This window comes from Pseudophryne corroboree, chromosome 2 (assembly GCF_028390025.1).
Source record: "Pseudophryne corroboree isolate aPseCor3 chromosome 2, aPseCor3.hap2, whole genome shotgun sequence".
Classification (NCBI taxonomy): Eukaryota; Metazoa; Chordata; class Amphibia; order Anura; family Myobatrachidae; genus Pseudophryne; species Pseudophryne corroboree.
Window position 1 is genome coordinate 1,013,732,721 of NC_086445.1, and position 991,852 is coordinate 1,014,724,572.

The 991,852-nt window shown below is 45.7% G+C and overlaps 7 protein-coding genes and 5 long non-coding RNA genes across 26 annotated transcripts; 8 read left to right on the forward strand and 4 right to left on the reverse strand.

The window, feature by feature from the left end:
• Window positions 1–28,747: 28,747 nt before the first annotated feature.
• Window positions 28,748–49,788, reverse strand: LOC135050277 (integumentary mucin C.1-like). 3 transcript variants are annotated; one of them, XM_063956663.1, is made up of 8 exons: window positions 49,521–49,788; window positions 49,012–49,161; window positions 46,939–47,082; window positions 46,426–46,569; window positions 33,986–34,129; window positions 33,458–33,601; window positions 29,632–29,775; window positions 28,748–29,016 (listed from the first exon to the last, which is right to left on the reverse strand). In XM_063956663.1, the coding sequence occupies exons 1-7, from the start codon at window positions 49,714–49,716 to the stop codon at window positions 29,642–29,644; spliced, it is 1,056 nt and encodes a 351-aa protein (XP_063812733.1). In that variant the 5' UTR covers window positions 49,717–49,788; the 3' UTR covers window positions 28,748–29,016; window positions 29,632–29,641. The 3 variants fall into 3 exon arrangements, with proteins under 3 accessions (XP_063812733.1, XP_063812734.1, XP_063812735.1); XM_063956664.1 differs by lacking the exon at window positions 46,939–47,082; XM_063956665.1 differs by lacking the exon at window positions 33,458–33,601.
• Window positions 49,789–110,501: 60,713 nt separating this feature from the next.
• LOC134987956 (uncharacterized) lies at window positions 110,502–140,984 on the reverse strand. Of its 2 annotated transcripts, XR_010193501.1 has the most exons (5): window positions 140,892–140,984; window positions 138,686–138,801; window positions 117,529–117,563; window positions 116,212–116,263; window positions 110,502–110,536 (listed from the first exon to the last, which is right to left on the reverse strand). It is a non-coding gene; the product is annotated as an uncharacterized LOC134987956 (long non-coding RNA). The 2 variants fall into 2 exon arrangements; XR_010193507.1 differs by lacking the exon at window positions 116,212–116,263.
• A 7,138-nt stretch (window positions 140,985–148,122) lies between these two features.
• LOC135050278 (integumentary mucin C.1-like) lies at window positions 148,123–693,350 on the forward strand. Of its 10 annotated transcripts, none has more exons than XM_063956666.1 (18): window positions 148,123–148,399; window positions 148,785–148,934; window positions 152,725–152,874; window positions 154,976–155,116; window positions 645,651–645,794; window positions 647,164–647,307; window positions 648,444–648,587; window positions 650,218–650,361; window positions 651,709–651,852; window positions 653,599–653,742; window positions 665,049–665,195; window positions 667,914–668,057; window positions 670,250–670,396; window positions 676,658–676,801; window positions 677,938–678,081; window positions 685,907–686,050; window positions 692,374–692,517; window positions 693,049–693,350. In XM_063956666.1, exons 1-17 carry the CDS (start codon window positions 148,204–148,206, stop codon window positions 692,505–692,507), a joined length of 2,505 nt encoding a protein of 834 aa, XP_063812736.1. In that variant the 5' UTR covers window positions 148,123–148,203; the 3' UTR covers window positions 692,508–692,517; window positions 693,049–693,350. The 10 variants fall into 10 exon arrangements, with proteins under 10 accessions (XP_063812736.1, XP_063812741.1, XP_063812740.1 ...); XM_063956667.1 differs by lacking the exons at window positions 148,123–148,399; window positions 148,785–148,934; window positions 152,725–152,874; window positions 154,976–155,116 and adding exons at window positions 620,864–621,146; window positions 621,502–621,648; window positions 623,120–623,263; window positions 641,429–641,572; XM_063956671.1 differs by lacking the exon at window positions 653,599–653,742.
• Window positions 284,709–296,423, forward strand: LOC134987972 (integumentary mucin C.1-like). Its single transcript, XM_063950519.1, has 5 exons — window positions 284,709–284,962; window positions 285,308–285,457; window positions 289,552–289,701; window positions 295,434–295,577; window positions 296,120–296,423. Exons 1-4 carry the CDS (start codon window positions 284,767–284,769, stop codon window positions 295,565–295,567), a joined length of 630 nt encoding a protein of 209 aa, XP_063806589.1. The 5' UTR covers window positions 284,709–284,766; the 3' UTR covers window positions 295,568–295,577; window positions 296,120–296,423.
• On the forward strand, window positions 342,529–355,914 carry LOC135050280 (integumentary mucin C.1-like). Its single transcript, XM_063956677.1, has 5 exons — window positions 342,529–342,796; window positions 343,141–343,290; window positions 346,942–347,091; window positions 355,061–355,204; window positions 355,799–355,914. Exons 1-4 carry the CDS (start codon window positions 342,601–342,603, stop codon window positions 355,192–355,194), a joined length of 630 nt encoding a protein of 209 aa, XP_063812747.1. The 5' UTR covers window positions 342,529–342,600; the 3' UTR covers window positions 355,195–355,204; window positions 355,799–355,914.
• Window positions 401,512–419,481, forward strand: LOC135050281 (integumentary mucin C.1-like). Of its 2 annotated transcripts, XM_063956679.1 has the most exons (5): window positions 401,512–401,782; window positions 402,130–402,279; window positions 412,916–413,065; window positions 418,398–418,541; window positions 419,137–419,481. In XM_063956679.1, exons 1-4 carry the CDS (start codon window positions 401,587–401,589, stop codon window positions 418,529–418,531), a joined length of 630 nt encoding a protein of 209 aa, XP_063812749.1. In that variant the 5' UTR covers window positions 401,512–401,586; the 3' UTR covers window positions 418,532–418,541; window positions 419,137–419,481. The 2 variants fall into 2 exon arrangements, with proteins under 2 accessions (XP_063812749.1, XP_063812748.1); XM_063956678.1 differs by having other exon boundaries at window positions 418,398–419,481.
• Window positions 490,928–514,128, forward strand: LOC135050284 (integumentary mucin C.1-like). Its single transcript, XM_063956681.1, has 4 exons — window positions 490,928–491,195; window positions 491,553–491,702; window positions 495,755–495,904; window positions 513,058–514,128. Exons 1-4 carry the CDS (start codon window positions 491,000–491,002, stop codon window positions 513,189–513,191), a joined length of 630 nt encoding a protein of 209 aa, XP_063812751.1. The 5' UTR covers window positions 490,928–490,999; the 3' UTR covers window positions 513,192–514,128.
• LOC134987988 (uncharacterized) lies at window positions 555,436–558,022 on the forward strand. The gene is made up of 3 exons (XR_010193532.1): window positions 555,436–555,451; window positions 557,517–557,695; window positions 557,864–558,022. It is a non-coding gene; the product is annotated as an uncharacterized LOC134987988 (long non-coding RNA).
• On the reverse strand, window positions 561,266–562,309 carry LOC134987999 (uncharacterized). Its single transcript, XR_010193543.1, has 3 exons — window positions 562,147–562,309; window positions 561,741–561,867; window positions 561,266–561,459 (listed from the first exon to the last, which is right to left on the reverse strand). It is a non-coding gene; the product is annotated as an uncharacterized LOC134987999 (long non-coding RNA).
• On the forward strand, window positions 569,643–582,522 carry LOC135050282 (integumentary mucin C.1-like). Its single transcript, XM_063956680.1, has 5 exons — window positions 569,643–569,913; window positions 571,045–571,194; window positions 575,380–575,529; window positions 581,679–581,822; window positions 582,206–582,522. Exons 1-4 carry the CDS (start codon window positions 569,718–569,720, stop codon window positions 581,810–581,812), a joined length of 630 nt encoding a protein of 209 aa, XP_063812750.1. The 5' UTR covers window positions 569,643–569,717; the 3' UTR covers window positions 581,813–581,822; window positions 582,206–582,522.
• On the reverse strand, window positions 692,145–873,508 carry LOC135050285 (uncharacterized). Of its 2 annotated transcripts, none has more exons than XR_010241592.1 (3): window positions 873,098–873,508; window positions 710,257–710,383; window positions 692,145–692,491 (listed from the first exon to the last, which is right to left on the reverse strand). It is a non-coding gene; the product is annotated as an uncharacterized LOC135050285 (long non-coding RNA). The 2 variants fall into 2 exon arrangements; XR_010241593.1 differs by lacking the exon at window positions 873,098–873,508 and adding an exon at window positions 729,898–729,962.
• On the forward strand, window positions 873,449–906,317 carry LOC135050286 (uncharacterized). The gene is made up of 3 exons (XR_010241594.1): window positions 873,449–873,866; window positions 875,995–876,110; window positions 906,190–906,317. It is a non-coding gene; the product is annotated as an uncharacterized LOC135050286 (long non-coding RNA).
• The last annotated feature ends 85,535 nt before the right edge of the window (window positions 906,318–991,852 follow it).

The following is a 991,852-nucleotide window of genomic DNA, read 5'->3' on the forward strand; positions in this document are numbered from 1 at the left end:
CAATGTACTAGTTCAGCACGGTTGGATAGTCAGTTTAAAGAAATCACATCTAATTCCGTGTCAACGACTTCAATTCCTAGGGATGATTCTCGATACAGTAAAACAAAGGGTTTACCTGCCACAACAGAAAGTACAGGGCATTCGTCATCTGGTGCAATTAGTGCTCAAGCCACGCACAGTCTCAGTACATTTGTGCATTCGCCTTCTAGGCACAATGGTGGCGGCTTTCGAAGCACTTCAGTTCGGAAGATTTCACTCACGTCCGTTTCAACTGGAGGTGTTAGCACAGTGGTCGGGATCACATCTGCAGCTGCACCACAGGGTGAGGTTGTCACCACAAGTCAGGGTGTCTCTTCTCTGGTGGTTAAAAATACACAATCTATCTGCAGGGAGACGATTCGGCGTCGCGAATTGGATAATTCTGACAACAGACGCAAGTCTCAGAGGTTGGGGAGCTGTAGTTCAGAGTTATCGGCTCCAGGGCCTCTGGGCGGATCACGAAAGATCGCTATCCATAAATGTTCTGGAACTCAGGGCGATTTACAATGCTCTAAGACAAGCGGTGTACATGTTTCGTTTTCAGACTGTTCAGGTGCAGTCAGACAACGCGACGGCAGTCGCATATATAAACAAACAAGGAGGAACGAGAAGCCGCATGGCTATGCGGGAAGTAGCTCGGATCCTCAGATGGGCCGAATATCACCAGGTGATATTATCGGCAGTGTTCATTCCTGGAGTGGACAACTGGGAGGCAGATTTTCTCAGTCGTCGGGATTTTCATCCAGGAGAGTGGGCATTGAATCCAGAAGTATTTCAGATGTTGATCCAGAAGTGGGGTTACCCTCAGGTGGATCTAATGGCATCCCGCCACAATCATCAGGTGTCAAGATATGTGTCCAGAACAAGAGATCCAGGGGCAGTGGCGGTGGATGCTCTCACAGCCACGTGGCCATACAGCCTTGTGTATCTGTTTCCACCGTTTCCGCTGCTCCCGTTGGTGCTAAAACGGATCAAGAGAGGGTTCGTCACAGTCATTCTAATAGCGCCTCATTGGCCTCGGAGGGCTTGGTTCTCGGATCTCCTCGGGTTACTCGCAGACGATCCGTGGCCACTCCCACTACGTCCGGACCTGTTACAACAGGGTCCGTTCCTTTACCCCGATTTAGCGCGGCTGCGTTTGACGGGGTGGCTGTTGAAAAGGCCATCTTAAGGAAAGAGGGCATTCCTGAGTCTGTTATACCAACCATGGTACGAGCTAGGAAGCCGGTTACGGCAGCTCATTATTATAGAATTTGGCGTACTTATATAGGTTGGTGTGAAGCTCGGAAATTTCCGACATCGTCTTTTAAATTATCCCGTCTTTTGTTATTTTTACAAATGGGGTTAGATGGAGGACTACGTCTTTCCACATTAAAGGTGCAGGTATCTGCGTTGTCAATTTATTTTCAAAGGAAATTGGCCTCGTTACAGTCAATACATACGTTTCTACAGGGTGTACAGAGGATACAGCCTCCTTTCATTCCACCTACAGCACCATGGGACTTGAATCTGGTTTTAGATTTTTTACAGTCCGATTACTTTGAACCCTTACAACAAGTGGATATTAAATTTCTCACTTGGAAAACGATTTTTCTTTTAGCCTTAGCTTCGGCTAAGCGTGTTTCAGATTTGGGTGCCTTGTCATGCAAGTCACCGTATTTAATTTTTCATGATGACAGAGCGGAACTTCGGACGAATCCCGCTTTTCTACCAAAGGTAGTGTCGTCTTTTCACATCAATCAACCAATAGTAGTTCCTGTATTAACAGGAGACTCTGGAACGTTGGATGTGGTTCGCGCATTGCGTATCTATGTTTCCCGAACGTCTACTGTGCGTAAGACAGATACGTTGTTTGTTCTCTATGACGCAGCTAAGAGGGGTTGGCCAGCCTCTAAGCAGACCTTATCCAGATGGATCAAACTGACTATACGTCAGGCTTACCTTTATGCTAAGTTACAGCCACCTACTTCAGTAACAGCTCATTCCACACGTTCTGTGGGGACGTCATGGGCAGCGAGTCGTGGGGCTTCTACGACACTGCTTTGCCGTGCGGCTACTTGGTCGTCAGTGCACACGTTTGTGCGCTTTTACAAGTTTGATACGTTCGCGGCAGCAGCATCTAGCTTTGGCCGTTTAGTGTTACAGGTGCCAAACAGCTCTCCCGCCACGGAGGAGACTTTGGTACATCCCAAGAGTACTCCAGTGACCCCTAGTGGATGAAAAAGAAAATAGGATTTTGGTACCTACCAGGTAAATCCTTTTCTTTGAATCCATAGGGGGCACTGGACGCCCACCCAGAGCAGTTTACCTGTTTTAGGAGTCCAGTGGTTCTTATGGTAACACACTTTCACGACTGGTTTAAATTTAACAAGGGTTAATCAGTTATGGTGTCAACTGTTTAGTTGTCTGTTACGTTGTGTCAACTTTATTGTTGTCTGTGAGACTATATGTAATTCTCCTTTTGTCAATCTCTCTATCGATCCTGTTCGGCTCAGTAAAAAACACTGAAGTGCTGCAGGATATGGAGGGGAGGAGTAGTCTCAAAAATTAATTTATTCAGTGCCTTCTTCCGGTGGAAGCCGTCCATATCCCAAGAGTACTCCAGTGCCCCCTATGGATTCAAAGAAAAGGATTTACCTGGTAGGTACCAAAATCCTATTTTTTGTTCAGAGGTAAAATTACTCTCCTGAAGACTCCAAACCAATACAGCCCCCAAGTGAGTCATCCTTTGTGATGGAACCAGAGATGATTTCAGTCAATTTATGAGCCAACCGTGCTTCTGCAGACACTCTGTTGCAAATGATAAAGAAACAACTCCTGAGACTGTTCCAGGATTAAAAGATCATCCGGATATGGAAAAATTCTTATCCCCTGCTGGCAGAGATAATATACCATTACCACCGTAACTTTGGAAAAAACACTGGGGGCTGTGGCCAATCCGAATGGCAGAGCCTGGAACTGAAAATGCTGTTGAAGGATAGTGAACCTGAAATAATGCTGATGGGACATGGCGATAGGAACATGTAGGTAAGCATCCTGGATATCCAGGAACACCATAAAATCCCCTGGCTCCATGACCAAAATGATGGAAAGTCTCCATATGAAACTGAGGCACCCAAATGTACTTGTTCAGCATTGTTAGATTGAGTATGGACCGGAATGACCCATTTGGCTACTGGACTGGAAACAGGTTGGAGTAGAAACCCTGTCCTTGTTGTTCAGGAGTTACTGGAATGATTACTCCTGTTAAAGCAATTTCCGAACTGCCAAAGATGGGCTGGGAAGGGTTTTTCTTGAAAGCAAATGCATAACAGTGACATACCACTTCTTGCACCCAGGCATCTATGGTAGACTGCTGCCAGATCTGTGAAAATTGAAAAAGTTGGCCTCCCACCCTGGGAACCCCCAGGGGGAGGCCCGGACCATTAGGCTGATGGCTTATCTTAAGTTTTAGAAGCTGGTCCTCTGGTAGCCCAATAATTTACTCTTACCAGACTTCTTGTATTGGCACTGCTTGCCATCACCTTTTCCTTTTGCTTACCCTTGAGACCGAAAGAGCTGAAAAGCAGGAATTTTAGGCTTGAATTTGTATGTGGGAGGAAACTTCATTTACTTTCTTGCAGTCCTGCTTCTGACTTCAAAATACTGTTTAATTCTTTACCAGAAAGAATATCTCCAATAAAGGTTAAAGACTCCAAAACCTTTATGGATTCTGAATCTGCTTTCCATGTATGTAGCCAAACTGCTCTGCAAGTGGCTACTACTGAACCTGATGCCTGAGAAGCAATTGTACCTATATCCAAAGCGGCTTCTTCCAAGAACATTGCTGCCTGTTTCATATGTTCAACATGGGATTCTTGCTTTCTAGATGCCATTGAAAGATCACCTCCACTGCATCAGCCCAGGCAGCCACTGCTTTTGCCATCCAGGCTGAAACCATGGCTGGTCTAATGATTGCCCTAAACAGTGGAAAAATGGTTTTTCGAAAACCATCCACTCTCCTATCCATGACATAATTTAATGATGATGTAGGCAAAGGTAATGTAGATTTTTGCACTAATCAAATTACATGCATATCTACTTTGGGGGCCACCTCCCTCTTTAAACAGATCCCAGCCAGAAGAGGATAATTGGAATTCCATTTCCTAGGAATTCAAAATTTTGAATGAGTGTAGTCCAAGCCTCTTCCTTAATTTCCGGCAGCTGTTCTGACCCAGGAAACTCGGTCTAACTGTTTTGGGATGTTTAAACACAGGTGCCTTGGATTTTAATATGGGCTCAGCTGATTCTTCTAAGTATAGAATGGTTTTCATTGCATTAGTTAACTTAGATATGTCCACTGAGCTGAGACCATATGCAGAACCAGAGCGTAATGAGTCTTCATCCTCTGATCAATCCTCATCTGAAACATGTGAAGACTGTGAAGATGTTGTTTCATGTCTGTGATTTACTTACCGCTGACTTTTCAGTCTGTTTCTGTTGAGAGGCTGCTGCTTCCCCTGCTGGAGGTGATAAATTGCAGGTGGAATGCTTTATGTATAAGTTAATAGTGTAACCTATCCCTCGTACATAAGCTGGAATTATCTGCTCAGCTGTACTGGATAATGTCTGTGCAAACATAGCCCATGGAGGATCAAATTGCACCAGTGTTTGCCTTGTATTTTTCAAGAGACCTTGGTGAAGTTAAAGCAATTTGCACACAAACCATCCTGAACCAGATCCTGAGAGGTTAACCCAGCCTTGCAGGACAAACATGATATGAGTGTTGGTGCTGCTATGAGTGTATTTTCCTCACCTTTGCCACTCTTAGACATGATAAATAATCAAACACTTGCACAGTGTACTACACAATTTTGTGACTGTAATCACTTTAAGTTTGTTAAAGTGACAAGCAATCCAACCCTACCCTACTTTTCACCAGCATTGAGGATCAGGTATAGACAGAATTATAGTAAAATCAGAAATCACACTAGCAATCAGTCACAGGTTATAAATTAGTATAATAAGCAGTATGAGCACATTATCAACTACAGATACATTTCAAGTATTTAACCATATTCAGATACATAGCAAAATAAAACAACAGTAATATTTATCAGACTTGTATGCATTAGGCACTTATCCAACTATTCGTACTCAAGAGGAATATACAGACTCAGTAGAGTGGGAACAGGGAGACTCGCCCTGCTTCCAGGACTGATCAATATATTTGTGAACACTGAGTGGATCCAGATGCTAATAGTGTACACCACTGCTCTGTGAACCTTCAGTGAACACTGATGCACCAGCCACACAGCCACCTATGCTGCAACTGGGTCCCTTAGATACACAGCGTCTCAGACGGAAGCTGGAAAAAAAGTTCATGACGGGAGAGTCGGATGGTAACTGGTCATGAACTGGGGGGAGGGGTGACCAGGGGATCATCTGACACCCCACTGCTGACATCAAGCCTAGGGTTCACGGCCTCATACTACCCCTGGAGACTATGATCTGTAAGGCCTAGCGCTGGGGCAACCTAGGTGGTAGCCACGTCAGCAAATGTTTGGTAGTCTCTTCCCAAAACAGTGCGGCTATGTCTGCATTCCCCCCTCTAAGTGGAAACGATGCCTTACTGTCTCCCCATGCTCAGGCGGCAGCCAGGAACCATCTACTAGACTGCTAGTATATCTGACACAGATGCCTGCTGAAACAGCACTGTACTCGTGGGTAAACATTGTCCCGACCCGATGGGGAGTTGTTGGAGTGACTCTTTCTAAGGTACGTATAAGACACTTTTCAGAAAGATCACTCAAGAAACAAATAGTAAGACTATAAAAATAACATAGGAAAGCTTAGGGCTGCTAAAAACAGCAGCCCTCTTGACCACGGCCCAGCTCCTGCCGCACTAAACAAAAAAACTGTTTTGCCTGAGCCAGAAGGCGGGGAAATATTAAAGGACCTTTTGCATGCTGGGAGGCCGAAAAGCTTTGACCATTTGGTGCAAGTCTGCTGTTGCTTAATCATATCCCAATGTTATCCTGTGGACCCTGCCAGAGAAATGACATGTACGTAAGTCATATCCACTGTTTGTAAATGAATAAACAGACAACCCACACACATACTGTATACATTAGAGATGAGCGCCTGAAATTTTTCGGGTTTTGTGTTTTGGTTTTGGGTTCGAACGCGTTTTGGCAAAACCTCACCGAATTTTTTTTGTCGGATTCGGGTGTTTTTTTCAAAAAACACTAAAAAACAGCTTAAATCATAGAATTTGGGGGTCATTTTGATCCCAAAGTATTATTAACCTCAAAAACCATAATTTACACTCATTTTCAGTCTATTCTGAATACCTCACACCTCACAATATTATTTTTAGTCCTAAAATTTGCACCGAGGTCGCTGTGTGAGTAAGATAAGCGACCCTAGTGGCCGACACAAACACCGGGCCCATCTAGGAGTGGCACTGCAGTGTCACGCAGGATGTCCCTTCCAAAAAACCCTCCCCAAACAGCACATGACGCAAAGAAAAAAAGAGGCGCAATGAGGTAGCTGTGTGAGTAAGATTAGCGACCCTAGTGGCCGACACAAACACCGGGCCCATCTAGGAGTGGCACTGCAGTGTCACGCAGGATGTCCCTTCCAAAAAACCCTCCCCAAACAGCACATGACGCAAAGAAAAAAAGAGGCGCAATGAGGTAGCTGTGTGAGTAAGATTAGCGACCCTAGTGGCCGACACAAACACCGGGCCCATCTAGGAGTGGCACTGCAGTGTCACGCAGGATGTCCCTTCCAAAAAACCCTCCCCAAACAGCACATGACGCAAAGAAAAAAAGAGGCGCAATGAGGTAGCTGACTGTGTGAGTAAGATTAGCGACCCTAGTGGCCGACACAAACACCGGGCCCATCTAGGAGTGGCACTGCAGTGTCACGCAGGATGTCCCTTCCAAAAAACCCTCCCCAATCAGCACATGACGCAAAGAAAAAGAAAAGAAAAAAGAGGTGCAAGATGGAATTGTCCTTGGGCCCTCCCACCCACCCTTATGTTGTATAAACAAAACAGGACATGCACACTTTAACCAACCCATCATTTCAGTGACAGGGTCTGCCACACGACTGTGACTGATATGACGGGTTGGTTTGGACCCCCCCCAAAAAAGAAGCAATTAATCTCTCCTTGCACAAACTGGCTCTACAGAGGCAAGATGTCCACCTCATCTTCACCCTCCGATATATCACCGTGTACATCCCCCTCCTCACAGATTATCAATTCGTCCCCACTGGAATCCACCATCTCAGCTCCCTGTGTACTTTGTGGAGGCAATTGCTGCTGGTCAATGTCTCCGCGGAGGAATTGATTATAATTCATTTTAATGAACATCATCTTCTCCACATTTTCTGGATGTAACCTCGTACGCCGATTGCTGACAAGGTGAGCGGCGGCACTAAACACTCTTTCGGAGTACACACTTGTGGGAGGGCAACTTAGGTAGAATAAAGCCAGTTTGTGCAAGGGCCTCCAAATTGCCTCTTTTTCCTGCCAGTATAAGTACGGACTGTGTGACGTGCCTACTTGGATGCGGTCACTCATATAATCCTCCACCATTCTATCAATGTTGAGAGAATCATATGCAGTGACAGTAGACGACATGTCCGTAATCGTTGTCAGGTCCTTCAGTCCGGACCAGATGTCAGCATCAGCAGTCGCTCCAGACTGCCCTGCATCACCGCCATCGGGTGGGCTCGGAATTCTGAGCCTTTTCCTCGCACCCCCAATTGCGGGAGAATGTGAAGGAGGAGATGTTGACAGGTCGCGTTCCGTTTGACTTGACAATTTTGTCACCAGTAGGTCTTTCAACCCCAGCAGACCTGTGTCTGCCGGAAAGAGAGATCCAAGGTAGGCTTTAAATCTAGGATCGAGCACGGTGGCCAAAATGTAGTGCTCTGAATTCAACAGATTGACCACCCGTGAATCCTTGTTAAGCGAATTAAGGGCTGCATCCACAAGTCCCACATGCCTAGCGGAATCGCTCCCTTTTAGCTCCTTCTTCAATGCCTCCAGCTTCTTCTGCAAAAGCCTGATGAGGGGAATGACCTGACTCAGGCTGGCAGTGTCTGAACTGACTTCACGTGTGGCAAGTTCAAAGGGCATCAGAACCTTGCACAACGTTGAAATCATTCTCCACTGCGCCTGAGACAGGTGCATTCCACCTACTATATCGTGCTCAATTGTATAGGCTTGAATGGCCTTTTGCTGCTCCTCCAACCTCTGAAGCATATAGAGGGTTGAATTCCACCTCGTTACCACTTCTTGCTTCAGATGATGGCAGGGCAGGTTCAGTAGTTTTTGGTGGTGCTCCAGTCTTCTGTACGTGGTGCCTGTACGCCGAAAGTGTCCCGCAATTCTTCTGGCCACCGACAGCATCTCTTGCACGCCCCTGTCGTTTTTTAAAAAATTCTGCACCACCAAATTCAAGGTATGTGCAAAACATGGGACGTGCTGGAATTTGCCCATATTTAATGCACACACAATATTGCTGGCGTTGTCCGATGCCACAAATCCACAGGAGAGTCCAATTGGGGTAAGCCATTCCGCGATGATCTTCCTCAGTTGCCGTAAGAGGTTTTCAGCTGTGTGCGTATTCTGGAAAGCGGTGATACAAAGCGTAGCCTGCCTAGGAAAGAGTTGGCGTTTGCGAGATGCTGCTACTGGTGCCGCCGCTGCTGTTCTTGCGGCGGGAGTCCATCTACCCAGTGGGCTGTCACAGTCATATAGTCCTGACCCTGCCCTGCTCCACTTGTCCACATGTCCGTGGTTAAGTGGACATTGGGTACAACTGCATTTTTTAGGACACTGGTGAGTCTTTTTCTGACGTCCGTGTACATTCTCGGTATCGCCTGCCTAGAGAAGTGGAACCTAGATGGTATTTGGTAACGGGGGCACACTGCCTCAATAAATTGTCTAGTTCCCTGTGAACTAACGGCGGATACCGGACGCACGTCTAACACCAACATAGTTGTCAAGGCCTCAGTTATCCGCTTTGCAGTAGGATGACTGCTGTGATATTTCATCTTCCTCGCAAAGGACTGTTGAACAGTCAATTGCTTACTGGAAGTAGTACAAGTGGGCTTACGACTTCCCCTCTGGGATGACCATCGACTCCCAGCGGCAACAACAGCAGCGCCAGCAGCAGTAGGCGTTACACGCAAGGATGCATCGGAGGAATCCCAGGCAGGAGAGGACTCGTCAGAATTGCCAGTGACATGGCCTGCAGGACTATTGGCATTCCTGGGGAAGGAGGAAATTGACACTGAGGGAGTTGGTGGGGTGGTTTGCATGGGCTTGGTTACAAGAGGAAGGGATTTACTGGTCAGTGGACTGCTTCCGCTGTCACCCAAAGTTTTTGAACTTGTCACTGACTTATTATGAATGCGCTGCAGGTGACGTATAAGGGAGGATGTTCCGAGGTGGTTAACGTCCTTACCCCTACTTATTACAGCTTGACAAAGGGAACACACGGCTTGACACCTGTTGTCCGCATTTCTGGTGAAATACCTCCACACCGAAGAGCTGATTTTTTTGGTATTTTCACCTGGCATGTCAACGGCCATATTCCTCCCACGGACAACAGGTGTCTCCCCGGGTGCCTGACTTAAACAAACCACCTCACCATCAGAATCCTCCTGGTCAATTTCCTCCCCAGCGCCAGCAACACCCATATCCTCCTCATCCTGGTGTACTTCAACACTGACATCTTCAATCTGACTATCAGGAACTGGACTGCGGGTGCTCCTTCCAGCACTTGCAGGGGGCGTGCAAATGGTGGAAGGCGCATGCTCTTCACGTCCAGTGTTGGGAAGGTCAGGCATCGCAACCGACACAATTGGACTCTCCTTGTGGATTTGGGATTTCGAAGAATGCACAGTTCTTTGCTGTGCTGCTTTTGCCAGCTTGAGTCTTTTCATTTTTCTAGCGAGAGGCTGAGTGCTTCCATCCTCATGTGAAGCTGAACCACTAGCCATGAACATAGGCCAGGGCCTCAGCCGTTCCTTGCCACTCCGTGTGGTAAATGGCATATTGGCAAGTTTACGCTTCTCCTCCGACAATTTTATTTTAGGTTTTGGAGTCCTTTTTTTACTGATATTTGGTGTTTTGGATTTGACATGCTCTGTACTATGACATTGGGCATCGGCCTTGGCAGACGACGTTGCTGGCATTTCATCGTCTCGGCCATGACTAGTGGCAGCAGCTTCAGCACGAGGTGGAAGTGGATCTTGATCTTTCCCTAATTTTGGAACCTCAACATTTTTGTTCTCCATATTTTAATAGGCACAACTAAAAGGCACCTCAGGTAAACAATGGAGATGGATGGATTGGATACTAGTATACAATTATGGACGGGCTGCCGAGTGCCGACACAGAGGTAGCCACAGCCGTGAACTACCGCACTGTACTGTGTCTGCTGCTAATATATAGACTGGTTGATAAAGAGATAGTATACTCGTAACTAGTATGTATGTATAAAGAAAGAAAGAAAAAAAAACCACGGTTAGGTGGTATATACAATTATGGACGGGCTGCCGAGTGCCGACACAGAGGTAGCCACAGCCGTGAACTACCGCACTGTACTGTGTCTGCTGCTAATATATAGACTGGTTGATAAAGAGATAGTATACTCGTAACTAGTATGTATGTATAAAGAAAGAAAAAAAAACCACGGTTAGGTGGTATATACAATTATGGACGGGCTGCCGAGTGCCGACACAGAGGTAGCCACAGCCGTGAACTACCGCACTGTACTGTGTCTGCTGCTAATATAGACTGGTTGATAAAGAGATAGTATACTCGTAACTAGTATGTATGTATAAAGAAAGAAAAAAAAACCACGGTTAGGTGGTATATACAATTATGGATGGGCTGCCGAGTGCCGACACAGAGGTAGCCACAGCCGTGAACTACCGCACTGTACTGTGTCTGCTGCTAATATATAGACTGGTTGATAAAGAGATAGTATTCTCGTAACTAGTATGTATGTATAAAGAAAGAAAAAAAAACCACGGTTAGGTGGTATATACAATTATGGACGGGCTGCCGAGTGCCGACACAGAGGTAGCCACAGCCGTGAACTACCGCACTGTACTGTGTCTGCTGCTAATATAGACTGGTTGATAAAGAGATAGTATACTCGTAACTAGTATGTATGTATAAAGAAAGAAAAAAAAACCACGGTTAGGTGGTATATACAATTATGGACGGGCTGCCGAGTGCCGACACAGAGGTAGCCACAGCCGTGAACTACCGCACTGTACTGTGTCTGCTGCTAATATATAGACTGGTTGATAAAGAGATAGTATACTCGTAACTAGTATGTATGTATAAAGAAAGAAAAAAAAACCACGGTTAGGTGGTATATACAATTATGGACGGGCTGCCGAGTGCCGACACAGAGGTAGCCACAGCCGTGAACTACCGCACTGTACTGTGTCTGCTGCTAATATAGACTGGTTGATAAAGAGATAGTATACTCGTAACTAGTATGTATGTATAAAGAAAGAAAAAAAAAACACGGTTAGGTGGTATATACAATTATGGACGGGCTGCCGAGTGCCGACACAGAGGTAGCCACAGCCGTGAACTACCGCACTGTACTGTGTCTGCTGCTAATATATAGACTGGTTGATAAAGAGATAGTATACTCGTAACTAGTATGTATGTATAAAGAAAGAAAAAAAAACCACGGTTAGGTGGTATATACAATTATGGACGGGCTGCCGAGTGCCGACACAGAGGTAGCCACAGCCGTGAACTACCGCACTGTACTGTGTCTGCTGCTAATATAGACTGGTTGATAAAGAGATAGTATACTCGTAACTAGTATGTATGTATAAAGAAAGAAAAAAAAACCACGGTTAGGTGGTATATACAATTATGGACGGGCTGCCGAGTGCCGACACAGAGGTAGCCACAGCCGTGAACTACCGCACTGTACTGTGTCTGCTGCTAATATAGACTGGTTGATAAAGAGATAGTATACTACTAATATTATATATACTGGTGGTCAGGTCACTGGTCACTAGTCACACTGGCAGTGGCACTCCTGCAGCAAAAGTGTGCACTGTTTAATTTTAATATAATATTATGTACTCCTGGCTCCTGCTATAACCTATAACTGGCACTGCAGTAGTGCTCCCCAGTCTCCCCCACAATTATAAGCTGTGTGAGCTGAGCAGTCAGACAGATATATAATATATATAGATGATGCAGCACACTGGCCTGAGCCTGAGCAGTGCACACAGATATGGTATGTGACTGACTGAGTCACTGTGTGTATCGCTTTTTTCAGGCAGAGAACGGATATATTAAATAAACTGCACTGTGTGTCTGGTGGTCACTCACTATATAATATATTATGTACTCCTGGCTCCTGCTATAACCTATAACTGGCACTGCAGTAGTGCTCCCCAGTCTCCCCCACAATTATAAGCTGTGTGAGCTGAGCAGTTAGACAGATATATATAATATTATATATAGATAATAGATGATGTAGCACACTGGCCTGAGCCTGAGCAGTGCACACAGATATGGTATGTGACTGAGTCACTGTGTGCTGTGTATCGCTTTTTTCAGGCAGAGAACGGATTATAAATAAAACTGGTGGTCACTATCAGCAAAACTCTGCACTGTACTGAGTACTCCTAATGCTCCCCAAAATTAGTAAATCAAGTGTCTCTCTAATCTATTCTAAACGGAGAGGACGCCAGCCACGTCCTCTCCCTATCAATCTCAATGCACGTGTGAAAATGACGGCGACGCGCGGCTCCTTATATAGAATCCGAGTCTCGCGATAGAATCCGAGCCTCGCGAGAATCCGACAGCGTCATGATGACGTTCGGGCGCGCTCGGGTTAACCGAGCAAGGCGGGAAGATCCGAGTCGCTCGGACCCGTGAAAAAAAACATGAAGTTCTGGCGGGTTCGGATTCAGAGAAACCGAACCCGCTCATCTCTAGTATACATGCATACAAACATTCATACATTAACACTGTCTACAGGCTAAACAACATACACACACTTATGGATTGAAACAACAAACACTCATGTGCACACAGATCCATGGTAATGCTACAGTATGCATTACTTACATTGCTGTATTTGCTGGCGTAGTTGCTCCAACAAACGTGGCTGGCGGTGCTGGTCCAACCACCATCGCTCTAATTGCACGATGGTCCACATGGTATGGACCCTCACACAGTCTGTGTGCAACCTCCACGTGGATATATAAGGGCCTATGTGACAGTCCATTACAGCAGTAAGGAGCGGCAGCTCGCATGATGCCCAAGGTATATTAATCATATTTGCTAATATTTATACAGTCTGCCTGCTGTTGATTGGTCGACAGCTGTGATGCACATAAATACAAATAAGCTTTATTGCTTTTAATGGACATTAACATTATGTGTCCGGGTTTGCAGCTGCAAGTGCAATTGTAATGGTTTGCTACTTTAAGTGGTGATATTGCAATTTACTTACTATTGTTCTTGGAACTTCTGTGTTAACTGAACATTGCAAGTGAAAATGGTGGATTTATTATATGAAAAAAGAAACAGTGAAGGACTTTTTTATTTTCTTTAGGACACAGAATCATGGCTAACAAACTACACATATGCAGCATCATAATAAAAAAAATAGTGAAGGAAAATGTATCAAAATCACATTACAACTATGACCTATGCAAATACATCTATGGTGACTACAATTCACTATTTCAACAGTAATGTTGTTGTGTGAATATACATGTCATGCTACATTTAGAATTTTCAATGCTTTTTTTAGTTTGTTGGTACAACGACAATTGTTGTTGACATTGGGGGTCATTCTGACCCGATCGCTCGCTGCAGTTTATCGCAGCACAGTGATCGGGTCGGAACTGCACATGCGCCGCAGTGCGCCGTCATTCCCTAGCGATCGCCTCTGCCTGATTGACCGGCAGAGGCGGTCGCTGGGCGGGAGGGCGTGGCACGGCTGCATTTGTCCGCCATTTTTGGGGTGGTCCGGCCAACGCAGGCACGGCTGGACCATGTGGGGGACGGCCTGCAGTGGTTGTGTGATGTCACACGCAGCCGCTGCGATAAGGGGCAGAGACGAGTAACTCCCGGTAAGCTGCAGGAGCTGCGCTGGCTGGGAGTTACTCAACAAGTACAAAGCATCACCGCTGTTCTATGCTTTTGTACTTGTGCGGGGGGCAGACAGACATGCGGGGCGGGCGAGCCCTGTGCTGGGCATCCCCCCACATGTCTAGGAACATGATCGTAGCTGTGGTAAATTTAGCACAGCTAAGACCAACTCGGAATGACCCCCAATATTCACAATTTTAGGTTGTATGCACTAAAAACGTGTCAGGCATTTTTTTTTTATTTGTACTTCCAAAAAGGTTTATTTCTAGTTTTTATTTTTAAAAGCATAACACTTTTATTTATATTATGTGCTAATTGTCACAGAATTCTGATGTGATCATAACTCAAACATTCCTGATATATTGGGCAACTAATCTGTTGCGCATTTGCATGTCCACAGTCTGACTCTCGTCTGCAGCCCCAGAAATAGCCAACCCCTGGCTCCTCATCCTCTGGGGCCATTATTTCTTGTTGGGCCAATGCCACATGAGTCCTTATAGCAGTATTGCACACATGACCACTATCTTACTAACCATTTCCAGTGAATACATGAGGTCGCCACCAGTGCGGTGGAGCACCCTAAATTGGCCTTTCAAAAGTCTGCTCATGCGCTCTACCACCTGGCTGGTGGCTGTAAGTGTGGCGTTAAATGCAGATTGTGGTACTGGTGTTGGTGTGCTATAAGGAGTCATGAGCCAGGTGGTGCAATGATATCCACTATCTCCTGAAAAATAAAAATATTATGTGATATCCAAAACACTTTACCTTTAACACAAGAAGGCCCACAAACTCACCCAAGAGCTATGTATCTTGGGCTTCCTACATGGATAATTTGTGCCATATCCCTGATTGCCGAATCATGGGCACTTCCTGAGTACTGGGCATTCAGGGAAAGGATCTGGAGGGATGAACCACAAACCACCATCACATTCACAGAATGGAACATTTTTCTATTCCCAAAAGATAATTTCATTATGAGATGGAGCCACAAGTGGAATGTGTGTCCCATCCACTACCAAAATAACATGTGGGAAGCCAGCACTTGCACAGAATTGCTGCTTCACCACAGCTAGGGACTCCACGTCCAATTGCATTAATATAAACTGCTTAGTTCTTTTAAGGAATGCATCAATTATGCGCCTCAGGATCCTTGAGAATGAGCCCTGGGGGCCGCTTCCCAGGACTCCGACAATATGCTGGAAGGACCCTGAGGTGCAAAAGTGTAAGGCAGCAATGAATTGTGTCAGTGATTTGTACTCTATTATTGGGAGAGTTTCTAGGATAACATAAGGGGGCAGCCTATAGCGCTGCACCACCTCACCATCATCATCATCATCACCACCATCATCATCATCATCATCAGGCATTACAAAAATGGTGACATGGGTTTGAAAGATCCTAGGCCTTGCACGCCTCCTTTGCCTTCAAGGATGAGGCGCATGTTGGGGTTGGCCATATAAAGCATAGATGAATGCTGCCGTAGCCAACTGCAAATATAATTTGTCAGTGTTAATTTTATACCAATTGAAGTTCGAAAAATGTTGACAAGCTAATTGAATCACTACAATCAACTTACATGTCTGCTGTTTTCAATCACTAAATGTTCCACAACTGAGGGGAGGACCATTAAATAATTAATATGTAACATTTTACATTTAAATTACATTTTTATTAAAAAAACCTTCATAAACTTTGTAGAAGAACAAAAATGTAGAATACAGCAAAAACTAACACAAAATGGCACATCCAGCCACCAAATGCAAAACAAAAACATGCACCCTTGAGAAATAAACACAAATAAAAATACCCTTAACCAAACACACTAAGAAAAGACACATATACAACACACACAGCAAACCAACACACAAAACATGCACATACCAGCGGAAGACAACTAATGTAGCAAACGGCAAAAGGCTTACAAAAAGAAAGAGCCTACTCCAGCAAAATCAACAAAAGAAATAACAAGCACCCTTGAGAAGTAAACACAAACAAAATAAAAACCTTAATAACAAACACTAAGAAAAGATACATATACACCACACACAGTCAGGGGCAAGCAACAGAAATCTTGGGGCCTGGTACAATGGTATCTCTAGGGCCCCCTCCCCCAAGCACCCTCGACACATACATATACACACATACATATACGATATATATGTATGTAAATATATATTAGTATTTATTAGAGATGAGCGGGTTCGGTTCCTCGGAATCCGAACCCGCCCGAACTTCAGTTTTTTTTACACGGGTCCGAGCGACTCGGATCTTCCCGCCTTGCTCGGTTAACCCGAGCGCGCCTGAACGTCATCATCACGCTGTCGGATTCTCGCGAGGCTCGGATTCTATCGCGAGACTCGGATTCTATATAAGGAGCCGCGCGTCGCCGCCATTTTTCACACGTGCATTGAGATTCATAGGGAGAGGACGTGGCTGGCGTCCTCTCCGTTTATAGAGATTCGAGAAGAGAGTGAGACAGAGAGAGACACAGTAGTAATTTGGGGAGCATTAGGAGGAGTACTACTACTACTAGTACTTGCTGAAGTGATAGAGAGAGATAGTGTGACTGTATTATCTGACTTGTGGGGGAGACACTGACAGTGGGGAGCAGTTAGAGTCTGAGAGCAGGACTCAGGACTCAGGAGTACATATAACGTACAGTGCACACTTTTGCTGCCAGAGTGCCAGCCACACTGCCATTGTTTGTGACCACACTGACCACCAGTATAATATATATTGTGATTGTCTGCTTAGGACTCAGGAGTACTACTTGCAAGTTGCTGATAGTGTGACCAGTGACCTGACCACCAGTTTAATAATCACCACCAGTTTATGAGTTTAATATATATTATATATATATATATATATATATAATTGTATATAATATATATATATAATATTGTATACCACCTAGCACCTACCCGTGTTTTTTTTTTTCTTTCTTCTTTATACATACTACTATAGTAGCTTACTGTAGCAGTCTGCAGTGCTGCTGAGCTGACAGTGTCCAGCAGGTCCGTCATCAGTCATTACATAATAAATATATAATATATACCTGTCCGGCTGCAGTACTAGTGATATTATATATACATATATATTGATTTCATCTCATTATCATCCAGTCTATATTATCAGCAGACACAGTACGTTAGTCCACGGCTGTAGCTACCTCTGTGTCGGCACTCGGCAGTCCATCCATAATTGTATACCACCTACCCGTGGTTGTTTTTTTTTTTCTTTCTTCTTTATACATACTACTATAGTAGCTTACTGTAGCAGTCTGCGGTGCTGCTGAGCTGACAGTGTCCAGCAGGTCCGTCATCAGTCATTACATAATAAATATATAATATATACCTGTCCGGCTGCAGTACTAGTGATATTATATATACATATATATTGATTTCATCTCATTATCATCCAGTCTATATTATCAGCAGACACAGTACGTTAGTCCACGGCTGTAGCTACATCTGTGTCGGCACTCGGCAGTCCATCCATAATTGTATACCACCTACCCGTGGTTGTTTTTTTTTTCTTTCTTCTTTATACATACTACTATAGTAGCTTACTGTAGCAGTCTGCGGTGCTGCTGAGCTGACAGTGTCCAGCAGGTCCGTCATCAGTCATTACATAATAAATATATAATATATACCTGTCCGGCTGCAGTACTAGTGATATTATATATACATATATATTGATTTCATCTCATTATCATCCAGTCTATATTATCAGCAGACACAGTACGTTAGTCCACGGCTGTAGCTACCTCTGTGTCGGCACTCGGCAGTCCATCCATAATTGTATACCACCTACCCGTGGTTTTTTTCTTTTTCTTTCTTCTTTATACATACTACTATAGTAGCTTACTGTAGCAGTCTGCGGTGCTGCTGAGCTGACAGTGTCCAGCAGGTCCGTCATCAGTCATTACATAATAAATATATCTACCTGTCCGGCTGCAGTACTAGTGATATTATATATATATATATATTGATTTCATCTCATTATCATCCAGTCTATATTAGCAGCAGACACAGTACGGTAGTCCACGGCTGTAGCTACCTCTGTGTCGGCAGTCGCTCGTCCATCCATAATTGTATACCACCTACCCGTGGTTTTTTTTTTCTTTCTTCTTTATACATACTACTATAGTAGCTTACTGTAGCAGTCTGCGGTGCTGCTGAGCTGACAGTGTCCAGCAGGTCCGTCATCAGTCATTACATAATAAATATATATACCTGTCCGGCTGCAGTACTAGTGATATTATATATATATATATATATTGATTTCATCTCATTATCATCCAGTCTATATTAGCAGCAGACACAGTACGGTAGTCCACGGCTGTAGCTACCTCTGTGTCGGCAGTCGCTCGTCCATCCATAATTGTATACCACCTACCCGTGGTTTTTTTTTTCTTTCTTCTTTATACATACTACTATAGTAGCTTACTGTAGCAGTCTGCGGTGCTGCTGAGCTGACAGTGTCCAGCAGGCCCGTCATCAGTCATTACATAATAAATATATATACCTGTCCGGCTGCAGTACTAGTGATATTATATATATATATATATATATATATATTGATCTCATCTCATTATCATCCAGTCTATATTAGCAGCAGACACAGTACGGTAGTCCACGGCTGTAGCTACCTCTGTGTCGGCAGTCGCTCGTCCATCCATAAGTACACTAGTATCCATCCATCTCCATTGTTTACCTGAGGTGCCTTTTAGTTGTGCCTATTAAAATATGGAGAACAAAAATGTTGAGGTTCCAAAATTAGGGAAAGATCAAGATCCACTTCCACCTCGTGCTGAAGCTGCTGCCACTAGTCATGGCCGAGACGATAAAATGCCAGCAACGTCGTCTGCAAAGGCCGATGCCCAATGTCATAGTACAGAGCATGTAAAATCCAAAACACCAAATATCAGTAAAAAAAGGACTCCAAAATCTAAAATAAAATTGTCGGAGGAGAAGCGTAAACTTGCCAATATGCCATTTACCACACGGAGTGGCAAGGAACGGCTGAGGCCCTGGCCTATGTTCATGGCTAGTGGTTCAGCTTCACATGAGGATGGAAGCACTCAGCCTCTCGCTAGAAAACTGAAAAGACTCAAGCTGGCAAAAGCACCGCAAAGAACTGTGCGTTCTTCGAAATCCCAGATCCACAAGGAGAGTCCAATTGTGTCGGTTGCGATGCCTGACCTTCCCAACACTGGACGTGAAGAGCATGCGCCTTCCACCATTTGCACGCCCCCTGCAAGTGCTGGAAGGAGCACCCGCAGTCCAGTTCCTGATAGTCAGATTGAAGATGTCAGTGTTGAAGTACACCAGGATGAGGAGGATATGGGTGTTGCTGGCGCTGGGGAGGAAATTGACAAGGAGGATTCTGATGGTGAGGTGGTTTGTTTAAGTCAGGCACCCGGGGAGACACCTGTTGTCCGTGGGAGGAATATGGCCGTTGACATGCCTGGTGAAAATACCAAAAAAATCAGCTCTTCGGTGTGGAAGTATTTCAACAGAAATGCGGACAACATTTGTCAAGCCGTGTGTTGCCTTTGTCAAGCTGTAATAAGTAGGGGTAAGGACGTTAACCACCTCGGAACATCCTCCCTTATACGTCACCTGCAGCACATTCATAATAAGTCAGTGACAAGTTCAAAAACTTTGGGCGACAGCGGAAGCAGTCCACTGACCAGTAAATCCCTTCCTCTTGTAACCAAGCTCACGCAAACCACCCCACCAACTCCCTCAGTGTCAATTTCCTCCTTCCCCAGGAATGCCAATAGTCCTGCAGGCCATGTCACTGGCAATTCTGACGATTCCTCTCCTGCCTGGGATTCCTCCGATGCATCCTTGCGTGTAACGCCTACTGCTGCTGGCGCTGCTGTTGTTGCTGCTGGGAGTCGATGGTCATCCCAGAGGGGAAATCGTAAGACCACTTTTACTACTTCCACCAAGCAATTGACTGTCCAACAGTCCTTTGCGAGGAAGATGAAATATCACAGCAGTCATCCTGCTGCAAAGCGGATAACTGAGGCCTTGGCATCCTGGGTGGTGAGAAACGTGGTTCCGGTATCCATCATTACTGCAGAGCCAACTAGAGACTTGTTGGAGGTACTGTGTCCCCGGTACCAAATACCATCTAGGTTCCATTTCTCTAGGCAGGCGATACCGAAAATGTACACAGACCTCAGAAAAAGAGTCACCAGTGTCCTAAAAAATGCAGCTGTACCCAATGTCCACTTAACCACGGACATGTGGACAAGTGGAGCAGGGCAGGGTCAGGACTATATGACTGTGACAGCCCACTGGGTAGATGTATGGACTCCCGCCGCAAGAACAGCAGCGGCGGCACCAGTAGCAGCATCTCGCAAACGCCAACTCTTTCCTAGGCAGGCTACGCTTTGTATCACCGGTTTCCAGAATACGCACAGCTGAAAACCTCTTACGGCAACTGAGGAAGATCATCGCGGAATGGCTTACCCCAATTGGACTCTCCTGTGGATTTGTGGCATCGGACAACGCCAGCAATATTGTGTGTGCATTAAATCTGGGCAAATTCCAGCACGTCCCATGTTTTGCACATACCTTGAATTTGGTGGTGCAGAATTTTTTAAAAAACGACAGGGGCGTGCAAGAGATGCTGTCGGTGGCCAGAAGAATTGCGGGACACTTTCGGCGTACAGGCACCACGTACAGAAGACTGGAGCAACACCAAAAACGCCTGAACCTACCCTGCCATCATCTGAAGCAAGAAGTGGTAACGAGGTGGAATTCAACCCTATATATGCTTCAGAGGTTGGAGGAGCAGCAAAAGGCCATTCAAGCCTATACAATTCAGCACGATATAGTAGGTGGAATGCACCTGTCTCAAGCGCAGTGGAGAATGATTTCAACGTTGTGCAAGGTTCTGCTGCCCTTTGAACTTGCCACACGTGAAGTCAGTTCAGACACTGCCAGCCTGAGTCAGGTCATTCCCCTCATCAGGCTTTTGCAGAAGAAGCTGGAGACATTGAAGGAGGAGCTAACACGGAGCGATTCCGCTAGGCATGTGGGACTTGTGGATGGAGCCCTTAATTCGCTTAACAAGGATTCACGGGTGGTCAATCTGTTTAAATCAGAGCACTACATTTTGGCCACCGTGCTCGATCCTAGATTTAAAACCTACCTTGGATCTCTCTTTCCGGCAGACAAAAGTCTGCTGGGGTTCAAAGACCTGCTGGTGAGAAAATTGTCAAGTCAAGCGGAACGCGACCTGTCAACATCTCCTCCTTCACATTCTCCCGCAACTGGGGGTGCGAGGAAAAGGCTCAGAATTCCGAGCCCACCCACTGGCGGTGATGCAGGGCAGTCTGGAGCGACTGCTGATGCTGACATCTGGTCCGGACTGAAGGACCTGTCAACGATTATGGACATGTCGTCTACTGTCACTGCATATGATTCTCTCCCCATTGAAAGAATGGTGGAGGATTATATGAGTGACCGCATCCAAGTAGGCACGTCACACAGTCCGTACTTATACTGGCAGGAAAAAGAGGCAATTTGGAGGCCCTTGCACAAACTGGCTTTATTCTACCTAAGTTGCCCTCCCACAAGTGTGTACTCCGAAAGAGTGTTTAGTGCCGCCGCTCACCTTGTCAGCAATCGGCGTACGAGGTTACTTCCAGAAAATGTGGAGAAGATGATGTTCATTAAAATGAATTATAATCAATTCCTCCGTGGAGACATTGACCAGCAGCAATTGCCTCCACAAAGTACACAGGGAGCTGAGATGGTGGATTCCAGTGGGGACAAATTGATAATCTGTGAGGAGGGGGATGTACACGGTGATATATCGGAGGATGATGATGAGGTGGACATCTTGCCTCTGTAGAGCCAGTTTGTGCAAGGAGAGATTAATTGCTTCTTTTTCGGTGGGGGTCCAAACCAACCCGTCATTTCAGTCACAGTCGTGTGGCAGACCCTGTCACTAAAATGATGGGTTGGTTAAAGTGTGCATGTCCTGTTTATACAACATAAGGGTGGGTGGGAGGGCCCAAGGACAATTCCATCTTGCACCTCTTTTTTCTTTAATTTTTCTTTGCGTCATGTGCTGTTTGGGGAGTGTTTTTTGGAAGGGCCATCCTGCGTGACACTGCAGTGCCACTCCTAGATGGGCCAGGTGTTTGTGTCGGCCACTAGGGTCGCTTATCTTACTCACACAGCTACCTCATTGCGCCTCTTTTTTTCTTTGCGTCATGTGCTGTTTGGGGAGTGTTTTTTGGAAGGGCCATCCTGCGTGACACTGCAGAGCCACTCCTAGATGGGCCCGGTGTTTGTGTCGGCCACTAGGGTCGCTTATCTTACTCACACAGCTACCTCATTGCGCCTCTTTTTTTCTTTGCGTCATGTGCTGTTTGGGGAGGGTTTTTTGGAAGGGCCATCCTGCGTGACACTGCAGTGCCACTCCTAGATGGGCCAGGTGTTTGTGTCGGCCACTAGGGTCGCTTATCTTACTCACACAGCTACCTCATTGCGCCTCTTTTTTTCTTTGCGTCATGTGCTGTTTGGGGAGGGTTTTTTGGAAGGGACATCCTGCGTGACACTGCAGTGCCACTCCTAGATGGGCCCGGTGTTTGTGTCGGCCACTAGGGTCGCTTATCTTACTCACACAGCTACCTCATTGCGCCTCTTTTTTCTTTGCGTCATGTGCTGTTTGGGGAGGGTTTTTTGGAAGGGACATCCTGCGTGACACTGCAGTGCCACTCCTAGATGGGCCCGGTGTTTGTGTCGGCCACTAGGGTCGCTTATCTTACTCACACAGCTACCTCATTGCGCCTCTTTTTTTCTTTGCGTCATGTGCTGTTTGGGGAGGGTTTTTTGGAAGGGACATCCTGCGTGACACTGCAGTGCCACTCCTAGATGGGCCCGGTGTTTGTGTCGGCCACTAGGGTCGCTTATCTTACTCACACAGCTACCTCATTGCGCCTCTTTTTTTCTTTGCGTCATGTGCTGTTTGGGGAGGGTTTTTTGGAAGGGCCATCCTGCGTGACACTGCAGTGCCACTCCTAGATGGGCCAGGTGTTTGTGTCGGCCACTAGGGTCGCTTATCTTACTCACACAGCTACCTCATTGCGCCTCTTTTTTTCTTTGCGTCATGTGCTGTTTGGGGAGGGTTTTTTGGAAGGGACATCCTGCGTGACACTGCAGTGCCACTCCTAGATGGGCCAGGTGTTTGTGTCGGCCACTAGGGTCGCTTATCTTACTCACACAGCTACCTCATTGCGCCTCTTTTTTTCTTTGCGTCATGTGCTGTTTGGGGAGGGTTTTTTGGAAGGGCCATCCTGCGTGACACTGCAGTGCCACTCCTAGATGGGCCAGGTGTTTGTGTCGGCCACTAGGGTCGCTTATCTTACTCACACAGCTATTTCATTGCGCCTCTTTTTTTCTTTGCGTCATGTGCTGTTTGGGGAGGGTTTTTTGGAAGGGACATCCTGCGTGACACTGCAGTGCCACTCCTAGATGGGCCCGGTGTTTGTGTCGGCCACTAGGGTCGCTTTTCTTACTCACACAGCTACCTCATTGCGCCTCTTTTTTTCTTTGCGTCATGTGCTGTTTGGGGAGGGTTTTTTGGAAGGGACATCCTGCGTGACACTGCAGTGCCACTCCTAGATGGGCCAGGTGTTTGTTTCGGCCACTAGGGTCGCTTAGCTTAGTCATCCAGCGACCTCGGTGCAAATTTTAGGACTAAAAATAATATTGTGAGGTGTGAGGTATTCAGAATAGACTGAAAATGAGTGGAAATTATGGTTTTTGAGGTTAATAATACTTTGGGATCAAAATGACCCCCAAATTCTATGATTTAAGCTGTTTTTTAGTGTTTTTTGAAAAAAACACCCGAATCCAAAACACACCCGAATCCGACAAAAAAAAATTCGGTGAGGTTTTGCCAAAACGCGGTCAAACCCAAAACCAAAACCCGAAAAATTTCAAGTGCACATCTCTAGTATTTATGTGTGTGTGTGTATTATATATATATATATATATATATATATGTAGAAAAGGGAATTGACACAGCGCCACTTGTGAGGTGGGTTCTCAGTATAAAGTGAATAAAAATGCTAAAATTTATTAAAAAACACATGCAACCTTACTACAAGGTGTCTGCCAACCCTTAAGAACGCAGTACTGGTACAGGACTGCTGGGAAAATTAAAAAAATGGGGGAATAAGGGTACCGGCGACTGGTGTGATTTAAAACCACAGGGATCCCAACGCGTTTCGTCACAGCTGACTTCTTCAAAGGAAGAAGTCAGCTGTGACGAAACGCGTTGGACTCCCTGTGGTGACCCCCCTGTGCCTATTTTAAAAGCTAAGTTAGAACTCCTTACTTTTTACTAAGACATTTGCATTCTTAAGATTTTACTAGTAGTTTTATGTTTTAAACCTACTTTTATGTGAGTAATAAACTTGTTTATATCATTATATAGTTTTTTGGCTTTTAAATCAATCTTTTAACAATTGCATTTTAAATCACACCAGTCGCCGGTACCCTTATTCCCCCATTTTTTATATATATATATATATATATATATATATATAAATATAAATATAAAAGATTTCCACAAAGTGGAGGGTGCAGTCTCACGTAGGAAACAGAAAGTCCTCAGTCTTGATATCATCTCGATGTTTCAATCCCAATTAGGTACAGTATTCACAGATTCCAACATTAACGTGTATGTAATATCTAAGGGAAACAAAACATGAAAAATGACTCGGCCTCCCAGGCCCCAAATGATGGTAATATTACACCCATACATATACCTTCAAGATACCAACTATAACTGCAAATAAGTAGCATACCATTGCAATTGTGTTCACAACTGCAAACCCAGACACATAATGTTAATGTCCATTAACAGCAATAAAGCTTATTTGTATTTATGTGCATCACAGCTGTCGACCAATCAACAGCAGGCAGACTGTATAAATTTTAGCAAATATGATTAATATGTCATTGGCACCATGCGAACTGCTGTATTTAGCATCAGGCAGCTGTGGTTTCTTACTGCTGTAATTGACAGCCACATAGACCCTTATATATCCACTCAGAGGTTGCATGCAGACTGTGCTAGGGTCCATACCAGGTGAACCATTGTTTAATTAGAGCGATGGTGGTCAGACCTCTGCTGCCAGCCACATTTGCTGGCGCAACTACGATGGCAAATACAGCAACGTAAGTAATGCATACTGTAGCATTACCGTGGATCTGTGTGGACATGAGTGTGTTTGTTGGTAAACGGATAGTAATATTTGCATCCATAAGTGTATGTATGTTCTCACTGGCGTGCGCAGCACATTTTATTAGGGGGTGCACCGTCGGAGGGGTGTGTCTAGCACCACCTTTTGGGCGTGTCTAGCACCATCTATTGATGGTCAATGCATATAAAATATCCACCTTTGTACCAATCCTAATAAAGCAGATACATTGTCAGATGTTGTGGTGTGCACCAAACACCCCTGATGGCACTCACTGCAATTACACTGCTCCTCCTCAGCCTGGTCTGGCTCCCCCTCTCTTTCCCCTGCAAGCTGCAGCAGCTTACTTACAAGTCAGTCACTCACTGACACTGACAGTCGCAGACTAGTTACTGCTGCTGCTGGAAAAACGAGTGACATGTCAAAGCTGCTGCCGGCCGTCTGCCAGTATTGAATTTGTCTTCCTAAGAGGAACGCTGGCTGCATGCTGCTCCTCATCAGTGGCTGGCGTTGGCATAGCATAGAAGGAGAGAGGTGGGCGTGTGACGGATGGACGTGCGAGCAGCATGACGTAATCACATCACATCACACTGTTTTTGTACATGGAGGTGGAGCTGGGAATTTGAAAGCCGGTGGCAGTGGCACCATTGATTAACCCAGGCGTCCGGTCAGTAATGCAGTCCTGCAGGGTGCAGCGCAGAGGGGACAGTAATCAGCCTGCTCGGCAATCGCTGCATCAGGCATGTGAGATCGGGGTGCCAAACATTAGGGGGTGCCTGTGCGCACCAGGCACCCCCCCTGCGCACACCTATGTATGTTCTTTAGCCTGTAAATAGTGTTAATGTATGTAGGTATACAGTATGTGTGTGGGTTGTCTGTTTACAAATTTACAAACAGTGGCTCTGACTTATGTACATGTTATATTATTTTTATTGTATAGAAGATTGTGTGTTTTTTTTTATCAATAAATAAAGGTTAATTATGTGTGTTAAATGGTAAAACACATTAAAAAAAGGGATTTATTTTGTGCATTCTAGAGTAGGTAATGTGCATTATAACTGAAAAAAACAACATAAGCTTCATAATGCAAATTTAAAACCATTTTCCTCTCTTAGACAGAGCAGAAAGAGGAGTGGGAGGCCACAACCAACACATCTGTCCAATCCCCCCTCAAGCTTCAACCTCCCTCTCCACCGAAACCTCCATCACCCACTCAAACTCCATCCACCCATGACTTGCCCTCCCCCTCTCAATCTGACCCTCCTTCCCCCATCCAACCTCCCACCCCTTTTCAAGCTCCTTCCCCCATCCCTCTCAAGCCACAGAAGGAATGCAGCCACCACAGGAAGATGAGAAAGTGGCTATGGTCATAAATAAGCATCGTTTATTATAACTAATTGAATGTAGCTTTATTATGTTTTTTTTTTTTTAATATACTACAATGCGAGAATTCAACCTATGTCCCTCTAGCTGCTATGGAACTAGACATCCCAGCATTCCCTGCCACAGTTTTGCTATTAAGGCATGCTATCACTGAGTCAGGGCATGCTTTGATATGTAGTTTCACAGCAGCTGAAGGGACACAGGTTGAATACATATGTACTACAATAGATTACATTAAAACATTGAATTGTTAGAAACTAGGTCATAAATAGACAGAGGTAGGAAGGCCCTGCTCCCAAAATATATGGTGTTCTGAATTAAAAGCAATACTAGGAACTAATTCTAGCACTGTCATAGTGGTCCAAAAACATTGCAGAGACATTCTTGATGTCATAATGAAATATTAAGGATTTTGAAAGTCATGTGTGTTTTTGTGGGATCTATAAACCTTGTCTGAATAGCTTCATTTACATGATATGAAGGCACAAATTAAGCCTACAGGACAGTCTTATGATGTGTGGGAGGCCATTACATAGGATGGGTAGTGGGCCAACAAACTCCTGCTACTGTGTTTGTGAACAAGTGAGCCGTGAAGATGACAGATGCATAGTGTAGATGGGAGTTGGGAGTTTTTTTTACTGGATAAGGAGAGATATATGTTTATTTATGAAATATATATGCTAATAATTGTTTGTAGATGTGAGTGTAAGATTTTATTGGTTAATAATCCATAGCATATGTGAAGACCAACATGTGAAGTTGGTACGCACACAATGTGTGTTTGAAATCAGCTTTGCAGAGACATTCTTAATAGATTCTAGTGGAGGTTTTTCTGAATAGGTTAGGTTTGTAATTTGTTTTTCACATTCTTCCCCACTTATTACAGACCCTGAGGTTGGAGATCAAAACCAGACCATTCATATGCAGCTACTGGCCATGCAGGCACACATTCTGGCCCCGCTGGACAATGTCCAGAATTAGTTATTTTGATTGTTAAAATTATGTAGTTTTTCAAAAAGTTAACTTTCAAAACGTAGCCATTGTGTGGTGTTTATTAAACATAATCTTATACATATTTATGTCTTTTTTTCCTATGTCATCTAGCCTCTGTTTTGTCTACGTGTCAATTTATCTTTTGACTACATTTAATTTATGTCTTTCCTTATTTATTGTTGGTGTGGTTAACATCCATTTTAAAATGCTAAATATTTTTAAAGATACTATTTTAAAATAGTATTGAGTGTATTGTGCAAATAGGACAAACATTTTGAGGATGTATGTTGCCTAAAATGCTAAATGTCAAAGAACAATTACGTTATCAAACTCTTCAATTTGCAGTGTTTGATCCCTAACTTGTTCAACAACATTTCAAATCCTTAGGGTGATAAGTTTATTGAACTAATTTAAAAAAAAACCAAACAAGCATTGTGCAATTGTTTGCAAATGCAACATACATGTACATCAATGATGCATGCAAATCAATTTGCAACTATGCGAATGCATCGCTCCTGTACGATGTAAATAATAAACACCTCTTGTGCACTGCTGCACATTTTGTGCATTCATACATAGTTATGTTTTTTATCTGTTCACACACTTGCATACACTGCGTGTGAACACACAGAACAGCAATCAGATCTGAATTCAACCCTTTGTCTCCTATTCATTTGACTGTTATAGGATCACACTTTCTCAATGTAGTGATTGCAATTAAAATGTCTTGTAGCACCCGAGTCATTATACCAGCAATTCTTTAATTGTGCCTAAACAATGCTTTGTGTCATTTGTCAGCTGTTTAAGCTTCATAAAAATAAATAAAACGGTCAATCAGAGGGAGAGAGTGTCCAGGAGGTGAATTAGTAAGCAGTAAGTTAGAGTCTTGCAGAAGCCAGATGTGTTTATGGTATGGAGTAAATCACACAGAGCCAGAAGAGTGCATTACGGACTTGTTTATATATTTGATTATACAAATATGTTTTGTGGTGTGAAGTATGTTGGGAATCAATATATCGGTAAGGAAATCCACATATATAGTATAACTACAAAAACATGAATAGTACATATAATGCTGTAACACTTCCAGAAATGAAGAATTTTTATTCTAAACCTAAATCACATTTACAGATCACAAAAAAGCACACAGAACCAGGATGCTGTCTGTACGGAGACTCCGGTGATTGTTACGAGCCGTTATACTGAGTATCTGTAAGAAAAAAAAAAAAAAAACATTCTCACAATATAGAGGCAGGTTTTACCCTCAGAAATTACACCGTCTAAGATGTGTGCAACTACAGGGCTACAGTGAAGTCGCACTGGTCAGAGTACTGAAGTTGGGGGGGTTCAAATCTGGGAAGTAAGTTTGTTATATTGTAAATATACAAGAAACATGTCTGTGTAATGTTATAAATACAGGAGTCCGGTAAATGCAGCCCCCCTTTTCCAAGGCTTTTTCTAAACTCTATGTAGCACTGTATGATAAAAATGTAGAAGCTAATTCAATTCAGCACAAAGTTTGGCTGCGCACACCACAGTATTTTCTGGCAGCCAATCATTGCCAATTTTCTAGCGCACCTCTATGGGGTATAAGGTAAAATGATTGTTACAGCCATGTAGTGCCTTCACATGAATGTTACACTCTGCATTGTTGATTGACTCCACCAGTAAGCCCAATCATATGAATTAATTATTCATAATAATTCACAATAAGATGACATACAAATGCTATTTAATAAAACTCAATTATAATACACAAAAACTCAAACTATTAGTTTAAACAGATTGTGATTGTCTCCAATGGATGATACATTATGTGCATTACCATTAGTATTTTATTTATATCCGTAGAAGCACCAGACAGTCTTGGGAATACTGGAGTCGAAACAGCAGCCTCTAGCCAGACAGTCCTTGGAGCTGATGTTGGGATATCCGCAGTCTTTCCTCAGCTTGGGGCTCACAGAGCATCCTGCACACAACAGGAAACACAGCAATGTCATCAGAGGGTACAGCACTACACACATAGATGGTCGGAACCCCACCTACCCAATAACACTGCCCCCCCGTGCTGTACCACTTCTAGCCAAAGGACAGACAGTGACAATTTTCTACCTTGTGTCTCAGACGCCGAACAAGTACTGTAAGTTCCGCTGAGCAGATCAAAAGAATTCTACAAAAGTTTAGGGTAGAGGTGTATGCGTTACTGTGACCATGAGTGGAGGTGCATATAAGTGTGTGTTCTTGCCTGTGCACATAAATAAGGTATTAAAAACGGTGATAATATTCGCATTCCCACCTTGAACAATTACAACAGCAGCTTTATGAAATATCTGCAATGTTTTTTACATTTTATTGCCAGCAAGTCAGTTTGAACAAAACTTCTCTACACACTTATTGGCAGATTCCGAGTCAGACAATTCAGGCTGCATTGAGTCTTTGGACTACAGATGGAGATCTGCATATACTGTATTTTCAGAGTCACCCTCATCTATGTGACCGCTCCGGCCTCTATACATCCACGTGTGACAGTAGCGCCTGCAATATTACCAGCCCTATTCTTGGTGCAAGTTACAGGTGTGAAGTCACCGGGATCTCTGTATACACTTAGCCCTGGAAAGATGGCAACCCCGTCTCCCCAACCACAGTGCACTTATCCCCATGTGTGAGGGCCCAGTATCACTCATTTAGAAGATGCAGCTCAGTCATGTATGACTGGGAAGCAGAGGTGCATTTGCTCATTAGACACATATGGGCAGTACAAAATATTGCAGATGTGGCCACTTGTACTATATACTCTACTTGTGTCTTTGTGGTAAAAACACCATTTAACGTCAGCAAAGATGCAATCTTCACGGTCTGATGTGCGCACTACATTGTTTTTTTTCTGGATTGAGCAGAGCACACATCAGGACAATTGGAAATAACACAATGTATGACAAGAAATTTGGGAGCTCTACTGCAAGTAATCTAACCCTTGACAGTGCCAAATACATAACTGACAACATTGCAAATGTGTCCCAGATACATAGGAAATAGTTTGATATTACCCCCTGGAAATTAACATCAGTTGGCAACCATGTATGAGTGAGCAGTGCTTGCTCTCTATATACTCGCCCATTTGTTTGATCTCAAAAGAAAAAAATAACCAACAGTTAAGCTGTGCATAGACTACACAATTATCTGGCAGACCATTTGTCCAATTGGAATGAAAATCTGGTCATCCATCAACTATTTTTCCTAAACACTGGTAAATGGAGAAAAATTGTCAGACAAGATGGTTAAACCAAATATTCAACCAATTTGTTTGAACAACTATTTTTGTCCATTTTCCAGTGTTTGGGAGTACAGTAAATGGTTGATTGCGATTTGCTCTCATACATTCCCAGATTTTCTTCCAACCAGCCAGATTGGACAGATGGTCTGCCAGATGATTGTGTGTAGTGCAGTGGTTCTCAAACTGTCCTCAGGATCCCAGATAGTTCACATTTTCCAGGTCACCTAGTAGGTGCACAAGTGCATTTAATACTCACTGACCCATTTTAAAAGATCTACAGATGGAGCTATTTATTTCACTAGTGATTCTGTTAGGAAACCTGGAAAACATGTTATGTGTGGAGTCTTGAGGACAGTTTGAGAACCTGTTTATATCTAGTTTAGTGATGGATCTATGTATCTTTATTACTAGTGCATCTCATGACTGAAGGCCCCTATAACTTGTTTTTGGTGACCAACATCCCTATTAACACTACTAAACCACCACAAACTAATTTTCTTGCCCTCTCAATGGACCTCTTCCCCCACTCAACATCTTGGCCACTTTACCCACCAGTGTGATCCTTCTAACATCTCCAGCTCTCCTTTACCCCTGTCTGACCACCATCTTCTCTTTTAGCCTCTCATCTCTTCCCCACACCACGACCCACCGTCAGACGCAATCTGGGATCCCTTGACACCGCTGTCTTGTCTTCCCTTTATAATCTCCTCTATCCACCATGGCCTGCCCCAACCAGGCGGCCACCTTCTATAACTCCACACTTGCCTCTGCACTTGATTCTGGTGTTCACATCTCCTGTTCCCCTCCAACATTCTAAACCCCAACCCTGGCACTCCAAACTTACCAGATTACTTAAAAAAAAATGCTCACTGCTGAGTGTCTCTGGAGGAAATTTCGCTTTCTGGTGGACTACCTTCATTTCAAGTTTGTTTCTCTTCCTATAGCTCTGAACTATCCCTTGCCAAGCAATACTTTTCCATTCACTCATCTCTTCTCAGTCGGCCAATCTCAGACAACTCTAATACTTTCAACACTCTCCTTCACGCCACCCTATTCTCCCACCCTCCCTCCCTGCCATACAAATTGCCTCAATTTTTGAGGAGGAGGCAGCAATCGACACAATCTGCCCTTGCTAGCCCCCTCCTCCACCATTCTCTCCCTCCTACCATCCCACCTTATGCTCCCCCCCACCACAAAGTAAACCATCAACCTATCTTCTCCCGCCTCAACCTGCCCCCCCAGACCCCTTCCATCTCCTCTTCAACCCATCACTCCACTGGTATCTGTCCCACACCATTCAAACATGCTCTTTTCTCCTCTAATCTCAAAAAACCCAACCTTAACCCTTCCTCACCTGCTACCTACCCCTCATCTCTTCTCACATATGCCTCCAAACTACTTGAGCATCTGGTACTCAGCCATCTCACCAGCTACCTCTGATCACTCCATCCTTGATCCTCTTCAAGCTCTGCTTTCGCCCACTCCACTGACACTGATCAAAGTCACCAATTACCTGATTTTGGACAAATCCAGGGGGTCACTTCCCTCTGCTAATACTCCTGGATCTCTGTGCAGCCTTTGACACTGTGGATCATCCTCTCCTCCAGTCAATTGGCCTCTCTAGCATGGTCCTTGCCTGGTTCACCTCTTACCTTGCTAACTAATTATTCTGTCTGCCTTTGGCTCCACCTTACCCACTTCCACCCTCCCTCTTGGTGTCCCCCAAGGTTCTGTCCTTGGAACCTTCTCTTCTCCATATACACCTCTTCCCTGGTTGCGCTCATAAGCTGCTTTGGCCTCCAATACTATATCTAAGCAGATGATATAGAACTATACCTCTACTCTTCCGATCTCTCTCGGGTATCCTGCTGCCTCTCTGCCATCTCCTCTTGGATGTCTGAGTGCACCCTGAAGCTCAACTTGGACAAAACTGAATGCATCATCTTTTCCCCACCCAGAGTCTCCATCCCCCAATATTTCTCACCCTCATCTCCCCCATTCCCCAACTCCACTGCCTGGGCATCACTCTTGACTCCTCCTTGTCCTTTATCCCCCATATCCAATCTCTGGCTCCATCTTGTGGATTCCAGCTATGCAACATCGCTTGCATCCAACTGCCTCTCTGCCATCTCCTCCTGTATATCAGAGCACTCCCTGAAGGTAGTTTGGTTAAATCAGTTTCATTTATCTGAATGATCATTTTTGTATGTTTCCTCATGTTTGGGAGCAAACTATCAATTGTCATTTACTCCCATATATTACCAGATTTTTATTTCAACTAGAAAAGATTGGACAGGAAATCTAAGTGTGTATCTAGCTTAAGAGGTGTGAGCATCAAAACTAATGACTTGTAAGTAACTATACAGCAGCTCTGTACCTTGCGACTTGAAGAAACACCAGTTAACCCCAGGAATGCTTGAGTCAAAGCAACAATTCCTCTTCTTACATTCCGCAGCTCTTATTGTGGGGTAGCCGCAATCCCTTCTGTTGTATGGTTCCACGTTACATTGTCTGTCACTTGCTGTTGATGCAGTAAAGAAACATCCAGAAGTTACAGCAGCTTGAGGTTTCTCTTTAATAAAATGGGACAATTTAGGTAAATCACAGGGCAATTTAGCTATTTTGGTCGACTGACCATTTGGGTTCAGCTGTGTTAAAATCATAGTATTTTTTTTTTATTTTTAGGAACAGTTAATCAAACAGTTGAACAAACTTTGAACAGCTGATAACAGGAAATTTGCACTGAAACAATGGTATTTTCTTATATACTGTCTGGCCATGGCCAAGAATAATGGATACACAAGCAAAACTTACAGCTATGGGCCTAATTCATGTTTGTGCACCATCAAACCCATAATCAATAGCATCACATGCTTCCACTCTACCACTGCACTCTATACACTACCTGTGCTTTTGGGGTAAAAACACCATTTAACCCCAGGAACATTTGAATTAAAGCAGCAGCCTCTGGAATAGCATTCCTTTGCGGTTATCCCGGGAAAACCACAGTCTTCACGCTCTTTGATGTCCACATCACATTGCCGTTTATCTGGATGGAGCAGAGCACACATCAGGACAATAGGAAATATTACAATGCATGACAAGAAAGTTGGGAGCTCTACTGCAAGGACTCTAACCCTTGACAGTGACAAATACTGTATATAATTGCCAACACTGGAAACATGTCCCAGATACATAGAAAACTTTATGTTTGATGAATCTGACTTGGATATACTTTCACATGTAAATACTGCTTTTCCATACATCTTACCACAGAGAAGAAAAACATTAAGAATTGTACTCAATATTCAGAAAAGGGAATTGTTGTGGAGTTGGGATGCAGTGAAGATTTCAGCTGTTGGGATTCCTGCAGTCAGATTACCAACAGCTGGCAATCCATTTGTAGGTATAGCAGATGGGTTTGGTTTAGGCATCACCCGTGGGGTTATGCATTAAGCATTACAGGGGGAATGGTTAGGAATAGACAGTGCAGAAATATACGTTATGGTAAGAACTTACCGTTGAGAACGTGATTTCTCTTATGTCCACAGGTATCCACTGGATAACATTGGGATATTGTCGACGACAGCGAAAATGGCACCAACACGGTCACAAGCTTTCTGGCCTCCCAGGATGCATTGGGGCCTCCACTATATATAGTCCCGCCCACTGACTCAGTCAGATCAGTTCTTTCCACAGAGATCTTAGGCAGGAACATCAGGCAGAGACCTGTTTAGGCGATAAGAACACACATGCACACCCTTCCATACAAGAAGGAAGAGGTTTAATGATTGTCTAGATCCTCAAATCAGATGCGTCAGGGTGGGATCCCTGTGTACATAAGAGAAATCACGTTATCAACGGTAAGTTCTTACCATAACGTATATTTCTCTGGCTAGGTCCACAGGATAACATTGGGATTCCCAAAGCCATTTAGTGGTGGGGACGCTCCAGATTGCACAGGAGGACCTTTTACCCGAAGTCTGCGTCATGAGAGGCAAAAGTATCCAAGGCATAATGTCTGATGAATGTGTTTATGGAAGACCATGTGGCTGCCCTACATATCTGTTCTGCTGAAGCACCCTGCTGTGCTGCCCAAGAAGGACCTACTTTACGTGTAGAGTGTGCAGAGACATTAGCCGGAATAGGGAGATCTGCATGAGAATAAGCTTCTGATATTACCATTCGGAGCCATCTCGCCAGTGTCTGTTTACTGGCAGGCCAACCTCTCCTATGGAATCTGTAGAGGATGAAGAGAGAATCTGTTTTCCTGATGGCACTAGTACGATCTATGTAGATTCTTAAAGCTCGGACTACATCCAGCGACGCTTCTCCCGCAGATAGTCCCGATATCTGAAAAGCTGGGACTACAATCTCTTCATTCAGGTGAAACTTTGATACCACCTTTGGAAGATAACTAGATCTCGTTCTGAGAACTGCTCTGTCTGGAAAAAAAACTTAGGAAAGGAGACTTACATGATAATGCTCCTAAATCTGACATTCTGGCTGACGCCATTACCAGTAAAAAACAAATTTAAACCGTTAACCACTTAAGATCTGCTCTCTCAAGTGGTTCAAACAAAGGACCCTGAAGAAATTGAACTAAATTCAAATCCCAGGGAGCTGCAGGAAGAACAAATGGAGGTTGAATATGTACTACTCCTTGAAAAATCGTACGTACATCCTGTAAATCAGCAATTTTCTGCTGAAACCATACAGTTAACGCTGAGACTTGAACCCACAAGGAAGCAACTTTCAACCCTTTTTCCAATCCTGCCTGAAGGAAATCCAAAATCCTAGCTACTTTAAAAGATCTCGGATTGAAATTTTTTCCAGTACACCAGTGAATATAGGCTTGCCATATTTTATGATCCACACGAGCTGAAGAAGGCTTTCTTGCTCTAAGCATAGTTTGGATTACTTGTTTCGAAAATCCTTTAGCCTCTAAGATATAGAGGTTTCAACAGCCACGCCGTCAAAGATAGGCGATCCAGATGACTGTGACAACAAGGACCCTGCATTAACAGATCTGGACGTTAAGGGAGCAGTATCGGTGCTTCCACGGACATTCTCAACAGATCTGTGTACCAATGCCTTCTTAGCCAGGCTGGAGCTATTAGAATGATTGCTGCTTTTGCCTGTTTTATCTTTCTCACTACTCTGGATAACAGATATTGGAGGGAACAGATATACCAGCTGAAACCTTCATTCTACTGACAGTGCGTCTGCAAGAACCGCTCCTGGGTCCCTTGTTCTCGATCCGTACCTCGGAACTTTGTTGTTTAGACGAGACGCCATATGGTCTATCTCCGGTAGACCCCATCTGTTCACCAGTGTCTGAAACACTTCTGGGTGTAGTGCCCATTCGGTTTCCTGAATGGTGTGCAGACTGAGAAAATCCGCTTCCCAGTTTAGTACACCCGGGACAAATACTGCCGACAATGCTGGGAGATGGAGTTCTGCCCATTTTAGAATGGGAGTTACTTCCTCCATCAGACTCTTGCTGTGAGTTCCTCCTTGATGATTGAGGCATGCTACTGCCGTCGCATTGTCTGAGTGGATCTGGACTGGTCTTCCTTGTAGATTGTCCTTTGCCTGAACTAGAGCCAAGTAAACGGCCCTTATCTCCAACAGATTTATCGGCAGGCGACTTTCCCTTGCGGTTCATTTTCCCTGGAACCATAGGCTTCCGAGTACCGCCGCCCAGCCTTGCAGGCTGGCATCTGTTGTCAGGAAACAGAATGTGTTAGGGTAGTCCTAACTGGCGCTAAGCTGCTCAGATGTAACAGATTTCGGAATAAATGTCACCACATTTAGATCAAGAAATAAAAACCAGCAATTTGAAACACTGTCATACACCACAAGCGCTAAATTGAGATATCACCATAACGTCCCTTTTAGGCTGAGTGACGGATTCTTTCCTCTCAGGTGTATCTCCGATTCAGGTCAATAAAATATAGGATTCCCAGGTATGGATACCATAAAAAAAAAAAAAAAAAAAAAAAAAAAAAAGACAGAACAACAAGGACAACCCAATGTGTAGTAAGTAATATCAAAGCTTATTATCGTTCATATGGTGCTTTTAAATAACTGAAGTTGATTCAAAGCGTACCCCACTCACACTGAAAATGAAAGTGTAAAACACATCAGGGTTTCTTTGTGGGGGTCACCTTCTTTTGTTCATATAACACCCAGTGTGCCAGAAATGGGATCACACAAACTAAAGAGTGACTTGTGATAGTTTCCTGAAGGCAGGAGATGCGTACCCCAACACTCACACTGGATAGACTGGTTACAAACATGTAAAAGGTATCTCTCTCTCCTTCAAGGAAAAAGGACAATCCAGAAATCACGTACCACAACTCACAATTTGAAGAACTGTGAAACTCCTATCAAGGTATCTTTAAATTTTCATATGAGGATCACAGCTGGAAATTTCTGATATGGTCTCCAGGTGTAGGTCATAAATAAAGATAATAGAAACAGCCAATATGTAATAGGTCCTACTGATATTGTGTGATATACACAATATCTCAACAAACTTAGATAGATTTAGGGCACACATGCATCAAGCACTAAAAGCATATAGTGGTTTCTTTATAGTGGAAAATACACGGGGTTCAGACAGACTTCAAGAAGTAAACAGCCAATGCGTACCCCGACACTCACACTCTGGAGGCGGGTGGCAAACTCATAAAGGTATCTTTACTTTTCCCAGAGTGATAGGTGGTCTTGATAAAGGCCCAGATGTGGGCTGAAATGCGTCGACAAACAGGAGTGTGAGTAGCTATTTTATCCGGATTTTTCTAATTTTGTTTTGTTTTTTTAATTAAGTATTTTTTCTGCAAGAGATTACCATCTCTTTGCTGTTTTTACTTACTCTTCATTATTTTATGAACTGCCATGCATGGTTATCCATGCATTTATTTTATTTCCATGTATTGTTAAATAAAATCTGCAACCCCCTTTTTTTACTCACTTTGGTATGAGCATTGCTATTTTTTCTTTTTCTGCGGTTCACGGAATAATACATGACTTAACACACGAGCTGCATTTGTCACTTGAAGCCTAAAGATACCTTGATAGGAGTCTTAACACATCAAACTGAGTTGGGGTACGCCATATTGAATTACCACCTATCACTCTGGGAAAAGTAAAGATACCTTTATGAGTTTGCCACCCGCCTCCAGAGTGTGAGTGTCGGGGTACGCATTGGCTGTTTACTTCTTGAAGTCTGTCTGAACCCCGTGTATTTTCCACTAAAGAAACCGCTATATGCTTTTAGTGCTTGATGCATGTACGCCCTAAATCTAAGTTTGTTGAGATATTGTGTATATCACACTCAATATCAGTAGGACCTATTACATATTGGCTGTTTCTATTATCTTTATTTATGACCTACGCCTGGAGACCATATCAGAAATTTCCAGCTGTGATCCTCATATGAAAATTTAAAGATACCTTGATAGGAGTTTCACAGTTCTTCAAATTGTGAGATGTGGTACGCGATTTCTGGATTGTCCTTTTTCCTTGAAGGAGAGAAAGATACCTTTTACATGTTTGTAACCAGTCTATCGAGTGCGAGTGTTGGGGTACGCATCTCCTGCCTTCTTCAGGAAATCATCACAAGTCACTTTAGTCTGAGTGTGATTCCATTTCTGGCACACTGGGTGTTATATGAACAAAAGAAGGTGACCCCCACAAAGAAACGCTGATGTGTTTTACACTTTCATTTTCAGTGTGAGTGGGGTACGCTTTGAATCCACTTCAGTTATTTAAAGGCACCATATGAACGATAATAAGTTTTGATATTACTTACTACACATTGGTTTGTCCTTGTTATTCTGTCTTTTTTATGGTATCCATACCTGGGAATCCTATATTTTATTGACCTGAATCGGAGATACATCTGAGAGGAAAGAATCAGTCACTCAGCCTAAAAGGGACGTTATGGTGATATCTCAATTTAGCGCTTGTGGTGTATGACAGTGTTTCAAATTGCTGGTTTTTATATCTGTTGTCAGGACTTGCCACTCTTTTATCCAAAAGGGTCTCCCCTTGTTTAAATGGTCTGTCTGTAGCCACCACGCTAGAGACCTTTTTACATTCACTGGAATCTTTATCATCTGCTTCTTTATCGTTTGATGATTTCCGTTCCATTTGGTCAAAATAAGGTGCTGCAATGGTCTGGAGTTGAATTGCGCATATTCCACCATGTCAAAGGTTGATACCATCAGACCCAACAGTCGCATTGCTGCATGGACTGACATTGTCTGGGCTTGCAACGCTTCCTGAGCCATGACCTGCACTTGGACTATCTTTTTCTCTGGTAAGAGAACTTTCTGTAGGCCTGAATCCAATATGGCCCCAAATGAACCATCCGCTGTGACGGATTGAGACGACTTTTCCCAATTTATGAGCCACCCGTGTCTCTGTAAACAAACTATCGTCTGTTGAAGATGGCTCAACAGTAAATCTTGCGACTGTGCCAAGATTAACAGGTCGTCGAGGTATGGGAATATTCTTATCCCTTGTTTGCGCAGACAAGCTGCCATAACCACCATGATCTTGGTAAACACCCTGGGTGCTGTAGCTAGCCCGAAGGGCAGAGCTTGTAACTGGAAATGTTCCTGGAGGATGGCAAACCTGAGGTAACACTGATGTGATAGTGCTATAGGCACATGTAGGTAAGCATCCCATACATCCAGAGATACCATGTAATCTCCCGGTTCCATAGCCAACATTATGGAGCGTAGCGTCTCCATGTGGAACTTTGCGATCCATATGTATTTGTTCAACATTTTCAGATGGAGAATTGGTCGATATGACCCATTTGGTTTCTGGATTAGAAATAGATTGGAGTAAAACCTCTGTCCCCTTTGTGATGGAGGTACTGGGACAATCACACCTGACTGCAGTAATTTTTGGACTGCTTCTTGCAGGGCATTGGCCTTCGACTCTATACAAGACGGGCTGGTGCAAAAAAATCTTTGAGGAGGCTGTCTCCTGAATGGGAAACCATACCCCTGAGATACTACCTTCTGCACCCAGGCATCTGCTGTTGATTGCTGCCATATGTGTGCAAAATGAAGGAGTCGGACCCCAACCCTGGAATCCTCCAGGCGGAGGCCCGTCTCTTCAGGCTGAGGGTTTCTGTTCAGGTTTGGAAGCTGGCTTCTTGCTAGCCCACTGCTTCCTACCCCTGGATTTAAACTGGGGTTGTTTAGGCTCCTCTTTTGCTTTCGCTTTGCCAACGAAAAGAACAAAATTTTAAACCCTTGGATTTAGGGTTATAGGTAGCCGAAAATCTGACCTTTTTCGATTCAGCGTCTGATTCTAGGATATCCGATAAAGGTTTTCCAAATATTATATTACCTACAAAAGGTAATGCTTCCAATTCTTTCTTGGATTCCGCATCTGCCTTCCAGGTACGTAGCCAAATTGCTCGACGAGCGACTACTGTCAAGGCTGAAGCTTTAGAAGCAACTGTACCTACATCAATTGCTGCTTCTTCCAAATACTGGGCAGATTGTCTTAAACAGCAAAAACGATCCTCTTGCTCCCTAGTAGGAGAAGGGATGCTGTTCTCTAGTTCCTCTATCCATTCGCCCATAGCCTTTGCTACCCAGGCCAAAGCCATAGCAGGTCTTACCACTGATCCTACTAAAGAAAAAATATTTTTCAAAAGGCTATCTACCCTTCTGTCTGTGACATCATTTAGTGAGGTAGATGACAGTGGTAAAGCAGATTTATGCACGAGTCGCAGAACATGTGCATCTACTTTTGGAGGAACTTCCCTTTTCGAACAATCCACAGCTGGAAACGAATAATAAGAATCCCATCTTTTAGGAATCAAACTTTTTACTGGGCGCCGCCCAAGACTCATCCATCATTTCCGTCAGCTCATCTGACGCTGGGAATTCAGCTTTCACTGACTTTGTTCATTTAAATACAGGTGCTTTAGATTTTAACACGGTCTTGGCTGGCTCTTCCAACGAGAGAACAGCCTTCACAGCATTAAATAAGCTCAGCTACATCATCTGGAAAAATTTTTTTTATATATACTCCGCGCTATATGTACACTGTAACAGATAAAACTATAGTGTGCACTATAGTTTTATCTGTTACAGTGTACATATAGCACGGAGTATATATAAAAAAATTTTTTCCTGTTCTATAAAGTTGGCAACCTAGCTGGTTGCCGTACTCAGCTGCTGTTGATACACAATTAACTCTTGATAATTAGCGCCGGAAGAATATCAGATAGGGACAGTTGTCCTGATCTGTTTGTTCCTTGAAATCAGCTACATCATCTGAACTAAAACTCTGCGACTGATCATCATACGGAGTCGAATCTATTGTCTCATCGTCTGATGTGTCATCTTGTGTAGTCTGCCACATAGTCGTATCTGTCTTAGTCTTAACTGTCTATTGGTTGCTTGTAGAGGCTACTGGAACCTAGCCGTAGGAAGGGAGCTGCATGTATGGGTTCATAGTGTAACCTAACCCTTGAGGTGGTGCTACTGTAGTTAACTTGTCCGCTATAGAAGATAGAGTCTTTGCGAACATATTCCATGGTGGCTTTGTTGGTGGTTGAACCAACTCCTGTTTTTTACTTCGCTGAAAAGCGAAACAGGTGCACACAAACCCTCATAAGTGACCAATTGATTCATATCAATTACCCCTGACTTACAAGATAAGCATGTTAGGGCTGTAGGAGTGCTTGATAAATTCTCCTCATCACTTTTGCTGCTCACAGACATGGTATTAATCGGTTTACTAACTACACAATTTGTGACTGAAAGTCACCCTATATGTCAATATATAGAGGTGAGATCAATCTTACCACAGTGCACCTGATTTGAGGGTCAGAACAGGACTGACATTACACAGAAAAGTCAGCACACATACTAGCAGTCAGTCACATGCTAAAGCATTAGACATTGTCATATGAGAATACAACCTCCATAACAACTTATACACAAGTAGGAAAATTGTACTTCTGTTTTAACTGGTTCTTTTTTCAACATAACATGCAGAAAAACACAGTAATACAGGTCTCATATGCAATAGGTACTAAAAATTAACAATCCATACTAAGAAGTAGAAGGAATTTTTAGCACTGTATACCCTGCCTCCGGAGAGCGGGATACAGGGAGACTCACCACACTTCCATATCCAAGCAAAGACGCTCGTAAGACGCCGAGTGGATTCAGACGCTACTGGTGTACACTGGCGCTCTTCATAACTGATAACGGACACGGACGCTCACTGACTGACACGGACGCTGAGCGACTCTACGTGCATGCAGACGCTAAGGCCTGCGACTCGGTCTGGGCGGGTTTATATCCAGTGTACACAACCGCAGCATCTAAGCTGCGACCGAGTACCCTCGTGGTAGCATCTGAGCCGGAAGTGAGGTCATTTAGTTCATGAAACGAGGGACACGTGGAAACTGGCCATGAACTCGGAGGAGGGGCAGCCAGGAGAGCGTCTGAATCCCCCTGTTGACTTAGACTCCCAGGATCGTGGCCTCTACCTAGTCCTGGTGCCTATGATCCCTGGAGCATATCGCTGTCACACTCGAGATGTTCGGCGCATCAACACACTGTTTGTAGTCTCCACCAAATCAGTGTAGCTGTGTCCTGACCCCTCTAGTAAGAGGAAGTCCATAGACTCACCGTTTCCCCATGCTCCGGCCACAGCCTGGTTACGTCTGCTGGACCTGCTAGAACATCCGATACAGACGCCCGTCGAGACAGCACTGATACCCGAAGGTAAGCGTTGTTGCGACCTGGTGGGGAGTTGTTGGAGCGACTCTTTCTAGTATGCGTAAAAGACGCGGTTAAGAAAAGTCGCTAAAAAAAAAATATAGTAAGTCTATAAAAATAAAATAAAAGCTTGAGGTTGCTCTCACAGCAGCCCTGTGACCATGCGGCTTCCTGCCGCCCCAAGCAAAAAACTGATCTGACTGAGTCAGTGGGCGGGACTATATAGTGGAGGCCCCAATGCATCCTGGGAGGCCAGAAAGCTTGTGACCGTGTTGGTGCCATTTTCACTGTCGCTCGACAATATCCCAATGTTATCCTGTGGATAATCCTGTGGACCCAGCCAGAGAAAGTGACATTAGGTTTTGGCACCACCGATGGGATGTTAGTGTCAGGCACTAAGAGGGAAGGTTAGGGTTAGGCTGCGGAAATGGATGGTTAGTGTTAGGGTGTAGGGGAGAGAGGGGAACACTCAGAAATTACACTATCAGGATGCCGGCAATGGTATTCTGACTGCTGGTATCCCATCAGCTGGGATATACTGAATACATGGAGTTGGTCATTTTTGAAAAGGACAATGGAAGGAAGAACAATTTCCAGATACTTTTCTTTATAACTTACAGTCCCCAGGAACTTCACATCAGTTGGCAACTATGCATGAGTGGGCGGTGGTTGCTCTCTATCTGCCTGCCCATATGTGTGACATCATACAAGAAATAGCATAACTAACAGTTATCCTGGGCATACACTATACAATTATCTGGCAAGCCATCTATCCAACCTGTCTGGTTGGAATGAAAATCTGGTAATGTATAGGAGCAAATGCCAATTAACCATTTGCTCCCAAACACTGGAAAATGGACAAAACTATTTTTGCAATCAAACTAGTTAAACAAGTTTTAACCAATTAGTTGAATGACCATTTTGCAGTGTTTGGGAGTAAATGGTTTATTGTCATCTGCTCTCAGATTACCAGATTTCCATCCCAAACAGCCAGTGTTGGACAGATGGTTTGCCAGATAATTATATAGTGCATACCAATGCTCTAACTAGACTTTTTGATGCCCTGTGGCAGAGAGAGAATTGGCGTGCCCTGCCCCCCCCCCCTCCCATTCATTTTTGCAATAGGGACATAAAGCACATGCCCCATGGGGAGGGGGCATGACAAGATTGATACCAGAGAAAGCCCACTCTCTCCATATCTATATACACTCTTTATTAAATAACATTTCATTGTACTGCCATATCCAGGATTCAAACCTATAACCTATTAAATTCTAACCAAACACCCTCATACTCATTGAGCCATTTGATCCTGCATAAAAACTATGAACACTATGAAGCTACTGGTACTTTGTAAACAAACAATCTATATAGTATGCAGCCACACATCCAATCTCTTGCAGCCACGCACTACATAGATCTGCTCAGCAACAATGCTGATCATTGTTTTCATGAAGTACATGGTAAGCTTCAAATAGTTAAAATTAGAGTTTAGAATGATCTACCTTTCTATGCAAGGGCAAATATAGCTCAGTGAATAGATTGACTGTAAGGCCACAGGCAATGGGTTTGAATCCTGGACAGTGTGACTGAATAACAAAGAAATCATAAGTAGAGTTCATTAATGTTGTATAGTTATTAGCAACAGAAGAGGTCAGGGTAAGACAGGAGAGATCAGGAGATGCTGGGCTTCAAAAATATGGAAGATGCAAGTGAAAGTAATAACAGATAATCGTCAAGTGCCATTAACAGCGCCCGCTACCCTGCAATGCTGTGTTCTGTCCCCCCTCCGCACACACTGATTGATCCATGTACCTGGAAGGCTTTATCACCCATGTACATGTCAAAGTCGAAAAATATCATGCTTCACATTGCCATATACTAACCCCAATGCACATGCCCGCTGCTCGTGCATTCAGTCTGCCGTTTGTGCACATGTCCGCAAATTGCGTACACTCGCTCCGGCGATTACGCGCGGTATATGCGTATTTACGGTAGAGTTTATGAGCTTGTAGCGGGCGACTCGTTTATAGCATAGTTAACTAAAATAGTGCGTTTTGTAGATAATATTCCCTTTAATAATGTCTGCAAGTATGTTTAGTGTAAATGGTTCGTGGACATGGGAATTCCTCTTTGCATGATACGAAGGGTCTGACAAAGGTTGAACAGTAGTGTCTAGTACCTAACTGAAGAGTATTTTGTTGGAAACATTCCGGTGTTGGTTAGGAAGAGATTAATCGCTCCTGCGTATAGTTATGTCTATAAGAAGTTTATGGACATTTACTGTATTTGCAGTTCATTATCCATGCGGCGGGAATCCTGTGGATACCTCCCACCTGAGCAGTTTGAAATAGTCACAGCCCACCTGTTCGAATCCACCTATGACCTTTTGTTATAATGCAGAGGGACATTCCTGTGTCCAATGAACAATGAGATTATAGGACCATTGTATTGTACAGTATACTGTGTATATAAAGACCCCCATAGCCAGACCAGCTCACTTCTCTCCACAAAGGTTTTCCCCGTGATGACTGAGAGCTGGTTTCCAGATAGCGCCTGCGAATCATTCCCACGTGTGTAAGTTTCTCTGTGGCCATTTCGTTACTCTGTGTGTATGCAATTGTTCTCTTGTTGTTATCCTATAAGTGTTTGCCATTTATTCTCTTTGTGTTTATTCTATTTGTGATCGTTCGCCAGTGTTTAGATTTCTGTTTAGTTATTGTGTTTAGGTATTAATGTCAGGTCTGTAGTGTATAAGCTGTAAACTGTATTTCTTTTTCCCTTTTACATACTAAAAATCATCTAGTAAGGTGTTGGAACCTTAACAAGTGTTTGTGTGTTTCACCATTTATTACTAAGGGTTTCTGAGCATCTCAATCGCTCAAACAGCTGGCTTAAATACTAAGGTTAATCAGTGTTATATCGTTACAGTATCACGGTATTAAGGTTTACAGTGTAAGCATATTCTGTTTAAGGTTTAAAAAGGTTATTGTCTGTGTGTACACTCGCTGTGTGTATTCCGTACACCCAGCGCAGCGTGTGTACGTAACTTGCGTACCACGTGCGAGGTCTTTGTACGCAAATAGCGTACAAAGTGCGTAGCACGTGGTTTAGCGGCCATTACGGCTACACTGTATTAGTAAATAGCTTATGTTAAAAGGTAAATATTTAGCTTTATCATACATCATGACTGAATTCCAATACATTTTTTATTATGTTGCTATTTACGTTGGATATACTAATATTTTCTGTCCAATCTGGCCATTTGGAACAAAAATCTGCTAATATCTGGGAGCAAATGACAATCAACTATTTGCTCCTAAAGTCCAGAAAACATACAATAAAAGGTAGTTTGGTTAAATCAGTTTCATTTATCCAATTTATCTGAATGATCAATTTTGTAGGTTTCCTCGTGTTTGGGAGCAAATGTCAATTGTCATTTACTCCCACATATTACCAGGTTTTTGTTTCAACTAGAAAAGATTGGACATGTAATCTAGGTGTATATCCAGCTTAAGAGGTGTGAGCATCATAAAACTAATGACTTGTGAGTAACTATACAGCAGCTCCATACCTTGTGACTTGAAGAAACACCAGTTAACCCCAGGAATGCTGGAGTCAAAGCAACAATTCCTCTTCTTACATTCTGCAGCACTTATTGTGGGGTAGCCGCAATCCCTTCTGTTGTATGGTTCCACGTTACATTGTTTGTCACTTGCTGTTGATGCAGTAAGGAAACATCTAGAAGTTACAGCAGCTTAAGGTTTCTCTTTAATGAAATGGGGCAATTTAGGTAGATCACAGGGCAATTTAGCTCTTTTGGTCAACTGACCGTTTGGGTTCAGCTGTGTTAAAAATCACAAAGTATCTTTTTTTTTTTTTTTTAGAAACAGTTAAACAAACTTTGAACAGCTGATAGCAGGAAATTTGCACTAAAATAATGGTATTTTCTTATATACTGTCTGGCTATGGCTAAGAATAAGGGATACACAAGCAAAACTTACAGCTATGGGCATAATTCATGTTTATGCACCATCAAATCTGTAATCCATAGCATTACATGCTCCCACTCGACTCTATACTCTACCTGTGCTTTTGGGGTAAAAACACCATTTAACCCCAGGAACATTTGAATTAAAGCAGCAGCCTCTGGAATAGCATTCCTTAGCACTTATCCCGGGAAATCCACAATCTTCCCGCTCTGTGATGTCCACACTACATTGCTGTTTATCTGGATTGAGCAGAGCACACATCAGGACATAAGAAATATTACAATGCATGACAAGAAAGTTAGGCGCTCTACTGCAAGTACTCTAACCCTTGACAGTGCCAAATATCTCATTGTCAACATTGCAAACATGTCCCAGATACATAGAAAACACGCAGTAATGTTTGATGAATCTGACTTAAATTATATCTTTTCACATGTAAATACTTTTCCATATATCTTACCACAGAAAATAAGAAAAACACTTCTGGTGCCTATACACTTGTGCATTGCACCGGCATTTCAGAACTGCCAAAGTGATTACCATGCGATCGATTGCATGGTAATCACGTGATCGGCATGTCACCACCGAGTGGGAACCACACACAATCGCACTGTGAGGTGAGAAATTTTAAGTGCAGCACATACTATCTTGAGATGCGACATTTGAGAGGCGTGCCCACGCATCAAGTCTCAAGGTACCTAAAATGTGCATACAATTCATCGATTTCTCACAGATGAGGTCGAAATCAAAGGATAGCACCTAATATCTCACAAGTGTATGGGCACCATAAGAATTGTACTCAATATTCAGAAAAAGGAATTATTGTGGAGTTCGGTTGGGATGCAGTGATGACAGCTGTTGGAATTCCTGCGGTTGGATTGCCGACAGCTGGCAATCCTTTTGTAGATATAGCAGATGGGTTAGGCTTAGGACTAGGGGAGTTAGGTTTAGGTGTCACCCGTGGGGTTAGGCTGTGGGAAGGTGGGGTTAGGCACTATGGGGGTATGGTTAGGATTAGGCTGCATGGAAGGTGACATTAGGTTTAGGCACAACAGATGGGATGTTTGTGTCAGGCACTAAGAGGGAAGGTTAGGGTTAGGCTGCGGAAAGGGATGGTTAGTGTTGGGGTGTAGGGGAGAGAGGGGAACACTCAGGATTTACACTATCAGGATGCTGGCAATGGTATTCTGACTGCTGGCATCCCATCAGCCGGGATATCATACTGAATACATGGAGTTAGTCAATTTTCTTTTTGAAACTAGGTACAATGGGAGGAAGAACAATTTCCAGATACTTTTCTTTATAACGGAGATTACCCTCCTGGAACTTCACATCAGTTGTCAAAAATGCATGAGCGGATGGTGCTAGCTCTTTATCTGCAGGCCCATTTGTGTGACATCATACAAGAGAGATCATTACGGACAGTTATCCTGGGCATACACTATACAATTATCTGGCAGGCTATCCATCCAATCTGTCTGGTTGGAATGAAACATATAAGAGCGAAGGTCAATTAACAATTTGCTCCCAAACACTGGAAAAAAAAACAAACCAAACACTATATAATCAAACTGGTTAAACCAATTAGTTTGAATGACCATTTTCCCGTTTTTGGGAGTAAATAGTTTGTCCTCAGATACCAGATTTCCATTCCAACCAGCCAGTGTTGGACAGATGGTTTGCCAGATAATTATATAGTGCATACCCAGCTTTACTGATGGATCTATGTACCTGGAAGGCTTTATCACCTATGTACCTCATGACTGAAAATTCAACAAATTATTATGTTACTATATAAGTTGGATGCACTCTAATACTTTCTATCCAATCTGGCTGTTTGGAACAAAAATCTGCTAATATCTGGGAGCAAATGACAATCAACTCTTTGCTCCTAAAGTACAGAAACATACAATAAATGTAGCTTGGATACATTGGCTAAATGAAACTGACTCAACCAATTAATCTGAATTATCACTTTTGTATGTTTTCCAATGTTTGGGAGCAAATGGTCAATTGTCATTTACTCCCACATATTAACAGATTTTTGGTTCAACTAAAAAAACATTGGACAGATAATCTGTAAGTGTGTAGGGCACTTCTGTGTGTATCCATCTTAAGAGGTGTGAGCATCATAACTAGGACTTGTGAATTATACAGCAGCTCCATACCTTGTGACTTGGAGAAGAAACACCAGTTAACCCCAGGAATGCTAGAGTCAAAGCAACAATTCCTTTCCTTACATTCCATAGCACTTATTGTGGGGTAGCCACAATCCCTTCTGTTGTATGGTTCCACTTTACATTGTTTCTGGTCACTTGCTGTTGATGCAATAAGGAAACATCCAGAAGTTATAGCAGCTCATGGTTTCTTTTTATTAAAATGGTGCAATTTAGCTCCCTTGGTCAACTGATCATTTAGGTTCAGCTGTATTAAAAATCAAAGTATAATTTTTTTTTTTTTTTTTTTAGGAACAGTTAATCAAACTTTGAACAACCACTGATAACAGGAAACTTCCACTTAAACAATGGCATTTTCATATATTATGTCTGACCATGGCGAAGAATAAGGGATGCACAAGAAAATCTCTTCGCACTATGGGTCCAATTCATGTTCACTATATAATCTGTAATCCATAGCATTACATGCTCCCGCTCTACCACTGCACTCTATACTTTACCTATGTTTTTGGGGTAAAAACACCATTTAACCCCAGGAATGTTTGAATTAAAGCAGCAGCCTCTGGAATAGCATTCCTTAGCACTTATCCCAGGAAATCCGCAATCTTCACGCTCTGTGATGTCCACACTGCATTGCTGTTTACCCGGACGGAGCAGAGCACACAGTACCAGTACATAGGAAATATTACAATGCATGATCAGAAAGCTGGGAGCTCTACTGCAAAGCCTCTAACCCTTGACAGTGCCAAACACATAGGGACTAATTCAGAACTGACTGCAGCAGCAAATTTATTAGCCAATGGGCAAAACCATGTGTACTGCAGGGGGGCAGATATAACATGTGCAGAGAGAGTTAGATTTGGGTGGGGTGTGTTCAAACTAAAATCTAAATTGCAGGGTAAAAATAAAGCAGCCAGTATTTATCCTGCACAGAAACATTATAACCCACCCAAATCTAACTCTCTGCAAATGTTATATCTGCCCCCCCCCCCCCCTGCAGTGCACATTGTTTTTCCCATTAGCTAACAAGTTTGCTGCATCCAGAAGTTACAGCAGCTTAATGTTTCTTTTTACAGAAGGTTCTGCAACTTAAATTACTTTAGTGAAATACTGTAATAATAACAGTTACAGGGATAAGTCCACATATTGTAGGTAGATTTATTGTTAGTGGTTAACTGCCCAAATTAAATCCTATGCCATAGTTCCCATTACAGTCCAGGTTTTAAGGATATCCATGTTTGAGCACAGGTGACTTAATTAGTACTTCGGTCAATGTGAATTAACCATCTGGACTCAAGCATTGTTATCCTTAAAACCTGGGGGTATATTTACTAGAGTTCAAATTTTGGATAATTTCAGACCGATTTAGGATCGATCTTAATCGATGTTGAGCTTCCAGGTTGAAAAAAAACACACATTTACTAATATTTAAAAATGTATATAAAAAAAATCATCTATTCGTAAATGTTTGTTTTAACCTTGGAACCCCAACATCGATTAAGATCTTGATCTGAAATTGACCAACATCGACAAAAATTTACCAAAATCAACCTTTAGTAAATATACTCCCTGTAGTGTAATGAAACTGCCCTAAGAGGCTGATTCTGAGTTTGGAGAAAAGCAGAAAAAGCTACTTACTTTGTAGATGGAACAAACCATGTTGCACTGCATGGGGGGTCATTCAGGTGCGGACGCAAAGTGACGGTAGTATGCATATTGATCAATGTTTTCACAGTGCACATGTATATAAGACATAGGGCCTAATTCAGGTTGGATCGCAATATGCATTCCAACCGCAAAAACTATGAAGAGGATGCGGGTGCATGCGCAGAAAATGAGAAACACCTCTCCCTGACAATCAGGCAGAGGCATTCGCAGGGCGGTGGGTGGCAACAAGTGATGTGCACCGGAAATTTTTCAGGTTTTGTGTTTTGGTTTTGGATTCGGTTCCGCGGCCGTGTTTTGGATTCGGACTCGTTTTGGCAAAACCTCCCTGAAATTTTTTTGTCGGATTCGGGTGTGTTTTGGATTCAGGTGTTTTTTTACAAAAAACCCTCAAAAACAGCTGAAATCATAGAATTTGGGGGTCATTTTGATCCCATAGTATTATTAACCTCAATAACCATAATTTCCACTCATGTTCAGTCTATTCTGAACACCTCACACCTCACAATATTATTTTTAGTCCTAAAATTTGCACCGAGGTCGCTGCATGACTAAGCTAAGCAACCCAAGTGGCCGACACAAACACCTGGCCCATCTAGGAGTGGCACTGCAGTGTCAGACAGGATGGCACTATAAAAAATAGTCCCCAAACAGCACATGATGCAGAGAAAAAAAGAGGCGCAATGAGGTAGCTGTGTGACTAAGCTAAGCGACCCAAGTGGCCGACACAAACACCTGGCCCATCTAGGAGTGGCACTGCAGTGTCAGACAGGATGGCACTTCAAAAAATAGTCCCCAAACAGCACATGATGCAAAAAAAATTGAAAGAAAAAAGAGGTGCAAGATGGAATTGTTCTTGGGCCCTCCCACCCACCCTTATGATGTATAAACAGGACATGCACACTTTAACAAACCCATCATTTCAGCCACAGGGTCTGCCACACGACTGTGACTGAAATGACTGGTTGGTTTGGGCCCCCACCAAAAAAGAAGCAATTGATCTCTCCTTGCACAAACTGGCTCTACAGAGGCAAGATGTCCACCTCCTCCTCATCATCCGATTCCTCACCCCTTTCACTGTGTACATCCCCCTCCTCACAGATTATTAATTCGTCCCCACTTTAATCCACCATCTCAAGTCCCTGTGTACTTTCTGGAGGCAATTGCTGGTGAATGTCTCCACGGAGGAATTGATTATAATTCATTTTGATGAACATCATCTTCTCCACATTTTCTAGAAGTAACCTCGTACGCCGATTGCTGACAAGATGAGCGGCTGCACTAAACACTCTTTCGGAGTACACACTGGAGGGGGGGCAACTTAGGTAGAATAAAGCCAGTTTGTGCAAGGGCCTCCAAATTGCCTCTTTTTCCTGCCAGTATACGTACGGACTGTCTGACGTGCCTACTTGGATGCGGTCACTTATATAATCCTCCACCATTCTTTCAATCGTGACAGAATCATATGCAGTGACAGTAGACGACATGTCAGTAATCGTTGGCAGGTCCTTCAGTCCGGACCAGATGTCAGCACTCGCTCCAGACTGCCCTGCATCACCGCCAGCGGGTGGGCTCGGAATTCTTAGCCTTTTCCTCGCAGCCCCAGTGCGGGAGAATGTGAAAGAGGAGCTGTTGACGGGTCACGTTCCGCTTGACTTGACAATTTTCTCACCAGCAGGTCTTTGAACCTCTGCAGACTTGTGTCTGCCGGAAAGAGAGATACAACATAGGTTTTAAATCTAGGATCGAGCACGGTGGCCAAAATGCAGTGCTCTTATTTCAACAGATTGAGCCTGATGAGGGGAATGACCTGACTCAGGCTGGCAGTGTCTGAACTGACTTCACGTGTGGCAAGTTCACAACGTTGCACAACGTTGAAATTATTCTCCACTGCGCGTTGATTCAGGTGCATTCCCCCTCCTTTGCCTATATCGTAGGTAGCTGTATAGGCTTGAATGGCCTTTTGCTGCTCCTCCATCCTCTGAAGCATATAGAGGGTTGAATTCCACCTCGTTACCACCTCTTGCTTCAGATGATGGCAGGGCAGGTTCAGGAGTGTTTGCTGGTGCTCCAGTCTTCGGCACGCGGTGGCTGAATGCTGAAAGTGGCCCGCAATTCTTCGGGCCACCGACAGCATCTCTTGCACGCCCCTGTCGTTTTTTAAATAATTCTGCACCACCAAATTCAATGTATGTGCAAAACATGGGACGTGCTGGAATTTGCCCACATGTAATGCACGCACAATATTGGTGGCGTTGTCCGATGTCACAAATCCCCAGGAGAGTCCAATTGGGGTAAGCCATTCTGCGATGATGTTCCTCAGTTTCCGTAAGAGGTTGTCAGCTGTGTGCCTCTTCTGGAAAGCGGTGATACAAAGCGTAGCCTGCCTAGGAACGAGGTGGCGTTTGCGAGATGCTGCTACTGGTGCCGCCGCTGCTGTTCTTGCTGCGGGAGGCAATACATCTACCCAGTGGGCTGTCACAGTCATATAGTCCTGAGTCTGCCCTGCTCCACTTGTCCACATGTCCGTGGTTAAGTGGACATTAGGAACAACTGCATTTTTTAGGACACTGGTGACTCTTTTTCTGACATCTGTGTACATTTTCGGTTTCGCCTGCCTAGGGAAATGGAACCTAGATGGTATTTGGTACCGGGGACACAGTATCTTAATCAATTCTCTAGTTCCCTGTGAATTAACGGTGGATACCGGAACCACGTTTCTCACCACCCAGGCTGACAAGACCTGAGTTATCCGCTTTGCAGCAGGATGACTGCTGTGATATTTCATCTTCCTCGCAAAGGACTGTTGGACAGTCAATTGCTTACTGGAAGTAGTACAAGTGGTCTTCCGACTTCCCATCTGGGATGACGATCGACTCCCAGCAGCAACAACAGCAGCGCCAGCAGCAGTAGGCATTACACTCAAGGATGCATCGGAGGAATCCCAGGCAGAAGAGGACTCGTCAGACTTGCCAGTGACATGGCCTGCAGGACTATTGGCTTTCCTGTGTAAGGAGGAAATTGACACTGAGGGAGTTGGTGGTGTGGTTTGCAGGAACTTGGTTACAAGAGGAAGGGATTTAGTTGTCAGTGGACTGCTTCCGCTGTCACCCAAAGTTTTTGAACTTGTCACTGACTTCTGATGAATGCGGTCCAGGTGACGTATAAGGAAGGATGTTCCTAGGTGGTTAACGTCCTTACCCCTACTTATTACAGCTTGACAAAGGCAACACACGGCTTGACACCAGTTGTCCGCATTTCTGTTGAAATAATTCCACACCGAAGAGGTGATTTTTTTTGTATTTTGACCAGGCATGTCAATGGCCATATTCGTCCCACGGACAACAGGTGTCTCCCCGGGTGCCTGACTTAAACAAACCACCTCACCATCAGAATCCTCCTTGTCAATTTCCTCCCCAGTGCCAGCAACACCCATATCCTCATCCTGGTGTACTTCAACAGTGATATCTTCAATTTGACTATCAGGAACTGGGCTGCGGGTGCTCATTCCAGCACTTGCAGGGGGCGTGCAAATGGTGGAAAGCGCCACCTCTTCCTGTCCAGTGTTGGGAAGGTCAGGCATCGCAACCGACACAATTGGACTCTCCTTGGGGATTTGTGATTTAGAAGAACGCACAGTTCTTTGCTGTGCTTTTGCCATCTTAACTCTTTTAAGTTTTCTAGCAGGAGGATGAGTGCTTCCATCCTCATGTGAAGCTGAACCACTAGCCATGAATATAGGCCAGGCCCTCAGCCGTTCCTTGCCACTCCGTGTCGTAAATGGCATATTGGCAAGTTTACGCTTCTCATCAGACGCTTTTAATTTTGATTTTTGGGTCATTTTACTGAACTTTTGTTTTTTGGATTTTACATGCTCTCTACTATGACATTGGGTATCGGCCTTGGCAGACGACGTTGATGGCATTTCATCGTCTCGGCCATGACTAGTGGCAGCAGCTTCAGCACGAGGTGGAAGTGGATCTTGATCTTTCCCTATTTTACCCTCCACATTTTTGTTCTCCATTTTTTAATGTGTGGAATTATATGCCAGTATCAATAGCAATGGCCTACTACTATATATACTGCGCACAACTGAAATGCACCACAGGTATGGATGGATAATATACTTGACGACACAGAGGTAGGTACAGCAGTGGCCTACTGTACCGTAATGCTATATATTATATACTGGTCATCAACAAACTGTGCAAAACTGAAATGCACCACATGTATGGATGGATAGTATACTTGACGACACAGAGGTAGGTAGAGCAGTGGCCTACTGTACCGTACTGCTATATATTATATACTGGTGGTCAGCAAACTGTGCAAAACTGAAATGCACCACAGGTATGGATGGATAGTATACTTGACGACACAGAGGTAGGTAGAGCAGTGGCCTACTGTACCTTACTGCTATATATTATATACTGGTGGTGAGCAAACTGTGCAAAACTGAAATGCACCACAGGTATGGATGGATAGTATACTTGACGACACAGAGGTAGGTAGAGCAGTGGCCTACTGTACCGTACTGCTATATATTATATACTGGTGGTCAGCAAACTGTGCAAAACTGAAATGCACCACAGGTATGGATGGATAGTATACTTGACGACACAGAGGTAGGTAGAGCAGTGGCCTTCTGTACCGTACTGCTATATATTATATACTGGTGGTCAGCAAACTGTGCAAAACTGAAATGCACCACAGGTATGGATGGATAGTATACTTGACGACACATAGGTAGGTAGAGCAGTGACCTACTGTACCGTACTGCTATATATTATATACTGGTGGTCAGCAAACTGTGCAAAACTGAAATGCACCACAGGTATGGATGGATAGTATACTTGACGACACAGAGGTAGGTTGAGCAGTGGCCTACTGTACCGTACTGCTATATATTATATACTGGTGGTCAGCAAAATTTTGCACTGTACTCCTCCTATATATACTACAATGCAGCACAGATATGGAGCGTTTTTCAGGCAGAGAACGTATAATACTGGTGGTCACTGGTCAGCAAAACTCTGCACTGTACTCCTCCTATATAATACTGCTGGTCCCCAGTCCCCACAATAAAGCAGTGTGAGCACAGATATATGCAGCACACTGAGCACAGATATGGAGCGTTTTTCAGGCAGAGAACGTATAATACTGGTGGTCACTGGTCACTGGTCAGCAAAACTCTGCACTGTACTCCTCCTATATAATACTGCTGGTCCCCAGTCCCCACAATAAAGCAGTGTGAGCACAGATATTTGCAGCACACTGAGCACAGATATGGAGCGTTTTTCAGGCAGAGAACGTAGATATTTGCAGCACACTGAGCACAGATATTTGCAGCACACTGAGCACAGATATTTGCAGCACACTGAGCACAGATATTTGCAGCCCCCTGAACATAGAAACTGAGATGACGCCAGCCACGTCCTCTCACGATCATCTCCAATGCATACCTCCCAACTGTCCCGATTTTCGCGGGACAGTCCCGTTTTTTGGGGACTGTCCCGCTGTCCCACCCGCGGGCCACAGTGTCCCGCGGTGTGGGGGGTCAGTTGGGAGGCTCTGTCAATCGCTGCTCTGCTTAGCAGAGCAGCGGTGAATAGACGCTGTGCGCATGCGCACAGCGTCTATTCAGTGGAGTCAGAGGGAGAGGGAGCATGCCAGCGGCTCACAGAGCGCTGGGCATGCCCCCTCAGTGACAAAAACGGGGGGCGTGGCCTGCGAGCTTGTGTCCTCCGTGAAGCCACGCCCCCTTTTCATAGGTCACGCCCCTTTTCGCCACGCGAGTGTCCCGCTCCACAAGTTAAGAAAGTTGGGAGGTATGCCAATGCATGAGTGAAAAATGGCGGCGACGCGTGGCTCCTTATATAGAATACGAATCTCGCGAGAATCCGACCGCGGGATGATGACTTTCGGGCGCGCTCGGGTTAACCGAGCAAGGTGGGAGGATCCGAGTTGCTTGGACCCGTGCAAAAAAAGGTGACGTTCGGGCGGGTTCGGATTCCGACGAACCGAACCCGCTCATCACTAGTGGCAACGCTTCATTTCCAAGACAGAGTGTTGTGGGGGCAGCGACAGAGAAATGGGGGCAGCTCCAGTCAAACGGTGGCATGATGGGGGCGTGATCGGGGGTGGCTGCGTGGCATCACATGCAGCCGGTGCGATCAGAAAATTGGCAGTAGGCCTCCTACCGGCGCAGCAGGAGGCTACCTCATTTTTTGTGATCACACTGTAATTGTGGTGCGACTGCAATTTCAGCGTGGCCAATTGGGTGGCTGGCTGATAGCATGCTGGGTGGCCTTGCCTTGTGATGGGCAGCCACCGCAAATTCTCCTTCTTAGCAGACGTTCTCCCTGCTCTGCATCCCTGTGCTGAGCTGCTGCTGCTATCCCTGCTGCTGCTGCCGGCTGCTGTCACACATGCAGCGGCGCCGGAAGCACAAAACCTTTTCTCCTCCCTCGGCGCCGGCAGCACAAAGCCTCCTCTCCCCCCTCCCCTCCCCTGTGTGACATTCAGTGGGCAGGAGGGAGCCAAAGGGGGCGGGGCTATATGGGAGTAAGGGGCGGGGCTACACGGGACCATGCTGCAGCAGGAGGATGAGCTGCTACAGCTTCGGCAGCCAGACTTCATTAGATAAATGTCTGGAAAGAGAGTGAGTGTGTGTGTATATATACAGTGTCTGTGTATACTGTATATATGTGTGATTGTGTATGTGTGTAATGTATGTACAGTATGTATGTGTGTGTTATGCACACCAGTGTCTGCAGGAATGTACTGGTGTTTGAACTGTTATGCAAAACAGATGGACTCACAGACAAACTGGGGGATATGACATAATGTACACAGAAGGTGATAGGGTAACAAAATACACACAAAGTGAACAGAGAAGCCCAGAGGCTAAGGAACTGGGTATCTCCCTTGTATTAGAACTGCTCAGATGGAAAAGCAAGATGTTGTGTTTTAATACGTATAGAACCCGAAATGCTGTTGCTAAGGGCAACAGCAAAACCCTAAAGGGTTACCAACGGGTGTGGCAGTAAACTCCTTGGTCAGAGATGGAATGATAGACACAAGGAGAATCTCCACAATCCTAATTCTCACTTGCAGTGCACAGGTTTTAGCTTACTGCCACTAAACTGACCCCTGACACCTAGCACAGTGAGACAGGATTAGACAGGCAAGTCTTAGAATACAGCCGCAAACTTGCTAAGTTCACAGAGTAGTAACAGAACCCCAGCAAGCTAAACGACTGACTCCAGTCTTACTGCTAGGTCTGGATTGGCAGAGTGTAATACCAAATCCCCAGGCCTATTTGCAGTAAGCAACAAACAAATACAAAGCTACACAGTACTGGCTAACTTTCATGAACTGACTAACCAACAAAGATTCAGCAGCATCTGCTTACCCTGAAAAGAGGCCTTATAAAGCAGGTGCTGTCCACGCCCCACTCAGACCTCACAGACTGTGAGCACAAAAACCAGCACCGGATCCCCTGCCGTGCACAGAGCCTATAACCACTGCACAGCAAAAGACCCGAACCGGAGTATCAGCTGCGCTCAGGTTACTCCACTAGCTCTTGTCTCCCGGTTGCCATGACGACGTGGCAGCACAGGGCAGGAGACCCTAACAGTACCCCCCCTCTGACGAGGGGTCAAAGAACCCCTACCACCGGGTTTATCGGGGAACTGCGAGAAGAAAGAGCGTATCAGTCTGGGGGCATGAAGATCACAACTGCGCACCCACGACCGCTCCTCCGGGCCATACCCCTTCCAGTGCACCAAAAATGACAGCCGACCCCGAACCACCTTGGAGTCAAGAATCCTTTCAACAACAAACTCCCTCTGGCCACGTATCAGAAGAGGGGAAGGTCTTCCACTGGAAGAAGGATTACTAATCGCCCGTTTTAAAAGGGAACAATGAAATGTTTTATTGATACCCAAAGAACGGGGCAGATCTAACTGAAATGCCACCGGATTGATAACCCTGGTGATCTTATAAGGGCCGATGAACCGGGGCCCTAACTTATGAGATGGCTGTCTCAACTTCAAATTCTTGGTAGACAACCAGACGAAGTCTCCTAATTTGAAGCTGCAGGGTCTTTTCCGCTTATCAAAAACCCTTTTGGTCACTAATGACACAGACACAAGGGCTTTCTTCACTTTCCGCCAAATACCTCTAAGGACCGAAACCACAGAGGAACTACCAGGCGTGGAGTCCAGGGGGTCAAAAGAATTGGCCTTAGGATGATGCCCATACACACAAAGGAAGGGAGAGATCCCTGTAGCAGAGTGAGCCGCGTTGTTATAGGCAAACTCCGCCATGGACAGATGAGCAACCCAGTCAGTCTGACACTTGGAGACATAACACCTGAGGAACTGCTCCAAGGACTGGTTCACCCTTTCAGTCTGCCCATTAGACTGCGGATGGTAGCCTGACGACAAGCTGACAGAAATCTGGAGATCGGAACAAAATGCCCTCCAGAATTTGGCCACAAACTAGAGATGAGCGGGTTCGGTTTCTTTGAATCCGAACCCGCACGAACTTCACTTTTTTTTTCACGGGTCCGAGCGACTCGGATCTTCCCGCCTTGCTCGGTTAACCCGAGCGCGCCCGAACGTCATCATGACGCTGTCGGATTCTCGCGAGACTCGGATTCTATATAAGGAGCCGCGCGTCGCCGCCATTTTCACACGTGCATTGAGATTGATAGGGAGAGGACGTGGCTGGCGTCCTCTCCATTTAGATTAGATTTAGAAGAGAGAGAGAGAGAGAGATTGCTGTGATACTGTAGATTAGAAGAGAGTGCAGACAGAGTTTAGTGACTGACGACCACAGTGACCAGTGACCACCAGAGACAGTGCAGTTGTTTGTTTTATTTAATATATCCGTTCTCTGCCTGAAAAAAACGATACACAGTCACACAGTGACTCAGTCTGTGTGCACTGCTCAGCCCAGTGTGCTGCACATCAATGTATTGTATATAAAGCTTATAATTGTGGGGGAGACTGGGGAGCACTGCAGGTTGTTATAGCAGGAGCCAGGAGTACATGATAAATAATATTATATTAAAATTAAACAGTGCACACTTTTGCTGCAGGAGTGCCACTGCCAGTGTGACTAGTGGTGACCAGTGCCTGACCACCAGTATATTAGTAGTATTGTATACTATCTCTTTATCAACCAGTCTATATTAGCAGCAGACACAGTACAGTGCGGTAGTTCACGGCTGTGGCTACCTCTGTGTCGGCACTCGGCAGGCAGTCCGTCCATCCATAATTGTATTATAATATATACCACCTAACCGTGGTTTTTTTTTCATTCTTTATACCGTCGTCATACTAGTTGTTACGAGTATACTACTATCTCTTTATCAACCAGTGTACAGTGCGGTAGTTCACGGCTGTGGCTACCTCTGTGTCGGCACTCGGCAGGCAGTCCGTCCAACCATAATTGTATTATATACCACCTAACCGTGTTTTTTTTTTTCATTCTTTATACCGTCGTCATACTAGTTGTTACGAGTATACTACTATCTCTTTATCAACCAGTGTACAGTGCGGTAGTTCACGGCTGTGGCTACCTCTGTGTCGGCACTCGGCAGGCAGTCCGTCCATCCATAATTGTATTATAATATATACCACCTAACCGTGGTTTTTTTTTCATTCTTTATACCGTCGTCATACTAGTTGTTACGAGTATACTACTATCTCTTTATCAACCAGTGTACAGTGCGGTAGTTCACGGCTGTGGCTACCTCTGTGTCGGCACTCGGCAGGCAGTCCGTCCAACCATAATTGTATTATAATATATACCACCTAACCGTGGTTTTTTTTTCATTCTTTATACCGTCGTCATACTAGTTGTTACGAGTATACTACTATCTCTTTATCAACCAGTGTACAGTGCGGTAGTTCACGGCTGTGGCTACCTCTGTGTCGGCACTCGGCAGGCAGTCCGTCCAACCATAATTGTATTATATACCACCTAACCGTGGTTTTTTTTTCATTCTTTATACCGTCGTCATACTAGTTGTTACGAGTATACTACTATCTCTTTATCAACCAGTGTACAGTGCGGTAGTTCACGGCTGTGGCTACCTCTGTGTCGGCACTCGGCAGGCAGTCCGTCCAACCATAATTGTATTATATACCACCTAACCGTGGTTTTTTTTTCATTCTTTATACCGTCGTCATACTAGTTGTTACGAGTATACTACTATCTCTTTATCAACCAGTGTACAGTGCGGTAGTTCACGGCTGTGGCTACCTCTGTGTCGGCACTCGGCAGGCAGTCCGTCCATCCATAATTGTATTATAATATATACCACCTAACCGTGGTTTTTTTTTCATTCTTTATACCGTCGTCATACTAGTTGTTACGAGTATACTACTATCTCTTTATCAACCAGTGTACAGTGCGGTAGTTCACGGCTGTGGCTACCTCTGTGTCGGCACTCGGCAGGCAGTCCGTCCAACCATAATTGTATTATAATATATACCACCTAACCGTGGTTTTTTTTTCATTCTTTATACCGTCGTCATACTAGTTGTTACGAGTATACTACTATCTCTTTATCAACCAGTGTACAGTGCGGTAGTTCACGGCTGTGGCTACCTCTGTGTCGGCACTCGGCAGGCAGTCCGTCCATCCATAATTGTATTATATACCACCTAACCGTGGTTTTTTTATACCACCTAACCGTGGCAGTCCGTCCATAATTGTATACTAGTATCCAATCCATCCATCTCCATTGTTTACCTGAGGTGCCTTTTAGTTCTGCCTATAAAATATGGAGAACAAAAAAGTTGAGGTTCCAAAATTAGGGAAAGATCAAGATCCACTTCCACCTCGTGCTGAAGCTGCTGCCACTAGTCATGGCCGAGACGATGAAATGCCAGCAACGTCGTCTGCCAAGGCCGATGCCCAATGTCATAGTACAGAGCATGTCAAATCCAAAACACCAAATATCAGAAAAAAAAGGACTCCAAAACTTAAAATAAAATTGTCGGAGGAGAAGCGTAAACTTGCCAATATGCCATTTACCACACGGAGTGGCAAGGAACGGCTGAGGCCCTGGCCTATGTTCATGGCTAGTGGTTCAGCTTCACATGAGGATGGAAGCACTCAGCCTCTCGCTAGAAAACTGAAAAGACTCAAGCTGGCAAAAGCACCGCAAAGAACTGTGCGTTATTTGAAATCCCAAATCCACAAGGAGAGTCCAATTGTGTCGGTTGCGATGCCTGACCTTCCCAACACTGGACGTGAAGAGCATGCGCCTTCCACCATTTGCACGCCCCCTGCAAGTGCTGGAAGGAGCACCCGCAGTCCAGTTCCTGATAGTCAGATTGAAGATGTCAGTGTTGAAGTACACCAGGATGAGGAGGATATGGGTGTTGCTGGCGCTGGGGAGGAAATTGACCAGGAGGATTCTGATGGTGAGGTGGTTTGTTTAAGTCAGGCACCCGGGGAGACACCTGTTGTCCGTGGGAGGAATATGGCCGTTGACATGCCAGGTGAAAGTACCAAAAAAATCAGCTCTTCGGTGTGGAGGTATTTCACCAGAAATGCGGACAACAGGTGTCAAGCCGTGTGTTCCCTTTGTCAAGCTGTAATAAGTAGGGGTAAGGACGTTAACCACCTCGGAACATCCTCCCTTATACGTCACCTGCAGCGCATTCATAATAAGTCAGTGACAAGTTCAAAAACTTTGGGTGACAGCGGAAGCAGTCCACTGACCAGTAAATCCCTTCCTCTTGTAACCAAGCTCACGCAAACCACCCCACCAACTCCCTCAGTGTCAATTTCCTCCTTCCCCAGGAATGCCAATAGTCCTGCAGGCCATGTCACTGGCAAGTCTGACGAGTCCTCTCCTGCCTGGGATTCCTCCGATGCATCCTTGCGTGTAACGCCTACTGCTGCTGGCGCTGCTGTTGTTGCCGCTGGGAGTCGATGGTCATCCCAGAGGGGAAGTCGTAAGCCCACTTGTACTACTTCCAGTAAGCAATTGACTGTTCAACAGTCCTTTGCGAGGAAGATGAAATATCACAGCAGTCATCCTACTGCAAAGCGGATAACTGAGTCCTTGACAACTATGTTGGTGTTAGACGTGCGTCCGGTATCCGCCGTTAGTTCACAGGGAACTAGACAATTTATTGAGGCAGTGTGCCCCCGTTACCAAATACCATCTAGGTTCCACTTCTCTAGGCAGGCGATACCGAGAATGTACACGGACGTCAGAAAAAGACTCACCAGTCTCCTAAAAAATGCAGTTGTACCCAATGTCCACTTAACCACGGACATGTGGACAAGTGGAGCAGGGCAGGGTCAGGACTATATGACTGTGACAGCCCACTGGGTAGATGTATGGACTCCCGCCGCAAGAACAGCAGCGGCGGCACCAGTAGCAGCATCTCGCAAACGCCAACTCTTTCCTAGGCAGGCTACGCTTTGTATCACCGCTTTCCAGAATACGCACACAGCTGAAAACCTCTTACGGCAACTGAGGAAGATCATCGCGGAATGGCTTACCCCAATTGGACTCTCCTGTGGATTTGTGGCATCGGACAACGCCAGCAATATTGTGTGTGCATTAAATATGGGCAAATTCCAGCACGTCCCATGTTTTGCACATACCTTGAATTTGGTGGTGCAGAATTTTTTTAAAAACGACAGGGGCGTGCAAGAGATGCTGTCGGTGGCCAGAAAAATTGCGGGACACTTTCGGCGTACAGGCACCACGTACAGAAGACTGGAGCACCACCAAAAACTACTGAACCTGCCCTGCCATCATCTGAAGCAAGAAGTGGTAACGAGGTGGAATTCAACCCTCTATATGCTTCAGAGGTTGGAGGAGCAGCAAAAGGCCATTCAAGCCTATACAATTGAGCACGATATAGGAGATGGAATGCACCTGTCTCAAGTGCAGTGGAGAATGATTTCAACGTTGTGCAAGGTTCTGATGCCCTTTGAACTTGCCACACGTGAAGTCAGTTCAGACACTGCCAGCCTGAGTCAGGTCATTCCCCTCATCAGGCTTTTGCAGAAGAAGCTGGAGGCATTGAAGAAGGAGCTAAAAGGGAGCGATTCCGCTAGGCATGTGGGACTTGTGGATGCAGCCCTTAATTCGCTTAACAAGGATTCACGGGTGGTCAATCTGTTGAAATCAGAGCACTACATTTTGGCCACCGTGCTCGATCCTAGATTTAAAGCCTACCTTGGATCTCTCTTTCCGGCAGACACAGGTCTGCTGGGGTTGAAAGACCTGCTGGTGACAAAATTGTCAAGTCAAGCGGAACGCGACCTGTCAACATCTCCTCCTTCACATTCTCCCGCAACTGGGGGTGCGAGGAAAAGGCTCAGAATTCCGAGCCCACCCGCTGGCGGTGATGCAGGGCAGTCTGGAGCGACTGCTGATGCTGACATCTGGTCCGGACTGAAGGACCTGACAACGATTACGGACATGTCGTCTACTGTCACTGCATATGATTCTCTCAACATTGATAGAATGGTGGAGGATTATATGAGTGACCGCATCCAAGTAGGCACGTCACACAGTCCGTACTTATACTGGCAGGAAAAAGAGGCAATTTGGAGGCCCTTGCACAAACTGGCTTTATTCTACCTAAGTTGCCCTCCCACAAGTGTGTACTCCGAAAGAGTGTTTAGTGCCGCCGCTCACCTTGTCAGCAATCGGCGTACGAGGTTACATCCAGAAAATGTGGAGAAGATGATGTTCATTAAAATGAATTATAATCAATTCCTCCGCGGAGACATTGACCAGCAGCAATTGCCTCCACAAAGTACACAGGGAGCTGAGATGGTGGATTCCAGTGGGGACGAATTGATAATCTGTGAGGAGGGGGATGTACACGGTGATATATCGGAGGGTGAAGATGAGGTGGACATCTTGCCTCTGTAGAGCCAGTTTGTGCAAGGAGAGATTAATTGCTTCTTTTTTGGGGGGGGTCCAAACCAACCCGTCATATCAGTCACAGTCGTGTGGCAGACCCTGTCACTGAAATGATGGGTTGGTTAAAGTGTGCATGTCCTGTTTTGTTTATACAACATAAGGGTGGGTGGGAGGGCCCAAGGATAATTCCATCTTGCACCTCTTTTTTCTTTTCTTTTTCTTTGCATCATGTGCTGATTGGGGAGGGTTTTTTGGAAGGGACATCCTGCGTGACACTGCAGTGCCACTCCTAGATGGGCCCGGTGTTTGTGTCGGCCACTAGGGTCGCTAATCTTACTCACACAGCTACCTCATTGCGCCTCTTTTTTTCTTTGCGTCATGTGCTGTTTGGGGAGGGTTTTTTGGAAGGGACATCCTGCGTGACACTGCAGTGCCACTCCTAGATGTGCCCGGTGTTTGTGTCGGCCACTAGGGTCGCTAATCTTACTCACACAGCTACCTCATTGCGCCTCTTTTTTTCTTTGCGTCATGTGCTGTTTGGGGAGGGTTTTTTGGAAGGGACATCCTGCGTGACACTGCAGTGCCACTCCTAGATGGGCCCGGTGTTTGTGTCGGCCACTAGGGTCGCTAATCTTACTCACACAGTCAGCTACCTCATTGCGCCTCTTTTTTTCTTTGCGTCATGTGCTGTTTGGGGAGGGTTTTTTGGAAGGGCCATCCTGCGTGACACTGCAGTGCCACTCCTAGATGGGCCCGGTGTTTGTGTCGGCCACTAGGGTCGCTAATCTTACTCACACAGCTACCTCATTGCGCCTCTTTTTTTCTTTGCGTCATGTGCTGTTTGGGGAGGGTTTTTTGGAAGGGCCATCCTGCGTGACACTGCAGTGCCACTCCTAGATGGGCCCGGTGTTTGTGTCGGCCACTAGGGTCGCTAATCTTACTCACACAGCTACCTCATTGCGCCTCTTTTTTTCTTTGCGTCATGTGCTGTTTGGGGAGGGTTTTTTGGAAGGGACATCCTGCGTGACACTGCAGTGCCACTCCTAGATGGGCCCGGTGTTTGTGTCGGCCACTAGGGTCGCTTATCTTACTCACACAGCGACCTCGGTGCAAATTTTAGGACTAAAAATAATATTGTGAGGTGTGAGGTATTCAGAATAGACTGAAAATGAGTGTAAATTATGGTTTTTGAGGTTAATAATACTTTGGGATCAAAATGACCCCCAAATTCTATGATTTAAGCTGTTTTTTAGTGTTTTTGGAAAAAAACACCCGAATCCAAAACACACCCGAATCCGACAAAAATAATTCGGTGAGGTTTTGCCAAAACGCGTTCGAACCCAAAACACGGCCGCGGAACCGAACCCAAAACCAAAACACAAAACCCGAAAAATTTCAGGCACTCATCTCTACCACAAACTGGGATCCGCGGTCAGAGACCACATCAAGTGGCAACCCGTGGAGACGCACAACATGCAGCATAAATAATTCAGACAGGCGTCTGGCTGATGGCAGCCCAACCAGTGGAACGAAGTGCGCCATCTTCGAAAACCTGTCAACGACAACCCAGATGGCTGTCATCCCCGAGGATTTGGGCAAGTCCACCACAAAATCCATTGAAATGTGGGTCCATGGCTTAGATGGGATAGAGAGTGGATGTAATGGGCCAACAGGAACCCCTCTAGGAGTCTTATTTCGGGCACAGATGTCACATGCCCGAACCCACTGATCCACATCCTTAGCCACCGAGGGCCACCACACCGCCCTAGATAGCAACTCCCGAGTTCTCGCAATACCCGGGTGACCTGCCGACTTCTTGGCATGGAATTCCAGGAACACTCGCTGTCTTAACCTAGGAGGCACAAACAAAAGACCTACCGGAAGGTCTGGAGGAGCCTGCTCCTGTGCTCTAAGGACTAATGATAAGAGGTCCTGGGTAATGCCCACTTTAATACATGATGGGGAAACAATGGGCAACGGCTCCTCGGTGGTCTCCTGGATTGGAGCAAAACTCCGCGAGAGCGCATCAGCCTTGATGTTTTTTGACCCAGGGCGATATGTTATCAAAAAATTAAAGCGAGCAAAAAACAAAGCCCATCGTGCCTGCCTGGCATTGAGACGCTTCGCTGACTCTAAATATGCCAGATTCTTATGGTCAGTGAGAATTGAGACCACAAACTTAGCCCCCTCAAGCCAGTGTCTCCACTCCTCGAGTGCATCCTTAATAGCCAACAATTCCCGGTTACCCACGTCATAATTCATCTCGGCAGGCGAAAATTTACGGGAAAAGTAAGCACAGGGATGAAGGCGATTATCAGACACTCCCATCTGAGAAAGCACTGCCCCAATACCCATCTCAGAGGCATCCACCTCCACCACAAAAGGACGCTCTGGATCTGGGTGTCGCAGCACCTTGGCCGAAACAAATGCCCTTTTGAGACGGGCAAAAGCCGCTTTAGCCTCACAAGACCAGTGAGCAACATCCGCCCCTTTCTTAGTGAGTGCCACCAAGGGCGCCACTATAGACGAAAATCCAGCGATAAATCGTCTATAAAAATTCGCAAAGCCCAGGAAACGCTGAAGCGCCTTCAAACTAGTGGGCTGCACCCAATCCAGGACTGCCTGTACCTTGGAACCCTCCATTTGGAAACCTTCTGGGGAGATAATATATCCTAGAAATGCGATTTGCTGAACTTCAAATTCGCACTTCTCCAGCTTCGCCCCAAGCCGGTGGTCTCTGAGTTTCTGGAGGACTAAGCGTACATGCTTCCGATGTTCCTCCAGGGAATGGGAGAAGATTAGGATGTCATCTAAGTATACAACTAAGAATCTATCCAAATATTCCCTGAGCACATCATTCATGAAATCCTGGAAGACTGCCGGGGCATTACAGAGCCCAAAAGGCATCACCAAATATTCATAATGCCCTGAGTGGGTATTAAAGGCAGTCTTCCATTCATCCCCCTCTCTTATTCGGATTAGATTGTACGCACCGCGTAGGTCAATCTTAGAAAAAATGGTGGCAGTACGAAGCTGGTCAAACAAGACCGAAATGAGAGGCAGTGGGTATGAGTTTTTAATTGTGATACGGTTCAATTCCCTGAAGTCGATGCAGGGTCGCAATGAACCGTCCTTTTTACCCACGAAGAAGAACCCCGACCCAACTGGAGACTGTGAAGGTCTGATAAATCCCTTAGCCAAGTTCTCCTGAATGTACTCTGCCATAGCCTGAGTCTCAGGACGTGACAGGGAGTACAACCTGCTCTTGGGAAGCTTAGCATTTGGCAACAAATCAATGGCACAGTCATAGGGGCGATGGGGAGGTAGTACCTCTGCAACTTTTTTGGAGAACACGTCCGCAAAATCTGCATAACACCCTGGCAATCCTGGCAAACTTAGCTGCGAGAGCCTGACTGGAAGGCTCAAGCAACTCCTGAAACAATCAGTACCCCAACTAAGAATCTCCCCAGAGACCCAGTCAAATTGAGGATTGTGGGCCCTTAACCAGGGTAACCCCAACACCAATGGGGCAAAAGTACAGACAGTCACATAAAAGGACAATTTTTCAGAGTGTGTGGCTCCAATAAACAAAGAAATCTGGCTAGTGCAAGAGGTAATTTTACCTTGGGATAATGGTTCCCCGTTTAACCCACAAATCTCAATTTCCGATGCCAAGGGTACTAAGGGAACAGAGTCTTTCAGGGCGAATTGGCGGTCCATAAAAACCCCGTCGGCCCCACTGTCCACAAAGGCCTCAGTCTTGACAGTTTGACCGAGGATCTTCAAGGTCACCGGAATGATAAGTCTTCTTGGGAAATTCTGACTTCTGGCCTGACAGGATATTTCCCATCACCCTCAGGCCCTGAAGTTTTCCGGCTTTTCTGGGCATGATACTACCACATGACCTTTATTCCCACAGTACAAACACAACCCCTGCTGTCTCCTCCGCGTCTTCTCACGCGAGGAGAGGCGGGTAGCCCCAATCTGCATAGGCTCCTCAGAAAATTCCTCAGAGTCTGAGGTTCCCTTGGGAAGGAAGGAAATCTCAGTCTCCCTTTCAAGCCTACGCTCTCTCAGCCGTCTATCCACCCGGATGGATAACTGCATGAGCTGATCCAAGCTATCAGGCAAGGGATATTGTACCAGTTGGTCCTTTATCTGGTTAGAAAGACCTCTTCGGTACTGGTGTCTCAGGGCTGGGTCATTCCACTGGGTATCATGGGCCAACCTCCGAAACTCCGTACAGTAAACCTCAACTGGCCTTCGCCCTTGCTTAAGGATCGAAATCTGAGCCTCGGCTGAGGCCGTCTTGTCAGGGTCATCATACAACATGCCCAGTGCCGTAAAAAAAGCATCAACACTTTTAAGCGACGGACAGTCAGGCTGCAACCCATATGCCCAGACCTGTGGGTCTCCTTGTAGCAAGGAAATCACTATGCCTACCCGCTGAATCTCCGACCCAGAAGACTGAGGCCTAAGCCGGAAGTATAGCTTGCAGCTCTCCTTGAAACAAAAGAACTGCGAGCGATCTCCAGAAAAACGATCCGGGAGATTTACTTTCGGCTCCTTAACCCCTGCAGGTGCTGCTGCTGCGGGAGCTCCGCCAGCAGCCTGGGAGGTGTGCATTTTAATGGACAAATCATTAAATTGTCGAGTCAGGACCTGCACCTGATCGACCACCTGTTGCAACGTATTTTGAGGGGTATGCTCCATATTCCCACAAAATTTCAACAGGAGTATTAGGCTGCTGAATATGTTATGCACACCAGTGTCTGCAGGAATGTACTGGTGTTTGAACTGTTATGCAAAACAGATGGACTCACAGACAAACTGGGGGATATGACATAATGTACACAGAAGGTGATAGGGTAACAAAATACACACAAAGTGAACAGAGAAGCCCAGAGGCTAAGGAACTGGGTATCTCCCTTGTATTAGAACTGCTCAGATGGAAAAGCAAGATGTTGTGTTTTAATACGTAGAGAACCCGAAATGCTGTTGCTAAGGGCAACAGCAAAACCCTAAAGGGTTACCAACGGGTGTGGCAGTAAACTCCTTGGTCAGAGATGGAATGATAGACACAAGGAGAATCTCCACAATCCTAATTCTCACTTGCAGTGCACAGGTTTTAGCTTACTGCCACTAAACTGACCCCTGACACCTAGCACAGTGAGACAGGATTAGACAGGCAAGTCTTAGAATACAGCCGCAAACTTGCTAAGTTCACAGAGTAGTAACAGAACCCCAGCAAGCTAAACGACTGACTCCAGTCTTACTGCTAGGTCTGGATTGGCAGAGTGTAATACCAAATCCCCAGGCCTATTTGCAGTAAGCAACAAACAAATACAAAGCTACACAGTACTGGCTAACTTTCATGAACTGACTAACCAACAAAGATTCAGCAGCATCTGCTTACCCTGAAAAGAGGCCTTATAAAGCAGGTGCTGTCCACGCCCCACTCAGACCTCACAGACTGTGAGCACAAAAACCAGCACCGGATCCCCTGCCGTGCACAGAGCCTATAACCACTGCACAGCAAAAGACCCGAACCGGAGTATCAGCTGTGCTCAGGTTACTCCACTAGCTCTTGTCTCCCGGTTGCCATGACGACGTGGCAGCACAGGGCAGGAGACCCTAACAGTGTGTGTGTGTGTGTGTTTGTATATATATGTGTCTATTGTGTGTGTATGTGTATGTGTATGTGTGAGTGCTGCATAATGTGTGTAAGCGTCACTGGTACAGGGGGTGTTACGTGTGTAAGCGTCACTGGTACAGGAGGCGTTATGTGTGTAAGCGGCACTGGTACAGGGGGTGTTACGTGTGTAACCGACACTGGTATAGGGGGCGTTACTTGTGTAAGCAACACTGGTACAGAGGGCGTTATATGTGTAAGCGGTACTGGTAGAGGGGGCATTACGTGTGTAAGCGTCACTGGTACAGAGGGGCGTTACGTGTGTAAGCGACACTGGTACAGGGGGGCGTTACGTGTGTAAGCGTCACTGCTACAGGGGGCGTTATGTGTGTAAGCGTCACTGCTACAGGGGGCGTTACGTGTGTAAGCGGCACTGGTACAGGGGGCGTTACGTGTGTAAGCGGCACTGGTACAGAGGGCGTTACGTGTGTAAGCGTCACTGGTATGGGGGATGTAACGCGTGTAAGCGGTACTGGTAGAGGGGGCATTACGTGTGTAAGCATCACTGGTACAGAGGGGCGTTACGTGTGTAAGCGGCACCGCTACAGAGGGCGTTACGTGTGTAAGCGTCACTGCTACAGGGGGCGTTACGTGTCTAAGCGTCACTGCTACATGGGGCGTTACGTGTGTAAGCGTCACTGCTACAGGGGGTGTTACTTGTGTAAGCGTCACTGGTACAGGGGGGGCGTGACATGTGTAAGCGTCACTGGTTCAGGGGGCATTACATGTGTAAGCGTCTCTGGTACAGGGGTCATTATGTGCGCTGTGCGTTTGTAAAGTATGCGAGGGTGCAAATTTATAGTTTGCAGGGGGCCGGCGAACACTCTAGCACCGGCCCTGACTGCACACCCACTGCACTGCACAGCACTGTCACCTTTTACATTGATTCAGCGTCCAGACATTACCCTCCGCGATATCACCCACTCTATCCATTACATTAGCCATATCGGGGCTTCCAGGCTGGCAGCCCAGGTGCTGTGTTGCGGAGTCAGGGCCTCTGGGGATCTGGGTGCGGCTGTGGCGGGGAGGCACTTCTGTGACATCACGCGCAGAGGAGGCTCCGGGCTCAGAGAGTATGCGGCGCAGGGAGGGCTATGAAAGCCTTCCGCTGCGCCGCTTTCATACACATCTATGCCGGTGGCCGCAGCAGCTTTTGTTCCAACTGCGGCGCGGCTAGAGAGTGGGAATTGTTGATGCCGGAGGGGGCAGGCGGACTGGCAGCAAGACATTGGTGGTCATTCCGAGTTGATCGCTCGCTAGCAGTTTTTAGCAGCAGTGCAAATGCTATGCCGCCGCCCAGTGGGAGTGTATTTTAGCTTAGCAAAAGTGGGAACGAAGGGATGGGAGAGCGGGTACAAAAATATTTTGTGCAGTTTCAGAGTAGCTTCAGACCTACTCAGCGCTTGCGATCACTTCAGACCATTCAGTTCCTGATTTGACGTCATGAACATGCCCTGCGTTCGGCCGGGTTTTTCCGAACACTCCGTGAAAACGGTCAGTTGACACCCAGAAACGCCCTCTTCCTGTCAATCACTCTGCGGCTGCCTGTGCGACTGAAAAGCATCGCTAGACCCTATGTAAAACGGCATCATTCGTAGTAATAGTACGCCGCACGTGCGCATTGCGCTGCATTGCGCTGCATACGCATGCGCAGTAGAGATGAGCGGGTTCGGTTTCTTTGAATCCGAACCCGCACGAACTTCACTTTTTTTTCCACGGGTCCGAGCGACTCGGATCTTCCCGCCTTGCTCGGTTAACCCGAGCGCGCCCGAACGTCATCATGACGCTGTCGGATTCTCGCGAGGCTCGGATTCTATCGCGAGACTCGGATTCTATATAAGGAGCCGCGCGTCGCCGCCATTTTCACTCGTGCATTGAGATTGATAGGGAGAGGACGTGTCTGGCGTCCTCTCCATTAGAATAGAGATAGATAGATTAGATAGAGAGAGATTGTGCAGAGTCGCAGACAGAGTTAGTTTACCACAGTCAGTGACCAGTGCAGTTGCTAGTTAACTTTTATTTAATATAATATATCCGTTCACTTCTCTCTGCTATATCCGTTCTCTGCCTGAAAAAAAAAACGATACACAGCACAGTCAGTCACACAGTGTGACTCAGTCTGTGTGCACTCAGCTCAGCCCAGTGTGCTGCACAGTCATCAATGTATAAATTAAAAGCTTATAATTAATTGTGGGGGAGACTGGGGAGCACTGCAGGTTGTTAGCAGGAGCCAGGAGTACAATTATATTAATTAACAGTGCACACTTTTGCTGCAGGAGTGGTGACCAGTGCCTGACCACCAGTATAGTATTGTTGTATACTACTAATATCTCTTTAAATATCAACCAGTCTATATTAGCAGCAGACACAGTACAGTGCGGTAGTTCACGGCTGTGGCTACCTCTGTGTCGGCACACGGCAGGCAGTCCGTCCGACCAGAATTGTATTATTTATTATTATATACCTACCACCTAACCGTGGTTTTTTTTTCATTCTTTATACCGTCATAGTGTCATCCTAATTGTTACGAGTATACTACTATCTCTTTATCAACCAGTGTACAGTGCGGTAGTTCACGGCTGTGGCTACCTCTGTGTCGGCACACGGCAGGCAGTCCGTCCGACCAGAATTGTATTATTTATTATTATATACCTACCACCTAACCGTGGTTTTTTTTTCATTCTTTATACCGTCATAGTGTCATCCTAATTGTTACGAGTATACTACTATCTCTTTATCAACCAGTGTACAGTGCGGTAGTTCACGGCTGTGGCTACCTCTGTGTCGGCACACGGCAGGCAGTCCGTCCGACCAGAATTGTATTATTTACCTACCACCTAACCGTGGTTTTTTTTTTCATTCTTTATACCGTCATAGTGTCATCCTAATTGTTACGAGTATACTACTATCTCTTTATCAACCAGTGTACAGTGCGGTAGTTCACGGCTGTGGCTACCTCTGTGTCGGCACACGGCAGGCAGTCCGTCCGACCAGAATTGTATTATTTATTATTATATACCTACCACCTAACCGTGGTTTTTTTTTCATTCTTTATACCGTCATAGTGTCATCCTAATTGTTACGAGTATACTACTATCTCTTTATCAACCAGTGTACAGTGCGGTAGTTCACGGCTGTGGCTACCTCTGTGTCGGCACACGGCAGGCAGTCCGTCCGACCAGAATTGTATTATTTATTATTATATACCTACCACCTAACCGTGGTTTTTTTTTCATTCTTTATACCGTCATAGTGTCATCCTAATTGTTACGAGTATACTACTATCTCTTTATCAACCAGTGTACAGTGCGGTAGTTCACGGCTGTGGCTACCTCTGTGTCGGCACACGGCAGGCAGTCCGTCCGACCAGAATTGTATTATTTATTATTATATACCTACCACCTAACCGTGGTTTTTTTTTCATTCTTTATACCGTCATAGTGTCATCCTAATTGTTACGAGTATACTACTATCTCTTTATCAACCAGTGTACAGTGCGGTAGTTCACGGCTGTGGCTACCTCTGTGTCGGCACACGGCAGGCAGTCCGTCCGACCAGAATTGTATTATTTATTATTATATACCTACCACCTAACCGTGGTTTTTTTTTCATTCTTTATACCGTCATAGTGTCATCCTAATTGTTACGAGTATACTACTATCTCTTTATCAACCAGTGTACAGTGCGGTAGTTCACGGCTGTGGCTACCTCTGTGTCGGCACACGGCAGGCAGTCCGTCCGACCAGAATTGTATTATTTATTATTATATACCTACCACCTAACCGTGGTTTTTTTTTCATTCTTTATACCGTCATAGTGTCATCCTAATTGTTACGAGTATACTACTATCTCTTTATCAACCAGTGTACAGTGCGGTAGTTCACGGCTGTGGCTACCTCTGTGTCGGCAGTCGGCAGGCAGTCCGTCCATCCATAATTGTATTATTATTATAATATATACCACCTAACCGTGGTTTTTTTTTCATTCTTTATACCGTCATAGTGTCATACTAGTTGTTACGAGTATACTACTATCTCTTTATCAACCAGTGTACAGTGCGGTAGTTCACGGCTGTGGCTACCTCTGTGTCGGCAGTCGGCAGGCAGTCCGTCCATCCATAATTGTATTATTATTATAATATATACCACCTAACTGTGGTTTTTTTTTCATTCTTTATACCGTCGTCATAGTGTCATACTAGTTGTTACGAGTATACTACTATCTCTTTATCAACCAGTGTACAGTGCGGTAGTTCACGGCTGTGGCTACCTCTGTGTCGGCAGTCGGCAGGCAGTCCGTCCATCCATAATTGTATTATTATTATAATATATACCACCTAACCGTGGTTTTTTTTTCATTCTTTATACCGTCGTCATAGTGTCATACTAGTTGTTACGAGTATACTACTATCTCTTTATCAACCAGTGTACAGTGCGGTAGTTCACGGCTGTGGCTACCTCTGTGTCGGCAGTCGGCAGGCAGTCCGTCCATCCATAATTGTATTATTATTATAATATATACCACCTAACCGTGGTTTTTTTTTCATTCTTTATACCGTCGTCATAGTGTCATACTAGTTGTTACGAGTATACTACTATCTCTTTATCAACCAGTGTACAGTGCGGTAGTTCACGGCTGTGGCTACCTCTGTGTCGGCACTCGGCAGCCCGTCCATAATTGTATATACCACCTAACCGTGGTTTTTTTTTCTTTCTTTATACATACATACTAGTTACGAGTATACTATCTCTTTATCAACCAGTCTATATATTAGCAGCAGACACAGTACAGTGCGGTAGTTCACGGCTGTGGCTACCTCTGTGTCGGCACTCGGCAGCCCGTCCATAATTGTATACTAGTATCCAATCCATCCATCTCCATTGTTTACCTGAGGTGCCTTTTAGTTGTGCCTATTAAAATATGGAGAACAAAAATGTTGAGGTTCCAAAATTAGGGAAAGATCAAGATCCACTTCCACCTCGTGCTGAAGCTGCTGCCACTAGTCATGGCCGAGACGATGAAATGCCAGCAACGTCGTCTGCCAAGGCCGATGCCCAATGTCATAGTACAGAGCATGTCAAATCCAAAACACCAAATATCAGTAAAAAGCCTCTTTTTTTCTTTGCGTCATGTGCTGTTTGGGGAGGGTTTTTTGGAAGGGACATCCTGCGTGACACTGCAGTGCCACTCCTAGATGGGCCCGGTGTTTGTGTCGGCCACTAGGGTCGCTAATCTTACTCACACAGCTACCTCATTGCGCCTCTTTTTTTCTTTGCGTCATGTGCTGTTTGGGGAGGGTTTTTTGGAAGGGCCATCCTGCGTGACACTGCAGTGCCACTCCTAGATGGGCCCGGTGTTTGTGTCGGCCACTAGGGTCGCTAATCTTACTCACACAGCTACCTCATTGCGCCTCTTTTTTTCTTTGCGTCATGTGCTGTTTGGGGAGGGTTTTTTGGAAGGGACATCCTGCGTGACACTGCAGTGCCACTCCTAGATGGGCCCGGTGTTTGTGTCGGCCACTAGGGTCGCTAATCTTACTCACACAGCTACCTCATTGCGCCTCTTTTTTTCTTTGCGTCATGTGCTGTTTGGGGAGGGTTTTTTGGAAGGGCCATCCTGCGTGACACTGCAGTGCCACTCCTAGATGGGCCCGGTGTTTGTGTCGGCCACTAGGGTCGCTAATCTTACTCACACAGCTACCTCATTGCGCCTCTTTTTTTCTTTGCGTCATGTGCTGTTTGGGGAGGGTTTTTTGGAAGGGACATCCTGCGTGACACTGCAGTGCCACTCCTAGATGGGCCCGGTGTTTGTGTCGGCCACTAGGGTCGCTTATCTTACTCACACAGCGACCTCGGTGCAAATTTTAGGACTAAAAATAATATTGTGAGGTGTGAGGTATTCAGAATAGACTGAAAATGAGTGTAAATTATGGTTTTTGAGGTTAATAATACTTTGGGATCAAAATGACCCCCAAATTCTATGATTTAAGCTGTTTTTTAGTGTTTTTGGAAAAAAACACCCGAATCCAAAACACACCCGAATCCGACAAAAAAAATTCGGTGAGGTTTTGCCAAAACGCGTTCGAACCCAAAACACGGCCGCGGAACCGAACCCAAAACCAAAACACAAAACCCGAAAAATTTCAGGCGCTCATCTCTAATGCGCAGAAGTGCCGAGTTTTTGCCTGATCACTGCACAGCGAACGAATGCAGCTAGCAAACAACTTGGAATGACTCCCATAGGACGCTGCAGTAAAAGGATGTTTTCCCCCTATATGCAGCACAGAGACTTGCTGCAGATGCAGTGGCATACCCTCCAGCTGCACCTTTTTGGCAGGTACAGGACCTTTTTTTTTATGGTCTGTACCGTTTTTTGACTCTCCAAGCTTCCATTGAAAGTATAGGAAAATGGGCGTGACCACGGCGGTGTACCCGTGACCACGCCCCCTTTTCGAATGTGTATCAATGTTTATGTGTAAAGTGTTCGAGGGTGTGTTGCTGCAGATGCAGTGGGACTATTTTGGGTTGTGGGCCTGGAGCTGCAGCTCCATCAGCCCCATTGCTAATCCTGCTCTGTGAAAACACAGCAGGCAAAGGGCAAAGCCTCCCATTGGATGTAACCTGTGTGGGAGGGCGTTTCTCACCCAATCAGCTGTGGACTGGGTGTGATAGACCTGCCACTAACCCAATGAGAGCTCCTAGCCATGCCCAGCGTTAGAGACCCAGGCACAGAATCACAGGGCTATTATATAGGAGATAATAATTTAAGCACTGAGTTTTTTCTGTTTCACACACATACACACACACACAAATATATATATGTATACAGCACTGGCCACACCCCCATCATGCTGGTCACACCCCTTGCGGTGGCGCACAATAGGCCCTTCATAAATTTCAGCTCCAGGCCTATGAGGACCTTAATCTGGCACTGTTAGGATGGACCTGGATTAAAAAGGTAAGAATATTCCCACTGGAATTATTATGGACTCTATCAGGATGTACTGTATACATGATTATCAATATATATACTGTAAATTCTTTTCTTACATTTAGACCATATTTATCTGTATATTTTTGAGTTTTTAAAAATCATTAGTTATTTAGGATGGATCTGGATTAAAATAAGAATATCTCTATCTCTTTTAGCGCTGTGTGCAAGAAACGGCGTTGGTGCCCCCCCTATGCAAGATGGGGCAGTGCGCGCCATAGGCGCGCGCAAAGTATATAGGGGCGTGGCTTCATGGGGAAGGGATGTGGCCACAAAATAATACCAATTCATACTACAGTGCACAGTAGTCTCCATTATTCAAATTACACCGCACAGTAGCGCCACAACACCAGGTAGAGCCCCCTTTTACACATTACGACAGCCAGTCCCCTTTTTACACATTACGGCAGCCAGTCCCCCTTTTTACACATTACGGCAGCCAGTCCCCCTTTTTACACATTACGGCAGACAGCGTCCCCCTTTTTACACATTACAGCAGACATTATCCCCCTTTTTACACATTACGGCAGGCAGTCCCCCTTTTTACACATTACGGCAGGCAGCGTCCCCCTTTTTACACATTACGGTAGACATTATCCCCCTTTTTACACATTACGGCAGCCAGTCCCCCTTTTTACACATTACAGCAGACATTATCCCCCTTTTTACACATTACGGCAGGCAGTCCCCCTTTTTACACATTACGGAAGACATTATCCCCCTTTTTACACATTACGGCAGGCAGTCCCCCTTTTTACACATTACGGCAGCCAGTCCCCCTTTTTACACATTATGGCAGACAGCGTCCCCCTTTTTACACATTACAGCAGACATTATCCCCCTTTTTACACATTACGGCAGGCAGTCCCCCTTTTTACACATTACGGTAGACATTATCCCCCTTTTTACACATTACGGCAGACAGTCCCCCTTTTTACACATTACAGCAGACATTATCCCCCTTTTTACACATTACGGCAGGCAGTCCCCCTTTTTACACATTACGGCAGACATTATCCCCCTTTTTACACATTACGGCAGGCAGTCCCCCTTTTTACACATTACGGCAGGCAGTCCCCCTTTTTACACATTACGGCAGACATTATCCCCCTTTTTACACATTACGGCAGGCAGTCCCCCTTTTTACACATTACGGCAGGCAGTCCCCCTTTTTACACATTACGGCAGACATTATCCCCCTTTTTACACATTACGGCAGGCAGTCCCCCTTTTTACACATTGCGGCAGACAGCATCCCCCTTTTTACACATTACGGCAGACAGCATCCCCCTTTTTACACATTACGGCAGCCAGTCCCCCTTTTTACACATTACGGCAGGCAGCGTCCCCCTTTTTACACATTGCGGCAGACAGCATCCCCCTTTTTACACATTACGGCAGACAGAGTCCCCCTTTTTACACATTGCGGCAGACAGACCCTCTTTTTACATATAGATAGCTAGATAGATAGATAGAGACAGACAGACAGACAGAAAGATAGATACTTACCATCTCTCCATGCTGACTCAGGCTCCTCGGTGCTGGCAGATCCCGGGCAGGGGAGAAGGAGGAGGAGGGAGGGGGACTGGAGCCACAGCAGCGCTATGTAATTGGTAGAGGTGCTGCTGCAGCTGTCTCTCTGCTTCCTCATTGGCTGCCCGCCGCCGCTATGAATGCTGGGATGAAGCCTCTACCAATTACATAGCGGTGCTGCGGCTCCAGTCCCTCTCCCTCTTCCTCCTTCTCCCCTGCCTCCGGCACTGCTGCTCTTCTCCAGCGCAGCGCACAAGCGCACACAGCACAGCACAGACGGCTTGTAATGAGTCAATTTGACTCATTACAAGCCGCTGGCTGTTGTGCCCTCAGGGCAACTGCGCTGTGTGCCAGGCACCCCTTTTGTAGCTGATACCTATACAGCATTCATGGACTTGACTTGAGAGCTTTGTTGTTCAGTCGCACTGTCCTTTATTACATTTCGGGATGCGGATGTGCCGGGATTCGAACCCGTTGCCTATGACATTGCAGGTGGAGACTTCATTCATTGAGCTATCTGCCCTTGCATAGAAAGCTAGAGAATTTCAAGCTGGAGAGTTTTAACTATTTGAAGTTCACCATGTACTTTGTGTAGGGGGTGATCAGCGTTGCGGCTCAACAGATCTATTGTTAGGCGCCGGGGTCCGCTCGTCTGCGCGGCCCGGCGCCTAGCAACTAGGGACGCCGTGCGCGTACAACCGCCATCTCCCTAGCAACGCTAGACGCCGGGCGCGCTGAGCCGCACGGACCCTACCAACGGGGACGCCACTGGCGGACCGCGTTCCCCGTTGCTGGGTCCTTTAGGAATTAATAAGTGCACCTGTTCTCTGGCCGTGCAGCAAGGTAGCTGCACGGCATTGATTCTAATCAGCTCTGTCAGCAGCTGATTGGAGGACTCCTCATTAAATACACTCTCAGGGCTTCTCACAGACGCCGGTAATAGCTTCTTGCATGCTGTCTTGTTTGCTGAGAGTCTGTTTCCAGTCCTGCTGTATCCGGTCATTCCAGTCCTCTGAAGTCCTGTACTCGGGAGTTATCATCTCGTCCCTGGAGTCCTGACTGATCACCGTTTAACATCCAGTGGTGTTCGTGAGTCGCGGCTATGCCGTGTGTAGCGGCTCGGCCGCTTTACCCTTTATAATTTGTGTTTGGAGCATTATGTGGAGGGTTCCGCTTCCACAGGTCCACTCTGGTATTCTGCGGTGCCGGGTAGGAGTATTGGACAAGTGGATTTTGGTTGTCCTTTTCCCTGGCGGTTTTTCCGCACATACTTTAGGTTTTTTAGTTAGCTCGTAGCCCCTGGCCTGTTTGTTAGATAGAGGGCCTCTTGTTATCATCCTGCCTCGGATTTCCCTTTGTCTCTCATTAAGACCGGGGGGCATCGGAGTTGGGCAGACATAATCCGCCCTTCAAACACGGCTGCCAAGGGCTCAAGAAACCATAGTCTCGCAAGGGATTTCTGACAGCACGGGTGAGACAACAGAGTTAGGGCGCCAGGGGCTATTATTCTTTCCTGCTCCCGTCCCCAGCATTCCATTCCAGTGCTCCGGTCCTTGTCATAAGATCTCCTCTGACCAGGAGTGCTGGAATCATAACATTATTACCGGCCATACCAAAACTTAAAATTAAACGGGGTTTAATTTTTTTCTCATTCAGTTTTGTGAGAATTTATCGGCCTCATGAATCCAACAGGTTTAGGGCCAAATCCTGGTCAGCTCTTAGTCAGCCAGATTCAAGAACTTACTCAGATGGTTCAGGATCTTTCTCTTCGGGTGAAGTTGCAGGAAGATCTTTTGCGAGCTTCCCCAAAGGTAGTCCCTGAACCAAAGATGCATTTGCCTGACCGTTTTTCTGGTGATAGGAAAGAGTTTTTTAATTTTAAAGAATCCTGTAAACTTTATTTTCGTTTAAGACCGACTTCCTCGGGTACTGAATCTCAGCGGGTCGGGATTATTATTTCTTTGCTCCAGGGGGATCCTCAGACCTGGGCATTTGGTTTAAAAGCAGAGGATCCGGCATTGTTGTCAGTTGACGCTTTTTTTGGGTCTTTAGGGCTCTTGTATGATGACCCTGATAGAGAGGCGTCCGCTGAAAGTCAGTTGCGCGCTCTCAGACAGGGTAGGAATCCTGCGGAGATTTATTGTACGGAGTTTCGCCGTTGGTCGAACGACTGTGGCTGGAATGACCCAGCCCTGCGCAGTCAGTTTCGCCTCGGCTTATCAGAGTCTATAAAAGACAGTCTCCTTCAGTACCCCGCTCCTGAGACTCTCGATAAGTTCATGGAGCTTTCTATTAAGATTGATCATCGTCTCAGAGAGCGGAGGGCTGAAAAAGGAGCACCTGTAAGGTCAAGTCCGTGTGTATATTCCATTCCTGAAGACGTAGAGGAGCCCATGCAGATGGGTCTCTCCCGGCTGTCTCCTGAAGAAAGAGCCAGAAGGCAAATTTCTGGTCTTTGTCTGTACTGTGGGGGTAAGGGACATTTTGCTCGTAATTGTCCGAACAAGTCGGGAAACGCTTTGACCAGGTGAATTGTGAGGGGGTTCACCTAGGTCTGCAGCTTATCTCCTCGAATAACTCCCTTTTAGTCCCAGTTAAAGTTTCCTTTGGCAGCCTCAGTTCTTCGGTGTCGGCTTTTGTTGACAGTGGAGCTGCAGGAAACTTTATGGATTTAACTTGGGCTAAGGCCTTAGGCATTCCTCAGTTACCTTTGGGTAGGTGTGTCACCATGCATGGCTTAGATGGGAGTCCACTGTCCAATGGGGTTATTTCTCTCTGTACACCCCCTGTATTACTTACAGTAGGAGCTCTACATTCTGAAAAAATCGAGTTCTTTCTTACTCATTGCCCAGCAGTTCCAGTTGTTCTGGGTCACCCTTGGCTGGCCTTTCATAATCCCACCATTGATTGGCGGTCAGGGGAGATTTCACAGTGGGGAACTTTTTGTGCTGAGGAATGTATTACGTTTCCAGTCAGAGTAGCAGCTGTCATTCCAGAACTCATTCCTGTGGAATACCAGGAGTTTGCTGATGTCTTTTCCAAAGGCAATGCGGACATTCTGCCTCCCCATCGGCCTTATGATTGTGCTATTGAGCTAATTCCTGGTGCCGCTTTGCCAAAGGGAAGACTATATGCATTATCCGGGCCAGAAACTGCGGCTATGAATGATTATGTTAAGGAGAGCCTAGGGAAAGGATTTATTAGACCATCAAAATCTCCTTTAAGTGCACGCTTCTTCTTTGTGGAGAAAAAGGATGGCTCGCTTAGACCTTGCATTGACTTTAGAGCCCTGAATAAGATCTCAGTTAAAAACACTTATCCTTTGCCGCTGATTTCTGTACTCTTTGATCAGTTACGTTCGGCTGTGATTTTTTTCTAAAATTGACCTTAGAGGAGCGTACAACCTCATCCGAATTAAATCTGGAGATGAGTGGAAGACGGCCTTCAGTACTCAGTCGGGTCACTACGAGTACCTGGTGATGCCGTTCGGCTTGTCTAATGCTCCAGCAGTTTTTCAAGACCTCATTAACGATGTGCTCCGTGACTTCCTAGGGAAATTCGTGGTCGTTTACTTAGACGACATCCTGATTTATTCTGAATCAATGGAACAACATGTTACCCAGGTGCGTCTGGTTCTTCAAAAGTTACGTGAGAATCATTTATATGCCAAGCTGGAGAAGTGTGAGTTTCATATCACGGAAGTATCTTTTTTAGGGTACATTATTTCCCCTCGGGGATTTTCCATGGAACCAAAGAAGCTCCAGGCCATCCTTAGTTGGGCGCAACCCACCAATTTAAAAGCAATTCAGCGCTTTTTAGGGTTTGCGAATTATTATAGGAGGTTCATTCATTCTTTTTCTGACCTGGTTGCTCCCATTGTAGCTCTGACAAAGAAAGGAGCGGATCTTACCAACTGGTCGCGTGAAGCTGAGTTGTCCTTCCGGGCCTTGAAACAAGCCTTTGTCTCGGCTCCAGTCCTCAGACATCCCAATCCAGAATTGCCCTTTGTTGTGGAGGTTGATGCCTTGGAGATTGGAGTGGGGGCTGTCCTTTCTCAAAAGGATCCGGAGTCTCTGGAATTACATCCTTGTGCCTTTATGTCCAGGAAATTCTCCTCCGCTGAATCCAACTATGACGTTGGTAATCGGGAGTTACTGGCGGTAAAGTGGGCTTTCGAGGAGTGGAGGCATTGGCTGGAGGGAGCAAAACATACTATTTCAGTATTGACTGACCATAAAAACCTGCAATACATCGAATCGGCTAAACGGCTTAATGCCCGGCAGGCACGTTGGGCTTTATTTTTTACTCGTTTCAAATTTATAATCACTTTCAGGCCTGGTTCCAAGAATACAAAGGCTGATGCCCTGTCACGCAGCTTTCTTCCGGTTCACAATAACAGTCCTGTTACTCCCATACTTCCATCCTCTGTCATCTGGGCAGGCCTCACACAAAATTTATTTACCCAGTTAAAACAGCTTCAACACCAAGCTCCTGGAAATACTCCTGCTGGTCGTCTTTACGTCCCTGAGTTTTTGAGAGCTACTGTTTTAACGGAATTCCATGATAACAAAGTTTCCGGGCATCCGGGAATCTCTAAGACTTTGGAGTTAGTCTCTCGCTCAGTATGGTGGCCTGGTCTTTCTAAAGACGATAAGGAGTTTGTTTATTCATGTCAGGTCTGTGCACAGCATAAGGTTCCCCGTTCCTTGCCTATCGGGCAACTTATGCCCTTAAATGTCCCTCTCAGGCCATGGTCTCATATTTCCATGGATTTTGTGGTTGACCTTCCCCTTTCAGCCGGATTCCGAGTCATATGGGTGGTAGTGGACCGTTTTAGCAAGATGGCTCATTTCATTGCTCTTCCCCGACTGCCATCTGCCCAAGGGTTGGCAGTTTTGTTTCTCCGCCATGTTTTCAGACTTCATGGGTTGCCTACTGATATTGTTTCTGATCAGGGTCCACAATTCATCGCACAATTCTGGAAATGTTTTTGTGCTTCATTAAAGATGAAATTGTCGTTAACATCCGGTTACCACCCACAATCCAACGGGCAAACCGAGCGAGTTAACCAATCATTGAAACAGTATTTGCGTTTGTATTCAGCCAAACTCCAGAATGATTGGTCCGAGTTTCTTCCGTTGGCGGAGTTTGCTTACAATAATTCTTGTCATTCCTCCACTAAAGTGTCTCCATTCTTTTCAGTTTTTGGTTTTCACCCCAGAGCTAATTCTTTTTTTCATCATTCCTCAGTCTCCTCGCTAACCTTAACCTCCCATCTCAGAGCCATTTGGAAAAAAGTGCACCTTGCTCTCAGAAAAGCGGCCTTTCGAGAGAAAAAATTTTCTGACAGGCTCCGACGTCCTTGCACTTTTAAGGTGGGAGATAGGGTATGGTTGTCGACTCGTAACATCAGGCTTCGACAATCCTCGGCTAGATTGGGACCCAAATTTATTGGGCCATTTCTTATTATTAAAAGAGTCAACCCAGTTGCCTTCCGGTTACGTTTACCAAGATCTCTCAGGATTGGAAATACGTTTCATTGCTCCCTGTTGAAACTATACGTTTCTTCCAGTAGATTTCCTCGGAGGATCTCTCAGGGTAGATCTCCGGTGGATGTACAGGGATAACAGGAGTTCTTGGTGGAGAAGGTTCTCGATTCCAAATTGTCCCGGGGCCGGCTTTATTTTCTGGTTCACTGGAGAGAGGCTATGGTCCGGAGGAAAGGTCTTGGGTCCTGGATAAGGATCTTCATGCCCCGAGGCTCAAGAGGGCATTTTTTCGGGAATTTCCTCGGAAACCTGGCTTTAGGGGTTCCTTGACCCCTCCTCAAGGGGGGGGTACTGTTAGGCGCCGGGGTCCGCTCGTCTGCGCGGCCCGGCGCCTAGCAACTAGGGACGCCATGCGCGTACAACCGCCGGCTCCCTAGCAACGCTAGACGCCGGGCGCGCTGAGCCGCACGGACCCTAGCAACGGGGACGCCACTGGCGGACCGCATTCCCCGTTGCTGGGTCCTTTTGGAATTAATAAGTGCACCTGTTCTCTGGCCGTGCAGCAAGGCAGCTGCACGGCATTGATTCTAATCAGCTCTGTCAGCAGCTGATTGGAGGACTCCTCATTAAATACACTCTCAGGGCTTCTCACAGACGCCGGTAATAGCTTCTTGCATGCTGTCTTGTTTGCTGAGAGTCTGTTTCCAGTCCTGCTGTATCCGGTCATTCCAGTCCTCTGAAGTCCTGTACTCGGGAGTTATCATCTCGTCCCTGGAGTCCTGACTGATCACCGTTTAACATCCAGTGGTGTTCGTGAGTCGCGGCTCTGCCGTGTGTAGCGGCTCGGCCGCTTTACCCTTTATAATTTGTGTTTGGAGCATTTTGTGGAGGGTTCCGCTTCCACAGGTCCACTCTGGTATTCGGCGGTGCCGGGTAGGAGTATTGGACAAGTGGATTTTGGTTGTCCTTTTCCCTGGCGGTTTTTCCGCACATACTTTAGGTTTTTTAGTTAGCTCGTAGCCCCTGGCCTGTTTGTTAGATAGAGGGCCTCTTGTTATCATCCTGCCTCGGATTTCCCTTTGTCTCTCATTAAGACCGGGGGGCATCGGAGTTGGGCAGACATAATCCGCCCTTCAAACGCGGCTGCCAAGGGCTCAAGAAACCATAGTCTCGCAAGGGATTTCTGACAGCACGGGTGAGACAACAGAGTTAGGGCGCCAGGGGCTATTATTCTTTCCTGCTCCCGTCCCCAGCATTTCCGTTCCAGTCATGCTCCGGTCCTTGTCATAAGATCTCCTCTGACCAGGAGTGCTGGAATCATAACATCTATGTAGTGTGTGGCTGCAAGGGATTGGATGTGTGGCCGCACACTGCATGGATCTGCTCAATTATGGTGCTGGTTATTATTTTATGGGGTACAGGTCAGTGGCGCACGCAGGGGGGGTTTCCGAGTACCTGGAAACCCCCCTGATTAGCTGAATTTTCTTTTTGAGCCGGAGACAGCCGTGTCTCCGTCTCAGCAAAAAAGCCGCGATCGCGATCGCGGGAGCGTAGCTGCAGCAAACAGTCCGCAGAGAGCTAAGTATGCAGCTCTTTGCTTACAGTCTCGAATGTCCCGGGGGCCGGGGGCTCCCTCCGTCCTCACACGTCCACGCCTCTGCTCCCAGCCCACTGTGTATATGTAAGTTCAAAGTCTTTGTTTATGTGTGTATTTGTACAGTATGTATGTGTTATGTACAGTATGTATGTGGGTTTTTGTTTGTGCTTGTGTATGTACTGTATGTATGTATGTATGTATGTGTGTTTGTTTGTTTATGTGTGTGTGTGTGTATATATGTGTTATATATGTATTTTATATATATATATATATATATATATATATATATATATATAGAAACGCATTTGACCGCCACTCAACATAATGGAATAGCACCTGGCTGCTCTCCCAAAGTCCTGTGAGGGACTATGGACAGCAACGATACCGGGCGGCACTCTTAGGAATTTTCAATTACGTAGACAGCATACAGTATCATTGCTATATATATATATATATATATATATATATATATATATATATATCTATCATACTTGCCTACCTGAACCTCTCCATGAGGGAGAAAATACTCTGTTCCTGGACTCTCCTGGTAATGTATGATTGCCATCAGCTGTGGTGAAACACCTTTCTTATCAATTACCTAGCTCACCACAGGTGATGGCAATCATACATTACCAGGAAAGTCCAGGAACAGAGCATTTTCTCCCTCATGGAGAGGGTCAGGTAGGCAAGTATGATATATATACACACACACACGTACAGTTCAGATATGCAAGTGGCACTATCAGGACTTTATCTGCAGCAACGGCGGTGCTTACACTTTTCAAACTGTTTTCAAGGTTACACAAAAATAACCATACATGTTCTTACCTTTGCAGGATAACATCCAGTGATCCTCCATGCCGCTATCCCTGCAAACGCTGTCCGCTCCCGAAGATGTCAGAGATCACAGGGTGTTATCCTATATAGGTAAGAACATGTATGGTTTTCTGGTATCCTTGAAAACGGTTTGAAAATAAACTAAAATGTTGGAGTAAGCACCGCCGTCTACTGGATTTATTATGCTGCAAATTAAGTCCTGAGAGTGCCAGTATATCTGATCTCTATTCTAGCTGACTCTGTCGACTTAGGAGGGCACTTGGGCATTTAATTATGTATGGATGGAGTGCAGATTTTATGACACTCCTTACTAGTACCGCAGAATCAGATAAAATGTATGGAGGCAGGGCAGCACTCAGACATTGGTATACCATAGAAAATCTGCACAGGATGCTGTAGCTGTTTGTCAACGTTTCAGAGTTACTGTAGACTCTGAAACGTCGACAAACAGCTACAGCGTCCTGTACTGATTTTCTATGGTATACCAGTCTCAATGAGTGCCGTTCTGCTTCCATATATATGTGTATGTATGTATGTATGTATGTATGTATGTATATATATATATTACACATACATGCACGTATACATACACACCCACCGAGAGAAACCCCCCTCGCTAAATCCTGCGTTTGCCCCTGCAGGTAGCTTCATATAGTGAGAAATCTCTTAGTTTTTATTGAGATTAAGTGGCTCAGTGGGTGGGGTGTTTGGCTGGGATACAGCAGGTTGTGGGTTTGTGTCTTGGGTGTGGCAGTATATTGAAATGTGTGGGGTACTGTGGCTGAATTGCAGCAAGCTCTCAGGTTGATTGAATGAATGTGGTATAAAGAGGATTTGTGTCCAAATCCATTTTCTTGCAGTGTTCTATAAATGTATGTATAATATATAGTTACATAGTCAGTGAGGTTGAAAAGAGGCAAAATGCCCATCGGGTTCAACCTGTATTCTGCTTTAATCTGTTCATATTATAATGTGCCTGCTGAATTAATGGTTTAGTACCGATTGACAGCAATGATTCCTACCACTCCCAGATAATTTTAATGTCAATATGCTAAATGCTATAGCCCGTTTTACAGTTAGAAATTTGTCCAATCCGTTTTTAAATGCATTTGCAGAGTCTGCCATTATTACCTTCTCCGGCAGTGAGTTCCAAATCTTTATTGCTCTTACCATGAAGAACCCTTTCCTACGTTGTGTACGGAATTTTCTCTCTTCTAGCCTCAGTGAGTGCCCACGTGTCCCATGCAGAGTTCTTTTAATAAACAAATCCGCTGCTAACTCCTTGTAATGACCCTTCACATATTTGAAGATATTAATAATGTCTTCTCTTAGTCTCCTCTTTTCTAGTGTGTATATATTTAGCCTAGTAAGCCTCTCCTCGTATTCCAGCGTCTCTAACCCTTTAATCAATTTAGTAGCTCACCTTTGAACTCTTTCTAGTTCCCCGATATTTTTTTTATAATATGGTGCCCAGAACTGAACACAATATTCCAGGTGCGGACGTACCAATGATTTGTACAGCGGCAGGATTACATCCGCGTCCTTTGTCTCAATGCCCTGTTTAATGCACGCAAGCACTTTACTTGCCTTCTCTGCTGCAGTTTGACATTGTGTACTGTTATTAAGCCTATTATCTATGAGCACCCCCAAATCTTTTTCCACCATAGTTACCCCTATATTTTCTCCATCTAGAGTGTAGGATGCATGTGTGGTTTTTGTCCCAAAATGCATAACTTTGCATTTTTCTGTATTGAACCTCATTTTCCATTTAGTCGCCCAGATTTCCAGTTTAACTAAGTAATTCTGTAGAGACTCCACATCGCTTTCTGAATTAATTACCTTACACAGTTTAGTGTCCTCTGCAAAGATTGACACTGTGCTTTCCAGGCCTATTCCTAGATCATTGATAAATATAGTGAACAGCAGTGGGCCAAGAACGGACCCTTGTGGTATTCTGCTGACTACTGGTGCCCAGCTGGAGAACATCCCATTGACCACTACTCGTTGCACCCTGTTATCCAGTCAATTACCTATCCATGTACAAATAGTTTTTCCTAGGCCAAGTTCCCTTAATTTGTTGATCAGACTCCAATGAGGCACTGTATCGAAGGCTTTCGCAAAATCTAAGTAAACCACGTCCACTGCTTTTCCCTAGTCAAGATTCTCGCTCACTTCCTCGTAGAGGCTAATTAAGTTGGTTTGACATAATCTGTTCCTTACAAACCTTTGCTGATGTTTGCTAATAAACTTAGTTGCCTGTTGCAATATATAATATATATATATATATATGTATATATATATTTTGGAATGGGACATCATAGCATGGGCTTTCTCTGCAGTTCATTTTGTTATGCCCCTTCCCCGCGACACATGTGCCTTATGTCCCTATTGGAAATATGTGGGGGGGGGGGCGGGGGCACCAATTCTCTTTCTGCCACAGGTTACCAAAAAGTCTACTTACGGCTCTGATGTGATCTATCATTGATGAAAATAATATAAATCTGTATCAACCAGACCTGTGTCTACTAAAGGAAATCTAATAAATGGGAAATTAGCAGTATGAGCAATTTGGAGACCACCTATGCTCCTCCCTTATAAGATCACTATAGCATTTACTATCACTCATTACAGGAATTATTAGATTCATTGCTTAATAACAATGCTGCATAGTAGAGATGAGCGGGTTCGGTTCCTCGGAATCCGAACCCGCCCGAACTTCAGCTTTTTTTACACGGATCCGAGCGACTCGGATCTTCCCGCCTTGCTCGGTTAACCCGAGCGCGCCCGAACGTCATCATGACGCTGTCGGATTCTCGCGAGGCTCGGATTCTATCGCGAGACTCGGATTCTATATAAGGAGCCGCGCGTCGCCGCCATTTTCACACGTGCATTGAGATTGATAGGGAGAGGACGTGGCTGGCGTCCTCTCCATTTAGATTAGAAGAGAGAGAGTGAGATTGAGACAGAGACACTTGATTTACTGGAGCTTAGGAGTACTAGAGAGTGCAGAGTTTACTAGTGACTGACCACTGACCAGTGACCACCAGTGCAGTTTTATTTAATATAATCCGTTCTCTGCCTGAAAAAAACGATACACAGTGACTCAGTCACATACCATATCTGTGTGCTCAGCCCAGTGTGCTGCATCATCTATGTATAATATCTGACTGTGCTCACACAGCTTAATTGTGGGGGAGACTGGGGAGCAGTTATATAGGTTATAGCAGGAGCCAGGAGTACATATTATTAAAATTAAACAGTGCACACTTTTGCTGCAGGAGTGCCACTGCCAGTGTGACTGACCAGTGACCTGACCACACTGACCACCAGTATAGTATACTATATTGTGATTGCCTGAAAAAGTTAAACACTTGTCGTGTGACTTGTGTGGTGTTTTTTTTTTTATTCTATAAAAAACTCATTCTGCTGACAGACAGTGTCCAGCAGGTCCGTCATTATATAATATATACCTGTCCGGCTGCAGTAGTGATATATATATATTTTTTATATCATTATTTATCATCCAGTCGCAGCAGACACAGTACGGTAGTTCACGGCTGTAGCTACCTCTGTGTCGGCACTCGGCAGTCCATCCATAATTGTTTACCACCTACCCGTGGTTTTTTTTTCTTTCTTCTTTATACATACTACATCTCATTATCATCCAGTCTATATTAGCAGCAGACACAGTACAGTACGGTAGTCCACGGCTGTAGCTACCTCTGTGTCGGCACTCGGCAGTCCGTCCATAATTGTATACCACCTACCCGTGGTTTTTTTTTCTTTCTTCTTTATACATACATACTACATCTCATTATCAACCAGTCTATATTAGCAGCAGACACAGTACAGTACGGTCGTCCACGGCTGTAGCTACCTCTGTGTCGGCACTCGGCAGTCCGTCCATAATTGTATACCACCTACCCGTGGTTTTTTTTTCTTTCTTCTTTATACATACATACTACATCTCATTATCAACCAGTCTATATTAGCAGCAGACACAGTACAGTACGGTAGTCCACGGCTGTAGCTACCTCTGTGTCGGCACTCGGCAGTCCATCCATAATTGTATACCACCTACCCGTGGTTTTTTTTTCTTTCTTCTTTATACATACTACATCTCATTATCATCCAGTCTATATTAGCAGCAGACACAGTACAGTACGGTAGTCCACGGCTGTAGCTACCTCTGTGTTGGCACTCGGCAGTCCATCCATAATTGTATACCACCTACCCGTGTTTTTTTTTTCTTTCTTCTTTATACATACTACATCTCATTATCATCCAGTCTATATTAGCAGCAGACACAGTACAGTACGGTAGTCCACGGCTGTAGCTACCTCTGTGTCGGCACTCGGCAGTCCGTCCATAATTGTATACCACCTACCCGTGGTTTTTTTTTCTTTCTTCTTTATACATACATACTACATCTCATTATCATCCAGTCTATATTAGCAGCAGACACAGTACAGTACGGTAGTCCACGGCTGTAGCTACCTCTGTGTCGGCACTCGGCAGTCCGTCCATAATTGTATACCACCTACCCGTGGTTTTTTTTTCTTTCTTCTTTATACATACATACTACATCTCATTATCAACCAGTCTATATTAGCAGCAGACACAGTACAGTACGGTAGTCCACGGCTGTAGCTACCTCTGTGTCGGCACTCGGCAGTCCATCCATAATTGTATACCACCTACCCGTGGTTTTTTTTTCTTTCTTCTTTATACATACTACATCTCATTATCATCCAGTCTATATTAGCAGCAGACACAGTACAGTACGGTAGTCCACGGCTGTAGCTACCTCTGTGTCGGCACTCGGCAGTCCATCCATAATTGTATACCACCTACCCGTGGTTTTTTTTTCTTTCTTCTTTATACATACATACTACATCTCATTATCAACCAGTCTATATTAGCAGCAGACACAGTACAGTACGGTAGTCCACGGCTGTAGCTACCTCTGTGTTGGCACTCGGCAGTCCATCCATAATTGTATACTAGTATCCATCCATCTCCATTGTTTACCTGAGGTGCCTTTTAGTTGTGCCTATTAAAATATGGAGAACAAAAATGTTGAGGTTCCAAAATTAGGGAAAGATCAAGATCCACTTCCACCTCGTGCTGAAGCTGCTGCCACTAGTCATGGCCGAGACGATGAAATGCCAGCAACGTCGTCTGCCAAGGCCGATGCCCAATGTCATAGTACAGAGCATGTCAAATCCAAAACACCAAATATCAGTAAAAAAAGGACTCCAAAACCTAAAATAAAATTGTCGGAGGAGAAGCGTAAACTTGCCAATATGCCATTTACCACACGGAGTGGCAAGGAACGGCTGAGGCCCTGGCCTATGTTCATGGCTAGTGGTTCAGCTTCACATGAGGATGGAAGCACTCAGCCTCTCGCTAGAAAAATGAAAAGACTCAAGCTGGAAAAAGCACAGCAAAGAACTGTGCGTTCTTCGAAATCCCAAATCCACAAGGAGAGTCCAATTGTGTCGGTTGCGATGCCTGACCTTCCCAACACTGGACGTGAAGAGCATGCGCCTTCCACCATTTGCACGCCCCCTGCAAGTGCTGGAAGGAGCACCCGCAGTCCAGTTCCTGATAGTCAGATTGAAGATGTCAGTGTTGAAGTACACCAGGATGAGGAGGATATGGGTGTTGCTGGCGCTGGGGAGGAAATTGACCAGGAGGATTCTGATGGTGAGGTGGTTTGTTTAAGTCAGGCACCCGGGGAGACACCTGTTGTCCGTGGGAGGAATATGGCCGTTGACATGCCTGGTGAAAATACCAAAAAAATCAGCTCTTCGGTGTGGAAGTATTTCACCAGAAATGCGGACAACATTTGTCAAGCCGTGTGTTCCCTTTGTCAAGCTGTAATAAGTAGGGGTAAGGACGTTAACCACCTCGGAACATCCTCCCTTATACGTCACCTGCAGCGCATTCATAATAAGTCAGTGACAAGTTCAAAAACTTTGGCCGACAGCGGAAGCAGTCCACTGACCAGTAAATCCCTTCCTCTTGTAACCAAGCTCACGCAAACCACCCCACCAACTCCCTCAGTGTCAATTTCCTCCTTCCCCAGGAATGCCAATAGTCCTGCAGGCCATGTCACTGGCAATTCTGATGATTCCTCTCCTGCCTGGGATTCCTCCGATGCATCCTTGCGTGTAACGCCTACTGCTGCTGGCGCTGCTGTTGTTGCTGCTGGGAGTCGATGGTCATCCCAGAGAGGAAGTCGTAAGCCCACTTGTACTACTTCCAGTAAGCAATTGACTGTTCAACAGTCCTTTGCGAGGAAGGTGAAATATCACAGCAGTCATCCTGCTGCAAAGCGGATAACTGAGGCCTTGACAACTATGTTGGTGTTAGACGTGCGTCCGGTATCCGCCGTTAGTTCACAGGGAACTAGACAATTTATTGAGGCAGTGTGCCCCCGTTACCAAATACCATCTAGGTTCCACTTCTCTAGGCAGGCGATACCGAGAATGTACACGGACGTCAGAAAAAGACTCACCAGTGTCCTAAAAAATGCAGTTGTACCCAATGTCCACTTAACCACGGACATGTGGACAAGTGGAGCAGGGCAGGGTCAGGACTATATGACTGTGACAGCCCACTGGGTAGATGTATGGACTCCCGCCGCAAGAACAGCAGCGGCGGCACCAGTAGCAGCATCTCGCAAACGCCAACTCTTTCCTAGGCAGGCTACGCTTTGTATCACCGGTTTCCAGAATACGCACACAGCTGAAAACCTCTTACGGCAACTGAGGAAGATCATCGCAGAATGGCTTACCCCAATTGGACTCTCCTGTGGATTTGTGGCATCGGACAACGCCAGCAATATTGTGTGTGCATTAAATATGGGCAAATTCCAGCACGTCCCATGTTTTGCACATACCTTGAATTTGGTGGTGCAGAATTTTTTAAAAAACGACAGGGGCGTGCAAGAGATGCTGTCGGTGGCCAGAAGAATTGCGGGACACTTTCGGCGTACAGGCACCACGTACAGAAGACTGGAGCACCACCAAAAACTACTGAACCTGCCCTGCTATCATCTGAAGCAAGAAGTGGTAACGAGGTGGAATTCAACCCTCTATATGCTTCAGAGGTTGGAGGAGCAGCAAAAGGCCATTCAAGCCTATACAATTGAGCACGATATAGGAGGTGGAATGCACCTGTCTCAAGCGCAGTGGAGAATGATTTCAACGTTGTGCAAGGTTCTGATGCCCTTTGAACTTGCCACACGTGAAGTCAGTTCAGACACTGCCAGCCTGAGTCAGGTCATTCCCCTCATCAGGCTTTTGCAGAAGAAGCTGGAGACATTGAAGGAGGAGCTAACACGGAGCGATTCCGCTAGGCATGTGGGACTTGTGGATGGAGCCCTTAATTCGCTTAACAAGGATTCACGGGTGGTCAATCTGTTGAAATCAGAGCACTACATTTTGGGCACCATGCTCGATCCTAGATTTAAAGCCTACCTTGGATCTCTCTTTCCGGCAGACACAAGTCTGCTGGGGTTGAAAGACCTGCTGGTGAGAAAATTGTCAAGTCAAGCGGAACACAACCTGTCAACATCTCCTCCTTCACATTCTCCCGCAACTGGGGGTGCGAGGAAAAGGCTCAGAATTCCGAGCCCACCCGCTGGCGGTGATGCAGGGCAGTCTGGAGCGACTGCTGATGCTGACATCTGGTCCGGACTGAAGGACCTGACAACGATTACGGACATGTCGTCTACTGTCACTGCATATGATTCTCTCACCATTGAAAGAATGGTGGAGGATTATATGAGTGACCGCATCCAAGTAGGCACGTCACACAGTCCGTACTTATACTGGCAGGAAAAAGAGGCAATTTGGAGGCCCTTGCACAAACTGGCTTTATTCTACCTAAATTGCCCTCCCACAAGTGTGTACTCCGAAAGAGTGTTTAGTGCCGCCGCTCACCTTGTCAGCAATCGGCGTACGAGGTTACATCCAGAAAATGTGGAGAAGATGATGTTCATTAAAATGAATTATAATCAATTCCTCCGCGGAGACATTGACCAGCAGCAATTGCCTCCACAAAGTACACAGGGAGCTGAGATGGTGGATTCCAGTGGGGACGAATTGATAATCTGTGAGGAGGGGGATGTACACGGTGATATATCGGAGGATGATGATGAGGTGGACATCTTGCCTCTGTAGAGCCAGTTTGTGCAAGGAGAGATTAATTGCTTCTTTTTTGGGGGGGGTCCAAACCAACCCGTCATATCAGTCACAGTCGTGTGGCAGACCCTGTCACTGAAATGATGGGTTGGTTAAAGTGTGCATGTCCTGTTTTGTTTATACAACATAAGGGTGGGTGGGAGGGCCCAAGGACAATTCCATCTTGCACCTCTTTTTTCTTTTATTTTTCTTTGCGTCATGTGCTGTTTGGGGAGGGTTTTTTGGAAGGGCCATCCTGCGTGACACTGCAGTGCCACTCCTAGATGGGCCCGGTGTTTGTGTCGGCCACTAGGGTCGCTTATCTTACTCACACAGTCAGCTACCTCATTGCGCCTCTTTTTTTCTTTGCGTCATGTGCTGTTTGGGGAGGGTTTTTTGGAAGGGCCATCCTGCGTGACACTGCAGTGCCACTCCTAGATGGGCCCGGTGTTTGTGTCGGCCACTAGGGTCGCTTATCTTACTCACACAGTCAGCTACCTCATTGCGCCTCTTTTTTTCTTTGCGTCATGTGCTGTTTGGGGAGGGTTTTTTGGAAGGGCCATCCTGCGTGACACTGCAGTGCCACTCCTAGATGGGCCCGGTGTTTGTGTCGGCCACTAGGGTCGCTTATCTTACTCACACAGTCAGCTACCTCATTGCGCCTCTTTTTTTCTTTGCGTCATGTGCTGTTTGGGGAGGGTTTTTTGGAAGGGCCATCCTGCGTGACACTGCAGTGCCACTCCTAGATGGGCCCGGTGTTTGTGTCGGCCACTAGGGTCGCTTATCTTACTCACACAGTCAGCTACCTCATTGCGCCTCTTTTTTTCTTTGCGTCATGTGCTGTTTGGGGAGGGTTTTTTGGAAGGGCCATCCTGCGTGACACTGCAGTGCCACTCCTAGATGGGCCCGGTGTTTGTGTCGGCCACTAGGGTCGCTTATCTTACTCACACAGTCAGCTACCTCATTGCGCCTCTTTTTTTCTTTGCGTCATGTGCTGTTTGGGGAGGGTTTTTTGGAAGGGCCATCCTGCGTGACACTGCAGTGCCACTCCTAGATGGGCCCGGTGTTTGTGTCGGCCACTAGGGTCGCTTATCTTACTCACACAGTCAGCTACCTCATTGCGCCTCTTTTTTTCTTTGCGTCATGTGCTGTTTGGGGAGGGTTTTTTGGAAGGGCCATCCTGCGTGACACTGCAGTGCCACTCCTAGATGGGCCCGGTGTTTGTGTCGGCCACTAGGGTCGCTTATCTTACTCACACAGCTACCTCATTGCGCCTCTTTTTTTCTTTGCGCCATGTGCTGTTTGGGGAGGGTTTTTTGGAAGGGCCATCCTGCGTGACACTGCAGTGCCACTCCTAGATGGGCCCGGTGTTTGTGTCGGCCACTGGGGTCGCTTATCTTACTCACACAGTCAGCTACCTCATTGCGCCTCTTTTTTTCTTTGCGTCATGTGCTGTTTGGGGAGGGTTTTTCGGAAGGGACATCCTGCGTGACACTGCAGTGCCACTCCTAGATGGGCCCGGTGTTTGTGTCGGCCACTAGGGTCGCTAATCTTACTCACACAGCTACCTCATTGCGCCTCTTTTTTTCTTTGCGTCATGTGCTGTTTGGGGAGGGTTTTTTGGAAGGGACATCCTGCGTGACACTGCAGTGCCACTCCTAGATGGGCCCGGTGTTTGTGTCGGCCACTAGGGTCGCTTATCTTACTCACACAGCGACCTCGGTGCAAATTTTAGGACTAAAAATAATATTGTGAGGTGTGAGGTATTCAGAATAGACTGAAAATGAGTGGAAATTATGGTTTTTGAGGTTAATAATACTTTGGGATCAAAATGACCCCCAAATTCTATGATTTAAGCTGTTTTTTAGGGTTTTTTGAAAAAAACACCCGAATCCAAAACACACCCGAATCCGACAAAAAAAATTCGGTGAGGTTTTGCCAAAACGCGGTCGAACCCAAAACACGGCCGCGGAACCGAACCCAAAACCAAAACACAAAACCCGAAAAATTTCAGGCGCTCATCTCTACTGCATAGTAGGATTCAACCTCTATAATTATGACAGTGGGAACAGCTGAATGCCAATACAGTGATAAATACCTGTGACATTGTATAACAGAGGAGATACGCATTACTTGTGGAAGTGAAATATCTAATCTCACCAAATAAAAGAGACACTTAAAGCAATGAGAGAGCACTGATAAGAGGATTGATCGATAACGCTCTGCATTATAAAACACGTTATATACATTTCTAACAAGGATAATTAGCCTATATATACTAATAAATAACTGATATCTAGACAGTGAGAAAAGCAACAGTCAGAGGTCTGCTATAAGAATCTAATACACCTTTAATACACCTTTTTCTTTCACTTTTCTCACACTGTATTTCTCTTACGTCCTAGAGGATGCTGGGGACTCCGTAAAGACCATGGGGTATAGACGGGCTCCGCAGGAGACATGGGCACCTATAAAGAACTTTTAGTATGGGTGTGCACTGGCTCCTCCCTCTATGCCCCTCCTCCAGACCTCAGTTAGATCTTGTGCCCAGAGAAGATAGGGTGCATTACAGGGAGCTCTCCTGAGTTTTCTGTTTAAAATAATTTTGTTAGGTTTTTTAGTTTCAGGGAGCACTGCTGGCAACAGGCTCCCTGCATCATGGGACTGAGGAGAGAGAAGCAGACCTACTTAAATGATAGGCTCTGCTTCTTAGGCTACTGGACACCATTAGCTCCAGAGGGAGTCGGAACACAGGTCTCACCCTGGAGTTCGTCCCGGTGCCGCGCCGCCGTCCTCCTCGCAGAGCCGGAAGAAAGAAGCCAGGTGAGTATGAGAAGAAAGAAGACTTCAAAGGCGGCAGAAGACTTCAGATCTTCCTGAGGTAAGCACGCAGCGGTAACGCTGCGCGCCATTGCTCCCACACACAAAACACACACAAGGCACTGATGGGTGCAGGACGCAGGGGGGGGCGCCCTGGGCAGCAATAAACCTCGTTTTTGGCAAAAAAAGGATATATTAGGCTGCAGAGGCAGCAAATAGATGATCCCCCGCCATTTTTATAAAATTGAAGCGGGACCGAAGCCCGCCGCTGGAGCTTGATCACTAAGCACTAACCAGCGCCATTTTCTCCACAGAAGCTGCAGGAAGCGCTGGCTCCCCGGACTCTCCCCTGCTGAAGCATCAGAGGGCTGAAAAAAGAGGAGGGGGGCACATTACAGGCGCAGTGAGTGGGAATAGATATATATATATATATATATATAAAAGCGCTATCTGGGTTTTTCCAGTGTCAGTTTGGCGCTGGGTGTGTGCTGGCATACTCTCTCTCTGTCTCTCCGAAGGGCCTGGTTGGGGAATTGTCCCCTTATAGGTATATCCCTGTGTGTGTGGGGTGTCGGTACGTGCGTGTCAGCATGTCTGAAGCGGAAGGCTTATCCAAGGAGGAGGTGGAGCAGATGAGTGGTGTGTCCCCGTCGGTAGTGCCGACTCAGGAATGGATGAATATGTGGCATATGTTAAATGCAAGTGTAGCATCATTGCATAAGAGGCTAAAAAAAGCAGAATCCAGGGAGGCGTCAGGGGGTCAATCCTCGGATTGGACCGACTCACAGGGCCCGTCGGGGTCTCAAAAGCGTCCCTTGTCACAAATTGTGGACACAGATACTGACACGGACTCTGATTCCAGTGTCGACTATGATGAAGCTAGATTGCACCCTAGGGTGACAAAAAGTATTCAGTGTATGATTATTGCAATAAAGGATGTTTCGCATATCACTGATGAACCCCCTGTTCCCGACATGAGGGTACACATATTTAAGGGAAAGAAGCAGATAATAAACTTTCCCCCATCTCATGAACTTAACGAGTTGTTTGAAACAGCTTGGGAAACTCCAGATAAGAGACTGCAGATTCCCAAAAGGGTTCTTATGGCGTACCCTTTCCCTACCCAGGACAGGGCACGTTGGGAATCCTCTCCCATAGTGGACAAGGCTCTAACATGCCTGTCCAAGAAGGTGGCGCTGCTGTCTCCAGATACAGCGGCCCTCAAGGACCCTGCGGACCGCAGGCAGGAGACTACATTAAAGTCTATTTATACACATACTGGTACTTTACTTAGACCGGCAATTGCGTCGGCATGGGTATGTAGTGCAGTTGCAGCTTAGACAGATACCCTGTCAGCTGACCTTGATACCCTAGATAGGGATACTATTTTGCTAACTTTAGCACATATTAAAGACGCAGTCTTATATATGAGAGACGCTCAAAGAGACATTGGATTGTTGGGTTCCAGAGCCAATACCATGGCTATTTCAGTGAGACGATCCTTATGGACCCGCTAATGGACGGGTGATGCGGATTCAAAAAAGCATATGGAGGTTTTACCCTATAAGGGTGACGTGTTGTTTGGGGATGGGCTCACGGACCTGGTTTCCACAGCTACCGCAGGTAAATCTACCTTTTTACCTTTTGTTCCCCAACAGCAAAAGAAAACTCCACAGTATCGGATGCAGGCCTTTTGGTCGCAAAAGTCCAGAAGAGGCCGGGGCTCCTCCTTCCTTGCCAGAGGTAAGGGTAGAGGGAAAAGAACACCGGTTTCGGCTGGTTCCCAGGAACAGAAGTCCTCCCCGGCTTCTACAAAATCCACCGCATGACGCTGGGGCTCCCCTGCGGGAGTCCGCACCGGTGGGGGCACGCCTTCGACTCTTCATCCAAAAGGTGCCCCCGCGCCGTTTTTTTCAAGTCGGCCTTACCAGCTCCTACCCCAGAGCGGGAAGTAGTGTTAGCTGCAATACAAACGCTGTGTCAACAGCAAGTGATTATCAGGGTTCCCCTGAGCCAACAGGGAAAAGGGTACTTTTCGAACCTCTTTGTGGTCCCGAAGCCGGATGGTTCGTTCGGGCCTATTTTAAATTTAAAATCCCTAAACCTGTACTTGAAAAGATTCAAATTCAAGATGGAATCGCTCCGAGCAATAATCTCCAGCCTGGAAGGGGGGGATTTTATGGTGTCACTGGACATAAAGGATGCTTACCTTCATGTCCCCATATATCCCTCTCATCAGGAGTACCTGAGATTCGCTGTACAGAATTGTCATTACCAGTTCAGGCGTTGCCGTTTGGGCTTTCCACAGCCCCGAGGATTTTCACCAAGGTAATTACGGAAATTATGGTGATCCTGCGCAGGCAGGGACTCACAAGTATCCCATACTTGGACGATCTCCTGATGAAGGCGAGATCAAAAGTTCAATTGCTGAAGAACGAGTCACTCTCTCTGAGAGTACTCCAGCAACTCGGTTGGATTCTCAATCTGCCAAAGTCGTAGTTGGTTCCAACAACTCGACTATCGTTTCTAGGCATGATACTGGACACGGAACGAAAGAAGGTTTTTCTCCCGTTGGAGAAAGCCCAGGACCTCCAGAACATGGTCAGAGACCTGCTAAAGCCAAAAAGAGTGTCAGTTCATCAATGCACTCGAGTTCTGGGGAAAATGGTGGCAGCCTACGAGGCCATTCCCTTCGGCAGGTTCCATGCGAGGGCGTTTCAATGGGACCTTCGGGACAAGTGGTCCGGGTCCCATCTACAAATACATTAAAAAAATAACACTGTCCCCCAGGGTCAGAGTGTCTCTTCTATGGTGGCTGCAAAGTGCGCACCTTCAAGAGGGTCGCAGATTCGGCATTCAGGACTGGGTTCTGGTAACCACGGACGCGAGCCTCCGAGGATGGGAAGCAGTCACCCAAGGAAGAAATTTTCAGGGACTATGGTCAAACCAGGAGTCCTGTCTGCACATCAACGTGCTGGAATTAAGGTCCATATACAATGGCCTTCGACAAGCGGAGAGTCTTCTTCGCAACCTACCGGTTTTGATTCAATCAGACAATGTCACAGCCATGGCACATGTGAACCGCCACGGTGGGACAAGGAGCAGAGTCGCGATGGCGGAAGCCACCAGGATTCTTCGCTGGGTGGAAAATCACGAAAGCGCTCTGTTAGCTGTCTTCATTCCGGGAGTGGACAGCTTGGAAGCCGACTTCCTCAACAGACACGATCTCCATCCAGGAGAGTGGGGACTTCATCAAGAAGTCTTTGCAGAGATAACGGGTCTCTGGGGAGTTTGTCAAATAGACATGAGGGCGTCACGCCTCAACAAGAAACTTCGGAGGTATTGTGCCAGGTCCTTGGACCCTCAGGCAATAGCAGTAGACGCTCTGGTAACGCCATTGGTGCTCCAGTCGGTCTATGTGTTTCTTCCTCTTCCTCTCATCACAAAACTGTTGAGGATCATAAGACAAAAGAGAGTACAGACAATACTCATTGTTCCAGACTAGCCTCGAAGGGCCTGGTACTCAGATCTTCAGGAGATGCTCACAGAAGATCCTTGGCCTCTTCCTCTAAGGGAGGACCTGTTACAGCAGGGGCCCTGCGTGTTCCAAAACTTACCGCGGTTACATTTGACGGCATGGCGGTTGAAGGCCGGATCCTAGCTGAGAAGGGTATTCCGGAGGAGGTCATACCTACTCTAATAAAGGCTAGGAAGGAGGTGACGGCAAAACATTATCACCATATCTGGAGGAAATATGTCTCTTGGTGTGAAACCAAGAATGCTCTTACGGAAGATTTCCATCTGGGTCGTTTTCTCCACTTCCTACAGACAGGAGTGGATATGGGCCTGAAGTTAGGCTCTGTTAAGGTACAGATTTTGGCCCTGTCGATATTCTTTCAGAAAGAATTGGCTTCTCTTCCAGAAGGCCAGACCTTTGTAAAGGGAGTGCTGCACATCCAGCCTCCTTTTGTGCCCCCAGTGGCACCATGGGACCTGAACGTGGTGTTACAGTTCCTTAAATCACACTGGTTTGAACCCCTTAAAACGGTTGAGTTGAAATTTCTCACCTGGAAGGTGGTCATGTTATTGGCCTTGGCATCTGCAAGGCGTGTGTCTGACTTGGCGGCCTTGTTTCACAAGAGCCCCTTCTTGATTTTTCTTGTGGATAGAGCGGAATTGAGAACTCGTCCTCAATTTTTACCTAAGGTGGTGTCTTCATTTCATATGGACCAACCTATAGTGGTGCCTGTGGCTACGAGTGACATGTCCCTGGATGTAGTCAGGGCCTTAAAGATTTATGTAGCCAGGACGGCTAGAATTAGGAAAACAGAAGCACTGTTGGTCTTGTATGCAGCCAACAAGATTGGCGCGCCTGCTTCGAAGCAGACTATTGCTCGCTGGATCTGTAACACGATTCAGCAGGCTTATGTTACGGCTGGATTGCAGTTACCACATTCAGTAAAGGCCCATCCCACTAGGAAGGTGGGCTATTCTTGGGCGGCTGCCCGAGGCGTCTCGGCATTACAGCTTTGCCGAGCAGCGACTTGGTCGGGTTCAAACACTTTTGCTAAATTCTACAAGTTTGATACCCTGGCTGATGAGGACCTAGCATTTGCTCAGTCGGTGCTGCAGAGTCATCCGCACGCTCTCGCCCGATTGGGAGCTTTGGTATAAACCCCATGGTCCTTACGGAGTCCCCAGCATCCTCTAGGACGTAAGAGAAAATAAGATATTAAACCTACCGTTAAATCTTTTTCTCCTAGTCCGTAGAGGATGCTGGGCGCCCGTCCCAGTGCGGAAAATCTGCAAGACTTGTATATAGTTATTGCTTACATAAGGGTTATGTTCCAGTTGGAATCGGTCTTGGACTGATGCTGTTGTTTGTTCATACTGTTAACTGGTTATGTGTATTCCAGGTTATATGGTATGATTGGTGTGGGCTGGTATGAATCTTGCCCTTAGATTAACAAAATCCTTTCCTTGTATTGTCCATCTCCTCTGGGCACAGTTCTCTAACTGAGGTCTAGAGGAGGGGCATAGAGGGAGGAGCCAGTGCACACCCATACTAAAAGTTCTTTATAGGTGCCCATGTCTCCTGCGGAGCCCATCTATACCCCATGGTCCTTACGGAGTCCCCAGCATTCTCTACGGACTAGGAGAAAAAGATTTACCGGTAGGTTTAAAATCTTATTTTTAATACATCACCATTTCTTGTGACATACGTACATTCTGAATTTAACTACATACCAATAAAGATTTGACTTTTATAATGTTATTTGAACCAAGTGCACTCACAAAAATATTTTTTTCCCATATTCTGTTTGATTCATAGGATTTATTTTATAGAACTAGTTTCGTCATCAAAGGACTTCGTCAGGGGACATCCCCTGACGAAGTCCTTTGATGACGAAACTAGTTGGGCGTGATTCATCTTCGTAGACGGCTGTTTGCTGATTCCGTGCTGTGACCAGACAGACGGCAGGCTTCCCTTCTATGGACATCAGTGTTCGTTGATAACAATATCTTGATGGACGTGTTGGTGGAGCTGGCTAAGTGTGCCTTTCTAAGCTTACATGTATGTGGATATTTTCATTAGTAAAAGTGTTTTTATTATTCATTCACGAGTGCGCTCTCCTATTTGCACATTTTCATATATATACATATATATATATATATATATATATATATAGGTACACCCAAGGATGGCACTCACTGGTCTCACAAAGAAATACTGGACAACGTCCTCTTATACACTTTTAGGGAGCGGATGACCTTACATAGGTCGTCGATCAGGGCAGCGTTGATGGGTAAGCCATCTGAACAACCTGTGGCAAGACATTTTGTTGAGAACAATCATTCTCTATCTAGCCTCAGGTACCTTATTATTGACCATGTGCCGGAGAGCCCGAGAGGTGGAGATCGGCACAAGAGGTTGTTACAGATTGAGACGAAATGGATACAGGTGTTGGATGCTGTTAAACCTAGGGGCCTCAATGATCACCTCACTTACAATATGTATTGGTAATCCTGTGGGTGTTATGATCTGACCTATATATGAAGTTTTGATATATGATATATTTGGTACAGTAATTTGTATAATCATATATATAAATAGGTCTAGTGGCTTCATTGATTTTTCTCTAGAATCGTACTTGCAGCTTATTCATTATTTTTTTCTATGCACTAGCACTTTGTATTTGTATTGTTTATGAGTTTAGGTATTATTGTGTTTTATGTAGGTATGTGGTGGTATTGTAAATCTTTATTGCCAAACGGGTTGCCATGGATACCAGACGCTATGATTGGCCTTTGTGGTCAGCTATGTTAGGTTGCTAAGACAACAACTACGGCGGCTGGTGAGCTCCGTGAGAGGGATGCGGCACAGCTTCTGATTGGTCTTTCAGTGAAGCGATGGCTGGCATACACCGTTATTGGTGCGTGTCATAGCTGATGGCCCGGGTGTTGTTGACGGGTTGCCAGGGCAACCGGGCGCGCTACGTTCATGTAATAGGACTTCCGGAAAGTGGTATGTTACACTGATTAGACGGCTGGGATTTGAGATTGGCGCGCTCGTTTGGCAGCATGGAGGGGTATTTAAGGTATGTCTATGTCACTTGTTAATTGTTATGTGTATCCTGATGACGGGTTGAAATAAACCCGAAACGTTATAAGAGGTCGTTGTCCAGTATTTCTTTGTGAGACCAGTGAGTGCCGTCCTTGGGTGTACCTACATGCTTTCTGTCGACGCAGCACCTTGGCAAGCTACACATGTGGGACAGAAGTGAGTGCCGACCTTTGGAATTTATATATATATATATATAACGATAGGATGACAGCAGGCGCTAAAACTAACTCCCGAATGTGAAGTAAATGCTAGTCTCAATCTTTAAATACACTCCCCCGTTGTGTCCGTCCTTATTCTTTCGTCGGGGTGGCTGCCCTTTTTCCACAATGTCTTGCTGTTCCAACAGACCTAATAATCTGAAATCACAAATGGGAAAAAGGCGCCTCCTAGTGTATGATCATGTACACTCCACCGCGGGAGTCAATCGTCCGCAAAAGCAGTGACGCTGGAACAAACTGTGGGCACGTTGATTCGTGATACAGTTTACGCTGGGTCTATAGGTGGTCGGAATTCCACCTTGCACGGTACACCTCCCGTTTATAAGGGTGTTGTAAATTGGTGGAGGGTACCAAATTACCATTGGTAATACATATATATATATATATATTTAATTCCAAGAAGGGGGATGGCACTCACAGGTTTTTTTGCAAAAAGGATTATATTCAAATAAGAAGCAAGGATTCCAAAAGTTACATCAACGTTTCGGTGTAAACACCGTCTTCGGGATGCAGACAAACAAATAAATGGGTAATGGTGAACACAGACAAATACAGTATTAGCAAAACAACCCTATCTAGAATTATGCTAAACTATTCCAATTTTTTTTTTTCATTTAAGCCCCTGGGGTCAACAGTGTCCAACCGGACAATCCATCTGGCTTCCATGATTAACAATCTCTTGTTTCTATCACCACCCCATTTGGAATCAGGAAGGTGATCAATGATCATATAATTAAGGCTGGCCAAACTGTGATTTCTATCCACAAAATGATGTGCCACAGGCTGTTCGCTTTTGCCCGAGATCAGTGCTACACGAATAGCTGATCAATGTTCCTTAAACTGTCGAATAGTTTTACCTACGTAATAGTACCCACAAGGACAGCGAATAATATAAATAACGTGCGTAGTTGTGCATGTCACAACATGTTTGATGGGGATTTATCTTCCACTATGTGGGTGTCTGAATGAACTTCCAACATCCAAGTGGTTGCATGTAGCGCAATTGATGCATCTATAGTATCCAGCTTTACGTACAGTCAGCATTCTTTGAATCTCACATTTAAAATAGGAAATATCAGTACGCAAGATCATGTCACAAACATTTTTCCCACGACGATAACGAGCCATGGGGGACTTGTTTTTTTAACCCTCTTAGCTCAGTGTCCGTGCTGATGATTGGCGACAGGGCTTTTGTGGCTTGTTATGTGATGTTACTGCTGGTCGTGTATGATGAAGGCCACATGCTCCTATTGGCCTGTTGTTGTTTACGATCAATCGAAGAAAACAGGGTTTCACGAGGGATGTCAAGGACTTTGTTTTTTTTGTTGTAACAATAGTTGTTCTGGGTACCCTTGACATATGAATTTTTAGATCATCTTGTCCAGTTGGATTTCCAACATGGCCCTGTCACTGTTAATTCTAGCAACACGTAACATTTGTGAATAAGGAAGTCCTGCTTTCAATGCTGATGGATGATGACTGGAATACCTGAGCAAAGTGTTACGGTCTGTGGGTTTGGAATATACAGAGGTCACTAGACGTCCCTCACTCATAGTTAATTTAAGGTCCAAAAACTCAATTTCTTCATAACTTGATCTGTAGGTGAATTTGATAGGACCTTGTAAGGAGCTGATGTTATCAATAAAGAAACTGAAAGATCAGATCATCAATATACCTTAGAAATAATTTGGTATGTTGCATGAAATCCGGGCGGTTAAAAAACTATTTATTTTCTTGAATGAACATGAATATATTAGCGTATGTCGGTGAGACATTTGACCCTATCGCACACCCCGCTGTCTGAATGTAGTATTGGGAGTTAAACAAAAAATAATTTCCAATGTAGAACCAGGGACAATAACTGCATTACAGCATTCAAATCTGGGCCCTTGTATCGGCTACTACCCCGCTAAAATTATCCAGCAGCTAGCAGGCCCTCATCATGCGGAATGGAAGTGTACAAACTGTGCATATCTAATGTGCACATCAGTAAATCAAAGGGTCCTTTAGTGAATTCACAAATAGCTGTTAAAAAAGCTGATGTATCTTTGAGGTAAGGGTTCTCATGGATGATACACGGTAGTAACAACGTATCTAGATACTGGGACACTGGCTGATACAGAGAGTCTCTGGCTGATACAATAGGACGTCCGGGTAGGGCCATGGTGTTTTTGTGGATTTTGGGAATGGAATATAGGATCGGAGTAGTAGGGAAATCCTGAGACAGTGCTCTATAGACTCTATCTGAAATAATCTCATTCTGTTTCATAGAAATAAGTATTTGATCCAATTCTTTTTTACAAACAGTGGTTGGGTCCCTGGACAGTCTTCTATACACTTGTTGATCATTGAGTTGATGTAACATTTCATTACGGTAATCCTGGGTATTCATTATGACGATCGCCCCACCCTTATTGGAGGGGCGGATGATGATGTCCTCGTAATGTCCCAAATTCATGAGTGCCGCCCTTTCCCCTCGCGTCAAATTGTGTCTGAAAGATTTATTTTCAGAATTGTATTTCTGAATGGATTCATCAAGGAGTCTGGTAATACATTAGATGGAAGAATTTTGCTCAGGTGGGTCAAAAGAAGATCTGATCCTATTCCTGTAGAATTTTTCCACAGGGTCCTGATCGATACCGCTATCCAAGGATGTTTGACTAGCAAAATGTTCACAAAGTCTCATTTTTCTGCCAAATTTATGTAGATCCCAGCTAAAATAAAAAGCTGAATAACTATTTGTTGGGACAAACGCCAACCCTTTGTTCAGAACAGATTGTTCATCAGCAGTCAGGACCCTGTCGGATAAATTAAAGATCACTTGTACCTCTTCCATGGGAGTCTTCCTACCCCTCTTTTTTTGACCACCTCTTCTCGTGCGGACGTGTTTGTGTTTTGGTTTGTAGTGCGAGTACGTGCCTCTAAAGGGACTCTCTGGGATGTCCCAACATTTTCTCCTTCAGAGACTATGAAATTGCTATCACTCTGCGAGGTCATGGCCTCCACTGGTTGTCTCACTGAATGCTGTATTCTTTGATTTCTGTTAAATTGTCTTGAATATCTGGGTGTTTCACCATTAATCCTATGGTACACATGATTATCTTCGTAGTCCTGTACCACCTTCAGGCGCTTGACTTTTTTTTAACTTAATGAGGTCCTGTCGGTATAGGTCCCATTGATTTTGTAGTTGGGTGAGCCAGTCATGTGAGGAATCTGATTGTAATATATTGATGTTGACCCTCTCAAACTCTGCAATCTTGATTTTTTAACAGAAGTAAGCTCCTTCGCGGCCTCCTCCACAACAAGTATCATGAGGTCAAACGAACAATTGTTGAGTATGGCAACCCACATGTGGCAAAACTCAGGGTTATGTCGGCCAATAGTGGGGGTGTTCCTAACTCTAAAGCCTTGTGGAATAAATTTATCCCGATAATATTCAGATACAGTAAGGCCATGCAGTGTGTAATCTATCTCGCGTCACTTCATTCTAAACAGAGCTTGAAATAATTCCTCACAAGTGTCCACTTGATTAGTATACTGTGGATCTCCCACAAACAATATCTTATCGATTTGATCAGTGGTATAACTCAAAATCTCACCTAATGGCAGGACTGGACTCTGGGGTACTTCAGACATCGTTATAATAAGACTGATCACAGAGCCCATACACAGAAATACAATGTAAATGTCAAGTCCACAGGTAGAATTCGGGTATCACTGTGCCCAACAACTGCCAGAGAGTCACCATAAAAAAAACTTCCACGGTGCCATATAGTTGATAGAGAAACTCCATCATTAAACATCTATGTATATCGGAACTCAAACTCTCTTGCAGTCTGCAATCTTCTGTGGTACTTCAGATTTCTCTCTGATAGAGTACACTTGTGTCATTCTTATGGTCATCTATGAATGTTACAAAGTATCTGTATCCATTCATTAACTACGATAGTGTAACATGAATATTGTTAATTATTGATTATTTAGCCTTAACTTAATAATAGTTGTTGTTAGTATAAGGGGAAAAGTATAATAGCTATAATAAGAATAAATATATGAAATTAATAATATATATATATATATATATATATATATATATACATACATGGTAGTGATGAGGTGGAGTGGTTGTGTCATACATGGTGATGGTGGTCTGCTGCCATAATTTATTAAACATAGAAATGGTGGTGTATATTTCAAGGTGGGCTTGAGACCTTGTGGGCCAGCAATAGCCTGCAGGGCAGCAAAGAGCGGCAGATGGGGTCATTATATGGTCCGCGCGCTGCTGGAGTAATAACCTGCAGGGCGGGAAAAGCAGGTCCACGAGCGGGGGTACAAGGCTGACCGCGAGCGTGGGGAGAGACAGATACTGATTGGCGGCGGCTAGGGGATAGCGCGCGGCTCCGGCGGGAATGGAGCCGCACAAGCCGGAGGTCTGGGGAGGATAAATAGAGCTCCCCGCCGGCGGTGAGGTTAGACTGCTGTTCCCCTGGCTAGTGTGTGTGTGCTCAGATCTCCCTCGGGCCGCTAATAGAGCTGTATGCTGTAAACATACAGCGGCGCCGCAGGGACTGAGTAGCGCTACCCACGCCAGGCAATACCTTGAGAAAGGAGTTGAGGCGGAGCTGGGGTGACACCGCCGGAGGCTCCAGGAGGAGGTGGCCTCTCCCGGGCCAGGCTGGGCTGATGGTAGCTGAGCGGAGGAGGACGGAAGCGACGTCTCCATGGCAGTCCAGGCTAGGCGGAGCTGACTGGATCCTCCGCCTCCCACAAAGGGAAAACCCAGTTCCATTGCTCACCACATCATTGGGGAGGAGTCGGGGGAGCGTCCTCCAGCAGCAGCAGCATAACTAAGGGATGTGTAAGTGAAATAAAACTACACTGCCCTCTGCAGTCTACACACACGGGGCAATATAGACTCAAGAAGACACTCTGCTTTAAGTAATTTTCATACTGCAGATACCAGTTCTCGGTGGCCTAATTCAACAATAAGTTTGCAGTAGCTTAATAGAGTAACTGAGGGGCATAATAGAATGGAATATAAATTCTGACAGCTAATATAGCTATAAAGATTCATAGACTGGCTAATAAATATAGTGACTTGCATATGGCACTTCCGAATAAATTTAAATGTCATTATAGCCCTGAAATAGCTGCAAGGAGGGAGGAATATCATATATATATATGAAAGGAATCTAATTGACAGTATTATATAGACTATTACTAGGGATATATCCCAGAAGCATAGAGAGTAATAGAAATACCGGATTCGGTGTGATTGGAAATATTAGATGTTTCTGAAGACTGGATATGAAAAGAACTGTAAAATAGTATCTGATCTCACTGAATGGAAGAGACAGCTGGAATTGTTACATAAGAGTCAGAGAGATAATAAGTTCTGTTGCCCAAATAGAAACACAAGTAACAAAATACTGTGACTACTACAAGCTAATGCTACAGTGTTTCATGGACTGAGATATCCTTAAGCAGTAAATCACCACAACCGTATCCCAGGAACAGTATTTCTAATTAAACCTATGATACTGGAATACAATTGCAATAGGGTTCATCAGCAACGGCTTAAATAATTCCAGTTCCATGTAAAACAGAGAATAGAATACCACTGTCAGTTTACAGAATCCTTCTATATATGGAATGTTTTTTTATGGTATGGGCCCCTTTGTGCACATTAGTTTTAACGAGTACCCGGGTAACTCAGTCTCAATTGAAAACAGGTGAAAGTTTTTTTTGTATTGCATGCAAACTACTATGTATAGGATTAGTAGTAATATATATATATATATATATATATATATATTGAAAGTAATATTGTCTTTATGCCCCACAAGACAGTTTATTAATGCAGAAGTGTTTCAGTATGATTCTGTAATTAAATTACATTACTTACCGTTATATGTGTTGCTTGACCTGGATCCTGGAAATCTGGAAGAGAAGAAAGGTACAATATAATATGTAATGAGTAATTGATTTGAACACCATCACACATACACCTCAGGTGGGAGGCTTACCCAGGCGAGCCTTACAATAACCAGCTTGGGTGGAGGCACATATACTGAGTAACCATCCCTTAATGAAATAAGGAATAGTATCATATTAAATTAGTAATAGGGGGAAGGGTTACATTTGGAGGCACTGCTGAGATCATTTTGTAAGATACTCATGGGTAAGTGAAGCACAGTAGCCAGAATGTCACAATATACCAGGAGTGAAGTATTTGACTGGTGTATAAGGAAGGGAGTAACTCCTGAAAGGAGTTTTGTATTGATGGGGGATCTCACAGACACCACTGATGGTACCATTATGACAGAGATGCTGTTTCTCTTTGGGGTGAAGCAACCAAGGATTGCTGATAAACAATTTAGGGAAAGTGGAGAGATGTGTGCTGTATTAATAACTACCAGTCATGATTTAGAGTCTGAATTGCTTCCCAAAGTGGTGGCTGTGAGATCTAACCCAGAACGCAGGTGGATAATTATATGGCCTGAAAAGGATGGCAGTGAAAGGGCTGCTGAACCATTAATTGTGGGGGACATGTCTTCTCCAGATAGTGGAGATCCCTCTGTGGCTGTGGGAAAGGGTAGTCAAACACAGGGCATTGAAGAAAAATTAGGTAACCAGTTAGAGGTTATAGCTGATAAAGTAGTACATCAATTGGAAAGATGGCACTATGAGGGTAGTTATAGGTGATTGAGGCTTTTTTCAGGAATAATTCCTGTGCCTACTGGCGAGGAACCTTATGAGGCCTGGAGGGAGGCAGCTATACAGCAGTCTGAGGAGTGGCATTGCCCCGATCATATAAAAAAAACAAAGGATAGTAGAGAGTTTACGGGGACCCGCTATGGGAATTATTCAAGCTACTAGAAAAAGTAATCCTGGGGCTGCTGTGGCTGACTACTTTCAGGCCTTAGACTACACATATGGGACATTGGAGGACGTAGGTGATTTGGTTGCCAGATACCATCATACTTATCAGGAGACAGGAAAAAAGTTATCACAGTATGTGTATAGACTTGATAAATTAATCCATAAAATTGTAGATAAAGGAGGGTTAGCTCCCGCAGAAGTTGATAGTAGCCGCTTGAAACAATTAATTAGGGGAGCATTAACAACTGACCCTGTAGCTCAGCGGTTGCGTTTTACAACTTTATTATTAGGAAGTCCCACCCTTAATGATCTAATTAAGGAAATTACACAGGATGAAGTGTTAATTGCTACTAGGGAAAAGACTCATACCAAAGCTGTCAAAGTGGTGGTACCCTCCCCTGAGGCCCAAGGGTCGAGGGAAGACAAGTTAGTTACTCTGATAGTGGAACAGAATAAGAAAATAGACCAGCTTATTTTGGCACTAAATAAACGGGTGGAACCCTCCAGCATTACTTCCAGTAATTCCAATAGGGGGTTTAATAGTGGTAGGGGAAATTTTAGGAGAGGTGGAAATTTTATAAGCAGAGGGTGTTTCCGATGTGGACAGTTAGGACATAGAGCAATGGAATGTTCTATAGACTGGGGAATGAATGAAGTGGGAACTAATGTTCAGTCAAATATTTCTCCTCATCAGGGAAACGATGGCGGGAGATTGGCGGGCCCCTCGCCATCTCCCAGAAGTTAGATGTAGATTCAATGGGGAGTACCCAGTGGAGTAGTTCTATTCCGGATGGTATTATAGGACCTGCTCCACATGTGGTTGTTAAATTAAATGGACATCCCTGCCCTGTTTTGTTGGACAGTGGGTCCCAGGTGTCCATTATATTTGAGCATTGGTATAGACATTACCTATCTGATGTCCCTATCATGCCCCTGGAAGGACTGGTAATTTGGGGATTGAGTGAACAGAAATACCCATATTTAGGTTATGTGGCAGTCAACATAGAGTTTCCGGAGGGATTTATGGGAGTGTCAGAGCCATTACCTCTAATTGCTCTGGTATGCCCAGAATCACCAGGTGATAAAACTGTAATGCCAGTGATCATTGGGACTAATGCTCATTTGTTTAGGGTCCTCAGTGATTGGTGTTTAAAAATGTGTAAGGAAGCGACTGCTATTACTATGGCGACTTGCCATGAGAAATACAGGGACGGGGAGCCTGATCACAGAGATTCCTCTCTTGCTCGGGGCCTGTCCATGGAAGACTTAAATCCATGTTTCCAGGGGAGTGATATTGGGTTGGCAGAACAAAATACTTTATGTGAAGAATTGCTGGAACGAAAGCATGTCTTCTCTCTTGGGGAATGGGATTTGGGAAAAGCAAGAGGTGTGGAGCACTGTATAAAGCTGACTGATGAGACTCCCTTCAGGGAGAGGTCACGCAGACTTGCTCCTGCAGATTTCGATGATGTCAGACAGCATCTTCAGACTCTCTTGGAAACAGAAGTTATTCAACACTCTGAAAGTCCATATGCTTCTCCTATCGTAGTGGCACGAAAAAAGAATGGCAAAATTAGAATGTGTATTGATTATCGCACACTTAACCAACGCACTGTGCCAGATCAGTACACGGTTCCTAGGATATAGGAGGCATTGGACTGTTTGCAGGGGAGTCAGTGGTTCACAGTGTTGGATCTGCGGAGTGGGTATTACCAAATACCTATGAGTCCTCAGGATAGAGAGAAGACTGCTTTCATTTGCCCTTTGGGTTTCTTTGAATTTTTGAAGATGCCCCAGGGAATCAAGGGTGCTTCGGCAACTTTTCAGAGGACCATGGAGCAGATGGTGGGTGATATGAATTATCGTGAGGTATTAGTTTATCTCGATGATATTATCGTTTTCAGGTCCTCTCTGCAGGAACATAACCACCGTCTGCTCAGGGTACTGGATAGATTATTGAAGAAAGGTTTTAAACTTTCTGTGGACAAATGCAAGTTCTGCCTGCCCTCTGTTACTTATTTGGAACATGTGGTGAGTTGACAGGGCATTTCTACTAACCCAACAAAAGTTGAAGCGGTGAATGAGTGGCCCAGACCCACTAAATTAAAGGAGTTAAGATCTTTCCTCGGGTTTTGTGGGTACTATCGCCGCTTTGTGCCCTATTATTCTGTAATATGTCGCCCTCTCACTGATTTGACCAAGGGGTATCCACCAGTTGGTAAAACCACAATGGCCACATCATGTAAAAAAAAAGGATATTTCAAACCTTATGAAGAGTTTGGGGATAGATGGACTCAGGAGTGTGAAGAGGCCTTCCTCAAGTTAAAATGAAGTCTTACCAATGCTCCTGTATTGGCCTATGTGGACCCCACTCTGCCGTATACATTACATGTGGATGCGTCTTTTGATGGTCTGGGTGCCGTGTTGTACCAAACTCATGACGGAAAGTTACAACCTGTATCTTATATCAGTCGGGGATTGTCCAATAGTGAGAGGAGATATCCTGTACATAAATTGGAATTCCTTGCTCTTAAATGGGCTGTAGCTGATAGATTTCATGAGTACCTGTAGGGGGCAAGTTTTGAGGTGTTCACTGACAATAACCCCCTGACCTATGTGCTTACCACTGCTAAACTAGATGCCACAGGGCACAGGTGGTTAGCTGCCTTGTCTATTTATGAGTTTAAGATTAAATATCGCCCAGGCATCAATAACATAGACGCAGACTCTTTGTCCAGGTTATCTAGAATTGAGAAGGAAATAGATAGATCTGAGTGGATTGAAGTTCCTGCAACTACTATCAAGGGATTGTGTTTTAGCATCTCATGTGTAGTTGCAGAGAGTGGGGAATGTATTAGTGCCCTAGGAGCATCTGACAATGCTTTACCTCTGGCCTATTGCTGGTTAAGCCAATTAGAATTAGGGGGTTTGAGACACATAAGTCAAGAACAAATCCGCATTGATCAACGGAATGAACCCGATATCTCCGTTGTCATACGCTATCTTGAGTCTGGTTGTGCTGAATGTGATGATGTTAGTTCTCTGACACATGCATCTAAATTATTGATGCGACAAATAAAGCAATTGACTCTGAGGAATGGAATAATGTATCGAGAATCCGTTAAATACAATGGGAAGTTCAAATTACAATTAGTTACGCCACGGTGTTATAGAGAATCTATTTTGAATGCATTACATGATCAGCATGGCCATCTTGGGATAGACAAGACAACGGGGCTGATAACTGACCGGTTTTACTGGCCCTTAATGGAGCAGGATATTGAGAACTACTGTAAGACCTGTGGTAGTTGTGTTTTGAGGAAGACTCTTCCCACTAAGTCCGCTTCTTTTATTAATCTTCAGAGCCATGGTCCCATGGATCTAGTATGCATTGATTATTTATCATTAGAAACCTCACCATGGAAGGAATGTAACATACTTGTAGTAACGGATCACTTCACCCGTTATGCCCAGGCTTATGTTACTTCAGATCAAAGAGCCGTTACAGTAGCCAAAACTCTATGGGAGCGGTTCTTTGTTCATTATGGTTTACCGGCCCGATTGCATTCTGACCAGGGGCGGGATTTCGAAGGAAAAATTATTAAGGAGCTCTGTCTGTGCTGCGGGATTAAGAAATCCCAAACTACTCCTTACCATCCGCAGGGTAATCCTCAACCAGAACGTTTTAATCGTACCCTGCTCGACATGATGGGCACTTTGGGTCCCATGTGCAAAACAAAGTGGAATAGAAGGATATGCCATCTGGTGCATGCCTATAATTGCACTAAGAATGAATCTACTGTGTACTCCCCATATGAGCTGATGTTTGGGCGTGAAGCCAGACTGCCCATAGATGTCTCTTTAGGACTTCCATCCAGAGATGCAAAGGGACAGACTCATTCTCAATATATCAACAATTTACGGAAAGAGCTAAAATATGCTCATGAGTTAGCTCAGGAAAAGGCTAGGAAAGCTGGGATGGCAAACAAGAAAAGATATGACATGAGAGTAAAAGAGAATGTATTAGAAATAGGAGATCGGGTTCTAGTGCAGAAATTAGGACTTCCCCACCGACAAAAATTATCTTATCGATGGAAACCTGATCCATATGTGATAATTGAACAATTACCTAACATACCAGTTTATAAACTAAGGTCAGAGTCAGGGGAGGGACCAGTTCTTACATACCACCGACAGCATCTTTTGCCTATATCACAAAATCTTCGTCTCCCTGACTGTACTGAAAATGAGCAACAATTAAGATATAATTGGAAAGACAGTAATAGATTACGATCTTCTCAGGGCCAATGCCAATCTCCTGAAAGTTTAGCGGGTCATAATGAGGATGATGAGGACAGGGAACAAGGCCTAGGATATTTTTATTATGATAGAAGTGCTGATACCTCTGTTCCCTGGTTATCTGATCATAACACACCTAAGATGTTTACTGAAAGCTCCCCGGAAAATGAGGGTAATATACCCGTCAATACTAATAACGAGGAAGGAGGGTTAGAATACGAGTGGGGACTTATATCAGAAGGGGGTATCGGCGATACTGAGGTTAATCCAAGTATGGATCCCGATAGTGAATCCAGGATCTTAGATGCTGGTGAGGAAAACGTGCCTAGTTATAGGACATTCAGGGAACGAAAACCTCCTTTAATATTAACATATCCGGAATTAGGTAAACCTGCATATTTACCTCAAATAATTCACCCAAGTATAGTACTTACCTGGCCCTACTTTGGGTATTGGAAGGAGGAAGATATTTGATGATCTGATAAACTGGGAAGGAGAGATATATAGATCACCAGGGGGAGAGTGTAACATGAATATTGTTAATTATTGATTATTTAGCCTTAACTTAATAATAGTTGTTGTTAGTATAAGGGGAAATGTATAATAGCTATAATAAGAATAAATATATGAAATTAATATATATATATATATATATATATACATGGTAGTGATGAGGTGGAGTGGTTGTGTCATACATGGTGATGGTGGTCTGCTGCCATAATTTATTTAACATAGAAATGGTGGTGTATATTTCAAGGTGGGCTTGAGACCTTGTGGGCCAGCAATAGCCTGCAGGGCAGCAAAGAGCGGCAGATGGGGTCATTATATGGTCCGCGCGCTGCTGGAGTAATAACCTGCAGGGCGGGAAAAGCAAGTCCACGAGTGGGGGTACAAGGCTGATAAATTCTGACAGCTAATATAGCTATAAAGATTCATAGACTGGCTAATAAATATAGTGACTTGCATATGGCATTTCCGAATAAATTTAAATGTCATTATAGCCCTGAAATAGCTGCAAGGAGGGAGGAATATCATATATATATGAAAGGAATCTAATTGACAGTATTATATAGACTATTACTAGGGATATATCCCAGAAGCATAGAGAGTAATAGAAATACCGGATTCGGTGTGATTGGAAATATTAGATGTTTCTAAAGACTGGATATGAAAAGAACTGTAAAATAGTATCTGATCTCACTGAATGGAAGAGACAGCTGGAATTGTTACATAAGAGTCAGAGAGATAATAAGTTCTGTTGCCCAAATAGAAACACAAGTAACAAAATACTGTGAGTACTACAAGCTAATGCTACAGTGTTTCATGGACTGAGATATCCTTAAGCAGTAAATCACCACAACCGTATCCCAGGAATAGTATTTCTAATTAAACCTATGACACTGGAATACAATTGCAATAGGGTTCATCAGCAACGGCTTAAATAATTCCAGTTCCATGTAAAACAGAGAATAGAATACCACTGTCAGTTTACAGAATCCTTCTATATATGGAATGTTTTTTTATGGTATTGGCCCCTTTGTGCACATTAGTTTTAACGAGTACCCGGGTAACTCAGTCTCAATTGAAAACAGGTGAAAGTTTTTTTTGTATTGCATGCAAACTACTATGTATAGGATTAGTAGTAATATATATATATATATTGAAAGTAATATTGTCTTTATGCTCCACAAGACAGTTTATTAATGCAGAAGTGTTTCAGTATGATTCTGTAATTAAATTACATTACTTACCGTTATATGTGTTGCTTGACCTGGATCCTGGAAATCTGGAAGAGAAGAAAGGTACAATATAATATGTAATGAGTAATTGATTTGAACACCATCACACATACACCTCAGGTGGGAGGCTTACCCAGGCGAGCCTTACAATAACCAGCTTGGGTGGAGGCACATATACTGAGTAACCATCCCTTAATGAAATAAGGAATAGTATCATATTAAATTAGTAATAGGGGGAAGGGTTACAATTGGACTAAACATCTGAATGTATTATCTAAATTGGTGCTTTAGTACAGTTTGCTGACTTGGGAATGGCTGATGACTTTGTTTCCCCATTGCTATCACATATGAGCTTTTCTGTGTCAGTCACTGACATTCCGGTGACTATCCTCCTCTGTGGGCGGGCTTTAATTGTTACAACTTTTGCAGCTGTATGGACATAATTGCCATTCCCTTTAATAGGGTCACATATGTTGAATGTGGTGAAAAATTCCTCATTGCAGCTAAAAATGTCTGGTTGCACCTGAATCAATGTAGCAGCAATCTTTTTTGTGACTATCTGTGACTGATTCAACTTTGCTGTTTCACTTCTTACTTTGCATCATAAACATATTCTATTGCTTGGCCTCAAGTGCCTTGTGACCTTTCTTGTGACAATTGTAGCATTTGAACTTGCATTTTTTTATTTTTTCACACTGTATGTAATGCAGTAATTTCAGCACTTAACTCACAGGGTACATGTTCTTGGAACAGCAGTAACTTTGCTCTGTCTGTGAGCCTAATTCAGACCTGATCGCTAGGCTGCATTTTTGTATAGCTGGCGATCAGGTCTAAACTGCGCATGCATATTCACCACGCAATGCGCAGGGGCGTCACATGGGTACAAAGCGGATCACCACTAAGCGATGGGTTTGTGTGGAGGATCCGTTCGCACGGGCATTCACAAGGAGATTGACAGGAAGAATCCATCTGTGGGTGGCAACTAACCGTTTTCTGGGAGTGTTTGGAAAAACGCAGGCTTGTCCATGCGTTTGCAGGGAGGGTTCCTGACGTCAATCAGGTCCCGAACAGGCTGAAGTGTTCGCAGTGACTGAGTAAGTCCTGGGCTACTCAGAGACTGCACAAAATCTGTGTGTACAGCTCTGCTACACACTCCGCTATGGGCGGCGACTATGCGAAAGTAGGACTGCAAAAAGCCCCTAGCGAGCGAACAGGTCTTAATTAGCCCCAGTGTCTTTAGTTAATTTTGCTGTGTTTGCTTACAACCCCACACCTTGGAAGTCACACTCTGGCATCAATTTCTGTAACCTCACAGTAGTGGTCTCTTCATCATCTTCTTGTAGTCCTACAGATGCTAGTTGCTGAGAAACAGACAATTTTAGCAGTGTAGTCACTTGTACTGCTGCATTCACATAACTTGGTGTTGTATAAGGCACACCTTAAAATTATCCTTCTGATGTGACTCATCTTGCTATGCTGTCTCCAGTGCTGTCAACATGTCTTTAGCTGACATTTCCCTGTATCACAGAGTATACCGTTAGGTTCAGGGATACTGACACAATTTTCATAATTTTATCTCTGTAATCCACCACAAATTATTTGAAATTAAACAATGGATATACAATTGAAGTGCAAACTTTCCGATTTCATTCAAGCGGTTAAACAAAAATATTTTTTTAAACATTTATGAACGGCAGTCATTTTTATACACAGTCTCCTGTTTTATGGGTCTCAGAACAAATTAACATAATCATAAATAAAATGTACATTTTTAAGATTTTGTCAAGAATCCTTTGCAGGCAATGATTGCTAAAAATCTGGAACCCATGGACATCACAAAACGCTGGGTTTCCTCCTTTGTTATGCTTTGTCAGGACTATACTGCAGATGTCTTCATTTGTATATTTGTGGGTCTTTCTGGCTTTAGTATTGTCTTTAGCAAGTGAAATGCATGCTAGGTCAGGTTAAAATCAGGTGATGGACGTGGCCATTGCAGAATATTTCATTTTTTCTCCTACAAAATCTGGATTGCTTTTGACGTATGTTTTGGATCATTTTCCATCTGTTCTGTGATGCGCCGTCCAATCAACTTTGTAGAACTGAATCTAAGCAGGCAGCATATCCCTCTACACGTCAGAATTCATCCAGCTGCTTTCAGCTGAGTTCTGTCATCTAAAAAACACTACTGACTCAGTGCCATTGGAAGGGTTCCGGTATGAATGGTCGACTATGTTAAGGTCGACACTCATTAGGTCAACCACTGTTGGTTGACATTGACATGGTCGACATGACCAAATGGTTGACACATGAAAATGGTCGACACATGAAAGGTCAACACATGAAAAGGTCAACATGAGTGTTTTTACTTTTTTTGGTGTCGTTTTCTGCATAAAGTGACGAGGAACCCCAATTAGCGCACCACGTCCCCTCGCATGACTCGCTTCACTCGCCATACTTTGGGCAAGGTGCTTCGCTCCACTACCGCTGCGCTCGGCACAGGTTACCGTTCCCAATCGCAGTCCACGTGTATCGTAAAGTATGAAAAAGTTCCATAAAATATATATTTATTTTAAAAAATGCATTTCGACCTTTCGATGTGTCGACCAGTTATGCATCAACCATTTGCATGTGTCGACCATTTGTCCATGTCAACCATGTCAATGTTGACCTAATGAGTGTTGACCTTAATATTGTCGACCATCTGAACGGTTACCCATTGGAAGCCATGCAGGAATATGTCATCAGAAGATGTGGTATGCTTCGGATCACGAGCCATTACAAGCCCTCTCCATATATTTTTCTTTCCATCATTCTGGTACAGGTTGATTCTATTTACATCTGTGCAAAGAATGATGTTTTAGAACTGATATAAATATCTGTAAAGGGCGTGCAATAGAAAAAAGCTTTAATATTCAAAATGGCATATACAGTAATACAATATCAATATAACAATTAGAGATGTGCACCGGACTTTTTTCGGGTTTTGTGTTTTGGTTTTGGATTCGGTTCCGCGGCCGTGTATTGGATTCGGACGCATTTTGGCAAAACCTCCCTTAAGAATTTTTGTCAGATTCGGATGCATTTTGGATTCACATGTTTTTTTTTAAAAAACCCTCAAAAACAGCAAAAATCATAGAATTTGGGGGTAATTTTGATCCTATAGTATTATTAACCTTAATAACCATAATTTCCACTCATTTCCAGTCTATTCTGAACACCTCACATCTCACAATATTATTTTTAGTCCTAAAATTTGCACCGAGGTCGCTGTATGACTAAGCTAAGTGACCCAAGTGGGCGGCACAAACACCTGGCCCATCTAGGAGTGGCACTGCAGTATCAGACAGGATTGCACTTAAAAAATAGTCCCCAAACAGCACATGATGCAAAGAAAATAAGAGGTGCACCAAGGTCGCTGGATGGCGGTTGCTGGATGGCTAAGCTAAGCGACACAAACACCTCAATATCACAGGAATTATTCGTTCTAATCAATGGTATTATTATTGGTCCAAATCACTGGAAGAAAATGACAAAATCACTAGAATTAAAAGCCAGTATCACAGGAATTATTCGTTCTAATCAATGGTATTATTGGTCCAAATCACTGGAAGAAAATGATAAAATCATTGGAATTAAATGGCAGTAATGTCGGGAATTATATCAAATGGCAGTACCACTGGACATATACGGAAGTGGCAGATATGATGGAACTTTAAAAAAAAACTTTTTTTTTATATATGACAGGGACAAACCCACTGTCCTAACAATTGGAAGGGCTGATTAAACAAACAGCCAGAGATAAACTCCTGAATCCAGTTTCTAACCCTGGGTAATAATTTTTATTACCCAGGATTTAATAATAATCACTAAGGCTCCCCTGTAGTGATGTAGATGAGATCCCCCCCCCCCCCCAGTGGACCCCCACATGGGAGTCCTTCCACGTCACGCTGAGGACGCTAAGAGAGTAGAATCCAACCTCTGAACCCGTGCACCTGTAGAGGGTGCAGACTTTCTGCTCTTTCTATGGCCTAGCCTCGTGCAGAAGTAGGCCCTCCCGAATTTTCTCGATCTGGCAGCCCAAGGGGACTGCATCAGAGTGTTATGATTCCAGTACTCCTGACCGGAGGAGATCTGATGGCAATGGCCAGAGTACTGGAAGGGAATGCTGGTTACGGGAGCTGGAAAGACTAGTTGCCCCTGGCGCCCTAACTCTATTGTCTCACCCGTGCTATCGGAAATCCCTTGCGAGACTATGGTTTCTTGAGCCCCTGGCAGCCACGTTTGAAAGGCGGATTATGTCTGCCCAACTCCGGTGCCCCCCGGTCTTAGTGAGAGACAAAGGGAAATCCGAGGCAGGATGATGACAAGAGGACCTCTGACTGACAACAGGCCAGGGGCAACAAGCTAACTAACCAAACCAGAAGTATGCGCGGACAAACCGCCAGATAAAAAGAACAACCAAAATCCACTAGTCCGTTACTCCTATCCAGCACCGCTGGATACCAGAGTGGATCTGTGGGAGCGGAATCCTCCACAAAAGCTCAGAAACACAGATAATAAATAATAAGTAATAAAGCGGCCAAGCCGCAACACACGGCTACGCCGTGACTCACGAACACCACTGGATGTTTAAAGGTGCTCAGTCAGGACTCCAGGAACAGATGACAACTTCCGAGTACAGGACAACTGAGGACAGGAACGACCGGGTACAGCAGGACTGGAAACACTCTCAGCAAACAGATACAGCATGCAGGAAGCTATTACCGGCGTCTGTGAGAAGCCCTGGAAGTGTACTTAACAGGGAGTCCTCCAATCAGCTGTTTAGAGGCTGATTGGACTAAATGCCGTGCAGCTGCCTTGCTGCACGGCCAGGAAACAGGTGCCCTTATTAATTTAAATGGACCCAGCAACGGGGAACGCGGTCCGCCAGTGGCGTCCCCGTTGTTAGGGTCCATGCGGCTCCGTGCGCCCGGCGTCTAGCGTTGCCAGGGAGCCGGCGGCTGTACATGCACGGCATCCCTGGTTGCTAGGCGCCGGACCGCACCGACGAGCGGACCCCGGCGCCTAACACAGAGAAGCAGAGTTACGTCTCCTCACAGGTGGTGCTGCGGAAGGATTTGTATTCAGCGTGTCCCCAACTGGTGTCTCACCTGCGAAGGGGAGGTACCTCTTAGATTCAGCATCTGCGTTCCATTGGCGGATCCAGAGACCTCTGTGAGCCGCTACTGCCATGGAGGATGCTCTAGAATTTATCAGCCCAATGTCCCTCATGGCTTTCACCATGAATTTAGCCGAATCCTTTATGTGACCTAGAATCAAGACAACATTATCCCTATGGATTGTATCAAGTTCTTCTATTAAATTGTCTGACCATTTTAACATAGCCCTAGCTACCCAAGTGCATGCAATAGTGGGCCTAAGGGTGGCTCCAGTAGCCGTGTAAATGGGTTTTAGAGTTGTCTCTATCTTGTGGTCAGTTGGTTCCTTTAACGAGGCCGAGCCTGGTACAGGTAATGTAATTACCCCTGATGGCCTGGACACCGAAATGTCCATTATGGGAGGAATCTCCCATCTCCTTCTATCCTCCTCAGGAAAGGGATATGTCTTAAGTACTTTATTGGGGATGTGAAAAACCTTTTCTGGTTTAACAAGGATCTTTCAAATAGGGTATTCAACTCTTCCGAAACCGGGAATGTCACTAATGATTTTGCAGTTAGCATACAAGAATTTTCCTCTATTTGTATAGGTATTTCTAACACATCCCTAATGGCATTGATAAATTGCTGAATTTTATATTCCAATCTATCATAGTGCCCCCCTCTAACTTCTATGTCGATCCCTGTGTTGGCATCGATGTCCGCGTTGGCCTGCAAGACCTGTGTATCAGGAGCTGAGGTGGTCCTAGATGAAATGGACTGATCCATATCTAGAGCATTCTTCGTAGCTTTTTTCCAGCAACTTAAGAGGGTATGCCCTAATGAACTCTGAGGAATCTTATTTCCTAGGCTATCCAGCCATTCTGTCTCCATCCTAATGGGATGAAACCACTCAAGGCAATCCTAAGAACCTGATACAGACTCCTCTGAGGAAGACACCTCCACAACCTCCAAAACATTTTGTTCTGACAAGACACTGATCAGTGATACTGAGCACTGACGATACTACTGAGCAGTGACACTCAGAACTGACACTGAGCAGCGCGATGCAGCACAAGACAATGAGCACTGATGATGATGATACTAGAACTGACACTGGGCAGCGAGAACAGCACTGGACTATTGTACTATAGTATACTGGTCACCACAATGCAGCACAAGACAATGAGTAGTGATCTTGAGCAATGATGAGAATACTAGAACTGACACTGGGGAGCGAGAACAGCACTGGACTATTGTACTGTAGTATACTGGTCACCACAATGCAGCACAAGACAATGAGTAGTGATCCTGAGCAATGATGAAGATACTAGAACTGACACTGGGCAGCAAGAACAGCACTGGACTATTGTACTGTAGTAGTATACTGGTCACCACAATGCAGCAGCAAAACAATGAGCACTGATGAGGATACTTGAACTGACACTTGGCAGCGAGAACAGCACTGGACTATTGTACTGTAGTATATTAGTCACCACAATGCAGCACAAGACAATGAGTAGTGATCCTGAGCAATGATGAGGATACTAGAACTGACACTTGGCAGCGAGAACAGCACTGGACTATTGTACTGTAGTAGTATACTGGTCACCACAATGCAGCAGCAAAACAATGAGCACTGATGAGGATACTTGAACTGACACTGGGCAGCGAGAACAGCACTGGACTATTGTACTGTAGTATACTAGTCACCACAATGCAGCACAAGACAATGAGTAGTGATCCTGAGCAATGATGAGGATACTAGAACTGACACTGGGCAGTGAGAACAGCACTGGACTATTGTACTGTGAATACTGGTCACCACAATGCAGCACAAGACAATGAGTAGTGATCCTGAGCAATGATGAGGATACTAGAACTGACACTGGGCAGCGAGAACAGCACTGGACTATTGTACTGTAGTATACTGGTCACCACAATGCAGCACAAGACAATGAGCACTGATCCTGAGCACTGATGAGGATACTAGAACTGACACTGGGCAGCGAGAATAGCACTGGACTATTGTACTGTAGTATACTGGTCACCGCAATGCAGCACAAGACAATGAGTAGTGATCCTGAGCAATGATGAGGATACTAGAACTGACACTGGGCAGCGAGAACAGCACTGGACTATTGTACTGTAGTACACTGGTCACCACAATGCAGCACAAGACAATGAGCAGTGATACTGAGCACTGATGAGGATACTAGAACTGACACTGGGCATCGAGAACAGCACTGGACTATTGTACTGTAGTATACAGGTCACCACAATGCAGCACAAGACAATGAGCACTGATCCTGAGCACTGATGAGGATATTAGAACTGACACTGGGCAGTGAGAACAGCACTGGACTATTGTACTGTGAATACTGGTCACCACAATGCAGCACAAGACAATGAGTAGTGATACTGAGCACTGATGATGAGGATACTAGAACTGACACTGGGCAGCGAGAACAGCACTGGACTATTGTACTGTAGTATACTGGTCACCACAATGCAGCACAAGCCAATGACTAGTGATACTGAGCACTGATGAGGATACTAGAACTGACACTGGGCAGCGAGAACAGCACTGGACTATTGTACTATAGTATACTGGTCACCACAATGCAGCACAAGACAATGAGTAGTGATCTTGAGCTATGATGAGAATACTAGAACTGACACTGGGCAGCGAGAACAGCACTGGACTATAGTACTGTAGTATACTGGTCACCACAATGCAGCACAAGACAATGAGTAGTGATCCTGAGCAATGATGAAGATACTAGAACTGACACTGGGCAGCAAGAACAGCACTGGACAATTGTACTGTAATAGTATACTGGTCACCACAATGCAGCAGCAAAACAATGAGCACTGATGAGGATACTTGAACTGACACTGGGCAGCGAGAACAGCACTGGACTATTGTACTGTAGTATACTAGTCACCACAATGCAGCACAAGACAATGAGTAGTGATCCTGAGCAATGATGAGGATACTAGAAATGACACTGGGCAGCGAGAACAGCACTGGACTATTGTACTGTAGTAGTATACTGGTCACCACAATGCAGCAGCAAGACAATGAGCACTGATGAGGATACTAGAACTGACACTGGGCAGTGAGAACAGCACTGGACTATTGTACTGTGAATACTGGTCACCACAATGCAGCACAAGACAATGAGTAGTGATCCTGAGCAATGATGAGGATACTAGAACTGACACTGGGCAGCGAGAACAGCACTGGACTATTGTACTGTAGTATACTGGTCACCACAATGCAGCACAAGACAATGAGCACTGATCCTGAGCACTGATGAGGATACTAGAACTGACACTGGGCAGCGAGAATAGCACTGGACTATTGTACTGTAGTATACTGGTCACCGCAATGCAGCACAAGACAATGAGTAGTGATCCTGAGCAATGATGAGGATACTAGAACTGACACTGGGCAGCGAGAACAGCACTAGACTATTGTACTGTAGTAGTATACTGGTCACCACAATGCAGCACAAGACAATGAGCACTGATGAGGATACTAGAACTGACACTGGGCAGTGAGAACAGCACTGGACTATTGTACTGTAGTATACTGGTCACCACAATGCAGCACAAGACAATGAGTAGTGATCCTGAGCAATGATGAGGATACTAGAACTGACACTGGGCAGCGAGAACAGCACTGGACTATTGTACTGTAGTATACTGGTCACCACAATGCAGCACAAGACAATGAGTAGTGATCCTGAGCAATGATGAGGATACTAGAACTGACACTGGGCAGCGAGAATAGCACTGGACTATTGTACTGTAGTATACTGGTCACCGCAATGCAGCACAAGACAATGAGTAGTGATCCTGAGCAATGATGAGGATACTAGAACTGACACTGGGCAGCGAGAACAGCACTGGACTATTGTACTGTAGTATACTGGTCACCACAATGCAGCACAAGACAATGAGTAGTGATCCTGAGCAATGATGAGTATACTAGAACTGACACAGGGAAGCGAGAACAGCACTGGACTATTGTACTGCAGTATACTGGTCACCAAAATGCAGCACAAGACAATGAGTAGTGATCCTGAGCAATGATGAGGATACTAGAACTGACACTGGGCAGCGAGAACAGCACTGGACTATTGTACTGTAGTATACTGGTCACCACAATGCAGCAGCAAGACAATGAGCACTGATGAGGATACTAGAACTGACACTGGGCAGTGAGAACAGCACTGGACTATTGTACTGTGAATACTGGTCACCACAATGCAGCACAAGACAATGAGTAGTGATACTGAGCACTGATGATGAGGATACTAGAACTGACACTGGGCAGCGAGAACAGCACTGGACTATTGTACTGTAGTATACTGGTCACCACAATGCAGCACAAGACAATGAGTAGTGATCCTGAGCAATGATGAGGATACTAGAACTGACACTGGGCAGCGAGAATAGCACTGGACTATTGTACTGTAGTATACTGGTCACCGCAATGCAGCACAAGACAATGAGTTGTGATCCTGAGCAATGATGAGGATACTAGAACTGACACTGGGCAGCGAGAACAGCACTGGACTATTGTACTGTAGTAGTATACTGGTCACCACAATGCAGCAGCAAGACAATGAGCACTGATGAGGATACTAGAACTGACACTGGGCAGTGAGAACAGCACTGGACTATTGTACTGTGAATACTGGTCACCACAATGCAGCACAAGACAATGAGTGGTGATACTGAGCACTGATGATGAGGATACTAGAACTGACAATGGGCAGCGAGAACCGCACTGGACTATTGTACTGTAGTATACTGGTCACCACAATGCAGCACAAGACAATGAGTAGTGATCTTGAGCAATGATGAGGATACTAGAACTGACACTGGGCAGCGAGAACAGCACTGGACTATTGTACTGTAGTATACTGGTCACCACAATGCAGCACAAGACAATGAGTAGTGATCCTGAGCAATGATGAGGATACTAGAACTGACACTGGGAAGCGAGAACAGCACTGGACTATTGTACTGCAGTATACTGGTCACCACAATGCAGCACAAGACAATGAGTAGTAATCCTGAGCAATGATGAGGATACTAGAAGTGACACTGGGCAGCAAGAACAGCACTGGACTATTGTACTGTAGTAGTATACTGGTCACTACAATGCAGCAGCAAGACAATGAGCACTGATGAGGATACTTGAACTGACACTGGGCAGCGAGAACAGCACTGGACTATTGTACTGTAGTATACTGGTCACCACAATGCAGCACAAATAATGAGCACTAATATTGAGCTGATATTGAGCTTTCCACTCAGAGAACGTAGCCACGTCCTCTCGCTATCTCGACAATGCACGAGTGAAAATGGCAGCGATGCGCGGCTCTTTATATGGAATCCGAATCTCGCGAGAATCCGACAGCGGGATGATGACATTTTGCCCCGTTCGGGTTTACCGAGTAAGGCGGGAAGAACCGAGGCTGCCTCGGACCCGTGTAAACCACATGAAGTTTGGGGGGGTTTGGATCTCGGAGAACCGAACCCGCTCATCTCTAATAACAATAGTAATATTTCCCATCGCGCTGTCACTAGCAGCTGGTAGAGGGGTTTGTCAGTTTCCAAACTATCAGAATGACTAGAAAAACAAAGGTAACCAGCGCTCTAGTAATCCATTAATAATATACTAACAGACAGATTAGATAATAAAAACACACATTTATTAAAACAACATAGCAAAAAAATATAAAAAATAGGTACTAGTTTGTGCAAGCAAATAGCAATAATTCATTAATATGAAGCCACTCTACCAGCTCCTGGATCAAGCATTAGTCTCTATTAGGACTTCCACATTAGTCTGTACAATATAAGTCCAGTTTGAGCAGCAAGGTATTACCAGAATTGTTGAAGGATGTTTCCAAACAGTCCTTTAGCAAACACATTTCAGATGTATTTGGCCTGTAGAAGGTTGTCCATTAGGTATCCATACAGGGTCGTCTTAGCAGTGTAGGCCCCTGAGCAAAGCAATGGACTGGGGCCCCTAGCCATCCTCCAGCGGTAGAGGTGGGGGTGCCATCAGCAGCAGCTTTGATGTCCCATGGGAGGTAGGGTGTGTTCTATATCCCGCTCAGCAGGGGCGGATCCAGAAGAAAATGAAAGGGGGGGCACCATGATAGGGTAACGGTAATAGTTATATTTACATGCACCTAAGACACGTGTGCTCCCAGATAAGGTGTGTGGTATCACAGAATACGCCATCAGGTAATGATTGGTTGTAGGAGTGCATCCTGGTTTATTGCCAATGTTTCACCCTGATGAGAAGGCTGATTGGGCCTTAAAATGTTGTCACCTGTTCCATTAGGTATGGGAGCCAGGAAGGCACCCCAGCACAATATAATTATTAAAGTCTTTAGTTGGTGGTGGCAGGTGCAGCATACCTTGTTTTTGGCACTGCACTGAGACTTAGACTGCAGGACAGGAACTGCCCATCTTTAATTAGCAGAAGCAACCAGCTGGATCTCCAACAAGCAGCATAAGACCTCTGCAGGACAGCCCTGTCACAATCACACAGGCCACCTTCTCAAAGCTGAGGCTGAGTTTGACTGCACCTAGCATGGTGATAAATGAAGTGGAGGAGGAAGCGCTGGGAAACTGTGCGGTGCAGTGAGGGCTAATGAAGCCCTCTGTGCCGTCATAAGTAACAGTCTTACTTGATGCTGGCATTTGAACCCCGCGCCTGGGCTGGACTCTGGCTGGCTGGCAGTGGGGGAGGTAGTTTGCGGTGTGAGCATGGGGAGGCTGGAGCTGCAGCTCCAGCCTCCCAATTGGTTACCACACGGACTTGCTGTTAGAGCCGCGGTGGGCCCTAGTGCCTGCCATCTCTTTTATCAAATCTGACTGACAGAAATAGCAGTAGTGCTGCTGCTGTTCTTCTTTTGAAAAAAATGAAGTCAGAAACGACAGGGCGGGGAGCTCGGACCCAAGTGCCCCCCCTGGATCTGCCTATGCACATGAGGGTGGAGGCAGAGGGACTAATGAACATGGTGGCAGAGGCAGAGCCGTAACTATACATTTTGGTTCCCTGTGCTAGGAAGACAATTGGTGCACTAATCCCCCCCTTCACAAAAAATATATGGGCGTAGCTTCATGGGGAAGGGTCGTGGTCGCAAAATAATACCAATTCATGTTACATTGCACAGTAGTCTAAATTATTCAAAATACTCCACACAGTAGTGCCACTTATACACATTGGGGGTCATTCCGAGTTGTTCGCTCGCAAGCTGCTTTTAGCAGCTTTGCACACGCTAAGCCGCCGCCTACTGGGAGTGAATCTTAGCTTCTTAAAATTGCGAATGAAAGATTCGCAATGTTGCGATAAGACAACTCTGTGCAGTTTCTGAGTAACTCGAAACTTACTCGGCATCTGCGATCAGTTCAGTGCTTGTCGTTCCTGGTTTGACGTCACAAACACACCCAGCGTTCGCCCAGACACTCCTCCGTTTCTCCAGCCACTCCTGCGTTTTTCCCAGAAACGGTAGCGTTTTTTCACACACTCCCATAAAACGGCCAGTTTCCGCCCAGAAACACCCACTTCCTGTCAATCACAGTACGATCACCAGAACGAAGAAAAAACCGTGAGTAAAATTCCTAACTGCATAGCAAATTTACTTGGCGCAGTCGCAGTGCGAACATTGCGCATGCGCACTAAGTGGAAAATCGCTGCGATGCGAAGAAATTTACCGAGCGAACAACTCGGAATGACCCCCATTATACCAGGTAGAGCTCCTTATACACATTACTCCAGACTGAGCCCCCTTTCTACACATTATGCCAGACAGAGCCCCTTTTTTACATGTTACGGCAGCAGAGTCCCCTTTTTACACATTACTGCGTCAGAGTCCCCCTCTGTACACATTACGACAGCAGAGACACCCTTTTTACACATTATGGCAGCAGAGACCCCTTTTTACATATTACAGCAGGAGAGTCCACCTTTTTACACATTACAGCAGAAGAGTCTGAGGGGGCGAGAGAGAGTGAGTGCGTGTGTGATGGTCTGTGGAGGGGGGGGGAGCCGCGGAGCACAGGGGGTAGAGACGGCACATTGCTGCCTGCTGTATCTATTATCAGTGGTGGATGCGGACAATGGTGGGGGGATGTGCTGGTTCTCACTGCAGAAAATGACTGAAGAGGTTGGGGAGGTGCGGAGCGCATGGGTTAGAGACTGCACACTGCTGCTCGCTGTATCTGTTAGCAGCAGTGTTACTGTGTCGCAGTGGATACCGGCAGAGGCGGGGAGATGAGCTGGTTCTCCTCACTGCAGGAGATGACGGGAGGGAGGAAGGTGCGGAGCAGATGGGGTAGAGGCTGCACCACGCTGCCCTCCCTAAAGTATCTATTAGCAGCAGTGTATCTGCTACTGCTGGGTCACGGTGGATGTGGGCGGCGGCAGCAGCAGGGAGATATGTCGGTTCTCCACCTACAATGCCTATGTGCTGTGGGCCGAGCACACTCGGCAGAGGTACAGATGGCATAGGGAGCAGAAGCACGGTGGGGGGGTCAGAGACACAGAAAGAGGGGGACAGGAGAATGGATGGAGAATGTACTTAAGATAAATATAAAAGTGAGCGGAGGCACTGATGGGAAAGAGGACGGAAGATGCTAGAATCAAGTTGGAAAAAATAAGAATTTACTCACCAGTAATTCTATTTCTCGTAGTCCGTAGTGGATGCTGGGTACTCCGTAAGGACCATGGGGTATAGATGGGCTCCGCAGGAGACTGGGCACTCTTAAAAGAAAGATTAGGTACTATATCTGGTGTGCACTGGCTCCTCCCTATATGCCCCTCCTCCAGACCTCAGTTAGGGAAACTGTGCCCGGAAGAGCCGACATTACTAGGAAAGGATTTGGAATCCAGGGTAAGACTCATACCAGCCACACCAATCACACCGTACAACTCGTGATAACTATACCCAGTTAACAGCATGATAACAACTGAGCCTCTCAACAGATGGCTCATACAATAACCCTTTAGTTAAGCAATAACTATATACATGTATTGCAGAGAGTCCGCACTTGGGACGGGCTCCCAGCATCCACTACGGACTACGAGAAATAGATTTACCGGTGAGTAAATACTTATTTTCTCTGACGTCCTAGTGGATGCTGGGTACTCCGTAAGGACCATGGGGATTATACCAAAGCTCCCAAACGGGCGGGAGAGTGCGGATGACTCTGCAGCACCGAATGAGCAAACTCAAGGTCCTCCTCAGCCAGGGTATCAAACTTGTAGAATTTTGCAAAAGTGTTTGAACCTGACCAAGTAGCAGCTCGGCAAAGTTGTAAAGCTGAGACCCCTCGGGCAGCTGCCCAAGAAGAGTCCACCTTCCTCGTGGAATGGGCTTTTACTAATTTAGGATGCGGCAGTCCAGCCGCAGAATGTGCAAGCTGAATCGTGCTACAGATCCAGCGAGCAATAGTCTGCTTTGAAGCAGGAGCACCCAGCTTGTTGGGTGCATGCAGGATAAATAGCGAGTCAGTTTTTCTGACTCTAGCCGTCCTGGAAACATAAAGTTTCAGGGCCCGGACTACGTCCAGCAACTTGGAATCCTCCAAGTACCTAGTAGCCGCAGGCACCACAATAGGTTGGTTCAAATGAAACGATGATACCACCTTAGGGAGAAATTGGGGACGAGTCCTCCATTCTGCCCTTTCCATATGGAAGATCAGATATGGGCTTTTACATGACAAAGCCGCCAATTCTGACACACGCCTAGTCCAAGCTAAGGCCAAAAGCATAACCACTTTCCACGTGAGATATTTTAGCTCCACAGTCTTAAGTGGCTCAAACCAGTGGGATTTTAGGAATCCAACACACGTTGAGATCCCAAGGTGCCACTGGAGGCACAAAAGGGGCTGAATATGCAGCACCCCTGTAACAACGTCCGAACTCCAGGCAGTGAAGCCAGTTCTTTTTGAGAGAAAAAAGGGATAGGGCCGAAATCTTGGCCTTTATGGATCCTAATTTTAGGCCCATAGTCACTCCTGACTGTAGGAAGTGCAGGAATCGACCCCCCTGGAATTCCTCTGTAGGGCCTTCCCGGCCACACACCAAACAACCTATTTTCGCCATATACAGTGAAAAAGTCTTGCTGTCACGTCTTTCCTAGCCTTTATCAGCGTAGGAATAACTGCATCCGAAATGCCCTTTTCCGCTAGGATCCGGCGTTCAACCGCCATGCCGTCCAACGCAGCCGCGGTAAGTCTTGGATCAGACAGGGTCCCTGTTGCAACATGTCCTGACTGAGAGGCAGAGGCCATGGGTCCTCTGAGAGCATTTCTTGCAGTTCCGGGTACCGAGTCCTTCTTGGCCAATCCGGAGCAAAGAATATTGTTCACACTCCTCCGTTTATTACAATTCTCAGCCCTTGGGTCTGAGAGGAAGAGGAGGGAATATATAGACCGACTGGAACACCCACGGTGTTACTAGTGCGACCACAGCTATCGCCTGAGAGTCCCTTGACCCAGCGTAAAACCTTTTTTATCTTTTTATTGAGGTGGGACGCCATGTAGTCCACCTGAGGCAGTTTCCATCAATTTGCAAAACTGCGTGAAGACTTCCTGATGAAGTCACCACTTTCCCGGGTGGAGGTCATGTCCACTCCCGGAATGAACACTGCTGACAGTGCGCTTACTTGATTCTCCGCCCAGCGAAGAATTCTGGTGGCTTCTACTCTCGCCACCCTGCTCCTTGTGCCGCCCTGGCTGTTTACATGAGCCCCTGCGGTCTGACTGGATCAGAACCGGTTGGTCGCGAAGCAGGAACTCCGCTTGACTTAGGGCGTTGTATATGGCCCTTAGTTCCAGGATATTGATGTGAAGGCAAGTCTGTTGGCTTGACCACAAACCTTGGAATTTACTTCCCTGTGTAACGGCCCCCCACCCTCGGAGGCTTGCATCCGTGGTCACCAGGACCCAGTCCTGAATGCCGAATCTGCGGCCCTCGAGAAGGTGAGCACTCCGCAGCCACCACAGGAGAGACACCCTGGCCCTTGGGGATAGGGTGATTAACCGATGCATCTGAAGATGTGATCCGGACCACTTGTCCAGTAAGTTCCATTGTCCTTGCATGGAACCAGCCGAAAGGGATGGTCTCATATGATGCCATCATCCTTCCCAGGACTCGAGTGCAGTGATGCACTGACGGTTTTCAATGGATTCCTGACCAGTGTCATGAGCTTCTGAGCTCTCTCTATCGGGAGATAAACCCTCTTCTGGTCTGTGTCTAGGATCATGCCTAGGCGAGGCAGATGAGCTGTAGGAACCAACTGCGACTTTGGAATATATAGAATCCAGTCGTGTTGCCGTTTCACTTCCAGAGAAGGTGATACGCTGTCCAGCAACTGCTTTCTTGATCTCGCTTTTATGAGGAGATCATCCAAGTATGTGATAATAGTGACACCTTGCTTCCGCAGGAGCACCACCATATCCACCATTACCTTGGTGAAATTGGTAATGACAATCCCGTACCGCAATTCTGAGGTACGCCTGATGAGGTGGATAAATGGGGACACGAAGGTATGCATCCCTTATGTCCCGATTCATTTCAGGCTTGCAATGACTGCTCTTAGCGATTCCATCTTGAACCTGAACCTTTTCAGGTATATGTTCACGGATTTTAATACAATATGGGTCTAACCGAACCGTCTGGTTTCGGGATTATAACATGGTCGAATAATAACACCCTCTTGTTGAAGGAGGGGACCCTTGACCACCACCTGTTGAAGATACAATTTACGAATTGCAGTTAACACTGGCTCCCTCTCTTGGGGGGAAGCCCGCCGGGTCCTCGGTGAGGGGGCATCTTCTCACAGTCCAGCCTGTATCCCTGCGATACAATTTCTATTGCCCAGGGATCTAACAGGGAGTGAACCCACTTGTGGCTGAACTTAAGAAGGCGTGTCCCCACCGGGCCTAGCTCCGCCTGTGGAGCCCCAGCGACATGCGGTGGATTTTTGTAGAGGCCGGGGAGGACTTCTGTTCCTGGGGACTAGCTGTGTTGTACAGCTTCTTTCCTCTGCCCCCGGCTCTGACAAGAAAGGACGCACCTCAGACTTTCTTGTTTCTTTATTCGAAAAGCTGCATTTAATAATGTCGTGCTTTCCTAGGCTGTGCAGGAATATAAGGCAAAATATCAGAATCACCAGCTATAGCTGTGGAGACCAGGCCCGAGAACCTTTCTCCACACAATCCTCAGCCTTCCATATGCCTCTTGAGTCGGCATCATCTGTCCAATGTATATTCTACAGGACACGTCAAGCAGAAATCGACATAGCTTTTGTCTCTAGGACCCAGTATATTCATGTCCCTTTGGGCATGCTTTATAATTATATATCTATCACTTAAGACAGCATCTTAAAATATTTATATGCATACTAGGGTCTCAATCTCTGCTGATAAGGTACCTGTCCACGCTGCCACAGCGCTATAAACCCATGCCGACACAATCGCCGGTCTGGGTAGTATACTAGAATGTGCACACTATCTGCAGGATCCCTGAGAATAGCTAGTGCAAACAGGACACCCAAGGGGAAGATTCTCAACACATCCTGGCCCTAGTGGGGAAAGGATACAGCCTGAGAATTCTCTTGTGGGAAGCTGCCGTCTCTTGTCTGGAGATTCCCGCTCTTTTTCCTCATGAGAGGAGGGAAATTTACCTCAGCATTCTTCCCCTTAACATGTGTACTCTCGTGTCAGGGACAGATGAGTCATCAGTGATATGCAAATCATCTTTTATTCCAATAATCATATATTGAATATCTTTTAGCCCTCTTGGCTGTAACTTTGCATTATCTTAGTCGACAGTGGAGTTGAACTCCGTGTCGATACTTTGTTATTTTGGATAGTGAACATAGAGAGACTCTGAAGGACTCTGTGACATAGGGACAGACCAGGGTAGATTTCCTTTCTGTTCCCTAACCTTTTGTGCAATAATTTTACCTCAGCACTTACACATATCCAAACAGGTGTCAGCGTTGTCGACGGAAACACCCTCCCACACACATGTCCGCTCTATCACCTCCTTAGAGGAGCCTTTTACCTCAGACATGTCGACACACGCGTACCGACACACCACACACACAGGGGATGCTCTATTTGAAGACAGTTCCCCCACAAGGCCCTTTGGAGAGACAGAGAGAGAGTATGCCAGCACACACCACAGTGCTATATAATACAGGGATGTACACTATACTGAGTGATTTTTCCCCTATAGCAGCTTATATACACAGTTTTGCGCCTAAATTTATGTGCTCCCCCTCTCTTTTTTACCCTTTGTGTACCAGGATACTGCAGGGGAGAGCCTGGGGAGCTTCCTTCCAGCTGAGCTGTGAAGAGAAAATGGCGCCGGTGTGCTGAGGAAGAAGGCCCGGCCCCCTCAGCGGCGGGCTTCTGTCCTTTTATGTACTTTAATGGCGGGGGTTAATGCACATATACAGTTTATCAGACTGTATTATGTGCTTTTCGCCAAGTAAGGTAATCTAATTGCTGCCCAGGGCGCCCCCCCCAGCGCCCTGCACCCATCAGTGACCGGAGTGTGTGGTGTGCTAAGGGAGCAATGGCGCACAGCTGCAGTGCTGTGCGCTACCTTAATGAAGACCGGAGTCTTCAGCCGCCGATTTTCAACTTCTCTTCGTTCTTCTGGCTCTGCAAGGGGGACGGCGGCGCGGCTCCGGGACCGGACGACCGAGGACTGGGCCTGTGTTCGATCCCTCTGGAGCTAATGGTGTCCAGTAGCCTTAGAAGCCCAAGCTAGCTGCAAGCAAGTAGGTTCGCTTCTCTCCCCTCAGTCCCACGTAGCAGTGAGTCTGTTTCCAGCAGATCTCACTGAAAATAAAAAACCTAACAAATACTTTCTTTTCTAGGAAGCTCAGGAGAGCCCCTAGGGTGCATCCAGCTCTGGCCGGGCACAGATACTAACTGAGGTCTGGAGGAGGGGCATAGAGGGAGGAGCCATTGCACACCAGATAGAGTACCTAATCTTTCTTTTAAGAGTGCCCAGTCTCCTGCGGAGCCCGTCTATACCCCATGGTCCTTACGGAGTACCCAGCATCCACTAGGACGTCAGAGAAAAGACCTCTGATGTCAGGGGGAGGAGCTAGGCCGGCGGGATAGTACTTTCACTATACACAACACCGACTACTACCTTTAGCAATCCGGTGGCGAGCGGAGTGAGCCAATTAGCCCTAAGCGTGGTGAGTGATGTGAGCGCGCAAGGGTACATTTTGGGTACCTTGTTCGGGTATGGATCTTCCCCGTGGTGGCGTCAGTGTTCCTTTCTCCAACTTGATTTTAGCTATAACCGAAAGAGGACTGAGGCATAGAAGGGGGAGGGGCAGAAACATAGTTGATATAGGTGGGTAGGAGCTGAGCCAAACATAGGGATATAAAGGAAGAGGCACACATGAGGTGGGTAGGAGCAAAGGCACAAATAGGGATATAGAGAAAGAGGCACACATGGGCTGGGTAGGAGCAGAGGCACATGGGAAAGAGGCACACATGTGGTGGGTAGGAGCAGAGGCACATGGGAAAGATGCACACATGGGATGGGTAGGAGCAGAGGCAAATGGGAAAGAGGCACACATGTGGTGGGTAGGAGCAGAGGCACACGGGAAAGATGCACACATGGGATGGGTAAGAGCAGAGGCACATGGGAAAGAGGCACACATGGGGTGGGTAGGAGCAGAGGCACATGGGAAAGACGCACACATGGGATGGGTAAGAGTAGAGTCACATGGGAAAGACGCACACATGGGATGGGTAAGAGCAGAGGCACATGGGAAAGAGGCACACATGGGGTGGGTAGGAGCAGAGGCACATGGGAAAGATGCACACATGGGATGGGTAAGAGTAGAGTCACATGGGAAAGATGCACACATGGGATGGGTAAGAGTAGAGTCACATGGGAAAGAGGCACACATGGGATGGGTAAGAGTAGAGGCACATGGGAAAGAGGCACACATGGGATGGGTAAGAGTAGAGGCACATGGGAAAGAGGCACACATGTGGTGGGTAAGAGTAGAGTCACATGGGAAAGATGCACACATGGATGGGTAAGAGTAGAGGCACATGGGAAAGAGGCACACATGGGGTGGGTAGGAGCAGAGGCACATGGGAAAGATGCACACATGGGATAGGTAAGAGTAGAGGCACATGGGAAAGAGGCACACATGTGGTGGGTAAGAGTAGAGTTACATGGGAAAGATGCACACATGGATGGGTAAGAGTAGAGGCACATGGGAAAGAGGCACACATGGGGTGGGTAGGAGCAGAGGCACATGGGAAAGATGCACACATGGGATGGGTAAGAGTAGAGTCACATGGGAAAGATGCACACATGGGATGGGTAAGAGTAGAGGCACATGGGAAAGAGGCACACATGGGGTGGGTAGGAGCAGCTGGGGAAGCTCTGGCTAGTGGAAGCAGGGGAGGAGGAGCTGCAGGAGACCTGGGGGTGGGGCAACACATAAAGGAGTGAAGAGAGGAAGCTGAGGAGCTGCTGGGAGATTTAGGGAGTCTCCTTCCATCCACTTACCTATCTGGCTGGTTGGCAGGTAGGAATCCTGGATCTGTAGCAGAGTCAGACTGGTCCGTGTAGCTCTGCGCCCTTAGGTCTCATCAGAGGCGTAACTAGGGTTTTTGGAGCCCAGGGCAAGGTTAGGATTGGCGCCCCCCAACCCCCCCCCCCCCCCCCACACACACACACACACACACACACACACACACACACACACTAGCACCTAGAAAAAAAAGGACCACCTAAAAAAAAAAAAAGGAAAGAAAGAAAGGCCTTAGAAACAAAGCGACAATTTGTGTGCGCGGGCCGCAGGCACGCGCTGGGAAAAAATGAGCGTGGTCACATACCAGAAGGGGCGTGGTAACCGAAAATGGGACGTGAAAACATGACACGCCACCTGTTTCACGTCACACTGGGAACATTCTTTTCAATTAAACATGCACCTTACCTGTATGATGGTTTCTCACAATATGGAACCTCTGAAGAACTGTATCCTCTGAGGCAGATGGCGTCTTAAGTCGGTATTCACTATTCATGTAGGAGATCCGATCGTCCGGAAGATGCCTGTTTGTGTAGGAATATTAACAAGGTCAGTATCATGCAACAGTGGTTCAACAAGACTCACATACTGTCCCCTGTGCTACATCCTGCCCCCTGCGTCTCTCAGCCACACCATCATCTCCCTCTCGTGTCATCTCTCAGTCACACCATCACCACCCCCTGCATCATCTCTCAGCCACACCATCACCTCCCCCTGCGTCAACACTCAGCACACAATCACGTCCCCCTGCATCGTCACTCAGCACACCATCACCTCCCCCTGCGTCGTCACTCAGCACACCATCACCTCCCCCTGTGTCGTCACTTAGCACACCATCACCTCCCCCTGCATCATCATTCAGCACACCATCACCTCCCACTGCTTCGTCATTCAGCACACGCTTTCGCACTCTGTGTCTCTGTGTGTGTTCCATGCGCTGGGAGCCCATGCTGCTGCTTTCAGGGAGACTTCACCGCACCTGAGCACCCTGTGCTTGCATTCTGACAGAGAGGGTGGGATGTATTAACATACATTGCCACCAATCGCCGCCTACCGCAGCGATGCTAACATATGCGATTAACATCGCAATGCGGTAGACGAACACCCCTGTGATGTTCAATGGAGATACTCACACTGCTGGCAGGGAAGGGGCATGGAGACACACTGCTGGCGGGGAGGGGGTATGGAGACACACTGCTGGTGGGGAGGGGGTATGGAGACACACTGCTGGCGGGGAGGGGGCATGGAGACACACTGCTGGCGGGGAGGGGGCATGGAGACACACACTGCTGTTGGGGGGGCATGGAGACACACACTGCTGATGGGGGGTGGTATGGAGAACCACACATACACACACACACACACACACACACACACACACACACACACACACTGCTGATGGGGGGGCATGGAGACACACACTGCTGATGGGGGGAGGGGGGCATGGAGACACACACACACTGCTGATGGGGGGTAGGGGGCATGGAGACATACACACGGCTGATGGGGGGTAGGGGGCATGGAGACACACACACACTGCTGATAGATGGTAGGGGAGCTAGGGAGCATGGAGACACACACACACTGCTGATGGGGGGTAGGGACATGGAGACACACACACACACACACACACACACACACACACACACACACTGCTGATGGGGGGTGGGGGGCTTGGAGACACATACACACTGCTGATGGGGGGTAGGGGGCTTGGAGACACACACACTGCTGATGGGGAGTAGGGGGCATGGAGACACACACACACTGCTGATGGAGGGTAGGGGAGCAGGGGGGCATGGAGACACACATACACTGCTGATGGGGGGTAGGGGCATGGAGACACACACACACACACACACACACACACACACACACTGCTGATGGGGGGTGGGGGGGCATGGAGACACATACACACTGCTGATGGGGGGTAGGGGGCATGGAGACACACACACACTGCTGCTGGGGGGTAGGGGGCATGGAGACCCACACAGACTGCTGATGGGGGGTAGGGGGCATGGAGACACACACACACTGCTGATGGAGGGTAGGGGAGCAGGGGGGCATGGAGACACACACAGACTGCTGATGGGGGGTAGGGGGCATGGAGACACACACACACTGCTGATGGAGGGTAGGGGAGCAGGGGGGCATGGAGACACATACAGACTGCAGATGGGGGGGTAGGGGGCATGGAGACACACACACACTGCTGATGGAGGGTAGGGGGCATGGAGACACACACACACTGCTGATGGAGGGTAGGGGAGCAGGGGGGCATGGAGACACACACACACTGCTGATGGAGGGTAGGGGAGCAGGGGGGCATGGACACACACACACACACTGCTGATGGAGGGTAGGGGAGCAGGGGGGCATGGAGACACACAGAGACTGCTGATGGGGGGTAGGGGGCATGGAGACACACACACTGCTGATGGAGGGTAGGGGAGCAGGGGGGCACGGAGACACACACACTGCTGATGGGGGGTAGGGGGGCATAGAGACACTCTGGTGTGGGGAGGGGGACATGTAGACACACACACACTGCTGATGGGGGGGGGGAATGGAGATACTCAGGGACACACACACACACACACTGAGGTGCCCTCACCTTGATGAATTGCAGCCTCCAGCAGCTCCTCCCTCCTCTTCCACTGCCAGCCAGGCCCCAGGAGAGGAGCAGCAGAGCTGCAGAAGATCCCGATGTAGCCCCGCCCCCTGCTCGGGTCAGATGAGCATGTGCTGGGCTCCACCAATCTGGGCTCAGCACATGCTCCTCTGACCCCACTGTCACATGTTACTCTCTGCTGCTGCTGAGCTGCTGCTGCTCCTCGTTCTCATACAGCAGGCTCCCGGCAGCAGCAGCAGCAGCACGTTAATGGATGCAGGGGCGGGCGAGCAGGTACGGTGCCCTGGTCGGCGGCGCCCCCTTCTGCTAGGCCTGCCACAGCGCCCAGGGCACATGCCCTGCTCGACCCCCCTTAGTTACGCCTCTGGGTCTCATATAGCTCCGCCCTCTTGGTGCAACGTAGATCCACACCTTTTTCAGATTAAAACTGATGTGCCGCTGTAACAGGGGAGGGTGGAGGAGGATTCAAGTCCGGCACCACTGCCTGCCAGTGTGACAGGAGGAGCAGATGGCAGCAACAGAAGAGACACTGACAGGCGGCGCAGCAGGGATGCAAAGCAGAGAGAGCGCCTTTCCACCCTGGCACCTCCCTGAATTGCATCCCTTAGCTGAGTGGGTAGCGCCGGGCCTGGTCCAATGACAGTATTACACCCTCATATTAAGGATAAAGATACAAACACCACATCAGGGGTAATCCAGACAATATCTCCGAAAATGGATCACTCTTAGGTAAAATGTGTCCCTTTATGGTCCTAGTTTGTTTTATGTGAACCTCTTGAAAGAGACAGTTTCCACCTTCCAACTGGGATTTCTGGATTTCCTTATCCTCCCGTCTGGCAAATGTCTACATACAGTATATGGGGACGGAAAATAGAGAGTAAATAGTGAAATACAGTATATTTCATCAATCAATGACTTGTTATAGTGATAAATCACTATAACACGTTTTTAAATTTCCCACTTGCAATTGAATTATAGGGGGTAATTCCAAGTTGATCGCAGCAGGATTTTTGTTAGCAGTTGGGCAAAACCATGTGCACTGCAGGGGGGGGGGGGGCAGATATAACATGTGCAGAAAGAGTTAGATTTGGGTGGGTTATTTTGTTTCTGTGCAGGGTAAATACTGGCTGCTTTATTTTTACACTGCAAATTAGATTGCAGATTGAACACACCACACCCAAATCTAACTCTCTTTGCACATGTTACATCTGCCTCCCCTGCACTGTACATGGTTTTGCCCAACTCCTAACAAAAATCCTGCTGCGATCAACTCAGAATTACCCCCATAGAGTGGATTGTCACACATCGGGTCACAATGCAGAGCTTAAGTACCTCAGAGACACACAGGCTGAGCTGCCCTTCCGGGAAGCATAGCCCTCTCCAGTAGTAAGTGTTATCGCAGCTGCCAATACTGTATATGCACAACCAGAAAACGCCATGTGAACGGCCATGACACGTCTGCAGTCACATGACCACTCCCCATTACCATCCCCAAACACTGACTTCCTGTCACTCACTTTGCCACTAAAATCTTACTGTGAATGCACTCACGAATCACTCGCTGCACATACGCATTATGGACCTGATTCAGTAAGGATTACACATTCTCCTAAGTAGCAGAATTTGGATCGCATGCTGTGGGCCGCCCATCACAGGGCAAGGCCGCCCAGCATGCTATCAGCCAACCACCCATTGGCCACGCTGAAATTTAAGTCACACCACAATTTTAGCATGATCACAAAAAATTAGGTAGCCTCCTGCTGCGCCACGCAGCCACACCAATCACATCCCATCATGCCCACCATTTGACTGGCGCTGCCCCCGTTTCTCTGTTGCCACCCCCGCAACGCTCCATCTTGGAAACGGAGCATTGCCACACGCCGCCCTGCGAACACCTCTGCCTGATTGACACGCCGAGGCATTCGCATTTTCTGTGGGTTGCCTGCAGAAAATGCTGGCGCATGCGCAGAATGGGCCCTACGCATGCACCCGCATCCTCTTCATAGTTATTACGGTTGGAATGCATATTGCGATCCAACCTGAATTAGGCCCTATGTCTTATATACATGTGCAGCAGTGGTGCAAGTATGCGGGTACGCTCGGGTACGGAGTACCCTTAAGAATTTGGCAGCGGGTACTCAGTACCACCTGCCACACACTTTGCCATTGCCACAATTATAATGTGCCACAAAGCAACAAGACCATGGTGCTTGGCAGCATGACTGCTCCTCCCACTTTGTCAGGGTTACTGTAAGTGCGACCGTGGCTGTATTTTCCTGTTATAATGGAGGCAATACTCTATATTGTTATTAAATTGTGGGCATTACTATATATTTCTATTATACTGGAGGTATCTCCTATATAATAGCCCTATTCTGTGACTTTGTGATTCATTTGCTAACGCTGGGCGGAGTCACAAGACTGGGCGGAGTTAGTCAAATGAGTCACAGATCTGGCCAAATCTACAGGAGACTAGGAGCAGAAGCAGATAGTATGGGCATGGCACAGGCAGGGGTGCATACCTCCCAGCTTTCTGCAGGAGCTGTCTTCAGGCAGAAGGAGGGACACACACACACACACACCCACTCGGCAAAAAGGGGGCGTGGCTTCACGGGATTGCCCCGTTTTCGTCAGTGAGGGGGCATGCCCAGCGCTCTGTGAGCTGCTGGCATGCCCCCAGGGTTGGTTCTATATCGGAGGGGCTGAAGGGACCTTGTGACGTATTGAGGGGAGGAGCTACGTCACCAGGGGGAGGAGCTACGGGCGAACAGGGTACCCGAAAAGTACCCTCGCGGGCTCGCTTCGCTCGCCACGCTTCGGGCACGGTGGCTCGCTCCGCTCCGCTTCGCTCACCACCTAATTACTAAAGGTAATAGTTGGTGGCGTGGATAGTAGAGGAACTATCCCGCTGGCCTAGCTCCTCCCCCTTGCGTAGTAACTCCTCCCCCTTACGGAAAAGGTCCCTTAGCCCACTTGATTCTAGCATCTACCATGCCCCCAGGGGCTGATTATGAGTCCGGGGGGCCCAGGGCACTTGAGACAGGGGAGCCCTATCTCATTGCTGTGCCTGCTGTGGGGTTAGGGGCGTGGCCTAATCGCGGGACGCGCGGCCACGCCCCCTTATGCAAATTCCGATTTTTATTTTTATTTTTTAAATGGGATTTTGGCCCCTCAGCTAGGGCTAAATCCAGAGGGGGTGGTCGCTCCCCCCTACACATCCGCACAGGCAGAAGAAAGCAGGGAGACTGCTGCCTCCCTGTAACACCACAGACCTGCCAATACACAGCAGCGTGTGCTGACTGTAGCACAATGCTGCCGCTGTTGCTGGTAGGACGGGGGAGCTTCTGAGATGGGACAGAGCTACTCGAGCCGGGGGGCCCCCTAAAACTGTGGGGCCAACGGTACGTACCCCCTGCCCCCCCCCCTCCCTAATCCGGCTCTGCTGCTGGAACCCCCCCTTAATCCGTACCCCCTGATGCCCCCTCTCCCTCTGTCTCCACTATTCACCGCTGCTCTGCTAAGCAGAACAACGAGTACAGGAGCTTTCCAACTGCCCCCCCACCGCGGGACACTGCGACCCGTGGGTGGGACAGCGGGACAGACCCCAAAAAATGGGACTGTCCCGCGAAAATCGGGACATTTGGGAGGTATGGGGGTGGGTGAGGGGTATGTCATACAGACAGACGGGCACCGGCTCACTGTGTGCTTGACCCCCCACATCGGCATACTCAGCAGGGTCTCTCTGGCGCGGAGGAGCGTCACTTTCTAGCACACTCCACGCTTCTTAGCTGCAGTTTTGTGGGGCACCTGCCGCTGTGCAGGTTCCGTACTGCCTCTGTTATCTCCAGCCCCGGCAACCCCACCGCTAGCTGCAGCGCTGCCACCCGCAGTGAGGTGCGCCCAGCTCATTCACACACTTTAGCTGGCGGGTAGCGCTACAGAAATCCAAGCTGCATGCTATGACCCCCTCCTCCCTCCAGCCGCAGCATCTCCTGGGGGCTAACCAGTCATTTCCAGTCTCACCTTACCACAGTGCCCGGCAGCTGCGCGAGGTCTGCGGTGTGTGACTGAGGAGGGGGGGAGGGATGCGGACGGGCAGAGGAAGCAGGACTCCAGCCTGAGAGAATCAACCATGCCAAGTCTCCAGCAGCAGCAGATCCCAACAGGTTGGAGTGGAACAGCAGCAGCCAGCAGCAGTGACTCCGGTAAGACACATCTGTCTGTCACCACTGTTTTGTCCCTAATACCAATCTCTCCCGTGCCCTGTGTTCTGTCATGTCCCTGTCACCCCTGGCCTTGCCCTGCCACCCTTATCCTGGCCCTTTCACCCTTATCCTGGCCCTGTCACCCTTATCCTGGCCCGGTTACCCCTATCCTGGCCCTGTTACCCCTGTGCTTGCCCTGTCAACCCTATACTGGCCCCGTCACCCCTGTCCTGGTCCTGCCGCCCCTACCCTGGCCCTGTCACCCCTATCCTGTCCCTGTCATTTCTGTTCTGGCCCAGTCGCCCCTGTCCTGGCCCTGTCACCCCTGTCCTGGCACCGTCACCCCTGTCCTGGCACCGTCACTCCTGTCCTGGCCCCGTCAACCCTGTTCTGACCCTGTCACCCCTGTCCTGGCCCTGTTACTGCATACCCTCCAACTACCTTTTATGGCATGTACAGTACCCGCAGCGCCTCCAGACCTCTCCCCAATGCATCACACCTCCGCACCTTCCCCTCCACCACATGCGGCACTCCACCCCTCCCCCACATGCTGTGCCTCCAGACCCCCTACACCACCCGCGGCTCCCACTCCTCCGCCCCTTCACCACCCACAGCACCTCCAGGCCCCCTCCACCATTCACCCCCCTTATATGTCTCCCCCCCACACCAGCCCCCCTCCACCCGCAGCATCTGCAGACACCCTCCTCCAACCACGGTCCCCCCCTCACCCACCCCTCCCCCACCAATGGCACCCCCGCACCTGCCCCTCCACCACCTGCAGCACCTCCGGACCTCCTTTCCCATCCACCGCACCACCCGTACCTGCCCCTACCCTACCCATGGTGCCTGCGGTCCCCTACCCCACCCCCGGCACTCCCATCCCTTCCCATCCCACAGCACCTCCGGAACCCTTCACCCATCCACAGCATCCCCACACCTGCCCCTCTCCCACCTGTGGCACCCCTGCCCCTCCCCCACCTGCAGTGCCTCCGGACCCCTCCCCCATCTGCATCCCCCACTCCTCTGCCTCTCCCCCACCCGCAGTACCTCCCGAACCTTCCCCATCCGGGCCCCACCCCCACTTCTGCCCCCCTCTCCACCCGCAGCATCTACATACACCATCCGCAGTCCCCCCCGCACCCGCTACATTCTGTACATCGTGCCCTGCAGGTGCTGTTCACGCCGTCGCAAGGGGCTGTGCCTCCTTCACCATCGCACGCCCTTTCATTGTGCAATATTTAACCACTAACAAAGGAATGCAGGTAATACTCCATATAATACAAATATTAAACCCCAGAAAGGCATGCAAGGGTTAAGGGGGCGTAGCCCCTTGCGACGGTGTGAAGAGCACCCGTAGGGCGCGATGAAGCACCTAGTTACTATATATTTCTATTATACTGGAGGTATCACTATATATTTCTATTATACTGGAAGTATCACTATATATTTCTATTATACTGGAGGCATTACTATATATTTCTATTATACTGGAGGCATTACTATATATTTTTAGCCTTGTCTCCAGAATCCCCCCAAAAAGGGGCTGTGTCATGTGGCCACACCGCTAGTGTCATGTAGCCACTCCCACTAGCAGCATGTGGTCACGCCCCATCACAACACATGACCACACCCATTTTTCATCACTCAGTACCCATAAGAAAATATTTCTACTTGCACCACTGATGTGCAGTGTGAAAACATTGATCGATATGCGTACAACCGCCACTTTGCGTCCGCACCTTAATGACCCCCCAAGCAGTGCAACATGGTTTGTTCCATATACAAAGTTAGTAGCTTTTTTTCTTTGCTCCAAACTCAGAATCAGCCTCTTAGGGCAGAGTCTTGTTACAGTCCAGCAGGGACATGCGGTGAGCCAAATGGCTCAGGAGGCACTGGCTAGCACCAGAGCCAGATTTACATGCAATATATGAGCCAAAACATACATCTGGGCATTATACACAGGTGCAGCAGTATAAACTCCTGGAAATTTGGTGAGTTTTGATCAGAGATTTGTGGAAAAGATAGGCGCCTCACCTGCCATAGGCTTTTTACTCCGGAGATTTGGCTATAAAAATGATTATAATAAAACAAAGAAGATATTTCAAACATATTCTTTGTATTTTTCATATACTTTACGCAGTCAAAACTCATGCACAAACGTAAATATGACAGGAAAGGCCTCAACTGCCTCACCCCACCGCACGTCACTGCAGTCCAGGGGGTATATTTACTAAAGGTAGATTTTGGTCTTTTTGGTCGATGTTGGTTAATTTCAGATCAAGATCTTAATCGATGTTGGGAAGTTCCAAGATTAAAACAAACATTTACGAATAGATGATCTTTTATATACATTTTTAAATGTTAGTAAATGTGTGTTGTTTTCAACCTGGAAGCCCAACATCGATTAAGATTGTTCTTAAATCAGTCTGAAATCATCCAAAATTTAACTTTAGTAAATATACCCCCAGGTTTTAAGGATAACCATGCTTAAGTCCAGATGGTTAATTCACATTGACCAAAGTACTAATTACTTCACCTGTGCTCAAGCATGATATCCTTAAAACCTGGACTGCAATGACAGCATTTGTGAACTATGCCTTATGGTTTAATTTGGGCATTTAACCACTAACAATAAATCTACCTACAATATGTGGACTTATCCCTGTAACTGTTATTATTACAGTTATACACTAAAGTAATTTGAGTTGCAGAACCTTCAGATAAAAGAAACATTAAGCTGCTGTAACTTCTGGATGCAGCAAGCTTGTTAGCTAATGGGGAAAAACCATGTGCACTGCAGGGGGGGGGGCAGATATAACATTTGCAGAAAGATTTGGGTGGGTTGAGTGTTTCTATGCAGGGTAAATACTGGCTGCCTTATTTTTACTCTGCAATTTAGATTTCAGTTTGAACACACCCCACCCAAATCTAACTCTCTCTGCACATGTTATATCTGCCCCCCAGCAGTGCACATGGTTTTGCCCATTGGCTAATAAATTTGCTGCTGTAGTCAGATCTGAATTAGTCCCTATGTGTTTGGCACTGTACAGGGTTAGAGGCCTTGCAGTGGAGCTTCCAGCTTTGTTATCATGCATTGTAATATTTCCTATGTCCTGGTACTGTGTGCTCTGTTCCATCCAGGTAAACCACAATGCAATGTGGACATCACAGAGCGTGAAGATTGTGGATTTCCTGGAATAAGTGCTAAGGAATGCTATTCCAGAGGCTGCTGCTTTAATTCAAATGTTCCTGGGGGTAACTGGTGTTTTTACCCCAAAAGCACAGGTAGAGTATAGAGTGCAGTGGTAGAGTGGGAGCATGTAGTGTGATGATTACAGATTTGATGGTGCACAAACCTGAGTTATGCCCATAGCTCTAAGAGTTTTGCTTGTGTATCCCTTATTCTTAGCCATGGTCTGACCATATATAAGAAAATGTCAATGGTGAAGTGGAAATTTCTTGCTATCCGCTGTTCAAAGTTTGCTTAACTGTTTGATTAACTGCTCCTAAAAAAAAAAAAAAAAAAACACCAAAAAAAAAAAAACTATACTTTGATTTTTAACACCGCTGAACCCAAATGACCAGTTGACAAAAGGAGCTAAATTGCCCCATTTTATTTAAAAGAAACCTTAAGCTGTTGTAATTTCTGGTTGTTTCCTTCCTGCAACAGCAAGTGACAAGAAACAATGTAATGTGGAACTGTACAACAGAAGGGATTGCGGCTACCCCACAATAAGTGCTATGGAATGTAAGGAGAGGAATTGTTGCTTTGACTCCAGCATTCCTGGCGTTAACTGGTGTTTCTACTCGAAGTCACAAGGTATGGAGCTGCTGTATAATTACTCACAAGTCATTATAGTTATATGACGCTCACACCTCTTAAGCTGGATACACACAGAAGTGCCCTACACACTTACAGATTATCTGTCCAATATTTTCTAGTTGAAACAAATCTGGTAATTTATGGGAGTAAATGTCATTTGACCATTTTCTCCCAAACATTGGAAAACCTACAAAAATGGTCTTTCAGATAAATTGGTTGAGTCAGTTTCATTTGCCCAATTTATCTGAACTACCTTTATTGTATGTTTTCTGGACTCTAGAAGCAAATAGTTGATTGTCATTTGCTCCCACATATTGACAGCCTTTTGTTCCAAACAGCCAGATTGGACAGAAAATATTAGTGTATCCAACTTAAACAGTATCCTATAATAAATTACTGGAATCTTCAGTCATGAGGTACATGGGTGATAAAGCCTCCCAGGTACATAGATCCATCAGTAAAGCTGGGTGTGCACTAATTATCTGGCAAACCAACTGTCCAACACTGGCTGGTTGGAATGGAAATCTGGTATGAGTGTAAATGGCAATCAACCATTTACTCCCAAACCCTAAAAAAATGGTTAAAAAAGGTCTTTCAAACTAAATGGTTAAAATTTGGGTTTAACCAGTTTGATTGTATTATACTTTGTCCATTTTCCAATGTTTGGGAGCAAATGGTTAACTGACATTTGCTCCTATACATTACCAGATTTTCATTTAAACCATCCAGATTGGATAGATAGCCTGCCAGATAATTATATAGTGTATGCCCAGGATAACTGTCAGTTATGCGCCTTCTTGTATGATGTCACACAATTGGTGGGCAGAGAGTAAGCACCGCCCACTCATACATAGTAGCTAACTTGTGTGACGTTCCAGGGGCAGTCTTGGGTATTAAGTAAAGTATCTGGAAATTGTTCGTTCTTCCATTGTGCCTATATATTTTTTTTTTTTTTTTTTAATTGACTGAACTCCATGTATTCAGTATGATATCCCAATTGATGGGATTCCAGCAGTCAGAATACCATTGCTGGCATCCTGATAGTGTAATTCCTGAGTGTTCCCATCTCTCCCCTACACCCCAATACTAACCATCCCTTTCCACAGCCTAATCCTAGCCTTCCCACTTAGTGCCTGACACGAACATGCCATATGTGGTATCTAAACCTAATGTCGCCTTCCATGCAGCATTATCCTAACCATCACCCCATAGTGCTTAACACCTAACTTCCCACAGTGGTGCATAACCCTAGCACCATGGGTGAGGTCTTACCCATCTCCTATACCTACAAATGGATTGCCAGCTGTGTGCAATCCGACTGCAGGAATCCCAACAGCTGGCATCTTCACTGCATCCCAACTCCACAACAATTCCTTTTTTCTGAGTATTAAGTGTAAATCTTAGTGTTTTTCTTATGCTCTGTGGTAAGATATAGTCAGTAGTGGATCTTGCCACGGGCAAGCAGGACTTTTGCCCAGGGCGCCGCCTTCCGGAGGGCGCTGGCGCCATCCGGAGGACGCCGCACCATGGCAAGATCCGCTGCTGCTGTCCCCCGCCGTGAAGAGAACTAGATGCGTAGCGTCTAGTTTTCCTTCGTGGAGAGGACCTTTACTGTGCGGTGCGCGATGACGTCATCGCGCACCGCACATCATTTCATCTGCGCTACTACTGTACAGGGGGTGTAAGTGACCATGCCCCCTGTATGAAGCCATGCCCCCATCACCCGCCCGGGGCACTCAAAACCCTCGAGCCGGCCCTGGATATAGAGATATATATATATATATATATATATATATATATATATAAGTATTTACATATGAAAATACATTTATGTCGGATTCATCAAATATTAGTGTTTTCTATGAATCTTGGACATGTTTGCAATGTTGCAAATCGTGGGGGTAATTCAGATCTGATTGTAGCAGCAAATTTGATAGCTAATGGGCACAACCAAGTGCACCAAGGGGGTGGGGGGTTGCATATATAACATTTGCATAGTTAGCTTTGGGTGTGTTTTGTTTCTATGCAGGGTAAATACTGGCTGCTTTATTTTTACACTACAATTTAGATTTCAGTTTGAACACACCCCACCCAAATCTAACTCTCTCTGCACATGTTATATCTGCCCCAATTGGAATGCACATAGTTTTTCTCATTGGCTAACAAATTTGCTGCTGCGATCAGATCTGTATTAGACCCTATGTATTTGGCACTGTCAAGGGTAAGAAGCCTTGCAGTAGAGCTCCCAACTTTCTGATTATGCTTTACAATATTTCTGATGTGTGCTCTGCTCCATCCAGATAAACAGCAATGCAGTGTGGATATCAAAGAGTGAAGATAGTGGTTTTTTTCGGGTTAAGCCCTAACTAATGCTACTCCAGAGCAGGGCTGTCTTAACAGCAATGTAGGCCCCTGGTCACAGCAATGCGCTGGGCCCATTACCCATCCTCCAGCTGTAGGGGTGGGGGGTGCTATCGGTGGCAGGTTTGATGTCCCGCGGGTGGTAGGAGGTCTTCTATCTTCCTCTTGGCATGTAGGACCTGGAGCAGTAATTTCTGCTAATTACTCATTTACTGCACAGATGGGGCTAAACTGTAGAAGGGGCATTGGGCTGACTGAAGGGGCCCTGGCACATGGCTTCCAGGGTGGTAAGGGGTGTTTAATATGTAGGGGAGGGGTGGATAGTTGAGTGGGATGAATCCTCCTCTTTTTGGAGGGAGGGCAGCTTGCTTGACTGCAGATATCTCAAGATTTCTTGGCTTTGAATTGTATAAAAAAAAAAAAAAACTACAGTCCCACCTTTCAGGATGTACTGGGGAATTGGGGATCAGAGTTCAGGAGCCAGAGTAATTCACCAATGAAAATATAACTGCGTACCAGGTGTGTGGAGCTAGAGCAGGGACCAGCTACTGGAAGGCTGATATCTCTGGTTTTGGGCATAGTAGAGATTAGCTGGCAGTGTCTCCCAAAAGTGGAGAGTCCCAGCTTTTGGAGTATTCACTAGTGATGAGCGGATTCGGTTTTACTCGGTTTTACTCGGTTCTCAAAACCGAATCTTATTGGCTATCCAAAACACGTGACATCAGTGAGCCAATAAGATTCGGTTTTGAGAACCGAGTAAAACCGAATCCGCTCATCACTAGTATTCACTCAGGAAAACTCTACATCAGACAGAACCCGAGATATCTGGCTGGGAAGAGCAATTAACAGGCTTGGATGGGGACCACTGCTTTCAAGTTGGATATCTCCGGTTCCCCATGGCTGATTTTCAACATCTGGTACCCCTGGAAAGAGGGGTACATCAGCTATAAGACTAGGGCCCTTATACTCCTGGGGCCCTTGGGTAAGAGCCCACTGAGCCCATATGAAAAGACAGCCCTGTTCCAGAGGCTGCTGCTTTAATTCAAGTGTTCCCTGGGGTTAAATGGTGGTTTTACCCCAAAAGCACAGGTAGAGTATAGAGTGCAGTGGTAGAGTGGGAGCAAGTAATGCTATTGATCACAAACCTGAATTGGGCCCATAGTGCTAAGAGTTAATCTGGTGTATCCCTTATTCTTAGCCACGGTCAGACAGTATATAAGACCATTCCATTGTTTAAGTGGAAGTTTCCTGTTATCAGCTGTTCAAAGTTTAACTGTTCCTATTAAAAAAAAAAAAATGTACTTTGCAATTTTAACACTGCTGAACCCAAATGATCAGTTGACCAAAGGAGCTAAATTGCCCAGTGATTTTATTAAAGAAACCTTAAGCTTTGTAACTTCTGGCTGTTTCCTTACTGTATCAACAGCAAGTGACCTGAAACAATGTAATGTGGAACCGTACAACAGAAGGGATTGCGGCTACCCCACAATAACTGCTGCGGAATGTAAGAAGAAGAATTGTTGCTTTGACTCCAGCATTCCTGGGGTTAACTGGTGTTTCTTCTCCAAGTCACAAGGTATGGAGCTGCTGTATAGATACTCACAAGTCATTATAGTTATATGATGCTCACACCTCTTAAGATGGATACACACTTGGATTACAATGTCTGTCCAATCTTTTATAGTTGAAGAAAAAAATCTGGTTATGTGGCAGTAAATGACAATTGACCATTTGCTCCCAAACACTGAAACAAACATACAAAAATGATCACTCAGATAAATTGTTTAAATCCCATTTCATTTGGCCAATTTATCCAAACTATCTTTATTGTATGTTTTTGGGACTTTAGGAGCAAATAGTTGATTTGTCATTTCTGCCCAGATAGTAGCAGATTTTTGTTCCAAACAGCCAGATTGGACAGAAAATATTAGTGTATCCAACTTAATAGCAACATATAATAAATAAATAAATTATTGGAATCTTCAGTCATGAAATACATGGGTGATGAAGACTTTCAGGTACATGGATCCATCAGTAAAGTTGGGTATGCACCAGGGCCATAACTAGGTGTGTGGAGGGGGCACAGCACAAGGTGCTGCAGGGTATTGGGCGCTGTTGATGGCACTTGACAATTCTGTTATAATTACTTTCACTTGCAGCTTCCCCCTTTTTTTTTTTTTTTTTTTTTTTTTTTTGAAGCCCAGCATCCCCTGACCACCCCTGTCTCCTACCCTGACCCCTTCTGCCACTAATACCTTTACAACATTCATGAACGCAACTTAAGATGTCTTTGTCTGACTGCCACAGGCAATTGGTTTGAAACCCAGACAGTGTGACTGAATAACAATCTATTCATTAAGCTATTTGCCCTTGCATAGAAAGGTAGATAATTCTAAACTAGATAATTCTAACTATTTGAAGCTTACTGTGTACATTGTGGAAAAAAATCCGCATTGCAGCTGAGCAGATCTATGTAGTATGTGTGGCTGCAAGAGATTGGATGTGTGGCTGCACGCTACATAGATCTGAATTACAATGCTGATTTTTTGTTTACAAAGTACCAATAGCTTCATAGTGTTCATAATTTTTATGCAGGATCAAATAGCTCAATGAGTATGAGGGTGTTTGATTAGAATCCAACAGGTTATAGGTTTGAATTATCAGTATGGCAGTTAACTGAAATGTGTCCTTTAATAAAGGAGATAGATAGATAATATATTCATGTTCTTTCTCTGGGATCAATCTTGTCATGCCCCTCCCCCTTGAGGCATGTCTTAAGTCCCTATTGGAAAAATGGGGGGGGGGGGGGGGGCGGCAATTCTCCCTACCACAAGCCACCAAGAGGTCTAGTTATGGATCTTGTATGCACTATAGTATATATTTATCTGGCAGACCATCTGTCCAACACTGGCTGGTTGGAATGGAAATCTGGTAATCTATGAAGGCAAATGACAATTAACCTTTTACTCTGAAATACTGGAAAATGGACAAAAATGGTCATTTGAACAAATTTGTTACATTTTGGACTTAACCAATTTGATTGTATAATACTTTGTTCATTTTCCAGTGTTTGGAAGCAAATGATTGACATCTGATCCTATACATTGCCATATTTTCATTCCAACCACACATATTGGATAGATAGCCTGCTAGATAATTGTATAGTATATGCCCAGGATTACTCGGTTATGCTCTTTCATGATCCCACACAAATGGGTGGGCAGAGCAAGCACCACCAACTCATGCATAGTTGCCAACTGATGTGAACTCCCAGGGGGTAATCTCGGGTATAAAGAAAAGCATCTGGAAATTGTTCTTCCTTCCATTGTCCCTAGTTTAAAAAAAAAAAGACCAACTCAATGTATGTAGTATGATATCCCAGCTGATGGGATGCCAGCAGTCATAATACCATTGCTGGCATCCTGATACTGTAAATCCTGACAGTGGGGAGTTAAGCCTGGTCCCCTCTCTCTCCCCTACACCCTAATGCTAACCATCCCTTTCTGCAGCCTAACCCTAATCTTAGAGTTTTATTCTATGTATCTGGGACATGTTTGCAATGTTGGCAATTATGTATTTGGCACTGTCAAGGGTTAGAGTACTTGCAGTAGAGCTCCCTACTTTATCATGCATTGTAATATTTCCTATTGTCCTGATGTGTGCTCTGCTCCATCCAGATAAACAGCAATGTAGTGTGGACATCAAAAGGCGTGAATGTGGATTTCCCGGGATAAGTGCTAAGGAATGCTATTCCAGAGGCTGCTGCTTTAATCCAAGTGTTACCGGGGCTAAATGGTGTTTTCACCCCAAAAGCACAGGTAGAGTATAGAGTAGAGTGGGAGCATGTAATGCTATTGATTAGACTGGATGGTGCACAAACATGAATTATGCCCACAGCTCTAAGTTTTGCTTGTGTTCACTTTATTCTTGGCCATGATCAGACAGTATATAAGAAAAAAAATTTAAGTGGATATTTCCTGTTATCAGCTATTCAACTGTTTGACTAACTGTTCCTAAAAAAAATTATACTTTGATTTTTAACACAGCTGAAACCAAATGATCAGTTGACCAAAGGAGTTATATTTCCCTGTGGTATGTGAGCACTAGGCCATGTACGCTCCATGAACTATACATCACTGAACAACCTCTTCAAAACAGGCAATTCTAATTACATGCAAGTAATGAAATCACACATACTTTTACATACTCTTGATTATGCATCAGGTTAATTACAGATTGGGAGTGGATTTTGATCACTACTTTTAGTAAAGATGTGTGGGTTTGGATTTACCCGAATTTACCTGGCTTTAAAAATGGCATCTTATTGGCTCTTGGATGTCACGTGTTTAGGAAAGCCAGTAAGAATAATTCTGAACTTGCATTAATTTTTGCGTTTAGAACAGATTAAATTCGACCCCACTTACTATTTTTTTTTTTTTTTGAGACTACATCGTATCTAGTCACTGGGCACTAGAGACATTAATACGTATGTGATACACATTATTGTGTCTCATAATACTACATGACGCTCGCACTTCTAAGGTGTAACATACAATAAATAAGTGATGGGAGACTTCAGTCATGAGGTGCACTAGTAATGAAGCCATCCAGGTACATAGATCCATCAGTAAAATAGATATACACTATACCTCAGGTTCTTAAACACTGTCCAAAGGACCCCAAACATTACATGTTTTCTAGATCTTCTCACAGGATCACTAGCAAAATAATTGTCTCAATCTGTATTTTTTTTGTGTTTGAGTAATGAATACACCTGTGCAACTGCTAAGTGACCTGGAAAACATGAACTGTGTTAGGTCCTGAGGACAGAGTTTGGAACCACTGCACTATACAATTATCTGGCAGACCATCTGTCCAATCTGGCTGGTAGGAATGAATATCTGGTAATTTATGAGAGCAAATCATTCAACCATTTACTCCCAAACACTGGGAAATGGACAAATATATATTTGTTTTAACCAACTTGTCTGACAATTTTTTTTTCTCCGTTTTCCAGTGTTTAGGAAAAATAGTTTATACATGATAGTGTATGCCCAGCTTCACTGTCAGTTATGCGCTTTATTTTATAATCCCACATAAATGGGCAAACATATAGAGAGCAAGCCCCGCCCACTCATGCATAGTAGCCAGATGATAATTTCCAAAGAGCAGTCTAGGGTACAAAAGAATAGTCCCTGGAAACTGTTCCTCTCATTTTCACTATTTTCCAAAGTTGACCAACTCAACAATAATTCCTCCTTTTCTGAATGAGTGCAATTCTTACAATGCTTTTCTTATGCTCTGTAGTATGTCTTATTGAAAAGAGATATGTACATGTTAAAAGGTATCATTTCAGTCTGCTTCATCAAACTCAACAGTGTTTTCTATGTACAGTATCTGGGACATGTTGGCAATTATGCAGTAGGCATGGTCAAGGGTTAGAGTTCTTGCAGTAGAGCTCCCAACTTTCTTGTTGTGCATTGTAATATCATCTGTTGTCCTGATCTTGTGTGCTCTGCTCCATCCAGATAAACAGCAATGTGCAGATGTAGGCACGCTCATTATCGTGGCTACATCTTGCCACGATGGCATCTTGCTAGGTGTGACCACATGCATTTCTGCATCCCATCTCTATAAATTGCATTGACCAATGCCACAGCTCAGGCATGCCTAGCCCCACCAGGTGTACACATTTAGCGCAGGTGTAGTCATGGTGAGCTTGGCTGCATCTGCAGTGTGGGCTTAAGCGCGAAGATTGGGGTTTTCCCAAGATTGCTATTCCAGAAGCTGCTGTTATTTTAATTCAAGTGTTCCCAGGGGTTAAATGATGGTTTTGCCCCAAAACACAGGTAGAGTATACAGTACAAGCAACCGTATCTTATATAAAATGCACTGTGCATGTGTGAAATGAGCATACACACCCCTGCAGACCTGATACTCGGGGACCTACATGACTGAGCTGCATCTTCTAAATGAGTGACACTGGGCAGGTACAGGGGCCCTCACACATGGGATTAGTGCACTGTGGGAGGTGGAATTGTGAGCTATTCAAGGATGAGTGCATCCAGAGATCCAGGTGACTTCACACTGATCTTACTCCAAGAATAGGGCTGGTAATAGTGATGGCAGCCACTGTCACACATGGATTTATAGGGGCCAGTGCGTCACATAGATGCAGGCGACTGACTACAGTTAGAGATGCATCTATCTTCAAAGGTGCAATGCAGCTGAATTGCATATGACTCTGAATCAGCCACTGTGTGTAGTTTAGTTTTAACTCCAACATTAGAATCCCATGGGGAGGGACCCCTGCACATGTCTGTCCAAAAAAGGGTGTGGCCTATTGTAAGGCTTGGCAGAAAGGTCCTAAATTGCAAGCCATGCCCCCCATCTTCATCACTTATGGGCATATCCAGCGCTTTGAGCTGCTGACATGCCACCGCTCCCTCTGTCTCCCATGAATAGATGCTGTGCACAGTGTCTAGTCTCCAGAGTGACAGGAGCCTCCCATCTGTGCACCCCCTTCCCTGTGGGACACTTTTGCCCACGGGTGGGACAGTGACGGTCCCATGAAAATCAGGACAGTTGGGAGGTATGGCATATTCCAACTCTGACTTGCTGGCAATAACATTGAACATACATTGCAGATACTGTATTTCATAAAGCTGTTCTTGTAATTGTTTATGGTGGGAATGCAAATGTTATCACTGTTAATGTATTTATGTGCACAGGCAAGATCACACACATCACACTTGGCCACACCTGTACTCTTACTCGCCCACACATACTCATACACACCTCTCACAGTAACACATACAACTCTACCCTGAACTTCTGTAGAATTATTTTGCTCTGCTCAGTGGAACTTACAGTACTTGTTCGGTGCCTGAGGCACAGGGTAACAAATTATCAGACTGTTGGTCCTTTGGCTAGAAGTGGTACAGCATGGGGGGATCAGTGTCATTGGGCAGGGAGTGTCTGACCCTCTGTAACCATCTGTGTGTAGTGCTGTACCCTCTGACATTGTGTTTTCTGTTGTGTGCAGGATGCTCTGTGAGCCCCAAGCTGAGGAAAGACTGCGGATATCCCAACATCCGCTCCAAGGACTGTCTGGCTAGAGGCTGCTGTTTTGACTCCAGTATTCCTGAGACCATCTGGTGCTTCTATGGATATAAATAAAATAGTAATGGTAATGCAAATAATGTATCACCCATTGGAGACAGTCACAATCTGTTTAAACTAATAGAGTTTGAGTTCTTGTGTATTATAATTGAGTTTTTTTTATTAAATAGAATTGTATATTCTTATAAATAATTCATATGATTGGGCTTACTGGTGGAGTCTATCAACACAAAGTGCAACATTCATGTGAAGGCAATACATGGCTGTAACATCATTCATTTTCCCTTATACCCCATAGAGGTGCATTAGAAAATTAGCAATGATTGGCTGTCAGAGAATACTGTAATGTATGCAGCCAAACTTTGTGCAGAATTAAATTATCCCCTAAATTTTTATCATACAGTGCTACATGCTACAGAAAAAGCTGGAGGGGGGAGGGACTGCATTTACCTGACTGTACTGTATGTATAACGTTACAGACGTGTTTCTTATTGTGTAGTTAAAATATATCCGTAATACTTCCCAGATTTGCGCCCCCCCCCCCCCTCCAGTACTCTACCCAGTGCGAGTTCACTGTAGCCCTGTAGTTGTACACATCTTAGACTGTATTTTCTAAGGGTAAAACATGCCTCTGTTGTGATAATGTTTGTTTCTTACAGATACTCTGTATAACCGGCTCGTAACAATCACTGGAGTCTCCGTACAGACAGCATCCTGGTTTTGTGTGCTTTTTTTTATTTTATATTTTTTCTGATCTGTAAATTTGATTTTAGTAAACTAGAAAACCTATTGCTTACTGAGGTTTAGTTTAAAAATTGATAATTTCTAGACTTGTTACAGCATTATATGTAGTATCCATGTTTTGTAGTCATACTGTATATGTGGATTTTCTTTCAATACATTGATTTCCAACATACTTCACCCCACAAACCACATTTGTATAATTAAATATATATAAAAAAGTCCTTAATGCACTCTTCTGGCTCTGTGCTTTATTCCATAACATAAACACATCTGACTTCTGCAAGACTCTAACTTACTGTTTACTAATTCACCTCCTGGACACTCTCCCTCTGATTAAGCTGTATTAAAATAAATACTAAGGTCAAACAACTGACATATGACACAAAGCATTGTATAGGCACAAATTAAAGAATTGCTGGTATAGTGACTCGGGTGCCACAAGACATTTTAGTTGTAATCACTACATTGAGCACTTGTGATCCTATAACAGTCAAATGAGTAGGAGACAGAGCCTAATTCAGATCTGATCGCTGTTCTATGTGTTCACGCAGCATACACAAGTGTGCAAACTGAAAGAAACAAGCCTATTACGTACTAATTCGCAATGTGCAGCAGTGCACAAAAGGTGTTTACTGTTTAACATCATACAGGAGCGATGCATTCACATAGTTGAGAATTGATCTGCCTGCATCACGGAGCTTGTCGTACATGTGCATTGCATTCGTTAGTTGCAAACAATTGCACAATGTTTGTTTTGTCTTTGGTTCAATAAACTTTTATTTAAGAAAATTAAATAAATCACCCTAAGGATTTGAAATGTTGAACAATTATGTGATCAAATGCTGCAAATTGAAGAGTTTGACAACCTAATTGTTAAATAACATTCAGCAATTAAGGTAAACATTTCATCAATAAGTTTTGTCCTATTTGCACAATACACTCAAAACTATTTTAAAATACGATCTTTAAAAATATTTAGTATTTTAAAATAGTGATAACACAAAAGATAAAAAGGTAAGACACATAAATGAAGTGTAGTAAAAATGTAGACATATACAAAAAAAGAGGCTAGGTGACATAGAAAAAAGACAGAAAAAATGTAAGATTATTTTTAATAAAAATGCTACATAATTATGTTTTGAAAATTTACTTTTTTGAAACCACAAAAAATAAACCATGAATTTTAACTAAATCAAAGTAACTGTCACAAATTCTGGACATTGTCCAGTGGGGCCAGGATTTGTGCCTGCTTGGCCAGTAGTTCCGTTTGGATGGCCTGGTTTTGATCTCCAACCTCAGTCAGTAGTAAGTGGTGAAGAATGTAAAAAAATAGAAATTACAAACCTAACAGATTCATAAAAAACTCCACTAGAATCTATTAAGAATGCCACTAAAAAGCTGACTTCAAACACACAACGCCACTCTGTGTGTTTGTGTGTGCATCAACTCTGGTCTTCACATATGCTACATATTTTTAACCAATAAAAACTTACTTGCATCTAAAAACAATTATTAGCATACATATTTCATAAATAAACATCTCTCCCCTTATCTAGTAAAAACATCCAACTCCCATCTACACTATGCATCTGTCATCTTCACGCCTCGCATTAAAAAAAAAAAAAAAAATAGGAGTTTGTTGGCCCACTACCCATCCTAATGTAATGGCCTCCCACACATCATAAGTCTGTCCTGTAGGCTTAATTTTTGCCTTCATACCCTGAAAATTAAGCTATTCAGACCAGGCTTATAAATACCACAACAACACGCATGACTTTGAAATCCTTAAGATTTCATTACAATGATATCAAGAATGTCTCTGCGATGTTTTTGGACCGCTATGATGGCAGTGGCAAATGCAGGATTTATAGAGGTGTTTCCAAATGCATTTCCCACACTCCCACTCTGTGGAACATTGGAGCAAGTATGGGAGTCTGGGGAAGCAGTAGAAGAACCTAGTAATAATCCTGGACATTAATGTAAACATTGGACTTTTTATGTACAGGATACTGTATGGAACAGTATTAATATTTAACTAGGGTATAGGATGTATTAAACATATTTAAATATAAGTGGTCAGGAAATGGTTAAACCTAACAGAACCAGTACTGCCCTTTTGTAAGCGCACATTCTCCCACCTCATGGTAAGGCTCCTGTCTCTTCTTCCTGGTAGCTACTCTCTGGTCCAGTATGCGAGGGATTGGATTGATTGGAGAGGTGGATGGTGGTGTGTGAAGTGATGTGTTCTCTGTGTATCTATTTGTAGGGGATGTGGTAATGATCACTCGATGTAAATGAAATATAGGATTTTATTTGGATGTAATAGGATTAATATTCCATAGTCAATAATGAATGTCCCAGGTTGGTTCACCACTTATCAGGTGTGTCTTGCAGACTACCCTTTCTCTGAGTATACCCTCCTATTGGTATACTGATGGAGCTACAGCTCAGGTAAATGTTAGGTATGCCCTAGGGGCCACCTTTACCATAGGTGTGGATGGTCCTATGTATCCTCTGATGCTGTGTCTATTGTTAGGTTTGTGGTTAAGTTTATGGTGTGACTAGTGCGGCGTCCCGCCTGTCAGACCCTTCCGTGTGTGGCAACGAGTGGCGTGGTCATATACTGTGTAATGAAACTTACCGCCGGGGGCAGGTGCTACCTGCCGCCGGTGACCAGTTCTTAGCCGTCCTCAAGCCTGTGTTCCTCGATGTATCCTCTCTGGGTGTCCTCCGTGTCTCAGAAGCCGCGCACCTTGTCTGTAAATGCCGGTCTCCTAAACTCCCGTCCCGTCCTCTGACTTCCTGGTTCGCGCGTCACGTGCCGGGTCACGTGAGCGCGATGTGTGCGGAAGCGTCTCCTTCTCCAGCCGGAGAGAGGAGAATGTATGTGGCAATGTCGGTAGTAAAGTCTGTGGGTCCCAACGCGTTTCAGCACTGATGCCTTTTTCTAGGGTTACCCATATGGTGTTCAGTGGCTTATTTATGCTGTGATCGCTTTCCTGATTGGTCCTTCCTCGGTGTCCCAATCTCTATTCTGATTGGGAGGCGGACATGTCAATCATCCAGATTGGATGATTGACATGTCCGCCTCCCAATCAGAATAGAGATTGGGACACCGAGGAAGGACCAATCAGGAAAGCGATCACAGCATAAATAAGCCACTGAACACCATATGGGTGCCACATACATTCTCCTCTCTCCGGCTGGAGAAGGAGACGCTTCCGCACACATCGGAAGGGTCTGTCAGACGGAAGGGTCTGACAGGCGGGACGCCGCACTAGTCACACCATAAACTTAACCACAAACCTAACAATAGACACAGCATCAGAGGATACATAGGACCATCCACACCTATGGTAAAGGTGGCCCCTAGGGCATACCTAACATTTACCTGAGCTGTAGCTCCATCAGTATACCAATAGGAGGGTATACTCAGAGAAAGGGTAGTCTGCAAGACACACCTGATAAGTGGTGAACCAACCTGGGACATTCATTATTGACTATGGAATATTAATCCTATTACATCCAAATAAAATCCTATATTTCATTTACATCGAGTGATCATTACCACATCCCCTACAAATAGATACACAGAGAACACATCACTTCACACACCACCATCCACCTCTCCAATCAATCCAATCCCTCGCACACCCTTTAGAGCGCGCTGACCACCACGAAATACGCAATTGTAACAGGAGGTGGGACACCTCCAGGTCAGCTGCACACTCAGCCACCATCCCCCAATGTGAGCGCAGCCTTCAACCATATTTAATCACTCTCTGGTCCAGCTCACTAATTGAGTGAGGACTCCACACACAGCAAATTGGAAGAAGTTGCTGCCACTCTCTCCCTTAAACTGCATGATGTGGCTGTAGATTTAGTAATAGTATTGTATACCACTCCTATTGTTGCCATAATTTGATCCACTTGCCAAATGCAACTGGAACCCCCCCTGTGTTTGCCTATGCACTGGCCCTGTCTTGTATGCTATAAAAATTCTGGGGTGCAGTAAAATAAATATACACTGGCCCTGTCTTTTATGCTGTAATTTAGGGGTGCCATAAAATAAATGTAGACTGGCCCTGTCTTGTATGCTGCAAAAAGTCTGGGGTGCAGTGAAAAATCAATGTTTACTGGTACTGTATGCTGTAAAATTAAAATGGTGTTGTGACTACACAGGGGTTGCGATGTCTAGGCCTGACCTTCACAACACTGTATGGGAAGAGGAGGCTCCTACTATCATTTGCACGCCGTCTGCAAGTGCTGGGAAGAGCAATGCCAGTCCAGTTGCTGATATGGAGATTGAGGATGTCACTGTAGAAGTATACCAAGATGAGGAGGATATGGCTGTAGCTGGCGCTGCGCAGGAAGTTGATGATGAGGATTCTGATGGTGATGTGATTTTTTTTTTTTTTTTTTAATAAAACACCAGTGGGGACAGTTGTTGTCCATGGGATGAGAAAGCCCATTGTCATGCCTGGGAAAAATACCAAAAAAGCCACCTCTTTGGTGTGGAATAATTTATCCACGAATCCAGACAATAGGTGTCAAGCCATCTGTTGCCTTTGTGAATCCATAATAAGTAGGGGTAAGGACATCAACCACCCAAGAACATCCTCCCTTATGTCACCTGCAGCGCATTCATCATAAGTCATTGTCAACTTCAGAAACTTTGGGTAATAGTGAAAGCAGTACACTGAAACCTAAATTATGTGGTTTTGTTTGAATATTTCTCTGTGAGGATGTAAACACTGAAGGGGGTGGATCTGAGGATGAGGAGGACATCTTGCCACTGAAGAGCCAGTTTATTCAAAGACAGATTTATTGCTTTTATTTTGTGGGGCCCAAACAAACCATTTCATCCACAGTCGTGTGGCAGACCCTGTTGCTGGGCCCAGTTTCTTCTTCTATTTGGCTCATACATTCCTCGTCCATGGTACTGAGTAGATGGAGAACCGCTTTTCTTCAAACTTTTGCCAGGTGCCCCGCCCCCTTTTAATTGTGTTTGATATAAAACTGATATTAAATGATTATTGATTCGCTATTAAGAACAGAAGCTGACCCTTAGACAAGCAGCATTTATATTAAATGGCTAACCAAAAAAAGCTTATGAAAAAGGCGTATTATACGGTATTAAAGCCAGGCAGTTATTGTGGTGTCAATAAATATTATAAAGCTAATAAAGGCAAGTTCAAAAGAGCAGAAATTAAAATTGGTTTCAAGTACAAGACGCTTATACGTTACATAAGCCAGCACGAAAAACCTATAAAAGGAACATGATTTGCCGATCGGATATAAACCGGCAATGGCAATGTGATCTGGTTTCGCTCATAGACATTGCAAAGTACAATGATGGTTTTAAATATATATTAACCATCATCGATATATTCAGTAAGAAAGCGTGGGCGGCCGTCCTAGCATCCAAGAATGTGACAACAGTCGCTAATGCTTTTGAAAAAATATTCCAACAGGGATGCGTGCCAAAGAAGTTGCAAACCAATAATGGTAAAGCGTTTTTAAACAAAATCTTTAAAAAAGTGTTAGAAAAATATGGCATACATCATTTCACAACCAATAATGAAGTGAAAGTGGCCATAATAGAACGCTTCAATAGGACTTTAAAAACAAGGATGTGGTGTTATTTCACAGCGCGGAACATGTACAGATATATAGATTTCTTACACGATTTCATAAACAGCTATAATAACACATACCATAGAATGAATGATTAAGTATACACCGTGCGATGTGGGGCCCTCTAACACTTTGAGAATTTTCAAGATGACGTATGGCGATTACTTTAGAACTAAGAAAATTACACCGCATTTAGCCGTTGGTGAACATGTACATATTTCCAAATATAAGGATGTATTTCAGAAAGGCTATGAACAGACTTTTTCTGAGGAAATATTTGTAATATGCGGCATGAACACTAAAGATCTTAAGCCGCTTTATATGCTGGTAATTCTCTACGGCAAGGAAATTACCGGCCTTTTATACCCCGATGAGTTACAAAGCGTACCCAAAAACTATAATAGAATATACAAAGTGGAAAAGATTTTCTCTAACGTCCTAAGTGGATGCTGGGGACTCCGTAAGGACCATGGGGAATAGCGGCTCCGCAGGAGACTGGGCACATCTAAAGAAAGCTTTAGGACTATCTGGTGTGCACTGACTCCTCCCCCTATGACCCTCCTCCAAGCCTCAGTTAGATTTCTGTGCCCGACGAGAAGGGTGCACACTAGGGGCTCTCCTGAGCTCTTTGTGAAAGTTTTTGTTTAGGTTTATTATTTTCAGTGAGACCTGCTGGCAACAGGCTCACTGCATCGTGGGACTAAGGGGAGAAGAAACGGACTCACCTGCGTGCAGAGTGGATCGGGTTTCTTAGGCTACTGGACATTAGCTCCAGAGGGACGATCACAGGTTCAGCCTGGATGGGTCCCGGAGCCGCGCCGCCGGCCCCCTTACAGAGCCAGAAGAGCGAAGAGGTCCGGTGAAATCGGCGGCAGAAGACGATCCTGTCTTCAGATAAGGTAGCGCACAGCACCGCAGCTGTGTGCCATTGCTCTCAGCACACTTCACACTCCGGTCACTGAGGGTGCAGGGCGCTGGGGGGGCAGCGCCCTGAGACGCAATAAATCGATAAAAACCTTATATGGCTAAAATAAATGCATCACATATAACTCCTGGGCTATATGGATGCATTTAACCCCTGCCAAAACATACAGAAAAATGGATGATAAGGACGCCGAGAAAGGGGCGGAGCCTATCTCCTCAGCACACTGGCGCCATTTTCCCTCACAGCTCAGTTGGAGGGAAGCTCCCTGGCTCTCCCCTGCAGTCACTACACTACAGAAAGGGGTTAAAAAAGAGAGGGGGGCACAAATTAGGCGCAGTATAAACAATACAGCAGCTATAAAGGGAAAAACACTTATATAAGGTTATCCCTGTATATATATAGCGCTCTGGTGTGTGCTGGCAAACTCTCCCTCTGTCTCCCCAAAGGGCTAGTGGGTCCTGTCCTCTATCAGAGCATTCCCTGTGTGTGTGCTGTGTGTCGGTACGTTGGTGTCGACATGTATGAGGAGAAAAATGATGTGGAGACGGAGTAGAGTGTCTGTAATAGTGTTGTCAACCCCTAGGGGGTCGACACCTGAGTGGATGTACTGTTGAAATTGCGTGACAGTGTCAGCTTTGTATAAAAGACAGTGGTTGACATGAGACAGCCGGCTACTCAGCTTGTGCATGTCCAGACGTCTCATACAGGGGCTTTAAAGCGCCCATTACCTCAGATACAGACGCCGACACGGATACTGACTCCTGTGTCGACGGTGAAGAGACAACCGTGATTTCCAATAGGGCCACACATTGCATGATTGATGCAATGGAAAATGTTTACACTTTTCTGATAATATGAATACCACCAAAAAAGGGGTATTATGTTTGGTGAGGAAAAACTTCCTGTAGTTTTCCTGAATCTAAAAAATAAAATGAGGTGTGTGATGATGCGTGGGTTTCCCCCCGATGACAATTGATAATTCTAAAAAGTTATTGGCAGTATACCTTTTCCCGCCAGAGGTTAGGGTGCGTTGGGAAACACCCCCTACAGGGGATAAGGCGCTCACACGCTTGTAAGAACAAGGGCTCTACCCTCTCTTGAGATGGCCGCCTTTAAGGATCCTGCTGATAAAAAGCAGGAGGGTATCCTAAAATGTATTTACACACATACTGGTGTTATACTGCGACCAGCAATCGCCTCAGCCTGGATGTGCAGTGCTGGGTTGGCGTGGTCGGATTCCCTGACTGGAAATATTGATATCCTAGATAAGGACAGTATATTATTGCCTATAGAGCAATTAAAAGATGCATTTCTATATATGCATGATGCACAGCGGAATATTTGCCGACTGGCATCAAGTATAAGTGCGTTGTATTCTACCAGTAAAGTGGTCAGGGATTCCAAACGGCATTTGGAAGTATTGCCTTAAAAAAGGGGATGTACCCTAGGTCGCCTCTCAAAATAAGACGCCGTATTATCAGGCGCAGTCCTGGTTGGCAAGCGGACAAAAGGGTTCCTCTTTTCTGCTCGTGACAGAGGGAGAGAAAAAATGGCTGCAGAGATCAGCCAGTTCCCAGGAACAGAAACCCTTTTCCGCCTCTGCCAAGCCCTCAGTATGACGCTAGGGCTTTACAAGTCAGGCACGGTGGGGGCCCGTTCTCAGTGAATTTCAGTGCGCAGTGGGCTCACTCGCAAGTAGACCCCTGGATCCTTCAGGTAATATTTCAGGGGTACAAATTGGAATTCGAGACGTATTCCCCTCGCCGTTTCCAAAAGTCTGTTTTACCGACGTCTCCCGCTGACAGGGAGGCAGTTTTGGAAGCCATTCACAAGCTGTATTCCCAGCAGGTGATAATTAAGGTACCCCTCCTGCAACAGGGAACGGGGTATTATTCCACACTATTGTGGTACCGAAGCCAGACGGCTCGGTGAGACCGATTTTAAAAATCTAAAATCTTTGAACACTTACATACAGAGGTTCAAATTCAAAATTGAGTCACTCAGAGCAGTGATTGCAAACCTGGAAGAAGGGGACTACATGATGCCTCGGGACATCAAGGATGCTTACCTTCATGTCAAAATTTACCCTTCTCACCAAGGGTATCTCAGGTTATGGTACAGAACTGTCACTATCAGTTCAGACGCTGCCGTAGGGATGGTCCACGGCACCCCGGGTCTTTACTGAGGTAATGACCGAAATGATGATATTCCTTCGAATGAAGGGAATTGTAGTTATCCTTTACTTGGATGATTCCCTGATAAGGGTAAGATCCAGGGAACAGTTGGAGACCGGTGTAGCACTATCTCAGGTAGTGTTGCGGCAGCACGATTGGATTCGCAATATTCTAAAATCGCAGCTGGTTCCGACGACTTGTCTTCTGTTCCTAGGGATGATCCTGGACACAGTCCAGAAAGAAGGTGTTTCTCCCGGAGGAGAAAGCCAGGGAGTTATCCGAGCTAGTCAGGAACCTCCTAAAACCGAACCAAGTCTCAGTGCATCAATGCACAAGGGTTCTGGGTAAAAATGGTGGCTTCCTACGAAGCAATCCCATTCGGAAGATTCCACGCAAGACTTTCCAGTGGAACCTACTGGACAAATGGTCCGGGTCGCATCTTCAGATGCATCAGCGGATAACCCTGTCACCAAGGACAAGGGTGTCCCTCCTGTGGTGGTTGCAGAGTGCTCATCTTCTAGAGGGCCGCAGATTAGGCATTCAGGACTGGGTCCTGGTGACCACGGATGCCAGCCTGCGAGGCAGGGGAGCAGTCACACAGGGAAGGAATATCCAGGGCTTATGGTCAAGCCTGGAGACATCACTTCACATAAATATCCTGAAGCTAAGGGACATTTACAATGCTCTAAGCTTAGCAAGACCTCTGCTTCAAGGTCAGCCGGTGTTGATCCAGTCGGACAACATCACGGCAGTCACCCACGTAAACAGACAGGGTGGCACAAGAAGCAGGAGGGCAATGGCAGAAGCTGCAAGGATTCTTCGCTGGGCGGAAAATCATGTGATAGCACTGTCAGCAGTATTCATTCCGGGAGTGGACAACTGGGAAGCAGACTTCCTCAGCACGACCTCCACCCGGGAGAGTGGGGACTTCACCCAGAAGTCTTCCACATGATTAAAAACTCGACAGGTATTGCGCCAGGTCCAGGGACCCTCAGGCAATAAGCTGTAGACGCTCTGGTAACACCGTGGGTGTACCAGTCAGGGTATGTGTTCCCTCCTCTGCCTCTCATACCCAAGGTACTGAGATTGATAAGATGGAGAGGAGTTAGCTCTATATTCGTGGTTCCGGATTGGCCAAGAAGAACTTGGTAACCGGAACTTCAAGAGATGCTCACGGAAGATCCGTGGCCTCTACCTCTAAGAAGGGACCTGCTCCAGCAAGGACCCTGTCTGTTCCAAGACTTACCGCGGCTGCGTTTGACGGCATGGCGGTTGAACGCCGGATCCTGAAGGAAAAAAAAGGCATTCCAGATGAAGTCATCCCTATCCTGATCAAAGCCAGGAAGGATGTAACAGCAAAAACATTATCACCGCAATTGGCGAAAATATGTTGCGTGGTGCGAGGCCAGTAAGGCCCGATGGAGGAAATTCAACTGGGTCGATTCCTACATTTCCTGCAAACAGGAGTGTCTATGGGCCTGAAATTGGGGTCCATTAAGGTTCAAATTTCGTCCCTGTCAATTTTCTTCCAAAAAAGAACTAGCTTCAGTCCGTGAAGTTCAGACTGCATATACAGCCTCCTTTTGTGCCTCCAGTGGCACTTTGGGATCTCAATGTAGTTTTGGGTTCCAAAAGTCACATTGGTTTGAACCACTTAAATCTGTGGAGTTAAAATATCTCACATGAAAAGTGGTCATGCTGTTGGCCCTGGCCTGGGCCAGGCGCGTGTCAGAATGGGCGGCTTTATCCTGAAAAAAGCCCTTATCTGACTTTCCATTCGGACAGGGCGAAATTGAGGACTCGTCCTCAATTTCTCCCCAAGGTGGTTTCAGCGTTTCACCTGAACCAACCTATTGGTGGTGCCTGCGGCTACTAGGGACTTGGAGGCCTCCAAGTTGCTAGACGTTGTCAGTGCCCTGAAAATATATGTTTCCAGGACAGCTGGAGTCAGGAAATCTGACTCGCTGTTTATCCTGTATGCACCCAACAAGCTGGGTGCTCCTGCTTCTAAGCAGACTATTGCTCGTTGGATTTGTAGTACAATTCAGCTTGCACATTATGTGGCAGGCCTGCCACAGCCAAAAATCTGTAAATGCCCACTCCACAAGGAAGGTGGGCTCATCTTGGGCGGCTGCCCGAGGGGTCTCGGCTTTACAACTTTGCAGAGCAGCTACTTGGTCAGGAGCAAATACGTTTGTAAAATTCTACAAAATTTATATCCTGGCTGAGGAGGACCTGGAGTTCTCTCATTTGGTGCTGCAGAGTCATCCGCACTCTCCCGCCCGTTTGGGAGCTTTGGTATAATCCCCATGGTCCTTACGGAGTCCCCAGCATCCACTTAGGACGTTAGAGAAAATAAGAATTTACTTACCGATAATTCTATTTCTCATAGTCCGTAGTGGATGCTGGGCGCCCATCCCAAGTGCGGATTGTCTGCAATACTTGTACATAGTTATTGTTACAAAAATCGGGTTATTATTGTTGTGAGCCATCTTTCAGAGGCTCCTCTGTTATCATGCTGTTAACTGGGTTCAGATCACAGGTTATACGGTGTGATTGGTGTGGCTGGTATGAGTCTTACCCGGGATTCAAAATCCTTCCTTATTGTGTACGCTCGTCCGGGCACAGTATCCTAACTGAGGCTTGGAGGAGGGTCATAGGGGGAGGAGCCAGTGCACACCAGATAGTCCTAAAGCTTTCTTTAGATGTGCCCAGTCTCCTGCGGAGCCGCTATTCCCCATGGTCCTTACGGAGTCCCCAGCATCCACTACGGACTATGAGAAATAGAATTATCGGTAAGTAAATTCTTATTTTAAAACATAAGACTGTCACCAGTCGTTAATACGCTTTAGTCAAGTGGCGCGGGTACCCCCGCAAAATTTAACAGTTGGGTCGACGTATCAGAGATAAAAGATATATAAAACGCGCTGAGCTCTAAACCAAGGTGAGCGATGGATTACAAGTCGTTTTACATAACCTTACCCAGCAATGCCTCAGCGGATACTTTCCCGCAAAATAAGATTTCTAACTATACAAAAAAACTTGCAAAGTCGATGCACTTAAGCGGTGAGTGGGAAGTCGCTCTTACAGATATACAATATCCGCACACGTGGAATACTTTGGCTATGCAAGATTGTAGGTTACAAATAACACAGGATGTTATGTTTTCCAATCCAGTTGTGGAATTCGCAGCCATGTGCATTAAACCCAGATTTTCTAAAACAATCGATGCGCTACTGGACGTAATCAACGTGGAAATAGGGTGACATAAACTGGATGGCGGATTAAGACTAGTGTACGATCCGCTTGAACGCGTTGTAACACGCGACAGTAAGCGGCTGTATCATCTTACAGCCAGTGATAAACTGACGATGATCCTTGGTTTACAACCTAAAACTAAGATTTCTAAACCATGCGCCGACATCAAAGGCGGCCAATATACGCTGTACGTGTACACAGACATTATCGAACACCAGAGGGTCGGGGATAGTTATGTACCGCTACTTTGCACTGTTGAAATTAAGGGCTATAACAATGAGGTGATCACAATACGATATAAGAAGCCCGATTATGTACCATTGTGCAAAGCGCATTTTGACACTATAGCCATAGAGATGAAGAACGACCAGACCATCTTATTTAAGTTTGGTAAAGTGATCGGGAAACTATACTTTAGAATACAGAAATATGTAGAAAATACGATATTTATTAACTAAACAGAATGGTCGCTGTTAAAAATTATGGCAATCCGGATCTCTACGCGCAATATTATATAACGCAAGCTGGTAATGGATTACCAGGTTTTCACGGCAGCGCGTACATGTACGGATGCGGTTTAGTCAATATAATTTTTTGAAGACTTTTCAGAAAAACTGTTCCTCTTTACCAGAGAGGTTTAGAGTTAGCTAAACCGCACATGAAGACCGCGGCGCATAATATTGCGAAAGACGTTATTGGACAAGCCACAACGGCCGTGACGAATAAAATACACTCTGCGAACCAAGCAAAACAAGATGGTTCAGGACTAATATATACAAGAGAAGGCATGTCTAAAAGAAAACGGAAATGTATGATAGCGCTTCTGCCTTGGGACATACCCTTTTTAAATAAAAACCAGAGACGACACAATTCAAAGAAGAAGAGAAAGCTGAAGCGCTCCGTTGGTGATATTTTTTAAACAACATGTCTTTTATACACGCCAAGTCCGTTGAATGCGCAAAAACAGAGCTGGATCTTTTTAACATGCCCCCGACAAACTAGCACAGAGAAAAGTCTATACGTCGAAGATCAACCTTTAGCGGCATTATCCGACACAGCGCCGCTTCAATTTTATATAGCGGCGAACACTACTATGATCTGAACAACACTCTGCTGTGCGTGACGTGTAAGATCGTACGAACCGATAACACACAGATGGTCCAAGGGGCTCAGGTTGCCCTTATTAATAACCCCATAGCGACTTTTTTCAGCCAAGTGGATGTAACTTTGGGTGACAGGCTCTTATCACAATCCAACAACCTTTACGCTTACCGTGCATACATTGAGACTATATTGACTTATAGCTCGGACGCTTTGTCAACAAAGCACACCACAGGATTATTTTACAAAGATGTGGCTGGAGAACATAACAACAGGACGGCCCAAATACAGGGTTCAAAAAACGTGCAGAAGCAACAGCGCAGAGTTGCATGGTTGAATTGCTAGGACCGCTTCACTGCGATCTTTTCCACCAACATAAACTAATTTTAAACGCCATTGACCTGAAAATTAAACTCACCAGAAACAGATGCATTCTGCTTAATGTCTGCTGAATTGGATTCCTTTAAAATACAGTTCACAGCAGCGTACCTGTTTGTGAAAAGAGTACAGGTCTCACCGGCCTTGCGGATTGGGCACACGCAGGCCCTGCTAAATGGCAATGTGAAATATGTGATTGACCGCATTGGGATGAAAATCTACAGCGTACCCGCAGACAGAGTATTTAATCTAGAAAATCTATTTTTAGGTCAAGTTCCGAAAACAGTCATAGCCGGCTTTGTGGACAACAAAGCATTTTCAGGAGTTCTTAATCGGAATCCACTTTGTTTTGAGCATAGAAATGTGAGCTTTGCAGCCCTTTATCTGGATGGGACACCGTACCCTGCAAAACCATTTCAACCAGACTTTGAACATGGTAATGCCGTAAGAGAGTATATGTCGCTCATACAGATCACAAATAAGCAGAAATCTGATGCCGGCGTACTGATTGACTGCAAAGAGTACCTCAACGGCTACACGCTATTCACTTTTGATCTGTTGCCAGAGCAGGAATGTGGAGAACACCTCTCCCTGATAAGAACAGGCAATCTACGTGCCGAATTCTGCTTTGCAGAAGCGTTGGACCGGACAGTCAATGTGATAATATACCCTCTATTTGATAACATTATCGAGATTAATCAAGGGCGCGATGTGCTGTACGATTGTCTATAAATGAAATAAACTAACACTACGCTGCTGAAAAATGAACACATTACAGATAAACTGTATTTGGTATGCTGCGCAAAGCACACGGCATATTTTTAAAGGAACGTATCCGTGTGATCTGTTGCCTACCGATAAACTGACGCATTACCCCTGAGCGTTTATAATCAACATGCATAGTAGCGGGCAGCCCGGCGAACACTGGTTGGCTGTTTATTTTAATGAATATGGCATTTGTCATTTTTTTTATTCCTACGGTCTCTCGCCGGACAGTGACATTTTCCCAAAGAATATCAAAGTTTTTACATTTTAATTCAAAAAGTATTTGTCACCAAAACCGTCGGTTACAAGATTTTTCAAGCGATGTATGCGGTCAATACTGTATTTACTTTATATTTTTTATGTGTAAAAACTACAAATATGATGATTTCTTGACACATTTTAGTAATGATACAAAATGTAATGAACGTTTTGTTTCAAACTTTGTAAGACGTATGCCAAGAAGCCATTGTTTGAGTCATTATACAGATAAATATTTTCAGAATTGTGTAGCTTGTAATAACTGTGTTTGACGCATTTTAAGTACAATGCGTCATAATTATTATTTTTAAAATAAACATCAATGTTTTTAATCTTTATGCTGTTGTGTGTTTGTAAGTTTCTTTCAAAGACAACTGATTAGAATAAAGAAAAAATGGGTCTTTATAATCATAAATACACTGCTCAAAAAAATAAAGGGAACACTAAAATAACACATCCTAGATCTGAATGAATTAAATATTCTTATTAAATACTTTGTTCTTTACATACTTGAATGTGCTGACAACAAAATCACACAAAAATGATCAATGGAAATCAAATTTATTAACCCATGGAGGTCTGAATTTGGAGTCACACTCAAAATTGAAGTGGAAAAACACACTACAGGCTGATCCAACTTTGATGTAATGTCCTTAAAACAAGTCAAAATGAGGCTCAGTAGTGTGTGTGGCCTCCACGTGCCTGTATGACCTCCCTACAACCCACAAAAGTGGCTCAGGTAGTGCAGCTAATCCAGGATATCACATCAATGCGAGCTGTGGCAAGAAGGTTTGCTGACTCAGTCAGCGTAGTGTCCAGAGCATGGAGGCGCTACCAGGAGACAGGCCAGTACATCAGGAGACGTGGAGGAGGCCGTAGAAGGGCAACAACCCAGCAGCAGGACCGCTACCTCCGCCTTTGTGCAAGGAGGAACAGAAGGAGCACTGCCAGAGCCCTGCAAAATGACCTCAGCAAGCCACAAATGTGCATGTGTCTACTCAAACGATCAGAAACCGACTCCATGAGAGTAGTATGAGGGCCTGATGTCCACAGGTGGGGGTTGTGCTTACAGCCCAACACCGTGCAGGGCGTATGGCATTTGCCAGAGAACACCAAGATTGGCAAATTCGCCACTGGCGCCCTGTGCTCTTCACAGATGAAAGCAGGTTCTCACTGAGCACATGTGACAGACGTGACAGAGTCTGGAGACGCCAAGGAGAACGTTCTGCTGCCGGCAACATCCTCCAGCATGACCGGTTTGGCAGTGGGTCAGTAATGGTGTGGGGTGGCATTTCTTTGGGGGGCCGCACAGCCCTCCATGTGCTCGCCAGAGGTAGCCTGACTGCCATTAGGTACTGAGATGAGATCCTCAGACCCCTTGTGAGACCATATGCTGGTGCGTTTGGCCCTGGGTTCCTCCTAATGCAAGACAATGCTAGACCTCATGTGGCTGGAGTGTGTCAGCAGTTCCTGCAAGACGAAGGTATTGATGCTATGGACTGGCCCGCCCATTCCCCAGACGTGAATCCAATTGAGCACATCTGGGACATCATGTCTCGCTCCATTCACCAACGCCACGTTGCACCACAGACTGTCCAGGAGTTGGCGGATGCTTTAGTCCAGGTCTGGGAGGAGATCCCTCAGGAGACCATCCGCCACCTCATCAGGAGCATGCCCAGGCATTGTAGGGAGGTCATACAGGCACGTGGAGGCCACACACACTACTGAGCCTCATTTTGACTTGTTTTAAGGACATTACATCAAAGTTGGATCAGCCTGTAGTGTGTTTTTCCACTTTAATTTTGAGTGTGACTCCAAATCCAGACCTCCATGGGTTAATAAATTTGATTTCCATTGATAATTTTTGTGTGATTTTGTTGTCAGCACATTCAACTATGTAAAGAATAAAGTATTTAATAAGAATATTTCATTAATTCAGATCTAGGATGTGTTATTTTAGTGTTCCCTTTATTTTTTTGAGCAGTGTATATTTTATTGGATCACAAAGGTTTATTACAGATACATTGTCGATGCATTATTATAATATGTCATTTATTACAGTTGTACGCGTAAAAACTACAAATCTGGTGATTCTTTGACATAATTTTAGGAAAAATACGAAACATACATCGTGGTACAAAATAATCACACAAATTCTAAGTTACAAAAAATAAATAAATAAACAAACAGTAGTTATACATTAGAATGTCAACCACGCTGATTCCTGAAACAGATCTACGGCTCTTTTCCTAGGTAGTAAGTAGCCATGCAGCGTTGTTAGGCTGGGTGAACTTAAAACATTTATACGTCTTTTTCTTAAGGTTTTGAGGTGGCGCGGGCGATGATACAGCAGCAATAGAGTCATCGTATGCCTCTGCTTTTAAACAGTCTAGGTATATTCTAGTTGATGCATTACTAACAAATGTGGATGGCGCATTTAATTCAGACAAAGCACGCATAAATTCAGGCCAACCAGTCGGCATCTTACGACTCATCACGCTATGGTTTTGTGTGATGCTTCTTATTAAATCCAGCATGTTAGACCCCTGTACAGCTGTGATTTATACAGAAACTCACCTTTAGCATTCCAGTTTGTGATGTGCTTAGAGCGTGTAATTTTATTCAACAGTATTTCACAGTTTTTTTTATACCTTGCATTAACACTGCTCATTATTTCATGATAAACATCATCGGCAGCATCCGGATGTGCAGGGTTAATTGTTTCATCAAAGACATTTGTACCAGGTGATAAGAGTTAAAGTTGACATTTCACCATCAGTCTATTTACTCAGGACCAGATACCTCTGCAAAGCGGGCGTGTAATGTTTTGCCTTTTCATATTCTGATAAATTGTTATTTTGTAGTATGTTTATGATCTCTACATCTAGACCTTGTGTGGCTGTTTTACGTTTGTCATCAGAATTGGGTTTGTTTTGTAAACGCTCTATCTGTCGCTGAGGCACCAGATACATTTTCTCAGCGTATTCCATCAGTGGTAAGTCAGAAGCCCTGGTATTAATGGAATAGCAAAACTAAGCAACGACCCAATAAATCCCCCGGATTGTTTCACCAAAGGTTTCTTTTTACCAATGGTGCATTTCTTATTGCAAAGTGATTTTATAAGGTCCCGCTTCTTTTTAAGGTACTTCAACTGTCTTAGTGACAATGGTATTTTATCTTTAAGTATGTTGATGGCTATCTCACAAATTGCAGTCACCAAATCGTTTGAAGCATTGGATAAAATAGCACTTGTTTGGGTTGGTGTCGCCTTTATTAGCATCTTTAAAAGCAACCAATTACTGCTTATCCGGGGTGACATGTTTACGGCTGATAGGACTATGACAAATGATTAAAAGTTGTGCGTTTATAGCTTTTTAGAGCTTCTCTATTTAATGACATAAGCCACCAGTTCATCTGGTGGAAATAAACCCCTTCGTAAACGGTATTCGTCAAGCGTATTGGTTCTTAAATCAACCAGTAAATAGCCATACGGTGTGGTTGTGGCATTTTGGAATGCATCCAGAAAGAACCCACTATTAGTGGGGTACATTTGTCTAGCCAGCGTCATCACCTGCAATTTATCCCGTAGATTTTTGAAAAGGACCATATATTTTGTGTTTATATGTATCGTCCTGCTCTTTTTACCTTGGCAAAAGACATTTTACACTAGGTACATGATGCTGAGGTTTCTGTGGTGTACATACTTTGTTAATGCTTTCTCAATCTCAGAATTATTACTAGCCGACTCCATCAGATCATCAACAACTGCTAAATTAATCCTATCAAGGGGGAAAAGTTGGTTGTCGTTAAAAGTCTCAGGTAGACCCTCTATAAAACACATGCTTGGGTAATCACACAGTAGCTGATCGTACATAGGTTGCCAACAGCCATAAATCCAAACATTATCAGGCACATGTGCTATGTGCGTACATGCATTTTCCAGCAACATTTTCACAAAATAACTTTTACCCGAAATTGAGGGGATTGCTAAATACATGAGAAGGGGTGTTGTAGCCGGACATCCATCTTAATACCTGAACGGAACTGTTGTGAAGTTATCTGTAAGTCTCCGTTCAGTGAAAACACACTTTTGCATTTTCTGCAGCGTGCGTGTTTCAATCTGCCAGTACTTTTTAAATCGGACTATACCGGGTTGATGGAGCACAATTTTTTTCTGATCGTCGCTTTAGTGGTTTAAAGGATAATCTAAGACCAGATCTTTCAGACTTTCAAATTTAATGTGTTGCGCATTATCAACATTGAGCGTTATACCTTTAACTTTTCAACTAGTCTTTCCATTGTTTAGACGATAGCAGTATGATTTGGGGCCTGACGAGACAAATTTGGTTATATGGGCACCCACTGGCAGCTCGCTAGTCAGATCGCCTAGATAATCACCCAGTGATGGAATCCAATCACTGGGCCTGCTGACAAAAATCACTGAATCTGTATCATGGTAAAGACAACGTTCTTGTAATCTATCCAATAGTTTGTACAATTCAATCCTAGTATGTGTTGTTGTAATCACAGCTATGAATATATTTGTATTGTAAACTTTGGAGTAATGATCTTTTGCATATCTCCAATTAAGCATTGCGGTACTACCATCTATAAAGTCTAAAGCAGACACCTCATAGTGCGGTAAAAACGCTTATTCAAAAAGCTTGTTGGGATCAGACACTAGACAAGTATTGGGCATGTTATTACATTAACCAAACTTTCCACATAAGGAGGTTAAAAACAATTTTGAAATTTGTCTTTTTGCGGGGTTGATTTCTATGTGATCGGGTCGTAAAGACACACCTTCATTTTTTTGATAGGCGTCTATATACGTCTGGCGTTTCTCAGAGTCTGTACACCAATCAGGATAACCAGAAGCCTCTTGTTTATCCCTAAAATGCATTTTAATGTAACCTGAAAACAAATCGTCAGATTGTTCATCAAATTGCCACAACGCATAGATTTTACCCACTTTGTAACCCTTGTCTACAGCCAGTTTTAACTCAGGAGTACACCACGTACCCGTGATAGTCCTGCTTTCATCGCTATGGACACAAGGCTCTGTCCAGACTCCGCACATGTGCGATATAAAGGAAACATCAGTTTTCCACGCATTTTAACAGGTAGAACAGGAAAGACCCGACCCTGTGGTGGATACACTTTTACTTTGGCAATACCAAAATACTTTGTAACATCCCCAAAATTTTGATAGATTATACGTGGGTGTTTTATTGGGTACATTTTTGTTTTGTTGACAAAAGTATACAGACTGTTAAAATCATAGCAGTGAATCTGTTCATCCGACTGTGCTTTGTGATACAGCTTTATGGCGTTTGTATGACCACCGTAAATCGCTGCTTGGGGGTCCAATAGTTCGGGTAATTCTTTACCCTTCAGAAAAGATTGTAGACTCTCATCAGACTCTACCATTTTTTTTCCATTTGCATTCCCAAATGACACGTACGTGAAAACCGCATAGTTTAAGAAAGTTCATTCTCACTTGCGTCTTGTGTCGCAGTTGACCGTAGGTCATTTTAGTCAGTTTGTTTTTATCATCGCTGTTGTAACATGTGCCACAGCCGTGATAAAAACAACCTTGGAATTCAAACACCGTTGGTACGCCGTTAATCACGGCGTAACCATCAAGGTGATAGTTACCAACTTTCTATTCACCCCCTTGTAAAGTGTGTCTTATTTCTATACCTTCTCGGTGTTCTATGTACATCAACCATTGTATGGCCGGTGTTGAATATCGCTTCTGAGTTTTGTGATAGTTATCCCGCGGTACAAGCGCCAAGGTATTTTCTGGTAAAAACTTGCACCAGTACATAGCCATGCAAACCGATGCCAGGGTCGTCAGTTGAAAGGGGTCAATATGTATATTAACAATGATGTCCCCTTTTTTCTTAGTTATTACATATTCTTGTTCCGTCATAGCTATAACAGCGTCTCTGAAAGAGCTACATGCTTTTTGTAAAATTTTGACAACCTCCTTACAGTAGCGTGCGAGTTCATCCTGAAAGTTGAATGGGACTTGTTTGGTGTTTTTATACCATTCTGTAAACTCTGCTTGATCTTAAGCAAACATGTATTGTACACCAAAATACTCTATTGAGGGCATAGAACCTATGTAATTTTGGTTAGCGGCAGTGTTAAAAAAAATGTTAAATCTGTTACTGTTACACACAACTGTTTACCACCCTGAGCCAGCACATCGATCTTAATTTTCTCCTTAATCAGTTGTCGCATAACAAAGTAAGCATCATAACGACAGGCATTATGGGCTATGAATGTGTACCCCTCAAATTTTGCTCTCATGAATGCTTTTACAAAATCCTCAATACAACCAACACCCTTAAACTCCCAGGATTCATCATCCGCTAGTGTTAGATCATAACAGTAATTTGGCACGTGAATATTGTTTTCTTGGCTGCACTCAAAATCATAAAAAAATGTAATTCTTAGTGGGTTTCGCAGGTTTTATGTTTTGTATGTAACACAAATGACCCGCAAAACCTGCAACTACTGTCTTGCAAATGGGGCAAATCATTCCTTCACATTTGTGTTTGGGGGTCGTAAACTTGCCACATTTATCAGAATAGATTTTGTTTAGACACTATCTTGTGAGACAAGGCATTCAGCATTACTTTGTCAGTTTTTCTGAATCAGATAACAAATATGCTGCAGAGTCCAATGCCCCGTGCGGTTTACGGTGTGAATAGATGGCGTTATGTAGCCCACCACCCTCAAGCCTTAACTGTAAGCGGTCGTTAGGATCCAATTCATTCATATAAACATTGAGCGTTGCCTGTATAGCTTCATGTATTGACAGCACAGCATCTACAAACGATGTTACCCTGTCCAGATTGACAAACCTGAAATGGTGATGGTATTCAGATGCTCTGAAATTGGGGTAATGTCTTTCAAATCTATCAATGGGTTCTAAAAACACAGGGTGTGTCTCATTGTTATTAATGGGTGATGCTGGCCTGGGTACTGTTGGTGACCCTGGATGTTCAACAACTGCTGTTGGTGCAGGATTGGGTTCTAACATCAGCACTGTTGAATGTGCTATGCTGTCAACATGGTCACTAACCTGGGGGCCCAACACCTGACCAGTAACCCTATGTTTACGCAATTTTAATAACCGCTGTATCGCATGTTTCACTTTTAATTTCCTACAGCGTGACAAAACGCCCATTACAACTGAACTTCTCATTACATCAGCTTTTATTTTCTGCCGGCATAACGTAATTTCATCATGTTTCAATCCACGTCCAATCATATCTAGTCATTTTTTTTATTGCAAATAAATTTTCCCTTATGAATGTCCATGTTCCACCTGACTGATCGCTGTATTTCATCGATGACACAGCGTATTCTTTAATAAATCTTTTAAGCATACACGGCTCTCTATCGCCGCTGCGCATTAACTCCTTGAATTGCGTTGACATATCATTTGCAACCTGTTCCATGCAGCTGATATCCTCCCAAAGCTTACCTATCAATGCATAATGTTGTATTTATATCGCTTTGTGATTTATGTTCTGTCATTGTGGTTTTGTCAACTGTGCTTTTTTGCCTGACTGCTATGTCTAATGATGTTGTCGCAACATCATCCGGCATAACAAGGCCTGATGCTTCTGCATCGACCACTTCAGTTGTTACAGAATCATGAACCGCTGTCTGCACATTGACCGTGTTGTTCTGAGCTGCTGAATCGCCTTGGTTGTCATGTGTGGCTTGTATCTCTATACACTGTATAAAATTCTTGTGCATTTATGTCTTGATCACCCCTAGTTACAGGATCATCACTATACATAAATTGTTGTGTATTAGTAATAATTATTGGGCTAGCCTGTGTGTCTGGTATTATAAATATGTCGGGTAGCACCACCTGTGCAAACTCTTTGTTAACTTGCCTTCTTGAGAGGCGCCACAGTTTCTTAGCTTTTGCAGGCTCTGTAATTTTAACACTAGAATTGACTGGTCATTAACCTGTGTATCTGGGATCGTGATAATCATGCAATGGCGTCAACTTGTGTCGTTTGGGCTCAGTAAAGTCTGAATAGCATAGTTTTCTCTTTAAACATTCTGCAGCCTGGTTAGAAGCTAGTTCAGTGCCCCATCGTGTTGTGCGTGACATACCTCTCATAAGTTTGTTTGGTTTGATTTTACAATATAGCTGATTCATAAACATTGGGTTAGAAATATCTAGATGATAGTTCAAGGGTGTTGTGACAGGCTGCTGTACTGCTGTTCCGATAGTGTTTGCCTCCTCAGCAGACACATCGACCTCTGTTATAGATGGCTCATAACAAGTCGCTACATTAGAAGGGCTAAATTCTGTAATTAAAAAAAGTTATATGTAGTTGTGTTTACATTGACGATGTGTAAAAATATTGTTTGAGACTGTTACGTCTATAGCTTTGTTTGGTAAACATACATTGTATAAAATGTGATTGTTCCATTTCAGGATCATGCGTATGCGGTGGTGGAGTTGGTACATCTTTTAGGAGGCACCTGTTGTCTGATTGGTCTGCTGCTATAGTTGGGTTATCTACAATAGAGAATGAGTATAAGTACCTTTTTAAAAAGATAAAATCCAATTTTTTATTTTATTTTTCCATCTGCATTTTTTCATCAGCAATAATTACACACAGCTGTTCTCTGATCCTATATCCCCACTGTATGTTGGCGCACGGCTGTTCTCTGATTCTGTATCATTGTCACACCCAAAAACATATTCTGAACCAGTCGGGCTGGATGTACCCACATAAACGTAGTCCTCATTATTTACAGAACCTGCATATATATAATTACAGGAAAAATTAAATTTTATAATTATTATAAAATGTAAATTTTAATTTATTATAAAATGTAAATTTAAATTTTATTTATTTATTTTTTATTTATTAACAGTTTCTTATATAGCATAGCAAATACCATTGCACTTTAGAATTGGAAATAACAATGATGTAACAAAACTGTTTAATAACAAACAGTCATAGAGGTAGGACGGCACTGCTCACAAGCTTACAATAAATTAAAATCTTGTGAGCATTGTACAGTCAAACAGTTTAAACTTTTTAAAAATAAATAACAAACTTGTCGCTGTCGAACTTGCGGTTTAGAGGTTGGTAGCTAGGTACTGAATCTGAAATATCAACGTTGCTATTTTCATCAAAGACATCCAGGTTTGTAGGTCTCTAAAAAAAGGTACAATGCGATCAATTAATGATCGTATACTTTTTCAAACTTTCAATGGTTAATGCATTATACATTGAAATACCTTTTAAATAATATATATAATTTACTGATATTAAACAATTAAAATACAAAAATATGGTATATTTTGTTTCAAATATTAATATACTATATGTTTATTTTTTGTTTGTTTTTTGCTTTATGAGATTGAGATCATGTATAGCAACACTTTGCAGCAAGTTTCTACCGTATATAAAAGTCGCATTAAATACATTTACAGTAGGGTTTCATATATTGCTTAATATAAAAAAAATTTAATTGTTAAATTAACGAATTTACTGTGCAGTACTTAACTACACACCTGCATTATGTTTGACAGTTGATGGCTTGATATAAATTTTATTAGTAATTTCTGAAAAATATAAAACAGTGTATTTTTTAATTATGATAAATTACAATGATCATGCAAAATAAGAGTTTATAAACAACGCTGTACATCTCAGAAGAAATGTACCATACAGTTCTCTAAAATCATTTACATTTACATGATTTTCAGAGATGCCTTAACTTGTGAGCAATAATATAAAGAGCGTGATAACTGACACCTATTAGTAACATTCAAATAGCACCCTATAACATTCACAAATAGATGCCTATAACATTCAAACAGAAACAGCTTCTAAATATATATATATATATATATATATATCATTTTAAATCCCATAGGCCTACACAGTATTACAACATAATATAGGTCAATCCAAAATATTACAGAAACACAATGCTGTGTAGTTTAAGACTTGCTAAATTAACACCTAGACACTCAATCAGTATAAAAACACAAAGCATGTTCTCTCACACCTTAACTTGTGTGCAATAATATAAAAGAGCTTGCTAACTGACGACTATTAGTAACATTCAAATAGCACCCTATAACATTCACAAATAGATGCCTATAACATTCAAATAGAAACAGTTTCTAAATATATATATATAATTTTAAATCCCGTAGGCCTACACAGTATTACAACATAATATAGGTCAATACAAAATATTACAAAACACAATTCTGTGTAGTTTAAGACATGCTAAATTAACACATTGACACTCAATCAGTATAAAAACACAAAGCATGATCTCTCTCATAAGCAATAATTCACAACAGCATGTGTGAGGGGCATGAACTCAATTCACTCAATAATATAGCTGTCCAACAGAAACAATGGCATAATAAAAATACAGGATGCAGAAACACTCACATTCAAACAGAAACAATAACAGCAGCATATTAATAATTACCATCTCTGTGCTATACATTATCACAGCAACTTTTAAAACATAAATGACCACAATACCAAAAAATGCACAAAAAAGTACAAAGTATGGACGTGCACAAAAAACATTTATATATTAAAAGTCATAATTACTGTTTTTCGCAGCGAGTAGTTCAGTAACCGATAGTCAGATTTCCAAATAGCCTTTAGAGTAGTTGCCCATAGCTTTCTGACCTGTTTTTATATAGCCAGTTTGGTGATGACATAAACAATGCACAGCCCAGAAATTACATTTGGGGTGGGCGTTTCCATTTTTTTGCTCTTAAAATAACGTTAATTTCTTCAAATAAACATATTTTTTGTCTTGAATGTACTATAAAGTTTTAATTGATAAAATAAAAATCGTTGAATTTTTTCCTATCATTTAAGTTCAAACATGATATGTGACTACAACTGATAACAAAAAATAGTTCAATAAATGTAAATTCCACATACACTATATAGATTTTAAATGTTGATCTGAAAAAATATTTGTAACTATACAATGCACATTGAGACCGTCAACTGCTCAAACCGTAACTTATATTAGATAATACCACATTGCTGTATAATACAAATATATAGTTTTCTAATGCATAAATCATACAAATACATGCCCAGACATGATTAGAAAATATAGAGAACCCTGATCCTTTAAATTTAAATCAGAAGATAATATACAAATATCTATAAACTACACCTGTTGTTTCACACACTAACCGCTAGATGTCACTATTACAACACAAACCGCAATGCTTGCATAAGGGCTAATTGACTGTCCATCTGTTTGACCAGTGCAACACATAATAAGTGTATACATTACATTTCACAAAGATGGATTACATACTGTAGCTAATAGCTGCCCATTTGTCCAGAAACTTCAGCCCTCATAATTAGTGGTATACATTACATTTCACAAATATGGATTACATGGCTACTAGCTGGCCATATGTCCAGATTCTTCAGCCCTCGTAATTAGTGGAAGATTAATAGATTACATAGCTAGTAGCTGACCATTTGTGCAGATAGATCACCCACATCCTCTGAGCTGACTTCTAAAATACTAGCATCTGGTTCACACAATAGAGCTATCTTAGTTTGTTAATACTCTGACCATCAATAATGGTTAATAGCTAAAAAAAACTTAATTTGGTTCACATAAGTATATACATGTGATTTCACAAAGATAGATAGATTACATAGTATCTGACCTTTTGTCCAGATAGATCAGCCCCCTTTCTCTGAGCAGACTTTAAAAAAACTAGCATCTGGATCACACAATAAGAGCTATGTTAGTTTGCTAATACACTGTCCATCAATAATGTTTAATACTGTAGCTAAAAAAACACCTACATTTGGTTCACATAAGTGTATACATGTCCTTTCACAAAGATGTATAGATTACATAGCTAATAGCTGGCCATTTAATATAAATGCTGCTTGTCTAAGGGTAAGATTCTGTTCTTAATAGCATAATCAATAATCATTTGATATCAGTTTTATATCAAACACAATTAAAAGGGGGCGGGGCTTTAAAAGGGGGTGAGGCACCTGTCAAAAGATTGACAAAAAGCGGTTCTCTATCTACTGTACTGGGACCAGCTCTTTGTTTAATTTGTTGCGGAGATGGGGGTAACTGACTACTGGGTACTGTAAGCCTCTTTTCAGCACAACCAGGTGCTTGTTTTGAGTTTATTAATAAAACGTATTTTTATTACCTTACACGTTGACCACAAATAATGTTAATTTTATTGTGATGCATGGTAATACAAAAATATGTTTACAAAACCATAATGCTTTATAATCCTTCATTTTTTGGTGGGGGCCCAAACAAACCAATCATTTCAGCCACAGTCATGGGGCAGACCGTGTCGCTGAAATTATTGGTTTGATAAACTGTGCATGTCCTGTTTATACAACATAAGGGTGGGCAGGAGGGCTCAAGGACAATAAAATCTTGCACGTCTTTTCTTTGCCACATCATTACAGTGGTGCAGCCCCTCTGCCCTATTAGTCCAAGGCTGCTGCCCCACTACCTTTTAAGTCTAGGGGTGCTGTTGCCTGTCTGCTATGCTGTGTAATTCTCCAGGGGTGCTGCATATGCTGTATAAGTCCAGGGGTGCTGCTGTACTTGATCCTAGGTTTAAATGAAAGCCTAGAGCAGATATGAAATTAGCTTCAACATCACAAAGAGATTTGTGAAAACATAGCCACAAAGGTGGCAATGGAAATTGCTATTTTGACAAAGTGTTTTTAAATAAAGTGGGGAGAGACCACGTTTGTGGCCAAAGTCAGTGTGACTCAGAAGAGACTGAACCATAATCCAGGACAACTGCCAGAGGTAAAAGTGATATTTTCTGCCAGAGCATTTGAGAGAGGTTCTCCTCAATTATTTCATGTTAGGGACTCACTCAAATAATGGCTCCAATTAGTCAACCTTAATTTTGATTAATTATTGATGTTCCACATTTTGGGATTACTTATTTAGAAGATGCGCATTTATTGTACAGAGATCTTCTTTTCCTAAGGACTGTGTAGGGTTATAGCAGGGGGTGGTCTTCAGTATGCCAACTGTCGGGATCCCGGCGCACAGTATACTGGTGCCGGAATCCCGACAGCCGGCATACGACACTTCTTCTACCTCGTGGGGGTCCACGACCCCCATGGAGGGAGAATAAAACAGCGTGGAGTGCCACCGTGCCTGCAAGGGGCTCATTTGTGCTCGCCACACTGTCTGTATTGCGGCGATCGGGCTTCCGGCGCTGGTATGCTGGTCACCGGGAGCCCAACCGCCGATATACCATACTACACCCACAGCAGGACCTTGCAGTGTTAGAAGAACAGCGTTTCAGTGCACTTCCATTGCATCAGCTTTCCATTGCACTGTAGCACTAGATGGGCCAGGAGCTCCTGTGAGGCACAAACAGTTACTTAATAAGGCCCAGTATGGAGTCTCATGGTGGCTTACAACCAGGAAGATGTCTGTCTTGCCACATGGTGGCATGCTGTGGGCACAGAGGTTAGCATTGTTTTCTCCCACAGTCCTACTTATAGTATGAAATGAGTTTCGACTCTAGAGTGGTAAGCTCCACTAGGGCAGGGGCTGAATAACAAAAAAAATCACTGCACAGTCGTGCTTAGTACTTTACCGAATCTATCCGGGGCTGAAGTGGGGTCTCAGGAGAGGCTGTTAAAACGTCTAAGGGGCTGCTTTATTTAAAAATAACATATAAAAAAAAAATAAGACACACAGGTACAGGTTGCTCACATGCATGTAACTGGGACACACAGGTATGCTCACATGCGTGTAACTGGGACAAACAGGTATGCTCACATGCGTGTAACTGGGAGCTGTGAAAAAACAAAATTAGGCATCTGCCACACAATCTGTAAATAAAAATACAATAAAAAATGGGGAAAAAATAGAATCTCACAAAATTTTAACAAAATAAGTCTCCAGCCTCCGTGGAGGAGAAAATATCCAATCTTGATTCTGTGGTATACACCAGTTTATTTGAATCCCATCATTAAATCTGAGATTATCTTAATCCCTGAACATAAACAAGGGGGTTCAAATTTGGAGGCTTTGACCCTTAGTTTTTCTGTTTGTCCAGGAATGTGGTAATGAATAATTATGTATTTGCTTGGTTGAAGTCATTTCTGTTCCACACCAATATAGGAGTGGAGGAGAAAGCCTGTGTGCCTCTCTAATTTTGAATCACCTACTTGACACTGTCCTCTTCCTCTACCTCTTGCCTCTTCTCATAATGTGAAACATCATCAAATATAGAGATGGTATGTTTGTAGTTAGCTTTGATTTAGAGAACTTGGCGAGCTTTTTCCAGGGGGACCATCTGTCACTGAAATGATGGGTTTAATAAACTGTGCATGTCCTGTTTAATCAACATATGGTTGGGTGGGAGGACCCAAGAACAATTCCATCTTGCAACTCTTTTTTTTTCTTCATTATGTGCTCTTTGGGGCCAATTTTTTTAAAAACTCATTCTGTCTGCCACTGCAGTGCCACTCCTAGATGGGCCAGGTGTTTGTGCGGCCCACTTGTATCACTTAGCTTAGTCATCCAGCTACCTCGGTGCAACCTTTTGGCCTAAAATCAATATTGTGAGGTGTCAGGTGTTCAGAATAGACTGGAAATTAGTGGAAATTAATGTTATTGAGTTTAATAATGCCATAGGATTAAAAATTATCCCAAAATTCCGTGATTTTAGCTGTTTTTATGTTTTTTTTTCAAAAATCATTCAGATCCAAAACCAAAAACCGAAAGGGTGGTTTTGGCAAAACCAATCCAGATCCAAAACACGAGCGAGGATCCAAAACCAAAACACAAAACCAGAAAAGTGTCAGGAGCACCTCTATAATTTTAATACTGTACATCACCATTTCTTGTGACATATGTACATTCAGAATTTTACTACATACTAATAAAGATTTCACTTTTATAATGTTATTTGAATCAAGTGCACTCATAAAATTATTTTGTCCCCTATTGTGTGTGAGTTTTAGTATTTTGTATATACACTGCTCAAAAAAATAAAGGGAACACTAAAATAACACATCCTAGATCTGAAATATTCTTATTAAGTACTTTGTTCTTTACATAGTTGAATGTGCTGACAACAAAATCACAGAAAAATTATCAAAGGAAATCAAATTTATTAACCCATGGAGGTCTGGATTTGGAGTCACCCTTAAAATTAAAGTGGAAAAACACACTACAGGCTGATCCAACTTTGATGTAATGTCCTTAAAACAAGTCAAAATGAGGCTCAATAGTGTGTGTGGCCTCCACGTGCCTATATGACCTCGCTACAACGCCTCGGCATGCTCCTGATGAGGTGGCGGATGGTCTCCTGAGGGATCTTCTCCCAGACCTGGACTAAAGCATCCGCCAACTCCTGGACAGTCAGTGGTGCAACGTAGCGTTGGTGGATGGAGCGAGACATGATGTCCCAGATGTGCTCAATTGGATTCAGGTCTGGGGAACGGGCGGACCAGTCCATAGCATCAATGCCTTCGTCTTGCAGGAACTGCTGACACTCCAGCCACATGAGGTCTAGCATTGTCTTGCATTAGGAGGAACCCAGGGCCAACCGCACCAGCATATGGTCTCACAAGGGGTCTGAGGATCTCATCTCGGTACCTAATGGCAGTCAGGCTACCTCTGGCGAGCACATGGAGGGCTGTGCGGCCCCCAAAGAAATGCCACCCCACACCATTACTGACCCACTGCCAAACCGGTCATGCTGGAGGACGTTGCAGGCAGCAGAACGTTCTCCTTGGCGTCTCCAGACTCTGTCACGTCTGTCACATGTGCTCAGTGAGAATCTGCTTTCATCTGTGAAGAGCACAGGGCACCAGTGGCGAATTTGCCAATCTTGGTGTTCTCTGGCAAATGCCAAACGTCCTGCACGGTGTTGGGCTGTAAGCACAACCCCCACCTGTGGACGTCGGGCCCTCATACCACCCTCATGGAGTCTGTTTCTGATCGTTTGAGTAGAGACATGCACATTTGTGGCTTGCTGGAGGTCATTTTGCAGGGCTCTGGCAGTGCTCCTCCTGTTCCTCCTTGCACAAAGGCGGAGGTAGCGGTCTTGCTGCTGGGTTGTTACCCTCCTACGGCCTCCTCCACAACTCCTGATGTACTGGCCTGTCTCCTGGTAGCGCCTCCATGCTCTGGACACTACGCTGACAGACACAGCAAACCTTCTTGCCACAGCTCGCATTGATGTGCCATCCTGGATGAGCTGCACTACCTGAGCCACTTGTGTGGGTTGTAGGGAGGTCATACAGGCACGTGGAGGCCAAACACACTACTGAGCCTCATTTTGACTTGTTTTAAGGACATTACATCAAAGTTGGATCAGCCTGTAATGTGTTTTTCCACTTTAATTTTGAGGGTGACTCCAAATCCAGACCTCCATGGGTTAATAAATTTGACTCCGATTGATAATTTTTGTGTGATTTTGTTGTCAGCACATTCAACTATGTAAAGAACAAAGTATTTAATAAGAATAGTTCATTCATTCAGATCTAGGATGTGTTATTTTAGTGTACCCTCTATTTTTTTGAGCAGTGTAGATATATATATATATATATATATATATATATATACTGCTAAAAAAAATAAAGGGAACACTAAAATAACACATCCTAGATCTGAATGAATGAAATATTCTTATTAAATACTTTGTTCTTTACATAGAGGCGCTACCAGGAGACAGGCCAGTACATCAGGAGACATGGAGGAGGCCTTAGGAGGGCAACAACCCAGCAGCAGGACCGCTACCTCCACCTTTGTGCAAGGAGGAACAGGAGGAGCACTGCCAGAGCCCTGCAAAATTACCTCCAGCAAGCCACAACTGTGCATGTGTCTATTCAAACGATCAGAAACAAACTCCATGAGGGTGGTATGAGGGCCCGACATCCACAGGTGGGGGTTGTGCTTACAGCCCAACACCGTGCAGGACGTTTAGCATTTGCCAGAGAACACCAAGATTGGCAAATTCGCAACTGGCGTCCTGTGCTCTTCACAGATGAAAGCAGGTTCTCACTAAGCACATGTGACAGACGTGACAGAGTCAGGAGACGCCAAGGAGAACGCTCTGCTGCCTGCAACATCCTCCAGCATGACCGGTTTGGCAGTGGGTCAGTAATGGTGTGGGGTGGCAATTCTTTGGGGGGCCACACAGCCCTCCATGTGCTCACCAGAGGTTGCCTGACTGCCATTAGGTACCGAGATGAGATCCTCAGACCCCTAGTGAGACCATATGCTGGTGCGGTTGGCCCTGGGTTCCTCCTAATGCAAGACAATGCTAGACCTCATGTGGCTGGAGTGTGTCAGCAGTTTCTGCAAGACGAAGGCATTGATGCTATGGATTGGCCCGCCCGTTCCCCAGACCTGAATCCAATTGAGCACATCTGGGACATCATGTCTCGCTCCATCCACCAACGCCACGTTGCACCACAGACTGTCCAGGAGTTGGCGGATGCTTAAGTCCAGGTCTGGGAGGAGATCCCTCAGGAGACCATCCGCCACCTCATCAGGAGCATGCCCAGGTGTTGTAGGGAGGTCATACAGGAACGTGGAGGCCACACACACTACTGAGCCTCATTTTGACTTGTTTTAAGGACATTACATCAAAGTTGGATCAGCCTGTAGTGTGTTTTTCCACTTTAATTTTGAGGGTGAATCCAAATCCAGACCTCTATGGGTTAATAAATTTGATTTCCATTGATACTTTTTGTGTGATTTTGCTGTCAGCACATTCAACTATGTAAAGAACAAAGTATTTAATAAGAATATTTCATTCATTCAGATCTAGGATGTGTTATTTTAATGTTCCCTTTATTTTTTTGAGCAGTTATATATATATATATATATATATATATATATATATATATATATACATATATACAGTGGGATTTGAAAGTTTGGGCACCGCAGGCAAAAATTAATTTTAATGTGCAAAAAGAAGCCAAGGAAAGATGGAAAAATCTCCAAAAGGCATCAAATTACAGATTAGACATTCTTATAACATGTAAAAAAAAGTTTGATTTTATTTCCATCATTTACACTTTCAAAAGAACAGAAAACAAAAAATGGCGTCTGCAAAAGTTTGGGCACCCTGCAGAGTTAATACCTTGTACTGCCCCCTTTGGCAAGTATCACAGCTTGTAAACGCTTTTTGTAGCCAGCCAAGAGTCTTTCAATTCTTGTTTGAGGTATTTTCGCCCATTCTTTCTTACAAAAGTCTTCCAGTTCTTTGAGATTCCTGGGCTGTCTGTGGCGCACTGCTCTTTTAAGGTCTATCCATAGATTTTCAAGTATGTTGAGGTCAGGAGATTGTGAAGGCCATAGCAAAACCTTCAGTTTATGCCTCTTGATGTAATCCACCATGGATTTTGAGGTGTGTTTAGGATCATTATCCATTTGTAGAAGCCAGCCTCTCTTTAACTTCAGCTTTTTCACAGATGGCATCAAGTTAGCGTCCAAAATTTGCTGGAATCTTATTGAATCCATTTTTCCTTCTACTCGTGAAATGTTCCCTGTGCCACTGGCTGCAATATGTCAAAGTCAGAAAAATATCTCTATGCACACTGCCATATTTGCACCTCATTCAGGTCCGCGCTGCGCATGCGTGCGCTCTCCCGTGAGTGCGCATACCCGCTGTTGCGTGCACCCGCTGGTGCTCGGTATGCATATTTACGGTAAAGTTTGTGTAGTCGTAGCGTGTGACTCAATCGTTACATATTTTCACTAATAAGGTATTTTATAGATCATGGTCCCTTTGATAGATTCTGAAAGTTTGGTCAACATAGCATGTTCCTGAACGGAGAGATTCCTCTTTGTATTGTACGAAGGGTCTAACAGGGGTCATACAGTAGTGTTTGGTACCCATCGGAAGAGTATTTAAATAGCAATATTCCGGTGTTGGTTTGGAGCGGATTAATCGCTCGTGCGAATGGTTATGGACATAAGAAGTTTATGTCCATTTACTATTATTTGTTCTTACTTAGTCATGCGGCGGGAAACCCAGTATCCCCTCCACCTGAACAGTTGGAAACAGTCACAGCCCACCTGTATGAATCAACCTATGACCTTTTGTTATAATGCGAAGCCGAATTCCTGTGTCCAATGGACAATGAGATTGTAGGGACCATTGAATTGTATTGTGTGTGGGGCATAAATAGGCAGGCCGACCATATCCAGATTCACTCTCATCAACGGTTCTCATTGCTGATAATCGGGAGCTGGATATCGAGGAGCATGCGATCGTTCCCCTTGTGCGTAAGTTTTCTCCGTAATCATATTGTCTTACTGTGAGCCATCTCTCTCTCTCTCTCCCTACTCTTTCTCTCGTATTTTCCTTTAATTGTATTGTATTGAATTTCCCGTGTAGTTATCTGGTTAGTTAGTCTATGTTATATTGTAGTGTATCATTTGTACTGTGATTCCTTTTGCAAGTATAATAGTTATAATACATATAATAGGTTTTGGACCCTAAGCCCAGGTATCTGTGTATTCTTTATAGGGTTAAGTATTCTCTGAGCGTCGGTGACGCTCAAGCAGCTTTGTAGTTAATCAGGTTACACCAGGTTGCACTTACACTCTATCTCTACACTAAGGTTTTACAGCATATTTCATTGTTTATGGTTTAGATATAAAGGTTTAACATTGTGAGCGTCAGCGCCGCTGGTGATCTCCTCGTGGTCCCGAGCGTCCGCTACGCTATAGCGAATCATTACGTTAGTCAGCAGCCAATAGCGTGCCTGCCAGTGATCTCTTGGCCGTGAGCGAACGTGACGCTTGAGCGTCTCGACTACGGCTAAGCGATTGTTACGCAACGTGCGTACCCTTACGGTACTTCATACGTAGATAGCGTACAGTGTTCTTAGACCTCATAAAGGGTATTATATAAGATAAATATTTAGCTTTATCAATTGGCGGCTCGCCCGTCCTTCACATATCTGCACTAGGAAGATACAGCAGACATTATCCATCAGCAAAGGGCGGGAGGTTATATTCCTCGTAGTGCTGTCGGGATAAGCGTCTGCTTCGCTTAGGTAAAGAGTGCTGAAGGAATCCGGGAACCGGAGGTAAGAACAAAACGCTAGTGTCTTTTAAAACTGTTTATTTTTCTGTCTTGCGTACACACGCACGCACACATATATATATCTGCATTTCTTTTTCTTTTTCATTTTCGTATATCACTCTCCTGTCTGCCAGTTTTATAGTTGATAAAAGTGCTAAAAGAGAGTTGCCGTTATTTCATAGTTTAAGAATAGATAACATAGTTAAAGGATAGACAAACACACAGTTTTGCCTGGGAGATAAGGCGAAGTCAGTGTGTTGTGTGGTAGATGATCAAGGATCATCTACATTGATAAAAGTATAAATTGTGTTACGGTGGATCTTTGCTTTGCGTATACGTGTCTCTAACAAAGACTTGCGTACGCAATCCAAAGGCCGACGCACGCAGCGTATATTACGCAACGGAGCGTCCGGTTACGCCCACGTAGCTCAAGTCACGATAAGTTGATTTTTAACGCAAAGCGATAAATAACGCGAGGCGAGAAATAACGCAAGTCTATTTTTGGGTGTCCGAAATTTAATTAACAGATCCTGCTCCTAATTGGTAACACACCTGATCTAAAGAAAAATTTCTGCGCAGAAATAGAAATAGAAACAAAAGTGTACATGTGATGAGTGAGTGTTTTTACAATTTTTAAAGGTTGAACCACAAGAAAAGTCGAGTACTCGTGAGGTACATGCGTGTAAGTGACGTGCACGGTGGCTAGGGAGGCATCCCTGGTTAAATATACAATTTTGAGCATTAGAGTATAGCAGACCAGGAGGACATACTGTAACAAGACCAGGAGGTCGTACTGTAACAAGACCAGGAGGTCATAGCAGACCAGGAGGTCCAGGTACAGCCGACAAGGAAGTCCGCTATACAGTTCACAGGCACAACACCGAAAAGGGTTGGTGCAACACCCATATAGGCCATATAAGCTCTGGCTGAAGGAATTCGCAGCCGTAATTTTCGATTCCATTGGTCTTTCCGTACATAAGCTTAGTTGTTTGTGTACTGAACGATTGGACCGCACGTAATTGTGTACATTAGTTAGTAATCTGACCTAATACCATTAGAGTAAAGGGGTCACAAACGCTATTTGTACACTCTAACGTGATTTGTGTAATTTTTTTATTTTAAGGGAAGTTTGCTGCTCACTCAGGAACTATCCAGCAACCAATAGTTACTGGAAAGAGTAAGTGTTCTTCGGATAACCCTCGCAGGTTCCAGTAAATAGAGGTTCAGGTCGCAGGGGCCCTAGGTCGAGTACGCCAGCACCATATCGGTGTGATCAGGTCGTATTGGTCGGCGTGGGCGAGTGAGTGGGGTACTCGGTAAACCGCCACCGTCAGCCTATTGTGGACATTTGGTTTTGCGTAAGGGTTGGCTAAATAAAGCAACACTTTCGAACTATGGGGGCCACTTGTTCAGGTAGGGGGCGATCAACCTCGGTTCGGGTTGATTCAGTGGTCCGACCAATTGGGTCGGCCAGGTATATAATGTGTGAGAAATACGGAAGTCACACAGAAACTTTATGTGATGAATGGGAGAGAATGACTGTACATGACGGGGAGAAATTCCCAAGAGTAGGGAGCTTCAGCTCAGAAGTGTTACAAAATTTAAGGAGGAGGATATGTCTCATAAAATCAACAAAGAGACGAATCCAGCATTATGATTATTTACAGTTGTGGCAACAGGAAGGTGAGATACAGAGAGGATTGGCTCAGGCGGCGGGATCTGGCTCGATCAGAAAACTGATCGCCACGGCCCCACCGCCACCATATATATCGGGAGAAAAATTGGTTGCGGAGAATGACGCATTAAGGTGTAACAAACAAACACTTAGCAACTGTGTAAATGTTAAAGATAATGTTAACCAATTAACCAATGCAAGTATTAACCCGTGCAAGTTGTACCCTGTTTTGAACTTTCCTCAGGAGTGTGATCAAGAGGACGAATCGGCAGTGCTCTCTCTAGCAGCCACCATAGCAGAGACCACTGTAGGCACAGCTCAACCCCCGAGATTAGTAACGAAAGCCCCTAGCGGAGGGATAGGTGAGGTCGTATCAACGGGTAAGTACGGCACCATACACTATGCTGAAACTATTTCACCACAGCCTGTAGAATCTACACAGGATGAGGTTGTTAGAGTTAATCCTGTTAAGGTAATAGTAGTTCCAAATGGGAAAACAGACACTTCAGGAGTCACTCCTGTTAGGAACATTGCCATGTACAGCCCATTTTCCCGAATGGAATTAAGGACCATAGTGTCTGAATTTCCTGACCCTAGAAAAGACTTAGTTGCCAGTCAAAAATACATCAGAGACTTAGGTAACACTGTAGAGCCCAACAATAAAGACTGGCAGATATTGCTGAGAGCATGTTTACCCCCAAATGTCGACGCAACTCAATTTTTAGCTGACTGTGGATTAGATCAGGATGTACCTCTTACAGATGTGTACAACAAAGACAATGTAAAAAGAATAAGCTTACAGTTAAAAGAGTATTTCCCAGCCGTAGTTAAATGGAACAAAATATTCTCAATTAAACAGAAGGAGTCAGAAACAGCTGCAGAGTATTTTCACAGAGCATTATCAGAAATGGCAAAATACACAGGCATAGAGGACATTAAAACAAACATAAACCATCAAGAAGTAGCAGTATCGGTACTGATGGATGGTTTAAAAGAGTCATTGAAGACTAGGGTACAGACCACACAACCATGTTGGCGAGGTCTGTCTGTGGCTACTTTGAGAGAGGCTGCTATTGATCACGATAGGAACATCACCAGACACAGGGAACAACAAGGTGATAAGTTAATGGCAGTAAGTATACAGGCCCTGACCACAAGGCAGCCTTTGTTTATATCACCAAACCCTGTGGGTAAGTCAAATGTGGTTACTTGTTATTCTTGTCATAAACAGGGACACATGGCACGAGATTGTAGAATGAAGAATTCACGAAACTCATACCAACCCCCTAGACAACGACACGACACACGACATTGGGAGCAAGGTCCGCAGAAACGGAGTTATGAGCCACATACAGGGGAAACAAAAAGATACCCCCCGAACAGAGACTGGCAAGCCTCTGGTAGCTCCCAATTAACTCCATCACAAGTAGTTGCTGCCAGCGGGATTCAGGGAGGTCACCATACCCAATAGGGGTGTGGCCATACCTGTAATCTGCAGCCAGTAAAATTGATTGCAAGTCTTGGAAGTGAACCAGAAATTGCAATCAATGTAGCTGGTAAATCATTAAACTTTCTTGTAGACACAGGGGCGGCCAAATCAGTGATAAATTCGACAGTGGGCATAAGAACCACTGGTAAGACAATTCCAGCCATAGGGGTAACGGGAGTAGTCCAGCACTACCCTGTTAGCAAACCAGCCGAGATTACAGTAGGGCCTTTACATACCAAGCATTCCTTTTTGCTGGCTGCATCGGCACCGACTAATCTCCTGGGAAGAGACTTACTGTGTAAAATGGGGTGCGTCATTTATTGTACTCCTGAAGGTGTATTCTTGGACATACCTGAGAATCACGCTCAGGAAGTGCGAGACATGTTAGACTCCCCATCAAAATTAATGTCACATACCATTATGACAAATAGGAATCCATCCCAAATAGAAGAGATGACATCTCAGATACCAGAGTCACTTTGGACAAAAGACGGACAAGACACTGGATTAATGGCAAACGTAGCTCCAGTAGTTGTACAAGTAAAAGATGGTAGGATAGCTCCAAAAATCCCACAGTACCCTCTGAAGCCAGAGGTGGAGTTAGGAGTTTACCCAGTAATAGAGCACTTGCTACAACAGGGCATTCTGGTAAGAACGTCCAGCACTGCCAATAGTCCCATCTTCCCTGTTAAAAAGAGTGGGGGGAGGGGTTACAGACTAGTGCAGGATCTAAGGGGGATTAACAAAATAGTTGAGAGTCAGTTCCCCGTAGTGCCAAATCCAGCTGTCATCCTAATGCAGATCCCTCCCACTGCCAAATTTTTCACTGTTATTGACCTCTGCTCCGCTTTCTTTTCGGTACCTCTGCACCCTGACAGCCAATATTTGTTTGCATTTACATACAGAGGAGTCCAATACACGTGGACTCGATTACCCCAAGGTTTCATAGATAGTCCAAGTATATTTTCTCAGGCTTTGCATGATTGTTTACAGTCTTTCCAACCAGACAGTGGATCAGTATTGATACAGTATGTGGACGATTTACTGCTGTGTTCAGATTCACTAGAAGCATCTCTGAAGGATACGAAACAGCTCCTGTTTCATCTTTCAGACACGGGACACAAGGTGTCCAAAGACAAGTTACAATTATGCCAAACTAAGGTAAAATATTTGGGACACTGTCTAACACAAGGACTGAGACACCTGACCGCTGATAGAATCCAAGCAATTAGAGACATGACTCTGCCACAAACCCAGCAACAGATCAGAACGTTTTTAGGAATGTGTGGGTATTGCCGTAATTGGATCCCAGGGTTTTCCATTTTGGCGTTACCTTTGCAGGAAATGGTCTCCTCAAACAAACCTGATAGGATTTCGCATACAGACGAGTCCGAAACAGCATTTGAGAGACTTAAACAGTGCCTAACACAGGCACCAGCACTAGGTATGCCAGACTATGGAAAACCCTTTGAACTATACGGAACAGAAAGTGCTGGTTGCGCGGCAGGTGTACTAACCCAAAAGCACGGTGATGCCAGCAGGCCGGTAGCATATTACAGCGCTCAGCTAGATACGGTAGCGCGATCCCTCCCCACATGCTTGCGAAGCGTTGCTGCGATAGCATTGCTAGTAACGAAAAGCGAAGACGTCGTGCTAGGTCACAACCTCACAATTCATACACCACATGCAGTGTCAGCCTTGTTGAATTCTGCCCAAACCAGACACGTCTCATCAGCGCGGTTTACAAGATGGGAATTGGCACTAATGGCCCCCGTAAACATCACCATAAGGAGATGCAGTGCATTAAATCCTGCAACATATCTCCCAGGTGTGCCTGGACAGGCACAAAGAGTGGAGGATGAGAGTGGTGGGGAAGGAGGATTTAATACAAAGGAAGACACTCATGATTGTATGGAATATTTGACCCAAAATTTTACCGCAAGGCCTGACATCAGTGACAACCCACTGGAAGATGTAGAACTTACGTTCTACACGGACGGTAGTTGTCATAGACAGTCAGACTCGGGAGACTTGTGTACTGGATACGCAGTCGTAGATGACCAAGGCACCATAGAAGCGGAACCGCTAGGCCCACCTCACTCAGCCTAGGTTGCTGAACTGGTCGCCCTAACCAGAGCATGTGAATTGGCTAAGGGCAAATCAGCCAATATCTACACCGACTCTAGATACGCATTCGGGGTAGTCCATGATTTCGGAGCCCTATGGCGCCTCAGAAATTTCATGACGGCAGCTGGTACACCGGTAGCGCATGCAGCTCACATAAAAAGGCTTCTAACAGCGATACAGGAACCCGACAGAGTGGCTGTTATCAAATGTAAAGCACACACATATAGCCAAGACCCAGTATCACTTGGTAACAGCCGAGCAGACGAAGCTGCTAAATTAGCAGCTGCTACCCCCAGACAGACAGACACCACACAACTGATGGTATTTAATACCATCAACACACAGAAGTTGTGTGAGATGCAAAATTTGTGTTCCACACAGGAAAAGGCAGTCTGGAAGGCAAAGGGATATGGCCAGGAGTCCTCAGGACTCTGGACGGATGGACATGGTAAACCAGTGGCCCCCAGAGCATATCTTCCATGTCTGGCTGAAGCAGCTCACGGGCTGACTCATCTAGGCAAGGAGGGGATGTGCAAATTGGTGAGAGCATATTGGTGCGCCCCAGGATTCTCCTCTCATGCGAGTAAAAGAGCAATGTCATGCCTTACCTGTTTGAGAAAGAATATTGGAAAGGCAATACCTACAGAACCATCCCATATCCCACCTGCCGGCGGCCCTTTCCAGGTAATACAAATTGACTTTATACAATTACCCCCTTGTCGGAATTTGAAATATGTACTTGTTTGTATAGATGTTTTCTCAAATTGGGTCGAAGCATTTCCTGCGGCTACAAATACCGCTATGTTTACTGCTAAGAAAATTGTGCAGGAATTTGTATGTAGATATGGTATCCCTAGAATAATCGAAAGTGATAGGGGTACCCATTTTACAGGTGATGTCTTTCAAGGAATGTGTAAATTGATGGGAATTGATAGCAAGCTGCACACTCCATACCGTCCACAGGCGAGTGCGAAAGTGGAAAGAGTGAACAGCACTATTAAAAATAAACTGAGTAAAGTGATGGCAGAGACAGGATTGACATGGCCAGAAGCTTTACCCATTGTACTGTACAGCATCAGAACCACTCCCAGGTCCCCTCTTAATCTGTCTCCCTTTGAAATCTTGTTTGGTCGACAACCGCATGTTATGATTAACCCTCAGGATGATTTGAAGTGTAACAATGAAGTGACTGTAAAATACTTGATTAACATGAGTAAACAGTTAAGGAATCAAAATGATAATTTGAAGTTGGTAATGCCTGATTTACCAGATAGTAATTGTCATGACATTGAACCTGGGGATTATGTAATGATACGGAATTTTCTACGCTCAGGTTGCCTTATTGACAGATGGGAAGGACCATACCAGGTCTTATTGACTAGCACTACGGCATTGAAGGTTGCTGAGAGAGAGACTTGGGTTCATTCGTCCCACTGTAAAAAGGTTGCTGATCCAGAGAGGTCCCGTGATAAGGAACAGACGGTAGAGGTTGTATCACTGGAGTGTCTGTTCCAGGAAGATTGAGGCGGCACCTGAGCATTGAAAATCACAAGACCAAAAGCAGTTGTCGATCCCCTGTTCCCTTTTATTGTTTTTCTCCAACTTCCCATCCCCTCTCCCTCAAATTATTTTTTTTCCCCCTTCTCATTCTTCTCCGTTTCCTCCTACAAGATGGACTTGCCCCAAGAGACTGTGATCCGGATTTTCCTGTTGACCATGATGTTGACCAGAGCAGTCTGTTCCGGCGAGAGTACCATGGAGGTCGAGAGAGGTTCTGGAATGGGTTCTGATGACAGAGATGGAGGCGTAGTTTTCCAAGAACAACATAATCAACAAGCAAAGGCGAGTATCAGAAAACGATCCGATAGCATTGACCATAGAAGGAATTGTGAAGGATTGTTAGCTGAAGAAAACTGTATCTGTCGGCTCTGTAACAATGTCATTGAGGATGGGTGCATCAAGAAATGTCAGTCCAGTTTTAATATCCATATGGACCGGCATCCATTGAGTGACTATCACTCCTTAGTGGGTAATGTGTTAAACAAAACAGATTGTTGGGTATGCTCTCAAGTACCTCAGGGTCATAGCAAATCAGGGCTAGTACCATTTCCTTTAACGATAGGGGAGGTACTTGAGTTAAATGGTGGGAGACCGGTGGACAGGAGGTTTAATATCTCCAGCCCTCCTAGTTTGAAGCTCCACCAATACCATGTGGATAGGTCCCTATTATGTTTTAACATCTTCAATCCCCGAAAGCCGGGAAATTGGGAAGTGTCATGGAGTAATCAGACCATGACCTTTTCGCATAGAGCAGATAGAATGCCTACAGATACAGAGCTTATACGCCACATAGCCAGTAGAGGAAAATCTTTCCGGTATAGGTATACCTTAGGAAATAGGATTACGAGAGTTGGAGAGGTATCACCAGGATACTGTGCACATATCGTACAACCTGATACATGTACTAAGCAGATGGAAGAATTAGGGTTAGGAGATTTCATATGGAAGGTGTGTAATATGGTTATGTCCTTCTCCGTCCCATATGTTCTCCCCGATGATGCATATTTCATATGCGGGAGAAAGGCGTACAAGTGGCTTGCCCCAAACTCTGAAGGATTGTGTTATATTGGAAAAGTATTGCCTGAAGTAATGACTGTAACACATGATAAAATGAAAGACATACACCGTGTTGCCCAAACTCCTTATACTCACACCCATTACGAGCACGTAGTTAAACGACACCTGATAGAAAGAACAGAGCATCCGGCCTCTGACATGATCCATGAATCCACCGGGATTCAGTTTCTAATCGCGTTAGATATCACTCGCACCGCTAGAGGAGTGCTAAATTATAAATACATATCGGCGCTCGCAAATTTGTTAGATAATATCACTGAAATGTATGATGACACGTTTAGATATACTGGAAGGGAACTTCAAGCTTATAAAACAGAACTGGTGCAGCATAGAATGGTTCTTAATTACCTCACAGCAGTGACAGGCGGATATTGTGTTACATTGGCAACACAGTACGGCGTGAAGTGTTGCACGTATATTACGAATAGCACAGAGGACCCGGTCGAGGTCATAGACCAAAAGATGGACGATATTCTCCAACTGAAGTGGGAATTTCGCAGGAGACACAATCTCACTCTTGCTGCTGTAGGTAATGAGCTGACTGGTTGGGTGTCATGGTTGAACCCGCGAAATTGGTTCTCTGGTTTAGGAGACTGGGCTCAAGGAGTCATAATGGATGTTGGGAAGTTTCTCCTATGTATCTTAGGTGTTATCATAACGATTGGTTTGATATTTAGATGCGGTCAGGCTTTAATGAAGTGCAAACATCGTACCAGGGTAATGAGTTTGAGGAGTGAGGAAACTGTAATTAACCTGGATTTGATTTATGACCCAATGATAGAAACAATGATGTAATGAAAATGCGATTATACGGTCCGTTTCTTTCACCTGTTTTTCTGCTTTTCTCCAAGATAAAAAGACCCCCTTGGACGAGGAAGTTGACGAGACGCTATACAGACAACGGATTGACCAAAGAAGAAGTTTTGACCACTGTAGATACGGACATTTGATGAACTTTGCCATGGATCCCCAGTTTCCCTAGAATTCTTAAACTTACGCTAGCCCAACATTTTTTGTAAATCTAATGGCATTGACAAAGCTTTTTGCTCACACCTAATGGGCAACACAGCGCAAAGAAGACGACTTTCAACTGATACCGAACAAAACTTCAACCGACAGATGTACATTAACCTGACATAGAATACTACTGCATTTTCCATAAGTGTTCTTTATCTTCATCTCTACAACCCTCAGGTAATGACACACATAGTATAGGGAATACAGGCACAGATATCAGCAATCACATATTCCCCCATTCATGTATCATCAACTAAAATGTGCTCCCCATTTTGTTCAAAATCCGAAAAGAGCTCGGTAAAGTTTGACAGCCCATCCACAGACCCGTACCACGGGATAAGAAGGAATTCAAATGTATACTTCGCAATACCTCGAAGCTTGATTTACAACACGTACGGCACGATGATACATGACCCCCCAAACATGGACTCATACACACATGCTTCTGCTATCTCACTAGGTCATACCCTCTTCACACCTACTCCTCTCTCCTCCCTTACCCAACCATGGAAATGAATTAACCCCTGACATATATTTTTCTCCTTTTGAAATGTTTTAGAAGGTGGCAGTTATTATTGACTGCCAAAGGGTGGACTGTCAAAGTCAGAAAAATATCTCTATGCACACTGCCATATTTGCACCTCATTCAGGTCCGCGCTGCGCATGCGTGCGCTCTCCCGTGAGTGCGCATACCCGCTGTTGCGTGCACCCGCTGGTGCTCGGTATGCGTATTTACGGTAAAGTTTGTGTAGTCGTAGCGTGCGACTCAATCGTTACATATTTTCACTAATAAGGTATTTTATAGATCATGGTCCCTTTGATAGATTCTGAAAGTTTGGTTAACATAGCATGTTCCTGAACGGAGAGATTCCTCTTTGTATTGTACGAAGGGTCTAACAGGGGTCATACAGTAGTGTTTGGTACCCATCGGAAGAGTATTTAAATAGCAATATTCCGGTGTTGGTTTGGAGCGGATTAATCGCTCGTGCGAATGGTTATGGACATAAGAAGTTTATGTCCATTTACTATTATTTGTTCTTACTTAGTCATGCGGCGGGAAACCCAGTATCCCACCCACCTGAACAGTTGGAAACAGTCACAGCCCACCTGTATGAATCAACCTATGACCTTTTGTTATAATGCGAAGCCGAATTCCTGTGTCCAATGGACAATGAGATTGTAGGGACCATTGAATTGTATTGTGTGTGGGGCATACATAGGCAGGCCGACCATATCCAGATTCACTCTCATCAACGGTTCTCATTGCTGATAATCGGGAGCTGGATATCGAGGCGCATGCGATCGTTCCCCTTGTGCGTAAGTTTTCTCCGTAATCATATTGTCTTACTGTGAGCCATCTCTCTCTCTCTCTCTCTCCCTACTCTTTCTCTCGTATTTTCCTTTAATTGTATTGTATTGTATTTCCCGTGTAGTTATCTGGTTAGTTAGTCTATGTTATATTGTAGTGTATCATTTGTACTGTGATTCCTTTTGCAAGTATAATAGTTATAATACATATAATAGGTTTTGGACCCTAAGCCCAGGTATCTGTGTATTCTTTATAGGGTTAAGTATTCTCTGAGCGTCGGTGACGCTCAAGCAGCTTTGTAGTTAATCAGGTTACACCAGGTTGCACTTACACTCTATCTCTACACTAAGGTTTTACAGCATATTTCATTGTTTATGGTTTAGATATAAAGGTTTAACATTGTGAGCGTCAGCGCCGCTGGTGATCTCCTCGTGGTCCCGAGCATCCGCTACGCTATAGCGAATCATTACGTTAGTCAGCAGCCAATAGCGTGCCTGCCAGTGATCTCTTGGCCGTGAGCGAACGTGACGCTTGAGCGTCTCGACTACGGCTAAGCGATTGTTACGCAACGTGCGTACCCTTACGGTACTTCATACGTAGATAGCGTACAGTGTTCTTAGACCTCATAAAGGGTATTATATAAGATAAATATTTAGCTTTATCAAATACAACCCCAAAGCATGATTGATCCACCCCCATGCTTAACAGTTGGACAGAGGTTCTTTTCATTAAATTCTGTGCCCTTCCATCTCCAAACGTACCTTTGCTCATTCCGGCCAAAAAGTTCTATTTTAACCTCATCGATCCACAGAACTTTATTCCAAAATGCATCAGGCTTGTCTATATGTTCATTTGCAAACTTCAAACACTGATTTTTGTGGTGAGGACATAGAAGAGGTTTTCTTCTGATGACTCTTCCATGAAGACCATATTTGTACAAGTATCTCTTTATAGTGGAATAGTGTACCACAACTCCAGTGTCTGCCAGATCTTCCTGGAGGGATCGTGCAGTCAAACGTGGATTTTGACTTGCTTTTCTCACAATCCTGCGAGCTGTTCTGTCTGATATTTTTCTTGGTCTTCCAGATCTTGCTTTAACTTCCACTGTTCCTGATGACTGCCATTTCTTAATTACATTCCGAACAGAGGATATGGGCATCTGATAACTCTTTGCTATCTTCTTATAGCCTTCTCCTGCTTTGTGAGCGTCAACTATACTCAGTTTCAGTGTTCTACACAACTGCTTAGAGGAACCCATGGTGCTGATTGCTGGAGCAAGGTCAGATGAGTCTGGACTTTTAAAACCTTTGAGATTGACATCACCTGGTCTTTCCAGATGATGATTGAGAACAATCTATGACACTGCCAGGTCTCAGCTGTACAAAGGGGGCAGTACAAGGTATTAACTCTGCAGGGTGCCCAAACTTTTGCAGATGCCATTTTTAGTTTTCTGTTCTTTTGATAGTGTAAATGATGAAAATAAAATCAAACTTTTTTTGACATGTTATAAGAATGTCTAATCTGTAATTTGATGCCTTTTGGAGATTATTCCATCTTTCCTTGGCTTCTTTTTGCACATTAAAATGAATTTTTGCCTGGGGTGCCCAAACTTTCGATCCCCACTGTATATATACTGTATATAACTATACAGTACCTAGGATCTCCCATACAGTAATTCATCTGGGGTCAAGCTTTCAGCTTTGTAGCTCGATCTACATAAAACTTTCTTCGATGCACAGTTTGAGAAACCTCATTCTAGAATTCTTCAAAAACAGCCTCAAGACTTATTTATTTTCTCATGCATTTCACTAATTTCTACTGTTAATCTTGGTCTGTATTTTGTACTGTGATGGCAAATGTAAAGCACTGTGAGGGCTACATACTTAACATTATATATTTACAGTACTGTGCAAAAGTTTTAGGCAGGTGTGGAAAAAGTGCTGCAAAGTAAGAATGTTTTCATAAATAGAAGTCTTAATAGTTTTTCTCTTACGTCCTAGAGGATGCTGGGGTCCATAGTAGTACCATGGGGTATAGACTGGTCCACCAGGAGCCATTGGAACTTTAAGAGTTTAACAGTGTGGGCTGGCTCCTTCCTCTTTGCCCCTCCTCCCCAACTCAGTTTACAAAATGTGCCCATAGGAGCCGGTCACAGCTAGGGGAGCTCTACAGAGCTTTCTTAGTAAAAGTTTTTTAGAGTTTTTTATTTTACAGGGAGGCTGCTGGCCAACAGCCTCCCTGCATCGAGGGACTGAGGGGGGGGGGGGGCAGTGTCCGCCCTGTGGGATCTGAACCACTGTCTCCGCTGACTGAACACTGAGCTCCATAGGGGATCGATCGCTCCCCACCACAGGGGAATGCTCACCCCAGCAGCATGCTGCCACCCCCCTTGCAGAGCTGAAGAGTGGCGAGTGAGTCAATGACCCCCCTAACAAGCGGGGGGTTGGTGTGAAGATTGCGGCTACCGGGTAGGAGCGCAGTATTAACTGTGCTACTGGACGGCTCAGCAGGACTTAGGTGCGGCACTGTGAGGGGCACCTTGTGCCAGCGCCTGTCCCTATACTGACCTAATTCAGCCTGTCGGGGTCTGTGGATCTCAGCCAGCACAAAAAACCTCAGGCCAGTATAATCTTGAAGAGCAGGAAGACAGCGTCATTGAGGGGCGGAGCTTCTCCTCAGAGCAGACCCAGCAGCGTTTAAGCACCATTTTCCTGCCTGCAGTCAGATGCAAGTGAAAGAACAGTACCGCCAGTGCAGCTCCAGCTATCTGTACACTACCAAGGGGTTGTAGAAGGGAGGGGAGGCTGTGTACAGACTGTGTCACCTATTAAAGGATATAGTCAGTGCTGGTTAGGGGCTCCCCATACCTGTAATAGCGCTGTGTGTGGGTTGGCTCCAATCTCTGTGTCTCTCTGCCATTCTTGGGGGGGAAACTCTGTCTGCCCAGAACCCTGTGTGTATGTGGGGTGAGTGGTTTGCATCAGCAAACATGTCTAGAGACTCTGTTTTATATCCTGCAGAGGATTTATCTTCTCAGGAAGATCCCATACCATGTAATCAGAATTGCACTGTTGTAGCGCAGATCCCAGCTAGAGAGCTGGAATGGTTAGCCTCATTTAGGACTATTTCTCAAATTTCTGAGAGGGTTGCAAGAACTGAGCATGCAACTCAGGCATTGCAATCCTCTATGGTTGTATGGTCTGATACTGCTTCCTCGGGTCCCCTGTGGTACATTCTCACAAACGTGCACTTGCCAATATTATGCAGAATGACACAGACACAGATTCTGACACTGCAGATGGTGACGGGGATGTATTGAGGGGGACAGCATCGTTTGATAAAGGGGTGCAGTTGATGATTGAGGCCATACTGGATGTGTTGCATATTTCTGACACACCGCCTGAGGAGGTAGAGGAGGCCTTTTTCACGGACAAGGTACCCTTGCCGGGGCAATGTCGCGTTTCCAATTTTTGTATCCGCTTCCCAGTAACCCTGATACGTTATGGGTTTTCCATTGCTGGCCAGCAGATGGAGCCAGGTGGTTGGTGGGGACACAATGGCGGCTTCGTCCCAGTGCTGAAAGAACTCGGTGATCCGGATGGTGGAGACTTGCGACCCAGTATCCAACAGAGCTGGAATTTCAATTCCATTGATACAGATCTTCAGGTGCGGGCACTCTCCAACGTATCTGGACCATTCTTGGGGCAGTGGACCACTTACTGGTTCCTCTCCCGAAGGTCGGTCCGTTGCCTCGGGAGTTCTTCGTTTAAAGCAGCCACAGGGCAGTTCCTTTCGATATGGCCACTCTGTCGACACCCTCTGCATATCGGGCTCCCCTGAGAGTCGAACTGGTCGGTGGATCTTCGGCTAGATTCTCTTACCACATCCCAGCGAGGACGGCTCCGCCCACCTCATTCTTGATGCCATTCTCGGCGTCTATTCCTATCTGGGTCCCTGTCGAACTCATCCATCCTTCGGTTCATTCGGGAGAGATTCGCCGTCATCTCCGCCAGCTTTTGGTTGAGCGTTTCCATAGAATCTGGACTCGGTGGGGCTTGCGCTTGTTGGAGGACCGTTCCTACTTGGGTTGGTCCGTCGGATTTCCGGAGCGGTGTGGTTTCTCTGTAGCTGTCCTCTTCACTCCACTCCGAAGACGCGTCTTTCTCGACATTATTACTCTGATTTTTCCCAAGGATCTGCAGCACCGTCTCTTTGAATTCGGAGAAGGAGCTCCCTGGTTGCTGTCGTCTCTCCATACGCATTTGCGATCGAATCGTCTCTCCTCTTGCCCCTTCCACAAACAGGTCTGTTAACGTTCTGTCTATCCCTTCGACCTCTCGTTCATCCAGAGCCCGTATAGTCTTTGCAGCTTCTTGTATGGCCAGCGCGAAGTCACGCAGTGATTCATCGGGTCTTTGTTTCCTCGCATAAAGGCGGCTCTTTAATTCCGCTATGGTCTAGCAGTCGAATATGGTCACCAGCTTCTTGAAGATGCATTCGACGGTCTTCTTTTCACTGTTTTCCCATGCCTTCACTTACCGTAGTGCCGAATACGTCAATTGACCCATCACGATCTCTATTTTCTGTTCTTCGGTTAGTGAGTACAGGCGGAACATGGAGTACATCTTGTCTTTAAATTCTTTGAATGTACTCGAACCCGGCACGTGTTTTCCTGCAAACGTTGGTAACCATGGTGCTCCAAAATAGTATGGCATAGTCAACGGTGATGCCGCCATGGTGGTCGTGTTTCTTTGTCCGGGTGACGGTGGTAGCATCCTCCTGCCGGATGCTGATGTGGGAGTAGTGGGGACTTGTGAATCCGTCATCTTGTTCGTATCCTGTTCGCGGACGCCAAATGTAATAGGTGCTGAAGCGTATCTGAAGTCTCGCGTCTGTCCCGTTGCGGCTGATCCGGTCGTCCAGTTCCTGCTGGTGCGAAGCCTGTTGGAATCTGCGGAGGACACCTGTATTGGACCTGGGCAAAAAGACGGAGATACCCCAGTACAGACAACACCCCCAAGTGTGTAAGGACCACTACAGTGGGATACGGTAACAAAGGTTTATTGTACCACTTACGTAACGTGAGCTACTAGTCAGTATATTTAGCACATTTCGTTAAGGCACATTACTAAATAATACAGGTAATTTGCATAATGAAACAGGTCATAACCACATAAGTACTTTCAAAATTTCTATACCTAAACTGGCCTTTAAGAAAAAAAAGAAGGTTCGGGAATGTTCAAACAGTATAGTAGTAGGCCACTAGGCGACACTATAGACTCTTTAAAGGGAAGTCTCTGGCCCTACACAAAATCCGTAGAAGTCCACATATGGATTCGCACAGCGAAGCAACTGAAGGCAGGTATGCCTGCTCGCCGTCTGGTGGGGCTGATACGTCCGGCACACAATACACAGTTCTGACTGCTTTCCGGGGATCACTTCCCTTAACACAACTCGGCAAGGGGGAAGGGCGTATGACAACTGGGGTGCAGCGTAGTGGTACTGCTCCTGTAGGTCAGTGCATCTCTTTAAGGCGGTGGCTTAGGTAGCAACTTAGGGGTCACCCGGGTTGAGATACAGTGTTGATTTGGGATGCGGTCGGGACTAAGGCTCCCCTATCTGTTAAAGTGTGTAGATAGTTAGTTGGGGTTAGAGTAGAGGGGGAAGATGCCTCAGTTCCCCTACTAAGCGCCCCCTGGCGTAAGGAGTGTGTGGGGGGATACAGTGTGAGGAGTACCTGTCTCCAGCCTCTGCCTCCGTGGAGCTCAATATGGCAATGGTGGGGGCTCCGGGCGGTTCTTCCTCCCGTCGGGGGCCGCAGCTCTACTTGTGCGCTCCACAGCACGCACTCCCTCGTCTCTTCCCTGTTGTGACTCTCAGCTCCTTGGTGGCGGCCAGCTGCAGCGTTTCTTCTCCGCCCGGTGGCCGGGCGTGACGTCACTCCGCGGCGCCCTCGCTTGTGCGGCGATTCCTCGGCGGCTGACAGTAGTTGTCCCGCTGGTCTCCATCCGCGACGAGGGGTCTCAGGCGCGCCGCTGCTCAGTTCGACTGCTCTCTCATCCCGGACCTCTCTTCTAGGCACCAGTCCCGCCTACCTTCTCCCGCTCTCCGGGCCGCCAATCCCCTTCAGCCTGCAAATTCCTCCACCCTGGGTCCTAGCGTCCTGCAGGTAATTGTCTGGACCACTTTAGCTGCAGTTGTGGTTAGGAGGGGCCAGAGGGACAGATACTGGGCATCACAAAAGCACAGCTGCAGCTACTGTACACTGTGAAAGGTAAGTTTATGGAAAGAGAATGAGAGAGAGAAAATGTGTGTATGTCTGTTTCTGATTGTTAGTATCTATACTATAACTATAATCTGATTCTGATTGTTTGTATCTATACTGTTTCTTTTTGTTTTAATATATCTGTACTGGGTTGTTGTTTTTTTGGAGGGAAAAAAAACGTGTGAGGTGAAAAGCCAGAGGGGTTAACTCAGGTGTGAGTAATCAGGAGTAATCAGGAGGAGGAGGGGCTGATTAAGGCAGCTGGCTGGGCCTATATAAGCAGTGACTAGACTCTTGGAGCTCGCTCTGTGGGGCTTGTCTCTTCCAAGTGCTGATTGGATTTCTAAGTGTGAGTTTTAAACAGCAAAAAGGTGAGTTTTATAATACACAATACACAATCAGGAACACACATTTGCAGTACCATTAAACTTCCGCTGAGGCTGCAAGGGGCTGACCTTGTGAGTGAGTGAGAGGCTCTCTTATTTGGAGTAGCAGCTTCGAGTAGCAGAGGGGCTGTGATTGTGCGTGTGTGCGGGGTTTTTTTTTTTTGTGTTTTTCCAGGAGCTGGAAGCCGAGTGAAAAGGAGGTGCAGTGAGCTGGAACAACTGCAACTGCTAAGTGGAGTATAGGTGCCGCAGGAGAGAGTACTACGGCTGCATAAAAGTGAAGGACCAAGAACCGCACAAAGATAGATAAGTATAAGCCAGCTTAACTTATTGTATAAGTGAGATTGCTTGTCTTCTACTTTGTATTTTTTCTGCTTTTTCTGTGAGAGTAACAGGGAGTTAGACCTTACAAACAATATGGGAGGGGCTGTGATTGAGGACCTCGCTCAGTGCATGTCGTGCAAGATGTATGCACACCTGGAGCTACCGGCCCAGTGTGATTACATCTGCACGAGGTGTGTGCGAACGGTTGCCCTGGAAGCCCAGGTAACTGATCTAAAGTAAACCGTTACGCGACAGAGGGGGATTCACAATCTCGAGCGTAGTTTAGACAGAACGGTGGAGGAGTTGCGGGAGGGGTCACTGGTAGAAGAGGATGATGATCAGGTAGCCAGTTGGGTCACAGTTAGAAGGAAGAAAAAGAGGGGGAGGCACGACATCTCCGAACTATCAAACCCGAACAAATTTGCCCGATTGGACGAGGAATCGGAGGATGATAGTGAAGAAATGACGGTGCCGGAGGAGACTGCTCCCTCTAGCATCCAGAGGTGCGGTCCCTCTGGCGCGGTTGGGATAAAAGATAGAGAGGTACCTAGTCAGATGGTGGTGGTAGGGGATTCTATCATCAGGAAGGCAGATAGGGCAATCTGCTACCGGGACCGTGATCGCCGTACAGTCTGTTGTCTCCCGGGTGCTCGGGTACGGCACATCGCGGACCGGGTAGATAGATTGTTGGGAGGGGCTGGCAAAGACCCGGCGGTCTTGGTTCACGTTGGCACCAATGACAAATTTAGCGGAAGGTAGGATGTCCTTAAGAAAGACTATAGGGACTTAGGAAAGAAACTGAAGGCAAGGACATCTAAGATAATATTCTCGGAATTATTACCCGTGCCACGCGCTAGTCCAGGGAGGCAGAGGGAGATTAGGGAGGTAAATGTGTGGCTTAGGGATTGGTGCAGGAAAGAGGGGTTTATGTTCCTGGAACACTGGGCGGACTTCTCAGTCAGGCGCCATCTCTTTTGTCGTGACGGATTGCACCTGACTGAGGAGGGGGCAGCGGTGCTGGGGGGAAGGATGGTTAGAAGGTTGGAGGAGATTTTAAACTAGGAGCCTGGGGGGAGGGTTTAGCTAGAAACTACGGATCATGCAGTGAGAATAGTGGGGATGGCGGTAGTAAACGAAATGGGGTAGAAGTTGGGGGGAGGGTAAGAGCAGGCGGTAAGGTGACTAACATGGGTACTAAAAGGAATTTTACCAAAGCACTAACCAATGACGATTACAGGTCATCCTTGCTACATAAGGTGAAAGATGTCCCTAACGCAAGGGAAAATACTTATCTTAGTTGTATGTATGTAAACGCCAGAAGCATTACTGGTAAAAAGGGTGAACTAGAAATACTTGCAGCAAGCAAACAGTATGATATTATAGGCATTACTGAAACTTGGTGGGATGAATCTCATCATTGGACAGTCAATCTAGAGGACTATACACTGTTTAGGAGAGACAGACTAAATAAAAAGGGTGGAGGGGTGTGTCTTTACGTAAAGCCGTTTTTAAAACCTAATATATGGGAAGATATTCAGGAGGGGACTGTAGACACTGTCGAGACATTATGGGTAGAAATTGCATGCAGGGAAAAAGGAATAAAAAAGTTAGTATTGGGTGTATGCTATAGGCCGCCTGGTATCAACGCATCTGATGATGAATTGTTACTAAAGCAAATTGAAAGAGCAGCAGGAGTAGGAGACATAGTAGTGATGGGAGATTTTAACTATCCAGAGATAAACTGGAAAAACGACTTATGTGATACTGCTAGGGGCAATATGTTTTTAAACACACTTAATGATAACTACTTAGTCCAACTAATTGAGGAACCAACTAGGTACAATGCAATCTTAGACCTGGTATTAACAAACAATGGGGATTTGGTATCAGGTATTATAGTAGGGGAACCAATAGGAAACAGCGACCACAATATGGTTACATTCAATATCAGTTTCTATAAACAGCCCTATACTGGCTCAACTAGGACTTTAAACTTTAGCAAAGCAAATTTTGAAAAGATGAGAGTATTTTTAAGGGATATTGAATGGGAAGGTTTGTTTTTAGGAAAAAATACTATGGAGAAATGGGAGGTACTAAAATTCCTGCTAGCTAAAAATACACTCAAATGTATTCCTATGAGTAGCAAAAAAAGGAATAAAAATCATAAACCGATGTGGCTTAACAAAAAGATTAAGGAACTTATGGGCAAGAAAAGGCGAGCATTTAAAAAATACAAATCTGACGGGGAAGCAGAGTCATTTCAGCACTATAAGGAATGTAACAAAATTAGCAAAAAGGAAATAAGAACGGCTAAAGTAGAAACTGAAAAACTAGTAGCAAAGGAAAGCAAAGCGAATCCCCCAAAAATCTTTAAATACATTAATAGCAAGAGATTAAAGAAGGAGAGTATAGGCCCTTTAAAAGACAAGTTGGGAGTCTTAAGCAAAAATGATAATGACATAGCGGACACACTAAATGAGTTTTTTTCAACAGTATTCACTAGAGAGGACCCAATTCAGGGACTGACACACAATCTCAATAATGAGAATATGACACTGATAGGTACTTATTTAAGCGAGGAAGTAGTCTGTGACCGATTAAAACATTTAAAGATTAATAAATCACCAGGGCCCGATGGCATTCATCCAAGGGTTCTAATGGAGCTTCACTCTGAACTGGCAAAACCGCTATCTTTGATCTTTAAGGATTCGGTTATATCAGGTATGGTTCCCAAAGACTGGCGTATAGCGGAAGTAGTGCCTATATTCAAAAAGGGAAGTAAAGCTGAACCAGGTAATTATAGACCAGTTAGTCTTACATCTATAGTGGGGAAAGTATTGGAAGGTATTCTAAGAGATAGTATTCAGAAGTTCCTTGAAACCAATAAGGTCATTAAAAGGAATCAACATGGGTTTATGAAGGACAGATCCTGTCAAACCAACTTACTTGGCTTTTATGAAACAGTAAGCGCAAACCTAGATCAGGGTAAAGACGTGGATGTAATCTTTTTAGACTTTGCCAAAGCGTTCGATACTGTACCACACATGAGACTTATCTACAAGCTACAAGAATCAGGGCTAGGAAGCACAATATGCACTTGGGTCAAAAACTGGTTAGATAATAGGGAGCAGCGCGTTGTGGTTAATGGATCTTTTTCAACTTGGACTGAAGTGCTAAGTGGTGTGCCGCAAGGCTCAGTATTAGGACCGCTATTGTTCAATATTTTCATTAACGACCTAACAGAAGGTTTAGAGAGCATGGTGTCAATTTTTGCAGATGATACCAAATTGTGTAAGGCTATAAATACAGAGGAGGATGCCGAGTCTCTTCAGAACGACTTAGTTAAATTAAAAGCATGGGCAGCCAAATGGAGAATGCGCTTCAACACAGACAAGTGTAAGGTAATGCACTGTGGTAACAAGAACAAAAATTACACCTACCTACTAAATGGGGTAAAATTAGGGGATTCTGTACTGGAAAAGGACTTAGGTGTCCTCATAGATAGCAAGCTAAGCAGTAGTACCCAAAGTAGGACTGCAGCAAAGAAGGCTAATAAGATATTAGCATGCATAAAACGGGGTATTGATGCTAGGGACGAGAGTATTATACTCCCGTTATATAAATCACTAGTGAGGCCACACCTTGAATACTGTGTACAATTCTGGGCACCGTACTACAAAAAGGATATCCTGGAGCTTGAAAAGGTACAGAGGAGGGCGACCAAACTAATTAAGGGCATGGAGACGATGGAATACAAGGAAAGGCTTGAAAGACTAGGCATGTTTACATTGGAAAAGCGGAGACTAAGAGGGGATATGATCAACATCTACAAATATATAAGGGGACAATACTCAGAGCTTGCGCGGGACCTGTTTTTGGTTAGATCAACACAGAGGACTCGTGGACACTCGCTCAGGTTAGAGGAGAGGAGATTCCGCACAATACGGCGTAAAGGCTTTTTCACGGTAAGGACAATACGTGTTTGGAATTCCCTGCCCGAGGGAGTTGTAATGGCGGAATCTGTCAACACCTTTAAGAATGGGTTAGATAAATTCCTAATGAATAAGGATATCCAGGGGTATGGTGCATAGTCATGCATTATAGTTACTATAAATAGGGATAAAATGCAACGGCTGACAGCAGCATCAGTCAGAAATTTTAGTCAAATCATCATGCATAGGAGACCACAAATAGGTTGAACTCGATGGACAATTGTCTTTTTTCAACCTCAGATACTATGTTACTATGTTACTATGTATGTATGTATGTATGTATGTATGTATGTATGTGTGTGTATACCTGTGTTTGTATGTATGTGTGTGTGTGTGTGTGTGTGTGTGTGTGTGTCTATCTGTGTGTGTCTGGGCATAACGTTTGTAAGCGACACTACTACAGCGGGCATTATATGTAAGCAGCACTACTATAGGGGCATTATATGTAAGCAGCACTACTATATGGGCATTATATGTAAGCAGCACTACTATAGGGGCATTATATGTAAGCAGCACTACTACAGGGGGCATTATGTGTAAGCACACTACTACAGGGGGCATTATGTGTAAGCACACTACTACAGGGGGCATTATGTGTAAGCAGCACTCCTATAGTGGGCATTTTGTGTATAAGCGGCACTACTAATAGGGGCATTATGTGTATAAGCAGCATTACTACTGAGGGCATTTTGTGTATAAGCGGCACTACTAGCTGCAGTACAATGTGAATAAGATTGGGCTACTGTGTGGCGTAATTTTAAATGGGGGTATTATTGTGTGGCCACGCTCCTTCCTTGTGAGACAACACCCCATTTTTCAGCATGCACTGTTTCTTTGTAAGGTATAGGAGGGTACAAATCTTTAGTTTAAAGGGGGGCACCAAACACCCTAGCACCAGGCCTGGGAGGGGACCCCTTTATTTCTTAATGCTTTGGTTGGGTTGACCCTGTCAATTCCGTCCCCTGTCTGTGGCATTACCCCCCCTGCTAGTGGAGCCTGGTGCTGGTTCTAAAAATATGGGGGATCCCTACGCATTTTGCTGCCCTGTATTTTGTGAACTAGGGCTGGCTCAAAGAGCACATATTTTATTTTTTATTTTTAACACTTTATTTACTTTTCCACACATAGAAGCACTGCACAAATCACACTGATCTGTGCAGGCTTCTGCAGAGCATGCTGATCACAGGAAGGACTTTACAGCTCAGGCACAAACATGACTGAAGACTCACACTGCTAAATACAATTGCATACACCATAGGAAAACATGATTCTTTCAAAAATGAGTCTTAGTAAATTTGAGTTTTTGATCTTGGAACACTCTCATGTATCACAGCGATGCTGATCGTGTTTAAACTTGGAGAAAACATGATTTTTTACTAAATTTCCCTCTTGAAATCAACTCCAGACATTTCCCTGCTTAAAAACTTACAAAGTAGGACCCTGATCTTCACTTGAATGCGGCTACATAGCAGGGATGTGTGGTGAGTTAAATGGCTCAGGAGGCACTGGCTAACCCCAGAACCAGATTTACATGCAATATATGAGCCAAAGGGTACATCTGGGCATTATACAAAGGTGCAGCATTATAAATTCCTGGAAAGCTGGTGAGTTTGATTAGAGATGTGTGGCAAGGATACACAGGTGAGGCACTGCCTCACCTGCCATAGACTTTTTACTACAGAGTTTGGGCTATAAAAATTATTAGAATAATGCAAAGAGGATATTTCAAACAAATTATCAGTATTTTTCATATACTTTATTCAGTCAAAACTCTGGTTTAAACGTAAGTATGACAGGAAAGGCTCTGCCGCACCTGCCTCACCCCACCGCACGTCACTGCTACATAGTGATAACAAGGGTAGTCCCTACAATTACCCAAATAACGAGATTTATGGTAAGAACTTACTGTTGTTAGATCTCTTTCTGCAAGGTACACTGGGCTCCACAGGGAATAACATCAGGGTGTAGATTAGGATCTTGATCCGAGGCACCAACAGGCTCAAAGCTTTGACTGTTCCCAAGATGCATACCACCGCCTCCTCTATAACCACGCCTCCGTGCACAGGAGCTCAGTTTTAGTTAACCAGTCCAATGCAGTAACAGGCAAAAGAGACGACAACTGTTAGTAGCCACATACATTACACTCTCACGACAGGAGAAGGTATCAGCGGCTAATGCCATACCAACCCAAAGAAGCTAAGTGTGTCAGGGTGGGCGCCCTGTGGGCCCAGTGTACCTCGCAGAAAGAGATTTAACAACGGTGAGTTCTTACCATAAATCTAATTTTCTGCTGCGGGGGTACACTGGGCTCCACAGGGAATAACATTGGGGATGTCATAAAGCAGTTCCTTATGGGAGGGGACGCACTGTAGCGGACACAAGAACCCGGCATCCAAAGAACCTTATGAACGTGTTCACTGAGGACCACATAGACACAATTGTTCAAGGGTTGCACCACGGCGGGCCACCCAAGAAGGTCCACCAGACCGAGTAGAATGGGCCTTAATGGTAGCAGGAGCAGGAAGACCAGCCTATACATAAGCATGTGCAATCACCATTCTAATCCATCTGGCCAAGGTCTGCTTATTAGCAGGCCAGCCACGTTTGTGAAAGCCAAACAGTACGAAGAGAGAATCAGACTTCCGAATGGAAGCAGTTCTCTTCACATAGATACAGAGAGCCCATACCAAATCCAAAGACCACTCTCCAGAAGACAATTCTGGAGAATTAAAGGCAGGAACAATAATCTCCTGGTTAAGGTGGAAGGAAGACACCACCTTAGGTAGGTAACCAGGGCGTGTTCTAAGAACTGCCCGATCATGGTGAAAAATCAGATAGGCGGACTTACAAGATAAGGCCCCCAGGTCTGAAACACATCTAGCAGAGGCAATGTCTAGCAGAAACAAGACCTTAAGGATAAGCCACTTAAGATCTGCGGATGCAAGAGGTTCAAATGTAAATTCATGTAAGGCCTCCAAGACCACCGACAAATCCCTTATGTCCCGACAGGTGGGACATAAGGAGGCTGAATGCATAACACCCTGAGTGAAGGTATGAACATCAGGCAGAGATGCAATTTTTCTCTGAAACCATACCGACAAGGCAGAAAGTCCAGGCCTTGCTGTAGAAAAGCCGAAAGTTTGGCTGTACTAAACTTGTAAGTGTCATGATTGTTATTTGCGCACCAAGCAAATTAAGAATTTCAGATCCTATAATAAATCCGAGCCGAAGCTGGTTTACGGGCTTTCAACACAGTTTGAATGACCGCCTTCGAAAAACCTTTGGCCCTCAGTACGGAAGCTTCAAGAGCCACGCCGTCAAAGCCAGTCGAGCCAGATTCTGGTAGACATAAGGGCCCTGAGGAGGTCTGGTCATTGTGGAAGTAGATGGGGACGCCATAGCGAGAGGCCCTGGAGGTCTGAGAACCAATGTCGTCCATGCCCCGCGGGAGCAATCAGAAGTAGTATGCCTCCTTCTTGTTTGAACTTCCTTATCACTCTGGGCAGTAGAGACACTGGAGGGAACACATAAGGCAACCAAAAGTTCCACGGGATTGCCAGTGCATCCACGAATGCTGCTTGAGGATCCCTTGTTCTTGCTCCAAAGACTGAAATCTTGTGGTTGTGTCGAGACGCCATCAGATCTATATCCGGAGTGCCCCACTTGTCCACGAGGAGTTGAAATACTTCTGGATGGAGGCTCCACTCCCCGTCATGCACATCCTGACGACTGAGAAAGTCCGCTTCCCAGTTGTGGACCCCCGGAATGAACACCGCCGATATGGCTGGTAGATGGCATTGCGCCCATTGAAGAATCCTTGATACTTCCCTCATTGCCACCTTGATGATTTATATACGCCACTATGGTGGCGTTGTCCGACTGTACTTGAAAATAGATGCTGGGCCAGGTTCAGCGCGTTGAACACCGCCCACAGTTCCAGAATGTTTATTGGGAGGCGAGATTCCTCCTTGATCCACCGACCCTGAAGGGAGTGTTGCTCCAACACCACACCCCTACCTCTCAGACTGGCATCCGTTGTCAGAAGGATCCCATTGGAGATCCAGAAGGGACAACACCCGCTCAAACGTCAGTCCTGCAGCCACCAGCTCAGTGACAGACGGACTTCCGGAGACAAGGAGATCATGTGAGACCTGATCCGGTGAGGTAGGCTGTCCCACTTGGCAAGAATCAGTTTCTGCAGAGGGCGTGAATGGAACTGAGCGTACTCCACCATGTCGAAAGCCGACACCATGAGACCTAGCACTTGCATCGCCTAATGTATTGACACTTGCGGACGAGATAGGAAGTATTGAATCTTGTCCTGAAGCTTCAGGACCTTCTCCTGAGACAAGAACAACCGCTGGTTGTGGGTGTCCAACAACGCTCCCAGGTGCACCATGCTTTGTGCAGGGACCAGGGAAGATTTCTTCCAGTTGATGAGCCACCCATGGGCTTGCAGAAACTGGATAGTCAGATCCATATGGCGTAGGAGAACCTCTGGGGAATTTGCCAGGATCAACAAGTCCTCCAGATACAGTAGGATCCTGACCCCTTGACGGTGGAGTACAGCCGTCATTACCGCCATAACATTGGTGAAAACACGCAGAGCCGTGCTCAAGCCAAAAGGTAACGCCCGAAATTGGTAATGGAGGTTGCCCACAGCAAACCTCAGATAATGCTGATGCGACATTGCAATGGGAATATGCAGGTAAGCATCCTGTATGTCCAGGGAGACCATATAATCCTCAGGTTCCAAGGCCAGAACAATAGAGTGAAGGGTTTCCATATGAAACTTGGAAGCCCTGACAAATTTGTTCAAAGACTTGAGGTTGAGAATGGGCCAGGAAGACCCATTCGGTTTCGGGATTAGGAACAGTGGTGAATAGTACCCCTTGCCTCTCTGAGCCAGAGGCACCTGTACTACCACTCCTGTGTCCAGGAGGGACTGTACCACTGAATTAAGAGTTTTTGCCTTCACCTGATCCGAAGGGACATCTGTCAGGCAAAATCGATGAGGGGGACGTTTCTTGAAGGATATGGCGTAACCTTGAGTGACAACTTCCCATACCCAGGAATCGGAAGTGGTCTTCAACCATTCCTGGGTAAACCCTAGATGTCGGCCCCCCCACCCTGGGATCCCCCAGGGGGAGGCCCACCCCGTCATGCGGTTGGCTTGTTAGTTTTGGAAGCAGGCTGACAGGCAGCCCAGGCCCAATTGGGTTTGGGCTTAGCAGGTTTGGAAGTTCGACCATGTTTCGGGTACACCTGGCCTTTTGCTTTTCCAGGAGGATGAAAGGAACGAGAGGAAGTACTCTTAGCCTTTGGCGCCGAAGGAGCAGTACTAGGCAGACATGCCGTTTTAGCAGAAGCTAAGTCAGCCACTATCTTGTTGAGGTCTTCTCCAAAAAGAATGTCTCCCTTAAAAGGGAGCACCTCCAGGGTTTTCTTGGAGTCCAGATCTATGGACCAGGAACGCAACCAAAGAATCCGACGAGCCAGGATAGATGTAGTAGAAGCCTTGGCAGCCAGAATACCGGCATCAGAAGCCGCCTCCTTCACATAATGAAAAGCTGTGACAATATACGACAGGCATTGTCTAACGTGATCGGAAGCATTGGAAGGCAACTCAGCTTCCAACTCCTGGGCCCATGCCGCAATGGCCCCTGCAGCACAAGTTGCTGCAATAGTGGGCCTATGCGCAGCACCAGTGAAGGTGTAAATCACCTTTAAACAACCCTCCACATGCTTATCCGTCGGTTCCTTCAGAGATGTGACGGTAGTCACAGGCAGAGCTGAGGATACAACCAGCCGCGCCACCTGCGAATCCACTAGCGGTGGAGTCTCCCAATTTTTACTTAGCTCCACAGCAAGAGGATAGCGAGCCAGCATCTTCTTGTGAGGTGTGAATTTCTTACCTGGAGTTTCCCAGAATTCCTGACGTATGTCCACTAAGTGGTCAGAGTGAGGTAAAACTTGCTTAACCACCTTCTTTCGTTTGAACCTGTCTGGTTTCTTAGGAACAGCATCAGGCTCTGTGTCATCAGTGATCTGAAGAATCATCCTGATTGCCTCCAACAAGTCAGGAACATCTACCTGCGAACCAGCCTCCCCATCAGAACTGTCAGGATCAGTATCTGAGGGGTCAGTATAGACACCATCCTCATCAGATGAGGTGTCTGGGACAGTGGTAGACTGTGAGGAAGTAATGGCCCGTTTAGATGACCCCTTGGTCTTAGGCGGGCAAGAGTCAGATTTAGTTTTAGTCAGTGACTGGTTTAATTGCTGTAACTGATTGGAGATTTGATCCGCCCAGGGCGGATTAACTGCGGGGACCATGATCAGTTGTACCGGTACAGGGGGTCCCATAGGGGGCGTAAGTATATCTTGTGAGGCACCTATATCGGATAATAAACCTGACGCACTGAGCCCCCTCAGGTCCTAGAATATAGAGATAGCAATCTGAGTGAGAGACACAAATTGGAGGTCACACAGCGGCTACATGCACACACATATAGTCACAATGTACAAAGCAGAAATTATGACATGCAATAAAACTGCACTGGACTAGCAATACAAAGTAATACTCAATATAGCTATATAATTAGTAGATATATCAATGCACAGTAAAGACTGGATGTATATAACAGGGTACTTGTACTATACAGTATAACCTTGACTAAATGCACTGTTTCTTAACTAACACTGTCGATAGACATGTAGAATACTTAAGTGTCTTGTAAAATGCACAGCGCTGATGTGCAGGCGGCTTTACAAAGGAGGATTTACCCAAACAGTCCCAGGAACAGTGCTGCTCTGTGTAATAACGCCCAAACACTGACTGGGAGTGAGGGAGAGAGATATATGCAGCTCCAGGGCGGGAACATTACTGTAAATGGCGCCCTGGGGTTGGGGGAGGGGCTACAGGTCCAAGCCTTATACCCCTGCTGGACCTCACCACTGGTACTATGGGCTGTATTAAAAACGGTTTTTATGAGGTAAAAACCGACCTGTGTCCCTTGCCCTGGTGGTTTAGTGGAGTCCCTGCTCGATCACAGTGTCCACGCCAGTGCACGCAGCTCGCCTCCCACTGGCCGTGCCGGATCGCGATTTCAGCGGGACTCGCCTAGGAGACCCACTTACCTCCTCCCTGAGTGCGGCCACGTGATCCAGGAGAACTTCAGTGAGTGTGTGACTAACGGTGAGCAAACTGGAGCCTCCGCTGTAAGTACCCGGCAACCATGGCGCGGGAGTATACAACGCCGCTGGGGGAGGTGATGGAGCTGCAGCAGGAGATGTCAGACTGACATCTATCACTGCTGTAGCCTTTGAAGTCTTCTATCTTCACTTAAAAAGCTCATCTCAGGGCTGCTGTAGCAGCCCATCTGTTGTATGCCTGCTTACTGCATGGCACCAACTACAAAACTGAGCTCCTGTGCACGGAGGCGGGGTTATAGAGGAGGCGGCACTATGCATCTTGGGAACAGTCAAAGCTTTGAGCCTGTTGGTGCCTTGGATCAAGATCCTACTCTACACCCCAATGTTATTCCCTGTGTAGCCCAGTGTACCCAGCAGCAGAAAACTTAATAAGAGCAAACAGTGATCACTTAGCGTACTACAGACTAGATATGAGATTTTTTTCAAAAGGATATGAAAACATAGGTCCAATGCAGGGCCGGTGCTAGGGTGCTCGGCTCCCTCCTGCAAACTATAAATTTGCGCCCTCCTACAAATAGGAGAGACAGTGGGTGACACTTGTGGAGAAGCAGTAGGTTACCGGTGATAGCGCTAGCCTCATTAGCGCAGTCTGGTCACTAAAGAAAAGTCCTTCAATTATCAAGTCACCTCTTTGAAGCAGGGGCCAACGCGTTGGGAGAACACTCAATGAAACAAACGCACAGGATATGTCTCACAAGTATTCTGCTTTATTGAGTTAAAAAACACATATTTATAGGCATATAGTGTACATCTGGTTTTAATTGTCCAGCTCACATTTCTCTCTCCAAAGGAGGGGGCACAGTTATTTTCCATTCATTTCGTAACATACATTGCACAATATCCAGTAAATCCTATAGCATAATCATCTCATACATTGCCAATTCTTTTCTGCTACGTTAGCATTTCTTTAGCACAGACTATTTATTGTTCCTACATTTTTCCATAGACTGCATACAGCCATTTTCTGTCGTCGTGCACAATACATAATGAATACCAGATGTTAGTTTTTTTCTCTAAAAACCAGTATGAAGACTTCTTAGCTTATATTTCATATACCTTCGTTTAGAATATGTCCAAGCTTTATTTAAACACATTACTTTCTTATATAAAAAGCATTTGATTATTATAACCCAATATAGTGGCTAATTATTAACGCTATCATTTTCCCTCCTTTTTATAATAAACAAACATTACAAGCTTATCTGGCATTTTCCTAACAAGTCTATGCAATAACAGTCTACTCTAATGATACCAGTGGCTACCCATCTCCCTATAGGTAGGAAGCTCCACCCTTTCTATAACAGGGTTGGTGTCTTTTTTTTCTTGGTCTTGGTTGGAAGACCGTTGGCTCATATCCATTAGGGCAGACTGTTGTTGGACTTTCTTTGCCAGACTCTTCTGCAATGTTTTATATCTGGAGGATTCAAAGGCTTTCCTTATTCGTTTTTGACAGACTGAAAAACAACAAAGCAGTATCTTAAAACACAGATATAATATAATTGCAATTCCAATAGCTTTTAGAAGGAACATTAGTATTCCTACAATCCATCCTTTAATTCCACTAAACCATGAAACTGGATTCAGCCATGACAGCCAACCCCATTCACCCTCTAGCGTGTCAGGGATGTTATGTTTGCTGGCATATGTCAGTTTTGCATCTTCTATCTCTTGTACATGTTTTTCCACTATTTCTTGAGCATTGTCTGTTTCATTGGTAATAAAAGTACAACACAACTTTCCTGTCTGTGTATACAAGGTCATACAATAGCCTCCTGTCTGTGCTGTTAAGTAATCGATCAGAAGCCTGTGTTGTAACTGTTCTTTTTTTATTTCTTGGATTTCTTTCCCTACATACAGATGTGTCCACTTACATCTTTGCTTTTTTACAAATTTGGCACAACATGCAAAACATGGCTAAGCTGTTTTCCACCATTAGCGAGTGGATGAATTTTAAAATCTTTGTTTGCCATAATAGAATATGTATAAAATAACATATTAAAGAAGCAAATTAGGAAAAATGACAAGGCATGGCTAAATCTCTGAGTCTATGGCATGCAAAACTGTGCCATACATGGCGGGAAATAGCAAAGATGTATGTGGACACATCTGTATCTGAATGTACTATCATAGATTTCAGTAATGTCATCCAAGAGTCCTGCAAGAGATTCAACTCTATAATATGAGTTTGACCCAAAGAGATCCAAAAATCCCATTCTCTCATGCCAGGGTGCATAGATTAGTGTCTTTGCATTCCTCCCTGCCTGCTTTACCTCTCTCCTACCTCTGTGCATAGGACTATACTTTTTCACTTGACATTTTTGGTTTTTAATCATTTCTTTCAGCCCCTCATGATCTATTGCTCTTGCTGATGGTACTATGCGTCCTAGGGTGCAATTTCCATAATCACCATTGTTGAGCCACTTATAGGCATATTTTCCACATAGAAAATACAGATCTCTTGGAAGCCAAGGGGGTATATAGTCCCACATTCTTCTTAGGTTCTCCATTGCTGTTATGACATCTCCATGTACTACTAACTGAGCAGGGCTGCTTCCTGTCTCATTCATCCAGTTAGGGAAATCTGGCCCTGGTCATATTCCAATGTTTACCATTGGTTTTCCTTCAAGTGGTGTTCCTTTATAGGTTGCAAAGGTTATGGGGTATGGAGCTTCTCCTGGCTTTGTATCCCGGAATGGAGCCGTAGCACAAGGGTAAAATGTCCCTAGGTAGACATTTGAGGGATAATGTTGAACCTGTCTATGGTCAACCACACCTTCCCTTTCCCTTTTTCTAAATTCAATGCAAAAAAATACTTCTGAGGCAACTAGATGCGCTAGCAACTTAGGGGGTTTCTGGTTTACATAGCGATCTGATCTTGCCTTAAATAATACTTCATCTGTGTAGTCCTCTTTAAAATCCTCCCATTCCTCAAATGTGATGGGAACAAATGTCCACTCTCCCCCTCCTGCTGAGGTGGCACCATGAGAGCAGACCCAACAGTTTGTGTCAAGGGCATTCCCCACTAACTGATGCAACTGTAGCAATATGTTTTGGTCTGATCCACTAGGGGGCCTTACACCATTCTGTACATGACTCCTCTGGTGGATGTCCACAGTGCTCACAAATACATTTTGGGGTGAGTGACAGATTTCTGCATTCATGGATAGGGTTTTCTACTTCCCTTTCCTGGTGTGTGACGTTCACTTCACTGCCTCCTCCTTTCTCCAAAATGTCATGTAACTCTCTTTTGTGTCGCCCTATTTCATCACTTATGTTTTTCTTGTATGTGTGGTTTTGACATGTCAGTTTCTTATTACACATACAATCTTTTTCCCCAACTACGACATATATGGCAAGAATAGTGCCTACTGTTACCAGTGGGGCACCCAATATTATTCCCCAAAGTGCTTTATCTGACTTGGAGCCTAGTAACCTGTACATTCTTGTTTCTTATCCAAACTTAACTTTCAAAGGTTTGCAATGTGATGCATGCACCCAAGCCTCTCTGTCTTTCAACTTTACAGACGTTGGGGTAGTTAGCAACACCTGGAATGGACCATCATATCTGGGCTCCAGGGACTTCCTCACGTGTCTTTTCAGGTACACCCAATCTCCTGGCTGGAGATGATGTGGATTCTGATCTGCTGTAGAGTCTGGAAGAGAAGTGTGTGTTACAACATGAAGATGGGTTAATCTCTCAGTCAGACTTTTCACATAAGCAGTTAAATCACCATGTTTATGCTGCAATTCTTGTGGATAATAACATCCTATCTTAGGTATACTACCAAACAAGATTTCATATGGTGAATATCCTGACTGTTTGTTAGGTGTAGTTCTAAGACTAAACAGTGTCAAAGGCAAATAGTCAACCCATCCCTTCCCAGTGTCTTGCATTGCCTCTTGGAATCCTGGGGCTATCCATCTTTGATTGACTTGTTTTGTCATTTGGTCTTTTCCTGCATGGGTGATTCCATGGCTTACTTTACACATAGCTGGATATAGCACTCTTGGCAAACATGTCTTATCTTCTGTCTTCCGGAGTCCTGTATCATGTTCTTGTATGGCTCCCTTCCTTTGCCATGTGGCTTTTTCTAAGGGACCTGCTTGATTCTGGAAGAGGATGAGTTGTTGTAGATCAGCCATGTGTGCTGGATTCTGGGTTTCACTTTCAGCTAGCATTACTTGTACTCCTGATTTGTCAGAGCTTTTGGCTGCTCTCTTTGCTTCGGCATCTGCCAAATTATTTCCTCTTGTCTCTTTAGTTTGATTCTTAGTGTGTGCTTGGATCTTTATGATGGCTACTTTGATTGGCTTGTCCAGAGCTTCAAATAGTTTCTTTATCAGATCTGCATGTTGTATCTGTTTTCCTGTAACTGTTTTGAAGTCTCTGCTCTTCCAAATCTGACCATAATCTTGCGTAATTCCCCAGGCATATCTGGAGTCTGTGTATATGTTAGCTGTTGTGTTCTCTGCATACTCCAGAGCTTTGGTGAGAGCTATTAGTTCTGCAGCTTGTGCTGATAGTTGTGCTGGTAGACTTCCTGATTTGATTATATCAGTCTCTGTTGTAACAGCATACCCTGTATATGGGGCTCCATTATCATAGTATCTTGACCCATCCACATAGAGATTGTGCTGGGCATCAGGAAGGGCTGTGTCTGTGACATGAGGTAGTGGTTGAGTCTCTTGTTCCATCAGAGCCATGCAGTCATGGGAAAAAATGTTATTGTGAATATTTTCATCACTTTCTGCATTCCCATAGTTCACGTGGTCCTCATCATCTTGGTTACTATGGGTACCATTGCTAGAGATATATGTCCCTCTTCTCCCTCCTTTTGAATCTAGGGATTCACACTCTGCTCCTTCTTCCTGCAATAGGGCTGGTAGTAGAGTTGCTGGGTTGAGGGTGGTACATCTCTTGATGGTGACATTTGTAGCACTTAGTAGAGCTACTTCATACTTGGTGAGTCTTGCGGCTGATAAGTGCTTAGTTCTGGCTTGATGTAATATTTCAGTCACCGCATGTGGTACCTGAATGATTAGTTCATGATTGAGCACAATGTCTATGCATTTCTGTTTGAGAATTGCTGTTGCTGCAACTGCTCTGATGCAGGTGGGTGCTCCTTGGATAATGTTGTCCAGTTTGCTTGAAAGATAAGCTACTGGGCGTTGCTTGCTTCCATGCAGTTGCGTGATGACTCCAAGTGCATGGCCTTTCTCCTCATGGCAATAAAGAGTAAATTGTTTGGTGTAGTCTGGCAGACCCAGTGCCGGTGGAGATGCTATGGCAGCCTTGAGTTTCCAAACTGCTTCTTCAACTTGCTCCGTGGTGTAGATTGGTACATCTTTCTTCGTACTATCATACAGAACTTGCATGTAGATAGAAGCATGAGGTATCCACTCTCTGCAGTAGCCGACAAGACCTAAGAATGATCTGGTCTGTTTGATGGTCTTTGGTACTTTAGTTTGTAGAATGAGACGTTTTCTTTCTTCAGTGAGGTGTCTGGTTCCTTGTGAGATACAGTGACCAAGGAAAATGACCCTCTGCTGGCACAGTTGAAGCTTTTCCTTGGAAGCTCTGCAGTTTTGCTCTAGCAGAAATCTTAACAGGGATACAGTCTCTTGTTTACATTGGTCTTCTGTACTTGTAGCTAGCAATAGATCATCTACATATTGTATGAGCTGTGTGTTGTCTGGGAACAATGGTCTCCATGCTTGTAGAATGAGTGACATTGCTTCAGTGTAGTCTGATGGACTGGTTACTCCTTCTTGTGGGAGTCTGGTCCAACAGTACTGTTTTCCATCATGGGTGAAGGCTAGCATTGCCTGTGATTCTTCTGTGATCGGAATTGAAAAATAGGCGTTGGCAAGGTCTATTACCGTGAACCAGGCCCCTGAAGGTAGGATCTGGTTAAGCAAGGTATGAGGCTTAGGAACAATAGGGGAATTGATCACCAGTCTTTTATTGACTTCTCTTAGATCATGAACAAGTCTGTATTGGACCTCTTGTGCTTGATCTTGACCTTGAATTCCACTTCTTTTTTTCACAGGAAACAATGGAGTATTCCATGGGGATCTACACTGGACAATGATCCCATTTTCTTGAAATGCTTGGATTTGCTTTGCAATGGCTTCAGTTTGTGCAGTGGTAAGGGGGTACTGCCTGATTGAGACAGGTATGGTTCCGGGCTTGAGCTGCAGGTGGACAGGTTGAACTCGTAGTAGTCCAGTATCCATCTTTCCTTTTGACCATAGTCTGTCCGGGACTTGAGAAGTAACCCATTCTGGAAGGGTTAGTTCTGAGATGGGCTTGGCAGTTTCTTGTAGTAGGTAAACTTCAATTGCAGCTTCAATGTTGGGCTTCATAATAGCTGGAATGTTGCTGGTATACTTGATTCCTTGTGGGGTATACTGGATAGTAGCTTGCATGATGTTAAGGATATCAGCTCCCAGCAGATTCACTGGGCATGTGGGTGAAGTCAAAAATTCAATGGGTACAGGTGTAAGTTCATCATTTATACGGAGAGAAGTTGGCTTACTTCTCTGAAGAGGGAGGGGCTGTCCTCCCAGCCCTGTCCCTTCAACATAGTGGCTGGTTAAGAGTTCTTCTGGAATGTCAGTTTTCTTAAGTACAGTGACTGCTGCTCCAGTGTCCAAAAGGCATTCTAGGGTGTTTCCTGTAGGTAGAGTAAGCATAACAGTACCTTTAATGGGGTCAGTGTAGGTGTCACTTGAGTAGGTGGACCCCGGAGCAGGATTCAGTCATTCCTGTTGTACCATGAAGGCTGGGACAGAGTCCTTAGATTTCAGCCATGCCTGGTATTTTCTGCATTCCTTCTTCTGATGACCTGAAACCTTGCACCAAAAACATTTACCAGTCATGTCTTCACCCTGCACATTTCTTGTGGTGTAGGGCCTGGAGTTATTAACACCTTTACCTTGATTTTGGACCTTAATTGTCTTGGTGTTAGAGGGGGCAGCCTGCACTACATGTATAGTAACAGCTGGTGCTTTGGAAGTTCTCTTATCCCTCCTTTCTTTCTCATTATCTTCAATCCCTTCTAGGACTTCTACTAGTGAGGTAATGTTCATCAAATTTGCTTCTGGTCGGACAGCATACAACTGCTGCCTGTATTCAGGTCTAAGTCCATTAAGAAACCTGGTCTTGAACAGTCTGGCGTTGTTAGCCTCTGCAATGGGAAATCCTTAATTTTCTTGTTTAACTGACAATTTGTCATAGTATTCCCTTATGCTGAGGGTTTTTTGTACCAGATCAGGTTCAGCTGCGGCAGTGTCTCTGATCTGCGCACACCTGACTTGTACTCTATATAACAGTTGCAAGCCTGAAGCTAGAGTATAACGGTTAGCTTCAGAGGGAGCTGCCTTAATTTCCCCTCTATCACCATCTGCAGCTTGGGTAGCTATGGCTAAAACTTTATTATATTCACCTATTCCTATGGAGGCTTTAAGAATTTGTTCTAAGTCAACCCAACATGGTCTATACACAACAGTAGTTTGTTTAATCTTCTTTTCAAATTCAGCTGGACTTTTTTTGATATCTGGTAAGTCATTTACAGTACGCATAACCTCTGAAGGGAGCCAGGGTATGTATTGTTCCTGTTCCACATATTCTGCAATATAACCATCAGCACCAGGTAACCTGTCAGTTGTATGTCTGGGATTAGGATGGCTATTAACTCTAATAGGCAGTACGTGGTATTTATCACCAGGTACTGCTTTTGGAGTTTTATCAGGACTATTATTGAAATCCCACAATCTCTTTAACATCCACGGAACTTGTGATTTTACATTACCCCCTTCTTTAACATATTGTGATTCACATGGCCCTGAGTTTGGGTCTACCCAGTTACCACAAAATGGACATTTTTCACTGCCCTCCGGTACACATCTCTCACAAACAGGACACTTTCTTTTAGGGTACTGGTTTACATCTCTAAGGACCAGCGTACCTTCTGGGTTCTCTACAAAACTTAAAGCATTTAAATAACGTTTTTCAGGTGTATTTTGTTCTGCATGCATTGGTATTAGTGAGGGATATAAGCCTCCTGTAACAGCAGGTGTCTTTTGTTCTGCATGCACTGGTACTACTGAGGGAGCTGACCCCCCTGCTACACCTTCAGTGGGTATACCACTGTCAATGGTATTCTGTATTATTGGAGCATAGGGTGGTGGCATTACATCAGACAGATAATCTTCCCTTCTAATTGTCTTTTCATCTTCAACTTCTTGTGAAACAGTTTGCCATATATTTACAGTGTCCAGATAACCCTTTCTCTGTAACCAGTGACCATCTGTGACTTGAAATCTTTTCCAAGCCTGTGGGTCTAATATTCCATCTTTTGGAAAATTGGTTCTTTTAAGAATGGCATCAATGTGTTTGATGCTTTTCTTCCCTTCTCTCAGCACAACAATCTCTATAGGTGAACGCGTTTCCATCTTACTCCCTTTCCCTCCCAATGGGGTAATTAAGCCCTATGGGTGTGGCCGTATCCAGTTGCGGCGAAGAGGGATATGTCTAGTTGTGCGAGAAGTTAACTATGTATCACTGGCTTAGGCTTTGTCTGGACACACACTTTTCTCTCCTTTTTCTGTTTCTTCTGAAAATTAACTTAACTTGTCTGACTGTAACCTATCACATCTACAATACATGCAATCTAAACACCATATTCAATCTTCTAACATTCCTGAAAACTTGTTGGACACACTGCTGGTATTTTAAAATGATCAGTAGGTTAATCAGCTAAGCATAAAGGATATGGTTCATTTCTATGCACTGATAACAATTGAGCATTTAAATGACATCCCACAATAATCACAATTCTGTAAAAACACCTTTCTCATGCTGAGATGCTTATCTATGTTGCAAAAAATTCACTGGTTAGTTTTGCATAAAGTTTCAACCAAAATATTCCTTTGTACCATAACACAGCACTGATTGCTCTGCGGTTGCATGCGCTAATAAAGCATTGACAAAAAATTCGAATCAACCTTTCAACCACAATAGACTTGTGCAACATATAACACTGAGTTGATCAATTGTAAAGGCCAGGTTTGGATTTTCTCTCATAATTCACCCAGGGGCTGCCATTGACAGAAGACAGGACAAGCCTCTAATAACAAATGCCGAGGGCCGTCTTTGATGATCTTATGGACTAACCACCTTTATACACTTTACACTTATTTTTTTATACTTAAAACAGACAGTTTAACAGACAGATACGTGACACAGACAAGACAGTAAGCTGTTCATTGAGGCGTAACCGTTAGCCGGTGATACCCCAAATTCCAGCTAAACAAACAGTCACCGTGAAGGCTGGACCAAACATTCATACACATATACAACACATAAACATATAAACAACAACAAGCAATACGCCTTATCTGCTTTAAGCTGCAACAAGCAATACACCTTTAAGCTAAGCAATACAATATAATTCAGTTAGTCTAGGGGATGTGTGACAAGATAATCGGGTTCTATGATGACGGTCAAAAATGAAATGAAAGTTTTTTCTCTATAATGTACTAGAGCGACACTCAGAGTGTCTGATTTTGAGTAAAAAATTATTACTCACCCGGGAATTAGCAGAGTCTGTGAGAGCCGGTCACTTCCAAAACAGAAAGTATTCATTAGATGTCTCTTCTTGAATCAGTCATTCCGGCAACGATGCCCCCATTATTGATAGCGCTAGCCTCATTAGCGCAGTCTGGTCACTAAAGAAAAGTCCTTCAATTATCAAGTCACCTCTTTGAAGCAGGGGCCAACGCGTTGGGAGAACACTCAATGAAACAAACGCACAGGATATGTCTCACAAGTATTCTGCTTTATTGAGTTAAAAAACACATATTTATAGGCGTATAGGGGTATATTTACTAAGGTCCCGATTTTGACCGAGATGCCGTTTTTTCTTCAAAGTGGCATCTCGGTAATTTACTAAGCAAAAATCACGGCAGTGATGAGGGCATTCGTAATATTTTGGAAGTCCTAGGAAAAAATCACGAATCAATACACCATCGGTCAAATACGCCTGCAATTTGGTAGAAATCGGGAATTTACTAAAAAGTGCAAAACACAAACACTGCCGACAATAGCCAAACACTGCCGTGATGAAATACAAATCGTGAAAAAGTGCTAAAAAAAAACAGACCTGCTTTTTTATCCCGTGTTTGTATAGGAATGCAAGGATCCATGAGATCCGTGCATGTTTTTCAGTGGGAAGGGGTGGGAAATGTTTTAATTTTTAAAAAAAAAAATGCGTGGGGTCCCCCCTCCTAAACCAAACCAGCCTCGGGCTCTTTGAGCCGGCCCTGGTTGCAAAAATATGGGGAAAAAATTGACAGGGGTTCCCCCATATTTAAACAACCAGCATCGGGCTCTGCGCCTGGTCCTGGTTCCAAAAATACGGGGGACAAAAAGCGTAGGGGTCCCCCGTATTTTTGAAACCATCACCGGGCTCCACTAGCTGGACAGATAATGCCACAGCCGGGGGTCACTTTTATACAGTGCCCTGCGGCCGTGGCATTAATTACCCAACTAGTCACCCCTGGCCGGGGTACCCTGGAGCAGTGGGAACCCCTTCAATCAAGGGGTCCCCCCCCCTCCAGCCACCCAAGGGCCAGGGGTGAAGCCCGAGGCTGTCCCCCCCATCCAATTGGCTGCGGATGGGAGGCTGATAGCCTTTGTTGAAAGTTATGAATATTGTTTTTAGTAGCAGTACTACAAGTCCCAGCAAGCCTCCCCCGCAAGCTGGTACTTGGAGAACCACAAGTACCAGCATGCGGCGGAAAACCGGGCCCGCTGGTACCTGTAGTACTACTACTAAAAAAATACCCCAATAAAGACATTACACACACACCTTGAAAGTATAACTTTAATGCATACATACACACCACCATATACACATACTTACCTTATGTTCACACGAGTGTCGGTCCTCTTCTCCATGTAGAATCCACGGGGTACCTGTTGAAAAAATTCTACTCACCAAATCCAGTGTAGAGGGCTCCTCGGGTAATCCATTTGTAATCCACGTACTTGTAAAAATAAAAAAATGGGACACCCGACCACGAACTGAAAGGGGCCCCATGTTTTCACATGGGACCCCTTTCCCCGAATGCCAGAAACCCCCTCTGACTGATGTCTAAGTATGCTTCAGAGGTTGGAGGAGCAGCAAAAGGCCATTCAAGCCTATACATCTGCCTACAATATAGGCAAAGGAGGGGGAATGCACCTGACTCAAGCGCAGTGGTCTTCCGACTTCCCCTCTGGGATGATGATCGACTCCCAGCAGCAACAACAGCAGCACCAGCAGCAGTAGTCGTTACACTCAAGGATGCATCGGAGGAGTCCCAGGCAGGAGAGGACTCGTCAGACTTGCCAGTGACAAGTCCTGCAGGACTATTGGCTTTTCTGTCTAAGGAGGAAATTGACACTGAGGGAGTTGGTGGTGTGGTTTGCAGGAGCTTGGTTACAAGAGGAAGGGATTTAGTTGTCAGTGGACTGCTTCCGCTGTCACCCAAAGTTCTTTGAACTTGCCACACGTGAAGTCAGTTCAGACACTGCCAGCCTGAGTCAGGTCATTCCCCTCATCAGGCTTTTGCAGAAGAAGCTGGAGACATTGAAGGAGGAGCTAAAATGGAGCGATTCCGCTAGGCATGTGGGACTTGTGGATGGAGCCCTTAATTCGCTTAACCAGGATTCACGGGTGGTCAATCTGTTGAAATCAGAGCACTACATTTTGGCCACCGTGCTCGATCGTAGGTTTAAAGCCTACGTTGTATCTCTCTTTCCGGCAGACACAAGTCTGCAGAGGTGCAAAGACCTGCTGGTGAGACACTTGTCAAGTCAAGCGGAACGTGACCCGTCAACAGCTCCTCCTTCACATTCTCCCGCAACTGGGGCTGCGAGGAAAAGGCTAAGAATTCCGAGCCCACCCGCTGGCGGTGATGCAGGGCAGTCTGGAGCGAGTGCTGACATCTGGTCCGGACTGAAGGACCTGCCAACGATTACTGACACGTCATCTACTGTCACTGCATATGATTCTGTCACCATTGAAAGAATGGTGGAGGATTATATGAGTGACCGCATCCAAGTAGGCACGTCAGACAGTCTGTACGTATACTGGCAGGAAAAAAAGGCAATTTGGAGGCCCTTGCACAAACTGGCTTTATTTTACCTAAGTAGCCCCCCCTCCAGTGTGTACTCCGAAAGAGTGTTTAGTGCAGCCGCTCACCTTGTCAGCAATCGGCGTATGAGGTTACTTCCATAAAATGTGGAGAAGATGATGTTCATCAAAATTAATTATAATCAATTCCTCCGTGGAGACATTCACCAGCAATTGCCTCCAGAAAGTACACAGGTACCTGATGGGGACGAATTAATAATCTGTGAGGAGGGGGATGTACACAGTGAAAGGGGTGAGGAATCAGACGATGAGGAGGAGGTGGACATCTTGCCTCTGTAGAGCCAGTTTGTGCAAGGAGAGATTGATTGCTTCTTTTTTGGTGGGGGCCCAAACCATCCAGTCATTTCAGTCACAGTCATGTGGCAGACCCTGTCGCTGAAATTATGGGTTTGTTAAAGTGTGCATGTCCCGTTTATACAACATAAGGCTGGGTGGGAGGGCCCAAGGACTATTCCATCTTGCACCTCTTTTTTCTTTAATTTATCTTTGCATCATGTGCTGTTTGGGGACTATTTTTTGAAGTGCCATCCTGTCTGACACTGCAGTGCCACTCCTAGATGGGCCAGGTGTTTGTGTCGGCCACTTGGGTCGCTTAGCTTAGCCATCCAGCGACCTTGGTGCAACTCTTTTTTTCTTTGCATCATGTTCTGTTTGGGGACTATTTTTTGAAGTGCCATCCTGTCTGACACTGTAGTGCCACTCCTAGATGGGCCAGGTGTTTGTGTCGGCCTTTTGGGTCGCTTAGCTTAGCCATCCAGCGACCTTGGTGCACCTCTTTATTTCTTTGCATCATGTGCTGTTTGGGGACTACTTTTTGAAGTGCCATCCTGTCTGACACTGCAGTGCCACTCTTAGATGGGCCAGGTGTTTGTGTCGGCCACTTGGGTTTCTTAGCTTAGCCATCCAGCGACCTTGGTGCACCTCTTTTTTTCTTTGCATCATGTGCTGTTTGGGGACTACTTTTTGAAGTGCCATCCTGTCTGACACTACAGTGCCACTCTTAGATGGGCCAGGTGTTTGTGTCGGCCACTTGGGTCGCTTATCTTAGCTATGCAGCGAACTTGGTGCACCTCTTTTTTTCTATGCATTATGTGCTGTTTGGGGACTATGTTTTGAAGTGCCATCCTGTCTGACACTGCAGTGCCACTCCTAGATGGGCCAGGTGTCTGTGTCGGCCACTTGGGTCGCTGAGCTTAGTCATCCAGTGACCTTGGTGCAAATTTTAGGACTAAAAATAGTATTGTGAGGTGTAAGGTGTTCAGAATAGACTGGAAATGAGTGGAAATTATGGTTATTGAGGTTAATAATACTATGGGATCAAAATGACCCCCAAATTCTGTGATTTAAGCAGTTTTTGAGGGTTTTTTGAAAAAAAAACACCCAAATCCAAAACACACCCGAATCCGACAAAAAATTTTCAGGGAGGTTTTGCCAAAACACGTCCGAATCCAAAACATGGCCGCAGAACCGAATCCAAAACCAAAACACAAAACCCGAAAAATTTCCGGTGCACATCACTAGTTCCGATCAATATTAGAGGAGGTAATAGGAAGAAGCAATTACTGCAACTAGAGAGTAAATGGATCCACATTTTGGGAACTGTGTCCCCGAGGGGTTTGAATGACTCCTTGGGACTACAATGTTACCTATAGTTCTACTTACCCGTAATAATAGCCCATTGAGAAATGTATTAGTAATTTACTATCTCTCCATTATTAGTTAGCACATAGATATGTGATATAGGTATACCAGTTATCACTGCTAATATTTCCATTAATGTTTCCTGTTTTTATATTGCTTTAACTTTTCAGATACGTGTATTATCGCTGCTGCCGGGGCAATGGGATGTTATGCAACCTGTTTGGCCGCGGGGAGTGGACGCTCCTGGATGACGACACCATGGGGACGCGCTCGTTACGATGTGGCGGGACTCGTGGAGGTCGGCGCCCAGAGCGCACACTCACCTGCATCTTATCAGGTAATTTTGTGTTTGTCTGTGTATGTATAAATGTTTGTTTTTTGTCACACATCATGTTTGCTATTTCCTGACGACGGGCAGAGGCCCGAAACGTTGAAAATTAAAGCACGTTTTTGCAGCTAATAATAGTCTCTGAGTGCCGCCAATCCACTTGCACATATTTGGACACAGTACCCCTGGAGGGCACCGGAGTGCTTAACTTCATCTCTGCTATACTAGTGCCGGATATCTGCTACTACATATTGGGAGAGCTGGAATGCTTACAGCTGGCTCTCTATCAAGGCACAGTATCTGTCTTTACACAGGACACATGCATAGTCCCATGCTGGATTAGCAAGTTATTTGTGGACCTAATACACATTACAGGAACTTTTTGGTATATTCACATCATGGCCACGGGCACAGTGGAACCTAAGGACATGGCTCAAAATCTTATGGAGATGGACACTCAAGAACAGTATAGCTATACTGATTCAGACGCTGATGCTATTCTATACAAAGACAAATTCACTGAAGATACCAGCAGTCAAACTACGGATGACCTGTTCAAGGAACTCTTTCATCTTAAGAAACGTGAAACAGATTTTTACTATCACGGCAGCACCTTATCAGAATATTATCGTGATTAACCTATTCCTAGGGGTTTTAGGATTCGCAATATGCCAATTATTGGCAGATACTCAGTACCATTTTGTCGCAAGTGGATCTCCATCTTGAACAAGTGTTCGATGGATTTGATGTTAGCGGTTATCGAAGAGTCCACTAGAGAATTAAATATTACTAGAGACAAAATATTAGCCTTTGAATTACAACACAAAGAACTGGATCGTGACATAGAAGATAATTGGCCTTTTAATCTAACTGCCCAGGTGGATCAATATAAACGAGACTTAATAAAGTTCAAAAAGGAGAAATATAAAAAAAAGTTCAGCAAGATTATCAAAAACATCAAGTATACTCCTGGCTAAACTCCACCAACAATACAACACGCAACAAACCACCAGCTCGTTACAGACATCATTACAGGGACAAACCAACACGCAACGACACAAGTACTTCAGAAAGTGAACCGGAGCTGCAATCCCAAACGTCATCCACCTCGGATCACCCTTTAGGGGTCACAACACGGGCAGCCTTCAGGGATCCAGTAACAAAAGGACGCTGAGGGGGCGCCAAAACAAGAGGCAATACAAAAAGCAAGCTGCCAAAGAACAAATAAGCAAGGTATTCAACCTTTCATCTACCCCCTTAACGCTACAAGAGACTTCCATCCTTGCCAAAGGCCTCTCTTTTGTCCCCACTACGAGGTTTGACAAATTCCAGTGGAAAATTGACACAGATTAAACCGATCCCTTCGATTAAAGGAACACTTTAAGGATTCCCAAGTAGCCATAGATCAAGAACTTACGACCACTGTACCAGCTAAATTAAGAAAACTACAACCTAGGTCACAATTTGATCCTATCAGCAACAGTCCTTCTATCAAGACTTTAACTAGACTGATGGACCAATTTGATACACAGGCATCAAGTGGAATTCCTTATCGTAATAACCTTACAGAGGCAGAACGTGGTACCGTCAAAATACTGAGTGCACGCACTGCCATTATCATTAGTGTGGCTGATAACGGAGGGGCCATGGTAGTTCAGTCACTTGAGGACTATGACTGTGAATGTCTTTGGCATTTGTCTGATACTAGTACATATGCCCTTCTATCCAGTGACCCTACATCCGAGTACAAACTAGAATTAAATAGTATGCTGAATACAGCGGTTTGTAAGGGGTACATTAACAATGAAAAGGCAGGCCTTGACGGTTCAGTACCCAGAAACGCCAGCTTTTTATACGGTCCCTAAGATACATAAACGGCTGGAGAAACCCCCTGGCAGACCCATTATATCCGCCAGGGGTTCTCTCTTTCAGCCAATAGCAGTTTATCTGGATAGCCTGCTTAACCCTTGTGTACAGCAGGCAGATTCCTATCTTAAAGACACCACAGAGTTGCTGATAAAATTGGAAAATTTGGGATCTTTGCCTACAGGTACACTGTTATGTAGTGCAGATGTCAGCAGCCTGTATACCTGTATCCCGCACAGCAAGGGATTGCAGGCTGTTGAGATGCTGTTAACTGGGAATACACATTACATAGGTCCACCTGTGGAATTTGTCATGCAACTATTACATTTGGTGTTGACTAAGAATTATTTCATTTATGATACTAAATTTTACCTTCAAGTGTCCGGTTGTGCAATGGGGTCCAATGTGGCCCCATCGTACACTAATGCTTACATGATCATGGTAGAAAAACAATTGTTTCATCAGCAAGGGAATCTCAGCTTATATCTGAGATACATAGATGATTTATTAATTTTCTGGACAGGAAGTGAGAGATCCCTGATTAATTTGTTAGATCAACACAATGCCACTGGACACGAGGTACAATTAACGTACACCATTTCCTCAGTATCAATACACTTTCTAGATGTCAACATCACTCTGACTCCTACAGGTATAAATACTACCATCTACATAAAAGAAACGGACAGAAACACCATCCTTATGCACGACAGTTTCCATCCACAACCTCTGCGGGAGGGTTTACCCTACTCGCAGATGTTGAGAGTCTGAAGGATTACTAGTGATCCCAGGCAAACAGAGGTGGCCTTGGAAGATATGGTCCATAATTTCCAAGAAAGAGGATATCCACGCAGATTATTGGAGAAAATTAGGCATAGGGTCTCCAATAATTCCAGACATGACACCCTTCTCTCGAATAGAGTTCCGACCAGTAACACACAGGTGTTACCTTGGGTCAATAGATTTAACACCAAGAGTAAAATCACCAAGCAATTAGCCAAAACATTTTGGCCCATCATTAACACTGACAAAAATGTACCAGCTTTGACTGGCACCAGGTTGCTCCCATGCTACACCCGTGGCTGCAACCTTGGAGATCGTCTTGTGAAAAGGGACATCATGAAACTTAAAAAGCAAGCAGCTGCTACACACTTTCTCAGTCAAAAAGCAGGTTGTCACAGATGCTTGGGCCGCACTACTTGCAGATCCCTAATACCAGGCGACACCATTACACATCCATACTCAGGGAAAAAAATATAAGATCAGACATGCCCTTACTTGCACCACTAGATTTGTCATCTATGTTCTGTCTTGCCCATGTGGCTTAAGCTACGTGGGCAAGACGGAATGACAATTTAGGGACAGGATGGCAGGCCACAGGTCGGCCATCAGAGCCGCCTTGGAATCAGGCACCAGCGAACAGCCAGTGGCACGCCACTGTGCTGTTGCTAGACATAACAATGCCAGCATCAGGACCAAGTTAACTGATCATGTTCCGATCAATATCAGAGGAGGCAATAGGAAGAAGCAATTACTGCAACTAGAGAGTAAATGGATCCACATTTTGGGAACTGTGTCCCCAAGGGGTTTGAATGACTCCTTGGGACTACAATGTTACCTATAGTTCTACTTACCCGTAATAATAGCCCATTGAGAAATGTATTAGTAATTTACTATCTCTCCATTATTAGTTAGCAAATAGATATGTGATATAGGTATACCAGTTATCACTGCTAATATTTCCATTAATGTTTCCTGTTTTTAGATTGTTTTAACTTTTCAGATACGTGTATTATCGTTGCTGCCGGGTTGCTGGGGCAACGGGACGTTATGCAACCTGATTGGCCGCGGGGACTGGACGCTCCTGGATGACGACACCATGGGGACGCGCTCATTATGATGTGGCGGGACTCGTGGAGGTCGGCGCCCGGAGCGCACACTCACCTGCGTCTGATCAGGTGATTTTGTGTTTGTCTGTGTATGTATAAATGTTCGTTTTTTATCACACATCATGTTTGCTATTTCCTGACGACGGGCAGAGGCCCGAAACGTTGAAAATTTTTTTGTACAATCGATTTTTATTAAAGATTTCAAAGACATAAACAATAAAGAAGAACACAGACAAATTCAAATTTAGAAACATTGATACCAATAAAGTATATAGTCACAGATCTGAATGTAAAAATGCTTAGAGCAAAAATAGCAAGCCAGCAGAGGAATAAAGAACCTTCAAAGGTAGCAGCAGCAAAGTGGGTTGGCAGATAGAGCACAACATCTAAGGAGCTGGGGATACTGTAATACAATATCGTAGGGAGGCTATGGTGTGCCTGCTGTGAGCTGCACTGTACATCACCAATAAATTGTGTTCTTATATACTAAGAAGTATAAAAACTAAAAGAGAACCAGGGAAAGGTAGCTATTAGGCATTGAGCAAAGAAGCAAGGAAAAGTAGGAAGAAAGAAAAGGAGAGAAGGGGACAAGAGAAAGAAAGAGGTACCACTTATTGAGGCCTTGTATTCCAACCAAGGGAGCCAAGTAGAATCGAATTCGCCCGACTTGCCTATCGATGAGAGAAACAAGTCTTCCATTCTCATAAAATAGTCCAGTCTAGCGAACCATGCACGACGTGTAGGGGGGAGGTGGGACCTCCACATGGCCGGGATTACCGCACGTGCTGCATTGCTGAGATGACGCAGTAATGAGGGCTTGTATTGGGACACTGGAATATCAGAGTGGTTAATAAGCCAAAATGCAGGGTCTGAGGGAATCTGAGTTTTAAGAATGTTATGAGAAACAAGCACAACCTCCCGCCAAAATGGTTGGATCATGGAGCAAGTCCACCAAATGTGAAAGAGGGAGCCAGTTGTGGAGGAACAACGCCAGCAGTGGGCTGGCGAGGAGGGATACATAGCATGGAGGAGGGAGGGGTGTCTATACCACCTTGTCAAAACTTTGTATTGTGTCTCCCGGACCTGGACACAGACCGAGCTCAAGTGAGTTTTTAAGAAAATTCTTTCCCAATCTCTAGATGATAAGGAGATGCCTAAGTCTCTTTCCCAGGCCACAGCAAAGGGCGGGATATCGACAGGTCGGGAATGGCAAACAATTTTATATAGCGTGGAAATAGTGTGGGTCAGGTCTAGGGATGCAACGCAAAGCTTCTCAAACAGGGTCAACTCCCTGGCGGCGCTGTGAAGTCTAGTATTAGTTGTCAAGAAGTGCCTTATCTGTAGAAACTTCCAAAAGTACTGTTGAGGGATGTCCCACCTCGCCCTCAAGTCCGTGAACTGTTTGACTCCAGTCGCTGACACCATCTGGCCGACCCTGAACAATCCTGCAACAGCCCATTGAGAAAAGTGAGCGGGGTTAAGACCCGGTGGAAACTCAGGGTTGGGCAGAAAAGACGTCAAGGGGCCAAATTTGCATGAGATGTAGGGAAGACCCCGTAGTGTTTTCCAGGCGGCTAGCGTGGGGGCAATAGTGGGATGGGGGAAGAGTAACTTCGGGAAGGAGGGGAGCCAAGGGAATATTTCCGGTAATTGCTGCACGTACAGGCCCTCCAGTGCCACCCATTGTTTGAGCTCGCGACTTCTCGTCCAATCTAAAATTCTGCTTAATAGAATGGCAGGGTAATAATGTTTTATATCGGGAAGTTTGAGGCCGCCATTTTTTATTGATTTAGTCAAGTGGGAGCGTTTAAGTCTAGGTCTCCTCCGTTGCCAGACAAACTGTTGGATCAATTGCGAAATGGATCGGAACCAGGACTCTGGGATGCGTACTGGGAGGGTCTGCATTACATACAATAGTTTAGGAAGGGTGTTCATCTTAACTATATTTATCCTTCCAAACCAAGATAGATATCTCATATTCCATCTAGAATAATCATTCCGAATTGTTTGCAAAAGATGCAAATAATTTAACAGGAACAGCTGGGACTCACTAGCGGATAGCTTTATACCGAGGTATGTTATATGAGAAGATTGCCATGAGAAGGGGAAAGAACATTTAAGAACTACTATGGACTCTGCAGGGGTGGAAATATTAAGAGTGCTAGATTTAGAGTAATTAAATTTGAAGTTGGAAAGTTGTCCATAGAGGTCAAGCTCGTCCATCAGGTGTGGTAAGGAGTTGGTTGGATGGGATACTATGGCTAAAAGGTCGTCGGCAAACAGTGCTAATTTGTACTCTCCTTCTCCCACAACAAAACCCTTGATGTCCTGATTAGCTTGTATGGCTCTAGCTAGCGCTTCAATACAGAGCACAAAGATCAATGGAGACAGTGGGCAGCCTTGCCTATTGCCATTGCTTATGGTGAATGGGTCAGATAGGGTGCCATTTACGCGTACCTTTGCAGTCGGAGAGTCGTAGAGGGCTAGTATCCAAGCAAGTGCGTTGGGACCTAAGCTAATGTGCTCTAAAATTGAGGTCATAAATTTCCAATTGACCCTATCAAATGCCTTTTCGGTATCAGTAGAGAGTAGGATTGTGGGAGTAGAACTGTGGGAAGATTAAGGATTTTGGTTGTATTGTCTTTAGCCTCTCGGCCCAAAACAAAACCAACCAGGTCATTGTGAACTAAGAGAGGTATCAACGTTTTCAATCTATTGGCCAGGATCTTCGCATAGATCTTAAGATCCACATTCAGGAGGGAGATGGGCCTATAACTGGAGCAAACCGAAGGGTCTTTGCCCTGCTTCGGTATCACCAAAACATGGGCCTCCAGAGAGTCACGGGAAAAATGAGAGCCAGATGAAATGGAGTTAAATGCTCTAAGAAGTAGGGGAATCAATCTATCCTTAAACACCTTATAGTATGCAATAGTGAAGCCATCAGGGCCAGGGCTTTTTCCGGATGGCATAGAGGAAATTGCGTGATCCAGTTCTTGGGCAGTGAAAGGGGCTTCCAGCAAGCTAAGTTTCGAGGGCGGGAGAACGGGATACTCTATGGACCGCAGATAGTCCCTTATTTTTTGGAGTGAAAGGCGGGGGTCTCCACCCAGGGGGGCACTTTCTAAGTTGTAAAGCAAGGCGTAGAACCGTGCAAAGCACGCGCCAATCTCAGGTGATTTAAATTTGGGGACTCCCTTGGCATCCTTCACAGAGCCAATAAACGAACCCGAGTGTTGAGTACGTATAGCCTGAGCTAGGACTCGGCCAGGTTTATTACCCCACTGATAGTATTTCTGGTTACATTTACGGATGGAGAGAATTATATTATCCGACAGGAGTTTATTCAACTGTGAGCGGGCTTCCGTCAATTCCACTAGGGTCCTATCTGACAATGATGCCTTGTGAGAGGTCTCGAGGGCGTGAATCCTAGTTAGAAGACCTGAGATCAGAGACTGCCTCTGCTTCTTCTTATAAGTGCCTAGTTGGATCAGCTTGCCCCGGAGAACACACTTATGTGCCTCCCACACAGTTAGGTGAGGGACATCGCCTGTGTCATTCGTGGCAATATAATCGTCTATAGCCTTATCCAAGGCATCTTTACAAAGTGTGTCATAGAGAAGGGACTCATTGAGTCTCCAGGTCCATTGTTTACGGGGACCGTGAGGGAGATCTAGAGTCAACGTCACCGGAGCGTGGTCTGACCAGGTGATAGAGCCGATAGTGGCGTCTATGAGAAGCGGGAGGTGTCTATGGCTAAGGAACAAGTAATCTATGCGGGAATAAACCCGATGGGGGTGTGAATAGAAGGAATAGTCACGACCTGAGGGGTTGAGGGTTCTCCAGGAGTCAGCTAGTTGTTGTGTATGAAGTAACCGTTTGATTTGGCGGTATTTAGATGCAACAAATCTAGGGGTTTGGGATGATGTGTCAGTACTGGGGTCCAAAGTCCAGTTGATGTCCCCACCCAAAACAGTAATGCCTTGGAACAGAGAGTCCAATCTCGGGAGATGGGAATTGAAAAAAGACAATTGGGCCTGGTTTGGGGCATACATCACTGCAAAGGTAAACAGTTGTTCAAAGAGTTTACAAGTCAAGAGGAGGAGTCTACCCGGAACCACCCTATGTGTGGATACGTCAGAAATGCGTAAATCCTTGGAGAAAATAATAGCCACTCCCTTGGACTTGCTACCTAGGGTATTGCTGTAATATGTCGTGGGGAAATAGCGACTGGTAAGAGAGGGATTACGAATTCCAACTTTAAAATGGGTTTCTTGCACTAACGCAACATCTGCCTTTTCAGATCTCAGTAAACGTAAAAGGCTAGATCTCTTCTCCAGCGTGTTAAGACCACGCGCGTTAAGGGACAGCACTTTAATTCTTCCAGGGACACTCATGGTGGAGTGAAATAGAGCGAATTTCTATAAACCTGAAAGTGGAAGGATAGGAAAGGGGGAGGAAGAGGAGTAGGCGTGGAAAAAGAGACAAAAAAAAATACAATAACAATGTAATAACATCAGAAAAAGACCCGCAGGGGAGAGACTGAACCGTAGTACTTTCAGCCTCCCTACCGGCAGTAAGCCAAGGGCGGGTTCAATGGGGGAACGGGAGTGAACCGCGCCAGGAGCCATGGTGAAAAAATACGCCCGAAACTGACATAAAAAAACAAAACAAAAAAAACTTGCATTAAGAGGACCGGACGGCGGGCAACAGGGGCAGCAGAATGATCCACAGCCCCCACCACCAACCGGCCAGCCCAAACAGACAGATTGGTTAGTTAGTAATAACATCCCTCAACAGTAAGAGATTTAACGAGAAGCGTATGTGAGAACTCTTCTAGAGGAAGGAGTACCCTCCACCACTGTTGTAGTAATAAGAGACTCTTGAAAGAAGCAAAAACAGTAACATTAAAACAGACGAGTCCTCAGCGCAATGTAGGCTTGAAGGGGGAAGCGTTCGGTTGGCTTCTCTTCTTGGCACCGCGTACCTCATGCCATGGTTGTAGGTCAGGAGCCCTTTCAGGGAGAGGGACATCAGGGAGAGAAAACTCCCAATCCGGAATGTTCAACGGAGGTAGACCTAATGAAGAGCAGAACGAGGAGAGGTCTGCATGAGAAGACAGGGGGAACCATTTTCCAGAGGAGCAAGCCTGGAGGTTAAAGGGGAAACCCCATCGATACCGCAGTTGACATTTCCGCAGTTCGTCTGTTAGGGGTTTCAAGGATTTCCGTTGCTGGAGCGTGTACCAGGAAAGATCTTGATAGAGGCTGATATCGGAGCCGTTGAAATCAATTTTGGCCAGTTGACGGGCTTTGGACATAATCTCCTCTTTCTGGGAGAAATAATGGAGCCGGCAAATTACGTCTCGGGGCCTGTCGGTGGGGAGGCCTCTCGGTCGAAGGGCTCTGTGGGCTCTGTCAAAAGTGATAATGTTGTCTGAATCTTTATTCAAGAGTTCGTTAAATATCTTGGTCAGGGCATCCACTAACTCAGATTGTGAAACGTCTTCCGGGAGACCGCGGATGCGGATATTATTCCGTCTGCCTCTGTTATCGATATCCGTCATCCTAGACTGTAAAGCACGGATTTCCTTGGATTGAGCAAAGATGGAGTCTCTCAACAAGGACATACAGGAGACATTGGTGTCTTGGTCTTCTTCCAAGTTCACTACGCGATCAGACAGGTGTGAGATTTCGCTTTTAATGGAGGCGAGCTCATTCCTAATGGTGTCTTGAAGGTCTTGCTTAGTGGGAAGTGACTTCATGAAGGTCAGGATTTCCCGGAGGTCCCGGCCTCCCGCCGTACCGGGGTCAGCCATGACGTCAGCTGGATTTGAGATCGAGGAGGCAGAGGGAGACGTCGGGGGGTGGGGTGAAGAACAACTCTCCAGCTGTGGGGATATTGATGGATGAAGGAAAGGCCTCAGGTCTGCTTGAGATCTCGTGGATTTTTGAGATCGGTTGTTGTTGTTGCTCCGTTTAGAGGATTTCGAGGTACGCCTCATGCTCCAGGGAGATAGCAAGGAGGGTGTTTGCAATAAACTCAAGATGCGTCAGAATCAAGAAGATACATAAAACAACATGGCTCCCAGGGAGCGGTCACTCCCCGCGGAATGGTCTCAGGTGATCATCAGGTGGCCTCACGGAGAGTAACGGAGGACGAGAGCACGAGGTATTGCATTACTGCGTGGAGCGGCAGCATTGGCAGCTTGTGGCAGAACTTCGGGGAGCTCCGACGGAGAGGGGCGTCAATTAGTGGAGGTATGCAACGAGAGAGGTAGAGGGCCTCTATAGGGAGGGAGAGGGATTCGGAGTAGGCACCCCGAGAGGGATTCACCTGGTAGAGAGGAAATCTGTGTAGCACTCACAGGACACAGGGCGATCCGCAAGGACACCAGCGAGTCCCACTTGCGCAGTCCCAAGCTGGGCCGTTACAGTGCCCGATATAAACAGTATGCAGGGCCGGGCGAAACCGTGGGCCGCGGCTGATGGGCCCTTATGGGAACGGTTTCAGCTCCAGAGGGCAAGAAGGGGCCGTGCAGGGTGCGTGGGGGGTAGCCGGATAACAGGTGGAGTCGTCCAGAGCACGGGGCTACAACCCCAGGGGACGGTTGTATGTGGATGGAGGGCAGAGGGTCGTTGTAGGTCCGGCGGTCTGTCCGCAGCAGGTGAGGGAGCGGTCCGACAGGAGGTCGCAGGGAGGGGAGAGGAGAGGAAAGCGGCTCATGCAGGTCGGGGTGGCGGGTGAGGCTCACCTGGGTCCGGAGCACTGCAGCTTTTCTTTCTAACACTCGCGATCCAAGATGGCCACCGCCCGGATTCTGAGGCTCCCGGCCCGGCTTCGGCAGGGTCTCTCGTCTCTCCCTCTGTTCAGTTAGCGTCCGCAGTGCAGGCGGAGCAAATCAAGAACTCCCAGGTCCCTGGGAGCTTATTGGAAACGCCACCCGTCAGCAACGTTGAAAATTAAAGCACGTTTTTGCAGCTAATAACAGTCACTGAGTGCCGCCAATCCGCTTGCACATATATATATATATAGCAAGTGGAGGCATTACTCGGATAATTCATGTGAGTTAGAGGCAGGTATTTATCAATGTTTCAAATGTTTATTCATCATCAGGATAAAATACACAGTGAAAAAAATTAATTGGTTATATTGGAGTAATTTGAATCCTCGCTTCGGGATGTAGGCAGGCTTTGCTCTATATGTGTTAATTTTGCTACTGTGGATTGTGATACTGGGGGTCATTACGAGTTGATCGTAGCTGTGCTAAATTTAGCACAGCTACGATCATCTTCCCTGACATGCGGGGGGACGCCCAGCACAGGGCTAGTATGCCCCGCATGTCAGTGCCGCCCCCCTTCCCCGCACAAATACAAAAGCATCGCACAGCGGCGATGCCTTTGTATTTGAGGAGTAACTGCCGGCCAGCGCAGCTCCTGCGGCTGGCCGGGAGTTAATTGTCGCACGGCGTTGGCCAGACCGCTCCCCCTAAATGGCGGCTTAACGCCGCCGTTCAGCCCCCTCCTGCCCAGCGACCGCCTCTGTATCAGAGGCAATCGCTAGGCAATGAATGCTCTCATGCCCCGGCGCACTGCGGCACCGGCACATGCGCAGTTCTGACCCGATCGCTGCGCTGCGACAAACTGCAGTGAGTCATCGGGTCGCAATGACCCCCAAGGTGTATGTTATGGCCATTTGTAACACAATGTATCCCTGAATGTGTTTCTAGTGTTGCAATTATACAGATCTCTGTGTAGCCATGTTCATGATTGTATGATTGTGATTTAGGTTACCATGGCAATGGGCGAGGGATGGTGACGCAATTGGTGGGCGTCTTCATACCGGAACTCGCGCTATGGAGTAATTACACATGGTGAGGTAAGGTATTTAAGGAGTTTTTTTTCACTGTGTATTTTATCCTGATGACGAATAAACATTCGAAACGTTGATATATACCTGCCTCTGACTCACATGAATTATCCAAGTGCCGCCTCTATTTGCTGTTTCTGGACCTTTGCCGAAGGGACCTAGGAGGGCACCGGGGAAGGCTGAACTTTGCTATTGGGAGTGCTGTTTCAATTTTTATATATATATATATATATATATGCAGACAAATGCCCGGCACTCCACCTTGCTTAGCAACAACCCTGGTGCCCTCCAAAAAGATAGAATATGCAGCTGGTTCAGGCGGCACTCGTAGGGATTTTTTAGAAGAAAAAGTACAAGACTGTATAGTCAACGTTTCAATTTAGTTCATAAATTTTCGTCAGGACAATCATACAAACAAAAATGCTCACCTGTTATGATTCCAGCACTCTGGTCTGAGGAGATCTTATTGCGAGGATCGGAGCACTGGAACGTAATGCTGGGGAAGGGAGCGGGAATGGAAAATAGCCCCTGGCGCCCTAACTCCGTTGTCTCGCCCGTGCTGTCAGAAATCCCCTGCGAGACTATGGTTGCTTGAGCCCATGGCAGCCGCGTTTGAAGGGCGGATTATGTCTGCCCAACTCCGATGCCCCCTCAGGTCTTAATGGGAGACAAAGGGAAATCCGAGACAGGGTGATAACAAGGGGCCCTGTGACTAAACAACCAGGCCAGGGGCTACAAGCTAACTGGAAACTAGAATATGTGCGGAAAAACCGCCAGGGAAAAGGACAACCAAAATATCCACTTGTCCACTCTCCTACCCGGCACCGCCGAGTTCCGGAGAGGACTTGTGGAAGCGGAACCCTCCGCAAATGCTCCGAAACAGAATATAAAGATAAAGCAGCTGAGCCGCAACACACGGCAGAGCCGCAACTCACGAACACCACTCGATATTCTCTGGTGATCGTTGAGGACAACAGGGGACCAAACGACTTCTTGGGATGAGATGACAACTCCTAGATACAGAACTTCTGAGGACAGGAATGACCGGATACAGCAGGACAGGAACAGACGTTCAGCAAACCAAAGCAGCATGCAGGAAGCTATTACCGGCGTCTGTGTGCAGCACTGAGCAGGTATTTAGCAGGGAGTCCTCCAATCAGATGCTTGGAGCCTGATTAACAAGATGTCGTGCAGCTGGCTTGCTGCACGAGCAGAAGACAAATGTGTGAATGTTTTAACTGATTAGATTGACCCTGCAACGGGGAGCGCGGTCCGCCCATGGCGTCCCCGTTGCTAGGGTCCAGGCGGCTCAGTGTTACTAGGGAGCCGGCGGCTAAGCGAGCACGGCATCCCAGCGTTGCTAGGGACCCGGCGGCTCGCACGCCTGGCGTCACTAGTTGCTAGGCGCCGGGCCGCAAGGACGTCGCGGACCACGGCGCCTAACAGTACCCCCCCCTTGAGGAGGGGTCAACGAACCCCTAGAGCCAGGTTTCTGAGGAAATTCTCGAAAAAATGCTTTCTTGAGTCTAGGGGCATGAAGATCCTTGTCCAGGACCCAAGACCTTTCCTCCGGACCATAGCCTCTCCAATGAACCAAAAAATAAAGCCGGCCCCGGGATATTCTTGAATCAAGAACTTTCTCTACCAGGAACTCCTGTTGTCCCTGCACATCCACCGGAGATCCACCTAGAGAGATTTTCCGAGGAAATCTACTGGAAGAAACAAATAGTTTCAACAGGGAACAGTGAAAAGTATTTCCAATCTTAAGGGATCTCGGTAAACGTAGCCGAAAGGCAACTGGGTTAACCTTCTTAATAATAAGAAACGGTCCAATAAATTTGGGTCCCAGTCTAGCCGAGGATTGTCGAAGCCTGACGTTGCGAGTTGACAACCACACCTTATCTCCCACCTTAAAAGTGCAAGGACGTCGGAGCCTGTCAGAAAATTTCTTCTCTCGGAAGGCCGCTTTTCTGAGAGCAAGGTGCACTTTTTTCCAAATTGCTCTGAGATGGGAGGTTAAGGTTAGCGAGGAGACTGGAGAATGATGAAAAAAAGAATTGGCTCTGGGGTGAAAACCAAAAACTGAAAAGAATGGAGACTCTTTAGTGGAGGAATGACAAGAATTATTGTAAGCAAATTCAGCCAAAGGGAGAAACTCGGACCAATCATTCTGGAGTTTGGCTGAATACAAGCGCAAATATTGTTTTAATGACTGGTTGACTCGTTCGGTTTGCCCGTTGGATTGTGGGTGGTAACCGGATGTTAACGACAGTTTCATCTTTAATGAGGCACAAAAACATTTCCAGAATTGTGCGATGAATTGTGGACCCCGATCAGAAACAATATCAGTGGGCAACCCATGAAGCCTGAACACATGGCGGAGGAACAAAACTGCCAACCCTTGAGCAGAAGGCAATCGAGGAAGAGCAATAAAATGAGCCATTTTACTAAAACGGTCCACTACCACCCATATGACTCGGAATCCGGCTGAAAGGGGAAGGTCAACCACAAAATCCATGGAAATATGAGACCATGGCCTGAGAGGAACAGTTAACGGCATAAGTTGCCCGATAGGCAAGGAACGGGGAACCTTATGCTGTGCACAAACCTGACATGAATAAACAAATTCCTTAACGTCTTTAGAAAGACTAGGCCACCATACTGAGCGAGAGACTAACTCCAATGTCTTAGTGATTCCCGGATGCCCTGAAACTTTGTTGTCATGAAATTTAGTTAAAACAGTGGCTCTCAAAAATTCAGGGACGTAAAGACGACCAGCAGGAGTAAATCTAGGAGCTTGGTGTTGAAGCTGGTTTAACTGGGTAAATAAATCCTGTGTGAGGCCTGCCCGGATGACCGAAGATGGAAGTATGGGGGTAACAACAGGATTGCTATTGTGAACCGGAAGAAAGCTACGTGACAGGGCATCAGCTTTAGTATTCTTGGAACCAGGTCTGAAAGTGATTATAAATTTGAAACGAGTAAAAAATAATGCCCAATGTGCCTGCCGGGCATTAAGCCGTTTAGCTGATTCAATGTATTGCAGGTTCTTATGGTCAGTCAAAACCGAAATAGTATGTTTTGCTCCCTCCAGCCAATGCCTCCACTCCTCGAAAGCCCACTTTACCGCCAGCAACTCCCGATTACCAACGTCATAGTTGGATTCAGCGGAGGAGAATTTCCTGGACATAAAGGCACAAGGATGTAACTCCAGAGACTCCGGATCCTTTTGAGAAAGGACAGCCCCCACTCCAACCTCTGAGGCATCAACCTCCACAACAAAGGGCAACTCCGGATTAGGATGTCTGAGGACTGGAGCCGAGACAAAGGCTTGTTTCAAGGCCCGGAAGGACAACTCAGCTTCATGCGACCAGTTGGTAGGATCCGCTCCTTTCTTTGTCAGAGCTACTATAGGAGCAACAAGGTCAGAAAAAGAATGAATGAACCTCCTATAATAATTCGCAAACCCTAAAAAGCGCTGAATTGCTTTTAAATTGGTGGGTTGCGCCCAATTAAGGATGGCCTGGAGCTTCTTTGGTTCCATGGAAAATCCCTGAGGGGAAATTATGTACCCTAAAAAAGATACTTCCGTGACGTGAAAATCACACTTCTCCAGCTTGGCATATAAATGATTCTCACGTAACTTTTGAAGAACCAGACGAACCTGGGTAACATGTTGTTCCATCGATTCAGAATAAATCAAGATGTCGTCTAAATAAACTACCACGAATTTCCCTAGGAAGTCACGGAGCACATCGTTAATGAGGTCTTGAAAAACTGCTGGAGCATTAGACAGGCCGAACGGCATCACCAGGTATTCGTAGTGACCCGACTGAGTGCTGAAAGCCGTCTTCCACTCATCTCCAGATTTAATTCGGATGAGGTTGTAAGCTCCTCTAAGGTCAATTTTAGAAAAAATCACAGCAGAACGTAACTGATCAAAAAGTACAGAAATTAACGGCAAAGGATAGGTGTTTTTTACTGAGATCTTATTCAGGGCTCTAAAATCAATGCATGGTCTAAGCGAGCCATCCTTCTTCTCCACAAAGAAAAAACCTGCACTTAAAGGAGATTTTGATGGTCTAATAAATCCTTTCTCTAAGCTCTCCTGAACATAATCATTCATGGCCGATGTTTCTGGCCCGGACAATGCATATAATCTCCCCTTTGGCAATGCGGCACCTGGAACTAGCTCAATAACACAATCATAAGGCCGATGGGGAGGCAGAATGTCCGCATTGCCTTTGGAGAATACATCGGCAAACTCCTGGTATTCCACAGGAATGAGCTCTGGAATGATAGCTGCTACTCTGACTGGATACGAAATACATTCCTTAGCACAAAATGTACTCCATTGGGAAATCTCCCCGGACCGCCAATCAATGGTGGGATTATGAAAGGCCAGCTAAGGGTGACCCAGAACAACTGGAACTGCTGGGCAATGTGTTAGGTAGAATTCAATATTTTCGGAATGTAAGGCTGCTACTGTAAGTACTACGGAAGGTGTACGGTGAGTAATAACCCCATTGGAAAGCGGACTCCCATCTAAGCCGTGCATGGTGATACACCTATCCAATGGTAACTGTGGAATGCCTAAGGCCTTAGCCCAAGTTAAATCCATAAAGTTTCCTGCAGCTCCACTGTCAACAAAAGCCGACACCAAAGAACTGAGGCTGCCAAAGGAAACCTTAACTGGAACTAAAGAGAGTTATTCGAGGAGATAAGCTGCAGACCTAGGTGAACCCCCTCACAATTCACCTGGTCAAGGCGTTTCCCGACTTGTTCGGACAATTACGAGCAAAATGTCCCTTACCACCACAGTACAAACAAAGACCGGAATTTTGCCTTCTGGTTTTTTCCTCAGGAGACAGCCGGGAGAGACCCATCTGCATGGGCTCTTCAACGTCCTCAGGAATGGAATAAACACAAGGACTAGACCTTACAGTTGTTCCTCTTTCAGCCCTCCGCTCTCTGAGACGACGATCAATCTTAATAGAAAGCTCCATGAGTTTATCGAGAGTCTCAGGAGCGGGGTACTGGAGGAGACTGTCTTTAATAAACTCTGATAAACCGAGGCGAAACTGACTGCGCAGGGCTGGGTCATTCCAGCCACAGTCGTTCGACCAACGGCGAAACTCGGTACAATAAACCTCTGCAGGATTTCTACCTTGTGTGAGAGCGCGCAGCTGACTTTCAGCGGACGCCTCTCTATCTGGGTCATCATACAAGAGCCCTAAAGACTTAAAGAAAGCGTCTACTGACAACAACGCAGGATCCTCTGCTCTTAAACCAAATGCCCAGGTCTGAGGATCCCCCTGAAGTAAAGAAATAATAATCCCAACCCGCTGAGATTCAGTACCAGAGGAAGTAGGTCTTAAACGAAAATAAAGTTTACAGGACTCTTTAAAATTAAAAAATTCTTTTCTATCACCAGAAAAACGGTCTGGCAAATGCATCTTTGGTTCAGGGACTACCTTTGGGGAGGCTCGCAAAAGATCTTCCTGCGACCTCACCCGAAGAGAAAGATCCTGAACCATCTGAGTAAGTTCTTGAATCTGATTGACTAAGAGCTGGCCAGGATTTGGCCCTAAACCTGTCGGATTCATGAGGCCAAAGAACTTTAACAAAAACTGAATGAGAAAAAATTAAACCCTGTTTAATTTTAGTTTTTGGTATGGCCGGTAATAATGTTATGATTCCAGCACTCTGGTCTGAGGAGCTCTTATTGCGAGGACCGGAGCACTGGAACGTAATGCTGGGGAAGGGAGCGGGAATGGAAAATAGCCCCTGGCGCCCTAACTCCGTTGTCTCGCCCATGCTGTCAGAAATCCCCTGCGAGACTATGGTTGCTTGAGCCCATGGCAGCCGCGTTTGAAGGGCGGATTATGTCTGCCCAACTCCGATGCCCCCTCAGGTCTTAATGGGAGACAAAGGGAAATCCGAGACAGGGTGATAACAAGGGGCCCTCTGACTAAACAACCAGGCCAGGGGCTACAAGAAACTAAAAACTAGAATATGTGCGGAAAAACCGCCAGGGAAAAGGACAACCAAAATATCCACTTGTCCACTCTCCTACCCGGCACCGCCGAGTTCTGGAGAGGACTTGTGGAAGCGGAACCCTCCGCAAATGCTCCGAAACAGAATATAAAGATAAAGCAGCTGAGCCGCAACACACGGCAGAGCCGCAACTCACGAACACCACTCGATATTCTCTGGTGATCGTTGAGGACAACAGGGGACCAAACGACTTCTTGGGATGAGATGACAACTCCTAGATACAGAACTTCTGAGGACAGGAATGACCGGATACAGCAGGACAGGAACAGACGTTCAGCAAACCAAAGCAGCATGCAGGAAGCTATTACCGGCGTCTGTGTGCAGCACTGAGCAGGTATTTAGCAGGGAGTCCTCCAATCAGATGCTTGGAGCCTGATTAACAAGATGCCGTGCAGCTGGCTTGCTGCACGAGCAGAAGACAAATGTGTGAATGTTTTAACTGATTAGATTGACCCTGCAACGGGGAGCGCGGTCCGCCCGTGGCGTCCCCGTTGCTAGGGTCCAGGTGGCTCAGTGTTACTAGGGAGCCGGCGGCTAAGCGCGCACGGCATCCCAGCGTTGCTAGGGACCCGGCGGCTCGCACGCCTGGCGTCACTAGTTGCTAGGCGCCGGGCCGCAAGGACGTCGCGGACCACGGCGCCTAACACACCTTATAAAGCTTCACCCAATGTGCACTACATGCTGCCGCTTCCCGCGCTGGTCTCAGCCGACGTCAACGGAGTGCGCCCGTCCCAGGCCTCCTGACGTCAGGTAGCCAGGTTACGAGAAAGCGTTGCGGCCAGTGAAAAACAACCCATCACCAACAGACACTGCAGAACAATATAGCCACATTAAACGTCAATACTAGAAAAGACATCTATAGTATACTTGACAAATATTCTAAAAGACTTATACCGTAAGGTTACACATAAAAAAGGACACATACTATCTTTCTCAAACAGTAAGCCACAGAAATACAGTGAAATCTAAATAAAGCAATTAAAACTAATCTGGTCATTGAGTCCAAAAGGTTTAACTGTATTTAGTTCATAAATCCAACGGGATTCGCGCTGTAGCAATACTTTAGCTCGATCACCTCCCCTAGGGCTTTCAGGGACAAAGTCAATCATTTTGTAACGGAGAGTAGCAAGGTTATGTTTAAACTCCTTGAAATGTTTTGCGACAGGCTGGTCAATTTGTTTTCCCTCCAATGCCTGGCGAATTGCACTTCTGTGTTGGGCCATGCATTCACGCAAAGTGCAGATGGTCTTTCCAATAAATAGTAAACAGCAAGGGCTGCGTATATAGTATATGATAAAGCGACTAGTGCAAGTTAGGACATGGCGGATCTTAAATTTCCTTCCTGTTCTAGGGTGTGTGAATGTATGTCTCCAAAAAGCTACAAGTAGTACAACCAAGGCAGCGGTAGTTTCCAGTAGAGATGAGCGGGTTCGGTTTCTTTGAATCCGAACCCGCACGAACTTCACTTTTTTTTCCACGGGTCCGAGCGACTCGGATCTTCCCGCCTTGCTCGGTTAACCCGAGCGCGCCCGAACGTCATCATGACGCTGTCGGATTCTCGCGAGGCTCGGATTCTATCGCGAGACTCGGATTCTATATAAGGAGCCGCGCGTCGCCGCCATTTTCACTCGTGCATTGAGATTGATAGGGAGAGGACGTGTCTGGCGTCCTCTCCATTAGAATAGAGATAGATAGATTAGATAGAGAGAGATTGTGCAGAGTCGCAGACAGAGTTAGTTTACCACAGTCAGTGACCAGTGCAGTTGCTAGTTAACTTTTATTTAATATAATATATCCGTTCACTTCTCTCTGCTATATCCGTTCTCTGCCTGAAAAAAAAAACGATACACAGCACAGTCAGTCACACAGTGTGACTCAGTCTGTGTGCACTCAGCTCAGCCCAGTGTGCTGCACAGTCATCAATGTATAAATTAAAAGCTTATAATTAATTGTGGGGGAGACTGGGGAGCACTGCAGGTTGTTAGCAGGAGCCAGGAGTACAATTATATTAATTAACAGTGCACACTTTTGCTGCAGGAGTGGTGACCAGTGCCTGACCACCAGTATAGTATTGTTGTATACTACTAATATCTCTTTAAATATCAACCAGTCTATATTAGCAGCAGACACAGTACAGTGCGGTAGTTCACGGCTGTGGCTACCTCTGTGTCGGCACACGGCAGGCAGTCCGTCCGACCAGAATTGTATTATTTATTATTATATACCTACCACCTAACCGTGGTTTTTTTTTCATTCTTTATACCGTCATAGTGTCATCCTAATTGTTACGAGTATACTACTATCTCTTTATCAACCAGTGTACAGTGCGGTAGTTCACGGCTGTGGCTACCTCTGTGTCGGCACACGGCAGGCAGTCCGTCCGACCAGAATTGTATTATTTATTATTATATACCTACCACCTAACCGTGGTTTTTTTTTCATTCTTTATACCGTCATAGTGTCATCCTAATTGTTACGAGTATACTACTATCTCTTTATCAACCAGTGTACAGTGCGGTAGTTCACGGCTGTGGCTACCTCTGTGTCGGCACACGGCAGGCAGTCCGTCCGACCAGAATTGTATTATTTATTATTATATACCTACCACCTAACCGTGGTTTTTTTTTCATTCTTTATACCGTCATAGTGTCATCCTAATTGTTACGAGTATACTACTATCTCTTTATCAACCAGTGTACAGTGCGGTAGTTCACGGCTGTGGCTACCTCTGTGTCGGCACACGGCAGGCAGTCCGTCCGACCAGAATTGTATTATTTATTATTATATACCTACCACCTAACCGTGGTTTTTTTTTCATTCTTTATACCGTCATAGTGTCATCCTAATTGTTACGAGTATACTACTATCTCTTTATCAACCAGTGTACAGTGCGGTAGTTCACGGCTGTGGCTACCTCTGTGTCGGCACACGGCAGGCAGTCCGTCCGACCAGAATTGTATTATTTATTATTATATACCTACCACCTAACCGTGGTTTTTTTTTCATTCTTTATACCGTCATAGTGTCATCCTAATTGTTACGAGTATACTACTATCTCTTTATCAACCAGTGTACAGTGCGGTAGTTCACGGCTGTGGCTACCTCTGTGTCGGCACACGGCAGGCAGTCCGTCCGACCAGAATTGTATTATTTATTATTATATACCTACCACCTAACCGTGGTTTTTTTTTCATTCTTTATACCGTCATAGTGTCATCCTAATTGTTACGAGTATACTACTATCTCTTTATCAACCAGTGTACAGTGCGGTAGTTCACGGCTGTGGCTACCTCTGTGTCGGCAGTCGGCAGGCAGTCCGTCCATCCATAATTGTATTATTATTATAATATATACCACCTAACCGTGGTTTTTTTTTCATTCTTTATACCGTCATAGTGTCATACTAGTTGTTACGAGTATACTACTATCTCTTTATCAACCAGTGTACAGTGCGGTAGTTCACGGCTGTGGCTACCTCTGTGTCGGCAGTCGGCAGGCAGTCCGTCCATCCATAATTGTATTATTATTATAATATATACCACCTAACTGTGGTTTTTTTTGCATTCTTTATACCGTCGTCATAGTGTCATACTAGTTGTTACGAGTATACTACTATCTCTTTATCAACCAGTGTACAGTGCGGTAGTTCACGGCTGTGGCTACCTCTGTGTCGGCAGTCGGCAGGCAGTCCGTCCATCCATAATTGTATTATTATTATAATATATACCACCTAACCGTGGTTTTTTTTTCATTCTTTATACCGTCGTCATAGTGTCATACTAGTTGTTACGAGTATACTACTATCTCTTTATCAACCAGTGTACAGTGCGGTAGTTCACGGCTGTGGCTACCTCTGTGTCGGCAGTCGGCAGGCAGTCCGTCCATCCATAATTGTATTATTATTATAATATATACCACCTAACCGTGGTTTTTTTATACCACCTAACCGTGGCAGTCCGTCCATAATTGTATACTAGTATCCAATCCATCCATCTCCATTGTTTACCTGAGGTGCCTTTTAGTTCTGCCTATAAAATATGGAGAACAAAAAAGTTGAGGTTCCAAAATTAGGGAAAGATCAAGATCCACTTCCACCTCGTGCTGAAGCTGCTGCCACTAGTCATGGCCGAGACGATGAAATGCCAGCAACGTCGTCTGCCAAGGCCGATGCCCAATGTCATAGTACAGAGCATGTCAAATCCAAAACACCAAATATCAGAAAAAAAAGGACTCCAAAACCTAAAATAAAATTGTCGGAGGAGAAGCGTAAACTTGCCAATATGCCATTTACCACACGGAGTGGCAAGGAACGGCTGAGATCCTGGCCTATGTTCATGGCTAGTGGTTCAGCTTCACATGAGGATGGAAGCACTCAGCCTCTCGCTAGAAAACTGAAAAGACTCAAGCTGGCAAAAGCACCGCAAAGAACTGTGCGTTCTTTGAAATCCCAAATCCACAAGGAGAGTCCAATTGTGTCGTTTGCGATGCCTGACCTTCCCAACACTGGACGTGAAGAGCATGCGCCTTCCACTATTTGCATGCCCCCTGCAAGTGCTGGAAGGAGCACCCGCAGTCCAGTTCCTGATAGTCAGATTGAAGATGTCAGTGTTGAAGTACACCAGGATGAGGAGGATATGGGTGTTGCTGGCGCTGGGGAGGAAATTGACCAGGAGGATTCTGATGGTGAGGTGGTTTGTTTAAGTCAGGCACCCGGGGAGACACCTGTTGTCCGTGGGAGGAATATGGCCGTTGACATGCCAGGTGAAAATACCAAAAAAATCAGCTCTTCGGTGTGGAGGTATTTCACCAGAAATGCGGACAACAGGTGTCAAGCCGTGTGTTCCCTTTGTCAAGCTGTAATAAGTAGGGGTAAGGACGTTAACCACCTCGGAACATCCTCCCTTATACGTCACCTGCAGCGCATTCATAATAAGTCAGTGACAAGTTCAAAAACTTTGGGTGACAGCGGAAGCAGTCCACTGACCAGTAAATCCCTTCCTCTTGTAACCAAGCTCACGCAAACCACCCCACCAACTCCCTCAGTGTCAATTTCCTCCTTCCCCAGGAATGCCAATAGTCCTGCAGGCCATGTCACTGGCAAGTCTGACGAGTCCTCTCCTGCCTGGGATTCCTCCGATGCATCCTTGCGTGTAACGCCTACTGCTGCTGGCGCTGCTGTTGTTGCCGCTGGGAGTCGATGGTCATCCCAGAGGGGAAGTCGTAAGCCCACTTGTACTACTTCCAGTAAGCAATTGACTGTTCAACAGTCCTTTGCGAGGAAGATGAAATATCACAGCAGTCATCCTACTGCAAAGCGGATAACTGAGTCCTTGACAACTATGTTGGTGTTAGACGTGCGTCCGGTATCCGCCGTTAGTTCACAGGGAACTAGACAATTTATTGAGGCAGTGTGCCCCCGTTACCAAATACCATCTAGGTTCCACTTCTCTAGGCAGGCGATACCGAGAATGTACACGGACGTCAGAAAAAGACTCACCAGTGTCCTAAAAAATGCAGTTGTACCCAATGTCCACTTAACCACGGACATGTGGACAAGTGGAGCAGGGCAGGGTCAGGACTATATGACTGTGACAGCCCACTGGGTAGATGTATGGACTCCCGCCGCAAGAACAGCAGCGGCGGCACCAGTAGCAGCATCTCGCAAACGCCAACTCTTTCCTAGGCAGGCTACGCTTTGTATCACCGCTTTCCAGAATACGCACACAGCTGAAAACCTCTTACGGCAACTGAGGAAGATCATCGCGGAATGGCTTACCCCAATTGGACTCTCCTGTGGATTTGTGGCATCGGACAACGCCAGCAATATTGTGTGTGCATTAAATATGGGCAAATTCCAGCACGTCCCATGTTTTGCACATACCTTGAATTTGGTGGTGCAGAATTTTTTAAAAAACGACAGGGGCGTGCAAGAGATGCTGTCGGTGGCCAGAAAAATTGCGGGACACTTTCGGCGTACAGGCACCACGTACAGAAGACTGGAGCACCACCAAAAACTACTGAACCTGCCCTGCCATCATCTGAAGCAAGAAGTGGTAACGAGGTGGAATTCAACCCTCTATATGCTTCAGAGGTTGGAGGAGCAGCAAAAGGCCATTCAAGCCTATACAATTGAGCACGATATAGGAGATGGAATGCACCTGTCTCAAGTGCAGTGGAGAATGATTTCAACGTTGTGCAAGGTTCTGATGCCCTTTGAACTTGCCACACGTGAAGTCAGTTCAGACACTGCCAGCCTGAGTCAGGTCATTCCCCTCATCAGGCTTTTGCAGAAGAAGCTGGAGGCATTGAAGAAGGAGCTAACACGGAGCGATTCCGCTAGGCATGTGGGACTTGTGGATGCAGCCCTTAATTCGCTTAACAAGGATTCACGGGTGGTCAATCTGTTGAAATCAGAGCACTACATTTTGGCCACCGTGCTCGATCCTAGATTTAAAGCCTACCTTGGATCTCTCTTTCCGGCAGACACAGGTCTGCTGGGGTTGAAAGACCTGCTGGTGACAAAATTGTCAAGTCAAGCGGAACGCGACCTGTCAACATCTCCTCCTTCACATTCTCCCGCAACTGGGGGTGCGAGGAAAAGGCTCAGAATTCCGAGCCCACCCGCTGGCGGTGATGCAGGGCAGTCTGGAGCGACTGCTGATGCTGACATCTGGTCCGGACTGAAGGACCTGACAACGATTACGGACATGTCGTCTACTGTCACTGCATATGATTCTCTCAACATTGATAGAATGGTGGAGGATTATATGAGTGACCGCATCCAAGTAGGCACGTCACACAGTCCGTACTTATACTGGCAGGAAAAAGAGGCAATTTGGAGGCCCTTGCACAAACTGGCTTTATTCTACCTAAGTTGCCCTCCCACAAGTGTGTACTCCGAAAGAGTGTTTAGTGCCGCCGCTCACCTTGTCAGCAATCGGCGTACGAGGTTACATCCAGAAAATGTGGAGAAGATGATGTTCATTAAAATGAATTATAATCAATTCCTCCGCGGAGACATTGACCAGCAGCAATTGCCTCCACAAAGTACACAGGGAGCTGAGATGGTGGATTCCAGTGGGGACGAATTGATAATCTGTGAGGAGGGGGATGTACACGGTGATATATCGGAGGGTGAAGATGAGGTGGACATCTTGCCTCTGTAGAGCCAGTTTGTGCAAGGAGAGATTAATTGCTTCTTTTTTGGGGGGGGGTCCAAACCAACCCGTCATATCAGTCACAGTCGTGTGGCAGACCCTGTCACTGAAATGATGGGTTGGTTAAAGTGTGCATGTCCTGTTTTGTTTATACAACATAAGGGTGGGTGGGAGGGCCCAAGGATAATTCCATCTTGCACCTCTTTTTTCTTTTCTTTTTCTTTGCATCATGTGCTGATTGGGGAGGGTTTTTTGGAAGGGACATCCTGCGTGACACTGCAGTGCCACTCCTAGATGGGCCCGGTGTTTGTGTCGGCCACTAGGGTCGCTAATCTTACTCACACAGCTACCTCATTGCGCCTCTTTTTTTCTTTGCGTCATGTGCTGTTTGGGGAGGGTTTTTTGGAAGGGACATCCTGCGTGACACTGCAGTGCCACTCCTAGATGTGCCCGGTGTTTGTGTCGGCCACTAGGGTCGCTAATCTTACTCACACAGTCAGCTACCTCATTGCGCCTCTTTTTTTCTTTGCGTCATGTGCTGTTTGGGGAGGGTTTTTTGGAAGGGCCATCCTGCGTGACACTGCAGTGCCACTCCTAGATGGGCCCGGTGTTTGTGTCGGCCACTAGGGTCGCTTATCTTACTCACACAGCGACCTCGGTGCAAATTTTAGGACTAAAAATAATATTGTGAGGTGTGATGTGTTCAGAATAGGCTGAAAATGAGTGTAAATTATGTTTTTTGAGGTTAATAATACTTTGGGATCAAAATTACCCCCAAATTCTATGATTTAAGCTGTTTTTTAGGGTTTTTTTAAAAAAACACCCGAATCCAAAACACACCCGAATCCGACAAAAAAAATTCGGTGAGGTTTTGCCAAAACGCGGTCGAACCCAAAACACGGCCGCGGAACCGAACCCAAAACCAAAACACAAAACCCGAAAAATTTCCGGCGCTCATCTCTAGTTTCCAGGTTTTCTAGATAAAAAGTGCTGTGATTTACTGTTACTAGCTGCAGACAAATTGGTGATGTCTGTATGCACCACCCAATCACGAATATTCTTCGATCTCTTATAACATGGTAGTATTTATGCATTCTGCAACAGGGGGAGAGTCTTATCACTTGTGATGATAGGCCAATGCCTTTTTCCTACTCTCGTGATTTCTGTACTAGATGTAGAGTATTAATTGATCCAGGTTATCCTATCCTCTACAGTGTCATTAATCTGCTTCTTCTTCAGTAAATCTGATCTTGGGACAGACATGGCTCTGCTCCTGGCTTCCTGTAAGGTGTGTGTTGCATAACCTTTCTGCAAAAATCTTTTTGTCATTAAATGTAATTGTTCGTTTTCATCGTCAGTATTATCACAGATTCTCTTTACTCGCAAATATTGAGAATAGGGCAAACCAACCTTGAGCGCTCTTGGATGGTGACTTGAAGCGTTAAGAAGAGAATTACAATCAGTAGGTTTATTAAATATTGAGGCATTAAATTTACCTTCCTTTATCTTGAGATTTACATCTAGAAAATGGATACATTCATCACTTATCTCAAAAGTAAATTTGATATTAGGATCCATTAGATCAGGGGTGGGGAACCTTTTTTCTACCGAGGGCCATGTGGATATTTATAAAATCCTTCGGGGGCCATACAAAAATTCTCAACTTAAAAAATTACCTTGCCCCCCAGTAGGTCTGCCCCTTATAGGCACTGTGTGTGCGCACCAAAAAAATGGGTGTGGCCAGTTAAAATGGGACGTGATACACATATGCCCCCAATAGTGCAGTGCCAGATCCACAATTGCCCCCACAGTGCCAGGTATACAAATGCCCCCACAGTGCCAGGTATACAAATGCCCCCCACAGTGCCAGGCATACAAATGCCCCTCACAGTGCGAGGTATACAAATGCCCCTCACAGTGCCAGGTATACAAATGCCCCCACAGTGCCAGGTATACAAATGCCCCCACAGTGCCAGGTATACAAATACCCCTCACAGTGCTAGGTATACAGATGACCCCACAGTGCCAGGTATACTGATGCCCCCACAGTGCCAGGTATACAAATGCCCCTCACAGTGCCAGGTATACAGATGTCCCCACAGTGCCAGGTATACAAATGCCCCCACAGTGCCGGGTATACAGATGCCCCCCACAGTGCCAGGTATACAGATGTCCCTACAGTGCCAGGTATACAGATGCCCCCACAGTGCCAGGTATACAAATACCCCTCACAGTGCCAGGTATACAAATGCCCCTCACAGTGCCAGGTATACAAATGCCCCCACAGTGCCAGGTATACAAATGCCCCCACAGTGCCAGGTATACAAATACCCCTCACAGTGCTAGGTATACATATGACCCCACAGTGCCAGGTATACTGATGCCCCCACAGTGCCAGGTATACAAATGCCCCCCCACAGTGCCAGGTATACAAATGCCCCTCACAGTGCCAGGTATACAGATGTCCCCACAGTGCCAGGTATACAAATGCCCCCACAGTGCCTGGTATACAAATGCCCCCACAGTGCCAGGTATACAAATGCCCCCACAGTGCCAGGTATACAAATACCCCTCACAGTGCTTGGTATACAGATGACCCCACAGTGCCAGGTATACTGATGCCCCCACAGTGCCAGGTATACAAATGCCCCCCACAGTGCCAGGTATACAAATGCCCCTCACAGTGCCAGGTATACAGATGTCCCCACAGTGCCAGGTATACAGATCCCCCCACAGTGCCGGGTATACAGATGCCCCTCACAGTGCCAGTTATACAGATGTCCCCACAGTGCCAGGTATACAGATGCTCCCCACAGTGCCAGGTATACAGATGTCCCTCACAGTGCCAGGTATACAGATGCCCAACAGTGCAAGGTATACATATGCCCCCCACAGTGCTAGGTATACAGATGTCCCCACAGTGCCAGGTATACAGATGCCCCCCACAGTGCCAGGTATACAAAAGCCCCTCACAGTGCCAGGTATACAGATGCCCCCCACAGTGCCAGGTATACAAAAGCCCCTCACAGTGCCAGGTATACAGATGTCCCCACAGTGCCAGGTATACAGATGCCCCACCCCCCGTCCCCCCCGTGCTGCTTACCGCTGCTTCTTTCGGCGGGACACGGAGGAGAGCGCGGCTATGTTGGGCGGCGGCGTGTAGGACTTGAAACCAGCCGCCGGTTCGAGAGCCAATCAGAGCTCGCGGACCGGCAACCGCGGCTCCTGATTGGCTGCCGATCCGCGAGCTCTGATTGGCTCACGAACCGGCGGCTGTTGTCAAGTTCTACACGCCGCCGCTCCCACCCGACAGCTGCGCTCTCCTCCTGAGTCCCTGTCCAGACAGCTGAGACACGCTGCCGCCGGACTGAGCGGCAGCGTGTCTCACAGAGAAGCGGGTGGGCCGGAGCAAACGGCTTCGCGGGCCTTATACGGCCCACGGGCAGGAGGTTCCCCACCCCTGCATTAGATTGATCTCCGTCATCATATTGATGAACTCATTTTTCTCGCCATGCCACAACAAGAAAATGTCGTCTATATACCTACAAAACAAGTGTATCTTTGCTGACCAATGCGGATTATTAAAAAATAAATATTTCTCAACTGAAAACATGAACGCATTAGCATAAGCCGGGGCCACACAGGACCCCATTGCACAACCAAGGAGCTGTATAAACATCTCACCATTAAATAGAAAATAATTTCTACTTAAGACTAACCCTAAAAGTTCCAGGAGAAAGTCCAGATCCGGTCCCATGTATTTGGAGTTATTAATCAGTAACCTCCTTGTTGCTTCAATGCCTCTGCTGTGTGGTATGTTGGTGTATAAACTTACAATGTCTATAGTACACATCCAGTATCCATCCAATGGAAAGTCCACATCATTCAACTTGTTCAAAAACATTGGCCCTCATTCCGAGTTGTTCGCTCGGTAAAAATCTTCGCATCGCAGCGATTTTCCGCTTAATGCGCATGCGCAATGTCCGCACTGCGACTGCGCCAAGTAAATTTGCTATGCAGTTAGGATTTTTACTCACGGCTTTTTCATCGTTCTGGCGATCGTAATGGGTGTTACTGGGCGGAAACAGGCCATTTTATGGGCGTGTGGGAAAAAACGCTACCGTTTCCGGAAAAAACGCAGGAGTGGCCGGAGAAACGGAGGAGTGTCTGGCCGAACGCTGGGTGTGTTTGTGACGTCAAACCAGGAACGACAAGCACTGAACTGATCGTAGATGCCGAGTAAGTCTGGAGCTACTCAGAAACTGCTACGAGGTGTGTAATCGCAATATTGCAAATACATCGTTCGCAATTTTAAGATGCTAAGATTCACTCCCAGTAGGCGGCGGCTTAGCATGAGCAAATCTGCTAAAATCCGCTTGCGAGCGAACAACTCGGAATGAGGGCTATTGTTGTATCCTGGAGATAGGTATTCTCAGCCTGGATTACTGGTTGCAAGTAGACATCAAGATATTGTGACACATCATCGAATAAAGAGTCTCTTGCCGAAACTATGGGTCTCCCATGTGGTGTTACAGGGTCCTTATGTAGTTTCGGCAACAAATAAAACACCGGTATACGTGGGGATATTTTAAGAAGTGAAGCAGCCACACTTGTAGAAATGTAATTGTTATCAACAGCTTTGTTTAGAATCTCTTCCAATTCCCTACTAAAAACTTCAGTAGGGTCACCCTCAATCCTCCGGTATACATTGTTGTATACTACTATCCCGCCCCCCTTATCTGCGGGGCGGATCACAATATCTGCGTGATTAGACAAATTTCTCAATGCCAAATGTTCTGACTTAGTCAGATTCCCCAGAGTTTTAGGCTGTTTTGCAAGTTGTGCATCAATGGAGGTAGATATTACATTCGTGAAGGCTTTAATTGTAGGGCTGGTTGATAAGGGATCAAAGAGTGATTTAGTTTTAATCGGACAGGTTTTTATGGTATTTATTTGCTTTTCTTTTTTACTTCCAAAATATTCCTTGAGTTGCAATTGTCGACTGAAACAGTAGAGATCCACCTTGCTTTTAAAGCCATCATGAGTATTTGTTGGTACAAAATTCAGTGGGCGTCTTCATACCGGAACCCTCGTTTGTAGTAATTACACATGGTGAGGTAAGGTATTTAAGGAGTCTTTTTTTCACTGTGTATTTTATCCTGATGACGAATAAACATTCAAAACGTTAATATAAAGTATACCTGCCTCTGACTCACATGAATTATCCAAGTGCCGCCTCTATTTGCTGTTTCTGGACCTTTGCAAAAGGGACCTAGGAGGGTACCGGGGAAGGCTGAACTTTGCTATTGGGAGTGCTGTTTCAATTTTAATATATATATATATATATATATATATATATGCAGACAAATGCCCGGCACTCCACCTTGCTATATATATAGGGGTTAAAGTGAGCTGGAACGAGGCGGAACTGCATTCCATCAGTTCCACTTGGAGATGGAACGCAGTTCCGCCTCCTCCGGCTCACCTAACCCGATGTCCGGTTGCTGCAGGGAGATGCTGGGGGCCCGCTGAGCATTACCAGCGGGCGCCCAGCTCCCTCTCCACAGCGTCAGCCGGAGGCAGGAGCTCACTACTAAGCTCCAGCTTCCGGCTCTGTCAGTGCGCTATGGGAGAGACATCATGACGTCTCTCTCATAGTGCTGAGGAGCGGATGCAGAGAGGACTGCAGCGGGAGCGGGGCTTGGTGAGTATGGTGTTCCCCCCCCCCCCTCCCATATGTATACAGGTGGCGCTTTTACTGGAGGGCAAGCTACAAAGGGGCAAACTGCTGGGGCATTACTACTGGGGGGCTTTACTACTTGGGGGCAAACTACAAGGGGCAAGCTACAAAGGGGCAAACTACTGGGGGCATTACTACTGGGGGCATTATTACAGGAGCATTACTGCAAGGGGGAAAACTACAGTGGGACTAAACTTCTGGCGGCATTACTACTTGGGGCATTACTACTGGGGGCTAAACTACAAGGGGGCATAACTACAGGAGCTAAACTATTGGGGGCATAACTACAGGGAGGCACACTACAGGGGAGCATTACTACAAGGGGTCAAACTACTGGTGGCATTACTAACGGGGGCTATCTACTGGGGGCAAACTACATGGGGGCTAAACTACAGGGGCTAAACAACTGGGGGCACAACTGAAGGGGGCATTACCACTGGGGATAAACTACAGGGGACAGGGCTGAACTACTTGGGGCAAACTACATGAGGGCTAAACTACTGGGGGCATTACCACTGGGAGGCTAAACTAAAGGGGGGAGTAAACTACTGGGGTCATAACTGCAGGGGCATTACCAGTGGGGGCATAACTACTGGAGCTAAATTACAGGGGGCAAATTGACTGGGGGCATTACTACAGGCAACATTACTACTGGGGGCAATACTACACAGGGTCATTACCATTAAGGGCATTACTGATGGGGTGCACTACTAATGAGGGCATTGTAAAGGGGGCACTTCATAAGGGGCACCAGTCCTGGGGACATAAGGGGCACTGCTATTGCGGGCATTGCATAAGGGGCACTATTACTGTGGCCATTGTATAAGAAGTGTTACTGCTGTGGGCATTACTGTATGTGTATTACGGCATGCTACCAGTGCTCGAAGTGGGCCGGTATACAGCGGTATGGTATACTGGCACTTCTTCGAGCATTGCAGGGCTGACAAAGAAGCTGAGCTCCCCGTCCGCCCTCCATCCCTCCGCCCGTACCATTGCCGCCGCACTGGAAGCCCTGGTTCCAGACTCCCAGCTGCAGTGGATCTGAGACCAAGCTGGCTTTATTATCCCTTCCGCCACATCAAGCTCCTATAACCGCGGCGCTACTAGTTCAAATCTGTCGCTGATTGGCTGCTGGTCCGCGGCAGTTTTGAAATATTAGTGACGTGGTCACAGGAGCTCGATGCGGTGGCAGGGATAATAAAGCCAGCCTGGTTCCAGATCTGCTGCAGCCGCCCTCAGCCTCCTCTGCCGCCCTGCCCTCGGACCTCTGCATGCCCACAGCCTCCTCCACACTATCTCCAAGGCCCACAGCCTCCTCAACTCCACGCCTACCACAGCCTACTCATCACCGCAGACCACCGCCGCTGCTAAACAGGTAATCTTACCCTGCTGCCTTTCTCTCTCCCTAGTCCAGACCTGGGCAAAGTACGGCCCGCGGGCCACATGCGGCCCTTTGGCAATCCCTGTCCGGCCCCTCTCCTCCCACAGGCTCCCTGCACCATGGATGCTCGGGTCCTGCAGGACGCGCTCTGAATCAGTGTCCTGTGTCTGCCTCAGCCAGTACTGAAATGCTATTGGCTGAGGCGCACACAGGACGAGTGACTCACAGCGCATCTGGCAGGACACAATCGTTCCCCATTGCCCGTCTACCCTGTCAGTCACTGCCAGCATCTTCCCAAGGCGCCTCCTGATACGTCCGTCGTCCTTCCTTGCCTGACAGCGCGACGCTCAGTCAGCACCACAAGTACTGCTTGTGGAACTACAAGTCCCAGGTTTGATTGTCTCTTAATTTTCTCCTATAAATACCCTGCGCTGGATCTGGTCTTCCCCTTATTCCCGTATCCACCGTCAGGTAATGTGTGCAACTCAATTATAAAGAAGGGGTGTGCACCACAGTGCATAAAACCACAAATTTATTAGGACAACCACATACAATTAAGCATGGAATCACATACTAACAGTGGCAGTATAAACCACCGCATGTAACATCAGCATCATTGGTTCGGCCCTCCAACACAGTTTAGATTTTTCATGTGGCCCCCTATAGAAATGAATTGCCCACCCCTGCCCTAGTCCCTACTGTATGCCCTTGCTGTCCCTCTCTCTATCACTCTCCCTGTCCCTGCTGTCACTTTCCATGTCCCTGCTGTCACTCTCCCTGTCCATGCTGTCACTCTCCCTGTTCCTCTGTCACTCTATAATGTGAATTTCAGCTCATACCGTGTGCTATAATGTGAATTTTGGCTCATACTGTTGGGTATAATGTGAATTTCTCTAACATCCTAGAGGATGCTGGGGTCCATATTAGTACCATGGGGTATAGACGGGTCCACCAGGAGCCATTGGCACTTTAATAGTTTAATAGTGTGGGCTGGCTCCTCCCTCTATGCCCCACCTACCAGACTCGGTTTAGAAAATGTGCCCGGAGGAGCCGGTCACAGCAAGGGGAGCTCTACAGAGTTCTCTTAGTAAAAGAGTTTATTTCTTCCTTTTCAGTTTTTTTTATTTTACAGGGAGGCTGTTGGTGACAGCTCCCTGCAGCGTGGGACTGAGGGGGTGAGCAGTGTCCGCCCCGCGGGGTCTTGAGCCACTGCTCCCGCTGACTGGGCACTAGCTCCAGAGGGGTCCGATCGCGCCCCGCGGCAGGGGAACGCTCACCTCGGCAGCCGGACGCCACCCCCTCAGGAGCTGAAGATGGCAAGTGAGTCACTATCCCCCCTTACAAGTGGGGAACAGTGTGAAGAGGCGGCTGGAGGGTTAGGAGCGCTGTCTTAACCGCGCTCCTGGAAGGCTCAGCGGTAGGTACCTTGGTGCAGCGCTGGGGGATAGCGCCCTGGGCCAACTCTGGACTCTGCACTGGTCGTTTCCTGCATGTCGGGGTCTGCGGATCCAGGTCAGCCATATACTCCAGGCCAGTATAATCTTCTTGAGAGTGGGAAGCCGGCGCCATTGAAGGGGGCGGGGCTTCTCCTCAGAGCTGACCCAGCAGCGTTCAGCGCCATTTTCTCTGCCTGCAGTCGCTATCCACTGGATCCAGATCCCTCCAGAGCTTTCTCCAGCAGTCTGTACGGTACCAGCGGGCTGTAGAAGGGAGGGGAGGCTGCATAATAGGCGGTGTCACCTATTAAGGGACACAGTCAGCACTGGGAAGGGACTCCCTTTGCCCCAAAAAGTGCTGTGTGTGGGTTGGCTCCAATCTCTGTGTCTCTCTGCCTTTCTTGGGGGGGGGGGGGGGACTCTGCCTACATAATACCCTGTGTGTTTGTGGGGTGTTGTGTGTGTGTGGTAACATGTCTAGGGACAATGTGTCATATGCTGCAGGGGATTTGTCCTCCCAGGAGGATTCCATAACATGTAATCAGGATTGCACAGTTTCAGGGCAGATCCCAGCTAGAGAGCCAGAATGGTTAGTGTCTCTGAGGGGGACTATTTCCCAGATTTCTGATAGAGTTGCTAGGACTGAACACGCCACTCAGGTCCTCCAGTCCGATATGGTGGTATGGTCTGAATCTGCCTCCTCGGGGTCCTCCGCGGTACAGTCTCATAAATGTGCGCTTGCAATTATGCAGGATGACACGGACACCGACTCTTAAGCTGCAGACGGTGATGGGGATGTGTTGTGCGGGACGGCATCACTTGCCAAGGAGGTGCAGTTGATGATTGCGGCTGTTAGGGATGTTTTACACATTTCAGACACAGCTGCGGAACAGGTGGAGGAGGCCTTCTTCACAGATAATAAGAAGCCCCCCCCTCACTTTCCCGGCATCCAAAGAATTGAATGCTATCTTTGAAAAGGCATGGGAAACTCCATTTACACGGCTTCGGGGGCTATATTGCGGCTTACTATAGCCTGTGCTTGGATTGTTAAAGCTATTGCCAGGTGGTCGATCACTCTGCAGGAGGAATCATCTACGCTGGACAAAGGTGACGTTGATTTGTTTTTGTGTAATATTCAGGATTCTGCAGGGTTCCTGGTGGATTCCATGAAGGACCTGGGTTCCATGGCTGTGGGGATCTCCTCCATGTCAGTCTCGGCTCGCAGAGGTCTCTGGCTGCGCAACTGGTTTGTGGACGCGGAATCCAGGAAGTGTGTGGAAGGCCATCTGTATAAGGGTCAGGCTCTATTTGGGGAGGCGCTGGATGTGTGGATTGCCACGGCTACCGCGGGTAAGTCTCCTTTTCTCCCCTCAGCTGCACCAGCTATGAAGAAGCCCTTTTCATCTAACACATCACAGTCCTTTCGAGCCGCGAGGTCTAGAAAGAATAAGCCTTCGAACACCTACTTCAGAGGTGGTCATGCCAAAGGAAAGAAACCCGCTCCCGCAGGTTCCCAGAACCAGAAGCCCGCTTCTGATACCCCTAAGTCCTCCGCATGACGGTGGACAGCTAGGCCTGGAGGAAGGTCAGGTGGGGCGAGACTTAGGCAGTTTAGTCACGTCTGGGTGTCGTCAGGTCTGGACCCCTGGGTTCTGGATATAGTGTCCACGGGGTACAGACTGGAGTTTCAAGAGCCTCCGCCTCACCGTTTCTTCAAGTCAGGCTTACCAGCTCTGCTGGCGGACAGGACAATTCTTCTGGAGGCCATCAGGAAATTGTTGGTGTCAGAGGTCATTGTTCAGGTCCCTCTTAAGCAACGGAACAAGGGTTATTATTCAAACCTTTTTGTGGTACCGAAACCAGATGGTTCGGTACGGCCTGTACTAAATTTAAAATCTTTGAACCCTTATGTCAAGGAGTTCAAATTCAAGATGGAATCTCTGAGAGCTGTCATTTCAGGGCTGTGGGAGGGGGAGTTCCTGGTGTCCCTGGACATCAAGGATGCTTACCTCCACATTCCAATTTGGGCGCCGCATCAGGCTTATCTCAGGTTTGCGCTGATAGACGATCACTATCAGTTCCAGGCACTGCCGTTTGGCCTCTCAACAGCACCAAGGATCCTCACCAAGGTGATGGCGGAGATGATGGTTCTCCTCCGCAAACAGGGGGTGAACATAATTCCATATCTGGACAATCTCCTGATCAAGGCGTTATCCAGGGAGAGGTTGTTGCGGTCCATCGCACTCACGACACAGCTGCTCAGGAAGCACAGTTGGATCCTGAATCTTTCCTGGGAATGATCCTCGACACGGAAGTGCAGAGAGTATTTCTCCCAGCAGAGAAAGCGTTGGTGATTCAAACAATGGTCCGGGATGTCCTACGGCCTACCCGGGTATCGGTTCATCAATGCATATGTCTTCTGGGGAAGATGGTTGCCGCCTATGAGGCTCTGCAGTACGGCAGGTTTCATACTCGACCTTTTCAACTGGACCTCTTGGACCAGTGGTCGGGCTCTCACCTACACATGCACAAGAGGATACGCCTTTCTCCGAAAGCCAGGATTCACTCCTCTGGTTGCTGCAACTTCCACACCTTCTGGAAGGGCGAAGGTTTAGAATTTAAGACTGGATCCTTTTGACCACAGATGCAAGTCTAAGAGGTTGGGGAGCGGTCGTTCTGGGGGAAACCTTTCAAGGCTGAGGGTCGGTTCAAGAGTAACTTCTCCCAATAAACATCCTGGAACTCAGGGCCATCTACAACGCCCTTCTGCAAGCAGCACACCTTCTACAGGATCGGGCTGTTCAGGTGCAGTCGGACTACGTGACCACAGTGGCCTACATAAACCGACAAGGCGGAACGAAGAGCAGAGCTGCCATGGCAGAGGTGTCAAAGATCCTCATCTGGGCAGAAAGGCACGCGGTGCCGATGTCGGCAATCTTCATTCCGTGCGTAGACAACTGGGAAGCAGACTTCCTCAGCAGACACGATCTCCATTTAGGGGAGTGGGGCCTCCACCCGGAGGTGTTCGAGGAGGTAACCGGTTGGTGGAGGGTTCCTCACATAGACATGATGGCCTCCCGCCTCAACAAGAAGCTGCAGAGGTACTGTTCCAGGTCAAGAGACCCATAGGCTGTGGCGGTGGACGCACTGGTAACACCTTGGGTGTTCAAGTCAGTGTATGTGTTCCCTCCATTTCCTCTGATACCAAGGGTTCTTCAACTCGTGAAAAGAACGAAGGTTCTGGCAATCCTCATTGCTCCGGACTGGCCAAGGAGGGATTGGTACGTGGATCTGCTGCATCGTCTGTTGAAAGATCCACGGCCTTTACCTCTTCGGGAGGATCTGCTTCTGCAGGGGCCATTCGCTTATCTAGACTTACCGCGACTTCGTTTGACGGCATGGCAGTTAAACGCCAGCTCTTAGCTCGGAAGGGTATCTCGAGTGAGGTCATTCCTACCCTGATTCAGGTCAGAAAGGGGGTAACGTCTAAGCATTACCATCGCATTTGCAAGAAATATGTTTCTTGGTGTGAGGCCAAGAAGTTTCCCGCGGTGGAGTTTCAACTTGGTCGTTTTCTCCTTTCTGCAGGCAGGGGTGGATATGTGGCTGAGACTGGGCTCCATCAAAGTCCAGATCTCTGCTTTTTCCATCTTCTTCCAAAAACAATTGGCTGTTCTTCCTGAGGTTCAGACCTTTTTGAAATGGGTTCTGCACATCCAGCCTCCCTTTGTGGCGCCTACGCCCCATGGGATCTTGATGTGGTGTTGCAGTTCCTACAGTCTGCTTGGTTTGAGCCTCTACAGGAGGCTGATCTCAAGTTTCTCATGTGGAAGGCGGTCACCTTGTTGGCCTTGGCTTCTGCACGACGCGTGTCAGAATTGCGGGCTTTATCTTGTAAAAGCCTCTATCTGATCTTCCATGAAGACAGGGCAGAATTTAGGACTCGTCCACAGTTCCTACCTAAGGATGTGTCGTCCTTCCACATCAACCAACCTATTGTGGTGCCAGTGGCTACTGACTCCTCAATTACTTCAAAGGCCTTGGATGTGGTGAGGACTTTGAAGATTTACATGAAGAGCACGGCTCGTCACAGGAAAAGTGACTCTCTGTTTGTCCTCTATGATCCAAAGAAAATTGGATGTCCTGCTTCTAAGCAGTCGATTTCACGCTGGATCAGGTTCACTATCCAGCATGCTTATTCCACGGCAGGATTGCCGTGTCCGAAATCCATAAAGGCCCACTCTACTCATAAAGTGGGTTCTTCCTGGGCGGCTGCCCGGGGTGTCTCGGCGATACAACTCTGCCGAGCAGCTACTTGGTCTGGGTCGAACACGTTTGCCAAGTTTTACAAGTTCGATACTTTGGCCTCTGATTATCTCAAGTTTGGTCAGGCAGTGTTGCAGGAGCCTCCACGCTCTCCCTCCCGTACTGGGAGCTTTGATACATCTCCATGGTACTAATATGGACCCCAGCATCCTCTAGGACGTTAGAGAAAATAGGATTTTGGTTACCTACCGGTAAATCCTTTTCTCGTAGTCCGTAGAGGATGCTGGGTGCCCCCGCCCAGCGCTTTGTTTCCTGCATTGGTTTATGGTTCAGTGTTATTTACTGTTTCAGCTGTTGCTGAGTTGTTCCAGCATGTTGGTTGGATTTTCATGTTTGTGTGAGCTGGTATGAATCTCGCCACTATCTGTGTAATTCCTTCTCTCAAAGTATGTCGTCTCCTCGGGCACAGTTTCTAGACTGAGTTTGGTAGGAGGGGCATAGAGGGAGGAGCCAGCCCACACTATTAAACTCTTAAAGTGCCAATGGCTCCTGGTGGACCTGTCTATACCACATGGTACTAATATGGACCCCAGCATCCTCTACGGACTACAAGAAAAGGATTTACCGGTAGGTAACCAAAATCCTATTTTCGGCTCATACTGTGTGGTATAATGTGAATTTCGGCTCACACCATGTGCTATAATGTGAATTTCGGCTCATTCCATGTGCTATAATGTGAATTTCGGCTCATTCCATGTGCTATAATGTGACTTTCGGCTCATTGTGTGCTATAATGTGAATTTCGGCTCATACTGTGTGCTATAATGTGAATTTCGGCTCATACTGTGTGATATAATGGGAATTTCGGCACATACTGTGTGGTATAATGTGAAAGGGGCATTAGTAAGGGGTCCTACTGTTGTGGTGCATAATATGTATAAGGGGTATATGGTGTGGTTAACTACTCTGAAGGACACGCCCCCTTTTCAGTGGCCACACCCCTTTTAATGAGTGCACACGCCTTCATTGCGCACATAATTACAACCTTCACTTTTCCATACCCCCACTTAAAAATTTCCACTTGGGTGCTACTACTGTTGGCATTATTGCAATAGGGTGACCATGCCCCTTTCTTGTTGGGACCACACACCCTTTTGTGAGAGCACACCACCTTGTAATACCTTTATTACATGGGCACAGTGGGGAGGGTGGGGAGTTCCACCACCTCTCTTGGACCACTTTAAGCAATATATATATATATATATATATATATATATACATACATACACACACACACACTCACATAAAATAGAAATCTAAAATCATTATTAATAGAAAATTATGCTTAATGACATGCCTCAGATTAATTATGCGGTGCGGTGTTGCGTCTGTTGGTCTGCACCTCTTCTGATGGCATCTGCCAGCCATGGATTGGGGGAGGGGAGGCATTGGTACACATGAGGAGGTAGCAGAGGTATAGATAGGGAAAGGGGCAGAGTCAAACATGAGGGTGGAGGCAGAGGGACTAATGAACATGGTGGCAGAGGCAGAGCCGTAACTAGACATTTTGGTATCCTGTGCCAGAAAGACAATTGGTGTCCTAATGACCCCCTTCGCAAAAAATATATGGGCGTAGCTTCATGGGGAAGGGCCGTGGTCGCAAAATAATACCAATTCATGTTACATTGCACAGTGGTCTAAATTATTTAAAATACTCCACCCAGTAGTGCCACTTATACACATTACACCAGGTAGAGCTCCTTATACACATTACTCCAGACAGAGCCCCCTTTCCATACATTATGCCAAACAGAGCCCCTTTTTACATCTTACAACAGCAGAGTCCCCTTTTCAACAAGTGCCTCCCTTTTTACACATTACGGTGGGCAGAGCCTCCCTTTTTACACATTGCTGTCGTAATGTGTACAGAGGGTGACTCTGATGCAGTAGAGACCCCCTTTAGTTTTTACATATTACAGCAGGAGAGTCCACTTTTTACACATTACAGCAGAAGAGTCTGAGGGGGCGAGAGAGAGTGAGTGTGCATGTGACGGTCTGTGGGGGGGGGGGGAAGCCGCGGAGCACAGGGGGTAGAGAGTAGAGACGGCACATTGCTGCCTGCTGTATCTATTAGCAGTGGTGGATGCGTACACCACGGTGGGAGAATTTGCTGGTTCTCTTCACTGCAGAAAATGACTGAAGAGGTTGGGGAGGTGCGGAGCGCATGGGTTAGAGATTGCACACTGCTGCTCGCTGTATCTGTTAGCAGCAGTGTTACTGTGTCGCGGTGGATACCGGCAGAGGCGGAGAGATGTGCTGGTTCTCCTCACTGCAGGAGATGACGGGAGGGAGGAAGGTGCGGAGCAGATGGGGTAGAGACTGCACCACGCTGCCCTCCCTAAAGTATCTATTAGCAGCAGTGTTTCTGTGTCGCAGTGGATACCGGCAGCAGGGCCGGTTCGAGGGCTTTCAGCGCCCCGGGCGGGCAATGGGTGTGTGGCTTCATACAGGGGGCGTGGTCAGTTACACCCCCTGTACAGTAGTAGCGCCGCTGAAATGATGTGCGGTGCGCGATGACGTCATCGAGCACCGCACAGCAAAGGTCCTCTCCACGAAGGCAAAGTAGACGCTACCCGTCTAGTTCCATTCACAGCGGGGGGCAGCGGCAGCGGGACAGACCGGGCAGCGGGGGACACAGCAGCAGCGGATCTTGCCATGGTGCGGCACCCTCCGGATGGTGCTGGCGCCCTCCAGAAGGCGGCGCCCCGGGCAAAAGTCCTGCTTGCCCGTGGCAAGATCCGCTACTGACTGGCAGAGGCATGGAGATGTGCTGGTTCTCACTGCAGGAGATGATGGGAGGGAGGAAGGTGCGGAGCACACGGGTAGAGACTGCACCATGCTGCCCTCCCTAAAATATCTATTAGCAGCAGTGTATCTGCTACTGCTGGGTCACTGTGGATGTCAGCGGCAGCAGCAGGGATATATGTGGGTTCTCTGCCTACAGTGCCTATGCGCTGTGGGCCGAGCACACTCACCACACACCTAGTTACGGCCCTGTGCAGAGGTACAGATGGCATAGGGAGCAGAGGCATGGGGGGTCAGAGACACAGAAAGAGGGGGACAGGAGAACGGATGAAGAATGTACTAAATATAAATATATGAAAGTGAGCAGAGGCACTGATGGGAAAGAGAACGGTAAATGCTAGAATCAAGTTGGAGAAAGGACCTCTGATGTCAGGGGGAGGAGCTAGGCTGGCGGGATAGTACTTTCACTATCCACACCACCAACTACTACCTTTAGCAACGTGGTGGCGAGCGGAGCGAGCCAATTAGCCCTAAGCGTGGTGAGCGATGTGAGCCCGCAAGGGTACATTTTGGGTACCTTGTTCTGGTATGGCTCCTCCCCCTGATGGTGTCAGAGGTCCTTTCTCCAACTTGATTTTAGCTATAACTGAAAGAGGACTGAGGCATAGAAGAGGGAGGGGCAGAAACATAGTTGATATAGGTGGGTAGGAGCTGAGCCACACATAGGGATATAGAGAAAGAGGCACACATGAGGTGAATAGGAGTAGAGGCACACATAGGGATGAAAGAGGCACACATGGGGTGGGTAGGAGCAAAGGCACACATAGGGATATAGAGAAAGAGGCACACATGAGGTGGGTAGAAGCAGAGGCACATTATAGGGATGAAAGAGGCACACATGGGGTGGGCAGGAGCAAAGGCACACATAGGGATATAGAGAATGAGGCACGCATGGGGAGGATAGGAGCAGAGGCACACAGGGATATAGAGAAAAATGCATATATGGGGAGGGTAGGAGCAGAGGCACATGGGAAAGAGGCACACATGGGGTGGGTAGGAGCAGAGGCACACGGGAAAGATGCACACATGGGCTGGGTAGGAGCAGAGGCACATGGGAAAGAGGCACACATGGCGTGGGTAGGAGCAGAGGCACATGGGAAAGATGCACACATGGGATGGGTAAGAGTAGAGGCACATGGGAAAGAGGCACACATGGGGTGGGTAGGAGCAGCTGGGGAAGCTCTGGCTAGTGGAAGCAGGGGAGGAGGAGCTGCAGAAGACCTGGGGGTAGGGCAACACATAAAGGAGTGAAGAGAGGAAGCTGAGGAGCTGCTGGGAGATTTAGGGAGTCCCCTGCCATCCACTTACCTATCTGGCTGGTTGGCAGGCAGGAATCCTGGATCTGTAGCAGAGTCAGACTGGTCCATGTAGCCCCGCCCCTTAGGTCCCATATAGCTCTGCCCCCTCAGTGCAATGTAGCCCCACCCCTTTTCGGATGAAAACTGATGTGCTGTAAGGATGCAAAGCAGGGAGAGCGCTTTGTCACCCTGGTACCTCCCTGCTTTGCATCCCTTTGCTGAGTGGGTAGCGCCGGTCCTGGTCCAATGACAGTATTACACCCTCATATTAAGGATAAAGATACAAACACCACATCAGGGGTAATCTAGACAATCGGGCATATTTACTAAGCTCCCGATTTTGACCGAGATGGTGTTTTTTCTTCAAAGTGTCATCTCGGGAATTCAATAAACTCAAATCTCGGCAGTGATGAGGGCATTCGTATTTTTTTTTTAAGTAAAAAAAAAAAAAAATACGAATGAATACACCACACGCCTGTTATTTGATAGAACTCGGTAATTTACTAAAAAATCTGCCGTGAAAAAATACAGGCCCTCATTCCGAGTTGTTCGCTCGCAAGGCGATTATAGCAGAGTTACACACGCTAAGCCGCCGCCTACTGGGAGTGAATCTAAACATCTTAAATGTGCGACCGATGTATTCGCAATATTGCGATCAAAACCGAGTTAGCAGTTTCTGAGTAACTCCAGACTTACTCTGCCTGTGCGATCAATTCAGTGCTTTTCGGTCCCGGCTGACGTCATAAACACACCCAGCGTTCGCCCAAGCACTCCCACCGTTTCTCCAGACACGCCTGCGTTTTTTCCGGAAACGGTAGCGTTTCCTGCCACACGCCCCTAAAACGCCGTACATCCGCCCAGTAACACCCATTTCCTGTCAATCACAATGCGTTCTCCGGAGCGACGAAAAAGCCGTGAGTAAAATTACTTTCTTCTTAGTAAAGTTACTTGACGCATGCGCAGTGCGAACATTACGCATGCGCACTAAGAGAATTCTCACTGCGATGCGATGAAAAATACCGAGCGAACAACTCGGAATGAGGGCCACAATTCGTAAAAAAAAAGCAGTTTTAAAATAGACCTGCTTTTTTTTACCGTGTTCTGATAGGCATGCACAAATCCGTGAGATCCGTGCATGTTTATCAGTGGGAAGGGGTGGGAAAGTGTTACATTTAAAAAAAAAGTTTCATGGGGTCCCTCCTCCTAAGCATAACCAGCCTCGGGCTCTTTGAGCCAGTCCTGGTTGAAAAAATATGGGGGAAAAATTGACAGGGGTTCCCCCATATTTGATCAACCAGCATCGGGCTCTGAACCTGGTCCTGGTGCAAAAAAACGGGGGACAAAAAGCGTAGGATTCCCCCATATTTTTTGAACCAGCATCGGGCTCCACTAGTCAGAGAGATAATGCCACAGCCGGGGGACACTTTTATATAGGTCCCTGCGGCCCTGGAATTAAATCACTAACTAGTCACCCCTGGCCGGGGTACCCTGGAGGAGTGGGGACTCCTTAAAACAAGGGGTCCCCCCCCTCCAGCCACCCAAGGGCCAGGGGTGAAGCCCGAGGCTGTCCCCCCATCCATGGGTGGTAGATGGGGGGCTGATAGCCAAGTGAAAAAGAAAGAATATTGTTTTTTGTAGCAGTACTACAAGTCCCAGCAAGCCTCCCCCGCATGCTGGTACTTGGAGAACCACAGGAGTCAGGGGGGTCCCGGCAGTCGGGGAAAAGGGTCCCATGTGTAAACATGGGACCCCTTTCAGTGCGTGGTTCGGGTTTCCGGTTTGTTTTTTTGCCAAGTACGTGGATTATAAAGAGGACACAAGCTACCCTGGATTGTGTGAGTATAATTTTTTTCACAGGTACCCCGTGGAGTCTACATGGAGAAGTGGACCGAGCCTCGTGTGAACATAGGTAAGTATGTATGTATGTAGGTGTGTCGATTTAAGGGGTCCCCACTCCTCCAGGGTACCCCGGCCAGGAGTGACTAGTTAGTGATTTAATGCCAGGGCCGCAGGGACCTATATAAAAGTGTCCCCCGGCTGTGGCATTATCTCTCTGACTAGTGGAGCCCGGTGCTGGTTCAAAAAATACGGGGGACCCCTACGCTTTTTGTCCCCCGTATTTTTTGCACCAGGACCAGGCACAAAGCCTGGTGCTGGTTGATCAAATATGGGGGTACCCCTGTAAATTTTTTCCCCATATTTTTTCAACCAGGACCGGCTTAAAGAGCCCGAGGCTGGTTATGCTTAGGAGGGGGGACCCCACGCTTTTTTTTTCAGGATTTTTAACACTTTATTTTATTTTTTAAAGGTGCACAATGAAGCCCTGCACGGATCTCACAGATCCGGCCGAGATTCATTGTGTTAATGTCGGCAGTGTTTTACTATTCACTCCCGTAAAACACTGGCCGAAATTACGAATGACATCGACATCGGAAAAAACGAAAATGCAGAATACGACAGCATAGTAAATCTGGCGTAACAAATTCAAAAAGTTGCAAATTCACACATTCAATGTCATTCGTGTTTAATCTCCCTCCAAATCGGCACAAATACGAATTTTAGTAAATATACCCCAATATCTCCGAAAATGGATCACTCTTAGGTAAAATGTGTCCTTTTATGGTCCTAGTTTATTTTAGTGTGAACCTCTTGAAAGACACAATTTCCACCTTCCAACTGGGATTTCTGAATTTCCTTATCCTTCCGTATGGCAAATGTCTATATACAGTATATGGGGGGAGGGAATCTCCTATATATTAGCCCTGTGACTCTGTGCCTGGCCCTCTAACGCTGGGTGGAGTCACAGATGTGGGCTAATCTATGCAGATCAGTGACGGCTGCCAATGTGGAGAAGCTCTGCCACACACCACGCGCCTTCTCAAATGTTCCCAGTCTTCTGACCAAGGTCCGGTCTAGAGCAATCCCTTGTACACCCGGGCCCGCGGCGGTGATGTGATGCCGGGAGGCGACTCTAAGTCTGATGCCGAGCGGCTCTGACCCCCGCTCCCCGTCTGAGCCCCGGCACCTCTCCCCTGCCGCCTGTCACAGTAGCCTATACAACGGCCTGCCCCAGCGAGTAGAGAGGCTACCATGCACCACACTCCTATTGCCGCCACAGCCCTCTCACAGCGCTCCGTCCGGAGCTCCCGGTAGAGCGGGTACCTGCTGCAGACATGATGGCTGCTTGATGTGGCCAGTGCGGCCCGCTGCATGTGGGGCGGCTGGCGGGGGGGAGATATCAAGCACAGCGGCTTACGCAGGAGCACCGAGCACAGACACCGCGGATCCCCGGCTGCCTGCCGGGTGGGGGGGAGTGGAGGAGAGATGTCAGGCAGAATGGCCACTGCACACTGCTGGGCTCCCCAGCTGCCTGCCGAGGGGGGGTAGAGAGGAGGAGAGATGTCAGGCAGAATGGCCACTGCACACTGCTGGGCTCCCCGGCTGCCTGCCGAGGGGGGGTAGAGAGGAGGAGAGATGTCAGGCAGAGCGGCCACCGCACACTGCTGGGCTCCCTGGCTGCCTGCTGTGGGGAAGGGGGGGGGGGGGGAATGTCACGCAGAACCGCTCATGCAGGAGCATGGACACCGCACACTGCTGGGCTCCTTGGCTGCCTGCAGTGGGGAAGGGGGGGGGGGATGTCACGCAGAGCCGCTCATGCAGGAGCACGGACACCGCACACTGCTGGGCTCCCGGCCTACCTGGCGCGGGGGGGGGGGGGGTCAGGCAGAGCGGATCACGCAACCCCCGCACTTACCTCTCCACCACACGCCACTCCGCCACCCCTCCCTCATCCACAGAACCTCCCAACCGCAGCCCCCCCCCCTCCACCCACAGCATCTACAGACACCCTACCCCATCCGCAGTCATCCCCTGCAACCGCCCTTCCTCCACCCACAGCACCTCCTGACCCCCTACCCCACCCACGGCCCCACTGCACCTGCCCCTCAACCAGCCGCACTGCCTCCGGACCACCTCCCCCATCTGCCACACCATCGCACCTGCCCCTCCCCATGTGTGCCGCTTTCGGACCCCCTACCCCACCCGCAGCGCACTCGCACCTTCCCCACCCGCAGCTTCTCCTGACCCCCTACCCCACCCACGGCCCCACTGCACCCCCCATCTGCCAGATCCCCGTACCTGCCCCTCCCCTACCCGCACCACCCCTGCTCCTCCCCCACCCATAGCGCCTCTGGATACCACTCCCCCACACATCCCCACCTGCAGCGCCTCCCGATCCGCTCCCCCATCCACGGTCCCCCCACACCCACTGCATTCTGTAGAGTGTGCCCTGCAGGCGCTGTTCACACCGTCGCAAGGGGCTACGCCCCCTTCACCATCCGACGCAGGGGTTAAGGGGGTGAAGAGCACCCGTAGGGCGCGATGAAGCACCTAGTAGAGAGTAAATAGTGAAATACAGTATATTTTATCAATCAATCACTTGTTATAGTGATAAATCACTATAACCTTTTTTAAATTCCGTACTAGCAAATGAATTATAGAGTGGATTGTCACACATCGGGTCACAATGCAGAGCCTGAGTACCTCTGAGACACACAGGCTGAGCTGCCCTTCTGGGAAACATAGCCCTCTCCACTCTCCAGTAGTAAGTGCATACTTGCCTACCTGACCCTCTCCATGAGGGAGAAAATGCTCTGTTCCTGGACTTTCCTGGTAATGTATGATTGCCATCACCTGTGGTGAGCTAGTTAATTGATAAGAAAGGTGTTTCACCACAGGTGATGGCAATCATACATTACCAGGAGAGTCCAGGAACAGAGCATTTTCTCCCTCATGGAGAGGGTCAGGTAGGCAAGTATGAGTTAGTGTTGTAGCAGCTGCCAATACTGTATATGCACAACCAGAAAACGCCATGTGAACGGCCATGACACGTCTGCAGTCACATGACCACTCCTCATTTCCACCCCCAAACGCTGACTTCCTGTCACTCACTTTGCCACTAAAATCTTACTGTGAATGCAACTCGCTAATCACTCGCTGCGCATACGCATTATCGACCTGATTCAGTAAGGAGTGCAAATTCTCTTAAGTAGCAGACTATACCATCCTTTGGATCTCATGCTGGGGGCCGCTCATCGCAGGGAAAGGCCACCCAGCATGCTATCAGCCAGCCCCCCCATTGGCCACGCTGAAATTGAAGTCGCACCACAATTTTAGAGTGATCACAAAAAATTAGGTAGGCTCCTGCTGTGCCGCTACGCAGCCATACCAATCACATCCCATCATGCTCACCGTTTGACTGGCACTGCCCCCGTTTCTCTGTAGCCACCACCGCAACGCTCCGTATTGGAAACGGAGCATTGCAACCCACCGCCCTGCGAACACTTCTGCCTGATTTACAGGCAGAGGCATTTGCATTTTCTGTGGAGTGCCTGCAGAAAATGCAGGTGCATGCGTAGGATGGTCCCTACGCATGCGCCTGCGTTCCCTTCATAGCTATTGCAGTTGGAACGCGTATTGTGATCCAACCTGAATTAGGCCCTATGTCTTATATACATGCGCAGTGTGAAAACATTGATCGATATGCATACAACTGTCACTTTGCATCCGTACCTGAATGACCCCCCATGCAGTGCAACATGGTTTGTTCCATATACAAAGTTAGTAGGGTTTTTGCTTTGCTCCAAACTCAGGATCAGCCTCTTAGGGCAGAGTCTCATTACAGTCCAATGGGTATATTTACTAAAGGTTGATATTGGTCAATTTCAGATCAAGTTCTTAATCGATGTTGGGATTCCAAGGTTAAAACAAACATTTACGAATAGATGATTTTTTATATACTTTTTAAATGTTAGTAAATGTGTGTTTTTTCAACCTGAAAGCCTAACATTGATTTAGATTGTTCTTAAATCAGTCTGAAATCATCCAAAATTGAACTTTAGTAAATAATATACCCCCAGGTTTCAAGGATAACCATGCTTGAGTCCAGATGGTTCATTCACATTGACCAAAGTACTAATTAAGTCACCTGTGCTCAAACATGGATATCCTTAAAACCTGGACTGTAATGACAGCATTTGGGAACTATGCCTTAGGGTTTAATTTGGGCATTTAACCACTAACAATAAATCTACCTACAATATGTGGACTTATCCAAGTAACTGTTATGATTACAGTATTACACTAAAGTAATTTGAGTTGCTGAACCTTCAGATAAAAGAAACATTAAGCTGCTATAACTTCTGGATGCAGCAAACTTGTTAGCAAATGGGCAAAACCATGTGCACTGCAGGGGGGTGGGCAGATTTAACATTTGCAATGAGTTAGATTTGGGTGGGTTTATTGTTTCTGTGCAGGGTAAATACTGGCTGCTTTAGTTTTACCCTGCAATTTAGATTTCAGTTTGAACGCATCCCCCCAAATCTAACTCTCTCTGCACATGTTACATCTGCCCCCCCTGCAGTACACATGGTTTTGCCCATTGGCTAATAAATTTGCTGCTGCAGTCAGATCTGAATTAGGCCATATGTGTTTGGTACTGTGAAGGGTTAGAGGCTTTGCAGTAGAGAGCCCAACTTTCTAATCATGCATTATAATATTTTCTATGTTCTGGTACTGTGTGCTCTGTTCCATCCAGGTAAACAGCAATGCAGTGTGGACATCACAGAGCGTAAAGATTGTGGATTTCCTGGGATAAGTGCTAAGGAATGCTATTCCAGAGGCTGCTGCTTTAATTCAAATGTTCCTGGGGGTAAATGGTGTTTTTACCCCAAAAGCACAGGTAGAGTATAGAGTGCAGTGGTAGAGTGGGAGCATGTAATGGTATTGATTACAGATTTGATAGTGCACAAACCTGAATTGTGACCATAGTTTTAAGAGTTTTGCTTGTGTATACCTTATTCTTAGCTATGGTCTGACTATATAAGAAAATGCCATTGCTGAAGTGGAAATGTCTGGTTGTCCGCTATTCAAAGTTTGATTAACTGCTTCTAAAAAAAAATTATACTTTGATTTTTAACACAGCTGAACCCAAATGACCAGTTAAGTAAAGGTGATAAATTGCCCCATTTTATTTAAAAGAAACCTTAAGCTGTTGTAACTTCTGGTTGTTTCCTTACTGCAACAGCAAGTGACAAGAAACAATGTAACGTGGAACCGTACAACAGAAGGGATTGCGGCTACCCCACAATAAGTGCTATGGAATGTAAGGAGAGGAATTGTTGCTTTGACTCCAGCATTCGTGGGGTTAACTGGTGTTTCTACTCCAAGTCACAAGGTATGGAGCTGCTGTATAATTACTCACAAGCCATTATAGGTATATGATGCTCACACCTCTTAAGCTGGATACACACAGAAGTACCCTACACACTTACAGATTATCTGTCCAATCTTTTCTAGTTGAAATGAAATCTGATAATTTTATGGAAGTTAATGTAATTTGACCATTTGCTCCCAAACACTGGAAAACATACGAAAATGGTCATTCGGATAAATTGGTTGAGTCGGTTTCATTTAGCCAATTTATCCGAACTACCTTTTATTGTATGTTTTCTGGACTTTAGGAGCAAATAGTTGATTGTCATTTGCTCCCAGATATTAGCAGACTGTTGTTCCAAACAGCCAGATTGGACAGAAAGTATTATAGCGTGAATCCAACTTAAACAGTAACATGTATAATAAATTATTGGAATTTTCAGTCATGAGGTACATGTGTGATAAAGCCTCCTAGGTACATAGATCTATCAGTAAAGCTGGATTGGCACTATTTATCTGGCAGACTCTTTCCAACACTGGTTAAAATGGAAATCTGGTATCTGAGTGCAAATGACAATTAACCATTTACTCCCAAACACTAAAATGGTCAAAAATGGTCTTTCAAAGTAATTGTTTAAAATTTGGGTTTAACCAGTTTGATTGTATAATACTTTTTGTCCATTTTCCAGTGTATGTGAGCAAATGGTTAATTGACACTTGCTCCTATACATTACCAGATTTTCATTTTAACTATCCAGATTGGATAGATAGCCTGCCAGATAATTATATGGTGTGCCCAGGATAACTGTTATGTGCCTTCTTGTCTGATGTCACACAAATGGGTGGGCAGAGAGTAAGCACCGCCCACTCATACATAGTTGCTATCTTATGTGAATTTCCAGGGGGCAGTCTTGGGTATTAAGTAAAGTATCTGGAAATTGTTCTTCCTTCCGTTGTCCTTTATATTAATTTTTTTTTACTTTTTTAAATTGACGTAACTCCATGTGTTCAGTATGATATCCCAGCTGATGGGATTTCAGCAGTCAGAATACCATGTCAGGTATCCTGATAGGGGAACACTCAGGAATTACACTGTCTCCCCTACACCCTAACACTAACCATCCCTTTCTGTAGCCTAACCCTAACCTTCCCACTTAGTGCCTGACACTAACATCCCATCTGTGGTGCCTGAACGTGTCCTATTCCATGCAGCCTAATCCTAAACATCCCCATTATGCTAAAAACCTAACCTCCCACAGTGGTGCATAACCATCACACCACGGGTGAGGTCTTACCCATCTGCTATACCTATAAATGGATTGCCAGCTGTCAGCAATCTGACTGCAGGAATCCCAACAGCTGGAATCTTCACTGCATCCCAACTCCACAACAATTCCTTTTTGTGACTATTGGGTGCAATTCTTAGTGTTTTTCTTATTCTCTGTAATTCAGATCTGATTGCAGCAGAAAATTTGTTAGCTTGCGATTAGCACAGCAACTAATGGAGCAGTGGTGGCTTAAGAAAGGGGTGTAGATAGATGGATATGTGTGTGTGGCACTCCATATTAAAATGAAAAAACACTGTTGGTTTGCAGTGTTTTTTTTACTTTTATTACGGAGTTCCACCTTTTGGAACTGCTACTAGATGCGTGACTGGAGGACACCGCAGAAGTGCAAAGGCATCGCACAGTGGTGATGCCTTTGCACTTCAAGAGTAGCTTTAGCGTGCTAGCTGGGAGCTACTCATCGCTCCCCGGCCCAAAGTGGCTGCGTGTGATGCTGCTGCGGCCCGTCCCCCGTTCGGTCCGGCCATGCCTGCGTTGGTCAAACCACAAAACGGCAGCCAAACACCACCATTCCACCCCCCTCTCACCCAGCGATCGCCTCTGCCTGTCAATCAGATATAACATTTGCAGAGTTGGCTTTGGGTGTGTTGTATTTTTTTCTGTGCAGGGTAAATACTGGCTGCTTTATTTCCACACTAAAATTTAGATTTCAGTTTTGAACACACCCCACCCAAATCTAACTCTCTCTACACATGTTATATCTGCCCCAACTGCAATGTGCATAGTTTTGCCCATTGGCTAACAAATTTACGGCTGTGATCAGATCTGCATTAGGCCCTATGTAGAGTCCTTGCAGTAGAGCTCCCAACTTTCTTATCATGCTTTACAATATTTCCTATGTCATGATGTGTGCTCTGCTCCATCCAGATAAACAGATATCAGAGTGTGCAGATTGGGCTTTTCTCAGGATAAGCCCCAAGTAATGCTATTCCAGAGCAGGGCTGTCTTAGCAGCAGTGTAGGCCCCTGATCACAGCAATGCACTGGGCCCCCTACCCATTCTCCAGCAGTAGGGGTGGGGGGTGCTATCGGTGGCAGGTTGGATGTGCCGTAGGTGGTAGGGGGTGTTCTATCTTCCGCTCAGCATGTAGAACCTGGAGCAGTAATTTCTGCCAATTACTCCTTTACTGTACGGATGGGGCTAAGCTGTAGAAGGGGGCATTGGGTTGAATGTAGGGGCCCTGGCACATAGCTTCCAGGGTGGTAAGGGGTGTTTAATATGTAGGGGAGGGGTGGATAGTTAAGTGGGAAGAATATTCATAATTTTATGGTGGGACTGCAGCTTGCTTGACTGCAGCAGTGTTCACTGTAGGCTGTTTTAGCAGGGCGCCGTGCCCTGCCCGTTTTTAGAAGGCAAAACCCGCCCTGCCCCTTTCGCGGCTCCCTGATAGAACAGCCGCCCGCTTCCTACACTCCCAGCATGTAAAGATGCTGTACACATGCACTCTGCATCCATTCACACATTGGGAGAGAGCTGTGGGAAGCCCATCACCGACGGAGGTGCTGGGCACGCCCCCAAAAGTGACGTCGCCAGCCACAGACGCCCTCTATAGTAGCATCTGTGGGCCGCACTGCCCACTAAAATGGTGGGGGTGTGGCCATGCCCCCTCAATTGCATGGCCATACCCCCGTTTTGGACGCATGGCTTCGCCGCGTGTGCACCAATGTGCCCCCGAACTCCGGCTCCCTGCCTCATCCAAGGGGGAACACTATGAAGTTATCTCAAGTTCCTGAAAATAGATTTTATATTTTTTTGGCTTCGAATGGGATTTAAAAAGAAAAAAAAAACTGCAGTCCCACCTTTTTGGGAGGTACTGGGGACTTGAGGATCAGAGCTCAGAAGCCAGAGCAATTCTCCAATGAAAATATAAAACTGCATACAAGGTGTGTGGAGCTGGAGCAGGGACCAGCTGCTGGAAGGCTGATATCTCTGGTTTTGGGCATAGTAGAGACAATATGGCAGTGTCCACCAAAAGTGGAGAGTCCCAGGTTTTGGAGTATTCACTCAGGAATACTCTACGTCAGACAGAACCTGAGATATCTGGCTGGGAAAAGCAATTAAAAGGCTTGGATGGGGGCCACTGATTTCGAGCCGGCTATCTCTGGTTCCCCATGGCCAATTTTCAAAAATCTGGTACCTCTGGAAACGGGGAACCCTTGGCTATCAGCCAAGGGCCCTTATACTCCTGGGGCCCTTGGGAAAGAGGCTGCTGCTTTAATTCAAGTATTTCCCGGGGTTAAATGGTGTTTACCCCAAAAGCACAGGTAGAGTATAGAGTGCAGTGGTAGAGTGGGAGCAAGTACTGCTATTGATTACAAACTTGATGTCACACAAACTTGAATTGGGCCCATAGTGCTAAGAGTTAATTTGGTGTATCCCTTATTCTTAGCCATGGTCACAGTATATAAGACAATGCTATTGTTTAAGTGGGAGTTTCCTGTTATCAGCTGTTCAAAATTTAACTGTTCCTGGGGGGGGGGGGGGGGGGGGTTTGTACTTTGTAATTTTGACACGGCTGAACCCAAATGATCAGTTGACCAAAGGAGCTAAATTGCTGATTTTATTAAAGAAACATTAAGCTTTGTAAGTTCTAGTGATGAGCGGATTCGGTTTTACTCGGTTCTCAAAACGGCATCTTATTGGCTCACGGATGTCACGTGTTTTGGATAGCCAATAAGATGCCGTTTTGAGAACCGAGTAAAACCGAGTAAAACCGAACCTCGCTCATCTCTATTTGTAACTTCTGGCTGTTTCCTTACTGCATCAACAGCAAGTGACCTGAAACAATGTAACGTGGAACCGTACAGCAGAAGGGATTGCGGCTACCCCACAATAAGTGCTGCAGAATGTAAGAGGAGGAATTGTTGCTTTGACTCCAGCATTCCTGGGGTTAACTGGTGTTTCTTCTCCAAGTCACAAGGTATGGAGCTGCTGTATAATTACTCACAAGTCATTATAGTTATGACGCTCACACCTCTTAAGCTGGATACACACTTGGAGTAGTGTCTGTCCAATCTTTTCTAGTTGAAACTAAAATCTGGTAATGTGTCCGTAAATGACAATTGACAATTTGCTCCCAAACACTGAAAAAATACAAAAATGATCTTTCAGATAAATTGGTTAAATTCATTTCATTTATCCAAACTATCTTTATTGTATGTTTTTGTGACTTCAGGAACAAATAGTTCATTGTCATTTGCTCCCATATATTAGCAGATTTTTGTTCCAAACATCCAGATTGGACAGAAAATATTAGTGTATCCAACTTGATAGTAACATATAATAAACTATTGGAATCTTCAGTCATGATGTACATGGGTGATGAAGACTTTCAGGTACATGGACCAGTAAAGCTGGATATGCACCAGGGCCATAACTAGGTGTGTGTGCAGGGGGCACAGCACAAGGTGCTGCAGGGTAGGGGGCGCTGTTGGTAGTACTTGACAATTATCTGTTATAATTATTTTCACTTGCAGCTTCCCCCTTTTTTTTTTTTTTTTTTTTTTTTTTTTTGATGCCCAGCATCCCCTGACCGCCCCTGTCTACTACCTTGACCCCTTCTGTCGCTAATGACTATACAATATTCATGAACACAACTTAAGATTTCTTTGTTATTCAGTCACACTGTCTGGGATTCAAACCAGTTGTTTGTGGCATTGCAGTCAATCTATTCTTTAAGCTATTTGCCCTTGCATAGAAAGGGTTAAAATTCTCTAGTTTAGAATTATCTACATTTGAAGCTTACTGTGTACATTGTGGGGGGAAAAATCAGCATTGCAGCTGAGCAGATCTATATAGTGTGTGTGTGTCTGCATACTACATGGATATTAATTACATTGTTTATATGTTTACAAAGTACCAGTGTGTTCATAGTGTCTCAATGAGTAGGGTGTTTTGTTAGAATTCAACAGGTTATATGTTTGAATTATCGGTATGGCAGTTTATTAAAATGTGTCCTATAATAAAGGAGATGGCTAGATATATCTATTAGCATGTTCTTTCTCTGGGCTCAATCTAGTCATTCCCCTCCCCCATGATGCATGTGTCTTATGTCCCTATTGGAAAAATGGGGGGGGGGGGGAGGGGGCAATTCTCTCTGCTACAGGGCACCAAGAGGTCTAGTTATGACTCTTGTATGCACTACAGTATATAATTATCTGGCAGACCATCTGTCCAACGCTGGTTGGAATGGAAATCTGGTATCTATGAAGGTAAATGACGACAATCAACCGTTTACTCTGAAACACTGGAAAATGGACAAAAAAGGTCATTTTAACAAGTTGGTTAGATTTTGGGTTTCACAAGTTTGATTGTGTAATACTTTGTCTATTTTCCAGTGTTTTGGGAGCAAATGATTGACGTGTAATGTATAGGATCAGAATATTTTAATTCCAACCAACCAGTTTGGATAGATGGCATGCCAGATAATTGTTTAGTGTATTCCCAGGATAACTGTCTGTTATGCTCTTTCGTGATGTCTCACAAATGGGCGGGCAGAGGAAGCACCGCCCACTCATGCATAGTTGCCGACTGATGTGAAGTTCCAGGGGGTAATCTCAGGTATAAAGAAAAGGATCTGGAAATTGTTCTTCCTTCCATTGTCCCTAGTTAAAAAAAAAAAAAAAACTTTTACAAAAATTGATCAACTCCATGTATTCAGTAGGATAACCCAGCTGTTGGGATGCCAGCAGTCAGAATACCATTGCTGGCATCCTGATAGTGTAAGTCCTGACAGTGGGGATATAAGACTGTTCCCCTCTCTCCACTACATCCTAATACTAACCATCCCTTTATCCCTTTCTGCAGCCTAATCCTAACCTTCCCTCTTAGTGCCTGACACGAAAATACCATCGGTGGTGCCTAAACCTAACATCACCTTCTGTGCAGCCTAATCCTAACCATTCCCCCATAGTGCTAAACACCTAAGCTCCCATAGTGGTCCCTAACACCACCTTCCAACAGCCTAACCCTAAGCATAACCCTTCTGCTGTACCTACAAATGGATTGCCAGCTGTTAGCAATCCAACTGCAGGAATCCCAACAGCTGGCATCTTCACTGCATCCCAACTCCACAACAGTTCCTCTTTCTGAATATTGAGTACAATTCTTAGAATATGAAAAACACTATGTGGTAAGATATATGTGGAAAAGAAGTATTTAGATATGAAAATATATCATTTAAGTCAGATTCATCAAACAGTTTTATTCCATGTATCTGGGACATGTTTGCAATGTTGCCAGTTATGTATTTGGCACTGCCAAGGGTTAGAGTACTTGCAGGAGAGCTCCCAACTTTCTTGCAATGCATTGTAATTTCCTATGTCCTGATGTGTGCTCTGCTCCATCCAGATAAACAGCAATGTAGTGTGGACATCAAAGGGCATGAAGATTGCGGTTTTCCCAGGATAAGCGCTGTCACGATCATAGGCACGGTGATTACCCAGATACGCCAATCTGCGAATCCCTGCCATGTGACAACGCTACTGGATACCTGAGCATGTGCGTCAATTTCACACAATCGCTGCCATCAGCCAAAGTACAAACATTTAGGGTATGACCCAAGGCAAACTTATGGCTTTTGCCTGCACCCAGAATTATTAGTTTGGTAATGCCTCTTTCAGAGAGTTGGGTTGGCTATACAACAGGAGCCAGATCTAAGATTATTTAATTCAAGTAAAACACTTCAAAGCTTATGTTACAGAAAAAAGATAGGTACAAGAATATAATGATAAAGTCGGTCACAGCAGAAAAGAATTTCAAGAATATAAAAATAGGTTGATTAAACCCATCGATCCTAGCACACATGCAGGGTAGAACAATGGGGTGAAGTGAAGCCTCTTCAGATTAGAGATGAGCGGGTTCGTTTCCTCCGAATCCCCCCCGAACTTCACCCATTTTTCACTGTTCCGAGCAGACTCCGATCCTCCCGCCTTGCTCGGTTAACCCGAGTGTGCCCGAACGTAGTCATCCCGCTGTCGAATTCTCGCGAGATTCGTATTCTATATAAGGAGCCGCGCGTCGCCGCCATTTTTCATGCATTGGAGATGATAGTGAGAGGATGTGGCTGGCATTCTCTCAGTTTCTGTGCTCAGTGTGCTTTATTCTGGGGACCACCAGTATTATATAGTAGGAGGACAGTGCAGAGTTTTGCTGACCAGTGACTACCAGTATTATACGTTCTCTGCCTAAAAAAAAAAAAAAAACGCTCCATATCTGTGCTGCATTGTAGTATATAGTAGGAGGACAGTGCATAATTTTGCTGACCACCAGTATATCATATATATATATATATAATCAGTACGGTACAGTAGGCCACTGCTCTACCTCTGTCGTCAAGTATACTACAAAAGTTCAGTAAAATGACCCAAAAATCTAAATTAAAAGCGTCTGATGAGAAGCGTAAACTTGCCAATATGCCATTTATGACTCTGGAGTGTTACTGTTAATCCTTCCATAAGCCAGAGAAGATATGGAGTGTCGGCTCATACTGGGCTTCCCGGCTACACTCAGGAGCAAATGGCCTTATCTTCTCCTCTGAAGCTCTGGCCATGGTTTTTGTGTAAACAAATGGCTAGTCCTGAGAGGACACAGAGCAGGAAGGGCTTGACTCCTCTCTGGCCCTAGCTCTGGTTCTGGGGTAATTAAACTAAATTTCACACCTAAACAGTCAGTGTGTTGGAGTTCTGTGGCTACAATAAAATGCAAGCAGATCAATCAAGCTTCAAACATTTGACATGCAAAGACGGTTATCGCATACTGGTACATTGATACAGCAATTGAAATTTGTATTATTCCAATCATGCCCATTTCGATATAACCCAGATGCATTCGCATCACATCCATTGATAAGTCACTCTAATATCCTGGTATTATCTATATTGATATTGCACTACTTAACAGGCCTATTCCTGCTTGAAATAGCCTGGATCATGACACCTCCCCCTTTAAGATCAGCATGGGAGCAGTGGCACGTCAGGCTGAAGTCTCCTATGACCTTTTCACACAGGGTTTATGCACAACCACACACAGGGCATTTGCAGACATAGATCAATACAATATTTGCAGTTATGCACGTTCTGGCATCAGAATGGCATCCAATCATGACAAGCGTGAAGGAATGTTAGTCCAGAGGCTGCTGCTTTAATTCAAGTGTTCCCGGGGCTAAATGGTGTTTTTTACCCCAAAAGCACAGGTAGAGTATAGAGTGCAGTGGGAGCATGTAGTGCTATTGATTAGACTTGATGGCACACAAACATGAATTATGCCCATAGCCGTAAGTTTTGCTTGTTTCCCTTATTCTTGGCCATGACCAGACGGTATATGCCTAGCCCCAACAGGTGTGCACATTTAGCGCAGGTGTAGTCATGGTGAGCTTGGCTGCATCTGCAGTGTGGGCATAAAAGAGCGTGAAGATTGGTGTTTTCCTAAGATTGCTATTCCAGAGGCTGCTGTTTTAATTCAAGTGTTCCCAGGGTTAAATGGTGGTTTTCCCTCAAAACACAGGTGGAGTTTACAGTACAAGCAACTGTATCTGCAATATTTTGCACACCTGCAGACCTGCTACTCGGGGTCATACATGACTGAGCCGCATCTTCTAAATGAAACTGGGTGGGTAAAGGGGCCCTCACACATGGGATAAGTGCGCTGTGGGAGGCGGAATTGTGAGCTATTCAAGGCTGAGCGTTTCCAGAGATCCAGGTGACTTCACACTGATCTTACACCAAGAATAGGGCTGGTAATAATGATGGTGCTACTGTCCCACATGGATTTATAGGGGCCGGTGCCGTCAAATAGATGCAGGTGACTCTGACTACAGTTAGAGATATGCATCGATCTTCAAAGGTGCAATTCAGCTGCATTGCATATGACTCTGAATCAGCCCCTATGTGTGTAGAGTTTATGCATGCCTCCCAACATTAGAATCCCATGGGGAGGGACACCTGCGCATGCGTACCATGTCTGTCCAAAAAAAGGGTGTTGCCTATTGGAAGACTTATCAGAAAGGGCCTCAATTGCAAGCCACCCCCATTTTCATCACTTAGTGGGCATGTCCAGCATTCTATGAGCTGCTGACATGCCACCGCTCCCTCTGTCTCCCATGAATAGATGCTGTGTGCATGCGCACATCGTCTATTGTCCAGTGTGACAGAAGCCTCACAACTGTGCGGCCCATGGTTTGGACAGTGTGACAGTCCAGTGAAAATCGGGACAGTTGGGAGGTATGACATATTCAGACTGACTTGCTGGCAATAACATTGAACATACATTGCAGATATTTCATAAAGCTGTTCTTGTAATTGTTCATGGTGGGAATGCGAATGTTATCATTATTAATATATTTATGTGCACAGGCAAGATCACACACATCACACCTGTACTCATACTCACCCACACATACTCATACACACCTCACACTCACACATACATCTCTACCCTGAACTTTTGTAGAATTCTTTTACGCTGCTCAGCGGAACTTACAGTACTTGCTCAGTGCCTGAGACACAAGGTAACAAATTATCAGAAGACTGTCTGTCCTTTGGCTAGAAGTGGTACAGCACGGGGGGGTCAGTGTTATTGGGTAGGGAGGGTTCCGACCATCTATATGTGTAGCTCTGTACCTTCTGACATTGCTGTGTTTCCTGTTGTGTGCAGGATGCTCTGTGAGCCCCAAGCTGAGGAAAGACTGTGGATATCCCAACATCCGCTCCAAGGACTGTCTGGCTAGAGGCTGCTGTTTCGACTCCAGTATTCCTGAGACCATCTGGTGCTTCTATGGATATAAATAAAATACTAACGGTAATGCACATTGGAGACAGTCACAATCTGTTTAAACTAACAGTTTGAGTTCTTGTATATTATAAACAATTCATATTATCTGGCTTATTGGTGGAGTCAATCAACAACGCAAAGTGCAACATTCATGTGGAGGTAATACATGGCTGTAACATCATTTATTTTCCTTTATACCCCATAGAGGAGCGTTAGGAAATTGGCAATGATTGGCTGCCAGAAAATACTGTGGTGTGCGCAGCCAAACTTTGTGCTGAATTAAATTATCCCCTACATTTTTATCATACAGTGCTACATACAGTTTAGAAAAAGCCTTGGTCAAAAAGAGGGCTGCATTTACTTGACTGTACTGTATGTATAACATTACACAGACATGTTTCTTATTGAATGTTTACAATATATCAGTCATACTTCCTGGATTTATCCATGCCCCAATCCAGTACTCTGCCCAGTGCGAGTTCACTGTATCCCTGTAGTTGCACACATCTTAGAAGATTGTATTTTCTGAAGGTGAAACCTGCCTATATGTAACAATGTGTTTCTTACAGATACTCGGTACAACCGTCTCGTAACAATCACCGGAGTCTCCGTACAGACAGCATCCTGGTTCTGTGTGCTTTTTTTTTTTTTTTTTTTTTTTTTTTTTTGTAACCTAGAGAGCCGTCCTTTATTGCTTATCAAGGTTTAGAATAAAAATTGATCTTTCCTAGAAGTGTTACCACATTATATGTAATATCCATGTTTTATTATACTGTATATGTGGATTTTCTATCAGTACATTGATTCCTAACATACTTCACCCCACAAATCAAATTTGTGTAATCAAATATATATAAACAAGTCCTTAATGCACTCTTCTGGCTCTGTGTGATTTATTCCATACCATAAACACATCAGACTTCTGCAAGACTCTAACTTACTGCTTACTAATTCACCTCCTGGACACTCTCTCCCTCTGATTAAGCTTCATTAAAATAAATACTAAGGTCAAACAAATGACACAAAGCATTGTATAGGCACAATTAAAGAATTGCTGGTATATTGACTCAGGTGCCACAAGACATTTTAGTTGAAATCACTACATTGAGCCCATGTGATCCTAAACAGGCAAATGAGTAGGAGACAAAGGGACTAATTCAAATCTGATTGCTGTTCTATGCATTCACACGTAGCATAAGCAAGTGTGCGAACAGAAAGAAACATGCCTATTACATACGAATTCACGAAAGGTGTTTACTATTTTACATCATACAGGAGCGATGCATTCGCATAGTTGCAAATTGATCCGCCTGCATCATGGAGCTTGTCGTACATGTGCATTGCGTTCATAAGTTTGCAAACAATTGCGTAATGTTTGTCTTTGGTTCAATGCACTTTCAATTAAAAAAATAAATAAATAAACACCCTAAGGATTTGAAATGTAGAACAATTAAGTGATCAAACACTGCAAATTGAAGAGTTTGACAACCTAATTGTTCAATAACATTCAGCAATTAAGGTAACAAACATTTAATCAAAATAGGTTTTGTCCTATTTGCACAACACTCAATACTATTTTAAAATAGTATTATCTCTAAAAATATTTTGTATTTTAAAATAGTGATGTTAATCCAAAAAGGGAAGACGTATAAATGAAATGTAGTAAAAAGGATAGACATATACAAAAAAAAAAGAGGCTAGATGACATAGAAAAAAAGACAGAAAAATTTAAGATTATGTTTAATAACACCACACAATAGCGGTTTTGAAAGTTTACTTCATGTAACAACAAAAAAATAGACATAATGAATTTTAACTGGAAATGAGTGGGTTCAGTTTTCAGAGAACCAAACCCTTCCGGACTTCCGCTCCGTGTCCGGATCAGTCACTCGGGTTTTCCCGCCTGACTCGGAAACCAGAACGAAGCAAAATGTCGTCATCCCGCTGTCGGATCTCGCGGGATTTGGATTCCATATAAGGAGCCACTTGTCCCAGCCATTTTCACTCTGGCAATGGAGAGAGGGAGTGTTCTGTTCTGTGTCCGTGTCTTGTGCTGCATTTGTCCAGTCACAGTGGCTGTGTCCTCTTGCTGCCATATGTCCAGTGCTGCTGTGTAAGTCCCTTATAGTGTTGCTGTGTTGTCCTGCATCAGACCAGTGGTAGTGTCCTGTGCATCGGCCATCAGTCATTCCAGTGACCAGGCACCGTGGTATACTCTGTTGCCATATGTCCAGTGCTGCTGTGCCGCATTTTGTTATACAGCTCCAGAAAAATAATGGAGAACAAAAATTTGGAGGATAAAAGAACCACTTCCTCCTAATGTGATAGAGGGCATGTAAAATCCAAAAAGCCAAAGTTCAGTAAAATGACCCCAAAAAAAGAAATTGAAATGGTCTGAGGAGAAACGTAAGCTTGCCAATATGCCATTTACGACACGGAGTGGCAAGGAACGGCTAAGGCCCTGGCCTATGTTCATAATTAGTGGTTCAGCTTCACATGACGACGGAAGCCCTCATCCTCTCACTAGAAAAATTAAGAGTTAAGCTGGAAAAAGCACAGAAAAGAACTGTGTGTTCTGAGATAGTATCACAAAATCCCAAGGAGAGTCTAATTGTGTCGGCAGTTGTGATGCCTGACCTTCCCAACACTGGACGGGAAGAGGTGGCTCCTTCCACCATTTGCACACCCCCTGCAAGTGCTGGAAGGAGCACCCACAGTCCAGTTCCTGATATTGAAATTGAAGATGTCACTGTTGAAGTACACCAGGATGAGGATATGGGTGTTGCTGGCGCTGAGGAGGAAGTTGACAATGAGGATTCTGATGGTGATGTGGTTTGTTTAAATGAGGCACCGGGGGAGACACCTGTTGTCCGTGGGATGAAGAAGCCCATTGTGATGCCTGGGCAAACTACCAAAAAAAGCTACCTCTTTGGTGTGGAATTATTTCTCCACAAATCCGGACAACAGGTGTCAAGCCGTGTGTTGCCTCTGTCAATCTATAATAAGTAGGGGTAAGGATGTTAACCACCTAGGAACATCCTCACTTATACGTCACCTGCTGCACATTCATCAGAAGTCAGTGTCAAGTTGTGAAACTTTGGGTAAGAGCGTAAGCAGTCCACTGACGCCTAAATCCCTTCTTCCTCCTGTACCCAAGCTCCTGCAAGCCACACCACCAACTCCCTCAACGTCATCTTCCTCTTCAGCCATGAACGTCAGTAGTCCAACAGTACATGTACTATGCAAGACTGACGAGTCCTCTTCTAACCGGGATTCCTCCAGAGGATCCTTGAGTGGTACACCTGCTGTTGCTGCCACTGCTGTTGTTGCTGGTGGGAGTCGATCGTCATCCCAGAAGGAAGTCTGAAGACCACTTGTACTACTACAACTAAGCAATTGACTGTCCAACAGTCCTTTTGTGAGGAAGATGAAATATGACAGCAGTCATCCTTTTGCAAAGTGGATAACTGTGGCCTTGACACTCATGTTGGTGTTAGATGTGCATCCGATATCCGCCATTAGTGCAGTGGGATTTAGACAATTGATGGAGGTATTGTGTCACCTCTAACAAATCCCATCTAGGTTCCACTTCACTAGGCAGGCGGTACCGAGAATGTACACAGACGTGAGAAAAAATGTCACCAGTGTCCCAAAAAATGTGGTTGCATCCAGTGTCCACTTAACCACGGATATGTGGACAAGTGGAACAGGGCATACTAAGGACTATATGACTGACAGCCCACTGGGTAGATGTATTGCCTCCCGCAGCAACAACAGCAGCAGCAGCGGCACCAGTAGCATCTCGCAAATGCAACCTAATTTCTAGACAGGCTACACTATGTATCACCGCTGTCCATAAGAGGCACACCGCTGACAACCTCTTACGGAAACTGAGGGACATCATCGTGCATTGGCTTACCCCACTTAGACTCTCCTGGGGATTTGTGATATTGGACAACGCCACCAATAGTGTGCGTGCATTAAAACTGGGGAAATTTAATTTGGTGGTGCAGATTTTTTTTTTTTAAATGACATGGGTGAACAGGAGATGCTGTCGGTGGCCTGAAAAATTGCAAGTCACTTTCGACATTCTGCCACTGCATGTCAAAGACATGTACACAGTGAAAGGGGTGAGGAATTGTAGGAAGAGGTCGACATCTTGCTTCTGTAGAACCAGTTTGTGCAAGGAGAGATTGATTGCTTCTTTTCTGGTGGGGGCCCAAACCAACCAGTCATTTCAGCCACAGTCGTGTGGCAGACCCTGTCGCTAAAATGATTGGTTTGTTAAAGTGTGCATGTCCTGTTTATACTGGATAAGGGTGGGTGGGAGGGCCCAAGGACAATTCCATCTTGCACCTCATTTTCTTCTTTGCATCATGCGCTGTTTGGGGACTATTTTTTTAAAGTGCCGTCCTGTCTGACACTTCCGTATATGACCAGTGGTGCTGCCATTTAATTCCAGTGATTTTGCCGTATAATTCCAGTGATTTTGCAGTATCATTTCAGTGATTTGGACATATAATTCCAGTGATTTTGCCATTTAATTCCAGAGATTTGGACGTATAAATCCAGTGATTTGGATGTATAATTCCAGTGGGAATTGTTTGCGTCGCTTGGCTTAGTCATACAGCTACCTCATTGCACTTCTTTGACATCTTTGCATGAGGTGCTGTTTGGGGCCTAGTTTTTTAAAAGTACCATCCTGTCTGACACTGCCGTATTAGTCATGGGGTACTGCCGTATAAGTCCACCAATTGCAGAATTTTGGAAAATGACAGGGGCAGGCAGAAGATGCTGTCAGTGGACCAAACAATTGCGGCCCACTTTCGACATTCAGCCACTGCATGACACTATTAGATGGGCCAGGTGGTTGTGTCGCTTAGCTTAGTCATACAGCAACCTCGGTGCACCTCTTTTTCTTCTTTGCATCATGTGCTGTTTGGGGCCTTTTTTGGGGGTATCTGCCCTCCTGCCTGCCACTGCAGTGCCACGCCTAGATGGGCCAATTGTTTGTGTCACTTGGCTTAGTCATACAGCAACCTCATTGCACTTCTACATCTTTGCATGAGGTGCTGTTTGGGGCATTTTTTTTTTTTTTTATATCTGCCCTCCTGTCTGACACTGCAGTGCCACTCCTAGATGGGCCATGTGTTTGTGCGGCACACTTGTGTTCTTTGGCTTAGTCATATATCTACCTCGGTGGAACTTTTTGGCCTAAAAACTAGAGATGAGCGGGTTCGGTTTCTCTGAATCCGAACCCGCCAGAACTTCATGTTTTTTTTCACGGGTCCGAGCGACTCGGATCTTCCCGCCTTGCTCGGTTAACCCGAGCGCGCCCGAACGTCATCATGACGCTGTCGGATTCTCGCGAGGCTCGGATTCTATCGCGAGACTCGGATTCTATATAAGGAGCCGCGCGTCGCCGCCATTTTCACACGTGCATTGAGATTGATAGGGAGAGGACGTGGCTGGCGTCCTCTCCGTTTAGAATAGATTAGAGAGACACTTGATTTACTAATTTTGGGGAGCATTAGGAGTACTCACTACTCAGTACAGTGCAGAGTTTTGCTGATAGTGACCAGTGACCACCAGTTTTATTTATAATCCGTTCTCTGCCTGAAAAAAGCGATACACAGCACACAGTGACTCAGTCACATACCATATCTGTGTGCACTGCTCAGGCTCAGGCCAGTGTGCTGCATCATCTATTATCTATATATAATATTATATATATCTGTCTGACTGCTCAGCTCACACAGCTTATAATTGTGGGGGAGACTGGGGAGCACTACTGCAGTGCCAGTTATAGGTTATAGCAGGAGCCAGGAGTACATAATATATTATATAGTGAGTGACCACCAGACACACAGTGCAGTTTATTTAATATATCCGTTCTCTGCCTGAAAAAAGCGATACACACAGTGACTCAGTCAGTCACATACCATATCTGTGTGCACTGCTCAGGCTCAGGCCAGTGTGCTGCATCATCTATATATATTATATATCTGTCTGACTGCTCAGCTCACACAGCTTATAATTGTGGGGGAGACTGGGGAGCACTACTGCAGTGCCAGTTATAGGTTATAGCAGGAGCCAGGAGTACATAATATTATATTAAAATTAAACAGTGCACACTTTTGCTGCAGGAGTGCCACTGCCAGTGTGACTAGTGACCAGTGACCTGACCACCAGTATATATAATATTAGTAGTATACTATCTCTTTATCAACCAGTCTATATTAGCAGCAGACACAGTACAGTGCGGTAGTTCACGGCTGTGGCTACCTCTGTGTCGGCACTCGGCAGCCCGTCCATAATTGTATATACCACCTAACCGTGGTTTTTTTTTCTTTCTTTATACATACATACTAGTTACGAGTATACTATCTCTTTATCAACCAGTCTATATATTAGCAGCAGACACAGTACAGTGCGGTAGTTCACGGCTGTGGCTACCTCTGTGTCGGCACTCGGCAGCTCGTCCATAATTGTATATACCACCTAACCGTGGTTTTTTTTTCTTTCTTTATACATACATACTAGTTATGAGTATACTATCTCTTTATCAACCAGTCTATATATTAGCAGCAGACACAGTACAGTGCGGTAGTTCACGGCTGTGGCTACCTCTGTGTCGGCACTCGGCAGCCCGTCCATAATTGTATATACCACCTAACCGTGGTTTTTTTTTCTTTCTTTATACATACATACTAGTTACGAGTATACTATCTCTTTATCAACCAGTCTATATATTAGCAGCAGACACAGTACAGTGCGGTAGTTCACGGCTGTGGCTACCTCTGTGTCGGCACTCGGCAGCCCGTCCATAATTGTATACTAGTATCCAATCCATCCATCTCCATTGTTTACCTGAGGTGCCTTTTAGTTGTGCCTATTAAAATATGGAGAACAAAAATGTTGAGGTTCCAAAATTAGGGAAAGATCAAGATCCACTTCCACCTCGTGCTGAAGCTGCTGCCACTAGTCATGGCCGAGACGATGAAATGCCAGCAACGTCGTCTGCCAAGGCCGATGCCCAATGGCATAGTACAGAGCATGTCAAAACCAAAACACCAAATATCAGTAAAAAAAGGACTCCAAAACCTAAAATAAAATTGTCCGAGGAGAAGCGTAAACTTGCCAATATGCCATTTACCACACGGAGTGGCAAGGAACGGCTGAGGCCCTGGCCTATGTTCATGGCTAGTGGTTCAGCTTCACATGAGGATGGAAGCACTCAGCCTCTCGCTAGAAAACTGAAAAGACTCAAGCTGGCAAAAGCACCGCAAAGAACTGTGCGTTCTTTGAAATCCCAAATCCACAAGGAGAGTCCAATTGTGTCGGTTGCGATGCCTGACCTTCCCAACACTGGACGTGAAGAGCATGCGCCTTCCACCATTTGCACGCCCCCTGCAAGTGCTGGAAGGAGCACCCGCAGTCCAGTTCCTGATAGTCAGATTGAAGATGTCAGTGTTGAAGTACACCAGGATGAGGAGGATATGGGTGTTGCTGGCGCTGGGGAGGAAATTGACCAGGAGGATTCTGATGGTGAGGTGGTTTGTTTAAGTCAGGCACCCGGGGAGACACCTGTTGTCCGTGGGAGGAATATGGCCGTTGACATGCCAGGTGAAAATACCAAAAAAATCAGCTCTTCGGTGTGGAGGTATTTCACCAGAAATGCGGACAACAGGTGTCAAGCCGTGTGTTCCCTTTGTCAAGCTGTAATAAGTAGGGGTAAGGACGTTAACCACCTCGGAACATCCTCCCTTATACGTCACCTGCAGCGCATTCATAATAAGTCAGTGACAAGTTCAAAAACTTTGGGTGACAGCGGAAGCAGTCCACTGACCAGTAAATCCCTTCCTCTTGTAACCAAGCTCACGCAAACCACCCCACCAACTCCCTCAGTGTCAATTTCCTCCTTCCCCAGGAATGCCAATAGTCCTGCAGGCCATGTCACTGGCAATTCTGACGAGTCCTCTCCTGCCTGGGATTCCTCCGATGCATCCTTGCGTGTAACGCCTACTGCTGCTGGCGCTGCTGTTGTTGCCGCTGGGAGTCGATGGTCATCCCAGAGGGGAAGTCGTAAGCCCACTTGTACTACTTCCAGTAAGCAATTGACTGTTCAACAGTCCTTTGCGAGGAAGATGAAATATCACAGCAGTCATCCTACTGCAAAGCGGATAACTGAGTCCTTGACAACTATGTTGGTGTTAGACGTGCGTCCGGTATCCGCCGTTAGTTCACAGGGAACTAGACAATTTATTGAGGCAGTGTGCCCCCGTTACCAAATACCATCTAGGTTCCACTTCTCTAGGCAGGCGATACCGAGAATGTACACGGACGTCAGAAAAAGACTCACCAGTGTCCTAAAAAATGCAGTTGTACCCAATGTCCACTTAACCACGGACATGTGGACAAGTGGAGCAGGGCAGGGTCAGGACTATATGACTGTGACAGCCCACTGGGTAGATGTATGGACTCCCGCCGCAAGAACAGCAGCGGCGGCACCAGTAGCAGCATCTCGCAAACGCCAACTCTTTCCTAGGCAGGCTACGCTTTGTATCACCGCTTTCCAGAATACGCACACAGCTGAAAACCTCTTACGGCAACTGAGGAAGATCATCGCGGAATGGCTTACCCCAATTGGACTCTCCTGTGGATTTGTGGCATCGGACAACGCCAGCAATATTGTGTGTGCATTAAATATGGGCAAATTCCAGCACGTCCCATGTTTTGCACATACCTTGAATTTGGTGGTGCAGAATTTTTTAAAAAACGACAGGGGCGTGCAAGAGATGCTGTCGGTGGCCAGAAAAATTGCGGGACACTTTCGGCGTACAGGCACCACGTACAGAAGACTGGAGCACCACCAAAAACTACTGAACCTGCCCTGCCATCATCTGAAGCAAGAAGTGGTAACGAGGTGGAATTCAACCCTCTATATGCTTCAGAGGTTGGAGGAGCAGCAAAAGGCCATTCAAGCCTATACAATTGAGCACGATATAGTAGGTGGAATGCACCTGTCTCAAGTGCAGTGGAGAATGATTTCAACGTTGTGCAAGGTTCTGATGCCCTTTGAACTTGCCACACGTGAAGTCAGTTCAGACACTGCCAGCCTGAGTCAGGTCATTCCCCTCATCAGGCTTTTGCAGAAGAAGCTGGAGGCATTGAAGAAGGAGCTAAAAGGGAGCGATTCCGCTAGGCATGTGGGACTTGTGGATGCAGCCCTTAATTCGCTTAACAAGGATTCACGGGTGGTCAATCTGTTGAAATCAGAGCACTACATTTTGGCCACCGTGCTCGATCCTAGATTTAAAGCCTACCTTGGATCTCTCTTTCTGGCAGACACAGGTCTGCTGGGGTTGAAAGACCTGCTGGTGACAAAATTGTCAAGTCAAGCGGAACGCGACCTGTCAACATCTCCTCCTTCACATTCTCCCGCAACTGGGGGTGCGAGGAAAAGGCTCAGAATTCCGAGCCCACCCGCTGGCGGTGATGCAGGGCAGTCTGGAGCGACTGCTGATGCTGACATCTGGTCCGGACTGAAGGACCTGACAACGATTACGGACATGTCGTCTACTGTCACTGCATATGATTCTCTCAACATTGATAGAATGGTGGAGGATTATATGAGTGACCGCATCCAAGTAGGCACGTCACACAGTCCGTACTTATACTGGCAGGAAAAAGAGGCAATTTGGAGGCCCTTGCACAAACTGGCTTTATTCTACCTAAGTTGCCCTCCCACAAGTGTGTACTCCGAAAGAGTGTTTAGTGCCGCCGCTCACCTTGTCAGCAATCGGCGTACGAGGTTACAGTACATCCAGAAAATGTGGAGAAGATGATGTTCATTAAAATGAATTATAATCAATTACTCCGCGGAGACATTGACCAGCAGCAATTGCCTCCACAAAGTACACAGGGAGCTGAGATGGTGGATTCCAGTGGGGACGAATTGATAATCTGTGAGGAGGGGGATGTACACGGTGATATATCGGAGGGTGAAGATGAGGTGGACATCTTGCCTCTGTAGAGCCAGTTTGTGCAAGGAGAGATTAATTGCTTCTTTTTTGGGGGGGGTCCAAACCAACCCGTCATATCAGTCACAGTCGTGTGGCAGACCCTGTCACTGAAATGATGGGTTGGTTAAAGTGTGCATGTCCTGTTTTGTTTATACAACATAAGGGTGGGTGGGAGGGCCCAAGGACAATTCCATCTTGCACCTCTTTTTTCTTTTCTTTTTCTTTGCATCATGTGCTGATTGGGGAGGGTTTTTTGGAAGGGACATCCTGCGTGACACTGCAGTGCCACTCCTAGATGGGCCCGGTGTTTGTGTCGGCCACTAGGGTCGCTAATCTTACTCACACAGTCAGCTACCTCATTGCGCCTCTTTTTTTCTTTGCGTCATGTGCTGTTTGGGGAGGGTTTTTTGGAAGGGACATCCTGCGTGACACTGCAGTGCCACTCCTAGATGGGCCCGGTGTTTGTGTCGGCCACTAGGGTCGCTAATCTTACTCACACAGTCAGCTACCTCATTGCGCCTCTTTTTTTCTTTGCGTCATGTGCTGTTTGGGGAGGGTTTTTTGGAAGGGACATCCTGCGTGACACTGCAGTGCCACTCCTAGATGGGCCCGGTGTTTGTGTCGGCCACTAGGGTCGCTAATCTTACTCACACAGCTACCTCATTGCGCCTCTTTTTTTCTTTGCGTCATGTGCTGTTTGGGGAGGGTTTTTTGGAAGGGACATCCTGCGTGACACTGCAGTGCCACTCCTAGATGGGCCCGGTGTTTGTGTCGGCCACTAGGGTCGCTAATCTTACTCACACAGCTACCTCATTGCGCCTCTTTTTTTCTTTGCGTCATGTGCTGTTTGGGGAGGGTTTTTTGGAAGGGCCATCCTGCGTGACACTGCAGTGCCACTCCTAGATGGGCCCGGTGTTTGTGTCGGCCACTAGGGTCGCTAATCTTACTCACACAGCTACCTCATTGCGCCTCTTTTTTTCTTTGCGTCATGTGCTGTTTGGGGAGGGTTTTTTGGAAGGGCCATCCTGCGTGACACTGCAGTGCCACTCCTAGATGGGCCCGGTGTTTGTGTCGGCCACTAGGGTCGCTAATCTTACTCACACAGCTACCTCATTGCGCCTCTTTTTTTCTTTGCGTCATGTGCTGTTTGGGGAGGGTTTTTTGGAAGGGACATCCTGCGTGACACTGCAGTGCCACTCCTAGATGGGCCCGGTGTTTGTGTCGGCCACTAGGGTCGCTTATCTTACTCACACAGCGACCTCGGTGCAAATTTTAGGACTAAAAATAATATTGTGAGGTGTGAGGTATTCAGAATAGACTGAAAATGAGTGTAAATTATGGTTTTTGAGGTTAATAATACTTTGGGATCAAAATGACCCCCAAATTCTATGATTTAAGCTGTTTTTTAGTGTTTTTTGAAAAAAACACCCGAATCCAAAACACACCCGAATCCGACAAAAAAAATTCGGTGAGGTTTTGCCAAAACGCGTTCGAACCCAAAACACGGCGGCGGAACCGAACCCAAAACCAAAACACAAAACCCGAAAAATTTCAGGCGCTCATCTCTACTAAAAACAATATTGTGAGGTGTTCAGAATAGACTGGAAATGAGTGGAAATTAATGTTATTGAGGTTAATAATACCATAGGATCAAAATTACCCCCAAATTCTGTGATTTTAGCCTTTTTTTTTCTTCAAAAATCATCCAGATCCAAAACCAAAACACGAAAGGGTGGTTTTGGCAAAACCAAGCCAAAACCAAAACACGAAAGTGGAATTAGAACCAAAACACGAAAAGTGCCAACCGCACATCTCTAATTTTAACACAGTCAAAGTAACTGTGATAAATTCTGGACATTGTCCAGTGGGGCCAGAATGTGTGCCTGCATGGCCAGTAGTTGCATTTGGATGGCCTGTTTTCGATCTCCATCCTCAGGGTCTGTAATAAGTGGTGAAGAATGTAAAAAATAAAAATTACAAACCTAACATATTCAGAAAAACCTCATCACTAGAATCTATTAAGAATTTCACTGCAAAGCTGATTTCAAACATGTCTTTGTGTGCGCATCAACTCTGTTGGACTTCACATATGCTACTGATTTTTAACCAATAAAAACTTACTCACATCTACAAACAATTATTAACATACATATTTCATAAATAAACCTCTCTCTCCCCTTATCTAGTAAAAACAGCCAACTCCCATCTACACTATGCATCTGTCATCTTCACGGCTCACTTGTTAAAAAAAAAACAATTGCAGGAGTTTGTTGGCCCACTACCCATCCTATGTAATGGCCCCCCACACATCATAAGACTGTCCTGTAGGCTTAATTTTTGCCTACATACCCTGAAAATTAAGTTATTCAGACAAGGCTAATAAATCCCACAGCAACATACGTGACTTTCAAAATCCTTAATATTTCATTACAATGACCTCAAGAATGTCTCTGCAATGTTTTTGGACCACTATGATAGCAGTGGCAAATGCAGGATTTCTAGACAGGGGTTTCCAAATGCATTCCACACTCTCCCACTCTGTGGAACATTGGAGCAAGTATGGGAGTCTGGGGGAGAGGTAGAAGAACCTAATAATAACCCTGGACATTAATGTAAACATTGGACTTTTTATATACTGGATACTGTATGGAATACAGTATTAATAATTAACTAGGGTATAGGCTGTATCAAACATATTGAAATAAAATAAATAAGATAAGTGGTCAGGAAAAGGTTAAACATATCTTAATAAATATACAAACATAACAGAACCAGTACTGCACTTTGTGTTCTTGCATTCTCCCACCTCATGGTAAAGCTTCTGTCTCTTCTTCCTAGTAGCTACTCTCTGGTCCAGTTCACTGATTGAGGACTTCACACACACAGCAAATTGGTAGAAGAAGTTGCTACCACTCTATCCCTTAAACTGCATGATGTCGCTGCAGCTTTAGTAATAGTATTATATACCATTCCTATTGTTGCCATAAGTTGAGCCACTTGCCAAAAGGAGGGGGGTTTCCGTGCAACTGGAAGCCCCCCCTGCGTTTGCACTGGCCCTGTCTTGTATGCTGCAAAAATTCTTGGGTGCAGTAAAATAAATGTACACTGGCCCTGTCTTGTATGCTGTAAAAATTCTGGGGTGGAGTAAAATAAATGTACACTGACCCTGTCTTGTATGCTGCAATAATTCAAGGGGGCAGTAAAATAAATGTACACTGGCCCTGGCTTGTATGCTGTAATATTTCAGGGGTGTAGTAAAATCAAAGTACACTGGCCCCATCTTGTATGCTTTAAAAATTCTGGGGTGGGGTAAAATCAATGTACACTTACCCAGTCTTGTATGCTGTAAAAATTCTGGGGTGCAGTGAAAATCAATGTTCACTTGTCCTGTATGCTGTAAAAATACAGGGGTGCTGTTAAAATAAAAGTACACTGGTCATGTATGCTGTAAAACTAAAGGGGTGTTGTGAACATTCAGGGGTTGCGATGTCTAGGCCTGACCTTCACAACACTGTATGGGAAGAGGAGGCTCCTACCATCATTTGCACGCCCTCTGCAAGTGCTGGGAGGAGCAACGCCAGTCTAGTTGCTGATATGGAGATTGAGGATGTCTCTGTAGAAGTACACCAGGAAGAGGAGGATATGGGTGTAGCTGGCGCTGCGGAGGAAGTTGACGATGAGGATTCTGATGGTGATGTGGTTTGTTTGAATAAGGTACCAGTGGAGAAAGTTGTCATCCATGGGATGAAAAAGCCCATTGTCATGCCTGGGCAAAATACCAAAAAAGCCACCTCTTCAGTGTGGAATAATTTCTCCACAAATCCGGACAACAGGGGGTATATTTACTAAAAATCGTATTTGTGTCGATTTGGAGGGAGATTAAACAAGAATGACACCGAATGTGTGAATTTTCAACTTTTTGAATTTTTTACCCCACATTTACTATGCTGTCGTATTCTGCATTTTCGTTTTTTCCGATGTCGATGTCATTCGTAATTTCGCCCAGTGTTTTACGGGAGTGATTAGTAAAACAATGCCGAACTTAACACAATGAATTCCGGCCGGATCTGTGAGATCCGTGCAGGGCTTCATTGTGTACCTTAAAAAAGTGTTTAAAGAGTTAAAATTCACACAAAAAATGCGTGGGGTACCCCCTCCTAAGCATAACCAGCCTCGGGCTCTTTGAGCCGGTCCTGGTTGTAAAAATATGGGGGGGAAATTGACAGGGGTTCCCCCATATTTGAACAACCAGCACCGGGTTCTGCGCCTGGTCCTGGTACCAAAAATACTGGGGACAAAAAGCGTAGGGTCCCCCGTAGTTTTAACACCAGTACCGGGCTCCACTAGTCAGAGAGATAATGCCACAGCCGGGGGACACTTTTATATAGGTTCCTGCGGCCCTGGCATTAAATCACTAACTAGTCACCCCTGACCGAGGTATCCTGGAGGAGTGGGGACCCCTTAAATCAAGGGGTCCCCCCCTCCAGCCACCCAAGGGCCAGGGGTGAAGCCCGAGGCTGTCCCCCCCCCCGTCCAAGGGCGGCGGATGGGGGGCTGATAGCCAAGTGTAAAAATAAGAATATTGTTTTTTGTAGCAGTACTACAAGTCCCAGCAAGCCTCCACCGCAAGATGGTACTTGGAGAACCACAAGTACCAGCATGCGGTGGAAAAATGGGCCCGCTGGTACCTGTAGTAGTACTACTACAAAAAAAATACCCAACAAAAAACAGAACACACACACCGTGACAGTAAAACTTTATTACATACATGCACACCTACATACACACATACCTATGTTCCCACGAGGCTCGGTCCACTTCTCCATGTAGAATCCACGGGGTACCTGTGAATAAAATTATACTCACACAATCCAGTGTAGCTTCTGTCCTCTTTGTAATCCACGTACTTGGCAAAAACAAACAAACCGGAAAACCTGAACCACGCACTGAAAGGGGTCCAATGTTTACACATGGGACCCCTTTCCCCAACTGCTGGGACCCCCCGTGACTCCTGTCAAAGAGGGTCCCTTCAGCCAATCAGGGAGCACCACGTCGTGGCACTCTCCTGATTGGCTGTGCGCTCCTGAGCTGTCAGTCAGGCTGCGCACGGCAGAGATACAATGTAGCGCATAGGCGCTACATTGTATCCAATGGTGGGAACTTTGCGGTCAGTGGTTGAGGTTACTCGCGGTTAACCGCAAAGTTCCCACCATTGGATACAATGTAGCGCCCATGCGCTACATTGTATCTCTGCCGTGCGCAGCCTGACTGACAGCTCAGGAGCGCCCAGCCAATCAGGAGAGTGCCACGACATGGCGCTCCCTGATTGGCTGAAGGGACCCTCTTTGACAGGAGTCACGGGGGGTCCCGGCAGTCGGGGAAAGGGGTCCCATGTGTAAACATGGGACCCCTTTCAGGGCGTGGTTCGGGTTTTCCGGTTTGTTTTTTTGCCAAGTACGTGGATTACAAAGAGGACAGAAGCTACACTGGATTGTGTGAGTATAATTTTATTCACAGGTACCTCGTGGATTCTACATGGAGAAGTGGACCGAGACTTGTGTGAACATAGGTAAGTATGTTTGTATGTAGGTGTGCATGTATGTAATAAAGTTTTACTGTCACGGTGTGTGTGTTCTGTTTTTTGTTGGGTATTTTTTTTGTAGTAGTACTACAGGTACCAGCGGGCCCATTTTTCCACTGCATGCTGGTACTTGTGGTTCTCCAAGTACCAGCTTGCGGGGGAGGCTTGCTGGGACTTGTAGTACTGCTTCAAAAAACAATATTCTTATTTTTACACTTGGCTATCAGCCCCCCATCCGCTGCCCTTGGAATGGGGGGGACAGCCCCAGGCTTCACCCCTGGCCCTTGGGTGGCTGGAGGGGGGGGACCCCTTGATTTAAGGGATCCCCACTCCTCCAGGATACCCCGGCCAGGGGTGACTAGTTAGTGATTTAATGCCAGGGCCGCAGGGACCTATATAAAAGTGTCCCCCGGCTGTGGCATTATCTCTCTGACTAGTGGAGCCCGGTGCTTGTGTTAAAACTTTGGGGGACCCCTACGCTTTTTGTCCCCCATATTTTTGGCACCAGGACCAGGCGCAGAGCCCGGTGCTGGTTGTTCAAATATGGGGGATCCCTAGTCAATTTTTTCCCCCTATTTTTACAACCAGGACCGGCTCAAAGAGCCCGAGGCTGGTTATGCTTAGGAGGAGGGACCCCACTCAATTTTTTTTTCAGATTTTTAACCCTTTCACACCCCTTCCCACTGATAAACATGCACGGATCTCACGGATCCGTGCATGCCTATCAGAACACGGTAAAAAAAAGCAGGTCTATTTTTAAAACTGCTTTTTTTTTTACGATTTGTATTTTTTCACGGCAGTGTTTGGCTATTGCCGGCAGTGTTTGTGAATTACGATTTTTTGTAAATTACCGAGTTGTATCAAATAACAGGCGTATTTGACCAATGGTGTATTCATTCGTATTTTTTTTCTTTGACTTTCAAAAAATTACGAATGCCCTCATCACTGCCGAGATTTTAGATTAGTAAATTCCCGAGATGACACTTTGACGAAAAAACACCAAATCGGTCAAAATCGGGAGCTTAGTAAATAAGCCCCAGGTGTCAAGCCATCTGTTGCCTTTGTCAATCCATAATAAGTAGGGGTAAGGACATCAATCACCCAGGAACATCCTCCCTTATATGTCACCTGCAGCGCATTCATCATAAGTCATTGTCAAGTTCAGAAACTTTGGGTAATAGCATAAGCAGTCCACTGACACCTAAATTAGAGATGAGCGGGTTCGGTTCCTCGGAATCCGAACCCCCCCCGAAGTTCAGCCTTTTTACACGGGTCCGAGGCAGACTCGGATCTTCCCGCCTTGCTCGGTTAACCCGAGCGCGCCCGAACGTCATCATCCCGCTGTCGGATTCTCGCGAGGCTCGTATTATATCGCGAGACTCGGATTCTATATAAGGAGCCGCGCGTCGCCGCCATTTTCACACGTGCATTGAGATTGATAGGGAGAGGACGTGGCTGGCGTCCTCTCCGTTTAGATAGAGAGTGAGACACTTGATTTACTAGTAATTTAATTTTAGTAATTTTGGGGAGCATTAGGACTGGAGTACTCAGAGAGTGCAGAGTTTTGCTGATAGTTATACTAGTGACCACCAGTTTTATTTATTATTTAAAATCCGTTCTCTGCCTGAAAAAAAACGATACATAGTCACATACCATATCTGTGCTCAGCCTCAGTGTGCTGCATGATAATATCATCTATGTATATCTGACTGTGCTGAGTGCTCACTGCTCACACAGCTTAATTGTGGGGGAGACTGGGGAGCAGTTATAGCAGGAGTACATAACAGTGCACACTTTTGCTGCCAGTGTGACTGACCAGTGACCACCAGTATATTGTCTGCCTGAAAAAGTTAAACACTCGTGTGTTTTTTTTTTTTATTCTATAAACGCATTCTGCTGACAGACAGTGTCCAGCAGGTCCGTCATTCATTATATTATAATATATACCTGCAGTAGTGATATATATATATTTTTTATATCATTATCATCCAGTCTATACTAGCAGACGCAGTACGGTAGTCCACGGCTGTAGCTACCTCTGTGTCGGCAGTGCTCGTCCATAATTGTATACCTACCTGTGGTGGGGTTTTTTTTTCTATCTTCTTCATACCAGTAGTTTAGGAGTCTGCTGACAGTGTCCAGCAGGTCCGTCATTATATAATATATACCTGTCCTGCAGTAGTGATATATATATATTTTTTATATCATTATCATCCAGTCTATACTAGCAGACGCAGTACGGTAGTCCACGGCTGTAGCTACCTCTGTGTCGGCAGTCGCTCGTCCATAATTGTATACCTACCTGTGGTGGGGGTTTTTTTCCTATCTTCTTCATACTAGTAGTTTAGGAGTCTGCTGACAGTGTCCAGCAGGTCCGTCATTATATAATATATACCTGTCCTGCAGTAGTGATATATATATATTTTTTATATCATTATCATCCAGTCTATACTAGCAGACGCAGTACGGTAGTCCACGGCTGTAGCTACCTCTCTGTTGGCAGTCGCTCGTCCATAATTGTATACCTACCTGTGGTGGTTTTTTTTTTTCTATCTTCTTCATACTAGTAGTTTAGGAGTCTGCTGACAGTGTCCAGCAGGTCCGTCATTATATAATATATACCTGTCCTGCAGTAGTGATATATATATATTTTTTATATCATTATCATCCAGTCTATACTAGCAGAAGCAGTACGGTAGTCCACGGCTGTAGCTACCTCTGTGTCGGCAGTCACTCGTCATCCATAAGTATACTAGTATCCATCCATCTCCATTGTTTACCTGAGGTGCCTTTTAGTTGTGCCTATTAAAACATGGAGAACAAAAATGTTGAGGTTCCAAAAATAGGGAAAGATCAAGATCGACTTCCACCTCGTGCTGAAGCTGCTGCCACTAGTCATGGCCGAGACGATGAAATGCCATCAACGTCGTCTGCCAAGGCCGATGCCCAATGTCATAGTACAGAGCATGTAAAATCCAAAACACCAAATATCAGTAAAAAAAGGACTCAAAAATCTAAAATAAAATCGTCGGAGGAGAAGCGTAAACTTGCCAGTATGCCATTTACCACACGGAGTGGCAAGGAACGGCTGAGGCCCTGGCCTATGTTCATGGCTAGTGGTTCAGCTTCACATGAGGATGGAAGCACTCAGCCTCTCGCTAGAAAAATGAAAAGACAAGCTGGCAAAAGCACAGCAAAGAACTGTGCGTTCTTCGAAATCACAAATCCACAAGGAGAGTCCAATTGTGTCGGTTGCGATGCCTGACCTTCCCAACACTGGACGTGAAGAGCATGCGCCTTCCACCATTTGCACGCCCCCTGCAAGTGCTGGAAGGAGCACCCGCAGTCCAGTTCCTGATAGTCAGATTGAAGATGTCAGTGTTGAAGTACACCAGGATGAGGAGGATATGGGTGTTGCTGGCGCTGGGGAGGAAATTGACCAGGAGGATTCTGATGGTGAGGTGGTTTGTTTAAGTCAGGCACCCGGGGAGACACCTGTTGTCCGTGGGAGGAATATGGCCATTGACATGCCTGGTGAAAATACCAAAAAAATCAGCTCTTCGGTGTGGAAGTATTTCAACAGAAATGCGGACAACATTTGTCAAGCCGTGTGTTGCCTTTGTCAAGCTGTAATAAGTAGGGGTAAGGACGTTAACCACCTCGGAACATCCTCCCTTATACGTCACCTGCAGCGCATTCATCATAAGTCAGTGACAAGTTCAAAAACTTTGGGCGACAGCGGAAGCAGTCCACTGACCAGTAAATCCCTTCCTCTTGTAACCAAGCTCACGCAAACCACCCCACCAACTCCCTCAGTGTCAATTTCCTCCTTCCCCAGGAATGCCAATAGTCCTGCAGGCCATGTCACTGGCAATTCTGACGAGTCCTCTCCTGCCTGGGATTCCTCCGATGCATCCTTGCATGTAACGCCTACTGCTGCTGGCGCTGCTGTTGTTGCTGCTGGGAGTCGATGGTCATCCCAGAGGGGAAGTCGTAAGACGACTTTTACTACTTCCACCAAGCAATTGACTGTCCAACAGTCCTTTGCGAGGAAGATGAAATATCACAGCAGTCATCCTGCTGCAAAGCGGATAACTGAGGCCTTGGCATCCTGGGCGGTGAGAAACGTGGTTCCGGTATCCATCATTACTGCAGAGCCAACTATAGACTTGATTGAGGTACTGTGTCCCCGGTACCAAATACCATCTAGGTTCCATTTCTCTAGGCAGGCGATACCGAAAATGTACACAGACCTCAGAAAAAGACTCACCAGTGTCCTAAAAAATGCAGTTGTACCCAATGTCCACTTAACCACGGACATGTGGACAAGTGGAGCAGGGCAGACTCAGGACTATATGACTGTGACAGCCCACTGGGTAGATGTATTGACTCCCACCGCAAGAACAGCAGCGGCGGCACCAGTAGCAGCATCTCGCAAACGCCAACTCTTTCCTAGGCAGGCTACGCTTTGTATCACCGCTTTCCAGAATACGCACACAGCTAAAAACCTCTTACGGCAACTGAGGAAGATCATCGCAGAATGGCTTACCCCAATTGGACTCTCCTGTGGATTTGTGGCATCGGACAACGCCAGCAATATTGTGTGTGCATTAAATATGGGCAAATTCCAGCACGTCCCATGTTTTGCACATACCTTGAATTTGGTGGTGCAGAATTATTTAAAAAACGAGAGGGGCGTGCAAGAGATGCTGTCGGTGGCCAGAAGAATTGCGGGACACTTTCGGCGTACAGGCACCACGTACAGAAGACTGGAGCAACACCAGAAACGCCTGAACCTGCCCTGCCATCATCTGAAGCAAGGAGTGGTAACGAGGTGGAATTCAACCCTCTATATGCTTCAGAGGTTGGAGGAGCAGCAAAAGGCCATTCAAGCCTATACAACTGACCACGATATAGGAGGTGGAATGCACCTGTCTCAAGCGCAGTGGAGAATGATTTCAACGTTGTGCAAGGTTCTGCAACCTTTTGAACTTGCCACATGTGAAGTCAGTTCAGACACTGCCAGCCTGAGTCAGGTCATTCCCCTCATCAGGCTTTTGCAGAAGAAGCTGGAGACATTGAAGGAGGAGCTAACACTGAGCGATTCCGCTAGGCATGTGGGACTTGTGGATGGAGCCCTTAATTCGCTTAACAAGGATTCACGGGTGGTCAATCTGTTGAAATCAGAGCACTACATTTTGGCCACCGTGCTCGATCCTAGATTTAAAACCTACGTTGTATCTCTCTTTCCGGCAGACACAAGTCTGCAGGGGTTCAAAGAACTGCTGGTGAGAAAATTGTCAAGTCAAGCGGAACGCGACCTGTCAACATCTCCTCCTTCACATTCTCCCGCAACTGGGGGTGCGAGGAAAAGGCTCAGAATTCCGAGCCCACCCACTGGCGGTGATGCAGGGCAGTCTGGAGCGACTGCTGATGCTGACATCTGGTCCGGACTGAAGGACCTGACAACGATTACGGACATGTCGTCTACTGCAACTGCATATGATTCTCTCACCATTGAAAGAATGGTGGAGGATTATGTGAGTGACCGCATCCAAGTAGGCACGTCAGACAGTCCGTACGTATACTGGCAGGAAAAAGAGGCAATTTGGAGGCCCTTGCACAAACTGGCTTTATTCTACCTAAGTTGCCCTCCCACAAGTGTGTACTCCGAAAGAGTGTTTAGTGCCGCCGCTCACCTTGTCAGCAATCGGCGTACGAGGTTACTTCCAGAAAATGTGGAGAAGATGATGTTCATTAAAATGAATTATAATCAATTCCTCCATGGAGACATTCACCAGCAGCAATTGCCTCCAGAAAGTACACAGGGAGCTGTGATGGTGGATTCCAGTGGGGACGAATTGATAATCTGTGAGGAGGGGGATGTACTCGGTGATGAATCGGAGGATGATGATGAGGTGGACATCTTGCCTCTGTAGAGCCAGTTTGTGCAAGGAGAGATTAATTGCTTCTTTTTTGGTGGGGGTCCAAACCAACCCGTCATTTCAGTCACAGTCGTGTGGCAGACCCTGTCACTGAAATGATGGGTTGGTTAAAGTGTGCATGTCCTGCTTATACAACATAAGGGTGGGTGGGAGGGCCCAAGGACAATTCCATCTTGCACCTCTTTTTTCTTTCATTTTTCTTTGCGTCATGTGCTGTTTGGGGAGTGTTTTTTGGAAGGGCCAGCCTGCGTGACACTGCAGTGCCACTCCTAGATGGGCCAGGTGTTTGTGTCGGCCACTAGGGTCGCTTAGCTTACTCACACAGCTACCTCATTGCGCCTCTTTTTTTCTTTGCGTCATGTGCTGTTTGGGGAGTATTTTTTGGAAGGGCCATCCTGCCTGACACTGCAGTGCCACTCCTAGATGGGCCAGGTGTTTGTGTCGGCCACTTGGGTCGCTGAGCTTAGTCACACAGCTACCTCATTGCGCCTCTTTTTTTCTTTGCGTCATGTGCTGTTTGGGGAGTGTTTTTTGGAAGGGCCATCCTGCGTGACACTGCAGTGCCACTCCTAGATGGGCCAGGTGTTTGTGTCGGCCACTTGGGTCGCTGAGCTTAGTCATCCAGCGACCTCGGTGCAAATTTTAGGACTAAAAATAATATTGTGAGGTGTGAGGTGTTCAGAATAGACTGAAAATGAGTGGAAATTATGGTTATTGAGGTTAATAATACTTTGGGATCAAAATGACCCCCAAATTCTATGATTTAAGCTGTTTTTTAGGGTTTTTTTTAAAAAAAACACCCGAATCCAAAACACACCCAAATCCGACAAAAAAAATTCGGTGAGGTTTTGCCAAAACGCGTTCGAACCCAAAACACGGCCGCGGAACCGAACCCAAAACCAAAACACAAAACCCGAAAAATTTCCGGTGCACATCTCTAACCTAAATGATGTGGTTTTGTTTGAATATTATTTCTCTGAGGATGTAAACACTGGAGGGGGGATCTGAGGATGAGGACGACACCTTGCCACTGAAGAGCCAGTTTGTGCAAGGATAGATTAATTGCTTTTATTTGGTGGGGGCCCAAACAAACCAATCATTTCAGCCACAGTCATGTGGCAGACCCTGACGCTGGGCCCAGTTTCTTCTTCTATTTGGCTCACATATTCCTCGTCCAGGGTACTGGGACCAGCTCTATGTTTTATTTGTTGCGGATATGGGGGGTAACTGACTACTGGGTACTGTAAGCCTCTTTTCTGCACAGCCAGGTGCTTGTTTTGTGTTTTGAGTTCATAAATAAAAGGTATTTTTATTGCCTTACACTTTGACCACAAATAATGTTAATTTTATTGTGATGCATGGTAATACAAAAATATTTTTACAAAACCATAATGCTTTATAATCCTTTTTTGGTGGGGCCCAAACAAACCAATCATTTCAGCCACAGTCATGGGGCAGACCCTGTCGCTGAAATGATTGGTTTGATAAAGTGTGCATGTCCTGTTTATACAACATAAGGGTGGGTAGGAGGGCCCAAGGACAATTACATCTTGCACGTCTTTTCTTTGCCACATCATTCCAGGGGTGCTGCCCCTCTGCCCTATTAGTGCAGGGGTGCTGCCCCACTGCCTTTTAAGTCCAGGGGTGCTGTTGCCTGGCTGCTGTGCTGTGTAATTCTCCGGGGGTGCTGCCGTATAATTCCATTGGTGCTGCTGTACTTGATCCTAGGTTTAAATGAAAGCCTAGGATCAAGTACAGCAGCACCAATGGAATTAGCTTCAACATCACAAAGAGATTTGTGAAGAAATAGCCGCAAAGGTGGAAATGGAAATTGCTATTTTGACAAAGTGTTTGTCAGACTTGGTTTTGTCTGTGTCCCCGGAGGGGGCGCTAGTGGGTCAGTGGAGGTGGATGGGAGAAAACGAGGAGGCTGGATTATGTTTCTGCGCATGAGCGCAATGATATTTATTAAACAGATGGTTCACAAAACGGCAGCAGAAAATAACAGTAGGAAATGCAAATGTCAATTGTACAGCGTGGCAGCTGAAAGTCTATGGTAACAGAATGAATGGTGACTGATGAAATAATAACCGGTAGTGATGATAACAGATGAGTGATAATTTGGCAGAGAATATTCTGGTATGGGAACCAGAGCAGATTAAAACATGGAACCAGCAGAGATGGTATTGTATAGCAAACCTGGTAGCAGAGGCAGGAGTCTGACTCACAGTGCAGGTGATGAGGCACTGGCAGCAAGCAAGCTGTATCACAGGTGGAGAGATGGAATACACCTGGAGTCAGTCTCTACTGCTAGGCTGAAGCACACAGAGATGGTGATGAGTGTGAAGCCTGTAGATGGAAGCAGGTATTGCTGGGGCTTGAAGTTCCACGGAGCTGTGAAGAGTAACCAGGAGTACAAAGTCTCAGGTAGAAAGCCAGGAACACGGAACAGCAGGTAGGTATCCAGGTACACGGAGGAAACAGGAACCAGATCCTTACACATGAGTCGCAGGAGTGACACAAAGTTCAGGATGCCTGCAGACTGATCCTGCAGCTTCATATATACCCCTTGTTAGACAGTCATTGGTGGAGTGAGGAAAAGTGGGTGCGGCCAAGCACCGGATTGGCCGCCGTATGCTGACTGCTGGAGGCTGTCATGGCGGCGCCCATGCCGCGGCCTAGCGGGAACGCGGCGTGCTACACGCCCGCTATCACAGGAGCGCTCCCAGGCCCAGGATGGCGTCTGATGGCAGAGACGCGGATGACAGATGAACGCAGGGACCCAGGACGGAGTCCGCAGCGGCGGACAGATGTCAGCTTGGTGAGTCGATTCCTGACAGTACCCCCCCTTTAAGGGTGGGCACCGAACACCCACGTGGCTTGGAAGGATGAGTGTTATGGAAGACACGGACCAACCTTGGAGCATGGACATCCAACGAATTCACCCAACTTCTCTCCTCTGGGCCATAACCGGACCAATCGACAAGGTATTGAAGACGTCCATACCGGCAACGGGAATCCAGAATCTTGCCAATCTCGAACTCCACGCCCCGCTGAGTTCGAACTTTGGGGCCAACTGGAAGAGCTCTTTGGAAATGATTCAGGACTAAAGGTCTGAGGAGAGAAACATGAAAAGCATTAGGTATTCGCAGAGAAGGTGGTAACTTCAGCTTGTAGGCCACAGGGTTGATGACTCTTTCGACAGGGAAGGGGCCAATGAAACGTGGTGCAAATTTCATAGACGGGACCCTAAGACGGAGGTTCCGGGTAGACAGCCAAACCTTGTCCCCAGGTTTCAGGCTAGGAACTGCGCGTCTTTTGCGATCAGCAAAGTATTTATACCGGCTGGAGGCCTTTTTGAGAGAAACGTGAATCTTCCTCCAAATTGAAGAAAACTGACTCAGGGCAGTAGTGGCAGCAGGAACATCCATGTGAGGGAGTTCTTGGAAGTCTGGAACACGAGGATGTTGCCCATATACTGCAAAGAATGGAGTTGTCTCAGTAGCAGTGTGGTAGCGGAAGTTGTGGGCAAACTCGGCCCATGGGAGCAGATCAAACCAGTCATCCTGAGAAGATGAAACATACAATCTTAAAAATGTCTCTAGTTCTTGATTTACCCTCTCTGTCTGCCCATTCGTCTGAGGGTGGTAAGATGACGAGAACTTCAGTTTAACCTGCATGGCAGAACAGAGAGCCCTCCAAAACCTCGCTACAAACTGTACACCTCGGTCGGATATTATTTCTGAGGGTAGACCATGTAAGCGGAAAATCTCCCGTAGGAAGATTTGGGCGAGTTTTGGGGCAGAAGGGAGACCCTGGAGAGGAACAAAATGGGCCATCTTGGTAAATCTGTCCACTACAACCCAGATGGTATTGTATCCTTGAGAAGGAGGAAGGTCGGAGATAAAGTCCATGGACAGGTGTGACCAAGGGCGACTAGGAATAGACAATGGTTGTAACTGACCTGCTGGAGACTGACGAGGAGTCTTGTGCTGCACACACTTAGGACAGGATGCTACGAAATCCTTGATGTCAGCTTTCATCTTTGGCCACCAGTATGTCTCAGAGAGGAACTTGAAGGTTTTCAGGACACCGGGATGACCAGTGAACTTGGATTGATGGGCCCAAGACAGCAACTTGGGACGGAGTTCTGGGGAAACAAAAGTCTTACCAGGAGGAGGAGCTGGGGAGACTTGAGATGCAGCAAATACCACTGGACTCAGGATGGAATGTGGAACTGAGTCAGGCGTTTCCTCTTCGGATTCCATAGATCGGGATAAGGCGTCAGCTTTAACATTCTGCGAACCTGGGCGGAAATGAAGCTTAAAATTAAAACGTGAGAAAAACATAGCCCACCTGGACTGGCGAGGATTAAGGCACTGAGCTGCCTTTAAATATAGCAGATTTTTATGATCCGTGTAGATGTTGAACGGATGTTTGGCCCCTTCCAGGAGATACCTCCATTCCTCGAGGGCCAGCTTAATCGCCAGTAGTTCTTGATCTCCAACGGAGTAGTTAGCTTCTGCAGGGAGGAATTTACGAGAATAAAATCCACAGGGGTGGATTTTCCCATCGGTTCCCTTCTGGGAGAGAACAGCTCCAACTCCAACTGTAGAGGCATCCACCTCCAACTCGAACGGTCTGTTTACATCTGGCTGGGACAGAACTGGAGCAGACATAAAGGCCAGCTTGATCTTCTGGAAGGCCGCTAAAGCCTCTTCTGACCAGTTGGAATGGTCTGCCCCTTTCCGAGTTAAGTTGGTAATAGGAGCGATGAGAGTGGAGAATCCCCGAATAAATATCCTATAGTAGTTGGCAAATCCCAGGAACCGCTGAATAGACTTGAGAGAATTTGGAATGGACCAATTGGCAATGGCTTCCAACTTTGTCGGGTCCATCTGGAGATCCGATCCGGAAATTATATAACCCAGGAAGGGTATAGAGGAAACTTCAAAGGTACACTTGGATAGTTTACCGTAGAGCCGGGTCTCACGAAGACGTCGGAGGACTTCACGGACTTGTAGACGATGAGAGGGAAGATCTTGGGAGAAGATGAGGATATCATCCAGATAAACAACGAGGTATTTATACAGAACGTCACGGAAGATTTCGTTCACAAAGTGTTGGAACACTGCTGGGGCATTACTCAACCCGAATGGCATTACCAGGTACTCGTAATGACCATCTCGAGTGTTAAAAGCTGTCTTCCATTCGTCACCACTCCGGATTCTGATGAGGTTGTAGGCACCGCGGAGATCTAGCTTGGTGAAGATGCGGGCTCCTTTAACTCTGTCAAATAATTCGGTAATGAGTGGTAATGGATAACTATTTTTAATGGTAATGTCATTGAGACCCCGGTAGTCAATGCATGGACGCAGTCCTCCATCCTTCTTTTTAACAAAGAAGAAGCCTGCACCAGCGGGTAATGATGAAGGACGGATGAATCCCTTCTGTAAATTTTCCCGGATGTAGTCGCTCATCGCTTCAGTTTCAGGAACAGATAACGGGTAGGTACGCCCCCTAGGTGGCTTCTTGCCAGGAAGGAGATCGATGGGACAATCCCATTCTCTATGGGGCGGCAGGACATCCGCGGCCTTTTCACTGAAGACATCAGAGAAATCTTGATAAGCCGCAGGAAGACTTGACTGGGTTTTTACTTCAGTAGACTTGATTGGACAAACTTGGGCTAAACAGGACTGATGGCAATGTGAACCCCATGAAGTAAGTTGTAACGTTGACCAGTCAAACTGTGGATTGTGTAGCTGGAGCCAGGGCATGCCCAAAACGATCTCCTGGGTGGCTTGAGGAATGACTAAGAACTTTATTAATTCTGAGTGTAGGAACCCAACTCCCAAAACCACTGGTGCAGTTTGGTGAGAAATATTCCCCTTGGAGATTCGGCTACCATCCACGGCGGTAATGTAGACTGGGTAAGAAAGTTCACATACAGGCAAGCAAAATTTATTTACCGCAGCTTGGGTGATGAAATTTCCTGCGGCTCCACAGTCCACTAATGCTGATGCAGACTGAAGCCCAACTGAAGTCTCTAAAGTCACAGGAAGGATAAGGTCTTGATTAGAAGGAGCTTGTCTAGAAGATCCCAACTTGACTCCTCCTTTACAAGTCAGGATCTGGCGTTTCCCGAACGCACTGTGCAGGAATTAATCTGGTGACCTGCAGCCGCACAATAAAGACAAAGTCTCTCACGAAGTCTTCTTGACCGCTCCTCAGGAGTTAGGCGGGACCTATTTATTTGCATAGGCTCATCAGAAGGTGGAGACTGGAACTGTACGGAAGGTATCATCCTTGCTCTGCGTGGCTCACTCCGAGCACGTTCATTGTTGCGTTCGCGGATGCGAGAGTCCAACTTGATGCACAGGGAAATTAAATCAGACAATTGTACAGGAAGATCGTGGGTTGCCAGTTCGTCCTTGATCCGATCAGAGAGTCCATGCCAGAAAGCTGCTACCAGGGCTTGATTGTTCCACTGAATCTCTGCGGCCAACGTCTGGAACTGGATGACATATTGTCCCATACTACGGGTACCTTGACGAAGTTGGATTAGGTCTGCAGAAGCTGATGTTGCACGACCAGGCTCGTCAAAGATCCGTCTGAAGGTTGACACGAATTCTGTATAGTTGTTAATCAGAGGGTCGGCACGTTCCCACAGAGGAGACACCCAACTCAAAGCAGATCCAGAAAGTAGAGAGATGATGTAGGCAACCTTGGATCTTGACGTGGGGAAATTATGTGACAACAATTCAAACTGGATTTCACATTGGTTGAGAAACCCGCGACATAACTTTGGGCTGCCATCATACATGCTTGGCACGGGCAGGTGCAGACGTGACACTGGAGCTGATGCAGCCGGCATAGAGGAACTCACAGTACTGGCAGGTGCTGGAGTAACAGGAACTGTAGAAGTGTGTACACTAGGCAGGGATTGCTGTAGTGTATCTATCCGGGAGGACATCCCTTGCAGGAACTGGAACATCTGCTGCTGCGCAGCCTCTTGACCATCCAGACGGGAGACCAGATTTTGCAAGGCCTCTGACCCCACACTCCGTCCACCATCCGAGTCCATCGATCCTGAACTTACTGTCAGACTTGGTTTTGTCTGTGTCCCCGGAGGGGGCGCTAGTGGGTCAGTGGAGGTGGATGGGAGAAAACGAGGAGGCTGGATTATGTTTCTGCGCATGAGCGCAATGATATTTATTAAACAGATGGTTCACAAAACGGCAGCAGAAAATAACAGGAGGAAATGCAAATGTCAATTGTACAGCGTGGCAGCTGAAAGTCTATGGTAACAGAATGAATGGTGACTGATGAAATAATAACCGGTAGTGATGATAACAGATGAGTGATAATTTGGCAGAGAATATTCTGGTATGGGAACAAGAGCAGATTAAAACATGGAACCAGCAGAGATGGTATTGTATAGCAAACCTGGTAGCAGAGGCAGGAGTCTGACTCACAGTGCAGGTGATGAGGCACTGGCAGCAAGCAAGCTGTATCACAGGTGGAGAGATGGAACACACCTGGAGTCAGTCTCTACTGCTAGGCTGAAGCACACAGAGATGGTGATGAGTGTGAAGCCTGTAGATGGAAGCAGGTATTGCTGGGGCTTGAAGTTCCACGGAGCTGTGAAGAGTAACCAGGAGTACAAAGTCTCAGGTAGAAAGCCAGGAACACGGAACAGCAGGTAGGTATCCAGGTACACGGAGGAAACAGGAACCAGATCCTTACACATGAGTCGCAGGAGTGACACAAAGTTCAGGATGCCTGCAGACTGATCCTGCAGCTTCATATATACCCCTTGTTAGACAGTCATTGGTGGAGTGAGGAAAAGTGGGTGCGGCCAAGCACCGGATTGGCCGCCGTATGCTGACTGCTGGAGGCTGTCATGGCGGCGCCCATGCCGCGGCCTAGCGGGAACGCGGCGTGCTACACGCCCGCTATCACAGGAGCGCTCCCAGGCCCAGGATGGCGTCTGATGGCAGAGACGCGGATGACAGATGAACGCAGGGACCCAGGACGGAGTCCGCAGCGGCGGACAGATGTCAGCTTGGTGAGTCGATTCCTGACAGTGTTTTTAAATAAAGTGTGGAGAGACCACATTTGTGGCCAAAATCAGTGTGACTCAGAAGAGACTGAATCATAATCCAGCGCAACTGCCAGAGAGGTAAAAGTGATCTTTTCTGCCAGAGCATTTGAGAGAGGTTCTTCTCAATTATTTCATGTTAGGGACTCACTCATATAATGGCTCCAATTAGTCAACCTTAATTTTGATTTATTATTGATGTTCCACAGTTTGGGATTACTTATTTAGAAGATGCGCATTTATTGTACAGAGATCTTCTTTTCCTAAGGGACTGCATAGGGTTAACGCAAGACCTTGCAGTGTTAGAAGAACAGAGTTTCAGTGCACTTCCATTACATCATCTTTCCATTGCACTGTAGCACTAGATGGGCCAGGAGCTCCTGTGAGGCACAAACAGTTACTGAATAAGGCCCAGTATGGAGTCTCATGGTAGCTTACAACCAGGAAGATGTCTGGCTTGCCAGGTGGAGGCATGCTGTGGGCACAGAGGTTATCATTGCTTCCTCCCACAGTCCTACTTATAGTATGAAATGAGTTTCGACTGTAGAGTGGTAAGCTCCTCTAGGGCAGGGGCTCAATAACAAAAAAAGTCACTGCACAGACATGCTTAGTACTTTACCAAATCCATCCGGGGGTTCTGCTGTGGGGGCTCAGGAGGGGCTGCTAAAGCATCTAAGGGGCCGCTTTATTAAAAAATAACATATGATAAAAATAAACTAGACACACAGGTACAGTATGCTCACATGCGTGTAACTGGGACACACAGGTATGCTCACATGCGTGTAACTGGGAGCAGTGAAATACCAAAATAAGGCATCTGCCGCACAATCTGTAAATAAAAATGCAATCAAAGATGGAAAAAAAAGAAACCCACGAGATTTTGACAAAATAAGTCTCCAGACTCCGGGGAGGGGAAAATATCCAATCTTGATCCTGTGGTATACACCAGTTTATTTGCATCCCAGCATTAAATCTGAGATTATCTTAATCCCTGAACATGGAGAAGGGGGTACAAATTTGGAGGCTTTGGCCCCTAGTTTTTCAGTTTGTCCAGTAATGTGGTAATTAATAATTCTATATTTGCTTGGTTAAAGTCCTTTCTGTTCCACACCAATATAGGAGTGGAGGAGAAAGCCTGTGTGCCTCTCTAATTTTTGTCACCTACTTGATACTGTCCTCTTCCTCTCGCCTCTTCTCATAATGTGAAACGTAATCAAATATGGAGGTGGTATGTTTGTAGCTAGCTTTGATTTGAAGAACTTGTATAACTTGGCGAGCTTTTTCCAGGGGGACCACCTGTCACTGAAATGATGGGTTTAAGAAACTGTGCATGTCCTGTTTAATCAACATATGGTTGGGTGGAGAGCCCAGTTGGGTGGGAGGGCCCAAGGACAAATCCATCTTGCACCTCTTTTTTTTCTTTTCATTATGTGCTCTCTGGGGCCAATTTTTTAAAACTGCCATCCTGTCTGCCACTGCAGTGCCACTCCTAGATGGGCCAGGAGTTTGAGCCGCCCACTTGTGTCACTTAGCTTGGTCATCCAGCTACCACGGTGCAACCTTTTGGCCTAAAAACAATATTGTGAGGGGTCAGGTGTTCAGAATAGACTGGAAATGAGTGGAAATTAATGGTATTGAGTTTAATAATACCGTAGGATTAAAATTACTCCAAAATTCTGTGATTTTAGCTGTTTTTATGTTTTTTTCAAAAATCACCCAGATCCAAAACCAAAAATAAAACCCGAAAAGTGTCCGCAGCACCTCTCTAATTTTAATACTGTACATCACCATTCCTTGTAACATACATACATTCAGCATTTTACTATATACCATTAAAGATTTAACTTTTATAATGTTATTTGAATCAAGTGCACTCATAAAATTATTTTGTCCCCTATTGTGTGTGATTTATAGGATATAGATATATATATATATATATATATATATATATATATATATATATATATAAAACTATTTACAGTACCTACAATACAATCTCCCATACAGTAATTCACCTGGGCGTCAAGCTCTCAGCTTTGTGGCCCCATCTACATAAAACTCTCTTCCATGCACAGTTTGAGAAACTTCATTCTAGAATCCTTAAAAAACAGCCTCCAGACTTTTTTATTTTCTCATGCGTTTCACTAATATCTACTGTTAAGCTTGTTCTGTATTTTGTACTGTGATGGCAAATGTAAAGCACTGTGAGGGCTACATACTTAACATTATATATTTACAGTACTGTGCACAAGTTTTAGGCAAGTGTGGAAAACGTGCTGCAAAGTAAGAATGCTTTCAAAAAATAGAATTCTTAACAGTTTTTTTTATTAATTAACAAAATGCAAAGTGAAGGAACAGAAGAGAATCTAAATCAAATCAATATTTGGTGTGAACATCCTAGGCCTTTAAAACAGCATCAATTGTCCATAGATTCCACAGTACTATTTAGTTGTCTTGTATTTGTACAGGTGGAAGAGTGAGCTGTGAATACTGGAACACAAGTATGTCAAATAAAAAAAAGGTTCAATGAGAAATGGAAAATTAGTAATCTTAGAAATCATTCGGTGTTGACCAACCGTCCTATAGGAATTTGCAGAAGAGACAGAGGCGTCAACTATCGGCGGAGACTCCCACGTCTTTCTATCTTCCTCTGGGAAGGGAAAAGCAACCAAGACCCTCTTAGGGATCTGGAATTTTTTCTCTGGATTTTCTCAGGCTTTTTCAAAGAAAGCATTTAATTCCTTAGATGTTGGGAAGGTGAGGGGAGGTAAGGGGAAAGGGGGGGGGGCTTTTTACTATCTGTGAAAAAGGCCTCCTCAACCTGCTCAGGAGTTGTGTCTGAATGTGCAACACATCCTGTACGGCCTCAATCATTAACTGCACACCCTTAGCAAGTGATGCCGTCTCCCTCAACACATCCCCTTCACCGTCTGCATTGTCAGAATCAGTGTCCGTGTCATCCTGCATAATGTTAGCAAGTTCACGTTTGTGAGAATGTACCGCAGGGGACCCTGAGGGGGCAGTATCAGACCATACAACCATAGAGGATTGCAGTACCTGAGTGGCATGCTCAGTTCTAGCAACTCTTTCAGAAATCTGAGAAATAGTCCCCCTAAGAGAGACTAACCATTCTGGTTCTCTAGCAGGGATCTGCGATACAACAGTGCAATCCTGATTACATGGGATGGGATCTTCCTGAGAAGATAAATCCTCTGCAGCATATGAAACAGAGTCTCTAGACATATTTTCAAATACACACCAATCACCCCACATACACACAGGGTACTGGGCAGACAGAGTTTCCACCCAAGAATGGCAGAGAGACACAGAGATTGGAGCCAACCCACACACAGCGCTATTATAGGAATAAGGAGGCCCTAAACCAGCGCTGACTGCGTCCCTTAATAGGTGACACATCCTTTACACAGCCTCCCCTTGCTTCTACAACCCCCTGGTACCATACAGATAGTTGGAGTTGCACTGGAGGGACTGATCTTCCACTTGCATCCGACTGCAGGCCGGAAAATGGCACTGAAATGCTGCTGGGTCCGTTCTGAGAAGCTCCATCCCCTTAATGGCGCTGTCTTCCCATTCTTCTGAGATTATACTGGCCTGAGGATTTTGTGCTGGCTGAGATCTGCAGACCCCGACAGGCTTGATTTGGTCAATGTAGGGCAAGGTGCTGGCTCAGGGTGCCCCTCACAGTGCCGCACCGCAGTACCACTGAGCCATCTGGGAGTGCAGTCAATACTGTGCTCCTACCCTGAAGCCGCCATCTTCACACCGACCCCCTGCTTGCTAGGGGGTCGGTGTCTCACTCTCCACACTTCAGCTCTGCAAGGGGGTGGCGGCCGGCTGCTGGGGCGAGCGTTCCCCTGTGGCGGGGCGCGATCTATCCACTCTGTAGCTCAATGTCCAGTCAGCGGAGTCAGTGGTTCAGACCCCGCATGGTGGACACTGCTCCCCCCTCCCCTCAGTCCCTCGTTGCAGGCAGGTTGTTGCCAGCAGCCTTCTGTAAAAACATAAACTCTAGAATAAACTTTACCAGAAAAGCTCAGTAGAGCTCCCCTAGCTGTGACCGGCTCCTCCGAGCACATTTTCTAAACTGAGTCAGGTAGGAGGGGCATAGAGGGAGGACCCAGCCCACACTATTAAACTCTTAAAGTGCCAATGGCTCCTGGTGGACCCATCTATACCCCATGGTACTAATATGGACCCCAGCATCCTCTAGGATGTAAGAGAAATTGCTTTTAGGCCAAAAGGTTGCACTGAGGTGGCTGTATGACTAAGCTAAGTGACACAAGTGTGCAGCACAAACACCTGGCCCATCTAGGAGTGGCACGGCAGTGGCAGACAGGATGGCAGATTTAAAAAAATAGGCCCCAAACAGCACATGATGCAAAGCAGGAAAAGAGGTGCAATGAGGTAGCTGGATGACTAAGCTAAGCGACACAAGTGTGCGGCACAAACACCTGGCCCATCTAGGAGTGGCACTGCAGTGGCAGACAGGATGGCAGATTTAAAAATAGGCCCCAAACAGCACATGATGCAAAGAAGAAAAAGAGGTGCAATGAGGTAGCTGTATGAGTTAGCTAAGTGACCCAAGTGGGCAGCACAAACACCTGGCCCTGAGTGGCACTGCAGTGGCAAACAGGATGGCAGATTTAAAAACTAGTCCCCAAACAGCACATGATGCAAAGAAGAAACAGAGGTGCAAAGAGGTAGCTGGAAGACTAAGCTAAGCGACACAAGTGTACGGCACAAACACCTGGCCCATCTAGGAGTGGCACTGCAATTACAGACAGGATAGCACTTTAAAAAACTAGTCCCCAAACAGCACATGATGCAAAAAAGAAAAAGAGGTGGAAGATGGAATTGTCCTTGGGACCTCCCACCCTTATGTTGTATAAACAGGACATGCACACTTTAACAAACCAATCATTTCAGTGACAGGGTCTGCAACACGGCTGTGGCTGAAATGACTGGTTTGTTTGGGCCCCCACCAAAAAAGAAGCAATCAATCTCTCCTTGCACAAACTGGCTCTACAGAGGCAAGATGTCGACCTCATCCTCATCCTCCGATTTTCTCCCCTTTTACTGTGTACATCCTTCTCCTCACAGAGTATTACTTCATCCCCACTGGAATCCACCATCACAGGTCCCTGTGTACTTTCGGGAGGCAATTGCTGGTAAAGGACTTCCCGGAGTAATTTATAATTCATTTTAATGAACATCATCTTCTCCACATTTAGTGGAAGTAACCTCCTACGCCGATTGCTGACAAGGTTACCGGCTGCACTAAACACTCTTTCAGAGTACACACTGGAGGTGGGCATCTTAGGTAAAATAAAGCCAGTTTGTGCAAGGGCATCCAAATTGCCTCTTTTTCCTGGCAGTATACATACTGACTGTCTGACATGCCTACGTGGATGCTGTGACGCATATAATCCTCCACTATTCTGTCAATTGTGACAGAATCATATGCAATGACAGTAGACATGTCAGTAATCATTGGCAAGTCCTTCAGTCCGGACCAGATGTCAGCTTTTGCTCCTGAATGCCCTGCATCACTGTCAGTGGGTGGGCTAGGAATTGTTATCCTTTTCCTTGCAGCCCCAGTGGCGGGAGAAATTTAAGGACGAGCTGTTGATGGGTCACGTTCCGCTTGAGTTGACAATTTACTCACCAGCAGGTCTTTGCACCTCTGCACACTTGTGTCTGCTGGAAAGAAAGATACAATGTAGGCATTAAACCTAGGATCGAGCACGGTGGCCAAAATGTAGTGCTCTGATTTCAACAGATTGACCACCCTTGAATCCTGGCAAAGCGAATGAAGGGCTCCATCCACAAGTCCCACATACTTTACGGAATCGCTATATCTTAGCTCCTCCTTCAATTTATCCAGCTGCTTCTGCAAAAGCCTGATGAGGGGAATGACCTGACTCAAGCTGGCAGTGTCTGAACTGACTTCACGTGTGGCAAGTTCAAAGGGTTGGAGTACCTTGCATAAGACAGAAATCATTCTCCACTGCGCTTGAGTCAGGTGCATTCCCCCTCCTTTGCCTATATCGTAGGTGGATGTTTTAGGCTTGAATTCCACCTTGTTACCACTTCTTCCTTCAGTTGATGGCAGGGCAGATTCAGGAGTGTTTGCTGGTGCTGCAGTCTTCGGCACGTGGTGGCTGAATGCCAAAAGTGGCCTGCAATTTTTTTGTGCCACTGACAGCATCTCCTGCACACCCCTGTAATTTTTCAAAAAATTCTGCCCCACCAAATTAATTGCATGTGCAAAACATGGGACGTGCTGGAATTTGCCCAGATGTAATGCACGCACAATATTGGTGGCGTTGTCCGATATCACAAATCCCCAGGAGAGACCAATTGGGGTAAGCCTTTCCACTGCTGTTGTTGCTATGGGAGGCCATACATCTAGCCAGTGGGCTGTCACAGTCATATAGTCCTAAGTCTGCCCTGTTCCACTTGTCCACATGTCCGTGGTTAAGTGGACACTGGACACGACCGCATTTTGTAGGACACTGGTGACTCTTTTTCTGACGTCTGAGTACATTCTCGGTATCGCCTGCCTAGAGAAGTGGAACCTAGATGGGATTTTATACCGGGGACACAGTACCTCAAACAATTCTCTAAGTCCCACTGAACAAATAGCGGATACTGGACGCACGTCTAACATCAACATAGCTGTCAAGGCCTCAGTTATCCACTTTGCAAAAGAATGACTGCTATCCTATTTCATCTTCGTCACAAATGTCTGTTGGACAGTCAATTGCTTACTGGAAGTAGTACACGTGGTCTTCTGACTTCCCCTCTGGGATGACGATCCACTCCCAGCAGCAACAACAGCAGCAGCAACAACAGCAGGTGTATCACTCAAGGATCCTCCGGAGGAATCCCGATTAGGAGAGGACTCGTCAGTCTTGACAGTGATATGGTCGGCAGGACTACTGATGTCCCTGACTTAGGAGGAAGATGACGTTGAGGGAGTTCGTGGTGTGGCTTGCAGGAGCTTGGGTACAGGAGGAAGAAGGGATTTAGGTGTCAGTGGACTGCTTATGCTCTTACCCAAAATTTCACAACTTGACACTGACTTCTGATGAATGTGCAGCAGGTGACGTATAAGGGACGATGTTAACATCCTTACCCCTAATTATTACAGATTGACAGAGGCAACAGATGGCTTGAAACTTGTTATACAGATTTGTGGAGAAATAATTCCACACCGAAGAGGTGGCTTTTTTGGTAGATTGCCCAGGCATTACAATGGGCTTCTTCTTCCCACGGACAACAGGTGTCTCGCCCGGTGCCTGACTTAAACAAACCACATCACCATCAGAATCCTCATCGTCAACTTCCTCCTCAGCACCAGCAACACCCATATCCTCATCCTGTTGTACTTCAACAGTGATATCTTCAATTTCAATATCAGGAACTGGACTGTGGGTGCTCCTTCCAGCACTTGCAGGGAGCATGCAAATGGTGGAAGGAGCCACCTCTTCCCGTCCAGTGTTGGGAAGGTCGGGCATTATACGCCAGTATTCAGAGAATTATACGGCAATGTCATAGGAATTATACAACTGTATTCTAAGAATTATACGGCAATGTCACAGGAATTATACGCCAGTATTCCGAGAATTATACGGCAATGTCATAGGAATTGTACGCCAGTATTCAGAGAATTATATGGCAATGTCACAGGATTTTTACGCCAGTATTCCGAGAATTATACGGCAATTTCATAGGAATTATATGCCAGTATTTCGAGAATTATACGGCAATGTCATAGGAATTGTACGCCAGTATTCCGAGAATTATACGGCAATGTTACAGGTATTATATGGCAATGTCATAGGAATTATACACCAGTATTCCAAGAAATATACGGCAATGTCACAGGAATTATACGCCAGTATTCTGAGAATTATATGGCAATGTCACAGGAATTATATGGCAATATCATAGAAATTATACGCCAGTATTCCGAGAATTATACTGCAATGTCACAGGAATTATACGCCAGTATTCCGAGAATTATACGGCAATATTACAGGAATTATATGTCAGTGTTCTGAGAATTATAAGGCAATGTCACAGGAATTATACGCCAGTATTCCGAAAATTATACGGCAATATCACAGGAATTATATGTCAGTGTTCCGAGAATTATACGGCAATGTCACAGGAATTATACGCCAGTATTCCAAGAATTATACGGCAATATCACAGGAATTATATGTCAGTGTTCCGAGAATTATATGGCAATGTCACAGGAATGATACGCCAGTATTCCGAGAATTATACGGCAATATCACAGGAATTATATGTCAGTGTTCCGAGAATTATACGGCAATGTCACAGGAATTATACGACAGTATCACGGGAATTATACGGCAATATCATAGGAATTATACGCCAGTATTCCGAGAATTATATGGCAATGACACAGGAATTATACGCCAATATTCCGAGAATTATACGGCAATATCATAGGAATTATATGCCAGTATTCTGAGAATTATACTGCAATGTCACAGGAATTATACGACACGACAGTATCACAGGAATTATACGGCAATGTCACAGGAATTATACGGCAATATCACAGGAATTATATGGCAGTATTCCGAGAATTATACGGCAATATCATAGGAATTATATGGCAGTATTCCGAGAATTATACGGCAATATCACAGGAATTATACGCCAGTATTCCGAGAATTATATGGCAATGTCACAGGAATTATACGCCAATATTCCGAGAATTATACGACAATATCATAGGAATTATACGCCAGTATTCCGAGAATTATACTGCAATGTCACAGGAATTATACGACAGTATCACAGGAATTATACGGCAATGTCACAGGAATTATACGGCAATATCACAGGAATTATATGGCAGTATTCCGAGAATTATACGGCAATGTCACAGAAATCATACGGCAGTATTCCGAGAATTATATAGCAATATCATAGGAATTATACGCCACTATTCTGAGAATTATAGGGCGACGTCACAGGAATTATACGGCAATATCACGGGAATTATACGGCAGTATCACGGGAATTATACAGCTACACTGGATATATGGCAGCAGAGGACACCACCACTGTGACTGGTCACTGTACTGATGCTGCACAAGAGAGACACTACCCCTGGTCTGATGCAAGACAACACTGCAAAACTGTAAGGGACTTATACAGCAGCCAGCAGCACTGGGGACATATAGCAGCAGAGGACACCAACACTGTGACCGGCTGGACTAATGCAGCACAATACACTAACTACACTGGACTGGACTGAGCAGCACAACACAGCACAAGACACGCCACCCCACTTTCCCGCCCCCACACAGACACTGAGGATGGAGACACGTCCTCTCACTACACTCTCCGAGACTGGAGTGAAAATGGCAGCGACGCGCGGCTCTTTATATAGAATCCAAATCCCGCGAGAATCTGACAGCGGGATGATGACGTTTTGCCTCGTTCGAGTTTCCGAGTCTGGCGGGAAAACCCGAGCCGGGCTCAGAGCGTGAGGTTCGGTACGATTCGGTTCTCTGAGAACCGAAGCCGCTCATCTCTAATAACAATAGTAAAATTTCCCATCGTGCTGTCACTAGCACCTGGTAGAGGGGTTTGTCAGTCACCAAACTATCAGGATGACTGGAAAAACAAAAGTAACCAGCGCTCTAGTAAACAATAATATACTGACAGATAGATTAGATAATAAAAACACACATTTATTAAAACAACATAGCAAAAAATAGCAACCAAATAGCAATAATTCATTAATATGAAGCCACTCTACCAGCTCCTGGATCAAGCATAATACCCCTTTTACACTCGCAGAAAAATCCCGGGATATTGCACGTGAACGCGCATCATCCCGGGATTCTTCTCAGTGTAAATGGGTACAGGGACAATTTCCCGGGACGAGCATCCCGGGATTTCATCCCAGGTCAAAAGCAGGGTTGAACCCGGGACCGTCCCGGGAAGCTGGGTAGTGTGAAAGGGCCCGTCCCGGGATTCACTACCCGGGACTGTTAAAAGGCCTCCGATTGGAGCTTTCATGGGCTCAGAAAAGATGATGTCATCATTCAGAGCCCTGGGGAGCGTCCTTGATGCGTGTGAGGAAGGCAGCATGGCGACCTGGACAGACCAGGAGGTGAGAGAGTTGCTGAGCATTAGGGGAGAGGAGGAAATTATGAGGCAGATCACAGGCACAGTCAAAGATGCAGTCATTTATAAAAACATCTCCAAGATGCTGCAAGCCAGGGGAATCATCCGCACACAGCAGCAAGTGTTAAACAAAATGAAAACTCTTAAAAAGCATTTCCTTAAGGTGCATGACAACAACAGGAAAAAGAGCGGTGTTGGCCGTATCGACTGGCAGTACTATGACATGTGCGCCAATATCTTTGGAAACACAGCTATATGCAGTCCGGTGAGTCTGTCTTCCAGTTCACAGTACACTGCTACAGAAGGCACTCCAGAAGAGACACAGACAAGCAGTGACGTCTGTCCATCATCACCGTTGTTAATTGACGACACACCTGAGGACAGCGACACATCATCCCAGCCGTCCATAAACACATCCAGAAACGACGACAGCATAACTGCAACCATTGAAGACGTCGTGGATGCTCAGACCAGTGACAGTGGGACTGTACAAAGTGCCGTCACCCCAACTTTACAGAAAAACAGTAAGTACATGTTTAGAAATTAACACTCATAGCACAAATCCACAATTGTTAATCATCCGGTTATGTGCGTAGTATGAGTGGCCAGTGTGGCGGCAGCGTGGCGAGCGCTAATGAGCCCCTTGCAGGATCACTGCGCTCAACACGCTGCTGGCACGGTGGCACACTTTGCATTTTCTGCCCCCACGCAAGGGGGCTTTGCATTTTTAAAAAAAGTTCAATGTTGCAGAGTAGCTAGTGTGTAGGTGGATTAATGCCACAAACACATGTTTGCTAACGCTGCTATTTTTATATACGCTCATTTTGTATTTCTTCTCTTCACAGTTTACACCGTACCGCCTAGAAGGAAGAAATTGAACAGAGCGGAGCAAGTGGCTAAAGCCATGTCAAATGTCCTTGTCGACCAACTCCGAGAGATGGACGCTACAATGTCCGCACAGGAGGATGCAAGGCTCGACAGGTTTCTAGAGGCAGAACGCCAAATGCATGATGCATTCCTTTCCCAAGTCATGACAATGCAGGAACGCATGAGTAGAGAGCAGTATGACCGCCACAGGGAATTGCACCAAATGAACATGGCGTTCTATGAGCGTATGACCAATACCTCAAGAGCACCAAACCAACACCACAACTCACAATACCCCCCTGAGCAGGGTTTTTCATCATTTAATCCTGGTCCATACTATGCCCCAAATACTGCACCATCTAGTGCGCTAAGCCCAGAGTTTACTGTATTGCGCAATTTGCCGTGAAACACAGTGAATTGCTTTTTTTGGTTGTTATTTGTTGTTAAATAACCACAGTGTGGTCATTGTTTATGCACAACTGTTTGTGCCTTCCTTCATTTTTTTCTATGTTCTGTTTTGTATAGTGTCTACATTAAAGCACTTTTTATTTATTTTTTACACAGTGATAATATACTGCAGGGACACTGTGGTTTATGGTGTTGTATCTACAAACCTACCAGTGTTTTTTTTTTTTTATGCCAATAAAAACTTGTTTGCAAATCTAGGCATAACATTCCCATTTGTGCGTAAAGTAGACCATGTTTACAGTGTTTTCTACATTGTTTATGCATATATACACAGTTGCTGGCAATGTGTTTTTTTTGGAAAAACATAAATAATGAACCCAAAGATCAAAGGTGGAATACAAAATAAAAACATTTTCATTCACCAAACATGTTGTGCTGATTCTTAAACACTATTGTACCAGTGCTGCAAGGTTGGACGTAATAGTGTGGCGTATTTGTTCTGCAGTGGAGTTTGAGGCAGTCCCACATGTGGGTTTATAACCTCAGGGTCCTGCACAGTCCACTCAGGAAGGAATAGCTCATTTTGCAGTACACAGATGTTGTGCAGTATACAGCACGCAGCTACTACATTAGGCATATTCATAAGGTCCACATCATTGCGCTTCATCAAACAACGCCATCTTCCTTTTAACCTGCCAAAGGCGTTCTCAACCACCATCCTTGCTGAACTCAGGGTGTGAGTATAGGTTTGTTGCTCTGGGGTTAACTGGACCTGTTGGGTGTAGCCTTTCATAATCCAGGGGCGTAAAGGCTATGCAGCATCCCCGATGATGTGGACAGGGATCTCCACCCCATTCACAATCTTTGCACACTCTTTGGGGTACAGCCAGCCTCCCTGCTTCTCCTCTACGATGTTGTACAGGTCAGAATTGGCAAGAACTCGGGAGTCATGAGATCGGCCTGGCCAGCCAATAAACACATCTAGGAAACTAAAGAACAGTAAAATTGAAAACAATTAGAATGTAAAACTCACACATGCAACTCATCCCACCACCCCAAAAATAAACACTTACCAATATTTGTGGTCCACAACAGCCTGTAATATGATGGAGTGCCAGCCCTTCCTATTAAAATAGTCAGCATGGTTGTCACGTGGGGCAATAATGGGGATGTGTGTCCCATCAATCGCTCCTCCACACTGCGGATAGCCTCGCTTCACAAATCCAATGATGGTATCCTGTAAGCGCTGTCCTTGTGGTAGAGATATGAAGCGCTTGTATAAGGTAGATACAATTGCTTTAGTCACCTGGTGGACTATGACACAGCAGGTGGAGATTGCAACACCGAACAAGCATGAGACTGAGCGGTACTCTCCTGGGGTAGCATACCACCACAATGCAATAGCTAATCTCCTGCGTGCCTCGATGGGTCTCCTAAGCCTGGTGGTCTGCATGTCAAGTGCTGGGGTAAGTAATTCCAGGATGTAGTTAAAGGTTGCACGAGACACACGGAAGTTAGCCATCCACTCCTCATCCTGGTAAGCTTCCACGGTCCTCATAAAGGCTTCTCCGTGCCGGCGATCTCTGGACCAAAATGAGCGGTTAGGGCCCATACTCACGCTCAGTATGATACTCATCCTGGATGATATGAAGGCTCTCCTCCTGCGCAAATATTGGCGGCGACTAGCAGCCCTATCCAGCATAAATTGCGCCCTCCTCCTCCTCATAAAATATATGTGCAGTATACTGCACAGTGTGATAAGCTGCATCATGCTGTCAGTGGCTGTATGAAACATCTGCAAAGCAGAAAGAATCATGAGCTCAGGCATACACACTGGTACTCCGTCGGCCATGACTGCAGCAATGGTGTGAGCAGGCACCACCCCTCCCTTTGTTGACTAGTGTAACCTCATCAATGTGAGCCAGAAAAGGCCATTTCTAATGACACACATGTGCATTTGCAGGGATATCCCGGGATCAGTGTAAATGGGGCTGTCCCGGGTCGATCCCAGGTCTTAGTGCAGTGTGAAAGGGGTCAGTCCCGGGAAGGCATCCCGGGAAGCATCCCGGGAGTGACCCGGGAGTGCGAGTGTAAAAGTGGTATTAGTCTCTATTAGGACTTCAACGTTAGTCTGTACAATATAAGTCCAGTTTGAGCAGCAAGGTATTACCAGAATTGTTGAAGCATGTTTCCAAACAGTCCTTTAGCAAACACATTTCAGATGGATTTGGGCTGTAGAAGATTGTCCACTAGGTATCCATACAGGGTTGTCTTAACAGCAGTGTAGGTCCCTGAGCAAAGCAGTGGACTGGGGACTCTAGCCATCTTCCAGCGGTAGGGGTGGGGTGTCATCAGCAGCAGCTGTGATGTCCCGCGGGCGGTAGGGGGTGTTCTATCTTCTGCTCAGCATGTAGGACCTGGAGCAATAATTACTCCTTTACTGCGCAGATGGTGGGAGGGAGAACACTAAACTGTAGAAGGCAGCATTGGGCTGAATTGCTTGCAGGCAGGGGCGGATCTAGATTATTGTTTTGTGGGGGGTTGAACAATGAATCCTGACAGTGCGATCAGTGCAGCAACTAATGAAGCAGTGGTGGGTTAAGAAAGGGGTGTAATAAATTATATATGTATATATATATATATATATATATATATATATATGTATATATGTATGTATGTATGTATGTATGTATGTATGTATGTATATATATATATATATATATATATATATATATATAATATTGGTTCCAAATGTGGCACTCCATAATAAAACGAAAAAACACTGCTGGTTTGCAGTGTTTTTTCATTTTATTATGGAGTGCCACCTTAGGAACCACTACTATACGCACGACTGGAGGACACCTGCAGAGGCGGATTTACATCTCATTGGGGCCCTAAGCAAGACACCGATTTGGGGCCCCCCTTCCTCAAACAATCCATAACACTATATGCCCCACAATGCCATATACACATTGCCCCACAGTACCAGATACACATTGTCCCACAGTGCCCCCCTCTGCTCACCGCTGCCTCTGTTGTTGCCCCACAGTGCCAGATACACATTGCCCCAAAGTGCCAGATACACATTGTCCCACAGTGTCAGATACACATTGCTCCACAGTGCCAGATACACATTGCCCCACAATGCCAGATACACATTGCCCCACAGTGACGGATATACATATGCCCCCACAGTGCCAGATATACATATGCCCCACAGTGCCAGATATACATATGCCCCACAGTGCCAGATACACATTGCCCCACAGTGCCAAATACACACTGCCCCACAGTGCCAGATACACATTGCCCCACAGTGCCAGATACACACTGCCCCACAGTGCCAGATACACATTGCCCCACAGTGCCAGATACACATTTCCCCCCGCTGCCTCTGTTGTTGCCCCACAGTGCTGGATATACATATGCCCCAACAGTGCCAGATATACATATGCCCCACAGTGCCAGATACACACTGCCCCACAGTGCCAGATACACATTGCCCCACAGTGCCAGATACACACTGCCACACAGGGCCAGATACACACTGCCCCACAGTGCCAGACACACATTGCCCCACAGTGCCAGATACACACTGCCACACAGGGCCAGATACACATTGTTCCACAGTGCCAGACACACATTGCTGCATCACCAGCGCTAGCAGGCACTTAGTCCTCACCTCCAGGCTCCAGCAGTACTGGCACTGACAGGCACACTGTCAGTCTTACCCCCGGCCCCTTCAACAAGTCCCGATCGTGCCCCCCTCACTGGCAGGCACCCCAAACCCCAACACCCACCCCTATCAACAAGCTTGATCGCCCCCTTAGCTCCTCCCCCACCTGGCGCCGCAAAGGCAGCCGCGATAGTTACTCACTGACAACTTCTTCAGTGAGTCTCCTCTGTTGATTCCTTTCAGCGGCCCGCGGCGCACCTCACAGACAGTCCTCTCCTGGGCTCCAGTCTCTCCCGAGTCCCGCTCCGTCTCCCTGCTGGTAAATCACATGTGCCACTGTGCAGGAGAGGAGGTGGCTACACTGTGACTGACAGCGGACTGAGCGGAGACAGACTGTGTGTGGGCGTGATCTGGCTCTGGTCCCAGTGGCAGCTGTCCAATCAGCGTGCGCTGACAGCCTGCTGGGGCTGGGCCGGTTCAGCCTCGATGTGCGGTATATTTAAAAAAAACTCCTCTGCAGCGCCGCTACTGATAAAAATCCATGGGTGTGGCCGGGCCCCCTGAGACACAGGTGGCCCTAAGCGAATGCCTAGGTTGCGTAGCGTAAATCCGCCCCTAGACACCTGGTTAAGTATTCTATGTGTGAGCATGTGAGTACAGGTATAATTTATTGAGAGAGAGACTGTATACAGAAAGTATTGATAATCCATCTAGCAATGGGGATCATTCCGAGATGATCGTAGCTATGCTCAATTTAGCACAGCTATGATCATTCACACTGACATGCGGGGGGACGCCCAGCATTGGGCTATCCCACCCCACATGTCAGTGCCGGCCCAGAAGTGCAAAGGCATCGCACAGAGTAGCTCCTGACCAGCGCAGCTTTAGCGTGCTGGCCGGGAGCTACTCATCGCTCCCCGGCCCGCAGTGGCTGCGTGTGACGTCACGCAGCCGTTTCGGCCCACCCTTCATTCGGTCCAGCCATGCCTGCATTGGCCGGACTGCGCCCACGAAGCGGCGGCAAAACGCCCTGCGAACAGGCAAAGGCATTCGCATTTTCTGTGGGGTGCCTGCAGAAAATGCAGGTATGGGCCCTGTACATGAATGGGCCCTGTACAGGCGCCCGCATCCTCTTCATAGTTTTTCGGTTGGAATGCATATTGTGATCCAACCTGAATTAGGCCCTATGTCTTATATACATGCGCAGTGTGAAAACATTGATCGATATGCGTACAACCGTCACTTTGCGTCCGCACCTGAATGACCCCCCATGCAGTGCAACATGGTTTATTCCATATATAAAGTTAGTAGCGTTTTTGCTTTGCTCCAACCTCAGAATCAGCCTCTTAGAGCAGAGTCTCATTACAGTCAAGGGGGTGTATTTACTAAAGGTTGATTTGGTCTTTTTGGTGGATGTTGGTCAATTTCAGATCAAGATCTTAATCGATGTTGGGATTCCAAGGTTAAAACAAATATTTACGAATAGATGATCTTTTATAGAAATTTTTAAATGTTAGTAAATGTGTGTTTTTTTCAACCTGGAAGCCCAACATCGATTAAGATTGATCTTAAATCGGTCTGAAATCATCCAAAATTTAACTTTAGTAAATATACCCCCAGGTTCTAAGGATAACCATGCTTGAGTCCAGATGGTTCACTCACATTAACCAAAGTACTAATTAAGTCACCTATGCTCAAGCATGATTTCCCTAAAACCTGGACTGCAATGACAGCATTTGGGAACTATGCCTTATGGTTTAATTTGGGCATTTAACCACTAACAATAAATCTACCTACAATATGTGGACTTATCCCTGTAACTGTTTTGATTACAGTATTACACTAAAATAATTTGAGTTGCTGAACCTTCAGTTAAAAGAAACATTAAGCAGCTTTAACATCTGGATGCAGCAAGCTTGTTAGCTAATGGGCAAAACCATGTGCACTGCAGGGGGGGGGGGGCAGATATAACATTTGCAGAGAGTTAGATTTGGGTGGGTTATATTGTTTATGTGCAAGGTAAAAACTGGCTGCTTTATTTTTACCCTGCAATTTAGATTTCAGTTTGAACACACCCCACCCAAATCTAACTCTCTCTGCACATGTTATATCTGCCCCCCAGCAGTACACATGGTTTTGCCCATTGGCTAATAAATTTGCTGCTGCAGTCAGTTCTGAATTAGTCCCTATGTGTTTGGCACTGTCAAGGGTTAGAGTCCTTGCAGTAGAGCGTCCAACTTTCTGATCATGCATTTTAATATTTCCTATGTTCTGGTACTGTGTGCTCTGCTCCATTCAGGTAAACCACAATGCAGTGTGGACATCACGGAGCGTAAAGATTGTGGATTTCCTGGGATAAGTGCTAAGGAATGCTATTCCAGAGGCTGCTGCTTTAATTCAAATGTTCCTGGGGGTAAATGGTGTTTTTACCCCAAAAGCACAGGTAGAGTATAGAGTGCAGTGGTAGAGTGGGACCATGTAGTGCTATGGATTACAGATTTGATGGTGCATAAACATGAATTGGGCTCAGCTCTAAGAGTTTTGCTTGTGTATCCCTTATTCTTAGCTATGGTCTGACCGTATATAAGAAAATGCCATTGGTGAATTGGAAGTTTCTTGCGATCAGCTGTTGTTCAAAGTTTTATTAACGGTTTCTTAAAAAAATAGTTTTATTTTTAACACTGCTGAACCCAAATTACCAGTTAAGCAAAGGTGCTAAATTGCCTCATTTTATTTAAAAGAAACCTTAAGCTGTTGTAACTTCTGGTTGTTTCCTTACTGCAACAGCAAGTGATAAGAAACAATGTAATGTGGAACCGTACAACAGAAGGGATTGCGGCTACCCCACAATAAGTGCTATGGAATGTAAGGAGAGGAATTGTTGCTTTGACTCCAGCATTCGTGGGGTTAACTGGTGTTTCTACTCCAAGTCACAAGGTATGGAGCTGCTGTATAATTACTCACAAGTCATTATAGTTATATGCTGCTCACACCTCTTAAACTGGATACACACAGAAGTGCCCTACACACTTACAGATTATCTGTCCAATCTTTTCTAGTTGAAATGAAAATCTGGTAATTTATGGGAGTAAATGTCATTTGACCATTTGCTCCCAAACACTGGAAAACATAAAAACGGTCATTCAGATAAATTGGTTACATCTGTTTCATTTAGCCAGTTTATCTGAACTACCTTTTTATTGTATGTTTTCTGGACTTTTGGACATACTTGCCTACCTGACCCTCTCCAGGAGGGAGAAAATGCTCTGTTCCTGGACTTTCCTGGTAATGTATGATTGCCATCACCTGTGGTGAAACACCTTTCTTATCAATTAACTAGCTCACCACAGGTGATGGCGATCATACATTACCAGGAAAGTCCAGGAACAGAGCCTTTCTCCCTCCTGGAGAGGGTCAGGTAGGCAAGTATGCTTTAGGAGCAAATAGTTGATCGTCACTTGCTCCCAGATATTGGCAGACTTTTGTTCCAAACAGCTAGATTGTATAGAAAATATTAGTGTATCCAACTTAAACAGTATCGTATAATAAATTACTGGAATCTTCAGTCATGAGGTACATGGGTGATAAAGCCTCCCAGGTACATAGATCCATCCGTAAAACTGGATGTGCACTATTTATCTGGCAGACCATCTGTACAACACTGGCTGGTTGGAATGGAAATCTGGTATCTGAGTGCAAATGGCAATCAACCATTTACTCCCAAACACTAAACCATTGTCAAAAATGGTCTTTCAAACTAATTGGTTAAAACTTGGGTTTAACCAGTTTGTGCAATACTTTGTCCATTTTCCAGTGTATGTGAGCAAATGGTTAATTGACATTTGCTCCTATACACTACCAGATTTTCATTTCAACAATCCAGATTGGATGGATAGTCTGCCAGATAATTGTATAGTGTATGCCCAGGATAGTTGTCAGTAATGCGCCTTTTTGTATGATGTCACACATCAGTGGACAGAGTAAGCACCACCCACTCATACATAGTTGCTAACTTATGTGATGTTCCGGGGGGCAGTCTCTGGTATTAAGTAAAGTACCTGGAAATTGTGTTCGTTCTTCCATTTTGTGTGTGTGTGTATGTATGTATGTATGATAGGCAGTATGTATGTATACACGTTTCAGGTGCCTTTATTTACACCTTTCGTCGGGTATCCTGACGAAAGGTGTAAATAAAGGCACCTGAAACGTTGAACGAAGATGGCTTGGTGAGCTGTATGATTTCTTAAAATCCATTGGAGTGCCGCCCATTATACTGATAGATATATATATATAATTTTTTTTTATTTTATTTTTTAATTGACTGAACTCCATGTATTCAGTATGATATCACAGCTGATGGGATTCCAGCAGTCAGAATACCATTGCTGCCATCCTGATAGTGTAATTCCTGAGTTTTCCTCTCTCTCCCCTACACCCTAACCCTAAACTTCCCACTTAGTGCCTGACACTAACATCCCATCTGTAGTGCCTAAACATAATGTCACCTTCCATGCAGCCTAATCCTAACCATCCCCCCCATAGTGCTTAAAACATAACCTCCCACAGTGGTGCTTAACCCTAACACCACGGTTGAGGTCTTACCCATCTGCTATACCTACAAATGGATCACCAGCTGTTGGCAAACTGACTGCAGGTATCTCAACAGCTGAAATCTTCACTGCATCCCAACTCCACAACAATTACTTTTTCTGAATATTGAGTTTAATTCTTAGTGTTTTTCTTATTCTCTGTGGTAAGATGTGTGTAAGTATTTACATATGAAAATATAATTTAAGTCAGATTAATCAAATTTTGTTTTTTTTCTATATCTGGGACATGTTTGTAATGTTGTAAATTGTGGGGGGTAATTCAGATCTGATTGCAGCAGCAAATTTGTTAGCTAATGGGCACAACAATGTGCACGGGGGGGGCAGATGTAACATTTGCAGAGGTAGCTTTGGGTGTGTTTTATTGTTTCTGTGCAGGGTAAATACTGGCTGCTTTATTTTAACGCTACAATTTAGATTTCAGTTTGAACACACCCCACCCAAATCTAACTCTCTCTGCACATGTTACATCTGCCCCAACTGGCATGCACATAGTTTTGCCCATTGGCTAACAAATTTGTGCTGCGATCAGATCTGAATTAGTCCCTATTTATTTGGCACCGTCAAGGGTTAGAGTCCTTGCAGTAGAGCTCCCAACTTCCTTATTATGCTTTTACAATGTTTCCTAAGTCCTGATGCTGTGTGCTCTGCTCCATCCAGATAAACGGCAATGCAGTGTGGATATCAAAGAGCGTGAAGATTGCGGTTTTCTCAGGATAAGCCCCATGTAATGCTATTCCAGAGCAGGGCTGTCTTAACCGCAGTGTAGACCAATGGTCACAGCAATGCACTGGGCCCCCTACCCATTCTCCAGCAGTAGGGGTGGGGGGTGATATCGGTGGCAGATTTGGTGTTAGGGGGTGTTCTATCTTCCGCTCAGCATGTAGGACCTGGAGCAGTAATTTCTGCTAATTACTCATTTACTGTACAGATGGGGCTAAGCTGTAGAGGGGGGCATTGGGCTGAATGAAGGGGCCCTGTCACATGGCTTCCAGGGTGGTAAGGGGTGTTTAATATGTAGGGGAGGGGTGGATAGTTGAGTTGGAAGAATATTCATCATTTTATGGTGGGAGGGCAGCTTGCTTGACTGCAGTTATCTCAAGTTCCTGAAAATAGATTTCTTGGCTTCAAATGGGATTTAAAAAAACTACAGTCCCACCTTTTGAGAGGTACTGGGGACTTGGGGATCAGAGCTCAGAAGCCAGAGCAATTCACCAATTAAAATCTAAAACTGCATACCAGGTGTGTGGAGCTGGAGCAGGGACCAGCTGCTGGAAGGCTGATATCTCTGGTTTTGGGCATAGTAGAGACAAGCTGGCAGTGTACTCCAAAAGTGGAAAGTCCCAGGTTTTGGAGTATTCACTCAGGGAAAACTTTACGTCAGACAGAACCCAAGATATCTGGCTGGTAACAGCAATTAAAAGGCTTGGATGGGGACCACTGATTTCAAGTTGGATATCTCTGGTTCCCCATGGCCATTTTATTTTAAATCTGGTACATCTGGAAACAGGGGACCCTCAGCTATCAGACAAGGGCCCTTGGGCAAGAGCCTATATGAAAAGATGGCCCTCTTCCAGAGGCTGCTGCTTTAATTCAAGTGTTCCTGGGGATAAATGGTGTTTTTACCCCAAAAGCACAGACAGAGTGCAGTGGAAGAGTGGGAGCAAGTACTGCTATTGATTACAGATTTGATGGTGCACAAACATGAATTGGGCCCATAGTGCTCAGAGTTAATCTGGTGTATCCCTTATTCTTAGCCATGGTCAGACAGTATATAAGACAATGCTGTTGAAGTGGAAGTTTCCTGTTATCAGCTGTTCAACGTTTAACTGTTCCTTTAAAAAAAAAAATTGTACTTTGTAATTTTAACACTGCTGAACACAAATGATCAGTTGACCAAATGAGCTAAATTGCCCAGTGATTTTATTAAAGAAAAATTAAGCTGCTGTAACTTCTTGATGTTTCCTTACTGCATCAACAGCAAGTGACCTGAAACAATGTAACGTGGAACCGTACAACAGAAGGGATTGCGGCTACCCCACAATAAGTGCTGCGGAATGTAAGAAGAGGAATTGTTGCTTTGACTCCAGCATTCCCGGGGTTAACTGGTGTTTCTACTCCAAGTCACAAGGTATGGAGCTGCTGTATAGTTACACACAAGTCATTATAGTTATGACGCTCGCACCTCTTAAGCTGGATACATATTTGGATTAGTGTCTGTCCAATCTTTTCTAGTTGAAACTAAAATCTGGTAATATGTGGCAGTAAATGACAATTGACAATTTGCTCCCAAACACTGAAAAAATATAAACATTATTGTTTAAATCCATTTCATTTAGCCAATTTATCCAAACTATCTTTATTGTATGTTTTTGGGACTTGAGGAGCAAATAGTTGATTGTCATTTGCGCCCAGATATTAGCAGATTTTTGTTACAAACATCTAGATTGGACAGAAAATATTAGTGTATCCAACTTAATAGCAACATATAATAAATAAATTATTGGAATCTTCAGTCATGATGTACATGGGTGATGAAGACTTTCAGGTACATGGATCCATCAGTAAAGCTGGATATGCACCAGGGCCATAGCTAGGTGTGTGTAGGGGGCACAGCACAAGGTGCTGCAGGGTAGGGGGCGCTGTTGGTGGAACTTGACCATTATCCATTATAATTACTTTCACTTGCAGCTTCTTCCCCCCCCCCCCCCCCCCCTTTTTTTTTTTTTTTTTTTTTGTTTGTTTGTTTGTTTGGGAGCCCAGCATCCCCTGGCCACCCCTGTCTCCTATCCTTACCCCTTCTGTTGCTAATACCTATACAACATTCATTAACTCATCTTAAGATTTCTTTGTTATTAAGTCACACTGTCTGGAATTCAAATCGGTTGTTTGCGGCATTGCAGTCAGACAATCTATTCATTAAGCTATTTGCCCTTGCATAGGGGTATATGCAATAGCGGGCGAAATCGCGGCAATTATCGCCGTTTTTTCAATTCGACCAAATTCGCCAGGTGAATTCCGGAAGGTGGCTTCCGGAATTCACCATATGCAATGAAAAACGGATTCGCCAGAGTCGCGGGCGAAAATCGGCCGATTTTGCGGATTTTACCGCGATTTTAAAAAACGGGAAAAAACGGGGAAAAACCCGAAAAAAAAATGGCGTGGGGTCCCCCCTCCAAAGCATAACCAGCCTCGGGCTCATTGAGCTGGTCCTGGTTCTAAAAATGCGGGGAAAAAATTGACAGGGGATCCCCCGTATTTTTAAAACCAGCACCGGGCTCTGCGCCTGATGCTGGTGCCAAAAATACGGGGGACAAAACGAGTAGGGGTCCCCCGTATTTTTAACACCAGCATCGGGCTCCACTAGCTGGACAGATAATGCCACAGCCGGGGGTCACTTTTATACAGTGCCCTGCGGCCGTGGCATCAAATATCCAACTAGTCACCCCTGGCCGGGGTACCCTGGGGGAATGGGGACCCCTTCAATCAAGGGGTCCCCCCCCCCCAGCCACCCAAGGGCCAGGGGTGAAGCCCGAGGCTGTCCCCCCCCCCATCCAATGGGCTGCGGATGGGGGGGCTGATAGCCTTTGTGTTAAAAAAAAAAGATATTGTTTTTTCCATTAGTACTACAAGTCCCAGCAAGCCTCCCCTGCAAGCTGGTACTTGGAGAACCACAAGTACCAGCATGCGGGAGAAAAACGGGCCCGCTGGTACCTGTAGTTCTAATGGAAAAAAAATACCCAAATAAAAACAGGACACAGACACCGTCGACAGTAAAACTTTATTACACACTGCCGACACACACATACTTACCTATGTTCACACGCCGACATCGGTCCTCTTCTCCATGTAGAATCCCGGGGTACCTGAAAATAAAAGATCAATTATACTCACCTCAACAGGCTCCAGAGATAAATCCACGGACTTGGCAAAAAAAGAAAGCGCATTTACCCGCACCAAAAACGGACTGAAAGGTGTCCCATGCTGACACATGGGACACCTATCCACGATTAAGATCTGTCAGTGACAGTTGTCACTGACAGGTCTCTAAGCCAATCAGGAAGCGCAACTTCGTTGCGCTAACCTGATTGGCTGATCGCTGTGACAGCGCATCGCACAGCTCCCTCCATTATATTCAATGGTGGGAACTTAGCGGCTAGCGGTGAGGTCACCCGCCGGTCAGCGGTGACCGGCGGGTGACCCCACCGCTAGCCGCTAAGTTCCCACCATTGAAAGTAATGGAGGGAGCTGTGCGATGCGCTGTCACAGCGATCAGCCAATCAGGTTAGCGCAACGAAGTTGCGCTTCCTGATTGGCTTAGAGACCTGTCAGTGACAACTGTCACTGACAGATCTTAATCGTGGATAGGTGTCCCATGTGTCAGCATGGGACACCTTTCAGTCCGTTTTTGGTGCGGGTAAATGCGCTTTCTTTTTTTGCCAAGTCCGTGGATTTATCTCTGGAGCCTGTTGAGGTGAGTATAATTGATCTTTTATTTTCAGGTACCCCGGGATTCTACATGGAGAAGAGGACCGATGTCGGCGTGTGAACATAGGTAAGTATGTGTGTGTCGGCAGTGTGTAATAAAGTTTTACTGTCGACGGTGTCTGTGTCCTGTTTTTATTTGGGTATTTTTTTTCCATTAGAACTACAGGTACCAGCGGGCCCGTTTTTCTCCCGCATGCTGGTACTTGTGGTTCTCCAAGTACCAGCTTGCAGGGGAGGCTTGCTGGGACTTGTAGTACTAATGGAAAAAACAATATCTTTTTTTTTGAACACAAAGGCTATCAGCCCCCCCATCCGCAGCCCATTGGATGGGGGGGGACAGCCTCGGGCTTCACCCCTGGCCCTTGGGTGGCTGGGGGGGGGGACCCCTTGATTGAAGGGGTCCCCATTCCCCCAGGGTTCCCCGGCCAGGGGTGACTAGTTGGATATTTGATGCCACGGCCGCAGGGCACTGTATAAAAGTGACCCCCGGCTGTGGCATTATCTGTCCAGCTAGTGGAGCCCGATGCTGGTGTGAAATACGGGGGACCCCTACTCGTTTTGTCCCCCGTATTTTTGGCACCAGCATCAGGCGCAGAGCCCGGTGCTGGTTTTAAAAATACGGGGGATCCCCTGTCAATTTTTTCCCCGCATTTTTAGAACCAGGACCAGCTCAATGAGCCCGAGGCTGGTTATGCTTTGGAGGGGGGACCCCACGCCATTTTTTTCCCGGATTTTACCGTTCCAGCAATAAAAAAAATAAAAAAATAAAAATATTTTAAAAAATATATAAATAATATTTGTGCCTCCCCCAAAAAAAAAAAAAAAACCTAATCCCTTCTAATATAAATAGATCTGCTATTCCTAAAAAAAAAAACACAAAAAAAAACATGTTTAAAAATTTTTTATTTGTTTTCACCCTCCAAAGTGTGGCGGAGTGAAAATCGCGAATTTGCTGTCTAAAAGCACTGCAGGCGAATTTCCAAACTTGAATTGAATATGCTGGAGGCGAATTGCAGCATCTGTACCATTGCAGAAAAGGCGAATTCGGAAAAAGGCGAATTGAGAAAAGGCGAATTTTGACGGGCCGTTTTTTTGCGAAAAATGACTGCACTGCATAGGCGAATTGATTTTTGGAGGCGAAAACGGCCCGGAATTCGCCTATTTTGCCAATTCGCCCGCTATTGCATATACCCCATAGAAAGGTAGATAATTCTAATCTAGAGAATTTTCACTATTTGAAGCTTACTGTGTACATAGTGAAAAAAAAAATCAGCATTGCAGCTGAGCAGATCTACTGTATGTAGTGTGTGTGTGTGTGGCTGCAAGAGATTGGATGTGTGGCTGCATACTGTAGATCTTAATTACATTGCTTATTATTTGTTTACAAGGTACCAGTAGGGTCATAGTGTCTCAATGTTTGATTAGAATTCAACAGGTTATAGGTTTGAATTATCAGTATGGCAGTTTATTGAAATGTTATTTAATAAAGGGGAGATTATATATAATTTTAGCATGTTCCTTCTCTGGGACAAATCTTGTCATGCCTCTCCCCCATGAGGCATGTGTCATGTCCCTATTGGAAAAATGGGGGGGGGGGGAAGGGGAGGCAATTATCTCTGCCACAGGGCACCAAGAGGTCTAGTTATGACTCTTGGATGCACTACAGTATATAATTATCTGGCAGACCATCTGTCCAACACTGGCTGGTTGGAATGGAAATCTGGTAATCTATGAAGGTAAATGACAATCAACCATTTACTCTGAAACACTGGAAAATGGAGAAAAATGGTCATTTGAACTTGTTGGTTAAATTTTGGGTTTCACAAGTTTGATTGTATAATACTTTGTCCATTTTCCAGTGTTTGGGAGCAAATGATTGACATCTGATCCTATACTGTACATTACAATATCTTCATTCCAACCATGCAGATTGGATAGATGGCCTGTCAGATAATTGTATGGTGTATGCCCAGGATAACTGTCGGTTATGCTCTTTTATGATGTCACACAAATGGGCGGACAGAGGAAGCACCGCCCACTCATGCATAGTTACCCCCTGGAACTTCATATCAGTTGGCAATCTCTGGTATAAAGAAAAGTATCTGGAAATTGTTCTTCCTTCTATTGTCCCTAGTTTAAAAAAAAAAAAAAAAAAAATTGATCAACTCCATGTGATCAGTATGATAACCCAGCTGTTGGGATGCCAGCAGTCAGAATACTATTGCCGGCATCCTGATGGTGTAAGTCCTGACAGTGGGGATATAAGATTGTTCCCCTCTCTCCACTACATCCTAATACTAACCATCCCTTTATCCCTTTCTGCAGCCTAATCCTAACCTTCCCTCTTAGTGCCTGACATGAACATCCCATCGGTGGTGCCTAAACCTAACCACCTTCTGTGCAGCCTAATCCTAACCATTCCCCCATAGTGCTTAACACCTAACCTCCCATAGTGGTCCCTAACACCACCTTCCAACAGCTTAACCCTAAGCAGAACCCTTCTGCTATACCTACAAATGGAATGCCAGCTGTTAGCAATCCAACTGCAGGAATCCCAACAGCTGGAATCTTCACTGCATCCCAACTCCACAAAAACTCCTCTTTCTGAATATTGAGTACAATTCTTAGTGTTTTCTTATTCTATGTGGTAAGATATGTGGAAAAGAAGTATTTTAGATATGACTTATTTTCATAAGTCAGATTCGTCAAACAGTTTTATTCCATGTATCTGGGACATGTTTGCAATATTGCCGATTTATGTATTTGGCACTGTCAAGGCAGTTTTCCTGGGATAAGCGCTGTCACGATCCTAGGTACGGCGATTACCCAGATACGCCAATCTGTGAATCCCTACCATGTGACACCACAACTGGATACCTGAGCATGTACATCAATTTCACACAATCGCTGCCACCAGCCAAAGTACCAACGTTTAGGGTATGACCCAAGGCAAACTTATGGATTTTGCCTGCACCCATAATTAATATTTTGGTGATGCCTTTTTCATAGAGCTGGGTTGGATACACAACAGAAACCAGATCTAAAATGAGATTATTTAATTCAAGTAAAACACTTCAAAGCTTATGTTCTAGAAAAAAGATGGGTACAAGAATATAATAAGTCAGTCACAGCAGAAAAGATAATTTCAAGAAAATAAAAATAGGGAGATAAACCCACCGATCCTAGCACACATGCAGAGTAGAACGATGGGGTGAAGTGAAGCCTCTTCAGATATATCAGGACATTACAGAGCCAGAATGTTCTCATGACCCACTTCTTTGATAATGCACAATTTATACTCTGTGGTACTCCTAGTTAAAAAAACATGCTGCCCCTTCAACCTCCCATCCCTCTGGAGTGTTACTGTTAACCCTTCCATAAGCCAGAGAAGGTATTGAGTGTCAGCTCATACTGGGCTTCCCGGCTACTCTCTCCGGGATGAATGGCCTTATCTTCTCCTTTCAAGATCTGGCTATGGTTCTTGTGTAAACAAATGGCTAGTTCTGAGAGGACACAGAGCAGGAAGGGCTTAACACCTCTCTGGCCCTAGCTCTGGTTCTGGGGTAATTAAACTAAATTTCACACCTAAACAGTCAGTGTGTCTGAGTTCTGTGGCTACAATGAAATGCGAGCAGATCAAGCTTCAACCGTTTGACATGCAAAGACCGTTATCACATACTGGTACATTGATACATCAATTGGAATAATATAAATTTCAATCCTGCCCATTTCAATATAACCCAGATGCATTGGCATCACATCCATTGATACGTCACTCTGATATCCTGGTATCATCTATATTGATATCACACTACTTATTAACAGGCCTATTCCTGCTTGAAATAGCCTGGATCATGACACCTCCCCCTTTAAGATCAGCATGGGAGCAGGGGCACGTAAGGCTGAAGTCTCCTATGACCTTTTCACACAGGGTTTATACATAACCACACACAGGGCATTTGCAGACATTGATCAATACAATATTTGCAGTTATGCACGTTCTGGCGTCAGAATAGCGTCCAATCATGACAAGCGCTAAGGAATGTTGTTCCAGAGGCTGCTGCTTTACTTCGAGTGTTTCTGGGGCGAAATGGTGTTCTTACCCCAAAAGCACAGGTACAGTATAGAGTGCAGTGGTAGAGTGGGAGCATGTAGTGCTATTGATTACAGACTTGATGGTGCACAAACATGAATTATGCCCATAGCTGTAAGTTTTGCATGTGTTTCCCTTATTCTCGGCCATGACCAGACAGTATATGCCTAGCTCCACCAGGTGTGCACATTTAGTGCAGGTGTAGTCACGGTGAGCTTGGCTGCATCTGCAGTGTGGGCATAAAAGAGCGGGAAGATTGGGGTTTTCCCAAGTTTGATATTCCAGAGGCTGCTGTTTTAATTCAAGTGGTCCCAGTATTAAATGGTGTTTTTCCCTCAAAACACAGGTAGAGTATACAGTATCTGCAATATTTTGCACTGCATGTGTGAAATGAGCATATACACCCCTGCAGACCTGCTACTCGGGGTCATACATGGCTGAGCAGCATCTTCTAAATGAGTGACACTGGGTGGGTAAAGGGGCCCTCACACATGGGATAAGTGCGCTGTGGGAGGCGGCATTGTGAGCTATTCAAGGCTGAGCATATCCAGAGATCCAGGTGACTTCACACTGATCTTACACCAAGAATAGGGCTGGTAATAGTGATGGCAGCCACTGTCACACATGGATTTATAGGGGCCGGTGCCATCACATAGATGCAGTCGACTCTGACTATAGTTAGAGCCCCTATGTGTGTAGAGTTTATGCATGCCTCCCAACATTAGAATCCCATGGAGAGAGACACCTGTGCATGTGTAGCATGTCTGTCCGAAAAAAGGGTGTGGCCTATTGGAAGGCTTAGCAGAAAGGGCCTTAATTGCAAGCCACGCCCCATCTTCATCACTTAGTGGGCATGTCCAGCATTCTGTGAGCTGCTGACATGCCATTACTCCCTCTGTCTCCCATGAATAGATGCTGTGTGCATGCGCACAGCATCTATTCTCCAGTGTGACAGAAGCCTCCCAACTGTGCCCCCCCCCCCCCTCCCTGTGGGACAATGCGGCCCACGGTTGGGACAGTGTGACAGTTCTATGAAAATTGGGACAGTTGGGAGGTATGACCTATTCAGACTGACTTGCTGGCAATAACATTGAACATACATTGCAGATACTGTGTTTCATAAAGCTGTTCTTGTAATTGTTCATGGTGGGAATACAAATGTTATCACTATTAATATATTTATGTGCACAGGCAAGATCACACACACTCATATCACACTTACTACACCTGTACTCATACTCACCCACACATACTCAATACTCATACACACCTCCTCTCACAGTAACACATACACCTCTACCCTGAACTTTTGTAGAATCCTTTTGCTCTGCTCAGCGGAACTTACAGTACTTGCTCAGTGCCTGAGACACAGGGTAACAAATTATCAGAAGACTGTCCGTCCTTTGGCTAGAAGTGGTACAGCATGGGGGGGTCAGTGTTGTTGGGTAGGGAGGATTCCGACCATCTATGTGTGTAGTGCTGTATCCTCTGATGACATTGTGTTTTCTGTTGTGTGCAGGATGCTCTGTGAGCCCCAAGCTGAGGAAAGACTGCGGATATCCCAACATCCGCTCCAAGGACTGTCTGGCTAGAGGCTGCTGTTTCGACTCCAGTATTCCTGAGACCATCTGGTGCTTCTATGGATATAAATAAAATACTAACGGTAATGCACAAAATGTATCACCCATTGGAGACGGTCACAATCTGTTTAAACTAATAGCGTTTGATTTCTTGTGTATTATAATTGAGTTTTATTAAATGGAATTGTATAATCCTATAAATTCATATGATGGGGCTTACTGGTGGAGTCTATCAACAATGCAAAGTGCAACATTCATGTGGAGGCAATACATGGCTGTAACTTCATTCATTTTCCCTTATACCCCATAGAGGTGCGTTAGAAAATTGGCAATGATTGGCTGCCAGAAAACACTGTGATGTGCGCAGCCAAACTTTGTGCTTAATTATCTCCTACATAATTATCATACAGTGCTACATACAGTTTAGAAAAAGCCTTGGACAAAGGGTGCTGTATTTACCTGACTGTACTGTATGTATAACATTACACGGATATGTTTCTTATTGAATATTTACAATATATCAAAGTCATACTTCACAGATTTGTCCACGCCCCCCCCCCCTTCCAGTACTCAGCCCAGTGCGAGTTCACTGTAGCCCTGTAGTTGCGCACATCTTAGAAGAATGTATTTTCTGAAGGTAAGACCTGCCTATATGTTACAATCTGTGTTTCTTACAGATACTTGGTACAACTGGCTCGTAACAATCACCAGAGTCTCCGTACAGACAGCATCCTGGTTGTTTTTGTTTTTTCTGATCTGTGTATCTATAAATAAATAAATTTTTTTAAGTTTTCTTTTGTTTTTGTTTTTTTAGTGAACTAGAGAGCTGTGCTTTATTGCTTATCGAGGTTTAGAATAAAAATTGATCATTTCTAGAAGTGTTACACCATTATATGTAATATCCATGTTTTGTCATACTGTATATGTGGATTTTCTTTCAGTACATTGATTCCCAACATACTTCCCTCCACAAATCAAATTTGTGTAATCAAATCTATAAACGAGTCCTTAATGCACTCTTCTGGCTCTGCGTGATTTATTCCATACCATAAACACATCTGACTTCTGCAAGACTCTGTGTGCTGAGCGGTTCGCTCAGCGCGCATCTATCCCACATCGGCCCATCTATATGGGCCTTAACTTACTACTTACTAATTCACCTCCTGGACACTCTCTCCCTCTGATTGAGCTTAGTATTTATTTTAATGAAGCTTAAACAACTGACAAATGACACAAAGCATTGTATAGGCACAATTAAAGATTTGCTGGTATAGTGACTCAGGTGCCACAAGACATTTTAGTTGCAATCACTACGTTGAGCACATGTGATCCTATAACAGTCAAATGAGTAGGAGACAAAGGGACTAATTCAGATCTGATCGCTGTTCTATCCGTTCATACGCAAGTGTGCGAACAGAAAGAAACATGCCTATTACGTACGAATTCACAAAAGGTGTCTACTATTTAACGTCATACAGGAGCAATGCATTCGCATAGTTGCAAATTGATACGCCTGCATCATGGAGCTTGTCGTACATGTGCATTGTATTCATGCACATGTACGACAAGCTCCATTTAAAAAAACAAATCACTCTAAAGGGCCCTACTCACTGGCCGACCCGCCGCCGAGCTGCCCGACGGCGGATACGGCCGACGAGCGACGCGGGGGGGGGGGGGGGCAGTGACGGGGGAGTGAAGTTTCTTCACTCCCCCCGTCACGCGGCTGCATTGAAGTGCAGGCAAATATGGACGAGATCGTCCATATTGGCCTGCATGCACAGCCGACGGGAGACCAGCGATGAACGAGCGCGGGGCCGCGCATCGTTCATCGCAGGAGTCTCCACACTGAAAGATATGAATGAGTTCTCGTTCATTTATGAACGAGATCGTTCATATCTTTCAGAATATCGGCATGTGTGTAGGGCCTATAAGGATTTGAAATGTTGAACAATTAAGTGATAAAACGCTGCAAATTGAAGAGTTTGATAATTGCAGAATGTTATTGAACAATTAGATTAAGGCAACAAATACTTCATCAAAATGATTTGTCCTATTTGCACAATACACTCAATACTATTTTAAAATATTATCTTTAAAAATATTTAGTATTTTAAAATAGTGATGTTAATCTAAAAGAAAAAGGGAAGACATAAATGAAATGTAGTAAAAAGAGACATATACAAAAAAAAAAGGCTAGTTGACATAGAAAAAAGACAGAAACAAATGTAAGATTATGTTTAATAAAAACACCACACAATAGCTGTGTTTTTTTAAGTTTACTTCTTGTAACAACAAAAAAATAGACATAATGAATTTTAACTAGAGATGAGCGGGTTCAGTACTCTGAGAACCAAACCCTACCGGATTTCACGCTCTGTGCTAGGATCAGAGTCAGACTCTGGTTTCCCGCCTGACTCTGAAACCAGAATGAGGCAAAATGTCATCATCCCGCTGCTGGATTCTCACAGGATTTAGATGCCATATAAGGAGCCGCGTGTCCCTGCCATTTTCACTTGGCATTGGAGAGTGTAGAGAGAGGAAGTGTCTCTGTTCTCTCAGTGTCTTGTGCTGCATTTGTCCAGTCACAGTGGCTGTGTTCTCTTGCTGCCATATGTCCAGTGCTGCTGTATAAGTCCCTTACAGTGTTGCTGTGTTGTCCTGCATCAGACCAGAAGTAGTGTCCTGTGCATCAGCCATTCCAGTGACGGTGGTATAGTCTGTTGCCATATGTCCAGTGCTCCTGTGCCGCATATTGTGTTACATAACTCCAGAAAAATAATGGAGAACAAAAATTTGGAGGATAAAATATGGGAAGATCAAAAACCACTTCCTCCTAGAGCAGAAGCTACTGCCACTAGCCATGACATAGACAATGTAATGCCATCAACGTCGTCTGCCAAGGCCGATACCCAATGTGATAGTAGAGGGCATGTAAAATCCAAAAAGCCAAAGTTCAGTAAAATGACCCCAAAAAAGAAATTTAAATGGTCTGAGGAGAAACGTCAACTTGCCAATATGCAATTTACGACATGGAGTGGCGAGGAACAGCTAAGGCCCTGGCATATGTTCATGACTAGTGGTTCAGCTTCACATGACGATGGAAGCCCTCATCCTCCCGCAAGAAAAATTGAAAGAGTTAAGCTGGAAAAAGCACAGAAAAGAACTGTGCGTTCTGAGATGTTATCACAAATTCCAAAGGAGAGTCCAAGTGTGTTGGCGGTTGCAATGCCTACCCTTCCCAACACTGGACGGGAAGAGGTGGCTTCTTCCACCATTTGAGCGCCCTCTGCAAGTGCTGGAAGTAGCACCCCCAGTCCAGTTCCTGATATTGAAATTGAAGATGTCACTGTTGAAGTACACCAGGATGAGGATATGGGTGTTGCTGGCGCTGAGGAGGAAGTTGACGATGAGTCTGATGGTGATGTAGTTTGTTTAAATGAGGCACCAGGGGAGACACCTGTTGTCTATGGGAAGAAGCCCATTGTGATGTCTGGGCAAAATACCAAAAAAGCCACCACTTCGGTGTGGAATTATTTCTCCACAAATCCGGACAACAGGTGTCAAGCCATCTGTTGCCTCTGTCTATCTGTAATTAGTAGGGGTAAGGATGTTAACCTAGGAACATCCTCCCTTATACGTCATCTGCAGCGCATTCATCAGAAGTCAGTGTCAAGTTGTGAAACTTTGGGTAAGAGCGTAAGGAGTCCAATGACGCCTAAATCCCTTCTTCCTCTTGTACCCAAGCTCCTGCAAGCCACACCACAAACTCCCTCAAAGTCAACTTCCTCTTCCGCTATGAACGTCAGTAGTCCTGCAATGCATGTCCCTTGCAAGACTGACGAGTCCTCTCCTAACCTGGATTCCTCTGGAGGATCCTTGAGTGGTACGCCTGCTGTTGCTGCCACTGCTGTTGTTGCTGCTGGGAGTCGATCGTCATCCCAGAAAGGAAGTTGGAAGACCACTTGTACTACTTCAACTAAGCAATTGACTGTCCAACAGTCCTTTGTGAGGAAGATGAAATATGACAGCAGTCATCCTCTTGCAAAGAGGATAACTGAGGCCTTGACACTTATGTTGGTGTTAGATGTGCATCTGGTATCCGCCATTAGTGCAGTGGGATTTAGACAATTGATGGAGGTATTGTGTCCCCGGTACCAAATCCCATCTAGATTCCACTTCACTAGGCAGGCAATACCGAGAATGTACAGAGATGTCACAAAAAGTGTCACCAGTGTCCTAAAAAATGCGGTTGTATCCAGTGTCCACTTAACCACGGACATGTGGAACAGGGCAGACTAAGGACTATATGACTGTAACAGCCCACTGGGTAGATGTATTGCCTCCCACAGCAGCAGCAGCACCACCAGTAGCAGCATCTTGCAAATCCAAACTCATTTCTAGGCAGGCTATGCTGTGTATCACCGCTTTCCGTAAGAGGCACACCACTGACAACCTCTTTACGGAAACTGAGGGACATCATCGCGCACTGGCTTACCCCACTTAGACTCTCCTGGGGATTAGTGATATTGGACAACGCCACCAATATTGTGCGTGCATTAAAACTGGCCAAATTAATTTGGTGGTGCAGATTTTTTTTTTTTAAATGACATGGGTGAACAGGAGATGCTGCCAGTGGCCCGAAAAATTGCTGGTCACTTTCAACATTCTCCCACTGTGTGCCGAAGACTGGAGCACCAGCAAACACTCCTGAATCCCCAACCCTTTGAACAGGGCCGTTTCTAGACAATTTGGCTCCCAGTGCGAGATTTCAAAATGCGCCCCCCCCCCCCTTTTGCCCCCCCCCCAAAAAATGTGCCCCCCCCACCCCATATAGCCATAAAAAGAAAAAGCATGCGCGCGCCTTAGGCGCGCGCGCTCCCGACAAGGGTGTGTGGCCTGATTAAAATGGGCGTGGTCTCATTAAAGTGGGCATGGCCTCATCTGATATCATCACACCCACCTCAGTGGGGAAAAAATAAAAATAAAAAAGTCCCCTTTTTACACATTACAGCAGGCAAGTGTCCCCATATTACACAGCGCGGAAGGCAGGTGTCCACATTTTACACAGCGCGGCAGGCAGGTGTCCCCATTTTACACAGCACGGAAGGCTGGTATCCCCATTTTACACAGTACGCAGGCAGGTGCCCCCATTTTACACAGTACGCAGGCAGGTATCCCCATTTTACAAAGTGCAGCAGGCAGGTATACCCATTTTACACAGCACGGCAGGCAGGTGTCCCCATTTTACACAGCGCGGCAGGCAGGTGTCCCCATTTTACACAGCACGGAAGGCTGGTATCCCCATTTTACACAGTACGCAGGCAGGTATCCCCATTTTACACAGTACGCAGGCAGGTGCCCCCATTTTACACAGTACGCAGGCAGGTATCCCCATTTTACAAAGTGCAGCAGGCAGGTATCCCCATTTTACACAGCACGGCAGGCAGATATCCCCATTTTACACAGTACGCAGGCAGGTGCCCCCATATTACACAGTGTGGCAGGCAGGTGCCCCCATATTACACAGTGTGGCAGGCAGGTGCCCCCATATTACACAGTACGCAGGCAGGTGCCCCCATATTACACAGTGTGGCAGGCAGGTGCCCCCATATTACACAGTACGCAGGCAGGTGCCCCCATATTACACAGTGTGGCAGGCAGGTGCCCCCATATTACACAGTACGCAGGCAGGTGCCCCCATATTACACAGTACGCAGGCAGATGCCCCCATATTACACAGTACGCAGGCAGGTGCCCCCATATTACACAGTGTGGCAGGCAGGTGCCCCCATATTACACAGTACGCAGGCAGGTGCCCCCATATTACACAGTGTGGCAGGCAGGTGCCCCCATATTACACAGTACGCAGGCAGGTGCCCCCATATTACACAGTACGCAGGCAGGTGCCCCCATATTACACAGTACGCAGGCAGGTGCCCCCATATTACACAGTACGCAGGCAGATGCCACCATATTACACAGTGTGGCAGGCAGGTGCCCCCATATTACACAGTACGCAGGCAGGTGCCCCCATATTACACAGTACGCAGGCAGATGCCCCCATATTACACAGTACGCAGGCAGGTGCCCCCATATTACACAGTACGCAGGCAGGTGCCCCCATATTACACAGTGTGGCAGGCAGGTATCCCCATAGGCAGGTGTCCCCATATTACACAGTGTGGCAGGCAGGTATCCCCATAGGCAGGTGTCCCCATATTACACAGTGTGGCAGGCAGGTATCCCCATAGGCAGGTGTCCCCATATTACACAGTGTGGCAGGCAGGAATCCCCATAGGCAGGTGCCCCCATATTACACAGTGTGGCAGGCAGGTATCCCCATAGGCAGGTGTCCCCATATTACACAGTGTGGCAGGCAGGTATCCCCATAGGCAGGTGCCCCCATATTACACAGTGTGGCAGGCAGGTATCCCCATAGGCAGGTGCCCCCATATTACACAGTGTGGCAGGCAGGTATCCCCATAGGCAGGTGCCCCCATATTACACAGTGTGGCAGGCAGGTATCCCCATAGGCAGGTGCCCCCATATTACACAGTGTGGCAGGCAGGTATCCCCATAGGCAGATGCCCCCATTTTACACAGTGTGGCAGCGGCAGGCAGGTTTCAAGCTGAGGAGAAGGAAGGGGGAGAGGGGGGGGGAGAGAGAGAATACTTACGTCTTCCCGCTCTTCGGTCCCGCCGCCTCACGTCCCTCGCGCCGGCCGCCTCCTCCTTCTTCTTGCTTCTCCTTCTCGCCTCTCCCGAGCGCTCCTGCTCGGGGGGCGGGGCTTTGCGGAATGACGCGTTTGCGTTGTGACGTCACGAGGCAACGCGTCATTCCGCGAAACTCCACCCCCCGAGCAGGAGCGCTCGGGAGAGGCGAGAAGGAGTAACATAGTGCTGCGGCGGGCGCCCCGTGCGGTTGCACGGCTCGCCCGCCCCTAGAAACGGCACTGCCTTTGAACTTGCCACACGTGAAGTCAGTTCAGACACTGCCAGCTTGAGTCAGGTCATTCCCCATATCAGGCTTTTGCAGAAGCAGCTGGAGAAATTAAAGGAGAAGCTAAGAAGGAGCGATTCTGCGAAGTATGTGGGACTTGTGGATGGAGCCATTCATTCGCTTTGCCAGGATTCAAGGGTGGTCAATCTGTTGAAATCAGAGCACTACATTTTGGCCATCGTGCTCGATCCTAGGTTTAAAGCCTACGTTGTATCTCTATTTCCGGCAGACACAAGTGTGCAGAGGTGGAAATACCTGCTGGTGAGTAAATTGTCAACTCAAGTGGAATGTGAACCATCAACAGCTCCTCCTTCAATTTCTCCCACCACTGGGGCTGCAAGGAAAATGATAAGACTTCCTAGCCCACCCGCTGGTCGTGATGCAGGGCAGTCAGGAGCAAAAGCTGACATCTGGTCCGGACTGAAGGACCTGCCAATAATTACTGACATGTCTACTGTCACTGCATATGATTCTGTCACCATTGAAAGAATGGTAAAGGATTAGATGAGTGATGACATCCAAGTAGGCATGTCAGATATTTCTTATGTATACTGGCAGATAAAAGAGGCAAATTGGATGCCCTTGCACATATTGGCTTTATTTTACCTGTGTTGTTCCCCCCTCCAGTGTGTACTTCAAAAGAGTCTTTAGTACAGCCGGTAACCTTGTCAGCAATCATCGTAGGAGGTTACTTCCACAAAATGTGGAGAAGATGATGTTCATCAAAATGAATTATAAATTCCTCCAGGAAGACCTTGACCAGCAATTGTCTCCGGAAGGTACACAGGGACCTGTTATGGTGGATTCCAGTGGGGACGAACTAATACTCTGTGAGGAGAGGGATTTATACAGTGCAAGGGGTGAGGAGTGGACTGGAGGATGAGGTCGACATCTTGCTTTTATAGAGCCAGTTTGTGCAAGAAAAGCTTGATTGCTTCTTTTTTGATGGGGGCCCAAACAAACCAGTCATTACAGCGACAGTCGTGTGGCAGACCCTGTTGCTGAAATGATTGGTTTGTTAAAGTGTGCATGTCCTGTTTATTCAACATAAGGGTGGGTGGGAGGGCCCTAGGACAATTCCATCTTGCACCTCTTTTTCTTCTTTGCATCATGTGCTGTTTGGGGATTATTTTTTTAAAGTGCTATCCTGTCTGACACTTCCGTATATGTCGAGTGGTGCTGTCATTTAATTCCAGTGATTTTGCCGTATAATTCCAGTGATTTTGCCATTTAATTCCAGTGATTTTGACGTATAATTCCTGAGATTATGCAGTATAATTTCAGTGATTTTACCATTTAATTCCAGTGATTTGGACATATAATTCCAGTGATTTTGCCGTATAATTTCAGTGATTTTGACATATAACTCCAGTGATTTTGCCATTTAATTCCAGAGATTTTTTACGTATAATTCCAGTGTTTTGGATGTATAATTCCAGTGATTTTGATGTATAATTCCAGTGGGAATTTTTTGTGTCGCTTGGCTTAGTCATACAGCTACCTCATTGCACCTTTTCGACATCTTTGCAAGTTTGGGAACTCGTTTTTGAAAAGTACTATCCTGTCTGACACTGCCATATGAGTCCAGGGGTACTGCTGTATTAGTCCTGGAGTACTGCTGTATAAGTCCACCAATTGCAGAATTTTTGAAAAATGACAGGGGCATGCAGGATATTCTGTCAGTGTAAAGAACAATTGCGTCCCACTTTCGACATTCAGCCACTGCATGACACTACTAGATGGTCCAGGTGGTTGTGTCCCTTAGCTTAGTCATACAGCAACCTCGGTGCACCTCTTTTTCTTCTTTGCATCATGTGCTTTTTGGTGCCTTTTTTTGGATATCTGCCCTCCTGTCTGCCACTGCAGTGACACTCCTAGATGGGCCAATTGTTTGTGTTGCTTCGCTTAGTCATACAGCTACCTCATTGCACTTCTTCTACATCTTTGCATGAGGTGCTGTTTGGGGCATTTTTTTTATATCTGCCCTCCTGTCTGACACTGCAGTGCCACTCCTAGATGGGCCAGGTGTTTGTGCCGCACACTTGTGTTGTTTAGCTTAGTCTTACATCCACCTCGGTGCATACATATGCTACTGATTTTTAACCAATAAAAACTTACTCACATCTACAAACAATTATTAACATATATTTCATAAATAAACATATATCTCCCCTTATCTAGTAAAAACAGCCAACTCCCATCTACACTATGCATCTGTCATCCTCACGGCTCACTTGTTAAAAAAAACAATTGCAGGAGTTTGTTGGCCCACTACCCATCCTATGTAATGGCCTCCCACTCATCATAAGACTGTCCTGTAGGCTTAATTTTTGTCTTCATACCCTGAAAATTACGTTTTTCAGACAAGGCTTATAAATCCCACAACAACACACATGACTTTCAAAATCCTTAATATTTCATTACAATGACATCAGGAATGTCTCTGCAATGTTTTTGGACCACTATAATAGCAGTGGCAAATGTAGGATTTCTAGAGAGGGGTTTCCAAATGCATTCCACACTCTCCCACTCTGTGGAACATTGGAGCAAGTACGGGAGTCTGGGGGAGCGGTAGAAGTACCTAGTAATAAGCTTGGACATTAATGTAAACATTGGACTTTTTATATACTGAATACTGTATGGAATACAGTATTAATATTTAACTAGGGTATAGGCTGTATCAAACATATTTAAATAAGATAAGTGGTCAGGAAAAGGTTAAACAGATTTTAATAAATACACAAAGATAACAGAACCAGTACTGCACTTTGTAAGCACACATTCTCCCACCTTATGGTAAGGCTCCTGTCTCTTCTTCATGGTAGCTACTCTCTGGTCCAGTTCACTGATTGAGGACTCAACACACACAGCAAATTGGTAGAAGAAGTTGCTACCACTCTATCCCTTAAACTGCAAGATGTGGCTGCAGCTTTAGTAATAGTGGGGCAGATGTATTAACCTGGAGAAGGCATAAGGAAGTGATAAACCAGTGATATGTGCAAGGTGATAAAGGCACCAGCCAATCGGCTCCAATATGTAAATTAACAGTTAGGATCCGATTGGCTGGTTCCTTTATCACCTTGCACATATCACTGGTTTATCACTTCCTTATGCCTTCTCCAGGTTAATACATCTTGTCACAACTGAGGGCCTGAGCTGACGGGAGGCAGCCTCAGTTGTAGGGGCTGAGATGTACCGGAACCTGGGAGGTTGTATCAGACCCCTGGACATGTAAGTAACATGAATAATAACTGCCCGAAGGCGTGACCACGACAACTTGGATAAAAGTCAATGATGTTTATTATGACAACTCCGCAACACAGCAGCAGTAAAAGAAAACGTAAAAGTCAGTGTCACGATCCGGGTATCTGGACGCCATTTCTTACCCATCAGATGCCTCCTAAGGCTGGCTCAGCGCTCCAGGACCGGATTCCATCTGTTATCCTGATGTGTACATTCCTGTATCCTCTCCTGTCACTCTGGGACGCTGTCACAGTAAACGCCATATTACACCTGGCATGGCGTCTCCCGCGGCCTCCGCCGCCGTCCCTGAACTTCTGCATGCAGAGTGTCTGAGTGGCGATTACGTCAGCCGCGGCCTCCGCTGTGTCCGCGTGGTTGGATGTGCATCTGTCAGCCTGGCGCCTCCTGTCTCCGGTGGCCGGCGCCGCCATTACTGTTTTCATTACCACATGGATTACAAACCAAACTTCCCTCCAAGTGTCTGCATGGGCGCAGCCATCTTGGATTCTGTCAGCTGATCATTTCCACCAATCTGTTCTCAGTATTGATAATCTGCATAATTGCCTAGCCAATCCCTTCCTTGCTGCAGGTATAAATACACTGTGCCTGAGCAAGGAAGGCGTCAGTGCTTTGGTTGTCAAACCTAGTTCCTGTTTGTCTCTCTCCTGTGATTGTCTTCCAGGTTCCAGCTCCTGTCTCAAGACTTCCACCATAGAGACCCGCACCAGCATTCCACCTGCGGTGTAGCCTGACTCTCCAATCCATTGTGGATTCATCTGTTTCCAGCTACAACATTACCTGCTTCCAGCTCAGCTTCCAGCAGAGTACAGCTTCCCTTAAAGGGCCGGTGTCCTTTCTACACTTTACCACTCTCCACCGGTATTATTATTTCTCCGCTCTCAAGTTCTACATTTCAGTTCATATTTCATCGCTCCCAAGTTCATTTATTATTTAACTGGTTCCAGCCAGTATCCACTTCGTGCTAACAACAGTCTGGTTCCAGCCAGTATCCACAGCAGCTGTTTTATCTTCAGCAACCCAGCTTTTCCTGGAACACCAGCTGGCACAATCCTGGGTTATCTCCATTGCTACAGTCGGGCCTGGTAAGGACTTTCCATCTAGAAGATCATAAGAACTATCTCACACTACCAGTGCCCTGTGGCTCCTGCCATCCTGTAGTACCCAGGAACTGTATTTATTCTTTGCTGACTTTTACATTTTCTTTTACTGCTGCTGTGTTGCGGAGTTGTCATAATAAACATCATTGACTTTTATCCAAGTTGTCGTGGTCACGCCTTCGGGCAGTTATTATTCATGTTACTTACATGTCCAGGGGTCTGATACAACCTCCCAGGTTCCGGTACATCTCAGCCCCTACAACTGAGGCTGCCTCCCGTCAGCTCAGGCCCTCAGTTGTGACAGTAAGCACTGACCTAATGAATCCAGCCGGAGACCAGGATCAAGCGGCCAGGCCGATGCAAGAACTGGCAGCCCGACTAGAACATCAGGAGGCTGCACAGGGCCACATCATCCGCTGTCTCCAGGATCTCTCTACTCGGCTGGATGGGATTCAGACAACTCTCCGTGGATCAGGCGCGTCTGGTGCGTCAACCACAGTGACTCCAGCTATAACCCCACCCACCTTACCCATTTCTGCTCCACGTCTTCATCTTCCAACGCCAGCAAAATTTGACGGATCTCCAAGATTCTGCAGGGGATTTCTCAACCAGTGTGAGATTCAGTTTGAGCTACAACCTGGCAATTTTCCCAGTGACCGTACAAAAATTGCCTACATTATTTCTCTTCTCAGTGGCTCAGCCCTTGTTTGGGCATCACCGTTATGGGAGAGGTCCGACACCCTGCTATCTTCCTACACTGCCTTCGTGTCAACATTCAGGCGCATCTTCGACGAGCCAGGCCGGGTAACCTCAGCTTCATCCGAGATTCTCCGTTTACGCCAGGGGTCACGTACTGTAGGACAATATCTGATACAGTTCCAGATCCTGGCATCCGAACTGGCATGTAACGACGAGGCCCTGTATGCTGCATTCTGGCATGGCTTATCTGAGCGTATTAAAGATGAGTTAGCTACCAGAGACTTACCTTCTAAGTTAGATGAGCTAATCTCACTCTGCACGAAAGTTGATTTACGTTTCAGAGAGAGAGCAACTGAGCGTGGAAGATCATCTGCTCCAAAATCTTCTGCTCCTCCTCCTCGTCAACTGTCACCATCTAAAGATGAGCCCATGCAACTTGGCCGTTCCCGTTTAACTCCTGCTGAGCGCCGAAGACGTCTCTCCGAGTTTCTCTGTCTCTATTGTGCAGCTCCGTCTCACACCATTAATGCCTGTCCCAAACGTCCGGGAAACTCCAAATCCTAGCTCGCCAAGGAGAGGGCCGGCTAGGAGTAATGATCTCCTCTCCATCTCCTCAAGATTGTAATCTCCCAGTCTCGCTTCAAGTTGCTCAACGTTATCGGAACATCATTGCCCTCCTTGATTCCGGAGCAGCTGGGAACTTTATTACCGAAGCCTATGTTAAACGGTGGTCCCTACCCACCGAGAGACTTCCTTCGTCCATTTCTTTAACTGCCGTGGATGGCAGCAAAATTTTTGATGCAGTTATTTCTTTAAGGACTCTACCAGTTCGTCTGAGAGTGGGAGTTCTTCATTCCGAACTTATTTCTTTTTTAGTGATTCCAAGAGCCACACATCCTGTGGTCCTGGGCCTTCCATGGCTCCGTCTTCACAATCCTACAATTGATTGGACGACTACGCAAATCCTGGCATGGGGTTCCTCCTGTGCTGAGACATGTTTGTTTAAAGTATTGCCTGTCTGTTCTTCCTCCCCCAGGTCGTCTGATGTTCCACCTCCTCCATATCAAGATTTCACGGATGTGTTCAGTAAAGCTTCTGCTGATATCCTTCCTCCTCATAGAGAATGGGACTGTCCGATTGATCTCGTTCCAGGGAAGGTTCCACCTCGAGGCCGAACTTATCCGTTGTCTCTGCCTGAGACGCATTCTATGGAGGAATATATTAAAGAGAACCTAGCAAAGGGGTTCATTCGACCTTCTTCTTCTCCAGCCGGCGCAGGCTTCTTTTTTGTAAAAAAGAAAGATGGTGGTCTGCGGCCGTGCATCGACTACAGAGGTTTGAACGACATTACCATCAAGAACCGTTATCCTTTACCCCTGATTACTGAGCTCTTTGACAGAGTTAGCGGAGCTACCATCTTTACAAAGCTGGACTTGCGAGGTGCATACAATCTCATCCGGATCCGTGAGGGTGACGAGTGGAAGACCGCCTTTAACACCCGTGACGGACATTATGAGTACCTCGTCATGCCCTTCGGATTGAGCAATGCTCCAGCTGTCTTCCAGCATTTTGTCAATGAGATCTTCAGAGACTTTCTATACCGTCATGTCGTGGTCTATCTAGACGATATCCTCATTTTTGCCAACGATTTAGAGGAACATCGTTTTTGGGTTAAAGAGGTTCTGTCCCGTCTACGTGTCAATCATCTCTATTGCAAATTAGAAAAATGCGTCTTTGAAGTCAAGTCCATTCCGTTTCTAGGATACATTGTGTCCGGTTCCGGACTAGAGATGGATCCTGAGAAACTACAAGCAATCCAAAATTGGCCGGTACCCTTAACCCTCAAAGGGGTCCAGAGGTTCTTAGGGTTCGCCAACTATAACCGAAAGTTTATACGAGACTTTTCCACCATTGTGGCGCCTATTACTGCTTTCAATAAGAAGGGTGCTAACCCGTCCAAGTGGTCTGAAGAAGCCATGCAAGCATTTCATCTTTTAAAACTAAGGTTCATCTCTGTGCCTGTTCTGAAACAGCCTGACATCGACTCTCCTTTCATCTTAGAGGTGGATGCCTCCTCCGTTGGAGTAGGAGCGGTGTTATCTCAGAGGGCTAAAGATGGCCATTTACACCCTTGCAGTTTCTTCTCCCGGAAGTTCTCCCCAGCTGAGCGCAACTATGCCATTGGCGACCAGGAGTTGCTAGCCATCAAGCTCGCTCTAGAAGAGTGGAGGTATCTGTTGGAGGGAGCTTCTCATTCAATCACCATACTTACTGACCACAAGAACCTTTTATACCTGAAGGGCGCACAATGTCTCAACCCTCGTCAGGCCAGATGGGCACTTTTCTTTTCCAGGTTCGACTTTAAACTCCAGTTCTGTCCGGGCTCTCAGAATCGCAAGGCCGATGCCCTTTCCCGCTCATGGGAGCAAGAAAATGAGTCAGAGTCTTCAGACAAGCATCCTATTATAAATCCGTTGGCATTCTCCACGGTAGGGATGGACTCTACGCCCCCATCAGGGAAAAGTTTTGTGAAGCCGATGCTAAGGAAGAAGCTCATGCATTGGGCCCATGCTTCCCGTTTTGCCGGACATACAGGTATCCAAAAAACCCTGGAGTTTATCTCTAGGTCCTATTGGTGGCCAACTCTGAAAAAGGACGTCTTGGAGTTTATTGCATCTTGCCCAAAGTGTGCCCAACATAAAGTATCCCGCCAGTCGCCTGCGGGGCAACTGGTTCCACTATCCGTTCCCCGTCGACCATGGACCCACTTGTCGATGGATTTCATTACAGACTTACCCATGTGCAACAAGTTCAATACCATCTGGGTGGTAGTTGACCGGTTCACCAAGGTGGCACACTTCATTCCTCTCACCGGTCTTCCGTCAGCTTCCAAGTTGGCTCAAGTATTCATACAAGAGATCTTCCGACTCCACGGTCTTCCTGAAGAAATTATCTCAGATCGAGGAGTTCAATTCACAGCCAAATTCTGGCGAAGTTTATGTCAAGTCCTCCAAGTCAAGCTAAAGTTTTCCACGGCTTACCATCCTCAGACCAATGGTCAAACCGAGAGGGTGAATCAGGACTTGGAGGCCTTCCTCCGCATCTATGTGTCCTCCTCTCAAGATGACTGGGTTCAATTACTTCCCTGGGCCGAGTTCTGTCATAACAACCAGTATCATTCTTCATCTGCTTCAACACCATTCTTCACTAACTTTGGATTCCACCCTAAAGTCCCTGAGTTCCAACCGCTTCCAGCAACTTCTGTTCCCGCAGTGGATATCACCTTGCATCAGTTTGCCAATATCTGGAAGAGCGTACGATCAGCTCTGCTCAAGGCATCGTTCAGGTACAAGAAGTTTGCGGATAAGAAGCGTCGAGCAGTTCCTGCTCTCAAGGTGGGTGATCGGGTATGGTTATCCACGAAGAATTTGAGGTTAAGAGTTCCCAGTATGAAGTTTGCACGTCGCTATATCGGTCCTTTCAAGATTGAACAAGTCATCAATCCTGTTGCTTACAGACTCCAGTTGCCTCCCTTCTTAAAAATACCCAGGACATTCCATGTTTCCCTGTTGAAACCGCTGATCTTGAATCGGTTTCATTCCTCACTTCCTCCAACTCCGAAAGTCCAAACTCAACGAGGCGTTGAGTATGAAGTGGCCAAGATCCTGGACTCACGTCACCGTTACGGTCAACTACAATATCTTATTGACTGGAAGGGTTATGGTCCTGAGGAACGTTCGTGGACCAATGCTTCTGATGTCCATGCTCCTGCCTTGGTCCGGAGATTCCATTCCAAGTTTACTCAAAAGCCAAAGAAGTGTCCTGGGGCAACTCCTAAAGGGGGGGGTGCTGTCACGATCCGGGTATCTGGACGCCATTTCTTACCCATCAGATGCCTCCTAAGGCTGGCTCAGCGCTCCAGGACCGGATTCCATCTGTTATCCTGATGTGTACATTCCTGTATCCTCTCCTGTCACTCTGGGACGCTGTCACAGTAAACGCCATATTACACCTGGCATGGCGTCTCCCGCGGCCTCCGCCGCCGTCCCTGAACTTCTGCATGCAGAGTGTCTGAGTGGCGATTACGTCAGCCGCGGCCTCCGCTGTGTCCGCGTGGTTGGATGTGCATCTGTCAGCCTGGCGCCTCCTGTCTCCGGTGGCCGGCGCCGCCATTACTGTTTTCATTACCACATGGATTACAAACCAAACTTCCCTCCAAGTGTCTGCATGGGCGCAGCCATCTTGGATTCTGTCAGCTGATCATTTCCACCAATCTGTTCTCAGTATTGATAATCTGCATAATTGCCTAGCCAATCCCTTCCTTGCTGCAGGTATAAATACACTGTGCCTGAGCAAGGAAGGCGTCAGTGCTTTGGTTGTCAAACCTAGTTCCTGTTTGTCTCTCTCCTGTGATTGTCTTCCAGGTTCCAGCTCCTGTCTCAAGACTTCCACCATAGAGACCCGCACCAGCATTCCACCTGCGGTGTAGCCTGACTCTCCAATCCATTGTGGATTCATCTGTTTCCAGCTACAACATTACCTGCTTCCAGCTCAGCTTCCAGCAGAGTACAGTTTCCCTTAAAGGGCCGGTGTCCTTTCTACACTTTACCACTCTCCACCGGTATTATTATTTCTCCGCTCTCAAGTTCTACATTTCAGTTCATATTTCATCGCTCCCAAGTTCATTTATTATTTAACTGGTTCCAGCCAGTATCCACTCCGTGCTAACAACAGTCTGGTTCCAGCCAGTATCCACAGCAGCTGTTTTATCTTCAGCAACCCAGCTTTTCCTGGAACACCAGCTGGCACAATCCTGGGTTATCTCCATTGCTACAGTCGGGCCTGGTAAGGACTTTCCATCTAGAAGATCATAAGAACTATCTCACACTACCAGTGCCCTGTGGCTCCTGCCATCCTGTAGTACCCAGGAACTGTATTTATTCTTTGCTGACTTTTACGTTTTCTTTTACTGCTGCTGTGTTGCGGAGTTGTCATAATAAACATCATTGACTTTTATCCAAGTTGTCGTGGTCACGCCTTCGGGCAGTTATTATTCATGTTACTTACATGTCCAGGGGTCTGATACAACCTCCCAGGTTCCGGTACATCTCAGCCCCTACAACTGAGGCTGCCTCCCGTCAGCTCAGGCCCTCAGTTGTGACAGTCAGCAAATAATAAATACAGTTCCTGGGTACTACAGGATGGCAGGAGCCACAGGGCACTGGTAGTGTGAGATAGTTCTTATGATCTTCTAGATGGAAAGTCCTTACCAGGCCCGACTGTAGCAATGGAGATAACCCAGGATTGTGCCAGCTGGTGTTCCAGGAAAAGCTGGGTTGCTGAAGGTAAAACAGCTGCTGTGGATACTGGCTGGAACCAGACTGTTGTTAGCACGGAGTGGATACTGGCTGGAACCAGTTAAATAATAAATGAACTTGGGAGCGATGAAATATGAACTGAAATGTAGAACTTGAGAGCGGAGAAATAATAATACCGGTGGAGAGTGGTAAAGTGTAGAAAGGACACCGGCCCTTTAAGGGAAGCTGTACTCTGCTGGAAGCTGAGCTGGAAGCAGGTAATGTTGTAGCTGGAAACAGATGAATCCACAATGGATTGGAGAGTCAGGCTACACCGCAGGTGGAATGCTGGTGCAGGTCTCTATGGTGGAAGTCTTGAGACAGGAGCTGGAACCTGGAAGACAATCACAGGAGAGAGACAAACAGGAACTAGGTTTGACAACCAAAGCACTGACGCCTTCCTTGCTCAGGCACAGTGTATTTATACCTGCAGCAAGGAAGGGATTGGCTAGGCAATTATGCAGATTAACAATACTGACAACAGATTGGAGGAAATGATCAGCTGACAGAATCCAAGATGGCTGCGCCCATGCAGACACTTGGAGGGAAGTTTGGTTTGTAATCCATGTGGTAATGAAAACAGTAATGGCGGCGCCGGCCACTGGAGACAGGAGACGCCAGGCTGACAAGTGCACATCCAACCACGCGGACACAGCGGAGGCCGCGGCTGACGTAATCGCCACTCTGACACTCTGCATGCAGAAGCTCAGGGACGGCGGCGGAGGCCGCGGGAGACGCCATGCCAGATGTAATAAGGCGTTACTGTGACAGCGTCTCAGAGAGACAGGAGAGGATGCAGGAATGTGAACATTAGGATAACAGATGGGATCCGGTCCTGGAGCGCTGAGCCAGCCTTAGGAGGCATCTGATGGGTAAGAAATGGCGTCCAGATACCCGGATCGTGACAGCACCCCCCCCTTTAGGAGTGGCCCCAGGACACTTCTTTGGCTTTTGAGGAAACTTGGAATGGAATCTCCGGACCAAGGCAGGAGCATGGACATCAGAAGCATTGGTCCATGAACGTTCCTCAGGACCATAACCCTTCCAGTCAATAAGATATTGTAGTTGACCGTAACGGTGACGTGAGTCCAGGATCTTGGCCACTTCATACTCAACGCCTCGTTGAGTTTGGACTTTCGGAGTTGGAGGAAGTGAGGAATGAAACCGATTCAAGATCAGCGGTTTCAACAGGGAAACATGGAATGTCCTGGGTATTTTTAAGAAGGGAGGCAACTGGAGTCTGTAAGCAACAGGATTGATGACTTGTTCAATCTTGAAAGGACCGATATAGCGAGGTGCAAACTTCATACTGGGAACTCTTAACCTCAAATTCTTCGTGGATAGCCATACCCGATCACCCACCTTGAGAGCAGGAACTGCTCGACGCTTCTTATCCGCAAACTTCTTGTACCTGAACGATGCCTTGAGCAGAGCTGATCGTACGCTCTTCCAGATATTGGCAAACTGATGCAAGGTGATATCCACTGCGGGAACAGAAGTTGCTGGAAGCGGTTGGAACTCAGGAACTTTAGGGTGGAATCCAAAGTTAGTGAAGAATGGTGTTGAAGCAGATGAAGAATGATACTGGTTGTTATGACAGAACTCGGCCCAGGGAAGTAATTGAACCCAGTCATCTTGAGAGGAGGACACATAGATGCGGAGGAAGGCCTCCAAGTCCTGATTCACCCTCTCGGTTTGACCATTGGTCTGAGGATGGTAAGCCGTGGAAAACTTTAGCTTGACTTGGAGGACTTGACATAAACTTCGCCAGAATTTGGCTGTGAATTGAACTCCTCGATCTGAGATAATTTCTTCAGGAAGACCGTGGAGTCGGAAGATCTCTTGTATGAATACTTGAGCCAACTTGGAAGCTGACGGAAGACCGGTGAGAGGAATGAAGTGTGCCATCTTGGTGAACCGGTCAACTACCACCCAGATGGTATTGAACTTGTTGCACATGGGTAAGTCTGTAATGAAATCCATCGACAAGTGGGTCCATGGTCGACGGGGAACGGATAGTGGAACCAGTTGCCCCGCAGGCGACTGGCGGGATACTTTATGTTGGGCACACTTTGGGCAAGATGCAATAAACTCCAAGACGTCCTTTTTCAGAGTTGGCCACCAATAGGACCTAGAGATAAACTCCAGGGTTTTTTGGATACCTGTATGTCCGGCAAAACGGGAAGCATGGGCCCAATGCATGAGCTTCTTCCTTAGCATCGGCTTCACAAAACTTTTCCCTGATGGGGGCGTAGAGTCCATCCCTACCGTGGAGAATGCCAACGGATTTATAATAGGATGCTTGTCTGAAGACTCTGACTCATTTTCTTGCTCCCATGAGCGGGAAAGGGCATCGGCCTTGCGATTCTGAGAGCCCGGACAGAACTGGAGTTTAAAGTCGAACCTGGAAAAGAAAAGTGCCCATCTGGCCTGACGAGGGTTGAGACATTGTGCGCCCTTCAGGTATAAAAGGTTCTTGTGGTCTGTAAGTATGGTGATTGAATGAGAAGCTCCCTCCAACAGATACCTCCACTCTTCTAGAGCGAGCTTGATGGCTAGCAACTCCTGGTCGCCAATGGCATAGTTGCGCTCAGCTGGGGAGAACTTCCGGGAGAAAAACTGCAAGGGTGTAAATGGCCATCTTTAGCCCTCTGAGATAACACCGCTCCTACTCCAACGGAGGAGGCATCCACCTCTAGGATGAAAGGAGAGTCGATGTCAGGCTGTTTCAGGACAGGCGCAGAGATGAACCTCTGTTTTAAAAGATGAAAAGCTTGCATGGCTTCTTCAGACCACTTGGACGGGTTAGCACCCTTCTTGGTGAAAGCAGTAATAGGCGCCACAATGGTGGAAAAGTCTCGTATAAACTTTCGGTAATAATTGGCGAACCCTAAGAACCTCTGGACCCCTTTGAGGGTTAGGGGTACCGGCCAATTCTGAATTGCTTGTAGTTTCTCAGGATCCATCTCTAGTCCGGAACCGGACACAATGTACCCTAGAAACGGAATGGACTTGACTTCAAAGACGCATTTTTCTAATTTGCAATAGAGATGATTGACACGGAGACGGGACAGAACCTCTTTAACCCAAAAACGATGTTCCTCTAAATCGTTGGCAAAAATGAGGATATCGTCTAGATAGACCACGACATGACGGTATAGAATGTCTCTGAAAATCTCATTGACAAAATGCTGGAAGACAGCTGGAGCATTGCTCAATCCGAAGGGCATGACGAGGTACTCATAATGTCCGTCACGGGTGTTAAAGGCGGTCTTCCACTCGTCACCCTCACGGATCCGGATGAGATTGTATGCACCTCGCAAGTCCAGCTTTGTAAAGATGGTAGCTCCGCTAACTCTGTCAAAGAGCTCAGTAATCAGGGGTAAAGGATAACGGTTCTTGATGGTAATGTCGTTCAAACCTCTGTAGTCGATGCACGGCCGCAGACCACCATCTTTCTTTTTTACAAAAAAGAAGCCTGCGCCGGCTGGGGAAGAAGAAGGTCGAATGAACCCCTTTGCTAGGTTCTCTTTAATGTATTCCTCCATAGAATGCGTCTCAGGCAGAGACAACGGATAAGTTCGGCCTCGAGGTGGAACCTTCCCTGGAACGAGATCAATCGGGCAGTCCCATTCTCTATGAGGAGGAAGGATATCAGCAGAAGCTTTACTGAACACATCCGTGAAATCTTGATATGGAGGAGGTGGAACATCAGACGACCTGGGGGAGGAAGAACAGACAGGCAATACTTTAAACAAACATGTCTCTGCACAGGAGGAACCCCATGCCAGGATTTGCGTAGTCGTCCAATCAATTGTAGGATTGTGAAGACGGAGCCATGGAAGGCCCAGGACCACAGGATGTGTGGCTCTTGGAATCACTAAAAAAGAAATAAGTTCGGAATGAAGAACTCCCACTCTCAGACGAACTGGTAGAGTCCTTAGAGCAATAACAGTATCAAAAATTTTACTGCCATCCACGGCAGTTAAGGAAAAGGAGGAAGGAAGTCTCTCGGTGGGTAGGGACCACCGTTTAACATAGGCTTCAGTAAATAAAGTTCCCAGCTGCTCCGGAATCAAGGAGAGCAATGACGTTCCGATAACGTTGAGCAACTTGAAGCGAGACTGGGAGATTACAATCATGAGGAGATGGAGAGGAGATCATTACTCCTAGCCGGCCCTCTCCTGGGCGAGCTAGGGTTTGGAGTTTTCCCGGACGTTTGGGACAGGCATTGATGGTGTGAGACGGAGCTGCACAGTAAAGACAAAGAGACTCAGAGAGACGTCTTCGGCGCTCAGCAGGAGTTAAACGGGAACGGCCAATTTGCATGGGCTCATCTTTAGATGGTGACAGTTGACGAGGAGGAGGAGCAGAAGATTTTCCACGCTCAGTTGCTCTCTCTCTGAAACGTAAATCAACTTTCGTGCAGAGTGAGATTAGCTCATCTAACTTAGAAGGTAAGTCTCTGGTAGCTAACTCATCTTTAATAAGCTCAGATAAGCCATGCCAGAATGCAGCATACAGGGCCTCGTCGTTCCATGCCAGTTCGGATGCCAGGATCTGGAACTGTATCAGATATTGTCCTACAGTACGTGACCCCTGGCGTAAACGGAGAATCTCGGATGAAGCTGAGGTTACCCGGCCTGGCTCGTCGAAGATGCGCCTGAATGTTGACACGAATGCAGTGTAAGAAGATAGCAGGGTGTCGGACCTCTCCCATAACGGTGATGCCCAGTCAAGGGCGGAGCCACTGAGAAGAGAGATGATGTAGGCAATTTTTGTACGGTCACTGGGAAAATTGCCAGGTTGTAGCTCAAACTGAATCTCACACTGGTTGAGAAATCCCCTGCAGAATCTTGGAGATCCGTCAAATTTTGCTGGCGTTGGAAGATGAAGACGTGGAGCAGAAATGGGTAAGGTGGGTGGGGTTATAGCTGGAGTCACTGTGGTTGACGCACCAGATGCGCCTGATCCACGGAGAGTTGTCTGAATCCCATCCAGCCGAGTAGAGAGATCCTGGAGACAGCGGATGATGTGGCCCTGTGCAGCCTCCTGATGTTCTAGTCGGGCTGCCAGTTCTTGCATCGGCCTGGCCGCTTGATCCTGGTCTCCGGCTGGATTCATTAGGTCAGTGCTTACTGTCACAACTGAGGGCCTGAGCTGACGGGAGGCAGCCTCAGTTGTAGGGGCTGAGATGTACCGGAACCTGGGAGGTTGTATCAGACCCCTGGACATGTAAGTAACATGAATAATAACTGCCCGAAGGCGTGACCACGACAACTTGGATAAAAGTCAATGATGTTTATTATGACAACTCCGCAACACAGCAGCAGTAAAAGAAAACGTAAAAGTCAGCAAATAATAAATACAGTTCCTGGGTACTACAGGATGGCAGGAGCCACAGGGCACTGGTAGTGTGAGATAGTTCTTATGATCTTCTAGATGGAAAGTCCTTACCAGGCCCGACTGTAGCAATGGAGATAACCCAGGATTGTGCCAGCTGGTGTTCCAGGAAAAGCTGGGTTGCTGAAGGTAAAACAGCTGCTGTGGATACTGGCTGGAACCAGACTGTTGTTAGCACGGAGTGGATACTGGCTGGAACCAGTTAAATAATAAATGAACTTGGGAGCGATGAAATATGAACTGAAATGTAGAACTTGAGAGCGGAGAAATAATAATACCGGTGGAGAGTGGTAAAGTGTAGAAAGGACACCGGCCCTTTAAGGGAAGCTGTACTCTGCTGGAAGCTGAGCTGGAAGCAGGTAATGTTGTAGCTGGAAACAGATGAATCCACAATGGATTGGAGAGTCAGGCTACACCGCAGGTGGAATGCTGGTGCGGGTCTCTATGGTGGAAGTCTTGAGACAGGAGCTGGAACCTGGAAGACAATCACAGGAGAGAGACAAACAGGAACTAGGTTTGACAACCAAAGCACTGACGCCTTCCTTGCTCAGGCACAGTGTATTTATACCTGCAGCAAGGAAGGGATTGGCTAGGCAATTATGCAGATTAACAATACTGACAACAGATTGGAGGAAATGATCAGCTGACAGAATCCAAGATGGCTGCGCCCATGCAGACACTTGGAGGGAAGTTTGGTTTGTAATCCATGTGGTAATGAAAACAGTAATGGCGGCGCCGGCCACTGGAGACAGGAGACGCCAGGCTGACAAGTGCACATCCAACCACGCGGACACAGCGGAGGCCGCGGCTGACGTAATCGCCACTCTGACACTCTGCATGCAGAAGCTCAGGGACGGCGGCGGAGGCCGCGGGAGACGCCATGCCAGATGTAATAAGGCGTTACTGTGACAGCGTCTCAGAGAGACAGGAGAGGATGCAGGAATGTGAACATTAGGATAACAGATGGGATCCGGTCCTGGAGCGCTGAGCCAGCCTTAGGAGGCATCTGATGGGTAAGAAATGGCGTCCAGATACCCGGATCGTGACACATCTGCCCCAGTATTAGATACCATTCCTATTGTTGCCAACATTTGAGCCACTTGCCAAGAGGAGGGGGGGTTTCCATGCAACTGGAACCCCCCCCCCCTCCCCGCATTTGCCTATGCACTGGCCATGTCTTGTATGCTGTAATAATTCTGGGGTGCAGTAAAATAAATGTACACTGACCCTGTCTTGTATGCTGTAATAATTTGGGGTGCAGTGAAAATAAATGTACACTGACCCTGTCTTGTATGCTTTAAAACTTCTGGGGTGGAGTAAAATAAATATAGACTGGCCCTGTCTTGTATGTTGTACTAATATGGGGTGCAGTGAAAATCAATGTACACTGGCCCTGTCTTGTTTGCTGTAAAAATACAGGGGTGCTGTTAAAATAACAGTACACTGGTCCTGTATGCTGTAAAACTAAAGGGGTGTTGTGAACATACAGCGGTTGCGATGTCTAGGCCTGACCTTCACAACACTGTAATTCACTTTAGCTGTAGTTGGTAGCACCCCCATGATAAATGGTAATTACCAATAACTTATAGGGGTCTTATTGGGAACTTTTGTTCCAAATTCTTATTCAGTTAATTGTGTGTGTGCAGATACATCCCCATTCCCAACACTGTATGGGAAAACGATGCTCCTACCATCAATTGCATGCCCTCTGCAATGCCAGTCCAGTTGCTGATATGCAGATTGAGGATGTCACTGTAGAAGTACACCAGGATGATGAGGAGGATATGGGTGTAGCTGGCGCTGCAGAGGAAGTTGACGATGAGGATTCTGATGGTGATGTGGTTTGTTTGAATAAGGCACCAGTGGAGACAGTTGTCATCCATGGGATGAAAAAGCCCATTGTCACGCCTGGGCAAAATATCGAAAAAGCCACCTCTTCCGTATGGAATAATTTCTCCACAAATCCGGACAACAGGGGGTATATTTGCTAAAATTTCGAGTTTGTCTGATTTGTGGGTTTTTTCAAAGTGGCAACACGAGAATTTACTAAGCACAAATCTCAGCAGTGTTGGTGCTATTCGTAATGGTTTTCACGGCTAATTTCAGAAATACGAATGAATAGACCATCTGTCAAACGCGGCTGTTTGTTCATACAACACGGGAATTTACTATTTATTCATATTTGGGTGTTAGTTTCTGAATGCTCAATTGCGGTCGTATTTTTTGTGATTCGTTAAAAAAAAGAAGCAAAAAAATAGACCTGCTTTTTTCAGGCGTGTTTACATGTGTTGCAACTTAAAAAACAATCACACCAGAATTAGGATGCCTATAAAAGGATCTTAGGCCCATTACAAACACCCTACACACACAGAAATGGCTGCTGGAGTTTGGTGCAGTGATATTTTGTGTGCTGTGGGATTCCTCAGACTTAGGCATCAGCCTGTAAGTAACCAGGGCCAAGAAAATTAACATAGTCAGCCGGTTGTACAGGTTCCGTGCAGGCTGCGCAGGCCCCGTTTTTTTAGGGGCGTTTAAACTTGAACGCATTGTCCGATGACAGGGTCATACAGATGTTCCGTCTAAATTGTAACAACATTTTCCGTCTGTATGACCTTGTCAAACTGGGCCTAGACCCTGAGATAGCACGCTCTCGCCCTGTCTCAGGCCTGCACAAACTCCTGGCTGTGTTGCACTTAATGGCTACTGGGAGCTTTCAGGCTGTGTTTGGGGATGTCATTGGAATCTCATAGCCCACCTTTTCCAGAATACTAACACAGGTGACGTATACCTAACAACCTCATCTGTTTCTTTGTTGTTATAATTACTCCCAGTGGCCAGTGATGATGTTCTGTCATTAAAGCATATTCACATTTTTTCTCAAATATAAACACAGGTGTTGGATGTTTTGCAGACCAACATCGATGCCTCAATCTGCTTCCCTACCCAAGAGTCTCAGTGGCATGCCGTCAGGGTAGCTTTCTATGAGCTTGCTGGCATGCCCAATGTGCTTAGAGCCATAGATTGCACACACATTCAGCTGAGACCACCTAGGGGCTGGCAGCACATATATACAAATCGAGTGTTGTTGCTGGTTACCCTGGGGGCTGCCATGACTCCTTCATCCTCAGTCAGTCATCCCACTGTGATAAGTTTGAGGACGGACAAATGCCAGATGGATGGCTGCTGGGTATGTAATGTAATATGTGTAAGACTTTGTATACTACACTAAAATACACTGTGTTACTGATGTGTTGCTGTGTGTTAACATGAAGCACCTTACTATATCTTTCTTTCAGGTGATGGAGGATATGGCTGTTTCTCTTGGCTTCTAACTCCATTGTCCCGACCTGATTCCCCTGCTGAACACAATTACAATGCGCACAAGTCCACGCGGAATGTGATAGAAAGATGTTTTGCGGTGCTGAAATCTAGGTTTCGTTGTCTGGATAAGTCTGGTGGGCTTTTGTTGTATAGTCCCTTGAAGGTGACTCAAATTGTGTTCTGCTGCTTCTTTCTTCATAACATGTGTTTGCAACAAGATCTGCCACATGTTGATGAGGATGAGGAGGATGAAGAAAGCAGCCAGCAAGCAGATGAATTAGAGACATCTGGCGACACTTGGAGCACAGATGTAGGGAGGCAGGTAAGGCAACACCTCATAAATACACATTTTTAAGGTAAGTATGTTTTGCTTCTTTCATTTATAGTGTAAGCATAAATATATTTAGTTATCTTTTATTTTATAAAACATTAGTCAGAATGTGTCTGTCTCCTTTAGACATACAAACAAACCCTTGCTATATGCAAATCAGATGCAGCATGTGTATTGTGTTTATTTAAATTGTCAACACATCAGAATATGATTCACATGTATGAAGTCGGGATAAGTATTAATACAATTAAAATGTGTGTTTTTTAAACACACATAATCCTGATAAGAATTGATTATGTTATTAACTATGAATGTGTGTTACGTCCTAATGTAACACTTACTCACATTTAAGAACTTATCCTTGAGGAATCCATGTGTCCCTATGTGTGTTGTTCGATAGGATGTAAGGGACACAAACTTAGTCTCATCCAAAATAATTTAATTATTTGTTTGCTGGAGTAAACTTGCAGATTTTGAAGTCACTACACAGTTTTCCACATATATCCATTATTACACACATTTTTGTCTTTGTTTAAAAATGTAACATTGCTTTGGTTATGTCTCATGTTTTAGAATCAGATTACTCCTTTTTACCACACACAAACATGGCAGAACAATAATGTCAATCATTAGGCAAAATAATGTTCTAAATTTGTTTAAAACATATTAAGACACTCTTTTCTAACACAATAGTGTTATTATTGTCATGTTGTCTATAGAAGATATGTAAAAGAGTAAAAATATCACATTGTAAATTGTATTGGTCATGGATTAATCTGCATGGCTGCCAATTAGTCTGGCTGCAGGATCTGAGAGTGATTGGAATCAAGAACTATTCACTAGTTAATCAAATATAGTGGTCTTATTTCTGCATGCTAAAGACATTCTGCATGGCTGCCAATTAGCCTGGATGCAGGATCTGAGAGTGATTGGAATCAAGAACAATTAATTAGTTAATCCAATATAGTGGTCTTATTTCTGCATGCTAAATACATTCTGCATGGCTGCCAATTAGTCTGGATGCAGGATCTGAGAGTGATTGGAATCAAGAACAATTCATTAGTTAATCAAATATAGTGGTCTTATTTCTGCATGCTAAAGACATTCTGCATGGCTGCTAATTAGCCTGGATGCAGGATCTGAGAGTGATTGGAATCAAGAACAATTCATTATTTAATCAAATATAGTGGTCTTATTTCTGCATGCTAAAGACATTCTGCATGGCTGCCAATCAGTCTGGATGCAGAATCTGAAAGTGATTGGAATCAAGAAATAAACATTAGTTAATCAAATAAAGTGGACTTATTTCTGCATGCTAAGATAAATGTGCAGCTCAAAGAACATTCCCCTCCTCCAAAAAAATACAAAGATGTTCAATAATAATTGTTAGGAACAAAGTCCTTTTGTTGTTTTTAACATTTCTAATTAATGATGTTGAAGAAATTTACAATGTGCTAAGTGGTCTATATATTCAGACAATCATACAATTACTAACTTTGTTTTCTTCTCATAACATAATTCGTTATCTATATGATTTATGTTTTTTTGGGTGGCTGCTTGGACTGGCCTTTGCCTTTACCACTGTCGTGTTGGCGTGCTCTGGTGGAGCGCCTTGGTGGTGAGGACACAGGCGATATAATTGGAGTAGTCGTACCAGAACTGCTGCTTGGTTGCTGTTGGTGCTTGGATCTGAGTGTTTTATTAAGGTTAGTGAGGGTGGCATTGAGTTCACGTGTTGCAGCATTTTGATTTTCTAAAATTCTGCTGATCGATTCATTTATCATTTGATTGTTTTCTAAAATGTTGATGTAGTTTTGCTGTTGTTTGTGCTGTTCTTCCATTATGCGTTGTAAGTTGCCCATGACATGTGTAATGTCTGCACACATGATTTCCATGGTATTGGCAATTCTCGTGGTTGGTTCATTTTGGCGGCTGAAAATTTCTGCTGATACTTCTGAGGTGAGATGGTAGACTTGAAAAAATTTGGGTCTGCCTACAAAGGCAATCCTGATTAGTGTCGTGTGTAGCCCAACTGTCCTGAAACACTTGATCAGGGCCTTGTGCTAATGGTGTTGTTGGGCTGTGTTGTGGTGGTGGTATGTTTTGCTGTGGTGGTGTACTCACAGGTGCTTGGGGCTGTTTCCTTCAATTACTGGCTGCATTTGTAAAATTATTGTCTCCTCCATGTCATTGTGTTGCTGGTGTTGCGTAGGGATGCTGGTATCAGTACTAGAATCTGGGGGGAAAAGTGCTGATGTTAGTTATCCATATGTTTAAAACAACAAAACAAAAGCAATAATCATGGAACACATGTATTTGAATGGTGATTTCAGATTTCCTGCATAGCAACATCATCACTCATAACTTAAATACATACATATGCCTGTTTGTGGCAAATGTGTCTGCTTACTTCCTTGTGAAAGCAAGCACATGAGTTGTATGGTAGATCAGACATACTCCACCATAAAAACACATTTTTAAGCATAATGTGTTACCTTTTAGTGTCTTGCCCAAAAACATAGTAATGTTTTTGCATGTTGGTGGCAATGTTAGTTAAAACACACATGTTAAACTGAGGATTACAACCTTACTATTTGAGAAGCTTACACATGTGTTTATGGTGCAGCATCTTACAGGCAATCTGCTACTGTATGCCTGAAGTGGACATACATATATTTACTGGATGTAGACAAGGCAATTTTTCTTGGGTTCCATTTGATGCTTTTGTGACGTCGGTAAGTAGTACTGATTTTGCTGGTTGTCGAGTTTGAGTATAATTAAATAGATTATTACAAGATGACTAATATTGTTTTTTTAAACAGATTCTTACTCACAGTCAAGATGAGGGGAGTGTGGTTGGCGTCTTGGAGGTGTGTCCAAAATTTGGAGTGGTGGTACCGAAGAAACTGCAGACAATTTTCATGGCGGGGTAGCCTGCTGTATTTGGGAGTGGCCATAAGACCTGCATTTCTTTGTTGGCACATGTGTCCTTTTATGGTGTGGTTCAGGAGGCTGCCTTCTGCTGCACAAGACTTCTATTGAGGTACCTATGATTTAAAGGAAAAAATTGGTATGCCCATACCTTTACAAACATAACCTGTACTACAATGGACACTTTACCTGCTTCGGCAGCGTCATCATCATCAGATGTCATCGGACTGACTGCAGGACAAGCAGTAGAGCTTTTTTTCAACACTGAAAATCATGAAGAAGAAAAAAGAATTAATAATGCTATTGTTGATAAATACAACCATTATGTTGATAAACATTATATCTTAAAATATTGTCTTGGTTTTATTTAAAAAAAAAATGCAACCAAACGCAAAAGTCATATGCAATATGGAACGTGCAACACAGGAAATAATGTACAGGACACAAACATAGGACATAATTACAAATACATACACTAGCAAGCCAAAACACACACATCTGGCTTTTCTTATCTAATGTAATTAATTAAACATGTCATATAGAAAAAGCTCTGCGATGTGTCACTACAAACACACACTAGCCCACCAAGTCAAAAATCCACATGGAAAATGTAATGTGAAAATACAACATGACATACAATAAAGTACTATGTTACATTGGCTTTTGTAGAAAACATTATCCAAACTATGTATTTTATGACTCACACTTGAAGATGGCAGTAATGTGCAACATCATATGACACACATTTAGAAAAAACAGTAATACCTAACTAATATAATAGAATGTTAAGAATAAAACACATGCTCGCCATCCTTCTGGGCCGATCGGAATGCCGGACATGGGTTGCTGACACTACTTCAGGAGGTATTAAACTCCGCATGGGCTCCTCATAGTCCAGATATCTGGCAATAAAGTGCTGTCCACCCCGATTTTTGAGAGCCGACATCGCCTCCATGGCCATTTTGGACTTGACACAGCGGTTTATGTCATAGTACAATTTGTGGCATGTGTCCTCCGTCCGCTTGACCACCCCCTCACTATTTACAGCAGAAACAACTTTCGCCCACAACACTGTCTTCTTCCGTGTTGGCACCTTGGCGGACTCATGCCCAAATAGCTGCCGCTGATACTTCATCAGCTAACGCACCAATGCCACATTTTCAGCATAACTAAACTTGACATTCCGCCCAGTCTTAGTAGTGATGCGTGGCTGCTGTGTTGTCTGACTGTCACTATCACTGTTACTTGAGGCTGCTTCTGCAACCTCACCCACCTCCTCCACCTCCCTAACCTCAATCTCATTCACCTCCTCCACCTGACCAACCTCCTCCCCCTCACTCACACCCTCCACCTCACCCACCTCGCTCACCTCACCCACCTTTGAGTCTGACATAATTGTGTGGTTAAACAATTAACACAGAAAAATAAAAAGACAAACAACACACTCCTCCACTACCACTGCACAACACACACATACACACACACACACACACACACACAAACAAATACTGACAAGGGACTATAAATAAAAAAAAGCTAGGACAAAAAATTAGACAAAAACAAACAAACAAGACTACTTTCAAACACACTACTACACTCAGAAATCGCAATACAAACTCCTCACCAAACCAACTACCCACCAACCTCCACAGCACAACCTCCCTCCTGACCACTAACTAAACCCACGAGGTGCGGATGGTTTGGGGCATATTTATATGGTTGCGCACAGAAACGCCTACATCGGAAACACAACCAATCACGAACGTGGATGAAAATCAAAACTAAAAGTGAAAATGCGGGCGTGGTTGTTAAAAAAAAACCTGCCACGTTTAACATTGAAAATAATCAAGTCAAAACATCAAAAACACGAACGCAAACGTCATTGATGGTCAAAAATGGCCCCAAAAAATATGACTGCCATCGACATCGGAAAATACGAAAAACCAATAGCTCGACAGCTTTGTAAATTAGCATATATAGATTAAAAAAGTTGCATGAAAATGCACCCGATATAAAATGAGTTTAAACTCTACACAATTTGACTCAAACACAAATACAGGTTGAGTATCCCTTATCCAAAATGCTTGGGACCAGAGGTATTTTGGATATCGGATTTTTCCGTATTTTGGAATAATTGCATACCATAATGAGATATCATGGTGATGGGACCTAAGTCTAAGCACAGAATGCATTTTTGTTACATATACACCTTATACACACAGCCGGAAGGTAATTTTAGCCAATATTTTTTGTAACTTTGTGCATTGAACAAAGTGTGTGTACATTCACACAATTAATTTATGTTTCATATACACCTTATACACAAGCCTGAAGGTCATTTAATACAATAGTTTTAATAACTTTGTGTATTAAACAAAGTTTGTGTACATTGAGCCATCAAAAAACAAAGGTTTCACTATCTCACTCTCACTCAAAAAAGTCAGTATTTCGGAATATTCCGTATTTTGGAATATTTGGATATGGGATACTCAACCTGTATTAGTAAATAAACCCCCAGGTGTCAAGCCATCTGTTGCCTTTGTCAATCCATAATAAGCAGGGGTAAGGACATCAACCACTCAGGAACATCCTCCCTTATACGTCACCTGCAGTGCATTCACCATAAGTCATTGTCAAGTTTAGAAACTTTGGGTAATAGCATAAGCAGTCCACTGACACCTAAATGATGTGGTTTTGTTTGAATATTATTTCTCTGTGAGGATGTAAACACTGAAGGGGGATCTGAGGATGAGGACGACATCTTGCCACTGAAGAGCCAATTTGTGCAAGGATAGATTTATTGCTTTTATTTGGTGGGGGCCCAAACAAACCAATCATTTCAGCCACAGTCATTTATTTGTTGCGGAGATGGGGGTAACTGACTACTGGGTAATGTAAGCCTCTTTTCTGCACAGACAGGTGCTTGTTTTGTGTTTTGAGTTCATTAATAAAAGGTATTTTTATTGCCTTACACTTTGACCACAAATAATGTTAATTTTATTGTGATGCATGCTAATACAAAAATATGTTTACAAAACCATAATGCTTTATTATCCTTTTTTGGTGGGGCCCAAACAAACCAATCATTTCAGTCACAGTCATGAGGCAGACCCAGTCGCTGAAATGATTGGTTGGATAAAGTGTGCATGTCCTGTTTATACAACATAAGGGTGGCCCAAGGACAATTACATCTTGCACGTCTTTTCTTTGCCACATCATTCCAGGGGTGCTGCCCCGATGCCCTATTAGTTCAGGGGTACTGCCCCACTGCCTTTTAAGTCCAGGGGTGCTGTTACCTGTCTGTTGTGCTGTGTAATTCTCCGGGGGTGCTGCGTATGCTGTATAAATCCAGGGGTGCTGCCGTATAATTCCAATGATGCTGCTGTACTTGATCCTAGGTTTAAATGAAAGCCTAGAGCAGATATGAAATTAGCTTCAACATCACAAAGAGATTTGTGAAGAAATAGCTGCAAAGCTGGAAATGGAAATTTCTATTTTGACGAAGTATTTTTAAATAACGTGGGGAGAGACCACATTTGTGGCCAAAGTCAGTGAGATTCAGAAGAGACTGAATCATAATCCAGTGCAACTGCCAGAGAGGTAAAAGTGATCTTTTCTGCCAGAGCATTTGAGAGAGGTTCTTCTCAATTATTTCATGTTAGGGACTCACTCAAATAATGGCTCCAATTAGTCAACCTTAATTTTGATTTATTATTGATGTCCCACAGTTTTGGATTACTTATTTAGAAGATGCGCATTTGTTGTACAGAGATCTTCTTTTCCTAAGGACTGCGTAGGGTTATCGCAAGACCTTGCGGTGTTAGAAGAACAGCGTTTCAGTGCACTTCCATTACATCCGCTTTCCATTGCACTGCAGCACTAAATGGGCCGGGAGCTCCCGTGAGGCACAAACAGTTACTTAATAAGGCCCAGTATGGAGTCTCATGGTGGCATACAGCCAGGAAGATGTCTGGCTTGCCAGGTGGAGGCATGCTGTGGGCACAGAGGTTATCATTGCTTCCTCCCACAGTCCTACTTATAGTATGAAATGAGTTTCGACTGTAGAGTGGTAAGCTCCACTAGGGCAGGGGCTCAATAACAAAAAAAGTCACTGCACAGACATGCTTAGTACTTTACCGAATCCATCCGGGGGTTCTGCTGTGGGGGCTCAGGAGGGGCTGCTAAAGCATCTAAGGGGCTGCTTTATTAAAAAAATAACATATGATAAAAATAAACTAGACACACAGGTACAGTATGCTCACATGCGTGTAACTGAGACACACAGGTATGCATACACGCGTGTAACTGGGAGCAGTGAAATACCAAAATAAGGCATCTGCCGCACAATCTGTAAATAAAAATGCAATCAAAGATGGGAAAAAAAGAAACCCACGAGATTTTGACAAAATAAGTCTCCAGACTCCGTGGAGGGGAAAATATCCAATCTTGATCCTGTGGTATACACCAGTTTAATTGCATCCCAGCATTGAATCTGAGATTATCCTAATCCCTGAACATGGAGAAGGGGGTACAAATTTGGAGGCTTTGGCCCCTAGTTTTTCAGTTTGACCAGTAATGTGGTAATTAATAATTATATATTTACATGGTTAAAGTCCTTCCTGTTCCACACCAATATAGGAGTGGAGGAGAAAGCCTGTGTGCCTCTCTAATTTTGAATCACCTACTTGACACTGTCCTCTTCCTCTCGCCTCTTCTCATAATGTGAAACGTAATCAAATATTGAGGTGGTATGTTTGTAGCTAACTTTGATTTGAAGAACTTGGATAACTTGGCAAGCTTTTTCAAGGGGGACCACCTGTCACTGAAATGATGGGTTTAAGAAACTGTGCATGTCCTGTTTAATCAACATATGGTTGGGTGGAGAGCCCAGTTGGGTGGGAGGGCCCAAGGACAATTCCATCTTGCACCTCTTTTTTTTTTTTTTTTCATTATGTGCTCTCTGGGGCCAATTTTTTAAAACTGCCATCCTGTCTGCCACTGCAGTGCCACTCCTAGATGGGCCAGATGTTTGAGCCGCCCACTTGTGTTACTTAGCTTAGTCATCAAGCTACCACGGTGCAACCTTTTGGCCTAAAAACAATATTGTGAGGGATCAGGTGTTCATAATAGACTGGAAATGAGTGGATATTAATGTTATTGAGTTTAATAATACCGAAGGATTAAAATTACTCAAATTTTGTGATTTTAGCTGTTTTTATGTTTTTTTTCAAAAATCACCCAGATTCAAAACCAAAAATAAAACCCGAAAAGTGTCCGCAGCACCTCTCTAATTTTAATACTGTACATCACCATTCCCTGTGACAAACATACATTTAGAATTTTACTATATACCATTAAAGATTTAACTTTTATAATGTTATTTGAATCAAGTGCACTCATAAAATTATTTTGACCCTACTGGGTGTGATTTATAGTGTGTGTATATATATATATATATATATATATATATATATATATATAACTATTTACAGTACCTACAATACAATCTCCCATACAGTAATTCATCTGGGAGTCGAGCTTTCAGCTTTGTAGCCCCATCTACATAAAACTATCTTCCATGCACAGTTTGAGAAACTTAATTCTAGAATCCTTAAAAAAACAGCCTCCAGACTTATTTATTTCCTCACGCGTTTCACTAATATCTACTGTTAAGCTTGTTCTGTATTTTGTGCTGTGATGGCAAATGTAAAGCACTGTGAGGGCTACATACTTAACATTATATATTTACAGTACTGTGCAAAAGTTTTAGGCAAGTGTGGAAAAAGTGCTACAAAGTAAGAATGCTTTCAAAAAATAGAATTCTTAACAGTTTTTTTTATTAATTAACAAAATGCAAAGTGAATGAACAGAAGAGAATCTAAATCAAATCAATATTTGGTGTGAACATCCTAAGCCTTTAAAACAGCATCAATTGTCCATAGATTCCACAGTACTATTAAGTTGTCTTGTATTTGTACAGGTGGAAGAGTGAGCTGTGAATATTGGGACACAAGTATGTCAAATAAAAAAAAGGTTCAATGAGAAATGGAAAATTAGTCATCTTAGAAATCATTCGGTGTTGACCAAGCTTCCTATAGGAATTTGCAGAAGAGACAGAGGCGTCAACTATCGGCAGAGACTCCCACGTCTTTCTATCTTCCTCTGGGAAGGGAAAAGCAACCAAGACCCTCTTAGGGATCTGGAATTTTTTCTCTGGATTTTCTCAGGCTTTTTCAAAGAAAGCATTTAATTCCTTAGATGCTGGGAAGGTGAGGGGGGGCTTTTTACTATCTGTGAAAAAGGCCTCCTCAACCTGCTCAGGAGTTGTGTCAGAAATGTGCAACACATCCAGTACGGCCTCAATCATTAACTGCACCCCCTTAGCAAGTGATGCCGTCTCCCTCAACACATCCCCTTCACCGTCTGCATTGTCAGAATCAGTGTCCGTATCATCCTGCATAATGTTAGCAAGTTCACGTTTGTGAGAATGTACCGCAGAGGACCCTGAGGGGGCAGTATCTGACCATACAACCATAGAGGATTGCAGTACCTGAGTGGCATGCTCAGTTCTAGCAACTCTTTCAGAAATCTGAGAAATCGTTCCCCTAAGAGAGGCTAACCACTCCGGCTCTCTAGCTGGGATCTGCGCTACAATAGTGCAATCCTGATTACATGGGATGGGATCTTCCTGAGAAGATAAATCCTCTGCAGCATATGAAACAGAGTCCCTAGACATGTTTTCAAATACACACCAATCACCCCACATACACAAAGGGGACTGGGCAGACAGAGTTTCCACCCAAGAATGGCAGAGAGACACAGAGATTGGAGCCAACCCACACACAGCGCTATTATAGGCATAAGGAGGCCCTAAACCAGCGCTGACTATGTCCCTTAATAGGTGACACATCCTTTACACAGCCTCCCCTCCCTTCTACAACCCCCTGGTACCGTACAGATAGTTGGAGTTGCACTGGAGGGACTGATCTTCCACTTGCATCCGACTGCAGGCCGGAAAATGGCACTGAAACGCTGCTGGGTCCGTTCTGAGAAGCTCCACCCCCTTAATGGAGCTGTCTTCCCATTCTTCTGAGATTATACTGGCCTGAGGATTTTGTGCAGGCTGAGATCTGCAGACCCCGACAGGCTTGATTTGGTCAGTGTAGGGCAAGGTGCTGGCTCAGGGTGCCCTTCACAGTGCCGCACCGCAGTACCACTGAGCCGCCTGGGAGCGCAGTCAATACTGTGCTCCTACCCTGAAGCCGCCATCTTCACACCGACTCCCTGCTTGCTAGGAAATCGGTGTCTCACTCGCCACACTTCAGCTCTGCAAGGGGGTGGTGGCCGGCTGCTGGGGCGAGTGTTCCCCTGTAGCGGGGCGCGATCTATCCACTCTGGAGCTCAATGTCCAGTCAGCGGAGACAGTGGTTCAGACCCCGCAGGGCGGACACTACTCCCCCCCTCAGTCCCGTCGTTGCAGGCCAGCAGCCTCCTGTAAAAAAATAAACTCTAGAATAAACTTTACCAGAAAAGCTCAGTTGAGCTCCCCTAGCTGTGACCGGCTCCTCCGAGCACATTTTCTAAACTGAGTCAGGTAGGAGGGGCATAGAGGGAGGAACCAGCCCACACTATTAAACTCTTAAAGTGCCAATGGCTCCTGGTGTACCCGTCTACACTACATGGTACTAATATGGACCCCAGCATCCTCTAGGATGTAAGAGAAATTGCTTTTAGGCCAAAAGGTTGCACCAAGGTGGCTGTGTGACTGAGCTAAGTGACACAAGTGTGCAGCACAAACACCTGGCCCATCTAGGAGTGGCACTGCAGTGGCAGACAGGATTGCAGATTTAAAAAATAGGCCCCAAACAGCACATGATGCAAATAAGAAAAAGAGGTGCAATGAGGTAGCTGTATGAGTTAGCTAAGTGACCCAAGTGGGCAGCACAAACACCTGGCCCTGAGTGGCACTGCAGTGGCAAACAGGATGGCAGATTTAAAAACTAGTCCCCAAACAGCACATGATGCAAAGAAGAAAAAGAGGTGCAAAGAGGTAGCGGGAAGACTAAGCTAAGCGACACAAGTGTGCGGCACAAACACCTGGCCCATCTAGGAGTGGCACTGCAGTTACAGACAGGATAGCACTTAAAAAAAACTAGCCCCCAAACAGCACATGATGCAAAAAAGAAAAAGAGGTGCAAGATGGAATTGTCCTTGGGACCTCCCACCCTTATGTTGTATAAACAGGACATGCACACTTTAACAAACCAATCATTTCAGTGACAGGGTCTGCAACACGGCTGTGGCTGAAATCAATGACTGGTTTGTTTGGGCCCCCACCAAAAAAGAAGCAATCAATCTCTCCTAGCACAAACTGGCTCTACAGAGGCAAGATGTCGACCTCATCCTCATCCTACGATTTTCTCCCCTTTTACTGTGTACATCCTTCTCCTCACAGAGTATTAATTCATCGCCACTGGAATCCACCATCACAGATCTCTGTGTACTTTCGGGAGGCAATTGCTGGTAAAAGACTTCCCGGAGTAATTTATAATTCATTTTAATGAACATCATCTTCTCCACATTTAGTGGAAGTAACCTCCTACGCCGATCGCTGACAAGGTTACCGGCTGCACTAAACACTCTTTCAGAGTACACACTGGAGGTGGGCCTCTTAGGTAAAATAAAGCCAGTTTGTGCAAGGGCATCCAAATTGCCTCTTATTCCTGCCAGTATACATACTGACTGTCTGACATGCCTACTTGGATGCTGTGATGCATATAATCCTCCACTATTCTGTCAATGGTGACAGAATCATATGCAATGACAGTAGACATGTCAGTAATCATTGGCAGGTCCTTCAGTCCGGACCAGATGTCAGCTTTTGCTCCTGAATGCCCTGCATCACCGTCAGTGGGTGGGCTAGGAAATGTTATCCTTTTCCTTGCAGCCCCAGTGGCGGGAGAAATTTAAGGGCGAGCTGTTGACTGGTCACGTTCCGCTTGAGTTGACAATTTACTCACCAGCAGGTCTTTGCACCTCTGCACACTTGTGTCTGCCGGAAAGAGAGATACAACGTAGGTTTTAAATCTAGGATCGAGCACGGTGGCCAAAATGTAGTGCTCTGATTTCAACAGATTGACCACCCTTGAATCCTGGCAAAGCGAATGAAGGGCTCCATCCACAAGTCCCACATACTTTGTGGAATCGCTATATCTTAGCTCCTCCTTCAATTTATCCAGCTGCTTCTGCAAAAGCCTGATGAGGGGAATGACCTGACTCAAGATGGCAGTGTCTGAACTGACTTCACGTGTGGCAAGTTCAAAGGGTTGGAGAACCTTGCATAAGACAGAAATCATTCTCCACTGCGCTTGAGTCAGGTGCATTTCCCCTCCTTTGCCTATATTGTAGGTGGATGTATAGGCTTGAATTCCACCTTGTTACCACCTCTTCCTTCAGTTGATGGCAGGGCAGATTCAGGAGTGTTTGCAGGCGCTCCAGTCTTCGGCACGTGGTGGCTGAATGCCAAAAGTGGCCTGCTATTTTCTGTGCCACTGACAGCATCTCCTGCACACCCTGTAATTATTCAAAAAATTCTGCACCACCAAATTCATTGCATGTGCAAAACATGGGACGTCCTGGAATTTGCCCAGATGTAATGCACGCACAATATTGGGGGCGTTGTCCGATATCACAAATCCCCAGGAGAGTCCAATTGGGTTAAGCCTTTCCACTGCTGTTGTTGCTATGGGAGGCCATACATCTAGCCAGTGGGCTGTCCCAGTCATATAGTCCTTAGTCTGCCCTGTTCCACTTGTCCACATGTCCGTGGTTAAGTGGTCGCTGGACACAACCGCATTTAGTAGGACACTGGTGACTCTTTTTCTGACGTCTGAGTACATTCTCAGTATCGCCTGCCTAGAGAAGTGGAACCTAGATGGGATTTTATACCAGGGATACAGTACCTCAAACAATTCTCTAAGTCCCACTGAACTAATGGGGGATACCGGACGCATGTCTAACATCAACATAGCTGTCAAGGCCTCAGTTATCCGCTTTGCAAAAGAATGACTGCTGTCCTATTTCATCTTCCTCACAAATGTCTGTTGGACAGTCAATTACTTACTGGAAGTAGTACACGTGGTCTTCTGACTTCCCCTCTGGGATGATGATCGTCTCCCAGCAGCAACAACAGCAGCAGCAACAACAGCAGGTGTACCACTCAAGGATCCTCCGGAGGAATCCCGATTAGGAGAGGACTCGTCAGTCTTGACAGTGATATGGTCGGCAGGACTACTGATGTCCCTGACTGAGGAGGAAGATGACGTTGAGGGAGTTCGTGGTCTGGCTTGCAGGAGCTTGGGTACAGGAGGAAGAAGAGATTTAGGTGTCAGTGGACTGCTTATGCTCTTACCCAAAGTTTCACAACTTGACACTGACTTCTGATGAATGTGCAGCAGGTGACGTATAAGGGACGATGTTAACATCCTTACCCCTAATTATTACAAATTGACAGAGGCAACAGACGGCTTGACACCTGTTGTCCAGATTTGTGGAGAAATAATTCCACACCGAAGAGGTGGCATTTTTGGTATTTTGCCCAGACATCACAATGGACTTCTTCCCATAGACAACAGGTGTCTCCCCCGGTGCCTGACTTAAACAAACCGCATCACCATCAGAATCCTCATCGTCAACTTCCTCCTCAGCGCCAGCAACACCCATATCCTCATCCTGGTGTACTTCAACAGTGACATCTTCAATTTCAATATCAGGAACTGGACTGTGGGTGCTCCTTCCAGCACTTGCAGGGGGCGTGCAAATGGTGGAAGGAGCCACCTCTTCCCGTCCAGTGTTGGGAAGGTCAGGCATTATACGCCAGTATCAAGGGAATGATATGGCAGTATCACAGGAATTATACGCCAGTATTCAGAGAATTATACGGCAATGTCATAGGAATTATACAACTGTATTCTAAGAATTATACGGCAATGTCACAGGAATTATACGCCAGTATTCCGAGAAATATACGGCAATGTCATAGGAATTGTACGCCAGTATTCCGAGAATTATATGGCAATGTCACAGGATTTTTACGCCAGTATTCCGAGAATTATACGGCAATTTCATAGGAATTATATGCCAGTATTTCGAGAATTATACGGCAATGTCATAGGAATTGTACGCCAGTATTCCGAGAATTATACGGCAATGTTACAGGTATTATATGGCAATGTCATAGGAATTATACACCAGTATTCCAAGAAATATACGGCAATGTCACAGGAATTATACGCCAGTATTCTGAGAATTATACTGCAATGTCACAGGAATTATACGCCAGTATTCCGAGAATTATACGGCAATATCACAGGAATTATATGTCAGTGTTCTGAGAATTATACTGCAATGTCACAGGAATTATACGCCAGTATTCCGAAAATTATACGGCAATATCACAGGAATTATATGTCAGTGTTCCGAGAATTATACGGCAATGTCACAGGAATTATATGCCAGTATTCCAAGAATTATACGGCAATATCACAGGAATTATATGTCAGTGTTTCGAGAATTATACGGCAATGTCACAGGAATTATACGCCAGTATTCCGAGAATTATACGGCAATATCACAGGAATTATATGTCAGTGTTCCGAGAATTATACGGCAATGTCACAGGAATTATACGCCAGTATTCCGAGAATTATACGGCAATATCACAGGAATTATATGTCAGTGTTCCGAGAATTATACGGCAATGTCACAGGAATTATACGACAGTATCACGGGAATTATACGGCAATATCATAGGAATTATACGCCAGTATTCCAAGAATTATATGGCAATGACACAGGAATTATACGCCAATATTCCGAGAATTATACGCCAATATCATAGGAATTATACGCCAGTATTCCGAGAATTATACTGCAATGTCACAGGAATTATACGACAGTATCACAGGATTTATACGGCAATGTCACAGGAATTATATGGCAGTATTCCGAGAATTATACGGCAATGTCACAGAAATCATACGCCAGTATTCCGAGAATTATAACGGCAATATAATAGAAATTATACGCCACTATTCTGAGAATTATAGGGCGACGTCACAGGAATTATACGGCAATATCACGGGAATTATACAGCTACACTGCATATATGGCAGCAGAGGACACCACCACTGTGACTGGTCACTGGACTGATGCAGCACAAGAGAGACACTACCCCTGGTCTGATGCAAGACAACACAGCAAAACTGCAAGGGACTTATACAGCAGCAGCAGCACTGGGGACATATAGCAGCAGAGGACACCAACACTGTGACCGGCTGGACTGATGCAGCACAATACACTGACTACACTGGACTGGACTCAGCAGCACAACACAGCACAAGACTCACCACCCCACTTTCCCGCCCCCACACAGACACTGAGGACAGAGACACGTCCTCTCACTACACTCTCCGATACTGAAGTGAAAATGGGTGCGACGCGTGGCTCTTTATATAGAATCCAAATCCCGCGAGAACCTGACAGCGGGATGATGCCGTTTTGCCTCGTTCGAGTTTCCGAGTCAGGCGGGAAAACCCGAGCCAGGCTCGGAACCGGGCTCAGAGCGTGATGTTCAGTATGATTCGGTTCTCTGAGAACCGAAGCCGCTCATCTCTAATAACAATAGTAAAATTTCCCATCGTGCTGTCACTAGCACCTGGTAGAGGGGTTTGTCAGTCACCAAACTATCAGAATGACTAGAAAAACAAAGGTAACCAGCGCTCTAGTAAACAATTAATAATATCCTAACAGATAGATTAGATAATAAAAACACACATTTATTAAAACAACATAGCAAAAAATAGCAACCAAATAGCAATAATTCATTAATATGAAGCCACTCTACCCTACCAGCTCCTGGATCAAGCATTAGTCTCTATTAGGACTTCAACGTTAGTCTGTACAATATAAGTCCAGTTTGAGCAGCAAGGTATTACCAGAATTGTTGAAGCATGTTTCCAAACAGTCCTTTAGCAAACACATTTCAGATGGATTTGGGCTGTAGAAGATTGTCCCCTAGGTATCCATACAGGGCCGTCTTAACAGCAGTGTAGGTCCCTGTGCAAAGCAGTGGACTGGGGACTCTAGCCATCTTCCAGCGGTAGGGGTGGGGTCATCAACAGCAGCTTTGATGTCCCGCGGGCGGTAGGGGGTGTTCTATCTTCTGCTCAGCATGTAGGACCTGGAGCAATAATTACTCCTTTACTGCACAGATGGTGGGAGGGAGAACACTAAACTGTAGAAGGGGGCATTGGGCTGAATTGCTTGCAGGCAGGGGCGGATCTAGATTATTGTTTTGTGGGGGGGTTGAACAATGAATCCTGACAGTGGGATCAGCGCAGCAACTAATGGAGCAGTGGTGGGTTAAGAAAGGGGTGTAATAAATTATATATATATATATATATATATATATATATATATTATATTGGTTCCAAATGTGGCACTCCATGATAAAACGAAAAAAACACTGCTGGTTTGCAGTGTTTTTTCATTTTATTATGGAGTGCCACCTTAGGAACCACCACTATACGCACGACTGGAGGACACCTGCAGAGGCGGATTTACATCTCATGGGGTCCTAAGCAAGACACCGATTTGGGGCCCCCCTTCCTCAAATAATCCATAACACTATATGCCCCACAATGCCATATACACATTGCCCCACAGTACCAGATACACATTGCCCCACAGTGCCCCCCTCTGCTCACCGCTGTCTCTGTTGTTGCCCCACAGTGCCAGATACACATTGCCCCAAAGTGCCAGATACACATTGTCCCACAGTGTCAGATACACATTGCTCCACAGTGCCAGATACACATTGCCCCACAATGCCAGATACACATTGCCCCACAGTGACGGATATACATATGCCCCCACAGTGCCAGATATACATATGCCCCACAGTGCCAGATATACATATGCCCCACAGTGCCAGATACACATTGCCCCACAGTGCCAAATACACACTGCCCCACAGTGCCAGATACACATTGCCCCACAGTGCCAGATACACATTGCCCCACAGTGCCAGATACACATTTCCCCCGCTGCCTCTGTTGTTGCCCCACAGTGCTGGATATACATATGCCCCCACAGTGCCAGATATACATATGCCCCACAGTGCCAGATACACACTGCCCCACAGTGCCAGATACACACTGCCCCACAGGGCCAGATACACACTGCCCCACAGTGCCAGATACACATTGCTCCACAATGCCAGACACACATTGCTGCATCACCAGCACTAGCAGGCACTTAGTCCTCACCTCCAGGCTCCAGCAGTACTGGCACTGACAGGCACACTGTCAGTCTTACCCCCGGCCCCTTCAACAAGTCCCGATCGTGCCCCCCTCACTGGCAGGCACCCCAAACCCCAACACCCACCCCTATCAACAAGCTCGATCGCCCCCTTAGCTCCTCCCCCACCTGGCGCTGCAAAGGTAGCCGCGATAGTTACTCACTGACAACTTCTTCAGTGAGTCTCCTCCGTTGATTCCTTTCAGCGGCCCGCGGCGCACCTCACGGACAGTCCTCTCCTGGGCTCCAGTCTCTCCCGAGTCCCGCTCCGTCTCCCTGCTGGTAAATCACGTGTGCCACTGTGCAGGAGAGGAGGTGGCTACACTGTGACTGACAGCGGACTGAGCGGAGACAGACTGTGTGTGGGCATGATCTGGCTCTGGTCCCAGTGGCAGCTGTCCAATCAGCGTGCGCTGACAGCCTGCTGGGGCTGGGCCGGCTCAGCCTCGATGTGCGGTATATTTTAAAAAAACTCCTCTGCAGCGCCGCTACTGATAAAAATCCAGGGGGCCCTAAGCGAATGCCTAGGTTGCGTAGCGTAAATCCGCCCCTAGACACCTGGCTAAGTATTCTATGTGTGAGCATGTGAGTACAGGTATAATTTATTGAGAGAGAAACTGCATACAGAAAGTATTGATAATCCATCTAGCAATGGGGCTCATTCCCGAGATGATCGTAGCTATGCTCAATTTAGCACAGCTATGATCATTCACACTGACATGCGTGGGATGACCAGCACAGGGCTATCCCACCCCACATGTCAGTGCCGCCCCCCCCCCCCCCCGCAGAAGTGCAAAGGCATCGCACAGAGTAGCTCCCGACCAGCGCAGCTTTAGCGTGCTAGCCGGGAGCTACTCATCTCTCCCCGGCCCGCAGTGGCTGCGTGTGACATCACGCAGCCGCTTCGGACCACCTTTCATTCGGTCCAGCCATGCCTGCATTGGCCGGACTGCGCCCACGAAGCGGCGGCAAAACGCCCTGCGAACAGGCAAAGGCATTCGCATTTTCTGTGGGGTGCCTGCAGAAAATGCAGGTATGGGCCCTGTACATGAATGGGCCCTGTACAGGCGCCCGCATCCTCTTCATAGTTTTTCGGTTGGAATGCATATTGTGGTCCAACCTGAATTAGGCCCTATGTCTTATATACATGCGCAGTGTGAAAACATTGATCGATATGCGTACAACCGTCACTTTGCGTCCGCACCTGAATGACCCCCCATGCAGTGCAACATGGTTTATTCCATATATAAAGTTAGTAGCGTTTTTGCTTTGCTCCAACCTCAGAATCAGCCTCTTAGAGCAGAGTCTCATTACAGTCAAGGGGGTTATTTACTAATGGTTGATTTGGTCTTTTTGGTCGATGTTGGTCAATTTCAGATCAAGATCTTAATCGATGTTGGGATTCCAAGGTTAAAACAAATATTTACGAATAGATGATCTTTTATAGAAATTTTTCAATGTTAGTAAATGTGTGTTTTTTTTCAACCTGGAAGCCCAACATCGATTAAGATTGATCTTAAATCGGTCTGAAATCATCCAAAATTGAACTTTAGTAAATATACCCTCAAGTTCTAAGGATAACCATGCTTGAGTCCAGATGGTTCACTCACATTAACCAAAGTCACCTATGCTCAAGCATGATATCCTTACAACCTGGACTGCAATGACAGCATTTTGGAACTATGCCTTATGGTTTAATTTGAGCATTTAACCACTAACAATAAATCTACCTACAATATGTGGACTTATCCCTGTAACTGTTATGATTACAGTTATACACTAAAGTAATTTGAGTTGCTGAACCTTCTGTAAAAAGAAACATTGGTGGTCATTCCGAGTTGTTCGCTCGTTATTTTTTTTTTCGCAATGGAGCGATTAGTCGCTAATGCGCATGCGCAATGTCCGCAGTGCGACTGCGCCAAGTAAATTTGCTATGCAGTTAGGTATTTTACTCACGGCATTACGAGGTTTTTTCTTCGTTCTGGTGATCGTAATGTGATTGACAGGAAGTGGGTGTTTCTGGGCGGAAACTGGCCGTTTTATGGGTGTGTGCGAAAAAACGCTGCCGTTTCTGGGAAAAACGCGGGAGTGTCTGAAGAAACGGGGGAGTGTCTGGGTGAACGCTGGGTGAGTTTGTGACGTCAAACCAGGAACGCAACTGAATTAACTGATCGCAGTGGCAGAGTAAGTCTCGAGCTACTCAGAAACTGCTAAGAACTGTCTATTCGCAATTTTGAGAATCTTTCGTTCGCAATTTTGCTAAGCTAAGATTCACTCCCAGTAGGCGGCGGCCAAGCGTGTGCAAAGCTGCTAAAAGCAGCTTGTGAGCGAACAACTCGGAATGAGGGCCATTAAGCAGCTGAAACTTCTGGATGCAGCAAACTTGTTAGCTAATGGGGAAAACCAGGTGCACTGCAGGGGGGGGGGGAGACATTTGCAGAGAAATTTGGGTGGGTTATATTGTTTCTGTGCAGGGTAAATACTGTCTGCTTTATTTTTACCCTGCAATTTAGATTTCAGTTTAAACACACCCCACCCAAATCTAACTCTCTCTGCACATGTTACATCTGCCCCCCCTGCAGTACACATGGTTTTGCCCATTGACTAATAAATTTGCTGCTGCAATCAGAGCTGAATTAGGCCCTATGTGTTTGGCACTGTCAAGGGTTAGAGTCCTTGCAGTAGAGCGCCCAACTTTCTGATCATGCATTGTAATATTTCCTATGTCCTGGTACTGTGTGCTCTGTTCCATCCAGGTAAACCACAATGCAGTGTGGACATCACAGAGCGTGAAGATTGTGGATTTCCTGGGATAAGTGCTAAGGAATGCTATTCCAGAGGCTGCTGCTTTAATTCAAATGTTCCTGGGGGTAAATGGTGTTTTTACCCCAAAAGCACAGGTAGAGTATAGGGTGCAGTGGTAGAGTGGGAGCATGTAGTGCTATTGGTTACAGATTTGATGGTGCATAAACATGAATTGGGCTCAGCTCTAAGAATTTTGCTTGTGTATCCCTTATTCTTAGCTATGGTCTGACCGTATATAAGAAAATGCTATTGGTGAAGTGGAAGTTTCTTGCGATCAGCTGTTGTTCAAAGTTTTATTAACTGTTTCTAAAAAAAATTATACTTTGATTTTTAACACTGCTGAACCCAAATGACCAGTTAAGCAAAGGTGATAAATTGCCCCATTTTATTTAAAAGAAACCTTAATCTGTTGTAACTTCTGGTTGTTTCCTTCCTGCAACAGCAAGTGACAAGAAACAATGTAACGTGGAACCGTACAACAGAAGGGATTGTGGCTACCCCACAATAAGTGCTATGGAATGTAAGGAGAGGAATTGTTGCTTTGATTCCAGCATTCGTGGAGTTAACTGGTGTTTCTACTCCAAGTCACAAGGTATGGAGCTGCTGTATAATTACTCACAAGTCATTATAGTTATATGATGCTCACACCTCTTAAACTGGATACACACAGAAGTGCCCTACACACTTACAGATTATCTGTCCAATCTTTTCTAGTTGAAATGAAAATCTGGTAATTTATGGGAGTAAATGTCATTTGACCATTTGCTCCCAAACACTGGAAAATATAAAAACGGTCATTCAGATAAATTGGTTAAATCTGTTTCATTTAGCCAGTTTATCTGAACTACCTTTTTTGTATGTTTTCTGGACTTTTGGACATACTTGCCTACCTGACCCTCTCCATGAGGGAATAAAATGCTCTGTTCCTGGACTTTCCTGGTAATGTATGATTGCCATCACCTGTGGTGAAACACCTTTCTTATCAATTACCTAGCTCACCACAGGTGATGGCAATCATACATGTCCAGGAACAGAGCATTTTCTCCCACATGGAGAGGGTCAGGTAGGCAAGTATGCTTTAGGAGCAAATAGTTGATCATCACTTGCTCCCAGATATTGGCAGACTTTTGTTCCAAACAGCCAGATTGGATAGAAAATATTAGTGTATCCAACTTAAACAGTATCGTATAATAAATAATTGGAATTTTCAGTCATGAGGTACATGGGTGATAAAGCCTCCCAGGTACATAGATCCATCCGTAAAACTGGAGGTGCACTATTTATCTGGCAGACCATCTGTACAACACTGGCTGGTTGGAATGGAAATCTGGTATCTGAGTGCAAATGACAATCAACCATTTACTCCCAAACACTAAACAATTGTCAAAAATGGTCTTTCAAACTAATTGGTTAAAATGTGGGTTTAACCAGTTTGATTGTGCAATACTTTGTCCATTTTCCAGTGTATGTGAGCAAATGGTTAATTGACATTTGCTCCTATGCACTACCAGATTTTCATTTCAACAATCCAGATTGGATGGATAGTCTGCCAGATAATTGTATAGTGTATGCCCAGGATAATTGTCGGTTATGCGCCTTCTTGACTGATGTCACACATCAGTGGGCAGAGTAAGCACCACCCACTCATATATAGTTGCTAACTTATGTGATGTTCCAGGGGGCAGTCTCTGGTATTAAGTTAAGTACCTGGAAATTGTGTTCGTTCTTCCATTTTGTGTGTGTGTGTGTGTGTGTGTGTGTGTATATATATATATATATATATGTATGGCGCCACAAGTATAGGTGTATAGGCCTACTATACAGTTTAGAGATATATAAAATAAAATAAAATAACCAGGGGTGTAGACACTCCTTTAGGAGTAAAAGGTGTCAGCTGACCCCAAAAAATAGGCAGTGATAAGCTGCCTGTTAAAAGTATATAAGGGAGGGTAGGGGTACTAGCGACTAACAGTGTCAACACTCAAAGGATATATATATGAAGAAGGATGCAATTCGTATTTCTTTTAAAAAATGGGGGGATATTTATTATAAAACAGACAATTTAATAGCAATAAAAAAGAAAAAAAGGGTTGGATGGAATAAAAAAGGATGGATTTGATCGATTAAAACATAAATTCAAGCTGATAAAATAAAAAATAAAAACCTATCTGGAACAATAAAAATATACAAATATATTTCAGATAAGAGAAAGGTGCTTATCTTAAAAATGGAAGGTCAATTGAGGTATACCTCAATTGACCTTCCAGATATGTTTTTATTTTTTATTGCTATTAAATTGTCTGTTTTATAATAAATATCCCCCCATTTTTTAAAAGAAATACGAATTGCATCCTTCTTCATATATATATATATATCCTTTGAGTGTAGACACTGTTAGTCGCTAGTACCCCTACCCTCATATATATATATATATATATATATATATATATATATATATATATATATTTCCCAAAGCAATAACAGGCGAAACAGCCGGTGCCCTCTCAATGGATATATATTTTAATTGACTGCACTCCATTTATTCAGTATGATATCACAGCTGATGGGATTCCAGCAGTCAAAATACCATTGCTGCCATCCTGATAGTGTAATTCCTGAGTTTTCCCCTCTCTCCCCTACACCCTAAGCCTAAACTTCCCTCTTAGTGCCTGACACTAACATCCCATCTGTGGTGCCTAAACATAATGTCACCTTCCATGCAGCCTAATCCTAACCATCCCCGCCATAGTGCTTAAAACATAACCTCCCACAGTGGTGCTTAACCCTAACACCACGGTTGAGGTCTTACCCATCTGCTATACCTACAAATGGATTGCCAGCTGTTGGCAATCTGACTGCAGGAATCTCAACAGCTGGAATCTTCACTGCATCCCAACTCCACAACAATTCCTTTTTCTGAATATTGAGTTTAATTCTTAGTGTTTTTCTTATTCTCTGTGGTAAGATGTGTGTGTAAGTATTTACATATGAAAATATATTTTAAGTCTGGTTAATCAAATTTTGTTTTTTTTTTTCTATATCTGGGACATGTTTGTAATGTTGTAAATTGTGGGGGGGTAATTCAGATCTGATTGCAGCAGCAAATTTGTTAGCTAATGGGCACAACAATTTGCACCACGGGGGGGGCAGATGTAACATTTGCAGAGGTAGCTTTGGGTGTGTTATATTGTTTCTGTGCAGGGTAAATACTGGCTGCTTTATTTTAACGCTAAAATTTAGATTTCAGTTTGAACACACCCCACCCAAATCTAACTCTCTCTGCACATGTTATATCTGCCCCAACTGGCATGCACATAGTTTCTCTGACGTCCTAAGTGGATGCTGGGACTCTGTAAGGACCATGGGTAATAGCGGCTCCGCAGGAGACTGGGCACAACTAAAGAAAGCTTTAGGACTACCTGGTGTGCACTGGCTCCTCCCTCTATGACCCTCCTCCAGACCTCCGTTAGAATCTTGTGCCCGGCTGAGCTGGATGCACACTAGGGGCTCTCCTGAGCTCCTAGAAAAGAAAGTATATTTTAGGTTTTTTATTTTCAGTGAGATCTGCTGGCAACAGACTCACTGCTACGAGGGACTAAGCGGAGAAGAAGCGAACCTACCTGATTGGAGCTAGTTTGGGCTTCTTAGGCTACTGGACACCATTAGCTCCAGAGGGATCGAACACCGGACCCGACCTCGATCGTTCGGTCCCGGAGCCGCGCCACCGTCCCCCTTACAGAGCCAGAAGCATGAAGATGGTCCTGAAAATCGGCGGCAGAAGACTTCGGTCTTCAACAAGGTAGCGCACAGCACTGCAGCTGTGCGCCATTGCTCCTCATGCACACCTCACACTCCGGTCACTGATGGGTGCAGGGCGCTGGGGGGGGGGGGGGGGGGGCGCGCGCTGAGCAGCAATATTAACACCTTGGCTGGCAAATTAATCACAATATATAGTCCTAGAGGCTATATATGTGAAAAATACCCCTGCCAGAGATCCATAAAAAGCGGGAGAAAGTCAGCCGAAAAAGGGGCGGGGCTATCTCCCTCAGCACACTGGCGCCATTTTCTCTTCACAGTGCAGCTGGAAGACCGCTCCCCAGGCTCTCCCCTGTAGTTTTCAGGCTCAAAGGGTTATAAAGAGAGGGGGGGCACTAAATTTAGGCGCAAAATTGTGTATTATAGCAGCTATAAGGGAAAAATTGCTGTGCGAAGTGTGAATCCCTGTATTATATAGCGCTTTGGTGTGTGCTGGCATACTCTCTCTCTCTCTCTGTCTCTCCAAAGGACTTTGTGAGGTCCTGTCCTCAGTCAGAGCATTCCCTGTGTGTGTGCGGTGTGTCGGTACGGCTGTGTCGACATGTTTGATGAGGAGGCTTATGTGGAGGCGGAGCAGGTGCCGATAAATGTGATGTCACCCCCTGCGGGGTCGACACCAGTGTGGATGGATATGTGGAAGGTATTAACCGACAGTGTCAACTACTTACATAAAAGGTTTGATGACATAACAGCTGTGGGACAGCCGGCTTCTCAGCCTGTGCCTGCCCAGGCGTCTCAAAGGCCATCGCTACCTCAGATGGCAGACACAGATGTCGACACGGAGTCTGACTCCAGTGTCGACGAGGTTGAGACATATACACAATCCACTAGGAACATCCGTTGCATGAGCTCGGCAATGAAAAATGTATTACACATTACTGACATTAACCCGAGTACCACAAAACAGGGGTTTTATGTTTGGGGAGAAAAAGCAACCAGTGTTTTGTTCCCCCATCAGATGAGTGAATGAAGTGTGTGAAGAGGCGTGGGTTCCCCCGATAAGAAACTGGTAATTTCTAAATGTTACTGATGGCGTACCCTTTCCTGCCAGAGGATAGGTCACGTTGGGAGATATCCCCTAGGGTGGATAAGGCGCTCACACGTTTGTCAAAAAAGGTGGCACTGCCGTCTTAGGATAAGGCCACTTTGAAGGAGCCTGCTGATAAAAAAACAGGAGGCTATCCTGAAGTCTGTATATACACACTCAGGTACTATACTGAGACCTGCAATTGCCTCAGCATGGATAGTGCTGCTGCAGCGGGGTCTGTTACCCTGTCAGGACAGGGATACTATTTGGCTAACCATAGAGCATTTTAAAGACGTAGTCTTATATATGAGGGATGCACAGAGGGATATTTGCCGGCTGGCATCCAGAATTAATGCAATGTCCATTCTGCCAGGAGGGTATTAGGGACCCGGCAGTGGACAGGTGATGCTGACTTTAAAAGGCACATCTGCCTTATACGGGTAAGGAATTGTTGGGGATGGTCTCTGGGACCTCGTATCCACAGCAACAGCTGGGAAGAAAAAATTTTTTTACCTCCGGTTTCCTCACAGCCTAAGAAAGTACTGTATTATCAGGTACAGCCCTTTCGGCTTCAGAAGAGCAAGCGGGTCAAAGGCGCTTCCTTTCTGCACAGAGTCAAGGGAAGAGGGGAAAAAAGCTGCACCAGACAGCCAGTTCCCAGGATCAAAAATCTTCCCCCGCTTCCTCTGAGTCCGCCGCATGACGCTGGGGCTCCACAGGTGGAGCCAGGTGCGGTGGGGGGCGCGTTTCGGGAACTTCAGCGACCAGTGGGCTCGCTCACAGGTGGATCCCTGGGTTCTGCAAGTAGTATCACAGGGATACAAGCTGGAGTTCGAGGCGACTCCCCCTCGCCGTTACCTCAAATCAGCCTTACCTGCTGCCCTCGGAGAAAGGGGAGGTAGTACTGGCGGCAATTCACAAGCTGTACTTCCAGCTGGAGATAATCAAGGTACCCCTCCTTCAACAAGGCCGGGGTTACTATTCCACAATGTTTGTGGTACCGAAACCAGTCTGTTCGGTGAGACCCATTCTAAAATTGAAATCCTTGAACACTTATATACAAAGGTTCAAGTTCAAAATGGAATCGCTCAGGGTGGTTATTGCAAGCCTGGAAGAAGGGGATTACATGGTATCACTGGACATCAAGGATGCTTACCTGCATGTCCCCATTTACCCTCCTCACCAGGAGTACCTCAGGATTGTGGTACAGGACTGTCATTACCAATTCCAGACGTTGCCGTTGGTCTGTCCCCGGCACCGAGGGTATTTACCAAGGTAATGGCCGTAATGATACTCCTTCAAAAAAAAAAAAAAAAAGGGAGTTATAATTATCCCTACTTGGACGATCTCCTTATAAAGGCGAGGTCCAGGGAGCAGTTCTTGGTCGGAGTAGCACTATCTCGGGAAGTGCTACAACAGCACGGCTGGATTCTGAATATACCAAAGTCGCAGCTGGTTCCTACAACGCGTCTACTGTTCCTGGGTATGGTTCTACACACAGGACAGAAAAAAGTTTCTCCCGGAGGAGAAGGCCAAGGAGTTGTCATCTCTAGTCAGAGACCTCCTAAAACAAATACAGGTATCGGTGCATCAATGCACGCGAGTCCTGGGTAAAGATGGTAGCTTCTTACGAAGAAGTTCCATGCAAGGATCTTCCAGTGGGATCTGTTGGACAAGTGGTCCGGGTCGCATTTTCAGATGCATCGGCTGATAACCCTGTCTCCAAGGGCCAGGGTGTCGCTGCTGTGGTGGCTGCAGAGTGCTCATCTTCTAGAGGGCCGCAGATTCGGCATACAGGACTGGGTCCTGGTGACCACGGATGCCAGCCTTCGAGGCTGGGGGGCAGTCACACAGGGAAGAAACTTCCAAGGACTATGGTAGTCAGGAGACTTCCCTACACATAAATATTCTGGAACTAAGGGCCATTTACAATGCCCTAAGTTAGGCTAGACCCCTGCTTCAACACCAGCCGGTGCTGATAGTCAGACAACATCACGGCGGTCACCCATGTTTACCAACAGGGCGGCACAAGAAGCAGGATGGCGACGTCAGAAGCCACAAGGATTTTCCGACGGGCGGAAAATCATATGTTAGCACTGTCAGCAGTGTTCATTTCCGGAGTGGACAACTGGGAAGCAGACTTTCTCAGCTGGCACGACTTCCACCCGGGAGAGTGGGGATTTCATCCAGAAGTCTTCCAAATGATTGTACACCATTGGGAAAGGCCACAGGTGTTATGAATCCAGCACTCTGGTCAGAGGAGATCTTATGGCAAGGACCGGAGCACTGGAACGGAATGCTGGGGAAAGGAGCACGACAGGAAAATAGCCCCTGGCGCCCTAACTCTGTCTCACCCGTGTTGTCAAAAATCCCCTGCGAGACTATGGTTTCTTGAGCCCTTGGCAGCCGCGTTTGAAGGGCGGATTATGTCTGCCCAACTTCGATGCCCCCCGGTCTTAATGAGAGACAAAGGGAAACCCGAGACAGGGTGATAACAAGAGGCCCTCTAACTAAACCACCAGGCCAGGGGCTAAGCAAAATCAAAACTATAATATGTGCGGAGAAACCGCCAGGGAAAAGGACAACCAAAATATCCACTTGTCCAATTCTCCTACCCGGCACCGCCGAGTACCAGAGAGGACTTGTGGAAGCGGAACCCTCCGCAAATGCTCCAAACACAAAATATAAAAGGTAAAGCGGCTGAGCCGCAACACACGGCAGAGCCGCAACTCACGAACACCACTGGATATAAAACGGTGATCAGTCAGGACTCCAGGGAACCAAACGACCTCTTGGGATGAGATGACAACTCCCTAATACCGGACTTCTGAGGACTGGAATGACCGGATACAGCAGGACTGGAAACAGACTCTCAGCAAACAAAGGCAGCATGCAGGAAGCTATTACCGGCGTCTGTGAGAAGCCCTGGGAGTGTATTTAACAAGGAGTCCTCCAATCAGCTGCTAAAGGCTGATTAGAATAAATGCCGTGCAGCTGCCTTGCTGCACGGCCAGAGAGCAGGTGAATATCTAAATTTCCTAAAGCCTAGCAACGGGGAACGCGGTCCGCCAGTGGCGTCCCCGTTGCTAGGGTCCGTGCGGCTCGGCACGCCCGGCGTCTAGCGTTGCTAGGGAGCCGGCGGCTGAACGTGCACGGCGTCTCTAGTTGCTAGGCGCCGGGCTGCGCAGACCATCAAGCGGACCCCGGCGCCTAACAGGTGGACATGATGGCGTCCCGCCTCAACAAAAAGCTAGAAAGATATTGCGCCAGGTCAAGAGACCCTCAGGCGATAGCTGTGGACGCTCTAGTGACACCGTGGGTGTACCGGTCGGTTTATGTGTTCCCTCCTCTTCCTCTCATACCCAAGGTACTGAGGATAATAAGGAGAAGAGGAGTAAGAACTATACTCATGGTTCCGGATTGGCCAAGAAGAGCTTGGTACCCGGAACTTCAAGAAATGATCTCAGAGGACCCATGGCCTCTGCCGCTCAGACAGGACCTGCTGCAGCAGGGGCCCTGTCTGTTCCAAGACTTACCGCGGCTGCGTTTGACGGCATGGCGGTTGAACACCGGATCCTGAAGGAAAAGGGCATTCCGGAGGAAGTCATTCCTACGCTGATTAAAGCTAGGAAAGAAGTGACTGCAAAACATTATCACCGCATTTGGCGAAAATATGTTGCGTGGTGTGAGGCCAGGAAGGCCCCAACGGAGGAATTTCAGCTGGGCTGTTTTCTGCACTTCCTACAGTCAGGGGTGACTATGGGCCTAAAATTGGGATCCATTAAGGTCCAGATTTCGGCTCTATCGATTTTCTTCCAGAGAGAACTGGTTTCACTACCTGAAGTTCAGACTTTTGTTAAGGGAGTGCTGCATATTCAGCGCCCTTTTGTGCCTCCAGTGGCACCTTGGGATCTCAACGTGGTGTTGGATTTCCTAAAGTCACATTGGTTTGAGCCACTTAAAACCGTGAAATTAAAATATCTCACGTGGAAAGTGGTCATGCTGTTGGCCTTGGCTTCGGCCAGGCGTGTCAGAATTGGCGGCTTTGTCATGTAAAAGCCCTTATCTGATTTTCCATATGGATAGGGCAGAATTGGGGACTTGTCCCCAGTTTCTCCCTAAGGTGGTATCAGCCTTTCATTTGAACCAACCTATCGTGGTGCCTGCGGCTACTAAAGACTTGGAGGCTTCCAAGTTGTTGGACGTAGTCAGGGCCCTGAAAATTTATGTTTCCAGGACTGCTAGTGTCAGGAAAACTGACTCGCTATTTATCCTGTATGCACCCAACAAGCTGGGTGCTTCTGCTTCAAAGCAGACTATTGCTCGCTGGATCTGTAGTACGATTCAGCTTGCACATTCTGCGGCTGGACTGCCGCATCCTATATTAGTGAAAGCCCATTCCACGAGGAAGGTGGGCTCTTCTTGGGCAGCTGCCCGAGGGGTCTCGGCTTTACAACTTTGCCGAGCAGCTACTTGGTCGGGGTTAAAAACATTTGCTCTACAAGTTTGTCACCCTGGCTGAGGAGGACCTAGCGTTTGCCCATTCGGTGCTGCAGAGTCATCCGCACTCTCCCACCCGTTTGGGAGCTTTGGTATAATCCCCATGGTCCTTACGGAGTCCCAGCATCCACTTAGGACGTCAGAGAAAATAAGATTTTACTCACCGGTAAATCTATTTCTCGTAGTCCGTAGTGGATGCTGGGCGCCCATCCCAAGTGCGGATTGTCTGCAATACTTGTATATAATTATTGTTTAACTAAAGGGTTATTGTTGAGCCATCTGTTGAGAGGCTCAGTTATTATTCATACTGTTAACTGGGTATAGTATCACGAGTTATACGGTGTGGCTGGTATGAGTCTTACCCGGGATTCAAAATCCTTCCTTATTGTGTCGGCTCTTCCGGGCACAGTATCCTAACTGAGGTCTGGAGGAGGGTCATAGAGGGAGGAGCCAGTGCACACCAGGTAGTCCTAAAGCTTTCTTTAGTTGTGCCCAGTCTCCTGCGGAGCCACTATTCCCCATGGTCCTTACGGAGTCCCAGCATCCACTACGGACTACGAGAAATAGATTTACCGGTGAGTAAAATCTTATTTTCGCCCATTGGCTAACAAATTTTGTGCTGCGATCAGATCTGAATTAGTCCCTATGTATTTGGCACTGTCAAGGGTTAGAGTCCTTGCAGTAGAGCTCCCAACTTTCTTATTATGCTTTTGCAATGTTTCCTATGTCCTGATGCTGTGTGCTCTGCTCCATCCAGATAAACGGCAATGCAGTGTGGACATCAAAGAGCGTGAAGATTGCGGTTTTCTTGGGATAAGCCCCAAGTAATGCTATTCCAGAGCAGGGCTATCTTAACAGCAGTGTAGACCCCTGTTCACAGCAATGCACTGGGCCCCCTACCCATTCTCCAGCAGTAGGGGTGGGTGGTGATATCAGTGGCAGATTTGATGTCCCGTGGTTGGTAGGGGGTGTTCTATCTTCCGCTCAGCATGTAGGACCTGGAGCAGTAATTTCTGCTAATTACTCATTTACTGCACAGATGGGGCTAAGCTGTAGAGGGTGGCATTGGGCTGAATGAAGGGGCCCTGTCACATGGCTTCCAGGGTGGTAAGTGGTGTTTAATATGTAGGGGAGGGGTGGATAGCTGAGTGGGAAGAATATTCATCATTTTATGGTGGGAGGGCAGCTTGCTTGACTGCAGTTATCTCAAGTTCCTGAAAATAGATTTCTTGGCTTCAAATGGGATTAAAAAAAACTACAGTCCCACCTTTCAGGAGGTACTGGAGACTTGGGGATCAGAGCTCAGAAGCCAGAGCAATTCACCAATGAAAATCTAAAACTGCATACCAGGTGTGTGGAGCTGAAGCAGGGACCAGCTGCTGGAAGGCTGATATCTCTGGTTTTGGGCATAGTAGAGACAAGCTGGCAGTGTACTCCAAAAGTGGAAAGTCCCAGGTTTTGGAGTATTCACTCAGGGAAAACTTTACGTCAGACAGAACCCAAGATATCTGGCTGGTAAGAGCAATTAAAAGGCTTGGATGGGGACCACTGATTTCAAGTCTGATATTTCTGGTTCCCCATGGCCATTTTTTTTTTTTTTTTTTTTCAAATCTGGTACATCTGGAAACAGGGGACCCTCAGCTATCAGACAAGGGCCCTTGGGCAAGAGCCTATATGAAAAGATGGCCCCCTTCCAGAGGCTGCTGCTTTAATTCAAGTGTTCCTGGGGATAAATGGTGTTTTTACCCCAAAAGCACAGGTACAGTAATTTTAACACTGCTGAACCTAAATGATCAGTTGACCAAATGAGCTAAATTGCCCAGTGATTTTATTAAAGAAACATTAAGTATTGTAACTTCTTGATGTTTCCTTACTGCATCAACAGCAAGAGACCTGAAACAATGTAACGTGGAACCGTACAACAGAAGGGATTGCGGCTACCCCACAATAAGTGCTGCGGAATGTAAGAAGAGGAATTGTTGCTTTGACTCCAGCATTCCCGGGGTTAACTGGTGTTTCTACTCCAAGTCACAAGGTATGGAGCTGCTGTATAGTTACACACAAGTCATTATAGTTATGACGCTCGCACCTCTTAAGCTGGATACATATTTGGATTAGTGTCTGTCCAATCTTTTCTAGTTGAAAATAAAATCTGGTAATATGTGGTAGTAAATGACAATTGACAATTTGCTCCCAAACACTGAAAAAATATGAACATTATTGGTTAAATCCATATCCTTTAGCCAATTTATCCAAACTATCTTTATTGTATGTTTTTGGGACTTGAGGAGCAAATAGTTGATTGTCATTTGCGCCCAGATATTAGCAGATTTTTGTTACAAACATCTAGATTGGACAGAAAATATTAGTGTATCCAACTTAATAGCAACATATAATAAATAAATTATTGGAATCTTCAGTCATGATGTACATGGTTGATGAAGACTTTCAGGTACATGGATCCATCAGTAAAGCTGGATATGCACCAGGGCCATAACTAGGTGTGTGTGGAGGGGGCACAGCACAAGGTGCTGCAGGGTAGGGGGCGCTGTTGGTGGAACTTGACCATTATCCATTATAATTACTTTCACTTGCAGCTTCTCTTCCCCCCCCCCCCCCCCCCCCCCCCTTTTTTTTTTTTTTTTTTTTTCTTTTGGGAGCCCAGCATCCCCTGGCCACCCCTGTCTCCTATCCTTACCCCTTCTGTCGCTAATGCCTATACAACATTCATTAACTCATCTTAAGATTTCTTTGTTATTAAGTCACACTGTCTGGAATTCAAATCCGTTGTTTGCGGCATTGCAGTCAGACAATCTATTCATTAAGCTATTTGCTCTTGCATAGAAAGGTAGATAATTCTAATCTAGAGAATTTTCACTATTTGAAGCTTACTGTGTACATAGTGGGAAAAAAAAATCAGCATTGCAGCTGAGCAGATCTACTGTATGTAGTGTGTGTGTGGCTGCAAGAGATTGGATGTGTGGCTGCATACTGTAGATCTTAATTACATTGCTTATTATTTGTTTACAAGGTACCAGTAGGGTCATAGTGTCTTAATGTTTGATTAGAATTCAACAGGTTATAGGTTTGAATTATCAGTATGGCAGTTTATTGAAATGTTATTTAATAAAGGGGAGATTATATCTAATTTTAGCATGTTCCTTCTCTGGGACAAATCTTGTCATGCCTCTCCCCCATGAGGCATGTGTCATGTCCCTATTGGAAAAATGGGGGGGGGGGGGGGGGAAGGGGAGGCAATTATCTCTGCCACAGGGCACCAAGAGGTCTAGTTATGACTCTTGTATGCACTACAGTATATAATTATCTGGCAGACCATCTGTCCCGCACTGGTTGGAATGGAAATCTGGTAATCTATGAAGGTAAATGACAATCAACCATTTACTCTGAAACACTGGAAAATGGAGAAAAATGGTCATTTGAACTTGTTGGTTAAATTTTGGGTTTCACAAGTTTGATTGTATAATACTTTGTCCATTTTCCAGTGTTTGGGAGCAAATGATTGACATCTGATCCTATACTGTACATTACAATATCTTCATTCCAACCATGCAGATTGGATAGATGGCCTGTCAGATAATTGTATGGTGTATGCCCAGGATTACTGTCGGTTATGCTCTTTCATGATGTCACACAAATGGGCGGGCGGACAGAGGAAGCACCGCCCACTCATGCATAGTTACCCCCTGGAACTTCATATCAGTTGGCAATCTCAGGTATAAAGAAAAGTATCTGGAAATTGTTCTTCCTTCTATTGTCCCTTGTTTAAAAAAATAAATTGATCAACTCCATGTGATCAGTATTCTAACCCAGCTGTTGGGATGCCAGCAGTCAGAATACTATTGCCGGCATCCTGATAGTGTAAGTCCTGACAGTGGGGTTATAAGATTGTTCCCCTCTCTCCACTACATCCTAATACTAACCATCCCTTTATCCCTTTCTGCAGCCTAATCCTAACCTTCCCTCTTAGTGCCTGACACGAACATCCCATCGGTGGTGCCTAAACCTAACATCACCTTCTGTGCAGCCTAATCCTAACCATTCCCCCATAGTGCTTAACACCTAAGCTCCCATAGTGGTCCCTAACACCACCTTCCAACAGCCTAACCCTAAGCATAACCCTTCTGCTATACCTACAAATGGATTGCCAGCTGTTAGCAATCCAACTGCAGGAGTCCCAACAGCTGGAATCTTCACTGCATCCCAACTCCACAACAATTCCTCTTTCTGAATATGGAGTACGATTCTTAGTGTTTTTCTTATTCTATGTGGTAAGATATGTGGAAAAGAAGTATATTAGATAAGACTTATTTTCATAAGTCAGATTCATCAAACATTAAAGTTTTAGTATCTGGGACATGTTTGCAATGTTGCCGATTTATGTATTTGGCACTGCCAAGGGTTAATGTACTTGCAGTAGAGCTCCCAACTTTCTTGCCATGCATTGTAATATTTCCTATGTCCTGATGTGTGCTCTGCTCCATCCAGATAAACAGCAATGTAGTGTGGATATCAAGGGGCGTGAAGATTGCAGTTTTCCTGGGATAAGCGCTGTCACGATCCTAGGCATGGCGATTCCCCAGATACGCCAATCTGTGAATCCCTGCCATGTGACACCGCAACTGGATACCTGAGCGTGTACATCAATTTTACACAATCACTGCCTCCAGCCAAAGTACCAACGTTTAGGGTATGACCCAAGGCAAACTTATGGCTTTTGCCTGCACCCATAATTAATATTTTGGTAATGCCTTTTTCATAGAGTTGGGTTGGATACACAACAGAAACCAGATCTAAAATGAGATTATTTCATTCAAGTAAAACACTTCAAAGCTTATGTTACAGAAAAAAGATGGGTACAAAAATATAATAAGTCAGTCACAGCAGAAAAGATAATTTTCAATAAAATAAAAATAGGGAGATAAACCCACCGATCCTAGCACACATGCAGAGTAGAACGATGGGGTGAAGTGAAGCCTCTTCAGATATTTTGGGACATTAGAGCCAGACTATTCTCCTGACCCACTTTGATAATGTGCAACTTACACTCTGTAGTTCTATTTAAAAAAACATGCTGCCCCTTCAACCTCCCTACCTCTGGAGTGTTACTGTTAACCCTTCCATAAGCCAAAGAAGATATTGAGTATCAGCTCATACTGGGCTTCCCGGCTACTCTTTCGGGGGCGAATGGCCTTATCTTCTCCTTTCAAGCTCTGGCTATGGTTCTTGTGTAAACAAATGGCTAGTTCTGAGAGGACACAGAGCAGGAAGGGCTTAACACCTCTCTGGCCCTAGCTCTGGTTCTGGGGTAATTAAACTAAATTTCACACCTAAACAGTCAGTGTGTGTCCGAGTTCTGTGGCTACAATGAAATGCCAGCAGATCAAGCTTCAACCGTTTGACATGTAAAGACAGTTAGTACATACTGGTACATTGATACAGCAATTGGAATAATACAAATTTCAATCATGCCCATTTGATATAACCCAGATGCATTGGCATCACATCCATTGATAAGTCACTATAATATCCTGGTATCATCTAAATTGATATCGCAATACTTATTAGCAGGCCTATTCCTACTTGAAATAGCCTGGATCATGACACCTCCCCCTTTAAGATCAGCATGGGAGCAGTAGCACGTAAGGCTGAAGTCTCCTCCTATGACCTTTTCACAGAGGGTTTATACATAACCACACACAGGGCATTTGCAGACATTGATCAATACAATATTTGTAGTTATGCACGTTCTGGCATCAGAATGAATGTCCAATCATGACAAGGGCTAAGGAATGTTGTTCCAGAGGCTGCTGCTTTACTTTGAGTGTTTCTGGGGCTAAATGGTGTTCTTACCCCAAAAGCACAGGTAGAGTATAGAGTGCAGTGGTAGAGTGGGAGCATGTAGTGCTATGGATTACAGACTTGATGGTGCACAAACATGAATTGGGCCCATAGCTGTAGGTTTTGCTTGTGTTTCCCTTATTCTTGGCCATGACCAGACAGTATATGCCTAGCCCCACCAGGTGTGCACATTTAGCGCAGCTGTAGTCATGGTGAGCTTGGCTGCATCTGCAGTGTGGGCATAAAAGAGCGGGAAGATTGGGGTTTTCCCAAGTTTGATATTCCAGAGGCTGCTGTTTTAATTCAAGTGTTCCCAGTATTAAATGGTGTTTTTCCCTCAAAACACAGGTAGAGTATACAGTATAAGCAACCGTATCTGCAATATTTTGCACTGCATGTGTGAAATGAGCATACACACCCCTACAGACCTGCTACTCTGGATCATACATGGCTGAGCTGCATCTTCTAAATGAGTGACACTGGGTGGGTACAGGGGCCCTCACACATGGGATAAGTGCGCTGTGGGAGGTGGAATTGTGAGATATTCAAGGCTGAGCATATCCAGAGATCCAGGTGACTTCACACTGATCTTACACAAAGAATAGGGCTGGTAATAGTGATGGTGCTACTGTCCCACATGGATGTATAGGGGCTGTCACATAGATGCAGTCGACTCTGACTATAGTTAGAGCCCCTATGTGTGTAGAGTTTATGCATGCCTCCAACATTAGAATCCCATGGAGAGAGACACCTGTGCATGCGTAGCATGTCTGTCCAAAAAAAGGGTGTGGCCTATTGGAAGGCTTAGCAGAAAGGGCCTTAATTGCAAGCCACGCCCCCATCTTCATCACTTAGTGGGCATGTCCAGCATTCTGTGAGCTGCTGACATGCCACCACTCCCTCTGTATCCCATGAATAGATGCTGTGTGCATGCGCACAGCGTCTATTCTCCAGTGTGACAGGAGCCTCCCAACTGTGCCCCCTCCCTGTGGGACACTGCAGCCCACGGTTGGGACAGTGTGACAGTCCCATGAAAATAGGGACAGTTGGGAGGTATGACATATTCAGACTGACTTGCTGGCAATAACATTGAACATACATTGCAGATACTGTTTCATAAAGCTGTTCTTGTAATTGTTCATGGTGGGAATACAAATGTTATCACTATTAATATATTTATGTGCACAGGCAAGATCACACACACGCATATCACACTTACTACACCTGTACTCATACTCACCCACACATACTCATACACACCTCCTCTCACAGTAACACATACACCTCTACCCTGAACTTTTGTAGAATTCTTTTGCTCTGCTCAGCGGAACTTACAGTACTTGCTCAGTGCCTGAGACACAGGGTAACAAATTATCAGAAGACTGTCCATCCTTTGGCTAGAAGTGGTACAGCATGGGGGGTCAGTGTTGTTGGGTAGGGAGGGTTCCGACCATCTATGTGTGTAGTGCTGTACCCTCTGATGACATTGTGTTTTCTGTTGTGTGCAGGATGCTCTGTGAGCCCAAAGCTGAGGAAAGACTGCGGATATCCCAACATCAGCTCCAAGGACTGTCTGTCTAGAGGCTGCTGTTTCGACTCCAGTATTCCTGAGGCCATCTGGTGCTTCTATGGATATAAATAAAATACTAACGGTAATGCACAAAATGTATCACCCATTGGAGACGGTCACAATCTGTTTAAACTAATAGCGTTTGATTTCTTGTGTATTATTATTGAGTTTTATTAAATGGAATTGTATAATCTTATAAAATCATGTGATCGGGCTTACTGGTGGAGTCAATCAACAATGCAAAGTGCAACATTCATGTGAAGGCACTATATGGCTGTAACATCATTCATTTTCCCTTATACCCCATAGAGGTGCGTTCGAAAATTGGCAATGATTGGCTGCCAGAAAACACTGTGATGTGCGCAGCCAAACTTTGTGCTTAATTATCTCCTACATAATTATCATACAATGCTACATACAGTTTAGAAAAAGCCTTGGACAAAGGGTGCTGCATTTACCTGACTGTACTGTATGTATAACATTACACGGATATGTTTCTTATTGAATATTTACAATATATCAAAGTCATACTTCACAGATTTGTCCACGCCCCCCCCCCCCCTCCAGTACTCAGCCCAGTGCGAGTTCACTGTAGCCTTGTAGTTGCGCACATCTTAGAAGAATGTATTTTCTGAAGGTAAGACCTGCCTATATGTTACAATCTGTGTTTCTTACAGATACTTGGTACAACTGGCTCGTAACAATCACCAGAGTCTCCGTACAGACAGCATCCTAGTTGTTTTATTGTTTTTTTCTGATCTGTGTATCTATAAATAAAGAAAGAAAGAAATAAATTATTTTTTTTTTTTTTTTTTTTTAGTGAACTAGAGAGCTGTGCTTTATTGCTTTTCGAGGTTTAGAATAAAAAAATGATCATTTCTAGAAGTGTTACACCATTATATGTAAAATCCATGTTTTGTCATACTGTATATGTGGATTTTCTTTCAGTACATTGATCCCAACATACTTCCCACCACAAATCAAATTTGTGTAATCAAATATATAAACGAGTCCTTAATGCACTCTTCTGGCTCTGTGTGATTTATTCCATACCATAAACACATCTGACTTCTGCAAGACTCTGTGTGCTGAGCGGTTCACTCAGCACGCATCTCTCCCACATCGGCCCATCTATATGGGCCTTAACTTACTACTTATTAATTCACCTCCTGGACACTCTCTCCCTCTGATTGAGCTTAATATTTTTTTTAATGAAGCTTAAGCAACTGACAAATTACACAAACCATTGTATAGGCACAATTAAAGAATTGCTGGTATAGTGACTCAGGTGCCACAAGACATTTTAGTTGCAATCACTACATTGAGCACTTGTGATCCTATAACAGTCAAATGAGTAGGAGACAAAGGGACTAATTCAGATCTGATCGCTGTTCTATGCGTTCATACGCAAGTGTGCGAACAGAAAGAAACATGCCTATTACGTACGAATTCACTAAAGGTGTCTACTATTAAACGTCATACAGGAGCAATGCATTTGCATAGTTGCAAATTGATACGCCTGCATCATGGAGCTTGTCGTACATGTGCATTGTATTCATGCACATGTACGACAAGCTCCATTTAAAAAAACAAATCACTCTAAGGATTTGAAATGTTAAACAATTAAGTGATAAAACGCTGCAAATTGAAGAGTTTGATAATTGCAGAATGTTGTTGAACAATTAGATTAAGGCAACAAATACTTCATCAAAATGTTTTGTCCTATTTGCACAATATACTCAATACTATTTTAAAATATTATCTTTAAAAATATTTAGTATTTTAAAATAGTGATGTTAATCTAAAAGAAAAAGGGAAGACCTAAATGAAATGTAGTAAAAAGACATATACGGAAAAAAAAGGCTAGTTGACATAGAAAAAAGACAGAAACAAATGTAAGATTATGTTTAATAAAAACACCACACAATAGCTGTTTTTTAAGTTTACTTCTTGTAACAACAAAAAAATAGACCTAATGAATTTTAACTAGAGATGAGCGGGTTCAGTACTCTGAGAACCAAACCCTACCGGACTTCACGCTCTGTGCTAGGAACAGAGTCAGACTCTGGTTTCCCGCCTGACTCTGAAACCAGAATGAGGCAAAATGTCATCATCCCGCTGTTGGATTCTCACAGGATTTAGATGCCATATAAGGAGCCGCGTGTCCCCGCCATTTTCACTCTGGCATTGGAGTGTGTAGAGAGAGGAAGTGTCTCTGTTCTCTCAGTGTCTGTGTCTTGTGCTGCATTTGTCCAGTTACAGTGGTTGTGTCCTCTTGCTGCCATATGTCCAGTGCTGCTGTATAAGTCCCTTACAGTGTTGCTGTGTTGTCCTGCATCAGACCAGAAGTAGTGTCCTGTGCATCAGCCATTCCAGTGACGGTGGTATAGTCTGTTTCCATATGTCCAGTGCTCCTGTGCCGCATATTGTTACATAACTCCAGAAAAATAATGGAGAACAAAAATTTGGAGGATAAAATATGGAAAGATCAAAAACCACTTCCTCCTAGAGCAGAAGCTGCTGCCACTAGCCATGACATAGACAATGTAATGCCATCAACGTCGTCTGCCAAGGCCGATACCCAATGTGATAGTAGAGGGCATGTAAAATCCAAAAAGCCAAAGTTCAGTAAAATGACCCCAAAAAAGAAATTTAAATGGTCTGACGAGAAACGTCAACTTGCCAATATGCAATTTACGACATGGAGTGACAAGGAACAGCTAAGTCCCTGGCATATGTTCATGACTAGTGGTTCAGCTTCACATGACGATGGAAGCCCTCATCCTCCCGCAAGAAAAATTTAAAGAGTTAAGCTGGAAAAAGCACAGAAAAGAACTGTGCGTTCTGCGATGTTATCACAAATTCCAAAGGAGAGTCCAAGTGTGTTGGCGGTTGCGATGCCTACCCTTCCCAACACTGGACGGGAAGAGGTGGCTTCTTCCCCCATTTGAGCGTCCCCTGCAAGTGCTGGAAGTAGCACCCCCAGTCCAGTTCCTGATATTGAAATTGAAGATGTCACTGTTGAAGTACACCAGGATGAGGAAATGGGTGTTGCTAGCGCTGAGGAGGAAGTTGACGATGAGTCTGATGGTGATGTAGTTTGTTTAAATGAGGCACCGGGGGAGACACCTGTTGTCTATGGGAAGAAGCCCATTGTGATGTCTGGGCAAAATACCAAAAAAGCCACCTCTTCGTGTGTGGAATTATTTCTCCACAAATCCAGACAACCGGTGTCAAGCCATCTGTTGCCTCTGTCTATCTGTAATTAGTAGGGGTAAGGATGTTAACCTAGGAACATCCTCCCTTATACTAGTGATGAGCGAGGTTCGGTTTTACTCGGTTCTCAAAACGGCATCTTATTGGCTATCCAAAACACGTGACATCCGTGAGCCAATAAGATGCCGTTTTGAGAACCGAGTAAAACCGAGTAAAACCGAACCCGCTCATCACTACCTTATACGTCATCTGCAGCGCATTCATCAGAAGTCAGTGTCAAGTTGTGAAACTTTGGGTAAGAGCGTAAGCAGTCCAATGACGCCTAAATCCCTTCTTCCTCTTGTACCCAAGCTCCTGCAAGGCACACCACCAACTCCCTCAACGTCCACTTCCTCTTCCGCTATGAACGTCAGTAGTCCTGCAGTACATGTCCCTTGCAAGACTGACGAGTCCTCTCCTAACCTGGATTCCTCTGGAGGATCCTTGAGTGGTATGCCTGCTGTTGCTGCCACTGCTGTTGTTGCTGCTGGGAGTCGATCGTCATCCCAGAAAGGAAGTTGGAAGACCACTTGTACTACTTCAACTAAGCAATTGACTGTCCAACAGTCCTTTGTGAGGAAGATGAAATATGACAGCAGTCATCCTCTTGCAAAGAGGATAACTGAGGCCTTGACACTTATGTTGGTGTTAGATGTGCATCCGGTATCCGCCATTAGTGCAGTGGGATTTAGACAATTGATGGAGGTATTGTGTCTCCTGTACCAAATCCCATCTAGGTTCCACTTCACTAGGCAGGCATTACTGAGAATGTACAGAGACGTCACAAAAAGTGTCACTAGTGTCCTAAAAAATGCAGTTGTATCCAGTGTCCACTTAACCACGGACATGTGGAACAGGGCAGACTAAGGACTATATGACTGTAACAGTCCACTGGGTAGATGTATTGCCTCCCACAGCAGCAGCAGCACCAGTAGCAGCATCTTGCAAATCCAAACTCGTTTCTAGGCAGGCTATGCTGTGTATCACCGCTTTCCGTAAGAGGCACACCACTGACAACCTCTTACGGAAACTGAGGGACATCATCGCGCACTGGCTTACCCCACTTAGACTCTCCTGGGGATTAGTGATATTGGACAACGCCACCAATATTGTGCGTGCATTTAAACTGGGCAAATGAATTTGGTGGTGCAGATATTTTTTTTAAATGATAGGGGTGATCAGGAGATGCTGCCAGTGGCCCAAAAAATTGCAGGTCACTTTCAACATTCTGCCACTGTGTGCCGAAGACTGGAGCACCAGCAAACACTCCTGAATCTCCAACCCTTTGAACTTACCACACGTGAAGTCAGTTCAGACACTGCCAGCTTGAGTCAGGTCATTCCCCATATCAGGCTTTTGCAGAAGCAGCTGGAGAAATTAAAGGAGAAGCTAAGACGGAGCGATTCTGCTAAGTATGTGGGACTTGTGGATGGAGCCCTTCATTCGCTTTGCCAGTATTCAAGGCTGGTCAATCTGTTGAAATCAGAGCACTACATTTTGGCCACCGTGCTCGATCCTAGGTTTAAAGCAGGGATGGGGAACCTTCGGTCCTCCAGCTGTTGTTGAACTACACATACCAGCATGCCTTGCTACAGTTTTGCTATTTGGCCATGCTAAAACTGTTGCAGGGCATGCTGGGATGTGTAGTTCAACAACAGCTGGAGGGCCGAAGGTTCCCCATCCCTGGTTTAAAGCCTACGTTGTATCTCTATTTCCGGCAGACACAAGTGTGCAGAGGTGGAAATACCTGCTGGTGAGTAAATTGTCAACTCAAGTGGAATGTGAACCATCAACCGCTCCTCCTTCAATTTCTCCCACCACTGGGGCTGCAAGGAAAATGATAAGACTTCCTAGCCCACCCGCTGGTCGTGATGCAGGGCAGTCAGGAGCAAAAGCTGACATCTGGTCCGGACTGAAGGACCTGCCAATGATTACTGACATGTCTACTGTCACTGCATATGATTCTGTCACCATTGAAAGAATGGTGGAGGATTAGATGAGTGATGACATCCAAGTAGTCATGTCGGATAGTTCTTATGTATACTGGCAGATAAAAGAGGCAAATTGGATGCCCTTGCACATATTGGCTTTATTTTACCTGTGTTGCTCCCCCTCCAGTGTGTACTTCAAAAGAGTGTTTAGTACAGCCGGTAACCTTGTCAGCAATCATCGTAGGAGGTTACTTCCACAAAATGTGGAGAAGATGATGTTCATCAAAATGAATTATAAATTCCTCCAGGAAGACCTTGACCAGCAATTGTCTCCGGAAAGTACACAGGGACCTGTTATGGTGGATTCCAGTGGGGACGAATTAATACTCTGTGAGGAGAGGGATTTATACAGCGAAAGGGGTGAGGATTGGAGGATGAGGTCGACATCTTGCTTTTGTAGAGCCAGTTTGTGCAAGAAGAGCTTGATTGCTTCTTTTTTGATGGGGGCCCAAACAAACCAGTCATTACAGCCACAGTCGTTTGGCAGACCCTGTTGCTGAAATGATTGGTTTGTTAAAGTGTGCATGTCCTGTTTATTCAACATAAGGGTGGGTGGGAGGGCCCTAGGACAATTCCATCTTGCACCTCTTTTTCTTCTTTGCATCATGTGCTGTTTGGGGACTATTTTTTTAAAGTGCTATCCTGTCTGACACTTCCGTATATGTCGAGTGGTGCTGTCATTTAATTCCAGTGATTTTGCCATTTAATTCCAGTGATTTTGACATATAATTCCTGTGATTATGCAGTATAATTTCAGTGATTTTACCATTTAATTCCAGTGATTTGGACATATAATTCCAGTGATTTTGACATTTGATTCCAGTGATTTTGCCTTATAATTCCAGTGATTTTGACGTATAATTCCAGTGATTTTGCCATTTAAATCCAGAGATTTTTTTACGTATAAATCCAGTGATTTGGATGTATAATTCCAGTGATTTTGACGTATAATTCCAGTGGGAATTTTGTGTCGCTTGGCTTAGTCATACAGCTACCTCATTGCACCTTTTCGACATCTTTGCATGTTTGGGACCTAGTTTTTGAAAAGTACCATCCTATCTGACACTGCCATAGGAGTCCAGTGGTACTGCTGTATTAGTCCTGGAGTATTGCTGTATAAGTCCACCAATTGCAGAATTTTTGAAAAATGACAGGGTCATGCAGGATATGCTGTCAGTGTAAAGAACAATTGCGGCCCACTTTCGACATTCAGCCACTGCATGACACTACTAGATGGTCCAGGTGGTTGTGTCGCTTAGCTTAGTCATACAGCAACCTCGGTGCACCTCTTTTTCTTCTTTGCATCATGTGCTGTTTGGGGCCTTTTGTTGGATATCTGCCCTCCTGTCTGCCACTGCAGTGCCACTCCTAGATGGGCCAGGTGGTTGTGTTGCTTAGCTTTGTCATACAGCTACTTCATTGCACTTCTTCTACATCTTTGCATGAGGTGCTGTTTGGGGCATTTTTTTAATATCTGCCCTCCTGTCTGACACTGCAGTGCCACTCCTAGATGGGCCAGGTGTTTGTGCCGCACACTTGTGTTGTTTAGCTTAGTCATACATCCACCTCGGTGCAACCTTTTAGCATAAAAACAATATTGTGAGGTGTTCAGAATAGACTGGAAATTAATAGAAATTAATGTTATTGAGGTTAATAATACCGTAGGATCAAAATTACCCCCAAATCCTATGATTTTTAGCCATTTTTTTGTTTTTGTTTTTAAAAATTATCCAAAACCAAAACCAAAATACGAAGGGGTGGTTTTTGCAAAAACCAAGCCAAAACCAAAACACGAAAGTGGAATTAGAACCAAAACCAAAACACGAAAAGCCGCACATCTCTAATTTTAACACCGTTAAAGTAACTGTAATAAATTCTGGACATTGTCCAGCGGGGCCAGAATGTGTGCCTGCATCGCCAGTAGATGCATTTGGATGGCCTAGTTTCGATCTCCAACCTCAGGGTCTGTAATAAGTGGTGAAGAATATAAAATATAAAAATTACAAACCTAACATATTCAGAAAAACCTCATCACTAAAATCTATTAATGTCACTGCAAAACTGATTTCATACACACGTCCTTGTGTGCGCATCAACTGTGTTGGTCTTCACATATGCTACTGATTTTTAACCAATAAAAACTTACATCTACAAACAATTATTAACATACATATTTCATAAATAAACCTCTCTCTCTCCTTATCTAGTAAAAACAGCCAACTCCCATCTACACTATGCATCTGTCATCTTCACGGCTCACTTGTTCAAAAAAAACAATTGCAGGAGTTTGTTGGCCCACTACCCATCCTATGTAATGGCCTCCCACACATCATAAGACTGTCCTGTAGGCTTAATTTTTGCCTTCATACCCTGAAAATTAAGTTATTCAGACGAGGCTAATAAATCCCACAGCAACATATGTGACTTTCAAAATCCTTAATATTTCATTACAATGACATCAAGAATATCTCTGCAATGTTTTTGGACCACTATGATAGAAGTGGCAAATGCAGGATTTCTAGAGAGGGGTTTCCAAATGCATTCCACACTCTCCCACTCTGTGGAACATTGGAGCAAGTATGGGAGTCTGGGGGAGCGGTAGAAGAACCTAGTAACAACCTTGGAGATTAATGTAAACATTGGACTTTTTATATACTGGATACTGTATGGAATACAGTATTAATATTTAACTAGGGTATAGGCTGTATCAAACATATTTAAATAAATAAGATAAGTGGTCAGAAAAAGGTTAAACAGATTTTAATAAATACACAAACATAACAGAACCAGTACTGCACTTTGTGTGCTGACATTCTCCCACCTCATGGTAAAGCTTCTGTTTCTTCTTCCTGGTAGCTACTCTCTGGTCCTGTTCAATGAGGACTCCACACACACAGCAAATTGATTGCAGTTGCTAACACTCTATTCCTTAAACTGCATGATGTGGCTGCAGCTTTAGTAATAGTATTATATACCATTCCTATTGTTGCCATCATTTGAGCCACTTGCCAGGAGGAGGGGGTTTCCATGCAACTGGAACCCCCCCCCCCCCCCCCCGCATTTGCCTATGCACTGGCCCTGTCTTGTATGCTGTAATAATTCTGGGGTGCAGCAAAATAAATGTACACTGACCCTGTCTTGTATGCTGTAATAATTTGGGGTGCAGTGAAAATCAATGTACACTGGCCCTGTCTTGTATGCTTTAAAACTTCTGGGGTGGAGTAAAATAAATGTACACTGGCCCTGTCTTGTATGTTGTACTAATTTGGGGTGCAGTGAAAATCAATGTACACTGGCCCTGTCTTGTATGCTTTAAAACTTCTGGGGTGGAGTAAAATAAATGTACACTGGCCCTGTCTTGTATGTTGTACTAATTTGGGGTGCAGTGAAAATCAATGTACACTGGCCCTGTCTTGTTTGCTGTAAAAATATAGGGGTGCTGTTAAAATAACAGTACACTGGTCCTGTATGCTGTAAAACTAAAGGGGTGTTGTGAACATATAGGGGTTGCGATGTCTAGGCCTGACCTTCACAACACTGTATGGGAAAAGGATGCTCCTACCATCATTTGCATGCCCTCTGCAAGTGCTGGGAGGAGCAACGCCAGGCTAGTTGCTGATATGCAGATTGAGGATGTCACTGTAGAAGTATACCAGGATGAGGAGGATATGGGTGTAGCTGGCGCTGCAGAGGAAGTTGACGATGAGGATTCTGATGTGATGTGGTTTGTTTGAATAAGGCACCAGTGGAGACAGTTGTCATCAATGGGATGAAAAAGCCCATTGTCATGCCTGGGCAAAATACTGAAAAAGCCACCTCTTCAGTGTGGAATAATTTCTCCACAAATCCGAACAGGGGGTATATTTACTAAAATTTCGAGTTTGTCTGATTTGTGGGGGGTTTTCAAAGTGGCAACACGGGAATTTACTAAGCACAAATCTCAGCAGTGTTGGTGCTATTCGTAATGGTTTTCACGGCTAACTTCAGAAATACGAATGAATAGACCATCGGTCAAACGCAGCTGTTTGTTCATACAACACGGGAATTTACTATTTATTCATATTTGGGTGTTAGTTTCTGAATGCTCAATTGCGGTCGTATTTTTTGCGATTCGTTAAAAAAAAGAAGCAAAAAAATAGACCTGCTTTTTTCAGGCGTGTTTACATGTGTTGCAACTTAAAAAACAATCACACCAGAATTAGGATGCCTATAAAAGGATCTTAGGCCCATTACAAACAACCTACACTCAGAATTGGCTGCTGGAGTTGGGTGCAGTGATATTTTGTGTGCTGTGGGATTCCTCAGACTTAGGCATCAGCCTGTAAGTAACCAGGGCCAAGAAAATTAACATAGCCGGTTGTACAGGTTCCGTGCAGGCTGTGCAGGCCTCGTTTTTTTGGGGGCGTTTAAACTTGAACGCATTGTCCGATGACAGGGTCATACAGATGTTCCGTCTAAATCGTAACAACATTTTCCATCTGTATGACCTTGTCAAACTGGGCCTAGACCCTGAGATAGCACGCTCTCGCCCTGTCTCAGGCCTGCACAAACTCCTGGCTGTGTTGCACTTTATGGCTACTGGGAGCTTTCAGGCTGTGTTTGGGGATGTCATTGGAATCTCACAGCCCACCTTTTCCAGAATACTAACACAGGTGACGTATACCTAACAACCTCATCTGTTTCTTTGTTGTTATAATTACTCTCAGTGGCCAGTGATGATGTTATGTCATTAAAGCATATTCACATTTTTTCTCAAATATACACACAGGTGTTGGATGTTTTGCAGACCAACATCGATGCCTCAATCTGCTTCCCTATCCAAGAGTCTCAGTGGCATGCCGTCAGGGTAGCTTTCTATGAGCTTGCTGGCATGCCCAATGTACTGGGAGCCATAGATTGCACACCCATTCAGCTGAGACCACCTAGGGGCTGGCAGCACATACATACAAATCGAGTGTTGCTGCTGGTTACCCTGGGGGCTGCCATGACTCCTTCATCCTCAGTCAGTCATCCCACTGTGATAAGTTTGAGGATGGACAAATGCCAGATGGATGGCTGCTGGGTATGTAATGTAATATCTGTAAGACTTTGTATACTACACTAAAATACACTGTGTTACTTATGTATTGCTGTATGTTAACATGAAGCACCTTACTATATCTTTCTTTCAGGTGATGGAAGATATAGCTGTTTCTCTTGGCTTCTAACTCCATTGTCCAGACCTGATTCCCCTGCTGAACACAATTACAATGCACATAAGTCCACACGGAATGTGATAGAAAGATGTTTTGGGGTGCTGAAATCTAGGTTTCGTTGTCTGGATAATTCTGGTGGGCTTTTGTTGTATAGCCCCTTGAAGGTGACTCAAATTGTGTTCTGCTGCTGCTTTCTTCATAACATGTGTTTGCAACAAGATCTGCCACATGTTGATGAGGATGAGGAGGATGAAGAAAGCAGCCAGCAAGCAGAGGAATTAGAGACATCTGGCGACACTTGGAGTACAGATATAGGGAGGCAGGTAAGGCAACACCTCATAAATACACATTTTTAAGGTAAGTATGTTTTGCTTCTTTCATTTGTTGTGTAAGCATAAATATATTTAGTTATCTTTTATTTTATAAAACATTACTCAGAATGTGTCTGTCTCCTTTAGACATACAAACATACCCTTGCTATATGCAAATCAAATGCAGCATGTGTATTGTGTTTATTTAAATTGTCAACACATCAGATTATGATTCACATGTATGAAGTTGGGATAAGTATTAATACAATTAAAATGTGTGTTTTTTAAACACACATAATCCTGATAAGAATTGATTATGTTATTAACTTTATGAATGTGTGTTACGTCCTAATGTAACACTTACTCACATTTAATAATTTATCCTTGAGGAATCCATGTGTCCCTATGTGTGTTGTTCGATTGGATTTAAGGGACACAAACTTAGTCTCATCCAAAATAATTTAATTATTTGTTTGCTGGAGTAAACTTGCAGATTTTGAAGTCACTACACAGTTTTCCACATATATCCATTATTACACACATTTTTGTCTTTGTTTAAAAATTTAACATTGCTTTGGTTATGTCTCATGTTTTAGAATCAGATTACTCCTTTTTACCACACACAAACATGGCAGAACAATAATGTCAATCATTAGGCAAAATAATGTTCTAAATTTGTTTAAAACATATTAAGACACTCTTTTCTAACACAATAGTGTTATTGTCATGTCGTCTATAGAAGATATGTAAAAGAGTAAAAATATCACATTGTAAGTTGTATTGGTCATGGATTAATCTGCATGGCTGCCAATTAGTCTGGCTGCAGGATCTGAGAGTGATTGGAATCAAGAACTATTCATTAGTTAATCAAATATAGTGGTCTTATTTCTGCATGCTAAAGACATTCTGCATGGCTGCCAATTAGTCTGGATGCAGGATCTGAGAGTGATTGGAATCAAGAACAATTCATTAGTTAATCAAATACAGTGGTCTTATTTCTGCATGCTAAATACATTCTGCATGGCTGCCAATTAGTCTGGATGCAGGATCTGAGAGTGATTGGAATCAACAACTATTCATTAGTTAATCAAATATAGTGGTCTTATTTCTACATGCTAAAGACATTCTGCATGGCTGCCAATTAGTCTGGATGCAGGATCTGAGAGTGATTGGAATCAAGAACAATTCATTAGTTAATCAAATATAGTGGTCTTATTTCTGCATGCTAAATACATTCTGCATGGCTGCCATTTATTCTGGATGCAGGATCTGAGAGTGATTGGAATCAAGAACAATTTATTAGTTAATCAAATATAGTGGTCTTATTTCTGCATGCTAAAGACATTCTGCATGGCTGCCAATTAGTCTGGATGCAGGATCTGAGAGTGATTGGAATCAAGAAATAAACATTAGTTACTCAAATATAGTGGTCTTATTTCTGCATGCTAAGATCAATGTGCAGCTCAAAGAACATTCCCCTCCTCCAAAAAAATACAAAGATGTTCAATAATAATTGTTAGGAACAAAGTCCTTTTGTTGTTTTTAACATTTCTAATTAATGATGTTGAAGAAATTTACAAGGTGCTAAGTGGTATATATATTCAGACAATCATACAATTACTAACTTTGTTTTCTTCTCATAACAGAATTCGTTATCTATATGATTTATGTTTTTTTGGGTGGCTGCTTGGACTGGCCTTTGCCTTTACCACTGTCGTGTTGGCGTGCTCTGGTGGAGCGCCTTGGTGGTGAGGACACAGGCGATATAATTGGAGTAGTCGTACCAGAACTGCTGCTTGGTTGCTGTTGGTGCTTGGATCTGAGTGTTTTATTAAGGTTAGTGAGGGTGGCATTGAGTTCACGTGTTGCAGCATTTTGATTTTCTAACATTCTGGTGATCGATTCATTTATCATTTGATTGTTTTCTAAAATGTTGATGTAGTTTTGCTGTTGTCTGTGCTGTTCTTCCATTATGCGTTGTAAGTTGCCCATGACATGTGTAATGTCTGCACACATGATTTCCATGGTATTGGCAATTCTCGTGGTTGGTTCATTTTGGCGGCTGATATTTCTGCTGATTCTTCTGAGGTGAGATGGTAGGCTTGAGAAAATTTGGGTCTGCCTACGCAGGGAATCCTGATTAGTGTCTTCCTGTGTAGCCCAACTGTCCCGAAACACTTGATCAGGGCCTTGTGCTAATGGTGTTGTTGGGCTGTGTTGTGGTGGTGGTGTGTTTTGCTGTGGTGGTGTACTCACAGGTGCTGGGGGGCTGTTTCATTCAATTACTGGCTGCATTTGTAAAATGATTGTCTCCTCCATGTCATTGTGTTGCTGGTGTTGCGTAGGGATGCTGGTATCAGTACTAGAGTCTGGGGGGAAAGTGCTGATGTTAGTTATCCATATGTTTAAAAAACAAAACAAAAGCAATAATCATGGAACACATGTATTTGAATGGTGATTTCAGATTTCCTGCATAGCAACATCATCACTCATAACTTAAATACATACATATGCCTGTTTGTGGCAAATGTGTCTGTTTACTTCCTTGTGAAAGCAAGCACATGAGTTGTATGGTAGATCAGACATACTCCACCATAAAAACACATTTTTAAGCATAATGTGTTGCCTTTTAGTGTCTTGCCCAAAAACATAGTAATGTTTTTGCATGTTGGTGGCAATGTTAGTTAAAACACACATGTTAAACTGAGGATTACAACCTTACTATTTGAGAAGCTTACACATGTGTTTATGGTGTAGCATCTTACAGGCAATCTGCTACTGTATGCCTGAAGTGGACATACATATCTTTACTGCATGTAGACAAGGCAATTTTGCTTGGGTTTCATTTGATGTTTTTGTGACGTCGGTAAGTAGTACTGATTTTGCTGGTTGTCGAGTTTGAGTATAATTAAATGGATTATTACAAGATGACTAATATTGTTTTTTTAAACAGATTCTTACTCACAATCAAGACGAGGGGCGTGTGGTTGGCGTCTTGGAGGTGTGTCCAAAATTTGGAGTGGTGGTACCGAAGAAACTGCAGACAATTTTCATGGCGGGGTAGCCTGCTGTGTTTGGGAGTGGCCATCAGACCTGCCTTTCTTTGTTGGCACATGTGTCCTTTTATGGTGTGGTTCAGGAGGCTGCCTTCTGCTGCTCAAGACTTCTATTGAGGTACCTATGATTTAAAGGAAAAAATTGGTATGCCCATACTTTTACAAACATAACCTGTACTACAATGGACACTTTACCTTCTTCCGCAGCGTCATCATCATCAGATGTCATGGGACTGACTGCAGGACAAGCAGTAGAGATTTTTTTCAACACTGAAAATCATGAAGAAAAAAAGAATTAATAATGCTATTGTTGATAAATCCAACCATTATGTTGATAAACATTACATCTTAAAATATTGTCTTGGTTTTATTTAAAAAAAAATGCAACCAAACGCAAAAGCCATATGCAATATGGAACGTGCAACACAGGAAATAATGTACAGGACACAAACATAGGACATAATTACAAATACTTACACTAACAAGCCAAAACACACACATCTGGCTTTTCTTATCTAATGTAATTAATGAAACATGTAATATAGAAAATGCTCTGCGATGTGTCACTACAAACACACACTAGCACAATAACAGCAAATAAATAAGTAATCCATTGATTACAAATCATAACCATCATAATAGTAATGTAACTAAGTCAGCAGTGTTGTGTCAAGGGACAAATACAACCTCAAACTGAACCAACAAATATTGGGTTTGTCTTAACCACTTAACTGACGATTTATTTCGCAAAAAAACGCTCCGAAAGTGTCGGGTTTTTTTAATGAGTGAATTAGGTGAAGAACATGAATTTAACCCTATCCCAAATGATTTTAGTTAAAAAAAGGGGGGGGGGGAATATATTTTTTTGAATTTTTAAAAAAAAAAATATTTTCCCCCAAACATCGAAACATCGATCGGGAACATCGCGACCATCAGACCATCGGGACCATCGCGGCTTTCATTTTGAAAGCTGAGACAGCCTCGAGGTATGCAGGGGGAATCTGGGGGCAGCTAGGGAGGGTTTATTTACACTCCCCAGCGGCTGCCATTGTCTACAGCCGCTGGAGGGGACAGATCCTGCTGTGCTGACCAATCAGCAGTGATCGGCAGCACTGCAGACATGGGGAGAGTGCAGGGAGCCTCTGACAGCAGCATCGGAGGGAAGTTTCTCTTCCCTGCCGCTGCTAACACTCTCTGACTGGTCGCATCCCGTGCGACCAGGTCAGATAGAGCACTTGCAGGCAAGGTCGCATCTGATGCCACCATGCCAGGCAAGTGGTTAAATATGATTACATTCTGTACTAATTAAATTACACATGTAAGTGGTTGCAAAGTGACTTTGCACTACTCCAGCCTCTAACATGTCAACCACTGTTTTATGAACATTGCACATGGCTAACTTTAAAAATGTTAAAAAAAAAAAAAACTGCAACCCCAAAAAAATGTGGTAAAGGACAAAATTACTGCTGTACAATTAAATGACACACCAAGTCAAAAATCCACATGGAAAATGTAATGTGAAAATACAACATGACATACAATAAAGTACTATGTTATATTGGCTGTTGTAGAAAACATTATCCAAACTATGTATTTTATGACTCACACTTGAAGATGGCAGTAATGTGCAACATCACATGACACACTTATAGAAAAAACAGCAATACCTAACTAATATAATAGAATGTTAAGAATAAAACACATGCTCACCATCCTTCCTGGGCCGATCGGAATCCCGGACATGGGTTGCTGACACTACTTCAGGAGGTATTAAACTCCGCATGGGCTCCTCATAGTCCAGATATCTGGCAATAAAGTGCTGTCCACCCCCGATTTTTGCGAGCCGACATCGCCTCCATGGCCATTTTGGACTTGACACGTCGCTTTATGTCATAGTACCATTTGCGGCATGTGTCCTCCGTCCGCTTGACCACCCCCTCACTATTTACAGCAGAAACAACTTTCGCCCACAACACCGTCTTCTTCCGTGTTGGCACCTTGGCGGACTCATGCCCAAATAGCTGCCACTGATACTTCATCAGCTCCCGCACCAATGCCACATTTTCAGCATAACTAAACTTTACATTCCGCCCAGTCTTAGTAGTGGTGCGTGGCTGCTGAGCTGTCTGACTGTCACTATCACTGATACTTGAGGCTGCTGGTGCAACCTCACCCACCTCCTCCACCTCACTAACCTCACTCTCATTCACCTCCTCAACCTGACCAACCTCCTCCCCCTCACTCACACCCTCCACCTCTCCCACCTCGCTCACCTCACCCACCTCTGAGTCTGACATAATTGTGTGGTTAAACAATTAACACAGAAAAATAAAAAGACAAACAACACACTCCTCCACTACCACTGCACAACACACACACACACACACACACACACACACACACTGGCGTGCGCAGCACATTTTATTAGGGGGTGCACCATCAGAGGGGTGTGTCTAGCACCGCCTTTTGGGCGTGTCTAGCACCATCTATTGACGGTCAACGCGATATATAATATCCACCCTTGTACCAATCCTAATAATGCAGATGCATTGTCAGATGTTGTGGTGTGCACCAAACAAACACCCCTGATGGCACTCACTGCAATTACACTGCTCCTCCTCAGCCTGGTCTGGCTCCCCCTCTCTTTCCCCTGCAAGCTGCAGCAGCTTACTTACAAGTCAGTCACTCACTGACACTGACAGTCACAGACTAGTACTGCTGCTGCTGGAAAAACGAGTGACCCGTCAATGCTGCTGCTGGCCGCCTGCCAGTATTGAATTTGTCTTCCTAAGAGAAACGCTGGCTGCATGCTGCTCCTCATCAGTGGCTGGTGTTGGTATAGCATAGAAGGAAAGTGGTGGGCATGCGAGCAGCATGACGTAATCACGTCACATCGCGCTGTTTTTGTACATGGAGGTGGAGCCGGGAGTTTGAAAGCAGGTGGCAGTGGCACCCTTGATTAACCCAGGCGTACAGTCAGTAATGCAGTCCTGACAGGGTGCAGCGCAGAGGGGACAGTAATCAGCCTGTTCGGCGATCGCTGCATCAGGCATGTGATATTGGGTGCCAGACATTAGGGGGTGCCTGTGCGCACCAGGCACCCCCCCTGCGCACGCCTATGCACACACACACACACACACAAACAAACACTGACAAGGGACTATAAGTAAAAAAAACTAGGACAAAAAATTAGACAAAACCAAAAAAAACAAGACTACAAGAATGACAAGACTACTTTCAAACTCACTACTACACTCAGAAATCGCAAAACAAACTCCTCACCAAACCAACTACTCACCAACCTCTACAGCGCAACCTCCCTCCTGACCACTAACTAAACCCACAAGGTGCGGATGGTTTGGGGCATATTTATATGGTTGCGCACAGACACTCCTACATTGGAAATACAACCAATCACGAACGTGGATGAAAATTTAAACTAAAAGTGAAAATGCGGGCGTGGTTGTTAAAAAACCCTGCCGCATTTAACATTGAAAATAATCAAGTCAAAACATCAAAAACACAAACGCAAACGTCATTGACGGACGAAAATGGCCCAAAAAAATACGACTGCCATCGACATCGGAAAATACGAAAAACCAATAACTCGATAGCTTCGTAAATTAGCGTATATAGATTAAAAAAGTTGCATGAAAATGCACCCGATAAAAAATGAGTTTAAACTCTACACAAATTGACTCAAACACAAATATTAGTAAACTAGGCAATTCATCGCGCCCTACGGGCGCTCTTCACACCGTCGTTAGGGGCTTCGCCCCGTTAACCTCTGCACGGCTTTGCCGCGGGTGGGGGAGGGGGCAGTTAGCCGGGGTGGTGCGGTTGGGGGTGGGTGGATGTGAGGGTGCTATGGTTGCAGGGGCGGGTGGGGGAGGGGGTGGAGTGCCACGGGTGGTGGGTGGATGCGGTGGGTGCCGCGGGTGTTGGTGCTGCGGGTGGGGGAGAGGGTGGGAGTGCCGCGGGTGGGGTGCGAATGCGGTTGGTTGCCGCGGGTGTTGGTGCTACAGGTTGGGGGAGGGTGCGGGAGATCCGCGGGTGGGTGGCGCGGGTGTTTGTGCTCTGGGTGGGGGAGGGGACGGGAGTGCCGCAGGTGGTGCGCGTGTTGGTGCAGCGGGTGGGGGAGGGGGGGGAGTGCCACGGGTGGTGGGTGGATGCGATGGGTGCCGCGGGTGTTGGTGCTGCGGGTGGGGGAGGGGGTGGAGTGCCACGGGTGGTGGGTGGATGCGGTGGGTGCTGCGGGTAGGTGGCGCGGGTGTTGGTGCTGCGGGTGGGGGGCGAATGCGGTTGGTTACCGCGGGTGTTGGTGCTACGGGTTGGGGGCGGGAGTTCCGCGGGTGGGTGGCGCGGGTGTTTGTGCTCTGGGTGGGGGAGGGGACGGGAGTACCGCGGGTGTTGCTGCAGCGGGTGGGGGAGGGGGGGGCCACGGGTGGTGGGTGGATGCGGTGGGTGCCGCGGGTGTTGGTGCTGCGGGTGGGGGAGGGGGTGGAGTGCCATGGGTGGTGGGTGGATGCGGTGGCTGCCGCGGGTAGGTGGCACGGGTGTTGTTGCTGCGGGTTGGGGAGAGGGTGGGAGTGCCGCGGGTGGGGGGCGAATGCAGTTGGTTACCGCGGGTGTTGGTGCTGTGGGTGGGGGAGGGGGCAGAGTGCCACGGGTGGTGCGGGTGTTGGTGCTGCGGGTGGGGGAGGGGGTGGAGTGCCACGGGTGATGGGTGGATGCGGTGGGTGGCGCGGGTGTTGGTGCGGCGGGTGGGGGAGAGGGTGGGTATGGGGAGGGGCAGTGTTGCAGCGGGTGGGGGAGGGGCGGGGGGTGCTGCAGGTGTGGGAGCTACGGGTGGGAGTGCCGCGGGTGGGAGCGGATGTGGGGGATGCGTTGGGTGCCGCTGGGGGGGGGCAGTGGGTGTTGGTGCTGTGGGTGGGGGAGGGGGCAGAGTGCCACGGGTGGTGCGGGTGTTGGTGCTGTGGGTGGGGGAGTGCCACGGGTGGTGGGTGGATGCGGTGGGTGCTGCGGGTGTTGGTGCTGCGGGTGGGGGAGAGGGTGGGAGTGCCGCGGGTGGGGGGCGAATGCGGTTGGTTGCCGCGGGTGTTGGTGCTACGGGTTGGGGGAGGGGGCGGGAGTTCCGTGGGTGGGTGGCGCGGGTGTTTGTGCTCTGGGTGGGGGAGGGGACGGGAGTGCCGCGAGTAGGTGGCGCGGGTGTTGGTGCTGCTGGTGGGGAAGAGGGTGGGAGTGCCGCGGGTGGGGGGCGAATGCGGTTGGTTGCCGCGGGTGTTGGTGTTACGGGTTGGGGGAGTGGGCGGGAGTTCCGCGGGTGGGTGTTTGTGCTCTGGGTGCGGGAGGGGACGGGAGTGCCGTGGGTGGTGCGCGTGTTGGTGCAGCGGGTGGGGGAGGGGGGGGAGTGCCACAGGTGGTGGGTGGATGCGGTGGGTGCCGCGGGTGTTGGTGCTGCGGGTGGGGGAGGGGGTGGAGTGCCACGGGTAGATGCGGTGGATGCTGCGGGTAGGTGGCGCGGGTGTTGGTGCTGCTGGTGGGGGAGAGGGTGGGAGTGCAGCGGGTGGGGGGCGAATGCGGTTGGTTACCGCGGGTGTTGGTGCTACGGGTGAGGGAGGGGGCGGGAGTTCTGCGGGTGGGTGGCGCGGGTGTTTGTGCTGTGGGTGGGGACGGGGACGGGAGTGCCGCAGGTGGTGTGGGTGTTGGTGCAGCGGGTGGGTGAGGGCCACGGGTGGTGGGTGGATGCGGTAGGTGCTGCGGGTGTTGGTGCTGCGGGTGGGGGAGGGGGTGGAGTGCCACGGGTGGTGGGTGGATGCGGTGGGTGCTGCGGGTAGGTGGCGCGGGTGTTGGTGCTGCGGGTGGGGGAGAGGGTGGGAGTGCAATGGGTGGGGGGTGAATGCAGTTGGTTACCGCGGGTGTTGGTGCTACAGGTGGGGGAGGGGGCGGGAGTTCTGCGGGTGGGTTGCGCGGGTGTTTGTGCTCTGGGTGGGGGAGGGGACGGGAGTGCCGCGGGTGGTGGGTGGAGACGGTGGGTGTTTGTGCTACGGGTGGGGGAGGGGGCAGGAGCAGTGGCGCCACAACGTGGGTGCGGGGAGTGCGGCCCGCACCCGGGTGTTACCCTCTGAGGGGTGACACCAAAGTGCCGGCTCCTGTCACAGCGCAGAAGATCAGCAGTGTCCCCCGAACCACAACGTGCCGAAAACGGGGGTCGGGACGCGAAGCCACGCCCCCTTTTCGCCCGTGACCGCAGCGGGTGTTAGAAAAGTGAAGACTCTGGGCGGGAGTGCTGCGGATGTTGGTGCTGCGGGAGGGGGAGGGGACGGGAGTGCCGCGGGAGGGGGGCAGATGCGGGTGGTTGCCGGGGGGGGGGGCAGTCACTGTTCAGCATGTCTCCCTGACTCAGTGGCAGCCGCAAGACTGTGAGGCGGGTAATGTGAGTTCCGCTCACAGTCAGCGGCTGTGCCGGTGTCACCACTCACCAGGGGCAGTACGGGGAGAAGGGAGACAGTGGACTGGGCGGAGATCGGGAGGGGACTGGGCGGAGAGAGGGAGGGGACTGTTCCTGGCCACATCTGTGCCTGTGACTCCGCCCAGCGTTACGGCCAGCACAGAGTCACAGAGTTGGGCAAATATATAGGAGATAAACCCCCAGGTGTCAAGCCATCTGCTGCCTTTGTCAATCCATAATAAGTAGGGGTAAGGACATCAACCACCCAGGAACATCCTCCCTTATATGTCACCTGCAGCGCATTCATCATAAGTTATTGTCAAGTTCAGAAACTTTGGGTAATAGCATAAGCAGTCCACTGACACCTAAATTATGTGGTTTTGTTTGAATATTATTTCTCTGAGGATGTAAACACTGGAGGGGGGATCTGAGGATGAGGACGACATCTTGCCACTGAAGAGCCAGTTTGTGCAAGGATAGAGTAATTGCTTTTATTTGGTGGGGGCCCAAACAAACCAATCATTTCAGCCACAGTCATGTGGCAGACCCTGACGCTGGGCCCAGTTTCTTCTTTTATTTGGCTCACATATTCCTCGTCCAGGGTACTGGGACCAGCTCTTTGTTTTATTTGTTGCGGAGATGGGGGTAACTGACTACTGGGTACTGTAAGCCTCTCTTCTGCACAGCCAGGTGCTTGTTTTGTGTTTTGAGTTCATTAATAAAAGGTATTTTTATTGCCTTACACTTTGATCACAAATAATGTTAATTTTATTGTGATGCATGCTAATACAAAAATATGTTTACAAAACCATAATGCTTTATAATCCTTTTTTGGTGAAGGCCCAAACAAACCAATCATTTCAGCCACAGTCATGAGGCAGACCCTGTCGCTGAAATGATTGGTTTGATAAAGTGTGCATGTCCTGTTTATACAACATAAGGGTGGGTAGGAGGGCCCAAGGACAATTACATCTTGCACGTCTTTTCTGTGCCACATCATTCCAGGGGTGCTGCCCCTCTGCCCTATTAGTTCAGGGGTACTGCCCCACTGCCTTTTAAGTCCAGGGGTGCTGTTGCCTGTCTGTTGTGCTGTGTAATTCTCCAGGGGTGCTGCGTATGCTGTATAAATCCAGGGGTGCTGCCGTATAATTCCATTGGTGCTGCTGTACTTGATCCTAGGTTTAAATGAAAGCCTAGAGCAGATATGAAATTAGCTTCAACATCACAAAGAGATATGTGAAGAAATAGCCGCAAAGGTGGAAATGGAAATTGCTATTTTGACAAAGTGTTTTAAAATAAAGTGGGGAGAGACCACATTTGTGGCCAAGGTCAGTGTGACTCAGAAGAGACTGAATCATAATCCAGCGCAACTGCCAGAGAGGTAAAAGTGATCTTTTCTGCCAGAGCATTTGAGAGAGGTTCTTCTCAATTATTTCATGTTAGCGACTCACTCAAATAATGGCTCCAATTAGTCAACCTTAATTTTTATTTATTATTGATGTTCCACATTTTGGGATTACTTATTTAGAAGATGCGCATTTGTTGTACAGAGATCTTCTTTTCCTAAGGACTGCATAGGGTTAACGCAAGACCTTGCAGTGTTAGAAGAACAGAGTTTCAGTGCACTTCCATTACATCAGCTTTCCATTGCACTGCAGCACTAGATGGGCTAGGAGCTCCTGTGAGGCACAAACAGTTACTGAATAAGGCCCAGTATGGGGTCTCATGGTGGCTTACAACCAGGAAGATGTCTGGCTTGCCAGGTGGAGGCATGCTGTGGGCACAGAGGTTAGCATTGCTTCCTCCCACAGTCCTACTTATAGTATGAAATGAGTTTTGACTGTAGAGTGGTAAGCTCCACTAGGGCAGGGACTGAATAACAAAAAAAATCACTGCAAGTCCTGCATAGTACTTTACCGAATCCATCCGGGGGTTCTTTGCTGTGGGGGCTCAGGAAAGGCTGCTAAAACATCTAAGGGGCTGCTTTATTTAAAAATAACATATAAAAAAAATAAACAAGACACACAGGTACAGTATGCTCACATGCGTGTAACTGGGACACACAGGTATGCTCACATGCGTGTAACTGGGACACACAGGTATGCTCACATGCGTGTAACTGGGAGCAGTGAAAAACCAAAATAAGGCATCTGCCACACAATCTGTAAATAAAAATGCAATCAAAAATGGGAAAAAAGAAACCCACGAGATTTTGACAAAATAAGTCTCCAGACTCCGTGGAGGGGAAAATATCCAATCTTGATCCTGTGGTATACACCAGTTTATTTGCATCCCAGCATTAAATCTGAGATTATCTTAATCCCTGAACATTGAGAAGGGAGTACAAATTTGGAGGCTTTGGCCCCTAGTTTTTCAGTTTGTCCAGTAATGTGGTAATTAATAATTATATATTTGCTTGGTTAAAGTCCTTTCTGTTCCACACCAATATAGGAGTGGAGGAGAAAGCCTGCGTGCCTCTCTAATTTTTAATCACCTACTTGACACTGTCCTCTTCCTCTCGCCTCTTCTCATAATGTGAAAGCTTAGTCATCCAGCCACCTCGGTGCAACCTTTTGGCCTAAAAACAATACTGTGAGGTGTGATGTGTTCAGAATAGACTGGAAATGAGTGAAAATTAATGTTATTGAGTTTAATAATACTGTAGGATTAAAATTACCCCAAAATTCTGTGATTTTAGCTGTTTTTATGTTGTTTTCAAAAATCATCCAGATCCAAAACCAAAAACAAAACCCGAAAAGTGTCCGCTGCACCTCTCTAATTTTAATAAAACTATTTATAATAGTAAACTAATTATAATAGTAAATATAAATATATAATTTATATAAAACTATTTACATTACCTAGAATCTCCTATACAGTAATTCATCTGGGGTCAAGCTTTCAGCTTTGTAGCTCCATCAACATAAAACTCTCTTCCATGCACAGTTTGAGAAACTTCATTCTAGAATCCTTCAAAAACAGCCTCCAGACTTATTTATTTACTCATGCGTTTCACTAATATCTACTGTTAAGCTTGTTCTGTATTTTGTACTGTGATGGCAAATGTAAAGCACTGTGAGGGCTACATACCATAGTTGCCGACTTTTGGGCTGCTCTCTCCGGGAGAGAGCAGCCAGTCGGCTCAGCAGGGGGGCGGGCAGTGAGCTGATGTGAGGAGGGGGGCGGGCCGGAGGCGGCACGGAGGTGGGCCGGAGGCGGGCCAGAGGAGGGACGGGGGCATGGCTGCTGGATCACGTCATGCAAGCCATGCCCCCACTGTGTAATGCCGCAATTACCGGCATTATACAGTGGGGGGCGTGGCTTGCATGACGCGATTCAACAAGAATAGCGTCATCGCCTGCCTGGACCGCCCACTTCACTCGCTAAGTGGGCAGCCGGGCAGGGGGGGACCCCTGTAATCGGGAGACTTGCCTGCTCTTCCAGGGGGCCGGGAGGGTCACCCGATTTTCGGGAGCCTCCCGGCCATCCCGGGAGGGTAGGCAAGTATGCTACATACTAACATTATATATTTACAGTACTGTGCAAAAGTTTTAGGCATATGTTTAACGTGGTGAATAATTCCTCATTGCAGCTAAAAATGCCTTTTTGCACCTGAATCAATGTACCAGCAATCTTTTTCGTAGCTATCTGTGGCTTAGGGATTGGTGCAGGAAAGAGGGGTTTGTGTTCCTGGAACACTGGGCGGACTTCTCAGTCAGGCGCCATCTCTTTTGTCGTGACGGATTGCACCTGACTGAGGAGGGGGCAGCGGTGCTGGGGGGAAGGATGGTTAGAAGGTTGGAGGAGATTTTAAACTAGGAGCCTGGGGGGAGGGTTTAGCTAGAAACTACGGGTCATGCAGTGAGAATAGTGGGGATGGCGGTAGTAAACGAAATGGGGTAAAAGTTGGGGGGAGGGTAAGAGCAGGCGGTAAGGTTACTAACATGGGTACTAAAAGAGATTTTACCAAAGCACTAACCAATGACGATTACAGGTCATCATTGCTACATAAGGTGAAAGATGTCCCTAACGCAAGGGAAAATACTTATCTTAGTTGTATGTATGTAAACGCCAGAAGCATTACTGGTAAAAAGGGTGAACTAGAAATACTTGCAGCAAGCAAACAGTATGATATTATAGGCATTACTGAAACTTGGTGGGATGAATCTCATGATTGGACAGTCAATCTAGAGGGCTATACACTGTTTAGGAGAGACAGACTAAATAAAAAGGGTGGAGGGGTGTGTCTTTACGTAAAGCCGCTTTTAAAACCTGATATACGGGAAGATATTCAGAAGGGGACTGTAGACACTGTCGAGACATTATGGGTAGACATTGCATGCGGGGAAAAAGGAATAAAAAAGTTAGTATTGGGTGTCTGCTATAGGCTGCCTAGTATCAACGCATCTGATGAGGAATTGTTACTAAAGCAAATTGAAAGAGCAGCAGGAGTAGGAGACATAGTAGTGATGGGAGATTTTAACTATCCAGAGATAAACTGGAAAAACGATTCATGTGATACTGCTAGGGGCAATATGTTTTTAAACACACTTAATGATAACTACTTAGTCCAACTAATTGAGGAACCAACTAGGTACAATGCAATCTTAGACCTGGTAAAAACCAACAATGGGGATTTGGTATCAGGTATTATAGTAGGGGAACCCATAGGAAACCACAATATGGTCACATTCAATATCAGTTTCCATAAACAGCCCTATACTGGCTCAACTAGGACTCTAAACTTTAGCAAAGCAAATTTTGAAAAGATGAGGGTATTTTTCAGGGATAATGAATGGGAAGGTTTGTTTTTAGGAAAAAATACTACGGAGAAATGGGAGGTACTAAAATTCCTGCTAGCTAAAAATACACTCAAATTTATTCCTATGAGCAGTAAAAAAAGGAATAAAAATCATAAACCGATGTGGCTTAACAAAAAGATTAAGGAACTTATGGGCAAGAAAAGGCGAGCATTTAAAAAATACAAATCTGACGGGGAAGCAGAGTCATTTCAGCACTATAAGGAATGTAACAAAATTTGCAAAAAGGAAAGAAGAGCGGCTAAAGTAGAAACTGAAAAACTAGTAGCAAAGGAAAGCAAAGCGAATCCCAAAAAATTCTTTAAATACATTAATAGCAAGAGATTAAAGAAGGAGAGTATAGGCCCTTTAAAAGACAAGTTGGGAGTCTTAAGCAAAAATTATAATAACATAGCGGACACACTAAATGAGTTTTTTTCAACAGTATTCACTAGAGAGGACCCAATTCAGGGACTGACACACAATCTCAATAATGAGAATATCCCACTGATAGGTACTTATTTAAGCGAGGAAGTAGTCTGTGACCGATTAAAACATTTAAAGATTAATAAATCACCAGGGCCCGATGGTATTCACCCAAGGGTTCTAATGGAGCTTCACTCTGAACTGGCAATACCGCTATCTTTGATCTTTAAGGATTCAGTTATATCAGGTATGGTTCCCAAAGACTGGCGTATAGCGGAAGTAGTGCCTATATTCAAAAAGGGAAGTAAAGCTGAACCAGGTAATTATAGACCAGTTAGTCTTACATCTATAGTGGGGAAAGTATTGGAAGGTATTCTAAGAGATAGTATTCAGAAGTTCCTTGAAGTCAATAAGGTCATTAAAAGGAATCAACATGGGTTTATGAAGGACAGATCCTGTCAAACCAACTTACTTGGCTTTTATGAAACAGTAAGCGCAAACCTAGATCAGGGTAAAGACGTGGATGTAATCTTTTTAGACTTTGCCAAAGCGTTCGATACTGTACCACACATGAGACTTATCTACAAGCTTCAAGAATCAGGGCTAGGAAGCACAATATGCACTTGGGTCAAAAACTGGTTAGATAATAGGGAGCAGCGCGTTGTGGTTAATGGATCTTTTTCAACTTGGACTGAAGTGCTAAGTGGTGTGCCGCAAGGCTCAGTATTGGGACCGCTATTGTTCAATATTTTCATTAGCGACCTAACAGAAGGTCTAGAGAGCATGGTGTAAATTTTTGCAGATGATACCAAATTGTGTAAGGCTATAAATACAGAGGAGGATGCCGAGTTTCTTCAGAACAACTTGGTTAAATTAGAAGCATGCGCAGCCAAATGGAGAATGCGCTTCAACACAGACAAGTGTAAGGTAATGCACTGTGGTAACAAGAACAAAAATTACACCTACCTACTAAATGGGGTAAAATTAGGGGATTCTGTACTGGAAAAGGACTTAGGTGTCCGCATAGATAGCAAGCTAAGCAGTAGTACCCAAAGTAGGACTGCAGCAAAGAAGGCTAATAAGATATTAGCATGCATAAAACGGGGTATTGATGCTAGGGACGAGAGTATTATACTCCCGTTATATAAATCACTAGTGAGGCCACACCTTGAATACTGTGTACAATTCTGGGCACCGTACTACAAAAAGGATATCCTGGAGCTAGAAAAGGTACAGAGGAGGGCGACCAAACTAATTAAGGGCATGGAGACGATGGAATACAAGGAAAGGCTTGAAAGACTAGGCATGTTTACATTGGAAAAGCGGAGACTAAGAGGGGATATGATCAACATCTACAAATATATAAGGGGACAATACACAGAGCTTGCGTGGGACCTGTTTTTGGTTAGATCAACACAGAGGACTCGTGGACACTCGCTTAGGTTAGAGGAGAGGAGATTCGGCACAATACGGCGTAAAGGCTTTTTCACGGTAAGGACAATACGTGTTTGGAATTCCCTGCCCGAGGGAGTTGTAATGGCAGAATCTGTCAACACCTTTAAGAATGGGTTAGATAAATTCCTAATGGATAAGGATATCCAGGGGTATGGTGCATAGTCATGCATTATAGTTACTATAAATAGGGATAAAATGCAACGGCTGACAGCAGCATCAGTCAGAAATTTTAGTCAAATCATCATGCATAGGAGACCACAAATAGGTTGAACTCGATGGACAATTGTCTTTTTTCAACCTCAGATACTATGTTACTATGTTACTGTAGCACTCATGACTGATTCAACTTTGTTGTTGCATTTTTTACTTTGCATCATAATCATATTCTATTGCTTGCCCTCAAGTGCCTTGTGACCTATCTTGTGACAATTGTAGCATTTCAACTTGCATTTTCTGAATTTTTTTACACTGTATGTAATGCAGTACTTTCAGAACTAAACTCACAGGGTACATGTTCTTGGAACAGAAGTAACTTTGCTCTGACTGTGTCTTTAGTTAATTTTGCTGTTTGCTAACAACCCCACAACTAGGAAGTCGAACTCTAGCATCAATTTCTGTAACCTCACAGTAGTGGTCTCTTCATCATCTTCTTGTAGTCCTACAGATGCTAGTTGCTGAGAAAAAGACAATTTTAGCAGTGTAGTCACTTGTACTGTTACATTCACAAAACTTGGTGTTGTATAAGGCACACCTTAAAATTATCCTTCTCATGTGACTCATCTTGCTATGCTGTCTCCAGTGCTGTCCACATGTCTTTAGCTGACATTTCCCTGTATCATAGAGTGTACCGTTAGGTGCACTGGGGACACTGACACAATTTTCATAATTTTATCTCTGTAATCCACCACAAATTATTTGAAATTAAACAATGGATATACAATTGAAGTGCAAACTTTCCGATTTCATTCAAGCGGTTAAACAAAAATATTGTATGAAACATTTAGGAACGGCAGTCATTTTTATACACAGTCTCCTGCTTTATGGTTCTCAGAACAAATTAACATAATCATAAATAAAATGTACATTTTTAAGATTTTGTCAAGAATCCTTTGCAGGCAATGACTGCTCGAAATCTGGAACCCATGGACATCACAAAACGCTTGGTTTCCTCCTTTGTTATGCTTTGTCAGGCCTTTACTGCAGATGTCTTCATTTGTATATTTGTGGGTCTTTCTGGCTTTAGTATTGTCTTTAGCAAGTGAAATGCATGCTAGGTCAGGTTAAGATCAGGTGATGGACGTGGCCATTGCAGAATATTCCATTTTCTTGCCTAAAAAATCTGGGTTACTTTTGCTGTATGTTTTGGGTCATTGTCCATCTGTTCCGTCATGCGTCGTCCAACCAAACTTTGCAAAACAGAATCTAAGCAGGCAGCATATCCCTCTACACTTCAGAATTCATCCATTCCAGCTGCTTCTGTCTTCTGTCACATCATCTAAAAACACTACTGACACAGTGCCATTGGAAGCCATTCAGGAATATGTTATCACTCTGCCTCCACCATGTGTTACAGAAGATGTGGTATGTTTCAGATCATGAGCCATTGCAAGCCCTCTCCATATTTTTTCTTTCCATCATTCTGGTACAGGTTGATCTTAGTTGCATCTGTCCAAAGAATGATGTTTTAGAACTGATGTAAACTAGAGATGAGCGGGTTCGGTTCCTCGGAATCCGAACTCGCCCGAACAGTTTTTTTTACACGGGTCCGAGCGAATCGGATCTTCCCGCCTTGCTCGGTTAACCCGAGCGCGCCCGAACGTCTTCATCACGCTGTCGGATTCTCGCGAGGCTCGGATTCTATCGCGAGACTTGGATTCTATATAAGGAGCCGCGCGTCGCCGCCATTTTTCACACGTGCATTGAGATTCATAGGGAGAGGACGTGGCTGGCGTCCTCTCCGTTTATAGAGATTCGAGAAGAGAGTGAGACAGAGAGAGACACAGTAGTAATTTGGGGAGCATTAGGAGGAGTACTACTACTACTAGTACTTGCTGAAGTGATAGAGAGAGATAGTGTGACTGTATTATCTGACTTGTGGGGGAGACACTGACAGTGGGGAGCAGTTAGAGTCTGAGAGCAGGACTCAGGACTCAGGAGTACATATAACGTACAGTGCACACTTTTGCTGCCAGAGTGCCAGCCACACTGCCATTGTTTGTGACCACACTGACCACCAGTATAATATATATTGTGATTGTCTGCTTAGGACTCAGGAGTACTGCTTGCAAGTTGCTGATAGTGTGACCAGTGACCTGACCACCAGTTTAATAATCACCACCAGTTTATGAGTTTAATATATATTATATATATATATATATATATATAATTGTATATAATATATATATAATATTGTATACCACCTAGCACCTACCCGTGTTTTTTTTTTTCTTTCTTCTTTATACATACTACTATAGTAGCTTACTGTAGCAGTCTGCGGTGCTGCTGAGCTGACAGTGTCCAGCAGGTCCGTCATCAGTCATTACATAATAAATATATAATATATACCTGTCCGGCTGCAGTACTAGTGATATTATATATACATATATATTGATTTCATCTCATTATCATCCAGTCTATATTATCAGCAGACACAGTACGTTAGTCCACGGCTGTAGCTACCTCTGTGTCGGCACTCGGCAGTCCATCCATAATTGTATACCACCTACCCGTGGTTGTTTTTTTTTTCTTTCTTCTTTATACATACTACTATAGTAGCTTACTGTAGCAGTCTGCGGTGCTGCTGAGCTGACAGTGTCCAGCAGGTCCGTCATCAGTCATTACATAATAAATATATAATATATACCTGTCCGGCTGCAGTACTAGTGATATTATATATACATATATATTGATTTCATCTCATTATCATCCAGTCTATATTATCAGCAGACACAGTACGTTAGTCCACGGCTGTAGCTACCTCTGTGTCGGCACTCGGCAGTCCATCCATAATTGTATACCACCTACCCGTGGTTGTTTTTTTTTCCTTTCTTCTTTATACATACTACTATAGTAGCTTACTGTAGCAGTCTGCGGTGCTGCTGAGCTGACAGTGTCCAGCAGGTCCGTCATCAGTCATTACATAATAAATATATAATATATACCTGTCCGGCTGCAGTACTAGTGATATTATATATACATATATATTGATTTCATCTCATTATCATCCAGTCTATATTATCAGCAGACACAGTACGTTAGTCCACGGCTGTAGCTACCTCTGTGTCGGCACTCGGCAGTCCATCCATAATTGTATACCACCTACCCGTGGTTGTTGTTTTTTTCTTTCTTCTTTATACATACTACTATAGTAGCTTACTGTAGCAGTCTGCGGTGCTGCTGAGCTGACAGTGTCCAGCAGGTCCGTCATCAGTCATTACATAATAAATATATAATATATACATGTCCGGCTGCAGTACTAGTGATATTATATATACATATATATTGATTTCATCTCATTATCATCCAGTCTATATTATCAGCAGACACAGTACGTTAGTCCACGGCTGTAGCTACCTCTGTGTCGGCACTCGGCAGTCCATCCATAATTGTATACCACCTACCCGTGGTTGTTGTTTTTTTCTTTCTTCTTTATACATACTACTATAGTAGCTTACTGTAGCAGTCTGCGGTGCTGCTGAGCTGACAGTGTCCAGCAGGTCCGTCATCAGTCATTACATAATAAATATATAATATATACCTGTCCGGCTGCAGTACTAGTGATATTATATATACATATATATTGATTTCATCTCATTATCATCCAGTCTATATTATCAGCAGACACAGTACGTTAGTCCACGGCTGTAGCTACCTCTGTGTCGGCACTCGGCAGTCCATCCATAATTGTATACCACCTACCCGTGGTTGTTTTTTTTTTCTTTCTTCTTTATACATACTACTATAGTAGCTTACTGTAGCAGTCTGCGGTGCTGCTGAGCTGACAGTGTCCAGCAGGTCCGTCATCAGTCATTACATAATAAATATATAATATATACCTGTCCGGCTGCAGTACTAGTGATATTATATATACATATATATTGATTTCATCTCATTATCATCCAGTCTATATTATCAGCAGACACAGTACGTTAGTCCACGGCTGTAGCTACCTCTGTGTCGGCACTCGGCAGTCCATCCATAATTGTATACCACCTACCCGTGGTTGTTTTTTTCTTTCTTCTTTATACATACTACTATAGTAGCTTACTGTAGCAGTCTGCGGTGCTGCTGAGCTGACAGTGTCCAGCAGGTCCGTCATCAGTCATTACATAATAAATATATAATATATACCTGTCCGGCTGCAGTACTAGTGATATTATATATACACATATATTGATTTCATCTCATTATCATCCAGTCTATATTATCAGCAGACACAGTACGTTAGTCCACGGCTGTAGCTACCTCTGTGTCGGCACTCGGCAGTCCATCCATAATTGTATACCACCTACCCGTGGTTGTTTTTTTTTTCTTTCTTCTTTATACATACTACTATAGTAGCTTACTGTAGCAGTCTGCGGTGCTGCTGAGCTGACAGTGTCCAGCAGGTCCGTCATCAGTCATTACATAATAAATATATAATATATACCTGTCCGGCTGCAGTACTAGTGATATTATATATACACATATATTGATTTCATCTCATTATCATCCAGTCTATATTATCAGCAGACACAGTACGTTAGTCCACGGCTGTAGCTACCTCTGTGTCGGCACTCGGCAGTCCATCCATAATTGTATACCACCTACCCGTGGTTGTTTTTTTTTCTTTCTTCTTTATACATACTACTATAGTAGCTTACTGTAGCAGTCTGCGGTGCTGCTGAGCTGACAGTGTCCAGCTGGTCCGTCATCAGTCATTACATAATAAATATATAATATATACCTGTCCGGCTGCAGTACTAGTGATATTATATATACACATATATTGATTTCATCTCATTATCATCCAGTCTATATTATCAGCAGACACAGTACGTTAGTCCACGGCTGTAGCTACCTCTGTGTCGGCACTCGGCAGTCCATCCATAATTGTATACCACCTACCCGTGGTTGTTTTTTTTTTCTTTCTTCTTTATACATACTACTATAGTAGCTTACTGTAGCAGTCTGCGGTGCTGCTGAGCTGACAGTGTCCAGCAGGTCCGTCATCAGTCATTACATAATAAATATATAATATATACCTGTCCGGCTGCAGTACTAGTGATATTATATATACATATATATTGATTTCATCTCATTATCATCCAGTCTATATTAGCAGCAGACACAGTACGGTAGTCCACGGCTGTAGCTACCTCTGTGTCGGCACTCGGCAGTCCATCCATAATTGTATACCACCTACCCGTGGTTGTTGTTTTTTTCTTTCTTCTTTATACATACTACTATAGTAGCTTACTGTAGCAGTCTGCGGTGCTGCTGAGCTGACAGTGTCCAGCAGGTCCATCATCAGTCATTACATAATAAATATATAATATATACCTGTCCGGCTGCAGTACTAGTGATATTATATGTACATATATATTGATTTCATCTCATTATCATCCAGTCTATATTAGCAGCAGACACAGTACGGTAGTCCACGGCTGTAGCTACCTCTGTGTCGGCACTCGGCAGTCCATCCATAAGTATACTAGTATCCATCCATCTCCATTGTTTACCTGAGGTGCCTTTTAGTTGTGCCTATTAAAATATGGAGAACAAAAATGTTGAGGTTCCAAAATTAGGGAAAGATCAAGATCCACTTCCACCTCGTGCTGAAGCTGCTGCCACTAGTCATGGCCGAGACGATGAAATGCCAGCAACGTCGTCTGCCAAGGCCGATGCCCAATGTCATAGTACAGAGCATGTAAAATCCAAAACACCAAATATCAGTAAAAAAAGGACTCCAAAACCTAAAATAAAATTGTCGGAGGAGAAGCGTAAACTTGCCAATATGCCATTTACCACACGGAGTGGCAAGGAACGGCTGAGGCCCTGGCCTATGTTCATGGCTAGTGGTTCAGCTTCACATGAGGATGGAAGCACTCAGCCTCTCGCTAGAAAAATGAAAAGACTCAAGCTGGCAAAAGCACCGCAAAGAACTGTGCGTTCTTCGAAATCCCAAATCCACAAGGAGAGTCCAATTGTGTCGGTTGCGATGCCTGACCTTCCCAACACTGGACGTGAAGAGCATGCGCCTTCCACCATTTGCACGCCCCCTGCAAGTGCTGGAAGGAGCACCCGCAGTCCAGTTCCTGATAGTCAGATTGAAGATGTCAGTGTTGAAGTACACCAGGATGAGGAGGATATGGGTGTTGCTGGCGCTGGGGAGGAAATTGACCAGGAGGATTCTGATGGTGAGGTGGTTTGTTTAAGTCAGGCACCCGGGGAGACACCTGTTGTCCGTGGGAGGAATATGGCCATTGACATGCCTGGTGAAAATACCAAAAAAATCAGCTCTTCGGTGTGGAAGTATTTCAACAGAAATGCGGACAACAGGTGTCAAGCCGTGTGTTGCCTTTGTCAAGCTGTAATAAGTAGGGGTAAGGACGTTAACCACCTCGGAACATCCTCCCTTATATGTCACCTGCAGCGCATTCATAATAAGTCAGTGACAAGTTCAAAAACTTTGGGTGACAGCGGAAGCAGTCCACTGACCAGTAAATCCCTTCCTCTTGTAACCAAGCTCACGCAAACCACCCCACCAACTCCCTCAGTGTCAATTTCCTCCTTACCCAGGAATGCCAATAGTCCTGCAGGCCATGTCACTGGCAATTCTGACGAGTCCTCTCCTGCCTGGGATTCCTCCGATGCATCCTTGAGTGTAATGCCTACTGCTGCTGCCGCTGCTGTTGTTGCTGCTGGGAGTCGATCGTCATCCCAGAGGGGAAGTCGTAAGCCCACTTGTACTACTTCCAGTAAGCAATTGACTGTCCAACAGTCCTTTGCGAGGAAGATGAAATATCACAGCAGTCATCCTGCTGCAAAGCGGATAACTGAGGCCTTGACAACTATGTTGGTGTTAGACGTGCGTCCGGTATCCGCCGTTAGTTCACAGGGAACTAGACAATTTATTGAGGCAGTGTGCCCCCGTTACCAAATACCATCTAGGTTCCACTTCTCTAGGCAGGCGATACCGAGAATGTACACGGACGTCAGAAAAAGACTCACCAGTATCCTAAAAAATGCAGTTGTACCCAATGTCCACTTAACCACGGACATGTGGACAAGTGGAGCAGGGCAGGGTCAGGACTATATGACTGTGACAGCCCACTGGGTAGATGTATGGACTCCCGCCGCAAGAACAGCAGCGGCGGCACCAGTAGCAGCATCTCGCAAACGCCAACTCTTTCCTAGGCAGGCTACGCTTTGTATCACCGCTTTCCAGAATACGCACACAGCTGAAAACCTCTTACGGCAACTGAGGAAGATCATCGCCGAATGGCTTACCCCAATTGGACTCTCCTGTGGATTTGTGGCATCGGACAACGCCAGCAATATTGTGTGTGCATTAAATATGGGCAAATTCCAGCACGTCCCATGTTTTGCACATACCTTGAATTTGGTGGTGCAGAATTTTTTAAAAAACGTCAGGGGTGTGCAAGAGATGCTGTCGGTGGCCAGAAGAATTGCGGGACACTTTCGGCGTACAGGCACCACGTACAGAAGACTGGAGCACCACCAAAAACAACTGAACCTGCCCTGCCATCATCTGAAGCAAGAAGTGGTAACGAGGTGGAATTCAACCCTCTATATGCTTCAGAGGTTGGAGGAGCAGCAAAAGGCCATTCAAGCCTATACAATTCAGCACGATATAGGAGGTGGAATGCACCTGTCTCAAGCGCAGTGGAGAATGATTTCAACATTGTGCAAGGTTCTGATGCCCTTTGAACTTGCCACACGTGAAGTCAGTTCAGACACTGCCAGCCTGAGTCAGGTCATTCCCCTCATCAGGCTTTTGCAGAAGAAGCTGGAGACATTGAAGGAGGAGCTAACACAGAGCAATTCCGCTAGGCATGTGGGACTTGTGGATGGAGCCCTTAATTCGCTTAACAAGGATTCACGGGTGGTCAATCTGTTGAAATCAGAGCACTACATTTTGGCCACCATGCTCGATCCTAGATTTAAAGCCTACCTTGGATCTCTCTTTCCGGCAGACACAAGTCTGCTGGGGTTCAAAGACCTGCTGGTGAGAAAATTGTCAAGTCAAGCGGAACGCGACCTGTCAACATCTCCTCCTTCACATTCTCCCGCAACTGGGGGTGCGAGGAAAAGGCTCAGAATTCCGAGCCCACCCGCTGGCGGTGATGCAGGGCAGTCTGGAGCGACTGCTGATGCTGACATCTGGTCCGGACTGAAGGACCTGACAACGATTACGGACATGTCGTCTACTGTCACTGCATATGATTCTCTCACCATTGAAAGAATGGTGGAGGATTATATGAGTGACCGCATCCAAGTAGGCACGTCACACAGTCCGTACTTATACTGGCAGGAAAAAGAGGCAATTTGGAGGCCCTTGCACAAACTGGCTTTATTCTACCTAAGTTGCCCTCCCACAAGTGTGTACTCCGAAAGAGTGTTTAGTGCCGCCGCTCACCTTGTCAGCAATCGGCGTACGAGGTTACATCCAGAAAATGTGGAGAAGATGATGTTCATTAAAATGAATTATAATCAATTCCTCCGTGGAGACATTGACCAGCAGCAATTGCCTCCACAAAGTACACAGGGAGCTGAGATGGTGGATTCCAGTGGGGACGAATTGATAATCTGTGAGGAGGGGGATGTACACGGTGATATATCGGAGGATGATGATGAGGTGGACATCTTGCCTCTGTAGAGCCAGTTTGTGCAAGGAGAGATTAATTGCTTCTTTTTAGGTGGGGGTCCAAACCAACCAGTCATTTCAGTCACAGTCGTGTGGCAGACCCTGTCACTGAAATGATGGGTTGGTTAAAGTGTGCATGTCCTGTTTATACAACATAAGGGTGGGTGGGAGGGCCCAAGGACAATTCCATCTTGCACCTCTTTTTTCTTTCATTTTTCTTTGCGTTATGTGCTGTTTGGGGAGTATTTTTTGGAAGGGCCATCCTGCGTGACACTGCAGTGCCACTCCTAGATGGGCCCGGTGTTTGTGTCGGCCACTAGGGTCGCTTATCTTACTCACACAGCTACCTCATTGCGCCTCTTTTTTTCTTTGCATCATGTGCTGTTTGGGGAGGGTTTTTTGGAAGGGCCATCCTGCGTGACACTGCAGTGCCACTCCTAGATGGGCCCGGTGTTTGTGTCGGCCACTAGGGTCGCTTATCTTACTCACACAGCTACCTCATTGCGCCTCTTTTTTTCTTTGCGTCATGTGCTGTTTGGGGAGGGTTTTTTGGAAGGGACATCCTGCGTGACACTGCAGTGCCACTCCTAGATGGGCCCGGTGTTTGTGTCGGCCACTAGGGTCGCTTATCTTACTCACACAGCTACCTCATTGCGCCTCTTTTTTTCTTTGCGTCATGTGCTGTTTGGGGAGGGTTTTTTGGAAGGGCCATCCTGCGTGACACTGCAGTGCCACTCCTAGATGGGCCAGGTGTTTGTGTCGGCCACTAGGGTCGCTTATCTTACTCACACAGCTACCTCATTGCGCCTCTTTTTTTCTTTGCGTCATGTGCTGTTTGGGGAGGGTTTTTTGGAAGGGACATCCTGCGTGACACTGCAGTGCCACTCCTAGATGGGCCCGGTGTTTGTGTCGGCCACTAGGGTCGCTTATCTTACTCACACAGCTACCTCATTGCGCCTCTTTTTTTCTTTGCGTCATGTGCTGTTTGGGGAGGGTTTTTTGGAAGGGACATCCTGCGTGACACTGCAGTGCCACTCCTAGATGGGCCCGGTGTTTGTGTCGGCCACTAGGGTCGCTTATCTTACTCACACAGCTACCTCATTGCGCCTCTTTTTTTCTTTGCGTCATGTGCTGTTTGGGGAGGGTTTTTTTGAAGGGACATCCTGCGTGACACTGCAGTGCCACTCCTAGATGGGCCCGGTGTTTGTGTCGGCCACTAGGGTCGCTTATCTTACTCACACAGCTACCTCATTGCGCCTCTTTTTTTCTTTGCGTCATGTGCTGTTTGGGGAGGGTTTTTTGGAAGGGACATCCTGCGTGACACTGCAGTGCCACTCCTAGATGGGCCAGGTGTTTGTGTCGGCCACTAGGGTCGCTTATCTTACTCACACAGCTACCTCATTGCGCCTCTTTTTTTCTTTGCGTCATGTGCTGTTTGGGGAGGGTTTTTTGGAAGGGACATCCTGCGTGACACTGCAGTGCCACTTCTAGATGGGCCCGGTGTTTGTGTCGGCCACTAGGGTCGCTTATCTTACTCACACAGCTACCTCATTGCGCCTCTTTTTTTCTTTGCGTCATGTGCTGTTTGGGGAGGGTTTTTTGGAAGGGCCATCCTGCGTGACACTGCAGTGCCACTCCTAGATGGGCCAGGTGTTTGTGTCGGCCACTAGGGTCGCTTATCTTACTCACACAGCTACCTCATTGCGCCTCTTTTTTTCTTTGCGTCATGTGCTGTTTGGGGAGTGTTTTTTGGAAGGGCCATCCTGCGTGACACTGCAGTGCCACTCCTAGATGGGCCAGGTGTTTGTGTCGGCCACTAGGGTCGCTTAGCTTAGTCATCCAGCGACCTCGGTGCAAATTTTAGGACTAAAAATAATATTGTGAGGTGTGAGGTATTCAGAATAGACTGAAAATGAGTGGAAATTATGGTTTTTGAGGTTAATAACACTTTGGGATCAAAATGACCCCCAAATTCTATGATTTAAGCTGTTTTTTAGTGTTTTTTGAAAAAAACACCCGAATCCAAAACACACCCGAATCCGACAAAAAAAATTCGGTGAGGTTTTGCCAAAACGCGGTCGAACCCAAAACACGGCCGCGGAACCGAACCCAAAACCAAAACACAAAACCCGAAAAATTTCAAGTGCACATCTCTAATGTAAACATATGTAAAGGGCGTGCAATTGAAAAAGTTTTAATATTCAAAATGACATATAATACAATATCAATATAACTTAGAGATGTGCGGCTGGCACTTTTCGTGTTTTGGTTTTGGTTCTAATTCCACTTTCGTGTTTTGGTTCTAGCTTGGTTTTGCAAAAACCACCCTTTCATGTTTTAGTTTTGGATCTGGGTGATTTTTGAAAAAAAAACATAAAAACAGCTAAAATCACAGAATTTGGGGGTAATTTTGATCCTACGGTATTAATAACCTCAATAACATTAATTTCCACTCATTTCCAGACTATTCTGAACACCTCACAATAATAGGATTTTAAATACCTACCGGTAAATCCTTTTCTCATAGTTCGTAGAGGATGCTGGGGTCCATATTAGTACCATGGGGTATAGACGGGTCCACCAGGAGCCATTGACACTTTAAGAGTTTAATAGTGTGGGTTGGCTCCTCCCTCTTAGAGATGAGCGGATTCGGTTTTACTCGGATTTACTCGTTTCTCAAAACGGCATCTTATTGGCTATTCAAAACACGTGACATCTGTTAGCCAATAAAATGCCGTTTTGAGAACCGTGTAAATCCGAGTAAAACCGAATCCGCTCATCTCTACTCCCTCTATGTCCCTCCTACCAGACTCAGTCTAGAAACTGTGCCCGAGGAGACGACATACTTCGAGAGAAGGAATTACACAGATACTGGCGAGATTCAGACCAGCTCACACAACAGGCAAATCCGGCTAACATGCCGGAAAACTCAGCAACAGCTGAAACAGTACTGAAACAGTAAAGGACGCAGAACTTACCTAGGAACCAGGCAGTACTGAACTATAAAACCAATGCAGGAAAACGTAGCACTGGGCGGTTGCCCAGCATCCTCTACGGACTACGAGAAAAGGATTTACCGGTAGGTAATTAAAATTCTATTTTCTCTTACGTCCTAGAGGATGCTGGGGTCCATATTAGTACCATGGGTATGTACCAAAGCTCCCAGGACGGGAGGGAGAGCGCGGAGGCTCCTGCATGACTACTTGACCCAACTTGAGGTCATCAGAGGCCAAAGTATTGAACTTGTAAAACTTAGCAAACGTGTTCGACCCAGACCAAGTTGCTGCTCGGCAAAGCTGTACAGCCGAGACACGCTGGGCAGCAGCCCAGGAAGAGCCCACCTCACGAGTAGAGTGGGCCTTTACAGATTTTGGACACGGCAATCCTGCCGTAGAATACGCATGCTGGATAGTGAACCTAATCCAGCGCGAAATCGACTGCTTAGAAGCAGGACACCCAAGTTTCTTGGGATCATAGAGGACAAACAGAGAGTCAGATTTTCTATGACGAGTCATCCTCTTCACATAAAGCTTCAAAGCCCTTAAAACATCCAAGGCCTTTGAAGCAATTGAGGAGTCAGTAGCCACTGGCACCACAATAGGTTGGTTGATATGGAAAGCCGATACAACCTTAGGCAGGAACTGCGGACGAGTCCTAAGTTCCACCCTATCTGCATGGAAGATCAGGTAAGGGCTTTTATAAGACAAAGCCCCCAATTCCGACGCATGTCGTACAGGAGCCAAGGCCAACAAAGTGACCGCCTTCTACGTGAGGAACTTGATGTCAGCCTCCTGTAGAGGCTCAAACCAAGCTGATTGTAGGAACTGCAACACAACATCCAAATCCCAGGGTGCCGTCAGCGCCACAAAGGGAGGCTGAATGTGCAGAACCACTTTCAAAAAGGTCTGAACCTCAGGGAGGACAGCCAATTGTTTTTGGAAGAAGATGGACAAAGCAGAGATCTGGACCTTGATGGAGCCTAATCTCAGTCCCATATCCATACCTGCTTGCAGGAAAAGGAGAAAACACCCAAGTTGAAACTCCACCGCAGGAAATTTCTTGGATTCACACCAAGAAACATATTTATTCCAAATTCGATGGTAATGTTTAGACGTTACCCCATTCCTAGCCTGTATTAGGGTAGGAATAACTTCACTCAGGATACCCTTCTGAGCTAAGATCTGGCACTCAGCCGCCATGCCGTCAAACGTAGCCGTGGTATGTCTTGATAAGCGAATGGCCCCTGCAGCAGCAGATCCTCCCGAAGAGGTAAGGGCCATGGATCTTCCAGCAGAAGATCCTGTAGATCCACATACCAAGCCCTCCTTGGCCAGTCCAGAGCAATGAGGATTGCCAGAACCTTTGTTCTTCTTTCCAATTGAAGAACCCTTGGAATCAGAGGAAGTGGAGGGTACACATACACTGACGTGAACACCCACAGTGTTACCAGTGCATCCACCGCCACTGCCTGTGGGTCTCTCGACCTGGAACAGTACCTCCGCTGCTTCTTGATGAGGAGGGAGGCCATCATGTCTATGTGAAGAACCCCCCACCAACCGGTTACCTCTTCGAACACCTCCGGATGGAGGCCCCACTCTCCTGGATGGAGATTGTGTCTGCTGAGGAAGTCTGCTTCCCAGTTGTCTACTCCCGGAATGAAGATTGCCGACATCACCACCGCGTGTCTTTCTGCCCAGGGGAGGATTTTTGACACCTCTGGCATGGCAGCCCTGCTCTTCGTTCTGCCTTGTCGGTTTATGTAGGCCACTGTGGTCACGTTGTCTGACTGCACCTGAACAGCCTGATCCTGTAGAATGTGTGCTGCTTGCAGAAGACCATTGTACACGGCTCTTAGCTCCAGGATGTTTATTGGGAGAAGGGATTCTTGATTCGACCATCTTTCTTGGAAGGTTTCCCCCTGAGCGACTGCTCCCCAACCTCTAAGACTTGCATCTGTGGTGAAAAGGATCCAGTCCTGCACTCTGAACATTCTGCCTTCCAGAAGGTGTGGTAGTTGTAGCCACCAGAGGAGCGAAATCCTGGCTTTCGGTGACAGACGTATCCTCTGGTGCATGTGTAGGTGAGATTCCGACCACTGGTCCAAGAAATCCAGCTGGAAGGATCAAGCATGAAACCTTCCGTACTGGAGAGCCTCGTAGGAGGCAACCATCTTCCCCAGAAGGCAGATGCACTGATGAACCGATTCCTGGGTAGGCCTCAAGACATCCCGGACCATTGTTTGAATCACCAATGCTTTCTCCACTGGTAGAAACACCCTCTGCACTTCCATGTCTAGGATCATCCCCAGGAAAGACAGCCTCCTTGTCGGCTCAAGATGGGACTTTGGAAGGTTCAAGATCCAACCGTGCTCCTTGTGCAATTGTGTCGTGAGAGCAATGGATCTTAACAACTTCTCCCTGGATTACGCCTTGAGTAGGAGGTCGTCCAGATACAGAATTATGTTCACCCCTTGCTTGCGGAGGAGAACCATCATTTCTGCCATCACCTTGGTGAAGACCCTCGGTGCTGTGGAGAGGCCGAACGGCAACGCCTCAAACTGATAGTGATCGTCCAACAGTGCAAACCTGAGATATGCCTGATGTGGCAACAAATGGGAATATGGAAGTACGCATCCTTGATGTCCAGGGACATCAGGAACTCCCCCTCTGTCAGTCCTTAGATGACAGCTCTCAGAGACTCCATCTTGAATTTGAACTCGAACTCCTTGAGATAAAGGTTCAAAGACTTTAGGTTCAGAATTAGACGTACCGAATCATCCGGCTTTGGTACCACAAAAAGGTTCGAATAGTAACCCTTGTTCCACTGATGGAGTGGAACTGGAACAATGACCTCGGACACCACCAATTTTTGGATAGCCTCCAGAAGAATTGTTCTGTCTGCCAGCAGAGCTGGCAAGCCTGATTTGAAGAAACGGTGAGGTGGGAGAGTTTGAAACTCCAGCCTGTATCCCCTGAACACAATGTCTTGTACCCAGGGGTCCAGGCCTGTTGACATCCAGACGTGGCTGAAATGCCGTAGTCTTGCCCCCACCTGACCTTCATCCAGGCTGAGCTGTCCACCGTCATGCGGAGGACTTTGGGGTACCAGAAGCAGGCTTCTGGTCTTGGAAACCTGCGGGAGCAGGCTTCTTTCCTTTAGCTCGACCACCTCTGTAGAAGGTGTGAGATGGCTTGTTCTCTATAGGCCTGCTGGGTCGAAAGGACTGTGACGTAGTAGGTGTAAAAGGCTTCTTCGTAGCCAGCGCAGCTGAGGGGAGAAAAGGAGACTTACCCGCAGTAGCCGTGGCAATCCACGCATCCAGCGCCTCCCCAAAGACCGCTGACCGACTGTCAGCTGACCGACAGTCACATGACCTCCTCCGTGAGCCCGACGGCTCACTATCCCGATGGTCAGCATGCCGACCAACAGGGACTATTTCCACTCGTGGGTGTCCACGACACCCATAGAGTGGGAATAGAACCCGTGGCGACCGCAGGTCGCCACCGAGCCCGCAGCGTGACGAGCGCAGCGAGCCCGCAAGGGGCTTTCTGCACTCGCCCCTCCCCGCCGGGATCCCGGCGTCGGTAAGGTGACCGGCGGTCAGGAGACCGCCGGTCACCAGTACTACACCCGTTTTGATAGCCTGAAGACAGAGGAGTCAACTATCCGCGGAGACTCCCACTTTTTTCTATCTTCCTCTGGGAAGGGAAAAGCAACCAAGACCCTCTTAGGGATCTGGCATTTTTTCTCTGGATTTTCCCAGGCTTTTTCAAAGAAAGCATTTAGGGGGACATTTAATAAGCAGTGATAAGAGCGGAGAAGTGAGCCAGTGGAGAAATGTAACCATCAACCAATCAGCAGCAATGAATCATTTTATAGTATACAAATTATAGCTGTTACTTCAGTGCTGATTGGTTGCCATGGCCAACTTCTCCACTGGCTCACTTCTCCGTTCTTATCACTGCTTAGTAAATGTCCCCCTTAATTCCTTAGATTCTGGGAAGGTGAGGGGGGGCTTTTTACTATCCGTGAAAAAGGCCTCCTCAACCTGCTCAGGAGTTGTGTCAGAAATGTGCAACACATCCCGTACGGCCTCAATCATCAACTGCACCCCCTTAGCAAGTGATGCCGTCCCCCTCAACACTTACTCTTCACCATCTGCATTGTCAGAATCAGTGTCCGTGTCATCCTGCATAATGTTAGCAAGTGCACGTTTGTGAGAATGTACCGCAGGGGACCCTGAGGGGGCAGTATCTGACCATACAACCATAGAGGATTGCAGTACCTGAGTGACATGCTCAGTTCTAGCAACTCTTTCAGAAATCTGAGAAATAGTCCCCCTAAGAGAGGCTAACCATTCTGGCTCTCTAGCTGGGATCTGCGCTACAACAGTGCAATCCTGATTACATGGGATGGGATCTTCCTGAGAAGATAAATCCTCTGCAGTCCCCACATACACAAAGGGGACTGGGCAGACAGAGTTCCCCCCCCCCCCCAAGAATGGCAGAGAGACACAGAGATTGGAGTCAACCCACACACAGTGCTATTATAGGTATAGGGAGACCCTAAACCAGCGCTGACTTTGTACCTTAATAGGTGACACAGCCTTTACACAGCCTCCCCTCCCTTCTACAACCCCCTGGTACCGTACAATTAGCTGGAGTTGCACTGGAGGGCCTGATCTTCCACTTGCATCCGACTGCAGGCAGAAAAATGGCGCTGAAACGCTGCTGGGTCTTCTCTGAGGAGAAGCTCCACCCCCTTAATGGCGCTGTCTTCCCGCTCTTCTGAGGTTATACTAGCCTGAGGATTTTGTGCTGGCTGAGATCCGCAGACCCCGACAAGCTTGATTTGGTCAGTGTAGGGTCAGGTGCTGGCTCCGGGTGCCCCTCACAGCGCCGCACCGCCTTACCGCTGTATTAACTGCGCTCCTACCCTGAAGCCGCCATCTTCACACCAACCCCCCGCTTGTTAGGGGGGTTGGTGTCTCACTCACCACATTTCAGCTCTGCAAGGGGGTGGCGGCTGGCTGCTGGGGCGAGCGTTCCCCTGTGGCGGGGCGCGATCTATCCCCTCTGGAGCTCAATGTCCAGTCAGCGGAGACAGCGGCTCAGACCCCGCAGGACGGACACTGCTCCCCCCCTCAGTCCCTCATTGCAGGCAGGCTGTTGCCAGCAGCATCCTGTAAAAAAATAAACTCTAGAATAAACTTTACCAGAAAAGCTCAGTAGAGCTCCCCTAGCTGAGACCGGCTCCTCCGGGCACATTTTCTAAACTGAGTCTGGTAGGAGGGGCATAGAGGGAGGACCCAGCCCTCACTATTAAACTTTTAAAGTGCCAATGGCTCTTGGTGGACCCATCTACACCGCATGGTACTAATATGGACCCCAGCATCCTCTAGGGCAGGGGTGTCAAACACAAGGCCCGCGGGCCAAATCCAGCCCGCCAGACCTCGTCTGATGGCCCGCGGTGCCGCCGCCAGCCTTGCAGCCTCCCTTTTTTTTTTTTCAATGAATTTACTCCGTGCCTGCACGGAGTAAATTCATTTTAAAAATGGCTCAAGTTAAAAAAAAAAAAAAAAATTTACTTACCTTCCAGGACCTGGCCCGACTTCTTCCTGCCCCGCACTGCTCCCTGGGTGTCGGACGTGACGTCATCACGTGACGTCCGCCCGACATCTCCAGGGATCAGAGGAGCGCGCGGACGCCGCGGAGAGGAGCAAGAAGAAAGAAGTAAAAGAAAGAAAGAAGTAAAAGGTAAGTAAAGTAAATGGAGGGGGCAGATGGCTGGGCACTATAAAAGGGGGCAGATGGCTGGGCACTATAAAAGGGGGCAGATGGCTGGGCACGATAAAAGGGGGCACATGGCTGGGCACTATAAAAGGGGGCAGATGGCTGGGCACTATAAAAGGGGGCAGATGGCTGGGCACTATAAAAGGGGGCAGATGGCTGGGCACTATAAAAGGGGGCAGATGGCTGGGCACTATAAAAGGGGGCACATGGCCTTGTGTTTTCCATATGTTTAATAAACAGTGTTTGGCAATATTTGTATGTTTAAAAAAAAATTAATGTTTGTTAACAAAAAACATTTTTCAATACATTGTACAATAATTGTACATTTGAATATCTACTTGTCATTATTCTGACTATGTTTCTGCTTTCAGAGCTAGTTATTACTTACATTATTACAAAAAACAGTAATAATTGAATGCAGTGACATTAATTTATGATAATAAAGAGTGGACACATAGACCTACAGATACAACCGGCCCTTTGATGGGGACCAAACTGCTGATGCGGCCCCCGATGAATTTGAGTTTGACACCCCTGCTCTAGGACATAAGGGAAATTGTTTTTAGGCCAAATGGTTGCACCGAGGTGGCTGTATGACTAAGCTAAGTGATACAAGTGTACGGCACAAACACCTGGCCCATCTAGGAGTGGCACTGCAGTGGCAGACAGGATGGCAGATTTAAAAATTAGGCCCCAAACAGCACATGATGCAAAGTAGAAAAAGAGGTGCAATTAGGTAGCTGGATGACTAAGCTAAGCGACACAAGTGTGCGGCACAAACACCTGGCCCATCTAGGAGTGGCACTGCAGTGGCAGACAGGATGGCAGATTTAAAAAATAGGCCCCAAACAGCACATGAGGCAAAGAATAAAAATAGGTGCAAAGAGGTAGCTGGATGACTAAGCTAAGCGACCCAAGTGTGCGGCACAAACACCTGGCCCATCTAAGAGTGGCACTGCAGTTACAGACAGGATGGCACTTAAAAAAACTAGTCCCCAAGCACCACATGATGCAAAAAAGAAAAAGAGGTGCTAGATGGTATTGTCCTTGGGACCTCCCACCCACCCTTATGTTGTATAAACAGGACATGCACACTTTAACAAACCAATCATTTCAGCGACAGAGTCTGCCACACGACTGTGACTGAAATGACTGGTTTATTTGGGCCCCCACCAAAATAGAAGCAATCAATCTCTCCTTGCACAAACTGGCTCTACAGAGGCAAGATGTTGACCTTATCCTCATCCTCCGGTTCCTCTCCCCTTTCACTGTGTACATCCTACTCCTCACAAAGTATTACTTCGTCCCCACTGGATTCCACCATCACAGGTCCCTGTGAACTTTCTGGAGGAAATTGCTGGTAAAGGTCTTCCCAGAGGAATTATAATTAATTTTCATGAACATCATCTCCACATTTAGTGGAAGTGACCTCCTACGACGATCGCTGACAAGGTTACCGGCTGCACTAAACACTCTCTCGGAGTACACACTGGAGGGGGGGAAACTTAGGTAAAATAAAGCCAGTTTGTGCAAGGGCATCCAAATTGCCTCTTTTTCCTGCCAGTATACATACGGACTGTCTGACATGCCTACTTGGATGCTGTCACTCATATAATCCTCCACCATTCTTTCAATGGTGACAGAATCATATGCAGTGACAGTAGACATATCCGTAATCGTTGGCAGGTCCTTCAGTCCGGACCAGATGTCAGCTTTCACTCCTGACTGCCCTGCATCACCGTCAGTGGGTGGGCTAGGAAATCTTATCCTTTTCCTTGCAGCCCCAGTGGTGGGATAAGGACGAGCTGTTGACGGGTCACGTTCCGCTTGAGTTGACAATTTACTCACCAGCAGGCCTTTGCACCTCTGCACACTTGTGTCTGCTGGAAAGAGAGATACAACGTAGGCTTTAAACCTAGGATTGAGCATGGTGGCTAAAATGTAGTGCTCTGATTTCAACAGATTGACCACCCTTGAATCCTGGCAAAGCAAATGAAGGGCTCCATCCACAAGTCCCACATACTTTGAGGAATCGTTCCATCTTAGCTTCTCCTTCAATTTCTCCAGCTGCTTCTGCAAAAGCCTGATGAGGGAAATGACCTGACTCAAGCTGGAAGTGTCTGAACTGACTTCACGTGTGGCAAGTTCGAAGGGTTGGAGAACCTTGCACAAGACAGAAATCATTCTCCACTGTGCTTGAGTCAGGTGCATTCCCCCTCCTTTGCCTATATTGTAGGTGGATGTATAGGCTTGAATTCCACCTCGTTACCACATCTTACTTCAGTTGATGGCAGGGCAGGTTCAGGAGTGTTTACTGGTGCTCCAGTCTTCGGCACGTGGTGGCTGAATGGCGAAAGTGACCTGCAATTCTTTGTGCCACCGACAGCATCTCCTGCACACCCCTGTCATTTTTCAAAAAATTCTGCAGCACCAAAACATGGGACGTGCTGGAATTTGCCCAGATGTAATGCACACACAATATTGGTGGCGCTGTCCGATATAACAAATCCCCTGGAGAGTCCAATTAGGGTAAGCCTTTTTGCAATGATGTTCCTCAGTTTCCTTAAGAGGTTGTCAGCTGTGTGCCTCTTATGGAAAGCAGTGATACATAGCGTAGCCTGCCTAGGAACGAGTTGGCGTTTGCGAGATGCTGCTACTGGTGCCGCTGCTGTTGTTGCTGCGGGAGGCAATACATCTAGCCAGTGGGCTGTCACAGTCATATAGTCCTTAGTCTGCCCTGCTCCACTTGTCCACATGTCCGTGGATAAGTGGACACTGGACACAACCGCATTTTGTAGGACACTGGTGACTCTTTTTCTGACGTCTGTGTACATTCTCGGTATCGCCTGCCTAGAGAAGTGGAACATAGATGGGATTTGATACCGGGGACACAGTACCTCAAACAATTCTCTAAGTCCCACTGAACTAATGGTGGATACCGGACTCACGTCTAACACCAACATAGCTGTCAAGGCCTCAGTTATCCGCTTTGCAAAAGGATGACTGCTGTCATATTTCATCTTCCTCACAAAGGACTGTTGGACAGTCAGTTGCTTACTGGAAGTAGTACAAGTGGTCTTCCGACTTCCCCTCTGGGATGACGATCATTTCCCAGCAACAAAAACAGCAGCGGCAGCAACAGCAGGCGTACCACTCAAGGATCCTCCAGAAGAATCCCGATTAGGAGAGGACTCCTCAGTCTTGACAGTGACATGGTCTGCAGGACTAGTGACGTTCCTGACTAAGGAGGAAGTTGACGTTGAGGTGTGGCTTGCAGGAGATTGGGTACAGGAGGAAGAAGGGATTTAGGCGTCAATGGACTGCTTATGCTCTTACCCAAAGTTTCACAACTTGACACTGACTTCTGATGAATGTGCAGCAGGTGACGTATAAGGGAGGATGTTCATAGGTGGTTAACATCCTTACCCCTACTTATTACAGATTGACAGAAGCAACAGATGGCTTGACACCTGTTGTCCGGATTTGTGGAGAAATAATTCCACACCGAAGAGGTGGCTTTTTTTGGTATTTTGCCCAGGCATCACAATGGGCTTCTTCATCCCACGGACAACTGGTGTCTCCCCCGGTGCCTGAATTAAACAAACCACATCACCATCAGAATCCTCATCGTCAACTTCCTCCTCAGTGTCAGCAACACCCATATCCTCATCCTGGTGTACTTCAACAGTGACATCTTCAATATCAGTATCAGGAACTGGACTGCGGGTGCTCCTTCCAGCACTTGCAGGGGGCGTGCAAATGGTGGTAGGAGCCACCTATTCCCAACCAGTGTTGGGAAGGTCAGGCATCGCATCCGCCGACACACTTGGACTCTCCTTGGGATTTGTGATACCATCTCAGAACACACAGTTCTTTTCTGTGCTCTTTCCACCTTAACTCTTTTAATTTTTCTAGCAGGAGGATGAGGGCTTCCATCATCATGTGAAGCTGAACCACTAGTCATGAACATAGGCCAGGGCCTCAGCCGTTCCTTGCCTCTCTGTGTCGTAAATGGCATATTGGCAAGTTTATGTTTCTCCTCAGACCATTTAAATTTATTTTTTTGGTTCTTTTTACTGAACTTTGGCTTTTTGGATTTTACATGCCCTCTACTATCACAATGGGCCTTGGCAGATGACGCTGATGGCATTTCATCATCTATGTCATGGCTAGTGGCAGCAGCTTCAGCACTAGGAGGAAGTGGTTCTTGATCTTTCACTATTAACGCCTCCAAATGTTTGTTCTCCATTATTTTTTTGGAGTTATATAACACAATATGCGGCATAAGAGAGCGTACCCCTACACCTCACAGGGCAAACCCTGTAAAAATTATGTGGATTATATATTAATAACCCCTTTATTTGGAGTAAATAATATATAGCACAGGACAGCACCACTGAACTTATATGGCAGCACCACTGGACTGGATTTATACGGATTTATTTGGTTTTATATGGAATTATACGGCAGGATAACTGGAATTATACAACAGTATCAAGGGAATTATATGGCAGTGTCACAGGAATTATACGCCAGTATTCCGAGAATTACACTGCAATGTTACAGGAATTATACGCCAGTATTCAGAGAATTATACTGCAGTGTCAAAGGAATTATACGCAAGTATTCCGAGAATTATACGGCAATGTCACAGGAATAATACGCCAGTATTCCGAGAATTATACGGCAATTTCATAGGAATTATACGCCAGTATTCCGAGAATTAGACGGCAATGTCACAGGAATTATATGGCAATGTCATAGGAATTATACGCCAGTATTCTAAGAAATATATGGCAGTGTCACAGGAATTATACGCCAGTATTCCGAGAATTATACGGCAATGTCACAGGAATTATACGACAGTATTCCGAGAATTATACGGCAATGTCACAGAAATTATACGGCAATATCATAGGAATTATACGCCAGTATTCCGAGAATAAAACGGCAATATCACAGGAATTATACGCCAGTATTCCAAGAATTATATGGCAATGTCACAGGAATTATACGTCAGTATTCCAAGAATTATATGGCAATGTCACAGGAATTATACGGCAACATCATAGGAATTATAAACCAGTATTCCGAGAACTATACGGCAATGTCACAGGCATTATAAGACAGTATTCCGAGAATTATACGACAATATCATAGGAATTATACGTCAGTATTCCAAGAATTACACGGCAATGTCACAGGAATTATACGGCAGTATTCCGAGAATTATATGGCAATGTCACAGGAATTATACGGCAATATCATAGGAATTATACACCTGTATTCCGAGAACTATACGGCAATGTCACAGGATTTATTCGCCAGTATTCCGAGAATTATACAGCAATGTACAAGGGATTATACGGCAATGTCACAGGAATTATACGTCAGTATTCCGAGAATTATATGGCAATGTCACAGGAATTATACGGCAATATCATAGGAATTATACACCTGTATTCCGAGAACTATACGGCAATGTCACAGGATTTATTCGCCAGTATTCCGAGAATTATACAGCAATGTACAAGGGATTATACGGCAATGTCACAGGAATTATACGCCAGTATTCCGAGAATTATACAGCAATGTCACAGGAATTATATGCCAGTATTCCAAGAATTATATGGCAATGTCACAGGAATTATACGTTAGTATTCCGAGAATTATACGGCAATGTCACAGGAATTATACGCCAGTATTCCGAGAATTATACAGCAATATCACAAGAATTATACGGCAATGTCTCAGGAATTATACGCAAGTATTCCGAGAATTATACAGCAATATCACAGGAATTATACGCCAGTATTCCAAGAATTATACGGCAATGTCACAGGAATTATACGTCAGTATTCCGAGAATTATATGGCAATGTCACAGGAATTATACGGCAATATCATAGGAATTATACGTCAGTATTCCGAGAATTATACAGCAATATCACAGGAATTATACACCTGTATTCCGAGAACTATACGGCAATGTCACAGGAATTATTCGCCAGTATTCCGAGAATTATACAGCAATGTACAAGGGATTATACGGCAATGTCACAGGAATTATACGGCAATATCATAGTAATTATTCGCCAGTATTCCGAGAATTATACAGCAATGTCACAGGAATTATACGGCAATATCATAGTAATTATACGGCAGTATTACGAGAATTATATGGCAATGTCACAGGAATTATACGGCAATATCATAGTAATTATACGCCAGTATTACGAGAATTATAGGGCAATGTCACAGGAATTATATGTCAGTATTCCGAGAATTATTCAGCAATTTCAAAGGAATTATACGGCAATATCACAGGAATTATACACCTGTATTCCGAGAACTATACTGCAATGTCACAGGAATTATACGCCAGTATTCCGAGAATTATACAGCAATGTCACAGGAATTATACGGCAATGTCACAGGAATTATACGGCAATGTCACAGGAATTATACGGCAATGTCACAGGAATTATACGGCAATATCATAGTAATTATTCGCCAGTATTCTGAGAATTATACAGCAATGTCACAGGAATTATACGGCAATGTCACAGGAATTATACGGTAATATCATAGTAATTATTCGCCAGTATTCCGAGAATTATACAGCAATGTCACAGGAATTATACGGCAATATCATAGTAATTATACGCCAGTATTCCGAGAATTATACAGCAATGTCACAGGAATTATACGGCAATATCATAGTAATTATTCGCCAGTATTCTGAGAATTATACGGCAATGTCACAGGAATTATACGGCAATGTCACAGGAATTATACGGCAATATCATAGTAATTATTCGCCAGTATTCCGAGAATTATACAGCAATGTCACAGGAATTATACGTCAGTATTCCAAGAATTATATGGCAATGTCACAGGAATTATATGGCAATATCATAGGAATTATAAACCAGTATTCCGAGAACTATACAGCAATGTCACAGGAATTATAAGACAGTATTCCGAGAATTATACGGCAATATCATAGGAATTATACGCCAGTATTCCAAGAATTACACAGCAATGTCACAGGAATTATACGGCAGTAATCCGAGAATTATACGGCAATGTCACAGGAATTATACGCCAGTATTCCGAGAATTATACAGCAATGGTCACAGGAATTATACGCGAGTATTCCGAGAATTATATGGCAATGTCACAAGAATTATACGGCAATATCATAGGAATTATACGCCAGTATTCCGAGAATTATATGGCAATGTCACAGGAATTATACGCCAGTATTCCTAGAATTATACAGCAATTTCAAAGGAATTATACGGCAATGTCACAGGAATTATACGCCTGTATTCTGAGAATTATACAGCAATATCATAGTAATTATACACCAGTATTCCGAGAATTATAGGGCAATGTCACAGGAATTATATGCCAGTATTACGGGAATTATACGCCAGTATCACGGGAATTATACGGCATTAACACTGGCTATATGGCAGCAGAGGACATCACCACCGTGACTGGTCACAGGACTGATGCACAAGCGACTTTCCCTGGTCTAATGCAGTACAACACAGCACCACTGAAAGGGATTTATACAGCTACACTGGATATATGGCAGCAGAGGACACCACCACTGTGACTGGTCACTGTACTGATGCTGCACAAGAGAGACACTACCCCTGCTCTGATGCAAGACAACACAGCAAAACTGTAAGGGACTTATACAGCAGGCATCAGCACTGGGGACATATAGCAGGACACCAACACTGTGACCGGCTGGACTGATGCAGCACAACACACTGACTACACTGGACTGGACTGATGCAGCACAACACAGCACAAGACTTGCCACCCCACTTTCCCGCCCCCACACAGACACTGAGGATGGAGACACGTCCTCTCACTACACTCTCCGAGACTGGTGTGAAAATGGCCGCGACGTGCGGCTCCTTATATGGAATCCAAATCCCGCGAGAATCCGTCTGCGGGATGATGACGTTTTGCCTCGTTCGAGTTTCCGAGTCAGGCGGGAAAACCCGAGCCGGGCTCGGAACTGAGCTCAGAGCGTGAGGTTCGGTACGATTCGGTTCTCTGAGAACCGAAGCCGCTCATCTCTAATAACAATAGTAAAATTTCCCATCGTGCTGTCACTAGCACCTTGTAGAGGGGTTTGTCAGTCACCAAACTATCAGGATGACTAGAAAAACAAAATTAACCAGCGCTCTAGTAAACAATTAATGATAAACTAACAGATAGATTAGATAATAAAAACACACATTTATTAAAACAACATAGCAAAAAATATAAAAAATTGCTACTAGTGTGTGCAACCAAATAGCAATAATTCATTAATATGAAGCCACTCTACCAGCTCCTGGATCAAGCATTAGTCCTATTAGGACTTCAACGTTAGTCTGTACAATATAAGTCCAGTTTGAGCAGCAAGGTAAGACCAGAATTGTTGAAGGATGTTTCCAAACAGTCCTTTAGCAAACACATTTTGGATGTATTTGGGCTGTAGAAGGTTGTCCACTATGTATCCATACAGGACCGTCTTAGCAGTGTAGGCCCTGAGCAAAGCAATGGACTGGGGCCTCTAGCCATCCTCCAGCGGTAGGGGTGGGGGGGTGCCATCAGCAGCAGCTTTGATGCCCCATGGGTGGTTGGGGGTGTTCTATCTTCTGCTCAGCATGTAGGACCTGGAGCAATAATTACTCCTTTACTGCAAAGATGGTGGGAGATGGGGTGGGAGGGAGAACACTAAACTGTAGAAGGCAGCATTGGGCTGAATGAAAGGGCCCCAGTACGTGACTTCCAGGGTGGTAGGTTGTGTTTATATGCAGGGGAGGTGTGGATAGTGGACAGGGCTTAATATTCATAATTTTCCGATGGGAGGGCAGATTGATAACTGCAGATATCTCCAGTTCTTGGAAACACAGTTATTTGCTTTCAATGGGATAAAAACACTAGAGAGTCCCACCTTTCAGTAGGTACTGGTGAGTGGACTTGGGGATCAGAGTTCAAGAGCCAGAGCAATCTACCAATGAACATATAAAACTGCATACCCGGCATGTGGAGCTAGAGCAGGGACAAGCTGCTGGAAGGTGGATATCTCTGGTTCTGGGCATATTACAGAAAAGCTGCCAGTATCTGCTGAAAGGGGAGAGACCCAGCTTTAGGGGCATATCCTCAGAAAAACTCTAAGTCAGAAGGAACCGGAGATATCTCACTGGGAATAGCAATTAACAGGCTTAGATGGGGACCACTGCTTTGACCTCCGATATCTCCTGTTTCCCAAGGGCCGATTTGAAAAACTCTGGTGCCCCTGGAAAAAGAGGACATTCAGCTATCCACGCTTATACTTTTGGGGCCCTTGGAAACTGCCGTTCGAGCCCATATGAAAAGATGGCCCTGTACAGGGCAGAAACTAGGATTTTCAGCACCCGGAGCAAGGCGGTAATTTGGCGCCCCCCCCCCATACATTAAAAAAAAAATCATCCAAACTATGCCACATGTGATATCACACAACAGAGCCCCTTATTCACAATATGCCACACAGCAGTAATGCCCTTTATAGCACATTATGCCACATATTAATATCCCATATACATCTTGCGTTACATAGTAGTTATGCTTGAAGGCAGGGGCGGATCTAGATTATTGTTTTGTGGGGGGGTTGAACAATGAATCCTGACAGTGGGATCAGCGCAGCAACTAATGAAGCAGTGGTGGTTTAAGAAAGGGGTGTAATAAATATACTGGTTTGCAGTGTTTTTTCATTTTATTACGGAGTGCCACCTTTGGAACCGCTACTAGACGCACGACTGGAGGACACCTGGCTAAGTATTCTATGTGTGAGCATGTGAGTGCTGGTATAACGGATTGAGAGAGAGACTGCATACAGAATGTATTGATAATCCATCTAGCAATGTTTCTTATACATAGAATTGTGCAGGTAGTAACAATAATCCAACAGGAAAATTAAAACATGAATAATCTGGCATGGTTGTGCTATGCATTATAGCCTAAACAGAAATGTTCTGATTATATAGAGTAGTTATTATTTAGACTACTTTGAGTAGTCAGTAAACTGTGGAGCTGGTAGCTTTAAAAAAAGATAGTTAGTGAAGTAAAAATACCCCCACTGTACTGAGCCATCTAATGACCCTAATAAGCAGTAGCGACATTTGCAGCTACAGGTATAGACACTGACAGGTATGCAAAGAGAAAACCCATATAGAGAAGCACTTTACCTACATGGTTTATGTCTGTAGGATAGGAGATTGCTGGGATGTGGGCTGTGCTGCTATGGAGAGCTTTCAATGGGACATCCTGTGCAGGCATCTAGATCTGGCAGCCTGACATACGCTGCTCTGCAGTCAATAGATCTAGACTGCAGCAGACAGCATAATGGATCTGAAAATCTTTGATGCCGGCAAAGCAGAAAGCAGCGATTCCACACAGCAGAGACTTATTACAGCTGGCTGAGAGAGCAGAATGGAGGTCTCGCACCCAAACAAATCCAGCACCCAGGACGCATGCCCCCCTGGCCCCCCCTAGATACGGCCATGCATTGTATCCATAAGCTGGTCCAGTGGAGTACATCGCGAGTCCAGAAATGGTGTAATTAGATGCTTTGTCACATCAGGAGCAGTGGCGGATTTCCCAATAGGCACCTGAAGCATGTGCCTAGGGGCGGCAATTGCTGGGGGGCAGCACACCAGGCTGATAAGGGCCAGGTGATTCTTTTTTTAAATAATTTATTTAGCAAATGACGGAGGTGGGACAATGGGCAGCAAATTGTGGTCCAGGAGTTGGTAGTAGAGTGTGGCTGGAGTTGCTTTCGTGGTTTTGAGGTATACAGACTGGCACCCAAGAGGGCAATGACGTGATTGGGGGTGGGGGGGGGTGACCAATAATGTGCCAAGGGGTGGCCTGACACCTGAATCCACCCCTGATCAGGAATCATAGTAAGCAGTATGAGAATTTCCTTAATGTGTTTTTCTGGGCAAAAGATACCCAGATTCATCAGAAGCTACTGGTACTTTGGTTTCTCATGTGGGGAGGGCTTGCTGGGACCTGTAGTACGGCAATTGGTTTCCCCCAGCACCCTGAATGATAACCGTAACCAGATATAAATCCCACATGATAATGGAATTCAGAGATCTTCGTTACACATATTTGCGCAAATGTGTGAATAAGCCCCAAAGCCGCATCAAGGCGTCTCTGTATATTTGGGGTCCCTAGCGCTATATCTAGGTGCAGGGTGTGGCACCCCAAAACACCAGCATAAGCCAGAAAGCCCAGCGTAGCATACCAGTGAAAAAACTATAGTGTTAATAAATTAGTATTTAGGAAGCCGAAGCTATAGAGAAAGTGATACAAAAATGAAATGCAATTAAAATAGAGAAATAGTGTTAAGAAATTAATAAGTGAAAAGTGTTCATAGAATGTAAAGGTATGCCACACTAAAGCCATCCAGCTCAGCCAGTCCAGAGGCACCATACCTCACACCTCCATTACCCCAATCTGGGTCTAAGATTAACCAGCAAGGAGCCACATGATAATGGCTCCTTACTACAATATGTCTAAGCTAAGAGACATATTGTAGTAAGGAGCCATTACCATGTGGCTCCTTGCTGGTTAATCTTAGACCCAGATTGGGGTAATGGAGGTGTGAGGTGTGGTGCCTCTGGACTGGCTGAGCTGGATGGCTTTAGTGTGGCATACCTTTACATTCTATGAACACTTTTCACTTATTAATTTCTTAACACTATTTCTCTATTTTAATTGCATTTCATTTTTGTATCACTTTCTCTATAGCTTCGGCTTCCTAAATACTAATTTATTAACACTATAGTTTTTTCACTGGTATGTTACGCTGGGCTTTCTGGCTTATGCTGGTGTTTTGGGGTGCCACACCCTGCACCTAGATATAGCGCTAGGGACCCCAAATATACAGAGACGCCTTGATGCGGCTTGGGGCTTATTCACACATTTGCGCAAATATGTGTAACGAAGATCTCTGAATTCTATTATCATGTGGGATTTATATCTGGTTACGGTTATCATTCAGGGTGCTGGGGGAAACCAATTGCCTTTTTTCTTGCTCAGAAATACCCCTCCCTTTCGAGCACCTGAATGATATCACTAAGCTAATTGAGCATCTACCAATATATATGGGACCTGTAGTACCCTTGTAAAGGATACTATGACTTAAATATCAATTTAACTGAATGCTATAGTTCCCCACCCACAGTCCAGGGGTATTGTACACAAGTTTATAAAAAGCAGTGCAGCCCAAGTTCATGGATCCATTTTGTCTCCTTGCGGAGTAAATGCAAAGATCTATTGCCACCCCTCAATAATTGTGGTTCATGGTCAATAATGATGTAGCACATTACCGCTGCTTCAATTTTAGAGGCACACATGGGGTGGGTAGGAGCAGTAGCACATGGGAAAGAGGCACACATGGGGTGGGTAGGAGCAGAGGCACATGGGAAAGAGGCACGCATGGGGTGGGTAGGAGCAGAGGCACATGGGAAAGAGGCACACATGGGGTGGGTAGGAGCAGCTAGTGGAAGCAGGGGAGGAGGAGCTGCAGGGGACCTGGGGGTGGGGCAACACATAAAGGAGTGAAGAGAGGAAGCTGAGGAGCTGCTGGGAGATTTAGGGAGTCCCCTGCCATCCACTTACTTATATGGCTAGCAGGCAGTCAGGGATCCTGGATCTGTAGCAGAGTCAGACTGGTCCATGTAGCCCCACCCCTTTAGGGCCCATATAGCTCCACCCCCTCAGCACCATGTAGCTCCGCCCCTTTTCAGATGAAACCTGCCGTGCCGCTGTAACAGGGGCGGGTGGAGGAGGATTCAAGTCCAGCGCCGCTGCCTGTCACTGTGACAGGTGCAGCATATGGCAGCAACAGAAGAGACACTGACAGGCGGCGCAGCAGGGATGCAAAGCAGAGAGAGCGCCTTTCCACCCTGGCACCTCCCTGACTTGCATCCCTTTGCTGAGTGGGTAGCGCCAGGCCTGGTCCGATGACAGTATAACACCCTCATATTAAGGATAAAGATACAAACACCACATCAGGAGTAATCTAGACAATATCTCCGAAAATGGATCACTCTTAGGTAAAATGTGTCCCTTTATGGTCCTAATTTTTTTTATGTAAACCTCTTGAAATATACGTTATGGTAAGAACTTACCATTGATAACGGAATTTCTCCGATGTCCACAGGTATCCACAGGATAACATTGGGATATGCCGGAGCGACAGCGGAAATGGCACCAAAATAGTCACAAGCTTTCTGGCCTCCCAGGATGCATCTGGGCTCCTCCATATAATCCCGCCCACCGACTCAGTCAAATCAGTTGTTTTCACAGCAATTTAGGCAGGAGCATCATGTAGAACCCTATTCAGGCGATAAGAACACACATGCACACCCTTCCATACAAGAAGGAAGAGGTTTAGTGATTGTAAAGATTCTCAAATTAGGTGCGTCAGGGTGGGATCCCTGTGGATACCTGTGGACATAGGAGAAATTCTGTTATCAACGGTAAGTTCTTACCATAACGTATATTTCTTCGGGTGGGTCCACAGGTTATCCACAGGATAACATTGGGATTCCCAAAGCCATTTTTAGTGGTGGGGACACTCCTGATTAGACAGGAGAACCTTTCGCCCGAATTCCGCGTCATGAGAGGCAAAAGTATCCAAGGCATAATGTCTAATGAAAGTGTTAATGGAAGACCATGTGGCTGCCTTACAAATCTGTTCTGCTGAAGCACCATGTTGTGCTGCCCATGAAGGACCTACCTCACGTGTAGAGTGCGCAGAGACATTAGCCGGAGTAGGGAGATCAGCACGAGAATATGCTTCTGAAATTATCATTCAGAGCCATCTTGCCAGCGTCTGTTTACTAGCAGGCCATCCTCTTTTGTGAAATCCGTAGAGAACGAGGAGAGAATCTGTCTTTCTGATGGCACTAGTACAATCTACATAGAGTCTTCATGCACGGACTATGTCCAGCGACGCTTCTCCCGAAGACAGTCCCGATACCTGAAAAGTCGGTACTACAATCTCTTCGTTAAGGTGAAACTTTGAGACCACCTTCGGAAGATACCCAGATCTAGTTCTGAGAACTGCTTTATCTGGATAAAAGATCAAAAAAGGAGACTTACACGACAGCGCTCCTAAATCTGACACTCTTCTAGCCGACGCCATCGTCAGTAGAAAGAGAACTTTAGCCGTCAACCATTTAAGATCTGCTCTCTTAAGTTGTTCAAACGGAGCCCCCTGAAGGATCTTAAGAACCAGATTCAAATCCCAGGGAACTGCAGGAGGAACAAATGGAGGTTGAATGTGCAACACTCCCTGAAGGAAAGTACGCACATCCTGTAGGTTAGCAATCTTTTTCTGAAACCATACAGTTAATGCTGATACCTGAACTCTCAAGGATGCTACTTTTAACCCCTTATCCAATCCTGTTTGAAGGAAATCCAAAATCCTGGATACTCTAAAAGATCTTGGATCCATACTTCTTTCACTACACCAATGAATATAGGCTTGCCATATTCGATGATAAATACGAGCTGAAGAAGGTTATCTTGCTCTAAACATAGTTTAAATTACTTGTTGTGAAAATCCTCTTGACTTTAGGAAAGAGGTCTCAACAGCCACGCCATCAAAGACAGACGATCCAGATGGCTGTGATAACAAGGACCCTGCATTAGTAGATCTGGACATTGAGGTAGCAGTATTGGAGCTTCCACAGACATCCTTAGTAGATCTGTGTACCAATGCCTTCTGGGCCAACCTAGAGCTATTAGAATTATAGCCCCCTTTGCTTGCTTTATTTTCCTCACCACCCTGGGTAACAGGTAGATTGGAGGAAACATATGCCAGATGAAATTCCCAATTCTCTGACATTGCGTCTATAAGGATCACCCCGGGATCCTTTGTTCTTGACACGTATATTGGAACTTTGTTGTTCAGATGGGACGCCATGAGATCTATCTCTGGCAGACCCCATCTGTTTTCTAGAGTCTGAAACACTTCCGGGTGTAACGCCCATTCGGTTTCCTGAATGGTGTGTCGTCTGAGAAAGTCCGCTTTCCAGTTCAGCACTCCTGGAACAAACACTGCGGACAATGCCGGAAGATGGAGTTTTGCCCATCTTAGTATGTGAGTTACTTCCTCCATCAACCTTTTGCTGTGACGATTGAGGTACGCTACTGCTGTTGCATTGTCTGAGCGGATCTGGACTGGTCTTCCTTACAGAATGTCCTTTGCCTGAACCAGTGCCATATATATGGCCCTTATTTCCAACAGATTTATTGGCAGGCAATTTTCCTTTATGGTCCATTTTCCCTGGAACCAGAAACTTTCGAACACTGCTCCCCAGCCCTGAAGACTGGCATCTGTTGTCAGGACTTGCCAATCTGTTATCCAAAAGGGTCTCCCCTTGTCTAGATGGTCCGTCTGTAGCCACCAAGTTATTGACCTTTTTACGTTTATTGGAAGCTTTATCATCTGTCTTTTTATTGTCTGATGTCTTCCGTTCCATTTGGTCAGAATGAGGTGCTGTAGAGGTCTGGAGTGGAATTGTACATATTCCACCATGTTGAATGTTGACACCATCAGACCCATCAGTCGCATTGCTGCATGGACTGATATTGTCTGACTGTGCAACAACTCTTGAGTCATTACTTGCACCTTGGATATCTTTTTCCAAGGTAAAATTATTCTTTGTAGACTTGAATCCAATATGGCCCCCAAATGAACCATCCGTTGTGATGGACTCAGAGACGACTTTTCCCAATTTATGAACCACCCGTGTCTTTGCAGACAGACTATTGTCTGTTGGAGATGGCTCAAGGGTAATTCCTGGGATTGTGCCAGGATTAAAAGATCGTCGAGGTATGGAAAAATTATTATCCCCTGCTTGCGGAGATAAGCTGCCATAACCACCATAATCTTGGTAAATACCCTGGGGGCTGTTGTTAGCCCAAAGGGCAAAGCCTGGAACTGAAAATCTTGCTGGAGGATGGCAAACCTGAAGTAACACTGATGGGACCGTGCTATGGGCACATGCAGGTAAGCATCCTGTATATCTAGAGATACCATGTAATCTCCTTGTTCCATGGCCAAAACTATGGAGCGTAACATCTCCATGTGAAACTTTGGAACCCAAATGTACTTGTTTAACATTTTGAGATTGAGAATTGGTCGGAATGACCCTTTTGGCTTCTGAATCAAAAATAGATTGGAGTAAAAACCCTGACCCCGTTGTGTGTGGGGAACTGGGATAATTACCCCAGACTGAAGCAATCTCTGAACTGCTTCTTGCAGGGTGTTGGCCTCTGACTCTATATGAGACAGGCTGGTGCAAAAGAACCTTTGAGGAGGCTGCCTCTTGAAAGGGAAACCATAACCGAGAGATACCACCTTCTGCACCCAAGCATCTGTCGTCGACTGCTGCCATATGTGTGCAAAGTTAAGGAGTCGGCCCCCAACCCTGGAAACCTCCAGGCAGAGGCTCGCACCCTCAGACTGATGGCTTCTGTTCCGGTTTAGAAGCTGGCCGCCTATCGGCCCATTGCTTCCTACCCCTAGCTGATTTATTGAACTGGGGTTGCTTAGATTCATCTTTCCCTTTTTCTCTGCCTTTCCATCGAAATTGCCGAAATTTTGAACCCCTAGGCTTAGGGTTATAACTAGCTGGAAACCTGACCTTCTTGGATTCAGCTTCCGATTCTAGAATATCTGTCAATTGTTTTCCAAACAGAATATCACCAGCAAAAGGCAGAGCTTCCAGAACCTTCTTGGATTCTGCATACGCTTTCTAGGTACGTAGCCAAATTGCTCTGCGAGCTGCTACCGTCAAGGCTGATGCTTTAGAAGCAATTGTACCTATAGCAATTGCTGCTTCTTCCAAATATTGCGCAGCTTGTTTTATACGGCCTAGATGAGACTCCTGCTCCCTGGTAGGTGCGGAGAGGCCATTTTTAAGTTCCTCCGCCCATTCTACCATTGCTTTCGCCATCCAGGCTGAAGCCATAGCTGGCCTTACAACAGCCCCTGAGAGAGAAAAAATATTTTTCAAGAAACCCTCTACTCTTCTATCTGTAACATCATTCAGTGAGGTAGACGGCAATGGTAAAATAGATTTACGCGTGAGTCGCACAACATGTGCATCTACTTTAGGAGGAACTTCTCTTTTTGAACAGTCCGCAGCTGGAAAAGGATAGTAAGAATCCCATTTTTTCGGAATCTTATACTTCTTATTGGGTGTAGCCCAAGGTCCTTCCATAATTTCCGTCAGATCTTCTGACTCTGGAAACTCAGTCCTAACTGTTTTTGGACATTTAAACACAGGTGCTTTAGATTTTGACACTTCTTTGGCTGATTCCTCCAGAGACAGAATAGCCTTCATAGCATCAATAAGATAAGCTATATCCTCTGAGCTGAAACCCTCCGACTGATCATCCTATGGGGTTTTTGAATAAACTGTATCCTCATCTGTTGTATCATCTTGTGTAGTCTGTAACATGGATGTATCTACCATGGTTATAGCCTGGCTACTTGTAGAAGCTGTTGGAACCAAACCATAAGAAGGGAGCTGCATGTATGGGTTAACAGTGTAACCTATTCCCGGGGATGAAACTGCAGGTGTTAATCTGTCCGCTATTGTAGACAAAGTCTGTGCGAACACACCCTATGGTGGCTCTACTGGTTGCTGAACCAGAACCTGCTTTTTACTTTGCCAATATGCAAAACAGTTTGCACATAACCCCTCATAAGTAAGATACTGGGCTATTTCATCCAAAATCCCTATTTTACAAGATTAGCATGTTAAGGGTGTAGAAGTCCCTGATAAAGTATCCTCGTCACTTTTGCCGCTCACAGACATGGTAAATAATCCATTTTTACAAATACTACACTCTCTGTGACTGAAAATCACCTATATAGATATAGAAGTGATATCAATCTGACCACAACCCGAGCACCTGAATTGAGGTTCAGTAACAATACTGACAAACATATAAAAGTCAGCAATCACACTAGCAGTCAGTCACATGTTAAATATTAGACATTGTCATGAGAATATAATCAACCACAAAATACTTCTCCAGTATGTAGGAGTACAAATACTGCATTTCTGTTTTTAAACAGCTATTACCACAAGTTTTTCAGACATGTTATGCAGAAAACAACAGTACTGTACAGGCCTCATATGCATTGTGTACCATAATTAACTATTCATACTAACACGTAGATAGAATCTTAGTACTGTATAACCCTTACTCAGTAGAGTGGGATACAGGGAGACTCACCCCACTTCCAGGATCGATCAATACGCTCTAAAGACACTGAGTGGATTCAGACGCTACTAGTGTACACTGCCGCTCTTGTAACTGATAAGAGACACAGATGCTCAAACACGGACACAGACGCTCAGTGAACGATGAGTGTATGCAGACGCTCCTGTCTGCGACCCGGTCTCGGCGGCAACTCTAGTGTACACAACCGCAGCAGCCTAAGCTGCGACCGAGTACCCTCGTGGTAGCGTCTGAGATGGAAGTGAGGTCATCAGTTCATGGACGGGAGACGCACGGAAACTGGTCATGAACTGGGGGGAGGGACGACCAGGAGAGCGTCTGACTCCCCCTGCTGACATAAACTCCAGGGATCGCGGCCTCAAATTAGTCCTGGCGCCTATGATCCCTAGAGCATAGCGCTGGAGCACTTAAGAGTGGCGGCGCGACAGCCACTGTTTGTAGTCTCCTCCAATATAGTGCGGATGTGTCCGGAATCCCCTAGTAAGTGGAACCGATGCCTTACCCCATGCTCCGGCCACAGCCTGGTAACGTCTGCTGGACCTGCTAGAACATCCGTCACAGACGCCCGCTGAGACAGCACTAGTACCTGGAGGTAAGCGTTGTTGCGACCCGGTGGAGAGTTGTTGGAGCGACTCTTTCTAGCATGCGTATAAGACGCTGTTAAGAAAGATCACTCAAAACATAGTAAGCCTATAAAAATAATATAATAAAAGCTTAGGGCTGCCTTAACAGCAGCCCTGTGACCATGGTCCGGCTCCTGTCGCACCAAACAAAAAACTGATTTGACAGAGTCGGTGGGCGGGATTATATGGAGGAGCCCCGATGCATCCTGGAAGGCCAGAAAGCTTGTGACTATTTTGGTGCCATTTCCGCTGTCGCTCCGGCATATCCCAATGTTATCCTGTGGATAACCTGTGGACCCAGCCGTAGAAAGAGACAATTTCCACCTACCAACTGGGATTTCTGGATTTCCTTATCCTCCCATATGGCAAATGTCTATATACAGTATATGGGGGGGAAATAGAGAGCAAATACTGAAATACAGTATATTTCATCAATCAATGACTTGTTATAGTGATAAATCACTATAACCATTTTTAAATTTCCCACTTGCAATTGAATTATAGAGTGGATTGTCACACATCGGGTCACAATGCAGAGCCTGAGTACCTCTGAGACACACAGGCTGAGCTGCTCTTCCGGGAAGCATAGCCCTCTCCAGTAGCAAGTGTTATTGCAGCTGCCAATACTGTATATGCACAACCAGAAAATGCCATCTGAACGGCCATGACACGTCTGCAGTCACATGACCACTCCCCATTACCACCCCAAACGCTGACTTCCTGTCACTCACTTTGCCACTAAAATCTTACTGTGAATGCAACTCACGAATCACTCGCTGCGCATTATGGACCTGATTCAGTAAGGATTACACATTCTCCTAAGTAGCAGAATATGCAATACTTTGGATTGCATGCTGGGGGCCGCCCATTGCAGGGCAAGGCCACCCAGCATGCAATCAGCCAGCCTCCCCATTGGCCATGCTGAAATTGCAGTCGCACCACAATTTTAGCGTAATCACAAAAAATGAGGTAGCCTCCTGCTGAGCCGCCACGCAGCCACACCAATCACGTCCCATCATGCCCACCGTTTGACTGGCACTGCCCCCATTTCTCTGTCGCCACCCCCGCAATGTTCCATCTTGGAAACTGAGCATTGCCACCCACCGCCCTGCGAACACTTCTGCCTGATTGACACGCAGAGGCATTCACATTTTCTGTGGGGTGCCTGCAGAAAATGCTGGTGCATGCGCAGGATGGGCCCTGTGCATGCACCCACATCCTCTTCATAGCTATTGCAGTTGGAACGCGTATTGTGATCCTACCTGAATTAGGCCCTATGTCTTATATACATGCGCAGTGTGAAAACATTGATCGACATGCGTACAACTGTCACTTTGCGTCCGCACCTGAATGACCCCCCATGCAGTGCAACATGGTTTGTTCCATATACAAAGTTAGTAGTGTTTTTGCTTTTCTCCAAACTCAGAATTAGCCTCTTAGAGCAGAGTTTCATTACAGTCCAGGGAGTATATTTAGTAGGAGAGAGTATTGACTGCATAGGAGAGGAAAGAGTTAAACATCTGGGGAGGGGTGGACCTAGCTGTGAGGAAAGTACAGCCTTCTTTAGGGGGAGGGTTTGCTATATATAGGGAAGGAGAGGCCATCTTAACAAGTCTCTTGGTGATTTGCTTTGGGGTGAGTGCTGCTTTGCAGAATCCCCCCCATTTTCTTTTTCGGATTTATACATTTCAGTGTTTTGTCAGCTAGTCATGGGCAAAGTGATTCACTGAGCTGAGCTGAGACACATGACTCAGTTCAGTGAAGTGTCTGGAGTCAGTGTCTCGGCACATGAGTCATGACTCATCTGTAGTGGAATGTGTTGCAGAGACTGCACATGAATCAGTGAGTTGCCAGTGCTGGAGGATCAGTGCTGGACTCATGGAGTTATTCAGCTGCAGTGATTGTACAGTGTATCTGGGGGAGGCAGCTGCTTATGCCCTGATTGTTAATAATATGTTAACATAGATTTACTGTTATGTTGATATATTATTAATAACCACTTATTGCATACTAGTTATAGAATATGACATTACTTTTGGCTGAGGAGAGAAAGCTTAACAGCCATGAAACACATCATTCATTCTGTAACTAAACCAAATAAAAACGTGTTTTTTTTTTATCTTGCATACTTTGCTAATTGGATGATTTTAGGTGGCCTTGGATTTATTATATTATCCACTATCTAGCCTCCAGGGAGTTTGCCACCCACAATCACACTGAGCAGGATCAGTGAGCACTGAGCCGAGAGCCCTGTACCACAGGGGCTCCACCTCCTGCTGCATGAATCAGATTCATTCACTGAGTCACTGAGTCTACACAGTGTACAACTGTCTCCCTCACTGGCAGACTCAGGATGAATCATGATTCATGACATGGATCAGGCACAGCAGCAGAGCACTCACTGACTGGTGAGTCGTGACTGCTCCCTCCCCCCTCCCACTGGGTGTCACCTGGTATAGCCTCTGGCCAATCACAGCTAAAGACAGCAGAACACACTGACTGAAGGACACAGGACACAGAGTTTCCTCCCTCTGTCTGAGAGAAGCTGCTGCTGCTGCTGTCTCGACTCATGAAACAGTGAGTGACTCGAATCATTCACACTTCCTGATGATTCCAGTCACTGTGTTGAGACAGAGAGTCAGTAGCCATCTCTATTGTCAGCTCCCTGCATTTAGGTCACACATCAGTGCTCTGGCTGCCACTCGCCCACGACGGTCCGCCGGGACCCCAGCCCGTTACCGCTCATCGGGCGGTGGGGGCTGGTTCCGGGGGCGAGCTGGCTGGCCCTGGGGACGGCGTCCCGTCTCCTAGGGCCTCCTCGAGGGATCTGGCGGAAGCCGGGCCGGATGTGACTGGCGGAAGCGGCCGACGAGGAGGATCAGAGAGGGAGTCAGGCCGCCCGGAGGTGGGCGGGCAGCAGCCCTTGCCTCCGGGCATGGCCGGGGAAGCCCCAGTGCCGGGTGCCCGTGGGAGCGCGCCGCGCCAGGCGCTCATCCAGGGACCGGAGACTGAGTTCGATGCCCAGCTCTTCCCCCTTGCCGGGGCCGGCTAGTGGTTCCAGGCGGGGGGAGGGCACTGGGCGGGGGACGGTGGCCAGCCGAGCGAGGCCTGTCGCAGGGCCTCGCACGGCGTCATCCCCAAACGCTTCGGCTGAGAGAGCACGGACCGGAAGCGGTGGGACGCGCGCGCGCCCACGCGCGGCGCCGCTCGCGCACGTGTGCGCGCAGCTTTCCTCCTTGTCTCCTCAGCCCTCTCCCCCGCAGCCGGAACACGGTGTGGAGCGGGGAGGGATGGGGAGAGGCAGTGATCAACCAGGTTAAGCTAATGGAGCTCTTAATGCAGGAGCCCAGACAAGAGGCCTTGTGGTGACAGAGAGCAGTGGGGCGCGCGCCCGAGGTGCGCGCGCGCCCACGCTCGCCTCTGGCGCCGCTAGCCGCGCACGTCTGTGCGCAGCAGCGCCGCCGGCCCTGCTGTCTCCCCTGCTATCTCCCAGGCAGCCGGAGTCCGGCGGGAGCCGGGGGGAGAGGGGAGACAGGGCAATTATGATCACTGGCAGGGCAGTGCGATACCAAGGAGAAGGGGTGCGGCAGCAAGAGGTCACCGGGTGCGCGAGCCCGTGTCCACTGAAAGCGGAGCAGTGCGCGCGCGCTCTGCTGCGCCGCGGGGTTCCCGGTCTTTTCAGATCACTCCCCCAGGGCCGGAATCTAGCGGCCTGCGGGGGAGGAGGGGGGACAGGGAATGGGTTAGTGGCCGCGGGGCTGCTGCACGCGCCGCAGGAGCTCGCGGCGGTCCCACCCCCCCACTCTGCGGCATCGGATAGTTCCGATACACGGGAAGAGGGGACAAATTCGGAGGCGAGGGCAGTGCGGGCGTCGACAGCGGTGCCTCCGCTTTCCCGCAAGGGCAGCGTGCGTCGGATGCCCGGCACACGCATGTCGGGCGGCGAGTGCGTGGTCGCACGCGGGCCCCGGCGAAGGACCCAGGACCGCGTTTTGGGGCAGTCACGACCCCTCCGGAGCGCTGGCTCGGCCCTGGCCACAGCAGTGAAGGTGTTAGGGCCGCTAGCCGCAGCTGCCTCCCCTAGAACGGCTGTTCGTTCCGGCGAACTGCGGGCTATGGCGGCGCAGCGGGTGGCACGCGCCTGCCGTGAGCTCGGGACGGTCGCCGCAGAATTACAACAGGGTCCAGGGCAGGACGCGGGGGAGCTCACGGCCGCAACGCCCCCAGCACTGAGGCCGCGGCATGTGCCGCGAGTGCTGGAGGGGTCCTCCGCTTCTTCCTCTTTTTCAAGGGAGCTCGGGGATGAGGCGATGGCAGATTTCGAGGAGGAAGGCAACGATTTGGACGCGCCGGAAGATTCCATGTCGGGGCAGTCGGCGGCATCAGGTAAGGTGGTGCAGTCGGTATTCGGGTTCCTCCACGAGCTCTAGTTCGCGTAGTTCTTCCTCTTCCTCATCTTCAATGTCGTCACAGGCGTCCGAAGTCAGTAGCACAACTAGGGCAAAGAAGCGGGCAACTAAATTCGCCAAGAGGGCAGCGGAACAGGCGCAAGTGGCTTAGCAAGAAAGCGCGTAGGGCCAAGAAGCTCGCAATTTGCCCGGTGTCGTGCGATTCGTCTATACTGCTGTACTGCGGGGGCTGCGAGATAGCTGCCGCAAGAAGATTTGGAGGGGCGACTTCGTGGACGTGTTCGTATTGACGAAGGTCGCGAAGAAAGAGTATAAGGTGGCGGCGCAAAGAAGGGCATCGGGGCTGAGGCATTCCGTACCTTCGATAATTGCCTGGCCGGGTTCTGGGTCTTCGCGGCATCTTACCTGGAGGACAGGCCGGCAGAGCACACGAATATAATTAGGTACCTGCATCTCGTACATGACATGCAGCGCACGTCTTCGGGATCGGAGTGGCGCAGGTACGATCAGGAATTCAGGGAACAACAGGAAGGTTTGCAGGTCATGGACTTCGGGTTCAAGGACGTTGAGGTTGGGCTCAAGGTCACCCGGGCTTCGCTACAGGCGGAGGAGCCCCGGAAGCCGGGGGCGGACGGGCACCACGCAGGGTCGTCCTCCCAGTGGTTCGGCGCGGACGGCGGATTGGCCAAGTCAGGTAGGTCGGCAGTCCGCGCAGGGGGGCGTGCCACCACAAAAGGAAAATGTTTCACGTTTAACAACGCGGCGTGTTCCTTCGGGGGATGACTTGGTCATTTCTCCAGTGGGGGTGGTTCCTAAGAAGGCTCCAGGCGCCTTCCGGCTCATTTGAGTTCGCTTTTAGGTGTGTACTGCCGGAAGCTGTGAAGGGCGACTGCGGGGTGTGCCAGAACGCACCATTTCGTGCGTTTGTCCTCAGAGATTAAGAGGGATTTGGCAATATGGGCCTCGTTCCTCGAGGACTTCAACGGGGTGTGTATATGGCAGGCCCCAATGGCGGACAGCGCTAGGTTGCAGCTGTTCACCGACGCAGCGGGCGCCTCTGGATTCGGTTGCCATCTGGAGGGATCTTGGTGCGCGGCCTCGTGGCCGGCAGAATGGCATCGCGGGGGTTTCACGAAGGACCTTTTGCTTCTGGAGTTTTTCCCATTATGGTGGCGTTGGAGGTCTGGGGTTATCGGCTGGCTAATCGCAGCATTTTGTTTAGATGCGATTATCTGGGCGTGGTGCATGCGATTAATAACCAGAGGGCAAAGTCGTTGGTGGTTATGCGGGTGCTAGGGCAATTGCTTTTGACATGCTTGCATAGGAACCTGTGGTTCCGCGCGCAACATGTGCCCGGTTTGGAGAATGGGATTGTCGACGCTTTGTCACGAGGACAGTGGGAGAGGTGTTGGTTGTTGGCACCTGAGGCCAACGAGCAAGGTTTTCATTGTCCCGGTTAGGTTTGGCAGGTGATCGGGCCGGACTGGAGGGTCTAGCGTTGCGGTCAGTAGCGCCAGCCACGCTCAAGGCTTACGAACAAGCTTGGAGTGAATGGGAGGAGTTTGTCCAAGGGCGTCAGCATCAAGGTAAGAGTAGGCATCGGCTGATGCTTTCTTTTATGTGGCAGCTTTACGTCTCCGGTAGGTCACGAGCAGTGGTATCGCGGTATTTGGCAGGCATCTCATTTTTCTGCAAGCTGCGAGGCGTCCCTGACGTAACAAAAAGCGAGGTTCTGCGGAAGGCAATGAAAGGGTGGGCGCGAGTTGCGCCGTCGCCACCGGATAGGAGGCGGCCCATCGATGCGGCTTTGTTGCCAGCCGTCATCGAGGCGGTAGGGCGAGTCGCGTCATCCAGGTTTGAGACGCTTTTGTTTAGTTTGGCGTTCTCAATGGCTTACCACGGGGCCTTTCGAGTTTCTGAGTTGGTAGCGCCTTCCAAGAGAGCAGATTCGCGCATGCTGGTCGGGGACGTGGTAGTGGGTGAGAGGTCCTTGCTGTGCAGGTTGCGACGCTCCAAGACGGATCAAGTGGGGAGAGGGCGCTGGGTTACAATGGTTCCAGCGCTAGAGGAGAGCGTTTGCCCAGTTGGGGTCTTGGCTGTTGCATTATGATGGGCTGCCAGTCACGAAATACCAGTTTCGTTGGATGCTGAGTCGTTGTTTGGCGGGCTTGGGCCTCCCACCCACTGCTTTCGGTACCCATTCCTTTCGCATAGGCGCAGCGACGTCGGCTGCTGCGGCGGGTTGCTCCAGAACTGAAATCCAAGCGGTGGGGCGATGGAAGTCGTCAAGTTACAGACGATATATTCGCCCCGTCACATGAGAGGTCGGTTTGCGCTTGGGGCTTTGTTTAAATGGCAATGTATTACGTTGTTCCAGTTCTGTGATTTTATGGTGTTGTGCGTCTGTTGGTGTTCCCCCTTTTTTATCCTACTCAGGGATTAGCTACTCGCCGTTGCTGGCATGAGTCGGCAGCGGGGGTCTGGAGTTATTTGCGATTTTTTGCCTGACTTGACGGACTGAATTCTAATCTATAATTCGGCTAATTTGGTCTAATCAGAGTCCCTCAGCAGGTCTTTACGTTTCACCTCCAGCTGAGTTATTACATGTGTTTCCCATTTTATATCCCCCCCCCCCTTTTTTATTTTGTTTGTTTTATTTGATCCTTCCCCTTTGTGTCTTTAATTGCGCTTTAAATTGGCAACGGAACATGGTGCAGTCGGCTAGGCCGTGACTGCTGCAATGGCGAGATCTAAAGTTTTCTTTTTTGGCAGATCCTTCAGTATAAACAATTAATAAGCCTCCTAGTAATCAATTCTACCCCTCTTTTTCCCTTCAGGATGGTTCGGAGACTATTTGCCCATTTGGGTGGTTGGCCACTCTTACATTTACTGGGCGGCCAGGTTTGTGGCCTCGGAAGGGTCTCAGGCATTGCCAGGAACACAGGGTGTCAGATGGCTTGGCTGGCGAGGAATGATGTGGGGTGAGCTGAGGAGTAGGTTAGTGAGTCAGGCCAGCAAGCATGGAGTCCCTAGGGTTTTGGTTGTCCATCTAGGTGGCAACGACCTGGGGAAGAGGACATCCTTGGATCTGCGGTGGGCCATGATACAGGATCTGGCAAGTGTGACCGCGGCATGGACCAATTGTGTGTTGGTTTTTTCCATGATGGTGCCAAGATTGTGTTGGAGGGGTGTGGCGGATGGTCGCCAGATTGATGAGGCCCGGAAAAAGGTGAACGGAGCGGTGGCAAAGTGGGTGCTGTCCCACGGTGGGAGGGTGGTTCGCCACCCGAGGATACGGTTCAGAGACAGCCACCTTTTCCGGCGCGATGGAGTACATCTATCCAATGAGGGGATGATGTTTTTTCTGGAGGATCTAGGTTTCGCTTTGCAGGAGTTAGGGTAGGTTTATGGTGGCGGTGCGAAAGACTTTGGGGATGAGTCTTTCGCTGTTGGCGGAAAAGAACGGCAGTTTTGTATTGTAGGGAAAACTGTAGTGTTTTTTACAGTTTGTTGTGGTTTAGGTGCACTCACCTCCATCGACTTATGGCCGCTTGACCACCCGTCCGGGAAGGCAGCGGCAGGGCACCCAGGAGCGGTGGGTAGTCACTGTGGGGGTTGAGTTGTCACCTATTACCGGTTTATAGTAAGTTTTAGTAAATTTATAGGGTTAGTTATTTAAAGTTAATTCAGATTAATTGAGCCGTTCTTTTGGGCCGCCACCATATGCCAGCTGGAGCGGCATATTAAATTAATTTCTTTATTACAGGTTTCCTAATGGATAGGGACAAATAAATAGCTAGCAATTTTCTGCCAAAATTCAAGTCTCAGTGTCGTTATTTCTGGTTCTAGGTTATGAATGCTTTACTTTCAAAGAAAGGGGTCCACCAAATATCACTAAGATGTTTAAAGGTTGATTTGGTCTTTTTGGTCGATGTTGGTCAACTTCAGATCAAGATCTTAATCGATGTTGGGATTCCAAGGTTAAAACAAACATTTACGAATAGATGATCTTTTATATACATTTTTAAATGTTAGTAAATGTGTGTTGTTTTTAACCTGGAAGCTCAACATCGATTAAGATTGTTCTTAACTCGGTCTGAAATCATCCAAAATTGAACTTTAGTAAATATACCCCCAGGTTTCAAGGATAACCATGCTTGAGTCTAGATGGTTAATTCACATTGACCGAAGTACTAATTAAGTCACCCGTGCTCAAACATGGATATCCTTAAAACCTGGACTGCAATGACAGCATTTGGGAACTATGGACAAAACCATGTGCACTGCAGAGGGGCAGATATAACATTTGCAGAGTTAGATTTGGGTGGGTTTATTGTTTCAGTGCAGGGTAAATACTGGCTGCTTTATTTTTACCCTGCAATTTAGATTTTAGTTTGAACACACCCCACCCAAATCTAACTCATTCTGCACATGTTACATCTGCCCCCCTGCAGTACACATGGTTTTGCCCATTGGCTAATAAATTTGCTGCTGCAGTCAGATCTGAATTAGTCCCTATGTGTTTGGCACTGTGAAGGGTTAGAGTCCTTGCGGTAGAGAGCCCAACTTTCTAATCATGCATTGTAATATTTCCTATGTCCTGGTACTGTGTGCTCTGCTCCATCCAGGTAAACAGCAATGCAATGTGGACATCACAGAGCGTGAAGATTGTGGATTTCCTGGGATAAGTGCTAAGGAATGCTATTCCAGAGGCTGCTGCTTTAATTCAAATGTTCCTGGGGGTAAATGGTGTTTTTACCCCAAAAGCACAGGTAGAGTATAGAGTGTAGTGGTAGAGTGGGAGCATGTAGTGCGATGGATTACAGATTTGATGATGCACAAACCTGAATTGGGCCCATAGTGCTAAGAGTTTTGCTTGTGTATCCCTTATTTTTCGCTATGGTCTGACTGTATATAAGAAAATGCTATTGGTGAAGGGGAAATTTCTTATCGGCTGTTGTTCAAAGTTTGTTCAACTGTCTGATTAACTGTTTCTAAAAAAAATATACTTTGATTTTTAACACAGCTGAACCCAAATGACCAGTTAAGCAAAGGCGCTAAATTGCCCCATTTTATTTAAAAGAAACCTTAAGCTGTTGTAACTTCTGGTTGTTTCCTTCCTGCAACAGCAAGTGACAAGAAACAATGTAATGTGGAACCGTACAACAGAAGGGATTGCGGCTACCCCACAATAAGTGCTATGGACTGTAAGGAGAGGAATTGTTGCTTTGACTCCAGCATTCGTGGAGTTAACTGGTGTTTCTACTCCAAGTCACAAGGTACGGAGCTGCTGTATAATTACTCACAAGCCATTATATTTATAAGACGCTCACACCTCTTAAACTGGATACACACAGAAGTACCCTACACACAGATTATCTGTCCAATCTTTTCTAGTTGAAATGAAAATCTGGTAATTTATGGGAGTAAATGTAATTTGACCATTTGCTCCCAAACACTGGAAAACCATACAAAAATGGTCATTCAGATAAATTTTTCTGGACTTTAGGACATACTTGCCTACCTGACCCTCTCCATGAGAAAATGCTCTGTTCCTGGACTTTCCTGGTAATGTATGATTGCCATCACCTGTGGTGAGCTAGTTAATGGATAAGAAAGGTGTTTCACCACAGGTGATGGCAATCATACGTTACCAGGAAAGTCCAGGAACAGAGCATTTTCTCCCTCATGGAGAGGGTCAGGTAGGCAAGTATGCTTTAGGAGCAAATAGTTTATCAATTGCTCCCAGATATTAGCAGAGTGTTGTTCCAAACAGCCATATTGGACAGAAAATATTAATGTATCTAAATTAAACAGTAACATATATAATTATTGGAATTTTCAGTCATGAGGTACATGGGTGATAAAGCCTCCCAGGTACATAGATCCATCAGTAAAGCTTGGTGTGCACTAAATCTGGCAGACCATCTGTCCAACACTGGCTGGTTGGAATGGAAATCTGGTATCTGAGTGCAAATGACAATCAACCATTTACTCCCAAACACTAAAATGGTCAAATGGTCTTTCAAACTAATTTGGTTAAAATTTGGGTTTAACCAGTTTGGTTGTATAGTACTTTGTCCATTTTCCAGTGTATGTGAGCAAATGGTTAATTTACATTTGCTCCTATACATTACCATATTTTAATTTCAACAATCCAAATTGGATGGATAGCCTGCCAGATAATTGTCAGTTATGCGCCTTCTTGTATGATGTCACACAATTGGTGGGCAGAGAGTAAGCACCGCCCACTCATACATAGTTGCTAACTTATGTGAAGTTCCAGGGGGCAGTCTTGGGTATTAAGTAAAGTATCTGGAAACTGTTTTCTCTTCCATTGTCCCTATTTATTTAAAAAAAAAAAAAATTAAACTTTTTTTAATTGACTTAACTCCATGTATTCAGTATGATATCCCAGCTGATGGGATTCCACCAGTCAGAATACCATTGCCAGCATCCTGATAGTGTAAGTTCTGAGTGTTCCCCTGTCTCCACTACACCCTAATACTAACCATCCCTTTCTGTAGCCTAACCCTAACCTTCCCACTTAAACCTGACACTAACATCCCATCTGTGGTGCCTAAACATAATGTCACCTTCCATGCAGCCTAATCCTAACCATCCCCCCATAGTGGTTAAAACCTAACCTCCCACAGTGGTGCATAACCTTAACACCATGAGTGAGGTTTTACCCATCTGCTATACCTACAAATGGATTGCCAGCTGTCGGCAATCTGACTGCAGGAATCCCAACAGCTGGAATCTTCACTACATCCCAACTCCACAACAATTCCTCTTTCTGAATATTGAGATTAATTCTTAGTGTTTTTCTTATTCTCTGTGGTAAGGTGTGTGTGTGTGTGTGTGTGTGTGTGTGTGTGTGTGTGTATATGTGTATATGTGTGTGTATATATATATATATATATATATATATATATATATATATATATATATGTATTTACATGTGAAAATATATAATTTAAGTCCAATTCATCAAATATTGGTGTTTTCTATGTATCCGGGACATGTTGCAAATTGTGGGGGTAATTCAGATCTGATTGCAGCAGCAAATTTTGTTGGCTTGCGATCAGCACAGCAACTAATGGAGCAGTGGTGGTTTAAGAAAGGGGTGTTATAATAAACACTGGTTTGCAGTGTTTTTTCATTTTATTATGGAGTGCCACCTTTGGTACCGCTACTAGACGTGTGACTGGAGGATACCTGGCTAAGTATTCTATGTGAGTGCTAGTATAATGGATTGAGAGAGAGCCTGAATACAGAAAGTATTGATAATCCATCTAGCAATGGGGGGTCATTCCAAGATGATCGTAGCTGTACTAAATTTAGCACAGCTACGATCATTCACACTGACATGCGGGGGGACGCCCAGCACAGGGCTATCCCGCCCCACATGTCAGTGCCCCCCCACCCCCACCCCACAGCAGAAGTGCAAAAGCATCGCACAGCGGTGATGCCCTTGCACTTCAAGAGTAGCTCCCGACCAGTGCAGCTTTAGCGTGCTGGCGGGAGCAACTCATCGCTCCCCGGCCAGCTGTGGCTGTGTGTGATGCCGCTGCGGCCTGCCCCCGTTCGGTCCGGCCACGCCTGCATTGGTCAGACCACGACACAGCGGATAAACGCAGCTGTTCCACCCCCCTCACCCAGCGACCGCCTCTGCTTGTCAATCAGATATAACATTTGCAGAGGTAGCTTTGGGTGTATTGTATTGTTTCTGTGCAGGGTAAATACTGGCTGCTCTATTTCTACACTACAACTTAGATTTCAGTTTGAATACACCCCACCCAAATCTAACTCTCTCTGCACATGTTATATCTGCCCCAACTGGAATGCACATAGTTTTTGCCCATTGGCTAACAAATTTGCTGCTGCGATCAGATCTGTATTAGGCCCTATGTATTTGGCACTGTCAAGGGTTAGAGTCCTTGCAGTAGAGCTCCCAACTTTCTTATTATGCTTTACAATATTTCCTATGTCCTGATGTGTGTTCTGCTCCATCCAGATAAACAGCAATGCAGTGTGGATATCAGAGTGTGCAGATTGGACTTTTCTCAGGATAAGCCCCAAGTAATGCTATTCCAGAGCAGGGCTGTCTTAACAGCAGTGTAGACCCCTGTTCACAGCAATGCACTGGGACCCCTACCCATTCTCCAGCAGTAGGGGTGGGTGGTGATATCAGTGGCAGATTTGATGTCCCGCGGTTGGTAGGGGGTGTTCTATCTTCTGCTCAGCATGTAGAACCTGGAGCAGTAATTTCTGCTAATTACTAATTTACTGTACAGATGTGGCTAAACTGTAGAGGGGGGCATTGGGCTGACTGTAGGGGACCTGGCACATGGCTTCCAGGGTGGTAAGGGGTGTTTAATATGTAGGGGGGGGGTGGATAGTTGAGTGGGAAGAATATTCATAATTTTATGGTGAGAGGGCAGCTTGCTTGACTGCAGTTATCTAAAGTTCGAATGGGATTAAAAAAAAGTACAGTCCCATCTTTTGGGAGGTACTGGGGACTTGGGGTTCAGAGCTCAGAAGCCAGAGCAATTCACCAATGAAAATATAAAACTGTGGAGCAGGGACCAGCTGCTGGAAGGCTGATATCTCTGGTTTTGGGCATAGTAGAGACAAGCTGGCAGTGTCCACCAAAAGTGGAGAGTACCAGGTTTTGGAATATTCACTCAGGAAAACTCTACGTCAGACAGAACCGGAGATATCTGGCAGGGAAGAGCAATTTAAAGGCTTGGATGGGGGCCACTGCTTTCAAGTCAGAAAACTCTGGTTTCCATGGCCAATTTTAAAAAATCTGGTAGCTCAGGAAACTGGGGACCCTCGGCTATCAGACTGGGGCCCTTATACTCCTGGGGCCCTTGGGCAAGAGCCCGTTGAGCCCATATGAAAAGATGGCCCTGTTCCAGAGGCTGCTGCTCTTAATTAAAGTGTCCACCCCAAAAGCACAGGTAGAGTATAGAGTGCAGTGGTAGAGTGGGAGCAAGTAGTGCTATTGATAACAGATTTGATGGCACACAAAACTGAATTGGGCCCATAGTGCTAAGAGTTAATCTGGTGTATCCCTTATTCTTAGCCATGGTCAGACAGTATATAAGACAATGCTGTTTAAGTGGAAGTTTCCTGTTATCAGCTGTTCAAAGTTTACCTGTTCCTAAAAAAAAAAAAAAAAAAAAAAATTATTGTACTTTGTAATTTTAACACTGCTGAACCCAAATGATCAGTTGACCAAAGGAGCTAAATTGCATAGTGATTTTATTAAAGAAACATTAAGCTGTTGTAACTTCTGGATGTTTCCTTACTGCATCAACAGCAAGTGACAAGAAACAATGCAACGTGGAACCGTACAACAGAAGGGATTGTGGCTACCCCACAATAAGTGCTGCAGAATGTAAGAGGAGGAATTGTTGCTTTGACTCCAGCATTCCAGGGGTTAACTGGTGTTTCTTCTCCAAGTCACAAGGTATGGAACTGCTGTATAGATACTCACAAGTCATTATAGTTATGACGCTCACACCTCTTAAGCTGGATACACACTTGGATTAGTGTCTGTCCAATCTTTTCTAGTTGAAACAAAAATCTGGTAATATGTGTCAGTAAATGACAATTGACCATTTGCTCCCAAACACTGAAAAACATTCAAAAATGATCTTTCAGATAAATTGGTTAAATCCGTTTCATTTATCCAAACTATCTTTATTGTATGTTTTTGGGACTTTAGGAGCAAATAGTTGATTGTCATTTGCTCCCAGATATTAGCAGATTTTTGTTCCAAACATCCAGATTGAACAAACTATTAGTGTATCCAACTTAATAGTAACATATAATAAACTATTGGAATCTTCAGTCATGATGTACATGGGTGATGAAGACTTTCAGGTACATAGATCCATCAGTAAAGCGGAGTATGCACCAGGGCCATAACTAGGTGTGTGTAGGGGGCACAGCACAAGGTGCTGCAGGGTAGGGGGCACTGTTGGTGGAACTTGACAATTATCTGTTATAATTACTTTCACATGCAGCTACCCCCATTTTTGAAGCCCAGCATCCCCTGGCTGCCCCTGTCTCCTACCCTGACCCCTTCTGTCGCTAATACCTATACAACATTCATGAACTCAACTTAAGACTTCTTTGTTATTCAGTCACACTGTCTGGGATTCAAACCAGTTGTTTGTGGCATTGCAGTCAGACAATCTATTCATTAAGCTATTTGCCCTTGCATAGAAAGGGTTAAAATTCTCTAGTTTAGAATTATCTGCATTTGAAACTTACTGTGTACATTGTGAAAAAAAAAATCGGCATTGCAACTAAGCAGATCTATGTAGTGTGTGTGTCTGCAAGAGATTGGATGTGTGGCTGCACACTGCATGGATCTTAATTACATTGTTTATTTGTTTACAAAATACCAGTGTGTTCATAGTGTCTCAATGAGTAGGGTGTTTGATTAGAATTCAACAGGTTATAGGTTTGAATTATCGGTATGGCAGATTATTGAAATGTGTCCTTTAATAAAGGAGATGGATAGGTAGCTAGATAGAACATGCTAATAATTCTCTGGGCTCAATCTTGTCATGCCCCTCCCCCATGAGGTATGTGTCTTATGTCCCTATTGGAAAAATGGGGGAGAGGGGGGGGCAATTCTCTCTGCTACAGGGTACCAAGAGGTCTAGTTATGACTCTTGTATGCACTACAGTATATAATTATCTGGCAGACCATCTGTCCAACGCTGGTTGGAATGGAAATCTGGTAATCTATGAAGGTAAATGACAATCAACCGTTTACTCTGAAACACTGGAAAATGGACAAAAAAGGTAATTTTAACAAGTTAGTTAAATTTTGGGTTTCACAAGTTTGATTGTATAATACTTTGTCCATTTTCCAGTGTTTGGGAGCAAATGATTGACAGCTGATCCTATACATTACAAGATTTTCATTCCAACCATGCAGATTGGATAAATGGCCTGCCAGATAATTGTATGGTGTATGCCCAGGATAACTGTCGGTTATGCTCTTTCTTGATGTCACACAAATGGGCGGACAGAGGAAGCACCGCCCACTCATGCATAGTTGCCTACTGATGTGAAGTTCCAGGGGGTAATCTCTGGTATAAAGAAAAGTATCTGGAAATTGTTCTTCCTTCCATTTCCCCTAGTTTAAAAAAATAAATTGATTAACTCCATGTATTCAGTAGGATAACCCAGCTGTTGGGATGCCAGCAGTCAGAATACCATTGCCAGCATCCTAATAGTGTAAGTCCTGACAGTGGGGATATAAGACTGTTCCTCTCTCTCTCCCCTACATCCTAATACTAACCATCCCTTTCTGCAGCCTAATCTTAACCTTCCCTCCAGTGGCGTAAGTTCGTCCCAGTTGCCCGGAGGCAAGATAAATATTTGTGCCCCCCTATTTCCTATATCAAGATAAGTGTGTGTGTGTGTGTGTGTGTGTGTGTGTGTGTGTGTGTGTATAAAAATGTATATACTATATTTATACATTTAATTGTCTTTTATTTTAAATCGCACATTTCTTAGCGGTCATACCCAGGATTAGAACCCATGACTTGTTACACTAACAGCGGACACTTTACTGATGGAGCTATTTGCTCCTGTAGAGAAAGCATGAGAATTCTAACTATATGAAGTTATGTGTAATTGTCAGAGAAGTATCTTCATATAGTTAAAATTATCATATTTCCTATACAGGAGCTAATTGCTTCATCAGTAAGGTGTCTGCTTCCAGTGTAATAGGTTGTGGTTTCTAATCCTGGGTGTGACACTTGTAAAATGTGTATATTCAGTATAATAAAGAGGGTGTGATTTGTAAGGTGCAGGGACCAGTGAGGAAGTCGGCCACTGAAAAGACAGCGGCAGCTATCAATTAACTTAATTCATTGATGTCACAGAATGGGAGGAGAGGTGCCCCCTTCAGAGCAGGAGCCCGGCGGCAGATGACTCCGTTGCCTCCCAGAGTTCTGCCTCTGCTTCCCTCTTAGTGCCTGACACGAACATCTCATCGGTGGTGCCTAAACCTAACATCACCTTCTGTGCAGCCTAATCCTAACTATTCCCCCATAGTGCTTAACACCTAACCTCCCACAGTGGTCCCTAACACCACCTTCCCACAGCCTAGCCCTAAGCATAACCCTTCTGCTATACCTACTAATGGATTGCCAGCTGTTAGCAATCCGACTGCAGGAATCCCAACAGTTGGCATCTTCACTGCATCCCAAATCCACAACAACTCCTTTCTGAATATTGAGTACAATTCTTAGTGTTTTTCTTATTCTATGTGGAAAATAAGTATTTAGATATGAGAATATCATTAGTCAGATTCATCAAACATTAGTTTTTCTCTAATGTCCTAGTGGATGCTGGGGACTCCGTAAGGACCATGGGGAATAGACAGGCTCCACAGGAGACAGGGCACTTTAAGAAAGAATTCGAAATACTGGTGTGCACTGGCTCCTCCCTCTATGTCCCTCCTCCAGACCTCAGTTTGAATCTGTGCCCGGACGAGCTGGGTGCACTTTAGTGAGCTCTCCTGAGCTTGCTGAATAGAAAGTATTTTGTTAGGTTTTTTTTTTTTTTTTTTTTCAGAGATCTGCTGGCAACAGACTCTCTGCTACGTGGGACTGATGGGAGAGAAGCAGACCTACTCACTGTGGATAGGTCATGCTTCTTATGCTACTGGACACCATTAGCTCCAGAGGGATCGAACACAGGAACGCACCCTTGGTCGTCCGATCCCAGAGCCGCGCCGCCGTCCCCCTCGCAGAGCCAGAAGCCGGCGTGAGAAGCAAGAAGACTTCGAAAGCGGCGGCAGAAGACTCCAGTCTTCATATGAGGTAGCGCACAGCACCACAGCTGTGCGCCATTGCTCCCACATTAAACCCGCACACTCCGGTCACTGTAGGGTGCAGGGGGGGGGGGGGGCGCCCTGGGCAGCAATTAAGTACCTCTTGGCATAAAAGCGCATATATACAGTTGGGCACTGTATATATGCATGAACCCCCGCCATTATTTTACACAAAATCGCAGGACAGAAGCCTGCCGTTGAGGGGGCGGGGCTTCTTCCTCAGCACTCACCAGCGCCATTTTCTCTCCACAGCTCCGCTGAGAGGAAGCTCCCCGGGCTCTCCCCTGCAGAATCACGGTAGAAAGAGGGTAAAAAGAGAGGGGGGGCACATAAATTTAGCGCAAAATCAGTATATACAGCAGCTACTGGGTAAACACTAAGTTAGTGTAATTCCTGGGTCATATAGCGCTGGGGTGTGTGCTGGCATACTCTCTCTGTCTCTCCAAAGGGCCTTGTGGGGGTTCTGTCCTCAAATAGAGCATCCCCTGTGTGTGGTGTGTCGGTACACTTGTGTCGACATGTTTGACGAGGAAGGCTATGTGGAAGCAGAGCAGGTACAGATGAATGTGGTATCGCCGCCGACACCCTATTGGATGGATATGTGGAAGGTTTTAAATGATAATGTTAATTCATTGCATAAAAGGTTGGATAAAGCCTTGGGACAGTCAGGGTCTCAACCCATGCCTGACCCTACAACGCAGAGGACGTCAGGGTCTCAGAAGCGTCCACCAACCCAAATAGTTTACACAGATGTCGACACGGATTCTGACTCCAGTGTCGATGGCGATGATGCAAAGTTGCAGCCTAAAATGGCTAAAGCCATCCGCTACATGATTATAGCAATGAAGGATGTATTACACATCTCAGAGGAAAACCCAGTCCCTGACAAGAGGGTTTATATGTTTGGGGAAAAAAGGCATGAGGTGACTTTTCCCCCTTCACATGAGTTAAACGAGTTATGTGAAAAAGCTTGGGAATCTCCAGATAGGAAAGTGCAGATTTCCAAACGGTTGCTTATGGCATATCCTTTCCCGCCAACGGACAGGTTACGCTGGGAATCCTCCCCTAGGGTAGACAAAGCTTTGACGCGCTTATCTAAGAAGGTAGCCCTACCGTCACAGGATACGGACACCCTAAAAGATCCTGCGGATAGAAAGCAGGAAGGTATTCTGAAGTCCATTTATGCACATTCAGGTACTCTGCTAAGGCCGGCAATTGCATCGGCCTGGATGTGTAGTGCTGTCGCAGCATGGACAGATACTTTATCTGAGGAACTTGATACCTTGGACAAGGATACTATATTACTGACCCTGGGGCATATAAAAGACGCTGTCCTGTATATGAGAGATGCCCAGAGAGATATTACCCTACTGGGCTCTAGAATAAATGCAATGTCAATTTCGGCCAGAAGGGTCCTGTGGACTCGGCAATGGACAGGTGATGCCGACTCAAAACAGCACATGGAGGTTTTACCTTATAAGGGTGAGGAATTGTTTGGGGACGGTCTCTCGGACCTAGTTTCCACAGCTACGGCTGGGAAGTCAAATTTTTTGCCATATATTCCCTCACAACCTAAGTAAGCACTGTATTACCAAATGCAGTCCTTTCGATCGCAAAGAGGCAAAGTCCGAGGTGCGTCCTTTCTTGCCAGAGGCAGGGGTAGAGGAAAGAAGCTGCACAATACAGCTAGTTCCCAGGAACAGAAGTCCTCCCCGGCTTCCACTAAATCCACCGCATGACGCTGGGGCTCCACAGGTGGAGCCAGGATCGGTGGGGGCGCGTCTCCGACATTTCAGCCACCAGTGGGTTCGCTCACGGGTGGATCCCTGGGCTATACAGATTGTGTCTCGGGGATACAAGCTGGAATTCGAAGTGATGCCCCCTCACCGTTACCTCAAATCGGCCCTGCCAGCTTCCCCCTTGGAGAGGGAAATAGTGTTAGCGGCAATTCACAAATTATATCTCCAGCAGGTGGTGGTGAAGGTTCCCCTCCTTCAACAGGGAAGGGGTTACTATTCCACAATGTTTGTGGTACCGAAACCGGACGGTTCGGTCAGACCCTTTTTGAATTTAAAATCCCTGAACATTTACCTGAAAAGGTTCAAGATGGAATCACTCAGAGCGGTCATTGCAAGCCTGGAAGAGGGGGATTTTATGGTGTCTCTGGACATAAAGGATGCTTACCTGCATGTCCCCATTTATCCACCTCATCAGGAGTACCTCAGATTCGTGGTACAGGATTGTCATTACCAATTCCAGACGTTGCCGTTTGGTCTCTCCACGGCACCAAGAATATTTACCAAGGTAATGGCAGAAATGATGGTGCTCCTGCGAAAGCAAGGAGTCACAATTATCCCATACTTGGACGATCTCCTCATAAAGGCGAGGTCCAGAGAGCAGTTACTGATCAGCGTAGCACGCTCTCGGGAAGTGTTACAACAGCACGGCTGGATTCTGAATATTCCAAAGTCGCAGCTGATTCCTACGACGCGTCTGCCCTTCCTGGGCATGATTCTGGACACAGACCAGAAGAAGGTTTTTCTCCCGACGGAGAAGGCTCAAGAACTCGTGACACTGGTCAGAGACCTCTTGAAGCCAAAATGGATGTCTGTGCATCACTGCATGCGAGTCCTGGGGAAGATGGTGGCATCATACGAGACCATTCCCTTCGGCAGGTTCCATGCGAGGACCTTTCAATGGGATCTGTTGGACAAGTGGTCCGGATCACATCTACAGATGCATCGGCTGATCACCCTATCCCCCAGGGCCAGGGTGTCTCTTCTGTGGTGGCTGCAGAGTGCTCACCTTCTCAATGGTCGCAGATTCGGCATTCAGGACTGGGTCCTGGTGACCACGGATGCAAGCCTCCGAGGGTGGGGGGCAGTCACACAGGGAAGAAACTTCCAGGGTCTGTGGTCAAGTCAGGAGACTTGCCTTCACATCAATATCCTGGAACTAAGGGCCATATACAACGCCCTAAGTCAAGAGGAGACCCTGCTTCGCGACCAATCGGTGCTGATTCAATCAGACAACATCACCGCAATGGCTCATGTAAACCGCCAAGGCGGCACAAGGAGCAGGGTGGCGATGGCGGAAGCCACCAGAATTCTTCGCTGGGCAGAGAATCACGTGAGCGCACTGTCAGCAGTGTTCATTCCGGGAGTGGACAACTGGGAAGCAGACTTCCTCAGCAGGCACGACCTCCACCCGGGAGAGTGGGGACTTCATCAAGAAGTCTTCGCGCAGATTGCCAGTCGGTGGGAGCTGCCACAGGTGGACATGATGGCATCTCGCCTCAACAAAAAACTACAGAGGTATTGCGCCAGGTTAAGAGACCCTCAGGTGATAGCTGTAGACGCACTAGTGACACCGTGGGTGTTCCAGTCGGTTTATGTGTTTCCTCCTCTTCCTCTCATAACCAAGGTACTGAGAATCATAAGAAAAAGAGGAGTGAGAACAATACTAATTGTTCTGGATTGGCCAAGAAGGACTTGGTATCCAGAGCTGCAAGAAATGCTCACAGAGGACCCATGGCCTCTGCCTCTAAGGCAGGATCTGTTGCAACAGGGGCCCTGTCTGTTCCAAGACTTACCGCGGCTGCGTTTGACGGCATGGCGGTTGAACGCCGGATCCTAGCAGAAAAAGGGATTCCGGATGAGGTTATTCCTACGCTAATAAAGGCTAGGAAAGACGTGACGGCTAAACATTATCACCGTATATGGCGAAAATATGTTGCTTGGTGTGAGGCCAGGAATGCCCCTACAGAGGAATTCCAGCTGGGCCGTTTCCTTCACTTCCTACAGTCGGGAGTGACTTTGGCCCTAAACTTGGGGTCCATTAAGGTCCAGATTTCGGCCTTATCCATTTTCTTTCAAAAAGAACTGGCTTCTCTGCCTGAAGTTCAGACGTTTGTAAAGGGAGTGCTGCATATTCAGCCCCCGTTTGTGCCTCCAGTAGCACCTTGGGATCTTAACGTGGTGTTGAGTTTCCTGTAATCACACTGGTTTGAGCCACTTAAAACCGTGGAGTTAAAATAGCTCACGTGGAAGGTGGTCATGCTATTAGCCTTGGCTTCGGCGAGGCGTGTGTCAGAATTGGCGGCTTTGTCACATAAAAGCCCCTATCTGGTTTTCCATATGGATAGGGCAGAATTGCGGACTCGTCCGCAATTTCTGCCAAAAGTGATGTCATCTTTTCATATGAACCAACCTATTGTGGTGCCTGTGGCTACGCGTGACTTGGAGGATTCCGAGTTACTGGATGTAGTCAGGGCTTTGAAGGTTTATGTAGCCAGAACGGCTAGAGTCTGGAAAACTGAGTCGCTGTTTATCCTGTATGCATCCAACAAGCTGGGTGCTCCTGCTTCAAAGCAGACTATTGCTCGCTGGATCTGTAACACGATTCAGCAGGCTCATTCTGCGGCTGTCTTGCCACCTCCAAAATCTGTAAAAGCCCATTCCACAAGGAAGGTGGGCTCTTCTTGGGCGGCTGCCCGAGGGGTCTCGGCATTACAGCTTTGCCGAGCGGCTACTTGGTCGGGTTCAAACACCTTTGCAAAGTTCTACAAGTTTGATACCCTGGCTGAGGAGGACCTTGAATTTGCTCATTCGGTGCTGCAGAGTCATTTGCACTCTCCCTCCCGTTTGGGTGCTTTGGTATAATCCCCATGGTCCTTACGGAGTCCCCAGCATCCACTAGGACGTTAGAGAAAATAAGATTTTACTTACCGGTAAATCTATTTCTCGTAGTGGATGCTGGGCGCCCGTCCCAAGTGCGGACTTCTTCTGCAATACTTGTATATAGTTATTGCTTAAATAAGGGTTGTTTTATGGTTGCATCAGGTTTATCTGATGCTCTGTTGTTCATACTGTTAACTGGGTAAGTTTATCACGAGTTATACGGTGTGACTGGTATGAGTCTTACCCTGGATTCCAAAATCCTTTCCTTGTACTGTCAGCTCTTCCGGGCACAGATTCCTTAACTGAGGTCTGGAGGAGGGACATAGAGGGAGGAGCCAGTGCACACCAGTATTCCTAATTCTTTCTTAAAGTGCCCTGTCTCCTGCGGAGCCCGTCTATTCCCCATGGTCCTTACGGAGTCCCCAGCATCCACTATGGACTACGAGAAATAGATTTACCCGTAAGTAAAATCTTATTTATTCTATGTATCTGGGACATGTTTGCAATGTTGCCAATTATGTATTTGGCACTGTCAAGGGTTAGAGTACTTGCAGTAGAGCTCCCAACTTTCTTGCCATGCATTGTAATATTTCCTATGTCCTGATGTTGTGTGCTCTGCTCCATCCAGAAACAGCAATGTAGTGTGGACATCAAAGGGTGGGAAGATTGCGCTTTTCCCAGGATAAGCGCTGTCACGATCCTAGGCATGGCGATTCACCAGATACGCCAATCTGCAAATCCCTGCCATGTGACACCGCTATTGGATACCTGAGCACGTGCGTCAATTTCACACAATCTCTGCCACCAGCTAAAGTACAAATGTTTAGGGTATGACCCAAGGCAAACTTATTGCTTTTGCCTGCACCAAGAATTATTATTTTGGTAACACCTCTTTAATAGAGTTGGGTTGGCTACACAACAGAAACCAGATCTAAAATTTGATTATTTAATTCAAGTAAAACACTTCAAAGCTTGTTCCAGAAAAAAGATGGGTACAAGAATATAATAAGTCAGTCACAGCAGAAAAGATCATTTCAAAAAAATAAAAATAGGGAGATAAACCCACCGATCCTAGCACACATGCAGAGTAGAACGATGGGGTGAAGTGAAGCCTCTTCAGATATATCAGGACATTACAGAGACAGAATGTTCTCCTGACCCACTTCTTTGATAATGCACAACTTATACTCTGCGGTTCTCCTATTTTAAAAAAACATGCTGCCCCTTCAACCCCCCCCCCCCCCCCCTCCCTCTGGAGTGTTACTGTTAACCCTTCCATAAGCCATAGAAGATATTGAGTGTCAGCTCATACTGGGCTTCCTGGCTACTCTCAGGGGCAAATGGCCTTATCTTCTCCTCTGAAGCTCTGGCCATGGTTCTTGTGTAAACAAATGGCTAGTTCTGAGAGGACACAGAGCAGGAAGGGCTTAACACCTCTCTGGCCCTAGCTCTGGTTCTGGGGTAATTAAACTAAATTTCACACCTAAACAGTCAGTGTGTCTGAGTTCTGTGGCTACAATGAAATGCCAGCAGATCAAGCAAGCTTCAACCATTTGATATCCAAAGACAGTTAGTACATACTGGTTCATTGATACATCAATTGGAATAATACAAATTTCAATCATGCCCATTTCGATATAACCCAGATGCATTGGCATCACATCCATTGATACGTCACTCGGAAATCCTGGTATCATCTATATTGATATTAGAGATGAGCGCCTGAAATTTTTCGGGTTTTGGGTTCGGTTCCGCGGCCGTGTTTTGGGTTCGAACGCGTTTTGGCAAAACCTCACCGAATTATTTTTGTCTGATTCGGGTGTGTTTTGGATTCGGGTGTTTTTTTCCAAAAACACTAAAAAACAGCTTAAATCATAGAATTTGGGGGTCATTTTGATCCCAAAGTATTATTAACCTCAAAAACCATAATTTACACTCATTTTCAGTCTATTCTGAATACCTCACACCTCACAATATTATTTTTAGTCCTAAAATTTGCACCGAGGTCGCTGTGTGAGTAAGATAAGCGACCCTAGTGGCCGACACAAACACCGGGCCCATCTAGGAGTGGCACTGCAGTGTCACGCAGGATGTCCCTTCCAAAAAACCCTCCCCAAACAGCACATGACGCAAAGAAAAAAAGAGGCGCAATGAGGTAGCTGTGTGAGTAAGATTAGCGACCCTAGTGGCCGACACAAACACCGGGCCCATCTAGGAGTGGCACTGCAGTGTCACGCAGGATGGCCCTTCCAAAAAACCCTCCCCAAACAGCACATGACGCAAAGAAAAAAAGAGGCGCAATGAGGTAGCTGTGTGAGTAAGATTAGCGACCCTAGTGGCCGACACAAACACCGGGCCCATCTAGGAGTGGCACTGCAGTGTCACGCAGGATGTCCCTTCCAAAAAACCCTCCCCAAACAGCACATGATGCAAAGAAAAAGAAAAGAAAAAAGAGGTGCAAGATGGAATTATCCTTGGGCCCTCCCACCCACCCTTATGTTGTATAAACAAAACAGGACATGCACACTTTAACCAACCCATCATTTCAGTGACAGGGTCTGCCACACGACTGTGACTGATATGACGGGTTGGTTTGGACCCCCCCAAAAAAGAAGCAATTAATCTCTCCTTGCACAAACTGGCTCTACAGAGGCAAGATGTCCACCTCATCTTCACCCTCCGATATATCACCGTGTACATCCCCCTCCTCACAGATTATCAATTCGTCCCCACTGGAATCCACCATCTCAGCTCCCTGTGTACTTTGTGGAGGCAATTGCTGCTGGTCAATGTCTCCGCGGAGGAATTGATTATAATTCATTTTAATGAACATAATCTTCTCCACATTTTCTGGATGTAACCTCGTACGCCGATTGCTGACAAGGTGAGCGGCGGCACTAAACACTCTTTCGGAGTACACACTTGTGGGAGGGCAACTTAGGTAGAATAAAGCCAGTTTGTGCAAGGGCCTCCAAATTGCCTCTTTTTCCTGCCAGTATAAGTACGGACTGTGTGACGTGCCTACTTGGATGCGGTCACTCATATAATCCTCCACCATTCTATCAATGTTGAGAGAATCATATGCAGTGACAGTAGACGACATGTCCGTAATCGTTGTCAGGTCCTTCAGTCCGGACCAGATGTCAGCATCAGCAGTCGCTCCAGACTGCCCTGCATCACCGCCAGCGGGTGGGCTCGGAATTCTGAGCCTTTTCCTCGCACCCCCAGTTGCGGGAGAATGTGAAGGAGGAGATGTTGACAGGTCGCATTCCGCTTGACTTGACAATTTTGTCACCAGCAGGTCTTTCAACCCCAGCAGACCTGTGTCTGCCGGAAAGAGAGATCCAAGGTAGGCTTTAAATCTAGGATCGAGCACGGTGGCCAAAATGTAGTGCTCTGATTTCAACAGATTGACCACCCGTGAATCCTTGTTAAGCGAATTAAGGGCTGCATCCACAAGTCCCACATGCCTAGCGGAATCGCTCCGTGTTAGCTCCTTCTTCAATGCCTCCAGCTTCTTCTGCAAAAGCCTGATGAGGGGAATGACCTGACTCAGGCTGGCAGTGTCTGAACTGACTTCACGTGTGGCAAGTTCAAAGGGCATCAGAACCTTGCACAACGTTGAAATCATTCTCCACTGCACTTGAGACAGGTGCATTCCATCTCCTATATCGTGCTCAATTGTATAGGCTTGAATGGCCTTTTGCTGCTCCTCCAACCTCTGAAGCATATAGAGGGTTGAATTCCACCTCGTTACCACTTCTTGCTTCAGATGATGGCAGGGCAGGTTCAGTAGTTTTTGGTGGTGCTCCAGTCTTCTGTACGTGGTGCCTGTACGCCGAAAGTGTCCCGCAATTTTTCTGGCCACCGACAGCATCTCTTGCACGCCCCTGTCGTTTTTTTAAAAAATTCTGCACCACCAAATTCAAGGTATGTGCAAAACATGGGACGTGCTGGAATTTGCCCATATTTAATGCACACACAATATTGCTGGCGTTGTCCGATGCCACAAATCCACAGGAGTCCAATTGGGGTAAGCCATTCCGCGATGATCTTCCTCAGTTGCCGTAAGAGGTTTTCAGCTGTGTGCGTATTATGGAAAGCGGTGATACAAAGCGTAGCCTGCCTAGGAAAGAGTTGGCGTTTGCGAGATGCTGCTACTGGTGCCGCCGCTGCTGTTCTTGCGGCGGGAGTCCATACATCTACCCAGTGGGCTGTCAGTCATATAGTCCTGACCCTGCCCTGCTCCACTTGTCCACATGTCCGTGGTTAAGTGGACATTGGGTACAACTGCATTTTTTAGGACACTGGTGAGTCTTTTTCTGACGTCCGTGTACATTCTCGGTATCGCCTGCCTAGAGAAGTGGAACCTAGATGGTATTTGGTAACGGGGGCACACTGCCTCAATAAATTGTCTAGTTCCCTGTGAACTAACGGCGGATACCGGACGCACGTCTAACACCAACATAGTTGTCAAGGACTCAGTTATCCGCTTTGCAGTAGGATGACTGCTGTGATATTTCATCTTCCTCGCAAAGGACTGTTGAACAGTCAATTGCTTACTGGAAGTAGTACAAGTGGGCTTACGACTTCCCCTCTGGGATGACCATCGACTCCCAGCGGCAACAACAGCAGCGCCAGCAGCAGTAGGCGTTACACGCAAGGATGCATCGGAGGAATCCCAGGCAGGAGAGGACTCGTCAGACTTGCCAGTGACATGGCCTGCAGGACTATTGGCATTCCTGGGGAAGGAGGAAATTGACACTGAGGGAGTTGGTGGGGTGGTTTGCGTGAGCTTGGTTACAAGAGGAAGGGATTTACTGGTCAGTGGACTGCTTCCGCTGTCACCCAAAGTTTTTGAACTTGTCACTGACTTATTATGAATGCGCTGCAGGTGACGTATAAGGGAGGATGTTCCGAGGTGGTTAACGTCCTTACCCCTACTTATTACAGCTTGACAAAGGGAACACACTGCTTGACACCTGTTGTCCGCATTTCTGGTGAAATACCTCCACACCGAAGAGCTGATTTTTTTGGTATTTTCACCTGGCATGTCAACGGCCATATTCCTCCCACGGACAACAGGTGTCTCCCCGGGTGCCTGACTTAAACAAACCACCTCACCATCAGAATCCTTCTGGTCAATTTCCTCCCCAGCGCCAGCAACACCCATATCCTCCTCATCCTGGTGTACTTCAACACTGACATCTTCAATCTGACTATCAGGAACTGGACTGCGGGTGCTCCTTCCAGCACTTGCAGGGGGCATGCAAATAGTGGAAGGCGCATGCTCTTCACGTCCAGTGTTGGGAAGGTCAGGCATCGCAACCGACACAATTGGACTCTCCTTGTGGATTTGGGATTTCAAAGAACGCACAGTTCTTTGCGGTGCTTTTGCCAGCTTGAGTCTTTTCAGTTTTCTAGCGAGAGGCTGAGTGCTTCCATCCTCATGTGAAGCTGAACCACTAGCCATGAACATAGGCCAGGGCCTCAGCCGTTCCTTGCCACTCCGTGTGGTAAATGGCATATTGGCAAGTTTACGCTTCTCCTCCGACAATTTTATTTTAGGTTTTGGAGTCCTTTTTTTACTGATATTTGGTGTTTTGGATTTGACATGCTCTGTACTATGACATTGGGCATCGGCCTTGGCAGACGACGTTGCTGGCATTTCATCGTCTCGGCCATGACTAGTGGCAGCAGCTTCAGCACGAGGTGGAAGTGGATCTTGATCTTTCCCTAATTTTGGAACCTCAACTTTTTTTTGTTCTCCATATTTTATAGGCAGAACTAAAAGGCACCTCAGGTAAACAATGGAGATGGATGGATTGGATACTAGTATACAATTATGGACGGACTGCCACGGTTAGGTGGTATAAAAAAACCACGGTTAGGTGGTATATATTATAATACAATTATGGATGGACGGACTGCCTGCCGAGTGCCGACACAGAGGTAGCCACAGCCGTGAACTACCGCACTGTACACTGGTTGATAAAGAGATAGTAGTATACTCGTAACAACTAGTATGACACTATGACGGTATAAAGAATGAAAAAAAAACCACGGTTAGGTGGTATATATTATAATAATACAATTATGGATGGACGGACTGCCTGCCGACTGCCGACACAGAGGTAGCCACAGCCGTGAACTACCGCACTGTACACTGGTTGATAAAGAGATAGTAGTATACTCGTAACAACTAGTATGACTATGACGACGGTATAAAGAGAGAAAAAAAAATACCACGGTTAGGTGGTATATAATTATACAATTATGGATGGACGGACTGCCTGCCGAGTGCCGACTGCCGACACAGAGGTAGCCACAGCCGTGAACTACCGCACTGTACTGTGTCTGCTGCTAATATAGACTGGTTGATAAAGAGATAGTATACAACAATATACTACTATACTGGTGGTCAGGCACTGGTCACCACTAGTCACACTGGCAGTGGCACTCCTGCAGCAAAAGTGTGCACTGTTTAATTTTAAATTAATATAATATTATGTACTCCTGGCTCCTGCTATAACAACCTGCAGTGCTCCCCAGTCTCCCCCACAATTATTATAAGCTTTTATACATTGATGTGCAGCACACTGGGCTGAGCTGAGTGCACACAGACTGAGTCACACTGTGTGACTGCTGTGTATCGTTTTTTTCAGGCAGAGAACGGATATAGCAGAGAACGGATATATTAAATAAAAGTTAACTTAACAACAACTGCACTGGTCACTGTGGTAAACTCTGTCTGCACAATCTCTCTCTCTCTCTCTCTCTCTCTCTCTCTCTCTCTCTCTCTCTCTCTCTCTCTCTCTCTCTCTCTCTCTCTCTCTCTCTCTCTCTCTCTCTCTCTCTCTCTCTCTCTCTCTCTCTCTCTCTCTCTCTCTTCTAATCTATTCTAATGGAGAGGACGCCAGCCACGTCCTCTCCCTATCAATCTCAATGCATGTGTGAAAATGGCGGCGACGCGCGGCTCCTTATATAGAATCCGAGTCTCGCGAGAATCCGACAGCGTCATGATGACGTTCGGGCGCGCTCGGGTTAACCGAGCAAGGCGGGAAGATCCGAGTCGCTCGGACCCGTGAAAAAAAAAGTGAAGTTCGTGCGGGTTCGGATTCAAAGAAACCGAACCCGCTCATCTCTAAATATCACACTACTTATTAACAGGCCTATTCCTACTTGAAACAGCCTGGATCATGACACCTCCCCTTTTAAGATCAGCATGGGAGCAGTAGCACGTCAGGCTGATGTCTCCTATGACCTTTTCACACAGGGTTTATACATAACCACACACAGGGCATTTGCAGACATTGATCAATACAATATTTGCAGTTATGCACGTTCTGGCATCAGAATGGCGTCCAATCATGAAAAGCGCTAAGGAATGTTATCCCAGAGGCTGCTGCTGTAATTCAAGTGTTCCTGGGGATAAATGGTGGTTTTACCCCAAAAGCACAGGTAGAGTATAGAGTGCAGTGGTAGAGTGGGCGCATGTAGTGCTATTGATTAGAATTGATGGTGCACAAATATGAATTATGCCCATAGCTGTAAGTTTTGCTTGTTACCCTTATTCTTGGCCATGACCAGACAGTATATGCCTAGCCCCACCAGGTGTGCACATTTAGCGCAGGTGTAGTCACGGTGAGCTTGGCTGCATCTGCAGTGTGGGCATAAAAGAGCGTGAAGATTGGGGTTTTCCCAAGAATGCTATTCCAGAGGCTGCTGTTTTAATTCAAGTGTTCCCAGGGTTAAATGGTGTGGTGTTGTTGTTGTTTTTTTTTTTTTTTTTTTTGGGAGGGGTGGTTTGGGATTTTTTTTTTGTTTTGGGGGGGGGTTGTTTTTTTCCCCCCCTCAAAACTGTATACAGTACAAGCAACCGTATCTGCAATATTTTGCACTGTGTATGAAATGAGCATACACACCCCTGCAGACCTGATACTCGGGGTCATACATGACTGAGCCGTATCTTCTAAATGAGTGACACTGGGTGGGTACAGGGGCCCTCACACATGGGATAAGTGCGCTGTGGGAGGTGGAATTGTGAGATATTCAGGGCTGAGCGTATCCAGAGATCCAGGTGACTTCGCACTGATCTTACACCAAGAATAGGGCTGGTAATAGTGATGGCAGCCACTGTCACACATGGATGTATAGGGGCTGGTGCCATCACATAGATGCAGGTGACTCTGACTATAGTTAGAGATATGCATCGATCTTCAAAGATGCAATGCAGCTGAATTGCATATGACTCTGAATCAGCCCCTATGTGTGTAGAGTTTATGCATGCCTCCAACATTAGAATCCCATGGAAAGGGACACCTGTGCATGTGTAGCATGTCTGTCTGAAAAAAGGGTGTGGCCTATTGGAAGGCTTAGCAGAAAGGGCCTTAATTGCAAGCCACCCCCATTTTCATCACTTAGTGGGCATGTCCAGCATTCTATGAGCTGCTGACATGCCACCGCTCCCTCTGTATCCCATGAATAGATGCTGTGCGCATGCGCACAGCGTCTATTCTCCAGTGTGACAGAAGCCTCCAAACTGTGCCCCCCCTCCTCCCTGCGGGACACTGCAGCCCACGGTTGGGACAGTGTGACAGTTCCATGAAAATTGGGACAGTTGGGAGGTATGACATATTCAGACTGACTTCCTGGCAATAACATTGAACATACATTGCAGATACTGTATTTCATAAAGCTGTTCTTGTAATTGTTCATGGTGGGAATACAAATGTTATCACTATTAATATATTTATGTGCACAGGCAAGATCACGCATATCACACTTACCACACCTGTACTCGTACTCACCCACACATACTCATACACACCTCACAGTAACACATACATCTCTACCCTGAACTTTTGTAGAATTCTTTTGCTCTGCTCAGCGGAACTTACAGTACTTGTTCTGTGCCTGAGACACAGGGTAACAAATTATCAGAAGACTGTCTGTCCTTTGGCTAGAAGTGGTACAGCATGGGGGGGGTCGGTGTCATTGGGCAGGGAGTGTCTGACCCTCTGTGACCATCTATGTGGGCAGCTCTCTACCCTCTGACATTGTGTTTTCTGTTGTGTGCAGGATGCTCTGTGAGCCCCAAGCTGAGGAAAGACTGCGGATATCCCAACATCAGCTCCAAGGACTGTCTGGCTAGAGGCTGCTGTTTCGACTCCAGTATTCCTGAGACCATCTGGTGCTTCTATGGATATAAATAAAATACTAACGGTAATGCACATAATGTATCACCCATTGGAGACAGTCACAATCTGTTTAAACTAATAGTTTGAGTTCTTGTGTATTATAATTGAGTTTTATTAAATAGAATTGTATAATCGTATAAATCATATGATGGGGCTTACTGGTGGAGTCTATCAACAATGCAAAGTGCAACATTCATGTGAAGACACTACATGGCTGTAACATCATTCATTTTCCCTTATACCCCATAGAGGTGTGTTTGAAAATTAGCAATGATTGGCTGCCAGAAAATACTGTGGTGTGCGCAGCCAAACTTTGTGCTGAATTAAATTATCCCCTACATATTTATCATACAGTGCTACATGGTTTAGAAAAAGCCTTGGAAAAGGGGGCTGCATTTACCTGACTGTACTGTATGTATAACATTACACAGACATGTTTCCTGTTGTATATTTACAACAAATCAAAGTCGTACATACTTCCCGGATTTGTCCATGACCCCCTCCAGTACTCGGCCCAGTGCGAGGTCACTGTAGCCCTGTAGTTGCACACATCTTAGAAGAATGTATTTTCTGAAGGTAAAACCTGCCTATATGTTACAATAATGTGTTTCTCACAAATACTCGGTACAACCAGTTCGTAACAATCACCGGAGTCTCCATACAGACAGCATCCTGGTTCCGTGTGCTTTTTATTATTATTTTTCTGATCTTTAGATTTTTTTTTTTTTTTTTTTTTTTTTTTTTTAGTAACCTAGAGAGCTGTCCTTTATTGCTTATCGAAGTTTATAATAAAAATTGAACTTTTCTATAAGTGTTACAGCATTATATGTAATATCCATGTTTTGTAGTCATACTGTATATGTGGATTTTCTTTCAGTACATTGATTCCCAACATTCTTCACCCTACAAATCAAATTTGTGTAATCAAATATATAAACAAGTCCTTAATGTACTATTCTGGCTCTGTGTGATTTTATTCCACACCATAAACACATCTGACTTCTGCAAGACTCTAACTTACTGCTTACTAATTCAACTCCTGGACACACTCTCCCTCTGATTAAGCTTCATTAAAATAAATACTAAGGTCAAACCACTGACAAATGACATAAAGCATTGTATAGACACAATTAAAGAATTGCTGGTATAGTGACTCAGGTGCCACAAGACATTTTAGTTGCAATCACTACATTGAGCACTTGTTATCCTATAACAGTCAAATGAGTAGGAGACAAAGGGACTAATTCAGATCTGATTGCTGTTCTATGCATGCACACGCAGCATACACAAGTGTGCTAACAGAAAGAAACATGCCTATTATGTACGAATTCACAAAAGGTGTTTACTATTTAACATCATACAGGAGCGATGCATTCGCATAGTTGCAAATTGATCCGCCTGCATCATGGAGCTTGTCGTACATGTGCATTGCAATCATAAGTTTGCAAACAATTGCACAATGGTGGTCATTCCGAGTTGATCGCTAGCTGCATTCGTTCGCTGTGCAGCGATGAGGCAAAAAAAGCCACTTCTGCGCATGCGCGACGTACTATTACAACGAATGATATAGTTTCACACAGGGTCTAGCGAAGCTTTTCAGTCGCACTGCTGACCGCAGAGTGATTGATATGAAGTGGGCGTTTCTGGGTGTCAACTGACAGTTTTCAGGGAGTGTTTGAAAAAACGTAGGCGTGCCAGGAAAAACGCAGGTGTGGCTGGGCGAATGTAGGGCGTATTTGTGACGTCAAAACAGCAACTGAACAGTCTGAAGTCATCGCAAGCGCTGAGTAGGTATTGAGCTACTTTAAAACTGCACAAAAAAACTTTGCCGCGGCTCTGCGATCCTTTCGTTTGCACTTCTGCTAAGCTAAAATACAATATCAGTGGGAGGCAGCATAGCGTTTGCACGGCTGCTAAAAACAGCTAGCAAGCGAACAACTCGGAATGACCACCATGGTTTGTTAGTCTTTGGTTCAATGAATTTTAAAATAAACACCCAAATGTTGAACAATTAAGTGATCAAACGCTGCAAATTGAAGAGTTTGACAACCTAATAGTTCAATAACATTCAGCAATTAAGGCAACAAACATTTCATCAAAAAAGGTTTTGTCCTATTTGCACAATACACTCAATACTATTTTAAAATACTAAATATTTTTAAAGATAGTATTTTAAAATTGTGATGTTAATCCAACAGAAAAAGAGAAGACACACAAATGAAATGTAGTAAAAAGATAGAGATATACGAAAAAAGAGGCTAGATAACATAGAAAAAATGTAAGATTGTTTAATAAAATCATCACACAATAGCTATGTTTTGAAAGTTTACTTCTTGCAACAACAACAAAAAAATAGACATAATGAAATTTAACTAGAGATGAGCGGGTTCAGTTCTCAAAGAACCAAACCCTTCCGGACTTTATGCTCTGTTTCCGGATGAAAGTCAGACTCTGGTTTTCCCGCCTGACTCTGAAACCAGAATGAGGCAAAATGTCGTCATCCCTCTGTCGGATTATCACGGGATTTTGATTCCATATAAGGAGCCGTGTGTCCCTGCCATTTTCACTCCAGCATTGAAGAGTGTAGAGAGAGGAAGTGTCTGTTCTCTGTGTCCTCAGTGTCTGTTTCTTGTGCTGCATTTGTCCAGTCACAGTGGCTGTGTCCTCTTGCTGCCATATATCCAGTGCTGCTGTATAAGTCCCTTACAGTGTTGCTGTGTTGTCCTGCATCAGATCAGTGGTAGTGTCCTGTGCATCAGTCAGTCCAGTGACCAGGCAGTCACAGTGGTATACTCTGCTGCCATATGTCCAGTGCTGCTGTGCCGCATATTGTGTTATATTACTCCAGAAAAAAAAATGGAGAACAAAAATTTAGAGGATAAAATATGGAAAGATCAAGAACCACTTCCTCCTAGTGCAGAAGCTGCTGCCACTAGCCATGACATAGACGATGAAATGCCACCAACGTCGTCTGCCAAGGCCGATACCCAATGTGATAGTAGAGGGCATGTAAAATAACCCAAAAAAAGAAATTTAAATGGTCGGAGGAGAAACGTAAACTTGCCAATATGCCATTTACGACACGGAGTGGCAAGGAACGGCTGAGGCCCTGGCCTATGTTCATGACTAGTGGTTCAGCTTCACATGACAATGGAAGCCCTCATCCTCCCACTATAAAAATTAAAAGAGTTAAGCTGGAAAGAGCACAGAAAAGAACTGTGCGTTCTGAGATGGTATCACAAATTCCCAAGGAGAGTCCAAGTGTGTCGGCGGTTGCTATGACTGACCTTCCCAACACTGGACGGGAAGAGGTGGCTCCTTCCACCATTTCCACGCCCCCTGCAAGTGCTGAAAGGAGTGTCCACAGTCACGTTTCTGATATTGAAATTGAAGATGTCCCTGTTGAAGTACACCAGGATGTGGATATGGGTGATGCTGGCGCTGAGGAGGAAGTTGACGATAAGGATTCTGATGGTGATGTAGTTTGTTTAAATGAGGCACCAGGGGAGACACCTGTTGTCCGTGTGAAGAAGCCCATTGTGATGCCTGGGCAAAATACCAAAAAAGACCTCTTTGGTGTGGAATTATTTCTCCACAAATCCGGACAACAGGTGTCAAGCCGTCTGTTGCCTCTGTCAATCTGTAATAAGTAGGGGTAAGGATGTTAACCTAGGAACATCCTCCCTTATACTGTACGTCACCTGCAGCGCATTCATCAGAAGTCAGTGTCAAGTTGTGAAACTTTGGGTAAGAGCGTAAGCAGTCCAATGACACCTAAATCCTTTCTTCCTCTTGTACCCAAGCTCCTGCAAGCCACACCTCAACGTCAACTTCCTCCTCAGTCATGAACGTCAGTAGTCCTGCAGTACATGTCCCTTTCAAGACTGACGAGTCCTCTCCTAATCGGGATTCCTCCGGAGGATCCTTGAGTGGTACGCCTGCTGTTGCTGCCACTGCTGTTGTTGCTATTGGGAGTCGATCATCATCCCAGAGGGATGAGACAGTCAATTGCTTCAACTAAGCAATTGACTGTCCAACAGTCCCTTGTGAGCAAGATGAAATATGACAGCAGTCATCCTGTTGCAAAGAGTATAACTGATGCCTTGACACTCATGTTGGTGTTAGATGTGCATCCGGTATCCGCCATTAGTGCAGTGGAATTTAGACAATTGATGGAGGTATTGTGTCCCCGGTACCAAATCCCATCTAGATTCCACTTCACTAGGCAGGCGATACCGAGAATGTACAGAGACGTCAGAAAAAGTGTCACCAGTGTCCTAAAAATTGCAGTTGTATCCAGTGTCTGTGAAAGCCCACTGGGTACATGTATTACCTCCCGCAGCAGCAGCGGCACCAGTAGCAGCATCTCGCAAATCCAAACTCGTTTCTAGGCAGGCTACGCTGTGTATCACCGCTTTCTTTAAGAGGCACACCACTGACAACCTCTTACTGAAACTGAGGAACATCATCGCGCATTGGCTTACCCCACTTAGACTCTCCTGGGGATTTGTGATATTGGACAACGCCACCAATATTGTACGTGCATTAAAACTGACCAAATTCCAGCATGTCCCATGTTTTGCACATACAATTAATTTGGTGGTGCAGATTTTTTTTAAAAACGACAGGGGCGTGCAGGAGATGCTGTCGGTGGCCCGAAAAATTGTGGGCCACTTTCGGCATTCAGCCACCGCGTGCCGAAGACTGGAGCGCCAGCAAACACTTATGAACATGCCCTGCCATCAGCTGACGCAAGAGGTCGTAACGAGGTGGAATTCAACACTCTATATGCTTCAGAGGATGGAGGAGCAGCAAAAGTCCATTAAAGCCTATACATCCACCTACAATATAGGCAAAGGAGGGGGAATGCACCTGACTCAAGCACAGTGGAGAATGATTTCCATCTTGCGCAAGGTTCTCCAACCCTTTGAACTTGCCACACGTGAAGTCAATTCAGACACTGCCAGCTTGAGTCAAGTCATTCCCCTCATCAGGCTTTTTCAGAAGCAGCTGGAGAAATAAAAGAAAAGCTAAGACGGAGCGATTCTGCTAAGTATGTGTGACTTGTGGATGGAGCCCTTCATTCGCTTTGCCAGGATTCAAGGGTGGTCAATCTGTTGAAATCAGAGCACTACATTTTGGCCACCGTGCTCGATCCTAGGTTTAAAGCCTAAGTTGTATCTCTATTTCCGGCAGACACAAGTGTGCAGAGGTGCGAAGACCTGCTGGTGAGTAAATTGTCAACTCAAGTGGAATGTGAACCGTCAACAGTACCTCCTTCAATTTCTCCCAACACTGGGGCTGCAAGGAAAATGATAAGACTTCCTAGACCTCCCGCTGGCGGTGATGCAGGGCAGTCAGGAGCGAAAGCTGACATCTGGTCCGGACTGAAGGACCTGCAAACAATTACTGACATGTCTACTGTCACTGCATTTGATTCTGTCACCATTGAAAGAATGGTGGAGGATTATATGAGTGACGACATCCAAGTAGGCATGTCAGACAGTCCGTATCTATACTGGAAGGAAAAAGAGGCAATTTGGATGCCCTTGCACAAACTAGCTTTATTTTACCTATGTTGCCCCCCCTCCAGTGTGTACTCCAAAAGAGTGTTTAGTATAGCCGGTAACCTTGTCAGCGATCGTCGTAGGAGGTTACTTCCACAAAATGTGGAGAAGATGAAGTTCATCAAAATGAATTATAAATTCCTCCGGGAAGACCTTGACCAGCAATTGTCTCCGGAAAGTACATAGGGACCTGTAATGGTGGATTCCAGTGGGGACGAATTAATACTCTGTGAGGAGGGGGATGTACACAGTGAAAGGGGTGGGGAATTGGAGGATGAGGTCAACATCTTGCTTCTGTAGAGCCAGTTTGTGCAAGGAGAGATTGATTGCTTCTTTTTTGGTGGGGGCCCAAACAAACCAGTTATTTCAGCCAGAGTCGTGTGGCAGACCCTGTCGCTGAAATGATTGGATTGGTGCCGTCCTGTCTGACACTTCCGTATATCACAGAAAAAAACACAAATACAGACAACGCTACCAGATTTCTTATTAAAATACAAATATATTTAATTTATTCTGTTATCATTAAACTTTCATTAACCATTCTCATCTCTAAGGCTAATTTGCATACATTTATAATATTGGTATTTAAAATAATGGCCTAATCAATGAACAATCATACCATAAAACTCTGTTCCCTATACCACTTAATACTCCCCTGCTGCACAGAGCCTCCAGCTGTAATCAATTACCTAACAATGTTTCATTTGAATATTGAGTGTAACAGTTTAGTATTTAATACGTTGATACAAAGAATACCAGTTCTGATTCAGATGTAAAATGTCTCTATTCCATTCCAGATAGGAGTATATATTATACTAATACTTTTTGTAGCAATAGAATCACTTATTTCGAATCAAGTTGTATATTTGAGACTCTTTGCTTCCAACAGTTCATATGAAATGTAGATATTTAGACAGCTGTTTACTTTCTTTTGTAGAATCAATTTTGATTTTGTGCACAATCCATATCAATAATTATTTGATTTAGTTGATTAAATGTGCATGCATATATGAATTGATCTCAAAGCAGCAGAGTTAATATAATGTCTCAACAGACATTTAAAACATGGCCATGTTAAAATCCCGTCTTTACCGCAGTTACTTCTGGGTTTCTTTTTACCAAGCTCCCGGCTTCTGGTGCCAAATACCTTTATCCAAAGCCTTATCCGGAGACCCAGATTCCTTCTCAGCACAGCAGCCGTCTCGCTGCGCAGCGGTCACGGGTTTCACAAGTATAAAAGACGCGTTTCTCCGCCTATCGGCATCGGCGGCTTCTGACTGAGGAAGCCGCCGATGCCGATAGGCGGAGAAACGCGTCTTTTATAATTGGGAAACCCGTGACCGCTGCGCAGCGAGACGACTGCTGTGCTGAGAAGGAATCTGGGTCTCCGGATAAGGCTTTGGATAAAGGTATTTGGCACCAGAAGCCGGGAGCTTGGTAAAAAGAAACCCAGAAGTAACTGCGGTAAAGACGGGATTTTAACATGGCCATGTTTTAAATGTCTGTTGAGACATTATATTAACTCTGCTGCTTTGAGATCAATTCATATATGCATGCACATTTAATCAACTAAATCAAATAATTATTGATATGGATTGTGCACAAAATCAAAATTGATTCTACAAAAGAAAGTAAACAGCTGTCTAAATATCTACATTTCATATGAACTGTTGGAAGCAAAGAGTCTCAAATATACAACTTGATTCGAAATAAGTGATTCTTTTGCTACAAAAAGTATTAGTATAATATATACTCCTATCTGGAATGGAATAGAGACATTTTACATCTGAATCAGAACTGGTATTCTTTGTATCAACGTATTAAATACTAAACTGTTACACTCAATATTCAAATGAAACAGTGTTAGGTAATTGATTACAGCTGGAGGCTCTGTGCAGCAGGGGAGTATTAAGTGGTATAGGGAACAGAGTTTTATGGTATGATTGTTCATTGATTAGGCCATTATTTTAAATACCAATATTATAAATGTATGCAAATTAGCCTTAGAGATGAGAATGGTTAATTAAAGTTTAATGATAATAGAATAAATTAAATAAATTTGTATTTTAATAAGAAATCTGGTAGCGCTGTCTGTATTTGTGTTTTTTTCTGTGGTAACTGTTTTTTTGCAGGGGGTGGAGAGGTCCCCCAGCTCTGCAGTGAGCTGCATCAGATTTTTATTTATTTTTTGGGACATACACGTTTATTACAATTTAATTTAACTTTCTTGTTAGCGCCAGGGGACTACTTGATTGTAGGTGTTTACTTCCGTATATGTCCAGTGGTGCTGCCATTCAATTCCAGTGATTTTGCAGTATAATTCCAGTGATTTTGCCATTTAATTCCAGTGATTTTACGTATAATTCCAGTGATTTGACGTATAATTCCAGTGATTATGCAGTATAATTTCAGTGATTTTGCCATTTAATTCCAGTGATTTGGACATATAATCCATGTGATTTTGACATTTGATTCCAGTGATTTTGCCATATAATTCCAGTGATTTGGACTATAATTCCAGTGATTTTGACATATAATTCCAGTGGGAATTGTTTGTGTCGCTTAGCTTAGTCATACAGCTACCTCATTGCACCTCTTCGACATCTTGGCATGAGGTGCTGTTTCGGGCCTAGTTTTTGAAAAGTACCATCCTGTCTGAAATTGCCATATGAGTCCAGAGGTCCTGCTGTATTATTCCTGGGGTACTGCCGTATAAGTCCATAAATTGCAGAATTTTTGAAAAATGACAGGGGCGTGCAGGAGATACTGTCAGTGGACCGAACAATTGCAGCCCACTTTCGACATTCAGCCACTGCATGACACTACTAGATGGGCCAGGTGGTTGTGTTGCTTAGCTTAGTCATACAGCAACCTCGGTGCACCTCTTTTTCTTCTTTGCATCATGTGCTGTTTGGGGCCTTTTTTTTTTTATATCTGCCCTCCTGTCTGCCACTGCAGTGCCACTCCTAGATGGGCCAGGTGTTTGTGCCGCACACTTGTAACATAGTAACATAGTATCTGAGGTTGAAAAAAGACAATTGTCCATCGAGTTCAACCTATTTGTGGTCTCCTATGCATGATGATTTGACTAAAATTTCTGACTGATGCTGCTGTCAGCCGTTGCATTTTATCCCTATTTATAGTAACTATAATGCATGACTATGCACCATACCCCTGGATATCCTTATCCATTAGGAATTTATCTAACCCTTTATTGTGTTGTTTAGCTTAGTCATACATCTACCTCGGTGCAACCTTTTTGCCTAAAAACAATATTGTGAGGTGTTCAGAATGGGTGTGGTTCATCAAATCGACAGTGTCTAGGTCGACAATGTCTAGGTCGACCACTATAGGTCGACAGCCGCTAGGTCGACATGTTGGAAGGTCGACAGGGTTTCTAGGTCGACATGTGCTAGGTCGACAGGTCTAAAGGTCAACATGAGGATTTTTTTTTGTGTCGTTTTCTTCGTAGAGTGACCGGGATCCCAAATTAGTGCACCGCGTTCGCTCGCCATGCTTCGGGCATGGTGCCTTCACTCCGCTACCGCTTCGCTCGGCACACTTTACCGTTCCAATCGTAGTCCACGTGGATCGTTAAGTATGAAAAAATTCAAAAAAAGAAAAAAATGTGAAAAACTCATGTCGACCTTTAGACCTGTCGACATAGCACATGTCGACCTAGCACATGTCGACATTCCATCCATGTCGACCTAGTGACTGTCGACCTATAGTGGTCGACCTAAACATTGTCGACCTAGACACTGTCGATCTTCAGACCGGATCCCGTTCAGAATAGACTGAAAATGAGTGGAAATGAATGTTATTGAGGTTAATAATACCGTAGGATCAAAATTACCCCCAAATTCTGTGATTTTAGCCATTTTAAAAAAAAAATCATACAGATCCAAAACCAAAACACGAAAGGGTGGTTTTGGCAAAACCAAGCCAAAACTAAAACACGAAAGTGGAATTAGAACCAAAACCAAAACACAAAACACGAAAAGAGCCAGCCGCACATCTCTAATTTTAAGTTTTTAACACAGTCAAAGTAACTGTAATAAATTCTGGACATTGTCCAGCGGGGCCAGAATGTGTGCCTGCATGGCCAGTAGTTGTATTTGGATGGCCTGGTTTCGATCTCCAACCTCAGGGTCTGTAATAAGTGGTGAAGAATGTAAAAAATAAAAATTACAAACCTAACATATTCAGAAAAACCTCATCGCTAGAATCTATTAAGAATGTCACTGCAAAGCGGATTTCAAACACACGTCCTTGTGTGCGGATCAACTCTGTTGGTCTTCACATATGCTACTGATTTTTAACCAATAAAAACTTACACTCACATCTACAAACAATTATTAACATATATTTCATAAATAAACATCTCTCACCTTATTTAGTAAAAACAGCCAACTCCCATCTACACTATGCATCTGTCATCTTCACGGCTCACTTGTTAAAAAAAAAACAATAGCAGGAGTTTGTTGGCCCACTACCCATCCTATGTAATGACCTCCCACACATCATAAGACTGTCCTGTAGGCTTAATTTTTGCCTTCATACCCTGAAAATTAAGCTATTCAGACAAGGCTTATAAATCCCACAACAACACACATGACTTTCAAAATCCTTAATATTTCATTACAATGACATCAAGAATGTCTCTGCAATGTTTTTGGACCACTATGATAGAAGTGGCAAATGCAGGATTTCTAGAGAGGGGTTTCCAAATGCATTCCACACTCTCCTACTCTGTGGAACATTGGAGCAAGTACGGGAGACTGGGGGAGCGGTAGAAGAACCTAGTAATAATAACCCTGGACATTAATGTAAACATTGGACTTTTTATATACTGGATACTGTATGGAATATAGTATTAATATTTAACTAGGGTATAGGCTGTATCAAACATATTTAAATAAAATAAATAAGTGGTCAGGAAAAGGTTACACATATCTTAATAAATACACAAAAATAACAGAACCAGTACTGCACTTTGTGTGCTTACATTCTCCCAACTCATGGTAAAGCTTCTGTCTCTTCTTCCTGGTAGCTACTCTCTGGTCCAGTTCACTGATTGAGAACTCCATACACACAGCAAATTGGTAGAAGAAGTTGCTACCACTCTATCTCTTAAACTGCATGATGTGGCTGCAGCTTTAGTAATACACTGCTCAAAAAAATAAAGGGAACACTAAAATAACACATCCTAGATCTGAATGAATGAAATATTCTTATTAAATACTTTGTTCTTTACATAGTTGAATGTACTGACAACAAAATCACACAAAAATTATCAATGGAAATCAAATTTATTAACCCATGGAGGTCTGGATTTGGAGTCACCCTCAAAATTAAAGTGGAAAAACACACTACAGGCTGATACAACTTTGATGTAATGTCCTTAAAACAAGTCAAAATGAGGCTCAGCAGTGTGTGTGGCCTCCACGTGCCTGAATGACCTCCCTACAATGCCTGGGCATGCTCCTGATGAGGTGGCGGATGGTCTCCTGAGAGATCTCCTCCCAGACCTGGACTAAAGCATCCGCCAACTCCTGGACAGTCTGTGGTACAACTGGATGGATGGAGCGAGACATGATGTCCCAGATGTGCTCAATTGGATTCAGGTCTGGGGAACGGGCGGGCCAGTCCATAGCATCAATGCCTTCGTCTTGCAGGAACTGTTGACACACTCCAGCCACATGAGGTCTAGCATTGTCTTGCATTAGGAGGAACCCAGGGCCAACCGCACCAGCATATGGTCTTACAAGGGGTCTGAAGATCTCATCTCGGTACCTAATGGCAGTCAGGCTACCTCTGGCGAGCACATGGAGGGCTGTGCGGCCCCCCAAAGAAATGCCACCCCACACCATTACTGACCCTCTGCCAAACTGGTCATACTGGAGGAAGTTGCAGGCAGCAGAACGTTCTCCTTGGCGTCTCCAGACTCTGTCATGTCTGTCACATGTGCTCAGTGAGAACCTGCTTTTATCTGTGAAGAGCACAGGGCGCCAGTGGCGAATTTTCCAATCTTGGTGTTATCTGGCAAATGCCAAACGTCCTGCACGGTGTTGGGCTGTAAGCACAACCCCCACCTGTGGATGTCGGGCCCTCATACCACCCTCATGGAGTCTGTTTCTGATCGTTTGAGTAGACACATGCACATTTGTGGCTAGCCGGAGGTCATTTTGCAGGGCTCTGGCAGTGCTCCTCCTGTTCCTCCTTGCACAAAGGCGGAGGTAGCGGTCCTGCTGCTGGGTTGTTGCCCTCCTACGGCCTGCTCCACCTCTCCTGATGTACTGGCCTGTCTCCTGGTAGCGACTCCATGCTCTGGACACTACGCTGACAGACACAGCAAACCTTCTTGCCACAGCTCGCATTGATGTGCCGTCCTGGATGAGCTGAACTACCTGAGCCACTTGTGTGGGTTGTAGGGAGGTCATAGAGGCACGTGGAGGCCACACACACTACTGAGCCTCATTTTGACTTGTTTTAAGGACATTACATCAAAGTTGGATCAGCCTGTAGTTTGTTTTTCAACTTTAATTTTGAGGGTGACTCCAAATCCAGACCTCCATGGGTTAATAAATTTGATTTCCATTGATAATTTTTGTGTGATATTGTTGTCGGCACATTCAACTATGTAAAGAACAAAGTATTTAATAAGAATATTTCATTCATTCAGATCTAGGGTGTTATTTTAGTGTTCCCCTGATTTTTTTGAGCAGTGTAGTATTACCATTCCTACCATTAATATATGCCAAGAGGAGAAGGGGTTTCCGTGCAACTGGACACCCAACCTTCCCCCCCCCCCCCCCCGCGTTTGCCTATGCACTGGCCCTGTCTTGCATGCTGCAAAAATTCTGGGGTGCAGTAAGATAAATGTACACTGACCCTGTCTTGTATGCTGCAATAATTCTAGAGTGCAGCAAAATAAATCTACATTGGCCCTGGCTTGTATGCTGTAATAATTCAGGGGTGCAGTAAAATCAAAGTACACTTGCCCCCTCTTGTATGCTTTAAAAATTCTGGGGTGGAGTAAAATAAATGTAGACTGGCCCTGTCTTGTATGCTGTAATAATTTGGGGTTCAGTGAAAAACAATGTACACTGGCCCTGTCTTGTATGCTGTAAAAATTATGGGGTGCAGTGAAAATCAATGTTCACTTGTCTTGTATGCTGTAAAAATACAGGGGTGCTGTTAAAATAAAAGTACACTGATCCTGTATGCTGTAAAACTAAAGGGGTGTTGTGAACATACAGGGGTTGCGATGTCTAGGCCTGACCTTCACAACACTGTATGGGAAGAGGAGGCTCCTACCATCATTTGAACGTCCTCTGCAAGTGCTGGAAGGAGCCACGCCAGTCCAGTTGCTGATTTGGAGATTGAGGATGTCACTGTAGAAGTATACCAGGATGAGGAGGATATGGGTGTAGCTGGCGCTGTGGAGGAAGTTGACAATGAGGATTCTGACGGTGATGTGGTTTGTTTGAATAAGGCACCAGTGGAGACAGTTGTCATCCATGGGATGAAAAAGCCCATTGTCATGCCTGGGCAACATACCAAAAAAGCCACCTCTTCAGTGTGGAATAATTTCTCCACAAATCCGGACAACAGGTGTCAAGCCATCTGTTGCCTTTGTCAATCCATAATAAGTAGGGGTAAGGACATCAACCACCCAGGAACATCCTCCCTTATATGTCACCTGCAGCGCATTCATCATAAGTCATTGTCAAGTTCAGAAACTTTGGGTAATAGCATAAGCAGTCCACTGACACCTAAATGATGTGGTTTTGTTTGAATATTATTTCTCTGTGAGGATGTAAACACTGAAGGGGGGATCTGAGGATGAGGACGACATCTTGCCACTGAAGAGCCAGTTTGTGCAAGGATAGATTTATTGCTTTTATTTGGTGGGGGCCCAAACAAACCAATCATTTCAGCCACAGTCATGTGGCAGACCCGGACGCTGGGCCCAGTTTCTTCTTCTATTTGGCTCACATATTCCTCGTCCAGGGTACTGGGACCAGCTCTTTTTTTTTGTTTTGTTGCGTAGATGGGGGGTAACTGATTACTGGGTACTGTAAGCCTCTTTTCTGCACAGCCAGGTGCTTGTTTTGTGTTTTGAGTTAATTAATAAAAGGTATTTTTATTGCCTTACACTTTGACCACAAATAATGTTAATTTTATTGTGATGCATGCTAATACAAAAATATGTTTACAACACCATAATGCTTTATAATCCTTTTTTGGTGGAGGCCCAAACAAACCAATCATTTCAGCCACAGTCATGGGGCAGACCCTGACGCTGAAATGATGGGTTTGATAAAGTGTGCATGTCCTGTTTATACAACATAAGGGTGGGTAGGAGGGCCCAAGGACAATTACATCTTGCACATCTTTTCTTTGTCACATCATTCCAGGGGTGCCGCCCTTCTGCCCTATTAGTCAAGGGGTGCTGCCCCACTGCCATTTAAGTCCAGGGGTGCTGTTGCCTGTCTGCTGTGCTGTGTAATTCTCCAGGGGTGCTGCGTATGCTGTATAAGTCATGGGGTCCTGCCATATAATTCCATTGGAATTATAAAAGTGCTGCAAAGTAAGAACACTATCGACAATAGAATTCTTAACACTTTTTTTTATGAATTAACAAAATGCAAAGTGAATGAACAGAAGAGAAATCTAAATCAAATCAATATTTGGTGTGAACACTCTAAGCCTTTAAAATAGCATCAATTGTCCATAGATTCCACAGTACTATTTAGTTGTCTTGTATTTATACAGGTGGAAGAGTGAGCTGTGAATACTGGGACACAAGTATGTCAAATAAAAACAAGGTTCAATGAGAAATTGAAAATTAGTCATTTAAAAAATCATTCGGTGTTGACCAACCGTCCTATAGGAATTTGCAGAAGGAGGTGGAATTTAGTGGCTGAGGAAAACGTCATGTACACTGAAGAATGCATTCACACTTAATGGCTAAATAATATATTTACATTACTCTTGATAAGCAATATTGGGTTATATGGCAATTGTTCCACAACTAAACACATATCCAAATACACCAGGGCTGTGCCACCTCATTTTTCGTATACCAGCATGCATAGGAGTCACCTCCAATATTTGTGCTGCTTCTTAAACTAACAGTGTCGTTGCATTACATTTTTAAATCAAATGGGCGTGGGGGTTGTAGTGGGGTAACAAGAGCACCCCAAATAGTTTTTATAAGTTGGCTCCTATGACAATGTGTGACAGTACAATGTATGCCAAGTACAACCTAAAGTGTCTTACTCCATACTAAGCGTCATAATACAGTATGTGTAAATTATTCTACTGTACCTAATAAGAGTCTCTTTGACCATGCTTTAATAGGAGTTATGTCCTTTAAGGGAACTGCAGGAGACTGGTTTATTAGATAAACTGCTGTGGACACTGTCTATGCCTGCACCCTTTAACATACATCTTTCTCTGTCCACTAGTATATGATTCACTTGTTTACGTACACCATTTTGCTCAGGAGTATAAGCAATGGTAAACTGATGTTCTATTCCATATTTTCTCAGGAAGAATTCCACATCTTTGTTTAGATATTCTCCACTATTATCAGATCTCAGGGTCTTCAGTCAGTGACCGGTTTGAATTTCTGCAAGTCTCTTGCAGTCTGCAATCTTCTGTGGTACTTCAGATTTCTCTCTGATAGAGTACACTTGTGTCATTCTTATGGTCATCTATGAATGTTACAAAGTGATAGAGTTTATAATTAGCCACTATATTTGGTTATAATAATCAAATGTTTTTTATATAAGAAAGAGATGTGAACAAGCTAGCCTTGGACATATGTTACTATATTTGAACTATGGAAAATAATGTAAACTACACGTTAGGCACGTACACCCTGGTTTCAAAAGGGAAGCATCTGGTAGTTCTCAGAGGACTTTGAGCACAACAGATAAGAAGAAGTAGGGCAAGGGGTATGTACAGTTATATGATAATTATGCTAGACATTTATTGGAAATCACCTATTAAAAGGGCACGTAGCTTACACTGAACCAAGGTTTAGTCTGTAACCCCTCCTTTGGGGAGGATATGTGGGCGGCCAACTATGGCTGAATGTGGAAATGTATGTGTATAAATATGCAAGCTGACCTAAGTAAAGCAGATTACTTGTGAGACGTATCCTGTGTATTTGTTTCATTGAGTGTTCTCCCAACGCGTTGGCCCCTGTTGCAAAGAGGTGACTTGATACTTGAAGGATATTTCTTTAGTAACCAGACAGAGCTGATGAGTTCAGCTCCATCAATCATGGGGGCATCGTTGCCGGGATGACTAATTCAAGAAGAGACATCTAATGAATACTTTCTGTTTTGGAATTGACCGGCTCTCACAGACTCTGATAATACCCGGGTGAGTAATAATTGTTACTCAAAATCAGATTCTCTGAGTGTCGTTCTAAGTACATTATAGAGAAAAAACTTTCATTTATGTCCTTTTTGACCGTCATCATAGAACCCGATTATCTTGTCACACATCCCCTAGACTAACTGAATTATATTGTATTGCTTAACTTAAAGGCGTATTGCTTGTTGCAGCTTAAAGCAGATAAGGTGTATTGCTTGTTGTTGTTTATATGTTTATGTGTTGTACAAGTCTATTGTGGTTGAAAGGTTGTTTCGAATTTTTGTCAATGCTTTATTAGCGCATGCGACCGCAGAGCAACCAGTGCTGTGTTATGGTACAAAGGAATACCTTGGTTGAAACTGTATGCAAAACTAACCAGTGAATTTTTTGCAACATAGATAAGTATCTCAGTATGAGAAAGGTGTTTTTACAGAATTGTGATTATTGTGGGATGTCATTTAAATGCTCAATTGTTATCAGCGCATAGAAATGAACCATATCCTTTATGCTTAGCTGATTAACCTACTGATCATGTTAAAAATACCAGCAGTGTGTCCAACAAGTTTTCAGAAATGTTAGAAGATTGAATATGGTGTTTAGATTGCATGTATTGTAAATGTGATATATTACAGTCAGACAAGTTAAATTAATCTTCAGAAGAAACAGAAAAAAGGAGATAAAAGTGTGTCCAGACAAAGCCTAAACCAGTGATACATAGTTAACTTCTCGCACAACTAGACATATCCCTCTTCGCCGCAAGTGGATACGGCCACACCCATAGGGCTTAATTACCCCAATGGGAGGGAAAGGGAGAAAGATGGAAACGCGTTCACCTATAGGATTGTTGTGATGAAAGAAGGGGAGAAAAGCATCAAACACATTGACGCCATTCTTAAAAGGGCCAATTTTCCAAAAGACGGAATATTAGACCCACAGGCTTGGAAAAGATTTCAAGTCACAGATGGTCACTGGTTACAGAGAAAGGGTTATCTGGACACTGTAAATATATGGCAAACTGTTTCACAAGAAGTTGAAGATGAAAAAAACAATTAGAAGGGAAGATTATCTGTCTGATGTAATGCCACCACCCTATGCTCCAATAATACAGAATACCATTGACAGTGGTATACCCACCGAAGGTGTAGCAGGGGGGTCAGCTCCCTCAGTAGTACCAGTACAAGCAGAACAAAAGACACCTGCTGTTACAGGAGCCTTATATCCCTCACTAATACCAATGCATGCAGAACAAAATACACCTGAAAAACGTTATTTAAATGCTTTAAGTTTTGTAGAGAACCCAGAAGGTACGCTGGTCCTTAGAGATGGGGTAACCAGTATGTGGATGATATACCTTTGTGCTATAAATTATTTGAAGTGTTGGTGTCAGATACTAAACTGTAGTGTTTTCTTGCAGAACAGGACACAAGGTGTCGCAAGACAAAATTCGACGGTGTGCTGACATAGTTAACTACCTAGGTCATTATTTGGCAGTAGGCCAAAGACAGTTAAAACCCTCAGAGGGTGTAGCCTTGGTATACATTTATTAAGAGATACACATGTATGACCAGATGATAAATCTCTGAATACAGTATTTTTTTTTTGTAAATGATATGTGCATGCATTCAAGTTCATATCCAAAGAAAGTATAGAAGGTAATACAATATTACACTTTATCATGAATAGGACATTATGGATACACAGTCAGAGCCAAACCATCAACTTATAAAAAAAAATATATACATTTAGAACTGTGGTTAAGCAGTAGATTTTGTATGATGTGTACATCTTACCTTTGACAGTATACAACTTTGATACAGCTGCATACTTGTCTTCCTCACCCCCAAAAGTGGGGAGTATACGGAATATAATGTGGATGAGTAAGACAATTACAATTATTACATTGCATTTATAAATTGCAATTAAACTGACAGTAACAGGAAAATAATTTCTCTAGCATCCATAGGGAATAATGGGATGGTGAATTACAGTGTGTTAATTGAAATTAGTGTGTTAATTAGTGAATTAGTAGTAGTAATAATAAAGTGTTGCTGCCAACTTTTATTAAGGGGAAATGTCATGAGTTATGCAAATCTAAGGGTAACTAGCATGAAATAGATTCACAAGCTTTCTATGGTAGGATGAAGTTTAATGGAGAAGTATACATTGTGTTTTGGCATGGGACCAAAATAACAAATTATGTGATAATGAGAGGGAGCGTGATGGTGATAAAGAAAGCTATAGCATGTTTACCGCAGATGTTTGGGTTGATTAAAAACAACATTGTTTTAATACAACATAGTTTAATGCTAAAAATGAACTATAGTATGTGTAACAGGTGTTAAGGGGTTATTTGAGAAATGAATAATAAGGCCAGATGTGTGATCTATTGTTTCAAAGACAGTAAAGTTTCTTTACTGATAGAAAGAGTTTATAGGAGTGTGGAAAATATTTTTCAATTAATATGTGTAATGTTGAGAATTTGACAGGGAAGGTTTAAAGAATTAAGCATTATTAATCTACAAAAGAGACAGGAAAGGCAGAATTTGAATCATGGCATAGTCCAATCATTGGTTCAATAGTGGTAGAATTACACCCAAGCCTCTGCTCAGCCTCTCTTCTATATAAATCTATTTTGTTGTTGTTGTTTTTTTTTGTTTGTTTTTTGGAATCCAGAAAAGATATATTATCCAGAGACTGATTCAAAACTACAAAATGATTTGACGATTCAAATGTGTCACACAAATTATTTAAACAGTTACAAGAATATCAAAAGCTGCAAGAACCTTGGAAAGATATTTAACCAACACTAAAACACACAGTCCGGCACAGGACAAAACACTGAGAGTTATGGTGAGAAGTTGCTTATGTTTCGGTTCCATTACAGATCGCATAGGATGGTCCTTGGCAAGTACCGCTGACTGCTGATACAGCCGTTGCAAAGGCTGCAGAAGAAGGACATCTAGATCCATGAGCTTGCAATGAAATGAGAAGGTCAGAGACCAGAGCTTAAAGGAACCTAAGACTAAAATAAATAAATAAAACAATTGTATGGAGATACAGAGACTGTTACTACTGTTACTACCACAGAGTTGTATTTGAATGAACCCTTCAATCAAGATGGAGATGATTATGATCATTGATAATAGACTATGTGCTTATAAGCTAATATCCTACAGAACTTTTAACATTTCTGAAAGTATACAGGAGCAATGTTATCTATAACAGCATTAGGACTTGTTTTCTTTTTATTTGAAGAGAGAGCAAGCAGACGTGTGGGTGTAGGTATGAGTACTCATCCATTATTGTGGATGGGAATTATTTCAATAAGACCATTCCTTCCTCTTTTCTAAACAGGAAATCCAGAGGGATTTATAACTGGTGTAACGAACACCCTTTGAAAACCGTGGTTGTGAGTATTATACTCCACGTGAAGATAGATGTATAGATTAATGCATGGATAATTTAATAATTTATATTATTCCAAGGAGTATCCAGTCCAGCAATACCATTAATTGTTGGAAAGATTTTGGGTACTGCTGCTATATAAATTATATTGCTAATTATTATTATAATTGTTAGATATGTATACAAAGACATCAGCATTGTATAGTAACAGACCAAAGTTCTCTATGTAAGTTACATTTGATGTGATAACCAAAACTTTATAGAATTGTGATAATAGTGAAACAGCTACATGTGTATAAGATACAACAGTATCTCAAGAAAGAACCACTGGTGATAATATCAGCTACACATATCGGGTGTATTTCAGTTAATGGAAATAAAATAGGTCAATAATACAGGAAAAATTAACTTATGCAGATAGAAAAGGTTGATTTAAAGGGAATGTGAAAGGATTGTTACAATACACAAACCTAATGTTTCTAGATGTGCTAGATATAATGAGCTAGGTATATAAAAAGTAATGGTCACATAGGATGTTCATTAAAGTTTATGATTTAGTAAATGTATTTTACCAGGAGTAGATTTAAAGGTTAAAAGAGATATCATACATAACGGAGAATGTTAGTTGTCACTATGTCCTTAGGATATGATATACAATTGGTTACCTATTAATTCTGAAGATGTTTGTTATTTAAGAAGATTAATTTAGCAATTTTATACAAAAACACATAATAACTTAAGAAAAGTTTTCTTGCAGGATGAACTATTCCTAAAAAGAGTAATTGACTCAGTAATCAGGAAACATGTTCCTGCCACCAGAGCATCAATAAAACCTCAAATTTGTAAAGGTGGCTAATAAGTTCTCCTATGGCTAATGAAGTCGTGTGATTAATCAACTGGGAGTTGACGTTTTATTTCAACATGATTGAACTTTATGATAGGATATTCCAGGACATTGGACATGAACTATTATACTACCACATTGTTCTACATTCTCTAATACCACAAATTGGATGATATTGTTGATTTCCGGAAATAGCACTTTGAGTTCACGGCTGTGCTTATTTGACCAAAGACATTACAGATCCTGATACGTGTATTGCCAAGTATATAAAGGAGGCCCATGATATAAAAAAAAAAGAACAGTCACAACACAGGTTTCTGATCGATTACTTAACAGCACAGACAGGAGGCTATTGTATGAACTTGTATACACAGACAGGAAAGTTGTGTTGTACTTTTATTACCAATGAAACAGACAATGCTCAAGAAATAGTGGAAAAACATGTACAAGAGATAGAAGATGCAAAACTGACATATGCCAGTAAACATAACATCCCTGACACTCTAGAGGGTGAATGGGATTGGTTATCATGGCTAAATCCAGTTTCATGGTTTAGTGGAATTAAAGGATGAATTGTAGGAATACTAATGTTCCTTCTAAAAGCTATTGGAATTGCAATTATATTATATCTGTGTTTTAAGATACTGCTTTGTTGTTTTTCAGTCTGTCAGAAACAAATAAGGAAAGCCTTTGAATCCTCCAGATATAAGAAATTGCAGAAGAGTCTGGCACAGAAAGTCCAACAACAGTCTGCCCTAATGGATATGAGCCAACGGTCTACCAACCAAGACCAAGAGAAAGACATCAACCATGTTACAGATAGGGTGTAGCTTCCTACCTATAGGGAGATGGGTAGCCACTGGTATCATTAGAGTAGACTGTTATTGCATAGACTTGTTTAGGAAAATGCCAGATAAGCTTGTAATATTTGTTTATTATAAAATGGAGGGAAAAATGATAGAGTTGATAATTAGCCACTATATTTGGTTATAATAATCAAATGTTTTTTATATAAGAAAGAGATGTGAACAAGCTAGCCTTGGACATATGTTACTATATTTGAACTATGGAAAATAATGTAAACTACACGTTAGGCACGTACACCCTGGTTTCAAAAGGGAAGCATCTGGTAGTTCTCAGAGGACTTTGGGCACAACAGATAAGAAGAAGTAGGGCAAGGGGTATGTACAGTTATATGATAATTATGCTAGACATTTATTGGAAATCACCTATTAAAAGGGCACGTAGCTTACACTTAACCAAGGTTTAGTCTGTAACCCCTCCTTTGGGGAGGATATGTGGGCGGCCAACTATGGCTGAATGTGGAAATGTATGTGTATAAATATGCAAGCTGACCTAAGTAAAGCAGAATACTTGTGAGACATATCCTGTGTATTTGTTTCATTGAGTGTTCTCCCAACGCGTTGGCCCCTGTTGCAAAGAGGTGACTTGATACTTGAAGGATATTTCTTTAGTAACCAGACAGAGCTGATGAGTTCAGCTCCATCAAAAGTATCCATTCATTAACTACGATTGGACTACACATCTGAATGTATTATCTAAATTGGTGCTTTAGCACAGTTTGCTGACTTGGGAATGGCTGATGACTTTGTTTCCCCATTGCTATCACATATGGGCTTTTCTGTGTCAATCACTGACATTCCTGTGACTATCCTCCTCTGTAGGCGGGCTTTAATTGTTACATTTGCAGCTGTATGGACATTATTGCCAGTCCCTTTAATTGTTATAGGGTCACATGTTGAATGTGGTGAATAATTCCTCATTGCAGCTAAAAATACCTTGTTGCACCTGAATCAATGTACCAGCAATCTTTTTTGTAGCTATCTGTAGCACTCATGACTGATTCAACTTTGCTGTTACATTTTTTACTTTGCATCATAAACATATTCTATTGCCCTCAAGTGCCTTGTGACCTATCTTGTGACAATTGTATTATTTCAACTTGCATTTTCTGATTTTTTTTACACTGTATGTAATGCAGTACTTTCAGAACTAAACTCACAGGGTACATGTTCCTGGAAAAGAAGTAACTTTGCTCTGACTGTGTCTTTAGTTAATTTTGCTGTGTTTGCTAACAACCCCACAACTAGGAAGTCGAACTCTAGCATCAGTTTCTGTAACCTCACAGTAGTGGTCTCTTCATCATCCTCTTGTAGTCCTACAGATGCTAGTTGCTGAGAAACAGACATAATTTTAGCAGTGTAGTCACTTGAACTGCTGCATTCACTAACTTGGTGTTGTATAAGGCACACCTTAAAATTATCCTTCTCATGTGACTCATCTTGCTATGCTGTCTCCAGTGCTGTCCACATGTATTTAGCGGACATTTCCCTGTATCACAGAGTATACCGTTAGGTGCACTGGGGACACTGACACAATTTTTATAATTTTATCTCTGTAATCCCCCACAAATTATTTGAAATTAAACAATGGATATACAATTGAAGTGCAAGCTTTCCAATTTCATTCAACCGGTTAAACAAAAATATTGTATGAAACATTTAGTATCACTGACCTGGTTTGAGGAGGTTGTGGACTCGGGGTTTCCTCCGATGACCGGGAAGTGGAACTGCAACTGGGCCGCAGCAGAGATGGCCGGATGTAAGTCTTCCTCATGCAGGATCAGATCAGCGGACAGGAAGCACGTGCGGACGCTGAAGGTCTCCTGAAAGAGAGAACTTGACAGGTGCTGGTGAATCACAGAAAATACTAGGTGCTGGAGGCACGGAGGTGCTTGGAGGCACGGAGGTGCTAGGAGGCACGGAGGTGCTGGAGGCACAGAGGTGCTTGGAGGCGCGGAGGTGCTAAAGGCACGGAGGTGCTTGGAGGCACAGAGGTGCTGGAGGCACGGAGGTGCTGTAGACACGGAGGTGCTGGAGGCACGGAGGTGCTTGGAGGCACGGAGGTGCTGGAGGCACGGAGGTGCTTGGAGGCACGGAGGTGCTGGAGGCGCGGAGGTGCTGGAGGCACGGAGGTGCTTGGAGGCACGGAGGTGCTGGAGGCACGGAGGTGCTGGAGGCACGGAGCACTGGAGATCACAGGTACAGTAGCACGATGATACTCAGGCGCCGGAGCACTGCCCGGCGTCTGAATTTAAACTTCCCGCTAGGACCTGATTGGAGGACGGGCCGATGACATCACCCGCAGCTCCCGAGGACGTCGGACGTGGACGCCGGCTAGACAGAGCGCCGGACGCCGGGACCCGCCAGCGAGGATGGCCGCACGGAGACCCAGCGCGCCCGGAGAGGTAAGTAAGAAGACCGCGGCGCCGTGACAGTACCCCCTCCTCTAGGAGTGGCCCCTGGACACTTTCCCGGCTTCGTAGGATGTCTAGCATGGAAGATCCGGACTAGTCAAGGAGCTGAGACCTCAGAAGCCTTTATCCAACTTCTCTCCTCAGGACCATATCCTTTCCATTCCACCAGATATTGCAGATTCTTGTGAAGGTAACGCGAGTCTAGAATATTTCTGATCTCGAAGTCTGTTCCTGTTTCAGTCTCCACTGAGGTGGGGCTAGAGGTCTTTGAATGGAAACGACTAAGGACGAGAGGACGAAGAAGAGAAACATGGAAGGTGTTAGGTATACGTAGGTGCGAAGGTAAACCCAGCTTGCAGACCACAGGATTCAGGACTTGTAGCACAGGGTAAGGGCCGATGAATCTTGGAGCAAACTTCATGGTGGGCACCTTCAACCGGAGATTACGTGTGGACAGCCATACCCTGTCGCCAACCTTGTATTGTGGAGCGGCTCACCGTTTCCTATCCGCAAACAACTTGTACCGGACTGAAACCTTCTTAAGATTAGCATGAACCTTACTCCAAATTTGTCTGAAGTGTAGTAGAGTGGACGTTACGGCTGGAACCTCTTCCATCGGAAGGCTTGGTAATTCTGGAACACGTGGATGGAACCCATAGTTAATGAAAAATGGAGATTCACCAGTGGAAGAATGAAACGAATGATTATGGGCAAACTCCGCCCAAGGTAACAACTCCACCCAGTTGTCCTGTGAAGGGGAGAGATAAAGACGGAGGAAAGTCTCTAGATCTTGATTGACTCGTTCCGTTTGTCCATTCGTTTGGGGATGATAAGCGGACGAAAACTTAAGTTTAATCTGTAGAGTCGAACAGAGGGCTTTCCAAAACCTTGCGGTGAACTGTACCCCACGATCAGAGACTATTTCCTGTGGCAACCCATGCAACCGAAAATGTTCTTGAATGAACAGTAGAGCTAGTTTCGGGGCTGTCGGTAGACCAGTCAAAGGAACGAAGTGCCATCTTCGAAAAACGGTCGACGATTACCCAAACGGTGTTGCAACCCTTGGAACGGGGCAAGTCAGTGATGAAGTCCATGGAAATATGAGTCCAGGGTTTCATAGGAATGGACAGAGGACGAAGCAACCCAGCAGGGGGTAAACGGGAAGATTTATGCTGTGTACACTGGGGACAGGAATTAACGTAATCCTGTACATCCTTCCTCATGGAGTCCCACCAGTAAGATCTTTGCAGAAACTTGTACATCTTCTGGGCGCCGGGATGACCGGAGAATTTGGAGATATGGGCCCACTGAAGTATCCTCGACCGGAATTTGACCGGTACGGACATTCTTCCAGGAAGAGGGCCTGGAGTAGTCGAGGCAGCAGAGACAGAAATTGGATTTAGAATTAAACTCCGTTCAAAGGGATCCTCATCATCTATGGGAGTTTGTGAACGGGACAGTGCATCCGCTTTGGTATTGAAAGTTCCGGCTCGGTACTTGATAACAAAAGAAAATCGAGTGAAGAAGAGTGCCCATCTAGCTTGGCGAGGATTCAAGCACTGTGCGGTTTTGATATACAACAAATTTTTGTGATCAGTGTAAATGGTAGACACGTGTTTGACCCCCTCTAAGAGATATCTCCACTCTTCCAAGGCAGATTTAATGGCCAAGAATTCCTGGTTTCCAATAGTGTAATTCCGTTCAGCCGGAGAGAATTTACAAGAGTGAAAGCCGCACGGATGTAATTTCTTATCTGAGGCATACTGAGAGAGAACGGCCCCAACTCCGACCGAGGATGCGTCGACTTCTAGGAAGAAAGGTTCCTCGAAATTTGGTTGTTGGAGTACTGGAGCGGACATAAAAGCTGATTTCAAGTGGGAAAAGGTCTCTATGGCTTCGGGAGGCCACAACCCCGGATTGGAACCCTTTCTCGTTAGGGCGGTAATGGGTGCAACAATGGTGGAGAAACCTCTAATGAACTTTCTATAATAGTTCGCAAAACCCAGGAACCTTTGTATTGCTTTCAAGGAGAGTGGCTGTGCCCAGTCCCGAATGGCAGAGAGTTTCTCCGGATCCATGCGAAGCTCCTTCCCCGAGATAATATAGCCGAGGAACGGTATTGATGTTACTTCGAAGGTACACTTGGACATCTTGGAATAGAGATGATTCTCACGTAGACGGCGGAGTACCTCTTTGACTTGTATTCTGTGTTCAGCAAGGTCTTTTGAAAAAATCAGGATGTCATCCAAATACACCACGACACTTAGGTATAACATGTCTCGGAAGATTTCGTTGACGAATCCCTGGAAGACAGCAAAAGCATTGCTAAGACCGAACGGCATCACCAGATACTCATAATGCCCATCCCGGGTATTGAAGGCGGTCTTCCATTCATCTCCCTCTCTGATGCGTATAAGGTTATAGGCCCCCCTCAAATCGAGCTTGGAAAAAACATGGGCACCACGAACTCTATCAAATAGCTCTGTAATTAGAGGCAAGTGGTATTTATTTTTTTTGGTAATATCATTTAAGCCGCGGTAGTTGATACATGGTCTTAACCCTCCGTCCTTTTTTTTTCACGAAGAAAAAGCCCGCTCCAGCCGGGGAAGTAGAGGGGCGGATGAATCCCTTGTGAAGATTGGTTTTGATATAGTCAGACATAGCCTGTGTCTCTGGGAGGGACAGAGGATAAATGCGACCCCGAGGCGGCATTTTCCCATGGATAAGGTCAATGGGGCAGTCCCAAGCCCTATGGGGTGGTAACTGGTCGGCTGCTTGTTCCGAAAACACATCTCTAAATTCTTGGTACGCCTCTGGAATAGGTTCCTCCTCCGCCTTAGAAGAAACACGAAGCGGACAGACAGGGGTGAGACAGTTAGCGTGACAAAAAGAACCCCAAGACCGAATTTGTGCGGTCTTCCAATCGATATGGGGATTGTGACTTTTGAGCCAAGGTATTCCGAGAACCAGATCGTGATGCATTTCCGGGATCACCAGGAACTCCAAATATTCTTGATGTAGAGCCCCGACCTGTAGTTTAACTGGAACCGTGCGTTCTGTTATGATACCCTTGGATATCCTAGTACCATTGATGGCTGTCAAGGAAATAGGCCGTTCGACGGACCGTACTTCCAAATTCAGGCTTTGGACACAGAGGGAAGAAACGAAATTCCCCGCAGCTCCAGAGTCCAACAGGGCTTCAAAAGACTTGGAAGTAGCCTTGGTGATTAACGTTACAGGAAGTAAACAGTCCGAAGTGGGAGTAGATTTGGTCGTAACCCCCAACTTGACTCCTCCGGAACAAGCTAGGCCTTCTCGTTTCCCGGACGGGATTTGCAGGACTTGATGAAGTGACCCGCAGCTCCGCAGTATAGGCAGAGCTTACCCTCATGACGACGCTGCCGCTCCTCCGGGGACAATCGGGATCGGTTAATCTGCATGGGTTCGTCCGGACTTGGAACCACCGCTTGCCTTGCAGGAGGAAGCCGGAACCTAGAACGATCCGATCGACTACGTTCTCCTCCACGTTCCTGCATCCGGAGATCTACCTTGACACAGAGAGAGATCAATTCCTCTAAAGAATCCGGAAGCTCTCGAGTGACCAACTCGTCCTTCAGGCGAACAGAAAGACCGTTCCAGAAAGCAGCTCTCAGAGCCTCATTATTCCAACGAAGTTCAGAGGCAATGGTTTGGAAATGAACCACATTCTGACCCACGGATCGGGAGCCTTGACGGATGCGGAGTAAGTCAGAAGAGGCCGAGGTCATCCTGCCGGGCTCGTCAAAAATTCGTCGAAAAGACGTGATGAATTCGGAGTAATTGGAAACCAGTGAATCAGAACGTTCCCATAATGGAGACACCCAATCCAAGGCAGATCCTTCCAGCAGAGAAATAATATATGCTACCTTGGACCGGTCTGTAGGAAAGTTGTGAGCTAGTAGCTCGAAATGTACCTCGCATTGGTTTAAGAAACCACGACAATTCTTAGGATTCCCATTATAACGGAATGGCGTAGGCAGCTGAAGGCGCGGAGTGGCACCGGCCGATGGTTGGACATTGCTGGAGGTGGCAAGTGGTGCAGCTACCGGAACTGGTGCCGGAATTACTGAGACTAGAGACGCCTGAATCTGATCCAGACGTCAGGACAACTCCTGGATGTACTGCATCACCTGACCTTGTGCCGCTTCCTGACTTTGTACACGGGAAGCCAGGTCCTGGATGGCACTTGAGTCCGTGTTCCGATTCCCCGGGTCCATGTGGCCTGAGTATACTATCACTGACCTGGTTTGAGGAGGTTGTGGACTCGGGGTTTCCTCCGATGACCGGGAAGTGGAACTGCAACTGGGCCGCAGCAGAGATGGCCGGATGTAAGTCTTCCTCATGCAGGATCAGATCGGCGGACAGGAAGCACGTGCGGACGCTGAAGGTCTCCTGAAAGAGAGAACTTGACAGGTGCTGGTGAATCACAGAAAATACTAGGTGCTGGAGGCACAGAGGTGCTTGGAGGCACGGAGGTGCTTGGAGATACGGAGGTGCTTGGAAGCACGGAGGTGCTGGAGGCACGGAGGTGCTGGAGGCACGGAGGTGCTTGGAGGCACGGAGGTGCTGGAGACACGGAGGTGCTGGAGGCACGGAGGTGCTTGGAGGCACGGAGGTGCTGGAGGCACGGAGGTGCTGGAGGCACGGAGGTGCTTGGAGGCACGGAGGTGCTGGAGGCACGGAGGTGCTGGAGGCACGGAGGTGCTTGGAGGCACGGAGGTGCTGGAGGCACGGAGGTGCTTGGAGGCACGGAGGTGCTGGAGGCACGGAGGTGCTGGAGGCACGGAGGTGCTGGAGGCACGGAGCACTGGAGATCACAGGTACAGTAGCACGATGATACTCAGGCGCCGGAGCACTGCCCGGCGTCTGAATTTAAACTTCCCGCCAGGACCTGATTGGAGGACGGGCCGATGACGTCACCCGCAGCTCCTGAGGACGTCGGACGTGGACGCCGGCTAGACGGAGCGCCGGACGCCGGGACCCGCCAGCGAGGACGGCCGCACGGAGACCCAGTGCGCCCGGAGAGGTAAGTGAGAAGACCGCAGCGCCGTGACATTTAGGAACTGCAGTCATTTTTAAACACAGTCTCCTGTTCTATGGTTCTCAGAACAAATTAACATAATCATAAATGAAATGTACATTTTTAAGATTTTGTCAAGAATCCTTTGCAGGCAATGACTGCTCGAAATCTGGAACCCATGGACATCACAAAACGCTGGGTTTCCTCCTTTGTTATGCTTTGTCAGGCCTTTACTGCAGATGTCTTCATTTGTATATTTGTGGGTCTTTCTGGCTTTAGTATTGTCTTTAGCAAGTGAAATGCATGCTAGGTCAGGTTAAGATCAGGTGATGGACGTGGCCATTGCAGAATATTTCATTTTCTTGCCTAAAATATCTGGGTTGCTTTTGCTGTTTGTTTTGGGTCATTGTTCCGTGATGCACCGTCCAATCAACTTTGCAGAACAGAATCTAAGTAGGCAGCATATCCCTATACACTTCAGAATTCATCCATTCCAGCTGCTTCTGTCTTCTGTCACATCATCTAAAAACACTACGGACTCAGTGCCATTGGAAGCCATGCAGGAATATGTCATCACTCTGCCTCCACCATGTGTTACAGAAGATGTGGTATGCTTCAGATCATGAGCCATTGCAAGCCCTCTCCATATTTTTTCTTTCCATCATTCTGGTACAGGTTGAGCTTAGTTGCATCTGTCCAAAGAATTATGGCCCTCATTCCGAGTCGTTCGCTCGTTCTTTTTTTTCGCATCGCAGTGAAAATCAGCTTAGAGCGCATGCGCAATGTTCGCACTGCGACTGCGCTAAGTAATTCTGCTATGAAGAAAGGATTTTTACTCACGGCTTTTTGTTCGCACCGGCGAACGTAGTGTGATTGACAGGAAATGGGTGTTACTGGGCGGAAACACGGCGTTTTATGGGCGTGTGGCTGAAAACGCTACCGTTTCCGGAAAAAACGCAGGAGTGGCCGGAGAAACGGGGGAGTGTCTGGGCGAACGCTGGGAGTGTTTGTGACGTCAAACCAGGAACGACAAGCACTGAACTGATCGCACAGGCAGAGTAAGTCTGGAGCTACTCTAAAACTGCTAAGTTTTTTTTGTTCGCAATATTGCGTAAACTTCGTTCGCACTTTTAAGATGCTAAGATACACTCCCAGTAGGCGTAGACTAAGCGTGTGTAACTCTGCTAAATTCGCCTTGCGACCGATCAACTCGGAATGAGGGCCTATGTTTTAGAACTAATATAAATAGCTGTAAAGGGTGTGCAATTGAAAAACTTTTAATATTCAAAATGACATATAAAACAATATCAATATAACAATAAGAGATGTGCGGCTAGCACTTTTCGTGTTTCGTGTTTTGGTTCTAATTCTACTTTCGTGTTTTGGTTCTGGCTTGGTTTTGCCAAAACCACCCTTTCGTGTTTTGGTTTTGGTTTTGGATCTGGATGATTTTTGAAAAAAACATAAAAACAGCTAAAATCACAGCATTTGGGGGTAATTTTGATCCTACGGTATTATTAACCTCAATAACATTCAATTCCACTCATTTCCAGACTATTCTGAACACCTCACACCTCACAATAATAGGATTTTAATTACCTACCGGTAAACCCTTTTCTCGTAGTCCGTAGAGGATTCTGGGGTCCATATTAGTACCATGGGGTATAGACTGGTCCACCAGGAGCCATTGGCACTTTAAGAGTTTAATAGTGTGGGCTGGATCCTCCCTCTATGCCCCTCCTACCAGACTCAGTCTAGAAACTGTGCCCGAGGAGACAACATACTTCCAGAGAAGGAATAACACAGATAGTGGCGAGATTCAGACCAGCTCACACAACAGGCAAATCCGGCTAACATGCCGGAACACTCAGCAACAGCTGAAACAGTACTGAAACAGTAAAGAACGCAGAACTTACCTAGTAACCAGGCAGTACTGAACTATAAAACCAATGTAGGAAAACGCAGCGCTGGGCAGGTACCCAGCATCCTCTACGAACTATGAAAAAAGGATTTACCAGTAGGTAATTAAAATTCTATTTTCTCTTACATCCTAGAGGATGCTGGGGTCCATATTAGTACCATGGGGATGTACCAAAGCTCCCAGAATGGGAGAGAGAGTGCGGAGGCTCCTGCTAGACTGCTTGACCAAACTTGAGGTCATCAGAGGCCAAAGTATCGAACTTGTAAAACTTAGCAAACGTGTTCGACCCAGACCAAGTTGCTGCTCGGCAAAGCTGTACAGCCGAGACACCCCGGGCAGCCGCCCAGGAAGAGCCCACCTTACGAGTAGAGTGGACCTTTACAGATTTTGGACACGGCAATCCTGCCATAGAATACACATGCTAGATGGTAAACCAGATCCAGTGCGAATTCGACTGCTTAGAAGCAGGACACCAAAGTTTCTTTGGATCATAGAGGACAAACAGAGTCAGATTTTCTATGATGAGCCGTCCTCTTCACATAAAGCTTTAAAGCCCTCACAACATCCAAGACCTTTGAAGCAATTGAGGAGTCAGTAGCCACTGGCACCACAATAGGTTGGTTGATATGGAAAGCCGATACAACCTTAGGCAGGAAATGCGGACGAGTCCTAAGTTCCGCCCTATCTTCATGGAAGATCAGGTAGGGACTTTTACAAGACAAAGTCCCCAATTCCAACACACGTCGAGCGGAAGCCAATGCCAACAAAGTGACCGCCTTCTACGAGAGGAACTTGATGTCAGCCTCCTGTAGAGGCTCAAACCAAGCTGATTGTAGGAACTGCAGCACAACATCCAGATCTCAGGGTGTCGTCAGCGCCACAAAGGGAGGCTGAATGTGCAGAAACACTTTCAAAAAGGTCTGAACTTCAGGGAGGACAGCCAATTGTTTTTGGAAGATGATGGACAAAGCAGAGATCTGGACCTTGATGGAGCCCAATCTGAGTCCCATATCCACACCTGCTTGCAGGAAAAGGAGAAAACGCCCAAGTGGAAACTCCACCGCAGGAAATTTCTTGGATTCACACCAAGAAACATATTTTTTCCAAATTCGATGGTAATGTTTAGACGTTACCCCCTTCCTAGCCTGTATTAGGGTAGGAATAACGTCACTTGGGATACCTTTCTGAGCTAAGGTCTGGCGCTCAACTGCCATGCCGTCAAACGTAGCCGTGGTAAGTCTTGATAAGCAAACGGCCCCTGCAGCAGCAGATCCTCCCGAAGTGGTAAGGGCCGTGGATCTTCCAGCAGAAGATCCAGTAGATCCGCATACCAAGCCCTCCTTGGCCAGTCCGGAGCAATAAGGATTGCCAGAACCTTTGTTCTTCTAACCAGTTGCAGAACCCTTGGAATCAGAGGAAGTTGAGGGAACACATACACTGATGTGAACACCCACGGTGTTACCAGTGCGTCCATCGCCACTGCCTGTTGGTCTCTTAACCTGAAACAGTACCTCCGAAGCTTCTTGTTGAAGAGGGAGGCCATCATGTCTATGTGAGGAACCCACCACCAACTGGTTACCTCCTCGAACACCTCCTGATGGAGGCCCCATTCTCTTGGATGGAGATTGTGTCTGCTGAGGAAGTCTGCTTCCCAGTTGTCTACTCCCAGAATAAAGATTGCCAACATCGTCACTGCGTGTCTTTCTGCCCAGAGGAGGATTTTTGACACCTCTGACATGGCAGCCCTGCTCTTCGTTCCACCTTATCTGTTTATGTAGGACACTGTAGTCACGTTGTCTGACTACATCTGAACAGCCCGATCCTGTAGAATGTGTGCTGCTTGCAGAAGACCGTTGTACATGGCTCTTAGCTCCAGGATGTTTATTGGGAGAAGGGATTCTTGATTCGACCACCTTCCTTGGAAGGTTTCCCCTGAGCGACTGCTCCCCAACCTCTTAGACTTGCATCTGTGGTGAGAAGGATCCAGTCCTGGACTCCGAACCTTCTGCCTTCCAGAAGGTGAGGTAGTTGTAGCCAACAGAGGAGTGAAATCCTGGCTTTCGGTGACAGATGCATTCTCTGGTGCATATGTAGGTGAGATCCTGACCACTGGTCCAAGAGATCCAGCTGGAAGGATTGAGCATGAAACCTTCCATACTGGAGAGCCTTGTAGGAGGCAACCATCTTCCCCAGAAGGCAGATGCACTGATGAACCAATACCCGGGTAGGCCTCAAGACATCCTGGACCATTATTTGAATCACCAATGCTTTCTCCACTGTTAGAAACACCCTCTGCACTACCATGTCTAGGATCATGCCGAGGAAAGACAGCCTCCTTGTCAGCTCCAGATGGGACTTTGGAAGGTTCAGGATCCAACCGTGCTCCTTGAGCAATTGTGTTGTGAGAGCAATGGATCTTAACAACTTCTCGCTGGACGACACCTTGAGTAGGAGGTCGTCCAGATACAGAATTATGTTCACCCCTTGCTTGCGGAGGAGAACCATCATCACTGCCATTACCTTGGTGAAGACCCTCGGTGCTGTGGAGAGGCCGAACGGCAACGCCTCAAACTGATAGTGATCATCCAACAATGCAAACCTGAGATATGCCAGATTATACTCTGGACCCTGGATCAGGTGAGTATAATTTTATTCACAGGTACCCCGGATTCTACAGTGACGAGGGAGACGTGGCAGTCGGCGGGTCAACATAGGTAAGTATGTATGTGTGTCGACATGTGTGAAATAAAGTTTTACTGTCACGGTGTGTGTCTCCTGTTTTTATTTGGATATTTTTTTTCCAGTAGAACTACAGGTACCACCGGGCCCGTTTTTCTCCCGCATGCTCTTACTTGTGGTTCTCCAAGTACCAGCTTGCGGGGGAGGCTTGCTGGGACTTGTAGTAATACTGGAAAAAACAATATTCTGTCATTTTTCTCAAGGCTATCAGCCTCCCATCCGCAGCCCTTGGATGGGGGGGACAGCCTCGGGCTTCACCCCTAGCCCTTGGGTGGCTGGGGGGGGACCCCTTGATTGAGTGGGTCCCCACTCCCCCAGGGTACCCCGGCCAGGGGTGACTAGTTGGATATTTAATGCCACGGACGCAGGGCACTGTATAAAAGTGATCCCCGGCTGTGGCATTATCTGTCCAGCTAGTGGAGCCCGATGCTGGTGTAAAAAATATGGGGGACCCCTACTCTTTTTGTCCCCCATATTTTTTGCAACAGCACCAGGCGCAGAGCCCGGTGCTGGTTTTAAAAATACGGGGGATCCCCTGTCCATTTTTCCCCCGGATTTTTAGAACCAGGACCGGCTCGAAGAGCCCGAGGCTGGTTATGCTTTGGAGGGGGGACCCCACGCCATTTTTTTTTTCAATTAAAAATGACATTAAATAAATTCACACAAAAAAAATGTCTGGTCTCAACAGGATTCGAACACGGGATGCACGCATTGCAAGCGGACACTGTAACCATTATGCCACTGCTGACCACGATATGAGCAGGTTCTCCAGGTAAATATTTGATGTGTTCTACTCTTAGTGAACGCGCGGCACCGTGCTTAACATGGAGCATTCGCCACCTAGCGGTGAAAATGTGTATTACATGGCGTGGGACACAACGCACGCCATAACGTTATTACAACTCGCGATTCAGGACCCTAAATAGCGCGCTATGAGCAACGGTGTATGAGGATACATCTGTACATCAACGTCACCTTTATCCATCGTAGTCAAGTCCTCCTGCAGAGTGACTGACCACCTGGCAATAGCTTTAGAAATCCATGCGCAAGCAATAGTAGGCCACAGTATAGCCCCTGAAGCCGTGTAAATGGATTTAAGCATAGCATCCACCTTGCGATCTGCCGGATCTTTCAACACTGTAGATCCCGGGACTGGTAAAACCACCTGTTTTGATAGCCTGGAGACAGAGGCGTCAACTATCGGCGGAGACTCCCACTTCTTTCTATCTTCCTCTGGGAAGGGAAAAGCAACCAAGACCCTCTTAGGGATCTGGAATTTTTTCTCTGGATTTTCCCAGGCTTTTTCAAAGAAAGCATTTAATTCCTTAGATGCTGGGAAGTTGAGGTGGGCTTTTTACTATCCGTGAAAAAGGCCTCCTCAACCTGCTCAGGAGTTGTGTCAGAAATGTGCAACACATCCTGTACGGCCTCAATCATCAACTGCACCCCCTTAGCGAGTGATGCCGCCCCCCTCAACACATCCCCTTCACCGTCTGCATTGTCAGAATCAGTGTCCGTGTCATCCTGCAAAACGTTAGCAAGTGCACGTTTGTGAGAATGTACCACAGGGGACCCTGAGGGGGCAGTATCTGACCATACAACCATAGAGGATTGCAGTACCTGAGTGGCATGCTCAGTTCTAGCAACTCTTTCAGAAATCTGAGAAATAGTCCCCCTAAGAGAGGCTAACCATTCCGGCTCTCTAGCTGGGATCTGCGCTACAACAGTGCAATCCTGATTACATGGGATGGGATCTTCCTGAGAAAATAAATCCTCTGCAGCATATGAAACAGAGTCCCTAGACATGTTTGCAAATACACACCAATCACCCCACATACACACAGGGTACTGGGCAGACAGAGTTCCCCCCCCCCTCCCCCCAAGAATGGTAGAGAGACACAGAGATTGGAGCCAACCCACACACAGTGCTATTATAGGTATAGGGAGACCCTAAACAAGCACTGACAGTGTCCCTTAATAGGTGACACAGCCTTTACACAGCCTCTCCTCCCTTCTACAACCCCCTGGTACCATACAGATAGCTGGAGTTGCACTGGAGGGACTGATCTTCTACTTGCATCCGACTGCAGGCAGGAAAATGGCGCTGAAATGCTGCTGGGTCCGCTCTGAGGAGAAGCTCCACCCCCTTAATGGCGCTGTCTTCTCACTCTTCTGAGATTATATTGGCCTGAGGATTTTGTGCTGGCTGAGATCCGCAGACCCCGACAGGCTTGATTTGGTCAGTGTAGGGTCAGGTGCTGGCTCAGGGTGCCCCTCACAGCTCTGCACTGCAGTACCACTGAGCCGTCTGGGAGCGCAGTTCATACTGCGCTCCTACCCTGAAGCCGCCATCTTCACCCCCCCCCCCCGCTTGTTAGGGGGTCAGTGTCTCAATCGCCACACTTCAGCTCTGCAAGGGGGTGACGGCCGGCTGCTGGGGCGAGCATTCCCCTGTGGCGGGGTGCGATCTATCTCCTCTAGAGCTCAATGTCCAGTCAGCGGAGACAGTGGCTCAGACTCCGCAGGGCGGACAAAGCTCCCCCCTTAGTCCCTCATTGCAGGCAGGTTGTTGCCAGCAGCCTCCTATAAAAATAAACTCTAGAATAAACTTTACCAAAAAAGCACAGTAGAGCTCCCCTAGCTGTGACCGGTTCCTCCGGGCACATTTTGTAAACTGAGTCTGGTAGGAGGGGCATAGAGGGAGAAGCCAGCCAACACTATTAAACTCTTAAAGTGCCAATGGCTCCTGGTGGACCCGTCTATACCCCATGGTACTAATATGGACCCAAGCATACTCTAGGACATAAGAGAAATAGTTTTTAGGCCAAAAGGTTGCACCGAGGTGGCTGTATGACTAAGCTAAGCGACACAAGTGTGCAGCACAAACACCTGGCCCATCTAGGAGTCGCACTACAGTGGCAGACAGGATGGCAGATTTAAAAACTAGTCCCCAAACAGCACATGATGCAAAGAAGAAAAAGAGGTGCAATGAGGTAGCTGGATGACTAAGCTAAATGACCAAAGTGGGCAGCACAAACACCAGGCCCATCTAGGAGTGGCACTGCAGTGGCAGAGAGGATGGCAGATTTAAAAAATAGGCCCCAAACAGCACATGATGCAAAGAAGAAAAAGAGGTGCAAAGAGGTAGCTGGATGACTAAGCTAAGCGACACAAGTGTGCGGCACAAACACCTGGCCCATCTAGGAGTGGCATTGCAGTGGCAGACAGGATGGCAGATTTAAAAACTAGTCCCCAAACAGCACATGATGCAAAGAAGAAAAAGAGGTGCAAAGAGGTAGCTGGATGACTAAGCTAAGCGACACAAGTGTGCGGCACAAACACCTGGCCCATCTAGGAGTGGCACTGCAGTGGCAGACAGGATGGCAGATTTAAAAACTAGTCCCCAAACCGCACATGATGCAAAGAAGAAAAAAAGGTGCAATGAGGTAGCTGGATGACTAAGCTAAGTGACCCAAGTGGGCAGCACAAACACCTGGCCTATCTAGGAGTGTCACTGCAGTGGCAGAGGGGATGGCAGATTTAAAAACTAGTCCCCAAACAGCACATGATGCAAAGAAGAAAAAGTGGTGCAAAGAGGTAGCTGGATGACTAAGCTAAGCGACACAAGTGTGCGGCACAAACACCTGGCCCATCTAGGAGTGGCACTGCAGATTTAAAAACTAGTCCCCAAACAGCACATGATGCAAAAAAGAAAAAGAGGTGCAGGATGGAATTGTCCTTGGGACCTCCCACCCTTATGTTGTATAAATAGGACATGCAGACTTTAACAAAACAATCATTTCAGTGACAGGGTCTGCCACACGACTGTGGCTAAAATTACTGGTTTCTTTGGGCCCTCACAATTCATTATATTATTTTTAGTCCTAAAATTTGCACCGAGGTCGCTGGATGACTAAGCTAAGCGACCCAAGTGGGCGGCACAAACACCTGGCCCATCTAGGAGTGTCACTGCAGTGTCAGACAGGATGGCACTTAACAAAATAGTCTCCAAACAGCACATGATGCAAAGATAAATAAAAAAAGAGGTGCAAGATGGAATTGTCCTTGGGCCCTCCCACCCACCCTTATGTTGTATAAACAGGACATGCACACTTTAACAAACCCATCATTTCAGCGACAGGGTCTGCCACATGACTGTGGCTGAAATGATTAGTTGGTTTGGGCCCCCACCAAAAAAGAAGCAATCAATATCTCCTTGCACAAACTGGCTCTACAGAGGCAAGATGTCGACCTCATCCTCATATTCCTCTCCCCTTTCACTGTGTACATCCTTCTCCTCACAGAGCATTAATTCGTCCCCACTGGAATCCACCATCACAGGTCCCTGTGTAATTTATGGAGGCAATTGCTGGTAAAGGTCTTCCCGGAGGAATTTATAATTCATTTTGATGAACATCATTTTCTCCACATTTAGTGGAAGTAACCTCCTACGCCGATCGCTGACAAGGTTACCGGCTGCACTAAACACTCTTTCAGAGTACACACTAGAGGGGGGGCAACTTAGGTAAAATAAAGCCAGTTTGTGCAAGGGCATCCAAATTGCCTCTTTTTCCTGCCAGTATACATATGGACTGTCTGACATGCCTACTTGGATGCTGTCACTCATATAATCCTCCACCATTCTTTTAATGGTGACAGAATCATATGCAGTGACAGTAGACATGTCAGTAATTGTTTGCAGGTCCTTCAGTCCGGACAAGATGTCAGCTTTCGCTCCTGACTGCCCTGCATCACCGTCAGTGGGTGGGCTAGGAAATCTTTTTCTTTTCCTTGCAGTCCCAGTGGTGGGAGAAATTTAAGGACGAGCTGTTAACGGGTCATGTTCCGCTTGAGTTGACATTTTACTCGCCAGTAGGTCTTTGCACCTCTGCACACTTGTGTCTGCTGGAAAGAGAGGTACAACGTAGGCTTTAAACCTAGGATCGAGCATGGTGGCCAAAATGTAGTGCTCTGATTTCAACAGATTGACCACCCTTGAATCCTGGCAAAGCAAATGAAGGGCTCCATCCACAAGTCCCACATTCTTTGCGGAATCGCTCCATCTTAGCTCCTCCTTCAATTTCTCCAGCTGCTTCTGCAAAAGCCTGATGAGGGGAATGACCTGACTCAAGATGGCAGTGTCTGAACTTACTTCACGTGTGGTAAGTTTGAAGGGTTGGAGAACCTTGCACAAGACAGAAATCAATCTCCACTGCGCTTGAGTCAGGTGCATTCCCCCTCCTTTGCCAATATTGTAGGTGGATGTATTGGCTTGAATTCCACCTTGTTACCACCTCTTACTTCAGGTGATGGCAGGGCAGGTTCAGGAGTGTTTGCTGGCGCTCCAGTCTTCAGCACACGGTGGCTGAATGCCGAAAGTGGCCTGCAATTTTTTGTGCCACCGACAGCATCTCCTGCACACCCCAGTCATTCTTCAAAAAAGTCTGCTCCACCAAATTAATTGTATGTGCAAAACGTGGGACGTGCTGGAATTTGCCCAGATGTAATGCACGCACAATATTGGTGGCGTTGTCCGATATCACAAATTCCCAGGAGAGTCCAATTGGGATAAGCCTTTCTGCAATGATGTTCCTCAGTTTCCGTAAGAGGTTGTCAGCTGTGTGCCTCTTACGGAAAGCGGTGATACATAGCGTAGCCTGCCTAGGAATGAGTTGGCATTTGCGAGATGCTGCTACTTGTGCCACTGCTGTTGTTGCTGCGGGAGGCCATACATCTAGCCAGTGGGCTGTCACAGTCATATAGTCCTTAGTCCACATGTCCATGGTTAAGTGGACACTGGACACAACCGCATTTTGTAGGACACTGGTGACTCTTTTTCTAACGTCTCTGTACATTCTCGGTATCGCCTGCCTAGAGTAGTGGAACCTAGATGGGATATGATATCAAGGATACAGTACCTCAAACAATCCTCTAAGTCCCACTGAACTAATGGCGGATACCGGACGCATGTCTAACATCAACATAGCTGTCAAGGGCAGTTATCCACTTTGCAAAAGGATGACTGCTGTCATATTTCATCTTTCTCACAAAGGACTGTTGGACAGTCAATTGCTTACTGAAAGTAGTACATGTGGTCTTCCGACTTCCCCTCTGGGATGACGATCAACTCCCAGCAGCAACAACAGCAGCAGCAGCAACAACAGCAGGGGTACCACTCAAGGATCCTCCGGAGGAATCCCGATTAGGAGAGGACTCCTCAGTCTTGACAGTGACATGGTCTGCAGGACTACTGATGTTCCTGACTGAGGAGGAAGTTGACGTTGAGGGAGTTGGTAGTATGGCTTTCAGGAGCTTGGGTACAGGAGGAAGAAAGGATTTAGGTGTCATTGGACTGCTTATGCTCTTACCCAAAGTTTCACAACTTGACACTGACTTATGATGAATGCGCAGCAGGTGACGTACAGTATAAGTGAGGATGTTCCTAGGTAGTTAACATCCTTACCCCTAATTATTACAGATTGACAGAGGCAACAGACGGCTTGACACCTGTTGTCCAGATTTGTGGAGAAATAATTCCACACCGAAGAGGTGGCTTTTTTGGTAGTTTGCCCAGGCATCACAATGGGCTTCTTCATCCCATGGACAACAGATGTCTCCCCCAGTGCCTGACTTAAACAAACCACATCACCATCAGAATCCTCATCGTCAACTTCCTCCTCAGCGCCAGCAACACCCATATCCACATCCTGGTGTACTTCAACAGTGACATCTTCAATTTCAATATCAGGAACTGGACTGTGGGTGCTCTTTTCAGCACTTGCAGGGGGCATGCAATGGTGGAAGGAGCCACCTCTTCCCGTCCAGTGTTGGGAAGGTCAGGCATTGCAACCGCCGACACACTTGGACTCTCCTTGGGGATTTGTGATACCATCTCAGAATGCACAGTTCTTTTCTGTGCTCTTTCCTCTTAACTCTTTGAATTTTTCTAGCAAGAGGATGAGGGCTTCCATCGTCATGTGAAGCTGAACCACTAGTCATGAACATAGGCCAGGGCCTCAGCCGTTCCTTGCCACTCCATGTCGTAAATGGCATATTGCCAAGTTTACATTTCTCCTCAGACCATTTCAATTTATTTTTTGAAGTCTTTTTACAGAACTTTGACTTTTTGGATTTTACATGCCCTCTACTATCACAATGGACATCGGCCTTGGCAGACGACGTTGATGGCATTTCATCATTTATGTCATGGCTAGTGGCAGCAGCTTCTGCACTAGGAGGAAGTGGTTCTTGATTTTTCCCTATTAACGCCTCCAAATATTTGTTCTCCATTATTTTTCTGGAGTTATATAACACAATATGCGGCACAAGAGAGAGTTCCCCTACACCTCACATGGCAAACCAAGTAAAAATTATGTGGATTATATATTAATAACCTCTTTAGTTTTAGTAAATAATATACAGCACAGGACAGCACCACTGAACTTATACGGCAGCTCCACTGGACTGGATTTATACGGAATTATATGCATTTATATGGAATTATATGGCAGGATAACTTGAATTATACGCCAGTATCAAGGGAATTATATGGCAGTATCACAGGAATTATACGGCAGGATTCCGAGAATTATAAGTCAATGTCACAGGAATTATACGCCAGTATTCCAAGAATTATATGGCAATGTCACATCAATTTTATGCCAGTATTTCGAGAATTATACGGCAATTTCATAGGAATTATACGCCAGTATTCCGAGAATTGTACAGCAATGTCACAGGAATTATACGGCAATATCATAGGAATTATACACCAGTATTCCGAGAATTATACGGCAATGTCATAGGAATTATATGTCAGTATTCCGAGAATTATACGGCAATGTCACAGGAATTACATGACAGTATTCCGAGAATTATATGGCAATGTCACAGGAATTATACGCCAGTATTCCGAGAATTATATGGCAATGTCAAAGGAATTTTACGCCAGTATTCCAAGAATTATAAAGTAATGTCACAGGAATTATACGCCAGTATCACGGGAATTATATGGCAATATCACAGGAATTATACACCATTTATTACGAGAATTATACGGCAATGTCACAGGAATTATACGCCAATATTCCGAGAATTATACGGCAATGTCACAGGAATTATACGCCAGTATTCCGAGAATTATACAGCAATATCATAGGAACTATACCCCAGTATTTCGAGAATTATACGGCAATGTCACTGGAATTATACGGCAATATCACAGGAATTATATGCCAGTATCACGGGAATTATACGGCATTAACACTGGATATATGGCAGCAGAGGACACCACCACCGTGACTGGTCACTGGACTGATGCAAAAGCGACTTCCCCTGGTCTAATGCAGGACAACACAGCACCACTGAAAGGGACTTATACAGCTACACTGGATATATGGCAGCAGAGGACACCCCCACTATGACTGGCAGGGCCGGCTCCAGGCCTACTAGCACCCTGAGCGAAAGCATGTAAAATCGCCCCACCCCCCTATGCGTGCGCCTAGGGCGCGCGCTCCAGGAAAAGTAGGTGTGGCCTCTTGGAAAGTGGGCGTGGTCTCATAACTTCATATTATTAGACTATAAATAAATATGTTTTCACACCCCCTCTACGCACACAATTAGCAGCCTTACACATAACAGCCACAGTAGTGTTCCTTACACACAATGGGGTATATGCAATAGCGGGCGAATCGCGTCATTTAATCCGCCCCTGTAAAATTCGCCCGCACTCGCCAGCCGCAGCCCTGTCGCCGGGACCCTGAATTCACCATATGCAATGTCAAACGGATTCGACCCACCCCCAGGCGGATAACGGCCAATCGGCGAGTAGTGGGCGTCCAGAATTCGCCTTCCCGCCGAAAGCAGCCCTTTATTAGGGCTTGTTTGCTGCGTGCTCTGCAGCCATTTTGTGAACATGCAGAGAGGTGTGAGGAGGTGCAGAGCTAGCAATTTGGTTGTTTGCTGTGGATATCGTTTGGACACCCCAGCAGGCTTTATTCCATGACAGTCAGGAGGATTCCTGTTACCCCGGAGGAGAGCCATTTTAGGAGCTTTTACAACATTTGTAGGTAAGTACCACATGTGTGTCTGGTGTTGCATGTATGTGTTTGTGTAGTGGGGGTTGCCATGAGGTGTACATGGGGTGTTTGTGTATGTGTGCATGTGTGCAGGTATGTGTATAGCCCCTTGCTTGTGTTGCTGCATTTTTTGGGGGAGACTTGTATTTTGGGGTAGTTTTTCACGTTTTTTTTGTTATTCTTTAAATGACTTTTTGGGTCTTCTATTAGCATTGGTGTACCTCCTGAGTGTGCTTGGATGTTTTTTGGCTATTTTGGGGTGATTTGGAGCAAGTTTGGTCGACAGCCTGGTCGACATGTGCTGTGGACTGTTTGGCAAACATGTGTTTTCCCTCCTCATTTAGCATTGGTGTACCTCCTGAGTGTGCTGGGATGCTTTCTGGCCATTTTGGGGTGATTTGGAGCAAGTTTGGTCGACAGCCTGGTCGACATGTGCTGTGGACTGTTTGGCAAACATGTGTTTTCCCTCCTCATTTAGCATTGGTGTACCTCCTGAGTGTGCTGGGATGCTTTCTGGCCATTTTGGGGTGATTTGGAGCAAGTTTGGTCGACAGCCTGGTCGACATGTGCTGTGGACTGTTTGGCAAACATGTGTTTTCCCTCCTAATTTAGCTGTGGTGTACCTCCTGAGTGTGCTGGGATGCTTTCTGGCCAGTTTTGGGTGATTTGGAGCAAGTTTGGTCGACAGCCTGGTCGACATGTGCTGTGGACTGTTTGGCAAACATGGGTTTTCCCTCCTAATTTAGCTGTGGTGTACCTCCTGAGTGTGCTGGGATGCTTTCTGGCCATTTTGGAGTGATTTGGAGCAAGTTTGGTCGACAGTCTGGTCGACATGTGCTGTCGGCTCTTTGGCAAACATGTGTTTTCCCTCCTCATTTAGCATTGGTGTACCTCCTGAGTGTGCTGGGATGCTTTCTGGCCATTTTGGGGTGATTTGGAGCAAGTTTGGTCGACAGCCTGGTCGACATGTGCTGTGGACTGTTTGGCAAACATGTGTTTTCCCTCCTCATTTAGCATTGGTGTACCTCCTGAGTGTGCTGGGATGCTTTCTGGCCATTTTGGGGTGATTTGGAGCAAGTTTGGTCGACAGCCTGGTCGACATGTGCTGTGGACTGTTTGGCAAACATGTGTTTTCCCTCCTAATTTAGCTGTGGTGTACCTCCTGAGTGTGCTGGGATGCTTTCTGGCCAGTTTTGGGTGATTTGGAGCAAGTTTGGTCGACAGCCTGGTCGACATGTGCTGTGGACTGTTTGGCAAACATGGGTTTTCCCTCCTCATTTAGCTGTGGTGTACCTCCTGAGTGTGCTGGGATGCTTTCTGGCCATTTTGGAGTGATTTGGAGCAAGTTTGGTCGACAGTCTGGTCGACATGTGCTGTCGGCTGTTTGGCAAACATGTGTTTTCCCTTCTCATTTAGCATTGGTGTACCTCCTGAGTGTGCTGGGATGCTTTCTGGCCATTTTGGGGTGATTTGGAGCAAGTTTGGTCGACAGCCTGGTCGACATGTGCTGTGGACTGTTTGGCAAACATGTGTTTTCCCTCCTCATTTAGCATTGGTGTACCTCCTGAGTGTGCTGGGATGCTTTCTGGCCATTTTGGGGTGATTTGGAGCAAGTTTGGTCGACAGCCTGGTCGACATGTGCTGTGGACTGTTTGGCAAACATGTGTTTTCCCTCCTAATTTAGCTGTGGTGTACCTCCTGAGTGTGCTGGGATGCTTTCTGGCCAGTTTTGGGTGATTTGGAGCAAGTTTGGTTGACAGCCTGGTCGACATGTGCTGTGGACTGTTTGGCAAACATGGGTTTTCCCTCCTCATTTAGCTGTGGTGTACCTCCTGAGTGTGCTGGGATGCTTTCTGGCCATTTTGGAGTGATTTGGAGCAAGTTTGGTCGACAGTCTGGTCGACATTTTGTGTGGGTCAGCCATTTTGTGTGGGTCAGCCATTTTGTGTGGGTCAGCCATTTTGTGTGGGTCAGCCATTTTGTGTGGGTCAGCCATTTATACATGTATGTATGTATGTATGTATGTTTATTTTATTTTTATTTTATTTTCTAACAGAGATGTCAAAGGACAAGCAGACCCGATCCGCCCCTTCCCCCACCCCCTCGGATCTATCCCTGCATAGCAACGAGGAGTGGGAGCCAACCCAGGAGGCGGATACGACCGACCAGGCATGTAGTGACCAGCCGCGGTCGTCAAGGGCCCATGAGAAGTCCAAGAAAAAGCCTAGTAGAAAGGTACTAACCACACCTGCAGACACAAATAGCATCAAACTTTACCCACTGTAGTTTGTGCAATGCCATGCACACCTACTGGAATATGTGCGCAATGCCAGGGATACTGACACTCACAGGTACATACCGATCTTATTAAAAAAAATTTTTTTTTTTTTTTAATCCCTAAAGGCAAGAAGCCAGCCAGAGGAGCAGTCGGAGGAGGAAGCCTCTGGTGAAGATGCAGGACCGAAAAAGCCGCGTGGACCCAGATACACTGAGGCGGAAAACTGTACCCTAGTGGATTGCGTCGACAGGTCCTACGACGTTTTGTATGGACCAAGGGCACAGACAACAGCAGCTAGGACAAAGTGAAGCATCTAGGAATCCATTGCGAGTCAAGTCACTGCAATATCTGGAAACCACCGGAGCACCAGAAATTGCTTGAAGCGGTACAGTGATTGCCGCAGACAGACCAAGAAGAAGATGGGGATTCAGCGCCGACATGAGACAGCTACGGGAGGTGGCCCGGCTCTCAACCTGAAGTGGCTACCCTGGGAGGATGTTATTAGAAGGCGCATGAACCCTGCCATGGTCGAAGGAGTTCGCGGAGGTGTGGACTCTAGCCGTCCTGCTGGCTTTCCAGAGGAGGAAGAACCGCCCAGAAGACGGAAGAAGGCGGGAGATAAGCGTCCAAAAGGAGGTCTGATGGTAAGAATACATTCACATGAACTGTACTTCCCTTTAAAATTTTTGTATGTGCTAATGTGAGTTGTTGTTTTTTTTCAGACAGGCCTGCCCAGAGGACATCACCTGCGCGCAGGACATCGCCAGCGCACGGACCATCACCTGTGCAGCAGGCATCGGCAGCAGCGCGCGGACCATCACCTGCGCCGCAAGCATCGGGAGCGCACAGATCGTCACCTGTGCGCCACAGTTCGTCATCGCGCAGTTTGTCACCTGTGCACCAGACGACGTCAGCGCGCAGACTATCACCTGTGCGCCAGACATCAGCGCACAGAACTTCACCTGTGCGCCAGACACCGTCGGCGACCACACCACAAGATGGGCGCCAAACATCAGCTCCTGCGCGCAGGCCATCACCAGATCGTCGTCTCTCCAGGAGCTCTGGGACTGTGACTGAAGAGCCTCAAGACACAACCCTTGTGGACCCATCACCCGATCTGTTTGAGTCTACAGGGTTAACAGACGAAACTTTTCTTGGGTTTGAGGACAGCCGTGCAGACGTATCCAGCCAGACCCTTGAAAAGTCTTCCGAAACGAGGACAAGTGGAGCTCCTGGAGCAGCGGCATCACAGGATGGAGAAGGTTTGTATTTATTTTGTGTGTGTGTGGGAGGGGGGGGGGGCAGCAGTTGTGTAAATTTTATTAACTTTCCCAAAAAAATTATTTTGCAAACAGTGGTGCCACGGACCAGCAGCGGACTAGCTTCGGGGATTGGTTCCTACTTCAGGCCGGATCTCCTCCTACAGGAGTCGTCAGAGGATGACGAGGTGGAAGTGCAGGAGGCTCCAGTTACTACATCCCTGTGTGAGTAAATTGAATTGTGAGCCTTTAAAAAAATGTATGATGAATGTGTATAATATTGTCTAATTTTCTTTTCAGCTGCCCAAATCCAAGTGGTGGCAGACATCCAGGAAGGGCAGAATCCCTCAACTGTTCAGAGGGTTCACACCCTGGCATCGGAGATTGGGACCCGCCAGGATACGTATACAAATGTCGTGGGAAGCAGACTGGACAACATTGAGAGGACAATGGAGAAGATGTCAAACAGTCTGCTTGAACTGCAGAAGACTCTTTCCGACAGCACGGCCACAATACTACAGGTCAGAATGCAAGATCATAGGGAGAATATGAACGTACTTAACATTCTGGCCGAATCCATGACCCGGCTCGTGGACAACAGCTCATGTCTGGCAGAAAGCAATAAAAACATGTCGGAGAGTCATCGCAACCACACTGCAGATGATCTATGATAAGCTCCCAGGACCAGCTCATCAACACGCTGGTGATCCACCATATCCGCCGTCGCAAGCCACAAGGACGCCTCGTACCCTTCCTCAAGTCCCATCCCAGTACAGACAGTCACAGATGTACCAGGGATATACAGGGATGTACCCCACCCCCCAGATGCATCCACCACCGGCCGCACAATCTACAGCCGCATGGGCACAGAGGCCCAGTCAACGTACTACCCAGCCTCCAAGGACATCGACGCCCTATCAGGGGGAAGAAGAGGATCCGGACAGACTTCCACCATAAACCCGGTCGTATTGTTTTATTTACTTATATATGTTTTTCATGTATCCCTTTCTTCCCCTCCCATTAGTTTGTTTTTTTTCTTACTATTGTTTTCTGTGTTGGGCTTCCCCACCCGTGACCGGGTACTACCAAGGAGCTTTGTGTAGGCATACATGCGCGGGCATGTATGCGGGCGCGTGTGGTAACGAATGAAAGCTCCTTGTGGCTACATGTATGATGGGCCAAAGAGCTATTCTGATACCACTTTTTTCTTCCAAAAATCCTTTTTGTAATGGTGTACAGTAGGCTTTCATTGTGTGAATTTACTATTCACTAGTCTGTGTTTTTGACTTATTCATAGGATTGGTGGGGAAAAATGAAGTGGACGGCATAAGTTCGTGTTGTGCGTACCAAGGTGAGTAGAACCATGTTTCAATGTATCTATTCAAGAAACTTTGAACCGCATGCCTTTGTAGAACCACACAGTCCAGCAATGGGTCATGCTGGGCTGTGTTGTTCCACAAATGTTAGCGTTTCAAAATGCTGACCACTGACGCCACTATTTCACTTTGAACCGCATGCCTTTGTAGAACCACACAGTCCAGCAATGGGTCATGCTGGGCTGTGTTGTTCCACAAATGTTAGCGTTTCAAAGTGCTGACCACTGACGCCACTATTTCACTTTGAACCGCATGCCTTTGTAGAACCACACAGTCCAGCAATGGGTCATGCTGGGCTGTGTTGTTCCACAAATGTTAGCGTTTCAAAGTGCTGACCACTGACGCCACTATTTCACTTTGAACCGCATGCCTTTGTAGAACCACACAGTCCAGCAATGGGTCATGCTGGGCTGTGTTGTTCCACAAATGTTAGCGTTTCAAAGTGCTGACCACTGACGCCACTATTTCACTTTGAACCGCATGCCTTTGTAGAACCACACAGTCCAGCAATGGGTCATGCTGGGCTGTGTTGTTCCACAAATGTTAGCGTTTCAAAGTGCTGACCACTGACGCCACTATTTCACTTTGAACCGCATGCCTTTGTAGAACCACACAGTCCAGCAATGGGTCATGCTGGGCTGTGTTGTTCCACAAATGTTAGCGTTTCAAAGTGCTGACCACTGACGCCACTATTTCACTTTGAACCGCATGCCTTTGTAGAACCACACAGTCCAGCAATGGGTCATGCTGGGCTGTGTTGTTCCACAAATTTTCATTGAAAAGAAATGAACATGAATTTAGTGTGTCTTTACTTTAATATACTTTTTTTCTTTTCCCCACAGATATCTATATACACAAGAAAAGAATGTAAAGAAGAACAAACTACTTTTTTGTTTTAATTAACTTTCAAACTTTATTTAAAAAATAACATTTTTCTTCAATAAACTTTAAAAAATAGAAGTTTCCTGTGGTTTTTATTAAAATTTGTAATGCAGTTGAATTGTACGTAAGTAGATTGCCCAGGGAACATCAGGGGAACTGTGTCTCTTCACATCCACGCCACTTAGGAAGGATACACCGGAAGACCTGTGGAAGAGAACAGTATGAGCTTCCAGATATGGGTGATAGTGTCACCCTGGGACTGGAAAAAAGAGGTACATACAACAGTCCACACAACACAAGCGGGTTACAGCGGCCCAAATGCAACCCTCCGGCACTTGCATCACTACACATCCAAACATTCCCTGACAAGCATTGGTGTATCAGGAGGGAATGTTTGGATGTGCAGTCTTGCAAATGCCGGAGGGCTGCACTTTGGACATGTCGGGGTGATTTTGGACAAGGGAGTTTTGGTCAATACATCTCACCTGAGGGGGGTTGTCTGCTACATGGCGGAGGGTCAGGTCCACATCACCAGTAGGTCGCCCATGGAACATCAGGTGAAATGTCGTGTCTCCTCACATCCACGCCACTTGGGAAGATACACCGCAGGACCTGTGGAAGAGAACAGTTTGAGCTTCCTGATGTGGGTAATAGTGTCACCCTGGGACTGGAAAGAAGAGGTACATACAGTCCACACAACACAAGCGGGGAACAGTGGGTCCAAATGCAACCCTCCGCCACTCGCGTCACTACACATCCAAACATTCCCTGACAAGCATTGGTGTATCAGGAGGGAATGTTTGGATGTGCAGTCTTGCAAATGCCGGAGGGCTGCACTTTGGACATGCCGGGGTGATTTTGGACAAGGGAGTCTTGGTCAATACATCTCACCTGAGGGGGTTGTCTGCTACATGGCGGAGGGTCAGGTCCACATCTCCAGTAGGTCGCCCATGGTAGAGTTGGATAAAAGGGTCAAATATTTGCGGTAACCCAACAGGATAAAACAGGGGGGAACGAACTGTACAAACGGGCCTGGGGATATACATCAACAGGATGTAAAACTCTGAAATAGATAAATGAAGAGGTTTTTTAAAAAATATTCCAATGTCAGTTTACACGATAATACAAATGTTGTCAGTATACTCACAGGCAACTGCAAAATTATTTTGGATCAATGTCCGCCGGGAATCCTCTCCTTCGCCCATACCCACCGGTAGAGCAGAAGACCGGTTCCCGCGTCGGAAACACTACGACGAAGAGTCACCGGCAAACGGTTTGCGACACATATGTTGTGTAAAATACAACATGCATTTACCATGCCGCAAACCTTCGACGGTGAGTACAAAAGAGCACCGCCGGAAGTGTCTAAACATCGAAACCGGCTTTTAAGTACACCGAAGGCACGTTCAATTATTTGCCTCGATGCAATGTGTGTCTCTTGGTAACGTTTTTCTGCTCTACCAACAGGATTAGACAATGGGGTCAACAGCCACGGTTTGTTTGGATAACCCGCATCGCCTATAGAAAATATAAAAAAAATGTTAGGTACTTGTAAAAAATAATAATAAAAAAATATTAATAAAATAATAAAAAAATAAAAAAATGAAAATACATACCTAACAGCCAGCCACCAGGCATGTTTCCTGTTTCGAACTTGTCAAACAGCGATGACTGGCTTAGGATGAAGGAGTCGTGAGATGATCCAGGAAATCCCACAAAAATGTTCAAAAATCTCATGTTTACATCACAGACCGCCTGCACGTTCAGGGAATGGAACTGTTTTCGGTTCCGAAAACATTCCTCTGAATTCCGTGGCGGTCTGATCTGCACGTGGGTACAGTCAATCGCGCCCAGCACATTGGGAAATTTGTATTTGTTGAAAAAGCCTAATTTGATCTCACGACATTCGCTGTCCGTCTCTGGAAATGTAATGTACTGGATCGTCAATTTGCGGAAAGCCCTAATGACCTGGGTTATACAGCGCGACAGTGTCGACTGTGAAAAACCGCATGTTTGAGACAGTGTAGGCTGGAATGTGCCTGACGCCAAAAAATGTAACGTCCCCAGCAGTTTCTGAAAACCGCTGATTGCACGATTTGTCCGTGCCCGAGGTTCCAAGTCGGCCTCCAACAGAGCGTACAGCGAATATATGTCGCGAGTCGATAAGCGATAATTTTGTATCACCTCGAACTCGCTGAGATCCTCCAGTTCACGCCTAGTGCGATACTGGCGTGGACGTGGAAATGAAACCCGCAATACTGGCTCACCCAATGCAGACATTTGCTGACCTGGATCCTGATGTTCATCAGCACTTTCTTCCTCCATCATGCTTGCAGCCAGCATGAACATCACAATCTGGTCAGAAAAAGGCTCCATCATTGTAGTCAGTACAAAAATAGGAATGTGTTTTAAAACGCAGGAATTTTCCTAAAAAAACGATTCCACAGAGCTGACTGTAAAATGGCTCCTTCTCCCTGTAGTCTCAAACCTGGGAGTGAGGAGATAGGAGGGGCTTTGCAGAAGTGTATCCTGGGTAAATCTGTGGAATCATGGGTAAATTTCCCTCAGGAGATTGAAGAAAAAAATATTCCTTTAAAAAATCAATTAAATAATACTTGTGAAGCAAAAAAAGACAAACCAAGTAGATAATCCTTTCAAATATAAATAGATATGCTACTAGCAATCCTCAAATATCAAAAAAAATCATGTACTAAAAATTTTTTTTTAGATCCCGCCAGTCAACTGAGGCGGACTGAAATAGTCGAATTTGCGGTCGAAAAGCACTGCAGGCGAATTTCCAAACTTGAATTGAATATGCTTTGGGCGAATTGCAGCATCTGTACCTTTGCAGAAAAGTCGAATGCGAAAAAAGTCGAATTGCCAAAAGTCGAATTTTGAATGTCCGTTTTTTTGCGATAAAGTACTGTACTGCATAGGCGAATTGTTTTTTTGAGGCGAAAAAGTTCCGGAATTCGACTATTTCTGGAATTCGCCTGCAATTGCATATACCCCTATGTCTCCAGTATAGTGTCAGATACACATATAATGTCTCCAGTATAGTGCCAGATACACAATGTGCAGTGCCAGATAGACATGATATGCCCCCCAGCAGTGCCAGCTACACACAATATGCCCCCCAGCAGTGCCAGCTACACAATAGTGTTCACTTTTTAGGGCAGGGAGGGCACATTTTTAAGTTAGGAGGGCAAAATTATGTACATACTGTACTGCTTGTTGCTCATCTACCTACATGGCAAAGTATGGACAGTGCGCGCCGAAGGCACGCAGCAAAAATTTAGGGGCGTTGCTTCGTGGGGAAGGTGCTTGGCCACATAATAGTGGCAATTCGCATTACACCACACAGTAGTGCAGTTAATACACACTGCACCAGGTAGAACCTCCTAGACACTTTGCACCAGGCAGAGCACGTTAGACACTTTGCGCCAGGCAGAGCACGTTAGACACATTGCCTAGCCACAGACGCCTAGCGGGAACACTACATGATATGCTCCCCAGCCGTGCCAGCTACACATGACATGCCCCCCAGCAGTGCCAGCAACACATGACATGCCCCCCAGCAATGCCAGATACATAAATGGCCACACAGTGCCAGATATGTAGATACAGAAAAGCCCCCACAGTGCCAGATACAGAAAAGCCCCCACAGTGCCAGATACAGAAAAGCCCCCACAGTGCTAGATAAATGCCCCCACAGTGCCAGATAAATGCCCCCACAGTGCCAGATAAATGCCCCCAGTGCCAGATAAATGCCCCCACAGTGCCAGATAAATGTCCCCACAGTGCCAGATAAATGCCCCCACAGTGCCAGATAAATGCCCACAGTGCCAGATAAATGCCCCCACAGTGCCAGATAAATGCCCCCACAGTGCCAGATAAATGCCCCCACAAATATCCCCACAGTGCCAGATAAATGTCCCCACAGTGCCAGATAAATGCCCCCAGTGCCAGATAAATGTCCCCACAGTGCCAGATAAATGCCCCCACAGTGCCAGATAAATGCACCCACAGTGCCAGATAAATGCCCCCACAGTGCCAGATATGCCCCCAGTGTGCCAGATATGCCCCCACAGTGCCAGATATGCCCCCATAATGCCAGATACATAAATGCCCCCACAGTGCCAGATATGCCCCCACAGAGCCAGATATGCCCCCACAGAGCCAGAAATGCCCCCCACAGTGCCAGATATGCCCCCACAGAGCCATAAATGCCCCCAGTGTGCCAGAAATGCCCCCACAGTGCCAGATAAATGCCCCTACAGTGCCAGATAAATGCCCCCAGTGTGCCAGATATGCCCCCAGTGTGCCAGATATGCCCCCACAGTGCCAGATATGCCCCCACAATGCCAGATACATAAATGCCCCCACAGTGCCAGATATGTCCCCACAGTGCCAGATATGCCCCCACAGAGCCAGAAATGCCCCCCACAGTGCCAGATATGCCCCCACAGAGCAAGAAATGCCCCCAGTGTGCCAGAAATGCCCCCACAGTGCCAGATAAATGCCCCCACAGTGCCAGATATGCCCCCAGTGTGCCAGATATGCCCCCACAGTGCCAGATATGCCCCCACAATGCCAGATACATAAATGCCCCCACAGTGCCAGATATGCCGCCACAGTGCCAGATATGCCCCCACAGAGCCAGATATGCCCCCACAGAGCCAGAAATGCCCCCAGTGTGCCAGATATGCCCCCACAGAGCCAGAAATGCCCCCAGTGTGCCAGAAATGCCCCCACAGTGCCAGATAAATGCCCCCACAGTGCCAGATAAATGCCCCCACAGTGCCAGATATGCCCCCAGTGTGCCAGATATGCCCCCACAGTGCCATATATGCCCCCACAGTGCCAGAAATGCCCCCACAGTGCCAGATAAATGCCCCCACAGTGCCAGATAAATGCCCCCACAGTGCCAGATATGCCCCCAGTGTGCCAGATATGCCCCCACAATGCCAGATACATAAATGCCCCCACAGTGCCAGATATGCCCCCACAGTGCCAGATATGCCTCCACAGAGCCAGATATGCCCCCACAGAGCCAGAAATGCCCCCCACAGTGCCAGATATGCCCCCACAGAGCCAGAAATGCCCCCAGTGTGCCAGAAATGCCCCCACAGTGCCAGATAAATGCCCCTACAGTGCCAGATAAATGCCCCCAGTGTGCCAGATATGCCCCCAGTGTGCCAGATATGCCCCCACAGTGCCAGATATGCCCCCACAATGCCAGATACATAAATGCCCCCACAGTGCCAGATATGCCGCCACAGTGCCAGATATGCCCCCACAGAGCCAGATATGCCCCCACAGAGCCAGAAATGCCCCCAGTGTGCCAGATATGCCCCCACAGAGCCAGAAATGCCCCCAGTGTGCCAGAAATGCCCCCACAGTGCCAGATAAATGCCCCCACAGTGCCAGATAAATGCCCCCACAGTGCCAGATATGCCCCCAGTGTGCCAGATATGCCCCCACAGTGCCATATATGCCCCCACAGTGCCAGAAATGCCCCCACAGTGCCAGATAAATGCCCCCACAGTGCCAGATAAATGCCCCCACAGTGCCAGATATGCCCCCTGTGTGCCAGATATGCCCCCACAATGCCAGATACATAAATGCCCCCACAGTGCCAGATATGCCCCCACAGTGCCAGATATGCCTCCACAGAGCCAGATATGCCCCCACAGAGCCAGAAATGCCCCCCACAGTGCCAGATATGCCCCCACAGAGCCAGAAATGCCCCCAGTGTGCCAGAAATGCCCCCACAGTGCCAGATAAATGCCCCTACAGTGCCAGATAAATGCCCCCAGTGTGCCAGATATGCCCCCAGTGTGCCAGATATGCCCCCACAGTGCCAGATATGCCCCCACAATGCCAGATACATAAATGCCCCCACAGTGCCAGATATGCCCCCACAGTGCCAGATATGTCCCCACAGAGCCAGATATGCCCCCAGTGTGCCAGATATGCCCCCACAGAGCCAGAAATGCCCCCAGTGTGCCAGAAATGCCCCCACAGTGCCAGATAAATGCCCCCACAGTGCCAGATATGCCCCCACAGAGCCAGATATGCCCCCACAGAGCCAGATATGCTCCCACAGAGCCAGAAATGCCCCCCACAGTGCCAGATATGCCCCCACAGAGCCATAAATGCCCCCACAGAGCCAGAAATGCCCCCACAGTGCCAGATAAATGCCCCCACAGTGCAAGCCATAAATGTGCCCCCCCCCCCAAATACCTGCGGCGCTGAGAGGGGGAGGAGTACTGCTGTCCGAGAACGGGAGTGCAGGCGGGCGGGCGGGCGGCCGGCCGAGTAAGGGTGCGGGTCCGGGTGAGGGTGCGGGTGCGGGTGGGCGGGCGGCCACTTGTGTGCGCTATGCGCGTTGCGCGGCGCTGGCATCTGACGTTAGACACCGGTGCCGCGCAGCACGCATAGCGCACACACGGACGGGACGGGCCAATGCTGCACACACAGGGCCGGCTCCAGCTTCGAATATGGCGGCGCCAGCGCGCGGCGCCCATTAAGGGTGGCACCCTGCGCGGCCGCTTTATTCGAACATGCCTAGAGCCGGCCCTGGTGACTGGTCACTGGACTGATGCAGCACAAGAGAGACACTACCCCTGGTCTGATGCAAGACAACACAGCAAAACTGTAAGGGACTTATACAGCAGCCAGCAGCACTGGGGACATATAGCAGCAGAGGACACCAACACTGTGACCGGCTGGACTGATGCAGCACAATACACTGACTACACTGGACTGGACTCAGCAGCACAACACAGCACAAGACTCGCCACCCCACTTTCCCGCCCCCACACAGGCACTGAGGACGGAAACACGTCCTCTCACTACACTCTCCGATACTGAAGTGAAAATGGCCGTGACGCGCGGCTCTTTATATGGAATCCAAACCCCGCGAGAATCCGACAGCGGGATGATGACATTTTGCCTCGTTCAATTTTCCGAGTCAGGCAGGAAAACCCGAGCCGGGCTTGGAACCGGGCTCAGAGCGTGAGGTTCAGTATGATTCGGTTCTCTGAGAAATATATATATATATATATCAGTTCCAAAGGTGGCACTCCATAATAAAACGAAAAAACACTGCTGGTTTGCAGTGTTTTTTTTATTTTATTATGGAATGCCACCTTTGGAACCACTACTAGACGCACGACTGGAGGACACCTGGCTCAGTATTCTGTGTGTGAGCATGTGAGTGCTGGTATAATGGATTGAGTGAGAGACTGCATACAGAAAGTATTGATAATCCATCTAGCAATGGGGTTCATTCCGAGATGTTCGTAGCTGTGCTAAATTTAGCACAGCAACGATCATTCACACTGACATGCGGGGGGACACCCAGCACAGGGCTATCCCACCTCGCATGTCAGTGCTGGCCTCCCCGGCAGAAGTGCAAAGGCATCGCACAGCGGCGATACCTTTGCTCTTCAAGAGTAGCTCCCAACCAGCGCAGCTTTAGCGTGCTGGCCGGGAGCTACTCATCGCTCCCCGGCCCGCATCGGCTGCATGTGATGTTACGCAGCCACTGCGGCCCGCCCCCCGTTCGGTCCGGCCACACCTGCGTTGGCCGGACCGTGCCCACGAAACGGCGGCCAAATGCCCTGCGAACAGGCAGAGGCATTCGCATTTTCTATAGGGTGCCTGCAGAAAATATTGGTGCATGCGCTGGATGGGCCCTGCTCATGTGCCCACAAACTCTTCATAGGTTTTGCAGTTGGAATGCATATTGCAATCCAACCTGAATTAGGCCCTATGTCTTATATACATGCGCAGTGTGAAACCATTGAACTTTAGAAAATATACCCCAGGTTTTAAGGATAACCATGCTTGAGTCCAGATGATTCATTCACATTGGCCAAAGTACTAATTAAGTCACCTGTGCTCAAACATGATATCCTTAAAACCTGGACTGCAATGACAGTGTTTGGGAACTATGCCTTAGGGTTTAATTTGGGCATTTAACCACTAACAATACATCTACCTACAATATGTGGACTTATCCCTGTAACTGTTATGATTACAGTATTACACCAAAGTAATTTGAGTTGCAGAACCTTCTGTAAAAAGAAACATTAAGCTGCTGTAACTTCTGGATGCAGCAAACTTGTTAGCTAATGGGGAAAAACCATGTGCACTGCAGGGGGGGGGGGGGGGGCAGATATAACATTTGCAGAGAGATTTGGGTGGGTTTATTGTTTCTGTGCTGGGTAAATACTGGCTGCTTTATTTTTACCCTGCAATCTAGATTTTAGTTTGAACACACCCCACCCAAATCTAACTCTCTCTGCACGTGTTATATCTGCCCCCCTGCAGTGCACATGGTTTTGCCCATTGGCTAATAAATTTGCTGCTGCAGTCAGTTCTGAATTAGTCCCTATGTGTTTGGCACTGTCAAGGGTTAGAGTCCTTGCAGTAGAGAGTCCAACTGTCTAATCATGCATTGTAGTATTTCCTATGTCCTGGTACTGTGTGCTCTGCTCCATCCAGGTAAACCACAATGCAGTGTGGACATCACAGAGCGTAAAGATTGCGGATTTCCCGGGATAAGTGCTAAGGAATGCTATTCCAGAGGCTGCTGCTTTAATTCAAATGTTCCTGGGGGTAAATGGTGTTTTTACCCCAAAAGCACAGGTAGAGTATAGAGTGCAGTGGTAGAGTGGGAGCATGTAGTGTGATGATTACAGATTTGATGATGCACAAACCTGAATTGGGCCCATACTGTAGCTCTACGAGTTTTGCTTGTGTATCCCTTATTCTTAGCTATGGTCCGACTGTATATAAGAAAATGCTATTGGTGAAGTGGAAATTTCTTATCGGCTGTTGTTCAAAGTTTGATTAACTAACATATAGCATACCTCCCAACATGACCCTCTCCAGGAGGGACACACAATGCTCTGCTTCTGGACTTGTCTCTTAAGTTATGATTGCCCTCACCTGTGTTGAACAGGTTAATGGATTAGAAAGGTGTTTAAGCACAGGTGATGGCAATCATAGAGTAAGAGGGAAGTCCAGGAGCAGAGCATTCTGTCCCTCCTGGAGAGGGTCATGTTGGGAGGTATGATATAGGATCATACTTGCCTACCTGTCCCTCTCCATGAGGGAGAAAATGCTCTGTTCCTGGACTGTCCTGGTAATGTATGACTGCCATCACCTGTGGTGAAACACCTTTCTTATCCATTAACTAGCTCACCACAGGTGATGGCAGTCATACATTACCAGGAAAGTCCAGGAACAAGCATTTTCTCCCTCATGGAGAGGGTCAGGTAGGCAAGTATGTATAGGATACCACTGAGTCAGCGCTGTCTGGAGGTCAGGATCAATCATATTCTTATAATCTTTCTCTTAGCCCGACAGACCGAAAAAGGAAAGAGAGATGTGGGACAGTACCTTTAGGTTAAAAAGGTTTTTAATCGCAGGAGTTCACACCACACAAGCATTAAAACATCCTGGAATACACCACTTTTTGTCAATTAAAATATACAGCCTATGCATAGCCTATGTTTGTTATTGTCTGTGTGATTTGAGGGTGGAGATACCTCGTTAGTGATACCCGAATAGCGGCTGTTGACAGCGCACTGATATCTATCAAACCTTTGTTCTATTACATTTGTTTGATTAACTGTTTCTAAAAAAAAATTATACTTTGATTTTTAACACAGCTGAACCCAAATGACCAGTTAAGCAAAGGCGCTAAATTGCCCCATTTTATTTAAAAGAAACCTTAAGCTGTTGTAACTTCGGGTTGTTTCCTTCCTGCAACAGCAAGTGACAAGAAACAATGTAACGTGGAACCGTACAACAGAAGGGATTGTGGCTACCCCACAATAAGTGCTATGGAATGTAAGGAGAGGAATTGTTGCTTTGACTCCAGCATTCGTGGAGTTAACTGGTGTTTCTACTCCAAGTCGCAAGGTACGGAGCTGCTGTATAGTTACACACAAGCCATTATATTTATAAGACTCACACCTCTTAAACTGGATACACACAGAAGTGTCCTACACACAGATTATCTGTCCAATCTTTTCTAGGTGAAATTAAAATCTGGTAATTTTATGGGAGTAAATGTCATTTGACCATTTGCTCCCAAACACTGGAAAACATACAAAATGGTCATTCAGATAAATTGGTTGAGTCGGTTTCATTTAGCCAATTTATCCGAACTACCTTTATTGTATGTTTTCTGGAATTTAGGAGCAAATAGTTGATTGTCATTTGTTCCCAGATGTTTGAAAAAAAGTTCAAAATACAGTGCGCAATGAAACAGTAGTGCAGCTCCACAGTAAACGACAAGTGTGTATCCAAAAACACACCAACGGTACAAATGAAACAAAAAAAGTGAATACTAGTGATAGCGCTCTCCAGTAACCATGTTTCATATATCACCCATGTGAAAATGATATAATAGGGTTTGATTCACCATATATTGTAATAGAAACGTCCTGAGTTCCTTAGTGTACACCCACAAAAGGATTACTCCATCATTCTTCCTTCCCAGAGACAGTTCAATTATGTTCATGTGTAACTGAACCACCATAGACCTATGGGAATAAGTATAAGCCTCTCCTAATCCTCTTGCAAGGATATTTATGGGAGGTGCTTATGGATAGAAACATAAATATAGTGTAGCAAGTCTTATAAAATGGGAACGTATTTAATGAATACAAAATGCACGTACAACAAGACAATTTTAAAACAGCATATCATATTACTCCATGTAACATCACCATCGCTCAGATCTTTATGCGAGGAATCCAATGGCGTCAGATGTCCAATTTGGAAGGTGAAATGAGCTCCGGATGCCCACCGCCACACCATGAACAGTTCCTCTCGTAGCTGATAGGTGAATGTCGGAGTCCACGTAAAAATCACAACCACGCTTAACGCGTTTCGGACGGGATCCTTGCAAGAGGATTAGGAGAGGCTTATACTTATTCCCATAGGTCTATGGTGGTTCAGTTACACATGAACATAATTGAACTGTCTCTGGGAAGGAAGAATGATGGAGTAATCCTTTTGTGGGTGTACACTAAGGAACTCAGAGGACGTTTCTATTACAATATATGGTGAATCAAACCCTATTATATCATTTTCACATGGGTGATATATGAAACATGGTTACTGGAGAGCGCTATCACTAGTATTCACTTTTTTTGTTTCATTTGTTCCCAGATACTAGCAGACTTTTGATCCAAACAGCCAGATTGGACAGAAAATTAGTGTATCCAACTTAAACAGTAACATATATAATAAATTATTGGAATCTTCAGTCATGAGGTACATGTGTGATAAAGCCTCCTAGGTACATAGATCCATCAGTAAAGCTGGGTGTGCATTATTTATCTGGCAGACCTTCTGTCCAACACTGGCTGGTTGGAATGGAAATCTGGAATCTATGAGAGCAAATTACAATCAACCATTTACTCCCAAACACTAAAAAATGGTCTTTCAAACTAATTGGTTAAAATTTGGGTTTAACCAGTTTGATTGTATAATACTTTTTGTCCATTTTCCAGTGTATGTGAGCAAATGGTTAATTGACATTTGCTCCTATACATTACCAGATTTTCATTTCAACAATCCAGATTGGATGGATAGCCTGCCAGATAATTGTACAGTGTGTGCCCAGGATAACTGTCAGTTGTGCGCCTTCTTGTATGATGTCACACAAATGGGTGGGCAGAGAGTAAGCACCACCCACTCATACATAGTTGCTAACTTATGTGAAGTTCCAGGGGGCAGTCTTGTGTGTGGTTTTTTTTTTTTTTTTTTAAGTGACTGAACTCCATGTATTCAGTATGATATCCCAGCTGATAGGATTCCAGCAGTCAGAATACCATTGCCGGCATCCTGATAGTGTAATTCCTCTGTGTTCCCCTCTCTCCCCTACACCCTAACACTAACCATTCCTTTCTGCAACCTAACCCTAATCTTACCACTTAGTGCTTGACGCTAACATCCCATCTTCTGTGGTGCCTAAACCTAATGTCACCTTCCATGCAGCCTAGTCCTAACCCTTCCCCCCCCCCCCCCCCCATAGTGCTTAAAACCTAACCACCCCCAGTGGTGCCTAACCCTAACACCACGGGTGAGGTATTGCACATCTGCTATACCTACAAATGAATTGCCAGCTGTTGGCAATCTGACTGCAGGAATCCCAACAGCTGGCATCTTCACTGCATCCGAGCTCCACAACAATTCCTTTTTTCTGAGTATTGAGTGTAATTCTTAGTGTTTTTCTTATTCTCTGTGGTAAGATATGTGTGTGTGTATGTATATGTGTGTGTGTGTGTATGTATATATGTGTGTGTGTGTATGTATATATGTGTGTGTATGTATATATGTATGTATATGTGTGTGTATGTGTATATGTGTGTATGTATATATGTGTGTGTGTATATATATATATATATATATATATATATATATATATATATATATATATATATATATATATATATATATATATTATTCATTTAAGTCAGATTAATCAAATATAGATGTTTTGTGTATCTGGGACATGTTTGCAATGTTGCAAATTATGGGGGTAATTCTGATATGATTAGCTAACAAATTTGCTGCTGCAATGTGCACAACCATGTGCACCATGTGGGGAGCAGATATAACATTTGCAGGGTTGGCTTTGGGTGTGTTTCTGTGCAGGGTAAATACTGACTGCTTTATTTCTACACTACAATTTAGATTTCAGTTTGAACACACCCCACCCAAATCTAACACAATATTTCCTATGTTCTGATGTTGTGTGCTCTGCTCCATCCAAATAAACAGCAATGCAGTGTGGATATTAGTGTGAAGATTGTGGATTTCCTGGGATAAGCCCCAAGTAATGCTATTCCAGAGCAGGGCTGTCTTAACAGTAGTGTAGACCCCTGGTCACAGCAATGCACTGGGCCCACTACCTATTCTCCAGCAGTAGGGGCGGGGGGTGATGTCAGTGGCAGATTTGATGTACCGCTGGTGGTAGGAGGTCTTCTATCTTCCGCTCAGCATGTAGGACCTGGAGCAGTAATTTCTGCTAATTACTCATTTACTGCACAGATGGGGCTAAGCTGTGGAGGGGAGCATTGGGCTGAATGTAGGGGCCCTGGCACATGGCTTCCAGGGTGGTAAGGGGTGTTTAATATGTAGGGGAGGGGTGGATAGTTGCGTGGGAAGAATATTCATAATTTTATGGTGGGAGGGCAGCTTGCTTGACTGCAGTTATCTCAAGTTCCTGAAAATGGATTTATTGGCTTTGAATGGGATTAAAAAAAACTACAGTCCCACCTTTTGGGAGGTACTGGGGACTTGGGGATCAGAGCTCAGAAGCCAGAACAATTCACCAATGAAAATATAAAACTGTGTACCAGGTGTGTGGGGCTGGAGCAGGGACCAGCTGCTGGAAGGCTGATATGTCTGGTTTTGGGCATAGTAGAGACAAGCTGGAAGTGTCCACCAAAAGTGGAGAGTCCCAGGGTTTGGAGTATTCACTCAAAAACTCTACGTCAGACAGAACTCGAGATATCTGGCTGGGAAGAGCAATAAAAAGGCTTGGATGGGAATCACTGATTTAAAGTCTGCTATCTCTGGTTCCCCATGGCCGATTTTCAAAAATCTGGTACCTCTGGATACAGGGGACTCGCAGCTATCAGACAAGGACCCTTGGGCAAGAGCTCATATGAAAAGATGGCCCTGTTCCAGAGGCTGCTGCTTTAATTCAAGTGTTCTCCTGGGTTAAATGGTGTTTACCCCAAAAGCACAGGTAGAGTAGAGTGGGAGCAAGTAGTGCTATTGATTACAGATTTGATGGTGCACTAACCTGCATTGGGCCCATAGTGCTCAGAGTTAATCTGGTGTATCCCTTATTCTTAGCCATGGTCAGACAGTATATAAGAAAAAGCCATTGTTTAAGTGGAAGTTTCCTGTTATCAGCTGTTCAAAGTTCAACTGTTCCTTAAAAAAATAAAAATAATAGTACTTTGTAATTTTTAAAACTGCTGAACCCAAATGATCAGTTGACCAAAGAGCTAAATTACTCTGATTTTATTAAAGAAATATTAAGCTTTGTAACGTCTGGATGTTTCCTTACTGCATCAACAGCAAGTAACCTGAAACAATGTAACGTGGAACCATACAACAGAAGGGATTGCGGCTACCCCACAATAACTGCTGCGGAATGTCAGAAGAGGAATTGTTGCTTTGACTCCAGCATTCCTGGGGTTAACTGGTGTTTCTTCTCCAAGTCACAAGGTATGGAGCTACTGTATAGTTACACACAAGTCATTATAGTTATGACGCTCACACCTCTTAAGCTGGATACACACAAGTGCCCTACACACTTACAGATTATCTGTCCAATCTTTTCTAGTTCAAACAAAAATCTGGTAATATATGGCAGCAAATGACAATAGACCATTTGCTCCCAAACACTGAAACACAAAAATGATCTTTCAGATAAATTGGTCAAATCAATTTCATTTAGCCAATTTATCCAAACTTCCTTTATTGTATGTTTTTGGGAATTTAGAAGCAAATAGTTGATTGTCTGTTGCTCCCAGATATTAGCAGATTTTTGTTCCAAACATCTAGATTGAACAGAAAATTAATGTATCCAACTTAATAATAACATATAATTATTGGAATCTTCAGTCATGATGTACATGGGTGATGAAGACTTTCAGGTACATGGATCCATCAGTAAAGCTGGGTATGCACCAGGGCCATAACTAAGTGTGTGCGGAGGGCACATAGTGCTGCAGGGTATTGGGCGCTGTTGATGGCACTTGACAAGTCTGTTATTACTTTCACGTGCAGATTCCCCCTTTTTTTTGAAGCCCAGCATCCCCTGACCGCCCCTGTCTCCTATCCTGACCCCTCCTGTCGCTAATACCTATACAACATTCATGAACTCAACTTAAGATTTCTTTGTTATTCAGTCACTGTCTGGGATTCAAACCAGTTGTTTGTTGCATTGCAGTCAGATAATCTATCCATTAAGCTATTTGCCCTTGCATAGAAAGGTAGATAATTCTAAACTAGAGAATTCTAACTATTTGAAGCTTACTGTGTACATTGTAGAAGAGAAAAAAAATCTGCATTGTAGCTGAGCAGATCTATGTAGTGTGTGTGTGGCTGCAAGAGATTGGCTGTGTGGCTGCACACTACATAGATCTTAATTATATTGCTTATTTGTTTACAAAGTACCAGTAGGTTCATAGTGTCTCAATGAGTAGGGTGTTTGATTAGAATTCAACAGGTTATAGGTTTGTATTATCGGTATGGCAGTTTATTGAAATTTTGTTTAATAAAGGAAAAAGATATATATCTATTAGCATGTTCTATCTTTCTCTGGGCTCAATTTTGTCATGCCCATCCCCCATGAGGCATGTGTCTTATGTCCATATTGGATAAATGGGGGGGGCAATTCTCTCTGCTATAGGGTACAAAGAGGTCTAGTTATGACTCTTGTATGCACTACAGTATATAATCTGGCAGACCATCTGTCCAACACTGGCTGTTTGGAATGGAAATCTGGTAATCTATGAAGGTAAATGACAATCAACAATTTACTCTAAAACACTGGAAAATGGACAAAAATGGTAATTTGAACTAGTTGGTTAAATTTTGTGTTTCACAAGTTTGATTGTATAATACTTTGTCCATTTTCCAGTGTTTGGGAGCAAATGATTGACATCTGATCCTATACATTGCCATATTTTCATTCCAACCACGCAGATTGGATAAATGGCCTGCCAGATAATTGTATGGTGTATGCCCAGCAGAACGGTCAGTTATGCTCTTTCATGATGTCACACAAATGGGCGGATAGAGGAAGCACCACCCACTCGTGCGTAGTTGCCAACTGATGTGAAGTTCCAGGGGGTAAAAAGTATCTGGAAATTGTTCTTCCTTTGTCCCTAGTTAAAAAAAAAATAATAATAATAATAATAATAATTGATCAACTCCATGTATTCAGTATGATATCCTGGCTGATGGGATACCAGCAGTCAGAATACCATTGCCGGCATCAAGATAGTGTAAATCCTGACAGTGGGGATATAAGACTGTTCACCTCTCTCCCCTACATCCTAATACGAACTATCCGTTTATCCCTTTCTGCAGCCTAATCCTAACCTTCCCTCTTCGTTCCGGACACTAAAATACCATCAGTGGTGCCTAAACCTAACATCACCTTCTGTGCATCCTAACCATTTCCCCCATAGTGCTAAACACCTAACCTCCGATGGTGGTCCTTAACACCACCTTCCCACAGCCTAACTCTAAGCATAACCCTTCTGCTATACCTACTAATGGATTGCCAGCTGTTGGCAATCCAACTGCAGGAATCCCAACAGCTGGAATCTTCACTGCATCCCAACTCCACAACAATTCCTCTTTCTGAATATGGAGTACGATTCTTAGTGTTCTTATTCTGTGGTAAGATATGTGGAAAAGAAGTATTTAGATATGAAAATATATCATTTAAGTCAGATTCATCAAACATTAGAGTTTTAGTCTATCTATCTGGGACATGTTTGCAATGTTGCCAATTATGTATTTGGCACTGACAAGGGTTAGAGTACTTGCAGTAGAGCTCCCAACTTTCTTGCCATGCACTGTAATATTTCTTATGTCCTGATGTTGTGTGCTCTGCTCCATCCAGATAAACAGCAATGTAGTGTGGACATCAAAGGGCATGAAGGTTGCGGTTTTCCTGGGATAAGCGCTGTCATGACCCTAGGCACAGCGATTTCCCCAGATACGCCAATCAGTGAATCCCTGCCATGTGACACCGCTACTGGATACCTGAGCGCGTGCGTAAATTTCACACAATCACTGCCACCAGCCAAAGTACAAATGTTTAGGGTATGACCCAAGGCAAACTTATGGCTTTTGCCTGCACCTAGAACTATTAATATTTTGGTAACGCCTCTTTCAGAGAGTTGGGTTGGATACACAACAGAAACCAGATCTAAAATTAGATTATTTAATTCAAGTAAAACACTTCAAAGCTTGATCCAGAAAAAAGATGGGTACAAGAATATAATAATAAAAAGTCAGTCACGGCAGAAAAGATTATTTCATGAAAATAAAAATAGGGAGAAACCCACTGATCCTAGCACACATGCAGAGTAGAATGATGGGGTGAAGTGAAGCCTCTTCAGATATATCAGGACATTACAGAGCCAGAATGTTCTCCTGACCCACTTCTTTGATAATGCACAACTTACACTCTGTGGTTCTCCTAGTTAAAAAAAAAAAAAAAAACATGCTCCCCCTCCCTCTGGAGTGTTACTGTTTAACCCTTCCATAAGCCAGAGAAGGTATCGAGTGTCGGCTCATACTGGGCTTCCCGGCTACTCTCTCAGGGGCGAATGGCCTTATCTTCTCCTCTGAAGATCTGGCTATGGTTCTTGTGTAAACAAATGGCTAGTTCTGAGAGGACACAGAGCAGGAAGGGCTTAACACCTCTCTGGCTCTAGCTCTGGTTCTGGGGTAATTAAACTAAATTTCACACCTAAACAGTCAGTGTGTGTCTGAGTTCTGTGGCTACAATGAAATGTCAGCAGATCAATCAAGCTTCAACCATTTGACATGCAAAGACAGTTATCACACACTGGTATACTGATACATCAATTGGAATAATATAAATTTCAATCATGCCCATTTCAATATAACCCAGATGCATTGGCATCACATCCATTGATGCGTCACTCTGATATCCTGGTATCTATATTGATATCACACTACTTATTAACAGGCCTATTCCTACTTGAAATAGCCTGGATCATGACACCTCCCCCTTTAAGATCAGCATGGGAGCAGTGGCACGTCAGGCCAGTCTCCTATGACCTTTTCACATAGGGCATTTGCAGACATTGATCAATACAATATTATTTGCAGTTATGCACATAATGGCGTCCAATCATGACAAGTGCTAAGGAATGCTATTCCAGAGGCTGCTGCTTTGATTCAATTGTTTCTGGGGATAAATGGTGTTTTTACCCCAAAAGCACAGGTAGAGTATAGAGTGCAGTGGTAGAGTGGGAGCATGTAGTGCTATGGATTACAGACCTGATGGTGCACAAACATGAATTATGCCCATAGCTGTAAGTTTTGCTTGTGTTTCCCTTATTCTTGGCAATGACCAGACAGCAGGGCTGGAATGGCCATCTGGCACTTCTGGCAAATTCCAGAAGGGCCGATGGCCACGTGGGCTGGTCCAGCCGACCCCCCCCCTCCTCCCCCCCGCTTGTCACTGAGACACACTGCCGCTCAGTCCGGCGGCAGCGTGTCTCAGCTGTCAGGAGAGGAGATTGCGCCAGCGCGTCTGTCTGGCGACGTGTAGTGGACTTCAAACCAGCCGCTGGTTTGTGAGCCAATCAGGAGCCGCCGCTGCCGGTCTGTGAGCTCTGATTGGCTCACGAACCAGCGGATAGTTTGAAGTCCTACACGCCGGTGCCAGACATAGCCGCGCATCTGAGCTCTCCTCCTAACACCCTCACATCACAGCCGGAGGAGCAGCAGCGGTAAGCAGCTGCAGCACTGCTGTGGGGGCATTTGTGGATCGGGCACTGTACTATTGGGGCATATGTCTGTATCACATCCCATTTTAATTGGCCACACCCTTTTTGTGTTTTTTGTTTTTTTTGCGCACGTGCCTTTCGGTGTGCGCGCACAGTACCTCTATGGGACACTGGTCGCCGCTTAGCCCCCCGGGAGTGCACACAGATGCTCTCATTCTAGTGAATGGGGTGCGTGTGTCCATGCCCCTTTTCTGGAGCGCGCGCTTAGTTACCTTTTATTTTTCCATACCCCCACTTCAACATTTCCACTTCAACCAATGGTTGTGTGTATTTTAATACAGAATGAGGTACACTTGTATGTTATAATATGAACTTATATTTGTAAGAGCATAGACTAAGAAGTAGGAGGAGTCGGGAATAGTAAGGGGAGGAGTCAGATGCTGACACCGAGGTGGGCCTGTGTGCTTCAAAAATGCCAGGGCCTATTTTTGGTCCCAGTCCAGCCCTGCCAGACAGTATATGCCTAGCCCCACCAGGTGTGCACAGTTAGCGCAGGTGTAGTCATGGTGAGCTTGGCTGCATCTGCAGTGTGGGCATAAGAGCTTGAAGATTGGGGTTTTCCAAAGATTGCTATTCCAGGGGCTGCTGTTTTTAATTCAAGTGTTCCCAGGGTTAAATGGTGTTTTTCCCCTTAAAACACAGGTGGAGTATACAGTACAAGCAACCTTATCTGCAATATTTTGCACTGTGCATGTGTGAAATGAGCATACACACCCCTGCAGACCTGATACTCGAGTCATACATGGCTGAGCTGCATCTTCTAAATGAGTGACACTGGGTGGGTACAGGGGCCCTCACACATGGGATATGTGGGAGGCGGCATTGTGAGCTATTCAAGGCTGAGCATATCCAGAGATCCAGGTGACTTCACACTGATCTTACACCAAGAATAGGGCTGGTAATAGTGATGGTGCTACTGTCCCACAGGGATGTATAGGGGCCGCTGCCGTCACACAGATGCAGGCGACTCTGACTATAGTTACAGACATGCATCGATCTTCAAAGGTACAATGCAGCTGAATTGCATATGACTCTGAATCAGCCCCTATGTGTGAAGAGTTTATGCATACCTCCAAACATTAGAATCCCATGGAGAGGGACACCTGTGCATGCGTAGCATGTCTGTCTGAAAAAAGGTGTGGCCTATTGGAAGGATTAGCAGAAAGGGCCTTAATTGCAAGCTACGCCCCCATCTTCATCACTTAGTGGGCATGTCTAGCATTCTGTGAGCTGCTGACATGCCACCGCTCTGTCTCCCAGGAATAGATGCTGTGCGTATGTGCACTGCGTCTAGTCTCCAGTGTGACAGAAGCCTCCCAACTGTGCCCCCCCCCCCTCCCTGCGGGACACTGCAGGCCACGGTTGGGACAGTGTGACAGTTCCATGAAAATAGGGACAGTTGGGAGGTATGACATATTCAGACTGACTTGCTGGCAATAACATTGAACATAGATTGCAGATACTGTTTCATAAAGCTGTTCTTGTAATTGTTCATGGTGGAAATGCAAATGTTATCACACTTACCACACCTGTACTCGGGCTCACCCACACATACTCGTACACACACACCTCTACCTTGAACTTTTGTAGAATTCTTTTGCTCTGCTCAGCGGAACTTGCAGTACTTGTTCGGTGCCTGAGACACAGGGTAACAAATTATCAGCAGACTCTGTCCTTTGGCTAGAAGTGGTACAGCATGGGGAGGGGGGAAGGGGGGGGTCAGTGTCATTGGGCAGGGAGTGTCTGACCCTCTGTGACCATCTATGTGGACAGCTCCCTACCCTCTGACATTGTGTTTTCTGTTGTGTGCAGGATGCTCTGTGAGGCCCAAGCTGAGGAAAGACTGCGGATATCCCAACATCAGCTCCAAGGACTGTCTGGCTAGAGGCTGCTGTTTCGACTCCAGTATTCCGGAGACCATCTGGTGCTTCTATGGATATAAATAAAATACTAATGGTAATGCACATAATGTATCACCCATTGGAGACAGTCACAATCTGTTAAAACTAATAGTTTGAGTTGATGATGATGAATAATTCATATGATCGGGCTTGCTGGTGAAGTCTATCAAAAACGCAAAGTGTAACATTCATTTTTCCCTTATACCCCAAAGAGGTGCGCTAGAAAATTAGCAATTATTGGCTGCCAGAAAATACTGTGGTGTGCACAGCCAAACTTTGTGCTTAATTGAATTATCCCCTACATTATTATTCGCACCCCTCCAGTACTCGGCCCAGTGTGAGGTCACTGTAGCCCTGTAGTTGCACACATCTTAGACTGTCATTTTTGAGGGTAAAACCTGCCTCTGTTGTGATAATGTGTTTGTTTGTTTCTTACAGATACTCAGTGTAACCGGCTCGTAACAATCGCCGGAGTCTCCAGACAGACAGCATCCTGGTTCTTTGTGCTTTTTATTTTATTTTCTGATCTGTAAATTTGATTTTAGTAAACTGGAGAGCTGTTCTTTATTATTGCTTATTGAGGTTTAGATTAAAATTTGTGATCATTTCTGTAAGTGTTACAGCATTATATGTAATATTCATGTTTTGTAGTCATACTGTATATGTGGATTTTCTTTCGATACATTGATTCCCAACATACTTCACCCCACACATCATATTTGTATAATCAAATATATAAACAAGTCCTTAATGCACTCTTCTGGCTCTGTGTGATTTATTCCACACCATAAACACATCTGACTTCTGCAAGACTGACTTACTAATTCATATCTCTCCCCCCTCATTTTAGTTGCAATCACTACATTGAGCACGTGATCCTATAACAGTCGTGAGTAGGAGACAAAGCAGGGAAGTGCAGTCGAGAGGCAGGGCCTCCCCTGTCATTTATGATAAAAATAATATAAAGAAGATACTTATGACACCTATTCTGTGTCATAAGTATCTGCTTTTGCCTTTATATTATTGAAATAACTTATTTTATTGATAAAAATGTTCAATGTGTTTGGAGGCATGGCTCTCGGTGCCTCTGGCTGTCAATAAGAAAGGTGCTGGAAATGGGGGGGGGGGGGGCAAACATTGGGCAGTAAAAGCCCATTGAAAAAAAGACTTAAAAGCGGCACCTAATAGAAGTGCCTCTGTGACAGGAGTTTGCTTTCAGCCCATATGAAAGCACGCCCCCATCACTGTGGCTAATGTAATTGGCTGACGCAGGCTTTAGACCCGACCCAAACCCCCCCTCCCTCCTTCTCCTGCCTTGTGGCCGTCTGAGGTTCCACCTCCCAATCAAAGGTAGCGACCCCACTCCTCCACCCCAGAACGGTTATTTGTATTCCAGCTAGCAGGCACTTCCGGGAGCAGCGCACACCTGACCGTTCAGGCTGTAATGTGACGAGGAGCCGAGTGGCCAGCATTACTGCTGCTGTGCATCCATGGGTCTCGGCCGCTGGTCTCTCCCTCGCCGCCGGAGCTACACCATGCAGTGGTGAGTACCACGGGGTGTTACTGCTGTACCTTGCTGGGGATCAGGGTGTGTCCCCTCATCCTGGGGGGGGATTCCAGTATTGTTTCCAGCGATAAGTATCGACCACCAGGGTTACCCGACGGACCTTACCCTCCCTCTGACACCCCCCACCCTTCCTTGTACCTCCCTTCCTCTGCCCACCTCCACCTCTCACCATTCCCTGTGTCCACCTTGCTCCTCCTTGTGCTCACCTGCCTCCTCCCCATGTCCCCCTGAATTTGCCATTCCTTGTGCCCACCCCTACCCTATGACCTCCCTCAATATTCCTTGTGCCCACCTCAATATTCCTTGTGCCCCTAGCAATACCCTGTGCCCATCTCACCCCTCCCCATGCTCCCCTGAACTCATCATTGTGTGCCCACCTCAACCCTCTCTGTGACCACCTCCACCCTATGACCCACTTCATCCTACCCATTGCCCACTTCACTCCTCTTGTACCCCCCCCCTCACCCATCCCTCAACTCGCCATACCCTGTAACTAGTGATGAGTGGGTTCGGATCCTCGAGATCCGAACCCGCCCGAACGTCTGTTTTTTTTTTTTTTGTTATGTTTTTTTCATGGGACAGAGTTGCTCGGACCCTCCCGCCTTGCTCGGTTAACACCAGCGTGCCCGAACGTCATCATCCCGCGGTCGGATTCTCGCGAGATTCGTATTCTATATAAGGAGCCGCGTGTCGCAATCATTTCTCACTCGTGCATTGGAGATGATCGTGAGAGGACGTGGCTGACGTCCTCTCAGTTTCCATGCTCAGTGTGCTGCAAATATCTGTGCTCAGTGTGCTGCAAATATCTGTGCTCTGTGTGCTGCAAGTGCAAATATCTACGTTCTCTGCCTTTAAAAATGTTCCAGATCTGTGCTCAGTGTGCTAATTGCTTTATTGTGGGTACTGGGGACCAGCAGTATTATATAGTAGGACAGTGCAGAGTTTTGCTGACCAGTGACCACCAGTATTATACGGTCTCTGCCTGAAAAACACTCCATATCTGTGCTGCATTGTAGTATATAGGAGGACAGTGCAGAATTTTGCTGACAACCAGCATATGTGTGTGTATATGGTGTACAGTAGTCCACTGCTCTACCTCTGTCGTCAAGTATACTATCTATCCCTGTGGTGCATTTCAGTTTTGCACAGTTTGCTGACCACCATTATATAGAGCCAGTTTGTGCAAGGAGAGATTGATTGCTTCTTTTTTGGTGGGGGCCCAAACCAACCAGTAATTTCAGTCAGTCGTGTGGTAGACCCGGTTGCTGAAATGATGAGTTTGTTAAAGTGTGCATGTCCTGTTTATACAACATAAGGGTGGGAGGGAGGGCCCAAGGACAATTCCATCTTGCACCTCCCTTTTTTTTTTTTTTTTTCATTTTTCTTTGCATCATGTGCTGTTTAGGGACTATTATTTTAAGTGCCATCCTGTCTGACACTGCAGTGCCACTCCTAGATGGGTGTTTGTGTCGGCCACTTGGGTCGCTTAGCTTAGTCATCCAGCAACCTCAGTGCAAATTTTAGGACTAAAAATAATATTGTGAGGTGTTCAGAACAGATTGGAAATGAGTGGGAATTATGGATATTGAGGATAATAATACTATGGGATCAAAATGACCCCCATTTTGATTTAAGATGTTTTTGAGGGGTTTTTTGTAAAAAAAAAAAAAAAAAAAAAATACCCGAATCTAAAACACACCCGAATCTGACAAAGTTTCAGGGAGGTTTTGCCAAAACACGTCCGAATCCAAAACACAATTTCTGGTGCACATCACTACTATCGTCCATAGCTGTGGTGCATTTCAATTTTGCACAGTTTGCTGACCACCAGTATATAATATATAGCAGTACGGTACAGTAGGCCACTGCTCTACCTACCTCTGTGTAGTCAAGTATACTATCCATCCATACCTGTGGTGCATTTCAGTTGTGCGCAGTATATAGTAGTAAGCCATTGCTATTGAGATATTATTACTGGCATATAATTCCACACATTAAAAAATGGAGAACAAAAATGTGGAGGGTAAAATAGGGAAAGATCAAGATCCACTTCCATCTCGTGCTGAAGCTGCTGCCACTAGTCAGGGCCGAGACGATGAAATGCCATCGACGTCGTCTGCCAAGGCTGATGCCCAATGTCATAGTAGAGAGCATGTAAAATCCCAAAAAATAAAGCTCCGTAAAATGACCCAAAAATCTAAATCGTCTGAGGAGAAGTGTAAACTTGCTAATGTGACATTTACGACACTGAGTGGCAAGGAATGGCTGAGGGCCTGGCCTATGTTCATGGCTAGTGGTTCAGCTTCACATGAGGATGGAACCACTCATCCTCCTGCTAGAAAACTTTTAAGAGTTAAGATGGCAAAAGCACAGCAAAGAACTGTGTTCTTTTAAATCACAAATCCTCAAGGAGAGTCCAATTGTGTCGGTTGCGATGCCGAACCTTCCCAACACTTGACAGGATGAGGTGGCACCTTCCACCATTTGCACGCCCCCTGCAAGTGCTGGAAGGCGCACCCGCAGTCCAGTTCCTGATGGTCAAATTGAAGATGTCAGTGTTGAAGTACACCAGGATGAGGATATGGGTGTTGCTGGGGAGGAAATTGACCAGGAGGATTCTGATGGTGAGATGGTTTCTTTAAGTCAGACACCCGGGGAGACACCTGTTGTCCGTGGGACGAATATGGCTATTGACATGCCTGGTCAAAATACAAAAAAAAAAAATCACCTCTTCGGTGTGGAATTATTTAAACAGAAATGTGGACAACTGGTGTCAAGCTGTGTGTTGCCTTTGTCAAGCTGTAATAAGTAGGGATAAGGATGCTAACCACCTCGGAACATCTTCCCTTATACGTCACCTGGAGCGCATTCATCAGAAGTCATTGACAAGTTCAAAAACTTAGGGTGACAGCGGAAGCAGTACACTGCCATCTAAATCCCTTCCTCTTGTAACCAAGCTCCTGCAAACCACATCACCAACTTCCTCAGTGTCAATTTCCTCCTTACACAGGAAAGCCAATAGTCCTGCAGGCCATGTCACTGTCAAGTCTGACGAGTCCTCTCCTGCCTGGGATTCCTCCGATGCATCCTTGAGTGTAACGCCTACTGCTGCTGGGGGTCGATCGTCATCCCAGAGGGGAAGTCGGAAGACCACTTGTACTACTTCCAGTAAGCAATTGACTGTCCAACAGTCCTTTTCGAGGAAGATGAAATATCACAGCAGTCATCCTGCTGCAAAGCGGATAACTCAGGCCTTGGCTGCCTGGGTGGTGAGAAACGTGTTTCCGGTATCCACCGTTAATTCACAGGGAACTAGAGAATTGATTGAGGTACTGTGTCCCCGGTACCAAATACCATCTAGGTTCCATTTCTCTAGGCAGGCGGTACCGAAAATGTACACAGACGTCAGAAAAAGAGTCACCAGTGTCCTAAAAATGCAGTTGTACCCAATGTCCACATAACCAAGGACATGTGAACAAGTGGACCAGGGCAGCCTCAGGACTATATGACTGTGACAGCCCCCTGGGTAGATGTATTGCCTCCCGCAGCAAGAACAGCAGTGACTGCACCAGTAGCAGCATCTCGCAAATGCCAACTCGTTCCTAGGCAGGCTACGCTATGTATCACCGCTTTCCATAAGAGGCACACAGCTGACAACCTCTTACAGAAACTGAGGAACATCATCGCAGAACAGCTTACCCCAATTGGACTATCCTGGGGATTTGTGACATCGGACAACGCCACCAATATTGTGCGTGCATTACATCTGGGAATATTCCAGCACGTCCCATGTTTTGCACATACATTGAATTTGGTGGTGCAGAATTATTTAAAAAATGACAGGGGTGTTCAAGAGATGCTGTCGGTGGCCCAAAGAATTGCGGGCCACTTTCAGCATTCAGCCACCGCGTGTCGAAGACTGGAGCACCAGCAAACACTCCTGAACCTGCCCTGCCATCATCTGAAGCAAGAGGTGGTAACGAGGTGGAATTCAACCCTCTATATGCTTCAGAGGATGGAGGAGCAGCAAAAGGCCATTCAAGCCTATACAGCTACCTACGATATAGGCAAAGGAGGGGGGAATGCACCTGACTCAAGTGCAGTGGAGAATGATTTCAACGTTGTGCAAGGTTCTGCAACCCTTTGAACTTGCCACACGTGAAGTCCGTTCAGACACTGCCAGCCTGAGTCAGGTCATTCCCCTCATCAGGCTTTTGCAGAAGAAGCTGGAGAGATTGAAGGAGGAGCAAAAACAGAGCGATTCCGTTAGGCATGTGGGACTTGTGGATGGAGCCCTTCATTCACTTAACCAGGATTCACGGGTGGTCAATCTGTTAAAATCAAAGCACTACATTTTGACCACCGTGCTCGATCCTAGATTTAAAACCTACGTTGTATCTCTCTTTCCGGCAGACACAAGTCTGCAGAGGTTCAAAGACCTGCTGGTGAGAAAATTGTCAAGTCAAGCGGAACGTGACCCGTCAACCGCTCCTCCTTCACATTCTCCCGCAACTGGGGCTGCGAGGAAAAGGCTAAGAATTCCGAGCCCACCCGCTGGCGGTGATGCAGGGCAGTCTGGAGCGAGTGCTGACATCTGGTCCGGACTGAAGGACCTGCCAACGATTACTGACATGTCGTCTACTGTCACTGCATATGATTTTGTCACCATTGAAAGAATGGTGGAGGATTATATGAGTGACCGCATCCAAGTAGGCATGTCAGACAGTCCGTATGTATACTGGCAGGAAAAAGAGGCAATTTGGAGGCCCTTGCACAAACTGGCTTTATTTTACCTAAGTTGCCCCCATTCCAGTGTGTACTATGAAAGAGTGTTTAGTGCAGTTGGTAACCTTGTCAGCGATCAGCATAGGAGGTTACTTCCAAAAAATGTGGAGAAGATGATGTTCATCAAAATGAATTATAAATTCGTCTGGGAAGACCTTGACCAGCAATTACCTCCAGAAAGTACACAGGTCTCACGAACCGGTCTCTTACCTTTGCGGGTTCTGGGGTTCATCCGTTACCAGTGCGGTTGCTCGCGGTGCTGTGCGCCCGTGTGGGGACGCGGCGTGATCGGTGGCACAGGTAATGCAGAATCTGGGAACTGTGAGTGCGGGGACCAAATGGCCTAAGGCACTGCGGTGTGTCTGCTGTATAGGAGGTGGCCATGTTGGAGACCAAATAGGTAATACAGAGCACTTGTGAAAACACCTGTGGGCAGGTGTAAGCCAATCCCATGCTTGTGCTGCCTTTAAGTAGGCTGGGATTATGTTACTCTGGGCCAGTGTTTTGTTGTATCAACGCTGTGCTCTAGCTCTGAGCTCTCTCCGTGCATTCCTGTGTGATTCCCGTGGTCCAGATATCGCCTCCGTTCCCAGAGGTCCGTCTGCAGCCTTCACTGCTAAAAGATCCACCAGCTCCCCGCTGTGCTGTCAGTTAATTGCACACCTACTGGAAGCAGTTGGATTCCCAGAGTCCTGCATGAGGTTACCTTGTCTGTCTGCTTTCAACCATACAAAGTTTGGAGGATTCCATTACCCTCAGCTGTTCGTTTGTTCTACTCTGCATTTAACCCGTTCATCACCTTGTCATCTGCTACAGTTTTCACAGTGATCTCCGGAACCCGCAAGTAACCCAATTCAGTACTTTTATTTTCTATGTTACCATAACAAGGATAATTCTTCATAGCTTCTCAGTTAACTCTCAAAACTTCATTGCAAATCCTTACAGTTATTTCTTCATGTCTGCATTAACCAGTTAAACACATTCTGCAGTTCAGTATCAAAGCTTGTTTATATTTGGACAATTCAACATTTATTCATCAGCTTGTTTTATATACAGTACCATGAACATTTCTTTTATTTGTCTTTGAGATTTATCCTGCATATTATTTCTGCCATTCATGCAATACTTCAGTATGATATGATGATTAACAACTTGTCATTTAACTCTTTACTGGAATTGTTAATTTCAATAAATATATGGAACCGAACTTTCTTCGTCCTCCCTGCTTTCTTCATACCCCAGCACCTACACCTGTGGTTGGTCCCGGGTTAACGGATTCACAAAAACACCCGGACCTGACCACAGGGACCTGAGATGGTGGATTACAGTGGGGACGAATTAATACTCTGTGAGGAAGATGTACACAGTGAAAGGGGTGAGGAATCAGAGGATGAGGATGAGGTCGACATCTTGCCTCTGTAGAGCCAGTTTGTGCAAGGAGAGATTGATTGCTTCTTTTTCGGTGGGGGCCCAATCAAACCAGTCATTTCAGCCACAGTCGTGTGGCAGACCCTGTCGCTGAAATGATTGGTTTGTTAAAGTGTGCATGTCCTGTTTATACAACATAAGGGTAGGTGGGAGGTCCCAAGGACAATTCCATCTTGCACCTTTTTTTCTTCTTTGCATCATGTGCTGTTTGGGGACTAGTTTTTAAGTGCCATCCTGTCTGACACTGCAGTGCCACTCCTAGATGGGCCAGGTGTTTGTGCCGCATACTTATGTCACTTAGCTTGGCCATCCAGCTACCTAATTGCACCTCTTTTTCATCTTTGCATCATGTGCTGTTTGGGGACTAGCTTTTGAATAGCACCATCATGTCTGCAACTGCAGTGCCAATCCTAGATGGGCCAGGTGTTTGTGCCGCACACTTTTGTCGCTTAGCTTAGTCATACAGCCATCTCGGCGCAACTTTTAGTCCTAAAAACAATATTGTGAGGTGTTCAGAATAGACTGGAAATGAGTGGAAATTAATGTTATTGAGGTTAAAAATACCATAGGAGCAAAATTACCACCAAATTTTGTGATTTTAGCAGTTTTTTTGTTTTTCCAAAAATCATCCAGATCAAAAACCAAAACACGAAAGGGTGGTTTTGGCAAAACCAAAAGACAAAAGTGGAATTAGAACCAAAACACACAAAACGAAAAGTGCCCGCCACACATCTCTAATTTAAATCATTGCTAGACTCGCAATCTACAGTGCTTCACTGGAACAGCTGATGGATACAGGGCCATATTTTCATATGGGATTGAAGGGCAGTTTCCCAAGGGTCTCAAGAGTATAAAAGTGGATAGCGGATAGCGGAAGGTCCCTTTTTTCAGGGGCACCAGATTTTTTTAATTGGCCCTGTGGAACAGGAGATATCTGACTTTAAAGCAGTGGTCCCCATCTGAATCTGTTATTTGCTCTTCCCAGTGAGCTATCTCAGATTCCTTCTGAGTTAGAGTTTTTATGAGGGAATATTCCAAAAGCTGGGACTCCTGCTTTTTATCCGACCCTAGCAGTTTTGCTATAATATGCCCAGAACCAGAGATATCCACCTTCCAGCAATTGGTACCTGCTCTAGCTCCACAGGCCGGGTATGCAGTTTTATATGTTCATTGGTAGATTGCTCTGGCTCCTGAACTCTGATCCTCAAGTCCCCAGTATGCTCTGAAAGGTGAAACTCTCTAGTGTTTGTATACCATTGAAAGCAAATACATCTGTTTCTAGGTACTGCAGATATATGCATTTAAGCAAGCAGCCCTCTCACCTGAAAATGATGAATATTATTATTAAGCCCACTCCACTATCCACCCCTCCACTGTGTGTTAAACACCCCTACTACCCTGGAAGTCATGTACTGGGGCCCCTTCATTTAGCCCATTGCCCCTTCGACAGTTTAGTGTTCTCCCTACCGCTCCATCTCCCACCATCTGTACAGTAAAGGAGTAATTATTGCTCCAGGTCCTACATGCTGAGCGGAAGTTAGAACACCCACTACCGCCCATGGGACATCAAAGCTTCTGTCCATTGCTTTGCTCAGGGGCCTACACTGCTGTTAAGATGACCATGTATGTATAACGAGAGGACAACCTTCTACAGCCCAAATACATATGAATAATAAATATATGTGTTTGCTAAAGGACTGTTTGGAATCATCCTTTAACAATTCTGGTAATACCTTGCTTCACAAACTGGACTTATATTGAACAGATTAACGTTAAAGTCCTAACAGAGACTAATGCTTGATCCAGGAGCTGGTAGAGTGGCTTCATATTAATGAACTAGGTGCTTCATCTCGCCCTACGGGCGCTCTTCACACCGTCACAAGGGGCTACGCCCCCTTAGCCCTTGCATGCCTTTCTGGGGTTCAATATTTGTATTATATGGAGTATTACCTGCATTCCTTTGTTAGTTGTTAAATATTGCACAATGAAAGGGCGTGCGATGGTGAAGGAGGCGCAGCCCCTTGCGACGGCGTGAACAGCACCTGCAGGGCACGATGTACATAATGTAGCGGGTGCGGGGGGGACTGCGGATGGGGGAGGGTGTATGTAGATGCTGCGGGTGGAGGGGGGGCCCGGATGGGGAAGGGTCGGGAGGTGTTGTGGGTGGGGGAGGGGCAGAGGAGTGGGGGCCTCAGATGGGGGAGGGGTCCGGAGGCACTGCAGGTGGCGGAGGGGCAGGGGTGCCACGGGTGGGAGAGGGGAAGGTGTGGGGATGTTGCGGATGGGTGAAGGGTTCCGGAGGTGCTGTGGGATGGGAAGGGGCGGGGGTGCCGGGGGTGGGGTAGGGGTCAGCAGGTGCCGTGGGTAGGGGAGGGGCAGTTATGGGTGGTGCGGCGGAAGGGGAAGGAGGTCCGGAGGTGCTGCAGGTGGTGGAGGGGCAAATGCGGGGGTGCCATGGGTGGGGGAGGGGTGGGTGAAGGGTGGACCGTGGATGGAGGAGGGTGTCTGCAGATGGTGTGGGGGGAGACATATTTGGGGGGTGGACGGTGGAGGGGGTCTGAAGGTGCTGTGGGTGGTGGAGGAGTGGGAGCCGCGGGTGGTGTAGGGGGTCTGGAGGCACAGCGCGTGGGGGAGGGGTGGAGTGCCGCATGTTGTGGAGGGGAAGGTGCAGAGATGTGGTGCATTGGGGAGGGGTCTGGAGGTGCTGCGGGTACTGTACCTGCCAAATAGGTAGTTGGATGGTATGCAGTAACAGGGCCAGGACAGGGGTGACAGAGTCAGAACAGGGGTGAAGGGGCCAGGACAGGGGTGACAGGGTCAGAACAGGGGTGACGGGGCAAGGACAGGGGTGACAGGGCCAGGACAGAAATGACAGGGACAGGATAGGGGTGACAAGGCCAGGGTAGGGGCGGCAGGACCAGGACAGGGGTGACAGGGCCAGTATAGGGTTGACAGGGCAAGCACAGGGGTGACAGGGCCAGCATAAGGGTGACAGGGCCAGGATAAGGGTGAAAGGGCCAGGAAAAGGGTGACAGGGCAAGGCCAGGGGTGACAGGGACATGACAGAACACAGGGCACGGGAGAGATTGGTATTAGGGACAAAACAGTGGTGACCGAGAGATGTGTCTTACCGGAGTCACTGCTGCTGGCTGCTGCTGTTCCACTCCAACCTGTTGGGATCTGCTTCTGGTGGAGACTTGGCATAGCTGACTCTCTCAAGCTGGAGTCCTGCTTCCTCTGCCGTCCGCATCCCTCCCCCCCCTCCTCAGTCGCACACCGCAGACCTCGCGCAGCTGCCGGGCAATTTGGTAAGGGGAGACTGGGAGTGACTGGTTAGCCCCCAGGAGACGCTGCGGCTGGAGGGAGGAGGGGGTCATAGCATGCACGCGGCGCGGACCTCACGGCTGCTGGGCACTGTGGTAAGGGGAGACTGGGAGTGACTGGTTAGCTCCCAGGAGACGCTGCGGCTGGAGGGAGGAGGGAGTCGGAGCCTGCAAGCAGCTCGGACTTCTGCAGCGCTACCCGCCGACTAAAGTGTGTGAAGGAGCTCACTGCGGGTGGCAGCGCTGCAGCTAGTGGTGGGGTTGCCGGGGCTGGAGATAACAGAGGCAGTATGTAACCTGCACAGTGGCAGGTGCCCCACAAAACTGCAGCTGAGAAGCGTGGAGTGTGCCAGAAAGTGACGCTCCTCCACGCCAGAGAGACCCTGCTAAGTATGCTGATGTGGGGGGTCAAGCACACAGTGAGCCGGTGCCCGTCTGTCTGTACGGCATACCCCCTCACACACCCCCATACCTCCCAACTGTCCCGATTTTCACGGGACAGTCCCATTTTTTGGGGTCTGTCCCGCTGTCCCACCCGCGGGTCGCAGTGTCCCGCGGTGGGGGTGGGGGGGCAGTTGGAAAGCTCCTGTACTCACTGTTCTGCTTAGCAGAGCAGCTGTGAATAATGGAGACAGAGGGAGAGGGGGCATCAGGGGGTACGGATTAAGGGGGGTTCCAGCAGCAGAGCCGAATTAAGGGGGGGTGGGGGATGGGGTACGTACCATTGGCCCCACAGTTTTAGGGCCCCCCCCCCCCCCCGACTCGAGTAGCTCTGTCCCAGCTCAGAAGCTCCCCTGTCCTGCCAGCAACAGCGGCAGCATTGTGCTACAGTCAGCACACGCTGCTGCGTATTGGCAGGTCTGTGGTGTTGCAGGGAGGCAGCAGCCTCCCTGCTTTCTTCTGCTTGTGCGGGTGTGTAGGGGGGAGTGACCACCTCCTCTGGATTTAGCCCTTGCTGAGAGGCCAAAACTCCATTTATAAAAAAAAAGAATTTGCATAAGGGGGTGTGGCCTCGCGGGCCACGGTTAGGCCACGCCCCCAACCCCACAGCAGGCACAGCAATGAGATAGGGCTCCCCTGTCTCAAGTGGCCTGTGCCCCCCGGACTCCTAATCAGCCCCTGGGGGCATGCCAGCAGCTCACAGAGTGCTGGGCATGCCCCCTCACTGACGAAAACGGGGACCCTCCTCTGAAGCCACGCCCCTTTTTGTTGGTCACGCCCCCTTTTTGCTGCCTGTGTGTCCCTCCTTCTGCCTGTAGAAAGCTGGGAGGTATGCACCCCTGCCTGTGCCATGCCCATATTATCTGCTTCTGCTCCTAGTCTCCTATAGATTTGGCCAGATCTGTTTGACTAACTCCGCCCAGTGTTGTGACTCCGCCCAGCATTAGCAAATGAGTCACAAAGTCACAGATCTGGGCTATTATATAGGAAGATTATTGCTATTTGGTTGCACACACTAGTAGCAATTTTTATATATTTTTTCTATGTTGTTTTAATAAATGTGTGTTTTTATTATCTAATCTATCTGTTAGTATATTATTAATGGTTTACTAGTGTGCTGGTTACCTTTGTTTTTCTAGTCATTCTGACAATTTGGAGACTGAAAAACCCCTCCACCAGCTGCTAGTGACAGCTCAATGGAATATTTTACTATTGTTATATTGAAATTGTATTTTGAATATTAAAGCTTCTGAAGTGTAGAGGGACATGCTGCCTGCATAGATTCAGTTCCGCAAAGTTGATTGGACAGCACATCATGGAACAGATGGACAATGACCCAAAACATACTGTATGGCAAAAGCAACCCAGTTTTTTTAAGCAAAAAAAAAAAAAGAAATATTCTGCAATGGCCACATCCATCATCTGATCTTAACCTGACCTAGCATGCATTTCACTTGATAAAGATAATACTAAAGCCAGAAAGACCCAGAAACATACAAATGAAGAGATCTGCAGCAAAGGCCCGATTAAGCATAACAAAGGAGGAAACCCAGCGTTTCGAGATGTCCATGGGTTCCAGATTTTGAGCAGTTATTGCCTGCAAAGGATTCTTGACAAAATCTTAAAAATTAACATTTTATTTAGGATTATGTTAATTTGTTCTGAGAACCATAAAAAATTTAGAAAATGCAAGTTCAAATGCTACAATTGTCACAAGATAGGTCACAAGGCACTTGAGGGTAAGCAATAGAATATGTATATAATGCAAAGTAAGAAATGCAACAGCAAAGTTGAATCATTCATGAGTGCTGCAGATAGCCACAAAATAAGATTGCTGGTACATTGATTCAGGTGCAACAAGGCATTTTTAGCTGCAATGAGGAATTTTTCACCACATTAAACATATGTGACCCTATAACAGTTAAAGGGATTGGCAATTATGTCCATACAGCTGCAAAAGTTGTAACACTTAAAACCCACCTACAGAGGAGGATAGTCACAGGAATGTCAGTGACTGACACAGAAGCCCTTATGTGAGAGTAATGGGGAAACAAAGTCATCAGCCACTCCCAAGTCAGCAAACTGTGCTAAAGCACCAATTTAGATAATACAGTCATATGTGCAGTCCAATCATCTCCTATATAATAGCCCTGTGATTCTGTGCCTGGGTTTCTAACGCTGGGCGTGGCTAGAAGCTCTCATTGGGTTAGTGGCAGGTCTATCACACCAAGTCCACAGCTGATTGGACGAGAAACGCCCTCCCACACAGGTTACATCCAATGGGAGGCTCTTCCCTTTGCCTGCTGTGTTTTCACAGAGCAGGATTAGCAATGGGACTGATGGTGATGGGACTGTACCTGCCAAAAAGGTGCAGCTGGTGGGTATGTCACTGCATCTGCAGCAAGTCTTTGCACTGTAGATAGGGGGGAAACATCCTTTTACTGCAGCGTCCTATGTGGGTCATTCCGAATTGATCGCTAGCTGCATTCGTTCCCTGTGCAGCGATCAGTCAAAAACTCGGCACTTATGCGCATGCGTATGCAGCGCAATGTGCACGTGCGACGTACTATTACAACGAACTATGTAGTTTTACACAGGGTCTAGCGATGCTTTTCAGTCACACAGGCAGCCGCAGAGTGATTGACAGGAAGAGGGCGTTTCTGGGTGTCAAATGACCATTTTCAGGGAGTGTTCGGAAATACTCAGGCATGGCTGACCGAACGCAGGGCGTGTTCATGACGTCAAATCAGGAACTGAATGGTCTGAAGTGATCATAAGTGCCGAGTAGGTCTGAAGCTACTTTGAAACTGCACAAAAATGTTTTGTACCCGCCCTCCAATCCCTTCGTTCGCAATTCTGCTAAGCTAAAATACACTCCCAGTGGGCGGCGGCATAGCGTTTGCACAGCTGCTAAAAACTGCTAGCAAGCAATCGACTCGGAATGACCACCAATGTCCTGCTGCCAGTCCGCCTGCCCCCTCCGGCATCAACAATCCCCACTCCCTAGCCGCGCCACAGCTAGATCAAATGCTGCCGCGGCCACCGGCATAGATGTGTATGAAAGCGTCGCAGCGGAAGGCTTTCATAGCCCTCCCTGCGCCGCATACTCTCTGAGCCCCGGAGCCTCCTCTGCGCGTGATGTCACAGAAGTGCCTCCCCGCCACAGCCGCACCCAGATCCCCAGAGGCCCTGACTCCGCAACACAGCACCTGGGCTGCCGGCCTGGAAGCCCCAAGATGGTTAATGTAACGGATAGAGTGGGTGATATCGCGGAGGGTAATGTCTGGACGCTGAAACAATGTAAAAGGTGACAGTGCTGTGCAGTGCAGTGGGTGTGCAGTCAGGGCCGGTGCTAGGGTGTTCGGCACCCCCCTGCAAACTATAAATTTGCATCCTTGCATACTTTACAAACGCACAGCGCACATAATGACCCCTGTAGTACTTACACACGTAACACCCCCTGTACCAGTGACGCTTACACACATTATGCAGCAGTCACACATACACACACACAACAGACACATATATATACAAACACATACACACATACATACTGTACATACATTACACGCATACACAGTCACATATATATACAGTATACACAGACACTGTATATACACAGACACTCACTCTCTTTCCAGACACTTATCTAATGAAGTCTGGCTGGCCGAAGCTGTAGCAGCTCATCCTCCTGCTGCAGCATGGTCCCGTGTAGCTCTGCCCCTTACTCCCATCTAGCTCCACCCACTTTGTCTCCCTCCCGGCCACTGAATGTCACACAGGGGAGGGGGGAGAGGAGGCTTTGTGCTGCCGGCGCCGAGGGGTAGAAAAGGTTTTGTGCTTCAGGCGCCGCTGCATGTGTGACAGCAGCCGGCAGCAGCAGCTCAGTACAGGGATGCAGAGCAGGGAGAACACCTCTCCTTCCTGGTGCCTTCCTGCACTGCATTCCTTTGCTGAGCGGCTAGCACCGGCCCTGTGTGCAGTGTCACTGACACTGCACAGCACTCTCACCTTTTACATTGATTCAGCCAGTCACTCAGTTCTGCCAGCCAGTCACTATTGTTAGCACCAGTGTCCCATCGCGCCGCATTACAGGGAAGTAGACGCACTATATAAACTACAACTCCCAGCAGCCCTTAGCGCCGAAGCATTCCGCCCCTTAGTGCTGCTGGGAGCTGTAGTTTATTGCGTACATCTTCTTCTCTGTAATGCGGTGCGTTGGGACACCGGCGCGAACAATAGGACTGCCTGCTGTGCGAGTCTCCAGGAGAGCCACTGCCAAAGGGAGGACAGCAGCTTAGCTGCTCACAGGAGGAGAAGCAGGAGAAGCATTACCCACCCCTCCCCCACTCACAGTACCTCCGGGCCCCATCCGCGGCTCCCCCACACACCCCCTCCAGCACCCCCGATAGCTCCGGACCCCCTCCACCACATGCAGCGACCCCGCACCAGTACCTCCCACCGCACCACTGCATCCACCCCCTCCCTCACCCGGGGCAACCCCTGCAACTGCTCCTCCCCCACCCGCAGCGGCTCCGGACCACCACCCGCAGCACCCACGCACCCTCCCCCACCTGCGGCACTACTCCCGTGGCACCCCAGGATCCCATTTGCCTCTTCCCATGTGCCCCCTACTCCCCCAACCAAAGCACCTACTAGGTGATTCACCAGGCCCTGCGTGAGCTGTTCACGCCATTGCAAGGGCCTTCCACCCCTTAACCATTTCACGCCCTTTGTCCGTGAAACATTTAACCACTCACACAATTATGATTGAATGTAATACTCCATATAATAAAAATATTGCACGCCACAAGGGTATGCAAGGGTTAAGGGGGCGTAGCCCCTTACGACGGTGTGAAGAGCGCCCGTAGGGCGCGATGAATCACCTAGTAGTTAATAAGTGGATACAGATACTTTGTCACATTCATATTTCATAGATGACCATAAGAATGACACAAGTGTACTCTATGAGAGAGAAATCTGAAGTACCACAGAAGATTGCAGACTGCAAGAGACTTGCAGAAATTCAAACCGGTCACTGACTCAAGACCCTGAGATCTGATAATAGTGGAGAATATCTAAATAAAGATGTTGAATTAGCCCTGAGAAAATATGAAATACAACATCAATTTACCATTGCTTATACTCCTGAGCAAAATGGTGTAAGTAAACAAGTTAATCATACACTAGTGCAGAGGTTCCCAAACTGTGTGCCGTGGCTCCCTGGGGTGCCTCGGGACACTTGCAGGGGTGCCCTGGGTTGGTGGTCCAGGACCAATTAAAATTATTCATGGTCAATATAATAGGCAAAACCAGTGCTGGTGGCTGCCAGTCATAAAATATGTGGCCAAACAGAAGCAAATCTTGTCCCTCACCACACAACTGACCCTAAGGATGACATATAAATGCAATCTACTTAATGTAATATTTCTTTCTAAATTTCTCAATAAGAAATTTTTGGCCTAGGGGTGCCGTGAAAAGAATTCTGATATTCTAGGGCGCCTTGATTCAAAAAAGTTTGGAAACCACTGCACTAGTGGACAGAGAAAGATGTATGTTAAAGGGTGCAGGCCTATACAGTGTCCCCAGCAGTTTATCTAATAAACCAGTCTCCTACAGTTCCCCTAAATGACATAACTCCTAGAACATGGTCAAAGAGACTCTTATTAGGTAGTAGGTGAATAATTTACACATACTGTATTATGACGCTTAGTATGGAGTAAGACACTTTAGGTTGTACTTGGCATACATCGTACTGTCACACATTGTCATAGGAGCCAACTTATAAAAACAATTTGAGGTGCTCTTGTTAACGCACTACAACCTCCCATGCCCATTTGATTTAAAAATGTAAATGCAACGACACTGTTCGTGTAAGCGGCAGCACAATTATTGATGGTGACTCCTATGCATGCTGGTATAATACAGTATGTAAAATGAGGTGGCACAGCCCTAATGTATTTGGATATGTGTTTAGTTGTGGAACAATTGCAATATAACCCAATACTGCTTATCAAGAGTAATGTAAATATATTATTTAGCCATTAAGTGTGAATGCATTCTTCAGTGTACATGACGTTTTCCTCAGCCACTAAATTCCACCTCCTTCTGCAAATTCCTATAGGAAGGTTGGTCAACAGCTAATTATTTTTAAAATTACTAATTTTCCATTTCTCATTGAATCTTTTTTTTATTTGACATACTTGTGTCCCAGTATTCACAGATCACTCTTCTACCTGCACAAATACAAGACAACTAAATAGTACTGTGGAATCTATGGACAATTGATGCTATTTTGAAGGCTAAGGGTGTTCACACCAAATATTGATTTGATTTAGATTTATCTTCTATCCTGCGGGCTCGGTGGCAGCTGTGGTCAGCAGCGTGTCATCCTGTGGGCGCGGTTGCATCTGCGGTCAGCAACGGGTCATTCAGTGGGTGCGGAGGCAGCGGTCAGTAGTGGGTGACCGCTGACTGCACAGCGTGACCCGTGACTGCGCGTCACACTGCGCAGGGGGAGCCGGGAGGAGGAAGCCGGCCATCGTCTGAGCATCCTGAGGGTGCTAAATGCTGCCCGGCATTAAAAACCCTAAGGACTACCTGATCCCTCAATCCAATTTTTGGCCTATATCCCAGGATCCCGCCGATCCCAATCCTGGGAATGGCCAACTTAGCCACATGTCCTGCAACTGCCACATGGGAAACTCTCATTTATTTCCAGTAATCAATGTTGATCCCACAGGTCTTACTAAACCAGTGCACTGCCGTTTATTGAGACGTCAGTATGTTACAGTCAGTATGTTACAGTCAACATAAGTCTCTGGTTCCAGCCATCAAACCAACAAATTAATTCCTGCCACCCTGACACTGACTAGACTCTGTTGTCACCTCTTTAGTCTTTGGCCAACTAACTCAGCATTGGTCGCTCCACCCCAGCACAAGACCACCTACTTATACCTCCTCCCATGCACTGACTAGCTGAACAATCACACTCATGTGGGCAACCTGTGACGCTGTATTGTGTGTGCAGACAAATGTAAAGCATTAACCCTGCCTGCAGCATAAGCCTGAAGACCCTTAGAGAAAACATTAGTATCTCCCATAACAGTCTGTGGCAAACTGTCCTTTTAGCCACTATATATATATATATATATATATATATATATACACACACACACACACACACACACACACACACACACACACACACACACACATTTTATTTTTTCTTACCTCAAAAGTGGACCTGGCATATGAGATATGGGATTACTGTCATTATAGGTGGCAGCTAAGCGGCATGCCAATCAGGGAAGAGTGCGAGACAGAACTGCATAATAGGGAGCGGGCCTAAGCACTATGCCACTGGAAATACATCTCTGATTATCTGCCATCGATAGTGGAGATCCATTGGACCTCTGCCATTGATGTCAACCAATTGATGGTCGATGACCAACCCTAACGTAAAGCTGTAGTTTGTCATTTCAGTTCCGATAATTGCTGCACTTATCCCTTGAGACCACTCCAGGCCAGTATTGTTAATGCAGCTAAGTGTTGCCCAGTGATATTTTGTTCAGAGATTGTGGCCACAGATGACTTGCACAGTATTCCACCACAGAGGAGACAATTATTACGTTGCACGTGGGAAGGGGAAGGGGGGTGCAAATCATGGCCACAGCAGGAGGAAGGTGGTGACAGCACGAAACACCTTGACAATGAGCAGATAGTAGTGGGGCATTATTATGTGAGGCATGAATTAAAGTGACAGGACAGGGCATAAGTGTGGGGTATAATATGGTAGGGTGTAGTACTGCTGACCGCCGGTCAGCTTACCGACGCCAGGATCCCGGCAGCATACCGACGCCGGGATCCCGGCGGGGAGGGGCGAGTGCAGCAAGCCCCTTGCGGGCTCGGTGGCGACCTGCGGTCGCCACGGGTTCTATTCCCACTCTATGGGTGTCGTGGACACCCACGAGTGGAAATAGTCCCTGTTGGTCGGCATGCCGACCGCTGGAATAGTGACCCGTTGGGCTGGTGGAGAAGGTCATGTGACTGTCGGTCAGCTGACCGGCGGTCACATGAATACCACCCATATGGTGCAATGGGTATTACTGTGTGGAGCATATGGAACAAGGGGCATTACTGTGCGGCATATGATTCAAGATGCATTACTGTGTGAGGCATAATATGGTGCAAGGGGCATTCCTGTGTGGGGACAGCATGTTGGAATTTTGCCAATGTCTGGGGGTGCAGGGTCAAAACCTGAGGTGTAAGTTAGTCCTTACCTACAAGGCCATGCCTGTTGTAGTTAAGCCATGCCCAGTGTAGAGAGACCACACACCCTCTTAGGGCGTGTGCTACAGTTTACAATTTACAATATCTATGGGGGGGCACTTTTTTTTGTGTACACTGGGAGCCACATTGTCTACAAACAGCCCTGGATAGAGGAAACTTGTAGTGAGGATACAAAAAAAAGTGATAGGTAGAAGCATCTTAAGATAAATAACAACTGAGGTTAATGTTACAGAGATTAGAGTAAGGACAGACATCAGTAACACAGAGGTGGTCATTCCAAGTTGATCACTCGCTAGCAGTTTTTAGCAGCCGTGCAAACGCTATGCCGCCCCCCACTGGGAGTGTATTTTACCTCAGCAGAAGTGCGAACGAAAGGATCGCAGAGCGGCGGCAAAGTTTTTATGTGCAGTTTTAGAGTAGCTCAATACCTACTCAGCGCTTGCGATGACTTCAGACTGATCAGTTCCTGTTTTGACATTACAAACACGCCCTGTGTTCGCCCAGCCACGCCTGCGATTTTCCTGGCACGCCTGTGTTTTTCCGAACACTCCCTGAAAACGGTCAGTTGACACCCAGAAACGCCCACTTCCTGTCAATCACTCTGCGGCCAGCAGTGCGAATGAAAAGCTTCGCTAGACCCTGCATGAAACTACATCGGTTGTTGTAATAGTATATCGCGCATGCGCATTGCGCCGCATACGCATACCCATGCGCAGAAGTGCCGTTTTTTTGCCTCATCGCTGCACAGCGAACGAATGCAGCTAGCGATCAACTCGGAATGACCACCAGAGTGCAGAGAGTGCAGCATCTATAGTGGGGCACGGACTAGTCAGATAAGATGACTGAGGGAATGACCACAATCACACTTTATAGAAAAAGGATCCCAGGCAACAACAATGCACAAGGAAGCCCAGGTAACTGATCTAGAGCAAACCGTTAAGCGACTGAGGGAGATTCACAATCTCGAGCGAAGTTTAGACAGAACGGTGGAGGAGTTGCGGGAGGGGTCACTGGTAGAAGAGGATGATGATCAGGTAGCCAGCTGGGTCACAGTTAGAAGGAAGAAAAAGAGGGGGAGGCTCGACATCTCTGAACTATCAAACCAGAACAAATTTGCCCCACTGGACGAGGAATCGGAAGATGATAGTGAGGAAATGACGGTGCCGGAGGAGACTGCTCCCTCTAGCATCCAGAGTAGCGGTCCCTCTGGCGCGGTTGGGATAAAAGATAGTGAGGTACCTAGTCAGATGGTGGTGGTAGGGGATTCTATCATCAGGAAGGCAGATAGGGAAATCTGCTACCGGGACCGTGATCACCGTACAGTCTGTTGTCTCCCGGTTGCTCGGGTACGGCACATCGAGGACCGGGTAGATAGATTGTTGGGAGGGGCTGGGAAAGACCCAGCGGTCTTGGTGCACATTGGCACCAATGACAAAGTTAGCGGAAGGTGGGATGTCCTTAAGAAAGACTATAGGGACTTAGGAAAGAAACTGAAGGCAAGGACATCTAAGGTAATATTCTCGGAATTATTACCCATGCCACGCGCTAGTCCAGGGAGGCAGAGGGAGATTAGGGAGGTAAATGTGTGGTTTAGGGATTGGTGCAGGAAAGAGGGGTTTGTGTTCCTGGAACACTGGGTGGACTTCTCAGTCAGGCGCCATCTCTTTTGTCGTGACGGATTGCACCTGACTGAGGAGGGGGCAACGGTGCTGGGGGGAAGGATGGTTAGAAGGTTGGAGGAGATTTTAAACTAGTAGCCTGGGGGGAGGGTTTAGCTAGAAACTACAGGTCATGCAGTGAGAATAGTGGGGATGGCGGTAGTAAACGAAATGGTGGAGAAGTTGGGGGGAGGGTAAGAGCAGGTGGTAAGGTTACTAACATGGGTACTAAAAGAGATTTTACCAAAGCACTAACCAATGATGATTACAGGTCAACATTGCTACATAAGGTGAAATATGTCCCTAACGCAAGGGAAAATACTTATCTTAGTTGTATGTATGTAAACGCCAGAAGCATTACTGGTAAAAAGGGTGAACTAGAAATACTTGCAGCAAGCAAACAGTATGATATTATAGGCATTACTGAAACTTGGTGGGACGAATCTCATGATTGGACAGTCAATCTAGAGGGCTATACACTGTTTAGGAGAGACAGACTAAATAAAAAGGGTGGAGGGGTGTGTCTTTACGTAAAGCCATTTTTAAAACCTGATATACGGGAAGATATTCAGGAGGGGACTGTAGACACTGTCGAGACATTATGGGTAGAAATTGCATGCTGGGGAAAAGGAATAAAAAAGTTAGTATTGGGTGTATGCTATAGGCCGCCTGGTATCAACGCATCTGATGAGGAATTGTTACTAAAGCAAATTGAAAGAGCAGCAGGAGTAGGAGACATAGTAGTGATGGGAGATTTTAACTATCCAGAGATAAACTGGAAAAACGATTCATGTGATACTGCTAGGGGCAATATGTTTTTAAACACACTAAATGATAACTACTTAGTCCAACTAATTGAGGAACCAACTAGGTACAATGCAATCTTAGACCTGGTATTAACAAACAATGGGGATTTGGTATCAGGTATTATAGTAGGGAAACCCATAGGAAACAGCGACCACAATATGGTCACATTCAATATCAGTTTCCATAAACAGCTCTATACTGGCTCAACTAGGACTCTAGACTTTAGCAAAGCAAATTTTGATAAGATGAGGGTATTTTTCAGGGATATTGAATGGGAAGGTTTCTTTTTAGGAAAAAATACTACGGAGAAATGGGAGGTACTAAAATTCCTGCTAGCTAAAAATACACTCAAATTTATTCCTACGAGCAGCAAAAAAAGGAATAAAAATCATAAACCGATGTGGCTTAACAAAAAGATTAAGGAACTTATGGGCAACAAAAGGCGAGCATTTAAAAAATACAAATCTGACGGGGAAGCAGAGTCATTTCAGCACTATAAGGAATGTAACAAAATTTGCAAAAAGGAAATAAGAGCGGCTAAAGTAGAAACTGAAAAACTAGTAGCAAAGGAAAGCAAAGCGAATCCCAAAAAATTCTTTAAATACATTAATAGCAAGAGATTAAAGAAGGAGAGTATAGGACCTTTAAAAGACAAGTTGGGAGTCTTAAGCAAAAATGATAATGACATAGCGGACACACTAAATGAGTTTTTTTCAACAGTATTTACTAGAGAGGACCCAATTCAGGGACTAACATATAATCTCAATACTGAGAATATCCCACTGATAGGTACTTATTTAAGTGAGGAAGTAGTCTGTGACCGATTAAAACATTTAAAGATTAATAAGTCACCAGGTCCCGATGGTATTCACCCAAGGGTTCTAATGGAGCTTCATTCTGAACTTGCAAAACCGCTATTTTTGATCTTTAAGGATTCTGTAATATCAGGTATGGTTCCCAAAGACTGGCGTATAGCGGAAGTAGTGCCTATATTCAAAAAGGGAAGTAAAGCTGAACCAGGTAAATATAGACCAATTAGTCTTACATCTATAGTGGGGAAAGTATTGGAAGGTATTCTAAGAGTTAGTATTCAGAAGTTCCTTGAAGTCAATAAGGTCATTAAAAGGAATCAACATGGGTTTATGAAGGACAGATCCTGTCAAACCAACTTACTTGGCTTTTATGAAACCGTAAGCGCAAACCTAGATCAGGGTAAAGAGGTGGATGTAATCTTTTTAGATTTTGCCAAAGCGTTCGATACTGTACCACACATGAGACTTATCTACAAGCTACAAGAATCAGGGCTAGGAAGCACAATATGCACTTGGGTCAAAAACTGGTTAGATAATAGGGAGCAGCGCGTTGTGGTTAATGGATCTTTTTCAACTTGGACTGAAGTGCTAAGTGGTGTGCCGCAAGGCTCAGTATTAGGACCGCTATTGTTCAATATTTTCATTAACGACCTAACAGAAGGTCTAGAGAGCATGGTGTCAATTTTTGCAGATGATACCAAATTGTGTAAAGTTATAAATGCGGAGGGGTATGCTGAGTCGTTTTAGAATGACTTAGTTAAATTAGAAGCTTGGGCAGCGAAATGGAGAATGCGCTTCAATACAGACAAGTGTAAGGTAATGCACTGTGGTAACAAGAACAGAAATAACACCTACCTACTAAATGGGGTAAAATTAGGGGATTCTGTACTGGAAAAGGACTTAGGTGTCCTCATAGATAGCAAACTAAGCAGTAGTACCCAAAGTAGGACTGCAGCAAAGAAGGCTAATAAGATATTAGCATGCATAAAACGAGGAATTGATGCTAGGGATGAGAGTATTATACTCCCGTTATATAAATCACTTGTGAGGCCACACCTTGAATACTGTGTACAATTCTGGGCACCTTACTACAAAAAGGATATCCTGGAGCTAGAAAAGGTTCAAAGGCGGGCGACCAAACTAATTAAGGGTATAGAGACGCTGGAATACGAGGAAAGGCTTGCAAGACTATGCATGTTTACACTGGAAAAGAGGAGATTAAGAGGGGACATAATCAACATTTACAAATATATAAGGGGACAATATACAGATCTTGCGCAGGACCTGTTTTTGGTTAGATCAACACAGAGAACTCGTGGACACTCGCTCAGGTTAGAGGAGAGGAGATTCCACACAATACGGCGTAAAGGCATTTTTACGGTAAGGATGATACGTGCTTGGAATTCCCTGCCTGAGGGAGTTGTAATGGCCAACTCAGTCAACACCTTTAAGAATGGGTTAGATAAATTCCTAATGGATAAGGATATCCAGGGTTACGGGCATAGTCACGCACTATGGTTATTATATAAAAAGAGGGGTTAATCGGAACTGCAGTCAGCAACTTCAGTCAAAATTTTATACAAAATAATCGTGCATAGGAGACCACAAATAGGTTGAACCCGATGGACAATTGTCTTTTTTCAACCTTAGAAACTATGTAATGCTAGAATTCCCTTTATGAAGATAAATAAACTTTTGTTTGCAATGATGACATAGGAGTATAATAGGAATTATCTACTGATAAGCAAGTTATTTTTATTATACTGCAAATTGTCTGTATAAAGATCTAGTCAGCCCTTTATACTGCTGGATAATGGTGGCGTTATGTCACTCCACGAAGACAACACCACCTCTCCCAGGAGATTATCACCACATAACCAATTAACTGTACATTTATTATGTTCTGTAAAGTAGCAGTCTGCTAGAATGCACTGGGTGTAGTAACAATGGACACAGAGTATCCCACCCTCAGTAAATGTTTCCTACACAAGTTATAGGCCCTACACACTGGCCGATCCGCCGCCAAGCTGCCCGACGGCGGATACGGCCGACGAGCGACCCGGCGGCGGGGGGGCAGTGACGGGGGGAGGGAAGTTTCTTCACTCCCCCCGTCACCCGGCTGCATTGAAGTGCAGCAAATATGGATGATATCATCCATACTGGCCTGCATGTACAGCCGACGGGGGACCAGCGATGAACGAGCGCAGGGCCGCGCATCGTTCATCGCTGGAGCCTCCACACTGCACAATATGAACGTTATCTCGTAAATTAATGAACGAGATCGTTCATATCGTGCAGTCATGTCGGCCAGTGTGTAGGGCCCTTTACACAACGTAGTCCCTATATGTAACATCATCCTATGAACTGGGTCCAACCTTACATTTGTAGAACAGACCGAGAGCCAAAATGAGCCCCAAAATCCTGCTCCTACCGTCAGTCATCCTTCTTCTGGGGCAACACGTGGTAGAAGGCAGCAACAAGGGAAGCCACAGCGACGGTCCCAGCAGCAGGGAAGACATAGGTGAGTAGAAATGAGTAGATGCAATACTAGGGTTTCTCTTATACCAAAACAACTTCTATGTTCAGATAAATGGGCCATCTTAAGAGGTTTATTGAAATACATATGGTTACTCATATATATTAAAATGGTCTGATATCTGCTGCAGACCGCCAGCACTACAAACTCCATAGAATTCTATGAGGCTGCGATGTGCCCATCAAGCCCCGAAAGGTGAAACTTTCCAGAGCTAATGCTCGGTGGGCTTCTAATCACAATGAGTTCCAGGAGAGGGATCTGAAGGAATCCTTTCCTTGCCCTGTGGCTTGCGCATGTGCTGGCTAACAGCCAGATTATTAATACTGTACATAGACCCAGGCCCGGCGCTACCCGCTCAGCAAAGGCGCCAGGCCAGGAGAGGCGCTGTTTCTGCTCTGCATCCCCGCTGCTGCGCCGGCCTGTCCCCCCCTGCTGCTGCTGCCGGCTGCTTTGCCTGTCACACTATATGACAGGCAGCAGCGCTGGCAACATGGAGCCTCCTCTCCCCCTCACCTGTGACAGCGGGGTTGGTTCGGGCCGAAAAGGGTGTGCGGCTGGCTACACAAGAATGGGGGGCGGAGCTACACGGGACCAGGCTGCTGCTGCTATGATCAGCCAGACTGGTAAGTGAAGGGAAAGAGAGAGAGAGAGTGTGTGTGTGTGTGTGTGTGTGAGTGTGTGTGTGTGTGTGTGTGTGTGTGGGGGGGGGGGGTTATTTGTATAAGTGCCATTTTTATGGGCATTACATATAAGCGTTACTACCACTATGGGCATTACATATAAGCGTCACTACCACTATGCGCATTGCATATAAGCGTCACTACCACTATGGGCATTACATTTAAGTGTCACTACCACTATGGGCATTACATATAAGTGTCACTACCACTATGCGCATTACATATAAGCTGCACTGCTACTGTGGGCATTATGTAAAAGCGGCACTACTATGGGCATTACGTAAAAGCGGCGCTGCTACTATGTGCATTACGTATAAGCGGTGCTACTACTGTGGCAATTATGTTTAAACAGCGCTACTACTATGGACATTACGCATAAGAGGCACTACTACAATGGGCATTACATATAAGGGGTGCTAATACTATCAGTGTTACGTATAAGTGGCGCTACTACTATGGGCATTATGTATAAGGGGCGCTACTACTTGCTGTGTAATGTGAATATACGATTGTGCTACTGTGTGGCGTTAATTGAAATGGGGGTACTTTGTGAGGCCCCACCCATTCCTTGTGAGACCACACCCCTTTTTCCAGCGCACGCTGTCCCTTTATAAAGTGTGGGAGGGCGCAAATTTATAGTTTGCAGGAGGGCGCCGAACACCCCAGCACTGGCCCTGCATAGACCCATAGAGAGATTGAGATTGCACCAGCTAATTCTACTTTTAGGGGCATCAAGTCCTTTTTTACTTAAAACCATATGGAAAATGCACTTTAGACATGATTTAAATATTGGGGCTGTCTATCAGCAGCCTAACGCAGGAGATATCACAGGAGTCCACTGCATAAGTCTCATTCTCAATGGGGACTGCAGTGTTACACCTATAGACAGAGCTCTAAAACTTGCTTTGTGAAGTATGGCCCAAAGACTGACACCATCCTCATATGCCTGCAGCTGCTTTGCACCTATGGAGACATTTTTGCAGGATATCCCTCACCAGCTGAACTGCCATCAGAAATTGTAGGGTTCAGGACTGTCAAAATAGGTCTCCCCCCTACTGTTGCTACAGTTTCTCCAGCCAGACTCCCTTCTGTCTCACAGCCAGCCCTCCTTCTGCCTCCCCAGTAAGTTCCCCTTCTGTCTTATTAGCCAGCACCCCTCTATTTAACCAGCCAGCCCCCATCTGTCTCTGTAGACAGTCTTGTTTCTCTCTCATCAGTCAGACCCCCTTCTGTCTCTCCAGCCAGCCCCCTTCTGTCTCCCAAGCAAGCCACCCTTCTTCCTCATCAGCCAGCCCTCTTTTGTCTCTCCAGCCAGACCCTCTTCTGTATCAGCAGCCAGTACCCTTTCTGTCTCACCAGCCAGTGCCCCTTCTGTCCCACCAGTCAGCTCACCCTGCTGTCTCTCCAGCCAGCACCACTTGTCTCTCCAGCCAGCACCCCTTTCTATCTCACCAGCCAGCAATCATTCTGTCACTCCAGCTAGCACCCCTTTCTGTCTCACCAGCAAGACCCATTCTGTCTCCCCAGCCAGTACCCCTTCTGCCTCTTCACCCAAACCACTTTCTGTTTCTCCAAAAAACCCTCATTATATCTCACCAGCCAACTCCCATTTATCTCTCCAGCCAACCGCTCTTCTGTCTTCACAGCCAGGCCCCTTTCTGTCTCCCCAGCCAAATGCTTTTCTGTCTTTCCAGCAAAACCCCTTCTAGCTCTCCTGCCATCTCCCTTCTGTATCAACAGCAGTCCCCTCTGCTGTTTCTCCAGACAGCCCCCCTTCTGTCTCTCCAGCCACCCCCCCTTCTATCTCTCCAGCCACCCCCCTTCTATCTTTCCAACCATCCCTACTTCCTTCACACCAGTCAGCACCATTTTATGTCTCCACACAGTCCCCCTTATGTATCTCCAGACAGCCCTCTTCTGTCTCTCAGACAGTCCCCCTACTGTTTATCCAGCCAGCACCCCAATCTGTCTTAAAAGCCAGCCTCTTTCCATCTCTACAGCCAGAACCCCTTTCCAGCTCAACAGCCAACCCCCTTCTGTCTCATCAGTCAGCACCCCTTCTGTCTCTCCAGCCAAACACCCTCCTGTCTCTCCAGCAAAACCCTCTTCTGTCTCTATAGCCAGCCCCCCTGCTGCCTCTCCAGACAGTCCCCCTTATCTCTCCCCAGCCAGCCTCCCATCTGTCTCTCCAGACAGCCCACCTTCTGTCTTACCAGCCAGCCACCTATGCCTCTCCAGCCACCCCCTTCGGTCTCTCTTACCAGTCCCCCTTCTCTCACACCTGCCAGCCCCCCTTCAGTCTCTCCAGCAAGCCCCATTCTGTATCTCCACACATTCCCCTTATATCTCTCTAGACAGCCCCTTTTTGTCTCTCAGATAGTCCACTTCTTTCTCTTCAGCAAGCCCCCCCCTTCTGTCACAATAGCCAGGTCTCTTTCTGTCTCATGAGTCATCCCCCCTTCTGTCTCACAAGCCAGCCCCCACTGTCTCTCAAGCCAGCCCTCTTTCACCAGCAAGATACTCTTCAGTCTTTAACCCCACCTTCTGTCTCTCCAGCCAGCCTCCCTTCTGTCTCACCACCACCCCCCCTCTCTCCAGTCATACCCCTTCTGTTTTTCCAGCAAAGCCTCCTTTCTGTCTATCCAGCCAGTCCAACTTCAGTCTCTTCAGTCAGTTCCCCTTCTGTCTCACCAGCCAGCCCCACATCTATCTCTTTAGCCAGCTCCCTGTTATGCTCACCAAGTAAGCATGCTACTGAAGCAGAGACTAGATAGGCTTCACACTTAACAGTCACCGATCCTGGGAAGTAAAGTAAGTGCACCTGGTACTAGGATGCCACCAGGGCTTAAATGTTGGAACAAGGAAATAACATGGGACTAGGGGAGCCAGGAGGTAGCTGAAGTGGTAAATTAAATCTGACAACACAAGAGAAAGACAGAGTACAGGGTCTGGAAATAGTAACAAGAATGGCAGGTAACTTAACAGACTGGGAAACAACCTCAGAGCAGACAGGGCAATAACTGGAATACTGGATAAATTAACAGGACTGGAACCAGGCAGAATGCTTGCAGTAACTTGGAAGAACTACAAGAGACCAGAGCAGGGCAGGTAACCTCAAACAAACTGAAGGTATAACCGCCAATGCACCATGGCCCTGTCTGTGCTTTAACTACTCGGGGAGCCAATCAGAACCCCAGAAGAGAGACAGGCCCCTTGCAATTAATCCTATTACAGCTGAGTAACTGCATATACAGAGGCAGGCGCCTTAATTATACTGCAGCTGAGTAGCTGTACATACAGAGACAGGCTCCTTAATTATACTACAGATAAGTAGATGCAGGTACAGAGGATTTGTCCTGGCTGCCTAGTAATAGCCAGGACCAATAGGCAGTGTGGTCACAGAGAGTCCCAGTTGCCTATCAGTGGCCAGGACCCACAGAGATTGTGAGCCCCAGCAGTGGCTTATAACAGAACCCCCCCCCCCACCACCACCACCACCACCACCACCACCACGAGGAGGGGTTAAAGAACTCCTAGATCCATGTTTACCTGGAAATGACTTTAAAAAAAAACCTTTTCAGATTATCTGTATGAAGATGTCTTTCAGAAACCCCAGATGTTTCTTCCAGTCCATAGCCCTTCCAATGGACAAGTAAGTGAACTTGACCATGGACCTTTTAGGAATCCACATTTTTTTCAACCATATATTCTTGGTGACCATTCACCACAATTGGAGATGGTTTTCAAGCATGATAGATCCTGAATTTTCTTGAAAACAAACTGGTGTAAAAATAGAAGACTGAAATGTAGTAGGGATTCTCTAAGTCATTGGAACCCTCAAGTGGAAATCAACAGGGTTTACTTGCTTTATGATCTGAAATGGACCAATATATTTAGGACCAAATTTTCTGGAGGGCTGATAGAGTTTTATATTCTTGGTGGACAGCCAAACTTTATCTCCTACATTTAAAGTGTAGGCCTTATGATGACGGTCTGCAAAAGACTTAGACCGCAATGAAGCCTTGATCAGAGAATAATATACTTTCTTCATGAACATGTGACCTGGGAAGCCATGTTGTGAACCTCAGGCAGTTTGGTGGTTTGAGGGCAGAGAAAGAATTAGCTCTAGGGTGATGTCTAAAATAATAAAACAATGGAGACATCTTGGTGGAAGAATGGGAAGTATTATTTTAGGCTAAAAGCAGATGTTCAGCCCAATTGTAGAATTTGGAAATGTAGAAATTAAGGTATTGTTCCAATGACGGATTAACTCTTTCAGGCTGCCTATTAGACTGTGGGTTGTATGAGTGGGAAATGCTGAGAATAATTATGGGCAATTTACTAAATTGCTCAATAAATTGGATACCCCTGTAAGAAACAATATCCAGAGGCAGGCCATGTAGTCTTAAAATGTGTTGAATGAACAGAGAAGCTAATAACCTGACACTGGGTAGCTTTATGAGTGGGATGAAATGGGCTAACTTACTGAAACGGTCAACCATGATCCAAATGGTATGAAAACCTGCAGCCACATGTAGGTCAACAATAAAATCCATAGATATATGGATCCAAGGTCTTCTAGAAATGGACAGAGGCAACAGTTGACTGAAAGGAGAGCCCTTGGGGGCTAGCTTTTAGCACAGACTTCACAGGCTAAAACAAATTCTTTGACATCCTGCACATCTGTGTCCCTCCTCCCAACTTTCTAAAGGTGGGAGGTATTGGGGGCTAAACTACAGGGGCGGCATAACTACAGGGGCCAAGCTACTGGGGGATAACTACAGGGGCCAAACTACTGGGGGCATTACTACTGGGGGCTAAACTACAAGGGGGGCATAACTACAGGGGCTAAACTACAATGGGGCAAACTGCAGGGGGGCATTACTAGTGGCTAAACTACAAGCAGGCAAACTACTGGGGGCATTACCACTGGGAGGCTAAACTAAAGGGGGGTAAACTACTGGGGTCATAACTGCAGGGGCATTACCACTGGGGGCATAACTACTAGGGTGCTAAATTACTGGGGGCATTACTACAGGCAACATTACTACTGGGGGCAATACAGGCATTGCATAAGGGGCACCACTACTATGGGGTGGGCATTGTATAAGAAGCGCCACCTCACATGCACCGAAGCCGCACGCAAATGTACTTGCCCCTTCCATGGTGCCCCCCCTATCATTTTCTTCTGGATCCGGCCCTGCATACATACATACATACATACATACATACATACATACATACATACATACATACACACACACAAACTGACTGGCAGCACTGTGAGGATGTAGGAAGCTGCAGTAGCTGAACTTACACAGCAGCTCCCCCTGTACACTCTGTACACTGAGACTTCACTGTAGTGGCAATTCCGCGATAGCTGTCAGGTGGCCGTTTAATCTGAGACAGAGACACAGCTGCCTCTGTCTCTTAAATAAAAATTTTGGTCCATTGGGGGGTTTCAAGGTACTCAGAGCCCCCTGCATGTCTCACTGGCTCCCCTGGCAGGTGCTGCTGTGCCTTGGTTGACCTCTAGTTATGGAGCTGGTTTCAGTATATGCAGCTGATGTGAGCCAATGGGATATACAGTATGTACTGTAACTTAGTAAGTAGATACAATATACTGATTGTGCATACCTCCCAATGTGATACATTCAAGAAAGGACAAAATCCTCTCTACCTGGACTTCCCTCTTATTATATGATTGGTGTCACGTGTCCAAACTATTTAATTGATAAGAAAGGTGTGTCAGCAGAGGTGATTGCAATCATAAATGAAGAGGGGAGTCCAGGTAGAGAGCATTTTTTTCCCTCCTGGAATGGGTCATGTTGGGTGGTAGAGATTATGTATATTAAATGTAAACCAATGCTGTATATTAGATTTAAACTAATAGCTTAATAATGCCTGTGTACTGTTTATAGCTCCACCTAATTGAGAGACAACTTTTTAATGAGCTTAAACAACCTTAAAATACATATAGAAATAAAAGATCTAATTTATTTTGTCAAATGCAAGAATAGCAGCAGCCTCTGTACTACTTACACACTGGGACAGGACCCAGGAGAACTTTCTATGTGCATCTTTCTCTAGACCCAAATTACTAAGTAACAGGTTACACAGGATACAAATGCCCAGGTGGGAGTAGGAGAAGCTGGGATCCTGGGTCACTTACAGATCTTACCCCCTTCTATCTCTCTTCTGGTTGTAAAGCTCCATCTGTAGCTCATAAAACCTGATACTCCTGTGTTTCTGCCTGCACTGCATTCTGTCCTCGTATTCTGCCTGCTTGGTTCTGCTGCTGCACAAGAGGGAGAGCTAGTGATGTCATTGTGCTTCAGTCAGTTGGGGGGCTGACAGATGGGGGCCCAGGGTACAGTTTGCCCTGCATCCCCCCCCTCCCCCTTTTCTGGCTATCTCTATTACTTACTTGACTAAAGTACCTCCATCTTCAGGATGACAAGCACGTTGAGTCTTCTATCTGGCCAACCTCACCTCTATTTCATGTAGCTGTCAATAGCAGTTTTATCAGGAGTAGCAAAAATGTTATTTGCTGTGCATTGGATTTGTGATCTACCAGTTGGAACCGGCTACAGACCAAACACTGAGGGCCTGATTATGGAAACGCACACAAGCTCACATGCAGCTGCATCTAGCAATCATTAGAAAGCTGCACAGGTGTCACTGGGCTGCAGACACAACTTCAAGCACTAAAGTGTCACTGAGTGGCAATGGTGAATCTCCATATGTAAGAAACGTACCACAGGTGGGGCATAACCATGTAGTCAGAGTTACTGTCTATTCTGCGCTGTGAGTATACACGGTGCACACCGAATTCAGTCACATCTGCTGCACTTAGCATTGGGTAGGTGTAATTACTGATGATATTGATGAAAGCTGCTCTCACAGATGGACAACTGGGGGCGCTGTGATTGCATACAATGTACATCTGCATCAGATTACAGGAATGTAGTCATATTATCATTTACTTTGCTGCAGCCATCCAGAAATGTGTTCACATTATGTGCAACTCAGAATCAGGCCCTGAAGCAGCTCACTCCCCAATGATAGAGATGCTGCAGTAAAGATGTTAGATACACTGTATTAGAAAGTGTATCCAGTAAACAGTATGTAGAATATTGGCTACATATGTACAACGACTCGTACGATATATCGGTTACACAGGACAATGTGTGCGGGAGATATTGTATATGGTGCATGCTCCCACGGGTTGTATACAACGTCAGATATCTTTTGTTCTGCACTTGAGAGCAGAAGATAGCTGACAGGCCTGCATGCTTTGGGATGTGGGTGGATGCGGTCACAGACGATACATCGTACAGTGTGTATGCACGGATGATATATCGTCTGTGATGTCACATCTGCCAGACATCGGACAGTGTGTACCCAGCCTCAGGCAATTATTCTGGGTGGAGAGAAAAGAAAAAAAGAGCATGTAATTTAGCATCTTGGCAAAACCATGCTGCACTGCAGGTGGACAGACGTAACATGCAGAGAGAGTTAGATTTGGGAGGTGGAATGTCCTAGCATAACTCTAAATTGCAGTGTAATAACTCAGCTGTGCAGCATTTGTGGCTAAATGCAAAAGCTGCCAGTATTTATCCTGCATGCATAACAATAAATGTATTTGCACATACCTCCCAACTCTCCCAATTTTTGCGGGACAGTCACTTTCTTTGGGAATGTCTAGATAACCACAACCCTCCCGCCCCTCGTGGGCCATAGGCGCAGTGTCCACGGTAAGGGTGTGGGGGGTTGGGAGGCTCCCTGTCACTTGTTGCTCTGTCCATGTGCACATTGTCTATTCACGGAAGACAGAGGGGCTGGGGCATGGCCAGCAGCTCACAGAGCAGCTATAATGACAAAATGGGAGACATGCAGGGCCGGCGCAAGGTTTCTCAGCACCCTAGATAAGAAGTCAGCCCCCGTGACAAATTACGGAGCCCTCAGGAGAAAAAGTACAGACACAGCCACCGCCTGATAATTTAGCAATTTGTGTTAGGTTATTAGGGTTAGTTTGGGGATGTGGTTAGGGTAATAGCAGGGCCGGTCCAAGGCCAAGTTTTTTGGTAAGTACATATATACTTTGGCACCACTTTTAGTACTTTTGAGCGTGCAACTGGAAAAAGTAAGTGGGTGCGGTCTGATGGGAAAACCCCAGTTGCAGTGCTCCTTACACATTATGCCCACAGTAGTATCACCTGGTATACACATGGATAGATAGATAGATAGATAGATAGATAGATAGATAGATAGATAGATAGATAAAACACATGGCAGGATACTGTCTGACATTGGGGCTGTGCCTCACACTTTATAGTGTTACACAGAACCCAACAACAGTGGCAGTGGCAGTGGCAGACTGCCGGGATAACAGTCCCACTTGGCGGACACTGTGTGCAATGATGTGGCTCACTTCTGGCTGCACACAGAGCTTACAGGAGCAGGGAGAGCAGATGCAAGTTGCTACCAGGGAGCCACGTACAGTGCGGCGCTGTCAGTGTGTTACCCGCTGCTTGCAGATCCCTCACCTTTTCTCTCTTCTGGGCTATGAGGGTGAGCTGTGAGGTGGGAACACGCATGGGACGGGGGCAGGGGAAGCGGCCTTAAGCTCCCAGCAAAGACATCCATGAGTTTGGATCTGACTGTGGTTGGAGAAGCCCTCTTCACTCCGTTTGAAGGTCCCGCCCCCAGTCTCCACGTCGGGCTCCAGCAGCTCTGTGACCTTCTTGCACGGGTTGTTGACCGGGAAGACGGAGCAGATCTTTTACTTGGTCACCAGGTCAGGAGGCCAGGGGGAAGTGAGTGACACAGTTACTTCCCTAATTTTTTTCGTGTTGAACACAGCGCCGTCCTTTAAGTGCTGCCGCCCTTAGGCAGCTACCTAATGGTGGTTCCGGCCCTGGAGAAATGGCTCATGATTATCTCATACCTGCGAAGCTACGCACCCTACTGCTGAGGCTACAGACATGGTCAGGAGTCCTGACTTGGCCAGACGTAATGTTGGAAGGTATGATTTGCACCCGGGGGTCATTCAGGTGTGGGTTGTTCTTCATACTTCTGTTGCAATGATTTGCCATATGTACAGTAATTCCTATTACATGCTAATATGGGCAAAGGCTAACCCATGCAAAAGGATGCCCACGGCAATCGCATTTTTGCTTACAGCGCCGGATGATTGCATAAAATATTGGTTACATTGTTGCACATCGGGTCACAATGCAGAGCCTGAGTACCTCTGAGACACACAGGCTGAGCTGCCCTTCCGGGAATAAGTGTTGAGCAGCTGCCAATACTGTATATGCACAACCAGAAAACGCCATCTGAACGGCCATGACACATCTGCAGTCACATGACCACTCCCCATCACCACCCCAAACGCTGACTTCCTGTCACTCACTTTGCCACTAAAATCTTACTGTGAATGCAACTCGCTAATCACTCGCTGCGCATTATGGACCTGATTCAGTAAGGATGGCAAATTCTGATAAGTAGCAGAATTTGTGTGGAGATGTGCCCTGTACCACAGGACACATCTCAGCAGCAGCACGCTGGGGCTTGCGGGCGCCAGCAAATCACAGGCGGGCGAGGCAAGCCAATCAGTGCTCGCCGCGTCATAGGCCCCACCCCCGGCATAGGCCCCACCCCCGGCATATGACATCAGACTCCGTCGGGAGCAGGAGAAGATGGGAGGCCACGCTGAAGAGCGGCGAAGAGCTGGGCAGTGCTGAAGAGGAGAGGACGGCGCGGGAAGAGCTCCAGTGGCCGCGGAAGAGGCCAGAAGATGCCGGGCTCCTGAGAGAAGATGTCCAGCGGCGGCTGGACGCTGAGAAGAGGCTGGGCCAGCGGCAGAAGAGCACGGCTGAGGACCCGGAGAGGCCACCAGGGGAGGTATGCAGAAGAGCTAATGAAGCTCCCCCCTGGTTCCTCTCCCACCGTAACAGGTAGGCCCTCGGGGAGAACACCAGTTAACCCCTTCCTCCCTATACAACCAGGGATCACGCATTAGGCCCGTGGGGCACAGTCGGCCACAGGCTTGTGGCGCAGTAGGCGGGCACTAGGCCTGTGGGGTAATATCAGGCATTAGGCTTGAGCTACATTAGAGGGCATTAGGCCCTAGTTCATTTGTGGCCACTAGGGATATAAGGTGACCTTGGGCATTAGGCCCAGGTCGTCCAAGTTAGGCGTGTGCTAGGCCCAAGGGTAAAGTCAGGCCTCAGGCCTGGGTGCAGATAGGGGGCACTAGGCCTAATTAAGCAGTAAGGGAAGGTGGGTAGGCTGTGTGGCGCCCATTTTCTGGTAATCTGAAGAAGTTAGGTAATCAAAGGGACAGTACTATTGTAAATACTTGGATTGCACTGTGTTTTGTGATGAATGTTTCCATGCAGGGTCAAGTTTGCTGACAGTTTGTGTCTAGTAACACCTCTGTCTGTGTGTCCCTTTCGATGTGTGTTTGTCCCTATCTGTCTCCGTTCCTTCAGGGCGAGCGTTGCACCTTGCACGCAGGTGCAAGGTTGAATTTACACCTGGTGCGAGAGTACCGATAGGTGAAATTCAGGCTCTGAGGCCTTGCGCCCAGGATGACCTTCACCTAGCCCGAAAGCTCTATTTTTCTCTATTTTGGAGGGTGTTTCGGTCCACAGTTAGGAAGAATGGCACTCAGCAATCTCCTTCCCCCTAGGTCATCGTGTCCGGGTCCGACTGGAGGTTCCAGGTCCGTTGAAGGTTCCGTGACCTGAAGGTGAGAGAGTGCGGTGCCTGGTAAGTGGTGAACCTACAACTGCACGGCAGCAGGCACTACTCCGCACCAGCATGTTATCAGCCAGCCACCCATTGATCACGCTGAAATTGCAGTCGCACCACAATTTCAGCGTGATCACAAAAATGAGGTAGCCTCCTGCTGCGCCGGCAGGAGGCCCGCCAACAAATTTCTGATCACAGCGACTGCATGTGATGCCACGCAGTTAGCCCCCCACCACCACCACCTATTATACCCCTGCCATACCCACCATTTGACTGGCGCTGCCTCTGTTTCTCTGTCGCTGCCCCCGCAATGCTGCCTGATTGACAGGTAAAGGCGTTCGCAATTTCTGCTCGGCGCCCTCAGAAAATGCAGGTGCATGCGCACGATGGGCCCTGTGCATGCACCCGCATCCTCTTCATAGTTATTGCAGTTGGAACACGTATTGTGATCCAACCTGAAGTAGGCCCTATGTCTTATATTCATGCACAGTGTGAAAACATTGATCGATATTCGTACAACCGTCACTTTGTGTTCGCACCTGAATGACCCCCCATGCAGTGCAACATGGTTTGTTCCATATATAAAGTTAGCAGCCTTTTTGCTTTGCTCCAATCTCAGAATCAGCCTCTTAGGGCAGAGTTTCATTACAGTCCAGGGGGTATATTTACTAAAGGTTGATTTTGGTAAATTTTGGTCGATGTTGTCCAATTTCATATCATGATTAAACTCGGGTCTATTTACTAAAGTTAAATTTTGGATGATTTCAGACCGATTTAAGATCGATCTTAATCGATGTTGGGCATAAAACAAACATTTACGAAAGATGATTTTTTTTATATAAAGTTTTAAATGTTAGTAAATGTGTGTTTTTTTTCAACCTGAAAGCCCAACATCGATTAAGATCAATCTTAAATCGTTCTGAAATCATCCAAAATTGAACTTTAGTAAATAGACCCCCTGGGTTTTAAGGATATCCATGCTTGAGTCCGGATGATTAATTCACATTGAATGAAGTACTAATTAAGTCACCTGTGCTCAAGCATGATATCCTTAAAACATGGACTGGAATGACAGCGTTTGGGAACAATGCCTTAGGGTTTAATTTGGGTATTTAATAGGGTGATTAAATTATCCCTACACCTGGGACGCTCATGGGATATACAGGTTCTGTGGCTGGCTGATGTCAAGCCTACATTTCAGCTGGTTTTAATCAGCCACGGAACCTGTGTAATTCATGAGCGTCCCAGGTAAAAGGGATAATATGGTTACATCTACATTTAACCACTAACAATAAATCTACCTACAATATGTGGACTTATCCCTGTAACTCAGAGGTTCCCAAACTGTGTGCCGTGGCTCCCTGGGGTGCCTCGGGACACTTGCAGGGGTGCCCTGGGTTGGTGGTCCAGGACCAATTCAAATTATTCATGGTCAATATAATAGGCAAAACCAGTGCTGGTGGCTGCCAGTCATAAAATATGTGGCCAAACAGAAGCAAATCTTGTCCCTCACCACACAACTGACCCTAAGGATGACATATAAACGCGATCTACTTAATGTAATATTTCTTTCTAAATTTCTCAATAAGAAATTTTTGGCCTAGGGGTGCCGTGAAAACAATTCTGATATTCTAGTGCGCCGTGATTCCAAAAAGTTTGGAAACCACTGCTGTAACTGTTATTATTACAGAATTTCACTAAAGTAATTTAAGTTGCAGAACCTTCTGTAAAAGAAACATTAAGCTGCTGTAACTTCTGGATGCAGCAAACTTCTAAGCTAATGGGCAAAACCATGTGCACTGCAGGGGGGGGGGCAGATATAACATTTGCAGCGAGATTTGGGTGGGTTATATTGTTTCTGTGCAGGGTAAATACTGGATGCTTTATATTTATACTGCATCTTAGATTTCAGTATGAACACCCCACCCAAATCTAACTCTCTCTGCACATGTTAGATCTGCCCCCCTGCAGTGCACACGGTTTTGCCCATTAGCTAATAAATTTGCTGCTGCAATCAGATCTGAATTAGGCCCTGTGTATTTGGCATTGTCAAGGGTTAGAGTCCTTGCAGTGGAGCGCCTAGCTTTCTTATCATGCATTGTGCTATTTTCTATATTCTAGTACTGTGTGCTGTGCTCCATCCAGGTAAACCACAATGCAGTGTGGACATCACAGAGCGTGAAGATTGTGGTTTTCCTGGGATAAGCGCTAAGGAATGTTATTCCAGAGGCTGCTGCTTTAATTCAAGTGTTCCTGGGGGTAAATGGTGTTTTTACCCCAAAAGAACAGGTAGAGTATAGAGTGCAGTGGGAGCATGTAATGCTATTGACAACAAATTTGATTGTGCACAAACATGAATTGGGCCCATATCTCTAAGTTTATCTTGTATAGCCCTTATTCTTAGCTATGGTCAGACAGTGTATAAGAAAAGGCCATTGTTTAAGTGGAAACTTCCTGTTATCAGCTGATCAAAGTTTGGTGAACTGTTCCTAAAACGATTATACATTGATTTTAGCACAGCTGAACCCAAATGATCAGTTGACCAAAGGAGCTAATTTGCCCTGTGATCTAGCTAAGTTGCCCAATTTTATTAAGAAGAAACATTAAGCTTTAACTTCTGGATGTTTCCTTAATGCATCAACAGCAAATGACAGACAATGTAACGTGGAACTGTACAGCAGAAGGGATTGCGGCTACCCCGCGATAAATGCTGCAGAATGTAAGAAGAGGAATTGTTGCTTTGACTCCAGCATTCCTGGGGTTAACTGGTGTTTCTTCTCCAAGTCACAAGGTACGGAGCTGCTGTATAGTTACTCACAAGTCATTATAGTCTTATGCTGCTCACACCTCTTAAGATGGATACACACAAGTGCCCTACACACTTACAGATTATCTGTCCAATCTTTTCTAGTTGAAACAAAAATCTGGTAATACAGTTTATGGGAGTAAATTAAATTTGACCATCTGCTCCCAAACACTGGAAAACATACAAAAAATGGTCATTCAGATAAATTGGTTAAATATGTTTCATTTAGCTGATTTATCTGAACAGTACTTTATTTTTATTTTTTTCTTCTTTTTTCTGGACTTTAGGAGCAAATAGTTGATTGTCACTTGCTCCCAGATATTAACATATATTTCTTCCAAACCGCCAGATTGGACAGAAATTATTATAGAGTGCATTCAACTTAAACAGTAGCCTATAATAAATAAATTATTGGAATCTTCAGTTAAGATGTACATGGGTGATAAAGCTTCCCAGGTACATTGATCCATCAGTAAAGCTGGGTGTGCACTATTTATCTGGCAGACCATCTGTCCTACACTGTCTGTTTGGAATGGAAATCTGGTAATCCTCAGGTCTATCAACTATTTACTCCCAAACACTAGAAAATGGTCATTCAAACAAAATGGTTTAAATTTGTGTTTAACCAGTTTGATTGTATGAGACTTATTGTCCATTTTCCAGTGTTTGGGAGCAAATGGTTAATTGATATTTGTTCCTTCCATATATTACCAGATTTTCATTCCAACAATCCAGATTGGATAGATGGCCTGCCAGATAATTGTACAGTGTATACCCAGGATAACTGTCAGTCATGCTCTTTCTTGTATGTTACACAAATGGGCGGGCAGATAGAGAGGAAGCACCACCCACTCATGCATAGTTGCCAACTGATGTGAAGTTCCTGGGGGCAGTCTCTGTTATAAAGAAAAGTATTTGGAAATTGTTCTTCCTTCCATTGTCCCACCATCGGTGGTACTTAAACCAAACATCACCTTCCATGTATCCTAATCCTAGCCATCCGCCCATAATGCTTAAGACCTAACCTCTGAGAGTGGTCCCTAACATCCTCCCCCTCCCCAGTCCTATGTCTAACCCATATGCTATACCTATAAATGAATTGCCAGCTGTAGGTAATCTGATTGCAGGAATCCCAACAGCTGGCATCTTCACTGCATCCCAACTCCACAACAATTCCTTTTTCTGTATATTGAGTGTGGTTTTTAGTGTTTTCTTGTGGCAAGATATATGGAAAAGAAGTATTTACATGTGAAACTATATCCTTTAATATATATATATTATTTAGTCAGATTCATCAAACATTAGCATTTTCTTTGTATCTGCAACATGTTTGCAATGTTGTCAAGTGTGTATTTGGCACTGTCAAGAGTTAGAGTCCTTGCAGTAGAGCTCCTAACTTTCTTGCCATGCATTGTAATATTTCCTATTGTCCTGATGTGTGATCTGCTCCATCCAGATAAACAGCAATGTAGTGTGGACATCACAGAGCGTGAAGATTGTGGATTTCCTGGGATAAGCGCTAAGGAATGCTATTCCGGAGGCTGCTGCTTTAATTCAAGTGTTCCTGGGGTTAAATGGTGTTTTTACCCCAAAAGCCCAGGTAGAGTATAGAGTGCAGTGGTAGAGTGGGAGCATTAAGTGCTATTGATTACAGATTTGATGGTGCACAAACATGAATTATGTTCATAACTAAGAGTTTTGCTTGTGTATCCCTTATTGTTGCCCATGACCAGACAGTATATAAGAAAAGGTAATTGTTTAAGGGGATATTTCCTGTTATCAGCTGATGTTCAAAGTGTGTTCAACTGTTTGATTAACTGCTACTAATCAAAATTATACTTTTATTTTAACACGGCTGAACCCAAATGATCAGTTGACCCAAAGGAGCTAAATTGCCTGTGATAAGTAAGCACTAGGCCATGTCCGCTCCATGAGCTATACATCACTGAACAACATCTTCAACACGGGCAATTTTCATTACTTGCAAGTAATGAAATCACACACACTTTTATATACACTGATTATGCATCAGAGTAAATACAGATTGGGGGAGTATTTTTATCACTAATCTTATTTATTACCAGTTATTTATATAGCGCACACATATTCCACAGCGCTGTACAGAGAATATTTGCCCATTCACATCAGTCCCTGCCCCAGTGGAGCTTACAATCTATATTCTCTACCACATGTACATACAGACACATTCACGCTAGGGTTAATTTTTGTTGGGAGATAATTAACCTACCAGTATATTTTTGGATTGTGTGAGGGAACCGGAGCAACCGAAGGAAACCCACGCAAGTGCGGGGAGAATATACAAACTCCACACAGTTAGAGCCATGGTGGGAATCGAACCCATGACCTCAGTGCTGTGAGGCAGGAACGGTAACCACTACACCATCCGTGCTACCCTGTACTAATCTTAGTACAGATGTGTGGCTTTGGATTTATTCAAATTTACCTGGATCTCAAAATTGCATCTTATTTGGGTCTTTGATGTCATGTGTTTAGGATAGCCAATAAGAAAATTACAGATGAATGTGAACTCGTCTAAATTTTAGCGTTAAGAACGGAGTACATTCAAACCTGCCACCTCAAATTTTTGTAGAATGCTTTGTATCTGCTCACTTGGAAATAGACATTAATACCATATGTGATGTGCATTGTCTCATACTACATGACGCTCACACCTCTAAGTAGTAATATACAAGAAATAAGTGATGGGTGTCTTCAGTCATGAGGTGCACTAGTAATAAAGCCTTCAAGGTACATGGATCCATCAGCAAAGCTATACTACAGGTTCTTAAACTCTGTCCTGACCCCACACATTACATGTTTTCCAGATCTCCTCACAGAATCACTAGTGAAATAATTGGCTCCGTCTGTGGCTCTTTAAAAAAAAAAAAAAAGTTCAATAAGCAATGAATACACCTGAAAGGTGACATGGAAAACAAGAACTGTGGGGGGTAATTCAGATCTGATCGTAGATCATTTACACTGACATGTAGGTGGACACCCGGTACAGAGAGAGACTGCCCCACGTCAGGCCCTATTTTTCCCCCCACCCCCCTTGCACAGGTGCAAAAGCATCGCACGGCCAACAGTGTTCTAATGCCATTGGCACACCCCTCCCACCGTGTGACCACCTCTGCCAGTCAATCGGGTAGATGAAATTGCAGCACAGATGTTTTGAGCACTGGGCTACCGGGGCGCATGCGCACTCCACTAAAATTCAGACTGCAGTCGCTGCAGCAATCCAGTCTGTATTGGCCCCTCTGTGGGGTACGGAGGACAGTTTGACAACTACTGCACTATACAATTATCTGGCAGACATCTGTCCAATTTGGCTGGTTGGAATGATCTGGTAATGTATAAGAGCAAATCACATTCAACCATTTACTCCCAAAACACTGGAAAATGGACTCAAATAGTTGTTTAAAGAAATTGGTTGAATTATTTGGTTTAACCAACTTATCTGAATGAGTCTTTCACCATTTTACACTGTTTAGGAAAAATACATACATGGTAACTTGGTTATTGAGGTTGAAAACGAACAATGGGGGGGAATCCAAATGTCTGAAGTCGGTTGGGTGTTTTTTGTTGTTTTTTTTGTTCTTGTCTGTTTCTTATCTAATAGACACCCAACTGACTTTTCAAACAATTGAATATCCCCCATTATTTCCATCTAGTTGATACATGACCAGATTTTCATTCCAACCAGACAGATTAGGCAGATGGTCTGCCAGGTAATTGTATAGTGTATGCACAGTTTAAATGTCAGTTATGCGTTTTCTTTTATGATGTCACACAAATGGGTGGGCAGAGAGCAAGCACCTCCCACTCATGCATAGTTGCCAACTGATAGTAATTTCCAGGGGGCAATCTTGGATCAGTTTTTTCTATGTATCTGGGACATGTTTACAATGTTGCCAATTATATATTTGGCACTGTTAAGGGTTAGACTACTTGCAATAGAGCTCCCAACTTTCTTGTCATGCATTGTAATATTTCCTATTGTCCTGATGTGTGCTCTGCTCCATCCAGATAAACAGCAATGTAGTGTGGACATCACAGAGCGTGAAGATTGCGGATTTCCCGGGATAAGCGATAAGGAATGCTATTCCAGAGGCTGCTGCTTTAATTCAAGTGTTCCAGGGGTTAAATGGTGTTTTAACCCCAAAAGCACAAGTAGAGTATAGAGTGCAGTGGTAGAGTGGGAGTATGTAATGCTATTGATTACAGGTTTGATGGAGCACAGCCATGAATTATGCCCATTGCTCTAAGACTTTTGCTTGTGTATCCATTATTTTTATCCCTATCCAGACAGTAAATATGAATGTCATTGTTTGTTCAACTGCTCCTTAAAAATTATAATTTGATTTTATCACGGCTGAACCCAAATGATCAGTTAACCAAAGGAGCTAAATTGCCCTGTGATAAGTAAGTACTAGGCCATGTACGCTCCATGAACTATACTTCACTGAACATCATCTTCAAATAAACAATTCTAATTACATGCAAGTAATAAAATCACACATACTTATACCAATGATTACATATCAGGGTAAATACAGATTGGGAGTAGATTTTGATCGCTACAGATGGAGCCATCTTTATTTTAAACCTTTAATAGGTTTAACTGAGCCAGGGCAGTTGAACTTAATTCCCTGACACATTCTCTCTGTATTGTATTGCAGCTGAGAACAATAGATGAAGGGCTTATGCCAGGTCCAAACTTTTTGAAAAGAGAGACAGATTTGATGAGGTGAAAATGTGTGTGGGGCCAGCCAGATGCGTGTATGGGGCCGGCCAGATGTGGCCAGATACACATTGGAGAACTACTGTATTTACAAGTACTTTAGCCCAGAATACCTATGAGGGGGATACCTATGAGGGGGTGAAGCACTGAACTTATTGAGACCGCTGATCACCGCACACTGCTATGGAGCTGGAGTAAAGATGGCCACCAGGATTCTCCCTGGTGTCTCCATTTTATAGATTCATACACACAGGAGGGCTGGGTTTGTCTGTGGGAGAGGCAACCCCAGCCTAACAGTCTCACCAGATCAGCAGACCAGCTTATAGTCTGCACGCAGAGGAGGGGAAGATAGTTTCCAGTCACCATGTAGTGCGGCTGAGAACAATGAGCGGGGAGTGTCAGTGCGGTGGTCAGTGATAAATGAGCAGGGTGCACACAAACTGGCATGGCAGAATTTGAATCTTTAAAAAGGGGCAGGGTGAGATCGTTGGTGGCCAGCAGGGGAGGAAGACGTGCCCTGGAGCTTCTAGCACGGTGTCTGCTATTTCATAGCACCCCCCTGCCGCTGGTCCACACTTTGTGCCATTATTTGCACCCTGCCTCCCTGCCCTGCCGGGCCCGCTATTGGGGGCACTTTCCCGAGAGCTGGGGACCGTCCGGCGAGCTCCGGAGCCCGGCGGCCTACATCACTTCATCACATCACTTCCACATGCCGGGACCTAAAGTATTGCTGCGACCAGGGTGGTGGAGCGGAAGATCCGGCTGCGCCCACGACGGACACACTCGCACCCTGTACCCCCCGGGAAGGCGGCCACTGACCTGTCAGGTCCCCCTCTGGCGACCCCGGGGCGCTGGGCGGCCGGGAGGAAGACTCTTCTTCGGCCACAATACATCTCCCCCTGCACCCGGCGGCCATCTTGGAGGAGGCGAGCAGGAGAGCTGGAGCTCCCTATCATAGGCAGGCAGCTGTGGTCACTGGCAGGTCCATGATCTCTGCTGGCTGTCCTCTTTAGCCTAGCTGGAACCTACTAAAAGGGACCTGGGACCTCAATCCCTTTTCTTATCCTGTCTCCAGTATCTACATTTTATTTCTTGAAGGAATATAATTTCATCATATTACATCTAATATTCTAATTCATCTGCCGAACTCCCTCTACTTGTGGAACTTTATATTGCGACTCACATTATTATATATCTCAAGCTATCTACTGCTGCACTCACTGCTGTTATTATCTCACTATCCTGATGGATACATTTGCGGCCAAGCAGGCACGGGGTACTCGTGGCAATCAGTCGGGTAGAGGCCGAGGCCGTGACAACTCCTCGGTCGATAGCCCTACCTCACCTCCATTGGGTTCGCATTCTAGTCCCCGTGGCCGATCCGAGTCTGCATCTGCAATGGATTCAGCAAAATCCTGCACGACGAACGAGATAACAGATATCCTATCCCAGTTATTGGACCAAAAACTGGCTCCTCTAAAGGATTCGCTTGACTCCGCTCTCACTCAATTGAACCAACATGCCCAGCGTCTCACTGAGGCAGAACAGAGAATTTCCGACCTAGAGGATGATCTCACTACGGCTAAGACGGCTCTTTCTGACCAAGAAAAATTTACTGCATCTATTCAGAATAAGCTTGAAAACCGAAACAGGAGAAATAATGTGCGCCTCATCGGCCTACCGGAGTCGGTGAAACCTCGTGACCTCATGATGCTCGTTTCCCAGTGGATGCCCCGGGAGCTGGGCTGTGTTCCGAGTTCAGGATCCATGGTAGTGAAACGTGTACACCGTATAGGCCCGGAGCGGCAATCCACAAAGGATAGACCCCGGCCCGTCATACTGAGAGTCCTCAACTACGCTGACAAGGTCATGCTATTGGATGCCTACAGAAAATGTGCCGACTTGAAATACCAAGATGCTAAATTGCTGCTTTTCCAGGATTTTTCCTATATGGTGGCTGCCCAACGGAGAGAATTCTCGCCTGTTTGCAAGAGACTTTTCGAACTGGGCCACCGCTTTGCGCTTCTTTATCCGGCTAAATTGAGAGTCACTCATGCGGGAAAGGCCTACTTCTTTGAGAATCTGAAGACGGCCAAGAACTTTGTAGATTCACTATCCCCACACTCCTCTGCCGGGATGGACGATGAGGACTGATATCTCATGGCCCTGTTTCTCCTCATCTTCTTGAACAGTACACATTCAGGTTCTTAGTAATTATTAAGAGTGGGTCCTACCACTGGCTGATATATATTATGCCTATAGTATATGTGGGTATATTGTCATCTATACCGTATCGTATTTACCGAATCATTCCTTCTTTCTACGACCACGTATCTTACTGTTCTCAACTCTTATTGAACTGTTCTCCTCCCTCTCTGACTCTCTCTCTCCTTCCCCCTCTCCGACTTAATCCCACCCCCCCTTTTCGCTCTACTTATTTGTTATTGTTATGTTTGATTGTTGTATGGTCTTTTGGCACGGTTTCCTGCTACACGCATGTGTTCGGTTGGAATCTATTAGGCGTCTCGGTGGACCGTCCCATAGACCAGTACGCTTTGGTTCATATAATATTTAAAATGATTTTGAGTCGGGATTTTGATTTAGAAGTTGTTCAAATTTTTTACATGTCATTGTCACTGTTGCTCCTTTTATCCTTAAGCTGCTTAGGTACAGGCATCAGGCCCACTAGCCCGCTCGCTGGGACGGGCTGGCTGGGTTTCTCCTTATTAGTTAAATGGGAATATTGGCCTAGAGTAGGTATAGGCTAAATGTCTTTGAATGTTGCCACCTCCACTAGAGTACAGTCCCATATCAAATTTGTAACCTGGAATGTTGAGGGCCTCAACACCCCAGTCAAAAGGAGAAAGATCCTCTCTTATCTTAAACGTCTAAAACCCGACATAGCCCTCTTGCAAGAGACTCATTGGAAAAATACGGATCCTAATGTTGTGAGAGATTCTTGGATAGGGGAATTCAAATCGGCCTCTTACTCAGCCAAACGAAGAGGTGTACTAATTCTTTTTAATAAACATCTCACGTACCAAATAAATGATAGTCTTAGTGACCCTGAAGGTCGCTATTTATTCATTAAAATCACTATTTTTGGTGTTCTTTACACCTTAGCCACTATATACGCGCCTAATGATCCTAACTCACTCTTTTTTTTTTCTAACATTTACAACAAGTTGCAAGAATGGACGGAGGGGGAGATTATTTTAGGCGGAGACTTCAACACTGTCCAGTCTTTGGGTTTGGATAGATCCACCTCTGCTAGATCGCATATTTCTACACCGCCCCAATCCCTATCCCTATTGACTGATTCGCTGCGACTCTGCGACCCCTGGAGATGCCAACACCCTGACTCTCGGGAGTACACATTTTACTCCCATCCACATCACTCCTCCTCTCGCCTTGACTATTGGTTAATAGCTGACACCCTATTACAGCGAGTGGCCGATACTAAAATAGAACCCATATCATTGTCTGACCATGCCCCGGTATGGTTTACCCTTAACCTACAGTCCCCTGTCTCTCAATCATACAATTGGAGATTTTCAGCTTATCTTACGAAATCCTCTGATTTTTGCACCCACCTGGAACAAACATTCCAGTACTATGTAGCAGATAATAGTACACATGTGGAGGATATCAATTTGTTTTGGTCGGCTTCGAAGCCAGTGATCCGAGGACATATTATGGAATATGTCTCTAGGAGACGCAAGCGGCTTGCGACCCAAATACAGGACCTTGCTTGTAACCTGACCAAAACCTATGACACACTTTTGTTGCAGGACTCACCCGGCAACCGGCTGGCCTATATTGCTGCTAAGCAAATGTACGACTCACTATGTACGGAGCGGGCGAGATTCTCGCATGATCTACAACGGAATCGATTTTTTCGAGGGGGAAATATATCCGGGAGGTTATTGGCGAACCTGGTACGGTCATACTCCACTCCTTCTCGTATCCCCCAACTAATCACAGACTCGTCTACAACCATCTTTGATACCCCCTCAATATCGGAGGCCTTCTTACAATATTATAACACTCTTTATGAAGCCCCCCCGGATCATCCGACTCTTGGAACGCAATTCCTTGAGCGGGCAAAACTACCTGTCTTAACGGAAGAGGAAAGACAATCCTTAACTGAACCGGTCACAGAACCGGAACTACTTTCCCTGATTAAATTATTAGCCAAGGGTAAGTCCCCAGGCCCGGATGGATTTGGGGCGGAGTATTATCGAATTCTGGCCCCCCATCTGTCACCCCATTTATTATCCCTTTTCAATGCACTGTTGGAGGGAAAACCTCCCCCTAAGGGATTTGGAGATGCCAGAATTGTGTTATTTACGAAACCGGGAAAAGATCCCCGATATACTCAATCTTACAGACCGATCTCATTATTGAATCAGGACCTGAAGCTTTTCACAAAACTAATTGCAATGAGACTTCAACCAATCCTGAATAGGGTCCTACATCTTGCCCAAACAGGGTTTGTCAAAGGTAGAACCTCCGTTCATAATATCCGCACACTGATTGCAGCAATGTATAGTGCACAACAAACTGCCTGCCCCGACGCCCTTATTGTTAGTTGTGACGCCGATAAGGCGTTTTGATCGTGTCTCTTGGTCTCATTTGCTTCGTATTTTTCATGCCCAGCAATTTGGTGAGGAATTCATCCACCTGTTCAAAATGTTATATACCCTACCTCAGGCACATCTGACTGTAAATGGCTTAAACTCGTCTACCTTTACGTTAGGTAGAGGGACCCGTCAGGGATGCCCTCTTTCCCCCCTGCTATTCAATCTAGCCCTAGACCCATTGATACGTCATTTTATACAAGATCCTACCTGGCAAGGTATTAGGGTAGATGACAACGAAGTTAAGGTATCTGCTTTTGCAGACGACCTGTTATTATATTTTGCTGACCCCAATCAGGCATTTCCATCGTTACTGACCACACTGCGTGACTTTAATTTAATTTCTGGATTTCTTATAAATTTTGATAAGACAGAGGCGCTGGCGTTGGGAGGGGAGGCGGCACGGGGTTGGGGCGATTCATTTCCCTTCAAATGTGCCCATAGTTACTTAAAATATTTGGGCCTTCGCATCCCGCCACTCCTCACTGACTTATATACGGTGAACTTCTCTTACCACATTACCCAAATGACGAATGATTTTTTTAAATGGCAACATCTCCCTATTTCTTATCTGGGTTGGTGTCATCTATATAAGATGATCTCCTTCCTCGACTACTCTACCCAATCCAGATGCTTCCATTTATATTATCCAAACGAGATGTCCATTCTATTAACAAAGCCCTTACTAAATTTATTTGGGCAAACAAACGTCCCCGCATCTCACTTATTAAACTAAAACAACCCCTCTCACTTGGTGGTATTAATCTCCCTTGTCCTGAAGACTATTCCCTAGCCGCCAACTATAGATATGCTCTGGATTGGATGGGGGATTTTGACAATTTCGTTAATGGAGCTTTGGAACAGGCTCTCTCACCTCAACACACTTTAGTACACTTGTTGCATTTTGCTGTTATTCCTCCTCAACATGACAGACTTCATAATCCATTACTATATACGCCATGTATAGCTTGGCGTAAACTCAGGAAACGCCTAGGCCTATCCCTAACGGATTCTTTATTTCAGCCTTCGTGGTGTAATCCACGTTTTCAGGGTGGAGAAGATAATAGGATTGTTCACGGTTGGCATCTCCAGGGCCTCTCCCTTCTATATCAATTTCTGAATACAGAAAGCTCCGCGATATTGACTATAGCACAACTAAAAGAAAAATTCCCCACTCTTCATTTTCCCCTGTTTGCCTTTTTTTCAAATCCGTAGTTTTGCCACTAGCATAATATCACGACTACACCCCCCTGATCGCACCTTTCCCCTGGATGGTCTGGTACGACAATCCCCAGGAGCCCCGTATAATACTTCTTTAATTTATTCTCGCACTAGACGGAGGTTGGATCTATCTAGGCTCACAACAGGGATGGCCAAATGGACAGACGACTTCCCAGACACCGATCTTCTGACGGTGATTCGGTGGTGTGGTCTACTAAATAAACAACTAGTCTCATCTTCCTATGCAGAAATGCACTTTAAGATATTACATAGAGCCTATTACACCCCGAGACTTAGGTTCCTCACTGGAGTATCTGATAACTCTTTATGTTTTAAATGTAATTCCCCCGATGCTGATATTATTCATTGTCTCTGGACATGCCCGGTAGTACAGTCATTTTGGATAGCAGGCCAAACATATATTAATGTGGAACTTCGCATCTCCTTTAATATCACTATGACCTGGGCTTTCTGGAACTCCGTGCAGACTCAGGATCCCCCACATTCCAAAGGGATGAAATTACTGTTGGCTCGTGTGGCCGCTGCAGCAAAGAAAACTATTCTATCCCAATGGATACATTCGGAGCCGATACCCCTTTCCCTCATGTTACCACGTTTAACGTATCTCTACCAAATGGACTGGGTTGATTGTTCCCTAGATGCGGAGTCCCGCGCCCCAAATTTTTTTGCCATTTGGTTACCCTACCTACATACGCTGCCAACTGCTACCAGGGAATATGTGCGCAGAGTAGTCGGGTTAACAACGTGGTATAATACGGAATCTCTCATTCAAGGCTCACTACCCTTCTAAATCTGTCAACTGTTATTGCATTCCCCCGTTTGATATGTATATGCTTGATTGTCCTCTTAACCTTGCCTATACTAACTAATGTTTTGGTTCAGCTTTTTGATTGATAATCTCTGTACACCGCAGTAATTGATGTATTCTCGCAAACATTGTGACATATGACCTGTATTTTATTACATGCTCCCTTCTCAATAAATATATATTTTTAAAAAAAAGGGGCGGGGTGCACAGAGGTTGTGGGCTGGTGGAAATGTGAGTGCAGGCTGCAGTCTCCCCCCCCCCCCAGGCCGGACTTTGGACATGCCTGGCTTATGCTAATAAACAATGGTGTGCCTAGGCGCAGCAGAGAAGCAAAGATAAGCATGGCTCCATCTGTACTATTAGCAGCAGTGCAATTGGGCGGGTATGGCATACCATTAAGAATTTAGCAGTGGGTACGCTGTACCCACTGCCGCTGCTCCCTCCCCCTGCTGCTGCTCACTGCTGTGAGGTGAGTGCAGCATGCGCCGCTCCTGCCCCTCAGTGTCTACCTTCAATTTGGCACCAGCCTGTGAGCCAATCAGAGCTTGCGGACTGGCAGGCAAGGCTCCTGATTGGCTGCTGTACCGCAAGCTTTGATTGGCTCATGGATCGGTGCCTAATTGAAGGTAGACACCTGCACTGCCGCTGGAGACTGAGAAGCAGGAGAGGCACACGCTGCGCTCTCCTCCCCTCCCACACAGGACAGCAGCAGTGTGGGTGAGGAAGGGTCAAGGTTGTTGTTTTTTTTTTTTTTTTTTTTGAGAATAGGGGAGACAAAAGCATGTTTGAATAGTGTGAAAGATATCAGTAGAGAGATGGGTTGAAGAGGTGAGCAAGTAGGGAGCAGGGGGCAATGGGCATTTAGAAGGGGGATAGGATGAGGGAGTGTGTTCTTTGTCTGTGTTTGGGGGGGAAAGGAGTATAAGGTTGGATGGTAGGAGGAAGAGTGTAGTGGGGGGGGGGGGGGACTGCCAAGGGAATGTGGGAGATTGTCGATTACCTCAATTTTTGAGGAGGAGGCAAAGTCAGTGGAAGTGAGGGAGGGTGGGAGAGGAGGAGTGGGGCGCAAAGAGTGTTGAAAGTATTAAAGAGTTGATTTAGGACTGAAGAGATGAGTGATTGGAAAAAGGATTGCTTGGCAAGGGAGAGTACAGAGCTATAAGAAGAGATAACAAACAGAAGGTAGTCCGCCAGAGAGCGAGATTTCCTCCAAAAATGCTCTTGCACTGCTGAGCACCTCCCTGAAGTAATCTGGTCAGTTTGGAGTGCCAGGGTTGGAGTTTAGAATGACTGAGGGGAACAGAGGAGATGGGAGAAACAGAATCAAGTGCAGAGGTGATGGTGTTATAGAAAGTGGCTGCCTGGTTGGTGAAGGCCATGGTGGATAGGGGAGAAAGGAAAATATTGAGGGACGAGAGGGCAGCAGTGTCAAGAGACCCGAGATTGTCTGGTGACGGTGAGTCGGGGTGTGGGAGGAAAGGAGGAGATGAGAGGCTAAAAGAGTAGATTGTCAGAGAGGGGGGAAGGAGAGCTGGAGAAGTCAGATGGATCACATCGGTGGGTATAGACAAGGTCAAGGGAGTGGCCACAATGGTGAGTGGGGGTAGAGGTCCATTGAGAAAGGAAGAGGGGACAAGAAAATTATTAGATGCTGGTTTAGTAGTGTCAATAGGGATGTTTAAGTCACCAGTAATGTGATGGGTGCCTTTAGTCATGATATTCACTAGTGATAGATACGTAGGTCCAGCACTAAACTAGATATACACTATACCACAGGTTCTCAAACTCGTTCATCAGGACCCCACACACTACATGTTTTCCAAGTCTCCTCACAGAATCCCTAGTAAAATTAGCTCCATCTGTAGATATTTTGAAAATGGGTCAGTGAGTAATGAAAACACCTGTGCACCTGCTAGGTGACCTGGAAAATGTGAACTGTGTGGGCTTCTGAGGACAGAGTTTGAGAACCATTACACTATACAATTATCTGGCAGACCATCTGTTCAATCTGGCTGGTTGGAATGAAATTCTGGTAATGTATGAGAGCAAATCACAATCAACCAATAACTCCCAAACACTGGAAAAATAAGAATTTACTTACCGATAATTCTATTTCTCGGAGTCCGTAGTGGATGCTGGGGTTCCTGAAAGGACCATGGGGAATAGCGGCTCCGCAGGAGACAGGGCACAAAAAGTAAAGCTTTTCCAGATCAGGTGGTGTGCACTGGCTCCTCCCCCTATGACCCTCCTCCAGACTCCAGTTAGGTACTGTGCCCGGACGAGCGTACACAATAAGGGAGGATTTTGAATCCCGGGTAAGACTCATACCAGCCACACCAATCACACCGTACAACTTGTGATCTAAACCCAGTTAACAGTATGATAACAGAGGAGCCTCTGAAAGATGGCTCCCTAAACAATAACCCGAATTAGTTAACAATAACTATGTACAAGTATTGCAGATAATCCGCACTTGGGATGGGCGCCCAGCATCCACTACGGACTCCGAGAAATAGAATTATCGGTAAGTAAATTCTTATTTTCTCTATCGTCCTAGTGGATGCTGGGGTTCCTGAAAGGACCATGGGGATTATACCAAAGCTCCCAAACGGGCGGGAGAGTGCGGATGACTCTGCAGCACCGAATGAGAGAACTCCAGGTCCTCCTTTGCCAGGGTATCAAATTTGTAGAATTTTACAAACGTGTTCTCCCCTGACCACGTAGCTGCTCGGCAGAGTTGTAATGCCGAGACCCCTCGGGCAGCCGCCCAAGATGAGCCCACCTTCCTTGTGGAATGGGCCTTAACAGATTTAGGCTGTGGCAGGCCTGCCACAGAATGTGCAAGTTGAATTGTGTTACAAATCCAACGAGCAATCGACTGCTTAGAAGCAGGCGCACCCAACTTGTTGGGTGCATACAGTATAAACAGCGAGTCAGATTTTCTGACTCCAGCCGTCCTTGAAATGTATATTTTTAAAGCTCTGACAACGTCCAACAACTTGGAGTCCTCCAAGTCGCTTGTAGCCGCAGGCACTACAATAGGCTGGTTCAGGTGAAACGCTGATACCACCTTAGGGAGAAAATGCGGACGCGTCCGCAGCTCTGCCCTATCCAAATGGAAAATTAAATAAGGGCTTTTATAAGATAAAACCGCCAGTTCAGATACTCTCCTGGCGGACGCCAGGGCCAGTAACATAGTCACTTTCCATGTGAGATATTTCAAATCCACATTTTTTAGTGGTTCAAACCAATGGGATTTGAGGAAATCTAAAACTACATTTAGATCCCACGGTGCCACCGGAGGCACCACAGGAGGCTGTAGATGCAGTACTCCTTTGACAAAAGTCTGGACCTCAGGAACTGAGGCCAATTCTTTTTGGAAGAATATTGACAGGGCCGAAATTTGAACCTTAATAGATCCCAATTTGAGACCCATAGACAATCCTGATTGCAGGAAATGTAGGAAACGACCCAGTTGAAATTCCTCCGTCGGAGCACTCCGATCCTCGCACCACGCAACATATTTCCGCCAAATGCGGTGATAATGCTTCGCGGTGACTTCCTTTCTTGCCTTAATCAAGGTAGGAATGACTTCTTCTGGAATGCCTTTTCCTTTTAGGATCTGGCGTTCAACCGCCATGCCGTCAAACGCAGCCGCGGTAAGTCTTGGAATAGATACGGTCCCTGCTGAAGCAGGTCCTGTCTTAGAGGTAGAGGCCACGGATCGTCCGTGACCATCTCTTGAAGTTCCGGGTACCAAGACCTTCTTGGCCAATCCGGAGCCACTAGTATCGTTCTTACTCCGCTTTGCCGTATGATTCTCAATACCTTTGGTATGAGAGGCAGAGGAGGAAACACATACACCGACTGGTACACCCAAGGTGTTACCAGCGCGTCCACAGCTATTGCCTGCGGATCTCTTGACCTGGCGCAATACCTGTCCAGTTTTTTGTTGAGGCGAGACGCCATCATGTCCACCATTGGTCTTTCCCAACGGTTTATTAGCATGTGGAAAACTTCTGGATGAAGTCCCCACTCTCCCGGGTGAAGATCGTGTCTGCTGAGGAAGTCTGCTTCCCAGTTGTCCACTCCCGGGATGAACACTGCTGACAGTGCTATCACGTGATTCTCCGCCCAGCGAAGGATCCTGGCAGCTTCTGCCATTGCACTCCTGCTTCTTGTGCCGCCCTGTCTGTTTACATGGGCGACTGCCGTGATGTTGTCCGACTGGATCAACACCGGTCTTCCTTGAAGCAGAGGTTCCGCCTGGCTTAGAGCATTGTAGATTGCTCTTAGTTCCAGAATGTTTATGTGAAGAGACTTTTCCAGGCTCGACCACACTCCCTGGAAGTTTCTTCCTTGTGTGACTGCTCCCCAGCCTCTCAGGCTGGCGTCCGTGGTCACCAGGATCCAATCCTGTATGCCGAATCTGCGGCCCTCCAATAGATGAGCCCTCTGCAACCACCACAGAAGAGATACCCTTGTCCTTGGAGACAGGGTTATCCGCAGGTGCATCTGAAGATGCGTGCATTGATGTACAGACACCTTTCCTGGTTTTAGGAGATTCCTGACCAGGTCGGATAACTCCTTGGCTTTTTCCTCGGGAAGAAAAACCTTTTTCTGAACGGTGTCCAGAATCATCCCTAGGAACAGCAGACGAGTTGTCGGCATTAATTGGGATTTTGGAATATTCAGAATCCATCCGTGCTGCTTTAGCACCTCTTGAGATATTGCTAATCCCATCTCTAGCTGTTCTCTGGACCTTGCCCTTATTAGGAGATCGTCCAAGTATGGGATAATTAATACGCCTTTTCTTTGAAGAAGAATCATCATCTCGGCCATTACCTTTGTAAAGACCCGAGGTGCCGTGGACAAACCAAACGGCAGCGTCTGAAACTGATAGTGACAGTTTTGTACAACGAACCTGAGGTACCCCTGGTGTGAGGGGTAAATTGGAACGTGGAGATACGCATCCTTGATGTCCAAGGATACCATAAAGTCCCCTTCTTCCAGGTTCGCTATCACTGCTCTGAGTGACTCCATCTTGAACTTGAACTTCTTTATGTACAGGTTCAAGGACTTCAGATTTAGAATAGGCCTTACCGAGCCATCCGGCTTCGGTACCACAAATAGAGTGGAATAATACCCCTTCCCTTGTTGTAGAAGAGGTACCTTGACTATCACCTGCTGAGAGTACAGCTTGTGAATGGCTTCCAAAACCGTCTCCCTTTCGGAAGGGGACGTTGGTAAAGCAGACTTCAGGAAACGGCGAGGTGGATCTGTCTCTAATTCCAACCTGTACCCCTGAAATATTATCTGCAGGATCCAGGGATCTACCTGCGAGTGAGCCCACTGCGCGCTGTAATTTTTGAGACGACCTCCCACCGTCCCCGAGTCCGCTTGAGAAGCCCCAGCGTCATGCTGAGGCTTTTGTAGAAGCCGGGGAGGGCTTCTGTTCCTGGGAAGGAGCTGCCTGTTGCTGTTTCTTCCCTCGACCTCTGCCTCGTGGCAGATATGAATAGCCCTTTGCTCTCTTATTTTTAAAGGAACGAAAGGGCTGCGGTTGAAAAGTCGGTGCCTTTTTCTGTTGGGGAGTGACTTGAGGTAGAAAGGTGGATTTCCCGGCTGTAGCCGTGGCCACCAAATCTGATAGACCGACTCCAAATAACTCCTCCCCTTTATACGGCAAAACTTCCATATGCCGTTTTGAATCCGCATCGCCTGTCCACTGTCGCGTCCATAAAGCTCTTCTGGCCGAAATGGACATAGCACTTACCCGTGATGCCAGTGTGCAGATATCCCTCTGTGCATCACGCATATAAAGAAATGCATCCTTTATTTGTTCTAACGACAGTAAAATATTGTCCCTGTCCAGGGTATCAATATTTTCAATCAGGGACTCTGACCAAACTACCCCAGCACTGCACATCCAGGCAGTCGCTATAGCTGGTCGTAGTATAACACCTGCATGTGTGTATATACTTTTTTGGATATTTTCCATCCTCCTATCTGATGGATCTTTAAGTGCGGCCGTCTCAGGAGAAGGTAACGCCACTTGTTTTGATAAGCGTGTTAGCGCCTTGTCCACCCTAGGAGGTGTTTCCCAGCGCTCCCTAACCTCTGGCGGGAAAGGGTATAATGCCAATAATTTCTTTGAAATTATCAGCTTTTTATCAGGGGCAACCCACGCTTCATCACACACGTCATTTAATTCTTCTGATTCAGGAAAAACTATAGGTAGTTTTTTCATACCCCACATAATACCCTGTTTAGTGGTACCTGTAGTATCAGCTAAATGTAACGCCTCCTTCATTGCCAAAATCATATAACGTGTGGCCCTACTGGAAAATACGGTTGATTCGTCACCGTCACCACTGGAATCAGTGCCTGTGTCTGGGTCTGTGTCGACCGACTGAGGCAAAGGGCGTTTTACAGCCCCTGACGGTGTTTGAGGCGCCTGGACAGGCACTAATTGATTGTCCGGCCGCCTCATGTCGTCAAACGACTGCTTTAGCGTGTTGACACTATCCCGTAATTCCATAAATAAAGGCATCCATTCTGGTGTCGACCCCCTAGGAGGTGACATCCCCATATTTGGCAATTGCTCCGCCTCCACACCAATATCGTCCTCATACATGTCGACACACACGTACCGACACACAGCAGACACACAGGGAATGCTCTAAACGAAGACAGGACCCACTAGCCCTTTGGGGAGACAGAGGGAGAGTCTGCCAGCACACACCAAAAAGCGCTATATATGACAGGGATAGCCTTATAATAAGTGCTCCCTTATAGCTGCTTTATATATATCAAGATATTGCCATTAAATTTGCCCCCCCTCTCTGTTTTACCCTGTTTCTGTAGTGCAGTGCAGGGGAGAGACCTGGGAGCCGTCCTGACCAGCGGAGCTGTGAGAGGAAATGGCGCCGTGTGCTGAGGAGAGAGGCCCCGCCCCTTTTTCGGCGGGCTCGTCTCCCGCTATTTTGTGAATACAGGCAGGGGTTAAATATCTCCATATAGCCTCTGGGGGCTATATGTGAGGTATTTTTAGCCTTTATATAGGTTTACATTTGCCTCCCAGGGCGCCCCCCCCCAGCGCCCTGCACCCTCAGTGACTGCGTGTGAAGTGTGCTGAGAGGAAAATGGCGCACAGCTGCAGTGCTGTGCGCTACCTTTAGAAGACTGCAGGAGTCTTCAGCCGCCGATTCTGGACCTCTTCTTACTTCAGCATCTGCAAGGGGGCCGGCGGCGCGGCTCCGGTGACCATCCAGGCTGTACCTGTGATCGTCCCTCTGGAGCTGATGTCCAGTAGCCAAGAAGCCAATCCATCCTGCACGCAGGTGAGTTCACTTCTTCTCCCCTCTGTCCCTCGTTGCAGTGATCCTGTTGCCAGCAGGAATCACTGTAAAATAAAAAACCTAAGCTAAACTTTCTCTAAGCAGCTCTTTATGAGAGCCACCTAGAATTGCACCCTTCTCGGCCGGGCACAAAAATCTAACTGGAGTCTGGAGGAGGGTCATAGGGGGAGGAGCCAGTGCACACCACCTGATCTGGAAAAGCTTTACTTTTTGTGCCCTGTCTCCTGCGGAGCTGCTATTCCCCATGGTCCTTTCAGGAACCCCAGCATCCACTAGGACGATAGAGAAATTAACAAAAATGGTTGTTTAAACAAATTGGTTTAATATTTAGTTAACCAACTTGTCTGACAATTTTTCTCCATTTTCCAGTGTTTAGGAAAAATAGTTGATGCACAGAGGGAGCTGCACTCATCTGAGGCAGCTCCATCACAGGTGTGTACTCGCAGCATGACTAGGTGATCCATCCACCTAAACACACCATGAGTGCAGAGATGCTCTCCCATTCTAGTGAATGAGGGGCATCTGTCATGGGTGCTCCCGTCTGGATGGAGTTTTTAGTCGCTAGTCATGCCTGGGCAGGTGCGCCCAGACAGACTGAGCCATAACTAGCATTGCTCCAACTGTACTGTTGCCAGATTTTCATTCTAACCAAACAGATTGGACAGATGGTCTGACAGATAATTGTATAATGTATGCCCAGCTTAACTGTCAGTTATGCACTTTATTTTATGATGTCGCACAAATGGGCGGGCATGTAGAGAGCAAGCACCGCCCACTCCAGGGGGCAATCTCTGATAACAGTGTTTCCTATGTATCTGGGACATGTTTGCAGTATTGCTAATTATGTATTTGGCACTGTCAAGGGTTACAGTACTTGCAGTAGAGCTCCCAACTTTCTTGTCATGCATTGTAATATTTCCTATGTCCTGATGTTGTGCTCTGCTCCATCCAGATAAACAGCAATGTAGTGTGGACATCACAGAGCGTGAAGATTGCGGTTTTCCTGGGATAAGTGATAAGGAATGCTATTCCAGAGGCTGTTGCTTTAATTCAAGCGTTCCTGGGGGTAAATGGTGTTTTTACCCCAAAAGCACAGGTAGAGTATAGAGTGCAGTGGTAGAGTGGGAGCATGTAATGCTATGGATTAGATTTGATGGGGCACAAACACAAATTATGCCCATAATGCTAAGAGTTTTGCATGTGTATCCCTTATTCTTGGCCATGGACAGACAGTATATAAGAAAATGTCATTGTATAAGTGGGTAGTTTCTGATATCAGCTGTTCAAAGTGTAACTGTTCCTAAAAAAAGACAGATATAGAGTGATTTTTAACACGGGTGAACCCAAATGATCAGTTGACCAAAGGAGCTAAATTCCCCTGTGATAAGTAAGCACTAGGCCATGTACCCTCCATTAACTATACATCACTGAACAACATCTTCAACACCGGCAATTCTAATCACATACAAGTAATGAAATCAAACATGTTGTGGTGATTATGCGTCGGGGTCAGAGCCGACCCTAACCAATGTGATGCCCTAGGCCAGATTTTGGCTGGTGCCCCCTAGCACTGCCACTAGCTCCCTTCTCCCAGCAAATATCACAGCAGCAGTCACAAACATCCATCACCCCTCACCCAAAGCCGAATGTGCACAGGCCGAAACCTGGTGTTATTACTGGGAGCAGGCATAGCCACACAACGGTACCCCCAATTCAGGTTACGCCACACACTAGTATGTTCACATATAATACTATAGTGTCCCTTTTTAACATTACACCTCACAGCATTACCCACTGTAAGGTTCCTTGTTGACATTATACCCTACTGTAATGCTTCTTGACATTAAACCACACAATAGCAATCCTTATTCACATTACACCACACAGTAGTGACCATTATACACTACACGTTATGCCACACAGTATTGGCATCCTTATACACATTATGCCCCATATTAATTCCCTGTGCACCACATTAGTAATGCCATTATGCACATAATACCACTTAGTAATGCCCCTCACACATGTCGCACATTATTGCTTGTGCTCTTTGTGGGTTGGTGGTGGGAGGCTGGACTGCGCCATGGCTGCGGGGAGATGGTGTCGCTGTCTCTGCAAAGGCCCATGGAAGGAGGAGCTGCTGCTGGTCATGCACGGCAATCCTCCTCCCCGTGGCCATTTTTTTTTTTTATGCTCCTTGCTGCTGTCGCTTAACTGCTCTGTCCTGGCTTGTAAGCTCCTGCTGCTGCCGGCTCCCAGCTGAGCTCTGATCACAGTAGCTAGCCTGAAGCAGGACCTGATGGGATTAGTGAGTGGTGGATCCAGGTGTAAAAAATATATATTCTCCCCACCCGCTAGAGAAATACGAGGCACTTTGCACCCTGTTATCAGTGCGCAATCCACAGCAGCACTTTCCCCAGATGCTTTCTCCCTTGTGTCCCAAATGCCTCCAATGTCTCCCTGATATCCCTTCTCAACAGCAACATGTTCCCCACATCACATAACTGCACTACATCTCCCCTATATGCTGCACTACCTCACTAACCCTTCACACAGCATTAAATCCCTACACTACATACCCACTTTACACTGCATTCATCAGTACACGATATCCCACTAGTATGAGGCACTAAATCAGTACAAAATGCTGTATCCTTGGATATTTCTTTGAGTTAGGAATTTATCTAATCCATTTTTAAACGTATTGACTGAGTCCACTATTACTACCTTCTCTGGCAGATAATTCTAAATCATTTCAGCTCTTACTATGAACACTTTCCTGGTCATGTGTCCCTTGGACACATGACCAGATTTTCATTTCTACCAGACAGATGGTCTGCCAGATAATTGTGTAGTGTATGCCCAGTTTACCTGTTGGTTATGCTCTTTCTATGAGGTCAAACAAATGAGTGGGCATATAGAGAGCAAGCACAGCACTCGTGCATAGTAGCCAACTGATAATTTCCAGGGAACAATATCGGGTAACAGTGTGTTCTATGTATGTGGGACATGTTTGTAATGTTGCAAATTATATATTTGACTCTTTAAAGGCTTGGAGTACTTGCAGTAGAACTCCCAGATTTCTTGTCATGCATTGTAATATTTCCTATTGTCCTGATGTGTGCTCTGCTCCATCCAGATAAACGGCAATGCAGTGTGGACATCAGAGCGTAAAGATTGTGGATTTCCCGGGATAAGCGCTAAAGAATGTTATTCCATAGGCTGCTGCTTTAATGCAAGTGTTCCTGGGGCTAAATGGTGTTTTTACCCCAAAAGCACAAGTAGAGTATAGAGTGCAGTGGTAGAGTGGGAGCATGTAGTGCTATTGGTTACATAGCATGTAGTGCTATTTTTTGTGAGGTGCCCAGAACTGTACACAATATTCCAGGTGTGGCCGCACCAATGATTTATACAGTGGCTGGATTACTCATCCCTTGTCTCCATTCCCCATTTTATGCATGCTAACACCTTAGCTGCTTTTGTTCCTGCATTTTGACATTGTGTACGGCTATTAAATCTTTTATCGATGAAGACTCCCAAATCCTTTTCAACTACCATTATCCCTTCATTTTCCTCAGTTTATAGGCTGCCAGATTGTTCTTAGTCCTGAAGTGCATAATGTTACATTTTTGTATATACTGAACATCATTCTCCATTTGTCTGCCAGACCTCCAGTCCAGATAAATCATTCTGTAGAGACTCTACATCCTTGTCTGAATTACTCTACACCGTTCTGTATCTGCGAAAATTGACACTGCTTTCTAGGCCCACTCCTAGGTCATTAATGAATGTTAACCAGCAGTGGTCAGAGTACTGAACTCTGCAGTATTCCACTAAGCACTGAGGCTAATTCAGAGAACATCCCATTAATCCCAACTGGTCCCATTTGTTCAGCCAATTACTCGTCCAAGTACAAATAGTGCTTCCTACCCTAAGCTCTCCTAATTTGAAAATTAGTCTCTTATGAGGGACTTTGTCAAAGGCCTTGGCAAAGTCCAAAAAGGCCACATTCACTGCTTTACTCTGATCAAAATTATCGCTCACTTTCTTGTAGAAGCTTAAGATAGTTTGACATGACCTGTCCTTCACAAAACCATTGTGATTCCTATAAATAACCTTGACGGTATCCAAGTACTCTGGTATGCTATCCCTTATACCTTCCAGTATTTTCCCCACTATAGATGTCAAACTTACCAGTCTATAGTTACCGGGATGAGTGTTAATTTCCTTTTTAAATATTTGGACTAAATATAGGGGCCTCAATAGCTCAGAGTTAAGTTCCATAAGAACCCTGGGGTGAAGTCTGTCCGGTCCAGGAGATTCATTTATCTTTAACTTAGTCTCTCCTGGACTACTTCATCATTTAACCAAGTATTTAGCAATCTGTCATTATAGCATATGTTGAGCACTACTCATGTCAACCAGTCCCCTCTTGTGACTACTGATGAAAAGGATTTATTCAATAAATCTTTTTCCCTATGAAGACATTAGACTCTCTCTGTAATGGTCTAATATTCTCCTTTTATAAATTCTACTGTTTATAAACATAAATTACTTTTTGGGGGGTTGTCTTGCTCTCCCTCTTCTCAACCCCCCCCCCCCCCACACACACACACACACACACACACACACACACACACACACACACACACACACACACACACCACCATTTTAGCTGCTGATTTAATTTTTTGCATTTTGTTACATTCCTTGTAGAACTGGAATGATTCCGCCTTCCCATCAGACTTAAATGCTATGAAAGCACCCTTTTTTTATTTTATTTGTTCCTTGACCTTGTAAAGCCACACTTATTTGAATTTACTACTTAGGTTTGACCTTGTGAATGAACAAATTAGTGTACTTATTGAGCAGTTGTAAAAACAGCCCACACTTCAGCCAAATTCTTACCATGAAATACAACTTCCCAATAGATGTCCATCATTGTTTCAGCAAGTTAAAATTAGCTTTTCTAAAATTAAACGGCTAAGTTTTAGACCCTTATAGTGTGTTTGGAAGCTGATATTGAATGTGGTCACATTATGATCGATATTTCCAAAGGTCTCCCCTACTTTAGTATTTTATGTCTCCTAGCATACTTGCAGTAGAGCTTCCAACTTTCTGGTCGTGCATTGAAATGTTTCCTATTGTCCTGATATGTATTCTGCTCCATCCAGATAAACGGCAATGTAGTGTGGACATCACAGAGCGTGAAGATTGTGGCTTTCCCGGGATAAGTGATAAGGAATGTTATTCCAGAGGCTGCTGCTTTAATTCAAGTGTTCCCGGGGACAAATGGTGTTTTTTCCCCAAAAGCACAGGTAGAGTATAGAGTGCAGTGGTAGAGTGGGAGCATGTAATGCTATGGATCTCAGGTTTGATTGTGCACAAACACAAATTAGACCATAGCTCTGAGATTTGCTTGTGTAGCCCTCATTCTTGGCCATGGTCACAGTATATAAGAAAATGCCATTGTCTAAGTGGAAATGTCCTGTTATCAGCTGTTCAGTTTATTCAACTGTTAACGGCTTCTAAAAAACTATACTTTATGATTTTTAACATAGCTGAACCCAAATGATCAGTGGAGCTAATTTGCCCTGTGATAAGTAAGAACTAGGTCATGTATGCTGCATGAACTATACTTCACTGAAACTTCAACACAGGCAATTCTAATTACATGTAAGCAATAAAATCACACATGCTTACATTCCCAGATAATTATGCATCAGGGAAAGTACAGATTGGGAGCAGATTTTGATCACTATTTTTAGTAGAGATGTGCAGGTTTAGATTTCCCCCGAAATGTAACTGGCTCTAAAAATGGCTTCTTACTGGCTCTCTGATGTCACGTGTTTAGAATGGCCAATAAGAAAAAAACGGGATAAATCTGAACTAGTCTTAATTTTGGTGTTAAACTGAGTTAATACAGACCTGCGCATCTCTATTTAGAGAATGCTTCATAGATATTAACTAAGAACCAGAGACCGTAATACAGTATGATAGACTTTGTGTCTCATACTACTTAGAGGTGTGAGCATCATGTAGTATTAACATACAATAAATACGTGATGGGAGCCTAGTCATGAGGTGCACTAGTAATGAAGCCTTCCAGGTGCATAGATCCATCAGTAAAGCTAGTTATACACTATACAATTATCTGGCAGACCATCTGTCCAATCTGGCTGGTTGGAATGATTTGGTAATGTATAAGAGCAAATCACAATCAACCATTTACTCCACACTGGAAATGGACAAAAATAGTTGTTCAAACAAATTGGTTGAATTTTTGGTTTAACCAACTTGTCTGACCATTTTTCACGGTATTTCAGGGTTTAGGAAAAATAGTTGATACTTGACCAGATTTTCATTCCTACCAGACAGATGGTCTACCAGATAATTGTATAGTAAACACTCAGCTTAACTGTCAGTTATGCTCTTTTTATGAGGTCAAACAAATGGGTGGGCATATAGAGAGTAAGCACAGCACTCGTGCACAGTAGCCAACTGATGTTAATTTCCAGGGAACAATATTGGGTAACAGTGTGTTCTTTGTATCTGGGACATGTTTGCAATGTTGGCGATTATATATTTGATACTGCCAAGGGTTAGAGTACTTAGTAGAACTCCCAAATTTCTTGTCATGCATTGTAATATTTCCTATTGTCCTGATGTGTGTTCTGCTCCATCTAGATAAAAAGCAATGTAGTGTGGACATCACAGAGCGTGAAGATTGCGGATTTCCTGGGATAAGCGATAAGGAATGCTATTCCAGAGGCTGCTGCTTTAATTCAAGTGTTCTTGGGGATAAATGGTGTTTTTACCCCAAAAGCAAAGGTATAGTATAGAGTGCAATGGTAGAGTGGGAGCATGTAGTGCTATGGATTACAGATTTGATGGTGCACAAACATGAATTATGCTCATAGCTCTGAGTTTTGCTTGTGTATCCCTTATTCTTAGCCATGGTCAGACAGTATATAAGAAAATATCACTAAGTGGAAACTTCCTTTTATCAGCTGTTGATCAGTTTAACTGTTCCCAAAAAATTATACTTTATTTGGTTTCATCTGTGTTAAAATCACAATCAGTTGACCAAAGGAGCTAAATTGCCCTGTGAAGTGAGCGCTAGGCTACGTACGCTCTATAAACTATACATCACTGAACAACATCTTTAAAGCAGCCCGTTTTGATTCAAGTGTTTCCAGGGATAAATGGTGTTTTTACCCCAAAAGCACAGGTAGAGTATGGAGTGCAGTGGCAGAGTGGAAACATGTAGTGCTATTGATTACAGATTTGATGGTGCACAATTTTTCCCTATCATTAATCAAGACATCCAACTCGCCCTTTAATGTTCCAATATGCTCCTTTTTTTTTTTTCCCTTTACCATTTAAATACTTGAACTTTTTGGGGGTTAATTTACTCTCCTTTGCAATTTTGTTTTACATTTTCTATTTTAGCTGCTGATTTTTTTATTTAATATATTTTTTTTTTTTTATATATTCCTTGTAGAACTGGAATGATTCTGCCTTCCCGTCAGATTGAAATGCTTTGAAAGCACACTTGTGTGGGGTTTTTTTTTTTTTTTTATCCATTTGTTCCTTGACCACCTTAAGCCACACTAGTTTGAATTTACTACTTATGTTTGACCATTGGAATGAACAAATGAGTGTGTAGTTATTGAGCCCAGTTGTAAAAACAGCCCACATTTCAGCTGTATTCTTGCCAAAAAATACAATTTTCCAATGGATGTTCATCGTTTCTTGTTTCGGCGCGTTGAAATTGGCTTAAAACGACCCTTAAAGTGTGTTTGGAAGCTGATATTGAATGATCATATTATGATCATTATTTCTAAAGGTCTGCGCTACTTTAGTATTTGATATCTCCTAGCATACTTGCAGTAGAGCTTCTGAATTTCTTTGTCGTAGATTGTAGTAATTTTCTATTGTCCTGATGTGTGCTCTGTTCCGTCCAGATAAACAGCAATGTAGTGTGGACATCACAGAGCGTGAAGATTGTGGATTTCCTGGGATAAGTGATAAGGAATGCTATTCCAGAGGCTGCTGCTTTAATTCAAGTGTTCCCGGGGACAAATGGTGTTTTTACCCCAAACGCACAGGTAGAGTATAGAGTGCAGTGGTAGAGTGGGAGCATGTAATGATATTGATTAGATTTGATGGAGCACAAACATGAATTATGCCCATAGCTCAGAGTTTTGCTTGTGTATCCCTTATTCTTAGCCATGGTCAGACCGTATATAAGAAAATGTCATTGTTTAAGTGGAAATTTCCTGTTATCAGCTGATGTTCAAAGTTTGTTCAACTGGTTAACTGTTCCAAAAAAATAAATTAAAAAAAGACGTGATTTTTAACATAGATTAACTGCTACTAAAAAATTACTTTGATTTTAACACAGCTGAACCCAAATGATCAGTTGACTAAAGGAACTAAATTGCCCTGTGATAAGTAAGCACTAGGGCCATGTACGCTCCATGAACTGTACATCACTGCACAACATCTTCAAAATTGGCAATTCTAATTGCATGCAAGTAAATGAAATCACACATACTTTTACATACCCAGATGATTATGCATCAGGTTAAATACAGATTGGGAGCGACTTTTGATCTCTACTAAAAATAGTGAAGTGCTAGTTTGGATTTGCTTGAATTTAACGGGCTCTGAAAATGGCTTCTTATTGTATGTCTTATGTTTTGGATATACTGTATAATAAGAAATTGGGATAAATCTGAACTCACATTAGTTTTAAGAACAGAGTAAATTCAAACCTGTACTATTTTATTTTTTTATTTTTTTTTATAATTATATTAACTGGGAACCTGAGACATAAATACAGAATGTGATGCACATTATTTTCATAATACTATGATGCTTATACAATAAATAAGTGATGGGAGCCTTAAGTCATGAGGTACACCAGTAATAAAGGGTGGTCTTCATGTGGCCGACTGTCGGGATACTGGCGCCGGAATCCCGACTACCAGCACTTTTTCTCCCTCTTGGGGATCCACGACCCCCCTGGAGGGAGAAATAGCCATGCCCGCAGCGTGGTGAGCGCAGCGAGCCCACAAGGGGCTCATTTGCGCTCCCCATGCTGTTGGTATGCCGGTGGTTGGGCTTCTAGTGCTGGTACCCGGGACCCCCGGCCACCGGCATACCCTACTACACCTGTAATAAAGCCTTCCAAGTACATAGATCCATCAGTAAAGATAGGTATACAATTATCTGGCAGACCATCTTTCCAATCTGGCTTGTAAGAATGAGAATTTGGTAATGTATGAGAGGAAATCACAATCAACCTTTTACTACAAAACCATGGAAAATGGACAAATAGTTCAAAAAAGGTTACATATTCTAACCAATTGTCTGAATGTCTTTATATCTATATATCTATATCTCTATCTCCATATTCCAGTGTCTAGGAAAAATAATTGATACATGACCAGATTTTCATTCCAACCAGACAGATTAACAGACAGATGGTCTACCACATAATTGTATAGTGTATGCCCAGCTTAACTGTCAGTTATGCTTTTTTATGATATTACACAAATTTCCAGAGGGCAATCTTGGGTAACAGTGTTTCCTATGTATCTGGGACATGTTTGCAATGTTGCCAATTATGATTTTGGCACTGTCAAGGGTTAGACCTTGCAATAGAGCTCCAAACTTCCTTGTCAGTCATTGTAATATTTTCTATTGTCCTGATGTGTGCTCTGCTCCATCCAGATAAACGGCAATGCAGTGTGGACATCACAGAGCGTGAAGATTGCGGATTTCCTGGGATAAGTGATAAGGAATGCTATTCCAGAGGCTGCTGCTTTAATTCAAGTGTTCCTGGGGATAAATGGTGTTTTTACCCCAAAAGCACAGGTAGAGTATATAGTGCAGTGGTAGAGTGGGAGCATGTAATGCTAATGATTACAGGTTTGATGGTGCACAAACATGAATTGGACCAATAGCTCTGAGATTTGCTTGTGTATCCCTCATTCTTGGCCATGGTCACAGTATATAAGAAAATGCCATTGTCTAAGTGGAAATTTCCTGTTATCAGCTGTTCAAACTGTATTCAACTGTTAACTGCTTCTAAAAAAATTATACTTTGTGATTTTTAACATGGCTGAACCCAAATGATCAGTGGAGCTAAATTGCCCTGTGATGAGTAAGAACTAGGCCATGTTCGCTGCATGAACTATACTTCACTGAACATCCTCAACACAGGCAATTCTAATTACATCTAAGCAATAAAATCACACATACTTTTACATACCTAGAGGATTATGCATCAGGGTAAGTACAGATTGGGAGCAGATTTTGATCACTTTTTAGTAGATGTGCCGGTTCAGATTTCCCCGACATTTAATTGGCTCTAAAAATGGCTTCTTATTAGCTCTCGGATGTCACGTGTTTAGGATGGCCAATAAGAAAAAAAACCCAGCATAAATCTGAACTCTTAATTTTGGTGTTAAAAACTGAGTAAATGCAAACCTGCACATCTCTACTTTGAGTGCTTCATAGATATTAACTAAGAACCAGAGACATTAATACAGTATGTGATAGACATTATTGTACCTCATAATACTACATGACGCTCACACCTCTTAGTAACATACAATAAATACATGATGGGAGCCTACAGTCATGAGGTGAACTAGTAGTAAATCCTTCCATGTACATGGCTCAGTCAGTAAAGCTAGTTGTACACTATACAATTATCTGGCAGACCATCTGTCCAATCTGGCTGGTTGTAATGATCTGGTAATGTATAAGAGCAAATCAAAATCAACCATTTACTCCCAAACACAGGAAAATGGACAAAAATAGTTGCTCAAACAAATTGGTTGAATTCTTGTTTTAACCAACTTGTCTGACCCATTTTTCACGATATTTCAGGGTTTAGGAAAAATAATTGACCAGATTTTCATTCCTACTAGACAGATGGTCTGCCAGATAATTGTATAGTTAATGTCCAGTTTAACTGTCGGTTATGCTCTATTTATATAGAGAGCAAGCACAGCACTTGTGTATTGCCAACTGATGTTAATTTCCAGGGAGCAAGCTCAGAGATCAGTGTGTTCTATGTATCTGGGACATGTTTACAATGTTGGAAATTATATATTTGACTCTGTCAAGGGTTAGAGTACTTTTAGTAGAACTCCCAAATTTCATCACATGCATTGATATTTCCCATTGTCCTGATGTGTGTTCTGCTCCATCTAGATAAAAAGCAATGTAGAGTGGACATCACAGAGCGTGAAGATTGTGGATTTCCCGGGATAAGCGATAAGGAATGCTATTCCAGAGGCTGCTGCTTTAATTCAAGTGTTCCTGGGGATAAATGGTGCTTTTACCCCAAAAGCACAGGTAGAGTATAGAGTGCAGTGGTAGAGTGGGAGCATGTAGTGCTAATGATTACAGGTTTGATGGTGCACAAACATGAATTATGCCCATAGCTCAGAGTTTTGCTTGTGTATCCCTTATTCTTGGCCATGGCCAGACAGTATATAAGAAAATGTTACTGTTTTAAATGGAAATTTCCTATTATCAGCTGTTGATCAGTTTGTTCAACTAGTTAACTGTTCCTAAAAAACTATAATTTGAGATTCTAACACAGATAAACTCAAATGATCAGTTGACCAAAGGAGCTAAATTGCCCTGTGATTAGTAAGCACTAGGCCATGTACGCCCCATGAGCTATACATCACTGAACAACGTCTTCAAAACAAGCAATTCTAGTTACATGCAAGTAATGAAATCATGCATACTTTTTACATACCCAGATGATTATGCATCAGGATAAATGCAGATTGGGAGCGGATTTTGATCTCTACTAAAAATAGTGAAGTGCTAGTTTGGATTTACCCGAATTTAACGGACTCTAAAAATGGCTTCTCATTGGCTATCGGATGTCGCATGTTTTGGATATACTGTGTAATAAAATAATTTGGGATAAATGTGCACTCATTAGTTTTGGCATGAAGAACATAGTAAATTCAAACCCACACATATAATTTTTTAAGAATGCTTCATATCCATTAACTGGAAACCAGAGAACATAAATACAGAATGTGATACAGGTTGAGTATCCCATATCCAAATATTCCGAAATACGGAATTTTGAGTGAGATAATGAAACCTTTGTTTTCTGATGGCTCAATATACACAAACTTTGTTTAATACAGTTACTAAAAATATTGTATTGTAAGACCTTCAGGCTTTGTGTATATGAAACGTAAATTGTGGGAATGTATACACTGCTTAATGCAAAAAGTTATTAAAAATATTGGCTAAAATTACCTTCAGGCTGTGTATAAGGTGTATATGAAACATAAATGCATTCTGTGCTTAGATTTGGGTCCCATCGCCATGATATCTCATTATGGTATGCAATTATTCCAAAATACAGAAAAATCCGATATCCAAAATACTTCCGGTCCCAAGCATTTTGGATAAGGGATACTCAACCTGTAGACTGTCTCATAATACCATATATTATGCTCATACAATAAGTGATTGGAGCCTTTAGTCATGAGGTACCCAGTAATAAAGCCTTCCAAGTACATAGATCATCAGTAAAGCTAGGTATACAATTATCTGGCAGACAATCTTTCCAATCTGGCTGGTTGGAATGAAAATCTGGTAATGTATGAGAGCAAATCACAATCCACCATTTACATCCAAACAATGGACAAACATAGTTGTTCAAAAAAGGTTGAATATTTGTTCTAAACAACCTGCCCATTTTTCTCCATATTCCAGTGTCTAGGAAAAATAGTTGATACATGACCAGATTTTCATTCCAACCAGACAGATTGTCTGCCAGATAATTGTATAGTGTATGCCCAGGTTAACTGTCAGTTATGCTCTTATGATGCACAAATGGGCAGGCATATAGAGAAGGCACTGCCCACTCATGTGTAGTAACCAACTGATGATGATTTCCAGAGGGCAATCTTTGGTAACTCTGTGTTTTCTATGTATCTAGGACATGTTTGAAGTGTTGTAAATGTATTTGACACGGTCAATGGTTAGTACTTGCAGTAGAGCTCCCAACTTTGTTATGCATTGTAATATTTCCTATTGTCCTGATGTGTGCTCTGCTCCATCCAGATAAACGGCAATGTAGTGTAGACATCAAAGAGCGTGAAGATTGTGGATTTCCCGGGATAAGCGATAAGGAATGCTATTCCAGAGGCTGCTGCTTTAATTCAAGTGTTCCCGGGGATAAATGGTGTTTTTACCCCAAAAGCCCAGGTAGAGTATAGAGTGCAGTGGTAGAGTGGGAGCATGTAGTGCTATTGATTACAGATTTGATGGTGCACACATAAATTAGGCCCATAGCTCTAAAGGTTTTGCTTGTGTATCCCTTATTCTTAATCCGGGAGAGAAACTGTCTGAGATGATGCACTGGTCTTAATAGTTATGATAGATATTTTTAATATTAACCAACTAATAAAGGGCAATGTTTAAGCTGTATGTGTACAGAAATATATTGTGTATTAGTTTGGGGGTGCGCCTCTAAGCAGAATGCAATGCGTATTTCAGGGGGTTAGGGGAAACTAGTGGGTTTACAGATAAAGAAGGCATAGTGTGTGGCACTCTTTGATATGATTTGATGAGTAATTTAACTTTTATTTGTATCATTCTATAATGTCTTTAACAGGCATAATATGAAACTTATTTGATACAGTAGCCTGGAAATGTTAAACAATAAAATATTATTTTTGCCCTATAGTATTCTACTAATTAAAGTTTTTATTCCTTTACTGTATACAAAATTAGGGCAGAGCAGTTTTACGGATTGTCAGCAAGGTGAAAATATAAAAAGAAATTAAGTGTCCATTTCTATTATGTACTTTTATATCTGAGATCCTATAGAACAAATTTCTGATCTCATCAAGAAAACGGATGTCAGCAGCTCCCTGCAGAGCATTTCATTCAGCATGCATCTTGTAATGTGTCAATGTTCACCACTTTTTAAAAACTAGAGTATATGTAAATACAAAGGTGCATCAGTGTTTACCACTTGTTTCAAAGTTAGAGTATACTCTAAGAGGTACATTTACTAAGCAGTGATGAGAGCGGAGAAGTGAGCAAGTGGAGATATTTCCCCAACAACCGATCGGCAGCTCTGTATCATTTTATAGTATGCAAATTTTAGATGTTACTTCAGTGTTGACTGGTTGCCATGGGCAACTTCTCCACTGGCTCACTTCACCGCTCTTATCACTGCCTAGTAAATGTACCCCTTAGTTAGAGCAAGGATGATTGGAAACTTAGGTTCGGTTTTCTCTAATGAACCTTTTGTGTAATAACAATTCTAAGGAAAAGTTACTTGATATATCCTTCAGCTATCCAGACACACAATTCTAGTGCAACCTTGTCCATTCAGAAATGAGAGAAATGCAGTAGTTATTGTGTAGGAATAAATTTGTCATTGCATCCTTGGGCTATTTAGACATATCAAATTATGTTATAGTGGGGCAGATTTATTAAGCATGGTGGAGTGAGAGGTGATGAGGAAGCTGATTGGCTAGTACTAACTTTGATGTTAGACTGGGATTGAAAAAAATGAGTTGGGAGCTGACTGGCTGGTCCTTTATCACCTTCCACCTTATCACTTCACCAGGCTTAATAAATCTGCCCCAGTGTTCCCAAAGAGAAAAGTATCCAGATTTATTTTCAGCTATTAGAGCATACGAGTCCAATGCAACTTTGTTGCTGGTATCAATGGTGAGCTGAATATGATGGCTGTCGCAGAGGAAAAATTCAGGTTTGCTACTGGTTCATTATGCTATAGCACATGTATCGCACACAAAAAAACTTATTATAAGCAGTCGGCTGGAAACGGTAACAACTCCGCAATCAGACACCTGGCTCAATTCTATTCCCATTCTTAAACGGAGTGTGGGAAACTGGAGCATATATTCTTTGCACGGCAAGCATGATTTCCCAAGAGAGATTGCTCTAAATTGCTACAAGGTTATCCTGCTCTCTAAAATTGTATCATATAAGATACATCATTGTTATAGCGGTAACCCACATGTAAGTGTAACATTGATATAAGTGTATTATCAGAATCCGTAGTGGCACCACATATGTACAAGTATATCACAATCAAAAAATAGAGAATCGATAGTAACATATAAAGAATGATAAAGGAAATTTCTCTCCAATAGATAGAATCAGTGCCCCGGTGTAAATGGTGATCCCCCTTCTACTGTTGCTCCATGTGCCGGGGCAGTGAATAGAAGCAATGAGTGTGGGAAGAAATGCCAGCGCCAGGACAGAATGATAGATGGTAGCTGCTGATGTGATCAAGCTGTTGTGAAATGTAAGTCATCGGGAGCCTGGACGCACACCACTTCTGGATGTGCGGGATTGATACCCGACGTCTAGGTCTTGAGCGGCTGCCTGCACAGCGTGGATCTTTCAGCTGCATCTCTGCCTTACAAAAACAGCAACATTTACCAGGTGTTCAGAGTGGCTCTCTCATCCCTGTCGTATGCCTACACCCCTCTCCCTGCAATGTGTTCTCACAGCAGGGGTGGGGGTATATGAAACAGACAGTAGAAGCTGCTTGTACTGCAGCTATCATTTTGTACCAGTGCTGGCATTTCTTCCCACTCTCATTGCTTCCATTCACTGCCCCTGGCACATGGAGCAACAGCAGAAGGGGAGATCGCCATTTACACCGGGGCACTGATTTGATCTTAGAGAAATTTCCTTTATCATTCCTTATGTTACTACAATCAATTCTCTAGTTTTTGATTGTGTTATACTTGTACATATGTTGTGCCACTATGGATTCTCTGATTATGATCCTTTATATCAATCTTACACTTATATGTGGGTTACTGCTATAACAATGGTGTATCTTCTATGAAACAATTTTTAGAGAGCAGAATAACCTTGTAGCAATTTCGAGCAATCTCTTGGGAAATCATACTTGCAGTGCAAAATATATATGCTCCATTTATTTCCCACACTCCGTTTAAGAATGGGAATAGAATTATTGAGCCAGGGGTCTGATTGCGGAGTTGTGATTACTGTTTTCAGCCGACTGCTTATAATCAGAAACAAAGTTTTTGTGTGATACATGTGCTATAGTGTAACGAAATGGTAACAAACCTGAATTTTTTTTTTTCCTGACAGACGACCTATTCAGCTCACCATGGATACCAGCAACAAAGTTGCATTGGACTCGTGTACTCTAATGAATTTTTTTTCCTGACAGACATATTCAGCTCACCATAGATACCACAACAAAGTTGCATTGGACTCGTGTTCTCTAATGGCTGAAAATCAATCTGGACACTTTTCTCTTTGGGAACACTATAACATAATTCAATATATCTAAATAGTCCAAGGATGCAATGAAAAATGATTCCTACATAATAGCTACTGCATTTCTCTAATTTCTGACTTGACTACAAGGTTGCACTAGAATTGTGTCTGGATAGCTGAAGGATATATCAAGTAATTTTTCCTTAGAATTGTTATTACACGAAGTGTTCATTAGAGGAAATCGAACCTAACTTTTCCATTCATCCTTGTTCTCTGACTTGGAGGATACGATCACTTTTTGGTAAACATTGATGCAACTTTGTATTTACGTATGCTCTGACCCAATGTAGACCTCAATTTTGGAAAACGTGGTTAGCATTGATACATTACAAAATGCATGCTGAATGAAATGCTCTGCGGGGAGCTGCTATTAGTTTTCTTAATGAGATCAGAATTTAGTTCTATAGGATCTCAAAGATTCGAAATTAGATAATAGAAACTGATACTACACTGTTAATGTATTTTATATTTTCACCTTGCTGACCCAATCGGTAAAACTGCTCTGCCCTTATTTTGTATACAATAGAATTCCTTTATTCTTAGCTGTGGTCAGACAGTAAGAAAATGTCATTGTTTTAAGTGGAAACTTCCGGTTATCAGCCATTCAAAGTTTGTAACGTACATAGTAACATAGTTTCTGAGGTTGAAAAAAGACAATTTGTCCATCGAGGTAAACCTATTTGTGGTCTCCTACATGGTTATTTTTAGGACTAATTTTATCTATTGTGGATGACTACCGTGTGTGGGGTTTTTTTTTTCTTTTCCTTTTTTTTTTTTTTTTACTATAGTGCGTGATCTACCCACCATAACCCTGTATATCCTTATCCATTAGGAATTTATCTAGCCCATTTTTAAAAGTATTCCACCTTTACTACTCTCTCAGGCAGGAAAATCCAAACACATGGTCCTTACTGTGAAGAAACCTTTTCGCCTCTGCGCAAAATCTCCTCTCCTCTAACCTGAGCGGGTGTCCATGTGTCCTTTATGTCGATCTTATCAAAAACAGATCCTCCATAAGCTCCATGTATTGTCCCTTATATATTTGTAAATGTTAATCATGTCCCCTCTTAATCTACTCATTTATTTTCAATGTAAACATGCCATGCCTAGCAAGCCTTTCCTCGTATTCCAGCATCTCCATGCCCTTGATCAGTTTGTCCGCCTGCCTCTGAACCTTTTCTAGTTCCAGGATATTGTGCACGGTATTCAAGATGTGGCCTTACTAGTGATTTATATAATGGCCCCTCCTCACGACCCCCAAGTAATAAAGGTATTGTGCGTACTGCAAAAAGAGGTGTGGGGGCTTGGTCATACAATAGTAGTAATGGCCACAGTAGTAGCACCCCGTAATACACAATGCCCACCATAGTAGCGCTTCTTAAACAATGCCCACAGTAGTGCTCATTATGCATGGTCTACTGTACTGGTAGTGCCCCTTATATAGACCCCATAGTAGTGGTGCCCTTAGGCAATGCCCTCATTAGTAGGGCCCCCAGTAGTAATTACCTTAATGGTTATGTCCGTGTGTAGTATTGCCCCCCAGTAGTAATGTTGCCTGTAGTAATGCCCCCTGTAGTTTAGCCCTTGTAGGTATGCCCCTGCAGTTATGACCCCAGTAGCTTACTCCCTCCCTTCAGTTTAGCTTCCCAGTGGTAATGCACCCAGTAGTTTAGCCCTCATGTAGCTTAGCCTTCAGTGGTAATGCCCCCAGTTTGCCTGCTTGTAGTTTTAACCACCAGTAGTAATAACCCCTTGTAGTTTATCCCCTGTAGTTATGCCTACAGTAGTTTAGCCACACAGTAATGTCCCTTGTAGATGGCCCCCAGTAGATGTGCCGCTGCACTAAGGAAGAAAACAAAAAACATATCATACTCACCAAGCCCCGCTCCTGCTTCCAGACTGCTGCAGTCCTTCTTCTCTCTTGGTGTCCACTCCTCAGCATTATGAGAGAGACGTCATGACTGACGTCTCTCCCATAGCGCACGCTGCACAGTGACTGCGCCGGAGCTTGGTACACCCGGAAGCAGGAGCTCTGTAGAGAGGGAGATGGGCACCCGTCATCTCCCTGTGCAGCGCTGGGGACACATTGGGTTATATGATGTGGAACTGCGTTCCGTCTCCAAGTGGAACTGACGGAACGCAGTTCCGGCTCACATTAACCCCTGTATAACACTCTGATCACTTGCATCAGTTCCCCGCTTAATGCATGCTAATACCTTGTTTGCCTTCTTAGCTGCAATCCTACTTTGGGTACTGCTGGTAAGTTTATCTATGTGAACGCCTAAGTCTTTTTCCAGTACAGAATGCCCTTATTTTACCCCATTTAGTGTGTAGGTGGTATTTTTGTTCTTGCTACCAAAGTGCATTACCTTACACTTGTCTCTATTGAACCTTATTCTCCATTTTGCTGCCCAGGCTTCCAGTTTAAAGAAGTCATTCTGAAGAGACTCTGCATCTCCTTCTGAATTTATAACCTTACAGTTTGGTATCGTCTGCAATAATGGACACCATGCTCTCTAGATCTACTGCTAGATCATTTATGAAAATGTTTAACAATAGTGGTCCAAGTACAGACCCTTCTGGCACTCCACTTTGTACTTCAGTCCAATTTGAAAAAGTTCAGTTTACCACAACTCGGTGGTCCCTATTTAACAAATTTCTAAACCAAGTGCATATTATTCTCCCTAGCCTCAGTTCTTCTAACTTCTAGATAAGTCACATGTGCGGTGCTGTGTCAAAATTTTAGCAAAGGCTAAAGATTACATCCACCTCCTTACCCTAGTATAGGTTTGCACTAACGAGTTCATAAAAGACTAATATGTTTGACATGATCTAGCCCTCACAAATCCATGTTGGTTCCTAATAACCTTATTGGCTTCAAGGAAATAATGTATACTATCCCTTAAAATACCTTCCAGTAATTTCCCCACTATAGATGTAAGACTAACTGGTCTATAGTTACCTGGTTCAGCTTTACTTCCCTTCTTGAATATCTGCACTACTACTACTATATGCCGGTCTTTGGGAACCATGTCTAATGTAAACAAGTCATTGAAGATCAAAAATAGTGGTCTTGCTAGTTTGGAGTGTAGTTCCATGAGAACCCTAGGGTGAATTCAGTTGGGACCAGGTGACTTTTTATTTATTTTTATTTTTTATTTATTTTTAATCTGTCATAGACTACTTCCTCTCTTAAATAAGCACTTAGCAGTGGGACAGTATCATTGCTGGGGTTGTGTGTCAATCCCGCCATCTAGTCCCCTCATGTGAATACAGATGAGAAACTCATTTAATTTTCCCGCTATGTCATTATCTTTGACTAAGACACCCAACTTGTCTCTTTAAAGGGCCTATACACTCCTTCATTAGTCTTTTGCTGTTGATGCATTTAAACTTTTTTGGGGGGGGGGCTGATTTACTTTCCTTTTTGCTACTAGCTTTTCAGTTTCTATTTTAGCCGCTCATTTTTTTTTTTAATTTTTTTTTTTTTTTTGCAGATTGTTACAATCCTTTATAGTATTGGGATGACTCCACTTTCCCGTCTGACTTACATTTTTTGGAATGCTCGCATCTTTTTGCCCACTAGTTCCTTAATCTTTTTGTTAAGCCACATTGATTTTTAATTAGTCCTTTGTTTGCTGCCCATGGGAATAAATTTACGAGTATAATTATCAAGCAGCATTTTTAATACCTCCATTTTCCTGTAGGTTTTTTTTTTTCTATGAAACTTTCCATTCAATGTCCCTTAGAGCATCCCTCAACATGCCAAAGTTGGCTTTGCTAAAGTTGAGTCCTAGTTGAGCCTATACAGGACTACTTATAAAAACTGATATTGAATGTGACCATATTATGGTTGCTGTTTCCCATGTGCTCCCTACTATATTTGATATCCATTCCCCATTGTTAATGCCAGGTCTAAAAATTGCATTGTACCTAGTTGGTTCCTCGATTAGTTGAAGTAAGTAGTTATCACTTAGTGTTTTTAAAAACCTATTGCCACTAGCAGTATCACCTGAATCATCTGTCCAATTCTCCAGATAGTTAATCTCCCATCACTATTAGGTCTCCTAATCCAGATGCTTGTTTAATTTGTTTCAGTAACCAATCTTCATCAGACACATTAATACCAGGTGGCTTGTAGCCTAATACTACTTATTTTATTTTTGTTTTCCTTTCCCTCACATGCAGTTTCTATCCATAACATCTCAACAGTATTTAGTCCCCTCGTAAATATCTTGTATGTAAGGTTTTAAAAACTTCTTTACGTAAAGACATACCCCTCCACCCAATTTGTTTAATCTCTCATGAACAGCATACAACCTTCCAGATTGACTGTCCAATCATGAGATTCGTCCAACCAATTTTCAGTCACTCCTATAATATCATTATATTTGCTTGCTGCAAGGACTTCTAGTTTCCCCTTTTTTTCTGTAAGGTGTCTAGTGTTTACGTTTTATTTTTTATTAACAGTTTCTTGTATAGCGCAGCAAATTCCGTTGCGCTTTACAAATGGAAATAAAAATGATATAACGAAGTCATAGAGGTATTAAGGTCCTGCTCGCAAGCTTACAATCTATAGGGAAATGGGCATGGATACACAAGGATAGGTGCTATCTATTGCATAGTTGTCCACCAGATTGCAAAGGTTCTTGGTGGGCTGTATATGGTTATACAGCAATGATGAACCTGGGTCGAGAGGAAGGATGAGAAGACATGTGAGGATATGTGTGGTCTCTGCAGAGTGTATGCAATTTGATAGGAAGGTTTATGAAAGTTATGTGGGTGGTTCTGGAATCTGATGCACTTGCCTGAAGAGGTAAGTTTTCAGGGGACGCTTGAAGGTTTGGAGACTAGAGGAGTCTTATTGTACGTGGTAGGTCATTCCACAGAGTTGGTGCAGCCTGAAGAAAGTCCTGCAATCGTGAGTGGGAGCGAGTAATGTGTGGATAAGAGACGCAGATCTTGTGAAGAGGTCGGGTTGGGAGAGATTTTGAGAAAGTGATATATGTTAGTGTAGTTTGGTTAACGGCCGTGTGTGTGTGTTTTTATAGCAAATATGGTAGAATACAGGTAACCAATGGAGGGACTGGCAGAGTGGATCTGCAGACAATGAATGTCTAGCAAGGAAGATTAGCCACACAGCTGCATTCAGAATGGTTTGTAGTGGTGCGTCTCATTTTGGGAAGACCAGTTAGACCAGGCATGTCCAAACTGCAGCCTTCCAGCTGTTAAACTACACATCCCAGCATGCCCTGACACAGCTTTAGCATTCTCTGACAGCAAAACTGTCAGGGCATGCTGGGATATGTAGTTTCACAACAGCTGGAGGGCCAGTTTGGACATGCCTGTGTTAGACTATTGCAATAAGCAATGCGGGAGATAATGAGCATGGATTAGAGTTTTAGCAGTGTCTTGTGTAAGGTATGGTCATATTTTGGAAGTTTTTTTTAGATGCATGTAACATGATTATGAGACAGATTGAACGTGGGGAACAAAGGACAGATCAGAGTCAAGGATGACACCTAGGCAGCAAGCTTGTGGCATTGGGTAGATTTTTGAGTTTTCAACAGTGATAGAGATCAGGTTGGTACCTATAGGTCGGTGGAAATATAATTAACTGTCTTTTAAATATTAAGTTTGAGGTGGCGAGATCATCCAAGATGAAATGGCAGGCATTCAGTGACACAGCCCAGTACAGATAGGGACAAGTCAGGGAAGGATAGGTAGATTTGAATATCCTCTGCGTACAGATGATGATGAAATCCAAAAGAGCTGATTAGTTTACCAAGAGATGAGGTATAGATAGAGAAAAGTAGAGGACCCAAGACACACAGCCTTGCGGTACTCCAACTGAAAGAGGTAGCAAAGAGGAGGTAGATTGTTTGGCAGTGTCCAGGCATTTCTATAAGATTGGTAGACAGTCTTACATGTGGTGTCGCTTGAAATATGAGATTTACGCCACTGACTCAAGTTTACATGTGAGTTTTATAGTTGTCTTGTTAATTTAGAGTGGAAAGGTTGACATCTAGGTCTATGTGGAGTGTGATGGGTAGCTGGAGCCAATTCATCAAGGGCTAGTTCTAGAGTCTCATTCAGGTGTGATTCAGCCATCTCAAGAGAGGTGGTGAAAGCAGTTTTTGGAATGAGTTGGAAAGTTCTTGAAGATTATCTGTTAATTGTGTTTGAGGAGGATTGGAGCTCTTCAACAGAGTTTGAATTAATGAGGGAGAGCATGCATGTGATAAGGTTGTGATCTGAGAGGGGGAAAGGTTTTAGTGAGTTCAGAAATGTAGCATAGTCTGAATACTAGATCAGGGCAATGGCCCTCCCAATGAGTAGAGGAGTCAGTCCATTGAGAGAGGAGTTTAGAGAGTAGTTTGGAGGCATGAGAAGCAGATTTTGGACAATCAATAGCAATATTGAAATCGACCATGATGATGGTGGAGATGTCAGAGGATAGGAAATGAGGGATCCAGGCAGACAAATCTTTCAGAAATTGTTTGGGATGCCCAGGTGGGCAATTTTAATAGCTGCAACACACAGAGAAAGGAGTAACCCCTGATGGAATGTACTTCAAATTATGTAAATGTGAGTAATTGAATCTGTGGTAGAACAGTATGTGAAAGGTTGGGAAAATAGTCCAACTCCTCCTCCTTTATGGTTACCAGGCCTGGAGATGTGTGTAAAGTGGAGACCACCATGTGACAGTGCTGCAGGGGAGGCTGTGTCTGATTGTGTGAGCCAGGTTTGTTATAGCCAGCAGATTGCAGTTGCTTGCTATATGGTTGTTAATTTGTGAGTGTGCATTCCATAAGGCACATTTTTGTGATCTGGAGGGTAATAGAAATCCAGCTAACCTCAAACATCACATTTTCCATGTTGCTGTGAATGTGAGTGATGAAAGAGGTTGGGTCCTGGATTTGGTGACATTTCACCAGCTATCAGAAGCAGAAAAGACACATGTGCGTGTCAGAGGTTTGGTGTTTTTTTTTTTCGTTTTTATATGGTGAGAGGTTGTAGATTTTGTCAATGATCATAGGGAAGTAAAGTACATGAGTGTTAATAAGAGGGGTGAATAATTGAGGCGACAACACGTACAGAGGGGTGGATTGCTTGGAGACTGAATGATGCAATGGCCTTTATGAATATTCCATGAAGAGCAATGGTGAAAATCAATTTGTGGTACATAGTTTGTTTGATATTAAACCAGGGTTATCTAGGCTGAGAGTAAGGTTTTACTTGTTAGCATTAAGTTCAGGTGCCGATTTTACTGGTGTTGGTCCACTGTGTTAACTGAGCATAAGGGAACAAAATGACAAACAGGTATGTACAGTCACATGCAAATCACAATGTAACTGGTTTTATACAAAATTGGTTGCTTTCTGTTTGTGGTCATGAGGATTATAGTTGGAAAGATATATACATACGCTTAAATGCACAGATTTTGATTGAGGATGAAAGGAAGGGTGGTTGTTTTGTTGCAATGTTGGTTGGATGTTTCCATGTTTTCGTCTTGGGTAAGTCTATATTGTAGTATTTTCTTAACCCTTTTCAAACAACCCTTCTAAGACAGCCTAGCATGTTTCCTTATGAATGGTAAGTATCCATGTGTGTCTGATGATTGCAATCAAGGCCTAACACCCCACCCCCAGTTACGGAGCATGCCTTAAAACTCAACTAAAACAAACGCTGAGATAGGAGTTAACCAACTATTTCAAAGTTTAAATAAAGTATCATCCTAGAATACAATGTAGCTTATGATATAAAAATTATAGTGTAAATTACCTAATATAATAAAAATATCACTGCAGCATGTATATTCTAAGCAGAACCAACATCCAAATGATGAGTGTAGATTACCTGCACAGAAAGGAGAGCAATCGTCACATTGGTCCAGCACAGCCCTTCAATATACTCTATGGCAAAGATACAACCACTATACATGCAATTAAGATAAGTATTCCTCCCCTTTTTGCTAGGGACATCATTTTCTATATGCAGTGCTGATGACCCATGATCGTCGGTGTTTTTGCAACTGATTAACTGTTCCTAATAAATTATACTTTGATTTTAACACAGCTGAACCCAAATGATCAGTTGACCCAAAGGAGCTAAATTGCCCTGTGATCTACTATAGCTAAATTGCCTTTTTTTTAAAAAAAAGAAACCTTCAGCTTCTGTAACTTCTGGATGTTTCCTTATTGCATCAACAGCAAGTGACAAACAATGTAATGTGGAACCGTACAGCAGAAGGGATTGCGGCTACCCCACAGTAAGTGCTGCGGAATGTAAGAAGAGGAATTGTTGCTTCAACTCCAGCATTCCTGGGATTAACTGGTGTTTCATCTCCAAGTCGCAAGGTATGTAGCTGCTGAATAGTTACTCACAAGCTCTTATAGTTATGACTTTCATGCCTCTTAAACTGGATACACACAAGTGCCCTACATACATAGATTATTTGTTGAATCTTTTCTAGTTGAAACAAAAATCTGGTTATATATGGGAGTAAATGACTATTGACATTTGCTCCCAAACACTGGAAAACATACCAAAAATGGTCATTCAGATAAATTGGCTAAATCTGTTTCATTTAGGCAATTTATTCAAACTACCTTTTTATGGTATGTTTTATGGACTTTAGGTGCAAATAGTTGATTGCTAATATCTGGGAACAAATGACGGATTTTTGTTCCAAACAGCCAGATTGGACAGAAAGTATTAGTGTATCCAACTTAAATAGTAACATAATAAATTCTTGTCGTTTTCAGTCATGAGGTACATGGGTGATGAAGCCTCCCAGGTACATAGATCCATCAGTAAAGCTGGGTGTGCACTATATAATTATCTGGCAGACCATCTGTCTGACACTGGCTGGTTGGAATGGAAATCTGGTATCTGAGAGCAAATGACAATCAAACATTTACACCTAAACACTGGAAAATGGTCACTAAAACTAGTTTAAATTTGGGTTTAACCAGTGTGATTGTATAATTATGTCCATTTTCTAGCGTTTGGGAGCAGATGATTGACATTCGCTCCTATACACTACCAGATTTTCATCACAACCATCCAGATTGAATAGATAGCCTGCCAGATAATTGTATAGTGTATGCCCAGGATAACTGTCAGTAATGCTCTTTCTTGTATGATGTCACACAAATGGGTGGACAGAGGAAGCACCGCCCACTCATGCATAGTTGCCAAGTTATGTAAAGTTCCAGGGGGTAATCTCAGTTATAAAGTAAAACATACATGCATACCAGCTGATGGGATGCCAGCAGTCAGAATACCATTGCTGGTATCCTGATAGTGTAGATCCTGAGTGTTCCCTTCTCTCCCTACACACTAACCATCCCTTTATGCAGCCTAACCTTCCCACTTACTGCCTGACGCTAACATCCCATCAGTGGTGCCTAAACCTAACGCTATCTTCAACGCAGCCTAATCCTTCCTAACCATCCCCCCCCCCCCCCCCATTGTGCTTAAAACCTAACCTCCCACAGGGGGTGACTAACCCCACCTTCCCACAGGCTATCCCTAAGCCTAACCCACCTGCTATACCTACAAATGGATTGCCAGCAGCCAGTAACCCGACTGCAGAATTCCCAACAGCTGGCATCTTCACTGCATCCCAACTCAACATTTTTCTGAATATGGAGCGCAATTCTTAGTGTATCTTATTCTCCGTGGTAAGATATATAGAAAAGAAGTATTTACATGAGAAAATGTCACATTATCAGTGTTTTCTATGTATCTGGGACATGTTTGCTATGTTGCCAATTATGAGGGTAATTCAGATCTGATCGCAGCAACAAATTTGTTAGTTGATGTGCAAAACCATGTGCACTGCAGGGGGGGGCAGATATAACATTTGCAGAGTTAGGTTTGGGTGGGTTATATTGTTTCTATGCAGGATAAATACTGGCTGCTTTATTTTTACACTGCAATTTTAGATTTGTTTGAACACACCCCACCCACGTCTAATTCTCTCTGTACATGTTGTATCTGTCTCTCCTGCAGTGCACATGGTTTTGCCCATTAGCTGACAAATTTGCTGCTGCGATCAGATCTGAATTAGGCCCTATAGATTTGGCACTGTCAGGGGTTAGTGTGGCATACTGGAATGTTAGGAAACAAGAGATACTGTATTGGAAAGTTCCAAAAACTATTTGATTTTTATCAGTGAGTGGGGGAGTTTATGGCCCCAAAACCAGTTCTAGCAGACCCTGCCACATGTATGGGGTTATGACGGGAAGTGTAGGGGGTTTATAGGACAAGGAAAAAAAAGTCTAGAATTCTGTGTGAGCTGAGGACTGAGACACAGGCTAAGTGACCAGGAGAAATGCAGTCTGGGGACTGTGGAACAAACATGGTACTCCCCAGTCCCTGGCATTATGGAGAGAAGAGCAGCATGTGGGTGTTGCTATGAAGAGAGGGAGAGCCCATATTTGCAGTTTAACAGGAGAGCCAGCAGCTTCAGTGAGAGATGGAGAGGGCAGAATGAGTACCACAGTATACAGAGTACAGTGGAAGGAACCAGGAACTAAGTGGATCCTTACCTTCAGGGGTACCCAAGAAGCAGGAGTCTTCGGGAGGACTATCTGGGTGAGTGGTCAGAAACCACATTTGGCAGAAGGCCCCCAGTAACGTGTCCATAAGAGATCCCGTTTAGATAGAGCAACTAGCAAATAGGGGAGAGCACACCAAAATGAATGTTTGCTGACGCCGCACTACTGATTCCCAGAGACTAAGCTGGTATGTACTGTACTGTAATATGGTCACATCATTGTTAATGCGGTTATTGCCAGTGAAGCAAATTAAAGTAAATGTAACCCATATGAATATTACACTGAAGAGAGAACAAGAAATCAAATGTTTTTGTCGTGATAATCCTGTGTAAACTCTGAATAAACTGCTTGCTTGTGTGATGAGACGGCCTGGCGTTAAATGCTTTTAAAATCACTGATGGACCCGGTGATGCCCAGCTATCACAAGAGTACTTGCAGTAATGCTCCCAACTTTCTTGTCATGCATTGTAATATTTCCTATTGTCCTGATGTGTGCTCTGCTCCATCCAGATAAACAGCAATGTAGTGTGGACATCACAGAGCGTGAAGATTGCGGGTTTCCCGGGATAAGCGCTAAGGAATGCTATTCCAGAGGCTGCTGCTTTAATTCAAATGTTCCTGGGGGTAAATGGTGTTTTTACCCCAAAAGCACAGGTAGAGTATAGAGTGCAGTGGTAGAGTGGGAGCATGTAATGCTATTGATTGAGTTTGATGGTGCACAAACATGGATTAGTACCATAGCTCCAAGAGGTTATCTTGTGTGTATCTTCTTCTTAGCCATGGCCAGTGCCAGATTAATGTCCATGTGGGCCTGGAGCTGAAATTTATAATGGGCCTAATGTGTGTCACACAGTGGGTGTGATCACTATAGAGAATGTCTTCCATTGTTGGCAGGGGTGTGTGGTGGCATACTACATCACTTCACTTTCTCTCCACTAAATCACTACTACACTACATCTCCACACTACAGGGCATATTTATCACAATCTTCATCCAAGATGTGGATGGGATGTAATAAATTTGACTGATTTTTAATTTATCACAAGTATGTATCCATTATCGTATACAGGGAAAACTTGTGAGAAAGTTCTGTCCCTGCAAATCCAGTTACCACAATTCTCAGGGTATACCCTCATATTGTACAACACATGTTATCTTGCACTACAGCCCTACACTATCACTACACTACCTCCTGACACTTCATCTCTGCACTATACCTCCCCAAATTACTTCCCAACACTACATTACTGTTACCTGCTCAAATCTCGTATGTGCACTACTGTATACAGTATACCTGAACTAACTCTCCACCCTACATCACTACTACTATTACTTGCAGCATGAATGTAATACAGGTCTTTACTCAGCATGAGCCAGACACACAGTGGCAGTAACAGGAGACAAACAGGAAGTGAGTTGCCTTGGCATGACATCTCCCATGATGCACAGCATGCATTTACAATACTGCTGCACCTGTTGCTGCTGGGGGCTGGGCATTGCTGACCTACCTTGCTGCTGGATGGTGGACCTCTCTGAGAAACTTGAATCCTGTTTCTGCAGCCTGTCTTTCAGTGACTCTGCCTGCCAGTGACTGTGGATCTGGCTTAGTATCCTCCTCTACCTCCAAAATGCTGCTGCGCTTCACTGCGCAGGGCACTGTGGGTAGGCTGGGAGAAATGTCCTCTCACAGAAGACTCTGCAGGCAGAGAAGGGGAGGACAGAGCGGAGCGTGATGATGCATGGGAAGATGAAGCACTGCCAAGCTACTTATGTGCAAAGTAGCTAGACGCTGAAGCTAGCAAGTGGCAGGTGAATGAACAATACCTACATGACTCATGTCAGGCACTCTGTCTCCATGATGAAACTGCTGCTGAAATAACCTCTTTTCAGTGGGTGAGAGATGCAGGTGGAGAAAGGGACCGCAAGCCCTAGCGGTGAAGGGAGCAACAGGTACATTTGGAGAGGGAAGCGGAAGCATAGATGGAGAAAAGGCAGAGGAACAGGTGGAGAGGAAGATAGAGATACAGGTGGGGCAGGAGATAGAGGTGGAAGGGGTCAGCTGTACAGATGGAAAGAGGACAGATACAGGTGAGGCGCGAGGGGAAAGGGGGCACAGGTAGGAAGTCACAGGTGGCAAGAGGGGTGGAAACAGGTAGTGAAGGTAGCAGAGACAAGTGAAGAGGGAGGTGGAAGTACAGGTAGAGAGAAGGGGGTAGACACAGGTGATGAGGGGGTAGAGATACAGGTTGGAGAGGGGGCAGAAGCACAGGTGGAGTGGGCATATAGATACAGGTGTAGAGGCTGGTCAAAGCCCACATGGTGTAGTGGGCAGAGACAGGTGGAGAGAGAGCAGAAAGATAGATTGTAAAAGATGCAGTGGCACAGGGGTGAAGGGACAGAACATAGGTGGGGAGGGATAACTGGGGCATACAGTATAGTGAGGAGCCAGTGGCATGAATGATGTCCCAGGCCATTTAGGGTGAAGGGAACATCCTTCCAAATGTCCCAGGATCAGTGCTTCTGAGTGTTATCTACCCAGAGAGAGAACATCTGGGCCGGGAAAAAGAGCAGCAGGGGAGTGTCCGAAATGGACACAGGAACGCAGTGACCCCTATGTGCTGCATTTTAAATCTCCTGGCACTGGTCTGCTTTCCTAAACAAGCGATCACCTCCCCTGAAGTCCCCACTGGCCTACCAAGCTGCTTAAAAAAAAAAAAAAATACTGTCCTTTTAACACGGCTGAACCCAAATTATCAGTTGACCAATGGAGCTAAATTGCCACATTTTATTTAAAAAAAAACCTTAAGCTGCTGTAACTTCTGGATGTTTCCTTGCTGCATCAACAGGAAGTGACAACCAATGTAACGTAGAACCATACAACAGAAGGAATTGTGGCTTCCCCACAATAAGTGCTGCGGAATGTAAGAAGAGGAATTGTTGCTTTGACTCCAGTATTCCTGGGGTTAACTGGTGTTTCTTCTCCAAGTCACAAGGTATGGAGCTGCTGCATAATTACTCACAAGTCATTATAGTTGATGCTCACACCTCTTAAACTGGATACACACTTGGATTACAGTCTGTCCAATCTTTTCTAGTTGAAACCAAAACCATTTGCTCCCAAACACTGGAAAAAAACACAAATGGTAATTCAGATAAAGTTGTTTAATTTAGCCAATTTATCTGAACTACCTTTATTGTACGTTTTTTTTACTTTAGGAGTAAGTAGTTGATTGCCATTTGCTCCAAGATATTAGCAGATTATGCAAATGGCTCAATGAGTAGGGTGTTTGATTAGAATTCAACGGGTTATAGGTTTGAATCCTGTGTATGTGAAAAATAAGAATTTACTCACCGGTAATTCTATTTCTCGTAGTCCGTAGTGGATGCTGGGAACTCCGTAAGGACCATGGGGAATAGCGGGCTCCGAAGGAGGCTGGGCACTCTAGAAAGATCTTAGACTACCTGGTGTGCACTGGCTCCTCCCACTATGACCCTCCTCCAAGCCTCAGTTAGGTACTGTGCCCGGACGAGCGTACACAATATGGAAGGATTTTGAATCCCGGGTAAGACTCATACCAGTCACACCAATTACACCGTACAACTTGTGATAATATACCCAGTTAACAGTATGAAACAACTGAGCCTCTCAACAGATGGCTCAACAATAACCCGATTTAGTTAACAATAACTATGTACAAGTATTGCAGATAAACCGCACTTGGGATGGGCGCCCACCATCCACTACGGACTACGAGAAATAGAATTACCGGTGAGTAAAATCTTATTTTCTCTGACGTCCTAGTGGATGCTGGGAACTCCGTAAGGACCATGGGGATTATACCAAAGCTCCCAAACGGGCGGGAGAGTGCGGATGACTCTGCAGCACCGAATGAGAGAACTCCAGGTCCTCCTCAGCCAGGGTATCAAATTTATAGAATTTTGCAAACTTGTTTGCTCCTGACCAAGTAGCAGCTCGGCAAAGTTGTAAAGCCGAGACCCCTCGGGCAGCCGCCCAAGATGAGCCCACCTTCCTTGTGGAATGGGCATTGACAGATTTTGGCTGTGGCAGGCCTGCCACAGAATGCGCAAGTTGAATTGTACTGGAAATCCAACGAGCAATAGTCTGCTTAGAAGCAGGAGAACCCAACTTGTTGGGTGCATATAGGATAAACAGCGAGTCAGATTTTCTGACTCTAGCCGTCCTGGAGACATATATTTTCAGGGCCCTGACCACGTCTAACAACTTGGAGTCCTCCAAGTCTTTAGTAGCCGCAGGCACCACAATAGGTTGGTTCAGGTGAAACGCTGACACCACCTTAGGAAGAAACTGGGGACGAGTCCTCAATTCTGCCCTATCCATATGGAAAATCAGATAAGGGCCTTTACAAGACAAAGCCGCCAATTCTGATACACGCCTGGCAGAAGCCAAGGCCAATAACATGACCACCTTCCACGTGAGATATTTCAGATCCACGGTTTTTAGTGGTTCAAACCAATGTGATTTTAAGAAACTCAACACCACATTGAGATCCCAAGGTGCCACCGGGGGCACAAACGGGGGCTGAATATGCAGCACTCCTTTTACAAATGTCTGAACTTCAGGTACTGAAGCTAGTTCTTTTTGAAAGAAAATCGACAGAGCCGAGATCTGTACCTTAATGGAGCCTAGTTTTAGGCCCATATTCACTCCTGCTTGCAGGAAATGCAGAAATCGACCTAGTTGAAATTCCTCTGTTGGGGCCTTTTCGGCCTCACACCATGCAACATACTTCCGCCATATGCGGTGATAATGATTTGCTGTAACCTCTTTCCTGGCTTTAATAAGAGTAGGAATGACTCCGGAATACCCTTTTCCTTCAGGATCCGGCGTTCAACTGCCATGCCGTCAAATGCAACCGCGGTAAGTCTTGGAACAGACAGGGCCCCTGCTGGAGCAGGTCTTGTCTTAGTGGTAGAGGCCACGGGTCCTCTGAGATCATCTCTTGAAGTTCCGGGTACCATGTTCTTCTTGGCCAATCCAGAACCACGAGAATTGTGTTTACCCTTCGTCTTCTTATTATTCTCAATACCTTTGGTATGAGAGGCAGCGGAGGAAACACATACACTGACTGGTACACCCACGGCGTTACCAGAGCGTCTACAGCTATTGCTTGAGGGTCCCTTGACCTGGCGCAATACCTGTCTAGCTTTTTGTTTAGACGGGACGCCATCATGTCCACCTGTGGACAACCCCACTGATGAACAATCATTTGGAAGACTTCTGGATGAAGTCCCCACTCTCCCGGGTGGAGGTCGTGTCTGCTGAGAGTTTGCTTCCCAGTTGTCCACTCCCGGAATGAACACTGCTGACGGTGCTGGTACATGATTTTCCGCCCATCGGAGAATCCTTGTGGCTTCCGCCATTGCCATCCTGCTTCTTGTGCCGCCCTGACGATTCACATGGGCGACTGCCGTGATGTTGTCTGACTGGATCAGCACCAGCTGGTGTAGAAGCAAGGATTTTGCTTGACTGAGGGCATTGTAGATGGCCCTTAGTTCCAGAATATTTATGTGAAGGGAAGTCTCCTGACTTGACCATAGTCCTTGGAAATTTCTTCCCCGGGTGACTGCTCCCCAGCCTCGAAGGCTGGCATCCGTGGTCACCAGGACCCAGTCCTGTATGCCAAACCTGCGGCCCTCCAGGAGATGAGCACTCTGCAGCCACCACAGAAGAGACACCCTGGTTCTGGGAGACAGGGTTATCAAGCGATGCATCTGAAGATGCGATCCGGACCACTTGTCTAACAGGTCCCATTGAAAAATTCTGGCATGGAACCTGCCGAATGGAATTGCTTTGTAAGAAGCTACCATTTTTCCCAGGACTCGCGTACAGTGATGCACCGATACCTGTTTCGGTTTCAGGAGGTCCCTGACTAGAGAAGACAACTCCCTGGCTTTCTCCTCCGGGAGAAACTCTTTTTTTCTGGACCGTGTCCAGAATCATCCCCAGGAACATTAGACGTGTCGTCGGCATCAGCTGTGACTTTGGGATATTCAGAATCCAGCCTTGCTGGTGCAGCACTTCCTGAGAGAGTGCCACTCCCACCGACAACTGTTCCTTGGACCGTGCCTTTATTAGGAGATCGTCCAAGTACGGGATAATTATAACTCCCTTTTTTCGAAGGAGTATCATCATTTCCGCCATAACCTTGGTAAATATCCTTGGTGCCGTGGAGAGTCCAAACGGCAGCGTCTGGAATTGGTAATGACAATCTTGTACCACAAATCTGAGGTACTCCTGGTGAGGATGGTAAATAGGGACATGCAGGTAAGCATCCTTGATGTCCAGAGAAACCATGTAATCCCCCTCGTCCAGGCTTGCAATAACTGCCCTGAGCGATTCCATCTTGAACTTGAATTTTTTTATGTACATGTTCAAGGATTTCAAATTTAAAATGGGTCTCACCGAACTGTCCGGTTTCGGCACCACAAATAGTGCGGAATAGTAACCCCGGCCTTGTTGAAGTAGGGGTACCTTGATTATCACCTGCTGAGAATACAGCTTGTGAATTGCCGCTAGCACCGCCTCCCTGTCTGAGGGAGCAATCGGCAAGGCAGATTTTAGGAACCGGTGGGGTGGAGCCGACTCGAATTCCAGCATGTATCCCTGTGATACTACTTGAAGGATCCAGCGATCCACCTGTGAGCGAGCCCACTGATCGCTGAAATTTCTGAAGCGGGCCCCCACTGTCCCTGGCTCCACCTGGGGAGCCCCACCGTCATGCGGCGGACTTGGAAGAGGAAGCGGGGGAGGACTTTTGTTCCTGGGAACCTGCTGTCTGTTGCAGCCTTTTTCCCCTACCTCTGCCCCTAGACAGAAAAGACCCTCCTTTTCCACGCTTGTTTTTCTGGGTCCGAAAGGACTGAACCTGATAAAATGGCGCCTTCTTAGGCTGCGAGGGGACATGGGGTAAAAATGCTGACTTCCCAGACGTTGCTGTGGAAACTAGGTCGGAGAGACCATCCCCAAATAATTCCTCCCCTTTATACGGCAAAACTTCCATGTGCCTTTTGGAATCTGCATCTCCCGTCCACTGACGAGTCCATAAGCCTCTCCTAGCAGAGATGGACAATGCACTTACTTTAGATGCCAGCCGGCAAATTTCCCTCTGCATCTGTCATATATAAGTCTGAATATTTTATATGGTCAATTGTTAGAATAGTGTTTCTGTCTAGTGTGTCAATATTTTCTGACAGTTTATCTGACCACGCAGCGGCAGCACTGCACATCCATGCTGACGCAATAGCTGGTCTAAGTATAATGCCTGAGTGTGTGTATACAGACTTCAGGACTGCCTCCTGCTTTCTATCAGCAGGTTCCTTAAGGGCGGCCGTATCCTGAGACGGTAGTGCCACCTTTTTTGACAAACGTGTGAGCGCTTTATCCACCCTAGGGGGTGTTTCCCAACGTGACCTATCCTCAGGCGGGAAAGGGAACGCCATTAGTACCTTCTTAGGAATTACCAATTTTTTATCAGGGAAAAGCCACGCTTCTTCACACACCTCATTTAATTCATCTGATGGGGGAAAAACTACGGGTAGTTTTTTCTCCCCAAACATAATACCCTTTTTAGTGGTACCTGGATGTAAATCAGAAATGTTTAACACCTTTCATTGCCTCAATCATGCAGTGAATGGCCTTGACAGGCATTAGATTTGACTCATCGTCGTCGACACTGGTGTCAGTATCCGTGTCGACATCTGGGTCTGCAACCTGAGGTAGCGGCCGTTTTAGAGCCCCTGACAACCCCTGAGACGCCTGGACAGGCACAAGCTGAGATCCCGGCTGTCCCACATTTGGCATGTCTTCAAATTTCTTATGTAAGGAGTCTATACGTGCACTCATCTCTTTCCATAAGCTCATCCACTCGGGTGTCTGCCCCGCAGGGGGTGACATCCCTTCTAAATGCATCTGCTCCGCCTCCACCTCATTATCCTCCTCAAACATGTCGACACAGCCGTACCGACACACCCCACACACACAGGGAATGCTCAAACAGAGGACAGGACCCACAAAAAGCCCTTTGGGGGGACAGAGTAAGAGTATGCCAGCACACACCAGAGCGCTATATATGTACAGGGACTAACTGAGTTATGTCCCTAATAGCTGCTTTTCAATACTATATAGATATATCTAGCCAAATTTAATGCCCCCCCCCCCCCCTTCTTTTTTCCCTCTTACTGTGACTGTAAACTGCAGGGAAGAGCCAGGGAGCTTCCTTCCAGCGGAGCTGTGAGGGAAAAATGGCGCCAGTGTGCTGAGGAGATAGGCTCCGCCCCTTTTTCGCGGCCTATTCTCCCGCTTTTTATGGACTTCTGGCAGGGGTATTTACCTCGTATATAGCCCCTGGGGCTATATATTGAGGTATTTTAGCCAGCCAAGGTGTTTTTATTGCTGCCTCAGGGCGCCCCCCCCCCAGCGCCCTGCACCCTCAGTGACCGCAGTGTGAAGTGTGTATGAGGAGCAATGGCGCACAGCTGCAGTGCTGTGCGCTACCTTGGTGAAGACTGATGTCTTCTGCCGCAGATTTTCCAGACCATCTTCTCGCTTCTGGCTCTGTAAGGGGGGCAGCGGCGCGGCTCCGGGACCGAACACCAAGGACTGGGCCTGCGGTCTGTCCCTCTGGAGCTAATGGTGTCCAGTAGCCTAAGAAGCCCAAGCTAGCTGCAAGCAGGCAGGTTCGCTTCTTCTCCTCTTAGTCCCTCGCTGCAGTGAGCCTGTTGCCAGCAGGTCTCACTGAAAATAAAAAATCTAAGACTATAACTTTCTAAGAGCTCAGGAGAGCCCCTAGTGTGCATCCAACCTCGGCCGGGCACGAAATCTAACTGAGGCTTGGAGGAGGGTCATAGTGGGAGGAGCCAGTGCACACCAGGTAGTCTAAGATCTTTCTAGAGTGCCCAGCCTCCTTCGGAGCCCGCTATTCCCCATGGTCCTTACGGAGTTCCCAGCATCCACTAGGACGTCAGAGAAATATATAATTTGTCAGTTTTATTAAACAGTAGTGTTTTCTATGTATCTGAGACACGTTTGCAATGTTGGCAATTATGTATTTGGCTAGGTTGAGCTCGTCTAGTCAGGTTGCTTAGATTTTAAGTACTGATCTCTACGTGTGTTCCCCCCCCCCCCCCCTTTAGAATCCGTGCAGTAGAGCTCCCTACTTGATCATGCATTGTAATATTTCTTATTGGTCTGATGTGTGCTCTGCTCCATCCAGATAAACAGCAATGTAGTGCAGACATCAAAGAGCGTGAAGATTGTGGATTACCTGGGATAAATGCTAAGGAATGCTATTCCAGAGGCTGCTGCTTTAATTCAAGTGTTCCCGGGGATAAATGGTGTTTTTACTCCAAAAGCCCAGGTAGAGTAGAGAGTGCAGTGGTAGATGGGGCATAAACATGAATTATGGCCATAGCTATAAGTTTCGCTTGTGTATCCCTTATTAGCCATGGTCAGACAGCATATAAGAATGTCATTATATAGCCACTGATCCGCGTAATTCTGTTGGATCCCTCTCTCTCTCTCTCCCTCTCTCTCTCCCTCTCTCCCCCCCCTCCAACAAATGCATGTTGCAATGGATCAGACTTTAATTGACTACACCCCATAGTGTCCTTCTAATTGATACATTACCAGATTTTAATTCCATCCAGACAGATGATCTGCCAGATAATTATATAGGAGGTCATTCCAAGTTGTTCGCTCGCAAGGCGATTTTAGCAGAGTTGCTCACGCTAAGCTGCCGCCTACTGGGAGTGTACCTTAGCATCTTAAACTTGCTAACTATGTATTCACAATATTGCGATTAGCACACCTCTTAGCAGTTTCAGAGTAGCTTCAGACTTACTCGGCATCTGCAATCAGTTCAGTGCTTGTCGTTCCTGGTTTGACGTCACAAACACACCCAGCGTTCGTCCAGACACTCCTCCGTTTCTCCAGCCACTGCGTTTTTCCCGGAAACGGTAGCGTTTTTCCCACGCGCCCATAAAACGGCCTGTTTCCGCCCAGAAACACCCATTTCCTGTCAATCACACTACGATCGCCTGAGCGATGAAAAAGCCGTGAGTAAAAATCATAACTTCATAGCAAATTTACTTGGCGCAGTCGCAGTGCGGACATTGCGCATGCGCACTAAGCAGAAAATCGCTGCGATGCGATGAAATTTACAGAGCGAACGACTCGGAATGAGGGCCATAGTGTATGCCCAGCTTAACTACCGGTTATGCTTTCTTTTACAATGTCATACATATGGGCGGGCATGTAGAGCGCAAGCACCGCCCACTCATGCATAGTTGCCAACTGATGGTTCTTTCCGGAGGGCAATCTCTGAACTTTTTATTTTATTTTTTTATTTTTTTGGTCTGGGACATGTTTGCAACTTTGGCAATTATATATTTGCACGGTCAAGGGTTAGAGTACTTGCAGTAGAGCTCCTAACTTAATTGTCATGCATTGTAATATTTCCTTTTGTCCTGATCTTGTGTGCTCTGCTCCATCCAGATAAACAGCAATGTAGTGTGGACATCAAAGAGCGTGAAGAATGCGGGTTTCCCGGGATAAGCAATAAGGAATGCTATTCCATAGGCTGCTGCTTTAATTCAAGTGTTCCTGGGGTCAAATGGTGTTTTTACCCAAAAAGCACAGGTAGAGTATAGAGTGCAGTGGTAGAGGGGGAGCATGTAGTGCTATTGACTAGATTTTGTTGGTGCACCAACAGTGACTGAGCCCATAGCTCAGAGTTTATCTTGTATATCCGTTATTCTTACCCATGGTCACACAGTATATAAGAAAATTTAATTAAGTGGATTTTTCCTGTTATCAGCTGTTGATCAGTTTAACTGTTTCTAAAAAAAAATGTACTTTAATTTTAACACAGCTAAACCCAAATGATAAGTTGATCAAAGGAGCTAAATTGCCCTGTGATAAGTAAGCACTAGGTCATGTACGCTACATGAACTTTACTTCACTGAACAACATCTTCCGCACAGGCCATTCTAATTACATGCAAGTAATAAAATCACACATACTTTTACAGCCCCAGATGAGAATATATCACGGTAAATACAGATTGGGAGCTGATTTTGATCACTATTTTTAGTAGAGATGTGCGGGTTTGGGTTTATCCGAATTTAACTGGCTCTAAAAATGGCTTCTATTGGGTATCTGATGTCACACATTTTGGATATACTGGATAATAGAAATCGGGATAAATCTGAGCTCACATTAATTTTGGTGTTGAGAACAGAGTAAATTCAAACCTGCACGTCTCTTATATTTTTTTAAGAATGCTTTATAACTATTAATTGGGAACCAGAGACATAAATACAGAATCTAATGCACATTATTGTCTCATAATACTACATGATGCTCACACCTGTAAAAGCTGGGCATACACCATACAATTAACTGTCAGATAATCTGTGGTTGGAATTAGAGATGAGCGCCGGAAATTTTTCGGGTTTTGTGTTTTGGTTTTGGGTTCGGTTCCGCGGCCGTGTTTTGGGTTCGACCGCGTTTTGGCAAAACCTCACCGAATTTTTTTTGTCGGATTCGGGTGTGTTTTGGATTCGGGTGTTTTTTTCAAAAAACCCTAAAAAACAGCTTAAATCATAGAATTTGGGGGTAATTTTGATCCCAAAGTATTATTAACCTCAAAAAACATAATTTACACTCATTTTCAGCCTATTCTGAACACATCACACCTCACAATATTATTTTTAGTCCTAAAATTTGCACCGAGGTCGCTGTGTGAGTAAGATAAGCGACCCTAGTGGCCGACACAAACACCGGGCCCATCTAGGAGTGGCACTGCAGTGTCACGCAGGATGTCCCTTCCAAAAAACCCTCCCCAAACAGCACATGACGCAAAGAAAAAAAGAGGCGCAATGAGGTAGCTGTGTGAGTAAGATTAGCGACCCTAGTGGCCGACACAAACACCGGGCCCATCTAGGAGTGGCACTGCAGTGTCACGCAGGATGTCCCTTCCAAAAAACCCTCCCCAATCAGCACATGATGCAAAGAAAAAGAAAAGAAAAAAGAGGTGCAAGATGGAATTATCCTTGGGCCCTCCCACCCACCCTTATGTTGTATAAACAAAACAGGACATGCACACTTTAACCAACCCATCATTTCAGTGACAGGGTCTGCCACACGACTGTGACTGATATGACGGGTTGGTTTGGACCCCCCCCAAAAAAGAAGCAATTAATCTCTCCTTGCACAAACTGGCTCTACAGAGGCAAGATGTCCACCTCATCTTCACCCTCCGATATATCACCGTGTACATCCCCCTCCTCACAGATTATCAATTCGTCCCCACTGGAATCCACCATCTCAGCTCCCTGTGTACTTTGTGGAGGCAATTGCTGCTGGTCAATGTCTCCGCGGAGGAATTGATTATAATTCATTTTAATGAACATCATCTTCTCCACATTTTCTGGATGTAACCTCGTACGCCGATTGCTGACAAGGTGAGCGGCGGCACTAAACACTCTTTCGGAGTACACACTTGTGGGAGGGCAACTTAGGTAGAATAAAGCCAGTTTGTGCAAGGGCCTCCAAATTGCCTCTTTTTCCTGCCAGTATAAGTACGGACTGTGTGACGTGCCTACTTGGATGCGGTCACTCATATAATCCTCCACCATTCTATCAATGTTGAGAGAATCATATGCAGTGACAGTAGACGACATGTCCGTAATCGTTGTCAGGTCCTTCAGTCCGGACCAGATGTCAGCATCAGCAGTCGCTCCAGACTGCCCTGCATCACCGCCAGCGGGTGGGCTCGGAATTCTGAGCCTTTTCCTCGCACCCCCAGTTGCGGGAGAATGTGAAGGAGGAGATGTTGACAGGTCGCGTTCCGCTTGACTTGACAATTTTGTCACCAGCAGGTCTTTCAACCCCAGCAGACCTGTGTCTGCCGGAAAGAGAGATCCAAGGTAGGCTTTAAATCTAGGATCGAGCACGGTGGCCAAAATGTAGTGCTCTGATTTCAACAGATTGACCACCCGTGAATCCTTGTTAAGCGAATTAAGGGCTGCATCCACAAGTCCCACATGCCTAGCGGAATCGCTCCGTGTTAGCTCCTTCTTCAATGCCTCCAGCTTCTTCTGCAAAAGCCTGATGAGGGGAATGACCTGACTCAGGCTGGCAGTGTCTGAACTGACTTCACGTGTGGCAAGTTCAAAGGGCATCAGAACCTTGCACAACGTTGAAATCATTCTCCACTGCACTTGAGACAGGTGCATTCCATCTCCTATATCGTGCTCAATTGTATAGGCTTGAATGGCCTTTTGCTGCTCCTCCAACCTCTGAAGCATATAGAGGGTTGAATTCCACCTCGTTACCACTTCTTGCTTCAGATGATGGCAGGGCAGGTTCAGTAGTTTTTGGTGGTGCTCCAGTCTTCTGTACGTGGTGCCTGTACGCCGAAAGTGTCCCGCAATTTTTCTGGCCACCGACAGCATCTCTTGCACGCCCCTGTCGTTTTTTAAAAAATTCTGCACCACCAAATTCAAGGTATGTGCAAAACATGGGACGTGCTGGAATTTGCCCATATTTAATGCACACACAATATTGCTGGCGTTGTCCGATGCCACAAATCCACAGGAGAGTCCAATTGGGGTAAGCCATTCCGCGATGATCTTCCTCAGTTGCCGTAAGAGGTTTTCAGCTGTGTGCGTATTCTGGAAAGCGGTGATACAAAGCGTAGCCTGCCTAGGAAAGAGTTGGCGTTTGCGAGATGCTGCTACTGGTGCCGCCGCTGCTGTTCTTGCGGCGGGAGTCCATACATCTACCCAGTGGGCTGTCACAGTCATATAGTCCTGACCCTGCCCTGCTCCACTTGTCCACATGTCCGTGGTTAAGTGGACATTGGGTACAACTGCATTTTTTAGGACACTGGTGAGTCTTTTTCTGACGTCCGTGTACATTCTCTGTATCGCCTGCCTAGAGAAGTGGAACCTAGATGGTATTTGGTAACGGGGGCACACTGCCTCAATAAATTGTCTAGTTCCCTGTGAACTAACGGCGGATACCGGACGCACGTCTAACACCAACATAGTTGTCAAGGACTCAGTTATCCGCTTTGCAGTAGGATGACTGCTGTGATATTTCATCTTCCTCGCAAAGGACTGTTGAACAGTCAATTGCTTACTGGAAGTAGTACAAGTGGGCTTACGACTTCCCCTCTGGGATGACCATCGACTCCCAGCGGCAACAACAGCAGCGCCAGCAGCAGTAGGCGTTACACGCAAGGATGCATCGGAGGAATCCCAGGCAGGAGAGGACTCGTCAGACTTGCCAGTGACATGGCCTGCAGGACTATTGGCATTCCTGGGGAAGGAGGAAATTGACACTGAGGGAGTTGGTGGGGTGGTTTGCGTGAGCTTGGTTACAAGAGGAAGGGATTTACTGGTCAGTGGACTGCTTCCGCTGTCACCCAAAGTTTTTGAACTTGTCACTGACTTATTATGAATGCGCTGCAGGTGACGTATAAGGGAGGATGTTCCGAGGTGGTTAACGTCCTTACCCCTACTTATTACAGCTTGACAAAGGGAACACACGGCTTGACACCTGTTGTCCGCATTTCTGGTGAAATACCTCCACACCGAAGAGCTGATTTTTTTGGTATTTTCACCTGGCATGTCAACGGCCATATTCCTCCCACGGACAACAGGTGTCTCCCCGGGTGCCTGACTTAAACAAACCACCTCACCATCAGAATCCTCCTGGTCAATTTCCTCCCCAGCGCCAGCAACACCCATATCCTCCTCATCCTGGTGTACTTCAACACTGACATCTTCAATCTGACTATCAGGAACTGGACTGCGGGTGCTCCTTCCAGCACTTGCAGGGGGCATGCAAATAGTGGAAGGCGCATGCTCTTCACGTCCAGTGTTGGGAAGGTCAGGCATCGCAAACGACACAATTGGACTCTCCTTGTGGATTTGGGATTTCAAAGAACGCACAGTTCTTTGCGGTGCTTTTGCCAGCTTGAGTCTTTTCAGTTTTCTAGCGAGAGGCTGAGTGCTTCCATCCTCATGTGAAGCTGAACCACTAGCCATGAACATAGGCCAGGGCCTCAGCCGTTCCTTGCCACTCCGTGTGGTAAATGGCATATTGGCAAGTTTATGCTTCTCCTCCGACAATTTTATTTTAGGTTTTGGAGTCCTTTTTTTTCTGATATTTGGTGTTTTGGATTTGACATGCTCTGTACTATGACATTGGGCATCGGCCTTGGCAGACGACGTTGCTGGCATTTCATCGTCTCGGCCATGACTAGTGGCAGCAGCTTCAGCACGAGGTGGAAGTGGATCTTGATCTTTCCCTAATTTTGGAACCTCAACTTTTTTGTTCTCCATATTTTATAGGCAGAACTAAAAGGCACCTCAGGTAAACAATGGAGATGGATGGATTGGATACTAGTATACAATTATGGACGGACTGCCACGGTTAGGTGGTATAAAAAAACCACGGTTAGGTGGTATATATTATAATAATAATACAATTATGGATGGACGGACTGCCTGCCGACTGCCGACACAGAGGTAGCCACAGCCATGAACTACCGCACTGTACACTGGTTGATAAAGAGATAGTAGTATACTCGTAACAACTAGTATGACACTATGACGACGGTATAAAGAAAGAAAAAAAAATACCACAGTTAGGTGGTATATATTATAATAATAATACAATTATGGATGGACGGACTGCCTGCCGACTGCCGACACAGAGGTAGCCACAGCCGTGAACTACCGCACTGTACACTGGTTGATAAAGAGATAGTAGTATACTCGTAACAACTAGTATGACACTATGACGACGGTATAAAGAATGAAAAAAAAACCACGGTTAGGTGGTATATATTATAATAATAATACAATTATGGATGGACGGACTGCCTGCCGACTGCCGACACAGAGGTAGCCACAGCCGTGAACTACCGCACTGTACACTGGTTGATAAAGAGATAGTAGTATACTCGTAACAACTAGTATGACACTATGACGGTATAAAGAATGAAAAAAAAACCACGGTTAGGTGGTATATATTATAATAATAATACAATTATGGATGGACGGACTGCCTGCCGACTGCCGACACAGAGGTAGCCACAGCCGTGAACTACCGCACTGTACACTGGTTGATAAAGAGATAGTAGTATACTCGTAACAACTAGTATGACACTATGACGACGGTATAAAGAAAGAAAAAAAAATACCACGGTTAGGTGGTATATATTGTAATACAATTATGGATGGACGGACTGCCTGCCGAGTTCCGACTGCCGACACAGAGGTAGCCACAGCCGTGAACTACCGCACTGTACACTGGTTGATAAAGAGATAGTAGTATACTCGTAACAACTAGTATGACACTATGACGACGGTATAAAGAATGAAAAAAAAACCACGGTTAGGTGGTATATATTATAATAATAATAATACAATTATGGATGGACGGACTGCCTGCCGACTGCCGACACAGAGGTAGCCACAGCCGTGAACTACCGCACTGTACACTGGTTGATAAAGAGATAGTAGTATACTCGTAACAACTAGTATGACACTATGACGACGGTATAAAGAATGAAAAAAAAACCACGGTTAGGTGGTATATATTATAATAATAATACAATTATGGATGGACGGACTGCCTGCCGACTGCCGACACAGAGGTAGCCACAGCCTTGAACTACCGCACTGTACACTGGTTGATAAAGAGATAGTAGTATACTCGTAACAACTAGTATGACACTATGACGACGGTATAAAGAAAGAAAAAAAAATACCACGGTTAGGTGGTATATATTGTAATACAATTATGGATGGACGGACTGCCTGCCGAGTTCCGACTGCCGACACAGAGGTAGCCACAGCCGTGAACTACCGCACTGTACTGTGTCTGCTGCTAATATAGACTGGTTGATAAAGAGATAGTATACAATACATACAACAATATACTACTATACTGGTGGTCAGGCACTGGTCACCACTAGTCACACTGGCAGTGGCACTCCTGCAGCAAAAGTGTGCACTGTTTAATTTTAAATTAATATAATATTATGTACTCCTGGGGGCTCCTGCTATAACAACCTGCAGTGCTCCCCAGTCTCCCCCACAATTATTATAAGCTTTGCCTTTTATACATTGATGTGCAGCACACTGGGCTGAGCTGAGTGCACACAGACTGAGTCACACTGTGTGACTGGCTGCTGCTGTGTATCGTTTTTTTTCAGGCAGAGAACGGATATAGCAGAGAACGGATATATTATATTAAAATAAATAAAAGTTAACTAACAACAACTGCACTGGTCACTGTGGTAAACTCTGTCTGACTCTGCACAATCTCTCTCTCTCTTCTAATCTAATTTCTAATGGAGAGGACGCCAGCCACGTCCTCTCCCTATCAATCTCAATGCACGTGTGAAAATGGCGGCGACGCGCGGCTCCTTATATAGAATCCGAGTCTCGCGAGAATCCGACAGCGTCATGATGACGTTCGGGCGCGCTCGGGTTAACCGAGCAAGGCGGGAGGATCCGAGTCTGCTCGGACCCGTGAAAAAAACATGAAGTTCGTGCGGGTTCGGATTCAGAGAAACCGAACCCGCTCATCTCTAGTTGGAATGGATGAAAGCAACTGAATCAACCATTTGCTCCCAAACACTGGAAAATGGTCAACCTGTCAATTATACAAATTTTGTTTTCACATACATGTTTTGTCCATTTTCCAGTGTTTGGGAGCAAATGGTTGATTCAGTTGCTCTCATCCATTACCAGATTTCCATTCCAACCACAGATTATCTGACCGTTAATTGTATAGTTTAGGCCTAATTTAAGTAGTAGCATACAATAAATGATGGGAGCCCTTAGTCATGAGGTACACTAGTAATAAAGCCTTCCAGGTACATAGATCCATCAGTAAAGCTAGGTATACAATTATCTGGCAAATCATTTTTCCAATCTGGTTAGTTGGGATGAAAATCTGGTAATGTATGAGCAAATCACAATCAACCATTTTACTCCTAAACAATGGAAAATGGACAAAAATAGTTGTTAAAAAAAATGGTTGAATATTTTGTTCTAACCAACTTGTCTGACCATTTTTCTCCATATTCCAGTGTCTAGGAAATAGTTGATGCATGACCAGATTTTCATTCCAACCAGACAAATTGGACAGATGGTCTACCAGATAATTGTATTGTGTATGCCCAGCTTTACTATTGGTTATGCTCTTATTATGTCCCACAAATAGGCAGATATATAGAGAGCAAGCACCGCCCACTCATGCATAGTTGCCAACTGATAATTTCCCGAGAGCAATCTCGGGTAACAGTGTTTTCTATGTATCTGCGACATGTTTGCAATGTTGGAAACTAACCAGTGTCAAATACAGAGTACTTGCAATAGAGCTCCCAACTTTCTTGTCATGCATTGTAATATTTCCTATTGTGCTCTGCTCCATCCAGATAAACAGCAATGTAGTGTGGGCATCAAAGAGCGTGAAGAGTGCGGATTTCCTGGGATAAGTGATAAGGAATGCTATTCCAGAGGCTGCTGCTTTAATTCCAGTGTTCTCGGGGATAAATGGTGTTTTTACCCCAAAAGCACAGGTAGAGTATAGAGTGCAGTGGTAGAGTGGGAGCATGTAGTGCTATTGATTACAGATTTGATGGTGCACAAACATGAATTATGCCCATAGCTCAGTTTTGCTTGTGTATCCCTTATTCTTAGCCATGGTCAGACAGTATATAAGAAAATTTCATTGTTTAAGTGGAAATTTCCTGTTATCAGCTGATGTTCAAAGTTTGATTAACTGCTACTAAAAAATTACTTTGATTTTAACGCGGCTGAACCCAAATGATCAGTTGACCAAAGGAGCTAAATTACTCTGTGATAAGTAAGCACTAGGCCATGTATGCTCCATGAACTATACATCACTGAACAACCTCTACAAACAGGCAATTCTAATTACATGCAAGTAATGAAATCACACATACTTTTACATACCAGGAGATTATGCATCTGGGTCACAGCCAGCCCTAACCAATTTGATGCCCTAGGCAAGATTTTGGCTGCTGTCCCCTAGCACTGCTGCTATTTCCACCTCTGACCCAGCACCCTTCTCCCAGCAAAGCACCAATAGCACAGCAGCACCGATCACAGCAGCAGCCAGCAACATCCATCACCCCTAAACCATAGCTATCCTCATTTTAGTGCCCTATGCCAGCAAGAGCATGTTTGAAATTGGGTGAGTGCGTGCCAAAGGTACACAGGCCACAAACTGGTGTTATTGCTGGGAATAGGCATAGCCAAACAGTACCCTTAATTCAAATTATGTCACACACTAGTATAATCTTCACATATCACACTATAGTGTCCCTTATTCACATTACACCTCACAGTAGTACCCACCATAATGCTCCTTTTTTGAAATTACACTACTCGGTAATGCTCCTTGTTGACCAGAACGATCCTTGTTGACATTACACCACACCGTATCGCTCCTTATTCACACTACACCACACAGTAGTGCCCATTATACATGTTACACCACACAGTATTGGCACCCCCTTATACACATAATGCCACATATTAATGCCCCACATTAATAATGCTAGTGCTCTTTGTGGGTTGGGTGGGAGGCTGGATGGCACCATAGCTGCAGGGAGATGGTGTCACTGTCTCTGCAAAGGCCCATGGGAGGTGGAGCTGCTGTTGGTCATGCGCATCAGCCCTCCTCCTGTGGCCAATTTTAATGTTCCTCGCTGCCCTCACTTAACTGCTACCAGAGTCCTGGCTTGTACGCTCCCACTGCTGCCTGCTCCCAACTGAGCTCTGATCACAGTAGCTAGCCCGAAACTGGATCTGATGGTTCTAGCAAGTGGTGGACACAGGTGCAAAAATATATTCTTCTCGAAGTGGAAGAAGGGGGTGGGGGCTTGGTCATATAGCTGGGACAGCACTAGGTGGAGAAGGGTAAGTGGGGGCTGGCTGAGGGGAAGTAAAGGGTAGGGCCTGAGCCTCTTCAACCAGGATAGACCAAGGTAGAGGGAAAGTGGTGGCATGGCTGAATGTTGGAGAGGCTTTGTTCTCAGTCTAGTAAAGCACTTGGTAGAGGAAATAGGCAACTGGCTGAGGGGTAGAATTGGGCATGGCCTTATCTTCCGGCGGGGACAGAGCAGGTTAAAGGGAAGCGGGAGCAGGGCTGGCTGTTGGGACTAAGGGGGTGGAGCTTGGTCCTCCAGCTGCGTCAGATCAGTGAGAAGGAAAGCGGGGACTTGCCGAGGAGGAAAAGGGGGTGGGGCCTGATCCTCCATCTGGACCAGAAAAGGGTAGAGAAGAAACAGGGACTAGGCTGGCTTAGGGGAAGAGGAGGGATTGGGCCTGCTCCTCCAGCCGGGACAGAGCTGGATAGAGGGTAATCGAGGATGTGAAGTGTATGGAGCTTGGTCCTCTGACCGTGAGAGAGCAGACCCGCATAGGGCTTAAAGGGGGCTGGCCTAGTCATATTGATAAGAGAAGGGGGTGGGCTAAAGGGGGCTGGCCTGGTCCTGTGGCTAGGAGGGAGCATTGGCAGAGAAAGAAGGGGCCAACTGTAAACTGTGTTGGATCCTAAGGACAGAGTTTGACCATTGCACTACACAATTATCTGGCAGACCATCTGTCCAATCTGGGTGGTTGGAATGAAAATCTGGTAATGTAAAGTATGAGAGCAATTCGCAATCAACAATTGACACCAAAACACTGGAAAAAGGACAAAAATAGTTGTTCAAACAAATTGGTCGAATATTTGTTTTAACCAACTTGTCTGACCATTTTTCTCGATTTTTCCAGTGTTTAGGAAAAATAGTTAATTACCAGATTTTCATTCCAACCAGACAGACTGGACAGATGGTCTGCCAGAAAATTATATAGTGTATGCCTAGGTTGTCAGTTATGCTCTTTTATGATGTCATACAAGTGGGTGGGCATATAAAGAGCAAGCACTGCCCACTAATACATAGTAGCCAGCTGATGTTAATTTCCAGGCGCAGACTAGGGTCATACTTGCCTACCTGACCCTCCCCATGAGGGAGAAAACGCTCTGTTCCTGGACTTTCCTGGTAATGTATGATTGCCATCACCTGTGGTGAGCTAGGTAATGGATAAGAAAGGTTTCACCACAGGTGATGGCAATCATACATTACCAGGAAAGTCCAGGAACAGAGCATTTTCTCCCTCATGGAGAGGGTCAGGTAGGCAAGTATGACTAGGGTATGAAGATATATTCCCTGGAAATTGTTGTTCCTCCCATTTTTTTTTTTATTTTTTTTTTTTAATTGACCAACTCCACAAAAATTCCTTTTTTTTTTTTTTTTTTCTGAATGTTGAGTGCAATTCTTAGTGTTTTTCTTATGCTCTGTGGTAACATTTATTGATATTTACATGTTAAAAGGTATAATCAGTCATGGATCTTGCCACGGGCATTTTTGCCTAGGGGGCTGCTTTCCGGAGGGTGCTACCGCCGTGGCAAGATCCGCTACTGGTGCCTGTGCTGTGTGCAATGACGTCATCACACACTGCACGGCATTGTGGGAGCGGCTCATACACTAGAGGTCATAACTGACCTCTAGTGTCAATTCTATGCTATGCTGTGGGAGAGACATCATTGGCCGGAGATGGAGGGCAGGAGCGGGGATGGTATTTAGTAATTTTTATTTATTCTAATTAAATTTTCTTGGTAAGCGGCGAAACTAGGGGGCACAGTACTGGGGGTGCAACTCTACAGGGTGCACAACTGACCACGCCCCTTCCCATGAAGCCACACCCCTATCTTTTGTCTATGGCGCGTACTATCCCTCTTTTACATGTTGGGGCATGGGGGTGGCAAAGGAAACTTTCACCCTGGTAGCCACAAGGTCTAGATCCTCCCTGGGTATCAGTTAAGTGTGATTCATCAAATGCAACTGTTTTCTATGTACAGTATCTGGGACATCTTGGCAATTATGCAGTAGGCACTGTCAAGGGTTAGTCCTTGCAGTAGAGCTCCCATCTTTTTTTTGTCATGCATTGTAATATTTCCTATTTGTGCTGATCTTGTGTGCTCTGCTCCATCCAGATAAAAAGCAATGTACAGATGTAACCACGCTCATCGTGGCTACATCTTGTTAGGCGCGACCGCGTGCTTTTCTGTACCCCATTCGCATAAATTAGAGTGACAAATGCCGAAGGTCGGTACGGGTAGGCGCGGGCACACCTGGCCCCACTGGGTGTGCACGTTTAGCACAGATGTAGCAACTGTGAGCTTGGCTGCATCAGCATAACAGCGTGAAGATTGCGGTTTTCCCAAGAGTATACAGTACAAGCAACCGTATCTGCAATATTTTGCATTGCGGATGTGTATGAAATAAACATACATACCCCTGCAGATCTGCTACTCGGGGGTAATACAAGACTGAGCCGCATCTGCTAAATGAGTGACACTGGGTGGGTACAGGGGCCCTCACACATGGGATAAGTGCGCTGTGGGAGGCGGCATTGTGAGCTATTCAGGGCTGAGCGTATCCAGAGATCCAGGTGACTTCACACTGATCTTACACCAAGAATAGGGCTGGTAATAGTGATGGTGCTACTGTCCCTCATGGATGTATAGGGGCCGGTGCCGTCACATAGATGCCGGTGACTCTGAAAATAGATGCAGATCTCTCTGTAGTCAAAGATACAATGCAGCTGAATTGCATATGACTCGAATCAACCCCTATGTGTGTAGAGAGATTTTATCCATTCCTGCCTCCCAACATTAGAATCCCATGGAGAGGGACACCTGCCCAAAAAGGGCATGGCCTATTGGAATGGGCGGGTGTCTTCAGAGACCCCAATTGCAAGCCACGCCTGTTTTTGTTACCTAGTGAGCCTATCCAGTGCTTTGTGAGCTGTTGGCAGGGTTGACACCAGAAATTGTGGGGCCTGGGACTGACAAATTAGGCAGTGCCCCCCCCCCCCCCCCCCCCCAACCCAAACACACACACACACACACACACACACACACACTTTTCCAATTAAATATTTTAGGGAGATATTTTAGCCAAAAATGATCAAGCCTGCCACCACATCAAGGTAGACTCTTTATGCAGGTACCTAACCACCCTCATTAAATCAAAACCCTAGTGCCAGACATGCCCCCAGAGCCAAGTTTCTGCCAGATATGCCCCCAGAGCCCAGTGCCAGATATGCCTCCAGTGCTAGATAAAGCAATGCCCCCACAGTACCTGCCAGATATGCCCACAGTGCCAGATACACATGTCCTCACAGTCCCGGGCCCCCTTCTCACAAAACAGCCACCGCCGCCGGGAATAGCTACGGGTGGCTGTGTGTGCAGCCTGGGCCCTCCACTGTCAGAGTAACTAGGTGAGCAGGAGGTGCAGGACGACCAGCAACACTCACCTGGCTCATGTCCCCGTCTTCCCCCTCCCCCCCACATGCCACCATCACCGCACGGAACCCAGACTGGAGTGAGAAGCAGCAACCACAGAGGACCCCTGTGACGAAATCAAAATGCTGAAGCCCCTACCTGACTGTGTGGGAAGGACTGGGAGATGCCGTAGGAGAGGAGCTGTAGCAGCACTGACCCAGAGGAGCAGCCAGCATACCTGACTTCACGGATGACAGCCCCCCCCCCCCCTCCGCACCCCCCCCCCCTCCCTTCCTCCTTCCTGAGGAGGAGGAGAAGAAAAGGAGCAGTGTGGCCAGACAGGGGCAGCGCAGGCACCGCAGAGGACACCTACCTGGAGGTAAGGACCCCTTCCAGACACCAGGGAACTTGTAGACCGTGCTGACACGGCATCTGGAGAAGAGCAGACTCTGGCAGAGGAGCCAAGGATGAGCCTCGGCAGTGAGAGGACATCGCAGGTGGACCCCAGCAGCCCGGTGCTGAGGCGTGAAGAAGCCGGATTGGAGGTGGTAGGGGAGCTGCAGCAAGGGGTGAGACGGTGTACCTGCTGCATGACCTTCCGCTGCCATACTCTGCCCCTGACTGCACTAAAGTAACGGGGGGGGGGGAGGGGGGGGAGACTACTGGTTGCCGTGTGTATAAGGGGGCTGCCTGGTGCAGGGTGACTGTCTGCTTAATGTTTAAAAAAAAAAAAAAAAGAAAGGACTCTGCCTGCCGTACTGGGTAAAAGGGAGCTCTGTTGCCAAGCCCCTATATTTTTGACACACTCCTACAGCGTGCACTGGCACTGGTTTGCATATGGGGGGTGCTGATGCTGTTTCTTGCATACAGCGCTAAAATGTCTAGTTACGCCACTGCCTATGTCTCCCGTGAATAGACGCATACGCACAGTGTCTATTCACAGCTGCTAAGCAGAGAAGCAGTGACCGGAGCCTCCAACTGCCCCCTCCCCCACCATGGGACAGTGTTGCCCGCAGGTCGGACAGTCCCGACAAAGGACTGTCCTGCGAACATTGGGACAGTTGGGAGGTATGGTTTATTCAAACTCTGACTTGCTGGCAATAACATTGAAAATACATTGCAGGTCTTTCATAAAGCTGTTCCTGTAACTGTTCATGGTGGGAATGTGAATTTTATCACCGCTTTGAATACATTTATGTGCACAGGCAAGATCACACAGATCACACTTACCCACACATGTACTCATACTCACCCACACATACACTCGTACACACTCCACTCTCGCTCACAGTAACACACACACCTCTACCCTGAACTTTTTTGTAGAATTCTTTTACTCTGCTCTGCAGAACTTACAGTACTTGTTCAGCGCCAGAGACACGGGGTAACAAATTGTCACTGTTGGTCCTTTGGCTAGAAGTGGTACAGCACGGGGGGGAGGTCAGTGTCATTGGGCAGGGAGTGTCTGACCCTCTGTGACCATCTGTGTGTGTGTAGTGCTGTACCCTCTGATGACATTGCTGTGTTTCCTGTTGTGTGCAGGATGCTCTGTGAGGCCCAAGCTGAGGAAAGACTGCGGATATCCCAACATCGGCTCCAAGGACTGTCTGGCTAGAGGCTGCTGTTTCGACTCCAGTATTCCCAAGACTGTCTGGTGCTTCTATGGATATAAATGAAATACTAATGGTAATGCACATAATGTATCACCTATTGGAGACAGTCTGTTTAAACTAATAGTTTGAGTTCTTGTGTATTATAATCGTGTTTTATTAAAAATCTAATTGTATATTCTTATATAATTCATGATTGACTCCACCAGTAAGCCCAAAGTGTAACATTCATGTGAAGGCACTACATGGCTGTAACATTCATTCTCCCTTATACCCTATAGAGGTGCGTTAGAAAATTAGCAATGATTGGCTGTCAGAAAATACTGTGGTGCGTGCAGCCAAACTTTGTGCTGAATTGAATTATCCCCTACATTTCTATCATACAGTGCTACTTACAGTTTAGAAATAGCCTTGTACCTGACTGTGTACTGTATGTATAACATTACACAGACATGTTTCCTTTTGTATATTTTCAATATATCAAAGCCATCGTACTCAGCCCAGTGCGAGGTCACTGTAGCCCTGTAGTTGCACACATCTTATACTGTATTTCTGTTTCTTAGGGTAAAACCTGCCTCTGTTGTGATAATGTGTTTGTTTCTTACAGATACGCAGTATAACCAGCTCGTAACAAGCATCTGAGTCTCCGTACAGACACATCCTGGTTCTGTGTGCTTTTTTTCTGATCTTTAAATGTGATTTTAATAAACTAGAGAGCTGTTCTTTATTGCTTATCAAGGTTTAGAATAAAAATTGATCATTTCTAGAAGTGTTACAGCATTATAATTAATATCCATGTTTTGTATTCATACTGTATATGGATTTCCTTATCAATACATTGATTCCCAACATACTACACCCTACAAATCACATTTGTATAATCAAATATATAAACAAGTCCTTAATGCACTCTTCTGGCTCTGTGTGATTTATTCCATACCATAAACACGTATGACTTCTCCAAGACTCTAACTTACTGCTTACTAATTCACCTCCTGGACACACTCTCCCTCTGATTAAGCTTCATTAAAATAAACACTTGGGTCAAACATCTGACAAATGACACACAGCATTGTATAGGCACAATTAAAGAATTGCTGGTATATTGACTCAGGTGCCACAAGACATTTTAGATGCAATCACTACATTGAGCACATGTGATCCTATAATAGTCAAAGGAATAGGAGACAAAGTACTTACAGCCACAAAAGTTGGGACAATCATGGCTCGCCTGAGAACTGGTTTAAATGTGAAAAAGGGCCCATGCAACTTGGTGGGTTTCCTTGCAGCCTTCAGTTACAGGGGGTAGAGATCCCGTGTCCCCACCAGGCCCCATCTCAAGATCTGCCTGAGGCAACTGCAGTGCTTTTCTTGCATCTTTTAGTTGCAGGCGGTGGGTGTCCCAAATGTCCACAGTGGTGCCTCCCAGTGGTCACTTATTACAAGCTCCACATGTGAACAGTGGATGAAATGGTGATTAAGACAGACCCATCCAAAAGATAGGTTCCCAAGTTCCATTCTAGACACCAGGGATGTGCTGAAGTATGATGAATCTCAAAATGTTTTCCACTCCCAGATGACAGGGCTAGTAAATCTCATCCAGTCTTATGTATGGAACGTAATCACAAAGATAAACCCAACTGTGATTAAACAAAATTGTATTTAATAAAAAAAAATACAGGGTAGGGGTGGTCAGTAATTGCTGTGTTTCCAGCAATATGATAAGAAGATGGAACTCGGGTAAGCACCTTCAGTAGGCAGGTGTACAACTGCTGTACCACCACCATGAAAAGAAAACAATTTTGCGTGAAAAGGAGGTCTTATCTTTTCATGGTGGGGTATGGCAGTCTGAAGGTGCTTAACTGGTTCCAGGTCCTGGTAAATAAAAAATGAGATTGATAAAGACCAACAGAACAATGGGTGTATATTGAATTAGCCCGCATAAACAGAGTGATTACAAACTGTATTTATCAATAATTAAATTTTATAACAAATGAAACCACATGAGTATTGATTACATAAACACATACCATATAATAGACATGTGGGCTGGCTAGAGAGTCAAATACGCTGCTCAAAAAAAATAAATAAAGGGAACACTTAAACAACACAATGTAACTCCAAGTCAAACACACTTCTGTGAAATTAAACTGTCCACTTAGGGGATCTACACACTGGCCGACCCGCCGCCGAGCTGCCCGACGGTGGATACGGCCGACGAGCGACGTCCATATTGGCCTGCATGTACAGCCGACAGGGGACCAGCGATGAACGAGCGTGGGGACGCGCATCGTTCATCGCTGGAGCCTCCACACTGAAAGATATGAACGAGATCGTTCATATCTTTCAAAATATCGGCCAGTGTGTAGAGCCTATTAGGAAACACCACTGATTGACAATCAATTTCACATGCTGTTGTGCAAATGGAATAGACAACAGGTGGGAATTATAGGCAATTAGCAAAACACCCCCAATAAAGGAGTTGTTCTGCAGGTGGTGACCACAGACCACTTCTCAGCTCCTATGCTTTCTGGCTGATGTTTTGGTCACTTTTGAAAGCTGCTGGTGGTTTCACTCTAGTGGTAGCATGAGACAGAGTCTACAACCCACACAAGTGGCTCAGGTAGTGAAACTCATCCAGTATGGCACATCAATACGAGCTGTGGCAAGAAGGTTTGCTGTGTCGGTCAGCATAGTGCCCAGAGCATGGAGGCACTACCAGGAGACAGGCCAGTACATCAGGAGGCTGTAGTAGGGCAACAACCCAGCAGCAGGACCGCTGCCTCCGCCTTTGTGCAAGGAGGAGCACAGCCCTAGCCCTGCAAAATGATCTCCAGCAAGCCACAAATGTGCATGTGTCTACTCAAACCATTAGAAACAGACTCCATGAGGGCCCGATGTCCACAGGTGGGGGTTGTGCTTACAGCCCAATACTGTGCAGGATGTTTGGCATTAGCCAGAGAACACCAAGATTGGCAAATTCGCCACTGGTGCCCTGTGCTCTTCACAGATGAAAGCAGGTTCTCACTGAGCACATGTGACAGACTTGACAGAGTCTGGAGACGCCAAGGAGAACGTTCTGCTGCCTGCAACATCCTCCAGCATGACCAGTTTGGCAGCGGGTCAGTAATGGTGTAGGGTGGCATTTCTTTGGGGGGGCCGCACGGCCCTCCATGTGCTCGCCAGAGGTAGCCTGACTGCCATTAGGTACCGAGATGAGATCCTCAGACCCCTTGTGAGACCATATGCTGGTGCGGTTGGCCCTGGGTTCCTCCTCATGCAAGACGATGCTAGACCTCATGTGGCTGGAGTGTCAGCTGAGAGGCACAGAGTGAGGAGGGGAAGGCTGAGAGGCACAGAGTGAGGAGGGGAAGGCTGAGAGGCACAAAGTGAGAGGGATTGTTAGAGATGCAGATAGGAGATAGTGTGGCTGAGAGGCACATAGGGCAGGAGGTGACATGGGTATGGTTGAACCTCTGTTGTATGATGATGACATTGGTTATATTGCTACACAAACAGGCATCTTCAAGACCATGTGGTATCCCACTGTACTTGAAGAGCAATTACCAACTGAAGACGCTGTCTGCCCAAGAAGAATATATTTCTTAAGAGGTTGCCAATTGTGAGAACCTACCATAAAGGTAAGTTGCATAAGGAATGGAAAGGAATGCCAAGTGGCGGGGCAAGACATGCCCAGTAGGTGGAGCTAGACACCCCCCCCCCCCCCCGATGCACCCCCTAATAAAATGTGTTGCGAACACCTATGGCCATATTACAGCAGCTATTGCCGGGCAGGATCTAGCACAGCTTCAAGATGGCTGGCGATATGAAGTCTTTTCTCATATACCACTTTTTCCAGGGTGTGGATCCGGCAATGGGGTCACCCTCTTCCATTTAAGTGCCTTATTCAGCTTTAGTAGCAGTTCTGCTTAAATCGCAGAACTGCTGCTGCTAAATTTCATTTGCTGAGCCCAGCCCAGTGCAGGGCCACCAGCATGTGAAGCACCGCCCCATTATGCGTTCAAATTTAAAATGTGAATGCATCGCAGAAACTGAGAAACATCGGGAATACCAGTTCCCCCGCGCCACTGTGTATACGCAGCCAGCCTGCATATGCAGGCACACCGGCGCCATGTTTTCCATTGCAGCAATTGCAGGTGGTGTCACCCTGCTGCCCTGAAAACGGCCATGACACGCAAGCATTTCCCGCGCCACTCCCCACCAACGCTGCGTCGCCGCCCTTGTACACCTGCCAGCTTTCAATCACTACGCGATCATATCATGCCTGGATGCGATGGCATTGTGAAAGTCTGTGCACCCTTGATGTAAATACTTCACATGCGCAGGCGGCAGATAATCCGCCAATCTCCGTTATAACAAAATTACAACTGATGCTGAATAAGGCCAGAAATACAGTGTACCCAATGGCTCTAATAAAGTTTTGTCATTGAATCTTTTTTTTTTTATTTTTTTTTTATAGCTCTTTAGAAATATATTTGTTAGGCTGAGTCATTTGTATAAAATTGAGTGGTGGTGACCCTTTACATTTAATATATCTTTTGCAATTTAACATTCATATATTTGCTTATGTAGATTATTATTTAATAGGGCTTATGACTAGTGAAGTAAATATCAGTTTGCATTAATAGCCATTAAGGCCTGATTCTGAGGTGGTAGCAGTCGCAAATGCGTCTCTTGATGCAGCTACTACTGCGTCTTGATGCTAATGCCGGACCGATGGTTGTCATATTGAGGCGCTCACTGGCTGCCTGCGGTGTCATTCTGCTGCTATGCGTATTAAGACGCACTATAGGTAGCCCCATCGGAGATTGCATCCATCTTATAGAGATGTAAAATCTTCATCTGAACATGGCAGCCAGATTCATGCAATTCTGATCTGTGCCAATGAGCCTGATTCAAAGGTGGATTAAATGCAGATTTTTTTCGTAGTTATTAGTACCAGTTATTTATATAGCGCACACATATTCCGCAGCGCTTTACAGATACTATTTGACCATTCACATCAGTCCCTGCCCCAGTGGAGCTTACAGTCTATTTTCCCAGCCGCATGTACATGCACACACATTATTATTATTATTATTATTATTATTATTATCATCATCCTTTATTTATATGGCACCACAAGGGTTCCGCAGCGCCCAATTACAGAGTACATGAATAATCAAACAGGAAAACAGTGACTTACAGTTAAAGACAATTTAGGACAAGTACAGGGTAACTAAGCATAACTACACCAGTAAACAACATAGAGGTAAGTTCCAGGTGGCCAAAAAACTGCAGGATTTGGGCAGTTGAGGATTATTAAAGTAAGAAAAAGGATAAGCACATGAGGGAAGAGGGCCCTGCTTGTGAGAGCTTACATTCCAAGGGGAGGGGCAGACAGACAGGGGTGACACAGATGGGGTACATAGAGAGCGTGGAACAGAGGGTTAGGATGAGATTTGGCTGGGTTTGGTAAAGAAATGGGTCTTAAGAGACCGTTTGAAGTTTTGTAGAGAGGTGGAGAGTCTGAGGGGGAGAGGTAAAGAATTCCAGAGAAATGGAGCAGCACGTGAAAAATCTTGGAGATAGGAGTGGGAGGAAGTAATCAGAAGGGGATCCTGTCTGAAGATCGACAGTGTTTAGGTCGACCACTATAGGTCGACAGTCACTAGGTTGACATGGATGGAAGGTCGACAGGGTTTCTAGGTCGACGTGTGCTAGGTCGACAGGTCTAAAGGTCGACATGAGTTTTTAAAAAAATATTTTTGGGGGATTTTTTCATACTTAACGATCCATGTAGACAACGATTGGAACGGTAAAGTGTGCCGAGCGAAGCGAAGGCACCATGCCCGAAGCATGGCGAGCGAAGCGGTGCACTAATTTGGGGTCCCGGTCACTTTCCGAAGAAAATGACACAAAAAAAAATCCTCATGTCGACATTTAGACCTGTCGACCTAGCATATGTCAACCTAGAAACCCTGTCGACCTTCCATCCATGCCGACCTAGTGACTGTCGACCTATAGTGGTCGACCTAAACATTGTCGACCTAGACACTGTTGATCTGATGAACCACACCCAATCAGAAGACAGGAGAGTCGGCGTGCATTAGCAGAGCGAAGAGGACGGGTGGGAGAGTAAAGGGAGATAACATTCACGCTAGGGTTAATTTTTGTTGGGATCGAATTAACCTACCAGTATATTTTTGGATAGTAGGAGGAAACCCACGTAAGTACGGGGAGAATATACAAACTCCACACAGTTATGAGCATGGTGGGAATCAAACACATGGGGCTTGATGCATCATCGCTTGGAAAGTGATAAAATGGAGAGTGAAAAAGTGGCAGCCAATCAGGTCCTCACTACCATGTCACAGGCTGTGTTTGAAAAATGACAGGAGCTGATTGGCTGGTACTTTATCACTCTCCATTTTATCACTTTCCAATCGATGATGCATCTGTCCCGTGACCTCAGTGCAGTGAGGCAGTAATGCTAACCATTACACCGGCCATAGCTGAGCGATTATCGACCTACTGCATATGCATCTAACTTGACTGTATACTGTATGTGTTGTGATGGTGTGTACAAAGAGGGTTTATTCGCAAAGTGATTGACAGGCAGGGATCATTTTGAGGAAGGCAAATAGCCGTGGTGGCAAAAAAAAAAGCAGGAATGTCGTGACTGTTTTCAGAGAGTGTCTCAGCCTGCGTCTGCAATTCTGTACACAATGAAAATGTCTCTGGCGTCTCAGTGCACGCGGCCACTCTGCACGACCGTAGGTTTACTAAGATGGACGATAGTCGGAGGATCTGTGAGCACTGCTGCCTGTTTGTACGCAGATGCTGAGATTTACGAGCAGTACATTTCCACCAGGTGGTGGCAGCGTTAGCTCAGTATCGGCATACAAATTCCCAGCTGCACGAGCACTAGCATCCGACTATGAATCACTGGGACGCATGCACTGTGTGACTTGGTGGAGGGTTTTTAAAAGGTTAAGTGGTCGTGTCCCCTGAACCGCATGTTAATTATGAGATTTCACACAGCCATGGCCGAACTAATGGGCCCTACAGACTCGGCGATGTGCCGCCGAGCTGCCCGACCGCCGATACGGTAGAGGGGTGACCGGGGGGGGGGGGGACAGTGACTGGGGGAGTGAAGTTTCTTCACTCCCCCCGTCACCCGGCTCCGTAGACGTGCAGGCAAATATGGACGATCTTGTCCATATTGGCCTGCATGCACAGCCGACAGGGCACCAGCGATGAACGAGCGCGGGGCCGCACATCGTTCATCGCTGGTGCCTCCACACTGACAGATATGAACGTTCTCTTGTTCATTAATGAATGAGATCGTTCATATCTTGCAGTGTAATCGCCCAGTGTGTAAGGCGCATTAGGGCCACATGGGCCTGTGGCTGAAATCTTCAAGGGCCTATTGAGAAGCAGGATAGCAGTGTTGTGTGGGTGTGGCCAGAACCATGGGGGAGTGGCCAGTGCCACGTGGGCACGTATACCCTATACATTGTCAGCCCCAATGTCTCATACTTTATGACACAAGATAAACTGCATTATTTAGTGTTATTTAGTGAGGCGAATACTGCTGGCAATGACGGTCATTCCGAGTTGATCGCTTGCTAGCTACTTTTTGCAGCGCTGCGATCAGATAGTCGCCGCCTATAGGGGAGTGTATTTTTGCTTTGCAAGTGTGCAAACGTCTGCAAAATCATTTTGTGCAGTTTCTGAGTAGGTATGAACTTACTCAGCTGCTGCGATCACTTCAGCCTGTCTGGTCGCGGAATTTACGTCAAACACCCGCCCTGCAAACGCATGGACACACCTGCAGTTATCCAAACACTCCCATAAAACGGTCAGTTGACACCCACAAATGCCCTCTTCCTTGCGAACGTCTGTGCGAATGGATTCTATGTTAAATCCATCGCTCAGCAACGATCCGCTTTGTACCTGTACGACGCGCCTGCATATTGTGGTGCATGTGCAGTAGTGACCTGATCGCTGCGCTGAAAAAAATTACAGCGTGCGATCAAGACTCGTAAAGGACCCCCTCTGTGCAGAAGTACAGTGCTAAACCACTGCCAGGCAGTTCCTTCTCTTCAGAGATGCTGTTTAGTGAATAACCTGCAGGTGGCACTGTCGCCACCACTATCCAAGAAGTCTAAACCCTACCCACTCACTGCAAATAAATAATAAAAGGGTCATTTTTCGCTCATAATAATAAATTGCACTGCTGGAATTTTTCAGTGGTTTAAAAATTAGATATTTCTCCCAACCTCTGAGACTGGCCAGCGGTTTTCTGCACTAAATTGCTATGATACTGTAGTAGGCCCTACACATTACGCGATGTGCCGCCGAGCTGCCCGACGGCCAATACGGCCGACGGGCGACCCGGCGGCGGGGGGGGGGGGGGGGGGCAGTGACGGGGGGAGTGAAGTTTCTTCACTCCCCCCGTCACCTGGAGCCGTAGACGTGCAGACAAATATGGACGATCTCGTCCATATTGGCATGCATGCACAGCCGACATGGCACCAGTGATGAACAAGCTCGGGGCCGCGCATCGTTCATCGCTGGTGCCTCCACACTGCACGATATGAACGTTATCTCGTTCATTAAAGAACGAGATCGTTCATATCGTGCAGTGATGTCGGCCAGTGTGTAGGGCCCATAACACTTTGATATGATTGGATACTTGCAGTTTACTGGCACACATATGCAAAGTGAACACTAGAGATGTGCGGCTGGCACTTTTCGTGTTTTGGTTCTGGTTCTAATTCCATTTTCGTGTTTTGCTTTTGGCTTGGTTTTGCCAAAACCACCCTTTCGGTTTTGGTTTTGGATCTAGATGATTTTTGAAAAAACATAAAAACAGCGACAAACACAGAATTTGGGGGTGATTTTGACCCTACGGTATTAACCTCAATAACATTCATTTCCACTCATTTCCAGTATATTCTGAACACCTCACATCTCACAATATTGTTTTTAGACCAAAAGGTTGCACCGAGGTGGCTGTATGACTAAGCTAAGCGATACAAGTGTGCGGCACAAACACCTGGCCCATCTAGGAGTGGCACTACAGTGGCAGACAGGATGGCAGATTTAAAAACTAGGCCCCAAACAGCACATGATGCAAAGAAGAAAAAGAGGTGCAATGAGGTAGCTGGATGACTAAGCTAAGCGACACAAGTGTGCGGCACAAACACCTGGCCCATCTAGGAGTGGCACTGCAGTTATAGACAGGATGGCACATAAAAAAACTAGTCACCGAACAGCACATGATGCAAAGAAGAAAAAGAGGTGCAAGATGGAATTGTCCTTGGGCCCTCCCAACCACCCTTATGTTGTATAAACAAGACATGCACACTTTAACAAACCCATCATTTCAGCGACAGGGTCTGCCACACGACTGTGGCTGAAATTACTGGTTTCTTTGGGCCCCCACCAAAAAAGAAGCAATCAATCTCTCCTTGCACAAACTGGCTCTACAGAGGCAAGATGTCGACCTCATCCTCATCCTCCAATTACTCACCCCTTTCACTGTGTACATCCTCCTCCTCACAGAGTATTAATTCATCTCCACTGGAAACCACCATCACAGGTCCCTGTGTACTTTCTGGAGGCAATTGCTGGTAAAGGTCTTCCCGGAGGAATTCATAATTTATTTTGATGAACATCATCTTCTCCACATTTTGTAGAAGTAACCTCCTACGCCAATCGCTGACAAGGTTACCGGCTGCACTAAACACTCTTTTGGAGTACACACTGGAGGGGGGGGCAACTTAGGTAAAATAAAGCCAGTTTGTTCAAGGGCATCCAAATTGCCTCTTTTTCCTGACAGTATACATACAGACTGTCTGACACGCCTACTTGGATGCTGTCACTCATATAATCCTCCACCATTCTTTCAATGGTGACAGAATCATATGCAGTGACAGTAGACATGTCGGTAATCATTGGCAGGTCCTTCAGTCTGGACCAGATGTCAGCTTTCGCTCCTGACTGCCCTGGATCACCGCCAGCAAGTAGGCTAGGAAATCTTATCCTTTTCCTTGCAGCCCCAGTTGCGGGAGAAATTGAAGGAGGAGCTGTTGACGGGTCACGTTCCGCTTGAGTTGACAATTTACTCACCAGCAGGTCTTTGCACCTCTGAACACTTGTGTCTGCCAGAAAGAGAGATACAACGTAGGCTTTAAACCTAGGATCGAGCACGGTGGCCAAAATGTAGTGCTCTGATTTCAACATATTGACCACCCTTGAATCCTGGCAAAGCGAATGAAGGGCTCCATCCACAAGTCCCACATACTCTGCGGAATCGCTCTGTCTTAGCTCCTCATTCAGTTTCTCCAGCTGCTTCTGCAAAAGCCTGATGAGGGGAATGACCTGACTCAAGCTGGCAGTGTCTGAATTGACGTCACGTGGTGCAAGTTTGAAGGGTTGGAGAACCTTGCACAAGATGGAAATCATTCTCCACTGCGCTTGAGTCAGGTGCATTACCCCTCCTTTGCCTATATCGTAGGTGGATGTATAGGCTTGGATGGCCTTTTGCTGCTCCTCCATCCTCTGAAGCATATAGGGGTAAATTTACTAAGATGGGAGTTCTATTTAAGATGGGATGTTGCCCATAGCAACCAATCAGATTTCAGGTATTATCTTCTAGAAGGTGCTAGATAAATGAGAAATAGAATCTGATTGGTTGCTATGGGCAACATCCCATCTTAAATAGAACTCGCATCTTAGTAAATTTACCCCATAGAGTGTTGAATTCCACCTCATTACCACCTCTTGCTTCAGTTGATGGCAGGGCAGGTTCCGGCATGTTTGCTGGCGCTCCAGTCTTCGGCACGCGGTGGCTGAATGCCGAAAGTGGCACGCAATTTCTGGGGCGAACGACAGCATATCCTGCCCACCCCTGTCATTTTTCAAAAAATTCTGCACCACCAAATTAATTGTATGTGCAAAACATGGGACGTGCTGGAATTTGCCCTGATGTAGTGCACGCACAATATTGGTGGCATTGTCCGATATCACAAATCCCCAGGAGAGTCCAATTGGGGTAAGCCGTTCTGCAATGATGTTCCTCAGTTTCCGTAAGAGGTTGTCAGCTGTGTGCCTCTTATGGAAAGTGGTGATACATAGCGTAGTATGCCTAGGAACGAGTTGGCATTTGCGAGATGCTGCTACTGGTGCCGCTGCTGTTGTTGCTGTGGGAGGCCCCTACCCATGTGTGCCTCTGTGTAAATTGTTTCAGGCATTCCAGAGTTATGCCAAAAACTATGGATTTTTACATGTCACCCCCTTCCCACCCCCACCCCTAGGTGTGCTGGGGGGGGGGCTTACCCCCACAGTTTTTTTGTCCAGATTGTAAGTCATATGTGTATCAAGTTTGGTGTAAATTGCTTCAGGAATTCCAGGGTTATGCCTGGAAACTATGGATTTTTACATGTCACCCCCTTCCCACCCCCACCCCTAGGGGTGCTAGGGGGGTCTTACCCCCTCAGTATTTTTTTCCAGATTGTAAGGCATACGTGTACCAAGTTTGGTGTAAATTGCTCCAGCCATTCCAGATTTATGCTGGAACATATATACATACACCTAGAGATGAGTGGGTTCGGTTCTCTGAGAACCGAACCCTACCGAACTCTACGTGTCAAACACGGGTCCGAGCCAGGCTCGGTTGTTCCCACCTGACTCAGAAAACCTGAACGAGGCAAAATGTCATCATCCCGCTGTCGGATTCTCGCGACATTCGGATTCCATATAAAGAGCCGCGCATCGCCGCCATTTTCACTCGTGCATTGTAGAGGGTACAGAGAGGACGTGGCTACGTTCTCTCAGTGTCAGATCTCAGTATCAGTGCTCAGTATCAGTGCTTATTGCTGCTCAGTAATACTAGTACAGTGTCTTGTGCTGCATCTTGCTGCTGTACGGTGCTGTGTTAGTGTCCTGTGACTGCATCGGTCATCATCATTCCAGTCACAGTGGTATCTGGGGGGTGACAATTCCAGAGTGCTTTTGTGCTGCTCACTAATACTAGTACAGTGTCTTGTGCTGCATCTTGCTGCTCAGTGTCAGTTCTCCGTAGTATCATCAGTGCTCAGTATCACTGCTCATTGTCCTGTGGTGCTCAGTAATACTACATTACTAATACTAGTACAGTGTCTTGTGCTAATCGTGCTGCTCAGTGTCAGTTCTCTGTAGTATCATCAGTGCTCAGTATCATCAGTGCTCAGTATCACTGCTCATTGTCTTGTGGTGCTCAGTAATACTACATTACTAATACTAGTACAGTGTCTTGTGCGAATTGTGCTGCTCAGTGTCAGTTCTCTGTAGTATCATCAGTGCTCAGTATCACTGCTCATTGTTTTGTGGTGCTCAGTAATACTACATTACTAATACTAGTACAGTGTCTTGTGCGAATTGTGCTGCTCAGTGTCAGTTCTCTGTAGTATCATCAGTGCTCAGTATTATCAGTGCTCAGTATCACTGCTCATTGTCTTGTGGTGCTCAGTAATACTACATTACTAATACTAGTACAGTGTCTTGTGCTGCATCGTGCTGCTCAGTGTCAGTTCTCCATAGTATCATCAGTGCTCAGTATCATCAGTGCTCAGTATCACTGCTCATTGTCTTGTGGTGCTCAGTAATACTACATTACTAAAACTAGTACAGTGTCTTGTGCTAATCGTGCTGCTCAGTGTCAGTTCTCCGTAGTGTCATCAGTGCTCAGTATCATCAGTGCTCAGTATCAGTGCTCAGTATCATCAGTGTTCAGTATCAGTGCTCAGTATCACTGCTCATTGTCTTGTGGTGCTCAGTAATACTACATTACTAATACTAGTACAGTGTCTTGTGCTAATCGTGCTTCTCAGTGTCAGTTCTCTGTAGTATCATCAGTGCTCAGTATCATCAGTACTCAGTATCATCAGTGCTCAGTATTACTGCTCATTGTCTTGTGGTGCTCAGTAATACTACATTACTAATACTAGTACAGTGTCTTGTGCTGCATCTTGCTGCTGTAGGGTGCTGTGGCAGTGTCCTGTCACTGTGCATAGGTCATCATCATTCCAGTCACAGTGGTATCTGGTATGGGTGGTATTCATGTGACCGCCGGTCAGCTGACCGACAGTCACATGACCTCCTCCACCAGCCCGACGGGTCACTGTCCCGATGGTCGGCATGCCGACCAACAGGGACTATTTCCACTCGTGGGTGTCCACGACACCCATAGAATGGGAATAGAACCCGTGGTGACCGCAGGTCGCCACCGAGCCCGCAGCGTGGCGAGCGCAGCGATCCCGCAAGGGGCTTGCTGCACTAGCCCCTCCCCGCCGGGATCCCGGCGTCGGTAAGCTGACCGGCGGTCAGGAGACCGCCGGTCAGCCGTACTACACCCATCTGGTATCTATCTAGTGGTATCTAATTCCAGACATTACTGCTGTATAATTCCAGATATATTACTGGCATATAATTGCACACACTAAAAAATGGAGAACAAAAATTTGGAGAGTAAAATAGGGAAAGATCAAGATCCACTTCCACCTAGTGCTGAAGCTGCTGCCACTAGTCATGGCCGAGACGATGAAATGCCATCAACGTCGTCTGCCAAGGCCGATGCTCAATGTCATAGTAGAGAGCATGTAAAATCCAAAAAGCAAAAGTTCAGTAAAATGACCCAAAAATCTAAATTAAAATCGTCTGAGCAGAAGTGTAAACTTGCCAATATGCCATTTACGACACGGAGTGGCAAGGAACGGCTAAGGCCCTCTCCTATGTTCCTCATGACTAGTGGTTCAGCTTCACATGATGATGGAAGCACTCATCCTCCCGCTAGAAAAATGAAAAGAGTTAAGCTGGCAAAAGCACAGCAAAGAACTGTGCGTTCTTCTAAATCACAAATCCCCAAGGAGAGTCCAATTGTGTCGGTTGCGATGCCTGACCTTCCCAACACTGGACGGGAAGAGGTGGATCCTTCCACCATATGCACGCCCCCTGCAAGTGCTGGAAGGAGCACCCACAGTCCAGTTCCTGATATTGAAATTGAAGATGTCACTGTTGAAGTACACCAGGATGAGGATATGGGTGTTGCTGGTGCTGAGGAGGAAATTGACAAGGAGGATTCTGATGGTAAGGTGGTTTGTTTAAGTCAGGCACCCGGGGAGACACCTGTTGTCCGTGGGATGAATAAGGCCATTGACATGCCTGGTCAAATTACAAAAAAAATCACCTCTTCGGTGTGGAATTATTTCAACAGAAATGCGGACAACAGGTGTCAAGCCGTGTGTTGCCTTTGTCAAGCTGTAATAAGTAGGGGTAAGGACGTTAACCACCTCGGAACATCCTCCCTTATACGTCACCTGCAGCGCATTCATCATAAGTCAGTGACAAGTTCAAAAACTTTGGGTGACAGCGGAAGCAGTCCACTGACCACTAAATACCTTCTTCCTCTTGTACCCAAGCTCCTGCAAACCACACGACCAGCTCCGTCAATGTCAATTTCCTCCTTAGACAGGAACGCCAATAGTCCTGCAGGCCATGTCACTGGCAAGTCTGAGGAGTCCTCTCCTAACTGGGATTCCTCCGATGGATCCTTGAGTGGAACGCCTACTGCTGCTGTTGCTGGCGCTGCTGTTGTTGCTGCTGGGAGTCACCTGCAGCACATTCATCATAAGTCAGTGTCAAGTTGTGAAAACTTTGGGTAAGAGCGTAAGCAGTCCACTGACACCTAAATCCCTTCTTCCGCCTGTACCCAAGCTCCTGCAAGCCACACCACCAACTTCCTCAACGTCAAATTCCTCCTCAGTCAGGAACGTCCATAGTCCTGCAGGCCATGTCACTGTCTATACTGAGGATTCCTCTCCTAACCGGGATTCCTCCGGAGGATCCTTGAGTGGTACACCTGCTGTTGCTGCCACTGCTGTTGTTGCTGCTGGGAGTCAATCATCATTCCAGAGGGGAAGTCGGAAGACCACTTGTACTACTTCCAGTAAGCAATTGACTGTCCAACAGTCCTTTGCGAGGAAGATGAAATATCACAGCAGTCATCCTGTTGCAAAGCAGATTACTGAGGCCTTGACAACTATGTTGGTCTTAGATGTGCATCCGGTATCCACCGTTAGTTCACAGGGACTTAGAGAATTGCTTGAGGTATTCTGTTCCCGGTACAAAATCCCATCTAGGTTCCACTTCTTTAGGCAGGCGATACCGAGAATGTACACAGACATCAGAAAAAGTGTCCTCAGTGTCCTAAAAAATGCAGTTGTACCCACTGTCCACTTAACCACGGACATGTGGACAAGTGGAGCAGGGCAGACTAAGGACAATATGACTGTGATAGCCCACTGGGTAGATGTATTGCCTCCCAAAGCAACAACAGCGACGGCACCAGTAGCAGCATCTCGCAAACTCCAACTCGTTCCTAGGCAGGCTACGCTTTGTATCACCACTTTCCAGAAGAGGCACACAGCTGACAACCTCTTACGGAAACAGAGGAACATCATCGCAGATTGGCTTACCCCAATTGGACTCTCCTGGGGATTTGTGATCGGACAACGCCACTAATATTGTGCGTGCATTACATGTGGGCAAATTCCAGCACGTCCCATGTTTTGCACATACAATTAATTGGTGGTGCAGAATTTTCTGAAAAACGACAGGGGCATGCAGGAGATGCTGTCGGTGGCCCGAAAAATTGAGGGACACTTTCGGCATTCAGCCACCGCGTGCCGAAGACTGGAGCGCCAGCAAACACTCCTGAACATGCTCTGCAATCAGCTGAAGCAAGAGGTGGTAACGAGGTGGACTTCAACCCTCTATATGCTTCAGAGGATGGAGGAGCAGCAAAAGGCCATTCAAGCCTATACATCTGCCTACGATATAGGCAAAGGAGGGGTAATGCACCTGATTCAAGCGCAGTAGAGAATGATTTCCATGTTGTGCAATGTTCTCCAACCCTTTGAACTTGCCACACGTGAAGTCAGTTCAGACACTGCCAGCCTAAGTCAGGTCATTCCACTCATCAGGCTTTTGCAGAAGCACCTGGAGAGATTGAAGGAGGAGCTAAAACAGAGCGATTCCGCTAGGCATGTGGGACTTCGCTTAACCAGGATTCAAGGGTGGTCAATCTGTTGAAATCAGAGCACTACATTTTGGCCACCGTGCTCGATCCTAGGTTTAAAGCCTACGTTTTATCTCTCTTTCTGGCAGCCACAAGTCTGCAGATGTTCAAAGACCTGCTGGTGAGACAATTGTCAAGTCAAGCGGAACATGACCCGCCAACAGCTCCTCCTTCATTTTCTACCGCCACTGGAGCTGCCAGGAAAAGGATACAATTTCCCAAACCACCCACTGGCGGTGATGTAGGGCAGTCAGGAACAAGTGCTGACATCTGGTCCGGACTGAAGGACCTGCCAACGATTAATTACATGTCTACTGTCACTGCATATGATTCTGTCAACATTGAAAGGTGAATTGGTGGAGGATTATATGAGTGACAGCATTCAAGTTGGCATGTCAGACAGTCCGTACGTATACTGGCAGGAAAAAGAGGCGATTTGGAGGCCCTTGCACAAACTGGCTTTATGTTACCTAAGTTGCCCCCCCTCCAGTGTGTACTCCGAAAGAGTATTTAGTTCAGCCGGTCACCTTCTCAGCGATCGGTGTAGGAGGTTACATCCTGAAAATGTATAGAAGATGGTGTTTATCAAAATGAATTATAAATTCCTCCGTGGAGACATTTACCAGCAATTGCCTCCAGAAAGTACACAGGTGGATTCCAGACCAGTGGGGATGAATTAATACTCTGTGAGGAGGAGGATGTACACAGTGAAAGGGGTGAGTAATTGGAGGATGAGGATGAGGTCAATATCTTGCCTCTGTAGAGCCAGTTTGTGCAAGGAGAGATTGATTGCTTCTTTTTTGGTGGGGACCCAAACCAACCAGTCATTTCAGCCACAGTCGTTTGACAGACCCTGTCACTGAAATGATTGGTTTGTAAAAGTGTGCATGTCCTGTTTATACAACATAAGGGTGGGTGGGAGGGCTCAAGGACAATTCCATCTTGCTCCTCTTTTTTTTATTTATCTTTGCATCATGTGCTGTTTGGGGACTATTTATTTAAGTGCCATACTGTCTGACACTGCAGTGCCACTCCTAGATGGGCCAGGTGTTTATACCGCCCACTTGGGTCGCTTAGCTTAGTCATCCAGCAACCACGGTGCAAATTTTAGGACTAAAAATAATATTGTGAGGTGTTCAGAATAGACTGGAAATGAGTGGAAATTTATGGTTATTGAGGTTAATAATACTGTAGGATCAAAATTACCCCCAAATTCTATGATTTTAGCTGTTTTTGAGTTTGTTTTTTAAAATACCCGAATCCAAAACGCATCCGAATCCGACAAAAATCCAAAAGGGTGGTTTTGCCAAAACGCGTCCGAATCCAAAACACGACCGTGTAACTGAATCCAAAACCAATACACAAAACACGAAAAATACCTGCTGCACATCTCTAATACATACATACGATTTTTATATATATACATATATATATATATATATATATATATATTATATATAACCAATTTTATGCTCCGGCACTGGGCACTGCCCCGACGATGGGGCTGGCTTGCTCAGGTGCCCTCCTCCAGGTGCAAAAACCATATGGATACCAACGTGGAAAGATGAGGCGGCACTCAGAGTCTTGAAAAAACTTAAAACTTGTAATAGTGCATGTCAACGTTTCGGGGTCTCCCCCTTCGTCAGGATTAGTGCATTACAGTACATAATGTGCTTAAATAGAACTTACCCCCCATAGCAACATCCCCTCCAGTGTGTGCCGCTGGCCGCGCCGTCCCGGCGTCCAGCCCGTCGTCTCCGGCGTCTCAGCGGAAGTGACGCGCCGGCGCCTGGAGGCGCGTCCATGGCCATGCTGCCTGGCAACAGAGGAGCATGTAAACAACCTTAGTAATACAGTGCCGTGGCGTGGACCTTACTTGTTAAAACAATTAATGTGCCTGTTTGCATGTTAAAGAGTAACTCGATAATAAGATTTTACTCACCGGTAAATCTATTTCTCGTAGTCCGTAGTGGATGCTGGGGACTCCGCAAGGACCATGGGAATAGACGGGCTCCGCAGGAGACTGGGCACTCTAAGAAAGATTTAGTACTACTGGTGTGCACTGACTCCTCCCTCTATGCCCCTCCTCCAGACCTCAGTTAAGGAAACTGTGCCCGGAAGAGCTGACATTACAAGGAAAGGATTTTGGAACCCAGGGTAAGACTCATACCAGCCACACCAATCACACCGTATAACTTGTGATAAACTTACCCAGTTAACAGTATGAACAAACAACAGAGCATCAACCAATGGATGCCAACATAACATAACCCTTTATTAAGCAATACACGTATTGCAGAAAGTCCGCACTTGGGACGGGCGCCCAGCATCCACTACGGACTACGAGATATAGATTTACCGGTGAGTAAAATCTTATTTTCTCTAACGTCCTAGTGGATGCTGGGGACTTCGTAAGGACCATGGGAATTATACCAAAGCTCCCAAAAGGGCGGGAGAGTGCGGATGACTCTGCAGCACCGAATGGGCAAACACAAGGTCCTCCTCAGCCAGGGTATCAAACTTGTAGAATTTTGCAAAGGTGTTTGAACCCGACCAAGTAGCAGCTCGGCAAAGCTGTAATGCCGAGACCCCTCGGGCAGCCGCCCAAGAAGAGCCCACCTTCCTTGTGGAATGGGCTTTCACTGATTTTGGATGCGGCAATCCAGCCGCAGAATGAGCCTGCTGAATCGTGTTACAGATCCAGCGAGCAATAGTTTGCTTTGAAGCAGGAGCACCCAGCTTGTTGGATGCATACAGGATAAACAGTGAGTCAGTCTTCCTGACTCCAGCCGTTCTGGTTACCTAAATCTTCAAAGCCCGGACTATGTCAAACCGCTTGGAATCCTCCAAGTCACAAGTAGCCGCAGGCACCACAATAGTTTGGTTCAAATGAAAAGATGACACCACCTTTGGCAGAAATTGCGGACGAGTCCGCAATTCTGCCCTGTCCATATGGAAAACCAGATAGGGGCTTTTACATGACAAAGCCGCCAATTCTGACACACGCCTAGCCGAAGCTAAGGCCAACAGCATGACCACTTTCCACGTGAGATACTTTAGCTCCACAGTCTTAAGTGGCTCAAACCAGTGGGATTTCAGGAAACCCAACACCACGTTAAGATCCCAAGGTGCCACTGGTAGCACAAAAGGGGGCTAAATATGCAGCACTCCCTTAACAAACGTCTGAACCACAGGCAGTGAAGCCAGTTCTTTTTTAAAGAAAATGTATAGGGCCGAAATCTGGACCTTTATGGACCCTAATTTTAGGCCCATAGTCACACCTGACTGTAGGAAGTGCAGGAATCGACCCAGCTGGAATTCCTCTGTAGGGGCCTTCCTGGCCTCACACCAAGCAACATATTTTCGCCATATACGGTGATAATGCTTTGCTGTCACGTCCTTCCTAGCCTTTATCAGCGTAGGAATAACTTCATCCGGAATGCCTTTTTCCGCTAGGATCCGGCGTTCAACCGCCATGCCGTCAAACGCAGCCGCGGTAAGTCTTGAAACAGACAGGCCCTTGTTGCAACAGGTCCTGTCTGAGAGGCAGAGGCCATGGGTCCTCTGTGAGCATTTCTTGCAGTTCCGGGTACCAAGTCCTTCTTGGCCAATCCGGAACAATGAGTATTGTTCTCACTCCTCTTTTTCTTACAATTCTCAGCACCTTTGGTATGAGAGGAAGAGGAGAAAACACATAGACCGACTGGAACACCCACGGTGTTACTAGTGCGTCCACAGCTATCGCCTGAGGGTCCCTTGACCTGGCGCAATACCTTTTTAGCTTTTTGTTGAGGCGGGACGCCATCATGTCCACCTGTGGCAGTTCCCATCGATTTGCAATCTGCGTGAAGACCTCCTGATGAAGTCCCCACTCTCCCGGGTGGAGGTCGTGCCTGCTGAGGAAGTCTGCTTCCCAGTTGTCCACTCCCGGAATGAACACTGCTGACAGTGCGCTTACGTGATTCTCCGCCCAGCGAAGAATTCTGGTGGCTTCTACCATCGCCACCCTGCTCCTTGTGCCGCCTTGGCGGTTTACATGAGCCACTGCGGTCTGACTGGATCAGAACCGGTTGGCCGCGAAGCAGGGTCTCCGCTTGACTTAGGGCGTTGTATATGGCCCTTAGTTCCAGGATATTATTGTAAAGGCAAGTCTCCTGCCTTGACCACAGCCCTTGGAAATTTCTTCCCTGTGTGACTGCCCCCCACCCTCGGAGGCTTGCATCCGTGGTCACCAGGACCCAGTCCTGAATGCCGAATCTGCGACCTTCGAGAAGGTGAGCACTCTGCAGTCACCACAGGAGAGACACCCTGGCTCTGGGGGATAGGGTGATTAACCGATGCATCCGAAGATGTGATCCGGACCACTTGTCCAGTAAGTCCCATTGGAAGGTCCTCCTATGGAACCTGCCGAAGGGAATGGCCTCGAATGATGCCACCCTCCTTCCCAGGACTCGAGTGCAGTGATGCACTGACACCTGTTTTGGTTTTAATAGATTCCTGACCAGTGTCACGAGCTTCTGAGATCTCTCTATCGGGAAATAAACCCTTTTCTGGTCTGTGTCTAGGATCATGCCTAGGAGAGGCAGATGAGCTGTAAGAACCAACTGCGACTTTGGAATATATAGAATCCAGCCGTGTTGCCGTTTCGCTTCCAGAGAAAGTGATACGCTGTTCAGCAACTGCTCTCTTGATCTCGCTTTTATGAGATCGTCCAAGTACGTGATAATAGTGACACCTTGCTTCCGCAGGAGCACCATCATTTCTGCCATTACCTTGGTGAATATTCTCAAGGCCGTGGTGAGACCAAACGGCAACGTCTGAAATTGGTAATGACCATCCCGTACCGCAATTCTGAGGTGGATAAATGGGGACATGAAGGTATGCCTCCTTTATGTCCAGAGTCACCATAAAATCTCCCCCTTTCAGGCTTGCAATAACCGCTCTTAGCGATTCCATCTTGAACTTGAACCCTTTCAGGTATATGTTCAGGGATTTTAAATTCAATATGGGTCCGACCGAACCGTCTGGTTTCGGGACTACAACATGGTCGAATAATAACCCCCTCCTTGTTGAAGGAGGGGAACCTTGACCACCACCTGTTGAAGATACAATTTATGAATTGCAGTTAACACTGTTTCCCTCTCGTGGGGGGAAGCCGGCAGGGCCGTCGGTGAGGGGGCGTCTTCTCAAAGTCCAGCTTGTATCCCTGAGACACAATATCTATTGCCCAGGGATCTAACAGGGAGTGAACCCACTTGTGGCTGAACTGACGAAGGCGTGCCCCCACCGGGCCTAGCTCCGCCTTGTGGTGGATTTTTGTAGAGGCCGGGGAGGACTTCTGTTCCTGGGAACTAGCTGTGTTGTGCAGCTTCTTTCCTGTGCCCCCGCCTCTGGCAAGAAAGGACGCACCTCGGACTTTCTTGTTTCTTTATTCGAAAGGCTGCATTTGATAATGTCGTGCTTTCCTAGGCTGTGCAGGAATATAAGGCAAAATATCAGAATTACCAGCTATAGCTGTGTAGACCAGGTCCGAGACCCTTCTCCACACAATCCTCAGCCTTCCACACGCCTCTTAAGTCGGCATCATCTGTCCATTGCATATTCTACAGGACACGTCAAGCAGAAATCGACATAGCTTTGACTCTAGGACCCAGTATACTCATGTCTCTTTGGGCATGTTTTATATATATATATATATATATATATATATATATATCACTTAAGACAGCATCTTTAATATATATATATCTCTATATATACATATATATATATATATATATCTATATGCATACTAGGGTCTCAATCTCTGCTGATAAGGTACCTGTCCACGCTGCCACAGCGCTATAAACCCATGCTGACACAATCGCCAGTCTGAGTAGTATACTAGAATGTGCACGCTATCTGCAGGATCCCTGAGAATAGCTAGTGCTACCTTCTGTGCAAACAGGACACCCTAGGGGAAGATTCCCAACACATCCTGGCCCTAGTGGGGAAAGGATACTGCCTGAGAATTTTTTGTGGGAAGCTGCAGTCTCTTGTCTGGAGATTCCCGCTCTTTTTACTCATGAGAGGAGGGAAATTTACCTCAGCTTTCTTCCCCTTAACATGCGTACCCTTGTGTCAGGGACAAATGAGTCATCAGTGATATGCAAATCATCTTTTATTACAATAATCATATATTGAATACCTTTCAGCCATCTTGGCTGTAACTTTGCATTATCGTAGTCGACACTGGAGTCAAACTCCGTGTCGATATCAGTGTTTATTATTTTGGATAGTGAGCATTGTGAGACTCTGAAGGTCTCTGTGACACAGGGACAGACATGGGTAGATTTCCTGTCTGTTCTCTAATCTTTTGTGCAATAAATTCACCTCAGCACTTACACATATCCAAACAGGTGTCGGCGTTGTCGACGGAGACACCCTCTCACACACATATTTGCTCTATCTCCTCCTTAGGGGAGCCTTTTACCTCAGACATATCGACACACACGTACCGACACACCACACCCACAGGGGATGCTCTATTTGAAGACAGTTCCCCCACAAGGCCCTTTGGAGAGACAGAGAGAGAGTATGCCAGCACACACCCCAGCGCTATATGACCCAGGAATCACACAGTAACTTAGTGTTAACCCAGTAGCTGCTGTATATATTGTTTTTACGCCAAATGTATGTGCCCCCCCTCTCTTTTACACCCTCTCTATCGTGCAGGGGAGAGCCTGGGGAGCTTCCTCTCAGCGGAGCTGTGGAGAGAAAATGGCGCTGGTGAGTGCTGAGGAAGAAGGCCCCGCCCCCCTCAGCGGCGGGCTTCTCCCGCGATTTTGTGTAATATGAATGGCGGGGGCTCATGCATATAACAGTGTCCAACTGTATATATGCTGCTTTTGCCAGGAGGTACTTAATTGCTGCCCAGGGTGCCCCCCCCCCCCCCTGCGCCCTGCACCCTACAGTGACCGGAGTGTGTGGGTTAGTGTGGGAGCAATGGCGCACAGCTGCAGTGCTGTGCGCTACCTCATGTGAAGACAGGAGTCTTCTGCCGCCGATTTCGATGTCTTCTTGCTTCTGCCGGCTTCTGTCTTCTGGCTCTGCGAGGGGGACGGCGGCGCGGCTCCGGGAACGGACGACCAAGGTTAAGATCCTGTGTTTGAACCCTCTGGAGCTAATGGTGTCCAGTAGCCTAAGAAGCGCAACCTAGCCGCAGTTAGTAGGTTTGCTTCTCTCCCCTCAGTCCCACGTAGCAGAGAGTCTGTTGCCAGCAGAAGCTCTCTGAAAATAAAAAACCTAACTAAAATACTTTCTTATTAGCAAGCTCAGGAGAGCCCACTAAAAGCACCCAGCTCTGGCCGGGCACAGATTCTAACTGAGGTCTGGAGGAGGGGCATAGAGGGAGGAGCCAGTGCACACCAGTAGTACTAAATCTTTCTTAGAGTGTCCAGTCTCCTGCGGAGCCCGTCTATTCCCATGGTCCTTACGGAGTCCCCAGCATCCACTAGGACGTTAGAGAAAACATAAAAACAATATCAGAATTAAGGTGCTCTCATTACTTGATGCCAGGTTAATAAACAACTTATACACACGTTGTCAAAGTCAGAAAAATATCACTATGCACACTGCCATATTTGCACCTCATGCGAGCCCCCGCTGCGCGTGCAAGAGCTCTCCCGTGCGTGCGCATACTCGCCTTCGCGGGCACCCGCAGGCGCACGATATGCGGATTTACGGTAGAGTTTGTATGCGTCTAGCGGGCGACTCAATCGATATATATTTTAACCATATAATGTATTTTGTAGATCATGGTCCCTTTGATAGATTCTGAAAGTTTAGTTAATGTAGCATGTTCATGGACAAAGAGATCCCTCTTTTTCTGATACAAAGGGTCAGACAAGGATTATACAGTGGTGTTTAGTATCCATCGGAAGAGTATTTAATTAGCAATATTCCGGTGTTGGTTTGAAGCGGATTAATCGCTCGTGCGAATAGTTATGGACATAAGAAGTTTATGTCCATTTACTATTATTTGCACTTACTTATCCATGCGGCGGGAAACCTTGTTTCCCACCCACCTGAGCAGTTGGAAGTAGTCACAGCCCACCTGTATGAACCAACCTATGACCTTTTGTTTTAGTGCGAAGACGGATTCCTGTGTCCAATGAACAATGAGATTGTAGGGACCATTGAATTGTATTGTGTGTGTGGGGCATAAATAGACAAGCCGATCACATCCAGCTCACTCTTCAACGGTTCTCATTGCTGATAATCGGGAGCTGGATGTCCAGAGGCGCATGCGATCGTTCCCCTTTGTGCGTAAGTTTTCTCCGCAATCATATTGTCTTTCTTGTTATTGTGAGCCATATCTCTCTCTCTCTCTTCTCTTTCTCTCTCGTTTCTCTTATATAGTTATTGTACTGATATTGTACTTCATGTGTAGTTATCTGGTTAGGTAGTCTATGTTATATTGGTAGTGTATGACTTGTAATGTATTATTCTTTTTGAACGTTCATTTATTTCCTTAAAAGGCGTTAGACCCTTAGACCGGTATTGTGTGATCATTATATTGCAGTGGGTAATAGGAGCGTCTCTATCGCTCAAACAGCTTTAGTGTAAACCATCTTACACTGTGTTGCATTTTCACCTTATCACTACAAAAGGGTTTACAGTATAAGAATATCATTTCTGTGTGTTACATTCAAGGTCTACTGATTGTTATCTTGTGAGCGTCTGCGCCGCTCGTGATCTCCTCGTGGTCTCGAGCGTCCGCTACGCTGATAGCGTAGCATTACGGTAGTCGCTCACCTATAGTGTGCCCGATACCAACAGCGTATTCTTGCGAGCGTTTGTGTCGCTCGAGCGGCTCGCTCCCGATACAGCGTCCGCTACGCTATAGCGAATCATTACGTTAGTCGGCAGCCAATAGCGGGCCTGCCTGTGATCCCTTGGCCGTGAGCGAACGTGGCGCTTGAGCGTCTCGACTACGGCTAAGCGATTGTTATGCAACGTGCGTACCCTTACGGTATTCCATACGTTAATAGCGTACATTGTTCTTAGACCTCTTAAAGGGTTTTAAGTAAGATAAATATTTAGCTTTATCAATTGGCGGCTCGCCCGTCCTTCACATATCTGCACTAGGTAATTTCAGCAGACATTATCCATCAGCAAAGGGCGGGAGATCATATTCCTCGTAGTGCTGTCTGGATAAGCGTCTGCTTCGCTTAGTAAAGGGTGCTGAAGGAATCCGGGAACCGGAGGTAAGAACAACACGCTAGTGTCTTTTAAAACTGTTTATTTCTGTCTTGCGTACGCACGCACGCACATATCTGCATTTCTTTTCATTCGTGTATTTTCATATCACTCTCCTGTTTGCCATTCTATAATTGATAGACGTGCTAAGAGAGATTTGCCGCTATTTCATAGTTAAAGTGTAAAAGTAATACATTAAGGCAGGCATGTCCAAACTGCGGCCCTCCAGCTGTTGAGAAACTACATATCCCAGCATGCCCTGGCACAGCTTTAGCATTTTCTGACAGCAAAACTCTGTCAGGGCATGCTGGGATATGTAGTTTCACAACAGCTGGAGGGCCGCAGTTTGGACATGCCTGCATTAAGGGATAAATTGCAAAGCACGCACGCAGCTCTGCCTAAAGATACAAGGAGAGATTGGTGTGGTGTTTGGTAGATGATCGAGGATCACCTACATTGATAAACGTGTACATTGTGTTACGGTGGATATTTGCTTTGTGTACACGCGTCTCTAACAAAGGGTGAGACTCGCGTACGCAACTCAAAGGCCGACGCACGCAGCGTATATTACGCAACGGAGCGTCCGGGTACGCCCACGTAACTCAAATCACACGCTAGTGTTATTGTAACAGGCGAAAAGGTGGCAACGCGATAAATAGCGCAAATCTATTTTAGTGTCCGAAATTTAGATTAACAGATCCTTCTCCAAATTTACAACACATCTGGTCTAAAGGAAAGAAAATTTCTGCGCAGAAATAGAAATAGAAACAAAAGTGTACATGTGGTGAGTGAGTGTTTGCATATATAAGTTTATACAATTTTTGAGGTTGAACCACAGGAAGTCGAGTTCTCGCAGGGTACATACATGTAAGTGACGTGCATGGTGGCAAGGGAGGCATCCTTTGTTAAACATAAAATCTGAGCATTAGAGTACAGCAGACCAGGAGGTCTATTGTAGCACAGACCAGGAGGTCTATTGTAGCACAGACCAGGAGGTCCGGAATTGACCAGGAGGTCCAGGTACAGCAGACTAGGAAGTCCGCTATAAATAGAGAAAAGAGCACAACCCAGGGGGTTGGTGCAGAACCCATATAGGCCAATAAAGCTCATGCTGAAGGAATTCGCAGCCGCAATTTTCGATTCCACTGGTCGCTCCGCACATAAGATTAGTTGCTTATGTGCTGAACGATTGTACCGAACGTAATTGTGTGCATTAGTTAATCTGACCAGTACCATTTGTGTACGAAACGGGTCACAAACACTATTTGTACATTCTGACGTGATTTGTGTAATTTTTTATTTTCTGAAGGGAATTTCGCTGGTCACTCAGGAATTATCCAACAACCAACAGTTACTGGAAAGGGTCAATGCTCTGCGGAACACACTCACATGTTCCAGTAAACGAAGGTTCATAGGGGCCCTGGGTCGAGTACGCAAGCACTAGGGCAGTGTGTAGGTCGTATTGGTCGGCATGGGCGAGTGAGTGGGGTACTCGGTAAACCGCCACCGTCAGCCTATCGTGAACATTTTGGTTTTTGTAAGGGTTCGCTGAAGACCCTGATTGAAGGTCAGAGGTGGTGAAAGCAACACCTGCAAGTTATGGGGGCCAATTGTTCAGGTAGGGGGCGATCAACCTCGGTTCGGGTTGATTCAGTAAACCGACCAATCGGGTCGGCAAGGTACGTAATGTGTGAAAAATACGGGCCCTCATTCCGAGTTGATCGCTCGGTAATTTTCTTCGCATCGCAGTGAAATTCCGCTTAGTACGCATGCGCAATATTCGCACTGCGACTGCGCCAAGTAATTTTACAATGAAGATAGTATTTTTACTCACGGCTTTTTCTTCGCTCTGGCGAACGTAGTGTGATTGACAGGAAATGGGTGTTACTGGGCGGAAACACAGCGTTTTCGGGGCGTGTGGATAAAAACGCTACCGTTTCCGGAAAAAACGCAGGAGTGGCCGGAGAAACGGGGGAGTGTCTGGGCGAACGCTGGGTGTGTTTATGACGTCAAACCAGGAACGACAAGCACTGAACTGAACGCAGATGCCGAGTAAGTCTGAAGCTACTCTGAAACTGCTAAGTAGTTTGTAATCGCAATATTGCGAATACATCGGTCGCAATTTTAAGAAGCTAAGATACACTCCCAGTAGGCGTAGGCTTAGCGTGAGCAACTCTGCTAAATTCGCCTTGCGAGCGATCAACTCGGAATGAGGGCCACGGTTCACACACAGAGGTTTTATGTGATGAATGGGAGAGAATGACTGTGCATGACGGGGAGAAGTTCCCAAGAGTAGGCAGCTTTAGCCCAGAAGTGTTACAAAATCTAAAGAGGAGGATATGTCTCATTAAATCAACAAAGAGACGAATCCAACATTATGATTATTTGCAGTTATGGCAACAGGAGGGTGAAATACAGAGAGGATTGGCTCAGGCGGCGGGATCTAATCCTATCAAGAAACTGGTAGCCACGGCCCCGCCGCCACCATACATATCAGGAGAGAAATTGGTTGCGGAGAATGACGCATTAGGGTGTAACAAACAAACACTTAGCAACTGTGTAAATGTTAATAAGTTAACCAATGCAAGTATTAACCCGTGCAAGTTGTACCCTGTTTTGAAATTTCCCCAGGAGTGTGATCAAGAGGACGAATCGGCAACAATATCGGCGCTCTCTCTAGCAGCCACCATATCAGAAACAACAGTAGGCACGGCCCAACCCTTAAGATTAGTAACAAAGCCCCCTAGCGGAGGGACAGGTGAGGTCGTATCAACGGGTAAGTACGGCACCATACACTATGCTGAAACCATTTCACCACAGGCTGTAGAATCTACACAGAATGATGTTATTAAACTTGCTCCCGTGAGGGTAATAGCAGTTCCCAATGGGAAAACGGACACTACAGGAGTCACTCCTATCAGGAACATTGCCATGTACAGCCCATTTTCCCGAATGGAATTAAGAACCATAGTGTCTGAATTCCCTGATCCTAGAAAAGATCTAGTTGCTAGCCAGAAATACATCAGAGACCTAGGGAACACTTTAGAGCCCAATAACAAAGACTGGCAGGTATTGCTGAGGGCTTGTTTACCCTCCAATGTCGACTCGGCTCAATTTTTAGCTGACTGTGGATTGGATCAGGATGTACCTCTTACAGATGTGTACAACAAAGACAATGTAAAAAGGATAAGTTTACAGTTAAAGGAGTATTTTCCAGCTGTAGTTAAATGGAACAAGATTTTCTCCATTAAACAAAAGGAGTCAGAAACAGCTGCAGAGTATTTTCACAGGGCATTGCTAGATATGGCAAAATACACAGGCATAGAGGACATTAAAACAAACATAAACCATCGAGAAGTAGCAGTATCTGTACTAATGGATGGTTTAAAAGAGGCATTAAAGACAAGGGTACAGACCACGCAACCATGTTGGCGAGGTCTGTCGGTGGCTACTTTTGAGAGAGGCAGCTGTGGATCACGATCGGAATATCACCAGACACAGGGAATTACAAGGTGATAAGTTAATGGCCGTAAGTATACAGGCCCTGACCACAAGGCAGCCTTTGTATAGATCACCAAACCCTGTGGGTAAGTCAAATGTGGTAACCTGTTATTTCTGTCATAGAGAGGGACACTTTGCACGAGACTGTAAATCGAGAAACATACAAAAGCCTTATCAACCCCCTAGACAACGACACGACACACGACATTGGGATCAGGGTCCGCAGAAACGGAGTTATGAGCCACATGCAGGGGAAACAAAAAGATACCCCCCGAACAGAGACTGGCAAGCCTCTGGTAGTTCCCATTTAACCCCTTCACAAGTAGTTGCTGCCAGCGGGATTCAGGGAGGTCACCATACCCAATAGGGGTGTGGCCATACCTGTAATCTGCAGCCAGTAAAATTGATTGCAAGTCTTGGTAGTGAACCCGAAATTGCAATTAATGTAGCTGGTAAATCATTAAACTTTCTTGTAGATACGGGGGCGGCCAAATCAGTGATAAATTCGACAGTGGGCATGAGAACCACTGGTAAGACAGTTCCAGCCATAGGAGTAACGGGAGTAGTCCAGCATTACCCTGTTAGCAAACCAGCCGAGATTACAATAGGGCCTTTACATACCAAGCATTCCTTTTTGCTGGCTGCATCGGCACCGACGAATCTCCTGGGAAGAGACTTATTATGTAAAATGGGGTGCGTCATTTATTGTACTCCTGAAGGTGTATTCTTGGACATACCTGAGAATCACGCTCAGGAAGTGCGAGACATGTTAGACTCCCCATCAAAATTAATGTCACATACCATTATGACAAATAGGACTCCATCCCAAGTAGAAGAAATGACATCCCAGATACCAGAGTCACTGTGGACTAAAGACGGACAAGACACTGGATTGATGGCAAACGTAGCTCCAGTAGTTGTGCAAGTAAAAGATGGTAGGATAGCTCCAAAAATCCCACAATACCCTCTGAAGCCAGAGGCGGAGTTAGGAGTATACCCAGTAATAGAGCGCTTGCTACAACAGGGCATTCTGGTAAGAACGTCCAGCACTGCCAATAGTCCCATCTTCCCTGTGAAAAAGAGTGGGGGGAGGGGTTACCGGCTAGTGCAGGATCTAAGGGGGATTAACAAAATAGTTGAGAGTCAGTTCCCCGTAGTGCCAAATCCAGCTGTCATCCTTATGCAAATCCCTCCCACTGCGAATTTTTTCACTGTTATTGACCTCTGCTCCGCTTTCTTTTCGGTACCTCTGCACCCTGACAGCCAATATTTGTTTGCATTCACATACAGAGGAGTCCAATACACATGGACTCGATTACCACAAGGTTTCATAGACAGTCCAAGTATATTTTCCCAGGCTTTGCATGATTGTTTACAGTCTTTCCAACCAGGGAGTGGATCAGTATTAATACAGTACGTGGATGATCTACTACTATGTTCTGATTCAGTGGAAGCATCCCTGAAGGATACGAAACAGCTCCTGTTTCATCTTTCAGACACAGGACACAAGGTTTCCAAAGACAAGTTGCAATTATGCCAAACTAAAGTAAAATACTTGGGACACTGTCTAACACAAGGACTGAGACACCTGACCGCTGATAGAATTCAAGCAATTAGAGACATGACTCTGCCACAAACCCAGCAACAGATCAGAACATTTTTAGGAATGTGTGGGTATTGCCGTAACTGGATCCCAGGATTTTCCATTCTAGCATTACCTTTGCAGGAGATGGTTTCCTCAAACAAGCCTGATCGGATTTCGCATACAGACGAGTCCGAGATGGCATTTGAGAGACTTAAACAGTGCCTAACGCAGGCACCAGCATTAGGTATGCCAGACTATGGGAAACCCTTTGAGCTGTACGGAACAGAAAGTTCTGGTTGCGCGGCAGGCGTCCTAACCCAAAAGCATGGTGATGCCAGCAGGCCAGTAGCATACTACAGCGCTCAGCTAGACACGGTAGCGCGATCCCTCCCCACATGCTTGCGAAGCGTTGCTGCGATAGCATTGCTAGTAACGAGAAGCGAAGATGTAGTGCTAGGTCACAACCTCACAATTCATACACCACATGCAGTGTCAGCCTTGCTAAATTCTGCCCAAACCAGGCACGTCTCATCAGCGCGGTTTACAAGATGGGAATTGGCACTAATGGCCACCGTAAACATCACCATAAGGAGATGCAGTGCATTAAATCCTGCAACATATCTCCCAGGTGTGCCTGGACAGGCACAAAGGGTGGAGGATGAGAGTGGTGGGGAAGAAGAATTTAATACAAAGGAGGACACACATGATTGTATGGAATATTTGACCCAAAATTTTACCGCAAGGCCTGACATCAGTGACAACCCACTGGAAGATGTAGATCTGACCTTCTACACAGATGGTAGTTGTCACAGACAGTCGGACTCGGGAGACTTGTGTACTGGATACGCAGTCGTAGATGACCAAGGCACCATAGAAGCAGAACCGCTAGGCCCACCTCACTCAGCCCAGGTTGCTGAACTGGTCGCCCTAACCAGAGCATGTGAATTGGCTAAGGACAAATCAGCCAATATCTACACCGACTCTAGATACGCTTTCGGGGTAGTCCATGATTTCGGAGCCCTATGGCGCCTCAGAAATTTCATGACGGCAGCTGGTACACCGGTAGCGCATGCAGCTCACATAAAAAGGCTTCTAACAGCGATACAGGAACCCGACAGAGTGGCTGTTATCAAGTGTAAAGCACACACATATAGCCAGGACCCAGTATCACTTGGTAACAGCCGAGCAGACGAAGCTGCTAAGTTAGCAGCCGGTACCCCCAGACAGACAGACACCACACAATTGATGGTATTCAATACCATCAACACACAGAAGCTGTGTGAAATGCAAAATTTGTGTTCCACACAGGAAAGGGCAGTCTGGAAGGCAAAGGGATATGGCCAGGAGTCCTCAGGACTCTGGACGGATGGACAAGGTAAACCAGTGGCCCCCAGAGCATATCTTCCATGTTTAGCTGAGGCAGCACACGGGCTGACTCATCTGGGCAAGGAGGGAATGTGTAAGTTGGTAAGAGCATATTGGTGCGCCCCAGGATTTTCATCCCATGCAGGTAAGAGAGCAATGTCATGCCTTACCTGCTTGAGAAAGAATATCGGAAAGGCAATACCAACAGAACCATCTCATATCCCACCTACAGGCGGACCTTTTCAGGTAATACAGATTGACTTTATTCAATTACCCCCTTGTCGAAATTTGAAATATGTACTTGTTTGTATAGATGTGTTCTCAAATTGGGTCGAAGCATTTCCTACGGCCACAAATACCGCTATGTTTACTGCTAAGAAAATTGTGCAGGAATTTGTATGTAGATATGGTATCCCTAGAATAATTGAAAGTGATAGGGGTACCCATTTTACAGGTGATGTCTTTCAAGGAATGTGTAAGTTGATGGGAATTGATAGCAAGCTGCACACTCCATACCGTCCACAGGCGAGTGCGAAGGTGGAAAGAGTGAACAGCACTATTAAAAATAAACTGAGCAAAGTCATGGCAGAAACAGGATTGACCTGGCCAGAAGCTTTACCCATTGTACTATACAGCATCAGAACCACTCCCAGGTCCCCTCTTAATCTGTCTCCCTTTGAAATCTTGTTTGGTCGACAACCGCATGTTATGATTAACCCTCAGGATGATTTAAAGTGTAACAATGAAGTGACTGTAAAGTACCTGATTAACATGAGTAAACAGCTAAGGAATCAAAATGATAATTTGAAGTTGGTGATTCCTGATTTACCAGATAGTAATTGTCATGACATTGAACCTGGGGATTATGTAATGATACGGAATTTTCTACGCTCAGGTTGCCTTATTGACAGATGGGAAGGACCATACCAAGTCTTATTGACTAGCACTACAGCATTGAAGGTTGCCGAGAGAGAGACTTGGGTTCATTCGTCCCATTGTAAGAAGGTTGCTGATCCAGAGAGGTCCCGTGATAAGGAACAGACGGTAGAGGAAGTTGTATCACTGGAGTGTCTGTTCCAGGAGGACTGAGGCGGCACCTGAGCATTGAGAATCACAAGATCAAAAGCAGTTGTCGATTCCCTGTTTCCCTTTTATTGTTTTTCTCCACTTCCCATCCCCTCTCCCTCAAATTATTTTTTCCCCCTTCTCATTCTTCTTCGTTTCCTCCTAAGATGGACTTGCCCCAAGAGACTGTGATCCGGATTTTCCTGTTGACCATGATGTTGACCAGAGCAGTCTGTTCCGGCGAGAGTACCATGGAGGTCGAGAAAGGTTCTGGAATGGGTTCTGATGACAGAGATGGAGGCGTAGTTTTCCGAGAACAACATAATCAACAAGCAAAGGCGAGTATCAGAAAACGATCCGATAACATAGACCATAGAAGGAATTGTGAAGGATTGTTAGCTGAAGAAAACTGTATCTGTAGGCTCTGTGACAATGTAGTTGAGGATGGGTGCATCAAGAAATGCCAATCCAGTTTTAATATCCACATGGACCGGCATCCCTTGAGTGACTATCACTCCTTAGTGGGTAGTGTGTTGAATCAAACAGATTGTTGGGTATGCTCTCAAGTACCTCAAGGTCATAGCAAATCAGGACTAGTACCATTTCCTTTAACGATAGGGGAGGTACTTGAGCTAAGTGGTGGGAGGCCGGTGGACAGGAGGTTTAATATCTCCAGTCCTCCTAGTTTGAAGCTCCACCAATATCATGTGGATAGATCCCTAATATGTTTTAACATTTCCAATCCCCGAAAGCCGGGAAATTGGGAAGTGTCATGGAGTAACCAAACCATGACCTTTTCATATAGAGCAGATAGAATGCCGACAGATACAGAGCTTATACGCCACATAGCCAGTAGAAGAAAATCTTTCCGATATAGGTATACCCTAGGAAGTAGGATTACGAGAGTTGGAGAGGTATCACCAGGATACTGTGCACATATCGTACAAGCTGATACGTGTACTAGACAGATGGGGGAATTAGGGTTAGGAAATTTCACATGGAAGATGTGTAATATGGTTATGTCCTACTCCGTCCCATATGTTCTCCCCGATGATGCATATTTCATATGCGGGAGGAAGGCGTATAAGTGGCTTGCCCCAAACTCTGAAGGATTGTGTTATATTGGAAAAGTACTGCCTGAAGTAATGACTGTATCACATGCCAAAATGAAAGATATACACCGTGTTGCCCAAGCTCCTTATACTCACACCCACTACGAGCACGTAGTTAAACGGCACCTGATAGAAAGAACAGAGCATCCGGCCTCTGACATGATCCATGAATCCACCGGGATTCAGTTTCTACTTGCGTTAGACATCACTCGCACCGCCAGAGGAGTGTTGAATTATAAATACATATCTGCGCTCGCAAATTTGTTAGACAATATCACAGAAATGTATGATGACACTTTTAGGTATACTGGAAGAGAGCTTCAGGCTTATAAAACAGAACTGGTTCAGCATAGAATGGTTCTCAATTATCTCACAGCAGTGACAGGTGGATATTGTGTCACACTGGCAACGCAGTACGGCGTGAAATGCTGCACTTATATTACGAATAGCACCGAGGACCCGGTCGAGGTCATAGACCAAAAGATGGACGATATTCTCCAATTAAAATGGGAATTTCGCAGGAGACACAATCTCACCCTTGCTGCTGTGGGTAATGAGCTGACTGGTTGGGTGTCATGGTTGAACCCGCGAAATTGGTTCTCTGGTTTAGGAGAATGGGCTCAAGGAGTCATAATGGATGTAGGGAAGTTTCTCCTATGTATCTTAGGTGTTGTCATAACGATTGGCTTGATATTTAGATGCGGTCAGGCTTTAATGAAGTGCAAACGTAGTACCAGGGTAATGAGTTTGAGGAGTGAGGAAATTGTAATTCCAATGGATTTGATTTATGACCCAACGGTAGAAACAACGATGTGATGAAAATGCGATTATACGGTCCGTTTCTTTCACCTGTTTTTCCGTTTTCTCCAAGGTAAAATGACCCACTTGGACGAGAAATTTGACGAGCCTGTATACAGACAACAGATGGATTAAAGAAGAAGTTTTGACAACCTTATACACAGATATTTGATGAACTATGCCATAGACCCCCAGTTTCCCTAGAAATTTTAAAATTACGCTAGCCCAACATTTTTGTAAGTCTATGGACATTGACAAAGCTTTTGCTCACACCTATTGGCAAAAGCCCAAAGAAGACTGCATTCAACAGACACCGAACAAGACTTCAACCGACAAATGTTCATTAACCTGACATAGAATACCACTGCATTTACCATAATTGTGTCTTATCTTCATTTCTACAACCTTCAGGTAATGACACACATAGTCGATAGGGAATACCAGCACAGATATCAGCAATCACATATTCCCCCATTCATGTATCATCAACTAAAATGTGCTCCCCCATTTTGTTGCAACCAAAAGCCGAAGAGAGCTCGGTAAAGTTTGACAGCCCATCCACAGACCCGTACCACGGGATAAGAAGGAATTCAAATGTATACTTCGCAATACCTCGAAGCTTGATTTAAAACATGTACGGCACGATGATACATGACCCCCCCCCAAACATGGATTCATACACACATGCTTCTGCTATCTCACTAGGTCATACCCTTTTCCTACCTTCTCCTCTCCTCCCTTACCCAATCATGGAAATGTATTTACACTTGACATATATTTTTCTCGTTTTGAAATATTTTAGGAAGTGGCAGTTATTGTTGACTGCCAAAGGGTGGACTGTCAAAGTCAGAAAAATATCACTATGCACACTGCCATATTTGCACCTCATGCGAGCCCCCGCTGCGCGTGCAAGAGCTCTCCCGTGCGTGCGCATACTCGCCTTCGCGGGCACCCGCAGGCGCACGATATGCGGATTTACGGTAGAGTTTGTATGCGTCTAGCGGGTGACTCAATCGATATATATTTTAACCATATAATGTATTTTGTAGATCATGGTCCCTTTGATAGATTCTGAAAGTTTAGTTAATGTAGCATGTTCATGGAAAAAGAGATCCCTCTTTTTCTGATACAAAGGGTAAGACAAGGATTATACAGTGGTGTTTAGTATCCATCGGAAGAGTATTTAATTAGCAATATTCCGGTGTTGGTTTGAAGCGGATTAATCGCTCGTGCGAATAGTTATGGACATAAGAAGTTTATGTCTATTTACTATTATTTGCACTTACTTATCCATGCGGCGGGAAACCTAGTTTCCCACCCACCTGAGCAGTTGGAAGTAGTCACAGCCCACCTGTATGAACCAACCTATGACCTTTTGTTTTAGTGCGAAGACGGATTCCTGTGTCCAATGAACAATGAGATTGTAGGGACCATTGAATTGTATTGTGTGTGTGGGGCATAAATAGACAAGCCGATCACATCCAGCTCACTCTTCAACGGTTCTCATTGCTGATAATCGGGAGCTGGATGTCCAGAGGCGCATGCGATCGTTCCCCTTTGTGCGTAAGTTTTCTCCGCAATCATATTGTCTTTCTTGTTATTGTGAGCCATATCTCTCTCTCTTCTCTTTCTCTCTCGTTTCTCTTATATAGTTATTGTACTGATATTGTACTTCATGTGTAGTTATCTGGTTAGGTAGTCTATGTTATATTGGTAGTGTATGACTTGTATTGTATTATTCTTTTTGAACGTTCATTCATTTCCTTAAAAGGCGTTAGACCCTTAGACCGGTATTGTGTGATCATTATATTGCAGTGGGTAATAGGAGCGTCTCTATCGCTCAAACAGCTTTAGTGTAAACCATCTTACACTGTGTTGCATTTTCACCTTATCACTACAAAAGGGTTTACAGTATAAGAATATCATTTCTGTGTGTTACATTCAAGGTCTACTGATTGTTATCTTGTGAGCGTCTGCGCCACTCGTGATCTCCTCGTGGTCTCGAGCGTCCGCTACGCTGATAGCGTAGCATTACGGTAGTCGCTCACCTATAGTGTGCCCGATACCAACAGCGTATTCTTGCGAGCGTTTGTGTCGCTCGAGCGGCTCGCTCCCGATACAGCGTCCGCTACGCTATAGCGAATCATTACGTTAGTCGGCAGCCAATAGCGGGCCTGCCTGTGATCCCTTGGCCGTGAGCGAACGTGGCGCTTGAGCGTCTCGACTACGGCTAAGCGATTGTTACGCAACGTGCGTACCCTTACGGTATTCCATACGTTAATAGCGTATATTGTTCTTAGACCTCTTAAAAGGGTTTTAAGTAAGATAAATATTTAGCTTTATCAACGTAAAAACAGCTTTTTTGACATAATGAAAAATATGTGAAAAAATAAAAAATAAAAGTACACAGATGAACCAATCTAATGGCTACACCACGACCAATTGCTAACTCGCTCCATATACATAGAGAATCACATGTCAATACAAACATGTTACTCAGGGCCGGATTAACAATGGGGCGGATGGAGCTGCAGCTCCAGGCCCCCCATTGAAAATAGGCCTACAGCAAACTGGCAGCATTGACAGGAAAAAACTTTTTCCTGTCACAGACTGCCAGCGGCCTCCTCTCTCCCATGCCCCCTCCTCCGGCTCCAGCACTCTCACCTGAGATGTCACGGAGCAGGAGCTGTGCAGGCAGTGTGCTGGCTGCCCCTCCCTCTCCTTCTCTGGGGTCCTGCTGTGAGTGACTCACAGGCCTAAGCTCCCCCCCCCCCCCCCCCCAGACTGCACGGGGAGCTCAGCTGCTGCTACAAGAGGCCTGGCAAGGCTAAATGAATAGCTTCTTGATTAATGTGTGTGTAAACAGTTTGTGTGGTGTGCGTGTGTCCTAAATGTGCATAGTGTGTACTGTGTGTGTATATGTTGTGGTGGTGGGTGTGTGTATAGTGTGTACTGTGTGTGTTTATGTGGTGGTGTGTATATGTGGTGTGTGTGTAGTGTGTATATGTGGTGGAGGTGTGTGTGTGTGTGTGTGTGTGTGTGTGTGTGTGTGTGTGTGTGTGTGTGCCAGAGCCGGATTAATAATGGGGCGGATGAAGCTACAGCTCCAGGCCCCCCATCAAAAAAGGCCCACAGCATTTCCTATGGCCGCATAAGGTCTCGTACACTCACACATCAAACGCTTCCCCCTATTCCCGCCCGGGGGGAAGAAAAACCGGGAATATTGAAAGTGAAGCGCAGGAAGAGCTTGAGAAGGCGGTAATAGCGGTGCAGCAGGTGCTTCACTTTCGGTTTCTGCCTCTGGACCTCTCCCGCACTGCCGCTCCATGATATCATGGCGCACATCCCGCAGGGTGACTGTAACATGCGCTGCCCTGTGGCACAGCTGGAGTAGCCGAGCTCAGGACCGTGAAGTAAGGCTTGATGATCCTGACTGAGCTGCGGTATGTGGCTGCTGCTGATCACAGAAGCGCTGTAGTGCAGTGCTGTATAGAAAGGTATGCACTGCCACAATGAAGATGTTAGCAATTATATTTGGTGACTTGAAACTGTATATATCTCTTTGTTTGTAAGTATGTACTAGTTTAAGACCGGTCACCTCAGTCAGTGCCTGCCCCTGCTTGGCTCCACCCTCTCTCTGCTATTTACCCAAACCCTTTCCCTTCCCTTTTGTTGCTCAAATCCCTCTCCTTCCTCCCATCGTGCCTCCTTCCCAATCCATCCCAGGTGGGTCCCACACATTCATCCCAATTTCTTCCCCTCCCCCTCCCCCATCATGGTATAGACACAAACCCCTCACCCATCCCCCTTCCTCACTCCCATACTTACCCTGGCGGCCACTCAACCTTTCCTCAGCTGTCCCATCTCACATGTATCTCTCTCTCTCTCTCTCTCTCTCTATATATATATATATATATATATATATATATATGGGATGGCATTGGGATCCTTGCGCTTGTAATGCAGTGCTCAAAGAAGACCAACAGCGGCATCTTAATCCGCAGAATCCCTACACCTGCTAGGTAAGTATTCTAACCCTCCCCTTCTACCTTTCTAACCCTCCCTACCCGTACCCGCAGCCTAACCATAACCATCCCTCCCCACAGCCTAACCCTAGCCTCCCCCCCACTTAACCCTTCCTGTAGTGTAGTGAACCTACCTTCCTTCCCCCGTCAAGCATAGCCTAACCCTTCCCGCCATACTTACGATCGAGATGCCAGTCGGAGTTCTGGTGCCGGCATTGTGTTCAATGTCGGGATCCCAGCGTCAATCTACTGGCCAGTGTTGGGATTCCAGCGTCAGTATTCCAACTGCCAGCATCCCGAACGGCGGTATGCTAACCAGATCCTAAATAAATATATATATATATATATATATATCACCCAATGAAATAATCCAGACATAGTCTAGATTGCGGTCAACTTTTCAGGGACCTTATTACTGTATATGTGGTTCTGTTGACTTCGAATGGCACCTGAACAAGTTGTGATCTTATCGGTGGAGTGACAGACATCATGCACATATATATATTATACACACACACCCACACACCATATTCCAGTAAAGCGACACTCAGGAGACTCCAATATAGTGAAACAAAATGGTGTTTTAATGCCAACGTATATATGGGTTCGGTATGCTTTACCGCCGTTCGGGATCCCAGCAGTCAGGAGACTGACGCTGGTATCCCGTCAGGCGGAATGCCGTCAGGGAGCGCAGTGAGTCCCCTCGCTCGCCACACTTTTCTGTTTGCCCTCGAGTGGTAGAGTGGACCTCCATCCGAATGGGAATTCCATGCCTCGTCCGGGATTCCGACCACCGGCTTTTCTCTGGGTGTCAGGATCCCAGCATTAGTATCCTGAATGCCAGGATCCAGACAGCTGGTAAATTGACTGCAACCCATATATGTGATGTTTATGCGATTTATGGTACTGCTGCGTGCACATCACTATCTCTATGGATAGACTTAGACCCTTACCAGGCCATTTCATTTATTTTGCTCTTTATATATTTGGCCACTGTTGTGTATGCTGGGCCCTTTACTAGGTTTTGCCCCTTTGTACCCGCTAGTTACTGCATCGGTGTGTGCTCTGAGTTTTGGTATTGTCCACCTTTGGAGCCCTTATTAGCCCACTTTGAGGTCTGTGTCATTGTGTGACATTACACCGGGGGTTGGGCGTATTTATTTGACATGGCACTGCTGTATGTGCTTATTTATCACATTTGTCATCTTGTGGAGGGATGTAGTTATGTCACCGGCAGTCAGTAGACCGCTGGTCACAATACTGACGGCTACATCCCATCCCCCTATAAATCCTGACAGTTGGCATGCTGATTAGCAGGGACTATTCCCATACAGTGGGAATAGAACCTGTGGCGAGAGCAGCTCACCACCTAGCCTGCAGAGTGGCAAAGGCAGTGAGCCGGCAAGGGGCTTCGTTGCGCTCGCCTCCTCTGCCATTCTGCTGCCGGGAACCCGCGGTCGATATGCTGACTGTTGGGATCCCCAGCGCCGGAAAGCCATACCCAACCCCTTGTGGATTATGTTTATTTTGTATGTGTATTTTATTTTAATTTTATTTATTTATATTTTCTTTTTTTTTATTTGTTACTTTTTATTTTCTATTTTCATCATTATTTGGTCCCTTTGTATTTCACATTCTGCAATATTTGTGTATTATGTATTTTATTAGCCGCCTTGCTGTTTGTTCTATTACTGCTATGCCATGTGCTGTGGGATATTATACTATTACTTGCCGTATGACGCATCCTATCGGTGATACCCTTTGTGCTGTTATTGCATTGTTATAGTTCTCCCACATATGTCCTTTTGTTTATAGCATGCATGCTGTCCTGTATGTTGTCAGTCTTCTCCAACAGATTTCCTATTGATACCACATACTGACAGCCTCTGTGCTGTCGTAATTTACTGTACATTGGGGGTAATTCCAAGTTGATCGCAGCAGGATTTTTGATAGCAATTGGGCAAAACCATGTGCACTGCAGGGGAGGCAGATATAACATGTGCAGAGAGAGTTAGATTTGGGTGGGGTGTGTTCAATCTGCAATCTAATTTGCAGTGCAAAAATAAAGCAGCCAGTATTTACCCTGCACAGAAATAAAATAACCCACCCAAATCTAACTCTCTCTGCACATGTTATATCTGCCTCCCCTGCAGTGCACATGGTATTGCCCAATTGCTATCAAAAATCCTGCTGCGATCAACTTGGAATGACCCCCATTATCTTCCTTTGTAGGACTGCACACCACTATGTTGCTATTTTGTTTCTATATGTTGTTATTTTGTTTCTGCCGGTAGTTACTATGTTTCAAGGTGTTTGTTTCTATGATTGCCATACATAGCCCTGCTGATGTTTCACCGCTATTGCAGACACAGGACACCTGGTTTTAGAGGGGTTATTCTGTTGCCTGTGCGCCTCCAATATATACCCCGCTCATTGTAAATGACACAGAGCCACACTGCTGTAGTCAGCACGGATGATGTAATGGTTAGCAGTACTGCCTCACAGCACTGAGGTCATGGATTTGATTCCCACCATGGCCCTAACTGTGTGGAGTTTGTATATTCTCCCCGTACTTGCGTGGGTTTCCTCCGGGTACTCCGGTTTCCTCCCACAATCCAAAAATATATACTGGTAGGTTAATTGGCTCCCAACAAAAAGTAACCCTAGCGTGAATGTGTGTGTGTGTGTGTGTGTGTGTGTGTGTGTACATGTGATAGGAAATATAGGGGGTCATTCCGAGTTGTTCGCTCGTTGCCGATTTTCGCTATGCTGCGATTTGTTGCTAACTGCGCATGCGCATGGTACGCAGGGCGCATGCGCTTAGTTATTTAACACAAAACTTAGCAGTTTTGCTGTGGCTTCTGCGGCGCTTTTCAGTTGCACTGGTGTTCGGTAAATGATTGACAGGAAAGGGGCGTTTCTGGGCAGCAACTCTGCGTTTTCCCGGTGTTTGCGAAAAAAACGCAGGCTGTCAGGGATAAACGCGGGAGTGGCTGGAGAAACGGGGGAGTGGCTGGCCGAACACAGGGCGTGTTTGTGACGTCAAACCAGGAACTAAACGGACTGAGCTGATCGCAATTCGTGAGTAGGTCTGCAGCTACTCAGAAACGGCAAAAAATTATTTAGTAGCAGTTCTGCTAATCTTTCGTTCGCAATTCTGCTATGCTAAGATACACTCCCAGAGGGCGGCGGCTTAGTGTGTGCACTGCTGCTAAAAGCAGCTAGCGAGCGAACAACTCGGAATGAGGGCCATAGAGTGTAAGCTCCACTGGAACAGGGACCGATGTGAATAGCTGAATATTCTCTGTAAAGCGCTGCGGAATATGTGTGCGCTATATAAATACCTGGTAATAAATAAATAATAGTCAGGAGGGGTCGCTGCCACACAAAGAGCTGCAAAGAAGGGGGCAGGTGTAAGCTCGGTATGAACAAGCAGAGTATGCCTACGTTGGAAGGACCTTGTACTGTCAAGTTCTGTGCTAGCTGCGCCGAGAGTGCTTGTTCGGTGAAGATGTAGCCACAATGAGCATGGCTACATCTGTATTACAGTCACATTAACAAGGGGTTTGTTCATTCATAGACTCTCACATTGCAATGTTCATGTAAGTGGAAAGCGGGGGAAAAGGAGATTTTTGAAGGTAGGCGCTAGTCACACGATATGTACAGGCCACACCCCCTGTGCAGACCACACTCCCACATCACTAGTCACACTCTTGGTGTGCTGGTCACACCCCTTGCGGCAGCACACAATAGGCCCTTCATAAATTTCAGCTCCAGGCCCAAGTGGACCTTAATCTGGCACTGATGTTACTGATACCTAGAGCTGATTTTAAACTTATACCAACTTTCCTGTTTTTTTGGATTGAGCAAGAGAAGGGACGTTGTGATCCGCCATGCGGACAAAGGCGGAGCCATAGTGATCCAGGAGCTTGCTGACTATAAAGAAGAGTGTCTGAGACTGCTTAATGATGAATTGACTTACTGTAAATTATCACGTGACCCGTCAGTTGAATATCAGACGGAATTAAAACACATTTTACAGCAGGCCAGAGACGAGGACATCATTTCAGCAGAAGTGTTTCAGAAATTGTGGTCTGACTACCCTGTGTCACCCCTCTTCTACACCATCCCTAAGATTCATAAGGACGGACAGAGGCCACCGGGCAGACCAATTATTTCAGCCTGGGGGTCTCTGTGTGAACCAATTGCAATATTTTTGGATTGTTTTCTACAACCCTGCATACAGGGGACGTTCACCCACCTTAAAGATTCTTCCACGCTCCTGCATAAATTTTCTTCTTTTGACCAGCTACCGGCCGATATTACTCTAGCCACCATCGATGTCACAAGCCTATATACCTGCATCCCACATGCACAAGGGATGCAGGCGGTTAGACATCTGATTACAGGGAATGTATCTTTTGAGGGCCCCAACATTGATTTTTTCATGACCTTACTAAATTTCACTTTAACTCATAAATTTTTCAGTTTTGACGGTCAGTTTTATAGGCAGCAAACGGGGTGTGCCATGGGATCTTCTGTGGCACCCTCGTTTGCTAATGCCTATATGTGGGAGGTGGAACGAAATCTGTTTTTCACCAACAGTTTGGTGTCCAACAGATTGTTTCAGTACTTCAGGTACATAGACGATCTGTTTCTAATGTGGCATGGTGAGGTGGCTGATCTATATGATATTGTCAAGACACATAACGCCACAGACAGTCCTATTAAATTGACACTGAGCAGTAGCCGTAGTGAAATTTGCTTCCTGGATCTTAAGATCAGTATACAGGAAGGCAAAGTTGTGACATCCTTATACAAAAAACCGACTGATCGTAACACCATTCTTAGATACGATAGTTGCCATCCATTATCTACCATTAGGAGTGTACCCTACTCTCAACTGTTGAGAGTGTGTAGGATCAATAGTAACATACACGAGAGAGACAAGCAATTGGATGAAATGGAATCTAGACTGCTCGCTAGAGGTTATCCACGACAATTGCTGGCCCAGACCAGAGAAAAAGCTATAAGCAAAAATAGAATTGAAAGTCTGAAACCAAAGAGTGCCAAAAAATTGGGTGATGTCATCCCTTGGGTTTGTGATTTTAATGCACACAGTAACCATACACAAAAGCAGGTCAAAAAATTATGGCCCCTGGTATCAACTGACCCTGATTTGCCTGTGTTCCGCCATCAGAGAGTGATGCCCAGTTATGTGAAAGGAAGGAGCATTAAAGATATGGTAGTTAAAACTGACATGGCAAAATTTATGGAAACTCCAAAGCATTTTCTGCAACGTAAGAACGGTTGCTTTAAATGCACGGGGTGCACCACCTGTTCACACATGTCGGTGGGAGATAGCATCACACATCCTTGCTCAGGTAAAAAATTTCCCATTAAATGGCCTCTAACGTGTACGACCAAATTCGTAATTTATGTCATCATTTGTCCGTGCGGTAGGTACTACATTGGCAAGACTGAATGCCAGTTTAAAATCAGGATGGCACAACACAGGTTGGCTATCCGGAATGCCCTTGCACCAGGCAAGGGGGATCAACCTGTAGCAAACATTTTGTGGAATTTAGACACACCATGGCCACTTTCAAGCATAGAATCATAGACCATGTGCCTGAGTCTATGCGGGGTGGTGATAGAGGCAAAAAACTCTTACAATTAGAGTCTATGTGGATTCATAGACTAAACACCCTTAGACCTGCTGGTCTAAATGATAACTTAGGTCTTATTAATTTTATTTAATGGAGGTCGAGATTCCCCAAACTGGTCTAGAGACGTGATATCTGTTCCATAGCCACTGTAGAGGGTTTTGGTATTCCATGGATATCATGTTAAGGGAGGATAGTAAGGAAGAAAATAAACAGCAAAAAAGTAGAAAAAACAAAAAAACAGGAAAGTTGGTATAAGTTTAAAATCAGCTCTAGGTATCAGTAACATGTTTGTATTGACATGTGATTCTCTATGTATATGGAGCGAGTTAGCAATTGGTCGTGGTGTAGCCATTAGGTTGGTTCATCTGTGTACTTTTATTTCTCTGACGTCCTAGTGGATGCTGGGGACTCCGTCAGGACCATGGGGAATAGCGGCTCCGCAGGAGACAGGGCACAAAATTTTAAAAGTTTGACCACTAGGTGGTGTGTACTGGCTCCTCCCCCTATGACCCTCCTCCAAGCCTCAGTTAGGTTTTTGTGCCCGTCCGAGCAGGGTGCAATCTAGGTGGCTCTCATAAAGAGCTGCTTAGAGTAAAAGTTTTGATAGTTTTCTTATTTTCAGTGAGTCCTGCTGGCAACAGGCTCACTGCAACGAGGGACTTAGGGGAGAAGAAGTGAACTCACCTGCGTGCAGGATGGATTTGCTTCTTAGGCTACTGGACACTAGCTCCAGAGGGACGATCACAGGTACAGCCTGGATGGGTCACCGGAGCCGCGCCGCCGACCCCCTTGCAGATGCCGAAGTAAGAAGAGGTCCAGAAACCGGCGGCTGAAGGCTTTTCAGTCTTCATGAGGTAGCGCACAGCACTGCAGCTGTGCGCCATTGCGCTCAGGCACACTTCACACCGGCGGTCACTGAGGGTGCAGGGCGCTGGGGGGGGCGCCCTGGGCAGCAATGTTAATAACTTTCTGGCTAAAAAGAATACATCACATATAGTCCATGAGGCTATATGGATGTATTTCACGCCTGCCAGGTCTCAGAAAAACCGGGAGAAGAGCCCGCCGGAATAGGGGGCGGGGCCTATCTCCTCAGCACACAGCGCCATTTTCCTACACAGCTCCGCTGCTAGGAAGGCTCCCAGGCTCTCCCCTGCACTGCACTACAGAAACAGGGTAAAAAACAGAGAGGGGGGGCATTTTTTGGCGATATTATATATATTTAAGCAGCTATAAGGAAACAACACTTATATAAGGTTGTTCCTATATAATTATAGCGCTTTGGTGTGTGCTGGCAAACTCTCCCTCTGTCTCCCCAAAGGGCTAGTGGGGTCCTGTCTTCTATCAGAGCATTCCCTGTGTGTCTGCTGTGTGTCGGTACGTGTGTGTCGACATGTATGAGGACGATGTTGGTGTGGAGGCGGAGCAATTGCCGGTAATGGTGATGTCACCCCCTAGGGAGTCGACACCGGAATGGATGGCTTTGTTTATGGAATTACGTGATAATGTCAGCACGCTGCAAAAGTCGGTTGACGACATGAGACGACCGGCAAACCAGTTAGTACCTGTACAGGCGTCTCAAACACCGTCAGGGGCTGTAAAACGCCCTTTGCCTCAGTCGGTCGACACAGACCCAGACACGGACACCGAATCTAGTGTCGACGGTGAAGAAACGAACGTATTTTCCAGTAGGGCCACACGTTATATGATCACGGCAATGAAGGAGGCTTTGCATATCTCTGATACTGCAAGTACCACAAAAAGGGGTATTATGTGGGGTCTAAAAAAAACTACCTGTAGTTTTTCCTGAATCAGAGGAATTGAATGACGTGTGTGATGAAGCGTGGGTTACCCCTGATAAAAAACTGCTAATTTCAAAGAAGTTATTGGCGTTATACCCTTTCCCGCCAGAGGTTAGGGCGCGCTGGGAAACAACCCCTAGGGTGGACAAGGCGCTCACACGTTTATCCAAACAAGTGGCGTTACCGTCTCCTGATACGGCCGCCCTCAAGGATCCAGCTGATAGGAGGCTGGAAAATACTCTAAAAAGTATATACACACATACTGGTGTTATACTGCGACCAGCAATCGCCTCAGCCTGGATGTGCAGTGCTGGGGTGGCTTGGTCGGATTCCCTGACTGAAAATATTGATACCCTGGATAGGGACAGTATTTTATTGACTATAGAACAATTAAAGGATGCATTCCTTTATATGCGAGATGCACAGAGGGATATCTGCACTCTGGCATCAAGAGTAAGTGCGATGTCCATATCTTCCAGAAGAAGTCTATGGACACGACAGTGGTCAGGCGATGCGGATTCCAAACGGCATATGGAAGTATTGCCGTATATAGGGGAGGAATTATTTGGGGTCGGTCTATCGGATTTGGTAGCCACGGCAACAGCCGGGAAGTCCACCTTTTTACCTCAAGTCCCCTCCCAGCAGAAAAAGACGCAGTCTTTTCAGCCGCAGTCCTTTCGTTCCTATAAGAACAAGCGAGCAAAAGGACATTCATATTTGCCCCGAGGCAAAGGAAAGGGTAAGAGACTGCAGCAAGCAGCCCCTTCCCAGGAGCAGAAGTCCTCCCCGGCTTCTGCAAAGGCCTCAGCATGACGCTGGGACCTTACAAGCGGACTCAGGGGCGGTGCGGGGTCGCCTCAAGAATTTCAGCGCACAGTGGGCTCACTCGCAGGTGGACCCCTGGATCCTGCAGGTAGTATCTCAGGGTTACAGGTTGGAATTCGAGAAGTCTCCCCCTCGCCGGTTCCTAAAATATGCTTTGCCAACGTCTCCCTCAGACAGGGCGACGGTATTGGAAGCCATTCACAAGCTGTATTCTCAGCAGGTGATAATCAAGGTACCCCTTCTACAACAGGGAAAGGGGTATTACTCCACGCTATTTGTGGTACCGAAGCCGGACGGCTCGGTAAGACCTATTCTAAATCTGAAATCTCTGAACCTGTACATACAAAAATTCAAGTTCAAGATGGAGTCACTCAGAGCAGTGATAGCGAATCTGGAAGAAGGGGATTTTATGGTGTCCTTGGACATCAAGGATGCTTACCTTCATGTCCCAATTTGCCCTTCACACCAAGGGTACCTCAGGTTCGTGGTACAAAACTGTCATTATCAGTTTCAGACGCTGCCGTTTGGATTGTCCACGGCACCCAGGGTCTTTACCAAGGTAATGGCCGAAATGATGATCCTTCTTCGAAGAGAAGGCGTATTAATTATCCCTTACTTGGACGATCTCCTGATAAGGGCAAGATCCAGAGAACAGCTGGAGGTCGGAGTAGCACTAACTCAAGTAGTGCTCCAACAGCACGGGTGGATTCTGAATTTTCCAAAATCCCAACTGATCCCGACGACACGTCTGCTGTTCCTAGGGATGATTCTGGACACTGTTCAGAAAAAGGTATTTCTTCCGGAGGAGAAAGCCAGGGAGTTATCCGAACTCGTCAGGAACCTCCTAAAACCAGGGACAGTGTCTGTGCATCAATGCACAAGAGTCCTGGAAAAAATGGTGGCTTCTTACGAAGCGATTCCATTCGGCAGATTCCATGCACGAATTTTTCAGTGGGATCTGCTAGACAAATGGTCCGGATCGCATCTGCAGATGCATCAGCGGATAAAATTGTCGACAAGGACAAGGGTCTCTCTGCTATGGTGGTTGCAGAGTGCTCATCTGTTAGAGGGCCGCAGATTCGGCATACAGAACTGGGTCCTAGTGACCACGGATGCCAGCCTGAGAGGCTGGGGAGCGGTCACACAAGGAAGAAACTTCCAGGGCGTGTGGTCAAGCCTGGAAACGTCTCTTCACATAAATATACTGGAACTAAGAGCAATCTACAATGCTCTAAGCCTGGCAAAACCTCTGCTTCAGGGTCAGCCGGTGTTGATCCAGTCGGACAACATCACGGCAGTCGCCCACGTAAACAGACAGGGCGGCACAAGAAGCAGGAGGGCAATGGCAGAAGCTGCAAGGATTCTTCGCTGGGCGGAAAATCATATGATAGCACTGTCAGCAGTGTTCATCCCGGGAGTGGACAACTGGGAAGCAGACTTCCTCAGCAGACACGATCTTCACCCGGGAGAGTGGGGACTTCATCCAGAAGTCTTCCACATGATTGTAGTCCATTGGGAAAGACCAATGGTGGACATGATGGCGTCCCGCCTCAACAAAAAACTGGACAGGTATTGCGCCAGGTCAAGAGACCCTCAGGCAATAGCTGTGGACGCTCTGGTAACACCATGGGTGTACCAGTCAGTGTATGTGTTCCCTCCTCTGCCTCTCATACCCAAGGTACTGAGAATTATACGGCAAAGGGGAGTAAGAACGATACTAGTGGCTCCGGACTGGCCAAGAAGGACTTGGTACCCGGAACTTCAGGAGATGCTCACGGAAGAAAATTTCGGCCCTGTCGATTTTCTTCCAGAAAGAATTGGCTTCAGTTCCTGAAGTCCAGACTTTTGTAAAAGGAGTACTACATATACAGCCCCCGGTTGTGCCCCCAGTGGCACCGTGGGATCTCAATGTAGTTTTGGATTTTCTCAAATCCCATTGGTTTGAGCCACTCAAATCGGTAGATTTGAAATATCTTACATGGAAAGTAACCATGCTACTGGCCCTGGCTTCAGCCAGGAGAGTGTCGGAATTGGCGGCTTTATCGTATAAAAGCCCATATCTGATTTTCCATTCGGACAGGGCAGAATTGAGGACGCATCCTCATTTTCTGCCTAAGGTGGTATCAGCGTTTCACCTGAACCAGCCTATTGTGGTGCCTGCGGCTACTAGCGATTTGGAGGATTCCAAGTTGCTGGACGTTGTCAGAGCATTGAAAATATATATATTTCAAGGACGGCTGGAGTCAGAAAATCTGACTCGCTGTTTATACTGTATGCACCCAACAAGCTGGGTGCTCCTGCTTCTAAGCAGACGATTGCTCGTTGGATTTGTAGCACAATTCAACTGGCACATTCTGTGGCAGGCCTGCCACAGCCTAAATCTGTCAATGCCCACTCCACAAGGAAGGTGGGCTCATCTTGGGCGGCTGCCCGAGGGGTCTCGGCATTACAACTCTGCCGAGCAGCTACGTGGTCAGGGGAGAACACGTTTGTAAAATTCTACAAATTTGATACCCTGGCTAAGGAGGACCTGGAGTTCTCTCATTCGGTGCTGCAGAGTCATCCGCACTCTCCCGCCCGTTTGGGAGCTTTGGTATAATCCCCATGGTCCTGACGGAGTCCCCAGCATCCACTAGGACGTCAGAGAAAATAAGAATTTACTCACCGGTAATTCTATTTCTCGTAGTCCGTAGTGGATGCTGGGCGCCCATCCCAAGTGCGGATTGTCTGCAATACTTGTACATAGTTATTGTTACAAAAAAATCGGGTTGTTTATAGAGATGAGCGCCTGAAATTTTTCGGGTTTTGTGTTTTGGTTTTGGGTTCGGTTCCGCGGCCGTGTTTTGGGTTCGAACGCGTTTTGGCAAAACCTCACCGAATTTTTTTTGTCGGATTCGGGTGTGTTTTGGATTCGGGTGTTTTTTTCAAAAAACACTAAAAAACAGCTTAAATCATAGAATTTGGGGGTCATTTTGATCCCAAAGTATTATTAACCTCAAAAACCATAATTTACACTCATTTTCAGTCTATTCTGAATACCTCACACCTCACAATATTATTTTTAGTCCTAAAATTTGCACCGAGGTCGCTGTGTGAGTAAGATAAGCGACCCTAGTGGCCGACACAAACACCGGGCCCATCTAGGAGTGGCACTGCAGTGTCACGCAGGATGTCCCTTCCAAAAAACCCTCCCCAAACAGCACATGACGCAAAGAAAAAAAGAGGCGCAATGAGGTAGCTGTGTGAGTAAGATTAGCGACCCTAGTGGCCGACACAAACACCGGGCCCATCTAGGAGTGGCACTGCAGTGTCACGCAGGATGTCCCTTCCAAAAAACCCTCCCCAAACAGCACATGACGCAAAGAAAAAAAGAGGCGCAATGAGGTAGCTGACTGTGTGAGTAAGATTAGCGACCCTAGTGGCCGACACAAACACCGGGCCCATCTAGGAGTGGCACTGCAGTGTCACGCAGGATGTCCCTTCCAAAAAACCCTCCCCAATCAGCACATGATGCAAAGAAAAAGAAAAGAAAAAAGAGGTGCAAGATGGAATTGTCCTTGGGCCCTCCCACCCACCCTTATGTTGTATAAACAAAACAGGACATGCACACTTTAACCAACCCATCATTTCAGTGACAGGGTCTGCCACACGACTGTGACTGATATGACGGGTTGGTTTGGACCCCCCCCAAAAAAGAAGCAATTAATCTCTCCTTGCACAAACTGGCTCTACAGAGGCAAGATGTCCACCTCATCTTCACCCTCCGATATATCACCGTGTACATCCCCCTCCTCACAGATTATCAATTCGTCCCCACTGGAATCCACCATCTCAGCTCCCTGTGTACTTTGTGGAGGCAATTGCTGCTGGTCAATGTCTCCGCGGAGGAATTGATTATAATTCATTTTAATGAACATCATCTTCTCCACATTTTCTGGATGTAACCTCGTACGCCGATTGCTGACAAGGTGAGCGGCGGCACTAAACACTCTTTCGGAGTACACACTTGTGGGAGGGCAACTTAGGTAGAATAAAGCCAGTTTGTGCAAGGGCCTCCAAATTGCCTCTTTTTCCTGCCAGTATAAGTACGGACTGTGTGACGTGCCTACTTGGATGCGGTCACTCATATAATCCTCCACCATTCTATCAATGTTGAGAGAATCATATGCAGTGACAGTAGACGACATGTCCGTAATCGTTGTCAGGTCCTTCAGTCCGGACCAGATGTCAGCATCAGCAGTCGCTCCAGACTGCCCTGCATCACCGCCAGCGGGTGGGCTCGGAATTCTGAGCCTTTTCCTCGCACCCCCAGTTGCGGGAGAATGTGAAGGAGGAGATGTTGACAGGTCGCGTTCCGCTTGACTTGACAATTTTGTCACCAGCAGGTCTTTCAACCCCAGCAGACCTGTGTCTGCCGGAAAGAGAGATCCAAGGTAGGCTTTAAATCTAGGATCGAGCACGGTGGCCAAAATGTAGTGCTCTGATTTCAACAGATTGACCACCCGTGAATCCTTGTTAAGCGAATTAAGGGCTGCATCCACAAGTCCCACATGCCTAGCGGAATCGCTCCCTTTTAGCTCCTTCTTCAATGCCTCCAGCTTCTTCTGCAAAAGCCTGATGAGGGGAATGACCTGACTCAGGCTGGCAGTGTCTGAACTGACTTCACGTGTGGCAAGTTCAAAGGGCATCAGAACCTTGCACAACGTTGAAATCATTCTCCACTGCACTTGAGACAGGTGCATTCCACCTACTATATCGTGCTCAATTGTATAGGCTTGAATGGCCTTTTGCTGCTCCTCCAACCTCTGAAGCATATAGAGGGTTGAATTCCACCTCGTTACCACTTCTTGCTTCAGATGATGGCAGGGCAGGTTCAGTAGTTTTTGGTGGTGCTCCAGTCTTCTGTACGTGGTGCCTGTACGCCGAAAGTGTCCCACAATTTTTCTGGCCACCGACAGCATCTCTTGCACGCCCCTGTCGTTTTTTTAAAAATTCTGCACCACCAAATTCAAGGTATGTGCAAAACATGGGACGTGCTGGAATTTGCCCATATTTAATGCACACACAATATTGCTGGCGTTGTCCGATGCCACAAATCCACAGGAGAGTCCAATTGGGGTAAGCCATTCCGCGATGATCTTCCTCAGTTGCCGTAAGAGGTTTTCAGCTGTGTGCGTATTCTGGAAAGCGGTGATACAAAGCGTAGCCTGCCTAGGAAAGAGTTGGCGTTTGCGAGATGCTGCTACTGGTGCCGCCGCTGCTGTTCTTGCGGCGGGAGTCCATACATCTACCCAGTGGGCTGTCACAGTCATATAGTCCTGACCCTGCCCTGCTCCACTTGTCCACATGTCCGTGGTTAAGTGGACATTGGGTACAACTGCATTTTTTAGGACACTGGTGAGTCTTTTTCTGACGTCCGTGTACATTCTCGGTATCGCCTGCCTAGAGAAGTGGAACCTAGATGGTATTTGGTAACGGGGGCACACTGCCTCAATAAATTGTCTAGTTCCCTGTGAACTAACGGCGGATACCGGACGCACGTCTAACACCAACATAGTTGTCAAGGACTCAGTTATCCGCTTTGCAGTAGGATGACTGCTGTGATATTTCATCTTCCTCGCAAAGGACTGTTGAATAGTCAATTGCTTACTGGAAGTAGTACAAGTGGGCTTACGACTTCCCCTCTGGGATGACCATCGACTCCCAGCGGCAACAACAGCTGCGCCAGCAGCAGTAGGCGTTACACGCAAGGATGCATCGGAGGAATCCCAGGCAGGAGAGGACTCGTCAGAATTGCCAGTGACATGGCCTGCAGGACTATTGGCATTCCTGGGGAAGGAGGAAATTGACACTGAGGGAGTTGGTGGGGTGGTTTGCGTGAGCTTGGTTACAAGAGGAAGGGATTTACTGGTCAGTGGACTGCTTCCGCTGTCACCCAAAGTTTTTGAACTTGTCACTGACTTATTATGAATGCGCTGCAGGTGACGTATAAGGGAGGATGTTCCGAGGTGGTTAACGTCCTTACCCCTACTTATTACAGCTTGACAAAGGGAACACACGGCTTGACACCTGTTGTCCGCATTTCTGGTGAAATACCTCCACACCGAAGAGCTGATTTTTTTGGTATTTTCACCTGGCATGTCAACGGCCATATTCCTCCCACGGACAACAGGTGTCTCCCCGGGTGCCTGACTTAAACAAACCACCTCACCATCAGAATCCTCCTGGTCAATTTCCTCCCCAGCGCCAGCAACACCCATATCCTCCTCATCCTGGTGTACTTCAACACTGACATCTTCAATCTGACTATCAGGAACTGGACTGCGGGTGCTCCTTCCAGCACTTGCAGGGGGCGTGCAAATGGTGGAAGGCGCATGCTCTTCACGTCCAGTGTTGGGAAGGTCAGGCATCGCAACCGACACAATTGGACTCTCCTTGTGGATTTGGGATTTCGAAGAATGCACAGTTCTTTGCTGTGCTGCTTTTGCCAGCTTGAGTCTTTTCATTTTTCTAGCGAGAGGCTGAGTGCTTCCATCCTCATGTGAAGCTGAACCACTAGCCATGAACATAGGCCAGGGCCTCAGCCGTTCCTTGCCACTCCGTGTGGTAAATGGCATATTGGCAAGTTTACGCTTCTCCGACGACAATTTTATTTTAGGTTTTGGAGTCCTTTTTTTACTGATATTTGGTGTTTTGGATTTGACATGCTCTGTACTATGACATTGGGCATCGGCCTTGGCAGACGACGTTGCTGGCATTTCATCGTCTCGGCCATGACTAGTGGCAGCAGCTTCAGCACGAGGTGGAAGTGGATCTTGATCTTTCCCTAATTTTGGAACCTCAACATTTTTGTTCTCCATATTTTAATAGGCACAACTAAAAGGCACCTCAGGTAAACAATGGAGATGGATGGATTGGATACTAGTATACAATTATGGACGGGCTGCCGAGTGCCGACACAGAGGTAGCCACAGCCGTGAACTACCGCACTGTACTGTGTCTGCTGCTAATATAGACTGGTTGATAAAGAGATAGTATACTCGTAACTAGTATGTATGTATAAAGAAAGAAAAAAAAACCACGGTTAGGTGGTATATACAATTATGGACGGGCTGCCGAGTGCCGACACAGAGGTAGCCACAGCCGTGAACTACCGCACTGTACTGTGTCTGCTGCTAATATAGACTGGTTGATAAAGAGATAGTATACTCGTAACTAGTATGTATGTATAAAGAAAGAAAAAAAAACCACGGTTAGGTGGTATATACAATTATGGACGGGCTGCCGAGTGCCGACACAGAGGTAGCCACAGCCGTGAACTACCGCACTGTACTGTGTCTGCTGCTAATATATAGACTGGTTGATAAAGAGATAGTATACTCGTAACTAGTATGTATGTATAAAGAAAGAAAAAAAAACCACGGTTAGGTGGTATATACAATTATGGACGGGCTGCCGAGTGCCGACACAGAGGTAGCCACAGCCGTGAACTACCGCACTGTACTGTGTCTGCTGCTAATATAGACTGGTTGATAAAGAGATAGTATACTCGTAACTAGTATGTATGTATAAAGAAAGAAAAAAAAACCACGGTTAGGTGGTATATACAATTATGGACGGGCTGCCGAGTGCCGACACAGAGGTAGCCACAGCCGTGAACTACCGCACTGTACTGTGTCTGCTGCTAATATATAGACTGGTTGATAAAGAGATAGTATACTCGTAACTAGTATGTATGTATAAAGAAAGAAAAAAAAACCACGGTTAGGTGGTATATACAATTATGGACGGGCTGCCGAGTGCCGACACAGAGGTAGCCACAGCCGTGAACTACCGCACTGTACTGTGTCTGCTGCTAATATGTAGACTGGTTGATAAAGAGATAGTATACTCGTAACTAGTATGTATGTATAAAGAAAGAAAAAAAAACCACGGTTAGGTGGTATATACAATTATGGACGGGCTGCCGAGTGCCGACACAGAGGTAGCCACAGCCGTGAACTACCGCACTGTACTGTGTCTGCTGCTAATATATAGACTGGTTGATAAAGAGATAGTATACTCGTAACTAGTATGTATGTATAAAGAAAGAAAAAAAAACCACGGTTAGGTGGTATATACAATTATGGACGGGCTGCCGAGTGCCGACACAGAGGTAGCCACAGCCGTGAACTACCGCACTGTACTGTGTCTGCTGCTAATATAGACTGGTTGATAAAGAGATAGTATACTCGTAACTAGTATGTATGTATAAAGAAAGAAAAAAAAACCACGGTTAGGTGGTATATACAATTATGGACGGGCTGCCGAGTGCCGACACAGAGGTAGCCACAGCCGTGAACTACCGCACTGTACTGTGTCTGCTGCTAATATAGACTGGTTGATAAAGAGATAGTATACTACTAATATTATATATACTGGTGGTCAGGTCACTGGTCACTAGTCACACTGGCAGTGGCACTCCTGCAGCAAAAGTGTGCACTGTTTAATTTTACTATAATATTATGTACTCCTGGCTCCTGCTATAACCTATAACTGGCACTGCAGTAGTGCTCCCCAGTCTCCCCCACAATTATAAGCTGTGTGAGCTGAGCAGTCAGACAGATATATAATATATATAGATGATGCAGCACACTGGCCTGAGCCTGAGCAGTGCACACAGATATGGTATGTGACTGACTGAGTCACTGTGTGTATCGCTTTTTTCAGGCAGAGAACGGATATATTAAATAAACTGCACTGTGTGTCTGGTGGTCACTCACTATATAATATATTATGTACTCCTGGCTCCTGCTATAACCTATAACTGGCACTGCAGTAGTGCTCCCCAGTCTCCCCCACAATTATAAGCTGTGTGAGCTGAGCAGTCAGACAGATATATATAATATTATATATAGATAATAGATGATGCAGCACACTGGCCTGAGCCTGAGCAGTGCACACAGATATGGTATGTGACTGAGTCACTGTGTGCTGTGTATCGCTTTTTTCAGGCAGAGAACGGATTATAAATAAAACTGGTGGTCACTATCAGCAAAACTCTGCACTGTACTGAGTACTCCTAATGCTCCCCAAAATTAGTAAATCAAGTGTCTCTCTAATCTATTCTAAACGGAGAGGACGCCAGCCACGTCCTCTCCCTATCAATCTCAATGCACGTGTGAAAATGGCGGCGACGCGCGGCTCCTTATATAGAATCCGAGTCTCGCGATAGAATCCGAGCCTCGCGAGAATCCGACAGCGTCATGATGACGTTCGGGCGCGCTCGGGTTAACCGAGCAAGGCGGGAAGATCCGAGTCGCTCGGACCCGTGAAAAAAAACATGAAGTTCTGGCGGGTTCGGATTCAGAGAAACCGAACCCGCTCATCTCTAGTTGTTTATTGTTGTGAGCCATCTTTTCAGAGGCTCCTACGTTATCATACTGTTAACTGGGTTCAGATCACAAGTTGTACGGTGTGATTGGTGTGGCTGGTATGAGTCTTACCCGGGATTCAAAATCCTTCCTTATTGTGTACGCTCGTCCGGGCACAGTATCCTAACTGAGGCTTGGAGGAGGGTCATAGGGGGAGGAGCCAGTACACACCACCTAGTGGTCAAACTTTTAAAATTTTGTGCCCTGTCTCCTGCGGAGCCGCTATTCCCCATGGTCCTGACGGAGTCCCCAGCATCCACTACGGACTACGAGAAATAGAATTACCGGTGAGTAAATTCTTATTTTTTTATTTTTTCACATATTTTTCATTATGTCAAAAAAGCTGTTTTTACGTGTGTATAAGTTGTTTATTAACCTGGCATCAAGTAATGAGAGCACCTTAATTCTGATATTGTTTTTATGTTATCGAGTTACTCTTTAACATGCAAACAGGCACATTAATTGTTTTAACAAGTAAGGTCCACGCCACGGCACTGTATTACTAAGGTTGTTTACATGCTCCTCTGTTGCCAGGCAGCGTGGCCATGGACGCGCCTCCAGGCGCCGGCGCGTCACTTCCGCTGAGACGCCGGAGACGACGGGCCGGACGCCGGGACGGCGCGGCCAGCGGCATACGCTGGAGGGGATGTTCCTATGGGGGGTAAGTTCTATTTAAGCACATTATGTACTGTAATGCACTAATCCTGACGAAGGGGGACCCCGAAACGTTGACATGCACTATTACAAGTTTTAAGTTTTTTCAAGACTCTGAGTGCCGCCTCATCTTTCCACATTGGTATATATATATATATATATATATATATATATATATATATAGAAAGAGTTTTTTCTTCTACGCTACTTCATGGCAGCCATAACTACTGGGATTGTATCCCATTCCATTTTAGACAGGGAGTTGATTTTTTTTTTTTTTACACTAAGGACCACCCACTATGGGTACATAACAGCACTCCACCCCTTTCTCCTTAGTCTTTTTCCTGTCTCCTAACTAGAAAGGGTAGGAGTTGTTGTGTTTTCAGGGCTTACCTCAGTTTTTGTTCCCAGCTAATACATCTCCTTGGCAGCCGTGCTGGAAGAGGGTGGCTCCCTGGGTGTTTGGCTAAGTGTGCTGGGGCGGTCAAGTAAGTCCCCTCTTATCAGCTTAAGGTGTCTGCCTGTCAGCTCTCGTTTTCGGTACCCCCTCTGGCACTTACCGTCGCCCGTGGCCGCCGTTCTGCTGCCCTGCGCTGTGTGGGGCCTTTCAGTGAAGGGGACGCGTGTGTGCTGACCATGAAGGTAATGTGCGCGGCTTCCAGCTAGCAGAATCCGCGCACTGAAGGGTGTGTGCGCGGCGGTCCTCTTAGTGAAGGGGATGTTCGCGGCTTCCGCCGGAAGGTCCCCGCGATGAAGGGAATAGGCGGCGGTGGGTGGAAGTGCTAGGGGGAGGCGGTGGAGGCTTGCGGGCGGAAGCGCTGTAGCGGCCGTCCCAGAAGGTGTGGGGGACGGTCTGCACTGACGCCGCAGCCTTTATAAGGCACAAGTATTTGAATTAAAAGGCGCTGCACACAGGAGTGAGGAAAGCTCCTTTTTTGGTTGCTGGGCTGGTCTCTGAGCTTACCAGCAGGATGGAAAGAGAGCCTTCTCCCCAAAAGCCGGTCGGTGCCCTAAAGAGGTAAGTCCTCATAGAGGGCATGGTTTTACTCTGTGGTTGAGTGGTTAGATTAGGTTTTAAAGTGGTTTTATTTTGCTATTTTAGTGTGTCTCCACCTAAGAAGAGGTTATGTAAGAAGAAGCATAAGGACATGCAGCGTGCAGCTTGTGATAAAAAATTTTCAGCTGCTGAAAATGTTAAATTCTGTGAAGAGTGCATGCAGAGTGATTCTCAGGAGTCTGTGCAGTCCAAACAGATACGAGATTTGATGAGATGGATGAAGGAGTATTTTGTAACTAAAGAACAGCTCTCGGAGTTCCAGGGGAATAAAAGAGCTAGATCTCTGGATAGAGTTGATGCAGTGGATGAGTCAGGCTCTCAGGATTTTGGTTATGATGCTTATCAGGTTGTCTCTAGTGCAGAGTCGGTTGACATGCATAGAGGATAGAAAGTTTAACCTGGAGCTGGTGGATAGTCTTCTGAAGGATATCTTTAGGACTATGAATTATAAAGAGCCTGAAGACAGACATAATGAAGAGGATATTCTGTTTGGGGATAAAGCTAAAAAGAACAGGTGTATTCCAGTCCATAAGGCATTGAAAGATGTTGTGAGTAAGGAGTGGAAAAACATTGATAAAAGGCTGGGTAATACTAAAAGGCTTGATCGTATGTTCCCAGTAGAGGATGAACAATTTACTAATTGGTGTGCAATCCCCAAAATTGAAGCGGCAGTCGCAGAGATGGTGTCAAAAACCACCATTTTGTTAGAAGACGGTGCAATCTTGAAAGATGGGATGGATAAGCGCATGGATAGTGCGTTAAAGAAGTTGCATATGTCTGCAGCAATATCGCTAAAATCCGGTGTGGCGGTAGCGTCTGTCTCTTGAGCATTGAGAGTCTTGGGGTCGGTGTTGTCGACTGATCTAGAAGAAGGTATTTCGAGGCAGTATCTGCAAAGAAGTCTAAGCATAATGTCTAAAGGGATCGAGTATATCTGTGAAGCCTCTTTGGATGCTCCAGATTTTGCTGTGAAGTCTATGGCAGCAGGTGTGATGGCAAGGAGAGCTTTGTGGCTTCCTTCTTGGTCTGCGGATATGCACTCCAAGAATAGGTTAGTGTCCTTGCCATATGAGGGCTCTCTGCTATTTGGAAATAAGTTGGAGGCCATCATACAAAAAATGTCAGGAGGGAAATCGGCAAAGTTACCTCAAGACAGGAGGAATAGGTTTCCAATACCTTCCTCTAAGCAGCAGTTTAAGGAGGCAAGAGGATATCGACCAGGCCGCATTTACTCAGGGAGGTACTCCTCAGGTACCAGTAGGCAGTCCTTTCGGCAAGCCTATAGGAGAGGTGGTCGAAGAGCATGACCATTACAGGCTTCCGGTATCTTTCCCAGTAGGGGACAGGCTTCAGGAATTTGTGGGCCATTGGATGGAGTCTGTACAGGATACGTGGGTAATAGATATCGTATCCCAAGGATACCGGATAGAATTTTCAAAACTTCCAGTATGGGACAAATTTCTAAGTTCAGAGACACCAACTACAGATCTAGAGTTAAGAGCCATGGAGGACAGTTTAAGGAAACTGGTAGAAGCGAGAGCCGTAGAGACTGTCCCTCTTCTGGAAAGAAGGAGTGGTTTCTATTCAAGACTGTTTCTGGTGAGGAAACCTTCCAGCGAGTTTAGAACTATCTTAGATCTAAGACAGCTCAACAAGTATATAGAAACAAAAAGATTTCGTATGGAGACTTTAAAGTCCATTCTGTTAGGCGTGAGAAAAAAGGACTTTTTGGCCTCTGTAGATCTAAAGGATGCTTATTTCCATGTTCCCATTTGCAAGCGGCACAGGAAATACCTAAGGTTTTGTGTCCTCGGCAAGCACTTTCAGTTCACTTGCCTGCCGTTCGGGCTAAAGACGTCTCCAAGGGTGTTCACCAAAGTTCTGACATCACTGATAGCTGTGATAAGAAGTCAAAAAGTAGCAATATGGTCATACCTGGACGACCTGCTGGTGTGCGGAGAGTCATTTCAGAAAGTGGAGATAGCGTTAGGTGTGACGCTACAGATTCTGCAGGAACATGGCTACCTCATAAACTGGGAAAAAAAACCAGACTGTCGCCAAAACAGGGAATACAGTTTTTAGGGGTGCAAGTAGATACCATTGGCTATACGATAAGTCTTTCAGAAGAGAGGCGTCTAAAACTTCAAGGTCTAGCTACCCTCATAAAGGGGTGCAACAGTGTGACGATTCGTCAGGGAATGCGTCTTTTAGGGATGATGTCATCCACCATAGATGTAGTTCCTTGGGCGAGGTGGAGGATGAGAGACCTTCAATCGGACATCCTGAATTACATCAGAAAAGGGTATTCCCTAAATTATCGTATGAGATTAAGTTGGAAGGCAAAAGAATCTTTAACCTGGTGGACGGACGAACGGCGGGTCAGCAGGAAGACGTCGTTGTCGGACCGTCATTCTCTGATTCTGACAACAGATGCGAGTACAACAGGTTGGGGTGCACATCTGTTGCACAGAAGCTGTCAGGGTACATGGAGCAAGGAGGAAGCACGTTTGTCTTCGAATCACAGAGAGATGAGATCAGTGTGGAATGCCATACAGCATTTTCAGAAACAGCTGCAGGGAAGGCATCTCAAAGTTTTCTCGGACAACGTATCCGTGGTGGCGTATCTCAATCGCCAAGGGAGCACCAGGAGTCGAGTACTGATGGAGGAGGTGTCGAAGATATTGAAGTGGGCGGAATGCCATCTCAGAACTCTGGCAGCTCTACATGTTCCAGGGGTGAACAATGTGGTGGCAGACTTCCTCAGCCGGCAGGAAGTATTAGCAGGAGAGTGGGAGCTGAACGATGTAGTTTTTCAGCAGATCATACAGAAGTTCGGAAGGCCTCAGGTAGATTTGATGGCCACACACGTCAATGCAAAAGTACCACTCTTTTTCTCCCGATATCATCTCCCAGGAACGGGGGGAGTGGATGCTTTCTCCCTTCCTTGGACATTCAGACTAGCGTATGTGTTCCCTCCGTTCCCCATGATTCCAAGGACTCTCAGGAAGATCAGGGAAGAGAAGGCACAAGTAATAATAATTCTTCCTTACTGGCCGAAGAGGGTTTGGTTTCCTTCAGTGCTCAGGATGGCGGTGCAGGGTCCTTGGTGGTTGCCGTTGAAGAAAGACTTGCTGCGTCAGGGACCGTTGTTGCATCCGAATCTGCAACAGCTTCATTTGACGGCATGGAAATTGAGCGGCAGTTATTAGGAAATAGAGGCCTATCTGAGCAGGTCCTTAATTTGCTTATTCAGTCAAGGAAAAGAGTATCCTCTAGTGTTTACTATAGGGTCTGGAAGAAGTTCATCTCGTGGTCTGGGTCAAGATTTAATCCATTGGAAGCAGAAACATCTCAAGTTTTACAATTCCTGTTTGAGGGCTTTGAGAAAGGATTGGCAGTGTCCACTATCAAAGTTCAAATATCAGCCCTGAGTCTTCTATTAGAACAAAGGTTGGCTGAGGAGGACTTGGTTAAAAAGTTCTGTCAGGCAATTAAAAGAATAAGACCTCGAGTTAGGTCAACTCTTGCTCCTTGGGACTTAAACTTAGTGCTCAATGCTTTGATGCTGCCTCCGTTTGAGCCTCTGCAGGATATTTCGCTAAAGTTCCTAACTTGGAAAGTAGTGTTTCTGGTAGCTATCACAATAGCCAGAAAAGTTAGCGAATTACAGGCTCTGTAGTTGGAGGAGCCTTACCTCAACTTTTTTCCGGGTAAGATTGTTCTTAGAACTAATCCAGATTTCCTGCCGAAGGTCGTGTCGGAGTTTCACCTCAGTCAGGACATTGTATTACCATCCTTTTATCCAGATCCGCAGAATGAAGAGGAGCAAGTGATGCATAACTTAGATCTAATTCGAGCTGTTTCAATCTATGTGGAAAGAGTTAAGCAGTTTCGCAAAATGAAGCATCTGTTTGTGCTGCACTCGGGTGTAAAGAAAGGTGAAAATCCTACAAAACAGACCATTTCCAGATGGATAACGGAACTTTTGACGTTTATTTACGAAAGAAGTGGACGTAGAGTTCCAGAAGGTTTAAAGGCACACTCTACTAGGGCCGTGGCAACTTCTTGGGCTAAGAAGAGTCAAGTGTCGGCGAAAGACATTTGCGCAGCAGCTACGTGGTCTTCAATACACACGTTCTCTAGTCATTATGCGTTGAATATTGTTGACACCCACTTTGGGAAACAAGTCTTTCAGGGGGCATTAAAATAAATAAGTATTATTGTTTAGCATCAAAACAATGCTTCTTGTGTGTTTATATTGCCCTCCTTATGATAAGTGTTGGTATATCCCAGTAGTTATGGCTACCATGAAGTAGCGTAGAAGAAAGAAGCAAATTATACTTACCGATAATTTCATTTCTTCGAGATACTTCATGGCAGCCTACAAAATACCCTCCCTTAGTTGGTTTTTCTCAGAGAGACTTGTCGTAGGAGACACTCAAAAGACTAAGGAGAAAGGGGTGGAGTGCTGTTATGTACCCATAGTGGGTGGTCCTTTGTGTAAAAAAAAAAAAACAACAACTCCCTGTCTAAAGTTAGGAATGGGATACAATCCCAGTAGTTATGGCTGCCATGAAGTTTCTCGAAGAAATGAAATTATCGGTAAGTATAATTTGCTTCTATACTATAACATTTCCTCTATATAGCCTCCAAAAAATGTCTTTCATATATTTTTGTTTTGCAGTAGTAATACAGAACATTACCTTCATTGCTGCCTATTCTCATTCTCTCTCTCTCTCTCTCTCTCTCTCTCTCTCTCTCTCTCTCTGGGGTATATTTACTAAAAATCGTATTTTCCCGTTTGAGGTCAAAGTTCAATCACGAACGACATCGAAAGTGTAAATATGCAACTTTTTGAAATTAGTACGACTAATTTACTAAGCTGCCGTATTCTGCATTTTCGGTTTTACCGATGTCGATGTCATTCGTTTTTTTAGGCAGTGTTTTACGTGAGTGACTTGTAAAACACTGCCGACTTTAATACAATGAATCTCGGCCGGATCTGAGAGATCCATGCTGGGCTTCATTGTGCACCTTGTAAAAAAAAAAAAAAACATGGTTGAAATTAAAAAAAAAATTGCGTGGGGTCCCCCCTCCTAAGCCAAACCAGCCTCGGGCTCTTTGAGCCGAACCTGGTTGCAAAAATATGGGGGGGAAAATGATAGAGGTTCCCCCATATTTAAACAACCAGCACCGGGCTCTGCGCCTGGTCCTGGTTCCAAAAATACGGGGGACAAAAAGCGTAGGGGTCCCCCGTATTTCTGAAACCAGCACCGGGCTCCACTAGCCAGATACATAATGCCACAGCCGGGGGGCACTTTTATATAGCTCCCGGCGGCCCTGGCATTACATAACCAACTAGTCACCCCTGGCCGGGGTACCCTGGAGGAGTGGGGACCCCTTCAATCAAGGGGTCCCCCCCTCCAGCCACCCAAGGACCAGGGGTGAAGCCCGAGGCTGTCCCCCCCATCCAAGGGCTGCGGATGAGAGGCTGATAGCCGTTGTGTAAAAAAATGAATATTGTTTTTAGTAGCAGTACTACAAGTCCCAGCAAGCCTCCCCCGCAAGCTGGTACTTGGAGAACCACAAGTACCAGCATGCGGAGGAAAACCGGGCCCGCTGGTACCTGTAGTACTACAACTAAAAAAATACCCCAATAAAAACATAAGACACACACCTTGAAAGTATAACTTTAATGCATACATACACACCTCCATATACACATACTTACCTATGTTCACACGAGGGTCGGTCCTCTTCTCCATGTAGAATCCATGGTGTACCTGTGGAAAAAATTATACTCACAAAATCCAGTGTAGAAGGCTCTTCTTCTTGTAATTTATTTGTAATCCAGGTACTTGTCAAAATAAAAAAACGGATACCCGACCTCGCACTGAAAGGGGCCCCATGTTTTCACATGGGACCCCTTTCCCCGAATGCCAGGAACCCCCTCTGACTTAAGTCTAAGAGGGTTCCATCAGCCAATCAGGGAGCGTCACATTGTGGCATCCTCCTGATCGGCTGTGTGCTCCTGTACTGTATGACAGGCGGCACACGGCAGTGTTACAATGTAGCGCCTATGCGCTCCATTGTAACCAATGGTGGGAACTTTGTGGTCAGCGGTTGACCGAAAGTAACCTCACCGCTGACCACAAAGTTCCCACCATTGGTTACAATGGAGCGCATAGGCGCTACATTGTAACACTGCCATGTGCCGCCTGTCATACACTACAGGAGCACACAGCCAACGTATTTTTGTTGTTAGAAATAAAAGTGTGACATAAAGGAGTGACTTTAGAATGGCTGTGCATTTTTGCTGACATTGAAGCTTGTAATATCTAGCAACCATAACCAGTATTTGTATTACAAGTTGAGTCTCCCATATCCATAATTCCAAAATACAGAATATTTTTAGTGACTGACATAGTGACATATTTGCTTTCTGATGTTTCAGTGTACACAAAGTTTATTTAATGCACAAAATGATGAGATATATTTGTATAAAATTACCTTCAAGCTGTGTGTATAATGTGTACACTATATGGACAAAAGTATTCGGACGCTTGACCATTACACCAACATGGACTCTAATGACATTGTAATCTAATACATATACTTTAATATGGAGTTGGTCCCCCTTTTGCAGCTATAACACCTTCCACTCTTCTTTGAAGGCTTTCCACAAGCTTTTGGAGTGTTTCTGTGGAAATTTGTGCCCATTCATTCTTTATGAGGTCAGACACTGATGTTGGGCGAGTAGGCCTGGCTCTCAGTCTCCGTTCCAGTTCATCCCAAAGGTGCTCGATGGGGTTGAGGTCAGGGCTCTGTGCGGGCCGGTCAAGTTCTTCCACACCAAACTCATCAAACCATGTCTTTATAGTCCTTGCTTTGTGCACTGGGTCATAGTCATGTTGGAATAGAAAAGGGTCTTCCCCAAACGGTTGCCACAAAGTTGGAAGCATAGCATTGTCCAAAATGTATTGGTATGCCTAATCATTAAGATTGTCCTTCAATGGAGATAAGGGGCCTAGCCCAAACCATGAAAAACAGCCCCATACCATTATCCCTCCTCCATCAAACTTCACAGTTGGCACAATGCAGTCAGGCAGGTAACGTTCTCCCGGAATCCGCCAAACCCAGACTCGCCCATCTGACTGCCAAACAGAGAAACGTGATTCATCACTCCACAGAACACGTTTCCACTGCTCCACAGTCCAGTGTCTGTGTGCTTCACAATTCTCCATCCAATGCTTGGCATTGGACTTGGTGATGTGAGGCTTGCATGCAGCTGCTCGGCCATGGAAACCCATTCCATTAAGCTTCCATCCTGCAACACAGTTTTAGTGCTTACATTAATGCCAGTGAAGATTCGGAACTCTTCATCTATAGAATCAGCAGAGCGTTGGCAACTTTTACGCTCCATGGAGCAGATGTATTAAACCTGGAGAAGTGATAAAGCAGTGATAAGTGCAAGGTGATAACGCACCAGCCAATCAGCTCCTGTCGATTTACATATTGGAGCTGACTGGCTTTTGCGTTATCACCTTGCAATTATCACTGATTTATCACTTCTGCAGGTTTAATACATCTGCCCCCATGCGCCTTAGCAGTCAGTGACCCCGCTCTGTGATTTTATGTGGTCTTCTGCTTTGTGACTGGGTTGCTGTCATAGGAGTGCGCACAGGGGGTGCCTGGTGCGCACAAGCACCCCCTAATGTCCGACACCCCTGCACACACACCTTCTGCTGCTGCTGCTGCCGCCGTCGCCGATTCCCGTCTCTGACGCTGAAGGGAGGAGAGCGCAGCGTGCGTCTCTCCTGCCCCTCACTGTGTCCCCGTCTCCGGCAGTCATTTAAAATGTCTCTCGGCTGTCAGCCAATCAGAGCTCGCAGACCGGCTTTTGATTGGCTGCCGGCCCGTTTGATTGGCTGACAGCCAGGGACACAGTGAGTGAAGTGAGGCACAGGAGAGACCCGCGCTGCGCTCTCCTCCCCTCAGCGTCAAAGACAGGAATTGGTGGCAGCAGAGGAGGGTGAGCACCGCAGGGGGCATTTGTGTATCTGGCAGCACTGGGGGCATATGTACCTGGCACCACTGGGGGCATTTATGTATCTGACAGCTTGGGGGCATATATGTATCAGGCAGCACTGGAGGCATATGTATCTGGCACCGCTGGGGGCATTTACGTATCTGGCAGCTTGGGGGCATTTATGTATCTGTCAGCTTGGAGACATATATGTTTCTGGCAGATTGGGGGCATATATGTATCTGGCAGCACTGGGGGCATATGTATTTGGCATTGCTGGGGGCATTTATGTATCTGGCACCGCTGGGGGCATTTATGTATCTGGCAGCTTGGGGGCATTTATGTATCTGGCAGCTTGGGGGCATTTATGTATCTGGCACCATTGGGGGCATATACAGTATGTATCTGACAGCACTGGGGGCATATGTATCTGGCACTGCTAGGGCCATATGTATCTGGCACTGCTGGAGGCATATGTATCTGGCACTGCTGGGGGCATTTATGTATCTGGCACCGCTGGGGAAATTTATGTATCTGGCAGCTTGGGAGCATATATGTAACTGGCAGCACTGGGGGGCATTTATGTATCTGGCAGCTTGGGGGCATTTATGTATCTGGCACCGCTGGGGGCATATATGTATCTGGACACAACTGGGGGCATACAGTATGTGTGTCTGGCACCGCTGGGGGCATATGTGTATCTGGCAGCATGGGGGCATATGTGTATCTGGCACCACTGGGGGCATATGTGTATCTGGCACCACTGGAGGCATATGTTTATCTGGCACCACTGGGGTCATATGTGTATATGGCACCACTGTGGACATTGAGTAAAGGGCACCACTGGGGGGGGCATATGTGTATCTGGCATTACTGGGGGCATATATGTAAGGGGCACTAGACACAGAATGAAGGGAGGTGAAGGCTAATAGACACAGAGTGCAGGGGGCAAGCTGAGAGGCAGAGTGCAGGGTGGGAGGCTGAGAGGCACGGAGTAAAGGGGGAGACTGAGAGATACAAAGTGAGGCGGATTGAAAGAGATGCGTGACGGAGACGCAGGCGGGAGATGAATGTGGATGAGAGACAACGTTGGGAAGGGATGATGGTGGGATGAAAGACAACGCAGGGAGGGGAGGAGATGGTGTGGCTGGGAGATGAGGGTGTGGCTAAGAAACACAGGAGATGATGGTGTAGCTTAGAGACACAGGGGGTAGGAGGTGACATGAGTCTGGTTGAACTTCTGTGACATTATGATGCTCTTGGTTATATTCTTACACAAAAAAAGCATCTTCTGGACCATGTAATTTCCTACATGAATAGTGATTAATGATAGAAGATGCTGTCTGCCCAGGGAGGACATTTTTTCAGTGGTTCCCCATTGTGAGAAACCACCATATACTGTAAGTAAGGTGCATATGGAATGGAAAGGAATGCTCCCAGAGTAATGAGAAACAGGTGGTGTGTCATGTTGACATGCTCACATGTGCAGTGGCCACGCCCCATGTGGTATGTGATTTATATTGCTTTGAGTGCCAATAGGCGGTGATATACACCCCCAATAGGCGGTGCTAGACACACCCAGTAGGTGGTGCTAAACACCGCCCTCCGACGGTGCACCCCCTAATAAAATGTTCTGCGCACTCCTATGGTTGCTGTTGCTCCTAAATGCTCCCACTTTCTAATAATATCACTTACAGTTGGCCGGGGAATATCCAGCAAGGATGAAATTTCATGAACCGTCCTATTGTTAAGGTGGCATCCTATCACAGTACCACACTTGAAGTCAATGAGCTATTCAGAATGACCTATTTTGTATAGAGATGAGCGGGTTCGGTTTTACTCGGATTTACCCGAATCTCCTTATTGGCTATCGGATGTGACGTGTTTTGGTTAGCCAATAAGAAAAATCCAGAAAATAAGAAATGCTGATAATTCTGGCATAAAGAACCGAGTAAATCCGAACCCGCTTATCTCTAATTTTGTATCAAAATGTTTGCAAATGGAGACTGCATAGCTAGGTGCATGATTTTATACACCTGTGGCCACGGGTCTGATTTAAACACCTGGATTCAATAATTAACAGGTGTGGCCTTCCAGAAAGTATTCACAGTGCTTTACTTTTTCCACGTTTTGTTATGTTACAGCCTTATTCCAAACTGAAATAAATTAATTTTTCCCTGACAATTCTACACACAATACCCCATAATGACAATGTGAAAAAAGTTTTTTTGAAATTTTTGCAAATTTATTAAAAAAAACCTAAGAAATCACATGTACATAAGTATTCACAGCCTTTGCTCAATACTTTGTTGATGCACCTTTGGCAGCAATTACAGCCTCAAGTCTTTTTGAATGTTATGCCACAAGCTTGGCACACCTATCTTTGGGCAGTTTCGCCCATTCCTCTTTGCAGCACCTCTCAAGCTCCATCAGGTTGGATGGGAAGCATTGGTGTACAGCCATTTTCAGATCACTTCAGAGAGGTTCAATCGGATTCAAGTCTGGGCTCTGGCTGGGCCACTCAAGGACATTCAGAGGGTTATCCTGAAACCACTTCTTTGATATCTTGGCTGTGTGCTTAGGGTCGTTGTCCAGTTGAAAGATGAACCGTTGCCCCAGTCTGAGGTCAAGAGCACTCTGGAGCAGGTTTTCATCCAGGATGTCTCTGTACATTGCTGCACTCATCTTTCCCCTATCCTGACTAGTCTCCCAGTTCCTGCTGCTAAAAAACATCCCCACAGCATGATGCTGCCACCACCATGCTTCAATGTAGAGATGGTATTGGCCTGGTGATGAGCAGTGCCTGGTTTCCTCCAAACATGATGCCTGGCATTCACACCAAAGAGTTCGATCTTTGTCTCATCAGACCAGAGAATTTTGTTTCTTATGGTCTGAGAGTCCTTCAGGTGCATTTTGGCAAACTCCAGGTGGGTTGCCATGTGCTTTTTACTAAGGAGTGGCTTCCGTATGACCACTCTACCATACAGGCCTGATTGGTGGATTGCTGCAGAGATGGTTGTCCTTCTGGAAGGTTCTCCTCTCTCCACAGAGGAATGCTTTAGCTCTGACAGAGTGACCATCAGGTTCTTGATCACCTCCCTGACTAGGGCCCTTCTCCCTCGATCGCTCAGTTTAGACAGCCTGCCAGCTCTGGGAAGAGTCCTGGTGGTTCCGAACTTCTTCCATTTATGGAGAATGGAGGCTACTGTGCTCATTGGGACCTTCAAAGTAGCAGATATTTTTCTGTACCCTTCCCCAGATTTATGACTCGAGACAATCCTGTCTCGGAGGTCTACAGACAATTCATTTGACTTCATGTTTGGTTTGTGTTCAGACATGCACTGTCGAGTGTGGGGCCTTATATAGACAGGTGTGTGCCTTTCTAAATCATGTCAAATCAACTGAATTTACCACAGGTGGACTCCAATTAAGCTGTAGGAACATCTCAAGGATGATCAGTGGAAACAGGATGCTACTGAGCTCAGTTTTGAGCTTCATGGCAAGGGCAGTGAATACTTATGTACATGTGATTTCTAAGTTTTTTCATTTTTAATAAATTTGCAAAAACCTAAAAAAAAAAAATTTTCATGTTGTCATTATGGGGTATTGGCCCTCATTCAGAGTTGATCGTTAGCTGCCATTGTTCGCAGCGCAGCGATCAGGCAAAAAAATCAGCACTTCTGCGCATGCGTATGGGACGCACTGCGCACGCGAAACGTACTTTCACAAAAGCCATTGCAGTTTCACACAATTTCTAGCGACACTTTTCAGTCGCACTGCTGGCCGCAGAGTGATTGACAGGAAGTGGTTGTTTCTGGGTGGTAACTGACCGTTTTCGGGGAGTGTGTGTAAAAACGCAGGCGTGTCAGATACAAACGCGGGCGTGCCTGGAAAAACATAGGCGTGGTTGGCCGAACGCAGGGCGTGTTCGTGACGTCAAAACAGGAACTAAACAGTCTGAAGTGATCGCTAGCTAGGAGTAAGTCTCGAGCTGCTCAGAAACTGCACAATCGTTTTTTGTAGCAGCGCTGCGATCCTTTCGTTCGCACTTCTGCTAAGCTAAGATACACTCCCAGAGGGGGCGGCGGCTTAGCGTTTGCACTGCTGCTAAAAGCAGCTAGCGAGCGAACAACTCGGAATGAGGGCCATTGTGTGTAGAATTTGGAGGGAAAAAATGAATTTATTCCATTTTGGAAAAAGGCTGTAACATAACAAAATGTGGAAAAAGTGAAGCGTTGTGAATACTTTCCGGATGCACTGTACTTTTGTCCATATAGTGCATGGGTCTTCAACCTGCAGTCCTCCAGCTGCTGTGGAACTACACATCCCAGCATGCTCTGCCACAGTTTTGCTATTAAGGCATGCTAAAACTGAGGCAGGGCATGCTGGGATGTGTAGTTCCACAGCAGCTGGAGGGCCGCAGGTTGAAGACCCATGATATAGTGTATATGAAACATAAATACATTTTGCGTATATTTACACAAACTTTGTTTCATGCACAAAATTATTAAAAATATTGCAGAAAATTACCTTCAGGATGTGTATAATGTTCATATGAAATATAAATGCATTCTGTGCTTAGACTTGGGATCCCATCCCCAAGATATCTCATTATGGTATTTAAATATTCTGAAATACAGAAAAATCAGATATCCAAAATACTTCTGGTCCGATGCATTTTGCATATGGTACACTCAATCTGTACAACAAAATTCTAAAAGATCCAGTATATCTGTACATTTATATTATGAGATTCCATTCCCCCAAAGTCATTATCTCCCAAAACCTTTTTTTCCCCTCTTTACTAATAAGAACTGCAGTATCAGACACGCACTAAGGAAGGGGTTCCTGTTGCCCAGAAATCTCTGCTCCTTGCCTGGGAATATTAAGATAGACTGGCAGGTTGATCCTGCATGTGTCCACTGTTTTTCTTTTTCTTCCTTTTTTTCTTGTTCCTGTTAAACTATAATCATCCTATTCCTTAACAACCTGCAGTATTATGCACTCCAATGACATACTGAAGGAAGCAGTGACAATCAAATATTAAATGCTCGCTTTTCACATATCCCTAATTCCCTATGTGTAGTACAGTCTTCTACCACAGGAGGGAGCTGCTGACTGAACAATGTGCCTATCCGTAATATTTTAGTAACAAACCACGCCCATTCCAGAAAAATCTGGGCTGAATATAAAGGAGTTATTATTAATGTTACAATAATGTAACCATTTCCGGGACATATGTACATACAATGTCACACGTCTTGTGGAAACTTTACACATACTATATGTTGGTGATTTATTTTTTATTATGTTAGTAGCCTTTATGTTTTATATCAGTCAACTCTTTATTTAAGGTTTAGCTACTGTATTTTCTTTAGTTTACTTTTTTTTATCATTTACTGCATTTGATATTCTTGCAATTTGTTTTGGTTTTGTCCCAGTGCGCCAGGTGATCTCCCCAGCACACGATGGTCAAATCTTCTCTCAGGAGATGGCGCGGTGTGGGGAGAGCTAACAAATCTTTAGAGGCAGTTTGTTCAAAAGTGTAAATGTCGGAAAAAATCCAACTTCATACGACTTTGTCGCCACTGTCACTTTATCACTTTTATTCTTAAATTCTCCCACTTATACTCACATAATTGGCCTACATTAATCATGGGAGTTTATAATAATAATTATTATTATTATTTTATTTGTATAGCGCTCTTTCTCCAACAGGACTCAAGGCGCTTTACAGACATCAAAAACAATGCACATAGGCCCTCATTCCGAGTTGTTCGCTCGCTAGCTGCTTTTAGCAGCATTGCAAACGCTAGGCCGCCGCCCTCTGGGAGTGTATCTTAGCTTAGCAGAATAGCGAACGAAAGATTAGCAGAACTGCTCAAAAATCTTTTCCTGCAGTTTCTGAGCAGCTCCTAGATTGCGATCACCTCAGTCCGTTTAGTTCCTGCTTTGACGTTACAAACACGCCCTGCGTTCGGCCAGCCACTCTCCCGTTTCCCCAGCCACTCCTGCGTTTTAGCCTGTCACGCCTGCGTTTTTTAGCACACTCCCGGAAAACGCTCAGTTACCACCCAGAAACACCTACGTCCTGTCAATCACTCACCGATCAGCAGAGCGACTGAAAAGCGTCGCTCACCCCTGTGTAAAATTGCTTAGTTTTGTGTGAAATTACTTGGCGCGTGCGCCCTGCGGCCCATACGCATGCGCATAACAGCCGGCTTTTAGCCTGATCACTATGCTGCGAAAAACGGCAGCGAGCGATCAACTCGGAATGACCCCCATAATACAGAAGATTTGAGTAGTACAGCAATAGATCATCCACACAGACATAAAAGCACACAGAAGCATAACGCATGATCGGTGTAGGCATTTTGGGCAATAACTTCCAGGGTTGTGTATTCCACCCTCACAAGGTACCAGCTGCAGTAGCCATCTTGGACACACAGCGTAGGATTACCCAGGGTGGAATAGTTTACCCCCATAAGAGATATCTCAAAATGGGGAGATTGCAGAGTCCTATAGTTCAGAGTAGGGTTCCAACAAAACCAGCAGGTTCATGTATTTTTCATCCCATCCACAAGTGCACCAGATGAGGCAGCCATGTTGGGCACACTACGAAGGTTACACTGTGGGAGATGAGCCATACAAGGGCCAGATGCATGTATGGGAAAACTGACACGTGTGTAGGAGTATGCTATACCCTGCACGGAAAGATCCAAATGAAGCACACCCTGAACACGGAAGAACCATCCGAGGCAGCCATGTGGGGCGCACTGCGTAGGTTGCTGCTGGCAGAATGTGCAATCAATGGAGGTAAACATTACAGCAATAGCACGCAGTGGGGTGGAAGTACGCTGTAAGAAGAAAAGAGGAGAAAAATACATTTGCAGGAACCAACAGATGGAGGAAAACTATAATAACATTATTTTGAGAAAATTATAAATGTCCTGGTCTCATGAGAGCAGTGTGGGTGGGTGTGAGAATGTGGGGAGTATTCTAACATCCAATGGAAATTACCCTGCTGGGCTTGGTCCTGATGCTCACCCCCCTCAGTTCCCTGCTCAGCTTGAGGGGTAGGCCTGGGGGCAGTCATGATGTTCTCGGATGGAGGTGTAGTAGGCATTGGTCCTGGTGTTCTCATGGCAGAGGCGAGGAAAGGCCACATAATGGTCCTGAGCTGCAGTGTTTGTAGAACTAGTTTAATTAGAGATTCTAGCATAGTCCAAATCCAGTTCAAACTCCGGTTCTAACTTCATCCTTAAAATACATCCTTAACCAATACATACTTCACAAATGCTTGCAGGCCAAGTCTTGACTTGGTCTGCAAATGTAGAAATAAAGAAATATAAAAATATATAGCTATAAATCACATAAGTATTCGCAGAAATGCTGCTGAAAGCTCACAATTTGATAGCTAAACCAAGGATTGGTAACTCACTGGCAACAGTCAAAACATATATATATAGAGATACTAGGTGCTTCATCGCGCCCTACGGGCGCTCTTCACACCGTCGCAAGGGGCTACGCCCCCTTAACCCTTGCATGCCTTTCTCGGGTTCAATATTTGTATTATATGGAGTATTACCTGCATTCCTTTGTTAGTGGTTAAATATTGCACAATGAAAGGGCGTGCGTTGGTGAAGGAGGCGCAGCCCCTTGTGACGGCGTGAACAGCACCTGCAGGGCATGATGTACAGAATGTAGCGGGTGCGGGGGGGGGGGACTGCGGATGGGGGAGGGTGTCTGTAGATGCTGCGGGTGGAGGAGGGGGCGGATGCGTGGGGGGGGCCCGGATGGGGAAGGGTCGGGAAATGCTACGGATGGGGGAGGGGCAGAGGAGTTGGGGCTGCAGATGGGGGAGGGGTCCAGAGGCACTGCAGGTGGGGGAGGGGCAGGGGTGCCATGGGTGGGAGAGGGGCAGGTGTGGGGATGTTGCGGATGGGTGAAGGGTTCCAGAGGTGCTGTGGGATGGGAAAGGGCGGGGATGGGGTAGGGGGTCTGGAGGCACCATGGGTGGGGGAGGAGCAGGTACAGGTGGTGCGGCAGATGGAGAAGGGGGTCTCGAAGCGCTGCAGGTGGTGGAGGGGCAGGAGTAGGGGTGCCATGGGTGGGGGAGGAGTGGGGGGGGAACCACGGATTGAGGAGGGTGTCTGCAGATGCTGTGGGTGAAGGGGGGGCAGGTGTGGGGGGAGTCATATATGGGGGGTGGATGGTGGAGGGGGCCTGGAGGTGCTGTGGGTGGTGGAGGGGCGGGGGAGTTGGAGCCGTGGGTGGTGCAGGGGGTCTGGAGGCACTGCGTATGGGGGAGGGGTGGGGTGCCGCATGTGGTGGAGGGGAAGGTGCAGAGGTGTGGTGCATTGGGGAGGGGTCTGGAGGCGCTGCGGGGACTGTACCTGCCAAAAAGGTAGTTGGAGGTTATGCAGTAACAGGGCCAGGACAGGGGTGACAGGGCCAGGACAGGGGTGACAGGGTCAGAACAGGGGTGACGGGGCCAGGACAGGGGTGACGGGGCCAGGACAGGGGTGACGGGGCCAGTACAGGGGTGACGGGGCCAGTACAGGGGTGATGGGGCCAGGACAGGGGCAACGGGACCAGGACAGAAATGACAGGGACAGGATAGAGGTGACATGGCCAGGGTAGGGGCGGCAGGACCAGGACAGGGGTGACTGGGCCATTATAGGGTTGACAGGGCAAGCACAGGGGTGACAGGGCCAGGATAGGGGTAACAGGGCCAGCATAAGGGTGACAGGGCCAGGATAAGGGTGAAATGGCCAGGATAAGGGCCAGGATAAGGGTGAAATGGCCAGGATACGGGTGAAAGGGCCAGGATAAGGGTGACAGGGCAAGGCCAGGGGTGACACTGCAAGGTCAGGGGTGACAGGGAAATGACAGAACACAGGGCACGGGAGAGATTGGTATTAGGGACAGAACAGTGGTGACAGATAGATGTGTCTTACCGGAGTTACTGCTGCTGGCTGCTGCTGTTCCACTCCAACCTGTTGGGATCTGCTGCTGGTGGAGACTTGGCATGGCTGACTCTCTCAGGCTGGAGTCCTGCTTCCTCTGCCCGTCCGCATCCCTCCCCCCCACTCCTCAGTCACACACCGCAGATCTCACACAGCTGCCAGGCACTGTGGTAAGGGGAGACTGGGAGTGACTGGTTAGTCCCTGGGAGATGCTGCGGCTGGAGGGAGGAGGGGGTCATATAGCAAGCAGGCGGCGCGGACCTCGCGGCTGCCAGGCACTGTGGTAAGGGGAGACTGGGAGTGACTGGTTAGCCCCCAGGAGACGCTGCGGCTGGAGGGAGGAGGGAGTCGTAGCATGCACGCGGCGCGGGCCTCGCGGCTGCCGGGCACTGTAGAAAGGGGAGACTGGGAGTGACTGGTTAGCTCCCAGGAGACGCTGCGGCTGGATGGAGGAGGGGGTCGGAGCCTGCAATCAGCGCGGACTTCTGCAGCGCTACCCGCCGGCTAAAGTGTGTGAATGAGCTGGGCGCACCTCACTACGGGCGGCAGCGCTGCAGCTAGTGGTGGGGTTGGGGCTGGAGATAACAGAGGCAGTACGGAACCTGCACAGCGGCAGGTGCTCCACAAAACTGCAGCTAAGAAGCGTGGACTGTGCCACAAAGTGACGCTCCTCCGCCCCAGAGAGACCCTGCTGAGTATGCTGATGTGGGGGTTCAAGCACACAGTGAGCCGGTGCCCGTCTGTCTGTATGGCATACCCCCTCACACACCCCCATACCTCCCCACTGTCCCGATTTTCGCGGGACAGTCCCATTTTTTTGGGTCTGTCCCGCTGTCCCACCCGTGGCCCGCAGTGTCCCGCGGTGAAGGGGGGTCAGTTGGGCGGCTCCTGAACTCGCTGTTCTGCTTAGCAGAACAGCGGTGAATAGATGCGCACAGCGTCTATTTAGTGGAGACAGGAGGAGAGGGGGCATCAGGGGGTACAGATTAAGCGGGGGTTCCGTCAGCAGAGCCGGATTAAGGGGGGGCCCAGGCGGTACGTACCGTGGGCCCCACAGTTTTAGGGGCCTCCCTGGCTGGAGTAGCTCTGTCCCAGCTCTTAAGCTCCCCCGTCCTGCCAGCAACAGCAGCAGCATTGTGCTACAGTCAGCACACGCTGCTGCGTATTGGCAGGTCTGTGGTGTTGCAGGGAGGCAGCAGCCTCCCTGCTTTCTTCTGCCTGTGCGGGTGTGTAAGGGGGAGCGACCACCTCCTCTGGATTTAGCCCTAGCTGAGGGGCCAAAATACCATGGAAAAAAAAAATCTCCGGAATTTGCATAAGGGGGCGTGGCCATGCAGCCACGATTAGGCCACGCCCCCAAACCCACAGCAGGCACAGCAATGAGATAGGGCCCCCCTGTCTCAAGTGCCCTGGGCCCCCCGGACTCATAATCCGCCCCTGGGGGCATGCCAGCAGCTCACAGAGCGCTGGGCATGACCCCTCACTGACGAAAATGGGGGCCCTCCGGTGAAGCCACGCCCCCTTTCGTTGACCACGCCCCTTTTTGCCGCATGTGTGTCCCTCCTTCTGCCTGAAGAAAGCTGGGAGGTATGCACCCCTGCCTGTGCCATGCCAATACCATCTGCTTCTGCTCCTAGTCTCCTACAGATTTGCCCAGATCTGTGACTCATTTGACTAACTCCGCCCAGTGTTGTGACTCCGCCCAGCGTTAGCAAATGAGTCACAAAGTCACAGATCTGGGCTATTATATAAGAGATGTCGATATTAACTGCAATATAAATCACTTACAGGTAGTTATATTGCATGTGTATATTCACCAAAGTGCATATCTACCAAAATATAAATTAAATTAAATGAAAGCCCGCTAATACTACAATATATCTTTTGTGGTTAACAGGAATATGATTATTATTTGATCCTCACATGCCAGCCAAAGTATATAAAAGTAGTTATTGGATCAAAAGACTGACAACTGTACAGAAAATTCTTGCAAAGAGTCAGACCATTGTAAACATATAGGTTAGTAATCACATAGGTGGTCATTCCGAGTTGTTCGCTCAGTATTTTTTTTCGCATCGCAGCGATTTTCCGCTAACTGCGCATGCGCAATGTTCGCACTGCGCCAAGTAAATTTGCTATGCAGTTAGGTATTTTACTCACGGCATTACGAGGTTTTTTCTTCGTACTGGTGATCGTAATGTGATTGACAGGAAGTGGGTGTTTCTGGGCGGAAACTGGCCGTTTTATGGGAGTGTGTGAAAAAACGTTAGCGTTTCTGGGAAAAACGCGGGAGTGGCCGGAGAAACGGGGGAGTGTCTGGGTGAACACTGGGTGTGTTTGTGATGTCAAACCAGGAACGACAAGCACTGAACTGATCGCACTGGAGGAGTATGTCTCGAGCTACTCAGAAACTGCACAGAGAAGTCTTTTCGCAATATTGCGAATCTTTCGTTCGCAATTTTGCTAAACTAAGATTCACTCCCAGTAGGCGGTGGCTTAGCGTGTGCAAAGCTGCTAAAAGCAGCTTGCGAGCGAACAACTCGGAATGAGGGCCATAGTTTTCACCTTTAAGCACTGGTAGCAGCGTGCTGAGATGATAATGCCCTTTTGTTTTGCAGTGTATAGGAGCAATTAAATCATAAATGGTACCATAAAGAAAAAAGAAAGTCAGCAACCCAAGGTGTCGCTACTTCTGCTGTCTCACCGTCATGGATCGGATCACTGTTTTCCGATACAGCGGCCGGCGGATGAGAGAGCAGCGGGCTGGATAGAGCTGGCAGGAAGGAAGATATGTGGCCGTACTACTTTCCCTGTTAGGGCGAGTGCAGTGTCCTGATATCTTGGGACATTGCAGAGCACTGCACAGCGATTCTGGGATGAGAGCTGGCCGAAATAATCTAACCGTTACCATAGGTTAAATAGATGGCAACAAAACAGCTGCATAAAGAGTAATAAATACTGATGGATTTCTTGACAGTGGTGTATTCTATACTAACACATTACAAAATTCTAACACATTGCACTTTCTCTTGCTGTACATACGTTAGCTGCATAAATCATAGCAAACAAATAGCTGTATACTTTAAGCCTCCATTAAGCAATCAAAAATGTTACAATGTCAGTTACCGCATAAATTGAAACACCACTTAGGAGTAATCAGGTTGTTACAATGTCAGCTGAAAAGTAGCCAGCCTCTTCCAGCCACTATGGGGGTCATTCCGAGTTGTTCACTCGCAAGCTGCTTTTAGCAGCATTGCACACGCTAAGCCGCCGCCTACTGGGAGTGAATCTTAGCTTATCAAAATTGCGAACGAAAGATTAGCAGAATTGTAAATAGACACTTCTTAGCAGTTTCTGAGTAGCTCCACACTTACTCGGCATCTGCGATCAGTTCAGTCAGTTTCGTTCCTGGTTTGACGTCACAAACACACCCAGTGTTCGGCCAGACACTCCTCCGTTTCTCCAGCCACTCCCGCGTTTTTCCCAGAAACGGTAGCGTTTTTTCACACACACCCATAAAACGGTCAGTTTCCGCCCAGAAACACCCACTTCCTGTCAATCACATTACGATCACCAGAACGAAGAAAAAACCTCGTAATGCCGTGAGTAAAATACCTAACTGCATAGCAAATTTACTTGGCGCAGTCGCACTGCAGACATTGCGCATGCGAATTAGCGACTATTCGCTCCGTTGCGAGAAAAAAATAACGAACGAACAACTCGGAATGACCCCCAATGTTTCCAAAGTCTGTGTGTAGTAAGATTATAATTAACATGATAGAAAATCACTTTTTAGAGTACCAGACAGAAATAAAAATAATAATAAATTGCTATTTACTAGTAACACCATCCAAAATTCAATATATTATTCGGGCTAGCATGAATAAGTAAAATAAAGGGAACACTAAAATAACACATCCTAGATCTGAATGAATGAAATATTCTTATTAAATACTTTATTCTTTACATAGTTGAATGTGCTGACAACAAAATCACACAAAAATTATCAATGGAAATCAAATTTATTAACCCATGGAGGTCTGGATTTGGAGTCACCCTCAAAATTAAAGTGGAAAAACACACTACAGGCTGATACAACTTTGATGTAATGTCCTTAAAACAAGTCAAAATGAGGCTCAGTAGTGTGTGTGGCCTCCACGTGCCTGTATGACCTCCCTACAATGCCTGGGCATGCTCCTGATGAGGTGGCGGAAGGTCTCCTGAGGGATCTCCACCCAGACCTGGACTAAAGCATCCGCCAACTCCTGGACAGTCTGTGGTGCAACGTGGCGTTGGTGGATGGAGCGAGACATGATGTCCCAGATGTGCTCAATTGGATTCAGGTCTGGGGAATAGGCGGGCCAGTCCATAGCATCAATGCCTTCATCTTGCAGGAACTGCTGACACACTCCAGCCACATGAGGTCTAGCAATGTCTTGCATTAGGAGGAACCCAGGGCCAACCGCACCAGCATATGGTCTCACAAGGGGTCTGAGGATCTCATCTGGGTACCTAATGGCAGTCAGGCTACCTCTGGCGAGCACATGGAGGGCTGCGCGGTCCCCCCAAAGAAATGCCACCCCACACCATTACTGACCCACTGCAAAACCGGTCATGCTGGAGGATGTTGCAGGCAGCAGAACGTTCTCCTTGGTGTCTCCAGACTCTGTCACGTCTGTCACATGTGCTCGGTGAGAACCTGCTTTCATCTGTGAAGAGCACAGGGCGCCAGTGGCGAATTTGCCAATCTTGGTGTTCTCTGGCAAATGCCAAACATCCTGCATGGTGTTGAGCTGTAAGCACAACCCCCACCTGTGGACGTCGGGCCCTCATACCACCCTCATGGAGTCTGTTTCTGATCGTTTGAGTAGACACATGCACATTTGTGGCTTGTTGGAGGTCATTTTGCAGGGCTCTGGCAGTGCTCCTCCTGTTCCTCCTTGCACAAAGGCGGAGGTAGCGGTCCTGCTGCTGGGTTGTTGCCCTCCTACGGCCTCCTCCACGTCTCCTGATGTACTGGCCTGTCTCCTGGTAGCGCTTCCATGCTCTGGACACTGCGCTAACAGACACAACAAACCTTCTTGCCACAGCTCGCATTGATGTGCCATCCTGGATGAGCTGCACTACCTGAGCCTCCGTCTCATGCTACCACTAGAGTAAAAGCACCGCCAGTTTTTAAAAGTGACCAAAACATCAGCCAGAAAGCATAGGAGCTGAGAAGTGGTCTGTGGTCACGACCTGCAGAACAACTCCTTTATTGGAGTTGTCTTGCTAATTGCCTATAATTCCCACCTGTTGTCTATTCCATTTGCACAACAGCATGTGAAATTGACTGTCAGTCAGTGTTGCTTCCAAAGTGGACAGTTTGATTTCACAGAAGTGTGATTGACTTGGAGTTACATTGTGTTGTTTAAGTGTTCCCTTTATTTTTTTGAGCAGTATATATATATATATATATATATATATATATATACACATATATATATAGATAGAGAGAGTTGTAATGACGGGGAAAAATAGAATCTTCTGGCCCTTATCAGTCAGGTGTGCCGCCCCCCTGCAAGTGCCGCCACTAGGCACGTGCCTAATGTGACTAGTGGGAAATCCGCTATTGCATGTGATCCTTACATAGATGCCTTATTTTCGCCGCTGCAATGCATTTCAGTCATCTCCATTAGATTAATTAGATCTTTTTTGCCCTGCTACACAAAACCATACAGTGGTGCTCCTACTCTATAGAAAGCATGAAGCGCCCTCGCTACACCTAATTCCACCCTCCTGCCTGCACAACATCTGCTCCTCTCAAGGTGCCACCAATCTTGCTTCTTAAACTCAAGCATTCTGACAGAAGGATGCCACAGGCTAGTTGGAAAGGAAATCTCTGTAGCAAATTCTGTTTTAACTGAGGGACTAAAACATTGTATGTGCACTTTCTAAGCACCGTGGTAGAATTTAGCTAACCCATCACAAATATCACTTTCTAAGTTGTGCTCTTGGGGTCAGGGAGGGAGGGAGGTCAAACACCTTCTGTACATGTCTTATTAGTCAACATGACTTGGCCATCATTTTAAAGGTTTATAACGTGACCTGGAAGGGCTAAAGGGGCCTATTTATTAATGAATATTTGCAGGATATCACCCCAGAACATCAGTTTTTGGGGCGGTACCTACAAATATGAAGGATACCCAGGGTGTAACAAGGAGGAAACATGGCTGATAAGATTATTATTATTATTATTATCCTTTATTTATATGACACCACAAGGGATCCGCAGCGCCCATTACACAGTACATAATCAAATGAGTAAACAAGAAAACCGCACTTACAGTACAAGACAATATAGGACAGGTATAGAAAACCTGGGGTTAGGTGCCATCAGAGGGAGTATGGAGTATAAGATAGTGTAAGTAAGAAAAGGAAAGGCACATGAGGAAAGAAGTCCCTGCTCTTGCGAGCTTACAATCTAAAAGGTGAGGGGCTAACAGACCGGAGTGACACAGACGGGGTAGACAGTGAGCATAGACAAGAGGGTTAGGAGGAGATTTGGCTGGGTTTGGTGAAGAAGTGGGTCTTGAGAGCCCGTTTGAAGTTTTGTAGAGAGGTGGAGAGTCTGATGGGGAGAGGTAGCACATTCCAGAGATAGGGAGCAGCACGTGCAAAATCTTGTAGGTAGGAGTGGGAGGAGGTAATCAGTTGGCAGGAGAGACGGCGTGCATTAGCAGAGTGAAGAGGACGGGTGGTAATATAAAGAGAGATAAGGTAAGAGATGTAAGAGGGAGAAGAGTGGGTGAGGGTTTTGTAGGTGAGTATGAGAAGCTTGAATGGATTCTGAATGGTAAGGGGAGCCAGTGAAGGTCCTGCAAGAGAGGGGATGTGGATGTAGTACGTTTGGTGAGGAAGATAAGATGGGCAGCAGCATTGAAGATAGATTGAAGTGGAGAGAGGCATTTTTGAGGGAGGCCAGATGGGATGAGATTGCAGTACTCCAATCTGGAGATGACCAGTGAGTGGATGAGGGTCTTAGTAGCATCCTGAGTGAGAAAAGGTCTGATCCTGGAGATGTTTTTGAGATGGAAATGGCAGGTTTTTGAGAGGTACGGAATGTGTGGTTTGAAGGAGAGGGAGGAGTCAAGGATTGCTCACACTTGGGGGCTAGAGGAGATAGTTGTGCAATCAATGGATAATGAAATTGGGGGAGGTGAGGTTATTGAGGTTATGTGGGAGGGAGGGAAGATGATCAGCTCAGTCTTAGACATGTTAAGCTTAAGAAAGCGCTGGGACATCCAGGAGGAGATAGCAGAGAGACTGTTGGAGATACGAGTGAGGAGAGCAGGTGAGAGGTCAGGGGAGGAAAGGTAGATTTGAGTATCGTCAGTGTAGAGATGATATTTTAAGTCAAAAGAGCTAATGAGCTCACCTAATGAGGATTTGTAGAGAGAGAAAAGGAGAGGCCCAAGAACAGAACCTTGGGGGACACATACTGGAAGAGGAAGTGGGGGGGAGTGGAGTCATGAGAGGAGACAGAGAAGGGAGTAAAGGATGGTAGATTTACCATGCCCTGAAATGTGCATCATTTGAGAGCTAAGCATTACCCACAGTAGCCTATGGACTACTACCTGTATATCATAGATTTTACCAGAGAGGGATCAGTCGGCACCCACTGACACATGTGCAGCCTGACCTGGAGGACCCAAACCTGGAAGCTCTATGCCAGGACGGACTCTTATCAGAACCCATGTCTCGGATAGAGATCTATACAGGTATTAAATGTGAATGAAAACAGTATGAGATGTCAACAAAACTTTAAAAGGGTTCAATGTCCACTGTACAGATGAGAGCGGGGGAGAGATGACCGTCAGTATTGTCACAAAGCAGATGAGGGCTGAGTGTCCATTAGAAGCATTCTATGGGAGTCCGTAAAATGTTTGCAAGCCAAGCTGTTTGCAGGACAAGTATAATGTAGCGTGACAATCAGCGGGGCTCTCACTCTAACCGCCGGGTACTTGTCAGATCTGTGATGGTATTTCCATCCCATTTCCCTGTAACATACTGTAGGTATAGGTCAGTTATCCTAGAACTACAATAGTCTTCACTGGTTTTTCCTGGTTTGAGAAGTACGTGAAAAGGTTCTCAAACATGAAGTGTGTGATTATAACAGTGCGAGCCATGCGGGCTGTCTGTTGGTGGTGTTAATGTGTGTGTGACATGCTGGTTCCGGTGATGGTGGGGGAGCATATGAGCAAAACACGTTCCTTGTAAAGTATTAGCTGTGCAACTAGTCATGTACTGTACCTGAGAACCTGTCAGATAATATTACTATAACTCAGGTTTGCATGGATGTGTTCGGGCAGCCTGTCCTGTATGTGCCTAACTGGTCAAATAGCCAGCCATCGCTCATTGGGCCTAATTCAGACCTGATCGCTTGCTAGGTTTTTTTTTGCACTGCTGCGAACAGATAGTCGCCGCCCATAGGGGAGTGTATTTTCGTTTTGCAAGTGTGCGAACGCATGTGCAGCCATGCGCTACTAAAAAACTTTGTGCAGTTTCTGAGTTGCCCAGAACTTACTCAGCCGCTGCGATCACTTCAGCCTGTCCGGGTCTGGAATTGACGTCAGGATCCCTCCCTGCAAACGCCTGGACACGCCTGCGTTTTTCCAACCACTCCCAGAAAACGGGCAGTTGACACCCACAAACGCCTTGTTCCTGTCAATCTCCTTGCGATCGGCTGTGCAAATGGATTCTTCGTAAAAGCCATCGCACAGCAACGATCCGCTTTGTACCCGAGCAGCGCGCCTGTGCATTGCGGTGCATACGCATGCGCAGTTCTGACCTGATCGCAGTGCTGCAAAAAACGCTAGCGAGCTATCAGGCCTGAATTACTCCCATTGTCTCTGATCCCAGGGCAGTGTGTAATGAGCAGGAGATCCATAAATCCTATTTCCATTACTTCTGTGTAACCTCTATTTGCATAGATGTGTTGTGGTTATGAGTTCTCTGTGACACCTACCTGGTGATGACCTATAGATCAACTTGGCTGTAGCTCAGTCTCTCTCACCCCGGGGTATATAAGGTGCCACCGTACACTACACACAGTTGTGAGCAAGACGAAATGGGTGTGGGTCAAAAGATCGACAATTATTAGGTCGACACCATATGGTCAACAGGGCCAAAAGGTTGACAAATAGAAAAGGTTGACGGTACAAAATGTTGGCTCGGCACAGGTTACAATACTATTCCCAATCGTAGTCCACGTGGATGGTGATGAAAAACTTCAGAAACAATTTTTTGAAACTGTGTCGACCATTGACATGTCGACCTTTTGAACCTGCTGATCTTTAGCACTGCCAACCTTTCATCTGTCACACTTTTGTACCTGCTGAGATAATACATGTTGACCATATGGTGTCGAGCTATTGCCTGTTGCCGTATTGACTCTCGATCTATCATCTGGAACCTTGAGGAAATATAGATGTAACCAGGCTCATTCTAGCCGCGGCTAATTACACCCATGATTAGTTTGCCGTGGGTAGCGTGCACATACATATGTGTGCATATTCGCACACGCGGCCCATAGACAATACATTGTCTAGAAATGAGTGCAATTAGTCCCAGCTGAGTGCAGCTAGTCTTTGCCATTCTGTGTATGCCCATGTTTACACATCACGGCAAAGATGAACGCGGCGACATCTGTAAGTGCAGGGAAGATGAGGCAGGTAAAGTGCTGTGCCGACACGGCTGATGGAAATAGCCTCGGGATAGAGGTGCTGGCCCTGGAGCAGAGCGGGTACCATGCCAACTTGCATGATCGCCATTATTCGGATGTGGTGGTTATTGAGGCACATGCAGCAAAGTACTACTGTTCGATATTTTGCGCAATGCACCGGACTCGCACCGCGCATGTGCAGGATAGGTCTGCGAAGTCAATCGCACTACGGCATTAGAATGTCAGTGATTGACAGTCTGATGTTGTTTGGGGGTGGGGAGGGGATGGCGACAGCCTCAGTGTCTCCAAATGGAGGCATGTCGTCGACATTGCCGAGGAGGGACAGGGACAGGATCTCCAACACATAATGAAGATTTCCTTATCTCTAGGCAGGACTTGCGGTGGCCGGCTTGCACAACCCCATGGGTTAAGCAGGCGGCCGATTGTGCATCCTTGGACACAGTTTGGATCAGTATTGCACAAGGAGGTGTGACGCCCCCTGCTGCATTACCATATTAGTGCATCGCTGCTGCTTCTATGTGGGATTGGTATGGGATCCCGGCATTCGGCTGTCACTATACCGCCAGCGGCATCCCGAACGCCAGAATGTCGGCAGCAGAGCGAGAGCATCGAGGTCTCTTGCAGGCTCGCTGCACTCACCATGCTGAGGGCACGGTGGCTCACTTCACTCGCCATGGGTTCTATTCTCCCTCTATGGGTGTCCTGGACACCCACAGACGGAGAATCACCTACATCGCCGGTATTTCGGTGGCGGGATTGAACCCCTGTCAGGATAACGGCGTCGTTATTGCGATCGCCGGGATCCCAGTGGGCGGTATTGTAACTGCATACCCTCCATGTAAGCAGCAGCGATAGTCCCTCCCACCACATCTGAATGAGGCCAGTGCAAGTTGCATGATGTAGCTCTAGGAATTAGTCATGTGTTGCGGGCACTTTTCGTGTTTTGAGTTTTGGTTTTGGTTCTAATTACACTTTCGTGTTTTGGTTTTGGCTTGGTTTTGCCAAAACCACCATTTCGGGTTTTGGTTTTGGATCTGGATGATTTTTGGAGAAAAAAAACTAGAGATGTGCACTTGAAATTTTTCGGGTTTTGTGTTTTGGTTTTGGGTTCGGTTCCGCGGCCGTGTTTTGGGTTCGACCGCGTTTTGGCAAAACCTCACCGAATTTTTTTTGTCGGATTCGGGTGTGTTTTGGATTCGGGTGTTTTTTTCAAAAAACACTAAAAAACAGCTTAAATCATAGAATTTGGGGGTCATTTTGATCCCAAAGTATTATTAACCTCAAAAACCATAATTTCCACTCATTTTCAGTCTATTCTGAACACCTCACACCTCACAATATTATTTTTAGTCCTAAAATTTGCACCGAGGTCGCTGGATGACTAAGCTAAGCGACCCTAGTGGCCGACACAAACACCTGGCCCATCTAGGAGTGGCACTGCAGTGTCACGCAGGATGGCCCTTCCAAAAAACACTCCCCAAACAGCACATGACGCAAAGAAAAAAAGAGGCGCAATGAGGTAGCTGTGTGAGTAAGCTAAGCGACCCTAGTGGCCGACACAAACACCTGGCCCATCTAGGAGTGGCACTGCAGTGTCACGCAGGATGGCCCTTCCAAAAAACACTCCCCAAACAGCACATGACGCAAAGAAAAAAAGAGGCGCAATGAGGTAGCTGTGTGAGTAAGCTAAGCGACCCTAGTGGCCGACACAAACACCTGGCCCATCTAGGAGTGGCACTGCAGTGTCACGCAGGATGGCCCTTCCAAAAAACACTCCCCAAACAGCACACGACGCAAAGAAAAAAAGAGGCGCAATGAGGTAGCTGTGTGAGTAAGATAAGCGACCCTAGTGGCCGACACAAACACCTGGCCCATCTAGGAGTGGCACTGCAGTGTCACGCAGGATGGCCCTTCCAAAAAACACTCCCCAAACAGCACATGACGCAAAGAAAAAAAGAGGCGCAATGAGGTAGCTGTGTGAGTAAGCTAAGCGACCCTAGTGGCCGACACGAACACCTGGCCCATCTAGGAGTGGCACTGCAGTGTCACGCAGGATGGCCCTTCCAAAAAACACTCCCCAAACAGCACATGACGCAAAGAAAAAAAGAGGCGCAATGAGGTAGCTGTGTGAGTAAGATAAGCGACCCTAGTGGCCGACACAAACACCTGGCCCATCTAGGAGTGGCACTGCAGTGTCACGCAGGATGGCCCTTCCAAAAAAACACTCCCCAAACAGCACATGACGCAAAGAAAAAAAGAGGCGCAATGAGGTAGCTGTGTGAGTAAGCTAAGCGACCCTAGTGGCCGACACAAACACCTGGCCCATCTAGGAGTGGCACTGCAGTGTCACGCAGGATGGCCCTTCCAAAAAACACTCCCCAAACATACATGACGCAAAGAAAAAAAGAGGCGCAATGAGGTAGCTGTGTGAGTAAGCTAAGCGACCCTAGTGGCCGACACGAACACCTGGCCCATCTAGGAGTGGCACTGCAGTGTCACGCAGGATGGCCCTTCCAAAAAACACTCCCCAAACATACATGACGCAAAGAAAAAAAGAGGCGCAATGAGGTAGCTGTGTGAGTAAGATAAGCGACCCTAGTGGCCGACACAAACACCTGGCCCATCTAGGAGTGGCACTGCAGTGTCACGCAGGATGGCCCTTCCAAAAAACACTCCCCAAACAGCACATGACGCAAAGAAGAAAAAAAGAGGCGCAATGAGGTAGCTGTGTGAGTAAGCTAAGCGACCCTAGTGGCCGACACAAACACCTGGCCCATCTAGGAGTGGCACTGCAGTGTCACGCAGGATGGCCCTTCCAAAAAACACTCCCCAAACAGCACATGACGCAAATAAAAATGAAAGAAAAAAGAGGTGCAAGATGGAATTGTCCTTGGGCCCTCCCACCCACCCTTATGTTGTATAAACAGGACATGCACACTTTAACCAACCCATCATTTCAGTGACAGGGTCTGCCACACGACTGTGACTGAAATGACGGGTTGGTTTGGACCCCCACCGAAAAAGAAGCAATTAATCTCTCCTTGCACAAACTGGCTCTACAGAGGCAAGATGTCCACCTCATCATCATCCTCCGATATATCACCGTGTACATCCCGCTCCTCACAGATTATCAATTCGTCCCCACTGGAATCCACCATCTCAGCTCCCTGTGTACTACTTTGTGGAGGCAATTGCTGCTGGTCAATGTCTCCACGGAGGAATTGATTATAATTCATTTTAATGAACATCATCTTCTCCACATTTTCTGGAAGTAACCTCGTACGCCGATTGCTGACAAGGTGAGCGGTGGCACTAAACCCTCTTTCGGAGTACACACTTGTGGGAGAGCAACTTAGGTAGAATAAAGCCAGTTTGTGCAAGGGCCTCCAAATTGCCTCTTTTTCCTGCCAGTATAAGTACGGACTGTCTGACGTGCCTACTTGGATGCGGTCACTCATATAATCCTCCACCATTCTTTCAATGGGGAGAGAATCATATGCAGTGACAGTAGACGACATGTCCGTAATCGTTGTCAGGTCCTTCAGTCCGGACCAGATGTCAGCATCAGCAGTCGCTCCAGACTGCCCTGCATCACCGCCAGCGGGTGGGCTCGGAATTCTGAGCCTTTTCCTCGCACCCCCAGTTGCGGGAGAATGTGAAGGAGGAGATGTTGACAGGTCGCGTTCCGCTTGACTTGACAATTTTGTCACCAGCAGGTCTTTGAACCCCAGCAGACTTGTGTCTGCCGGAAAGAGAGATCCAAGGTAGGTTTTAAATCTAGGATCGAGCACGGTGGCCAAAATGTAGTGCTCTGATTTCAACAGATTGACCACCCGTGAATCCTTGTTAAGCGAATTAAGGGCTCCATCCACAAGTCCCACATGCCTAGCGGAATCGCTCCCTTTTAGCTCCTCCTTCAATGCCTCCAGCTTCTTCTGCAAAAGCCTGATGAGGGGAATGACCTGACTCAGGCTGGCAGTGTCTGAACTGACTTCACGTGTGGCAAGTTCAAAAGGTTGCAGAACCTTGCACAACGTTGAAATCATTCTCCACTGCGCTTGAGACAGGTACATTCCACCTCCTATATCGTGCTCAATTGTATAGGCTTGAATGGCCTTTTGCTGCTCCTCCAACCTCTGAAGCATATATAGGGTTGAATTCCACCTGATTACCACTTCTTGCTTCAGATGATGGCAGGGCAGGTTCAGGCGTTTTTGGTAGTGCTCCAGTCTTCTGTACGTGGTGCCTGTCCTCCGAAAGTGTCCCGCAATTCTTCTGGCCACCGACAGCATCTCTTGCATGCCCCTGTCGTTTTTTAAAAAATTCTTCACCACCAAATTCAAGGTATGTGCAAAACATGGGACGTGCTGGAATTTGCCCATATTTAATGCACACACAATATTGCTGGCGTTGTCCGATGCCTCAAATCCACAGGAGAGTCCAATTGGGGTAAGCCATTCCGCGATGATCTTCCTCAGTTGCCGTAAGAGGTTTTCAGCTGTGTGCGTATTCTGGAAACTGGTGATACAAAGCGTAGCCTGCCTAGGAAAGAGTTGGCGTTTGCGAGATGCTGCTACTGGTGCCGCCGCTGCTGTTCTTGCGGCGGGAGTCCATACATCTACCCAGTGGGCTGTCACAGTCATATAGTCCTGACCCTGCCCTGCTCCACTTGTCCACATGTCCGTGGTTAAGTGGACATTGGGTACAACTGCATTTTTTAGGACACTGGTGAGTCTTTTTCTGACGTCCGTGTACATTCTCGGTATCGCCTGCCTAGAGAAGTGGAACCTAGATGGTATTTTGTAACGGGGGCACACTACCTCAAGAAATTGTCTAGTTCCCTGTGAACTAACGGCGGATACCGGACGCACGTCTAACACCAACATAGTTGTCAAGGCCTCAGTTATCCGCTTTGCAACAGGATGACTGCTGTGATATTTCATCTTCCTCGCAAAGGACTGTTGGACAGTCAATTGCTTGGTGGAAGTAGTAAAAGTGGTCTTACGACTTCCCCTCTGGGATGACCATCGACTCCCAGCAGCAACAACAGCAGCGCCAGCAGCAGTAGGCGTTACACGCAAGGATGCATCGGAGGAATCCCAGGCAGGAGAGGACTCGTCAGAATTGCCAGTGACATGGCCTGCAGGACTATTGGCATTCCTGGGGAAGGAGGGAATTGACACTGAGGGAGTTGGTGGGGTGGTTTGCGTGAGCTTGGTTACAAGAGGAAGGGATTTACTGGTCAGTGGACTGCTTCCGCTGTCGCCCAAAGTTTTTGAACTTGTCACTGACTTATTATGAATGCGCTGCAGGTGACGTATAAGGGAGGATGTTCCGAGGTGGTTAACGTCCTTACCCCTACTTATTACAGCTTGACAAAGGCAACACACGGCTTGACAAATGTTGTCCGCATTTCTGTTGAAATACTTCCACACCGAAGAGCTGATTTTTTTGGTATTTTCACCAGGCATGTCAACGGCCCTATTCCTCCCACGGACAACAGGTGTCTCCCCGGGTGCCTGACTTAAACCACCTCACCATCAGAATCCTCCTGGTCAATTTCCTCCCCAGCGCCAGCAACACCCATATCCTCCTCATCCTGGTGTACTTCAACACTGACATCTTCAATCTGACTATCAGGAACTGGACTGCGGGTGCTCCTTCCAGCACTTGCAGGGGGCGTGCAAATGGTGGAAGGCGCATGCTCTTCACGTCCAGTGTTGGGAAGGTCAGGCATCGCAAACGACACAATTGGACTCTCCTTGTGGATTTGGGATTTCGAAGAACGCACAGTTCTTTGCGGTGCTTTTGCCAGCTTGAGTCTTTTCATTTTTCTAGCGAGAGGCTGAGTGCTTCCATCCTCATGTGAAGCTGAACCACTAGCCATGAACATAGGCCAGGGCCTCAGCCGTTCCTTGCCACTCCGTGTGGTAAATGGCATATCGGCAAGTTTACGCTTCTCCTCCGACAATTTTATTTTAGGTTTTGGAGTCCTTTTTTTACTGATATTTGGTGTTTTGGATTTGACATGCTCTGTACTATGACATTGGGCATCGGCCTTGGCAGACGACGTTGCTGGCATTTCATCGTCTCGGCCATGACTAGTGGCAGCAGCTTCAGCACGAGGTGGAAGTGGATCTTGATCTTTCCCTAATTTTGGAACCTCAACATTTTTGTTCTCCATATTTTAATAGGCACAACTAAAAGGCACCTCAGGTAAACAATGGAGATGGATGGATACTAGTATACTTATGGATGGACCAGCGACTGCCGACACAGAGGTAGCTACAGCCGTGGACTACCGTACTGTGTCTGCTGCTAATATAGACTGGATGATAATGAGATGAAATTAATATATATATATATATATATATATAATATCACTAGTACTGCAGCCGGACAGGTATATATATTTATTATGTAATGACTGATGACGGACCTGCTGGACACTGTCAGCTCAGCAGCACCGCAGACTGCTACAGTAAGCTACTATAGTAGTATGTAGCAAGTAGAAAGAAAAAAAAAACCACGGGTAGGTGGTATACAATTATGGATGGACCAGCGACTGCCGACACAGAGGTAGCTACAGCCGTGGACTACCGTACTGTGTCTGCTGTTAATATAGACTGGATGATAATGAGATGAAATTAATATATATATATATATATATATATAATATCACTAGTACTGCAGCCGGACAGGTATATATATTTATTATGTAATGACTGATGACGGACCTGCTGGACACTGTCAGCTCAGCAGCACCGCAGACTGCTACAGTAAGCTACTATAGTAGTATGTATCAAGAAGAAAGAAAAAAAAAACACGGGTAGGTGGTATACAATTATGGATGGACCAGCGACTGCCGACACAGAGGTAGCTACAGCCGTGGACTACCATACTGTGTCTGCTGCTAATATAGACTGGATGATAATGAGATGAAATTAATATATATATATATATATATATATATATATATAATATCACTAGTACTGCAGCCGGACAGGTATATATATTTATTATGTAATGACTGATGACGGACCTGCTGGACACTGTCAGCTCAGCAGCACCGCAGACTGCTACAGTAAGCTACTATAGTAGTATGTATCAAGAAGAAAGAAAAGAAAAAAAACACGGGTAGGTGGTATACAATTATGGATGGACCAGCGACTGCCGACACAGAGGTAGCTACAGCCGTGGACTACCGTACTGTGTCTGCTGCTATATAGACTGGATGATAATGAGATGAAATTAATATATATGTATATATAATATCACTAGTACTGCAGCCGGACAGGTATATATATTTATTATGTAATGACTGATGACGGACCTGCTGGACACTGTCAGCTCAGCAGCACCGCAGACTGCTACAGTAAGCTACTATAGTAGTATGTATCAAGAAGAAAGAAAAAAAAAACACGGGTAGGTGGTATACAATTATGGATGGACCAGCGACTGCCGACACAGAGGTAGCTACAGCCGTGGACTACCGTACTGTGTCTGCTGCTAATATAGACTGGATGATAATGAGATTAAATTAATATATATATATATAATATCACTAGTACTGCAGCCGGACAGGTATATATATTTATTATGTAATGACTGATGACGGACCTGCTGGACACTGTCAGCTCAGCAGCACCGCAGACTGCTACAGTAAGCTACTATAGTAGTATGTATCAAGAAGAAAGAAAAAAAAAAAACACGGGTAGGTGGTATACAATTATATATATATATTATTTATATATATATATATATATATATATTAAACTGGTGGTGATTAATTAAACTGGTGGTCAGGTCACTGGTCACACTATCAGCAACTTGCAAGTAGTACTCCTAAGCAGACAATCACAATATATACTGGTGGTCAGTGTGGTCACAATGGCAGTGTGGCACTCTGGCAGCAAAAGTGTGCACTGTACGTTAAAATATGTACTCCTGCTCTCAGACTCTAACTGCTCCCCACTGTCTCCCCCACAAGTCAGATATACAGTCACACTATCACTTCAGCAAGTAGTAGTACTCCTCCTAATGCTCCCCAAAATTACTAAAGTAAATACTGTGTCTCTCTCTACTCTAGTCTCACTCTCTTCTCTATAAACGGAGAGGACGCCAGCCACGTCCTCTCCCTATCAATCTCAATGCACGTGTGAAAATGGCGGCGACGCGCGGCTCCTTATATAGAATCCGAGTCTCGCGATAGAATCCGAGCCTCGCGAGAATCCGACAGCGGGATGATGACGTTCGGGCGCGCTCGGGTTAACCGAGCAAGGCGGGAAGATCCGAGTCGCTCGGACCCGTGTAAAAAAACCTGAAGTTCGGGCGGGTTCGGATTCCGAGGAACCGAACCCGCTCATCTCTAAAAAAAAACGTAAAAACGGCTAAAATCACACAATTTGGGGGTAATTTTGCTCCTACGGTATTATTAACCTCAATAACATTCATTTCCACTCATTTCCAGTCTATTCTGAACACCTCACAATATTGTTTTTAGGCCAAAAGTTTGCACCGAGGTGGCTGTATGACTAAGCTAAGCGACACAAGTGGGCAACACAAACACCTGGCCCATCTAGGCGTGGCACTGCAGTGGCAGACAGGAGGGCAGATATATAAAAAAAAAGGCCCCATACAGCACCTCATGCAAAGATGTAGAAGAGGTGCAATGAGGTAGCTGTATGAGTAAGCCAAGCGGCACAACCACCTGGCCCATCTAGTAGTGTCACGCAGTGGCTGAATGTCGAAAGTGGGCAATTGTTCGGACTACTGATGCATCTCCTGCACGCCCCTGTCATTTTTCAAAAATTCTGCAATTGGTGGACTTATACAGAAGTAGCCCAGGATTAATACAGCAGTACCCCTGGACTCATACGGCAGTGTCAGACAGGATGGCACTTTTCAAAAACTAGGTCCCAAGCAGCACCTCAAGCAAAGATGTCGAAGAGGTGCAATGAGGTAGCTGTATAACAAAGCCAAGCGACACAAACAATTCCCACTGGCATTATTAATTTATTATACGTCCAAATCACTGGAATTATATGCCCAAATCACTGGAATTATAATGCAAAATCACTGGAATTATACTGCAAAATCACTGGAATTATAATGCAAAATCACTGGAATTATACTGCAAAATCACTGGAATTATACGTCCAAATTACTGAAATTATACTGCAAAATCACAGGAATTATACTGCAAAATCACTGGAATTGTACGTCCAAATCACTGGAATTAAATAGCAAAATCACTGGAATTATACAGCAAAATCACTGGCATTATACGTCCAAATCACTGGAATTAAATGGCAATATCACTGGAATTAAACGGCAAAATCACTGGAATTATACGGCAAAATCACTGGAATTAAATGGCAGTACCACTGGACATATACGAAAGTGTCAGACAGGATGGCACTTTAAAAAAATAGTCCCCAAACAGCACGTGATAATAAGAAGAAAAAGAGGTGCAAGATGGAATTGTCCTTGGGCCCTCCCACCCACCCTTATGTTGTATAAACAGGACATGCACACTTTAACAAACCAATCATTTCAGCGACAGGGTCTGCCACACGACTGTGGCTGACATGACTGGTTTGTTTGGGTCCCCACCAAATGAAAGATATATTTAGGTGTTACAAATGTGCGCAATTAGAAACAAAATCATGCAGCAGAAATACACGTAAAATAGAGTGTTCATCCAACACTCAAAAAAACTGAGTGATATACTGAAAGGTTTTTTACGTGCTCAATCCTGCGCTATTCTGCTTAACCATGTACAAACATATACCAAGGCTGTGCATAAGAAAAAACAAAATAAACATGCAGCAAGGGTGTATACATGCAAAGCACCACCTCCAAATACAATGTAAATTACTGAGCTTTTATAAATGATGAATTGGTCACAAGCTTCTGTAAGTAGCTTCTTAGTACATGTCGAAGGTAGTACCATCCAAGAATTTCTGAAATCAAAATAATCGTGCTTCCCTCATAAGGTGTTAACCATTGCAGGGGGAGTCAGCACAGGGAATAAATGATAGTGCAGTATTTTGTATAAAATGGGGAATGTTTTAATACAAATTGCACTTACAACAGATAAAAATAAAAATCACATGTAAACATCCTTTCATGGCAGCGACACTGGAACACTACAAGCATATCACCAAAGTCCTGCTGATGTAATTCAGGAAGGGATTAGCGGCCACAGTTCCGGAACCTGTAGGTGCTTCTCCAGAATGGCGATGCAGGGTGAATAAGTGTCCGACCAGCAGGAGTTGTAGAGACCACACTTAACGCGTTTCGGACCTCGCTGGGTCCTTCGTCAGAAGTGTGGTTACAGTCCCAGAGTAGATCTTTTAAAGGTTTACTAATTGCTAAAAGTGGCAGCAGCGGTGCGGGATCTTCATTTCCTGTTTCCCGACCGGAAGTGGTGTCATCTAATTGTCGGCGCTGCGTTCCACGGCTATCCATTAGGTGTATTCGCCGGAAGCAGGAAGTAATAGTCTCCATGCGTCAGCGCTGCGTTCCACTGCGGTTCATAGAGTCCCCACAGTCACTGCGGAGTGAGTTCATTCAAGTCCCCAGCAAAAAAGAAGCAATCAATCGCTCCTTGCACAAACTGGCTCTACAGAGGCAAGATGTCGACATACGATTCCTCCGAATCCTCACCCCTTTCACTGTATACATCCTCCTCCTCACAGAGTATTAATTTATCCCCACTGGAATCCACCATCACAGGTCCCTGTGTACTTTCTGGAGGCAATTGCTGGTCAAGGTCTTCCCGGAGGAATTTATAATTCATTTTGATCAACATCATCTTCTCCACATTTTGTGGAAGCAGCCTCCTACGTCGATCGCTGACAAGGTTACTGGCTGCACTAAACACTCTTTCGGAGTACACACTGGAGGGGGGCAATTTAGGTAAAATAAAGCCAGTTTGTGCAAGGGCATCCAAATTGCCTCTTTTTCCTGCCAGTATACATACAGACTGTCTGACATGCCTACTTGGATGCTGTCACTCATATAATCCTCCACCATTCTTTCAATGGTGACAGAATCATATGCAGTGACAATAGACCTGTCAGTAATCGTTGGCAGGTCCTTCAGTCCGGACCAGATGTCAGCTTTCGCTCCTGACTGCCCTGCATCTCCGCCAGCGGGTGGGCTAGGAAATCTTATCCTTTTCCTTGCAGCCCCAGTTGCGGGAGAAATTGAAGGAGGAGCTGTTGACGAGTCACATTCCGCTTGAGTTGACAGTTTACTCACCAGCAGGTCTTTGCACCTCTGCACACTTGTGTCTGCCGGAAAAAGAGATACAATGTAAGCTTTAAACCTAGGATCGAGCACAGTGGGCAAAATGTAGTGCTCTGATTTCAACAGATTGACCACCCTTGAATCCTGGCAAAACAAATTAAGGGCTCCATCCACAAGTCCCACATACTTTGCAGAATCGCTCCGTCTTTGCTCCTCCTTCAATTTCTCCAGCTGCTTCTGAAAAAGCCTGATGAGGGGAATGACCTAGATAATTGGGATGGGGGGTTAGTGCTGCTAGGCCTAGAGGTGTCCTACCTCCGTACTAATGTTAAGCAATGGTGAGGTCAGCGCACTTGTGGGAGAGAAGGAATGTGAGAGAAAGGGTGAAGATGGAAAAGGATGGAGAAAGAAGGGATGAAGGAAAATGGGAAGAAAGTGATGTGACAATTTGATATATGATAGTGTTCACAAATGACCATATGACGTAATATAATGATGTTTATTAGGGTGGTATGTTCCAACTGTCAGGTGTGTCATGCAGACCACCCTTTTCAGTGTACCCTCCTGAAAGGTACACTTCTGCTCAAAACTTCTAGAATTAATAATAAGAATGGTGGGTAAAAGTATGTGCCTCTCCGTAAATCTGGCACAATGTCTGTGTCAGTGTTACGTCCTTTGGAGTCCTAATGCTCAGAGCTCCCTTGCGGGATGAATGTCAGGTATGCCCAAGGGTGCACCTTTACCATAGGTATGGTATCACCTATGTGGCTCTGAAACTAGGTTAGTATCAGTCGTGGTGGGGTGTGTGACAGTTTGCGGCATCCCGCCTGTCAGACCTCCCTGTGTGCACCAAATGAGGAATCGGGGGTACGGGCTTGGTTCTTACACTTACCGCCGGGGGGGTGTTCCGCGTGCCTATGCCGGCTCAGCTTCCGTTCCCGAGTCCTCCGGTGTCCTTTGATGTCCAGGCCGTCTTGTCTCGGTCCCCGTGGTCGGTCAGCGGCCGCTGCTTTCCTCCTTCCTCCGCCGGGTCCTGTCTGTGACTTCCTGCTTTGCCGCTCACGTGATGTGTCACATGAGCGGGAGTGTTCAATTAGCCCCTGTTGCTCGGGGATACCTCTCTCCAGCCGGGGAGAGGTGTCTGTAGAATGCAGTGTGTAGTGAGACAAGTCCTCCAACATAGCTGTCAAGGCCTCAGTTATCCACTTTGCAAAAGGATGACTGCTGTCATATTTAATCTTCCTCACAAAGGACTGTTGGACAGTCAATTGCTTACTGGAAGTAGTACAAGTGGTATTCCAACTTCCCCTCTGGGATGATGATCGACTCCCAGCAGCAACAATAGCAGCGGCAGCAACAGCAGGCGTACCACTCAAGTTTCCTCCAGAGGAATCCCGGTTAGGAGAGGACTCATCAGTCTTGACAGTGACATGGTCTGCAGGACTACTGACGTTCCTGACTGAGGAGCAAGTTAACGTTGAGAGAGTTGGTGGTGTGGCTTGCAGGAAATTGGGTACAGGAGGAAGAAGAGATTTAGGTGTCAGTGGACTGCTTACGCTCTTACCCAAAGTTTCACAACTTGACACTGACTTCTGATGAATGTGCTGCAGGTGACGTATAAGGGAGGATGTTCCTAGGTGGTTAACATCCTTACCCCTACTTATTACAGTTTGACAGAGGCAACAGATGACTTGACACCTGTTGTACGGATTTGTGGAGAAATAATTCCACACCGAAGAGGTGGCTTTTTTGGTAGTTTGCCCAGGCATCACAATGGGCTTCTTCGTCCACGGACAACAGGTGTCTCCCCCAGTGCCTGACTTAAACAAACCACATCACTATCAGAATCCTCATCGTCAATTTCCTCCTCAGCGCCAGCAACACCCATATCCTCATCCTGGTGTACTTCAACAGTGATATCTTCAATTTCAATATCAGGAACTGGACTGTGGGTGCTCCTTCCAGCACTTGCAGAGGGCGCTCAAATGGTGGAAGGAGCCACCTCTTTCCGTCCAGTGTTGGGAAGGTCAGGCATCGCAACCGCCGACACACTTGGACTCTCCTTGGGGATTTGTGATTTAGAAGAACACACAATTCTTTTCTGTGCTCTTTCCAGCTTAACTCTTTTAATTTTTCTAGCATGAGAATGAGGGCTTCCATCGTCATGTGAAACTGAACCACTAGCCATGAACATAGGCCAGGGCCTCAGCCGTTCCTTGTCACTCCGTGTCGTAAATGGCATATTGGCAAGTTTACGTTTCTCCTCAGACCATTTGAATTTTTTTTGGGGGGGTCTTTTTACTGAACTTTGTCTTTTTGGATTTTACATGCCCTCTACTATCACATTGGGCATCGGCCTTGGCAGACGACGATAGTATTTTATCATCTATGTCATGGCTAGTGGCAGCAGCTTCAGCACTAAGAGGAAGTGGTTCTTGATCTTTTCCTATTTTATCCTCCAAATTTTTGTTCTCCATTATTTTTCTGGTGGAGTTATATAACACAATATGTGGCACAGGAATGTCTGATGGCTGATGCACAGGACACTACCACTGGTCTGATGAAAGACAACACAGCAACACTGTAAGGGACTTTTTAGTATTATTATTATTATTATTATTATTATTATACAACAGCACTGGACATATAGCAGCTGAGTATACCACTGTGACTGCCTAGTCACTGGAATGACTGATGGCTGATGAGACAGGACACTACCACTGGTATGATGCAGGACAACACAGCAACACTGTAAGGGACTTGTTATTATTATAAAGCAGCACTGGACATATGGCAGCTGAGTATACCACTGTGACTGCCAGGTCAGTGGAATGACTGATTGCTGATGCACAGGACACTACCACTGCATACCTCCCAACTTTACAGTTCCCTAAAGAGGGACACACGCGCGGCGAAGTCGCGCGCGCTCCCGAAAAGGGGCGTGGCCTATGGAAAGAGTGTGGTTTCGCGGGAGGACCGCGATCACGAGCCACGCCCCCGTTTTCGTCACTGACATCACTGAGGGGGCATGCCCAGCGCTCTGTGAGCCGCTGGCATGCCCCCTCTCCCTCTGAATCCAGTGAATAGACACTGTGCGCATGCGCACAGCGTCTATTCACCGCTGCTCTGCTAAGCAGGGCAGCGAGACACAAGACTCCCAACTGCCTCCCCCACTGCGGGACACTGTGGCCCGCGGGTGGGACAGCGGGACAGTCCCCAAAAAACGGGACTGTCCCGCGAAAATCGGGACAGTTGGGAGGTATGCCACTGGTCTGATGCAGGACAACACAGCAACACTGTTTGGGCCTTGTTGTTATTATTATACAGTAGCATTGGACATATGGCAGCAGAGTATAGCACTGTGACTGCCTGGTCACTGGAATGACTGATGATTGATGCACAGGACACTACCACTGGTCAGATGCAGGACAACACAGCAACACTGTAAGGGACTTGCAAGAGGACACAACCACTGTGACTGGACAAATGCAGTACAAGACACGGACACTGAGAAAACGGAGACATGTCCTCTCTCTACACTCTCCAATGCCGGAGTGAAAATGGCGGGGACGCGCGGCTCCTTATATGTAATCCAAATCCCACGAGAATCTGACAGCGGGATGATGTTTTGCCTCGTTCTGGTTTCCGAGTCAGAAGGGAAAACCCGAGCCTGACTCGGAGCCGGGCTCGTGATGTGAAGTCCGGGGGGTTCGGTTCTCTGAGAACCGAACCCGCTCATCTCTTGTTAAAACACGGGGCGTAAACGTAGGGGCCATATCCCGGACATGAAGAGGGCAGATATCATACTGATGTGTAGATATATACAATATATGTAAGGATCAGCATATAGGTAATGAAAGGAAATACACTATCCTATATGCTCCACTGAAGGTGGGAAAATTAATCTGGAGGGTAAATAGTTCTTTTTTTTTTTTACGGCTAAATCGAAAAAATCAATGTATCATTCTAAATCTAACAGATCTGGGACAGCAAAAAGCTGTCTGGGCATGCCGGGATTTGTAGTTGTATTGCCGGAGAATGACTTTGCACATCTTGCACGCTGCACTCTGCCACGTTGTGCTGACACACTGTGGGGGTTTTGCTGACAGTCACAATATTCTGGGATAGAACATCACCATGCCATAGATTACCATGGATGAGTAAACTCAGTTGCGTGTGATGATGATTTTATGTCAGCAGCTGAGATAATCGCTCAGACACTGAGTAAGACCAGAGGAGTCAGAGCAAGCGGTGTCCTCACCCTGACTCAGCTCCAGAATATGGATTCCCATCGTCTGGGGGTTCCTTCCCACCGTCTCCGTACATCTATTAAACAGGACGCGTGACTGCATGACATTTTAGCCCGAAGAGCTGAGAGGTTTGCAAACACACCTTGTATCTCGTGTCTGTATGTATGTTTAATACCCCCCAGTCATTCACTTCTAGTACCGACAGGCACAACATGTATATACACAGTATATTCAGTGACGTGCCTCTCCTGTCATACATACTCCAGTATACGCCGCAGGTTTCAGTATAAGAATGATATGAAAAATACAAATAAGATATTATCTTCTATGTGTTATTCTAATCTTTTTTAAAGTCAAAACTCTATAGCATACTAGTCTATGACAGGTGAGGTAGTCCACACATCTCTGATCAAAACTCACCATATTTCAAGCAGTATATACTGCTGCACCTGTGTATAATACCAACATGTATATATTGCTGCACCTGTGTGTAATGCCCATATGTATATACTGCTGCACCTGTGTATAATTATACCAACATTATATACTGCCATACCTGTGTATAATGTCCACATGTATATACTGCTGCCCCTGTGTATAATACCCACATGTATATATTGCTGCACCTGTGTGTAATGCCCACATGTATATACTGCTGCACCTGTGTATAATACCAACATTATATACTGCCATACCTGTGTATAATGTCCACATGTATATACTGCTGCCCCTGTGTATAATACCCACATGTATATATTGCTGCACCTGTGTGTAATGCCCACATGTATATACTGCAGCACCTGTGTATAATGGCCACATGTATATACGCTGCACCTGTGTATAATGACCACATGTATATACTGCAGCACCTGTGTATAATGGCCACATGTATACTACTGCACCTGTGTATAATGCCTACATGTATACACTGCCCCCCCCCCTGTGTATAATACCCACATGTATATACTGCTGCACCTGTGTATAATGCCCACATGTATATATACTGCTGCACCTGTGTATAATGCCCACATATATATACTGCTGCACCTGTGTATAATCCCCACATGTATATACTGCTGCACCTGTGTATAATGCCCACATGTATATACTACTGCACCTGTGTATAATGCCAACATTATATACTGCCATACCTGTGTATAATCTCCACATGTATATACTGCTGCCCCTGTGTATAATACCCACATGTATATATTACTGCACCTGTGTGTAATGCCCACATGTATATACTGCTGCACCTGTGTATAATACCAACATTATATACTGCTGCACCTGTGTATAATGCACATGTATATACTGCTTCACCTGTGAATAATGCCCACATGTATATACTGCTGCACCTGTGTATAATGCCCACATGTATATACTGCTGCACCTGTGTGTACTGCCCACATGTATATACTGCTGCACCTGTGTATAATGCCCACATGTATATACTGCAGCACCTGTGTATAATGACCACATGTATATACTGCAGCACCTGTGTGTAATGCCCACATGTATATACTGCTGCACCTGTGTATAATGCCCACATGTATATACTGCAGCACCTGTGTATAATGACCACATGTATATACTGCAGCACCTGTGTATAATGGCCACATGTATACTACAGCACCTGTGTATAATGCCTACATGTATACACTGCCCCCCCCCTGTGTATAATGTCCACATGTATATACTGCTGCACCTGTGTATAATGCCCACATGTATATATACTGCTGCACCTGTGTATAATGCCCACATATATATACTGCTGCACCTGTGTATAATCCCCACATGTATATACTGCTGCACCTGTGTATAATGCCCACATGTATATACTACTGCACCTGTGTAGAATGCCTACATGTATAAACTGCCCCCCCCCCTGTGTATAATACCCACATGTATATACTGCTGTACCTGTGTATAATGCTCACATGTATATACTGCTGCACCTGTGTATAATGCCCACATGTATATACTACTGCACCTGTGTATAATGCCTACATGTATACACTGCCCCCCCCTGTGTATAATACCCACATGTATATACTGCTGCACCTGTGTATAATGCCCACATGTATATACTACTGCACCTGTGTATAATGCCTACATGTATACACTGCCCCCCCCCCTGTGTATAATACCCACATGTATATACTGCTGTGCCTGTGTATAATGCCCACATGTATATACTGCTGCACCTGTGTATAATGCCCAATGTATATACTACTGCACCTGTGTATAATGCCTACATGTATACACTGCCCCCCCCTGTGTATAATACCCACATGTATATACTGCTGTACCTGTGTATAATGCCCACATGTATATACTGCTGCACCTGTGTATAATGCCCACATGTATATACTGCTGCACCTGTGTGTACTGCCCACATGTATATACTGCTGCACCTGTGTATAATGCCCACATGTATATACTGCAGCACCTGTGTATAATGACCACATGTATATACTGCAGCACCTGTGTGTAATGCCCACATGTATATACTGCTGCACCTGTGTATAATGCCCACATGTATATACTGCAGCACCTGTGTATAATGACCACATATATATACTGCAGCACCTGTGTATAATGGCCACATGTATACTACTGCACCTGTGTATAATGCCTACATGTATACACTGCCCCCCCCTGTGTATAATGTCCACATGTATATACTGCTGCACCTGTGTATAATGCCCACATGTATATATACTGCTGCACCTGTGTATAATGCCCACATATATATACTGCTGCATCTGTGTATAATCCCCACATGTATATACTGCTGCACCTGTGTATAATGCCCACATGTATATACTACTGCACCTGTGTAGAATGCCTACATGTATAAACTGCCCCCCCCCCTGTGTATAATACCCACATGTATATACTGCTGTACCTGTGTATAATGCTCACATGTATATACTGCTGCACCTGTGTATAATGCCCACATGTATATACTACTGCACCTGTGTATAATGCCTACATGTATACACTGCCCCCCCCCCTGTGTATAATACCCACATGTATATACTGCTGCACCTGTGTATAATGCCCACATGTATATACTACTGCACCTGTGTATAATGCCTACATGTATACACTGCCCCCCCCCCTGTGTATAATACCCACATGTATATACTGCTGTACCTGTGTATAATGCCCACATGTATATACTGCTGCACCTGTGTATAATGCCCAATGTATATACTACTGCACCTGTGTATAATGCCTACATGTATACACTGCCCCCCCCCCTGTGTATAATACCCACATGTATATACTGCTGTACCTGTGTATAATGCCCACATGTATATACTGCTGCACCTGTGTATAATGCCCTCATGTATATACTGCTGCACCTGTGTGTACTGCCCACATGTATATACTGCTGCACCTGTGTATAATGCCCACATGTATATACTGCAGCACCTGTGTATAATGACCACATGTATATACTGCAGCACCTGTGTGTAATGCCCACATGTATATACTGCTGCACCTGTGTATAATGCCCACATGTATATACTGCAGCACCTGTGTATAATGACCACTTGTATATACTGCAGCACCTGTGTATAATGGCCACATGTATACTACTGCACCTGTGTATAATGCCTACATGTATACACTGCCCCCCCCCTGTGTATAATGTCCACATGTATATACTGCTGCACCTGTGTATAATGCCCACATGTATATATACTGCTGCACCTGTGTATAATGCCCACATATATATACTGCTGCACCTGTGTATAATCCCCACATGTATATACTGCTGCACCTGTGTATAATGCCCACATGTATATACTACTGCACCTGTGTAGAATGCCTACATGTATAAACTGCCCCCCCCCCTGTGTATAATACCCACATGTATATACTGCTGTACCTGTGTATAATGCTCACATGTATATACTGCTGCACCTGTGTATAATGCCCACATGTATATACTACTGCACCTGTGTATAATGCCTACATGTATACACTGCCCCCCCCTGTGTATAATACCCACATGTATATACTGCTGCACCTGTGTATAATGCCCACATGTATATACTACTGCACCTGTGTATAATGCCTACATGTATACACTGCCCCCCCCTGTGTATAATACCCACATGTATATACTGCTGTACCTGTGTATAATGCCCACATGTATATACTGCTGCACCTGTGTATAATGCCCAATGTATATACTACTGCACCTGTGTATAATGCCTACATGTATACACTGCCCCCCCCCCTGTGTATAATACCCACATGTATATACTGCTGTACCTGTGTATAATGCCCACATGTATATACTGCTGCACCTGTGTATAATGCCCAATGTATATACTACTGCACCTGTGTATAATGCCTACATGTATACACTGCCCCCCCCCCCCTGTGTATAATACCCACATGTATATACTGCTGCACCTGTGTATAATGCCCAATGTATATACTGCTGCACCTGTGTATAATGCCCACATGTACCCTTGGGGTCATATATTGTGTGTAAATCTGGCTCTGATACTAGCCAGTGTCTCCCCAGCCATTTACCTCAGCACATGTCACTGAGTATATGAACGCCTACTTGTATCATGCAACTGCGGATTGTATTTTTATGTGACACAAGTTATTACATTTATATACCATGGCCCTCATTCCGAGTTGTTCGCTCGCAAGGCGATTTTAGCAGAGTTACACACGCTAAGCCGCCGCCTACTGGGAGTGAATCTTAGCTTCTTAAAATTGCGAACGATGTATTCGCAATATTGCGATTACACACCTCGTAGCAGTTTCTGAGTAACTTCAGACTTACTCGGCATCTGCGATCAGTTCACTGCTTGTCGTTCCTGGTTTGACGTCACAAACACACCCAGCGTTCGCCCAGACACTCCCCCGTTTCTCCGGCCACTCCTGCGTTTTTTCCGGAAACGGTAGCGTTTTTTCCCACACGCCCATAAAACGGCCTGTTTCCGCCCAGTAACACCCATTTCCTGTCAATCACACTACGATCGCCGGAGCGAAGAAAAAGCCGTGAGTAAAAATCCTAACTTCATAGCAAAATTACTTGGCGCAGTCGCAGTGCAGACATTGCGCATGTGCACTAAGCGGAAAATCGCTGCGATGCGATGAAATTTACCGAGCGAACAACTCGGAATGAGGGCCTTTGTACCTTGCTTATAACTGTGGTGTGGTTATTTTTTTCATTATCCTATGTCTTTTTCTTGGAGCGATATAAAGCAGAGATCTTTGCTTATAAGCAATCAATTAGCTTTAGTAATTTAGCATAGGGGTCTATTTACTAAGCCTCGGATAGAGATAAAGCGGACGGAGATAAAATACCAGCCAACCAGCTCCTGTCATTTTTCAAACACAGCCTGTGACATGGCAGTAGGAGCTGATTGGCTGCTACTTTATCTCTGTCCGAGGCTTAGTAAATAGACTCCCATAGCCTCTAATATGACAGTTAGTAGCTGACAGGGTCCTGAGTACAAGACAAAGATGCAGAGAGATAAACTGTGTCAGTGGCTGATAATGTAACCACGGGAGAAGCCTGGAGATGCTGCAGAAGACTTCAGGGGGCGGGGCCGGACTGTGGCATCATCAAGCCCCGCCCCCACAGCAGAAAACGAGGGGGCAGGGTTAAAATTATGCGATTTGCAGCATTTTAACCCCTTCCCCACCCACAGACCTGTGAATATGGGAGATTATCTCTCCATCCTGCCCACATCACTAGGGTGCGAGCAGAATGCAGGAGACCTGCCTACTCTTCCAGGGGGTGCGGGGGGCTACCCCAAAAAACGGGAGCCTCCCGCAGCTTCCGGGAGAGTATTCAAGTATCGAGTACACAGAACTAATCCCAACTGCGAGCCAGGGAATGAAGACAGGGAGCAGGGCTGCCGTCAGACTGCAGTATCTGGCCCAGACAGAGAGGGGGCCCGTCTGTGCAGCTGCGAGTCAGGATCTCTATAGAAACAACAAAATGGCCACCGCCATGGAGGAGAGAACAAAAAGGAAATATGGACAAGCAAATACATAGGAAAACAAGGAAGCATCACATTTAACAGAAGTCAGAGAGAAGCCAACATTATGGGGGGAATTCAAATGTTTTCCCCTTTGATCTCTTGTCTAATGTAGAAATGTGTTCCGGCACTGGGATGGTGTGCCCGCTCCCTGCACCGGGCGAGCGACAGCTTGCAGGGGATGTGTGACAGGGAGGTGAGGTGACTGGGGCAGGGCTGGATATATGTGTGTGAGAGGTAGGTGGTTAGGGAATATGTGTGTGACAGGGAGGTGGCTGGGGCATGGCTGGATACTGTATATGTAGATGTGTGTGATAAGGAGGTGGTTGGGGTATATGTGTGAGGGGGTGTTGGCTTGGGCAGGGTTGGGATATATGTGTGACAGGGAGGTGGCTGGGGCAGTGCTGGATATATGTGTGTGTGACAGCGTGGTGGTTGGGGTGTATGTGTGAGGGGGTGTTGGCTGGGGCAGGGCTGGGGTATATGTGTGACAGGGAGCTGGCTGGGGCAGGGCTATGTATATGTGTGTGAGAGGGAGGTGGTTAGGGAATATGTATGTGACAGGGAGGTGGTTGGGGCAAGGCTGGATATATGTGTGTGACAGGGAGGTGGTTGGGGTATATGTGTGAGGGGGTGTTGGCTTGGGCAGGGCTGGGGTACATGTGTGACAGGGAGGTGGCTTTGGGCAGGGCTGGATATATGTGTGTGAGAGGGAGGTGGTTGGGGTATATGTGTGAGAGGGAGATTGCTGGGGCAGGGCTGGGTATATGTGCGTGACAGGGAGGTGGTTGGGGTATATGTGTGAGAGGGAGATGGCTGGGGCAGGGCTGGGTATATGTGCGTGACAGGGAGGTGGTTGGGGTATATGTGTGAGAGGGAGATGGCTGGGGAAGGGCTGGGTATATGTGCGTGACAGGGAGGTGGTTGGGGTATATGTGTGAGAGGGAGATGGCTGGGGCAGGGCTGAGTATATGTGCGTGACAGGGAGGTGGTTGGGGTATATGTGTGAGAGGGAGATGGCTGGGGCAGGGCTGGGTATATGTGCGTGACAGGGAGGTGGTTGGGGTATATGTGTGAGAGGGAGATGGCTGGGGAAGGGCTGGGTATATGTGCGTGACAGGGAGGTGGTTGGGGTGTATGTGTGAGAGGGTGTTGGTTTGGGCAGGGCTGGGGTATATGTGTGACAGGGAGGTGGCTGGGGCAGGGCTGGATATATGTGTGTGAGAGGGAGGTGGTTGGGGTATACAGATGGATCCACGGTTATCTTTACTAGTTTTCTGCGCCTAGGCACAACATGACTTATTAGCATAAACCCTTCATCTATTGTTCTCAGCTGCAATACAATACAGAGAACAATACAGCAGGGGATTAAGTCATTACAGAAGGGGATTAAGTCTGATTGGCCAGTCTCAATTAATCCTATTAAAGGTCAAGATAAATGTGGACCCATCTGTATGTGTGAGAGGGAGATTGCTGGTGCAGGGCTGGATATATGTGTGAGAGGGAGGTGGTTGGGGTATATGTGTGAGGGGGTGTTGGCTGGGGTATATGTGTGACAGGGAGGTGGTTGGGGTATATGTGTGAGAGGGAGATTGCTGGGGCAGGGCTGGGTATATGTGCGTGACAGGAAGGTGGTTAGGGAATATGTGTGTGACATGGAGGTGGCGGGGGTATACAATATGTGTGGGAGACGGAGGTGGCTGGGGCAGGGGCGGGTATATATGTGTGTGAGAGGTAGATGGTTGGGGTACGTGTGGGTGGGTGTATGGGTATATGATGACTTTTATGGGTGACATATTTCTATGATGCCGTTGTCTGAGCAGGGCACATTGTACCAAATTAAAAGTCTTGGCCGTAGATTTGAAGAATTTTATTTGCATTGTAATTGGTTGCTTTGTTTCGTTTTGGTTACTTCGATATTGGCCGGGTCCCAGCCGCCGCCAATATCGGTGTCAGCGGGAATCGTGTAGTGTGTATGGAGGTTTAAGGTGCATACACATGGTAAGATATTGACTATACCCGATTTTGAGTATGCGATTTCCCTTTACCTCCCCCAGTGCACAGAAGCACAGATTTTGACTATTTGAACTTCCAGTGTTGACTAGGGGGGGGTCATTCTGACCCGTTCGCTCGCTGCGTTTTAACTCAGCAGAGCGAACGGGTCCCTGCTGCGCATGCGCCGGCGCCGTATTGTGCCTGCGCATGCGGGACGGCCGAAGGCCGTAGCAGGACAGCGATCGCCTCTGCCTGATTGACAGGCAGAGTCGATCGGTGGGCGGGAGGGGGCGAAACGGCGGCATTTGGCCGCCGTTTCGTCAGTGCGGTCCGGCCAACGCAGGCGTGGCCGGACCGAACGGGGGCGGGCCACAGTGGCTGCGTGATGTCATATGCAGCCGCTGTGGGCCAGGGAGCGAAGAGTAGCTCCCGGCCAGCACGCTAAAGCTGTGCTGGCCGGGAGTTACTCCTGAAGTGCAAAGGCATCGCCGCTGTCCGATGCCTTGGCACTTCTGCGGGGGGGGCGGCACTGACATGCGGGGCGGGCTAGCCCTGTGCTGGGCGTCCCCCCACATGTCAGGAAAGCTGATCGTAGCTATGCTAAATTTAGCACAGCTACGATCAACTCGGAATGACCCCCTAAGTGTCAATTTAGACTATACTTTGTACTAGATAGTACAAGAGATGAGCGGGTTCGGTTCCTTGAGACCCGAACCCCCTCGAACTTCACCCATTTTACACGGTTCCGAGGCAGCCTCGGATCTTCCAGCCTTGCTCAGTTAACACGAACGTGCCCGAACGTCATCATTCCGCTGTCGTATTCTCGCAAGATTCGTATTGCATATAAAGAGCCGCGCATCACCGCCATTTTCACTCGTGCATTGGAGATGATAGCGAGAGGACGTTTCTGTGTTCAGTGTGCTGCAAATATCTGTGCTCAGTGTGCTGCAAATATCTACGTTCTCTGCCTGAAAATGCACCATATCTGTGCTGCATTGTGGTATATAGTAGGAGGACAGTGCAGAATTTTGCTAACCACCAGTATATATATATATAGCAGTACGGTACAGTAGTCCATTGCTCTACCTCTGTGTCGTCAAGTATACTATCCATCCATATCTGTGCTGCATTGTAGTTGTGCGCAGTATATAGTAGGAGGACAGTGCAGAATTTTGTTGACCACCAGTATATATATATAGCAGTACGGTACAGTAGTCCATTGCTCTACCTCTGTGTCGTCAAGTATACTATCCATCCATATCTGTGCTGCATTGTAGTTGTGCGCAGTATATAGTAGGAAGACAGTGCAGAATTTTGCTGACCACCAGTATATAGCAGTACGGTACAGTAATCCATTGCTCTACCACTGTATCGTCAAGTATACTATCCATCCATATCTGTGCTGCATTGTAGTTGTGTGCAGTATATAGTAGGAGGACAGTGCAGAATTATGCTGACCACCATTTATATATATATAAAGTATTGTAATGCCCGGCACTCACAATATAGTGTGACAAGTCCGGGTGCCCTCCGCAGCAAACGGTAAATCCACATTAAGAAGAAAAATAGCAGCGGCACTCCGATGAAGTAAATGAACAAACGTGTATTCAAATCAAAACAACATCACAATGGCCACATAAAGAATCAACGTTTCGGGGTCCTGAGACCACTTTGTCAAGGCGTGAACCCTTGACAAAGGGGTCTCAGGTAGGGAGGCCAATCCCGGGCCGTTTTTTCAATCCCGGGATTCGGGATTGAAAAACGGTCAATCCCGGGATTCCCGGGATCCCGGGATGGCAGTAGGGATTAGAGAAAATTGTAGGGAGCAGCGCTGGAGGGAGGGTGTAGGTAGCGGTGCGGGAGGTAGGGAGTGTGTAGGTAGCGGTGCGGGAGGTAGGGAGGGTGTAGGTAGCTGTGCGGGAGGTAGGGAGGGTGTAGGTAGCGGTGCGGGACTCAGGACAGAAGGTGTAGGTCGCGGCGGGGAGGGAGGAAGGCTGCACGGAGGGAGAGAGGATCATGTGTGTAAGTAATAGTACTTACTATTAGACGGGTGGCAAGGCAACCATTAACACACTGAACGCGGCGGCATTTCAAATGAAGCGCCGGCCGCCAGCCAACCAGAGCTGGCGGACCGGCAGCCAATCAGGGAAGCGGCCGCAGCAGTCGCTCCTGATTGGCTGCCGCTTCCCTGATTGGCTGCCGGTCCGCCAGCTCTGATTGGCTGGCGGCCGGCGCTACATTTGAAGTGCCGCGCGCGTTCAACTTGTTCATGGCTGCTGCCCGCCTAAATGAGTAAGTACTATTACTTACACACCCACCCTCCCGCCGCCGCGCATGCGCAGTATAATCCCGTGAATCCCGGGATTGGATGCTCCAATCCCGGGATTCAAATCCCGGCATTTTTGGGCCCAAGTCCCGGGAACCCGCCGATCCCGGGATTGGCCTCCCTAGTCTCAGGACCCCGAAACGTTGGTTCTTTATGTGACCATTGTGATGTTGTTTTGATTTGAATACACGTTTGTTCATTTACTTCAACGGAGTGCCGCTGCTATTTTTCTTCTTTTTCGTAAGGGGCTACGCCCCCTTAACCCTTGCACACCCTTGTGGCGTGCAATATTTTTATAATATGGAGTATTACATCCAATCCTAATTGTGTGATTTGTTATATATTGCACGGACAAAGGGCGTGCAATGGTTAAGGGGTGGAAGCCCCTTGCAACGTGGTTGAGGGAGTAGGGGGTGCGGGGAAGAGGCGGATGGGATCCTGGGGTGCCACGGGAGGGGCAGTTGCGGTGGTGCTGCAGGTGGGGGAGGGTGCGTGGGTGCTGTGGGTGGAGGTCCAGAGCTGCTGCAGGTGGGGGAGGAGCAGTTGTGGGGTTGCCCCAGGTGGGGGAGGGGTGGATGCGGTGGTGCGACGGGAGGTACGGGGTCGCTTCGGGTGGGGGAGGGGATCCAGAGCTATCGCGGCGCTGGAGGGGGTGTGTAGGGGTGCCGCGGATGGGGCCCGGAGGTACTTTGAGTGGGGGAGGAGCGGGTAATGCTTATCCTGCTTCTCCTCTTGTCAGCAGCTAAGCTGCTGTCCTCCCTTTGGCAGTGGCTCTCACAGAGACTCGCACAGCAGCCAGTCACTATTGTTCGCGCCGGTGTCTCAATATGCTGCATTACAGGGAAGAAGATGTACGCAATAAACTACAGCTCCCAGCAGCCCTAAGGGTGGGAATGCTTCAGTGCTAAGGGCTGCTGGGAGCTGTAGTTTATGTAGTGCATCTACTTCCCTATAATGCGGCACGTTGGGAGACTGGTGCTAACAATAGTGACTGGCTGTCAGAACTGAGTGACTGGCTGAATCAATGTAAAAGGTGAGAGTGCAGTGTCAGTGTCAGTGTCAGTGACACTGCACACAGGTCCGGCGCTAGCCGCTCAGCAAAGGGATGCAGTGCAGGGAGGCACCAGGAAGGAGAGACGTTCTGTGCTGAGCTTCTGCTGCTATCCCTGCTGCTGCTGCCGGCTGCTGTCACACATGCAGCGGCTGCGGCAGCACAAAGCCTCCTCTCTTCCCCTCCCCTCCCCTGCGTGACATTCAGTGGCCGGGAGGGAGCCAAAGTGGGCGGGGCTAGATGGGAGTAAGGGGCGGAGCTACACTGGACAATGCTGCAGCAGGAGGATGAGCTGCTACAGCTTCGGCCAGCCAGACTTCATTAGATAAGTGTCTGGAAAGAGAGTGAGTGTGTGTGTGTGTGTGTGTGTGTGTGTGTGTGTGTGTGTGTGTGTGTGTATATACAGTGTCTGTGTATACTGTATATATGTGTGACTGTGTATGTGTGTAATGTATGTACAGTATGTATGTGTGTGTTTGTATATATGTGTCGTGTGTGTGTGTGTGTGTGTGTGTGTGTGTGTGTGTGTGTGTGACTGTTGCATAATGTGTGTGTTACTGATACAGGGGGCGTTACGTGTGTGAGCGTCACTGGTACAGGGGGCGTTACGTGTGTAAGCGGCACTGGTACAGGGGGCATTACGTGTGTAAGCGGCACTGGTACAGAGGGCGTTATGTGTGTAAACGGTACTGGGAGAGGGGGCATTACGTGTGTAAGCGTCACTGGTACAGGGCATATTACTTGTGTAAGCGTCACTGGTACAGGGGGCGTTATGTGTGTAAGCAGCACTGGTACAGGGGGCATTACGTGTGTAAGCGTCACTGGTACAGGGGGCGTTACGTGTGTAAGTGTCACTGGTACGGGGGCGTTACGTGTGTAAGCGGCACTGGTACAGAGGGCGTTATGTGTGTAAACGGTACTGGGAGAGGGGGAATTACGTGTGTAAGCGTCACTGGTACAGGGGGGTTACGTGTGTAAGCGTCACTGGTACAGGGGCGTTACGTGTGTAAGCGTCACTGGTACAGGGGGCGTTACGTGTGTAAGCGTCACTGCTACAGGGGGCCTTACGTGTGTAATTGTTACTGCTACAGGGGGTGTTACTTGTGTAAGCGTCACTGGTACAGGGGGCATTACATGTGTAAGTGTCTCTGGTACAGGGGGCGTTACGTGTGTAAGTGTCACTGGTACGGGGGCATTACGTGTGTAAGCGGCACTGGTACAGAGGGCGTTATGTGTGTAAACGGTACTGGGAGAGGGGGCATTACGTGTGTAAGCGTCACTGGTACAGGGCATATTACTTGTGTAAGCGTCACTGGTACAGGGGGCGTTATGTGTGTAAGCAGCACTGGTACAGGGGGCATTACGTGTGTAAGCGTCACTGGTACAGGGGGCGTTACGTGTGTAAGTGTCACTGGTACGGGGGCGTTACGTGTGTAAGCGGCACTGGTACAGAGGGCGTTATGTGTGTAAACGGTACTGGGAGAGGGGGAATTACGTGTGTAAGCGTCACTGGTACAGGGGGGTTACGTGTGTAAGCGTCACTGGTACAGGGGGCATTACGTGTGTAAGCGTCACTGCTACAGGGGGCCTTACGTGTGTAATTGTTACTGCTACAGGGGGTGTTACTTGTGTAAGCGTCACTGGTACAGGGGGCATTACATGTGTAAGTGTCTCTGGTACAGGGGGCATTACATGTGTAAGTGTCTCTACTACAGGGGTCATTATGTGCGCTGTGCGTTTGTAAAGTATGCGAGGGTGCAAATTTATAGTTTGCAGGGGGGCGCCGAACACTCTAGCACCGGGCCAGACTGCACACCTACTGCAGTGCACAGCACTGTCACCTTTTACATTAATTCAGCGTCCATACATTACCCTCCGCGATATCACCCTCTCTATCCGCTACATTAACCATCTCGGGGCTTCCAGGCCGGCAGGGCAGGTGCTGTGTTGCGGAGTCAGGGCCTCTGGAGATCTGGGCGTGGCTGTGGTGGGGAGGCACTTCTGTGATATCACCCACAGAGGAGGCTCCGGGGCTCAGAGAGTGTGCGGCGCAGGGAGGCCTATGAAAGTCTTCCGCTGCACCGCTTACATACACATCTATGCCGGTGGCCGCAGCAGCTTTTGTTCCACCTGCGGCCACCGGCATAGATGTGGGAGTGGGGATTGGGGATTGTTGATGCTGGAGGGGGCAGGTGGACTGGCAGCAAGACATTGGTGCTAGCAGTTTTTAGCAGCCGTGCAAATGCTATGCCGCCGCCCAGTGGGAGTGTATTTTAGCTTAGCAGAAGTGGGAACGAAGGGATAGGAGAGCGGGTACAAAAAATTGTTGTGCATTTTCAGAGCAGCTTCAGACCTACTCGGCACTTGCGATCACTTCAGACCATTCAGTTCATAAACACGCCCTGCGTTCGGGCAGCCACGCCTGCGTTTTTCCGAACACTCCCTGAAAATGGTCAGTTGACACCCAGAAACGCCCTCTTCCTGTCAATCACTGTGCGGCTGCCTATGCGACTGAAAAGCATCATCGCTAGATCCTGTGTAAAACTACATCGCTCGTTGTAATAGTACGCCACACGTGCGCATTGCGCTGCATACGCATGCACAGAAGTGCCGAGTTTTTTGCCTGATCGCTGCACAGCGAACGAATGCAGCTAGCGATCAACTTGGAATGACCCCATAGGACGCTGTAGTAAAAGGATGTTTTTTCCCCTATGTACAGCGCAGAGACTTGCTGCAGATGCAGTGGCATATCCTCCAGCTGCACCTTTTTGCCAGGTACATTCCCTTTTTTTTATGGTCTGTACCGATTATTGACTCTCCAAGCTTCCATTGAAAGTATAGGAAAAGGGGCGTGGCCACGCGCCTGTACCCGTGACCACGCCCCTTTTTCGAATGTGTATCAATGTTTATGTGTAAAGTGTTGGAGGGTATGATGCTGCAGATGCAGGGGAACTATTTTGGAGTGTGGGGCTGGAGCTGCAGCTCCATCAGTCCCATTGCTAATCCTGCTCTGTGAAAACACAGCAGCCAAAGGGCAGAGCCTCCCATTGGATGTAACCTGTGTTGGAGGGCATTTCTCGGCCAATTAGCTGTGGGCTGGGTGTGATAGACCTGCCACTAACCCAATGAGAGCTCCTAGCCACGCCCAGCGTTAGAAACCCAGGCACAGAATCACAGGGCTATTATATAGGAGATATAGCAGTACGGTACAGTAGGCCATTGCTATTGATACTGGCACATAATTCCACACATTAAAAAATGGAGAACAAAAATGTTGAGGGTAAAATAGGGAAAGATCAAGATCCACTTCCACCTCGTGCTGAAGCTGCTGCCACTAGTCATGGCCGAGACGATGAAATGCCATCAACGTCGTCTGCCAAGGCCGATGCCCAATGTCATAGTAGAGAGCATGTAAAATCCAAAAAACAAAAGTTCAGTAAAATGACCCAAAAATCAAAATTAAAAGCGTCTGATGAGAAGCGTAAACTTGCCAATATGCCATTTACGACACGGAGTGGCAAGGAACGGCTGTTCATGGCTAGTGGTTCAGCTTCACATGAGGATGGAAGCACTCATCCTCCCGCTAGAAAAATTAAAAGACTTAAGCTGGCAAAAGCACAGCAAAGAACTGTATGTTCTTCTAAATCACAAATCCCCAAGGAGAGTCCAATTGTGTCTGTTGCGATGCCTGACCTTCTCAACACTGGACGGGAAAAGGTGGCGCCTTTCACCATTTGCACGCCCCCTGCAAGTGCTGGAAGGAGCACCCGCAGTCCAGTTCCTGATAGTCAAATTGAAGATGTCACTGTTGAAGTACACCAGGATGAGGATATGGGTGTTGCTGGTGCTGAGGAGGAAATTGACAAGGAGGATTCTGATGGTGAGGTGGTTTGTTTAAGTCAGGCACCCGGGGAGACACCTGTTGTCCGTGGGACGAATATGGCCATTGACATGCCTGATCAAATTACAAAAAAATTCACCTCTTCGGTGTGGAATTATTTTAACAGATATGCGGACAACAGGTGTCAAGCCGTGTGTTGCCTTTGTCAAGCTGTAATAAGTAGAGGTAAGGACGTTAACCACCTAGGAACATCCTCCCTTATACGTCAACTGGAGCGCATTCATCAGAAGTCATTGACAAGTTCAAAAACTTTGGGTGACAGCGAAAGCAGTCCACTGACAACTAAATCCCTTCCTCTTGTAACCAAGCTCCTGCAAACCACACCACCAACTCCCTCAGTGTCAATTTCCTCCTTAGACAGGAAAGCCAATAGTCCTGCAGTTCATGTCACTGGCAAGTCTGACGAGTCCTCTCCTGCCTGGGATACCACCGATGCATCCTTGAGTGTAACGCCTACTGCTGCTGGCGCTGCTGTTGTTGCTGCTGGGAGTCGATCGTCATCCCAGAGGGGAAGTCGGAAGACCACTTGTACTACTTCCAGTAAGCAATTGACTGTCCAACAGTCCTTTGCGAGGAAGATGAAATATCACAGCAGTCATCCTGCTGCAAAGCGGATAACTCAGGTCTTGGCAGCTGCTGTGGTGTTAAACGTGTGTCCGGTATCCACCGTTAATTCACAGGGAATTAGAGAATTGAGGTACTGTGTCCCCGGTACCAAATACCATCTAGGTTCCATTTCTCTAGGCAGGCGATACCAAGAATGTACACAGACCTCATAAAAAGAGTCACCAGTGTCCTAAAAAATGCAGTTGTACCCAATGTCCACTTAACCACAGACATGTGGACAAGTGGAGCAGGGCAGACTCAGGACTATATGACTGACAGCCCACTGGGTAGATGTATTGCCTCCCGCAGCAAGAACAGCAGCGGAGGCACCAGTAGCAGCATCTCGCAAACGCCAACTCGTTCCTAGGCAGGCTACGCTTTGTATCACCGCTTTCCAGAAGAGGCACACAGCTGACAACCTCTTACGGAAACTAAGGAACATCATCGCAGAATGGCTTACCCCAATTGGACTCTTCTGGGGATTTGTGACATCGGACAACGCCACCAATATTGTGCGTGCATTACATGTGGGCAAATTCCAGCACGCACCAGCAAACACTCCTGAACCTGCCCCACCATCATCTGAAGCAAGAGGTGGTAACGAGGTAGAATTCAAGCCTCTATATGCTTCAGAGGATGGAGGACCAGCAAAAGGCCATTCAAGCCTATACATCTGCCTACGATATAGGCAAAGGAGGGGGAATGCACCTGACTCAAGCGCAGTGGAGAATGATTTCAACGTTGTGCAAGGTTCTGCAACCCTTTGAACTTGCCGCATGTGAAGTCAGTTCAGACACTGCCAGCCTGAGTCAGGTCATTCCCTTCATCAGGCTTTTGCAGAAGCAGCTGGAGAGATTGAAGGAGGAGCTAAAACGGAGCGATTCCGCTAGGCATGTGGGACTTGTGGATGGAGCCCTTCATTCGCTTAACCAGGATTCACGGGTGGTCAATCTGTTGAAATCAGAGCTCCACATTTTGGCCACCGTGCTCAATCCTAGGTTTAAAGCCTATGTTGTATCTCTCTTTCCGGCAGACACAAGTCTGCAGAGGTGCAAAGACCTGCTGGTGAGACACTTGTCAAGTCAAGCGGAACGTGACCCGTCAACAGCTCCTCATTCACTTTCTCCCGCAACTGGGGCTGCAAGGAAAAGGCTAAGAATTCCGAGCCCACCCGCTGGCAGTGATGCAGGGCAGTCTGGAGCGAGTGCTGACATCTGGTCCGGACTGAAGGACCTGCCAACGATTACGGACATGTCGTCTACTGTCACTGCATATGATTCTGTCACCATTGAAAGAATGGTGGAGGATTATATGAGTGACCACATCCAAGTAGGCACGTCAGACAGTCCGTACGTATACTGGCAGGAAAAAGAGGCAATTTGGAGGCCCTTGCACAAACTGGCTTTATTTTACCTAAATTGCCCTCCCTCCAGTGTGTACTCCGAAAGAGTGTTTAGTGCAGCCGCTCACCTTGTCAGCAATCGACGTATGAGGTTACTTCCAGAAAATGTGGAGAAGATGATGTTCATCAAAATGAAATATAATCAATTCCTCCGTGGAGACATTCACCAGCAATTGCCTCCAGAAAGTACACAGGGACCTGAGATGGTGGATTCCAGTGGGGACGAATTAATAATCTGTGAGAAAGGGGATGTACACATTGAAAGGGGTGAGGAATCGGACGATGAGGAGGAGGTGGACATCTTGCCTCTGTAGAGCCAGTTTGTGCAAGGAGAGATTGATTGCATCTTTTTTGGTGGGGGCCCAAACCAACCAGTCATTTCAGCCACAGTCGTGTGGCAGACCCTGTCGCTGAAATGATGGGTTTGTTAAAGTGTGCATGTCCTGTTTATACAACATAAGGGTGGGTGGGAGGGCCCAAGGACAATTCCATCTTACACCTCTTTTTTTCTTTAATTTACCTTTGCATCATGTGCTGTTTGGGGACAATTTTTTTAAGTGCCATCCTGTCTGACACTGCAGTGCCACTCCTAGATGGGCCAGGTGTTTGTGCCGGCCACTTGGGTCGCTTAGCTTAGTCATCCAGCGACCTCGGTGCAAATTTTAGGACTAAAAATAATATTGGTAGGTGTGAGTTGTTCAGAATAGACTGGAAATGAGTGGAAATTATGGTTATTGAGGTTAATAATACTATGGGATCAAAATGACCCCCAAATTCTATGATTTAAGCTGTTTTGAGGGTTTTTTTAACAAAAACACCCGAAACCAAAACACACCCGAATCCGACAAAAAAATTTCAGGGAGGTTTTGCCAAAACGCGTCCGAATCCAAAACACGGCCGCGGAACCGAATCCAAAACCAAAACACAAAACCCGAAAAATGTCCGGTGCACATCACTAGATAGTACATTATATAGTCAAGATTGTCTTGTCTGCACAGTTTTTCTAGCCTTGCGATACCGACCCCGCGGGAAGAGCCGGCCTTAGGGCCTAATTCAGAGTTGATCACAGCAGCAAATTTGTTAGCAGTTGGGCAAAACAATGGTGGTCATTCCTAGTTGTTCGCTCGTTGCCGATTTTCGCTATGCTGCGATTTGTTGCTAAATGCGCATGCGCATGGTACGCAGCGCGCATACGCTTAGTTATTTAACACAAAACTTAGTAGATTTGCTGGTGTTCGTGCTGCGCTTTTCAGTCGCACTGCTGATCGGTGAATGGTTGACAGGAAAGGGGCGTTTCTGGGTGGTAACTGAGCGTTTTCCGGGAGTGTGCTAAAAAACACAGGCGTGTCAGGGAAAAACGCGGGAGTGTCTGGAGAAACGGGGGAGTGGCAGGGCGTGTTTGTGACGTCAAACCAAGAACTAAACGGACCGAGCTGATCGCAATCTGTGAGTAGGTCTGGAGCTACTCAGAAACTGCAGGAAATTATTTAGTAGCAATTCTGCTAATCTTTCGTTCGCTGTTCTGCTATGCTAAAATACACTCCCAGAGGGCGGCGGCCTATCGTGTGCAATACTGCTAAAAGCAGCTAGCGAGCGAAAGACTCGGAATGACCACCCATGTGCACTGCAGGGAGAGCAGATATAACATGTGCAGAGAGAGTTAGATTTGGGTGGGGTGTGTTCAAGCTGAAATCTAACTTACAGTGGCCGGGAGTAACTCCTGAGATGCAAAAGCATCGCCGCTGTGTGATGCTTTTGCATTTCTGTGGGGGGGACCGGCCCTGTGCTGGGCGTCCCCCCGCATGTCTGAGTGCCTGATCATAGCTGTGCTAACACAGCTACGATCAACTCGGAATAACCCCCATGGTTTTGCCCAACTGCTAACAAATTTGCTGCTGCGATCAACTCTGAATTACCCCCTTAGTCATAGGCAAACTAGGTAAATGCCTTGGGCATTTGGAATGCCTAGGGGCACAAGCAGTTTCTGCTGATTAAAATTATATGCGACATGCTTATATTCTGTATGTAACTGCGGCTGCATCTGCATCCGAAATGCTACGTTACAGTGTATTCCTGGAAATAATTTCGTATGCACATACAGCCACAGTCGCACACAGAATATAGGCATGCTGCATATCATTTTAATCAGCAGAAACTGCGTGTGCATCCTAGTCACACCAATGCAAATAAGATGCATTTTTCTGCAAAAAAGACACCCGACATTGGGGCTAATTCAGACCTGATCCCTGCTGTGCATTTTCGCACAGCGGGCAATCAGGTCTGAACTGCGCATGCGTATGCACTGCAATGCACAGTCACGACGGTCTGCAGCAATGGGGAGCGACGGGATGGTGCGAAAAGTCCTATCGCATCGGCAAGCGTACGGAGATTGACAGAAAGAGGACGTTTGTGGGTGGCAACTGACCGTTTCTAGAGAGTGTTCGGAAAAACGCAGGAGGGACCAGGCATTTTGTGGGAGGATTCCTGACATCAGCACCGGCGCCGATCATCGCAGCGGCTGAGTAAGTCCTGGGCTGTACAGAGACTGCACATCTGCTGTTTGTGCATCTCTCCAGCCCGAGCGTTCGCACACCTACACACAGCTAATACCCTCCTCCTGAAGGCGGCGACTACCTGATCGCAGGGATGCAAAAAAAACGCACCCTTGCGATAAGGTCTGAGTTACCACCTGTTGACTCACACAGGGCCGTCTTTTCGTATGGGGTCAATGGGCTATTGCCCAAGGGCCCCAGGAGTAAAAGGGCCCTGTGGAACCGGAGATATATGACTTCAAAGCAGTGGTCCCAATCCAAGCCTGTTAATTGTTCTTCCCAGCCATAAATTTCTGGTTCTGTCTGACTTAGAGTTTTTCTGAGGGTATCCTCCAAAAGCTGTGACTCCCCTTTCAGTGGATACTGGCAGCTTGTCCCTACTATGCCCAGAACCAGAGATATCAGCCATCCAGCAGCTGGTCCCTGCTTCAACTCCACACGCCTGGTGTGCAGTTTTATATTTTCGTCAGCGGATTGCTCTGGCTCCTGAACTCTGATCCCCAGGTCCCCAGTACCTCCTAAAAGGTGTCCCCAGTACCTCCTGAAAGGTGTCCCCAGTACCTCCTAAAAGGTGTCCCCAGTATCTCCTGAAAGGTGTCCCCAGTACCTCCTGAAAGGTGGGACTCTCTAGTTTGTTTTATCCCATTAAAGCTAAGAAATCTATTTCCAGGAACTTGAGATATCTGCAGTGAAGCAAGCTGCCCTCCCGCCAGAAAATTATGAATATTAAGCCCACTCCACTATCCACCCCTCCCCTGCGTATTAAACACCCCCTAGCACCCTGGAAGTCACGTACCCTGGCCCCTTCATTCACCCCAATGTCCCCTTCTTCAGTTTAGTGTTCTCCTTCCTGCCCCATCTGTGCAGTAAAGGAGTAATTAGCAGAAATTATTTCTCCAGGTGCTACATGCTGAGCAAAAGATAGAACACCCCCTACCGTCCGCGGGACATCAAAGCTGCCACTGATAGCACCCCCCACCCCTACCGCTGGAGGATGGGTAGGGGCCCCAGTGCATTGCTGTGCCCAGGGGCCCACACTGCTGTTAAGACGGCTCTGGACTCCCGCCAAGCATCTCCTGCTGCATGGCGTACTGAGGCAAGATGTATGAGGACACATCTGTATCCAAACAGAGGCAGAGGTCACAGTGTTAGTGACAGTGTGAGTGCTGTGAGTGAGTGAGTGAGTGAGTGAGTGAGTGAGTGAGTGAGTGCTGTGTGTGAGTGGGAGGGTTGGTTGTGCAATAGTGTTCGGCATATGTAACGTATAAAAAGGGCACTACTGTGTGGTCTAATGTGAATAAAGATCAATATGGCATGTGAATAAGGAGCAACTCAGTGTGATGTACTATGAATAAAGGGCCTAATTCTGAGTTGATCGCAGCATCACATTTGTTAGCAGTTGGGCAAAACCATGTGCACTGTAGGTGGGGCAGATGTAACATGTGCAGAGAGAGTTAGATTTGGGTGTGGCGTGTTCAAACTGAAATCTAAATTGCAGTGTAAAAATAAAGCAGCCAGTATTTACCCTGCACAGAAACAAAATAACCCACCCAAATTTAACTCTCTCTGCAAATGTTATATCTGCCCCCCCCCTGCACTGCACATGGTTTTGCCCAATTGCTAACAAACTTGCTGCTGCGATCAACTCAGAATTACCCCCAAAGAACACTATCGCATGATAAAATGTGAATAAAGTTGCACTACTGTGTGGCGGAATTTGAATTGTGGGTACTAATGTGTGGCCATGCCCCTACCCAGCAAGACCACGCCCCTTTTTTGGGCCATGCGCCGAATGGGCGCATTGTTCCTATTTAAAGTATATTATGTAGGAGCACCAAAATGAGGACTGCTATAGGTGAGGGGTGATGGTGGGAAAGGGGTGCACGGTCAGGGGCAGAACTAGCGTTGTTGCTAGGGGGCACAGGCCAAAATCTTGCCTGGGGCATATTGATTAGGGCCGGCTCTGCCCATGGGAGTGCGCATCGTGATTGCAAGCTGCCTAACACCTTGAGATGTGCACTAACTTTCCTTGCGATTTTGACTATATAGTCAAAATCGAAAGGAGCAATCTCACTGTGTGTACAGTTACACACCTTAAGTTTATGCAAAGCAGAGCTGGTCATGTTTCCTATATAGTGTGACCCAACACCTGTCTGTAGATCTATCAGAGACCAAATCATCACAGCAATGTCTCCCTCCTCTAACACCCTTCCTGCTAGCACGGAACACGGCTGCTTGCTGCTGAGCTCCGTCTGAGTCACACCATTACCAATGACAGTTTCCCATCAGACATGTCTAAATAAAAGCATTTCCTAATGTATGTCCCCCATCACTAAGTTAGTGATGGTGATATATCTCTTAGGCAGGTGATATATCTCTGCCATGAGAGAAAGCTGAATTGCAAAACTGCAATAGCACAGACGTTTTCTATATAGTAGCAATGCTCGGGCACACTGAATCCAATTACACAACTGTTAGCCATAAAATGGGATTTAGGAGGCATTACCTAAAGGTTTTTACTTTACCTGATGTAGTTCTTAGAATGAACTATCAATAAAGACACACAAAAATATCATAAAGACAATACGTCCTTTAATGAAAACGGAGGTCCCTTTTACTCATATCAGGTGTAGATATGGGATCCAATCAGGATCCCGGCAGTTGAAATACTGATGCTAGAATGCCGACACTGCTCGGAATGCCGACGCTAGCATCCCGACTAGGATCACAGTCCCGGCGCAGGATCCTGACCGCTGGAATCCTGAACAAGTGTTTGCTAGGTTGGCTGAGAGGTAAGCCGCAGGGTGGGGGATTAGGTTTAGGTGCAGTGAGGGGGGTTAGGGTTAGGCTGTGGGAAGGGGGTTAGGTTTAGGCACCCCCGGCAAGGGTTAGGGTTAGGCTGCGAGGGAGGGGGTGGGTTAGGTTTAGGCTGCGGGAAGAGGGGGTTAGGGTTAAGCTGTGGGTGGGGAGGGTTAGGTTTAGGCTGGAGGAAGGGACGGTTAGGGAAGCATTGAGGAAAGGTAAGTAATCTTACCTTGTCCCTGTTGGCATTCTCCCCATCGGGATGCCGCTGTTGTCATTCTGACCACCTTCATCCCAACCGCCGGCATATCAAACCCAACCCATAGATACTGCGGTTCTCTCTTCAATAGGTTTTGTAATCCATCCAGATAAAAAAAAAAAAATACAAAGCAACATAGTGCAAAAAAGTCTAAAAAAAAAAATCAACTGATACCACCTCAAGTGCCCCAAAGGGGTTTAGATGGCGATGATGTTACACAAGGGCCCTCATTCCGAGTTGTTCGCTCGCTGCTAATTTTAGCAGAATTGCTAATAGGCTAAAATCCGGCAGGTCTGCGCATGCGTATGCATCTCAGTGCGCACGCGCTAAGCAAATTTCACAAAACTATGCTATTTTACTCACAGGCGAACAAAGCTTTTCAATCGCTCTGCTGATTGACAGAAAGTGGGAGTTTCTGGGCGGAAACTGGCCGTTTTCAGGTAGTGTGCTAAAAAACGCAGGCGTGCCAGGTAAAAACGCAGGAGTGTCTGGAGAAACGGAGGAGTGGCTGTTCAGACGTTGGGCGTGTTTGCGATGTCAAACCAGGAGCTAAACGGACTGAGGTGATCGCAATCTAGGCGTAGGTCTGGAGCTACTCAGAAACTGCAAGGAAATTGCTTTCGTTAGCAATTCTGCTAATATTAGCAGAATTGCTAATCTTTCGTTAGCAATTGCTAATCTTTCGTTAGCAATTCTGCTATGCTAAAGGGGGTAATTCCAAGTTGATCGCAGCAGGATTTTTGTTAGCAATTGGGCAAAACCATGTGCACTGCAGGGGAGGCAGATATAACATGTGCAGAGAGAGTTAGATTTGGGTGTGGTGTGTTCAATCTGCAATCTAATTTGCAGTGTAAAAATAAAGCAGCCAGTATTTACCCTGCACAGAAATAAAATAACCCACCCAAATCTAACTCTTTCTGCACATATTATATCTGCCTCCCCTGCAGTGCACATGGTTTTGCCCAATTGCTATAAAAAATCCTGCTGCGATCAACTTGGAATTACCCCCAAAATACACTCCCAGAGGGCAGCGGCTTTGTGTTTGCATTTCTGCTAAAAGTAGCTAGCGAGCGAACAACTCGGAATGAGGGCCAATATCCGTCACCAGACAATATGTTGAGTCGATGTCCTACAAAAAAGTTAATTTACAACAACATAATGTCATGCATTCATTGCCATCAACAGTATCTTTTAATTTGGTCAATTTTGTTCTTCATCAACCAAATACAGTACTCTCAACTGTTAGGATTCCTCATACCAGGACATGGACATGGAAAAAAGGATATCCAATAGCATAATACAGGAGTTTTTACCATGAATAAATCAACAAGTAGAACTTAAAAACATGAAAACATAAAATTATGTTGTCCCCAAATGTCTGAAATGGGTTCCTACTGAATAGTGGAGAGAATGTACATGTCAAAAGCATAGCAGAGAAAGGTGGAAAATGCCCAGGACAAGTCCAATGCTCTTTAGACCTTCTCACCTCTCTGGACCCTGTATTCACCCTTGCAGTTTGTAGAAGATGATAGAGCTACAGCATCATCAACATGCTTCGATCCTAACAGATCTTTGTCAAGGTATGAGTGGAGGTTGTGCCCATTGTGATTAGTATTAATACTTCTCTGAATCATTTGGATTCCCAAATGTCATATGGCGTAGCTGTCCGAAAATATAAAAATTTTATTTCAAAAGAATGAGTTTTTTCAGGTTTAGAATGCATTTAAAAAAACAATAACAAAGGACTGAATCCCCATTCAAGACTCATGGGCTCTTCTTCATTTATTTCAATGCTAGTAGCATTTATTGATGGAGGAACAATAATATAACAGCTGATGCCTCATCTAATGGCTTTTCACCAGAAACCTTTATGTTTCCTGAAGGTACTCCAAAAATTCCCAGAAAGCAAATTCTGTCCATTTTTATCTCAACTTTCTGCAAAACTTTTTTCTAATCATGACCAGGTTTGACCAATTATCATTTTCATTCCTGCTAATCACCAACAAGCAGTCACTTCAGAGGTCCAGTAGTGGTTGGATATCCTGGTATCGAAGAGTCATCAAGGATCTTTCAAAATTATTTAAGTCATTGGGAACAATGAGGTCCTTGAATCATTAATCAGTCACCGTATGCCTGTAAATAGATTGCTTATGGAGCATTCCAATGTCTTTCATGCCTTCCTCATAAAACAAGCAAAACATATTCTTCTTTCAGGAAAAAAATTAAGGCCACCACCCAGAACACCCAGAGTATAAGGGTCTTCATAATGCTTGATCCTCTGAAAGGGACATGTTCCTGTAGAATGTTTCCTGAGAGAGGGCTCACCAAGCCTGAAGGGGAATAAAACCAGTCCTGTTGGGTAGGTAGGTCTTCCATTAAGCTTGATGTGAAGGAGTAAGTACTAGTAGGAGCATGCTCCCTAGCATTAGTGTTACAGGGTCAGGCTGACCCTTCCACTAGGCAAACCTAAGCAGTTGCCTCGGGCATCAGGGTTTTGGGGTCATCTGAAACACTGAATGGGTGACATAATGCCAGTTTTTTGCCACTGCAGAGCCCTCACACTGAGCCTCAGCCGCTAGCATTGGCATTTCTATCATGAGTGCAATGTGTGCGGTGCATCCACGGCAAAAATCCAACCAAATATGGCTGCCGCGCATGCGCAATTTGTAAAAATGTGTCTCCAGACCATAGCGGGCGCCATGATTCTGGAGAAATGCACATGCGCAGTAGACTCTGGTACAATGCTGGAGCCTGTGGAGAGGAGGGAGCTCACCTGGAGACTGCACATGAGCCCCCTCCTCTCTTAAAATGCCGCTAGCATGCAGGGGTAGCAGCTGGTGGCTTCTTGCCTGTAGCCCCTTCTTGCGGCTGATGCCCCTCCATGTTTCTAATGGGCTGAGGGTCTGATGCAAGGCTATGATGTCATGACCCAACTCCAAAAAAAGCCCAGATTGCCTGAGAAGTGAAGTGTAGACCAACGGGGGTCATTCTGAGTTGATCGCTAGCTGCCGTTGTTCGCAGTGCAGCGATCAGTGTAAAAAATGGCTAATCTGCGCATGCGTATGCACTGCAATGCGCACGCGCGACATACGGGTACAAAGAGAATCATGGTTTTGCACAGATGCTAGCGAAGCTTTCAGTCGCACGGCCGAACGCAGGAAGATTGACATGAAGTGGGCGTTTCTGGGTGGCAACCGACCATTTTCAGGGAGTGCTTAGAAAAACGCAGGCGTGTCGGGAAAAACGCAGGCGTGGCTGGGTGGGTGTGTGACGTCAAAAGCCGTCCCTCAGTCGTTAGAATCAACGCACACGAAGAGTAACTACAGGGCTGGTCTTGTCTTGCACAAAATGATTTTGCAGGCGCTCCGCTGCACAAGCGTTCGCACTTCTGCAAAGCAAAAATAGACTCCCCGGTGGGCGGCGACAATGCGTTTGCACGGCTGCTAAACGTAGATAGCGAGCGAACAACTCGGAATGACCCCCAATGTTGGGAAGTCGGCGTGATGATCCGGAGAGGGGAGGGGGGCACACATTATCACCAATAACTCATTTAAATAATGAATAGAGCATTTGTGCAGGTGTACAGAGAGAGAGGGCATTTTTATATCTTATTTCCCCAAAATGCTTTTATGTAAGCTTAAAATGACATGCCCAGTTCAGTACATTTTACTGTAAGTTCTGTTTGTCCCTACGGCATGTTGGGAAAGACTGGCGACAAAGATTGTGCCTGGAAGCTGAGTGGCAGTTGGAATATGATTAAAAAACTCTGAATGACCTCCCTTTATAGTACATACTGTATATCTTTATTGTTTAATACTGCTTGCACCAAAGCAAACAGAGCTACCTATGATGTACTCTGCAATCTGAGCTTCCTGGAATAAAATGACCTGTTATTGAAGACGAAAATTCTTATTTTGCAGAAAAGCAAACACACAATGAAGAAAAAGTATATGTTATACGATAACTTCTACCTTGCTGAGTGACCTTATCGACCTGGAAAATTGTGTTCCTTAGCGGTGTAACATTCTAATTTTAAAGAGATTGTAATCCCGTCCAACAGGTTTCCCAGCATTCAAGGTTATATGTGAGTGAAGCCCCGGTTTACTCAGTGTGGGTTGTAGAGATTGCTGTCCTATTGTATATTATGCCAAAGTTTATATATGAGCAAGACAGTAATCTGATGCAAGAGGCCTGTTGTTCTAATTATTTTTAGCCGTATATAAACATTTGCTGCATACTTCTGGATGATAAAGAGACTCTTTTTTTTTTCCAGCAAATGAAGGATAAAAAAATATATCAATAAAAGTTTTGCCAAAACAAAACAGGGCATACGGGAATCCTGTATGTAATCGTACTGCCCAAATGTCCTGCTTTTAGCGGGACAGTCCTGACTTCTGAAGACTGTCCCGCAGTCCCACAATAATCAGGACGTTTGATCCCACTCTCACATAGGGGTTGGGACCTGTAACATGGCTGTTAGAAGCTGGTAGGCTGGAACTTTGGGGGTGACTGAGATCTCATCGCTGGGCTGCAAACTTTGCTGTCCTGCATTCATATAGTCGCCGCCCCCAGGGGGAGTGTAAATTCACCGTGCAAGTGTGCAATCGCATGTGTACGCCGAGCTGCAAAAACCCACTATGTGTGCAGTCTGCGCAGCAGAGGACTTACTCCTACAGTGCGATGAGAAGAGGCTGATCGGGGCCGGAGCTGACGTCAGACACCCTCCCTGAAAACGCTTGGGAACGCCTGCATTTTTCTGGACACTCCCAGTAAACGGTCAGTTACCACCCACAAACGGCTTCCACCTGTCAATCACCTTGTGAACACCCGTGTGATCGGATTTTTCACACCATCTCATCGCTGACTGGCGATGCCCTTTGTTGTAATCCGACGCACATGCGCATTGCGGTGCATGCGCAGTTAGGACCTGATCGCCTGATGTGCGAAAACACACAGCTGCGATCAGACCTGAATCACCACCTTTATCTCTCTCCAAGCTTTGATAAATCTCCCCCTTTGTCATATATGCTCTCCCACTTTTCTTCTCTTGGTCGTAAAACCAAGACGACCCCATCGCAGATTTTGCTGTACGGATGCAATTTGGACGCCTCTTTGAGACTGAACTCCTGGATAGTAATGATGAATGCTGATAAAACAGTGATGATGCAAAAAGTGGGCAGTGTTAGCAGAACGCATGAAATCAAACTAATACGCAATCAGGATGTGACTGCTTACGACTCAGAATCAGCCTCAGACTGCAGTGAAACATGGAGAAGGGGTGGTGACCCATTGAAAGCGAGAAGGGGAGGAGCTGGAGGGGAGGAGTCACGAGAGGAAAAATGAGAACATGAGAAGTGGGAATGGGGAGTGGGAGGGCAGGTGAATGGTAGGCAGAGAGGGAAAGTGAAGAGGTTGGTCAGCAGTACACCACAGTGGAGCAGATAAGTCTCTTTCTCTGAATGGCTGTGTGCTATGTCAGTCTAAATATCCTGCCAGTATAAGTAATAAGTATACTGTCTATGGCTCACAGGCAGGTGTCTGAGATAGTCAGGGCATGACCTGATTCAGTAGTTGGACATCTAGTAGGTATCTGCGTCCTGGGGAGCTGTCAACCTGCAGGAAGGACATCAGTGCCACAGGCCCTCATGGTAGATGCTAGAATCAAGTGGGCTAAGGGACCTTTTCAGTCTGGGGGAGGAGTTACAACACAAGGGGGAGGAGCTACGCAAGCGGGATAGTTCCTCTACTATCCACGCCACCAACTATTACCTTTAGTAATCAGGTGGCGAGCGAAGTGGAGCGGAGCGAGCCACCGAGCCCGCGAGGGTACTTTTCGGGTACCCTGTTCGCCCGTAGCTCCTCCCCCTGGTGATGTGTCTCCTCCCCTAGATACGTCAGAAGGTCCCTTCTCCCACTCCGAAATAGAATCAACCCAGGCCTCATGATAGACTAGGTCACTTACAAGTAGGGGTATGCGCCGGGCCATTTTTCGTGGTTTGGTTTTGGGTCTGTATTGGTTTTGCCAGAACCATCCTTGCGGGTTTTGGTTTTGGATCTGGATTTTTTTTGTAAAAAAAATCATAAACACAGCTAAAATAACAGAATGTGCGTAAGTTTTTGTTGCTATAGTATTATTTACCTCAATAACACCTCATAGCTCACAATATTGTTTTCATCCAGTTTAGGACAAAAGGTTACACCAATGTAGCTTGATAACTAAGGGCCTAATTCTGAGTTGATCGCAGCAGCAAGTTGGTTAGCAATTGGGCAAAATTATGTGCACTGCAGGGGGGACAGATATAACATGTGCAGAGAGAGTTAGATTTGGGTGGGGTGTGTTCAAACTGAAATCTAAATTGCAGTGTAAAAATAAAGCAGCCAGTATTTACTCTGCACAGAAAGAATATAACCCACCCAAATCTAACTCTCTCTGCACATGTTATATCTGCCCCACCTGCAGTGCACATGGTTTTGCCCAGTTGCTAACAAACTTGCTGCTGCAAACAACTCAGAATTACCCCCTAAGCTAAGTGACAGAAGTGGGCGGCACAAACACGTGGCACATCTAGGAGTGGCATTGCAGTGGCAGACAGGATATCAGTTTTATAAACTATGCCCAAAAAAATGCTCCAAAGAGCACATAACGCAAAGAAAAGAGGTGCAAGATGGAATTGTCCTTGGGCCCTCCCACCCACCCTTATGTTGTATATTAAACAGGACATGCAAAGTTCAACAAACCAATCATTTCAGCGACAGGGACAGTCACTTGTGGCTGAAATGATTGGTTTGTTTGGACCCCCACAAAACAAGCGGGCAATGGGCAATGCACAAACTGGCTTTAGTACTTTAAATAGGCACGATGTCATCATCAGCATTCGATTTCTCACCCCCATCAGTGTGTACATCCTCTTCTTCACAGATTATTAATTTTTTCAAGCTGGAATCCACCATCATGGGTCCCTCTGTACTTTTTGTAGGTAAATGCTGGTAAAGGTCAAATGAATCAGAAATATATATTTTTATACACTGCGGTTTAGCTTCACCGACAGCATTGCACAAATGAGTCAGAAATATGTATTATTATTTTTTATATCGCATTGGCGGTTACAGTGTCGCACAAATGAGTCGGAAATATATATAACAACTACACACTGCGGTTGACAGCACCGACAGCATCACACAAATGAGTCAACAATATGTAGAAGTGTTTTTTTATATCACACACCGGCGGTTACAGAGTCGCACAAATAAGTCAGAAATATATATAATAATTAATCACTGCGGTTGACTGCACCGACAGCGTCGCACAATACAGTACATTTATGAGTAGAAAATAATATACTGTGGTCTGACCGGCAGTGTCACAGTACTTATGAAAATAAATAAAAATTGTATAGTACACTGGGGTACAGCACAAATAAATATATATATATATATATATATATATATATATATCTTTTTATAATTATAATTTTAGGCTTTTTGTTTTTAGCTTTTATTATTTTAATTTTACACTGGGGCGGAGCCCCTGGATGGATGGACAGATCACCCCTTTCAGATACAGCAAACAGAGAGAGCACCCCTTTTTCAGATACAGCAGAGAGAGCACCCGCCCCTCGCCAGACAACACAGTGACAGTACTGGAGATGCACGGGACTTATATAGAATCCAAAAACCGCGAGGATCTGACAGTGGGAAGATGACGTTCGGCCTCACTTTGGGATCCGAATAAGGCGGGAAGTCCCGAACTGGACTCGGATCCTGGCTTGGATCATAAAGTTCAGACGGGCTCAACCCTAGTTGCAAGAGAATTTTTTAAAATGAAGATGTTAAAAAATATTTTTTTTAAAAAGACGTAAAATAAACATGGTAGGACACTTTGGCAGATGGGGTCAGAACCATGGGCCCTCATTCCGAGTTGTTCGCTCGCAAGGCGATTTTAGCAGAGTTACACACGCTAAGCCGCCGCCTACTGGGAGTGAATCTTAGCTTCTTAAAATTGCGAACGATGTATTCGCAATATTGCGATTACAAACTACTTAGCAGTTTCAGAGTAGCTTCAGACTTACTCGGCATCTGCGATCAGTTCAGTGCTTGTCGTTCCTGGTTTGACGTCATAAACACACCCAGCGTTCGCCCAGACACTAATCCGTTTCTCCAGCCACTCCCGCGTTTTTTCCGGAAACGGTAGCGTTTTTATCCACACGCCCATAAAACGCCGTGTTTCCGCCCAGTAACACCCATTTCCTGTCAATCACACTACGATCGCCGGAGCGAAGAAAAAGCCGTGAGTAAAAAAACTATCTTCATAGCAAAATTACTTGGCGCAGTCGCAGTGCGAACATTGCGCATGAGTACTAAGCAGAAAAACGCTGCGATGCGAAGAAAATTACCGAGCGAACGACTCGGAATGAGGGCCATGGAGCCTCTGTTCTGACATATTTCCCAAGCTTTTGTCCAAACCACCTCTATTATAACTAGTGATGAGCGGGTTCGGTTCCTCGGAATCCGAACCCGCCCGAACTTCACCTTTTTTTTACACGGGTCCGAGCGACTCGGATCCTCCCGCCTTGCTCGGTTAACTTGAGCGCGCCCGAACGTCATCATCCCGCTGTCGGATTCTCGCGAGACTCGGATTCTATATAAGGAGCCGCGCGTCGCCGTCATTTTCACACGTGCATTGAGATTGATAGGGAGAGGACGTGGCTGGCGTCCTCTCCGAGTCCGTTGTATTATATTAGAACTTAGTTATAATTGTGGGGAGGATTGGGGACGGGGAGCAGCTGTTAGGGAGTACAGTGCAGGGTTTTGAGTTTAATCCGTTGTTTCTCTGCCTGAAAAAAAACGCTCCACCATATCTGTGCTCACTCAGTGTGCTGCACTGCTGCATGATATATCTGTGCTGAGTGCACTGCTCACACTGCCTAATTGTGGGGACTGGGGAGCAGTTATAGCAGGAGTACAGTGCACAGTTTTGCTGACAGTGACCACCAGTCCAGTATACGTTTGTCTGCCTGAAAAACACTGTGGTGGTTTTTTTTTTCTTTCTTCATGCTAGTTTGTTTAGCAGTCTGCTGACACTGCAGTGTCCACCAGGTCCGTTATACAGTATATTATATATATAATTAAGCACTAAGCAGCAGTACGGTAGGCCACGGCTGTACCTACCTCTGTGTCGACTCGTCACTCGTCGTCCATAAGTATAAGTAATACTATCCATCCATCTACATTGTATACCTGACTACCTGTGGTGTTTTTTTTTTCTTTCTTCATACTAGTTTAGCAGTCTGCTGCTGACACTGTCCACCAGGTCCGTTATACAGTATATTATATTTATATATAAGCACTAAGCAGCAGTACGGTAGGCCACGGCTGTACCTACCTCTGTGTCGTCACTCGTCGTCCATAAGTATAAGTAATACTATCCATCCATCTACATTGTATACCTGTGGTGTTTTTTTTTTTCTTTCTTCATACTAGTTTAGCAGTCTGCTGCTGACACTGTCCACCAGGTCCGTTATACAGTATATTATATTTATATATAAGCACTAAGCAGCAGTACGGTAGGCCACGGCTGTACCTACCTCTGTGTCGTCACTCGTCGTCCATAAGTATAAGTAATACTATACTATCCATCCATCTACATTGTATACCTGTGGTGTTTTTTTTTTTCTTTCTTCATATTAGTTTAGCAGTCTGCTGACACTGTCCACCAGGTCCGTTATACACACAGTATATTATATTTATATATAAGCACTAAGCAGCAGTACGGTAGGCCACGGCTGTACCTACCTCTGTGTCGTCAGTGCACTCGTCGTCCATAAGTATAAGTAATACTATACTATCCATCCATATACATTGTATACCTGTGGTGGTTTTTTTTTCTTTCTTCATACTAGTTTAGCAGTCTGCTGACACTGTCCACCAGGTCCGTTATACAGTATATTATATTTATATATAAGCACTAAGCAGCAGTACGGTAGGCCACTGCTGTACCTACATCTGTGTCGTCACTCGTCGTCCATAAGTATAAGTAATGCTATACTATCCATCCATCTACATTGTATACCTGTGGTGGTTTTTTTTTCTTTCTTCATACTAGTTTAGCAGTCTGCTGACACTGTCCACCAGGTCCGTTATACAGTATATTAAATTTATATATAAGCACTAAGCAGCAGTACGGTAGGCCACGGCTGTACCTACCTCTGTGTCGTCACTCGTCGTCCATAAGTATAAGTAATACTATACTATCCATCCATCTACATTGTATACCTGTGGTGGTTTTTTTTTCTTTCTTCATACTAGTTTAGCAGTCTGCTAACACTGTCCACCAGGTCCGTTATACAGTATATTATATTTATATATAAGCACTAAGCAGCAGTACGGTAGGCCACGGCTGTACCAACCTCTGTGTCGTCACTCGTCGTCCATAAGTATAAGTAATACTATACTATCCATCCATCTACATTGTTTACCTGTGGTGGTTTTTTTTTCTTTCTTCATACTAGTTTAGCAGTCTGCTGACACTGTCCACCAGGTCCGTTATACAGTATATTATATTTATATATAAGCACTAAGCAGTAGTACGGTAGGCCACGGCTGTACCTACCTCTGTGTCGTCACTCGTCGTCCATAAGTATAAGTAATACTATACTATCCATCCATCTACATTGTATACCTGTGGTGGTTTTTTTTTTCTTTCTTCATACTAGTTTAGCAGTCTGCTGACACTGTCCACCAGGTCCGTTATACAGTATATTATATTTATATATAAGCACTAAGCAGCAGTACGGTAGGCCACGGCTGTACCTACCTCTGTGTCGTCACTCGTTGTCCATAAGTATAAGTAATACTATACTATCCATCCATCTACATTGTATACCTGTAGTGGTTTTTTTTTTCTTTCTTCATACTAGTTTAGCAGTCTGCTGACACTGTCCACCAGGTCCGTTATACAGTATATTATATTTATATATAAGCACTAAGCAGCAGTACGGTAGGCCACGGCTGTACCTACCTCTGTGTCGTCACTCATCGTCCATAAGTATAAGTAATACTATACTCTCCATCCATCTACATTGTATACCTGTGGTGTTTTTTTTTTCTCTCTTCATACTAGTTTAGCAGTCTGCTGACACTGTCCACCAGGTCCGTTATACAGTATATTATATTTATATATAAGCACTAAGCAGCAGTACGGTAGGCCACGGCTGTACCTACCTCTGTGTAGTCACTCGTCGTCCATAAGTATAAGTAATACTATACTATCCATCCATCTATATTGTATACCTGTGGTGGTTTTTCTTTCTTCATACTAGTTTAGCAGTCTGCTGACACTGTCCACCAGGTCCGTTATACAGTATATTATATTTATATATAAGCACTAAGCAGCAGTACGGTAGGCCACGGCTGTACCTACCTCTGTGTCGTCACTCGTCGTCCATAAGTATAAGTAATACTATACTATCCATCCATCTACATTGTATACCTGTGGTGTTTTTTTTTCTTTCTTCATACTAGTTTAGCAGTCTGCTGCTGACACTGTCCACCAGGTCCGTTATACAGTATATTATATTTATATATAAGCACTAAGCAGCAGTACGGTAGGCCACGGCTGTACCTACCTCTGTGTCGTCACTCGTCGTCCATAAGTATAAGTAATACTATACTATCCATCCATCTACATTGTATACTTGTGGTGTTTTTTTTTCTTTCTTCATACTAGTTTAGCAGTCTGCTGACACTGTCCACCAGGTCCGTTATACAGTATATTATATTTATATATAAGCACTAAGCAGCAGTACGGTAGGCCACGGCAGTACCTACCTCTGTGTCGTCACTCGTCGTCCATAAGTATAAGTAATACTATACTATCCATCCATCTACATTGTATACCTGTGGTGGTTTTTTTTTCTTTCTTCATACTAGTTTAGCAGTCTGCTGCTGACACTGTCCACCAGGTCCGTTATACAGTATATTATATTTATATATAAGCACTAAGCAGCAGTACGGTAGGCCACGGCTGTTCCTACCTCTGTGTCGTCACTCGTTGTCCATAAGTATAAGTAATACTATACTATCCATCCATCTACATTGTATACCTGTGGTGGTTTTTTTTTCTTTCTTCATACTAGTTTAGCAGTCTGCTGCTGACACTGTCCACCAGGTCCGTTATACAGTATATTATATTTATATATAAGCACTAAGCAGCAGTACGGTAGGCCACGGCTGTACCTACCTCTGTGTCATCACTCGTCGTCCATAAGTATAAGTAATACTATACTATCCATCCATCTACATTGTATACCTGTGGTGTTTTTTTTTTCTTTCTTCATACTAGTTTAGCAGTCTGCTGCTGACACTGTCCACCAGGTCCGTTATACAGTATATTATATTTATATATAAGCACTAAGCAGCAGTACGGTAGGCCACGGCTGTACCTACCTCTGTGTCGTCACTCGTCGTCCATAAGTATAAGTAATACTATACTATCCATCCATCTACATTGTATACCTGTGGTGTTTTTTTTTTTCTTTCTTCATACTAGTTTAGCAGTCTGCTGCTGACACTGTCCACCAGGTCCGTTATACAGTATATTATATTTATATATAAGCACTAAGCAGCAGTACGGTAGGCCACGGCTGTACCTACCTCTGTGTCGTCACTCGTCGTCCATAAGTATAAGTAATACTATACTATCCATCCATCTACATTGTATACCTGTGGTGTTTTTTTTTTCTTTCTTCATACTAGTTTAGCAGTCTGCTGACACTATCCACCAGGTCCGTTATACAGTATATTATATTTATATATAAGCACTAAGCAGCAGTACGGTAGGCCACGGCTGTACCTACCTCTGTGTCGTCACTCGTCGTCCATAAGTATAAGTAATACTATACTATCCATCCATCTACATTGTATACCTGTGGTGTTTTTTTTTTCTTTCTTCATACTAGTTTAGCAGTCTGCTGACACTATCCACCAGGTCCGTTATACAGTATATTATATTTATATATAAGCACTAAGCAGCAGTACGGTAGGCCACGGCTGTACCTACATCTGTGTCGTCACTCGTCGTCCATAAGTATAAGTAATGCTATACTATCCATCCATCTACATTGTATACTTGTGGTGGTTTTTTTTTCTTTCTTCATACTAGTTTAGCAGTCTGCTGACACTGTCCACCAGGTCCGTTATACAGTATATTAAATTTATATATAAGCACTAAGCAGCAGTACGGTAGGCCACGGCTGTACCTACCTCTGTGTCGTCACTCGTCGTCCATAAGTATAAGTAATACTATACTATCCATCCATCTACATTGTATACCTGTGGTTTTTTTTTCTTTCTTCATACTAGTTTAGCAGTCTGCTGACACTGTCCACCAGGTCCGTTATACAGTATATTATATTTATATATAAGCACTAAGCAGCAGTACGGTAGGCCACGGCTGTACCAACCTCTGTGTCGTCACTCGTCGTCCATAAGTATAAGTAATACTATACTATCCATCCATCTACATTGTTTACCTGTGGTGGTTTTTTTTTCTTTCTTCATACTAGTTTAGCAGTCTGCTGACACTGTCCACCAGGTCCGTTATACAGTATATTATATTTATATATAAGCACTAAGCAGTAGTACGGTAGGCCACGGCTGTACCTACCTCTGTGTCGTCACTCGTCGTCCATAAGTATAAGTAATACTATACTATCCATCCATCTACATTGTATACCTGTGGTGGTTTTTTCTTTCTTCATACTAGTTTAGCAGTCTGCTGACACTGTCCACCAGGTCCGTTATACAGTATATTATATTTATATATAAGCACTAAGCAGCAGTACGGTAGGCCACGGCTGTACCTACCTCTGTGTCGTCACTCGTCGTCCATAAGTATAAGTAATACTATACTATCCATCCATCTACATTGTATACCTGTAGTGGTTTTTTTTTCTTTCTTCATACTAGTTTAGCAGTCTGCTGACACTGTCCACCAGGTCCGTTATACAGTATATTATATTTATATATAAGCACTAAGCAGCAGTACGGTAGGCCACGGCTGTACCTACCTCTGTGTCGTCACTCGTCGTCCATAAGTATAAGTAATACTATACTATCCATCCATCTACATTGTATACCTGTGGTGGTTTTTTTTTCTCTCTTCATACTAGTTTAGCAGTCTGCTGACACTGTCCACCAGGTCCGTTATACAGTATATTATATTTATATATAAGCACTAAGCAGCAGTACGGTAGGCCACGGCTGTACCTACCTCTGTGTAGTCACTCGTCGTCCATAAGTATAAGTAATACTATACTATCCATCCATCTACATTGTATACCTGTGGTGGTCTTTTTTCTTTCTTCATACTAGTTTAGCAGTCTGCTGACACTGTCCAACAGGTCCGTTATACAGTATATTATATTTATATATAAGCACTAAGCAGCAGTACGGTAGGCCACGGCTGTACCTACCTCTGTGTCGTCACTCGTCGTCCATAAGTATAAGTAATACTATACTATCCATCCATCTACATTGTATACCTGTGGTGTTTTGTTTTTCTTTCTTCATACTAGTTTAGCAGTCTGCTGCTGACACTGTCCACCAGGTCCGTTATACAGTATATTATATTTATATATAAGCACTAAGCAGCAGTACGGTAGGCCACGGCTGTACCTACCTCTGTGTCGTCACTCGTCGTCCATAAGTATAAGTAATACTATACTATCCATCCATCTACTATGTATACCTGTGGTGTTTTTTTTTTCTTTCTTCATACTAGTTTAGCAGTCTGCTGCTGACACTGTCCACCAGGTCCGTTATACAGTATATTATATTTATATATAAGCACTAAGCAGCAGTACGGTAGGCCACGGCTGTACCTACCTCTGTGTCGTCACTCGTCGTCCATAAGTATAAGTAATACTATACTATCCATCCATCTACATTGTATACTTGTGGTGTTTTTTTTTCTTTCTTCATACTAGTTTAGCAGTCTGCTGACACTGTCCACCAGGTCCGTTATACAGTATATTATATTTATATATAAGCACTAAGCAGCAGTACGGTAGGCCACGGCTGTACCTACCTCTGTGTCGTCACTCGTTGTCCATAAGTATAAGTAATACTATACTATCCATCCATCTACATTGTATACCTGTGGTGGTTTTTTTTTCTTTCTTCATACTAGTTTGGCAGTCTGCTGCTGACACTGTCCACCAGGTCCGTTATACAGTATATTATATTTATATATAAGCACTAAGCAGCAGTACGGTAGGCCACGGCTGTACCTACCTCTGTGTCGTCACTCGTCGTCCATAAGTATAAGTAATACTATACTATCCATCCATCTACATTGTATACCTCTGTTGGTTTTTTTTTTTCTTTCTTCATACTAGTTTAGCAGTCTGCTGACACTGTCCACCAGGTCCGTTATACAGTATATTATATTTATATATAAGCACTAAGCAGCAGTACGGTAGGCCACGGCTGTACCTACATCTGTGTCGTCACTCGTCGTCCATAAGTATAAGTAATGCTATACTATCCATCCATCTACATTGTATACTTGTGGTGGTTTTTTTTTCTTTCTTCATACTAGTTTAGCAGTCTGCTGACACTGTCCACCAGGTCCGTTATACAGTATATTAAATTTATATATAAGCACTAAGCAGCAGTACGGTAGGCCACGGCTGTACCTACCTCTGTGTCGTCACTCGTCGTCCATAAGTAATACTATACTATCCATCCATCTACATTGTATACCTGTGGTGGTTTTTTTTTCTTTCTTCATACTAGTTTAGCAGTCTGCTGACACTGTCCACCAGGTCCGTTATACAGTATATTATATTTATATATAAGCACTAAGCAGCAGTACGGTAGGCCACGGCTGTACCAACCTCTGTGTCGTCACTCGTCGTCCATAAGTATAAGTAATACTATACTATCCATCCATCTACATTGTTTACCTGTGGTGGTTTTTTTTTCTTTCTTCATACTAGTTTAGCAGTCTGCTGACACTGTCCACCAGGTCCGTTATACAGTATATTATATTTATATATAAGCACTAAGCAGTAGTACGGTAGGCCACGGCTGTACCTACCTCTGTGTCGTCACTCGTCGTCCATAAGTATAAGTAATACTATACTATCCATCCATCTACATTGTATACCTGTGGTGGTTTTTTTTTCTTTCTTCATACTAGTTTAGCAGTCTGCTGACACTGTCCACCAGGTCCGTTATACAGTATATTATATTTATATATAAGCACTAAGCAGCAGTACGGTAGGCCACGGCTGTACCTACCTCTGTGTCGTCACTCGTCGTCCATAAGTATAAGTAATACTATACTATCCATCCATCTACATTGTATACCTGTAGTGGTTTTTTTTTTCTTTCTTCATACTAGTTTAGCAGTCTGCTGACACTGTCCACCAGGTCCGTTATACAGTATATTATATTTATATATAAGCACTAAGCAGCAGTACGGTAGGCCACGGCTGTACCTACCTCTGTGTCGTCACTCGTCGTCCATAAGTATAAGTAATACTATACTATCCATCCATCTACATTGTATACCTGTAGTGGGTTTTTTTTCTTTCTTCATACTAGTTTAGCAGTCTGCTGACACTGTCCACCAGGTCCGTTATACAGTATATTATATTTATATATAAGCACTAAGCAGCAGTACGGTAGGCCACGGCTGTACCTACCTCTGTGTCGTCACTCGTCGTCCATAAGTATAAGTAATACTATACTATCCATCCATCTACATTGTATACCTGTAGTGGTTTTTTTTTCTTTCTTCATACTAGTTTAGCAGTCTGCTGACACTGTCCACCAGGTCCGTTATACAGTATATTATATTTATATATAAGCACTAAGCAGCAGTACGGTAGGCCACGGCTGTACCTACCTCTGTGTCGTCACTCGTCGTCCATAAGTATAAGTAATACTATACTATCCATCCATCTACATTGTATACCTGTGGTGTTTTTTTTTTCTCTCTTCATACTAGTTTAGCAGTCTGCTGACACTGTCCACCAGGTCCGTTATACAGTATATTATATTTATATATAAGCACTAAGCAGCAGTACGGTAGGCCACGGCTGTACCTACCTCTGTGTAGTCACTCGTCGTCCATAAGTATAAGTAATACTATACTATCCATCCATCTACATTGTATACCTGTGGTGGTCTTTTTTCTTTCTTCATACTAGTTTAGCAGTCTGCTGACACTGTCCAACAGGTCCGTTATACAGTATATTATATTTATATATAATCACTAAGCAGCAGTACGGTAGGCCACGGCTGTACCTACCTCTGTGTCGTCACTCGTCGTCCATAAGTATAAGTAATACTATACTATCCATCCATCTACATTGTATACCTGTGGTGTTTTGTTTTTCTTTCTTCATACTAGTTTAGCAGTCTGCTGCTGACACTGTCCACCAGGTCCGTTATACAGTATATTATATTTATATATAAGCACTAAGCAGCAGTACGGTAGGCCACGGCTGTACCTACCTCTGTGTCGTCACTCGTCGTCCATAAGTATAAGTAATACTATACTATCCATCCATCTACTATGTATACCTGTGGTGTTTTTTTTTTCTTTCTTCATACTAGTTTAGCAGTCTGCTGCTGACACTGTCCACCAGGTCCGTTATACAGTATATTATATTTATATATAAGCACTAAGCAGCAGTACGGTAGGCCACGGCTGTACCTACCTCTGTGTCGTCACTCGTCGTCCATAAGTATAAGTAATACTATACTATCCATCCATCCATCTACATTGTATACTTGTGGTGTTTTTTTTTCTTTCTTCATACTAGTTTAGCAGTCTGCTGACACTGTCCACCAGGTCCGTTATACAGTATATTATATTTATATATAAGCACTAAGCAGCAGTACGGTAGGCCACGGCTGTACCTACCTCTGTGTCGTCACTCGTCGTCCATAAGTATAAGTAATACTATACTATCCATCCATCTACATTGTATACCTGTGGTGGGTTTTTTTTTCTTTCTTCATACTAGTTTAGCAGTCTGCTGCTGACACTGTCCACCAGGTCCGTTATACAGTATATTATATTTATATATAAGCACTAAGCAGCAGTACGGTAGGCCACGGCTGTTCCTACCTCTGTGTCGTCACTCGTTGTCCATAAGTATAAGTAATACTATACTATCCATCCATCTACATTGTATACCTGTGGTGGTTTTTTTTTCTTTCTTCATACTAGTTTAGCAGTCTGCTGCTGACACTGTCCACCAGGTCCGTTATACAGTATATTATATTTATATATAAGCACTAAGCAGCAGTACGGTAGGCCACGGCTGTACCTACCTCTGTGTCGTCACTCGTCGTCCATAAGTATAAGTAATACTATACTATCCATCCATCTACATTGTATACCTGTGGTGTTTTTTTTTTCTTTCTTCATACTAGTTTAGCAGTCTGCTGCTGACACTGTCCACCAGGTCCGTTATACAGTATATTATATTTATATATAAGCACTAAGCAGCAGTACGGTAGGCCACGGCTGTACCTACCTCTGTGTCGTCACTCGTCATCCATAAGTATACGTAATACTATACTATCCATCCATCTACATTGTATACCTGTGGTGTTTTTTTTTTTTCTTTCTTCATACTAGTTTAGCAGTCTGCTGCTGACACTGTCCACCAGGTCCGTTATACAGTATATTATATTTATATATAAGCACTAAGCAGCAGTACGGTAGGCCACGGCTGTACCTACCTCTGTGTCGTCACTCGTCGTCCATAAGTATAAGTAATACTATACTATCCATCCATCTACATTGTATACCTGTGGTGGTTTTTTTTTCTTTCTTCATACTAGTTTAGCAGTCTGCTGACACTGTCCACCAGGTCCGTTATACAGTATATTATATTTATATATAAGCACTAAGCAGCAGTACGGTAGGCCACGGCTGTACCTACCTCTGTGTCGTCACTCGTCGTCCATAAGTATAAGTAATACTATACTATCCATCCATCTACATTGTATACCTGTAGTGGTTTTTTTTTCTTTCTTCATACTAGTTTAGCAGTCTGCTGACACTGTCCACCAGGTCCGTTATACAGTATATTATATTTATATATAAGCACTAAGCAGCAGTACGGTAGGCCACGGCTGTACCTACCTCTGTGTCGTCACTCGTCGTCCATAAGTATAAGTAATACTATACTATCCATCCATCTACATTGTATACCTGTGGTGTTTTTTTTTTCTCTCTTCATACTAGTTTAGCAGTCTGCTGACACTGTCCACCAGGTCCGTTATACAGTATATTATATTTATATATAAGCACTAAGCAGCAGTACGGTAGGCCACGGCTGTACCTACCTCTGTGTAGTCACTCGTCGTCCATAAGTATAAGTAATACTATACTATCCATCCATCTACATTGTATACCTGTGGTGGTCTTTTTTCTTTCTTCATACTAGTTTAGCAGTCTGCTGACACTGTCCAACAGGTCCGGTATACAGTATATTATATTTATATATAAGCACTAAGCAGCAGTACGGTAGGCCACGGCTGTACCTACCTCTGTGTCGTCACTCGTCGTCCATAAGTATAAGTAATACTATACTATCCATCCATCTACATTGTATACCTGTGGTGTTTTTTTTTTTCTTTCTTCATACTAGTTTAGCAGTCTGCTGCTGACACTGTCCACCAGGTCCGTTATACAGTATATTATATTTATATATAAGCACTAAGCAGCAGTACGGTAGGCCACGGCTGTACCTACCTCTGTGTCATCACTCGTCATCCATAAGTATAAGTAATACTATACTATCCATCCATCTACTATGTATACCTGTGGTGTTTTTTTTTTCTTTCTTCATACTAGTTTAGCAGTCTGCTGCTGACACTGTCCACCAGGTCCGTTATACAGTATATTATATTTATATATAAGCACTAAGCAGCAGTACGGTAGGCCACGGCTGTACCTACCTCTGTGTCGTCACTCGTCGCCCATAAGTATAAGTAATACTATACTATCCATCCATCTACATTGTATACTTGTGGTGTTTTTTTTTCTTTCTTCATACTAGTTTAGCAGTCTGCTGACACTGTCCACCAGGTCCGTTATACAGTATATTATATTTATATATAAGCACTAAGCAGCAGTACGGTAGGCCACGGCTGTACCTACCTCTGTGTCGTCACTCGTCGTCCATAAGTATAAGTAATACTATACTATCCATCCATCTACATTGTATACCTGTGGTGGTTTTTTTTTTCTTTCTTCATACTAGTTTAGCAGTCTGCTGCTGACACTGTCCACCAGGTCCGTTATACAGTATATTATAATTATATATAAGCACTAAGCAGCAGTACGGTAGGCCACGGCTGTTCCTACCTCTGTGTCGTCACTCGTTGTCCATAAGTATAAGTAATACTATACTATCCATCCATCTACATTGTATACCTGTGGTGGTTTTTTTTTCTTTCTTCATACTAGTTTAGCAGTCTGCTGCTGACACTGTCCACCAGGTCCGTTATACAGTATATTATATTTATATATAAGCACTAAGCAGCAGTACGGTAGGCCACGGCTGTACCTACCTCTGTGTCGTCACTCGTTGTACATAAGTATAAGTAATACTATACTATCCATCCATCTACATTGTATACCTGTGGTGTTTTTTTTTTCTTTCTTCATACTAGTTTAGCAGTCTGCTGCTGACACTGTCCACCAGGTCCGTTATACAGTATATTATATTTATATATAAGCACTAAGCAGCAGTACGGTAGGCCACGGCTGTACCTACCTCTGTGTCGTCACTCGTCATCCATAAGTATACGTAATACTATACTATCCATCCATCTACATTGTATACCTGTGGTGTTTTTTTTTTTCTTTCTTCATACTAGTTTAGCAGTCTGCTGCTGACACTGTCCACCAGGTCCGTTATACAGTATATTATATTTATATATAAGCACTAAGCAGCAGTACGGTAGGCCACGGCTGTACCTACCTCTGTGTCGTCACTCGTCGTCCATAAGTATAAGTAATACTATACTATCCATCCATCTACATTGTATACCTGTGGTGTTTTTTTTTTCTTTCTTCAAACTAGTTTAGCAGTCTGCTGACACTATCCACCAGGTCCGTTATACAGTATATTATATTTATATATAAACACTAAGCAGCAGTACGGTAGGCTACGGCTGTACCTACCTCTGTGTCGTCACTCGTCGTCCATAAGTATAAGTAATACTATACTATCCATCCATCTACATTGTATACCTGTGGTGGTTTTTTTTCTTTCTTCATACTAGTTTAGCAGTCTGCTGACACTGTCCACCAGGTCCGTTATACAGTATATTATATTTATATATAAGCACTAAGCAGCAGTACGGTAGGCCACGGCTGTACCTACCTCTGTGTCGTCACTCGTCGTCCATAAGTATAAGTAATACTATACTATCCATCCATCTACATTGTATACCTGTAGTGGTTTTTTTTTCTTTCTTCATACTAGTTTAGCAGTCTGCTGACACTGTCCACCAGGTCCGTTATACAGTATATTATATTTATATATAAGCACTAAGCAGCAGTACGGTAGGCCACGGCTGTACCTACCTCTGTGTCGTCACTCGTCGTCCATAAGTATAAGTAATACTATACTATCCATCCATCTACATTGTATACCTGTGGTGTTTTTTTTTTCTCTCTTCATACTAGTTTAGCAGTCTGCTGACACTGTCCACCAGGTCCGTTATACAGTATATTATATTTATATATAAGCACTAAGCAGCAGTACGGTAGGCCACGGCTGTACCTACCTCTGTGTAGTCACTCGTCGTCCATAAGTATAAGTAATACTATACTATCCATCCATCTACATTGTATACCTGTGGTGGTCTTTTTTCTTTCTTCATACTAGTTTAGCAGTCTGCTGACACTGTCCAACAGGTCCGTTATACAGTATATTATATTTATATATAAGCACTAAGCAGCAGTACGGTAGGCCACGGCTGTACCTACCTCTGTGTCGTCACTCGTCGTCCATAAGTATAAGTAATACTATACTATCCATCCATCTACATTGTATACCTGTGGTGTTTTTTTTTTCTTTCTTCATACTAGTTTAGCAGTCTGCTGCTGACACTGTCCACCAGGTCCGTTATACAGTATATTATATTTATATATAAGCACTAAGCAGCAGTACGGTAGGCCACGGCTGTACCTACCTCTGTGTCGTCACTCGTCATCCATAAGTATAAGTAATACTATACTATCCATCCATCTACTATGTATACCTGTGGTGTTTTTTTTTTCTTTCTTCATACTAGTTTAGCAGTCTGCTGCTGACACTGTCCACCAGGTCCGTTATACAGTATATTATATTTATATATAAGCACTAAGCAGCAGTACGGTAGGCCACGGCTGTACCTACCTCTGTGTCGTCACTCGTCGTCCATAAGTATAAGTAATACTATACTATCCATCCATCTACATTGTATACTTGTGGTGTTTTTTTTTCTTTCTTCATACTAGTTTAGCAGTCTGCTGACACTGTCCACCAGGTCCGTTATACAGTATATTATATTTATATATAAGCACTAAGCAGCAGTACGGTAGGCCACGGCTGTACCTACCTCTGTGTCGTCACTCGTCGTCCATAAGTATAAGTAATACTATACTATCCATCCATCTACATTGTATACCTGTGGTGTTTTTTTTTTTCTTTCTTCATACTAGTTTAGCAGTCTGCTGCTGACACTGTCCACCAGGTCCGTTATACAGTATATTATATTTATATATAAGCACTAAGCAGCAGTACGGTAGGCCACGGCTGTTCCTACCTCTGTGTCGTCACTCGTTGTCCATAAGTATAAGTAATACTATACTATCCATCCATCTACATTGTATACCTGTGGTGGTTTTTTTTTCTTTCTTCATACTAGTTTAGCAGTCTGCTGCTGACACTGTCCACCAGGTCCGTTATACAGTATATTATATTTATATATAAGCACTAAGCAGCAGTACGGTAGGCCACGGCTGTACCTACCTCTGTGTCGTCACTCGTTGTACATAAGTATAAGTAATACTATACTATCCATCCATCTACATTGTATACCTGTGGTGTTTTTTTTTTCTTTCTTCATACTAGTTTAGCAGTCTGCTGCTGACACTGTCCACCAGGTCCGTTATACAGTATATTATATTTATATATAAGCACTAAGCAGCAGTACGGTAGGCCACGGCTGTACCTACCTCTGTGTCGTCACTCGTCATCCATAAGTATACGTAATACTATACTATCCATCCATCTACATTGTATACCTGTGGTGTTTTTTTTTTTCTTTCTTCATACTAGTTTAGCAGTCTGCTGCTGACACTGTCCACCAGGTCCGTTATACAGTATATTATATTTATATATAAGCACTAAGCAGCAGTACGGTAGGCTACGGCTGTACCTACCTCTGTGTCGTCACTCGTCGTCCATAAGTATAAGTAATACTATACTATCCATCCATCTACATTGTATACCTGTGGTGGTTTTTTTTCTTTCTTCATACTAGTTTAGCAGTCTGCTGACACTGTCCACCAGGTCCGTTATACAGTATATTATATTTATATATAAGCACTAAGCAGCAGTACGGTAGGCCACGGCTGTACCTACCTCTGTGTCGTCACTCGTCGTCCATAAGTATAAGTAATACTATACTATCCATCCATCTACATTGTATACCTGTGGTGGTTTTTTTTTCTTTCTTCATACTAGTTTAGCAGTCTGCTGCTGACACTGTCCACCAGGTCCGTTATACAGTATATTATATTTATATATAAGCACTAAGCAGCAGTACGGTAGGCCACGGCTGTACCTACCTCTGTGTCGTCACTCGTCGTCCATAAGTATAAGTAATACTATACTATCCATCCATCTACTATGAATACCTGTGGTGTTTTTTTTTTTCTTTCTTCATACTAGTTTAGCAGTCTGCTGCTGACACTGTCCACCAGGTCCGTTATACAGTATATTATATTTATATATAAGCACTAAGCAGCAGTACGGTAGGCCACGGCTGTACCTACCTCTGTGTCATCACTCGTCATCCATAAGTATAAGTAATACTATACTATCCATCCATCTACTATGTATACCTGTGGTGTTTTTTTTTTCTTTCTTCATACTAGTTTAGCAGTCTGCTGCTGACACTGTCCACCAGGTCCGTTATACAGTATATTATATTTATATATAAGCACTAAGCAGCAGTACGGTAGGCCACGGCTGTACCTACCTCTGTGTCGTCACTCGTCGTCCATAAGTATAAGTAATACTATACTATCCATCCATCTACATTGTATACTTGTGGTGTTTTTTTTTCTTTCTTCATACTAGTTTAGCAGTCTGCTGACACTGTCCACCAGGTCCGTTATACAGTATATTATATTTATATATAAGCACTAAGCAGCAGTACGGTAGGCCACGGCTGTACCTACCTCTGTGTCGTCACTCGTCGTCCATAAGTATAAGTAATACTATACTATCCATCCATCTACATTGTATACCTGTGGTGGTTTTTTTTTTCTTTCTTCATACTAGTTTAGCAGTCTGCTGCTGACACTGTCCACCAGGTCCGTTATACAGTATATTATATTTATATATAAGCACTAAGCAGCAGTACGGTAGGCCACGGCTGTTCCTACCTCTGTGTCGTCACTCGTTGTCCATAAGTATAAGTAATACTATACTATCCATCCATCTACATTGTATACCTGTGGTGGTTTTTTTTTCTTTCTTCATACTAGTTTAGCAGTCTGCTGCTGACACTGTCCACCAGGTCCGTTATACAGTATATTATATTTATATATAAGCACTAAGCAGCAGTACGGTAGGCCACGGCTGTACCTACCTCTGTGTCGTCACTCGTTGTACATAAGTATAAGTAATACTATACTATCCATCCATCTACATTGTATACCTGTGGTGTTTTTTTTTTCTTTCTTCATAATAGTTTAGCAGTCTGCTGCTGACACTGTCCACCAGGTCCGTTATACAGTATATTATATTTATATATAAGCACTAAGCAGCAGTACGGTAGGCCACGGCTGTACCTACCTCTGTGTCGTCACTCGTCATCCATAAGTATACGTAATACTATACTATCCATCCATCTACATTGTATACCTGTGGTGTTTTTTTTTTTCTTTCTTCATACTAGTTTAGCAGTCTGCTGCTGACACTGTCCACCAGGTCCGTTATACAGTATATTATATTTATATATAAGCACTAAGCAGCAGTACGGTAGGCCACGGCTGTACCTACCTCTGTGTCGTCACTCGTCGTCCATAAGTATAAGTAATACTATACTATCCATCCATCTACATTGTATACCTGTGGTGTTTTTTTTTTCTTTCTTCATACTAGTTTAGCAGTCTGCTGACACTATCCACCAGGTCCGTTATACAGTATATTATATTTATATATAAACACTAAGCAGCAGTACGGTAGGCTACGGCTGTACCTACCTCTGTGTCGTCACTCGTCGTCCATAAGTATAAGTAATACTATACTATCCATCCATCTACATTGTATACCTGTGGTGGTTTTTTTTCTTTCTTCATACTAGTTTAGCAGTCTGCTGACACTGTCCACCAGGTCCGTTATACAGTATATTATATTTATATATAAGCACTAAGCAGCAGTACGGTAGGCCACGGCTGTACCTACCTCTGTGTCGTCACTCGTCGTCCATAAGTATAAGTAATACTATACTATCCATCCATCTACATTGTATACCTGTAGTGGTTTTTTTTTCTTTCTTCATACTAGTTTAGCAGTCTGCTGACACTGTCCACCAGGTCCGTTATACAGTATATTATATTTATATATAAGCACTAAGCAGCAGTACGGTAGGCCACGGCTGTACCTACCTCTGTGTCGTCACTCGTCGTCCATAAGTATAAGTAATACTATACTATCCATCCATCTACATTGTATACCTGTGGTGTTTTTTTTTTCTCTCTTCATACTAGTTTAGCAGTCTGCTGACACTGTCCACCAGGTCCGTTATACAGTATATTATATTTATATATAAGCACTAAGCAGCAGTACGGTAGGCCACGGCTGTACCTACCTCTGTGTAGTCACTCGTCGTCCATAAGTATAAGTAATACTATACTATCCATCCATCTACATTGTATACCTGTGGTGGTCTTTTTTCTTTCTTCATACTAGTTTAGCAGTCTGCTGACACTGTCCAACAGGTCCGTTATACAGTATATTATATTTATATATAAGCACTAAGCAGCAGTACGGTAGGCCACGGCTGTACCTACCTCTGTGTCGTCACTCGTCGTCCATAAGTATAAGTAATACTATACTATCCATCCATCTACATTGTATACCTGTGGTGTTTTTTTTTTCTTTCTTCATACTAGTTTAGCAGTCTGCTGCTGACACTGTCCACCAGGTCCGTTATACAGTATATTATATTTATATATAAGCACTAAGCAGCAGTACGGTAGGCCACGGCTGTACCTACCTCTGTGTCGTCACTCGTCATCCATAAGTATAAGTAATACTATACTATCCATCCATCTACTATGTATACCTGTGGTGTTTTTTTTTTCTTTCTTCATACTAGTTTAGCAGTCTGCTGCTGACACTGTCCACCAGGTCCGTTATACAGTATATTATATTTATATATAAGCACTAAGCAGCAGTACGGTAGGCCACGGCTGTTCCTACCTCTGTGTCGTCACTCGTTGTCCATAAGTATAAGTAATACTATACTATCCATCCATCTACATTGTATACCTGTGGTGGTTTTTTTTTCTTTCTTCATACTAGTTTAGCAGTCTGCTGCTGACACTGTCCACCAGGTCCGTTATACAGTATATTATATTTATATATAAGCACTAAGCAGCAGTACGGTAGGCCACGGCTGTACCTACCTCTGTGTCGTCACTCGTTGTACATAAGTATAAGTAATACTATACTATCCATCCATCTACATTGTATACCTGTGGTGTTTTTTTTTTCTTTCTTCATACTAGTTTAGCAGTCTGCTGCTGACACTGTCCACCAGGTCCGTTATACAGTATATTATATTTATATATAAGCACTAAGCAGCAGTACGGTAGGCCACGGCTGTACCTACCTCTGTGTCGTCACTCGTCATCCATAAGTATAAGTAATACTATACTATCCATCCATCTACTATGTATACCTGTGGTGTTTTTTTTTTCTTTCTTCATACTAGTTTAGCAGTCTGCTGCTGACACTGTCCACCAGGTCCGTTATACAGTATATTATATTTATATATAAGCACTAAGCAGCAGTACGGTAGGCCACGGCTGTTCCTACCTCTGTGTCGTCACTCGTTGTCCATAAGTATAAGTAATACTATACTATCCATCCATCTACATTGTATACCTGTGGTGGTTTTTTTTTCTTTCTTCATACTAGTTTAGCAGTCTGCTGCTGACACTGTCCACCAGGTCCGTTATACAGTATATTATATTTATATATAAGCACTAAGCAGCAGTACGGTAGGCCACGGCTGTACCTACCTCTGTGTCGTCACTCGTTGTACATAAGTATAAGTAATACTATACTATCCATCCATCTACATTGTATACCTGTGGTGTTTTTTTTTTCTTTCTTCATACTAGTTTAGCAGTCTGCTGCTGACACTGTCCACCAGGTCCGTTATACAGTATATTATATTTATATATAAGCACTAAGCAGCAGTACGGTAGGCCACGGCTGTACCTACCTCTGTGTCGTCACTCGTCATCCATAAGTATACGTAATACTATACTATCCATCCATCTACATTGTATACCTGTGGTGTTTTTTTTTTCCTTTCTTCATACTAGTTTAGCAGTCTGCTGCTGACACTGTCCACCAGGTCCGTTATACAGTATATTATATTTATATATAAGCACTAAGCAGCAGTACGGTAGGCTACGGCTGTACCTACCTCTGTGTCGTCACTCGTCGTCCATAAGTATAAGTAATACTATACTATCCATCCATCTACATTGTATACCTGTGGTGGTTTTTTTTCTTTCTTCATACTAGTTTAGCAGTCTGCTGACACTGTCCACCAGGTCCGTTATACAGTATATTATATTTATATATAAGCACTAAGCAGCAGTACGGTAGGCCACGGCTGTACCTACCTCTGTGTCGTCACTCGTCGTCCATAAGTATAAGTAATACTATACTATCCATCCATCTACTATGAATACCTGTGGTGTTTTTTTTTTTCTTTCTTCATACTAGTTTAGCAGTCTGCTGCTGACACTGTCCACCAGGTCCGTTATACAGTATATTATATTTATATATAAGCACTAAGCAGCAGTACGGTAGGCCACGGCTGTACCTACCTCTGTGTCATCACTCGTCATCCATAAGTATAAGTAATACTATACTATCCATCCATCTACTATGTATACCTGTGGTGTTTTTTTTTTCTTTCTTCATACTAGTTTAGCAGTCTGCTGCTGACACTGTCCACCAGGTCCGTTATACAGTATATTATATTTATATATAAGCACTAAGCAGCAGTACGGTAGGCCACGGCTGTACCTACCTCTGTGTCGTCACTCGTCGTCCATAAGTATAAGTAATACTATACTATCCATCCATCTACATTGTATACTTGTGGTGTTTTTTTTTCTTTCTTCATACTAGTTTAGCAGTCTGCTGACACTGTCCACCAGGTCCGTTATACAGTATATTATATTTATATATAAGCACTAAGCAGCAGTACGGTAGGCCACGGCTGTACCTACCTCTGTGTCGTCACTCGTCGTCCATAAGTATAAGTAATACTATACTATCCATCCATCTACATTGTATACCTGTGGTGGTTTTTTTTTTCTTTCTTCATACTAGTTTAGCAGTCTGCTGCTGACACTGTCCACCAGGTCCGTTATACAGTATATTATATTTATATATAAGCACTAAGCAGCAGTACGGTAGGCCACGGCTGTTCCTACCTCTGTGTCGTCACTCGTTGTCCATAAGTATAAGTAATACTATACTATCCATCCATCTACATTGTATACCTGTGGTGGTTTTTTTTTCTTTCTTCATACTAGTTTAGCAGTCTGCTGCTGACACTGTCCACCAGGTCCGTTATACAGTATATTATATTTATATATAAGCACTAAGCAGCAGTACGGTAGGCCACGGCTGTACCTACCTCTGTGTCGTCACTCGTTGTACATAAGTATAAGTAATACTATACTATCCATCCATCTACATTGTATACCTGTGGTGTTTTTTTTTTCTTTCTTCATAATAGTTTAGCAGTCTGCTGCTGACACTGTCCACCAGGTCCGTTATACAGTATATTATATTTATATATAAGCACTAAGCAGCAGTACGGTAGGCCACGGCTGTACCTACCTCTGTGTCGTCACTCGTCATCCATAAGTATACGTAATACTATACTATCCATCCATCTACATTGTATACCTGTGGTGTTTTTTTTTTTCTTTCTTCATACTAGTTTAGCAGTCTGCTGCTGACACTGTCCACCAGGTCCGTTATACAGTATATTATATTTATATATAAGCACTAAGCAGCAGTACGGTAGGCCACGGCTGTACCTACCTCTGTGTCGTCACTCGTCGTCCATAAGTATAAGTAATACTATACTATCCATCCATCTACATTGTATACCTGTGGTGTTTTTTTTTTCTTTCTTCATACTAGTTTAGCAGTCTGCTGACACTATCCACCAGGTCCGTTATACAGTATATTATATTTATATATAAACACTAAGCAGCAGTACGGTAGGCTACGGCTGTACCTACCTCTGTGTCGTCACTCGTCGTCCATAAGTATAAGTAATACTATACTATCCATCCATCTACATTGTATACCTGTGGTGGTTTTTTTTCTTTCTTCATACTAGTTTAGCAGTCTGCTGACACTGTCCACCAGGTCCGTTATACAGTATATTATATTTATATATAAGCACTAAGCAGCAGTACGGTAGGCCACGGCTGTACCTACCTCTGTGTCGTCACTCGTCGTCCATAAGTATAAGTAATACTATACTATCCATCCATCTACATTGTATACCTGTAGTGGTTTTTTTTTCTTTCTTCATACTAGTTTAGCAGTCTGCTGACACTGTCCACCAGGTCCGTTATACAGTATATTATATTTATATATAAGCACTAAGCAGCAGTACGGTAGGCCACGGCTGTACCTACCTCTGTGTCGTCACTCGTCGTCCATAAGTATAAGTAATACTATACTATCCATCCATCTACATTGTATACCTGTGGTGTTTTTTTTTTCTCTCTTCATACTAGTTTAGCAGTCTGCTGACACTGTCCACCAGGTCCGTTATACAGTATATTATATTTATATATAAGCACTAAGCAGCAGTACGGTAGGCCACGGCTGTACCTACCTCTGTGTAGTCACTCGTCGTCCATAAGTATAAGTAATACTATACTATCCATCCATCTACATTGTATACCTGTGGTGGTCTTTTTTCTTTCTTCATACTAGTTTAGCAGTCTGCTGACACTGTCCAACAGGTCCGTTATACAGTATATTATATTTATATATAAGCACTAAGCAGCAGTACGGTAGGCCACGGCTGTACCTACCTCTGTGTCGTCACTCGTCGTCCATAAGTATAAGTAATACTATACTATCCATCCATCTACATTGTATACCTGTGGTGTTTTTTTTTTCTTTCTTCATACTAGTTTAGCAGTCTGCTGCTGACACTGTCCACCAGGTCCGTTATACAGTATATTATATTTATATATAAGCACTAAGCAGCAGTACGGTAGGCCACGGCTGTACCTACCTCTGTGTCGTCACTCGTCATCCATAAGTATAAGTAATACTATACTATCCATCCATCTACATTGTATACCTGTGGTGTTTTTTTTTTCTTTCTTCATACTAGTTTAGCAGTCTGCTGCTGACACTGTCCACCAGGTCCGTTATACAGTATATTATATTTATATATAAGCACTAAGCAGCAGTACGGTAGGCCACGGCTGTACCTACCTCTGTGTCGTCACTCGTCATCCATAAGTATACGTAATACTATACTATCCATCCATCTACATTGTATACCTGTGGTGTTTTTTTTTTTCTTTCTTCATACTAGTTTAGCAGTCTGCTGCTGACACTGTCCACCAGGTCCGTTATACAGTATATTATATTTATATATAAGCACTAAGCAGCAGTACGGTAGGCTACGGCTGTACCTACCTCTGTGTCGTCACTCGTCGTCCATAAGTATAAGTAATACTATACTATCCATCCATCTACATTGTATACCTGTGGTGGTTTTTTTTCTTTCTTCATACTAGTTTAGCAGTCTGCTGACACTGTCCACCAGGTCCGTTATACAGTATATTATATTTATATATAAGCACTAAGCAGCAGTACGGTAGGCCACGGCTGTACCTACCTCTGTGTCGTCACTCGTCGTCCATAAGTATAAGTAATACTATACTATCCATCCATCTACATTGTATACCTGTGGTGGTTTTTTTTTCTTTCTTCATACTAGTTTAGCAGTCTGCTGCTGACACTGTCCACCAGGTCCGTTATACAGTATATTATATTTATATATAAGCACTAAGCAGCAGTACGGTAGGCCACGGCTGTACCTACCTCTGTGTCGTCACTCGTCGTCCATAAGTATAAGTAATACTATACTATCCATCCATCTACTATGAATACCTGTGGTGTTTTTTTTTTTCTTTCTTCATACTAGTTTAGCAGTCTGCTGCTGACACTGTCCACCAGGTCCGTTATACAGTATATTATATTTATATATAAGCACTAAGCAGCAGTACGGTAGGCCACGGCTGTACCTACCTCTGTGTCGTCACTCGTTGTCCATAAGTATAAGTAATACTATACTATCCATCCATCTACATTGTATACCTGTGGTGGTTTTTTTTTCTTTCTTCATACTAGTTTGGCAGTCTGCTGCTGACACTGTCCACCAGGTCCGTTATACAGTATATTATATTTATATATAAGCACTAAGCAGCAGTACGGTAGGCCACGGCTGTACCTACCTCTGTGTCGTCACTCGTTGTCCATAAGTATAAGTAATACTATACTATCCATCCATCTACATTGTATACCTGTGGTGTTTTTTTTTTCTTTCTTCATACTAGTTTAGCAGTCTGCTGCTGACACTGTCCACCAGGTCCGTTATACAGTATATTATATTTATATATAAGCACTAAGCAGCAGTACGGTAGGCCACGGCTGTACCTACCTCTGTGTCGTCACTCGTCGTCCATAAGTATAAGTAATACTATACTATCCATCCATCTACATTGTATACCTGTGGTGTTTTTTTTTTCTTTCTTCATACTAGTTTAGCAGTCTGCTGCTGACACTGTCCACCAGGTCCGTTATACAGTATATTATATTTATATATAAGCACTAAGCAGCAGTATGGTAGGCCACGGCTGTACCTACCTCTGTGTCGTCACTCGTCGTCCATAAGTATAAGTAATACTATACTATCCATCCATCTACATTGTATACCTGTGGTGGTTTTTTTTTCTTTCTTCATACTAGTTTAGCAGTCTGCTGCTGACACTGTCCACCAGGTCCGTTATACAGTATATTATATTTATATATAAGCACTAAGCATCAGTACGGTAGGCCACGGCTGTACCTACCTCTGTGTCGTCACTCGTCGTCCATAAGTATAAGTAATACTATACTATCCATCCATCTACATTGTATACCTGTGGTGGATTTTTTTTCTTTCTTCATACTAGTTTAGCAGTCTGCTGCTGACACTGTCCACCAGGTCCGTTATACAGTATATTATATTTATATATAAGCACTAAGCAGCAGTACGGTAGGCCACGGCTGTACCTACCTCTGTGTCGTCACTCGTCGTCCATAAGTATAAGTAATACTATACTATCCATCCATCTACATTGTATACACTCGTCGTCCATAAGTATAAGTAATACTATACTATCCATCCATCTACATTGTATACCTGTGGTGGTTTTTTTTTCTTTCTTCATACTAGTTTAGCAGTCTGCTGCTGACACTGTCCACCAGGTCCGTTATACAGTATATTATATTTATATATAAGCACTAAGCAGCAGTACGGTAGGCCACGGCTGTACCTACCTCTGTGTCGTCACTCGTCGTCCATAAGTATAAGTAATACTATACTATCCATCCATCTACATTGTATACCTGTGGTGTTTTTTTTTTTCTTTCTTCATACTAGTTTAGCAGTCTGCTGCTGACACTGTCCACCAGGTCCGTTATACAGTATATTATATTTATATATAAGCACTAAGCATCAGTACGGTAGGCCACGGCTGTACCTACCTCTGTGTCGTCACTCGTCGTCCATAAGTATAAGTAATACTATACTATCCATCCATCTACATTGTATACCTGTGGTGGATTTTTTTTCTTTCTTCATACTAGTTTAGCAGTCTGCTGCTGACACTGTCCACCAGGTCCGTTATACAGTATATTATATTTATATATAAGCACTAAGCAGCAGTACGGTAGGCCACGGCTGTACCTACCTCTGTGTCGTCACTCGTCGTCCATAAGTATAAGTAATACTATACTATCCATCCATCTACATTGTATACCTGTGGTGTTTTTTTTTTCTTTCTTCATACTAGTTTAGCAGTCTGCTGCTGACACTGTCCACCAGGTCCGTTATACAGTATATTATATTTATATATAAGCACTAAGCAGCAGTACGGTAGGCCACAGCTGTACCTACCTCTGTGTCGTCACTCGTCGTCCATAAGTATAAGTAATACTATACTATCCATCCATCTACATTGTATACCTGTGGTGTTTTTTTTTTCTTTCTTCATACTAGTTTAGCAGTCTGCTGCTGACACTGTCCACCAGGTCCGTTATACAGTATATTATATTTATATATAAGCACTAAGCAGCAGTACGGTAGGCCACGGCTGTACCTACCTCTGTGTCGTCACTCGTCGTCCATAAGTATAAGTAATACTATACTATCCATCCATCTACATTGTATACCTGTGGTGTTTTTTTTTTCTTTCTTCATACTAGTTTAGCAGTCTGCTGCTGACACTGTCCACCAGGTCCGTTATACAGTATATTATATTTATATATAAGCACTAAGCAGCAGTACGGTAGGCCACGGCTGTACCTACCTCTGTGTCGTCACTCGTCGTCCATAAGTATAAGTAATACTATACTATCCATCCATCAGCATTGTATACCTGTGGTGGCTTTTAGTTGTGCGCAAAATATGGTGAACAAAAATGTGGAGGTTAAAAAAATAGGGAAAGATCAAGATCCACTTCCACCTCGTGCTGAAGCTGCTGCCACTAGGCATGGCCGAGACGATGAAATGCCATCAACGTCGTCTGCCAAGGCCGATGCCCAATGTCATAGTACAGAGCATGTAAAATCCAAAACACAAAAGATCAGTAAAAAAATGACCCAAAAATCAAAATTAAAAGCGTCTGAGGAGAAGCGTAAACTTGCCAATATGCCATTTACGACACGGAGTGGCAAGGAACGGCTGAGGCCCTGGCCTATGTTCAAGGCTAGTGGTTCAGCTTTACATGAGGATGGAAGCACTCATCCTCTCGCTAGAAAAAAAAAAGACTTGCGGCAAAAATCACAAATCCCAAAGGAGAGTCCAATTGTGTCGGTTGCAATGCCTGACCTTCCCAACACTGGACGGGAAGAGCTTGCGCCTTCCACCATTTGCACGCCCCCTGCAAGTGTTGAAAGGAGCACCCGCAGTCCAGTTCCTGATAGTGAAATTGAAGATGTCAGTGTTGAAGTACACCAGGATGAGGATATGGGTGTTGCTGGCGCTGGGGAGGAAATTGACAAGGAGGATTCTGATGGTGAGGTGGTTTGTCAGGCACCCGGGGAGACACCTGTTGTCCGTGGGAGGAATATGGTCATTGACATGCCTGGTGAAAATACCAAAAAAATCAGCTCTTCAGTGTGGAAGTATTTTAACAGAAATGCGGACAACAGGTGTCAAGCCGTGTGTTGCCTTTGTCAAGCTGTAATAAGTAGGGGTAAGGACGTTAACCACCTCGGAACATCCTCCCTTATACGTCACCTGCAGCGCATTCATAATAAGTCAGTGACAAGTTCAAAAACTTTGGGCGACAGCGGAAGCAGTCCACTGACCAGTAAATCCCTTCCTCTTGTAACCAAGCTCGAGCAAACCACACCACCAACTCCCTCAGTGTCAATTTCCTCCTTACCCAGGAAAGCCAATAGTCCTGCAGGCCATGTCACTGGCAAGTCTGACGAGTCCTCTCCTGCCTGGGATTCCTCCGATGCATCCTTGAGTGTAACGCCTACTGCTGCTGGCGCTGCTGTTGTTGCTGCTGGGAGTCGATCGTCATCCCAGAGGGGAAGTCGGAAGACCACTTGTACTACTTCCAGTAAGCAATTGACTGTCCAACAGTCCTTTGCGAGGAAGATGAAATATCACAGCAGTCATCCTGTTGCAAAGCGGATAACTGAGGCCTTGACAACTATGTTGGTGTTAGACGTGCATCCGGTATCCGCCGATAGTTCACAGGGAACTAGACAATTTCTTGAGGTAGTGTGCCCCCGTTACCATATACCATCTAGGTTCCACTTCTCTAGGCTGGCGATACAGAGAATGTACACGGACGTCAGAAAAAGACTCCACAGTGTCCTAAAAAATGCAGTTGTAGCCAATGTCCACTTAACCACGGACATGTGGACAAGTGGAGCAGGGCAGACTCAGGACTACATGACTGTGACAGCCCACTGGGTAGATGTATTGCCTCCCGCTGCAAGAACAGCAGCGGCGGCACCAGTAGCAGCATCTCGCAAACGCCAACTCGTTCCTAGGCAGGCTACGCTTTGTATCACCGCTTTCCAGAATACGCACACAGCTGAAAACCTCATACGGCAACTGAGGAAGATCATCGCAGAATGGCTTACCCCAATTGGACTCTCCTGGGGATTTGTGGCATCGGACAACGCCAGCAATATTGTGCGTGCATTACATCTGGCCAAAATTCAGCACGTCCCATGTTTTGCACATACCTTGAATTTGGTGGTGCAGAATTATTTAAAAAACGACAGGGGCGTGCAAGAGATGCTGTCGGTGGCCAGAAGAATTGCAGGCCACTTTCGGCGTGCAGGCACCGCGTACAGAAGACTGGAGCACCACCAAAAAAACCTGAACCTGCCCTGCCATCATCTGAAGCAAGAGGTGGTAACGAGGTGGAATTCAACCCTCTATATGCTTCAGAGGATGGAGGAGCAGCAAAAGGCCATTCAAGCCTATACATCTGCCCACGATATAGGCAAAGGAGGTGGAATGCACCTGTCTCAAGCGCAGTGGAGAATGATTTCAACGTTGTGCAAGGTTCTGCTGCCCTTTGAACTTGCCACACGTGAAGTCAGTTCAGACACTGCCAGCCTGAGTCCGGTCATTCCCCTCATCAGGCTTTTGCAGAAGAAGCTGGAGGCATTGAAGGAGGAGCTAAAACGGAGCGATTCCGCTAGTCATGTGGGACTTGTGGATGGAGCCCTTCATTCGCTTAACCAGGATTCACGGGTGGTCAATCTGTTGAAATCAGAGCACTACATTTTGGCCACCGTGCTCGATCCTAGATTTAAAACCTACGTTGGATCTCTCTTTCCGGCAGACACAAGTCTGCAGGGGTTCAAAGAACTGCTGGTGAGAAAATTGTCAAGTCAAGCGGAACGCGACCTGTCAACATCTCCGCCTTCACATTCTCCCGCAACTGGGGGTGCGAGGAAAAGGCTACGAATTCCAAGCCCACCCGCTGGCGGTGATGCAGGGCAGTCTGGAGCGACTGCTGATGCTGACATCTGGTCCGGACTGAAGGACCTGCCAACGATTACTGACATGTCGTCTACTGTCACTACATATGATTCTCTCACCATTGAAAGAATGGTGGAGGATTATATGAGTGACCGCATCCAAGCAGGCACGTCAGACAGTCCGTACGTATACTGGCAGGGAAAAGAGGCAATTTGGAGGCCCTTGCACAAACTGGCTTTATTCTACCTAAGTTGCCCTCCCTCCAGTGTGTACTCCGAAAGAGTGTTTAGTGCCGCCGCTCACCTTGTCAGCAATCGGCGTACGAAGTTACTTCCAGAAAATGTGGAGAAGATGATGTTCATTAAAATTAATTATAATCAATTACTCCATGGAGACTGTGACAGGACGATACCGTACGAAAGCACTCGCAGCTTCCGCGTCCCGTTGACTGCGCACAGAATGGAAGGTCAAGCCGCACGAGGCCTGACCACATAGGGGATTCCCGCTTACCGTCAGTAACCGCCTGTTACTGACTCCACCCACTGCGCTGTGGGCGGGTTCTCGCTGCCACCACCAAACTCCTAACCTGCCGTGGCGTTTGGAACCACGGTTCTGCTCTGTATGTGCCGACGCACTGCTTTACCACACCTGTGTGGTGTCGACGAATCCCCACTAGCCACTTGCTAGGCCTCTACCGGTAGCTGGCGGAAGGCGGAGCTTGGAGACGTCAGGTGCTTCCCTGGACAGCCGGAGAACGGGGCTAGGTTTGGCCTAACCCTGTTGGTCACAAGATGAAGCAGTCTTCTTGAGGCAAAGGTGTTTATTGCTCAAATAACCTTTAAAAAGGCTCCTCCCTATTGCTAGGGGCAACAGCATACAATCAAGATCTTTTCAGCAGAAGAAGATGTTACAATACACTCCTATGGGCCAACTGCCCTTCTTTTATCCCTCTCCAAGACCCCTTACCACAGGGGGTAAGCCCGCCCTGTGGTGCACAACCAATCAATGTTTACCCATGAGCTGTGCATGCTCTGGTCTCATGCACACCTAACATTGTTCCCTATGGACAGTGGGGAGTGGTCGGTCTCCTTTGTCTCTCCCATCTGGGAGAGCAGGGTACTCCCACGGTGCCGTTCAGTCTGGCTGGGGGGAGGTTTTCCCTCCTAAACTGACTTACAGAAACCTGCCCGGGACCCCTCTCACTGCCTGCAGCCTGGATTTGGGCTCCAGAGCTGGGCAGCCTGGCTCCCCGGTCCAGGTCTCTGGTCCACTACGGCTGATCTCCATGGAGCTCCAAGAAACCACTCAGCTTGCTTCACAGCTAAGCTGCTCCTCTCTCTTCCTGTACCCCTTGGAACTATGAGGCTGGATGGGAAAACATTCCGTTTTTGGGGAAAAGGTCTGGGAGAATCCATCAGCCTGCACAGCCATGGATTCCCCCCTCCTGGGACACACAATCAAGTAAGTGCAATTTCTCTTTAAATACATTACATTTTAAATCACACTGTACATTTCCCTGTAACTATACACTGAGCCTGTGCCCTGCACAGACTCTACATACTCAGGCACTACAGTGCCTTCCCTAGCCCTGCAGCCTGGCTGCTAGGGCTCTCCCTCTCAGTGCTGGAGGTATGGGGCTGGCTTCCCCCATCCTGCTTTCCTGCCTCTGGGGTTCCAGGGAGCTGGCTCTCCCTGTCCCCCCAGTGTGGCACTACTTTTGTGGCCCCGCCGCACGCAGCGGCGCACCCCCCTGTACCGAAGTCCGGCGGCCCGGGACACTTGTCCCGGCCGCCGTGACCCTGGCTTGTTTCAGCGCTGAGGCGCCGGGAGCGTAGCTCCCGGACCGCAGTGCTTTACCATCCTGCTCGGCAGCCTAATTTGCCCACGCCGCTAGGGAGCCGGCTAGCCCGGTCCCCCACGAGCGGCGCCTGTCTTGTGGCCTCGCTGCAGCGTCCGGCGGGGAGCCAGGCTGCAGCGCACCCCCCTCGCCGGCTAGCAGCCCGGGACGTCCGTCCCGGCTGCTGCGGCTGGCCACCTGTGCTGGGCTGAGGCGCTGGGAGCAGAGCTCCCGGCCCCCAGCGGCGGCTCTCACAGAGAGCACTGCAGCGGGAGCCGAGCTCCCAGCCGCAGCGCTCACCCTTCTCCCCGGCGCGCACACTCCAGTGCGCCCGGGGCTACACTGACCGCTGCCGGGAGCGGAGCTCCCGGACTCCGGCGGTCAGCGGCTGCCTCATCTCCCCCGGCGTGCACACTCTGCTGAGCGCGCCGGGGGCTGTCCTCCCTGCTGTGGTCTCCGGAGGGGTCCGGGACCACGGCACAGTTAAAATACAGCATGTAAAACATTTAATACAACCCGGCGCCTAGCGCCCAATACATTTTCAAATCTGGCGCCAAGCGCCCATTGTCCTGTAGAATGGCGCCGGGCACTAGGGGTTAACCCCTTCAGTGCCGCAGGCGGCCATTCTCCTCGTGGCTGGGGTCCCTCCGGCCACAGAGACATTCACCAGCAGAAATTGCCTCCAGAAAGTACACGGGGATCTGAGATGGTGGATTCCAGTGGGGACGAATTAATAATCTGTGAGGAGGGGGATGTACACAGTGAAAGGGGTGATGAATCGGACGATGATGATGAGGTGGACATCTTGCCTCTGTAGAGCCAGTTTGTGCAAGGAGAGATTGATTGCTTCTTTTTTGGTGGGGGCCCAAACCAACCAGTCATTTCAGTCACAGTCGTGTGGCAGACCCTGTCGCTGAAATGATGGGTTAGTTAAAGTGTGCATGTCCTGTTTATACAACATAAAGGTGGGTGGGAGGGCCCAAGGACAATTCCATCTTGCACCTCTTTTTTCTTTTTTTCTTCTTTGCGTCATGTGCTGTTTGGGGAGTATTTTTTGGAAGGGCCATCCTGCCTGACACTGCAGTGCCACTCCTAGATGGGCCAGGTGTTTGTGTCGGCCACTAGGGTCGCTTAGCTTACTCACACAGCTACCTCATTGCGCCTCTTTTTTTTCTTCTTTGCGTCATGTGGGTTTGGGGAGTATTTTTTGGAAGGGCCATCCTGCGTGACACTGCAGTGCCACTCCTAGATGGGCCAGGTGTTTGTGTCGGCCACTAGGGTCGCTTAGCTTACTCACACAGCTACCTCATTGCGCCTCTTTTTTTTCTTCTTTGCGTCATGTGCTATTTGGGGAGTATTTTTTGGAAGGGCCATCCTGCTTGACACTGCAGTGCCACTCCTAGATGGGCCAGGTGTTTGTGTCGGCCACTAGGGTCGCTTAGCTTACTCACACAGCTACCTCATTGCGCCTCTTTTTTTTCTTCTTTGCGTCATGTGCTGTTTGGGGAGTATTTTTTGGAAGGGCCATCCTGCGTGACACTGCAGTGACACTCCTAGATGGGCCAGGTGTTTGTGTCGGCCACTAGGGTCGCTTAGCTTACTCACACAGCTACCTCATTGCGCCTCTTTTTTTTCTTCTTTGCGTCATGTGCTGTTTGGGGAGTATTTTTTGGAAGGGCCATCCTGCGTGACACTGCAGTGCCACTCCTAGATGGGCCAGGTGTTTGTGTCGGCCACTAGGGTCGCTTAGTTTACTCACACAGCTACCTCATTGCGCCTCTTTTTTTTCTTCTTTGCGTCATGTGCTGTTTGGGGAGTATTTTTTGGAAGGGCCATCCTGCGTGACACTGCAGTGCCACTCCTAGATGGGCCAGGTGTTTGTGTCGACCACTAGGGTCGCTTAGCTTACTCACACAGCTACCTCATTGCGCCTCTTTTTTTTCTTCTTTGCGTCATGTGCTGTTTGGGGAGTATTTTTTGGAAGGGCCATCCTGCGTGACACTGCAGTGCCACTCCTAGATGGGCCAGGTGTTTGTGTCGGCCTCTAGGGTCGCTTAGCTTACTCACACAGCTACCTCATTGCGCCTCTTTTTTTCTTTGCGTCATGTGCTGTTTGGGGAGTATTTTTTGGAAGGGCCATCCTGCCTGACACTGCAGTGCCACTCCTAGATGGGCCAGGTGTTTGTGTCGGCCACTTGGGTCGCTTAGCTTAGCCATCCAGCGACCTCGGTGCAAATTTTAGGACTAAAAATAATATTGTGAGGTGTGAGGTGTTCAGAATAGACTGAAAATGAGTGGAAATTATGGTTATTGAGGTTAATAATACTATGGGATCAAAATGACCCCCAAATTCTATGATTTAAGCTGTTTTTTAGGGTTTTTTGAAAAAAACACCCGAATCCAAAACACACCCGAATCCGACAAAAAAAATTCGGTGAGGTTTTGCCAAAACGCGTTCGAACCCAAAACATGGCCACGGAACCGAACCCAAAACACAAAACCCGAAAAATTTCAGGTGCACATCCCTAATTATAACCCACTGCTATACCAAGGGTAGGCAACCCTTGGCACTACTGCCACAAGGTGGCACTCAAGGATGTCAGTGTCTCTCCTATTAGGTGTACTGCTCCCCTCCTGTTGCACCTCCATCCCTCACACAGGAAACCTTTTGGAGTTTTAGACTCTTTCCAAACCAAAGAACCCTAACCTGGTCTACAAGTGAACCCAGCCATAGTTAGTCCTGCTTACATTGTAATAACAGTACAACATTCTGAAGCATGTCTTCATTCCCATGACTTAAAGTTATCAACATCACATAAGCAAAGTAACTTTGAAAACAGAAGGATTGGGAAGCCACTGACATATATAGTGTCCATCTAGTACGGCGCTCAATATGGACATACAATGGCTCCGTGTAATGCAGGCAGTGTGGCTGGGAGAGCTACCAGTGGGGTAGATGTAGCTGATCACTGTTTGGGGGCAGAGCCAGGTGCTTCTCATTCTCATCCGACCCGTATTACTAGACAGTTGGCGGGATAAATAAGGGTGACCTACCCTAGTGCGTGAGACTCCCCAAAATCACAGGAGTCCCCGGAGCAGACAAGTATTCAGGAGCCAGAAAGAAATTAAATTAGTGACAAGCTGCCTCTTAACTGTTATTGTGCATGACTCATCACCCACAATAACATCACAAGCCTGTGCTATTGTGCATGACTAATTAAACACAATAACATCAAATGTCTGAGACACCAGACTTAAAGGTCAGAGTGATCAGACTGTCCATGTGTTATTGGAGCATCACAGTGCTGTATGGCTGTACAGTATTTAGCCCAGGAGAGATTGATATCTTATCATATTGACTGCTGTTTATCTTCTATCAACTGTATCTGCTGTTTATCTTCTATCAACTCTATCTTCTATCAACTGAAGTTTTTAAATCGACATAGGTCGACATGGATACCATACACCTGTGCCGTGTCCCCTCGCATGGATCGCTGCGCTCGCCATGCTTCAGGCACGGTGCCTCGCTGCGCTCGATACATTATTATATTCCCCACCCAGGTCCACTGGGATTGTAAAGTATGAACAAGTCAGTTTCAATGAAAAATTCATGTTGATTTTTTTGACATGTCGACATTTTAACTAGAGATGTGCACCGGAAATTTTTCGGGTTTTGCGTTTTGGTTTTGGATTCGGTTCCGCGGCCGTGTTTTGGATTCGGACGCGTTTTGGCAAAACCTCCCTGAAAATTTTTTGTCGGATTCGGGTGTGTTTTGGATTCGGGGTTTTTTTTACAAAAAAAACTCAAAAACAGCTTAAATCATAGTATTTGGGGGTAATTTTGATCCCATAGTATTATTAACCTCAATAACCACAATCTCCACTCATTTCCAGTCTATTCTGAACACCTCACAATATTATTCTTAGTCCTAAAATTTGCACCAAGGTCACTGGATGACTAAGCTAATCGACCCAAATGGCCGGCACAAACACCTGGCCCATCTAGGAGTGGCACTGCAGTGTCAAACAGGATGGCACTTAGAAAAATTAGTCCCAAACATCACATGATGCAAAGATAAATAAATAAAAAATAGGTGCAAGATGGAATTGTCCTTGGGCCCTCCCACCCACCCTTATGTTGTATAAACAGGACATGCACACTTTAACAAACCCATCATTTCAACGACAGGGTCTGCCACACGACTGTGGCTGAAATGACTGGTTGGTTTGGGCCCCCACCAAAAAAGAAGCAATCAATCTCTCCTTGCACAAACTGGCTCTACAGAGGCAAGATGTCCACCTCCTCCTCATCCTCCGATTCATCACTCTTTTCACTGTGTACATCTCCCTTCTCACAGAGTATTAATTCGTCCCCACTGGAATCCACCATCTCAGGTCCCTGTGTACTTTCTGGAGGCAATTGCTGGTGAATGTCTCCATGGAGGAATTGATTATAATTAATTTTGATGAACATCATCAACTCCACATTTTGTGGAAGTAACCTTGTACACCGATCGCTGACAAGGTGACCGGCTGCACTAAACACTCTTTCGGAGTACACAATGGAGGGGGGGCAACTTAGGTAAAATAAAGCCAGTTTGTGCAGGGCCTCCAAATTGCCTCTTTTTCCTGCCATTATACGTACGGACTGTCTGACGTGCCTACTTGGATGCGGTCACACATATAATCCTCCACCATTCTTTCAATGGTGACAGAATCATATGCAGTGACAGTAGACGACATGTCAGTAATCGTTGGCAGGTCCTTCAGTCAGGACCAGATGTCAGCACTCGCTCCAGACTGCCCTGCATTACCGCCAGCGGGTGGGCTCGGAATTCTTAGCCTTTTCCTCGCAGCCCCAGTTGCGGGAGAATGTGAAGGAGAAGCTGTTGGCGGGTCACGTTCCGCTTGACTTGACAAGTGTCTCACCTTCAGGTCTTTGAACATCTGCAGACTTGTGTCTGCCGGAAAGAGAGATACAACGTAGGCTTTAAACCTAGGATCGAGCACGGTGGCCAAAATGTAGTGCTCTGATTTCAACAGATTGACTACCCGTAAATCCTGGTTAAGCGAATTAAGGGCTCCATCCACCAGTCCCACATGCCTAGCGGAATTGCTCCGTTTTAGCTCCTCCTTCAATCTCTCCAGCTTCTTCTGCAAAAGCCTGATGAAGGGAATGACCTGACTCAGGCTGGCAGTGTCTGAACTGACTTCACGTGTGGCAAGTTCAAAGGGTTGCAGAACATTGCACAACATTGAAATCATTCTCCACTGCGCTTGAGTCAGGTGCATTCCCCCTCCTTTGCCTATATCGTAGGTAGATGTATAGGCTTGAATGGCCTTTTGCTTCTCCTCCATCCTCTGAAGCATATAAAGGGTTGAATTCCACCTCGTTACCACCTCTTGCTTCAGCTGATTGCGGGGCAGGTTCAGGAGTGTTTGCTGGTGCTCCAGTCTTCGGCAAGTGGTGGCTGAATGCCGAAAGTGGCCCTCAATTCTTCGGGCCACCGACAGCATCTCTTGCACGCCCCTGTCATTTTAAAAAAAAAATCTGCACCACCAAATTCAATGTATGTGAAAACATGGGACGTGCTGGAATTTGCCCACATGTAATGCACGCACAATATTGGTGGCATTGTCCGATGTCACAAATCCCCAGGAGAGTCCAATTGGGGTAAGCCATTCTGCGATGATGTTCCTCAGTTTCCGTAAGAGGTTGTCAGCTGTGTGCCTCTTATGGAATGCGGTGATACAAAGCGTAGCCTGCCTAGGAACGAGTTGGCGTTTGCGAGATGCTGCTACTGGTGCCGCCGCTGCTGTTCTTGCTGCGGGAGGCAATACATCTACCCAGTGGGCTGTCACAGTCATATAGTCCTGAGTCTGCCCTGCTCCTCTTGTCCACATGTCCGTGGTTAAGTGGACATTGGGTACAACCGCATTTTTTAGGACACTGGTGACTCTTTTTCTGACGTCTGTGTACATTCTCGGTATCGCCTGCCTAGAGAAATGGAACCTAGATGGTATTTGGTACCAGGGACACAGTACCTCAAGCAATTATCTAATTCCCTGTGAATTAACGGTGGATACTGGACACACGTTTAACACCACCGCAGCTGCCAAGACCTGAGTTATCCGCTTTGCAGCAGGATGACTACTGTGATATTTCATCTTCCTCGCAAAGGACTGTTGGACAGTCAATTGCTTACTGGAAGTAGTACAAGTGGTCTTCCGACTTCCCCTCTGGGATGGCGATCGACTCCCAGCAGCAACAACAGCAGCGCCAGCAGCAGTAGGCGTTACACTCAAGGATGCATCGGAGGAATCCCAGGCAGGAGAGGACTCGTCAGACTTGCCAGTGACATGGCCTGCAGGACTATTGGCTTTCCTGGGTAAGGAGGAAATTGACACTGAGGGAGTTGGTGGTGTAGTTTGCAGGAGCATGGTTACAAGAGGAAGGGATTTAGTTGTCAGTGGACTGCTTCCGCTGCCACCCAAAGTTTTCGAACTTGTCAATGACTTCTGATGAATGCGCTCCAGGAGACGTATAAGGGAGGATGTTCCTAGGTGGTTAACGTCCTTACCCCTACTTATTACAGCTTGACAAAGGCAACACACGGCTTGACACCTGTTGTCCGCATTTCTGTTAAAATAATTCCACACCGAAGAGGTGATTTTTTTGGTAATTTGACCAGGCATGTCAATGGCCATATTCGTCCCACGGACAACAGGTGTCTCCCCGGGTGCCTGACTTAAACAAACCACCTCACTATCAGAATCCTCCTTGTCAATTTCCTCCTCAGCGCCAGCAACACCCATATCCTCATCCTAGTGTACTTCAACAGTGACATCTTCAATTTGACTATCAGGAACTGGACTGCGGGTGCTCCTTCCAGCACTTGCAGGGGGCGTGCAAATGGTGGAAGGCGCCACCTCTCCCCGTCCAGTGTTGGGAAGGTCAGGCATCGCAACCGACACAATTGGACTCTCCTTGGGGATTTGTGATTTAGAAGAATGCACAGTTCTTTGCTGTGCTTTTGCCAGCTTAAGTCTTTTCATTTTTCTAGCGGGAGGATGAGTGCTTCCATCCTCATGTGAAGCTGAACCATTAGCCATGAACATAGGCCAGGGCCTCAGCCGTTCCTTGCCACTCCATGTCGTAAATGGCATATTGGCAAGTTTACGCTTCTCCTCAGATGCTTTTAATTTTGATTTTTGGGTAATTTTACTGAACTTTTGTTTTTTGGATTTTACATGCTCTCTACTATGACATTGGGCATCGGCCTTGGCAGACGACGTTGATGGCATTTCATCGTCTCGGCCATGACTAGTGGCAGCAGCTTCAGCATGAGGTGGAAGTGGATCTTGATTTTTCCCTATTTTACCCTCCACATTTTTGTTCTCCATCTTTTAATGTGTGGAATTATATGCCAGTAATATATCAATAGCAATGGCCTACTGTACCGTACTGCTATATATATATATATATATATATATATATATACTGGTGGTCAGCAAAATTCTGCACTGTCCTTCTACTATATACTGCGCACAACTACAATGCAGCACAGATATGGATAGTATACTTGACGACACAGAGGTAGAGCAATGGACTACTGTACCGTACTGCTATATATATATATACTGGTGGTCAGCAAAATTCTGCACTGTCCTCCTACTATATACTGCGCACAACTACAATGCAGCACAGATATGGATAGTATACTTGACAACACAGAGGTAGAGCAATGGACTACTGTACCGTACTGCTATATATATATATATATATATATATATATACACTGGTGGTCAGCAAAATTCTGCACTGTTCTCCTACTATATACTGCGCACAACTACAATGCAGCACAGATATGGAGCGTTTTCAGGCAGAGAATGTAGATATTTGCAGCACACTGAGCACAGATATTTGCAGCACACTGAGCACAGATATTTGCAGCACACTGTACACAGAAACTGAGAGAACACAGCCACGTCTTCTCGCTATCATCTCCAATGCACGAGTGAAAATGGCGGCAACGCGTGGCTCTTTATATGCAATACGAATCTCGCAAGATTACGACAGCGGGATGATAACGTTCGGGCGCGTTCGTGTTAACCGAGCAAGGCGGGAAGATCCGAGGCTGGTTCGGACCCATGTAAACCACGTGAAGTTCGGGGGGGTTCGGATCTCGAGGAACGGGACCCGCTCATCTCTAATTTTAACGGTCGGTATTTTGACCGTGTCGTCATTTTGACCTTGTCGGTATTTTGACCATCTGTCAATGGTTGTCAGTATTTTGACCGTCGGGATTTTGATTGTAGGTAAATTGACCGTGTTCCGAACATCCGAACCAAACCATTGATGGTTCCATCATTTTATTCCCTTCCCTAGTACAAACTCACATCTAAGCATAGGACACTGTAGGGCCGATTCAGACCTGATCACTGCTGTGCGTTTTTGTACAGCGGGCGATCAGACACAAACTGCGCATGCACCACAATGCGCAGGCACGTTGCACGGCTACAAAGCGGATCACTACTCAGCGATGGGTTTGTGCGAAGGATCCATTCGCACGGGTGATTGCAAGCAGGGACGGATCTAGACTTTTCTTTAGGGGGGGCGGTTTACTGTTTAATCTTGACTCCTCCCTCTACAGTCCCAACTCCTCCCATCTGCAATACTAACTCCTCCTCTCTCAATTCTGACTGAACTTTTTGAGTGAGACTGAGATAGAGCTTTGCAGGGCCGTCTTAACAGCAGTGTAGGCCCCTGGGCACAGCAACGCACTGGGCCTCCTACCCATCCTCCAGTGGTAGGGGTGGAGGGTGCTATCAGCAGCAGCATTGATGTACCATGGGCGGTAGGGGGTGTTCTATATGCCACTCAGCATGTAGGACCTGGAGCAGTACTTTCTGCTAATTACTCCTTTACTGCACAGATGGTGGGAGAACACTAAACTGTAGAAGGGGGCATTGGGATGAATGAAGGGGCCCTGGTACATGACTTCTAGGATGGTAGGGGGGGTGTAATACGCAGGGGAGGGGTGGATAGTGGAGTGGACTTAATATTCATCAAGTTCCAGTAAGAGTTGACTGCAGATATCTCCAGTTCCTGGAAATAGATTTCTTAGCTTTGAATGCGATAAAAAATTAGAGAGTCCCACCTTTCAAGAGGTTCTGGGGACTTGGGGATCAGAGTTCAGGAGCCAGAGCAATCCACTGGCAACTGCAAACCAGATGTGTGGAGCTGGAGCATGGACCAGCTGCTTGAAGGCTTATATCTCTGGTTCTGGGCATAGTAGAAACAAGCTGTCAGTGTCCACTGAAAGGGGAGAGTCCCATCTTTTGGAGAATACCCTCAAAAAAAACTCTAAGTCAGACAGAACCCGACATATCTGGCGGGGAAGAGCAATGAACAGTCTTGGATGGGGACCACTGCTTCAAAGTCAGATATCTCTGGTTCCCCAGGGCCGATTTTCAAAAATCTGGTACCCCTGGAAAGAGGGGACCCTCAGCTATCAGCCTAGGGCCTTTAGACTCCTGGGGCCCTTGGGCAAGATCCCATTGAGCCCATACGAAAAGACGGCCCTGGAGCTTTGTGATTGTTCTATGTACATGTGACTGTGCTTTGGGGTAATTGTATTTATTAGCCCTAGTACCCACACACCAGCAAGTGAGGGGCAAATGCTCTGTAACCCTTGCTCTCCTGGCTCCTCTGTGCTGCTGTGGTATAAGCTGCAGCACATCATTCTGCCTCAGGCTCTCGCCGAAGAGCTCTCTTCTGCTCAAAAGTGGGCGTGGCTATGACTGTGTAGGGGGGGCGCCCCCCCCCCCCCCCCCCTTCACCCCCCCCCCACCCCCTAGATCCGGCCCTGATTGCAAGGAGATTGACAGGAAGAGGGCGTTTGTGGGTGGCAACTGACTGTTTTCAGGGAGTGTTTGAAAAAACGCAGGCGTGTCCAAGCGTTTGCAGGGAGTCTGACGTCAAATCCGGTCCCGGACAGGCTGATGTGATCGCAGCGGCTGAGTAAGTCCTGGGCTGCGCAGAGACTGCACAATATCAGTTTCTACAGCTCTGCTACACATGCGTTCGCACTCTTGCACAGCAAAAATACACTCCCCCTGTAGTCGGCGACTATCTGATCTTAGGGCTGCAAAAATCACTGCCTAGCGATCAGGTCTGAATTACCCCCCTGTATTGTTATAGAGTTCATACTTTATATTAAGCTATAACAATGCTTCCATTTTCCCCGTACTTTCAGCTTATCTACAGCTGTAAACAGACCTGTCTGCGGAAAATAACATCACGTGGGACCTCGCCTTCTGCTTATTACCTTTCTCCTGCATCACTGGATATTTTCCTTTTAAACTAATCATGTTGTTCCTCCAAGTTACAGCCATGGATTGGCTGCAGAGCTTCTCACAGAGATCTGCACCTTATTCCTTTCAACTGTCTGTGTCCCACTGCGAGGAGTGTGTGTTCCTGCCCTACCTATATTGTCAGTGGAAGTGTGTGGGCGACATTCAGTGCAATGTCAGAAGGCTGGCATGCCACAACACAGAATATGGCAAAGAACAAAGCCGGAGCTGGGAAGATTGTTATATACTACTGGATTATTGGGGGGAGAGTTTCCATAGATTCTACCGTAACTGGCTGGTAAATCATTGGCCTATGGGGGTGCTTTATGAGATATTATGTATATATATATATATCGGGAACGCAGAAGTGCCATTCTGCTGTCCGAGGCCATAACAGAGATAGCGCCCCCACTTGGGTTACACAAAACAGTGACCCCCATCAAACTTGCTGAGGCCTGAGGCCGCTGCTCAGTTTCATGTCTACTATCACCTATTGACCACAACACGTTTTAAGTTTATTTTGGTTTAATTACTCTTAAAAGAAGAACATGTTTGAACCTTAATCACAACAACATTGATGAAATGTTCCCCCTACTGCCTAATCCTATCCCTCCTGTCACATAGACTAACCAACCCTCTGCTCCCACAGCGTAACCCTAACATTCCCGCCTTATACCCTAACTCTCCCCCTAGTGTCTATCCCTCCCCTAGTGCCTAACCCTCCCTCTACTGCCTAACCCTCCAGTCTCATAGCCTAACTCAAACCCTCCTCTCCCGCAGACAAACCCTATCCCTCCGCTCAGTGGCGTAACTAGAAATTTTTCTCCCCCAAGCCAAAAAATTCTTCGGCGCCCCCCCATCCCCCATCCCCCATAATTGGCACTATTAAAAAGACAAACATGCGTGTGCCGCAAAAAAGGGGCATGGCTTCGCATAAAGGGGCGTGGCATTGCTGGAAAAGACTAACTTATACCCCAGTTTTGCAACCTGCACGCCCAGACGTTAGCCACCACAGGAAAGAAAAATAATCCTGATTCATGCCCCTTACATTATTTGTCATTTTTCCTCCTTATAGTAATGCCCAGTATACATTATGCCACATACTGCAATGGCCCTAAGACATTATGCCACACACAATAATGCACATGACACAATATGCACACACAATAATGCACATGACACAATATGCACACACCGTAATGCCCCCGACACATTATGCCACACACCGTAATGCCTGTGACACATTATGACAGGAATCGCAATGCCCGTTATACATTATGCTACACCCTGCAATGCCCCTGATACATTATAGCACATACAATGTCTGTGACACATTATGACACACACCGCAATGTCCGTGATACATTATGCCACACACTGCGATGCCCCTGATACATTATAGCACATACAATGCCTGTGACACATTATAACACACACTGCAATGACCCTGAGACATTATACCACATACCACAATGCCCGTGATATAGTATACAACACACCGTAATGCCTGACACATTGTGACACACACCGCAATGTCCGTGATACATTATGCCACACACTGCAATGACCCTGAGACATTATACCACATATCACAATGCCCGTGATATAGTATACCATACACCGTAATGCCTGTGACACATACCGCAATGCCCGTTATACCCTATGCCACACACCGCAATGCCCAGTTATACATTATGCCACACACTGCAATGCCCCTGAGACATTATACCACAATGCCCGTGATATAGTATGCCACACACCGTAATGCCTGTGACACATTATGACACACACCGCAATGTCCATGATACATTATGCCACACATCGTAATGCCCATTACACATTAAGTCCTACAGTAAGGCTTCTAATTACTTTTAAATTACCTGCTCGTTGCCAGGGGTTTCATGCTCTTGGTTTCATGCACGGTGCCAGGGGTTTTCATGCTCAGGGTGTCATGCTCGTTGCCAGGTGTGTCATGCACTGGGTGTCATGCTCGTTGCTAGGGGGTAGTGCTTGTTGCTAGGGCTGTGCGCAGAGAGCCACATATGTCCCCAGTGCCAGATATTCCCCCACGGTGCCAGGTACACACATGCCCCCAGTGCCAAATATAGCCCCCCCCCATGTGCCAGGTACACATATACCCCCCAGTGCCACATATGCCCCCAGTGCCAGATATTCCCCCACAGTGCCAGGTACTGACATGCCCCCAGTGCCAAATATAGCCCCACCCATGTGCCAGGTACACATATACCCCCCCCCCCTAGTGCCATATATGCCCCCAGTGCCAGATATTCCCCCACAGTGCCAGGTACTCACGTGCCCCCAGTGCCAAATATAGCCCCCCACCCCCATGTGCCAGGTACACATACACCCCCCCAGTGCCGTATATGCCCCCTCAGTGCCACATATGCCCCCCTCCCCCTGTGCCGCATATGCTCCCCCAGGTATATACAGCTGCGGCAGTATATACATTTAAGCATTATACACAAGTGCTGCAGTACATACATGTGGGCATTATACACAGATGCAGCAGTATATACATGTGTGCATTATACACAAGTGCAGCAGTATATACATGTGCGCATATACACAGGTCCAGCAGTATATACATATGGACATTATACACAAGTGCGGCAGCATATACATGTGGGCATTATACACAGTTGCAGCATGTGGACATTATACATATGTGCGGTAGTACATACATGTGGGCATTATACACAGGTTCAGCAGTATATACATGTGGGCATTATACACAAGTGCGGCAGTATATACATGTGGGCATTATACACAGATGCGGCAGTATATACATGTGGGCGTTATACACAGCTGCAGCAGTATATACATGTGGGCATTATACACAGGTGCAGAAGGATATACATGTGGGCGTTATACACAAGTGCAACAGTATATACATGTGGGAATTATACACAGGTGCGGCAGTATATACAGTACGTGTGGGCATTATACAATGGTGCAGCAGTATATACATGTAGGCATTATGCACAGGTGCGGCAGTATATACATGTGGGCATTATACACAGGTGCATCAGTATATACATGTGGGTATTATACACAGGTGCAGCAGTATATACATGTGGACATTATACACAGGTGCGGAAGTATATACAGTAAATGTGGGCATTATACACAGGTGCGGCAGTATATACATGTGGGCATTATACACAGGTGCAGCAGTATATACATGTAGGCATTATACACAGGTGCAGCAGTATATACATGTAGGCATTATACACAAGTGCAGCAGTATATACATGTGGGCATTATACACAGGTGCGGCAGTATATACAGTATATGTGGGCATTATACACAGGTGCAGCAGTATATACATGTGGGCATTATACACAGGTGCAGAAGGATATACATGTGGGCATTATACACAAGTGCAGCAGTATATACATGTGGGAATTAAACACAGGTGCGGCAGTATATACAGTAAGTGTGGGCATTATACACAGGTGCAGCAGTATATACATGTAGGCATTATACACAGGTGCTGCAGTATATACATGTGGGCATTATACACAGGTGCATCAGTATATAGAGAAAGGGGCTATCCGGAAAAGATTATTAAAGAGGCAATAGATCGGGGCGAAGCACTGGACAGAAAAACCCTCATTCATCCAAAAAAGAAAGAAGCAACCAGGAACCACGCAGTACCATTCATCACACAATACAGTTGTGAAGAGAACCGAATTAGAAAGTCTTTTTCAAAACACTGGCATGTTCTAAAATTGGATCCTGTGCGGAGAGAAATCCTACCTGAACGCCCACAAGTCCTATTCAGAAAATCACAGAATCTTAAGGAAATTCTGGCTCCAAGCATGATTAGAAGCAAGGGGACTACAACTACGAGTCTTCCCAGATGTAAGGGCATGTATAAATGCGGACACTGCATTATGTGTAAATTCGTCCATCCGAATAGGCGATCCTTTTTTAATTCTGACCAAACTAAAGAATTTAATATGAAGGACTTTGTTAATTGCAACACGTCTTCAGTTATATACGTGATAGAGTGTGGATGCCATCGCAAATATGTGGGAAAGACTAAAAGACTTCTCAAACTTCGAATCCAAGAACATGTACGTAATATCAAAAACAAAATTGAAAGTCATCCACTCTCCAGACATTTTACTGAATCCCACAACTCCTGCCTGGATACATTCACTTTTAGAGCCATCGAACATGTCACATTAGGACCTAGAGGAGGGGATCTCCTAAAAAAGCTATCCCAGAGGGAAATGTATTGGATTTTTACCTTAAATACCCTCCAACCTCGCGGCCACAATGAAGGCTACGAGATTGCCCCCTTCCTATGAGACACACTGAAGCCTCCTATATGTGACCATGAGCTCGTCGAGAAATAGCTCCCTTTGTATTTCCCAAAATTAATGAGCTTGACCTTCCCTGATAGTAGTTATCTATTTAATCAATCATTTATATATTTATATATTTATATATTTATATATTTATCCACCTTTTTTATCATGACAGATCACGGTTTTTATTCTACATCCCATAAGAAATATACTTGGCATATCTATATGTTTTAATTGTTTATATATGTATATGGATTTTTTACCTATATATATTTTCATATTTTTATATTTTTTATTTATATTTTTTATATATATATTTTTTGGTGTATTCCTATATATATATATTAACCTAGCACTTCTGTATCTCTTATTTATCTATTTATGTATTTTATGTAATTTATCATGTATAAGTATGCTGCGGAGCAATATTGATGAAAATGGACTTTCCATTCCGCTTCCAAACGACTTTTATTACACTGGCGTTACTTCCGCCATCCACTGTGCCAACCACTAACAGGATGTTACTGCTGGAACGCATGTGGGCTCTCCAGTCTAAAACCGGAAGTGACGCGGCCGCGACACTTCCGGTTTCACGGAGCACATGTATTGTGTGTCCGTGGCGCTCTGCAGCCATGAGATCACCCGTGATTATTCCACTGTACCACCAATGAAACATAAGGATAACAAATAAATGACATATATGAAGCTTTGCATACCTTTATAAGTCGGACCAAGCACTTCCGGTTCCGGAAATGACGTAAACCGGAAGTGCAGTCGAAAATGAAACTGAAAGCAGTATAAATATGTGCACTTTCTGATAAGATGTATTCTCCTGAGGAAGCCCTGGAGGCGAAACGCATTGAGACTGACCTGCCTACTGCCTATATCAATCAGCTAAGATTTATGATTTGTTTTATATATTTTTTGTATTTATGTATTATTATTTTTAATGATTAAATACTTTATTGGTAATATACAAGGCAGTAGCAGACGATTGATTCAGCTATCACACATCACTGGACCGACTTGTTCTATATGGATATATATATATCCTATATGCTTTATTGAATTTTCCATTTGGTACGCTTAAAATAGAAAGGGGGGCACCCCAAGATATACCTGAGGTTACTACACCATATGGCGATGATCTTTATTTCCTAGGTGGGGAACAGCCACAAAGAATTATCTGAGATATACAGGCTTAATCTCAAGAATTCATCTGGTGGGGAAACAGCCACAAAGAATTATCTGATATACAGGCTTAATCTCAAGAATCTATCCGGTACTTATAATATATTCACATACATATCACTCCATTTATTCCTAAATACTACACCATATGGCGCCTGTTCTTTTCCCCTGCCTTGCATCAGTATATACATGTGGGTATTATACACAGGTGCAGCAGTATATACATGTGGACATTATAAACAGGTGCGGCAGTATATACAGTAAATGTGGGCATTATACACAGGTGCAGCAGTATATACATGTGGGCATTATACACAGGTGCGGCAGTATATACATGTGGGTATTATACACAGGTGCAGCAGTATACACATGTGGGCATTATACACAGGTGCGGCAGTATATACAGTAAATGTGGGCATTATATACAAATGCGGCAGTATATACATGTGGGCATTATACACAGCTGCGGCAGTATATACATTTAAGCATTATACACAAGTGCTGCAGTACATACATGTGGGCATTATACAAAGATGCAGCAGTATATACATGTGTGCATTATACACAAGTGCAGCAGTATATACATGTGCGCATTATACACAGGTCCAGCAGTATATACATATGGACATTATACACAAGTGCGGCAGCATATACATGTGGGCATTATACACAGTTGCAGCATGTGGACATTATACATATGTGCGGTAGTACATACATGTGGGCATTATACACAGGTTCAGCAGTATATACATGTGGGCATTATACACAAGTGCGGCAGTATATACATGTGGGCATTATACACAGATGCGGCAGTATATACATGTGGGCGTTATACACAGCTGCAGCAGTATATACATGTGGGCATTATACACAGGTGCAGAAGGATATACATGTGGGCATTATACACAAGTGCAGCAGTATATACATGTGGGAATTATACACAGGTGCGGCAGTATATACAGTAAGTGTGGGCATTATACACAGGTGCAGCAGTATATACATGTAGGCATTATACACAGGTGCGGCAGTATATACATGTGGGCATTATACACAGGTGCATTAGTATATACATGTGGGTATTATACGCAGGTGCAGCAGTATATACATGTGGACATTATACACAGGTGCGGCAGTATATACAGTAAATGTGGGCATTATACACAGGTGCAGCAGTATATACATGTGGGCATTATACACAGGTGCGGCAGTATATACATGTGGGTATTATACACAGGTGCAGCAGTATACACATGTGGGCATTATACACAGGTGCGGCAGTATATACAGTAAATGTGGGCATTATATACAAATGCGGCAGTATATACATGTGGGCATTAAACACAGGTGCGGCAGTATATACAGTTAATGTGGGCATTATAAACAGGTGCAGCAGTATATACAGTAAATGTGGGCATTATACACAGGTGCGGCAGTATATACATGTGGGCATTATACACAGGTGCGGCAGTATATACAGTAAATGTGGGCATTATACACAGGTGCAGCAGTATATACATGTAGGCATTATACACAGGTGCAGCAGTATATACATGTAGGCATTATACACAGGTGCGGCAGTATATACATGTGGGCATTATACACAGGTGCAGCAGTATATACATGTGGGCATTATACACAGGTGCGGCAGTATATACATGTGGGCATTATACACAGGTGCGGCAGTATATACAGTAAATGTGGGCATTATACACAGGTGCAGCAGTTTATACTGCTGGAAATTTGGTGACTTTTGATCAGAGATGTGCAGAAAACTGGAATATACAGAAACACTGTGCGATTGGTAAAGTATAGGGAGAGGCAGGGTGGTAGGGAGAGGATAAAGAGAGACAAGGAGTTAGAGAGAAAATACCATTGCAAGAGGCTACGCTCCCTTACCCTCTGCACAGGCTTCAGCCATTTTATAATTGTTATTATATGGAGTATTACCTGCAAGAATGTTTATGTAATATCCCTTTCACACTGCCAATGCCGGATCCCACCCGGGAATTGGAAACGGGTCCTTACCGGGTGGGATCCGGCATTGGACGCTGCTGCTGGCTTCCCCGGCCCGATAATATGCTGGGCGGGTTGCCATAGCAGCGGGGGGCAGAGTCGGCAGCGGGTGCAGAGGCAGAGGCGCCGCTGGCAGATGAGATCATATCCGCACCGTCTCTCCCTGTTATAGTAAACAGGATGCGACCCGGGAGCCCGTTTACGCTGCCATTGACCCGGTATTCACCCCGGGTATAACACTGCTTTATTCCCGGGTTGAATTGCCGGGTCAGGCGACCCTGGATTTCCGACATGGCGCTTTCACACCACACACTGATCCGTATCGACCTGGCACGTTGGGGGGGTGGCCGTGGGGGTGAGGGAGGGGCTGGTGCGGGGCTGATGGAGGAGGGGGAAGTTGCAGTGGAGCCGCAATTGGGGGGGTGGGGGGGCAGGGTGCTGCCGGTGTGGGGGGGCCATGGGTGGGGGGGCTGTGGGAGTGCCACGGGTGGGGGAGGGGTGGGTGCAGCGTGTGGAGGTGCCCAGGCCCGGCGACAGGGGGGGTCAAAGGGGACACCCGTACCGGGCCCAGAGGAACAGGGGGGCCCCAAGCATCAGGGGCACAAAACATGAGTCCGCAGCACTTAAGAATGCTGTGCGCTCCAGACCCCACACAAATGAATTAAGAGACAATTGCAATAAAAAATGCCCCCCACCTTACCCGTCACTTGGTATGATCTGGTCCTGTGTTGCCTGCATTGCAGCGTCACTACGCATAACGCTGCACCAGCCCGTCCCTGCTGCCGCCAACCCCGAGGAGCTGTGCAGCGGTACAGCACTGCCAGTCACACTGACAGCCTGTCTCAGACAGCCGTAGTCTCACCACTGTGCTGTCCCTTCGTCTCTGGGGCCTGAGTCTAACACTTCCCCTGCACCTAATTGCTGATCCCCAGCCAGGGGTGTTTTAGTCTGGTCCTCTGTTCTCTTTGCCTGGACGGCTGATGGTGCCTTCAGGGCAGGCTGCATGGTAAGGATTTTTTGTTGTTTAAGGGGCGTGGCCAGGGGGGGGGGTCCGTGATTAGGCCACGCCCCCTGCCTGTCTGTTCTCTACCTGCCTAGTCTACTCCTGCGAAATCCTTTGGGCCTGGTCTCTCCACCCCCCTCCCCAGCTGCTTGAATACAGTTAATAGAAGCTGCACACCACCTACCTTGATGCCACAGTCAGTTGCAGCCACCCCCCCTTCTTGATGCTGCCGTCAGAAACTCCCGCGGCCATTGACAGCCGACCTCCCTGCGATCCCCCCTCAGTATATTGCACCCACAGGCAACTTCCAGTTCATGTGTATAGCTCCACCCCCACCCAGGCACAAACTTTTCATGAGGTTTTCTCGGCTTACAAACCTCCTGGCTGGCCGGGTGATGGGTTGTGTTGCTGCTGAGTCTTCCCTCCTTCAACCCCGACTCCTGACAGCCACAGGCACAGCCCGCAGGTAAGCTATAGTATTTTCCCTCCAGCTCCCTGACCCCAGCTTGCAGTATGCATTCTAACTCCCACCTACCACTCCTGTAGCCAGGCCCCAAACCTCCATCCCCATAGCCTCCACACCCCCTCCCCATAGTGTACCCCCCTATAGCCAGCCTCTATACCCCCTCCCCATAGTCTGCTCCCCTGTAGTCAGCCTCCATACCCGCTTCCCATAGTGTGCTCCCCTGTAGCCAACCTCCATACCCACTCCCCATAGTGTGCTCCCCTGTAGCCAGCCTCCATACACGCTCCCCATAGTGTGCTCCCCTGTAGCCAGCCTCCATATCCGCTCCCCATAGTGTGCTCCCTGTAGCAGGCCTCCATACCCCCTCCCCATAGTGTGCTCCCCTGTAGCCAGCCTCCATACCCGCTCCCCATAGTGTGCTCCCTGTAGCCAGCCTCCATACCCCCTCCCCATAGTGTGCTCCCCTGTAGCCAGCCTCCACACCCGCTCTCCATAATGTGCTCCCCTGTAGCCAGCCTCCATATCCGCTCCCCATAGTGTGCTCTCTGTAGCCAGCCTCCATACCCGCTCCCCATAGTGTGCTCCCTGTAGCAAGCCTCCATACCCCCTCCCCATAGTGTGCTCCCCTGTAGCCAGCCTCCATACCCGCTCCCCATAGTGTGCTCCCTGTAGTCAGCCTCCATACCCGCTCCTCATAGTGTGCTCCCTGTAGCCAGCCTCTATACCCCCCTCCCCATAGTGTTCTCCCCTGTAGCCAGCCTCCATACCCCCTCCCCATAGTGTGCTCCCCTGTAGCCAGCCTCCATACCCGCTCCCTATAGTGTGCTCCCTGTAGCCAGCCTCCATACCCCCTCCCCATAGTGTGCTCCCCTGTAGCCAGCCTCCATACCCACTCCCCATAGTGTGCTCCCCTGTAGCCAGCCTCCATACACGCTCCCCATAGCGTGCTGCCTGTAGCCAGCCTCCATACCCCCTCCCCATAGTGTGCTCCCCTGTAGCCAGCCTCCATATCCGCTCCCCATAGTGTGCTCCCTGTAGCCAGCCTCCATACACGCTCCCCTGTAGCCAGCCTCTATACCCCCCTCCCCATAGTGTTCTCCCCTGTAGCAGGCCTCCATACCCCCTCCCCATAGTGTGATCCCCTGTAGCCAGCCTCCATACCCGCTCCCCATAGTGTGCTCCCTGTAGCCAGCCTCCATACCCCCTCCCCATAGTGTGCTCCCCTGTAGCCAGCCTCCACACCCGCTCTCCATAATGTGCTCCCCTGTAGCCAGCCTCCATATCCGCTCCCCATAGTGTGCTCTCTGTAGCCAGCCTCCATACCCGCTCCCCATAGTGTGCTCCCTGTAGCAAGCCTCCATACCCCCTCCCCATAGTGTGCTCCCCTGTAGCCAGCCTCCATACCCGCTCCCCATAGTGTGCTCCCTGTAGTCAGCCTCCATACCCGCTCCTCATAGTGTGCTCCCTGTAGCCAGCCTCTATACCCCCCTCCCCATAGTGTTCTCCCCTGTAGCCAGCCTCCATACCCCCTCCCCATAGTGTGCTCCCCTGTAGCCAGCCTCCATACCCGCTCCCCATAGTGTGCTCCCTGTAGCCAGCCTCCATACCCCCTCCCCATAGTGTGCTCCCCTGTAGCCAGCCTCCATACCCGCTCCCCATAGTGTGCTCCCTGTAGCCAGCCTCCATACCCCCTCCCCATAGTGTGCTCCCCTATAGCCAGCCTCCATACCCGCTCCCCATAGTGTGCTCCCTGTAGCCAGCCTCCATACCCCCTCCCCATACTGTGCTCCCCTGTAGCCAGCCTCCATACCCCCTCCCCATAGTGCCATAGTGTGCTCCCTGTAGCCAGCCTCCATACCCGCTCCCCATAGTGTGCTCCCTGTAGCAAGCCTCCATACCCCCTCCCCATAGTGTGCTCCCTGTAGCCAGCCTCCATACCCCCTTCCCATAGTGTGCTCCCTGTAGCCAGCCTCCATGCGTACCCCACGGGGGGGGGGGGGGGGGTACGCATGGAGGGTCAGGGGATGTATATAATATGTAATATTTATTTATTTACATGCAGGAGGTTGGGGGTTTAATACGGAGTGGAGTCACTCATAAAAGTGCATTTATTCCTCTTATGTTTCAGGACAGACGCCGCTGGATGGCGTGACCTGATGACACCACTGGAAGTCCGACGGGGTTGTCAGCCTGCATGTCTCAGTGAATGTCTGACGGCGGGAGATCCCAGCTGCACTGTATCAGGTAATTATGGCTATGTATTTGTATCTATAAATCTATAAATTATACTTTGTCTCATTGTTTCCTATCCCTGGCGACTGGTACAGTCCCGAAACGTAGGTTTTATATATATATATATATATATATATATATATATATATATATATATATATATATATATATATATATATATATATATATATATATATATATATATATATATATATATATATATACTCCTCGCTGCAGTCCGGCACTCTCACTCCACCTGGGAATTTGCTCGGGTGCCCTCCTCAAGGAGTGATACTCCTAATACAATCACAGAAAGAAGGCGGCACTCAGAGTCTCGAGAACTTGGTGAAAAACACGGGTCGGTTTTTCACCACGTTCTCGAGACTCTGAGTGCCGCCTTCTTTCTGTGATTATATATATATATATAAAAATCATTTCTATCAAGGGGGGGAGTTGAAGGGGTGGGGGCCCCCTGAGATGTCAGTGTATGGGGCCCCAAGATTTCTGTAGCCGGCCCTGGAGGTGCCACGTGTGGGGGAGGGGCGGGGGAGGGAGTGGTGGATGCGGGGGTACTGCGCGTGGGGGGGGGGCAGTGCGGGTGCCGTGGGGAGGGGCGGGTTAGGCGGGTGTGTGTGGGGGTGTGGAGGGTGCTGCGGATGGGGGAGGGGCGGGGTTCCATGGTTGGGGTGTGCTGGAGCGGGAGGGGTGGGTGCCGCGGTTGGGTGAGGTTGTCAGTGCCGTTCCAGCACATTGGCATTCTCCTCCATGCTGCCCAGTCACCGGCTCTAGTGTCACCACGCACGGTGCGGGGACTGTGTGGGGAGGAGGGAGAGAGGGGACTGGGCAGAGATGGAGAAGGGACTGGGCGGGGATGGGCGGACCGAGGGAGGGGACTGCATACAGCCACCCAGATCTGTGACTGTATGACTCCGCCCAGCGTTATACACGCAGTCACTCTGGGTTAATATATAGAAGATTCTTTGTATTGGTTATATACTTATATAGTCAAACCTCTGGTTTAAACGGCAGGAAACATTCTGCCTCACCTCACGGCACGACACTGCTATGTCGACATTTCAACAATGTCGACATCATAACTGCTGACATTATAGTATCAACATTATGATTGCTCACATCGCAAATGTCATCTTAGGGACTGCATCCCATTTCCCATATGGCTATGTGTAATTTTGTTAACAAAAACACTTTTTTCTATTTGCAATTATTAACATTTAGGAGGTGTCATGTGACTCCTGGGTCCACAAGTCGTCAGGTGTAATGGTGGATGGTGGAGCATTGGTTTGCTTGTAACAAACAGGAACTTAAACAGAAAATCCCTGTGATGAAATAAACTGCTACACATAGAAAATATTCCAGCACAGTAACCCTTTAATAACAGCATTGTGAATGTAGGGATGGATTTCATCCTTGTGTTAGGAAAAATACAATTTCCCGATCTATCATCCTGCCGGGTTGAATCATCCAAGTATATAATAATGAATCAGCCGTGTGATATATAGTCCTATTTCCTCCTAACATATGTAAAGTAGTTTTTTATTAATGGTGAATAATTCAGACCAAGGAAGAATGAAATATCTCACGGACTCACCTGTAAGTATTTAGTAACAATTAGTATATATTCTATATATAACGTCACCGTTGTATGGGTAGAGTTCAGTAGAGGATTGTGTCATTACAGCCGTTATGTTACCAAATAATGGAAATTTAGGACTAGCTGAGCTTCTTTCAAGAACCTCCCAGTGTCCCAGTGTCCTGCCTGACCCCTGCACATAGGGGGTAATTCCAAGTTGATCGCAGCAGGATTTTAGTTAGCAATTGGGCAAAACCATGTGCACTGCAGGGGAGGCAGATATAACATGTGCAGAGAAGGTTAGATTTGGGTGGGGTGAGTTCAATCTGCAATCTAATTTGCAGTGTCAAAATAAAGCAGCCAGTATTTACCCTGCAGAGAAACAAAATAACCCACCCAAATCTAACTCTCTCTGCAAATGTTATATCTGCCTCCCCTGCAGTGCACATGGTTTTGCCCAATTGCTAACTAAAATCCTGCTGCGATCAACTTGGAATTACCCCCATAGGGTGTGTACACACTAAGACGACATCGCAAACGACATCGGCAAGAACATATACACTTGCTGATGTCAGGAACAACAGTGCAACAGGGATCCTCGTCTGTGATATTGCCCGTCGGACCTGCATGCCTGTCCGACAGGTGACATCGCAGACGACCCACGGAAGTGCGCATCATGCGATATATTGTCTGTACATACTAGATTATATCATTCTGAATCAGACGATATCGGCTGGATCGTACTCTATATCGCCCAGTGTGTACGCACACTACAGCTGCAACTGAAAAGAAAAACAATTAGCACTAAAATAAAAATTAATCATCTTGAACATGTGACTTGCAATATACTGTAAGATGCCTAAATATACCTGCAACATAGAGGCATGTCTAACGTGCACACCTTTACTGTACTGTAGCTTAGAGGTGTGTGCGAACACCCATGCTTTGGTTTTGGTTCTAAAACCATTTTTGTGTTTTGGTTTTGGCTCTGGAGTTCCTTAACAATAAGTAAAATCATATATTTTTCAGCTTTTCTTTTGTATGTCTATTATTAATATTACATTAAAATCATTAAAAGTAATTTAAAGTACATTTTCCAATGACCACTTCACAGCAGGCCAATGGCTACATAGAGTGGGCTGGCCGAAAAATAGTGAGATAGCAACAGCATAGACACAGGGCAGTTTAATAGCGCTACATTCTCATAATGTCAATATAAGAGTTAGGATGAGGGTTGGGAGGATCAGGGTTAGGCTGAGGGTTGGGAGGATCAGGTTTAGGCTGAGGGTTGGGAGGATCAGGTTTAGGCTGAGGGTTGGGAGGATCAGGGTTAGGCTGAGGGTTGGGAGGATCAGGTTTAGGATGAGGGTTGGGAGGATCAGGGTTAGGCTGAGGGTTGGGAGGATCAGGGTTAGGCTGAGGGTTGGGAGGATCAGGGTTAGGCTGAGGGTTGGGAGGATCAGGTTTAGGCTGAGGGTTGGGAGGATCAGGGTTAGGCTGAGGGTTGGGAGGATCAGGGTTAGGCTGAGGGTTGGGAGGATCAGGGTTAGGCTGAGGGTTGGGAGGATCAGGTTTAGGCTGAGGGTTGGGAGGATCAGGGTTAGGCTGAGGGTTGGGAGGATCAGGTTTAGGCTGAGGGTTGGGAGGATCAGGTTTAGGCTGAGGGTTGGGAGGATCAGGTTTAGGCTGAGGGTTGGGAGGATAAGGTTTAGGATGAGGGTTGGGAGGATCAGGGTTAGGTTGAGGGTTGGGAGGATCAGGGTTAGGCTGAGGGTTGGGAGGATCAGAGTTAGGCTGAGGGTTGGGAGGATCAGGGTTAGGCTGAGGGTTGGGAGGATCAGGGTTAGGCTGAGGGTTGGGAGGATCAGGGTTAGGCTGAGGGTTGGGAGGATCAGGGTTAGGCTGAGGGTTGGGAGGATCAGGGTTAGGCTGAGGGTTGGGAGGATCAGGGTTAGGCTGAGGGTTGGGAGGATCAGGGTTAGGCTGAGGGTTGGGAGGATCAGGTTTAGGCTGAGGGTTGGGAGGATCAGGGTTAGGCTGAGGGTTGGGAGGATCAGGTTTAGGCTGAGGGTTGGGAGGATCAGGGTTAGGCTGAGGGTTGGGAGGATCAGGGTTAGGCTGAGGGTTGGGAGGATCAGGTTTAGGCTGAGGGTTGGGAGGATCAGGGTTAGGCTGAGGGTTGGGAGGATCAGGGTTAGGCTGAGGGTTGGGAGGATCAGGTTTAGGCTGAGGGTTGGGAGGATAAGGTTTAGGATGAGGGTTGGGAGGATCAGGGTTAGGTTGAGGGTTGGGAGGATCAGGGTTAGGCTGAGGGTTGGGAGGATCAGGGTTAGGCTGAGGGTTGGGAGGATCAGGGTTAGGCTGAGGGTTGGGAGGATCAGGTTTAGGCTGAGGATTGGGAGGATCAGGGTTAGGCTAAGGGTTTGGAGGATCAGGTTTAGGCTGAGGGTTGGGAGGATCAGGGTTAGGCTGAGGGTTGGGAGGATCAGGGTTAGGCTGAGGGTTGGGAGGATCAGGTTTAGGCTGAGGGTTGGGAGGATAAGGGTTAGGCTGAGGGTTGGGAGGATCAGGGTTAGGCTGAGGGTTGGGAGGATCAGGTTTAGGATGAGGGTTGGGAGGATCAGGGTTAGGCTGAGGGTTGGGAGGATCAGGTTTAGGCTGAGGGTTGGGAGGATCAGGGTTAGGCTGAGGGTTGGGAGGGTCAGAGTTAGGATGAGGGTTGGGAGGATCAGGGTTAGGCTGAGGGTTGGGAGGATCAGGTTTAGGCTGAGGGTTGGGAGGATCAGGGTTAGGCTGAGGGTTGGGAAGATCAGGGTTAGGCTGAAGCTTGGGAAGGTCAGGGTTAGGTTGAGGGTTGGGAGGATAAGAGTTAGGCTGAATATTTGGCAGGTCAGGGTTTAGGCTGAGGATTAGGAAGGTCAGGGTTAGGTTGGGAGTTGGGAAGGTCAGGGTTAGGCTGAAAGTTGGGAGGGTCAGGGTTTAGGCTGAGGATAGGGAGGGTTAGGGTTTGGGTTGAGGATTGGGAGGACCAGGGATAGGCTGAGAGTTGGGAGAGTCAGGGTTTGGCTAAGGATTGGGAGGGTCAAGGTTAGGCTGAGGATTGGGAGGGTCAGGGTTAGACTGGGAGTTGGGAAGGACAGGGTTAGGCCGAAAGTTGGGGGGGTCAGGGTTTGAGATGAGGATTGAGAGTGTCATGGTTTAGTTTACGGTTTGGGAGGGTCAGGGTTTGGGTTAAGGATTTGGAGGATCAGGAATAGGCTGAAGATTGGGAAGGTCAGGGTTAGGCTGAGGGTTTGGAGGATAAGGGTTAGGCTGAATATTGGGAGGGTCAGGGTTTAGGCTGAATAAATTAGTGTTAGGCTGTGGTGAGGGAGGCTAGGTGGAGCTGATAGGAGCAGACAGTAGAAGAGAAGGAGTGGGAGGGGGCAACAACTTGTCTTCGGTCACATGATATGAACCTATGTCCCTGTGACTACAGCATGGTTAAAGCAACCTAACTGTACCCAGACACAGGTTGTTGATGTAGGTAACTTTCACAATCTGTAGCTCCCCATTTAATTACTTAGCAGAATTAGCTGTCCAGCCTGAAACAGGCCCTTATTCTCCATGTTTTGCTATAATAAAAAAAAAGTGATTTCCTGACTATAACATACCATAGTGTATAATGCTTCATTTTGGAAACTCACACACACCCCGTGTTCAGAAACTTATGCCCCACCCACAGCCCAATTCAAAGACGATAGACTCTATCTCTTGTGTTGTGCTGGCCCATAATCCTTTGTAATTCATGCATAATTGCATACATTATTTATTGTCCTCACCACCTGTGTCTCTGTTGTCCACTGCAAAAGGGAATTAACAGTTCAATTGATGGGATCAGGATCAATTTAAAGGCAAATTGGCTTTTAGACTGATTTAAAGAGACTTGCAAAGAGCCGGTCCTGTGCACATATCACAGTGCCTCACAATCTGTACCCATGCAACCCGGTTAAATCTTTCCAAGTTATGTATTGGGAGATGTTGACACTGGAACAGAAGGATATTGTAGCATACAGTAACACACCTACATCCTACAGGCAGCCAGACAGAAGCAGCTCGGTCACACGCCTGCCTGCTGCACAAAGGTCTCACTCGTACAGCAAAATGAACCGTCCAGTCAGGATGAACAGTACTGCTGTAGTTACAGACCAGCTAGAATTAAAATTAACGAAAGAAAAGACACCTGCGCTATGTTGTACCAGTGGGTTAATCCCTCTAATCTCTCAGAAAATCAAAATGACATAATTAATGATAGAGAAAATACAATTCAAAAAGGACGGTAGGTTTTATGTTGAATTAATAAAATAATTTATTAAAATATTTGAAAACATATAGAACTTATGACATCTATATTTGGCTAAAAAAGACTCAGTTCATGGGTCATCAGCTTAAAAAGCTCAGTTCGTGGGTCAAGGACATTCACTGTTCCCCTAGGAGAATTAAATGGTACCCCAGGCTAGGATTCTCTCCAGATTATGGTCCACAGTAGAATTAAAATTAAGACACAGAGGAACAGTGTAAAGAGGAATGTTAACGAGTCTTCACTGTAACCAGTAGTTTGTGTCCATGCAAATTATAGTTTAAAATTGAATAGAAATGTGATTTTACTGTGAGAGAGAACACAAACAAAACCTCACTGAACAACACTGGGGAATAGTTTGTAGATATAAAGCAACCACAAAAAAACAGTATTTCTTTTAAAATTCCCATTTCAACAACAAAATGCATTACCTGAAGAGGGCGCTCTTCCTTACTCAGTACAACTTAGGGCTCTATGTGGTTGATGCTGTGTGAGTACTACATTTACACTGTGCATGCAGAAAACAGATCTCACCACAGTCTGGTGTATTCAATACACTACATTGTGATGAGTGTTTAGTGGACTGTCCCTTTCTACCAGTCCGCCATCTCACAGTGGATCATGTGCAGCAGATACGGCTTCATGGAACTCTGCGCTAGTGTCCCAGCTCTCGACCTGTACAGCCTCAATGGAGACAATTTTCAACCAGTCTGCTGGTGGGGTGTTTGTGGCATGTGGGGATGCATAATGTGAACATAATGTGAACTGGGGCACTGTGTGGCATAATGTGAACTGGGGTCACTGTGTTGCATAATGTGAACTGAGGTCACTGTGTGGCATAATGTGAACTGGGGGTACTGTGTGGCATAATGTGAACTGAGGGCACTGTGTGGCATAATGTGAACTGGGGGCACTGTGTGGCATAATGTGAACTGGGGGCACTGTGTGGCATAATGTGAACTGAGGGCACTGTGTGGCATAATGTGAACTGGGGGTACTGTGTGGAATAATGTGAACTGGGGGCACTGTGTGGCATAATGTGAACTGGGAGTACTGTGCAGCATAATGTGAACTGGGGGCACTGTGTGGCATAATGTGAACTGGGGACACTGTGGCATAATGTGAACTGGGGACACTGGCATAATGTGAACTTGCGACACTGTGTGGCATAATGTGAACAGGGTGCATTGTGTGGCATAATGTGAACTGGGGGCACTGTGTGGTATAATGTGAACTGGGGGCACTGTGTGGCATAATGTGAAATGAGGGCACTGTGTGGCATAATGGGAACAGGGTGCATTGTGTGGCATAATGTGAACTGGGGGCACTGTGTGGTATAATGTGAACTGGGGGCACTGTGTGGTATAATGTGAACTGGGGGCACTGTGTGGCATAATGTGAAATGAGGGCACTGTGTGGCATAATGTGATGCCTTGATGCTGCCCGGTGGCTTATACAAATTTTTGCAAATATATGCAAACTGAAATATCTGTTTTTCTGTTATCATGTAGTATTCAAATCTCATTGCTTATACTTTTCGGTGTGCTGGGGGAATATTTTCCTTTTTTTCTGAACTAGAAAAACCCCTCCCTTTCATGCACCTGGGAAGGACCATTAAACTGATTTGAGCAACCACAATTTTATATTACAGTTCACCGAGGTTCACAGGTTCACAGAGCATTTTGCCCCTTGCGTGCCTCTCAGAGCAGTAATATAAAAGGGTGGTTGCTCAAATCAATTTAATGGTCCTCACCATTTGCATGAAAGGGAGGGGAAAGTCTAGACTAGAAAATAAGGAAAAGCATTCTCCCAGCACACTGCAAAAGAACCACAAATATAAGCAAACTACGATCTCTGTATTTCTCTTATCATGTAGTATCAAATATTATTGCTGATCCATACCAAATTTAGCCGGGGGTGAAGAGGCACAGCTGCACAAGCCAAAGGTGCACACCCGAAATTAGGGGTTGTGGCTAGGGGGTTTGGCCTCACAGGAAGTGCTGCAATTGTGATCCACACAATCCATCCCCGCAGGTTCACCTTAACTTCACCACACACACACACCACCATCACCACTGCCTGACCCTAAGCAGCCATGCATACTTATGTTTGGGATCCCAGCGTTCGGGATTGCGATACATGTCAGCATCCCGGTGTCAGTATTTCAAGCAGTGTCGGTATTCCGGCGTCGGATCCCCTTGCTATGCCTAACCTAGGCCTACTGTTCGGCATAGCACTGTTAAGCTGTGCACAAAATCTGAGCTGTTTGACTGTGAATTAATTACGGCTTGATACTGCAAGACAAGTGAGCAATACTACTATACTGTATATGCTGTCATTCTGTGAGCTAGAACACTGCAAACTATTGTAGCAGCAGTCCAGTTACTGGACATTACTGTGTGGGTGACTGTACTGTCATCTACTATTACATATCTCCTCCCAAGCTTTTTATGGCGTTCTGTCTGCAGCAAACAATTCAGGACAGTGTCCGGGCATGTTGAAATCGAGGAAGTTTTATTACACAGTAAATCTTACTAACTGTTCCTTACACACTGTCAGTCATCTGAAGCAACTGTTAGTTTCTAGTTTTCTGTCTTCTTTGCCCTTTTCTAGCTTTATTACCAAGTATTAAAACATACAAAGCTCAATACAGTTTGTAGCCCCCCACACTAAGCAGCTGACCCGGGCAAAGCCATCGCAACAGCATTGTAGGTCCTGAGCAAAGCAACGCACTGGGGACCCTACACACCCATTCAAGGGACCAATTTATAAAAATCATAGTTTGCCTCTCTTGCAATCCTGCACCATCCCTTCACATGCTTCCATACAGTGAATGGCTGTCTGCACTCCGATTGGTGGATAGCTCCAGCCATCCTCCAGTAAGCATGCTGATAGCCACTCACTGTCTAGCTGCAGGCTGAAAGGCAGGTAGACAATGCTGCCTCGCTGCCCTGATTGTGTGACCACCACTCATCCCATGCTCGGAGGCCCCTAGAATTGTGGAGACCTGGGCAGTTGCCCAGTGTACCTATATGTTAAGCTGGCCCTGGTCTCTGGTCCCTGGACCCTGTCTGGCCCCTCCAACAAGCCCGGGCTCGGGTAATTAGTTACATTTTAATGAGGTATAGAAAAAAATTTAGAAATGGAGGGGCCGCCTGAGGTATAAATCTGGCGCTGGCCTCGGAGAGCAAACGGTTAAACGTGGCACCCCTAATTATTCAGTATTCATGGTGAAATTATATAATAAATAGCAAAGCCCATTTCTCTAACGTCCTAGTGGATACTGGGGTTCTGTACTTTAGTACCATGGGGTATATATCGGGTCCACTGGAGCCTGGCATTTTAAAACCTTTAGTGTGTGTATGTGTGTGCTGGCTCCTCCCCTCTATGCCCCTCCTACCAAACTCAGTTTAGAAAAATGTGCCCAAGGTGCCGGGTGCATTTCTCTGGCGCTCCAGAGAGTTTCCTTTATTTTTTATTTTAGTTAGTTATTTTCAGGTAGTCCTGGTTGGCAGCCAGGCAACCTGCTTCGTGGGACTTAGAGCGGGGACCAAACCAACCTTTTGAGGGTTAATGGTTCGTAATCCCAGCTGATAGGACACTGAGCTCCTGAGGTGCTGATCACACATCGTTAGTATGTGTGCCCAATCCAGCAGCTAGCCGCCACCCTCTAACAGATGCCAAAGTTCAAGGTGCGGTGAGTGTTACACCGGGGTCCCAGTTAGCGGGTCCCTGGTGCAGTTTTGGCGGCAAGTCGTGCTGCAGTCATGGGCCACGAACTGCGTTGCCCACCACGGACAAACTGGCGCGCCATTACAGGGGGCGGGGCTTCCGAGAGGGGGACCAGAGGCGGGAAGGTGCCATTTCCTGCTGCTGCGGATCATCAAGGCTGCATGCACACTGCTCCTACAGAGACCCACGCTGCTACAAGACTCTCTACTGGTACCAGGGGGTCATAGAAAAGGGGAGCACACTAGCGGTGACGCCGCTGGACTCCTGTCAGGTCGTACACATACTTTACACATTGTACTGCTGTGTTCTGTGTGCTGTTGTTCACTCCTCACTGTCACTCCAGGGGCTCTCTAGGGCCTGTGTGGAGGTGTTGGTCAGTGGGCTGCGCTGTATTACAGTTGTGTAAGATGTCTGTTGACATGGTTATGTGTGCTGCTTGTAACTCAACCCCGTCTTCAGCGGGGTCACTCATGTGTGAACAATGCTCCTTATCTCCACAGGGATACAGTTTACAGGCACCTGACTGGTTAGACAATTTTAAATGCATGATTTAGAATGTCAATTCAGAATTAGCTGCAGCTAAAAAGGAGAGACAGGTGTTGAAATAGTCTATTGATTCTATAGCCAAAGCAGCAGATACCAGAAAGGCTTCTCAGCCCCCTCTGGTGGTTTCACATAAATGCTCACTGCCACAGGTGCTCCAGTCTGATTCTGATCATCCTGATATGGATGATGATGAGATGGATGAGGACAGCTCTCTGTCCCCAGGGGTGTGGGCTCTCATGTTTGCTGTTAGAGAGGTTCTTTACATCCCAGATCAGGAGTCAGAGGCAGATGAGGAGTTTTACTTTAATGCTAGACCAAAGTCCTCAGCCACTTTTCCTGTGTCTAAAGAGTTAAACTCCCTGGCCAGGGAAGCATGGTTGAACCGTGATAAGAAATGTAATATTCCTCAGAGGTTTTTAACTACTTTTCCACTCCCCGCTGAGGAAAGGAAGATCTGGGAAAAACCCCCGTCAGTCGACACGTCTGTGTCCAGACTGTCTAAGAAATTGGTACTGACGGTACCAGGGGCTATATCCCTGAAAGAACCAGCTGACCGTAAAATTGAGACCACCCTCAAGGCAATTTATACAGCAGCGGGTGTAGCACACAATAGTTTGTGGGTGGATTTCCAGGGCAATGGTAAAGTGGTCTGATTCTGTTATTGATGGTTTTGACTCTCTGCACCGGTCATTACTCTGCTACAGCACATACAGGATGCTGCTAATTTTATGAGCGAGGCTATAAAGGAATTGTGTAAGATAAATGGCCGCACTACTGCTATGGCTGTTTCGGCATGCAGGGCTTTACGGTTACATCAATGGTCAGCGGATGCTGATTCCAAAAAGGGTGTAGAAAATCTTTCCTTTATAGGTGATGCCTTGTTTGGGGACAAATTAAATAAATGGATCTCCCAGGCCACGGTGGGTAAGTCTACATATCTGCCGTCAGCTGCGCCACCTGCTAGACGTTCTTACACAGGACCTTCTTTAGAATCCTTTCATGTGGCGAGGTTCAGAGGCAGTGGCATCTCCACCACTCCAAGAGGACCTCATGGTAAGTCCCGTAAACCTGCAGCTGCTGCCTCCCTGGATCAGACCTCCGGATCCCCTGCCACTAAGCCTTCCGCGTGCAGTTGGCCCCAGCAGCAAGGTGTTATGTTCTATGTACTTGGAACCCAGGAGATAGGGTGGCAGCAGGAGAGTTCCGAGTACAGATGTGTGAAGCTGCGACAGAACTGTGGTACACAGCATTACCTAATGAAATCCCTGACTCCGTTGTCCTTCCCTGTGGTCGATTAACGCCTGCGAGACTATGGTTTCTTGAATGGCCACGTTTGAATGGGCAAATTAGGTCCGCTCAGACTCCGATGCCCCCCGGTCTTACTAGGTGACAAGGTATTAACCGAGACAGAGAGAGAACAAGGGGAAAACTAACTAAGAACAACAAGACACCAAAGAAGAAGGATACAGAAAATAACAAAACAGTTTATGTGCGGCGCGGCCGCCAGGGACAACAGCAAATCAAAGTAATGCCGCCAACTGTAAAATACGAACCCATCGTAATAAGGCGAGGACAGCTATGCGGAAGCCTCCACAAAAATGACACAACCAAAAACAGATAACGAGAACACGGCTTCAGCCGTAAAGTGCGGCAGACCCGACGCCAGGGAAGGTGCATGCAGGAAACGACTGAAACCATGAGGCTTCGGACACCAGACCACTCCACTAGAAGACAAACTTGGAGGACAGCAGGAAACGATCCCTCAGACCGGACTCTGGGAATTGGACCCCGGATGCTGGAGTAGACAAGCTGGAAGCAGGAACACACCAGAGGCAGGAATACAGGCTCCACAGGAAGCTATCACTGGCGAGGCTGCCTGATTCTGGCTCCCTTAAAAAGGACCTGCTGACCTATCACAGGAGAGCCTGCAGACCCGCCCCCCAGACCTAATGTGTCCCAGCTGCTAACAGGCGTAACAGCCGGGACTGAAGTGCAGGGCAGCTGCCTGGCGTCTCTGGTTGCTAGGTAACCGGCTGGAGACAGGCGCTCACCGTTGGAAGTGATGCGCGGGCCCCATTGCCTAGCAACGGCCGGGAGCAGGCGCATCCCACTACACCCAATACCGCTGACAAAGGCGATTTTCAGGTGGGTGCTCACCTTCAACACTTCGCCCACATGTGGGAGTAGTCCTGCCGGGATGCTTGAATGAGGGACCTCATTTCCCAAGGTTACCGGCTGGAATTTCAAACACTTCCTCCTCACAGATTTTTCAAATTGGGTTTACCAGTTTTGCCTGCAGCAAACGTTACCTTGCAAAAGGCCATTCAAAAGCTTTTGCAGACAGGGGTGGTGGTTCCTGTACCTCCTTCCTTACACAACAGGGGCTTTTACTCCAGTCTTTTTGTCGTTCCAACACCGGATGGTCCTATGTGGCACCCTCATCAGGCTTACCTCAGGTTTGCCATCTTGAACGACCATTTCCAGTTTCAGGCCTTGCCCTTTGGCCTGACCACAGCTCCGAAGGTCTTCACCAAAGTCATGGCGGAGATGATGCTGCCACTGAGCATGATGGGAGTCAACACAGTCCCCTACTTGGACGATCTCTTGATAAAGGCTATGTCCAGGGAGCGTCTAGTGCACAGCATCGATCTGATGACTTGCCTGCTTACGGATCATGGATTGATCTTAAACTTCCAGAAATCTCACCTAGAACTGACCCAATGCCTTCAGTTCCTGGGAATGATTCTAGATACAGTGTCTCAAAAGGTGTTTCTTCTGATGGACAAGGCCTTGGCTATCCAGGCCATGGTCCGCTCAGTGCTCCGTACTCGCAAGGTGTCCATTCATCTTTGCATACATATGCTGGGCAGGATGGTTGCTGCTTATGAGGCAATCCAATACGGCAGATTTCATTCCCGGCCATTTCAGCTGGATCTGATGGACAAATGGTCAGAGTGTCACCTGCACATGCATCAGGAAGTGACCTTATCTCCAAAAGCCCGGATTTCTCTATTATGGTGGCTGCAAGTTCCTCACCTGGTCAAAGGCAGGAATTTCAATATCCACTCATGGATTCTACTCACAACGGATGCCAGCCTCCGGGGTTGGGGGGCTGTGACCCAAGGGACCCAGTTACAGGGGAGATGGTCAGTTTAGTAATCGGCTCTGCTGATAAACGTCCTGGAACTCAGGGCAATTTACAATGCTCTGCTGCAGGCTTCCCATCTCCTGAGGGATCGACCGATCCAGGCTCAATCTGACAACACCATGGTGGTGGCGTACACCTACCGACAAAGGGGAACAAGAAGCAGAGCGGCGATATGAGAAGTATCAAAGATCCTCCTCTGGGTGGAGGCCAATGCAAGGACCATCTCAGGTGTGGACAACTGGGAAGCGAACTTCCTCAGCAGATACGACCTCCATCCGGGGGAATGGGGCCCTACATCCCCAGGTGTTTCAACAGCTAATTCACCGGTGGGACTGTCCGCAGATAGATCTGATGGCTTCTCGTCTCAACAAGAAGCTATGCTGTTACTGTTCCACAATGAGGGATCCGCAGGCTGTAGCAGTGGATGCGCTGACGACACCATGGGGGTACCAGTTTGTGTACCTGTTTACTCCTCTACCGCTAATCCCAAGGGTTCTAAAAAGAGTAAGAAGGGAAAGCGTTCAAGCAATTCTAATTGCCCCGGATTGGCCTTGACGGGCGTGGTACTCGGACCTCCTAATCATGGCTCTGGAGGATCCCTGGCCTCTACCGCTCCAAAAGAATCTTCTTCAACAAGGTCCGTTCGTCTATCCAGACTTACAGCGACTACGTTTGACAGCTTGGAAGTTGAGAGGGAGATTCTAGCAAGAAAAGGTATTCCCTCCCGGGTTGTTTCCACCATGGTCCAAGCCACGAAGATGGTAACGTCAAAACATTATCATTGTATCTAGAAGAAGTATGTTTCATGGTGTGAAAGTAGAAAGGTGTCTCCCATGGAATTTAGAAATGGTCATTTTCTACTTTTCTGCAAGCGGGAGTGGATATGGGCCTACGCTTAGGCTCCATCAAAGTCCAGATTTCGTCCCTCTCTATTTTCTTCCAGAAACAACTTGCCATGTTGCCAGAAGTTCAAACTTTCCTAAAAGGAGTTCTTCATATGCAACCACCCTTTGTACCTCCCACAGCTCCGTGGGATCTCAATGTGGTTTTGTCCTTTCTTCAATCGGTCTGGTTTGAACCCTTGCATAGGGTGGAGTTAAAATTTCTCACCTGGAAAACAGTGACGTTATTGGCATTGGCGTCTGCAAGACAAGTCTCTGAATTGGGGGCATTATCCTGTAAGAGCCCTTATTTGATTTTTCATGAAGACAGAGCGGAACTCAGGACCCGTCCGCAGTTTTTGCCAAAGAGGTTTCAGCTTTTCATGTCAATCAACCCATTGTGGTTCCGGTGTTGTCTGACGATTCCATTGGGCCAGAGTCCTTAGATGTAGTGAGGGCTCTGAAGGTTTATGTCAAGAGGACGGCTCGTCTTCGAAAATCTGATTCGCTATTTGTCCTTTATGATGCCACAAAGATTGGTCGTCTGGCTTCTAAGCAATCAATTGCTCGTTGGCTCAGGTTGACCATTCAACAGGCCTATACTTCGGAGGCTCTGCCTTTGCTGACGACTATTCAGGCACACTTGACGAGGTCTGTGGGCTCTTCCTGGGTGGCTGCCCGGGGTGTCTCGGCCTTACAGTTGTGCTGAGCTGCTACTTGGTCTGGATCGAACACCTTTGTGAAATTCTATCGGTTCGACACCTTGGCCAAGGTTGACCTTCAGTTTGGTCAGGCGGTTTTACAGGAGTCTCAGCACTCTCCCACCCATTTGGGAGCTTTGGGACTTCCCCACGGTACTAAAGTACAGAACCCCAGTATCCACTAGGACGTTAGAGAAAATAGGAATTTGATACCTACTGGTAATTCCTTTTCTCATAGTCCATAGTGGATACTTGGCGCCCGTCTTAGTGCTTCAATTCCTGCTTACTTGCGTAAGTATTTAGTTAGTCCGCAGTTGCGGTCTCTTTCTATTGTTGGGATAGCTGTGCTATCCTGGTTGGGTTGGTGTTGCAATCCTCTGTTCTGGTTAGCGCCCTCCCCTTTTGGTTATGGTTGTGTGTTGGCTTGTTGCCTCACCGCTGTTGTATTTATTCCTTCTCTCGTGGTATGTCCGTCTCCTCGGGCACAGTTTCCTAGACTGAGTCTGGTAGGAAGAGCATAGAGGGGAGGAGCCAGCACACACATACACACACACTAAAGGTTTTAAAGTGCCAGACTCCAGTGGACCCGATCTATACCCCATGAGCAAAGGAGTTACAAGTAAGTATCAAATTCCTATTTTTTATATAATAATTGGTTTGAACTTAAATACTCTGCACAGGACAGAAACGGTATGTTTTTTAATCTTTTCATGAGAATCTGTGGAGAGTACAATTCAAAGTATGTAGGAAAATTCTCCTGCTGTTATATGGCCATTGATGTGCTGGTGGGAAGTTCCGAAATGCAAAAGTTTTCCCTGTGGCCATAGAATGTCCCCTCCTCAGCACACGTTCTGTACACAAAGGTGGTAATTACAGAACAATGGGAAGCTAAGAGTATATTGAGGTGGGGTGGTCCTGGGGCAGTATTATTATACTATATACAGAAGAACATGACCTCAGGAACAATCTACATCCAAGGATCTGAACCCTTCCCAGAAAAAGTAATTTCACAGTTAGAGCAAAATTGCAATTACAAAATGAGCTTCAATTAACTCAATGAGCAGCGAACAAGTGCGGACAAGGTCTTATTGACATCATCTATAATCGAGGAAGGTGGTGGAGCGATGACATTGGAGAATTGTGGTTTAGCAATAGAAAAGATAAATACTGGAAAGTTAGGTCTGAATATGTTTAGATGAAAAATATATATTTGTGACCACCAGAAGATGCTACTAAAATGTACAAATATTCCAATCATTGCAGCGACAGAATTATCAGCAGTTCCCAGATCAGTGATTCGTTACTCTCCCCCTTTATCGTTTATCACATGGTTTGTGGTTGTCAATTCTCCGCCCCCTATGGATTTTCTATTCGCACAAAACATCCGTAGTAACTAGAGAGAGTTTGGGGGTCTTAGGGTGCACCAGTAATAGTCCTTTATATAGGTTTAATGACACCTGTTTAAGGTGATAACTTCATGTAGGTCTCTCTGTAACTTTTTATTTTATTTTTTTTAGTATTTTTTCTTTTTAATTGACCTATTGGACTTTTACTGAGTAGCAATGGGTTGTGTTCAGTCAAACATAACCGTGCTTGGATAATCCATTCGGCAATAGAAAAAAAAAATTGTTAGCATTGTCACATCATGTATACAATAGTTTTATCAGAGATGTAGTTATGTTTTAACCAAAGCATTTATCAGATGCCGAAATTGGGCTTCATTTGGCCATCGCAACCAATCAGATTCTACTTAACGTTTATCCATACCTCCCAACATTTATAAAATGTAAAGAGGGACATTTATGCGCGGCGAGACCGCCTGACACACCTCCTGTTTTCATCATTAAGGGGGGATGCCCAGCGCTCTTTGAGCTGCTGGCATGCCCTCTCTCCCTCTGTCTCCTGTGAATAGACGTCTGTTCACCGCTGCTCTGCTAAGCAGGGCAGTGAGTGACAGAGCCTCTCAACTGCCCCCACCCCCCCACCCCAACCGCGGGACACTGCGGCCCAAGGGTGGTGACACAGCAGGACAGTCCCACAGAAAAACGGGACTGTCCCGCGAAAATTGGGACAGTTGGGAGCTATGGTTTATCTACTGCTTCTAGAAAATAATAGATACAATCTGATCGGTTGCTATGGGCAACATCACCAGTTCTAAGAAAAAACTCCCACCTCCTTAGTGAATTTACCGCATGGAGAGAGTAATCGGTGCTGTCGTTATTATACATCTTTCTTCTGTGTGTTTGAGGCTTTTTTTTTTTTACATTGGGCAACCGTGCCTAATACTGTGATGCTTCTACCCAGTGACGTGCAAGAGGGAGGAACAAAATGTGTCCTATAGTATAGGATAAGACCTGATTTTCATCAACCCTGAGCGGGTACAATTTTCCAGTTCTTTTGTAGAGCAGAAATGTCCCACCACACAGTAAGAAAGATGGAAGGGGGAATTGGGCCCAATCAGTGTTGAAAGTAGAAATATTTTCTTATTGGTACTGATAGTAAAAATGGGCGTGGTCACGTGTCATGAGGAGGAGTGGTCACACAAAACTAGGAAAGTGGCTACATGACAATAGCGGCATGGCCACTTTATGCCAGACACCATAATCTCCCTTACACATTATGCCAAACACCGTAATGCCCATTACACATTATACCACACACCATAATGCCCATTACACATTATGCCAGACACCATAATGCCCATTACACATTATGCCACACCCCGTAACACTCATTACACATTATTCCAGACACCGTAATGCCCATTACACATTATACCACACACCGTAACACCCATTACACATTATGCAAGACACCGTAATGCTTATTACACATTATGCCACACACCGTAATGCCCATTACACATTACACCACACACGTAACACCCACTACACATTATGCCAGACACCGTAATGCCCATTACACATTACACCACACACAAAAATGCCCCTTATAAATTATGCCCGAGCGGTGGGACACTGCGTGCCACCACCATATTTCTTAATGGTACTCCATACCACCTCGTACCACCCTACTTTCAGCACTGGGCCCAATACAGTACATTGCATAGGGCCCCATGGGATCCTATTTAGGCTCTGCACTGTTCTGCACTAGGACAGAGGCTGTCTGGAATTCCGTATGCCTCATTGATGGCTATACAGTCTACCAGTCGTGTACCCAGCTATGCTATACAGACCCCATTGCACAAGTGTTTCCTATGGATTACGCATATCTTCATGTATGTGGCTTCACTGGGAAAATGTTCAATATTTCATGCTGTGTGTATGTATATATATACCTTCCCACTTGCTTCAGAGCCTCACTGAGCCTAACTTGCTATATGCAGGGCCGGCCCTACCATAGGTAGCTTTAGGCAGCTGCCTAGGGTGCCGGGATCTGGGGACCGCCACTGAGTCTGCTTATCACAGAATTAAGGCTGTCGCTGAATGAAACATCCTTGTTGTACTTAATGCCAGTGGTGACTGTGGAACTTAGAAGTCACACTTTCATCAGAAGGGCTGGGAAGTGGGTATTGGTGGTGGTTGGGGGCAGTAGGCTGAAGGTTTGCCTAGGGAGCTGAGACACCTAGCACCTGCCCCGGCTATATGTTCGCCAAACCCACCTGGCTGTTTATAGCTGCACCAAGGCTTCCTGTTCACTAAACAATGACCTCATGAAGAGTGAGGTAGCGCTGTAAGTTCATCTAAACAGTAATAGCCACTTACAGTACATTGTAATAAATGCTGCGCATCTGAGTAAGAAATGAAGCAAGACTGGATGAGAATGGTGCACTTATCGCACAGGCGGTACTGGGAACAGCAGATTCGGCATGCGTTACCTATGCATTCCAATGCCATGGATTCCTGCGCATGTCTGACTCTCATACTTCTACTGGGGGATTAATTAGCAATCCAGGCTAAACAATAGTATACTAAGCTAAACTATAACTGGTGCCTAATATACTCTGCTAAGCTATATCTGATGTCTAGTACTGTATACACTCTGCTAAACTGTATCTGATGTCTAGTACTGTATACACTCTGCTAAACTATATCTGATGTCTAGTATTGTATACACTCTGCTAAACTATATCTGATGTCTAGTACTGTATATACTCTGCTAAACTATATCTGATGTCTAGTACTGTATATACTCTGCTAAACTATATCTGATGTCTAGTACTGTATATACTCTGCTAAACTATATCTGATGTCTAGTACTGTATATACTCTGCTAAACTATATCTGATGTCTAGTACTGTATATACTCTGCTAAACTATATCTGATGTCTAGTACTGTATATACTCTGCTAAACTATATCTTGTGTTTAGTACTGTATATACTCTGCTAAACTAATATATATATATATATATATATATATCTCCCAACTTTTGGCTTGTCGATAGTGGGACTCTTGCTCGGCGAAGCCGTGCGCCGATCCAAAAAGGGGGTGTGGCCTCGACCGTGATGGGCGTGGCCTTGCTCGAGTGGGCATGGCCTCGTCAAACGGTCCGGTTTTTTCTCTCCCTTTGGGGGCGTGCCCAGCGCTCTCCCAGCAGCTGGGCAGCCCCCGCTCCCCTCCTAGCTCTGAATACATGCCGTGCGCACAGCACAGCATGTATTCAGTGATCACCGGCTGCTTTGCAGAGCAGAGCAGCGGGTGATCAAAGCCTCCCCTAACTGCCCCCCCACTCGCGGGACACTGCTGCCCGCGGGTGGGACAGCGGGACAGGGTCCGAATAGCGGGACTGTCCCGCTGAAAGCGGGACAGTTGGGAGGTATATATATATATATAAACTATATCTTCTGCCTAGTATACTAAGCTAAACTATATCTGATGTCTAGTACTGTATATACTCTGTTAAACTATATCTGATGTCTAGTACTGTATATACTCTGCTATACTAATATTTATATATATATATATATATATATATATATATATATATATATATATATATATATATATATAACTATATCTTCTGCCTAGTATACTAAGCTAAACTATATCTGGTGCCCCTAGTATACTCTGCTAAACTATGGGGTCTATGTATTAAGCCTTGGAAAGCAATAAAGTGAGAGAGATAAAGTGCCAGCCAATCAGCTGTTAACTGTCATGTTGCAGGCTGTGTTTAAAAGAATGACAGGAGCTGATTGGCTGGTACTTTATCTGTCTCCACTTTATCTCTGTCCAAGGCTTAGTACATAGAACCCTACATCTTGTGCCCAGACTTACCTACATTTTGGCTGCTCTCTGCGGGAGAGAGCAGCCAGGTCAGCTCAGAGGGCGGGCAGGGGAGGCTGTGACGTCGTGGAGGGGGTGGGCCGGAGGCGGACCGGAGATGGGATGGGGCGGAGAAAGGGCGGAGTGGGGCGGAGCAAGGGCGGGGTCATGATGATGCCTCTTTTAAGCCATGCCCCCCGCTCTGTAATGCCGCGATCACCGGCATTACACTGCAGGGGGCGTGGCTATGATGACGCGATTCAGCAAGAATCGCGTCATCAACTGCTCGGACCGCCCACTTTACACACTAAGTGGGCGGACGGGCAGGGGGGTCCCCACGAATCGGGAGACTTGCCTGCTCTTCCGGGGGGCCGGGAGGGTCACCCGATTTTCGGGAGCCTCCCGGCCATTCCGGGAGAGTAGGCAAGTATGCTTGTGCCTAGTAGACTAAACTGTATATACTCTGCTAAACTATATCTGATGTCTAGTACTGTATATACTCTGCTAAACTATAGCTGATGTCTAGTACTGTATATACTCTGCTAAACTATATCTGATGTCTAGTACTGTATATACTCTGCTAAACTGTATCTCATGTCTAGTACTGTATATACTCTGCTAAACTGTATCTGATGTCTAGTACTGTATATACTCTGCTAAACTGTATCTGATGTCTAGTACTGTATATACTCTGCTAAACTATATCTGATGTCTAGTACTGTATATACTCTGCTAAACTGTATCTGATGTCTAGTACTGTATATACTCTGCTAAACTATATCTGATGTCTAGTACTGTATATACTCTGCTAAACTGTATCTGATGTCTAGTACTGTATATACTCTGCTAAACTATATCTGTCTAGTACTGTATATACTCTGCTAAACTATATCTGATGTCTAGTACTGTATATACTCTATATCTGATGTCTAGTACTGTATATACTCTGCTAAACTGTATCTGATGTCTAGTACTGTATATACTCTGCTAAACTGTATCTGATGTCTAGTACTGTATATACTCTGCTAAACTGTATCTGATGTCTAGTACTGTATATACTCTGCTAAACTATATCTGATGTCTAGTACTGTATATACTCTTATACTCTGCTAAACTATATCTGATGTCTAGTACTGTATATACTCTGCTAAACTATATCTGATGTCTAGTACTGTATATACTCTGCTAAACTGTATTTGATGTCTAGTACTGTATATACTCTGCTAAACTATATCTGATGTCTAGTACTGTATATACTCTGCTAAACTGTATTTGATGTCTAGTACTGTATATACTCTGCTAAACTATATCTGATGTCTAGTACTGTATATACTCTGCTAAACTGTATCTGATGTCTAGTACTGTATATACTCTGCTAAACTGTATCTGATGTCTAGTACTGTATATACTCTGCTAAACTATATCTGATGTCTAGTACTGTATATACTCTGCTAAACTGTATCTGATTTCTAGTACTGTATATACTCTGCTAAACTATAGCTGATGTCTAGTACTGTATATACTCTGCTAAACTATAGCTGATGTCTAGTACTGTATATACTCTGCTAAACTGTATCTGATGTCTAGTACTGTATATACTCTGCTAAACTATATCTGATGTCTAGTACTGTATATACTCTGCTAAACTGTATCTGATGTCTAGTACTCTACTGTATACACTCTGCTAAACTATATCTGATGTCTAGTACTGTATATACTCTGCTAAACTGTATCTGATGTCTAGTACTGTATATACTCTGCTAAACTGTATCTGATGTCTAGTACTGTATATACTCTGCTAAACTATATCTTATGTCTAGTACTGTATATACTCTGCTAAACTGTATCTGATGTCTAGTACTGTATATACTCTGCTAAACTATATCTTATGTCTAGTACTGTATATACTCTGCTAAACTAATATTTCTCTGACGTCCGAGTGGATGCTGGGACTCCGTAAGGACCATGGGGAATAGCGGCTCCGCAGGAGACAGGGCACAAGAATAAAAGCTTTAGGATCAGGTGGTGTGCACTGGCTCCTCCCCCTATGACCCTCCTCCAAGCCTCAGTTAGATTTTTGTGCCCGAACGAGAAGGGTGCAGGCTAGGTGGCTCTCCTGAGCTGCTTAGAATAAAAGTATATTTTAGGTTTTTTATTTTCAGTGAGTCCTGCTGGCAACAGGCTCACTGCATCGTGGGACTAAGGGGAGAAGAAGCGAACTCACCTGCGTGCAGAGTGGATTGGGCTTCTTAGGCTACTGGACATTAGCTCCAGAGGGACGATCACAGGTACAGCCTGGATGGGTCACCGGAGCCGCGCCGCCGTCCCCCTTACAGAGCCAGAAGAGACAAAGAGGTCCGGTGAAATCGGCGGCAGAAGACAATCCTGTCTTCAGACTAAGGTAGCGCACAGCACCGCAGCTGTGCGCCATTGCTCTCAGCACACTTCACACTCCGGTCACTGAGGGTGCAGGGCGCTTGGGGGGGAGCGCCCTGAGACGCAATATAAATGATAATACCTTAGGTGGCAAAAGAATACATCACATATAGCTCCTGGGCTATATGGATGTATTTTAACCCCTGCCATTTTTACACAAAAAAGCGGGAGATAAGGACGTCGTGAAGGGGCGGAGCCTATCTCCTCAGCACACAAGCGCCATTTTCCCTCACAGTTCCGTAGAGCATTCCCTGTGTGTGTGCTGTGTGTCGGTACGTGTGTGTCGACATGTATGAGGAGGAAAATGATGTGGAGGCGGAGCAATTGCCTGCGTTAGTGATGTCACCCCCTAGGGAGTCGACACCTGACTGGATGATCGTGTTCAAACAATTAAGTGATAATGTCAACACTTTGCAAAAAACTGTTGACGACATGAGACAGCCGGCAAATCAATTAGTGCCTGTCCAGGCGTCTCAGACACCGTCAGGGGCCCTAAAACGCCCGTTACCTCAGTGGGTCGACACAGACCCAGACACAGATACGGAGTCTAGTGTCGACGGTGATGAGTCGAACGTAATGTCCAGTAGGGCCACACGTTACATGATCACGGCAATGAAGGAAGCATTGCACATTTCTGACACTACAAATACCACTAAGAAGGGTATTATGTGGGGGGTGAAAAAACTACCAATAGTTTTTCCTGAGTCAGATGAATTGAATGAGGTATGTGATAAAGCGTGGGGTTTCTCCCGACAAAAAACTGCTAATTTCTAATAAATTATTGGCACTATATCCTTTCCCATCAGAGGTTAGGACACGTTGGGAAACACCCCCTAGGGTAGATAAGGCGCTCACACGTTTATCTAAACAAGTAGCGTTACCGTCTCCTGATACGGCCACCCTCAAAGAACCAGCTGATAGAAGGCTGGAAAATATCCTAAAAAGTATATACACACATACTGGTGTTATACTGCGACCAGCAATCGCTTCAGCCTGGATGTGCAGTGCTGGAGTCGCGTGGTCGGATTCCCTGACTGAAAATATTGATACCCTGGATAGGGACAATATATTGTTAACTATAGAGCATTTGAAGGATGCATTACTATATATGCGTGATGCACAGAGGGATATTTGCACCCTGGCATCAAGAGTAAGTGCTATGTCCATCTCTGCCAGAAGAACGTTATGGACGCGTCAGTGGTCAGGGGATGCGGATTCAAAACGACATATGGAAGTATTGCCGTATAAAGGGGAGGAGTTATTTGGGGCTGGTCTTTCGGACCTGGTGGCCACGGCAACGGCTGGAAAGTCCACCTTCTTACCCCAGGTCACTTCACATCAACAGAAAAAGACACCGTCTTTTCAAACTCAATCCTTTCGTTCCCATAAATACAAGCGAGCAAAAGGCCATTCCTTTCTGCCCCGGGGCAGAGGAAGGGGGAAAAGACTGCACCATGCAGCCGCTTCCCAGGATCAGAAGCCTTCCCCTGCTTCTGCCAAGTCTTCAGCATGACGCTGGGGCTTTACAAGCAGACTCAGGCTTGGTGGGGGCCCGTCTCAAGAATTTCAACGCGCAGTGGGCTCACTCGCAAGTGGATCCCTGGATTCTACAGGTAGTATCGCAGGGGTACAAACTGGAATTCGAGGCGTTTCCCCCTCGCCGGTTCCTGAAGTCAGCTCTGCCAAAGTCTCCCTCCGACAGGGAGGCAATTCTGGAAGCCATTCACAAGCTGTATTCCCAGCAGGTGATAATCAAGGTACCCCTCCTACAACAAGGAAAGGGGTATTATTCCACGCTGTTTGTGGTACCGAAGCCGGACGGCTCGGTGAGACCAATTTTAAATCTGAAATCCTTGAACACTTACATAAAAAGGTTCAAATTCAAGATGGAATCACTCAGAGCGGTGATAGCGAACCTGGAAGAAGGGGACTATATGGTGTCTCTGGACATCAAAGATGCTTATCTCCACGTCCCAATCTACCCTTCTCACCAAGGGTATCTCAGGTTTGTAGTACAAGACTGTCATTATCAGTTTCAGACGCTGCCGTTTGGGTTGTCCACGGCACCTCGGGTCTTTACCAAGGTAATGGCCGAAATGATGATTCTTCTTCGAAGAAAAGGCGTATTAATTATCCCTTACTTGGACGATCTCCTGATAAGGGCAAGGTCCAGGGAACAGTTAGAAGTCGGAGTAGCACTATCTCAGATAGTGTTACGTCAGCACGGGTGGATCCTAAATATTCCAAAATCGCAGCTGATTCCAACGACACGTCTTCTGTTCCTAGGAATGATTCTGGACACAGTCCAGAAGAAGGTTTTTCTCCCGGAGGAGAAGGCCAAGGAGTTATCCGAGCTAGTCAGGAACCTCCTAAAACCAGCCCAGGTGTCAGTGCATCAGTGCACGAGGGTCCTGGGGAAAATGGTGGCTTCTTACGAAGCAATTCCATTCGGAAGATTCCATGCAAGAACGTTTCAGTGGGATCTACTGGACAAATGGTCCGGATCGCATCTTCAGATGCATCAGCGGATAACCCTGTCTCCAAGGACAAGGGTGTCTCTTCTGTGGTGGCTGCAGAGTGCTCATCTACTAGAGGGCCGCAGATTCGGCATTCAGGACTGGGTCCTGGTGACCACGGATGCCAGCCTGAGAGGCTGGGGAGCAGTCACACAGGGAAAAAACTTCCAGGGCTTGTGGTCAAGCATGGAAACATCTCTTCATATAAACATTCTGGAACTACGGGCCATTTACAATGCCCTAAGTCAAGCGAAACCCCTGCTTCAGGGTCAGGCGGTATTGATCCAATCGGACAACATCACGTCAGTCGCCCACGTAAACAGACAGGGCGGCACGAGAAGCAGGAGGGCAATGGCAGAGGCTGCAAGGATTCTTCGCTGGGCGGAAAATCATGTGATAGCTCTGTCAGCAGTGTTCATTCCGGGAGTGGACAACTGGGAAGCAGACTTCCTCAGCAGACACGACCTTCACCCGGGAGAGTGGGGACTTCACCCAGAAGTCTTCCACCTGATTGTAAACCGTTGGGAAAAACCAAAGGTGGACATGATGGCGTCACGTCTAAACAAAAAATTAGACAGATATTGCGCCAGGTCAAGGGACCCTCAGGCAATAGCGGTGGACGCTCTGGTGACACCGTGGGTGTACCAGTCAGTGTATGTGTTCCCTCCTCTGCCTCTCATACCAAAAGTACTGAGAATCATAAGAAGGAGAGGAGTAAGAACGATACTCGTGGTTCCGGATTGGCCAAGAAGGACTTGGTACCCGGAACTTCAGGAGATGCTCACGGAAGACCCGTGGCCTCTACCTCTAAGAAAGGAACTGCTCCAGCAGGGGCCTTGTCTGTTCCAAGACTTACCGCGGCTGCGTTTGACGGCATGGCGGTTGAACGCCGGATCCTGAAGGAAAAAGGCATTCCAGATGAAGTCATCCCTACCCTGGTCAAAGCCAAGAAGGATGTAACCGCAAAACATTATCACCGCATTTGGCGAAAATATGTTGCGTGGTGTGAGGCCAAGAAGGCCCCTACAGAGGAATTTCAACTGGGTCGTTTCCTCCATTTCCTGCAAACAGGACTGTCTATGGGCCTAAAATTAGGGTCCATTAAGGTTCAAATTTCGGCCCCGTCGATTTTCTTCCAGAAAGAACTGGCTTCAGTACCTGAAGTTCAGACATTTGTAAAAGGGGTACTGCATATACAACCTCCTTTTGTGCCTCCAGTGGCACCTTGGGATCTCAATGTTGTTTTGAGGTTCCTTAAGTCACATTGGTTTGAACCACTCACCACTGTGGACTTAAAATATCTCACATGGAAGGTGACGATGCTGTTAGCCCTGGCTTCAGCCAGGCGTGTGTCAGAATTGGCGGCTTTATCATATAAAAGCCCTTACTTAATTTTTCATTCTGACAGGGCAGAATTGAGGACTCGTCCTCAATTTCTCCCTAAGGTGGTTTCTGCTTTTCACATGAACCAACCTATTGTGGTGCCTGCGGCTACTAGGGACTTGGAGGACTCCAAGTTACTTGACGTTGTCAGGGCCCTGAAAATATATGTTTCCAGGACGGCTGGAGTCAGAAAGTCTGACTCGCTGTTTATCCTGTATGCACCCAACAAGCTGGGTGCTCCTGCTTCTAAGCAGACTATTGCTCGTTGGATTTGTAGTACAATTCAACTTGCACATTCTGTGGCAGGCCTGCCACAGCCTAAATCGGTAAAAGCCCATTCCACAAGGAAAGTGGGCTCATCTTGGGCGGCTGCCCGAGGGGTCTCGGCTTTACAACTTTGCCGAGCAGCTACTTGGTCAGGGGCAAACACGTTTGCTAAATTCTACAAATTTGATACCCTGGCTGAGGAGGACCTGGAGTTCTCTCATTCGGTGCTGCAGAGTCATCCGCACTCTCCCGCCCGTTTGGGAGCTTTGGTATAATCCCCATGGTCCTTACGGAGTCCCAGCATCCACTAGGACGTCAGAGAAAATAAGATTTTACTTACCGATAAATCTATTTCTCATAGTCCGTAGTGGATGCTGGGCGCCCATCCCAAGTGCGGATTGTCTGCAATACTTGTACATAGTTATTGTTAACAAAATCGGGTTATTGTTGTTGTGAGCCATCCTTTTCAGAGGCTCCTTCGTTGGTATCATACTGTTAACTGGGTTCAGATCACGAGTTGTACGGTGTGATTGGTGTGGCTGGTATGAGTCTTACCCGGGATTCAATATCCTTCCTTATTATGTACGTTCGTCCGGGCACAGTATCCTAACTGAGGCTTGGAGGAGGGTCATAGGGGGAGGAGCCAGTGCACACCACCTGATCCTAAAGCTTTTATTCTTGTGCCCTGTCTCCTGCGGAGCCGCTATTCCCCATGGTCCTTACGGAGTCCCAGCATCCACTACGGACTATGAGAAATAGATTTATCGGTAAGTAAAATCTTATTTTATATATATATATATATATATATATATATATATATATATATATATATATATATATATATATATATATATATATATATATATATATATATATATATATATATCAGCAGTCAGGCGGCACTCACGGCGATAATAAAAGAAACAGATGCCTTATGGAGCAATCAACGTTTCAATGTATGAATAAATACATTTTCATCAGGAAATCATATATTTATTCATACATTGAAACGTTGATTGCTCCATAAGGCATCGGTTTATTATCGCCGTGAGTGCCGCCTGACTGCTGCTGTGTTTGGGAAGGGCTCTGTCCTAATTCCTTCTGGAGGGCACCCACACTATCAGTGATTACAGTTATAAACGGAGTGCCGCCTGACATGCTGGAGTGTATATATATATATATATATATATATATATATATATATATATATATATATATATATATATATATATATATATATATATATATATATATATATACACTATATCTTCTGCCTAGTATACTAAGCTAAACTATATCTGGTGCCCCTAGTATACTCTGCTAAACTATGGGGTCTATGTATTAAGCCTTGGAAAGCAATAAAGTGGAGAGAGATAAAGTGCCAGCCAATCAGCTGTTAACTGTCATGTTGCAGGCTGTGTTTAAAAGAATGACAGGAGCTGATTGGCTGGTACTTTATCTGTCTCCACTTTATCTCTGTCCAAGGCTTAGTACATAGAACCCTACATCTTGTGCCCAGTAGACTAAGGAGGTCATTCCAACCTTATCGTAGCTGTGCTAAATTTAGCACAGCTACGATCACTGACACAAACATGCAGGGGGGACGCCCAGCACAGGGCTAGTCCGCCCCGCATGTCTGGCCCGGCCCCACCGCACACGTACGAAAGCATCGCCGCTGCTTTTGTACTTGTAGAGTAACTCCCAGCCAGCACGGCTCCTGCGGCTGGCCGGGAGTTACTTGTCGCTGCCAGGGTCGCAGCGGCTGCGTGACATCACGCAGCCGCTGCGGACTGCCCCCCCCCTGCACTGTCCGGCATGCCTGTGTTGGCCGGACCGCGCCCCGAAAACGGCGGCCAAACGCAGCCATGCCGCCCCTTCCCGCCCAGCGACCGCCTCTGCCTGTCAATCAGGCAGAAGCGTTCGCTAGGCAACGATGGCCATCGGCCATCTGGCATGCGCCGGAGCACTGTGGCGCCGGCGCGTGGGCAGTTCTGTCCCGATCACACCACTGCGAAAAACTGCAGCGTGCGATCGGGTCGGAATGACCCCCTAAGCCAAGTCACAAAAAATATTTTCAAGAGTTGCCACCCCTGAACTAACCTTGTAGGTTTTCAATGCTACATGTGGAAGTACCATGCACCTAATACAATACCCTATATCGGAGCAAGAGTGATAGCTACCATAACTGGGCTCAGGTCTCTAGGAATCTAGCTTTGACCCCTAGCTGAGATGCTTGTCACTGTCCCACTCCTTGCCACCATAGAGGCATCAGCATGGTAATAGGAGGAGATTTAAGTCAGGAATGTTGTGTGACTACAATGCATAGTCCCAATTCTAATAAGTCTTCCATTGTCATATGGAGGGATTGAATACACTTGGAATGGGGCATGGAAGACAAAGTTAATCGGCAGAGAAAGGACACAGAAGTCACAAGGACAGACAGAAAAGAGGTAAAGGGAAAATGGGAGCAGGCATGATGCGGAAAGACAGCAAACAAGGCAATAGGTACCTGTCCAGATTAAGGGAGGGACAACTGGGGCGGTTGTCCCGGGCCCCCCACAGATTAGGGGCCCCCACACTCTGCTCTATGAAGCAAATCAGAGTAGTCCCTCTCCAGCAGTGGCCTCCAGGAAAGTAAGATCATAGTAGATCATCTGATAAAAATTTCTGAGGATAAATTATTTTTTCTCCCAAAGATTTTAATAACCAAATTCAAGACAAAATAAACCCCTCCCATGAGCTTCCAAAACCACGCCCCCACATTATCATGAAGTCACACCCCTTCTGAATCCAAGCCTCTGAGCTGCTGGAAGGTGATGTTTAGGGTATGTCTAGAGCCGGTATTAATGATAGCAATTCAATTACAATATAAAAAAATATTAAAGTTAAATAATTTATTTCCCTTACCTAATGGGCAGTCACTAGAGTGTCAGTAATACTGGCTAAAAATAAATAAATGTTAGCATACTGGAAGAAAACCTGAACTACAAGTAAGTTGAATCAGTTTGAAGCTAAAAATTCCAGATCATAGCAGATTATATTCAACCGCACCTAGAGCAGTACAGTATGTAAACTGATAGGTAATAACAAGTCTATATTTAGCTAAAGGTTGAAAAACTAATAATACATAAATCTAAAATGCTATATATAGTTTCTACTGATTGTTATCTTGTTATAGCCCAGAGGAATGTCATTTTTCTGCCTTGTGTTTTTATGGTATCAAGTTTTTTTTAATACATATTCTGTAGTATTATTATTATTATTATTATTATTATTATTATTATTATTATTATTATTATTATTATTATATGTATTCTTTATTTATAGGGTACCACAAAGGCACAAAGGATCTGTGGTTACTATCAAACCCTACAAAGGCATTTAAATATAATGGGGCATATGTAATAGGGTTCTGAATTTGCCGGATACCGGTAGATCTCGGAGGGTTTTTTAAAGTGACAATTATTTACAAGGCAAAACGATTGCCGCTTTAAAAAAAAAATAAAAACGAGATCGCCTGGCATCCTGCACGTCTGGCAGACTCGGAACCCTGTTACATACAGTATGCCCCATTGTAAGTGAAGCTGCTACCTGCTACTAAAGAGAAACAATGCTAATATATGTAATCACAATGAAAAAGTATACAGTATTTATGAACAGCACTATCAATTGAAATAAATTTTACAGATGAATAATAAAAAAAATGTAATAAATAAAATACATATGAAATATATATAAAAACTATTAGTTGTACAAAAATTGTTCTGTGAATTGCTTAAAGAAATCACACAATTTACTAAATTGATCCTACTCAATAATAATCTTACATTAACCACTGAAAAGACAAATACTTATAAAGTCAGTCTGTAGACACGATGCCATATATTTAAGGCAAGTCGCTCCTTTTTTAGTAAAGATCTACTTGGTAATTATTGCAGACCATTGCTCCTTTTTTAGTAAAGATCTACTTGGTAATTATTGCAGACCATTGCTCCTTTTTTAGTAAAGATCTACTTGGTAAGTATTGCAGACCATTGCTCCTTTTTTAGTAAAGATCTACTTGGTAATTATTGCAGACCATTGCACATTACATTGTATGTTTAGAAAATTGTTATAAGTGGATTAATATCTGTAGTGTGCAAAAACTTATAGTGATTGACTGGGGTTTACAAACCTCACATTTGGTAGTTGATTAACACCTTTTGGTGGTAGGGTTGCTGTGTGGGGGAGGGGGTTGTAATCAGAAAGGACGTGTTTGTAGACTCATTTACTCAGTATACAGTAGCATAGGACGCCAGGCCTATTAGGACGCTGCAGTGACTAGTATATGAAGTGGCTAGTTATCAAGTGGCAGCTCAAAACAACAGCAGTGTTATACCTGTGTCAAACCGAAGGAAACAGAAGGTAAACAAACTTATAAATTAACAGAAGGACTGCATTACAACCAAAAAACTCTGGAACTTTATGTGGCCTCTCCTCGCCTCAAACATGAGAACACCAAGACCAGGCTTACCACCTCTCTGGCTGAGAACATCAAGTCTGCCCCTGGGCCTAACCATCGAGATGAACAGGGAACTGTGGGGGCACAGCACCAGGACCAGGCTCAGCAGGGACATCCCCATTGCTTCTGAGTATGCCCCCCACATTCTCCTACCCACCCATACTATGATCTGATCAAAATGTTATCCCAATTTTACTTCTGCCACTAGTTACCTGCTATTGTGTGGTTTTTTTTTCTCTCTTCATTGCTCGCTTCCACCCCACCATGTGTTTTTCCTGTAATGTTTACCTCCACTGATTGCACACCTTGCCATTGCGCCCTACATACAGGGTACATCATACTACTACATAAGTATCAGTTTTCCCTTATATGAACCTGGCCCTTGTATGGCTCACCTCCCACAGTGTAACCTTCAAAGTGCGCCCAACATGGCTGCCCCATATGGTACACTTGTGGATGGGATGAAAAATACATAGGCCTGATGGTTTTGATGGAACCCTACTCTGAACTGTAGGACTCTGAAATCACCCCCATTTTGTGTCATCTCTTCTAGGGGTGGACTATTCCACCCTGGGTAATCCTACGCTGAGCGCCCAAGATGGCTGCCGCACCTGGTACCTTGTGAGGGTGGAATACACAACCCTTGGAAGTTATTACCCAAAATGCCTACACCAATCCTGCATTATGCTTTCTGTGTGCTTCAGGTTTTCTTCTATGTCTGTGTGGCTTGTCTATTGTTGTATTACTCAAATCCTCTGTATCATGTGCATTGTTTCTGATATCTGTAAAGCGCCTTCAGTCCTGTTGGAGAAAGAGCGCTATATAAATAAAATTATTATTAATATTATTATTATTATATATATTGGACACTCATGTATTTCATACAGTGAAGGTATAAATGTATACAATAACAAGTTGTTTCAATACTGCAAACAAGCAATATTAGCAGCCTATATACTTATGTAAGCGAGATTCTATTTTAGCACAGGTGTACAGTAACAGAAATAGAAATATATAGAGGTTGATTTAATTAGGAGCGAGCAGGGCATATTGCCGCTACAACAGTCAGCTCACCCCATCTCAGTCCGGAATAGTGGATTTCTGTACATAGTCCTATGGGGCGAGTACAAAATTCTGTTAGTTCTGAGCTACTGTAAGTGTGGCATACAGTACCGCGATATCCTGGCAGACGGGATGCTGGCAGACAGAATACCGACGTCGGCATCCTGGTATTCTAAATCTCTACAGGGGGGAGGTAAGTATGCTCCCCCCTCTCCCCTACCCTCCAATCCTAACCCTCCCTTCCCGCAGCCTAACCCTAACCTCCCCTCTTAGTGCCTAACCCTAACCTCTTCCCGGTGATGTCTAAACCTACCCCCCCCCCCCCCCCCACAGCCTAACCCTGACCTCCCCTCTTAGTGCCTAACCCTAACCTCTTCCCGGTGGTGCCTAAACCTACCCCCCCCCCCCACAGCCTAACCCTAACCTCCCTTCTTAGTGCCTAACCCTAACCTCTTCCCGGTGGTGCCTAAACCTAACCCCCCCCCTCCCCGCCCCACAGCCTAACCCTAACCTTTCCTCTTAGTGCCTAACCCTAACCTCTTCCCGGTGGTGCCTAAACCTACCCCCCCCCCCCCCGCCCCACAGCCTAACCCTAACCCCTCCCTGATGGTGCCTAAACCTGACCCCCCTGACCCACAGCCTAACCCTAACCTCCCCTCTTAGTGCCTAACCCCTCCCTGGTGGTGCCTAAACCTATCCCCCCCCCCCCCCCCCGCCCCACAGCCTTACCCTAAGCCTCCCCTTTGGTGCCGAAACCTGACCTCCTCCCGCTTGTGACTAACCCTAACCTCCCTCTCCTCTCCATAGCCTAGCCCTAATCCCCCCACCCCAACCGGCCCTAATCCTAACCTGCCCGCTATACTTATGTTCAAGATGCCGGCTTTCGGAAATCCGGCGTCAGTTTCCTTATCCTGTCGGAATTCCTGGCGTCAGTTTCCTTACCCTGTCGGGATTCCCGGCGTCAGTTTCCTTACCCTGTCGGGATTCCGGCGTTTGCAGCTAAAAATTCCACTTCTGCATTATATTCAAAAATACCAAAAATGTACAGGATGTAAACTGAGGTCTATATGTAGCTAAAGGTTTGGACGCCTGAAAATAGAAAAATATTGTATTTACCAATTGGTATTTTGCCTTATAGTAATTTCTTGTGAATCATTTTTTTAAATTTTCATTTATGCATATTCTGTAAGTAACGCGGATGTATGTTTTACAAGGCCAGGAATGTCCTATAAATCGCTGTATGAAATATAATACTGCTAAAAGGTGCAATTTATTTAACTAGAAGAAGTGTTTGTGTATTGTATTTAGTATTTTAGTATTACTAGTATAATAGTACTTTGCTATTAAAATGTTTTTGCTTTTGTCATCTCAATTACAAGTGCAAAATGGCCAAGTGCAGAGAAAATAGCTTTTAAGTAGTGCCATACTTTGTGCAACTGCACGCTTTCTGCCAAAGATGACTGGTGAATGGAGCACCACGGCAGCACCTGGGTAAGAGCAGAGGGCAGGACTCCCTGACAGGAGCAGTTAGGCAGAATGAGGGGACTGCACAAGGCAATTTCCATAGACAAGGGCCTATAGTGCTGACGAAACCTCCAAACCACAAATCGTATGTTTCCTTCCTCAGCTGGATATATACTATACACCAGCGAAACGCGTAGAGCTGATGCCCACTGCGCCCCATAAGGACATATATTCCAGTTCTGGCATACCTTTGGAACTATCATCTTTATTGTGGCACTCTGAAAACAGCAATTTCCAACATATTGGACACTCGGTCAGCAATAAATGGACATACCAGCTGATTTAATAGGAGGTGACATTTCAACAGGCAACATACGATTTGTGGTTTGGAGGTTTCGTCAGCACTATAGGAGATCCCAGCTGATGTTTTAAAGGGGAATCTTGCCCTCAACCTAAGATCAACCACTGGTAACATCCAATTCCGGTTTGCTTATTCTGAATATCAATATTGCTGCAGTGTGTCAATTCATTCCTATAAGGGAGACTTCCAGCCAGAGTGGATAACCTTTGGGCGGCTAGTGGCTCTAATCCTTGGCAACATTTGTTTGAATGTGATTTTTAAGTAGTTTTTAATGTAATATAGCATTTTCTGTGATAAATAAATTTGTATTTTTCAAGCCGATTCTATTTTCTCATTTATTTACATCCATTGAGGTATTGACCACCTCTATACCAGCTGCTATTGGTAGCGCACTTGTACATAGTATTCTTTTTTATATACAGATAGGAACCAGGCAGCTGAGTACTGAATATGCGACATAATAAGGAATCACCCGCAGAATCCCTGCAAGAGGCGTGATTAAGGCCAGATGTTGGCAGCCAATCAGGGGAAACTGCTGCTCTGCAAGCGGAGGACGAGAGCTGACCATACTATGCACAGCACCATGTACTGTAAAGGGGGAGATGTATTTGTTCCCTTCTGCAGCTGACCCAGGGCCCATCCAAGAAGCCTGGGCATCAGTAATTAGTGCCGCTCTGCCCCCTCTCTCTGCACTCATACTATCTTACCCTGGAGACTCCCCTACAGACAAGTGAGAGAAACTGAGGCAGCGCTTAGTGCAGAGGTTTAAATTAGAGATGTGCGTCGACCCCCATGTTTTGGTTTTGGATCTGTATTAATTTCATGCTTTGGTTCTGTCAAAGTCGAAAAATATCATGCTACACGCTGCCATATATTCACCCCATGCGCTTGGCCGCTGCACGTGCACATTCTCTCCCGTGCGTGCACATATTCGCAACTGCGTAATGAAGCTTCTACGGCCGTGCGCATTGGCGCGTGATATGTGCATTTACGGTAGGGTTTGTGTGCGTCTAGCGGGCGACTCAAATGTTACATAGTAAATCCAAATAGTATGTTTTATAGGTAATGTTCCCCTTAATAATAACTGAAAGTTTGTTTATTGTAACTGGTCGCTGGACGGAGGAATTCCTCTTTGCATGATACGAAGGGTCAGACAGGGTTTGAGCAGTGGTGTTTGGTACCTAACTAAAGAACATTTTATTAGAAACAATCCGGTGCTGGTTAGGTAAAGATTAATCGCTCCTGCGTATAGTTATGTCTATTAGAAGTTTCTGGACATTTACTATATTTGCAGTTCATTATCCATGCGGCGGGAATCCTGAGATTCCCTCCCACCTGAGCAGTTCGATATAGTCACAGCCCACCTGTTCAAACTAACCTATGACCTTTTGTTATAATGCGAGGAGACATTCCTGTGTCCAATGAACAATGAGATTATAGGTCCCTTTGTAGTGTACTGTACGCAGTGTATATAAGAACAGCCAGCCTGGCCAGCTCAGTCTTCTCTCCACAACGGTTTTCATCATTGACTAACTAGGGAGCTGGTACCAGGACTGCGCAGCAATCATTCCCAGTGTGTAAGTCTTTCTCTGTAACCAACTTATTCTCTGTTTGTATTTGCCATACTATCTCTCTCTCTCTGTTATTGTTAAACTGTTGTATATTGTATATGTGTAGTTATTATGTTTAGATATTGATATTAGCCTGTAGTGTATGAACTGTTAACTGTTTTCCCCTTTTTACATAGCTAGATATTGTTAGTAAAGGTGTTGGAACCTTAGCAAGGTATTGTGTGTTTATTACATTGCTGAGAGTATTCAGAGTGTCTCAATCGCTCAAGAGGCTTTCATACAATAGAGGTTAATTAGCATTGCATTGTGTTCACATTACAAAACCAAGGTTTACAGTATAGGCTCAGCCTTTCATTGTGTTGCATACAAGGTTTACTGAGTGTCATCCCGTGAGTGTCTGCGCCGCTCGTGTTCCCCTCGTGGTCACGAGCGTCGGCTACGCTGGTAGCGTAGCATTACGGTAGTCGGCCGCCTATAGCGTGCTCGACACCAAGCGTTAAGCTGTGAGCGAGCGTGGCGCATGTGCATCTCGACCACGGCTAAGCGTCTGCTACACTAAGTGCGTACCCTTACGGTATCCTATACGCCAATTGCGTACTGAGTCTCTTACCCACATATAGTGAATGTTATAAGATAAATATTTAGCTTTATCAATTGGCGGCTCGTCCGTCCTCCACATATCCGCACTAGCGAACACAGACTTTATCTGTCAGCAAGGGCGGGAAGGCAGTATCCCTTCGTATCCGTATTGGTGGTAAGGGATACAGTAGTGCTGACTAGATAAGCGTCTGCATCGCTACGCTGTAGGAGTGCTGGTGGAATCCGGAACCGGAAGGTAAGAACAAAACGCTATTGTCTTTTAAAACTGTTTATCTCTGTTTTGCGTACGCAACACACGCACACACCTGCATTTCTTTTTTCTCTATCGTCCTAAGTGGATGCTGGGGTTCCTGAAAGGACCATGGGGAATAGCGGCTCCGCAGGAGACAGGGCACAAAAGTAAAGCTTTTACAGGTCAGGTGGTGTGTACTGGCTCCTCCCCCCATGACCCTCCTCCAGACTCCAGTTAGATTTTTGTGCCTGGCCGAGAAGGGTGCAATTCTAGGTGGCTCTCATAAAGAGCTGCTTAGAGAGTTTAGCTTAGGTTTTTTATTTTACAGTGATTCCTGCTGGCAACAGGATCACTGCAACGAGGGACAGAGGGGAGAAGAAGTGAACTCACCTGCGTGCAGGATGGATTGGCTTCTTGGCTACTGGACATGAAGCTCCAGAGGGACGATCACAGGTACAGCCTGGATGGTCACCGGAGCCACGCCGCCGGCCCCCTCACAGATGCTGAAGCAAGAAGAGGTCCAGAATCGGCGGCTGAAGACTCCTGCAGTCTTCTTAAGGTAGCGCACAGCACTGCAGCTGTGCGCCATTTTCCTCTCAGCACACTTCACACGGCAGTCACTGAGGGTGCAGGGCGCTGGGGGGGGAGCGCCCTGGGAGGCAAATGAAAACCTTTAAAAAGGCTAAAAATACCTCACATATAGCCCCAGAGGCTATATGGAGATATTTACCCCTGCCTAAATGTACTAAATAGCGGGAGACGAGCCCGCCGAAAAAGGGGCGGGGCCTATCTCCTCAGCACACGGCGCCATTTTCTGTCACAGCTCCGCTGGTCAGGAAGGCTCCCAGGTCTCTCCCCTGCACTGCACTACAGAAACAGGGTATAACAGAGAGGGGGGGCAAAATAAATGGCAATATATTAATATAAAAGCAGCTATAAGGGAGCACTTAATCATAAGGCTATCCCTGTCATATATAGCGTTTTTTGGTGTGTGCTGGCAGACTCTCCCTCTGTCTCCCCAAAGGGCTAGTGGGTCCTGTCTTCGTATAGAGCATTCCCTGTGTGTCTGCTGTGTGTCGGTACGTGTGTGTCGACATGTATGAGGACGTTATTGGTGTGGAGGCGGAGCAATTGCCAAATATGAGGATGTCACCTCCTAGGGGGTCGACACCAGAATGGATGCCTTTATTTGTGGAATTACGGGATAGCGTCAACTCGCTTAAGCAGTCGTTTGCCGACATGAGGCGGCCGGACACTCAATTAGTGCCTGTCCAGGCGCCTCAAACACCGTCAGGGGCTGTAAAACGCCCCTTGCCTCAGTCGGTCGACACAGACCCAGACACAGGCACTGATTCCGGTGGTGAAGGTGACGAATCAACCGTATTTTCCAGTAGGGCCACACGTTATATGATTTTGGCAATAAAGGAGATGTTACATTTAGCTGATACTACAGGTACCACTAAACAGGGTATTATGTGGGGTGTGAAAAAACTACCAGTAGTTTTTACCGAATCAGAAGAATTAAATGACGTGTGTGATGAAGCGTGGGGTGCCCCGATAAAAAACTGCTAATTTCAAAGAAGTTATTGGCTTTATACCCTTTCCCGCCAGAGGTTAGGGAGCGCAGGGAAACACCTCCTAGGGTGGACAAAGCGCTAACACGCTTATCAAAACAAGTGGCGTTACCCTCTCCTGAGACGGCCGCACTTAAAGATCCATCAGATAGGAGGATGGAAAATATCCAAAAAGGTATATACACACATGCAGGTGTTATACTACGACCAGCTATTGCGACTGCCTGGATGTGCAGTGCTGGGGTAGTTTGGTCAGAGTCCCTGATCGAAAATATTGATACCCTGGACAGGGACAATATTTTACTGTCGTTAGAACAAATAAAGGATGCATTTCTTTATATGCGTGATGCACAGAGAGATATCTGCACACTGGCATCACGGGTAAGTGCTATGTCCATTTCGGCCAGAAGAGCTTTATGGACACGACAGTGGACAGGCGATGCGTAGAGGAGTTATTTGGGGTCGGTCTATCGGATTTGGTGGCCACGGCTACGGCCGGGAAATCCACCTTTCTACCTCAAGTCACTCCCCAACAGAAAAAGGCACCGACCTTTCAACCGCAGCCCTTTCGTTCCTTTAAAAATAAGAGAGCAAAGGGCTATTCATATCTGCCACGAGGCAGAGGACGAGGGAAGAGACAGCAACAGGCAGCTCCTTCCCAGGAACAGAAGCCCTCCCCGGCTTCTACAAAAGCCTCAGCATGACGCTGGGGCTTCGCAAGCGGACTCGGGGGCGGTAGGCGGTCGTCTCAAGAATTACAGCGCGCAGTGGGCTCACTCGCAGGTAAATCCCTGGATCCTGCAGATAATATCTCAGGGGTACAGGTTGAAATTAGAGACAGAGCCACCTCGCCGTTTCCTGAAGTCTGCTTTACCAACGTCCCCCTCAGAAAGGGAGACGGTTTTGGAAGCCATTCACAAGCTGTATTCTCAGCAGGTGATAGTCAAGGTACCTCTTCTACAACAAGGGAAGGGGTATTATTCCACTCTTTTTGTGGTACCGAAGCCGGATGGCTCGGTAAGGCCTATTCTAAATCTGAAGTCCTTGAACCTGTACATAAAGAAGTTCAAGTTCAAGATGGAGTCACTCAGAGCAGTGATAGCGAACCTGGAAGAAGGGGACTTTATGGTATCCTTGGACATCAAGGATGCGTATCTCCACGTTCCAATTACCCCTCACACCAGGGGTACCTCAGGTTCGTTGTACAAAACTGTCACTATCAGTTTCAGACGCTGCCGTTTGGTTTGTCCACGGCACCTCGGGTCTTTACAAAGGTAATGGCCGAGATAATATTTCTTCTTCGAAGAAAAGGCGTATTAATTATCCCATACTTGGACGATCTCCTAATAAGGGCAAGGTCCAGAGAACAGCTAGAGATGGGTTTAGCACTATCTCAAGAGGTGCTAAAGCAGCACGGATGGATTCTGAATATTCCAAAATCCCAATTAATGCCGACAACTCGTCTGCTGTTCCTGGGGATGATTCTGGACACAGTTCAGAAAAAGGTTTTTCTTCCCGAAGAAAAAGCCAAGGAGTTATCTGACCTGGTCAGGAACCTCCTAAAACCAGGAAAGGTGTCTGTACATCAATGCACAAGAGTCCTGGGAAAAAATGGTAGCTTCTTACGAAGCAATCCCTTTCGGCAGATTCCATGCAAAGGGATCTGTTGGACAAATGGTCAGGGTCGCATCTTTAGATGCACCTGCGGATAACCCTGTCGCCGAGGACAAGGGTATCCCTTCTGTGGTGGTTGCAGGAGGCTCATCTATTGGAGGGCCGCAGATTCGGCATGCAGGATTGGATCCTGGTGACCACGGATGCCAGCCTGAGAGGCTGGGGAGCAGTCACACAGGGAAGAAATTTCCAGGGAGTGTGGTCGAGCCTGAAAAAGTCTCTTCACATAAGCATTCTGGAACTAAGAGCAATCTACAATGCTCTAAGCCAGGCGGAACCTCTGCTTCAAGGAAGACCGGTGTTGATCCAGTCGGACAACATCACGGCAGTCGCCCATGTAAACAGACAGGGCGGCACAAGAAGCAGGAGGGCAATGGCAGAAGCTGCCAGGATCCTTCGCTGGGCGGAGAATCACGTGATAGCACTGTCAGCAGTATTCATCCCGGGCGTGGACAACTGGGAAGCAGACTTCCTCAGCAGACACGACCTTCACCCGGGAGAGTGGGGACTTCATCCAGAAGTTTTCCACATGCTATTAAACCGTTGGGTAAAACCAATGGTGGACATGATGGCGTCTCGCCTCAACAAAACACTGGACAGGTATTGCGCCAGGTCAAGAGATCCGCAGGCAATAGCTGTGGACGCACTGGTAACACCTTGGGTGTACCAGTCGGTATATGTGTTTCTTCCTCTGCCTCTCATACCAAAGGTATTGAGGATTATACGGCAAAGAGGAGTAAGACTAGTGGCTCCGGATTGGCCAAGAAGGACTTGGTACCCGGAACTTCAAGAGATGGTCACGGACGATCCGTGGCCTCTACTTCTGAGAAGGGACCTGCTTCAGCAGGGTCCTTGTCTTTTTCAAGACTTACCGCGGCTGCGTTTGACGGCATGGCGTTTGAATGCCAGATCCTAAAAGGAAAAGGCATTCCAGAAGAAGTCATTCCTACCTTGATAAAGGCAAGGAAGGAAGTCACCGCGAAGCATTATCGCCGTATTTGGCGAAAATATGTTGCGTGGTGCGAGCAGCGGAGTGCTCCGATGGAGGAATTTCAACTGGGTCGTTTTCCTACATTTCCTGCAATCAGGATTGTCTATGGGTCTCAAATTGGGATCTATTAAGGTTCAAATTTCGGCCCTATCAATATTCTTCCAAAAAGAATTGGCCTCAGTCCCTGAGGTCCAGATTTTTATCAAAGGAGTACTGCATATACAGCCTCCTGTGGTGCCTAAGGTGGCACCGTGGGATCTAAATGTAGTTTTTAGATTTCCTCAAATCCAATTGGTTTGAACCACTAAAGAATGTGGATTTGAAATATCTCACATGGAAAGTGACTATGTTACTGGCCCTGGCTTCGGCCGGGAGAGTATCTGAACTGGCGGCTTTGTTTTATAAAAGCCCTTATTTAATTTTCCATTCGACATAGGGCAGAGCTGCGGACGCGTCCGCATTTTCTCCCTAAGGTGGTATCAGCGTTTCACCTGAACCAGCCTATTGTAGTGCCTGCGGCTACAGACGACTTGAAGGACTCCAAGTTGTTGGACGTTGTCAGAGCCTTAAAAATATACATTTAAAGGACGGCTGGAGTCAGAAAATCTGACTCGCTGTTTATACTGTATGCACCCAACAGGTTGGGTGCACCTTCTTCTAAGCAGTCGATTGCTCGTTGGATTTGTAACAAAATTCAACTTGTACATTCTGTGGCAGGCCTGCCACAGCCTAAATCTGTTAAGGCCCATTCCGCAAGGAAGGTGGGCTCATCTTGGGCGGCTGCCCGAGGGGTCTCGGCATTACAACTCTGCCGAGCAGCTACGTGGTCAGGGGAGAACACGTTTGTAAATTTTTACAAATTTGATACCCTGGCAAAGGAGGACCTGGAGTTCTCTCATTCGGTGCTGCAGAGTCATCCGCACTCTCCCGCCCGTTTGGGAGCTTTGGTATAATCCCCATGGTCCTTTCAGGAACCCCAGCATCCACTTAGGACGATAGAGAAAATAAGAATTTACTTACCGATAATTCTATTTCTCGGAGTCCGTAGTGGATGCTGGGCGCCCATCCCAAGTGCGGATTATCTGCAATACTTGTACATAGTTATTGTTAACTAATTCGGGTTATTGTTTAGGAAGCCATCTTTCAGAGGCTCCTCTGTTATCATACTGTTAACTGGGTTTAGATCACAAGTTGTACGGTGTGATTGGTGTGGCTGGTATGAGTCTTACCCGGGATTCAAAATCCTCCCTTATTGTGTACGCTCGTCCGGGCACAGTACCTAACTGGAGTCTGGAGGAGGGTCATGGGGGGAGGAGCCAGTACACACCACCTGACCTGTAAAAGCTTTACTTTTGTGCCCTGTCTCCTGCGGAGCCGCTATTCCCCATGGTCCTTTCAGGAACCCCAGCATCCACTACGGACTCCGAGAAATAGAATTATCGGTAAGTAAATTCTTATTATTTGTGTATTTCCACACCTCACCTTCCTGCTTGCCATTTATCATTGATAACGTGCTGAGAAAGATTTGTTGCTATTGGTAGTTAAAAGTAATATTAATACGTTAAGGAGTAATTTGTAAAACACGCACACGGCTTGCCTAAGATACAAGGAAGTTCTGTGTGGTGTTCAGTAAATGATTACAGTTAAAGATCATTTACTTTGATATAAACGTGTTAGTTGTATTTCTGTGGATATACCTGGCTTGCGTACACGTGTCTCTAACAAAGGGCGGGACTAGCGTATGCGACGCAAGGGCCGACGCACGGAGCGTATATTACGCAACGGAGCGTCTGGGTACGCCCACATAATACAAATCACACGATAGTATTGTTTTAGTAGGCGATATGGAGGCAACGAGATAATAGCGCAAGTCAATCTCAGTGTCCTAAATTTTAAGCTAATAGATCCTTCTCTAGTTGTAACTCCTTTCGGGATTAGCCTGCGATACTGAATGAAAGGGATTTCTGCGCAGAAACAAAAGTAAAGAGTATATGAGGTGAAAGAGTGTGTATGCATATATAAGTTTCTAATTTTTGGGTGGAACCACAGGAAATCATCGAGTTCTCGTTAGGTACATACGTGTAAGTGACGGCACGGTGGCTTGGGAGGCATCCCTTGTTAAACATATTTAAAGAAGAGCATTAGAGATAGCAGACCAGGAGGTCACGGACCAGGAGGTCCAGGTACAGCAGACAAGGAAGTCCGCTATAGATAAAGAGTAAAGAAGCACAACACCAGGAAGGGTTGGTGCGGTACCCATATAGGCCATTAAGCTCTGGCTGAAGGAATTCGCAGCCGCAATTTTCGATTCCACTGGTCGCTCCGCACATAAGATTAGTTGCTTATGTGCAGAACGATTGTACCGCACGTAATTGTGTGCATTAGTTAGTAACTTGACCCAGTACCATTTGCGTACGCTAGAGGGGTCATAAACGCTATTTGTACATTCTAACGTGATTTGTGTAATTTTTTATTTTAAGGGAGGTTCGCTGGTCACTCGGGAATTCTCTAACAACCAATAGTTACTGGGAAGGGTTAAGTGCTCTTCAGATCACATCCACATGTTCCAGTAAATAAAGGTTCATAGGGGCCCTAGGTTGGGTACAGCAGCTCTGAGTCAGTGATTGCAGTACTGGCCAACGTGGGCAAGGAGTGAGTGGAGGTACTCGGTAAACTTCCGCCGCCGGCCTACCCCGGACATCTTGGTTTTTGTAAGGGTTCGCTGAAGACCCTGATTTGAAGGTCAGAGGTAGTGAAAGCAACACCTGCAAAGATGGGGGCCAGTTGTTCAGGTAGGGGGCGATCAACATCGGTTCAGGTTGACTTAGTAAACCGACCAATCGGGTCGGCAAGGTATATCATGTGTGAGAAATACGGTTCACACACAGAGGTTTTGTGCGATGAATGGGAAAGAATGACTGTGCATGACGGGGAAAAGTTCCCACGGGTAGGCAGTTTTAGTCCCGAGGTGTTACAAAATCTAAGGAGAAGGATATGTCTCATTAAATCTGCAAAGAGACGGATCAAACATTATGATTATTTACAGTTATGGCAACAGGAAGGTGAAATACAGAGAGGATTGGCTCAAGCGGCTGGATCTAACCCTATCAGAAAACTGATAGCCACCGCGCCACCACCACCATACATAACGGGAGAGAAGGTGGTTACAGAGAATGGCACACTGGTGTATGATAAACATGCACTTAGTAACTGTATAAATGTTAAGAATAATGTAACTAAGATTGTTGATGCTAATACTAACCCGTGCAAGCTGTACCCTGTTTTAAACTTTCCCCAGGATTGTGACCAAGAGGATGAACCCACAACAATATCGGCACTCTCTCTAGCAGCCACCATAGCAGAAACAACAGTGGGCACGTCCCAACCAGTAAGAGCAGTATCAAAGGCCCCTAGTGGAGGGACAGGTGAGGTCGTATCGACTGGTAAGTACGGCACTGTACAATATGCTGAAACCATTGCACCACATGTTATAGAATCTACTCAGAATGATGTTATTGAACTTAATCCCGTTAGGGTAATTGCAGTACCAAATGGGAAAACTGACACTTCAGGAGTCACTCCTGTCAGACACATCGCCATGCACTGCCCCTTTTCCCGAACGGAATTAAGATCAATGGTGTCTGAATTCCCTGATCCTAGGAAAGATCTAGTTGCAAGCCAGAAGTACATTAGAGAGCTAGGAAATACTGTGGAGCCCAATAACAAAGACTGGCAGATATTGCTGAGGGCATGTTTACCCTCCAATGTCGACTCAGCGAGATTTATAGCTGACTGTAAATTAGACGAAGAGGTACCCCTTACGAATGTGTACAACCAAGATAATGTAAAGAGAATAAATTTACAGTTAAGAGAGTATTTCCCAGCTGTTGCCAAATGGAACAAAATTTTCTCCATCAAACAAAAAGAGGGAGAAACAGCTGCTGATTATTTTCATCGGGCACTGCAGGAAATGGCTAAGTATACAGGGATAGAAGACATTAAAACAAATGTGAATCATAGAGAAGTAGCAGTATCTGTGTTAATGGATGGTTTAAAGGAAGTATTGAGGACGAGGGTACAGACCACCCAACCATGTTGGCGAGGTTTGTCGGTGGCTACTTTGAGAGAGGCCGCTATTGATCATGATCGAAACATCACCAGACACAGGGAGTCACAGAGTGATAAGTTAATGGCCGTAAGTATACAGGCCCTGACCACAAGGCCACCTCAGTATAAGTCCCCGACCCCTGTGGGTAAGTCAAATGTGGTAACTTGTTATTACTGTCATAAAGAGGGACATTTTGCACGAGACTGTAGATCGAAAAATGCACAAAAATCATATCAACCCCCTAGACAACGACATGACACACGAAATTGGGATCAAGGACCGCAGAGACGGAGTTATGAGACACACACAGGGGAAACAAAAAGGTATCCCCCAAGGAGAGACTGGCAAGTCTCTGATAGTTCTCATTTACCCCCTTCACAGGTAATAGCTGCCAGCGCAATGCAGGGAGGTCACCACATACAATAGGGGTGGGGCCACACGTAGTCAGCAGCCAGTGAAATTAATTGCGAGCCTTGGAAATGAACCTGAGGTCACAATTGATGTAGCTGGTAAATCTTTAAACTTCCTTGTAGATACGGGGGCGGCCAAGTCAGTGATAAATTCGACCGTGGGCATGAGAACCACTGGTAAAACAACTCCAGCCATGGGAGTAACAGGAGTAGTACAGCACTACCCTTTAAGCAAACCTGCAGAGATTATGATAGGGCCTTTGCATACCAAGCATTCTTTTCTGCTAGCTGCATCGGCTCCGACTAATCTCCTAGGGAGAAATTTACTGTGCAAAATGGGATGTGTCATATATTGTACTCCTGAAGGTGTGTTCTTGGACATACCCGAAAACCACGCTCAGGAAGTGCAGGATATGCTAGACTCCCCAACAAGATTAATGTCCCACACTGTTGTTGTAAATAGGTGTCCGTCCAAGGTAGAGGAAATGATTTCCCAGATACCGGAATCACTTTGGACCAAGGATGGACAAGACACTGGATTAATGGCAAACGTAGCCCCAGTAGTTGTACAAGTAAAAGATGGTAGGATAGCTCCAAAAATCCCACAATACCCTCTGAAGCCAGAAGTGGAGTTAGGAGTTTTCCCTGTAATAGAGCGCTTGCTACAACAGGGCATTCTGGTAAGAACGTCCAGCACTGCCAATAGTCCCATCTTCCCTGTTAAAAAGAGTGGGGGGAGGGGTTACAGATTAGTGCAGGATCTAAGAGGGATCAACAAAATAGTTGAGAGTCAATTCCCCGTAGTGCCAAATCCAGCTGTCATCCTTATGCAAATCCCTCCCACTGCCAAATTTTTCACTGTGATTGACCTCTGCTCCGCCTTCTTCTCGGTACCTCTGCACCCTGACAGTCAATACTTATTCGCATTTACATACAGAGGAGTTCAGTACACCTTGACTCGATTACCACAAGGTTTCATTGACAGTCCAAGTATTTTCTCTCAGGCCTTGCATGATTGTTTACAGTCTTTCCAACCTGAGAGTGGATCAGTATTAATACAGTACGTGGATAATTTACTGCTGTGTTCTGATTCACTAGAAGCGTCCCTGAGAGATACGAAACAACTCCTGTTTCATCTTTCAGACACAGGACACAAGGTTTCCAAAGATAAGTTACAATTATGCCGGACCAGGGTGAAGTATTTGGGACACTGCCTAACACAAGGACTGAAACACCTTACCGCTGATAGAATTCAAGCAATTCGTGACATGACCCTGCCACAAACCCAGCAACAAATTAGAACGTTTTTAGGAATGTGTGCGTATTGCCATAACTGGATGCCAGGTTTTTCCATACTGGCCTTGCCTTTACAGGAGATGGTCTCCTCAAACAAACCTGATCGGATTTCGCACACAGACGAGTCTGAGATGGCATTTGAGAGACTTAAACAGTGCCTAACGCAGGCACCAGCATTAGGTATGCCAGATTATGGAAAACCCTTTGCACTGTACAGAACAGAGAGTGCTGGGTGCGCAGCAGGTGTCTTAACCCAGAAGCATGGTGATGCCAGCAGGCCGGTAGCCTACTAAAGCGCTCAGCTAGACACGGTAGCGCGATCCCTCCCCACATGCTTGCGAAGCGTTGCAGCAATAGCATTGCTAGTAAGTAAAAGCGAAGATGTTGTGCTAGGACACAAGCTCACAATTCATACACCACATGCAGTGTCAGCTTTACTGAATTCTGCCCAAACCAGACACGTCTCATCAGCGCGGTTTACAAGATGGGAATTGGCATTGATGGCCCCCGTAAACATCACCATAAGGAGATGCAGCGCACTAAATCCTGCAACATATCTCCCAGGTGTGCCTGGACAGGCACAAAGGGTGGAGGATGAGAGTGATGGTGAAGGAGGATTTAGTAAGGACAGCGACACACATGATTGTATGGAATATTTGGCCCAAAATTTCACGGCAAGGCCTGACATCAGTGACAACCCACTGGAAGATGTAGATTTTACTTTCTACACTGACGGTAGTTGTCACAGACAGACGGACTCGGGAGACTTGTGTACTGGATACGCAGTCGTAGATGACCAAGGTACCATAGAAGCGGAACCGCTAGGCCCACCACACTCAACACAAGTTGTTGAACTGGTTGCCCTAACCAGAGCATGCGAATTGGCTAAAGGCAAGTCAGCCAATATCTACACAGATTCTAGGTACGCCTTCGGAGTAGTCCATGATTTCGGGGCCCTATGGCGCCTCAGAAATTTCATGACGGCAGCTGGCACACCCGTAGCGCATGCAGCCCACATCAAAAGACTTCTAACAGCGATACAGGAACCAGACAGAGTGGCTGTTATCAAGTGTAAAGCTCACACGTATAGCCAAGACCCGGTATCACTTGGTAACAGACGAGCAGACGAAGCTGCTAAATCAGCAGCCAGTAACCGCATACAAACAGACAGTACACAACTGATGGTATTTGATACTGTAAACACACAGAAATTATATGAAATGCAAAATTTGTGTTCACCACAAGAAAAGGCAGTTTGGAGGTCAAAAGGATATGGCCAGGAGTCCTCAGGACTCTGGACAGATGGACAGGGTAAGCCAGTGGCACCCAGAGCATACCTTCCTAGTCTAGCGGAGGCGGCACATGGGCTGACTCATCTAGGCAAAGAAGGAATGTGTAAATTGGTAAGAGCTTATTGGTGCGCCCCAGGATTTTCTTCCCATGCGGGTAAAAGAGCGATGACATGTCTCACCTGCTTGAGGAAGAATATCGGAAAGGCAATACCAACAGAGCCATCCCATATCCCTCTGACAGATGGCCCTTTTCAGGTAATACAAATTGATTTCATACAATTGCCACCTTGTAGAAATTTAAAATATGTATTGGTTTGTAGAAAAACAAGGGGCACCCTTAGGCGCTACGTGGAGCGGAACTGAGCTGCAGCTTAGATGAACCTCCTGTTAGGTGGGGCCCTAAGATATCAAACCAACAAACTAGAGTCTAAGTGCGCTAATGGATAGTACTGTATATCATAAATAAACAGATTTAGAAGATTCAACTTTCAGTTTTTAATACATAAAAGCCACAATAGCATAAAACATCTGTGAGCATATAAACATCTCTTTACAGAATGTATAGACAATGTATACAAACAGTTTCTGTCAGATGGAAAATTCAAGTGAAACTTGAGATTCGTGGTAAATCTTCCTTAGTAGTATAGAATACAGATGGAATACAGTACTCGAACACAACCCAACGCGTTTCGTCCCTAACTGGGACTTCCTCAGGGGTAATATCGAGTGCCAGATGTTTTTTACAGATAATCCCAAAATTGTGTAAAAAGCTCACTGAATATAAAAGCAGGCAAAGGACCAAAATGACTGGGAAAGCAGTTCAATATTATGAAGCCCCCAGTCACACAGAGTCCAAATAACAAATGGACAAATGGGTGACCCGAAAACAATGTGGTTTAAAGTCTACCACTGACTATATAAACCAGTCCCTGATGAGGGTGAGACCGCTCAGTAGTGGGTCAACAGCCAAATAGTGTAGTGGTCATCTCAAAGTCCAAAGTAATGTATTGGTTTGTATTGACGTGTTCTCAAATTGGGTTGAAGCATTTCCCGCGGCCACAAATACCGCTGTGTTTACTGCAAAGAAAATTGTGCAGGAATTTGTGTGCAGGTATGGTATCCCTAGAATCATTGAGAGTGATAGGGGTACCCATTTTACAGGTGAAGTTTTTCAAGCAATGTGTAAGTTGATGGGAATTAATAGTAAGCTGCACACTCCGTACCGCCCCCAGGCGAGTGCGAAAGTGGAAAGAGTAAACAGCACTATTAAAAACAAATTAAGCAAGGTAATGGCTGAAACAGGATTGTTGTGGCCCGAAGCTTTGCCAATCGTATTATACAGCATCAGAACCACTCCCAGGTCCCCTCTTAATCTGTCTCCTTTTGAAATTCTGTTTGGTCGACAACCCCATGTTATGATTAACCCCCAGGATGATTTGAAGTGTAACAATGAAGTAACCGTAAAGTACTTGGTTAAGATGAGTAAGCAATTGAGGAATCAGAATGATAATCTAAAGTTGGTGATTCCTGATTTGCCAGACAATTAGTTGTCATGACATTGAACCTGGGGATTATGTAATGATACGGAATTTTCTACGCTCAGGTTGCCTTATTGACAGATGGGAAGGACCATATCAAGTCTTATTGACCAGCACAACAGCATTGAAGGTTGCCGATAGAGAGACTTGGGTCCATTTGTCTCATTGTAAAAAGTTCGCTGACCGAGAGAGGTCCCGTGATAAAGAACAGACGGTAGAGGTTGTATCACTAGAGTGTCTGTTCCGGGAAGGTTGAGACGACACCTGAGCGCTGAGAATAATAAGACCGGAGGCGTTTGTCGAGCCAGATTTCTTTTTCCCTTTTGTTATTTTCTCCAGTTCCCATCTCCCTCCTATTCTCCTTCCCCCTTCTTATTTTTCTCCTTTTCCTCCTATAAGATGGACTTGCCCCAAGAGACTGTGATCCGGATTTTTCTGTTGACCATGATGTTGACCAGAGCAGTCTGTTTCGGTGAGAGTACCATGGAGGTCGAGAAAGGATCGGGAATGGGTTCTGATGACCAGGATGGAGGCGTAAATTTCCAAGAACAACATAATCACAGAGTAAAGGTGAGTATCAGAAAACGATCTGGTAGCATTGACAATAGAAGGAATTGTGAAGGATTGTTAGCTGAAGAGAACTGCATCTGTAGGCATTGTGACAATATAGTTGAGGATGGGTGCATCAAGAAATGCCAGTCCAGTTTTAATGTCCACATGGACCGGCATCCATTGAGTGACTATCACTCCTTAGTGGGTAAAGTGTTAAATCAGACAGACTGTTGGGTATGCTCTCAAGTACCTCAAGGTCATAGCAAATCAGGACTAGTACCATTCCCTTTAACTGTAGGAGAGGTACTTGAGTTAAGTGGTGGGAGGCCGGTGGACAAGAGGTTTAATATCTCTAGTCCTCCTAGTTTGAAGCTCCACCAGTATCATGTGGATAGGTCTTTAGTATGCTTTAACATTTCCAATCCCCGTAAGCCGGGAAATTGGGAAGTGTCATGGAGTAATCAAACCATGACATTTTCATATAGAGCCGATAGAATGCCCATAGACACAGAACTTATACGCCACATAGCCAACAGTGGAAAATATTTCCGGTATAGGTATACTTTAGGAAGTAGGACCATGCGAGTTGGAGAAGTATCACCAGGATACTGTGCACATATCGTACAACCTGATACGTGTACTAGACAGATGGGAGAGTTAGGGTTAGGAGATTTCACATGGAAAATTTGTAACATGGTAATGTCATACTCCTTCCCATATGTTCTCCCCGATGATGCATATTTCATATGTGGGAGAAAGGCGTATAAGTGGCTTGCCCCAAACTCAGAGGGATTGTGTTACATTGGAAAAGTACTGCCTGAAGTAATGACTGTATCCCATAACAAAATGAAAGACATTCACCGCGGTGCCCAAGCTCCTTATACTCACACTCATTACGAGCACATCGTTAAACGGCACCTGATAGAGAAGACAGAGCACTCGGCCTCTGATCTGATCCATGAATCCACCGGGATTCAATTCTTACTCGCGTTAGATATCACTCGTACCGCCAGAGGAGTGATAAATTATAAGTATATATCTGCGCTAGCGAACCTGTTAGACAATATCACCGAAATGTATGACGACACGTTCAGGTACACTGGGAAAGAGTTACAAGCCTACAAAACAGAGCTGGTTCAGCATAGGATGATTCTCAATTATCTCACAGCAGTGACAGGCGGGTATTGTGTTACCCTAGCAACTCAATATGGAATAAAGTGCTGCACGTACATTACAAACAGCACGGAGGACCCAGCCGAGGTCATAGATCAAAAGATGGATGACATTTTACAATTAAAGTGGGAGTTTCGAAGGAAACCATCTCACACTCGCTGCTGTGGGTAATGAGCTGACCAGTTGGGTGTCATGGTTGAACCCACGAAATTGGTTCTCTGGTTTAGGAGGATGGACCCAAGGTATTATAATGGACGTAGGGAAATTTCTCTTGTGTATTCTGGGAGTCGTCATATTGGTTGGCCTGATATTTAGATGCGTTCGGACTTTAACGAAGTGTAAAGGTAGTACCAGAGTGATGAGTCTGAGGAGCGAAGACACTGTAATAACAACAACTAATTTGATGTATGACCCAACTATAGAGACAATGTTGTGATGAAAATGTGATTCCACGGTCCGTTTCTTTCACCCGTTTCTCCTTTGTTTTCCTCCAAGGTACAAAGACATCCGCTTGGAAGAAGAATTTGACAACCTCTTTTATACAGACCATTGATGAACTATGCTACAAGCCCCCAATATCCCTAGTGACTTTAACTTTTACGATAGCCCAATACTTTAGAGACTGTAACTTTATGGACAATGGAACAACTTTTGCTCGCTATTTATAGCAAAAGCACCGAGAGACATCAGACAACATGTACATCAAGACAAGACATCAGACAAGACCTCAATCGGCGACTGTTTATATAAACTCACATAGTTTACGACTGCATTTATAACGATTGTTTCTTATCCTCATCTCTACAACCTCCAGGTAATGACACACATAGCCGATAGGGAATATAGACACATATATCAGCATTCACATGTTCCCCCCCCTTCATGTATCATCAACTAAATGTGCTCCCCATTTGTTGCAACCAAAAGCCGAAAAGAGCTCGGTAGAGTTTGACAGCCCATCCACAGATCCCTGACACGGGATAAGAAGGATTCAAATGTATACTTCGCAATACCTCGAAGCTTGATTTAAAACACGTACGGCACGATGATACATGACCCCTCAAACATGGATTCATACACACATGCTTCTACTATCTCACTAGGTCATACCTTTTTCCCACCTTCTCCTCTCCTCCCTTTACCCAATCATAAAAAGGTATTTACATGATGACATATATTTTTCTTTTTTTGAACTGTTTTAGGAAGTGGCAGTTATTGATGACTGCCAAAGGGTGGACTGTCAAAGTCGAAAAATATCATGCTACAGCCATATATTCACCACATGCGCTTGGCCGCTGCACGTGCACATTCTCTCCCGTGCGTGCACATATTCGCAACTGCGTAATGAAGCTTCTACGGCCGTGCGCATTGGCGCGTGATATGTGCATTTACGGTAGGGTTTGTGTGCGTCTAGCGGGCGACAAATGTTACATAGTAAATCCAAATAGTATGTTTTATAGGTAATGTTCCCCTTAATAATAACTGAAAGTTTGTTTATTGTAACTGGTCGCTGGACGGAGGAATTCCTCTTTGCGTGATACGAAGGGTCAGACAGGGTTTGAGCAGTGGTGTTTGGTACCTAACTAAAGAACATTTTATTAGAAACAATCCGGTGCTGGTTAGGTAAAGATTAATCGCTCCTGCGTATAGTTATGTCTATTAGTAGTTTCTGGACATTTACTATATTTGCAGTTCATTATCCATGCGGCGGGAATCCTGAGATTCCCTCCCACCTGAGCAGTTCGATATAGTCACAGCCCACCTGTTCAAACTAACCTATGACCTTTTGTTATAATGCGAGGAGACATTCCTGTGTCCAATGAACAATGAGATTATAGGTCCCTTTGTAGTGTACTGTACGCAGTGTATATAAGAACAGCCAGCCTGGCCAGCTCAGTCTTCTCTCCACAACGGTTTTCATCATTGACTAACTAGGGAGCTGGTACCAGGACTGCGCAGCAATCATTCCCAGTGTGTAAGTCTTTCTCTGTAACCAACTTATTCTCTGTTTGTATTTGCCATACTATCTCTCTCTCTCTCTGTTATTGTTAAACTGTTGTATATTGTATATGTGTAGTTATTATGTTTAGATATTGATGTTAGCCTGTAGTGTATGAACTGTTAACTGTTTTCCCCTTTTTACATAGCTAGATATTATTAGTAAAGGTGTTGGAACCTTAGCAAGGTATTGTGTGTTTATTACATTGCTGAGAGTATTCAGAGCGTCTCAATCGCTCAAGAGGCTTTCATACAATAGAGGTTAATTAGCATTGCATTGTGTTCACATTACAAAACCAAGGTTTACAGTATAGGCTCAGCCTTTCATTGTGTTGCATACAAGGTTTACTGAGTGTCATCCCGTGAGTGTCTGCGCCGCTCGTGTTCCCCTCGTGGTCACGAGCGTCCGCTACGCTGGTAGCGTAGCATTACGGTAGTCGGCCGCCTATAGCGTGCTCGACACCAAGCATTAAGCTGTGAGCGAGCGTGCCGCATGTGCGTCTCGACCACGGCTAAGCGTCTGCTACACTAAGTGCGTACCCTTACGGTACCCTATACGCCAATTGCGTACTGAGTCTCTTACCCACATATAGTGAATGTTATAAGATAAATATTTAGCTTTATCAGTTCTAATTGGGCAAAACTACTCTCACATGTTTTAAGAAACATGCTAAAACCTTCAAAACATGTAATTTGTGACTGGTTTTGTTCCTACAGCATTATTAACCTAAATAACACTAATTTCCAGTCAATTTTGACCACTTCACAGCTAAAAAAAATTATTTTCATCCAGTTTAGACCAAAGGCTGCAGCAACTTACTAAGCAACAGAGCAGCCGCATAAACACATGGCAGTTTAGAGCACATCTATGAAACACTGCCACACAGGAGTGGCAGAAAAGTGGTACACAATGGAATTGTCCTTGTGTACTGCCACCCACTCTTTTGTTGGATTTTAAAAAGGGCATGCATAGTTTAACAAACCAAGAACTTCAGCAACTGGGCCTGTCAGTTTTGTGGCAGAAGTGCTTGGTTTGTTTGGCCCCCACAAAACAACCCACCAATAAGCTTCAGGCAGCTAACAGTGTTGTTTTGTTATTGATCTCTTCACAGTGGGGAAATGTTGTCATTATCATCCTTATCCTCACCCTCATCATCATCATCACATAATAGTAACTCATTCCCACTGAAATCCACCATTACAGAAGTATATGTACCTTGACATAATTGGCAGATAAGGTCTTCCTTATGGAATTTGTAGTTTAATTTTTATGAACTTCATCTTTTCCACATTTTGAATAAGTAGCCTCCTATGCCAATTAGAAACATGTGTAAGTTAGACCAGATGGGGTGCGCTAATCATTTATCAGCAGAAAAAGTAGTACATCCCTCAATATTCTTCTGAAGCACAACTTTTGTATGCTTCAAATGATGAGCTCCATATAAAGGAGAAAAAGATTTTTCCAAAATAGTGTAATACTTTCAAACAATTTATTACATCACAACATGATAAGAACAGCCAATATATTCTTTAGAGAAATAAAATCTCATTATATCGATATAAAACACAAGCAATGGTAAAGGTGGAGGTTTACCAGATTTTCGTAAGGTAAGGGCCTTTAAGATGTAAAAAGAGAAGTAGCTGGCTCCGCAACCTGTCTCCATGGTCCAAACTCTATGTCCGTCACGGTCTGATCAGCCTTCCACCAAGAGATAGCACTCCTGTCATACAGTGCCGACGCATTTCAGGACCTCTCCCTTCCTCAAGGCAGTATCATACTGTGGAGACAGGTGCTGTACCTGTCACTGTGCTGTTAGGGGTGCTGTTCTGGCTGTCACTGGTGTTTCATGTGCTGCAACTGTACGTGGGTGTTGCTGTCCTGGCTGTCACTGTGTTGTACAGGGGGCAGGGGCACTGTCCTCCTGTATGCTGTGAAAATACAAGGGTGCTAACTGTATAAAATCTGGGGTGCAGTGAAAATCAATGAACACTGGCCCTGTCTTGTATGCTGTAAAAAATCTGGGGAGCAGTGAAAATAAATGTACACTGGCCCTGTTTTGTATGCTGTAATTATTCTAGGGTGCAGTGAAAATCAATGTACACTGTTCCTGTCTTGTATGCTGTAAAAAATCTAGGGAGCAGTGAAAATAAATGTACACTGGTCCTGTCTTGTATGCTGTAATTATTCTAGGGTGCAGTGAAAATCAATGTACACTGGCCTTGTCTTGTATGCTGTAAAATTACAGGGATGTTGTGAAAATACAGGGGTACTGGCATTGTCTGCAGTTGCGATGTCTATGCCTAACCTCACAACACTATGGGAAGACCATTTGCACGCCCTCTGCAAGTGCTTGGAGGAGCATCGCCAGTCCAGTTGCTGATATTGAGATTGAGGATGTCACTGTAGAAGTACACCAGGATGAGAAGGATATTGGTGTAGCTTGCGCTGAGGTGGAAGGATGATGAGGATTCTGATGGTGATGTGGTTTGTTTGAATAAGGCACCAGTGGAGACAGTTGTTGGCCATGGGATTAAAAAGCCCATTGTTTTGCCTGGGTAAACTACCAAAAAAGCCACCTCTTCGGTGTGGAATTATTTCTCCACAAATCCGGACAACAGGTGTCAAGCCATCTGTTGCCTTTGTCAATCAATAATAAGTAGGGGTAAGGACGTTAACCACCTAGGAACATCCTCCCTTATGCATCACCTGCAGCACATTCATCATAAGTCATTGTCAAGTTCAGAAACTTTGGGTAATAGCGTAAGCAGTCCACCGACACCTAAATGATGTGGTTTTGTTTGAATATTATTTCTCTGTGAAAATGAGTATGTAAACCAGGCCTTTCCAACCTGTGGCTCTCAAGATGTTGTGAAACTACACATCCCAGCATGCCCTGCCACAGTCCTAGCATTTATTAATAGCAAAACTGTGGCAGGGCATGCTGGGACTTGTGGTTTCAAAACAGCTGGAGAGCCACAGGTTAGCCAGGCCTGATGTAAACAATGAAGAGGGGAGGAATCTGAGGATGAGAATGACATCTTGCCACTGTAGAGTCAGTTTGTGCAAGGAGAGATTAATTGCTTCTTTTTGGTGGGGGTCCAAACAAACCAGTCATTTTAGCCACAGTCATGTGGCAGACCCTGTCGTTGAAATGATTGGTTTGTTAAAGTGTGCATGTCCTGTTTATACAACATAAGGGTGGGTGGGAGAGCCCAAGGACAATTCCATCTTGCACATCTTTTCTTTGTCTGCCACATCATTCCTGGGGTGCTGCCCTATATGCAGTGCTTTCCCTCTGTCCTATCAGTCATGAGGTGCTTCCCCACTGCTGTTTAAGTTCAGGAGTGCTGTTGCCTGTCTGCTGTGCTGTGTAATTCTCCAGGGGTGCTGCCTATGCTGTATAAATCCAGGAGTGCTGCCTTATAATTCCAGGGGTGCTGCTGTGCTTGATCCTAGGTTTAAATTAAAGCCTAGAGCAGATATGAAACAAGCTTCAACATCACAAATAGATTTGTGAAAACATAGCCTCAAAGGTGGAAATGGAAATTGTTATTTTGACTAAGTGTTTTTTTAATAAAGTGGGGAGAGACCACATTTGTGGCCAAAGTCAGTGTGACTCAGAAGAGACTGAATCATAATCCAGCACAAGTGCTGGAGAGGTAAAAGATTTTCTGCCAGAGCATTAGAGAGGGGTTCTTTTCAATTATTTCATGTTAGGGACTCACTCAAATGAATGGCTCCAATTAGTCAACCTTAATTTGGATTTGTTTTTGATGTTCCACATTTTGGGATTATTTATTTAGCAGATGCGCATTTCTTGTACAGGGTTCTTTTTCTAAGGGCTGCGTAGGGTTATCGCAAGACCTTGCGGTGGTAGAAGAACAGAGTTTCAGTGATCTTGCATTGCATCAGCTTTCCATTGCACTGCAGCACTAGATGGGCCAGGAGCTCCTGTGAGGCACAAACAATTACTGAATAAGGCCCAATATGGAGTCTCATGGTAGCTTACAGTCAGGAAGATGTCTAGCTTGCCAGTCTGAGGCATACTGTGGGCACAGAGGTTAGCATTGCTTCCTCCCTCAGTCCTACTTATAGTATGAAATTGTATTCGACTGTAGAGTGGTAAACTCCACTAGGGCAGGGGCTCAATAACAAAAAATTCATTGCACAGTACTGTTTAGCACTGTACCGAACCCACCCGAACTCAAGTTGCCCCATCCGGGGCTGCTGTGGGGGCTCAGGAGGGGCTGCTAAAAGAACTAAGGGGCTGCTTTTTAAAAAAAATATATATATGAAAAAAATAAACAAGACACACAGGTATGCTCACATGCGTGTAACTGGGACACACAGGTATGCTCACATGCATGTAACTGGGAGCAGTGAAAAAAAAATAAGGTATCTGCCACAAAATATGTAAATAAAAATGCAATAAAGAAAAAGGAAAAAAAAGAAACCCACGAGATTTTCACAAAATAAGTATCCAGACTCCATGGAGGGGAAAATAGCCATTCTTGATCCTGTGGTATACACCAGTTTATTTGCATCCTAGCATCAAATCCAAGATTATTTTAATCCCTGAACATGGAGAAGGAGGTACAAATTCAGAGGCTTTGGCCCCTAGTTTTTCAGTTTGTCCAGTGATGTAGTAATTACAGGTTGAGTATCCCTTATCCAAAATGCTTGGGACCAGAAGTATTTTGGATATCGGATTTTTCCGTATTTTGGAATAATTGCATACCATAATGAGATATCATGGTGATGGGACCCAAGTCTAAGCACAGAATGCATTTATGTTTCATATACACATAGCCTGAAGGTGTTTTTAGTTAATATTTTTAATAACTTTTTGCATTAAACAAAGTGTACACCTTATACACCTTATAAACACAGCCTGAAGGTCATTTAATACAATATGTTTAATAACGTTGTGTATATTAAACAAAGTTTGTGTACATTGAGCCATCAAAAAATAAAGGTTTCACTATCTCAGTCTTACTCAAAAAAATTAAGTTTTTCGGTATATTCTGTATATCGGAATATTTGGATATGGGATACTCAACCTGTATATATTTGCTTGGTTGAAGTCCTTTTTGTTCCACACCAATATAGGAGTGCAGGTGAAAGCCTGTGTGTTGTTCCTGATTGCGTGTACCTCTCTAATTTTTAATCACCTTCTTGACACTGTCTTCTTCCTCTTGCCTCTTCTCATAATGCATACCTCCCAACTGTCCCGATTTTCGCGGGACAGTCCCGTTTTTTGGGGACTGTCCCGCTGTCCCACCCGCGGGCCGCAGTGTCCCGCGGTGGGGGGGGCAGTTGGGAGGCTCCGTCTCTCGCTGCCCAGCGTCTATTCAGTGCAGACATAGGGAGAGGGGGCATGCCAGAGGCTCACAGAGCGCTGGGCATGCCCCCTCAGTGACGAAAACGGGGCGTGGCTCGTGATCACGGTCCTCGCGAAGCCACACCCCCTTTTCATAGGCAACGCCCCCTTTTCGGGAGCGCGCGTGTGTCCCTCTTGCCGACGGGACAAAGTTGGGAGGTATGCATAATGTGAAAAGTCATCAAATATGGAGGTGGTATGTTTGTAGCTAACCATGATTCGGAGATCTTGGTGAGCTTTTTCCATGGGGACCACCTGTTGCTGAAATGATGGGTTTATTAAACTGTGCATGCATTGTTTAAACAACATAAGGGTGGGTGGGAGGGCCCCGGTGGGGGTGGGGGGGGGCAAGGACAATTCCATCTTGCACCTCCTTTTTTTTCTTTGCATTATGTGCTCTTTGGGGCCTATTTTTCAGAGATGTGCAGCAGACAAAAACTTTTCATATTTTGTTTTTTGGTTTTGGATGTGGGTCCTCACTCGTTTTTTGGATCTGGATTGGTTTTGCCAAAACCACCCTTTCGGGTTTTGGCTTTGGTTTTGGCTCTGGATGATTTTTGGCAAAAACTTTACTTTTGATCCTACGGTATTATTAACCTCAATAACATTCATTTCCACTCATTTCCAGTTTATTCTGAACACCTCACAACTCACAATATTGTTTTTTAGGCCAAAAGGTTGCACCGAGGTAGCTGAATGACTTTGCTAAGTGACACAAGTGTGCGGCACAAACACCTGGCCCATCTATAAGTGGCACTGCAGTGGCAGACAGGATGGGACTTTTAAAATATAGGCCCCAAACAGCTCATCATGCAAAGAAAAAAAAAGAGGTGCACCGAGGTTGCTGAATGGCTAAGCTAAGCAACACAAGTGTGCGGCACAAACACCTGGCCGAACTAGGAGTGGCACTGCAGTGGCAGACAGGATGGCACTTTTAAAAACTAGGCCCCAAACTAGAGATGAGCGGGTTCAGTTCCCTGAATACAGAACCCTACCAGACTTCACTACCCGAGCCCAGATCTGAGCCCGGCTCGGGTTTTACCCGCCTGACTCGGAAACCAGAACGAGGCAAAATGTCATCATCCTGCTGTCGGATTCTCGCGGGTTTTGGTTTCCATATAAGGAGCCGCACATCGCCGCTATTTTCACTACGGAATTGGAGAATGTAGCGAGAGGACGTGTCTCCATCCTCAGTGTCTGTGCAGGAGGAAAAGTGGGGTGGCGATTCCAGTGCTGCTCAGTCCAGTGTAGGTCTTATGCTGCATCAGTCCAGTCACAGTGGTGGTGTCCTCTGTTGCCATATGTCCAGTGTAGCTGTATAAGTCCAGTACAGTGGTGCTGTGTTGTCCTGCATCAGTACAGTGGTAGTGTCTTGTGCTGCACCAGTCCAGTCACAGTGGTGGTGTCCTCTGCTGCCATATGTCCAGTGCTGCTGTATAAGTCCAGTACAGTGGTGCTGTGTTGTGCTGCATCAGTCCAGTGGTGGTGTCCTGTGCTGCATCACTCCAGTCACAGTGGTGGTGTCCTCTACTGCCCTATGTCCAGTGCTGCTGTATAAGTCCAGTCCAGTGGTGCTGTGTTGTGCTGCATCAGTCCAGTGGTGGTGTCCTGTGCTGAATCACTCCAGTCACAGTGGTGGTGTCCTCTACTGCCATATGTCCAGTGCTGCTGTATAAGTCCAGTCCAGTGGTGCTGTGTTGTGCTGCATCAGTCCAGTGGTGGTGTCCTGTGCTGCATCACTCCAGTCACAGTGGTGGTGTCCTCTACTGCCATATGTCCAGTGCTGCTGTATAAGTCCAGTCCAGTGGTACTGTGTTGTGCTGCATCAATCCAGTGGTGGTGTCCCTGTGCTGCTGTATAAGTCCAGTGGTACTGCAGTATATGTCCAGTGATACTGCCGTATATGTCCAGTGGTGCTGCTGTATAAATCCAGTTATACTGCCGTATATGTCCAGTGATACTGCCGTATAAATCCAGTGGTACTGCTGTATACAGCCAGTCCATTGATACTGCCGTATAAGTTCAGTGATACTGCCGTATATGTACATTGGTACTGCCATATAATTCCAGTGACACTGCCGTATATGTCCAGTGGTACTGCTGTATAAATCCAGTGATACTGGCTAATAAATCCAGTCCAGTGATACTGCCATATAAGTCCAGTAATACTGCCATATAAATCCAGTGATGCTGCCTTATATGTCATGGGGTACTGTTATATAAATCCAGTGGTACTGGTGTATAAATCCAGTCCAGTGATACTGCCGTATAAGTCCAGTGATACTGCTGGATAAGTCCAGTGATACTGCCGTATACGTCCAGTGGTACTGCCATATAAATCCAGTCCAGTGATACTGCTACATATGTCCAGTGGTACAGCCATATAATTCCAGTGATACTGCCGTATATGTCCAGTGGTACTGCTGTATATGTCCAGTGGTACTGGCATATAAATCCAGTCCAGTGATACTGCCATATAAATCCAGTGATACTGCCGTATAAATCCAGTGATACTGCCCTATATGTCCAGTGGTACTGCCGTATAAATCCAGTGGTACTGGCATAAAAATCCAGTCCAGTGATACTGCCGTATATGTCCAACGGTATTGCCATATAATTCCAGTGATACTGCTATATATGTCCAGTGATACTGCCGTATATGTCCAGTGGTACTGCCGTATAAGTCCAGTGGAACTGCTGTGTAAATCCAGTGATACTGCCATATAATTCCAGTGATCCTGCCATATAAATCCAGTGATACTGCTGTATATGTCCAGTGGTACTGCTGTATAAATCCAGTCCAGTGGTACTGCAGTATAAGTCCAGTCCAGTGGTGCTGCATTATAAGTTCAGTGGTGCTGTCCTGTGCTGTATATTATTTACTCCAAATAAAGGGATTATTAATATTTAATCCAAATAATTTTTACAGGGTTTGCCCTGTGTGGTGTAGGGGTACGCTCTCCTTTGCTGCATTTTGTTATATAACTCCAGAAAAATAATGGAGAACAAAAATTTGGAGGATAAAATAGGGAAAGATCAATAACCAATTCCTCCTACTGCCGCTGCTGCCGCTGCTGTTGTTGCTGCTGGGAGTCGATCGTCATCCCAGAGGGGAAGCCGGAAGACCACTTGTACTACTTCAACTAAGCAAATGACTGTCCAACAGTCCTTTGCGAGGAAGATGAAATATTACAGCAGTCATCCTGTTGCAAAGCGGATAACTGAGGCCTTCATATCTACTGTATGTTGGTGTTAGACGTGCGTCCGATATCCGCCATTAGTGCAGTGGGACTGCAGTGCCAACCCTAGATGGGCCAGGTGTTTGTGTCGCACACTTGTGTCACTTAGCTTAGTCATACAGCTACCTCATTGCACCTCTTTTACTTCTTTGCATGATGTGCTGTTTGAGGACTATTTTTTAAGTGCCATCCTGTCTGCCACTGCAGTGCCACTCCTAGATGGGCCAGGTGTTTGTGTCGCACACTTGTGTCGCTTCGCTTAGTCATACATCTACCTCATTGCACCTCTTTTTCTTCTTTGCATGATGTGCTGTTTGGGGCATAGTTTTTTAAATGCCATCCTGTCTGCCACTGCAGTGCCACTCCTAGATGGGCCAAGTATTTGCACTGCCCACTTGGATCGCCTAGCTTAGTTATCCAGCGACCTCGGTGCAACGTTTTGGCCTAAAAACAATATTGTGAGGTGTGAGGTGTTCAGAATAGACTGGAAATGAGTGGAAATGAATGATATTGAGGTTAATAATATCGTAAAATCAAAATTACCCCCAAATTCTGTGATTTTAGCAGTTTTTATTTTTTTTTTCAAAAATCATCCAGATACAAAACCAAAACTCGAAAGGGTGGCAAAACCAATCCAGATCCAAAACATGAGCGAGGATCCAGATCCAAAACCAAAACACAAAACACGAAAAGTGCCCGCCGCACATCTCTACCCCAAACAGCACATCATGCAAAGAAGAAAAAGAGGTGCAATGAGGTAGCTGGATGACTTTGCTAAGTGACACAAGTGTGTGGCACAAACACCTGGCCCATCTAGGAGTGTCACGCAGTGGGTGAATGTTGAAAGTGGCCCGCAATTTTTCAGGCCACCGACAGCATCTTAATCACGCCCCTGTCATTTAAAAAAAAATTCTGCACCACCAAATTAATTGTATGTGCAAAACATGGGACGTGCTGGAATTTGCACAGATGTAATACACACACAATATTGGTGGACTTATACGAAAGTACCCCTGAACTTATACGGCAGTACCACTGGACTTATACGGCAGTACACCTGGACTTATACGGTTGCACCCCTGGACTGGACTTATATGGCAGTACCACTGGACTTATACGGCAGTACCCCTGGACTTAAACGGCAGTACCCCTGCACTTATACGTCAGTACCCCTGGACTTATACGGCAGAACCACTGGACTTATACGGCAGAACCCTTGAACTTATACAGCAGAACCCCTGAACTTATATGACTGCACCACTGGACTGGACTTATAGGACAGTACCCCATGACTTATACGGCAGTACCCCTGAACTTATACGGCAGTACCCCATGACTTATACGGCAGTACCCATGAACTTATACGACTGGATTGGACTTATACAGCAGTACCACTAGACTTATACGGTAGTACCCCTGGACTTATACAGCAGTACCCCTGAACTTACATGGCTGCACCACTGGACTGGATTTATACGGTAGTACCACTGGACTTATACGACAGTACCCCTGGACTTATACGGCTGCACCACTGGACTGGAGTTATACAGCAGTACCCCTGGATTTATACGGCAGTACCCCTGAACTTATACGGCAGTACCGCTGGACTTATGCGGCAGTACCCCTGAGCTTATACGGCTGCACCACAGGATTGGACTTATAAGCAGTACCCCTGGACTTATACGGCAGTACCCCTGGACTTATACGGCAGTACCCCTGAACTTATATGGCTGCACCACAGGACTGGACTTATACGACAGTACCCCTGGACTTATACTGCAGTACCCCATAACTTATACGGCAGTACCCCATAACTTATACGGCTTCACCAGTGGACTGAACTTATATGGCAGTACCCCTGGACTTATACGACAGTACCCCTGTACTTATGGCAGCACAGGACACCACCACTGGACTTATAGCAGCACAGAACACCACCACTGGACTGATGCAGCACAACAGAGCAACCCTATACTGGACTTATATGGCAGTACCCCTGAACTTATACGGCTGCACCACTGGACTGGTCTTATACGGCAGTACCCCTGAACTTATACGGCAGTACCCCAGGACTTATACGGCAATACCCCTGAACTTATACGGCTGCACCCCTGAACTTATATGGCCGTACCCCTGGACTTATACGGCAGTACCCCTGAACTTATACAGCTGCACCACTGGACTCGACTTATACAGCATTACCCCTAAACTTATATGGCTGCACCACTGGACTCGACTTATACGGCAGTACCCCTGGACTTATACACCAGTACCCCTGGACTTATGGCAGCACATGACACCACCACTGGACTGATGCAGCACAGGACACCACCACTGCACTGGACTTATACGGCAATACCCCTGAACTTATACGGCTGCACCACTGGACTGGTCTTATATGGCAGTACCCCTTGACTTATATGGCAGTACCCCTGGACTTATACGGCAGTACCCCTGAACTTATACGGCTGCACCACTGGACTAGACTTATACGGCAGTACCCTGAACTTATACGGCAGAACCCCTGGACTCATATGGCAGTACCCCATGACTTATACGGCAGTACCCCTGAACTTATATGGCAGTACCCCTGAACTTATATGGCTGCACTACTGGACTGGACTTATATGGCAGTACCCCTGAACTTATAAGGCAGTACCCCTGAACTTATATGGCTGCACCACTGGACTGGACTTATATGGCAGTACTCCTGGACTTATACGCCAGTACCCCTGGATGTATGACAGCACAGGACACCACCACTTGACTTATAGCAGCACAGGACACCACCACTGGACTGATGCAGCACAACACAGCACCACAGCACTGGACTTATACAGCAGCACCACTGGACTTATGGCAGCACAGGACACCACCACTTGACTGATGCAGCACAAGACAGCACCACTGGACTGGACTTATACAGCAGCACTGGGCTTATGGCAGCACAGGACACCACCACTGTGACTGGAGTGATGCAGCACAAGACACCACCACTGGACTAATGCAGCACAAGACAGCACTGGAAAGACACATAGATCATGTCTACACCCCACCTGCCACGGCACTGTCCTGCACAGACACTGTGGAGACATGTCCTCTCGCTACACTCTCCAGGACTGGAGTGTAGATGGCGGTGACACGCGGCTCCTTATATGGAATCCAAAACCTGCGTAAATCCGGGATGATGACGTTTTGCCTCGTTCTGGTTTCCGAGTCTGTCGGGAAGTCCCGAGCCGGGTTCGGATCCGGAATCGGAATGTGATGTTCGGTAGGGTTCAGTTCTCAGGGAACCGAACCAGCTCATCCCTAGTAATGACCCCTGTAGTAGTGCCCCTAGTAGTAATGCTCCCTGTATTACTGCCCCCAGTAGTTGTGCCCCCAGTAGTTGTGCCCCCAGTAGTAGTTCTCCCCACGTTAATACTCCCATTAGTAATGCTCCTTACACACAGAAATCCCACAATACTTACCTTAAACCCCGATCCTGCGTCCGACTGCTGACGTCCACCTGGCCACCCGCTGCTCTGAACTATGGGAGAGACGTCATGACATCTCTCCCATAGTGCACACTGCAAGAGCCGGAAGCCGGAGCTCTGGAGTGAACTCCTGCCTCCGACTGTCACTGTGGGGATGGAGCTGGCCACCAGCTGGTGACAAAATCTCAGCTGGCGCCCGGCATCTCCCTGTGATGCCGTTCTGACATCCTGGGTTCAGTGGTCCGGAGGAGGAAGAAATGGTTCCATCTCCAAATGGAACTGACGGAACACAGTTCCGTCCCATTCCAACCCACCATACCCCGTAAACTTCCCCCTGGCAGGTAGGATGAAGAGAAGCACCACACTCATCGCAATGATCTGTACAGGGATCATTTTATCAATAACATTTAAAAGTTGTAAATTTTAAGAAGAAAATGGCGTTGGGTCAACCCCCCTCCCCCCCCCCCCCCCCCAAATTAATGACCAGTGTCTGGCCTCCGAGCCTAGGCTGATATTGAAAAATAACTGGCTCTAGGCTGAACCTGTCTGTGGGCTGATGCTGTAGCATAGGAACACACAGTGGGCCTAATTCAGACCTGATCGTAGATGTACTAAATTTAGCACATCTACGATCAGTCACACAGACATGCGGGGGGACACCCAGCACAGGGCTAGTCCGCCCCGCATGTCAGGCCCGACCCCCCCCCCCCCCCCCCCCCCGCACAAGTACAAAAGCATCATAAAGCGGCAATGCTTTTGTACTTCAGGAGTAGTTCCCAGCCAGCACGGCTCCAGGAGCTACTCGTCGCTGAGAGGGTCGCAGCGGCTGTGTGAAATGTCACCCCCCCCCCCCACGCCCCCGGCACGGACCAGGCACGCTTGCGTTACCAGGGCCGTGGCCCTAAAACGGTGGCCAAACACCGCCAGCCTGCCCCCTCCCGCCCAGCGACCGCCTCTGCCTGTCAATCAGGCAGAGGTGATTGCAGGGCTATGGCGCCGGCGGATGCGCAGTTCAGACCTGATCAGCTGCTGTGCGAAAAACGCACAGCAGCGATCAGGTCTGAATTAGGCCCAGTGTCGGTTCTCCCTGCTATAACAGCAACCAGCCCCACAGTGGTCAGTTTATAGTGATCCGTGCAGTGCTATAAATCTGCTCCAGATTGACAGGGTATATCCCACATGGTTTTAGGCAGAAGTAATACGATGAACATCTCCGTCAGACATCGATTGATGCTCAAATTCAGTGTTTAATAAATACTGTACTTTTAGACATCAACCAGACGGCAGTGTCCATCGGATTACAATAGAAGTCTTTATACTGTGTGACATTTTTTGTGTGCTTGTAGAATTGTGCTCTTTTGAGGGCTATAATGAGGGGTAAGTGTTCGGAATTGCTGGCTAGGATGCAAAGGCCAAGTGGGCCAGCACAATCATTGCGTCCAGGATTGGACCGGCCCACAAAGGTAGAGGGGAAACCCCGGTGGGCCCTACTGCCTTGGACCCCCACCTCCTCTTCGGACTATGGCCCTCATTCCGAGTTGTTCGCTCACAAGCTGCTTTTAGCAGCTTTGCACACGCTAAGCCGCCGCCTACTGGGAGTGAATCTTAGCTTATCAAAATTGCGAACGAAAGATTCGCAATATTGCGAAAAGTCTTCTCTGTGCAGTTTCTGAGTAGCTTCAGACTTACTCTTCCAGTGCGATCAGTTCAGTGCTTGTCGTTCCTGGTTTGACGTCACAAACACACCCAGCGTTCGCCCAGACACTCCTCCGTTTTTCCAGCCACTCCCGCGTTTTTCCAAGAAACGGTAGCGTTTTTTCACACACTCCCATAAAACGGCCTGTTTCCGCCCAGAAACACCCACTTCCTGTCAATCACACTACGATCACCAGAACGAAGAAAAAACCTCGTAATGCCGTGAGTAAAATACCTAACTGCATAGCAAATTTACTTGGCGCAGTCGCACTGCGGACATTGCGCATGCGCATTAGCGACTAATCGCTCCGTTGCGAGAAAAAAATAACGAGCGAACAACTCGGAATGACCCCCTATGGTAGATTTTCGACAGTGCATGCCATTATTAATCTGATACATTATTATGCATTCACTAGCAGTATTTACTATATATATTTATCAAGAGGCCCAGACCATTAGACCAAACTACTTTCTAATAGTTAGCCATGCCTCTGTGGCGGCTGGTCACACCCCCTCTGGAGACTGGCCACACCCCTAAACAAAGGCCTCTATCACTGCATTCCCCTGGTGGATCCTTCATCCCCCAGTCCGACACTGATTGCTTCTGTGGCATCTGTCTCTGAGTTGTGTTGTGCTAAGTGCATCTTTAGGGGATACCTGATGCCCAGCTTTTTGTTCTTGCACCTTTTACACCCAGTATTGCTGCCACTACTACCTTCAGTAAATTAGGGGGTCAATTCACGCAGCAGTGAAAAGTGTTGAGATGTGAGCAAGTGGAGAAGTGGCCCATGGCAACCAATCAGCATTGAAGTAACATTTATAGTTTGCATACTTTAAAATTATACAGAGCCCTGATTGGTTGCCATGGGCAACTTCTCCACTGATTCACTTCTCCACACTTTTCAATGCTTCATGAACAGACCCCTAGTTCTCTTTTTTGTCTCCTGCAGTTCTGTTTGGATACTATTCCTGCTTTTGTGTTTGTGTGCAGGCACACCGTGGGATCTATTGTGAGTGCAGGGTGTGCGGCATGGGGTCCCTCTTAACCCAGGGGCCGGTGCGCTCCACCCTGAATCTATTATAGATACGCCGCTGTTTAGTCATTTGTAAGTTTCCTCCATTCTACAAATAGGACTTTGCTATTAACGAAAAATTGGAGACTGACAACATTGTTCTAAATTTTGTTTTAAAAGCCAAGTTTGGAAAAGTAATAACCTGTCTGTCCAGTCTGAGCACTCTATTATTTCGGAGGCCCAGCTTTGGAATAGGTAGAACGGTTTGGCGGGAGTCCAAAAAACAAAACCTGTGCACGATGGAGTTTGCAGACCAGCCTGCAGTCAGCGTTGATTTATGGCCTCGAAATGAATTCAATCAGAGCTGCCTTACTGTAAAACCTATAGGGAACCCACCTACGCCAAATTATTCTTGGGCAGCTCAGGTGTCAAGCTCCTAAGAAAGAAAGTAGCATGAATGTCAGGAAAGCTGGAAGAGAGGTCATTATGTGCAGTGATTATGTCACATGGGGCCTAAGTCAGACCTGGTCGCTAGGCTGCGTTTTCGTACAGGTCTAAACTGCGCATGCTTATGGGCCGCAATGCGCAGGCGCATCACACTGGTACAAAGCGGATCGCCGCTTAGCGATGGGTTTGTGCGAAGGATCCATTCGCACGGGAGTTTGCAAGGAGATCGACAGGAAGAGGGCGTTTGTGGGTGGCAACTGACCGTTTTCTGGGAGTGGTTGGAAAAACACAGGCGTGTCCATGCGCTTGCAGGGAGGGTTCCTGATGTCAATTCCGGTCCCGGACAGGCTGAAGTGATCGCAGCGGCTGAGTAAGTCCTGGGCTACTCAGAGACTGCACAAGATGTTTGTACAGCTCTGCTACACATGCGTTCGCACACTTGCAAAGCAAAAATGCACTCCTCTATGGGTGGCGACTATACAAACGCAGGACTGCAAAAAAAACCTAGCGAGCAATCAGGTCTGAATTAGAGCCATTGAACAAAACAAGGCTCCATAAGTTAGGGCCTAATTCAAGGTTGATTGCAAAAGCAAAATCTTTCTCTAATGGGCAAAACCATGTGCACTGAAGGGGGGGGGCAGATGTAACATGTGCAGAGAGAGATAGATTTGGGTGGGTTATTTTGTTTCTGTGCAGGGTAAATACTGGCTGCTTTATTTTTACACTGCAATTTAGGTTTCAGTTTGAACACACCCCACCAAAATCTAACTCTCTCTGCACATGTTACATCTGCCCCCCCCCCCCCTGCAGTGCACATGGTTGCCCATTGGAGGAAGATTTTGCTTTTACAATCAACCTTGAATAAGGCCTTTAGAACATAAAAATACTTGCATTTATGCAGAAAGATATTCACGGGAAAAACATTTCTGACAGCCATTTAGATTCAGATTGGAATGCCCACAAATCGATATAGTCTATTTTAGTCCAAGACAACAGCTAATGTTAATAGCAGAGCCGTAACTACGTGTGTGCCAGGTGTGCCTGGCACAGAGCGCAGTTGCCCTGAGGGCGCAACAGCCAGCAGCATGTAATGAGTCAAATTACATGCCGCCTCTGCTGTGTGCGCCGCGCTGTTGAGGAGAGAGCAGCAGCGGAGAAGGATGAGGAGGGAGGGGGACTGGAGCCGCAGCAGCGCTATTAAATTGGTAGAAGCGCCGCTGCAGCTGTCCCCTCTCCTCCCATATTGGCTGCCCGGCGCTGCTGTGAATGCTGGGATGAAGGAACCGCATCCCAGCATTCATAGCATCGCCGGGCAGCCAATGCGGGAGGAGAAGAGACAGCTGCAGCGGCGCTACTACTGCTGTGGCTCCAGTCCCCCTCCCTCCTCCTCCTTCTCCCCTGCGTCTGGAGCTGCCAGCACGAGGAGCCTGACTGCCGGCAGGGAAAGATGGTAAGTATCTCTCTCTCTCTCTCTCTCTCTCTCTCTCTCTCTCTCTCTCTCTCTCTCTCTCTCTCTCTCTCTGTTTCTCTCTCTATTTCTCTATCCTGTCTGCCGCAATGTGTAAAAAGGGGGACTGGCTGCCATAATGTGTAAAAAGGGGGACGCTGTCTGCCGCAATGTGTAAAAAGGGGGACTGGCTGCCGTAATGTGTAAAAAGGGGGACGCTGTCTGCCGCAATGTGTAAAAACGGGGACTGGCTGCCGTAATGTGTAAAAAGGGGGACGCTGTCTGCCGCAATGTGTAAAAAGGGGGACTGGCTGCCGTAATGTGTAAAAAGGGGGACGCTGTCTGCCGCAATGTGTAAAAACGGGGACTGGCTGCCGTAATGTGTAAAAAGGGGGACGCTGTCTGCCGCAATGTGTAAAAAGGGGGACTGGCTGCCGTAATGTGTAAAAAGGGGGACGCTGTCTGCCGCAATGTGTAAAACGGGGGACTGGCTGCCGTAATGTGTAAAAAGGGGGACGCTGTCTGCCGCAATGTGTAAAAAGGGGGACTGGCTGCCGTAATGTGTAAAAAGGGGGACGCTGTCTGCCGCAATGTGTAAAAAGGGGGACTGGCTGCCGTAATGTGTAAAAAGGGGGACGCTGTCTGCCATAATGTGTAAAAAGTAGTGATGAGCGGGTTCGGTTCCTCGGAAAAAAAACCCCGAACTTCACCCATTTTACACGGGTCCGAGGCATACTCGGATTCTCCCGTATGGCTCGGTTAACCCGAGCGCGCCCGAACGTCATCATCCCGCTGTCGGATTCTCGCGAAATTCGGATTCTATATAAGGAGCCGCGCGTCGCCACCATTTTCACTCGTGCATTGGAAATGTTAGGGAGAGGACGTGGCTGGCGTCCTCTCCGTTTGTGCTTATTGCTTAATTGTGGGGACTGGGGAGCAGCTGTATTATATAGGAGGAGTACAGTGCAGAGTTTTGCTGATCAGTGACCACCAGTTTTATCCGTTCTCTGCCTGAAAAACGCTCCATATCTGTGCTCACTGTGCTGCATATATATCTGTGCTCACACTGCTTTATTGTGGGGACTGGGGACCAGCAGTATTATATAGGAGGAGTACAGTGCAGAGTTTTGCTGACAGTGACCACCAGTATATATAGCAGTACGGTACGGAAGGCCACTGCTCTACCTACCTCTGTGTCGTCAAGTATACTATCCATCTAGATTCTATACCTGTGGTGCATTTTAGTTTTGCAGTTTGCTGACAGTGACCACCAGTATATATAGCAGTACGGTACGGAAGGCCACTGCTCTACCTACCTCTGTGTCGTCAAGTATACTATCCCTCTAGATTCTATACCTGTGGTGCATTTTAGATTTGCAGTTTGCTGACAGTGACCACCAGTATATATAGTAGTACGGTACGGAAGGCCACTGCTCTACCTACCTCTGTGTCGTCAAGTATACTATCCATCTACATTCTATACCTGTGGTGCATTTTAGTTTTGCAGTTTGCTGACAGTGACCACCAGTATATATAGCAGTACGGTACGGAAGGCCACTGCTCTACCTACCTCTGTGTCGTCAAGTATACTATCCATCTAGATTCTATACCTGTGGTGCATTTTAGTTTTGCAGTTTGCTGACAGTGACCACCAGTATATATAGCAGTACGGTACGGAAGGCCACTGCTCTACCTACCTCTGTGTCGTCAAGCATACTATCCATCCAGATTCTATACCTGTGGTGCATTTTAGTTTTGCAGTTTGCTGACAGTGACCACCAGTGTATATATAGCAGTACGGTACGGAAGGCCACTGCTCTACCTACCTCTGTGTCGTCAAGTATACTATTCATCTAGATTCTACACCTGTGGTGCATTTTAGTTTTGCAGTTTGCTGACAGTGACCACCAGTATATATAGCAGTACGGTACGGAAGGCCACTGCTCTACCTACCTCTGTGTCGTCAAGTATACTATCCATCTAGATTCTATACCTGTGGTGCATTTTAGTTTTGCAGTTTGCTGACAGTGACCACCAGTATATATAGCAGTACGGTACGGAAGGCCACTGCTCTACCTACCTCTGTGTCGTCAAGTATACTATCCATCTAGATTCTATACCTGTGATGCATTTTAGTTTTGCAGTTTGTTGACAGTGACAACCAGTATATATAGCAGTACGGTACGGAAGGCCACTGCTCTACCTACCTCTGTGTCGTCAAGTATACTATCCATCCATACCTGTGGTGCATTTCAGTTGTGCGCAGTATATATAGTAGTAGGCCATTGCTATTGATACTGGCATATAATTCCACACATTAAAAAATGGAGAACAAAAATGTGGAGGTTAAAATAGGGAAAGATCAAGATCCACTTCCACCTCGTGCTGAAGCTGCTGCCACTAGTCATGGCCTAGACGATGAAATGCCATCAACGTCGTCTGCCAAGGCCGATGCCCAATGTCATAGTAGAAAGCATGTAAAATCCAAAAAACAAAAGTTCAGTAAAATGACCCAAAAATCAAAATTGAAAGCGTCTGATGAGAAGCGTAAACTTGCCAATATGCCATTTACGACACGGGGTGGCAAGGAACGGCAGAGGCCCTGGCCTATGTTCATGGCTAGTGGTTCAGATTCACATGAGGATGGAAGCACTCATCCTCTCGCTAGAAAAATGAAAAGACTTAAGCTGGCAAAAGCACAGCAAAGAACTGTGCGTTCTTCTAAATCACAAATCCCCAAGGAGAGTCCAATTGTGTCGGTTGCGATGCCTGACCTTCCCAACACTGGACGGGAAGAGGTGGCGCCTTCCACCATTTGCACGCCCCCTGCAAGTGCTGGAAGGAGCACCCGCAGTCCAGTTCCTGATAGTCAAATTGAAGATGTCACTGTTGAAGTACACCAGGATGAGGATATGGGTGTTGCTGGCGCTGGGGAGGAAATTGACAAGGAGGATTCTGATGGTGAGGTGGTTTGTTTAAGTCAGGCACCCGGTGAGACACCTGTTGTCCGTGGGACGAATATGGCCATTGACATGCCTGGTCAAAATACAAAACAAAATCACCTCTTCGGTGTGGAATTATTTCAACACAAATGCGGACAACAGGTGTCAAGCCGTGTGTTGCCTTTGTCAAGCTGTAATAAGTAGGGGCAAGGACGTTAACCACCTAGGAACATCCTCCCTTATACGTCACCTGGACCGCATTCATCAGAAGTCAGTGACAAGTTCAAAAACTTTGGATGACAGCGGAAGCAGTCCACTGACCACTAAATCCCTTCCTCTTGTAACCAAGCTCCTGCAAACCACACCACCAACTCCCTCAGTGTCAATTTCCACCTTACACAGGAAAGCCAATAGTCCTGCAGGCCATGTCACTGGCAAGTCTGACGAGTCCTGTCCTGCCTGGGATTCCTCCGATGCATCCTTGAGTGTAACGCCTACTGCTGCTGGCGCTGCTGTTGTTGCTGCTGGGAGTCGATCGTCATCCCAGAGGGGAAGTCGGAAGACCACTTGTACTACTTCCAGTAAGCAAATGACTGTCCAACAGTCCTTTGCGAGGAAGATGAAATATCACAGCAGTCATCCTGCTGCAAAGCGGATAACTCAGGTCTTGGCAGCCTGGGTGGTGAGAAACGGGTGTCCGGTATCCACCGTTAATTCACAGGCAACTAGAGACTTGATTGAGGTACTGTGTCCCCGGTACCAAATACCATCTAGGTTCCATTTCTCAAGGCAGGCGATACCGAAAATGTACACAGACGTCAGAAAAAGAGTCACTAGTGTCCTAAAAATGCAGTTGTACCCAATGTCCACTTAACCACGGACATGTGGACAAGTGGAGCAGGGCAGACTCAGGACTATATGACTGTGACAGCCCACTGGGTAGATGTATTGCCTCCCGCAGCAAGAACAGCAGCGGCGGCACCAGTAGCAGCATCTCGCAAACGCCAACTCGTTCCTAGGCAGGCTACGCTTTGTATCACCGCTTTCCATAAGAGGCACACAGCTGACAACCTCTTACAGAAACTGAGGAACATCATCGCAGAATGGCTTACCCCAATTGGACTCTCCTGGGGATTTGTGACATCGGACAACGCCACCAATATTGTGCGTGCATTACATCTGGGCAAATTCCAGCACGTCCCATGTTTTGCACATACATTGAATTTGGTGGTGCAGAATTATTTAAAAAATGACAGGGGCGTGCAAGAGATGCTGTCGGTGGCCCGAAGAATTGCGGGCCACTTTCGGCATTCAGCCACCACGTGCCGAAGACTGGAGCACCACCAAACACTCCTGAACCTGCCCTGCCATCATCTGAAGCAAGAGGTGGTAACGAGGTGGAATTCAACCCTCTATATGCTTCAGAGGATGGAGGAGCAGCAAAAGGCCATTGAAGCCTATACATCTGCCCACGATATAGGCAAAGGAGGGGGAATGCACCTGACTCAAGCGCAGTGGAGAATGATTTCAACGTTGTGCAAGGTTCTGCAACCCTTTGAACTTGCCACACGTGAAGTCAGTTCAGACACTGCCAGCCTGAGTCAGGTCATTCCCCTCATCAGGCTTTTGCAGAAGAAGCTGGAGACATTGAAGGAGGAGCTAAAACAGAGCGATTCCGCTAGGCATGTGGGACTTGTGGATGGAGCCCTTAATTTGCTTAACCAGGATTCACGGGAGGTCAATCTGTTGAAATCAGAGCACTACATTTTGGCCACCGTACTCGATCCTAGATTTAAAAACTACGTTGTATCTCTCTTTCCAGCAGACACAAGTCTGCAGAGGTTCAAAGACCTGCTGGTGAGAAAATTGTCAAGTCAAGCGGAACGTGACCCGTCAACAGCTCCTCCTTCACATTCTCCCGCAAATGGGGGTGCGAGGAAAAGGCTAAGAATTCCGAGCCCACCCGCTGGCGGTGATGCAGAGCAGTCTGGAGCGAGTGCTGACATCTGGTCCGGACTGAAGGACCTGCCAACGATTACTGACATGTCGTCTACTGTCACTGCATATGATTCTGTCACCATTGAAAGAATGGTGGAGGATTATATGAGTGACCGCATCCAAGTAGGCACGTCAGACAGTCCGTACGTATACTGGCAGGAAAAAGAGGCAATTTGGAGGCCCTTGCACAAACTGGCTTTATTCTACCTAAGTTGCCCTCCCTCCAGTGTGTACTCCGAAAGAGTGTTTAGTGCAGCCGCTCACCTTGTCAGCAATCGGCGTACGAGGTTACTTCCAGAAAATGTGGAGAAGATGATGTTCATCAAAATGAATTATAATCATTTCCTCCGTGGAGACATTCACCAGCAGCAATTGCCTCCAGAAAGTACACAGGGATCTGAGATGGTGGATTCCAGTGGGGACGAATTAATAATCTGTGAGGAGGGGGATGTACACAGTGAAAGGGGTGAGGAATCGGAGGATGATGATGAGGTGGACATCTTGCCTCTGTAGAGCCAGTTTGTGCAAGGAGAGATTGATTGCTTCTTTTTTGGTGGGGGCCCAAACCAACCAGTCATTTCAGTCACAGTCGTGTGGCAGACCCTGTCGCTGAAATGATGGGTTCGTTAAAGTGTGCATGTCCTGTTTATACAGCATAAGGGTGGGTGGGAGGGCCCAAGGACAATTCCATCTTGCACCTCTTTTTTCTTTCATTTTTCTTTGCATCATGTGCTGTTTGGGGACTATTTTTTTTAAGTGCCATCCTGTCTGACACTGCAGTGCCACTCCTAGATGGGCCAGGTGTTTGTGTCGGCCACTTGTGTCGCTTAGCTTAGTCACACAGCGACCTTGGTGCGCCTCTTTTTTTCTTTGCATCATGTGCTGTTTGGGGACTATTTTTTTGCAGTGCCATCCTGTCTGACACTGCAGTGCCACTCCTAGATGGGCCAGGTGTTTGTGTCGGCCACTTGTGTCGCTTAGCTTAGTCACACAGCGACCTTGGTGCGCCTCTTTTTTTCTTTGCATCATGTGCTGTTTGGGGACAATTTTTTTGAAGTGCCATCCTGTCTGACACTGCAGTGCCACTCCTAGATGGGCCAGGTGTTTGTGTCGGCCACTTGTGTCGCTTAGCTTACGACCTCGGTGCAAATTTTAGGACTAAAAATAATATTGTGAGGTGTGAGGTGTTCAGAATAGACTGAAAATGAGTGTAAATTATGGTTATTGAGCTTAATAATACTATGGGATCAAAATGACCCCCAAATTCTATGATTTAAGCTGTTTTTGTGGGTTTTTTGTAAAAAAACACCCGAATCCAAAACACACCCGAATCCGACAAAAAAATTTCAGGGAGGATTTGGCAAAACGAGTCCGAATCCAAAACACGGCCGCGGAACCGAATCCAAAACCAAAACACAAAACCCGAAAAATTTCCGGTGCACATCTCTAGTAAAAAGGGGTACGCTGTCTGCCATAATGTGTAAAAAAGGGGACGCTGTCTGCCGTAATGTGTAAAAAAGGGGACGCTGTCTGCCGTAATGTGTAAAAAGGGGACACTGTCTGCCATAATGTGTAAAAAGGGGGACTGTCTGCTGTAATGTGTTAAAGGGGCTCTACAGGATGTAGTGGCGCTACCGTGCAGCGTAATTTGAATAATGGAGACTACTGTGCACCGTAGTTTGAATTGGTATTATTTTGTGGCCACGCCCCATCCCCATGAAGCCACGCCCCTATATATATTTTTCTGCCCTTATCTTGCATGAGGGGGAGGGGACGCCAATGCCGTTTCTTGCACACAGCGCTAAAATGCCTACTTACGGCACTGGTTAATAGATATCCATGGGTGATCATTTCAGGTCCAACAGCAACATGTTCCAAGCAAAGCTCACCCAGTCGCACTAGGGGTATATATGCTAAGAATCGCTGGACATCTGCGTCAGTTTAGAAGGTCATTTTTGAGTGTTTTTCGATAGCAATACCCATCCTTTTTTACTGTCTACTGCTCATCTTAGTTATGATACACTGCGCTGTCAAATAGACTGAAACTAAACCAATGAAAACTGTTGAAATTTGAAAATCACTTCCTATCATTTTCCTATTGGTAGACGGCATCACATGACATTGTGTCATCAAAAAGCCCTCATAAAAACGCCCCAAACTGCCCAAGCACGAGCACTATAGTGGCTCCAAAACCACTTTCAGCCATGTCTAAAGCAGCCACATCGCTGCAGGTGGTTTGGGCTTCTTTTATTTGCAACATGAATAAGCCTGGGCGAATTGGAGACCTTTTGTCATCCAAGCACACCACTGATTTGGGGGTCTATTTACTAAGCCTCGGGGTGGGATGTACTAACGGAAAAATGCGGTACATTTTTAAATGTACTAAGACCCAACCACCGGTTTTTCGCCATCCAGGGTATCACCATCTCTGGATGGCGATACCCTATAAAAGCCTATGGGCTTCTTATCGCCGACCGGCGCATACCGTCGCCCCCGCTGCAGACGCCTTCCCCCCTCCCCACCCGGCATACCTTCCTCCAGGCAGCCCTGGTACCGGAAGGTAATCTCCTCCTAGCAACGCAGCCGGAGGTCCTGCCGGCTACAGGGGGAGGAGGAGGCGCCAGGGACAGCCTGCTGCTGCTTCCCGGCATCTAGGCAGTGTGAAGATCCCGGGGAGGTGACGGAGACCCCCCGCAGACCACCTCACAGGTATCGCGGGGGGGCCTACGTCACCGCATTGCGTTATTGATTGCATATGTTAGTACATATGCGATCAACATCGCTGCGATAAGCGGCGAGGGGCGGCGATGTATCTTAATACATCCCGCCCTCGAAGAGATATAAAGTGTAACAATAAGATTTTAAACCTACCGGTAAATCTTTTTCTCGTAGTCCGTAGAGGATGCTGGGGACTCCGTAAGGACCATGGGGATAGACGGGCTCCGCAGGAGACATGGGCACTTTAAGAAAGTCTTTAGACCTGGGTGTGCACTGGCTCCTCCCTCTATGCCCCTCCTCCAGACCTCAGTTAGAGAAACTGTGCCCAGAGGAGACGGACATTATGAGGAAAGGATTTTGTTAATCCAAGGGCAAGATTCATACCAGCCACACCAATCACACCGTATAACTTGTGATAACTACCCAGTTAACAGTATGAAAACAACATATCATCAGTTCAAGACCGATGCAACTATAACATAACCCTTATTAAAGCAATAACTATATACAAGTATTGCAGAAGTTGTCCGCACTTGGGACGGGCGCCCAGCATCCTCTACGGACTACGAGAAAAAGATTTACCGGTAGGTTTAAAATCTTATTTTCTCTAACGTCCTAGAGGATGCTGGGGACTCCGTAAGGACCATGGGGATTATACCAAAGCTCCCAAACGGGCGGGAGAGTGCGGATGACTCTGCAGCACCGATTGAGCAAACAGGAGGTCCTCCTCAGCCAGGGTATCAAACTTATAGAACTTTGCAAATGTGTTTGATCCCGACCAAGTAACAGCTCGGCACAGCTGTAGCGCCGAGACCCCTCGGGCAGCCGCCCAAGAAGAACCCACTTTCCTAGTGGAATGGGCCTTGACCGATTTAGGTAACGGCAATCCAGCCGTAGAATGCGCCTGCTGAATCGTGTTACAGATCCAGCGAGCAATAGTCTGCTTTGAAGCAGGGCCACCAAGCTTGTTGGCTGCATACAGGACAAACAGTGCTTCTGTTTTCCTGACTCTAGCCGTTCTGGCTACATAAATTTCAAAGCCCTGACCACATTAAGGGACTCGGAATCCTCCAAGTCACGTGTAGCCACAGGCACCACAATAGGTTGGTTCATATGAAAAGATGAGACCACCTTAGGCAGGAACTGAGGACGGGTCCGCAACTCCGCTCTATCCATATAGAAAAGCAGATAGGGGCTTTTATGTGACAAAGCCGCTAATTCCGACACACGCCTAGCCGAAGCCAAGGCTAATAACATGACCACTTTCCAGGTGAGGTATTTCAACCCCACCGTCCTAAGTGGTTCAAAGTAAACCAGTGTGACTTAAGGAAACTTAACACCACGTTAAGGTCCCAAGGCGCCACCGGAGGTACAAAAGGAGGCCGAATATGCAGTACTCCCTTCACAAACGTTTGTACTTCAGAGAGAGAAGCCAATTCTTTTTGAAAGAAAATGGATAGGGCCGAAATCTGGACCTTAATGGAGCCTAATTTTAGGCCCAAATTCACTCCAGTTTACAGGAAGTGAAGCAAACGGCCCAGATGGAATTCTTCCGTAGGAGCATTCCTGGCCTCACACCAAGAAACATACTTTCGCCATATGCGGTGATAATGTTTTGACGTTACATCCTTCCTAGCCTTTATTAGCATAGGGATGACCTCCACCGGAATGCCTCGTTCTGCTAGGATCCGGCGTTCAACCGCCATGCCATCAAACGTAGCCGCGGGAAGTCTTGGAACAGACAGGGCCCCTGTTGCAACAGGTCCTGCCTTAGAGGTAGAGGCCACGGATCTTCTGTGAGCCTTTCCTGCAGCTCCGGGTACCAGGTCCTTCGTGGCCAATCTGGAACAATGAGGATTGTTCTCACACCTCTTTTTCTTATTAACCTCAACACCTTGGGTATGAGAGGAAGAGTAGGAAATACATAGACCGACTGGAACACCCACGGTGTCACTAGGGCGTCTACAGCTACTGCCTAAGGGTCTCTTGACCTGGCGCAATACCTCTGTAGCTTTTTGTTCAGGTGGGACGCCATCATGTCTATCTGTGGCAGTTCCCACTGACTCGCAATCTGTGCGAAGACTTCTGGATGAAGTCCCCACTCTCCCGGATGTAGGTCGTGTCTGCTTAGGAAGTCTGCTTCCCAATTGTCTACACCCGGAATGAACACTGCAGACAGTGCGCTTACATGATTCTCCGCCCAGCGAAGAATTCTGGTGGCTTCCACCATCGCCACTCTGCTCCTTGTGCCACCTTGGCGGTTTACATGAGCCACTGCGGTGACGTTGTCTGACTGAATCAGAACCGGTTGGTTGCGAAGTAAGGTCTCCGCTTGACGTAGGGCGTTGTATATGGCCCTTAGTTCCAGGATGTTGATGTGAAGACAAGTCTCTTGACTTGACCAAAGACCTTGGAAACTTCTTCCCGGTGTGACTGCTCCCCAACCTCGGAGGCTTGCATCTGTGGTCACCAGGATCCATTCCTGAATGCCGAACCTGCGACCCTCGAGAAGGTGAGCACTCTGCAGCCACCACAGGAGTGACACCATGGCCCTGGGGGACAGGGTGATCAACCGATGCATCTGTAGATGTGACCCGGACCACTTGTCCAGTAGGTCCCATTGGAACCTGCTGAAGGGAATGGCCTCGTATGATGCCACCATTTTTCCCAGGACTCGAGTGCAGTGATGCACTGACACCTGTTTTGGTTTCAACAGGTTCCTGACCAAAGTCATGAGTTCCTGGGCCTTTTCTATCGGGAGATAAACCCTCTTCTGGTCCGTGTCCAGAATCATGCCCAAGAAAGGCAGACGAGTCGTAGGAACCAACTGCGACTTTGGAATATTGAGAATCCAGCCGTGTCGCTGTAACTCTTCCAGTGAAAGTGATACGCTGTTCAGCAACTGCTCTCTTGATCTCGCTTTTATGAGGAGATCGTCCAAGTACGGGATAATTGTGACACCTTGCTTCCGCAGGAGCACCATCATTTCCGCCATTACCTTGGTGAAAATCCTCGAGGCCGTGGAGAGACCAAACGGCAACGTCTGAAATTGGTAATGACAATCCTGTACCGCAAATCTGAGGTAGGCCTAATGAGGCGGATAAATGGGGACATGAAGGTATGCATCCTTTGTGTCCAGAGACACCATAAAATCCCCCCCTTCCAGGCTTGCGATGACAGCTCTGAGCGATTCCATCTTGAACTTGAACCTTTTCAAGTATAGGTTCAGGGATTTTAAATTTAATATGGGTCTGACCGAACCGTCCGGTTTCGGGACTACAAACAGGGTCGAGTAATATCCCCTTCCTTGTTGGAGGGGGGGAACCTTGACCACCACCTGTTGGAGAGACAATTTTTGTATTGCCTGTAATACTATCTCCCTTTCCTAGGGAGAAGTTGGTAGGGCCGATTTGAAAAATCGTCGAGGAGGCACGTCTTCGAATTCCAGCTTGTAACCATGAGAAACAATTTCTATCGCCCAGGGATCCACCTGGGAGTGAACCCAGATGTAGCTGAAACCCCGAAGACGTGCCCCCACTGGGGCGGACTCCACCAGTGGAGCCCCAGCGTCATGCGGTGGATTTTGTAGAGGCCGGGGAGGACTTCTGTTCCTTGGAACTAGCTGTGTTGTGCAGCTTCTTCCCTCTGCCCCTACCTCTGGCAATGGTAAAAGAAGTTGTAACAAAAACACAATGGCGCTAGATCTGAACCATAAAGAGTAATATGGATAATCACCCTTAGAATGATCCTCAAATTGGGTCAGATCCTATGAGGTAGGACAGTCCATACGATAGTTGGATATTCTTCTTATAAGTAATCTGACAAAACAAGAAGAAACTGTGCCCACTCGGTGTCAAAGCTCAGTTTGAGACAGAGTATGTGAAAGGCACAGAGGGCAAATAATCGTGTAGTAACGCAAATATAGCGGTGTTACTTAATTAATAAACCAAAACACTCACAATATTCAGGTGTTTTTAGAGCATATCAATCCATCCTCAAGTAGTTTCCAAGATCAGGATGGCCAAATTATAGGTGTAACCCTGGTTTTCCCAAAAACCTAATAGAATGAAGCAAAACCTGTGTCCACCGTTTTCAGAGCAAAATATGGTGGTTACACAGAAAGAGAAATCATGGTGCAATACCTTTCGTAAAAAAGGGATAACTTTTATTAACAATAACCCTGACATACCCTCACATACTCTGTCTCAAACTGAGCTTTGACACCGAGTGGGCACAGTTTCTTCTTGTTTTGTCAGATTACTTATAAGAAGAATATCCAACTATCGTATGGACTGTCCTCCCTCATATAGGATCTGACCCAATTTGAGGATCATTCTAAGGGTGATTATCCATATTACTCTTTATGGTTCAGATCTAGCGCCATTGTGTTTTTGTTACAACTTCTTTTACCATTGTATCTTTGAAGGTTATTTGAGAAACCTTTTGTTAACAGAAATACGGGCTGCTTCATTTGTTCATTGCGCAACTATTTATATGTTCCATTCATATTGTTCCACTGTTTTTTTCTCATACTACATATTTTGTTGCTGCAACCATGTTTTCGTATAGAGAAAATAGAAAAGAATTGGCTAAAAGAACTTTTTCACATGTTAAAGATGATACTGATATTGTTTTATGTGATGAGGATCTGGGTTCAGTTTTTAAAAAACTAGAAACCATTATGATGAAAGAAAATAAAATCTGGTGGGAAGTCCTAGCTTTAGAACATTACCAGGCGGAGGGTATTATACCTAAAGGACTAAAATTAATAAAACCACCTTCTTTTTCCTCTTCAGGGGAAGAATTCAAGATGGAGTGGAACTCAATCTTGGATAAGTGTTCCCTTGCTCTCATTGATTTGATAATTCGGGAGAGAAGAGGTACACTGTCCTCCCTTAATGATCAATGAATTACAATCGTTGGTTTTACCCTTTAAGGATTTAGAAGATTTTAGAGAGGCTGAAAAAGAACTCCTCACTAAAATTAAAAGAAATACTAAAGAGCTAAGGGATAAAAAACAAAAAAAATATATTAGAGACACAGGAGGTCTAATGGTAGTAGAGGACCCACAAAACACGGCAAATTCTCAATCACAAAAGGAAAATTTCAATAGAAGTAAAGTTCCAAAATGGAGGAGGAAAGATAATTATAGGACTAATAGGATAGGGTACCACAATCGAATAAATGAAACCCCATTACAAAATCCAAGAAGGAGATGGATAGAGTATCCAAAAAATCATCAGAGTGACGATACTCCATTTCAATATCCACAAAGAAGATGGAAAAAACGTCACTTTGATGAAAAGGATACTCCCTATGTAAATGATTATCGTGGGAGTAATAGGTTTAATTACCATCAGGGAGAACCCAAGATGAGAACTTTACCTAATGTAGATCATCCGATTGAGGTCAGAAACAGATTCTCCCACATGAATCCGGATGTCCGTTTGGGAGTATCCCCCAATTTTTTAGATTGGGATCCGAGAACCCCAAGAGGATTTTAAGGACTAAGAAAACTAGGAGAGGGGTAAGAGCTGGTAAAACTAATAAAACATCATTTAAAAAGACAAAAAAGTCATGTGCCACTAATTCAAAAAACGGACAGGCAAATAATGAGGAAGAAAATAAAAATAAAATATTTAATTTGAGTTCTCATGTACTTACTATTGATGAAGAGAGAGTCTTGAAAAAAGGCTTAAAATTTGCCCCGTCTAAATCAATGAATAGTTTTGATCTCTTCGTGGACATACAAAAGTTCACGAGGAAGTTGACGGTAAAAAAGTTCTTTAAAAATAAAAAGGATGGTACTGAGACCTCAACTTGTGATGAAGATAGATCACAGTTCAAACCTGTCTCTACCTTTTATCCAACCTATTGTAAGGGTAGTCAGATAGACTGTTTTTCAAAATTGGTGGTTGAAGAAACTGAATTAGCCTTAAAAGAAAGGAATAGAGGAAAGAAAAAACTTAATTTAACAAAAAAGGAATACGAAGCAATGAAGGCGCTTAAGGATAATAAAGATCTAATTATCAAACCTAAGCACGGTGTGGTTCGTGAGTCCTGGACGGGTTTCCTGTGGTGATCTCCGGTGATTGACACTTTTACCCGGGCTGTGTCAAATTCCTTTTCCATCTTGGGAACACCTTGAGCTTTACCCTTCAGACCAGAGAGGACTCTCGTATTGGAGTGATGTATTACATGTTTTCATTCATTTTTTAAATTGTGAGTGCGTTATTGTTAATAAAAGTTATCCCTTTTTTACGAAAGGTATTGCACCATGATTTCTCTTTCTGTGTAACCACCATATTTTGCTCTGAAAACGGTGGACACAGGTTTTGCTTCATTCTATTAGGTTTTTGGGAAAACCAGGGTTACACCTATAATTTGGCCATCCTGATCTTGGAAACTACTTGAGGATGGATTGATATGCTCTAAAAACACCTGAATATTGTGAGTGTTTTGGTTTATTAATGAAGTAACACCGCTATATTTGCGTTACTACACAATTATTTGCCCTCTGTGCCTTTCACATACTCTGTCTCAAACTGAGCTTTGACACCGAGTGGGCACAGTTTCTTCTTGTTTTGTCAGATTACTTATAAGAAGAATATCCAACTATCGTATGGACTGTCCTACCTCATATAGGATCTGACCCAATTTGAGGATCATTCTAAGGGTGATTATCCATATTACTCTTTATGGTTCAGATCTAGCGCCATTGTGTTTTTGTTACAACTTCTTTTACCATTGTATCTTTGAAGGTTATTTGAGAAACCTTTTGTTAACAGAAATACGGGCTGCTTCATTTGTTCATTGCGCAACTATTTATATGTTCCATTCATATTGTTCCACTGTTTTTTTCTCATACTACATATTTTGTTGCTGCAACCATGTTTTCGTATAGAGAAAATAGAAAAGAATTGGCTAAAAGAACTTTTTCACATGTTAAAGATGATACTGATATTGTTTTATGTGATGAGGATCTGGGTTCAGTTTTTAAAAAACTAGAAACCATTATGATGAAAGAAAATAAAATCTGGTGGGAAGTCCTAGCTTTAGAACATTACCAGGCGGAGGGTATTATACCTAAAGGACTAAAATTAATAAAACCACCTTCTTTTTCCTCTTCAGGGGAAGAATTCAAGATGGAGTGGAACTCAATCTTGGATAAGTGTTCCCTTGCTCTCATTGATTTGATAATTCGGGAGAGAAGAGGTACACTGTCCTCCCTTAATGATCAGATCAATGAATTACAATCGTTGGTTTTACCCTTTAAGGATTTAGAAGATTTTAGAGAGGCTGAAAAAGAACTCCTCACTAAAATTAAAAGAAATACTAAAGAGCTAAGGGATAAAAAACAAAAAAAATATATTAGAGACACAGGAGGTCTAATGGTAGTAGAGGACCCACAAAACACGGCAAATTCTCAATCACAAAAGGAAAATTTCAATAGAAGTAAAGTTCCAAAATGGAGGAGGAAAGATAATTATAGGACTAATAGGATAGGGTACCACAATCGAATAAATGAAACCCCATTACAAAATCCAAGAAGGAGATGGATAGAGTATCCAAAAAATCATCAGTGACGATACTCCATTTCAATATCCACAAAGAAGATGGAAAAAACGTCACTTTGATGAAAAGGATACTCCCTATGTAAATGATTATCGTGGGAGTAATAGGTTTAATTACCATCAGGGAGAACCCAAGATGAGAACTTTACCTAATGTAGATCATCCGATTGAGGTCAGAAACAGATTCTCCCACATGAATCCGGATGTCCGTTTGGGAGTATCCCCCAATTTTTTAGATTGGGATCCGAGAACCCCAAGAGGATTTTAAGGACTAAGAAAACTAGGAGAGGGGTAAGAGCTGGTAAAACTAATAAAACATCATTTAAAAAGACAAAAAAGTCATGTGCCACTAATTCAAAAAACGGACAGGCAAATAATGAGGAAGAAAATAAAAATAAAATATTTAATTTGAGTTCTCATGTACTTACTATTGATGAAGAGAGAGTCTTGAAAAAAGGCTTAAAATTTGCCCCGTCTAAATCAATGAATAGTTTTGATCTCTTCGTGGACATACAAAAGTTCACGAGGAAGTTGACGGTAAAAAAGTTCTTTAAAAATAAAAAGGATGGTACTGAGACCTCAACTTGTGATGAAGATAGATCACAGTTCAAACCTGTCTCTACCTTTTATCCAACCTATTGTAAGGGTAGTCAGATAGACTGTTTTTCAAAATTGGTGGTTGAAGAAACTGAATTAGCCTTAAAAGAAAGGAATAGAGGAAAGAAAAAACTTAATTTAACAAAAAAGGAATACGAAGCAATGAAGGCGCTTAAGGATAATAAAGATCTAATTATCAAACCTAAGCACGGTGTGGTTCGTGAGTCCTGGACGGGTTTCCTGTGGTGATCTCCGGTGATTGACACTTTTACCCGGGCTGTGTCAAATTCCTTTTCCATCTTGGGAACACCTTGAGCTTTACCCTTCAGACCAGAGAGGACTCTCGTATTGGAGTGATGTATTACATGTTTTCATTCATTTTTTAAATTGTGAGTGCGTTATTGTTAATAAAAGTTATCCCTTTTTTACGAAAGGTATTGCACCATGATTTCTCTTTCTGTGTAACCACCATATTTTGCTCTGAAAACGGTGGACACAGGTTTTGCTTCATTCTATTAGGTTTTTGGGAAAACCAGGGTTACACCTATAATTTGGCCATCCTGATCTTGGAAACTACTTGAGGATGGATTGATATGCTCTAAAAACACCTGAATATTGTGAGTGTTTTGGTTTATTAATGAAGTAACACCGCTATATTTGCGTTACTACACGATTATTTGCCCTCTGTGCCTTTCACATACTCTGTCTCAAACTGAGCTTTGACACCGAGTGGGCACAGTTTCTTCTTGTTTTGTCAGATTACTTATAAGAAGAATATCCAACTATCGTATGGACTGTCCTCCCTCATATAGGATCTGACCCAATTTGAGGATCATTCTAAGGGTGATTATCCATATTACTCTTTATGGTTCAGATCTAGCGCCATTGTGTTTTTGTTACAACTTCTTTTACCATTGTATCTTTGAAGGTTATTTGAGAAACCTTTTGTTAACAGAAATACGGGCTGCTTCATTTGTTCATTGCGCAACTATTTATATGTTCCATTCATATTGTTCCACTGTTTTTTTCTCATACTACATATTTTGTTGCTGCAACCATGTTTTCGTATAGAGAAAATAGAAAAGAATTGGCTAAAAGAACTTTTTCACATGTTAAAGATGATACTGATATTGTTTTATGTGATGAGGATCTGGGTTCAGTTTTTAAAAAAACTAGAAACCATTATGATGAAAGAAAATAAAATCTGGTGGGAAGTCCTAGCTTTAGAACATTACCAGGCGGAGGGTATTATACCTAAAGGACTAAAATTAATAAAACCACCTTCTTTTTCCTCTTCAGGGGAAGAATTCAAGATGGAGTGGAACTCAATCTTGGATAAGTGTTCCCTTGCTCTCATTGATTTGATAATTCGGGAGAGAAGAGGTACACTGTCCTCCCTTAATGATCAGATCAATGAATTACAATCGTTGGTTTTACCCTTTAAGGATTTAGAAGATTTTAGAGAGGCTGAAAAAGAACTCCTCACTAAAATTAAAAGAAATACTAAAGAGCTAAGGGATAAAAAACAAAAAAAATATATTAGAGACACAGGAGGTCTAATGGTAGTAGAGGACCCACAAAACACGGCAAATTCTCAATCACAAAAGGAAAATTTCAATAGAAGTAAAGTTCCAAAATGGAGGAGGAAAGATAATTATAGGACTAATAGGATAGGGTACCACAATCGAATAAATGAAACCCCATTACAAAATCCAAGAAGGAGATGGATAGAGTATCCAAAAAATCATCAGAGTGACGATACTCCATTTCAATATCCACAAAGAAGATGGAAAAAACGTCACTTTGATGAAAAGGATACTCCCTATGTAAATGATTATCGTGGGAGTAATAGGTTTAATTACCATCAGGGAGAACCCAAGATGAGAACTTTACCTAATGTAGATCATCCGATTGAGGTCAGAAACAGATTCTCCCACATGAATCCGGATGTCCGTTTGGGAGTATCCCCCAATTTTTTAGATTGGGATCCGAGAACCCCAAGAGGATTTTAAGGACTAAGAAAACTAGGAGAGGGGTAAGAGCTGGTAAAACTAATAAAACATCATTTAAAAAGACAAAAAAGTCATGTGCCACTAATTCAAAAAACGGACAGGCAAATAATGAGGAAGAAAATAAAAATAAAATATTTAATTTGAGTTCTCATGTACTTACTATTGATGAAGAGAGTCTTGAAAAAAGGCTTAAAATTTGCCCCGTCTAAATCAATGAATAGTTTTGATCTCTTCGTGGACATACAAAAGTTCACGAGGAAGTTGACGGTAAAAAAGTTCTTTAAAAATAAAAAGGATGGTACTGAGACCTCAACTTGTGATGAAGATAGATCACAGTTCAAACCTGTCTCTACCTTTTATCCAACCTATTGTAAGGGTAGTCAGATAGACTGTTTTTCAAAATTGGTGGTTGAAGAAACTGAATTAGCCTTAAAAGAAAGGAATAGAGGAAAGAAAAAACTTAATTTAACAAAAAAGGAATACGAAGCAATAAAGGCGCTTAAGGATAATAAAGATCTAATTATCAAACCTAAGCACGGTGTGGTTCGTGAGTCCTGGACGGGTTTCCTGTGGTGATCTCCGGTGATTGACACTTTTACCCGGGCTGTGTCAAATTCCTTTTCCATCTTGGGAACACCTTGAGCTTTACCCTTCAGACCAGAGAGGACTCTCGTATTGGAGTGATGTATTACATGTTTTCATTCATTTTTTAAATTGTGAGTGCGTTATTGTTAATAAAAGTTATCCCTTTTTTACGAAAGGTATTGCACCATGATTTCTCTTTCTGTGTAACCACCATATTTTGCTCTGAAAACGGTGGACACAGGTTTTGCTTCATTCTATTAGGTTTTTGGGAAAACCAGGGTTACACCTATAATTTGGCCATCCTGATCTTGGAAACTACTTGAGGATGGATTGATATGCTCTAAAAACACCTGAATATTGTGAGTGTTTTGGTTTATTAATGAAGTAACACCCCTATATTTGCGTTACTACACGATTATTTGCCCTCTGTGCCTTTCACATACTCTGTCTCAAACTGAGCTTTGACACCGAGTGGGCACAGTTTCTTCTTGTTTTGTCAGATTACTTATAAGAAGAATATCCAACTATCGTATGGACTGTCCTCCCTCATATAGGATCTGACCCAATTTGAGGATCATTCTAAGGGTGATTATCCATATTACTCTTTATGGTTCAGATCTAGCGCCATTGTGTTTTTGTTACAACTTCTTTTACCATTGTATCTTTGAAGGTTATTTGAGAAACCTTTTGTTAACAGAAATACGGGCTGCTTCATTTGTTCATTGCGCAACTATTTATATGTTCCATTCATATTGTTCCTACCTCTGGCAAGAAAGGACGCACCTCGCACTTTCTTGTTTCTTTGTGATCGGAAGGACTGCGTTTGATAATGCGGTGCTCTCTTAGGCTGTGAGGGAATATAAGGCATAAAGTTTGATTTTCCAGCAGTAGCTGTGGAGACTAGGTCCGAGAGACCTTCCCCAAACAATTCCTCACCCCTGTAAGGTAAAACCTCCATATGCCTCTTTGAGTCGGCATCACCTGTCCATTGGCGTGTCCATAGGACTCTTCTGGCAGAAATCGACATAGCGTTTATTCTAGAACCCAGAAGACTAATGTCTCTTTGAGCATCTCTCATATACAGGACAGCATCTTTTATAGGTCCTAGGGTCAATAAAATAGTATCCTTATCTAGGGTATCAAGCTCCTCTGATAAGGTATCCGTCCATGCTGCTACAGCACTACATACCCAGGCCGACGCAATTGCCGGTCTGAGTAAAGTGCCTGAATGTGTATAAATGGACTTCAGGGTAACCTCCTGCTTGCGGTCAGCAGAATCCTTGAGGGTAGCTGTATCCTGGGACGGCAGGGCTACCTTTTTGGATAAATGTGTTAATGCTTTGTCCATCCTAGGGGATGATTCCCATCGTAGCCTATCCGTTGGCGGGAAAGGATACGCCATATGAATCCTCCTGGAAATCTGCAGTCTTTTATCTGGAGATTCCCAAGCTTTTTCATATAACTCATTCAGCTCGTGCGAGGGGGGAAAGGTTACCTCAGGTTTCTTTCCCTTATACATATGCACCCTCTTGTCAGGGACAGGGGGTTCCTCTGTGATGTGCAAAACATCTTTTATTGCCATAATCATGTATCGAATAGTTTTAGCCAATTTTGGCTGTAACTTTGCATCATCGTAATCGACACTGGAGTCAGAATCCGTGTCGGTATCTGTGTCAATCATTTGGGATAGGGGGCGCTTTTGGGACCCCGACGGTCCCTGCGACATAGGATCAGACATGGGCTGAGACCCTGACTGTCCCAAAGCTTCAGCTTTGTCTAATCTTTTGTGCAATGAGTTTACACTAGCATTTAAATATTCCACATATCCATCCAGTCAGGTGTCGGCGCTGTCGGGGGAGACACTTCATTCATTTGCTCTCGTTCCTCTCTAATATAGCCTTCTCCCTCAGACATGTCGACACACGCGTACCGACACACCACACACACAGGGAATGCTCTTTCTGGAGACAGTTCCCCCACCAGGCCCTTTGGAGAGACAGAGAGAGAGTATGCCAGCACACACCCCAGCGCAATATAACCCAGGAATCACACAGTGAATTAATGTTTACCCAGTAGCGCTGTATGTAATTTGCGCCGAATTATGTGCCCCCCCCTCTCTTTCCAACCCTCTTGTCTACCATGTAAGCAGGGGAGAGTCCGGGGAGCTTCCTCTCAGCGGTGCTGTGGAGAAAAAATGGCGCTGGTGAGTGCTGAGGGAGAAGCCCCGCCCCCTCGGCAGCGGGCTTCTGTCCCGCTAAAACTGTAAACTTGGCGGGGGCTCATACATATATACAGTGCCCAGCTGTATATATGCTCATTTCTTGCCAAAACGAGGTTTATATTGCTGCCCAGGGCGCCCCCCCTGCGCCCTGCACCCTTACAGTGACCGGAGTATGTGAGGTGTATGGGAGCAATGGCGCACAGCTGCAGTGCTGTGCATTACCTCTTATGAAGATCAAGGTGTCTTCTGCTACCTCTGATGTTCTTTTCCTCAATACTCACCCGGCTTCTATCTTCCGGCTCTGCGAGGGGGACGGCGGTGCGACTCTGGGACGGACGGCTAGGGTGAGATCCTGTGTACCAATCCCTCTGGAGCTAATGGTGTTGTCAAAGTCAGAAAAATGTCTCAATGCACGTTGCCATATTTGCACCGCACACTGGTCCGTGCTGCGCATGCGTACGCTCTCCCGTGGAAGCGCATACCCGCAATAGCGTGCACTCGCACGCGCAGTATGCGCATTTACGGTAGAGTTTATGTGATCGTAGCGTGCGACTCATTAGTTACAAATGTTCACAATTAATGTAGTTTATAGATCATGATCCCTTTGATAGTTTCTGTAAGTTTGGTTAAAGTATAATGTCCCAGAGTTGAGGAATCCCTCTTTGCATCGTACGAAGGGTTTAACAGGAATCATACTGCAGTGTTTGGTACCCATCGGAAGAGTATTTAATTAGCAATATTCCGGTGTTGGTTTGGAGCGTATTAATCGCTCGTGCGAATAGTTATGGACATAAGAAGTTTATGTCCATTTCTATGATTTGCACATACTCAGGTATGCGGCGGGAAACCCAGTTTCCCACCCACCTGAGCTGTTGGAAATCGTCACAGCCCACCTGTATGAATCACCCTATGACCTTTTGTTATGATGCAGGGCCGAATTCCTTCGGCCAATGGACAATGGGATTGTAGGACCAGGAGATTGCATTGTGTGTGGAGCATAAATAGGCAGGCCGACCACATCCAGCGCTCACTCTCTCATCAACGGTTATCTGCTGATAATCGGGAGCTGGATATCGAGGCGCTGGCGATCATACCCTTTGTGCGTAAGTTCTCTCCATAATCATTGTCTTTCTGCGAGCCAATCTCTCTCTCTCTCTCTCTATCTCTCTCTCTCCTCTTTTTCTCTTAAATACCTTATAGTATTATAGTATTGTATCGTATTGCATTTAGGTCAGTGTAGTATTGTCTTTTTTGTATTTATTGTTTAGTTCTGTGGTTAGGAAGTCTCTGTTATATTGTAGTGTATCATATGTACTGTTATCCCCTTTTACAAGTATATTAGACATAATACAGTTAATAGGCCTTGGAAACCTAAACCAGTATCTGTGTATTTCCTATAGTGATAAGTGTTCACTTGAGCGTCGGTGACGCTCAAACAGCTTTGTAGATAGTCAGGTTACACAAGGTTGCACTTACACCCTGTACTCACATTAAGGTATTCAGTGTATTTCATCGGTATAAGGTTTAACATAAAGGTATAGTGTCGTGAGCGTCTGCATCACTGGTGACCTCCTCGTGGTCTCTAGCGTACGCTACGCTACAGCGAATCTTTCCCCTAGACATAGCCAATAACGTGTCCTGTGATCACTGGGCCGTGAGCGAACGTGACGCTTGAGCGTCTCGCCTACGGCTGAGCGATCGCTACGCCAATAGCGTACCATTACGGTACTTCTTGAGCAAACAGCGTACAGTGTTCTTAGCTTCATAAAGGGTTGTTTATACGACAAGGAATTTAGCATTGTCAATTGCGGGCTCGTCCGGTCCTTTTCACATCTGCACTAGGTAGATCAGCAGACGTTATCCCCCAGCAAAAGGGTGGGAGGTTGTCTCGCAGTTGCTGACGGGATAAGCGTCTGCTTCGCTTAGGTAAAGAGTGCTGAAGGAATCCGGTAACCGGAAGTAAGAACAAAACGCTTGTGTCTTTTAAAACTGTTTATTTTTTCTTTTGTCTTGCGTACGCATACATTTATCTGCATTTCTTTTTCAAATTTCGTATATCACTATTCCTGTTTGCCAATTTTTTTATAGTTGATAGAAAGTGCTAAAAAGAGATTTGCTGTTATTTAATAGTAGAGGTAATAGTTAAAGTATAGAACAACACACGGGTTGTCTGGAAAACAAGGCAGTCAGTGTGGATTGCGGTAGATGATCAGGGATCATCTACATTGATAAATAAATATATTGTGTTACGGTGGATCCTTTGCATTGCGTACACGTGTCGCTAACAAAGACTAGCGTACGCAATCCAAAAGGCAGACGCACGCAGCGTACACTACGCAACGTAGCGTCTGGTTACGCCCACGTAGCCCAAGTCACGAAAAGTTGAATTAGCGCAAAGCGATAATTAGCGCAAAGCGATAATTAGCGCAAAAGCGATAAGTAACGCACAGCGGTAGATAACGCGAAGCGGTAAATAACGCAAATCTATTTTTGGAAAATCTGAAATTTAGTTTAACAGATCCTGCTCCTAATTGGTAACACTCTTGGCCTGAAGACAATTTCTGCGCAGAAATAGATATAGAAACAAAAGTGTACATGTGTTGAGTGAGTGTGTTTTGTATACAAAAGTTTATACAATTTTAAAGGTGGAACCAAAAGGAAAGTCGGGTACTCGTCGAGGAACATACGTGTAAGTGACATATACGGTGGCCAGGGAGGCATCTCTGGTTAAATAATATTTGAGCATTAGAGTATAGCAGACCATAAGGTAACAAGACCAGGAGGTCATAAGGAACAAGACCAGGAGGTCGTAAGGTAAAAGGTCCGCTATAAAAGTCCAGTGGCACAACGCCTGGGGTGTTGGTGCAGAACCCATATAGGCCATACAAGCTCTGGTTGAAGGAATCGCAGCCGAAAACATCGATTCCATTGATCTTTCAGTACATGACAAGTAGTGCTCGTATACTGAACGATTGGACCGCACGTTATTGTGTGCAGTAGTTAGTAATCTGACCTAATACCATTAGAGTAAAGTGGTCACAAACGCTATCTGTACATTCTGACGTGATTTGTGTAATTTTTTTTTTTTTTTTGGAAGGGAAGTTCGCTGGTCACTCAGGAACTATCTAACAACCCCAACTTTACTGGAAAGAGTAAGTGTCCTGCGGGTAACCCTCATATGTTCCAGTAAACTAAAGGTTCACAGGGGCCCTGGGTTGGGTACCACAGCTCTGGTTTACAGTGATTGCGGCACAGGCCAACGTGGGCGAGAAGTAAGTGGGGTACTTGATAAACCACCACCGCCGGCCTGCCCAAGGACATCTTGGTTTGTTTGTAAGGGTTCGCTGAAAACCTTGAGATAAAAGATCCAAGGAGGAATAAGCAACGCCTACAGATTATGGGGGCCATTTGTTCCGGTAGGGGGCGATCAACCCAGGTTCAGGTTGATTCGGAGGACCGACCAATTGGGTCGGCAAGATACATTATGTGTGAAAAATACGGTAGTCACACAGAGGTTTTATGTGATGAATGGCAAAGAATGACTGTACAAGACAGGGACAAGTTCCCAAGAATAGGTAGCTTCAGTCCAGAGGTGTTACAAAATTTAAGGAGGAGGATATGTCTCGTAAAATCATCAAAGAGACGAATTCAGCATCATGATTACTTACAGTTATGGCAACAGGAAAGTGAATTACAAAGAGAGTCTATTGACTTTTCTGACTCTTATCTTGAGAGGAGAGACATGGCATCGGGAGAGGAGTTGATTGCGGAGAGAAAAGCACAAGGGTGGAACAATAAAAACGCTCTTAGCAACTGTAATATAGATTATAAGAATAAGTGTAATAAATGTAACAATGATTATTGTAATACTGTTGAATGTACAACTATTAACCTGTGCCAGTTGCACCCCATGTCAAACCTCCCTCAGGAATACAAACAAGACAGTGAGCCCAGAACGATGTCAGCACCTCTTCCAACAACCACCACAGAAGCCATCCAGGTGGACACGACCAAATGGGTAAAGGCAATAATCGAACCCCCTAACGGAGGGTCAGGTGAGGTCGTGTCCACAGGTACGTACAATGTTTTATATCACGCACAAACAAATGTACCCCATATTGTAAGACCAAAACAAGGTGATGTAATTGAGTTTAGTCCTGTCAGGGTGATCACAGTCCCCAATGGGAAGACTGACGATCAGGGAACCATTCCCGTCAAGGACAGTGCAATGCGCCATCCCTGGTCCCGGACAGAATTGAGATCAATCATGTCTGATTACCCAGATCCTAGGAAAGATCTAACTGTATAATCAAGAATCACATAGGCAGGAAAGGTGATTGTTAGGAATGGAGGCAAGCCTGAGGTAACGGTTAATGAAGTGGGAGGTCATTCACTGAAGACACGGGAATGACCAGGTTAAACGTTGTAAATGTATTTGTGAAAAATGTTTTTCTCTTTTCTCACTCTCTATCCCCATCTCTGACGATTATTGGTAAGAATTCAAACATTGCATATTCGCTTGGTCCTTGCAGAAGTCTACCAAACCCCAGCATGACCTATCCACCACAATGTATTCTGGCCAGATACAGACAGTGGAATAATGCAAGTGCTGGTGGGGAGGGACTGCTCAAGGAGACCATTAGACACGTAGATACGACAGCCTGATAGTCTAACAATGTTTTCTTAATGTTGACAACGTTTTAAAAATGCTTTGTTTCTCTTTTCCTATTGATGGTTATTGTCAAGTTATGTAAAATATATATATATGCATATGAATTATTCTCTCTTTTGTTCTTGTTTTCCTCTCTCTCCTCACTCATGTTTCCATGATTTAAAGATGGTATGCCACCCCTAAGTGTTAACCAATGGTAATGCCAGATTTTGCTCCACACAGAAAGATCGCTAGTTAGGAAGAAAGATTACATCACCAGAAGGTTCATTCGGAAGACTGAAGAGACAGCACCTTTTGAGAGGACAGCAGAACAAAAAGAACAACAAAACGAGAGAACTTATTATCGTAACGAGTTCTCTCCCCCTCAAACTGATTTTCTTATACCCCCTTTACAAATTTCTTCTTTTCTCCTCCTGTAAGATGGACTTGCCCCAAGAGACTGTGACATGGATTTTCCCGCTAACCATGATGTTGACCAGAGCAGTCTGTTTCGGTGAGAGTACCAGTGAGGTCGAGAAAGGATCCAGAAAGGTCCTGATGACTGAGACGGAGGTGTAAATTTCCAATAGCAACCCAATCACCAAGCAAAGGCGAGTACCGGGCACGATCTAACAACCATGTTATTTGTAAACAACTGTGAAGGAATGTTAGTTCAAAAAGAAAGTTGTATCTGTAGGCTCTGTAACAAAGTAATGCCAATCCAGTTTTAATATCCATATGGACCGGCATCCATTGAGTGACTATCACTCTCTAGTGGGTAACGTGTTGAACCAAACAGATTGTTGGGTATGCTCTCAAGTACCTCAGGGTCACAGCAAATCAGGGCTAGTACCATTTCCTTTAACGTTAGGGGAGGTACTTGAGCTAAGTGGTGGGAGACCGGTGGACCGGAGGTTTAACATCTCCAGCCCTCCTAGTTTAAAGCTCCACCAATACCATGTGGATAGGTCCCTCATATGTTTTAACATCTCCAATCCCAGAAAACCGGGAAATTGGGAAGTGTCATGGAGCAACCTTACCATGACCTTTTCACACAGAGCAGATAGAATGCCTACAGATACAGAGCTCGTACGCCACATAGTCAGTAGAGGAAAATCTTTCCGGTATCGATATACCTTAGGAAATAGGATTACTAAAGTTGGAGAGGTATCACCAGGATACTGTGCACATATCGTACAAACCGATACGTGCATTAGACAGATGGAAGAATTAGGGTCAGGAGATTTCACCTGGAAGGTTTGTAACATGGTCATGTCCTTCTCCGTCCCTTATGTTCTCCCCGATGATGCATATTTCATATGCGGGAGAAAGGCGTACAAGTGGCTTGCCCCAAACTCTGAAGGATTGTGTTATATTGGAAAAGTATTGCCTGAAGTGATGACTGTTACACATGACAAAATGAAGGACATACACCGTGGTGCCCAAGCTCCTTATACTCACACTCACTACGAGCACCTCGTTAAAAGACAACTGTCAGAAAGGTTAGAGCATCCGGCCTCTGATCTTATCCATGAATCCACCGGGATTCAGGTTCTGGTAGCGTTAGATTTCACTCGTACCGCTCGGGGAGTGATGAATTATAGATACATTTCCGCACTCGCCAATTTGTTAGATAATATCACTGAAATGTATGATGACACGTTTAGATACACTGGAAGAGAACTTCAAGCTTACAAAACAGAACTAGTTCAGCATAGGATGGTTCTTAATTATCTTACAGCAGTAACAGGCGGATATTGTGTTACATTGGCAACACAGTACGGCATAAAGTGTTGCACGTATATCACAAATAGCACCGAGGATCCGGTAGAGGTCATAGACCAAAAGATGGATGATATTCTGCAATTAAAGTGGGAATTTCGTCGAAAACACAATCTCACCCTTGCTGCTGTAGGTAATGAGCTGACTAGTTGGGTGTCATGGTTGAACCCGCGAAATTGGTTCTCCGGTTTAGGAGAGTGGGCTCAAGGAGTCATAATGGATGTTGGAAAGTTTCTACTGTGTATTTTGGGTGTCGTTATATCGTTTGGATTGATATTTAGATGCGGGCAGGCTTTGATGAGGTGTAAACAAAGTACGAAAGTGATGAGCTTGAGGAGTGAGGAAACTGTAATTAACCTGGATTTGATTTATGACCCAATGCTAGAAACCATGACGTAATGATGTAATGAGTATACGGTCCGTCTTTCACCCATTTCTATGTTTTCCTCCGAGGTACAAAGACCCACGTAGACGAAGGATTTGATAAGCCAAGGGGCCGACAACGGAAAGATGGAAAGAAGAAGAGCAGACGACCTGATATACCAGATTTTGATGGACAATGCCATGGGTACCCCAGTTTCCCTAGGAACTTTAAAATCACGCTAGCCCAACATTTTTTGTAAATCCATGGACGTTGTTTGCTTTACTCACGATTTATGAGCAAAAGCACAAAGAAGAAGACTCCAATCAACCGACACCAATCAAGACCCCAATCGACGAACGTACATTAACCTGACATAGAATATCATTGCATTTTTCGTAAGTGTTCTTTATCTTCATCTCTGCAACCCTCAGGTAATAACACACATAGTCGATAGGGAATACAGGCACAGATAGCAGCAACCACATACCCCCCCCAATTCATGTATCATCAACTAAAATGTGCATCCCCATTGTGTTACAACCACAGCCGAAATGAGCTCGGTAGAGTTTGACAGCCCATCCACAGACCTGTACCACAGGATAAGAAGGAATTCAAATGTATACTTCGCAATACCTCGAAGCTTGATTTACCACACGTACGGCACGATGATACATGACCCTCCAAACATGGACTCATACACACATGCTCCTGCTTTCTCACTAGGTCATACCCTCTTCACACCTTCTCCTCTCTCCTCCCCTACCCAACCATGGAAATCAATTAACCCCTGACTTACATTTTTCTCCTTAAATGTTTTGTGGCAGTTATTATTGACTGCCAAAGGGTGGACTGTCAAAGTCAGAAAAATGTCTCAATGCACGTTGCCATATTTGCACCGCACACTGGTCCGTGCTGCGCATGCGTACGCTCTCCCGTGGAAGCGCATACCCGCAATAGCGTGCACTCGCACGCGCAGTATGCGCATTTACGGTAGAGTTTATGTGATCGTAGCGTGCGACTCATTAGTTACAAATGTTCACAATTAATGTAGTTTATAGATCATGATCCCTTTGATAGTTTCTGTAAGTTTGGTTAAAGTATAATGTCCCAGAGCTGAGGAATCCCTCTTTGCATCGTACGAAGGGTTTAACAGGAATCATACTGCAGTGTTTGGTACCCATCGGAAGAGTATTTAATTAGCAATATTCCGGTGTTGGTTTGGAGCGTATTAATCGCTCGTGCGAATAGTTATGGACATAAGAAGTTTATGTCCATTTCTATGATTTGCACATACTCAGGTATGCGGCGGGAAACCCAGTTTCCCACCCACCTGAGCTGTTGGAAATCGTCACAGCCCACCTGTATGAATCACCCTATGACCTTTTGTTATGATGCAGGGCCGAATTCCTTCGGCCAATGGACAATGGGATTGTAGGACCAGGAGATTGCATTGTGTGTGGAGCATAAATAGGCAGGCCGACCACATCCAGCGCTCACTCTCTCATCAACGGTTATCTGCTGATAATCGGGAGCTGGATATCGAGGCGCTGGCGATCATACCCTTTGTGCGTAAGTTCTCTCCATAATCATTGTCTTTCTGCGAGCCAATCTCTCTCTCTCTCTCTCTATCTCTCTCTCTCCTCTTTTTCTCTTAAATACCTTATAGTATTATAGTATTGTATCGTATTGCATTTAGGTCAGTGTAGTATTGTCTTTTTTGTATTTATTGTTTAGTTCTGTGGTTAGGAAGTCTCTGTTATATTGTAGTGTATCATATGTACTGTTATCCCCTTTTACAAGTATATTAGACATAATACAGTTAATAGGCCTTGGAAACCTAAACCAGTATCTGTGTATTTCCTATAGTGATAAGTGTTCACTTGAGCGTCGGTGACGCTCAAACAGCTTTGTAGATAGTCAGGTTACACAAGGTTGCACTTACACCCTGTACTCACATTAAGGTATTCAGTGTATTTCATCGGTATAAGGTTTAACATAAAGGTATAGTGTCGTGAGCGTCTGCATCACTGGTGACCTCCTCGTGGTCTCTAGCGTACGCTACGCTACAGCGAATCTTTCCCCTAGACATAGCCAATAACGTGTCCTGTGATCACTGGGCCGTGAGCGAACGTGACGCTTGAGCGTCTCGCCTACGGCTGAGCGATCACTACGCCAATAGCGTACCATTACGGTACTTCTTGAGCAAACAGCGTACAGTGTTCTTAGCTTCATAAAGGGTTGTTTATACGACAAGGAATTTAGCATTGTCAGTGTCCAGTAGCCTAAGAAGCAGGACCTTGCATTCAGAGAGTAGGGCTGCTTCTCTCCCCTCAGTCCCTCGATGCAGGGAGTCTGTTGCCAGCAGGCTCCCTGGAAATAATAAACCTAACAAAATACTTTCAGTCAGCAAACTCAGGAGAGCTCACTGAAAAGCACCCAGTCTCCACTGGGCACAGTATTAAACTGAGGTCTGGAGGAGGGGCATAGAGGGAGGAGCCAGTGCACACCCAGGTCTAAAGACTTTCTTAAAGTGCCCATGTCTCCTGCGGAGCCCGTCTATCCCCATGGTCCTTACGGAGTCCCCAGCATCCTCTAGGACAGGCTTTTTCAAGCAGTGTGCCGCGGCACACTAGTGTGCCGCGACCGGTTGCAAGGTGTGCCGCGGAGCCAGAGCAGCTTCCTGCACCTTCAGAGTGAACTGTTGGCCCGGGCTCTTCTTAGAGGATCAGTCGTGCTCCGGCCATGACCTATGCCTTGAAAACGATGTGATATCATAGGTCATGGCTGCCGCATCTCACCACCCAGCCAGCCCCCCTCCCCCACCTGCATACACATCTTCCAGTTCCCGCCTGCATACACAGCTTTCCTTGCCCACGCACATCCACACCTGCCCGACCGCCCGCAGCTCAGTATTCACAGAACTCCACTATGAACAACCCCCGCCACTGAGGGACAGGGAGGAGGACAGCTGATAATAATATTTGTTACTTTATTTCTCCTGTGGGGAACAATAGGATTTCAATAGGATTTATGTGGGGAGAATAAGAATTTATGGATTTAAGGGGGGAACAATGTGAATAATTCATGTGTGGAGCAATAGGATTTATGTGGGGAGCAATGTGATTGTTTTTTTCTGTGTAAGCCAATGTATGTGTGGATTTTTTTTTATTTTTTTTTACTGTGAGGGCCAATGTGTGTGTTTTGCTTTTTTCTGTGGGGAACTGATGGTGTGCCTTGGCATTTTTAAAATATTGTTCGGTGTGCCGCGAGTGAAAAAAGGTTGAAAATCACTGCTCTAGGACGTTAGAGAAATAGTAATATAGTTGGTGAAGTTGAATAAAGACTGGTAGTCCATCGAGTTCAATCTGAAATATATTATATTATTATATACAGTGACGTGCGGTGAGGTCCGGGCCTGGGGAGGCACTGCAGCTAAACACCCCCCCCCCCCGGAAAAAAAAAAGTGCAGTCCCCCAACACCACTAAAACCAGCACCAGGCAGAACCAGCCAGGGGGGATAATGCCATAGCAGGGGAGACACTCAGTGTGGGGTCCCCCTGCCATGCCATTAAACACCCCCCAAACCAGTCAGCCCAGGGCTGGAATTCCTCGGAAAGTGGGGCCCCCAAAAAATCTAAATGGGGTCCCCCCTCCCGAGCAACAACCAGCACTGGGCTGATAGCCCAGTGCTATGCCCCGCACCCCTGGTGGCGGTGGGTGCGGGGTTCATTGTATGCTAATACTGTTCTTTACAGGTGGCCTACAGATCCCAGCAAGCCTGCCCCAGCATGCTGGCACTTGGAGAACCACAAGTGCCAGCATGCCCGGACATAAAGGGCCCGCTGGCACCTGTAGTCCACCTGCAAAGAATAGTAATATTGTTCTTTACAGGTGGCCTACAGGTCCCAGCAAGCCTGCCCCAGCATGCTGGCACTTGGAGAACCACAAGTGCCAGCATGCCCGGACATAAAGGGCCCGCTGGCACTTGTAGTCCACCTGTAAAGAAAATATTGAAAAAAAAACAAGAGACATTCTTTAAAAAATCCTTTATTAAACTGGGTCTTCACCTGGGGGCGGCGGCCTTTAAGCTCTTTTGCATGGCCGCCACCTTCCCAGGGCTTCCGGCGTCTTCACCTGGGGGGGGCCACCTCCCCAGGGCTTCTGGGGTCTTCCTCCGGCGTCTTCACCTGGTGTGCGGCAGCTGCTAAGCTCTTTTGCATAGCCGCCGCCCATCCAGGACTTCCACGGAGTCTTCAGGAGCTCTTCTCCGCTCCTCCTCCGCCGTCGGACTGACAACCGCTGCCTCGCGCTGACTTATATAAGTCAGCGGGAGGGGGCGGGGCGATGACGCGGCGAGCCATGATTGGCTCGCGGCGGCCATCTTGAATTTCAAAAATGACGCTGAGGCGCCATTTTTGAAATGGGTACCGCTTCCGCTGCCAAACTCTGCACAAGGGGTCTGAATGCCGCATCCCGCCGCCGCTACCGCCGCTCGCCTCTCTGCCGCCAGCACCTCCGCCGCCCGGCCCGCCGCATCCCGCATCTCCGCCGCCCGCACCTCCACAGGTACCGACGCCCACACAGTGATTGACAGCGGATCCAGTGACGGATCCGCTGGCCAATCACTGTGCCTTCACTCACAGGGACGTGCTTTCATAGGATGAAAGCACGTCCCTGTAGGAAAGCGGCATCACTAATGGTGCCGCTTTCCCATGTTATTTCAATGGGCTTTTCCTGCCCATTGCTAGGCCCCGCCCGCGCCCACCCCCACTCCCCATACCTTTCCTAATCACTACGGGAGGCACCACGATCGGTGCCTCCCAAACTGATTTTCACATAGGTAAAATAATAAAGAAGATACTTATGTGTCATCCCCTGACTGCACGTCCCTGATTATATATTATATATAATATATTATATTCCCTATTCTATTCTGGATTAAAGGCTATATCCTCGGATATCTTTTTCCGTAAAAAAAATATTTTTAAACGCATTGACTGAGTCCGCCATTACAACCTTCTCTGGCAGTAAATTCCATATTCGTATTGCCCTTACAGTGAAGAATCCCTTCCTGCGCTGAGTACGAAGCTTCATCTCCTCAAGCCTTAGCGGGTGTCCGTGCATTTTGTGTAGAGGGCTCTTAATAAACAAATCACCTGATAGCTCCATGTATTGTCCCTTTATATATTTGTAAATATTAATCATATCTCCTCTTAGTCGTCTCATTTCTACTGTAAACATATCTAACCTAGAAAGCCTCTCCTCATAGTCCAGTGTCTCCAACCCCTTAAACTGTACACAACAGGGGTGTAGCTATGCCAGACGGGGCCCCATAGCATACTTCCATGCCACGGAACAGGCCTGCCCCCCGCCGCCGCGCGTGCCCCCCCCCCCCTTCCCCCCGTGGATTACTCCGTAGAAACCCCTTCCCCGCAGAACTCACCATTGGGGCTGCACCGCCGCCTCATCCGCTCTCCCGGCCGGCCCGGCTCCACCTCGTGTCTCCTTATAGATGCTGGGAGGAGGCGTGGCCGTGGTCCATGGATATCCCTGCAGACTGAGCCACACCTCCTCCCAGCATTAATACTCTGGAGAGGCGGAGTTGGTGGCCGGGTGAGCAGCTGTGTCTGCAGTGCAGCAGCACACATAAAGGTAAAAGATGCCAGCTCCAGGGCTCACTCAGTAACTACAGTAGGTGCAGGGGCAGGCTCGGGCCCCAGAGACAACGCGGGCCCCATAGCAGTTGCATCCCCTGCACCTATGGTAGCTACGCCCATGGTACCTAATACTCAAGATGTGTCCGTACCAATGATTTGTACAGTGGCAGGATTATACTCTCATCCCTTGTCTCCATTCCCAGTGCCGTAACTAGGTGTGTGCTGAGGGGGCATTGCACACAGCGCAATCGCGCTGTGGGAGCACCATCAGCATCCACACTGATTAGCTGCTGCGCTGCCCGCTGTAGTGTACAGTATATTAGTAGCGCTGCGCCCGGCTCCTTCCCCGCCGGAGGCAGCGCTGCTAATATAGATCACAGGCAGAGCAGGCAGCGCTGGGCAATCTGTGTGTGAGAGTCTCTCCGTCCTCCGTGTGCTGCTGGGCTCTGCTCCGCCCCCCCTCCGGCTCCTCCTGCTCTCCTGCACTGTACACTGACTTCCGGGTACAGGAGAGATGACGGCTGCAGCTGCTGCTTATCACAGCAAGTGAAGTCTCTTCCTCCATTCCCTCCCACCCCTCGTGCAAGTGCTCCTTATATTGTAGGTATGTGCTACTAGTTACTACTTATTCCAGTAAAACAACATAAATACAACAACAAACTACTTTTCTTGTGTTTGGAAATTCTGGACTTTCTCTCAGTGACTTATTAGATAAACTACTGTGTAGTTTATCTATAATAAAGAAAAAAAGATAAACTGCATATACATTTATGTAATGTCCCCTGTAAATTGAATACATAAGATTGTGTGTAAATATTTTTCTGCTATGGTATAAAACTATATATATATATTTGGAGTATTACTGTCTGGTGTAATGTGACTAATGAACGCTGCCGTGCGGTGTAATGTAACTAATGGACGCTAATGTGCGTTGTAATGTGACTGCAGGTGCTACCGTGCTGTGTAATGTAACTGGCGGACGCTACCGTGCGGTGTAATGTAACTAATGGACGCTAATGTGCGGTGTAATGTGACTGCAGGTGCTACCGTGCTTTGTAATGTAACTGGCGGACGCTACCGTGCGGTGTAATGTAACTAATGGACGCTAATGTGCGGTGTAATGTGACTGCAGGTGCTACCGTGCTTTGTAATGTAACTGGCGGACGCTACCGTGCGGTGTAATGTAACTAATGGACGCTAATGTGCGGTGTAATGTGACTGCAGGTGCTACCGTGCTTTGTAATGTAACTGGCGGACGCTACCGTGCGGTGTAATGTAACTAATGGACGCTAATGTGCGGTGTAATGTGACTGCAGGCACTACCGTGCTTTGTAATGTAACTGGCGGACGCTACCGTGCGGTGTAATGTAACTAATGGACGCTACCGTGCGGTGTAATGTGACTGCAGGCACTACCGTGCTGTGTAATGTAACTGGCGGACGCTACCGTGCGGTGTAATGTGACTGCAGGCGCTACCGTGCGGTGTAATGTAACTGGCGGACGCTACCGTGCGGTGTAATGTAACTAATGGACGCTAATGTGCGGTGTAATGTGACTGCAGGCACTACCGTGCTTTGTAATGTAACTGGCGGACGCTACCGTGCGGTGTAATGTAACTAATGGACGCTACCGTGCGGTGTAATGTGACTGCAGGCACTACCGTGCTGTGTAATGTAACTGGCGGACGCTACCGTGCGGTGTAATGTGACTGCAGGCGCTACCGTGCGGTGTAATGTAACTGGCGGACGCTACTGTGCGGTGTAATGTAACTGGTGGACGCTACCGTGCGGTGTAATGTAACTGGCGGACGCTACCGTGCGGTGTAATGTAACTGGTGGACGCTACCGTGCGGTGTAATGTAACTGGTGGACGCTACCGTGCGGTGTAATGTAACTGGTGGACGCTACCGTTCGGTGTAATGTAACTGGTGGACGCTACCGTGCTGTGCAATGTAACTGGCGGACGCTACCGTGCTGTGTAATGTAACTGGCGGACGCTACCGTGCTGTGTAATGTGACCATGCAGTGTAATGTGGCTAACGGAGGGGGGGCAATTCTCTTTCTGGCAGAGGGCACCAAAATGTCTAGTTGCCGCTCTGGCAGTGGCGTAACTAGCGGTGTGTGAATTATAGGAACGGATGGGGAGGGGGGAGGGGGGAGAGGTAGCATTCATTTCAAAACATGACAGGGGGGGGGGGCGCGCAGTTGCGGTTACTTGCACACAGCGCTAAAAAGTCTAGTTACGGCACTGTCCATTCCCCTTTTAATGCATGCTAACACCTTATTTGCCTTTGTTGCTGCACTTTGACATTGTGTGTTGCTGTTAAATCACTATCAATGAGCACCCCCAAATCCTTTCCTAATACAGTTTCCCCCATATTTTCCCTGTTTCATTGGTAATTTGCGTGTTAGTCCCAAAATGCAGAACTTTAAATTTTTCCACATTAAAACTCATACACTATTTCATTGCCCAAACTTCCAGTTTAAATAAATCACTCAGAAGAGACTCCACATCCACAACTGACTTAATTACCCTCCATATTTTAGTAAAGTGGGGAGAGATAACGTACCAGCCAGTCACCTCCAAACTGCCAAATTGCAGGCTGTGTCTGAAAAATGACAGGAGCTGGTTGAATGGTACTTTATCTCTCTCCACGGCTTAGGGTCTGATTCATGGGGGTCATTCCGAGTTGTTCGCTCATTATTTTTTTCCGCTACGGAGCGATTAGTCGCAAACTGCGCATGCGCAATGTACGCAGTGCGCCTGCGCCAAGTAAATTAGCACAAAAGTTTGGTATTTTACTCACGGCGTAACAAAGTTTTTTCATCGTTCTGCTGATCATAGTGTGTTTGACAGGAAGTGGGTGTTTCTGGACGGAAACTGGCCGTTTTCTGGGAGTGTGCGGAAAAACGCAGGCGTTTCAGGGAAAAACGCGGGAGTGTCTGGAGAAACGGGGGAGTGGCTGGGCGAACGCTGGGTGTGTTTGTGATGTCAAACCAGGAACGAAAAGGACTGAGCTGGTCGCAATGGCAGAGTAAGTCTGGAGCTACTCAGAAACTGCGGGGTAATCGTTACGAGAAAATTAGCGAATCTTTCGTTCGCAATTCTGCTATGCTAAGATACGCTCCCAGATGGCGGCGGCTTAGCGTGTGCAATGCTGCTAAAAGCAGCTAGCGAGTGAACAACTCGGAATGACCCCCCCATGTCTGTTAGTAAAGCAAAAAAAGGCAAGTAACTGTGTCTGGAACAAACCATATTGCCATGCAAGAGGAACAGATACATTTCAATATTTTTTTCTGTGCAGGGTAAATACTGGCTGCTTTATTTTTACACTACAATTTAGGTTTCAGTTTGAACACACCCCACCCAAATCTAACTCTCTCTACACATGTTACATCTGCCCCCCCCCCCTGCAGTGCACATGGTTTTGCCCAGTTGCTTGCTTTTTTGCTTTACTTACAAACATGAATCAAGCCCTTAGTAAAACATCAGTGTCAGGTGAATTTACTTCAGTCTTGCAGTACAGTTATTGACTGAGTTGTAAAAGTGGAAGCCATTTTTCTGGAGCCCAAAATAACATTGAGACCTACGTAAATAGCTCAACCTTTATGGCTTCAAGACAAACTGATAGTACAACTGCCCATCAAGTGTAGCATAGCTAGTAGTAATGTAAAGGTGTGGTGGCAGGGCACCTCCAGGAGAAAGCAGGAGAGTTACATCCTCTGAACCCTGAGTGTCTGAGGAAGTGGATGGATTATGCGAAATGCGTTGCAGAAATACCAGAGTGAAATATTCCGTATTATTTTCATTTTTGCTCTATTTTTGTTTTATATAGTTTAATGAATTGCATTTCCATGTTATTGTTGAAAAAAGAAATTGTGATATAAATTCTATAGAATGTATATTTGCTGATTCTAAGGTTTGGAATACTTGTGTGCTGCTTTTAACTTGAAATAAAAGAATGTTTCTACTGGATGGAAATGTTTCTGCTTTCAGCTCATTCATGGATGTTGATATTGAATATTTGCATTAATTAACCCGCAACTGTTTACATTATTCCACTATCCAAAGTATCTTATCCAGCGCCGGAGAAAGCGATTCCCTCTACAATTAGCGCAGGGGATATCAGAGAGGCATTTAGTAAATTTGCAGGACATTGCTGTTTCTGCATGCATAGGACCTTATGGGATGCGGTCAAGATCCCGCCGGACGGAATCCCGGCGGTCGGAATACCGACACCGGGATCCCGACCGGCGCAATCTCGACATATTCTCCCTCTGTGGGTGTCCACGACACCCATAGAGGGAGAATAAATTAGTGTGCCGAGCGTAGCAAGGCACCGCGCCCGCATCGTGGCGAGTGCAGCAAGCCCGCAAGGGGCTGCGTTGCGCTCGCCCCCCTGTCGGGATTGTGCCGGTCTGGATCCCAGTGTTGGTATTCCGACCGCCTAGATTCCGTCTGGCGGTATCGCGTACTGATCCCGATCTTATACAGTAAGGATTGCAGAGTTTGCTTTTTAGCAGAATCTGCAGTCCTCGCATGCTGGGGCCGCCCATCACAGAGCAAGTCCTGCGATTGTACTGTCATTGCGATGCACTGCAATTACAGCGTTGTCGCAGAAATTGTGGATGCCTCCTGCCGGCGCAGCCTGGCTGCGTCACAGGAGTCCCGCCGCCTTTTCTTTGATTGGAGTGGTTGCGTGATTACACGCAGCCACCCGTAAAACGCCACCGACACCCCCCCATTTTGTCGATGACACCCCGAAAACGCTCAGTTGCCGTGCCCTACAAACCCCTCTGCCTTTCAATCAGGCAGAGGCGTTTGCAGTTAATGTGATCCAAACGCATTAACTGCTTGCGCAGCGCAAAAACTGCGGTCGCATCACGATTACGATGCAACCTGAATAAGGCCCATTGTACTTTAATAAAAAGGCAACTTAGAACCCGGATAAACACTGATTACATGACACGGACATATCTTTCTGTTCAATGCTCTCTAGTGACATCAAATAACCCAGATCTCTGTGTCCTTAAAACTAGAGATGAGCGGGTTCGGTTTCTCTGAATCCGAACCCGCCAGAACTTCATGTTTTTTTTCACGGGTCCGAGCGACTCGGATCTTCCTGCCTTGCTCGGTTAACCCGAGCGCGCCCGAACGTCATCATGACGCTGTCGGATTCTCGCGAGGCTCGGATTCTATCGCGAGACTCGGATTCTATATAAGGAGCCGCGCGTCGCCGCCATTTTCACACGTGCATTGAGATTGATAGGGAGAGGACGTGGCTGGCGTCCTCTCCGTTTAGACACTTGATTTACTAATTTTGGGGAGCATTAGGAGTACTCAGTAGTGTACAGTGCAGAGTTTTGCTGATAGTGACCAGTGACCACCACTTTTATTTATAATCCGTTCTCTGCCTGAAAAAAGCGATACACAGCACACAGTGACTCAGTCACATACATACCATATCTGTGTGCACTGCTCAGGCTCAGGCCAGTGTGCTGCATCATCTATATATATTATATATCTGTCTGACTGCTCAGCTCACACAGCTTATAATTGTGGGGGAGACTGGGGAGCACTACTGCAGTGCCAGTTATAGGTTATAGCAGGAGCCAGGAGTACATAATATTATATTAAAATTAAACAGTGCACACTTTTGCTGCAGGAGTGCCACTGCCAGTGTGACTAGTGACAAGTGACCTGACCACCAGTATATAATATTAGTAGTATACTATCTCTTTATCAACCAGTCTATATTAGCAGCAGACACAGTACAGTGCGGTAGTTCACGGCTGTGGCTACCTCTGTGTCGGCACTCGGCAGCCCGTCCATAATTGTATATACCAGTGACCTAACCGTGGTTTTTTTTTCTTTCTTTATACATACATACTAGTTACGAGTATACTATCTCTTTATCAACCAGTCTATATATTAGCAGCAGACACAGTACAGTGCGGTAGTTCACGGCTGTGGCTACCTCTGTGTCGGCACTCGGCAGCCCGTCCATAATTGTATATACCAGTGACCTAACCGTGGTTTTTTTTTCTTTCTTTATACATACATACTAGTTACGAGTATACTATCTCTTTATCAACCAGTCTATATATTAGCAGCAGACACAGTACAGTGCGGTAGTTCACGGCTGTGGCTACCTCTGTGTCGGCACTCGGCAGCCCGTCCATAATTGTATATACCACCTAACCGTGGTTTTTTTTTCTTTCTTTATACATACATACTAGTTACGAGTATACTATCTCTTTATCAACCAGTCTATATATTAGCAGCAGACACAGTACAGTGCGGTAGTTCACGGCTGTGGCTACCTCTGTGTCGGCACTCGGCAGCCCGTCCATAATTGTATATACCACCTAACCGTGGTTTTTTTTTCTTTCTTTATACATACATACTAGTTACGAGTATACTATCTCTTTATCAACCAGTCTATATATTAGCAGCAGACACAGTACAGTGCGGTAGTTCACGGCTGTGGCTACCTCTGTGTCGGCACTCGGCAGCCCGTCCATAATTGTATATACCAGTGACCTAACCGTGGTTTTTTTTTCTTTCTTTATACATACATACTAGTTACGAGTATACTATCTCTTTATCAACCAGTCTATATATTAGCAGCAGACACAGTACAGTGCGGTAGTTCACGGCTGTGGCTACCTCTGTGTCGGCACTCGGCAGCCCGCCCATAATTGTATATACCAGTGACCTAACCGTGGTTTTTTTTTCTTTCTTTATACATACATACTAGTTACGAGTATACTATCTCTTTATCAACCAGTCTATATATTAGCAGCAGACACAGTACAGTGCGGTAGTTCACGGCTGTGGCTACCTCTGTGTCGGCACTCGGCAGCCCGTCCATAATTGTATATACCACCTAACCGTGGTTTTTTTTTCTTTCTTTATACATACATACTAGTTACGAGTATACTATCTCTTTATCAACCAGTCTATATATTAGCAGCAGACACAGTACAGTGCGGTAGTTCACGGCTGTGGCTACCTCTGTGTCGGCACTCGGCAGCCCGTCCATAATTGTATATACCAGTGACCTAACCGTGGTTTTTTTTTCTTTCTTTATACATACATACTAGTTACGAGTATACTATCTCTTTATCAACCAGTCTATATATTAGCAGCAGACACAGTACAGTGCGGTAGTTCACGGCTGTGGCTACCTCTGTGTCGGCACTCGGCAGCCCGTCCATAATTGTATATACCACCTAACCGTGGTTTTTTTTTCTTTCTTTATACATACATACTAGTTACGAGTATACTATCTCTTTATCAACCAGTCTATATATTAGCAGCAGACACAGTACAGTGCGGTAGTTCACGGCTGTGGCTACCTCTGTGTCGGCACTCGGCAGCCCGTCCATAATTGTATATACCACCTAACCGTGGTTTTTTTTTCTTTCTTTATACATACATACTAGTTACGAGTATACTATCTCTTTATCAACCAGTCTATATATTAGCAGCAGACACAGTACAGTGCGGTAGTTCACGGCTGTGGCTACCTCTGTGTCGGCACTCGGCAGCCCGTCCATAATTGTATATACCACCTAACCGTGGTTTTTTTTTCTTTCTTTATACATACATACTAGTTACGAGTATACTATCTCTTTATCAACCAGTCTATATATTAGCAGCAGACACAGTACAGTGCGGTAGTTCACGGCTGTGGCTACCTCTGTGTCGGCACTCGGCAGCCCGTCCATAATTGTATACTAGTATCCAATCCATCCATCTCCATTGTTTACCTGAGGTGCCTTTTAGTTGTGCCTATTAAAATATGGAGAACAAAAATGTTGAGGTTCCAAAATTAGGGAAAGATCAAGATCCACTTCCACCTCGTGCTGAAGCTGCTGCCACTAGTCATGGCCGAGACGATGAAATGCCAGCAACGTCGTCTGCCAAGGCCGATGCCCAATGGCATAGTACAGAGCATGTCAAAACCAAAACACCAAATATCAGTAAAAAAAGGACTCCAAAACCTAAAATAAAATTGTCGGAGGAGAAGCGTAAACTTGCCAATATGCCATTTACCACACGGAGTGGCAAGGAACGGCTGAGGCCCTGGCCTATGTTCATGGCTAGTGGTTCAGCTTCACATGAGGATGGAAGCACTCAGCCTCTCGCTAGAAAACTGAAAAGACTCAAGCTGGCAAAAGCACCGCAAAGAACTGTGCATTCTTTGAAATCCCAAATCCACAAGGAGAGTCCAATTGTGTCGGTTGCGATGCCTGACCTTCCCAACACTGGACGTGAAGAGCATGCGCCTTCCACCATTTGCACGCCCCCTGCAAGTGCTGGAAGGAGCACCCGCAGTCCAGTTCCTGATAGTCAGATTGAAGATGTCAGTGTTGAAGTACACCAGGATGAGGAGGATATGGGTGTTGCTGGCGCTGGGGAGGAAATTGACCAGGAGGATTCTGATGGTGAGGTGGTTTGTTTAAGTCAGGCACCCGGGGAGACACCTGTTGTCCGTGGGAGGAATATGGCCGTTGACATGCCAGGTGAAAATACCAAAAAAATCAGCTCTTCGGTGTGGAGGTATTTCACCAGAAATGCGGACAACAGGTGTCAAGCCGTGTGTTCCCTTTGTCAAGCTGTAATAAGTAGGGGTAAGGACGTTAACCACCTCGGAACATCCTCCCTTATACGTCACCTGCAGCGCATTCATAATAAGTCAGTGACAAGTTCAAAAACTTTGGGTGACAGCGGAAGCAGTCCACTGACCAGTAAATCCCTTCCTCTTGTAACCAAGCTCACGCAAACCACCCCACCAACTCCCTCAGTGTCAATTTCCTCCTTCCCCAGGAATGCCAATAGTCCTGCAGGCCATGTCACTGGCAAGTCTGACGAGTCCTCTCCTGCCTGGGATTCCTCCGATGCATCCTTGCGTGTAACGCCTACTGCTGCTGGCGCTGCTGTTGTTGCCGCTGGGAGTCGATGGTCATCCCAGAGGGGAAGTCGTAAGCCCACTTGTACTACTTCCAGTAAGCAATTGACTGTTCAACAGTCCTTTGCGAGGAAGATGAAATATCACAGCAGTCATCCTACTGCAAAGCGGATAACTGAGTCCTTGACAACTATGTTGGTGTTAGACGTGCGTCCGGTATCCGCCGTTAGTTCACAGGGAACTAGACAATTTATTGAGGCAGTGTGCCCCCGTTACCAAATACCATCTAGGTTCCACTTCTCTAGGCAGGCGATACCGAGAATGTACACGGACGTCAGAAAAACACTCACCAGTCTCCTAAAAAATGCAGTTGTACCCAATGTCCACTTAACCACGGACATGTGGACAAGTGGAGCAGGGCAGGGTCAGGACTATATGACTGTGACAGCCCACTGGGTAGATGTATGGACTCCCGCCGCAAGAACAGCAGCGGCGGCACCAGTAGCAGCATCTCGCAAACGCCAACTCTTTCCTAGGCAGGCTACGCTTTGTATCACCGCTTTCCAGAATACGCACACAGCTGAAAACCTCTTACGGCAACTGAGGAAGATCATCGCGGAATGGCTTACCCCAATTGGACTCTCCTGTGGATTTGTGGCATCGGACAACGCCAGCAATATTGTGTGTGCATTAAATATGGGCAAATTCCAGCACGTCCCATGTTTTGCACATACCTTGAATTTGGTGGTGCAGAATTTTTTAAAAAACGACAGGGGCGTGCAAGAGATGCTGTCGGTGGCCAGAAAAATTGCGGGACACTTTCGGCGTACAGGCACCACGTACAGAAGACTGGAGCACCACCAAAAACTACTGAACCTGCCCTGCCATCATCTGAAGCAAGAAGTGGTAACGAGGTGGAATTCAACCCTCTATATGCTTCAGAGGTTGGAGGAGCAGCAAAAGGCCATTCAAGCCTATACAATTGAGCACGATATAGGAGATGGAATGCACCTGTCTCAAGTGCAGTGGAGAATGATTTCAACGTTGTGCAAGGTTCTGATGCCCTTTGAACTTGCCACACGTGAAGTCAGTTCAGACACTGCCAGCCTGAGTCAGGTCATTCCCCTCATCAGGCTTTTGCAGAAGAAGCTGGAGGCATTGAAGAAGGAGCTAAAAGGGAGCGATTCCGCTAGGCATGTGGGACTTGTGGATGCAGCCCTTAATTCGCTTAACAAGGATTCACGGGTGGTCAATCTGTTGAAATCAGAGCACTACATTTTGGCCACCGTGCTCGATCCTAGATTTAAAGCCTACCTTGGATCTCTCTTTCCGGCAGACACAAGTCTGCTGGGGTTGAAAGACCTGCTGGTGACAAAATTGTCAAGTCAAGCGGAACGCGACCTGTCAACATCTCCTCCTTCACATTCTCCCGCAACTGGGGGTGCGAGGAAAAGGCTCAGAATTCCGAGCCCACCCGCTGGCGGTGATGCAGGGCAGTCTGGAGCGACTGCTGATGCTGACATCTGGTCCGGACTGAAGGACCTGACAACGATTACGGACATGTCGTCTACTGTCACTGCATATGATTCTCTCAACATTGATAGAATGGTGGAGGATTATATGAGTGACCGCATCCAAGTAGGCACGTCACACAGTCCGTACTTATACTGGCAGGAAAAAGAGGCAATTTGGAGGCCCTTGCACAAACTGGCTTTATTCTACCTAAGTTGCCCTCCCACAAGTGTGTACTCCGAAAGAGTGTTTAGTGCCGCCGCTCACCTTGTCAGCAATCGGCGTACGAGGTTACATCCAGAAAATGTGGAGAAGATGATGTTCATTAAAATGAATTATAATCAATTCCTCCGCGGAGACATTGACCAGCAGCAATTGCCTCCACAAAGTACACAGGGAGCTGAGATGGTGGATTCCAGTGGGGACGAATTGATAATCTGTGAGGAGGGGGATGTACACGGTGATATATCGGAGGGTGAAGATGAGGTGGACATCTTGCCTCTGTAGAGCCAGTTTGTGCAAGGAGAGATTAATTGCTTCTTTTTTGGGGGGGGTCCAAACCAACCCGTCATATCAGTCACAGTCGTGTGGCAGACCCTGTCACTGAAATGATGGGTTGGTTAAAGTGTGCATGTCCTGTTTTGTTTATACAACATAAGGGTGGGTGGGAGGGCCCAAGGACAATTCCATCTTGCACCTCTTTTTTCTTTTCTTTTTCTTTGCATCATGTGCTGATTGGGGAGGGTTTTTTGGAAGGGACATCCTGCGTGACACTGCAGTGCCACTCCTAGATGGGCCCGGTGTTTGTGTCGGCCACTAGGGTCGCTAATCTTACTCACACAGCTACCTCATTGCGCCTCTTTTTTTCTTTGCGTCATGTGCTGTTTGGGGAGGGTTTTTTGGAAGGGACATCCTGCGTGACACTGCAGTGCCACTCCTAGATGTGCCCGGTGTTTGTGTCGGCCACTAGGGTCGCTAATCTTACTCACACAGCTACCTCATTGCGCCTCTTTTTTTCTTTGCGTCATGTGCTGTTTGGGGAGGGTTTTTTGGAAGGGACATCCTGCGTGACACTGCAGTGCCACTCCTAGATGGGCCCGGTGTTTGTGTCGGCCACTAGGGTCGCTAATCTTACTCACACAGCTACCTCATTGCGCCTCTTTTTTTCTTTGCGTCGTGCTGTTTGGGGAGGGTTTTTTGGAAGGGACATCCTGCGTGACACTGCAGTGCCACTCCTAGATGGGCCCGGTGTTTGTGTCGGCCACTAGGGTCGCTAATCTTACTCACACAGCTACCTCATTGCGCCTCTTTTTTTCTTTGCGTCATGTGCTGTTTGGGGAGGGTTTTTTGGAAGGGACATCCTGCGTGACACTGCAGTGACACTCCTAGATGGGCCCGGTGTTTGTGTCGGCCACTAGGGTCGCTAATCTTACTCACACAGTCAGCTACCTCATTGCGCCTCTTTTTTTCTTTGCGTCATGTGCTGTTTGGGGAGGGTTTTTTGGAAGGGCGATCCTGCGTGACACTGCAGTGCCACTCCTAGATGGGCCCGGTGTTTGTGTCGGCCACTAGGGTCGCTAATCTTACTCACACAGCTACCTCATTGCGCCTCTTTTTTTCTTTGCGTCATGTGCTGTTTGGGGAGGGTTTTTTGGAAGGGACATCCTGCGTGACACTGCAGTGACACTCCTAGATGGGCCCGGTGTTTGTGTCGGCCACTAGGGTCGCTAATCTTACTCACACAGTCAGCTACCTCATTGCGCCTCTTTTTTTCTTTGCGTCATGTGCTGTTTGGGGAGGGTTTTTTGGAAGGGCCATCCTGCGTGACACTGCAGTGCCACTCCTAGATGGGCCCGGTGTTTGTGTCGGCCACTAGGGTCGCTAATCTTACTCACACAGCTACCTCATTGCGCCTCTTTTTTTCTTTGCGTCATGTGCTGTTTGGGGAGGGTTTTTTGGAAGGGCCATCCTGCGTGACACTGCAGTGCCACTCCTAGATGGGCCCGGTGTTTGTGTCGGCCACTAGGGTCGCTAATCTTACTCACACAGCTACCTCATTGCGCCTCTTTTTTTCTTTGCGTCATGTGCTGTTTGGGGAGGGTTTTTTGGAAGGGACATCCTGCGTGACACTGCAGTGCCACTCCTAGATGGGCCCGGTGTTTGTGTCGGCCACTAGGGTCGCTTATCTTACTCACACAGCGACCTCGGTGCAAATTTTAGGACTAAAAATAATATTGTGAGGTGTGAGGTATTCAGAATAGACTGAAAATGAGTGTAAATTATGGTTTTTGAGGTTAATAATACTTTGGGATCAAAATGACCCCCAAATTCTATGATTTAAGCTGTTTTTTTAGTGTTTTTGGAA

What these genes read in the sequence shown, in the direction of transcription:
- LOC135050277 (XM_063956663.1), bottom strand. Translation starts at nt 49,716, where the DNA reads ATGCATTGTAATATTTCCTATGTACTGGTACTGTGTGCTCTGCTCCGT. An exon ending in TTTCTTCTCCAAGTCACAAG is followed by an intron (nt 47,083 to 49,011) that starts GTATGGAGCTGC and finishes TGCTCAATCCAG; the next exon opens with ATAAACAGCAATGTAGTGTG. An exon ending in GTGTTTCTTCAAGTCGCAAG is followed by an intron (nt 29,776 to 33,457) that starts GTACAGAGCTGC and finishes TGTTGTGTGCAG; the next exon opens with GATGCTCTGTGAGCCCCAAG.
- LOC135050278 (XM_063956666.1), top strand. Translation starts at nt 148,204, where the DNA reads ATGCATTGTAATATTTCCTATGTCCTGGTACTGTGTGCTCTGTTCCAT. An exon ending in TTTCTTCTCCAAGTCACAAG is followed by an intron (nt 152,875 to 154,975) that starts GTATGGAGCTGC and finishes TGCTCCATCCAG; the next exon opens with ATAAACAGCAATGTAGTGTG. An exon ending in TTTTTACCCCAAAAGCCCAG is followed by an intron (nt 653,743 to 665,048) that starts GTAGAGTATAGA and finishes TTGCATCAACAG; the next exon opens with CAAGTGACAAACAATGTAAT.
- LOC134987972 (XM_063950519.1), top strand. Translation starts at nt 284,767, where the DNA reads ATGCATTATAATATTTTCTATGTTCTGGTACTGTGTGCTCTGTTCCAT. An exon ending in TTTCTACTCCAAGTCACAAG is followed by an intron (nt 285,458 to 289,551) that starts GTATGGAGCTGC and finishes CTGCATCAACAG; the next exon opens with CAAGTGACCTGAAACAATGT. An exon ending in TTTCTTCTCCAAGTCACAAG is followed by an intron (nt 289,702 to 295,433) that starts GTATGGAGCTGC and finishes TGTTGTGTGCAG; the next exon opens with GATGCTCTGTGAGCCCCAAG.
- LOC135050280 (XM_063956677.1), top strand. Translation starts at nt 342,601, where the DNA reads ATGCATTTTAATATTTCCTATGTTCTGGTACTGTGTGCTCTGCTCCAT. An exon ending in TTTTTACCCCAAAAGCACAG is followed by an intron (nt 342,797 to 343,140) that starts GTAGAGTATAGA and finishes TTACTGCAACAG; the next exon opens with CAAGTGATAAGAAACAATGT. An exon ending in TTTCTACTCCAAGTCACAAG is followed by an intron (nt 347,092 to 355,060) that starts GTATGGAGCTGC and finishes TGTTGTGTGCAG; the next exon opens with GATGCTCTGTGAGCCCCAAG.
- LOC135050281 (XM_063956678.1), top strand. Translation starts at nt 401,587, where the DNA reads ATGCATTGTAATATTTCCTATGTCCTGGTACTGTGTGCTCTGTTCCAT. An exon ending in TTTTTACCCCAAAAGCACAG is followed by an intron (nt 401,783 to 402,129) that starts GTAGAGTATAGG and finishes TTCCTGCAACAG; the next exon opens with CAAGTGACAAGAAACAATGT. An exon ending in TTTCTACTCCAAGTCACAAG is followed by an intron (nt 413,066 to 418,397) that starts GTATGGAGCTGC and finishes TGTTGTGTGCAG; the next exon opens with GATGCTCTGTGAGCCCAAAG.
- LOC135050284 (XM_063956681.1), top strand. Translation starts at nt 491,000, where the DNA reads ATGCATTGTAATATTTCCTATGTCCTGGTACTGTGTGCTCTGCTCCAT. An exon ending in TTTCTACTCCAAGTCACAAG is followed by an intron (nt 491,703 to 495,754) that starts GTACGGAGCTGC and finishes CTGCATCAACAG; the next exon opens with CAAGTGACAAGAAACAATGC. An exon ending in TTTCTTCTCCAAGTCACAAG is followed by an intron (nt 495,905 to 513,057) that starts GTATGGAACTGC and finishes TGTTGTGTGCAG; the next exon opens with GATGCTCTGTGAGCCCCAAG.
- LOC135050282 (XM_063956680.1), top strand. Translation starts at nt 569,718, where the DNA reads ATGCATTGTAGTATTTCCTATGTCCTGGTACTGTGTGCTCTGCTCCAT. An exon ending in TTTCTACTCCAAGTCGCAAG is followed by an intron (nt 571,195 to 575,379) that starts GTACGGAGCTGC and finishes CTGCATCAACAG; the next exon opens with CAAGTAACCTGAAACAATGT. An exon ending in TTTCTTCTCCAAGTCACAAG is followed by an intron (nt 575,530 to 581,678) that starts GTATGGAGCTAC and finishes TGTTGTGTGCAG; the next exon opens with GATGCTCTGTGAGGCCCAAG.